Source organism: Heterocephalus glaber, unplaced genomic scaffold (assembly GCF_053883595.1).
Source record: "Heterocephalus glaber isolate CG9 unplaced genomic scaffold, H.glaber_assembly_v1.0 deba00001472, whole genome shotgun sequence".
In the NCBI taxonomy this organism is placed as follows: domain Eukaryota; kingdom Metazoa; phylum Chordata; class Mammalia; order Rodentia; family Bathyergidae; genus Heterocephalus; species Heterocephalus glaber.
The window spans coordinates 11,863,531-12,978,247 of record NW_028258315.1 but is presented as its reverse complement, the minus strand read 5'-3'; the positions used below and the strand labels follow the sequence as shown (position 1 = coordinate 12,978,247).

The 1,114,717-nt window shown below is 41.2% G+C and overlaps 8 protein-coding genes, 3 long non-coding RNA genes and 2 pseudogenes across 49 annotated transcripts; 5 read left to right on the top strand and 8 right to left on the bottom strand.

The window, feature by feature from the left end:
- The first annotated feature begins 6,647 nt into the window (after positions 1–6,647).
- On the top strand, positions 6,648–89,978 carry Ranbp9 (RAN binding protein 9). Of its 3 annotated transcripts, XR_015439315.1 has the most exons (15): positions 6,648–7,327; positions 22,185–22,296; positions 52,433–52,485; positions 53,346–53,513; positions 58,275–58,297; positions 66,443–66,627; positions 68,729–68,841; positions 70,264–70,372; positions 71,896–72,086; positions 73,509–73,653; positions 77,127–77,248; positions 78,936–79,087; positions 85,204–85,315; positions 87,749–87,828; positions 88,987–89,978. XR_015439315.1 is itself a non-coding variant. In XM_087181783.1 (14 exons), the coding sequence occupies exons 1-14, from the start codon at positions 6,802–6,804 to the stop codon at positions 89,115–89,117; spliced, it is 2,142 nt and encodes a 713-aa protein (XP_087037909.1). In that variant the 5' UTR covers positions 6,648–6,801; the 3' UTR covers positions 89,118–89,978. The 3 variants fall into 3 exon arrangements, 2 of the variants coding, with proteins under 2 accessions (XP_087037909.1, XP_087037910.1); XM_087181783.1 differs by lacking the exon at positions 87,749–87,828; XM_087181784.1 differs by lacking the exons at positions 85,204–85,315; positions 87,749–87,828; positions 88,987–89,978 and having other exon boundaries at positions 77,127–77,297.
- Positions 89,979–90,982: 1,004 nt separating this feature from the next.
- Positions 90,983–94,882, bottom strand: Nol7 (nucleolar protein 7). The gene is given in 9 exon segments (XM_004847664.4): positions 90,983–91,069; positions 91,071–91,123; positions 91,304–91,381; positions 91,457–91,575; positions 92,084–92,165; positions 92,410–92,441; positions 93,607–93,665; positions 94,412–94,472; positions 94,555–94,882. Coding segments are annotated over 9 exon segments (783 nt in total). The 5' UTR covers positions 94,830–94,882; the 3' UTR covers positions 90,983–91,045.
- A 1,639-nt stretch (positions 94,883–96,521) lies between these two features.
- Sirt5 (sirtuin 5) lies at positions 96,522–123,675 on the bottom strand. 12 transcript variants are annotated; one of them, XM_087181077.1, is made up of 10 exons: positions 123,224–123,362; positions 118,119–118,211; positions 117,374–117,523; positions 113,914–114,047; positions 111,105–111,330; positions 108,657–108,744; positions 107,830–107,883; positions 105,457–105,580; positions 103,566–103,681; positions 96,535–97,003 (listed from the first exon to the last, which is right to left on the bottom strand). In XM_087181077.1, exons 3-10 carry the CDS (start codon positions 117,486–117,488, stop codon positions 96,931–96,933), a joined length of 930 nt encoding a protein of 309 aa, XP_087037203.1. In that variant the 5' UTR covers positions 117,489–117,523; positions 118,119–118,211; positions 123,224–123,362; the 3' UTR covers positions 96,535–96,930. The 12 variants fall into 12 exon arrangements, with proteins under 12 accessions (NP_001297182.1, XP_087037203.1, XP_087037199.1 ...); XM_087181073.1 differs by having other exon boundaries at positions 107,755–107,883; positions 123,224–123,326; XM_013073262.3 differs by having other exon boundaries at positions 123,177–123,313.
- On the top strand, positions 122,555–127,975 carry LOC147826198 (uncharacterized). Its single transcript, XR_015439321.1, has 3 exons — positions 122,555–122,787; positions 122,893–123,629; positions 124,399–127,975. It is a non-coding gene; the product is annotated as an uncharacterized LOC147826198 (long non-coding RNA).
- Positions 127,976–184,319: 56,344 nt separating this feature from the next.
- On the top strand, positions 184,320–294,383 carry Gfod1 (Gfo/Idh/MocA-like oxidoreductase domain containing 1). Of its 3 annotated transcripts, none has more exons than XM_004847680.3 (2): positions 184,320–185,346; positions 288,284–294,383. In XM_004847680.3, the coding sequence occupies exons 1-2, from the start codon at positions 185,094–185,096 to the stop codon at positions 289,201–289,203; spliced, it is 1,173 nt and encodes a 390-aa protein (XP_004847737.1). In that variant the 5' UTR covers positions 184,320–185,093; the 3' UTR covers positions 289,204–294,383. The 3 variants fall into 3 exon arrangements, with proteins under 3 accessions (XP_004847737.1, XP_087037299.1, XP_004847738.1); XM_087181173.1 differs by lacking the exon at positions 184,320–185,346 and adding an exon at positions 240,635–256,839; XM_004847681.4 differs by lacking the exon at positions 184,320–185,346 and adding an exon at positions 265,112–265,211.
- Positions 233,992–235,150, bottom strand: LOC147826197 (protein FAM228B pseudogene; annotated as a pseudogene).
- On the bottom strand, positions 257,801–352,555 carry LOC147826196 (uncharacterized). Of its 3 annotated transcripts, none has more exons than XM_087181176.1 (4): positions 351,321–352,555; positions 347,336–347,442; positions 284,614–284,685; positions 257,801–261,654 (listed from the first exon to the last, which is right to left on the bottom strand). In XM_087181176.1, the coding sequence occupies exons 1-4, from the start codon at positions 351,400–351,402 to the stop codon at positions 261,553–261,555; spliced, it is 363 nt and encodes a 120-aa protein (XP_087037302.1). In that variant the 5' UTR covers positions 351,403–352,555; the 3' UTR covers positions 257,801–261,552. The 3 variants fall into 3 exon arrangements, with proteins under 3 accessions (XP_087037302.1, XP_087037300.1, XP_087037301.1); XM_087181174.1 differs by lacking the exon at positions 257,801–261,654 and adding an exon at positions 261,699–264,553; XM_087181175.1 differs by lacking the exon at positions 257,801–261,654 and adding an exon at positions 277,469–281,817.
- On the top strand, positions 320,867–339,807 carry Tbc1d7 (TBC1 domain family member 7). Of its 6 annotated transcripts, none has more exons than XM_004847678.4 (8): positions 320,889–321,036; positions 322,775–322,894; positions 324,331–324,411; positions 327,629–327,816; positions 332,988–333,125; positions 336,761–336,906; positions 338,231–338,360; positions 339,323–339,807. In XM_004847678.4, the coding sequence occupies exons 2-8, from the start codon at positions 322,783–322,785 to the stop codon at positions 339,407–339,409; spliced, it is 882 nt and encodes a 293-aa protein (XP_004847735.2). In that variant the 5' UTR covers positions 320,889–321,036; positions 322,775–322,782; the 3' UTR covers positions 339,410–339,807. The 6 variants fall into 6 exon arrangements, with proteins under 6 accessions (XP_021116303.2, XP_004847735.2, XP_004847734.2 ...); XM_004847677.4 differs by lacking the exon at positions 320,889–321,036 and adding an exon at positions 321,317–321,518; XM_021260642.2 differs by lacking the exon at positions 320,889–321,036 and adding an exon at positions 321,324–321,588.
- A 3,139-nt stretch (positions 352,556–355,694) lies between the features above and the next one.
- Positions 355,695–867,870, bottom strand: Phactr1 (phosphatase and actin regulator 1). Of its 11 annotated transcripts, XM_004847676.4 has the most exons (16): positions 867,682–867,852; positions 866,866–867,073; positions 865,765–865,916; positions 841,059–841,205; positions 558,739–558,903; positions 460,576–460,656; positions 438,497–438,664; positions 436,310–436,516; positions 418,409–418,730; positions 400,454–400,701; positions 398,312–398,468; positions 367,200–367,255; positions 362,114–362,175; positions 357,685–357,825; positions 356,622–356,698; positions 355,695–355,865 (listed from the first exon to the last, which is right to left on the bottom strand). In XM_004847676.4, the coding sequence occupies exons 3-16, from the start codon at positions 865,865–865,867 to the stop codon at positions 355,850–355,852; spliced, it is 1,950 nt and encodes a 649-aa protein (XP_004847733.1). In that variant the 5' UTR covers positions 865,868–865,916; positions 866,866–867,073; positions 867,682–867,852; the 3' UTR covers positions 355,695–355,849. The 11 variants fall into 11 exon arrangements, with proteins under 11 accessions (XP_004847733.1, XP_012928659.1, XP_012928657.1 ...); XM_013073205.3 differs by lacking the exon at positions 436,310–436,516 and having other exon boundaries at positions 867,682–867,870; XM_013073203.3 differs by lacking the exons at positions 866,866–867,073; positions 867,682–867,852 and adding an exon at positions 866,169–866,592.
- On the bottom strand, positions 496,069–506,191 carry LOC101720650 (ER membrane protein complex subunit 5 pseudogene; annotated as a pseudogene). Its single transcript, XR_015439094.1, has one exon. The product of XR_015439094.1 is annotated as an ER membrane protein complex subunit 5 pseudogene (transcript).
- LOC147826195 (uncharacterized) lies at positions 514,487–558,732 on the bottom strand. Its single transcript, XR_015439100.1, has 2 exons — positions 549,079–558,732; positions 514,487–548,495 (listed from the first exon to the last, which is right to left on the bottom strand). It is a non-coding gene; the product is annotated as an uncharacterized LOC147826195 (long non-coding RNA).
- On the top strand, positions 675,329–704,097 carry LOC147826194 (uncharacterized). Of its 6 annotated transcripts, none has more exons than XR_015439098.1 (4): positions 675,329–675,923; positions 678,000–679,640; positions 680,801–680,906; positions 696,464–704,097. XR_015439098.1 is itself a non-coding variant. In XM_087181177.1 (4 exons), the coding sequence occupies exons 2-4, from the start codon at positions 678,145–678,147 to the stop codon at positions 696,667–696,669; spliced, it is 360 nt and encodes a 119-aa protein (XP_087037303.1). In that variant the 5' UTR covers positions 675,329–675,923; positions 678,000–678,144; the 3' UTR covers positions 696,670–704,097. The 6 variants fall into 6 exon arrangements, 1 of the variants encoding a protein (XP_087037303.1); XM_087181177.1 differs by having other exon boundaries at positions 678,000–678,192; XR_015439099.1 differs by having other exon boundaries at positions 678,000–678,192; positions 679,094–704,097.
- A 58,227-nt stretch (positions 867,871–926,097) lies between the features above and the next one.
- Positions 926,098–944,279, bottom strand: LOC147826193 (uncharacterized). Its single transcript, XR_015439314.1, has 2 exons — positions 944,146–944,279; positions 926,098–926,581 (listed from the first exon to the last, which is right to left on the bottom strand). It is a non-coding gene; the product is annotated as an uncharacterized LOC147826193 (long non-coding RNA).
- Positions 944,280–1,114,717: the final 170,438 nt, after the last annotated feature.

Here is a 1,114,717-nt window from a genome sequence, read left to right as displayed (position 1 = left end):
TCATGGCAAAGCACATGTGCTTTAGCATGCAGGAGGTGCTGGGTTCAGTTCTCATCACACACACTTCTGCATGGTGTCTAAGTCTGTGTCTTGTATCTGCAAGGCAGACGATGAATGGGGTGCCTGCCACTTTGGGACTAACACATCATGTAGGTAAGTTCAGCCCTGTGATAGCTGCACTCTGGGGAGCTATTTATCATTGACCCCAAAGCCACTGATCTCTTTCTCTTTTATTTTTTTCTATACTTTCTATTTTTATCTTTTGCCTTCCTTTTTCCTATCTCTTCCCTCCTAACTATACCTTGGCTGCCTGTACAAAAATAGCATCCACGGAATCTATGGACATTTCCTGGACCTGCAGGTGACATTTCTTCAGGTCAGCTTTTCCATTCCATGACCCCATTGAGAACTTAATCATTGGCCCAGCAGACAAAGGGAGGAAATGAGTTGCTGCTATCTGTTCCTTGTCTCTCCGAATTGAATGTATTTGAAGGGTCAGTTAGTAGGAAACCAGAAAGAGGGGACACAGTGACCAATGTGGAAGGAAAGTTGTGAGTTTTAGCAAATGAAAGAAGAGCTACAGTGAATTAGAAAAAGGGGAAATTAAGAGGAGTTTCAAAAGGATGTTTAGAAAATATTAATTTGTCAAATAATTGTTAACACAGGATATTTCAGCCAAAATTGTTAATTTTTTTGTCCAAATTCTTCTAGATGAAAAAAACACACAGTTTTCTCTAAATTTTTTTTTTCCCCCACATAGTTTTTATTTCATGAACACTAAATTGAAACTGTTATAATTCGGACGTGAATATGAAACAGTGCATTTGTGTTCTCTTGTGTGATGTTGGGGACCCCTTTATTCCCAAACCCTGAACTCTTGGGAATAACGCTTCTTGGTTTGTGACCACAGCTAGCACTGCATTTGTGTTCTGTCCAATCAGCATGCAAATTCTGGCGCAGAGTCCTTTCTCCTGAGACCTTCATCTACCCACTCCTGTGGACTTTTTGAAGCATATGTTTTGACACAGCACCAATTAGTCTTTTTCCTACACAAGAACTGGTCCATGGATGTACTAGTTACTTTTCACATTGCTAGGACAAAATACCTAACACCCACAACTGAAGGGAGAAGAGGTTTATTTTTGCTCATAGTTCGTAGAGGTTTCAGTTCATAGTCACCTGGCTCCAAGGCAGGACTGCATGGCACAGGGGCCTGGTGGAGGAAACTGCTGCTCACTTCATGGCAAACGGGAAGCAGAATGAAAGGGGAATCTGGAGAGGGAGATAAATCTTGCCAGGCCACGCCCCCACTAACCTCCCTCTTCCTATCAGACTCCACCTCCTAACAGCAAGTCAGCTAAAAATCCCCATAATCCAATCACCTTCCAAAAAACCCACCTATGAGCGCATGAGGCTTTGGTGGGACATCTAGATGTAAACAATAACAATGGACCACCACTACTAGCTGAACTGTAATCCTATATTCCTCTTTTCCTTACTTCCTGCCCAGAACCTAATACAAAGTTCAGTATATACGAGGTGTGATGGAAAAATACTTTGAATGTTGAAATTTTTAAAAATTACAGTAAAAGAAACACTTCCTTTTTTTGAGTGCCTTTAGTAGTGCTATTGTGGCTGCCTCAATGTCCTGAACAGATTCAAAACATTTGTTGCCAGGAATGATGGTGCAGCCTATAATCTCAGTACTTGGGAGGCTGAGGCAGGTAGATTGCTATGAGTTTGAGGCCAGCCAGGACTACATAGCGAGTTTAAGGCCAGCCTAAACTGCATTGTGAGACCCTGTCTCAAAAATAAATAAATAAATAAATAAATAAACAAACATTTGCCTTTCATGGTCATTTTGACTTTGGGGAGGAGCCAGAAGTTATATGTTGGCCAATCTGTTGAAGAAGGTGGATGAGGACACACTGCCATGTTTTTACAAGCCTGTCTTTCCACTGGATGGCACTCAGTAACAGCCTTCACTGTATTCTGATCACACCATGTAAAGATACTCAAAAAAGACTTCCAGGACTGTTTCAGAAAGTGGCAAGAATGATGGGGTAACTGTGTTCAAAGTGAGGGGGGCTATCTTTATTTTTTTTTGGTACCGGGGATCAAACTTGGGACCTTCCGCTTTCAAGGCAGGCAGTGGAACCACTGAGCTAAATCTGGGGCCGGAGTGGGGCTATTTGGAGGGCAACCAGTGGCAATGTGTCTTTCCCTGTAATAAATTTTTAAAATTTTAAATTCACTGTATATTTTCATCATCCCTTGTAACAGGTACTTAATAAATGCTGAGAACTAATCCCATTTTGCACCCTTTCCTGCTGTGGGGTCCTAACAGTGTTCAGGCATTTTAATTTGCCACATATCAGCTGCAGAAATATCCTGACTCTTCTTCCTGGTGGCACTGGGCTATCTAAGATGAGGATGCAGCACACATCACTGGTAACAAACTGAACTTGTTGACCTCTGGGATTTCATTGCTAGTGACATAATCTTGTTACTTAGCAACTGTTGATATAAGACCAGAACAGGGATCACAAACCATAATCTGTGGGCCAAATGCAGCCTGCTGCCTATTTTTTGTAAATAAAGTTTTATTGACACACAGCCACATGCGCTTGTTTATGTATTGTCTGTGGCTATTTTTCTTCAGTAAAGTCAAAGCTGAATAGTTCGACAGGCTCCATATGGCCAACAGAGCCTAAAATATTCACTACCTATCTTGTTATAGGAAAAGCTTGCCTATGCCTGGGCTAGAAGGTATATTTGATGAGAATGTGGTAGTACAGTGCCCTGGAATCACTAGTACTTGTAACAACTGTGTGATAGGCAGTTTTCAATTACCACCACCTCCTCATGTAGATGGCTTTGTTTAATCTCCCCTTAAATGTGAACTGGACCTAGTGAATTACTTCTAACAAATAGATCACAGTAAAAGCAATGGGCTATCGTGTCTGTAGTTCAGTTACAAAAGACAAAGATTTTTGTCCTGTCACTGTTACCTTCCTGGCTTCCACACTTTGAGGAAACTGGCTGCCATGTTGGAGAGGTCCAATGGTGAAGCACTGAGAATCGTGTTTGGCCAACAACTAGGAAGGTACGGAGGCCCTCAGTCTAAAGCCCTCTGAATCCTGTCAGAAACCACATTGGTCAACTTGGGGGTGAGCCTTCCGCAGTCAGTCTTGAGATGACAGCAGCCTCAGCTGACATCTTAAATGCTTGAGAAATGCTAAAGCAGAGGACCTGAGCCAATTCTTGCTCCATAGAAACTATGTGATAATAAATATTATTTTGAGTCTCTAAGTTTGGGGTTGATTTTTACGCAGAAAAAGAAAATTAATACAGAACCTAAAACCATATTTTAGATCTTGGCACACATTGTGATGACATTTTCTAGTATCCAGAAGGATATCGTTATGGGGATTTACTAAAACAAGGTGGCTGACATCTGAACCCCTTCTATGGTATGGAAAACTTCGACTGTGAGGCATCACTGGCCCTTTCCCACTAGGTCAATATGTTCTGTATGTCATCATGTCAGGCCACACAGAGGAAATAAGGTGTGTTACTCTATGGATGCATGAGAATGCTCACTGGCAGAGGGGTCAGCTCTGGGGTCTTCAACCACTATGTAAGACCAACCTGAGCTGAAGGTGTCAATAACTTAGCATCCCAATAACCCAACCATTGGCTGAGCTGCTCATTGGTTGTGTTTGGCATGGGCTTGAAATGTAAGCTTGGTCAACTTTGAAACTGGAGTGAGTAGTGTGAAGATTAGGGGTTAGAGAGATGAAAGTCCAAAGCTATGGTATCTAGGGGGATTCTATGACCAGAAGTGGTGCCTGAGCCAGTCTATTTATGCTGCCTGCCCTCTTTTGGTCTTTGTTTGTTTTCAGATCTGGTTGTTCAGGTTTCTGGGCAATTATGAGAACCACACAATATTGTTCCAGTAAATCCTTTCTCTGCTTCAGACAGCTAGATTTGGCTCTTATTGTTTGCTACTGAGAAACCTAGTAAATAGTGATATTGTAGCAATACATGGTAAAGACTGAAAATAGTTTTGAGGAATATGGATAAGTTCATAGCTAATGGATTTTTACCATTTATATCTCTGTGTACAATGTATGTTTGTAATAAAAATTTATTTTGATTGTATAATTGTCCATTATGGAAACATTTTATGATTTTATGTTTGTTAATGATTGGGCAGTGCTATAATTATTGTATAGCCTTTTCACTTAGTATAGCATAATCATTTTTCCATGTCTTCAAAACCATATTTTTATGAGGCCATACGATATTTGTTTTAGCTTGTACCTGTACAAGAATGGATGGAGAGAGGGGCCCTGAGACCCACTGAGTTGGACAGGGGTGCATATTTCTAATTTGTTGGACTTATCTGACAATTCTGCTACCTAGATCGAATACCTTTTAAAAAAATCGCACAAAATATGTGTTCTGGTAACCCTAATTCTATTGAGTGAGGTACAGGATAATTTCTTCAACTAATTCCTTCATGTTGGGTATTTAATTTGCTTCCATATTTCATCTTTCATTAATACCTCTTGTTGAACATTTAAATTTTGTTGCTTGGTTATTTTTTGAATGGATAAGCCAAAGGGCATGGATACCTTAGTTTCTTTATCAATATCACTAAGTAGAACTTTCCCAAATAACATTATCTATGTTCTCTACCTTCTCCTTTCTCCTATGAGAAAATGCCTATTTCACAGTGTTCTCTTCCACAAGTGTAATAATGGTTAATATCTTGAGGCTGCTTGTTTGGAGATACTCATATAAAAAGGTTCAAACAAAATGTCAGATAATTCTCTTCCCTTAATAGTTTCTAGGAATATGTAAAGTTCTAAGAGGTTTCTAAATGTGCTATTGGAAAAAAGTACACTTTTAAAAATAAAATTTTTATGACTGTTTCAAGAAAGTTTGATGAGCATTGGAATCCATTTCATTTACCATTGCTAGGCTACATTTCAATTGTGCTTGACTTACATTGAATTTATTATAATATAAATGAAAGCCTGAACAATTTTTTTTAATTTTTAAAAATAATTTTGAGACAGGCCCTCCCTATGTACTTCAGGCTAGCCTTGAACTCACTGTGTAGCCCAGGTTGGCCTTGAACTCATGGTGATTCTCCTGCCTCAGCCTCCCAAGTGCTGGGATTACAGCACTGCCACCACACCCGGCAGTCTGAACAATTTAAATACAGTGACATCATGTGATTTAAAGTGCAGTGGCCTGAATAAAGTCTTCAAAACAACAGGTTAGAATTATTGGTTATTTGTATCAAAGAACAACTGGACATCTAGTTGTGTGGGTAATTGAGGGAAAAATTACTCTGAATGACTGTTCTGCCCAGGCATTGAGGGCCTTCAAATTAAATCACCATTTACTTAATCAAAACAAAATAAGGAATTCTCTACTCAGCAAAACATTCCTTGTTTATTTCACCATCATCATAAACATCATCGGAAACAAAATACCAGAAACTATGCCATGCATTTTACACTTGTAAACCTTAATTTTGTTAGCCAAGGAAAAGATAAACTAAACAAAGGGAAGTGGTGAAAGCAAAATAGTAATGCTATGATGGGTCAGAGAGAAACACTTGGCAAGTTGTGCCATATTAGTTGACCAAGCCCTCCATTGGGAACTGCAAAGCAGGAAGTCCTATTTTTGACTCCGCTAACCTCAGTGAATGTTTCCTTCTCTTTAAAATATGGGCATAAGGCTCTGCTACCTAACAAAGGCCTGCAATGAGAATTAACGAGCCTATAAAATGTTTTGAGGTCTCTAGACATTATACACATCGGAGTACTGAATTCATACAGTTGGTGTAACTGCTCTTTGAAGGTATGTCAGTCGTCAGCCCTCATTAGTATTCCTAACTTGACTCCTGCCTCCCCTGTTAAGTTCACTTCGAGTCCTCATAAAATTAATTAATGAAATAGTCACCGTTTTAAGTGGGAGACTTTGCCTTAAGAAATGGTTTTCACTGCCCCCACGGTCAGTGTTACGCGATTAAAGACGGCGAAGTAAGAAGAGCAGGAAGTTCCCGGAGACGGAGCTGCCTCCAGGTGGTGAGTCGTCCAGGTCCCCGCGCTTCCGTGGCGCCCTCCGGCCGGGCTCGCGGCGGCCCCAGCGAGGCTCGATTACTCTCGCCTGGGCGAGAAGCGGGCTCCGCGGAGCCCCACGGAGGGGAGGTGGGGCGACGACAACAAAAAGAAGTCAAGTGGGAGGAGACTCCCGGCGACGGGCAGCTCTCAGGAAGAGGCTGGCGGCTCGGAAGGGATCCGCAGCGCCAGAGCCCCGCGCCCCAGCCTGCCGGGGAGCGGTGACGACCCGGGAGCGACGCCTCGCAGACAGCCGCCCGGAGCCGAGCCCGCCTCTCAGACTCCGTCCCGCCTCCCGGCCTCCGTCCCGCCCCCTCGCTAGCGCCGCCCGCGCGCAGCGTCTCGCGCCCGCCAGCCGGGAAACAGCCGTGAGAGCCGCGGCCGCCCGAGCGCCTTCCCTCCCGCCTGCCCACCCGCGTCGCCGCGTCCCCGGGTCCCGCGCCCGCGCTCCGACCACCGTCCTCTCCGCGCCGCCCGCCGCTTGCTCCCTCCCGCCAAGTCCCCCAACCTCCGCGCTCTCCACAGGCGCGCGGCCCGCGCCTGCTTCCGGGGCGGGCGGACTGAGCGCCTGGTGCCGCCTGCCGCCGCGACAGCGCCCCCGGGAAGAGGAGGAGGAAGGAGAGAGGAGGTGGAGGCGGCCGTAGGCTGAGTCGCGGCCGGGATGTCCGGGCAGCCGCCGCCGCCGCCGCCACAACAGCAGCCGCAGTTGCCGCCGCCGCCGCCACCCGCGGCCGTGGCCCCCAGTCCCGGCGTCGTCCTGCCCGCGCCCCCGGCCATCGGCTCCGTCTCTTCTCCGGCCGGCTCGCCCGGCGGCGGCGGTGGCGGCTTGGGGGCCGCGGCGGCCGCGCTGCTCCTTCACCCGCCGCCGCCGCCGCCGCCGCCCCCGGCCACCGCCGCGCCGCCGCCGCCGCCCCCCGGCCCGGCCGCCCCCGCTGCCGCGCCCCCCGCGCCTTCGGGCCCGGCCGCTCCCGCCGCTCCGGCCCTGGCGGCGGGCAGCAGCGCCGCGGCCCCCTTCCCGCACGGGGACTCGGCCCTCAACGAGCAGGAGAAGGAGCTGCAGCGGAGGCTGAGGCGCCTCTACCCGGCCGTGGACGAGCAGGAGACGCCGCTGCCTCGGTCGTGGAGCCCGAAGGACAAGTTCAGCTACATCGGTCTGTCTCAGAACAACCTGCGGGTGCACTACAAAGGTACGAGGCACGGATCCCGACCCAGACACAGGGGCGAGTGGGCGCCGCGGTCCCGAGGAAGGTCCGGGGGTGCGGGGCGAGGTTCTCAGGAAAGGACGGCGAGTGCGATGCCCCCAGGTGGGGAGGAGCTGGGGGAATCCTGGGCCGGCGGGGAGGACACCTTGAGGGAATACGGGGTGACGGGACGCGACTCGCTTTTTGATTGCCCGGTAAGATAAATCTGGGGGCTTGGGTGGAGGAATCTATGGACTGGAGTTGGGTTACATTGTTCTCCAGGTGGGTCAGGCGTTCTCCTCTTACGTGGGGAGGTTGAGAGAGAGGCATGATTCTGAGGTACGATTTCTAATTAAGAGAGCAGAGATCCATAGCGGGAGGAGTAATCAGAGGGGGATTTTGTCCAAAATTAGACCAGAGATTGTCTATGGGGACAAGGACAAGGGGCTCAAGTTTGATAGCAGTGTATCTTACCAAAAGCAGGAGTCCACGTCTTAGGAGAGCAGAAACCGACTCCTCCAGATTGGAAGTGCCCTATATTTCCGGGTTGGTATTAAATGAAGTCTGGTTGAAAAGAAGGATTTTTTTAAAAGTTGCATAGTCCTTTTTATTAAAATTGGTTTGTATTTACACCTGCAGTTAAAAACAACCTTAAGCTTATGTTTGTTTACCCCCCAACCTCCTCCTGCCTACCGCCCCTAGGTTAAAACAAAGCTTTGAGCAAGTCAGTCGTATGTAAAATTATAAATCGTAATAGAGATTTTTGAAATATACCCCAGATTAATGACATGTGTCAAGTTTACTTGTGTGGAAGGAAAAAAAATCCAGTGTATCAGTTAGTCTGGAAACAAATCCAGTGTTTTAGGCCCCAAACCTAAAGCAGGAGCTTTTGCATTTCTAAGCAGCCTCATTTTGATTGGCTACAAAGGGAGGGTCTTACTCAGACCCTAGTGGCCAGTACGTAGAAGGTATAAACAACCTTGCGGTTAAATTCTTAAAAGGACTGAAATTTGAGAAGAACCTTGATAAATAAGTTAGAACTTAATCGGAAAGGAGAATGGCAACAAATCTACCAAATGATTTGGCTGCAAAGAATCACGCACAAAAGTAGGCCTTGTTGAACATTTCTCATTTTTACCTTTGCAAAGGTCCAAAGGAGCGCTTTCAGTTTAGAATATTTCTTAATCTAAGTGGATGAAAATTTCAAAATATCGCACCTTTGCTTTTTTAAGTTAGGACATTTTTAAAATTCCCTTGTAATTTGTTTTTAAATTTGGGCGGACAGTGCTGTTACGAAGTGTTTACTTCTGCTCTGGCTACCAAAATGCTTTCGTTGGACTTGACAAGTTTAAATTTATGGTTGATGGTATTTATTAGCTTATAAAATCAGAGGCAGTATATGTGGAAGATTATTAAAGAATCCTAGCTTGCCGAGGTCCTAGGGTCCATTTGTGATTGTAGGTGTGTTGCAAGACAGAGCCTCGGCTTCTTCCTGAGTGATGGTGGATTGGAGCTGGATGGTTGGAAAGGAAACATTAACAGTTCTGAATTTCCATGGCGTCTTAAGTTTCATCATTACAGTTTATTTAGCACCGCGGCATGCCATAGTTGCACTAACTTCTTTTATATTAAGTTAATTATTTGAGTCAGAGGAAAGTGCATGTTTGAGTGCAGTTGTTTGGAGTTTGAAATGTTTATGACACCTCTCAATTAGTCTTCCTGTTGGCCTTTTTACTACTTTCTGTTGTGTAATACTGAGATTTTCTTTCTGGAAACATCATTCTGTTACAAACGTAAACCACTACTTGTAGAAGAACAGATTTTATTGTTTTTATTTTTTTCTCTCTGCCTCTTTTTTAAAATTTCTCCTTTGTCTTTTCCTTACCTCTTGTCAGCACAGTCTCTCTTTACCTCCTCCTCTTGTCTTGTATTTTACTCTCTGTGTGCTTTCTGTTGTTAGCATTAGTTTTCTGTGTGTTTCTGAGAGGACCCCACCAGATGTACTGGGTAACTGTGACTCTGGAGTAAAGGGGAAGTGTCATAGGTGGTGGATAATAAAACTTTTGAGGTCATAAAGTAGATTTTTATTTAACCTATCATTGCTGCATTGATTTTACCAAGCATTATAAGATACTTTTTTCAGTCATTAAAACAACTATTCGTATAGTATTTTTGTATATTATGGAATTTCAAAAGATTGACCATACTTATTTTCCAGAGTGATAATTTTCCATACCTTTGAAATAGAAGTATCATAGTTTCTTCTGTTTTGAAGATAACTCTGTATTTAAGGTGTTATTCTTCTAAATTGAAATTGCTGCTTTTGAAAATGGTATTGTTCCTGAATTGAATTGAAGGGATTAGTGTTAAACAATGCCAGACATACGCATAAAGTTCATTTAATTGCAGAGGAGTAACAGCATGTGTACAGAACAGTGCATTTAAAAAATTTTTTTAAAGGCCTTTGCTTTGCAGTCACATACCAACTATTGAAACAGCCAGGGATGGTTGCTCTTATTTTAGAATTCTTGTCAGTATTGAGTAAGTACAAAATGATAAGTTTACACATTTACAATACCTTTTTTTTGGTACAGGAAATCAAACTCAGAACCTTGTGCTTTCAAGGCAGTCGGCAGTACCACTGAGCTAAATTTCTGGCCTAACAATACCTTTATTCTACTTTAAAGCTTTTAATGACTATGACTATGGATTCAGTTAGCCCAGATGTTTCAATTGCAGTTTGCATTTTTGTATTTTTCAAATTACTACCACTATTTACTTTGCAGAGCATTTTGATACACAATAGTAGATCTGGACAAGATTATGAATTACTTTAGATTTGAGAGAATAGGAGCACCGATGGTTAGATTTTCCCTAGTCACAAGTAAGCCAGGATTCGAAACTATAATTTTCACTAACTCCAGATGCGGTGCTCTTTCCAGTATTCTGTATTACTGCCTCTTTCAGTTTTTATGAGACTTAATTATCTGAAATAGATGTTCACATCAAGAATTTTTTGAAGAGTACTTGAGATTTTTTGTTTTTTGGTTTTTTGGAGACAGTTTTGCTGTGCAGTGGTGGTGGTGGGGCTAACTCACTACATAGCCCAGGCAGGCCTTGGACTTGCAGGGTCCTGCTGTCAGCCTTGAAAGTGCTGGGGTCACAGATGTATGCCACCACACCCTGCTGAAGAATACTTGAGATTTAAAGTACTTGGGGGGGGGCGGTAACTAGAACACTAACCTCACAGAAAATTACATTTACTTTGATGATTTAAGGCGGCTAGGGAAAAATGCCAGATACATGAAATTTGAGAATGACAAGTAGTGATGAATAAATTGCACTTTTTGCTTGAAGCATTAACAGTATCTAACCAAATAGGTTGAATTTTGGTTTGCCTAACTCCCTTCCCTTCTGCATCCCAGGTCATTAGTCTTTAACATTTCCTAAATAAAGCTGGTTATTAAATTTCTTGCATTTCTTCAAATTAAACAAATATTTCAGCAAATAACTTGATTGTCTGCAAGTATAAATGTCTGTTCCTTAAAATAAAAACTAGACTGAACTTTTCTCAGGGATCTCTTTGCCAAAATTTTGAGAAATTAGCTTTAAAAATGCCAGCTGGTAACTACAAGAATTAAGTGAATCTAATAATCATACTTACAAAAGTGGACAGTGATAATGATAATTAGTTGAGCAGTTGCTCTGGGACAGATAATTCTTTGGAGCATTTGGATGTATGTCTTGTTCACTCTTCCTTCACTGACTTGGTGAGTGCTTTGTGCCAGGTTCTAGGCAGTCAGAGGTGATTGTGGTACTGTCTTTAACTCAAAGGCGTCAGGTGACATGAAATGGAGTAATAAGGGAAGAGGTATAAAGAGCACTATAGAAGACAGGAGTCTCTAACCCAGGCTGACACTGACAGTGGTGAAGGAGGTGGTCAGGGACACCTTTATGGAGGACTTGAGGCTACTGGTCATTCCTAAAAGATGATTAGTCTATAGGGGAAAAGAAGAGGCTGGCTGCGGTAAAACCAGAGACAGAGAGGAGAGAATTCTTGTATGTATTTGGTTCCACTAGCAATTTGGAGCTCTTGGAACTTAGAGTGTAGCCTGTGTTAGGAATAGCTGGGGGAAGATTGTGAGGGGCCTATAGAATGTTTTATTGAGTTTGCTGAGCTGAAAGAAAAGATTGACCGCTGGTCTGCTAAGACGCTGGAAGATGGCCCCAAATTCTTGAAATCTGGTGGTGCTGCCATCGTTGACATGGTTCCAGGCAAGCCCATGTGTGTCGAGAGCTTCTGACTGTCCACCTCTGGGTCATTTCACTGTTCGCGATGTGAGACAGATGGTTGCTGTGGGTGTCATCACAGCAGTGGACAAGAAGGCTGCTGGAGCTGGCAAGGTCACCAAGTCTGCCCAGAAAGCTCAGAAGGCTAAATGAATATCACCCCTAACACCTGTCACCCCAGAACTTAATCAGTGGCGGAAGACAGTCTCAGAATGGTTTCTCCCAATTGGCCATTTAAGTTTAATAGTAAAAGACTGGTTAATAATAATGCATTGTAAAACCTTCAGAAGGAAAGGAGAATGTTTTGTGGACCATTTGTTGTCTTTTTCTGTGTGGCAGTTTTAAGTTACTAGTTTTTTTTTTTGGTACTGGGGATCGAACTCGAGTCCTTGTGCTTTCGAGCCAGGCAGTGGAACCACTGAGCTAAATCCCCGGCTCTAAGTTATTAGTTTTTAACATTACTTTTTAATGGAAACAACTTGACCAAAAAATCTGTCACAGAATTTTGAGACCCATTAAAACAGAGTTTAATGAGGAAAAAAAAAAGGGGGGGAATCACCAAAGCATTTTAAATGTCAAGATGGACTCAAGGGTTACAAGACAGGAAATAGCAAACTCATTTAGAAGATTGTTTAGACCAAGTTAGAAATAAGGGCCTCATCTTGGTCAGTGTTGGGGAAGAGAAGAGCAGGCCTATTGTGGGTGGATAAAGGTAATATTGAGAGGATATGAGGAATAGTGGAGAGAGAGCAGGATGGTCTTTGGTTTCTAGCTGTTTTAGGTTCCTGTAGTGAAATAAAATAATTGAAAAATAAATAATAAAATAAAATAATGAATAAAATAATTATTTTGGAGAAGTCACTACTGTATTACTGTATATCTGGGGCTAAGTAAAAATGGGAGTCTTAATGTTGTGCTCTGACTGTAAACCAGAGAAAAACAAAGAAACAAAGCTTACAAGAGGACAGAACAGTTCTGGAGTTCTGAGTCCTCTCTGCTCTCAACAGCAGGAATTCATGACTTCTCACTCTGTTCTGTAGTTGAGGTGCCACTTGGCCACAGTTGGAATTTCTGGTTTTCTTCTCTTTTCCCTGTTGACTGGTTTATATTTTGCTTCCCATTTTAAATTCCTGTGAGATTTATCATTTAAGCCTAGCTAATTGCAGTCATCCTCAGCTGGGCAAAGCTTTTTATCATATGCCATAGTGTGAATTGGTGGCCTTCACATTGGATGCTCAGCTGCCTTGAGTCATCAAATAGGGGTGTGCAGTAGTTACAGAATGCAGACCGCCCACCTGGCACAAGGGTAATCTGGCCCAGCTTCTTTCAGTAGGGATAGTGTGAGGCCAGCCCTCCCAGGAAGGGTTGGCAGGTACTTGGAATTCACTGGCAGCTTGCGAGAGCTCTAGGTTATGTCTGGCTGAGGGTCTAGGTGGTAGCCGCAACTGAGAAATGTGTGAGAGTGTGTAGGGTGAGGAACGCAGTGCGTCAAAGCTGGAACCCTGAGGAACAATGCCATTGAAAGACCAGATGTAGCCCAAGCAGTAGTAGTTGAGAGGAACCTGCCCAGGTGGCAAGGAGAGTGGTACCACAGAAGTGGAGTGGGGACTCAGAAGTAAGGAGGGGACTTTAGCAGGTTTAATGCAGTAGATTCAGGCAGTTCACTGGATTTGAAAACTTAGGGAGACCAGTTTGAATGGAGTGATGGAATTAAAAAATTTCTCTGGGTCAAAAGAGTAAAAGGGAAGGAACAAGGTAGAGAGGATAGTAGGCCGGCTCACTCTTGAGAGATATAGATGAAGAAGAGATTAGGTAGTACCCAGGGGGTGGAGGTTAAGGTAAGCCCTCTTCAGTTTTTAATGGCCAATAGAGTTATATTTTAGTTAGGGATTCACTTCTGTGTCAGCATATGAGGTGAAAATCCAACATAATTAAAATTATCCTAAAAATCCCTTTGGAACCTGGTGTGGTGGTGCAGGCCTATAATCTCAGCACTTGGGAGGCTGAACCAGGAGGATCACAGGAGTTTGAGGCCAGTTTGAGCTGCCCAGCTGTCTCAAAAACAACCCAAAAAACCCCAAACATCCTTTTGGATTAGATAAACAGATCTCTGTTAAATACAGGTGCGTCATTTCTAAGTCAGTCTTGTTTTAATTTGACTGTGGATAAAACACATACATTACATAAGTTAAATGAGTATATATTAGTCTAAGATGTGGTATTCCAATAAATATAAGTATACAAAATTTTTACATTTCAAAAAAAAATAGAGATTAGCAGTACCTGGTTTTTATTACCTTAAAGTTTAAAAAGTTCATTATATTCACCCTCAAATCTAGTACATTACTGACAGTGATTTACAGCATGGAGGTAAAGAATTTGTGAAGGTTTTATACATTTTGGGGATATCGTACTTTTAAAGATTGAGGGGAAAGAGAAATTAAAGAGAAAGAGGATGAAAATACAAGGTTGAGGACTGAATGAGGTAAGGGCTTGGAGGGAGCAAAGTTTCCAGAGCATAGGATGGTTAGTCTTGGGGAGGGGAGGAGAGGAGGGGAGAGCCTATTCCTTCAGCAATAGTGGAAGAGGTGAAGACTAGACATGGAAATAGACCATTTTGTAATAGTATGGAGAGCTGAGTATAACCACGTCTAATGGCCTCCCATTTATTTTCTTGACAAAATAGGTTCTTTGGATATGAGTAGAGGACTTAAAATGAGTGAAAATGTGAACTATCCATTGAGAGGAATAGGGAACAAGTTGACTGAAGATTTCTGAAAATATTGATAGCACTGGGAGAGGCCAGGGAACATCGTTAGTTCATAGGATGGTTATTTGCCAGATTATTAGACTTTATTCAGCAGAGGTCCGCTGTCTATAGAGTAGGACTATAGAAAGTGGGTTATGATATTCGTGAAAGACCATGTTTCTGAGCGTCTGGGGTGATGAAAGGATTGGCACAGGAAGGAAATCAAGAGTATATGATTGCTTTTCAAGTGATTCCTGCATAGCGCATCCTGGAAGAGAACGTCACAAGGAAAAATTTGGAGAGTTGGAGTCTAGTGATGTTGAGGGGGTATTGTAGACATGAAGTCTTCAGAAAGGCTAGAAAAGAGGTCTTAGAAGATACGGACGTTGCTCCTATAATGCCATAAGTGAGTTGTTGGGAAAACCATCATTTCCTCACATTTGTGTGCTGAAACCAACAGGACTTAAGGAAAAAATAGAGCAGGGGCAACCACCTAAAGCCTATGGAATTTAACCGTTAACTGGAGCTCTATAAAAGCCACAGCCTTAATAGACTGTAAGCCTAGTTAATTTCCACTGGTATTTGTGCCCAATACCAGAGGTAGCTGATTGTTTGCAGCCTTAGACCCTTGGTCTTGGGCTTCCTTCTTTGAGATGCAAATACTTGATGGTTAATTGAAATGACAAATCTCATTCAGGGTTTAGCCTTTTTCACCACTTTTTTCTGAACAAAGAGGAAATACATACCTAGTAGAATGGCTAAAATTGGAAACAGTCTGACTGTCAGTTGCTGATGGGGATGCAAAACAACCAGAACTCGTATTCATTGCTGGTGGGAATGCAGAGTGGTAGAGCCACTGTGGAAAATGGTTTGGCAGTTGCAGACAGAACTAAACATACTTTTACTATATGATCCAACAGTTGTGCTTCGAGGTATTTACCCAACTGATACAAAATTTGTGCCTGCACAGAGTCTTGCTTGTGGATTATCATTATCATTTTTGGTGGCACTGGGAGTGAACCCAGGGCCTTGAGCATATTTGGCAAGCATTGTGCCACTAAACTGTATCACTAGCTCTGCATGTAAATGTTTGCAACAACTTAATTGTAATCACTAATAGTGGAAGCAACCAAGATCTCCTTCAATAACTGCTGAATGGGTAAAGAAACGGGAATATTCATCCAGTGGGATATTATCAGTGATAAAAAGAAATGAGCTATCAAGTCACACAAGTGTGTGTGGATCTTAAATGCATATTGCTAAGTGAAAGAAGCAGTTTAAAAGGCTAAATAATCTGTGATTTCAATTATATAACATTTTGAAAAGCAAAACTATAGAGACAGAAAAAAAATGAGTAGTTGTCAGTGGTCTGGGGAGAGGAGAAGATGGTCAAAGAAACAGCAGAGGGGATGAGGGATTTAGCTCAGTGATTTTGCCCCCTGCTGCGCAAGCGCTAGGACCAGAGTTCGATCCCGGTACCAAAAAAAAAAAAAAAGAAAAGAAACAGCAGAGGGCATATTTTTAGGGTATTCTGTATAATATTGTAATTATAATGTATGTTTATGTAGGATACATAATTATGACATGAAATTATGGTTACATGACACTATCTCTTTGTCAAACCTGTAGATCTCTACAGCACAAAGAGTAAATGCTAATTTATACAAATTTTAAAAAGCATTTAGGAGTCCGGCAAAATCGCAGGATAGAATGTAGAATGTAACAAAACAATGAACTGTATTACAGGTGCATGAGACCACTTCAGGGAAGAGGGGAAAGGTTGCTGACCTAAGTAACTTTGGAAATGAGTGGAGTCTAAAACTAGAGGCAAAACAGACTGCATAGGCCCTGAACAATAGATACAAGTTGCATTCCATGGCAGTGTGGACTCAGAGTTCTGATACTGCTGTATAGTCATTCCTTGTTTAAGGACCAAGGCAAGGTACTGTGACCAGGTTGCTCAGTGAATTGGTCGCTAAATGAGGAATTGTATATGATATGTACATTGCAATATTCAGAACGAAGAAATGGACAAAGGAAACTCCACTTGATGACTTTGCTTTTATTTGTGTAACTCTTACATGCAGTACTCTAATGTATGCAGCTGCACATAAAACTACAGTACTAGTCAGCAAAAATTACAGTACTGTATAAACAAGGTGTACTGTACCCCCAAAAAAGACATCGAAGCTCTATAAATAAGATGTAGAGAACTGTACAAAAGATAGGTCCTAAGTCCACACAGGTATTAACCAGGTAGGTTGTTAAATAAGGAACATCTGTGTTCATCTACTGAATGGAACAGTTAAAGAAATGAATGCGCAGATGGTGGCAGCTAGGTTTCTCATTGTTACAGGTAAGCAAAAAGAGGTTAGAATTGTCACCAGACGGGGCCTGAGGAGTCCCCAAAACAGGAGATAGGGACCTCAACTCACTTCATTCAGGGAGTGGGTTGTAGGTTTGCTGATTTCCACACAGAAAAAAGATTTTCAGGGTGCATCAGTGAGAGGCATAGAAAGCTTTATTTATTAGGGACAGTGAAAGAAGTATACACTCTTAGAAAACAAGGAAGGCCCTCAGCAGTGTGTGGGGGTGGGTGGATGGGGGTGTGGGTGGTGCTGGGCATTGAGCCCAAGGCTGTTACCTTCCCAACCCTTGTTACTTTTTAATGTTGAGACGGGTCTTGCTAAATTGCTGATTAGCCCAGGCTGGGGTTGAACTTGGTATCCTTCTGTCTCAGCCTCCCAGAATGCTGGGATTATAGGCAGGCACCACCACTCCTAGCTGGGATTGAGGGGTTTTTTTTGTTGTCTTGGAAGTATCTTCTAGATGGGCCATCTAGAATGTGTATTTCTTCTGTTTTGTCAGAGTACTCCCTTAGGGCCATGTTAGAATACAAGCCGTTTGCGTGCATTGAAGTTTGGAGTTTAGAGTTGTGCTTCCTACTTAATAGTGCTGCTTCCTTGAGGATGGAAGTCTGTGGGAGGAAAAAAATGCAGGCTCAAGTTTTAGGTGAAAGCAGGGGCCCAATTTACATGCTTGTCTCCTTTGTACCTATCTTTATTTTCTCATCCCAGAATGACCCATGTGGTAATGATTAGAGTTCAAGACATCAGCATGAACTCATATTTAGCTTAACATAGATACAAATGATTAAGTAGAAGTATAGATATGTGTATATACACATATACATCCTTGCTCTTGGTACTTCTTGCAAAAGCCTAGAAGCAGTGACACCCAAGGAACAATGAGCATGCGTAGTACCCAAACATTGGGTTCTATTTGTTTCAGTAAAAGCAAGCAAGGCTCCTTGGAAAAATGGCTGATTTGAGGATTAGTATATGAAATAGAAAGGATGAACCTTTAGCATCTTTCAGTGCCAGAAAGTAACAAAAACAAAAATCATAGTGGAAGTATGTCCAAAAGACAGGGGAACCAAATTAAAAAGTTGCCAGTAGTCAAAGCCAGTGTGGTTTGAGAGATAAAATGAAGTAATATTGAATTATAAATGATGCGATACAATAAAATTAATACACATGAGCTGGATGAATTCATACTAATATCAACAGAGGTGCTACCTTAGCACCTTTCAGTCTGTACTGCTTCAGTTTGGCCCATGTGGCTTTACACAGTGGTGAGTTTAGCAGTTTCTGAAGCACTGCACCATGGGCATGCACTTCTGTAGTAATCCTAGTTGTTTTTTTTTATTAAACATAGGGCCTTGTGTATATTGCTAGTTCTATTTTTAATTCATTAATGTGCTGAGAAAAGCTGTGATGAACCAAATGACTTTTTTATGTATGCTAGCACAGTTCCCATATTTATCGTGTGCATTTGAGCTAATTTGTATTCAAGACATGTAGTATAGCAGAAGAGACCTTGTTAAGAGTGTAATATTAATTTGAGGTGCAGTAGTTTCAGTTGGTATCAGAATCCAATGTGGATTTAGGAAGGAATGATTGAAGCTGAGGTAGAAGTCAGTGCAAGTCCAGAAATTAAAAAGCAGAAACGGGAAAATAATCAGAAACGTAAGTAAGTGATCAGCGTGTTGGTATTGTATGGGAGAGGTTTGTGTTACTGTGAAGTTATGTAAAAAGGAAGTTAGATGAAGTCAGAGAAAGAATATTTAAGGAAAGAAAGCTTGAGCTAAGTAAAAGATGTAAAGGATGAGGAAGACCTAACGTGGCCTAAGAGGGAAGGGTAGAGCTTTCTGTTTACAGGAAGTAGAACTAGCACAAAGACTGGCTAGGCAGTCAGTTTGAAGAACTGAAAAAGGCCTGAATGTGGCTGGAGCAGAAGAGGAAGTGGGACATGCAGGGAGAGGGGTGAGGTCAAACAAGGTTTTTAGGAAGACTTTCCAGAGGCCAAAGAGGAGTCTTTGGAAGGAGTTTTAGATGTATTGAGGCATGGTGATGCAAGGAAGGTGGTTTGTATTTCCAGAAAGGCGCTGGCTGGCTACAAGTTGGAGAATGGGAGTGGGGCTGGAATGGGCTCTATTCTAACTCCATTTCAGTTTTTAAAGTGGAATCAGCAGATTGTTTGAAAAAAAAGAGCTAATTTTGCTAGACTTAGAGCTTTGAAGCAGTGTATTTATTTTCTTCTAGAGCCATATAGAAAACACTTTTAATATTGAAGATTTTATGGCTATAAAGTTTAAACTTTGGTAGTGTGAGCTTTGTTTTTCTTTTTTTTAAAGACCATAGAATGTAAAGTAGTAATAATCTTCCAGCTGATGAGCATTGTTAGAAATAGGCCTCAGGCTTCTGATACTACTACTCTTGTATAAGAAATAGTATGAGTCCTTTTACTTTTACATCTAAACTTGTCATTTAAATTTTAATTGAAAAAATGAAACAAATCTTTTTAACTTTGACATTTATAGGACTTTTTGACAATGTCTTGGTAAAGCATACGAATACAAAGGATCCTTGAAGATTTAAGCTTTTGTAGTACTTTATAGTTATTTTTGCATAATGCAGAAATGTATTAGATTTTAATTCATGCTTGAATTTAATGCATCATTCTACCAATTTGAGGAAGGTTATATAATCTCTGTAAAAGTTTCTTAATCCCCCCGCCACACACACACACACACACACAGACACACACGCACACACACACACGCACATATTGGGGATTGAACTCAGGACCTTGCGCTTGCGAGGCAGGCACATACCACTGACCTAAATCCCTGGCCCAAAAGTTTCTTTCTTTGTTTTCTTTTTTTTTTTGGTACGGGGGATTGAACTTGGGACCTTGCGCTTTCGAGGCAGGCGCCGGAACCACTGAGCTAAATTCCTGGCCCAAGTTTCTTAAGTTTGAAAACTCAGGTTAAATAATACTTATTTCACAAATGCTGAATGAAAGAAATCCATAAAAAAGCCCCTAATGGTCTGAGAGATTATCCTCAAGTAGAAGTTTTCTTTCTCTTTTACTGTAGTAGCAAGTATAGGAGATGGCAGATAAACACAAAGTGATCCAGAATTTTCCATGTGTCTAAATCTTTCAAGTGAGTTCAGACCTCGAGCTGGATCAGGCTTCTTGAATTTAAATCCCAGCACAAATCTTTAGTTTGGAATCCTCAATCAGCAGTATGACCTTGAGCGAGTTTCTTTATCTTAAGTTCCTCAGTTATGAAATGACAATAAACAGTACCTGCCTTAGGGGGTTGTCATGAATATTAGGTGAGTTAATAAACAGTGATTGCTTTTAGAACAGTGCCTTTCACATAATATTAAATATGTGTTAACTGTTTTTCATTAAGTGTATTTTGAGATTACCTTACCCCTAAAAGTTTTGGGCTCTGCCCTGTACAACCCCCACCCCCCACCTCCTGCAACATAAAACGCTAAAATCTAGTTGATTTAGGACTTAATTAGATTCTGTTTAGTCAAAGTTTTCTGTGGATATATTTGGAACTAATTTTTTAATGTGCATTTAGTTTGGTTGACTTTTCCCAGGAACCTAATTACTTGCACATATTTTTATTGAAAAAGATGTTTCATTGAAACCATAATTCAGTAAATGTCTGTTTATTGGAAAGTGACTATTGCTCATGTTTGTACTGCTGTCCTGTCCCCCCCTCCATTGCTCAGCTCAGTGTAAATCTATTGCATACATATGTTGAAGCAGTTTTTTGGGGGGTGCTATATAGTGCAGCTTCTATTTTTCTCTTTCTAGCTAAGTTTATTGACTTTCTTTGATTATCTGGCAGAGAACTTATTTCTGCCTATAACAAAAGTTTTTATGGCAGAGAAAAGAATGGTTGAGTTCATTCAATTTCTTTTGGGCCATGTGAAGGAACATGTGCTAATTTGCATTGCAAGTGTAAACTTAGTTGTTTAATGATAAGGTATGCTGTGGTACTTTGGTAAAGTAAATGGTAAGGAAAGATATGATCTCATTTGTGTGTCATGGTTATTGTGTATCTTAAAGTATAGTTTTTGACTTAAAAGAAGATAATTTAGCTTTTAAACAATTATGGTAAATTTGAGGAGAATTCTGCTGTCCATGTAGGAAATTTTATAGTATGACTAAAAGATTAATGACAAGTTTGTATTGAATGAAGTGTATCTAACCAGAATACCTGAGGTTGTTTCACCATACAGTGCTTTTGAAGATTATGGGGACTTGTCTCACACTCTGAGGACTTTCTGACATGCTCCTTCAACTTCTGTATTTTTCTGCAGCTTTATGGACATTCTTTTGCTCATTTGATTCTGTTCATATATATGCTAGCTTTCAAAAAGGTAATTTATATCTTGGCCAAGGCTTAAGGGCTGTGATTGTGAGTGAAGGAAGTCTTCTGGGAGTAGAATTGAGTAATAGCTAGTTTAAAGAATTTAGAAATCATTATCTAGCAGATTTCCTACAATGTCAGCAATGGCATGAAGTTATTTCCTTTCTTAAAAAGAAAAAAAGTATCATGATATATTTCTTAACAGGTTTGGGCTTTTCTTTTTGGGGGGGTGTGTGCTCAGGATTGAACCAAGGGCCTCTCATTCAAGGCAAGTGCTTTACCATACTCCTAGTCCTAGCCCTTTTTATATTCTGAGACAGGTCTCACTAAATTACCTCAGCTGGCCTTGAATTTACAGTCAACCTCCTGTAGCTGGGATTACTATCATGTGCAGCTAATAGGTTGTTATTGATCAAAGAATTTTTATGAATCAACTTTCCTCTAGAATTAGTGATAATATCACAAAGAACAAAATTATAGATTCCTAAAGTAAGAATCCTTTTTTTTTTTTTTTTTTTGGTACTGGCAATCAAACTCAGGACCTAGCACTTGTGAGGCAGGCAGCAGCACCACTGAGCTAAATCCCTAACCCCAGAACTCTTGTTTTTTTAGATCCAATCTAGTTGTCTAAAATTTCACTTCATATTATGCTGTGATACAGATGTCTTGTTTAAAAAGTAGGTCATTTTTCAAGAATAGGGATTTTATAAATTACATGCAGATTTAGATCTGAAAAAATAAAAATCCTTTGCTCATTATGTTTTTCATATCTGGCCTTTTTTAGTCTTGAAGATACGGTCTACCTTACCCTACTTTTAATTTTCAAGAAGGGCTGGCTATATGTTCAGGCTGTTCAGATTCTGAAACCTTCATAATACTAGCAATCATGTGAAGAATTCTGTGGCTCAGTTGGGCTATTTTGCATATTGGATTAATTGTGATGATGAATATTGCATTAAATCTTTCATTATTTGAATTATTGAAAGCAGAAATTAAATCATTCCAGAAACTTTGTTCCTGAATTGTTTATTAAGAGTCTCATTTGAATATCTCATTTGATTTTTTTCTCCCTATTTCACATGCAGGTCATGGTAAAACCCCAAAAGATGCAGCATCCGTTCGTGCCACGCATCCAATACCAGCAGCATGTGGGATTTACTATTTTGAAGTAAAAATTGTCAGTAAGGGAAGAGATGGGTAAGTGCAAATTTTGGTGGAAAAAAAATCAGTTGCTGTTTTGGGGTAATTATTTTTGTTTTGGTTCGTGGTGAATGTTTTGATTCCATTATCATATAATTGGAAAATTGGAATCTTGGAACTTTTAATATTTGGAAAAGTGGAATTTGAATAGTATAGCAGATTAGATCTGATTTTGCTTCAAAGCTAGTTGAAGCTAAAGCTTGAGTTTATGACTTTAATTGACTTTTTGTTAGGTTTATTATCAAAACAGAGTTTGGATTAAATAATAGAAGGACAGTGATTCATTTCCTGTGACTTTTCTTACACTGCCTGTTTTAGTTAACCAAAGTCTAGGTAGTGTCTTGTAGGTATTTTACAGGGAGCTGGGGTTTAGACTTGTAGAGTTTGCTTGGGAAATGTATGTTTGTATGCCCTTGATGAGAAGAGGTTCGCAGGAGTTTGGCTGTGGTTTAGAAGTTTGCCGATGAAGGACAGGGCATGTAGCTCAGTCGTAGAGCCCTTGCCTAACGTGCTTGATGCCCTGGGATCAGTCTCCAGAGCTGCAGAAAGAAAATAATTCAAGAAAGAGAAAAAGCTTCCAAATGAGAACTCCCTGGTAGATCTTGGGATCTGTGTGTGGTGTGTATGTTGGAATAATTTATTTATATTAAAAATACAGTTTTAGCCTTATCTCAAAAATTCCTAGGTCAGAATTTTCACTAGAGCTTTAGGCAAGATATGCATTATGAAAAAGCTTTATGAGGAATTTTGATGGATATCCCTGGTTAGTAAGTATGTAGATTCATTTGTCCAGCTACCAAGGTAAAGATAGGGCTTTGTCGGTAAGTTGACCTGGGTTTGAAGTCAGTAATTTAACTCCTCCTAGTGATCTTATGTTTAACTGGCAAAATAAGCATATCCAGTAGATGTATTCTTACTTTTCTTGCTGAATATTCTCCTTCTGAGCAGTATGAAAACTAGAAAGTGAAACTTTGGAATACAATGACAGCTTTTTATTTAACTGTCAAGTTTTTCTGGAGTGATTGACATAAAATCAACATAAAATTAGAGATGCTAAGAAAATGTGGTTGCAAGAAGCCCCAGATTGAAATAGCCACATGGTTACTACTATTTCTTATTTTATAGCTGCATACTTAGTAAGCCATTCTTTTATACTTCAGATTATATTATCAGCTCCATAATGCTAGTGTTGCTCACAATAATTCCCAGGATTCTCTTTACCTTTCACTATACTTTCACTTTCTTTGCATGATCTTGACGTTAATGTTTTCATCACAGTAAATATTCTGTTCAGTCTCAAATCCAATGCTACATCTCAGGTTATTCTCTTGAGCTCTGGACAGATAGATCTGTCTACCTGGCCATTTGCTTTGAATGTCCCACAGCATTTAAATTTAGCTTCAGATCTTTTCTTAAAACCAGTTGATTAGTAGTTTCATAGCTGCTAAAAATTTCACAAGTTCCTTTAAATTTTTCTGTTCATCTCTACTGTTGCCTCTTCATTAGTAGGTCTTGTAATTTATCTCATGAATTACTGAAGTGGTTGATTTGTCTCCTCATTGCTCCCTATTTCTAACTCGTCAGTTTTTTTTCCCCTAATACAGAACTGAGTTGTCTCTGTTCCTTTCTTTGAGATCATTTGGAACATTTGTTGCTTTGATGTTGAAATCTGAAACATTTTAGGGTCCTTCATGATGCCACTAGCTCCTGTATAATTTTCCATCTCATCTTTTTTTTTTTTTTTTGGTACCAGGGATCGAACTTGGAACCTTGTGCTTGCAAGGCAGGCAGCAGAACCACTGAGCTAAATCCCTGGCCCTCCATCTCATCTTTATATAGCCAGGATTTCTCATCTTTTCTTTTCTTTTTCTTCTTAAAATTAGGGCTATCTCACAGTAGTAAAATTTATTTCTTTTAGTATGCAGTTCTGTGAATTTTCCAATATTTAGTGATATAATCACTTGAGCAGTCAAATGCTTAGAACAGTTGTATCACTCCCTAAAATTCCTCTCTACTGCTTTGTAGCCAGCCATTCGCCATCTTCAGACCCTTACAACCACTGATTGGTTTTCTGCCTTTTAAGTCTGGCTTCTTTCACTTCGCATAAAGCATTTGAGATTTATCCCTGTTGTTGCATATACTGGTAGAACAGTTCTTTTTTTTTTGTTACCGGGCATCAAACTCAGGTCCTTGCGCTTGCGCAGCAGGTGGTGAAACCACTAAGCTAAATCCCAGGCCCAGAACAGTTCTTTTTATTGTTGATTTTGTGGGTGAGCAAACCAGTTTGCTTATCCACTCCCCTGATAAAGGGTAGTGTTTGGCAATTACAAATATAGCTACTGTCAACATTTTTGTATAGGTTTTTGTGTAAACATAAATTTTCATTTCACTTGGATAAATATCTAGGGTTAAGATTGCCAAATCTTAAGTGTATTTTTAACTTTATAAGAAATTGTGAGGTAGTACTGGTTTGGATTTCCAGCAGCACAATGGGTGAGTTCCTATTGCTCTGCTTCCACCATAGCACTTGGGTAGTGTCATTTTGATTTGTTTAGCTGTAATAATAGATAACTAGTGTTAGGGCTTGTGTGTAGATATCCCAAAAGCCTCAGGCACTCACAGGTGGGGCTTTTCATAGGTGGCTGGATCTAGGGTGTGTGAATATGGATTAAGGTGTATGATAACTAAATTAGTCCACTGATTGGATTAGCACAGTTATGGTATGGATAATAGGGAGGTCCATCCTGGGTGTGGGTGGTACCGTTCAGTAGGCTTGGAGCCTGAATGGGATAAAAGTCCAAAGGCTGCTGCCTGCCTTGCCATAGACTGTTTCTCCTCTGCCATGCCACCCTGCCTGGGACCCAGCCAACTAAGGACTGAAACCTCTACAAACTGTGAGCTGAAATAAACCTTTTCTCTTTTAACTTTGGGTGTCGGATATTTTGTCTCAGCAATGAGAGAAGTAACTAAGACACCAAGTGATTTCTTTTTAAAACAGTTGGGATTAAACAATAGAGGGACAGTGATTCATTTTCTTTGACTTTTCTTACACTGCCTGTTTTCTGAATTCTGAGAAGTTAAAACCTCTGAAAGCTAGTTAATTGAAGCCTACATAACTTGTAGGTATTTTACAGGGGACTGGGGTTAATAATTGTAGGTTTTACTTGGGAAATGTATGTTTGTATGCCCTTGATGAAAAAAATTCAAGGAAGAGAAATAAAGCTTCCAAATGAAGTTTTTAATTGCGTTTTGTTTGTAATGATGTTGAAGAATTCCTAATTTTTACCTGCTCTTCACTTATTTGGTACTATTTGTCCTTCTCTGAGTACACATGTTGGCTCATATTTCTAGTTCTGTGTGCATGTCCTTCCTCCTTACGTTCACTTCCTCTGCCCCTCTTCCCACTTGCCGGGCTAAGAATCCATTTTCAAGTCCTAGTTTAGGGGTACCTTTTTGTGGTACTTTATCTTCAAAATAACATTGTGTAGTTTCTATGACTCCTTTACATTTTAGGTAGTTAAAATATTAATACTGTTTGAATTGTCTGGTTGCTGGTATCTGACCATACAAATTCAGGAGTAGGGACTATTTTACATTTTTATAACCCTAGCACTTAATTTATAGCTAGCATTTGTGAATGAATATGTGAATTGAAAAGGAGCAGTGCCTGTCCTACATATTCTTAGAGAAAACATTTCTTGGGTCAGATTTTATTTATTTTATTTATGTATTTCTCTGATAAACTTGTAAAGTAAGGTCTAGGTCCAACCCAGTGTGTTGAAAGGAAGAATAATATGTTTATGTAGAAAAAGCAACTCATATTTCCAATTTGGGCCATGCAGTTCCAATTTTGAGATGTATTGAGGTATATAGCAAAGGATATAAAAATTCTTTATTAAATTCCCAACATCTTTTATAAAGAATGGCACAGAAAGAGCAGCTGTTAATCACCTTTTATTTGTAATGATGTATGACCCCTTGAGAGTTCATTTTGCTTAATTTAAAATTGAATTTTCTTTTAAATAGTATGTTTATCCAAGAATAAGACAGTTATATCAATATTTAAATCAAGATTTAGTTTTTCAGAAAAATTGTCATTGACAACAGGTTTTCTTATGAAATGGCAAGGATTATGAATTCTTTCAGAAGAATGAAAAAAAACCAAAGAATTGATATTAATGTATTATGCATTTGAAAAACTTTATTCTAACATATGTATTATTTTTGAATTTTCTCATGGAAAATTAGGAATAGGGCAGTGATGGTTGTTACTTGTTTGTTTGTTTTTTTATTACATACAAGATAAAGCTTGAAGGAAGTTGGTTTTATTGGATGAAAGAAGCTAGGAATGGTGCTTCATTCCTATAATCCCAGCACTCTGGGAGGTTGTTGCAGGAGAATCTCAAGTTTGAGTCCAGCATTGGCAATTTAGCCACTTAGCAAGACCCTGTCTCAAAAAGTTTTTAAAAGGGGCTTTGGTGTAGCTCAGTGTAAAGGTACTGGATTCAATCTCCAGTACTACCAAAAAATCCCCACATTTTCCGTATTCATTAAACTAAGCATACTTTGTGTGTGTATTCAGCAAAAAGAGATTTTTAAACTCTAATTTATTAGAGTAAAATAACCTGTCAAAATTCTGTGATTAATTTAAAAATAAATTTCTAATGCATTTCACAACAGAAAATTAAATCACCTTAAGTACGTGCCTTTTTATGGGGGACACATTTAAGAGGCATGTATTTACTTTGTGTTATTGTTAGTGGTCAGTGACTAGTGGATGAGTTTCTGAAAAGGTGTTTCTTATAAGTGCGCTTTGAGTTCAGGAGTTTCATTCAAGTTTTAAATTATGCATACTAATAGAAGCAGTGGAGACAGTTAATTCTAAAAGTGAGAGAATAAAGTTTTTATTTGAAAATTTTTAGAATTATAATTTATTATAAGTGTGATATTTTTAACCCTTCAAACAAAATATTGATGTCACTCTGACAGTGATTCAGGAAGAACTGTAATTGAGTCTGCTCTATTTCAAAATTCTTCTGTTGATGGAAATGTACCTTCTTTCAGCAATGTTCCTATTGTGTTTCTTGACTTTCTAGATTACTGTGGGGGGGGGCAACAGGAAAAGAAGACTGTCTTAAAATTAAAAACTAGAAAAGCTCCTTGTAGTTTCAGTTGATTGTAAGCAAAAGGAATCTCACAGATAGCAAGAAAGCACTGTATTTATTAATTTAATAAGTATTTGTTGAACACATTGCATTGTCAGCATCTGACTGTAAGAAAAATTTATTCATGTCTGTCATGTTCACAGTATAGTCCTAGTAAGGACCTGACATTTAGTAAAAATTCAGTAAATACATTGAGTGGTAACAAATTTAGTATTTGAAAGGTAGAGGGCAGGGAGCAGGCATATCCAAATAACTAGATTAAAACATTGTATTAATCTAATGCTTTAAAATTGGGACCATATACAGAACTGAGGAGAGAGCAATAAACAGACTTATAAAGGAAGTGGTATTTTGATAGACTATATAAAATGAATATGAATTTGAGAGGCTTTGTTGTAGAAGAATATTTAGGTCTGAGATAAATGGCTCTAATAGTCTCATGGGAGGAGTGGAGCTATGAGCTTCGGCAGAGGTGGACAATTCAGTGTCACTGGGATTGGAGGGATTACAAGGAAGGGTTTCTAGAGGTCAGAATGGAATTAATACTAGAGATCCTTGGTGATAGTCCTAAAGCAGAATACTCTGTAGGTAGTGGGGAGCTTTCAGTCTTTGAGTAGGGAAGTGATAGGGTCTCTGCATTAGATAGTACTGGATGGGGACTAGGGATGCAGTATGCAATGGCTGTGTGCAAGGTGGCTGGAGAGGGCGGGCTAGGGTGTGAGTTAGGTCCTAAGGCTATTGCCTGGGGCTTCGTTGTGATTCAAAACAGAAACCCAAGAGGTGATTTTATTTGATTACCTGCTATGTATCACATACTGTGATAAGACTTTGGGATTGATAAGGATGGAGGCAGGGCTGCAGACATGGCTAAAATCAGGGTCTCTGCCATCCTGAAGAAGGAAAGGAACATGTAAATAAATGATGAACTCATATAAGACGTATAGTTATAAACATGATCAACTAGACAAACAGTATAGGGAGAGAAGTGACCAACTCTGTTGGAAGATGGGTTGGTAATCAGGGAAGGCTTCACAGCAAGCATGTGTACAGTAGTACAGAAGAGGAATAGTTGGACCTATGTGTCTGGCTTTCCTCTCCCTCAGTCTCCATTTTCCCTCCTTCGCCTAGTTTATAGGTATCTTTAACTGAGATAATGTGTCTTCAAAGGTTAATACCTGTTTAAAAGTTGATTAGTTAACTTTTGTTTAAAAATGTAGCAGAGATCTCAATCTTGGCTCTGCCACTCTAGTTCTGTGATTTGGTTCTTTTTGACAAACTCCAAGACTCATTTGTAAAAGAAAATAATAATGCCGACCTCATGGGGCTAAATTACTGTGAGTCATGTAATGCACTTACCTGATTGCCTGGTTCACAGCACACTCATGCATTGCTGCTGCTGGGAGCCACAGCATGAAGTGCAGTACGAGGAGTGTGTGTAGAAGTGATCATGAAGGGACCTTTAATATTCACAGTTTTTACTCTTTATCTTTCAGGTGCTAGTTTTAAGCAAGGGAATAATATGGCTAAGTTTACATTTTAGATAGTCTGCTTTTGAGTGTATAATGGAAAATAGATAATGAGACAGATGCCAAGACCATTTGGGCTATGGAGGGTTAAATCTGTGTAATGCAGTTAGGTTAACTTCAGTCATTTATCAGTTAAATGACTGGGATACTTTCTGAGAAATGGGTTTTTAGATGATTTTGTCATTGTATAAACACCCTGGAATGTACTTGGACAAACTAAATTGGTCATGACATCACTAGGCAATGTATGTTATGAATGTTGTCTATTGTTGACCTACAGTATTGTTATGTGGTGCATGACAGTATTTTGGACATTAAACCTAATTAATTGACATAAGTTTAGGACATTAAAACTTGATTAGGAAATAGAATTGGCTGGAACAGCTGATGAGAGAGTTGAGGATGATTCCCAGGTTTCTGGCTTAGATGATTTAATAGGTGGTGATGAGACTAAACAAAGGAGAAAATATTGGAGGTAGGTAGGTAGACTTTTAAAGATGAAAATGATGTGCAGTGTTTGAGTTACTGTGGCACATCCAGTGTAGCAAAGCTTTGACTAAAAATATGTAAATGGGATTTAGGAGACAGAGCAGAGCTAAAGGTGGATTTTGGGCCCACCAGAATGTAAGTTGTTGAAGTCATTGATAAGAGTTGATGGGCTCACCTAAGTATGTAGTGTGAAGAAAGAGGCGTAGGATGGACATCAGAATCACCACATTTAAATAATATATGGAAGAGGGAATCTGTGAAGATTCTGAAAAGGAATGTTTAGAGAGTTAGAAAGCAGAACCCAGAAAGTACAGTGTGTCAGAAGCCAAGGAAATGAACTCAGAGGAGGGAGGAGGGCTGCCATATGTCTGCTGGTTTGTTGTTTAGGAAGCCGTTAGTCTTTGTGGTAGCACTTTCCTTAAAGTTAGGGTGGAAGCAGGTACCATGATGTTTAAGTTAGAGGTATGTTGTGCTTGGGATAATCTGCAGTGGATGAAATAGTTGTATTGCTATTGGGGAAACTAATTCATAATCCACTTAGAAAAATAGTACACTGCCAATTTGAAGATTTGAAAATTACAGAAAAAATGTGAGGAAGAAAACTGTCCATAATTTTGTATAATACTTCTTGTTCCTTCCAGTTTTTATATGTACATTTAAAGCATAATTAATTATTCTTATAGGCTTGTGCATCTTGTGTTTATTATATATGTATACTTATGTATATTTCTTGCATAATTTTAAGCATTTTCCCATGACTTTGAAGCTCTGAATATCTTTATGTTTTGTTTTTGTCTTTGTAACATAGTGTGTTGTAAGAATATTAAGGTCATCCATAGCTGTTATCCTGTTGTTGATGGTTTGTATTGTTTCTAACTTTCACTATTCACAATAATCCTTATTTAGGAAAGATTCCTTGAAATGGAATTATTGGATCAAAGAAAAGGGCATGCACATTTTTGAGGATCGTGATTTACATGGTCAAATTACTGTCCAGAAAGATTATTCCACTTTATAGTTGGGTGGGAGAGACCCTGTCAGATTATTACGGTGAGGAAAGGAACTCACTAGTGAGTCCAAGGGAAGACTTGAAGCAAGTCAGGCCAGTTCCTTTGCTCAGGAGATGGGCTACAGGAACTAAAGCATAAATAAGCAGTGTGGAATTTGATATGGAATTGAGTAGACCTTAAGTATCACTGCTTTGAATCTGTGACTCACCTGGACACATCCAAAAGTGTGCTCTACCAATCCCCAGAGCAGTGCCCAAGCCAGTCAAGTTGACACGATCCAGCTTAACTACCACAGCAATTTACACAGTAATGTCATTTTTGTCTATGTACTCAACTACGTAGGGAGGATAATTAACTATGATAGACATGATATGGCATATTATGAATCAGGTAAGTTGGGCCACAGTCATAGTAGTTGAGGTTACTGGTAAGAGAATATTTAAATGGATCGCTTTACTTCAGGCTAGGTAAGGAAGAAATGAACTCAGCTGATAGGCTCAGAAGGTGGAGAAATTGATGTATTGCTATTTTTAGATTTAAGAGATGTAAAGGAATTTCTGAGGTGGAGTTGTGAAAAATGCTAGGTTGTAGGACATAGCAGTGAAAGACAGCTTAATTGAAACAAGGCTATATGAGAGGAATTTTGGTTTTGTTCACTTCTACATCCACAGTGTGTAGAACGCCAGGCATGAAATAGGTACTAGGTAAGTATGTTAACTGAGTAAATAGAGGTATGGGTAGAGAGAACATCATTCTTGTACACCCCTAGCACCGTGAGTAGCACAGACTTTAGGGATTTAGAATTTACGGAATGAACAAAGTGAATCTTGGATTTTGGATTAAAACCACCAAGGAAGGGTGATGGGTATTTATTTTGGTGGAGGGAAAAATGAGTTATTTAGCAAAGTACATAGTTAATGTGGGAAAAGTAACCTAGGGATACATAGCCATTGTATCTTGTGTTTTTGGCAGATTGGATAGGTTTTTCTGGAGGAGTGGTTGAAATGTTTTTAAATGATTGCAGAGCAGTAATGGTGGGTAGGTAGAGAAAGAGACCAAATGAGAGTCAGGCTTCACCCAGTGTTTCTGTTTGGGATTCAGTACTGTATCTAAGCAGTTTTCTTTTTCCGGATTTTCAGACTTACAGAAGACTTAGTAGAGTTAGTGTACCCATGTATTTGCCAGATTTTACAGTTAAGATTTTACTGTATTTGCCTTCTTACAAATGTGTCCATTCATCATTATATCCTATTTTTAATGTATTTTAAAGTAAGTTGTAGTTTCCAAACCAGTTTTACTTTACATTCTCTAATATTTACACTTACATATCTTTTTTTTACTCTGAATATCTTCATTTCCAATGATATTTACTTGCTTTATCCTAGAATATATACATTTCTCAGTTAAACTTTCAGTTAATACTATGTGATTTCTTTTGTTGTATCCAGTCTACAGACGATCTCCTACTAGGGTTGGATAGTGAACATACTGTGTTTTAAAGTCATTTGAAGTAGTTGTTTCCTCTATCTTGTTAGTTTCAATTATTTAAATTTGCCTTCTACTTTTAGCAATTGCTGTTCTTTTTGGGTTTTAATTATGTAAAACATTTTCATTGTTCCAGAATTAAAGGTGTGTAAGAAGGCTCTTCACAGAAGGTTCACTTTTATCTGTCTTCTTTTCTTCAGGTAACCACTTTTATTAGTTCTTGGGTCATCCTGTCTGGACAGACATCACAAGTAATTCATGACAGTAGTTGCTTCTCTGCAGGGTGAAATGGCCAGGTGGAGAGGGAAGTGAAAGGAAACTTAAACATTTTTGTGGCTCCAATCTTTTTTTTGTGATCAGGTCTGTTTTCTTTGTTCTGTTTTTGGAGGGTTAGTATATTTTTACATTTAGAGAGTTAACTTTATACTCTGCTCCTTTTTAAACATACTCTTTTGTGACCAGTAAGAATTTAATAATTTCGCCTGCACTTCTCCTCCCTCTTCCCCAGTATCTACTGTTTTGACATTTAGAAATTTGTTAGTTTATCTTCAGTAAAATGTGCCTTTCTTTTGTGCATTAGCGTTTTCACAAATACACAGAATAACAACCTTAGAATAACATAACCACCACAATAACATATGAAATAGTTCTGTCATCTCTCCAAATTCCCTGTTGTTAGTCCTTTTTTTCAAACCCTTCTCCCACCCCTAACCTCTGACTGGGTTTCTTTGAAACCAAATGTTATGTAAATAAAACTTTTTGAGTTTGGCTTTTTTTTATTCATTAAGTTTATTGGTACATTTTGGGTATACAATATGATGACATTCTTCATTGGGAATTTGTACCTGTACATGATATATCTTGGTTCTTATTTTTTTCCCCATTCCCCTCCCTTCCCTTAAACCCTTCCACCCTTCCCTATTTGCAAAGACTTTGTTTCCTTTTCTAATACTTACTCATTTCCCTTCTTTCCTTTCCCCTACTCCTCCCACTTCCCCTTCCCCTTTGGACCTTTTCTTCCTATTTCACATTACCTATTATACATTTTAATCCTTATTTACACTTTCAGTTTCTCAGAGAAACTGAATTCGGTATTTACACATGTGTGTCCTATTTATTACACTTAGGACTATGGCCTCAATGTGCATCCATTTAGCTATAAATGTCTCTAGTTTCTCATTCTTTATGGCTGAATAGTACTCCATTTTATGAAAAAAATCCACATCTTCTTTATCCAGTCTCCAGTCGACAGGCAGTTGGGCTGTTTCCAAGTTTTAGTTACTACAAACTGTGCCGCTATAAACATGGGTGCACATATATTGCTGTGGTATGATTCTTTTAATTCTTTTGGAAAGATACCCAGCAGAGGAATAGCTGGATCAAATAGGACTTCTAATCCTAGTTTTTTGAGGTATCTCCATACTGATTTGCCCCATGGTCACACCAATCTATACTCCCACCAACAACAGAAGGCTCCTTTTTTCCCCACAACCCCGCTAGCATTTGTTATTGGTTGATTTCTTGATAGCAGCCATTCTTTCTGGGGTGAGATGGAATCTCAGCATTGGTTTTATTTTCATTCCTTGAATGACGAGTGATGTTGAACATTTCTTCATATGTTTATTTGCTGCTTCTATTTCCTTGTCTGAGAAATGTCTGTTCATTTCAGATGCCCATTTTTGGATTGGGTCTTTAAATTTGGGAGGTCAGATTTTTTAAAAGTTCTTTTTATATTTTAGATAGTAGACCTTTGTCTGAGGAATAGCTGGTAAAAATTTATTCCCACATTGTGCGTTACCTCTTCACTCGGTGTTTTCACTTGCTGTGCAGAAGCTTTTTAATAAGATAAGATCCCAGTTGTTGATTCTTTGTGCTATTTCACATGTGACTGAGGTTTTGTTCATAAAGTCTTTTCCTATGCTAATGTCTTCAAGAGTTCTACCTAACTTGTCTCCCAGCAAGTTTAGTGTTTCTGTTTTAATATTTAGGTCTTTGATCCATTTTGATTTTAGTTTAGTGCATGGTGAAAGATAGGGGTCTAGTTTTAATCTTTGACAAGTTGAAACCCAATTTTTCCAGCACCATTTATTAAAGGGGCTATCTTTCCTTCAGAGAGAGTGTTTGACTTCTTTGTCAAAGATGAGGTGGCTGAGTGTGTCTGGAGTTGTTTCTGCAACTTCTAATCTGTTCCATTGATCCTCGGGTCTGTGTCTTTGCCAGTACCATGCTGTTCTCTCAAATTTATTCCTGGAAGCAAGCATTATCTTGATTTCAAAAACAGGGAAAGACCCAACCAATAAAAGAGAATTACAGGCCAGTCTCCCTATTGAACATAGATGCAAAATTCCTCAATAAGATACTGGGAAACAGAATGCAGAAGATCACCAAGAAGATCATACACCCAGACCAAGTGGGATTCATCCCAGGGATGCAAGGATGGTTCAACATACGTAAATCAATAAATGTAGTACACTATATTAGCAGAGTTGTGTTTCATTTAGTTTTAACACGTAACACGCTACTTTGAGGCAGGAAACTGAGTTACATTTGTTGTTGCAATTTACTACAGATGAAATTCTTTGAATTATTAGAGGAACTCTTAAACTAGTATTCTGCTTTTGTTTGAGTTTGTCTTGTTAGGTAAAAGGTATGATAAATTTATAGATGCTTGAAGGGTATATTAGTCTGTTTTCTGTTTTTTGTATAGAAAGGTTGACTACTTCATAAAGAACAGAGGTTTATTTAGCTCACAGTTTGGAGACCCCATTGATTTGGCCTCTAGTAAGGGTCCCCTTGGCTGCTTCCTATGACAGATGACATTATGATGGAGATGACATAAAGACAAGCCTGAGAAATTAGAACGGGCCTGAGCTTGCTTTTTTGTGATGATCCTGTGAGAACTACTTTAATGTCTTCCATGGGTAGCACCCCAGTGACCTAAGCTACTCACTAGTCCCCGTCTCTTTCAGGTTCCACCACCTCTCAGCGTCATCACACTTGGGACCAAGCTTCCGACATATGAACCATGGGGGATAAACCATATCCAAACCATAGCAACAGCCGTCTTAATAAACACAGCCAGATAAGATATGGTGTATTAATGTAGCTCTTTGGGCGGTAATGGGAAAAGGATGCACCTGAAGGGTTAATGTTTGTAATTGTGGACTTGTCAGGGGCAAGAAATAGTTTGTTTTCTGCTCTTTATACCTTTGGAGAAATGGTAGGGGAGGGACAGTGTAACAGATAAAAAGAGCTGCTTTACTATCAACATAGAATTGGAACAAAAATATTTTAAATCGCAGATGAAAAAGTAAAATGTTCCAGGTTTGAATAGTAATATTGAAAAGACTTCATTTTTTTCTTAACTTTAGTTGTAAGTTTCTTATCTCAATTCTGTTGTCTTAGTCATGTGTTGATTAATATTAATTTGCAATAATTTGAATGTGCATATATTTGAAATTATTGTATATCAGTAGTAGTTGATCTCAGAATATAAGTGTTGGGTGTGGTATGGAAGAGTCTTTGGCCTTAGGAGATGAGAAATGAGGCTTGGAAGGAGGAAGCTAGTTATACTCACAGGTCCCAAAGAGGGTCAAGGGGAAAACACGTGGATGGCCAGGAAGCCGAAGATAGGAATAATGGGCAAGTCCAAGCTGGAGCCTTTATTGGAATTTTCTGAGAAAGGCAAGGTAGGGTAGAATAAACAATTTAGTAATCTATGGGCTTTGGGCTTTAAAGGCTATCTCTACTAGTTGCCTAATACTTGGTTCTGGGATGATTTATGGCAGGGGAAATACTGGTTGGGTGTGAGAGTTAGATGAATTAAGTTGAGCTGTAGATTCAAGTTTGGTTGATTTTTATATGAATGACCTGCTTCTGTTAGTCCTCTGCTGTCTGAGAAAGGTCAAGCCTTGGAGCAGGAGTGTAGTGTCTACCTGGCCAGCAAGCTTTTTGAAATGTCAGAATATCCTAAATACAGAAGGTAAACATGATTAACCAATGTCCAAGTGAAGGTTTATCTGTTTACTGTCAGAAATTTTTTGACGTATTAATAGTCTTTCAGAACTTTAGCTATCTAAATAATTTTCTTTTTGTTTACTTACTATTTTATAAATACTCATACCTTGTAGTTAACTCATACGTGTATGATGTATTTACAACTCATCTGTAAATATCTTTAAAAGATTGATTGAAGTATCTTTACCAGAACATTTGCAATTGTTGATTAAATGATTTGGGATTAGTTTTATAGTTCTATATGAATGAATCACCAGTTGCTTATTTATCACTTCCAATGGCAGTTCACTTTTAATAATTGAAAGGAGTTAGTTTGTTCTTCCACTTGAAGAAAAAGATGGCTGTATGTCATATATATGTGTGTGTGTGTGCTATACATATTTTAATATTTTAGATTGATAACTTATTTTTTTGTTGTTTTTTTTGTTTGTTTTTTTGGTACTGGGGATATAACTTATTATAGACAAGTGTCCTGTGTTTCTTTAGAAATACGTAGATTAGATATACATTCACCAGTGTGTCTTACTACAGTAATTAACATTTGGTGCTCTTAAATTTGTCTTATATACATTGTCATTAGGCAGAAATAAATTTTTAAAAACATATTCAGTAATGTTTAAGTCATGTAAGACCAAAAACAATCCCTCTTGTAGCTTGAGGAACTTCTTACATGAACCATTGAAAAATTGAAATTTTCAAATTAAATCTCAGGCAGGGAGTTTTCTAGATGACCATTATGTCCATCAGACAAATATTTACTGTGCATTTAATGTTTAGTATAGTTTGAAATTTCTCTATTTCTGAAATTCATGAACACTGTTAAGAAATCACATAACAGTTGTCTTGGATTGCAAATAAGATGCTGCTTAAATGAATTACCTTGTAAATAAAATCGTTCTAATCCCAGAGAACAAAAATATTTTTTAGATTATCAATCCTTTTGAAACTGCCAAAAATGGCATTATTTCACTCAAAAGGGTCATATTAACCTTTTGGAAGGGGGTTTACGGTTTCAAGAAAAATTGTACAGTGCACAAAAAAAGTGTACAGTGTATATAAGCTGTTTTATAATATGTAGTTTCCTCTGTTACATCTGTGTTACATCTTCTCATGTTGTTAAATAATAGTTTTATAACAGCACTTATAATGATGGCATAGATTTGTTTTGTAGCTTTGGAGATTCTAGCAGCACCTGGCTGAAGTGTGATGGCTTCTCAGTTGCAAGGCCATCTCTTCCTTCAGTCATGGAGTTTGCATGGTGACCAGGGCCTGCGTGAGGCCTTTTTTAGGTGGGGACAAAAGTGCTATATAATTTTAATGTGTACATTTATGGGTGTTTATTTCATGTCTTTTTTGCTGCACATATAGGTCAGTCTCAGTTTGTAAGTAACATTAACAGTACTGCATTGAATTTTCCCATATTTGCCTTTGCATTTATCAATGATTATTTTCCTTAAGATAAAAGAATTGTTTAAGGAGAATTTCTTTGATTACTAGTAAGGACTAGTATTTTTAATGTTTCTTTTTATTGTGTATGTGTTTTCTTGACATACTGAAACAAACATTTTTGTTTTATTTTTGGTACCGGGGATTGAACTCGGGACCTTTCTCTTGCAAGGCAGGTGCCAGAACCACTGAGCTAAATCCCCGGCCCACAAACATATTTTTTTTATTAGTGCATTTTCCCTTTGATGCTGGAGATTGAACTTAGGGCTCTGTGCGTGCTCAGTTGTACTACTGAGTTACACCCCCAGTTCCTATATTTCCTTTTTAAAATTTATTAATTATATATAGTAAAATTCTCCCTTTTTTGTTTGTACAGTTCTTTTGACAGATACGTAGTCTGAACCACCATGACAATCAATGTATAAAAAAATTTGATTACTCCCCAATCTTTCCTTTATTGTTCCTCCATTAATCTTTCCTCCCTTTCTAACTTGGGGCAACCATTGAGTCCTCCTTCCTCTTTACAGATTTTCTTTTTCTGAAATGATATATAAATGAAATAGAGTAGAATGTAAACTTTTGAGACTGACCTCTTTCACTTAGCAGTATGTGTGATCTATATACGACTTTTTATGGCTTGATAGCTCATTTCTTTTTATCTCTAAATAGTATCTCATTTTATGGGTATCTCAGTTTAATCATTCACTTTTTGAGAACAGCTCAGTTGCTTTCAGTTTTTGTCAGTTATGAGTAAAACTGCCATAAGCATCTGTGCAGGTTTTTATGTGCATATAAGTTTTCAATTCATTTGAGTAAAAGCTTAAAAGCATGATTGGTGGATTGAATGGTAAGACTGACTAGCTTTGAAAGAATCTGCTGTATTGTCTTCCAAAATGACTGTATCCTTTTACATTCCCATCAGCAATGAATGATAATTCCTGCTGCCCCATATCCTCACCAGCAATTGGTATGTTAGATTTTTGGATTTTAGCCATTGTAATAGGTTTGTAGTGTTATCTTATTGTTTTAATTTGCATATCTCTAATAACATGTTGAGAGTCTTTTCATCTATTTATTCCCCAGTTGTAGATCATCTTTGGTGAAGTGTGTGGTGATTAGGGTGGAATTTTCATCTTTACTGGCTTTGGGATTCATCTAAGGATTAGTGGAACACATTTCTAGATGTGTCTAGGAGAGCCATGGAGGCATGACCCTGGGGTCTGGTCCCTTACCCCTTCCTCCCTGGCACTCTTCCCCTCCTCTGCTTCCTAGCTGCTGTAAACTAAGCAGCTTGGCTCCACCATGCCATTCTGCCATGATGTCTCCCCATTGGAGCCAGCCAATCATGGGCTGAAACCATGAGCAAATTGTCTTCTCCTTTAAATTGTGTCAGGTATTGTGTCCCAGTAGTGGAAAAGTGACCAATACAAACTACCTGTTCAGACCATTGACCTTTAAATAATTTTTTTCAATTAATCACTCTACCACTGAGCTATACCCCGACTCTTTGACCTCTTTTTCAATTGATTTGTGAAATTTTTTCATTGTTGGATTTAAAAATTATTTTTCTGTATTTTTTAATACAAGTCCTTCATCAGACATATTTTTGCAAGTACTATATTTTCTCCTAGTGTGTGATTTGTCTTTTTGTTCTCTTAACTGTTTTCTTTTTTGGAGACAGGGTCTCACTGTGTGGTTCAGGCTGACCTGGAACTCACTGTGTAGCCCAGGCTGGCCTCAAACTTGCAGTGATCATCCTGCTTTAGCCTTCCAAGTGCTGGGATTACAGGCGTGTGCCACCACACCTGGCTTAACTGTGTCTCTTGAAGACCAGAAGTTTTTTTTTTTTGAAGACCAGAAGTTTTTAATTTTAATGAGGCCTACTTAACCATTTTCATAGCTCTTGCTTTTTTTTTTTTTTGCAGTACTGGGGATGGAACTCAGGACCTTGTGCTTGCAAGGCAGGCATGGCGCATAGCTCTTGCTTTTATATCTAAAAAGTTATTGCTGAACTCAAGGTGATCTAAGTTTTCTAGGCATTGTATAGTTTGATTTTACATTTAAGTCTGTGTGGTCCATTTTGAGTTAATTTCTCCCAAAAACTGTAGTCTGTATCAGGATTCCACTCTTTGCAAGTAGTAGTTGTAGTCCAGCCCTGTTGTCAGAAAGACTCCTTTCCCCTGAATTACTTTTGCTAATGTGTCAGAGATCAATTGACCACATTTTTGTGGGTCTCTTTCTGGGCTGATCTCTCTCATAGATCTGTGTGCCTGTCTTCTTTGCCAGTAACATGCTATCTTGATATTGTAGCTTTATGGTATGTCTTAAAGTTCAGTAGTCTTGAAGTACTCTTTGTTCTTCAGTACTGTATTATCTGTTCTAGATCTTTTGCTTTTCTGTGTATACATTAGAGTCAGTTTCTTGACACACATGAAATAACTTGCTGGGCTTTTGACTGGAATTATGTTGACTCTGAGGGTCAAGTTAGGATAAACTGACTTCTTAACAGTATTATTTTCCTGTCCATGAATAAGGATTCTCTCTCCATTTATTAGCTGTTCATTTTTTAATCAGAATCTTATAATTCTTAATCATTTTAATTTTGTGCCTATTTTGTTGGATTTATGTCTAAGTACTTCCTTTTTTGTTAGTGCTAAATGGTATTTATTGTTTCTAACTTCATTGCTGGTATATAGGAAAGCAGTTGACTTTTTTGCATATTAACATTTTTGTTTTTCTTGAAATGTTCCTCTAATCACTTACTAGGGTAATGCTGGCCTGGAATAATTTAGGAAAAACATATGGTTCTGATGTTTTCCTTTTTGGAAATTACTGGAGATTATCGATGCAGCTTCTTTAATAGGTGTATTGAGATTAACTATTTCTCATCATGTGAGTTTTAGTTAATTATATACTTGAAGAAATTGGTCCATTTCATCTATATTATTAAATTTGTGGACATAGAGTTGTTCATAATATTCATAAATGTTCACGACTGGCCTGTGATCCATATTATCTTGCTGCTGGGCTGCTCTGAACCACTGGTGGTACAGGCATGACTGTTCAGCAGGTGGTGCAAGCGGCCTGATGAAATGAATGGGCATGCATGCACCGCTGGTGGTTCAAGCTAGCAGGAACATGTTAGTATCCTTTTAATACCTGCAGGGTCAGTATTGATGTTGTTACAGATAGATAGCTTTTAGTTTTGTCGACCTAATAAGTTTTGTTGATCTGTTTTTCTCTCTTTGATTTTGATCCCCCCCCCCCCCGCCCCGGTACTGGGGATTAAACCCGGAGCCTTTGGACTAGCTACATCCACAGCTATCTTTCTTTTAAGTCCATTGTGATCTGGGAGGATACTTTATATGACTTGTGGGGTTTTTTTTTCAATGTTTGTAAAGATGTGTTTCATGTTCAGAATGGTCTGTCTTGGTGAATATTTTTGTGAGCTTAAGAATGTGTATCCTGCTATTACTAAATAAAGTACTGTATTCTGTAGCTGATTGTTGATGGTATTGTTCAGTTTGACTTTTTACTGGCTTTCTGTATCTTTCAGTTACTGACAAGAGGTATGTTGATGTCTCCAATTACATTGTAAAAACCGTTTCTCCTTGCAGTATTATCAGTTTTTGTCTTACATCTTTTGATAATGTGTTGGTAGGTGCAAACACATTAAAGATATTATGATGCCTTGTTTGAAAAGTGATCCTTTATCATTATGGAATGGTTCTCTTTATCCCTGGTTTTTCTTGTTCTAAATTCTGCTTTGCTTGAAATTAATATAGCTAGTCCAGCTTTCTTTTGGTTAGTGTTATCATGGTGTATCTTTATTCTTTAGTCTGTCTTTATATTTAAAGGGAGTTGCTTGTAAGCAACATATACATGAGTCTTCTTATTAATTTCACTTTTTATTGGTTATATAGATTAACATGTTTCCTTTTGGGAAACCTGCTACATGCACAAAACAGAGTTCTCATTTTTACCCCGTCATTTCCCTTGCCTTGCTCTCCTTTCCAGTTTTACATTTTGGGGGGAGGTTTCAGTGTGTATAATACTATAGTTTGCTTATTTCCATCCCCCCATTACCTGCCCTTGCACCCTCCACCCCTCCCTCTTATTCCATTCCTCTTATCTAATAATAGCCTCCCTTCTACTTTCTTGTCATCTTTTTTATATTCCACATATTAAGGAGAATATGCTGTATTTATGTTTCTGAGTGTGGCTTCATTTGCTCAACATAATGATGTCCAGATCCATCTATTTTTTTGCAAGTGACAAAATTTTGTTCTTGAGGGTGAACAATACTTCATTGTTCACATATTTGTATGCTATATTTTCTTTATCCATTTATCCTTTGATGGTCTGTATCTTGGCTATTGTGAATTATGCCACAGTAAACAGGGCTATGTAGGGATCCCTATGGATACGTACACATGGCAAACTTTTTAGAACTTTCAATGACGACAAACAGCCCACTGCGGCACACATGCCATACATTTGTCATCACTGCCTTATAATATACTAATTTTGTGTTGAGGATATACCAGGAAGTGGTAAAATGGTAACTCTATTTTTACTATTTGGAGGATCTTCCATATTGATTCCATGGTGACTGTCCTAATTTACATTTCCATTAGCAGTATAATAGGGTTTCTTTTTCCCTCCCATCCTCACCAATATTTATTATTTGTTGTATTCTTAATGATAGTCATTCTGACTGGGGTGAGGTAGAATCTCAATGCAGTTCTGATTTACATTTCCCTAATAGCTAAAGATGTTGAACATTTTTTCATATACCTGTTGGCTATTTGTCCTTTTCGTTTATTTTTGAAAAGTGTTCAGTTCGTTTGTCCATTTATTGATTTAGCTATGTGATTTTTTTGTTTTGGTGTCAAGTTTTTGAGTTCTTTATATAGTTTTGATGTTAATCTCTGTCAGAAGAGTAGCTGGTAAAGATATTCTCCCATTCTGTAGGCCATCTCTTCACTCTGTTATTTCCCTTGCTGTGCAGAAACTTCAATTTGATGAAGTCCCATTTGTTGATTCTTGCTGCTATTATTTCAGATGTTTCCCCTGGTGTTTTGTTTTTTTTTTAAAGCAGTTTCACAACTTCAGGTTTGTACCTGTTCGATTTTGAATTGGTTTTGTGCAGGGTGAAAGGTGTTTACTTTCAGTCTTTTACAAGTGGATATCCAACTTTCCCAGCACCATTTGTTAAAGAGACTGTCTTTCTCTGACATATTTTTGGTTCCTTTGTCCAGAATCAGATGGCTGTAGTTGTCTGGATTTGTGTCTGTATCCTCCATTCTGTTCTGTTGGTCTATGTGTCTATTTTTGTGCCAGTGCCATGCTGTTTTTGTTCCTGAGGCTTTATAGTATACATTGAAATTGAGTATTCTGATGCCTGTAGCCTTGTTCTTTTGGCCTAGGGTTGCTTTTTTCTATTTTATTTTTCCATATGCCTTTTAAAATTGTTTTTTCTAGTTCCATAAAGAATGTCAAAGGTATTTTGATCTGGATTACATTGAATCTGTAGATACTTTTGATAATATGACCATTTTGACAGTTAATTATGGGAGACATTTCCATCTTCAGGTGTCTTCAATTTTTTTTTTCAGTGTTCTGAAAATTTCATTATAGACATATTTGTTCTCTCCTTGTCCTTTTTAATGTAGTTTTCCTGTGTGTCACATTTACGTATGGTATAAGTTGCACAAATATTTTACTGTTTTGCATTAAAGATTTCCTTTAAGAAAATATTTTAAGAAAAGAGCAGTGTTTTTTTTGTTTTTTTTTTAGTACAGGTCTGCTGGCAATACATTTTCTTTTATCTGAAAATGTTTTAATTTTATTTTCATTCCTTTTTTCATTCTTAAAAGATACTTTCTCTGAATATTACATTCTGAAATATTAACAGGCTTTTGGGTGTTTTGTATTTTGACTTTTTATTTGTTTGCTTTGTGTTTTTGAGACAGTCTTGCCCTGTAGTTCAGGCTAGCCTTGAACTCACTATGTATCCCAGGCTGACTTAAAACTGGCTGCCCTTCTGCCTTGGCCTCCCAAGTGGTGCAATTACAGATGTGTACCACTACACCTAGTTTAGGCTTTGGGGTTTTTTTTAGCCCCTTTAAAGATTGAATTCCACTATGTTGTGGCCTTCATATTTTCTGATGAGAAGTCATTAGTAATTCAGATCTGTTCTTATTTCATAATAATACATCTTTTCAGTGTTTTATCTTTATTTTTAGTTTTTGCCAGTTTTACTTTTTCTTTTTTACTTATCACCATACTGATTTCCACAGTCCATAGTAGCTTCACCAGTCCATGTGCTCACCAACAGTGGAGAAGGATTCCTGCTTCTTCCCCACAGCCCAGCCAGCATTTGTTGTCGGTTGATTTCTTGATGATAGCCATTATTTCTGGAGTGAAGTAGAATCTCAGTATTGTTTTAATTTGCATCTCTTGAATGACCAATGATGATGAACATTTTTTCATGTATTTATTTGCCATTTCTACTTCTTCATCTGAGAAGTATCTATTCATTTCAGATGCCCATTTTTGGATTAGTTCTTTAAATTTGGGGAAGTCTGATTTTTTGAGTTCTTTATACATTCCAGATATTAGTCCTTTATCTGAGGAGCAGCTGGCAAAAAGTTTTTCCCTTGTCTCTTCACTGTGTTGGTGGCTTCTTTCACTGTGCAGAAGCTTTTAATAGGATGAGATCTCAGTTGTTGATTCTTTGTGGTATTTTCTTTGCAATTGGAGTTTTGTCCATAAAGTCTTTGCCTGCACCAATGTCTTCAAGAGTTTTCTTGCCAGTACCATGCAGTTTTTATCACAGTAGCTTTGTAGTATAATTTCAGGTCAGGGATTGTGATGCCCCTTGCCTTGCCTTTGTTGCCCAGAATTGCTTTTGCTATTCCAGGTCTCTGCTGTTTCTAAATGAATTTTAGGATTGCTTTCTCTAGTTCTGTGAGATATACTATTGGTATTTTGATTGGGATTGCATTAAATCTGTATAGCAATTTTGAAAGTATGGCCATTTTTATTCTCAAGGAATATCTTTCCATTTTCTTATATCCTCTTCAATCTCCTTTTTCTGAGTAATGTAGTTTTCAATGTAAAGGTTTTTTACTTCCTTCCTTAAATTGATTCCTAGGTATTTCATTTTTTTGGATGCTATTGTGAAGGTGTTGTTTCCCTAATTTCTTTGCGTTTGTTTTTTGTGTACAGGAATGGTATTGATTTTTCAGTGTTTATTTTGTATCCAGCTATTAAATCTAGAAGTCTTGGAGTTTTTGGGGTCATCCATGTAGAGTATCATGTCATCCACAAATAATGATAATTTAACTTCTTTCTTTCCTATCCTTACTCCTTTTATTTCTTTCTCTTGTCTAATTGCTCTGGCTAATGTTTCCAGAACTATATTAAGTAAGAGTGGACTTCCTTGTCTTGTTCCTGATTTTAGAGTGAAAACTATCAGTTTTGAACCATTTAGTATGATATTGGTGGGGTTTTTTGTTTGTTTTTTGTTTTGGTACCAGGGATCGAACTCAGATCCTTAGGGTCCTTGCGCTTGCACAGCAGGCAGAGAAACCACTGAATTGGTGGTTTTGATGATCTAGATTTCTCCAGGGTCTGTTATGATTTCACCCTTTTTATTCCTAATTGCATGGATTTGAGTCTTTCCATTGTTGATACAGGTGGCTAAGGGTTTGTCAGTGTTATTTAATCTTTCAGAGAACCAGCTCTTTGATCGATTGATTCTTTGTATCAATTTCTTAATCTCCATTGCATTAATTTCTGCTCTGATCTTTATAATTTCCTTTGTCATACAAGCTTTGGGCCTGACTTGGTCTTCTTTTTCTAGAAGCTTGAGGTTCAACATTAGGTTCTTTATTTGAGCTCGCTCTTGTTTTTCTGATAGAGGAATTCACTGCTATGCATTTCATTCATAGGACTGCTTTCATTGTGTCCCATAAGTTCTAGTATTTTGTATTGGCAGTATTGTTTAATTGTTGAAACTGTCTAATTTCATCTGTGACCCATTGGTTGTTCAGGAGTGTGTTATTTAATTTCTATGTGTTTATGAAGTTCTTGGGGTTTCTTTTGCCATTGATCTCCAATTTCATTACACTGTGGTCTGATAATATGCATGGGATAATTTTGGTTCCCTTGCATTTACTTAAACATGTTCTATGAGCTGTTTTGGAGAATCTTCTATGTGCACCTGAGAATGTGTATTCTAATGTTGTGGGGTGGAATACTCTGTAGACATCTACTAAATCCATATGTTCAGAAGTTTGGTTCAGTTCTGATATTTCTTTGTTGGTGTTTTTGTCTAATTGATCTGTTTATTTGTGACAGTGGGGTATTGTGGTCTCCCATTACAATTATATTAGTGCTTGTTAGATTTTTTACATCCATTAATATTTGTTTTATGTAATTGCTGGTGTTGATATTTGGTGCATATATATTTATTATTACTATCTTTTCCTCTTGGATCGTTCCCTTCACAAGGAGATAGTGACCTTCTTTGTCTCTCTTAATTTGTGTTGGTTTGAAATCCTTTTATTTTTTGTGTTTTTTTCTTTTTTGGTACTGGGGATCAAACTCTGGACCTTGCACTTGCAAGGCTGGCACAGTGCCACTGAGCTAAATCCCCAGCCCTTGAAATCCATTTTGTCTGCTAATAGAATAGCTACCCCTGTTTTTTTCTGGGTTCCTGTTGCATGAAGTATTGTTTTCCATCCTTTGACTTCCAGTCTATGAATTTCTTTTAGAATTAAATGTGTCTTGTATGCAGCATCTTGTTAGATCCTGCTTCTTGATCCATTCTGTCAGTCTGTTCCTTTTGATTGGTGAATTGAGATCATTTACATTGATGGTTACAACTGACATCTGTTGACTTATCCTTGTCCTATTATTTTTCTGCTGTTGCCCCCCCCATGTTTAATTACTTGCTTTAGGGATTCATTCTGTTGGTGTTCATAGAGGTGTAGTCCTCATTGTCTCTTTCTAGATTGTCCTTCAGAACCTTTTGGAGTGCTGGTTTGGTGATCATGAATTTCTTCATGTGTTCTTTGTCATGGAAGTATCTTATTTCTCCATCAACTTTGAAAGATGGTTTTGTGGGGTACATCAATCTGGGTTGGAGGTTGCTTTCTTTTAGGGTGTGAAATACTTCACTCCAAGCTCTCCTTAACTTGAGGGTTTGAGAAGTCTCCGGTGATTCTGATGGGCTTTTCTTTATAAGTGTTTGTTTCTTTTCTCTAACAGCTTTTAATATTCTGTTATTGTGTTGAATTTCTGAGATCTTGACTTTAATATGCCTTGGTGTTGATTTTTTTTTTTATCTTGGCTAATTGGAGTTCTATATGCCTTATTTGTATGTCAAGTTCTTTTTCCCTGCTTGGGTAGTTTTCTGCCATCACTTCTGTGAACAGGTTTTTTATGTCATTTGCTCTCTCTTGCTTTTTCATTGACTCTGATCAATCTTATGTTATTTTTCTTTGCTTCATCTAGCAGCTGATGGATGGATTTTTCGTGGTTCCTTGATATTTTTAAGAAATCTTTCTTTTCATAATCACTAACCCTGTCTTCTGTATCTAATATTCTGTCCTCACATTAGCTCATTCTGCTGTGTATACTTTGAGTAGAATTTTTTAATCTTCTGGATATGTTTGAATCTGTTTCATGGATTCCATTTCTTTCCTATGTTGGGCATTCATGGTTTCTATCATTTTCCTAAGCTCCCCTGCTTTTTAAAAATCTTTATCTGCTCTAGATCACTAACCCTGTCTTCATCTCTAGTTATGTGAAATTATTTCTGATTTGATTTTTCTCCTAGAGCCTCATTCATCTGCCTCATTACTTCTGCTGTTCCACTTCAGAGAGTCTAGGTGAATGGCTTTCGAATTGCTCCACCTCATTGTCCCCTGGCTTGCCTTTGGTGAGCTGAAAGTCTGGGGTTGCATTTTGCTTAAGTGTCTTCTAGTTTTCTACTTTTTTTTCTTTTTTGAGTTTAATTCCTGGATTGTTGCTTGTAAATTGCTTAAGGCAGATAGCTTTATTGCTAGTATTGCAAACCCTTAGGAAATGAGCACTTCTCAGAGATGTCTTCCAGGTGTAGTTGGTTTTTGGATTTTGAGTCTGTTGCAGGATCCTACTGCTTCAACTTATTGGGGATGAAAAGTGGCTTCCTATTTTGCCTAGCCCTAGGTTCTTTGGCTTTGACCTGTAGTATTGTTTATGACCCTTAGGCAATGTCAGTCTTATGTCACATTGGCTAAAGTAGTACAATCAGCAATAACAACGTCAAATACAGCGTAGAAAATGACAAACTGTGGTAACTATTAGCCACTTTCAACTATGTGAACTATATTTGTGGTTATATAACAAAATCTAAAACAAACTAGAAAATTGTATATAGTAAATAGGGGCAATTTTTCCCCTCGGGAGAAAATTTAAAAGAGGTTAGGGGAAAAAATAGAAGAAGAGGAAGAGATTAGAAGCAAAGTTGGAGGATGAAGGTTATGTGAACTTTGGAAAACTGGTGAAGAAGACCAGGGAAAGAGGGAAAGATGAAGGAAGATATAAAAGCAAGAAGAAACAATCAAGAAGAAAGCAAACCAAAAAAAGATGAAAAATGGTGTCCATTTGAGGTCATGTGTCTGCTGTCATTGGTAGACAGAGTGGGCAGACAGAGCCCAGATCTGTGTTGATTAATCCCATCAAGCTAGGCCTTTATGGTTGGGTAGTGGATAATCCCAGCAAGCCTGCACATTTAATTCCCCCAAAGTTCAGGGTGGTTTCTGGCTGTGAGGCTGGAACCCAGTTTGTTCAGCCTGCAACATCCGTGTGCCTCCTGGTGGCTTCAGTTTGACTCCTTGACCTCCTGCCAATTTGAACTCAGTTCCACCTCACCCTGACACTAGGAACTGCCAGAGCCAATCCTGAGATCCAAGCTCCATTGGCCCCTCTCCAAGATGGCTACTGGCCAGTCGCCCTCTTCTGGCAGAAGTCTGAACCCAAATAACTCACCAGCCATTGCAGTCTGCTGTGTCCACTGCTCTGTTCCTCTGGTGTGTTTCTTCATGGAGGCCTTTGGGGTCACCAGTAGTCACCATGTGTCTCCAGGTTTGAGCAGCCTCCCACAAAGTGAGTCAGGGCTCATGGAGAAAGCACCACTTGGCACTTCCTTCTTCTGCATTGAGGTCTTTCTGTTCTCTCTCCCTGTGAGCTTCAATTCTCGCTTCAGATCTTTTCTGGGTACGTGGGGACCTACTTCTCTCCTTAATCATGTTGCTGTATTCTAGCATCTGGACGCCACAACTCAGAGAGGCTATTTCTCTGGTGTTCACTCCATCATCTTCCCAGAAGTCAGCATTGTTAACTAGTAGTTAATTTTAGTGGCATATTTGTTGTTTTCTGTGCTGATTTTTGCTTCTGTGTCCCACACATTCTTCTGTTTTCATTTGTCTGCTATAATATATTCTCTAATCATTTTTTATGAGACTCTGATTAGTCAGTAAACTTTATCAGCTTTCATCTTAGTTTTATGTGTTGTATTTTCCTCTCATTTTTGCTGCTTTACCTGGGAGTTAGCTTCAATAGTTCTTTATTCCTAGAACTTTGAACAACACATTGTGCTGTTGTTGTTGTCGTCATCAGTTGTTGCTAAGAAGTTGGCTGTTGGTCTGATTATCATTCCTTGGTAGATAATGTGCTTTTTCTTTCTGGTAGCTTTTACGATTATGTCTGTTCATATTCTCAATATGTCTTAAGGGTGAATTTTTATCTTCAGTATGTGGTATATTCAATTCATCACATTTTTCAATTCTGGAAGATTTTTAGCTAAATGATCTTAGCAAATATTGGTGCTCTGCTGTCCTTGTTTTTTTAGTAATTGTAATTCCTTTTTGTTTTATGTGTCCTAGTTGTACTTATTTTCATGTGTTTTAAGAACCATATTGTCCATTGAGCAATATCATCCAGAATTAATTTATATTCTGGTTGTTATTTTTATTAGTTTTACACTGTAGAATTTTGTCTTTGCACCTTATTTTGTTTGGGAAATTTTACATTTTTCTTAATTGTGTTTATGTTTATTTTCTCTTTCTTAGAACTTGTACTTTTTACCTCTTTGGCCCCTAGTCCCCTACCAGTTCTGTATTACAGTTTCCTTGTCCTTTAGGATGATTTGGGAAAAACTGTGTAGTAAGTTGCTAATACATTCAATAACTGGTACAGATCCTAGTCAAGAGCTCTTTCCTTTTCACTAACCCACAGTGTCAATAAGCCCAGGTAATAGGTGGCATCACTGTTTTCTTGGCCTCCTTTCAGACTTTCGCTTTAAGTAGTAAGTGTGGCTAATCTGTTTCTCCAAAGAGGGTGAACCTCTGGCTGTGGAAAAGGAGGTCCTCATACTCCAGAGCTTTGTTGACCTGCAGCGGTACCCCCACTTACAGCTTTGTGTTGGGAGTTTGTTGTCCTCACGGATGGTCTGGTTGTGCCTTAAGTTTTTGCAGTACTTTCATTTTATACTGTATTTGTAGCAAAATATAAACTTCATGAGCCTTCTTGAGTAGACATCTAAATGTTATTTCTTAATGTTTTGTCACTCAGTGTGTGCTTTTCAATATTGTGAATTTGCCTATGAATTTTAATATTCAGTAGGGAAAAATTCTGTTACTTTTCTTTATAAAAAATATTTTACTAAAGCCCAATGTGGTGGCACATAACTAATCTCAGCACTCAGAGACTGAAATAGGAAAATTGCTGTGAATTCTAGGTCAGCCTGGGCAACGTGGTGAATTCAAGGGCAGTCTGGACTATGCAGTGAGACCTGTCTCAAAATAAAAAATTTTATGAATCATCATTCTGTATTTTAATGTATGAAGTTTAAAATTATTTTATTCAGTTTAAAAAATTGGATTGGAGCTGGGGATTTAGCTCAGTGGTTCTGCCGCCTCCCTCGCAAGTGCAAGGTCCCGAGTTCAATCCCTGGTTCCAAAAATAAATAAATAAATAAATAATTGGATAGGAATTTGTCCTGAAATGTATTACATGTATATAAAGATGGCCATTTTCCAATTATCCAGTTATCCAGATGCATGCTCTATTCATTTACAGCATTTATAGCTTTTACTATATTGTTTTTGAGCTTTACTTGAGAACCTCATTCTTATTTTATGGTTTTGTAGTTACTGTGACTCATGTTCTCATATACCACTTCCTTTTTCTAGCCGCCTATTACTAGAAATTAAGCTATCCAGTCACTTTGCCAAAATACCTAATGAATTCTAAAAGCTTTTGTTAGGGTCTGTGGTTTTCTTTGTATATAATCATACTGACTACAAATTAAGGTAATTTTTATCCTCTAATGTTCACATTGGTTGTTTATTAAATTAACTGAAAACTAAACAGTGTTTAACGTATTTTGGACATCTTTTTCTTTACCTTAATGGACATGGCTTTACTTGCTTGCTGTGGATTTGAAAACAAGTGTGTTAGGAGCCAGGGATTTAGCTCAGTGGTTCCACTGCCTGCTTCACAAGCATGAGGTCCCGAGTTCGATTCTCAGTACCAAAAAAATCCCAACAACAACAAGTGTGTTATATTTAACTAATTTCCTTCTCTTATTACACTGGAGATTTTATGAAGATTGGTGGTTGACTCTTATCAAATGCCATTTTAAATCTTGGTCCAATCATGGTGACTTAAAGTTTTTTTTTTTTTTGGTACCAGGGATTGAACTCGGGATCTTGCGCTTGCGAGGCAGGTGCTGGAACCACTAAGCTAAATCCCCAGCCCTTAAACTTTTTTTTAACAAAGTGGATTCAGTTCACACTTTTTAGTTTTTCAGTCTATACCTCTTGTGTTATACTCTCCCATTTTAAACTTTTATCAGGATTTGTTATGTTTTATAAGCTTTTGAAGATTAATTGCATACCTTAACAATTAGCCTTTTTTCTTTCCTTTCTTCCTTTTAATCCATCTGTCTGTCCATCCATCCTGTACTGGAGATTGAACCAAGGACCTTCATGCATTCAAAAATGAACTAGTCTCTAGCACCCCCCCCCCTTTAAATTGAGATAGGGTTTCATTAAGTCTCCAGGCTGGTCTCAAATGTGATCTTCCTGCCTCAGCCCCTGAGAGTGCTGAGATTACAGGAAGTGTTGCCACCATGCCCACCTTAATTTTATAAATTAGAAATAAAGACTCTCTTATTTAGGTAGATTTTGTCATTTCGCTCAATTGTAGAAAACCATTATATATATAAAACCCTAAACACATTTCTCAGGGTAATTTTATTAACTAGTTCAGGTGACATTCTTTTCATATATTGATTAATACATGTCCCTCTTTTGTGGTGCTCTGCATTTTCACTGTGCTCCTTTGGAAATATATTTGTGTCTTATTTAACATTTCCTTTTTCTTACACAAATTCCTCTATATGTTTTTTGAGAAGTTGTAGTCCAGAATAATTATTGGTAAAAAAGATAGAAAGATGTTTATAGGTAAAAACTATAGGACTTTTTAAAAAAGTAAACTCCTATAGGCATTACTAATACTTTGGGTGTGTTTATGAGTGATTATTATAGGAGTTCACTTAGAATCTGGGTTTCATTATTGCTAAATATTGTCCTTTGTTGCTCTGTAGTAAATTGTAATTTTTATTGACATAAAACAAAGTCAGTTAGAAGTGCTGTACTACTGACCTCCACCTGCACCTCTTTTTATTTTATTATTTTGAGACAGAGTTTTGCTACGTTTTCTAGGCCGGACTTGAACTTGTGATCTTCCTGCCTCAGCCTCCTCAGTGTTGGAACTACAGACATGTCCCATTGTGCCCAGCTTGTAATAGCATTTTTGTAACAATTCCAAGAGTTTCAACCTGGGCTTGGTTCTGATAATATTTTAATATGTTTGATAATTTACATATTCATGACTATAATAAACTGTGTTTCTTTCCTTTTTTCCCCTCCAACAGTTACATGGGAATTGGTCTTTCTGCTCAAGGTGTGAACATGAATAGACTACCAGGTACACTTATAATTGAATTCTAGTATTACTATCTTATAGCAAGCTTTTTCTAGTTAAAATTTTCAAGTAATAAGACTAAACAGTTAAAAGATACTTATTTTCTGTATTTGGGGAGTATTTTTGTTTTTGTAGTGCTGACGATCGAAAGCCCAGAGCCTTGTCACAGTGGGCAAGTGCTGTACCACTTAGCTAAACCTACCCCTCTTGATTTTCTGTATTTTCAATCACCTATATTACGAGTTCCAAGTGGTATATACATGAGTAGCATTAAGTATTTTAACGTGACTGGCTTTCTTTGCTGCTTGTCACAACCCTTACTTTTATTTAGCCCATCCTCAGTTTATTTTGGGAAGCTACAGGCTGATATTAAAAGTGAGCCCAGGAAGGTACAGATTTAAGTGCAGAACTGTTTCTTGATACCACTTAGCAGAAGAAGGTGATAATTCTTGGTTTACATTTTCTGCTATTGTTTGCTAATGTTAAAAATTAATTGTAGAGGGAAATCTATTTTACATTAATCTTTTATGTCTGTAATTTTTCTTTAAATCAAAGCAAAAATTCTTTAATATATTAGGGAAAAAAACATGCATAGAAACAGGTTCTACTGTGGATATTGCATTTGTTGTTTTCAGTAGTAGTCCCTTTGCTTAATACTTGTTTTAGTGTTCTGTGTAGTAAATTTATTTTCCTTAATGTTGTGACTAGTATTTTAATATAGAAATGATTTCATAGTGTAATTGTTGAGAATGTAAGTTTTGTAATGTTTTCTGTCATACTCTTTCGCTCAAGGTCTTAGTGAATAAATATAGTACTGAGGATCCTTACTTCTCATTGTAAATATACTGAACTTTTCTCTTTAGGTTGGGATAAACATTCATATGGTTACCATGGGGATGATGGACATTCATTTTGTTCTTCTGGAACTGGACAACCTTATGGACCAACTTTTACAACTGGTGATGTCATTGGCTGTTGTGTTAACCTTATCAACAATACCTGCTTTTACACCAAGAATGGACATAGTTTAGGTACAGAAATAATGCGTTGCATGCAAACTAACCAGATACTTGTGATTATTGTGCTTCCAACATGGTACTCATGTTCATTATATCATTCTCCTTTAGAGATAGATGCCTTTGGACATGGTATCTTTTCTCCATGTGGAAATTGAGGAAGTGGTGAAAGTTTGTATTCTGGTATAGAAATGCAAGAGTTTTGTTAGAGTTTTGCTTGAGTAAAGCCTTTGAGATTCTGATCCAATTCCATAGGTAACAGGTGATATGACAAAAGAGCTGTCACTTAGGATAGTGTGAGGAACCGTTACAAAGGTCTGGAAAGCTCAGTGCTTCCAGGAAATGGAGGGCAGTGACACACTCAAAGGTCAGACCTACTAACAAAGATTGCTAAAGGATGATGGCTCCAAGACTGTTCTGCAAGAGGGCACAGAATTAAACACTTAAGTAATGGGCTGGGGATTTAGCTGAGTGGTTCTGGCACCTGCCTCTCAAGCACAGGGTCCAGAGTTCAATCCCCGGTACCCGAAAAAAAAAAAAATCAAGTAGTAATAAAACTTCTAAGCATAAAAGATAGGTGGCTAATAAAAAATATGTAGGTTAATGAAAACTTTAAAAAACCCATATATTGAAAGACCAATAGGAAGTCAGGGTTTTTATTTAGCTGAATATGCGTCCACTCATTAGTGCTTCAAATTTAAAATTGTATGTGGTTGTTACATTTTCTTTTCTTAGAAAGTCTTACCCCCTTTTAGAATTACAGAAAATATAAAGAATAGCAAGACTGATTGATGCTTTAGAGAAATGGACATAACATTATTTGTACTGTTGGGAAAATCATTGACTCATAACAGATTATTCCTAATGGGATAAAATGAAAGGAAGCAAAAACTAAATAACCTCAAGGGACAGAAACTCTGCTTATGAATAGCATTTTAAAATTACTTTTTTATTTTATATTCAGCTTAACGTTTTTACTTCTGATTATTTTAGTTCTATGATTCTCTTATAAAGGTTGTTTCATTTCTGCAAAAGATCCTTCTATTCTCATCAGTCTGATACTATTAATGCAGTTTATATGTCACAGTAGTTAACTGAGTTAGTTGGCTTGGCTGCTTAATGTGTTTAAGATCTTAAACCAAGAGAGAAGCCTGCTTTTTAGGTATGACTTATGACTGGCTCAAAAATGCAAAATAAGATGTTTTTCAGAAAACCACAAATTAGTCATTTTAACACTAACTTTTTAAACTTTTTAGAGAAGAAAATTTTATTTTTGGAGATGGGAACATCCAAGGTGATGTGATTTTTTAAATTTTCCTATCATATTAACACAGATATTGAAATTGTCTTTCCATTGAATATAAAAGCTATTTTAAAAATAAGATGCTTCCTAAGAAAAGACACTTAATGATTGAATTACATTCTAATTAAAGTACAGTAATACCTTGGTTCATAAACACTTCTGTTTGCAAACAAAAGCTTTCAGCAAAATTTTGCTTCCCTTTGCAAACTCTGCATCGGGTGACAAACACGACCACGACCATCTTCCCTACACAAACACAAACGCAAGAGAATCATAAAACAAGTTAAGTTTGTAAACCAAGGTAGTACTGTAAATTTGAAATGTTTGGTGGTGTTTATTCATAAATGTAATAAATAGTAACCACATGGAGAGGCAGTATAATCTTGATTGAGGAGTTCTTCAGTCAGAGTGGACTGGCTCCTGGTTTATATTGTGTGGCCTTATGCAGGTTACCTAACAGTTCTCTGCCACATGTTTTCATGATTGTAAAATAAGGTACCTGTAATACTTGGTACACTATGGCTGTTACAGTAAACTAAAATGATGCGTGAAGAGTTCTGAGATAATTGCCTAGCCTGTAGTGAGTGCTCAATAATGTGTTTGGTGTTTTTGTTTGTTTTGTTTTTTTGGTACTGGGGATTGAACTCGAGACCTTGTGCTTGCAAGGTAGGAGGCAGAACCACTGAGCTAAATCCCCAGCCCTTGTGTTTGGTGTTTTTGTTTGCCAGGCTCTAGGCTAGATGCCAGGGAAGCAGTGATGATATACTGGTGTGCAGAAATTATCTTCTAGAGCAAGGGTTCTCTGGAAGCTATAGCCAAAGTGGCCTCTTGCCTGTTTTAAAATATTCAGTGGAACACAGCCACACCCATCCATTTCTGTCTTGTCTATGGCTACTTTCCTGTTAGTGGCAAAGTTGAGTAGTGGTGACAAAGACCATCTGCCTGGAAAGCAGAAGATGCTGATTGTTGGTCCCTTTACAGGAAAGGTTTGCCTACCTTTGGCTTAGATTCTAGTGTATGAAAGATAAAATGCTCTTCAGGTCCCAGTTCCTTGTAATTCCCAAAGGCATGACTTGTACCCCAGAGCTGATACATCTTTAATTTCTGTCTTGTGCAAGTCTCACTCAAAGTAAACATTTTGCTTACCATGTGAAGAGAAATGGAAAAAGTTTTATTGGAGAAACATTTCGGTACATACATGAACTTAATTTGATTTTTAAAAACTCTATTGAATATTTATCAGTTGAAGATCACATTCAAATACCTTCTTGACAAATCAGGAAATTACAAAATAGAAAGTTGTTTTCTGTGTAAAATTTAAATAGTAATGCTGATTTGCTAAAGTGGTATCTTTGTGGTCTTAACCACATAAGTTGTGGTAGCTATGTTTGGCAGTATCTGAAAAATGTTAAAACTATGGAATTCATTGGAGTTTTTTACTGGAATTCTTGACAAAGAGTGAAGATTACAGTAATTACTGACAAGATGATTTTTGCTGGAATAATAAATCCAGATAGTTTTGTTATAGGTATCTTTGAAAAGAAAATCGATTAGGCTATATCATAAAATGGTAAAAATTGTGTGTAGTTTTTTTTGTTAAAATATTTTTTCTCTTTTCTAAAAATTTATAAGAAATTTTTACATTTGGCTCACAGTCACTTCATGTTTTGTTTTGTTTTTTTGGTACCGGGGATCGCTTGTGCTTGCAAGGCAGGCACCAGAACCACTAAGCTAAATCCCCAGCCCAGGAACACACTTTCTTTTTTATTTTTTTTTGGTACCGGGGATTGCCTGCACTTGCACAGCAGGCAGTGAAACCACTGAGCTAAATCCCCGGCCCAAAACCCAAAACTCTTAGGCATACAGGAGTCAAGGCTCAGGAAATTATCTGTCTCTGCAGTATGTGTTTTTCTTTTGTTTTGTTTTGCTTTGCTTTGTTTTTGGTACTGGAGATCGAACTCAGGACCTTGCGCTTGCTAGGCAGGTGCCAGAACCACTGAGCTAAATCCCCGGCCCCTTTACTTTAAATGAAAGTAAACGTAATCAGAATATTTCACATGGGATGAAAACAAAAACAACTGTAGCTTTGCTTTCGTTTTGACAAACCAACAAATTTACCAGTTTTTCAGTCATAAATACAGGGTTTTGCTAACTACAAGATGTTTTTACACATTTATTTTTAAAAATATATATAGGTTGAGTATCCTTTATCTAAAATGTTTGGGACCAGAATTGTTTTCCATTTTGGATTTTGGAGGAATGTTTGTATAAATGTGAGATATCTTGCAGATGGGACCCAACTTAAACACAGAATCCATTCATGTTTCATGTACACCTTATACACAGAGCCTGAAGGACATTCTATATGATATTTTTAGTGCACCCGTCATATGAGTTCCAGTGTGAAGTTTTACACTTGTAGCATCTTTTGGTGCTCAAAATATTTTAGATTTGGAACATTTTAACTTTATTATTTTAAAAAGTAGATTCATAAAGTTTGTGTTTTGTTTCTGTTTTCTATTGGTATGGCACAATTATAGATTCTCAAGTGAGAAGAGACCTTAAAAATAATTTAACACAAAAGGCTTGGTTTTTTTTGTTTTGTTTTTTTAAAGATGGTAATCAAGACCTTAAACGGTGGTGCTGGTGCTGGTGTGGCTTTCTTATGTTTTCTTTTTATGTATGTTTAGACCGGAAGAATTGAGAGTAGCTCATCCCTCTCTCATTATTCTAGCACTTAATCTTTTAAAGCATATTAGTGAAATACTACAGAGATACTTGGATTATCACTAGCTAAGTAACACATTTGATCACTTGAAAGGACATTATTAAATTGTTACATTGGGATGCCAGTAGAATTATTCCAGTGACATTGCCATTGCTAACATTGTATTTGGAACATGACTGTGTTGAAATTACTGTCCAAGGGCATTCAAAACAAGTTCTCAATTGTGTAAGTGTTTATCTTTTGAAGGAGGGTTTTTTTTTCACAGTAGTCAAAAATTTCAAGAAACACTTAAAGAAACAAGTGCTAAACTTTCTTTCATTCACCTTTTATAACAGAAGACCTCTCCTTTTCCTTCTACCTAGAGTTATTTAAAAGCTAAATTTAGATGAAGATTAGTTAGTGAGGCTGGATAATGCAGCTTGACAGTGAAAAATCAAATGTGACTATTTTGCAGTCACTTTTCTTACATGTTTCCTAATGTAGTTTTGAAGATATATCTAAAACCATTTCAGAAATCCTAGAGGTAATAGCAGTGTCTCAGAAATAAAATCTGTGTATGACCCACAAGGTTGCAGTCACCATGACATATGTAAGTGTTACTGAGAAAAATTAGTTCTGTGCTCATATTTAGGTTTAAAATTTTTTCTTCTTTTGCCATTCTTTACCGTTTGAGTAAGAAATTCAGCTTGTCACTGTAGTTTGCCTTTAAAAAACAGCTTCTAATGCTTTTTTTTTTCCCCCCAAGGTATTGCTTTCACCGATCTACCGGTAAGTCATAATTTCTTAAAAGCAGTTTTGCATTTTCAGTTAAAGGAATTGTAAAGAAACTAAAATTAGGCATGTTTAGAACACAGTCTTACTGATACTACATTTAAATGTCACTCATAGAATAGAGATCCTTTCCATACTTCTGGGTGGTATGGACCTTCACAAATTGAACTCACAATTACACTGGATCCTGCTGCACAAAGTAAAACAAACCAGAACTGATTACTTAAAATATACTTTTTTATGGTGTCAGGGAGTGAACCTGGGCCACACACCTGGTAAGCACATGTTCAGCTCCACCCCACCCCCAGGCCTCAGATACACATTATATTGTCACTGTACATTCATTCGAAATACGTTTCTTTGGTGTCTTTGCACTTTCAGCAAAGGGCTGTTCAACAGTTCTAATCATTTATTCGCCCAATGTGTATTTAAAGCCTGCCATACTGAAGGTTCTGTGCTTGAGATACATTTGGCAAAATGAGTAGTAAAGCTTTCTGTTCTTTTATAGTTTACAGTAGTCCACTGGGGAAGTTAGAGAATAAGTAGTACATGGAAAGAAGTAAATTACAACATTTTAAAAGCTTTCAAGTATTTTGGAAAGAAAGAAAAAATAGAGCACAGGAGTATCAAAGATAAGATATGAAGTTATACAGGCTGCTCACCTTTGCTCAAAGTGTGACTTAGCAGAGAGCTTTGAAGGAAGGAGAAAGCTAGTCAGATGTTATGTAGAGCAAGAGTGTTCCAAGCACATAGAAGTAATGGGAAAGGCAGATTGTTTGAAGAATAGTATGAAGTGTGGTAGTGAGGAGTGGGGAAGGCAGAACATGCAGTAGAGATGAGTTGGAAATCATAATGGGGTCATGTGAAGTGAGTCATTTGGACCCTATAAGCCACTGAAAGAACTTGGGCATTTACTCGGAGTGAAAAGCAGACATCATAGAGTTTTAGTTGTTATGATAAATCTTTAGCTTTTAAAGGATCACACTGATGGCTAGGTCCAGAGACTAGGGAGAAAGTAAGGTAGAAGTAAAGAGACTTGTGAAGAGCTTTTTGCAGAAATTCACGTGAGGGATAAAGGTGAGTGTTAACAGTAGAAGTTTAATTCTAGAGTTGATACTTGTGATTTTCTACATATTACCGTCTTTACCGTCAGGATCATTTCTTAAGAGTTCTCCTTTATGTCTCTGGGATCTTTCTGTAGTCTGGTGATTGCATTGTGGACATTTTGAATGCTGACATTTTCTTAATGTTAGAATGTGATAATAATAATGAAAAGGTTTTTTTGACAACAGGACTTTAGTATTCCAGTATTTCAATTGGCCTTAAGTGGCTTGTTGATTAAAGTATCTTAGAGGTTATGGTTATCCAGCTGTTTCATCAGAAAAAAAAAAAACAAAACACAGGTCCCAGAGTTTTACAGTGAGCTCATTTAGCACTTCCTGTGCAGGCGACGATGCTGTTATCATGGCAGCTGCCTGACCAGTAGGGATGGACATATGGTGCCATTGATTATGGGATGCATTCCCATTACAGAAATGACTTGAGAGATGAAGGGAAACTCAGGCAGAGAATAGACAATAAAAGATAAGTGATTTTCATTAAGAAAGTCCTAGGAGGGAAAAATCTTATAATAGAGATTACCATTGTTAAGCCAAGGAAAGTTAGGAGTGTACAGATGAAAGGTGCTCATCAAGAAGCATTATTTAATAGACAGTGGTGAAGTAAGTATTGATCTTTTGAAAGAGAATACACCATTAGGGTTTGTCTTATATTTTATACCAAAGTGTGTTCTATGTAGATTAGAGCTTAAATGAAAAATAAATATTCTTTTAAAAATCTGAGAACCAAGAAAACTTGCCGATAGGTTAGATGTGAAAATATGAAAAAAAGGATTTGACTTCAAGATGGTGGGTCTAAGGAAAGAATGGAGACATGAAAGACAGGGAATGGAGAGAAGTTCAGTGACTGATGTAGGGAAAGCTTTGGATAGGTAGGACAAGTTTTTTTGTTTATGGTTTGTCATACTGGGGATCAAGTCCAGGGCCTTGAGCTGTACCTGTTCACCCTTGTTTTTTGTTTGTTAATTTTGGCATGCAAAAGTGTATTAGCATTAGTTAGTAGCAAGCAAAAAATAATAACAGATGCTGTAGCCCTCGTTGCTGTAGCTGGTGGTGAAATGGCCCATCCCATGGTTCTCTAGGTCTTGGCTGGCACCCCAGTTGACTGGAGTGAGTTGCCTGATGGGTGACCCAAAGGCCTTGGATGGCAGTGGTTTCCACTGTCTTCACCTCTGGGCTTGCAGCTAGAGAAAGCCTCTCAAAGGGAAGAGTCCTCCTCTCCATGGCCAGATCCTGTTCAGAGGTTCTTTGAGGACCAGGAGACCCAACCTAATGCAGCCAGGACTCACTGCTGTCCCCCTAGATGGTCCTGATTGGTTCTACTGTATGGAGCCAGAGCCGACCTTTCTCTGTGATTGCCCTTCAGCTCTCCCTGTCCTTCCTCCTGGCTGGAACAGCTTGCTGCCAGTGCCCAGGCCACCACCCATGTCCTCACATGGGCTGGGCTGTACCCTGAGCTGCATGCCTACTCACTGTCTATGTGACCCATTCTGGAAGAGCTGTCTTGGAGTCAGCAAGGGTGGACACGGCCCATGGCAGGATTCACGTGGTCACTCAGTCTGCCCCTTGGTCCTGCTGTGTGGTGACCACTTGTTTTTGTTTTTTATGAGACACAGTCTTGCTATATTGTTCAGGTTACCCCCCAACTCCTGGGCTCAAGTGGTTCCCATCAACCTCCTGAGGAGCTGGGACTACAGATAGGTAAGCAGGACAGGCTTGTGCCTGGCTTAAGTGGAACAAGTTTTGACAGGGAAGATCAGTAACTCAGTGTTGCATAAGTTAAAAGTCAAGTTAATTTACACATGGTTAGATATGCAAGCCTGGAATTCAGGAGAATTATCTGGGCTGGTGATGAAAATTAGGAAGCCATTGGATTTAGATGTTGGAATCATAAAACTGCTTGAGAGCAACAAGGGGGTGTTCATAGGCACAGAAGACAAGAAGGCCTAGAATTCAATTCTGGCGTGTGCTAAATTTGGGAGAAAAGGAGGAGCCAGCAAAGAAATTTAGAAGAAGCCTCCAGTAAGAGGTAAGGAAGACGACCAAAAATGGGTCCTGAAAGCCAATCGAAGAAATGCCTGAACGGAGGAGTACTCATAGGCATCACAAGCCAGCAGTTCATAATTTAAGATAAGGACGGAGTTAATTATTGTGTTTAACAGAAAATTGGTCACTGCTGACATGGACAAGGAAGTTTCGGTGTAATGGAGAAGTCCTGGTTGGAATATATTTAAGAATAAGAAGTGCAAAGTTACAGACTATGGACAACCTTGGAGGACTTTGACTAAAAGGGAAAATAAAGTCCAGATGGGGTAGTAGAAGAAGGTGGAGTCAGAAGAAGCAAAAAAATTTTGTTGCCTTTAGTAGGATATTTGCTGATAAACGATTCACTAGGAAGCAAAGTTGATGTAGTAAATAGAGAAGAAAAGTACCATAGTGGAAAGGACGGTCTTTTGAGTAGAACATTTGGTAGCTGGGCACAGTATATAGATGTAGATTCTAGTAGGTGGTTTGATGGGTCTTTAATTGATGCAGAGGGTTTGTAAGAAGACTCTTAAGGTTCACTTGAAGTTGGTTAATTGCCTTAGTTCCCATTATCTCTACTGTTTTGTGGCACTGAGCATGTCCTACGAGTTTACCAGAGTAAGTTGTGTTGCTGTGATCTTTCATTTTTTGTTACTAGAGTGGTGATCATTTGGAAAAGATTTCCTCGCTTGTAAACATTGATTATTTTTGTGCTACTTTTTGAAACACCAGCTATGCTGCTTTCCCTTGTCTATATTTAGTAAACCATTGGTGATATGAAACCTTTTTGCTGTAATACTGGTGAGTGGTTATTATGGTGATTATTACACGTTTCCTTTTATAGTGTTTCTAAGTTTTTCAGTTTTACGATAAAATCTTCTGGGATTTCCACACGATACATCTCACTTTGTAGATGAAGAGAAAGGGGAAAGTTAATCCTTTCCCTTAAAGAAATCACCAAGAAAGCATTTATATGTTCTGTTTGTCACTAGCTACTTGCAACATTGAATCCTGGGAGGATATATTTAGGAAAAAAAAAAGTCATTTAGACTATACTGCACAGTTCTTGGATTATAGTGTTTATACAGTTCTGAAAACCTTAGTTCTTTTTTAAAACAGGTTTTCTTCCCTAGCTCACCTCAGTGGTTTGAAAAATGTCTTGAACTGTAAACTGATTGATTCCTTTTGTTACAGTGTATGTTCTCATTTAGAATGATGCCACCTTCCACTTCTGGAGGCTGACATGAAATCTTACAGATAAAGTATTTGCTTTGATTTTCATTAAAAGAAATATTTTAATATAACAACAAAATTGCTGTTAAATATGAATTTTATTATGTACATTTATCTTTGGAACAATTTTGATTGAAAATATTTTAGTATCTGACTCACAAGTTAGAAATAAGATTTTTTCCTATTTTCATAGAGACTTAAATTATTCTAATTCTACATGGGCAAGAATGATATTTTTAATTAAGAAAAAACATTATTATCCATCTGTAACCAAGATTAGTGGTTACCAAGGGTTAGAGGGTGGGGCAGTGGGAAGTGGGCACTACGGGGTATAGGCTTTCTTCCTTGCCTTTGCCCCCCCCCCCCCATCTCTGTCTTTGTACTTCACTTTCTTTTTTGGTACCAAGGATCGAACTTGGGACCTTGTGCTTGCGAGGTAGGTGGTGGAACCACTGAGCTAAATCCCCGGCCCACTTCACTTTCTTCTTTACTGGAAATTGAAGCCAGGGCCTTGTGCATGTTAGGCAAGCACTTGGGTTTTCTTTTTTAAGTGATAGAAATGTAAAATTAGATATGATGGTTGCACAGTTCTGTGATTTTACTAAAACTTAGTGAACTGTATGTTTTAAAAGGCTGTTTTTAAAAATCTTTAATTTAGTAAGTTCAGGACTATGTCCTTGCTCTTCTTCCCCCAAGTTCTTCAGTTTTAAGTTTTAATAAATGGTATAAAAATTAAATTTACTAGCCGGGCATGATACCATAGATCTGTAGTCCTAACTACTTGAGAGACAAGTCACTAGGACTGCCTGAGTCCAGGAGTTTGTGGCTAGCATGGGTGACATAGTGAGTATCTGACACAAAGTGGGGATGGATATAAATACTCCTTTCAGAGAGACAAAACTGACTTAATATTTTATCTCAAGTTTTAAAAAGTTTTTTGATTATAGGATTATATAACTATTATAGTTATTAAATATTTAAGTTAGAAAATGTAAATATGGAGATATATGAAGTTGTACCTCATGATCCCAGCGTCTTTAGTTATGACAGCTGTTTTCACTTGAATGTGTATTCTTACATGTGTAAACCAGTATGTCCATAACAAAAAAGATAGGGGTCGTAGTATACACACTAGCCTATAACTTGCTTTCTTCATTTACTAATGAGTATTAGACATTTTTCTGTGTATATATACTGATTTTTATTTTGTTCTTTTTGATATATATGTATTAAGATGATTCATTAATTTTAAGAAGCATATTTTTTTCATACTGTTAACATTTTGGAAATGGGAATGCATTTTAGAATCTATATCCTCTATTGAATTTAATTTGCAGTGATCTTTTTCACACATAAAATAATAGCATGTCTTATTAGAATCTTAGATTTCATGTTCATGGTATAGTATAGTTTAGATCTAGAAAGTTCCCACAAATTCTCATGTGCCCAGAGGCGAGGCTTCTGGAAGGTGATTGGATCACAGGGTGCTATACTTATCAGTAGTTTCATTCACTAATGAGTTCAGTATCTGACTTGCTGTTGAGAAGTGGGGCCTGGTTAAGGGCGGGTCACTGACAGTGTCACCTGGAAGGGTTTATCTCCCTCCCTGGCCCTCCTTTCTATTTCTGCTTCTTGGCTACCATGAAATGAGCAGCTTCCTCCTTCTAGGCCCTTCCACCAGCCCCTTTCTGCCTTGGAGCCAGCTGCCTGTGGACTGAATCCTCTAAAAACCATAAACCTCTCCTTCTTTAAGTTGTGGGTATTGGATTATTATGTCCCAGCAACAAGAAAGTAACTAAGACATATAATATTACCTATCTGGATTTTTTTTTTTTTTTGGTCCTTACAAATAATACTGCAGGTTATACATTTTTATACATACTTGTTTTTCTGTAGGAATCAACTTTTATAAGTAAAACTGCTTCGTCAATTTTAATAGAATTTTCAGATTTCTTTCTTAAAATATAACATCAGTATACATTTCTGTTTATAGTGGATGAGATGGTTTATTTTGTCAACACTTCACAACATTGGGTATTCTCAGAGTTTTGATTTTTAACCTGACATGCCCCTTTCCCCAGACAAACCTTGTTTTAATTTGTATTGTAGAAAATCAGGGTTAAGTATCTATTCATGTTTATTGACATTTTGGATTTCTTGTGCAAATTATTTTCATTTCTATTGAGATTCTTAAGAATTTGAACTAATAATTTTTATTTTCTGTATTGAACAGAATTTTCTTTTACTATGTCTGTTATCTTTGGCCCTATATACTTTTGTTCTAAAAGTATCTTATAATTCTATAATATGTTTTAATGGGGAAAGCATAATGTGCTGGAAGTAGAGACACATGAAATTTTTTCTTTATTATATAAAATTGACACATTGTACGCTTTTAGATCATCTCCTCAGGTCTGTTTTCTCATTGTTGAAATCTCAGCTGCTTTTGGCTTAAATTTTTGAACTCGTTAGTTTTGTAGCTTATTAAGAATCAGTACATTTGTATTATTTTGCTTTACCATTTATTTCCATAATCTGGTGGGCCTTTATATTTCTTCACATTTTGACACAATATTTGGCCTTTTTTCTGAGTCATGTTGCTTGTTGAACAGTTGTTTTTAAACATAATCTCGACTTTTTTGCTGTGCAATCTATTTAAATGTCATATTCACACAAGTTATACCCTTTTAATTTTTTGTCTTGTTTCATATTGTGAAAACACTTGGCATAACTATGAAAATAAAGAAATAAGGCATGAATATCCATAATGAAGATGTGTGGGTTTAGCATACAGGAATAAAAATTGAGCTTGCATTTGGTGTCAACCAAGCCTGTGTTCTAATTCCACCTCTGTCATGTTTTAGCAGAGTGATCATGAGCAAGTTATTTAACCCCTAATTCTCAGTTTCTGTATCTTTCTGATAGAGATAATAAGTACCTCACAGGATTATTACAATGGCATTTATGTAGCACTCCATAACTCATTCTCCCTTTAGGTTTAATGATTACTTAGTGATAGACCCAAGAGAAACATTCCTGTATTTTTTGTATATTTGAAGCTACCACCTGTTAAACTAGATTGTTTAACTGTGAGATCCTGAGTGCCTGAATGTACTTCTGAGTTTGAATGTTCAGATTCATCCTTTTCTTCTCAAAATATAAATGTTGGGAGTTTTATTTTTATATAGAGAGCCCCCACTGTGGCAGTGTATCTTGCTTAAAGCTAAACTCTTGTCAGCTTCCCTTTGTAAAGGCAGGCTTCCCAAATGTACAGGAAAAATGAAAGTGATAAATTTAAAATATTACAAGACGAGCTGGGATGGCACTTTTATGGGAACTAGCCTTAGTGTTCAGTTTGTAGAAATGCGTACGGTATAAAAGCTGAGATATAAACTTGAGTTACATGTTTATTTTGGAATCTCTGTAACAGCCAAATGACATATTCATAAGAGAAAAAAATGGCATCTTCAGATGTTTGAAATACAATGCCAAATGATATAATATAGCATAGTCTCTGAATAAATAAAATAGGTGTCTTAGTTATTTTGTCTTTTCTTGATTAGATTATAAGAAGTGGTATTTTTTTTTCATCTAACAATTATTTTACATCATTTAAAAATTCTTCCTCCGGTAATAGTTTGATTAGGATTCCTAAATATTCATGAAGTAAATTTGTCACTTTGTTGTTTGAAACATAACTTTGAAAGAATAAATTAAGTTTGAAGTAAAATGGATAGATGTTTACATGAAATATATTGTGTTACAGCCAAATTTATATCCTACTGTGGGCCTTCAGACACCAGGAGAAGTGGTTGATGCCAATTTTGGCCAGCATCCTTTTGTGTTTGATATAGAAGACTACATGCGAGAATGGAGAACCAAAATTCAGGCACAGATAGACCGGTTTCCTATTGGAGATCGAGAAGGAGAATGGCAGACCATGATACAAAAGTAAGAGTAAAGAACTTCGAATTGACACTATTGAAAAATTGAGTTTTTAGAAGACGTTTATTCTTCTGGTATTCACGGAAGCTTTTTAATCTGACTTAAATCCTAATCATTCTAATATATTGGTATATTTTAATTTCTCAAAAATCAGTTCATTTTACCTATTTAAACAAAATTTAAAATGTTGATTTAACTGTACATACAGAATTGTATCTTATCCTAACTTAATTTGGTAGATTAAAGTGACATTAAGTCTCTTAGGCTAGGTTAATTCATTTGTTATCCTTAGTAATAGGACTTAGTGATTTATGTGTTTCATGGTTCAACTTTTGATATTGTTGATGTAAAAGATAAGTTCAAAGGAATAATTTAGATTTGATAACTCAGGATCTAGTTTTGGGATGTGAACTTGACTTTGTTTAGCAATAGGTCAAATATATATGAAGAAAAATAATTGTTGGATGTGTACTCTTACAATCAGCATGTATTGGAATACAGACATGATAAGTACATTTCATGTTTCCAGATTTGGTTAAACTTTTCTAATATTTGGGTTACTTTGTAAGAATAACAAGCTATAGTTTGGTTGCTGGACTCCCTGTTTTGCTAAATATTTATCATCCAGCATTTAGATTCGGGGAGATTATAACTGCCCCATTATAAATAGAAAAATCTAAATAAAAGCTTCTAGTTAAAGGAAGTTTTAAAACTTCTACTAATTAATTTTAATGCTGCTTTCTTGTATAAACCTGTTGTTAGACTTTTAGGATAATATAAAAGAAATGAAGGCCAAGAAGCAGTGACCGTGAAATTAGAATTCCCAGTTGCCGCATAAATACTTAGAATTTGTTAACAATAATGGTGGAGGAGGAGGCCAGCAGCAGAGCAGAAAATAAGTGTCTCTTTAATGTTCAAAAATGGTTGCCACTGGGCATCATAGCAAGATACTGTAGTAGCAGAGGAAATATTTATCTTAATCCTGTACTCACCCCTACCCCTGCTTCATGAAATTGGTATCTTGAATCCATGAACTCCAGGAAGTCCATTCTCAAAGATCTCCTCTTCCCTAAATTAATCTGAACAATTGGTTAAAGATGAAAATGTATTGCTTAAGAGATCACTCCCCCCACCTCTCTACTTTTGCCCAGGCCCCTTCCTAGTAAACCATTGCCCACCATTTTCTAACTGGCCCTTAGTAGTGTTTAACAGATTTAACAGTTGAATATTTATAGATAGATATCAGATTTTGGATTAATATTGTTGAACCATTAGTTTTTCTTAGCCACATTTTATGGGTATGTGTAAGTATATGTTTTGGTTACTTGATGGGTTTTTTAAAAAATAAACTTGTTCAAAATGTGTTTGTTACCTATAAATCCTATTTGAGTAATTTTCTGTGCAAAACTGTTTTAGTTTAGATTCAAAGTCTGTTGATTAGTAGGACTCTCATAAACTTTGTTCTGGGTGATTGATTATTGCTCTGAGTTCTCCTTAGTGTTTCTTCTATTTATACCTTGCAGTCCCATCTTGTTTAACTGTTGAGTAAAGAAAATAGTTGAAATCTGGAACACTGATTAATCTGTTATTTTAAAATGGGGGAGGAGGATAACTTTATAAATAGCGTGTTACAGGGGTAATTCATATGATAAAGGTGAAATAGAAGTTATGTTTAATAGGATTGAATAATAGGGAAATGAATAGGAAGGGATCTAGGGGTAAAGGGGAATCAAGAATCACAGAAAGGTTCATTTAATATCCTTGATTCCCTAGCAATATTTATTTTAGATTAATCTCTGTATACTATTTACAGTTACTTGTTTTGTCAGTAAGCATGATTACAACAAGATGATGTGTTTTCAACTTAAAGTTGAGATTCTTAAAGCTTGTTTCGAGGAAATAGGTTCATTTTCTTTTCTTTTCTTTTTTTTTTGGTACCGGGGATCGAACTCAGGTCCTTGTGCTTGCACAGCAGGCAGCGAAACCACTGAGCTAAATCCCTGGCCCAATAGGTTCATTTTCTAATACCATATAGTAGACTTTGATGATACAAACTGTAGTATGAAGCTTGTACTCTCTTGACTAAAAGATGCTTCTTCTTTTTAAGAATGGTTTCATCTTACCTTGTCCACCATGGCTACTGTGCCACAGCAGAGGCCTTTGCCAGATCTACAGACCAGACGGTTCTAGAAGAATTAGCTTCCATTAAGAATAGACAAAGTAAGGATGGCGTGTGTGTGTGGCTAAGCAGTTGTTCTCAGATGATAGATTTGGTTACTTTAATTTTTAGAAATTTTTCTAAAATAAAAATTTTTTTAGATACATTAATTTTAAATGAATGCCTTTGAAATTTATTTCATCAACATCTTGGAAGAATAGCTTTAAAATTATAGGACTACCTTAGAGTTCTAAATGCAGAGAGATACAATTTTGTAGAAAATTTTGTAAGAAATGTCTTTACCAGTTTTCCTTTAAAAATGTTTTCTTCGCTTTTAAAAAGTAAATGTTTAATAAAAAGTGATTTTTGTTTTGTTTCAAGTAGTAATGTGGTTCTGATGAGATAGTGAAGATAGTATGTGAAAGAAATTTAAATATCTTTGAGTTTAGTTTGCTATCTGAATTTAAGGCAGTATTGACTAAGTATTTATTGCTTCTGCCCTAGTTTTGGCCAGCACTGTTGGGCCTGTTTTAACAAAGGCAAGTCAGCCTGCTCACCCGTCCCAGCTGGTCAGTTCTGTGCATTCATCAGCCTGGCTGTGACTTGATGGCCAAGCAGATAGAAGAAACCCAAACAGATGGGCAAATCATGATGGCTGAAAACAGCCTTTTGTGTAGATTTATTGCTATAATAGCACTGAACACACAGTGTTAGAACAAATTGTATACTTCTTTCTCACCACCTTAATACGCTCTGTTGAGTGGTCATTGCTTGCTCATTTTGTACCCTCAACCTCTAATTTAACAAATGTCTGACACGCTATGAATACTCACCAAGTGTTAAGCTTAGCTCTTTTTCGAAGGCTGGTATTCTAGACCTGTGTTCAAAAGGTCCAATTAGACATTTTAACTCATATTATTTTCTTTAAAACATAGTCTTCTAAATATTACTGTTTGAAATTTTAGTATTTGTGTTTTTCCTGTATTACTTGTGTGTTAATGAATTTTAAAAAATAGTTTGTGAAAGTATTTATTTTGTGGGTTCTTTTTAAAACCTTGTTCTGGGAATCAAACTCAGGACCTTGTGCTTGCAAGGCAGACGCGGCACCACTGAGCTAAATCCCTGGCCCTTTGGTACTTTTTCTTTTTAACATGTCTGAAGTTTTCCCTTGAATTGCCTAACAGAAACTGATTTAGAAAAAGAAACAAAAATTAGGAGGCAGGCGTGGTGGCACAGGCCTGTAACACCAGCACTTGGGAGGCTGAGGCAGGAGGATCACCGTGAGTGTGAGGCCAGCCTGGGCTACGTAGTGAGTTCAAGGCTAGCTTGAACTACATAGCAAGACCTTGTTTCAAAGAAACAGAAATTAGTAACAATAATTTATTGTAAAGGCTTTTCTTACCGAACTTTTTTTTCTGAGGATCCACTAAGTTTATATTTTTATTTTTGTAGAAGTTAATGTTTTGTTTTCTGTTTCTAAATAGGAATTCAGAAATTGGTGTTAGCAGGAAGAATGGGGGAAGCCATTGAAACAACACAACAGTTATATCCAAGTTTACTTGAAAGAAATCCCAATCTCCTTTTCACATTAAAGTGAGTTTAATAAAATTTTATATATTTGGATGTTTGTTGTGTAATAAAATCATTTTTATGCTTCGATAGTTTTACTTTTTCTTTGTTTCGTATATCTACATACAATTTTATAGCCCACATAAGTAACAAGCTTTTAAAAAACATTTTGGGATCGAGGCATAGCTCAGCAGCAGAGTGTGTGCTTATTATAATGCACATATGAGGCCCTGGGTTCGATGCCCAGCACCCAAACCAGAGCAAAACCACTTTTGTCATGAAGACTGTGAGCAGATGGCATCTTCTGCTGTGTATTTGCTCTTTATGCTCTTTAATTATTCTACTCTGTGTTTAAAAATGTAAGGATCTTATTTAGAAGATGGGTGTCTTAATTTTCTTCCTGAAAAGTGCTGTATAGTAACTCTGTGGCAAAAAATTGTGGTAAAGTAGAAAATTTATCATTTTAGCCATTTTTTAAGCATGCAGTTCTGTACATCTAAGTTCATTCACACTTTTTGTGCAGCCGTCGCCACTGTGCATCGCCCTGAAGCTGCATGCCCAGCATACAGTGGCCTCTCCCCTCCTCCCTCTCCCTGAGGCCTCTCCCTGAGGCCCCTCAGACGGTATTTGTTGTTTGTGACTGGCCGGGTCGCTTTTCATAATGCCCTCGGTGTTCATCCGTGTTGTAGGGACGAATGAATAATATCCCACTCATCTGTTGGCACGCACCTAGGCTGCTTCCAGCTCTTGGCTGCTGCGTGTGACTCTGCCATGAATACAGGTGTGCAGTTACCTGTTTGAATTCTCACTTTCAGTTCTTTTTGATTCATTCACCCACAAGTGGAACTGCTGCATTGTATGGTATAATGTGTTATGCATTGTGTTTATGTGCTATACATTATATTGTAGGGTATAATGTATTAAAGAAGCACCATACTGTTTTCTTCAGTGGGCTCACTTTATATTCCCACCAGCAGTGCACAGGGTTTCTAATTTCTCAACATCCTCAGGAATGCTGATTTTCTCTTATTTGGATAACTGCCATCCTAATTTGATGTGTTTTTGTTTGTTTGTTTTATGAATTTTTGTTATTTTTTCAACAATGAGATGTTACTGAGCTTAAAATTTCAGCTCTTTTAAGCAACAGAAACTGAAGTCAAATGACAGTTATTTTGCTTTGAAGTGAGAGTTTAAACCAGGCCCACTTTGGCTAAGATGTGGGCCTGGGACTGAGAGTGCAGAGGCTGAGGAGAAGGGGGCGCCACCTGCATTCAGAAGGTCATGTTCTTAGGTGCTGTTTGACTTGCCACCAAGTGTAAATGTTAATGATTAAATTATTTTTAGGGTTTAAAGATGAGGTCCATTTTTATTATTATAGCTGTGGATGTGTTTTCATTTTCATCTTTTGACTTATACTCTGATTTTTCTGGAAAGACCAAACCTTGATAAATACAAGCTTCTGAAATATTTTCAGAAATCTGTTGCTACTACATAAACAAAAAGGCCACTTGAAGGTTATATAAATAAATTTTTCTTTTTTCTTTTAGAGTACGTCAGTTTATAGAAATGGTGAATGGTACAGATAGTGAAGTACGATGTTTGGGAGGCCGGAGTCCAAAATCTCAAGACAGTTATCCTGTTAGTCCTCGACCTTTTAGTAGTCCGAGTATGAGCCCCAGCCATGGACTGAATATCCACAATTTAGCATCAGGCAAAGGAAGTACTGCACATTTTTCTGGTGAGATTCAGTCTTATGACATTACCTTTAAACTTAACCCCTTTCTTAGAATTTTGAACCAAAAAATTCTTTTTAAAATGTAAACATTTTCTGAATAGCTGTTTGGCAGTTGTGTATGTGTACTTAATTTCAAGATGTTTTGGATAAAATATTGTAGCTTCAGAGTTGTATGTTGTCAGTACCAAGAAGTAACTTGAACTGTTTCTGAGAATAGTTTATTCAGTCTTCATAGACAAATGTCAACATTCAAAATGAGTTATCACTAAAATTAAATCATTGCTATTTATTAAAACGTAATTGTGTGTTTTAATGAAGTGTAAATTTAAAGATAATCTGGCTGTAATATTTTATGCCACCGATCATTAAACTTAGCTAGGCTGCCTCTCTTCGTTCTTCCCAAGCATCTTGAAAGTCTGCTTTCTACCTAGTCCCATTTTCTCCTTTCCTTTTCTCATTCCAGTCTTACTCCGTGGCTTTTGGTGTTCACTTAATTAAAATTCTCTCCTTTCTACACTTCTATGATACTTCCGTGGTCTGTTTTCAGTTCTTTTTGTTTGTTTCTTTGATCGGTGATTCTCAATATGGTGTCTTTCCTCTGTATATTTGAACTTTCTAAAACAAGTCAGATAATACATCCTCTTTTTCATGAAGTTACAATTTTGCTTGTTCAATATGTACTCTTTTTGTCCTACTGTCTCTCAGGATACTGACATTACTATCCTGTACAAGGAGGCTGATTCTCCTGTCTGTATTCTCAACCATCACCCCTCTCGAATATCATACAGTCACTTAAGGTTTGGCCAGACTCAGAGCCTCAGTGTATTCATATGAAAAGTGTATTCATAGGATAATACACCATATAACATTTCTGTTAGTGACAGATCTTATGGACAGTGGTTCTATGAGATTATACAGGGATGAAAAAAATCCCTATCACATAGTGTTTTTTTTTGCTGTATCTTTTCTGTGTTTAACTACACAAATACCTGTCATTGTGTCCCAGCTGCCTACAGTAGATATTCAGATGAGTAACAAGCTTTCCAGGTTCACAGCCTAGTTGTGTTGTAGGCTGTATCTTAGATTTATGTAAGTACGAATACTATGTCTCATAACAGTGATGAAATCATCTAATGATACATTTCTCAGAATGTATCCTTGCTAAACAATGAATGACTGTAATGCCCTCATAGGGAGATTGTGAGGAATAAGTGAGATTCATAATTAAGATACATGTTAGAGGAGATAATAAAGAGCTCACTGTGGAGTATTCTTTTCCTTTCAGAGATACTGTTTACTATTTAATCCATTGACTTTTCTACATTCTAAAAGACTTAAATACAAAATCAAGATGTAGGGACAATATTTATAACCTAATCAGTAAATTACTGTTTCTATTTCCATGTGGTATGTTTTTTCCCCCAGGTTTTGAAAGTTGTAGTAATGGTATAATATCAAATAAAGCACATCAATCATATTGCCATAGTAAACACCAGTCATCGAACTTGAATGTACCAGAACTGAACAGTATAAATATGTCAAGGTCACAGCAAGTTAACAACTTCACCAGGTAAGTCATTTCCCGAGCTTTTGCATCAGTATAAGCCAACAACTTCTTGGTGTCATCATTGTTAATAATTTTGAAAGAACTTTTATGACCAATATTGGAAGTCTGGGGGTTTCCAAGCCCCAGGAGAATAAAAAGCGTAGGGAATAATCCATTCTGTAAAACTGTTTACTCTTTTTGGTACTGGGGATCGAACTCGGGACCTTGTGTTTGTGAGGCAGGTGGAGGAACCACTGAGCTAAATCCTCGGCCTAAAACTGTTTACTTTCCTACTATGCACAGGGGCTCTTTCCTGAGTTTCTTCCTCTTCCTCAACTACCCTTTTCCTTCAGGTGAGATTGTAAGTACAGATAAGGGGCTTTGTGATCATCTTCCTGCCAACTGCAGATCTATCCCAGTGATCACATAAATGTTGTTTTCAAGTTAAGACATAATAGTATATTTAACTTCTCACGTTAAAAATTTGGTACTAGTTTTTCTGTGTGAGTGTAAATATGTAGAATTCTGTGTGTGAAGTAAATGTGTAGAATGTTTTCTGAGTTCAAAGTAGCTAACTTTACACAGAATCGTTTTTGAAAGCTTGTCTGTGAGCCTTAATGTATTTACATTTAATATTCATGAATACTAGAAATCATTGAAGTGTAATTGAGCAGATTTGTGTGCATTCAATCTTTCTAGCCATTCAGCATCTGAGTCAGCTGATACTGGTTTTGTCCTATAACTTGAACCAGTTCATCACATTTGGTTTTGGGGGACTGTCCATCGGTCTAGCACTTCATTATTGAAGAAGAGAGACCCTAACTTTTAGCATAGAATCTTACTGAAAATGTTCTGCAGAAAGGACTCTTATCTATTTGAAAATTTGGAGATTAATCAAACTTTGTAGATTATCTATTGTATTATACATGACAAATGTATAAAAGTGATGTTGGGTTATAGGTTATAATGGAGGTTATTATAGGTTACAATGGAGCACAAAGCGGGTCAGAGAACATCAGGAAAAGGAACTGTTTTGCTGAGAAGGTTGGGTTCTTTCACAGTGGAGCTGACATATTGGGAAATATAAAATTACAATATGTAAAAAATTATGTGTGAAATTTTAAATGTTAAGTCTTTAGTACTTTATCATTGATAGAGTGTCTCCTTTGCTTGATGGTAAGGTTAGAGTTCACTTCTGGGGTTTTCTCTTAAATCCTACCCTCACATACATATTTGAGTTCCAGCTTAATGGAAGGGCTGGTGACACAGCTTTTCTGTCCATCAGAGAAGGGAAAGCAAGTAAACTTCTAAACTACTTTATACAGCCAAACAATTAAGAGTTATTGTGTGATTTTAATGGCTTTCCTTCAATAATGTGAAGCAGGCAAAGGTGGTATTAATTATTTAAATCATTTTACAGATGTAGAGCTGAATACTAGAAAATGACTTTCTTTTAAAAGGTCAATAATTAGTAGGTAGTAAGTTGCAGAGTTAAGGTTGCGTCCCAGGATTTGTGACTTGCAAACTTGTGCTTTTACTTCCATCTGAAATGCTCTTCCTGTTGCCCTTCCATGCCTCCATCCTAACTTCTGTTCAGGCTACAAAACTCATGTTCAGATGTCGTATCTTCTAGAATATTTCCTTTGGGTCACATCCCTACCACGTGTTGAATTGCATCTTGTGATTAACTTTCATAGTGATACTGATCATGATCACTGTAACAAACTAACTTTGTGTTTGCTGCTGGAGGACAGAGACTGTTTCATAATAGCCTTGGTGCCAAACAGAACATGCCACAGAGAGCCTTAACTGTATGGAAATGATTGAATGCCTCCTAAATACCAAATTGAACTGTCTTTTTTTTTTTTCAAAAAAAGCTGAGTACATTATTAAACCATCAAAAGACACAGTAATAAGGATTTTCATTAAATTAAACATTTTTCAAAGTTGGGTTTTCTTATTTCTAGAAATTTGTCAAGATAATAAATAAGCTTTTCTGGGCCGGGGATTTAGCTCAGTGGTTCCACTGCCTGCCTTGCAAGTGCAAGGACCCAAGTTCAATCCCCGGTACCAAAAAAATAAACTAAACTAAACTAAAATAAATAAAATAAATAAGTAAGCAAGCACGCAAGCTTTTCTGATTAAATAAGACTGGTCTGGAGTTCTGGGGCTCTTGTTCTCATCTCCCCAGATGTCTTTACCTTGCAAACTTACATATCTGTGCACGCACTCAACCCAGGGTGTTAGCTAGTGGTTATGTATGTATTGATTTCCATTTCTACAAATAAATATATATTTGCTTTTGTAATTAGAAACATTTTTATTTTCATTGCATAACTATTACTTATGTCTTCTTGGAAATCTTAAAGATATTTACTGTTGCTTGTAAATGTATGATTGGGTCTGAAAGGGCATACATTGATAACTTTAGTATGCCAAGTACTGTATACTTCAATATGGAGTTACTGACACAAAGGTATCATTCAGTGTGGGGGGTCAAAGATTGCAAACTGTCTGGACATCATCCATGACAGCAGTTTAAAATGAACAGTGATGAGCAGGTGCAGTGGGTGTACATCTGTAATCTCAGCTGCTTGGGAGAATGGGGCAAGAAAATTAAAAGTTCAAGGCCAGATAGGGCAACTTGGCAGACTCCATCTCTAAGTAATAAAACAAGTGAAGATTTGGCAAAACGGTAGCACTGTTGGCCAGTAAAATAGCCTGTAAAGTGTTGAGTGCTAAAAAGGCGGGAGCGGATGAGACTGCGCAGTTTTGGAAAGTATTGTTTACCTTTGAGAGAGCACGCTCTGTTTTGTTTGTGGTTCTGGGGATTGAGTCGAGGGCCTTGCACAGGCTATTTTGAGACAAGGTCTCACTGAGTTGCCCAGACTGGGCTTGAATTCGTGATCCTTCTACCTCAGCCTCCCAAGTAGATGGGATTATAGGCCTCTGCCACCATAGCGTGTTTTCAAGTCATAAGGACAAAGGACAGAATGTTAAAGCTGAGAGCATATTCTAGAAGTCTGTTGAAAATGAGGGCCGGAAAGAAGTGCAGTGGGTTCTAGGAGTGGGATTTTTTTAGTTTGTTTGGAGAGAGATTTTTTTCCTCTTACACTCTAGAAATAAATGCTGGAGGCAGAGGAGAGAATTGCCTGGGGAGATTCTGGGGCAGGAGTTGATTCAGAAAGAAGTGTAGGTCTGAGTTTGAAAAACAGGAATATTGTGCCAAAGTGTGATTTCTCTGTATTGACGTGAAGTCATAAAGATCAGCGCAGTTTGTACTTCTCCCTTATCTCTAGGGATCTGAATTTGTTAAGGTGCAGGTACATGTTTAACTTTGAATACATTTGAAACTTGACTAAACTTAACTTCTTTGCAGATTGCCATTGCCTTACAAAGTTAGTTTACAAGTAGGCCATGTAGTTGAGTAGCAATTTATTTTAAACTAAGCTGCAAAAATGATTTTTCTAAAATTAGGTTTGTTTTTTCATTTTCAGTAATGATGTAGACATGGAAACAGATCACTACTCCAATGGAGTTGGAGAAACTTCATCCAATGGTTTCCTAAATGGTAGCTCTAAACATGACCACGAAATGGAAGATTGTGACACCGAAATGGGTCTGCAGTGATATTTCTTACATTTTTAATAAAAAATGATGGCTACAAGGTTATGTTTTTACTTGTACTGATTCACAGCTGATGATCATAAGTCAAATTTAAAGATTAAATGCATATTAACTTAAATTTTCTTCTGAGATTGCATTGCTAGAGGGAGTAGAATTGCTTTTCCTTCTGTAGTGCCAGATAGTTTTCCTTGCTCAGCTGTCTGTTGAGGCTCAGCTTCAGTGCTGTCGTGAATGCAGCAGCACTGATTTGGGAGCTGAGCCTTTAGGACAGTGGTGGCAAATCTGTGCCACATGCGCTGCAACAGGCTCTTTATATCACTGAAAGCTCTAATGGGTTCTTCATCACTGCTTTAGGTTATTTAAATTTGGAGATGAAAATATTTTTGTACTTTTTTGATAATACCAAAGCCAAATCAGTAGAGAAGATGTTATAAATTTTTAATTAAATAGAATATCTTAAACGCATTTCATACAAAGGTGTGATGATGCACAGCATTGTGCCTGGCATGTAGAGGGTGCTTACCTACGGCCTCGTCCACTTTAACAAAAAGTGCTTCAAGATTCATTTGTGTACGTACTTTTATTTTGTTGAGAATTTATGCAGTGGATTATATGTTAAATTTAAACCACCAGTAAACATTCCTGCTAAATGGAGAATAAAAGTTACTGAGGCTTATAAATAATTTCTTAGAATTCTATGGCAACAGTACATTTCTTGGTATTTTGAAATTAAAATATATTTGTTCAGATTGCTAAAAAGGCAGCCTAGTTTTTCTCTGCTAGAGATCAGGAAACTCACCCTCACAAGTAATTTAACATTAGTGATGAAGAGCAAGATTTCTAGAGCCAGGGGCCGGGGATTTAGCTCAGTGGTTCCGGTGCCTGCCTCGCAAGCGCAAGGTCCCGAGTTTGATCCCTGGTAACAACAACAAAAAAAAGATTTCTAGAGCCAGATTATTTGGGTTTGATTTCTGCAACTGCTACTTACTAGCCATTTGACCATGGACAAAGTACTTCAGTGCTCTGTCTCTCAGTTTCTTCATCTGTAAAATGGGTAAAATAACTCAGGTCATTGTGAAGACTAAATTGAGTTTATCTTGTAGTGTGGAGTACTTAGTAAATGTTAGCCATTATCATCATCATCATCATCTTCATCATATAATGATTTTTTATTAGTGATTTATATGGTTACAATGTTAGTAATTATTAATTGGATATATAAAGTACTCCGTAAAAGTAATGTTTTTTTCTGATAGTTTAACCCTTTTAATTGGTAAAATGCATCTTCTGTGTTTTTACTGGAGTCATTTAGCCTCTCTTCTAGGAGTATTTTATTCCATCTCTAGTTAAAACAGCCTGAGAGGCAATGCTTTTTTTATTTTACTTTTTAAATATTGCTTAGTATAGTTTTAGAGAATTTTATGTAACTTTCATAAAGTTTTCCCTGACATACTAGATCCGTTCTGTCACCGAAAGGAGTCACCTCTTGGCCGCATACTGGATATTAGATCCTAGACTTTTGAGACCCAGATAAAGTACTGCTTTTAGCTACCAAGTTCCATATTAAATTTTTTAAATTTGCATGTGTGGATGAAGTAGTAAGAAGTATACTAAATGTCACAAAAATGTTATGTTCATGTCCCATTCCATAGGTAGTAAATTGTTTGTTTCACTTACAGAAGTTGACTCAAGTCAGTTAAGACGCCAGTTGTGTGGAGGAAGTCAGGCTGCCATAGAAAGAATGATCCATTTTGGACGAGAGCTGCAAGCAATGAGTGAACAGCTGAGGAGAGAGTGTGGCAAGAACACGGCAAACAAAAAAATGCTGAAGGTAAGTATGTTGTGTCAGCTTTCTGTTGCTGTGGCAGAGTACCTCACCAGAATGCACAGACCCAAAGGAGAGAAGGTTTAGTCTGGTGTGCAGCTGCAGGGGTTTTAGCCGTACTTGGCTTGGTTTCTGGACCGGGTGAGGCAGAAGGTCATGGTGGGAGCACATAGTGGAGGAAAGCTGCCACCTTGTGACAGCCAGGAAGCAGAGAGAAGGAAGAAGGTGCCGGCGACAAACTGTACTCTTTGGGATGTCTCCAGTGACTGTCTTCTTTCAGCTAGGCCCCACTTTTTTTTTTTTTGGTACCGGGGCTTGAACTCGGAACCTTGTGCTTTCGAGTGAGGCAGCGGCACCACTGAGAAAAATCCCTGGCCCTAGGCCCCACTTCTTAGTTTCACCATTTTGTAGTAGCCTAGTAAGCTATGAACTCATCAGTGGGTTAAGCCATCGTTGAGTGGGAGGTGAGAGCTCTCATGATCAAATCGATTTCCAAAGAGCCATGACCCCAAACCTCTGCATACTGCTGCCCTGGGGACCAAGCTTTTGGGGGGCATTTCAGAACCAAGATGCAATTTTGTCAAACACTGAGCAGTGTGCCAGAAATTCCTACAGGAGAACTTAGACCTGAACTCTCCGCCAGCCCTAACTTTTTGCCCATTTGTGAGTGAAAATGCCTGCTGGGATTAGGCAGCTCTGATCCATGGGAAGAGCACCGGGTTTCAAGTGAAAACGTGTTCAGTGGAAGTTCCAGCTTAGCCACATAGGAGTGCTGTGTGCCCTTTGTTAGCGTACTTTAACTGTTTTATTTTCTTAGCTGAACAGTTGGCAGTGTTACTGTATAGTTGGCAGAAATATGAATGCACCAATAAATCTGTAAATTTATTTTTTAGTAAACATTGTTCAGGGTTGCAGCAAGTTGAATGTAAAGTACTTGATTTTCATTTTTATGGGGATTAATGAAGGATTGGGGCATTTTTTATGGCCAGAACGGTTAAAATACATTTTAAAGTTTTCTGGGTTGGTGTCCTTGATTGGTAGTAAGAGGGATAAAATTTCAGTAGTTCAGCAAGTTAGCCACAAGTTTGTATATCAGCTGAAGATGGATTTTTCTACTAATTAAATCAGTTTGCTAATAGCTGAAAGGATGTAGGAGTCTTTGAAAGTTGAATGACTATAAAGTTGAGTGTTTTAGAAAAAGCCTCTTGAAAACAAAGGGGAAATGCAGTGGCCTAGAAGACTCCTTGAGTATGGTAGGAAAAAGCAAAGACTGTGGCCATCTCTGCCTGACCTGAACCAAGTAACAATCAGCAACACCTAGTAAAACCTGCTACAGTGCACTGGCATAAGATCAGTAGAAGTAAAGATCTACCTGCACAGTAGCTCTGTACAGTACTTGGGTGGCTATAACAGATCTGCCCAGTCTAGGGCAGGTTAAAGAACCACCTCTAATATCACTTCAGTTGAAGGTGTTTGCAGTCTTGATATTTCAGGAGCTGAGGTGGGAAGAGAAGTTTATAGTTTATTCACCATACTTAGTACTTCATCTGCTATATAGCACAATGTCTTCTATTTCTAATGACCCTGAGGTACCAAAAACAAGTTAAATTATGATTTTTAATGCTAAATTAAAAGGAATTGGTGGATAATGGAATTGAAGTAGTTTTTAATCTAAGCAATCAAATGAGGCATATATAGCAGGAAAATTGCTGTCCACCTTTGTCTTAGAAGATTAAGATTTTCTTTAAGGTCAGACTGTATCTTAACTCCCCCCTTTTAAATACTTGTTTAATGTATATATCACCTCTAATGTATAGGTCCTGTGTATACCACTATGCAGCTTTTTACAACTTTTCCAGATATTAAGAGTTCTGAAAAAAAAAAACAGTCTTATTACTATTTTAGGTGCCTAAAATTTCCTTTGGGAAACTGTGAGTACTACTTTGTTAGGTACTGAGGATGTTTTATGGCAGCTGTTCTTAATTTTTGATGTCTGAATCCTTTAAAAATTATTATGGATTCTCAAAAAGTTTTTCTTTATATGAGTTAAGAATAGGTTAGATAGACTGATATTTACATAAACTTAAACTGTTAAAACTAAAATTTAAATCCTAAAATTAATTGATTCTAAAATGAAACCATTAAGGCCGGGGATTTAGCTCAGTGGTTCTGTCGCCTGCCTCACAAGCACAAGGTCCCAAGTTCAATCCCTGGTACAAAAAACAAAACAAACAAAAATAAAATGAAACCATTAAATAACATTTTTATGAATATGCCCCACCGACCCACCCACCATGAGAAGTTGCATTGCTTCATGTTTTTGTAAATCTTTTTAATGCTTGGTGTAATAGAGGACGAGCTGGATTCTCATGCTTCCTTCTGCACTCAGTCTGTTGCAGTATCACACGTCACATACCTTCAGACTCCACAGTCTGGTTGTGAGAACGAAAGTGAAAAGGGCAAGGTAAATGTTAGTGTAATGAAAATAATTTTGAGCCGGGGATTTAGCTCAGTGGTTCCGCCGCTTGCCTCATAAGCACAAGGACCCGAGTTCAATCTCCAGTACCAAAAAGAAAAAAGAAAATAATTTTGACCTCACAGACCTCCTGAAAAAGGGTCTTCTTGAACCACATGTTGAAAACTGCTGTTAGGGGATAATGTATTTGGGAATATGAAATGTTTTTAAGGGTTCTTTGACTTTCTCACATTAGATCGACTTAGTTTTCCCGTGAAAACTTCATGCTAATTGAGCAGGATGAAGGAATGTGTGATTTATGTGTAGTATCTTTGAAAATTTTAAGATTCCATTCCGTCAGCTTACTACATCTTTGATTCTAATTTGCGTGAAGCTCAGAAAATACTACGTGACCACTTCTCAAAGATACTTTTTGATTATACACTGACTTGTGTGAAGCTGTAATTCATCTTCATCTGAAGAATATGGGTGGCTTTGATTTTGCATCTCTGACTTACAAGCAACTGCCAGCTGCTTTCAGAGACTTCATATTCTGAGCTGCTTCACTCTCATTCCCCAGCCTTATCTTGATCCAGATAAGGATAATGTGCGTATCTGACCCACCTTATAAGGAGCCAGAGAACAAGGCTGGAAGATTCAAGGGCTAACTGAAAACCTCTTTTTTGCTATAGGTGAAGTTTTATTCTTCACTTAGGGTCACAGGTGGTTTTGAGTTTTTAAACAATCTTTAATGTTTTGGGGTTTGCATAAGCTTCTAACATATCTCCATGTGTTGCTTAACCATGGGATTTTGCAGTCATCATAGAATGTACTTGCACCAACCTTGTGGCGTAGCCTGCTACACATCTAGGCTACGGGTATAAATTTATGGTATGGCTTGTTGCACTGTAGTTACTATTGTGATGCACTGTCCATGATTGTATGTGCTCTACTTTTATATAACTGGAGTGTCCCCACACATGAGTAACTGGCATGACAACAGCTATGATGTCACTAGGTGATAAGAATTTTTCAGCTCCATTATAATCTCAAGGCACCACCATTATGTTTGTGGCCTGTTGCTCTAGAGGGCTTTATGCAGTACCTGACTGTACATACATGAAGAATGGTTTGGTTGAACATAAGATTTACCTAAATTGCTTTATATTGTGCCTGTGTGTGTGTGTGTGTGTCTGTGTGTCTGTGTGTGTGTGTGTGTGTGTTGCTTCCCCTTACTGCAGAGTGGCCGGTAGATCATAGCCTGTGAGTAGCCACAGCTGTTAAAAATGGGCAGGGAGTTCTTGCAGCACTGGGTGACCTACTGTTGCTCTTGTCATTCTTTGTTCAGTCTTCCTTTTTTCTCTTCCCGTTTTCTTTGTTTTTGCTCCTATTTGCTTAGTTCTGCTAGTAGCTCCCAGGAGCCTGCCTGAGTTGGTTTGGGCAACACCTGTTTCCTGAGCCTGTGCGGTGTGGTGCGGCCTTGTGGTACGCACTCTGGAGAGTCAGGCAGGAGCGAGCAGCCCTAGGCCCAGGGAGCTTTGTAAATCAGGTAACCAAAACAAATAGAACTAGTTAGATTCACTCTACTTAGAAACTGCTCCAGATTTTAAGCCAAGTGTGAGAATCCTACCTAAATGATGTCACATTTCCCTCAGAAATTATTTCCACAATAGCTTTCTCAGGAAAATGAGACATAACCCATATTAGCATAGTGTTTTACATAGTTTCAGTTTTGTGCCTCATCTTTCACGTGCACATATTTTATGTAGTTAGTAACTCTGGTGACACTATTTTGCATTATTTGTTAAAAAAACCCAATTTCTCCCAGTTTCTATACGTTACCTAAAATTGTATTTGAATGGCTAAATGTCTGTTGTGTTGCTATATCAGTTCAAGCATTGTGCTATTGGATTCTTCTACTTGCTTTTGTAACACTTTTATACATGTATCTTCATTTTTTTAAAAAACTGCTCGAGGGCCAGGGATTTAGCTCAGTGGTTTCGCCGCCTGTTGCGCAAGCGTAAGGACCCGAGTTCGATCCCCAGTACCACACACACACACAAAAAAAACTATTTGAGTGAGGTAAAGTCTGTAAATAGAATTGAGTCAGAAGATAAGAATATTGGTGTGGCTCTTGCTACATATTGCTGTCTTGCTTTCCAGAAACCTACCAACTAACCACAGTGATGACACCACTACTTTAATCTTACTTCAGGGTTAAGGTTTGTTAGTAGCTTAAAATTGCTTTATTTTCATTCCTTTGGCTATCTCCAGTTAAACTTTATAGCAGGGTTGAACGGAATGAAATACTGAGCAGTCTAATCCAAGGGAAGAGCCGTGTGTGTTTACAGTCTTCCCTGTTGTGTAACCTCTTTCTGGGCTATTCCGATAGCCCCCATGCACAAGCCCATTTGGATGAAAAAGGCCAAGAGCACAGTTTACCAGGAGGCCTTTCCCCACCCATGCTTTAGGAATATCAGATTATAGGAGTGGAATCTGATTGCCTGAGCCCCTGAATCTAGGAGACTATTCTTTAGAAATCTTAGTAGTCAGCATTTTGAAAGTGCTATGGGCCCGAGTTCACAAATTCACAGTTTCTCTGTCACCTCTCCATGTCTGCCTTCTCAATTAGGAAGTGTCTTATATTCATATCAGTTATGTTTGTGTGCACACACAGATATGCACATACATATTACTACTGTGGGATAGGAAATGGACTTTGGCATACTAAGGCATTAGTTAATGACAAATTAGAATGAATTGCCATTGCTAACTTCACTCAGTCCTCAAATGATGCTGTGAAATGGGGCCTCTGTATAATCTCTGTTGTACAAATAATGAAACTGGCACTTTGACTGTTACTTGCCAGAGGCCACATTGTCTAGTTAGTAGTGGAGCTTGGACTTGAAGCCCATGTCCAAAACCATCATAGTATGGCTTCCTACAGCAAGAAGATGAAAAGAATAGCTGTTTGAAAAGAAGCCCATGTGCCCATTGTTTTAAGAAGGGTGGCCCAGTTTCCACATGCGTTCAAAACAACAAACAGGCATCAGGTCCTATCCTTTCAGTGTCCCAATTTGTAACACTGGTAAGAAATGATAAAGCATCTTAAAGTTTGCCTCCCCCTCGTTCTTACTCAGTGTTATCCCATTCCTCTGGAATTATTTTCAGCTTTTTTCCCATTTATCTGTTGTAGGAGTGGGGGAGGGTTGGGAGAGGTGAACAAGAATGATTATTCACAAGAAAAATGAATTAGGTTTTGCTGCATAATTTGGTAGTTCTGAAATATAGTGCATCCCACATACAGGGTAACTGGGTTTAAAGGTTATAGTAGTCTAGCTGGGTGCAGTGGTATATGCCTGTGATCTTAGCACTTGGGGAGGCTGACTCAGGGGGATTGCAAGTTTGAGCCCAGCCTGGGCAACTTAGCAAAACCTTGTCTCAAAAAAAAAAATTTTTTTTTTCAAAGGCTGGTGAGACAGGTCAGTGCAAATGCCCAGGGTTCGATCCCCAGTACTGCAAAAAGCAAACCAAAAAAGCCCATAAAAAACCACTAGTCTGGTGCCTTAAAGTCATAGATTACTTTTCTCTCATTTTGGAACCATTGTGAACATAGTGTAGCAGCTGAACTGTTTGAATTAAAGACCAAATTGTTTGTTTTCAACAGGATGCATTCAGTTTACTAGCATATTCAGATCCTTGGAATAGCCCTGTTGGAAATCAACTTGACCCAATTCAGAGAGAACCTGTGTGCTCAGCTCTCAACAGTGCAATATTAGGTGAGTAAAGACAAAAAGCACAACTTCAACTAGATTCTCTGAATATTTGAGAGAAGGTAGTTGTATTAACATTTTTATTTTGGTAAAATCATAAGGGAAGTGTTTATATCTGTGTGCACATACTCTTTGAAACAGGATTCTTAATGATATTGCCCAGGCTGGCCTTGAACTCAAAATCCTCCTCTCATCCTCCCAAGAAGTTGGGTTGATATGCAGCATTGCACCTGGTTGTTTTCTGTATTTTTAAAACATGAAACTGGGTTGGGGGTGTAGCTCTTCTGTAGAGCAGTTGCTTGGCATTTTCAAGGCCCTGAATTCATCTCCCAGCCACACAAAAATAAAACCAAGACAATTACCTTAAAATAAAGAAACCTTCCTCCTTTATCCCAAATCCAGATTACACAGGTTCTAAGGGTGTGGGGTTGAGGTGCATCTTTGACTATTTGCAAAGGTGTGCAAGTGTATGTAAGCATTTCTTATAGCCATGAAATATCTCCTTATTTAGAATGAGATATTTTTGTGGTTCTTATGTTTAAATTCAAAATTCTGCCCTAACAAAGACTCCAAACTAAAGAAAAGTATTTTCTGCCACTCATTTCCAGGCTGGGAATTTGGGGCAGTGTTGTAAATGTTCATGTTGGCTGGACCTCTAGTGCTGAGGGAAAGTTGTGGACATGGCAGAAATTGGCCTGCTTTTTGTCTGAGAAATTATCAGGGGCTGAGAGTTATAAAAGTTGCAGGAGGTGGTGAAGATGTCGATTAGAGCCAGTGACAGGACTGAAATATAACTGGGCAGAGGATGAGTAAAAGGCTTAACTTTGAACAGTCCAGCTGGGAAACCAAAGTATGGTTCTGTGGTGGTACAGACCACTGTGCACAGTTGGAGACTACCGCTCTAGTGGGTTGATCAGAACTGGGTTTTTAAAAAGACCTGGCTGCTGTGGAACGAATTTGGGGGTGTTCATGAAAACTCAGTTCTAATACTTGGTCCACAAGAGAGTAAGCCTGGAAGGGACCAGGGCAAACATGAAGAAAATGAAGAAGATTTGCTGGCCTAATGAGAATGCAAAGGAGGGAAAGAGCTTGAACATGTGGGGAGTCTCAGTGGCTAGAAGGGGTCAGGATTCCTAACTGGTGGCTGAGTCCTCTCCCCAGCCTGTGGTGACTTCAGTGGGAAGGGGTGTCCTGAGCTACCTATGTGGCCATTCCCACTGTGCTTAAGACAGGCACACAGAGCTTCCCGGTCACCTGTGAGCACCTCATCAACACCAATCCTGGGAATCAAATTTAAATTGCATTTAAGTTAGCAAAATTCAACTCAGTGTCCTTACCTAAAAAATAGGGTAAGGAAGAGAAAAGCAGTTTAAACAGCAAGGCTTAGCCAGGTGTGTGCAGGAAGCTGGAAACCTGAATTTGGTGGGTTTCTGTGAATCACTCACTGCAGAATGATAACCGTATTTGTGCGTACTCTTTGTGTATGGATTCCATGCCCGTTTCTGCATTTCTGTGTAAGCTCTATGGGGTTGTCTACATAATTAATTTCTGGGCAGTGCTCTTCAAAGATAATTTAATAAGAATGATTTTTGCATACAACTTCTCTAATTCTCTGGGGGAAATGGGACTCTAGGCCAGTTTGTAAGTCTGTGCTATGCTATTTGGCACTGTTAGGTTTGGGAGCTTTTAGTCACGTGTTTCAGACTATTTCAGGAAAACTAGGGCAGTGTCAGAGTAGATTCCTAGTCTCCTGTCTAAGTGTCCCTTTAGGGACACGTAATGAGGGCCACGACCCCCATGGCAGGAATATGAAGGAAGCAGTGAGAAGTATTCATATTTAGCCTTAAGCTGTTTCTTTGCTCTTAAGTTCATCAATTCATTGTTTGTTAAGGACTAATACATTTGCAAATAATTCCTGTGTCCTTTGTATCATAGTTTTCTTAAATTAGAATTTGCATATAATAAATATGAATTTTCTTTGGTTAATGTCTTATATTTCCTTTGGATATACAAAATCCATTTAGCTGTACTGGTAAAAATAAAAGAACTACTGGGATTGTAGGGGAAACTGTGGTTTTACTATGTTTTTAAAATTACAGAACTGTGGTAGTCATGAAGACATAATTGCTAGGTAATAAACTTGGAAAGAATTTTAAGTGGCCAGTTTTGTGACAGTTTTTTTGGGAGGTGGGTCCTCAAAGGAATTAGGACCTAGGGGAGTATGTGTATCCGGGATACACATACTCTTACACATTGTGCTGTATTGCAGAGGTTCAGCTATAAATAGTGCTTATATTAAATGTATATTATAAAATAGCAAGATTATAAATTGCTATGGATATATGTGCCTACTTATAAATATTATGTATTAGTTCAGCTGTGTGTGGTGTATAATTTATAATTGTACGTAAATGTTACACGTTTCCTGTGTCCAAAAAGTTTAAAGATGCTTTATAACCACAAGTCTCCAGGAGCCAAAGAAAGGCTGCGATAGTGAACCTCTCCCTTCTTGGACCAAGGTTGGTTGTTTTCCTGTGAACCTTCTAGATTAAAATTTTTTTCAGCATTTACAAGTTAGTATTTTAATAATCTTAACCTACAGGACGCCCCCCCTTTTTTTTTTTTGGTACCAGGGATCGAAGTTGGGACCTCAGGCTTGCCAGGCAGGCACTGTCCTCCTAAGCTAAGTCCCCACCTAGTACAGACCACTTTTTAAACCATACTTTCTCATCAGTCTGTACCTTTCATTCTTAATCCTGTTTTACTTTCCCTTGTATCTGTAAGTCTTCAGCTTGTTTCTTTTTAACTTTTTGCTTCATTCTTTTGGGATTTTCCTTTCTTTCTACCACCATATTGTGAATTCTGAGCGAGGGTAGAGTTCAGCCATACAGAGCCTTCCCAGCCATGTGTCATCGTTCTTGCCTTATCTTGTCAACGGTGCCTATGAAGGACTGATTGGTTATTGTACTGTGAATCCTTATACAGTTTGGACGTGGTTGTCACGCAAAAAAAAACTTGCTAGCCTCTCAATTACACCACCATTAATTGAACTATTACCATGAGTTTTTTTCCGTCCTGGCAAGGGATTGTAGTCATTGCCATTTCCACTACAGCTGATGATAAATTACTGGCATGTAGAACTTTAAAAACTTGGCAATTTTATGTCTGTACCATCAGTTCTAAGTTAACCCCTCCAAAACCGTAAGGTGGCTTTGCTGTGTTCTCTGCCCGCCACCATCACTTGCTCCTAATGTCTCACCAGTGCACGTGGAAGTTGGCCTTAGTTGGGTTTCATTTACCGAGGTGGAAAGAATCAATCAGTGGAAATTTAATGAAAACCTGGTGCCTTTTTTTTGTTAGTCAGCTGATCTCGGTGAAGTAGAGGGGAATACTAGACATATATTCCCTTCTCCCCGTTCCATCAGCGGTAATAGGGAAGTTTTTCAGTGTCTGATGTGTTAAATCCTACAAGCATTTTTCTTATAGTTGGGTACCCATTGGCCGTACCACTTTTTCAGAATGTCCAAGGCATCAGTCTGCCTTTGCTAGCAAGATAGTTATGAGCCATACTGGCACTGATAATTGTGTAAGAAATTTGGTATTTTCCTGATTGAAAGATGTTTTTAAAAAAATATCTTGCTAATTGCTATTTCCATTTTTTAATCCCTTTTCCTCAGAAACCCACAATCTGCCAAAGCAACCTCCTCTTGCCCTAGCAATGGGACAGGCCACACAATGTCTAGGACTGATGGCTCGATCTGGAATTGGATCCTGTGCATTCGCCACAGTGGAAGACTACCTACATTAGCTATGCATTTCAAGAGCTCACACTATATTGTGGCATTTAGTCAACATGGAAGTAGACCAGCTCTGCAGATTTGAAATTTAGATTTTTTTAAATTATGTACTGGGGACAGGTTTTTGTCGCTTTACATTGCTTCCTAGTTTACAGCATGATGCAGATGATTTTCTAACTTAGTGTTAGGAGAAATTATTTTCCATCTTTAACCTCTTAGTTGTCTAAGAGTTAAAAATTACTGAATTTCAGACATTCAAATTGATCATCAGAAATCCTTTAAAACAGTTACCTAAAAGAAACCAAAAACTCCTGCCTTCTTTGGGGGGGGGGAGAGGGGATAGGACATGGAACAAGTTGTGTTTGTGTTAGCATGTGGGTAATGTAAACTTCAAACTGGGAGATGTTCCGACCCCTACTCCCATATAAGCATTCAATCAGTGTAACTTGCAAAATGCGTAAATATTGGACAGTTTGAATTTATAGTGTTGATGGAAAAAAATCATTTTTAATGTGTACTGTAAAACTTGAAATACTCAGGAGCTGAGTGAATATGTTTGTTGCTACTTACAATCCCCACCTGTTAGTCCCAGTAGTTTTGTTTTAACATGGTCTTTTTCAACTTTGTTTCCTGTTTAACTACAGATGACTTCTGTTGTAGACTCACAAGTTTAACTGTTGTATTATAACAGTATTACATGTCAACAGTGTGGTTATGACCTTTATTTATATAAAAACCAAATATTTAGTAATTTACCGTGTCTTAATTTAATCTTTGTACACCTTCCATTTTTAAGTGCTTAAATGAGTACTATATTGCAATAAAAATGTAGTGATATAATTAACCAGCCATTAAAAATTTACTTCTACAGATTTTAGTGTCATTTGAATTTATATAATAGGTTATTTGTATAATTATGGCTTAAGATAAAATCAAAGCAATTAATATTGATGGTTTTAACCATCAGTCCGAGTTCTGCAACCTAATGCTGCCTCCGGAATACTGGCCTCCTTGGATTAGGGTCAAATCTGATACTGTGTGATACAGAAAAAGTTAACTTCTTTATTTCCATATCACATGCTATGTGAGATCTGCCAATCAAGCAAATCCTAAACATTAAAATTTGGACAGATTGTTCCACAAATTAAACTCATTCTTTGGTTTGGTAAAGGTATTGATTGTATTTTCTCCATTGAGGCTTGAGTCTTCTCTAAGAGTAACAGATACAGTTGACCCTTGGCTTATAAACTCAGTTTGTTCATGAGGGCTGCTTGTAACTCAAGTTGGTCAATTCAGTTGAAGGATCAAGCTCCTCTACACAGCCTTCATGAAGTCTTTCCTGTTCCAGGCTGATCTCAGTGTCTTTAGAGACACTGGGCCAGGGTTTCTCAACCCCGCACAGGAAAGCGTGTAGTAATAATGTTCCTTCCAGAAAAATCTGTATCTGAGACTGTCTGGAAGTGCAAGCGGCCACTATTCAAGTCATAACTCAAATCTTTGGCCATAAGTTAAAACTATAATGCCAGTTGTAACCGAAGTTGTCTGTGTCAGGTCAGGCTGGTGGTAACTCGAGGGTCCACTGTACTTCTTACCTACATTTAAGATTTTGTACTCTTCCACAACCACTTCTCAGCATCTACACTCCTGTCTTCCCTGCCACACACGGCATCTGGGAGATTAGGAGTTATCCTTACTGAAGTGGGTACGGCCTATGGTTCAGTTAAATGGATGAAAAGGAAAACAATTCCTTTTATACTGCCTTCTTTCAGGACCCCCAAAGATTACAAGGCATCGCTGTACTCCAGAAAGATGAAATGGAGCCAAGTACTTCCCTAGATTTATGGGGTTTGGAAATGATGAGCCTTTTAGAGATTAGTTTTCTAAGTAAAATAATTTTAAATTCTTTACAAAGTACAGATTTTTTTCATGTAGCTTTAATTTACTTCTTAGAAGTTTTCATCCTTTCTGACCATCCATCGCCTTTTAAACCGCTTCGCATTTTGTTTTCTCTGGACTCCTAGAAAAGAAAGTTTTATGGAGTAAGAATATTAAATATTAATTAAAACTAAAAAACCATCAAACTCAATGAAATTCAGTTTCCATGAAATTCTTACTTTATATGAGAAGATACAGTAAAATAAGTAATTATAATTATGAACTAAATTATCAAAGCCAAAAGAATAAAGCTGAATCTCACCCCAAGCATTATTCAAAAACTGGGCTGCAGCCTTTTTCACTGGTGACCTCTTGTTGTCAAGAGACAGGAACTTATTTACTAAAAGAAAACTATCTGTTATTTTTGTTTTGTTTCCAATAAAAGGAATGAGAAAAACAGTCCATTAGGAATTACCAGTAGTTCTCTTGGTTCCCGGACCATACAAGGAATCATGTATGAAAGCTTTGGCTGCTTGCTGCCTCGAATCCCTCAGATCCTGGTCTTTCAGCCTTAGAGCAACGTAGCTTTTCTGGCTGTTGATCAGTACAAAAGGTGACAATAAATGAGGATGACACATGCTTACTTTCATTTGCAGCTTGAAGTTTTTCTCTGGTAGCTGTGGATAGAACCAGGGTCTCACACATGCTAATGAGCAAGTGCTCTGTCACAGAGCTGCATTCCCCAGCCCAGGTTTAGGTTTTTGTAGTGCTGAGGATTGAACTCATGTCCTGAATGTGCTGGCCCAAGGGCTCCACCACTGAGCTACATCCTCAGCCCCTAAATGTGTGCTTTGAAAATAACATTTCTTTTTGCTATCTCATAAACAATAATAAAAAATGGAATTCTCATTCTGTTTATGCACAGTTAATGAATACCAGTTACAAGGCTATTTTGTAAGTAGGCTAACATGTTACTGCAGCATGTAAATGTATAATTATCAAAACATTTTTTTTTTTACAGAGTATCCCATCTGAATTGCAATTATTTGCTGCAACATGTTAAAGGTCACCTATACCTCCCATGTGTGGCGGGGGTCGTTACCTGACAGACTGTACTTTTTGTACTTTAACTTTCTTGGTGTTACTTCCTTTTTCACATTCTTCACTTTTCTTTTGTAAATTCACTAAAAAAATGAGTTTGATTTCTAATTAGCATTTACATAAAAATAAATCAGAAAAAGGAAATCAGAAACATTTACTGGAATTCACTTTAAATATCCACTCCCCGCCAATATGGATGCAGGTTTTACTTGTAAGAAACATGGGGGACAGGCTGAGGCTAAGAAGGACTAGTAACATTTAACTGAAAGTATCTATAAAGGCACTTGACACTAAATGAGAAATTGTTTAAATGAGAACCGTTCATACCTTCTTTCAACTTTCCTGGTGATTTCTTTATGCTAAGGCAAAAATTAAAAACCATTAATTGGAAGGGCAGCAAAGATTACTCAAAATGTTATGCAATTCATGTAGTTTACGAACAATTTGCCACATTTCATTGCCACCATCCTCAATTTTTTACTCTGGTTCATCAGTTTCAGAAAGCAAGTCACTGCCACCAGCTCTCAGTGAACAAACCAGTACTTTAGGATCAGAATACTGTATCTTCTTAGAATTTAAAAGACTTAAGAATGAGTTACGGAACGCAGTATTCAAACTCAAGTAAATGGCAGGCCTGTCTCATACTTGGAGAAAACACAAAAGACTAAGGGACAAGGATGAAGACAAGGTCAGTCTCAAAAGAGACAGATGTCAACTGATAAAGCTGCACACAGGAAAGGCTCAAAGGTGGAAGTGATGGGAGGGGCAAGTGGAACGCAAGAGATGACCCCTGAACTTGGTTTTAAAGGTGAAAGAGAATTTGTCAATCAGGTCTGCTGTAATTTAAAGTATTCAAGATCTGAATAATTCTGAAAACATTCTTTTACTGAAAATTTGAGACCCACTGGCCTAGGTAAAAGGGGGCTAAACTTCTGAACTGAAAGAAGTAAAGAGGTCAGCAGAAAAAAACCCAAATATTTAGAAGACCAAATTCAGTAGGAATTTACCGATTTCCATGTGATACAGCAGGAAGAGGACAACCGTAGCCCCTTGGCTTTAAACATTCAGTGTGTGGCAAAGCTGCTAAATGAAATGGGGAGCACAGGAGGTTGGTGGCAGGTAAGGCAAATGAAAAAGTTGGGTTTTAGAAGCCTGTGGATAAATGCCATTCCACTAAGTGGTAACTTTTTTTTTGGTACTGAGGATCGAACTTGGAACCTTGGGCTTACGAGGCAGGCGGTGGCACCACTGAGCTACATCCCTGGCAGTGGTAACTCTTAAAACACTCATTCTCTGCACTCTAAGCTGCTGTAAGCACAAGTGCTCAAAATATTTAACAGAAAGAACCTATGGGAACGAACAAAAGAAGTGGACCATTGTCCTCCATATTTCAAATACCACGGTGTAGCTGTTTAATTAAGGCTCTGTGTTTTCCTCCATTAAATGGGTTCAAATAAATGTACTAGTCTGTAATTCAAATATGGCTACATGTAAGCAAGAAATACAAGAGGATTCGTTACTTACTCAGTCTGTGAAGCCGTAGTTAACTGCGCTAGAATAGTGTCTGGAAGCAGTTTTCTTTTCTTTGAGAATAAAGACATTTAAAAGTAAGTTAAAAGTGATGTAAAAGGATGCTTGTAATCCCAGCCTGAAATCCTAGTACTTGGGAGGCTGAGGCAAGAGGATCGGTGAGAATTCAAGACCAGCTTCAACTACATATGGCGATCCTATCACAAAAAAACGATGCACATGAAGATGGATCTGGAGTTACTTCTTAAATTACTGCTTTTACAGGACAGTGCATTTTACGCAAATCAATGAATTAAGCTAAACACTGCCCCCGCTATCTCTAGGCTGGGGGTAAGACTGGGCTTACAACTCAGAACCTCTTCCTTATTCTCTGGAAGCCTGAGTGAAAACCGGGGTATCCACAGGTTTCCCGCTCTCAGGTCAGGTTAGGAAGTCAGGGCCCCGTGGCAAGTGTGCCAAGCCTCAGTCAGCAAAGCAGTCAGACCCGTGTTTGTACAACGCTTACCTTTACAGATCATCGTATTTCTCACAGCAACCTAGTTTCAGATCAAATAAACACCCCACTTCTGCGAAGCTTAATGTATCACAGCTTGCTGAGTGTCAAAGCTGGGACCCTAACTCTTGACTCCAAATTCACAGCTCTGCTCTCATTTTCAATGGGTCGACAGCAAGGCGCGCGGGCATCCTTTTTAAACATTCGTGACTTTCCCCCACGAGTGTCCTCGCCCAAAATGCATCAAACATGGGCCTTCTAACCCGGGCCGGGTAGTTTCAAACGGAAGCGCCCCTACCCTCTAACCTTCTGTTCGATGAACAGCTCCTCGCGTCGCTTCCTCTTCTCCTTCAGGAGCGTCTTGTCCCTGGAGGGGGGTGACAGGTCAGCGAAGGAGGCCCGGCGGCTCCGGAGCGGGCGGCTCTCCCCGCCGGCCGCGGGCTCCGAACCTGAGTAGGGTCTCGCGCACTCGCCGCTCCTCTTCTCTCGCTTCCGCCTGGGCGCTGGCGAAAGTCAGCTCCTCCGGAGCCTCATCGTCCAACTCATCGTCCCCTTCCTCGTCTTCCTCCAGAGGCTCCGCGGCCGCGCCGCTGCTGGGCTGCCCGAGCAGCAGGCCGTGCTCCGCCTCCTCCTCCTCCTCCTCCTCCGAGGCCGGCTGGCCCTCGTCTACCATCGCCTCCGCCGACGCGGGGGCTCGGGAAGCGCGTGGCCGGAGCTGCACCATGATTTACGCGGCGCTGGAACGTCTGACCTCTGACCCGGAAGCAGTTGTAAGCAGAACGCGACCTGAACGAGCTAGCGCCACTGGATTTCATCGCCACCTGCAGGTTCGGAAGTCCACGCCACCTGCAGGTTCAGGCGGCGGCGCGTGCGCAGAGGCGCAGGGGCGTGGCCTCGGACGGCGTGGCCTGGCCTCCCCCGCCTGGCCCGCCCAGAGAGCGTTGTCGCGCGGCCCGCAGCCCGGAGAGCTAGCGTCGGGTTCCGCGTGGTCGGTCCAGTTGGTCAGCGTTTGTGGGTTCGGCGCCATCCACCCCACGCTCCGAGTCTCCCAGGAAGAAGCCACCGATGCCCGTCAGCTCTGCTGTCACCCACGAGGGACGGAGCCCGGCCGGAGTCCTTGGCATCAGACGTGTGCCGGCGACCGTGTCTGTTCCTGTGCCCTCCTTGCTGTCCGACTCGGTTATCGCGGACGCTCTGTGGCCTGTGCGGGGTCCTTGTCCCGGCCGGGTCCCCGTGATCTTGAACAGCGACTGCCCTGCCTCGTCGCCAATGCTAAATACTATCTGTGGGAAGAGTGAGTGCCGCCTTATCGAATGGCCCTTGTGTGTGTGTGAGTGTGTGATTCCCCCAAAGTATATTCTCTGTGATACCATCCCCCCCCCATTATATAGTGCTAGATGATCTGTCGTTTCTCTGCACACATCAGGCTGTTTCACACTGTGCACTTGTAAGCGCTGTTGCATCCACTGATGTGCACGCTGCCGTGTAGAGCTCCTATTAACACTTCCAAACCCTCCACTCAGGCTGAGTTCAAGCACCTCAACATTCACCCATCCCACTGCCACTCTGCCAATCTCCAACTGCACTTTTCTCTGAATCTTACTCAAATCTTTAGTACTATAGCACCCACATTACACTAGTTCAACCGTCCTGGGGGCTTCAGGATGACTCCCAGGTCTTGCTTATCATTTATCAAATGAGTCAATAAATACTCCAATAATTCTCATACATATTTTGTATGAAAGATTTAGAAGCAATCCCCACTCTAAAAACAACAAAACTAAATACAAACAGTAATGACAAAACACAAAACAAAACTGCTGGTACTGAAACAAGTCTGTAACTTCTGGGTCATGGTCAGATAGAAACTACAAATCAGAACCGTACCCGGAGTCCCTGGGACAGCATGCTGCTGTCCACCGTCTACACCAGGGCAGTGTTTGTAGTCGACTTGGAGAAGCCCAGGAACGGAGCCTGCAGGAGCCTGCTGAAAGTGCTTGATGGTTCGTATGTTCAAGAGCTGCACTGTGAGCCTTAGAAAGCTTCACCATAGCGCATAAACCTTGACCCACCCACTTAAGTGTGAATCAAGCCCTCAGGGCACCTGGCTGATTCCCCACAGAATATGAACCTCCCTCTTCCCCCCCAAAAAGGGCCTTTGGGTTTATTAAAATGATGGCTTCCAAATGCAGTTCAGAGTTTGACATATCTGGGCTGATCCTTGGGTTATCCACATATCTGCATTGTTCTTTTTTCTCATCCTGGCTTCTGTCTTGTTACTTTTCCCTCCTTTCCTCCCTCCTTCCCTCCCTCCCTTCCTTCCTTCTTGCCTTCCTTCCAAGAGTTCTTGTTGTAAATTACTGTATGTTCTTGGAGGTAAGACAGCCAAACAAAGTAAATACTGATAAAAGGGCCCCAAAAAAGACATCTCTTGGTAACATCTTTATATAATAAATTCCCTACTGTAGACAGTGATCTCATTTTCCATCAACACTTAATACCAGGGTTTTACCCTCCTATCTTTTCCAAAGAGAAAAATACATCAAGATAAGTAATGTTTTAAAGACAATCTCATTACAAATTTTTCCCTCCCAATAAATGGGAGGGAAACACAAATGTAAGACACTTACATTTCAGTTCACACCAAGCGTGCATTAACTTTATATTTCTTCCAAGCCCAATCACTTAGCGATAGTTGGAGTCCAGTCAAGGAATCAGAGGACATTTTTAGATCTTCCAGTATTCAGCTCACAATGGATGGACTATTTCTTCTGTTTGTGGCCTGGTTCTTTGTTATATTGGGTTTTCTTCCTTTCCCAGGATACTTAAATAGTTTCAGTTTCATGACGAGCAAGGGCTTCAGGAAGAGTTGTCCCACAAGGTCCCTGGAAATAAAACCTAAATGGAAGGACCAAATATAGCAGAGTTAGGAGCTGTAAGTTAGTGAAAGGAACACACAACTATATTGAGTTTCAGATTTCTTAGGCAATATCCAAAGTAAAATCCAGATTCTGACAAATTTGGTATCTTCAATTTTGTGCTCCCTTCTGTACTGTCGTCAACTCACTATTGGTGACTAAGGGAGTTTAGAGAAGCAGTTGGTTAGAATTTATATGATATAAATAATTTCCTGGTGTGATGGCCCACTCCGTAATCCCAGCACTTGGGAGCCTGAGGCAGGAGGATCACTGCAAGTTTAAGGCCAGCTTGAAATACATAGTGATATACTGTCTCAAAAATAAATTTTTAATTTAATGGGTATGGAAGGCATGATTTTAAAATGTATTTTGTGATTGAATTGCCAAACTTGTAATGGAAACACACACACACACACACACACAAATACACACACACACACATTTGGACACAAATGGAAAGATATCCCATGTTCATGCATTGGATGAATTAATATTGTTTAAAAGTCCATACTACAATGTAATCTCTATAAAAATTCCAATATCATTTTCCATAGAAAAAGAAAAAAGCAATCCCAAAATTCATAGAACCACAAAAAACCTTGAATAGCCAAGGTGATCATGAACAAAAAGAATAAAGCTGGAAGCACTACCTGGCTTCAAAATAAACTACACATGAATAGTAATGAAAACAGCATGGTGTAGGCATAAAAAAGCATGCATTGGCCAATGGAACCGAATAGAGCCCAGAAATGTATCCACACATCTATGGCCAACTGATTACTGACAAAGGTGCCAACCTTTGGCACAATGGGGAAAAGACAGTCTCTTCAAAAAACAGTGTAAGAGGGCTGGGGCTTTAGCTCAGTGGTTCCGCCACCTGCCTCGAAAGCACAAGGTCCCAAGATCGATCCCTGGTACCAAAAAAAAAAAAAGGGTAGGAAATAGTGAGTATCCACATGTAGAAAAATGAAACTGGACCCTTATTCATTTCATGTACAAAAATCAGTTCAAACTGGATTAGTTACTTAAAACCTACCCCTGAAACTATGAAACTACTAGGGGAAAAAAAGCACATAAGAAAAGCCATATGACATTATTCCGGGCAATGAATTTTTATATTTGACTCCCCAAACACAAGCAACAAAAGAAAAAAATAGATAAAGGGGATTACACTAAAATACAGTGCTTCTGTGTAATAATGAAGCTACAAGCAGAGTGAAGTGACAATCTATAGGTTGGGAGAAAATGCTTGCAAACCACTCATCTGCTAAGAGGTCAATACCATCATTACATAAGGAATTCAAACAACTCTACAGAAAGAAAAGAATCAATTAAATAATGGACATGGGACCTGAATACACATTCCTAAAAGAAGACATCCAAATGGCCACCATGAATATGAAAAAATGCTCAACATCACTAATCATTGGGAAATGCAAATTAAAATCACAATGAGGTATCACCTCACATCTGTCAAAGTAACATTAGAAAGACAAAAGAACAACTGTTGGCAAGGATGTGTAAAAGATGCACTTCCTATCAAAATTCCAATGTCATTTTCATAGCTGTAGGAAAAATCCTAAAAATTTATATAGAACCACACAATAAAAACCCCGAATAGTCAAGGTGATAACTAGCATAAAGAACAAAGCTGGAGGAGTCACTTGTAAATGCCCGTCCATTGTTGGTAGGTATGTAAATAGATAGTAAATAGCAAATATGTAAGCAGTCGTGATGGAAAACTGTACGGGAACTGCTGCAAGATCCAGGAGGTGCCAATTGATAAAGCACATACATGAGGAGACCAGCAAAACATAACCAAAATGTGTTTTGCTTTTCTCTAGGAAAGAATTTGCAGGCAACCATGTTTAAATTTAATTACCTAAGATGAAAGATCCAAGAAACTAGGAAAATAATTGGATTTCACAGCACTATTTTCAGAATACAAAAATAAGGTTAGATATACAATCTTTCTAGGTTTTTGAAATTCATGATTCAGATTGCTCCCTATTTGGGTAGTGATTGTACCACCAGTAAACATGTGACCACAGCTTTTAGTAGAACCAATAAAGAAAAAAATTCACATTTGTGTTTCTGGTAGTTACGAATGATTTGATATATATCATTTAGTATATATATTTAGATGTGTTTTTCCAGGCTCCTCATATCCACATTTTCTTTATCTAAGGTCATAATCCATTCTGTTAGGATTCTGTCATATCCTTAGGAGAGTTTTCCATCCTGATTGGTTAATACTGTTTCTTTACTGATTATGAAACATTAGTTTCCTGAAACTGGTTAATTTTGTCTCATAAATAAGGATGATTGTTTTAGCCTGCTCAGATTGGTACAGATCCCTGAAACCATGATTGGCATATGTTAGATAGCAAATGAGAAGATCTAAGAGGCATATGCTGCTTTGGAGGTAGAGTGGACGTGTGTGTAGAAGCTTTGTCTTAAATATATAGTGTTAGTGTGATGCTATATTATTGAAAAAATAGTAACTTTTCTTTCTATTTTATAAGTTGTATGCATAAACAAAATTTGTAATGTTTTACTTATAAACTGCCTTCAACACATGCTTATCTATTAGTAGTATTTCTCAAAGTATGGTAGTATGTCTTCCAGAATTTCACTATATGCTTACAGTTAATAGTTACTAGCTTGTTAAAATGTTGAATTTCCTGTTGGTTTCTTTTGATTATATGGGTGCATATAGCAAGCCTGAAGGATGTAATCATTTTTTACAGGGTGAAATTTTAGATTTTGTATGAGAACCTATATAGTTTTTTTTGTCCATTATCAGGTTATGGTTTTTGTTTTGTTTTGTTTAACGCTACTTTCAGTTAATACATCATTTGGCCCTACCAAATTTTCAGGGACCAGAAAACTATAAAGTTTGTAGCCAATTAAGTATTAGCTTGGAATTGTTCTGAAGTATTAATTCCTTATACACTACTGTAAGTATAGCTGGCAAGATCTCCAAGCTGAAAGTTCCATGTTAATACTTTTACCCAAAAGAGTTTGTATGTGAATGTTAATAGAAACACATATAAGCAAAATAAAATTTAAGGTGGCCCAAAACATTTGATGCTTAGTCTTTGTAAAAGTTCTTCATGTTCGACTTGTCCCAATTGATGTTAAATGTAGACAGGTCATATTTTTCATTCATTTACCTGAAAGATTAGTTCTACAATTTTATTGAAAATCTTTGCCTAAAATAATTGCTTCTACTTCTGGTTAGCACTGACTAAAATGTGAATAGTGAAATGTCTATCATAAATCTTTGTTTATCTCAACCCATACTATCATAGATTTCTGAGGTAAATACAGTTGATAGCTAGTTGTATTCTACTTGTATCCAGAATACTGTATTAATTAAAAATTTACTATGTTAAAAAAACAAGATCCAGGAGGTGACTCCACTTCTGGGTATTTACATGTCAAGAGGTACACACTCCCGTCTTTTAAGTGCCCCTTTGCATTCACAACAGAAACCCAGATACCTCACACATCCCAAATTTTACAATGGTACCTCAGAGTATAAAATCACAAGGGCCAAATATTGGCACAGACTTGAAAAAACAAATGGTTTCTAAAGGCTGGGAACACATCCTTGGTGCAGTAAGGTGGTTTCCTCCCTGCTTTCAATAAAGACAGAAGTGTCAGCCCACTAAATATTACACAAAATGACTGTGTGTTGTGGCACATTACTTGGCCAACATTTACAATAGGTCCACAGTAGACTTCAACTCAGTTCAAAGACAACACAGTGAGGCCCGGCGATTTAGCTCAGTGGTGCCGCACCTGCCTCGCAAGCACAAGGTCCTGAGTTCGATCTCTGGTACCAAAACCAAAAACAAAACAAAATCAAAAGACAACATAGTGGCTGCAGAGCCCTGGGAACCAGGTGCTCAGAATGCCTTCAACCCAGCTTGTGCTCAGCACAAAACCCATCTCTGCCTCAGCAACGTACAAACCCTTATGTGCCACAGAGCCTTGGGGTTGAGTAACAGAACAGTCAAAACTCTGAGGGTGAAACAAAAACAAAAACAAAAACACTGAGGGTGAAGTCAGAAAATGCCTAGGATTTGCTGTAAAGAATTATCCAAGGCAACCATTCAGGATTCAGAAAATGACAAAATCCAAACTCGAACTAATTAATACCTTGGTGATATCAATACACATCTGTGGGAGGTGAATTCTATGGCTTTGTATCTAAATTAGAACCAAGACAAAGAGTCTAAACAACTTGTGCAAGGCCCGAGGAGCCTTGTGAGATCCAAATTTAAAATGTAGGCAGCATTCCAGATAACCAGTTAAGTAAAAAAATAAATCAGGTTAAAAGTAGCAGGGAATATTTTCCAATTTTCTTTTTTCTCATTAACCTAGAGCAGGGATTGGTAAGGTTTTTCTGTGGAGCGCCTCATAGTGAATATTCTGGGCCTTCACAGACCACACAGTCTCTCTCTGCTGCTGCACACACTGTCACTGGAGTGCAAAAGCAGCCACACACGATAGACGGACATATGGATGAAGGTACCGCTGTCTTCACCAACACTTGGTTTTTGTTTTGTTTTGGTTTTTTTTGGTACCAGGGATCGAACGCAGGTCCTTGTGCTTGCAAGGCAAGGGATGGAACCACTGAGCTAAATCCCCGGCCCTATCACTTGGTATTTTCTTTCCTTTTTTCTTTTTTTTTAATCACAGCCATTCTGGTTATGAAATGGTATCTCATTGTGGTTTTAATTTGCATTTTTAAAAATGGTGAATGTCATTCTAATATACATATTGGGCACATGTATATATTTAGTGAAATGTCTTTTCAAATCTTTTGGCCCACTTTTTAAGCAGATTATCTTTTGAATTGTAAGAATTGTTTATATAATCTAGATACAGATCCCTTATCACATATTAGATTTATAGATCTTCTCTCCAATTCTGTAGGTTGCCTTTTCACCTTATGGATGGAATCTGTTGAAGTACAAGTCTTAATTTTGATAAAGGTCAACTTACCCATTTTTCTTATGCTTCTTATACTTTTGGTATTATATCTAAAATTTTTTAAATTAATCCAAGGTCACAAAGATTTACTCCTATATTCTCTCTTAAGGATTTCATAGTTTTGACTCTTACATTTAGGTCTGTTACCCACCTTGAGTAAATTTTTGTGAATATTGTGATGAAGGCCCTAACTTCCTTCTTCTGCATGTGTATATCCAGCAACATTGTTGAAAAGGCTACCCCACCCCTCCACACCTCTAACCCCACCACACACACTGAATTGTCTTGGCAATCTTCTCAAAAATCAGTTGACCACAGATGACAGGCTTTATTACTGGACTCTCAGTTCTATGTCACTAATTTTATATCTCTGTCCATATGCCAGTACTACATTGCCTTAACTAGAGTAACTCTAATAAGTTTTGAAATTCCAAAGTGTGAGTTCTCCAAATTTCTTTTTTTTGCTTTGGCTATTCTGAGTTCCTTGAATTTCCATATGAATTTTAGGACTACTTTGTCAATTTCTGCAAAAAGGCAGCTGTGATCTTGATAGAGACTGGATTGACCCTATGGATTAGTTTGGGTAGGACTGCCATCATACAAATGATAAGTTGGTCAGATCCAAGTACGTGGGATATATTCCCATCTAATCAGGTCTTTTTTATTTCTTTAAACAATGTTCTAGAGTTTTTTAGAGTATAAGCTTTACACAGGAGACAGTTTTTAAAAGAAGAAGTCTTCTTAGTTCTGATGACTTACTACAGATGAAAAACTGGGCCAAGGACACAGGTTGTAGCTGATTTAAGGGACACGTGGAGAAGACTAGGATCAGAGGTCGGTGTCTCACCTGGTGAGGGTCCTGTCCATGCCTGCGGCACCAGTTTTATCCCCATGGAGACCTAGAGCAGCGGCTGTCATCCTGGTTGTGCGCTAGAACCATGGAAGCTTATAAACGTCATGGTGCTCAGGCCACCCTGGGACCAGTGTCATCCAAACCGCCTGAGATGGCCCACGGGTGTATTTTCAAGGTGGAAAGCCACCGACTAAAGTAATGACACGCATCTTCCCTGAAGTTTTGTGCTTTATTTCTACTGGTTACTTATTTATATTCTACCTTATTCTAGAAAGAAATTAAGCCAACTGGCAAGAACTGAAAGTGAAGGCAAGAAACTGAGGATGAGAAAAAGCAGCAAAGCAAAGGTGAAGGCTTCTAGTGGAACCGGAATGAGACTTAAAAACGAGTTCTGTTATAATGATCTACACTTTCCACCCAAATTTAGGCGACAGGATCAGTATCATAAGGTGGCCAGGAATACAAATTTTCTTGTTAAAGAGACAAATGAAAGCAAAGTCTCAAGAATCAAAGAGCTTTCAGAATATGAAGAAACAAAAGCCCTATGGTAACTCCTGTGTAAAAGACACAGTCACACTAGTCTGCAGTCAGTACTTTGTTCCTCCATAAAGGCAGCCAAGCCATGGAGGTGACATGTCCAAGCCTGCCCTCTGCCTCCCCTCACCCACCATGGTTGTCCCTGTACCTGAATCTGTCGGTGGCTGGGGTGGTTTCTGTGTTAAATTCGGCCACTGGCACTTCCCTGGCCGCTACCTCAGGGGCAAACATGGCGGCTGGGTAGACCACAGAGGAAGTCCCCACCTTAAAACAAACACACAGAAGCGGACAGTAACTGCTCTGTGGGGAGAAGAAACACTTTTTCAGAAAAACTTACACAAATTCAGGCAGGTCTGTGCTTGCAGATGTGAGGGAAGCTAGACAGGATGTGCTAAGTTAGACAGTGTCCTAGGGACGAGCAGGAAGTTAGGGGGTGACCTTCAGGCCAGTCAGTAGCATTTGAGGACAGGTAGCCCAAAAAGGAGAGCTATGCAGGTAGACAGAGTGGCAAAGAAGGGACCGGGCAATTGTATGGGGGGAAATTCTTTTTTTTCCCTTCTCTTTCAAGTCATGCAAATAATTTTTTTTTTTTTTAGGGAATACAAAGAAAAAACACATTACGTTATTCTTGATCCTACCACCCCACAATAACCACTGTTAACATTTTTATATCTATACTTTTTCAGGTTTTTTCTTATAAATATATTCTTATAAACATCCTTTACAAGAATGGAAAGATCTGAACATGTTTTGCAAACTACTTTTTCCCTCTTAACAATTAATCATGAACACTAATACAATATTCAATATTGGGGTGCACATAATAAAATACTGGCTGAATATGATAGAAACACAGAGAAGTACCTCTGCTTTTCTTTTAGACAGGGTCTCACTGTGTAGGTTAGGCTGGCCTCGAACTCACTATGTATCCCAGGCTGGCCTCGAACTCACAGTGATCCTCCTGCCTCAGCCTCCCGAGTGCTGGGATTGTGGGCATTTGCCACTACGCCCGGCAGTACCTCTGCTTATAAAGACATGTTAAGGAAATGCTAAGTATCCATATGCTTTGTCCACTAATTCCACTTCTAGGAAATGTGTTCTAAGGAAATAATCTGAAGAGCATGCTAATATCTCAGGATATTCATCACAGCATTGTTTAAAATTCCAAAAGTTGAGATAGTCCAAATGTCTAGCAATAGAGGATTGGTTAAATATATCATTTTAAATCCAGATAATAGAGACACCATGCAGTCAATTAAAAGTGATGTAGATTTGGCTGTATTTAAGCAAACTATATTGAGGAATTGCTATGTGAACAAGGTAGTTTCAGGACAGAACATGCATCCTGAATTTGCTTTTAAATTGCATATGCATTTACCTAAGAGGAGGTCTAAATCAGAGGTGGCCAAACTTTTGCTGAAAAGGGCTATACAGTGAAAGTTTTAGGCTACACAAATGCTCTGGTGCCTGTCACCAGGACCCCACTCTGCTGCTATCAAGTGATAGTAGCCAAAGGCAATGGCCATGCTGTGTTCCAATAAAACTTTATTCATGAAGACAGGGTACAATTCGCTCATCTCTGATCTAGAAGAAAAACATACCAAAATACAGTGTCTATTTCTAGATGGTAGAATTATGGATGCTTCCCAATTTACTTTTGATAATTTGAAATTTTTGTAGTCATCAATGAAATTTAATAAGGAGCGTGTATTATGTTTAAAATCTGAACCATTAACATGCCTCTTTTGGTAGGCGAGAAAGTTCTAAGATGCTCAAGAAATAGTCTTGCATAATTTCATATCTTAGGAGCAATTTTTATCAGCTTTTGAGTTTTTCTGTGGGATACTAGAGTACCTCTCCACATATATTTTTCAGGAAAGAAGGAAGAAAAGATGGAAGGAGGAGGAAGAATGAAGGAGAGGGAAAGGTGGGAGAGGAGAGAGAGAGAGAAGAGGAGAGGCACAGAGGCAGTGGCAACAAACTGCACCCCACGGTCAGGGTTTGGGAAAATCCCGAGCATGGGGAAGGGCGGGACCTACCACCAGACATAAGTCACAGAGCTCCAGCTCTCTGGAGGCCTTCTCCAACACGGCAGGATCCAGGTTTTCTCCAAACCACACCACGTGGGGTCGCAGCAAGCCTCCGCACCCTGCCATCTCGCACCTGGAAGGATGGGGTTGTTAAATCACCGTGGCCAGTTTGCAGGTGGACTGGAGGAAGGCTAGGGGCCGCCCCAAGCCCAGGCCACCCGGCTGGCCACCTCTGACCCTTCCTGCCCCATCCCGGCCCCGCCAGCCCACGTGAACAGCCCTGGACACCAGCGCTGTCTCAGCTGTCCTGTGACATGGCTGTCTCGTCGCTGTCCACTGAGTTGCACTCACATGGTTTCAGGCCAGCTCCAGAAAAGCTTTTTCTTCCCCAGTTACCTCACTACCTTTCTCAGCACAACTGTGCTCCATTCCTCAGACCTAGGCATCACTTTGGCCTCAGGTTCGCCTCTGAAACCTGCACCCTCCCCTCACTCCATCAGTGACGCCTTCCCTTCACTCTCAGATGCGCTTCTCTCCCGTGACCTGCCCACAGCCGGGCTGTTCGGCGTCCATTACTAAATATCTGTCTCTCACTCCGTCCTGCCTCTAGGTCACCTCCTTTATAGCTGTACTTTCTAAACGCATCTCCCCCAAACACCAATTTCATCTCACTCATGTCCTACTCAGGAAACCCCTAGAGTGCCCTATTCTCTCAGATCGAAACTTCACAATTTAGTGACAAAACCCTTATGAGGAAAAAAATGTATTTTGTGGTTAAACTAATCCAGAGAAATATTAACATATTGTAACCCACTTTTAGAAAGCAAGAGCATACTTTAGCATTGTGCCAGGGCTTTTGTTTTTGTTTTGTGATACTGGAGATTGAAGCCAGGGCCTTTGGGCCATGCTACATCCCCAGCTTTTCCAGTTATTTATTTTTATGTTTTGAGACAGGGTCTGGCTAATTTTCTAAGTTGCCCAGGCTGGGCTTGAACTTGGGGTCTTCCTGCCTCAGGCTCCCAGAGTGCTGGGGATACAGATAGGTGTGTGCCACCGTGGCTGGCTGTGCCAGTTAATCTTAGTTGGCAACTTGACTATACTAAGAGACTCTGGAGAAGTGACTGGCTCCTGCGGCCCTGGATTAATCCCCAATGTTCACAGCTGAAGGTGCTATGTGGAGGTGGGGCCTAGGTGGAAATGGGTCACTGGGGGATGAGGGTGGATCTTTTCCCACATGCTCTGCATCATGGCCATCAGGAAGTGAGCAAGTTTGCTCCAGCACGCCCTTCCGCGATGTTCCACTAATAGAGCCAGTTGACCGTGGACTGAACCCTCTGGTACTGGAGCTCTGGGACTTATGTCTGGTGGTAGGTCCCACCCTTCCCCATGCTCAGCTTTCCTTCTTTAAATTGTGGGTGTCGGGTGTTCCGTCCCAGCAATGGGAAAGGTGGCCGCTACCAGTATATTAAACACTCTGAGACGTCCAACAGTAAAGCAAACATATTTTAACCTTGTTTCATCTAATGCTACTTATTTGAACTCATGATATCTCTTTTTTTCCCTAAGTAATGCCTACCTATGCTTCATGGACTATGCTACTCTATGAAATACTTTCAGAACTACTCTTTCTTTTTCTTTGGTTTTTGGAGACAATGTCTTGCTATGTAGTTTAGACTGGTCTTAAACTCACTATGTAGCTTAGGCTGGCCTTGAACTCATGGCAGTGTTCCTGCCTCAGCCTCCTGCGTGCTGGAATTATAGGCATGCACCTCCATGCCCAGGGTTTGGAAGCACTGTTTCAATATCTAGTTTTGAAAAACTAACATAAAAATCTTTCTAGGTTTTAAAAAACTCTACAAAAATGCTGTTTGGTCCCTTGTATGACCGTTTCTATTTCCCTAACCTTGGATTAATACCACTGAGGACAAGGAGAAAGAAGAGGAGGAAACCAGGAGCTAACATTTTCCAACTAATTGCAAGAAGCCAGCCTCTGTGCTTTCTGTGCACTGGAAAACCAGCTGTCACATAACAGCCTTGGGAACTTTCCAGACCTCAGATTATCTGCCAGAACACAAAACAAAATGGGACTGAAGCCGGGTGTTGTGGGATATACTAGTATCCCGCTACTCGGGAGGCTCAGGCAGGAGAATCCCTTGAGCCTGGGAGTTCGTGACCAGCCTAGCCAACATAATGAGATTAGTCTGTTAAAAGGGGAGGGGAATAAAGGATGGGGGGTCTGAAAGGTGTTCATTTGGTTCATCTCTGACCTCTCACCCATTTATGCATTTAAATCAAGAGGTATCTCACTGATAAATGTTTAGGTTTTGAATCCTAATTCTCCTTTTTTGCAATGGAACACCAAATACAAAGTTTATTGCCCACCGGGGAAGTTCTTCAAGTGGGATTTTGGTATCTTCAGCCTCGGGTTCAGGAGCACTGAGGTAAATAATATCAGAAAAGAAAAAAATGTCATTGGTATAACCAAAGAACAAAGAAACAAAGAAATAACGTAACCCCAAACATTGACAGCACACGGTAGGAACACCTAACTAGTGAGTGCTAATTTAGAAGGGTACGGGTAGGATGGAGTCCAAATAATGACCAGTGGTTTTACTTTAAAGGGGGGCGGGTACAGTGGTGGGGGAGGGGCTGGCATGATCAGGTGCGCTAACGGGGGTCTCATGATTTACACACTTCAGCATCATTTGAATCTTCTGAGATAACACTTATATAATTTATACTGTTCCAAAATGGCCCCAAAGATCATCTCCCAATAGTTTAAGTCCATTCTTAATGTTTTTTCTGAATTATAATAGTGCACATTCATCATAGAAATGTTGGAAAGCTCAGAATGACTAAGAAAGAAATAAAAACTATCCATAATCTTGCCACTTCTGACACTATTAACTTTTTTGTATTTTCTTTTAGTATTTCAACTAATGTACTGATACATAAACATAGAGTATATACAGTACATGTATTTAAATCAAAAGTTGGGAGGATCATATTGCATATAGTTTGGTATCCAATAGCTTTTAATTACCATTATAAATTGTAAGCAAAATACTTCTTTTATCTTAAATCTGTAGTATGTCTAGTCTTATTTCTCATAAATATCCATGGGGATCTTCAATAAATGTTCTATTTCCTATGAATCTGTTCAACTTAAGAAAGCAACATGCATTTATTTTGTAGTACAGTATAATTACCCTTTTCCCGATAGAGCTGGACAAATTGGGTTCTTGTAATTCTCAACTACAGATCCACAAGAGGTACACCGAGTTTTAAATATGGTACCTGAAAAACACACAGTAAGCAGGTCCAGAATTTAGCACAATCAAGAGCAGTCATCTTAAGTAGGCAATAGTTTGGATCTGAAATGTCCCTCAGAGGCCTGTTTGCCCTCAAGGGTCCATAGCTTGGTGCTCTTGGGAGATGGCAGAGCCTTCAGAGATGAGGTCCAGTTGGAAGTCTTCTGATCACGTGGAGCTATGCCCTTGAAGTGGATATTGGGACCTTAGCCCCTCCACTTTCTCCCTTTTTGCTTCCCATCCACCATGACGTGAGCATCCTGCTTCTCCCTGCCATGATCATGGACTGAATCTCCAAAACTGTGAGCCAAGTTAACCTTCTGTCTTTTTTATTATCTCAGGAATTTTATTATAGTAACAGAAAGCTGACCAACACAGAGTACAAAATAATTTAGCTCTCATACAATCACTTTGGCAAATGGGCCTATCCTAGGCATCATAGGAAATATAAAGGCATGCTGTTCTACTGAACCAGCTAAGAACAAATGCTCTCGAGGGCTTTGTAATCTGGAGGGAAATAACTAACTCCTGAAGGTGCTCTCAAATCGCCTGGAAGGAATCTTCAGATGGAACTGAAGTGGTCAACCAGGAAGATGAAACTTGACCTAAAGCTAAGGGCAGGATTTACTAAGTATGTAATGTTTCAATGCCGTGGACTGTGTTTACAAAATCTTAAAACTGATTTAATAAAGGTTGAATCTTCTACACAAAATGAATCTTGGGCACAGGTTCCAGTCAGGTGCGATTCCAGCACCCCATCCCTCCAGCCACAGTGTTTGGTTACAGGGGTGGGCACAGAACCCAAGTGAGGTCATGCAGAGCTTTATTTTCTGAAGACCTAGCTTCCTGAGCAACAGAGAGCCTGGAGCCACCAGAAGTAACCTTACCTGACCCGTGGAGGCAGATGAACTGCAAAGGGAGAGGAGAGGTTAACAGAGCTGAAAGACAGGGGTCCGGGGAGGGAGCAGGGAGGGAAAGGAAGGAGCTGCTGTGGACATCAGCCCCACTCAGGCCCCCTCAGTTTCTTAAGCCAGTATCCCGATTCTGCTACTTTTACTATGGACAATTTCCCAGGTTAACACCTCTGGAATTTACAGTGTTCTACAGTCACTACCGGCCAAAAGCCACCATAGTCAATGCCTACACGGACTGGTTGAAGGGTAACATTGATCACTAAAAAGGGGGCCAACTTAATTGTTATTCTCAGTGGCCTGGCTGGACAAACACAACCCCCGGAAGTTATGGCCAACAAACCATTTAAGGAGCATTAGAAAAGGAAAATGAGGCCTGGTTGTTCTGTGATATCCTTCCACTAACACCTTTTGGTTAGACTGACAAAGGACAAAATAAGACTGGCAGCGCCTGAGGAGAGTCCCAGAGTACACATGCACGCTTCATCCTGTCCACTCCTTCTTCAGAGAATCACTTCTCCTCTTCAAAGCTGGGCTGACAGAGTTGTCAATCACATCTCAAGTCCAATCAGGGGAGAATCCTGGAGGCGGAGGGGCGTAGAGCCCAGAGGGGACACTGCAAAATGCAGACCTCGTGTCTCTGAGTCATTCAGAAGAGCTAGGCAAGGAGAAATGTCCTCACCAGCCTATTCCACTTGTGTTACGTATGCACAGGATGACGTAATCCTCTACAACCCATCTAAGTGTTTGACATCTTATTTGTAATTGGTGTAACAAATGTGCCTATCTATGGGGTAACTGGATACATGTGTGCAGTGCATAATGTTCCCAGAAGGGCACATAGCATTTTTATCTCCTCACCCATTTATCATTTCTTTGTGTTTGAAGCCCTTTCTATAAGAATAAAATTATAAACTTAAGGGAAAATAACATAGCAAATCATGGTTTAGGCAGATTCTTTTCTAAATATCACAGCAAGATCACAATGCATCTTAACATTGATGGCATCTTCAGTTTGGTGAAGTGAAAAGGTTTCTTTTATTTTTGCTTAGTTAAAAGAGAGTTCTGATCATCTGCAACGCAAGAGTCCTGACCAATACACACATGTGGTCTTCTGTCACCCTTCTCGGACCCTGTAGATGGTATGGACGCCTCTGCTCTCCATGTGGCAAACATGGCGGAGAAAGCAGAACCAGGTGCCAAAAGCTTGGGTTAATAGGTGGGACATGAGAGAGAGGGGCTGCAGGTGAGCAGTGTGCAGCTTTCCTTAGCTGGTGGCCTACAGAGCAAAGCCAGATGGCCTTGCTGACCATGTGCAAATCCCACACCCACAAACCACCTGTGCTTGGGAACTTGTGCGCCTCCCGACTCAGCCTCCCAGAGTGCACCACCACATCCAGCCGGGACAGGTGTTCTACAGCCAGGTTCCCCTCACCGTGGATCTCCAACAGGTTCTTGGTGCCAGCCCTGCGGTGTAGCTCATCGATGTTCTGGGTGATGACCATGACCCGGCGGCCTTGCTTGCTCAGCCGGGACTCACACTCGGCGATGGCAAGATGCCCGCGGTTGGGCTCCTTGGTCAGGATGACGCTGCGCCGGTAGTGGTAGAACTCCCACACTCGAGCGGGGTTGCGGGCGAAGGCCGTGGGGGTGGCCAGTTCCTGTGGGCAGAGAGGCAAAGGGCTGGCTTGTCTCTAAGACACAGGGCACTGGGTGAGGCTGGGGCATGGCGCTTCCGGTCCCCACTGTGTGACCAGCCCAGGTCCCAGGACTGAGGGACAGGAGAAGCGGGTCTTAGTTACTGGAGCAAGACAGGCCAGGTAAGCCCTCAAGTAAGTTACGCACAGGGTAAAGTAGTGTGTGGGGCAGTATTTGGGCTTGAATTACTTTTTCACAGAGCTCCAAAATATATAAAGACAATCTCATTTTGAAGTAACTCAGGAAAAACTATGAAATGCAAGATGCCCAAGGGACGGACCATGGTCACAACTGGGAAACTCAAGTTTTGTAACACACATACATACCTTTCACAACTACACAACACTATATATACATAAAAGTGTACACAAAATACACAGCTACACAGATGACACACAAACTACACATATATACATATACCAACCACACACAACCACATACATACATGCAACTGCACTTGCACAATATAAAAGGCAGTATATTTATAAACAGAATATACAAAATATCCGTGTTCTGGAGTGTGATATTGTAGCAGAGATGCATCTTGGCTGGGTGGAAGGGCAGAGCACTTCCTTCTGATGGAAAGGACCTAAGGAACCCTTGTCAGGGATAGAAATGTTCCATGTCTGGGTGGTATTTGTGGTGATGTTAACACAGGTGAATCCACCTTGCAAAACTCAGCACACCGAACACACAACATGCATGTGTAAACTGCCTCGGGAGAAGCGAGGGTCCTGTCAGGACAAGTGTCCCACTCACAGGGGACCCGAGATGTGTGTCAGGCCCCCTTCCCCGGCAGTGACATCAGCCCTCCCTCTGTGAGCAAATCTCATGCACTGTGGGTGACTCGCATCCTCCTGCACGCCTTCCCTCCTGCTCACACCTGTGACACAGTGACCTGTGGACTCTGCACAGGTACTCAGAGGTCGTGTATGGGTGGCATCAGGTGCCTTCTGCTGACCTCTTTGCCAACAAACCTGGAGCTGCCCTAGACTAGGTGCACCCTCCCCCACCACCCCTCAGCCCTCCCAGCCCTGCTGCTGCTCTCCAGGGACACCTGGTGGTCCCTCTTTCTTGCTGGATCCTACTGGCCCTCTGTTCCTTTCTCCCCTGCTTCACTTTTCAGGGGAGGATTGACAACCTACAAGGTGACAACACATCCCCAACATCTGCCAGCTCAGACATTTAATGGAGGGAGGAGAGGCAGTTCATGAACTTGCACTGCATGAGACATTACCTGCTAAAATGGGAAGTCAGGTGTTGATTGTGATAACTTATGACTGTCTTCATGTAACCAACACAGATACCAAGCACCAACAATGTGCCAGGTTCTGGGATCTGGGAACAGCAAAACTCCCTGCTCTCCAAAACTAAGGATTTTCCGAACGAGAGGACAGGATGGGGTGGAGATGATGGACCAAGATGGAATATTCTGGAGGGACAGAGATAGTCACTCTTAGGCTGGAGGTGTAGCAGTGGTAGAGTGCTTCCCCAGCATGTGCAAGGCCCTGGATTCTAACCTAGTACTGCAGAAAGAAGAAAAGAGAAATGTCCTGCATTGCAACCATGGTGGTAGCTACACAACTATACCTATTTCCTAAAACTCACTAAATCATACAATTAAAATTGGTGAATTTTACTACATGTGTATCTCAAAAATTGAATTTAGGCCATGTGTGCTGGCACATACCTATAATCCCCGCACTCTGGGGAGATGAGGCAGGAGGATTGCAAGCTCAAATCCAGCCTTGGCAACTTAGCAACTTAGTGAGACCCCATCTCAAATATAAAAGGGTGGGGATGTTGCTCAGTGGGGAGGAACTGGGTTCAATCCTGAGTACCACACCAAAAAGAAAAAAACTGAATGAAAAAAAACAAATGCACACATTTTTAGATTCATTTAATAGCCTTCATATAAATGAACATCAAGCTCTAAGCCTTGAACAACTCAATTTTACTTTTAATGTGAACACGTCACAGAAACTTTGAAAATACATAATACTTAATTTCAATTATTTTTAGAAAAGTAATGAATTGTGCTAAGATTTCCTGATTCCACTTTTTTTCCCTTTTCTTTTGCAGTACTAGGGATTGAATCCAGGGCCTTGTGCATGCAAGGCAACATGTTAGGCAAGTGGTTTATCACTGAGCTACATTCCCAAGCCCTTTTTAAAAACTTCTGAGACAAGGCCTAGCTAAATTACCCAGGCTGGTCTCAAACTCACAATCTTTCTGCCTCAGCCTCTGAGGACCTGGAATTACAGGTGTGTGCCACTGCTTCTGGCTCTGACTCCTCTTGAATGCAATTTATTTTTTACTTGAATAAATGTAATCTATTTACATCTAGAAGGTAAGGAAAGTAACCACTTTGCTTACATTTGTGACCTTAATCATAGGGACTTCATGTTGATGCCAAAATCAACAGGACAAAAGGGTCACTGATCATTTCAAAGCTTTCCCTCCACCGGCAGTACAGGTTCTGAGTCAGTGTGGCATGGTCTCGCTCAAAAGGGTCTGCTTCTGAGTGTCCTGGAAGCACTACTAACCTCGGCTTTCCACTTTCTCCAGTAGCCGCCAGCTCCTCTGAACGTGGGAATCCCACTTTCAGCACTAATGCCAGCCCCGGAGATGATGACTATGTGCTTGGCGCTTGCAAAACACTTCCGAAAATCTGCCATATCTAAACAGAGAATGAAAGCTGTCAGTCCAGTATACCACTTGGACATTTACACCCATGGCAGCTGTCTATATTTGGACGCTTCACCTGGTACAAAATTTTGCTTTCAGATACTCAAATAAAAGTCATTCCTGTATCATGGAGACACCATGTCACATACAGTGCCTTAAAGCCTCACAATCTCAGCTCTGCCTCCCACCCCACTGTGTGATCTGGGAAATTCCTTACCCTCCTTTCTCTCAGGGTGCACAGTGGTGCCTGCCTTAGAGTGGAGCTCAGTGCAGATTATAAAAGGCAGATGGCTAGGAATCCATCTTCCTTCATGCAAGTCAAAGCACTTGTGTATTTGTGTGAGGGCCAAGCTGGGATTCACTGGATCCCACAGCCCCCAGTTCCTCTCCAAATTAACCTTCCCTATGGGGATCTTGCTATGGGGACCCATCTTCTTGTAGCACAGAGACCAAAGGTGAGAACAAGCTGCTCCTGCCCACCCAGTAAACAAGTGTCCTCCCCCAAACATGGCAAAACCTTCGCTTTCATGGCTCAAACAAGAATCAAGCTTCTCCACAAGGCATGAGCAGACTTGGGATGCAGGAAGGGAACTGAGCCCCAAGAATGACATGCCAGTGGGTAGGCATGGTCACAAGCTATGGCCTACCTTCACGCCCTACACCTCCAGGCAGCCCTCGGACCAGCAGGGGGAGCTGCTCTGGGTAGCAAGAGCCCTCCACACCCCAATTTAACACTGAGCAAACTTGATGTGGTCCATGGGTGGCCTTCTTCCCTGAAGAAATGCTCTCATCCTAGGACAGCATCAGGAGCCAGGCTTGGAGCTGACAGAGGGACTGGGCTGCCATTGTTTCTTAGGAAGAGAACTAGGCCAGGCATAGCCTTTGCCTGGAACAACTCTCCTCTTCCAGGCCCTGCTGACCTATGGCCTCTGTGTGCAGGGCATGCTCTGGGTCCGTGGCAGGGTATGCAGCGAGGATACAGAGCTTCCAGAAGGAGAAGAGAGACTTCCTCTTCCATCCTCCCCATTGGTGAAGCAAGTACCAGCCCAGCATTGTTCCAGATGCGGAAATGTTCAGGAGTGGCCAACCTGTGTTAGAGCACTAAGGGTTTCAGCTGAGATGGAGCTGAACTCATGTGCAACTAAGCAGGCTTCCTGGCCTTCCCTTCTGTGGTAAGGCCAACCAAGAATAATGAGTGTCCCTGAGAGAATGGGGACAGGCAGAATGGGGACAAGGAGCAAAGACAGCGGAATGGGGCTCAGAGACAGTGAACCTGGGTATTACCTGGACTGTGCCCTCTTTTGCATCCCCAGCTGGTAAGGAGGTTACGCTCGTTCCTCTTATACGGATAATGCCCTCTAGGCAGAGACAGGCCCTCCATATCCTCCTAAACCAGAGTCACACACTGCCCAGCCTGGGATAGAGACCCTGGTAAAGGCCCAGTCCCCCCTCCTTTTCCCTCCCTTGCCTCACAGTGGACCCATGGCAAAGTGTGAACAAAGGGTGAAAGCGGACTCTCAGAACAGAGGCAGAGAGCCCCAGGTCCTCTCCAGCTGCACTCCTGGACCTGGCTGGGCTGTACTCTGGCACTGTCAGGCGGAGGCAAATGGAGATGGTTCAGACATAAGGCTGTCTTCACTGGAACCCACCCAGGACCCGTCCAGTCATGCCAAAGACCAGCCCAGCCTCCCAGCCCTTTCAGAGCTGGACAGGTCAGAAAATCAGGCCCATCTGGAGACTATAGCTCCCCAGCCAGGAGGAATTTGGAAGAAGAAACCTATCCTGGGTAGATTAAGAGTTTCTAATCTGACCTAATCTTCTGGAAGAACAATGCACCAGTACTGTACATTAATAATGAGAAAATGTTAAAAGGGGAAACCCACTTTCCAGTCTCCCTTCTGTCTCTCTTAGACAGAAGCTATCTTTCTCTCAATAAATTTTTCCTACTCTTACAAAGAAATAATGTAAATGAAAGAAAAAAAGAAAAGAATGTACTTTTCCAGGAACTATCTGTATGAATCCTGGGTCCAACCCATAAAAAACATCCCTAAAGATGTCAAAGTTCACTCCTAAAACTATCACCAGCCCCAGTGGTCTTTTCTACTCCGTGGGGAAAGTGATACCTCCTGACAAATCCCAAGGTCACTTCAAGTGACTTCTATTAAGGTACCATTCTGGGCTGGGGATTTAGCTCACTGGTGCCGCTGCCTGCCTCGCAAGCGCAAGGTCCCAAGTTCAATCTCTGGTACCAAAAAAAAAGATATGCCTTAATATTAAGGTACCATTCTAAAAGCAACTTTTACAAACAAGGTCAACTAGGATTGGTTCTTGGAAAACAGGGTATAAGATAAAGTAATGTTAAGAAGTATGAAATATTTTCCAGGGCTGGGGATGTAGCTCTATAGGAAAGTGCTTATCTAGCAAACACAAGGCCCTGGGTTTAACCTCCAAAGTACTATAAAAACCCCCACCACTACTACAAAAACCCCCACCACTACCATTTTCCAGCTGCTGAAGGCAAACCCGCCACCATATTGTGAGGCTCTGGCATGAGATGATCCACTGCAGGCCACAGTCAGACCTGAGCTTCTGGATCCACCACAGACTCTGGCACAGCTGATAGTGGAGCAGAACTGAGCACCTTTGGTTCGTTTCTATCCCCAAGACTGGGCAGAGTGGAAGGAGTCATTATGCCCAGGTAGACTCTCAGTATCAGGAAAAGTTATCCAAAAGTTGAAAATAAGGCAAAAAGAGCTTGCCTTCACCTTTCAATGCCATTCTGAAGCTCTGACAGGCTATATCATTTGATTAGAAAAACTGGTTAGTTCCTACGCTTCCTGCAGACTAAGGGCCCAGATGTGTTAACTTACAGGGTTTCATCAGGTACAGATACAATTTTGGTCCATTAGAAAATTGAACCTTATATTACCCTAGAGAAGAATCACCACCTTTCTCCCCTGCAGAGAGGGGATGGGTTTAAAATACAAACCATGGGCTGGTCATGGAGCTCACTGGCAGAGTGCTGGCCTTCTTGGGTCCAATTCCCCAGCACTGTAGAACAACCAAAACACCCACTAATCATATGTGAAAAGCGCAAACACAAACATTCTGGGAGAAGCAATATACTGACTGAATAAGTGGATGGAACATGGGTAGTGAGAGACAAATGCAGTCTCTGCCTACAGAGGATTTGCCTAAAAAGCACAAGGACAGGGAATCTTTGTCCAAAGCTTCGCACAGCGCCTACTTCCACACAGAGGTCCCCCTTGAACTGCAGAAACACTCAGGATCATCACATGGTGCCCAAGAATGACTTACTGGAACTTCGACGAGCCATTACCAGGCAAATTTTGCTTTGCGGGGAGGCTGGAAGCTTCTTTCCACAACACGGTTGGGAAATTAATCGGCTTGTGACAATCTGAAGAGGTCGCATCAGGGTTTCTTTGCGGTACTAATTCTCTAGGCAGGCTTTAGAAAAAAAAATCACAAAAGAGAAACAATCAGAAAAATATTCAAGTATATATGTACGTGTATGTGTGCACACATACGAGTGTTGAGGGTACTTTTATATACACACACTCAGATGTTCCTTGACTTACAATGGGGTTGCATCCTGAAAAACCCATGATGAGATGAAAATTTTAATTAAAATGAATTGAATACACTTAACCTGCAGAACACCATAGCTTTGCTTAGCTTAACCTACCTTAAAAATGCTCAGCACACTTAATGAATCTACAGCTGGGAAAAATCATCCAGCACAAGGCCTAATCAATAATAAAGTGCTGACCATCTCATGTGATTTACTGAACACTGTACTGAACATGAAAAATAGCACCAGGTAAAGCCCAAAAGTCTTAGAATAGAATCATGGTGAGTCAGAGACTGCAGAAATAAGAATACTCATAATTGTAGTATTGATCCTAATCACAGTATTGATCCTCTACACTGGCTGTTTACAACTCAGGTTCTCCAGTGCGCCTTGGATGTGTGTATTTGGGTGGGTGGATGTGGTCCTGAGCAGTGCTTCTCAGAGTGTGGAACCGACCAGCAGCAGCTTTACCTGAGATGTCAGGAATTCAAAGCCTCAGGCTCTACCCCAGACCACGGAGTCAGATGGTCTGCAGAGCCCACGGTCCATTTCCCGATCACCCTGCTAACCACAGGAGAATAACTGCTTTAGAGGCTAGGAAGGAGTTAAATGGGAGAATTCATTTGAAAAACTGCTTTTAAAAACATATGACAATCTCAGGCTGGGGATTTAGCTCAGTGGTTCTGCCACCTGCCCCGCAAGTGCAACATCCCGACTTCGATCCTCGGTACCAAAAAAAAAGATATGAAAATCTCCTTCAAAATCTCTCTCAACTTTTGGTCAAGGGCACATTCACAATTAATACAGCTGCTATGAAAAGAAGGTACGATTCCACTCATATGCCATTCTGGAATAAGAAAACTGTGGGGTCAGGAAATATGTTTGTGGCCATTGGCAGGGGGAAGAGTGAAGAAATACAAAGGGCCGTGACAGGTCGGGGAGGTAATGGAATTGTCCCATGTCGTGTGGCAGTTACATGACGGTGTCTATCAAAACTCATAGAACTAGGGGCCGGGGATTTAGCTCAGTGGTTCTGGCGCCTGCCTCTCAAGCGCAAGGTCCTGAGTTCAATCCCCGGTACCAAAAAACAAAAAAACTCATAGAATGCCACACAAAAGTGTTAACTATACTGTATGTAAATTAATAATAGGCACAGGGTTCAGTTTTATAAAATGAAGACTTATGCAGGTTGGTTGTACAACAACGTGAATGTACTTAACACTGTTGAACGGTATCTTCAGAAAAGGTAAACTTTTTGTTACGTATGTTTCACCACAATTTTTAAAAAGTAGAATGAAAGTTCTTCCATCTGACAGAGCTCTCCATAATGTTGGGAGAAAAATGTAGATAGTCTTTTGTAAGAGATAGGAAAAGGGATATAAAAATATACTTTAGTATCTTCTTGAATTTGTATCTATAAAAAGAATTCATAAAAAATCAATAGAAGAACTGATGTGGGCTGGAAATAGGATAGATGGAGACAATCCGCAGAGACAAGGATTTCAACCCATGTTAATACATTGTGTGGGATGTCCACCCTTCCAGCCAGGGACCCGGACCCATGTGCGGCTGAGCCAGGCGCCGGGAGAGAATGTGCCGTGAGAACCGCAGGGTGTTCCAGTGAGAATTGAGAAGCAGTGTTAGGGTGCTTGGGCTGGTGTCAGGTCATGCTGGGGAGGAGTTCACAGAAGTGCAGCTTTGTCCCAGACTGGCTGCTGCTAGGAAACAGCTGCTGTGGTTGGCGTTGTAATGAACCTTAACTAAGCAGATGAAGGACTAAAATGAGGCTGACCCTGTGACTGATCGGCCAGTGGCAATCCCTCAGGTCACCCGGGATGGGCACGCTTTGGTCCTTCTTGTGGTTTACACAGTGTTCTGTGTCTGAGTTCAGACATGGTTACTGATTGGTCTTGTTTCTGTTCTGACCCATTGTGGTCACAGGCAAGGGTGGCCTTGGCTGACACTGGTGTTCTGTGGCATGGCTTATGTTCAACAGGAGATCACCAAGTCCTGGTGCAGAGTGCCAGGTCCCAAACTGGAAGCAACCCAAATGCCCATCAACTTCTAAGTAAGTAAACAAACTGTGGTTTACTCATGCAATGCAGATGACTCAGCAATAAAGAACAAACTTGGAATACATTCAACAGCATGAAGGACCCTTTAAAGCAGGCTGAGGCAGGAGGATTGCAAGTTTGAGCCCAGCCTGGACAACTTGGCAAGAACTTGGCCTAAAGTAAAAACTAAAAAAGGGCCAGGGATACACTTAGTGCAAAGCCATTAGTTTCACACCCCAGCACCACAAATAATAAAATAAAATAAATTATGCTATGGTAACTTTACAGTGGAAACTTGGCAGCTATCATCCTAACCAAGTGATGAAGGTGAACACTAACTCACTGGTAAAAAGTCAACTTCATCTACTGCCTAATACGATGCAGAGAGAAGAGCAAAGCTTTGCTTGTACAGAACTTTCCTCAAAGAATGCGAAATTAATTACTGGAAAATACCAGACAAACCCACAACAGGGACACAGGGAGTGTTACTGCAGTTTAGATTTTACTTTTTAATTATAGAAAATCTTAAACATATATGAATAATAGTATAATGAATCCTAAGATTTGTCACCCAGCTTCAGTAGGCTTTAAAAAACATTGTCATGATGGATAATTGTTAAACTTGTATATTTAGATGAAAATTATAAAGATTAAAGCTCCCCAAAATGCTTATCTTTAACTATGAGCTTCTTACATGATGCAGGGAGTTATTTTTAGCTTACTGTGTGTGTTTAGCTATTTCTTTCAAAGATGAAATGTTTATCTTCACTGTTGCTTTCTAATATTTGAATTCAGAGCACATCAATATGCTCAAGACTTCCATTTTGATCCAGAGTCAATTTGCAGGACATAAAATCAACATAGAAAAGTTAGTAGCATTTTATATTCTAACTACAATCTACCCAAAATAAAAATTAAGAAAACAATCTTATTTAAATGGAATAAAAAAGAAATACTTAAGAATAGATTTAATCAAGGAGGTGAAAATAAAACCTGCCTACTGCAAACAAAAGCATTGTTGAAAGTAACTGAAGAAGATACAAATACATGGAAAGGTGACCTGTGTTCATGTGACTGGAAGAGGACTGTCTAAATGTCCATCAATCAAAAGTGATTCAATGCAATCCCTATCAAAATTCCCATGCCTTTTTAAATGGAAAAGACAATCCTAAAATTCATATGGAACTACAAAAGACGCCAAGATAGCCAAAGGAATCTTGAGCAAGAACACAGCCAGGGGAATCACACTCCTGATTTCAAAATATTAAAAAGCTATTGTACTCACAACACCACAGTACTGGCATAAAGAGGCACACTGACCAACAGGCCAGGGTACAAAGTCTAGAAATAGATCCACCCGTTGAGAGCAAATTAATTTTCAAGAAAGATGCCATGAACACGATGCAGAAAGTAGTGTTGAGAAAACTGGCACCCACTGGACCTTTATCTCACATCATATACAAAAGTAAACTCAAAATGGATTGAAGAAACTTAAAAGACCTGAAACTATAAAACTATGAGAGGAAAATGGGTGGAAATTGCCATGACACTAGTCTGGCAATGATTTCTTAAAACAGACAACAAAAGCAAAAACAGATAAATGGGATTGGATCACACTGTGAAGTTTCTGCACAGCAAAGGAAACAACTCCCAGATTGGAAGAAAATATTTGTAACCATACATCTGTTAAGGGGCTACTACCTAAAATATACAAGGGACTCAACAGAAAGAAAACAATTTTTAAAATAGGCCAAAGACCCAAACAGGTATTTCTCAAAAGAAGCTAATGTGGTAACAGATAAATGGAAAAATGCTTAACATCTCTAACCTATGGGAAAATGCAAACCAAACTACAATGAGATATTACCTCACCCCCTTTAAAATGGTTAGTATAAAAAAGATGAGACATATGTTATCAAGGATGTGGAGAAAGGGAACCCTGTCGAATGTGCAGGCTGGGAATGTAAATTATAGCCATTTTGGAAGACAGTATGGAGGTTCCCCAAACAAAACTAGAATTATCACACGATCTAACAATTCGTTTGTGTATACAGGAATAGGATTTAGTATCAGTGTGTTGCTGGTCTCTCTGTATCACATGCTAATTTCGGCATTATTTACAATAGCTAATGGTATGGAAGCAACCTAAATGTCCACCAAGATAAATGAATAACGAAAATGTGGAACGTATACATAATGGAATACTACATGACCTTTAAAAAGGGAAATTCTGGGGATGGAGATGTAGCTCAATAGTAGTGCTTGCCTAGTACATACAAAGCCTTGGATTGGATCCCCAGCACTGAAAGGGGGGAGGGCATTCTGTGGAGAACCATATGTTACATGAAAGATAAATACCACGTGATCTCACTTAACAGTTGTAAAGTATAAAAATGTTGAACTCATACAAGCAGGGAATAGAATGGTGGCCACCAGAAGCTAGAGGTGAGGGAGGAATGGAGAAAGTGGAGGTATTGGTTGAATGGTACAAAGTTTCATTTAGAGTGGAGCAGTAAGCTTTAGTGATCAATTGCACAGCCTGGTAACCTCAGTTGATAACACTGTATTGTTTATTTCAGAACTGCTAAGAACAAACGTTCTCACCACAAACACCCAAGTGTGTGAGGTGATGACTAGGTGGATTAGCTTCATTTAATCTGTCTACAATTACGCATGTATCAAAACAGCACACTGTACACTATAAACATATACAATTATTTTTCAACAGAAAATTTAAAAAATTTGAGGAATGGAAAAACACATGGTAAAGAATATTGCAAAGGAACTATAAAAACTTTCACAGGCGTTCAACTTTTGGGTAACTGAGCTACATAAGCGCAATAACCCCTGGTGTTTACACTGGTGGACTCCATGCCCTCTCGGCCTCCACCGCCTGCTCTCCAGGTTACCGGTGACCTCTACCAGGTGACCCCTACCAGCCTCCGACCAGCTGATCACTTTACTGGGAAATGCCTGCTTCCCCTGGCTTGTGGCCCCTCACCCTTTCCTGGTCGTCCTCCTGCCCTCCGGATCTCCCATCCTCCTAGGGCTCCTCAGCCTGGCCCCACGCTTGGCACTGTCCCCACGTAAGTGTCCCCACGCCGCCTCCTCCCAAAGTCTCGCCATCCTGCAGCCCGACGCCCGGACCCGGACTCTGACCCTGACCCCTCGCTTTCTCCCACGCCCCACAGCCAGCAAATCCTGACCGCTCCGCTCCACCTTCACACAGTGTTCCGAATCCGGACCCCATCCCGTCCTCCGCCACTCCTGGCCTGAACACAGCGGCCCGGGCCCCTGCTCCGATCCCGGCCGCTGCACCCGCGCCGGGCTGAGGCCTCCTCCGGGCGCCTGGGCCGCCCCGCGCCTCCCCCGAGTCCGCCCAGGAAGCTGCTCGCTGCCCCTAGCCATCTCTCGCGACCTGTCCCCTCCGCTGTCCCCGAGACCTCCCTCTGGCAGACCCCTCAGCCCAGAACACCTCGTCGCCACCCCCGCGTCTTCTCCCCCGGTCGGCGGCGACCCCACCGTCTCAGGCCTGGGCTTCCGGCGGCCCCGGGTCGCGCGTGCGCACTGCGACCGGCGCGCTCTCGGCCCGGACGCGGCCTGGCGGAGCTGATGGGGGTCCCGCTCCCGGCTGGGCCGCCTGGGCGGCACCTCAGGCCCGGACTCACCTGCAGGCGGCGGGCGGCGCGGAGGCCTGATAGGAGACTCGCGTCCCGCCCCAGCTGCAGCGGCCCCTGCCGGAGACGCAGACCCCCACCCGGCTCCAGTCCCAAGGCTCTAGCTCCTCTGCCCTGTCCTGTTCACTGCTGGACGATTGTTTCTTTTTTCTTTTCTTTTTTTTAAACTCTTTTTTAGAGAACGACGGGTTGCGGGCGGGCGTGTTTGCTTGCTTCCTCTTTCTGACCTCCCAAGGTTCACTCCTGCCCAGGTAGGTCGTGCATTACCGCCTGCCCTGCTTCCTCCTTGAACAGACTGCTGGAGCACTCAGCTCAGGACTGAGTGCTCCAAATGCAGGCGCATTTCCCCTGGAATCCTGTTCCCAGCGGTGTTGAGGTGGTTCCCAGGCCGGCCCACCCAAACCCCTCTCTAACCCAGTGACAAATGCACCAGGCGCCGGTCCATTCGCACTGCAGGACTGCGGCTGCTCTGCTGAGACCCCTCCAGGGGCCCTGCGCTCAGCATCAGCACTGCCCTTCCTGGAATGGAATGGACCTGCTGATGGACCTGAAAGGGAAGTGATCTGAGAACTCCGGGCAAACATTTCAGACCCCCTCCCCAGATCTCACTGAACCACATCCCACAGTTTGGCTGGAAATTCTGCCCACTTTGAGTTCTCTAAGCACCTCCTTATAGAGTCAAAGAAGTTTGAGTAGGCCCTCACGTCTGGCTGTTATATTTTCTCTAACACGTATACGGGGCTTAGTCTGTGCTTGACTCTTGTAAGAACTTCACATGTATTAACCAATTAAAAATCTTCCCCACCACCTGATGAAATATGTACTATTATCTTCACATTACAGCTGGGGAAACTGGGGCCCGGGAAAGTCAAGTAACTGCTCAAAACACAAAGCTCTTAATTAGTAACACTGAGATTTGGATTTAAGTGCTTCAGGTCCAGATTAGGCTCCAGCCTGTGAGACTGAACAACAGTTACTCCATTTTGTAATAGGGCCCCAACTTGTCTGCTTCTGTTACAGATCACCAGGTAGACATCGAGTTCCAGGGATGTGCTTGTTGTGCCAGGAAGGTCTGTTGTGTGTGTAGTGTTCCATCATGCTTGCCTAACTCCATATCTGAAGGTCTGTTTTATCCCTCTCCTCTGCTTTTGTATTTCTGCTTGCCAACTTCCCTCTGACATCTCCTATAAAAGGACCTCAGGCTCTGAGCCTCTTGCCTCTCTAAACTTGGAGCTTGGAGAGTGCCATCTGGACAGACTAATAAAGGTCTGTTTTACAGCTTGTCCGGTGTGTTCCCTCCCGGGTGATCTTCGCTGTAGTTAGCTCCTCGGAGCGTTTGGTGAGGCCCACGGTCTTACACAGCCCACTACATACACCAGCTCTCAACATGTGTCCTATTGCTTTTGGTATTAACCACCATATGGTAATCCTTTACTACCCTTTGGATACATGAGGGTGGAAGGAAGACAAAACCACCTAGGAGACAAGGGAGAAGGGCCTGAGGCTCCCCCCAAAATGCGTTTATATTGCATTGCCCCAAACACCTTGCAGGCAGCCTGGCTGCATGAGGTGTCCCACAGCGGCTACGGGAGATATTTGTAGCAGGCTTCAGTCACAGACCCATCCCAGATGACTGTGTCCTGTAGCCTCTCCGGATAATTCTGCCCCTCTGCAGCCCTCCTCATTCAGACCCACAAACAGCTCCACCTCTCCCCATGACCAAACAGAAAGTTTGACCCTGCACGTGGGCGAGCCCACCTTTATTCTTTATAAACAACCTCCCCATACCCTTACTGAGTTCAGTCTGTGCACTGTTTCCCCTTATGTGGCAGCAGAAGTCCTAATAAAGCCTCTTCCTGGTGGCATGCTCTTGCTTAACTCATGATTTCTACCTCAAGTAGAGCATGCTGAGCTGGTACACTAAGCTGGTAGCACCAAAGGCCCCTGGTGCCAAAAGCAGCCAGCAGCTGGAGCTGGTAACACTGAAACCAGCCTGTAGCAGAGAACAGAGTAATGAAAAATAGCTGGGAGCTGCCATCCCTGGTGGCCAGAAGAGGCCCTGAGACCGGCTGGCGGCTGTTAGCTCTGCGTGACAAGGAGGGCAGCTGACACTAAAAGAGCCACACTCCGCCTGTGACTTCTGTGTGAATTGAGCGAGGACACGCAGCTGATTGGTGACATCTTGGAAGTTGGTACAGGGATCTTCTTTTCTAGAGGGCCCTGAAGAAGAGGGCAGACAATAGTGGTGGCTAAGAACTCATGACAGCCAGTGTCACATTGCGACTTTCTATGGTCCTCAAGCCCCGTGTGTAGCGCTCACCCACCAACACGTTGTGGCACTTCTGGGGAACTGTACCATCAAGGCCCAAGGCTCCACTCCCACCTCACCGCCTACCTCTGTCCCATCCTTTGTCTCAAGCTTGGAAGGATCAACTGTCCCTGGTTGGAGTCAGGTTACTTCCTCTTTTGGAAGCATCAGCCACCATTATTTGTGTCTTTCAGTCAACTCCAGCTTAATTTCTTGGTGGGCTTGCCCTCTGACACAAAAGCTTTTATCCTCCTCCCTCCATGGGAACTCAGCCTTCAGTCTCAGGGTCATTGTCACCTCCTCAGAGAAGCCTACTGGGTCCTCATCTGTCTCCGTCACCAACTAGATGAGATCCCTTGCCTCCGATACAGGTTCCCATAGCACCACACCCATTAATTATTTGATTAAAATCTCTGTCCCCACCAGATGTTAAGCTCACTAAGGTAGTTTTAATTTGCATTTCTCTAAAGAATAACAATGGAGAACATATTTTCATGCACTTATTTGCTATCCATATCTGTTTGGTGACGAGTCTGTTCAAATATTTTTCCTGTCTTTTAATTGGATTGTTTCATTTTCTCTCTTTCTTTTTTTTTTTTTTTTTGGTACCAGGGATCAAACTCTGGTCCTTGCGCTTGCACAGCAGTCATTTTCTTATCTTTAATTTGTGAGGATCCATATGCTTTGCAAATATTTTCTCTATCTGTGGCTTGTCTTTTTATTTTCTTATGAATGTCTTTTCATTCATAAGAAACTTAACTTTATTAAGTACAATTTATCAATGGTTTTCTTTTATGGCTCATGAGTTTTGTGTCTTAAATAATCTTTGCCTAAACCAAAACTACAAAGATTTTCTTCAATGTTTTCTTCTAGAAGTATACTGTCTAATAGGTAGCCAGTAGCCAAATATTCCTACTTAAATTGAAATTAATTAAAATTTAATTAAGTAAAATTTAAGATTAAGTTCTTTCATCGCATTTCAAGTACTCAGTACCACTTGTAGCTAATGGGTACTATGTTGACCAGCACAGAATTATAAAACATATCTATCATTGCAGAAACTCCTCTTGGAAAATGTTGCTATCGAAGTTTAATCATTTTCAAGTGTTACATTTAGGTCTGTGAACCATTTTGACCTAACAAACTCATTCCTGAGTATTTCAAAAGAAGGAGAAACACACATCTACAGAAACACCTGAAAGCTAACGGGTAAATAGCAGTTGTATTTTTGATTATCAAACCCTAGTTACACCCAAATGTCCATCAAGTATGAATGAGTAGATAGATGTATTATGGTTCAGCCATATACATCAGATGGATTGTTACTCAGCAATAAAAATGAATGAAAAGTATCATGGAACAATATAGACGAATCACATAAGCATTACATTAAGTGAAAAGAAGCCAGCTCAAAGGTTATATCTTGTGTGACTCGATTTGTCACATTCCAGAAAAGGCAAAATTGTGGGCATAAACATCAGATTAGTTGCTAGGGGGAGGCATGCAGAGCAGGTGAGCAGGACTCAGCAGAGGTCTAAGGCTGGAGGGCACAGGGGTTCCAGGAGCAGCCCACTGGCCAAATCTGAGTCTGCCCCTTGACAGCACAGGAGCACTAAAGAGGGAAGGGCACTATAAGCTGAAAGCATTTGGCTCATTAAACTCTGCGATGAGTGGGGCCTTCAGGTGTCTCCTGGGGCCTCTAGAAATAGAAGCCAGGAAGAGCTGGATTCACAAGTCACTGCCCATCATCACACAGGGAAGCAGCGAGTGGGCAGTGGCCCAACGAGACTGTGGAGCAGTGAGTCTCTTGCTGTGGAGGCCCAGGGTGCTTGAGGGTGCCCCTCCTCTCCCCATCACATCAAAACAAAACCTGGGATACTGTGGTTATACAGCTGTAGGATACTTGACTATCGAAATACGTAAGTGGTAGAATGACCTTGTTTGTACCCTCAGCTAATGACAGCTGGGGACATTCTTATTACAGAGGAATAATAGTCTGATTCTTCATTGCAAGCAATAGAAACTAAGTCTAGCTGGTTTAATTAGAAAAATGAATTTGTTAAAAAGATACTAGAGGTAGGCCGGAGATTTAGCTCAGTGAGTGGTTCCGCCGCCTGACTCGAAAGCAGAAGGACCCGAGTTCGATCCCTGGTACCAAAATAAATAAATAAATAAATAAATAAAAAGATACTAGAGGGGCTAGGGATGTCTCTCAGTGGGAGAGTACTTGCCTAGGATGTGGCATGTGCTGGGTTCAGTCCCCAGGAGAGAGAGAGAGAGAGAGAGAGAGAGAGAGAGAGAGAGAGAGAGAGAGAGAAGAAGATACTGGATACCAAATCTATTCATACCCTCCTCAAATGAAAATGACTCTACCACCCTTCAGGAGGTGAATGATCAAATAAATAGTAGTACATCTATGTGCAGTGTAGTACTATTCAATGAAAAGAGACTATCGATACATGAACTCTCTCTTCCACGGAGGGTGCTTTCGCCCCCTTTTTCTCATCACTAGTTCAGTTTTCAAAGTCCAAGGGAGGTCCCTCTGTCTGACAGCATCTCCATCACTAAAGTGCGTAAGGTAGGAGAATTCCCCAGACAGAGGAAGTGGGTGCCGTGCACCATGATAGCAAGCATCGCCTCCCTCAAAGTGTTGGAATTGGCCTCTTTGGCTTTTGCAGTCCTTCATGTCATAGTATCACACCTTCACAGTGTCAAGTCACTAGGATGGGTGACCGGGTGGCCACTGTCTCCTCTGTGTGCTCCTCTAGAAACCCTAGACAAACACCTATTGGCATTTTCTGCTTTGACACATTTCATTACATAATTCTCACTTTCTACCTTTGAGCCCCCAAAAGGCCAGAGGCAATGAGGAGACACAGAGCTTTAAATCACATCCAGTTGTTACAATGCATCCAGAGGGGATGGAGTGGAAGGCAAGTTTGCAAGTGCCCACTTACTTCGATATATTTGCCTTTGGCAAAAACTCTGTGGTGGAGGAAAGATGTCCTCAATGCCTTAAATTCCACACAACACCAGAACAGTTCCTGAATGGTTTATTTCCACTCTGGCATTGGCTACCATGCTTCCCTTAGGCTACCCATCTATTACTGTGGGAAAGATTCTTATAGTGATTTATAGGTCCTAAGAGCTTTCGGGTCATTAACAAGTGCTCTCGGAATTTTCAGATCAGTGTTCACATCTTCCATTTTAAGTGCAGCTACCTGGACACAGAGGCCAGGTGCCTAGCCCAGGGTTAGGCAATGAGACTCTGTCAGTCTGGGATAGGATGATTCAATCAGAAGGAAAATTCCAACACTGCATTATTCATTGGAAGAAGGCAGAACTTAACCTGGGCCACTTTAAAGGTCAAAGGCAAACAGAAGATTAATTGCATGCCAAGATGACTCTTCTTAAAACTTGGCTTCCGGGAGTGCTGGGCAGGGAAGGTCAATAACCTTGCAGCCTTAAGACTTCGAAATCAATGCAGTTGAGTACCTTAACCACAGACAATACAATTGTCACTAGAACTGTTTCTTCCTGTGGTTTTATATCCTTTTCACAGTCAAGTTCTAAACACAACTGTCCTAGGGATTAATGGAAGGGTGGTTTGGATCCAGGATCACTAAATCTGATATTTAAAGAAACGTTTATCTTCATATAGCTGTACTTTCTTAAATCAGATAGATAGCTAATATTCTGTTATTCTTTTCCTAATAGTGGGATCAGTTAAAAAAAAAACATTTAACAAAAATATTACACCTTTTTGCAGGGCCCACAAGTAAGAAAAGGTCGAAAGCACAGAGATGAATCCTGTGGCATTGCCATGGAAAGTCAATAGTTGCTAATGGAATAGTTCATGTCCTTCAGTTCTCCTCATGCTCCTCCAAGAGGCTGAAAGTTCTAGAAGGGAATTTAAACTCAACTTTCCCTTGCATTCTGGAGAACTCTGTAATTAAGCAATAGTGGTTTAATGAGAGAATCCAAGAAAGTAGACCACTCTTCAGTCTCAGTAGAAAAAGCTCCTTTGTTCGCTCTTGTATCCTATCCCGTTGGCACTAGCTAATTTCTCTGAGCTCTCCACAGTCAATGGTTTATTTGTGAGGCAATATAATGCAGTGATGTAGAAAGGTAACTACTGTCTACCCTTAGTATCCACAGGGTCTGCATCTATGGATTCAAACAACTGCAGATCAGAAATATTCAGGGATAAAATTATGTCTGTACTGAATATGTACAGATTTTTTTCTTGCCATTATTCCTTCAAAAAGACAGTGTAACCTTACCCAGCATTTACTTTACATTAGGTAGGCAGAGATGATTTGGCTTAAAGTATAGAGAAGGATTGTGTGGGTTCTATGTAAATACTATGCCATTTTATAGCATCTGTGTATTTGGTACACATGCTGGGTCCTGGAACCCTGTGAATACCGGAGGACAAATGTACAGTATTTTGGTATTTGACCCAGAGCAGGCAGGAATGGAGCCTATAGCTACACTATAGGAATGTCATCATCCAAATTCACCATCAGTTAATCCTGTGCTGACTCCCAAGGGAGAGGAATGACTGGGGGCCTGCCGCCCTTCATGGTCCACATCACAAATGTGAGCAGAGATGGGTGTCGGAGAGATTACTTAGCTCCAAGTCTGGGCTGCGCAAAGCAATTCAAGCTCCGTGTCATTTCCTGGTTGATTAATTGGGATCTAGGATAGGTCATTTGCAAACTTTCTTTTAGATGCAAGATCTTTTCTTCAAATGAAATTGTCACACAAATCTGATATGCAGGATGCTCCAGACTTAAAGATGTATGTAAACAGAGATGATAACATACAAAACCACAGAGTATTAGTAGTATAAGATGAAGATTCTTTCAGGGACTACAGTTAGCCTTAAATAAAGCTGCTGTGAAACGTTAATCAGACTGTACCTCCCTGACAAAATACTCAATTGGGAGCACAGGGGTAGTTAGAAAGTATGTTTCTCTATGGGCCAAACAAACAAAACAAAACAATTTTTAAAAAAGAAATTGTATATATTCTGAGAACAATCTTAGCAATAATAACTGAAGTTTATGAAATGTTTAATATGTACCTGACACTATGCTAAAGATTTTACCTATTTCTTTAATCAGAACTTCCATGACAAGGGGTAGAAACCTACTTCAGATTAGTTTATGGAAATTTTTTATCACATATAATTAAAAAATCCAGGAGTATAAGAAACTTCAGAAATAAGAGAGTGCAGTGATTTAAGCTCCCCCTCCCCCCAGGCTTTATTTTGAGAGGTGGTGGTAAAAATGGCTACCAGCAGCATTTCTAGGTTTATACTGTTATAGGGGAGAGACAGCCTTCTTCCCAGTGAGGATAGCAAGCAGGACCTGAATCTCATTGGCTGAGCTTCGGTCATGTGACCAACCTAAACCCAATCACTGTGATAGAAAGGCTGGAATAACCTGAGTGGCCAGACTTGGATCACATGTCCTCCCACAGGGGCTGTGTCAATTCCATCTGTACCACACTACTAAATAATAGAGAAAGGTAATTCCCCAGAAGATATGTTGGAAGTCAAGGGGGCTGTAAATGGTGGGCAGGCAATAAGAAATGTCACTACCAAAGTCCATTTTACCTCTGAGGACACTGAGGCTCAGATTGGTTAAGGCTGCATAGCTGCTGGTTCTCTCCAAGTGAGGAATGAGAATATCAGCTTTGGAACTGAAGAGGTGTGAGTTAAAATCTTCCCCTTGCTGTTTATTGGCTATGTGCTTATGGCAAAGTTACTTCATTTCTCTGAGCCTTGGTTTCTTTATAAAGTGAGGATAATGGTACTTTTTTCAGGGCTGGGGGTGCAGCTCAGTGATAAAGCACTTGCCTAGCATGTGTGAGGCACCATCAAAACAAAACAAAACAAACAAAAATCTGTTTCACGGAGTTAAATACTGTAGATGAAGCAGTTCTGGTGCTTGGCATGCAGCAAGCTGGTGTTGAGAGTAATAGTGAAACCCAGTGCTGGATGTGGAGCCCAAACTTCATGTGACCCGTGTCTTTCACAGTCACCTGGTGAAGTATGTTTTCTCTCAGTACCATGAGTTTTGTGATCAGCAAGAGGCCTGGGGACTGCCACACCCCCCACCCTGTCTGTTGATTAATATGTCAGGAACTGCCTGGCAGAAAATTAATCAGTGATAGGAGCAGCTCGAGGAAATGATGATCTTTGTTCTTGAGATCTGCAGAACTGAGAAACATCTTGCAACCAGGCAAGTAGGATCAGATATGCATCATTCAGCCACCAATCTCCACATCTGAGGAGGTGCCCACTAGTTTCCCATCACCCATCTCCTATATAAACTACCCAAATCCACCTCCTGGGAAGATGACCCTTTAGGACAAGAATCTCTGCCATCTTTTGTTAAGGAACTGATAAACATTTCTTTCTCTGCCACAATATTGCCTCTTTTCTGATTGGCTTCCATAGTATGGAGAGCAGACTGAATCTTTGTAGGGTAACAATAGCAGTTATAAGGTTATTACTAGTATTATTTTTAGCCTCGTTTCAAAGCCCATAACTATCTACAAAAATAAGTATGTTTTAGCAAGAAATATTAGTAAATTCAGCAATATATAACTGATGTTTTAGGATTAGAAGGCCTAACATAAAATAAATCTTAGAAGTTTGATTGATTGTGATCACATGCTTTCTACTGTTTTCTTGTGGCCATTTTTCTGGTGTAAATGTTACAATTTTTTGTCCTATTCCATGTTAGCGGTCTTTCTATTTTGTTGTAAACAATCCTTGTCCCCAGGTGAGGTTCTGATTTCTTTTTGGCTATGTTAGTAGGCTTTGGCACATTATCTGGACCTTCAAATCACTCATTTTCAGTTGAATTTTAGTAACAAACATTGCAAAGAGAGCTTCTGATGATTTAAAATTCAAACCAAATGCATTCAGTTTTGAGGCAAAACAATAGACATTAGGCAAGCCCTTCCCCTTTTCAGGCTGTGGCTCTTTTATTCCGCAGTACTAGCAATAATCTCTGCCACCAGATTGCTCAGAGACAAGGTGACACGGAAGCAAGGTATGTTAGGCAACTTTCTGTCTTTGTAACAAAATACATGAGAGAAACAATTTAAAAGGAGGAAAGGTTTATTCTGGCTTATAGTTTCAGAGGTTTCAGTCCATGGTCACTCGGTCCCATTGCTTTGGACCTAGGATGAGGCAGGACATCATGGTGGGGAATATGTGGTAGAATAAAGCTTCTCACCTCATGGCAGCCAGGAAGCAGAGAGAGATGGGAAGGAGTCAGGTCCCAGTATCCCTTAAAGGGTGCACTTCCAGGACCTACTTCCTCAAACCAGGCCTCACCTCTTAAAGGAGGCACTACATTCCAGAAGCACTACAGGGTGGTAGGCAAGCCTTTAACACTTGGGCCATTGGGGAACATTCTAGATCTGAATCATAACAGATGCTTAGTGTGTAGCACCATTGTTATTGTTATTGGGGGTACTATTATATTTTTATTTTTAGTTTATTATTGGGGCTGTTTTTTCTACTCATTTCTATTGGCTCTGGGGAAAGGGAGGCTAGCAGCCCTGCCTCCTCCCAAAAGTCTCACGTGCCCTCTGGTTCCCCACTGTCATTGTGGGATGATTCACATGGTTAGGGGAGGCCAGGAAGGGCTTGAGTGTGGGCCACGCTGTGTGACCCAGAGCAAGGAAAGGATCAGACAGCCAGCTGGGGTCCAGAGGCTGGTGCATCAGCAAGGCCAACAGCTTTGCAGTGGGTGAAGGAGACCTGACAGCCTATAAGGAAGGCGTGGCCCTCCTCCTGGGACAGCATGGTCTCAAAGGGCATCAGGTGCCTCAGCAATGCCTTCACACAGTCATCCCTGCCAGTCTCACTGTTGGTTTGGACGAGCACGATGGATGTGCAGCTGACGTCCTCCATGCCAGCAGCTACCATATCCATCAGGGCTGCCTATTGCTGAGCCTTCCCATGGAGCCCTCCTGGTTGAAGGAGAGGACGCCATGACTGGGTGCAGAGAGGGTGGCCTGGGTGACAGAGGGTGGCGCTAGACAAGTTTGAGCTGAGCTCCCCATCCTGGCACTTGGGAGCTGCCTGTTCAGACAGGAGGCCTCAGGAGGGCCCTGCAGCTGAGTCTGACTGTCAGCACCTCCTCCTTCACCCCTGGCTGCAGATGCCCAGCTGTGAGCATGTGGCCACAGTGCCGCTGAGCTGCGGAGTGGACAGTGATGCAGGCTGCCATGACCACTGCTTAGCAGTCGTGGCAGTGGAGTTTGGCCTCTTCGGAGCAGTTTAAGGACTGGGGAATGGATACTGTTCTCAGAGAAAGAAAAGGAAATATCTTACTTATTTCAAGGGTTTACCTATAGAACTATTGACTTTAATATTTCATCTTATGATAATGGTAAATATTTTCACTATGAATGGCAATATGTTATGGTGGAAACTGGTTCACCTTCAATCCAGTTTTGGCTTGGGAGTTACGTTAGATACTGCCTGTCCCTGTCACTTCTGTACCCGGGAGCTCAGTCTTGTCCTCAGACCTGTCTCGGGCCTGGCCTCAGCCTGCAGCCCTCCCAGGGGACGGCACCTCTCCCTCAGCTTTTGGACCAAACTGTTGGCAAGGGTGCAGGACCTTCTCAGCCACCTTGGGGGAGAGCTCTGGGGCAGCAGTGACAGGGGGAAATATTCTTCTTTGTCCTAGCTTGGAGACTATACTTTTTGTTTGTTTTGAGTTAGGGCCTTGTCACTTAGTTCAGGCTGGCCTCAAACTCACTGTGTAGCCCACATTGGCCTGGAACTCAGAGCAATCCTCCTGCCTCAGCCTCCTGAGTATTGGGATTACAGGTGTTGGAGATGGTACTTTAAGAGGACCCGGAGCTCCTGGAAGTAAGATGAAAAATCTGCAGATGATCTAAAGAGAAGCAAGATAAGAGTTGGAGTTTTCTCCAAGATAACTTGGAGAAGGGCAGCCTGAGAGTAGTTCTAGCTAGACATTTTAAATACGTATCAACTTTAATCCAGAAATACTTACTGAGAGCCCACCCCTTCCCAGGTAAATATTATGAGTGAAAGTCATTCCCTGGAGGGCGATGCCCAGGTGTTCTGTCTCTGCAGAGCTGGGAACAGAAGCAAATGCATTTGCATGGCAGAGTGGGAGCTGCCTCGGAGCTGCAGTGAAGCATTTTCTCCATCACATGATGGGAGTGCTGAATGCAGGGAGGCTGGCCAGGGAGGGAGGACCAAGAGCACACCGGGCTGCCCTACACCTCAGTCCCTGCTGTCTGAGACCCAAGGGGTGCAGCAAAGCTGGGGTTGAGGCAGGCTGGTGTTGTTTCTCTCTGTGTTATTTTGAACCTTCATTTTTATAAATACTACTGACAGATCTCTCAGAAGTGTTAAAAGTGAGTTACTGGAAATAAAGAGAAGTGAATCTTTGACCTCTGGATGAGAGACATCACAATGAGAAGCACCAAGGTTTCAGAAAACACTGTCAGATGTTATGAAAAAATACAATAAGCAAAGATTGAAGGAAAAAAACACCCCCAGGACAATACTGGGAATGTGACAAGTGATAGACTATCTACTGTCTAATTATTCACCACATTGGTTGGAAGAACATTAAAGCCCCAGTAGCTAACTGGATAAAAAATTCATAGAAGGAGACCTGCATCCTTCCAAAAATGAATGAAGACAGTATTCTACTCAATTACCTACAAAATAAAATTAAATTCAGATAATTATATATATATATTATATTTCAAATTCAGGGTCTTGCACAGTGAGGTAAGCATTCTACACTTGAGCTTCATCCCTGTCCCCTAATTCTTCATTTAAATCAACTGAAATAATTTTTAAATAATAATTTACATGGCTGCTGAGGATACAGAGAAAAAGGCCCACTTGGCTATCGATGTGACTCCATATGTAAATTTAGTTAAGCACAATTATAGCAATTCCAGTTTCATTTTTTGAAATCTATCCTAAAAATATCTAAATCCAAAGACAGTTTTTTTCAACTAGTCACTGCAGTGTCCCCAGTCACAAATACTAGAAGTTGTAATCACAAGAACCTGGAAGCAGTCCAAATATTCAGTAATAGAGGAATGACTTCCTAAAGTGTTATATAGCAATTCAAACCACTGCACGGCAATCCACATCCTGTTCAAGTCGAGTTATAACACGGTGAAGGTCATGTTCAATGGTCAGTGAAGAAGCAAATATGCCTAGTTGTGCCACCTGCGAGCTCTACAGCTAAGAGACTCAGTTTCTCACCTGTAAAATGGGAAGTGACAACAGTGTCTTTTCCATCAGGTTGTTCTGATCATGAAAAGTTAGGCGCACGCAATGGTTAGCAGCGTGGAAAATAGCAAATACTCAATAAACGATAACTTTGGTTTTGTTTTTGGAGTTGGGATTAAACCCAGACCTTGTGTGTGTTAGGCACAAACTCCACCACTGAGCTGCACTCCCAGCCCCTAGTGAATCTTTTCTTTTTTTAAAACAAGATATTAACTTGCATTTAGAGTCATCCCAGGAATTTTTAAATTTAAAAATCAAGCTTAAAGAAAAACCTGGAAAGAGACAGGTCAAAGCAGAGATGGTCTCTTTGAATCTTCAGTTACGGGTTTGAATCGGGATCAATTCTTGTTTTCCCTTCATTTTACTCTGGTTTTGTATGTTCTAGGGGTTTTTTTTCCACCTTCAGTATCTTTACTATTTTTATAATGGATTAAAAAGAAACAGATTCTCTTATTTTTTAAAATTTACTTTACAATAGTACTTTACAAAGCTGAGCGACAGACCTAGACTAGCAACCAAAGTTCATGGGAAAATTGCAAACATCCTTTAGCATGAATTTGGCAACTTTATGGGTTATGGAAGAAGAAGGGTTCCATCCCCCTGCCCACCCCACCTCATCTGAGCCCGGCCAGGTCATAGCAGAGCCTAAAGGGTGCCCTCAAACCCTCCTCTCTCACTCTCCTCACCTTCTTTTCTCCAGCAAACAGAGAGCTGCAAAGAGATTTTCCCTGAAAAACCAAGTTTTTATATAACTAGAAGCTGGATTCATCTTGGTTTGTTTAATGAATGCCCAGATGGGATTTTATTTTTGCCCCCACTCCATAAATCCCCATCTCTAACCTTAAGTCAGCAGTAAATTGATTTTTGCGGGGGGGGCGGGTTGGGGTTTTCAAAAAAAAATTCTTCATTTAAAAATACGTAAAGATAAAATCCTATCAGTAATTCCTCTCCCAAGGACATGATCCTCTGCAGACTGGGTGGAGCATGCCACGCAGGGTGGTGGTGTTTGCCCAGGTGCCCACCTGTGTGAGACAGATCGGTGAGGGGCAGTGTCACTGTCCCAGGAGGGCCATCACCCCTGAATTCTAAAGTCCTGGTATTCATTCCCAGGACGACTGTGACCAGGACTGGGGTAGATATCCTCAGATAACCTCCCCTGAGTTTAAACACATCTCATAACCAAAAACATTCAGAACCTTCCCCACCCCTTTGCTTCCTTCCGCTCCTGTTCCCTTAAAAGTTGTTGGATCAAGAGCCCTGCCTTGCCATCCCCACCTTCAGCTGCCCGCTGCCCTCCCCGCTCTGTGCCTGCAAAGAAAGGGTCTCTTCATGAGAAGCAGCTGCATGCGGCTCGTCCCCTCCCTTAGGAGGAAGGGTGGCCCTCAGCTCTGAAGGAGAGGAACGAGCCCGCTCCCGCCCCCACGGGCTCTCCAGCGCTGCTCTGTGAAGCAAGGGCTCCGGGCCCAGGCAGGCTGGCCCTCCTGCCCCTGAGCTGCCTAAGTGCCCTTATGTTGGCCAGCACTTCCCTCCAGTGCTTACTGGATACAGAAGAAAACCGAGAAGTCTTCGCTGTGACTGTGGTAAATAGATCAAGCTGAGATTTTAAAAATAGTTGAAGGTGCCCCACCCGGGGCACAGAATACCAGGAAACAAAGCTTTGTTCTACTGAGAAGCTGAAAAGAAAGAGCGGGTTTCTCAGCCTCGGCCCTGCTGACATTCCGGGCTGGGTAATGGGGCCTGTCCAGGTGCTGGAGGACATTCGGCCGATCCCCCAGGTGCCATCAGCGCTTCCGAGGTGTGGCAACCACAAATGTCTCTGGACATTGCCACAGGTCTCCTGGGAACAGATAAGCTCCCAGGCACCCGGCTACATTTAGATTCCCTGGAAAGGCTGTAGTGCAACGTTTGGAGCATTCTTGCGCTAACACACTGTTATCTGAAATTCACGTGTAACTGGCCTCCTGATGTTTTCATTTGTGAAGTCCAGTAGCCCTCCCCAGACGACAAAAACAGCATCCCGTTCAAATCCAGGGTCTTAAAGATTCTAGGAGCTTCCAGGATGGTCTTGATGTGGAGCTGGCCTCATCCTGCAGAATGTTCTTTTCTAGAGAAATGGGACGGAGACCCATGGGCTTCATCATGGCGTTGCTATCTCTCTGGCCATGCCTGAGGGGCCCCGTGTCCCACTTTTTCTGACACTTCACTCTTTTTCTGTTTTTTTGAGACAGGGTCTTGCATGTAGCTCAGGCTGGCCTTGAACTCCTGGTGATCCTCCTTGCTTCAGCCTCCTGAGTGCTGGGGTTGCAGGCATGCACCACCATGCCAGGCTCTGAGACGTCACTCTTAGATAAGGACAACAACCAGGGATTTGAGAGAGCAGCCCTACCCTAGGCAGAGATACTTAAACTGTGGCCTACCCTGACGTTCCCCTGTCTTTCAACAGAACCCGGTGGTAATGTGCCCTGTTCCAGAACATGAATCATCACTGACCCGGGGCAGTTATGAGAATCCTGTTTTCTTTGGGGGAGCCAGATAACTCCATTTAGGGAAGTCTGTTAGGAGGATCTAGAAAAGCTTTTGCTTTGTGATAAGAGGATTAGAAATGGCTGGCACTACCTTTCCTAGCCTTTCTCCCTTCCCTTTGCTATGAATGCAGATGTGATGCTTGGCAGCAATTTCATGGTTAACACAAAAAGGCCATTATGGCCAGGTGTGGTGGCGCACACCTGTACTCTCAGCACTGGAGAGGCGAGGCAGGAGGATCACTGTGAGTTTGACGCCAGCTTGAACTGCATGATGAGACCCTGTCTCAAAAAAAGGCCAAAAGAACTTCAGAGCCACAAGCCCTCACCAATGCCAGCATCTGCCTATCACCATATTTCTTTCAATATGAGAAAAGAAAAAACAGATTTTGAGGATAAGTTTTTTGGTAATAACAAACCCATTACTCACTCAGATCTGTTCAGTATCCTTAGAGAAATCAAGTTATCCTTCTCAAAGAGAATATTTTTATTAGTTTCTTATTTGTCTTTCCAGTGTTATTTATACAAGGAAGGCAAATTTATGTTCTTATTTCCTCCTTTTTTTGTACCAAAGGTCACATATTATATGCATTCAATGAAATAATTTACTCTGCCCTGCTCTGCACTTTGCTTTCATCACTAATAATTGGTGGAGCTCTCAGCATCAGCCTGGGGTTTGTTCACATTCCTGTTTATAGCTTTATAGTATTCTACTGGCTGTGTCTTCGTTTAGTCAACCAGTGCTCAATTGCCGAATGTGTGGGCTATTTATATTTAAATTTTATAAATTGTATCCCAGCAAATAGACTTATATGACACATCCTCAGAGGAGGGATTGCTGAATCAAAGGGACAATATATATGCATTTTTTCTGGGGTTTTTTTTTGGTACCGGGGATCGAACTCGGGTCCTTGCGCTTGCGCAGCAGATGACAAAACCACTGAGCTAAATCCTTGGTCCAATATGTATTTATTTTTAACAGATATTGCCTGATTCTTTCTCCTCCACAAGGGGTCATATGATTTTGTAACAACAAAATATGGGTGTGCTTATTTCTCTTCAGCCTTCCCAACAAAATGTGATGTGAGAAAAAAAATGTGATGTGAGATGTTTGAAATATTTTTGGCCAATGTTATAGGTGAAAAATGGCATCTTGATAGAGTTTTAGTTATATTTTTCTTAGTAAGTGAAGTTGTTCATATTTTCATATGGTTAAGGGTCATATATAGTTCATTCTTCCATTCTCCATTTCCTTTGTCTTTGTTTTGGTCTTGTTTCTAGGAGCACAACATATACATAGACTAAAGTCCATATCCCCATCTTCTCCCAGCACCCTGAGTCCAAGTATGTCTTTCTGCTATCAAATCGTGAGTGCATCAAAGTTCATGGGTCACCTATGGCATTAATGAACTGGGTTGAATGAGTTAGTGACTGTGCCCAATCAAAGTCCAAATCTACGGTGCAGCTAAGGATACTATCAATACGGTGAGAAGAGAACTGACAGAACTGGGGGAAACATTTGCAAAGCATATATATCTGATAAGGAATGAATATTCAGAATATATAAACAACTCCTATGATACAACAACAAAACTTCACAAATAACTCAGAAAGTGGACAAACAGACATTTCTCTAAAGAAGATATATAAATGACTAGAAATAGGGCCGGGGATTTAGCTCAGTGGTTCTGGCGCCTGCTGCACAAGCGCAAGCTCCCAAGTTCAATCCCCGGTATGAAAAACACAGCAAACAAACAAATAAATGACTAGAAATAACATGAAAAAATGTTCAACATCACCAGCCACTAGGAATTAAATCAAAACCACAGGCCTTGTGAAAATCAGTATGGAGATACCTCAAAGACCTAGGACTGGAAGTCCCATTTGATCCCGCTATTCCACTGCTGGGGATCTTCCCCAAAGAATTAAAAGAATCATACCACAATGATGTATGTGCACCCATGTTCATAACAGCACAGTTTGTGATAGCTAAAACTTGGAAACAGCCCAAATGCCCATCAACCGGATGAAGAAAATGTGGTTTTTTTAATAAAATGGAGTACTACTCAGCCATAAAAAATGAGAAATTAGAGACATTTATAGCTAAGTGGATGCACATTGAGGCGATACTCTTAAGTGAAATCAATAGGACACACATGTGTAGATACCGAATAGTTTCTCTGGTGTGAGAAACTGAAAGTGTAAATAAGGACTAAATGTATAATAGGTAATGTGAAATAGGAAGAAAAGGGGCAAAGGGGGAGAAAGTGGGAAGGCTAGGGAGAAGGATAGAAGGGAATGGGATTAATATGAGAAAATGGAAAAATAGGAACAAAATCTTTGTAAATAGGGAGGACTGGAGGGGTTGAAGGGCGGGCTGGGGAAGGGTGAAAAATAAGAACCAAGAGAGACTATGTAAAGGTGCAAATTTCCAATGCTGAATGTCATTATATTGTATACCTAAAATGTACCAATATTTAGAATGAATAATCGATAATGCAAAATAGGAAGAAAAGGTGCAAAGGGGTAGGGGTAGTGGGAGGGGCAGGGGAAAGGAAAGAAGGGAAAGGAAAAATGCTGAGAAATGGAAAAAATGGAAATAAAGTCTTTGTAAATAGAGAAGGGTGGAGGGGGTGAAGGGAGGGCTAGGAATGGGGAAAAAATAAGAACCAAGATGCATTATGTAAAGGTACAGTTCTCAATGAGAAATGTAATTGTGTGTATACCTACAATGTACCAATAAAAGAATTTTTAAAAAAACAAACAAAAAACCCCACAGGCCTGGGGAGTTTACTCAGTGGCACTGCACCTGCCTTGTAAGCACAAGGTCCTGAGTTCGGTCCCCAGTACCAAAAAGAAAAAAAAAAATCGAAACCATAATTAGATGCCCCTTCACACCCACTAGGATAGATGTTCTCTAAAAAATGGAAAATGCAAATGCTGATGAACATGGAGAGAAACTGGAAGGTAAAATGGTGCAGCGGCTATGGAAAACAATTTGCTAGGTCCTAAAAAGCTAAACAGATTTTCATATGACCCAGCAATGCCACACCTGGGTGTAGACCCAGAGGAATTGAAAGCAGGGACTCACAAAGAAACAAGCTGGTGGGATTAAAATGTGCTATTATTTTGGCACAGTTATTGGGTACACTGATTATTTAAGTTAAAGGCACTTGAAGAACAGCAGGTACAAGAAGAACACTTCGACCTTTTCTTAAAAGCAAAGATGAAATTCCCATGTAAGAGGGCCTTTCCCAGCCTGGTAAGATGCAACATCCTCACTGCTGAGCATGAGAAAGTCAAGGCTGAAGGAATTCTGTACAAACAGGCCTGGACGAATTCACCTGCCTCTGCCTAGCTATCCCTCTACCTAGCTAACTGTCTCAGCCTGAGCCCCTTTGCCTCATTTCATTTTTGCATTTTATTACTTTGTGCAACTCAGCATGTAAGCACCTGATCCTAATCGCTTCTTCAAGCCCTCATTTATTTTTATTATTTTGATTTATTTATTTTGTTGCCAGAAATCGAACCCAGGACCCTGTGCATGCTAGGCCCAGGCTCTGCACAGAGCCACACCCCCAGCGAGGTCTTCATGTGTTCATCAGGGCTCGATGTCACATAAAACTTGTGTTATGCTTTTCTCTGGTTAATCTGTGTTATGTCAATTTACTTGTGAGACCCTAAGAGGATGGGTGTGGAATTTCTCTGCTTTTACAAACCCAAAGGTCCATCAGCAGATGAATAAACGACATGCTATACTCATTCAGTGAAATATTACTCACTCATAAAAAGGAAGAAGATTTTGACACATGCTACAGTGTAGATGAACTTTGAAGACACTAAGTGAAATAAGCCAGACCCAAAAGGAGGCATGGTGAGGGATTCCATGTACAGGAAGTAACAGAGTAGGCAAATTCATAGAGACCAAAGTCGAAGAGAGGCTACCGGGAGTGAGGGCTGGGGAGGGAATGGGTGCTTGTGTAGTGGGGACAGAGTATCAGGTTGGGAAGTGGAATGGGTCCTGGATATGGATGGAGGTGATGGTTGTACAACGTCAATGTATTTAATCCCACTGAACTCTACAGTTAGAAGTGACCAACATTGTGAATATTGTGTTTTGTGTATTTTACCATAGTCCAGCAATATGTATCTCTATGGTCAACTGATATATATTTTTTGGTACTGGGGATTGAACCCGGGTCCTTCTGTTTGTGAGGTAGGCAGTGGAACCACTGAGCTAAATCCCTGGCCCTTGGTCAACTGATTTTTGACAAGAAGGCCAGTTCATCCAAGTTATGGTGGATGTTGGGAGAAAGAGGGTTTTTTTTTGTTTGTTTTTGGTTTTTGGTGGTTGTTTTTGTTTTGGTTTTTTGAGACAAGGTCTCACTATCTAGCCCAGCCTGGCCTCAAACTCACAAGCAGCCTCCCAAGTGCTGGGAGTATAGGATATGCCACCATGCCTGGCCTATCTTTTCTTTTTTAAAAAACTTTTTTTTGTATTAGAGTATGTTTGCAGTACATAACGATCATATTCATTGTGAGGTTTTGGTATATGTACATAACACATCTCAATGCTTTTCTTTTCCCCTTCCCCTCCACCCCCAAGAGTAGTCTTCTTAGCAAATGGTACCCAGATAGGTTAACTGGATAAACAAATGCAAAACAATGAAGTGGGATCCCCTTTTCATACACATAATTTAAGAGCAAAAAACCATACATTAAAGAGCAGAAAAACCTACAAAATTATTAAAAGAAATATGGGGAAAACCTTTATGAAAATTAGATTTGGCCAAAGATTCTTAGGATAACAAAAGTATGAGGAACAAAGAAAAAAAATAGGTAAATTAGAATTCATCAAAATTTTAAAAATCATATCAGAAAAGTGAAAAGGTAACACACAGAATAGAAATATTGCCAAATCATATATCTGATAAGGGGCTTTTCCCTAGAGTGTGTAGAGAATACTTACAACTCAGGAACAAGTGGGCAGAGGGTCTGAATAGACACAGAAGACATACAAATGGCCAGGAAGCACATGACAAGATCTCGGCATGGTTAGGGATTCAAATCAAAACCATTTACATGCACTAAGATGATAGTGATAAAAAATAAATAATAACAAATGTTAGGGAGTTAGATTTGATTTTGATGATGTGAAAAAGATGGTTGGTGTTTACTGTATCCCAGGGTATTAGGATTGATTAAATATGATGTGAGTAGGGAAATGCTTTCCATCTCCATATATGAGATTGGGGTCTTTGGTCTGGGCCCCAACTTACCCACTTCTCAGAGCACTTAGCATACTATTAGGACTGTAGTCTTTCAAATTAGAGGCCCCAGCCTGGCAGCATTACCATCATCTGAGAAACAAATCCTCAGACCTCACCACAAGCTCACTGGGTCAGAAGTTTTGGAGGGAGGGCAGAGCTATCCGTGTGCTTTCCTGAGTTCTCTGAAACGTTCTGATGCACATTAAGGTTTGAGGCCACCTCAGTGAAGAGGAGCCTGAGGGCAGGATTCACACTGTCTTCTCACCATTGTGTGCCTAGCACCAAGGATAGTGTCTGGCGTGGATTAGTGATCGATGGATATTTACTGAATAATAAATCAGTGAGGTGATAAGACTTCCACTGGGGAAAGCTTAGACTCAATCACTTCTTCCATGATTGTCTGGTTTATGGTGTGAGGTTGGAAGAAATATTCTAATCCAGGTGTCCCAACCCCAGGGCCACAGACTGGTCCTAGTCCACAGCCTGTTAGGAGCAGACTGCATAGCAGGAGGTGAGTGGCTGGTGAGTGATGGAAGTTTCATCTGCATTACAGCCACTCCCTATCACTTGCATTTACCATCTGAGCTCTCTTCTTCTTGTCAGATCAGGCATTAGATTCTCATAGGAGCTGGGACCCTATTGTGAACTGTATATGCAAGGGATCTAGGCTGCATGCACCTTATGAGAATCTAATTTATTAATAATAGGAATAAAGTGGGTGGGGGATTTAGCTCAGTGGTTCTGGTGCCTTCCTCGAAAGCACAAAGTCTGGAGTTTGATCCCCAGTACCAAAAAAAAAAAAAAAGAAAAGAAAGAAAAGAAATAAAGTGCACAATAAATCCAATACACTTGAAACATCCCAAAACCATCCCCCTTTCTGTACATGTTCAATATCTATATAATCTTTTCAAATATTTTTGATCCATGGCTGGGTGAATACACAGATGCAGAATCTGTGTCTATGGAGGACCAAATGGATATATACATTTTCAAAATTTGGCCAAGAGCTCCAGCTTTGGTTACAATATGCGAGGCATCAATAGATAGCTTTTTAGGACAATTAGAAGCACTCAGGGCCCAAAAAGAATTGGGAAAATTTGGACTTTATTAAACACCAGAGGGAGCCTTATGAAGAAGAAAGTAGGAGATGATTTTGTTGGGCAAACCAACCCAGCAGAAGGGCAGATATTATTTATTATTATTAAAGAATAAATTTGAGGGCTGGAGGTATAGCTCAGTGGCAGAGTGCTCTCCTAGCACTGGGCTCAATCTCCAGCACCACTCACAAGAAAGAAAGAGGAAAAGAAAGAAAGGAAGAAGGAAGGAAGGAAGGAGAAAAAGAAAGAGTTATGACATATGTAGATGCCCCCCCCTCAAAAGCCTTATGCACTCAGAGGTGGGGCTTTTGGAGGTAACTCAATCATGGGTGTATGATACTGGATCACAGTTGTGTGATAGTGGATTAGTCCACTGATGGGTTTAGAGCTGGTTGCAGATTTGGAAGGTGAAGCCTGGTGGGAAGAGGTGAGTCACTGTGGGTGTGGCCTGGAATGGTATATATTCTTCCTCCACCCTTGATGGCTGCTACTTCCTGCCTACCATGCCATGGACTGTTTCTCCTCTGCCATGCTCCCTTGCCTAGGAGCCAGCTGACTATCGACTGAAACTTGTACAAACTGTGAGGTAAAATAAATCTTACCTTCTTTAACCTGTGGGTGTCAGGTATTTTCTCCCAGCAATGAGAAAGTAACTAAGACAGAAAGAAAGAGAAAAAAACTAATAAATGTGTTACAAGTTTCCTTTAACTGAATTGGTATAGAGAAACCCTTCTTTCCATTAGATTTTATTATCTGGACAGTCTCATTACCTAAGTATAACAAAATCACTCCTTATGCAGGAATAAATAAATAAGAAAATTTAAAGAAGATATTTATGGAAAAACAATGATTTTTAATTTTCTGAAGTAAAAGAAATTCAGTTAATCCCAAAATGAATGCATGGTAGCTACAGTTTTCCATATTTTTTGAATAACAGTTCTAAGTTCTAATGGAGATAAAATGAAAGATTACCTAAACAAAGCACATTGCTCTTTCAGAATTTTGAGCAGCTATGTGATTTCAACATTTGCTACTTCAATAATTATTAGGACATCAGTGTTTCCTTGGTAAATCTTTGAGAATATTTAAAGTACATTCTGAAAAATGTTTGGCACAATAGTAGGAAACCACTTCTGGGAATTTCATCGGATTGCTTTGGGAAGCAAAGGTTATCAGAGCAGAGGAAGCTGGGTTATATACAGAAGAGAGAACATGTTGTTTATGGCCACGCAGAGACTCATTAAGGAAAAACTGTCCTCAGTCACCCAACTTTAATTCTACAGTAGTTTTAGGAGAAGGTCACACACTGAATCTGCTTAATCAGAAGCAGGTCTAATTCTGGTAAAGTGCCAGTACTTTGTGTGTTCAACCAACAGCAAATGAAGGAACTGAACCAACCCCAAATTTATCTCTTATACTTTCCAAGACTTTTCACAGTGAGTCAAAAGAGGAGAGAACCTATGGCTGTGTTTGTTTGGATTGATTGCTCCTGAAACAAAACATATTACAAAGAGAAAGTTGATTTTATTTATTTATTTTATTTTTATGCGATTGAACTCAGGGCCTCAGAGAAGGCAGATTTAAAGCTAAGACTTTCAGATCCCAGCCAGCCGTTTAGAAATAGTCCAGCACTAAATGGGGGGTGGGGGGATCCAGAAATGTTCAACTACACGCTTTAAATTTAGGCTGATACTGAGCAAATAAATGGATTTTATTCATGTTACTTAACCTATCCCTGCCTCAGCCTCCTGACTTTAGACCGAGTGTAGGGATTGATCTTATCTTACAAGGTGCTGTGTCACACATGCACAGAGCTTCGTGGAATGTCTTGAAAATATTCCCTGTTTGATGAGCTCTTTCTTTTTTCTTTCCAATGAGTTTTTTCTACTGCATATGATTCTTTCCTTTGATGCTCATGTCCACAATCTCCAACTATCTGCAATTTCAAAAATCTCCCAAAAGCTCTAAAATTCTTAAACTTGGCAGTATAGCCTGGTCTGAATTGACCGAAAGCTGTTGTGGAGCTTTTTGTCCCATTTGCTGTCAACATTGTCACACTCTTTGGCTGCAGAAATACTAATGTATTTTACCCTTCAAAATGCACAGTATTCCAAGTTCCAGGAATCTCTGGCCTCAGAGGTTTCCAGTAAGCAACTGTGGGCCTGTTTCAACATGGTACCAACACAGCTCAGGGACACCAGCTCGGGGCTCACAGACGCCTGGCTTTGAATCTGGCACTGATCATTTTGTGGCTTCTGGTAAGCTACTTAAAGTCCCTAAAGGCTCAGATGGTTGGCAGTGCTGTATGGTGTGCCCTCAAATTCCAGCGTCACACTCTTCTTTCATCCTCACTGTTGACTGAAATTCGTGGGAAGCCATGGGTCCAGATTGGGCGCCTGCCCTGGGCCCAAGAGCGTAGAGTTAGTCATAGTAACTGGGCTTTGGTTGGTTGGTGGCAGGAGGCCTTGTGGCTAATTAACTCATTAAGTGGTAAATAACCAGTTAAGCTGTAATGTCTGCTTGGTTGACTAGGCTGTAGCCAGTGAAGTTGTTGCACTTGTGTTTTCTATAAATACTGTCTGATCACATTGTTAGCTGGAATACTCAGAACCCACTCTGGTTCTGGGAGCTGCCTGATTTCTCAAATTGTTCTTTTCTACTTGCTCAAGTAAACTAGTAAATTGAATTGGTCTAAGGAGTTTGCCTTTTAACATCACAAACAACTACTTTTGGAGATTGTCACAGGCCTGGCTTGTTCAAGGCCACCCTGTCACTACACACTCTGCTAATTATTACAGGTGGATGATGTAGGAGCCAAATAAGAAAGTTCTATGGAATTCCAAGAATGGAGAAAATGGTTCCACAGAAACAATGTGGTTGATCTGTTGGTATTTTCCTACTTGTGTTTCTCGCACTTCTGATAGTCACTACCAGTCTCCTGCAGTAATTTTGCAAAGCACTAGGGGCCAGAAGAAATTTGCAAAAAGGTAGAATTGCTAACAGTTTAAGGTGGTGCCCATTTTAATGCATTTGCAAATGGGAAGAGAAAAAAATGAAGCTGCATCTCACCCTATCATTGCTGGCTGCAAAAAAACCTAAAACAAAACCAAAAACCTCACAAATTGGAAAGGCAAGATAAAATGAAGTGGATCGGATCCTCGTGTGGGGGCCTAGGAGTTAATGTTTAAGTGTTACTCCCAGCGTACAGTCCAGCTGGCCTGGAATATGATTGGTCGCAGGTGTGATGGGGCATTAGTGTTTTTAAACAAACTTCCTGAATAAGTCTAGAGTTAGAATCACTACCTATGCAATCCAGATTTTCTCCAAATGTGCCTTCTTTTTAACTAGGTTTCCTGGAGTTTTTATTAAGAATTCCAGATACTGTCACAACAGTGTTCAGATAATACAGTTTAAATACTTGTTTGGGATGGGTGTGGTGGTGCATGCCTGTGATCCCAACACTCAAGAGGCTGAGGCAGGAGGATCACTAAGAGTTCAAGGCCAGTCTGGACTACCTAGTGAGTTCAAGGCCGGCCTAAACTACATAGCGAGAACCTGTCTCAAAAAAACAAGAAAAAAAAAAAAAGTTACAAAAACCTTTGTTTGGCTCTTTACTGAGGACTCACATTTTTGGAAAAATTCTACTTTTGAAAAGCTTAGTTGGGACATATTTCAGTGAAAATTGGAAGTATAATATAAACTCACAGCCATGGATTTGATTACCTGCCTGAATATTTTTCCTGTTGCTGAGAATCACTGTTATCAGACGAATGGTCGCCCTAACACTGAAAAGGACTGGAGGAAAGTGGGGAACATGGAATATGTACTACCAGTAACTTTAAAAAATGATTCATGATCAGCCAGATGTCGTGGCACATACACCTGTAATCCCAGCAGTGTGGGAAGCTGAAGCAAGAGGATCACAAGTTTGGACCTAGTTTGGGCAACTTAGTGTCATAGGGTGAGACCCTTTCTCAAAATTAAAAATCGAAAGAGGGCTGGGGATTTAGCTCAGTTCTGCCAACTGCCTCGTGAGCACAAGGTCCCGAGTTTGATCCCCGGTACCAAAAAAAAAAAAACCAAATTAGAAAGAGGTAGGGATGTAGCTCAGTGTGAAGCCCTTGGCTTCAATCTCCAGTACCAAAAAAATCACAATCATTTTTATTAAATCACAAAGTAGGTAAATATCATATACATCACCACATAATCTTAGACTTCATTCTGTACCTGCTGGTGGGGACCAGAGGGGTAGGGGTCCTTGCATTGCCCTGACCTTCAGGGCTCCCCATTTCCTACGAGATTCTGTCCAGACTCCGTATCTGGGGATTCTCGGCCTCACTGCTGCCCGCCCAGACCATGCCAGAACCCTCCTCACTCTCCCTGCTCCTCCAGGTCTCTCCTGGCCCCTGCACCCCTGCTGTCCCCTCCCCCCGGGGGGATTGCAATACCTGTTGCAATCAAATGTTGTCTCTTTTTGAAGCTTCCAGAAGCAGAACCCCTCTCTTACCATACGTCAGAGTAGTTGAGCTTCTAAGTCCTGGACCTGCATATCATCCACAAAAGAGAACATTCCCATGAGGTTGGGGACAAGGGAGCAACCCAGAGACAGGGAGATCATTTTGAAATCTTACCCACCCACTTACCTTTCCTTCCTGTCTTCCTTCCATCTAGTGAGTGCTTGTTGGGTGTCCATGACGTACAAGATGCTATTTCACAATGAGAGACAGAACAGACATCTACATGGGGATTGAGAGGGGTGTAGAAAATGAAAAATTTTTTAAAACCAAAAATTTTAAAGATAAATTTTAATAGGGATGAAGAAAATAAAAGAGGGTGAAGGGAGAGAGCTATTATGGAAGAATGGTCACCTCCACAGAGGTAACCTTTGGGCTGAGACATGAACAATGAATTGGCCAAAGATCTGGGCCGAGGGCATTGTGGGATTGACACTGCGGCCTGCACGGAGGCACATGCCTTCCTCCTCTCAGCCCAGTTCCTCAGCACCCAGCTGAAAGGGCTCCAGTCCAACAGACATCTTCATGGTCTAATCAGGGCTTTCCAGGCCAGCTGCCGGGGCCCCTCACAATTCCTGTTCTCTAGGTGAGAGAAAGAAACAGGACGGGCTAACCCAGAGAGGTAACAAGATGCCTCCTTTGCTCCAGAACCGTCCTGTGTGGGTACTGACAGGGGAAGCATGCTTGGTTAGTAGCCTGAAAACAACTACCTTCCCTGGATCCCTGACCACTCAGATCCCTAGTCGGTTGGGTCTTCAAGCTGTGACTTAGGTATGCAAAGGCGACCAACAATTTGCCTTCCTCCTTTACCTTTCCACAGTGTTTTCAGTCATCATCTCATTTACGCTTCAAAATGAAGTTGTTGAATGCTTGTCTTGTACGGATGTGGAGTAGGTAAGAACAGGAAGTTCCAGCCAGACAGGTCTGCCTCCAAAAATTGACTTTGGCACTTTCTTTTTTTTTTTTTGGTATTGGGGATCGAACTTGGGATCTTGAGCTTGTGAGGTAAGCGGCAGAACCACTGAGCTAAATCCCTGGCCCCTGGCACTTTGAATTTGTTTCTTTGAAGACTGATTTCCTTGTCAGAGGTGATAATGTTTATCTCACAGCTCTTGGGAGGATGCAATGCATTAAGTGTTTAGGGCAACACCCAGCACATGGTAAGTATCTGGTTAGTGTATTTATTGCAATAGTTGAGCAACTCAAGGGACAAAGTGTCAGGTCACTAGCTTTATAGCCAGTGTCCGCCTGTGCCAGGCTGAGGATTCTTCTCCTCCAACCTCTCTCTGTGCTATTGAGAACACAAACAGCGAGCTGCACTCATTTGCTGCTGCCCCGACCTCTGCCAAATGTGTTCGCCATTTTCATCTAAAGAATGATAATCATTTTAAGTGGTTGGTTCAACTTTTCTAGCCTCTTCATAGAGAGAAATAAACTGTTGCACCAATAGATTAATGGTTGTGCCGAAATGCCGAATTAGGAACAGTAAGGGACCCTGTGGGGTCCACTGTCAGGACCCGGAAGTACTCTTTGATGGACTCGGTTTAGATAGAATCTCCCTTATGTCTGTGGTGTTTTTCTGTGACAGAGAAATAAAAATGGCAGCCCCAGGACTACGGTGAAGGTAGTTAGGGACATGGTGCATCCATCCCTGGAGTCTTCCAAATCATGAGCTGGAGTGTCACTACCCATGTGGAAACCAGCCCTCTCTGACTGCTGTGAACCAAGACTGTATGTAGTGCATGCCACTAATGTCACCACAAGCACAACACTGGCCCAGGTTGCCTGGCTGGTCTGGCCCAGCTTGGTTTCAAATAACCACGAATTCCTTCCAGTCCCCTTTTCCTGGACACTGTTCAGTCCTTCACTCTCCTACACAGCCAGCCCTCTGTGTCTGAGGCTCTGCATCCTTGGATCCAACCAACTGGAAGTGGAGAATACTCACAAAAATTGCATCTGTACTGAACATGAACAGACTTTCTCTTCTTGTCATTATTGCCTAAAGAATGCACTATTATACCTATTGGCATAGTATTGATAGCATGTTAGGTATCGTAAGTCATCTAGAGGTGATTTAAAGTATATGGGCATCCTGTGTTTAAGTGGGAATCAGCCAGGGGAGGAGCTGGGTGTGTGAGAAAGGCCTCCCAGGGAGAAGATGCTACAACCTGATCAGGAGGGTCTGACTCCTTCTGGGGGCAGCAGGGGCCGAGTTCGAATCTTGATTCCTTGGCAGTGAGCATGGGAATGGCATATAGATTAATGGCTCCCCAAAGATGTTGCTACCCTAATCTCTGTATCCCTACATGGCAAAAGGATTTCGGAGATGGGATTAAGTTAAGGATCTTGAGAAGGGGAGATTATCCCGGATTATCTGAGTGAGCCAAATGTAATCACAAGGCCCCGTCTAAGAGGAGGGAGGAGTTGAGAGGAAAGAGGTGGATATAATGATAGAAACTAGGCTGGGTGACATGGCCACGTGGCAAGGAAGGCAGGCAGACTCCAGGAGGTGGTGGAGGCAAGACAATAGCTGGGCATGGTGCACACCTGTTCTCAAAACACTCCGGGAGGCTGAGACAGGAGGAACACAAACCCAGCCTGGGGAACTTAGCGACTTAGCAGGACCTCCTCCCAAAATAAAATTTACAAAAGTACTGGGGATGTAGCCTAGTGTGAAGGCCCTGGAACATAGCCTTGCAAAGGCCCTGATTTCAGCCCTGAAGAACAAATTCAGACTTCTGCCCTGTGGAGCAGTGAAGGGACAGATTCATGTTCCTCTGGACCTCTAAGCTGTGGGGCTGTCACAGCAGCGCTGGGCATGTGTCGGTCATTGCCACTGATATCCCAGCGCCTCACTGCCTCTGGCTGCAATGGGGCTGTAACAGCTTCACTACCCCAGCGCTGTTCTGAGAAGTGAGTTGAATAGCACAATGCAAGGTCTTGGAATCGAGCCTCGCATGTGGGAATGGCTACGTTAGCACACCATGTTAGAAGGTCTCTCTTTGTATTCCATAGGAAGGGGTGCAGTGGGAGAATTTCCAGCAGAAAGATGACAGGAACAGATTTGCATTTTGGGCAGATCCAGAGGGCTTATGTGCAGAACTCTGGGGTGGGAGAAGGTATCCCTGTTGTCCCGAGGGGAAGCCAGCAGGAACAAGCCCTAGGCAGCCTTTCCTGGCCCCCCTGTCTTACTGCCCCATCTAATCTGTCAGTGCCCTGTTACTATGGTAGTCAGGGTTGTCGCTGCCATCCCTGGACATGTCCCCCTCTTCTTCCTCCTTAGAAGAACCCTGATTTGGCTCCAGTACCCCCTCCTCCTTGCCCTCTGGGGCAGAGGCTCCATCCCGTGTGAGGTGAAATGAGCCCACGCCCTGCATGTTGGTTCTATAGCAGGAGGTGATGATACAAGAGGGGATGGCTGAGGGGACCACTGTCCTTGGAGGAGGCCTGTCCTCCCTCCGTCCCTGGTTACGTCTGAATGTAACGCCTGGCTCTGCTGTGGCCCCTTGCTCCTAACCTCAGGATGGAGCAAGGCAGGATAGACCAAAGGAAAGGACTCCAGTCCTCCTTGATGACTGACTGTATTTTTTACGGTACTGGGGACTGAACTCAGGGTCTTCACTCTGAGCTACAGCCCCATCCCTTTTGCTCCGTACCCCTTTTTCGAAATTTTGAGCCAGGGTCTCACTAAATTGCTAAATTGCTCAGGTTGGGCTCAAACTTGCAGTCTGCCTGCCTCAGCCTCTCAGAGAGCTGGGATTACAGGCTTGCGCCACCGTGCTTGGCTTTTGATGACATTTTTAAATCATCCGCCGTAAATCCCTGAAGGCTTCTCCATGGCTGGAATGAAACCAATTGCTTTGCCCTTACGCGTAAAAGTAGCCTCTCATACAAGCAAGGTGGTTTCATGTGTATATTTTTGTCTCCAGCAGTAATGCCGTAAGCTCCTTGGTGACTCCCCCAAGTGCCTGGACCGTGCTTGGCACCATCAATAATTTTTATTTGACTTTGCAGCCAGTGCTGATGACTGATGAGATATGGGATCACAGGAAAAGGGCAGGAGCCCCAGTGACTTCCGAGTTTGGGGCCTGCATGGCCAGGTGGAAGGTGATGCCATTCACAGAACTGGGGTCTTAGGACCCCGCTTGGGCACTTTGTTTTTTCCAATTCTGGGGGTTTAATCCAGAGCCTTGTGCGTGCTAGGTAGGCACTATACCACCTAGCTACATCCCCAGGCTCTTTTAAACTTTATTTTGACTCAGTGTCTCACTGAATTGCCTGGGGTGGCCTTGAACTTGCCATCCCCTTGCCTCAGCCTACCGAGTACCTGCGATTGCAGGTGTGCACCACCATACTTAACCCCATGAGCATTTTATGGTGACTCATTTGACTCCTTACTCCACTGGGTTCCTGGTTTTTACCATGGACCATTTGTGAAAACTGTAAGTAAGGGGTCCCAAAGAGCAAGGCTAAGAAACAAAGACTTGGCCCTTTGCAGTTCTTCATTCCAACTGTCCCATGTCCCTGCGTAGCTGGGACTCATTAGTCTTTAAAAACGGACTTTAACCTCTCTTGGCATTTGGTAAAACTGTTCTGCTCTTGAGGAGCCACTCTTCTTGTCAAACAGTATCAGGATTCTGATGTTAAGGTGCCTCAGGAGATGACTCTGAGTGACAGGCCACACAGGAGGGGGAAGCCCCTTCCCCATCTAAATAAAATCTGTTTCCATTGCTAAATAAATACAGACTCCTCTTCCAATCCACCTCCCTTCCTGTCCCCCCAAATGTCATCACAGAGCAGGTGTCAGTTGAGCCTTGAGAGCTGGTCTTCCGAAATGGCCTGGCCTCATGCTGGGAGGGCCACCCCAGGCTGCGGGGACTTTAGAGCCTGGCCATAAACTGCACTTGATCTGGGGGCTTTTTTCAGGCCATGGAGGTTTGTTACTGGTTTTTTTTGTTTTTGTTTTTGTTTTTTTGTTATCCGGGATCGAACTCGACCTTGCATTTGCAAGGCAGGCGCGGTTCCACTGAGCTAAATCCCCAGCCCTGTTATTGTTTTTTGAGGTACTGGGGGTTGAATCCAGGACTGTTGCACTGAGATACATCCCCGGTTCTTTTCTTTTAAAAAAATTTTAAATTTTGAAACAGAATCTCACTAAATTGCTAAACTGCCTAGGCTGGGCTGGAACTTGCAACCCTCCTGCCCCAGCCTCCCAGAGTTTTGGAACTATAGACATGTTCCATTGCACTCAGCTTGCTTTTGCTTGTTTTGTGTTTCTTTCTATTTTTTTTTAAATGTACTTCTTTCTGTTTCCTTGATGAGCAGAACAAAGCCTCTCCTCCCATCTTTCCACAGTAACAGATGGCTGTGCCACCGCTCCTGCCCTCTGCTTGCCTCTCCTTCCTCAGCTTGAGGAGTGTCACCCCGCCAGAGGTGTTGGTGCAGCTGTTGTCACCTCTGCCTGCGTGACACTCACTGCCCCAGGACGATCTATGTGGAGCCAGTCTGGAACTGACATGCTCTTGGTTATTGCCTTCTTCTTGAAATAAATCTTTTTATAAAGAAGAAAACTGGGGATGTGGCTCAGTGGCACTGCGCCTTCCTAGAAAGTACGAGGCCTTGAGTTCGATTCCTGGTACTGGAAAAAAAAGAAGAACAAGAAGAAAACTGAGAGGAGCTAAGGGTAAAGGGATGTGCAGAGGAGAAAACAGCTCTGGGATATCACTTCAACTCATCTTTTTGGGAAGAAACAGTTTCTTCTGGTGTTATTGAGACAACTGACAATTTTGTATACATTTAAGGTGTACAAGATGAGAATTTGATATCTGGATACGCTGTGAAATGATTGCCACAATCAAGTTAATTAACACCTCCCACGGGTACCATTTTGTATTTTGTGCAGTGAGAGCCTTTAGGAGCTATTCTCTTAGCAAATGTCAAGTGCATACACAACATAGCATTATTAACTACGGTCCCCAGGCTGGGCATTCAATCCCCAGAGCTTATTGCTGCTATCACTGAAAGTTTGGACCCCTTGACCAAAATCCCCCCTTTGCCTGGCTCCCCACCCCGTTGGTGACCTCCTTCTGCTCTCTGCTTCTATGAATTTGACTTTTTTAGATTCTACCTGTGAAAGCAGGCTGGCTTATTTCACTTTTCATAATGTCTTTCTCATTCATCCATGCTATCACAAATGACAAGATTTCCTTTTTATGGTTGAATAATATTTGTTATGATTTAGATTGAGAATGCAACTCCCCTAGCCTCATGTACACAGAGGGGGTGCTTTAGGAAGGATATGGATCACAGGGGCGTTATTCTCCTGGGTGCATTCATCCGCTCATGAGCTCCACAGCTGAGCGTGCTGTTAGGAAGCGGGGCCTGGTTAGAAGTGGGTGACCTGAACTGGTAGATCTCCACTCTACCTCCACCCTTCTTCCTCTCCTTCCTGGCCTCCATGACGTGAGCAGCTTCCTCCACCCAGGCCCTTCCACCATGCTGTTTCTGCCTTGGAGTTGGCCAACTATGGACAGAAAACGTGACCCAAAATAAACTTCTCCTTTAAGTTAAGAGTGTTGGGTCTTGCTTCCTAAAGACAGGTAAAGTGACCATGGCAGTATTTCATTTCATAGATATACACCACTTGGCCTTTATCCATTCCTCTGTCAATGGACAGAATTTGTTTCCATATCTTGGCAACTGTGAATAACGTGCCAATGAATATGGGGATCCAGATATTTTATTGACACAATTTATTCCCTTTGTATATAGAAGTAGTCCCTGACTTATGATGGTTAGCCTTAAGAGTTTCAGCTTCATTATGGTGTGAAAGCAATAGGCATCCCATAGAAACTGCATTTTTTTTGGAATTTGGACCTTTTCCCAAGCTACTGGTAGGCTCTTTGATAGTTTCCTGTGTTGCTAGGCTGGGCTGATACTCAACAAAGTGCTGTGTTGCAAGGCTGGAATGTGTAGGTTATATGGATTAAATCCATTTTTTGTCTATACAAGCTAAGTGAACCCAGGGCCTTTGCATTGATTTACAACCCCAGCCCTCCCCCTCCTTTAAATTTTGGGACAGGATCTCATTAAGATGCTAAGTTTCCCAGGCTGGGCTGAGTGACTTCTGAAGCCATGAGCCAAAACAAACCTTTTCTCTTTCTAAGCTTATTATCTCAAGTATTTTGTCACAGTGATGGAAAGCTGACTAACACAGCCCCTTCAGCTCTAGAGGTGGGAATAGCTCCCTGTGTTTGTGGTCTCTGGGCCTCACCACCCTAACAGCTTTCTGCAACCCTACCTAGACCTTTGTGCCGAGTCCCTTTGTTAAATTGTTTTCACTTGAACACTTTGGAATGAGCCATCTGTATCTACCAGGCTCTGGCCACTACTGTCACTGATCCTTCTTTTCATTTAGGTTTAAAGTGAGTTGGGTTGGTTCTTTGCCTCTTAGCTCTCTGCCTGACTAGATTAAGTGGCTGACACCTACAGTTTCCTGGTTGCTGGCTGAAATTTTGAATCAGCACCTCTTACCAGAGTCTTGTTTGTTGACTCTGTACTTTTCAGACTTTCTATTGAGGTCCTCATCTGTTTATTACCATGTTTCCTACCCTGAGTTCATGATTTGTAATGAAGCAGGAATAGCAAAAGTTTAGGCTGCTATCATGTAATGCAGCTGTATGACCTCCAGCAGTTGCTTAACCTCCCAGTGCCTCAGTTTTCCTCATCCCTAAAATGGACATTATACTAGCATTACCTTATCATATAGAGTTTTTGTGAAGGTCAACTAAAATTAAGTGTGGGAGGCATATAGCACAAGGCATGGCACATAATAAGTGCTCAGTAAATGCTGTTATTTTGTGGAAGATTTTACTTGGGATTAAATGACAAGGTTTGAATTCCAGCTCTGTCACTGAGTAGCTGGATGTGACTTTGCAATGATCACTTACTCTTTCAAGTTTAAATTTCTACCTTCATAGTGTGGGATTAATAATACTTGGTTCACTTAGTGGTTGTCAGGTCAAAATGTGATGATGTGTGGGAAAGCACTGTACCCACATGCTGATTGAAACTTCCTTTTGTCGTGTAGGTGGGTGTTTGCTCTGCTTCGTCCCTGACTTACCCTGGGTGATAGGAAGGACAAGGCCAAAGGAGACCTGGACTATTCAGCTGTGAAGGGAGAGATGGACAGCGAGCTCGAGGAGGCCGCAGCCCAGGAGAGCACACGTGATTCCAGGGACCGGAGCACCTAAGGCTGTGCCACCAGATCCTTGCATTTGTGTTTTCTTGTAAGTGGCCTCTCTCCCTCTGAGCCACTATTTTGGATGCTGGCTCCATCCTGCTCCGCCTTCCTGAGAGGCAGGATGATGACAGCTGAGACTGTTCCCCGCTGGCTCCAGTCATGCATACCAGCTGGCGTCCCCTCTTCTCCCTGCCCTGCTGGCTCTGGAGAGCCCGGCTGCCTCAGCTCCTTTGTGATCTTGCTGACTTCCCAGTGTGTGGGCCGAGGCCTGTGGGTCCTGACATCCTTCCCTGAGCCAGGCTTGCTCACGACTGGGCCTTGGTGTCCTGACACAAAGGCTACTGCAACTGGCAGTGGATCAAAGGCTATTTACGAGGCTCCCCAAGCGTCTGTCTCCTCAAGGCTATTGTACCAGCATCTTGTGACCCAAATATGCATTTTCTTCGCCCCTGTGCTCTCCTTCGCTCTCCCCTTTCTAGCAGACCTATTCTCTATGTGTCTTTCTCTTGGTTGTGACGGGGTGAGAGAATGTTTCTCTGCCCCTATTTGGGTATTTTTAGAAGTTGGATGATTGACCCACACCCTCTTCCTAGAATAATTTAAAAGTTTTTGTGTTTTTGTTTGGCAGAGACACCTGCAGGACACCATGTATCTGTTGCCTGACCTGTCACATGGCCCTAATTAGTCAAATGCCACTTGAGAATCACTGCTATCAGGCAGCCTAGAGAAGGTGACAAACAACAGGTTCTAGCCTGGCCCAGCTGGTACATTGCAGAGCAGAGGACAATTGGAGGAGCCGAAGAGTGGGCTGAAATGTTAAACCGTAGCATCCAGAGGTTCTGCTCCAAGCTACTCCCTGGCCTGATTTCCTCTTTCAGTGAGAGGCAGTCCTCACACTCAAGATGGCTTAGTCCGCCTTGAGGGTTACTTGGAAGACGGGCCAGATGGGATACTCCACCTGTTCTCTGACTCCCAGCTTTGTGTTGCTGGTAATTTTTTTTGAACTGATTGTTTTTAATCTCCAAATTTCAATACAGAAGATGAAATTTTTAAAAATTAAAGATACTGTATTAAATATACTCAAGATAGTCAAAAGAAAAGATCCAAAATTTTACAAAGAAAGAAAAAAAATCTTTACAAAGAATAAGGGAAACAAACTGAGAAAAACATACTTATGGTGCCTGAAATTCCAATTAGCAGAAAGACGATGAAATTTTTGAAAATTCCTGTTCTTCAAATAATAAAAGTGCTTTAAACTTCCAGGCTGTATTTATTATTACCTAAAAAGGCTCCCATTATTCTCAAAGGAGAAAAAGTTTTTAAAAGATCCAAAATAACAGCTTTGGTTTGGGTTGTTCCTACTAATAAAACCTTTTTAAAAAAAATTTAAGGATTTATATGATAGTATGGCTCATTATTTAGATCTTTGGGAGGCAAATCTCAAATGCTCAATCAATCACTGTGATTTCCATTGCATAAAACCTGGATTGACCTGCTCTGCCAAGGCAAGGAGAAATTTTTGAGTGTTTTTCCCACTGTGGGATTTGACGATCATTTTAATGATCTGTGTCCTTGAGTCACATCGTAATGAGAATGGAAGCTATGGATCAGAGCTGGATGAAGGTCCTTAACATTTTTCACTATTAAAGCACTTGCCTTCCCAAAGGGGAAAGGTGGATATGTGAATTCTTCCTGTCATTGTTGGGTTGGAACCCTGCAGTCTCATGAGCATTTCTTCTAAATTATTTTTGACAGACAATTTCAAATAATAATGTAATGAAGCTTCACTTTCTTATTAACTAGTTTTCAACATTCTGCCAATCATGTTTCATCCATTCTCCTTGTGGGCTTTGGTTTGAGTTGGGGGGGATATTATAAAGCAAATCCCAGATTACATAAATGCTTTAAAATGTTTTGATATGTGTCTCCAATAAACAAGGGCCACAAAAACAAAACAAAAATCCACACAATTGTCCATAACAAAAATCAACAGTAACTTGTAATATTATCTAAAACATTCTGTGGTCAATTTGCTCCAGTTGTGTAAAAATATCTTTTTATCAATTGATGTGTTCTAATAAGGATTTAACAAGACCTACACATTGGTTATAGCTTGATATCACATTGATATACAGTTGATATGTTTCTTGAGCCTTCCTCTTTTTCTCATATATTAAAAATGTTTTATTATTATGAAAGATGTCAATCATACACAAAAGTAGAGAGAATAGTAAAGACCCAAGGGCCCAGATTCAATACTTACATATGGATGATACTCTGTCTATCCCCTTCTCCACCTCCATTCTTACGCCTAAGATATTATTTTTAAACAAATCCAAGACTGTACATAATTTCAAAGGTAAATATTTCTATATGTATTTCTGATGATTTTTTAAAAACCCACAATATCTTTCTCACATCTATGAAAATTAATGATTCCTTAATATCTCTAGTATCCAACAAGTGATGTTAAAATTTTCCTGATTGTATAAAGATCTTTTTAGAGCTGGTCTCTGGCAGTCAGGATTCAAACAAAGACCACACATGACATTTAGTAGCTATGTACTATGGGCTGAATTGTGTTCCCACCAAATTTATATGTCCATGCACTAACCGCCAATGTGGCGCCTGGAGCTTTTATTAAGGTTCAGTGAGGTCATGAGGGAGGGATCCTAACCCTGTAGGATTGGTGGCCTTATAAGAAGAGGAAGAGGGATTGGGTTGTAGAAGAGAGAGGACAGTCTTACTCCCTTCATGAGCATGTGTGAAGAAGGCCACTTGAGCAGAAAGTGCATAAATGAATTTAATGAATGAACATAATGAACATACATGAACATAATGCATGAATAAGTGTTTACAAAATCAATACACCCGTGTGACTAACACTTAATGACTTGAAACCCAAACCTGCCCTGCTTCCCCTCCCAGTAGCCACCTCAGCACATTATTCTCTTCTCCATAAATCAGTTTTGCCTGTTTTTGAACCTTATATAAGTTAAACCTCTAACTTAAATAAGGGTGGCTCCTTTCATTCCTGTGAGATTTGTCCCTATTAATCCTGTAGCCAGAGTTCACTTATTCTTGCTGCTGTTCAGGATTCCACTGTGTGAACAGTGCCGTCCATTTCCCGGTATTCATTGACCATAGAATACATGTTTTTCATCACAAACTTTTGACTGATTTTCAATGTGGGATAGTTGGATGATTTTCTTAACTAGCTACTTAGCCTTTGTATACTTGTACACACACAAAAAGTTGATTTCTTACACTGTATTAGGATTTTATTAATCTCCGCAAGAAATCTGTTAGGATACCTAGGGGGCGCTGTAGGTTTCATTCTCCCTCAGTCCCGACGAAGAGTGAAGTCAAAGCTCCAGTAGAGTAAGAAAGACAGTAAGTACAATGAATGTCCCAGTTCCTCTAGGAGACCCTCAATGGGCGGGTTGGGGTCCTGTGAAAAATTTCTTCCTATTTCCAACAATTGCATATTTCTATCTGTGTCCCCTTTAAGGAAAAAGGAAGCTTCTAACCTTATTCAGTTTTAATTTAATTTTAATTTAATTTTTCTGAACCAGGGTAATGCTAGGCAAATGCTCTACAACTGAGCTATATCCCCAGTCATATATATGTCATATATATATATATGTCATATATATATATATATATATATATATAGTGTTTTTTTGTTTTCAGTATTCAGGCCTGCCCCACATTTTGGTGAAACAATAGTTCCATTGAAGTGTTTTCTTATTTACTTAAGTTCATGTAGGTGACATTGCTTTGATATTGTCAACTACAGCCTCTCTCTCTGTATTTTGTTTATTTTATTGAAAGCCCCAGGATAGTATCAGGTCAGAGGTTGGCCAGCCCCGCCTGTGGATAATTTGAGACAGCATCTGGAATTACTTTTCAGATATTTTGGCAACAAGGAAATCCCCAATGGATTTTTCCCCAAGCACTTTTACACTTCTTTAAAAAAAAACAACAAAGTCTGTAGTTTAGAAATAGGTTTATTCCATAGACCCTTAATTATTTTAAACTTTATTCATTCAAATGATGTTTGTAAAAAGCTCCTTTGTTCCAAGAAAGCTGTAAGACATTAAAAATTCTACTCACTCTACGTACCCTTGCCAGAAATAGAAAAATGGTTGTCAAGAATAAATGAACCTTTACAGCCACTTTGTGAAACTATTTGGCATCATTTCTCAAAATCGAACATTCATCTAACCTGTGACCCAGCAATTTCATTCCGGAGTACATACACCCAACAGAAGCAGATGCAGGACCATGTACCAAGAGATATCTATCAGATTGTTTGTACCGCTAATAACAGCCCCAAGTTGTAAACAAGCCCAGATACCCCTGAAAAGTAGTACAAATGAATAAAGTGTGGCATATTCCTGTGATGGAAAATTACCTAGCCATCAAATGAATGGACTATGGCTAATCCCACGTCCCCAAATGAATCTCTAAAACACAGTGGTGGATAAAAGAAGTCTTAGAAAACAGAACAGATAGTATGTCATTCCATTTATATAAATTTTTTTAAATCTAAATTTTGCTCTTAGAGATGAGAATAGTGGCTATCCTTAGGGAGAGGGAAGGTTACAGTAATAAAAGGAGTTTGAAGGAGACTTCTTAGTGCTGGAAATGTTCTATTTCTTGACCTGGAAGAATTACACAGTGTGATTACCTTGTGATAATTTCCTATTCCCTCTGTGTGTGTGTGGTGCTGCAGATTGAACCTAGGGCCTCATGCATGCTACGCACATGCTCTACCTCTGAGCTACACACTTTTTAAAATTTTATTTTATTGGTACATTTTAGGTATACATATAATGACATTCATCATTGAAAATTTGCACCTTTACAAAATCTCTCTTGGTTCTTATTTTTTCCCCCTTCCCTGGGCCTCCCTTCAACCCCTCCATCCCTCCTTATTTACAAAGACTTTGCTTCCGTGTTTTCATTTTCTCATATTAATTCCATTCCCTTGTTTCCCTTCCCCTACCTCTCCCACTTCCCCTTCCCCTTTGTCCTTTTTCTTCCTATTTCACATTATCTATTATACATTTCGATCCTTATTTACACTTTCCTTTTCTCACAGCAGAGAAACTATTCGGTATTTACACATGTGTGTCCTGTTTATTTTACTTAAGAGTATCGCCTCAATGTGAATCAATTTAGCTATAAATTATCTTTAATTTCTCATTTTTTATGGCTGAGTAGAACTCCATTTTATAAAGAAACCACATTTTCTTGATCCAGTCTCCAGTTGACGGGCATTTGGGCTGCTTCCAAGTTTTAGCTATTACAAACTGTGCTGCTATAAACATGGGTGCACATATATCACTGTGGTATGATTCTTTTAATTCTTTGGGGAAGATCCCCAGCAGTGGAATAGCGGGGTCAAATGGGACTTCCAGTCCTAGTTCTTTGAGGTATCTCCATACTGATTTCCACAGTGCTTGCACCAGTCTACACTCCCACCAGCAGTGGAGCAGGGTTCCTCTTTCCCCACAGCCCTGCCAGCATTTGTTATTGGTTGATTTCATGATAGCAGCCGTTCTTTCTGGAGTGAAGTGGAATCTCAGCGTTGTTTTCATTTGCATCTCTCGAATGACCAGTGATGTTGAACATTTTTTCATGTTTATTTGCTATTTCTACTTTTTGTCTAAGAAATGTCTATTCATTTCAGAAGCTTATTTTTGGATTGGGTCTTTAAATTTGAGAGGTCTGATTTTTTTAGGTTCTTTATAGATTCGAGATAGTAGACCTTTGTCTGAGGAACAGCAGGTGAAAATTTTTTCCCACATTGAGAGTTGTCTCTTCACTCTGTTGGTGGTTTCTCTTGCTGTGCAGAAACTTTTTAATAAGAAGAGATCCCACTTGTTGATTGTTTGTGCTAGTTCACAGGCAACTGAGGCTTTGTTCATAAAATCTTTTCCACCAATGTCTTTAAGAGTTAGGTAGCTAATCTCTGTTCCAGCTGGTTCAGTATTTCTTTTTTAATATTTAGATCTTCAACCCATTTCGATTTTAGTTTAGTGCATGGTGAGAGATATATGTCTAGTTTTAATCTTTGCCAAATTGAAACCCAGTTTTTCCAGCACCATTTATTAAAGAGGCTATCATTTATCCAGTGAGGATGTTTGGCTCCTTCCTCAAAGATAAGGTGGCTGAGAGTCTGGAGTTGTTTCTGCATCTTCTAATCTGTTCCACTGGTCCTCAGGTCTGTTTCTTTGCCAATACCATGCTGTGTTTATCACAGTAGCTTTGTAGTATAGTTGCAGGTTGGGGATTGTGATACCCCCTGCCATGTCTCTGTTACCTAGAATTGCTTTTGCTATTCTGGGTCTCTTCTTGTTCCAAATGAATTTTTGGATTGTTTTCTCAAGGTCCATGAAGTGTGCTGCTGGGATTTCAATTGGGATTCCATTGAATCTATATAGCAGTTTTGGAAGTATGGTCATTTTCACTATGTTAATCCTTCCTACCCAGGAGCAGGGGATGTCTTTCCATTTTCTGGTATCATTCAATGTCTCTTTTCAGAGTGCCACAGTTTTCAGAGAAGAGGTCTTTGATTTCTTTTGTTAGGTTGATTCCTAGGTATTTCAGTTTTTTGGATGATATTGTAAAAGGAATTGTTTGCCCTATTTCTGTCTCCGTGAGTCTGTTGTTCGTGTAGAGGAAAGCTATTGATTTTTGTGTGTTGACCTTGTATCCAACTACTTTACAGAATTTGGTTATTAAGCCTAGAAGACTTTTGGTGGAGTTCTTGGAATCTTCTATATAGAGTATCATGTCATCTGCAAAGAATGACAATTTGACTTTTTCATTTCCTATCTTTATTCCTTTTATTTCTTTCTCTTGTCTAGTTGCCATGGCTAATGTTTCCAAAACTATATTGAACAGGAGTGGTGATAGTGGACATCCTTGTCTTGTTCCTGATTTTAGTGTGAAGGATTTCAGTTTTTGACCATTTAGTATGATATTGGCTGTTGGTTTTTCATAGATGGCTTTTATCAGATCGAGGTAGAGACTGTCTATTCCAATTTTTTGTAGGGTTTTAATCATAAATGTGTGTGGGATTTTGCCAAATGCTTTTTCTGCATCAATTGAGATGATCGTATGGTTTTTGTACTTGGCTCTATGGATATAGTGTATTACATTGATTGATTTGCATATGTTGAACCATCCCTGGATCCCTGGGATGAATCCCACTTGGTCAGGGTGTATGATTTTCTTGATGATCATCTACATTCTATTTGCCAGTATCTTATTAATGATTTTTGCATCTATGTTCATTAGTGAGATTGGCCTATGGTTCTCTTTTTTGGTAGGGTCTTTCTCTGCTTTGGGGATCAAGGTGATCCTTGCTTCCAGGAATGAATTCAGGAGTATTACTTCTCTTTCTTTTCTTCTTTTTTTTTTTTTTTTTACTTCTCTTTCAATTTCGTTGAAGAGTTTAAACAAGAGTGGCAGTAGTTCCTCTCTAAATGTCTTGTAGAATTCAGTGGTAAAGTCATCAGTACCTGGGCTTTTCTTTGTTGGTAAGTTGTTGTTGTTTTTTTTGGTACCAGGGATCAAACTCAGTTCCTTGTGCCTGGATAGCAGGCAGCCAAACCACTGAGATAAATCCCTGGGCCGAGTTGGTAAGTTTTTAATTACATTTTCAATTTCATTGATTGATATTGGGTTGTTTAGAATTTTTAGGTGTTCTTCATTCAACTTAGGTAATTCATACATATCAAGGAATCTGTCCCTTTCTTCTGTGCTTTCCGTCTTATTGGTGATAGGTTCTGGAAGTAGGTATTGATGATCTTCAATTTCTGCTGGGTCTGTTGTAATTTCACCCTTTTCATTACTGATTGCATGGATTTGGGCCTTTTCTTTCCTTTTGCTGATAAGGTTGGCTGAGGGTTTGTCAATTTTGTTGATTCTTTCAAAGAACCAACTCTTGGCTTCATTGATTTTTTTTGTATCGTTCTCTTAGTCTCCATTGCATTGATTTCTCCTCTGATCTTTATAATTTCCTCCCTTCTATGAGCTTTGGTTTGTCCTGTTCTTCTTTTTCTAGAAGCTTGAGGTTCAGCATCAGGTTAATTGGGCTTGCTCTGTTTTCCTAATATGAGTATTTACTGCTATGAATTTCCCTCATAAGACTGCTTTCATTTTGTCCTACAGATTCCAATATGTTGTATTGTCATTGTCATTTAATTGAAGGAACTGTCTGATTTCTTCTTTAATTTCCTGTGTGACCCATTGGTTATTCAGAAGTGTGTTGTTCAATTTCCATGTGTTTATGAAATTTTTCGAGTTTCTTTTGCTATTGATCTGCAATTTTATCGCACTATGGTCTGATAATATAAAGGGAATAGATAACTTCAATTCCTTTGCACTTACTTAAATGTGTTCTATGAACGAGTATGTGGTCTATTTTGGAGAATGACCTGTGAGCAGCTGAGAAGAATGTGTATTCTGATTTTGTGGGGCGGAACACTCTGTAAGCATCTGTTAAGTTCATTTGTTCAAGAGTTTGATTGAGTTCTAGTATTTTGTTGCTTATTTTTTGTCTAGTTGATCTATCTATTTGTGACAGTGGGGTATTGAGGTCCCCCAGTAGTATTGTATTAGTGCTTATATGATTTTTCATGTCTGTTAGTATTTGTTTTATATAGTTTTGTGCAGCAGTGTTTGGTGCATATATATTTATGATTGTTATCTCTTCCTTTTGGATTGTTCCCTTTACAAAGATGTAGTGTCTCTCTTTGTCTCTCTTAATCGGTGTTGGTTTGAAATCCACTTGATCTGCAAAGAGGATAGCTACTCCTGCTTTTTTTTGGGCTCCTGTCGCATGGAGTATTGTTTTCCCCCCTTTAACTTTCATCTATGAGTTTCTTTTGGAATTAAGTGTTTCTTTTATGCAGCATATTGTTGGATCTTGCTTCTTGACCCATTCTGCCAGACTATTTCTTTTGATTGGTAAATTGAGACCATTAACATTGATGGTTATAACTGATATGTATTGACTTATCATTGTCCTGATTTTTTCTTTTTGTTGGATTCTCCCCCTTTGTGTTTAAATTATTGTCATGCCTGATGGATTCATTCTGCTGGGATTCCTGGGGTTGTGATCCTCATTGTCTTTTCCTAGGGTATTGTCTAAAATTTTTTGAGTGCTGGTTTGGTATTCATGAAGTTCCTAAGGTGCTCTTTGTCACGAAAGTGCCTTATTTCTCCATCACTTTTGAAAGATAGTTTTGCAGGGTACATCAATCTGGGTTGGAGGCTGTTTTCCTTTAGGGCTTGGAATACGTCACTGTAAGCTCTTCTTGCCTTGGGGGTTTGCACTGAGAAGTCTGCTGTGATTCTGAAGGGCTTTCCTTTGTATGTGATGTGTTTCTTTTCTCTAACTGCTTACAGAATTTTGTTCTTCTGTTGGGTTTCTGGAATCTTAACAATTATATGCCTATGTATAGATTTTTTTTGATCAAGGCTAGTTGGAGTCCTACATGCTTCACTTATCTGTATGTCAAGTTCTTTCCCCCTGCTTGGGAAGTTTTCTGGCATCACTTCTGTGAACAGTTTTTTTATGTCATCTGTACTCTCTCCTGTTTCTTCATGGACTCTGATCAGTCTTATGTTATTCTTCTTTACACCGTACAGCAGCTGCTGGAATGATTTCTTCTGGTCCCATACTATTTTTAAGAAATTTTTCTTTTCCTGGTCACTAATTGCAATCTTATCTTCTATATCTGAAATTCTGTTCTCACATTGGCTCATTCTGCTGCATAGACTTTCAATGGAGTTTTTAATCTCCTGGAAATCTGCTTGCATCTGTTTTATGGATTCCATTTGTTTCCTATGTTGGGATTCCACCATGTTCCTCATCTCCTCCATTTTTTTTTTATCTGTCTCTTCTCTAGATTTATTAATCATGTCTTACCCTATGGGCACAATCTCTGCTGTTATCTGAGAAATTATTTCTGATTTCATTTTTTCTAGATCCTCTTTCGTTGCCAGTTCAGGGAGTCCAGGTGGTTGAGTATCAGTGTTCCATCTTGTTTCCTTTTGGGGTTGCTTTAGGTGATCTGGAAGTCTCGTTTTCAGGCTTGTTTACATGTCTTCTCATTTCGAATGGGGTGGGGGGAGTGCTGCTGCCACCCACCGAGCTCACCTCCTCTGCACAGGGAGCAGTGCTACGGGGGCCTGGAAACCTCCTCCTCTCTGAGCTACCCACTTTTGATAGGTGCACTTTTTGATCAACATTTTTAAAGTAAATAAAAAAGAATAAATGCATTAATCTCACGAGTTCTAATATTTTAGAAGAGCAATCTAAATCTGAGAAAACATAATCCTTTCTCCCAAATCTCATCCTTTTACTTCATCTACCTGGAAGGTAGCCTCCATCAGCATAATTGTGTGCTTTAAATGTATGGAATGCTCAAAATGAACATTAGTGTAAACAGGTTAGGTTAGAGCAAAGCAGTTAACCAATTGGTCCCCAGTTTGGTAGGTAAGGATGCTTATAGCTCTCTTCATAGATAAACTGTTACTATTCATTAAAAATACTTCTTTATTCATTTAAAAGACTCATCTTTAGACAGATAATCTCTTTTGTAGGGCAATGTAGTTTTCTGATCTTGACACAATCTTGACATGAGATTAGAGCTCAAATATACCGTAAACAATTTCTAAGTCTTCAAAGAGTAAGGTGTAGTCAGCTCCCTGTGGCTACAGGTCCTACACCTATGGATTTAATCACCATTGGATCAAAAATATTTGAAAAAAATCCAGAAAGTTATAAAAAGTAAAAATTTTTGCTGCTCTTGGAGCCCTGGGCTGGCTCCATGTGAAGGCAGCAAGGTGCAGGAATGCCCTGCTGTTGCCTCCTGCCATGTTTCAACTTCTGGGGCTCTACACTCTTGCCTGAGCAATCAATGTCTGGGTCCAGTTCCTGTGTAGTTAGGCTATGATGGCTGCTGGTGGTGCCTGCACTGAGCATGCTCTAATTTTTTTCTTGCCTTGTTCCCTGAACAATATAGTAACAACTATTTCCATTGCATTGACATTGTATTGGGTATTATAACCCATTTAAAGATGATTTAAGTATATAGGAGGGTATGGATAGGTTCAGTGTAAATATTGTCATTTGATCTAAGAGACTTGAGCATCCCTGGGTTTTGATATCCATGAAAGATACCAGAACCCATACACCACAGATGCTAAGGGGTGCCTGTGTATTCTGTGTATTTCACTTGCTTACTAATGAGCTATATGCTCCTGTTATCAGCATCTATGTAGTGAGATTTTGGAAGACTAAAACCAAATGCTCAAAGCTCTCAAGTCTTTGGTTAGCTCATGAGTATTAATGAGATTGGCATGCTGTCCATTATGGGTATATTTGGTAATTAGATCTCCATGCAGTGGTCATAGTAATAAGTGCTTTCATTGTACTCCAAGGAAAGACGCAGTCACTGAATTTTGGAGGTACCTTTCAGGCAATGTTCTTCATGACCATGAACCTAAGCACACATAGGTGTTCTAAAGATGCGATGGTCGAGGGAGCCAGAGGGAAAAGAAAAGGGGGCCTTCTAATTTCAGATCCAAACAGGGACTGATCTGGACTCCCAGCTACGGACTACTTTTTGTCTGTATTGTTTTTTTAAAAAAATCTACTGACTCAGTGGCTTTTTCAGTTTCTCTTTTCCCTGAAGACCCAGGCTTGGAGTTCCAGAATGCTCTGCACAGTGTCAGGCAGCCCCTTGGAAACCCACTAGCACAGACCCTTTGTTTCTCAGGTAAGGGACCTGTAGGCCATAGCAGCCAACAGGAAGCAGCCATGGTGATAGAGAGAGACTGTCGGTTCCCTTCATCTTGTCCCGTTCTCTCCCACCCTCTCACTGGTAGAGGAGGGCTGATGTCTGCTGCTCTCCTTAGCAGAATTTGGGTAGAGAAGGTGATCCAGGAATCAGCACTTCTTTTCCTTGGTACTGAGCACAGTGCCCAGCATGTAGTAGAGTAAGGAACATGTAGTAGAGTAAGGACCATGTAGTAGAGTAAGTGGGTTTAAGAAGTGTGTTCCAACTGGCTGTGGCTACAGCCCAGGGTCTGTTGGTTCTTGACTTCCACTGCCCACTTGGATGTGGTGTAGCTGTCTTTCAAAGCCTCTGCATAGGTCTCACCCTTCCATCCCTGAGGCTCCAACTTGAGCCTCTATTTCCAAAGTGTGGGATTGAAGCCACTATCTCAGATGTTGCCAATAAAAGTCCTGCCCTCTGATCTCCACCAAATGCTTCAATGCGACCACTACAAGAGTGTTCCCAGCTCCACTCCAGTGAGTGTCCACCCTGTCAGTGGTAGACAGACCTCAAGATGCTTGAGTTGCTACTCTGAACTTCTACAGACTCTTCTCGCAATATTCAGTAAAGATGAAGCATGGTTTATGTTTCTGCAACCTAGGTAAGAAGAGGCAGGGTCACCTGCTTGACACTTGGCCAAAAAAGAGCCTTTGAAAGTTGAAAATCACTGAAAATAAAGCTTACCCAGAAAAGGGAGGAATCCTGAACCGTTTCTGGAGGACCAACTAACTGGAACTGATGCTTCTACTTCCAGAGGTCCTGGAAGATCATGGCAATGCCACTGTTGGCAAATGACTGCCCTTAATCTAGGGACTCATGGTCACTGGCCCATGAACCTGGCAGGAAGTGCCCTGAGAACTCATGCTGACACTGCCATGGACACCTTGGGCATCTGTGACCTCTGGGAAGGTGGGCCTTATTTCAGAAAGGAAGATGGAATTTGGTGAGCAATTCTCAGAGCCTTTAAAGAATGTTAGGAATAAAGCAATGTGACTCCCAGCTAAGAGGAAATTCCATTAATCTAGGGAAAATGGGACCTTAGGACTGCCTGTAAATATATATGATGACATGAACTCAATATATTTCCATCCATTCTTGAAATATATATATATATATATATATATACACACACATATATAATACACACATACATATGTATGTGATTTTTCAGCTTGGTGTTGGGAAAACAAGAAGTCTATAGTATTAGCTTTAAAAATGGGGATTAATGGGCCAGGGATTTAGCTCAGTGGTGCTGCTGCCTGCCTCACAAGCACAAGGTCCTGAGTTTGATCCCCAATAGTCCCCCCAAAAAGGGGGGGAATTAAGGATTCCAAGTAGCTGGGACTACAGGTACCCAGCAATTTACACATGGGTTCAATGTGCAGGATAGCAAGTTCTTCAATTTATTTCATATATACACAAATATCACACACACACTCACACACACACACACGCACACCCATAAGAACATGGAATTGTTTGTGTATGATTTTAAGAACAATATAAAAATAACCATATTGTTATTTTAATGAATGTTATGTACAATTTTATTTGTCAGCTATACCTCAATAAATCTGGAAACAAGTTACATTCCTGGGATTAATCCATATGATATCTACAACCATAGTTTGTTCCTTTACTCTGGTGTAGTATTGGTATAAATATACTATCTTTTATTTATCCATTCTATTAATGGACATTTAGGTTGTTTCCAATAATTCTCTACAGCAATCTATTCAGCAATAACTATCCCAGTATGACCTTTCTATGAAACTCTGCCAGATATTTTCAATGGAATGTGGAACTTCTCAAAGTGGAATTATCAGATCACAGAGTATGTACATATTCAGTTTTACTGAATACTGCCAAATTGCTTCCACAAGGGCTGTGACAATTTGTACTCCCACCAGCAATGTATGAGAATTCCTGTTTGCCCACATCTGGATCAACTCTTGATATTTTTAGATTTGTTAATTTTTGTCAGTCTCATGGATGGGAAATAGAATCTCATCCTGATTTAATTTGCTTTTCTCTGGTTAATACTGAGATGGTTTAGTGGTCACTTATGTTCCCTATTCATGAATTACCTATTTATTTCCTTTACCAATTTTTCTATTGAGTTATTTATATTTTACTCTAATGGGATTCTTTCTATGGGATGGATACTATACGATGCAAATATTTTCTCCCTTTTTGTCTATTATTTAAATTTGATTATAATATCTTTCAGTTTTTGGTATGTGTCTGTGTGCATGTATCTGATTTAAGAAATATTTTCTATATCTATAAATATTCCCCCATATTATATTCTAAAAAGTTCTAAAGTTTTGTGTGTGAGACACGAAGAGCAAATCCAATCTAATTTCTGTTTTGAGGAGTGAGGTATTGTATCAATTATCTATTGCTGTGTAGTAATCTGCCCCTACATGTAGCAGCTTAGATCATTTATTATCTCCTAATCAGTGAGCATTTATTATCTCCTAATTCCTGAGGGAATCTGGAGCAGCTTAGCTGGGTGGCTCTGCCCTAGTGTCTCATGAGGTCATAGTTGTCCTGCTGTAGGCTGAATGTTTATTGTTTATGTTCCCTCAGAATTCGCAGGTTCAGCCCAAGTCCCCAGTGTGTGAAGTAGGGCCTCTGAGAGGTTTAGATGCGGTCATGAGAGAGAAGCCCCATGGGTTTAGGGCCTTTCGAAGAATAGGAAGAGACCAGGTCCCTGTCCCTCACCATGTAAGGATACGACCAGTCAGGAAACAAGCCCTTGTCAGACACTGGATGGTCCAGCACTTTCATATCTCAGACTGTAGGCTCCAGAGCTGTGAGAAATAAATGTCTGTTGTTTAAGCCATACAGTCCATGTTATTTTATCTTGGCAGCACAAGTGGCCTAAGAAACATCTGAAACCTGTGGAGGCAGGGAAGGTGTGTGTGGGGGAGATGGGCTTCCAAGATGGCACACTCACGTAGCTGTTGGCTAGAAGTCTCTGCTCCTCCTCACAGGGCCTCTCCACAAGGCTGCCTCAGAGGCCTTATGATTTGGTAGCTGGCTTCTCCCTGAGTGATGGAAAGCAAGTGTGAGCGGGCAGGAAGCTGCAGGCCTTTTATGACATAGCTTCTAAAGTCACACACTATCACTTCTGCTTTGTTCTAGTCATTAGAAGTGAGTCACTGAGTCTGCCCCCACTCAATGGGTGGGGAATTCCATTCCACATCTTAAAGGGAGGCGTTTCAAAGAACTGCAGCCATTGAAATTCATCATAGATCTAAAAAAATCATTCACTCCACCTTATCTTGCTTTACTTTAAAAGTCTACCCTTACCTCGGTGATGTACACTGACACTTTGCTCTTTTGTCAAGTTCCCCCATGAGCCAACATCTGTTTGGGGCTCTCTGTGCTGATCTGTTGATTTATTTATCCAGTCCTGCACCAAGACTGCTCTTTATAGATTTGGATGTGTGAAAGGCCCTTATGTATAAACCACACCTCTGTACTCCCCCTGAATCTAGGCTACCTTGTGACTTACTTCTCGGCTAGGATGAGATAGAAGTGAAAATGTCAGTTTGTGGCTGAAACCTTCAGCCTGTGAGCTTTTGATTATGTTTTCTTGGTGCTTCGAGCTACCACGAGTGGTCTGGCTATCCTCCTGGTGGGAGCCACAGGGAGACAGAGAATGAGAACAGAGAGGCCTTGAGACTTCTAGAGAAAGACAGAAGCCTAGCATCTTAGTGACCAGCTGATTCCAGCCAAGAAGCAGCCACAAGCATGACCTCCTCCAAGAATAAGAGGACTGTCCCTCGGAGGTCCCTCATACTGCATGCTCACAATGGTTGTGGTTGTTTAAGCTTAATGCCTTGGAGAGGTTTACTGTATACCGACCGATCACTTAAACAGTTCTTTCCCTATCCTTTTTTTATTTTTTATTTTTGAAAAGTATCTTATGGGGCCAGGGATTTAGCTCAGTGGTTCTGTCGCCTGCCTTGCAAGTGCAAGGACCTGAGTTCGATCCCCAGTACCAAAAAAAAAAAGAGGAAAAGTTTCTTATGTTATGGTTTGGATATATGATGTCTCCCAAATGTTCATGAGTTGAAGGTTTGGTCCCCAAGGAAGCAATGTTCAGAGGCTTTTGACAAATGATTGGACCATGAGGGCTCTGATCTCATCAAGGATGAAGTTATTGGTAGGGTCATCATTTAAGGGCATTCTTGGGAGGTGGTAGACACTTAGGAGGTGGTGCCTGGTTAGAGGAAGTTGGTCACTGGGGGTGTGCCCTGGGAGGGCCTATCTTGTCCCAAGCCCCTCCCTCTTTCTTTCTCAGTTTCCTGGTTCCTGGAAAATGATTACTCTACCATGTGCTTCCTACCATACTCTTCTGCCTCACCCCAGACCCAGAACCAGAGAGCCAAGGGACCATGAGCTGAAACCTTTCCTCCTTTAAATTGAATTTCTCAGGCATTTTGTCACAGTGACAAAAGGCTGACTGACATGCCTTATATTGATTTACATGCCTTATCGTTTCTTCTGGAGAAAGAAATCTGAATCTTTCTTTTATCTGAGTATTGAACTTTTCTTTTTTCCTTTTCAACAACTTTCTATGCTTTCCATCTAAAGCTCTGATCAACATCATTTCCTTCTTTTAAAAAATAATTTCTTAAAATATATTTTTATTTTTGGTTGGCACATAATAATTGTACATATTTGTAGGGTAAGGTGTGACATTTCAGTACATGTTTAGTAATGATCAAATCAGGGTAACTGGCATATCTAGCACCTCAGGCATACAGAATCAGTATCTGCATATTTTTCTTTACTACATTTTCTAATTGGTTATTGATAGCATTTGGAATGTTCTTGAAATTTATTTTGCATCCAGTATCATTGCTGAGCCCTCTAATGGTTTGCCCAAAGACTCTCTTGAATTTTAAGCAGAACACAACCAAGTTATCTCTTTCTCTGATTCTTTTGCAGCTTCTTTTCTTGTCCCTTATCATTCACTGTCCAGGACCTCCAGAGCAACGTTGGGTAGTAAAAGAGACAATGTAACCCTGATTTTGAGAGGAACGTGTTTAAACTTTCATCAATAACTGTGACAAAGCTAGGTGTAGTGGTACACACCTACAATTCCAGGACTCTGGGAGATACAGGCAGGAGGATTACAAGTTCGATCCAAGCCTGGGCAACTTAGTGACAATCAGATACCATCTCAAAATAAAAAAATAAAATGAAGCTCAGTGCAAAGGACCTGGTTTCAATTCCCAGTACTGGAAAAAAAAAATCTATGGCATTAATATAGGTTAAGTTTCTGTCTAGTTTAAGATTGTTAAGTATATTATATTCTTAATGAATGTGTTAAATTTTATTTCCTACCTTTTTCATATTGAGATAATAGTTTTCTTCTTTTTAACATCTTCATACTTGAAAATAACTTGATGCATTTTCTAACATTGAAGCTTATTCATTTTTATAGGATAAACCTTACTGTATTATGCTTATTTTACATACTGTGAAATTAGATTTGCTAATGTTTAATATAGATTTTTTATATTTATAAATGACATTGACATATACTTTTTGGTTGCTATTAAAAAATCCTATCCTTTTCTATGTATACTCACCTGACAAAATTAGGCAATTTTTTCTTTTTTACTATCCATAAATATTTGGGTAAGCTATGAATTATGTATTCCTTAGGATTCTGGTTAAATTTATGCGTAAAATTGTTTGAACCTATTATCTCTCTTTAAGGGAGATATTTGATTAGTCATTCAATTATTTAAAAAATTATTGGCATATTCATATTTGCTTTTTTCCACCCTTGGATCTATTGGCCATTTTAGAAAGGTTTTCAAAATTATAGGCAAGAATTTGATTATAGCATTTTTGATCCCTTATACTGTTTTGCTTTTTCTCTTATTTCTAATCAGTCTTTCCAGATATTTGTCTATTTTATTAATTTTAGTTTTTAATTGACAACATTTTGGTTTCATTGGTCATTTTTATATTCTTGGCTTTCAATTCTATTATTCTTGCTTTTTATTTATTTCTCTTTTCTTCTAGATTTTTCTAGAGTATCATTTTCTCTTTCTAGATTAAGTTGAATACTTAATTAAATTGAATACTCAATTCTTTTATTATTTTAAAGAATGTATTTAAATTCTGAACTTCCCCTTGAGTACAATTTTAGCTGTACCTCATTAGTTTGGTTTGGGGGTATGTGTGTGTACTGGGTGTCCTGGGGATGGAACTCAGGCCCTGGCATGTGCCAGGCAAGAACTGTACCACTGAGCTTTATTTCTAGCCCTCCTCATCTATTTTTATATGCGAGGATTCATTATATTTCATTTCTAAATATTTTTCATTTTCATCATAGTATCTTTTTTAATCCAGAGAGTACTTAGAATGATATTTTTAATTGTCAGATTTATGAGGTAGAAGAATATATTTCTACTGTTGGTTTCTATTTTCAGTACATTGTGGTAAAGGAACATGATCTTGTGATGACAGGCCTTTGGAATTTCTTCTGATTTCCTTTGTGGTCTCATAAATGGTCAAGTGTGTAAATATTCTGGACAGGCTTGTAAAGAACATGTTGTCAGGGCTGGGCTGCGGCTCAATGGTAGAGTACATGCTCAGCATGTGGAGGGCCCGAGTTTAAACCAAGCACCAAAAAGATACACACACACACACACACACACACGCACGCGCGCGCGCACACAAACAAAGCTTATTTGGTGAAATCCTCTCTACAGTTTATTGGCTTTCTAGTAAACAATAAATAGTTATTGTTTGGAAAAGAGAAGGAAATCAGGAAATGGAGGAGTATACTAGTGTTCCTAATTTTTAAATTTTATTTAAAAATTTAAAAGAATTTGATCGGCACATAATAATTATGCATATTTATGGGTACAATGTGATGAATTACTCTTAATTTGAATTGCAAAGGCCATGTCATTCTCTCAACTGCAAATTAAAATTTTAAATACCATTTTTACTTTCTGCCCGACTGTCACAAAGGGGTGTGCATGCGTGTGTGTGTGCGAAATCTGTGTAAGTAGTATGTTAATGATTTGGGATGCTAAGTAGTTTTCCTAGGTATTTATTGACCTGCCCAGAAAGAGTACCACGGTGCTTCCTGTTTATTTATACAGCAATAGTATCATCTGCCCCTATGACCCTTGTCAGGCCAACTAAGGCAACAGAAAGTTACACTGACTAGCATTTCTGCAGAAATCTTGTACAGCAAGGTGCCAAGGACATGAGGACTCTTACACTTCAGGGAGAAGTTTTTATGTTGTGCACACAAGCTTCTGTGACACCCGAGCCCTGGTGCATTTCCAGGAGCCTCCGTGTCACCAGTTTCACTTCCTGTGGTTTCACATAATTCCTGTTCAGCCTCGGTCTGGAAACATTAAATGGAAAATTCCAGAAACAAACACTTCGTAAGTGTTAAATAACTTTGAATACAGCATCTTGCTAGAATTATCCTATTTTATTATTAGCTATTTTTAACCTCCTTCTGTGCCTAATTTATAAGTTGATCTTGATCAATGTACAGTATAGGAAAAAACATACACAGTACGTAGAGGTGCAGTCTGAGGTTTGTGTTGTCCCCCAGTGGCTTGGAACATGTACCCCGGGACAAGGGGCTACTATACTTTCAATTCCCTCTCCAAAGCCCCGAATTGGGGCATGGTGCTCCCAAGAATGAGTGTGCTCCTTTAGCCCAGAGAGCGACCAGACAAGAGATCTGCTGCTCTATGTCGTTGAATCAACTACTAGTTTTGGCATTTTGGTGGATTCGGGACAACTAGGCACATTTAGGCTCCTCCCCCTGAGGAATTCACATACAGCACCCAGACGTCGGATTGGAGAGGGAAGAGATTTGCAGCCATGAGACCAGAACTGTTAGTTAACACATTTAAATATTTTTTCCTCATTACAAATATAAAGGGAAAAAAAAGGAAAACACAAATGTAGGCCGAAGTATGTTACTTTTCAGTTTTTAGGCTATTCTTTAAAATACAGGTATATGGTGATATGCACAACAATAGGAATGTGCTTAATGATACTGAATAATTGTGCACTTCAAATGGTTAACATGGTAATTTTCCTGCTATGTGTATTTTACTACAATAAAAAGGCAAAAACAAATACAGATGCTCCTCAATTTACAATGGTGTTACAACCTGATACACTCATCGTGAGTTGAAAATATTGTAAATGGAAAATGCATGCAGTACGCCTGTAACCGATCAAATACCAGAGCTTAGCCTTGCCTACCTTAAGTGTGCTCAGAACACTCACCTCGGCCTACAGTTGGGCAGAATCACCCAACACAAAGCTTAGTTTATACTAAAGCGTTCACTGTCTCCTGGAACGTATTGGTTACCTGTCTCCCCAATCGCTGACAACACAACACACTGGAGGTTCAGCTGTTGCCCAGCCTGATCTTGTGGCTGACCTGGGAACTGTGGCTGCTGCCACTGCCCTGGGGCTCAGCTGAGAGGATCGGACTGCATTTTGCTAGTTAAGGAAAACATTCAAATGCACAATTCCAAATACAGTTTCTGCTGAATGCTTATTGCATCATTGTAAAGTAAAAAAAATCCTGAATTAAACCAGCCTCAGTCAGGGACCAGCTGTAGTTGTAATAATATTATGTGTGCAACATTGTTTTGGCCTTTTAAACCTAACATTATGCAATAAGCTTTTCCTCATGCTATCGCATGACATTAAAAATGTTTCAGTGCCCATGTGGCTAATTTATTTATTCAAGAGGTTTTTTTGTCTCTCAGTGAGATGCCAAGTAGTGTTTTCAGCTCAGAGTATAGCAGTAAATAAACGAGCAAACCCTCTGCCCCCAAGAGCTTATATTCCAGCTGGGGAAGAACAATGACCAAGGAACTAGATTCAAAGATTGTGGCAAGTGCCACGAATGAATTAAATGGTATTATCAGAGAGCAACAGTGGGGGTTTGGGAAGGGTTGCTACTTTCATAGGGTGGGGAGGTGCAACTTGGACCCAAAGGACCCAAACCGAGCCAGCCAGGAGCATCAAGGGCAGAGGGAAGAGTTCCCAGGAGAAGGGACAGAAAAATGCAAATGTCCCAAGGCAAGAGAAAACCAGGCAGGCCTAGGGGATCCCCAGGATGTGAGTGGACTGGAGAAGAATGTGGACCCGCTGAACCCAGGGCCTCGTGGGTCCCACCAAGAACTTTCGCTGGTATAGAAAGTGCACCGGGAAAGCGCTGAGGACTTGGGACAAGTATGGGTTGGGAGAGGCCCAGTGTGAGTGTCAGCCCTGTCAGAGGCTACTGCAGGAGCTGGGGCAGGGACGGGGGCGGCCGATCCCTTCTGTGTGAGTGTCCCCAAAGAGCGGCAGCCCAAGCAGAGCACTGCTGCTCCCCATCTGGATGGCACGTGCTGTGCTGCCCTTCCCTGGAGGGACAGGTGCTGCTTGAGTGTTTGGGGCTGGGCGGGGGCGGGGGCGGGGGGAGCAGCACAGGGAACAGCAGCTTCAGTGTCCGTTAAGTTCAAGGGCAGCATGCGTATGACTTTGGTACCAGGGATTGAGCTTGGGACCTTGCACTTGTGAGGCAGGTGCTGGAACCACTGAGCTAAATCCCCGGCCCCCGTATGACTTTGGAGTCAGGTGATTTGGATCAAATGCTTGCCTTTATGACTTCAGGGAATTACTTAACTTTAAAAAAATCAGTTTCTTTATTTGCAATCACGGTAATAATTGTGCCTACCTGAAAGAGGGAGAACGTAGGCAAAGTGCTTAGTTTAGTGTTCCGCATGCAGCAAGCACTCAGTAAGTGGCTATTACGAACAACAAAAAAGCAAAGAGGTGAAAGCATACCGACGAGCAGCTGCAAACAAGTTCAGGAATAAATCTCAGTGCTGTGGATATTAGAGCTGTTTGGTAGCTCTGCCTGAGGATCTGTAGCAGTCGTAACAATTCCATTTTGCAACATGGCAGATACATGCTTCTGCAAAGGGCAACAGTATGCCATTCCACAGATACTAAGATTTATAAGGACATTGGGTATTTATGGATGCTTCCGATAAAAATAGCCAAAGCCTGTTCTACTTTGTGTCAAAAAGAACAAAAACAAATCTAAATAGCAAAGCTTTCTCTTATATTTCATTAAAATATGAATATATTTCCTAAAATTGTGGAAGCCAATAAACCAAATTGTTTATAGTACCTCTGCCAGGATGGAGAGAGTAAGGCTGATTTCGTGTTATTTTTTGTTTGTTTGTTTGTTTTTTGGTACCAGGGATTGAACTCAGGACCTTGGGCTTGCGAGGTAGGCAGTGGAATCACTGAGCTAAATCCCTGGCCCTTCATCTTACTTTTCTGAAAATTGTGTAATATGTACAAATGACTTTTACAGTGAAAAAATTAAAACTCTTATTAAACTAAATTAATATAAGAAATTCCATTTTAGCATCACCCTAGAGATAGAAGTACAAAATGAACCCTTCTATTTTTATTTCTAAAAGGTATAGACTGTCCTAAAAGTTGGAGACCCATGGCAATTATTTCAAACGACATTCAAATGAATCTAAAAATCTTCACCTAGATGCAAATAAAATAGAGATTGACAGCCAAATCATAGCTCAAAAAGTGTGTTAGTTAGCTTCCTGTCCCTGTAATGAAACACCTGCGGTACTTGGCTTGTAAAGGGAAAAGGGTTTTTTGGCTCGCAGTTCTGAAGGTTGCAGGCTAAGTCTGGGCAGACCCATTGCTTTGGGTCTCTGGGTCATGTCAGGTGGTGATGGCAGGCAGCACTCGGAAAACTGCTCCCCGCTTGGCCAGGAAGCCGAGGAGGAGGAAGAGGTTGGGGTCTCACAGTCCCCTTCAAGTGTACACCCCAGTGACCCAAGGCCTCCCACTGGATTCCAGCTCCTAAAGCTTCCACCACCTCCCAGGAAAGCCACCCCGGGGACCACACCTTTATCCTATGGGCCTTTAGGAACATTCAACATCCAAACCATCAAGGCGAGAGAAAATCTTCGGCTTATTTTCACAACTGCCTTAAAATGTCAGAATGTCAGGCTGTAGTGAGTGGGATTTGGGATTCAGAATTTAAGAAGTTTCACATGAAGAATATGAAAAGAAACATGCAGACAACCAGGCGTGGGGGTGCAGGCCTGTAATCCCAGCTACTCAAGAGGCAGAGGCAGGAGAATTGTTAGTTCAAGGCCAGTGTGGGTAAGTTAGCAAGACTCTGTCTCAAAATTTAAAAAAATAATTGCCCCCTTCTTTATGCTGGGGTGACTGCAGTGGTCTCTCTACGGGGCCATGTCCTGAGCCCCTCCCAGGCCAACCTCCACACTGCAGGCTTGGTGGTGATGGTTCTAAAACACTGCTCTGATCTTTCATTCTGTGCTTCAAATCTCTCAGCGATTCCCTATTATGTCCTGGACGCCTCAACACTGCCTCTTCCCTCCCAAGGTGTCCTACCATGGCCTCCCTGTCTAGAGAGCTCTCCTTTCTTCTGGGCCACTGCAGCCAGTCCCTCAAAACTGGGGTCCTTCTCTCTGTACCTCTCCACAGGCTTCCTCTTCTGCTTCTCAAGGCCTCCTGTTCCCAAGCCAGCCAGAACAGCCCCTCCTGGGACAGGGAGTTGTGTCATAACCAGCCTGAGGGCTGGGCCCTGCCCCGCTCAGCCTGGGATCACCAGTGTTACGATCATTCCCGCACATGGCACCTGGCACAGTTCTGAGGACCTGATACATATTAACTGTACTGTATCAGTCTCTTTTCTGTTGCTAATAACAGAACACCCCAGAGTGGGCAAATGGAAGGAAAAGAGGTAAATGGAAATGAGTAAATGGAAGGAAAAGAAATTTTGGCTCACAGTTCTGGCCCAAGGTGGAAGGCCCATGTATAGTGATGCCCTCCCTGCCTGCACAGTCCAAAGGTGCAGGGCATCACATGCCAGAGCCAGGGCACACAGGTGTGTGCCGCATGGTCTCTCCTTTTAATAAAGCCACCAGGATTTGGTCATGGGGCTCTGCTTGATGGCTCTGCTAGTCCTAATCACCTCCCAAAGACCTCATCTCTCAACATCGAAACCAGATTAGATTTCACTCTAATACCTCAAATGGGGGCTGAATTTCAATGCATGAAACTTTGGGGTGCACACTTAAATCATCCCCAAACCATAGAAGTGACTCATCCAGTCCCCATAATAACACTCGGTTGTTAGGAGAATGGGCAAGCATTCACTTAACAAATGTACACTGAGGGTCTAGTAGGTGTCATGGACGATTTCAGGTGCTGGGTATTCAGGAATGAGTGAGACACACACACTGCTGATTTCAGAGAGTTGGTCCTGTGTCTAGGCAAATGGGTGATAAAGTGAGAGCGAGTCCTGTGTGTGTGTGTTTTTGTGAAGGAGGGAAGGTGTCAGGCAAGGGAAACAGCTGAGACAAGAGCACACCCAGACTGTACAGCTCACAGCGTGCTGGAATGCAAGGAGTGGGGTGATAAATGGGAGGCACTGAGAGGCAGCGCAGGGGCAGGATGGGGAGGCCGTTTGGCTCAGCTGAGGACGTTGGAGTTAAGCTCAATGGGAATCACTGGTAGCTGGTGGGGCATGGTCTGACCCAGCTTCTGAAGGATCCCTCTAGCTCCTGAGCAGAGAATACAGACTCAGGGGCAATACTGAAGCCGGTCGCCCAGTGAGGACAGCAGTCCGACATTGACCATGGTCGACCGAGCCGCCCCCACCGAGATGGGGAGAAATGGTCAGACTGAAAGCAGAGCAAGCAGGATGCGTTGCTCCTGGCTGTAGAGTGTATGTGAGAAGCAGCCAACCTATCTGGGGTCAGAGCTTCGGCCAGCTGGGGGACTGGTGGAGTCTCTGTCCTGGAGGAAGGACCACTTTGGGGGTCTGGTAGGAAATGAAGCATTCTGTTTTAGATCTGTAAGTTTCAGTTGCTGCCAGAATTTGGTTTTATCTTCTATGAAATGAGGATGATAATGATTATTGTACATATTTGTAGTGAGAATCAAATGGGCTCATTCTTTTGATGCTATGTGGATGGAAGGTCTATTTTTAGTTGCACTGAAGCTAGGCTAGAGTTTCCTTTAAAAGAACACAAGCAAAACTCGCTTATTAACTCGATATTGCTGCATGTGTACAGTTGTGTTTCACATCAGGAAGTGACGCTGGTAACAGGCCGCCCTCCATATTTACTTAGTGTTTATAACAGCATTTATATGGGTTATAGGTGCAGGATAGCATTTATACAAAACAGTTAAATAGGTTATAAGGAATAAATGAACAATTTACAATTATATATATTTGTATAGAGCATTTCTATAGGTGCACTAAGTATAACACATCACAGAATCCTCTGAAGTCTCTTATCACCTTCAATTTGCAGATCAAACTGCGATGACACAAAGGTGCAGGAATGTGAGTTCCAGGTCCCAGGGTTAGTGCGCGGTAGAGCAGGAGTCAGCCCGAGCCCTGGTCTACTCGCACCCTACTCGCCCAGCCTCCGGTGCCCGGCGTCCGCAGGGCTATCTGGGACACGTGACCGTGGCCCCGCCCCTCTGACACCCGGCCCACGCCCCTGCCCCGGAGGCGGTTCTGCCTCTGCGCAGTAGTAGCCAGTAGGTACGGGTGGCGACACCGGGAGTCTCAGCCTCAGGCCACCCAGCGCCCAGCGTCCTTTCTTCCTCGTCCCGAGGTCAGCTTCGTCCCAGCGCTGCCACACACGCGCCTTCTCGGCCTCGCTCGCTCCGCGCGCCCCGCCCCGCCAGCTGTTACAAGTTGCTTTAAACGCTTGCCGGGGTCGTGATTCCCACTCCGGTGAAGCCGACCACGTGCCACACTGAGCTGCGCGCTGAAGGTGACAGCAACAGGACGGGACCCCTGACCTTTAGAGACCCTGAGCGAGGGGACAGGTTTCCGTGCCTTTCAGCCTTGCGTCCCACCTCCTAGGACCGAGTGGGTGCCGAGCCAGCATTCAATAAGCAGCCATTCGTTTACTTAAATGTTTATTGAGCGCCTACTACATATCAGGCAGGCTGTGGAGATAGGTGCTGAGGATGGCGGGAGCCCAGAGAGGCGCAGGGTCCCCTTACCTTTCCCAGCTCCCCCCGTGCCCGGCAAGAGGGGCAGGAAAGGCCGCAAGAAGCGGCGCAAGCAGAGGCAGAGAAGCGGGCGTGGCACCTGGCCAGAACCGCACGTCTGCCTGGAAAGTCCAGGCGAGACGCACGTGCCGAGGGCGCTTTGGAGACCCCGGCCCACTCTTGCCGCCAGCGCCGGTCACACGGGCACCAGCCTGGCGAGGGGGAGAGCGGAGCCTGCCCCGCCAGACTGGAGGAAGGGGGCCGGACCGTGCGTGCGCGGTCTGCTTGCTTAGGAGACGAACTCGGGTTCAGCGCCCAGACCCGGATTCCAATCCCAGGCCTGTCGCTTACTTCTTGTGTCACCTTGAGCAAGTCCTTTATCCTCCCCGGGGCTCATTTCCACGTGGGTAAAATGGGTTTTCAATAACCTAAGGGTTAATTGCAGGCTTAAGGGGAAAATGCCTGGAGCGCTTCCCCAGCCTGGTGCGCGCGGCACGGAGCGCGCCTCCTGGAGCGGAGGTTGTAATTGCCCGCTGCTCACATCTCGCCGGGCCAGGGCGCCCGCCGATCTCTTCCAAGGGACCGGCTAGCAGCCTATTAGGGCGTGCCGGGTTTTGATAGATTTATTTGCTTGCTTGGGGCGGGGCTTGGTGCGTAGCCGGGAGAGGGGGGAGGCAGGAGCCCTGAAAAAGGGAAGACGCGGGCCGCGAGCGGGGCGGGGCGGAGCGGAGCGGAGCGGGGCGGAGTCAGGCTGGGCTCCGGCCCGGCTCGGCGCGCACCCCGAGCCGCGGGTCGCACGGCCAATGGTGCTCGGCGCTGCGGCGAGGGCGGTGCAGGATCCCCAGCCGCTGACAGCCAAACTCGCCAACTCCGCCCTCGTCCCCGCGGGAGCCGGGAGCCCGGAGTCCGGAGCCCGAGCCCGCCAGGGGCCGAGGACGCCCGATCCGCCCGCGAACATGGCAGAATGAAAAGGCAGGCGCCGACTCGTGGTCGCCGCTGCGCGCGCTCCCAACCACATCCTTAGCCGGCCTCCCGGCGGCTGCTGGTTTTTTTCATTCGGAACCGAGGGCGGAGGAGAGAGCGAGTCCGTGCCCCGGCAGGGTGTAGACCGCGCGTGCGACTCGCCGGCCGCTGGAAAGACGCGGGGGAGCGGGATGAGCGGGCCATGGAGCGACCTCGGCGGGGCGCACGGAGCCTGCCGGCGCAGGGGCGGGAGCGCTGCCTGAGCCCGGGATCCGCGGGGCTTCGGAGCCTCGGGCTCCCCGGGGGAGTCCCTGCCGCGGCCTCTGGGAAGGACAGGAGCCCCGCGTGGCGGAGCCTGCCGCAGTCGCCGCACTGAGGCGCCCCAAGCCTGCTCCGCCCGCTCAGTGCTCCCTCGGCCGGCGGGCGCCGTGCCCAGTGCCCGGCGCGATCGGCTGCAGGAGCCAGGTGCGGGGCCGATTGGAGAGGCGCGCGCGCGCGAGTGCTCCTGGAGACCCGGGCAGCCATGCTTCCTGGGGTGGGCGTGTTCGGCACCAGCCTCACGGCCCGGGTCATCATCCCGCTTCTGAAAGATGAGGGCTTCGCGGTGAAGGCGCTGTGGGGCCGCACGCAGGAAGAAGCGGAGGAGCTGGCCAAGGCGATGAACGTCCCCTTCTACACTAGCCGCATCGACGAGGTGCTGCTGCATCAGGACGTGGACTTGGTGTGCATCAACCTGCCACCGCCCCTCACCAGGCAGATCGCTGTCAAAACCCTGGGTGAGTGCCCCTCCCTCCCCTCGCCGACCTTCCCTCCCCTCTGTCTTGCTCTTGCGCTCTCCACACCAGAAGCTTACACTGCATTTGCCCTGCCTTGGCGAGCTGGGGTCCTACAACCCCCGCGCGCTTCCCCCTTCCCTAGTCCGTGGCCTGCCCCACACCCGCCCTTCTCTCTCCTCGCTCCACCTGGACCGGCTGACCCCCGTGTGTAGCGCGGAGACCGGAGGAGCGTGGGTCCCGGGGATGCGGATCGGAAGGCAATGGGTTGCTCCGGGAGAGAAGGAACAGTCCCCAGCCGTGTGCGTAGCGCCGCGTGAGTTTGTGCGTGCCCACCTGGGAGAGACGCGTGCGAGGCCAGAAACGCCTGAATCAAGGGCCGCACACGTGCCTTGGGTTTTCCTGGAGCTACGGAGTACATACAGTACCTGGTTTTCGGCAGCTGGGGCGCCATGCCAGGGTGTTTGTTTTCACCCTGAGAGTTTCCTGTGGAATTATTTCGTCGGTGCTGGAGGCAAGGATGGTGGGAGTGGCTGGATGGAGGGGACGTCTGTTAGAACATTTTCAGAGGTGTTGGGGTTAGTAAAGATTGCTTTGGTGAAACCAGAGGAATTTAACCTTGGAGCGCAGACTCCCTGGAATGGAATTGTTTTCTGCACCGATTTGGAATAGTGGATCTTACATTTTTAGGGGATGGGCACCGTAGCTCCAGAGGCGTGGGTGCTCTGTGTTGGAAAAAGCCAAACTCTGCCAGGTTCTTTTGGAATGGGTACCTCCTCAATTCCGGGGAAGGCATAGTTCCGGGGTGTGCTGGTGACCAGCAGACTGCGGGTGAGATCGCTGCCCCCGCCATCCTGCCAGCACTCTCACCCAGCCTGTCGGAGGACTCTTTGGGCTCAGGTAGCAGCATCTCCTAGCAGGGATCAGGGGGAAAGAGAAGCCCATGTTTTGACCATCAGTGTTGTCGCACATACCCAAAACAACAGCAGGAAGCCCACTCGACTCCTTACTATAGCAGGAAATTGACTGTAATCACCTTTGAAAGTTGGAGTTTTTATTGGTGAGAAAAGGGACAAAGCATCAAGATGGAATGGGATGTCTGGTAGGGTTCCTAAAGGGGCTGCTCCTGGTCATCAGTTTTAACGTTAATTAAGCTTCTGGTCTTTGTAGCCTGGTTTCTTTGGCCTGAATTGAATGCCCCTGCATTCCGGAGAATCTTTCTTTTCAGCTTGATGGAACATTTATGTTGGGTAGCTAACTCCCTTGTTCACATGGAATCTGTGCATATAAACTAGATTATAACCAAGCTGTAGTGTAAGTGTATCAGGGCGCTGAGTATAAACTGGTTCCCTTGAGCTGGGTCTGGACATATCAGAAGGGCCGCAATGGAGCCACCACTTCTCCCCTGCATGGTGGCCCAGCCCTGGCGATAGTCCCAAGAGCCACCCCAGAGCAGGGAGTGGCAGTCTGGGGGACAAGGATGTTCCTGTGTTCTGACCATCTCTAGCCCTTTGGCCATGAAAGTCTTTGGGGAATCTGGCTTTAAGTGATGTGGTCTAGGGTACGATACTTTCTCTGGTCTTGTTTTCAAATATTCCTATGCAGACAGGGGCTGTAGCTCAGTGGTAGAGGGCTTGCCTAGCACGCACAGCGCCCTCCCTGGGTTTGATCCCAGCCGTGGACAATGTGTGTTCCTTGTTCAGAATCAAGTATAAGAAGCATAACAGACTTAGTTTCATAAGTATGACAAGGGGCCTGAGATGTAGCTCAGTGGTAGAGCTCTTGCCTAGCATGTGCAGGGATCTGGAATTCCTAGCACCCCCCCAAAAAAAAGAAAGAAAGAAAGAAAAAGATCTATGATTAAGAAATAGGATTTTGCTTATATTTTCATGGTAGGTTTTGGACTTTCTTTTCTTTACTGTTTTTTGTAATTCAAAGTAGTAAAGTAGTTTATGATTACAGAAAATGTGAAGTGCTAGACTTCCTTTAGATGTGGCTGGGGCTTTTAGTCTTGTGCTAGTCTTCAGCTTCCCTAGGGTTGTCTGGGTTGTGGCTATGATTACACAGTGGGTTGTTCATTTTGGTTGGCTTCATGGTCATGGTTAGAGCCTCAACACACAACATAGGAAGTGAAAAACCCCAACAGTTGTCAGTCGCCTGGCCGTTGGGGGTTTGTAGATATTAGTGTTCGGCTGGAATTGAAACCAGCTAACCTTTGACTAGTCCTGGTGAATTGTCCTTCTTTAGGCAAAAGCGTGGGCTTTGAGTTGCTTGCTCAAGGAAGGAGATAGATCTGTGGTCTTCAGTCCATATCTATAACGGGTCCCAGGCCAGTCGAGGGAAGAGCCACATCATCGATGGCTCAGAGAATAATGAGGCTTTGAGTCAACTGAATCACACACATCTTCCTTAAATTTCTAGAAATTTCCTTAAAATCTCTACCTCAGTGGCCCTGGCATTTCTCTGTTGAAGAGACACTTCTACCATGTGCAGTCTATATCCTGTCCAAGGCTACCTTTCAGCACATACTGTGCGCCAGGCTATGTGGTAGGTGCTGTGTATAAATCATTTCATGACTAAAATAATCCTTTAAGATGGACATTAAAAAACAAAGGTGGATATGAATCCCATTTTACAAATGAGGCAACTGAGGTTTGGAGACCTGTGTTGATTTGCCCAAGGACGTGCAGCTAGAATTTGCACCTCCCGAGCCGCCTCGCTCCTTCACTACAGCTCCTCAGCGGCCTAAGTGACACTGCTGGAGATGTCCTGGATCCCTTTGTACCCCACCCATGGAATCAGTTCCCTCTCGGGTCAGTGCTGTCTCCCAGGTCCCTGGGTATCTGTTCCCCCTTCTGTGACACTGCTTCCACCCAGGAGTCTAGATCCTTGCCTAGTTTCTGAATTAGGCTCCAGGTGGTCCCCACCCACCTTCCACACCCCTGCTGGGTGTGTTGGAAAACTACAGACCTGGTCCTTTCGCTGTTTCCCCTTTCATGAGCTCCCTGTCACTTCCAGGAAAAGCCTAATTCAGGACACAAGGCAAGAGCTGGTGCAAGGGGCTTAGCTAAGATGCTGCTGGCCTTTCCTGGAAGGCACCCTGTTGGCATCTATGCCCAGGCCTCTGTCAGGAACACCTTTGTCCCTTGGGGTTGTGATTGATGACGCTTTGACCTTCAAGACAGAGCTGTTAGTGCTTCCAGAATCCTTCCAGTCCACCGCCTTGGCCCTGGCTGCTAGGTTTTCAGCACCAAGTGCCTGCCTCTTTCCAGCACTTATTTGAATCCATTTGCTTAAAGTTTAAATTTTATTTAGTTATTTTGAATAGATTATATAGTCCCATTGTATAACTTTCAAATGCTATAAAAAGTACACTGTGAAGAGTAAATGTACCCTAGGCCCTGTCATCCACCAGAGGCAAACAACATTATCTTTTTTGTGTGTTTAATGTTTCCTATTCAAATTTTTTTCCAGGTATGTAGTGGTAAATACAGGCCTGAGAATGTTTAAATCCTTTTTAGATAATTGGTAAGATCCCATTCATACTTTTGTATACTTTGCTTTTGTCATGCAACAATGTTATCTTGAAAATTTAAACATTAAAAATGTGATACCTTTAAAATTACTTGATGTTATCTAAAACTTAGATGTCATGTATATTTATTTATTTATTTTAAACCTATACATTGGCCCTGCATATCCCTGGGTTTCGTATCTGTGGATTCAATCAACTGTGAGTCATAAATACTTAAAAATTTATATCTTTATTGAACACAAACAGACTTTTGTACTTGTCATTCCCTAAACAATGCAGCGGGACAACTATTTGCATTATATTATAAGTAATCTACAGATTAAAGTATCTGGGAGGATTTGCATAGATTCTATGCAAACATGGTGGCATTTTTATATAAGAGACTTGAATATCTGTGGGTTTTGGTATCCTTGGGAGTCCTAGAACCAACCTCCTGCAGATACCGAATGACAACTGCATACACGTACACAGGTGTGTGTGTGTGTGTGTGTGTGTGTGTGTGTGTATATATAATGGTACATGTATAGTATAGCTCAGAATATGAAGGCATCCTTGTTTCTGTTTTTGGCTACATAGTATATCATTGTATGGATAAATCAAGATTTATTTAACTAGTTCCTGTCACTCAACAACATCCAGGTCATTTTCAGTCTTTTGCTTATGCAAACCTGACGTGAATAATCCTGAGCATACTGTGTCATTTTGTACACATACCGGTCTATTTGTAGGATAACTGTGCACTGAGAGCTAGCCAGGGAGGGTGTGCTTATTTCACTTAAAGATATTGCCAGATTAACTGCACCTGCAGTGACATTGCATTTTGTTACTTTCCCCTTGTGCCTCCTCCCCTAAGGCCTTGACTGCCAGGTGGTGAAAGGATGGCCTTGCTCACCTTTGTGTCTCAGGATCAGCACCAGCCTTTGGGGTCAGTCAGTACTTGTCAGTGATTTGTCCTTTTGGAGCGATCCACTGTACCTAGACGAATGCACTAAGCCGGCCTGCGGCCTGCCCAGTTCCAGGCTTTGCTTATCTGGTCTATTCTCTATGCAGTGGAAAAAGTGAGTATGTATAAAGACATACATAAGCCATGCATAGACATGTACACATACACACAAATCTCTCTACTCTCGGCGGTGCCCATGGCATTTGGAATAACAGGCTCCTTACCGTGATCTAGTCACATGGAATGGCCCCGCCTCGCCCATCTCTCCCGCATCTTTGGCTACTGCACCCTCTCTGGGACTCACTGCCCTTGAACAGTTGGGTCTGTTTCTGTTTCTGCAGTATCCCATCCACTTTCCTGACTCCAGGCCTTTGTACTGCTCTTGGCCTGGCCTAGAAGGCTCTCCCCTTGGTTCTCTGAATGGCCAGCTCTTTCCCACTTTTGAGTTGCAGCTTAAATATAATTTGGGAGAGAAGCCTTTCTGGACCCTCTCCTTCCAATCAAAAGTTCCTCCTAAACATCCCAGTCATGCCTCTGTCATCCCTCCTGTCTTCTGTGTGACACTTGTCAGTTTGTGATGATCTCTTTCACTTGCATAGTTGTCTTCTTAGTTGCTGTTTGTCTCCCCAGCTGAAAGGTAAAGCCCTTGTTTGTCTTGCTCATAGACAAGGGGAGCTTCACAGACAAGGGAAGCCTTATCTTTCCTAGACGTGCCAGCCACCTAGTCCCCCAGTAGACATACTACACATATCTGATGAACAAATGCACATTGCATTTCCATTGCGTGAATGTGTGTCTGTGGGAGATAGAAAGTTACCAACAGGATGTGTCCATGAACACACATTTCTACTTGCTGGCTGCCTTTCCACCTTTAACATGCAGTTCTGTCACCTGGAGAGCTCTTCAAAATGCAGGCTTCTGGGTGGGACCCGAGATTGGCTATTTCTAGCCAGCTGTCGGTCACTGCCAATGCTAGAGATGAGATACCCGCTGGCTTCGGGAGCAGAGGGTGTCTCCTGCCATGAGTGATTACCTGCCAGGAGAACTGTGGCAAAGTACCTGCTGTCTTGTGTGGAATGTGCGGGTGTCAGTTTTCATGACCCCTGTCCTGGTTTTGGAGAAGGCTGTTCACATTCTCCTGGTGAAGGGTCCCTGTGGGAATGGAACGTTCGCCTGGAGCTGTAAGGCTGGTGGCTTTTGTGAGGGTTGGATCTTCTTGCTGCACACTGATCGAGTCCCAGCTTGTTTTGCGTCCTTAGCTGAGGCCCTACCTGGAGCAGCTGCCCTTTCCAGTCCTACTTCCCAGCCACAGCAGTGGCCTAACAATGAGGGCTGCAGGGACAGAGGTGAAAGTGGGGAAGGAGGCCATGGATGCCGCACCAGCTGAGATGTCGCTGCAGACAACAACAAGGCTGTACTTGAACCTGATAGTGACCATTCTGAAACCCTAGCAAACCCCACATTTCCAGTTCTTCCCTGAGGTTTCTTTTGGATCTATTCCTATCTTAATACTGTGTGCCAAAATAGTGATTGTATTTTTCTCTCTGGGTTTCTGCCCCCGTGCACCACAGGAAATGATTTTGTCCTAGCAATTGGTATAGAGTGGAGTAAGCCTTTGGGCACTGTAAATGAAAGAACTTACTCTTAACTGTTCGGAAAAGTCGAGCTTCACCGGTCTCATTTCATCTACCTGAAATTAGGTGCGAGTGAGTGATTATTTTGTGGGTGATACCTGGCTTCACAAGTGGACAATTCTGCAGAAGTTTAAATTGGAGCAAGAAGAAGCTAAATGAAGAAGTCAGATACTTTGATACCTCAAACTGAGGAAGAATGACAGCAACAACAACAACAGCAACAAAAAAGTGAAAGTAAATAGTGCATTTTATTGGTTCCACCTAGAAAGGAAAAAGGCTGCGTGTTATATGTTTTGATCCAGGGCCACCATGGCCCACCTAAGAGCATCATAAGATAATGTGCTTCACAGAGCCAACTAATGATGGGAAAGGCGGGCGGGTTACTAACGCTGTGGCTTTGGGCGAGCTCCCCAACCTTTCCATGCTTCAGTTTTCTCACTGATAGATCGGAGCAAACGATACCACCGCATGCTGTGACCATTACGAGGAGAGGCGGTTTGTAAAGGCTTGGCCTGTGTTCCCCTAGCTTATCTGCATCAGCTCAATGAGCGTTTGACTTTACTTTTTCCCAGTGGGATCAATTCTCTAGCCTTTTCTACATGGTGCTTTTGGAGATTTTTTTCCCCCCATATCTTCTGAAGAGATGATTCCCTCTGTCAGATTCAGAGAATACAGTTAAAAGTTCACTTGTTATTAAAAGGGAGTGTACCCAAGCCAAGCTTCAGATCTTGTGTTTCCTGCAGATCCAGTACAGTTGGTCCTCTATAACTGTGGGTTCCACATGCTCGGATTCACCCAGCTGCAGATTGAACATATTTGAAAAAGGAAAGCACATCTGTATTGAACATGAACAGATGCTTCTCTTGTCATTATAACTTAAATAATACAGAACTATTTACAGAGCATTTACATTGTTTTAATATAAATAATCTACAGATGATTTAAACTCATCTACAGGAAGAAATGGACATGTTATATACAAATATTACACTGTTTAAGGGACTTGAGCATCGGAGGATTTTGGCATCCTTGGGGATCTTGGAATCATTCCCTGGTGGATACCAAGGGACCCCAGTGATGTGATCAGTTCACAGCCATGTGATCAGTAGGAGGCCCCTGAGGTATTGCCAAGTGCCCACTGTGCTCCTGTGGACATTTATCAGCATTTGTGTTAAGGATGAGTTTCATGGCAGGGATGCAGCTGGGTTTTGGGTACCTGGACCATGAGCTCCCAGAGTTTCACTCTGCTCTTCTCTGTGTCAGCCCATCATCTGTGCTTCTTCACACCAGCCTCCCCCACTTCACAGGCCTATGGGGTGGACTAAAAGCTGTCCAAATGCAGCTCCCAGATACACACAGTACGTACAGGTTTAGCCATCTGGAAAGTGCAGCCTCCCCTCCAGTTGTCCCTGCTTGTCAGATGCCCTCTCCTGGCCCAGTCTTTCTTCCACAGGGTAGGGAACAGATCCACGATGCTTCTAGGACCACTCAGCTGGAGAACAACAAGGGGTGGAGGGATTGAGAGTTGTCATTTCGAACTGAGCAGCTCTTTTGCGCTGTAGCCTTGAGTGACATTTTTATATAGAGACACATTTCTTGATTATGACAACTATCCACTTTATGAAATACACGTTTGGTGTTTCGTAACTCTTGTAATGACTACAGTAAAAAGTGGAAAGAAGTAATATATGTGATGATCTAGTGACACCAGCCTTGTTATACTTAAGTATAAGATGTGTATATTTTAAAAGTACAGGGAAATGCACTTTGTGGGAACTGTGATTCAAGACTCGCAGTGGATGATTGAAACTGTGATAGCGCCAAACCGTACGTATATAGTTTGTTCCTATACGTATATGATATAGTTCAATTCATAAATTAGGCACAGTAAGAGATTGACAATAACCTGTTAGTTACAATAATGAATATAATAGAGCAATTGTAACAATATAATAAGTCATGTGAAGGTGTTCTCTCTTTTTTCTCAAAATATCTGTTTGGACTGGGCTCATCCTTCTCGTGAAGATGTGAGATGATACAGCACTTATGTGACAAGATGAAGTGAGGTAAATGAAATGGTACAGGCCCACCTTGGGGGGCTACCATAAGCGATGGGCAAATAGGTAAATATACCTGCTGCATGGAGTTGCGTGGTCACTTTTTGGTCCTTACGCCTTTACAGAGAGCCATGTGTGGTGTGAGTGGGCATCCCCAGGATGAAGCTCAGGGCTTTTTTGCTCATGGGTTAGTGTAGGTCCTTGAAAGAGTCAGGAGTCAGGACAAAGACTGAGGTCCCCGAGGAAGCAGGGATTTTGCCTTCTGAGTGCTTTTGTGTGGTAATTGCATGCAGGGCTCTGGCATGCCGGCCCTCCCTGTAGATTGTGTACTTGCTCACCCCTACAGCTGCAGGAGCCAGTTCCTAAAATAAATCTCTAGTCAGTCCCCAACTTAAGATGTTCAGCTTAACAATTTCTCAGCTTTACTATGGTGTGAAAGAGATAAGCATTCTGTGGAAGCTGCGTTTGGAATTTTGAACTTGGATCTTTTCCCAGGATAGTGATATTCAGTCCAGTCCTCTCTGGATAATGGTGAGAGCTCCTGGTCAGCTCTGTGATGGCAAGGGGGGACGTCCAAGCCCTAGAGTGTGCTGTGTCTCTCGGCCGTGGGGGCTGGTAGGTGAGGTGGAGCTCGTGTGTCTTCTGCTGGCGATGTCTTCGATGCAGCTTAGGTTCGTGGAGATGAAACCCTGTCGTAAGTGTGGGAGCACTTGTACATATGCATACACGTCCTGTCGGTTCTCCAGAGAAACCTGACTATTACAGATTGTGGCTGGATGAAGGCCAGCTGGCCAGGAGAGCAGGGTGCGAACCACCTGAAAGGCTCGTTGCACAGGTGTGGATCCAGAAAGACTTGTTGGTGGTGAAGCTGCTCCAGCGAGTCCAGCTGGGGGTGTGGGTCCAGCAGAGCTGTGAGCCTCTGAGCTCAAATTTCTGAGGCAGAAGGACTTGAAGGCAAAAGTTCTTTTTGGTTCAGACTCTGGCTAGGGGAGTGTTGGGGAGAAGGCCCTGACAGCCAGGTGGACACTTCTCCCTGTCCAGCTCTGGACACCAGGGAACAGGGCCTGTAGGGTTTGAGCAGGTCTGGGACACCTTGGGACTTAAACTTCCCTTGAGAATGCCTGGTACTCTACTGTAGAGTATTTAAAAATGCAGACAAATAAGTTTACATGAGTATGATACAATTTAAAAAGTTTCTGATTTCTAACTGCAGTAGCCTTTAGGGATATTCCACCATTCTTTTTGTTGGCAAAATATCCATCAACTGAAACTATTAAGTTTTGGAGCCCCAAATTAAGTTGGTTTGCAGCTTTTGCAGTGCTCTGGGGAAAAAGCACTGATCTGCTTTCTCTCTCTATAGTTGACTTTTCCACAAAATTTCTTATAAGTGAAATCATGTACCACGTAGTCTTTTGTGTCTTTCTGTCACATGGCATGATGTTTTTGATGACCATCCATGTTGCATCTATCAGAAGTTCATGTCTTTTTAATGCCAAGTAATGTTCCATTGGTCCTATGGACAGAAGACATTTTGGATATCCATTCACCATCTGACAGGTTTTTTTTTTTTTTTTTTGGTACAGGGGATCGAACTCAGGACCTTGCACTTGCAAGGGAGGTGCAGTGCCACTGAGCTAAATCCCCAGCCCTGACAGGTATTTTTATTATCTTATGTTTTAGCTATTATAAATAATCACATGAACATTTGCACACAAGTCTTCTCTAGATCTACATTTGCATTCCTCTTGCTTAGAGACTCAGGAGTGAAAGTGTTGTTTTGTGGAATGTATATATTTAACTTTTTAGGAAACTGCCAGCCTGTTTTCCAAAGCAGCTGCATCCTTTTATATTCCCACTAGCAGTGTAGGAGAGTTCTCATTTCTGTATATCATCACCGACACTTAGTGTTGTCGGTCTTTTTGATAAATGCCATTGTAGCTGGTATTTTGTAGTATCTCATTGTGAATATGATTTGCATTTTCCTAATGCCTGATGGTGTTCAGCATCTTTTCCTGGGTTAATTATCGAGTTATATATCTTCTCTGGTCAAATATCTATTCAAATCTCTTGTCCATTTTTAAATAGGGTTATTGTCCTCTTGCTACTGAGTTGTAAGCACTGAATTTGTGATTTTTAAAATCGTGCTGAGGTAGCAGACTTCAGTTGAGGAAGGGACAGAGTTTTTCCTTCTCTATTTTTTAATTTTTGAAACTAATACAGGGGAATTAATGCTCCAACCCAAATAAAATAGGTTTTACCAAATCCTTATGGAAAGGGCTCATTATGTAGACGACAAGGACAGCCACATAAAGGTGCTGATGCCTGGGGCTATGATGTTGCCTTTGGTCTGATAATGTGCCAACACTGTACCAGGGACATTTCTAGTATGATCCAGCTTTTGTTTTTTAACGTTTTTGGCGGGGGGGGGGGCACCAGGGACTCAACTCGGGTCCTTGCACTTGCACAGCAGGCGGGGAAAGCTCACTGAGCTAAATTCCCGGCCCTCCAGGGACATTTCTAATTGGCAGATTACCTGTGGTGCCCTTGGGTCTTCTACTCCCCTATTTTTCTCAGTGTCTAGTGAGTACTTTTCTCTCTTTTTTTTTTTCCCTATTTATTTTTGAGTGCCTATAGCACTGTGTGGGCTGTGGTTAGAAATACCCCACAGAGTGTGATTGCTCTTTGTCTCTGAGAGAAGATGCACACAGGCAAACATGACAAGGCGATGAGAAGTATGATGAAGGGCAGAGAATGGGTACCCAGGGCACCCCGCAGTGCCAGGAAGGGCTTGCTTGGCAATTGAGAAAAGCCCCAAATCATTATTAAGTTACAGGTCCATAACCTGGTGGCTTCCCAGTGCCAGTCTACAAATGACAGCAAAATGAAGTTGGGGGAAATGGAAGGAATTGGGGGGAATGTTTTCATAACCCCATCCCCTACAAAAAGTAGCCTGTGTATGAAAGGAGACGTGAAGCTGAGTGGGTCCTGCAAAGTGCTTCCTCTAAGAGCTGGTGAATTATTGCTTCTGGTTCACTGCTGAGCTGGAGCAAGGGCCTTGAGTGTGGGGTTTGGGATAAAATGTGCAAGGCTGGTGTGCAGAGGCCATGCAGTCCCCAGTGCCCTTCCCCTCGGCCAGCTGTGTCCTCCAGGAGGTGACCCCGTGATGTTGGAGGCTGCCTGCTGGCCGAGGAAGAAAAGTTCTGAGAGCTGGAATGTCTTGGGAGACCTTTGGGAGGAGCTGGGGTTTCCACTGGAGCAAGACGAGAGGGTAGGATTTAAATGATGAGAAAGTACAGCGTAGAAGGTTTTAGAAGGTAGGGTCATCCTCAAGGAACCACCTAGCTCTGCAGAAGCCCCCGGAGCTGTGTTTCCCACAGTTGACTGCCTACGACAAAGTTACAGTGGTTTAAGAATGTCCTGAATTCTCAATAATTCATTACATAGTATTTCAAGATCCCCAGAGAAGAAATGAGATTTCCAGCACTACTACTTGATACTATTTGAGGATACTATTTGAGCCAAAGGAAATGCTAATTACCTTGATTTGATCATTACACATTCTATACATGTACAGAATTATTGCACTGTAGTCTGTAAATATAAATGTTATATGTCGATTACAAAAAGAATGTCCAAAATTCAAAAAACTTTCTTTTCGGTAGTAAGCAGTCAAGGCCACTTGCATCAGTAACAAAGGGTCGGCAAGCGAAACAGCTGGCAGGAGTCTTGGAAAGAACTTGGTTGAGAGGCTCCCCTATGGCTACCTTCAAGGGTGTGAAAAGAGCTTCACAAATTGATTCAACCTGAACTTCTGTAAAGACAAAGCTCCGTGTGCAGTGGAGTTGGTTGTGGTGTGGCCAGAATGCTTGTGTTTATGTGCTGGCGGTGGTAGCTCGTGTCCCCTTGTTCTACAGTGGAGCCCTGCTATCGTTTGAATGTGGTTCATCTCTGGAACTCACATTAAAATTAATCCCCAGTGTGAGTTGGGACCAGGTGGACCTTTAAGAGATGATGAGGGCTTTGCCCTTATAAGTGGATTAATCCATTCGTGTGATTAATGGATTCATGCATTAATGGGTTATCTCAAGGGTGGGTTGCTATAGAAGCCAGTATGGTAGCAGTCTTGTGCACTTCCTGTCTTGGGCCATGTACTCCCCTGTGTCAGCAAGGAGGCCATCACCAGACACAGCCCCTTGACCTCTGACCAGAGTTCTGAGCCAAAATATACCTCTTTTCTTTATAACTTACCCAGTCTGTGGTATTGTGACATGAGCAACAGGAAATGGACTAAGACCAGCTCTTTGTGGTATGAGGATCAGAGCTGAACCAGGGCCACGATGTACCGGATGAGAAGGATGCAGTGATGGATGGAGGGCATTCACAGGTGACATGCAGCCATGCCTGTCAGCGTGAGGAGGCAGGAGCTCACGGAGGTGATGGCGGCGAAGCCATGGTGGAGTTGCCTGCTGTCCTAGGAGGCGGTTTTGGGGAGAGGTCCCAGGGGCAGAATGAAGAGTTAATTCGTGCCTTAGAATCCAGAAATCGGCCCACAGAGCCTTCTGAGGTTACTGCTCTGGCTGTGCTTTTAAAAGATCTCCAGATGTGACAAGTGGATCTCTAGCACTATTTCCAAAAGAAAAATTCCTTGTTGGATTTGGTGTCATTTTGTTGAAGGTAGTGAGACACTCCAACTTTTTTCTTCCATGGAAAAGTCAACCAGTTTTCAGAGATTGGTCTCCCGGACTCCAGAAGTCCTGAGGGAATGCAGTGATGGATGTGTGGGAGTCGCACAGCCTGGTTGGATCCTGGCCTTGCCACACACTGTGTAGCTGTGGACACTTCATTTCTCTGAGCCTCAGTTTCTTCATCTGTAAATAGGAATATTTAAAGTACTCAGCTTCGAAGGTTGTTGACCTAAATAGGGCTTTGTTTAAAATGAGTGCTCAATAAACATGAGAATCCTACTTAATCAGAACATACTATGATGAGCTACTACCCATTCATTCCTTCTGGAAGAAGCATTTTTTGAGCATTGGCTGTAAATTGGACACTATCTAGATCTGTGCTACGCAGTAGAGTAGCCATTAGCCAAATGTGGCTCTGTTTCCATAAATTAAAATGAAATAAGATGATTAATTCATTTCCTCAGTTATCCTAGCCACATTTTAAGTGCTGGAAGGCCACATGTGGCTGGCTTGTGGCTGCCAAATTGGAGTATGAAACACTGAACATTTTCATCATTTGCAGAAAGCTATTGGACAGCTCTAATCTCAAGGCCAGTGGTATCTCTGAGCAAAACAGTCATTAATGCTTGATCTAAACATGGATTTTTGAGAAATCCAAGCTTTTGGGTGTGTTTAATTTTTTTCAGGGACTGAGATGCCAGGGTGTCTACACCCTGGAGTACTGGTGTCTCAGAACTAATTAGCAGAGGTCTTCCAAGGTCTGTGCACAGCCTTCTGGATCCTTAGTTAGGACTCTATTATTAATAAGAAGATGTGCTGTGGAAAGTTTCCTCAATTACCCACGAGATTTGGGAATGGAGAACTGGATAGACGATGCTCCCCCCTCCTCCTCCCACCTTCCTTCGCTTTAGTCACAGGACTTTAGGTAATCAGTGGCACAGATCAGTGTGGAATGGTACCCTGGCAGGAGCTCAGCTTTACTGCCTCAGCAGTCCTCTGAGGGATTGGCCTTTTTGGTCAGTGTAGAGATAGAAAGACAAGGGGACTCAATGGAATACCCAGGAGGACAGTGAGAAGATGTGTCTAGATGCCAGGTCCTTAATCCTGCAAGAACCTTTCAGAACACATAGCAGCCAATTCCTGAAGTCCTGGTGGAGGGGAAGAATTCTGAGTTCACTGCAAGGTGGCTATTGTGGTTTGGGTCAACAGTGTACTCAAAGGCGAATGTGTTCAGAGGTAGGATTTTTGGAAGGTGATTGGATCATGGGGGATCTAACCTTATCGATGATGTAACCATTACCGGATTCATGGCTGAATGGGCTGTTAGGTAGGTTCCTGATGGAAAAAGTGGGTTACTTGTCATTTCCTTTGGAGAGAGCATCCTTTCCACAGCCCCTTACTCTCACTTGGGCTCTTCCCCTGCTCTCTTCTTCCCGGCTGCCATCTGTTTGGTACTTTTCCTCCACTGCACCCTTGCTGCCTTGCTGCCAGCTGACCATGGACTGACTGAAACCTCTGACACTGTGAGCCAAATTAAACCTTTCCTCCTTTAAGTTGTGTATGTCAGGTATTTTGTCCCAGCAATGGGAAAGCCAGTGAATATGGTGGCTTTCTGCTTTATTGCCACATACTGTGTGACTTTGGAGAAGCGAGCGTTCTGACTTCTGTTCCCCTTCTCTCCAGTTTCCCTATTCTTCTCTTCATTTGAGGGGAAAGGCTCAATAAGTACTAGAGCATAAAGCCTCAACTAATAGGTAATGACTATTTTGCTAATTATTATTGCCCCCCCCCCCCGTTTGAGTCCCATTAATGTTGCAAAAGCAAGATCCATTTGTGTGAGCATTCCTGAGGGAGCTGGGGCTGCGATGCTCCACTTGCAGGAGCTCAGGGGAAGAGGCGAGGGTGTGAGCCCACACTTGCCCCAGTGTGCTTTCACCAGGGTGACTCTTGAGTGCAGTCAAGGGCAAAGTAATGATTTTAGACGACTCGTTATTTAAATATGTCCCTGGAAGCTCTGCGGTCTCCTACAAGAATATGAATAATCAAAGTGGGTGGTGGAAAATGAGATTTGTTCCCTTCCCCTGTCTCCTTCCCCTTTCCAAAGGAGCTGGGACCACAGAAGAGGAAAACTCAGCAGGCATAAAATTACAGGGGGAAGTGTCACGTGGTTTTGTTTGTATGAGCTCAGTGCTCTCCAGCACCGCCCACGTGGGACCTTTGTTTACACCTCTTGGATGCTGCTCTCCCAGAGTCCTGGGGCACAGGTTTGGAGCCCTGGGGGGATGCAGCCTGTCTGATTTAATATGCACAGCCGTTCACATCCAGGGCACACAGGCAGCCTGCCTTCTCCGGAAGGCCCATGGGTACCACAGTGCTACATTTGTCTGTGAAGTGAGATTTAGCAGCTATCTCTTGCCTGAGCAGCTGCCTCCACCTACAGTTTATGCATGTGGGGATTCCAGGAGCACTGTGCCTCCCCAGCTGCCCCTGACTCTTTCTCTTTCCAGCTCCCAAGGCCAGGCATGATTATGCTGACAGATGTGCTGTCACATCAGGGACCAAGGCCGCCAGGGGGACTGCATGGGGTACATCCTTTGACAGGATTTCCCAGCCTGGGTGCTTACCAGGTTTCACACTACTTCAACATTTGTGTTCTTCACCTGTTTACTGAGTGCCTTCAGGTGGGAGGCGTCATTCTGGGTCATGGGGGGGAGAAGAGGTCAAAGAGCAGGAGAGGTAGTCTGTACTCTGAAGGAGCTTATAATGCACCCAGAACCTACGTATCATTTTTGAAGAAAAGGGCAATTAACATTTGACAGAGTATGTCCAGAGCAGCAGGTCTGGAGTCCAGGATGGTACACGTGTTAGTGTTTTAACATCTCACAGCCAGTCTCTAAGGTAGGCATTTAGTACCTCCCTCTTGCAAATGAGACATTTACTGGAGGGAGGTTAAAGCCTGTATCATGGATTCTAGGATATGTGTTCATTGTGCATTTTAACATCTAAAATATGGATATATTCGATCCCCGGTACCAAAAATAAAATAAAATAAAATATAGATATGTCTTAAGAGACTTCTTTCTTGGGAATAAGTAGAATAATTGTAGATCTTTGCAACTGTGTCTTGGGTTCTGTGAAATCTGATATTTTGTTAGATTCACTCAGCCAAAAAGAAATGGATTGAGAATTCGACTCGGGCTTGTTTGAGCTGAGCATGTGCATTTTCTGGCTTAATATGCTGCAAAATCAGTGATCTGTACTGACAAAGGCCATTTAATTTTCACTGACAAAGAATAGAAAGGAGAAGAGAGGACTGAGCTGGAGCTCACCTCTAATTCGAATGAATGCCTGAGGAGACAGTCGTAGGGGGGGATCGCTTGTACCAAACAGGGTGTTGAAAAATTGGGAAAAGGAATTATTTAATGATCTTTTCTTCTCTGTTGATTATAACTCATTTATTTTAAAGAAGCCAAAAACGAATGTCCACCTACTGTATGGGCAAGGCAGAAACGAGGAGTGTGGGGCATTCCTGCATTTGTGCTGGTATGCTCTGGGGTGAGTGCTGTGGTGTCACTACAGGATTCATCGGGGATGTGATGAGTGTCTGCTTCACTGTCCTGGAGGGCCATGACAGGACATGCAACATAGGCCACTCCCTTCCTTGCATGACTGAGTTCTGAGAAGTCCTCAAGCATAGGCCTGCATGTGTTTATTATTATCACAGTGCCCCCTGGCCAACACTTGCAGACGAGAAGCAAGGTCTGTTGAATTCCATGGCTGACCTGGATTCTGAAAGTGGCAATAAAGACGCCATAGGAGGAGGAACAGCCAATTCCACTGCTGGGTTTTACACACCATTGGCTTGATCTGCATGATCTTTATGTGTCAAAATGAACATGGTCCCATGATGAGCTTGACTTAGTCATTTTTCTAAGAAGCTAATGTGACAAGCAGAGAGGTAGAAGGGAGAATGGCCGGGGGGTTGGTATTGCAGATGAGAGGCTGCATAGAGTAGAATAGTGAAAAGAACATTCCTGGCAACCAGGACTTATGATGCCTGAGGGAAACTGAGTTTCAGAGGAGTTGTGTGGCTTCCTGGGAGCTGATCACTGACAGCCGAGTCCGGACCAAACGTGGGTCTCGGGAGAGTGTGCCTCTTGCCCTGTGGGATCGGTTAATCACTTGGAACCTCTGTTTCTCTGCCAAGGAGGAAAATGAGGTTGACTTCTAGGAAGTTCTCCCAAGGAAACAATAACAATGAAAAAATTTGTAATTAGCGAAACACTAGAAACAAATACAAATGTTCTACAGTAGTAGAGCAGTTAGGTAGATAGGGGAAGTGCAAGTCATTAATTACTAAATAGTTGTTGGAATTATGTATGGAAAGATTGTAGCAAAATGGAAGATGTTCTCATGGTGTAATTATAGGAAACGAAAAAGGATACAGAAGTATTTGTATATTAATGATGATAGCCTTGTTTATTCACCCCCACCCCGCCCCACCGTCCTTGCCCAGAAAATTAAAGTCTGCTAGATAATAAGCCCATATCCTTATTATAAAGCTATGAAATTATGGATTTATTTCCTTCTCTACATTTTCATTTTTTAAAAATGTGCTCATTGGGCCGGGGATTTAGCTCAGTGGTTTTGCCACCTGCTTCGCAAGCTCAAGGACCCAAGTTTGATCCCCGGTACCAAAAAACCCCACAAAAAACCAAAAAAAAAAAAAATGTGCTCACAATAGGAAAAATAAATTTATCATTCAAAAGAAAGTGACAGGGGCTGAGGATGTGGCTCAGTGGTAGAGCACTTGTGTAGCATGCTTGAGGCCCTGGGTTTGCTTCCCAGCACCACGAAAACAAACAACCCCCTTAAACAAAACAAAAGCAGAAAATCTATAATAATAAAAGAAAGAGATAATAACATGGAAAAATGATTGGATTGGATGACTCCCCAGTTCTTCTACTCCGTGGTCCTCAAGCAGGTGAAGATATGTTTGGTGGAGGAAGAAAAATGAGTCCACATTGGCCAAAGAGAAAGGAGAGTCTTCTGAAAAGTGGAAGGGGATGAATAAAGGTCTAGGCAGTCGTGGTAAACATATGGGACATGTGCCGAAGCCAGCTGTTTGTTATCATTGAAAGCTCTAAAAGGTTCACCGTCAGTGACTGGTCTAGAGACTTCAGGCAAATAATTCAATGTGACTGTGTATTCGGGGATTCTTGGCTGTAGGTTAATTTATTTATAATGCTTGCCTTGTGTGGCCAGAACCCAAACTCTGCTGCAGGTGGCTGGTAAGGGCCCATTGTTTTTTTTGCCTCTAAATTTACCTCTAGGTGGGAAGGGAAGCTCTTGCTGGCTTCAGCTTCCTGGAGAAATACGGGAATGGGGCAATTGCAACATTTTCAATTTTTTATTTCCTCTTTTCTTTGTGGGAAGGTTTCTTTTTAGTTTACTGCAAATTGGTATGAATTTTAGCAGCTCCGGAACCTGGTTCTGAGGAAAGTCATCCCTGTCTCCCTGAGCCTCCCCTGGACCCCGTGGTGGGGCTGAGCAGCCCAAAGGGTGTTGGCCTGGGAGCCTGGACTGCTGAGTCTGGTTCCAGCACCACAACCATTACCTGTGTGATGTTGGGCAAGTGACTTCACCTTGCTAGACTTTCCTTTCCTGTAAAAATGCAGGCGCCAGAGTCAAGTTGTGATAGATTCTTCTAGTTCCCATCTTGGATGTCTGTTGTAATAACTCACTTTAAAAGCTTGGCACCGACAGGCCAAATTACTTGGGTTGGGAAGTATTTTAAGGTGCTGTTTTATTGCCATTGCTGTCATGTAGTTGATTGGCGTGGGTGCTGCTTCATTTTTTTCTGATGAGTTACATAAACATATATAATTCTCTATGTTAGGAGGCGATCTTCTCTTTATCTTTGAGGGAGGAAATATATTCCAGGGGCAAAGTCATGTGGCTGGGGAGGCTCAGTGAATAACTGCTTGCCAGTAGATGTGTGTGCCTGTATATGCATATATGTGTGAACATGTGTATATGTGCATGCCTGTGTGTGTGTGGTGCATGTGCCTGCTGACATGTAGTGTGCCCTTGGTGTGTCTTTTTAAAAAATGTTAATTTCCTTTAATGACACTGCTAAGAACACATCTGTATGGGTAGCGACTCCTACCAGCTATCAAGCTGGCAATCAGTGGGGTTGGGTATAATTTCTGGGCACAGATTTATGAGCCCAGTGGGCGTTTGTAGTTGGCTTCTTCTGCAGGTGCCTCATGAAGCAAGCTGTATTCCATTGCGCTAAAGATGTGGTTTTGCCAAAGAAGAAATACTGTGCTATCCTGAGCAGATCAGGGGATATCTGTTCTAGGTCAGAGATTGTGTTTTGGACAGTTGCTAGGAGGCGGTAGGGAGAGAGGTATTAGAGAACGCCACCCTGTCATGCTTGATAGCTGGTAAGGGCAGCCGCTTTCTCCGGGGGCACTTGCTGCATTCGGGCTCCCTGGGCTGGGACCACTTTCCTGAGAGGAGCAGGACACGACCTGGACACTCTGTGTTTGTGGGGAGCCTGTCAGTACTGATCCTAATCCTGACAGAGGAATTAGCCTCACCAAGCCCTTGTAAAGGTGAGACCTAGGGAGGGTCTTGAGAGGAAACAAGGTCTGTTTATTTCTTTTATCTTCGCTTTCTGTATCTCCTAATTCAGATTAAAACTCGATGCTATATAGCCACTCAAAAAAGACAAGTAGGGCCGGGGATTTAGCTCAGTGGTTCCACTGCCTGCTGCGCAAGCGCAAGGACCCGAGTTCCATCCCCGGTACCAAAAAAGAAAAAAAAAGAAGACACAGTAGCATCATCTTGTACCTTCCAGAGAAGTTACATAACCAAAGAATCACGCAGCTGCAGAGTGAAGGAGCTAGTGGTGGCTCCTCTGTGTCCGGGTGGGACATTTTGGGTCACTCTTGTCTGGGGTGCCACAGACCTTTCCGGCATGGGTTTTAGACGTGGCGTCAGTGATCGATGGTTATTATAAATGAGAAGGTTTCCTGAGATCTAACCTAAGCGGAGTAGTAGTTGGTTTTTTTTTTTTTAAATTTATAGAGCATCCTGTTGGTCCTTCTTTCTTTTCTTTTTTTTCTTTTTTTTTTTTTTTTTTTTGGTACTGGGGATCGAACTCGGGTCCTTGCACTTGCAAGTCAGGCAGCGGAACCACTGAGCTAAATCCCCAGCCCTTGTTGGTCCTTCTTGATGTGATGACTTTGTCCTGTCTCAACTGGGTCCTGGATGATCCAGGTTTCATTTTAAAATGTGTTGATAATGCACTTGGTTCTTCTCTTTCCTTAACAAATTTTTAGGGAGATGGGAACCTTTAGTAGGTAGGACACATTCTTCTTTCTCACACTGACTCCCTGTGTGACTTTGGGTCTCTTAACTTTGGTGGCCTCGATTGCTTTATGAAAAGAGGAGTTCCTTTACAGTGGGTCTCAAGTGTTGCTGCTGATCAGGAGCCCTGGGGCAGGTTCCAAATGTGCTGATGGCCAAGCCCCTGCCCAGTTACGTCTGAGTCTCTGAGGGTGGGAAGTAGGTAAGGACATTTTTAAAAGCTCCCCAAAGTTAAAAACGAAAACAAAAACCCGTGTTTCCAACAGTACTTCTGAAACTTCAATGCACATATCAACCACTGCATCTTGTTAAAATGAAGATCCTGGGGCCGGGGATTTAGCGCAGTGGTTTCACTGCCTGCTGTGCAAGGGCAAGGACCAGAGTTCAATCCCCAGTACCAAAAAAAAAAAAAATAATAATTGCAGATCCTGGGTCTGTAGGATGTAGTAGAGCCCGAGGGTCTGCGTTTCTAACAAGTTTGAGGAGGGGCTGCTGCTCCTGGTTCATGAACCAAGCCTTGAGGAACAAGGCTTAGCATCTAAACTTTAGATGATCCACTAGTCATAATACCAGCCACAGGAATTATGTTTGCAACAACGTGGCACAAGTAGTTTACTAGAGGATGAACGCAAGAGAAAGGAGCAATTATTTCTAGCAGGGGAAGTCAGGGGTGGCTGCATGGAGGAGGTGGTATTTGAGAGAGGATTATCAGTCAAGGAAACTTCCGTTTTCTCCAGAGGAACAGAACCAAAAGTAGATGTCTGTCTGTTTGTCTCTGTCTCTGCTTGTCTCTTTCTCTGTGTGTGTCTCTTTCTCTCTCTCACACACACACAAACACGCACGCACACACGCACACACACACACACACACACACACACACGGAGGGGGAGGGAGAGAACACAAGCACAGTGATCAGAGACCCAGGGTGGAGTTGCTGTTGGAGACAGGCAGTCAGCTGGCGGAGTTCTTCAGGGGACATCAGTCTCTTTAAAATTTAAGGTCTGTAACCGATTGGTAGGCCCAGCTCCACCCACGTGACGCTGGGTAATCTGCTTTACTCAGAGTCTGCTGTTTCAGATGCTAATCTCATCTAAAAAATGCTTTCACGGAAATATTTAGAAAAACATTAGTGCAGACATGTGGCTGCCGTGGCTTCGCCAGGTGGACGCATGGGGTCAGCCATCACCGAAAGAAAGAGTCCTCCGGCTGCTGTGAGCCTCTGCGAACCCCAGGACTCTGTCTGGAGATGGCAGACCTCGTGGTCCAGGGGCACAAGAATAATTTGTGGGGGCTTTTTTGTCTCTGCTGTTGGGCTTCTGGCGAGTCTGCACTGCCGTAAGCTTGGAGAGCTGTGTCACAGGCCTCACCTCCTGGCTGTCCCCGAGGGCACTGCAGCCCAGAATGGGCACCTGGAGCTGGCCGGTTGCCTGGCTCTGTGCCTACAGGAAGTGGATTCTCAGGGCAGAGTGCAGGGACCGAGCGTCACCTCTGGAGGGGAACCTGTGTGCAGGCCCGGGGCGAGGGCACTGTGTCTCATTCTCCTGTGATCTGAGTCACCTGGAAAAGGGGAAATGAGCGGGGCACAGTCATCCAGACCCCTGTGGACAAGCAGCGCACTGATGTGCAGAGTCGGCCTTATTCCGACCCGACCCACAGGAAGAAACACATTTCACACTGTGATCCAGTGGGTGCAGCACTAGAAAGTCAGATAACCTACAGATGTACATGCAAACATACATGTGTATGTAGGCACAACTGAGTACGGGGTGCACAGCCTAGCGCTTACTCTTGTTTCATTGGCACTTGATGTCCTATTGTAGTTTCTCTTTTTCCGTCATGTCGTTAAGAAGGAGGGCTGGGGAGTGTGGCTCAGTGGTAGATTGCTTGGCTGCATGTGTGGGGCCCTGGGTTCGACACTCAGTACTAGAAAAATAAAAAGAAGAAGAAAACTTGGCTGTGGGCTGTTGAACCCATTTTGCAATATGTGATGGGATTTACCTGGGGGTAAACAGAGCCCCCATTCCTGGTGGAAAGAGCAGGGTTCAGTGATTAGGGGGATCCCCCCCCTCACACACACAGTGGACATTTTTGTGACAATGGAAAAGTTCTGCTCTGCTCTGTTTAGTGCAGGAGCTGGTAGCCCCGTCTGTCTGCTGAGCATGGGAAAGATGGCTGGATTTTAAATTTTATTTCATTTAAATTACTTTGTGGCTTCTGTATTGGATAACACGGATTGGGGTCCTGCCCTGCCTGTTCCCCTAAATAGTAACCTCCCCTCCCCATAATGCAAGACCTGTAAGCAGAGCTGTCCACTGAGGCTACCAGCTCTGTCTTTCTGTATTTCAGGGTTCTGGAAAGCCATGCTGAATGCTTATGGAGGGAAAGAGTTAATTAAGTGCGCTGGGTGGTGGTACAGATAACTTGCTTTGCATTTTTAAAATGCTCCTTAAGAGACCTTTTCCTTCTTCCCTTTCAGGTGCTTAATTGCTCACCTGTGTGGCTTGAGTTTGAAAAGGTAGATGCTCTCTGGCTAATGAAATCTTAGCAGCTCATCTTCACCGGCTTGCTGGGCTCTGGTATGGCATTTGCAACCTGAGCGGGAGATGTTTTGCTTTCATTAGTTGCTTTCTGCTCGAGCAGAAGAAATCTCTCTAGCCAGGGGGGTGGCCTGGGCCAGGTGGAGATGCCTTTAGGAATTTGGGTGCAGAGGTCAAACCATGCGGCTGGGTTAGTTTGTTTTGTTGTGTTTTGTTTATAAAGCCAGTTTGAGGTTTGGTGAGCAGAATTTGTTGAAATTACAGAAATTGGAAGTGGAACAGCCTCGGGACCCTGCTGGGAAAATTAAGGGGCCCTGGAAAAGATAAAGGAGAGGTGTCAAGTCAACCTTGATGAAGGCACAGCTTTCTCTCTGAGGCCCGGAGGGAGGGAGTCCATGGTAAAGTGGGAGTGTGAACCTTAGGGAGAAAGGATAGCACAGGGCCCAGGGATTCAGCTGACAGGAAACAGCTGCTGGAGGAGACGGGTGGTGTTGGGGCAGAGTGGTACCGCCCTGCTCTGAGGAAGGTAGGAGGTGATGGTAGGTGTAAAAGCAAGCAAGGCTGGCTGTTTCAGGTCATTAGTGGGCCGAGGTGGTGATGACAGTGAAGGTGCGCTGGAGGAATCCCAGCTGTGGCCACAATCCCAGAGCCCAGGGACAGCTCAGGTGGCTCTGGAGCAAGGGCCCGTGCAGGACAGACACCTCTAGTCCCCACTGCTGGGAGTCCTCCGATCTCCTCTGCCTCTCTTGTTCACTGGGGAAGCAGCACATTATTGCAGGCCCACTGCACACAAAGCACTCTGCCGAGCGCTGGGGAGCAGCTCAGCAGGAGAGCTCTTGCCTAGCATGCACGAGGCCATGGGTTCTGTCCCAGCTCTGCAAAAAACAAACACCAAAAAAAATTCCACCAGGGGCTGAAAAGGAGGCTCAAACCATGATGAAATGGACTTGCCACTTCTCATGAGTCCAGTGAAGAGAGAAAAAAATAGACTTTACACATACACACTCCCAACCCACACTCAGATAAGATGTCATAGTCTGTTTTGTGGTGCTGCAACGATACCATAGAACAAGTGATTTATAAAGGAGAGATTGATTTCCTGGGAAGTCCGGGAGCAAGGTGCCAGCATCTGGTGCGTGGTGAGGGCCTTCTTGCTGTGTCATCACATGGAGGAAGCCAGAGGGCAAGTGGGGGTGAACGTTGGATCCTCACGTGGCAGAAGAGCGGAAGAGAGCTAGCCCATTGCTGCAAGCCTTTTCTGTTACAGTATTACTCCGTTCATAAGGGTGGTACCTCCATGACCCAGAGCCCTGTGTTAGACCCCGGCTCCCAACACTGCTGCACTGGGCATCGGTTTCCAATGCATCAATTTTAGGGGCAGAATGAAATGTTCAATTCATAGCAAGACAGGACAAAATCTCTGGGTCCTTTCTGTATCTGCCTGTCTTCTTCAGCCCACCTTGCCTCTGACAAAGGACACTGACAAAGGACACTGAGGTCTGCTGGTCACCGTCATGGCTGACCTTGGAGTTCTCTTCGCACAACTCCATCGCTTCTTACAAGAAAGCACAGTAAAAAACACCCCCTTGTTCCTCTCTTACCTCTTTTCTGAGGGAAATGGGGTCTTTTTCTGGCTGCTTTAGTGATGACAAGGACCACAGTGCCACCCTTATGAGGCACTTTGATTTCCTCTCATTTTTATCCCTGCAGCAAACCCTGTAACACAGGCATTAGGACTGTTTTGTAGGAGAAGAAATGGAGCTTGGAGAATGTGGGTCAGTTGTGGAGGGTCATGCAGTAAGGAAGGAAGGGTCTGGGGGTGAAGTTGGGGCAACTTGATCCTCTGCCGCCCCTTGAGGTTGCCTGGTGAGTTCAGTGGAGAGGGTCACTAATTGCATCATTATTTCAGAGGCGTTCAGAAACAGTTTGTGGGATGATGTGTGGCACAAAGAAGGGTCTAAAAAATATGGATATGGAAGATAGGGCCGGGAAGCCAGGGCACAGGAAATTACATTTGGGTTTTAATCATCCTGAGCTCAGCGGCCTGTTGGATGAGCTGAAAGCTCTATTTTTGTAGAATGGGATTAGCTGATGGGAAGGAGGAAAGTAACCCTTGTGAGCCAGCAACTCCAGGTGGAGCTCCTGGAGTCCTGTTGGAAACTTCTGTTGCCTGGATAGAAAATACTTCTTGGTTTCTGCTGACGGCTGTCACTGGAGTAGCCCAAGGGAATGATTAAGAGCACTTGGAACCAAGCCAGCGACACCCACATGTTCATTTTTCTTGCAAGAGCAGGCCGTCAGCCGCTTCAAGGAGCATCCGTCACGGAGTCCGGTCTGGAACTACTCTGAGGATGACTTTCTGACCACTCTGACTCACATTCAATGTAGGAATTTGTGACGGGGTCACTAGTGCTGAGAGGGACATACCCAGTCTCCATCACTACTCGATGATGTTTACGGCACAAGACAAGAGCCACCAAATGTGGCATTGGCCAGACCGTCTCTGGGGCCTGCTCTGGTGTGCAACTTTTCTGTGGGTCAGTGTTTTTCACAGTGCATCTGAGGACCCCTGCATGAGGACCCTGGACTGGGATGGGATGGAAGCTCATGAGCCTTAAACTGGAAAAACAGGTGGCCAACTGATTTGTCATCATCTCCAGGCATTTATGAAGCACTTGCTATCTATAGTGCATAGTGTGAGGTATTGCAGAACTTTCTAGACACTGTTCTTCCATTTTAGATTCTGGAAAATTCCAGAAAGTTTGGGTCACTGCTTAGGTCCCTGGCAGGTGCCCATTTGCTCCTGGCAAAGTCTGAGTCAGGATCCACAGGAGGGAGGGTGTCTGGGAGGGCTGTTATCCCTTGCGGTCTTATCCATGTCCCATGCTGGGCACATGTGGCTTTGCTCTTTATAGCTGTGGGAAAGGAGCAGCGTTGTCCATTTGTTTCTTGTTTTTGAGAGAAAACCTCCATCTTTGATTTTCCCATGTGGCAACTGTAGTGACCAGTTGGCCATAGAAACGGGGAGGAGCAGGCACGTTCCCCCAAGTGTCAGCAGAACAAGTGCTCTGGATAAGAAGTGCTCCCCAACTTCACTGCCCAGGTCCCTTGAGTTAGAAAGCGACGTAGCTCAAAGCTCCCTTCGGGGACAGCAAGGTCTCTTTGAAGTCCCTTGTTCTTCCTTGCAAAGTTCCATGTGAACTTTCTCTTCTACTCAATAACATCCCTGGGATTGCCTGAGTGGAAAAGCTTTTATTCCCAGGAGGCGGCTGTGCCTTGTGGCTCCCCGAGACTTGCGTGTGTGGAGTGGCGTGAGGGGACTCCAGACTGTGACGCACAGTCCTGGGAGGCTCTGTCTGCACCCAGCATCTGTTTACCCATAATCCTCCGGAATAAAAGAGCAGCCAAGATCTGCCGATATGTTCAGATTCTTGCTTTAAGCTAGAAAGGATGAGAGGCAGCAGTAGCGGGCTGTTTAGAAATTAACCTGTATTTGATGGACAAAAGAAAATGGAACAAGCCTGAATCTGTCTTCATGACCATATATATATATTTGCATGTTGGAGGGAATGGGGCTGGGGAGTGAGCCCAGAGCCTTTGTACTGAGCACAGCCCTCTAATATTTAAAAACTTAATTTTTTTATTTTTATTTTGACACAGGGTATCATTAAGTTCTCCAGGCTGGGTTTGAACTTACAGTCTTCCTACTTCAGCCTCCCAGAATGCTGGGATGACAGGCCTGTGCCACCACGCCTGGCTTTATGATGATATTTATGAAAAAGTTTAGAACACTAAAGCAATCTCTAAGAAGCTTCACTTCTTTTCAGCTTTTTGGGGTCTTGCTGCACAGTTGCACAATTGCAGCTTGTGACACCCCCGAGACCCACATCCATCCTGGGGTGAGGAAGCCCGTGCTGAGGGGTTCTGGGGAACAGAGCTGGGCTGAACGAGCAGAGACCTCCCAGCCTCAGCCCTGTGCTGCTGAAATCACAGCCGGCAATCTGTTCAGAAGAAGCAGTCGTAGTCACCCTAGATCATGGTTCGACTTTGCTCCCATCTTGTCCATTTACACCTCCTGAAATTCTTGGGGTCTCCCAGGTGATGAATCTTTGTGGGCTCAGGAGCTGACTGACCGTTGGCAGCCCCCACATGGCTGAATTCAGGATGAGGACAGTCGTAGGGGAGACAAGGCCGGATAGGAGGGGTGGGTGGGTGACAGCCAGGGAGGGCATGGACGCTGCCCTCCCCTCAGACCCAGCCTTGTGCGTCTCCTCATCTGTATCGTTTATGATGTCCTTCATGATGAAGCAGAAAACATAAGTATTTCCCTGAGTCCTGGGAGCTACACAAGCAAATTAGTTGAACCCTCGGATCAGCCTGTGGGATCCCTGGTTTATAGCAAGAGGCTCAGAAGCTTGAGGAGAACTACATGGGGCTTGGGTTTGGCGTCTAAAATGTTGGGAGGGCAGTCCTGGGGACTGAATGACGCTGACTCCGGCAGCCCAGTGTCAGTTAAATTGAGTTAGAGGACACCCAGCTGGAAGCCTTCCACAAACCTAGGGTCAGAAGTGTGTCCCGGAGCGGAGAAGGGAGATTGGGTCTCTCTGGCTTTTCTTCTGTCTCCCCGGAAGGGCTGGCCAGGCAGTTGGTAATGATGCCTGACGAGGAGCTCAGGCAAGGGTGCCCAGGGCAACTAGTCCCCCCCCCCCGCCACCCCGAAGCAGGGTTCCAGTGGGCCGGCGTGGGACACCACAGTGCAGGGCGGTCACGTGGCGACTTGACCTTTTGTGCTTTTTGTGACCGGATGTGGCTCTTTGTGTGGGTGTCTGTGCTCCATATGGCTGAGACACCTATTTCTCTGCGGAGTCAGCTGCCTGGGTTCAGGCAGGATGTCTGGTGGTGTGTGATGGCCCGGTGACAAGCAGTGGCAGGACCTCTGCTTGCTCCGTTATGGCTGAGTGACACCCCTCTGCCTGCAGTCCCAGATGTTCCCGTCAAACGATCAGCCTTCAGTGAGATGGTGTGGGGTTTTCTCTTTAGAAAAATGTGTGCTCGTGTCTTTAGTTTCCACAAAGCAGCAACAAGGTAGCGTTCCTGTTCATGGTGACTCCTTGCTGCACACTGAGTTCATGGCTTCAGCAGGACTGGGGTTGGCTTCCCTTTCAGGAAACAAAACCCTTGAAGGGCGGGCGTCTGGAATTACCAAGGTGATTTAGTGATAGGGACTTCTGGAAGAGCTAACCCAGGGTGTAAAACTCAGTTTGGATCAGGTCAGAAACCTGACCCACCCCACACCTCTCAGGGTGCAGCTTCCTGCCAAGCTTCCAGAGCCTTCCAAGAGGCCTGCTTCTGCCAGAGGCTTGCAAGGACAGGAGCTGGACGCTATACATGTACGTGTGTGCTGAACCCCAGTGTGACAGGCACATTAAATCAGAAGGTTTCCAATGACTAAACCCTAAACTAGTGAGATCCACAGTATTAGATGGCAGATTGATCTAAATGCATTTATAATCTACTTGAGGTTTGGCATTTAGGGGTAACTAGGCCTTGCTGTGACAACCAGAGGACAAAGCCAAGGCACCTTTTGCCAGCTCCTGCTCCAGCATCCTTTGTGGGCCGCCTCTCTCTCCCTCTGCCGCCCACAGAGGGACTGGGAAGCACTGTTGTCTTTCCCCAGCTGCCAGCTGTCTTCTCTGAGTCCTGAGTGTCCTTTGGAGCAGGGTGGAGAATACTGTTAGTGCATGTCCAAAGCATGGACAGTGACGGCTCCAGGGTTACCTGTCAGTGTGGGAACATGTGTGCTCATGGATGGGACGCAGAGGGACTGGGGGTGGCTTGGAAACGTGTCTCCTCTTGGTTTACTGGTATCTTTTAAAAGAAATAGTCATGGAACAAAAGGCCAGGAAGTAGGGCTTGGGGACGTGCCAGTGAGTAAAAAGTCCGATTAATATCCTGTATCGCTCCCCTTTAGTCCAACAGGGGTGCAATTATTGTCTCATGCATGGGATTATTTATTGGTGTTGCTGGTTGCAGCTTTTTTTTTCTTTTTTTTTTTAGCCGTTTAACGGACTTGTATTGATTTCCAGGAGCTGATGTAACAAACCCTAAATGGAGTCGCTTAACCAACAAATTTATTCTCAGTTTTGGAGGCCGCAAGCATGAGATACCAAGGTGTTGGCAGGGTGGCTCCTTCCGAGGGCTATGAAAGAGATGTCCCAGGCTTCCCTGTAGCTTCTGCTGTCTGCTGGCCGTCTGTGGGCCTCCTTGGCCGCAGATGATCATTCTGTCTCTGCTTTCCTCTTGCACGGCGGCCTCCCTGTGTGCACAACTGTCTGAACCTACATTTCCCCTTTTTCTGAGAACTCGAGTCATGCTGGACTAGGGCCTCCCCGTAATGGCTTCATCCTACCTGATTACCTCTGCAGCAACCCTGTTTCCTAATAGGATGACGTTTGCACGTGTGGGAGCTAGGGCATCAGCGTCTTTTAGAGAGATATAATTGAACCCGTAATGAGGGCAAAAGGAGGTTTTCTGCCTTCCTTTTGTGCAAGGCTCTGGGACCCAGGTTATGGGGTTTAATGGGCTGGAGTGGGCAGCTGCCCTGACTAGCTATGAGTCTTTGGACAATGTGCCCACCTTCCATCCGTGTCAGCAAAGTGGGAACATTAAGTGGAGTGTTTAACAGGTTTAAATAAGGGAATATATATTATACATACATAGAAGGTTCATTACATAAGGACTTAAAGATATAGAAAGACATCAAAGAATATTTGTGTGTGTTAAATAATAGTTGACCTTAACTAACTTGCTCCGGTTACCACTTCTCTCTCTCTCTCCTAGTTCACCTGTTTAAAGTTATGAAAGCAGTAGTAGTATTGAGGACACCTTAAAAAAGCAATGAATTGGGCTGGGGATTTAGCTCAGTGGTTCTGCTGCCTGACTCTTAAGCAGAAGGACCTGAGTTCGATCCCTGGTACCAAAAAAAAAAAAAAAGCAGTGAATCGAAAGGAGTAAGGATGCTCCTGCCTGCATTTCTAGATCCATTCCTCTAATAAACATTTATTCAAGCCTTGCTGGACACAAACACTTTGCAAGGTGCTGAGTTGGATGCAGAACAACTGTGAGGGTATCTTGGTGTGTTGCGGTCACAGCAGGGAGGGAAGGACATTCTGCAGTGTGCCACCCCTGGATCTACCCAGACAGTCTTCAGATCAGATGCATATGCTTCCTTCTCAATTCTGAATTCAAAACAAAACAAAAGGTCCTCTGAAAAATAGAATTTTTCCCTTTGATGGTTTTGGTGCAAATTCAATAGCTCAAACAACCTGAGTTGAACTGATGTGCAGCAACTGATTGTTTTGTTTTACCTTGCACATCAAATGAGTGTACATTCACCAAGTTCTCTGCAGTAGAACACCAGGGGGGATTGGTAACTAGCATCAGTGTGCCACCAGATGGCCCTTCTGAAATCTTGGGACGTCTGACGCATGCGGGGCCCTGGAGATTTTGGGAAAGGTGTGGCAGGCCTGTGCCACCAGGTATTTTACAGACAGCGGCCACTGAGGTTCCGAGGAAGGAAATGGAGCTCCAGGTCTCACAGCCTCACCAGCCAGCCTGGCATCCTGGCTCCCAGGCCCTGTGCTTAGTCACCAGGGAGGGGCTGCGGGAAGATATCCTACCTGCCATCCCAGCTGCGTCTCCTTAGATGCCTTTCATCTAGAAAACATCCCCACAGCCTTTCTTTGTTGTAAAGAGGGAAGATGCTAACTGCAGCCCTGGGAAGCCAGTCCTCAAGGTATTCAGTACATACTTTGCTTGCAGGTCACAGAAACCAGCTCTGCATGTAGACAGAAAGAGGTTGGGGTTGGGTGAGGTACTGGCATGATACAGGGTGCCTTGGTTAGGCCCCTCTCCCCCAGTTCCTGTGCTGGGCCCTAACCCCCAAGGTGATACTATTAGGAGGCAGGCCCTTGGGAGGGGATTAGCTCAGGAGGGTGGAGCCTTCGTGCTGGGATCAGTGCCTCAGAGAGCTGCCTCACCCTGCCCGCCATGGGGAAGGTGCCTTCCGTCTGTGAGGAAGCCGCCTTCACCAGACACGGAATCTGCTGTTCCCTTCGTCTCGTACTTCTTAGCTCCGGAACTGTGAGAAATAAATGTTTATCCTTTCTGAGTCGCCCACTGTACACTATTTTGTTAGAGAAGCCCAAACAGACTAAGACATGAGGGTACCTTGTACAGGCCCAGACATACGGGCCTCAGCCTTGGGGAGGATTAGGACCAGGGACAGGGACCTTAGAATTTTCCTCCTCCATCCGCCTCTGCGTGGCTCTCTCAGACCATTTCCTTTTTCTGCTCCCAGTCCTTGTATTCGGAAACAGCTCCACCATCCATACCTGGCTGGGCTGAGCTGGAGTGTCTTAAACCCAATCTAAATTTCCAGGTGAGAATGGAAAATTGTGGAGGTGGGCGGGAGTCTGGTTAAGGGACTCAATTGGGACCACGGGCCCCTGACCTTGGTCCTCACTGTGCAGTCTGACACTGTCCTCTTGCTGGTCTTCGCTCCTGCTCCCTGAGGTGACAGTGTGGCCCGTTTGTCTGGGACCAGAGCTGGCGGCTTGGCCTTTGGTTGCCCTGTCTCCCAAGCTACTGGCTTCAAATTAGAGGGCCGCTTGAGCTACCAGTACAGCACCACCACCTGCCTGATAGCTACTGGCTGGTGAAGTCTCGAGGTGTCTTCAGGGATGGACTGGCCTTAAGCCTGTGTCCTCTATGTCCTCTTGTTTGTCGTGACTGAGCCGCTGGCCACTCCTCCCTGGCCTCACCAGGCCGAGTTGCACAGCAGAGCTGGTCCCTGGGCTTGGGCCTCTGTGCTGCCGATCTGTCCCGGGCCTGTGGTCGTGGCTGAGAGCCATGGCTTAGGGCCTGCTCAGTGTCAAAAGCCGTTCCCGCTTCTGGGGCCAGGAAAATCTGGCAACGCAGAAAGGGTTTCAACTCTGGACCTGCGCTGGCCATGTCACTTAGCATCCCAGGGGGCCTTTTTCCTGGTCTGTATCTGAGCCGACCGAACCAGATGTTCTTGCGGGACTTTCTGACTCCAGGAATTCCGTGTGGTCCACTGAGAACTCTGGCAGGGGTTGTCGAGAGGGAACCAGAACACACATGACAGCAGCCCATCAGATTGGGCCACTTGTCAAGGTGAGCTGGGACAGTCTGCAGGCAGCTGTGGTCTGGATGCCACACACCCTGCCTGAGCCTTGCTTCACTCCTTGTTCAGGCCCGAGTCCGCTGCCCTTGGTCAGAGCTGCTTGTTGGCTTGAGCCCCTAGAACTCAAGTGACAAACAGTTTCCTAAATGGTGGAAGGGGCTCCCTGCGCCTACCCTGTGCAAACAGCCGGGTTGGTACAGAAACCTTGCTTTCCATCTGGGAGTCCGGAATTTGGGGACATGGCAGGCAGAGGCTGGCTACCTGAGCAGCCAGCCCCACCGTAAAGCCCAGTGTGGGGAGCTCCAGACTAGCATCCCTGGTAGACAGCGCTTCACGGCCTGGGTGCTGAGGGAGGTGGGCGTGTTGGGTCTGAATCCACTGGGAGAGGCCTCTAGGTAGCTCATGCCAGGGTTCCTCTGCTTCCCACCCAGGCCCTTTCTCCCTCAGCTGGTTTATCTGCCTTCGCTGTAATAAATCTTAGCCATGGGTAGGAGCTTATCCCAAGTCCCCTGTCCCCTCCTACCAGATCCCCTCTTACCCAACCCGGGGATGGTCTTGGACTTTCAGAGTGACTGGAGTAGGCAGAGGCAAGCCCCTCATCGCTGTGCAATTCCCAGTGCCAATCCACAGCACAGGGGGTGGCTCCCTTTGTCCCTTCTGAGTACTGATGTCCTCACCAGCACCACGTGGAATCCCAGGGAGTAGCCAGATCATCCATGGCTCAGGTATAAAAACTCAGCCAGGCAAGCATGGCCCAGCCTGACATTGCAGAGGATGGAGGAGAATCCAGGGCAGAGCTGGCTAGGGTGGGGCTTCTCACCTGGGCAGCAGGATGCTTTAATCCCTTTGGGGTCACACGCACATGCCCCAGCACCCAGGCAACAAAGCCAGTTTGGTGTGTATAAGTTTGGGAAACATTAGGGCTGGAGAAAGATGGCTGGGAGGAAGCGAAAGGTCTTAGCCTGAGTATACATAGACTGTTTTCAGGAACTTCGACTAGCAACCGCACACCTTCTCCTGGATGTTTTAGGGACCCATGGAGTTCTGTTTGGGCAAGGTAGGGTTTTGCACCCCGAGTCTGTAAGTACAGTATAGAGAAGAATCTGAACTGTCGTATTTGGCTGTCATACCATTTATGGACCATGAGGACTGAAATCTAAGTGCACATGGTCCTCAACCTGTAATGCTTGGACTTAGTGACTTGTTTTACTTTAACATGGTGTGAAAGTGATATGCATTCAGTAGAATTATACTCAGGATTTTGAATCTGAATTTTTTTTCCCCAGTACTGGGGATCAAACTCAGGACCTTGTACTTGTGAGGCAGGCGCAGTGCCACTGAGCTAAATCCCCAGCTTGAATCTGAATCTTTTCCCATGCTAGCTATATGGAGTGTGAGTCTCTCTGTGATACGGAGTGGGGGCAGTGAGCTCAGCACCCACTCAGCCTTGCGGTCACGAGGGGGCAACCACCACTGCGCTGCAGTGTGCTGTGTGGCCCAGCTAGGCGTTTGGCAGGTCAAGGGCCTTACATGCATGTTCAGCCCACCAGGTTCCCTCTGATGCTTCTGTTGAGCTGGAACCTCATTGCAAGTTGAGGATCATCTGTTATTGATTCTTTAAGCCTCCCTCTCTCTGCTTAGAGTCAGCCCTGATTAGTTGGGTATTCAGCTGCTGCCCCTCTTAGCATTTGTGAGAAAGGCTCACTGTGGCTGTGGGATTTAGAAACTCATTTTTCTTTTTAGAAGTGTTGGTGGCATCCTTATTTGGTGGAGACCAGTAAGAGCACAGGCAGCGAAGGGGCCAGGGACCTGAGATGCTGCCTCCCACTAAGTGACTCATGGTGCGGGTGGCGAACACAGCCCGTCTGTGCTGGACAGGGATGTTTCACATCGTGGTGGGATGGAGCGGGATGGTGTGAGGTTTCACCAGGCTGGCACTTTAAAACTCATAAGTTGCTTATTGCTGGAATTTTCCATGTAACATTTTTGGGTTGCAATTGCCCAAGGGTAACTGAAACCACAGAAACCGAAATGCAGATAAGGGAAACTACTGTGAACACTTCTAGTGCCTCCCTCCCAAAGATGGATCTGAGGCCTCTGGCAGCCCTCCCTGCGTCTTCCTCCCCCTGCCCTATCTTCCATCACTGAGCAGGGTTCCATGTGACAGTGCCTCAGATGGAGGCTGTTTTGTGCCTCTGTCCCCTTCCCTTCTTAATAGTGGTGCCCTTTCTCTGGTGGCTTTGCCTCGAAACCTCCAATATACTCTTTAAAACTCACTGAGCCATAAAAAGGAAAGAAGAACTGTCTTTTGCAGCCACATGGATAGAACCAGAGGACATTTTGTTAAGTGAAATAAGCCCGGCACAGAAAGACGAATACCGCATGTTCTTACTAAGGTACAGAAACTAAAAATGTCCATCTTCTAGAAGCAGAGAGAATAGCGGTTTCCAGAGCCTGGGAAGTACATGGGGATGGCGGATGTGCAATTGGGTAGGACGAACCCCTTCTCATGTTCTGTAGCGCAGTAGGAGACTGTGATTGACTATTTCGCAACAGCTAGTGGAGACGATTTTCAGTGTTTCCAACATAGAGAAATGTTAAATGTTTGAGGTGACGGGGCCACCAGTTACCCTGATCTGATTGTTGCCGATTGAAATATCACACTGTATGTCTTAAATATGCGCTCTGAATTCAAAATTTAAAAATATTTTAAATGACAAATTGAAAAAACACAGGCACACCTCAGGGAGGTTGGCCTCTGGGAAGGAAGCCTCTTTCATGCCCTTCCCCGGATCCTCCAAGGCTGAGATCAGCTCCCCTCCCCTGGCTCCCAGCGTCTGGTTCTACCTCTACGGTACGCGTACCTCTCACATTAACTCCCACTCCTCACCCCCAGAAAACCTAGTTCCTCAGCAGTGACCAGGTCTTACTTATTTTTGGAGTCTCAGAGCAGGCTCTGTGTCTGACAAACAGTGGGTGCTTCTAAAACTTGTGTTGTCATGGCAACTCTCTAGGATAGAGTTGGAGTCGTTGGCAGACTTCCTGTCCAGAGGATTCACTTTTGGAAGAGCGTTTTTAAAACCTGGTGTTCCATAAAACACATTTTGGAAATCCCTGGATCTATGAGATCCCTTCTATTATGGATGCACTTACGCCCTTCTATAAAAATATGTTAGAGTTCTAACCCCTAAGGACCTCCGGATATCTTATTTGGCAACAGGGTCAAATTAAATTGAGTTCACCAAGGTGGACCCTAATTCAATATGATTGTGTCCTTAATAAAAAGTAGAAATTCTGACACAGAGTCATAAACACAGAGAAGATGCCCTAGGGCCATTAAGCAGAGAGTGGTTGGTGTCCGTCCACAAGCCATGGAACGCCAAAGATGACTGGCACACAGCAGAAGCTGAGGAGAGGCGTGGAACAGATTCTTTCTCAGAAGCAGCCGACCCTGCCCATAACTAGATGTTGGATGTGTACAGGAGATCTGTTGTTTAAAATTGGTCCCAGCAGCCCTAGTACAGTAATCCGTCTTCTAGCTTGAATCTTCTCTGCTCTTTCATAATGACGGTAAAATCAGTGAGCTGCTGACCTTCACATCCAGGTTTGAAGGTTCAGCACATAGGGTCCCAAAGTGTCCCTTTCATGTTAGCAAATGTGTGCCAGTAATCTTTGACACCTAGAGCCAGATGGGCACTAGAGATGGTCACTTAAAAATTAGAGGGAATCTGGTGAGGATAAGAGGTGTGTTGATGCCCACTGGTGAAATGAGGGCAGTCTCAGTGAGGCCCGAAATCCTTTCCCGCTCAGCGGCACAGATAAGCAGGAACACGCTGACCTTTGCTCTTTCTTAGGACCCCATTAACTTTCGAGGCATCGGTGCTCCTACCCTCTGCCTCCTGCCTCCTGCACACAGGTGATTTGCTGCCAGTGTCAGCAGTGTCTGCCAGTGCTGCTGCTTGAGAAGGTCACTGTGGGATTAGCAGGTGGCCACAGGAGGTGTGGTTTGACCCTCGGCTGTCACCCAGCCTCTCTTAGCTTCCCTCTGTCCTCTGCCCTCACCTCGGGCTGTTTTCAGGCTTTTTTATAAGGATGGCCCTCCCCACACTGTAGCAGCCTTGGGCTTAGAGGTCAGGGCCACCGGGAGAGAGAACCCATCTCCCATCCAACCTGGTTCTAGCAAACGCACTTCTCTGATTGGCTGCTTTGCCCTCCTCCTCCTGGGGTCCCCAGGGTACTGGTTCTTAGGATTCAATTTTGGGAGCCACAAGTGAATAGACCTGTGTTTGAGGGCTTGAAAATAAATTGCACTTAATAATGTGGCTATTATAGAAGCCTGTCCCTGCCATGTTGGAGTTCCTAGGCTGTGGCTTTGTGAACCTTCAGTTCATGGCCCGATTATGCCTGGAATTGGACTGTGCTTGTTAGCAAAGTGGGCAGCATGGTAGGTGCGAAATCCAGCGCCGTCGCTTTTGTTCCTGCCAGGATTACTTTCTTCCTTGGGCTGAACAAGTGGACTTTCTCCAGCCTTCCCCCGGCCATGCCGTACAGGGCTTTTAACCAAGGCTGCTGCACTCACTGCCTCTGGGGTGCGATGCTGTATGCAGAGCTTAGATCTATGCTGTGGTGTCCACCCGAGAGGCTCAGAACAGCCCAGGTTTGGACATAGGGACTGTGCCATCATCCAGTGGGACAAGACTGTATCCCACATGGCCTGAGGCTGCGGGTGACTTAAAGATTAGCCTTGTCCTTTGATGTCTGTGGGTCCTCTTCGTATTCGCATTAAGATTTCTTGTTACAGAGCAAACCTCTTCTTGAGTGTTCAGGAATAAGTGGAAATGTTATCTTTCTCCGGAAGACCAGGGGCTCCAGACCCAGCAGCCCTCCCCTCCCTGTTCTTTGGCCATAGGAATCTTCTCTCCATTTCAGAACCATAGCCTCGAGAGGAAAACAGCCAGGCATTGCCTAAGGACAAATCTACTTACTGTTGGCCCTGGAAATTATGAAGCAAAGGTTTGTTTCCTAGATTGTTTTAATTCTACAGCTATTCTGATATAAGGAAAAGGAGGGATTGGATCATTGTTTCTTTGTATTAAGGGCACAGTCCAAGTGCAGAACATTATTGCTGCGCTGCGATCAGATGGATGATTTTGGCAACCAACAGCCTGGAGATCTCATTGAGATGCATATTATTTCCTCCCCACTCAAATATGAATATGAGACGTGAGCTCAGGAAGTCGGGCCCCACATGAAGACAGGCATCGCTGGGCATCTGTAAGCTTGGAAGGCTGCCAGGGTGCTTGCTCCTCCCGCCTCACTGGCCAGCTGCTCAGCCCTTTCCCATTGCCATGTTTAGTCTGCCCGTGTGGCAGAAGCTGGTTGTTACCCTGTTCAACGATCAGGGTGCTGTTTCATTGCAAGACTGAGCCTTGGATTTTAATCATGTTCCTTTCTGGGAGAGATTCATTCATAATTCGAGGCGGTTGACTTTTATAGTGGAGTGAGATCATTAACAAAATGCATTTGTTTATTGTATTTTTTGTGGTGCTGGGGATTGAACCCAGGGCCTCATGCATGCTAGGCAAGTACTCTACTGCTGAGCTACACCCCCAGGCCTGTATTTGCCTGAATAGTGGACAAATAAAAATTGTGTACATTTATCAGGCACAGTTTTAAATTTTATTTTTGTTGACAAATAATATTGGGTATACTTAGGGGATGTAGTATGATATTTTGATCTATGTATACATGATATAGAAAGATTCAGTCAAGTGGATTCAAGTACCTATCACCTTACCAATTCATTCATTTTCTTTTTCTTTTTTCTCCCCTGGTACCAGGAATTGAACTCAGGACCTTGTGCTTGTCAGGCAGGCGCAGCGCCACTGAGCTACATCCCCAGCCCAATTCATTCTTTTTCTGTAGGGAGAATGGTGAAAATCTCCTAGCAGTTTTGAAATGTACAATAATTGTTATTGACTGTGGCTGCCATGCTGTGCAATAGATCACTAAACTGTAGTCCTCCAGTCTAAATGAAACTTTGTGCCCTTTAATCAGCACCTCCGCTTCCCCCATTCTTCCTCTTGTCCCTTGTTCTCTGGAAACCACCTTTCCTTTTTCTACGAGACTGTCTTGTTTAGATTTCACATATAAGTAAAAGCCTGCAGTACTTGTCTTTCTGTCCGGATTTCACTTTGTCCTCCAATTTGTCCATCCATGTTGTCTCGAATGACAGAGTTTCCTTCTTTTAAAAGGCTGGGGAGTATTCCATAATGTATTGGTACCACATTTTCTTTATCTGTTCATCTTTTGATGGAAATTTAGGTTTCTTCCATATCCTGGCTATTGTGAATGATGTTGAAATGATCATGGAAATGGAAATGTCTTTTCAGCCTACTGACTTCAGTTCCTTTGTGTATAACTAGACGTGGGGATGCTGGATTGCTGTGTGTTGTTTTGAATTATGTATACGCTGTGGAACTGCTAAGGCAAGTTAATTAACATATTCATGACTTTACCTCACATGCTTACCTTTTTATGTCTGTGGTGAGAACTCTTAATATTCACTTTTAGCAATTTCCACAAAAGGGTATCTTTTCTACATAATGCATGAAATTGGAGACAAGTCTAACTGCAGATGCCTTCTCCTTTTTTGTTGGACAATGCTCACCTGTGGGAGAAGGAGTCATGTGTGCCACATTTCGTTGGAAATGGCTCTGACATCCACAGTGGCCTCAGACTTGTTGCTTTCGAAGGAGCTTTTCATCCCAGGTCCCACCAGTTCGGAAAAGAGGAGAGTCCAAGTCCCCTCTGTGGAGACAGCGTGGGTGTGGGAGGGCGAAGAAGAGCAGACGCCCATAGGGGACCTGGAGCCAAAGGGGAGGTGAGTCCCAGAGTCCATAAGAAACTTGGGCCCTGCCGTGGCTGCAGCCACCACACTGGCTTCTGTAGGGAGAGTGAGAGATGAAGAACTCACGTTAAATCCTTAGGGTAGAATGAAATGATGTCAGCTCTGGCAGATGTGGACTGTGGAATGGCTTCTTCACCAGATCTTATTACTTTTTGATTAGCAGATGAAGGCACCGATGTACCAGGCCCACCCTTACTCTTTTTCCTGCTGTCCATCTCAATCCACAAATAATTACAGCGGTTCCTGTATGTGCAGAGGGCCAGCGGGGAAGAGGGGAGTGGTAGGGGACGTATCGAGAGCAGGACAGACAGGCACCAGGGCAATTTTGGCAAGCAATAACAGCACAAGCATTTATTTTAAAGTATTTAAAGGGCTCTGTGTTTCTTAAGATGGACTAGGGATGTTTGGGTAATAACCCAAGTACAATTTACGTTGAAAGCTGTTCTCTGATTTAACAGGAAACATGTCTGGTTTTGATATCTGAAAACATTTGTTAGCAAAATTGCTGCCAGGAGACCAAGCCAGTCCTGGGAAGGGAGGAGGTCTGAACTCGTGGTCACCCAGAGACGAGGAGGGCTGTCTGGGGCGCCAGAGGACTGGAAAGAGTCATGGACGGTTGGTGATGGCATTGCAGATGGCAGCCCTGTTCATGCACAGAGCTCGTGTTAACTCTTACATGGCAAGGCCTTGCCTGCTGGGGGATGGGCAGCCTGGCATGGGAGAATTGGTCTAGCTTAGATTTCCCAAGACAGTTCTTTTTTTGGGGGGTACTGGGGATTGAACTCGGGCCCTCGCGCTTGTGAGCCCGGTGGTGGAACCACTGAGCTAAATCCCCGGCCCCTCCCAGGACAGTTCTTATCCATGGCCAGCACCCAGTGTTGCTCAGTTCACCATGGAGGTCAGCAGAGGGTAAGCAGTGAAGACTGGGCTGGGAGAGGCTGGGCGCAGATCTTGCCTCCTCTACTGACTTGCCTTTTTACAGGGTTCTCAATCTGGTTTTTCTTTTTGTTCCTTTCCCTGTGCTGGGAATGGAACCCAGGGCCTCACACATGCTAGGCAAGAACTCTACCCTGAGCTCCATGTCAGGTTGGTCCTCAGTCTCGACTGCTCCTTAGAGTCACCCAGGGAGCTTTAAAAGTCTGGGTGCCCAGACTGTGTCCAAGAGCAAGGAGTACAAGAAGCTCTGGGGGTGGAGCGTAGGCCCTGGGGTTCTCAGAAGTATCCCCCGTTCCCTTTGAGACGGGTACAGACATGGAGAACCACTGGTCGAGCAAGACTGTGCGGTTTCATAGCTCAGTACCTGTTTCCTCATCTGCAAAGTGGGGTGCTATGAAGATTAAGGGACAGTACCTGTGTGATGCTTAGTCCAGGGCCCAGCACATTGGTAAGCGGTTCGTGAATGCCAACCTACATCACTGGCTCAGCTCCTCTGTGTACAAAGAAAACTCCTGAAATGCAGATGGGTTGTTTCTCACATACAACGGAAGGAAGGCATGGAACCTCAGCTCTGGCATTTGTTCAAGAGACAGTTGCATAGATGGCCAGACTGTGAGCCTGGCGTGGTGCTGCAGAGAAGGGTTGGGGGACTGAGTGCCGGGGCCTCTCTGGGTTGGGTCTGCCTTTAGAGACAGCCGCATTTGGCTTTTTTTTTTTTGCTGAAAAACGATGTTTTATTTGAAATTTTGGCCAAAAAATAAAGGAAGGACAGAAAGAAGGAAAGCAGCAAGGAGAGAAGGAAGAAGGAAATGAGAACGAGCATGTAAGAGTATGGAAAACCAGTTTCTCTTTATTATGATATGGTTGAACAAAATATATTCATAATAAGAGATTTTACTAAGATCATCAAGGGTTTTGTCGTAGCAGGTACGCAGCTCATCATTTCTCCTGGGCACGTTCTCGCGTGTAGCCATGGAGGTCTTCGTTCTCGGCACACAGTGAAGCAGAGTTAGAGTGAACGAGGGCAGAGAGGGTAACACCAGACGCACACGAAAGCCAGCTCTTTGTTACCACGAAATGGCCTTGTCTGCACTTTTAACAGCTTCTTGAGGTAAAGCCTGTTAATCTGAAGTAAGTGGAACTACACTTATTCTTTTGATTTTTTTTTTCATGGAATGTGTTTTTCCATGCCTTTCCTTTTATTTTGTGCTCATGAAGGTGATGAGTCTGTTGTGTGCAGCGCATTCCTGGTGGCTTTCAAAAAATCCACTTCACCTCTGTGTGTCTTTTGAGTAGAGAATTTAATCCACTTGCATTCATAGTAGTTACTGATAAGTAAGATTTTACAACTCCCTTTTGTGAATTGTTCTCTGTGGTGGTACACATTCATACTTCCTTTCTCTCTTGCTGCCTTCTTTAGTGATTAGATAATTTCCTATAATGGTTTACTTTGACACTTTCCTTTCTATTCTTTTGCATTTATGCTACAGAGTTTTGTTTTGTGATTATCATGAGCCATACATAAAACACTTTATAAATTATTATGTTGATAAATAAAATTAGTCACAGAAGAATATTTCTGTTTTTGCTCCCCCCTGTTTTATGCTTTGGATGTCACCATTCACACCATTTTTGTTTTTATATCTCTTAATACATTATCACACCTACTATTATTTTAATAATTGCCCTTACTTTTCACCTTGAAGATACATCTGGTTTACAAACCACCATTCTAATATTATAGTATTATGAATTTGACTGTGTCTGCACTTTAGTGAGTTTTATACTTTTATATGTTTCTGTGTTATTAATTTGCTTCCTTTATTTCAATTTAAAGAACTCCATTTAGCATTTCTTATAAAGCTGATCTAATGTTGATCCCCACCACAACTTTTGTTTGAAAAAGTCCTTTATCATCTTCCTTTCTATGGACAGCTTTTCTAGATATTGTACACTTGGTTGTTTTTTTCTTTTGTTTTGATACTGGACATATTGTCCCACTATATCCTGGCCTACTAGATTCTTCTTAGAAATCCGCTCATGGCTGTAGAGGGTTTCCTTTGTATGTACTGAGTCTCTTTATTCTTGGTGCTTCCGAATTTCTCTTTTTTCCCTTGACTTTTTGTAACTTGTGAAGTATGTAGGTGATGGTATATTCATATTTAATCTAACTAGGCTACTTTGGTCTTCATGTTCATTTTCGCTTCCATTTTGTCTTTATATCCTTTAATAAATTTGAATTATTGCTCACATTCATATTTCTGTGAGCAGACAAGAGTTGAGTCCTACTCCACCATAAGGCCGATACAGTTCCTGCTACCAGACCCCAGCATCTGCCAGGGCCTCCTAGGGGCTCTGAGCGCCACGCCGAGCCTCTGGGAGCCGGACCTCAGGGACGACGTGCTGGGGGACCCGGGCCTGAGCGCGCTGTGCGAGATGCTGCGGAACCCCAGCTGCAGCGTCCGGGAGCAGTGGTGAGGGTGGTGTGCGCGCGAGTGGGTGCACCTGTGTGTGTGCGCGCATGCACGTGTGCGCGTGTGGGGAGCGGACCCCGGAGCGGGGCCCACATTTGTTTTTTTGAAGTAAGATTGTATTCACTAAATTGCCCAGGCTGACTTCAAAATCATGGTCTTCCTGCCTGAGCTTCCAGAGTGCTGGGATTTCAGGCATGTAGCTGGCTTAATTTTGTTTATTCTCTTATTTTCTTTTTCCTCTGGCTGGACATGATTATAAGCATTTAAAAAATGATCCTATTGCAGATGACAGTGTAGCTCAGTGGTAGAATACATGCTTGGCATGCACAAGGCCCTGAGTTCAACCTCCAACACTAAAAAATGTCCCTATTATTGTGTTGACAGAGGCTGTCTTAAGAAAATCAAATCTAAAATTTTTGAGTAAAATATTTGAGTAAACTTATCTTTAATCTTGTATCTAGCAAACCTAAAACAGTTAATTTCCAAGTATCTGGATTATAGGGATGGATTTTTCTAGAAGTGAAATGCAGTTGGCCTTCATGTCTATGATTCTGCCCTCATTCAATGACTAAAATCACATCTACCTAGAGGGTATTAATTTCTGTTTCTGTTACCTCTGTAAACATTAATTATAAAATCCACTGTGCCTGGGTTAACAATTCTGTTCTCTGAACATCGCCAGCCTTAGTACCAGCTGCTGCACAGATTCACTCCTGGGGGTTCTGCTGACATTGTATATGGTGCAACAGTGCTCACCCCTGGGCTTCGGGGTGGACTCCAGACCTCAGAAGGGCTGGGTTAGAATCCTGGGTCAGTACTTGGCCCCTGGGCCTCAGTTTCTTATCTGCAAAATGGAACAGCAGTGCTCATTTTTCGGAGTGACTTGTGTTGAAGCTTAGTAATAATATAAATAACATGCATGTCATGTCCATCATGCATGCCTGGTGGTATAGATGACTAGATATTAGCATACAGATTGAGCATCCCTAGTCTAAGAATCCAAAATCAGAAATGCTCCAAAACACCAGAACTTTATGACAGACTTGGGTTTTGGAGCATTTCCGATTTTGGATTTTTGCACTGGGGATATTCAACTGGTAAAGTCTTTGTAAATATTCTGAAATTTGAAAAAAGTCTGAAATCTGAAACACTTATAGTCTCGAACATTTGGATAAAGTATTGCTAGTTTAGAGTCCAGTCCATGGTTTTAAAATTTAAACTTCCATTAAATTTGAGAAGGTAAAGTTTTACATTGATAGTGTTGAATTTTCCCAGAGGCAATAGCAAGCAGATTTCTGCATAGAGAAGGTACTGTAATCGTATTCTTAGTACCTTCCTGGTTTTGTTGCTTTCTGTCCCAGAACTTTCTTTTTGGTCTTAGGTAACAGTGCTGTGTACAGTGTCTTTATTCCAGGTTGTATGGAATGGTCACAACCATGGATGGGGAGGCAGAGGTTGGAGTGCAGGTGCCCAGTACTGGCACTCAGTGTGTGCCTGTCATGGTCCTTGAGCTCCTTGCAGCCTGCTTTGTGTCACATTGTCACTTAGCATTTACGTGTCTTGTCCACTAAGCTGAAAAACATGAAACATGTTGAAAATGTCCATAGAATGCTCAGCATAAGATGTCCCCCTTCCCTCCATATGCATTTGTATTGCTCCCCTTCACTCACTGCCTCAGCACCTGTTTCTCTGTAACCCCCACAGCACAGCTGAACCAGCTATTTGTTGAAGGACGAGTAAGGGCATCTTTTCTTTGCAGACTCCAGTGGACCAGTAATGCCTTCTTGTCTGGTGGCCAGCAGTGTGTGGCCAGATGGAAGCAGTGACTACCAAAGGTCACGGCTGATGCTTTGGCCCAGGTTGCACTCATTGCTATACATTCGTATACATCCATTGCGATGGATGGAGGGTTGGTTTGTCTCCCTCCCCTCATGCCCACTTTTTGTTGGGAGAGGGTCTTACTACACATCCCGGGATGATCCTGAACTTGCCATCCTCCTGCCTCTGCTTTCTGAGTGCTAGGATTGATTACAGATGTGCACTACTGTACCTCACTTGCTGCCTTTTGAAATGGACTACTTGAGAGAGATCTGGATTAAAAATACCCCTGTAGTTTAGAAAGCATTATGGCTGCTCTAGCTAACATTAGCTACCAGCTATGTGTAATGTACATTTAAAGCAATTAAAGGAAAATAAGGTGAAAATTTCAGTTTTTTGGCCACATCCCAAGTGCAAGGTGATTGCACATGGGTGGTGTTTCCCACATTGGACAGCGCAGAAAGCAGTTCTAGCATTGCAGAAGGTTCTGCTGAACAGCATTGCATTCGAGCGTGGCTGTGAAGAGATTGAAGAGAGGCTTTTAGAGAAAGACAGTCCTTGTCCTGCCTGTGTACTGCATTGGCCAAGGATAGAGGAAGGACATTTTCAAAAACAAAGTCTTCAGGAAGCTGTGATATATCATCCTGGAAACTCTGTGACGGAGCAGGGAGAAGGGAAAAGCAGCAGAAATCCTCTGGGATTGGGGCTTTAAGGATGGGACTTTCTGACTTCCCATTGTGATCCGTGGCTTTTGGATTGGTCTGTCCCTTTCTCTTGACTTGAGGCAAACACAAGGTCCTCTTGGACATGGGACTGCATGTCCTGCTTTGACCACAGGACATGGAGACTCGCTGTCCCAGGAATCTGAGGCTGGGGCTGTTGGCCCAGCAGCCTGGCCTCGAGCCATCAGTATAACTAGTCCCAGACAGAGCTGCAAGTTGGAGTCTTGCAAACACTATGCCTTTGACTGAATGTCACATGAAATGATCTTGCCTTGTGTCTCTCAGGCTAGCCGAGGCTTTTATGGGAGCAACCCAATAGCCCATCAGTACTTTCCTGCCATACAAATGGAGAAAGCAAAGCCACAGACCTATGAAATATGTGCCTGGCAATTCAGCAACAGCTGTCAAAGTTGAAATTGCTCCGGCCTTCACCCCTGCAAACCTACTTCTGGGAATTTGTTTAGTTGCATTAGCACAACTGTTTATTGCAGCATTAGTTATAATATTGGGTAACTTGAAACAGTTACTACCTCTGTGTCTATGTAGGGAGAGCAGATTAGTTGTGAGCTGCATCAAATTCATACAACAATACTCTGCTGTCTATAAAACCATCATTTAGAGTTACATATGCCGATAAGGAAAGATCTCCAAGTCAGAGTAAGTGAAAAAGTAAGAGATGAAATTAAATGTATCGCAGGATCTATTTGAGTTAGTTATTTGTAATATACGCTGTTTTAGGAGAATATGCAAGAAACTGTTCACAATCACCTTGTTTGAGGATGGAGGAGGAAGAACTCATTTTCGTTTTATTTCCTACTGTAGTGTTAGATTTTTTTAAAAAAACATATTCATGTTTTACTTTTGTTTTAAAATTAAATTTTATATACTTTTGAAATTTAATATTTGAACTTGTTTTACTCGTGTATCTTTATCACAGGTAATATACACACATATGGTTCAGAATTCAAAAATACTGGGGCTAGGCCTATAGCTCAGTGGTAGAACACTTACCTAGAAAGCTTTAGGCCTTGAGTTTGATCTTCAGGACCACTAAGAATAAATAAATCAGAGATGCAAAAGAGTAAACAGTGAAGCATAAATCTCCCTGTCTTTCCACTCTCTGAAGGTTCAGCTGCCCTTCTCGGAGCAGGTGGGTGTGTATGTGTAAGCAAAAAACAAAGGTTCCTTGAAGTTAGTTCCTAATTATATGAGCATACGTGGTGAATATGTACCAAATCCCCTCGGATTTGTGCTCCTTGTCCCTCCCCCATTTCCATATTTGTAGTATTAGGGATTTATTTTATTTATAAAAGAATGGGGATGGAACCCAGGGCCTTGCTAATGCTAAGCGTGTGCTCTTCCACTAGGTTACATCCCCAACCCCAAAATTAGGTTTTTAACAATGAAGCTAATTGAGAAAGAAGCCCATCTTTTCCAAGTCTATTAGTGCTAGACAGAAGGCAAGTGTTTGGCATCCCCTGCTAGCCTGCTCCTCAGGGGCTGCTCCTTTGTCCCCAGGGAATGCAGTGAACCCCTATTATGGAAGGGCCCTGTGCAGTTTGGGCGGTTGCTGTTCACCAGCTGGCCTGGAAATATCTCAGCCATTTAATGTAACAGCCTGCTTGGTTGTGCTAGGGGTCCTTCTGTGCAGACTCCTTGGAGGGGTGGTGCCCAAGACTGGCGTGAGCTTTGTTCATTTGGCGCTGACAGTCTGGTGGAAGTAAGAACACACTTGATTATTTAATTACAGTTAGAGTAAGAGAGATGAAGGAAAAATAAGAGCACATACCGGGGTCTGAGGTAGCTCCTGAGCTGAGGAAGCCTTGTTGGTAGGAGAGAATCTGAGTAGAAAATTAGCTTGGAGAGGAAGCCAGGGTGGGGGAGAGGGGAACAGCATTTGAGACAGAAGGAACAGCATGTGCAAAGGGTTTACAGCACCCTGCCCTGACTGCCTCGCAAATCAGAGATGCATTCCTCAAGGGCTCTCTGCTCCTATGCACTTGAGTTCAGTTGCTTGTTTTTATTGATTAGCACCCTTGTCCCAGCCTGAAGTAGTGATTGCCATTGGAGCAGGGCTGTCCATTGGACGCCGTAGGCCTGTCCCCTTCTATGAGGACAGAAAGGGTACAGTGGCCTTGAGTGTGGCACAGCATTGCTCGGAGGGGCCCACACAGAGGCAGCCATAGAAAGAGGCAGCTCTGAGGTCCCCCTGAGGTGTCCCAGTTGAGACCTGTCCTTGGGGTGTGGAAGTTTGTGTAGGGAGCTGCTGCTACAAGTGAGCTGTTGAGGTGGATTAGCTGTGGGTGGTCTCTGGCTTTTTCCAACCACGCTTTCCTTGCTATTTTCGTTTTTCTCCTGCCCTCTGGCAGTCTGTTGCTATTCTGAGAACCCACTGTGTTACCTTTCCCTGACCTCAAGATCTGCCCTCCCACTCCATCTGCTTGCCTGCTTCCTACTGGTCTTTTAAGATTAGGCCTGAACATCCACTTCTTTGGATGTCTTCTCCTTCCTCTTCTCCCTCCAGTGCAAGAGGTGGGAGTTTGATTTTTGTGCTACTATAATACTTTGCACTTAACTTCAGTGTTCCCATAATGCTCTATACTTCTGTGTTCCCATAATGCTCTGTACTGAACTTGTATGTTCCCATAATGCCCTACTCTTCTGTGATCCCATAATGCCTTGCACTTGACTTCTGTGTTCCCATAATACCCTGTACTTTTGTATTCCCATAAGGTCCTGCACCAGGCTATAACACTGGAACTCTAATGCTTTCACCAGTCTTGGTGCTTCTCAGGACTGGTTACTTCCTCCTGGTACTCAGGAGCCTGGCACCGGCTCCATAAGAAGACTGAGAATGTTTGCAGTGGTCCACAGATAAGCCCCTTTAGGAATGGTAGCAGCTGATCTGCATGGGCTAAAAGAATTCCTAAACCCCCCATGGAGGAGTCTGTACTCTGACTGACCCTCATCAGTTTGGGAGAGTAGAGAGGAAGTCATAGACATTCTGGGAAAAGAAGACAGAAATGCATTGAAGAAAGAACATCATGTTGGGTTACGGGAGACAAAAGGGTGGATCCCCCAGTGAAAACTTCTTTGTGAGGCTTCCCCTCCTTCAGGTTAACCCAGTGGTTTTCAGCTGGGGGAGATTTTGTACCCCGCCCCCCATAAACATTTGGCAGTGTCTGAAGAGAGATTTGGTTGTCCCAGTTAAGGAGCTACAATCATCTAGTGAGTGGAGGCCAAAGATGCTGCTGAACATCTTCCAGGGCACAGAAGAATCAGCTATTTCATGAAAAAGTGACCCAGCACAAAATGGCACTCATGCTACTATCAAAAAATTCAAAGTTCAGGGGACCAATGAAAGTCAGCTTTCTGTTACTCTAACAAATACCTGAGACAAATCAACTTATAAAGATGAAAGGTTTATTTTGGCTCACGGTTTTGAAAGTTTTAGCCGATGGTTGTGGGGACCCATTACTTTTAGGTCTCTGGTGGAGAAATGGGGTAGGAGGGAGTGCACCTCATGCTCCAGATGTGACAGAGAGAGAAAGGAGAGACTTGGGTCTCAGTCTCCATTCACAGGCATGCCTCCAAAGGCTAGAAGATGCCTTTCTAGATCCTACCTCTTAAAGTTTCCACCACCTCCCGCAGTGCCAGGCTGTGGACCAAGCCTGCAACACATGGGCCTCTGAGAGACATTCTAAATCCAGACCATAGCCCATGGCTTGGTCACACGTAGCTTGGGTTATGTGAGTTAATGTGTTGTTTCTAATTGACTTGTACGTGTGTATGACTGATGACACTTAGAGGGAACATTTTTTTTCTTACAAAAACTAAATGAAGTTTATTGCACATGGTTTTTCTTAGAGACACAACACTTCCTAAGTGCCTTCTCCAACCCTACCCCTAAGGATTCCTGCTAGCAGATTAACTTCCTTGGGAATGGCCTTTTGGGTCCCTTTCACAGGTCAGGTATCAGGATATGTGGTCCTTGGTTGCTGAAACTGTGACCTGGTCTTCAGCCCTTTCTCCTTCCTGCTGAGGTCCAGTGAAAACAAGCGCCCTTCAGAGTTGGCCTCTTTGGGACGTGGGTTCTTTCCCTCCTGCTAACAGAGAGGTTCTTTTTCCAGAAAGGATGGCCCTTTGTTTCTGCAAATAATTGCTTTTCTTGCTTCCTGGAATTCCAGAAGACAAGGAGCTCTTGACAAGGGTTTCCACTCAAAACTATTGTTATTAAAATTCACTTTCACTTTTAACCGGCTCCTTATAAAAAATTCACTTTCTAGGTATCTTGTAGGCAGTTTAAGCCATTCATTTGGAGTCATGAAGTGTCTTGAACTAGAGATTTTTGGGAATCTGGAACGTAGTCAGGCCTTCTGAACCTCCTTAAATTCTTTTGTTGTATATATTTTGCCAATCTCACACTGAAGAAGAATTCTTTTTTCATCATCCTTGTCATATTGTGCTTTTTTCAAAGGATCATGAAATGGTAGGATGATAAGCTTCAGGAAATTGGGGTCTTCTTTGCTCATATAAAAAGGATCATACTTGGGCCAGGATTTAGCTCACTGGTTCTGCCACCTGCCTCGCAAGTTCAAGGTCCCGAGTTCGATCCCTGGTACCAAAAAAAAAAAAAAAAGGATCATACTCTTTTGGATCATAATGTTCTATAAAAGCATTTCCCTTTTTATTTACATGTTTTAAAAAATCATCTAATTCTTAGAGGAAACATTTTATGACCAAGATTCAGGAGAGGAAGTGGGTTTGGGGACAGAATTGCTACTTTGTTGACACTTTTGTGCCTTTTCTCACTCTGGCGCCCCAGATGGGGTGAGATATGCAGCTGGGGTGGGAGACTTCGATCTCCTTGTGCCACCCACTTCCAGAATAACCATGGTGGTGTGGTAGGAAATGCACAGGCCCCCGATAGTCTGGAGCCACAGGGAAACCACGCAGGAAGGGGTCCGGGGCAGGGGAAGGGGAGGCGACAGGATGGGGTGCTCTGTTATTTGGCCCTCCCTTTTCTGAAGTTGCACATGAGCAGAAGTGTCACTGCTGGTTGACATGTAAATAGCAGTCTTGCTTTGTCTCTTCTGTTTTCTTCTGAAGATTCTTATCTCTTTAGAACATCATTTCACTAGGACGCAATCTGGTTGTGTGGCAGTGGCTGTCTTCTGTCCTTGACTGACACTTGTGGTTGTGCCTGTAGCTCATTGCTTTGCTATTTGGCTGTTCAGAGGCCTCAGAAGCCTTCTGGTATGCAGAGTGGACCAGACTGGGCTGAGACACTGAGAACTGAGGCCCCTTCTCCCGGAGGTAGTATGAGAGTGTAGACCAAGGATGCCGCTGAAGAAATGGACCGTGGGTTTTAATTTTGAGGATGGAGAGAGATGCTTTTTTAATGAAATAAGCTCTTGGAAGTAAAAGCCCTGAACACCAGTCAAGTGTTTCTACCAAGCTTTGTGTGTCCAAGGGCGGTACGAAGGAGGGAAGCCTGTGGGAGAAGGAGTTTCATTAGAAGTCTTTAGCTGGTGACATTTCACACTTGGTGGCAATCTGAGAGCTAACTGGACATGGTCATTCAGGTTTGCAGTGAGGTGCTGGATTATTGCTCTGGGATTTCCATATCATTAATGAAAACTGTATTCTTAAAATGCCATTTTCATAATGCTATTGGGAGCAAGTACATTGTTTTAGTTGGAAAAGTGCCACAAGCTCTGTAGATAAAAGGACATGTGGGAATTTCCTTTTCCGCATAGGGTTAGGATTCAGGAAGTCTGGAGTTTGGCTGGCTTGGGGGCATCCATCCCTCCTGTGATTTAGAGGCCTGGTAGCCTGGAGGAAGGCAGGAGAGGGGCCAGGATAAGTACCTTTAAAGAAAGAGCACAGAAGAAATGAAAGTGAGGTATTAATGAGTATAGTCAAGACAGGGAGGACCGTCATGCTCCTTTTAGGAGTGGGTGAGTGGAAAGAACAGGAAGTCTGGGATTCAAACTTGACCCTAACTGAGTGACCTTAGAACAATTGCTCATCATTTCTGAGCTTCAGTTTGTCATCTGCAGAACAGGCAATAATAGCAACTGCTGCTTGTCTAGACTGGTGGAATTAGAAGCCACTGCAGAATGGATGCTACATAGTTATCATCACCATCAGGCGCCACCACCTGATTCCAGTTTTCCAACTGACTTTTCTTTGCAGGTGATGGCAGAGGGATTCAAAAGGAGCAATGCAGAATCAAACAACCCACCCTCCTTCAGTCGCAACCTCCAACTTCTGACCTGGGGCAGATATCTTAATCTTCTTCCCTGTGGCCCAGTTTCCCTAGGTATAAACAGGCCTATGAATATTAAAGGAGACAAAATACACACAGGGTTGGAGCACAATGGCTGGAATAGAAGAAGGGGAAGGAAGGGCTGTGTGGGACTTTGAGACTGTGAGCCCTTGGGGTGGGTGTTTTGGTGGGAGGGAGGTGTCCTGTTGGGAGAGTGGAGGAAGTCAGGGTGGTGGAGGTTAGAAACCTGGATAACAGCATGGCAAATCCCTTTCCTGGGTTGATTCTTGTTAGAAAACACCCCCCATACTGTGGTTGCCATTCTTTTTTAGAAGGAAATTATTTGGCTGTGTGAACCAGTCACAGGTAGTGCTGGTGAAGGGTGGCATGGTAGAAAGAGAGCTAGCTTGGGCATTGGGGTGTTTAGATTCGAGTCCCAACTCTGCCACTCACTAGCTTTGTAAACATGGGCAAGTCACTTCTGTTTTCCTGTATTTGACTTCTCCCCTGTGGAATGGTTGGGTGAGGTGATTTTTAAGGCCCATTCTAAATCTTAAGTTACATAAGTTCTTGAAACATGTCTTAAGGAAAAGCTTCCTGTTCCCCTGATCACAGCTGAGATCTAGGGGACCAGGGTATTGTTCTGCCCTCTGTAAAATGGGAATGATAATGAGTTTGGCCCTTTTAGGCATGTTGGGATTACAGAGTGAGTACCTTGTACTGTGTACTCTGCCCAGCAGAGTACCAGTCTTTGCAAATATTTGTTGAATAAATAAGTCAATGAATTAATAGAAAATGAATGAATAGACTTCTTGCTTAGATGGATAGTTTAGTTCAGAGTTTCCCAAACGTTTTTCATAAAATTCACAGTGAAAAAGACATTTTATACTGCAAACCAGTAATTCTGCTTATCTAGTGCTATGTCATGAGCCAGTCCAAAACTTTGTGCCTTACAACAATAATGCTCATATATTTAGCTCTCCTATCTGTAACTTGGGCAGGGTTGGTGGCGGCAGCTCATGTCTGCTGTGTGCTGGCTCACTGGGCGGCTCTGAAGATGGTGACAGGCTGGGATTGTACACTCGCTTGTCTGGCAGAGGATTGGCTACTCCCTGGGACCTCAGCCCCAGCTGCGAACAGGAAGCCCTGCATGTGGGCTGCACCGGATTTGAAAAGGGGTGTCCCTGGGGAGAGAGCACAGGCCACTTGGAAGCTGTCACCACCTTTTATAACTCCCCTTGAAGTCACATGTACCGTTCCACTGCATTTTTATCTTTCCTCAAGCCACTTAAATTCAAGGGGACCACAAAGACACCCCCCCCCCCCGCCACGAATTCAAGGGGAAGAGCATAGATGACACCTTCTCATCAGGAAGTGGCAAGGTTTTCATCTCAGAAGAGATGAGAAATACTGTGATCACTTTTGAGGAAAACAATCAGGCACATCAAGATATCCATGTGGGGCGGGGAATTTAGCTCAGTGGTTTCTCCGCCTGGCTGCGCAAGTGCAAGGACCTGAGTTCGATCCCCAGTACCAAAAAAAAAAAAAAAAAGATATCCATGTGTATATGGCACATGTAAGTGTTTGTATAATAATGTATTATGGATCTATCCCTAGTGATATTCACAGGTGTGAAAATATAGACCTAAGTTTTACAAAGTGATACTTCTTTAGTGTTATGCATTCTGTATCCTCTTCTGTTCTTTCAAGAGAGATACTCTTTGCCAGTGCACTCCATCCATCTCCCGACACACCCTGCTCTGTGCCCTGGTAGGGTTCTTCCAGACAGCCCTGGGCAAAGCGCCCCGTTTCTAATCACCGCAGTGTCTGGCTGTGCCCTCAGGCACCTGACTGCGTTTCTAGCCAAGCTTTTTTCGTCAGCAGTTCCTGGTCGGCCCCTAGTTCTTGGCTAGCAGGACACTCAAGCCCTTCATCCTGAGAGGACTGTGACCCTCAGTCCCTCGCTGTCTCTGAGTCCCCCAGGGGCCTCCGCAGTATACAGGCCTCTGGCGGATCTGGAGACAGTGACAGGCAGAGTGTCCAGGCGGACAGGGCAAATGAGCCCACTCCTGAGCTGAACCACCCCGTCGTGTGTCGTGGAGCCAGTGCCTGCCACATAGAGGTTCCCTCATGGAGAATGGCTGCCCGTGTCCCATTGTGTCGTTTCTCACATGGCAGCGAGGCAAGTGACTGGGAGGTGGGCAGTGGCCGGCCAGGGCCTCTCAGCACAGGGAGATACCCCCAGTTTTCTCTTTCCTGGAACTGCCAACCCCACCCTCTTGGTTTCTTGTGGGGACTTTCATCCTGTTCCATTTGGGGGCCACCCAGGAGCCCTGTTTTATAAACATACAACCGGGGCTTGGGTTTTAGGTTCTGTCTGGTTCCTAGCGAGCTAACTGCATGTTCCGAGACATTGGTACTGATGAAGATACCTAATGCCACTTTTCATGTGGTCCAGATTTGGTCAGAGAAGCAAGCTGGAAGCCGTGCATCTTCCCTTATCGCGTGGGCCTTACTCTTAGAATTACTGAGAAGGTCCTCCACTCTTGATGGAAGCCTGGATAGAAAACTTCAGCAGCAGCCAGGCTGCAGCGTGGAGAAGGGGAGTTGGACAGACAGTGTGGTGCAGAAATACAGGTCACAAGTCATACGTGAGCGAACAAAGCAGGGGATGATAAATAAAAATACATACATACATAAAAAGCAAGATAATGAGAATAAATAAGGTTGTAAATGCAGACATTAAAATCATCAGTAAAATTAAAACAAGTGAAGAACAAGCGGATCACATAAATGCATATAAAATAACAAAATAAACTCTCCCCTGCCTGGGCGGCGGGGGTACAGGGGACCCCGCAGAGGGGGTCTTCGGTCCTTTGGTGAGAGGAGCTGTGTGCTGGTTTCCCCAGGCTTTGTGACCTAAAACCCTGAGCAGGGTTTCCCTTTCCTCCTCTTGTTCGTGAAGCATCGGCTCACCTTCTGGGTGTAAATGATAGCAGAAACGAAAACCGGGGCCCAGCCACGCCGGGTGCCTGAGACCAGAAGGCGCTGGGAAAGTGAAAATGTTAAGTTTGCGTTTCCACTGCCGGCCTCGGGCCGTGCCGGGCCTCCCCGCGGCCTGCACAGCCTTTTAATTTCCTCCTCGGCGCCCGCCCCTACCCGGGGTTCTCACAGGCCCCATAGGCTGGGTCTGGGGCCGGGCACAGGCTGGGTCCCGTCTTCTGAAGATGCGGCAGAGAGATGGGAAGTGGGGCCGTGTGCTTTTCCTTCCTAACCCAAGGAGAAAAGGAGTGCAGTGCTCAGGCCTGCGATGGAAAAGGGCACGTATTTCTCTCGTATTTCTCTCGGGCCTTCTGCCTCTAGGGTGCGGTGTCCTCAGTCCTGGCCTAGCGTCTTAGGGTGCAGAGTGTGCAGGGATGGAGCCGGGGTGCTGTCAGCCCTATGCTGGGCCAGGCTGGAGCCTTTGAAAAGGGAACAGTCGCTGGACGCGATGGAGCTCGCCTGTAATCCCGGCACTCTGGGAGGCCGAGGCAGGGGGAATAACAAAAACAATGGCTGGGGACATCATGCAGTGCAGAAGCAAAAGAAGGTGGGGGAGGATGTGAAAGCCTTGTCAGTGGCCCTTGGTCCTCCCTCCCGTCTGGCTTAGTTCCCAGTCAATGTTTTGCTCCAAGGGTACAGGGTTGCCCTTGCTGGGGTTCACCGCTATCGTCAACCCAGCACCCCGTTTCTGGGTTCCTAGGGGGATTGTTCCTTCTGCTCGTCCCAGGCTGTTCTTTTTTTTTTTTTTATTATTAAATTCTTTTATTGGTACATTGTAGGTATACAACACAATTACATTTCTCTTTGGGAATTATACCTTTACATAATGCATCTTGGTTCTTATTTTTTCCCCATTCCTAGCCCTCCCTTCACCCCCTCCACCCTTCCCTATTTACAAAGACTTTATTTCCATTTTTTCCATTTCTCAGCATTTTTCCTTTCCCTTCTTTCCTTTCCCCTGCCCCTCCCACCACCCCTACCCCTTTGGACCTTTTCTTCCTATTTTGCATTATCGATTATTCATTCTAATCATTGGTACATTTTAGGTGTACAATATAATGACATTCATCATTGGAAATTTGCACCTTTACATAGTCTCTCTTGGTTCTTATTTTTCACCCTTCCCCAGCCCTCCCTTCAACCCCTCCATTCCTCCCTATTTACAAAGATTTTGTTCTTAGTTTTCCATTTTCTCATGTTAATCCCATTCCCTTGTATCCTTTCCCCTAGCCCTCCCACTTCCTTCCCCTTTGCTCCTTTTCTTCCTATTTCACATTACCTATTATACATTTTAGTCCTTATTTACACTTTCAGTTTCTCACACCAGAGAAACTATTTGGTATTTATACATGTATGTCCTATTGATTTCACTTAAGAGTATCGCCTCAATGTGCATCCACTTAGCTATCGATGTCTCTAATTTCTCATTTTTTATGGCTGAGTAGTACTCCATTTTATAAAAAAACCACATTTTCTTTATCCAGTCTCCAGTTCATGGGCATTTGGGCTGTTTCCAAGTTTTAGCTATCACAAACTGTGCTGCTGTGAACATGGGCACACATATATCACTGTGGTATGATTCTTTTAATTCTTTGGGGAAGATCCCCAGTAGTGGAATAGCGGGGTCAAATGGGACTTCCAGTCTTAGTTCTTTGAGGTATCTCCATACTGATTTCCACAGTGCTTGCACCAAGTCTACACTCCCACCAGCAGTGGAGCAGGGTTCCTCTTTCCCCACAGCCCCGCCAGCATTTGTTATTGGTTGATTTCATGATAGGAGCCATTCTTTCTGGAGTGAGGTGGAATCTCAGCATTGTTTTCATTTGCATCTCTCCAGTGACCAATGATGGTGAACATTTTTTCATGTATTTATTTGCTATTTCTACTTTGAGAAATGTCTGTTCACTTCAGGTGCCCATTTTCAGATTGGGTCTTTAAATTTGGGAGGTCTGATCTTTTTCAGTTCTTTATAGATTCGAGATAGTAGACCTTTGTCTGAGGAAGAGCAGGTGAAGATTTTTTCCCACATTGTGGGTTGTCTCTTCACACTGCTGGTGGTTTCTCTTGCTGTGCAGAAGTCTTTTAATAAGAAGAGATCCCACTTGTTGATTGTTTGTGCTAGTTCATGAGTCCCAGGGTGTTCTTGTGACCTTACCCACCTTGGGTGCCTGCAGCACAATGCGCACCTTCCCTGAGGCAGGGGCAACATCCCAGGATTTTGAAGGATACAGGGAAGCTGGGATGAGCCCGCTGCAGGGAGGAGGGGCGATCATGGCCAGGACTGGGCGTAGGGTGGGTCTGTGGCTCAGTCAAGCTGTAGTCATTTTTCGACCCAAACAGTGCAGTATGAGATGCAGAAAGGTCAACCTGGAGCATGTGTGGGACATGAAGACCCACTGATGGCTCAACCATGGAGCGGCGACTCTCTGACCCATTGTCACTGTCATTATTTCAGGAAAAGGCGGACGACCACCTTCTGGAGATGTTCCTGCTTTGGGTGGGCAGTAGGAGCCAGGGGCGCTCAGAGGAAGAGCCCATTTCTGAGCGAAGAACTCCTTCCCGCAGGGCAGTGTAACCTGGTAGGAGGAGCAGACATTTAGATTGAAGTGGACCCAGTCCCAGTTCTGCTGCTTTCTGTGCTAAAAGGCTTTGGCTCAGGACCCAGGTACCCTCTGCATCCTCCTGTGCTTGGCAGTGTGAGTCTGGGTGCATCCTCAGGGCGCTGTGATGCTGTCAGCTAGCCTTGTGGTTTGCATTTAGCAAGTGTTCCATAAACTGACCAATTACTCCTTCGTCAGCAGTGTCCATGTCTGTGTAAGCGTGTATGCATTCTGGTTGTTATTGGGAATCTAGTCTCAATGCAAGAGTTGGCATTCTGGGGTCTTTGGGAAATTTTTATTTTTACTTTTTTGCCATGCTGGGGATCGAACTCAGGCCCTCTTGCATGATAGACAAGCATGCTACCCCTGAGCGACACCCCCAGCCCTGGGTCTGGTATTTATTTATGTATGTGCCACCTGCTATGCCAGGCACTTTGTATTTAATCTCAAATGTAACACCAACCATTATTTTATGTCAAAGATAAAGACTTTCAAAGGCATCTCCTTGGTTGGCTTTTCAAGAAAATGTCCAGTGAGGGCCGGGGATTTAGCTTGGTGGTTTCACCGCCTGCTGCGCAAGCACAAGGACCAGAGTTCAATCCCCGGTACCAAAAAAACAAAACAAAAGAAAATGTCCAGTGACTCAGCTGCAGGGTGCGACTCCAGCAACATGGGACATGTGGCACTTTGTGAATGCTGGGTTTGTTCCCAGGCAAGCTCTTCGCCTAGAGGGTGTGTGTACCAAATGGCATTGGATATAGAAGAAATGACTGATTTGACCAAGCTGGATTGAAAATAGATCCTCCGGTGAGCCTGTTAATCGCACTCAAAACCTGGCCTGCTACCCCCGAATTTCCAGAATTGTCAAACCAGGCCAAGGTCTTCCCCCCAGGCGCCACCCACTTCACTAGGAGAAGCTTCTTGCTAAGAATTCCTCCCCTCTGGCTCTCTGCAGGTCTAGGAAAGCCCTTGGTTTACACAAAGGACCCAGCCCCTAGTATCTAGGGGAACACAGGCTTCCAGTCAGGTTGGAAATTATTTAAATGGGAACGACTATGGATTTCTTTCTTCTTCCTTCCTTTTCTCTTCCTCTCACCCCCTGAAAATGGCCAGCGACTTGCTCGCCAGAGGCTCACAGTGCAGATTCGTAGACATCTCTGCTTTCAGAAGTGTCTGCTCCCGTACTGTCCAGGTAAATCAGGAGTGAGTGGGGACCAGCGGTGCGGAGCAAGTCGAGGCCCTCGTGGAGCACCTAACCTGTTTCCTCCTCGCAGGGTGTGTAGTCTCTCACATCCCTTCCAGCCATATCCTACCCTGTATCTGCTTGGCCAGTTGTTCTTTCCTGAGAACCCCGCTGGGGGACCCCTGGGGTCCCTGGTTCCTCTCAGGATTTCTCGGCATTACACACCATAGGAGTTTGTTCATCTTATTGTCACCAGAGCCTAGGATTGAAAGGCAGCCACATTTGGAGAAGGGCCGGATTAGAGGAAATGGAGAGAGTGTGTGTATTTACATGGATTTGTGTGTTAGTGCTTTGTGAGCTTGTGCCTGTGTGTGTAGAGGTGGAAAGGGGCAGGGGTCCTAACTGATGCCCAGTTTTCTGAGCGCCTGTTGCTTTCTCTTCCTCCTTTCCTGGATACAGATCTCCTCCAAGGAATCATAGCTCATGATTTCAGAGTTGGGGCCATTGATGCTTCCTAGAGGAAAGAGGTAGGCACCTGCTGCTCCATCCATCACAGTTCTTCCTCTGCTTGATTGACAGCCCTGAGAAAACCCTTCTGGACCCTTGCTCAGGGCCCTCTGTGAACAGGCCGGGTTCGCAGCCCAATAGTTCCAGCAGCCCCTCCTGTGGTGCTTATCCTAGCTGGGGCTCAGATCATGTCAGAGGCTGAAAAATGCCGATGAAATTATAGAAGGTGTTTTGTTTTGTAGCCGCCTCTTGGAAGACTAATCAAGGCCACAGTGTTTGGGGTGGAGAGAACAGATCTGGTGGGTCAAATACAGAGCAGTGGGAAAAGACTGGGGATTTTCTGAAAATACAGGTGGATAGAATCGTATAGATATACCAGACTTCCTTTAATTATTCAAAATGAAAATGTTATGTCTGCTTCTTACGGAATATTCACTGTGTACCAGGCACTGGGCTAAAACTTTTATATATAAAAAAAGAATTTTATATGCATCATCATTCTTATTTTTAGACATTTATTTGCAACTTTTCCCCCATTATAAATACATGTAACTTTTGTCTGATTTATGACATCCTGTTTAAAGTGAATTCTTCTAAGCACAATGACTGGGCATGGAATTCTAAAAACACCCTGGAAACACATTGCAGTTTCATTAGTGCCATGTTCTCCTCCCACGTGCAGGCAGAGCCTGCCTGTGCCCACTTCCTCTCAGACTGGGAAAAGTCAGTCCTGTTGAAAGAACAGCATCCACCTGCTGCGGAACTCAAAGTCCTGATGATTTAAGGCTAAGAAAAACAAAAGGAGCTCTGTGATTGGGTTTCCAGCAGATGCACATTCAAGGGAACAGAATGCCTTGAAAATGGAAAGAGAACAATATCTGTCTTGGTTCGTGGCAGCCTTTGTCTTTCCTCTGCCATTTTCTTCCACTCTGACCCCACAGAGCACCCACTCTGGTGCTGGTCGCATCAATGGGGTGAGCCCTTCCCTGGAACTATGTCTGAGATTCTGGGCCACTCTTAGGACCTCTTCGTCCAGGACGCTAACTGCTGTCTCCCTGTCCTCGGTCCTCTGCCAGGCCTCGTGTAGACTCAGTGCTCATTCTTTGGAAACGGGGCAGCGTGGAAGGTGGGGAGATTCAGACACAACCTGTGTATACCGAGAGAGCAGGGCTGCTGGCCTTGGGCTTTCCAGCAGAGGTGATGTCTTCTCCACGTAGAGCCAGTTTGAAGGCATGCACTTGTTCCGTGCAAGCCCAGAGTTTACACTGTGCACCTTCTCCATGTCAGCCATTGGCCCAGAGGAGAACAGAGCAGGTCCTGTCTGCAAAGAACTTAAGGTGGGGGAAAAGAGACCCTAAAGCGTTAACTGCGGTCAGGCATGGTGGTGCGCACCTGTAATCCCAGCACTCTGGGAATCTGAGGCAGGAGGATCATGAGTTCAGATCTTGCCAGGTCTTAGTAAGACCTGAGAAAGTAGCTTACTGTGAAGGCCCTGGGTTCAGTCCATGGTAACTTAACAAACAAAGCAATTTGCTTGAGTTCGACTGTGTTTGAATATTATTGTAGTTTTTTTCCCCTTGCATTGTTCTTCTTTGAATGGTTTTAATTTTTGTGTGTGTGTGTGTTTGATAATAAAGTTATTAAAAAAAAAAAAACAACGCAAAACAAAGAGCAAGAATTTCATCTCTTCTGCTGAGGGTAAGCTCACGAGCCAAAGCCAAGTGGAGGTGGGGGAGAGAGTGACCAGGAGGAGGACAGCGCTGGGGGCCCTAGGGAGCTCACGGATGCGCTCCCTGAAGGCGTGATATTTAAGTAGAGATCTGAAGGAAGCAAGAGAGGGAGGTATGCGGCCATTTGCTTCGCCGTCAGCAAGGGGAGAAGCAAGGAGTCTGGCAGCTCCTGCCATGGCACAGGTGAGCATGGCGGGTGCCCCCTGTGGAGAGTGAGAAGTGGCCCAGGTGGGGCACACACATTGCAGGGGGATCAGACGTCATTGTTCGCTTCCTGCCAGTCCCTTGGGAACAGAGCTCCAGCAGCTCTCTGGCAACCCTCCGCCCCTTCGGAAGAGTGAGGACTTCTACAATAGACGAATTTTTGGAATCTTTTTGAAATCTTGACCTCTGGGTCTCAATCCCTGCATCCATCTCCCGTTGGAACTCTGCTCACCTCTCAAACTAGCATGCATCTTCCAGTCCAAGTTCCTTCTTCAACAGGAAATGCAGGACAAGTCGAATATAGCAACCTGGATTTGTGCAAGAGCCATCTGCTGCTTTTCCTCCTTGCCAGGCCTCCTGGTGGATGAGAGCATGGAAGAGACACAGCCAGGAGCCACCTGCTGGGGCCTCAGACTATTCAGACTGACCAGGAAACAAGGCAGGGCAATCAGCAAGATGCTTTGACAGCGACGCACAGCCTCAGCACCTGCTTGCCTTCCTTCCAGGCTTTGCGTCATTGATAACATCAGTGAGAAGTGCTGAGGCTTTCCCAGGCTGACAGGAAGGCCCTGGCCAGAGCACTCCTCAGGAGACTCAAGGTTTCATTCTCACTGTGCCACTGACCAGGTGTGTGGCCATGGCCATTTGTGCTGGTTGACACTGTCTTCAACTTTAACCTGAGTCCCACCTAGCGAGGTTTCTAAGATGCTGTCAGCTGGAACATCTTACAACTGTAAGCTCAGGTAGGAAATGAGGAGCAGAGACAGCAAATGAAAGCAACACTGAGGGCTTCAGGAGATCCCCTGCAGTGGTGTCACGGGTGTGAATTCAGACTGGCTCCTGCGTGCCAGCCTTAGGCCAACACATCCATTGTTTTTACTACGTAGGAAAGACGTTGAAGGACAGATGCGCAAACTGCAGGCTGGGGTAAGAGAATAAAACTTCTCTGCAAGGAGAAAATCACTCTGCTGGCTACATATTCCACAGATTTCCATCAGTCATGTGCTGATCCAACCGTGTGTCTGCGTTGGAGTTTTACCTCTCAGGAGAGCAGTTAATGAGAGCAGCACAATTTCCCACCCAAAAGACAGCTCTACTCCCTCCAGTTCCAACCTTCATTTCATTTTTGTTTTATTTTGGTCCATTCCTCATCTTATTATGGTTTCTAGTCTTGCCTGTCCCCTGCAAGGCCTCTGGTGGAAGGTTTTACAGTGTAGGTGAGTGGCTGGCTTCCAAAAATGACAACCTTAAGTTTATCTGAGCCTGGAGCTGAAGCCAGGTCAGGAAAGCCCGACACCTTTTTCTCCTTACCTTCCAGTTAACACCTCCTTTCCAGACATAGCATGATGAGAGCCCCAAAACATTCACCTTTAGAAAGCCCCCCCCCTCTCTCTTTCTCTTTCTCTTTCTGACTGCAGCCTATTGTGAGATTCATCTATGCCTTCATAGAAGTGGCCAGTGTTTCCCAGACTGCACTCTTATTAAACTGTGTGTGCTGTACACTGAGCAGTGCCTTCCACTCTTACAGCCAGCATGTTCCAAATCCAGACATGCATTGTTTGATTATAATGTGGCAAGTGATATTGTTATTCCTGTTGTGGTTGAAAGACCCGTGTTCCGGCAATTCTTTTCTTGCTGCATTTATGAGAAGTGTCCCTGGGCTCAGGGCTTTGTTGATGTTTTGAGCCTGACATTCTGCTGGGTCTTTGTCTGACAGGCTGTGTGACGCAGGAAGAACCTCCACCCTCCCAAGCTCAGTTACTCTGTCTGCACAGGCGGCAGCACTGCTGTATTTGGTAAACAGTGCTGCTGCTTTGTGTCTTTGGGTTCTCTTGTTTTGTCCTTGCAGTTAACTTAAATGGACCATTGAGCAGTTGTCAGGCTCTTTTGGAAACCACTGCTAGACTCAGCCACTGCAAGGGGGTAAGGAAGAAGTAGCCAAGCATGGAGTACTAGAGTACTCTGGGGTACAGTAGTCCCCCTGACGCATGGTTCCACTTTCTGCATTTCTGGTTACTTGCAGTCAACCATGGTCCAAAGACATGATGTGGAAAATTCCAGAAATAGTGCATCAGTTTTAAATTGGATGCCGTTCTGGGTAGCGTGACTCTATCTCATAGCACCCTACTGTGTCCCACCCAGGATGTGAGCCATCTCTCTGTCTAGGGTATCCATGCTACATGGTGCCTGGAGCATGACCTAAACCTCATCACAGGCCCGTATGTACAGGAAAACAGTGTATTGGGTTCGGTACTGTCCGCGGTTTCAGGCATGCACTGAAACCATTACCCCTCTCAGATAAGGGGCCCTGCTATGTGGACTGACCTCCAATGTGCTGCTTATTGAGCACACCGTGCTATGTTTGTGGTAGGTGTTTCATCCAGAAGTTGACCAATTCCATCTTGTTCTTTGGTTGAATGACCAAATGATGGCAGTGATGGGATACGTGGAGAAGCTGGTGGCAGTGTTTGATCTGGGCTCTTCCCTAGGTCCCACTCACCCTCTCAGCAAAGCTGGCCTACCCTCTTACCTCACATGTGTCCTCAAGTCCTCTCTGTCCCCATGTCCATCACCCTGGTGCCCACCACTGCCACATTGTTTGCATAGTTCATGTAAAATTTTTAGTCCAGTGCCTGGTACAATGTGAGCGCTTAATAAGAGGCACATATGTAAGCTCTTTTTTGTGAATAACTAAAGAAAGTCTGGTGACATCTATATGGGGTGCCCTCTTGTGACTGAAGCCTTTCAGAGACTCCTCACTATGCATAGGATAAAATTCAGACTTCCAGCCAGGCCACCAGGTCCAGTCCCTTCCAGTCTCCCACCTCCCTGGTGATGCTGTCCCTTTGGGGATGGCACAACAGCCATACTGATTCCTTTCATATCCTGGCCCCATCAAGCCCCTTCTCTCCATGGGGCTAGCTTCTCATCCTTTCCGTCTCAGTATCAGTGTCACTTGGAGAGGCCTTCCCTGTCTACAGGAAGTCCCTTCTTGTTAGTCTCTATTAGTTTCCATTTGTTTCTCTTCAGCATTTCTAGACTCGAAATGATGTTTCTCCTTTTACTGTACGTTTACTATTTCTCTCACGAGACCCTACATTCCATGAAGATCATATCTGTCTTTTTTACTACTGTGTGTGTGGCACATGTTTGACACTAGAAAAACATGGTCAATGGATGTGGAATGCATGAATGCAACAGTAGATGCTAATCATCATAGCTACATGGATAATAGTGCTGTGGCCCTCATGTGGCAAACTCTGCTTGAATGTGGATCATCAGAGAAGTCACCTTGCCCAGCTGCCAGTAAGTTCCCACAGAGAGTCTGGCCTGTTACCAATGTCCTGTGGAAGCAAATCCACGTATCTCTTGATCTAGGACACAGGCATATGCCTCCTTACCTTGAGGAAAGGTGGGGGGTGGGAAGGCTTCCAGGACCCGCAGCTTCCCCTGGGGCTGGATTATACCCACTAGCATCCACTTTCTGAGACTTTGTTCTGAGCTTGGATGGACAAGGTCAGTGGAGGAGGTAGAATGACTTCAGGACTCCTCATTTATTTCAGTACAGATGGTGCCTTCTTCAGAGGGATGTTGGTATCAAAGGGGCTCTGTGGGTGGAAGGGCAGGGCAAACGGGATGGCAAAGAAGTGCCATGTTTCCCATTGTGACGCATGTCCTAGAACTGTCTCATGAGGAGAGCTGTGTGCTCAAGTCCTGGAAAGGGCCTAAGAAGGGAGGGACCCAGCTTCAGAGGACGTGAAAGCTGGGTGTTTGGAACTACTCTCTGGGGCATATTTTAGGTGTTCTCTCCAAAAAGGGCAATGATGCTGGGGAGTAGTCTGAACATGACAGTGAAGGACGAAGGTGAATCCTGTCAGCAGAGAGATGGGCTCTTTCCCTGCCTCTAGCTGTTCCCAGACATCTTGGTTGCTGTGTTCTGTTTTTAGTGCCCGTTCTGTTCCCTGCTTGGACATGGTAGCTGCTAAGCCCAGGAAGAGACAAAAAGGAAAAGCAGGCCTCATTCTGTTCCTTCCTGCTGCATTTCACTGGCGTTACAATGGCCTTTACCTCACGTTACAATCTCTTCTGAGAATGGTTTATTTTGGCTCATGGTTCCAGAAATTTCTTGTCCATAGTTGCGTGGTGGGAACATTCAGCAGAGGATGTTTGTTCCCCTCATGGCAGACCAGAAGCAAAGAGAGAGAAGGGGTCCTGAAGCCCCTTCAAGGCCACGCCCCATGACATCACTTCCTCCCACCAGGCCCCACCTCCTAAAGGTGCCACCGCCTCCCAATATCACCACAGTCTGGGGACCACGCCTTCAACACACCAGCCTTTGGAGGATGCTTCAGATCCTAACTGCAGCAACCACCCAGAAAATCTACTTTATAAAGTAAATTACCTTGTGTTCCACATCTGTCTTTTGACTTAGACTGCATATCCCCATTCTTGCTATAATCTGAGGGGAACCCCCTTGGAAGTTCAGGGCCAGGACCCTGACAGCCAGCATTTATCAAGACCTCCTGTGTGCCAGGCACTGTGCTTAGCGCTTTCCACAACAATCCCGTCACACGAGTACCACTGATGGTCTTCCTTTTACAGATGAGCCATAGAGAAATCACGTGAGTGGCCCAAGTGGCCACACCAAGAATTGAGCCCAAGCAGAGAGGCTCTTGGCCTTGCCACATCAGCTTCCTGCTCTGCAGTGGTCCTGCCAGGAACAGCTGCACTAACCGTGGGCTACCAGATGCAGCACACTCCCTGCTCAGACCAGCAGCTCGGCTCCTGGGCCTCTTGAGCCTCCGCTGGCTGGTTTTGTGCAGTTGGCTCTGTGTGCAGAGAGGGCTTGGGTGACTCTTCCAAATCCTTACCGCACTCGCAGACCTGCGTCACAGGCCTGGCCCCCCATGCAGTGAGACCGCACTGCCATCGTGAGTTGTTTCCAAATAAGCACATCTCTTCTCCCCATCCAGATGGAAAGACGCTCCGGAACGGGGCCCGGGCTTTGTTTTTCTCCTGTGTCCCCAGAGTGCCTAGCATGGTACTTAGGAGTGGTTTAGAGTCACTTTGCCCAAAGAGGGGGCCAGAATTCTCCCTTCTGAAGTGGCAGCCTCCTAATGGTAGATAAAAACCTGCCTTATCATGGCTGGTATGAACAAGCCCTTCTCTCTTTTTAGAACAAATGTGGTTTGCGTTGGCAGCTGTACAGCAGATGGAAAAATGTCCATAGAATCCAGAACCTGGTTCCTGGGAGAGTTTCAGAGGCTCGGCCACCTCATGCATTTGACACGGGCCCCTTTGTGCTGTAAAATTCCTAAGGGGGCTGCTGTTCCCGTTAATCTGTGTTCCCGTTAACCAGATGGAGCTGTGTGGTTGAATTTGGTTTGCATGGAGGTCCTGGGGGTCCTGCCTTCCAGGTTGTTCATTTGACCTCGCTGTGGGTTGCTTTGCACGCAGGCAGGTTTGACAAGGTGGCCCAGGCTGCCTGATGGCCTGGGGGGGTGGGGGGTGGTAGTAGGCTCAGCCGTGAAGGGAAGGGTCGCAGCACACTTCAGAGGGTGCTTTTCCTCAGTTTTGGCCAAGAAATGTGCATTCTTTTCAGCTTCCCTGCCCCCTGCCTCACCTCAGGTGAGAAGAATGAAGGGCTGAACTCTGCCCAGCTTGGGAGCTCCCTGCTCAGCTGGAGCCAAATGCCACTGTGGGTACCAACCATTAGCAAGGATTTTATTGGTTTTTCTTGGATCAGATCTTTTCTTTTGTTTATGCTGTGGACAAGGAATGCCTGCCTATTACTTGTTATCGAGGATGCTGACTCTGGCTGTGCTAAGTACCTCGGTGGCAGGAGAAAGAACTGCAGGTCGGTGAAAAGCTAAAGAACTTCTAGCAAACCGATGGGCTCGTCCCCATGGTGTCTGTCCCCAGGCAGACTGGTAAGGCCTGGGCACAGGTCAGCTCTGTTCTTCCCTCCCGCTACCCAAGAAGGCTTGGACAAATGCTCCTCCACTGTGGCTGGCCATTTTACAAATGAGGGAGGCCAGTAGGCACAAGTGGCACCTCAGTCTCAGCACAGGCATGCAAGGGGACACGTTGGCTAGGGCTGATAGGACGGCAGAGCCACAAGTGTCCACCATCTGCCTGGGTCAACTCACAGCTTCTGGGAGGGAGGGGCGGTGCTCAGCACACTCAGAGTGCAGAGTTGTGTGGGTCCAAAGGGAAGCCGAGATGAGGAGACCCCAGCAGACACGTTCTCGCTGGTTTCTGCAGCCCAAGGCTGGACCCTCCTTCCTGAGAGCTGAGACCACTAGAATGAGACCACTGGGCTGGGAGGGGGAGATGTTAAAAATGTTTGAAATCGTTTATAACTGATCATCATCAGAAGTGATGCTGGCCCTGCTTCCACACTGGTCCCTATTAGCTGAACGCCAGCCCTGCTAAAAATATAAGCAGTCTTGTTTGTACCAGTTTGCTAGGGCTGCCATGGCAAAGTGCCACAGACTTGGTCACTTCAACAACAGATACTTATTTTTCTTCATTGTTTTAAAGGCTGGAGTTCAAGATCAGGGTTGGTTTGTTCAGAGGCCTCCCGCCATGTCTTGTGGATGTCATCATCTTCCTGTGTCTTCTCAGGGTCCTCCCTCTGAGTGTGTCCATCTTCTAATCTCTTCTTATAAGGACACTGGCCGTATTGGATTAGGTCCCACACCCATTGACCTCATCTTAACTTACATTTTTAAATACAGCCACATTCTGTGATGCTAGATGTTAAGGAATTTTGAAGGAACACAAGTCAGTGTATAACACATGTTCAGTGGTTGTAATAGTCAGCTTCCCATTACTGTAACAAATACCTGAGATAATCAACTTATAGAAGAAAAGGTTTGTTTGGGTTCACAGTTTTAGAGGTTTCAGTTGATGATGGATTGGCTCCATCGGTTTTGGGCCGGTGATGAGGCAGCACAACATGACGGGGAGTGTGTGGTTGAGCAAAGTCTTCCACCTCATGTCTGGAACAAACAAGAGAGCAAGAGGAAGGGCTAGGCCCCACTAGCCCCTTCTAAAGCACATCCCCAGAGACTGGATGGCCTCCCACTAGCCCACAGCTGGTAAGGCTTCTACCGCCTCCTGACGGTGCCAACCCAAGGAGCAAGCCTTTAGGGCATGGGCCCCTGGTGGACATTTGACATCCAAACTATAGCTGTGGTAATACGGCCATTGTGGCTAATACTGGATCACAGACTTTGTACCGGGACTGCTCTCACTGGAACTGCACTAGACCTTCTGTTCCAAGGCCTAGGGCCTTCTCCACTGGACTTCGAGGTCAAGGCTTTCTTTGCTCAGTCCCTCCCAGAAGTGTGGTCAGTGTGGGTTGTAGAAAGCTGTCTGTCATCCCAGCTCACTGACAGGAAGGAAGTATGGAGCTGCTCTTTCACGCGGGTGCCTTGTTCCTGTCTCTGGGACGACAGGCCTTGATTGGTGGCCACCTGCTCTGGGAGGCGTCCTTCTGGTGATGCTGTGACTGCACCTAAGGGAAACAGGCTGCTGGTTCCAAAGGGATGGGACCAACTGCTGCTGTCTCTGAGGTCCTCGTTCCATGGTGACGGGGGTCTGACAGCCACAGGCTGGACCCAGACAGGGCGTCTCTGTTCTAGGTGTCCCTCTGCCTGCCACCTCCTTCCATCCCTCCTCCTCCCTTCAGTCACTCTCAGTTGTCCTGTGAAGCAGTGACCTGTCCTTCTGGGAGGACACATGCTGAGTTGTTCGCAGGGCTCGGGGCTCTTCTGGTGAGAGCTTCTGTTTCTGTAGGCATTCCTTGTCATTTCGAAAGCTCTCTCACCATTTCCTTGAAGTTCAGCTCTGCTCCACTGTCATTGCCGAGGCGAAGGGTGACAGCGAGGTCAGGGAGGCTTCGGCGCTCAGTGTCAGTGCCATGAGTCAGTCTCTCCCCTCCGCTCCTGCTTCCTCTTTCTCCTCTACTGCTCTTCTTCCATCCAGCTGGCCAGATCTACATTGCTGTGTCCTGGGGAGACCCTGGACAAGGATTTGAGCTTTAAAATCTCTCTGTGTTTCTCTTGCAAGCATGTTGGGTGGTGAATGCCCTTTCTTTCCAGCTGTTTTTGTTGCAAGGATTTATGAACCCGAGTGATGCACCTTCCTATAAAGGTCAGATATCCCCGGCCACAAACCCAGCAGTGAGCCAGGGCCCAGGGCTCCCAGCACTGGACTCCAGGGTAACTTGCTGCCCTTGCCTGAAGTCAGAGCATCTCCCCAGAATGCCAGGGAGAGCGTGTTCCAGTCACTGGGGCCAGGGGCTTTATTTGGCCCAGGCGTCTGCCTTTCTGATGTCATTTACCTTGGCTGGCCTTGGGCAGTCACCCTGCCTTTAGAATCCTGCCAGTTCTAAAATGCTAAAGATCTACATCATTTCAGAAATTCAGCAGATTCCATTTTGGCTCTGTTTCTTTCTTATCTAAGTTCAAATAACAGGCTGCTCTTTATTAAAGAAAAAAAATGTGGCAACGCCCTTTAAAGTTATTTCCACCAGTAAGTCTCTCCGCCTTTGGAGCTGTATGTGCATGAAGAGGTGACTGAAGTGACAGTCACTTAACCAAATCATGGGTTTGTGATAGTCGGTGGGATTTGGGGTCAGATTTCATTTTCTCCTTTAGATTTACCTGTGTTGCTTAATTAGGAAAAACAATGAACATGTGTCATTTCTCTAAAAACACGAGTAGAAAAGTAAACCAATAGAACAACCCAACTATTGATAACAAGCTGTGTTAACCAGGATAACCCTGAGCACCCGTCAGCATAACGTCAGCGTAACGTTGCTGAGGGCAGAGGGAGGGCCCTGGGCCGGGTCGGGCATCAGATGGTCTCCTGTTTATTAAATCTTTTGTTGCTTGGGGCTGGATTTTGTTTCGACCCACTGGCCTACTTTCCTCCAGGCCCGAGTGGCTCACCTGAGCTCCTCTGCACGTGGTTGTGTGCTATCCTCTCTCCCTGCCAGGTCACTGGGGAAGTCCTCTGGGTGGTTGCAATACTAGAATTAGCAGCCACTAGTAGAAGACTACTTTCCCCTCACATTAAGGCTGGTTTTCAAGCAAAATGTGTCTGCCACCAGACTTCCACTTACACCACAGGGAGAAGCAATGGGAAGCTTTTGTCATGCTGCCCCAAGATAAGGCACTTGCTATACTGTGTGGCAGTTGTTTCTCAGTAGTACTGAGGATTTAACCCAGGGCCTTTGCACGGAGCTACATCCCCAGCCCTTTTGATTTTTTTATTTTCTGAATTTTGAAACAGGGTCTTGCTAAGCCTTAGTTGCCCAGGCTGGGCTCCTCTTGCCTCAGCCTCCCAGAGGGCTGCGATTATAGGCTGTACCACTGCCACCAGGCGGCTGTGTGGTGAATTTCATTAGGCAAAGCAAGACAGTCAGACCTGGGTCCTGCTCTTGGAGGGGAAGGAAATTAACCTCTGGCTGCCACAGCCTGGCCCAAGGTGCCATTCAGTTGTGTTCTGATGAGGCAGGTGGTGTTCTCTGGGCTGAGGAGGGAACGTGCCAGTTCCTAAATGCCCTCCACGTGGGGGCCAGATGCTGCCTGACAGGGCTCTCGGTTGCTCTTCTGCATTGTTCAGTAGGGGAGGGGACATTTCTCACGTACTGCCTTTGCCAGATCATAGTTTTTCTGGGAGCCAAGCCAAACGCTCCTATCCTTCGGAAGCCGACCAAAGAAGAGAGGTTGTGAACCTCTGCTGTCTGGTTGGGCAGTCTCCAAAAGTCAGTTTGGGGAGGCTGGGCTAGGAGGGAAGTGGTTGAATTGGAGTCACCCTGCATATTTCATCACTATCTGTGTTAAACAAAGGGTTTGTGTTTGCACTTCTCTGGTGGTGAAACCCAGTGACTCAGGAAAAGCCATGTGACTGATTCCTATTGTAATAGTGATCCCCTGAGCCCTGTTTGAGCTTAATTTCCCCTCGGAGTTTACTACCCAGAACCGCAGAGCTGGGCAGAGATGGTGTTTACACTTAACCCCAATCTCTGCTTTGAAGGTTTTAAGTCTAAGATGCGTCCTTTCAGTTGGCTATTTGGGGACATTTTGTTTGGCCACCATAACACTGTCTCAAAGACACATCAAAGAGATGCTGAGGAAGGGCATTGTCTTTAATATGGTCCTTTATTCCAAGTGCCCGAGGCAGTCCGACCAAAGATTGCTGCTCCAGCTCTGAAGTAGACAATATACAGAGGGGGGTGGAGATAAAACGTGGTGATGAGAAAGATGCTGTCTCTGCCATCCTTGAGCTGGTAAGGATATGAGATTCGTCATCAGAGACAGAGGCAGGAAGAGCTAGGGGCTGGATCTCCAGGATGAAAGCCCACTGGTGGGGGCATCTGTCTTAAAGGTGTTCTCATTTCTTCTCTTCACCATATACATCCCAAGCCTACAGTTTCAGCTACTATAACCCAGATCCCCCAAATTGCTTCTTGCTCACGTTGCAGCTTCTCTGTAAGCAGTCTGGCAAGTCCTCAGTGTCTGGGATCCAAGGTCCTCTGTCTTCCCCTACCATCCAAGTGTGATATCCTTGGCTACATAGTTCAGCATGGCCTCAACCCCCTCCCCCATCTGTATTCACACAAGGGGAGGGTTGCATCGTGGGATGCTTACCTGTCACTTCCACTCTTACCCCTTTGGTGAGCACTTAGTCACATGACCACCCTTAATTCCAAGGGAGACTGGGAAATGTAGTTTCTATTCTTGACAACCATAGGATTAGAAGGAGTGGAGGTACAGCTAAGGGTCTCTACACTTATCACCACCATATGTAATAAGTAACATGGGGTAGACACAGGCAGCCAACCAGAATAGGACTACCAAATAAGGCTTCCCTGTAACCTGCTATAAGAGATTTTTAAGGACCACTCTAATAGATGCAGTAGGTTGAGAGTCCATTTTCTTGAATCTCAAATCCAACTGGGCCTGTATCTCTCCTTTGTGAGGAAAGCTGAATTTGTTTGTTTGTTTTTCGGTACCAGGGATGGAACTTGGGTCCTTGCCCTTGCGAGGCAGACGGCGGAACCACTGAGCCAAATCGCCGGCAGGAAAGCTGAATTTGGAAGTTGGGAGTCAGTGAGTTACTCTGGGTCTTTGCTCTTAACATGAACTAAGGATTCACAAAATATTCCTGGAAGAATGAATTCATAAGAATACCCTGACCCCCGCCCCCCATCCATTTAGAGTGAAGGAGTGCTGCAGACCTAGCAGGAATAATGCACCTTTCTGGAGCCTTATTACCTTGTACCTGCAGACCTGGACGGGCTTGGTGCGAGATGTTCTCCAAAGTTTCGGAGCAGGGCTGGGGGGAGGAGAGGTGGTACAGAGAACTCTTATGTAATGTGGTAAACAAACAGTAAATGGGCGTTTCATTTTCCATTAGCCAGAGAAGCATTTTATTTCCACTAGAAATGGGAGCAGACTCGAAAGCAATTAGTGTTAGTGGGTATACAGTGACGTCCCTGGAGCCGGCAAAATCCTGGGGCCAGATGTCTGTACTTCACTGGTTCCTTGTTCAGAGAACATTCGTGAGTTCCTTCCACCCCTGCCCATCCCCACCTCCTGCCAGAAAGACCCAGAATGTCACAATAGGGAGAACAGAATATTCCCTGAGGAGCAGAGCCAAGAGACGAGTTCTTTGGAAATGGAGACACCTGCCTCTGAAGCTGGAGAGGGGAGGCCAGAAGAGACAGAAAACGTCCTCACCAGTGTCCCTGGGTTCTCCCCATCCCAGGACTCTTCAGGCCGCTGATGAGTCGGGGCCAGGCTTGAGGCAGACACGTGCATTAGGAAAGCTGACTGCTACAGCCCACCTTCTACCCTGTTTTGTCAACCATATCCTGTCCTATAACAAATACCTGGAATATGAAAGATGGAAGAAGAAACCACAGCAAAAATAGAATCACTGAGCCCAGGATGTAGCTCAGTGGTTCTGGCACCTGTCTTGCAAGCGCAAGGTCCCAAGTCCAATCCCTGGTACCAAAAAAAGAAAAAAAAAGAATCACTGAGTATCCCACCCCCACCCCACCCACTGGAATAATGTCGCCTAAGTTATACTCCATCTCAGCATTACCATAACTCACCACCGAGAACACTAAACCCCAGCAATCGACCGCTTACGTATGGTTATGGTTTAGATCCAACGTGTGCCCCAGAGTCTGCTTTTGGAGGTGGGGCTTTTGGAAGGTAATCGGATCATGAGGGCTCTACCTACCAGTGGATGAATCCATCGATGAGCTCGTCATTTGATGGCATTATTGGGAGGTGACAGAAACTTAGGTATGGCTTAGTGGACAGGAAAGGTCATGGGGGTGGGACCTTTGGGACTTAGCTTGTCCCTGGTCCCTTCCTCTCGGGCTTCTTCCCTCTCTCTGATTCCTGGCTAACATTGGTGAGCAGCTCTCCTCTGCCACATCCTCCCACCCTGCTGTCTCTGCCTTGGAACCAGCCGTCTACCTCTAGCGTATATGTTCTTCTGCCCCCTCCCCTCCAGGCCTTCTGCTGGATCTGTCACTGCTACTCTCCTTCTGTGCTCTGAGATCTGGGAGGCCCTGGGAGCCACTGGCCGCCTGTGGTTTCCGAGCAGCCCAGCCAGGCCTCACTGAGATGCGCTCCAAGAGTGATTTCCAAGACTTAGTTTGAAAACCAAACATAAATATCTCAAATGTTTATACTAGTCACATGTTAATAAAATATTGGACATATTGGGTTAAAGACAATGTTTTATTAAAGTTAATTCCACTTGCTTCTTTTACCTTTTTAATGAGGCTCAGGAAAAGTAGGCCTCTTATGTAGTCAGAGCAAGTTTCCAGCCCACGTATTTTGGAGATGATTTGTCATAATCCCAAAGATTTAAAAAAATTTTTATCACACGCTTGTCTTGTTTGATCCTTATGAAAACCTTGTGAAAGGCAGGAAGCTTGGGCAAGTCCCCAAGTCTTGCTGGCTGGTTGCTATTTCCCTCAGGTCTGAGAAGGGCTAGACTGGGTGACTGTTCCATGAGTCCGTGACCTTCTGACTGCTTAGTTATAAGAAAGGGCTGAGCCCGGACCAGACCCTTTCCTTTGGGGACCCTTCGCTGGTTCCCCACCTTAGAACACCTTGCAAAGTCTTTTCCAGCTGTTTCCGATATGCATTAGAGAAGTCAATGTTTTCAACATCATAGGAACTTATCCTGGGTTTCATTGAAGATTACATCCATTATAAACTATTATTGTCATGCACTTTTAAACTTTAAAATATATGGAGACACTTAAACATTTTATTATTTATGTTTTATATATACCTTTCCACTTTTTTCCTTGCAGAAAATCCTATATTCGGTTATACAACCATGATGACAATTTTAGACCACTTCATCATCTAAAAAAGAACTATATATCCATTAGCAACCACTCCCCAACTGCCCTTTACTGCCACCCTGTTTGACCCCTAGATTTTCTGTTTCTATAGATTTAACTATTCTGGGAATTTCATATAAATAAAAATCATATTGCATGTAATTTTTTCAAATGTTATAATATTTCCAAAATTCATCCATGTTGTAGCACAAACCAGAACTGTATTCCTTTTTAAGGCTGATGTGTTCCATTGTATGGGTATGCTACATTTTGTTTATCCACTCATCAGTTGATGGACTTTGGTTGTTTGTGCCCTTTTGGCTATGGTAAATAGTGCTACTCTAAACATTTATGTGCAAGTATTCATTAGAATACTGTGTCTGTTTTCAATTCTTTTCCGTATATACCTAGGAGTAGAATTGCTGGGTCATATGGTCACTCTATGATTAACTTTTTAAGGAACTACCAGAAAATGTTTTCCAAAGTGGCTACACCATTGTACATTCCTACCAGCAGAGTTTGAGTGTTCCAGTTTCCACCTTCATACCAATGCTTGTTCTTTTCTGTCTTTTTTAGTAAAGACATGTTAGTTGATGTTTTCATTATGGTTTTGATTTGCATTTGCCTAATAACGAATGCTGTTGAGCATCTTTTTACACACTTAAAGGCTATTTATTTGCTGTCTTTGGAAAAATGTCTTTTCAGAGCCTTGTCCGTGTTTTATCTGGGTTGTCTTTTTGTTACGGGATTGTCGAAGTTATATATGACAGATACAGCTTCCTTCTCAGATATGTAATTTGTAAATAGTTTGTCCCATTCTGTAGGTTATTTTTACTCTCTCGATGATGTCTTTTAAAGGACAGGGGCTTTATTTTGAGGAAATTCAGTTTCTCTTTGTGCCTCCCCTGCCTCTTCCCCTTTTTCCCTCTTCCCTTCCCCTTTATCCCACCCACATCTCCTCTCCCTCTTTCCTCGGTCTAAAGTGATTTTGCCTAGAGCATGGTGTCAATGTTTTACTCCTGTGTCTTCTTCTTAGAGGAGTCTGTATTTTAGCTTTTATTCTCAGGCCTGTGATCCTTCTGGAGTTAATTGATGCAGATGGTGTGAAGAAGGAGTCCCGCTTTGTTCTTTTGCACGTGCCCATTTGGTCCTCCCAGTGCTACTCTTGAAAGACAGTTCTTTTTCCACTGAATTATCTTGGCATCCTTGTTGCAAATCAGTTGACCCTAAGAGTGAGAGTTTTTTTATAGATTCTTACTTCTACTCCATTGATCTATTTTATTTGTTCATCCTTTTGCCAGTATCACACCATCTTTATTAGTGTAGCTTTATAGTAAGTTTTGAAATCATGAAGTTTAAGTCTTTCTATGTTGTTTTCCTTCAAGATTGTTTTTGGTCTTTTGGGTCATATGAATTTCAGAACCAACCTGTCAATCTCTGCAGAAGGCAGCTAGGCTGTTGCTAGGAATTAGATTGAATCTGTAGCTAAATTGGGGGATTACTGCCATTTTAACAATATTAAACCTGATTCATGAACACAAGATGTCATTCCAATTATTTGAATATTTAATATCTTTCAACAATGTCTTTTAGTCTGCAGAGCCCACGTTTTGCACTTCTTAAATTTATTATTCTTTTGGGCACTGTTGTAATTTAATTTTCAGATTGTTCATTTCTCTGCAATATTTAAAAGTAGATAGTGCCACGTGGTCCACAAATATTTACATGGCATTGTACCTGTAAATAGTAGAGCAGCATCTCTAACTGATAAATACTCTTCCTTCCCTCCTTCTCCTCCCTCCCTTCTTTATTTGTCTTTTCTTTAACTACCATGCCACTGTTGGATCCATAACAATTAACAAGAATTCCTTGTTGTCATCTACTACATAGATGACATTCAGATTCTTTGCGTATCTCTTACACATCTTCTCATGGCTGGCCTCCCTAAGTCAGGATCTAAACAAGATCACACCCTGTATTTGTCAACTACATTTTTCAATCCTTTTCCATTTTCCAACAGTCTTTTTTTTTTCCTTTTTCATGCCTTGAGAGATTCTGTTATTCGGGCACAGCAAGTGAGTCTATAATAAGCTCATGGGGGCTGAGTGTCCACTATCAGATGATCCTCAGGAAATGGATCTCAGATCCTTCCCACTTGGTTTCGTAGACAGAAATGTGAAGCTTAGAATGATTTTTCTCCTGCAGTAAAGGCACTAGTCTGTGCGAGTGTGGTGGTGTTGGCTTCCAGGCACCTGTTGGGGAGAAATAATCCTTGCTGAAGACACTGGTCAGAACATCATTGTTTCCTTTCCCGCTCCCATTGCTTGAGCATCAGTGACTAATTGTTACAGAGAGTGACTGAGAGAGCTGTTGCTCATCTCACGCTCTTTGTGGGGTGGAGTTAGATTTGACTCCTGGCCCTGCCCTGCTCCACAGAGGAGCTGCTCATTCAGAACCTCTTGTACTCGTGATCCCTGTCCCTGTCCTCCAGTTCCCGATGTGGTCTTGTCTCTGGTCTTCCAAGACTCTTTTCTTCATTAAAAGTGTTGATCTGGAAGCAAGAAACAGTTCTGCAATTAGGATCAAAGCAGCACTTAAAAGTGGAGAAATCTTCAGAGTTTACACATGGCCTACGTTTCCCACTTTTGCATTTTCTTTTTTCCATTGGCAGCACTTTATTCTGACAGGATGTGTGCTCTTTTAATCACTATCTGCTTGTAGATTGCTCTTAAGTCATATTGTTTCGGGCAGGGAGGGGGCATCCAAAGCATTCCCTCATCCAGTGTGGCCAGATGCTGACTCCCAGGGACCCTCGGGTGTCTTCCGCTGTGGCTGCTGCCGGTTCTTTAAGGTGCTGGACTGTGGTGAGGTGGGGAGGCTTCTGAGTGTAGGGAGATCCTTGGGGGTCTCAGGGAAGTGGCTATTTACTCATGGATAAATATGAATTTTAATTTGTTTCCCCATTTCCAGTGTGACTGCCACTGTGTGCTGTCCCAGCCTCTGCCCAGTCATGGTTGTGCATGTTTTAGTGCATGATCTTGGGCTGTGTCTACTCACTGTCCCCTGTATATCAGGAAGCCAGAGGCCTCTCCTTTAAAAACAAACCAGTGTTCCCTGGTTGCACAGACGAAAACTCAGCTTCTTGGTGAGTGTGTGAGTAACCAAGTGGAGGGTCTTAGGAATAGAGGAGCGCACATTGGCCTCTCCAAAAGGGAATCTCCATCCGTCTGTCCCTGTCTCCTTTAGGCACATATATACAGACACACACACACACATATATATTTAAGCCTTTGATCCATCTTAAGTTAATTTTTGCATTTGGTGTGAGGAAGGGGTCCAGTTTCATTGTTTTCCATGTTACTATCCAGTTGTCCCAACAGCACTTGTTGAAAAGACTATTCTTTTTCCATCGAATTGTCCTAGCACCCTTATTGAAAATCAGTTGACCATAAGAGCAAGGATATGTTTCTGAACTTAGTTCTGTTCCACGGATCTTCTTGTTCATCTTTATGCCAGCACCACACCATGTTGATTACTGTAGATTTACAGTAAATTTTGAAATCATGAAGTGTAAGCTTCCAACTTTACCCATATAACTTTGTTGAGGTAATTTGCACACAACAAAATGCACCTGTTTTTAAGTGTATAGTTTGATGAGTTTAAATAAAGTGTATGTACCTATGTCATACCTCCCCAGGCTCAGGATCTGGAATATTGTTGCCACCCCAGAAAGTCCCGACTGGTACCTGTGGTGTCCTCCTCAATGAAGAGCTTTCAGAAAGAGCCCTGAGCTCCTGAATGTCCCTCCTGATTCCTGGTCAGAGGTGCTGCTCTTGGTGGTGGCCACTGGCTGGCCTGAACCTTGAGCCCTGAGCAGCAGGAGAAAGAAGTTGCTGTTTGTCAAGTTCCCCAGGAGCCTGAGCAAGGCAGGGAGGGGCTGATTGCTCACAAGAGCCATGTTCTGCCTGTAGGCCCTGGGATCCTAGATTGACTCCTCTGAGAGTCTAGTCTAGAGTCTAGTCTATTTATCACAGACACCAACATTCTGGGTCAAATACGCAAAATGCGTGTTTCAAGAAAATGGGACATTTTTTCCTGAAAAACAATTTTTATCGAGGTAATTTTTTGTGCAGTGAAATGTGCAGCTATTAATTATCAGATTTAATGTGTTTTGATAAATATATACACCCAAATAACCACCCACCCATAATCCCAATACTTTGGAAGGCTGAGAAGCCCAGCCCAGGCAATTTAGAAACTTAGTGTGACCTTATATCAAAAATTTTTTAAAAATTAAAGGATTGGGGATGTAGTTTAGTAGGAAGGTCTTGGGTTTAATTTCCAGTATATATATTTTTAAAAGATTTAGAATATTTCAAAGGGAGAAACTTGAAAAGGTCTCTCTTGAACTTGTATGAGGCTAAGTGTTTACCGGATCCCTGACCCACTCAGCCCTGGCTTTGGTAAGCAAGTGAGTCTTGGAACAGAACCCGATCAGGTATCACCTAGTGCTGGGGACCTAAGGATAACAACCTAACTTAGCAGGCATAGCCTAGAGACAGCGGGAGTTCAGTTCCAGAATGACTGCAGTGCAGGGAATATGACAAAGCAAGTCCCACGCGCTTTTTGGCTTCCCAGTGCGTATAAAAGTTTTATTGTAGTCTATTAAGTATGCAGTAGCATTTTGTCTGGAAAAAATGAACATACTTTACCTTAAAAATATTGTCTTGCTAAAAAAAATGCTAACGCCTACCTGAGCTGTTAGAAGAATGACACCAGGGGACCTGCTGCTGCACGCAGGGCTCTCACAAACGCCAGACTTACAGAAAAGCACAGTATCCATGAAGGGCAATGCAGCGGAGCACAATAAAGCGAGCTGTGGCTGGGTGTGTAAGGCTTGGACAAACTTGAGCTTGTTTAATCCTTACAGCAGACCCGTGAGGTAGGAATTCTTGTTTCCATTATAGGAAACTGGCCCAGCACAGTAACTGGCGTGGCCCGTGACGTAGGACGCAGCGCAGTCACTGGTGTGATACAGTTTGTCACCGGCAGCGCCTTGGAGTCACACCCAGCTGCACAGGGTCCAGCCGTTGTGCTTTCTTTCCTTAAAATCAGCTTCTTGCATTTTCTCCCGAAATGTTGAAGGACAGAGCAAAGGGGATGTGTCTTTTGGGGGACAGAGGGAGTATCTAGGGACATTGCTCATACTTAGAAGTGTCTTCTTTTAAAAATTAATGGAAAGTGTGCTTTTGTTTCCAAATGTGTTGTGTTTATTTTGACAGAAGATACATTTAATTAAAAAATAGCCCCCTCCCCAACTCATTAAATAAAAGGATGCTCCAGGGAGATGACACATGTGTCCTGAGGTCCGGACTCTGAGTTTTCCAGTACGAGGCCCAGTCCCCTCCCTTTTGGGATGGGGCAGGGGCTGCTCCAGAGATGACACTGGGCTGGAAGGGAAACAGGAGATGAAAAGCCACACCGCAAAAGTGCAGGTCACTTTCTCAGCAGGTACTGTCCTCAGATGGAGAGGTCAGGGGCCTGGAGCCTTGCGTCCTTTTTCCCTTTAAAGGCTAGCTTCTGGGGGCCCCCAGCGCCTCAGCTCTGCTCTGTGCTTCCTAGGTGACTGTCATGGTGCCCTGAGCTCTCTCTCCCTACCTGGCCTCTGGGTGGCTCTGCAGGTGTGGGCCACTGCCCCCCACCTGCGATCCCTTCCTTCCTCTTGGGGGTGACTGTCCCTCCCTGTGCCGTGAAACAGCCTCAGGTATATGAGCTTCCTCTTGTTGCCGTCACAGATTTAGTGGCTCAAAACAGCACAGATGGATTCTTGAGAGATCTGAACTCAGTGTGCTGACCGGGCCGAGTTCCTTTGGAACCTCTCCCTTTTCCAGCTTCTAGAAGCTGCCCATGTGTCCTGGCTTCTGGCCCTGCCTCTGCTGCTCTGACCTTTCACTTGCCTGGCACCTCTCCTATCTTGCAAACTGCTCTCTTGTCTTCTCCTCCTCAGGAGCACAGCGATCACATGGGGCCTGCCTGGATAATCCGGGATAATCTCCCCCTCTTCTGACTGTTGACTGAATCACATCTGTAAAGTCCCTTTGCCGCCATGTAAGTTTCTAAGGATTACGATGTTGGCATTCCACCTGCCATGCCAAAATACTGCAGGGCAAAGGGAAATTTCTCCTCTACCCTCTGAAGAGCTCCTGATGTTAATCAGAGAAGAGACAAACACAAATTTTTTATTTTTTATTTTTTTTGTATTAAATTCTTTTATTGGTACATTGTAGGGATACAACACAGTTACATTTCTTATTGGGAATTGTACCTTTACATAATGCATCTTGGTTCTTATTTTTTCCCCATTCCTAGCCCTCCCTTCACCCCCTCCACTTTCCCTATTTACAAAGACTTTGTTTCCATTTTTTCCATTTCTCAGCATTTTTCCTTTCCCTTCTTTCCTTTCCCCTGCCCCTCCCACTACCCCTACCCCTTTGCACCTTTTCTTCCTATTTTGCATTATCGATTATTCATTCTAATCATTGGTACATTTTAGGTATACAATATAATGACATTCATCAGTGGAAATTTGCACCTTTACATAGTCTCTCTTGGTTCTTATTTTTCACCCTTGCCCAGCCCTCCCTTCAACCCCTCCATTCCTCCCTATTTACAAAGATTTTGTTCCTAGTTTTCCATTTTCTCATATTAATCCCATTCCCTTCTATCCTTTCCCCTAGCCCTCCCACTTCCTTCCCCTTTGCCCCTTTTCCTATTTCACATTACCTATTATACATTTAGTCATTATTTACACTTTCAGTTTCTCACACCAGAGAAACTATTCGGTATCTACACATGTATGTCCTATTGATTTCACTTAAGAGTATCGCCTCAATGTGCATCCACTTAGCTATCGATGTCTCTAATTTCTCATTTTTTATGGCTGAGTAGTACTCCATTTTATAAAAAAACCACATTTTCTTTATCCAGTCTCCACTTGATGGGCATTTGGGCTGTTGCCAAGTTTTAGCTATCACACACTGCGCTGCTATGAATATGGGTGCACATATATCACTGTGGTATGATTCTTTTAATTCTTTGGGGAAGATCCCCAGCAGTGGAATAGCGGGGTCAAATGGGACTTCCAGTCCTAGTTCTTTGAGGTATCTCCATACTGATTTCCACAGTGGTTGCACCAGTCTACACTCCCACCAGCAGTGGAGCAGGGTTCCTCTTTCCCCACAGCCCTGCCAGCATTTGTTATTGGTTGATTTCATGATAGCAGCCATTCTTTCTGGAGTGAAGTGGAATCTCAGCGTTGTTTTCATTTGGATCTCTCGAATGACCAGTGATGTTGAACATTTTTTCATGTATTTATTTGCTATTTCTACTTCTTTGAGAAATGTCTGTTCATTTCAGATGCCCATTTTTGGACTGGGTCTTTAAATTTGGGAGGTCTGATCTTTTTAAGTTCTTTATGGATTCGAGATAGTAGACCTTTATCTGGGGAAGAGCAGGTGAAGATTTTTTCCCACATTGTGGGTTGTCTCTTCACACTGCTGGTGGTTTCTCTTGCTGTGTAGAAGCCTTTTAATAAGAAGAGATCCCACTTGTTGATTGTTTGTGCTAGTTCACGGGCAACTGAGGTTTTGTTCATAAAATCTTTTCCTACACCGATGTCTTCAAGGGTTCTACCTAACCTCTGTTCCAACTGGTTCAGAGTTTCTATTTTAATATTTAGATCTTTAATCCATTTTGATTTTAGTTTAGTGCATGGTGAGAGATACAGGTCTAGTTTTAATCTTTGGCAAGTTGAAGTCCAATTTTTCCAGCACCATTTATTAAAGAGGCTATCTTTCCTCTACTGAGGGTGTTTGGCTCCTTTGTCGAAGATGAGATGGCTGAGTGTGTCTGGCGTTGTTTCTGCATCTTCTAATCTGTTCCACTGGTCCTCAAGTCTGTTTCTTTGCCATTACTGTGCTGTTTTTATCACAGTAGCTTTGTAGTATAGTTGCAGGTTGGGGATTGTGATACCCCCTGCCATGTCTCTGTTACCTAGAATTGCTTTTGCTATTCTGGGTCTCTTCTTGTTCCAAGTGAATTTTTGGATTGTTTCCTTGAGGTCTATGAAGCATGCTGCTGGGATCTCTATTGGAATTGCATTAAATCTATATAGCAGTTTTGGAAGTATGGCCATTTTCACTATATTAATCCTTCCTACCCAGGAGCAGGGGACGTCTGTCCATTTTCTGATATCACCTTCAATCTCTCTTTTCAGAGTGCCATAGTTTTCAGAGAAGAGGTCTTTGATTTCTTTTGTTAGGATGATTCCTAGGTATTTCAGTTTTTTGGATGCTATTGTGAAAGGAATTATTTGCCTTATTTCTCTCTCAGTGAGTCTGTCATTGGTGTAGAGGAAAGCTATTGATTTTTGTGTGTTGACCTTGTAACCAGCTACTTGACTGAATTTGGTTATTAAGTCTAGAAGACTTTTGGTGGAGTTCTTGGGGTCTTCTATATAGAGTATCATGTCATCTGCAAATAATGACAATTTGACTTCTTCATTACCTATCTTTATTCCTTTTCTTTCTTTCTCCTGTCTAATTGGCATGGCTAATGTTTCCAGAACTATATTGAACAAGAGTGGTGATAGTGGACATCCTTGTCTTGTTCCTGATTTTAGTGTGAAGGATTTCAGTTTTTGACCATTTAGTATGATATTGGCTGTTGGTTTTTCATAGATGGCTCCTATCAGTTTGAGGTAGAGACCATCTATTCCAATTTTTTTGTAGGGTTTTTATCATAAGTGCATGTTGGATTTTGTCAAATGCTTTTTCTGCGTCTATGGAGATAATCATATGGTTTTGTCCTTGGCTCTATTGATATAGTGTATTGCATTGATTGATTTTCGTATATTGAACCATCCCTGCATCCCTGGGATGAATCCCACTTGATCAGGGTGTATGATCTTCTTGATGATCTTCTACATTCTGTTTGCCAGTATCTTATTAAGGATTTTTGCATCTATGTTCATTAGTGAGATTGGCCTATAGTTCTCTTTTTCAGTTGGGTCTTTCTCTGCTTTGGGGATCAAGGTGATGCTTGCTTCCAGGAATGAATTTGGGAGTATTGCTTCCCTTTCCATTTCATTGAAGAGTTTAAACAGTAGTGGCAGCAGTTCCTCTCTAAATGTCTTGTAGAATTCAGCAGTGAAGCCATCAGGGCCCAGGCTTTTCTTAGTTGATAAGTTTTTAATTACATCTTCAATTTCATTGGTTGATGTTGGGTTGTTCAGAATTTTTAGGTCTTCTTCGTTCAACTTTGGTAATTCATGTGTATCTAGGAATCTGTCCATTTCTTCTGTGTCGTCCATCTTATTGGCATATAGGTTCTGGAAGTAGGTATTGATGATCCTCTGGATTTTTGCTGGGTCTGTTGTAATTTCATACTTTTCATTCCTAATTGCATGGATTTGGGCCTTTTCTTTCCTTTTTCTGACAAGGTTGGCTAAGGGTTTGTCAATTTTGTTGATTCTTTTGAAGAACCGACTCTTGGCTTCATTGATTTTTTTGTATCGTTCTCTTAGTCTCCATTGCATTGATTTCTCCTCAGATCTTTATAATTTCCTCCCTTGTATGAGCTTTGGGTTTGTCCTGCTCTTCTTTTTCTAGAAGCTTGAGGTTCAGCATCAGGTTGTTTAATTGGGCGTGTTCTGTTTTCCTAACATGCATATTCACTGCTATGAATTTCCCTCATAAGACTGCTTTCATTGTGTCCCATAGATTCTGATATGTTGTATTGTCATTGTCATTTAATTGAAGGAACTGTCTGATTTCTTCTTTAATTTCCTCTGTGACCCATTGGTTATTCAGAAGTGTGTTGTTCAATTTCCACGTGTTTATGAAATTTTTTGAGTTTCTTTTGCTATGGATCTCCAATTTCATCGCACTATGGTCTGATAATATACAGGGGATAACTTCAATTCCTTTGCACTTACTTAAACATGTTCTATGTGTGAGTATGTGGTCTGTTTTGGAGAATGACCCATGTGCAGCTGAGAAGAATGTGTAGTCTGATTTTGTGGGGTGGAAGACTCTGTAAACATCTGTTAAGTTCATTTGTTCAAGAGTTCGATTGAGTTCTAGTATTTCATTACTCATTTTTAGTCTAGTTGATCTATCTATTTGTGACAGTGGGGTGTTGAGGTCCCCCACTACAATTGTATTAGTGCATATATGACTTTTCACGTCCGTTAGTATTTGTTTTATATAATTGGGTGCACTAGTGTTTGGTGCATAGATATTTATGATTGTCTTCTCTTCCTCTTGGATTCTTCCCTTTACAAGGATGTAGTGTCCTTCTTCATCTCTCTTAATCAGTGTTGGTTTGAAATCTACTTGATCTGCCAAGAGGATAGCTACTCCTGCTTTTTTTCGGGTTCCTGTCACATGGAGTATTGTTTTCCACCTTTTAACTTTCAGTCTATGAGTTTCCTTTTGAATTAAGTGTGTTTCTTGTATGCAGCATATTGTTGGATTTTGCTTCTTGACCCATTCTGCCAGTCTATTTCTTTTGATTGGTGAATTGAGACCATTAACATTGATGGTTATAACTGAAACATACTGACTTGTCATTGCCATGACTTTTTCTTTTTGTTGGGTTCTCCCCCTTTCCATTTAATTTCTTGTCATGCCAGATGGGTTCATTCTGCTTTGTGTCCTGGGGTTGTGATCCTCAATATCTGTTCCTAGGATATTGTGTAAAATTCTTTGGAGTGCTGGTTTGGTATTCACGAAGTTCCTAAGGTGCTCTTTGTCATGAAAGTATCTTATTTCTCCATCAATTTTGAAAGATAGTTTTGCAGGGTGCATCAATCTGGGTTGGAGGCTGTTTTCTCTTAGGGCTTGGAATATGTCACTCCAAGCTCTTCTTTCCTTGATTTGGTTTGTGTTGAGAAGTCTGCTGTGATTCTGATGGGCTTTCCTTTGTATGTGATTTGTTTCTTTTCTCTGACTGCTTGGAGAACTTTGTTCTTCTGTTGTGTTTCTGGAATCTTAACAATTATATGCCTATGTGTAGATTTTTTTTGATCAAGGCTATTTGGAGTCCTGTATGCCTCACTTATCTGTATGTCAAGCTCTTTTCCCCTGGTTGGGAAGTTTTCTGCCATTATTTCTGTGAAGAGATTTTTTATGTCATCTCCACTCTCTCCTGTTTCTTCATTGAGCCCAGTCAGTCTTGTGTTATTCTTCTTTGCATCATCTAGCAGCTGCTGGATTGATTTCTCATGTTCCCTTATAATTTTCAAGCAATTTTTCTTTTCCTGGTCACTAATTGCAATCCTATCTTCTATATCTGAAATTCTGTCCTCACATTGGCTCATTCTGCTGTGTAGACTTTCAATGGAGTTTTTCATCTCTTGGAAATCTCTTTGCATCTGTTTTATGGATTCCATTTGTTTCTTATGTTGGGATTCCATCATATTCCTTAGCTCCTCTCTAGATTTATTAATCATGTCTTGCACTAGGGGCACAATTTCTCCTGTTTTCTGAGAAATTATTTCTGATTTCATTTTTTCCAGATCCCCTTTTGTTGCCAGTTCAGTGGGTCCAGGTGGTTGAGTGTCAGAGTGTTCCATCTCATTTCCCTTTGGGGTTGCTGTAGGTGATCTGAAAGTCTGGTTTTGAGACTTATTGTTTTGTCATTTTGACTGGGGCGGGGGGCTGTTATTGCCTGCACGGATTACCTCCTCTGAGCTGGGAGAGGTGGGACAGGGGCCAGGAGCAGCGGTAGGGATGGTGACCCAAAAGCCCTTTCCTGTGGGCTGGGAGCAGCGGGAGAGATGGTGGCCAGGAAGCCCCTTCCTCTGGACCAGGAACAGTGGGATGGTGGCTCAGCAGCCCCTACCTCTGGGCCGGGAGTGATGGGAGGGATGGTGGCCCAGAAGCCCCTTCCTCTGGGCTGGGAGCAGCGGGAGGGATGGTGACCGGGAAGCCCCTTCCTCTGGACCAGGAGCAGTGGGATGGCGGCTCAGAAGCCCCTGCCTCTGGGCCGGGAGCAGCAGGACTTAGTAGCTTGGTCTGGTGGTCTGCTGTCCTCTGTGTCTTTGTAGTGTGGAACCAGGTGGCTGCCTGTCTGCAGTGGGTTGATTCGGCGTCTTCTGCGCCCATACAAATTTATTATGTGGACAGAAGGAATCACAGAGTATAACTACTCACCAGTCCAGCACTTTAGAAAAATAGACCTCTTTTCTATAGGGTGGAAGAGATGGGGAATGTAGGCAGTTTTTAGGGGCAAACAGTCAATGGTTTTCAGCGTAGTTCAATGGGCATGGAGAGCATATGGTGGCCTGGGACAAAGTCGGTGTGGCCTGCAGAACAAACTGTGGTTTGGGGGACAATAGTACATCCAGGTACATTGACCATCTTCCGCCTTTCTCTTGCAATATGGGTTTAGTCCTCTTCAGTTAATGCAATTTCAGCAAGAAGATGGAAGTTGATTGTGTTCTTTTGGTGAATGGATCTGGTCTCAGGCAGGTGAGGGAACTCTGCAGAAGGCCCCTCCCTGACCCGAGAGGGAGAGCAACAGGGCAGGACGGTGGAACCTTGCTTCAGAAGTGGGTTCCAAGGCCCTCAGTGTGGTAAAGCACCAGTTTTCTGAGCCCCAACAGGACCCAAAATCTTTGTCACTGCCTCTTGGGAAGAGCCACCTGTCTTGCAGGTGATGGTGCCTTGGGCCCAGCTCTCTGTTCCTCAGCCTAACACTCAGCTTGAGAGGTGCATTAGGAAATACTTGGGCTCCCAGATCTAAGTTCAAATCCTGGTCCAGTTGTTAGCTCTGGGACCTGGCATCGGTTAAATGTATCACCTCTGAACCTCTGTTTCCTGTCTGTAAAATGGCACCAGTTATCTAACTTTATAAAATATTGAATGCCGTGGCTGGCAAACAGTAAGTGCTCAAGAAATGATGGCTGTGATGATTTGAAGGAGGGTTGCTCCTTTGTGTAGTTTACACTTGAGTGGTACCTTTGTGGGTATTTATTTAGTTATTTTAAAAAGAAAACATAGAAATGGTGTTCTCTAGGCTTGCACTGTGCCAATTTTAGAAAGCATAGGTGATGGGGACACCTAAGAGAAAAGGCCTGCGCTCCCCCTGCTCGCCCTTGGCTCAGGTCACCCTGGAGGGAAGGAAGCCCAGTGGGACCTGGGGCAGGGATGGCTCAGCCGGGGTGGAATCTCTCCAGGCAAGGGAAGGTCCTTGGCTGGGAACTCACCAGGCGGGGGGTGGACAGGGCTTGGCTTTTACGCCGAGGTAGGAGCAAAGACTGGGGAGGCCTCCCAAGTGGGGTGGCCCCTGGGCTCTTTATCGCCAGTAGCAGGGGGCTCGCATTTGTGTGCGAGTCCTGCAGCTGGTCACTTTACTAAGTTACCTTCACTCCTCAGGGTGTTACTGGAGGAAGCCAGGCCACAGGAGGTTAACTTCCTTATCTGGTAAAGAGCAAGCCTGGCTGCTGTCCAAGGCCCGAGCCCACCAGCCTGTGACACTGCAATACCTAAATTTCTGCAATACTGGGTTTTATCCAGTGGTGGCTTACAGACTCTTTATTGCAGGTCCAGGGTCTCCTGGGCAGGGCTGTGCCAAAGGCGGTGGCTGTCAGGCTGATGGATGGGCCATTCCCTGTTTAATCTGTCCTGACCCTCCCTTCTGAAACTTCAGCCCTGTCTTAGTCCACCTGTGTTGCGATAACAAAACCCCAGGGGTTGGGCAATGTATAAAGAAAAGAGGTTTATCAGGCTTATGAGCTGGAAGGAGGGATGATTCACATCCTGGGCAGAATGGTGCAAGATTCCATCATACCAGGCGGAATGGGACACAATTTGAAACTCACGAGTATGAATTATTTTTGGAATTTTCCATTTGATATGTCCAGTCTCTGGTAGAATCTGTGGTGACCAAACATGAAAAGTGAAATGGACTTCACTAAGTCCAGTAATGCTGGACTGATAGTATGTTTTGATGCCACCAGCCTTGGGGATTAAGAGAGAGGGAGGAGACTGTTTCTGGAGGACCTTGTTGTTCCATCCCAGATGGAGAGGCCTGCAGGAGCTGCCGCATTCCTGGTGCAGGGTCGCCCTGGACTGGCCCATGGGTGTGGCCTTCCATGAGGATGGTGAGCTGAGCAATGTGTGCCACATGGTCTCACTTCTTCTCTTTCCTGGAAATCCCCCTGACTTCATGCTCCTGTCTACCCACTGCATCTGGCCAGCCTCTCCTCCCCCAGTAAGCAGTGACAAGAGTTATCTGAGGAGTCCCATGGGCAAAACGCCTTGACCTCAGGAGCAGTTCTTAATGAAGCAAGAGGGCTGTCTCCATGGTCAGCAGTGATGCTGTGCCCATTGGAGTGGTCCCAGGTCAAACATTTCAGAATCTTGAGTCGTTCCCCTTTTGCCAGTAGGTTCCCCACTGATCCGCTACAAGTCACTGTCAGCCATTGTAAAGAGAGTTCCCACAGCATCCACTGGCTGCAGCAGCATCTTGACCATCATTAGATTAATTGTACACTTAACTCTGTTCCAGAACCCATGCCAAGCCCTCAGATAGTTCTCACCACATCTGATGAAACTGATACTCCTATTATCCCCATTTTATAGACGAGGAAACTGAGGCTTCAAGAGGTTAGGTAACTTGTTCAGAAAAGGTAGTAGGGCTTGAAGGTCAGATTCAGCCCTTGGTCTGGCTCGCTTCACTGTGCTTTTATCAGTATTCTCTGCCGAAGCTACCTTGGCACCTTCAGCAAGTTCCAGGCAAAGTTACTGAGATTTAAGTCCATTTCTCACTCTCTGCCTTCAAAGAAACTAGTAAATGGGGCCAGGGATTTAAGCTCAGTGGTTCCACCATCTGCCTCGCAAGCGGAAGGACCAGAGTTCGATCCCTGGTACCAAAAAAAGAAAAAAGAAACTAGTAAACAAAATCTAATGTTCACCAACCTTCGTGAATTAATCCTTTATATCCTTGAAAGCTATAATTAAGTACTGTTTGAACTTTCCTTCCTCTGGGTTTCTTTCCTCTTTCCCTTGTTGGGTCAACTTCAAGCAACCAGATCTATTGAAGATGGTTATTGTGCAAGGCCATTGGAAGACATCGATAAGCAAATAGGATTCAGGTGGTTCTAAAGGGCTTCACCATCTGGTTAATGTGCCAAGTAGCTCTCATTTAATATTTGTAAAAACCTTTAGAGGCGGATGCTACTGTCCCTATTTTATGTAAACCCCAAATAAATGGAAGCTCAGAAGGTTTGGGAGATGTTGTAGAGCTCACAAGTAGTTGGAGTCTTCAATATTAGACAGGAAAATATGTCCAAAGATTCTAATTGTTGTATGATACAGACTCAGAAAGTTGTAACTGGCTCAGGTGGCATTAGAGAGGGAGAGGTACTGAGCTTTGGGGTCCTCAAGGAGGATGTCCCAAAGGAGGTGGGACTTAAGTTAGACCTTGGAGATGGGATGATGCAGCAGAGTCCAGGCGGGCAGAGGGCTCGGGTAGGAGGAGGGATGTGTACACGGACGCTGCACCTGTTTGAACTTGAGGACTGAGCAGAGGAAACACAGGGCAGGGCTTTGGGAGAAGTGAACCAACATCCTCACCCTCTCTGAAATGCACCTTTTAGTGCTGCTAACATGTTCTCCATTCTGAGGCTGGCCTTCCCAGCTCCTCTCTGCCCCCATGCCTCCCAAACAAATGCAAGTTGGCCATTCATTTAACAAGGCCTTGTAAGGAGGTGTTGTACTTGAAGGGACCCTAGAGAACAGCTGGTCCCAATACTAGCTGCCCTTCCACCTGCCTTTATTATAAAAGAGAGAATTGGGATATTTGAGCATTGCTGCAGAAGGGCAGGGTAAGAGTTTTCTTCAGACCCCACATCCCAAACTTCCTGTCCCCAGCCCCAGCAGAACCTTCACCACTGTCACAGATTGGCTGGTCTTTAAGGGAGTTCCCATGAGCACCACTTCTAGTTTGAAGGACAGTAGGCGACCTTCTTCATGTTTTTTCCAGTGACACTTTTAAGCGGCTGAATCTCCTACAGCTTAATAGGACCAGAGCCCATGGGAATGGTGCCTGGGTGAACTCTCTCCTGCCTGTCCTAACCTGAGAACCCACACAGAGGACTGGCACATGCCTGAAACTAGATGTCAACCTCATATCCCACACACACCTCCTCTGTTCTCCCCTAGCAACCAATTTGTAGTAGTTGCTAAGCAACCAGGTTATCCATATCACTACCTGGCTGGTTGCCACGTACAATAGAGGCCTGCAGCTCATCCTGGAGAATTCCAGCTGTGCAATACCCCAGGTGGCTGGAACTTGAGCTCTGCTGCCTCCAACCAGCTCTGACCCTCCTCTGCATTCTTGGGGTGGTGCCCTTCTTCCTGGAGGTGTGAGTCTGCCTTTCAAGACTAGAAAGAATGATCTAGATCCTCAAAATAGTAAATACAAACTTCAGTGAAACAGAACTTCAACCTCACAGGCAGAGAAGTCTCCTAATTCCAGAAGAGTTTAAACTGATGCCTAGATTTGCTATCTTCATTTGTATTTGTAAAAAATCCCAAGAGGCCATTATTTTACTTTGATTAGAGAACTCTGGAAGTTCTATTTATTCTGACAGTCAAGAAGGTACTGAGATGCCCAGCCAGGAGTTACACTCTCCTCACTCACTCTGCACTGGGCTCCAAGACCTTTAAGGGCTTCTCATGGCCACGATCCATCTTTTATTGTAGATTGTTGGCAAGTATTAAAAAGTCTGTACAAAAAGCCAAGTATTATATTGAGGAGAAAGCAAAGTATTGACCAATATAAGACGACTCCCCCCTTTTTATGAAATCGTAATTATGGTTGGGGAAGGGGCGGTGCATAGATTATTCTAAAATGCAAGTTCCTGAACATTCCCTGTTCAGGGACACGGGTCCCTTCATGTTTCTGTAATTTTTGTCATAGCTCTCCAAAGCCAAAAGAAAGCTTAGCAATTCTATTTAGTAATTAGGCCCAAATAACTTAATAAGTATCTGCGTCCTGACAACTTAGCAGGTGCTTACGAAAGACATGTATTGAAACAGTAAAAATATTTTTGTTTCATTCTTAAATACAGTGACTTCCAAGGGGATGAGTGTGCCTGTTTGGTACTGAACTTCTCACATTTGGCATCAGATAGAGCACCACCCCCTGCATTTCTTCCCCTTGATTTTTGCCTGGTGTGTGTTTGAATCACAGTCACTGCCCAAAACTGGACTTCACAGAGACAGGCTGGCTGAAAGGGGGTGTCAGTGTCGACCTGTGTTGAACTTTGAGTCAGTAACTGCTACGGTGTCTAACAGATGTGGAATGTCAGTGTTTGCCTCAGAATGTTAAAATGCAGTCACATAGCACTTAATGCTAGGGATGCACTCGAGAACTATGCTGTTAGGCGGTTTCATCATTATGCAAGCTTTGCAGAGCCCATTAATGCACAACCGTAGCGGCCTAGGTAGGTTATCCGCATAATGTGCAGTCAAGAACTCGTAAATTAGGGCCAGGGATTTAGCTCAGTGGTTTCGCCGCCTGCTGTGCAAGAGCAAGGACCCAAGTTTGATCTTCGGTACCAAAAAAATTTAAAAAAAAAGAACTGGTAAACTAGATAATGAAGGCTGTTGCTGGCAGAATATGGCAGACTGTTTCACAATAAATGTGGGATTTTTTTAATAAGTAGGAGGAGTATACTTTAAGATAGTGATTAAAAGTATAGGAAATTCACAAAACAGTACTGTACATGACAGCCTGTGCTGTTTACATGTGAGTGCAGCAGGCTTGTTTACAACAGCATCACACAAATGTGCAGTGTGTTATGCTTGGATGTCACCAGGTGACAGACTCCTTGGCCCCTTTATAATGTTACAGGACCACTGTTGTATACGCTGCTCATTGCTAAGGGAAATGCCACGAGGCAGTGCACACTTGTGTACTGCCACTGTGAGTCTGCAGTGGGTGCCTGGGAGCACAGGTTGCTGAGGTGTTCAGGCTGGGATCATGCTTCTGAAGTATGCAAGACAGTAATGGAAAATACAGGCTCGGGTGGAAACCTGTGTACCCCTCCCATTTCTTCCTTATGGGCTCTTAATAAATCTTCGTGGGATTGATTGAATGGTTGTAGGAAAATTCATAATTATGTCTTAATTCCTTTGCAGTCATGTTTTCATCACCTCTCGGATTGCATTTGACATTGCGGTGTACTGTAGTCCAGATGAATCCAGATACATGGAGCCAGATTTTTGAGGGTTTGAAGCCCGGCTCCGCCCCTTAGTAGGCTGTGGATTTGGGTGTGGCCCGATGAGAGCCTGGCTTCATGGTGGGAACCACAGGAGCCCTGCAGGTTACTGGGTGATTCAGCAAGACAGCCCGTGTTGTGCACTGGGGCTGGCGCTTCGTGGTAGCCAGTGCATTGATTAGTGTGTGTGACTTGATACTGTTTTTGCTCCAGGGTGGGCGTGGCGACACCAGTGTGGTTGATGTGACCAGCCTTGCTTGGGAGGAGTTGGTGATGAGGGGAGGGTGGGTGAGGGACGCACCCTCTGCTGGGGAACAGAGCAAACCCAGCCTGGGCCTCCGCCCTTGCTCTCCGTACCTGGCACACCTTTAAGGGCATCTCCTGTGTCCAAGACTCTGGGCATCTATCTCCCCACATGCTTGGCCCGAGTATTGTGCAGGTGACACGAGTGACTGGGCAGGAGCCCAGCCAGCCTTGTTTCAGCATTGTGCCCCTGCAGAACCAACCCTCTGTATCCCAGGAGCCAGCGAGGCTCCGTCCACCTGGAAATGTGCTCAGATGTAGAGAGAACCACAACAGACCTGCTGGGGACTCCGCTTCTAGGGCCTGGAAACTTTCTGTGCCTCTTCTCACAGTATTATGTGAAAAAGAAAGTATTAAAATTTAATTCCTAAGCGCATTTCCTGTCTGCTTTGAACCAGGTTGCTGGGGCCAACAAAGACCCAGGTGTGCTTGGTATTCTGGGAGCTCCTGCCAAGCAGGTTCCACCTGAAAAACACTCTGCCTTGTTTGCAAATTGTTGCAAAAGTAAACAGAGTTCCTGGACTCACCCTAGCCAGGGTCTCGTACAGCCAGGGGGACTGGTCTCCCCAGTGAGCAGTTGTTCAGCCTTTGAGTTTTGCAGCCCTGGAAGCTGCTGTCAGCTGAGTCATCTGGTCCTAGGTGGACAGTTAAAGGGATTGTGCTTAGGAGAAGAGGATGCAGGAGGGAAGAGTCAGCTGGGTTTGGGGCTGCAGAGGGAAGCCCGGATCTTGGCTTGGAGGTCAGGTGCTTTGTGAACACCCCTTCTACCCTGTTCTTGCCTGGTTTTTGAAGTTCTAAGTTTCGGAGCTCTGTTGACAGGATGTAATTATTTTCCAAGGATCCTGGGCAGGAGGAAGGTCTCTCAAGACATCAGCTGTGCTCAAAGGTTGGGTTTTGTGATTTGGCAACAGAGGTTTCAGTTTCAACTGAGTTTTAATTATTTCCCAGGAACAGCTAATAAATAAGGTGCTTGGCAAAATACTCGGGCAGCCTTTGCCCTAGTTTGCCCAGCCTTGCCCCTCTGGCCAGCAGACACTGATAATGCCAGTGGAAGTCTCTGCAGGGCTGTGTGTGGCACAGGGTGGACTTGACATTGGCTATCGCGCTCCTACCAGTCCCCCACTGCAATGCCCATCTGGGCATGGCCAGGGTCCTCAGCTCTGCACTTGCTTCTGCTTCGTGACAGCAGCTAGGATCCAGGCCAGGGTGCCTGGCAGAGGGACATTGCAGGTTCGTCTTGTAGTTTCATTTGCTGCATCTGAGCACTGACCTTGTACTTGTCAGAGGCTTTTTCCTCGAAGCGTACTTTCCTGTGTACACTGCTCACTTCATAGCACTGGCATCTTTGGAAGCTGGTTCCGAAGATCTCAGCTCCATGACACAGACAGCTGTGAACAAATGCTGCAGGCCTAGTTCCCACTTGGATTTCCACTCCGTGCCTTTTCTGTCCTGCACTCACCTCCCTGCCCCCAGCTTGTTTTGAATTCTTGCCGCTCTAAGAGCCGAGCTGTGCCATGTTTATGGGCCCCAGCCTGGGCTTCAGGAGATGTTTATGAGCACTTCTCATGCGTCAGCCCGGTGCCTCTGTTACTCCATCCTTCCTTTGAAAGCAGGTGTTATTATTTCAGTTTTATAGATCTGGGAGCTGAGCTTCCTTGGGATTGAAGGGCTTGGGTCACAGAGTTCACAAATGCTGGAGTCAGAACTTCAGGCCTCCTCCCAGCCCCCGTTTCCCTTCTCTGTCCAATTAATCACACCAGATCTGGGCTGCCTCATTAATAACCCTCAGTGGTTCCTTTGTACCCAAATCAATCTTTGTAGACAGGGGTCTGGAAAGCTTGGAAACGTTCGGTACTTGAGAAGTATTTTAATTATCAACAGCAGAATCTATCTGGCTGATCTTAGCAGAAGGCAGGTTTTGGAATGATATTAGCTCATCACGGATCTGGAGAGCAGGCTTGAAAACAAGAGGTGCCAGGAAGGCCTTGGTCCGGATTGAACCAGGGCCCCCACCCGGCATGGGTGGACTTGGGGTGCAAACCCAGGTGTGTGCCTGTGCCTCCTGCAGAGGCTGCTGGGAAAACAAGCTGCTGGCTTGGCTTCCACAGGGGCAGAAGCTGCGCTGCCTACCAAGGCTGTCCCAGGACCGTCAGAACCTGGACGGCCTCCCCAAATGACAATGTCCCATTCCCCAAACCTACAGATTCCCTGTCAGTTACCTGTCCATCACCCACCCACCGCTCCCCAAGCTTGTGACGGGCTTGGTCCACAAGCTAGCAGATGACATAGGTCAAGGTGCTCTGGGAACTTGAGTGTTTATAATCATCACCTGGCGAGGTGGAGTGCTGGGGCTGGGTGGCGTGGGGCTGTGGAGGGTTTATTGCTGTCCTTTGGCCAGGGCTTGTTTGGGTTGAAGATTGTAAAGCAAACAGTGTCCTCACAACTGATGCCCTTTCCTCCCCTCTGGCTGAAGAATGAAAATTCCTTGTTTCCATTTCAGGATGCAGGGGCATTGGGTTGTGTGCTGTCTTAGCCAGGTTTTGGCCACTCTGAGCTACTTTTATACCCCCAAGCACTTGTGTCCCTGGGGTGTCCAAGGGGGCGTCCCATCGCCCCCGTGGTTTTCCTGGGGTACCCTGCTTTCAAGGCAGGGAAGCTTGTGGCACGCACACTGCCACACAGCTCCTTTGCAAAGATGGCAGGAGCCCTAGGAAGCTTCCTGTGTTTGCTGTGGGGACCCTGTCACCACCATGGCCAGTTTCCCCAGCCCCTCGCCTTCCTGATAGTTTTTCACTTGCTCTGGCCAGGTTCTGGTGGGAATGTGGAACAAGTAAACCACTGTCCTCAAGGAGACAAGCGTCCTGTCCTCTGTGCTGGCCCTTCTTGCTCCCCAGTTCTTCTGCCTTCAAGAACTAGACTCTGCCCTCCCTCTGGGACCAATTTCAGTCACTTCTCCATCCAAGCGTGGGGCCCTGGGGGACCCCCGAGGGCTTAGGACTATTGATCTTTCCGGTGGCGCTGAGGCTCGGTCATTTAATCCTGCTCATGTCCTCCTGTATGCAGCCATTCTTTGGGTGGAAAACGGGGGACCCAGGCCTTGGGGATCACAGTACTGTGTGTATCCTGGACCTGCCACATGTCCTTAACCTTGGGCAATCACAATCCCAAGCCTCAGTTTCCCCATTCTGTATCAGTGGGGTCAGTGGCGCTGGCATGGTGCTGACATGAGAAGCTCCAAGGCCCACTGGTTTCATGACCATTTTAGCTCCTCTTCTTCCTTCCTGGTGCTTTTTCATGCCCTCCCTGTACCTGTACTTGTTACTGCTGGCTCTGGAGAGCCGGAGTTCGGGACACCGTCTCCTTGGTAACAAGTAGACTAATTATAGGCTTTAAAACCCCAGAGTACCTCATGGAGTCCTTTTGGTGGGTTAAAAACTACTGAAAGAGCTAGAGACAAAGGGAAGTTTGAAAAGAAATGCAGATGTGTGTCTGAGGTGCTTGGGCTTGGGGATACTGCGGACTCCTCTCTGGGGTGAGGGTTCTCAAGCTCACGGGCAGGTGGTGCAAATTAGCTGGAGTCGCTGGCGCCCTTTGTCCCCTGGATCAGTTCTGTGGCAAGGAGGCCATCTGGGTGGGCATCAGAGAGTCAAAGCCACTCAGCTAAGGCAGCAAGTGCTTTTCAGAGTGAACAGAGAGGAAGTGAGAGCAATGTCAAAGGAGAGAGGGGTGTGGTCCGGCTTGGAGATGCGGGCACAGCCACCTGCCGCAGGTGGCCAGGTGGTGGAGAGACAGGGATCTCGGCCACACTACCCCAAGGAACCATGCGTGCGTGGGCAGCGATCTTGAGGAAACCGGAAGCAGATTCTTCCCCAGAGTAGCTCTGTGAGGCCACTACTCAGGGACCCAGCTGTGCCCTCCTGGATTCCTGACCTCGAGCACTGAAACAGAGCTGCGTGCTTTGCTTCACGCTGCTGGGTGCAGTAGTTCATCAGGGCAGCACCGAAGACTGGTACTACGGTGCAGAGGGCGCTGGTAGGGACTACAGTTCCGGAGGTGCCCGTGCCACCTATGGCAGGCGCTCTGCAGCAGCCGCTGATGGTCGTCATATCGTGCAGGAGGCTTGTGGGGAGAAACCTGGTGTTTGTGGATATTTCTGATTTTTTAAAGAGAGGCCAAAAACTTAGGCTGTGTAAGATGTTGGTTTTTCAAAACCATTTCTGCTGGGTAGATCTACCCGAGACTCCTTCAGGAAAGCATAAGCGCTTTGGCGTGGAGAGTTCCTACGTGTGCATGCCTGTGTGGGTGATGCTTGGTTTGGAGTCTGTGGTCTTCCATACCATACACACAGGGAAGACTGTCTTCAAAGTGGTGACTCAGTAATTAGGTACCAGGGTTTTCTTGGGGATTATGTGGGGGCTTTGGGAGATGACATGAGACTTCCACCTTTTGGATGCGTGATGGGGATTCACTCCATCCTAGGCTGCCATCTTGACCAATGCAGTACCTCATCCACCCCTACAATTTCCCTTTCTTTTATGGAGCTCAGTCTCTTGGTTCACTCTAGTGGGCCAGTGGTTCTGCATTCTGCCTTTTGCCCGCTCCACACCAGAAGGTGCCTACTTGTATGGGGAACAGTTGGCTTAGGTGGCTCTGGTGATGTCCCTGGGGTCCAGCCAGTGCTCTCTGGGCCTGTCCTGTCCAGGTGTGGAATGGTAGTCTAGGCTGCTCACCACAGTAGTGACCACTGCGGGACAGTGGGAGTCACTGGTTATCTGGGACCAACATAGCAAGACTCACCTCAGCGTGCTGGGGTTCAGTTATGGCTGCTCTCCTGTCCCCATTCCCGCCCTGTCCAGACCACTGTAGTCACTGCATCCAAGCCTAGGCCTCTGTGCACCCATCCCCCCACCCCCCACCCCGCCCCCAGTCTGCATGTGCCACCTACAGGCAGAAAAGGGCTGCCAGCCCTGCCTACCTGGGGACCTGGCCACCGCTCGTTAGGGCTCTGGCTCCTCCATTCTACCTGCTCTCACCAGCCCTCCATCTCCCCTGGCCTGGAAGAAGCAAGCTTTGCTTTTCTTTCCTCGGGGATGCCCACACGAGTGACTTCCACTATCCTGTCTCCATTCTCAGCGTTAGCATCATCTGGATCCTGTAGTGATGCTGACTGTGGGGAAATGGAAATTGGGTTGCACCTCAGGGGCCAAGGTGTGAGAGACTTGATCACTAGAGGATACTAATGCTCAGGAAGCAACTGAGGAAACTGAGAGCCCGAAGAGGGCTCAGCTCACAGGCCGGCGTCATGGGAAAGGTCCATGAGGAGCGGGTGGCAGGGAGGGCCTGAAGGCCATCAGACGTACACAGCACTGGTACGTTTTCAGCCCACTGTCAGGTCCTATCACTGTCAGCTGCCTAACTTCCTTTCTTTGGTTGTGACCCTCTTTCCATGACAAAGGAGCTGAATATGGGTCACCCTGACCCATTTCTGTCTAAATTCAAAATTAGGGTGGCTTAAGTTGCTCTGGGGCTTCACTCTAAACTGCAGTTCTTCTTAGTCTTTTTGGAATCATAGATTCTTTTAAGAATCTAGGGGCCGCAGTGCAAGGACCCAAGTTCGATCCCCAGTACCAAAAACAAATAAATAAATATATAAATGGATTCTGATTTAAAAAAATAAATAATAATCTAGGGGCCGGGGATTTAGCTCAGTGGTGCTGCTGCTTGCCTTGCAAGCGCAAGGTCCTGAGTTTGATCCCTGGTACCAAAAATAAAAAAGAATCTAATGAGCCTGTCTCTCAAAACTGCATATCAGGATCTACATACAATTTTTGTGAACAGGCTAGTTTTAGTGATTTCTTAGTCCCAGATCAAATGCCCTTATTTTGACTGTTTTCTAAATGGCACATGGTCTGAAGGACAGTTTGAACATATGAATGATAAATGGCCAGACTCCTGTTCATGCTTCAGAACCCAGCTGAAATGTCACCTCTCCAGCTTTCTTCCGTGCCCAAATCAGTTGGACAGCCCCCCACTTCACGCAGTCATCGTTTACCACTCTCTTAGATCTGCATCCTCTAATCATTTCCTGGTTAATTCTCTCTACATAAGCTTCTATTCATCTTTCTTATTCAGTGGTCCTGGAACCTAGCGATGGTGAAAGACAAGGTCTAAACAAAGCTAATGCATTCTTTGCATGAAATGCAGAGGAAGTGGGAGAAAAGAGGAAGAAGCCCTCTCTGATGGGATTTGCAGGGGCCCTGGCAGGCCGCCTCTAGGAACAGCATGCATGTGGCTGTTCCAGCCAGATGATAAGTGGCTGTCAACACAAGAGGAATGATGGGGAGGAACTGAAAGTAGCAGGGGCCTCAGAGATCCCCACCACGATTAGATAAGGAGTGGTGCAGCTGGAAATGGGCGGCTGGCAGGCAGGGAGGCTGTGGCGCTCCGGGAAGATGCTAGCATGGGCTCAGGGACCAGCAGGCGACCGGGTCACCGGAGGCAGCAGGCACGCAGAGCCTGTCTTCCCATGGAGGTGTCGCTGGGACGCTCCCTCCCTAGCAGGAGGGAGGGGACATTCACATCAAGGATCAGCCCTCGAGAGTGCTCTGGACTCTCCTGAGGGTAGAGAGGTCTGAAGCAGGACTCAGCCTCACCTTGGAGGCCCTGAGCTCTGCCTGGAGGTGGCCGTAAGGTCTCCTGCTTGGAAGCCCTTCCTATAGCACCGACTCCCTGGAAGATCAGTTACAGAAAACACGCTCAGCAAGGCTTTCGAGGAAGCCAAGTTTCCCTTTCCCCTTGAGAGCCCAAGGGAGGGTGGTAAAGCTGCTTCTGAAATAATTTAATGTAAAAGCTCTGCCTTGCTGGTAGCACTTCCACCCTCGGGAGTTCCCATCCGTCTCACTGCTCCCAGCCTACCTCTGTGAGTAGATGGGCAGGTTTCCTCTCAGCCCACAGTGCTGTTCCCTGAAGTGCTCCCAAGGGCTTCTCCTGTTGAAAAATAAAGTTGGTTCAAGCCCAAAAGCTCTGTCCTTCTGTGAGGGAGCACAGAAAAGGGTCAGGAAGATGTCCCGATGAGTCCTCTGCCACCTACCCCTGTCCACACTGGACAGATGTGGTACCTTCCAAGATGCCCTCTTCTGTACATAGCCCCCTGGGGTGGAGGCAGGGCCCACGGTCCCTCACTGCTCCCCCCAGCCCCAAGGGTGCCTAGGAAGCCTGTCACCGAGAGCACCCCTTGGCTCAACACAACACACTTCTCCTCCAGCACTTTCCCCCCTGCCTTCTATTTTGCACTGGCTGTGGCTTTGGAGTGAAATAGGATCCATATGTTCTGAGTACCTGTGCTTCATTCTCCACAGCGTGATTTTCTGGAAGATTGCTCCAAGTCCCCAAGCTTCTGACCCTCTCTCTGCCTTAGGAGGTGGTGCCCGTGTTGCTCTAAGGCAGTGTAAACCCGAAGCCCAGAGTGTGCGTGTCTGGGGTGCTCTGGGGGTGACTATTGTTGTGGTAATGCTGGCCCCCAGCAGTGAGAAAGCAGACTCTCCCCTCGCTGTGCAAGGCGAGGCCAGGACTGTATTATTTACCTCTTGAAGAGGTTCTGAGCAGTTGGAACAGGAAGACTGCATTCATTGCCTGAGCCTCTGATGCTTACAAAGAAAGTTCAAGGTCAGGATGCTTGTGCCATGTTGGAGTCACAGGAACTAGGGACAGGCCCATGAAAGCGGGGACTTCTGACACGGGAGGGTCCCTTTGTCAACACCTAGTGCTGTCCTTCAGTGATCCTGTATCATTTGGTTCAAAAACAAGTATTTTTATTTTTCAGATCGTAATCTCGGGGCTGCAGATGTAGTTCAACGGTAGAACACTACTTAGCATGTATGAGGCCCTGAGTTCATTCAATCCCCAGCACCAAAAAGAAAAAGCAGTCGTCCTCCTGCTAATTAGTTAACCACTATAAACATGTTGAGGTAGTCCATTCTGGCATTTTTCTTTGTCTCTTTAGAGTTGAGATCCTAGTATGCCTATGAATAGAACCCTTTTCTTATAACATTACATCATGATCATCTTGCTTATCATTGAATGGTCTTTATAGGCACCATGTTCTGTAGCTGCACAATATTCTATTATATGGCCATACCCCAGTTTTCTTATCCTTATAATGTTGGGCATTTGCATTGTGCCTAGTTTGTTTCAATAATTTGTGCAGTGAGATGCATCTTTCCATTTTAGGTTATTTCTTTGCAGTAGCGCCCTAGATATTTCTTCTGATTTTGAGGATATTGTATGTTAAGGTTCTACCGGGGCCTGTGAACATGGATGTCACAAAAGATAGCAGAGATGGGGCCAGGTGGCAATATGTGGCGTGTTCCTGCCATATGCAAGACATAGTGCTCAGCACTGTGGACACTGGAGAAGCTTAAGTCCCAGGGTTTGTCCTTGAGGAACTGACTGGATACATGGAATCACAATATACACAAATATTCTAAAGAAAGAGATACCTGGACCTGGGAGAATCCAAGTGTGAATTTCAGGATGGAATACCTTTTAGTGTGGGGTTCATCTTGTGTTTTCTGGAGCTTTCATCAGAATCTACAGAGCTGCTAACAATTTCCCATTCGATGATTATTGGGGGTGGGGTTGTGGTAAGGAAGGTGCATTATTTTTCTCTACTTAGTTTTTATAATAGAAAAACAAACTTTTTTAAAAAGTGCCATCCATCTAACCAAGAGAGTACACTAAGGAGATGGCAGTCAGTGTCCTGATTTTGGGGATCTTGAGGCAGAGTATAGCAGAAGCCAGAGCTTTTACCCAGCAGGTGTGAGGCAGATCTTGGCAGAATCTGTCACCTGTCCCTGCAGGGACCCACCAAGCCGTTGACATGTAAATCTGTTCATGGCACCATGAGCCTGATGCCTACAAGATCAGTTCCTCACAATATGCTGTTTCCCAGGTGCGTGGGACTTTGAGTGACGCAAACCAACATTACCTCAGCCCTCTGTGAGAATCCCCATCCTCACCTGGTTGCTAGGAGTTGAAAGGGCTTTTGCCTGCACAGGCCTCGTCATGAAGAGGGACAGCCCCGCTCTGGCAGTGTGGAAAAGACAAGGAGATACGGCCAGTCTGGGGCTCTGGGGTCCCTCTCGGGCCAGAACTAGATGTGTACCTGGGAATCAAGGGGTATTGTTTGTGTTTCTTTTCTCCAGTTTTCCCTGATCACCTCAACTGTTTGGCTCTCTCCTGCAAGGGGAAAAATGGGTCACGCACCAGGCTGCAGTGGTCGGACATCTACAACTCAGGACTTCCACAGAGCCCTGTCCTGGCTCAGCTTGTTTGCAGAGTTCGTAGGTGTCTCATCACTCTGCTTCTCTCAGGGTCTCATCCATGAGCTGAGTGCCCAGGGCTCCTCTTGAGAGGTTATTAGGACTGGGCCACAAGGACCCGCACATGCCTGGACTCAGTACCTCGAGTACGTTTTACCGGGCTTCCTAACACATCCATATTTTTTGTGTTGCAGTTAGCTGTTTCTGCAGGTCCAGCAGAGTTTTTTTTTCCTCTTTCCCTGACTCTTGGCTTCTGCAGAACAAATCCCTTTCACAGTCCCTGTCACTCTCATTTCCTTTGATCCTTTGTTTGCTGCAGACCCAGGACCACTTAGTCTCCTGCAGGGCTCAGACAGGCATCTTGCAGCCTCTGTAATTTATACCCATTACGGGCATCACACAGGACTGATGCTTATTTGGCCCAAAGGCCACTGGCCAAAAGCAACAAACTCCACCCTGAGGCGGAGGAGCCAGGCACAGCCCACCCTCCATGTAATGAACCTGCCCGTTTATGGGAAGAGGAAAACATTAAGCAAACATCTGCAGCCACTGCCAGCCCTAATCTAGAATGTAAAAAAAACCAAGGCTCCAAGTACAACCCTGGGGGAGGGGAGAGTGCCGAAAGTTTAAACCTTCAAAGGGAATTGTTAAGAAATTCCTCCTCACATTTAATCAGACCCCCTGGGCTAGGAATTAAGCTCACAGATCCTGGTTTTATCTAGGTAGTGCTCCCCCATCCTAAAAATATTGAGAATATTTTAAATAATAATGCATTTTAAGCTGACATACTTTACATGTAAAATTATCTTATATACGTATAAAATTATATACAAAATATTTTAACAAAAGATATCGTGTACTTTCATAAAACCATCCTATTTTACGTATAAATTGCTTTATAAGCAAGACAGTTGTTTATAAAATGTTACGGATTTGTGGAAATATTAAAGCACTCGCTTATATCAGCAAATAGTTTAAAATATAGGCTATGTAAGTATATTAAACCTTCCTATTTAAGTCAATACCAATGATTTACTATTATAATTAATTCAACTTAAACATGGAGAGTAGTATTGTACTATGTATGATGTATTTTACATAAGGAAAGTTTCATTGCGTGAGTTTCCTAAGTGATAGTAAATAGCAATAAATGTGAATAAAAGCTTCAGCCTTAAACTAACCTAGGGGGCGGGGCCCGCGCTCCGGGGCCACAGCGCCCCCTGGCGCCCGCTCCGCGCGCTGATCCGCTGTCCTTGTCCCCGCAGGCATCGGCAAGAACGTCATCTGCGACCGCACGGCCACTCCGCTGGACGCCTTCCGCATGATGTCGGCGGCCCACTACTACCCCAAGCTCATGAGCATCATGGGCAACGTGCTGCGCTTCCTGCCGGCCTTCGTGCGCATGAAGCAGCTGATCGAGGAGGGCTACGTGGGGGAGCTGCTGGTGTGCGAGGTGCAGGTGCACGGCGGCAGCCTGCTGGGCAAGAAGTACAACTGGAGCTGCGACGACCTGATGGGCGGTGGCGGGCTGCACTCGGTGGGCACCTACATCATTGACCTGCTCACCTTCCTCACCGGCCAGAAGGCCGTCAAGGTGCACGGGCTGCTCAAGACCTTCGTCAAGCAGACGGACCACATCAAGGGCATCCGCCAGATCACCAGCGACGACTTCTGCACCTTCCAGATGGTGCTGGAGGGCGGCGTGTGCTGCACCGTGACCCTCAACTTCAACGTGCCTGGCGAGTTCAAGCAGGACGTGACTGTGGTGGGGGCGGCCGGGCGCCTGCTGGCCGTGGGCACTGACCTGTACGGGCAGCGCAACAGCGAGGCCGAGCAGGAGCTGCTGCTGCAGGACGCCTCGCCCGTGAGCAACTCGCTGCTGCCCGCCAAGGCCTTCAGCGACATCCCCGCGCCCTACCTGCGCGGCACCATGAAGATGATGCAGGCAGTGCGCCAGGCCTTCCAGGACCAGGACGACCGCCGCACGTGGGATGGGCGGCCGCTCACCATGGCCGCCACCTTCGACGACTGCCTGTACGCGCTCTGCGTGGTGGACACCATCAAGAGGTCCAGCCAGACCGGCGAGTGGCAGAACATCGCCATCATGACTGAGGAGCCCGAGCTGAGCCCCGCCTACCTGATCAGCGAGGCCATGCGCCGCAGCAGGATGTCTCTCTATTGTTAGCGCGGACCCGAGGGGGACCCGAGGGAAATGCATGGTGGGTGAGAATAAATGGCATCTCAGAAGGGGGACCCCGGCCTGGTGTTGGTGGACAGAGCACTACCGGGGGAGTATTCAGTGAGGCCTGCTATCCCTGCCTGGCCCCTGCTGGGTGTCTGGCTCAGGGAGAGGAGGTTGAGCAGCCCTGGCTGCCCGGCACTGTGAGAAGCAAGGAGGGCTTGCTTCCCGCCCTACCTCATCCACCCAGCACTGTGGCCTCTGACAAGGCATGTGTCAGATGGCGTGATCACATCTCTAATATGCCTCTAGGTCTCGGGAGAAAGTTAAATTCCAGGAAGCCGCTTTTGATTCTATGTACGGTGTCTGAAGGACAGATAGGTGGTAGCAAAGTACAGTTTCCTTAATTGGGAAGCAGAACCGTGGCTCTTTGGCCTTTCGTTCACCTGCCGCAGTAAGGGAGCGTGAAGAACAGCTAGCAGAGCACAGGTTCTTGCAGACTGAAAGGTGAGAACACCACAGTGGCACGGCAGGCAGAGAGTAAACTCCCTCTGAGCTCATCCGCAGCGGGATGACCACAAGGAGCTTCCCAGGCAGGGTGGGTGAGAAGCAGCAGCATTCCTTGTTCCCTGGCTCTCCAGGTAGCACTGGGACCCCCACCCTGCAAGGGCCCCCTCCAGGACTGCGGACAGCCGTGGGCCCCAGTGTCCCAGTATGAAGGGAAAACGAGCCTAGCCCCAGAGCTGCGCTGGGCATCACCACTCGTCTCTAGGAGTCGTACCCAGCTTTTCGGATGGAGAAGAGAAGCCTTCGCTTCCACTCAGAATTCCCTTCCCTTAAAGAGGAGAGGTTGTTTTCCTTTGCTGTGGCCGAGGCTCTCAGGATGTGGACACCTGAGACTTCTGAATAGGTATTAAGCAAAAGGATAGCAAAGAACATAGTTTTCAGGATTTCTAAATTGGAGGTGTAGGGAACTCAGAGGGGAAGAAGTATTTCTTCTACTTGCTCTCCTGTTGCTTTCTTCTTTTTCCCTCTACGGAGCTTTAGGAACAATGGTAGGCACAAGCCAGAAGGAACCCCCAGTCACGTGTAGGCACGAACCCACATGTTTGTAATACTTCCTGTCATCAAGGGGGACGGATACCATTTTTTACAATTCAGATCTGGTCTTGAATGCAAGACTAAGTCAAGTCCATTTTGAAACTGGGCGGTTACTCTTCTAACCTCTCAGTCCCCATGAGGCATTTGTCGAGGCGGGACCTGAGTGCTCCTCCTTGTATTCTGCACAACTTTTGTTCACAGGCTCACTGAAGCCATAGAGTAAGTAGTCTTTGGCATGCAGCGGTTTGGGCTCCTTTGCAGATAACCAGCAGGAGAAGCTGGAGTCCACCCCGCACCGGAGCAGGCAACACCTAAAGCAAACAGTTACAGCTTCCGCCCTCCTGCCTGGGGTCAATACAGTTCAAAGTCCCTGGCTTCTCACAGGCACACTGCGGATGTGTCCAAACACCAAAGGGAGGTCACTCATTTTCTAGGACAAAGGATTGCTCACTCTGTTTCCCCAGGCCTTACTGCAACGCTTGGCAGAGTCTGTGGCTCATCCTGCGCCCTAGTCGGTTGACACTTCATGGTCACCATTTCCAGTTTTGCAGTGATCAGGTCACTGGATGAAGGGAAAGTAGATGACTCCATGGGTCTCATTTTTCTAAGTCATTGATAGATATTCGTGGGGATTTGACATTATGTTTTGTACTTAACTGATACTTGAGAGATCCCAAAGGCCTCTGGGCTCTGATACATATTCAGGGTCTAAAACAAAAATTCTCATTTGAGGCTGGGAGATACAGAAAGACTATATTTTAAAAGAAGCATGAAAAAATTTTAGTAAGTGTACTCAAATTTTAGCTACCGAAGTGCATGTAGTAGGTAGATGTAGGAACAAGAGGAAGAATTAAGACGTAGGTAGTTCATTGTTTTAAAACTATGAGAATGACAGCAAATGGTTAAGAGATTTCCTTAGTGTTCCTTCTACTCTTGTCCTACCATGTGCAAAGCCTTGACTAGGAGCAGCAGTCTGAGGCTGAAATTGTAAGCATTCCCCAGTGTTCTGTATGACTGTTTCCAACCCGGAACCATTGGGGGTTTAGGTATCACCCCAACTTTGACCTTGGACTAAGTCCCACCAGTAATCCAGCCTCTTTTGCTTTCTCTAAAATGCTGCCTCCATCAAGCCCTTGAAACATATGCTAGTGTCCCTCTTGCCTATCTTGTTCCCATTATTATGCAGATGCTGCTCATTGCTTCTGCACAAGTCTGAGATTCCACATTCTCAGGATGTTGGTCCAGGTTCTTTTTGGGTATTCACAAGTACTTGGGAAGTCTCAGGCTTATTTGGAAAGTTTGGAGACTGTGACCACTGTCAGTTTCTCTAAGACTTCTCCCCTCCCTGGGAAAGTGGCACTGTGTATGCCTCCAGGGCACCTTAGCATACCTGGTTGCAAACGCTGCCATGATGGGTTATCTGGACTGTGCAGGAGCAATCTTGGCCAAGACTGGCCAACTCCAAGACTTAGCCTCTGTGTGTGCAGCATTCAAGGATATTAGCTCATGAAATCCATAAGATGACCCTAGAGTACTGGGGACTACCATTCTCTTTTGACATAGGAGAAAGTAACCTGCCCAAAGTCTCAGCTAGTGAGCAGAAGTGGGCTCACTTAATGCAAAACCTTACCTCTTTCAATCCAGTTTGGGCTTTGGCTGTTCTTGTCAGGTGGGAAGAGCGCTTCCTGTGCAGCCCTAGAGAGCCTGGGTCAGCTCTCCCACCCTGGGGCACCACGTGGTAAGAATGGACAGAGACCCCCCCCGCCCATACCCCCTCCTACTGAGCAGGACACCACATCTGAGCTTTTGCCAGAAGGTTAGTTCCTAAAACTGCAAGTACAAGTAGTCGACTCTTTGTTTCCCCTTCCAAAGTGAAAATATCAGCTTCTTTTCAAATGGATTTTCTGCATCAATTTTTGATTGTAGCTGACCAAGAAAACCTCAGAGTTGGGGATTTTTAAAGCATTGCAGTCTATTATAGGTGGCCATGGACTTTGAGGGGCCTGAGTGTGACTAACATAGGAAAACTTTTCTCAGCGAGTGGGGCTTTGAAGGTTCATTTGCTGTGACTTGGAGTTTAGCTGTGTATATGAACCCTTTCAGTCCTCCCTCTCTTCATCTTGTCTGGTAGCTGCAGCTATTGAATGTGACCTGTGTTTAAACTGGCTGATGAGCATAGGAGGAAAGTATCTGCTAATGGTATCCTGGGGAGGAGAAAATCCAGTTGCATGTAAAGGGATTTCAGAGTCAGTGCTTTCATTTTATACCCCAGAAAGAGAAAGTGATGGCCAAGATCACCCCACTTCTTTAGTGATAGGAAACTGGGCTTCTCAAACCGGCCCTACCATTCACCCTGCTGCGCACGGCACCCTTTGGAGCTTTCAGACGAGGTCAGGAGACAGAGAGGGAAGCAACTGGTCTGAGGTCTCCTGCTGGCCAGTTGGAGAAGTTGGAATTAGGCATCAGACCTGCACTGGACTGTATTTCCTGAGCTGTTGCAGAAATTCAGTTATGTCTTGAGTGTACTTACTGTTTAGAATTTTCCATTGTGACCATAATGTGAACCATTGTCTCTAACTTGTATTTTACTTGGAAAGGGTGAGGGCATGCATTCAGCTTTTCCCCTTTGGGAGACATCTATCTATCTATCTCTCTATCTATCATGCTCCTTCCCCATTGCTGGAAACACATGTAGGGTCTGTCCAGCTTTGGATTCTCACTCCACCCACTGCTTATTTTGTTTGGGCCATCAAAGCCCTGGAGTTCACAAGATGGAAGTCAGGACACTGGGGAGCTTATTGGAAAACAAAATCAGCTATGAGAACCCTGTATTTCAGTTCCATTTGGGGGAGAAGGAACGAGGGTAGGAAGGAAAAGTTGGACGTGTCTGCAGGATGGTTCCAGAGGGCTCCCTGGCCTGTCCCACCCTGTGTTAGAAGCAGAGGACTGTCCAGGTTGCCCCAGACTTCTCTCCTGTGCTTCTTTAAAAGTGACGGGTCCAGTGGGCCTGTTAGGGGCTGGCCATGAAGCCAGTGCTGTATCCGAGTAACCACAGGAAAGGAAGGTCATAGCCTGCTGGCCCTTTTTTCCTCCACGTTGTGGTCCCTATTTGCTGGAGCCCTCAAGAGGGCCACCGAGTTGGCTATCTCCTTCAGGTTCCGGAAGTGTTGCACTACTGCATGCCCTCAAATCTGTGCAGTCCTTTGGGTTCACACCAGCAGTAATGGCTTGAGGCATCACACGTCAGTCAGAGCCCAGCTGGCCGTGGAGTACACACTGGCCATGGAGTCGCCACGTCCCTACTGCTCCCCTTCCCGATGCGCTCTCTACTGTCCTTTGCAGCCACCACAAGGGCTAATTTACTAAAGAGCCCCATGGTTTCCCCTTGTAAACACAGTGACTTATTCGTTTTGCTGAGTGGAATCCCCTGTTAAGAAACAAAAGCTGTGACCTGACCCATTCCTTTATGCTGCCCTGTGCCTTGTCCAGGGGAGGGAAAAGTTTCTTGCCAGTATGGCTTTCTGTTTGCTGCCTGGTGCTTTTCATTTGTTTTGTGTGTATGTGGGTGTTTTTTTTTAAACCAAAATTGCATCAGTTTGGTTGTCTTTGTCAAGTATATATTTATTGTGTTTTACAAACATGAGTATATATGTATATCTATAACAAACATATATAAAAAGTCAAGGCATGTATACTAGATATTTTAAAGAGTTATTTATCAAGGGAAAAAGATGTGTGTTATAAAGTAAACAGAGTCTATATTTTATATATAATGTAGATAGCAAAAAATAGCTTATAAATTATAGAAGATTTTGGTTTTCCTTTTTATTATTAAAGAAAAAAAGGGGACAATGCAACTGTTAGTATTTTAAAGGCCAAACTACTGTGGGAGATGGCCTTCCTGTGTGTCCTCCAGCAGTTCGGTGTTTGCTGTCCCGGGCTCCTGACAGATGCTCTTGTCACCTGTGTGATGCTTGGGATCCCCTCACAAATGCACCAAATGAGGCCTCCAGCTGGTGTCCACAGTTCGCATCGGTGGGATAAAAGGATGCAAGTGGCAAATAAAGATTTAAAAGAAAATACAAGTCCAGTGGTTTCTCATTCCCTAGACCCAATGGCTCATAATTTAGGCCTGCCCAGTTTGAGGGCTGGGAAGCACAAAGGGGTGCATTTGAGGGGAGCGCATGCTGGACGAGGATGACCTATGTAAGACCTCTTGGGTGTGTGTGTGTGTGTGTGTGTGTACATGCTTGTGAGTAGATGTGTGGGTGTGAAAGGCTAATCCAAACAGGAAGATAGCATAGCTTTTAAATTGGGGGAGCAAATTTTAGAACCCTCCATTATTCCAGTACTATAACTAATCCCCCACACTGTGCTCTGAAAGGCCCTTCCTGACAGGTCCACTTAACTATTTACAAAGGCATCTTTGCTAACTTCTTTTTTGGCAGTTTAAGGGGACCCTACTTTGAAACCTTAGTGGCACAGGACTTCTCTCTCATGCATGGGTGGCCCCTTTTCTACCCCTGGCTGGGTCTTACAGAATGCATGTGAGTACATCTTTTGGGCCATGCTTTCTTTTTACTTACACAGTTCGAAACTAGAATAATACCACGGAACCTGAAATCTCAGTATTCATTTCTTCATGTACAATTCCCCTTATTGATGGACTCAAAGTACAGTCTGTGCACCAAGCCAGTAACATCGCTGCAGACCTCTGCATCTGCATAGGTTGTTACTGGGCACACATACCAGTCTCATACCTTATGATGCTATAGAGAATCTCAGAGCAATTCTAAATAAGGCCACGAAAGGCAAGGCATTTAGCTTTGTCAAAGTTAAATGCACCATCTGCCAAAAGTGAAGTATCACTGAGATAGGATCCAGTCCCGTTTCCTCCGGCAGACTAACCTTCGACACAACATCCAAGGGAAGTCTCACATTTCCTAAGCATTTATAGAAATTTTCCATGTAGGACCTTGTTACTCCTTTCTAAGTTTTGGATTTTCTTTGTGATACTGAGTTCTCCAATTTTAGGTCCTTGTCTTGCTTTGTAAACCAGGGATTATGTGTGTTCAGCATCCCTAATTTGAAATCCAAAACTTGTTGGGTAACAACATAATACAAAAGAAGTTTTGGATTTTGGAATATTGCAGACTTTGGATTTTCAGAGGGCTACTCAGCTGGGATGCAGATATTCCAAAGTGCCCAAATCCCCGAAATCTGACAAATGCTTAGTTCCAAGTATTTGGGATAAGGGATGCTCAACCTGTACTGCTTCCTATTAAATCACAGAGTATGGGCAGCTGCTTTCACCTTCTCTACCCTTTGCCTGAAATAATCAGTTACATAGCGGGTCATTCAGGTTGTGCTTAGTGGCCAACTGTGAACCCTGTCTTGTCTACCTACCTATCTGTCTCCTCGACACACAACCATCTTCCGGCTTCCCTTCCTGCTACTTTTATCTATGCATTCTTAGCACCTGTTGTGACAAGTCTGAGCAATTCAATTTCTTTTTTTTTTTTGGTACGGGGGATGGAACTCAGGACCTTGTGCTTGCGAGGCAGATGCAGCGCCACTGAGCTAAATCCCTGGCCCGAGCAATTCAATTTTTCAAAGAAATTGATTTCTACAGTTGTTAGAGAGTGGATTACACATATATATTTAAAAATATGCAGAAACCTTATGGATTGGAAAACAAGAAGAAAGCCTTCATTTCACCTCACTCTAAGCAGTGGGCTGCTATTTATTGACCTACATTCGCCTTATTCTAACCCAGACAAGATCCCTTTGCCTGGATATTCAAGGCTTTGCCCCAAGCATGCTCGAAAGTTGTCCAAGAACTCCAGATGACAGAGAGGAGAAAGACACATCGCTCCATGGAGCTGGCACCAGGTCAGGGCCAGATGACAGCGCAGCAGCTTACTTCAGCCAAAACTGCTGAAAAGCTGATGCAAGTCGAAACCATTCAAAATTCTTAGCCTCGTTTGTTCAAGTTCAGGCTTCGTTTTGAATCTTATCTCTGACTCTACATCTGCGGGTAAATTCCTAAAGGTTGACTTGAGCTGTGACAGCTTTTGTGGTATTACTGTGGTCTAACCACAACTCGGAAAATAAACTCCATCATACCTAGCCTCATTGTTGTACTCCCTCTAAAAAGGCATGCGAATTACAGAAGTCTCCTAATGTTACACAGATTCGGATCAACTTGGATCCAACTGAACTTGTTCCCTTCAGCCATGTGTACAAATGAAAGACTAACTTTCAGGAATTTTTGTTGGGGAAACACAATCATCCCTTCATATCCAAAGGGGATTGATTCCAAGACCCCTGTGGATACCAAAATCCATGGATGCTCAATTTCCTTATATAAAGTGCCATAATATTTGCATATAACTCACATACTCCTGTATACTTAAAATCATCCCTAAATTGCTTATAATGCCCAAATGCAACACAACTGCTATGTAAATAGTTGCTCTTCTGTATTGTTTAGGGATGACAGGGAAGAATGTTTGCATATAGTACTACGCAATTCTTTGTATATATATTTTCAAGCTGTGCTTAGTTATATCTGTGGGTGTGAGACCCTCAGATGTGTAGCCTGCAGATATGGAGGATCAACTGTCCCCTCTCCTCTGCCTCTAATACTGGAGATCAGAGCCTCCTCTGAGCTACATCTCCATCCCTTTTTATTTTTTATCTTGAAACAGGGTCTCACTAAGTACCCCAGGTTGGGCTCACCTGACCACCTGACCACGTCAGCCTCCCAGAGTGTTGAGATTTACAAGCGGGTGCCACCATGGCTGGCTTAGGTTAATTCATTTCTTGGTCATTGATGGGCTCAATCCTAGAATCACCATCTGTATTATGACCCGTTCATCACTGGTTATCAGTGCCCTAGGGAGGAGGAGCCTTAATATGGCCTTAGGTGGCTACAGCTGATGTGGAGACCATGTGCACATAGCCCACTGGTTCAGGTTCAGTCTTCAACTCGCCCAAATCCCTCTTAGATACAACTGAAGGGTCTCAATCGGGTCTAAGTCAAGTGAAGGCTCTATGCGGTGACCTCGGGGATGGGTGAATCGCTCTAAACTCCCCATGCATAAAGATCAAGCAGGCATAGTAGCTAATGAAGTCCCAGGGAAGGGAGCAAGACCAGTGCCCCTCTGTTGTCTTAAGCCTTCAGACCTGCTAACATACAGCTCTTCAGGGTGCTGAGGAGTCTGGACCTGATGTTCAGATTTCTACCACGAAGAAAACAGTAGCAAAAGGAGTAGTTCATGCCACGGATAAGACAGAGGAGATAAAAACACAGATGAAAGGCCAGAGAGCTATGCATTTAAGATTTAGAAAGTTCTGAAAAGTGTCTCATGAGATATCTGAAATATGCATCTTCTGTAGCACATGTTCTTATAAGAACTATTAAAACATCTAGTGCTGTTGGCACTTACTGGAAATGTTTCAGTGTCAACCATGGTGTTAAATAAATAGCATTCCTAAGACCCAAGTGAACCTTCAGCCCTCTCCTCTTTTCCTACTGCTCTTCCTATTTGCAAATCTCTTAAAACCTAACATCTTCGTGAATTCCTCATCTGTCTTTTTACCCTGTTTGTTCACCCCCTCCTGGGTCCCTTGAAAATACCCTTCAGGAATCCAGCTTTTAGCCTTTTCTGCACCTACAAGGCCTTTCAGCTGGATCTTCTCCCTCACTGAGTTGCCTCTGACATCTGGGTTTTGCCATACTTGCTTACAACTACCTCTTGCTTTCCTTCATCCATTCATTCACACTAAAGCCATCCAATCAAAGACTTCCACCCTGTTTCCCAATCACCTATGTGCTGTGTCCACCCACTTCCTCATCCTTATATGGGGAAACCAAGCCAGAGGCATCCTTCCCTCCTAATGGTGGATTTCACTCCTTCCCAGCGTATTCTTCCCACCTTGACTTTTTCCCTGTCTCTTGCTCTTCCCTAATCCTTCAGTTAGGCCAGTGGTTTCTGACCTGGAAAATGAATTCGGCATCTCAACAGATGAAGGAAAAGGGCATCTTGGTTTTCACTAATGCATTGCCTTCAAGTGTGACACCAGATTACAACTGTGATGATCACCAATAGAACTCATATATATGTTTGGATCTTATTACTGGTTTTGCAAACACCTTGAAATAGCACCTACACTCAGCACTGCTCTGAAATTATGGAAATCACTGGGCCACAACCAGATCTTATTATTTAATACTTCTATAAAAAGCTCATACATTGCTCTATCAACACTTTTTTAAGATTTGAGTAACTCTATAGCAATATAATTTGTTCTGTTATGATCATACACATTATTTTATAAATTTTAAAACCTTTTTGAGGAGAGAAAGGAGCCATTATTCCTATAATGGATCATTAGCTTCACCAGATTGCTGAAGGGAAACGTGCCACCAAGAAACACTCAGAACCTCCAAAAATTGCAGAAGTAGCCTTTGCTTGATTCTTATTCTGGACCATAATTTCTTCCCATGTTTATTGAGTATGATTTGAATAATGACACAATAAGTTTAGTATATGTGCTGCCGAAGCGAGCACCATGACACAATAAGTTTAAGGGATGCACTAACATACAAGACCCTTCGGGGCACTTGAACATTTGTCTGTAAGAAGATCTTGCTCTAAAGTTGTGTTTCCCAGATTAGTCATACCTCAGCATCAAAAGGACCATCTCAATATAAGCATGTCTGTGCATCCCACCCCACCATCTGACTCACGTTTCATGGAGAAAGTGAATCCCAACATTAATCCCAACTCTAATTGTCATCACTCGGTGAGGAGAGCAAACAGAACGACTGAAGGTAGGCAAGTGGAGACTTTGAGAGTGCAAATGACACAGTTATCTAGTAAACGCAGACTATGCAAAAATTACCTCGTGAAAGTTAAAATCCCTTCTGTCCCACACTCTCATTTTCATTTTCTAATGTCATTTTGCTTTTTTTTTAATAAGAATTTTTAAAACATTTTCTCACAGTAGCCTATAAGACTGGACTTATTTTTAATGGCTTTATTGAAAAATCTGCATTAAAATTCTATTGAATTAAAAGAGAAAGAAGATAATTAAACTTTACAACATAGAAAACCACCAAACCATAACAAGAAAGAAAGGAACAAAGGATATATAAAACAACCAGAAAAAAAATTAAGTCTTTAACAGTAATTTTGAATGTAAATGAATTAGATTCCCCAATTAAAAATATAGACTTGCTGAATGGATTGAAAAAATACTCCAAGATCTAGTGCAGTGCTGCCTAAAAGGAACTTCCCCAGTAAAGACACAATAGCTGAAAGTAGGGCTAGGGATGTAGTTCAACGGCACAGCGCCTGCCTGGCAAGCGTGAGGCCCTGAGTTCAATTCCTGGCACCAAAAACACAAAAAACAAACAAATGAAACACTTCGATAGCCTGACAGTTTGGGGACGGTAAAGATGTACTTCACAAATAGAAACCAAAAGTGAGCAGGAATACAGTAGTTATACTTAAATAAAATAAATTTATGTCAAAACATAAAAATAGACAAAGGAGGTTATTATCTACTGATAAAGGGGCCAACTAAACAAGTGGAAATCACAATTATGAATATCTTTTCACCTAATAATGCAGCACCCCATTTTATAGAGCAAACATTATTAGATCTAAAGGGAGAGAGAGTCTCAAATATAAGAGCTGGGGACTCCAACTCTCCAATTTCATCAATGGCAGGTCATCCAGATCCCCAAAAGAAAAAATATCAACAAGGAAACATCAGAATTAAATGATACTGTAAACCAATTGCACTAAAAAGACATTTGCTGGGCATTTCATCCTACAATGGTGGGATACACATTCTCATCAGCACATGGAACATTCCCAAGGATTGACCATACCTTACTTAGGCCACAAAACAAGTCTCAACAAATTAAAAAGAAAATGAAATCCTAGTATATACCTTGTCTGATAACTATGGAATAAAATTAGAAAACAAGAAGAGCTTAAATTGTAAAAAATGCATCAATGAGGAAATAAGAAAAATTTAAAATTTTCTTGAAACAAATGAAAACGAAAATACAACATACAAAACCCGTGCCGTGTAGCAAAAACAGCACTAAGAAGAAAGTTTGTAACAAGAAGTGCCTACATTTAAAAATAAAAAAGATTTTGAATAACCTAATGATGCAACTCAATAACCCAGAAAAGTGAGAACCAAAATTAATAGAAGGAAAGAAAAATCAGAGCACAAAGAAACAAAGTAGAGACAAAATATAACAGATCAATGATGGGTTGTTTGTTTGAAAAGATAAACAAACCTGACAAAATTAGCTAGACTAAGGAAGAAAAAAATGGGATACCCAAATAAATAAAATCAGAGGTGAAAAGGAGACAGTACAATGGGTATTACAGAAAGACAAAGGATCACTAGGGATCTTTTGTAATGAGTAACTATACAACAACAAATTGGAAAACCTAGAAGAAATGAGTAAAATTCTGAACACATATAACCTACAAAAGTTGAATCATCATGACCTATAAAACCTGAAGAGACCAATAACAAGAGATTTAAACAGTAATAAAAAGTGCCCACAAAATTCCAAGGCTAGATGGCTTCACTGCCGAATTCTACCAAACCTATAAAGAACTAATAGCAATTTAAAGTCTTCCAAAAAATTTAAAGAGAACACTTTTGGGTGCATTGAGTCATTACCTTGATAAGGACATATACAGCACAAAAATTCTCAACAAAACTCAACTCAAATTTAGCAACACATCGAAGAATATTATACACCACGATCACATGGGATTTTCTTAGGGATGCAAGAATGGTTTAATCTATGCAAATTAATATGATATATCCGATCAACAGAGTGGGATATATCATATCATTAATGTGATATATCCCATTAAAATCCATACAATCATCTCAATAGATTGAGAAAGTACTCAAATTTCAAGAATGATAAAAACCCTTAAAATTAGAAAAAGAAGGTACATACTTCAACACAATAAGGACTATTATATGACATAACATGGCCAATACGACACTGAATGAGGAAAAGCTGAAATTATTTCCTTTAACAAGGACAAGATGAGTATGTCCACTTTCACCACTCTTTTCAACAGAGTATTGGAAATCTTAGCCAGAGCAATAAGAGAAAGAAATAAAAATGTGTAAATACAAAAGGAGGTCAAATTATTCCTGTTTGTTTGTAGATGACATGATCTTACATGTAGAAAAACCTAAAGATAACTCCTAAAACTGTTATTGCTGATAAATTCAGTAAAGTTGTTTGACACAAAAATCAGTAGGTTTTGTATATACCAATAATGAAATTGCTGACAAATCAAGAAAACAATTCATTCACAAAGATTCAAATAACCTAGAAATTTATGAAGGAAGTGAATGCTCTCTCAATGAAAATTACAAAACACTAATGAAACAAATTGAAGAAACAAAAAAATGAAAGATATCTCATATTTATAAATTGAGTAAGTCATTATTGTCAACATGTCCACACTACCAAAAGCAATCTATAGACTCAATGTAATTTCAATTAAAATACCAATGACATCTTTTACAAAAGTAGAAAAAATTCCTAGAATTTGTACAAATTGTACTAAAAACTACAGAGACTATAAGTAGCCAAATCAATCCTAAGCAAAAAATAATAACAACAGCAACAACAACTGAAGTGATTACAATGTCTGGCTTCAAAACATACTATAAAGTTATAATAATAAAAACAGCATGGTACTAACATAAAAACAGACATAGACCAAAGGAAGGGGAGAATCCAAAAGTATTTCCATATATTTATAGCCAATTAATTTTTTTTTTTTTGGTACTGGGGATTGAACTCAGGATCTTGCACTTGCAAGGCAGGTGCGATGCCACTGAGCTAAATCCCTGGCCATATAGCCAACTAATTTTTTTTTTTTGCCGACTAATTTTTTATAAAGGCAGCAAGCAGATTGGAGAAAAAAATCTTTTCAATATATAGTACTGGGAAAACTGGATGGACAGTCATATGCAGAAGAAACAAACCAAATTCATAGGCAGAAGAAGTATATCTCAGCACATACAAAAATCAAGTCAAAATGAATTGAAAATTTAAATGTAAGACCAAATAATTCTGAAACTACTAGAAAACATAAGGAAAATGCTTCAGAACATTAGTCTGGGCTATATTCTTTGAGGGCATGACTCTGAAAGGACAGGCAACAGAAGCAAAAACTGACAAATAAGATTTCATCAATCTAAAGCACTCTGCACAGGAAGAGAAACAGTCAACAGACTGAAGAGACAACCTTTAGAATGGCAGGAAATATTTGCAAACTATTCATCAAAAAAAGGACTAATATCCAGACTACATAGAGCACTCACACAGTTGCATAGCAAAAACCAAGTAATTCAATTTAAAATGGGCAATGACCTTAATAGACATTTCTCAAAGAAAGATATACAAAGCATCAATAAGTGTATGGAAAAAAATGCTGTACATCATTAATTATCAGGGAAATGCAAACAAAACACTCATCATTTCACTCTAGTTAGAATAGTTATCAAAAAGACAATAATAAAGCTGATGTAGACAGGATTAAGGGGAACCCTCAAACATTGTTGGAGGAAATGTAAACCAGTACAGACATTTTGAAATCAATGTGGCAGTTCCTCAAAAAACTAGAAGTAGGACCAGGGATTTAGCTCAGTGGTTTCGCCACCTGCTGTGCAAGTGCAAGGACCCGAGTTTGATCCCCGGTACCAAAAAACCTCCCAAAACTAGAAGTAGAACTACCATAGGATTCAGTATACCCACTACTGTGTATGTATCTAAAGTAAATTAAATCAGTGCATTAGTCAGCTTTCTGTCACTATAACACATACCTGAGTTAATCAACTTATAAAGAGAAAAGGCTTATTTTGGCTTGTGGTTTCAGAGGTTCCAGTTTATGATCAGCTGGCCCTGTTGCTTTCGGGCCTGTGGTGAGGCAGCACCTTATGACCGAAGTGCATGGACAGCACTGCTCACCTCATGGCTGTGAAAAGGAAGGGCCTGGAGTTTGGGGAGGCCCCGTAATCCCCTTAGAGAGCACCTCTTCAAGGGTTTAGAGACCTTTTATCAGGCCCCCTCAAAGGTTCCACCATCTCCCAACAGGGCACAGGCTGGGGACCAAGGCTTTAACACACATGGGCTTTGGGGGGGCATCTCACATCCAAATTGTAGCCATCAATATGTTGAAGAAATATCTGCACTTAACATTATTCATTGCAGTACTATTCACAATAGCCAAGATACAGAATCTACTTCGGTGTCCATCAGTGGATGAATGGGTGAAGAAAAGGTGCTATATGTAAAAAAATGAGTATTATTTGGCCATAGAAAGGAATGAAACTATCATTTGCAGCATTAATGGAACTCGAAGTCATTATGCTAAGTAAACCAAGTGCAGAAAGACAAATAGCACAAGTTCTCACTTATATTTGAAAGGTTAAAAACTGATTTCAAAGGAGAAAATAGCACAGTAATTACCAGTAGCTACTGCACCAGGGTGCAGTTGAATAAGAGGAATAACTTTTAATGTTGTATAGCACAGTGGGGTAGCTACAGTTGATAACAATTAACTGAATGTTTCAATAATAGAGAATTTCAGAGGTTCCCAACACAAGTGATAAATTTCTGAGGTGGTAGAATTGCCAGTTACCACAATCTCGTCATTGCTCATGGCATACACGCACTGAAATATCACACTGTGGCGCATAAACATACTGCTATGTATCAATTACAAATAAAAATACATTTAAAAATTAAAAGTTTAAAAGTTCTGGACAGTAATAGGGCAATTGTTTCAAGGCAATATTAATGTACTGACTACCACTAAACTTTACAGTTGAAGTTAAAATGGTAAATTTTACGTCTTTTACCACGCAAACATTTTTAAAAGCTCTTCAGGTAGTAATTGAACCACAGCGCCCCCTCCTGGCCCCGGTCAGGTCAGCCAGCCTGACGTTTTGGATATCTATTCTTTTGCCACCGTTCTGAGCCCTCTGATTCTGGAAAACCTAAAAGCAAGAGACGACTTGTATTTTTTTATGGCAACACATTCTCTCCTTTGCACGGAAGACTAATAGCACGGAGTGGTAGCGGCATGAAAGGGCTCCTTCCTAAGCCTGTTAGAGCGGCAGATAGCTGTTATTAGCGCTGACAACCCTAGTACCCCAGGAGAAGAGTCCCTTTCACTCTGGAATGCCTTTCATCTTCAGCACTCAAAGCCTTTCGGAATTAGGCCAGGGCTTGTGAAACCATTCAAGCCAGGTCACAAAGCCCACAGCCTGCGGTAGCAGAAGTCTGCATAGAAACGTAGCCTCCCGTACCGAAGACCTCCTTGTACTTTCTTTCATGCATCCCTGACCTAGATAAAGGGCTTAGAAGAAGCTCTTTCATAAGTGATGTGTTCAGATAAGTTAAATCCCCTGAGAGCCAGTGCCCTGGGGCGAATCCGAACCGTTTGGTGGCGTCCTCTTAACCCCCCAGACTCGGAAGCAGTTCAGGTCTCAGAGAACAGAGGCTGACTCAGCCCACTGCTGTGATCCAGTCCCGGCCAGCTCTGAGGCCTCCTGCAACCTGGGCAGACAGCGAAGCCCCGGAGGCATTGCCCCGGCTGCCTGCAGACCAGACACCGAGTCACACACTTGCCAACTGGGCTTTGGTGGCCTGTGCCTTTCAAGGGCCGGTGTTGCGCGTAGCAAAAATGAATTTTTATCAATAAACAAGGAATATAGAAAAGACAGCAGTTTAATTAGATCAGGTTACGCGGACAGCAAGTTTCCAAAGAGAGGAATTGTACAGTTAGGGTGAGAGACTGGGGATTTTCTGGGAGCACCTGTGTTGTGTTTCAAATGATATGTTTGCTGTTGTAATTTGGACAAGACATTTTCCTCTGGCTAACAGTGGGTTAGCTTTAGATGAGAAGGTGATAAGGAGGCCTACACGTATCACTTAAAGGAGGGTCAGGAACTCACTGCAAGGAAGGAATGGGTCTTCCATCAAAAGGTCTGTTGCTGTCTTACGACCACCACCACTGCCTATTGCGAGCAGGATGTCTTTAAGGAGTTCTTTTGTCGAAAAAGAGTTTGGCTGTTAAGGGTGTTGACACTGTTATTGCCAGTGCGCAGCCACTGCAACCTGGACCTGTTACTGTGGTACCCCAATTCTTGTCTCTGCCTGCCAAGGAATCACTTAAAATCTTCATCTGTCCAGTACTTCACTCATTCCAGTAGCTTGGCAGGGTCCACTGGTGAGGTTACTGAGAATTTTCCCAGTGTTTTGCCACCCCTCCAAGTGTTATGGGACGCCACTGCATACACCAAGATTTTAACACTTCCTGGAGTAGTCTCCAGCTCGGTGAGGTGTCCCTCTGAGCTTATCTCAACATCTTTTCAATTTTCTATTTCCTCCTCTTTCACAACAGCTTCTAATCCAGTGGCCACTTTTCTGGATGGTTTCATTGGGCAAGCAAACCTCCCTCATACCACCAGCACTGTCCTTCCACGTACTAGTGAACTCCACCTTGAGGTCTGCCTATTGGGTTTTCACCCACATATGACTCCTTTGAGCTCCGTGGTGGTGCCTGGCCTGGGCATGGTCCATCTCTAAGAAATGGGATCCAGAGAGTGCTGAGACCTGGCCGTCAGGTTCAGAGAGAGCTGCAGGGCTACCACCTCCCCCGTGTGATTTTACCCGGCCCCCCATCAGCCTGCTCTCAGATCTCCTCCTGCTTCCTAAGTCCTTGAAATTACCCTATAAGGAGAGGGAAAGGCGTTGGGGACAAGCCTATTGAGAGAGATCAGGCCCCAAGTCTCCTGGCTGGTTTTGTTGAGCTAAAGATCTTACGCAGGTGGCTGCCTTGCTATGGAGACTGATAATAGACCATTTAAATCTTTTTAAAGCTGTGCTCCAAAAATTAATTTTAGCAGGAGTTCCAAGAGTCTTCACAGTCAGCACAGGAAACAAATACAATCAATGTTCAGTTCTGCTTTTCTGTTCTGAGTCCCTGGCTGGCAACTCTTCCCTAGCCCGTGGACTCAGAGATAGCACACGTTTCCCCCTCTGACTTGTGGACATATAACCAAAACAATCCTCTTCCCCACCCATACACCCCACGGCAACTCTGGGGGTACAACAGACTTTAGCACTGGGGACTAGAGAAACAGTATGAAAAGTTACCTCTAGGTCCGCGAGCGAGCAGTTCTCAAAGCGTGGCTCCCGGCTCAGCCCCAGCAGCAGCATGTGCGGAGTTTGACAGGAACACAAATCCTCAGGCCCGAGCAGACCTACAGACTCAGCAAGCCGCCCCGGGTGAGTCTAACTCCTGCACGCAGGCCCGAGCTCCAGGTGATGCCCTCACCACCTTCCACCTGTCCCTTGTTAAGGCTGTTTGCCTTCTCCTCAACCCTCCCTAAGAATCACCATGCTAGAACAGTGGCTCTCAGCCTGACATCTCAGAATCACCTGACAAGTGTTCCCAAACTGCAGATACTCTGCTGCCACCTCCAGAGGTTGATTTAGTGCACCTGCCTGGGGCTCAATCAGCAGCCCAGTTGTTGTAATGCACAGACAGGGGTTTCCGGTCTATTCTCGAGCTCTTTCCAGAGTTGGGCAGCCTTGCTTAAGCACTTGTTTACTCTTCACCTTCCTCCTCCTCCCAGCACAGAGGTAGCTCATTCCCTACAATTCACTGGGCAACAAGAAAGACATAGGATGGCATTGCCAGAGTAGGGGACACTTGGCACTCTAACCTCCACCCCTCCGCTGGCTGCAGGACTTCGAGAAAATTAAATCATCTTCCTAGGCCTCAGTTGCTTCATCTGTAAAATAAGAATTATACTAATTATTCCTGTCTTTCCTCAAGTCAGAGAGCCAATGAATGGTCTCTTCAGGTCATCTTGGCAGAAAATAAATCTTTGATTCTAAGAGCTTTTAAAAGGTCTGAACTTATCTTCTGCATAGAATTGCCAATATTGATTTTTTCCCCTTTACTATGGGCAGAAAATGTGAGCTGGTCAATTTTGTGTTTTTCCAGTATTTACAGATATGAGTCAAGCCTGAAAGGAGTTGGCACACAGGCAAACAGATGCCAAAAAAAGAAGCCATTACAATGGTTTGTACTCTTTATTCCGTGCCCTAAACTGTCCCAAGGGGACCCAGTGGGAGACAGACTTCCATGTTCAACGTGATTCCTCCAAGCTCGTAGACATCTAATACTTTCCACTTTCATTCAGCCTTCTGCCCTTCCTCCTAGCTCTTTTCTTTCCAGCCCTGCGAACACTGTATGATAACCAGCCAGGCAGCATTGTCCACCCCACTCACAGAACCCAGAAGCCCATGAACCACAAGTCACGTGTTCCAGGAAGGAGAAAGTCAATAGGTCAAATGTTTCCTGGGTCAGTTGCTTAATTTTTATTTCGTTTTTGTGCATGAATTTTCTTCTTCCTTGAAAACAAAGTAGTTTTGGGTTCCTCTCTCTCCTGTATCCTCCCAGTAGGAATGGGATGAGAAGGCTGAGAGAAGATGGTAAATTGTTTCAAGCTGATATTGTATCCACAATACAATGCAAATAGCCTAGTGAACCTGAAAAGCCTAGGAATCCTGTCTGAAAGAAAAAGTAGGAAAGAAATACTTGGTCGAAGAAATCCGCCAAGCCTTCTAGCTGTGGTCCAGGTCACCAGAGAGATACCCAAGTAACCAGGCGTGCTTCTGTGTTTCTTTTAATCCTCACGTTCCCTGATAGGGTAAATAGTGCACTCACCCCAATGAGACATTGGGGAGTCAAGTCCTTTGCCTAACTAGTAACTTGAACCAAATATGTCTGTGCCCTATTACCAGGAACTGGTAATATGTCATGAAAATGTCATGAAAATGACAACAAATAGTTCGGGGAAAGCTAGACCTTACTGATTATTATCTGACAAGAATTTGGAGAGAGCCGAAATGAGAAATTGAGTTTGAGCAGAATTATAGGGGAGTGAAAGTCAAAATGTGATCTATGAAGTAAATCATCCTTAATTGGTCTTAATAGGCTCACAGGGGAACCAAAGTAGAATGGATGACATCATCCCCAGCTGCATATGTACAACCCCGAGGCTGATGTGCAGCCCCCCTGGTCCCCATCTCTGCACCTCTGGTGTCACCTCCTTGGTGGCTCTTGGAACAATTTTCCCATGCGCACCCCAGCACACGAACCCTCCCTTATACTCTATGATCCCTCTCCATCGGAAGGAATTCTTCTCTGACCCCTGGATAACCATCCATCATACACATGAGAGCACCAGACAGCTGAGTGCTTTTCTGAATTCCCCTTTCTCAGCCCATTTTCTGTTGCTGTAACTGAATTCCAAAGACTGCATAATCTATAAGGAGAAGCTTTATTCAGCTCTGGTCCTGAAGGCAGGGAGGAAAGTTCAAGATTGTGTGGCCACATGTGGTGAGGTCCTGCTAGCTGGCAGGGACTCTGCAGCGTCCTGAGGCACCACAGGGCAAGAGAGACCAAGCGTCCTAGTTCAGGTCTCTTCCTCCTCCTCTCCTCGTAAAGCCACAGACCCATTGGAAGGAATGAAAGCTTTCAGCCCCCTCCAGCCCCAGCTGTCCTTCCTATCAGAGCACACTCTTTGCAGGGCGCCTACTAAACTCATACACAAAGGATCGATGCGGTTGAATGTAGTGACCGTTCTAGAGTCCTTGCTTTTTAACATGGCAGAGTCTTAAGACAAAAGAAATAGAATTAACTACAGAGGGGGAGGAAAAGCAAAAAGAGTTGAGGAAAGACAGGGAATGCTCCTGGCAAATCATGGGTGGACATTTACTTTGTCCTTCTGCAAGGCTCCAGCAGGCCTAACCCAAAACCCAGCTGACCATTTTTCAGTCAGTTTCCTCAGGGATGGGGAGGGGATCCCTGTAAATGAACAAAGAATATTGCATTTTTCCTCTTCTCTAACAAAAAACAAATTCTCCTTCACTTTTTAATTTTTTGCTTATGCCTTGATGATTCCCTTTATCATTTTGGTATCTAGTTTTCCCTGGGAAATGCTACTGCTTCTAGAACTCCTCTCATATTCCTAAATAGCAACTTTTGACCCCAAAGCTGCAGCAAGGCCAAAAAAGGCTCATGTTTCAGGTGAAAATCAGGTAGTGATATTTGTGATAAGTGAATAGGAATAAATGGGTGTGAGAGCCTGGTTTATTCCAGGACTTCAGGGTCCATTGATGTCTCAAATATTCATGCTGAAGGTGTACCAGCAATATATAAGACCAGTGTTGTTTTTGAAACCATACTCTTCATTCTGTTTCTTCTTAATTTTGTCCCTTTCTTGTGCTTATTGGGGTATTTGGCCTACAGCTAAGAGGTGAAGTGGAGAGTTGTCAAGATAGTCCTTCATCTTTATTTTCCTCCTCTTTTCCCACCCTCCTCTCTCCTTCTTATTTATTTATTTATTTAGTTAGTTAGTTAGTTGGTTCAAGCTGGCTTTGAACTCACTTTGTAGCCCAGGCTGACCTCAAACTCATGGCAATTCTCCTGCCTCAGCCTCATGAGTGCTGGGATTACACTACCATGACTTGGTGTGTACACTATCACACCTGGCTCTTCTTCACTGTATTTTCATCTTGATCAGTGGAGTTTCTGGAACATTCAAGAAGCAGCTCCTCCATGTCTGAACAATGGTTCTGGCTGTGACTCAGTGGCAGCGTGTGTGCCTAGCATGTGCCATGTCCTGGGTTTGATCCCCAGCACTACAAAATAATAAATATAGTGCTGAGTTTCATTTTCCATCAGCCATGAATTACTAGAGAAATAAAATTAAAAAGATATTCAAATTACAAGCCCTTAATATTTATTAGATGCAATAGAAAGAAAATTACTCGGTCAAATTGCTATAAAAGTGTCTAAACACTTACTGTCGGTTTCCATACTCACCTCACAAACCAGCCAGTAACCAATGGTCCATGGACCAGACTTCAAATCCTACTGTCTTTGTTACTCAGCAAGAAGAACAGTCATGTGCTACATCACAACATTCAGGACAATGATGGACAGCACCTATGAAATTGTCCCATAAATCACGTGGCAGCTGGGCACAGTGGCACATCCTTGTAATCCCAGCATTCCAGGAGTCTGAGGTAGGAGGGGTTCCAAGCTCAAGTCCAGCCTGGGAACCTCAGTGACCTGGCAAGACTTTGTCTCAAAGTTAAAAAAAATTTACAAAACAAACTGAGTATGTAGCTCAGTGCAAAGGCCCTGGGTGCAATCCCCAACACCACACACACACACACACATCACATGGCCTTATGACACCATAATTGTCTTAGTTGTGTGTATACTCTATGATGCTATGATAACTTCAAAGTCACCTAATGATCCATTCCTCAACATATATCTTTATTGTTGAGCAATGCATTAGTGTATCTTGTTTCTGCCTTATAGTGTTTGTTTTAAAAGAAAAGCTCAAAATGCACATTCTCTTACCTCAAATCTTAACAAATTAACCAAAACACTCCATACACTAAAGGGCATGTGCATACACACGTGTACGCACACACACTCAATGTAGAATCATGGTTAAGTATATAGACATATAGACTCTGGAACCAGATATGAACATTTAAGTTGTGTCCACTTGAACTCATTTACTATAAAATACACATCATGATTATAATAGCACTGCCTTAAGGTTAAGACAACTCATGGCAATATACATACAGGTCTTAGAAGAGTAGGCACTGAATACACAGATGGAACTATTATTCTTTTTGCCTGGCAGAATGAAGAGGTCTCTATTGTCTTGCTCAGCATTTCCATCTGCAAGATGAAGAAGGATCTTCAGGTTACTTGGCAAACCAAAGCCAGCCCCCTTTCCTCAGCACCTGGAAACATCCACTGTTGGTTGGGGGACTTCTTTCAAAAGGGGGACTTGCCTCACTGATGTGAGTAGTATCCCAGCCTCTACTGTTGCTGCCCTCCACTGCTGCCATTGAGAATTACATTGCTGAAGCAAGGCTGGTGAACTCTAACCCAGTGGAGGAATGGCTAACATATACTGTGTTCAGGATTTGGTTGACCATACTAGAATTCACTTTTTAAAGTACATCTAACATCATAGCTCTGCATTTTGATGTGAGCATACAGTCTACAGCTGCTTCTGGACACTGCCATTGAATGCTGTCCCTTGGTACCTCAAAGTCAGCTGTAGGCAAATGGACATGGCCAGTTCTCCTACCTGATCCTTGCTGACTTTCTCATTTTTTTCTACGCCCTTATAAAATGTCCAGACTTGAGTCCCAAGTAGCCTGTGACTTTTCCTCTTTCATATCTTTTTAATTGCCCAAACTAATCCCTTCCTCCTTTACAATGGTATTTAGCACCTCCAGAGACCCCCCTCTTGTCTCCCAGTTGTTCCCCTCGGCACATCTTTGAGACCTATCATTTAAAAGGCTCTCTGATCTGAACCGCTTCTCCACTCTCCTTGCTCATCCAGGTCCCTTCCTCCTTCTCCATCAGATCCTTCCTGCTTTTGAGACTCACCTCTTATGACAACTTAGTGCTTTTTTTTAAAAAAAAGAATCCTGTATTTCTGTAAAATTCTTTTGTGTGCTGGGGATGTAAGACAGGACCTCATGCATGCTAAGCACATGAGCTACAACAAGCCCTAAAAATTCTTTACTAGTCCATTGTGATGCTGTGTCCTCCATGGTGTCTTCTTGCATCAATCATTGCAGAAGACAATGCCTCATTTTCTGCACTATTTCTTGTGTCTTCCTCAGGTTGCTCTCAGGCTGTTACTTAGTGTTATGCTTTATATCTAGATGTCCTCCAAAGCCTCAAGTGGTCATAGGTGGGACCTTTGGGAAGTGATTGGATAAGAGTTTATAGCTAAAAGTGCTGTTAAGAGGGAGGGCTGCTGGGAACATGACTTGGAATGATACATCTCCTTCCCTGGCTTCCTCTTTCACATGGTGCTTCCTAGATGCCCTGATGTGAGCAGCTTTCCTCCACCCAGGCCCTTTCACCATGCCTTCCTGCCTTGGAGCCTGCCAACTATGGACTAAAAACCTGAGCCAAATTAAACCTCTCTTCCTTTAAGTTGTGGATGTTGAGTATTATGTCCCAGCAATGAGAGAGTGGCTAAGACACTTGGGTAACATTCTTTTTAAAAGATTTTCTGATTAAAAAATGTTTTGTCAAAACATGGGAAATTAATGAACAAAATGATAGTACTAAAAATAATTTTTGGACTTTTGCTTCTAGCCAAGATTCAGAATAATATGGATGGATTTATCTCCTGCCAGAAACAAGAAAAAAAAAAAGACTTACATAAAAACAATGGTTTTCAAAACAATAGGCCTGAGAAACAAAGGACAGCAATGCCATGTGATTAGTTCAGCTTACTGCCTTGGGAGAGTTCCATGTTGCAGAGAGGGGGCCCAGATGGACACTTTGAGATGAGGAGAAAGAGCTGAGAGGCCAGGGAAACCTCAGTGGCTAACGTTCATAGGTCAGAGTGTTATAGAAAAGAGAACTGCATGGAAAGTGAACTCCGAACACTCACATAGGATCAACAGAGCACTAATCAGTGCATGTGCACAAGGAAAAGACCTGAGGCTAAAGAAAGAATTTTCCTAGATGATTAGAGATTACTGAATCCATGGGGCCAGGGAGAACCAGTGGCCTTTCCCACAGCCAGACTGGAAAACTTCACAATTCACGGAGCATCAGGTAGAGAACTCAGAGGGCTCTTACCTCATAGTGGACAATAATTGGCCCTAGAATAAACTTGGTTCTGATCCAACATAACTATACTAAATACTAAAAGGAAAACCCAATAGACTCCAACTGTTCCCAAGTCACTGAAATGCCCCAGAACAAAGCTTCAGAATATTTATAAGAAGACAATTATAGGCAGAACTAGACAAGGTTAAATTCATAATCTATGCCATTTAATAAAAATTTATCAGACATGTATGAGCAGGAAAATACAACACAAAGTAAGGAGAAAAATCAGCCAACTGAAACTGAGTAAAAAATGACACAGATGTTAGAATGGATGAGAAGGATATTAAAACAGTAATAACCTTATTCAAATGGTTAATATTTTTATTTAAAAAGACCCACAATTAGCTTCTAGATAAAAAATACATTTGAGATTAAAACATATTCAATAAGATAAAGGGAACGTTATACATACTAGCAGAAAAAAAGATTAATGATCTTGAAGAGAGCAATGGAATCTGTTCAAAATGAACCAGTCTAAGAAAAAAAGAATTTTCAAAAATGAACAAAGCATCAATGAGCTGTGGAACACAAACAGCCTAATATATGTGTAATTTGAATCCTCAAAGGAGTGAGAACAAAAAATATTTGAAGAAATTATGGCTACTTTTTTTACACATTTAATGATAACCATGTACTGTATTTACAGAGCTAAGAAGCTCACTGAATTGCAAGTGCCAGAAGGAGGAAGAGAAGACAACCACGACTCTAAAGCTCACCATAGTCAAATTCTCAAAATCAATGGTAAAATCTTTAGACATATACAAGGAAAACAAACACAATATACAAGAGGAAAATGATATGCGTGATTAATGACCTTTCATTAGGAATAATGAAAGCCAGAAGACAATGGAACAATGTCTGTAAAGTACTAAAAGAAGAAAAAACTACAGCCCCGTCAACCTGGAATTCTATACTTAGAAAAAATATCTTTCAAAAATTAAGGCAAAATAATGATTTATTTTAGACACACAGAAGATGACAAAGTCATCACCAGTAGCCCAAACTATAAGGAAATTCTTCAGGAGGAAGCAGAAAAATAAAGGTAAACCACTAGAAATGATAATGACATGAGTAAAATGGAAGTATAAAATTGTGGAGGTCTCATATCATATGTAAACTCATATAATATTAGTTGAAAGAGAATATAATAAATTTAAAATGTATACTATAAACCCTAAGGTAAGAAATAAAATGGGAAAGAAAGAAGGTTAGCTACTAAGTTAACAAAGAAAATAAAATGGAATCATGAAAAGCATTCAATTCAAAAGAAGGGAGAAAAAGGGAGAAAAAAATAACAAAGAATAGAAAGGACAAACAGAAAACAAACGTATATATGTTAAATTTAAGCTAATTTATATTAATTCAATCTATATGAAATATAATAATCTAAAAAGCCCCAAATAAAAAGGCAGAGATTGTCAGATTGGATTTATAAAAGTCCCAGATAAATCCTGCATACAAGAAAGACACAAATAGGGTAAAAGTAAAAGGATAGAAAATATATCATGCTAACACTAGTCAAAATAAAGCTGGATTGAAATTAGAGAATTACATTTTTAGAACAAAAAAGATAATTTCATAATGAAAAAAGGCTCAATTCATCAAGAAATAATAACTGTCATAACCATTTATGTGCCTAATAACAGAGCTCTCAAATACATGAAGCAAAAATCTAATAGAACTGCAAAGAAAAAAATAAAAATTCATAGTAATAGTTGGAGATTTTTATACCTTCACAATAATTGATATGACAAATAGAAAATTAATTACAGAAATTGAACAGAATTAATTTGAAAAATATGACATGTATAAAATATCAGTGTACACATCAAGTGGAAGTGGAATATTAACAATGATAGGCCATAGTTTTGCCTATAAACAATAATTTTCAAACCGTTCAAAATATAAAAAGTATGTTCTCTGACCATGATGGAATTGAATTAGAAATAAAAACCAGAAAGGTTTGTGGAAAATCCTCAAATATTTGAAAATTAAATAACTCACCTGCAAATAACCAAAAAGGAAATTTTATTTTATTTAATTAATTTATTTTTTTGGCACCAGGGATCGAACTCAGTCCTTGTGCTTGCGAGGCAGGCAGCGGAACCACTGAGCTAAATCCCTGGCCCCAAAAAGGAAACTTTAGAGTATTTTTGAACATAATGAAAATTTAAAAACAATATATCAAAATTTTCACGATGCTGCTAAAGTAAAACTTAGGGGGAAATTTATAGCACTAAATGCATATATTAGAAAGGAAGAAAAGTTTCAAATGAGTGGCCTCAGTTTCTACAGCAAGAAGCAGAGGAGAGGAGCAAATTAACTTACAGCAGAAGAAATCCAGGTGTGGTGGTGCACACCTGTAATCCTAGCACTTGGGAGGCTGAAGCAAGAGGGTCATGAGTTCGAGCCCAGCCTTGGCAACTTAGTGACTTAGTGAAAACTTGACTCAAGAAACAAAAAAAATGAGAAAAAGGGCTAGGATTGCAGTTCAGTACAAAGGCCCTGGGTTTCACCCCAGTACCACATAGACACATACATACACGGAAAGGAAATAACAAAAGTGAAAAATCAGTGGTGGAAAGAAATATAGAAAATTGGTGAACCCCAAAGCCAGGAAGATCTATAAAATTGATAAATTTTCTGTCAGACTATCAAGAAAAAAAGAGAAAAGATACAGATTGCTAGGGTCGTGAATGTGGGAGGTGACATTTCTATAGGGCATGTGACTACAAATCCCACAGCCATTAAAGAGATAAGGAGGGTTATGAAAATCTTATGTCAATGTATTCAACAGTTTAGGTGAAATGGAAAAATTCCTTGGAAAACCTAAAAATACCAAAGCTTACTCAAGAAGAAAAATATCCAGAATAGCCCTTTATTTATTAAAAATATGATTTATAGTTCAAAACTTTCCACAGAGAACTCCTGACCTGGATGGTTTCAATGGTGAAGGCTACCAAACACTCAAGAAAAAAACACTACTGATTCTACAAGAACTTTTCCATAAAATGCTAGAGCAGGGACACTTTTCTTCCTTCCACAAGATCAGCATTAACCTGATATTAAAATCAAATAAAAACGACACAAAAAACCCTACAAAACAATCCTTCATGGATATAGATGCAAAAATTCTAAACAAAATTTTAGTAAATCAAATGATCTATAAATGCAACAACACATGATGGCCAAATAAAATTTATCCCAGAAATACACTTTGCCATTTGAAAATAAGTGTAACTGAGTACATTTACAAAGCACAAATAAAAATTATATAACTGTCACTGCATTTTCAGAAAAAGCATTTGACAAAATCAGCATCTGTTCCTGATAAAAACTCTTAGCAGACTAGAAATAGAAGGGAACTCCTTCAGCCTGATAAAGGACATCTACAAGAAATGTATATTTTCTACTCTGAAACCAGTTTTACACACACACACACGCATATATGTGAAATCTCGTCAAAATGTATACTTTAAATATGTGGAAATCCATGTATGTTGATCACAATTACAAGAAGACTAATTTTAAAAATCATGTTAACCTTTTTGACTCCAAAGATAACCTTTTCAAGGAGATAACATCTTGGTGTATAGTTTTCCCAGACTTTTTGTCCCCCACACGTTAAAATATTTATATATATTTTCATTTACTTAATTTGACTATAAGATCTCGATAAACATACAAACTGTCAAACTATTCACTTAAACATACCTTATCACGGGAGAATTATTATGGATAATTATGTCTGTACGAGCTTCTTGCAGCACCCAGTAGGTTAAAGGAAAAGGGGGGATGGGACCAAGTCGAGAATAATTCATATGCAGAGTTTCCAGAGGAGCTGGAATTTTATCCAAGCCTCGAAATTGGGTAAGATTGGGATGTTCAGAAATGGTAGCAAAGCATTTTCAGGTGGAAGTAGAAGTGTGAACAAGTCTGCAGCACAGTGTCAAGGGCAGGAGATTTATTGGCAGTGTTCAAGTCACTTGCCTGTCACAGCACCGGGCCACAGGGACCACTCACACTTAAAGTGGCTCTATTTCCTTGGCCTCTGTGATGTCCCCTTTCCTGGTTGGTCTTTACCTCCTCACATCTCCACCCCAGCTGCACCCTTCTGTTCTAGTCTATCCTTTCTTCTATCTCATTCTTCTACTGCTGTTTTTTCCATCTCCTTCTCATCCAAACTCACGAAGCGCTCTCCAAAGAGCACACTCCAGTGCCTTCAAGGGTTGTTATTTTTTCTTCTTTGTTTTGGTCCAGATCTTGTAATTGCTCCTGCAGGAGGGTTGCTCTTCCATTGTATCGCAGACTCAAACTGAGTTGAGAGATGGTCTTGTCACCACTCTTTGTTCCCTAGACCTCTGTTTTCTCTCCTTACATATGTCCTCCTTGATCTCCCTTGCTTTTGCAAGCTTTATCTTATAAATTTTTTTTGAGTTTCATTGAAATGAAGTTTATGTTTCTACACTGCTGGCTTTAACTGCCATCTTGACACTAAAATTGTCAAAGACTCATGCAAAATATAAGGTGGGACCACAGCCGAGCAACTATCAGTAGTTAATGGAACCATTATTTGTTAAATGGCCCGTACACACTAGGCAGCCTACAGCTATAATCAGAGGTCACATACCCCAGGGCAGCATGGGATATCTATATAATCAAACCTACATGATACCTCTGCCACCAGTTTTGACAAATTGACACCTCTTTTCTCTAGCAGGACATTTCTGCGTCCTAAAAGTTATGTAAACACATACCAGGACCAAATGATATAGGTAAAAATTAGTATTTCCCAGAGAAAAGAATTTACAACAGAAAGTAGATACCCGTGGTGACTTTTCAGATCCCTGTAAATTCTCGTTATTTAATTCTGTCTCTTCAAATCCTGAAACCATTGTTAATCCGTTTTTCTATGTTCTGATAAATCATATGTGAATTTAGTGTTCAAATATTAGTAATTAAGATTGAAATAAAAGGCCCTGATTTCCCAGCTATTAGCTACAAAGTGAACCTTGAGTACTTGGTCAGATAAGGCTGATGAAATTGATGTAGCTTGTCAATTTATTGTTATTCAATAAACTCCCACACCGTGGAAAGATGCAAATATGTCTATGTTACTGGCAACAACTGAGTCAAACCAGTTCAGGATTTTTTAGCCAAGTCGCCAAAATGAAGGAAATGAGCCTCCCTCACATTTGTCTCTCTTTAGATGTTGTGAAGATGTGGCTTGACCCATGAATTATCTGAATTTATACATTCACCAATTGTGTTAGGAGGCTTTCTGTTAATGTAACAAATGCATGACATAAACCAACTTAAAAGAGAAAAGGTTGAGCTGGGCATAGTGGCGCACACTTGTAATCTCAGCTATTCAGGAGAGTGAGGCAGAAGGTTCACAAGTTTGAGGCTAGCTTGGACAACTTAGTGAGATCCTGTCTCAAAATATTAAAAAGTGCTAGTGATGTAGCTCAATAGGAGAATACTTGTCTAGCACGCAGGAGGCCCTGGATTCGATTCCCAGTACAATAATAAGCAAACAAATAAAGAACAAAGGTTTATTTTGGCTCATTCAGGTGGCCCCATTGCTTTTGAGCCTGTGGCAAGGCAGCACATTCTGGTGGGGAGTGTGTGGTACAGCAAAGCTTTGTACCTCGTGGTGGCTGAGAACCAGGAAAGGAGAGACTGGCATTTCACGAGGCCTTTTGAGGACACCCTGTATGACCTAACTCCTCCCTCTAGGCCCCACCTCTTACCAGTCACACCACCTTCCAAACTGAGAACCAAGCCTTCAACACAGAAGCCATTGGGGTATATTAGATCCAAACCATAGCACCAATCAGACTCTGATGAGATTCTTACTATAGAATTTTAGTTGCTATTCAACATGAAAACAGTTGCCTTGTAACCTCACTGGGCGTCTATTTCCTTCTCTCTAAACAAAGAAGAGGAATTGTTTGGGGGCTGATAGTGTCTGACAATTAGTATTCTACCAAAGTGAATCTAAAAGTTGAAAGATATGACGGCACTTCTGAATATGTTCTCCCCTCATTATGTGCTGAAGTTTAGCTCTCGGCACCACAGTTAATAGGACTAGCTGACCTGTAAGAGCCTCTTAAATTTAGGGTGTGATTCTACGACTAGCGCTACAATGACTTCCATAATTTAGTAAAAACAATTAACCACCAGAGGGCAGTAAGTTACAAGGCAGTGAGAAGTGAGGCGGCCACACAGGAACAGTTAAATTATATATTTAAATAAAATGCAGCTGTGCCTCTTAAACTTATTTCAATTAAACTCCTCAAGGTGCTTTACCTGTATGCCTTATTGTAGAATCTGTGTTGCGTTAGGAGTCCAAGGACTAACCATTTGACCTCTAACAGCTCAAAAACATGATTTTAAGAAAGGATGGCCGCCCATTCTCACGTGTGGGACCCCTTTTCATTCACTGAGTCTGCGTTAAGCACTAGGTGCCAGGCACTGTTCTATGAACTCAGGATGGATCCATTAACAAAGCTGAGACTCCTGACCTCGTGGAGCCGACATTCTGGGAGGACAAAGCCTAAATAAATAAATAAGTAATTTATATAGAAGGTGATGAGGAGTGAGAGGAAGATCTGGGTACAAGGGCTTCAGAGGCAGGGAAGGACTGCAATTTTAGGTAGGATGGTAAGAGCAGGCCTCGGAAAGGGGACATCTGAATATGGCTGAGGAGGACAGACTATCCACAAATAGGGAGGGACATAGGGCAGGAGAGTTCCTAGTAGTAAATGGGGGCGAGGTAGGAGGAGACATATTGTGAAAAGCGTGGGAGGCTATTGTTCTGAAGACTTTTTTACTTTGAGTGAAGGGGGAGGGCATTGTAAGATTTTGTGCGGAGATTTTTTTAAAAAGTGTCACCTTGTCTGAAAATTGAGAACAGCCTTAAGGAGACAAATCTCCTGTAGAAATTTCTAAATATTCGGTTTACAAGTTCATCAGAAAGCATAACGAAGGACAGTTAAAAGTAGTCATATTGCTGTCGAGATTTTGCAAATAGCAGCTGGTGCACATACCTCCCTCCTGTGTCACATACGAGGCACCAGGCCACCCCGTTTATGCACGTTCTCATTTAATCCTTTTAACGCACTAGTTAGAGATAAGATTGGATAAGTTAGGACTTGCCCTAAGGCTAGGTAGAGTAATCAACTCCTGGAAGAATTTCCCACTTCCCGAGGAGGCAAAGACAGGGAAGTGCTCTGCAGCCAGGCTAGGGTCCTGCGATGTTAAAAGCCACTTTAAAGAGTAACTTTATGCCTATTGAATCTAATAACAAATTGGAGCGTGCATTTCGCGAATCTTTTTTTTTTTTTCACATCATTTGTAACCTATTTTTATAGTATTTTACCTGAGAGGCTGAATATACAGACAACAGCCTGGCCATGTATAAAACAGAACCCTGATCTTATTAACCTGTGCAGAAAACCAGCTCTTCGTCTACAAGAAAAAGCCCAGGAGGGCCGGGGATTTGACTCAGTGGTTCCGCCGCCTGCCTGGCAAGCGCAAGGTCCCGAGTTCCATCCCCCGTACCAAAAAAAAAAAAGCCCAGGAAACCAGCCCGCTCTGTCACACCTGCAGGAAGACAGCCTGCTGTCTCTAGTGACAACCCAGGAAGCGGAAGTCACTTCTGTAACAGCTGACCCCAAATGGCCACGATTCATTTATAAATAAGTTTTCCTATCTTCTGTCCCTGCTTCCGACTTAGGACCAACTAGGGAAAGCCCAGCAGCCCAGCCCCTCCCCGCTCGCGTCAGCTCCCCTCCTCCGCCCGCCCTGAGTTGCTGCAAGAGACTAGCGCCGGGGGCAGACGGGCTGACCCTCTGGCGACGGCCAGCTCTGATGAAACAGCTCTGCAGCTTCTCCTTTGGTTGGTTTCCATTTATTTCAACACGCCGGGCCGTCCCCGGAAGGAGCTGGAGAGGCACGGGCTGGGGCTCGGGTCTCCTCCATCAGGGACAGGGAAGGGTAGGAGGAACGGGGCCCCATGGCACGGGGGCCCATGGCACAGGGCCCCGGCCCCCGGACGGACCAGCGGAGAGGACACCCCTGCTCCTTAGAGCGTAACCGCCGCCGCGCGGGGGGGATGGGCGGAGCTTCCTGTGCACGTCCTCTGCGCTAGCACGCGTGCGCTCGGCTCCCGCCCCCGCCAGGGCTGACGTCCCATCCGGCGGCCGGTTTGGCTGCGGTGGTGTCGGGGTCGCGGCTCCTCGGCCGGCCCGGCGCGCGCAGGTGTCCCGACGCCGTCTGCCCCCGCGCGCCCAGACCCTGCGGTCCAGCAGCGCCCACTGCCTGGTTTCCGCTGCCTCCCGCGGACCCTGGCCCCAACCCGGTTGTGTTTCCACTGCTGAGGTGAAGCGTACAGAATTTCGACAGTGGGACTTGGGGTCTGGGACCAGGTCGTGCTCACCTTTCCTGTCAGGTGGGCAGCAGATGTCACTGACAGTATTTCTGCCAACCGGTCGCCTTTGCCATGCTAGTGCCATCTTAGAATGGCTGTCCTTAGACAACAGGGAGCTTTGAATGCCTTTCAAAAGCAAATCTTCAACTCATTTTGCGCTTTAATACTTTGGATTTTTTTTTTTTTTTTTAAGCATCTGCTCGTTTCCTAAACGAATCCTAATCAGGATATCTTTTCAATAAGGAAGAGACCTTCCGCTGGTCACGGGAAACGTCTCCGATTTTTAATAACTGAGCACTTCCTTTTTGCACTAGCACTTGAAACGTTTGGACGAGGCAGTGCAGTATTTTTTGGGAAATGGATTACATCTTTACTGTTCTTGAAACACCAACATAACTTGAGTTTTTCTTGATGCTATCCCGTCAACACTAGGAAGGTTCTCCGGAAACAGCCGGGGATCACTGAGCTGTTTAAGTCCTCAGGCCAGATTTTATGTCGTTTTTCTACCTCCAGTTTTGTGGCTGTCACCTTTCAATTGCCTGCTCCTGACCCTCTTCTGATTATAATAATGTATATCTACTGGGGGTTTTGAAGTACAGTGTTTAAAATAAAAGAAAAATAAGGGAGGAACTTGTGACTTTTTATCTTTCTAGGACTTAAAATTTTCATTTTACAAAATGCCCACTTTAGAAAGCACAGCTAAGCAAAGGAAAGACAGTTAAAAGCATCTGGGATCCTATTATAGATAATTATTGTTACTATTTTGGAATATAGTCTTAATTTTTAATGTATATTTTGAAAAAACAGAACCAGTGTATACTGTTTCGTAGCCACTTTGTGCTGCGACATACAATCTTACCTGACTTTTCAGTAACTTAGTTCTTTGCCCTTTACAATGGCTACAGAATATCCATTGTGCTAGGAGCTCTGCTGAGAAGAATAGAAATGCTAGTGCATAAACCTTGTGTAGTCTGTTTTAGCACAGAGCCATTGACTTATGTCTTAATTTTTGGCCAAGGTGCACAGGTGAGATTGTGTTAGTTGCATAAATGCAATGATTTAATATCAAGTCCCCTGCAAGAGCCAGCAGTTTATCATAGCATAGCTAAGTGAAAAGGTGGAGAAAATCACTGGCAAATTTTCCATTGCTTTGTTCTTTGTCTCTGTGTTTCCCCTGTTCCCAGCTTTCTCTTTTCTCTCCTCTAAGAATGAAACATGACTGAAGACTCTCAGAGAAACTTTCGTTCAGTATATTATGAGAAAGTGGGGTTTCGTGGGGTTGAAGAAAAGAAGTCATTGGAAATCCTCCTGAAAGATGACCGTTTGGGTGAGTTTTACATGTTTCATTAAGCTTATTGGTTCAGCTGGGGTTGGTGGTGCACACCTGTTATCCCAGCTACTTAGGAGGCTGAGGCAGGAGGATCGCCAGTGTGAGCCCAGCTTTGGCAACTTAGCAATTTAGTGAGACCCTGTTTCAAAATTAAAAATAAGAAAAGAGCTGGGATGTAGCTCAGTGTGAAGGCCCTGGGTTCATTTTCCAAGCAACACACACACACACACACACAAACACACACACGTAAAAGCACACACATGTATGTACACAAAAGCTTATTGGTTCTCAGTCTTCTCAATTATTTTGAGATAAATATCTTCAAAGACATCTAAGGATATTTGTTACTTGTTATATTCTTCAGTGATATAACATCAGAATGTTATGTTTTGAGAAAAGTTCTGGAATTTTCAAATTTACATTTCACTGACAGAAGTTTTTGCAAGGTCTTTTAAACAGTAACACTTGTCCTTATTAATCCTTTATGCTTCCTTTCGTCAGTTTGCAGATATGTCATCATAGCTTCTAGGTAAACTTGCAGCAACTTCAGTCATGATTTGCCTTTGTGGAAATACCAAGACTCCATTATATATATATATATATTTTTTTTGTACCAAGGATCAAACTCGGGTCCTTGTGCTTGCAAGGCAAGCAATGGAACCACTGAGCTAAATCCCTGGCCCGACTGCATTATATATTGATGTTTAGTGATAATAAAGTCAGCCATTAGTCAAAGTGAAATAAATTAAACCCTAGTTTAAAAAGCTTTATTTGCATAGAATGCTATTTATTTGCTTGTTTTTTGTTTTGTTTTTATTTGTGCTGAGATCAAACCCAGGGCCTCACATTTGCTAGGCAAGTGCCCTGCACCCTACCCAGCATAGAGAGCTTTTAAATATCAGAAATATTTCACACCTGATTTTGGTCTCATTGTGGAGTCCATGTTTCAAGTAGGTCTAGTGTTATAATGTTTCTTTGATAAGAAGAATTGAGGGCCAGGACTGTTAAATGTAAATTTTTGGGATCTGAGGACTGATAATACTTCTTATCAGGGTGTTAACTGATGGATCACTAACTGCTTTGACCTTCTCTTCTGTATCTTCATAACAACAACTCCCCAAATAGGCTTATAATGTGGGTGAAATGAGATGAGTTGTTTATTAACTACCACTAATATTGTAAAGAAGGTAGTAATATATGCAAAATGCATCTCTTATACTGTAAAATGCTAATTGTTTTAAATAGCTAAGATGATACAAGACCTGGGCTAAAAATCAGACCAGTATTGCCTTTCCTACATTTGCCGACCATATGGTAGACTTTTCCTGAAGAAATGTCTCAACTATCCTTTCAATTAGAAAAAAATGAAATCCACTTATGCATAGTGTAATTAGCATGAAAAGCTTCTAACTAACTGTATTTTCTTCCTCTAGATATTGAGAAACTTTGTACTTTTAGCCAGAGGTTCCCTCTCCCATCCATGTACCGAGCATTGGTATGGAAGGTGCTTCTAGGTATGAGACCCAGATGTTGGGGAATTTATCTTTGAAAGCATTGAATAATGGGCTTCTTTGTCATGTCACAGTCTGAAAGGGTGGAAGTGGTTAGGATCTTTACTGAGTTTGGGGTCTTCCTCCGGTCGTGACTTAAGCAGAAATACATTAAATATTACTCTAGGATCATCAGCCTGTTAGTGGTGGAAAAGGAAGTCATGTACATTCCTGAGAAGAGGTGTGGCAGAACTTTGGGCTGGGAGAAAGGAGAACTGGTCTGCTCTTTGCTGTGAGCCCGGGCATCTGGAGAAAGACCCCCCTCTGTGGCTCATCTTTCGAATCTGTACAGTGAGAATGTTGAAGTTACTTAGCTTTAAATTTGTTATATTTTGTGATTCTCAGAGTGGAGGTGCCACTTCTTCGTGTGTACTATCAGACTCAAAAAGGAATCGGAGTTTTCTTTTCCTAACAGTGTAAGTAATGAGTTCTAGTGATGAGAAGAAAATGGACTTGCTTAGTTTTTATGGAAAGAAGCAGCCAGCACAGGAGCCAACAGCAGCTCTTTTGAGCCCAAGATGTTTTTCCCTATCATTGTTGAGCCTCCTAAAGCATGTCATACCCATCTATTACCTCCCTCCAATTCTTTCTTAAACAGTTTGTTTGCTATAACCTCTGACAATGGTGAGGATGGAGCTTCATGTGGAATACGAACTGGTACTGCTATTTAATGGGGCTCCCTATGTGCCACTCACAAAGCTGAGTGGATTCCGTCAATGACATGGAGCAGTCCTAGAATTGCTCCCAGTCAGATCATGAGAGCCCAGTTGTACAGATGGGAAAAAGCCTGGGAGGTCCCACACCTGGCCTATGAGGAAGGTCTTACAGTCTGCAAGTGACGGAGCTAGGATTTAAGCTTTTTTTGTTGTTTTTTGGGGGGTTTTTTGGTACCGGGGTTCGAACTCAGGTCCTTGTGCTTGCAAGGCAGGCGGTGGAACCACTAAGCTAAATCCCCGGTGGATTTAAGCTTTTTTGTACAACTCATGTGAAGGTAGGATAGATTATGGACCCTGTTTTCTTTCCCAAATGTGTATTTTCACAACTTGAGAATCCCGCAGCCCTAAATGTGGCTGTGTAATGTGGAGGTGGCAAGAGAATATGAGCCATTCTAGAAAGCCCCACTGAATGCCTCTTGGTTAAGCATCTTCACAGCCTTGTATGCTTCTGTCTGGTAGATCATTCTGCAGTTACGGTCTACAGAAATGGCAGCAACTACATATGTTTTTCCCAGAGCATTTTCCCCCTAAATCTTATTTCCTTTGGTCATCAAAATACTTGCCTTCCCGGGTGCATCTTAGGTAGTCATGTTGACAGTGTCCCTTCTATGCTCGGAGGTACCATGTCTTAGTAACTGCTCCAGGTCGGTGGGAGATGCACTGTTGTGCTTTGCCACATTTCCCGAGTGTCAGGTCCTATCTGGCTTGTTCATTGTCTCTGATTCTCTTGCCTTTCATTATCATGTAAATGATTGTTATTTTCTTGAGGTAAAGACACCAAAAATTCAGAGCTTTTACAATGTGAAGGACTCTTCCTAGCAGCGGTTTTTTTGTTTTTTTGTTTTTTGCTGTGTGTATTTTTCTTGTTTGATTGCTCAGGGATCTTTGGATGCCAGATTCCTGCTAACGTTTTAAGTAAATATCAGAAAGAGACTTTTTAGGACCAACCCTGACAAAATAGTTTAAGGTGTAACATGGGAGGCATTGTGCTGCCTGTAGTAGTGTAATCAAGGTACAGTTGTTTAATCTGCATTAGTCCAGGTGTGGAGGACAGTAATGTATTCCCTTGGCTTCTCTGAAAGCCTAGCACGGAGCCCCCTAGCTATGGTGAGTGAAAGTTTGTGTCAGGAAAGGGAACATTTAGACAAGTAGGTTAGTTGGACACCTTTGAGCTCATCTACCTTTTGTTTCCCAGAATACTGGAACTGTGGTGTTTTGCACTAAAGAGTGAGCCGGAGTCAAATGTACTAGCTTGCACTGATCCTAACTTAGCATGGCCAGGTACTATTCTGAGTGCTTTCTGTATATTGATTTATTCATCACAGCACCTGCCTTAGGTTAGGTATTGCTATTCCCATTCTTCAGCTGGAGAAGCTAAGCCATAGGGAGACAGAAGAAACTGTCAGAGGGTCCCCAGCCAGTTAATCGTAGAGCTAGAAACTTTGAATCCAGAGTCTGTGCTTCTGTACAGCTGGGTAACCTTGAGTGAGGCTGGAATAAATAACTGTTTTGCCTTGTAGCAAAACAGAGCTTTGGAAATTCATCGCCACCACTCCTCAGATGTCTGTCCATGATTTCCTTTTCTTAGGAAGATGCTTGGGGCTTGGACTCTGCAGAGAACATCATGGAAATGCTTGTCTGTCCCATCTCCTGCCTCTGCTAAATTTGGAAACAAGAGCCCAGAGGGATAGGCACATTCTCGAGAGTCCTGGGCTTAGCAGACCTGAGATGAGAGCCTAGAGTTACTGCAGGCATGCCCAGTGGTCCTCCCCACTATGTGTTTACGATGTCACTTGCTTGCAGAAGAGATGTGGTTCCCATGCCATAGCCTAAAGAGCAGATGCCATGTTTCAGTGGAGTAAGGAGCATAAACTGCCATAGAAATGCAGTGTAAGGTGACCTCATCAGTGAAGATCGGGGACTTCTCTGGCCCCGAAGAGAGGATCCTTCATGAACAAGCTTTGACTGCTGTCGGGAAGGAGGATTGGACAGGCTGCTGGTTCTGAGGTGTAGGAGGCCAAGTGCCAAAATGGGAGAGAGGGCCCTGGGGGCGCAAGGTGGCGCCAGCCTGACAGCTCTCCTGTGGCTGTTATCATCTTGAAATTATGTGATGTGCTTATTTCAAGGCTTTCATGATGCCATTTCATTCCTCTTTAATATCAGTGATTAAATGTCATCATTCTTGGGCCAGGGATTTAGCTCAGTGGTTCTGCTGCCTGCCTTGAAAACGCAAGGTCCCGAGTTTGATCCCTGTACCAAAAAAGAAAGTCATCATTCTGATATTGATAATATACAGCCCTTGAGATTCTTACAGTGAGAGTTGCTAAAAGAATCTACGTGGTGGTAAATGTTTGTATGAAGTCTGGTCTAATCCTTAGGCTGGATCTCACAGGGTTCTTTTTAGTAGAGGTACGGTTCGAACTGGCCTCTTAGTATTTTGCCCATTTTGTTCTGGGTCTTTATAGGGATCCTGCCTCCCCACCATGAGTCTCACACCCAGGTCATGATGTACCACAAGGATCAGTACTGTGACGTCCTTCACGGCCTGAAAGTGATTCGCTTCGTCAGTGATGCCACCCCTCAGGTGGAAGTCTATCTTCGCATGTATCAGCTGGAGTCTGGGAAGTTGCCTCGAAGTCCCTCCTTTCGGCTGGTTAGTGAAAATCTTGCTTGATATCTAATTTCACCTCCCCCATTACTAGGGATTGAACCCAGTGCCTTTGTCTTGAGCTACCTCCCCAGCCCTTTTCTAATCTTGAGCCAGTGTCTTACTAAGTTGCTAAGTTGCCCATGGTAGTGGGCAACTTATGATCTTATGATCTTCCACCTCAGCCTTCTAGAGTGTTAACTCTTAACTGTCCCATTTGGCCAACCTTTGATTGCACCATGTTTTGCCTTGAAAGTTTCAGTGGCTTCTCAGTCAGTAAAATGAAAGCAACCTGTCTTTGCATGCTGTCCATGGCCCTGTACATGCTGACCTAATCTGCCTTATTTTTTAAAAAATACAGTTTATTTCTCAATACTGTAGTCACACATTGCTTTCAGATGGGGCTACGTTCTGAGAAATGTATCATTGGACAGTTTCATCATCGTGCAAACATTATAGAACATACTGACTTGAATTAGAGAGCTGCAGTGTCACTAGGCAATTTAGACTTATTGGAGCACCATCATATTTTGGGCCCCTTGTCATCTAAAACGTTGTTATGCAGCACATGATTATAATTTCAAAGGAAAAGAAAAGTTGCAAGAATTCCTATACACTCTTTGGCTGGATTCCCCAGCTGTTAACATTTATGACATTTGCTTTGTCATTTTTCTTATATATGTGCACATACTTCCTTTTTCAAACCTTTTGTGAATGAGACCCAGACATGGTGTCCTATGTCCTCAGATTCTTTCACTTCTAAAAATGACACCCTCAGTAGTACAGTCATCAAAACCAAGAAGCCAAAGTTGATGCAGTATTAACATCTCACCTGTAGACTCGATTCACATTTGACCAGTTGTTCCTGTAATGCCCTTTTTCACAAATACACAATAAAAGTTCTGGTTGAGGATTCAACCTTGGATTATAGATTGCGTAGAGTTGTTATATTGTTTTAGTCACCTCTGATTTGGGTCTGTTGTCTTATTTTTTCCTCCTTGTCATGCCCTTGACACTTTTGAGGGGTGTAGGTCAGTTATTTTGCAACAGCCCCTCACTGTGGTCTGGCTGGTGCTCCCTCCTGGTTATAGCCTGGTTATTTGCTTTCGGCAGGGACCGTACCTGGGGTGATGGCTAGAGGCACCCCTTGTGGATTTGTCCCATGAAAGGTTCACTTGTGCCTGCTGGGTTTTCCGCTGGAGATTTTTTCCCTTCCTATTACTATGTCCCTTTGTGGAGAGAGACTTTAAAACTGCTGTGTAGTTATCCTAGTCCTTACTAAACTTTTATCCATGAGTTTTAACATCTGCTGATTTTTTTTTTAAGTTTTAAGAGAACTTTATGTTTTAACTTTTCACCTTTAAATAATTTTGGGTGTACAAAAATGTTGAAAAAAATAGTACAGCATCACTCAGAACTCTCAGCTGCCACCTCTTACATAACCACGGTCTAATGATCAAAACCAGAAAATTGGCCTTCATACAACACTCAGAGCTAAGCTCTAGACCATACTGAGGTTTTGCTGATTGTTCCACTGATGCCCTTCTTTTGATCCAGGATCCAGTCCCCGATCACACCTTACCTTAAGTGACCATGTCTTAGTCTGCCTTAATCTGGAACAGCTCCTCAGACTTTTCTTGTGCTTTCATGACCTGGACACTTTTGAAATGTGCTAGCCAGTGGAGCGTTTCTGATGTTTCCTCGTGATTGGAATCTGGCTGTGCACTACTGGCAAGAGCACCACAGAGGTTGCTGTAGCTTTGATCAGTTATGAAAGTGGTGTTGCCAGCTTTCTCCGCTGTAAAGTTACTATTTTCCTATGTAATTAGTAAGTAACCGGGGGCAAGGTACTTTGAGACTTGTAAAAATCTACCCACTCACCATTCTTGCCTAAAACAATTTTTACCATGGTGGCTGCCAAATGGTTAATTTATTTTTCATTCCTTCCACATTTAGTTGGTTTTCTAACATAGAGAAGAGTTTTCCTTCTTGTGTTTATTGATACCAGTATGAACTTGTGGAGCCCTTTTTTATCCAGTGCCCTATAATCAGTGACTGCTGTTAGTTTTGGGGCTCAGACTGTGCCACACTTCGTCAGCGGCAACCCCTTCCATGCCTTTCCCATCAGTTTGAATATTTCCTGCCTTTCTGCCACAACAAGATGCTCCGGGCTCATTTTGTACTTTCTGTGCTGCAGCTGTGGAATCAGCCACTTCTTTTTGCAGGGGAGTGTGATATTTAGAAACCAAAAATAAGATACCATGTATGTTCATTATTCTAGGCTGTCATTGTTTCTAGACTGTCTCAGTAGACAGAGGTAGGAAACACATGTATGTACACACACATTCACGTACATCTGTCTATATATCTGCATACATGTTATAGGTAGGGGATTTTTGTTTTGTGTTGTTTTGGCACGGGGGATGGAACCTGGCCTTGCACTTGCCAGACAAGTGCTCTGCCACTGAGCTATGCCCCTAGCTCCAGGTGTGGTCAAAAACCACAGTGAATGTTTAAATTTAAATTTACAGTAAAAGACACATTGGCGTTCATACCCCCACAAATAATCCCCCTCGCTTCACACACATATCCCATCATTCTTGCCACTTTTTGAAGCAGTTCTGGAAGCCCTCTTTCCTGAGTGTCCTTAGTTGCATTGTCATGGCTGTCTTGATGTTCTGAATCGATTCCAAACATTTACCTTCCATGGTCATTTTGAGGAAAAGCCAGAAGCCTCGAGGTGCACCTCTGGTGAATAAAGTGGAAGAGGACACACTGTAGTGTTTTTAGGAGGCTGCTTTTCCACTGAATAGAACTAGGCAGCGGCACTCACTGTATTTCTGGTGCCACCTCACTAAGACACTCAGGAAAGAGGACTTACAGAACTACTTCAGAAAGTGGCAAAAATGATGGGATGAGTGTTTTAAGCAAGGGAAAGGTATACTGAGGGGGATTAATGGCAATGTGTCTTTTACTGTGGTCATTTTCAAAAATATTTAAACATTTACCATGACTTTATATTACACCCTGTATGTTATGTATATGAGTGTATATAATCATACACCTACATACATCATACCTATATATGCCTAAGATTTGGAGTTCCTACTGATGCGTTCGATTTCAGTCCAATATCACAAACTCATTCCACCCTTTACCCTTTCTGCATTTGCACCTTCCCTTGACAGCACAGATGTGAAAGGGCTCTGCTCGGCCCTGATACATTCACTTCTCTGCTTCCTTGCTCTTTTCCTACAAGTACCCAGCAGCACCAGCCACCTTGACCTCGACCTGCAGGTGCCTCTGGCCCCTTGGCCCTGGACCTGCGGGTCGAGGTGGTCCCTGGCTGCTCCTGTCCCCTCCAGCCCTGACCCTCATCAGCCTCAGCCTCCACTTTGGCCTTGCCCACCTGCTCTGCTGCAGTCCCCAGCTCCAGGCCGCTTTGTTCACTTCACCTCCAGCAAATCCCTTACCTCAGTTCCTTGGGCTACTTACTCTTCGGGAGAGGAGGAAGAAGTGGGCAGGCAGAGGAATAATTATAGATTTCAAGCTTTGGTTATTTTGCTGCAGTTCTAGCTGGGCATTTTAATGGTTTGTTTGGCTAAAACAGAGTGAATGGTTCAAACAGGGAATTGCTTGTAAGTTTTGCTGATCCACAAAATCAATTTATTGGCAGATTAGACTGCAATCCGTAATAAAAATATTTATTTTTATTTTTTGAATTTAATGATATAATACTCATGGACCAATCTTAGAGCTAACAAAGGTAATTGACTTTCACTGAAAATTTATCAAGAGAGAGAAATTTTCGAAAAAATAGTTGGAACTTGTCACATCACTATCATGGGGACAATGAAGTTGCCAATACGGCACACGAGTCTTTCAGTTACAAACTAAATTAGGATAACCTGTTAGCTCCAGAAGTGTAAACGGTAGGTCTTTACTCAGTTTGTCCTGCTCCCAACCAGACCAGGGCACACTTGCTATTCAAGTGTTTGGGTCCCTGTCTCCCCAGTCACCAAGCCCTGCTCCTTCTTTATCCATTAGTGAGACTGTGTGGTGATACTCAGGCAGAAATGTAGCCGGCCGAAGGGCGTTGGTCCTCTTGCTGGAAGAGGGAGAGTTGGTGACCTCCAAGGGCATCTAGCATCAGACCCAGGATTGCATGGGAGTCTAAGAAAGGAGATTTCTCTTCCCTTCTCTGACACATCGTTGCTTAGAAGAATTAATTTTCTATGATGCTATTATTCTCAGTAATTTATAGAATACTAACAATTTAAAAGAGTGCCTAAAAGTGAGATACTTTTATTAAAATTGAATTTTGGATGTAACTTGGAATTTTTTTAGGGAAGTAGAAAGATGCTTAATTTCATTTTAACATTAAAATGGATCAGCTACGAAATCCTAGATGAAAATGTAAAGCTTTTCTGTATGATTACAGTGTCGGAAAACAAAACAGATTTCCAGACAAAGTTCCAAGTGCTTATTATTTTTTTTTTCCAATGCCTGGGATTGAACCCAGGACCTTTGCACATGTAATGCAGGTGCTCTAATACTGGGCCAAATTCCCAGCCCAGGTTGCAGTTTTTATAGGATTTCTCTGTTGAAATTTACTTGAGGCTTTACTTTCATGTTCTGAGTATTGATGCACATTCTCTTGATTCCTCAAGTTCTGGTTCTAGAGACTTTTAAATTTAGGAGCTTAAGATAGGGCAGAATTCTAAATATATGCATGAATGCTTTGAAATAAAGCAAACTCCCTAAAAGCAAAGCAGAAGTCCTTCTGAAGTCCTTCAGTATTTGCAAACTACTCTGCTGACAAGTGTGTCCAAATACATGCTGTTTAATCACATACTTTTGGAGGAGATCCTGGTCTAGCACTGTGAGTGATTCTGGGTGGAGAGAGTCAGAGACTTGCTCCCGGTTTGTGTTGACTTTGTGATGAGCTCAGTGTTAGAAGGTGGAGGCTCCCTAAAAATGAGTCCTTAAACAGCACCTCTTCAGATAGATTTCTAAAGTCCCTCATCTCCCCGCCCCACTTCTCTTTACTATTTTTTGATCAGACTTTGACTTATTAATACAGCTTTTTCAAAAGTGGCAAGGTTTCATTTTTATTATAGAACTGTGTCTTCCTCTCTTCTCCCGCCCCCTCTTAAGATCTTCTATGAATCTTTCAGGAGCCAGAAGATGAAGTATTTCTTGCCATTGCTAAAGCCATGGAAGAGATGGTGGAAGATAGTGTGGACTGCTACTGGATCATCCGATGCTTCGTGAACCAGTTAAATAACAAGTACCGGGATTCTTTGCCACAGCTGGTGAGGGGTGTTTTTGGCTAATTATTGGGTGAGTGGTGGAGAGAACCTAACCTCCTGGTGCTGCTGTAATTATGAGTGGACCCTCTGCAGCCGGGGCTCAGTAAATGCGTCCTGTGTAAAGCCAGATAGTGAACTTCTCCAGTGTGGTGGCCACAGACCTGTCTCTGTTGCTGGAGCCCAAAAGCAACCATAGACATGACATGTACTAAAGAGTGCCAGGTCTGGAACACAGCATTGCAGGCTACATTTTGACAGTGTTTGGTCTATAGTATCCCGTATCCTGGCCCAGAACCCACTGGCTTTATCTAGAATGACCCTTCTACATGTATTATGTAGGGTTTGAGTTTGCTGGCATGTACTATAATGGGAGACCCAAGTAATGGAAACTTGTAACCGGAAGTCCAGAGGTGAAGCAGACCACAGGTGGTGCTACAGCACCACAGTATGGACTCCTGTCATTTTGCTCCAGCATTAGACACAGTCCTTCCAGTCCTGTTGGTCCAGAAGCCATGAATGAGATCTGTGTTCTGGGCAGGAAGGAAGGGGAGGGCAAAGATAAGTGTGAGGGAGGAAAAGGGAGAAGCCCGTCAAGTCACAAGCAGGCTTTCCTTGTGCATGTATACAGATGCTCCTCAGCTTATGGTGGGGCTGCATCCCAGTAAACCATCATAAGGCGAAGATGTAGTTCACTGCACCTTCTGAACATCAGAGTTTAGCAGCCACAGTGTGGGTGGACTTTCTTCGTGATTGTGTGCCTGGATGGGCAAAAGAGTGTAAGACCATGTGCCAGCAGCCTGAGCTAAGACCCAGATTCAGAATTCCACCTGCACTTTCTCCTGAATGCGTATCACTTTCAACATCGTTGTCAAGTTGAAAAATCTGCAAATTGTCGTAAGTCAGGGACATGTGTGTTAGTGGCCAGCACTGTGTCACTTGGCTTTCTTCTGTGCAGCAGAGGCTGGGCAGCAGGACTTTTAAGAGCCTGGTATGTGGTGATCTGGAGCGACCCTCTTAGTGAGGAAGCTGCCTGGATGGGGCAGCTCGGCGCCAAACCCCGCTCGCATCCCAGGAGCAGAGTGGCCCTTGGTTTGTGGCATAAGCCAGTCTTCCTTGGCGATTCTCTTCTTTCCAGTTTTTCCCTTCGTTATATCATTTATAAAAGTGAATTTGTCTTTTTTCTTAAATCACTGAGTCTATTTGAAAACTTCTGAAAGTGGAAACTGTGACCCAAGGTGCCAGGAAGGCGAGGGGCAGTGAAGACAGCAGATGAGCTGCGAAGACCATGGCACAACTGTGCCCCCTGCCTATGGAAGGGACAGGAGGCAGGAGCCTCCAGCCTCAGTTCTTACGAGAGCAGTTTTTACATATTTCTTTCATTCATTTATCCATCTATTTATTTATTTATTGGTACTGGGGATCGAACTCCGGACATTGTGCTTGTGAGGCAGGCGGTGGCACCACCGAGCTAAATCCTCAGCCCCTTACATATTTTCATTGCATAAAATTTGATTCTAGGATTTTGAGATTTTTATCCACTTAGTTGATTTTAATAAAAACACTTTAAGCATGGAATTGGAGCCTAAGTAAACATAATGTTTGTTGCCTAATTAAATCAGAAGGTCTTAATCATACTGTGATTTAATTAGCTTTTTTTATTTAATATTGAAGTTGGCATTTTGATAAATTATGCTATATCTAAAAAAATTATTTTGGGAACCCTAAATAATAAACGAGTAGATTCTCAGAAGAAACCAAACCACCTAGATGAGCCCGAGTTGCCCTAGATCTGGGCCAGCACCTCCACTCCCTTCCCGAGCAGTGAATGCTGTCACCGGCCTGCTCTGCCTCCTCTAGGCCTTTGCCTGCTTGTGGTTATATCAAGTGATATTTTAAAAACACGTGAGCAGCCTCACACTGTACATACGGCTATACAATTCTGTTTTTAACTTGGAGAACTTGGCAAGTTTGCACAGCTACATCACTGCTTTTTGGTCCTGATTTCCCACTAGTGTACCTGGGAGCTTTTGAAAATTCCTATGACTTTTCCTCCTCCACTGGGTCAGTTAAATCAGAATCTCTCGGGTGGGGCCCTAGAATTCTAATTTTTTAAAGATTCTAGGCAACTCTGAAGTGTGGCTAGGGTTGAGACCCACTCATTTAGAACTGCTTTTTTTCTAATTTAGTTATAGTACTTCCTGTTATGCACCTGCCCATCCTAACAGCCACACACCGGACAGTAACCTGCCCTTGTACATGGTCACCATGTATACGCATATCCTCTAGGCTGCTACTTGGAAGGGAGTGTGTGAGTGAAGGAGACACTGAAATTCTGTTTATTTCTTAATGGCCATATGCTCTCCAAAACACATTATGAGGTCTTCTGTTTTCTACTTGTTGCTTATACCTGACAGTTCCGATCTCATAAATCTTTGTCCATCTGATAGTGAAGATGTTACTCATTTTAATTTACATATCTGCAGTTTCTAGTGAAGTTGAGCAGCTTTGCAGATTTCTGTCACTTTCTTGGCTTTTTTTCCTTTATAAGTGTGACCCATATACTCCGGATGTTTATGCTGTATTTATACATATATTCCAAACACTTTCTCACCGTTTGTCATACAAAGATTTTAAGGTTTGATACACTGAGACTTGTCAGTATTTTTCTTTTGCTTCTTCTATAGCTTAATGAGCCCTTTCCAACTCCCACATTAAAAAATGTGTTTTCTCTTAGCTTTCTTAGCTCCTTGAACATTTTACAGTTAGCCCGTTAACTTGGCAGGGATTTCTCTTTGTGCTTGGTACCAGACAGAGGGGGAATTCACTCCTGTACTTCACTGCAACGTCACAACTCCTGCTAGCTCACCTCTGACCTCTTCCTTTTCCCTCACCTGGCTTGTGTGTGGACAAGGTGCTTTGTGTCAGGCAGGGCTAACTTTGCTTTATGAATGAATTACGTCATTTAAGCATATTATTTCTATGTTTACCGGTGAGGCTGCTGAAGCACAGAGAAGCTGAGTCACTTGTCCAGGGCCACACAGTAATCACTAGAACTACCACTTACACTCTCAGTTCATCCTTTTAGTCACAGATTCAAAATGCACCTGATTCACTGGCCACTTTTCATCACTGTCTTTTTTTGTCACATTCTTCCATCTTCCTCCCATCCTAATCCCACTCCACTTCTTTGGTCTTAGCCTCCCTCTTTCTCTTTGCTTGCCATCCATCCATCCCATCCATCCCTCCTGTCAGTCTAGTCTAGTCTAGTTTAACCCACCGAAAATTGACTGCTCCAGACCAGCCAGTACTGTCACAGGCTCTTCTCAGCTCCTCAGAATGACTGAATTATGGTTTGGACTTTCCTGAGGCTGCTGGATGTGGTTTGTGCAGTAAGCACCAGGGTGACTGACTGTTTTGCCTGGGGTTGGCCTGGACTGAAGAGTAAAAGTGTGTCCAGGGGAAACCCCTTAGTCCTGGAAGCTGGGCCCGCTCTGGAAACTGCTGTGTCACAAGTGACTTGGATGGGTGTACGTTTTGTTTTCTAGCTCTTCCTTGCATGTTTTTTCATCATAGGCTGTAACATCAGGTGACATCATGTCACAGGAAGCCACTGACCTCTCTTCCTGTTTAATCTCTAGCCAAAGGCTTTGGAACAATACTTGAATCTGGAAGATGGCAGACTGCTGAGTCATCTGAAGTCCTGCTCTGCAGTGTCCAAGCTGCCCTGCGATCTCTGGTTCAAGAGGTGCTTTGCGGGATGCCTGCCTGCATCCAGCTTACAGAGGCAAGTGTTTCCTTCCAAGATGCATCGGGAGCCTGAAGTCAGAGAGGAATCCTGGCCTTTCCTGCAATTGTCCCTCAGCACATACATTTGTTTAGTACAGGTTCGAGGCTAAATTCTCTAGCAACTACCATAACAGCACATGATTCTGCTTATTATTGGATATGCTCTTTGATTGAGCACCTTCTGTGTGTTAGGTGCTATATAACAGTCACATCTGAAACAGTGTCCAGGAGCTGGTGTAAGCAGGAGCTCCTTTTTTCTAGAATTGTGGTAGATACTGATCTAGTAGAAATCTTGGTATTTCTGTTTCTTCATGGTACCTTTAAAAAGGAGCTGAAGGCACTCAAAGATCTGAGAAGTGAACCTGCTTCTCTAAGCCAGTTCCAGTCACCTGTGGTGGGTGTTTCTGAGTCCCGGCCCCACCCCTCCAGGGCTTTATGATGTGGTTGGGAAGAAATGCAGGACACGGGGGAACATTAGAACACAATACAGAACTAAGTGTACAGACCGGTGATGGCGAACCTTTAGACGAGTGCCCAAACGGTAACCCAACCCCACTTATGTATCACAAGGTGCCAACACTGCAACTAAACCTGAATACTGAGGTTTTAATTATAAAAAACAACTCATGCATTAACATGTTTTGCTGTAAAAGAACAATAACATTACATGCCATAGGATTACCACCTGTGGTATACATGATCATATCAACTTCAAAAGTCTTGGGAGTTAGCAGAATAATTAGAGTAGAATGGAACAATAACTGCCTCCTTAAGCCCATAGAGAAGTTTACGGAATCTGCTCCCAGAATCACTGGTAATGAAATTGACTTTCTATCACATTTCATATGCTTCTTTTGCTATTGTCCCTTATATGCAATAATTATATGAATGTTACAGAATATTAATAAAATGCAAACTTTAGGACTTTTTTCATTCCGTGAAAATGTCAGGTTTGGAATATGAGGAAATGGGCATTTGGTAGATTCTGAGGAGAGCATAGAGTGTGTGTGTGTGTGTGGTGTCAGGGATGGAACCCAGTGCCTGGCACATGTGAGGCAAATGCGCTGTCACTGAGCCACATCCCGAGTCCCAAGCAGTCATTTTCAGTGAACTTTTTTTCTAACGCTGATTCTATCTGGAGTAGATTTCACATGGCTCATCTGTTTTGCTTCTGATAATTCTTTCATAGTCATTCCCTGAAGCTTTTACTTAAAATAGGAATAATTTGATCTTATTTTCTAATTTGAAAACATAATTTATGTTTATAGGTAAACATGGATTTCAAACCTATGTAAATTGATTATATCTCTTTATTTTTGTAGGGTTTGGGATAAAGTTGTAAGTGGATCCTGTAAGATCCTAGTTTTTGTAGCTGTGGAAATTTTATTAACTTTTAAAATAAAAGTAATGGCACTGAACAGTCCAGAGAAGATAACAAAGTTCCTGGAAAATGTAAGTGTGCATTTGATTTGATCTTGAATCTAGAAATGAAGTCAGTTTAGCAAGCCAGATTTTCCTACTACATTAAATTATTGCAGAGAAATAATACCTTATGTTTGTACTTCAAAAAAAAAAAAACCCACTTCTCTCCCTGAAACATGGCAGCGTGAAGTTGGCCTGGGGATTATACTTTGTATCCTTCTCTCCTCGAGGGTTGCTGGGTCTGCCACTGGGGACCAGGACCTCGTCCCCTGTGACAACCAGCATGTGTGTCAGGGACAGGAAGAGGTGAGATCTCGCTGTAATTTTTATCAGTGGAAAAAGGATTGTGTTATTTCGGGGAACTTGTGGCCCCTTTGATTTCTGTTACTATTGCTGACGTAATTCCAGTTGAGTTTTTAAGTGTCCTGAGTATTATCTTAGTGCATATTGAAAAAGGTATAAATGAATTAGCTTTTCCCTCTGTGTATCCTGGACTCTTCTGCTAGGGAAGAAGCGATAAAGAGTATGTCAGGGATGAGACCCAAAACCTGTGCCCCTTTAGTCTGTATAAACATCTGGACAGTGGCTTGGTAAATAATCAGCACTAAGTGACTGTGTTCACTAATGAATCCTCCTCCTCCTCATAATCAGCGGTCAGTAGTGCCAGGCCTTGGATTACTCCTGTCCTCCTATACACAGCAGGTGTCTGTCCCCCCTTTAGAGATGGGGCTCTGGGCTCCAGGGAACTCTAGGAAGGGCCCACCGATCAGCAAGCAGCACAGGCTTTGAACCTGCACCAGTGCAGTCTGACACCAGAGCCGCTCAGTATGTCCTCAAGTAGCATTGAAACAGTCCTTTTATGCTATCACTTTCTGGAAAAGTGAAAACTTGCATGGAAATACTGTGCTGTAATTTTTATGCCATAGTGAATGTGAGAAGATTCCAAAGTTTGAAACCTAGAAATTTCACCCAGGTTGCTTTGCCATTCGCAGATTCCCCAGGACAGCTCGGATGCCATCGTGAGCAAGGCCATCGACTTGTGGCACAAACACTGTGGGACCCCGGTGCATTTGGCCTGACCCTTCCCGGGGGCTGTGGCCAAGCCTCAGGCTTGCCTTGAGCCTTCTGTTCTTGTCAGCTGACCTGCCTCACTGATTGCAGTGGTCTTTTGCTCTGGTGCTCAAAGTGGCATGTTTTTTCCAGTAAAATAATTTAATTAAAATACTTGGTGTTGCTGTGTTGTGGAGCATCTTTTGGTTCCACGAGAAATACAAAAATTCACTTGGGAATGGTATTTTTAAGAGTTGTTAGAAAATGCTTCCAGTTTGCAAAGCAGCACAGACCAGACCTGGTGGGTGGGTGCACGAGCCAGCAGTGTGGCACTCGGCTGCTCCACCCTCTCTCATTAGCACCGAGCTGCTTCCTTTCGAAGGTCTATTTCTGGAATAAAGAACAACTTCCTGTTGTTGACACCCTAGACTTGGCTTTTGTTGCTGCAGAACTTGTGTAAGTGTGAGCTTGCTGCCTTCTCAGGCTTCATCTCGCTAAATACAACCCTTACATTTCCTTTTGCTTCTCTCTGTGCCAGTTGGGATGAAGCCTTTGTTGAACAAAATATGTAGAAATTTACCAAGGAGGACAGAGTACTTGTCTTGATACTTTGCTGGGCTCCTACTCTTTCCTGATGGGACGTTAAGTGTTGGGCTGGACTTTGGGGATCCCTCTGCAGCACACAGAAGCGGAGCAGAGGAGGTCCTGGCAGGTCAAGGTTAATAGTTAATGACCCTTGGGCCATATTGGGCCACACAATGGTCATATTCATGGGACAGTGTGGACTTTGCTCTGCCACTGGTGAGTGGAACGGGCCCTTTGTTTCAGCTCACTCGGCTGTCAGACCTGCAGCGCCTCAGTGGTGACCTGGGATCTGCACCCCACCCCTAAATGTGTGTGTGTGGGACGGTGAAATTACGAGGTTACAGTTCTGAGAACCCAGTCCCTCTCTCCTGTGTAAAACGCTGGTTGAGAAAGAGTTCAGAGAAAATGGAGTTTTGAAACAAGCTGGTACTTCTTTCCATGCCAGGTCCAAGAATATTTAATTTTTCAAAACCCAAAAATCCACCTGGAAAGAGAAAGCTCTTAAAGCCAAACTGCTACTACAGTTAATACTTTAAAAATAGACTTGGCGCCAACCCCCTGAAAAACCACAAACCACACACGGAGGAATCGCTGCCCCAGGCCTCTTGGAGGATATTGAAATTCACAGGGAAGGGATGAACAGGAAGTAATGGGACTTCCGTTTCAGAGCTGCCTATTATTTCCATAAACTTTTAGGAAGAAGCCATGCAAGGAACTGATGCTAGTGAATTCCAATTCCAGAAAGGAAAAAAAGAATTCACATTCTCTCAGCAAGAGAATTTGAAGCCCGTGCTTTGGGGAGCTCCTGCCTGGATGCTGGGCGGGGACAGGGACAAAAGACAGATGTGCAGGACCTGAGCTTTGGCAGGGGAGGAAGCGAGGGCGGAAGTCCTCAATTCAACCATATTTGGCTGAGGTCCATGTGATCTGAAATGAGCTGCTACTGCTGTACTGCCCGGCAGAGGTAAAAAATAAATACTCTGCAAATATATTTCGTCCCACTCACTTTGCTAAAATAAAACCTTTCTGGCCAAAGGGCGTGGGGTGGAGATCTTGTTTTATTGTTAAATGAGTTCATGTGATAACATCAAGAACTTGTTACACACACACACACACACACACACACACACACACCTGTTATCTCAGCACTCGGGAGGCTGTAGCAGAAAGATGGCCTGGAGTTTGAGGCCAGCCTGGGCTAGAATAAAAATTACTAAAAAACCAAAATGAAAAAAGTTTATTAGAAAACTAAACAGCAGGGGATTTTTAAGGCCATCTGTGAGGACAGTGAGTAGATGTGGACCCAATTTCATTTCCAGCCAGGATTTTATTTTGAGAGCTTAGCTTCTGCCTGCTGCCCTCAGGAGCAGCCCAGTTCCTAAAAGCAACGCCCACGTTGCCTTTCTTGAAAACAGGAAGCTGTGGGATGTTTCCTCCGTGTGAAAACCCAGTGTGTTGGTCACGGCCACAACTACTGTGTTGTAGGTAAAATGTGGATTCTCCCTCTCCCTCAGGAAACAGGAACTTAACATGAGGAATTTTACTTTCTACGCTTTTCCTTCTAGAGATTTGACACAGATGGGAGACTCTTGAGTGCACCTGCCTAGGAGATACTAGGTGCCAAGGACCACGGAGTATGCATGCGTGGAATGTGTGGTGTGCGTGTGTACACAGGTGAGCATGTGGCCTTGCCTGGTCCAAGTTTGCCTGGACAGACCATCGGCACAGTGAGCCTCGAGTGTGGAGGCCGATGCAGGAAATGAGCCGGGTGCCTAAGAATGGAGGGCTTTGCTCATGGAAAGTTCCAGCCTCCAGGGCCTGCGAGTCACATGTGCTGAGTGACGGCAGCCCCTCACCCTGCTCATCTGTGAGACCTGCCTGTCCTGCCTTGAACTGTCCCTGTTCCTTGTCATGTGCTCATTGCCTCCCCACCGCTGTGAGCACAATGTGAAGGGAAGGCTGTGGGAATTCGGAGAAGGAAACAGATCCTCTGTGCTCGGCTGCATCCCGGACTCCTCTCTTGCTCAGATGCCCGAGTGACACTGCTGAGACGCCAGGCCAGGCCAGGCCAGGCCACCCTGGGGCCCACGCCGCAAAGGTGTGGACAGAGAAGCGTCAGGCTCTGCGGTCCGGCGCTCCATGGTCACAGAGAGGGGCACTGTTCACCTTGGCTGGACATTCTGCATTCTGAGTTTGGAAAGGTGGACACACTTTCCTCCATCCTTGTCAGGGTGGGCAGGACTTGGTGGCCTTCCCTCTGGAGGCTGAAACGGAGCCATTTCTCCTTGGGATTCTGCCAAATGAAACTGCCTGTGGCTCTTGGCATGAGCCCTACCTCCCCTGCCCCAGCTGTTGCTCATCCAGTGTTGGTGCCAGGTGGAGCAGGAGGGAGGGACAGGCGGATGGCGTGAGGCAGGAGCTGGTGCTCTCGAGGGCCAGGGAGGGAGGCTATGGCCTTGCTTGCTCTCCTCCCTGGCTCCTCCCTTTCCCTCCCTTTGCCCTCTGTCCCTCTTTTACCTCTTCCTCGCCTGCCTGTCCTCAGGATGCCAGTCTGGGTCCCCATGAGGGAGGCAGCCAGGAGGAAGAGAGGCTCTGGAGGAGTCTCTTCTCGATGCCACAGGCTGTGCTTCCCACTGGAAGTGTGCACACCCGCGCCTCCTCTTCCCCCTTCCCAGCTGGTTGTTCAATGCTCCCCTTCCTTGGTTTTCACTCAAAGATGCAGTAAATGTGCCTGCAGTCCTAGTAATGAGCCAGCTCCTGTGCATTTAATTGCTGAAGACCACGTATCGTAGCTGGCCTCATAGCTGGCCTCTGCTCTGGGTGCTTACAATCATACAGGGAAAACAAATATTAACCACACCTGGGTTCCTTCTTGCCCGCTTCAGGAGCACCCCTCACCCCTGAGCTTCCACAAGGGGAAAGGTAAACTGGGCTGGGAGGGGGTTCCAGGAGAAAGTTTCAGTGACTCGGGATCCACAGCTCTCTGTCCCTTTCCCTGTTTAATAGAAGAGGTGGCAGAAAGCGCTGCAGATGGGGGAGTCCTGAGCCTCTGCCCCTCCGGTTCTGTGAGCAAAGCCCGTCACTCAGCCAGTTCCCTCAGCCTCAGACCGGCACTCTGCTATGTTCCTTTCCCTGTGTCACCCAGGCTTACTGCGGGACATTTTTACGAGCATTGAGGGCTGCGGTGTGGATACATGCCGCCTCTCTTGGAACCTGCTGTATCCTTCGAGGCCCCATCAGCTTGGAAAAGTCCCTCGTAGACTTTGGAGCTGGAAGTGCATTTTCTTCCTTTGAGCTTCTGTAACACTTCAGATACCTCTCATTTAGCAGTAATTGGAAGTCTTTTATTTTGATTGTCTTTAATTGTGTGTATGCAGTGCTAGGGCCAGGTCCTTGTGCATGCTAGGCAGGTGCTCTATACCACTGAGCTACACCCCAGACTGAACTTCTTAATTGTATATTTTAAAAATTGATACATAGTAATTGTACATACTAATGGGGTACAGGGTGGCATTTTAATACATGTATACAATATGTATTGATCAGGTCAGTGTAATTGATCCCTTGTGTTGGGGTCACTTAAAATCCTGTTAGCTGTTTCGTAACAGTCCATGTTGTCAACCATAGCCATCCTGCTGTCCTATGGAAATCAGCAGTGATCCGTCCTACCCAGCTGTAGGGTGGTGCTCGTGACCATCCCGTCTCCCTGCTTCTTCCCCTCCCTCCGTCTTGAACTTTCAATGCAGTGACACTTTGCACATGGTGCCCCCCAAGACAAGCTTTGTGAAGTGCGAGCCGTGTCTGATCCCCTTCCACACACCTTGCTTCACTGCTTATGGCTCCTAGCGTGGCACCTCCCTGACCCTGCTAGCCTGCACTGCTTTGGACACACTGTCGTCCTCGCCAGGACCATCCTGCCACAGTGTGGGCTCCGTCCTCCATTCTCTAAGACTCGCCCAAGTGTCCCCTCCTCCACGTGCAGCTTCCTGGTCTCCACCTGGCCTTCTTTCCTTCCGTGCTGCCGTTGGTGTCCTTTTCACCACATTTAATATATTGGGTTAGACAGATCTATTTAGGGCTCACGCTGGCCTGTGAGCTCCCTGAGGGTGGAGATCATGTCTGATTCTTCCTTTCTGCCCAACCCAGGCACATCTACACTACCTGGGTTCTCCATGAATATCTGTTGAGTGTCTGAATGCGTGACTCGGTGTTCAGCTCCTTCAATGACAAGGCATAGACTTGTCCCAAGGCTACCTTGCTTAAAGGAGATTTTAGTATAGAACAGAGGCAGGGCTGAGAACGCAAGAAGGGGAGAGCAGGAAGCTGAGACAGGACTCAAGAGGCCCTGAACTCCCTCATTCTCTTATTTTTGATCTGCTTAGTGTGTCAGCTTTCTTCTCTCTCTGCAGCCTGGAAGGCACCAAAATGTTACAAATGCAGCCTCTGATCCCAATTCCTAAACCTACAGGAATAAGGGGTCCAGCTTGGGTCTGGTGCAACTACAAACCAGTCTGTAGCCAAAGGGTGACCTATGGCTACCAAGAGTGCCCTGTGTCTATGGCAGTGTGGAGTGGCAAAGGAGGGGCATTGCTGAGGGGTCCACTGTGGACTGGGAAGACACCCTCAAAAGCTCTCCATTTAGTAAGACAAACGCCCATACCAGGGGACAAGGAGCCTTCCTCCTTGGCTAAGTCTAAGTGGCTATTTCAGCATCATTTCTTCCTGATTTCTGCCAACCACTCTGTAGGTGGGTGGCCAGCCCTTTTAGATAGGGGTAGACCGAGGGGAAATCCCACTGGCAGCTTTGGCAAACTGTCCACATGGGCAGGTGTTTCCTTTGTGAGCATGGTACCAAGTCTAATTCATTCCAAAAGTCCACAGAAAGTTGTCTTTGCCCGACTCCTTCCCCTCCACCTGGGGCCAGCGGGAGTCCCTGGAGAGAGTGGTTGGTGGCAGCTGTGTTTATTGATTTGCCTGGTGGCCAGGAGGGTATACGGCTCCCCCAGGGTGTCTAACATCTGGGTCTCTACACAGAGCTGGGTCTGGCCAGGCTAGCTGGCAGTTGAGTGACCCTGAATAAAGCCAGCCAGGGAGGCAGCTAGCTGCTAAGGATGGCTGATCTCAAGATTACTCGGAAGGCATGCCTAGGCCTGAGGAATGTCAGAGCTGGGGGGAGCGAAGATCACTGGACACAAGATAAGAGAATGCAGTTCTGGGTGCAAAGCGGGTTAGATGAGGTCACACCGAGCAGCGGTGCAGGCTGTAGAACTCAGCGTCCTCCTCCTCCTCCTTTCCCACCTCCTGAAACCCTGCCCCTCTTCCTCTGGGCCTTGGATCCCTACCCCGGGCAGACTGCTTCAGAGAGGCAGCTCCTTCCTGCACCCTTGGCCTCTGGCTGGGTAAATGGGCACAGTGTCGCTGTGGTAACTAGCAGAGGGGGTGACAGTAATAGCACCCGTCCCCTAGGGTGCATAAAGACACAGGAAATCCTCAGGTGGGTGCTTGGCCCAGACTGGGCACTCGGTGAATGCTACAAGTTCTTATTTTATAAGGATTCTAATGTGTGCTGTGAGAGTAGCCTGGTGACTCAGAGTTGCACAAAAAACTAAAAGTCTGGAACAGACTGTGCCCTGAGGAGAGGCGATCGGTGGAGCAGGGATCACTGCAGGCCCGAAACACAATGCTGTGGAACAGGTGTCCCGGTCTTTACTGTGCAGAGGGATCCCCTGTGGGTCCCCGGGTTCAGAGTCACTTGGTCCCGGGTGGTGGTGTCAGTTCTGGACTTCAAACGGGCTTCCTGCTAGTCCTGGGGATCCATAGTCTGAGAGGCAAGGACCTAGGAAATGCAGGTTTCACCTAGTAGAAGGTTTAACCCTGACGCTAAATAAAGGGGTGCACCTTAGAGAATACCACCTGCCCATACCGTTTTCTCATTTTCAAATCATCAGTCTGGCCTCATTCCTAAAATGTTGCAAGAAGCTCACAAAACACTTCATCAAACCAGGCAACCAGGCAACTCTAAGCTTCGTACTGAGCTGTGATGCTTCCTATTAACTAACCCTTCTCTCCCCTCTCAGATCCTGGAAGTGGCTTTGCTATGACCTTATCACAAGTCAGCTCATTGCCAAGGACAGCTCTGTGGCAAGTAAGCAACCACTTGGTCACTTACCCTTCTTTCTTACCAACCAGGCCCCAAATTTATTGGCATGGGTTAATAAAACTTTTCCAGGCTCTTTTGTTTAAAGAGTTGGCCAATTAGATAGAAGTCAACATTATTAGGTGGGACTTCCAGAAAAAAGTTCTTAAAGAGGTTTACTCAGCTGGCAGTCTTTCCTCTTTGTACCTGGAACACATACTCCATGGCCAGAACTCTAGCAGCTATCTGGGAACATGAGGCAACCTCAAGAATGGAAGCCACACTGATCAAGGTGGTGGGGTAGAAAAACAGAGCTGTGACACATTGATGATGTCTGGAGGCACCACGTAAGTTCCTCCCAGCTCAACTACAAACAGCTTTGAGATAAAAAAGAAACTCAATGTGTCTCAGCCACTGTTATGGGAGTTTCTGGTTACATGAAGGCTGCCAGACCCACTGCTTAGCAACACAAGAGCAGCTGCAGACACAGGTTTAAACGTGTGTCCCAAACTGTCATCCCTCTGACCACCCTTTGGAGGATTTCCTGGTGGTGTAGGGCAAGAGACTGGATGCAGAGCAGAAGCCTGGAGTTCCTCTCCACCCTACCATTTCCTGTGACCCTGGTGAAGTGGGGACAAGGGGTGACAGTGACCAGCAGGGTTCACTGCCCTGGTCTGAGCAGATGTGTCTCCGGGGACACACAGTGGTGACTGGTGCTGATGGGGCAGGGAGGGGACATGCAGTGACGCCCACGTGTGGACAGTGTCCGCTCCTGGTGTTTTCTTTAGGGCTGCCCACTGTGATGTGCGGAGGCCCCAGCGCACCTTGGCTTCACTATAACCAGAAGGGCTGCACCAGAGCCCCTCCTCAAATTAACATCTCGTCCATGGGGTTATGTTTGGGGGAGGCTGGCAGCACTGTCACTCGCAGTCCCAGCCCCTGAGCTCAGTGCCTGGCCCTGGGAGGGAGTCTGGATAACTGGTCAACCCCCTCCCCACTGCTTTGGTCCAGAATCCAAATGTCTGTCCACCAGCTGCTCACCCCCGGCTGGCCCCATGTTCCCAGGTCTATCCAAACCATAGACCCGCTGTGCTTCTAATCTCTCTCAACCAGCCTGATCCTTTGCCTCCTCCCCACGCCATCCATTGTGTCCACTCAGGCCGCAGCCAGCCAGTAACTGGAGTGCAAAAACCACATCTACACAGTGAACTGAAAACGTCAGAGATGGGCTTACCTCCAGGGACCAGACTAGGATTCTGTGCTCGATCAGGTGGGGCTGCTTTTCTGGCCAGCTGCTCGATGGTCTGAAACACGCCTGCCTTTCCTCTCGATGGCCCCATCCTAGATTTGGAAATTTGATATGATTGAAATAAGGCCAGTGTGGGTGCACATCTGGCACACAGGTCAGCTTCCTTGTTCCCGGAGGGTCCTGTGGAAGGCAGCCAGCACTGTGTGTGCTTTCTGTTCTATTTTTTAAAAAAATAATCGTAACTTACTTTTAACAGGAAAGGAATATGTGCAAACGGGGATCAAAGGTAACCAGGCTAGAAGGGTTCTGTGACTGGTGACTTTCTCAGCCCCAAGCTCCCTTCCTCGGAGCCGACTTCTGTTGCCCCCAAAGAGAGCAAATTGTTTCATGTACTTTTCTAGGAAGAAAGAAGGGGTTTGTCCTGCCTGCTTTGGGGCTGTCGTCACCAAGCCTGTGAGACAGAATGGAGGAAAACCCAGAGAGCTAGGGGCAACAAGGGGCTGTTGTTGTCATAGGACAGATGTTGAGCAAGGGGGAGAGGGCATGAGCTCTGGCTGGTGGAGGTGACAGCTGGCATTTTAATGGAGGCTTGGAAAAGTGTCCCAGGACCCTGTGCAGAGTTGGAACAAGGCCAGCCTCTTGTCCGTGGCGCTTTTGCCGTTTGAAGCCCAGGGCCTCGTGGCCCAGCACACTTGGGCCTGTGAGGTGGCTGAGCCTTCTGGGATGCTTGGGTTGAGCAGAGAGCCCAGATGTGTCCTCCCAGCGGCACAGCTGCCCCTCCTTCCCCCAAGCTGGGACTGGCCGTGGGGTTGCTGCGTGGGATCAGAGTCTTTGCCCTAACTGGGTCTACTGGGGCAGTACTTTCTGAGAAAATAGGCTGTTTCCACCTGTGCCCCTGCAGTCTGCTTGCCCTCTTCTGGGTGGGGGCTCTGAATACCCAGGCCTGCAAACACAGGCTCGCCTGTACCCCAGACCCCACTGGACAAGAGGGGTTCTTGTCAACGTCCTACTCTAGCTTGGTCAGTGAGGAGCAGACAGTCTTTTCCTCCCTCCCTGTCACCATTTCCGTTTCTTGTGTTTATCAAAGGAACAGCAGCAGCAATGATACCACCCGGCAGGAAATGCCAGGCCTAGGAGACCATGTGACACGGAAGTCTCATTTATATGAATGAGGAAGAGACATAGGGTCTGGGATCCCAGCTCTCTGTGCAGGGTGCAGCTTAATTAGTCAGTCTGGAAGATGGATTAGTAAAATCTGCTTTTGGTGTTCAGTACTCTTCCAGTCTCTCCTGCCAATTCATTAGTTCATTTAACAAGGGCCCTCTGCCCTCATGTGGGGTGACACACCTGGAAATATTGGGTGATCGTTACTTCCTGTGATGAAATATGGAAAGCCTTCTGTGATTAAGGGCAGAATCCCTTTCTGAGTATGATTGATTAAATGCCTGATGTGTTCCTCTTCTGTCATTACACAGCTTGCTGTTCCTCTCCTGCCTTTGCTATGGCTCTAGGTGGGACCCATGGAGTGCCAGGGCCTGGCTCAACATTATTTCACTGGTAGGAAATCGTAAATATTGGCTGTCAGGTGTCTGCAGGAGGCCCCGCTGGTAGAGACTCAGCTTAGCCACCTTTGGGCAGTATATTCCAGGGCAGAGGCAGGAGCCGGGAGGCTTGGAGAGACTTGGGTATCTTGCCTGATCCCTGCACCTCGGTGTCACAGGACAGTGTTATCACTGAGGAGAAGCACTGGGGTAACCGGATGGATGCTGAGAAAGCATGAGCTCTGTAAAGTAGAGGCAAAGCAATGCATAACGTTGTCTTGGCATCAGGCTTGCATTTGGAAGCCATACCACCATTTAACCGCTGGTGTGTCTTTGCCTAAATTGATGTTGGGGGATCAGTTTTGTTATCAGTAACCAAGGTATTCAGAGTTAAGTGAAACTGGAAAAGCAGTGTGGCATGGTGCCCGTGAATGTGTGGAAGCTGCTCATAATGGTGTCAGTAGGAATCAAGCGACCAGGCAGAAACCTGGGGTGTCAGGTGTCAGATGTCAGAGGAGACTGCTATAGTTTGTCCTGTTTTGGGGGCTGTTGCATGAATATCCAGCTCCTCACTAGAGTTCCGGGACCAGCTTAGTGGGACAACTCCATAGGGGCTCAGCCCCCAAAGCCCCTGGTAACCCCTGGTCGTCAAGGTGACCCACTCCAACACGGCCACATCAACAGCCCCCATTGCAAGTATACCAGAAGGGCTTGCTTGGGGACCCCTGGGTAGGGGACAATGCAGGAAGGGAAGAGGGAAAGGGCCTCACTGTCACCATGGGTGCCATGCTGCAGAGTTGGGATTTTATCAGAATCACAGTGGGACCGCTGAAGATGCCAAGCCAGGGTGTTGGGCGGGTAGGTCTGAGTCCGGACAGATGACTCCAGCAGTGGGGTTGGATGTGCTGAGGCCACAGGCGAGGTGGCTGCCATCCCCAAGTGGGAGCTGAGGACCTTAATGCAAGAGCAATGGGGCTGGCTGGGCAGATGTACTTCTCAGACTACTGGCAGGAGCTCCTGACCTGCTGGGGGTGGGAAGGGGCCAGGGACCTCTGGGTAATGTCACTCACTGAAAAAGGAACAAAAGAGGATGGGGATGGGAGATGGGGCTTGAAAATACAAAATCATAGTCCAGGTCCACTGAATTGGAGATGCTGTTGGGACACGATGTCAAGCGAAAGAGCCAACACAGAACGAGGCCCGATTGTGCCAGACACTGCTCCAGGCACCTCACATGCATCGTTTTGATACTCACAGTACTCCCTATAAACAGGCGCTGTCATTCCCATTTTACAGATGAGAAAACAGAGGCACGGTGAGATTGAGTAACTTGCCCAAATTTACACAGTGATGAAGGAGGGGTGGGGCCGGGATTTGCCCCCAGGCCCTCTGGGCTCAGTGCCACATGCTCTTAAAGTCTGTGCTGTGTGGCTGCTTTGTGACACTGTGAAGCCTGGCTTTGGGGTTCAGGACTGAGCTACAGCTGCAGAGAGGGACACATGAAGGGAGATGTGGGGGAATCCTGGGGACCCTCAGAGACTGAGCAGGATGGGTCTGCGGCATCTAGCTTGTCCTCCGATGAACAGTCAGGTAAGTGACAGTGTGAAAATGTGAAGGGAACCCGGGCAGGGGGCTGGGCCTCAGCATCACTGGGAAGAGCTCCCGCATGCCCCCAGGGTGCCTGGCCCAGGGGACGGGAGGCAGGAGGCCGCTGGCTCATCTGGTGACAGTGACTTCAGGAAGAGGCACTGGGAGGGAGAGGACCCCGCAGGGCCACCACACAGGCAGGGACAGTGCCCTGTTGGGCATTCACAGGTACTTCCTGCATCCCCTGAGCTGACATTCTAATATTTAATTCAATGCCCCTACTTTCTAGATGAGGAAACTGAGGTCTGCGTGAATTAAGCGACATGGCTCAAACTGCTGGGTGTGGTGCAGCGACAGAGGCACTGCTGCTGGATGGTGTAAGCAGATACATTAGGAGTCTCTCCGGTCACCTGTGCCTGGTGAAAATGTGTAGGCACAAGCTTTCTCCTTTTCAGGCCATTTTCCTTCCCTCTTGCCAGGCAGAGCCTGTTAGGAGCACTCTCAAAATTTTGTTTTGTTTTTTCCGTCCTGGGGATTGAACCCAGGACCTTCACACTGAGCTACATGACTAGCCCTTAAAAAAAAAAAAAAATCTGTTTTTTAGAAACAGGTTCTAAGTGGCTATATTGCCCAGGCTGGGTTTGAACTTGAAATCCTCCTTCCTCAGCCTCCCAGGAGTGTGTTACAATACCTGGTAAAGCTTTTTCTCCCTAGCCTTTTCACGCGCCTAGGAAATTCAGTCAGGTTCTGTATATTAAAAGCCAGGGAGCTTGGAAGCGACAAAAGGGCAGGCTGAGGGAGACACTAGGCCAGGAGCTGAAGCCTTTCCGGAAATCACTCACCTCTCCTGCCAGGGCAACCCCTGCTCGGCGGCCAGGCCTGCACAGTGGAAGCATGGGGCTCGGACACTGGCGTCACACCCATGGGACTCCGGTGTCCCCCAGCAGAGAAGCAGGCAGTATGCGAGGTCACTCAGAGGCCCAGGTCCAGGCTGTTCTCCCGAGCCCTGCGACTCGTAAGGCCGAGCTTGTTAGGTGCAGAGGCCAGGCCCCACCCAGCCCGGCCTATGGGCATCTGCAGCCTAACAAGAGCCAGGTGAGCCCCACGGGTGTGAGCTCGCCTGTGAGCAGGCCCCTGACAGGCTCCTCTTCCCGGAGCTCCTCCCCGCTGCTAAGCCAGCAACTTCCCTCACCTCACACAGCCCCTCACTGCCGCCCAAACCCGGCAGTACTAGGGGTTATGCACGAAAGGTCTTTGCTTTGTAGGGTAAATACTCTGGCTTGTCGAAAAGGAGACTGAAGCACAGCTGTCTAGACTTGGGGTTTGGGTCCAGGACCACACCCTCCCTACCCAAATCCGAGGGGGCGCAAATCCCTTGTATAAAATGGGTAGCCTGTGCACAAAACCTACCCACGTCCTCCCGTGTATTTTAAACCATCTCTCTGTACTTATAATCCCTTGTCAACAGTTATCATATTGTATTGTTTAGGAAAGACAAAAGAAAAAATGCGCATGTGTTCAGTATCAATGCAATTTTTTCCTGAGTATGTTTGATCCATGGTTAGCAGAATCCACAGATGCAGAGATGACTGTACTCAAGTGAAACATTCTAGGGCTTTTGTTTAGGGGCCGTGACACCTCAAAGACACCCCAGAGTGTTGTGGCTGTCAGGCTGCCAGGAACCTAACATTGCTATGTTGACCCCTAGTGACTGAACACAGGTTAATTTATATTCATTATTCCCGGAGTGTCCAAGGACAAAGGTTGGACAAACATTTTAGGTATTCTGAATGTTAAGGAATAAACTCTTAGTATGCAAAAGTCTTCCAGAAAGTTAATTTATGTGCGATGACGCTTCCTGTCCCCTGATGTCACCAGATACCCGAGCTAGCCCTTCCCCTTGCCTGATTGGTGCTATTTTGTTGGTGAGCTGACGTCTTCCTTCCCCACAGGCCCCTTCTTCAGCCCAACCTAATCTTTCTGGGGCTCCTACTGGTGGATGATAAAACACACAAGAGTCAAGACTTTTTTTTTAGACTTTTTTTTTGGTTTGTTTTTTGGTTTGTTTTTAAAGAAACTGCATACATCATCAGAGACAAACAATAATTTAAATACCATGCAGTTTCTGTATGTACAAAACCTAGGCCATAGAGATCCAGTTTAATTTGTGTTCTATGTACACTGTCTTCCTCATACAGCCGTCATCTGATAAATTAGAACTCGGGAGTGCGCGGGATCGACGGTCACCACACCCACTCAATCCTATACAATGACAAACTATGTACAGACACCCGGGAAGCAACTGCAAAAAGCAACCGGTTTAGGGATTAACAGACAGATGGTAAGAAAAAGTCCTTGAAGGTGACCTTTGCCCACTAGCTGTGCACAAGGAGAGCCTGAAATTCCATTCATTGAAGCAACACACCATGGTTTTTCATTTGGCAAAGATAAACACATGCTCGTAAGCAGGAGGAAAATATACTCAGAGCTTTTCATCATGTTGACCATCATTGTTTGGTTTCTCTAATCTGACAGGCTAAAGTTTTACAAGTTGTACAAGGCTTTGGGATGAAGTTATCAGGAACTCTGGAAAGGCAAGTAGGCCAATGGCACTCTCTTCTGTTACTGAGTCGGGGATATTGTGGGGCTGGATCAATGTCTTTCTCTTTCTTTTGGTACTGGAAATCGAACTCCGGACCTTCCGCTTGTGAGGCAGGCGCTGGAACCACTGAGCTAAATCCCCGGACCTCAATGTCTTATTTTGAGAAGGAAACGTGATTTCGAATTTTCCCTCTCCTCCTAATTCAATGATATATGACTCAGTTGGGAATGTATAGACTCAAAATAACCCAGCTTGAAAACTGCAGGGTTTTCAAAAAAGGGATGCTTTTTAAGTCATCTAGCCCATCTATTCCCTGCCCTCCAACATCAGTCTGTCATCTTGGAAAGTAACACAAGTTGCTTCCGTTGTCACAACAATGCGGCAAAAAGAAATGTGAGAGATCTTTCTAAAGACCTCAAGGTTTTAAGAAAGAGACAGTAGAGGCCCCATCCTGCAGACCCCAGAGGGTGCTGAACCCATGGCAGAACTGCTTGAAATGGGCTGGAACTAGCCAGTCCCGAAGGCCTTCCACGGTGTGGGAGGCGAACCCCCAACTCTGAGGGTGACTTCTGAAAGGGGTGTCCTGAAGGAAGAGAAGTGGACAGTACCCTGCATCTCTGCATGCACAAAGTGGGCTGCATGCCCAGGGCAGGGGCACATGAGCTGGCTGGAGGCTGGCTGCAGGGAGATCCCTTTGGGCCTTCTATCCCCAGGGAATCCGAGGGCCCAGAGCAGAACCCAGCCCAGCAGCGGGGAAGTCAGGTGCTGGAGAGCCCAGCTATCAGCCCAGGGCTCCAGGCACTGCTTGCCCCTCTGCTGTGGGGTAGGGGAAGCGCAGTCCTGAGGCCCGGCCCGGCCAGGCAGACACCTCAGCCTGGAACACACACGGGCGTGCCTGCCCCCGATGTCCCAGGAAAGTTCAACGAAAGAGCACACATCTTCCGTTCTACCATTGCACATTCAAACGTCAGTAAGCCTTTCGGGAAGACTGCATTCACAGCCATGCTAAAATCCCAACTGTTTTCCCTGAATACCTCTCCCGACTGCTGGAACCATTCAGATTAAACACCCAAAGAAAACAACAAAGGTTAAAAAAAAAATCTGATGATGATGTCCTCCTGGGGCTGGATGTCCTTGCTCAGGACGGAGGCGACAGTGGCTGGGGGCGCTGCCTCTGGAGCTCCCCTGGGCTCCCTCCAAATCCCTCAGTCTCTGGGTTAGAGCTACCCTGGTGGTGTCAACGCCTGCAGAGCATTCCAGGGCCTCTGCTGGGTGCCATGTCCTAAGAGGAACTTGCTCCCACCTGGTTTGGGGTGGGGACTTGACTCTTTGGGGTGGCCAGGCTGGCATCTTTTTGGCCCTGGGCATGTGTAGTGGAGAGCAAGCCATCACTCAGAAGGACCTGGTGACTTCGGAACCAGCAGAGGAGGCCAGGCAGAGGTCTGCTGAGAGCCCGAGAGCAGGTCAGGAAGCAAAAGGAGACCCTGCCGCAGGCCACTCAGGGTGGGTACCTGTGAAGGTTTGGGGTGTTCTTCCCCCATTGCCCCCCAACCCTAGTGTCTGTCAACAGAGCATTGCTTTCCCAGGGCCCCGGAGCACAGGACAGTTGGAGCCACATCTCTGCTTACCGGGCATCATCAGGAAAGGGGGAGGAATCTCCCAGGCTAAGCGGAGAGGGAAGGCTGAGGGCAGGCGCACCCCACCTGGCTTGTGTCAAACTCTGGGCTTCTCCACAGAAGCTCTCAGTGCAAAGAAAGGAGAATGGAAGGCCACCGAGTGGTGCTGGAGGGCCCGGCCCCTGCAGCAGGACAGCCAGCCTCCCAGGAACGGGTTCTGGCACCACACACTGGCCCTACGCTCTGAAGTCATTAACTTGGAAGCCACACAACAGTTGCCCCGAGGTGCACAGGAAAATCAAAAAACACCAGCCAAGCAGAGTTTCTGGCCCCAGCCGCTCTGTGCCCCACAGGTGCTCACACTCATGCGCATGGACACTAGGGGAGCTCCTTAGCAGTGGCGTTTGTGTCACCCGTGACACAGCTTTCGGGACTCGCCTGGGTGAACTGATTCGCACTGAGGGGATGACAGTCCTCCGCACCTCACCCTTGGCAGAGAGGACAGGACCATCCAGCGCCAGCCTGCCGTAGCCACCGACCTGCTATTCTGGCGGGCCACACAGCCTCCCCCAGAAGAGGGCCCTTCCTTTCCGGCCTCTGTGTGGATGTTGCTGAGACCAGCAGGGGCAACCAAGCGGTGCACCCTCCTCCTCCGTCACCTGCCTCGGGGACCCCCAAACAGACGCTGCCTTGGAGCCGGTGCACTTGGCCGAGTCCAGAAGGCCAGCCAGATCTCCAGCTCTGCAGTCACTTCCAGGCCACACCCACCGCCTCTGCCTTCTCGGAATGCAGGTGACAGTCCAGCATGAGGAAGGGGTGCGCAGGAGGGGAATGAACACCTTGCCTGCTGCGCCTGGAAGGAGGGGATGGATGAGGACCTCGCCGCCTCCTGGGGGTCTTCAGCCCGGCCCGCTGGAGGCTGGGACATGTGTTGGGACAGAAGTGGCGCCAGCAGATCTGACGGCCAACCAGTCACCATCACCTTTTTGCGCACAGAATCCTGATTGTGTTTCCTTTTATTTTTCTTCTTTAAAAAAAAAAAAGGCAGTTCAGAAGATTTACATCATAATGGGAAGTGAGTGAATACCAGCACTTATGGTTCTTCTAGACTTATGTTTTGAAGACAGCGGAGCACTCGGGAGGAATCTCACTGCTAAGGTCGGTGAAACCTGGGGACACAAAGAACTCAGTCAGGGTGCAGGCACCGCCAGAGGCGTGGGACTCAGCTCCTCCACTTTTCCGTCCTCAGCTGCCTGGTGGTGCCAGGGACAGGGACTGTGAACCTTAAGGGAGCTCCACTGAATTCATGTCTGCTTTGGCAATAGTTTCATCTGCAGCCCCCAGGGGACCCACCCAGGGGCCACCCCACTGGCCCAGCAGCCTGGATCCAGCAGCAGCACGGTCACTTGTCTCTGAGTCCCGGCACTGAATGCTTGGTAAGTTCCGTTCCTCTCCGTATACATCAAAATAGAGTAAGCAGAATTCTGTCAATGGCTGTGTCACTAACTAGCCATGTGAACATAGAGAAGCCCCCTAGTTTCTCTGTGCCTCAGTTTCTCCAAGTGATGTGGCCCAGGGCTATTGGGCAGAATGACACGAAGCAGTGGAAGAGAACAGGATGGTTTGGTATTTTGCCCCAGTTTGACCCCTGCTTAGTGGCTGTAAATTGGCAATGATCTTTTCTCCTTAGCTTACAATTTTATAAAAATGCGCTTTGGTCTGGCTCTTGCTGGATCTTTTGGCCTTGGAGCTCCTTTCCCGGTTTCAGCAGCGTTACAGCGGAACTCTGTGTCCCCCTTCTTTCTCCTCCTCCCTCATGCACACCCCCAAACCACTTATGACCCGGAAAGAGACAGGAGAGAGGTTTGTTTGGGAGTACATGCCGAAATGTAGGGGGAAACAAACAAACTCCCCTGGAAACTGACCTCGTTAAGTGCCTACTCAATTCATGGACTTCCATTTCAGTGCTTTTAAACTCGTTGAGCTCCTTCCGAATGGCAGCCTGGGGTGAAGAGCAGCCGTCAATATGCAGAGGAGGGGGCAGAAAGGGGCTCCCCTCTTATGTCACATCTAATAATATTATTTTCTTCCACAAAGCTATACAAACAGGTGAAAGGAATTCTTTCCTTGGAGGGGGAACAAATCACCTGAAATGTCCTTTAGAACCTTCTAAGATTTCCCTTCTCAGGGGCATCGGTGGGGACTTAGGGCAGCAAGGCAAATACAATTTTAGCTTCTTTTGCTTTTATTCAGAGGACAGTGCCCTGAACACAGAAGGTCTGGGACAGGTCCAGAGCCTTGTGCTCTTGACTCATTCTGGGCCTAGAGCAGCACTGGTCTGCCTCCCTGGGCTCAGCCTGCCCTGCTGTGTCCCCCTCAAGTATATACATTGAAACCTTAATTCCAAGGGCAATGGCACTGAGAGATAGTGGGAGATTTAAGAGGTGACTAGGTCATTAGAAGGAATTCCTGCCCTTCTCAAGGGACTGGTCTAGTCCCAGAAAGAGTGGGCTGTTACAGAGCAAGGCCAGCCCTGGTGTTTTCTCTCTCGAATGCTCCTACTTCTCTTTTGGACTTCCACCATCTTAGCAGGAAGCACAAGGCCCTCACCATATACTACTGCCCGATGGATGTTGGACTTCCCACCTCCAGAACCATGCGATGAAATTGATTTCTTTCCTTGTAAAATTACCCAGTCTCAGGTACTCTGTTATAGCAACAGAAAATGGGCTAAGACACTGCTCCTCCTCCTCCTGGAAACCAGACACAGTGCTACCCTCTGTCTGTGCCTTGTCCAGGGACTAGAATCTATCCAGGGACCTCCTTGCAGGCTCCCTGGAGTCCTGGGAAAGGTGTTGAGGAAGCAGCCCTATACGAGAAACCAGCTGAGTGTCCCACCACATGGTTGGCAGCTCAGGCCTTGCTGCTGTTGTCGTGGGCTCCCCGAGAAGACCCAGCCCCTGCCTGCTCCTCGCCCCCTCTGCTTACTTTGTCTGCGGCGGTGAGGCGGGTCCACGGCTTGTCTGCCCTGCGGTCATAGTCCTGAGCGTCAGCCACTTCCACGTAGTCACTGAAGCGGATGAGGATCTTCCTCTCCCGGAGTTCTTCCACTGTGGGCCTCTGACTGAGCTGCAGTGTGGGACAGAGAAGCAGTCAACCAGAGGTGCATGGGACATGAGGCTCCGTCCATGGCAAATGAGATCCAGAGGGGAAACTGATGTGTCACACAGTGCGGGGTGGGGCCTGGGGCGCCCCCAACCCCTGAACTGAACTTCAGGGTTCCGGAGCTTTCTGATTCCTCCAGGCCTGTCACAGGAGGCAACAGCCAGCCTGTCTTTCTGCATGGCTCTGCTGTTTCTAGGTCTTTACAAGAAGCTTGTTCTATGTGGCTGTGGGAGCCAGTCCTCATAGGATGATTCCATCTCATTTGGATTTATGAGCCCACACCCATGTCTCTAATTCAGCGCTTTCCCAAGGTGGGTTTGTAATGCATTTTATGTTTATGAGTGCATGGATGTATCTTTTCTAGACACATAAAAAAGCTAAGTGCAAAGAGCATGCAAACTCGAGGGTATGCAGGGATGGGAACATGTTATGAATTTTCAGAGCAAACATTACTAATGGTCTCCTCAAGAAGGTCAACTGTAAGGTCGGCTAACAAACGCAGGGCCAGAAGAATGCAGACCAAGGCCACATTCATGCCAAGGCAGACAGGGCCGGGCCCGCTGGCCAGCTCTGTGATGAAGGACTGGCTGCAAGTAGGAGGAATGAGGCAATCTTTATTTAGCTGTCTTCTGATACTCCCCACCCCCAAGCATCCTTCCTCTGTCCTTTAACAACATCAGGCTGACATTTCTATTATCTCTTCCTGCCAGGGGTTTATTTCTTCAGGAGTGACATAGTCGCTCCCTTTAGGATACTGTCAATTCATGTTCTGTTGTTTAAAAACAATTTGTCTTCCCAGCCCCAGACTGTGTTTCATGGGATTAATAGAAGGTAGAGTCTTACAGTGTCTTAGCACTCAGGCCTACAAAGAAACACAAGCGAGTCCAAGCCACGCTGACTGTCGTGCCGGCCACCCAGGGCTGGTGCTGGAAGGTGCCACCTTGCTGCCACTTTGGCAGAGCATGAGATGAATGCCTGCTGCCATAAAGCACAGTGGTGGTGGGGACTACTGGGCACTGGAGCAGGACAAGAGTGGGACAGGCCAGCAGTTCCCTCTTGGCCAGTGGTGGGGAGTTCCAGGGACCAGAGGCCTAGCGACTGTGGAGCTGCCCACTTGCCTAGACTCCATGTAGCTCCTCCTCTATGAAGCTCCAGTCTCTCCTGAGGCAGCCATGGGCTTCCCAGGGCAGGACATTTTGGCTTCAGAGTTGGTTTGTCACATGAAACCACAGGCTTTATGGCTGTGGTCATTGTAAACAAAATGGCGGCCAGCCTGACACCAAAATGTGGGTGCAGGGGAAGTTTGCACTATAATTAAAAGATATAAAAACACTGAATATTTACCACATTTACCTCAGATAAACAGACTCCTACTCAAAATTCCCAGTTTTTGTTTCTTAGGACTAGCAGGGCTGACCCCAGGATGTTGGACAAAGAGTATTGTTTTGTATGTGTGCTAAGATTGGAAAAAGTTGTTAAGCCCTGACTTTTCTATTTGTCTTCCTGGAAATGGTGATCTGGATGGTACCAACAGCCTGTCCATGGCAGAGTCTGGTGGGAACAGGAGACTCAATGTAGGCTCTGAAGGGCAGGGTCAGTTACTTGTGCCTGAATTCTGTGGGCCTCGGACACCAAGTCAGTAAGGTGCCCATGTGTAAGAAGGGAGTGAGCCAGGACAGGCCGACTGCTGCCTCTAGGGTCTCAGGTTGAGTGTGGAATCAGTAGCCGGCCCCTCCTCCATGAGGGTGGGCTTGTCCCCCGACCACATGGGGCTTAGAGAACAGACCCTCAGCCTGTGGCTAGTGGCAGCCCTTGGGTACCTGCAACCTGAGGTCATTCCTTCATGCTGAGGAAATCATCTTTGAGGGTAAAGTCAGGTTTTCCGGGAATAATGGACTGGAATGGAAGAAGGGTTGGGGGCAGTGGTTGGTCGCATTTGTGTCACTATATGGCAGCAATAGTATCATGGGTAAACAAAAGCTAAAAAAAAAAAAGGAGGAAATTAATTGAGACCCAAATTACACTATTTGTACAACCTGACCCTTAGGTGGATTTCTTTCCTTTCTTCCTTCCATCTATGCCTACGTGCATGCATCCACCCATCTATTTAGCTATTATTTCTTTTTTTAGAGAGGGAAGATAGGCATGTTTTTTAGCACGTAATTTTTAGATTATTTTCAATTTGGCTGACAAAAATGCCTGGTATGTTGCTCTCAGCATCAGCCACTGGGTTTTATTTTTCGCACTAGTACATTAGAATTGAATAGAGCTTTATTGAGGAAATTTTTGGGCTGAGGGTAAGTAAATGAAAAGTAGCCACCATTCCTGGCATTTGGTCTTGGTGTGATAAAGGCTCAAGAGAAAAGAACTTGCCTACAGTCAGGGTGAAATATGGAATCCCTGTTGGCTGGCAGGAGCCCCATCTCTGGGATACAAACAGAGGTGAAAGCTGCTTCCCATCCTCCAGTTTTTTCCTTACAGTCACCCAGCGCTCAGACTCACTATTTCTAACTCCCAGAGCCCAGGGAGGGCAAATGTTAGGGTTGCAAGGCCATTTTTCTGGGAGCAAAGGAGAGGAGAGGAAACCAGGGGGCAAAGAGGAAAGTATCTTACCTTGGGGACCTGCAAAAACTAGAAGCTCTATGAAGGTAACAGCCCATCCCGTGACTTACCCTAGGGGAGATGGGTGTGGGAAGGGACTCTCTATCCTTTTACCAAATCGATGCAACTAGGCAGGTTTCTCTCTGCAAGGTCATGTGATTTTTTTTAAGAGATAAGAATTGAATATATGTCTAAGTAATTTCTATGGTTATTAGTAAGCAACCTTGAAGTTTTGGAGACTTTGTGAGTTCCAGCAATCAACTCCATGAACTTGATGAAAATCTGATTTAAATATGTTTTAGAATGTCTAGACCTTTCTGTGCCAGAAATGAGGGGCTATCACTAGTCTCCTTTCCACAGGCCCATCATTTCAAAGGCACACTTAGGACAAGTGAATGTGTTTCTCCTCTTCCTCCCACGACTCAGTCTCAGGAATAACCATACTCTGTGTCCAAAGCCTGGATGGTCCTAGGGTGTAGAGGGACAGATTTTGATTGGGGTAAGAGTAACTGGCTGAAATTAGGTCATTTAGTTCTTATCCTAGTGTCCCCCAGAGTGACACCAACCAGTCACCTAATGGTTCAGGCCCTTACTTGTCTTGCTTCTTTTAACTGGGTTGGCGTTTGGCTTGTCACCAGAAGTTTAGGATACTTTTAGGGTGTGCTAAGAAACAGAAATCATCTCCTTAATAATTTGTATGATATTTTAGGATCACTGAATTTCTTCCTTTGCATAACATTTCTAAGAAAAAAAATCTACTAATAAACCTTTTAAAATTTAACAGGTCTCTTCACTGTCTTTAAGATTTGAGTATCTTTTCTCAAGATGGTCACTGTAGGAGGTTGATTGAAAACATATTTGTCAGGTAGAAGATGGTGTCATTTCTTGTGTCATCAATTAATTAAACTTTGCAATATCACCCAAGAATTTGTTATTCAAGAGGCCACCCATGTACCATGAGATCTATGTAGGTCTACCTTGCATTGCTAAACCATCCATTTTTGGGTTAAAATATGTAAAAATGCCAGCTTTTATGACTTTTATCTGAGTGCTTTACAAACATTTGCATTCATTTTATCGGTACTTTTGGCATTTCCCTAATCCAGTAATTCACACTGCATGTAACATAATTAAGTCAAATAGTTCTTAAACACTAACAGGTAAGGCATAGTATCAGGAAGCAAAAAAAAAAAAAAAAATTCACATTTTCCCAGCATCACAGCAAATTGACAAGTTATATTTAAATTGCTATGAACTTCTGATCTCTTGATGGGGTTATAATAATTTCTCTGTGTGCTGGGGATTGAAACCAGTTTGTTGAATGTGCTAAGCCCGGGCTGTACCACTGAACTGCACCCCCAATCCCTATAATGAATTTTTAAAAGCAGCAAGTTGTTTTGGGGTTGGTGGGTATCACCAATCAAGCTGGGTTGAATGTCACCAGCCAAAAGGACGGTGGGTCAGGATGCTATGTTGAGCACCGGTTCACCTGGGGGAGTCTTGAAGGGTCCAAAAGCTATGCACTCTGACACCTGTGGTGGGGAACCAGTGGGCCATGTGGCTTCAAGGCTACCGAAGCCAGCAGAGGCAAAGGGGTGGCAAGCAGCCCACCTTCTCCCATCCCAGCCCTCTGCATGGAGGATCTTCTCACCTTTCGAGTTAACCGCCTCTTGATCTCTCTTTTCTCCTCTTGTTCCTCTTGTTCATTGCGAGCTGAAAGAAACAGCGAAGATGGTTCTGAGTGCAGTGCAGTCACAGGCTCTAGCCCAGGGACTTCAGCTTGAAAGGGGGAGAGAACACTCGTGTCCCCTTCCCTTGCCACCCCCTGCCTGTTCCCCAACCTGTCTGCATGGTTTCAAGCTGGCAGCCAGCAGGTGACCTTTACTTTTTTTGTTTTTTAAATGTGATGTGGGGTTTTGGGTCCTCAGGTAGAAATGCTGGTCTGAGAAAGGAGAACGGGAGGCAAGGAGATGGGGTCTGAAAAGGGTGGGAGTGGTACTGGCAGAGACAGCGTCACGGGGCTCGTGAGGGTCCTGTCTGTGGACATGGTGAGGGCTGCGCTCACGCCCCCGGGGCCTCCCAGAAGCTCACTTCCACGTGGCCCTGGGCTCCGGGGCAGGGCCGAAGAGCAAGCGGACCTCCACCTTCTGCAGAAGGAAAATGGGGGATGGCCAACAGCAAACTCGAGGCTGGCGGCATCACCAGGACTTTCAGAATGCTCACCTTTCTCCAGCCCTGATTCCACGAATGCTTTGAATCTTCCAAGGAGTCTACAGAACACGTGTGTGACCAGAGAGTGGGATGCAACGGCTCGTCAGGAGTATCTGAGGATGGGACTTCAGAGCCCAGGGGTTCTTAGCTCAGTGTGTGGGTGACTTACTCATCAGGGGTTTGAAGGGCCAAAGGTAAGGGGGTCTGGGAAGGGAGCTGAGATTTGAGGGCCAGAGAATTTGGGCTTACTTCTTTGGCTTAGCTAACTGAATGACCTTGCGTAAATCATTTCCCACCTGGGCCTTGGAAGGGTTCTTTGGTATCTGCCTAGTGTCGCCTGACTTGAAAAACACCCTGACACCAGTGAGTCAGGGTCCCAGATGGCTCATGCGTGATTCTCATCCATTGGGTTTAGAATGGCACTGGTGTAGGAAGCCACAAGCCGATTCTGGCACAGGGGGCATTAAGATTGTTCAGGACGTTTGTTTCCTCATTTTGTAATCATGGCTGTCGAGCTCCTTTTTGATAACTTAATGAGTTTGCCTTTTGGATGCACGCTTGCAATTCAGTTGTGGCTTCAGATGGTCCCAGGACAGGACAGGGCTTTACAGGAGGCAAAGTCCTGAGCAGAGAAATGGGGGTGGGATTATCTGATGAACCCTCCCCATGCCCTTCCCTCTTGCTGCTCTGTCTACAGGCAACTTACACTGAAGGTACCAACACTTACCCACTAGGTCAAGTGGTGGAGCCCGGAGCAGATCCCAGGCCCTTGGCAATGCCTATGGGGATCAGGACCTTGTATAAGGGCAACACAGGAAACCCTCATAGCCCGTTCTGGCATGGGTCTCCAGCGGGCCCGCAGCTCCACTGTGAATGCTCCTTCCTTTGGATGTAAGGACCCTCTCTCCCAAAGTTTTCTTTAGAAATGCAAATTTCCCTTTGGGAAAATCCCCATTACACTAGCCGGCCATTCATAGATTGATATGAATTTATCGATCACAGGTAACTCAGAGACAGACAGTAAGACCCAGAAGAAGAAAGATCCCCAAGGTGGTATTTGTAAAAATGCAAATTTCTCTGGCATAAAATCTAGGAAACCGGTCAGCCATTAATACCTTAGTATGAATTAATTTATTAAAGAATCAACTGGAGGGCGGACAGCAAGAACGGGAAGAAGGGAAACCCAGACAGCTACATTTGCAGATGAGAGAAAGGATGGAGGGATTTTGGGAGTCTGCCTCCAGGGGCAGCTCAAGGGCAGTGGGTTAAAATTGACAGAGACCACTTAGGCCACCACCCTTGATTTAGAAATGCAGATGTAAAAGCCCCAGGGAGTTAAGTAACTAACCATGCCCTCCAAGGCTAATTAGTTAGACAAACAGTTCAGCTCTCTGCGCACCGACCCCCTCCAGGTTTTGCTTGGGGCCTGGCCCGCTTCTCCTTACTGGTGACCTTGGACTCCAGACCCTACAGGCCCCTTCTGAGCTTGAAGGTGGCACTCTGTACCAGGGCTGACAGAGCCTGGAGCCCCCCTCTCCTCTGTGTGACTCCTTGGTCCCTCTGAGAGGCAGGGCCCCGAGCGACTACCTACGGAATCCATGACTTCATTTCAAAGCCCAGTGTGGTGGAGCACGCCTGGAATCCCAGGGCTCTGCAAGACTGAGGCAGGAGGATGGAGAACTGGAGTCCACACTGGGTAACTTAGGGACTTAGTAAGATCCTGTCTCAAAATGAAAAATAAAAAAGGGCTGGGGACATAGCTCAGTGCTAAGGGCCTGGGTTTAATCCTCAGTGCTGGAAGAAAAGACAAAATAAAACAGAACAAAGACATGTACAAACCCGGTGTCAAGAATTCACGGCAGAGGGTGCCAAGATAACCCATTAAACAAGTGAGAAAGAAGCCAGGCATGGCCCATGATGTCACTGTTACAAGGGGCCCCCATTGGAGTGTTCATGATGTGCCCACATGGGCACAGGGTCTCCCTGGTTGCAGAACAAAGGAAGGGCTGGGCAGCGTGGGGCTGGAAACCAAACTAGACCCTCACAGCGGGACCCCAAGCCAGCTGCTCTCAGGACCCCACCCTGCTCATCCCCAGACCCAGCAGCTCCTCCAGGGAATTAAAACCCAGAAAATAAGATCTATTTATTTATACTTATTTACTTATTTATTTATTTGGCCCTGGGGACTGTCCCTAGCACTTGCTTTATTTTGAGACTGGCTTGCTGAGTTAGTAGGTTGCTCAGCCCAGTCTCCTGCCTTGACTGCCCAGGTTACAGGTGTGTGCCACTGGGCCTGGCTCAGAATACGTTTTAGAACAAACTAAGGATATTTTCTTATACCACTAGACATTTCTTGTTCAGCAAATCAAAGTGGATGAATACACACATTAAAAAAAAAAACTAACAGAACAAAAGAGCTCCAGAATGCAGAGAAAAATAAGAGCCTATAGGGACAAATACATGTTGTTTTCTGAACAGTCTCTCAAAGCTGGGAAATGATCAACCTGTTTGAACTTAGTCAAGCAGTTCTTTAATTTGCAGCTACCGGACCAGGACGAGAAGGAAGAGAGAAGAAAATAAAAGAAAACCATGGGAACAATCTTTGGAGATCACCTGGTCACTCCCTCTGCTACGAGACACAGGGAGAAGAGCCCAGTCACCTGTCTCGCTGCCCATGCTCTCCCGGGCTGGGGCAAACCGAGGGTGAGCTGGGTACTTCGGACCTCCTCTGTGGATGACCCTTGCCACTGCTGAGATCTGACTGAAACCTGAACAGTCCCAAGAGGTCTTTCCCCTCTCAGAGCTTAGGCAGTGGATCAGAAGCCCCCAGCTCCAGTTCAGTCGCATGCATTTGCTGGGCAGTCTCAGGGGCCACAGAGGGAGGGGAGCAATGTGTGTGGTATGGGTCGGGTTGGGGGCGTGGGAGCCTGATGGTCTGATTTCTGACTATAGAAATCAGGGTTCACCTGTCTTCCTTTCTTCCCAACAATGGAATGTTTACAATGGACCAGGTCTCAGACTGGGGCTGAAAAGGGGGATATAAAGGCAGCCAAATGTTTCTCAGCCCACAGTAATATCTGGAAAAGTTCTACAGTCACTGTACAGCACAGTAAATTTAGAAGCTATTTATTTATTTACTTGGTACTGGAGATTGAATCCACGCTGTTGGCACTCAGTTACACCCCCAACCCTCCCTCTTTTTTTTTTTAATGTTGAGACAGGGTCTCTTTCACTAAACCATTAAGTTGCCCAGGCTGGGCTAAAACTGGTAATCCTCCTGCCTCAGCCTCCCAGACTGCAGGGATTACAGCCTGGATGCTTAGAAACTCTTAGGTGTCCTCACTGATGAGCATAATCACACACACACACACACACACACACACACACACACACACACATCCCTAGACACCCAGGCGACGAGGGAGGTGCACTGAGAACCGAGGAAGACCCACCCTATACACAGCCTGCACCCAGCGCTTGGGAAGTGGCCGTGGGGAGGTGAGGGCCGGACTCCCGGGCAGGGGGACAGAGGCAGGCAGGCGCCCTGCAGGGGCTGCTCAGGAAGCCTCCAGCCGTAGCACATTCTACGCCCCCATTGGCAAACTGTCCAGGGCTGACCCAGTCACGAGGGAAGAAGGCTAGCAAAGTGCAACCCAGAGCATTTCAGGTCTGCTGAAGTGGAAATATTCAGCCAGAGCAAGGTCACACATGTGAGAGGGGTGTGTGCCTGTGCGTGTGTATGTGCGTGCCTGCGCGTGCGCGTGTGTAGAACATGTCTAGAAAACCGCGTAGTAAACACTTCTCTTTTTTGGAGAAAAATTAAAAGGATGTTTCTGGGTTGGAGAAGAAAGGGTCATAAATTAAACGAAAAATATTATTTGCTGACTAAAAGGGTTGATTTCTTTTAGTGTTTTGTACTCCAATTTTTTAGTACCAAGTGGCTTCTCCATATACATTCAAATACATTCTGTGACCTGGACCAAACCAGGGGTTCATTTATTTTTCTGCCAGTGGCCTCAGTGACACCTGGTTTTTTCTGAATGTGAATGTCCCACGCACGGCACTGGGCACAGACAGACACGGCATTTTCGCTGGGAGTTGCTGCTTCAGACCGCAAACTCAGTGTTTCAAAGGGCTGGAGAATTTAATCAACAGCGGCCAGCTGGAACGGAAATGCGTGCTTTCTCATCCCCACTTTCAAAGGGCCATATCCCTCATTTTTAGCCAGCAAAACCCTACTGGCGTTTTGAAGCCACCTTGGTTGAAAGGTGACCCACACTCTCCTCAAAAGCCACTTAGTAGTAATTTAGTGGGATTTCTCAGCTTCTCCCTGACTTCCCAACTGAATACAGGGGAGGTTCTGCTCGAATCTGCGAGGCTGCAGCCAACAGAGTGGGGTGAAACGTGCCTTCACCCTGGGGAGGTCACCTTTGTCCCATGGGCTCCCAGCAGCCCAGGGAGAAGCCTGGTGGGCAACCACTCAGGAACTAGCAAAGCCAGGCACTGCCAGGGGCTCAGTCACTTACGTTTCAGGATGTTCCTCTGCTCCAATTCCTCTGCTGTGGGCCTCTGGCTCAGCCGCCTACGGAAAAAATCCAGGAAAAGTTTTTGGACCATATCACATCCTCCTTGGGTCGTTAATCTCCTCAGTGCTTGGAGATGCATGAGGCAGAGCTGGTGGCCGCAGACCTCCTTCCATCCTGTGGCGAGACACTGCCTCCCTTCTGCTGCCTCCTCAGTTCCTCAATTTCAACCCAGGCAAGGCACCCTGCGTCAAGTCACGCAGGGCTGACCTCTGCCTGCCTCCCCCGCTGGCTCCGGCCCCTCCCGCCCCTCCCAGCCCTGCTCCTCACTGCCCCCAGGCCAGGGGACTGAAACTTAGCCCTGACTCTTCTTTTCACAGAACTTCCTTTCTTTCCTTGTGGCCCATTCACTCCAGGACCGAGGCCTCTTGCCTTTTGACCCCTTCCTGAGGCGACAGCCTGCTTCTTGCCACATCTGTGTGGACTCAGAACAGAAAGCGACTCAGGCTCCCAGGGACATGCGAGAGAGCTAGTCTGTCTGCATAGAACAATGGCTGCTCTTCTTCTGTCCCACCCATCACCCCTGGAGCCTTATTAGACTCCAAGCGACAAAGGAACAGGCACAAAAAAGTGCCACTCCTGTTGCTGGCAGGTGTCTTAGCCACAGTGAGTGGGCATCACAGCAAGGCATACACAGGAGGCAGAGACAGACAATGGCGGGTGGCACATTATGGCAGAAGCCTCCAGAGAATGGGCATGGCACCCCAGAGGAGAGCTATGTGTTTGTACATGTGTGGAAGGTTCCATGGACCATCAACCCAAACAGTGGGCTGGGCATGAACACTGAATGAGCCTACAATCATTCAAATTATTTAGCATTCCTGCTTTACCCACTGGGGCCAGGTGTGTGTGAAAGAAAACATTCTGGTAGGAATGGGAAGCATTTGGAGTCCTCCACTGAGACCTCAGGGGCAAAGAGGGTCTCAGAGTTGTGGGAGTTGTCATCCCTCCCCAGATATCCCCAGCCCACATCTTCGGTTGGCAAGGGGTTCACATCATGGAATCCGAAGGGAGATGCTAGAATGTGAGAACATTGCCAGAATCCAAATGAGGTCACTTTGTCAGACCCCAACCACAGATCATTAAATTAATAAATAAAGCCTGGATGTCATGGAGAAGAGGATTTCATGCATGTATGCCCGATAGTAAGAACAATTCACAGACAACTGTGCAAACAGAGAGTTCTTGTTTTAAAATTTACTTTATGTAATCTTCATAAGTGTCATTATTCTCAGGAGAATTTCTCTCTGAGTTTATGTAGGTTGACAAGTGAAAATATAAAGTCCACGAAGTCTCCAACTACTTCAAATTTAACGGTTGTTGTCATTTGTAAAATCTGTAGCACCTTGAAATGGTTGGACATTTTATTCTAAAGGGTTTTTTTTACTATGTTTGTAAGAACATTTTGGCATTTATTATTCCTTTTCCCTTCCAAATGGCTCTGTGGTACAATATGAAATAACTTGGTCTTTGTCCCTGGTAGCCATCACAAAGCACCCAGAACCCTTGGAATTTCCTGAGTCACAGGAGTGATTTTGCTTTCCTCATGGGTCCTTTTGATTCCCAAAGTATGTGTGCTTCTGCTAGAGATGAGCTGGGGTGGGATACCTGGAGAGACTGGTGACAGGGCTGGTTATTGGAACAGACCGGACCACCTGGTCATACAAATTCTTTTCTGTTTTTTGAGGTACTGAGAGTTGAGGGCCTTTGCCCTGATCAACATCCCCAGCCCCTTTTTAATTTTTAATTTTGACACAAGGTCTTGCTAAGTGGCTAAGCCTGGGCTTGACTTGGTGATCCTCCTGCCTCAGCCTTCCAGAGTGCTAGAATCACAAGCTTCTGCCACCATGTCCAGCTTGAACAATGAAATTTGATGAGTTTCCTGGTTGCAGAACACCTGGAGGTGGTGGGAGGGTAGGATGCCTAGAAGGTATGGAAATTCTGCCCACTTCCGTTTTCTACCCACTTCTTTATCTAGCTTTTTATCTGTGTCCTTTACAATATCCTGATAATAAACTGATAATAAACAAAGTGATTCCCTGAGCCACCGGAGCAAATCAATCAAACTCAGTGTTATTGGTACCCAGATTTATAGCCAGATGCTCCAAAGTACAGGCAACAACCTCCTACTTGAAAATGGTAGCCCTGTGGGACTGAGCCCTTAAACCTATAGGTTAAAGAATCATGGGACACCCAGTCAGTGTCTCCGGAGAACCCCTGGGTGTGTGGGGAGAAACCCACACATCCGGCCAGAAAAGCGTGCTATGCTGAGTAGAGAGAAAACAGAGTTTGTTTTTCATTTACAACCCAATTAAAGCATTCCTGATCTCCAATGACAAAGGGCAGCTGTGTATCTGGAAACTCACAGTAGAAATAACACTCTCACACTGCAAGAGGAAGCTGGAGATTCTACCATGGAGCAGTGTGATGTCTTAGGTTTGGAATGCAGTTCACAAGTCCTCTGAATTATCTTCTTAGATACGCTTTCTCATCTTCCAGTTTACTCTCCCTAGGAGTACTTGTTTCTTTTATAAGGGATGCAGGGCTACCTTTATGGGATGGCTTTGAGGCAGGAGATTAGGGTGTGGCAAACCAGTTGAACAAGTGGGCAGGACCTGTCAATCACAGAAATCCAGGACACATGCGCAGAGCACAGTTCCCAAGCCCTGCACTTGGGATCAATCAGAAAGTGCTATCTTCAATTCTTCTGGCATGAAATCAAGCAGGTTTGTGATAAGACAGTCTAGATCTGACAGCAGCCTGAGGAATGGGGGAAACAAAAGACTTCAGCTATTAACCTCGCTCTTACTTTGCAGAGTGTACTTCTTTTCTTACCTTTAATAAAAAAAACCTCACTACCTTTCTTGAGTCTTGTCCAATTCTTTGTTCAGGACACCAAGGACCTGGAAAGTCTACAGAACCCCAGAATCCAGTAACAGTTTGGGTCACATATGGGGAGAACAAAACTATGAGTGAGAGGGCTATGTCTGACCAGAGACAAGTGTGTTATTAACTAGGCTATCTCACAGTCAAATGCACAGGATTTCAAATAAGACCTTCCATTTATTTTTCCTTTTTCTTTCAAGGGTCTGAAAACTGAGGTTAATCATAGTTTTGAAATGTAGCTAAGCCCTCTAGAAGGGCATGTGCTATAATTAGTTGTTTTAACTTGAAAAATGAGATTCAGTGAGAATATGACATTGTAACATTGGAATGACAAATCACCTAGGACCTCAGGAGTTTGGGGATCTGGGCCTAGTTCTGTCTCCTCTGAAACTACTCACCTTGGACAAGGTAAACCCTACTAGGCCCATGTTCTCTTCTCCACAAATAGCAAATAATAATTTAAAAGCTAATGCTGATTCAATGCTTATAATGTACTGACACTGCTCCAAATACTGCGTGTATATGTCAATTTATTAAATCGGTACCCTAATTCACAGCTGCAAAGTCCCCTTAGTCATATGAGGTTACAGTTTCATAGATTTGAGGATAAGGATACGGACACTTTGAGGGGGGGTGACAATAGTTTCTCTAACACCACCATAATGACTCCCTAGTCACTAGGTGCAACTGGCATCTGTTGCACTACATTCGACTCTAAAGTGTTCTCTGGCAATGAGACAGTTGTCTTGATTGTCAACTTGATTGGCTAGAGAGACATTAGGAGATTACACCGTACGCTTCCAGTGGGTGAGTCATGGGGTGTGATCTTGGGGCCTGGACCTCATCTCTGAACCCTTCCTCTTGGACTCTTCCCTTGCTGCCTGCTTTCTGGGCTGAGCCTTCATCCATTAGGCCTTTCTGCCAATGATGTTCTTGCCTTGGAGCCAGCTAGCCATAGACTGGAACTGTGTTGTGTACCCCAGTGGTGGGAAAGTTCACCCATCCAGGCATGCTCACAGGTTAGTTTTTCTTTGAGGCTGAAAGCCTTTAGACAGGGCATGGGCATGGCAGTCAGCCTAGTCCTGGTCCTCACTCAAATCATTCTACCTGTCCTGTGTCCAGCCCCACCATTCCTGCTCTCCCTACCCTGGGCTCCTGAGTTTCATGCCTCTGGATGACATCAAGTCATAAGCATCCTGGGTCTTTCATCCTCTAATCTACCCGACATGGACTACAGGCTGCTGAAGGCCAGGCCCACTCTCAGGAAATGCACAGCCTAGAGGTGCACAGCAGCCATTGTCCTGTGCACTCTAAAATTGGATGAGTAACTCCAAGGAGCTGGGCTACAATGAAATCTCCTGCAAACAATGAGCAAGGTGGCCAGGCTTTGGAGTCTCACTGCCTTCGAAGACACTGTGGGGTGTTGCCATGCAAAGCCAGGCCAGGCCAACTCCACTCAGTGGGCATGTGGCAGTGTGTCAGGCCTTGGCAAAATGTGCAGGAGACAGAGATTCTGTCTTGGTTCTATCTTGTCTCTACTTCCTGAACATCTCTCCACCCAAGTCCCTGCCATTATGTCACCCCCCTTGCTTATCTCATTCCTGTCAAGATTATTCTTAGAAATGGGTGCTACATACTGCAGTTCCCCTGTATCCATGGGGAATGTTCCAAGATGCCTAGTGGATGCCTGACACCATGGAGAGTACTGAGCCCTGTGTATACTACACCCTTTAATACACACCTGGGATAACGTTTAACGTGCTGAGGCACAGTAACAGAGCAACAATAACTAATAATAAAATAGAACAATTATAACAGTATGCTGTAATAAAATCATGTGAGTATAGTCTCTTGCTTTCAAAATGCCTTATTGTACTGTGCAGTATTTTTGGACTTCGGGTGATTGTGGGGATCTGAAACTGCTGAAAGCTAAGCCATGGATAAGGAAGACGACTGTAATCCCAAGGTGCCAGTAACTCAAAGCCTCAAAGTTGAGATACCTTCTAAAGGTACAGTACCTTCCTTAACCCCATCTTGCTAATAGATATAACTAATTCTGTTTGATGTAGATTATGTTAATTAAAAAGAAATCTCCTAACTTTGTCTTTAGGTATTTATATACTACTGGCAAGGGAAATCTTTTCAGAGTTAAACTTTTTTTTCCTCTTTTTTTGGCACTGGGGATTGAACCCTTTGCACTGAGTTATATCCCAGATCTTAAAAAAATTTTTTAAAATTTTGAGACATGGTCTTACAGGAGTTAAACTTTTATATAAAGAATTATCTTAAATTAAATGGTTAATGTGCTTTCAAGTGATCTTAGCTTTATTATTATATGTGTGACCCTGGTTTATAAAATATCTCTGAGAGCTAAAATTATTTCCATGCCTCAAATGATTTCTTCTTTACAGTGGACTATGGCTAAATGATTATCTATTTACCATGAACTGAAAAATCATGGATACCTAGTTAAATGTTATCTCTCATCAATTGCCACATGAGCCTATTATAGACAGTTGAGTTAGGTAGAAATATTATAGGCAGTCACATAGGGCTAGGCCCTCCAGAGAGTCAGGACAATGGTGAAACACATCACAATTATGGCAGGAGACACATCCATTGGAGACCAGGCCTCCAGATAAAGATAAGATGACCAGGCCTGTACACTTCTCAGAGGACAAACACTAGTCCTAATGAAGTTTAGATAGACATCAGCCACCCCATGGGTGACCAGAGACCTCTGGACCCACTTTTCCTAGGAGAATCTTTGTTCTTTCCATCCATGCTTGTTACGTGACTTGTTTCCCAATTTGACCACCATTACCTAAGTGATTGTACTTGTAACCTTATTGGATAATCATGGCTGTGGCCCACGTGTATTTTATGCCCTAAAACTCCCCTGTAAAGTGGGGTCCCCAGCTACCCACTTGGGTTCCTTCCCGTCCCTCAGGAGCTATCCTATCAATAAATATCTTCCTACTCTTAAACTCCATTGTTCCTAGAATTCATTCTTTGATTTTTTTGAGAACACGAGCTTGGCATATATCAGACAGCTAACAGGTTGGGAGATACATTTCATATTTCATCTCCAGTATTATTTCCTGTATCAAGCCTTCTATTTCCTTTCAAAATTTAAGGATGGATCTCTCTCGTTGTCTCTGTGTCTGTTATTATCTCTGTCTGTCTGTCTCTCCTTTTCTTTGAGCTGGGGCTTCATTAGGTCACCCAGGCTGGCCTTGAACTCCCAGGCTCAAGGGATCCACGTGCCTCTGCCTCCCTAATAACTGAGATGACAGGCACATACCACCGGACCCAGCTCTGATCTTGTTTGTTCTCAGAGAAACAATCAAATAAACTGAAGCTTTCCCTTTTTTTTGCAGAAAAAGAAGATGAAAACAAAAACAAAAGCTCTAAACAAATGGCCCTTCAGCTTAGCCTTGGGAAAAGGTGACTGCTTGAGGATGTAACAGTGAGAAGCCGTGAATACACGCAGAGCAGGGAGTCCGCTTGCATCACAGCGCCTCCCCAGAGCTGGGACAAAACCCTTGTGGTTTTGCTGGTCTAACTCCTCAGGACTAGTTCTGCTGCGAGAAGCTAATGAGCCTTCTGCCGGTTGCAGAACACCAAGGTCACCGCTTTCATCAGCATTTCCAACTGCTGATTATTTTCAGAGCCCTGATTATAAAGTCTGGGTCTTGAGCTGTCTCTGCATTTCAGGACAAGGTATAGAATTAACTTTGGTTTTCTGCAGCTCAGCACTAGAGGGAGGTAACTGCATTGTCAGTCAGTGGGCAAGAGGAACTGAGAAGGTACTTTGGAGAGATGATGGCCCAGGAGTCCTCCCTCCTGAGGTGGGAGGTGATGGGGCTCTCTGTCAGGTGCCCTGGATGGATACCTTACTCCATTTTCTGTCGCTATAACTAAATACTGGGCACTGGGTACTATATAAAGAAAAGAGGCGTGCAAACTTCAGTTTTGGAGCTACTCACTATAGCTCCAAATATATTTAACCCAGGTCCTCCCATTTCCAAGGCCACATATGTACCTTGATTTTATTGATACTCATGACTTCAGTTAACATCAATATGCTAATGATTCCAAAATCTAAGCCTCCAGTCATATATCTGAGTTCCTGATCCTCTTTCCAACTGCCTTTTTGTTCTCCTGCAGACCAGCAAACTTAAAAGGTCCCAAGTGAATTCTCCTCCTCTTCCTCCAGACACCCTCCTCTCCAAGTACTTTGGCATCTCACCCCCAGGGAGCAGCCGAAGCAGGAGCTGGAATCCTCCTCTCCCAACTTCAGCCTCAACAGCTGCCTTAGTTTATTTTCTGTTGCTAAAATGAAATACCACAGACTGGCTAATTTATAAAGAACAGAAGTCTGTGTAGCTCGTGGTTCTGGAGTGTCGTGCCAGTATCTGTTCAGCTGATGCTCAGCATCTGGCAAGGGCCTTCTCGCTGGGCCATGGCACTGTGGAGGGCACCACATGGTGACAGAGCAAGTGCGCTAGCTTGGGTCTCTCTTTTTATAAAGCCGCCAGTGCTGTCCTGGGACCTCACCCTTGTGACCTCATCTAGTCCTAATGACCCCCCAAAGACCCCACCTCCAAATCCATTAGTGTGACTTTCAGGATCTAATTTCAACATGTGTTTTGGAGAGGACTTACATCCAATCCACACCAATAGCCAATCAACCAGCAAGTCCTACATCCAAACTATCTCTCCTGTCCGACCACCATGTCCTTGGGAAAGCAGGTCATCAGCACCTCCCCTGGTAACTCTCACCCTACCTACTCCAGTCTTCCTCAGACCAATGGGATCAAGGCCAGTATGGTCACACACTTCCTGCTTGAAAACTAAGCTTGCCTTCCCAGTGCCCACAGGATAGTCAAAGTACTCAGTGTTCTGTAAGGTTCTTCATGATCTGTCTATGTACTAAGGACCTCCTCCAGCCTGTGTTTCACACATAACCATCTCCCTGTAGCTCTTTCCAGATCAGCTTGCCTTTCCTTACAGCTGTGACAGTCTCCCCTCCCACTTTGCCTGGGTAATTGACGATAATCCCTAACATCACATTTTAATCCTTAAATATCATTTCTCATGTTCTCCAAACTCTCGGTCAAGGTGCGCTGACAGTGTCCGGCACCGCCTGTCCCCTGGTGCTTGTTATGTTGCCTGCCATTGACCCTCCTATCCACTGGACCCTGAGGCTTTTGCTGCCTGATGCAGGGTCACCTCTGTCTCACTCATTATTAGGGCTTAGAAGGGTGTGGAAAGCTGTGGGCCACTTTGACATTTTCAATAATTTTTGAATAAAGCACTAATTTGTTCACCCTGGCATCCATGAAGCCTGCTGGAGCCTGGTAGCTGGAGATACTTCCTGTTTGGGAAGTAATTAAATAGGTGTTGCTCCATGACTATCCCTTTCCTTCTTTTGTAGTTTTTCTCTAGGGCAAACATGCATTTTCCATTAGAAATAAAATAGAGTAAAACAACAACCACCGAACCTACTTTCCTAACCCTACCCTCTCCAAGAGTTCCCATCGCCTGATGGTCCAGACTCAAGGCCTTCAAACTCACACACTCTGGCTTCTGTCCACACCTCTCTATTGCACAGGTTCTCAACCAGGGGTGATTCTGCTTCCCAGAGAACTTGTGATGAAGCCTGGAATCATTTTCAGTTGTCGTGCCTGGCAGGTGCTACTGGTCCCCAGTGGGTGGAGGCCAGGGATGCCACTCAGCGTGGGTAATGCACAGGACAGACCCACACCACAGAGGTTCATCCAGCCCAAATCGGCAATAATGCCGAGGCCGAGAGACCCTACTTCACTGAATCAGTTCTTGTTAAGATCATCAGTGATTTAGTTGGCTAATTTACTTGCCTTGATAGAGCCCTCATTTCATTTTTTATCATAAGACACCTTTGACTAATAGCTATTTCTTGAACTTTCTTTCCTAGGCTTCTAGAAATCTCACATCTTCCTCTTTTTTTTTTTCCTGTGGTACTGGGGATTGAACCCAGAGCCTTCACACTGAGCTACCTCCAGCCCCACTTTTTGAGACAGGATCTCACTACATCACTTAGTTCCCAGGCCGGGCTTGAACTTGCATCCTCCTGCCTCAGCCTCCCAGAGAGATTATAGGCATTCACCTCATACTCAACTTTCACCTCTTCCTCTTATCTCCTAGTTCCTGCTCCTCACCAAGTCTTAAGTACGATGAGATCCCACAGGTGCCTACTATTCTGGGTGGCTCTAGGGGCACCATTATGCATGTCAGTGGCCAGTGTGGGTCTGCTACCTAACAGATACGGACTTTGGACTGGCTCCTCCTTAAGACCCAGCCTCTTTTCTCTTTGGGATGGAACAAAAGGAACCCTTTAATTCCCAGTGTTGATCAGACGCCCTAGAATTTGGGTGCTGAGAATGGGCAGAGGAGGAAAGAGGTGGGGAAGAGTGTAACTAGACTGCTTCCTTCCTGTGCTAAGCCTTCTGTGGTCGAAGAATAAATTCCACACTCAGAGTGCTCCATCTCATGCCCTGATGTGACTGGAATGTGCTCCCAACATCTTGTTGGCGTCACTTTCTCATTCATGCTCTCGCATCTGTGGCTGGGGGGTGCCGAATGCCTGATTCCACCAGGCAGGGTGAGGTGCTCCCGCTGCCGTCTCCTCCTTCTTGACAATGGCCTTATCCAGAGTCAATGGCACCCATCTACAGGAAGGTCTTCCAGACTGCACTGTGAATGCCACAGGGGCACGGATTATGTCTTATCACCCTGTTTTTACCTCTGTGCCCTAGCACTTAGCAAAGTGCCTGGCACACAGTAGGGAGTCAAGAGATTTGTGATGGTCAAATAAATTATGAACACCTAGCTAGACGCTGGGAGTTGTGGTCATGGGTGGGATGGAGAACTCTGGGCTTGGAGCAAGGGCTGTCTTGCTGTAGATGGGGCTACTCTGGGAAGGCTCAGTAGCAGTTCTGCTTTTATACCTCAGGACGATGACCTTTTGGTTCTTCTCTGCAGAATAACCAGAACGACTCAGTCCTGTTGATTCATACACTCAACTCTGTCCAGAATTTTCAGCCAGTAATTTTCAATTTTCTCCCTCATTGTCATTCCCCTCAAACTATGATCAAGTAGCTTGGCTCCTGGAGAGAGTACAGAGAGGGGGAGATGGGCAGAGTCCATGAGTCCCACATCCCCGCCTCCTCCGCCATTAACCAGAAGCCCAGCTGGGTCCATTCTATCACTTTACCTCACCATGCTGTGTCTCCCTGTGACAAATGGCCCTAATGGTGTTAATAAACCTACCTGCTGGGTTAGAGTGCTGGGAGGACACAGGGAGAAAGAGATATGAAAGTTCCCTTTAAAAATAGGTATAAAGCATAAAATATTTTTGGAAATTTGAAAAAGGTCCATTACCTCCCAAAGATAAATAGGTTACACTTAAGAGAGTATTTTTGGCTTTATTTTCTAGAGGTCATGGTCCCAACGCAAGGCCCTATGGCTAAGATAAAGAACGGTGAGACAATAACTAGAGCAAGCATTGAGATACTGGTTATGCTGAGGGGAAACCGATTTTGAAATAATACTAAAACTGTGTGCCTTACTAGGCATCAAAGCCTCGAAAAAACAAAACCATGTGAAATCTAAACTGGGTGTAGTGTGCACACCTATAATCCTAGCACTCTGGAGGTTGAGGCAGGAGGATCACAAGTTTGAAGCCAGCCTGGGCTACGCAGGGAGTTTGTTCCAGGCCAGCCCCGACAGCAGAGTGAGATCCTTTCTCAAAAAACAGCTACTGAGTGAACACTCTCTTCCAATATTATCAGGACTACTGGACATCAGCCCCTCATCAGCAGTCAGGGAACTTCATTTTGAAGGAGGGCCTGAATGTTACAGTGGAAATTAAGAGTTAATAAAGTTAACCAAAAACAAAGCTCTTTTTACATCAACAATCCATCAATACGAATGCCAAAACAAAGCAAGGTCAAAAGCTCAATAATAGAGGAATAAAAAATAATTTCCCAGCATTCTATCATTTTAAAGTGAGAGATGAGATCTGGTCAACTTTAGCTCAACTCATCCACTGATCCATCGATCAAGTGTCATGTGTGAGGCGGATCCCAGCCTTTCCAGAAGGCTGTGTACAAGAACAGTACCAGGAAGAGTGACTGCGCAGGGCTCACTTGGTACAGGCCTTCCTCAGATACATACTGCATTTTTACTGTTCATTATTAACCTTTCCCCAAACATTAAAAACTGAAGTTTAGGCCGGGGATTTAGCTCAGTGGTTTCACCGCCTGCTGCGTAAGCGCAAGGGCCCAAGTTCGATCCCCGGTACCAACCCCCCCCCCCCAAAACCCCAAACAAACAAAAAACAAAAACAAAAAACCCTGAAGTTTAGCCTTTGCTTCTTCTTTCCCTTCATTTCCAATAGTTAGCTCCCCTGGATACCAGTGGTAAGAGTTAACATTCTCCCACAATGTACTTTTTGGGTAATAACTTTCTATCAGTGTCTGCAACAACTTTAATATGATCTGGTGAGAGGCCAAGGCAAAAACTGTGATTTAGGCAAAACCAACGCCTCTTTGCGGTGCTGGGGATGGAATCTAGGACCTCATGCACACTACACACATGCTCTACCACCCTGCTACACAGACATTTTTGAAAGCTTCTCAGGTAATTCAAGATTGTGGGGCACCAGTACTTCTCACAGTGTGGTCCTTGGGCCAGCAGCCTGGGAATTGCTAACCAGGTGGATTCCTGGGCTCAGAAACTCCCCGTAGTTTGTGTTGTTTCAATAAACTCTTCAGGAGATCTGAGTGCCCAGTAACATTTGAGAACAATGGCCCTAGATGGTATAAACGTAGGAGGAGGCTGCTTCAAGAGGTGGGTGGGAAGAGGTAAGTGGATAATTTTAGAGAGCATGCGGGAATTTGAGGATCGCTTGTGTATCCGGAAAGGGGCTGAGTCATTATTAACTCTACTGTGATGAGGCAATCAGGGGCAACTAGGACAGAAATAGAGTGGGCAGAGTGTTGGCCATTACAGGGGACAAATGAGATTCGGGTTTTTATTGTCTTTGTTTTGTTTTGTTCTGTCTTGTTTTGTTTTTGAGACAGGGTCTTGCTGTGTATTCCAGGCTGGCCTTGAACTCTCATTCTTCCTGCCTCTGCCTCCCAAGTGCTGGGATTACAGGTGTGGGCTGCCATGACTGGTTTGAGATAGGTTTTCTATCCTATGGAAACAAAAAGATCCTGAAGGACTTTGGAGCCATAATTTGGACTAATGGATTTAACGATTATTTAGTATTTAGTATTCATTTTATATCAATTTGATCTTATTCAATTAAAAATATTTCATTCAAATCAATATGATTCAATCTGTTGAATATTTTCTAGTTAAGTTCCCAGGTAGTGGGAATAAAAAGATGAAGATGAGGTGTAATAAAACCTTGTGGAGTTACAGCTGGGGAATTTCCTGGCCTTGGGAACTGCTGTGAGTCTCAGTTCAGAACTTACCTCCTCTCTTACTCTGTTGGGAGAGGAGACTCTCTTGTATCTATAACTTCATAAAAAATAGGTAAGAAGGCCATTGTTTCCTTGGCTCTTATGGAAGATTCAACTGACCATAATCTACATGCACCACACTGATAAATATGTTCATCACTTGCCAGCCCTGGTTGTCTGCAGTTCTGTGTTGAGGATTCTGAAGCCTGCCCCACACCTTTGCAGTTAATCTTGGTGTAAGGGACCCCTTCCCCAGTTATTATAGTAAGTGAACCATCTGTTTTCTGCTGGAACCTTGACCAATGGGAAGATCATAGCAGGGAGAGTCTTCCTTTCCGATGAAGGTACTTGGTTCTGAAGACCACCAGAAGAGGAAGGAGACTCTTGCTTTCATAGTCAGAGGACTGCATCAATCCCGCTGATCAATAGCATGACAGATAATAGCAATAGATCAGATTATCTTTGGGGTATTTTTCTTTACGCGGAGAGACTTAAATTGAGCATAATATTCCAACCCAGAGAACTAAGCAAAAAAAATTCAGATGATTTACATGATTACATAGAGCATCCTCTAGGTCACACAAATACTGTGTGTAACTTCTAATCTTTGCAAATTATCCTGGTTATTTCTGGGAGTCCATGCTTGGTTTTGAATGTGTGCCTCAGAGCAAGTCCTGCCGCTATCAAATGGCACTGGCCCTTTCCACCTGTAATCCCTGCACTCTGGGAGGCTAAGGCACGACCATTGCAAATTTGAGTTTAGGCAGGGTTACTGAGTAAATCAATCAATCAATCAATCAATCAACCATTCGGCAGGCCTGGAGATGTAGCTTGGTGTGAAGGCCTTGGGTTCAATTGCCTATACCAAAAGAAAAAAAAAAGAGAATGAAGGGAAAAATGGAGTGATATGGCAGTTTCAAATAGACCACATTCTGGCTATATTCTCTATAATTTCTCCAACTTATCCATTCAATGGCTTGAGGAATTCCTTGAGAGTAGAAATAATCATTTGTCAAATGGGAGACCCAAGAGAGACTGACTTCTTAGTGCGTGTTTGCCATAGGACTGTCAGCCTGGTGGATATCAGTCCCCATGCTCTTCCCTCTCTTACAGTTTTTATTCTCTCACATCTGGGTCACTTCGAATACAGCACAATCATACACCGCACAATCCTTCCTTCCTGTTCCACATGCCTGACAGAGGAGGCCAGACAGAAACCAAAGACCGCAGAGACAAACAGGCTGCAGCTTCTCCATGCTGAAACACCCCAGTAGGAGTGAGGAAAACATGGGCGATTCCATTAACAACCCTGTGATTCTAACTGCCTCACAGGGAGCAGCCAAGCCAGCTCCTGAGGTGTGACATGAAATAACACCTCCTCGGGGGGTGAAGGGCGCACAGGTAATGGGGGAAAAAGAAAGGACCAAGATACATCATGTACAGGTACAAGCACCCAATGATAAATGTAAACGTACTGTATACCTAAAATGTACCAATAAAAGGATTAAAAAAATAAAAATAAATAAAAAGTAGAATTATAGAAAAGTTTTCAAATTTTTTAAAAGAACCTTTAAAAACCCATTGCTGTTAATCGTGCATGAGGAAAGTTTATCAGTGAGACAATTACCAACTTCTAACTTCTAACACTAATACTTCATAATCAGTGACTTGTCCCAGTAAAGACTCGACCTTTCTGTTACTATGGGTGGAAGTGGGTATCTGGAGTCAGTCCACTTCATAGTGTGTGGTACTTAAGGACTGGAACCCACATCCTAGGGATTTCAACAGGGTTGGTGAACAGGTACCTGAGTATCAGGCAGAAGTCCTCACTGGGTTTGAGGACACAGAACTTGTGTCTGAGTCTCATCTCTGGTGATTTCTACCTGGATTTTGAGTTGGTTACTCAAATTCTCCAGGTACACTTTCCTTATCCCTAAGAAATTAACTAAAGGCAAAGTTTGGCTGAGATGATGATGTGTATGGACACATTTAGTACATGCTAAGTCTCAAAAAAAGTCTCCTTTCTCCTCTTTCCAGAAAGAGTTAGCTCCTGTCAATGCACATCTAAGATGTAAACCCAGGAATCTCAACTTCTTTTGCATCCTTGGTCCTGGCTAAGTTTTTTTTGCATTATTAACTACTTGAAATATAATGAGGCTGTTTTTTTGTTTTCTGTTCTAGTCTATGGTTTTTCAAGAAGGTGAATTTAAAAATAGGTTTGTCAGTCCTTGTAACATTTATTTAAACCTTAATAGGGCCGGGGATTTAGCTTAGTGGGTCTACCGCCTGCCTTGTAAGCGCAAGGACCCAAGTTTGATCCTTAGTACCAAAAAAAACCAAAACCAAAACCAAACAAACAAACAAAATAAACCTTAATAAAATAGGTCAGAAAACAAAAACAAAAACAAACAAACGAAAAAAGAAATAACACCTCCTTCCTGAGGGGCCTGGGGACAGTGTCTGAGGAGCATCCCTCCATGGCCCACGTCCTGCTGATGTGTCTCTAAGAAGAGGTCACCGAAGTTGAGCAGGTAGACAAGCAAAATCCTACACACAGCAGACTCGGCCACTCAGGGCCTGAAAGCCACCCTTCTCATCTGGCCACCATTATTGGAAAAACATGGGGGCTGGGACAGAGGCAATGAACCACAGATATTCCTCAGCGTGTCTGTGATGCACATGTGTGTGAGTGTAAAACATAAAAATCTTTTCTTCCCGCAAGAAATGTGTAGAGGTTTTGTCAGCTCTCATTACCACAGTTTTACACTCCCAAACATATTCTATGCTTTGAAAATTGGATGCAGAAATGTCAGTATGGTATCTCTTCAGACCTGTGTGACCCTGATTTACCTATCACGTCTCCAGAAGGGAGAGTTTGTATCCAGCAAGTATTTGACTTTTCCTCAGTAGGGTTGCACCCCGCAGCCCCACCTCTTCCGGCAGAGGTTGGAATCTATCTGGCTTCAGCTACAAAACCAAAGTGAACCTTGCACTCCTCTTGATATTAAACTTCAAGCTGGGCCTGTCTGGCATAGCTTGTGCCCTCCTTTCTTAAGGATAACACACACTTGCCATGACAGATTTCCTTTTCCGGTCCATCTGCACATCCCGTCGCTTCCTAGATGGCCAACAGCTCAGCTACTTTTGGTGGTATCTGATTGTCCTGAAGTAGCTTTTCTAATTACTCAGGAAATAAATTAAATTTTAAAAACTGGACTTTTTTTTTTTTTTTTTGGTAGCAGGGATTGAACTCGGGTCCTTGCGCTTGTGCAGCAGGCGGCGAAACCACTGAGAACTGGACTGTTTTTAACAGCATAATCAGAATGCTCTAGGATGCTCCACAGGCAGATCTGGACTAGTAAGTCCAGGTAAATGGAATAACTTTTATGACTAGAGAGATTAATACACACACATAAAATCCATATGTGTTGTGAAGACAGATATAATTTTCCCCTCTAGAGGAGATATGTTAAGCAGATACGCTTCCTAAATGGATCCAGTATGAACACTTGAAAGCAAGGCCATTTCCTGTCAGTGTCGATAGTCTAGGTCCTTAAATGTGTCATCTCTTTCTTCCTCAAAGGGTCAGACAATACATATTTCAGGCCTTATGAGCCATTAGAGTGTGAAAGTTGCCGCGGACAGAAGGGAAATGAATGTCACTGTGTTCCAATAAAACTTTATTGACAAGACTGGTGGAAGCCTGGATCTGCTCACAGGCTTTAGTTTGTGGGTCCCTATCAAAGAGTGTCACCAAAGCCTGAAAATTCTGTCTCCTTGAAGTATGAGCCAGTTGAGTGGAACCACGAATACTGACAGCTCAGTAGATATAAATTATTTTGGTTCCTCAATGCAAAATGACTTTTTTAGTGACCATGCTAGGTAGTTCTTAACCCTGATCAGAAACATGTAATTTGCTGGGTCCTTCACATTAGCCTGAAAAACAAAACAAAACAAAACAAAACAAAACAAAACAGCGAGCACGGCCAAAATGTTACAAACAACAATGCTGTTTGTCCAAAATCAGTCACGCAAATCTTTAATAATCATCAGGGATTATGGATGACAATATAGATGGAAGGCTTAACTTATCCTTTTCCTTTTCTTCATTATCATCATGAATAAAATACGTGGAAGATGCCACAACTTTCCATGTGTTGGCTTTTGTTGTTTGGCATGCTGTTTTGATAACTGAATGTCTTTTCTACCCTCCACTGTGACTTCTAGCCTCTGTCCCTTGGTTTTGCTATAGTTACCCGAGGACGAGATTTCTGGGGGGGCTCTGCAGTCAGAGGAGGGCTGCAGCTAGAGTTCCTCTTTGGGCTGCTGGAAATAGGCTGACCACACCTGCTCATGCCTTCTATTCACTGGCCTCACAGGGATGATTTATTTCCTCTACCAGAGTCTTGGGGCTTTGCTATCACCTCATCATGAGAATGACTGTGACATACAGAGCAGATCTGGTTGTCCAAAAAATCTAGTTTTCTTGTCCAGCAGGCGGTTTGTAAACTATAGAAAGGAAGAGTTTTAATGTTCAAAAAATGTTCTATCCAGTTTTACAAATTTATAGATTCCTTAGTATTATATTAATAACAGATCAGACACATAATACCTGGTGTAAATGTATGATACATTTTCACTAAATTCTTAGGCAACAAAGCTGACATTATACAGTGGTCTTTTGTTGGTTTTGTTTTGTTTTGTTTTGAATGAATGGGGTTATTTTCTTTTTGTTTGGATGAAGTTCATGCATTTTACAGCTCCCTTCTGGGAAGCACCTGATCTTCCGCACGTGCGAAGAGAATCAGATTTCACAGGCTATGGCCCCTCCTGGGTCTGCTGATTAAGGACTGTGAAGACAGAGGGCAACCAGACTGAGCTCCAAGCCAGAGTGAGCAGGGACAGGGTGGGTGGGGCAGGTGCTTCAGAGATGTGCCACATTGACAGGACAGGCTTCAGGGAGAAGCTGCCACCAGTTTCCATACATATGACTGCAATGGTGGCTGATCTGTAGAGGCTCGTGGAGGGCTTGCCTTGGAGTGGGGCACTGGTCAGGATTCTTGGGCCGAACATGCAGGTGGCAGGGTCATTGGTTCAATCAAATTTGGGGAAGGCGGCACCTCGCAAGATCATTTTAACACACAGGAAGATGTAATTATCCTGGCATTTTCTAAGAAGGCACTTGGTAAGTTACAATATGAAGATGAGCAAAACAAGGAAACTCAGAACAGTCAAAAGAAGGCTTGGATTCACACTAGGCAAGGCTCTTTTCACTACACTGATTACCTGTCAGTACCCGCTGCTTATCTGTCTGCTTAATTCTTTCCAAAGGAACTAAAAAGGCTGCCTATTTTGAAAAACAATTGTTTTAATGATTCAGTGGGCACAGAACATCAAATTTTCATGATCACATTTCCTAAAATAGAAGTGTATTCAGTTATATTTCAAAGGAATTTAGAATCACAGGAAAAGCAATTTTTCAGCATTTGTTATCTTTGGATGGTTTTCCCTGCTTATATTCTATCTGAAAATGACTACTTAGGTCTATATATAATTTTTGAGGCTATTATAAAAATCTTGGCATTTCTAAGAAGAGTGAAATGAACATAATGAAGATAAATAAAATGAATTACTCCTATTAGCATTTTGCATGAGATTTGAGGTATTTTGCCAGTAAACAAAAATGTATGGGCACACGTGAAAAACAAATTTTTTTTTGTGCAAATTTTTTGCAAATTTTCAGTTGCAATTCAGTTCTGCTATTTAAATATTCAAGACCATGGGGAAATTCTGTGTAGGAGCAGCAGAAAGATCACATTCCATCAAACCTGCAGCCAGATTTGTTGAGGGAGAAAGGGCACTATGTACAGTACCATGAACATTACTCTGGAGCCTGGAAATGCCAATTTTCTCATTGAAACAAAACCCCCACCCCCATATTGGTACTGAAGATTGAACCCAGGGCCTGGCACATGGTAAGCAAGTGCTTTGCCACGAAGCTACATTCCTAGCTGTTTTGATTTTGTGAGACAGAGTCTCATTAAGTTGCCCAGGCTGGCCCGAAACTAGTGATCCTCTTCTCAGCCTCCAGAGTAGTTGGGGTTGTGCCACCACACCTGGCAAGAATTCTTAATGTAAATAGTTAGCGCTTCACTGGGAATTAAGAGATAGAATCGCTACAATAGGACAACTCTAAACAAAGTTACCAGGTAAAGAATCCTTCAAAGAGCCAGGTGTGGTGGCATGCTCCTGGAATCCCAACATTCTAGGAGGCTAGGCAGGAGGATGGCCAATTTGAGTTTTGTCTGGGCAACTTAGCATGTCCTTGTCTAAAAAAATAAGAGCTGAGGTCGTAGTTCACTGTGAAGGCCCTGGTTCAATCTCCAATACATCCCCACCCTTCCCAAATGAATCCTCCAGTGTTCCTATTCAGTGTTCCTATTCAGTGTTCAGAATTATCATGATCACCACCATCATCATTTTGTGGTGCTGAGGAAGGAACCCAGGGCCTTGTGCATGCCAGGTGAGTGCTTTACCACTGAGCTACATTCACAGTCCTTCAGAATTCTTCAGGAGACCTCGCTCAGCCATGGGGAAGATTGGAAATCTACAGGCAGAGAAATCACATGCTCTCCTTTGCAAGTTTAATTTAAATGTTCTTTTAGCTAAGTGGGATCAAAGAGGAGAATTGAGCCTGCCAAGAACGTAACTGTGGGAGAACCCAAGGATTTCTTCCTTTATTGGCCTTTTGATTATTGAAAATGTTTTTTAAAGATTTAATTCAAAACTTCCACTTTAGTCATTTATTTTGCTTTCTGGAATCAATTTTCTTCTTTCCAAATTGAGAAAATCAACTAAGAAAAGTGATTTGTTATGCTGTGTAACAAATAACTGGCCAGTTTCTCCTAGTGAGAAGTGAATGCATTTCTCTTTTTTTCAGGGATATTTATTTTTAGCATCAACCAGAGTCAGAAGGCTTGGTTTAAAAATCCTAATTTGGGCAGAAAACACTAGTGAACTTGGTGAGTAGTGTAACCTTTAACAGACTCAATTTCCTTATCTGTAAAACAAAAGGTATTAGAAGCAATAATAAGTGTTCATTTAAGTTCTAAAATGCTCTAATCTATTATTCTTTCAGATCCCGAAGGCACCTTTTGATGAAATTCACCAGTAGTCACCTACAAGTCATGGGCACAACGTCATAGTGAGAAAAATTTGCTGGAAGATAAGTTAGGTAGAACTCTTGATGACATTGGCATAGGAAAAGACTTTATGAACAAATCTTCAGTAGCACGGGAACTAGCACAAAGAATCAACAACTGGGATCTCATCATATTAAAAAGCTTCTGAACTGCAAGAGAAACTACCAACAGAGCTAAGAGACAACCTACAATGTGGGAAGAAATATTTAGCAGCTGTAACTCAGACAAAGGTCTACTATCAAGAATATATAAAGAACTGAAAAAAGTCAGACCTCCCAAATTCAAAGACCCAATTCAAAAATGGGCAACCGAAATGAACAGACATTTCTCGGACAAAGAAGTAAAAACGGCAAGTAAATATATGAAAAAATGTTCAACATCACTGGTCATTTGAGAGATGCAGATGAAAACAACACTGAGATTCCACCTCACCCCAGAAAGAATGGCTGCCATCAAGAAATCAACCAATAACAAATGCTGGCGGGGGTGTGGAGAGAAAGGAACCCTTCTCCATTGTTGGTGGGAACGTAGATTGGTGCAACCACTGTGGAAATCAATATGGAGATACCTCAAAGAACTAGGACTACAGGTCCCATTTGACCCAGCTATTCCCCTTCTGGGAATCTTCCCCAAAGAATTAAAAGAATCATACCACAGCGATATATGTGCACCTATGTTTATAGCGGCACAATTTGTAATAGCTAAAGCTTGGAAACAGCCCAAATGCCCATCGACTGGAAACTGGATAAAGAAGATGTGGGTTTTTTTATAAAATGGAGTACTACTAAGCCATGAAGAATGAGAAACTAGAGACATTTATAGCTAAATGGATGCATATTGAGGCCATACTCTTTTTTTTTTTTTTTTGGTACCGGGGATCGAACTTGGGACCTTGCGCTTGCAAGGCAGGCACCGGAACCACTGAGCTAAATCCCCAGCCCGAGGCCATACTCTTAAGTGAAATAAATAGGACACACGTGTAAATACTGAATAGTTTCTCTAGTGTGAGAAATTCAAAGTGTAAATAAGGATGAAAATGATTAAAATGAATAATTGATAATTTGAAATAAGAAAAGGTCCAAGGGTTTGGGGATGGTAGAAGGGAAAGGGGAAAGGGAAGAAGGGAAAGAAAAAAAATTATGAGGAAAAAAAAATGGAATCAAACTCTGTGTAGATAGGGAAGGGTGGAGGGGGTGAAGGGCGCACAGGTAATGGGAGAAAAAATAAAAACTAAGATGCATCACGTTCTGGTACAAACACGCAATTAAAGTCTAATGTTCATTGTAACAAAATTGCTTTTCAACCAAAGTTTGGGCCATTCTTCAATGCTTCATAAGATGATTTAACTCACAGTTTATTCCTTGCCTCTTAGTAAGTTCACATGTAACAGAGAGATACTCCATGGATAAAAATATGATTGAAATAATATATCCTGTGATTGAGCTAGGCTATAAGTAGGTCAAAAGACTAAAGGGAAGAAAAGGAATATATAGTATAAAAGAGTCTGACCACTCAAGTTGAAGCTGTTCATGTGAATGCATAGGTTTGAGAGAAAATAAACTCTGAATCAAATTTTTAGATTGTTCAGTGTTTCTTTCAGATTTTTTTGTTTGTTTTTTGAGACAGTGTCTTGGTATGAAGTCCAGGCCAGGCTTGAACTTGCTATGTAGCCCAGGCTGGCCTCAAACTTGAAGTACACCTGCTTCAGCTTTCTGAATGCTGGGATTACAGGGGTGCACCATCGTGCCCAGCTTCTTTTAGAAATATTTTAAAGAAAACGGGAAGAGAAATAGTCTAAGATAAATTCGTGAATAAAAGAATATGTACTGGAAGAACCCATGCCTCCTCTCCAAACCTCACCATTAGCATCTCTTTCCCAGACTAAATCAAAGAACAATGAATATACATTGATTAGCTCTACTGTATATCTCTGAAAAGAATAATTATTTAGCTATCTTTTAAATGACACCTGGTAAGTACAGTGTTGTGTGCACAGTAGATACTTAATCAGTACCTCTCAGTACATTTGGTTGAAGCCAAGTTTCTGGGGTAATTTGTTTCCCTGCAGAATTTAACTTCTACAAAACAAACTTATTCAGCTTGAGGTTTCCTACTCCTTTTTGGGATTTCCCAGATGTATCATTGTATATACTTTTCCCTTTACATACAATGTTTATTTTGGCTCTCATTTTTCTCTAAATGAGATCATTTGATTTCCACAAATCATTTTACTAAACTGGACCTCAGGAACAAATTTGTTGATACAGGTCCTGGGCCTTTAGTGACACCCATGTACTGTGCCCAGTACTGACTCCTCTGCAGTTCCCATCACATACTCCACTCAGGTCTGCCACATGCATTTCAACTGCCTGCCATGAAAAACCCTTTAATCAACTCTTTCTTAGCTACGTCAATCTCATTTATGTGACTAGAAAGACCATTAAACAAAGAGAACTCATAGCAATTGTCAGAGCAGAGAGGCAAATGTAGGAAAGGATCCTTCATGCTCATCAGATATTTCACACGCTCCTGTGTTTCCAAGCCTCCCTTGCAGCTAGCTTGGGTCATGAGACTAGTTCTGGTGTGTGTTTGTGAACAGGAGTGATGTGTGGACCTCCTCGACCCCCTCTTCCCTTGCTCTCATGATCTCAGAGTGATGTGTTCTAGAAGCACGTCATGGCTAAATGGTATGGAGAGGCCAACAGACCACATTAGGGTTAACTGCAGTAAGAAAGAAACCATTACTCCTGTAAGACACTGGGATTTAGGATTTGCCTGTTACAGCAGCTAGTATTATTTACTTTGACTAAGAAGAGTCTCCCATTCGTGTTCACAACAGGAAAGGAACCTGCACTTATTATCTATGACATTTAGGAAAATTACTCCCTTAACTTTCTGGGTGATCTTGTGTGGGAGGCCTGTCTTACAGATGTGGAAAGTGAGACTTGTTAGAAGCCTAGCTAGTAAATGGTACAGAGAGCTTTCAAGCCCAGATCCACCTCCAAAGTCTTTTATTATTCTTTCGAGGAGACCAATGCTAAACACATTCCTGCTGGTTTGGAACCACCCATAGAAAATGGCTACTTAACCACCCAATGGGACTGTTTTGTGCCACCTGATTGGACAGTCATGCATGTACCACTGGTGGTTCAGAGCCACCCGGCAGCAAGATATACATATTACAGCCCTATAGTGAACATCTTAACAAACTTTAGTGTGAATCAGAATAGATCTTTTGCAAATGGGAAAGGGCTCTAGGGACAGGGGTAGGGGAAGAGGAAGAAAACAGAAGGTGTGTTATGTACATGTACCAACTCCCCTCTGTGAATGTAATAACTATGTACTAAAAATTAAAAAAACCCCGAAATGCATATTTCTGGCTTCTCCTTCAGACTTTTTAATTAGGTGTCTGGGATAGGGCCTGAGAATCTACATTTCTAACATTTGTTCTATGCCTTCTTTCTGTCTCTCATCTCCCAAGGATATTTGCATCTGCAAGCTTGAACCACTGACTTTGCTTGAGCCACTGACTTAGAACTTTACAATCCCACAGGTGCCGGGGAGAGAAATTCTGCTCAACAAAACAACTAAAGGCAACTAACAATTCTTCTCAGCAAGTTCCTGTGAAGTAGGAAAACCTTGGAATTGGAAGATGTATTTCTCTTGGCCACTGGTGTCTCTAAGATCATTAGCTCTGCTTCCTCACCTACAAGGCAGGAGTCCTGATAGTCGTTTTTCAGGGTTATGGTGAAGATTATTTGATGAAGTGCTGATGGGAAAGTGTTTTATCAACAGCAAAGGGCTTTAAAGCCATACATGACACACTGCTGGGGACCGCCAACCTGACAGGTTGTTTCTAAATGCGGACACACTGATTTTACTTTCATGTAGCCAAGAGTCTAGGTGCCAGAGCCTTCCTTTCTGCCATGTGCTAAGAGGCACAAAAGTGGGAATGATGACAGCAGGTCAGCCCAATAATGACTTGGAGAAAGTCACTGAGAACTAAAAGGAGGCTGTGAGTGATGGGTCAGTCTCTGAAGCCCCCCTTCATCGAACTTCAGAGGAGCCCCTGACAATGTGACCAGAGGGCTCCTCCATTCCCCACTACTGTGTAGTTGAATACAGCGTGTCCTCCCTGCCTCCTGTCCCACAATTTGAAATGCTGCTGGAATAATCAGTCATTTTAGAAAAGCTGTGTTGGGAGGCTGAAGCAGGAGCATCATGAGTAGGAGTCCAGCCTGGGCAGCTTAGTGAGACCTTGTCTCAAAATAAAAACTAAAAATAAAAGAAGAAAGCTGTGAAATAAAAACAAAAGCTCCACAATCCCCAAGGATGGCTGCTTTTCTTTCTGAAATCCCTTGCAAGTTTTTAACACTGAGCTCAATTCAGCTCCTGCTGGTAAGGGGCTGCTCCTCTGTCCACCATGCTTACTGTATCCCAGAGAAATGCACAGGCTGCCAGTGCAGCTGTGTGTCCCAGATGCAAAGCGCTGGAAGTGCTCCACAAGATGTGGCTTTGTTCCTTGACATCGGGTGGGGCCTGCGGACTGACTCCTCTCCTAGGCAGACACACAGATGTGCGCATGCACACACACACACACACACAGACACGCACACACACGCATGCAGCCAGGGCTCAGGAACCCTGACCTCAGATGTCAGGAGTTCAGTCTTTCTTGAGTTCTTCATAGCTGGAAGTTGGGCAGGAGGCTGCAATTGTCCCTGCAAGGGATCTGAGATGGTCAGTTACTAGGGGACTCTGGGAGGGTGTGACCTATGTCTCAGGCCAAGACTTTTATGTGTATGATTGTAAAGTTGTACTCTACCTCCTCCCAAAGCACCTCACTCAAATCTTATCGGGACAATTTTCTCACCTTTCACTGAAAAACAGTAACAACAAAGCCCAGGAGCATATGGTTTCTTTTTCTTTTTCTTTTTTTTCTTGGTACTGTGGATCAAACTTGGGTCCTTGCACTTGCAGGGCAGGTGATGGCACCACTGAGCTAAAGCCCCAGCCCTAGCATGTGGTTTCTTTAACTCTCCTTCAGATTGGCAGTGACCTGAATACCTTGCAGAGGACACTGGCCTCCCTCAAGGGCTTTCAAAAGGGATTTTCTATTTTGTGCAGCAAGTTCATGAAAGATGTCAAATGATTGGAAAGCAGCTTTGGTTCTCTAAATCTGAGTCCATGTGTTTGTAATGCAGGTGCTGTTCAGCTGAACAGCCACCTTCAAGTTGTGTCCAGCCTGACCCGATTCGTTCCTATCATGGTGTTTCAATGACTGGTAGCTGTTTTCACTTTCATGGGTGGTCTCAGAATTTACAGAATAATCCCCTCAACACGAGCCATTCCCATCCAGGCTGTGTGGATCTGAAGATGTCAGATCCAAGTGGCCTCTTTTCAGTCCTCTTTGGTCCCTCTAAGCTGTGTCCCATCACATGCCTCCTTCACAGCCAAAATGAGGAGAGGAAAAAGCAACATGGCAAGGGTCAGATCCACAAGGAAGTTACTCCAAAACTTCACCCAAGTCCATTTCCCCACCTTCACTGCTTCAAGTGGTAAATTCACAGTGATGTGGATCGAGGGACACTATCAAGTCCAAGTTGAGTTGAATTCATAGAGCCTTTGACTGCTGTTCCTATTTTTAGAAAGCATTTTTGTAACAGAAGAAATCATCTAGCCTGGGGAGATGCCAGCTCATACTTGGCATTTGTCCTTAGGTTCCTGGGGAAGATGTCCTTGCTACTTTGCAGGGAGGTGCTGGCATGTCAGATGTGTAGCATCAATTTTCCCAAACCATAAACACTATGCAAGCCATATTTTGAAGTCAGGAATACTGTACTTGATTGCCCACACTATGAGCATAAAAAATGAGTTTCAATGTTCTCCTTTTAATACTGTATTATGATTTAAGGCAGCACACAGCCCTCAGTACGTATTATTTTATATGCTGCTTATAGTGATGATAGTGTGGACTATTTAAGAGCATAAAATACAGAATCAGGATACTTCTTCTTTCTAGCATATCATTAAATCCTAAGTATGAGAACCAATGTGCTAGGTTTCATGGGGGAGGATCAGATGATGATTTGTTCAAGTTTCCTACGTCATATGCCACCTCCTTCTGCAAACACAAAGACAGCAGGTTTAAGTGATGGTTATGATAAGCAGTGAGGAGGGAGAGGGACAACTGTGGCACTTTTCAAAAGAGAGAACTACAGCAAAGTGGTAGCTTTGGTGCTGGTTTCCATGGTTACAGTATAGCTTCACTCTATCAATATCAGCAAGTGTTTTAACCTCAACTCTCGATTTCCCAGCTCGTGAGCATTAAGGAAAAGAAAGCAGCGTGGGTATGTAAATCAGTATCCAACTTCATGTGTTCTCTATTCTGAGAACAACCTGAGTAAGTTCCTGAAACACGGTGAGCTGGAACCAACGTTCTTTTTAGGAAAGTGGTAGATTGTTTTCAGGATCCATCCATACAAATACATTTGTTCAAACTAATTTGGATCCTACAGATGCTAATTCCAGACTGCCTCAGATATACATATACAGATGCTCATGCTTCTATTCCCACACTGACTATTCCTGCATCATTACTGCATCACATCTGTAGCACATCACAGAGACTTTGGAAATGCATTGTAAATGGGATGAACTACGCTGCTGCATCTGGCATTGAACCAGGTAGCCCAGGGCTAATGCAGCATCCCTGGGCTCAATTCAGTCCATGAATCTATTGTTTGGTCTATGTAACTGCAATGGTTAGGATAAATGTCCCCCAAATCCGTGTGGTGCTTCTGGGAAGTGATGGAACTTTTAAGAGTGGGGCCTAAAGGGAGGTCTTTAGGTTGCTAGGGGTTGCCCTTGAAGGGGACTATGGGACTCCAGCTTCTTCCTCTTCCTCCTTTTATGTTTTTGAGTTGCCACGAGGTAAGCAGTTTTGCTTCATCATGCAAGGCAGTTGTGCTGCCTTGATCATAGACTGAAACTTCCAAAACTGAGCCAAAAAAACCTTTTCCCTTTATATGTTGTCTCAGGTATTTTGTTACAGTAATGGGAAGCTATTTTTTAAAAATTGGAATTATTATTTTACTTCTTTTTGGCTTTTTTTGAGACAAGGTCTTGCTATGTAGTTCAGGTTGGCCATGAGCTCATTATGTAGCCCAGGCTGGCCTTGACCCAACAGCAATCCTTCTGGCTTACCCTCCTGAGTGCTGGGATTACAGGTGTGCACCACCAAGCCTGGCTGGAATTATCATTTTAAACTTTTCGATACTTCAGAAAAGCTGACAAAACTAGTCCTTCACTTCTCCAAAATGATACCTCTGAAACTGAATAGTGACAGTTCCCTCTACTTAAGGGACTTCTCATTTCACCCCAGTTTCCAACTTTCCTCTATGAAAGTCTAATGCCTGCGTCACTTCTGCACAATATCTATCTGTCTGTTCATGTATTTGAGGTGGTGGCCCCTTTTCTAAGCAGAATTACTTTGTTTCCCCAAGTTCTATGGGTTGAAATTTATACGTTGAAGTCTTAAACCCCAGTACATCAGAATGTGGAGACAAGGACTATATAGAGGTCATCAGGTTAAATGAGGGCATTAGGGCAGGCTCCATCCAATATAACTGTTGTTTTTATACAAACAAGGAACTATGGAGCCAGATATGCTCACACAGGGAGAATGCCATGTGCAACTGAAGGCGGAGACTGGGCAATGTACACATGAGGTAAGATCAAAAACTATGGCGAATGTTTAGATTAAAAAATTATTACAGTAAAAGACACACTGCCATTAATCCCCCTCAAAACACTCCCCCTTGCTTCAAACACACTTATGTCATTGTACTTGCCACTTTCTGCAGCAGTTCCGGAAGTCCTCTTTTGTGAGTGTCTTTAGTTGCACTGTCATGGCTGCCTTGATGTCTTGGATTGATTCAAAAAGTTTATCCTTCATGGTAATTTTGACTTTTGGGAAGAGTCAGAAATCACAAGGTGCCAGTGAATAAGGTGGATGAGGACACACCATAATGTTTTTATCTGACAAAAACTTCCATAAATATTTTGAATCAATTTAGGATATTGAGGCAGCCATGAAAAGACACTCACGAAAGAAGACTTCCAGAACTGCTTCAGAAAGTGGCAAGAGTGATGGGATGAGTGTGTTGGAAGCAAGGGTGATTACTTTGAGTGGGATTAATGACACTATGTCTTAATAAATTTAAGCTTTTTTATTTAAACATTCACTGTATTTGTTTATTACACTGCATACAATGCCAAGGAATGCCAAAGATTTCCAGCAAATCAACAGAACGTCTTGACCTCAAACTTTCAGCCTCCAGAACTATGGGAAATAACTTTCTATCAAGCAGCAAGCCTTCTGAGAGTGTCCACACAGAGATGTGTCCATTACAAGCACAGGCTCTGCTTGCTCCCAATAAGCTGGGTGCTAAAAAATTTTTGGTCAACCACAACTGCAAAAAAGATGCTGCCAGTCATCCCTGGGTGAGAGGGTGATATTTTAAGAGCAAAGAGATTTTTGAGGGGAAAGAGCATGTCAGGAAGGCAGATTGTCCAAGTCTTTATTTACTCCTTCATTTAGATTGCCAGCTCCTGCAAGATCCTGTGAGACACCATCTGTCTTCCCAGGATTTCCCGGCTTCATGACTCAAACATCCCAGATAGAATTGGACGGGGCCCAGGGAGAAGCTCACAGATAGAGAGGCCTGGCCAGTGGATGCCTCTTGGCCAGAGATGGAAAGCTGGTTGTTACTGGGGCAGGGGCCCTGAGTGTGTAGCTGTTGAGTGACCATGTTCGACCATTTTGAGTGAACAAGTCAAGTTTCATGTCGTGTTGTCTTAGCTATTTTCCTTTAGAATAACTAGTCCCATGATGTACAGAACAATTCCACTTCTACAGGATGTTTCAGAATCAATTCTTTTTTTTTCTTTTCAGAATCAATTCTTGATACTCCCTGAAAACCCCATCCCCAGTGTTCCTGAGCTCCATCCTTTGGGTGGTTCCAGTCCACCCACTGGTCAGTGCCCCAGGCTGGAAAGAGAAGGACCAGAATGTGCTTTCTTCTGGCTGATCAGGAGGCTGTCCTGAGAACAGCCCCTAACTATGTGCTTTGGGATGCATAGCTTCAAATCTAGTTTTGTTAATGCCCAGTTTGGTGTTAAATTAGATTTCAAACATAAAATGGAGTCCTGCAGACTGAACATATTGTTCTTAGGGGGAATAAAAAGCTGGGTACATGAAGGGAACTGAAAGCACGTCTAAGAGCTAAGATTCCACAGTCAGGCTGAACACTTCCTAGGGTTCGAGAGGAAGGGCCCTGAGGGAGACACAGAGAGAACACAGCACATTTTGCAGGGTGGGGAGGTGGTGGGAGGTCCAGTGGGGTGACGGATTGCACTGGGGTCTCTACATGTCCACTGACTAAAGGTCACTGGGAGAGAAGTCCTCGCACTTAGCTGTGAGAAGTGAGCCTCAGACCAGTACACCTAAGCATCTGGAGAACTCCATCAACAGGAATATATGTACACTGAGCCAGGTGTGGGGGTGCATTCCCGCAAGCTCAGCAGTTGTAAGGCTGAGGGAGAAAGAGCACCAGTTCAAGCATGGGCTATATAGCAAATTCAAGGTCAACCTGGACTACATAGTGACAGCCTATCTCAAAAAAACAAAATAAATGAATAAATAAATAAATAACAACAATAGCCAAAAACCAAAATAAAAACAAAAAATGTAAGCCCATATGTCCATGTGTACCATTTATTTATAAGAAACCTAAAATACTACCGTACTAATGTAGTGTACAGTTATAATGGACATTATAACATAAATGTGCATAATGAAACTACAGAGAATTCTACAAACTGGACTTAAACAGAAGTTCTGCTTTCATTCTATATCCCCATGGAGGCCTTGTTCACTCCATTTCTCTGCAACGCCCTGGACTCTGTAGACACGAGGCACGGGAGCCATGCACACTCTCCCAGTCCCATTTTTGCTCCTCTCTCTAGGGCAGTCCACATGCCTTTCACAGTGGGTGACTGAAATCGTTCTCATTAAAAAATCCCGATGACTTCCTGACCTGAGATTGAGGACAGTCTGCCCAACAGTATCAATAGGCAACTGTCTGTGGAAGAACAGTAGCCTTTGTATGTTTAGGTAGAAACTCTGCTGTACCACTGGAAAATTCTGCAGAAAGCAACACCATTTTATGTGGTGCCTTCCCTTCCTCACCACATTCCATTTGGGGATCATTTCTGGAGTGCTGCACATTATTTTTTTTCTTATGGTATTAAAACTGTCAGCTAAAATTATGTCTTTTTATCTTGGTTACTCCATGAGGACTGCAGACTTGGCTGTATGCTTTTCAAGGAGCTTATGATCTCCAGAACATTGCTGCTGCCTGTCATAGCCAGAGAGCAGTGCAGCCTAACTGCTTCAGACATGCAAACTCTACACAGCTTTCTGCATTGTTCTCAGGGCTGACTGTGATAATCAAGTGCACATTTTGTACACAGTGAACAGATGACTTAGTTTAAGGTCTAGGGAGAGCAAATGATGATTTAGGAACTAGAGCCAGAAGCCAACCTTCTGACTCCAACATAGCTCTTTCTCCATCACAGTCACTCATATCCCACCTCTCAGTTGTCCCCTTCATCCTGGCTGGCTTCAGGATGAATGAATGGCTGGAAGTACAGAGCTGGTCTTGGATTCCAAGGGAAGCAGTCCCTAAAACCCTCTGGGTATGAATCAGTGGCTGCACTGTCTCACAGACAATCCTGAGATGTCAACTTGGATTCTCCACCTGATGAGCTGGACTCTGCAACCTCGTCACCCTGCCAGATGCTCCTGAGAGCCTCTCCCGAGGCACAGCCCCTGTAATCTAGCTGGAGCAGCCACAGATCTTACAAGGCACAAAACCCTCAAATTGAAAGAGTGAAAAAGATGAGGTGGACTGAAAGCAAGGATGCAGGCCATCTCAGGGCCTCAGCTATGGCCACCAATGCTTCTCTTTCCAGGCTGGTGTGTCCTCTCCTGCCACCCATCTCGATGGCCGGAAGAGCCCCAGAGCAGTACGGAGGCATCAGTACCAACCCTGTAATGCACAGCAGAATCTGCTTCTTTGACTGCTTCATGCTTAACCAAATCCCAACTCCTATATGTATGTGTAGGTCCTTAATCCTAGCGGGTGGTGATGATGTTTCTGTAGACAGTTACTCTTCCTGGAAAGTTCTCTGTCTCTGCCTAAATTTGCAAGATTTGGTGAGTCAAGTAGAAGGGCTAGAGAGGCAACCCTAAGGACAAAATGGGATGTTTTCCATTTTTTAAATGCCTTAAGTTATTAAGAGACACCAAGGAATAAGCTGAACATGGAGACTTTATGCTTCTACTAAAAATCCACGCTCCACTGGGGCAGAGGGGCTGCCATCCTACCTGGTGAGCTTGGTGCCGATCTGCTGCCTCAGCTCCAGCCTCTCCTCATCTGTCTGCCTGGGCAGGATGTTCTTTTCTTCCAGCTCCCGCTTGGAGGGCCTGTTGCTGAGTTTGATGGCTAAGGAGTCCTTCCTGCAGACCTTCATGGCCAGGGAGCCTGTGGAAGACAGAACTGAGTCATCTGTCAAGGACACATATCTGCCTGGGAGCTGATGGTGGGCCATGGGCTAGGAGGCAGGAGGGAAGACACAAAGGGCTGGATACCTGAGAGGGCTGAAGGCCACAGATCCTAGAGTCACTGCCATCACCATGCTCTAGACACATAGCACTGTGGGGAGCCATGATTTGGTCTCTGTTCTGCAGAAACTCCAGGATGCGGGCAACATCACAAAGAAGGGCAGGGAGGGCTTCCACAGTCTGCAGAGGGGAGCAGACAGGCCTGGTAACCAGGGACAGCTTCATGGAGGTGGGGCTAATACCTGGAGAGGGGAGGACCCACAGGTAAAGGCTGATGGGAAACTGCACCTGTGCACACTTGGGTAATGTGGGGGCTCCCAGGTGGCAGAGAGATCTGCTGCTCTGGGGCTGGGGCAAGTGACAAGGACAGCTGGGTGGAGAAGGTGGGGCTGGTGCAGGGTGAGTGGAGGAATGGACTGTGAAGCAGGCAACATTCTGCGCCTGTGCTTTCTTTTTAAGTCATGTGCTTCTGAGCAGCCGGGGCAGGGCTTTCTCACATCTGGTATACATCTGTGGTTCTCAAATGGGTCGGTCTTGCTCCCCAGGGAGGAGCTGACAAAGTCAAGAGCTGTTTTGGGGTTGTCAGAACTGGGGCTGCAGGGGAGACTGTAACAGGCATCTAGCAGGGGAGGCCAGAGAAGCTGCAGACCACTCTGCAACTCACAGGGCAGCCTCTAGCACCCAGGACCCTTGGGGTCAAAACAATCAAGTGTGCAAGGCTGAGAGCCCTGGTGTAAAGCATTCAACTCCTCCGTGAACAGAATAGCGGCTGAGAAGCTGCTCCTCCCATTCCTGGGTTGCTGAGGTCTCTGGTTGCCCCTCTGGGATTCTGTGCTCAGCATTGCTTTGGTCATTTCTTAGCTTAGCTCTTGGCAGAGCTACCCAGAGCCTGGTCAGCAGCGAGAAGAGGGAGCAAGCTGGGCCTTTGGATTTTACTTAGTAGTGCTTTCCTTCTTTCTTCCGCCACTGGTTTTAGAACATGGGCTCTGGAATAAAACCTCAGCCTTGGCTCTCAGAGGCTCTGGGCTACTTCCTTCTTTCTCTGTCTTCTCCCCGTTCCATAAAATGGGCTACAGAGTGTCTATGCTCCAGGGCTGTGGTGAGATGCAGATAAGAGAATACGATCTTAGTTTGTTTTCAGGCTCACAGCATATACTCTGGTTGCTGTGATTATGAATTCATTTATCAAAAAGTTGGCCAAATATCAGGCTGCACTCATATTACCAAAATTTATTTATTATTCATAGCCAGACTGGTAGATTTTGAATTCTGCTTTCTCCGTTTCTTCTCTTGTCCCATGACACATTTAAAAGTCTTAAATGACAAATTTAAGTTCAGGCCTCTTGAAACTGATGAGCCATGCTTAAACAAGATTTGTTGCACGTGCTAGTGGTAGGTACTGGTGCATTTTCTAGATAGGAACATTTTAAAGCCCCCCCACCTTTGAGGGCGACAGGTGCATCCCAAAGAAAGCAACAAAGAGAAGAGGCACCAAAGCAGCAGGAGGTGGTAGTAGGGCATTGCAACATTTAGACCTAAGAGAGAACTTGGAGAATATTCTCAGATCACTGCTAAAGAAAGTGATAGCAAAAGGGAAAGAGGCCAAGAGATGTAAAGAGGGAGGAGGGATGTGTGGAAGGATGGAAGGGGGTGGAGAAAGAGTTGAGCTGTGTCATGTATATGCACCAACTTCCCACGATGAATGTAATCATTTTGTACTGCAAACATGTACTAAGAAAAAGTGAGAAAAAAATAAATAAAAGAAAGAGGTCCGGAAAGGTTAATTTAGCTGCTCTATGACCAGGGCCGGTTAACACCAGACCAGAACTGGAAGGCTGGGCACTGGGTCAGCTCTCCCTCCCCCAACACCATGCTCCCCTCCCTGGCGGTGTCGGATGCACTCACTGGTGTACAATGAGCTGTCATCATCTTCCTCCTCTTCCTCTTCCTCCTCTTCTCTCGTGTAGAGGCAAGAAGAGTCTTCGTAGTCCGACTGGTGAGGCACGTTTTCTTTATTGTCATCACATTCAACCACAACAGTTGGCACTTGTCTTATTTCCGGAAGGCCCATAGGTCCTGCTTTTGTGACACCGTCACTCGAGTGCAATACAGAGCTGTGGTAAGAAGTGGAACAGGGGACTCGCTGCTCAGAGCTGTTGAAAATGCAGGAGGAAAGAGGAAGCTCATTTTAGCAAACGTCATATAAATGCCTTGAAACTTCTAAAATTGAGTTGTCCATGCCAGGTGTGGCGACCAGTAATCCTGGCACTCTGGGAGACGTGGGCAGGAGAATCGAAAGTGTGAGCTAAGCCCGGGTACCTAACAAGACTGAAAAAAAAAACGAAAAAAACCCCACAAGGGCTGGAGATGTAGCTCAGTGCAAAGGCCCTGACTGGGTTCGGTCTCCAGGATTTAAAAAAAAAAAATCAATTGTCCATTCCTAAGAGACAGCAGGTCTAGCAGGCATGTAAATCCATTTCTCATCTTACAGATCGGCATTTTACGACAACATAGTGTCCTGATGGGGAGTAGTGGCACGGATAGGAAGTAAGAATTCTAATTCCCTGAGGATGGATGGTGGTGATAGCTACAACAATATGAATGCACTCAGTGCACTTAACTGCACTTTAAAATGGTTAGGGTGACAATTTTCTTGGGGGGGCTGCTGTACAGGGGATGGAACTGAAGGACACTCCATCACTTGACTACACCCCAGCCTTTCTAATTTTGAGAGAGGGTTTCGTTGAAGCTGGTCTCCAACTTTCCATTTTCCTACCTCAGCCTTCTGTAAGAAGCTGGAATTAAAGTGTGAGCCACTGCACCTGGGTTCAGATGGCAAATTTTATGTTCTGTATATTTACCATAATTCTTTAAAAAAACCAGGAATTATAATTCCACAAATATTTCTGATTAAGGTCAGTATCTCCAAGATCAGAGCAAAGTTCACTTGGAACTCACACATGGATAGGAGGGGTAGAGAAGTAACTTGGTGGGAAAGCCAGAGGTCCAGACAGAAAGATACTACGCAAAGTTCAGGTTTCCAAAAGTATGCAGGATGGCCGTAGGGATCGTGTAGGGTGAAGGTTTGAAATGTTGTGGAAGGAGGTAAGGGAAAAGAACTGGAGCAGGCTATGGCGGTGCACATCTGTAATCCCAGCACTCTGGGAGACAGGGCCGGAAGATTGGGAGTTTGAGCTCGGCCTGGGCAACTTAGTGAGACGCTGTATCAAGAAAGAAAGAAAGAGAGAGAGAGAGAAAGAAAGAAAGAGAGAAAGAATGAGAGAAAGCAAGTAAGCAAGCAAGCAAGCGAGTGAGCTGGTGATGTAGCTCAGTGCGAAGACCCTGGGTTCAATCCCCAGTATCGGCAGGGGGTTGAAAGAATTGGGAGAGACCCATGAATGAACATCTGGATAGACAGTGACAGGGATGACAGAGCATGGTTCTTCACAAAGACGGTGTCCAGCCACAGAAGGCAACCACAGCCAATGTCAGCCTGTGCTTGCTTTCGTTTTCCTTTTGGCAGGTCAGTTTTCTAAGAAGTGATAATGATGCTCTCGGAGCCAACTGAGATCAAATATGCTTTTTAATTAAAAAGAGAAGAACTATACCATGTCTTTGAAAATAAAATAGTTACTTTCTTAGTAAAGTTTACGTAAAGATCCTGTAGCAATTTAGAGTCCTTCTAATGACAGCCTCTTCAGCAAAAATAATGAGAATATGGAGCCAGAAACACATAATTACATTTTTTCCTTTTTTGCAATGTTGGTGATGAAACCCCGAGCTTCACACATGCTGGTCAAAAGGTTTGTCACTGGGCTATACACCAGTCCAGTAAAATCTTTAATTCTTTTTCAGATTCATTGGAAATGGAATTTCTTTTCTCATTTAACAAATTTATGAACCCAGGAAACTCAATGTATTTTACCATCTAAAAGTGCTTAACACTCATTAAGAAATGGGCTGCGAAGTTATATGACCTATTAGAGAGTGGTACATTTAAATATTTTATCCTAAAGAAATCTTACTTATGATACATGAAGTCATGAGTTTCCTTTGAAGCTTTCAATTATGCTTTAAATTATTGTTATGTCTAACTTAAATCCAATTAACTTTCTTTTATTGTTTCAAAAGAGCTGTTTTTCTCTATTTTTCACATAACTCTTGGGTGACACAAAGAGAAAACCCAGTTAACATAGTCTGAGCTATGCTGTTGGATGCAATGAACTAAATTAATGTTAAAAAATCCTTCAACTACTGAAAAATGCAGCATCTTGCTGGGCTGGGTGGACTCAATGGTAGAGCTCTTGCTTAGCACGTGCTAGCACATGCGAGAGCCTGGGTTCTATCCTCAGCAACACACACACACACACACACACACACACACACACACACACACACAGTGTAGTGACTTCCCTAGTGGTTTAGGGAAGTCCATTTACAGCTAATTTCGTAGAACTGGCAATGGAAGCAGGAAGGTGGAGTGCATACATACATGATAGATGGTCTCCAGGGTGACAAATGCCACTGTAAGTTGGACTAAACGGGGACTTACTGCCCTACCCAGTGACAGTCACTGTATTCCAACTCTGCCTGGATTTCTACACTGGGCATTAAGGGAAGTGAGGATGGTACAGGCCAGAACTAATTTCATGACTTGTGTTTGCACTCCCCTGCCTTCCTCTCCCCTCCTTTATAGTTTAATTAGCAATGCTTCCTAGAAAGGAACAGCATTGGGACTGCAACAGCTGGGGGCCAGGGATGAAAAGCAGACAACAGATATCCTTGGCTGGTAGGAAGAATCTTTGAAGGAAAAATAAAGTTGGAAGCCAGAAAGTGTAAGAGTTCCTTACAGCAGAAAGCTCCAAATTGATTCCAAAGGACAGAGAGGGGAGCACTATTACGCAAAGGAAGAGAAGAAAGTCAGCCTCACAGGTGGTCTGTGAGAAACAAGGGCCTGGGGTTCCTCTGCCCTCACAGAGAGAGGGGAAGCGTGAGACAGGATTAGGATGGGGTTACATGGAGGCCCTTGTGTCGCGTTCAGGGTGTGCACCGCTGTCCACTCGCAGCCAACGAGGATCGTAAACTCAGCACCCACAAAGAATTAGTGGGCTGCAGTTGAAGAAAGGAAGACCCTGTATTTGTAAGGAGGAAAAAGCAGAAAACAGAAATCTGGCCTGAGGAGGGGGAAGGCATTCCATGCGGGCCTTTGTTCTTGGGGGGAACCCTTGTCCCCCGGGCCTTGTCACAATTTGATGGGCTCCCTGGGCTGTCCTTGGACTAAACCAGGGACCCTCACCCACGCATGCATTCCTTTGGGTGGGCTTTGTTCGACTTCTCTCAGGCAAGTCCCAAAGCCTTCTGTGCTGTCTGGTGTCTTTTCATCCCTGGTTTTCCCCTCCTTTCTCCACCCTTGTCTTTGCGACTGCTGCCAAGGGAATTTCTCTAGTGGAGTTTTAACTCCTAGTTAGGATCAGGCAGAAAACCAAACTCTATTCTTTCCCTGCCTACAGACACCTGCTAGACTAGTAAATGCTGTTCTTGCAGAATGAAAAAAATACAAGGCTGGAATGACTGATATTTAGGTGCAAATGTAAGTGGTTGAGAATCACATTCAAAGCGTATTAATTAAGGGATTGTTTTTAATTTTCAGGGGGACATGTGGTAGTATACCACAGGGGTCTTGGTGGCCTAAATTGGTTGGCATCTTTCTGAATGGCTTAGATAATAATAGGAAAGCACCGTCATCAAACACATGTAGGAACTGAGGTAGAGAAGGAGGGGGAGTGAAAAAAGGGAACATTTCCCGGATGTTGCCCACCATTCTACAAATGTTCCCAGACAGTCTTCCATTTCATCTTTATGACAGGAAAAGTTATTATTCCTATTTAATGAAGCAGGAAATTGAGGCTCTGAGAGGGTAATTAATTAGCCTACAGATACAGGTGAGAAGGGGAGGAGTTGGAATTTGAGCCTACTCTGTTACAATATTCCGTATCCCCAAATTGAACTGTGACCCTTACAGGTCTGCATGCTTTGACTGGACACAAATCCCACTAACTGTACCCACAAGATGGAGGAAACATTACATATAACAAAGATACATAAAAGTGGGGACTGTTTAAATCTTACTGACCAGGGCAGGCAGTGGTGTCCGACCTGTCACGAATGGGCCACTCCTGGGCACAGAGTTTAAAGTGTTCATCTTGGATGCTGGGTTCAGAACAGTCAGGATGCTGAAGGACTCCTCTATTACCTATTGTTGGGGCTGCTCTTGTACCAAAATGGCACAATGGCTGCAATGGAGCCCTAAATATTTACTATCCAGTTCTTTTTAGGAGAAGTTTCCTGACCCCCAATCTAAACTAACATTTCCTGCCCCTCCATCGTACTCATAGTTCCTTAATATTTTGTGTAGGCCATTTCTGAAGTCCATTACTCTATTTACACTGTCATTTACTTTATATTTTTCTTCAAGTCAAAACATCTTAAAAGATTACTTATTTTAGCTTTAAGAAAATGATGTTTGTTATAATAACATATGCTAATTATGTTTATAACTTATGTTAAATACATACAATATTTTATATTAGTACATGTATTTTATTATTCATGTTATGCATATCAGTATGTATCTTAAAGAAAATATTATGACTTTTATAAAAAAATGGTCTCAAACTCATTTACTCACCACCCAGCTTGCCCATTATACTGCTGTCAAATAAGTCTGATTATATAATTCTCTCAATTACAGCAGGGACCAGTTGTGGAGTCAATAGTTGCCTGGTGGGGCCACTACAGAAACAGCTGGAGATCTCTGCTGGCCAATCAGGTTGTGGCCCAAGCAGATGTGAACCAAGCAGGTGCTACAATACCTGGTTTCTCATAGGGAGAAAAAGGTATTGTTTAGGAAGCTAGGGGAATTCACCAAAAGGGGTTTAAAACATCTATTAATAAGTAACCACTGAAGGCCAAGTATGTGGCCACCAATGTTGGAGACATCATCTTTTGGTTAAATGCTGCTCTGCATCGAGCTTTTTCAACAGCAGCATGACTGGCAGTTTGGAGCAGAAGATTCTTGCCTTTAGGGGCTGTGCTGTGCATCGTAGTAGGTTTAGCATCACACCTAGCTTCTACCTACTAGGTGCCAGTAGCATTTCCTCCAACTATGACAATTAAAAGTATCTCAGGGCATTGCCAATTATGTATCTTCTGGGTTGGGACAAAAATGGCCTTGGTTTGGGGACCTCTGGCCTAGAACATCCACAATGGCTTTGTTACTTGCTGCATTCCTATGGACCACAGGAGTAACTCTGGTGATTCAGGAATTCCCAGCACCCATGGAATCACCCAGATCCTATCCCTTAGGGTCCTAAAATGCAGTGACTCAGATTGGCATCCCCACTTTGTATCGACACTTTGCTGCTAGCAGGGTTCCAGTTAGCGAGTTATTTGCACCCCTGCTATGGTTTCCAAGCAGTTACACTATTAATAAAAAAGCTCCATATTGGCTCTGGAGTGAGGCAGCGTTTCTCATTATGTTTACCAGATCAGTGTTTACTCAATGACACTCTAGTGGCCTGAAACCATCATCATGTCCTCTAGCGTGATAACATGCCACATTCCCTCAGGAGAAGCTGACTCATGCAATCAGATCTGTTCTAGACCTTTTGCACCAAAGTTCTTTGCATTAGCATTTAGTTTGTTTGCAATTCAAATGGACCTCATCACACATGGGTTATGTCCTGCTCCTCTTCCCACTGGCTGGTTGACTATTAAAACCTCAGGTAAACATAAAACAGCTCATCCTAATCTCCTAGTGGAGCCTTAGTTGATTTTAAAATATTTTTTTGCAGTGTTGGGGATGGAACCCAGGCCCTTGCAAACACAAAGCAAGTGGTCTGCCACTGAGCTACATCCCCAGCCCCAGCCTCTGTTAATTCTTACTGGATTATTATTACAGAAAATGATAAAATTAACATTTTTAAAGCACACATTTAAGCTTTGCAAGAACCCTAAGAGATAAGTACTATTTCTTTCTTTTTTGGTACTGGGGATCGAACTCAGGACCTTGCACTTGTGAGGCAGGAGCTGGAACCACTGAGCTAAATCCCTGACAGGGATAAGTACTATTGTGTAGAAAGGACAAACTCCAGGCATCTGGCCAGGGCCACACAGCTGGATGGGAGCAGGCATTTCCAAACTCAGACAGTCGAATACGGGACCTGATCTCTTACTGATGTCTCTAGCCTGCTGCCTGTGCCGATATGGTGGTCCCACCATGTTTCTGAAACTTACTCTTCTACAACTCTTCCCTTCCCACCACCATCCAGCTCATCCTCTGTAAGCTGTCAAACAGGCCTGGTCATGTAAGTCTCTCAACTGAAAGAGGCTTGAAGGGCCTCATGTAAGCCAGATAAACTCTAGCATTTTCTTTGGTGTGGCCTATGAGGTGTCCTACGATCTGACCTCCAATTTCTTTCCTTCTTTTTCTTTTTTTAAACTTTAAGACATTTTAATGGACACATAAAAACATAAAAATGGAATGTTTATGGGGTAGCATGTGATTTTTGATACATGCATAATTTTTAGATTGGGGTAACTATATCTTTGTGTGTGCATGGGGGAGGGACTGGGAATTGAACCAAAGGTCTTTGTACTGAGCTACATCCCCGGCCCTTTATTCTGTGACAGAGTCTCACAAAATCTCTAAGTTGCCCAGACTGAGCTCAAACTTGTGATCCAGAGTGCTGGGATTAGCAGTGTTTGGCACCACGCCTGGCTCCATAACTGTCTTTTTGAAATATACAGAACGTTATTGTTACCTCTTGTCACCCCGCTATGCACTAGCACCCCAGAATATGCTGCTTTCATCTGACTGAGACATGGTGCCCATCGATCAACCTGATTCCTTTCCACTTCATTTGTTAGTATTCCGAGTGTTCCAGCCACACAAGGCCACTGGCCACTGGCCAAGTACATTGTGGACTTTCCTGCCTCCTTCTCTCTGGTCTGCCTTGATATGCTCCCTTCCAAGTTTGACCTGGAACATCCTTCTCATGGTCAGGGACAGCTCAGATGCCTTTTCTTTTGGTGCAGCCTTTTCTGATTTTTTTCAAAGGAAAGCAATCCCCTCAGGTTGTGTCTACAGACTCTGCCTCCATCTCTGCTATGGGATCTGTCACATTATAATTGCATGAGTAAGTACCTGCCAATGACTGCGAGCCTCCAAAAGACAGAGGCTAATTAATATTTATTGTCATACCTAAGCCTTATTATTGAGCATATTTTGGAATGGATGGAAAAGTCAATCCAATGTTTGAATTCAAGTCTCTTAGAATGAGAGTAGGCCATATTACAGTACTGCTATAGTTTGGAGCTTGTGTCCTTCAAATATCCATGTGCACTGACTTGCTCCACTGGATGGCACTGTTGGGAGGCAATGGAGTCCATAGGAGGTGGGGCCTAGTGGGAGGTCTTTAGGTTACTGGGAGTGTATCCTTGAAGGGGACTGTGGGACCTGTGGTTTCTTCTTGTTGTTCCCTGGGCCTGAGGTGAACAGCTTTGCTCTGATGCATGCTCCTGCTTTGATGAGCTGCCTCAACCAAAGCAACAGGGCCAAGTGCTCATGGGCTGAAACCTCTAAAACTGTGGCCCAAAATAAACCTTCTAAATTTATAAGTTAATTATCCCAGTTATATGTTTTAGTAATGGAACACTGACTAATGCAATTTCTATCACTTAATTTTCTAAAACAATTATCCCCAGCTCTTAGATCGACTTGTGTTTTTGTAAGCGAAAGCATCACTGTGAAAGCAGAATTAAGGGTTTTAGGTATAGTGGTCTGGAGTTCTCTTTCCTAAGAGGACAATCCAAAGAGTTCACACACAGAGATCTATGCAGACAGAAGGCAATGGTACCTACATGCTTTCTACATCAGAACTATGTACGGACAGACGATGTGACAGAGAGACTAAGGCTATGACATCTTCCCATTCTATGCTCACACCTGTTAGTCTACTGCAATAATGACTGGCCAGAGTTAGGCTTCTCTGTAAGGGGAGGTCACTGGGGTAGATGAGATCCACACATTTCCTCTAATACTAACATTTAATTATGAATTTAAACGAACACCAAAGGTCTTACTTTCCAGGGGGAAAAGGATGACCTTGTTTCCCATCGTCTGTAATTTTCCTAATAAATGTAATAGGGATGGAACATGCAGAAGCTGAAGAGCATTCCATGACATTCAAAAGATGATGAGCAGTTGCACAATTCTGGAATACTTTTATGCTATGACTTAAATACACCAGGGGACTTCCATTGTTTAGAATGAAGGGGCATTATAAAACATTCATCTTCTCATTTAATTTTCACAAAGACTTGCAGAGTAAAGAAGGGTATTTTACTATTTTGATTTCATGGATGAGGACATTAGGTCTCTAAGAACATTAGTAATCTCTTGGCTGTGATCTCAGCAGGGATGAGATCTTTGGTTTTCCCACCCCAGGGCCCATGGTCTTCCCATTAACCACATTGCCTGCCTTCTCCCAACCAACCAGTAATGTCTATTATTTTCCGTACTATGTCTGTGTTGATTACTAAATGCAAATGATTATTAAATCTTTACAATGAAAAGCAGAGAACATGTTCACACAACGCGCCTACTCATTGGCAGTGAATTTGGCTGTGGAGAGCCCCATGATGACAGGTCATTATGGAACATACAGTTGGGATTGAATTCTGAATTTGGGGGGTAGCACAGTTTTAATGTGAGTAGCACGTGGTTGTGGGTGAGTAGGTGTGCAGAGAGAATGGGTTGCAAGAGGGAGGGGAGAATAATTACCAAGCTCGATGACGAAGTCATGGATAATGGGCTGCTATCAATAAAAAGGTGGCACGCAAAGGATGTGGTATCTATTGTGGCCACTTTGATGACAAATGTCCTTGAGGATAGAAAGGCATCACCATTGCTATCCTGCCAGGACCCTGCTTTACTTTTCTGCAGTGACCTCTCTTTATTTTACATATTGCATATTTATTGTTTATCATCTATTTCCCATTGTAAAGTAAGTCCCCAAGGACAACGACTTTGTTCTTGTTTTCTCCTTAGTGGATTGAAGAGCCTGAATGCCTTTCTTCATGGAAATGAATGGAGAGTGAGGACCGAACAGATATTTCCTAACATGCAAAGGAAACATTAAGCATAGAAGCATTTGGAAATCTGGAGAGAAGATGGCAGCCCTAAGTTAGTAAAAGGTGCACATTTTAAGTGCTATTCTTCATTACGTTCTCAAGATGCACTGGAGAAGGAAAAGCTTTATCCCCCTTGTGGTCCAGTCTCCACCAAGAATGACACTGAAATAAGTCCTCTCTTTGGAAAACTCCACTGTCTTCTTTGACTCTGCTCAACCAAGTAGGAAACACAGATGAAGAGCATAGTGCCCCTCAGATACCCACTTTCCTATTTTTTAAATCATCGCATATTTCCAAGGAATCTCTAGACTTTGAAAATTAAGATTCTGACATTCCATGGTCCTTATTGGGTAAGGCACAGACCTTATTTTTATTTTTTATTTTTTGGTACCGGGGACTGAAAATCCCCGGCCCAACAGACCTTATTTTTAATAATTCAAAAAGAAACAAAAGTCAAGATAGGGACAAGTAGTTGAGGTCATTTCATCAGTTGGTTGCCTTTGAAGGGGGCTTTACAATCACTGCTTCATCTCTATCACATGGCAACGGCTGATGAGTAGGAAAGCACCATGTCTCAGCATCTGGGTGGAGAATTATTGGTTATCAAATATCTGAAATCAACCAATAACAAATGCTGGTGGGGTTGTGAGGAGAAAGGAACCCTTCTTCATTCTTGGTGGGAGGGCAGACTGGTGCAACCACTGTGGAAATCAGTATGGAGATACCTCAAAGAACTAGGACTGGAAGTCCCATTTGACTCAGCTATTCCCTTGCTGGGTATCTTCCCAAAAGGATTAAAAGCATCATACCACAGTGATATATGCGCACCCATGTTTATAGCAGCACAGTTTGTAACAGCGAAAGCTTGGAAACAGTCCAAGTGCCCATCAACTGGAAACTGGATAAAGAAGATGTGTTTTTTTTTTCAATAAAATGGAGTACTACTCAGCCATAAAGAATGAGAAACAAGAGACATTTATAGCTAAGTGGGTGCACACTGAGGCCATACTCTTAAGTGAAATAAAGAGGACACATGTGTAAATACCGGATAGTTTTTCTGGTGTGAAAAACTGAAAGTGTAAATCAGAATCAAAATGTATAATTGATATTGTGAAATAGGAAGAAAATGTCTAAAGGAGTAGGGGAAGTGGGAGGGGAAGGGGAAAGGGAAGAAGGGAAAAGAAAAAATATGAGAAAAGGAAAAAATGGAAACAAAGTCTTTGTAAATAGGGAAGAGTGGAGGGGGTGAAGGGCGCACAGGTAATGGGGAGTAAATAAGAACCAAGATACATCATGTAGAGGTACAAGATCCCAATGATGAATGTAACTGTACTGTATACCTAAAATGTACCAATAAACTAAATGGAAAAAAAAAATCTCCGCAGATTGAGTCAGGAATCGGGGGCAAGTTACAAGATTAAAAAGTCTCCTTTACGTCCTTAATCTTCCTTGAAAACCCTCAAGAACCATCTTACCATCATTTATAAAGAAAAATGTATATTAAAGGGATATTTCTTTCTGGCATCTGATTCCAAATGAACTGATTTTAAAAACAAAACAAAACAAAAGCCACGAATCTCCCCAAAGGACAGAGAAAATTTATTATCGACAAATATGACACTGAAAATGGAATTAAAGTTCAATAGGAACAGCTTTTGTAATTCCATCTGCAGGAGTTATGAAGAGAGTTTTCAGAGGAGAGAGAACAAACAGCTGTTTTCTTCTTGGAGACCAAAAATGTGTGAGAAATTATGCTACAAATTGCAGTGCCTGAGGCTGAAAAATGACAGAAATAACCACTGAAACCCAAGAAAATAGTTAATCAGCTTCGTTTTAAGAAAGCAGGCACACATTGTGTGGCTTATCATGGCCCAGGATTAGCCTTCTAAGATAAGGAACACAACATAGAGCTTTTGTTTTTTGTTGGACTTTAGTCAGCAGGAAACTATGCCGCTCTCTTTATAGATGAGGGCACCGAGTAGGGAGTATAGTTGGAATTTCTTTTCCTAGAAGTGGTAATGGGTTTGAATTAACTTGTTTCCAATCCTTTTTTTTTTTCCCTCTCTGTCTTTCCAGGGATCAGGGCCCATGTTTCTGAAATGGTGCCTGGGACTGGGAAGCGATGAATAAAACCATGACATGCAGATGGTGATCAACAGTCTACCCCTCCCAGCACTCTCCATTTCTGATGATGAAACTAAACAATGCCATCTTTACTGACTTTATCTCTAGATATCTGCCAGTGTCCTTGGTCATGCCTGATGGGGGTGGTGCTACTAGGAGGTTGTGCAGAGTGAGGAGACCATGGCTGAGTCCCAGCTGGGCTTCACTGGCCGTACCTATTGGTCTTTGGTTCCATCTCAGTTAAGTGGAGAAGTCTACTTGCCTAACTTATAGGTGGCTGCAAGATCAGAGGAAAATCGTAGTACAGTGTGTTTCATACATGTCAAAGTTGGTAGTTGGTGTCTTAACTAGGGATGTACTTGCACACTAGCAATTTATCATACACTAATCACTACGATAGATATATCAACTAATGCCCCATTAATAGACAGATAATATCCACTAATGGTCTATTATGGATAGATGTTATTCATTAATTTATTCAAATATTTCCTTTCATGTTTTTTATTTTTGACCTGTAAAAATTTTGTGGACAGCGGCTTCCAAGAAAAGTAAAGAATCAATACTCATGCTTTGGGAAAGGGCAGGGTTTCCGTAGGAGCAGACACAGGAGTTCAAGTGCAGATTCTTTTTTGAAAATACACTTCCTTTTTCATCCTCTTAAGACTTCAAAAGATGTTAATGTTTGTATAGTCCCATCTCATCTTTCTGCTAATGATCAGCTTCCCAGCCCTGTAGAGCAGGAAGGTGTTATCTTGCACCAAAATCATCTCATGGCCCTTGGAATAGTGGTTAGAACTGAAAAACAATAAGTACATGCAGCCACATAAATATGATGAATATATGCCTTACAAGCAAGCAACTAATCTAATGTAAGAGGTTGGTAACTCTGGCTTCCAAGGGCTAGGGACAAATGTCTAACTAGAATTGCAACAGAGTTTGAAGAGGTGTTGTTCGACAGAAGAAGAGAAGTTTTCCTTGGAAAAAATTCATTTAACAATGGATACCATTTACTCTGCAATGAATGAAACACTGAACTTCAAATAAGTGCCAATTCACAAGCAAATAACACCTAGGACTTCAGTTAGGGCAGTGATTCACATCTGCTTATTATCGTGGAGCACTGTGGTTTGCAGGTGAATGTTACAAACATAAGCCAATGCAATAAATAGGTCAGACTGTTAAGTTTCAAAGAAACCCTGGGGATTGCCAAGTTCAGGACCAAGTATTATTTTTTAGAATTTCCTGAGACCCTTGAGGCAACATGAAGAAAAGCAATTGTCACCATGAAATGGATTTATACTTGGATTATAAATTGCATTGTGCTCTTTGAAAGGGCTCAAAATAATCATGGGATAATAGAGTTTTAGAGATGGAAGGGACTGCGGGGGGCTACCAATTTCAATTTCTTCTGTCCAACATAAAATGATTCTTTTTTCAATATTTTTGACAAGTAATAATTTCATTGCTAGCTAATATGTACATATAAAAAGGGATAATATAAGAAGACAAAAAACTATTTATATACCTATATTTATTAGTATTATTTTAAAGGAAAGACTGTATTATTGTGTATATATCACAATGCGTGGTATGCAGGGCTCAGTAGGTCCAAGAAGATTCTGGAACTTTCTTGGCTCTGGTGGACCACCACGGTTCTGACCTGTGATAACACAGATATATGCCTTATTAAGTGCATTTCCCAGCAAAGGTAAAGCCATTGTATTTCTGAAACTTTCCACATCAGAGTTAACAACCTACTTCAATACATCTAATAGAGGGTTACAGAGCTGGACAGGTCCTTAGCAAATGATCTGCTCTGTAAGGTTTCCCTTTGTGTAAGTAAACAAGTAAACCCTCTGGGACTGCTGCTGGCCTGATCTCTCCTGATCTCCAGTGTCCTCTCTAGTGTCTTGAGTTTCTTCCATATGCCCGATTATAATTTTTTGTCATTATTCTCATTCTCTATGACTGATCTTCTAAAAACTTGGGGAGTAATTGCCAGCTTTCCCCCTCTTTTAATTGAAAATCTCATCCACCCATTTGGAGACGGTAGGTAACTCCTTCTGAGCTGATGAAAATATTCTCTCATACTTTTCTCCCTTTTCCTCTGGCCATGCCTCTTTTAGCTCTCAGTTTAAATGCTCTCTAGAGAAGAACACCCTGAGTTCCACAGCTGAATGCCCTGCTGTGCACTCTCCTCCTACTCTGCACCCTCCCGGTATGACCCACACAGCCTATCTCCCCGGGGACCCGAAGCTCCACTGAGGGAGGCCACCTCTGTATTTAGTTCACTGGTGTTCCCATGTCCAGGTGTAAAGTTTGGATCCAAAAAGGTGCTCAGTGAGAACTGCTGATGGATCTTCTAGTTACTAAGTGCTAGGCTTTGACTGTGTTCCCCCAAATTCAAGTGCTAGAAACAACCCCCAGCAGGATCCAGGAGTGCAGGAGTAGTGGCCAATCCAGGTATCTTCTCACTGTAGACTGGATAGGCTTTGCTGACGATCAGATACGGGGTACAAGAAAAAGGAAGTTGTTAAGGGTGAGCCTATGTGTCAAGTGTGAACAACTGGAAGTATGAAGCTTCCTTTCATTAAGAAGGGAAAGTCTTCCCTGAAAATACTCCTAAAATTCCTGTGGGGTCAAGAAGGCCCCTATCAAACTTCATTTTGCTAAGAGGAAACAAGAGCACAGAGAACTCAGGACTGAATTAATATCAGAAAGAAAATCAGTGGCTGATTAGAATTTAAAGTCTGAATTCCAGAATGGAGGCCACCTAGATCAACAGCTTACTGCAGATATTAAAAATAAAAAGTTGCATAATATTTGAAATGAGAAAACATCACCTCCCAAAAAAGACACTAATCACACTGATGGAGACAAACAAAGACAATCTCATTTGCAGAAACCGGTACAAACAAACAAAATCTCCAGCAAGATTGGATGGAGCCCATTTGCAATCTTCCTGTTACAGGCACTGAGGACAGATTTTATGTGCTATATAATTTCGCTTAATGCTCACTGTCATTTATTGGGCATTTACAATGTGCCATGCAATGACCTGGCTGATTTGGACTGATTAAATCATTTGATCCTCACAAATAACCCAAATGAGGCTGGGAGTATTATTATCATCCTTGTTTTATAGAAGAGGAATGAAAGGTCAAAAGAGGTTAAGCAATATGCTTTGCTAATAAACTATGTGTGAGATCCAAATCCTGGTGCTGGGTTCTGGGACCCACATACTTGGTCATGAGGTGGGGGCTCCCTCCAGCTCAACTGTGCTGGCTACAGCAGCCGCGGGACTTTGGATAACACAAATCCATTCAGTTTGCTTCATCTGGTCTCAGGTTGCCTTGTTCTATACCTCTCCCCTCCAACTGGGTGAGCCGAAGGTGGAAATAACTGCCATGTTTTAGTGCCACCAAGCAGATGCAGGGAGGGTAATGATTAAAAACCTTTTCATACAAATCAGAAAAGGTTTAGCAAAACCTCTGGGGAATGTAGACAATATATAAAACGTCTAGAGAGGCCCTTAGATAAAGGATATGGTAAGTTCTTCAAAGATTTGAAAGCCATATATATATTTATTTATTGTTGTTTTTGTTTTTACCTTTTCGCTATGCAACACTGGGGATAGAACCCTGGGCCTCACGTTGACCTACATCCCCTGCCATTTTTTCATTTTCAGAAAGTTTCTTACTAAGCTGCCCAAGAGGGCCTTGAACTTCTGCTTTGGTCTTCTGAGGAGATGAGATTACAAGTAGGGGCCAGCATGCCCAGGCAAAAGCTTTTTATAGGAAAGGAAGATCAGAAATAAAATTGGGGAAATACGTTACAATAGGTAAAACACTTTATGTAATATGAAAAAGAATTTTCAATAATCAGACCTTCTTGCCAGTGGAGCAGGCTGTCTTGGGGCTGAGGTTGCCATTCAAGCAGAGACTAGAGTTTAAATGGTCAAGGACAACATCATGGGTGGGGGTTGGTTGTCTAGAGAGCCTTCAAATCCCTTCCAGTGACAAGATGACTATTTTATAGATGTATAGCCTGAAGTGTGGCATCAATGCTCTTTAATTAATCATTTGATCTTTATATTACCAACCATGTTTTCTTCAGGACCAGACTACAAGTCTGGGCTGGGACTCTACAGGGGACAGACATTCTAGCAGATCACAAGGGCAGAGTTGGCCCAAGAATCTCTGTAGGGGGATTGCCTTCGTGTTCAGTAATATTTTTTTCCTCCTTGTAGTGTTTCTGTTTTGGGTCCCTGGAAATTGCCAGGGGGACAGAGAAACAATTCTTTCTGGATGAAACTTGGTTAGGTCCAGAATGAAATCATGTTGAGAGGCAATGGGGAGAATTTTTAGGTAATGAATAGAAGAGAGTGGTAGCTCCCTCACTACATGGGGAAGTGGGCTGTGTCCTGGGCCTTCTCTCAGATGCCTTCTATGACTCCTGGGAGAGCATGTGGAGGCTCAGAAGAATGCAATCTTTATTGGGGAAGAAGATCTCTCCTTCACAGGGTGGGCAGTCTTGTCAAAGTGATGCTGAATTAATTCCCAATGTCCTGGCTGGCCTACATGGCTACCTTGTAAGGGGTGGAGGAGAGAGACAGAGGAGGTAATGAGAATCTGGGGGTGGCACAGGTACGGAGGAGCCTTGGGTCAGCTGCCGAGGTCATGCTGGAGCCTCCTTCCTACACCCCAACATCTCCTTCTAGTTTGTTCTCTGATTCATTTTAATAAAGAGCACTGCCCAGTACAGGTCCAACAAACCTACTCATGGGTCTGAACTCCAAGGAAACACTGCACAAATACCTATGGACGTTATGAAACGCATGTTTTAAGTAGCAATATGCTACTGATATGTTGTTATGAGTGTCTTCTTCAGATGATTAAAGCCTGGATGATTTACCTGGTGTAGAGTAGACATTGGAAATTATGTTGATGGTCAGTTGCCTAGGAAGCAGCTATGCTAAGGGAGAGACTTCTGAATTTGGGTAGAAAGACCCACGCCTCGGCCCCTCAGCTCACTACTAAATGTTTAGGCAAAAAGGACAATTCTTATTGTTCATTTCCTCTAATTTTTAATCTATCACAAACTGATGCTTTTGTAACATATAATTAAAGATGTTCAGAAATGAAGCCCTTTTTAATCACAGGAGTCAACAGATAAAATCATTCTACCAAATTGCTATAAAAGTACCTAAAGTATGCTCTCAATTTCTGCACTTACGTGGCTGCAGATGGGTAACAAGCATCGTGCGGACCACGCTTTGAGTAGGGAGTGTTGGGGAGCTTATTCAACCTTACTTTCTCCATGTACTCAGCTTCCCCAAGGGGTGTGAGGATCAAACATGATGACGACAGTGATGGCTGTGATGGTGGGGTGTGGATGTGTAGCAGATTAAAGGATGCCACCTGAGTTTTAAGTTACTATTGTTCTCACTAACAGCAATAATTGAAAGCCAAAACAAAGGGCCAAATGAAATTGCTTTTTGTTGCACAGGGAGGATTGGTATTAACACAAAGGCATCAAGTAGAATTCCTAGAAATATCAGCTTCCCTCTTAGCCAGATCATTTCCCAAACACACCCTTCTTGGCTGACAGGGAGGAAGCCACACCCTAGAGTTTTGGCCTGTGTGCATCTTGCCTTAGGCTCTCTGCCTTGCTGATCTGCTGGGCCTCCCAGACTGTAATTTCCCTGCCCACTGGACCCAGTGAACAGCAGCCACTACCATGGGACATGAAGGTCCCGGGTCCAGGTGGAAACACTTTCTCCTTGTCAGGCAGGGGACCTGGTCAAGTGAGGTGCTGGGAAATCCCCGGTATTTCTTAGGCAGGAGGCAGGGGGGTGGTGGAATCTGGACACACCCAGGTGCACACACAGGAGTAATTGTGAGCCAGTATTAGAGATGAGCCTCTCCCCACCTGGGACAGCCAGGGTCTCCTGCATGCTTGCCGATAGGGGTCCCCTGTGCAGGTCTCCCAGAAACACTTCTGGAGGCCTATTCAGGTGAGAGGGGGCTGTCCAGGGGTTGCCAAGTCCTCAAGCTCGGCTCCCGTGGACATGATCTACCTGTCCTACTTGCTTCCTCCATCAGCAAGACACCTGCCCCAGCCCCTGGCTAAACATTTAAATTGTCTTTTGAATATCATGGAAATAATATATACAAAATTAAAAAGTAAGCAGTAAAGTATGAAATACAAACATATTTTCTTCCCATTTCCCCATCCCAGGGTGACCTCTATTAATTACATGTACATCCTTTCACAAAATGGTAATATTTAGGCAAACGTGACATGGGTGTGTGTGTGTGCGTGTGTATGTGTTGTCTGTGTGTGTTACTATTTCTTTGTGATAAATGTGATTATAGTTTGACAATTGGCAATATCATTTTTTTTTTCTTCCAGACTTTCCTTGACAATCAGTTTTTGGTCTGATTTTACTTTCAAGTTTTTTTTTTTGCTTTGTGGGGATGAGGGCTTGTCCTCCAGCCAACCTCGCTCCTTCCACCCCTCCCTCCGGCCCCTCATTACCTTTCCAGCCTCTGCATGGTCATGGCCAGCGTCTTGTTGAGTTCGTCTATCATCCTGCAGCCCGAGGGGTGCATGGGGAGGGTGCCAGTGGAGGAGGGCAGGTGCTGGCCGTGGCTGCCATACTGTAGCTGATGCTGGATCTGGGATGGCAGGACGGTGTGGTGGTGCTGGGCCATGCCCTGCTGGCCGCTCTTCTGGGCTGCGTAGGATGCCAGGGAGAGCTCTGGTCCCCCTACGGGCATGCAGATCATGACTTTCTTTGGAGGTAGCGGAGGCGAGAGTTTCACTGGCAGACAAGGCAATTTCACAGGGGCGCCAGGATCTGTGTCAAAAGGAGGGCAAGAGGCAGATGTGAGCTAGGGGGTGTCAGAAGACATCCAGAACGCCCCATGTGCCCACCCTGGGATTGTGGCCCTTGAGGTGGCCCCCTGGATACAGTGCAACCTTTGAAGCTCCAGCAGGTTGCCCTACTTAGTGAGAATCACAGCTTCCTTCCTGCTTGCAGTGCACTGGCCCTAAGGGACCCCAGGAACCCCAATGTCAGCAGTGGCTGTCCCAGGTCACACCAGCCTGAGGCTCCTGAGCAGCCCAGACAGGATGGCAGCAAGAAAGGGGTATGTGATGATTCTCTTGCTCCTGAAAACCCACTGGCTGTCAAAGATGTCTTTTTTAGGATCTACCATGATGTCTGTGACTTTAATGTGTCTTTTCAGCTGACACCTGGGGACAGAAGCCAGCCCTAGCCAGGATCAAATCCACTATCAGTGTGTCCTTCACAAGTAGCTTGAATGCTGCCAATCTTAGTTCCCTCATCTGTCACCAGGGAAGACCTCCCCACCTCAGGAGCTTGCTGTGTGAGGATTAGTTGTTGCAGAGTCTGGTTCATGCCCACCACCCACACAGGCAGTCTAAACTGCTAGATGGCTCCCTGGGGACATTCTGGGGGTGTAAACGGCATATATGTACAGACCAGAGATAATTTTATATCATATTTCAATAATTTTGTGAATCAAACAAGGGTGTGCACACTGAGCCATCAGAACATGTCCCTTGTACCGCCATGTTGGCACCTGACAGATTCTGGTGTAGAACCAACCCCTTGGTTCCATGCCAGTGCTCCAAAAGCTTCCTAGAAATGGTTCACATTGAGGGGGGTCAGGGTCAAACCCATGCCCAGATTATCCTGGGGAGGGACCTGAGAGTCCTCTGTACCCCACATTCCTGGAAAGCATCTGGCAATGTGGAGGGGCAGTTGAGCCCTGTGCACTGCAGGCTGGTCTTGGAGAAATGTGGGATGTGGGGTGTGGGAGGGGAGGAGTGGGGTGTCCCGACATCACACCTGTCTCACGCTGAGGAGCACTACTTTATGCTGACAGATGATCTCAGAGGTCTTAAAATACAGAAAAGCTTTTCTCCAGCTGTCAGTCTGCTTGGTGTGTGGCCTTCCTGCCATCTAACTCTGTAGCCCTGCAAATGAGCACAAATCTGACCCTGTCACCACGCAGTTAGAGTCTGGACATGGTCTTCAGGCCTCCCACAGCCCATCTGCCGCTAGCTTCATCTCTTCAGAGCCCCATTTTGCTCTGGTTCCCCCAGCTGGGAACAACCCTTCCTCTTCCTGTGGTACCTGGAAAGGTAGCTCCTGAGCAGTTCCTCCCGATTTCTCTCCAGGACTTCACTGATTTGGTATCCCACAGATTCAGTCTCCACCTTCAGCTGAGTCTGCCAGGTGGCCTCTGTGCTCCCTCACATTCTCATGAGAGCAGCTTCCCTCCTGCCCACCCTCTGAGAGACTGGAGGGGACATCCAGGCTCCCTTCTCCCTTTGGGCCCAGCTGCCCCTTTGCATCCTAGCCCCACACATGCGCCTTCACTCCTGACTGCTCCTCCATACCTGTGGCCTGGGTGTTCCTTTCCCTCAGGTTGGAACATCTTCTGTTTTGTCTTTTTGGTCAATTCCTACTCTCCCTTCCTGATCCAGCTCGCTAAGAACCTCCCTGGACCCTTGCATCACTCTCCTGTGCCCTGGGTGCCGAGGACACGCCTTGCCTCTGTGTTAAAAATGATGGCGGTCATCATTACAGTCAAGACTTCCATAGACCGACTTTCCCTCATCCAAAATGCTTAGGACCAGAAATGTTTCAGGTTCCAGATTTTTCTGGATTTTGGAATATCTGCCTATACATAATGAGACAGCCTGGGGAAATGAGACTCAAGTCTAAATATGAAATAATTTACATGTCATACACCTTCTACCCTTACTCTGAAGGCAATTTTATACAGTATTTTTAATAATTTTACACATGGCAGACTGAAACATGACAAAATGTGGCTTGTGGCATCGTGCTAACAATCTAAAAGTTCCGAATTTTGGAGCATTTTGGAGTTTGCGTTTTCAGATTAGGGATGTTCATGCTGAGTATGCACCAAGTCCCTCCTGTCCTAAGTGCTTTTCATATATTAACCAGACTAATCCTCATGACAAGCCTGTGAGGCAGATGTCATTCTTATCCCATTTTTACAGATGAAGAAACAGCTGCAGGGGACACTGAACTGCACTTTCTGTTTACCTAAGTTTCTCCACATGTAGAGAATCGAGACCGTGCATAACTTAGCATGGCCCCCTCAGCATCTTGTTGAGCGCACAGCTCATGTGTTGAGACGTGCACACCATGTGTACAGACTGAGCCAGAGCTGTGAGGATCTGCTGCTGGATGAATTCACATCTTCCCCAGAAACACATACCCCAGGAAGGAGATGTGGGTATAAAGTCGATCACAACTGTAGGATGGGTTAAGTCATGTGGCTATGAGAGGATGGACACTAAACTGCTGATCCTACAGCTAAAATACAGAAAAAGCTAATGGTTTCAGGACTGATGAGATCGTTCCCCTAACACCTGAATGCAAACTAGTCACAACCACAGGTTCCCACATGCTCAGCCCTAATGGCCCATTCTGTCCCCACATGGACAGAACATGAGGTCACACACCACTGTGACAGGCAGTGCAAGCTCTTTCCAAAGCCCTGAGTGAGAGATGAAGAAACTCCGTATCTCTGTTGGTTCCTGCTGTGGAAAGGTCCTCCTGAGGCTCTTGGAAGCTTTAGCACCAACACAGTAATGCAACAAGGCTGGAAGTGTTAAGGTTTCATTTTCCTCCGGGGACTCTTAGCCCAGGGTCTTTCATGTATGGGTTCTCGAAGGTGGGTAGCTACTGACCCTCTTCATCAGGCAGAAGTACAGCCAGGAGGGGAGAATGGAATTCGCTACCTAGGAAGAGGCAGTGTGACACTGGGTTCTGCTCGTGTTTAGGGACAGCTTCCTGTGCATACTCCACCACAGGATAGCCTGTCACTACTTCCATGGCTTCATCATTGAAAAAGTGGCCAAGTGGGTCCTAAGAATTCTACCAAGACAGGGGAAGGAAGAAACCACCAGGTGGATCAAATTATTGGAGTTCATCACTCTTCTTGTAGGAAAGAGGTAGGGGTCATAGGGATGTCCTCTCTTCTCCTTTCCTGCCTGCATCTCCTTTCCGGTCCCTTTTCTACACGTGGCTACTGATTAATATGGGCAGAGAATGAAAATCAACCATTCAAAACCATTCATGGCACAGTGGATTAGGTAAAAGGGGAAGAAATTAAGAATCAGGCTAAAATTAGGTGGGGTTACCTGCTTTCTGTGAACTTGATATGCAATTCCTACCTTTCCCCAACATTGTACATAACTAAGGACTGTCAGGGCACCTCAGGTCTCTGTCAACAGAGCCATGCCTATTTGGGTATTTTAATGACACCTTAATACCAAATCATTCCTCATAATGCATCTGGAGGCATGGTTTGGAACCAGCTGCACACTACTGCTATTCCGAATTTCTGTGCATCCCTTTATTTTCTACCATTCTCTCTCTGCTCCCTCACCCACGATGCCAACCTAGGACCCCACCTTCTCTTATTATGTGGATACAAGTGCTGGGCATCTAATCCAGCCCTAAAGCACTACACTTTCCACACCTGGGGTTCCACATGGCTTTAGTCTACGCTGCAATTGCAAGCACAATTCCTAGTCTCAGGTCTACCACGTGGCTCCTACCCATGTGGCTCCTGAGCTGCTTTGTCCTCTCAGCTGCCCAGTTTCCATGCTGGCTCCCACTAACCGTGCTCATCCTCTCTTCTGGGCCTCACCTCTCCCCACTTCCTGAGATGCCTTCCTGGCCCCTGGTTGAGGAACAAAACTGCATTTGCTCTTGAATGTCCAGCTGCAGAGCATGTGTCCTTGCAGCCTTTCCTTCCTGGACCCCGAGACCTCGATGGTCGGGGCCCCACTGACTTCTGCTCTGTTCTGTGTTCGATTCCCTGCAGACCGCTGGTGTGGGCTCTATGGCTGAGTGATGAAGGCCTGAGTGCATAGTCTCCTGCTGGCTCTCAAGCCAGGGGTGGTGGTGGTGGTGGGGAGATGCTGTCCACTGCCCCCAGGAATTCTGTGGTAGGGTCCTGCACTGCTTTTTTAAAAAGGGAAAGCTGCAAACCACTCTTAGCCTCTTGTTCTTGTCCCCCCTTTTTTCCTGTTTAAAAGGCCACTCTTTCTTAGAGCAGAATCCACGGACCCCCTGTGACTGTCACCTGTTGTTACTCCTGGGCGTCACTTCTGACTGACCTTCTGAACCAGAATCTCTGGGCCTGGTATTTGCCGTTCAAAAGGAGCTGAACACCATGGACCAGGGCTGCTGAATTGCTTGGCATAGGACGCTCCTGTGGCTGGGACAGCCCATGCATGACAGACAGATGTATCAGCTCCCATCTAGTGGGACCCACGTCCACCTGATGGATGTCCCATGTCACCGGGATGGCCTCCAGGTTCTATTTCTATGGCCCCAACATGTAAAAATGTAAAAGATCAGCTTGCCCAAAATCAGTTTACTAAAAGCCAATTTGCCTAAAATAAATTTACCTAATGGTTATTTGGCTTAAACTTAAAATGTGCAATTAAAGGAATTGATAAAAACAATTTGTCTAACAATATTTCCCGCTGAATTTTGTATTTTTAACAATCATTTCTCATGGAGCATTTTGTGAATGATATCTTATATTTCATGAGAAGATTTTTCTATTTGACTTGCTTTGGAACATATTAAGACATTTTAGTCAAGTATGAAGAACCTTAAATTATTGTCTCGATCAATAACTACTTAATCAAATGTTTAGCTTTTCCTACAAAATTGATTCGAGCCAGGAGGTTTTGTCTCTTTCTTGCTGATTTTTAAAATTTGCCTGGTATGTGCTTTGTGCTTTCATTAAAAAAGCCAACATATACTCAATATTCATTTTTGTTTAATACAACACTGCTGTTGTCTTAGTATGGATGACAAAGGGCGATGTTGGATTGCATGGCATCCACTTTTGATGTTTTCTTTTGAGATTCCACATTCTTAACATCCTTATTTCATCTGCCTCTTTTGGGAGGTTGGCAGAGGCAAGTCCCTGAGCCTCATTTTCAGAATTCAGAGTCACTGGGTCTGCACTGAACCTGCCTTGTACATCAGCTCCCAGATCTCTCTAACTTCAGCTGAAACCACAGTTTGAGAAAGCGCCACAAGTGATACCGATAAGAAGCACACAATCAGTGCCAAAATTTGCTGGGCTAAAAATCGAAACTAAAAGCCACACACTCGTTCAGCTGTTAGCTTCAGCTACAGCTGTTTAATCGCTTTGATGTTCAGTTTTTCAATCTGTAACATGGGAAGAAAATGGCATATGATACTTAAGAAAATTAAGAAAAAGACATAAACCGTGTTGGATGGTTCCTGGTGCTCACCTACGCAGTAGATAGTAACTAATTCTTATTGCTGTCACCATTGTCGTTACTGAATGTGCCCTTCAGGAAGGCCATCATCCTCCCCCAGGCTGCTTAGGACTCTCATGGTCCCAAGCTTCCCTTTGTCACAGCATTTCCTACAGAGTCAATTCAGCCACTCAATTTGTCCTGAGTTGATGCTGGTTTTGTTTGCAGCAGTAGATATGATGTATTAATTATATCACATTGAGTGTGGTTATTTCCTCTCCTGTTTTACCCATGAGCAAGAACTGAGCCCCATGCTTAAGAGGTGCTCACTCACCATTCATTTGTTTCCTTTTCTTCATGTCTTTAGGGCAGGGGGAAAAGGTGGAACTCAGTGTCCAGCTTCTCCTACACTAAGGCTCTGCTTATCCCAGCATGAGCCATGCACATCAAGTGTGAGATGCACCTGTTCAGGGCTCCTTCCCATCACAGGCAGGGTGAGAACAGCCTCATCCTGTAGCCTAAGGGTCCACATCCTGGTGAAATCACCCATGGCAGAGCACTCAGAAGGGCTGGGCAGTCAGCCCAGGCCCTAGACCAAGAGGCTCCATTACCCTGCCCAAGACCCTTAGCCTTCCTGAAAGCAGGTTTCTCATCTGTAGAAGGTCAGCATTATCTACCACACAGGTCTTTTAGGAGAAGCAAATAGATGAATGTCTATGCAGCCTCCACGTCAGGTGTTGGGGGGATGAAAGGACTGGAACCTCGCCTGCGGCCTATCCTGGCATAGGGCTGAGTCACCTCCAGAGGGCACCTTTTTCTAATTTTATAAAGTCCCCATACAGGTTAGCCAAGGATCTGAGAATAAAACATCCCCAGTACAGTGCTTGGTATGCAGCAGGAGTGCAACAAATGTATTCTCATGAATTTTGAAGTAAACATCATAATAGATTCCCTGCTGCCCCAACAGGTTGTGCTTAAGGTCAGACACAATGTGAACATACTGTCAACTGCAAAGTTCGGCATGCATCTGCGGTGTCACCATAGGGCTTTTGCTATGTTTCTGACAATTCAACTATCCCGATGCTTCCCACCCAGGGGTGGGAGGATGAGAGCCAAGACAGTCAGAGAGGGCGTGCTCAGTACCTGGCGAGACTGTCTGAGGTAAGTGGGCAGACAAAGCGGCAGTGACTGGAAAATGACACAAGCTGCTGCACCAAGAGGCTAGCAAAGGACCCTCTTAGCAAGGCAGAGGAGGAAAAGGAACTAGTAGTTAGGATATCCAGATTCCTTGGTATGAACCAGCTGGGAAAGCTAAATAATCTTTGTGCAATTCAGTTTCTTTACTTGTGAAAATCCAGGGATAAATCTTTCACTTGGATAGCACCTCGCTGAATAACATGCTTTGCATCTATTTGATGCGTGATATTTATCAATGGTTGGAGGACATATTCTGCCTCTCATATTTGGAAAGATGATGGTTCCTGGTCCTATTGGGGCACAAAGCTCTCTGCTCTCGGACTTATTTCTGCAGCCAGATGGATTGAGGTGCAGTGTATTCATAAAGCTGTCTCCATTGATGGAGTGGAAGAAGCAAAAACAACCAGTTCCAGGAAACAAGGAAAATAAACCCAAACTCTGAGTGTCACAGAGCCATAAAACCCAAGAGGCCCATATTTCCAAACATGATGCAGCTCAAGGAAATGAAAATGCAAGATTACTTCTGAAGCCAGTTCTTGTGCCACAGGATTGTGGGCTACGAATGACAATTAGTGGGGGCGAAGTGAATACAGTCTGAGCATCTCTAATCCGAAAATGTGAAATGCTCCACAATTTGAAACTATTGAGCATTTGTATGACATCACAAGTGGAAAATTCCATGCCTGACTGCATGTGATGCAATCAAAATGCAGGTATATCACTAAAATATTGTATAAATTTAACTTCTGGCTATGTGTACAAGGAGTGTATGAAACATGCATGAAGTTTGGGTTTAGATTTGGGCCCTATCCCTATTTCTATCTCTCTATCTGTTCCGAATCTAAAAGAGTCCAGAATCTGAACTGCTTTGGTTACAAGCATTTCAAATAAGGGATACTCAACCTGTATACTTTTAGTGTCTCTTCTCACCAGCAAAAAGGAACTTTTAAATTAGCACCTGCTATAGAAGCCCATTTCTAACTGATGTATCAGTAGTGCTTATCAATGATAGTAGCACTTAGTGCCAAATAAAAAAAGGTGTCATGAGAATGTTTCAGTCACTTGCCACCTGCTTTCAGCAGGTTTGATTCTCTGATGTCTTTTCTTATGAGGTGTAAATTGAAACGCAGATGGCTCTTTAGTTCTGCCTTTGTGGCTGCCTTGGTGTCTTGAATGGATCCAAAATGTTTCCCTTTCATGGTCAGTTTGAGTTTGGGGAAAGAGCCAGAAGTTGCATGGTGCCAAATCTGGTGACAACACAGATGAAGACACACTGGTATTTTTATAAGCCTGGCTTTCCACTGGATGGCACTCAGCTGCAGTATTCACTGTATTTTTGATCACACCTCATAAAGACACTCATGAAAGAGGATTTCCAGAACTGCTGCAGAAAGCGGCAAAAATGATGGGATAAGTGTGTTCAAGGTGAGAGGGGGTATTCTGGGGAAGGGCGGTTAATGGCAGTGTCTTTTACTGTAATAAATTTTTAAAAATTTAGACATCCACCATGTTTTGTGATCACCCATTTTAGATACAGGCATCTTACCTATGACATAAAGGGCCTAATAGCAGTGTATTTGGGACTTACATTAGCATCGCTGAGCTGCTTAATCAGATGACTCCTTGTCTGCAGAGGGATCTCCTAAGAACGCCATTAATTCTGGAGCATCTCAGGCCACCCTGAGACCATAAGGTAGCTTGGTGTTCTGTTTTGGTCAAAGGCAAAATGTGCTGCCTGGCCCCTCATGGTAAGAAGGACGGTGAAGAGGAAAAGGACTGGAAACAGCAGAAGTTGTGTTCAAACATGCCTCAAACCTAGCTGTCTCTCTCCAGCCAGGCCTGCCTCCGGCAACTTTAGGAAACATCTGGCATTTGGGAAAAATATGTCCTGAGACCTTCAGAATCCTAAAATTGAGGGCCAAGCCACTTTGCACGAGGAAACATGTCTGTGTTTAAATGAAGTTCTTTCAAGACCACCTGGGAAGATGACAATGACAGAAGGGAGCACGGCTCATTGAGAGGGAGGTGCTGGGAAGGAGATGAATGTTGCTCACCAGCCGAGCCACTTAGCAAGTCATCTTGCAGGACATGCAACTCAATTCGATTCTTTCTGGTACAATTCCACGTTATTCATAGCCAGGAGAGAGGGACCACTCTCCAAGAGGCACCACTGAACAAATACCTATAATCACCACAACAAACACCTGTTTGATAGAAATTATAAATCACCTAAAAAAATACAGGACAATTGGGCCTGGTGGTGCACTCCTATAATCCCATCTACTTGGGAGGCTGAGGCAGTAGAATTCAAGTTTAAGGCCAGGGTGGGGAATTCAGCAAGATCCTGTCTCAAAATAAAAAATAGAAAGGGCTAGAGGTGCAGCTCAGTTGTACACGGGGTTCAATCCCTAAACCACAAAGACAAAAACAAAAATAGCCAAACAACAAAGCACATTACCTTGTTTCTTTCAGGAGCAATGGATTGCTGCCCCCAGGGATAGCAGGGCAAGAGGGTGGCAGGCACTTGGTCGCTGAGCTTTCTGTAGGACAGGCACACGGAAGGTGAGCAGTCTAGAAGTAGATGGCTGAAGGAAGCATGGATCCCACAACACTCAAGAACTGTATTTGTGAACTGGGCAAGAACTGAGAGGGAATCATATCAAATTTACAGCCAGGCATGGTGGTGCATGACTATAATCCCAGCACTCTGGGAGGCTGAGACAGGAAGATTTCAAGTTTGAGCTTAGCCTGGGCAACTTAGTGGCTTAGCAAGACCTTGTCTGAAAATAAAAAAGTAAAAAACGAGCTGGGGATGTAGCTCAGTGTGAAGGCCTTAGGTTCAATCCCCAGTGCTGCCAAAAACTAAAACAAAAACAAAAAACCAAACCAAAAGCCGAAAACCATAGTCACAAGATGAGCACAAATATGGTCATCTGCTCTCAGAACACTAAAGCCAGAGGCTATGAGCTTGAAGGTTAAATGATGCAAATTTATCTTTTTTTTTGGTAGTGGGGATCGAACTTGGGTCCTTGTGCTCGTGAGTCAGGCGGTGGAACCACTGAGCTAATTCCCTGGCCCAATGATGCAAATTTAGATTCCTATAAAAGAAAATACTACATACTACATAGAACTATTAAGAGGTAGAACATTCATGGGGAGGGTGTAAATTAGCTCAAGCTTGATCCATAAAAGTATTTTAAAGGAAAAATAAGGATAGTTACAGCTCATCTCTAGCTGTGAATCTCTCATATGCAGGATATTTATTCATTGTTGAAGGTCACATTCATATTTCTGGCATTTATAGTGATGATGTTGACAGGAAAATGGTCTGTATAGTGTCTAGAGGGTGTGCCATTCCCTTGACATTCCTAGGGCATCCCTGAGACCTAGGGTGGGACCATAAGTTTGATCAGTGGGTCACTGTCATGTTCTAACTGCTATTCCTATAAGGGGTTGCTTCTCTACTAGGTTATCATTTTTCCTTCAAAACTATAAACAATCAGATTTCATTTATGGTAGAATTCAGAGCTGGAGAACCTTTTGTTCAGCTTCCCTGAAGAATTAAATATCTGTTAGGAATCCTCAGACAAATGATTACTGGGCTCATCCTAAAAGGCATTCAGTGACAGGGACTTCTCTTCTTCCAAGGCCTCATGTATTGCTGTGGGGTAGGGTTAGCTGAAGACACAGCAGACAGCCAGGGAGACTATATCCCTGGCCTCATGAAACTCAACCCTGGGAAAAAAACCCAAAGGCAACAGGTTGGTGCCCTTTGAAACTTCAGGTTGGTGATGAGCATGCCTGTATTAGTCACTTTCCCAATGATGGGAGTTAAAGGAGGAAATGTTTAATTTGGCTCATGGTTTTAGAGGTTCAATTCATGGTTAGCTGATGCCAAGACAGAAATGGCATAGTGGAAGTGCATGGCAAAAGAAAAATGCTTAACCATGGCAGGTAGGAAGCAGACAGAGAAAAGAAAGAGCTGGGGATGAGAATACATTCTTATAAGTCATGCCCCAGTGACCCACTTCTTGCTATCAGGCCCCATCTCCTAAGAGCATATTTAACTGTGAACTCATCAATGGATTAATCCCATGAACCAATCACCTACCAAAAGCCCCACCTCTGAATGTATGAGAATTTGGGGGGACATTTTAGATCTAAATCATAACAACCCCCCAGTTATATTTATACATCCAGTTACAAATTCATCTGACAGAGAACATCACTGTCCATCGTTTCCACAAGAATGTCAAGGAAACACGCTTGGCTGAAATCAAGCTGTAGCTGCTGAAAGTCCACAAAAGATGCCCACTTCCTCCTACAAAGTTCAAACCCCATCTTGGGGACCAAGGTTCTCAGTTTCTCTCTAATCCATTTTCAGCCTCACCTTTCATTACGGTGCTACAAGCACCCGTTATTCCTGCCAAGTGGGACTGGTTGCTAGTTCTTGAGCATAATATGCTTCAAACTTGTGCCCTTGAGTGTTCTGCTTATTGTTTAAGAACAATCCCCCATGACTACCTGCCATAATTTTACTCACATTTAAAGGCTTAAGTATACTCTTCTTTAAACTTTTTTTATTCTGCTAAAAGGATTTAACCTTTACTAATTGAGTTTCTTTAGAGTTATATTTCTGAGTCTCCATATTAAACATTTTCTATAGCTCATTACACTGTGTAGTGGCTAAGTTAAAGCCTTAACAATTTCTGTACGTTGCAGGAGGGCTTAGTAAAACACTTTGCATATGGTGGGCACTCAGACCCTAAGTGTTGAGTGAATTAAATCTTCAGTCTGACCTCGCTACATAGAGAAGCATTTTGCTACACTCTTTGCCCTGATCATAGAAGTCATAGAGGAAAGCCTTTAAAACATTTTTTGATCAATAAAGTCGTTATATGTGCCACCGAAAAAAAATCTGCATTTTGAGGAAAAAAAAACCCAACCCACAGTTGAAAAAACATGGAGAAACTGGTATAAAAAGTCAATTTGGGTAATCCCTCTATTCTTTTCATTTATACTTTAGAGTTAGGGCTGGGGTAAGGGTTAGGGTTAGGGCTGGGGCTGTCCCATTCTTAGAGATGGTCAAGGATCAGCTTGGCGTGCGTCTTTGACATGCAAATGAGACAATCTAGAGCCAGACCACCTCCATCTGATGTGTACACTGTAGGATGAAATATTCTTTTGCCTTAATCATCCCAGAATCAGGTCCCAGGCAGCTTGATGAAATTATTCAAACTGGCCAATCTTAAACTGCTTCACCCTTCTGCAGAAACCCGAGAGAAGACTCTGGACTCAGACTTTCCAATCACCTTTCTGCTCCCAGGCCACCCTGAGGCCCATCTGGTCCTGTGTGGCAAGCCTTGCCTCCTGCCTCTGGGAACGTTCAGATAATCAATTTTGGCTTTCTTTGGCCTTCCCTGTGTCTCCTCTTGTGGCTGCACTTGACTGAGTGCCACCTAAAAGAGCACAGGACACTTTTGAAGAACCAGTGAACCAAGGTGTATAAACCTCAAGCCCTTTCATGTTGCAATTTATTTTTCCTTTTAGAGGCACAGGTAAAGTCCAAGTTCATAGCTTCCATCTTTGGTCTTCTTGCACTACCAGAGTAGAATATTGGGTGGGAAGGTGGGGCAGAGGGAAAAGTAGAGGATTTGGTAGGGCTGGAGATGGACACAAGACGGGGTGGGGTGGGACACTGGAGAGAGAAGGAGAGTCAGGAAAACAAAATGAGATTACATATAAGGATGCAACTGTGAACAGTGATAGTGTCCACAAAACTAGAGAGAAGGCTATAAATAGGAATACTGGTCTTGACAAGCACTGGATCTCTATTGTCATTAGACATACATAAGTGCCAGGGCTGAAGAATTCCACAGGGCACAGATGACATTTGTCAGACAAAATTGAAGTTGCAAATACTTTGTTAATGTTGAAATTTGCAATCACCCAAGTTCTGAGAATAGTCAACCCTTGGTACCTGAGGGGACTGTTTCTTGGAACTCTTTCAGACAGCAAATCAGCAGATGCTCAAGTGCCTTATATAACATGGCTAATATTTGCACAGAACCTACACAATCCTGTACACCTTACATCATCTCTAGGTTACAGATAATACCAACTCCATTGTAACTCCTATGTAAATAAAGTAATTCTTTAAGGACTAAAATGTGTAATAGGTAATGTGAAATAGGAAGAAAAGGGGCCAAGGGGAAGGAAGTGGGAGGGCTAGAGGAAAGGATAGAAGGGAACGGAATTAATATGAAAAAATGGAAAAATAGGAACAAAATCTTTGTAAATAGGGAGGAATGGAGGGGTTGAAGGGAGGGCCGGGCAAGGGTGAAAAATAAGAACCAAGAGAGACTACGTAAAGGTGCAAATTTCCAATGATGAATTGTATTATATTGTATACCTAAAATGTACCAATGATTAGCATGAATAATTGATAATGCAAAATAGGAAGAAAAGGTCCAAAGGGGTAGGGGTAGTGGGAGGGGCAGGGGAAAGGAAAGAAGGGAAAGGGAAAATGATGAGAAATGGAAAAAATGGAAATTAAGTGTTTGTAAATAGGGAAGGGTGGAGGGCGTGAAGGGAGGGCTAGGAATGGGGAAAAAATAAGAACCAAGATGCATCATGTAAAGGTACAAGTTCGCAATGAGAAATGTAATTGTGTTGTATACCTACAATGTACCAATAAAAGAATTTAATAAAGTAAAAAAAAAGTAATTCTTATACAATACTTAAAATTATATTATTTGTAATTGTTGCACTGTTATTTTTGTATTGCTTTTTACCTGAATATTTTCAAGCTGTGCCTGGTTGAATCTGCAAATGTGAGGCCCGTGGGTAACAGAGGCCCAAGTGTAGTAAGTTTCCTAGTAGTCAAGGTTTCAGTCATTCAAATGAGCCCTAGGGAGGCTCACTGTTCCAGCAGGACTTGTTTTTAAGGATCAGCAATAGTTTCCTTTACCAAACTGACACTCTCTAATTAGGGTCAGTTACTGCCCACGTGATTTGCTTCTGGTCTTTAGAAAACCTGACCCAACTGAACTCAGGTCTTACTCTGAATAACCACGTGCCTTGAGAACATTACTTACTTTTGAAAGACTAGATACTGCATATTGAAGCCCTAAATCCCAGGGTGTGTAGAATAAGGGGATAATTAAAGTCAAATGAGGTCATAAGGTTGGGACCCTATTTGACAGGATTAGTGCCTTCATAAGAGGAGACACCAGAGACCGCCCCCCGCCCCCCATCTCCCTCTCCTTCTCTCTTCTCTCAGCCAGGGCAAGTGCTCTCACAGGCAATGAAATCTACCATGCCTTAATCTTGGACTTCCTGCCTCCAGAACCGGGAGAAAATAAACTTGTTGTATGAGCCACCTAGTCTATGTTATTTTGCATGGCAACCTAAGCAGATTAATATAAGTTATAAAAGTAAAGCAGCGGATTTTCTAGTTTCTTAATTGGATGAAAATATACAAAGCTAAGAAACAAAACTGATAACTTCATGGGCATTTTGGTATAAACTTATGGTTAGAAGTGAGGATCTGAAGTCAACCGAAATGGGCTCCAGCCCATCTCTGCCACTTACTGGCTATGTAACCGTGTTGAACTCATTTAACTTCTCCAAATTTCATTTCCATCTTCTGTGAAAAGGAAGTAAGAATGATCATGGCATCTGCCTCATAGGACTAAGCAGTACTTGGTAAGGTCATAAAAAAATGCTAGCTGCTATTATTACTACCCAGCTGTGACTGTCACACAACACATGTAAGCTGACTGACTGTTGGGTATGGCCCCCTCCAGGTCTCTCATGCACAACGGATAGGTTATTCATACAGTGTTTAACACTGGACTTTTGAGATCAGGATGCCTGGAGGAGTGACTGATGGGGACTTAGAAAGGCAAGAAACCAAGGATTTGTCTCAGTCACTTGTCCACTGGGGTCATCCATCATTCCAGGAAGAATCCATTTTTGAGATGCATTCATCTCATACCATATTCAAAACACAATGAACTCTGCTAGAGACTGTACTTCCAGAAAGACAGGAACCTCTTGCCCATCAATTCCTGACCCCATGTCACAGGCCACTGCACAGGCTCATGATGGAGTAGATGAGAGGGAAGGAGATGTCAACGAGAGAAGAAGAGAGTCTGAGAGAGCAAGAAAGTTCCTCTCTGCCTGGCTGAAGAACAGAGAAAATTTGTAAGACAAATATTTTCCAAGGAATTGTGGTTTTCCTGGTAAAGTGGAAGCAAGTGCTGAAGTTGAGATAATTCTGCATGGCTTTCCATGATGATGAACTCAGAATGGCTCCAGTTCAGGGTCTTAGTTATTTCCTCCAGCATTCTACCAAACCATTAACCACAGTCATGCTCTTTTAATTGTGCTTGGTGCCTTTCCATTGTCCCATGTTTTTCTTCAAGCATGTCAACCAAACAACAGACACTGAGAACATATCATACGTCTCCACTTAGAGTTCTGGAATTCTTAGTTTATTAATTCTTTCTGACATGGCCCACATGTCTCTAGAGTAATTAGTAACAGAACGGGGTTAATGGAGATGCCTCATGGTGATACAAATTTATTATGACTGATTGCTCACTTATAAAAATTAAGGAAGTCTAATTGAGTTTAAACCCAAAAGGACAGCCCTAGACTCACAGTCCCTAGACATCCCTGCTGGTCTTATCCTGAATATTTAAGAGACTGACAGGTACAAAATAGCAAGAATATAGTGTATTTTTGTGCATTTAATTTTACATGATATGGAGGTACAGTTCATAGATAATATAGTCCATTCACTGGAAAGGAACAAAGGAAGCCAGGGAGACTGGGCCAATTTAGACATCTTCAATCCTTCAGATAGAGACAGTCCCATGGGTATGAGGCCACTCAAGGTTCAAGGCTCATAACTGAAGCCCCGATGTGTCTCATCCATTAGATAACTAGATAAATCAGAGTGCCTTGTGAGGTAACAAATTCTGTAACTCTTCTGTTAAAACACTTTGTCTACTGGTCTGCTCTCTCTTCTTCCTAATACTGGCAGATGCTTTCTAGCTCACACTGCAAGGACTGAAGTAGCTTCTCTGGCTCAGGTCATTCTGTTCACTAGTGCTTTGGAGGCACACAACTCAGAGTTGGCCTTAGCAGTGACAGCCCTTCAGCTTCTCCTCACCCTGCTCATTCTACACTGTGACCCAGGAAAATATTTTACACACTGGTTTCTATCATATTGTCCCATGCTAAAAGCAAAAAACAAAAAACAAAAAACCCTCCAAAGCCTTTCCCAGTGTCCAGGGAATAAATCTACATCTCTGGATGCCTTTACCTAGTGAGTCTTGCTTTTCAGCACAACCAAAATGAAGTTTCTGCACCAGCTAAGCCCATTGTCCAAGGACCCCAAACCCTGCCACCTCTTAGCCTTGTCCAGGGTCTTCTTTCCTGGAATTCCTTCTCTCATTCTCTACAACGCCCTTAACGCTTTAAAAGTCAATTCAAGCTTCAGACTTCTCAGCAAACTTTACAAGCATGCACTGACCCCACAGATTCCTCCAAATGACAGGTATCTTAGCCATATACATGAAATCTATCTCCTTTCCCTATAAAGCACAGCTGTTCCTCAGTATCAGAGGGGAATTGATTCCAGGACCTCTGTGGATACTAAATTGCAAGGATGCTCAGGTCCCTTATATAAAATGGTGCTGCATTTGCATAGAAGCCACGCACAACCTGTGTAAACTTGAAATCATCTCTAGATGACTCACAATCCCTAGTACAATCCAAATGCTATGTAAATAGCTGTTACATCGTTGTTATATTTAGGGAATAAAGACAAGAAAAGAAAGTCTGTACACATTCAGGGCAGATGTAATCCCCCTGCCCCAAATATCTGTGACCTCTGGTTGGCTGCACTAGAGATGTGGAACTCATGGACGCAGAGGCTGACTGTGTGTGTTTGCAGGGCGGCATCCACTTTGATACCTGGCACAGTATTCTGTCTACAGTAGGCGTGTTGAGTAAATAGGTGCTAGGAGGTGGGAAACCAAGCCCTATAGACCACTGCTGCAGAATTCCTGTCAGTCCTAGAGGAGACACTTATTGTTCTACCTCAAAACAGGTGAATATTCTCCCCTACCTCCACCCAATTACACTATAAAGATCAATGATATAGTATTTGTAAAAATGGAAAATATAGTGCAAGAAGACAGTTGACTAGCATCAGCTAGGATTATTATCAGGGTTGTTTTCAAACTTTTAACGTCTTTGATTATACTATAGCCTTAAGTCACAAAGCAGCATTTGATTCATGTGCAAACATGTAGTGAAATACAATTTCATTGGTTACCCAACTTCATAACTGGGTACATTCAGTGCCACTTCAGAAATGAAAATGTCAAAATTGTTTTAGGATAACATTGTTAAGCTTATTCTTCCACTAGAAATATTTCCCACATACTCTGCAGATTATTGTCTTTGCTTTTTCTTTCTTTAAGAGAACATACATTATGGAAACAGATTGTAATAGGAGAAATACACTGGGTTTTAGATAAAAACTTAAAGACAAAACATACAAAGCCTTGACAAATTCATTATGACAGAAACAAAGCATGATTCTTTATCTTTGCAAACATTTCAATGTCAAATCTATTCTGCCTAGATGGGCAAATAATCTTGAAGTGGGCAAATAATCTTGAATTAGGCACATAAATACAATGTACGTATTTACAGATACACATGGCTGAAGGCTTTTGGCATATGTCCATGAATGTATGCACCAAGACACAGAAACACCTGAACATCCCACAGGGCAACCTCCCCAGAGACGTGCATTCAGGCCCCAGATAAAAGAACAAGCAAGCAAGAAAGGATCCCTTGAAGGGAAGGAGGGCTGCACTCCCCGAAGATGTGTCCACTCACCTGTTAAGTGGTTGGCAATCCGGGCAGTGGGTTTGGGAGGCAGGGCCGGGGGCTGCTTGAGAAGGGACAGCTGCTTCACTGGGGTCTCCTCATGGTCTCCAGAGAAAGCAGCAGGTTTTTTTGGGGGAAGTAGCAGGACTGGTTTGGCTGAAGGATCTTGGGACAGGAGGACTCCAGACTCACTGGCAGAGGGACTCTCTTCAGACACTGAGGGGACAACCACATGATACACAGGAGACATTACACACATGCAGTGCAGGTGGGGCTGGCTAGGGACACAGGACAGAGAGGCAGGCAGGCTGGCCAGACAGCAGGCACCAACTGCCCCAGGTTGTCATACAAAAGCAAGGACATCAGGGATCTGATAGAGCAGGAAGCATGGAGAAGGGACAGAGAGGAGACAGAGGAAGACAGAAGAGAGAAGGGGAAGGAGAAAGAGGAGAAAGGAGGAGGAAGGACATTTTTTCATAAAAAATATCACCATTTCAAACTATGCTTATTAGACAAAGTCTATGGATGCTCACGGACAGACCACAGCAACAGTCAACAGGATGGCAGGTGCAATAGATCAATCACGGGAGTCCCTTAAACCCAACGAGGAGAACCCAGTGCTGGGCCCTTTGCTAAGGCCCAGGTGTTCTTGCTGGGGATGAAGAGAGAGTGGATTCAAACTGGTGAAGGTCTCTGTGTTGCCCACTGGGGCTTGCTTTGTCCCTCCTCTCAGGGCTGGGGCAGAAGGTGCTCCAGAAGGTTGGTGCTGAACAGACAGCTCCCCCAGGTCCTGGAGCAGCCAGTACTGAGAGGTGCCCCCCCCTCCCGCCCGCCGCCCCCGGTCACAGGACTCTGGTCATGGGGAACACCCTTGCCCTGCCAGCTCCTGTGATCTCTGACCAGGCAAAGGATGCTCACAGCCTCTCCTTTTGTATCTTTCTCTTTCTCCTCTTCTCTTGTCTGCCAGAATTTTGGTGGTCTTGTCTCAGTTCCCCTGTTTATCTTTGCTCTGTTTTGGGCCTGGTTCTGTCTTTCCCTATAGGATCCCCCAGTGGGCTCCCCTTGGGAGCTGATGGTAACACGTACCTTTCTACTGTTCTGGCAGCTTGGGTGAAGACAGGGTGAAACTATGGTTTTGCTGGGATGACAGACTTCACTAAAACAATCAAATCTACCCAATTTCAATGTCAAAGGAAGACTAGGTTAAAAAGAATCACTGCTCTCTCCTTGGAAGACTCTCTTTGGAGGGGAGAATGTAACTCGGTGAGAAAGCTCATACTATATAATGCCTTCCCTCCTTCTACCTGCAAAGAATCCCCAGGAGCATGGAATTCTCACCGTCTCAAGGGAGATCCTTGCTGTCAGAGTCGAACACACTGAGGGAGCCAGGACTTGCCAGGCCCCACGGTGCAGCCCAGGAATGAATCCCTCCCATTCACCCACATGAGCACCTGTGCACATGGGTTTGCACCTGGCATGCGTAAAGGACGAGGCTTTTCTGCCCATACTCCGGATATTCCAAGAGGTTCCTTCCTGCAGACTCATCTCCTGATGACACACACCGTTCCTATCTGTTGCGAGGGACTCATCTTTGGGCCAACTTGATTACTCTGCAAAGCTCCTGAGAGGAGTATTGGCCACTTGGGTGACTCTGGACCAGAGAGGGAGGCAATGGTCTGATGATTTCAACTGGGAATCATCTATTGGCAGACCCCCACTTACCCAGAAAATTGTACACAATTTAATCAACAATTAAATTAACTGACTGTATCTAGTAAACTGATATAATCATTAATTGGTATACTGGGACTAGAAATTAAAGGACATGTCCAGGCCTTTTGAACAGGCAAATTAGATAGATACTGTACGGAACATAGGAGTCTTTGCTTTAACAGAGATTCATGTTAGAAAACAAAACAGTGATATTTAAAATCATTAATGTGATGAAACAAGCTATATTTCCTTTAATATGATTAGAGTCATAAAAAGGTTTTTAACAACTGTAGAACAATAGGTATAAATATCCCCCATATTTTCTTATCCTAATAAGTATGAAGAGCTGATAGGTCGGTTCCATCCACATTTCCAGATTCTTATGCAGAGGATGGTGTAAAATGGAACCCAAAGTCCAGCCAGGCAGAGGTGTCCAGGGTGACCTTCTGGCATCCTGGCTGTTGACCCTGCTAGTGGCATTACCTGGCCCATCCATGATGTCTGAAGCTTGGAGCACCTCGTATGAGCAGGGATCCCTGGGCATCGGGACCGGCTCCATTTCGGACAGTGCAGGCAGAGACAGCTGGCTGGAACTCAGGGACTGCCCGTTTTCCAGGGAGTCATCTTCATTTGATATGGAGAGCTCCCCATCTGTCAGAGAGAAGGCGATCGCAGTTAGACCATGTCTGCCTCCCAGGAAAGGTGACACTTAGCGCCTGCTAACTGAGTCCAGATGCTTTTGAACCAGCTTTATCAAGGTCAATATCTAAAGGTGACGTCTGTTCTTTTGCTTTTAAGACATTTGTTTTATTTATAGAGATCAGTTGTCTATCCATCGGCGCAACACTATCCAATGATCCTCAGCAACTTGCTTGTTTTCTCTCTATCTTTCCTATGCTCTGTTTATTTTTTTTTAAAGGAAAGTGAATTAAAGTTAAATTTTTGTTCTAATTTTTAAAAAGTTGGAAAACTTCAGTGGGCTTCAGACATGGGAAAACAAGGATTGAGAATTCCCACTTTCAGGAGAAAAGGGATTTATGTCACTGAACAAGAACATGGTTCCCTAAGGTCCCAGGAAAATATTCATCCTGGCTTCTATTCACCAATTCCTTTAGTAGCTAAGCATTTCCAGAAGCTCTGATCTCTAGATCTCTATCTAACGGGCTGCAGCAGCCCCGTTGGAAGTGCCAGAATTCCTCCAGTGCCGACCACCAATCACGCCCACTTTGATCTTGGTTACAGCTCAGTGGCACAAGGGGCAGCTGGTTAACACCACAGTGGAGGATCAATGGCTCCCATATAATGGCCATTTGTCATATCAAAAGTTCCCCACTGTGACTTCATCTCAGCCCCGGGAAGTCTCAAATGACTAGACATTAAAGTCAAATTAATTTTTAAAGAGGATTAAAAGCTATTCCAGTCAGATGAATAAACACTAGATGAAAGACAATGTATGGATACTCAGAAACTCAGAAACCAGCAAAGCAATTACCTGACTTAACACAGGAAGAAAGATGACTCAAGGTAGAAATGAGGTAACTCCAGGGTTAATCTTTTTCTTTCACTATGTTCCTATCAAAGTTCTGATTCATCCATCACTGATACACGGTGGCACAGGATTCCTCCAGTCCACCGCATCAGAACTGGCCAGTGAAGTGTTCAACGGAGTAATCTACCAACCAATAAGCTTTCAACAGCACATGATTCAAGGACATATGATGCTTGACCTGAATCTTTTGCAAATATTAAAAAAACTATTGAACACTCAAAAAATCATCTGAAGCAGACACTAGAAAGCACTGGCATTTATAGAAGGGTTGACTTTTTTCTTCTTATTCAGCTCGTTAAAAAAATGTCCTATACAGTAGTAGAGGTTATTATAATTGGAATGAACAATCTGATTACTATTCCTGATTAAGAACACAAGTGCAGTGCAAATGCTGAGGCCAGTGCTATGGAAATCGCACAGCTGAGCTGGGAGTCCAGGATGGCAAGGGCTGAGGTGTGTTAATGTAGCGCTATGGGATTGTCCCCAGCCCTCCTTACATGGTTTATTTAGGATGTTCAAGCTGACATGATGAGAAGTGGCTATGCTTAAAGTTACCAGTTGGTGGTATAATGACACAGCTACCATTCAGTTCAATGCATCTCCAGGAGACCACTTTGATTTCTGATGTTCCAAGAATATTCAAAGTCCTGGACAAGGCAACCTGGGGAAGGGGGGTGTGCCTCGGTGCTAGTGCCAAGTTCTGCTGCTTTGGGGAAAAGATGCAATCGAGTGCTTAGCATCCACTCTGACCTGTAGCCAGAACACAAATGCAACACTGGGAAGAGATATCATTGCAGCTGGATTGTTTTGACCCTAAGATTCTCAATGTGAGAAGCTTTGCTAGTAACTGAGAAGTGATGTTGCTCACTCCTCTTTGGATGTATTCACTCTCAAAAAATGGAGCTCCCCGAGGAGTCAAAAGACCTTTGCTAGATCACAAAGGCCCAAACCACTTTGGGGAGAAATTACTCGAGGGGATTCCATTGTCCTATCTGCTAAATGCACATTTCCAAAAAACATGGGAGAAGAAATAAGACACTGATCACAGCACCATCCTATCTAACAGAAGCAGTTTCTGTTGTAGTCCTACTGTGGTTGTAGTACTACTATGTTATCAAATTTTGCATCTTGTTTTTTTATTACCATAGGCAAAATTTGCATGGTCATCACCTTAATGATTATTCTATATTGGATGACTACAGAGACACTAACTTAACTATTTCCTTATGGCTAGTCACAAAACAACTTCCAGTGTTTTATGCTATTATGAAAACAAGGCTGGAAAGACCATCTTCCTGTATAGAATTTGTTTTCCTGCAATCAGAATTCTCCCTCTTCAGGATAAATTCCAACAAATCCAATCTGGGTGTGAGAGTTGGGAAAAGTCAGGGTGAAAAGTTGTTAAATCCTGAGAAATAAAGGAACAAAGGAAGGAAGGAAGGAAGGAAGACAGCAGATGTGCACTAAGAATATGTGGAGAGTACATAGTGGAGGAAGATCTTGTCCTGCATAGAATTTTTCAATGTTCTAAAAGTGCAATATATTTGAAAGTTCTATCCAGAGTTTTAGCTCAGAAGACACATTTTTAAATGTTTTGTGTTTTCACTAATTGCACCTACCTCTATGGAAGTCACAATTGTGACTATATTTCAAGTACCTGGTTTAAAAATTTTAATCATATATTGTTTTGCTATTGTCACGTGTTTTATATCAGGGCTTACTATGGTTTGGATGTTGAATGGTCCCAAAGGCTTTTTTCCCAGGGAGGGACTTTTGGGAAGTGCTGTGGTCCTTTAAAAGGTGTGGTCTAGAGGAAGGTCCTTAGGCTATTGGGGTTGTGTCCTCAAAGGGGACAATAGGTCCCTGGTTTCTTTTTCTGCTTCCTGCCTCACAATGTAAGAAGTTTTCTCTGCCTCATGTTTCCCCCACTTCCACCTGACACCCCCCCCACAGGCCTATGAACGAGTTCTTCAATTTTAGACCAGAACCTCCAACACCATGAGCCAAAATAACTTTTTCTCGGCATAAATTAATTATCTCAGGTATTTTGTTACAGTAACAAGATGCTGACTAACAAAGGGAGATTCCCTGGTTTTGGGGGGATAGACTCAACCTCTAATCAATTAAAATTTTTCTCAAAGCTAAGGGTTAACTGAAGTTGTTATTTATAGATGAATGTCATCACGGAGGATAGGTGACAAATTCAATCAGGTTCTCATAGACACTTAGATAACAACAGTTTCTACTTTTAAAAAAATTACACGAAAAATGGACTTTTGCTTTGAGAAAGTATAGAGTTTATGGCCCTGTGGGGACCTAAGATAAAAAAGTGTCAATTCTAATTCCGAAAAACAAAAGTATTTTAATAAACTTAAGCTCACCACGGAATCTGACTTTCTAGGCTATGAATTATGGTTTATATAAAAACCTATATTTAAAAATTATTTCTTATAGAATAAGAACTCTTTGAAAAATAATAGTTGACTATGGGTATGAAAAAGAATTACTTTGTATCTATATGCTGAACCATAAATAAATTTCATATATTTCATATGGATCAAAAAATGAAAACCCAAACTGAAAAACTAGAATAAATAAGAATAGAAAAATAGTAGAAATAAATATATATTTATTTGTTCAGGCTGTGCAGAAGGAAGCCAGATGGATAGCTTTGACTTACTCATAAAACTTCCTGATTTTTAATTTGGGAAATGGAATGCTGTATACCAAAAAGAAGAAAAAAAGCAACATAATGGAAAAATATGAGCCAAACATAGCTTATAAAAGAACTATTTCAAGAAGAAAGAATATTTGTTCAGGTAAATAAAAACGAATCCCAGGTGCCACTTGCAAAATGCATAACCTTGCTGGGACGGAGAAAAATCCAAATGAAATGTCTGTGTGGGTGATGCTGATACAGGAAAATGTATTTGAAGTAATGTCAAGTACAACATCAGGAATTAGAACAATATGCACATGTCGGTTACAATGACACCAAAATGAAATATGCATGTAGGTTGGCAGTGTTCTGAAGGGAATCTGGCATAATATAAGTAGAGTTTAATGACCATTAACTTGTTTTATCCCATAAAAATGCTAATGTTTATTTCTAAAAACAGAAAAATTTGCAGGCTGCCTCATTAAGTTAAATGAAAAAAATAAGTTTTTGTTAGAGGGGAAATGCCTTCTCCCCTCCTTTGGTTCTTGGCAGGAGGAATTTTCCATAAGTGCTCTTGATTTTTGCCCAGTTTTTTACTGTATTCATAGAGTTAGCCCACTGCTAGGTAAGATGCAACCACTGGTTCCTATTTCTCCCCTGGAGGAGCTTCAATCTCTTCCTTCCTACCCTGGAGCAGTTCAGAGTCAACACTCAGACTTCCTCCCTTGCCGGGTTGATTGCGGGTGTCCAGGATGGGGAGTAGGAGAATCATCAGGTCTACTTACGATTTCCTCCAGCCCAGTCTTTAACAGACCCTACCATGAGCTCCTGATTTATCTTATTTTTCCAGTGGTTTAGAAATACAGAGACAGAAGAATGGTACTCATAGTGGGATCCTCAAATCTCTAATGATTTGGAGGGAACAAAGGGAACAAGGGAAGAAAGTATTTCTTCCATCTTACATAAAAAAAAAAAAGGAAGGCATCATGGATGGGTGACACGATGGGTAACAGTGTTACCCAGGCTTTCCTTGGAAGCCTGCATTGCAGCACACAGAAGGTGCTGGTGAGCACCCCTAACTTATTCTCGGAGAGGCAGGGGATGAGAGCAGCATAGAGGAGTGGCAGAGCTGGACTCAAGAGTATGGGGAAACCAGTGTCACCATCCTGCCAACAAACTCCTTAACCTCTGGGGACTTGGGCTTCTGACCTTTGACATCAAGATGATGGTCAACCTCTTTCCAGATCAGCGTACTCCCTGCATGAGAAGAGAAGCTGGAAACGATGACAGTAAGGCCCCTACTCACCCCTATACTTCAAATCAGCCTGAAATAAGACATGAACCAAAGCAGCAGAGCATTTTACATTTAGATTTTCTTTTTTTGGCCTGACTTACTCTGTTTGGACACATTATAGTGAGAACTGGGAAGGAAACGGATGTATTTCTGGCTTGTTGGAGTTAAATAGTGTTTTATGTTTTTATTTTTAAAAACGCTAAGAAAAGTTTTAGTGTAGATCTAGAGGCTTGTACTCATTATATAAAAAGCCTCTGTACACAGCAGAAACATGGACATTTTCAATGTCAAGTACTATGTCAGACATTTTATTTGTGATAGTTACAGTAAAACCCTAGAAACATTATTTCAGGAATTCATTTCATATCAGGTTCTTTCTTTGTCCCCCCTCCCCAAACTCCTTTCACATTGGCACCAAAATTATCTTCACTGTAGGTAAACTCCAAATCTGATCCCATTCAAAATGACTTCTGTTGAAATTGTAATTCCTTACGTAAGGATGACAAAAGAATATAGCAATCCTTCATAAATAATATATGTGCTTGTTGCAATTAAAACTTAAATTGTTAACGGTTAGTCCTCCTAGCAAAGGTCACATTTCTGCACCCACTGTCAAGAAAAATTACGTAAAGTGTCATGTGACAATTTTAGACTGAAAACACTGAGAAGCATTAGTTAAACTGCATCTTTGTTCATGATGCAAATGTGTAGAACCTAAATAAGCACTTGTGAAAATTCAAATGGATTTTAATTTACTGATGATCACCAAGGGTTATAATGAAAGCAAATCAAAACAGTGGAGCCACCTGTGGTAAAGCAAATAATTGCTCTTGTCAAGACAAGTATGAGGAGCCCGATGCAAGTATCGAATAGGATTTCCCCCCTGAGACAAGAGCTACTCTTTGGCTTGTTCTGGCTTCTCGTTTTTGCTTCCTAGACACCCTCTTAGACCAAAAAGGGGATCGTATGGAGTGGCTGATGAAGAGCTGAAGACTGTTTTCTGCAGAAATGACACTCACACACTCACACGGTGGTTGTCCTCATGTTAGGGGCTCGGGTCAGTGAACCATGACATGGTGCTTGGCCCTGTGTCTTCTTTCTCCCTTGACACTGACATACTTTTACTACTAGAGTAGGAAAACCTCACTCAGTAAGAGGGCGTAGCCATCACTCTGTAACTCACAAAGGTGTCATCTGGGCAAAAGATTCAGAGCTCTGAAAAGCTTGTTAATCCCAATAACCTTTTAAATCACTGTCCTTAAGGCCACTAGTGACTCCTACAGTCAGTAAAGTGATGCCTTGAGCAACAGTTAACTAAGCAATAAGTTATCTGCAGATTTCATCAATGGATTAAAAGATTTAAACCCAAGAAGTGCTAAATGGCCCCTTGGTATTTGTTAACCCTGGTGGAGATATTCTGTTCAATGTCCCGAGTTTAGGGAGTTGATGTGATTAAACTAAACAGCTGTTATAGACAATTTATGAAATTGTAAATGCAGAGCATAGAGAGCAATACGTTCCTTTAGGGGAAGTCAAAAGAATTAAGATGCATTATGTTCACGTACCAATTCCCCATGATGAATGCAATCATTATGTACTGCAAACATGTATAATAAAAATTTAAAAAATTTAAAAGGATGTAAAAAAAAGCAGTACATTTCAATGGAACACTGTCTAGTTATAACTGAATGTTACTGTCATTTGATTTTTCAGCATTTAAAAAAACTTGAGGTCTTAAGTGAAAAAAAATTCTACAAACAAACAAAAAATTAAAGTAGCTTTTTGGGCACATTTTCTTCCCTAATGAAAAAAAATGTCATCTTATGTGTGTATGTATGTTTTGTGTGTGTCTGTCTCAAGGTGCTTGTGTACTACCAGGATTTGAGGCAGAGACTGAAGGATTCTGTAGGACCAGGAAACCTGTGTTTTTGGAATCCAGAGGGACCAGGGATTTAGCTTAGTGGTTCTGCCACCCGCCCTGCAAGTGCAAGGACCAGAGTTTGATCCTGGTACCAAAAAACGAAAAACACAGAAAAACACACACAACTAGAATCCACAAATCAAAGAATCTCCCAGTTTATCTTTTATTTCCATCTGCAACCAGAGGTTTCTGGATTATTCTGACCAGCACATATACAATAAAATAGTTTCAAAGCCATGAAGATCCTTTCTGTCCATCTTTGAGACACAGAATTCTTTGGAACCAACTACCTTGAAAAATCTATGCCAAGTGTATTTCAGTCTCAGAATCTAAGCAGTTCTGTGGTAACTCTGGATGACTTCATACATGGGATGGAATGGTACATATTTTTGTGCTCACAGAACTATTTCGTTGTTTTGATTGTTGCTATTGTTCTGGATTATATTCTCTTTTGATGTTAGTAATCTTTCCCCTCTTGTTCAGAGGCCTTTGCCTAAGATACTAACCACATAAGTGGCAATGACTTCCTATTGCAAAAGTGCCGAAGACACTGACCTTGGGTTGCCCCTTCAGCTGCTCTTTCCTGTAGCTGTTTCCAGTTGGGTTTATCAGCATGTACTGCCTTTGGCCACCTCTTGGCGTCAACAGACCTATAACAGTTAAACTTAACTGGCAGCTGACTGGCTTGGGAGCCGCCCAGGGAGTTAGTAAAGCACATTTCTGGGTGTGTCTGGGTGACTCAAGGTGTGACTTCCGGGCCCAGATCTGGTCCCTCAGCCCTTCCTCTCTGGGGCTGTTCCCGTGCCCTGCTTTGTAGCTGCCGTGGACTAAGCAGCATTGCTCCACCATGCCCTTCCACCACATTTCTGCCTTGGACCCAGCCAACCATGGCCTGAGCCGAGTGAACTTCTCCTCCTTTAAGGTGCAGGTGTCAGGTATTTTGGTCAGCAAGGAGAAAGCCGACTGTTGCTGTTTGGATCTAGACGTCCCCCAAGACCCTCACGCACTCAAACACAGGGCGTCTGGATGGTGGTTGAATTCTGGGGACACTACAACTGATTTGCTGTTAGGTGATGGGGCCTGGGAGGCATATCTCCCTCCCAGCTCCTCCCTTCTCTCTCTGCTTCCCAGCCGCCATGAGGTAAGCAGCTTTTCCTCCACTGTGCCCCTCTGCCATGCCTTCGTGTCTTGAAGCAAGCTGACTTACAATGAAAATTTGAGCCAAAATAAACTTCTCCTTTAAACTCTGGGTATAGAATAGTGCATCTCAGTGATGAGAAAAGGGTCTGGGACACTAACTGATACAAGACCCTCCCCTTAAACATGCTCCTGTGGTCTGGGTTGTCTCGGACTTGGAGCCCGCTGGTGACCTGAACACTCCATGAAGTCAAACGTGCTGTCTGCCTCCCAGACACAATTTCTTTTCTCTGTCCTGGGTACTGATGCTTCTTCAGCAGTCTTCATGCCAAGCACATACCCTAATGAACTACGCTAGCTCTAACCACTATTTCCAAATAACAACTCTGGCTCCAAGGTTTGTACCAACCAGAGGAGATCATCTTGCTACTCCTGGACATTTTGATATCAAAAATGCAACTGGGACGGGAACTGAATATAAAATGAGCTACATGTCACAATTTCTCTCCTATGGAATATGATAGCCCAACTGAATCCAGATTCCAGGATTTAAAAAATGTTTCAATGGTTGTAGTTGGGGAAACCAAGTGATAGAAGGGGACCACTTCCAAATTTACATAGCTCTGTTTCTCTAGCGGAGCTCAGGAGTGGTATGTGGCTGTTGTTCAAGATACCTAAAGTTTGACGTGCAGAGATCAGCTGCATTAAGTGGTGCGTGGCCACATGTGGCTACTGGCCACTCTCCTGGCCACTACAGACTGGAACATTTCCATTACTTCCCAAAGTTCTACAAGGTAGAGTTGAAAATCCCAACAAAGGGTCTGAGGCATATGCAAGAGCAAAGGTGTTTTGCAACAGAGAGGTGGAAATGATGCTGGTCATTGGTTCCCATGACAGTGAGTGGTCCACTCAGTGGGGGCATCATCTCCTTTGGAGAAACCAGCATGGTGGGAAGCCTGGAGCTCTGGGAGGGTGACATGCTCCAGGACAGTGTGCAGTGGTAGCCCTGAGCAACATGGGCACAATCTTGGAAGAAGCGCTGCATCCTTACAGGGGAAACTCGGCTTCCCTTGGGTGGGGTTGGGGGTGTGTGTGTGAAAGAGAACTGGAAGGGGCTGTACCACAGAGGTGAGGAGTAAGGGGCAGGACAGGGCTCAAAACTCGAGCTTACTCCAGGTGGGTGATGGCCTGAGTGCCCAATCTGGGTTATGCCCCTCAATCTCTTATCAACACTAAGAGAAGACAGCAAAGGCCACACAGATTTCAAGAGTTCACCAATCCTGGCAACCCCAGAGACCCCACCTGGGTGGTGGCAGGATGCCTTCAATCCAGCAGGCTGGGGGCTGGGTACCAAAATGGAGGGATCAGGGAAAGCACGGCCTTGCTGGCTTGAGCATCTGGGGAACTGGGTCATATTCGATCAGAAACCAGAGTCCAGAGAGATAAAACGATGCCCTGTACCCTCTACAAACAGGACTCGAGAGGCGGGACCAGATCCCAGGTGTGGCACTCCTGTGAGAGGACTGTTGTGACCCCACCGACTTGTCTAACTCCACACACGTCCCTGGGAAAAGCACAAAGTCAGCCAACCTTTTCCACGCTTTAGATAGCTTTCCTTTTATTAACATCCCATCTTCCCAAGTCTGTCTGGTTTCTCCTTACTAACACTGGGGTAGGTCAGGGGCCTGGACTGATGGCAAACCTGAGAGCTGGGGGCTTGTGGGAGGACATGATGCCTGGCATGCCCAAGGCCCCCTGCCCTGCCCTGAGTTCACAGGAGGAGTCCAGATGGGCAGCTGGAAAGTGTGGTAGCACAAGGAATCTTCCAAAGAGAGCTCTTTCTAGGCAGCAGCTCAATATGTGTAATACTTACATTTGTCAACAAATGTTTGTGAACATTTGCCAAAACAAATATCTAGGGGTGACCTCTAAAGAGTCCTTCCCGTGACCTGTGGAAGTGATTTTGAGGGCATGCCTTTCTTGCTCCTGAAAGAGATACCAAAGAGATACAGAGCTCTCTTATTCCTCTGGAGACTGGTGTGTGTGGGTAATGCTATGTGATGCTGTAATCACTGCAGCTGCTCTGTTACCACGTGGAACTGTGGCCTGAGGATGACTTTTCTTAAGCATGCTATATGCCTGACCAATTAACCAACCCTGGTGCTACCTTACCAGTGGACTTTGTTATGTGAGGTGAGATTCATTCATTCATTCATTCATTCATTCATGCAATAACTATTAAGTGAGCATCAACAAACTCCAAGCATTGCTCAAGGCATTTGGGATTGTTTTGAGGACAAATACAGTAAGGTTGCTGATTCGTGGATGTTCCAAATGTCCTTACTGTTTCAGCCTCTTTGGATAAATTGTTACATTGCCTGCAGCCAGAGCCTCTTAATGTACACCCTTCTGACTGCACACACATTGCTTTGTGAGGAACTCAGCTGTGAGGTGCAGTTACATAGCAAAAGCAGGAGGAAGAGCACTGCCCCTTCCTGATCTTCCTCTCATGCATTCAGACTCTCCACGCCTTTGCCATATCTCCTGCCTTGGCTTCCATAATGTACATTTCCAGTTCACTTCCTATTTCCTTTGGCCACTCCGCAGTCTAGGAAGGTTCTTCTTACTCTCTGCTTACTTGTTTTTACTTCCCAAATTCTACATGTTGGGGCTCTTGGGTTTTTCTACTCATTTTCTTACTCTGCATTTCTCTGAGAAAGATCATCAGCTTCCATGACTTGACAGCCATGTGTGCACTGACGGCTCCAAACCATCTCCAGTGCAGATCAGCCCCAAGCTTCACGTGTGTTGAACGCAGTCCAACCTAGAGATCTGGCTCTCTCAGTCAGAGGGGCTGAATCATCGTGCTCTGTTTCTTGAACTCATTTCTCTTGAGTTCCCAGCTCAGTGAATGGGCCTAATATCGGTCCATCCAGCTGCCCAAGACTGAGTTCTGACGATCAGCGTCTCCTACCTGCTTACTTCCTTCACTCCTCCAAACCTATGCTGCCTTGGGGGCCACCTGACCTCATCTCCTCTGTCACTCTCCAACCTGGTTTCCTCCCCTGCCTGGTGGCCTCCCATTCCCACCACCCACTTTCTCATTACCTGAATCCCAGGAAGTCCACTACTGGTCTTCCCGACTCACACCCTGGGCTGTCCACAAGCCTTTCTGCCCTGGAGCCAGAATGACGAGGCTGCCTAGCTGATCATGCAGCAAAACTCTCCCTGAGATCCTCGCTGGTTTCAAGACAAGGAATAAACAATGAACACTGTTTTCCAGCTGGCATAACCTTCCCCGACACCCCTTCCCAAGCAAACGCGCTGGACACTCATCGCTCTCTTCCTCCCATTATCAGGATAACAATGAGATGTTCTAGTAACTCGGAGCCTCCGACTTTGCTGGTCTTTTATCTTGGAACATCCGCCTTTCCCATCCCATCCTCTCTTGGACAATTCTGACTCGTCTTTCAGATTTTCTCTAAGATACTGCTCCTTCTAAGGCACCTCCCCTGAGTCCCCAGCCCTGGGGAAGTGACACTTTTATGTCCTATATTTTCCCCACCATAACTGCCAACCTGCCTCTGCCTACCACCAGAACTGCAAGTTCTGTTATCCAAGGATATGGCTCATTGCCCTCCCTCCTATTTCTGGTGCTGAGAATGGTGGCTGCACATAACAGACACTCAACCAATCGAAATGACTGAATAGGTTCAAGGGGAATGTTTACTACTGCTATTACTACTACTACTACTACTACTACTACTACTACTACTAGTTCACTGATTCCTCTGGCTTTTCTGAGAACTTACTGTTACTTAAGAGAATCTGTATCACATTTTTTTTACTGTTCTAACCACTTTCCATATTTTTCAATTTGATAGTGTTACATTTTAAAAGGCAGATTTTGCTTAAAATACCTCAATGAACAAGTCCGGGTAAATCAAAGTGCTAAGTGCTGAGGCACTACATAAATGATTATACGCTGTGGATGCTGGAAGTAAGCACTCTTCATTTTCACACAGGACAAATCACAACTTTCTGAAGATGCCATTTCTAGGTGAGAATCAGAACAGCTAAACACGGTGCCCAGTAAAGGCTGTGAAAGGCATTTCCCACAAACTTGAAGACTTTAAAAGTCTTCACACCTGGGATGCCAGGTAAATAAAAGGATTTCGGAACGCTCAAGCCCACATTTGTGGCCTCTGAGACAGAGAAGAATTTTTATTTTCATTTGGAAAAGATTATGACCTTTTAATTTAAACACCAGGCATTTTCCTCCTGAATGCCAGAGGAGGGAAAATGTAAAAAGGGCTGTCCATCTTGGGGAGTTTTGGTTTGTGTTTATAATTAAAAATAACACCTTTCAAAAGGTTGTCTAACCTGATTAAGGGAGAAAACCTACACCTTGGGGAATTTAATTATTTGCTGCGAAATGTTGTCTCTAAGAGCAGTGAATGCTCACAGCCTTGGGCTCCCTGCGAGTTCTGTCCTTTCCTGGCAGCACACCTGCTCCTCCTCTTCTGCCCTTTCCCCAAAATCTCTCTGCAGGCTGCCATACGGAGGGCACAGACCTGCCCCTCTTGCAGGCCCAATGTCACTCCTTCCACAGTAGAAGCTGCCCTGCCCATCCCACCAATAAACACAATAAACACATCCACCACACAAAGACAACCTGAACACACCTGTACTGCATGAAGCAATGCTACTGTGAGAGAACTGGGGTTTCAAGGCGAAGTAGTGACAAAAACCACAGCACCACGGCTGGCAGGATCCTTACCACTCTATACATACCGCATCACGTTCATTCGTAGAGCTTATTTGCAATGGCCACTCACTACAATCTTTACTGAGGTCCTCTGACAACCCATGTGTGAAGCTACCCTGTCCCCTGTGATTTCTCATGAGGGACATGTGATCCTAACAGGCTCCTTACGAGTCCACATTCCCTGGGCTTCGGCTGCTTCAGTCCCCCCAGAATGACAGCGGCTGGCAGGCCAGGGCTCTTCTTGAGGTCCTTGCTGGGTATGAGAGACAGCTGGCCACACAGGACACTGTCACTGGTATATTTTCCTCTGAGACACTCAAAGGCACTACCTGAAACTCAGTGTTTGGCATCTATACACCAGGGGTGATTGAAAAATGCAGTGTTTAAATTTTAAAACCCAATTTAGGTAAAAGACATGTTGCCAAGATGAGATAAGTGTGCTCAGAGTGAGGGGAATATTTTGAGTATTCTGAGGGGGATCATTGTTGCTGTGTCCTTTACTGTTATACATTTAAAGCATTTAAACAATCATCATCGATTTTAATCACCTCCTGCCGAACTAACGTTTATGGCAATTTCTTTCAAATAAGAACCTCATTCACTGGACCTGGATGGTGTGACCTCTAGCTCTTCCTCAAGGTCAAAATGACTCTGAAAGATAAAGGTTTTGAATTGATTCAGGACACGGAGGAAGCCACAGGAGGACAACTACAGACTCATGAAAGAGGACTTCCAGAGCTGCTCCAGAGAGTGGTAGGAACGATGAGACAAGTGTGTTAGAGGCAGGAACTTGGCAGTGTGTCTTTTGCTGTAGTAATTAAAAAAAGACATTCACTGTAGTTTTCGATCACACTTGGTACCTAAAAATATGCCTCATGTAATACTGCCTATTGAAATAATTGGCATAAGTTTCACAGACCATGAAACTGCGAATAGATAAGGAGGATTTCTGTTTTGGATTTTGCCTTTCCAGGTGACTCAAGTGTGCAGCAGAGACTTTGCTTGTGTCTGTCACTCCTGGCAGAGCACTTAGTGACCACCAACCCCAACCCAGGCACAGTGGGAGGCACTCAGGCTACAACCATGAACAAACCAACAACCTCCCCACTGGGTGGAGTTCACTGTCAGGAAAAATCAACCTGGTAAGCAAGTGGTTTACAGAGCAGGTGAGAAGAGATGAGAGATGGCAGAATAAGAAGGAAGGAAAAAGCTGAGCAGCAACTGACGAAGGGAATGAAGACCTCAGGGAAGGGGACCGCAATCTCATATTTGGTGTCCTCAGGCAGGTGTCACCAGGAAGGTGAAGTCTAGGCCAAGATTAGAAAAAGGAGCTAACACGCGGCCCTCTGGTTCTAAAACTGGGAGCGGCCACTGTGAGTTTCAAGGCCCCGAGCGAGTTAGCAGCAGACACTAAGGGAGGGAGGTAAGCGAACACCAGGGGTTGGAGGGCAGCTATGTAGAGCCTGGGAAGCTGCGCAGGGGCTTGGGACTTCCCTGGGTGCAGTCAGGAGCCACGGCAGGCTCGGAGCTGTAGGTGTTGTACTCTAATTTGCAGGCACATGCGGTACAGGGGGCTGAATTTAACAGAAACATCCTGAGTCCCCTTAAAGAGGGGAAGGGCTTGTGAATTAGGTCACAGGGTGCTGTTTGGTAATAGCAGGATCAAGGTTTGGAATTTGGGTGCCCAAGCACCTGTTTTGGCCACTCAAGGACTTCACCCAGGTTTCTGTAAAAATATCACCTCCCCCGAGAGCCCCTGCATGATTGCCTTCATCTAAAATCATCCTCCCTTCGATTTCCTTATTCTGCATCTAGGCTTTCTTTTTTTTTTGGTACTGGGGATTGAACTCAGGACCTTGTGCTTTCGAGGCAGGCAGCAGAACCACTGAGCTAAATCCCTAGCCCTCAACTAGGCCTTCTTTCCAGGTGCTCATCCCTCCTTGACAATATGAGGGATACTTATTATTTCTCATTTCCTTTAGTAGAATGCAAACTGTGAGAATGAAAGGTTTTCTCTTGCTGATGGTTGCTGAACCTCAACTCCTAGATAAGACCTGGCATAGAGGTACCAATCTACTGAATGAATGAATGAACTTTCTGTGAGGCTAGGAAAAACAGAAAATTTAAATTAAAATTTTGTTTAGTTTATTTAAATTCAGCTCTAACTTAAACAAATAAACCCAAAAATGGGGAGTAAATAAAAACAAGCTGTCAGTCAAATTAACTGGTTTAACATTTTTACTGTTTAGGGTGCTGATAGTTCATTGTAATGCTTACACATTGTGTTCTCCACAACTACTACTGCCATATTGGAGAAAATCTGAAAAATGGAAGAAAAAGAATTCATACTTTTATACTGTTGTTACCACTGCCACCAACAGAATTTAAAAATTCCCTTTTAGGGAGTTTTCTGCATGCTTATCTGGTCTTGATACAGCTGAAAATCAACTTCTAATTTTTAAACTTTTATCTAAACCTCTTTGGACTCTAAAATTATGTGATTCTAGATGGAGACTAATTTAAAAAATATAAGTCATTGATGAATTACTCTTATTACTTCTAACACAGTCTGTTAAGTGGAGGATTTCTAGAGATACTTGAGATTTCTCTTTTTTATTTGGATCCAAGCTTTCATTTTGCCTGATTTGAATCTATTAATTATTTGGGATTTTTAACCCACCAAGAGAAACAAAAAAATCTGCAGAAAACTGTTAGAGTGATGAAACTTCATTCATTCTGCGTTCACCCTGCCAAACAGTTACAGACTTCTAGCCAGGCCTGTGCCTGTAATCCCAGCCCTTGGGAGGTTGAGGCAGGAGGATCCCCATCAGCTCCAGACCAGTCTGGGCTACACAGTGAGTTCAAGGAACTACCTAGTGAAACTGTCTCAAAAAAAGTATGGACTTCAAATCAATATGCACCATTCACTTCCCACTTTCTATGAATGGGTGGGGTGTTGTTAAGCAAAAGCACCGACATTAAGACTGGAAGAGAAACTCTTTCCTGTGGCAGAGAATCAAGTGCTTCCCAGCTGTCAGCAGCATGGGAGCCACAGACAGTCTGGCCTCCCACTCCGAGGAGCCCACCTCAGGGCTGTGGGGCTGTCCTATCAGGGGCCAGGGTCTGGGAGGGGGACTCGCTAGGCTATGCACAGGGGACGAGGAGGTGGTGCAGGGGAAGGAGGAAGGGGGGGAGGGGAAGGGGGAGGGGAAGGAGGAGGAGGAGGCCGGGGAGGAGCAGGTATCAGCAGGCTGCAGGGGACGATGCTCTCCAGCTTTGAGATTTATTTATCTTTGAAACCGATGCCCTGAAAACCACCCTAAAGTCTCTGTGCTGCTTGCTCTTGGTCACATCATGGCCACAGTGTTTTATTTGTTTTGCCCTCTGGAATCTGAGATGCAGCAGGGAGAGCAGTGCTAGGGACAGGGAAGAGTGGATGGGAAGAAAATGTCTCACTCGGAGGAACGAGAAGAGGAGAGCAAGGTGGAGGAGCAAGCAGGGAACTATGTTCTGTTCCGCCGCAGGAGGCTCGGTGGCCCCTACACTGATATTTGTCTCGGTGTGACCTGTAGATCTTTGCACCTTTTAAATCTTCAACAAAGGACACATGACGTCTGCCCTTTCATTCTTGGGCCTGGCACGAGGCCTAGAAAAGGTCTGAAGAAATTTAACGGATGACCATAATGAGGAGACTAATACGTGACAGCCTGTTGACATTTCTCGGCAATTTTTACGATGCTAGCCACCTCTTTCTGGCATGGATTATCTCATGTAATCTTCTCTACACTTTGAGATGAAGGAACAGAAACAGAGAGGTCAAGCAACTTGACTAAAGTTGCAGAGCTTGTTAGCAGTGAAAGAAGAACTGGATCCAAGTAATCTGATTCCAGGGTCCTGCTTCTGTCTGCTAACAGAATGTGACGTAAAGTCATGAGGATGAATACCCACAGTGATGCAGGACGGGCGGTTTGATCAGAAAATCTCACATTGGACACACACCTCTACATTACTGGAGTTTTATTTTAGTCTTTCTCTTCTCCTTTTCCCAGCATATGGACAGGAAACATTTTTGAGAATCTCATCTAATCAGATATTATTCAAAGCTTGGGGGATTCTTTTTCTGTTTATTTGTTTGATATTTTTTGTATTTTGAGATGGAGTCTTGCTAAGACGTTGAAGCTGCCTTTGATTGTGTGATCCTCCTGCCTCAGCTTCCTGAGTGGCTGGGATTACAGGTGTGCATCACCATGCCTGGCTTGTGATATCTAGTGGTAATTCGCCTTGCATTCCTGGAGTTTATTCTAGAGAGGAAAGTCAGTCAGCAAACAAATAGAAATGAACCGACCACAACAAGGGCAAAGATGAACTAAGCAGGAAATTTCGGTGACCCGTGACAGAGGAGACTAAATCAGTCCCTTCCTTCACAGCCACACAAGGAGCACATGTCGCTGTCGGCCTCGTGTGTGCTGATGGAGAAATAACCACGAACAAGGCCCCTGTGTCGCTCTCAGGGCTCCTGACTAGTAGGGTGGCTCTGGCCAGACCCGCCTCCTGACCCTTGTTTCTTTCCTTACAAAAACCCTAATAATCTAATGAATGGAAACATCAGTCGGCAAGAACACGCACTCAGATTAATAGTGTCAACAAGAAGGAAAACAGCAAAGGGATTTAGAGGGTGAGGACAGAGGTGGGTGGGAAGGGGATTAAAAAAGAAACTCACTGTATTACGTACCTGTACCTACTCCCCAAGATGAACGCAAACTTCACGTACGACAGACACATACTAATAAAAAGACAATAAAAATAGTTCCATAAAAAAATAGCTGCTTTTCCTCCAACATTCTGTGCCTTGTTAAGTCACGAAGCCGCCTGAGTGATACCCACCTTCACCCACTTATTAGATGCGGTACAAGTAACCAATGCCATAGTAACTTGTGAGCTCTACTACGGAGTGTTCCTGAGGCCCTCCGTACAGGGAGGCAAAGGATTCAGGAAAAAAGGAAGGGGTGGTGGCGCTCAGCTGTGTCTGAACAGGCTCCAGCTGTGACAGTCACCCTCACTGAGGGCCTGGGTGCATTACATCACTCCATCCCCCTGGCTGTGCATCCCCCTCCCTCTAGGGAACAAATAAGGAGTGAAGCGTACAGTGAGGCCTGGAGAGTAAGGTTGATCCAAGGAGGGCTGGGGTGGTACAGGAAGCCGGACACTGAAGAAGAGTGACAAAAGTCGGGACCCCACCCCCACCCCCGCCCCGGAGCTTAAGTGACCAGAGAGGCTGCTGCGAAGGCTTCCCCAGATGAAGGTGGACAAGTGGCTCAGCTCAGGGACCCCTGGCCCAGGAGGCTCTGACAACCACAAAGCAAAGTGAGGGATGGTAGCACTCACATCCGCCCCCAGGACGCTTGCCACCAGGGCAGGGGCAGAGCTGTGCGCTCCCCACTTGCATGGTGGGCTGTGATCTGTGCCGGAAGAGATGCTGCAAAACCTCCCTGGGACTTGCCATGTGGTAATGGGTGAGGCAAGAGGCCCAGAGGAGAGGGACCAGCTCTCCAACCAGCGGACCAGACACCAGGACCCGGAAACACGGCCGCCTTTCCTGTTTGGAGCCCTAATCGGGCCCGTGGAAGGCCTCAGAAACGTGGTGAACTGGCCACATCATCAAATTTCAGGAGTGCTTGAGATCAGGATGGACTTGAAAGCAAAATATTTAGTAACTGGCCAAATAAGGACAACCTGAACCAATAACAAGACCTGACACGGACAGGTCCTACTTGCAGCTGTAACAAGTCTGCGATCTCACTTAAAGCCCCAGGAGGGAGAGTGTTGATCTCAGGGTGGGAGAAAGAGGTGAGAGAAGAAAGAGAAGAGAGAAGAAAAGGAAGAAGGAAAAGAGGAGAAAGAGGGAGGGAGAGAGAGAGTGAACAGAGAATACATACAGAAGCACACTTAAAGCAGCAAAGCTATTAGAAAAGAAAGGCAAGAAATAGATAATATTAATGGGAAAATTTACTTTGGACAGAAGACTGATATCTAGAATATGTAAAGAATGAAAAAAATGAGACCCCCCCCCAATAAAAGACCCAATCAAAAACTGGGCAACTGCAGTGAATAACACTTCTCAGAAGAAGAAGCACAAATGGCCAATGAGTGCCTAAAGAGATGCTCAACATCGCTGGCCATTAGAGAAATGTGAACTAAAACAACACAACACTGAGACTCCATCTTACCTCGGAAAGAATGGCCATTATCAAGAAATCAAATAATAATAAGGCTGCAGGGGGCAAAGGAATCCTTTCTACATTGTTGGTGGGACTGTAAATCAGTACAACCATTAGGGAAATTGGTATGGAGATTCCTCAAGAAACTAATACTAAAAATTCCATTCAACCCAGTTATTCCCCATTCTAAGTATCTTCATGAAAGAATTAAAGACAACGTATTATAGAGATACATGCGTACCCATGTTTATAGCAGCACAACTCATGACAGCTAAGTCATGGAAGTGGTGCCTATGTCCATCAACAGATGAATGGATAAAGAAAATGTGGTATTTATAGAGTGGAGTACTACTCTGCCATAAAGGATAAATTTGAGTCATTTTTAGGAAAATGGATGCACTTTGAGACCATAATGTTAGGCAAAATAAATCAGACACACAACCTTAAACATTGCATGGTTTCTCTTATATGAGAAACCCAAAATATAAATAAATCAAAGAGCAAAATAAAAGATAGATAGTAGGAAACAGGGAGATAGATCCTTTGCACATGGGAAGAGGACCAAGGAATGGTGGGAAAGGGGCCAGGGAAGGGGACATAAAAATAATTAGATGTGTCATGTCAAGTGTACCAAAAAATTAATTGTACGTTAAAATCCTGCTTTAATACATAACTCTATTGTATGTTATGCTTAAAACAACAGAAAGCAGTCCACTGGTGGTGAACCTATGGCATGCATGCTGCAAACAGCTGTTACCATTGAAAACTCTAAAAGGTTCACCATCACTGGAATGACCCAATAAACAAAACATAATATCCATCAACAAACATCTGTGGACATGTTCACAGAGTATTTAAATCACTGTGAATATTATCATTTCAATACTGCATGTGTTCTTTATATAGTCTAGATGTCAGTCCTTTGTCTGAGGAGTAGCTGGTAAAAATTTTTTCCCACTCTGTGGACTGCCTCTTCACTCTGTTGGTGGTGTCTTTTGCTGTGCAAAAGCTTTTTAATTTGATGTGATCCCAGTTGTTCTTTGTAGTATTTCCTGTGCAATTAGGGTTTTGTTCATAAAGTCTTTGTTTACTCCTGTGTCTTTTAGATTTCCACCTATTCTTCTTCCAGCAGACTGTTTCTGTTTTTATATTTAGATCTTTGATCCATTTCCATTTTAGTTTGGCACACTGTGAAAGATATGGGTGTAGGTTCAGTTTTCAGGATGTGGAAAGCCAGTTTTCCCAAGACCTGTATTAAAGAGGCTATCTTACCTCCAGTGAAAGTGCTTGGCTCCTGTGTCAAAGATACGGTAGCTGAGTGTGTTTGGAGTTGTTTCTGCATCTTCTATTCTGTTCCACTAACCCTTGGGTCTTTTGTTTTTTCCCCCAGTACTGTGCTGTTTATATCACAGTAGCTTTGTAGCATAACTTCAAATCAAGGATTGTGATGCCTCCTGTTGCCCAGAATTGCTTTTGCTATTCTAGGTCTCTTCTGGTACCATACGAATTTCAGGACTGTTTTCTCTAGTTCTGTGAGATATGCTATTTGTATTTTGATTGGAATTGCAGAAAATCTGTATAGTGGTTTTGAAAGTATGATCATTTTCACTATACTGGTTCTGCCTTTCCATTTTCTGATACCCTCTTCAGTCTCTTTTTTCAGAGCACCATAGTTTTCAATGTACAGGTCTTTCATTTTCTTTGTTAGACTCCTACATATTTCACTTTTCTTGGTTCTATTATGAAAGATGTGGTTTCTCTAATTTCCCTCTCAGTGACTGTGTTATTCTAGATGTTAGTACAGCAATGCTTTTGATTTTTGAGTGTTGACATTGTGTCCTGCTATGCTGCCAAATTTGGTTACTACTTCTAGGAGTCTTTTGGTGGAATTTTTGGTGTCTTCTATGTCATCAGTATGGAGAGTCCTCAAAAAACTAAAACTAGAGTTTCCGTTTGGCCCAGCTGCTCTCCTTCCTGGTATCTTCCTGAAAGTGTTAGAAGCATCATACCACAGCAAAATATGGATACCCATGTTTAGAGTAGCATGATTTATAATAGCTAAATCTTGGAAACAGCCCATATGCCCATCAAAAGATGAATGGATACAGAAAATGTGGTATTTATACACAATGGAGTACTACTCGGCCATAAAGAAGGATAAACTTGAGTCATTAGTAGGTAAATGGATGCACCTTGAGATCATCATCTTAAGTGAAATAAATCGGACACACAAGTTTAAATATTGCATTGTTTCTCTTGTGTGAGAAACCCAAAGGGTACACAAGGAGCATAAGGAGGATCGACATTGGGAAGCAAGGAGAACATGTTGAAATGGGAAGGGGAATTAAGAGAGAAGAGAGGGGAGAGGAAAGGAAGGGGGAAAAAGAGACTGGGAGGAAAAATGGAAATGAAGCTTTTGTAAACGGGGAGAGGAAGAAGGGTTGAAGAGAGGGGAGGGGAATGGGGAAAAGAAGAATTAAGATTCGTTGTGTACAGGACTGAGGACTTAGCTCAGTGGTTCTGCCGCCTGCCTTGCAACGTAAGGACCCGAGTTCGATGCCCAGTAACACCAACAAAAAGGATTTACTTAAAAAAAAAAAAATTGCATATGTACAGTTCTGCTTTTTTGCATTTCAGTTTCTTTCCATTGCGGGGAGACAGGCTGTGGGGTGACAGCGAGGGCACAAAGACAAAGAAAAGCTGTTAAGAAAATCCTAGGTGCTCGGGATCGTTAACATACATCATGGGCCCCGCGCCGCGAGCCATAACCTCAGCGCGCTTGCGCAGAGCCCGCGTCACTCCTGCTGCTTCAGCGCTTTTCTCAGCAGCCTTGGCTGGATCCAAGGCTGAGGAGCGGCGGCCCCGTTTCCCTACTCTCCCATAACCCTGATGCCTCAGCCCCCTCTGCCACACTCTCCTCTGCCTGCACAACTGTCTGCAGTCTTAGGGGTTAAGTCCTGAGCAAATGACTAACGCCCAGAGTCCACCGAGGCTCCGGCCCTCGAGGGCCTCTTACCTTTGTCGTAGATTTCCTTCAGGACCCCTCGCTTGATCAGCTCCTCTCGGCTCTGCCTCATCGAGATCTTCCTCTCCAGGGCTGGAAGCAAGACAGACAGGCAGGCGTGAACCCGAGACAAAGCTCTGCTTTTTTCAAATGTTAGTGTTGATATGCAATGAAATGGGCGGAAAAACTTCTGTACATTATGCTTTGCTAATATAATTGATACTTTTTGATGTTTTGAGCCTTTTGAAAAAAGAAATATTAATTTATTTTTTGTGGTACTGGGGATCCAACCTAGGGGTGATCTATAAACATTAAGTAAAATTTTTATTTTTTTATCAGCACATGTTTGCAGTAGATAATATTTACATTCCTTGTGTGGGTTTGGTACAGGTGCATAACATGTCTCCATGCCTTTCTTCATGCCTTTCTCTCTCCTTCCCCTCTTCCTCCATCTCTTCATCACCTTCTCATTTAACAGAACCACTGTGGAGATCAGTGTGGAGATTCCTCAAAAATCTAAAACTAGGAATTCCATTTCACCCAGCTATTCCCCTTCTAGGTATCTTCCTGAAAGAGTTAAAGACATCATATTACAGTGATACACACTTACCTTTGTTTACAGCAGAACAACTCACAACAGCTAAATCTTGGAAACGGCCTATATATCCATCAAAAGATGAATGGATAACAAAAATATGGTATTTACACACCATGGAGTACTACTCTGCCATAAAGAAAGATAAACTCAAGTCATCTGTAGGAAAATGGATGCACCTTGAGATCGTAAGGTTCAGGGAAGTAAGACACACAAGCCTAAATATTGCATAGTTTCTCTTATATGAGAAACCCAAATTATAAATAAAGAAAAGAAAAAGCCCCAGCCTTTTTAATTTTTTGAGACAGGGTATTGCTAAGTTGCCCAGGCTTGGCTAGAATTTGTCATTCTACTCTCTCAGCCTCCTGAGGAGCTGGGATTACAGGCATGCATCACCTTGCCTTTTTGTCATAGTATTTTGATAAGCCTTTTTGATCAGGTTATTTTGTCAAATCTTCAAAACAACCTTCATATCACCTAAAAGATAGTCATTTTGATGAATGTGATTTCACTCTGAATTCTGATGATGAAGCCACGATGGGAAGGCTTAGCCTGCTGTCATCACACTGCTACTGAGAAAAACATCAGGACATCAAGCCAAATACAGGACCGGTCCTCAGCCCCACTCAGCCTCCCAGAGTACTGGGATTACAGGCACGTGCTGCAGCACAAGGCTGGGTACAATGCTTTAAGTGCACTGTCATGGAGCCGTACACTTACAAGGAGTTAATTTTATGTTATGTAAATGGAACCTTAATTAGGCTGTTAAAAAAAGAGGGGTAGAAACAATAACTGTGGAGGAAAATAGCCAGTATGACCAAAAACAGTGATTTAAAAATTCAAATAGTAAATCTCAGCAGACCATTAAGAAATTAATAAGCTTTGGGTGACTGAAAGTGAAGTGGTCAACATTAAAAATGAGAGGATTAGAAACATCACACATAAAGGTAGATTTCTTGAAAAGCAGTTTTTTTAAAAGCTCTAATAAGTTATCAGCAGATCCAAAATACAAAAAGCAGGAACTCGATTCCCCCAACATGAACATGCAGGCCATGTAGCAGCCAGTGCAATGCCCCGATCTTTGGAAGAAAATCAAATTTCCAGTCTTCAGTAAATACCTCATCACAGGAGTCAGGATGGCACTGTGGCAAATGAAGCATCAAAACAGAGCACAGAGACCAGCAGACATACAGCCCGAGATCCTGAAACCAACACATGAGACAGCCTGACCAGGAAAGGAGAAAAACGAACGTTGATTTGCTTTTCTAGACCATGACTTAGTGGAGTAGATGCTAACACATCAGAAGCTTCACATGTCCCTCTTGCCTGAAATATGAGTGGGAGGATGATATCTCAATTACTGCACCAAAAGTGGCCCCAAATGGCTCAAAACAACCACATTCAAAGGTCGAGATGGCCAAGGAAGACTCTCGGCTCTCACAGGAACTAGGCAGGAAACCTCAAAAGGCATAGTCATCTTTGCATCCCTACCTCTGTGCCTTAGTAGAGGATTTTTGTTCTGGAAGTGTGATGTGTGGACATCTTGTGGCCTTGCCTGAACCTGGATGGGCCACTTCTCCTGGGCTAGCCAGCTCCCGGAGCCAGGACTGATTCGGCTTGAGGGTGGCTTTCCTGTGCAGACCAGCAACTCAGAGCCCATAGGCCCAGCCACCTCTTTGTCCAGTTCTTCTACTCCAGCTCACTATGCATTTGCTCCAGTCACCCCAGAGCCAGGCACCAGACAACTAGAGGCAGCGCCTAGGCCTCACAGTCTACCAGTATTAACACTACCAGTCCTGAACCTGCTTATTTCATCTTGCCTACTGCTTCCCATGGAATGCACAATAAAGGCTCTTGCCCATATTTCTTCCTGCTCCCTCTTCCTCGTGGCCAACCTTGGTGCTTCCCTGGGTGGCCCTGGTGGTGTAGTGGGCCTCCTCCTCTGGGGATGTGAGAATACACCAGCCTGTCTTTTCAACGGTGTGTCTCAGTCTGCCAGCCTCACTGTAGCTGGACAGTAAGAATGGCTACTGTGACAGTTAAGCTGGTTGGCCAACTGGATTGTCTAGAGAGCCACCTGGGGGATTAGTGAAGCGGACTTCTGGATTCTGGATGTGTGACCTTGGGGACTATATCTGGTCCTAGCCCCTTCCTGTTCCCCTGCTCTGCTTTGTGCTTGCCATGGGTCGAGCAGCTGTGCTCCTCCAGGCCCTCTCACCATGCCATTTCTGCCTTGGAGCCAGCCAATCATGGACTGAAACCTCTGAAATTGTGAGCCAAAAATAAATCTCTTCTTTAAGTTGTGAGTATCAAGTATTTTTTTTCCAGTGAAGGGAAAACTGAGAAATACATCTACATTTTAAAACACACCTGATTTGGACAGGTTTATAAGGAAGGAAGAACTACAGGGCATTCCACGGCCTGATGTTTCCCTTTATTGTTCTGAAAGCTATTTGCACGTGAACAAGTGGCTTCCAAAAAGAGGCACAGTGAAAACAGCCCAAAGGTTACCTCTAATGACAGAGCGACAAAGTTCTAATCTCTAATTTTTGTAAAGTCCTCTTCTGAGCCACCGGTGTAGTCTATGCCATGTAAACTAAAATCCAGTTTCCCATCATCTCTCCTTAATTTAATTTTTCATTCTCCCTGTTTACATGGTTTGTGATTGGCTAAGGACTCCTATGCTTCTGCGACATCAACAAATTTCAAATAAGCATCTTAATTTGGGGTGTAGCCCAGTGGTACAGTGCTTGCTTAGCATGCATGAGCCCTGCTTTTGAACAGCAGCACCACACATAAAATAAATAAAAATAAATAAATGAAATGAAAGAAGCATCATGAATAGGCTCATTCTCTTTAGTGAATGCCTGGGTTGGGTGAATTTGATGAAGCAACTGAGACTTTTAAAATTCTTTTCATATACATATGTTTTAATTCCTTTATGAAAATATTTCACTTTAAGAAACATAGCGAAAACAAAGTCCCTTTTTCCATTTCCCTTCCTCTGTAAATCCAACTCACCAAATCCCACCGGTGATATTTTCATTTGGGATTTTCATTCTCTTTCCCTCTGCCCTTTGCTCTCAATATTCACACCACCCCATATTGTATATAAATACTGTTTTAAAAAAATAGATGGAATCATTTGCTTTTCCCTACAGGTCTTTTCTTTCTTCTAACTTGTCAATTTTAGGGTTCTTCCCCTCTGTATATACTGGACCACCTTGTTCTTTTTGAACAGTGTGTAACATTTCACAGAATGCATGTACCATAACATATTTAATCAGGCATCAAAAGAAGGAAATTGAAATTTCATCTACTTTTGGCATAGACACTGCTTCTGTGGATTCATTTGTTCAGGTCTCAATGCAAACATCTATTAGAATTTTTTCAAGCTATGTGTAGCTAGATGTACAATTTCTGGGCAGGTCATTTTATTGTATGCTCCTAGTACTGACGGGAAGAAAGAACCTCTTATGTTTCATAACTTTTAAGCACTCCTTTTTTATTTTTTTTAAAAAGATAAGAAAGTGGGGAAAAAAGTAATATAGAGGCTGGAGCAAGTCATTTGGTCCTGCTAAGAGTAACGGAGCAGAGACTTGTTTAGATTGTTCTCTACAATAATCTCTCTGTTGAATTCCCTGCTCAATTGCCTTTAAATTACATTTTGAAGGGAATAGAAGTTTGAAGGGGAAAGGCAACTGAGAAATAAACTGGGCAGTAGTTTACTTAGTCTTATACCTTCAACTTAAAATAGTCAACTTGTAAGTAAAATCTGTAGTTTTTACCCATTTAAAGTTTTATAACCCCGAGGAAAGGGAATTTTAAGCTAGCAATCTACAAATGGAATGAAATTCCATAACCCAGGACATGCCTCCGGGGCCACTTCCCATCTGGCCTCATGAATAATGGGGACTCTGATATGATTCAAGAGCCACAGCCTAGAAAGACCCCAAGCAGAACACTCAGCCCATGCATTCAGGTGACACAACCACAAATGCCCAGGACTCAAATGAGAAATCGATTCATGTGTATGAGATCTCTGGAGGGAAATTTTTAAAAGACGAAGAGACTTTCAACATTAAATTTATACATACACTATTTGAAAGAAGAGGAAGGGGAGAAAGAATTTGGAGGAAGGGGCCATAGAGTACTTCAGTCTATTTACACACGTGTGTGCCTGTGAACCTGGCATTTATTGTTATGAAGCAGGCATGAAAGTTGTATTTTATTATTAAACTCGGACTTGTTGTATTGTTTTGTAAAGTAATTTAAAAAGTTAAAATATAGGGCCGGGGATTTAGCTCAGTGGTTTCGCTGCCTGCTGTGCAAGTGCAAGGAGCCGAATTTGATCCCTGGTAGCAAAAAAAAAAGTTAAAATATAAAAAGGTTGCTTTGTTACTTATACACATGAACTATTACTATATGGCTATACGTGGCCCCAGACAGCTCCTACTCAGTGTGGCCCAGGGAGGCCGAGAGGTTGGATACCGATATCCCTAAACTGAAAGAGACTGGCTGTGGGTCTGAGCCAGATTCCTTAAACCTTTGCTGACCCTCCATCCCTGACCCCTCATCCAGGTGGAACATCCTTTTCCTTCAGTCGTCACTGTGGAGGACACACTGCAGTGCTCTGATAGTCCCCCTAACAAAGGCACTGTGCTGATCTCTCTGGCCTTTAGTACTCCTCTCCTTAGAATCCCGACCACCCTATAGGTGAGTCTCTCACTGCTGGTATTAGGGCGACTCCAGTGCAGGTCTGGTGGCTGAAACAAAGGTCACATGATCGAAATCCCTCATCCCCAACATCCCCAGCATGGTGACCCAACCATGGTACTTGTGTGATGCTAAGTAGCTCGCTTGGTCAGGTCTTCATGGCCCATGAGGCAGGAGATGAGACTTTGTTTTCTTTGTCTGTGATGAGATCCAGGCTATTAAGGTCAGCACTTTCCAAAGTCTCTTTTGCAGAATTGTAATTCTCCGAGAAAGGGGTTCAGAGGATGAATAATTTTGGGAAATGCCAGGTACTAATGGAGAACCACAGTGTGCTTTGAGAAGACCTAGTCAAGATCTCAGTTTAATCCAGTGTTTCTTCCCAATTCGCTGTGCCCTTTTAAGGAGTCCAAGGGACTTGTTCTCTGACAAAAATCCCCTGGGGGATGCTGGAGTAAAGACTAACTTGCAGGAGGAAGCAAATGTGATGTGCTGCTGTGGGGGTCTCCCAGGGAGGCCAGTCCACTCTACAGGGACAGAGTCACCCCCAGTATCCGCAGGTTCAACTGGCACGACAGCGGATCAAAAATATTGAGAGCCAGAAAAGGTGGCGCATGTGTGTAATCCGAGCACTCTGGGAGGCTGAGGCAAGAGACTCACAAGCTCTGGCACCTCAGCGACTAGCGAGACCCTGCCTCATTCATTCACATATAAAAAAATGGATGGTGATGTAAGCGAGTACGAAGGCCCCGGGTTCAATCCCTAGTACGATCATCAAACAATAAATAATACAATAAATGAAAGAATTTTTATCTGTATTAACTTTTTTTCTTGTCATTATTCCCCACCATACTTTCAATAATGATTTACATACATAGCATTTACATTGTATTAAGCGTTATAAGTAATCTAGAGATGATTAAAGTACACAGGAGGATGTGTGTAGGTTGTGTGCAAACTCTACAGCATTTTCTATGAGGGATTTGGGTACCATTTCCCTTACGGTGCTACTGTGGTCCTGGTAAAACCCTGCACTGGTACAGCCAACTCTCCTACCCATCCCCCAGTGAGTAACACAGGCTTGATTCACGGCAACCAGCCTAATACCACAGAGCATCTGGCCAGTGTAACAATTCTGGTTTTGATATGATTGATACTGTGTATGTCTCCTGACAATCATTCAGCCAGTATGAGTTCCTCTGCAGTGACGGAGTGTGAAAGTAGAGTCACATAGGGGCCTGGCTGTGTTCCTCTTGCTAAGGTAAAATTGCCTGCAGCCAGGTTCCCAGGGAGCTGTACTAATTGATGTGGTGCATGTGGAAAAAGGAAGGGTCACAGGCTCACTTCTAGATGTAAGCTGTGCTTTTTTAAAGGCTCATCCTTCATGAATCTTGACTGCAAGCTACAATGCAACAAGCCAGCTGAAAAAGCACTTTGGGGCCAACTAAATAAATCAGTAGATCACATTAGAGAATTATTCTCAGTTTTGCTATCTATGGTAATGGTTTATGTTCATGTAGGCTATTTTCCTTATTTTTTTTTTAGAGATGCACAGTTAGAGAGGTCTGTAATTTACTTTAGAAAAAAAAGCAAGATATGGCCAAAATTTAGTAACTGTTAGGTGATGGTTGTGCCATTATACAGTCATCTTGGCTTCTATGTTTGACAATTTTCAAAGCAAAACAAGTAAACACACAAATGCATTACTCTTAAAATATTTAGTGCAAAAAGCAAGACAAAAGAACACATATACTATGATTCCATTTGTATAAAGTTCAAAAAGGGACAAAATTAAATATATAGTTTAGAGATGCATAACTGTAAGCTCAGAAGTACAAAGAAAAGCATGGATATGATTACAATAAAAAACAAACAGACAAACAAAAACCAGGACCGCGGCTTCCATCGGTGAGGAGGGGAACTGCAGTCAGAGAAGTATTGATACTATTTTACTCTTTTGATTTGGGTTGTGGTTACATGGTTAAACTGCATTTGAATTCTTAACCTGGTTTTAAAATGCTTTATTTCCCCGAACAAAAACATGCAAAAGACATTCTCACTAGTTCTCCTTCTCATTGTACCACTGCAATAGCCTCAGAGAGAGACCAAAATCTTAGCCACCATAGAATGTAATCACGCAGTTGGCTACTAAATAAACTCCTGTGGATGAAAGGGAGGGTGATTATAATGCAATAAAAGCTACAAAATGTCTTTTGCAGAAATAAGGATTCTGAATTTGGAAAACTATTCTTGGAGTTCACCCTTACCATGGTAAGTCAGAAGCAAGTTAGAGGAGCAAGTTTTGCAAGGACCAGGCTGCAGTCTTAGGAGTTTACATCACAATTTGCAGATGCACTTCTCTATCTATTGGAACCTGCACAGGAAACTTCAAATTCTAACAAAGTAACAGTTGTCTACTGGTGACCTGGCAGGGATAGAGAATCTACTGTGATGAGAGTGTTGATGTTAGAAATAAAGTCTCGGTGCTTTGGGGCTTGCTTCTGTTACTTTTAAGAGAGTGTCAGAACATCTAATTCTTTTCTGATTGTGCTCAGCTCCACAATTCACATTTCCACTATGTTCTGTAACACCTCCGCCTCTCCCAGAAGTAAAAGGAAAAGTCATTGATTTGGGGCTGGTTAAGTGAGTTTATTCTTCCAGATGTAGGAAGCATAATAGTTTACTATATTTCTTTCCAGTCACAGAATTATTATTGACTGCTTCGTAATAGAAGTGAAAATCTGAAATTCTGCCCAGGACAGCCTAATACCCCTGCTACCACCTATTACCTAAAAGATAATAGCGCTCTTGTTCTGAAGGTTTTGTGTGCCAGGTTCATGGATGTAAGCCTGCTTGCTTGGCCAAGTGTGCTTGGCTTTGCTACTCCTGGTCAGATCAAGCCTGCTGCCATGATAGTGCTGAGATGTGGGGGCTCTTTAAAGAGTCAGAGAAAAAAATCAGCTTTAGACTGAGGTTATTTACTTATTTGCTTATTTGTTTTGTGCTGGGGATGGAATGTGGGGCTTCATACTCGCTCAGCACTTTGCCGAACCACTGAGCTATGCCCCCTGCCTAGATTGAGGAATTTTATTTGTTCTTATTACTGATAGTCATGATCTAAAAAAACAATTAACTATACACAGTTATGTCAGATGCCTATCTGGACAAATATTCTGCCTGAGACATTTTGTGTGAAGATGTGATTTCATCCCTTACTCACGATGGCAACCATTACCATGTTATAGGAGCCCCATACTATGTGCTTTCCATGCAGGGCTTTATATAAAACCTTACAATGACTCCAGGAAGTTCGCACTGTAACCTCCATTTGGCAGTTGAGGAGGAGGTTAAGCAACCTATCCAAGGTGCAGAGCTGGACTTGAACCAGGCCAAAGGACTCTAGTGTGAGCACATCACACATTACACTGCCCCTTGATCCCGGACAAACTAGGAATATACCCAGGGTTTGTCAAGCCTATCTGCAAATGGACAACTTCTAGAAGGAGACCACAGGGTATGCACAGAGGAGCAATACAGGTCACATTTTTGCTTTTTCCTGTGCAGAATTTTGTATTATAACAGAAATTTATTTTCTTACAGATCTAGGGCCAGGAATTCAAGATCAAGGTCCTGGTCTTTTCAGTTTTCTGTGAGCATCTTCTTCTTAGTTTGCATCCAGGCTTCTCACTGTGTGCTCAGCCAGAGGGAGCTCTCTGGTGTTTCTTCTTAGAAGGACACTAATCCTGTCGGATCAGGGTCCCACCCTTATGATCTCACCTAACCTTACTTCCTCACACCAAATATACCACTTTGTGGATTAAGGCTTCAACATATGGATTTTGGAGTCCACACAAATATTTGGTCCATAATACTTACAATCTGTGGTCACTTCTTAAATCATTCTATTAAGTTTTATAGTTAATTGTCATTAAATGAGATTTCATATGTGAAGACCATGCACTCAGCCCTGCACGTAAAACTAAATTAACTATGAGTGATTTTACAGGTTGAGCATCCTTTATCCAAAACTTTGGAATCAAAAAGTGTTTTGGAGCTTAGATTTTTTTCGGGATTTGGAATATTTGTGTATAGACAATGATCTATATTGGGATTGGGGCCCAATCTACATTCGAACACATATAGCCTGAAAGTAATTTAAAACAGTAGTTTTAGTGCACCTATCTTTTGACTGTAACACATCCTATGAGGCCAGGCCTGAAACCTTCTACTTGTGGCATTCAAAAAGTTTCAAATTCTGTTTTTTTCTTTTTGGTACCAGGGATCGAACTCAGATCCTTGCACTTGTGAGGCAGGCATAGGAACCACTGAGCTAAATCCCCGGCCCTAAAAGTTTCAAGTTTTGGAACATACAGATTTTTGAGTTTCAGATTAGAGATGTTTAACCTCTGGTATATAAAAATATATCTCTAGTATCCCTAGGCAATTGGCTCCAGAGCCCTCCACAGACACCAAGTCCCTATATAAAGTGTCACAGTATTGCACTTATCCTATACACATCTTCCCACATTCCTTAAACCATGTTTGGATGACTTATAATATCACATACAATGTAAACGCTATGTTAATAATGGTTATAGTGTATTTCTTAGGGAATAAGGACAAAAAAGCTCTAGGCATGTCTAGTACAGACAAAATTGATATATATGTGTATATATACATATATTTACACATATATATACACATATATATGTATGTGCATATATATGTGTATATATATATATAGTGAATGGCTAAATTCATGTATATAGAACTCACAGATTGGGGGATTGATTGCATTAACTTTCCATCCAGGCACTTTGTTAAATTCACTTACTTCTACTAGCTTATCAGATTTCACTGTATCTCCTAGTATATAGCTATGTAATTCACAAATAGTGGTTTTATTTATTGCTTTTCAATCTTTAAACTTACTTTCTTTTCTTCCTTTATTGTCCCAGCTAGGTTCTCTAGTGCCATGTTGAAGAGAATTGATAACAGCCCTTTTTCCAATCTTGGAGAAATCTTTCACTATTTTGAAATTAAATCTGATATTTACTGTGGGATTTATTTGTTTATATATTTACTGGTAGGTAACTAATGTCATAATTTCAAAGTTCCTATGTCTACCTTAATGATTTGGATGTTGTATTTTATTAGATTTTTATCTACATCTATAAGTTGATTAGAAAATGTTTCTTTTTCTTCTGCTGGTAGTATGAATAACATTGATTTTTGAATATTAAACCAACTTCGCATTCCCCAAACCAATCCAACTTCATTGCAATATATTATCCCTTTAAATGTATTATTGAGAATCAATTTCCTGGCATTGTATGTAACATTTTTTACACTTATATAACAAGAGATATTGGTCTGTACTTCTACAAACATCTTAATCATGTTATGCTACCAAGCTTATGCTAGGGCTTCTAAAACAAGTAGATAAGTTTGTCTTCTTCTATTGCCTGGAGTCAGTTTGGCTGATTTTGTTTCTTTCCTAAATATTTGAAAGAATTCATTAGTGAAGCCATCTGGGCCTAAAGTTTTCTTTTGGGGAAGGTTTTTAGATTACCAGAAGAATTGTTCAATAGATACAGTACTTACTGTGTTTTCTATTTTTACTTTTAAATTGTTTTAAACTGTATTTTAATTGAGTAAGGAAACCCTTCAAATCTAAGAAAAAGTTCAAGTAATTTAGGAATGTCCCTTTCTATTCTGCAGATAAGTCTATTTTTGTTTTTTCTGTGACTGCCCTTTCTTCCATGACAAAGTGCTTTAACCGGAAACAGTGTCTGTCTCAACCAAGGATTCATCAGCTAGTGTCAAGAACAGCACTACCAAATACCCATTCTCCTCAAGTAGAATTATCCATCTGCATTAGAGAACAGTCTGTCTTTGGTATTTGCAAACCATACCTGAAAAAAAAAAATCCCAGAATATTGAAATGGCCGTTTTGTGAATCCAACATTTGGCCTAACTGCAATTGGGAAAACTGAAAAACAAATACTGCAAAAAAAGCAAGCAGAAATCTCATGAAGCATGCATAAGAGAAGACAGGCCTGAAAGCGGAGTTAGGCAAAGCACTCCCAGGCTTCTGTGGATGCCATCAGTCCTCACAGCTATGGGAAGGCAGCTCTTCGTGCCCTTAAATGAATACTGAGGCTTCTCTGCTTGTCTTTTGTGATTGCAATTTCTGAGTTTCACTTTTCATTGGCATTTTTGCACTGCCTTGAAGTAAATGTGGTTTGCACAGTGGAAGCAACAAACGTGCAATCCTGAATTCACAAATAAAAATACCAGAAATCACTTCCTTTTATTTGCTTGAACAGGACTTCAATGATAGCATGATTGGGCTTTGTTCCCTGGTGTGGTCCAGCACTTTCCCAGTGCAAGAGGTGGGCTTCTCACTCCCCACAGGTTGGAGTGGGGAGAATCTGAGGAAAGGCCTGGGTGAGGGTGGTGATTTAGAATTCAAATTCTGATTTGCAGCACGCCTTCTGCTTCTGTGAAGAGGGGTGGAATGAAGTATTTTGTACAGATGAGAATCCAGCGTTTCTCAGTAGTGTATGAAGGCAAATGTCAACCCTCAGCTCATCGTTTTTCTTCTGGCCAACTCCTCGGAGGCACTGAGCCAGGCCTCCTCATCAGATTAATAGAACATCTCACCTGAGGTTGTCTCTACCCAAGAATACAGGAACAAGGATGAGAACAGATGCATCAACTCCGTTTGACTTTCTCCCCTCACTAAAACATCCTGTCACGCGGCACAGATAACTAGATGAACGCAATGGTAGGTACTGACCAGTAACCTTGCCTGGACTCTGTCCCACTTTGCATCACAGTTCTCAGCTCAGGGACACCGGCACTCTGGTTTCTTTTTAAAATTGTGGTAATACCTTAAAATAAATGTATCACCTTAATCATTCACAACGTAGTTCAGTAGTGTTAAATGCATTCATGTTGTTGTGCAAATATCTCCAGGACTTTTTCACCTTGTAAAACTGAAATTCGGTATCCACCAAACAGTAATTCTCCACTTCCCCTCTCCCCAGCTTCCTGGTAACTATTATTCTCCTTTCTGTCTCTATGAATTTGAGTATTCTAGGTACCTCTCGCAAGTGGAATCGTACAGTATTTGTCTTTTTGCGACTAGTTTATTTCACTTAGTGTAATGTCAAGTTTCCTCCATGAAGTACCATGTGTCACAATTTCCTTTTAGGGCTGCATAGTATTCCACTGTATTATTTGCGACATTTTGTTTATCCATTCACCTGCAGATAGACATCTGGGTTGCTTCCACTTCCTGCCTTTTGTGACTAACGCTGCCATAAACATCGCACAAATATTTGAGATTCTGCTTTTAATTCTTTTGGATATACCTTCAGAAATGGAAATGCTGGATCATATGATGATTCTATTTTAAAATTTCTGAAGAACTACCATTGTGGTTTTTTTTTTTTTTGTACCAGGGATCGAACTCAGGTCCTTGTGCTTGCGCAGCAGGCAGTGAAACCACTGAACCATTGAGTTTTTCATAGCAGAAATGGATTTTATGGAAAGACTGAATAAGCTTAAAAGGAAATGTTACATTTTTTTCAGATAAAAATGTTTTATTAATATCATTTGATTTTTATTTTCAAAATAAGGACACAGCTAGTGTGATGGTGCATGCTTATAATCCCAGCACTTATGAGGCTGAGGCAGGAGGATCACCATGAGTTCTGGGCCAACCTGGGCTAGTGAGTTCAAGGACAACCTGAACCACATAGTGAGACCCTGTCTCCAAAAAAAAAAAAAATCAAAATTAATGAAGAGCAATAGCCTTAGTGCAAATATGGTACCTTTCTCCACTGTGTGTGACGGAAGTCTTTAACTATATGAATCAATCATGGTTTTTATTTTTGCAGAAACTTGCCTAGCTGGTATGTGCCTGGTCACTTTCTTTGATGCTTCACTGGGGCTTAAAACAATCCTGTTCTATCAAGATCAAGTCCTCAAATGAGAGCTTTTTGGTAATACAAAGTTAGCAACACAGAATCTGTAAGCCTTCTAGTTCCATGATTTAAATGGACAGAACAGATAAACATAATGGTAAAAGAAGTAGTCTGTGAATATGGAGAGCAGATATCCATCAACTTTTTCTGTAGAGGCTCTGGGTCATACGGTCTCTGTGGAAACTACTCAAACTGACTCTAGCAGCCACATACAGTACATGGATGAATGAATGTGGCTGTGCATCAATAAAATTTTATTTACAAAAATAGTCAGTGGGATGGAGTTGGTTTATGGGTCATAAGAGCAGAGTGAAGGGTAAGAAGTTTGAAAACTTGAGTTTTCTCATAAGTTAGAAGGAAGAAGAGGAAGATTTTAAGACCCATGGGGAAAAAAATGAGTGATGGCAAAATAAACTTTCAGTATGATTTATTTTATAACTAAGCATAAAACTGTGGCTTTCTTTTTAAAAAACTGCATTTCATGGTTCCATGTCATGTTGAAGCTTCTGATCATTGATCTAACAAAGCTCAAGGTAGATGAAAATCCTCATAACTCTGGACATGGGAACTTGCAATCATAACTCTTCCTCAAAGACAGTGTTTGACTTCACAAAGAAGAAAATCTCAGGGGACAGCCAGAAATTGCATCCTCATATTAAACAAGTCACTTAACAAATGCTGGCTGTCAATGCACTGACATTTTCCTCATTAACGTACACCCCGAGGCTCTGAGGTCGCCATTGGGAGGACAGTCTCCTCCTCCTCGGGTGGCACGGTCAGGGTCCCCCTGACACCCTTCTCATGTTCCCTTTGGACTTTACCCAAGGTGGGGACAAAGACAGAACTGTACTCAGGCTCCTGGAGGCCTCTTCTCTCTACGTCTCCACCTTGGCCTGTCAGGACTGCAAGTCTCAGCACAAATGGTTTCCTCTGCTCCCTCCACTAATGAACTCCAACGAACACTCACACAGCTCCTGGCAGCTCAAAGCCATGTCTAGAATAACAATCCCAGTTTCCTTAAAATGCCTATCTGAAAAAGCTCAAAACTGCTAAAAGAATTTGCTATTTTCTCAGCCAACATCTGACGACGGGCCCCTAACCTTCTTTATTTTAAAGCATTTACTTAGAAGACTTGTAATTGTCCTTTTGAGGTGCCTATGTGGTATGATTCAAAATATGGTGAATGTTTACATGAGAAAAATTATTATAGTAAAAGACACCTTGCCATCACATGAATCTGCCTCAATACCCTCTCCGTCACTTCAAACTCACTTCAAACCCATTGTTCTTGCTAGTTTTTGAAACAGTCCTGGAAGTCCTCTTATGTGTCTTATGTTGTGGCTGCCTTGATGTCCTGAACTGATTCAAAACATTGACCTTTCATGATCGTTTTTGCTTTGAGGAAGAGCCAGAAGTCACCTAGAGTGAGATTCAGTGAGTATGAACCATTTTTCCATTGGACTGTACTCCACAGCAGGAATCATGGTACAGTATTTCTAATCACACCTTGTAAAGACACTAACAAAAGAGGACTTCCAGAGCTGCTTCAGAAAGTGGCAAGAATGATGGGCTAAGTGTGTTTGAATGAGGGGGAGCATTCTGAGGGGGTTTAATGGCAACGTGTCTTCTACTATAATAGGTTTCTAACTTAAACGTTTATTGTATATTTTGATCATACCATGTACGTATCTTCTACAACCCAGGAACATCTCCTCTTTCTCAAGGGCACAGGGCCACCTCTTTGAACTGTAATCACCAAGAAGGAAAGCACCCTCTTTCCCAGGCTCTGTGGGAGGGCAGAATCCTGACTTCCATGAGCACCAATTAGCACACATATGGTCTAATCTCATCCCTGAAGCCAGACAGTACTTTGCCTTTAGCGCATCCTAGTGTTTAAAAGACCTCCTCCCTTTTGTGTCCCTGGAGTTGAGCTCAGTTACACTGAGTTTTCGTCTCTACTACAGTAGCAGGGGATAAAATCTCCCCTGTCTCCTTTGACTCTTGTCTGGCTTGATTTCTCTTTGACTGTGTTGCTGCCCCATGCTGCCTTCAGGGAAGCTGCTCCATCTTTGATCCTTGGACCTCAAAAGGGTCAGAACTTCCTCATCTTACTTTCCCTAGCATGAATTGAGACACATCATCTTCCTATTCCAGAAAGCCCAAGCTGCTGCCTCACCAGTGAGTTCATTTTTGTTTTGGATAAAATAAAGTGGAAAGAGGTATGCAGATGACTTAATCCAAACAGTACAAACCTACCAGTGAGGTAACTTTCCAAAGTACCATTTAAAAAATGTAAACTAGACTCTGAATTAAGACAACTGGTGTCCAAACCAGTTCATGCCTTCAATTGTTTATTCAGCTCACCAAATACTGAGCCTATTTACAGTTAATGCATTGGAGTAGCTTTAGGTAGTAGGCACATTCCATTACTTGGATTCCAAGCTGTATCTTTAAAAAATTACTTTTGATCTTCTTACTTAATAAATAGGAAGGAAAAAGGAACAGAGTCAAACTGAGCCAAAATTGAATGCCTCTTATTTTCAGATTTTGAAAGAACTTTGAACATCCTGGGGAAAAAAATTTTCCAATGTTTGATTAAACAGACACTATGGCTAATTTCCCCCCATGCTTTCCAAATGTAATTTCCCCACATAATGAAATCAACAGTAACCATCATCATCACGAGGTCCCAAATAGGCACCTGCTAGGTACTTGCTATGGGGAGGACACAGAGAATGGCAAGAGGTCTTGGGTGTTTGCAGAATGCTGTCTAAATGAAGAGAGAGTAGGGGCTGCTAAAGTAGGGGGTGCTGAGCCGTCTCAGGGGCAGGTGCCTCCAGGTGCAGCTTGGGCTGGGACTTGAAGAAAAGGCAGAGATTAACTGGCTGCTTACCTGAGGCAGGAAGTTCTATGAGCAGATCAGTACTAGAACTTCTCTCAGCAGTTCTCTTACCAAGTCAAACCCGTTTTGAGTTAGTAATTCTGAAAGGTTCTTGTGAGTGGGTTAGTTCCTGACCCTGTACTTTAGTGGCTGAAGTTGTTCGGGGTGGGTGAGGGGCTGTGAATCCATCTTCAGAGCATCTTCAGCCAGTTGGTAGGGGCCATGAGAATTTGCTTTCTTGAAGGGGCTGGAGCACATTAATTTTATGTTTAATGGTTCTTGGAAGGAATATTGGAAGAAAGGAGATTAGAGCTATTCTGAAGGTCAAATTTTGAATGACAGCTGACTAGAAGCTGCTTCTATACGTCTGGCTTTGTGAAAGCCCCTTTGTATTTTATTAAAAGAACAAAAGAGGATTAAGGGAAGGTTATGTTTGTGTTTGAGGTGCAGTTAAATCATTGAAATGCAGCTTTGAAAATAGTTAACGGGTCTACCTAACCATTTTGAGGAAGCTTTTAAACTATTTTAATTATTATTTTCAAAGTAGACTGCAACACATTATCAAATTAAATGAAGTTGAAAGCTCCCCAAATTTTATTAAGATTTTGAAACAGGGAGATACTAACTGAAGGAATTTAAAAAAATGTGGCTGGAGGTGTAGCTCAGTGGCAGAGCACTTGCCTAGCATGCACCAGGTACAGGGTGTGATTCCCAAGACTGCAAAATGAAAATGAAAATGAAAATGGAAATAAAACAAACATTGCACCAAACTTGAGAGTTAAATGGAGCATTTGCATTTCTTCCCTTGGGACAAAAGTGAATTTTACAGGAATACCGAGGCAGGTCTTATTCGTGGTGCTTTATCTCAATAGAAGATGCATCCTAAACCAGAGGCGCATTCTGTCCTGACCTTTCAGGTGAGATTGCATATCAGTTACAATTTCATATCAGAACCCCGCCACCTACCCTGTTTCTTGCCAACGAGCACATTTTGAATAAGTCATCTATGGATTTCATGCATTCTTTCTACTAGTTTTGCTTTTAGCACATCCTGCGTTCAAAGCACAGAGCCACGTGCTGGGGATGGAGTGGTGAATCAGTCCCTTGATCTATGTTAGCACTGCTGGGTAAATCAGGGATAATGTTGCTTTGCTAGAATATTCTGATTCTGGTACTGCAGTTTCAGTACATCAGTCCTTTTCTTAGTTTCATCCTTAAGCTCTTTTATATTAGGGACTAAGATCTTCCTGTTTCTTATACTTTTCTAGGAACTTTTTTTTCCTAAGGATTTTGCTGGGGAATGCAATTGTGAACTTGAACCTCTGTGCCCATGTGAATCTCTGCAATGTATCTCTCCAACACTGACCCCCCACCCACCTACCCTAAGTGCTTTCATCCAGGGAACCTTCTACAACTTTTCCCTTCCCCTAGCTGTGCCAGTGCCTCCTTGCCTAGATGAAATCCTCTTTTGTAATGAACTTAAGTGACATGATAGGGCAGTGGGAAAGGGTCTGCTTTGGGCTGAGGGTGGGAGGAGGTGGTATTCTCTTTGGAATGAGCTGCAGTATCCAAATGCAAATGTCTTATGGCCAACTGAGTATATCTGGAGAAATGACAAGATGTCAGGAGCAAAGGGACAAACAGAGATGAATATAATACCAAGGGAGGGAGTGGGGTTCCCAGAGAAATGAAATTAGATGAGAACAACAACAGGGCAATGATGATGCCTTAGAAGCAGCCACAGTGATGAGGCTGAGAGAAAAACATTCAGGGGAGGTCACAGGTTAAAACACTGTTATATGAATGCTCACTTCTGTCCCTTGAACATTGGAGATCCTAAAAACTAAAAGAATGGATGAAATCATAGAGGACTTATCCCAAATCTGTCCACTGACTTGCACTGCAGCACATAGCTGAGGTCCGGCTTTAACATTCTGGATTAGAATATTCAGTGGAAAGAATATTATCAAACTACTTCATTCTGTGGTTATGTGGTTATTTTGAATAAAACCTTTAGTGGGACTTAACTCTATCATCAGTAAAAGTGAAAGTTTTACATTTTTAAATGTTCATTTTAAAGTTATTCTCATTTCCTAACATGCATAGAAGGGAAAGGGCATTTTAATTATGAAAATAAGGAAGTAACATTTAAAAATGCACATGAATACTCTATTTATGAAAACTGCCTACAATAGACTTATTCAGATGTAGAGAATATGCAGAATTTTCGTCTATTATCAAGACTCCAAATATAAGAGATATATTTGTAGAAGAAAAAAAGGTTAAAAAGTCGAAGTCCCAGCTTAACCAATTTGAGATGGGAATCTGACAAGACTGGCTGCTTTTAAAACATCCCAGACTTTGTTCATTTAGAATGACGGCAGATTGTATAAGTTCTCTAATGAGGTTCGTGAGCTGATTTCAAGCCTCACATTGTTGGTTTTTGGGGAAAAAAAATCAGGTAGAGTTTTAATTTGCCTCCATGGAATTGGAAAATTTATACTGGACTCATGGTTGCTTAGCAAAAATATGCAAAAAAAAAAAAGTCCTCCAGACTATGAGCTGAAGCTAGTGGGAGAAAAGCCTTTCATACTGTGTCAATTTTTCTTTTTCCCAGTTCAAAGAAACCACTGGGCTAGAGAACGATCCAGTTAAATTAGAGAATTGTGCTGAAACTCAGTTGACATTTTTCCTTATATTGCTGTATTTTAAATTAGAAGGATTTCATCCTTATTAACGCTTTGAGACAGACTTCACAAATTTTCTTCCTCTCTGTGAATCCAGGAATCCCTATAAAGTGCTTTCTGGAGTTTTAAGGCACCATAGCATTTAGGTGTCTAGATCAAATTTCTAGTGACCAGGAAGTCAAAAAGCCATGGAGCCACTGGAATGGGTGGCACAAATCCATGCCTTAGAAGTCACACAGTGAAATCCCTGGAGAGAGGCCCTGGCTGCCACTCCTCCCTATTTTACCGTAAAGTCAGCTGCAATTCAGATAGGCTTTTTTTTTTTTTGTCATCTGGCCATTAGAAACAAAGCCAGAGCTGGCTGACAGAAGTTACGGCTCACAGAGATGAAAGTGGGGAGCGGATCATGAAGCAAAAAGGACAAAATCTTCCTATGCCCCTTTGGTGGTTACTGACAGCGCCATTATTCAGGGCACAGGATAGGAAGCAAGGTCTTAATAAGGTCCCTAAAGCTTCGAGAAAATACAAACCGAGTTCTGCTGCACTTTAAGAAGAAATGAGAAAGTACATATTTTAAGAGGTGTTTATTGAAGCTTCAGTTTTAAAATTCTTTAAGGCATTGAAAGAGATGGATTTTTTTTTTTTTTGGTACCGGGGATTGAACTCGGGACCTTGCGCTTGCAAGGCAGGCGGCTGAACCACTGAGGTAAATCCCCTGCTTGAGATGGAGTTTTTCATAGGCATATCTTTTCTTGTTTTGTTTTGGAGGTGCTGGGGATTCAACTCATGGCCTTGCATATGCCAGGCAAGTGCTCTACCATTGAGCTACATCCCCAGCCCTAGAGATAGGTATCTGCCTGTCTTTCTCGCTCTCTTTCTTTTTCTTTGTCTCTTTCTTTTTTGTAAAAAACAGAACACTTAATTTTCTAATGCTTAATGAAGCATTATGATAGTCCCATAATGATGAAAAATAACATAAATCACATGGTGAGTTAAGAAGGTACTCTGGGATTCCCATATGGCCTCTGAATTCTTAGTGATATATTCTTTGGTCAAACATAAGAGAATGTAAATATGGCTCCAGTAAAGCCATAATTCTTATAAACTACTCAACCCAAAGACCAGGCAAAGTCTAGTATAGAAAACATAGAGATACACATGTGTTCATATTTTTACACTTTAAATTCTTTCTGTAAGCTATAAATAGTACATGTTTTCATACTGCGTACAGTAAATATCAAAGCGATAGGGCATCAAGTATTTTATGAATGGATGAGAAATCAAGGATTTTCTATTCCAACTTTCAGTGAAACAAGGCAGATGGGGTTTCCAGGGACACAGGTACTTAAGGTTATTCTGCAGCAGTGTCAGTTGATGTCAAAAGCAGACTCCAGCAATAACACCATGAGTCAGCCTCAACGCTAGGAGGCGCACACTGGCACATGTTACACAATATCCCCTCACTGTGCATTTTCACTCTCTGGCATAATGTCACAGGCATTTCGTATGGACCTTTGACTGACAAGTCAGGTGGGGACATGGGAAAGGAGAAAGGAACTTTCCAAAGGTTAACCATTAAAATTTGTCCAGATAATCAGTATCTGTGAAAACCTAAAAAACTTCTAGTCAACTGATTTACTTTTCCAGCTATCTGCCATAGGATTCTTCAGAAACAATGCCATTTATATATGAATACGACCTTTCAAAATATTTTATGTCCTCATCTATAGTCCCTATCACAGATAGAAAAGGCAAACAGGAACACTGAAGCATGTTTCTCCTGATTCAACTAGGCATCCAGAACAATAGGTCAAGGCTGAGGGACTTGAGAACGTGTCACTCCCAAACAGGCTGCTCTGCCATACTGAGTATCTTTTATTTATTTTTTATTTTTTCTTGGGACATAGAATTAAAGCTGGGGCCTCATGCATGCTAGGCAAGGGCTCTGCCACTGAGCTATACCCCTAGCTCATCCTTATTGACTATGCTGGGTCAAAAGCATTTGAAAAACAGCAGGTGTCTGAAGACCATCTGGGTCCTCCTGCAGTTTCTTAAAAGCAGGAGATGAAATTTCCAGGTGAAAAATGCCCTCTCTATACCAGAAGGAGAGTAACATCCTTACCAATGATAGGAAATGGAGATGGGGGAAATCTATACACCAACTTTGTTAAATGAACCTGCATCTTCCTCACCTCTTCTCTATCCATTATCTTCCCTCACCAAAGTCCTTCTGCCTTGTCACATTTTCAGAAGCTACATTTTTCCTGCAACCTAGCGTGCAGATGTTCATCTTTAGTGCATGTTTAAGTCCTCGCTTCCTTGCGAAGCATCTCGTGCCAAGGTTGTTCCTTTCTTTACTGGGAAGGGCTCAGTCTCTGTGTGAACCATTCGGTCATTCTGCTAACTTGCTGAGGTTTATCCAGCTCTGAGCATCCTTCCACCAACAAGCGATAGATGATGGGCTTCTGTGGTTTTGTTCTTTCCTGCACATTCCTTAAAAGTTATTTTAACTGATATATAAAAACATAAAATTCTACATAGTAAAGGGATACCATGTGTTGTTGAAATATACATAATTTTAAAATCAGACTAAACATAAGAGTTGTAATCCAAAAATACAGTGAATGTTTAAAATTAAAAAATTATTATAGTAAAAGACACATTGCCCTCAATCCCATTCAAAATATGCCCCCCATTTTGAACACACTTATTTCATTGTTCTTATTACTTTCTGAAGTAGTTTGAGAAGTCTTCTTTCATGAGTGTCATTACCTGCACTGTTGCGGCTGCCTCAGTGTCCTGAAATGTTTACCTTTCTTGGCCATTTTGTCTTCGGGGAAGAGCCAGAAGTTTCACAGTGCCAGATAAAGTGATACAGTGAATGTAGACACACAGATATTTTTATTTGACAGAAACTGCCATAAATATAAACTATAAGCTGCTTCAGAAAGTGGCAAGAATGGCATGATGGGACATGTGTTTGAAGGGAAGGGAAATAAGTTGAAGGGAATTAATAGCAATGAGCCTTTTACTGTACCAAATTTTTAAAATTTAAGCATTCACCACATTTTTCCATCACACCTCTTATCTCTCTTCTCAAACATCTATCATATTCTTATGGTGAAAACATGAAAAATCTTTTTTTTCTAGGTTTTTGACATGTACAGTACATAACTATTATCTATATTTCAAGAAATTAATAGTTAAATTTCTTCTTCTTTTTTCTTTTTCCTTATGCTTCTCCAAAACATTCATTCAGCACTTAGGAGATTACAGATGCACTGATGTTTATTGTTAATTAAACATAAAAGCAGTACAGTATCTTCATCAGTGGATTGACTGATAAATTCTAATTCACACACAGAGACAATTCAGTCATATCATTTGAATCATTTTCTTCTTCTTGTATGGTTATTTAGAGTCTCAAGAAGAAAATCTCATTTGCGTAAGATAAATGTTTTAAAATATTATTGAATTCTTAATCTTAATACCAAATATTAGCCAGGCTCAGACGCACACCCTGGACATTTTCCATGTGGATTCATCATCATGAAAAGGGCCTTTATTGAAGCTGGACCACGTTCAACATAATATTTTCAGAGCACAAGAAATATGACACTAGATAAAGGGGCTTTCTAATTTAAATCCTTTAATAGAGAGTGAAATTTGCATGCCTTTTTAGGAATGATATCTTTCTTCCTTTGTTGGAGGAAGACAGACGATGAAGTCCTGGGAGAGGCAATTATACATTACTTTTCAGTGGGCTTCTCTCATCAAAGGTAGCATTAAAAGTGACTGAAAGGTAAATGAGAACAATCCCCAAAATCTCCCGATCTTAAAAATAGAGAAAATCCAGTTATACAGAGAGAGAGAGAGAGAGAGAGAGAGAGAGAGCACACCACTGTCTTTGCAAGTTGTAATCTCCAAATACAAACACAAACTAAAAAGAGCAGATATGTAAGAATTTTCAAGATGATCCCATCTCAGAGCACATAAAATTACAGCTGAGCAGGAAGCAGACATAGCTGACCATCATTAGCCTAGGTCTGGCCTTGGCTTCCCCACTGTCCCCGGTTCATTTGCAACTTTTGCACTTGCTCAGGCAATTTGCTTCCCAACTTTGAAAGTTCCTTGGAATTTCTCCCGGCTTTAATCTCTCCTTGCTCTAGTGGGTTCATGCCTCTCTTCTGTTTTAACATCATCTTATGGGCGCTTCAGGAGGAGGAGAAAGAGAGTTGATAGAAACAGTCCTGACCTGTAGAGTGGCCAACATGCCCCCAGGCAAGCAGGGAACAGAGAACAATGAACTGCACAAATGACGCAGTCACAAGAGCCGGGTCACTGGACCACTGGCCAGTGTGCGTGTTGACTTGAACGTTCTCAAATGGTTTATTTCAGAGAGCATACTTATATAATCATTTTATTGATCTGTTTCAGAAAATAAATGGAAACAGGTACGACCGCCTGTAATGACACGAAACCCAGGAAACATCATGTAATGGGGAGCCCCAGGATCTGGGAAGTTATGCTCCATGGTTCTTCCAAGTCTGCTGGAGATGCTGCCCTGTGCCAGCATTGACATGAGAGGAACAGAGGTACGTTTGTGGTGAACAGGTACAGGGAGGGAGACTGGCATTGATCCTGGCGCACTGCTCATAGATGACCTCTCCGTGGTGCAACAGCCCCAGACCCTGTGGACCCACTTGATGAGAAGCTTGGCTCAGCACTGGTGCTCTGCTTCCTTGGATTGCTTGAGTACAGGAGGGTCTGTCCCTATTCTGGTTAAGAAGGCAAGCTCCATGGTCCTGCTGAAACCTGCGATGTCTGACCCTGGTGGAGGTGGTCATCTTCAAACTAGAAATTTATTAACTCCACCCTATTATAGTTTGGCTCTTCAATGACCCCCAAAGGCGAAAGACTTGGTTCCCAGAGTGGCACTGTTGGGAGAACCATTGAGATGGAGGGCCTAGTGGAAGGTCTTCAGGCCTTTGAGGAGAAGCCTTTGAAAGGTACTGTGAGACTCCAGCCCCTCCTCTTCTTTTCTTTGCTCCCTGGCTTGTACAGTGAGAGATTTTTCGCTGCCATGTGCTTCTGACTAATCATGGACTGGCACCTCCAAAACTGTGAGACAAAACACACCCTTTCTCTTTAACAGTTGATTGTCTCAGGTACTTGTTACCACGAGGGAATGCTGACCGAGGCGTGGCCCTCTGGCCTGTCTGAGCCTCAGGATTGGCTGAGCCCCAGCCCTGCCTCACACCACACCACTGTGAGGACCTGAATGCAGATGACTCTTGCCTTGCATGGGACACAGGTAATGAAAGGGATGTGACAGGTCCCTCCAGCATTAGCAGCAACCGATAGGAACAAAATTCACTAACGTTTTCTTGTTTTTGAATTGTTATTGTTTTATGTTTATGAGGAATGGTTACAGATGCTTACACTATTGTCAGAACTTCAGGGATTCACAATAATGTCAAAGTCCTACCTGTACCTACCACCTTAAATCAGCAAGAATGAAAGACATCTGCTAATTTCATGGAGGATACTAATGACTTTCATCTTCCCTCATGCAAGCTGGCTGTAGGATTTAAGTGTATGTGGCCTTCTGATTCTCATTTTAAGAGACATATGCTCATTATAAGACTTTAAACATTTAATACTTTGCACCTGGGTGAGAGAAAGGGACACCCCCCCCCCGTTAAGATTCTCACTCTTCTCTTTGTCCTTCCTTTATATTCCTATGACAGCTTCATTCAGAACTGACGATCCTACCAAGTGGAAGAACGTGTAGATCTGGATTTCCTCAAGAATCTTTGAAAATATTCCCACTATAAAACCTGATCCCTGGGGAACACAGCTGTACTCTGACCACTCAGAAAGCCGAAAGACAATGAGATTCCCTTTGAAATCAGTACCCACACCCAGGAGCTGGATATAGGCTGAGCTGCCTGTAGGGAAAATGAAATAAACACTTTTATTTCTGCAGCCAAATGACTCTTTATTCTTTCACTTCTTTAGGATCCTTTTCTCCTTCCAAATTCTGGGGCCATGATATTTGGGACATTTACTGTATTCTTGATCTTTAAAAAATATCACTTGCACATTCATCCTGTGAGCCATTCCCGAGACACTCCCTCCTTGGTGTCTGAGAAGGGTGCTTACTAACAAAACGAAAGAGGCCAAAGGCTCCCAGTATGTGCTATTACCTGCTGAGGACTTGCAGGGTGCTGTGAAAACTCACAAACAGTAATCCCTGTTTCTAGGAGAACTAAAGACCATGACCTAAACTGATGGAGTCAGGCGAATGCTAGATGGGACAGAGCTCTTCCCCTCAATCTTCACATCAAACCACTGTTCGCTGGGGAATGGCTCCTCACAGCATCTTCTAACTTACAAAACTTTTATTCTATTTAAACATTTTTAAACCACAGAAACCATATTTTTTAAGTGAAGAGAGATGAATACAATGAGTCTCATCTACTCATACCCTATTTTCAACAACTGTCCCCGTAATTCTTGCTTTTTGATAAGTAAGTCAGCACTTCTCCAGCTGACAAGCCCTGAATTGGGCTACAAGATATCAGTAGATTGACGCTGTCAGGATGTGCTCACCTACAAGGGCTGTCCTAACCTGCAAGCACGGTGCTGATGTTCACACATATCTTGAAAGCTTCACTTCTAACGGTGATGATCAAGCTCTCACGAGGCCAGGTGTGGAGGAAGCTCACCTCCCCCTCTCTTCCTTTGGGAGACTTCGACTTTGTCTAATTACAGACATAAACGGCCTGTGTATTCAGAGGTTTAATCAGTAGCAGGTTATGCAACCCTAATTAAAAATAACTTTGGAAAACACAAGACACTTAATTGTATAGCACAAAGTACTTGCATACTGAAAATATTAAAAGTGCTTTTAAAAAAACCACCTGATTTAAATTTTTATTGGCTTGTTTACCATTTAGAAATTGCTGGCAAGTATCCAGCAAGAATTAGGATTAGCTCTTGAAGAACGGTGGCTGCAGGGCTTACGAACAGATTGCAAATGCAGTCATATCAGAAACACGTTGACACCCATAATATTGTTCGCAAGCCTGTGTGTGCATACATGCACATTTTTATACATGTATCTGATGCATCTACCTATCTGCCTGTCTGTCTGTCTGTCCATCCAGCCATCCATTCATCCATCCATCCAAGGCCAGTGTGTAGTGTTGAATTTTATGTTGCATGATATGCAGTCTGAATCCTTCTGCCCACCCCCTCCCACAAAATCACTGTGACATCTAGTTCATACGATCAGCCCTTCACACCCAGCCTTCCTTCCATGTAGACTTCTGTAGTCCTGAGTGAATCCCTACATGGATGGAAGGAGGCATCTGTTGTCTCCCTGCCACCACCATCACCATTCCTACCCAGCCTTTACACTGCTGCCATGTTACATTACAAGAGTTATTACACAAATAACTTGTGAAGGAGGTGCTGAAATTGGCTAACCCATAATAAAATCATACAAAATGTACCTTGAACACTTTCCATATCTCCTCACTATTTACAAATTAAAGTTACATTTACCAAATTAGCATGTGAGGCCCTATGATACTGAAACTCAAAAAACAGATATACTAATACCAATATACTATATACTATAGTCTAATAGCTAAACATGGTATTCTATATCATAGTTATATCATTAATACATATCGATATGATTTGAATGTTTCCTCAAAAGTTCATGGGTTGGAGAAAATCCCCAAATTGATGTCAATGGTATTTGAAGGTGAGGGTTTTGGGAGGTAACTAGGGTCTGATGAGGTCACAAGGGTGGGGCTCCCATGATAGATTAGTGGCTTCATAAGAAAAAGAAGACAAAGAGGAGGAGGAGGAGGAGAAGAGGCCTGAGCTAGCTGTCTTCTCTGTCTTGCCATATAAAGCCCTCTGGCGTGTTGTATAGCAAGAAGGCCCTGGGCAGACGCTGGAGCCATGCTCTTGGACTTCCCACCCTTCAGGGTTGTGAGCTAAATAAGTTTTACTCCATTAATTACTCAGTCTCAGTATTTTATTATAGTAAGAGAACATGGACTATGACTTATATGATCAAAAATATACTATGACATGACACATTACCACACTGTAGAGATTTTCCTACAAAAATAACTTGAAAAGGAGATACTAAACTTTGCTAAGTCTTGGGCACACCCAGATATAAATTCCTTAACTATTACAGTACTCAAGCAGTCTTTCAGGAAAAGCCTCCAAAATCCACTCAAGACTGATCTGGAACCAGGTTTTCATGAATGGACATGTGCAGAAGAAGCCAGCCTGACCAGTCAATGACCTTTTGAAATCACAAGCTCAAAATTCCTCAGACAGAACGTGATAACTCCCTTAAAAGAAACATACAACCTAGGAAGAGTCATGATGACCATTCACACCTGGGCCAAAAACCAGTAAAAGCTACCCTCTCCTCCCATCACCATTCAATCAACAAAGAACATCTCCTCTCTTCCTTCCTGTCAATTCCTCTACTACCAACCATTTGGGGAAGCAGATATGAGCTCCTCTTTATCTCCTTGCTTCCTTTCCTACTGACCAGGTAGTTAAGCTTTCTTTTTTGCAAAAACCCAGGGACATAGTATTAACTTCTATGTGCACTGGGCAGCAAGCCCTTGCTCAATAACAGTACTACTAGTTCAATTTTACAGAGGCGGAAACTGAAGCACACAATTTCCCAAGATCACACAGTTATTAAGTGACAGAACTGGGAGTTGAACTCAGGAGTCTATTTCTCTTGCTAGACCTTCCTCCATGTGCTTTAAATGACTCAACATGCTTCTAAAGTTTTGTTTTAGATAAAATCCTCCAGAGAAAGTTACAAGGAAATGGCCCAAATAATGAAGTTACCCTGGCTTATCCTTCTTCAGTGACCCAGAGGTGTTCCAGTCCATCGTTTTTTAAAAGTATGTGATATATGATCTTTGAACTGAGCCTGCTCAGGAATGTGCCCACTTCCGCATGTGGTGATGACTCTTTTCTATATGAATATATATGTATTCCCAGTAAAAGCCCCTTGCTTTCTTTGTTGAGGGAGACATTTCTTTCTGAATTATCTCGTGTTGTCCTTACTGCAAGTAATAAAATTTTCTTCACTCTTTTATCTCTTGGTTGTGGTTACTGGCATTGCACTTGCCAAGAGGCAAAGCCATTACATTTGTATATAGAATCAGTGACTCACATGGGCCTTTTTACTTGAAAGCTTGTTAGTTTTTGGTACTCTGCTTCCAACAGGAGAAGCAATGGGTGGTGCTGTGTCCCAGGATGATTCTGCTGCATTGTTGGAAGTGGGTCACAAGCGGAGAAGAGGAAGTGCCATCGTGATGCCTACCTACCTCATTGGCTGTCTTAGTTACTCTTCTCACTGATGAGACAAAATACCTGATGCCCAAAGTTAAAGGAGGCAAGATTTATTTAGCTCACAGTTTGTAGTGGTTTCAGTCCATAGTTGGCTGGCTCCAAGGCAGGGTGGTATCACAGAGGAGAAAGAGTTTATGGTGGGCAGAAGTTAGCAAAGCAACCAAGGGACCACAACAGTGTCTTTCTGTTCCTTTTATACTGTATGTAGGCTACCAGAATTATGGCACTACCTAACCAATCAGTGGACTAATTCAGTTATCACACAGCCTTAGTCCCAGCAATCATAGACTCTAGATCCAGCCACCTCTGAAAAAGCCCCACCTACGACTGCATCAGGCTGTAAGGGGATATCTAGATACAAGCCATAACACTGGCCCTGCACTGTTTTCTATGTGTCAAGTATAGTAATGTTCAGGGTTTATTTATTTGTATTTTTGACAAAGAACTAGCTTAGAATGATGACTATGCTTGTTTCATAACTCAGTTTTCATGAGTAATTTGCAAATAAGTGGCAAAAATAAATAAATTAGGTAAATATAAATGGAGTGTTTATAAGCATATTCTTCATGTTAAGTTTGAAAATTATGTACGTGATACAGAAAAACATCTGAGTCATTTCTAAGTAAGTTGAAATATTGCAACATCTATTGGTAAATATAAATCCAACTACTCTTGGTTTCTTAAATGCTATAAATGGACAATACATTTGTGTCTATTAATAGATATGTTTTTGTGAACTTTTGATATAAAAAAGTTTAAGATTATATTCTTCTTGGGTCTTCATCAACAGGCCAGATGATACTTAAAATTCTAACTAATACATATCTAAACTCAGAAATTGTGTACAGATAGCTTCAAAATGTAAATTTAAGGGCAAAAACAAGAGAGGAAAGAATCAGTAAGTAGGAGAAAGTATGATATGAAGAAAATTATAAATATGAAAATGTTTTTGGACATTTCCCAAATGTTTTGGAAAGGATTTTGAATGCTAAAATGAGATTTTTGTCTAAAAGTGGAATGACTGGAAGAAAGGGAAAAACTAATGGTTTGAGCAAGTCAAAGAATGTTTATGAAAGACAGTAGCCAGATAGTCTTGGAAACTTACTTCATATCTTAGAGGGCTCCTGATAGCCAGAAGAAACTTCAGAGACTGGCTGTGACAGAATCTAACCTTTCTCAATTCCTGGAGACTGTCTTTAAGGTTTTCAACCACAAAGATGTGTGTGGCTGAAGTGAAGTAAGATTAATGAATGAGGAAGCAAGCTACCCTGTTGGCATTCACCCTCCTTTCTGCTACAAGCAGCCTGAGAAGAGGAAAGAAGCCATCACAGGTGCAACTCCCTGTATTCATCATATCAGAGTCAAGAAGGCACAGGAACCAAAACACTCTGGTGAGCCTAAAAATACCTATCCCTGTGAAACAGGAACAAGATTCATACTGAAGGAAAAGCAGGTCAAATAAGTAAGTAGTGCCAAGCTATGAATGACTGCTTTTGCCATCCTCTTCTAGTTGTTCTGTTTACTTATATAGTTTTAATCTACCTGAATATGCTGTTTTTTTGTCTTAGCAGAATCCTGGAATCATGTTTAGTGCATTATAACTAGTGGGTCCTGCATACTACTGTAAGTACAATAAAATAACTAGTAACCTTTATGCCTTACTCTTTTAGTTGGTCTGTTTGCTTAATTGTGTTTTGGCCTGGATTCTCTAGGGCAGTGATGGTGACCTTTTTAGAGCTTTCAATGATACAAACAGCCTGCTACAGCAGATGTGCCATAGGTTTGCCACCATTGCTCTGGGGCATTAAGTCTATTATTTTCTGAGTTACTTAAATTAGAACATCAGTATTACCCATCTTATTTGTGATTTGTTTCAGTACAGCTACTGCAAAAGAAGCTCAAGCTATGGTGTTACAGACAGCCCCTAGTGATTCTAAGCCCTATCTTGCTTTGGCATCAAGAGAATTTCACTCCTCTAACTAAGGTAAGGGAGATACCTTGTCCCTTGTCTTACTTACTTTTCTTGTTGCTGGGACAAAATATCTAACACCCAAAGTTGAAGGTGGAAAGGTTTATTTGGCTCACAGTTTGTAGAGGTTTCAGTCCATACTTGCTTGGCTCCAAGGCAGGGTGGCAAAGCAGAGGGGCATCAGAGAGGAGAAATAGTCCATGGTAAAGCAGGGCAGGCAGAAGGCAGCAAGCAGCAAATTCAAGCAAGATAAGCAGCTTCTTTTTGCCCTTTTATATTCTATCTAGGCTACTGGGCTTAGGGCATGTGACAAACAAATCAGTGGACTGATTTAGTAACCACACATCCTTAATCCTGGCATCACACTCTTGATCCAGCCATCTCTAAAAAGCCTCCACCTATGATCACATGAGGCTTTGGGGGGACATTTAAACACAAGCTATAACAGAAAATAGTTTCAGAAGATGACCTCCTTATGCCCCATAAGAATGAGAAGTGTAGTGCTGGCGGGGGGATTTGTTAGTGGTTACGCAGGCAATTTTAGGGGTAAGCTCCAATACTTATGGGGGGATGCTGCACTTTAAGTGACTCTTAAGGTACTTTCGAAGTCCTGTGTGTGTGTGTGTGTGTGTGTGTGTGTGTGTGTGTTTGTTAGGTAATTATTCCCTTCTGAGAAACATACAAGAAATCAATTCACTGAGTCACTCTGACTTACTCTTTTTAGGTGACCAAGAATGAAGTTTGCTCATCTAATATGAAATTTTCCATCCAGTGGGCTTTGTGTCCACCATTTGTTTAAACACGTGACAATGACCTTGAACTACATGTGATGATGACTCTTTCCTATATGAATTTGTATAAGTTTCCTCAATAAAAGCCTTTTGCTTTGAGAAGTATCTCCAGAGTGCTCCTAATCTACTGCTGGTAATAAACTCTTTTCTCCTTTATCTCCTGTTTGTGCTTACTGGCCTTGATCTCACCAAGAGTTGAACCCATTGAGTTTGGTTACATAGGGCTCCCAATAGCCAGTATTGTGGCTCAGAAAACCATGCCCCAAAGACTGAGGCTCTGACATGGTGAGAGGCCTTTGGCTTAGAATCTGCCTCAGATCAAGGTCCCTCAACTTTGCCTTGTTGTCCCTGCCCCCAAATCAGGGAGGGACTTCTTTATCCACATTAAGACCTACCCACAAAGGGAATCCAATTGCTTTTCATCCTTACCCTGATATCTCACTAGGTACCTCAGAAAGGAAGACAGGAATGTAAATACATCTGGTTGGGCTTTGTCATTGTCTTCTGGGCTCATTTACAAAAACGTCTGCCCCCTGCATCCAATCACTTTCCTTAAAAACAGTTATCACTCCTCTAAGTGATAGTCATTCCCATTCTCCCCCTCCCTTATGGAAAAAGGTACAGTCTTCTCCTTCTTTGTTTTTTTTTTTTTTTTTTTTAAATTAGAAGAGGTCTTTCTGTGTTGCCTAGGTTGGTCTCCGATTCTTAGCTCAAGCAACCTTCCTGTCCCAGCCTTCCGAATAGCTAGGAATATAGGAATGCACCACAATGCCTGACTCTATAAAAGCTTCTGAATCATGTTGGGCTAGTGGGTAGTTATACTTTGTGATCGGTCATCTCTATGCATTTTAATAAATGTGTGTATCTTTTTCTCCTACTGAATCTCCCTATTGCTAGTCCATTCCAGCAAATCTTTCCTTCTAGACTGGTCTCTGAATTGAACTATAAAGGTGGGAAGAAATAATGACATCACATGGCACAATACAAGGAAAAACATCAAGAACAAGGTATATGTTGAATCTTCACAATCCCTTGCCTTTCTCCACAGCCCAATTTCTCACAAAAAAGTTGTGGTGAGTAAGGAAATAAGGGCCCTACCCTCTATACCACCACCATGTTCTCAGAATTATATAAGAAAAGAAACACAACAGTTGTGGAAGAGGGAAGCACTACACTTGGTGGCTAGCATGAAGAAAAACCAACCCTCCTCACCACAAGCCTCCTCCAAATCACCCTGAGAGGGAGGAACAGGCCAGCACTGTTTCGGCAGTGAGACCTCCTTAACGCTGTGTTCAAGTCACCTCATTTTCATGATCATGATTTTCCTCTTAGCTCCTACCAAGAAGTCCTGTCTCAGCAGTTGGGTTTAGGAGGCCTCTGCAGGACATCTCATGATTCAGTTATGCTGGGGCTTGTGTTTTCCCAGTCTGTTTAAATGGAATGTTTTATACAGGATGGAAGGGAGAGAGGGAGGAAGGTAGTTTAGAAGACAAAATTGCAGACCAGGAAGAAGCCTTTATTACATTTCTGTATTCAGCTTTTTTATGTGGTAGCAATTAATAAAGCATCTGTAAACCCTTGAGCTACTAGCAAGGGGAAGTGTTTCTCCAAGGGGAAGAGGAGATACTGTCTAGAAACACGATGAAACAGGAATTAGGATGAGAAATGGGCCATGTGCCGACAGGCTCCCTCCCCAAGCACTGTATTGAGCAGGGTGCATTGTCAGCAAGCAACTCCATAATCAGTGTTTTTATTTTTTTTTAAAGGGTGAGACAGTCATCTACTTATTGGACAGGCCAAGATCCTTGAAAGGGAAGAAACATCCCCCCAAAATGTCCTATTTAGCTTGGTGTTACAGACATCAATACTTTTACAAACAACACTACTCAACATGTCATGGAAACAGGCCACATACAAGCAGCAAGATGCTGTCAGGCCACTCAAAAACAAGCTACAATGCTTAGGAAACAATTATTAGAGAGAATGGATCTTGATCTCTAACTCACAGATCTCCATTTTCTGCTGTGGGACCACTGGCCCATATACAGTATTTGGCCGGTTCCCTATTATTAAGCAGTGAGTCTTCTTGTACTCCGGAGAGCTTTCAGTAGTGCACACTTACTGTATGTCTGAATTGTCACTGAAATCAGAGTCAACTGAAGGCTGTTATTTCAATCACTGTCTTTTTAACTTAGGCAGTGATGGACTATCTTACAGTGTGGTAATTAAAATTCCATACTTGATAACATTTAGCACTGTTACAACATACTCAAATCACCCACAGTCCTACGATATATACTTGAAACAGATAACAGAAAGTCACTGGTGTAAATTTAAGGCACTCAACTGGCTCAAGTTATAGGGGCTATGTTAGATCTGAAAAATGCTATGTCAATTAATTGTCAAATTATTTGGTATCATTTTTTAAAAGGTGTATTTTCCTGACCGGGCAGAAAAAGATTTCAAAATTTGTTCTAGAGACTAGTCAAAATATTATAAACTGTAGTATATCATGAATGCTTGGCTATGAGGAAAAACTATTCAGCAAAGATTTAGTGAGAAACCTATGAAATGTCTAGTCTTCCCTCCTTAAATTTGCTGATTACCATTCACTTCCTTTTAATGTAATAAATTCTCAAGATGAGATGAACTTTTTACTACACATAGAAAATCCTATTTGGGAAGTGAGTCACAAAAGAGTAGATTCCTCCTGCTTCAGCCTCCCGAGTGAATCCACTTTATTAAATGATGAGAATAGGCATATCCACAGAGAAAGTAGATCAGTGGTTGCCCAATCTAGTGGTTTCCAGTACCCTCAGGTACTGGAAAGAAATAAGAAGTGACTGCTACAGAGTTCAGAATTCCCTTTCAAGCAATGTCCTAAATTTGACTATGATCATGTTCACATTAACTTTGTGGACATATTAAAAAATCACTTAACTGTACCCATAAAATATGTGAACTACAAGGTATGTAAATTATATCTCAGTAACAGTACTATGAAAACATATTAGGAAAAGGTAGTCTCAGGGCAGGGATTTAGCTCAGTGGTTTTGCCGCCTGCTACACAGGCACAAGGATCCAAGTTTGAGACCTGGTACCAAAAAAACAAAAAACAAAAAACAAAAACAAAACAAAAAGGTAGTCCCTAAAGAAAAAACAACAGGAGGCTCCCTTACATCGTCATACCCGAGGAAACTATAGATCAGCCTAATATAAGAGGTTGAGTTTTTGCACAGTATTTTGACTTACCATCCTTCCATTCCTGACTTCACATTTTTAACACATTTCTAAATTATTTTACATTATCAACAGATTCTAACTTTGCTCTCATTAGAGAGTAGAGTCAGTATTACACAGCTTGGGCCGGTAAATGAAAAAAAATTCAATGTCAAAATAATCTTGTCCTTTGAGGCTGTGCATTACTAGGCAGGACAGAATAGCTGAGATTCATTACTAATGGAAAAAATGCCATTAAGTATAAGGGCATCTTAAGACTCTCACCTAAAGCATATTTCCTTTTCAAAACGGCATACAGTTTATACACCTATAAAATTTAACAAAAAGTAATGTTTCTATACTTACCACAATTCAACTAAAACAAAGTTTTCTACAAAAAATAAAGTTGAGCTTCCTGGGGTTTTTTTTCCCCATCAAAGAGCTATCCAAAGTTTTCTACAAGTAAAATTACTATTTCTGAAAAAATTCAACTCTGGATCCTCATCTTCACCTTCGGCACTATACAGTGAAGATGGAAAATGGTATGCCTGCTATAAATTAGAAGCTACACACCAATTTCTTAAAGGACCTTAATTTTCTAAAAAAATGACTATATTAGTCTCAAATATTTAGAACACATCTAGCCCAACTCCTTTAAGTCTGCCTTTAATGAGATGTGTCCTTTATTTTCACTTACTAGTCTACTATGAAATAAACTAACAGACTTTGAATAAGTTAAAACAGCTTATTCAGTTTCCCCCATTACTATTCTACGTAGGCAGGATAATGAAATCACAAATGGCTTTTTGGTCTTTTATCAACTATTCTTACACTACATAATGAGGGAAATTTTTTATAGCTAACTGAAGAGAATATAAGTAGGTTTACAGCAAGCTGAGCTTGTTAAATATATGTTATGAGAGAATTTCTGACACAAACACTGCTCATTGCACGTGATCTCAGAGAAGTGATGAATCAAGACAGCTGATGTGAGAAAGCATAGGGCGTGGGGTGGGGTGAGAAGTCATGAATAAATGAAAAATTGGCAGTTATCTACAAAAGCAGAACCCCTTTTTAGTGGACGTTAAAAAATAGTGAGAAGTCACCTCTTTGAAATTTGGTAACTGAAGATAATTTTACTGTAATTTGGGCAGCGAAACGCAGTAGTTATACAGTAACTCCAAAAGAGATTCTTAAAAACTACGCAAGAGAAATCTAAGAAAACAAGCATAAAAACTATCATCATTTTCATGTGTTCAAACCAGCGACTTTTATCAAAGATGCAAATTTGTTTCAAATGAAAAAATTCTCTATATGTAAGATCAAAGACTCACAGATAACATATATTTCCTTAACAATATCATTAGCAGTGTACGAAGAGGGGGCAAAGATTTCTTCAAGAATTAGGTCTGTAAAGTCAATATAAGTACTGACGGGGGAAGGTAGTGTTTCACACCCCACACGCCAATGTTCAGCTCTGTGTCCTGTCTTGATAGTCTAATTTCCCAAAATTCTCAGGGCGCAGTGACTCGAGTTTTCTTAACTTCAACGACGTCTCCGAGGCAAGGGCAGCTTGGTCTGAAGAATTTGTTGTATCCGAAGGCCAGAACAGTACTCGACCACGATGGTTAAATACATAAAAGGACGGGTGATTCCTTAAGGTGTCACATGTCTTATTCTCCAGTTCTGAGGTGGCATCCGTGTCTTTAAACTCCCCTGCGACATGAACTATACCGTAACAGGTAACTGCGAAGGCCAGAAGTGTCTGAAGAACTATATCCACTGGCAGTGCTTCATCTTCTTTTTCTGTTAATCGCATGTGCGAACGATGATGCGCAGCGGAAAAGGCGGCGTGGGCTAGGGCAAAGAGACCAAGGCCTTGTAGCCCCTTCCGTAGCTCGAGCGCCATGACTGCGAACTGGCCGCAGGCCGACTGTAGAGGTGATGGCGGCAGAACTGTTTTTCTTTTTGCTGGTGGCGCCTGCGCAGTGCAGTAACATGACGTCATGAAGGCCTTGGGCACCAAGTACCTTCCAGGAGTGGGTTTGACTTGGGTGTTTTCCAGGCAAGGACAAACCTTTGGGAGCCTACTTTACTACTTGGGCTTTCTCAACTTTGGGTTCCTTGGAGATGACAAGAGGAAGAGCGAGTAGCCAAAAGAAAAAAACGCATCAGCTTTTCATGAAAATACCTGTTCTGTAGGAAGTATTCCTTTGTGATCAAAGGGGCCGAAACTTAGTAAACGGTGAGCCTGGTTGGACTTGAACAGGGACCTGCTAAAGCCCATGGCTGTCCCATACAACCATCACACGCAAAGGTCCAAATCTCTTTTTGGGACCAGACATGGAAAAACAACCAACCTGAGCCTGGGTGGTGCAGCTGCAGGGACTGGGAGCCTCGGAAGTTCTTCACTAGCACCTGTCCTGGACCAGATGGGGCCCCTACATACACCTCATAGTGTTTCTTTCCTCTAATTTAGGGGAAACTCACTTCTGCACTGTTAATTCATTTTCTATTGGTTTAATAAAATACCTCAGGTTGGGTATTTATTAAGAAAAGAGGTATGTTTAGCTCACAGGTTTGAAAGTTTAAAGGGCATGGCACTGGTTTCTGCTCAGCTCTGGTGAGGCCCTGGTAGTGGATGGCATCACAATAGGAAGAGGAAGTATGGAAGAGATCACATGGTGTAACAGGAAGTCAGAGAGATCCAGGGGTCAGGCTCCCTTCTTTAAAACAACTCAGTCTCTCAGGAACTAACTCACTCTGTGAGACACCATTAACTTTTTTTCTGAGAGGAGCACCCCTAATGATCTAACCACTTACTGTGTTCCACCACCTTAACACCACCACACTGAGAAACAAGCTTCCAGTACATGAACCTCTGGAGAACAAACCATATTCAACCCATATCACAGACTAAAAAGGACAGTATGTGTAGTACATGGTAGCCTTCTAACGTTATGAGAAAAGTGACAAACATCATGCATTTGGTAGATTTTATAAATGAATAATCGCAAGTCAATTCTGAAGTCAAATGGTATTTTCGAACAAGTGTTAGAAGTTGGTTATGGTTTAGATCTAAAAGTCTGACGTGTTTGGAAGATGACTGGATCATGAGGAAACTATACTCATCAGTATATCATTAGTCCTCTTAATGAGTTCATAATCTGATTTGCTGCTCGGAGGCAGGGCCTAGTTAAAGAGAGGTCACTACAGTGTGACCTGTATTCTTGTCCCTGATCCTTTTCTCTCTACCCTGGTTGTCATGAAGTGAGAAGCCAATTTCTGCATGCCCCTTCACTATGCTGCTTCTGCCTTGGAGCCAGCCAACCATGGACTGAATCCCTTGGAAATGAAACCTATCTTCCTTTAAATTGTGGGTGTCAGGTATTTTGTTCCAGTGATGGGAAAGCAATACAGACGTTTAAATTAATTTCAATGAACTTTCATAAATGCATGACATGATACTGACCTCTGGGTATTTTGCTGAAAGATACAATTTTGTTACCATACACAAGGCCTAATTTGTTACCTTTACTACATGAAAAATATGCTTGGGAGAAAAAGAGGTTTTAAAAAACCTTATTCTGGTCCCTACAAATTAGAAAAAATAAACAGATAAAAAAGAAAGAAAGAAAGAAAAATCTTAGCAATGAGAAGAAAGGGAGGAGAACAGGAGGTTTCTTGTAAACCTCCAATTAGGGGAAAAGAAATATTTGTTCAGGGTCTATCCTGTGTGAATTGCTTTCCACTCAGAGGTACCCTCATTATTACAAACAATTATAAGTAGCATACTTCCCATTTTACAGATGAGGCAACTGAGGCTCAGGGCATTGCAAAAATAGTCCCAACCGTATGAGTCTAGTACTCTGCCAGAACAAGGCTTGTTACACAGGGCCATACTGATCTTCTAAGAAATGGCCTTGGTTGGGCAGACAGCACAACAATGAGCTTGTGGAGTTGCTGTTAATAGGCTACCAAGATTTGGGTAATTCTCACAAGCTAGTAGTTTCTTCATTCATTGTTTTCCTGAGGCCGACATATTTCTGGCCTTAGTGAAGGAAGCCATGGTGTCCAAGCCTAACTGGGTAAGCACATGTCAATTTTACCTCATGTTCATGAGGCCCAGGCACTTCTGGGCAGTAAAAATAAAGAAGAGAACCTATCAATATATTCAGTTCACTTTTCCATTTTCAAAATATTTAAGATATTTTTCTGAACTTCTAATGCACTGGCAGAAAAATGATGAATACTGAATTTTTTGTTTCATTTCATTTAGCTTCCAGGACCAGCACCAAGGATCATATATTGGTTTAAGGAAGACAGTCATATGAGAGTCTGTGTTCAACAGGAATATTTAAAATTATGCTCTTGATCATAAAAATAAGAGTTGAATGGACAAGCCATGGTTTGCATTAATTTATTGGAGACATCTGTTGAGGACTCATCATGTACAGAGTTCTGTGCTAGACAGGATAGGGGTGAATAAAAAATGTTGAAAAGAAGGCACTAAGAAAGGAGATTACAATTGCTGGGGATGACAGATGGATATACTGTGCTGCTACCATCACTAATGAACATAATGGAAGGAGAAAATGATGAGATCTGTTGCAGGCTAAAATTACAAGGCGAATTACTGCAAATTATTTTACATGCATTTTGAAAGCCTGGCTCAGTGAGATTGAAAATATGCACACATTTGCACATATCCCATCTTCATGACCAAAGAGTACATTTTTGTGAAGCTTGCAACATATATCAACTAGTCACAAAACAGGTGTCACACAAAAGCTTACTTGACTTAATCAAGCATGTCAGATGGTGACTGAGATTCAAATTTTAGCTTTTGAAAAGCTAAGGATATATTTTAATTTGATATTTAATAGTCTTTATTAATAGTTCTCTTAGATTCTTCGTAAACATCCACTTCCCAAACATGTCCATGTGACATAAGTATTGAAGAAGAGCCTAATATTCAAAAAATAACCAGACCTACCATAAGATAGAAATGACATCAACTGAAATCAAACCCTGAACCCATTAAATATGACATCTTGCCTGAGTTAAGTCTGCTAAGAATGGAACAACTGGCCTCTTGTCTTTGCTGCTATAAATAACCAGCAATTTTTAATTTAAAGGGAAATCTAAAAGACTAGATAAAGTAGCAGGTTTCTACAGATAAATGTCTTTTTGGGCTTTAAGGCTCTGCAGGTCTAAGGCTAAGTAGGTGAATGACTGAACTAGCATAGACTTCCTTTAGGTTTTAAATAACTAAGAGACTGCATAGCATCTTACTTTAATGGGCCAGCTCGAACACTTTAAGAAAGTAAAATGATTATGTCTCCATATAAAGATGTATCACGTACCAGCAATACAACACTTGACCTGGGAAAAGAAATTTAACCTCCATTTCAATTCCTCCAGCTGATAACAGGAATAATAATATTGGCATGTACTTCACAGAGTGGAGTGAGGATGAAATGAGAATGCAAAATGCAGGCTTAACAGTTTCTCACTATTACAGATTGAGTTGAGTATTCTTTTTTTTTGTACCAGAGATCGAACTTGGGACCTTGAACTTGCGAGGCAGGCGGCGGAACCACTGAGCTAAATTCCTGACCCCTGAGTTGAGTATTCTTTACTAGAAATGCTTGAGATCAGAAGTGTTTCAGATTTTAGGGGGAAATATTTCTACACTCGATGAGATATTTTGGGATGAAACCCAAATCAACACAAAAATTCATTTATGTTTCATATACACCTTATACACATAGCCTGAACATAATTTTTCACAATATTTTTATTGCACTTGTGTTTTGACTATAGAGCATTCACACAGTATCATGTCAGTGTTCAAAAACTTGGATTTTGGAGCCTTTCGGATTTAGAATTAGGGATGCTTATCCTGTATTCTCGCCTCAGAAGTTATAGTTTTTCCAGTTAGTCACTAAATAACCCTAATAGCTTAGCCTTCCTTATTGTATTTGTATTATATTTAGCCTTCCTTATTGTTATTGTAAAATAGGATGCACTTACAGAAAAGCATAATGAATGAATGCTGTTTATTTAAAAGGACATATCTATGTAGCCCCACCTGGAAATAATAAAGACTGCCAGCTGCCCAGAAGGTTCTCATGTAGTTCTTCCCACCCACTTACTCTATTTTCTCTAAGTATACACTATTCTGCTTCTAACCTACTTTAACATTCCTTCAAGGTGATCTTAAATGACTTAGTGTACGGTATAGGCGCAATAAATGTTGGCTGATTCATTTACTCATTTTTAAAAAGAAAATAAGAGGTTCTCTCAAGCAGTTTTCTGCCCCCTTACATCACATTGCTCTCGAATTGTATTTGGACTTCTATGCATTGCCTTTCACTCTTGGCCTGTTCTGGGGCATGAGCAGCCTGCAGTCATCATGCTGAATATGGCCCTGGCACTTCACACCATGCTGATTCATAACACTAGCTTCTAAATATTAAATGCATATTCCTCCAACTTTGGTCCACTTAACTGCTTATATAAGCCTTCTCAACCTGAAGCCGTAGTGATTGCATCTTGTTGATTAGATTTGCCCAGAAAATAGAAAAAACAACATAATGATTCCAGCACTGTCTTGAAAAGAAAAAAGTGCAAGACTAGTGTATTAGGAAGAAAGTCTGTTCACAGCACACCATGCATCTCAGGGCAACCTGATCACACACCACAGCAGCTCTGTGTTACACCGGCGTATGGTTCTCTACACACGTGAGGTAGAATATCCACACTGAGCAATCACTATGTGTCTGCTATTTTGCCATTGAACTTGTTGAACTTTTCAGAAGAACTGGATCCTTGTTCTCTAGGCCTATTCTGAATTCTGCCGTAATTAAGGTGGACAGTTTCATGAGAGCACAAACTCAACACCCTAAATGGATCCCTTCTCAAGCGTGTGGTGCTCATCTGTATCTTCAGTCATCTTCTCCAAGGCCTTTCTCACTCAGCCCAAGGACAAGTGTAGCCTGGCAATGTGTGCATCGAAAGCAGAAGATGGGAGCCCTAATTGTCCACAGTTGATGGCTTATAATGGTAACCTAACATCTTTATAGTGGATTTTCTTTGACAATGCTGCACTCTTGTTTTCCAAGATCATCTCCCAAATTATGAGGAGGGTACGCATCCATACCCTGTCTCAGGCTCTGCATAGGTTGACACAAACTAAGTCACTGAAGGGAGAAGTGTAGTTTCAAAAGGCCTTTTTAGAGACAGAATCAAGTGCAATAAAGGCTGCTGATGGAGAAAGAGATGGAGAGAGGAAGAGGGGGAGTATAAGGAAATGGGGAGGGGAAAAGGAGGAGGGGCGGAAAAGAGAGGCAAGTGTTGGGGGGAACATGGTGGTGGAGAAGCTCTTCTCAGTTCTACCTTGCTATAGCTACAATGTGGAATGTCCCTCAAAGACCCCTTTGTTAAAGGCTCAGTCCCCTATTGAAAGGTGGAGCAAATTTTGAAACATGGAGCCATGGTCGTTGGTGGTGTGTCCTTGAAGGCAACAATGAGACCCTAGCCCCTTCCTTTCTCTCACATTCACTTCCCAAACATGGGGTGAGCAGTTCTGCTCCACCTCCTGTTGCCTGCCATGATGTGCTGCCTTGCCACTGGTCTGAAAGCAATGGGTCCAAAGAACCATGGACTGAAACCTCTGAAATCATGAGCCAGAATAAACTTTTCCTCTTTTCAAGTAGATTATCTTGGCATTTCATTATAGTAATGGAAAGCTGACTAATGCAGACCTTAACCAGCTTTGTGGCTTAAGGAAGGTAACTTTATGCTGAGTTGAATAGCAGTAAAATAAGTAAAAGGTACACAAGTCTTCAACCCAAGAGTTCTCCAATAGTATAAGCACAGATCTGGGTTACGTCTGTCCCAAGACATAATAACATTTAACTATGAGGACTAAAAGAAGCAGCAACTAAAACAAGAGCATTAGCCCTAACTTGGGTGAACTTAGGTTAAAAGTAAGACAGATCAGTTTGGATTCATTCCAGCTTTACATCCCTTAGTTACCGAATCACTTATGTAATCTTTAATCTTTCTAAATCTCAGTTTTCTTATATGTAAATAGGTATAAGAATAGTTTCTTCACATAGGAGTAGTTGTGTCATTTCCATGGGAATATGTGTGCAGTTTGGCACTGTGCTAAATAAATGCTCAGTGAGTTGTGTTCAACATATTTCAACTATTACTGTGATGATGGTTATAATTTTCAGATGTTTAGAGCAGGGTTTGTCAACCTCAGCACTATTGACATTTTGAGCCTCATAATTTGTTATTATGTGTGTGGGTGCCCCAACTATTGTGGGGTGTTTAGCAGCATTCCTAGCCTACTCATCTAGATGCCAGTAGCACCTTCACCCTCCTGTCCCAAGTTCTGAGCCCAGGAACATCTCCAGATATTGCCAAATGTCTCCCTTCCTTGGGAGGAGGGGCAAAAATGCTGTGGGTTGAGGACAACTGAGCTAGAGAAATTGATTTCTCATGATAAACTAGCTGATTCCTGATCATCGAATTTAATATATCATATGACAGAATGGTTTCTTGTTATATATGCATACCTTTGTCTCTTTACTTTCATGGTATCTTGATATTTGCATCCTCTAGTAGAGCATTTCCTGGGGGAAAGCAGGTTTAACTATTTGCTCTGGGCAAGTCAGAAGGGAGCCCCCGTGGGTGGAGAGATCCTCTGTGGCCCTGGGGGACCTGGGAGTAGGGAGAGCCCTGGGGAGAGACTCGGACCAGATGCTTCCTTCCTCACTCTGGAGACCTGAAACTCTGAGAAGACTCCAGGGCCAGAGAGTTTGTGGAAAGAACAGAACTGTAAACTTTTCTGGCATTGAGCCACCTAGTGAGCGCTCACAGCGGAGGGGGAGAGAGAAGGTCAAGCCGCCAGCCCAGCGTTTGGCTGCTCAGAAAGTTGTGCTGTGCTCAAGGCTGTTAGTGAAATGCTTTTGGGGATCTTTTATATTTCCTTTTCATATTTCTTAATATTGTATTTCCAAAATGGATACAGTTTTATTCCTTCTTATTCATTTGGAGCCTGATTTTTGATTATCTGTAGCTCACCTTACTTAATACTTTTATTTCCAATAACAAGTTATAAAACTTTCTGTGTTTTGTTTTTTTCTTACCTAAAGTGTCATAGGATCAACAAATTCAGTTTATTTCTTCCTTTCCAGTCCTCATAGTTGTAACACACTTCTCTTCATGTACTGCACTGGACAGGGCCAAAAGAGGCCTGAACAGTGGGCATTCTTATCTTGTTCCCAATTTAAATTGTTTTTTTTAACATTTCAGCATTAAAAATAATGCTTAGCCCTGGTTTTCATTTTTGTTGCTTTTAGTATCCTTTCTATTTCTAGTGTTTTTGCTGCTATTCATGAGCAGGTGTCAAACTTTGTAATACTGTATATTTTTTTCTGAGTCTACTAAAATGATCACACTCGTATTTTCCCTTTAATTTGTTAATATGAATTATTAGCCAAGTCTAACAGAATGAGGTAGGGTGTACCTTTTGTTTCCTTTTCTCTGGAACAGACTGGATAAAATAACAATGATTGTTTCTTGAAAGTCTTGTAAACCTTGCTTTAGAACTTTTGATATATTCTTTGATGAATTTTATGAATTGACTCAGCTTATTTAATGGTTACAGACACATTTAGGTTTCTATTTTTTCATGGACAAATTTTAATTTCATAAGCATTTATTTAATCTAATTTAAAAGTTATCTATGTAAATTACATAGTGTATCATATTGTCTTTTTAAACTTTGTCATCTGTTTCACTTATTATGTATTTTATATGCTTTTTGACTTTTTCTCTTGATTTCTTTACCCAGGGTTCCATTTGTTGATCTATTATATTGTATACTTCTCCATTTTACTAATCTCTGCCACTGTGTATTTGATATCTCTTTCCTTCTACTACCTATGGATTTATTTTTTCTTTTACTTATGAAATTTGACATTTTAATTTTTATTCTTTTCCCATATAACTCCTCCAAGGTTGTAAATTTGCCTTTATACCACAAGTTTTAATATGCAATCTTTCAATTATTTTTTATTGTAAATATTCAAAGTTTTATTGTGATTTATTATTTTGCCCATGAACTATTTAGACTGCATTTTTAAAAACTCTTCACACAATAATTTTTTAATTTACCTTTTTGTTATTATCTTTGATCGGCATTTGAATTCATAGTAATCCTCTTTTAGTTTTTTCTTTTCGCTAAACAAGTTCAACTCAGGTGTTAGTGTAAGGCATTTTGATTTTGCCTTTTATTATAGTGGCTGCTTCATGGGGGGAAGTGAAAATTTTTATCATATCCTGGAAACTCAGCAATGCAATATAATATGCCTTATCCCAGCTCAAACTGCTCTGTAGTAGGCGAGCTCCTCAGAAAATCTGGTCCAAAATACTTAAATATAAATAACAACTAGAGGTCACCTGGAATTGTGGGGGAAACTCATATGAAAGAAGGATACCATGACAAATAAAAAAACTAACTATAGTAGACAAACATAATGAAAAAAATCACACATAAAGTCCTTTGAGTATGCTATGAAAAAGGAACAGGGAATTAAGAGGTCTTTAAAGTAAAGAATGGTTACAAAAATAAAGTCCTATGTATATGGATTAAATTACCGAGTCAAGAAAGTATCCCAGAAATCAAAAGCAAAAGACCAAGATAATAGATAGAAAAAATAAAGAGATCAAATCCCTCGATGAATTTGACTGATAGAAGTTTCAGAATGAGAGAGCAGAGAAAATCAAAGGGAATAAAATTTAAAAAGAAACAAGGAAGTTTCCCAGAGCATAAGGATAATAATCTTTATATTAGAATGGTAAATCAGGTAGATGCCAAGCAAAAGGAACAGTAAGGTGTATACCTTTGGGTTTCTAGAACATCAGGGGTAAAGAGAATATAAAAAATAAAATATCCTGAAGAATAAAAGTTTATATCTATGTGAATAAGAATCAATATGAATCTGATATCTCAAAACTACTCAGTGCTACACTAGTATTCTCAAACATTTATGAAAACTGTCGTATGTTGGAATACTACCTTCTCTCAAACTGAGATTATTTAAAATTATGCAGACAAAACCATAGGAAAAAGAGTCATGGGATCCAGAAATCTGTGGGTTTCATGCAGTGAATAAGGAAAAGTTTTCTAATAAGAAAGTAGTAGGTTTGGAGAATAAATAACCCATATTCGAAAAAGAAGACAAAAGTGATATGGTCTCACAGGAAAAAAAGGGTGTTTAATAAATATGCTTGGATTTAGCTCAGTGGTTCTGCCACCTGCCTCATAGGGGCAAGGTCCCGAGTTCAATCCCTGGTACAAAAAAAAAAAAAAAAAAAAAAAAAATATATATATATATATATATATATATATAATCAATAAGAAGACATTGCAGGAATAAAAGAAAAACATTTAAAACAACAAAACACTCCAGGAAGGGGGGGAGAAAGCTGCACAAGAAAAGAACTGTAATAACATATTAGCTCTGCAGAGAACAACATCATTTCGTAGACACTACCGTTTAAATACTTTTTATTGACTTAACTGTAATAATATACTGAGAGGAATGAGGTAGGAACAGGAAGGATTCAAGTGAGAGTCTCACCTTCAGGACCACAAATTGCAGTCTTGCCTGGGCAACTTAAGAGATACCCTGTCTCAAAATGGGGAAAAAAAGGCTGGAGAAATAACTCAGTGGTAGAGTACGTAAGAACGTAAATATTTCAAATTATGAACTTAAGTAATAGGAGTATAAGATCTAATGTGTTAATCTAAAAGAGTTAAAATTAGTTTCCTTTGAGCAACAAGACTAGAATGAGGTGTGGGCCAGGAAATGGTTATTTGCCTTCTCAGATTTTTTTCTATTATTTGATATTTTTAAACAATACATAATTGGTAGAACTTAAATGAACAAATATAAATGGGCAAATGATGGTATACAGATTCAAGCACAATAATAAAAGAAATGATTTCAAATAAAGTTCCTGCAATAAGATACCAATTTTTTACTTAGAATGAATATTTTAAAAAATAATGGAACTTGGCCAGGGATTTAGCTCAGGGGTTCCGCTGCTTGCCCCACAAGCACAAGGACCCGAGTTTGATCCCCGGTACCCCCCCCCCCCCAAAATAGTGGAACATGTTGTAGTAGCAAGGTCACAGTGGAACGCATGTTTTTAACTCAGTAATGCTGAGTTAAAACAAAATAATCTTTTTGGTTGGCAGTACAGTAATTTGTGCAAGGTGTCAATCAAATGTCTGCTTCCTTTGACATAGTAGTTTCATTTTGTCCTGTAGAGATAATTAAAATGTACATTAATATTAATGGGGTTTATGTTTTATTTAAATTATGGAGGCTTCTTATGTAAATTATAGTATGTCCATTCAAAAGTTTGTTTACCAGTTATTATCATGAGAATTGCTGAAGATTATAGAAAACACATGAAGTATAAAAAGAAAAAGAAAGAAAAAATGAAAAAGGACATAAAACTCTTCAGGAAGGGCAGAATTGCAGTTTTGAGCATTGACAGAGTTATTGGACCAAACTTGATTGTAAAAAATAGAAATCCAGACAAAAATCTACAATAAAAGAACAGAGTTTTAAAACAGCCTGGGGAAGCAGGGCAGGCAGAACTGTGGTCTGTGAGAAAAGAAAAACCTAGGAAGTGAACCCTATGACCTCCGCAGTTTCTCTCTGGAGTGGGACCTGGACACGGATCTAAGAAGAGCCCAGTGGTCCTGCTGAGTGAAGAAATGGAGACTGGAGGGGACAGGGAGGCTGAGCTCTGGAGAGGTGCAAGCTACAGAGGGCAGAGCTACAGAAATCCTCTTCAGTTCTTAGCTGAGATTCAAAGCTGTTGAGCATACTACAACTTCCGAGGGAAGAAAAACTACCAAAAAGTTGGAGTCATGCAAATTCTGACCATGAAAACTGGAGAAAACGCAATGAATGTGCAGCATTCTGTACAGACTCTAAGGTCTTAGTCAAAGGACTAAACCAGCCCAAGAGAAAAAAATGATCCTAGAATGATTTAAATTTAAAAACAAGGTTTGGAAGGATCATGCAAATGACTGCTAGCCAGAACAAACCTCAATGCTGTTAAAGGACTAAAATAAAATATAAAGTCAATAATATGACACTACAGGATTCAATAAAAAATTAGGAGGCACAAGGAAAGCTAGGAAAATGTGACTCATAATCAGGAGAAAAATCAGTCAACAAGAGCAGATAACAGATGTAAAACAATTTGCATACAAGGACTTAAAAACAGCTACTCCAATTGTGCTCAAGTATTTAAAGGTAAACATTCCAAAAGAAAGTGAAACTTAACATATAAGAAGCAATCTTCTTATAAGACTGTAGAAATGACAAATACTGTGTCTGAAATAAAACTCTCATCAGACATGACTAATAAGACTAGACAGTGCAAAATGAAAGGTCAGTGAACTTAAAAACGAATAGAAACTACTGTATATTAACATAAATGAACAAACAAGCAAAAAGCTAAAAAGAATAGAACAGAATCTTGCTGATCTACAGAAGAATCTGAAAGGTCCTAACATACACAGAATTTGAGTTATTTAAGTAAAAAGACAGAAGGGGAGGAGCAAAAATGTTTATAAAAATGATGGTGAGTTTTCCTGAATTTGATAAAAGCCTTAAAAGTATAAAGCCATAGACCTCTAAAGCTCAACAAAACTCAAGCAGGATAAATATGAAGACTGGCACCAATTTATACCATAATAAATATTCAAAACTGGTGACAGAGAGGATCTTAAGAGCAGTTAGAGAACTGTTTACAGGTAATATATCTTTCTTTCAATGTAAAACAAATTTACAGAAAAGAATAAACAGTACAATAAAAATTGTTCTTTCTTATCTTTTACTTAAAAATAATAGATGTATATAAAAACAACACATTGTAAGGTTTATAATATTCATTGAAATAAAATCTATATGTAAAATAGCATAGGAATAGAGGGTAATAGAAGTTGTTTGTATGGTGTCCATGTTATGCATAAATTGTGATAAACAAAGATGAATACAGAAAATCACAGAGCAATAAAATAAGGAAGTATAGCTAATAATTAGAGTACATACAATGGCATTAAAAAAATAAGAAACCCTAAAACCAAAACTAAACTCAGAAAATGGCATGAAAAGAAAAGAACAAAGACTAAATGAGGAAAATGGGAAATATGTAGGGAATTTAAACCTAACCATATTAATACTTACATTAAAACAAAACCCTACATAATTACAGAAACCATTATATGCTATACACTACAAACCAAATATATTTAAATAAAAAGTCACAGATCAAATGTCAAGGGTTGGATGTAAGAAAGATACTTTTCAGATGCTAATAGGAAGAAGCTAAAATGCTACATTAACATCATACAAAAATAGCCTTCATGATAAAGCAATTGAGATGCTGGTTATGACCCAGAAAAGAAAAAGAACAATAACCGATAACCAGGTGAAATTCTTCTAAAGTCTGTAGTTCAGTTAACAAAACACTGCCAGTGTTACTTCACTCTTCATGACCACTGCGCTATGTTAATGAGAAACGCCAACACTGGGATAACAAACACGAAATAAAAATGACAGGAGGCCACCGCTTTGGGCTAAGCTCCAGCACAGGCCAGGGTAAAATGCACTTAAGAGTCGCCTCATGCAAACTAATAGTTATCTGACCTTGGGAGGAGATCGTGTTATGGAGGGAACAGCCGAAGTCCCACAGCAGGCCAGCTTCTACCTGCACGGTAAACAGGTTCTCACTGTCTTAATCCTTATGCAGAAAGGTAACCCGAAGTTTCCCAATCAGTTATATTTCTACTTTCTCTGCCTGTACTAGGCTTTACACAGAAAATAACTTCCAAAGGACTAATCTGCTTCTTGTTCTTGTTTCTGCTTTCTTTGAAACTTTTCTGTCTCTTAAACCAACCTTCTCTACTTGACTCATCAGAACACATATTCTACTTTAAAGGAATCAAGTATTGCTAGATTCTAGAATCAAAAATAAAGCCAAGTAAGATTTTTAAAATAGCTGGGGATACGTATTGTTTCAATATTCTGGGAGGCTGAGTCAGAAGAATAGCAAGTTCAAGCCCAGCCTGGGCAACCTCGTGACTTAGTGAGACCTGAGCTCAAAATAACAGTATAAAAAAAAAATTAAGGGCTGGAGATGTAGCTCAGTGTGAAGGCCCTGGGTTCAAACCTCAGTACCACCAAAAAATCTGGAAAGTTTTGTAAATTTGTCTTTTGACACAGGTATAAGGTATAGGGATCCTATGTGTTATTTTTAAAGTCTAAAATGAGTTCAATATTAAAGTTCAAAATAAAACATTTTAATCCCATATGAACATTTTTACCTTCTTTTACAAGTATACTTTAGGGAGGAAAAATATTCATCTCAGGAAGTGACTGCAGGTATTAGGATATGACGGAAATACTAGCGATCCCACAAATTGTTAACACTTGTCATTTGTAGTGTAATTTATTAAGAAAGTAACATAATCCCCACTCAGATGCTGTCAAGAGTCTTGCACATTCTCACAATAACAAAGCCCTGTTGGCATTCTGTCAGCGTCTTTCTTGTTTCTCCTTGGAAAAGAATTCAGATATTCTATATCTAAGCTGGTAGATCTTGTGTTTAGTACCAGTCGTGTCTAATTTATACTATGCCGCCAATTATATCTCCAGTTTAACACCCATATGCTTGCCAAAAAAGCAATAAAATTAACAGCATGGCACTTCTTCCAACAGGACAGGGTAATTTACTTCACATATTTCCAAGCCATATTTGTGACAAGCCTTAATAGGTGGAAATGAACAGAAATTTATCTCTTGTGTTTTGATGGTATCATAAAATGGATTCCAATCATATTAGAGCCAGGCAAGCTGAGCCTCTTTAATTCCACGAAGAAACAAAATAGCATAGCATGGCCTGCCTTACATTGCCAAGAATGAAGCAAAGGTCACGAGCAACTTTCAAAGGCTGCCTTCTTGCATAGAGGTTGACTGATCATGAAGGAAGCAATGGGGGTCTTGTCTGGCTGCCACTTTAGAGGTTTCTAAAAAAGCCATGATTGCATATGAATAACACATAATGCAACATTAAATACATTTTCAAGATACTAAACACTGCTATTATACTAGGATGTTTTGTGAGCTCTTCCAAATAAGAACAGTTTTTGTTGTTAACCGCAGATAGACACATGGAAAGATTTTTTTTCCCCAAGGTGAAGCTATACATGCTCAGGTCCTGCAGTCTACCTAAGACACTTAGAACAGATTTGGCAACAGCTTTGGTGGTTCTACAATGTCCCAAAGCCAAAAAAGAAGGGGAAAATGGTTGATTCAAAAAAGACACATCATTCATAGTGTAATTGCCATGAATCAACAGGCTATGCTGTTAAATGTTAGAATTCTCTTTGCCTTTCATTTCTAATTACAGAACCTACCCTGGGGATTTACAAATTTTACTCATTCTAATTTTGATTCCTCTTGAGTAAAAAATATTACAAATTGCAGAACGATGGTTTTTCATGCTGCCAGTGACCCTCTCTGCAAACCCAGAAACTCTCTCATTCGGAGCCAAAGGGAGAGGTTTTAATGAATCTCCAGAACAACTCAGGCAATGCTGATTCTGATGTTAGTCTGAAACTTAATTGTACTTGTTTTTCCTCCAGTCCAATCAATAGCTCCTTGGATGGGGCTTGTTAGAAGCTGATTGCTAAATACTTGGCAACTGCCTTGTCCTCAGGGAAAACAAAGGAAAGCTAGACTAATTGCAGAGGTGAAACTCTGGGTCAATGAGCAATACAAGTGTGTTCCCAGTTAGCCCAATTTTGATAAGCATTGTCTGGCTGGTGGGGAAAGCCTGTTCGTAGACTGTGGGATAGCTGGAGTGAGTGTCCAGCAAGAACTTCCTGAAATCTGATGAGAGAAACCTGTGGGCAAAAGGAACACGACAGGAAAACCAACATTCTGTGCATCTGACTGGACCCAGGAAGGATCTGCCATGGATTGATTGGGGGTGGGGGTGGTAGTAGAAGTCTCCACTGGGTTAAAAGCTCTGTGCTAACTGTAAGGTGCATCACTGAACTATACCTCGAGTTTGAGAAATCTCTTTTTTTTAATCTCTTCTGTGATGTCTTGTTCTTTCCTCTCTATTCAAACTCTGGCACCATACTTTCTGCACCTCTATATGCAATTCAATTTCAACAAGTCTCCGGCATGGTCAGCCTATGTGCTGCTTAGACCAATGGTGAGTCTGTCAACCCTCAAGCCACTGTTTTGAGTTCCATGCCCAACATGTTCTTACTACACAACTTTGAGCTACATTACTCAAGGTTCACCTACATGTTTTCAGATATTCTGCCCCACCCAAGAAATAACATAATTTTATTTAAAATAATATTTTAAAAAACAGTAAAAAGAATTGCATTGGCTTTATAATTTTGGTGATCTTCTGGAAACATGATTAAATAGTCTAGGTTCACTTTCTTTCAGTTACTTGTCTTTACCACTAATTCTAGAGGTCATCTACATAAGCAATATACATATATTTCTATTTTAGCAACCTACCCATTTAACGACTGTTTGGACCTACCCACTACTTAAACTTACCATTCATTTTTTTGATAGAGTTCTGTACATCTTGTTTATAGAGCCTCAGTGACTTTTTTTGCATAATACACCTCATTTATATGAAACTGTAATTTTGGCTAATTTTTTGTACATACTGTAGTTTTATGTTCTGTTAAACAGAACTTACTGCATGTGAGAATTATACAAATAAAAGCAAAGTCATCAAGTTGGAGTTTCCTTTGACTGTTTCCTTGTTCTGAATATTGTAATGTACATACTATATATATTTCTTCATTTAGCGACCAATTTATTTAATGACCTAGTCAAAGGAATGGAACTCAGTCATTAAACGAGGAAGATCTGTACTGCCATTAGCTTGCAGAAGATAACATCTCTGATTTACGTTGTTTCTCAGAAATTGGAGGTGGTTTTTGTCTATCTCAAACTGGTGGAAACTGCTGACCCTACGCTTAGGCCCACCCAAGTATCTGATGGGTGACCAGTGGGCCAGAAACTACCATCAGAGCCGGTGAATACTGCCATTTTCTTTTTTCTTGCCATTTTCTGATATGAAGGTTAATCTTGACTGTCAACTTAATTGGCTTGAGAGATGAACAAAGCATATTTCTGAGCCTAACCTATCTGGGTGGGACATGGGGATTATATTTGGTTCCTGGCCCCTCAGAACGTTTTGGAACTTGCTCTGCTTCCTGGTGGCCATGAGTTGAGCAGCTTTCCTGTCTGCCATGATTTGACTAACCATGGTTAATCCCTCACTCTTTCTTTCAAGTAAAAATGGTGTCCCATAAAAAGTATGGCTGGCTCACAACTCAAATTACTTGCACAAATACCTTCCTTTAGATTGGGACCCATCATACGATGTGGGGACAAAAAAAGCTTTACGTGTACTTCCCATTTTCTTGTGCAGAATAATAAAAAGGTGTATTTTCAGGTTGAGATGTAACAAAAATAATTTTTAATGATTTATCAAGAATATTCTTAGTGTAACTACTTAATGGGAGTACCTTATGGTGAAGAATATAATGAATATTAGCTGTTGCCTTGATGTGTGCTAAACTACCAGCAGTCCTATCTAACCTTGCTTTTCTGACTCAATGGAAGTATCAACACAGTAAAATGGCACATGCCATTTTTTGTTTCATGGATGTATCTTGGGAATTCCAAGGAGTCTGCAGACTACATTTAAAAACCTGTTAAATTAGGCCAGCCAGAACTGCTTTTATGGGTCTAGGTTCACAGCTTAGCTGGTTCACGTGCCTTAAATGGTGGAAGAGGTGGTGCTATCCTCCTACCCCCATTCACATTCAAAGTGGTTTTGTATATTTTTAATAAAAAGATAACCGGATATTGCATGGAAAAGATAACGTTCTCCCACACTATACTTATTACACATGTTGTTCTACAGTCTTTATCTAGAACCCAGGAGCTTGTACACTGTGCACACTGAACAATGCTATGCCACTGATCGATATCCATAGCCCTGTTATCTACATTTTCCGTATCTCTTCACATGGCGATATCAACAATGTACACTGAGTCCCAGTGTACTTATTAAAGATGTTATGATGTTATCTCAGCCAATGTGGTCCTTTGAGAACAGGGATTATTTCATTTTCCAGATGAGAATGCTTATAGCAAATAATTATTCACCTAAGATTACAAACACAGTAAGTTGGGAAGCTTGGATTTCTTTCTCTCTTTTCAATTTTTAAAAATTTATTTTTAAATGACACAAAAACTGTACATATTACAGACAACAGTTTGATGTTTCACATATATACAACCTGTAATGATCACGTTAGGGTAAGCAGAACATTGAAATATCGATAATTTCTCTGTGTTTTTTGCCAGCCTCACACTGAACTACATCTCCAGCACTTTTTATTTTGAGACAGGGCTCTCTTAGTTGTCCAGGCTGACCTTGAACTTACCATCCTCTTGTCTCAACTTCCTGAGTATCTGGGATTATAGGTGTGCACCACCAGGCCTTGTTTTTTTCCTCTTTTTTTTTTTAACACCAAATTTTGCAAAAGTAGTAAAAGAGGAGAGAGAAATCGAGAAGAGAGAGTTGGCTGCCTTTGCTGTGAGATACATTAAACCAATTCTATTCAAAGTCCAGCAATATCAGCATCCCCTGGAACATTGTAAAAAAATGAATTTATATTGGCCCTGAGATTTTTTGAATAGGGCTTCTGTAGGGTTGAAGAACAGAGTTCAGGAACATGAGTTCTAACAAGACTTTCAAGAGATTCTGGTGTGCACTGAGCTTTAGGAAGAACTGGGTGAATAAACTAGAATCACTGCCACTGCAGCCAGTATCACCTCCCTTTCTCTTGAGCCCTTCCTTTATCCCCATTAATTCAGCCTCACTAAGTAATCAGAGGGATGAACAGCTCTCAGGCAGCAGTCTTATCTTGTGCAGAGTCCTTCTTTCTAATTCACAGCTGCACAGTCAATTGCTTATTGATTGATCAGCTGGATTTCACAGAGAAAGGATTTCCTGACGTTGATAATCACCGTTTGGTAAAAGCGATTATGTTAAAACAACAGCCAACTTGCCAGCTCACAGTGTGGGAATTTAAGAAGCTGATGGATTAGGACACTAAGACTATAGGCTTGGAGAGGAATCACCGAATAAGTATAATGTGCATCAACTTGGTGTTGGAGTATGGAGACAGAATTTTAGAGGTGAGTAGGAAGCTTTTAAGAACCTCCCCCTCCAATCCTTTGCAGACTGGTGCATCTCCATAGTTTGTGATGCATCTACTGTAAGTAGGGCATTTATCAAGTGTTAGGAATTATATGCCAGACAAAGAACATCTATCGGCCAGGTATTTGAGGCCAACAATTCTCTTTTTCAAATACTACAAAAAATTATTACCATTAAATGAGACACATTTATTCTTAAAACATATTTCCTTGTGACTATCCATTTCCTCATTAAACCTATGAAGAGCAATGCACAAGTTTACCTGTTTGTATTTTCTTTTTGCAGTCCTGCAGATGGAACCCAGGGCCTTGAAGATCTTAGGCAAACATTCTATTTTTAAATTTAAATTTTATTTTATTGGTACATTTTAGGTATACAATATAATGACATTCATCATTGGAAATTTGCACCTTTACATAATCTCTCTTGGTTCTTATTTATTCCTCCTTCTCCTGCCCTCCCTTCAACCCCTCCATCCCTCCCTATTTACAAAGACTTTGTTTCCATTTTTCCCTTTTCTCATATTAATTCCATTCCCTTCTTTCCTTTCCCCTACCCTTCCCACTTCCCCTTCCCCTTTGCCCCTTTTCTTCCTATTTCACATTACCTATTATACCTTTTAGTCCTTATTTACACTTTCAGTTTCTCACACCAGAGAAACTATTTGGTATTTACACATGTGTCCTATTTATTTCACTTAAGAGTATCACCTCAATGTGCATCCACTTAGCTATAAATGTCTCTAATTTCTCATTTTTTATGGCTGAGTAGTACTCCATTTTATTAAAAAACACCACATTTTCTTTATCCAGTCTCCAGTTGATGGGGATTTGGGCTGTTTCCAAGTTTTGGCTATCACAAACTGTGGTGCTATGAACATGGTGCACATATATCACTGTGGTATGATTCTTTTAATTCTTTGGGGAGGATCCCCAGCAGTGGAATAGCAGGGTCAGATGGGACTTCCAGTCCTAGTTCTTTGAAGTATCTCCATACTGATTTCCACAGTGCCTGCACCAGTCTACACTCCCACCAGCAGGGAAGCAGGGTTCCTCTTTCCCCACAGCCCCGCCAGCACTTGTTATTGGTTGATTTCATGATAGCAGCCATTCTTTCCGGAATGAGGTAGAATCTCAGTGTTTTCATTTGCATCTCTCAAATGACCAGTGCTGTTGAACATTTTTTCATGTATTTATTTGCTATTTCTACTTCTTTGTCTGAGAAATGTCTGTTCATTTCAGATGCCCATTTTTGGATTGGGTCTTTAAATTTGGGAGGTCTGATTTTTTTTAAGTTCTTTATAGACTCTAGAGAGTAGACATTTGTCTGAGGAATAGCAGGTGAAAATTTTTTCCCACATTGTGGGTTGTCTCTTCACACTGCTGGTGGTTTCTCTTGTTGTGCAGAAGCTTTTTAATAAGACATCCCACTTGTTGACTGTTTGTGCTAGTTCACAGGCAACTGAGGTTTTGTTCATAAAATCTTTTCCTACACCAGTGTCTTCAAGAGTTCTACCTAATTTCTGTTCTAGCCGGTTCAGCATTTCGGTTTTAATATTTAGATCTTTAATCCACTTTGATTTTAGTTTAGTGCATGGTGAGAGATATAGGTCAAGTTTCAATCTTCAGCAAGTTGAAACCCAATTTCTCCAGCACCATTTATTAAAGGGGCTATCTTTCCTCCAGTAAAGGTGTTTGGCTCCTTTGTCGAAGATGAGGTGACTGAGTGTGTCTGGAGTTGTTTTTGGATTTTCTAATCTGTTCCACTGGTCCTCAGGTCTGTTTCTTTGCCAGTACCATGGTGTTTTTATCACAGTAGCTTTGTAGTATAGTTTCAAATTGGGGGTTGTGATACCCACTGCCATGTCTCTGTTGCCTCGAAATTGCTTTTGCTATTCTGGGTCTCTTCTTGTTCCAAATGAATTTTTGGATTGTTTTCTCAAGGTCCATGAAGTATCCTGCTGGGATTTCAACTGGGTTTCAATCTCTCTTTTCAGGGTACTATAGTTTTCAGAAAAGAGGTCTTTGATATCTTTTGTTAGGATGATTCCTAGGTATTTCAGTTTTTTGGATGCTATTGTGAAAGGAATTGTTTGTCCAATTTCTCTCTCAGTGAGTCTATCATTCATGTAGAGGAAAGCTATTGATTTTTGTGTGTTGACCTTGTAACCAGCTACTCTACTGAATTTGGTTATTAAGTCTAGAAGACTTTTCATGGCATTCTTGGGGTCTTCTATGTAGAGTATCATGTCATCTGCAAATAATGACAATTTGACTTCTTCATTTCCTATCTTTATTTCTTTTATTTCTTTCTCTCGTCTAATTGTCAGGCAAACATTCTACCACTGAGTTATAGTCCCAGCCCTTTTCAGTTTCTTTGGCTCTTCATCTCCAAAGGCTCCTATGTCTCATCAAACTTATAGTAAAGATAAATTTCTAAGCTTTTCTCTTGTTAATCTGCCTTTCACTATGGGAGCCTCAGCCATGCACCTAATAATGAAGGAGGATAAGATATTGCTTTTGCTCTCCTATGGGACATGTGGGATACGTGGGAGATAATAGACAGACGGACAGACAGACAGACAGAGGCACCTCGGTTCATGAACTTAATTCTTTCCATGATTCTGGTCACAAACTGAATTGGATAAGAAGCAAGTCAAATTCAATGGTTAGGACCAATGTTGACCTTATGGGGAAATTTGATTTGTTCTTGTCCAATTTGGCTTGCGACCAGAATCGTGGAAAGAATTATATTTGTGAACCAAGGTTATACAACATATGTGTGTGTGTGTGTGTGTGTGTGTGTGTGTGTATAGTAGTTTTATGACTATGGTCCTTTATGAATCCCACACCACCAGGATTTCAAATATGCACGCAATATTTGCCTGGTTGAGTGCTCTTGAGTACTGTGCAGCTGAGCAGAACAGCCTGTGACATCACATCAGCCACCTTTTCTGTTTTATCACCATCCATGAGGGTTAGAAATGACAGAGATTTTCACTGAGGCAGGCAGTAATTTTCAGATGTGTATTTAGTTACTTTTCCCGACTGAAACACATACACAAAAGCTATAAAGTATCACGGTAAAGAGAAAGCTGCAAAATATAAGTATTAATTGCTGTGGTTGAAACAGTTATTGCTATCTTACTGGGTTTGGATTTTAGCTGACAAATTCTCTCTCATGTCTATTTAGAAATTCTTAAATGATTAAACAGTCTTACAAGGCAGAAGGTGAAAGGGCACAAGCACGTGCACACACACAGAGTTTCTCAATTAGGAGTGATTCCTGATAGGAAATGGGAAGACTCACTACTGTACCTCAGAAGCAGGCTGCATCCCTTGGGAAAGGGATCAGTCCTAGCACTAAGAGAGCCAGGCTGAGTCATGAGTGAAGCAGGTCAGCTCCAGAGGACCTTTCATCATTCACAATTCATTCAGGAGCCATCACTGAGCACCTAGCATGTGCCAGGAATACCTGGACTGAACAGGCAGAGACCACAGCTTACATCTCCTGGGAGGGGCAAGTATTCAGTCATCAGAAGAGGAGACAGTGAGTGTGGGTGGGGGAAAGTTCTTGGGAAACAGAACAGTGTGATGAACAATGGTGACAATGGTGCCTGGTTTAAGCTGGAGGACACCTGAGCGAGTGACATTTAGATACTGAGGGAGAGGTCAGAGTATCCAGGTGAAAACTGTGAGGTCACATGCCTAGGTCAAGGGCTGGGAAAGACAAAGCACAGAGAAGGTGGTGTGTCTGCAGCACCTAGCCAGGGGGTGGGTCACACAGTGCCTTGCAGCCACACCTAGAATCCTGGACCTGATAAGTCTGCAAGTTACCCAAGCGTCATAGAGAGGGAACCTATACGATGAGGCTTTTCCAGTCGTACTATCACCATGGATACATGCCTGAGACTTGATCACAGGTCTCCAAGTGGATGCAGGAGGATAAAAGGAGGCTATTTTGGTGGACCAGTCAAGAAGTTTTAGTGGTTGTCTTGCGAAATACTCACTGGAACTACAGAAAATTGAACACAACTTAAAATCAAAAGGACATAGAGAATGACTGAATGTAGTATGTGGTATGCAGGGAAGTGTTAAGAATCAGTATCCATTTACCTCAGTAAGGGTGGATGGAAGGCTTTTTATGAAGGCAGGAAACACAGAGGGTTCAGGGTGAAGGAAACAGATGGTGACTTTGGTTTTGGCCATATAGAATTTGAGGTTCTTGCAAGACAAGTGGAGATATCAGATATGAATCTAGTGCTCAGAAGAGAATGTGAAAGGACATGTAATCATGGGGTTTGTCAGCTGATAGATCATCCCTATTATGGTTTAAACATGATGTTTCTCCCAAAGACTCATGAAATGAGGGGTTGAGTCCCAAAGCAACTGTCTTCAGAAGTGGGACCCAGACCCAGCTGATTGGGTCATGAGAGCGCTAACCCATTGAGTTTAATCCATGGATGAGATTAATCCATTGATGAGTTCACAGCTGAATGGGCTGTTAGGAGGTGGGGCCCAGTAGGAGGAAGCAGGTATGACTTCAAAGGATACATTTTGTCCCAGGTCCCTCTTCTCTTCTCTCCTTAGCTCCTCTCTCCCTAGCTTCTCTCTCTCTTCTCTCCTCTCCTCTCTCTCTCTCCCTCTCTCCTTCCTGGTTGCCATGAAGTGAGCAGTCTTCCTCTGCCACACCCTTCCACCATGATATTTCCGCCTTGGAGCCAGGTGACTATGGACTGAATCCCCTAAAACTCTGAGCAGAAACAGAGATTCTTCCTCTTTTAAGTTGTGTTTGTCAGGTATTTTGTCCCAGCAATGACAAGCTGACTAATATAATCTATAAAGTCAGGTGTGTATTGAAAGTCTTCCAGAGAAGAAGGGGCCAGGACCAAGCCCACCTGGACTCTTAACAGGTGGAGATGAGGTGAACTGGAGGAGAGGTCAGGAGAGAGGACAGGGAAGAGAATGCAGTGAGACAGAAGCCAGGAGGAGAGGGCACAGAACAGGAGAGGAACTGGCCAAGTGGGCAACATCTTGGGGATTTAACTGAGAGGAAAACTTTGAAGTAGCAACATGGAGGGTGTGGAGCCTTAACGGGGCAGCTTCAGTAAAGGAGTGGGTGACTTGAGAAGCTCTCCTGTGAGAGAGACAGCTGTGGTAGCTGGAGGTGAATACAAGGTCAAAGGGGGATTTTCTCAGATGGGAGAAGCTGCATGTTTCCCTGGGGAGTGGAAAGATTTAGTCATAAATGAAAACTGCGATCCAGAAGAGAGAGGAGATGGTGTGGGATTCGGGATAGGTGAATGATCAGGCAGAGACTGTTCTTTAAAGGGTCGAGGGGTGCTGGTTTGTAATGGGAGGATTGATACAGAGAGCAGGTAGATTAGACAGTGGGAAGCTGGGGAACTGCTGCCTGTCGCTGCTGTGCTCTGTGTTAGGTTTAAGGTAAAATCACGCAGGGAGGATAGGAGGAGGGGCTGAGAACAGGGTAGGAGGGAGGGAGGGAGTGAGCACCGGTCCTGAACCCTTGAGAAGCAGAGGGTGGCTAGCACAGCAGCAAGTCCACTGAGTGTGCCGTGGTGGAGAGGGAAGCTGGCTATTCACCCCTGGTTCCCACCTGGACAGTCAGCCAGGGCGGGGCCATCTTCAGCATAAACTCAGTTTCCTCGTCAAAGGGTTCTGTAAGACTCCAAAGTACAGTAACTTCCTCTTGCTAACAAAAAAAAAGAAAGTAAAATCTTGGAATATTACAAATAACTCATTTTTGAGTGTAAAAAATAAATTTATCCCCCATGGGTTATTTTGGAGTGCAGTCTCTTTTATGCGGTGAGTGGTGCCCTGGGCACAAGGGGTGGATGGAGAAGTAGAAGACAGAGGGAGGCCCAGGCACAGATTAATTTGCAGAATATGGGTAATATTTTTTCAGAAATAAATCCATCTTTAATAAGTCCAACACTTCCCATTTTACAGAGAAAACACAGAAAGAAATTTTGGAGGCTGTTTGGAGATTTAGAACCGATGTTCCTTAGTGCGAATACCAACAGAGCCCCTGACCCCAGGCTGCGATTATGGGAGCTGCAAAGAGTTAACTTGGTTTCAGAAGGAAGGTACAAGCCCAAGTCGTCAAAATGTGCATGGACAGGAAACCCAGTATCCAATCATTTCCCTTCTACTTTATTGCAGTTTATAATAACAGAGAACCTAAGTCTTTTCTTTTTTAAAAAAGATTAATTCTTTCCTCTGCACTTCAACTTTTCCTGTTTTGGGCTGGGAGTGCAGCTCAGTGGTAGGGTGTGTGCTTAGCATGAGCAAGGCCTTGGCTTCAGTCGCCAGCACTCCAGGAAACAAAAGCAAGAAACAACTTCCGCCATCCTATCTTTTTACACCAACTCTGTTCCTATTGCGCACAGATGCAATAAAATCCTTTATGCTATGACAGCCTGGAGAAGCCACAAGCCTCTTCAAAGTCCTCAGAGTGCAGATACTATTTTATCTTCCCCAGCATCTCTATACACAAGGACTTTCCCTAAAAATAATGCTTGCAAAACCTACACTTAATAAATAATACACACATCTTCAAAACCAGAATGGTTCAAAACTATGTAGAAAACTAAGACCACTGGAGTTTCTTTACGTGCTTCCGTTCCTTCAGCATTGTCAAATCCTCTGTCTACGTGCTTCTTCTTTTCCCTGCAGTGTTCAATGGCATCTCTTAAAAATGTCCTGAGCCTCTCAAATTTAATTACTGATATTAATCTGCACCCACACTGTCAATGAGATTTTATCTGCTTCCCCAGAACATTTCCCTGAGTTTAAAGAGTAAAAAAAAAAGACACTTGGCCAAGCTTTGCCTCCTAAAGCTTTGTTTCTAAGGGCTTTTCAGCTATTTCTAATTAGCCTGTGTATCTGAAGGCTCTGAAGCACTCATTTAATTTCTAACAGAAGAGAAATTTCTTTTTTACCTTTAGAGGGTCTTGTAGATGTGCCCATCACTTGTTTGGCTCCTAGGATACCAGAATTAATACTAAAGAGGGGGAAAGAAATGGTTCCATTTATTTCCTTTACTTATCAGCTTGATTTCTATCCAGGACAGCATGTTGGCAAAAGAAGAAAAAAGAAAGAAAGAATGTGGGCTGGAAAGATTCTCATTTTAACCTCCGCAGGCTGCCTGAATATACTGGCTGTGGAGTAGGATTAAAAGCTCACAAGTTAACATCCTCGGTGGGGACAAGATGTAAACAAAAACAGGCAGCACAGAGGAGAAGAGAGTCATTCCCAGTTGTGATTCTTTCAGAGCTCTGCCATTGGAAGGGGCACAGTCGGAGGAAATGCCACACAGACCAAGGGAGAGCTGCCTTCCACCTTTTGGGTGTCAGAAAGCCTGACTGTTTTATCCACTTGCTTTCCCACACTTACATGATTTAACACATAGAACATGAAATGGGATAAGCCGGTGGATCAAAATCCAACCCCTCCTTTTGAAAGGTTACCCAGTCAGCTGTGTAAGTCTTTCTTCAACAGAAAACTTCACAGCGATCCACCTGAGCTGTTAAAATACAGTCTCAATTGCACTTCCACATGGAGATCAATGTCATATGCCGTCCTTCATTCACTTCCATCTTCGGGTAAACTTCCGGTTATGGGCAGGTTTATTTTTTTAGTCGGCCTGCTCCCGTACAGGAGTGCCGCAGTGGCGTCGAAGGGTTCTGGAAATCCCACAATGCTTTTTGTTGTGGTGGTTAAAACAGACTCTCATACCTAGAATGTAACTGACAAAACCCAGGAAGGAAGAAACAAAGCCTGTTTCGCTTGCCTCCCGTGACCCAAAACCTCGTATGACAGTGACCCAGAGAGAGGTCTAGGGATGGAGGAGAAGATGGCCACTGACTCGCAATCAAAGTCATTCACACTGCAAGATCCTATGCTCTGCTTTTTAGTGCTTGTAAATTAATATTCCATCAACACTACCACTTCCTCAACTGGGCTTCCTCTTTTCAGAGTGATATTGCAAAGAGGGAATGTATTCGTGTGACCAAATGTTTGAGCCATGCGTAGGCAACTTAGTGAGACCCTGTGTGGAAATAAAAATAAGTAAGTAAAAGGGTAGAGGACCCAGGTTCAGTCCTCAATACTGGAAAAAAAACCCCAAAACAACCCTGCCAAAACAAAATCCCAGAAACTATGTGGCTTAAACAATATGAACTTATTTCTCAGTCTGGAAGGCGGAGACTTGAAGACCAGGTAGGTTCATTCTGAGAGTTCTTTGGCTGGATTGCAGACGGCTGCCATCTTGCTTTGTGCCCACATCACCTCCTCTTTGTACAGAATGTGACAGAATGCAAAGTCTGTCTCTGCTTACAAGGACAGCAATCCTATCAGCTCAGGGCCATCTTTATTACTTCCTTAGAGGCCCCATGTTCAAATACAGACACATTAAGGATAGAAAAGGCTTCAACATATGTATGGGGGTTGGGGGGAGCAAACTTTCAGTCTATAACAGAGAGAAAGAAGGGGAGAATACTGAATATAAATAACTGTTGCATCTTTTTTCTTCAGAGCATTGTACTACTGCAAACAATGTTCACATAATTTTATACTCAGTCAAAACTGTGTGATATATTTATGTCAACACATATACATTTCCATTTTATGCTTCCAACTCTGTCATCTCAGCCTCTTTCCTGGGCACCTCTGCTCTCTCCTGCTCCTTCTCTCATAGTACTTTAAGCTACACCCCAGTCCCTACATTACCATTGTTAAAAAATGGTAGTAGTATGGGGAAAGTATGACACAGGTAAAACTTCTTTTTATGTTTTGGTAGTAAGGGCCTTTGTACTGAGCTACATCCCCGACCCTTTTTTAACTTTTCGTTTTGAGACAGGATCTCGCTACAAGTCCCTAAGCTGCCTAGGCTGGGATAGAACTCACCATCCTCCTGGCTCAGCCTCTCAGAGGGCTGGGATTATAGATGTGTACTGCCATGCCTGGCTAAATCATTTTCATTTCCAAATGGAAAATTTGTTTAGTAATTTTACTATAAAATAAAAATCATGCGTCCTGCTGAATCAATGCTTCTTTGACATCAGATTCTGTCCAGGAACCAAGTTCATCTTAACTTCCATTTCTAGACCTTGGTTCATGCTTAGTATTTTATCTTTTCTGAACAGAAATGCCACGCATACAAAATATATCCATAGAAAAACTAGGCTAAGGCCCAATAGAGATGATACAGACTGGAACACATATTAGTCATGGCCCAGAAGGAGTTCATCTGAGACATGGATGCTCCTGTGGTCAGTCTCTGGAATGCCTCATTCGTACTAAGGGCAGAGAGTACAGCTGCCGACTAAATCTGCCTGGAGTGTATAACATGACTGCTCCTAGCCTGTCAGGGCTGAGGGCAGCGTGCTGGCTGGAAAGGAAACAACTGTGATAAGGAGAATGGTGACGGCGTAAAACAAATGACAATTCTTGCAGAATATTGGCCTAACTCTCGATTTATGGACCTGTGTACATTTAGCATTCTTTCGGCTAAATACAGCTAAACTCTAACATAGTTTTAAGTTGTTGAAACTACATGGCTGTGTCAGAAGATGCCCTTTCTTTCTTTATACCTTATATTAATGCAATAAAAAGTAAGCTCATTAAAAATTTGGAGCTTTTGATTTCTGGCTTTCTCATAGGACATAAAACCTAGCAGCAGTTTTGAATGTTGCAATGCTAGTTCCTAAATAACAAAGTAGACACACACTGCCCAGTATCACTGAATACTTTGTCAACCATATAAATACAAGCCACTTTCAGATTGATCCTAAGGAGCTAATTAACCATATATATATATATATATATATATATATATATATATATATATATATGGTTATATATAATTACACACACACACACACACACACACACACACACACACACACAAGATCATGGCTAAATTACTTCAGGCCGGTGCGTCTATTTGAAAGATCATTTAACAAGATATTCCACAACCTTCTCTAGATCCATATTTCCCATTCTAAGGGCTTTTAAAATAAGGAAATGCTACCTCCTTGCCTAAATCCCTCAGGGTAGCTCACTTTGTTCCCAATGAAGGTGAAAAGTAGTGTTCATCTGAGTGCAGTAGCAAAGCATCTCTTCTGGCATCCACCTGGTCCTTCACAGATAGTTCCTTTGGTCATTGCTCTATCAGGGGCTTCTGAAATTCTTGGCATAGCCTTTTCCTATGCTTCCTTGGCCTCTTGACGTTCTCTTGTGGTTCTCACCAGTTAGCCTGGAAGAGCAGGGCGAAGTCTGCCTTGTTCACCTCTTTATTTCCTGTATCTAGCACAAGCCCTAGTATAGAAGCTCCTTGACTATTAATCATGTTATGTCTGGATAAGCCTACTGTGTTAGTCATCATCTTGTCACTATGGCAAATACTTAACACAAACAGCTTAAAGAAGGAGACATTAATTTTAGCTCATGGTTTCAGAGGTTTCAGTCCATGGCAAGCTGTCACGGGAATGAGATGAGGCAGAACATCATGGTTGAAGGGTATGGTGGAAGAAAAATGCTCACTTCATGGCAGGTAGGAAGCAGAGAGCAGGGGAACAGTTCGAGAAAGGGGCTGGGGACTAGATATAGTCCTCAATGTCACACCCCATGATCTATCACTTTCAACTAGGCCTCACCTCCTAAGTTTCTATCACCTCCCAATAATGTCATCAAATTATGATCTCGTCAATGGATTAATCCACTGACGAAGTGACAGCTTTTATGAGCCAACCTTCTGAATACCCCATGTTTGAACACATGAGACTTAAGGGAGGCATTTTAGACATAAAGCATACTGCCTATTATGAGCTAAAAATATCATGAGTCAAAAATACATTTCATACATCCTAGCTAGGACTGGACATCCTAGCACAGTGCCCTGAGATTCAGTTGTTTTCCCTGGTGATCTCAGAGCTGCAGTTGCTGTCACTGCCCAGCATCATACGAGATAGGATTGGACCACATGTCACTAGCCTAGCAAAAGATCTAAATTCAAAATACATAGTACAATTGCTGCTAAATGCTTTCATGCCACTGTAAAGTTGAAAACCATAAACTATCAAGTCAAGAACCATCTGCAAACAGCAACTATTTAATACATAGTTTGTTAAAAGTACAAAAAATATGCAAAAGAATGAAAAGATAACCAAACTATTTTCTCCTCCTTACTTCATTAAATAACAAACTCGATGAATTACAGCTGCAGTATTCGAGGCTCAATGACGGCTGACCCAAACGCCATGTGCGTCCAGCACAGCTGTCTCAGGTACCTACGTCACTACAAAGGATTCTTAGAAGAGATGAAAATGGACAACCTTAAGAGAAGTCGGCATTGCAATGCTGTGCCCTTCTACTGTGTACTGGCTTTGACACTTCACCCTATCTAACAGCCCGCAGGGGACAATTTCTGATTTTAAGTGACACTTTCTATTCATCACTAGGAATTTATTATTTCCCAGTGAGCAATGCCTAAGTGGTGTTTCTTAGCAGCGGGGCCCGTGGGTGCATTTTCCTCCGCCCTCCTCTCATGAGGCTGTTCCAATGTCAGTCTTAGCCACCAGTGACAAAGCTGGCTCATGGTCTATTGAACCATTCAGGAACAGTGGCAGGAACTGTGGATATGCAGACAAGGATGGGAACAAGATGGCCCACCCCGGTGCCCCGACGTGGGAAACCTAGTTTTCTATTACCCATGTAGTGCTAACCCTGTCGTATGACCACTGGCGGTCAGCTCATGTCACAGCCATTGGTTTCTCCACTTAATAAAAGATTTGGATGAGATGACTTTGAAGGTCTCCTCAAGTTCTTAAACCTTATGATTCTACTTTAAAAAATGGTAGTACGTTGAGTAAGTCTGAGTAAGTCTTTGTTTCTTTAGGAAACAAATGGACACATTTCTGGTCACACACTTAGACTCAAGAAAGCCTGCCCTGAACCTGGTGTCTGTGAGGGTGTCCCTGAAGTTCTGCCCCGCCAAAGGTGAGGTGACCAAGCCCAGAGTGGGCCCACCTGGAGGTCCCTCCCTTAAACCACATTCTGGGTGCTCAGAACCCCTGGATTCCGTGCAAAGATGGCCAAGAGCTTCCAGAGGACAGAGCCTGAGCAGGAGTGCTGGTGGGGGCCGGGGGTGGTTGTTCGCCTGTACCCTAGAGGCTCCTGTGGTGGGAGATGGGGAAAAGACTAAATCCAGACGTTCAGGGTAGGGGGACTACATTCATCTTCTGGTTAGTGGGGGACCTACAGGAGCTCCTTCTGTTTCCAGTGACACAGAAAGGGAAGAAGATAGGAGAGGGAAAGCAGCCTCTTCCTATCTACTCTTGGGGAATCTAAAATAACTTGTTTTACTTTCTGCGCATCTGAGGTTTTGTATGAACCACTGCAAAGTATAATCGCAAAGTATAATCAGTGCCCTCTTTCTTCAAGAGTCGTTAGGCTCAGAGGATATAGCACTGACTAACATGATGCCCTGTTCTTGAGAGGAAATATTGTATTGTGTATTGCATGGTATTCCCTGTTTTCCTGCAGATGAGAGTTGTTTAAATGGTAAAGTTGATTTTAGAAGGGCTCTTTTCAGGATGACCATGGAGACAACCAAAAAGATGAGAATCAAAGATGGGCAAAGAGAAAGAGAAAAAAAAATGTTTTGTATAGAAACCGTGGTCAAAGATCTGTGCTTACAGGGCTTTGGAGAGCTAAGTCTTTGGAAGGAATTCTTCTAGATCTAAAAAAGGAAACTTCTTTAATCAGTACTAGACAAAAGAAAGTGCCTAAAACATAATATCTTCTCAATAAAGATGTGGCAAAAAATTATATGGATCAATATATACACACTGGAAGGATAGAAGCACGTGGGTACAGGTATTTGTAAAAGGGGTCAGAAGGTACACGGAGAATCAAGTTTCTCCTAGGTGGCAAAATAAAGACCCAACTCCTTTAGGGGTGAAACGGAGAAACCAGCATCACAATTCTGATTCCTGTTTGTTTGTTTTTTATTTGATTGGTGGGACTTTTGGTGTTGTTTCGTTTGGCTGTCAAGAATAGAATCTCTTTACAAATTATGTTTTCTTATCACTTTTAGCTGGTGGGTGTATACAAATTCTATTTAAGAAAAAAACATTAATCTTCCACTCACAGCAAACTTGCCAAGCTACATATTAATTCTAAGTCTGCCTATAGATTATTTTTTACTCTCTGTGAAGACATGTCTTGCTTATCTGAGAAGAACCTTCAGAATTATGTGAAATAGAGATGGTAAGAATGAATACTCTTTCCATTGACATAAGAGAAAATTTCTAATATTTCACCATTCAATGTGACACTTTTTGGAAGTCCTCTTAATCAGATTAAAATGTCTGCTTTCATTTGTAATTTCCCATGACTTTTTTTCTTTCTTTAAGATCATGAGTGGATGTTTAATTTCATCAAATGTGTTTTTTCTTCTTTTGGACTAATTATATGATTTTCTCATTCATGTAGTCTTATGGTAAATTAATTAATTTTTTAAATGTGAGTCCATCTACCATTCGAAAAGTCCCATTTGGACATGATGCCCTTCTCCTAGTTGTTGAATTTGGTTTCATGATATTTAATCTATGTTATAAGTAAAACTGCTCAACAAACTTTTCTTTCTCATACTGGCTATTCTAGTATCATGATTATAACATAACCATTCTCTCACTTTATATTTTCTGGGATAATTTGTAGTTTTTCCTTAATGATTTGAGTAGAATGTGGCTTAACAACCACCCTACACCACTTCTTTTTTATTTAAGGATGATTTTAAATTATTATAAGTAATTTTTAAAATCTAGAATAAAGAAATAAGCCTGAAAACTCAGTAATAGGGAAAAATGGCAAAAAAAGATTTGATCAAAGACATGCAATGGCAAATAAATACATGACAAAAACTTCATTAATCACTTAGAGAGATACAAAGTTAAACCACAAGAAGATAATACTCATACCACTAGAATGTCTAAAATTAAAAAATGGATAATACCAAGTGTTGACAGGCTGCAGAGAAACTGAAATCAAATCATATTATTTATAGGAACACAAAATGATACTAGCACTTTTGAAAACAGCCATCAATTTCTTATAAAGTTGAATATATCCTACCACAACCCAGCAATCTTATTTTCCATTACTTACCCAGGTGAAATGAAAACATATTTGCACACAATGGTGCCAAACTACAAAAACAGAAAAGTCTTTCAGTAGTCAAAGGGGTAAACCATGGTATATCCACACAATGGAATATTATGCAGCAAGAAAAAGGAATAAGGTACAGATGCATACCATTACAAGAATGAATCTGAAATGTATTCTCAAAAAGCTGCCTACTATGTGATTCTATTTATATCACATTCAAGAACAAATGAAATTATAGAGGGCAGAAAACAGGTCAATAGTTACAGGGGCCTGGGGTGAGAGGATGAGCAGTTTACAGAAGAGCCTGAGCCAATTTTGCAGGCAATAAAACTGCTATATATCTTGGTTGTGGTGGGGGTTTCATTTTGTGTATGTCTGTTAAACTCACAGAACTGTACATGACAATGGATGATGCTGGGGTTGGACCTAGAATGACCCCCAAAGATTCATGTGTTCAGGGTTGGGCATGTGGAAGGTGATGGGGTCTGGGGCGCTACGCTCATCACTGGATTAACCCATTGGTGAGTCCACAGTGAAGCTGCTGTTAGGAGGCAGAGCCTGGCTGGAGGTGGTGGCTGGGCACATGACCCGGAGGGCAGGTCCCCCTCCCAGGTTCCTCCCCTCTCTGCTTCCTGGCTGCCATGATGCGAGCAGCTTCCTCCACTCAGACCCCTCCCCTCTGCCACTTCTCCTTGGATCCAGCTGACCACAGACTATAACCACGAGCCAACAAAACCTCTTAAGTTACGGGTGTCGGGTATTTTGTCCCAGAGACAAGACAGTGACTAAGACAAATGAATTTTACTGTATGTAAATCACACCTCAATTTTAAAATGTTTTAGAAAAGGAAGGTTTTTAAACTAATGACAACTGCATACCGATTACAGTTTATTCAAATTTTATAGTTGTACCAGTGCTTATCTTGGCAATTTACATTATTTTCTAGGAAATTGTCTTTTTAACCTAGTGTTTCAAATTTTGACATAATATTATTCTTGGTTTTTCTTAAGGAGGGGAAAAGGGTTTGAAGGGAGGGGAAGAGATTGGGAAACAAAAGCAGAGCCAAGATATATTATATACAGGTACAAACTCCCTATGATGAATGTGATCATTACGTATATCTAAAATGTACCAAAAAAATTATTTAAGAACTATACTCTATAGTGATGTTCTTTTCACTTCATGTAGTTTCAAAATTTGTGTCTTCTTTATTTTTAGGTAATTTGGCTGTTTAAAAAAATCTATCTAAAAGTCCTTTCAAATAACTATTTTTAGGTTTTATGAGCTTAGTTTTTCATTCTTTTCTGATTTATTAACTTTGGCTTCTTTCAATCTTCGTTTGTAAGGTATGTATTGAAGGTTATAAATTTTCCTCTACGTACAAGATATGCTATAGCTCACATGAATTTGAGATGGAATATGTGGATTTTCTTTATTCTCCCTTCTCTCTCCTCACTGGTTTAAGTTATACTTCTATACAAGCTATATTGTACTTCTGTCCTTTCAGTGGTAGCCTGACATGTTTAATAATGCTTATGAAGAAAGCTCAAAATGTATTCTTATTTCCTCTCTCCCCCAGAATAATAGTTAGCTTAGAGCTTCTTTACACAAATCACTCCCTCCTGTTTTATGTATACTAGTTCTGCCTTTTTGAAAAACAATCCTCAAATTGCTCATTATAATTACACCTGCTATTTCTAAACAATGAACATGCATTTGGATTTATAAAATGTTACCAGTGTCTTTATTCATTACTGTTTCCACGTTCTCCTCCTCCAGTATGACTTCTAGCTTTTCCCTGAACTATCTTCTTTCACATTTCTTTCAAGGAATACCTCTCTGGTACTCTTTTAGAATTTTATGCATATTGTTTACACACATTTTAATCTCATCTGAATGCTGGTTTTCCTGGTCACAAAACTCCTGGCTAACAGTATTTCCCCTTCAGCACACTGAAGATATAATACCCTCCATGGTTAGCTATCTCCAATGTGCTGACTTGGAGCAAAATGATGCCCACAAGAGCCTTGGTTGATGCAATAGAGGAGAAGGAAAAAACTGAGAGAGAAGCAGACACTCAAAGGTGTAGAAGAAGAGGGATGAAGGTGTCACGATAACCAGAAACAGGAGGTGGCACAGCATGGCCCTGGTCAGAGAGAAAGGACCAGAGAGTCTATTCCTAAACCTGTCTGGCTGTCTTGGCCACTCACTGTTCTTTCCTGTTAAGTATGAAGGCCTCTTCTTGCTTCAAAAAAATTGTGCCAGGAACGATACCTTTGTGAATTGTTAAACTAGGAGAGAAACCAGCAGTGATGAGAGGGACATCATCTGTAATCGTATTCCTATGTTCCTGTTATGAAGCCCACTGCTATGGCCTTTAAAGAGGAAAGCCGTACTTTCCTTAGGGTTCATATTTAAATAAGCTTTTAGAAACATCATAAAATACTTTCAGGAGCAGTGGTTGGGGAGGGCATTGTACAAAGAAGGATATTTTGCTAACAGGAAGGGTAAATATTGGGTCTATCATTTCTGCTGGTACTATACTGGAATGGAACTAAAGATATGCTTAATAAAATTGGACATGAATCTGAATCTGTTGCTATAAAACTAAAGAATATTAGGTCATCTGGTGGGAGTCTCAGAGACCATCTATTCTGAGTGCTTCACTTCATGCAGGAGGAAACCAAACTCCAGGGGAGTTCATCCATACATCTACAAGTAGAACCAATTCAGGAAGTACAATGGGGTTATGCAAAGGATCTTAAATACTGGCAGAGCTCCACTCGTAGTCATTTCTGCTTTAACCCACTGCTTTATATAGCAACTTTTTGAGTAGGTAACAAGAGTGGCACTCCTAGGGCTTTTGCACCCAGCGTTTTAAGTGCTCTACACTACTCCCTGCTCATATGAATAACGCATTGTTATTCAACACATTCTGATTTACTGTTGATGTAACAAATTGTCTGTACTCTAAGTGCCTGCTGCTGTATTTTCCTACAAATATTCTCATTTTTAGCTCAGCCTGAAGATTCCTTTGGTTTACTATTAGACATAGAGGCAAACCATGGAAACCTTTTTCTCTTTTACAAAAAGTACTAACTAAGGATGATATAAAATACTGGTGGGGAAAGTTCTCCCATTACAGTACGATTTAATCCCTGACACCTATTTGCTTTCTTTTCCACAGGGTATTAGATTCATTCCCGAGAGAATTACTTCTGCATGGCAGATACAGGTAGTACAAGGTAACCAAAATCCAGCTTTATCTCATTTTGTTCACTGAGCATTTGAATTATTAGTTCTCAGAAGGCCAAGACTCTGCAGAAAGAAACCACGTGCACCATTGGTTTGGTTAGTAAATGGACTAAATCAATGCAAGTCTTCTCATTTTGACTTTGTACACACTCCATTGCCAATGAAATCAGCTGAGTAAAAATTTTGATGGGGTCAATCTGCCAGCTGGTTGTATTCGTGGCTTACTGAGTTTCCAGCCTCATTATAGATGTCTCTGCCCCACACTTCCTACAAAACCCCAAACTGCAGCACCCGAAAGAACTTTTTCAAAGTTCCCTTAAAGAAACACATTCAAATCTTCTAAATCAGGAGGGATGCTTGTGTGGGGTGGGTGGGTCAAGGAGACAGCATCGAGGGTCACGACAGAGCTGGAAACAGGGCTATTTTAAGTGGAAGATTGCTACATAGACATTTCTTACAGAAAGCTGGTGCAGCTGAGTTACTCAGTCCTCTAACACGCAGACCTTGTTCCTGGCTAGAGAAACAATGGCACCAAGGAACACTTGTTAAGTGGCTTTTTTTTGTACTTGTGAGAAGAATGGCTGGCCACTGTCAGAACGCGAGGCAGGTTAGATGTAATGCAATCCTTAGATGGTCCAGTCTAATACACATTTTAAAGATGAACTGATAGGGCTCAGAGAGGTGTGCTCACTTGTCTCTGGCCATACAGCTGTTATACAGCTAGACCAGTGGTGATCTTGTGAAGAGATCACATTGCTACTCTTAGCATCCAACTAAAAAAAGAAAGAGTGAGTCACTGCCTGTCCTGATTTGGGGACATCAGGCAACTTTCTCAAGGTCTCATGAGAGTCCCATAATTACAGCACAAGCAGGTACTGGGAATTGTCCTGTCAAAGTCCCTGGAGGTTGTTTCTGAAACTTACTGCTGGAGGCAGCGGTGGTTTGCCAAGTATTCTTTGGCCCGAAATCCTTCTGCCGTATATCTGTGTCTCCCACAGTGAGAGGAGTGAAAAATTAATGAGGAGCTCAGAGAAGCTCATTTTCAAGGATATGGAGATTGGAGGGCAACGAAAATGGAAACTGAAGGGAAAGGTTTTAAGCTATCAGCCTCGAGCTCTGGCAAATCACATAAATGGGGTATAAATGTAAATATACCCACATGAAAATGCAACAGCACCAAAGAGCTATTTAGGGAGGGACTGGATCTGAATTGTAAACACCCAGGGCAGAATTTAGCATTTATGGGTACCCATCCTTCTCCATGATGCCCAATCTTCCAGCCACTGGATATATGCAGTGTGGCCTAGGTCTCCTTGAGTTTTTCTTTTTTTTCATGAGGAAGAACCTGAAGTTTGATACAAATGACCAGACCAAAATGGACACAAGTCACTTCTGAATAGGCTTGAAATGTGGGACTTTATCTGCACCTGAATGTCCTTCAGCCTCTGACCTTCACCTGTTCTTTGTCTCAAGCACGTCATTGCCAAGAGACAGCTCTGTAGCTAGCAGGCAGGTGCTCCTGGCTCAGGAGCTACTTTTCTAAAATGACATCTCAGGGAAGGGTTACTGGTGCTCTAGAGCTGGGGAACCCAGGAGAATGTGCTGAGCACAAGAATAATTCATGCCCCAACCTTCTTTGGCTTATCAAAAAATATATGCAGGCCCAATAATGAATTGTCAACAGACCACAGCTCCAAGTGACCTGAGAATATATATATATATTTTTTGGTACTGGGGATCGAACTCGGGTCCTTGCGCTTGTTCAGGAGGCAGCAAAACCACTGAGCTAAATCCCCAGCCCCATGACCTGAGAATATTTTTAAGCCAATTGCTCAGAAATCTCCAGAAGATGCCTAAGTACAAGAGAAACTTGGTCACCTTTTGAGAGAAATGAGCTCTTATCTCATTTACAGATGTTATGGAGTGAACTATATTCCACCAAAATTCACACGATGGTGTCCTAATCCCCAGCATCTTAGAATGTGACCTGGCTCGGAAATAGGGTTGTTGAAGATGTCGCTAGGTGGATTAGGGTGAGGTCATGTTGGAACAATTAGACCCTGACACAGTATGAGCAGTTTCTGTAGAAAAAGAGGAATCTGCAACAGAAGTGTACACAGGGAAAGTGCTGTGTGAGGATGAAGGCAGAGACCACAGCAATGCATCAAAAAGCCAAGAAACGATAAAGCTTGTCGGCAACCACCAAAAGCCAGGGGAGGGCCATGGAACAGAGATTCTCCCTCACAGCCTAGTAGGAAGCAGCCTTAGAAACCCAAGACACTGCCTCTTGGGGTTCGGACTGCTCCCTGTCTGAGTCATGACGGAATCTGGCCTTGGTGCTCTGCTCTCCCAGAAGATGGCGCTCTTTCCTTGTATGGTGAGACCTCCTGGATATTCCTTAGCCACAGGGGCTTGGGGCAGTCAGCTTTCCATCACTGTGACAAAAATGTCCGAGATAACCAACTTAAAAGGAAGAGAAGTTTATTTCAGATCAAATAACTGGCCCCAGAGGGATGCAGTCCATGGCTGCTTGGCCTTGTGCTTTGAGCCCATGGTGGAGCAGGACAGTGCAGAGGCAGTATGTGGCAGGGGAGGCTTCCTCGCCTTCATGTGGCTGGGAAGCAAAGCGTGAGAGGCAGGGCTGGGGTCCCAACATCCCTGCCAGGGCACACTCCCAGTTACCTGATTCCTCCCGCCATGACTCTACCTCTTCAAAGTTTCACCTCCTCCTGACATCACCACGGGCTGGTGACCCAGCCTTTAATACTGAGGTCTCCCAGGAGACAGTCAAGACCCAAACTATAGCAGAGCTCTACATCACAAAGAGAATGGCCTTTTAAATGCCCTAACTTCAACTCTTACCCACTCCTGTTACAAAATAACAATCAATCATGAGTCACCTGGGCCCCAAACTCTCATGTTAGGTTTCTGCTTTTTCCCTCACTCCTACGTTTTCTTTGCCAGGCCCATCCACTTCTGCCTCCTCCGTGTCTTTTCTTTCTTCTTTATTTTTGGTGCCCCACCTTATGCGGGCTCCAATTATTTCTTGCCTATTGTTACAATAGCCTTCTCACAGGCCTCCCCTGCCAGGCTTCTTACTGTGCCCATCCGCAGTTATATCTGTAGCCATTAGCGAGTCACCCACAGGCCAGCTGGGATTCCATCACCTCCTTGCTTAAAGCCCCCAGTGGAATGAAAGTCCACACCTGCAGTCTTTTATGACTGTCCACAATCTACTTCCAGCTTCTACCTCCCAGTACTTACCTCTGATAAACCAAGTCCCAACTAAGTCAAAGCCAGGCTTATTTTTTGTGGTAGTGGGGATGGATCCCAGAGCCTCATGCATGCTAGGCAAATGCTCTACTACGGAGCATCTCCAGCCCCCAAACACGCTTCTGATTTTCCACCTCTGTGCCCTTCGTTTATTCCTCTGGCTGGGTTTGGAATGTCCTCTCCCCTAATTCTCTCCGTCAGAATCTTGGCCATTCTGTAAGGATTGCAGCTGTGGCACAGTGAGATCTGCAGGCTCTGGAATGAATTTAGATCAATCCCGGCTTCCTACTGAGACAGGCATTGGCAAATTATCAAACTTCCCTGATTGAGGGTTCACAATTGCAAAGAAGGGGAAATAATACCTCACAGGGCGACAGTGGGGATTAGACAAGCAAGTGTGTGAACTACAGTTAGGATAGCACCGGGCTCAGGAAGTATGCTGCAACTTTCAACTGCTGCTGTTACTGAGTTCCCTCAAATCTCCTTTGCTTCTCTGTACTCAGGTGCCATCTACTTCTGCCCCAACTAGGTCATGCTCAAGTATCTCGAGTAAGAAATTATATACATTTTTAACTTTGGGTTTGAGTGGCTAATCTAAAACTTAGCGCTTAGTAAGAATTTAATACTTAGCAGTTAGTGAATACAAAATGCTTGCAAAACAAAGGGAAGGCTGAATGTCGAACCACTTGAAAAGGTGAACAACCCAATGGGAAGGATTCTATATCTCTCCCGGCAGCTACCATTGCCTGCATTGCTAGGAGTTTCGTGGTTTTTGCAGGTGCAAGTAAACAAGCAAAGGGCTAAATTAACCTGAGGCATGAGGATTTCTCCATGGAGACTCAGGTCATTTCCTGGGGCAATGATTATCAACTCGGACTAAATTAAGACAATCCAGGAATCACTTCTTTTGTGCATCTAGAACATGTTGTATTTACCTCATGATCACTTATCTTGCAGATCTGTAATTATTGGTTCCCAGTTCTATTTCTTCTCTGAGTGTGTGCTCAGTGTGGGCGACTCTGCTTTAGATCTCAATTTTCTGTACGTGGCATTTAAGAGATCTTGGGTAAGTGTGTGTTGAACAAAGGACTTTGAAGGAGAAATCCACAGCAAATAATGGGACACTGTGAACCACTGGTACCATCAGCTAGTCAGAAAAGCAAGGAAGAAAGAAAGTCCCTTGCATTATATTTGTCAAATAATCCACTGCTAAGAAAGTTCTTCTCTGATCAAATACTACTGTTTTTCCATGACATAATGCTAAAAAGAGTAAAATCCTTAGCTGTATTCATCTAATCACTCTGGGCCTGGATCCTGCTTGGTTTGCAGTATTTTGTTTTCTAAGCTGGATGTGGTGAGTCAGAGGCTAGAAAGATCTCTTGGCATACGACCTGGGGCCATAAAGGCTCTGCAGCAGGATATTCTGGCAGCCCAGCTTGGGAGCATAAGCTTCAGAGGATAGGAGAAAGGAGCAGTGGATGGTTCCTGGCCACTGGCTGGTCTCAGGGCTCACAGTTTGGCTGGAAGGGATAACATGTGGGCTTCTCTTTCAGAAAGCAAAGCCGGGGTTGAGAAAGAAGAAGGGTCTATAATTGGCACGTGGTAGCTTTCTGCCACTGTGACAAAATACCTGAGATAAATCAATTTACAAGGAAGGAAGCCTTATTGGTTCACCATTTTGGAGGCTCTGTGGCTTTTGGGACTCTGGTGATGCAGCATGATATGGTGGGAGCAGAGGAAATGGCTCACCTCATGGTGGCCAGGAAGTAAAATGAGACACAAGGGGCTAGGGGTCCTGATATCCCTCCAAGGGCCCCAGTGACCTCACTTCCTCCTATCAAGCTCCACCTCCTAAGGGTTCCACCACATCCCAATAGCGTCAGGCACTGGGGACCAAGCAAGCCTTTAGCACACAGCCTTGGTGGGACATTTCAAACTCCAAATAAATATCAGGGCAGTTCTCTTCTTTATGTTTCATTGTCTTCAGATGAAGCCAGGAGTAAGTCTGCACTTACTGGAGCAGAGACAGAAACAACTTTAGCATTTACTAAGAAAAGTTTCACTGCCTGAACCTCCAATTGATAGGTAATGGCATGTGGGTCATTTCCAAGACCTACTCTAACAAAATGTTCCTTGTTTGAATACTGGAAAATCAAAAATAATAGAGTGAAAGTGCAGTGGACTCAGGTGCCAGGGTGCTAGAATCCAAACCCACCCCTGCTCTTTAGGAGCTGTGTTACCTCAGGGCAAGTTGCTTAACATCCCTGCCTCAGCTGCCTCAACTGCAAAGTAGGAATGAAGACAAATCTAGCCCATATGGGTGGGTGTGTGATGATTAATGCGAGTTAATAAATGCAAAGAGCTTGGAAGGATGAATGGCACATAAGTATGTGTTGATGAGCCAAGATGAAATTACCCAAAGATGATATATGGCTAAAATTTAGTGGAAATTATCTTCTACAACTGTTCTGTATAGCAGTGACCCATACATATGGCAATAATTCAAGTAAAATCTAATCTGAATACTTAGTTTTATTCCCTAAAGGCCAACCACACTCTACCATATTTTTTCCATATTTTTAGAAAAAGTTATTCAATAATCAATATGTATAGATACAATCTGTTCAAAAATCAATGTAGGTAGAGTCATAACATACATACTATCTATAACTCATCCGGCTTCTTCCACTTCAGTGTTCCTTCCATATCTGAAGGTACAAATCTTACTTAGACATTTTTGTGGCTCCCTGGTACTCCATTGTGTAGAAAGATGATGATTTATATAACCGTTCCTCCAGTGATAGCATTTATTTTGTTTCCAGTATTTTGCTATTATACACAATCTATAATGAGCAACAGTGTACATCAATCTTACTGTATTTCTGAAAGCGTATATGTAGGTTAAGTTCCTGGCAATTTATAATTTCTTCTGGACATTCTCTTCTGTCAAGTCTGGAACTTTGCAACATATTTTTTCCCTGTACTCAGAATGTTCTTCTGTGCCTTACCAACCTTTGCTAGGCTGATAAAGTGCAAAGTCAAGGGTTAATGCATCTGCAATTCTGATCACTTACTCTTGCTACACTGTACCCCAAAACTCTTGCCCTGATTCATCTTCCATATGAGACAGACTGTTTCCCAGTCCGGTCTCATGCTGATTGACACAGAGAGATTATCAATTTCTTCTAACTTTGCCAAAGCCATACGTGAAAAATTGCATCTCACTAATTTCAATTCATGTTTCCTTAATTATATGTCAGGCTGAGATTTAAAAAATATATTTATGGGACATTTGTAATTTTCTTTGATTTGTGAGTTCAGATTCTCTGCCCAGGCAATCTGTTTTGTACTGAAAATATGAACTCAGATACTGCACTGCTAAAATCCTTTCACAGTGACCTATCAGAGTGTGGAATCTGTAATATGACAATGAACCTCTGATCTGGTCCCTCTGTGCCTCCTCTCTCAATTGGTCCCTTCCCCTGCCTCACACTTGACGGGACAGTTACATCCAACTACCTGTGCTCCCAGCTCTCCTCAACCTTGTTCAATAAAACTTCACTGTAGTTGTAGGAATTTCAATTTTCATATTCTTTAAGGCGCTATTAAGAAACATTCAATTTATTTCCTCTAGCATTTTCTTTTTCCTATTAACCCTATTACCAGAGCCCATTTGTAAATAGTGTGTCTTTTATGGCTTGTGTTGGTTTACATCAGTAAGGGTACCCAGGTAACTTCTACCTGTCTCTTACCAACGTTCTCACTGACTGAAGTTCAGCTATTCTGCTGGGGGAAATGTTAGGCCAGGCTGTACTAGTCTCGAACAATAGTTGCATTAGTTTATAATAAGCAACAGAAGAAATCAGTCCAAAGAGAGGCCGCTGAAATGTGTTCTCTGGGGCCCCTCAGAACAGACTGCCCAGTGCTAGAACATCTTGGGAAGCTGCAGCATCTTCTCTGCTTGATTTTTCACTAACCAGTTTCACTTTGCACCACTACACATTTCTGTATCCCAATCCTGCTAAGTGTGAAGTCATTACTCTTCCCATCACAGGGGGTGAAAATCATTACAACCTTTTTGGAAAGCAAAGGTCATGACACTATTCACACCCAATATGACTTTGAACCAGGTCTCAACCCTGAAGAAACCCTCAAAGGAAGAAGTGCTGCACACACGGATGTCGGTGGTGGGATTATCTACAAGAACTCATGCCCAAAGGAGTGTTTATGCTTAGGAGGGTGACTGCTGACTGTGAGCAAGGGACTGTCGTGATATAATGTTAAAAACTAAAATGGGACAGGTACAATTTGTTTTTATTTTGATTGCAACTGTGTGAAATTACTGTCAAAGAATGTTAGCATGCATGCACACAAGATCATAATTTGTAAGAGTGTCAACATTACGAGTATATTTTCTCTCTGCCTTGAAACTTTAATAATATTGACTGACTGGCTGACTGATTGATTTTTGCAGTACTGGGGATTGAACCCAGAGCCTTTGCACTAAGCAACATGCCCAATCCTCTTCATTCATTCATTCATTCAAGATAGGATCTTGCTAAGTCTCTTAACTTATAATCCTCCAGTCTCAGCCTTCATTTTTAAAACTCAGGTTTCCTATGTAGAACCTAAAGATAAAATTATGCGAGTAATGGCCACACAGGTGGTGGGTGAACATGTTAAATGACTTTTTAAGAGATATTTAATTATATCTCTACAATTAGATATCAACACACAAGAACTCATTGGTCTTTTCTGAAGCAGTAGACACTGATGTGACAGTAGACCTCACAGAAAGGCATATTATTATAAATATGTCTGTAAATATCTGGCCCAGGTCTCTTAAGTGGGAAGTTCCAGCCATTCGTCAGGTTTGTGAAGACCGCCTTCATTGTAATAGCAAATTTTCCTGTAATAAATCTTTCTAGTTGTTCATGCATGAAATAGAGTTTTGTGGTACAGTGGATAAATTGCATGACTTTTTTGCATAGGAATATATTAATGTAAAATGCTGCAGAATTACAGTTCACGGTTGTTTTGTAAAATCTTCACAGATGCACCTGTAAATGTAACTAGCACGATCCCCTAAACTGTAGCATGAAGCAATCCTTCGTTGTATGATGCTAATACATGCAAGCAGCCTCCTGGCTATCAGCAAAGCCTTTTGTGACTCCTAACAACCCAGAGAACATAAATCCCAACAATATGGGGTCATTCTTTTTCAAGGACACAGAAACGTTGGTATTCCATAGAAGAGACACTCATTCTCTTAGAAAGGCACACTTGGTCAATGTGAGGACAAAGAAACACTGCACATTACAATAGCCTTCTGTGCCCAAACTATATGTGCACCCGAGCATTACTAGCACTCGGCCGACTTCCACTCAGAAGACCTTGCCCAGTGCTGCACGTAATTATCACTCATCGTGATTAAGCAGGAAAAGCTCTGGGGGCATCTGAGGTTATTACCCAGGTCACACCACTCCAGGCAGGCTCTTGGACACGATGCTTTCTTGCATTTATGTGGCTTCATCAATATCTCGCGTATTTTATATTTTACATTTCCACGTCACTGTCCCCCAATTCTCCCTGAGGCTGACACAAAGATGATGGCAGTTTAAAAGTGAACTTTAAGAACTACTGAATGTGAGCACTCACAGACCATTCTGGATACTGTTATGTTTTAGTTGAACAACTCTGAAACCATAACCGATTCATTATCTAATGTCATTCCTATTATTTCCTACAATTTAAGAACTTAACAAGGAAACTGACCAAATTAACCAGCCACCAACCATCCAACAGGATTTTTTAAAAAACTGACAAGTTGATGCACATCACGTAGGCATCTTTCTCTTTCTCTGCCCCAGCATTAGTCACTAAAATCACCAAGTCCTATTTCAGTACTCTTTTTCTGTTTTCCTAATGAGATCAGCTTTCTGAATTCAAGTGTTTTCAAACTTACCCACTAGACGTACACCCATCTCGCCCTACTCACTACTCAGGCTCTCAAGTCATATGTAATGGTGACATTTCCAGGCAAATTGCAGCAGATCCCAGTGTGAGACAGGCTTGCATTTGAATCCTCCAGGGTTTAACTATTAACTAGCACTGTGATCCTTGGCAAGTTATTGACAGTTTTTCCTAAGCCTTATTATCCTTACCCATAAAGTGGGTATTAGAAGGAACTGACTTATAGGATGGTGGAGGCAATGAGAGCTACATCACAGCTGCCTCATCCTTTGTCAACAGTTAGCTATGGCCTTTGGTACAGTAGTGCCAATGTACAGTAACATGGAATCATTAAGTGGCTGCAAGTAAAAGTCAAAGGGGAGTGAATGGTTCAAGAATTCTGGGAAAACCCAGAAAACCCAGATGAATGTCTAGCTATAGCCACTGAGGACAAAGGAGAGGGCATGTCTGTAATTGGACTGGATTTGGTAATAAAATTGAGTCTTGATTCAGAGATGTCCCCAAAGTGAAGGATGACTCATTTTATAGAGTCAGGATGTTTCTGGAGGGGAAGACTGTGTGACAGCTAATCTTTCAAAAAATTTTATCAGCCCATGCTTGCAGTACATAATGATTACATTCATCATGGGAGTTGGTACATGTACATGGGACATTTGAATTCTTTTTACGTCCCCTTTCCCTCACCTCACTCCTCCCCTTCCCACTTACAAAACATCTATCTCCTTGTTTCCTGCTATTTGTCTTTTATTTTGCTCTTTAAATTATTTATACTTTGGATTAATCTTGGCTGTGAACTTGACTGGCGTGAGAGCCACCTAGAAGCATAGTAATGCACATTCCGGGTATGTCAGGGTGGGGCATGGAGGTGGGACCTGGAGGTGGGACCTGAGGGACTGCATCTGGTCCCTCCCCTCCCTCCTTGGTGCTATTTGCCTGTGTTCTGCTTCCCAGCCACCACCAAGTGAGCAGCTTTGCTCCATTATGCTCTTCCACTACGATGTTTCTGCCTTGGGGCCAGCTGATCATTGACTAAAAAGCTTCTCAAACTGTAAGATAAAATAAAACAAATCTCTCTGCCTCTAACATGTGGATGTCAGGTTATTTGGTCCCAGCAATGGGAAAGCTGACCAATGCAGCCTGTTGGGATAAAAACGAGGCATTCAGCAAATACATACTCGCTACGGTTTGAATGTGATTTGTCCCCTCTGAAACTCATGGTAAAGTTTAATTTTCAGGTTGAGATATTAAGAGAAGAGACAAGATGGGATCTTTAAGAGATGATCAGGTCCCTTCCTCAGGCATGGGTTAACCAATTCATGCAATTAATGGGTGAATGGCTTGACGAGTTAGGGTGCAGCACTCTGCGGCTCACCTTAATGATCCCCTGCGCCACCTCGGGATTCTGCCAAAAAGAAGGTCGTCACCAGATGCAGCCCCTTGACCTGGGGCCAGAACCATGGACAAAATAAGCTTCTTTTCTTTATAACTTGCTTAGTCTATGTGTTATTAACAACAGAAAATGGACTAAGGGAGACACACTGATCTGGAGCTCTGCAGAGGGCTGGTGTCAGAGCAGAGGTTGGGGCTGCCAAAGAAGAGCTGAGTCTAGCACTGGTGTATGGGTGAAAAACAGCATTGCTGGAGAGCTGGATGGACGTAGGAGAATCGAGTTTTGAACACAATAAATGAGTAACTCCAAGATGGAAAGGGAAAAATTGAAGAGATCCACAGTCATGCATCATTTAGTAATGGAGGAACCTTCTGAGAAATACATTATTGGGTGATTTTGTTGTACAAACTTCACAGAATGTACTTACAACAATCTAAGAAAACTAGGACATCACTAGGCCACAAAATCTTAGGGAGCTACCATTGTATACGTGGGCTGTCCCTGAATCATTATAATGAAGTGCATGACTGTAGAGTGGAGGAAAAATGATTCCACATAAAAGAGATAAACTCAAGGAGCATTAATGGTGACTCCCAGGCCTGGTACAAAAGATGGACATAAGAAGCGCCTGTCACTCATACTTGCAGGGCCTGGGATTGGGACAAATGCATTGGAGCTGCTGGCATGGGAGCTGAGGACAGGAGCAATCAAAGACTGCAGAATGAGAGATATATTGAAGGAAGAAAGAATAAATTATTGGTGGGAGAGATTGGCACTGGGACAGAATTTCCAATCAAGACCTTCAGCAGAAAAGGCAAGGGACAGGAGGTAGAAACACAATTTGAGGACTGGAGGCAAATAAATTTAATTCTATAAAGAAACACAGGAACTTCATCATTATTAGCTGAAATTGGAGACAGTGAGGGGCACTCTAATGCTGTTATGTACCTCAGTGCCAGTGGTCCCTTCTACTTTCTCTTCTGTTCTCTTCAATTCTTTTCTGTTTGCAAAACAGAACTGGCCCCAGGGCCTGCAGTTTATTTGTCCTCATAGTTTTGTCCAGAATCACCTTACTCCCTGCTTTGCCTGGCTCAGGCTTGGTTTCTACTTACGGTAGATATCTGGGAGATAAAGGATGTGGTCACTTTGCTCCATACCTCCTATTTTTGAGCCTTCTGACCTCAAAAATTGAAAATTCTCCTTGAAAATCTGACAGATTTTCAAAAGGAGACTGTAGCCATGTTCTCCTCCAAGAATTCGCTTTCCTCTGTCATGTGTCTTCCTGTGGTGTAGCAGAGGAAAGACAGGATGGAGCACATCTGCAGAGGCCATTGTGTTGGTGCACTTCATTGCGGATTCAGAGAGAAGAGGAAAGCTTTAGTGAACTAACTTGTTGAAACCTAAAAAAATCCCAATAAATTCCAGCTCTTGGAATTATACAATGTATCTAAAAGCAAGCTCTGTGCCCAGCCCAAAATAAACACTGCCTAAACTAAAGAGAAGCCAAGAAGCAGCAGCATCATCTCCATACAGCACCCACAGACTGAAAATATCAAATAAGTCTTTCCTTACTCTTATTTGTTGGGCTTTTCAAATGCATGTCTAGAAAAAAATGGCAGATAAAACTCATTAAGTGCAAGGTACTAAGAGTTTTCTATGAATTAACTTCTTTTTTAATTCTTGCAACAACTTCATCAGATCCCAATTCTATCCCCATCTTGAAGACAAAAGAACGAGGCACAGTGAGTACAAACAACCCACCCAAGGTGACTCAGCAGCTGGACTCCAGCTTCTGGCCTCTCATCATTGGTCAACACCTTACAGTGGAGGTGCATGGGATACGCACACTTTAATGATCAATGGTGGAAGTTCTGTGACTATCTAACCCCCAGTGTTATTACTCTTTCCCTAACCTATGCATATTTTGTTTCTATGTATCATGTAGCAGAATGAAGCAGAGTTCCAATGAAAACATAAATGCAATCATTTTAATGATATTTGCTGAGTCTGTACAGGTTACGTATCCCTCATTCCAAATGCTCAGTGCTAGAAATGTTTTGAATTTTTAATTTTTAAAAGATATTTGCATACACATGATGAGGTGTCTTGGGATGGGACTCAAGTCTGAACACAATTATGTTTTAAGTGTGTATACACAAATATACATATAATATACAGACATGTTTCACATGTGTATACACATACACATAACATGAAGGTAACGTTATGTAATATTTTTAGTAATTTTGTGCATGACACAAAGTTTCATGATATGGAACATTTCACTTTTGGCATCATGACAGTGCTCAAGAACTTTTGGACTTTGAAGCATTTTGACTTTTAGATTTTCAGAATAGGAACGCTCAACCTGTATCAATTTCCTCCTTCTGAACTACTCAACAAATAGTCTCTGCCACATACAGACCACTGAACTAGACACTGCTGGGAAATACATAGGTAAGATGCTACCTTCTGTTTTCAAAGACATTCAAGAAGACTCATATTATGACTTCCAATGTCAGTTTTTAATTCATGAGCTTCTTTTTCACATTGGTTTTATAGATACTTGAAGAAAAGGAAAGTATCTTGAACCATCACTGTTAAGTATAAATAAATTGTTTTAAACCATCTAAATTATGAGCTCCCACACTTATGGATCTAAAATGTAATCTCGTGTAACACTCAGACATTCCCTGTTTAACAGCTGAGTTCTGTTCCTTAGACTAGGTTGTTAAATGAATTAACTGCTATATGAGGAATTGTATCTAGTATGTATATTACAATATTCAGAACAAAGAAATGGTCAAAGGAAAATCCAACTTGACAACTTTGCTTTTCATTGCATACCTCGTACACGCACTATTGTAATGTAGAACAGAAAATAAAGTCACATTACTTTACTGTAGTGTGTAGTACAGTCAGCAAAAATTACAGTACTGTACTGTAGAAGAAGCCACCATAAGGCCGTACTGCTGCTCACATTCCTGAGTTGTAAGTCTGAATGGGGTGCTAAGTACGAGCAGTGGGTCCTAAGTCCAAACAGTGCACCTCAGTCGTAAGTCTGAACAGTCATTAAATACGTAAGTCACTAAATGAGGAATATCTGTATAAACCAAGTTCAAATCCCAGCTCTGCAATTTCTAACTACAATTATTTAGCCTCAGTTTCTTTACTTCTCAAATAAGGTTAATAATACTATGTCCATTGTTATGAGATTAATGTCCACGAGGGATGGACAGGGTCTTGCGCGATTCACATCACAGAGTAAATGCAGAGGGTAACTACTGCTGTTGCTGTTACCATTACAAAACTGTGGGCGCATGTTCTTCCTGAGAGCAGGGAACAAGCAGCAGTTGCCATCTGCTATACTTTGAACAGTGGAAGCTGGTTCCAAAGATGGCCCTGCATTCACATCCTTGTTAGTCTAGTCCAGTGATGATCTTGTGACTTTAACCATGAGAACACTGTGAATATGAACCTGTGCCAATTCTGGACCTAAGTTTTCAAAAAGGCCTGAGAGCTCCCACTTTTGCTTGCTTGGGGCCCCTGAGCTGCGTGCTGGAGAGAACACAGGAAAGACTGCATGGGAGGGCCCAAGCCGACATGGAGGGGGAGTGAGGTCCAGCTTTCCCCATGTCCTGTGAGCCTCCAGAGGACTCCAACTCCTTCTGCTTCCAAACGGATGAGAGAATCCAAAAGAGAGCAGTAGAAGAACCACCTTGCTGATGCCAGCCAGTGATGGCGAACCTTTTAGAGCTTTCAGTGATAACAAACAGCCAGCTGCCGCATGCATGCCATAGATTTGTCACCACCGTCCCAGGCTGTAAGGGAGCATACAGTGCTGGTTGCTTTAAGTCACTGAGTTTTGGAGTTTTTGTTACACAGCAATAAATGATCCAAACAACAATCCTGTCCAAATAACCTGAGCTCCAACACGTGCTGTTATTTAGCTTAATGACATAGAAATCTAATAAAAACTAATGATCTTCCATTTTATGCTGCAGTAATTACCTTCTCTCCTCTTTTAGATCTAGGTTAAATTATAATGGTATAGTTGGATGGCCACTAGACTGAATTTCAATTTTATATGCACTGCAAGGAGATAAAGGGAAAATGCAATTTATATTCTTGACTTTCAGCAAAGAGTGATTTGAGATTACATCTTTTACAACTCAGTAATAGAAGGTACTGATTTCTATAGTCTTTAGCCTGGACCTATTATAGATTTTAAAAGGGCAGGCTATTAAGTCCACTTTGCCTTCTAACCCCTAGATGTTCCCTTTGTGGGTAACAAGTGATACACAGGAATATTCTTGGGCTTGACCTCTTACATTTTTATTTATCTATTTTTTGGTGCTGGTGACTGAATCCAGATGAATCCTCTAATCAATCACCCACAGGAAATGTGTGATTCAGGCAGATGCTGAAGGCCAGTCAATTTGGTTTGATGATGTCTTATGAAAATCAGATGCTAAATAACACTCTGCTTATTCGTATGTTTGTTTTTCTAGTCATGAGAGCTTTCATTGCCGAAAAATGTGTAGAAATGTATTTCCTTGGCTTCACAGACGCTCAGCTGATGCTTTGATTTCCCTTGGAATGTCAGAGCCACGTTAAGGCAAATTTTGCAGCTTGACAACCTGATAAATCTTAAACAAACAACACCTCCCTCAAGCTTATATCTTCTTTTGGAGATTACTATATATTTCTCCTCCTTTCTCTCAGCCAAACTTCTTAAAACAACCATCTACTTCCTCTTCTGGCACTCATTCCTCAACCATATGCTAACTAGATCTCAGCCGTAGGGCTTCCCTGAAATATTATCCTCAAGACACCAGCGATGAGTTGTTACTGAATGTCCTGGGCACTTCTCAGGCCCTGGCATTGTCAGGGCTGTCAGAGAAGACCCTTCTTTCTCAAACTCCCTCTTCTGATTCAGTGATACCTTCAGCCCCTTCTGGGTTTCCTTCAAACTCCTGAGAGCCCTGTCTGCCTTCCCTGCCTCTGCTTATCACTTCCAGGATGATGGTCCTCGGGGTGCAGAGGCAACTCACTCCCCCTTTCCTTCTCACTCTGCCTTCTCTGGAGTTTTCATCTTATGGCCTCAGTGATCCGCCTGGTGCTTGTGACTTCCAGGCTCCATGTCTAGTCAGACTTCTTCTGGGTCCCCATTCTCCATCTACATTGTTCCTTCTACCTGATGTCTGGAAAACACATAGAAGCCAGCACTCCTCAAAATGAATCAATAATATCCCCCTCCACCCTGATCCTCTTCCATGTCCCCGATATAGACAATGGCTCTGCCATCCATCTAACTGCTCAGCAAGAAAACCATGGAGAGTTCTTTATTCTTTCCATCTCTTCCGCATCCAATCTATAATCAAGTTTTGCTTATTCTGTCTCCTAAACATCTCTTGGTGTGTTTGTAGCCTTCAGCTCCCAATGTCACTATTTTAGTTTAGGCTGTCTTCATGTCTCCCCAACATTATTATCAACCACCTGCTAACCAGCTTCCCTGTTACCAGAATCAGTAACACTGAATATTCCATTTGATGTGACAGTAATGAGGTGTCTTAATTCTACCATAAGTAAATTTGTTCTCATTACAGAAACAAATAAGTAGATGTTGTTGTTATATTATAAACTTGGAAACAACATTTGGCGCCATGTGAAGCTATGGAAACTCCTCTGAGAGTTTCTTACTGCCTCAGGATAACGTTCAGACTCCTTACCAAACCCCCACAAGACTTTTCAAGAGCAGACCCCTACCCATCTCTTCATTCTTACCTCTCACTACTCTCCATTCCTCCGTCAACAACTCTTTTCAAGCCAGGACCTCCTTTTAGGCTATAGATTACCAATTTCTCCTCTCTCCTCCGGGCTTTGTGACATTCTGTTCTGTTCATGAGGACCGAAGACTTCTTCATTCCTTGGTTAACATCCATTTCTCTAGGAAGCTTTCCTGGAAACTTGTAAGTCTGCTGGGTTTGTCTCCTTTGACTTCTCAGAGCCCCTGTACATATATTATGTATATAGTTTATTATAACTGCTAATTTTTCTTTAAGACCACACCCTTTGGGAGGAAGGAACCAGGCCTGTTCTCACTGTGGCAATCTGATGAATAATGGCAGTGTCTGGCATATAAATAATTACAATCAATACATTAAGTTGTTATCTTTTACGAGCTGTCTATAGATTAAAACCCTAGGCTCGGAACAAGTAAACAGCATTACTTTGTTAGCTAGAAAAATGGGGACATCATGGGAACACTAAAGTCAGGATACAAAGGCCTGCAGCCGGCTCACTTTCAGGCACACAAGTGACTATTAGCCACCATTTTTTTTTATCCTATCAGTTTTGTTTCTTTACCTGAGTGGGAAGAATATAAACCTCTAGCGCAGCAGCCATGGTGCTGACTGTCTAAGCATTCATGGTGGACAGCACTGGCCTTATGCTGGATAAGGGAGTGGATGCAAGCAAAGCCTGATGCCACCATTCATAGGTGGTGGAGGAAGAGGGAAGCCATTCCTCCTATATGAGAGTTTTGGTTTTATATACCACTTTCTGTATTGGGTGGGTTTGCTAATAGGTGGAGCAAGAGATTAAAAAGCAACCTTTGATTTTTCCATGAATCATTTAAATTGGAGTACGTTAGTGGCTTAAAAATATGGTGGATGAAATCTCAAGTTAGAAAAAGAAAACACAGAGATTCTTTCCGAGGAAGTATCAGTTCTACAATTAGTTGAATTCTAAAACCAGAGAGGAAAGTTCCTTTTTTTCCTAATGAGTAAAAATGGCAAATTAATACTAGAAATAAAACATACAGGTGTTTGTTTAGGAGACAGCAGGATCATGTACTACATTTTAAATAGGGATCCTGCAACTTTCTGACTTATACCTCCACCTCAGCTGCTCCCTCCCACGGTTTTAATCTGTAGTTTGTCTCCCTAGCACTGCCTGGAGACTCGCTGATTTATTTGAGAATGCACCTCTGTGCCTACAATTGCCTCCTGTCCAACAGGCTTCTGCAACGGCTCCTACTGACTACTTAATATTTCTTGCCCTCTTTGGAATTTGAAGTCTATTGATTTTTCTAACTCTCCCAATCTACCACATCTCTTCTTTCCATTCCAATTTAAAGTTCCATTCTGTAGCGAGTTCCATTGTGTTCTCCCAAAAGACATGCCCAAGTTATAACCCCTGGTGCTCATGAATGTGGGCTTATTTGGGAATAAGGTTTGAATGGTATTAGCCTATGGGCGGTCCTAAGTCCAAAGTGTGATGTCCTAATGAGCAAAAGAGCTTTGAGACACAGGGAGATGGACAGGGGAAACGTGAAGATACAGGCAGTGATTGGAATCATGCAACTCTAAGGATCGACAGCAGCCACCAGCAGGCAGGAGAGAAATGGAGCACATTCTCCCCCAGAGCCTTCTGGAAGAACCAACCCAGCTGACACCAGGACTTTAGATTCAGGCCACCAGAACCGGGAGAAAATAATTGGCTGTTGCTTTAAGAACGCACATTTACGATAATTTACAACAGCAGCCTTAGAAGACTCCAATCTCCTTTACCTGGACTTCTTTTCTTTTTATTTATCTGGCAAAACTCCAGCCCATGATGGATTCAACTACCTGCTTCATCCAGACCTGTGCCTGGGCAGCTCAAGCCAATGAAAAGAGTCAGCAGGACCATGTGTAGCAGTCACTCTTTACCTGTGATTTTGCGTTCTTAGATTCAGTTACCCATCAACTGGGATCCAAAAATATTAAACGGAAAATTACAGAAATAAACAATTCATTAGCTTTAGTTTTAGTTTTTGCAGTATTGGGGACTGAACCTAAGGCCTTCACATTGAGCTAATCCCCAGACTCTTTTACATTTTATTTTGAGACTGGCTTTTGCCAAGTCATTCAGGCTGGGTTTGTAGTCTCCATCCTCATGTCTTGGTCTCCCAGAGTGCTAGGATTACAGGTATGGACCACCACACCTGGCTTAGTTCATCAGTTTTAAACTCCACATTGTTCTCAGTACTGCAGTGTGATGAAATCTTTCCTTGTCCTGCTCTGTCCAACCTAGTACTTGAATCATCTTTTTCCCACAGTATCCACCCTGTATAGGCTACTCACCCGCTAGTCACTATGCTGCCTTCTTGGTTATCAGACTGACTCTCTTCAGACTGCAGTACATGTGTTCAAGTAGCCCTTATTTTACTCAACAACCTCAAAGTACAAGAGTAGTGATGCTAGCACTGCAAACAGGCCCTACAGTTTATACCCCATAATTATTTTTACAGTATATTGTTATAATTTTTCTATTATTAGTTGTTGGTAATTTCTTACTGAGTCTAACTGATAAATTAAACTTTACCTGAGGTATGTATTATAGAGAAGACACAGTACATAAAAGGGTCAGTACTATCCATGGTTTCAGGCATCGACATATCACAGCAGACAAAGTGGGACTACTGTAGATTCAGGGTCATCAATCTGCATCAGGCTTAACTTCAAACATTCCCTTCCCCTGCCCACTTGGAGATAACCTCACTTATTACTTAAAAAAAAAATCATCCATCAGACAGGGTCACCAAGCATATCTATCATTCTACCTTCCACCATGGTCAGCCTCTCCACATTCCTCTTATTTCAGTGGAGTTCATTCTTTTTCTTCCTGTCTTTTTATTCACCCAACTCCTCACTTCTCAGCTCCCGTAACTCTCTGTCTTGTTTCATATATTTTCTAACTGTAGCTTGTGTTCTGGTCATTCACACTGGCTGTTCTTGTTTATGTTTCTTCCACCATGAAACAATGAAGACAAATCAGAAGGCACAGATCCAGCCCCTGCCAGTGAATACACACACACACACACACACACACACACACACACACACACACACACACACACACACACTCCTACCCCTACAGGCACAATTCCATTATCCATCATTCTCCCAGCTTATTCTCCACTCCACTTCCAAATTTCTTAAAAAATTATTCCTATTTTTCCTTAACTTCTCACTCCACTCTAATCTGGCATCTGCTCCAGAGAATCCACCCAGAAAGCTCTGGCTAAGCCACAGATTATCTGAAGCTGCCTGGAGGCACCAATGTCAACAGATAATTTTCTGTGTTTCTTTGACTTCTTTTTCTTTCTTCATGAACATTAGAAGCTCCTGCCTTCTGTCACATCTCTGCCTTCTTATCCTTCTCTTGTCTCTCTAGTATTGCCTTTTTATCTCCTTTCTAAATTCATTCTTGATTATAGTCAACAGTAACAATATTCTTCCTTCGTCTCTAAGACAGTTCTTGGCCCTCTTTCCTTTCCTTCTATACTTGTTTCCCAGCCAGTCCTACTTGGTCCTCCCTCTAATTAGCAAATATATGCAAATGACCCCAAATTTACATATCTGGCCCCATCTCTCTCTTGTGTTCCATCCTACTTAACTGCCAACTGTGGTTATCACCAGACAGATCCAAACACAAATCTGAAACTGGAGTCATAGCCCCAAACCACCATTCACCCAGAATATGCATCTCAGTGGAGCCACCACCATGCACCCTAAACCCACAGTAGGGTGTCAAATTTCATACTTCTTTCTCAAGCTTTGTTTTTCCTTTCAGGTATAACTGTATTCCCAAAAAACCACACTTGTTTAATACATAAAATCTGATGAGTTTAGGCACATGCATACACCTGGCTGCAATGTCAGTACCACAATCAGGGTGATAAAAACATCCAGCTCCCCCCAAGTTTCCTTCTGCCCCGTGGTGTGTGTGTATGTGCACACACATGAGTGTGTGTGTCACAGATGCATTGAGCATCTTAAATTTGTGTGTACAATATAATCAGTATGGTCAGCTATAGAGACTACATTATATAACACATGTGTAGAATTTGTTCATCTTTCATTACTGAAGTTGTGTATCCATTAAGCAACAACTCCCTGTTTTCTCCTCCTGGTGGAGACCCTCACCTACTTTCCCTTTCCCTTCCTCTCCCCTTCTCTATTTCCCCCCCCACCTCTCTCTGTGTGTCTCTCTCTCAATATCTCAATACTGGGGATTGAACTCAGGGCCTTTGTTCGCACTGAACTGCATGTCCAGCCCTTTTTAATTATTATTTTTTAAATTTTTGAGACAGGATCTTGCTAAGTTGCTTGGGCTTGAATTTGTGCTCCTCCTGCCTCAGCCTCCCAGAGTGCTGGGATTACAGATACGCAACATCATGCCTGGCTGCTGTAAGTTTGGCTGTTTCCGATGTCTCATACAAGTGGATGCATGCAATATTTGTCTTTCTGTGACTGGCTCTGTCACTCAGCACATTGTCCTTCAAGTTCACCCATATTAACATGATGGAACATCTCTGTCCTAACCCTAAATAATACATCCAAGTGCCAAGTGGAATATTTCACTCCAAACATGCAACTACTTCTCCTTCCTCATTCTCATGTATGATCTGTCACTAAATCCTGTCGTTTATTTCTTATAAAATCTCCCAAATCCATCTTTCCCATCCCAACATATTAGCTCAACCTCCTCTCAACTGCACAGTGGCCTCCTAACCGGTTTGTTCCTCATGCTGTTTACTACATTCTACGTGATGCAGGGCCAGCGAGGCTCCAATCGGTGCTTATCTCTCTAGCCTTAGCCCATACCACACTCTCAGCTTCCACTCTGTAGCCACTGGCCTTTCTTCCTTTCCCAGATGCTCACTCCTATTTCTTCTACTACAGGGCCTTTGCACATGCTGTTTATACCACTTGGAGTACTCATTTCCTGCTTTCCCACCCTTCCCTCAAGACCCCAGTCATGCTGTCTTCCTCAGGAAAGTCTTCCTGACTCATAAGGCCATGTCCCCTCTCACTCTCCCAAGTGCCTTTTCTTCCCTGGCCGGTCACAGGTGTGATCTCACCTTTCCTTTGTGATTTGATGCTCTGCCTCTTCCTTTATATTGTGCATGCTATGAGGTCACCAACAACGTCTAGTGCAGCTCTCAATTATGTCCCCAGAGCCAAGGACATCTCAGCACATGGTGGGCACTCGGTAGAAGTTATTCCTATTTTCCCTCCCCAGACCCTGAGTGTGTAGAAAATCTTAGAAGCACAAAGGGAATTGCTGGGCACTGGAGATTTCCAGGGCCAATGCTTGTGGCTTATAATTTTATATTAAGATGAACTAAAAGCAGAACTCAGTGGTCCCGTCACAGATGAGTCCTCCCAGTCCCATCTTCCCAAAATACAGTTCCTGTCTCTCGGGACTTTGGATAAAATCCCTGCAGTGAACTGTGTGGGGACGCGCTGTCTGCCTGTTTCAGAGAAGATGCAATCATTTGTCTCCATTCCCGCTCAGGGGTGCACGCTGAGGGCAGCTGTCACCGATTCCCCTGAGATGCTGGGGAAATCTGGCTAATTGCCTGGAGGCCCTGGGCAGCTGGAACAACACCAGGCTCCTCTCCCTGAGGACTTCTTATGTCAGGATCTTACAGCAGTGCTTCCAAGAGGCCTGTCCTCACCATCAGCTGAGCCCTGACTCTGGGTCTCACTGTTACTACTGAGCCTTTGGTGCTTGGGATGGAATTCAGGGCCTCTAGACAAGTGCTCTATGGCTGAGCTACACCCCAGCCCAGCCTCTGGGTCTTAATGCTCAATGGCTTTTGAGGACATGAACCTTCAGCTCACAACATGCAGGATGTGTGCAGAGCATGAGATGTGGTGATCTGACTTAGAAAGATTCACATCACTACTGATGTCAAAACTGACCAAAATGTTTAGAGCATAATTTTGGATGCAGTTTCCTTGTTATACAACTTACAAGTGGTATTTCCAAGGCTACCTTTGAAGGTGCTGTATGCACAGATACTCTCTTGGAACTTGAGTTACAGTAAAACTCTAGTGGAGCTAAGTACAGCAAATTACAGATGTGGACATTATAATAGGCCAACTATGCATTGTGATGATGTCCTTCTGTGTGTTCGACAAAGTATACAATTTTTTTTTTTTTTTGGAACTGGGGATCGAACTCAGGACCTTGTGCTTATGAGGTGGGTGGCAGAACCACTGAGCTAAATCCCTGGCCCAAAGTACACAATTTTAACAACATAAAGTTAATATGTGATCTTATTCTTTGGATTTAAAATTGTGGACATTATTGTCCATATGAAAGGATATATACTGACAAAGATTTTCTTTTTTTTTTTTTTTGGTACCGGGGTTCGGACTCAGGACCTCGCACTTGCGAGGCGGGCATGGTGCCACTGAGATAAATCCTCGACCCAAAGATTTCCTTATTAACCAAACTCTTCTTGGGTTCCTCTGAACTCCCACTGTGATGGTCCTGAATAAAGTCACACTTTCTATCTTCAACAAGCATCCCTGAATAATTTGTTATCAACACAGATACAAGACAAATATATGCATGCTAGCTAAAACTGGCCACCCAATTAGCATTTCCACAATAAATCAATCCTTTTGTATTTGTATATGTGACTCATCCACACATAAGAAAATTCTTACTTTAAAGTATTATTTAAACCTACATAAATTTATCATGTTGACATCCTCAGGTTGTCACATTTCTCTTTTGGGTTAATAACTGGCTCAGAAAGTCTCTCCTTTGAAAAACTAATAAATAAAAGTTTGGAATCCAGTTAAGAAAAGATGCTACGAGGTAAAACACTGAACATTTTTAACTAGAATAACTTCGGTTATATGATGTATCCATCCACCTATCATGATACCAAGATATTCTACAGTGTATCCTCTATGTTCTCTAGTTCAGAAGCAATGCTTCTTAATAAACTCAAACAAAAATTACATATAAATATCACATTCGGCTGTCAAGTTAATCAGCTTGGCTATGCTCATCACAAAACTTGCCAGGAGTAGAATGAGAATGATTTAAAGTTAGCAGCTTTGTCACATGTTTGGATTCTTTCTTCTAAAAGAATGAAAAGTTTTCAGCTTTTTAATGATTCCTGAGTAATTCAATGCCTTTGTATGTGCATCTATCAAAAGGACAAGTTTTCCAGTGTCTTGAAGATGTCACCATAATCAGTCAGAGGAGAGGGACTGGGGCTTTGCCTATAGCCTTGCTAAAGGTATTAATCAAAGCCCCATTTATCTACCACCCCACCCTAGCATTCAGCGATGCATGCCAACAAATGGCAATTATTTAAATGTCTGTTTGTTACAAATATGTGTGTTATTTAAATGTGTGTGTTATTACAAACCATTTTGCATAGCAAAGCCAGGTGGGATTTCTTTTCAGTACTTAGAAAGCCCTTCTACCATATGTCTTACACCTGCCCTTGTCTATAAATTCATTTCATTTAGATGTCATTTAATTTTTTTATAATGGACACATAATTGTATGTGTTTATGGGGTACAGTGTGATAATCTGATCCACGTACATAAAATGTAAGATCAAAAGGAAGTAATTAGCATTTCTTTCTCCTTAAACACTTATCATTTCTGTGTGTTGGGGAGCTTTGCTCCTCTTGTCTAGTTTTATATAATGCATTATAAACGTTGAGCTACAGCCCCCTCGCAGTGCTGTAGGACAAGAGCACTCATTCCTGCTCTCTGCCTGCAGTTTGGTGCTTATTTATTCAACAACATAGCTGCCCTTTTTCTCTCCCCTCAGTCCGTGGGGGATGCCCATCCAGAGCTCTACTCACCTGTAAGTCACTCAGTGGCTTTTAGGAAATCACAAGTGACCTGCATCGCCCCCTAAGCAATCTGTGCAAAGAGAGTAAAGGACACAGAGCCAGGGTGAAGGGACTTGGTCAGAGGGGCCATGATTTAGACATTTAGGAAGCCAGGGGGTCACTCTTACCTCAAGAATTAAGAAATCATAGCTACAGGGCATTGGAGCTTCTAAGAAACAGTGTCAGAAAATACAAACTAAGAGTGTCTACCGTGGGACCTGTTGAAGATTTTAAGAATGTCTGTAACTTTTTGCCTAGACTTTTCCATGTCCATCAACTTCTTTCCTTCCCCAAAGTGATTGGTGTGAAGATTCTTGGGTCTATGGACTGATGTTCGGGAACAAAAAGTGGAGAGTCTCCCATTTCAGAGTTAATTTGGGGACAAGGCCAAGGGAGCAGAAATCCAATAGATAGAGGAGGTTCTGAGGAGGAAAGAAAGCAGGTTGAGTTTCTGGGGATGTAGAGGAAAAAGGAAATGAAAGCCTTGAAGTATGTCTGAGGAGAAACTGGGTACATAACTAGAAATGTAGTGCTATGGACTAACTGGTGCCCTTCCCAAGCTCACAGTTGAAGTCTGAAGTCCCAGTGCTAAGTCCCACTGTGATGAAATCTGGAGATGGGGCTTTGGGGAAGTAATTAGGGTTCATGAAGTCAAGAAGATGGGGTTCTTGTGATAGGATTATTGCCCTTACCAGAAGAGAATTTAGAGGGCATCCTCTTTCATCTCCTCTCTCTCTCTCTCTCTCTCTCTCTCTCACACACACACACACACACACACACACACACATACACACACCCCATGTGAGTAGGCAGTAAGATGGCAGCCACCTACCAGCTAAGACCAGAGATCCCAGAATAAAACTCCCAGTCTCCAAAATTGTGAGAAGTAAATTTCTCTTATTTAAAATACCCAGTGTATGTTATTTTGTCACAGCAAGCTCAAGCAGACTAAGACAAAAATGAAATGAACCTGGATAGCTTTGTTACCATCTCATCTCAAACCCAACATGATGAAACAAAAGCTTTTATCTATACACCTCTCTCTCCATCCCTTTACTTATCTGAAGATATCCACCTGTGCTGTCACACAAAGTCTCCTCAATACTTACTCATGTACAGATGAGGAAGCTGAGTTACAAAGTTAAGTAAGCAAAGCGAGCTCATATTCAGCCGGAGCAGAGCTGGGTGAGGCACAGTGACCCAAGGACCTACTATCTCCCAGCTCTGCTGCCCTGCACCCCCCCTTGCTGTCGCTGAGCTGTGAACTGTATAGTTATGCTTGTCCCTCCAGTGATGATTCATTTCCATTCCTGCTGTCCTGCCTTGTCCAGGAAACGTTTACTCAAGACTTTTCCCCCACGAAATAACCTATTCTCATCTGCCAACGACCATACGTAACTCATTTTCTGCTGTGTGTTGACTTTTACTGGAGCAGTGAAAATAAAAAATGGATTGTCAATGCAAGAATGAAAGCATCCAAGTTCAAATTACTTATAGAGCAAATAAAATGGTGGCTTTGAAATTAAAAAATAATAACAAAGGAACCAACCCTGAGATATGAGAAAACCACAGGGGCTATAAAATTCTCAATCATACTGAGGAATTATTAAAGACAGGAGAATTCCAAGGCTTGAGTTCTTCCCTTGGTTTAGAAGGTTATGGTAATTAAATTCTGCCAATTAAGATACGGAGTTGAATTCAACTAATACCCAATGAGGAATGAAGGAAGCCGTCACCTTACCTGCTGATGTGTGTTTGAACTTTTCACTTTTCTTCTTCCTCCATTTCCAAGGCTTGAAAATCCTTCCCAGGTTGGCAAACTTACTTCTCCTCCGGATGGGTGGGGTGTGGGTACCCGGCACGAGGGAGTCAGAACGCATAGCCGCCAGCCTCTCCACTTCCTCAGCTTATTTTCCCCAAGAAGAAAAGAGGTGGAAATAAAGAGGAGAGGGGAAAAAGTGTTAAAATGGGAGCCTCACAGATGGCCAGTGTTTTCCATGGTTACAGATAACAGTTACCATGTGATGGGAGCTCCACTTGCCTTCGGAATGGAAGGCACACCAAAGTGTTAGAAGTGTTCGAAAGGCTGGGACAGACAGCCCAGACCTGGCATTCACAACACCCCATTCCCAACCAAATTTATTTAAAGAAACAGTGTCTCGCTACAGTTGCCCAGGGTGGTGCCAGACTCACTGGGTCCAGTGAGCCCCCTGCCTAGGCCTCCTGTAGCTGGCACTACAGGAATCCACCCCTGTGCCCAGCTGCCCCAAGCGAATCTGCTCAGCCTTCACTTAGATGGGAGGAAGAGGGAGACAAAGCCTCTCCAGATGCACGAGAGATGCTTCAACAGGGAGGGAAAGGCCATGGGGAGATTCGAGTGACAGTCTAACTACTGGCCCAGCAATTTCTCAATTAAGTTGGCATGGGCAACCACTACAGCACTGTCAGCTGAGAAATAAAGGAGGAAGAAAGCATGTACCAAGTGCCAATTCCAATCTCGTGGTCTCCACCACCCACTGCTCTCCACTTCCTACTGCCCTGCCTTACCCAGACCTCGGGACACTAATATGCGTGGACGACCCGATTTGACCTCCAGGTACTGAGCTGGTTTCAGAATTACTCACTCTTCCATTAGATCTTTACAACTGCCTTACTTCCTCTACATATTTTTTTTCTCCTGGAGTTTTGCTTTAAAAAATAATTGCTAGGTATCGAGAGCTAGGAATATCTTTAGGGAATATCTAGTCGAATGCCAGTAACTGAACATTTGCAGATTGCTATCATTTGGATCTGCAAGGTTCCCCCAAAGGGATGTGTTAAGGGCTTGGTTCCCAGCCTGTGACACTCTTGGAGGGTGGTAGAACTCTAAGTGGCAACCAATGAAAGGTCCTAAGTCACTGGGCACATGTCCTCGAAGGGGATGATGGGACCTTGGTTTCTTCCTGTTCCTCTCTCCCTTTTGCTTCCTTTCCACGAGGTGAGCAGTTTGTTCACCAGGTTCCCTGCCATGATGTGCCACCTTCCCTGCCATGATGTGCTGCCTCACCAGAAGCCCAAAACAATGGGACCAATCAACCATGGACTGAAACCAGTGAAACAAATCTTTCTTCTTTATAAATTGATCATCTCAGGTATTTTGTTACAGTAACAGAAAGCTAACAGAAGTATCATGAGACTTTCAATCTTTTTTAAGAAACTCTTCTGGACCCTTTCTTAAAGGCCACAACTGTCCCAACCTCTTTTCTCCAGATAGAATAAAATACGCTTTTCTAAGTTATATGAGTATTTATATATTCCACTGAGCTAAATATACCCCAACTTGAATTTCTAAGATGAGAATAATCAGAGAGAATAATTTCCCTGGCAGGATTGCAGGGATAGAAAGTACTCAATTTTCCAGAAAGCAAAATTACACGAAAAGCTGCAGCAAATCCAAACCACTGTATTTGTCCTTAAACAATGACCTTCAGAAAAATCACCCAGACTTTTGCAAATATAGAGTCCTGGAGAGCAGAGGTGTCGCCCTGCTGAGGGCTCTGCCTTCCAGATTGACGGTGGCGGTGGCCGCTGGCCATGCGAGGGAACTGTTGCTTTTCTGAGTCGCTCTCCTCTAGGTTCCACCGGGCAGTTGGCATGGCCCATGGTAATCAACAAGAACTTGCCCGACAGAAGAATATGAAGAAAACCCAAGGAATTAGCAAGGGAAAAAGAAAAGAGGATAGCTTGACTACTTCTCAAAGAAAGCAGAGTTTTTCTCTTCTCCCATTATAGGGACTCTGAGATCATGCAACAAAAGCAGAAGGCAGCTAATGAGAAGAAGTCTATGCAAACAGGAGAAAAATAATGACCAGCTCTGGGAAACGTGGGTGCTACTGCCAAATCGTACATCATAAGCTCCAAGATCAGGATTCCTTAGAATGAACAAGCATTACCTGCATTATAACTCATCCTCAAAACTGTTTACCTCAAACTTTGTTTTTCAGCCTTAGTGTGATGTTTTAGAACCATTCTTCAAAGAATAAAACATCATGCATGTAAAAAAAAAAAAAAAAATATATATATATATATATATATATATATATATATATATATATATGTGGAAGCTTGATCATGTGCCAGGCGCTGTGCTGTGGCAGATGTGTTGGTGACAGATGAGGATGAGCTGGAAAGGATCTTGGCAACAGGACTGAAAAGAAGTGGATAGAGTTGGCAGATGGGTTGGCAGAAAGTCTGATTGTAAGACTCAGTGATCAACTGAGTGACCTGAAGAACAAAGACTAGGTCATTCCCAATTCCCAGAGTCACACTGATGAAATGCCATCCTTTATTCATCAAGACAAGGAACATGGGGTGAGGCAGAAGCTTGTGGGTGAACATGGTGACAAATAGGACACATTCCAATGAAGATGACACTTGACTCTTTGACTACAAATGGCTCTAGAGTTAGCACCTGGTTACCTCCTGATAAACCCATCAGAAGCTGAAAATACCGTGTGGAAAACACACTGAAACTCCCTGAACTACTCCCACCCTACCTTAGAAAAAGAGCACACTGCAGAGTGTAAGTTGTAAGCCCTTGTGATAATGGGGCTGGCAAGGAGCTGTGGTCACTTGTACTGCCCAGCATCCAAGACAGCAGTGGACTACATATCACTAGCATGGGGAAAGTCCAAATTCAAAATGCAAAGTATGGTTTCTACTGAATGCAAATGATTTTGGCACCACTGTACAGCTGACAGATCCTACTTAGAACCCCCATAAGTTGGGGACCATCTCTACATGGTTCAATGCACTGGCAGCTTCTCTTTTCACAGAGAGACCACTTAATTCTGTGTCAGATACTGATCGTTCATGGAGAAAACAGAGGAGGAGGAGGAGGAGGAGGAGGAGGAGGAGGAGAAGGAGGAGGAGGGTCAGTGTGTAAAACACCACAACAAGGGGCAATAAGGCAAACCCCAATGGAGGTGAAGTGGAGACAGTCACTGATTCTGCTTCAGTGTTGGAGCAGACCCCTGAAAGGTGCTGTGTGGCTGGGTTTGGTGAAAGGAAGAAGAGGCAGATATGGGCCCTTGGCAGAAGGAACAGACCCAAGAGGCCAGGAAGAGCATGGCAGGTCTAGGAACGTCCAGGGACCCAGTGAGCCGTGTGCATCATAGAGAGCTGTGGATGGAGGAGCCAGGAGGCAGCATACCCCAGCTTTTGACAGGAGTTAGCAGGCATTTGGGTTTTATCCTATTAGCAGAGAGTAACGGATGACAATTTGGAAATGAGAAATTGACATTATCACATTCAATAAATATGTATATTGGACATTCACTTTGTACTAGGAATTTAGGCTGTAGGAATAAACAAAACAGATTAAAAATACTGACTTGTGGAGCTTGCACTGGGGGGTAGGGCAGTCAATAAACACTGAGGCTAAGTATAGAGGATGTTAGAAGGTACATGTTCTGGGGGAAAACCAAAAAACCAAAGGAAGAGTAGAATGTAGCAAAGGAGATCAAGGGTACCCAGAGGAGGGGGTCAGTTTTCATTAGCATAGTGAGAGTCAGCTCATTAGAGAAAGTGTATGATCAGGACACAGCCAGGTCTGTTTCTCAGTAAAACCACTGTGGCAACAGAGACAAGCTAAAAGGAAACACAAAGAAATAGGTGACAGAAAAAGAAGGCCACTGGAACCTGATTAGCTAGGACAGTGACAGAAGGATGGAAGGGAAGATGACACTCAGCCAGGAGGAAGCAGCCGCAGAATTGATCAATTTCTGGGTGAATATGCCTGAGGAAGCAAGAGTGGCAAAAGTTTGCAGCTTTCATGACTAGGTTGGTGTGATGATTTCACACATGTTGAAGAAATCTGATGATGATAGGAAGATGCAGACTTGGGTAACAGCTCGAAGAAAAAGACTCTGGAGGCAGATAATGCAGTCTTCTTGCAAAGCTCTTTAGAGGCTGGATTTTATGTCTTCAGGTAACAAGAACTATGGAGTGGAAATCTGGAAATCTGTCATGCTGAGGAACAGGGGAAACTCATTCTCTTCTGCACAATGAGCTCCACATCCAGCAGAGGGGAAGAGATGGAAGACACAAGAAAGAGGCTGAGAAATTCATGAAACTGAGTTCTATGAGAAGGGAGGTGAGATCAAAGTACACAGGGAGCATTAGTCATCATCGGAAGATGATGCTGTGTGACTGAAGGTTTGAAATGAGGGCTCAAATCAGAAATGGCAAATACCGGACAAGGGTCTCTGGGAGACTAACCCAAACAGCAGCAGGTAAAATGGGGCATTAGAAGCAGCAAAAGGCTTTAAGCAAGTGTGGCCTGCAGAGTGGCTGAGAACACTGCTACATTTAAAACAGGATTTAAATCGGCTATGACAAAGAGTGAGAGGAACCCAAACAGGACAAGGAAGTGGGCTTGGGGGTGATGATAAACCTGGACGTGACTCTTTGTAGATGGAGATGGTATCAGCTGCTGCAGTGCTTTCTCCATGACCGCAGCCAGGTAGAGCCACTGCTATCCCCTGGACATGGACCATCCCCCAAAGCCTGTGTGCTGAAGGCTTGGTCCCCAGCATGGCACCATGGGGAGGTGTGGAGCCTTCAGGACAGGGAGCCTCCTCGGAGGCCTTCAGGTCACTGGCCCAGGAGGGGACCCCAGCCACTTCCCCTCCTTCTTCATGTCCTGCCCAGGAGGTAAGCAGTTCTACTCTGCCACATGCTCCCACAACACACTGCCTGCCCACCAGAGATGTGAAAGCAGCAGATCAAACTTGCATGGCCTGGAACCTCCAAAATGGTGACACAAGTGAACCTTTCTCCGTATATGCTTATCATCTCTGGTATTTGTTACAGTCACGGAAAGCTGACAAACAGCCACATAAGGAATGACCATTGTGGGAAAGCTTGGCAAGGAGGGCTAAAGTCCAGGATGGAAGCAACATCAACAGAGAACCAGATCACTTGCTCTTTCAAATCCATTGCTCTCCTTCCATTTCTTACCTTCATTCACAGAGTTATTGTAGCTTATCCAGATTTTACAAGTCTACAGGAGCTGCATTTCTGAACTTAATCTTGCTTCTTTCAAACTTCTATTTTATATTCTTACTCAATTGTTCTTCCTGCAGCCACCTGCTCTTCCAAGAACTCTCCATGGCTTCCCATCCCTTACAATAGAAATTTCTAATTTCCTGTTGTGGTTTTTAGGAACCTCAACTGGAGTGACGTGCTGCAAAATATCTTCTAGTACTTTAAAAACACATGTTGCAATAAAAAAGAAACACTCCCTGCATGTATCAATAGTCACACCCTAGGATTTCTAGACCCCCTCAAAAATCATACATGAAGCTTTGGTACACTGGGTATCTGCATGTTGGAAGAGTTTGCATCTTCCTTGGATTTCCAAAACAGACTCACACACAAAAGGTATAAGTGAAGAAGTATGCAAGAGGTTATATGCAGAATTCTTTGAAATAATGACATGAATTATTCAGGTTTGATATTGAGTTTGCTTTTCATAGTTGGTGTTCAATTACAACTTAATAAATAACGGAATCGCTGTATTTGATTCAGCGGTAAATGTACCTATGTCTTGAGAGGTATGAAAATAAATTATCATTAGTGGTCTCCAGGGAAATGTACCCCTAGGACCAAAGGCTACTTCACAACCACATCTTTAAGAAATAGATAAAAGTTACTCTGAAATTGCCACATTAAAATAATTATAATCAATTAGGAGTGCTTTTGAAAAACCCGGAGAAGCAAGGGGCACAGAAAGCATTTTAAAGGCATAATTATAACTTGACTTGAATGAATCTTTAATAAGTATGTTATTAAATTCAAGATGCTTCACTGGTACATGCAGTAGATCATTAAGCAGACTGCATTAGGTTTAATTGATTTATATTTTAGTCATCCATGTTACATCTTTCAGCATTTCATCTGATGACAGAGGCTGGCTCTCAACCTCAGGGCTTGGCCACTAGATAACAAAACTGGAAGTCTGAAGAGGGAGGCAGAGCCCAACTTGTGAAGGCAGGTTGAAAAAGAAGAAACAAAAAACAAAACAGGGCTCAGAGTGGAGTGGTCTCCTAGCATGGGAACATGAGAGAGAATGAGATAAAGGTCAGGGGATGGGAAGAAATGTGGCCCAGAGGTGTGGATGAAAACAAATCACATGAAGGCTGCTTTGGTCAAGCCCTCTGTTCTCAATCCCAAAGGCAGCTTTCGGGACAGGAGATGCTATCTGCAGAATGCTGAATCAAAAGGTAGGGAGTGGCATGGCTGAGTTGATTCCGAGAGCTGAGGGGCAGAAGGGAGCTGGACCAGGTATGTCCCGGCCACTTTTGTGCACTGGTGTCCAAGGGAATACTATTTAAGTGACTAGGTTTTTCAGGCTTCCTTATACCATGACTGGGTTTTGTTTTGTTTTGGGAGATGCTTTTCTATTTAGAAATGCAGAGAAGTTAATATTAGACTTATGGATGATTTTGATCACCGTGAACCACAGAAGCCATGCCAGCTGGTGCTTTGAGGGGCAGGAGATGGGGATAAGGCACCTCTGCTGGCATCTTGCCACTGTGCCTCTCATGGGGCATGGCTTTCACAGGCTCACCAGAGGAGGAAAGCACCAGCTCTGGCTTTCTGATGTCCTGGAAAGCGTTCATTACAGTTTCCCACTGAGCCACTGGGGCAAAGGAGGACACATCGGTGTGCTATCTGAGGTCTAACAGACAGAAGGAGCAGGACATTTGGGCTCCCACCGAAGCTTGCTCGGTGTGCAAAGTGCTCCTGGGATGTTTGGAGAATCTCAACCCAAAACTGAGGTTTTCAGTTTCTTCCTAACAGACGGGGACATTCTAAATAGGAGAGTAGTTCCTTAGGTATTGATGCTAACGACAGAGATGATGGCAGTGATGATGAGGATGGTGGTGATGATGGTGATGACTGTTATGATTTGGATTTTAAATGTCCCTCAAAGTCCCATATGCTAAAGGCTTGGTTGCCAGCCTGTGACCTACTGGAAGATGGTGAACCCTTCAGGAAGTGGGGCCTAGTGGGAGAAAGTCAGGTCACTGGGAGTGTGGATCTCAACCAACCTCTTCCCTCCCCTCCACTTGCCTGCAGGTGAGCAGCTCTGCTCCATCAGGTGCCCCTCCCAAGATGTACTGTGCCTCTATCGGCTCCAAGCAGCAGGGCCAAGCAGCCATGAACTGAACCCTTTGCTACCATAAGCCAAATTGAAACTTTTCTCCTTATAAGTTGATTTTATCACAGTGATGGAAAGTTTGCTAACACACTGACAATGATAATGGTGATGACAGTAATAGTATCAATACCAGCTACCACTTCTCGGTCATCGAGTCTATGCCAGGCACTGACCTAAGCACTTACAATGTTTCAGCTTATGTGATCCTTACCTTACCCTTAGGAGACAGGGTTATACATTATCTTCACTTTACACTTGGGGACATTGGGGAGGAGCTAATGAATAGAAAGAAGTGATTTCTCAAGAAAAGAAGTGCATGTTTTAAATTAAGATTTGTCTATTTTCAACAATATCGGCCCACTGTGTGAATGTCTGGCTCTTTGTATCTCTGTACTACCACCAAGCAATAGGAGGATTCAGGGGTGAGGGAGGGCATTTCAGCTTTTCTGAAAAGGTTACAAAACACCAAGTTAAATTGACCCTGGTGCAGACTCACCATAAAATGTTATAATATATACAATACATCTATCTGCAGGTGACCCAGAGGACATCTATCCCAGGTCATCAGGACATTAGGAATTAGAAGGACATTCTCCACTAAGCACCTATGCTATGGGCTACAACTGGGAACTCAGCAGGTGTCCATTTGGACAGGAAATGGCTCAAATCTGCTTCACTTGGAAAATGTTATATACTGTGTACAGTGAACAGAATGTTTATTTGGAGACACAGGGGATGTTGGTTCAGATCTATCAGCTAGTAGCTGCTGCTGGATATGAGCTCTTGTTTGCCTCCCAGCAGGTGGCAAGGGCTTCTTGGTTTTCCTTAGGAGACACCCTTCTCCTCCTTCAAGTCCAGGGGGTTCAGGAAGAACTGATCTCCACCCAAACACTAGAAGTGTGCACATGCTGGCCAATCAGAGCATTGCATTCTCCACCCTTCACTCCCTGGGCTTCATTAGGAGAAGCAATTGAGCTCAGCCAAGCAACAGGCCTCAATTCTAGGTTTCACTGGGACTGCTGATAGGCTCTTTCAGCTGGGATTGCAAGTTAGTCTCTAAGCCTAATAAAAATAGGGGACATAGGCCAGGGATTTAGCTCAATGGTTTCGCTGTCTGCTGCACAAGTGCAAGGACCCGAGTTCGATCTCCAGTACCAAATAAATAAATAAATAAATAAATAAATAAATAAATAAAATAAAAAAATAAAAAGGAAGCAAGAGAAATATACAGCACCATTAAAAAAATAGGGGACATAAACTTAAAAACTATCATGCAGCCTTGGTTAATACTCAAAGAATTTCTAGGTCACAGAGGTAATTCATAAATTTTGAGAAGAAACATCTTATTACTTTGAGTGCTTTCTATTTTCCCACTGCTACATTGGAAAGATGAGGATATTTGTATTCCATGATTATAGGCAGTCAGTGAACAAAGAAACTAACAGACCTGATAAGTGGTCTGGGAGCTGATTGTATTTATTTATTGATTGATTGATTGACTGACTGAGATACCAGATCATATCAGCCAAGTTCCACCTGATACATTCAACACCAAATTTCTGTTTCATCTCCCAGGGATCTAAACTTCAACACATGCAATGACTACAAAAGCTTATAAAACATTCTATTATGCATTTAATCTACAAAGTATATTTGTATTGGGAATGGAACTTGTTTATTTAAATTTCAGATGAACTTGTAGAGACTTGTGTTAATCCAAAGTAACAATCTCTAAATACTGTAGATTCTTTATTCATCTAAAAACTTGGGGCCCTAGGTTGTCGTATTTTTGCAGCATAATAAATAGTACCTTTCAGACTCAAATCAAATGACTCAATAAACTCTGATTTCTCCTGCAGAGGTCAGCAAACTCTTCCTGTTCAGCCAAACAGTAAATACTTAGGCTTTATGGATCACACTAAATGCTCAACTTTGCTACTGCACCATGAAAGCGGCCATAGACCAGTGTATACAAATGGTCGCAACTGTGTTCCAATAAAACTTTATTTACAAAAACAGGCAGTTTGCTAATCCTTGTTCTATAGCATGGAACTGCTAGTAATCTTTTTTTTTTTTTTGGCATTTTTGAGGGGACAAGCAGCCTGGGAATTGAGCCAAAACAGAGGAAAAGAGAGCTGAGGAAGACTCGGGTGTGACAGAGACCTCAGCGCATTGTTTGGAATCCTGCAATCAGCTATGCCTGACACCATTAGAACTCGGGACATTTTCCTACATAAGCCAACAAATTCTATTTTTTTACTTGAGTTAGACTGGGTGAGGTTCTCCTTTGCTTGCAATCAAGAGTTCTAATAAATGCACCATGTAATCTTAGAAAAGTCCCATCTGCCTCTCTTTGTAAAATGGGCATAATGCTGACTTGTAAGGATTAGCAGGTGTTATGGTTTTAATCTTTAATGTTTCCCGAAGGCCATGGTGTTCAGAGGGGGAGCTAGGAGAAATAAGTTAGGTCACTGGGTTTGTGCCCTTGAGAGGGCCCCTTGGCCCCTTTCTCTCTCTCTGCTTCCTGGCTGCCATGAGGGAAGCAGCTTTTGTTTTACCACATGTTCCTCATCATGATGTTCTGCCTTAGCACAAGCTCAAAAAATAATGGACCCAAGTGACCATGGACTGAAACCTCCACACTGCAAGCCAAAAACCCTTTCCTTCTTCTACACTGATTATCTCAGGTATTTCGTTACAGGGACAGAAAGCTGACTGACACTTGGCATATATCAAAAGTACCCTTCAGGAAATAGAGGCTCAATTAAGAGTTATCTACAAATGAGACTCCCTGGCACCAGGTGGTGCACTTGTCCAAACAGGGTTTCTTATCACTCCTCCACTAGCGTGTCCCTTAGGGAACTGTATGAACGGAAGGAGTTCTGCGGAGGGTGAACTATGATGAGACTCTCCTAACCAGTGCGTCTCCAACTTTAGTGTACATGAGAATATCAAGAAATTATCTGGTAAATTTTACGATCCCTCATCGTCTCAGATCTGCTGTCCAGGGGATCTGAATGCCTAACAAATAGCCCAGGTAATGCTGACCTCAGCAATCTGAGAATCGTACTTTGAGAGATACACTTATTGCATCCTTGAAGAAGCTAGAATCCTACTCTCTTCATCCCAGCTACACAAGTCCATGACTTTAGATGGCTGGCCAGGAAGGAAGATCCCCGGTGTGAAAATGAAGTGATGATTCAGTGATGTCTACCAGCGCCAAACCCCTCAAGTTGCTGGGAATTCTAACTACCCCATGTCCGTATGATGCTTTATTCCTTCTAGGTGCTTTTCCATGTAGCTCATTAAGTCTTCAAAACATGTGTAGATATAAAATTTCCTAACTTCATATTCCTACGGTTATGACTAACATACTATTTTCTCAAAGAATCCCACTATACGTTAGCCTTTGGAAGGCTCTCACCAGCTGCACAATAAATCTTTTAAACTTGAACTGTTTGCTTTCTAAACTTAATCACAAAGATGGTTAGTGTTTCCCTGTGGGACACTGTGAAAATCGCACAGGAGCAGAGTTCCATGTAACACAGTATACCAAATCCTGAATTAAGAGCTTTTTTTTATCCATTCTACAATTGCAGAGAAGGAGGCAGAGCAGGGAGGGGATTTGCACACAGCGTGCCAGCTCATACAGGCAGTTAAGGTGGCCCAACAGTCCCAAGTGTAGAGAAGGCTCATCGTCCCTCACACATCACGTCTAAGGAAGGGCTGTGGAATGTCAAGATCAGGCTGGGCAGACCCACTCAATCCTTTGCAAATAGTCTGTCCCTCCCTCCCTCCCCACTGTCAAGATGAATACACTTCTAGGTATTTTCTGGTCCTTGAGCTCATTGCAAGATTTCACGGTATTACCCATATAGATATCTACGAAGTGTAGGATAATAGAGAACTATCTGAAACCTTACATCCCAATTAAGAATCATCTCTTAAGTTTTCTTTCAAGCTCAAAATTCCTATTTTCTTCCTCTGATGACATCACAGTTTATTTATGTAGCTCCCAGTCCAATTTTTCAGTGCCATTTGTCACTTGTGCAGTGACTAGGCAAAATCCAAATACTGTAGTACTTCTGGGAAGAGTGCATTTGCAGGAGTGTTGATCCCTGCTAAAATACCCTTGTTTCCATTTTTCTTTTTCCATGTGTGTATATTTTAGCTATCATCAATAGCTCTAACTCAGGTCTGCTTTGGCTATTGCTCAAAAAGTAAAGAAATCCTGCACTGGTATTTGTTAAAACTTTCACAAGTAACTCTCAATTTTCCCAGAGTTGCAGTAGTCTGTTTTCAGAGGCACATGTCCCAGTGTTTTTGTCCTGTTCATCTCTTTTGGAACCTTTCATTATTCTTCTACAGGAAAAATGATAAAATTTTATATCAGTCACAACAGGGAAAGTCACTGGTCAATTTTACTGCCATAAGAGGTTCTGAATTCACCTTTACCTTAGTGTTTATTTTGAAGTCTTATTTGTACATCTTTTTTGTCCTAATGACCAAATAAATATACTAACCTCAATATGTAGAACTTGGACTCTGAACGTCAAGGATAAGTGGTGATCATAACTTAGTTCTGTGATTAGGGGGAAGTGAATTAACCTCTCAGAACTGTGTCTCCTGGACTGCAAGATGGGGTTATCTATACCTATCTGTGATGGTACGTAAAACCACTGTATCAACATGAAAAACTCTATCACAAGAAGCATTTTGTGGGTGCTCGATTAAAAGTGCCTGACTCCAAATTGAAGATATTGATTGATTATGCCTGCTACTCTGTTTCCACCCTGGATTCCACTTGAATCTATACACCAGGTACACGGTGGGCACTGCGGGGCTTTGGTGATGGCAGCAGCACATGCAGGTAACGACAATCCACTAGGATCGAGCATCAGTGCAACTGAGCAGTAACAGCCCCTCGCAGGGCTTCTCCTCAACTTGCTCAAGCAACATCGTTAACCAGAACTGGGATGACAATTTGTCAGCTGTTTTCTCCTACCTTGCTCGAAATATGGAACTTTAACTTATATAGATAACATCTTTGCAGGTTTTCTTTAGGTAGAATGAGACTCCTCATAACTCAATCAGCTCGGTTTGAGCTAGACACTTTCCCTTTTTGCAAAATTCAAAACCAATTTTCTTTTTCCTGTGGTATTGGGATTTGAACCGAGGGCTTTCCTGCACATGCTAGGCAAGTGCTGAACACAATCGAACCTCCTCTGCACAATTTCTAAGCACTGAGCGATAGGGCATCAGGCCAAAGAGAAGGAAAAAACAGAAGTCACAGGAATAGGCTGGCTTCGTGGCTCTTGCTCTTGTATCTGTCCCTTCAGGGCCTTTTGGGACATACAGTTATCCATCCACATCCACAAGTTCCACACCTGTGGATTCAACCAAACTCGGGTAGAAAGTATTTCTTAAAAATTGCACCTGCACTCAACATATACACAGACTTTTTTTTTCTTATCCTTATTCCCTCAATAACATAGTATAACAATTATTTACACAGCACGCACGTAGGTACTACAGGTCACCCAGACGTGATTTATAGCACTAATTGGAGGATGTGCCTAGGTGTGATGCCAACGTGATGCCACTGTACCTAAGGGTCTTCAGCACCCACAGATTTTGGCATCCGTGAGGGCCCTGTAACCCATCCCCCATGGACACCAAGGGACAAGTGTGCATGAGGTTACGGTGCACTGCCTCCAAAACCAGTTCTTAAACATTTATTGTATAGCTCAAATTGTGAGTTAGAGGTTTTGAGGCAGGGGAAGAAGTTCTTATTCTTTAAAATACGAAACTGAAGCCAGGTGTGGCAGCATGCACCTGTAAATCCCAGCACTCAGAAGGCTGAGGTAGGAGGATCATGAGTTTGAGGCCAGCCTGGGCCACACAGTGAGTTCAAGGCCAGCCTGAACTACATAGCAAGGCCCTGTCTCAAAAAACAAACGAACAAACAAACCAACCAAACAAATGAAATAAAATACTGAAATGAAAAGTACAAAGAATACAGAGACAAACCTTGGTTCATCTTAGAGGAATCTGAAACATACACACACACCAATCACATGTGATGGACGACAGTAACCACCTGTGGCTCTGTGAATCTAATGCTTCTCAAAGTCATTATTTAACTCAAAAGGGGCGCCTGTTCCTGAATCAAAATCCAAACTTTAAGAAGAACATGAATACAGATACTTCCTGATGCCCTAGATTTATTGTAATAGTAAAAGAAACTTCATTTCCTTTTACCCCTGCCTGGGAACGTCCATGCACCCCAAGTAGCCATAGCATCTCTCGGCGCCCTGCCGTCTTCGCTCTGCTCTCTGACATCCCTTGCAAATGCTTTCCGAGTGACAGACCCACGGACCTCAGGCAGTCTCCATGAGGGACCTGGGCCTGGAACCCTGGTGTTAGCAGTGAGTCAAGGTGGTGCAGGCCAGCTGCGTGAAGGGCATGACCTGCCATCTCCACAGGGAACCCGGCCGCCGCCTCTGCCAGGAACCAGTCCCTGGGCAGTGTGGAGTCAAGCAGAGAGCGGCAACACAGACAGGAACCTCTCCTGCAGAGCTAGTCAGATCCAAGTCCCGGCTCTTCTGAAACCAAGTCTGAAAGCAGGGGAAGGCTTTGCCACGGGGTGTAAGTCAGGTAGGAAAATATTCTCTCACCAATGCACATTTCCTGCTTTTGACCCCACAGGTTAGGGAAATGCACTAGTTTTTCCCCTCCACTTTCTCATTCCACATGTATCCAATTCCCTGCAGCATGCAAGGTGTCTGTGGCTCTCTCATAGCAACCACTGCAACCATTTTACCATTTGTCAAGATCTTGCCTAGTTATTCCATCCCCGGATGCCCACAATAAACCAACAAGAGAAGTGAGGCAAATATTTCAAACCCATTTTTATTAAGAGTAAATCAATAGTGGAAGAAACGGCTGTTTGCCAAATCCTTCCCTCCTCTGAAATGAACACGAATTGATTTTTGCTTTGTTACAAGACTGTTTCCCAGACTCCTCTGGCTGGATGTATGGCTATATTATCAACCTTTGATCAATGAGATGTAAGCTGAAGGGTTGTGAGTGACTCCAGGGAAGTCTACTTAAAGCAAAGAGATGTGCCATTTCCCTGGTCTGCTTTTCCCTGCACCTAGACTCCTAGGGCAGAGATGTGATGGCTGGAACGCTGCAGCCACTGTGAGAACAAGGGGGTAATTCCATAGTAATGGTACAGCAGTACCATCATACCGAGCACCTTTGAACTGGTTGCTTCGGCACTTCTTTTGCAACAGTGCAATAAATCCCCCCAACCCTACTGCGAAGATGTGACTTACCTAAGTTTACACAAACTCTGCAGTTGGCCAGTGACAGAACCTTAAATAATAAATACATGCTCCCCTTCCACTCTTGGGCATGCTTGTAGAAGCTGTTTCTCAGTTTGTCAAGGTGCCAAATCGTTTCGTGATTTTTACTTTCACACTTGAATATTCACTTAAAAGAAGCCTAGCTGCAGAGGGCTTTCTTCCTCCTGTTCTCCTTTTCTTTAAGATGTTTTTGGATCTCTCCGGCCATGGGCTCAGCTTTACTAGACGACTGCATTTGCTCCCATGGCTTCAATTAGCATTGATGATCTGAGTATTTCTAAATTTACACTTCCAGCCTAGAAGATCCTTCCAGTGGACACAATACTGGTTGTGTAACTCAGGCCAAATTACTGAACCTCTCTGGGTCCCAGTCCACCACCTCTGTAAAATGGGGATAAGAACAGCATCTGTCTCATGGGGTTTTTGTGAGAAACAGATTATTTCATACAAGAAAAGGATATGGAATAGTGTCTGAATCACAGCCAGTATTACTACAACTCTTCGTCTCCAATTAATATTTCACAGGCACCTCGAATTCACGAAAGTGAAATATTATTACTTTTAATCATTTGTCGGTAATGGAAATACCAGTTATCAGATTGCATTTACACCTGTTGTTCCCTGCCTGGCTATTCATGTCAAGGCTACATGCCAGTTTGTGCTGTACCGGACCATGCCGCACCCCTTTCTGTTGCTCATCTTCCTCTTTAACAGAACCCAAATGGCACACAGAAGTCGCCTCTCTCCCTGAGAGAGCCGTATTCCTGGAGCTGACCCCGCCCAGCTGGAAGGCGTGGATCTTTGAGCACTTATGGTTGAAGCGTGGGTGGGCCTCCCACGTCTAACCAATGAGATCTGCAAAAGGCACGTGTAGGTGGTGGAGCTTCTAAGAATGGCTTCCTTGCTCTCAGAGACAGTCCTGTTTCTGCCCGCTGGTTGTTAAAGTGTCAGGATGTGAGGCCTGAACTATGCACGCCATCTTGCCACATCCTGAGGTTGGGATCTCGAAGCAAAGGAGAGCAAAGTGGAGAAATGTGGGGTAATGGAATCAGGCCCGTTTCTGCCCCACAGAGAAATCTGCTGCGAGACAATGAATGATCTTATTTACACCAACATGTGTAAGGATTTTTGTGACTGCAGCCAGAATTGCTCCAAGTGAGCTGCCCCTGCTACACTTGTTCTTTCTGGAGGGCAAGCACAACCGTTTACAACACACAGGAAGCACTCAGTGAGTACTGTTTGATGAACAAATGACAGGATAGGCTCTGGCTTGGGAGTACATCATATTTCCCATTTCTTGGAATGTGCACAGTTGGGATAAACAACTATAGTTAAGATTCTTCCTGCATTAACTTCTGTAGCTACAGGGGAGCTACAGAATGGGAGCCAGCACCTACCTCCAAACCACAGGTAAGAAACAACACTGGGAGCATTTTTCACATGCAAGAAAAACCTGGAAATTTTCATGTTCCTTTTAAATGTTGCCTTGGTTTTAAGTGTCATCCCAATTGAACGAATTGAGGGTTTTTTCTTCAGTATGATCGCTTCCTTTTCACACCAGTTTGTTTCATATGTTACAAGGGGATTGATTTGCTGACTTTTATAACTTTATCCATTATCTAAAGGTGGCATCACGAACCAAACTCCACGTGTATATAGCAGCATGAAAAGACAATAACCTGTATGTCCAATTACGGGGGATTGAGGAAATAAAGGGACAACCAATCATCTGGTTGGTGCGATCATCTGGTTGGTCATTAAAAATGTTGACAGACAGTTCTAATTATCAACATGGAAAACTACCATAGTTTGTTGTTTAGTGGAAAGTGAAATAACCAAGTGTTATGCATAGTCTAATTTTATCTTTTAAAAAAATATTTATCTACCTATATTTCTATCTTCACATAGGCATAAGAGGTGGAAGAGGAAACAGCAAAAAATGATTCTATTGGGGTGATAAAATTATAGATAATCTTTTAAATTTGGGAGTGGGGTGGGCAAGTACGGGGCAGATTTAACCCCATCTCTGCACCTACTAGCCATGTACCAAACCTCAGTAGCCACCTTTGTACAACAGTGAAAGCAAAGAAGCCTCACCCTGAAGTAATGAGGAATGGATATAGCAAAGCATTTAGTAGGGGTGGCTCATACATGATAAACACCAATAAATATTAGCGACTGTATTTTATATTATGAACAATATATTGCCCTTATTATAATGCAGACTAAGTATTTCTTTTCTGAAATGCTTGGGGCCAGAAATGTCTTGGATTTTTGAAATATCTGCGCATATATAACAAAATATCTCAGGGATGGCACCCAGATCCAAAACCAAAATTAATTTGTGTTGCATGTACCCCTTATACCAATAATTTGAAGATAATTTTATGTAATGTTTTCAATAATTCTGTGCATGAAGTGGAGTTTCATGGTGTGGAATTTTCCACTTGTGACATCAACTCAAATGCTCAAAGAGTTTTAGATTTTGGAGCATTTTGGATTTCACATTAGGGATGCTCCAAGTGTATGGATATTACTTTCTGTTAAAGTCTAACAGATCCACACATGCTACTTGGTAGAACTCATGGCTGAGTGTGCAGGGCACATAGGAACTGCTGCTAACTTTGAGTGTTACTCTCCTACCAGAGCTCTCTCTGAGGCAGGTATGATACAGGATCGAACAGTATGACTTGGCAGGGGACAGATGTGCGCCTCACAAGCTAGGCACATTTCTTCATTTTAAAGTGTGGAATAAATGGAAACAAAGTCTTTGTAAATAGGGAAAGGAGGACAGGGAATGGGGAAAAAATAAGAACCAAGATGCATCATGTACGGGGACAAATACCCAATGATAAATGTAAATGTATTGTATACCTAAAGTGTACCAATAAAAGACTTTAAGGAAAAAAAATTAGTGTGGGATAACAATGTTTTCCTTACAGGGTTCTGCATTACCTGAAATAGTACACTTAAATGCTAAACACACTTGCTGGCCACAGTTAAGAGTCCAACAAATATCAGTATAATTATAAATTCATCATAAAATTAGATTTTAATGCAATAAATTACCTTGGTAGTCTACCAGTTATGATGCTTATCTGGGGCATTTCTTACATTTTAAAATAGAGCTGGAGGAACCATTTAAATAATGCACTAAAATGGTTGCTGGGTTTTAAAAAAATCAATCACAACTTTTCTGAATATTTACACTTTGAAAAGAGTTAAACTCCTATCTTTAAGAAAGGAAAGTAAAATAAGGGAGAGTTTAGAGGAGGGAATGTAATAAAATAAATTCAAGTTTAACTGGATGGTAAATTCATCTTTATCCTTTAGGATTTAATTTACATGAAAATGGCACTCTAATGAAAAATAGAAATATAGTATTTATAGGCTAATAAAAACAACAGAGCCCATTAGCTGGTCTAAGAAGACATATTACAATTAATTTTTACCTTGGGAAAATAATTTGTACTTTAATCTCACAGCTAAATTGACTAGAAAAGGCAAAGACTAATTCAAACACATTCACAATCACGCAATGCACAAAGCAGCCACTCTGAAGACTTCGAAGGTTTCTGAGGCTTTTATTTAAATGGAAATTGCCTGAGATCGGGTGTAGATCGACTAAACAGAAAGAAATTAGGTACCATGAAGTCAATATTTTTATAGGCTTTCCAAAAGCATTTGATATTTGTTGAATTATCCTTCTAGAAACACAGAAAGTAATTTCTTGATCCGTTTCTTGACTATTTACTATCCAGAGAAGAACATTTTTCTTTGCCATTCAAAATGGCTCAAATGCAAATATAATTACTCCCCTTGATACATATAAAAGATCAGATGCACTTACAGAAATCAGTTGATTCAAGAAAGATTCAATTCAGGAGGACAAGCCAGACCAAAGGCAGCCTTGTTTGCAAGTGGAGAAGCCCTGGTCAGAAAATTTAAGTCTGATAGACAGGTTCTCTCTGTACCACTCAGATAGGACCTTGAAGGCAGAAGTGGCAACAGGACTTTTCTTTGTAATTATCTGTAGAACCCAGCCACATCTGTCCACTGGGGGAGACACAGTAGCTGTCCATTCTGAGCTCTTAGCTCACCAAGAAAGCAATAACTGAACTTCTAAGATAAAATACAAAAGGAAGTGGCTTAGAGGGAAAAAGAAATCTATATTCAGTACTTTAACAAAAGTTGGTTTCTCCAACAAACCGCCTTTTATAAATTCAATTCAGCAAAAGTCTGTGGAGCATCTGCTACATGTGCAGCTTTGTGGATGAGACGGATGAGTCCCTGCCCTTCAAAAGTATTCAAAATATTGTGGGACAGACACACACACACACACACACACACACATCATCAGCTGGCTTAGGGAAGATATGAAGGAAGCAATTTTCAAATATCCTTGAAGATAAAATCACGCAGGAATTATAGAACTATTTCTCAGGACCATGTTGCATCATTGTATTTCCAATAAAGTATGAGCAATTTTATTTAAAAAAAAAACCATAAAGTAGCTCTTAGTTCACTGTACTCCCTGGGACCAAAGGAAAGGCAAGTCAGCGTTGTCTTTATGGCATCTACAGGGTTCTTTTCAAGAATAATTCATTCTGTAAAAGTTAAAGCAATTTTTATGCCGGTTTGCATGAATTAAGTTTTAAGATTCTGATAGAATGAATTGACACAGTGCACATTTTTCTTTCTCCTTTTGAGGGTAGCCAAGGAGGATAAACAGCTAGAAATAAACATTATATTGTAGTCTTTAAAAATCCTTCTTTATCTAATTGCCGATAACTGCTACATATGGCTGCCTGTCAAAAGACTTGATGATATAATGGTGCATTTTACCAGTGCTCACGTGAGGCAGCTTGTCCATAAAACCGGCAATAATGTTTTTATATGTAGTACTCTAACAACAGCCGCTAGAATCTGTCCAGGATATACAGTTATTGCACAATGAAAGTGAAAAGTAACCAAATAGTTACATCTAATAGTTTTGGAGTCTGGCTGGGTGGGAGACAGTGAGTAATAGAGCCACATGCCATTTCCATGGTGAGATTATGCCTCAACCCCACGTTTATCCCACTGTACAAAAACTGTAGCTAATATATTTGTTAATAAGATGTTTTCTCCGCTCATCTTTCTCTTAATACATGTAGTTGCAAGTTAAGATTAACACCTTGGCACGCTGAGGAAAAATGAAGGCACAGGAGAAGAAAAACAAAAGTCATGTTCATTTGCATGACATTCAGGAAAGTAAAACAAATTTTTACTTAAAATGTCACAAAACTGAGACTTTTTCTAACCGGGAATTTTGACCCAAACTCCAAAACAGTGACAAAAACAATAACAACAAAATATCTCTATCATCTTCCATATTCTCAAACAATAAATATTTCATGACAAATGTAGGATCACATAAACATAAAGGCCCAAGGAACAGTCTGCATACACAAAAAAGGTTCTAGAAAATGCTGTTGGCAACACAGCAACAATAAGATTTATCGAACACAGCTCTGACTTCTCAAGGACTGAGAGCTCAAACAACAGAGATGTTTTATTATTTATTTATAATTTCCAGATTTCCTTATCTGTAGTCAAATGATATAAAATGGGGGAGGGGAGTGAAAGCAATTATCACATATACACAGATTCAAAGAAAAAAAAATGCATCGAGTTTAAAATAGCCATGTTATAAGAAAGCCAATATTTAAAATACTAGGGGCTATTATATTTTAAGGTACTGATGTTCACGGTAAAATGTATAAATTTATATATCTATAAATTTAGAAGTAGGTAGAGAAGTAGAATTAAATACTGTATTCATTTCTCCCAAGGGCCACTCCTTCCCAGCCACATAAAATATGACACTACTAAAACATCAGTGGCCATTAGACATGTGAAAATCACAAAAAATATTGGTACTTTTTTCACGTTAGTGCCAATATGGGAAAAGTCAGATCAGAAAATAATACTGCTCTGGTTAAAGTCTTAAATGAAAATTAACTTCAGTTAGAGTAGTGGTGGGCTTGTATCATTCTTGGGATACAATTACATTCAATGTCATTAACCAGTATGGGCACCATCAACTATTTGCCTAAGCAAAATTCATAAAGCATAAAGGTGAATGGCAGTACAATAAAGGTGTCAAAACCTTAAGGCCTAAATAAACAGTGTATCAGTTTACCATATTTTACCATATTTTCAAATGTTTTTAAAAAATCAAGATACAAGGCAACCCACGTTTAGGCATAGCTGTTAGTGGGGAGAACATTTGACATTAGAACTATCCTGAGAAGGGTGGCATGTGTAGCAATAGGAATGAGTTATTTTTACTGCTTGTATAATGTCTCCAGGTGCTCATTCATCTACACCGGAGGTTTTCAACCAGGGACAATTCTGCTTACCGTGAGACAGGTGGCAAATATCTGGAGATCCTGATCTTTGCAGGCGCAATGGGGGATTGTTACCAGCATCTACTGGGTAAAGGCCAGAAGGCTGCTAAACCTCCTACAACACACAGGGCACTCTCCCATAATGAAGAATTAGCTGGCTCAAAAGGTCAATTGTGCTAAAATAGATAAATCCTCTCCTCTGTACCTGAAAACACAGGACTAGAGAGAGGCTGGCCCTAGTTGAATAAGTTGTGAATTTGCCTCCTCTATGTTCTGCTGATTGATCACTGGCCCAGCACCTGAAAGACGGTTTCTAATCAATATTCTCAATATGTGGCACGGAGACCATGCTTCTTGCAGCACACAGCTGTTCTGCATGCATGATTTATCTTGGTTCAGTTACAACATAAACAGATCATTTCGAAAAGTAAATGCCCTGCCTGGTTTTAACGTTCCTAGTTTATTAGCAATGGATTCTACTTCAGGAAATCCCTAATTAACAGAGCCAAGTAATTAACTGATTCCACGTGTAAAAGCCTAAGATATTTATGTACACTTAATGCTAAAAAAGCTCTCCCATCAGAATTCCTACTTAATTGAAATTCCACAAGATTTCTAAGTAATTAGCTCATTTTTCTACATTCTTCATTTACAAAATTTTCAACTCTTCCTCCTCCTAATAGGGAAATTGATACAATATACTGAGTACTTTCTGCCAGGCACTGTGTGAGTCTGTTGAGGAGAATTTTATACTCACAGTCCTGGGTGGTAGGAGCTACACATTACTTTTTTGTTATGCTTCAAAATCAAGAAATCTGGAGATAGGAAGCGAATTCCAAATAAACATCTGACTATAGCACTGTGAATCCAGTGTATACTGATTTAATAGCAAGCAGGAAGGAAAAAACATCAGGAGATAAATCAGTCTTATAACGATACTAGCCCTGTTTACTGTGCACTTACTATATGCTCGGGTCAATGCCAAGTGCTTTATATTACTATAATCTCATTTAATCCTGCTACCAACCAATGGGTAGGTGCTGTCAGACTTGGTATTTTATAGATGCAGAAAGTGAGGCTGCGCCTGATGAAGAGTACACAGCCAGCAGGAGGGATAGCTGAGATCCGTGTCCCATTCTGTCACCCTTCAGAGCATGCTAGGGTTGGACACACAATGACCCTTATTTCAAATCTGGCCCGCTGCCTCTCTGTAAATATGATTTTACTGGAACAGCCAGGCTCATTCATCTCTATATTGCTTATGGCTGCATTTGCACGACAATGGCAGACCTGAGTTACAGACCATATGGTGGGAGCCTAAAATATTTACTATCTGGCCCTTCACAGAGAAAGCTCACCAACTCCTGCCTAAGTCCTTCCGTGGTAAGGAACGTCAACTTGACACTGCTCCTAGCTAAGGAGTTTCACCTCATTTCAGTGTGATGCTTGGCTCCTATTTTATAGCCACTTTGAGGGTTAATAGTACCTAATTCAATTCAATTAATTTTAACTGATAAATTAAAAAACTGTATTATTCATGGAGTACCCTGTGATCTTTTGATACATGTATGCGTTGCATGTTTAAATCAGGGTGACATACCTGCCTCCATACACTTCATCATCTCTTGCTGGTGAAAACACCCACACACCCTTACTCTCTAGCTTGTTGAAGTGTACACTGCGTTAATGTCACCTGTGGTCACCACAGCTCGCAGCAGAACTTCTTGCTCCTGTCTAACTATAACTTAGTGCTGACTGATCCGAGGTTCCCCTGCTTTCCTTCCCCCTTCTCTCGCCACTCTAATGATACCTTTTTCTTTCGGAACTATTTTAGCTGAGTGATGGCAATATTATACAGTGAGACTTATTAAATCTGATGTCCTCACAGTCAGAAATCATTAGAAAACAAAATGAAACAAAACGAAAAACAGTTACTGATCTGTGAGTAACCAGTTAGTGCCAGAAACAGCAAAAATGAATCAAAGCAGTCTTACCCTCGAGGAGGTGACAGATGAGTGGGGGAAACTGGGGCACACACCACTCGCCATGAGCTGCTCAAGGCCCTGCAGGACCTCAGGGGGCCCATGTCTTTTCCCAAGCCAGCCAAGGCCCCAAACAGGAGAAATGTGAAAAACAGCTCCTTTGAGGAGGTCTCCGTTACAAGAAACTCAATAATAGAACTGTGTCCAATTTGTTCAACAAATAGAATTTATCAATCATTGGGCAGAGTGGCAGAGCTAAAAGGGGTTTATAAGCTCAGCCTCTTTGGTTCATGGACAAGAAAACCAAGAAGTGCCCAAGGGCCCTGCAATGCCAGGAGAGGAAGCTGCCAAGTGTCCAACAACTGAGGGTTCATGAGATGCTGCTGAGGTTGCCCAAGGGCTGACGGGCTGGAGCCAGATGTGGGCAGTTACCGCACCTCTCTGAGCCTCAGTTTCCTCACCTGCAAAACGGGGATCCTATTTTTGAAGGTCAGTGTGACTAATACGTGAGTTAATTTACCAACACTGCAGAGAATCCTGGCTAGCTCACAAGGGTATGAGTGTTTGCTACTAAGGAAATTTATGAAGTAAGTCCTGGAGGGGAGGGTGCAGGAGGAGCAGCTTGGTGGCAGAGCACTTGCCCAGCATGTGCAAGGTCCTGGGGTCCTTCTCCAGCAAGGAGCGGGAAAGCAAGGCATGGAAATGAGCTAAAGCCAGGGAAGTTGGGCGCGGCAGCCTCTCATTACATTCCATAACCATCTCCCACAACCTGAGGCCAGGTCTGCCTCCCTGTCGCCTCTGCATCCTTTCCACAGGGAGGGCACCGCCACTCAGCCATGCTTTCCTTTAGCTTTGTCTCCTGTGGAGAAGAAACATCCCTCTGACGTCCTTCCCTCTCTGATTCCAGTGTGACCACCTCTAGACAAGCTGAATGATTGAGACTCACTCAGCTCCACCCCACACGCTCCTCTTCCACCTATTCCTTGCCCCAACGCTGCTATGTGAATCCAACCCACTTTTCCACCCGCCTCTCTCCTCTGCTGAACATTCTGCCGCTGTCTTATGTAGCTTATCACCTTGAGTCCAGACACGTCTGTCTGAAACTTAAATCCTTTCACCTTACCTGATGTTATTTCTAACATCTTTTTAATGCAGTCTGGTATTAAGAGACCTGATTTCAAATCCTCACCTCAACACTTTGTACCGGGGAGACTCAGGAATACTGTTTAATCTCTCTGAGCCTCAGTTTCTGTTTCTGCCATTCTTGGGAAAATGAAATTGGTAATTTCCATAATTGGCACAGAGTTTGGTGCATAGTAAGCAATAAGAGGGGTTATTGTTGTTCTAATCCATGCCTGTATTCATGGTGTACCCCATCATTTCAGATGTCTCCCATCCTGGCCTCCACCAGCCCAATCCAGCTGCTCACACAAAGCCTCCTATGGATGTAAACCTATAACGACCTCTTGCTTTAGTGAGCTCACCTGTGCTTGGAAATACCCACCATCATCCTTAATCAGTGGTTTTCAACTTGGGGCAATCTTGAATTCCAGGGGACACTTGGCAATATCTGCGATATCTTTGATTATCACAACTGGGAGATGGAATGTTAACAGTGTCTGGTAGAGAGGACAAGGATGCCGTTGAAATCCTGCAATTCACAGGATGCCTCCTTCCAAAACCAAAGAGCTATCTGACACAAAATGCCAACAGTCCTGAGGCTGAGACACCCTGACCCACACTGTCCCACATCATGAGACCACAAGATACAGGGAAACTCCGACCTTCTCATATGGTTCTGTCACCCAACCTTACTACAGAACAGACAGAGGACCTGATTGCTGGATTGACTGAAGCAAACTTATGATCAATACAATATTTATATTTGCCTTCATAGCTCTGCTAACCATGAATCATTGAATTAATACATCTTGCTGGAATGAGAGAATTTCTTGTCAGTTACTATGTTATAGTTTGTGCTAAGAGCATTTGCCAGGAAGAAAAAATCAACTCATTGTTCTGGATTTCTGTATTCTCACAAGTGTTCCACAAGTAGAACATATTCAACCAACAGAGCATAACACTTTCTATCAGAGGTTTCTGATGCAGCACCTTAATGTTCCCGTAGGACATTGGTTGCTGGTTATACTCTGCCAAAACAAAACAAAAACCAATCAGTAAGTACATGATAAGAGGCAGGCGAGATGGTACATATCTATCCATAGTCCCAGCTACTTGAGAGGCTGAGCAGGAGGATGGCTTATGCTAGGAGTTCAAGGCCATCCTGGGCAACACAGCAAGTCTCTGTCTTAAAAATACTGTATCCTTGGAGATTTACAAGGCACACAGGCAAACCGAGGGCTTTGAGATTAAAACAATCTGCTTCACTTTGTCTAGTTCCACTTTCTGTAGTAGCTCCATCTTGAAAATTTCATGTCTGTTTCCATCCCATGAAAAATAATAGTGTTATGGGGAAATCCGGCAATGTACAGGACGTCTCCTTCCAAAACTAAACATTTTAGAAAATATTTTGCTGAAGATGACAAAGATTTCAACATTGAAATTTAGAACTGTGTTTCTCATGCTGTTATCTGAGCTGCTGTGGGACACTGGCTGGCCCTTAACCTCACAAGTCTTTCACAGGGAGGGTGAGGCTTCTCTTGTCCTGTGTTGCAATAGGATTTGAATCTGCCCTGACTGTCTATTCAACATTTAAAAGACAAACGCAAGAATCTGTCTTTTCTATTGAATTACTTTGGCCTGACATTGGCATATTTACACACTAGGCCTCAAGTTATTGTTTCTCCACCAGCAATAAGGCTCATTTAAACTTTTGTGGGAGAAGAAAAAAAGAAAACATCCTCACAGTGACCCTGAATATCCAAAAGGAAGCACAGGAAGAAAGCAGGCACACAAGACCAAAAGAGAAGATGAACTGTGTACTCTTTTTCTACCATTCTCTGTCTAGTCTAGTCCCTAGCCCTCACCAACATTGTTTATTCCTAAATTCTGGACCCAGTTGGTCAGGTTAAAAGTTCTGTGATATTTGTGGATTTCACTGAACAGCACAGAACTATGCATTCTGAAGAGGCTCTGCACTTCTGAGAAGACCTCAGCCCAAACCCCCTTGTTTAAGTTGTGCAGCCTTTGTCTTTGGGCAGGGAACTTGCCATCTGCAAGGGACTCTAGGGGATAGGGCAGCTTCAGGAGATTGTCATAGCTCTGTGACCCACACAGGCCTAAAATGGCTCGGGCCGGGGCCCAGAGCGAGGACATACACAGCTGGAAGCAGTGTAGCAGCAATGACACCATCTGTTCCTCTAGCTCAGGGGGTCCCTCTGCACTTTCACCTTGAGACAAAGCAGCTCTCGTCCTCTCCGGTCCTGTGAGTCACACAGCCCATTCAGTCCCCCATCCCTGTGGCAACCTGGCCACAAAAAACAAGGAGAATACCACGAGAAACCAGCAACTCGTCTCGTCCTCCTTCTGAAACATACAAGCCACACCCTGGATAGGAAAGCACAAGAACCTTGTGTTATTTTTGAGAGATCTGCAAATGCCAGCTTCCTGCAAGCTCTCAAGAGCCCGGGGAAACAAGCCTGGTCTTCCCATCCCCTCTTCCTGCAACAAAGAAACCAGAGGTGTGAGCCTGGGCACTGTCTGACTGTCTGAGGCCAGTTGACAGTGAGGCTGTTGGAACGTGAGCTTGAGGCTCCGGGTACTTAGTTTTCCTAACACTCCCCCTGAGGCTGCTAATTCCTTCTCTCTTGTAAACTCTGCCAGGAATCACACTCTTAGGATTATGCAATAAAAATAGGCCATGTTTGCTTTCTCAAACCATGGTGGAAATCCTCCCAGCAAAATCTTGCTGTGACTGAGGCTATGATATTTTCCAAGTAAATTTGTACCATTTCACTCCTGGCTAATTATGGCACTCTGACCCATCCATCATGGGCATGGCTTAAATGCTTAATGTCGCTCCTGTTTAGTCCTTTCCACTTGTTTATAAATCCAATGGAGGATTCCAGAGCCATCAACAATGTTAAGAGGGGACCAGAGACACAATTCACCTGATCCACTTCATTTTAAGCAGCAGTCATTTTACAAAGAGGTGATTATTAATGTTGGCATGGATTAAACATTCCTCTTGAAATAATTTGAATCTTGAAAGGCTGTATTCCCACTCACCTATATATGATGTCATGTAATTCTGTAACTAAAACATACATTTTGCCAAAACTATCTAGGATGCAACATACATACACATGCGTGCACGCATGCATGATGTGTGCACAGATGCATGAATAACACAGAACTTATTTGGCTATACCATGGTTATGACACAAGCTGCTCTATTAGGTATTTTATCATCTTTGCAGAATTAAAAGGTGGGGTGTGACATTCCCTGGAAGGAGGTGGTGTTCATAATCTAGAGATATAATAATCAGCCTGTAATGCATTGCGTGACATCTAATGGGGTACACAGTAGAGGGCAACTGTGAAATTGGGGTTCTGCCAAGCTCCAGGACCCCCCAACCCAGCCTCACCCAGAGCGATTTCCCTTTTGTCTGGTTCATGCATGGACATCTAAGATGTTTGTAAGTTTTCTTCTTCCAAAAGATAGCTCTTCTCTTTTGTTAGGTGTTTTTCATATTTGATTTGCATTTCTTGAATACTGATACCCTTTCCATATAATGTTCACCCTTTTGCCCTCTAGAAACAATTGAAAAATCAACCTAAGTATGTAGCCTAACTACAAGAGACAGCAGCATTCGTGTGCCCAGGCTCAAAGGCCCAGAGCAAGGAAGGGAAGGTCCTGAAGGGCATTGTGCCCTCTCCTACACATGGCGTTTCAGCTGTGGACACTCAAGCCTCTTCTTCCCAATTCAGTTTTGCTTTGGGTTGTGCTGTTCTGGCCACAGGTCACTTAACAGTGCGTGAATAATCCATATCACAGCTGGCAGGAAACCACAGCATCATATCCTTTCTGGATGGGACTATGATAGGGCTTTGGGCACTGAAAAAGTTCACTGTGTGTTCAGCTGGAAAACACAGAGCTCCTGCCTTGCGACTTGTTTGACTTCACAGGGGTGGGTGAAGAGGCCCATCCATTGGCGAGCTGCTGAGATTTACAGAGCTCATCTCTTGAGTGTGTGGCAGATCTGTGAGGCGCCTGCTGCCAAGATCTGCCTCCGTATACATCTTTCCATTGCATGGCGGAGTTCAGCTAATCAGACCAGACAGTTTCCAAACATACAAATAAATGTTACCTACAATATCTGCTGCATACATCAGACTAATGCATGCCCATCCACAGATTCTAAGTCTTTCAAGAAAGCAGCTAATTCTGCCACATGCTCAGCCTGTCAGAGATGGTACCTAACTGTGCAGCAGATTTCATTCCTCAAACTGTGCCAGGAAATGCCGGTGCCAACACTTACTGAGAACACCTTTGGAATCTAGAGGCCTCGCTACAATGGTGCTCTCAATAATTCCAACTAGCCAGTACTCAAGTGTTGTCAGCCATTATTCCTTTTTCCCCCATTCTCAGAAGAATTTCATTTGATTTTGCTTCCCCCTTTTTTGCCCACTTCTTTCTGTTTCTGCTCATGAACTTGGCACTGTGTTACTGTGCTCCGAAGCTTGCATCACACGGAGCTGGAACTTCATTAGAGATTGCTATTGAACCTGAAATAACACCAGAACTGAGGGGAGGGGGCAAGGGAAGCAGAATGTCACAGCCCTAAAAATGAGATTTAAAGAACGGGAACCCCACCCCCACCCTAGCCCCAAGAGCCACCACTAGGGTTACAGCTTGTTTAGAGGATAATTATTTGATTTTGTAATTACTTTTGTGGGTTGCAAAATAATTACCATGCAGGCACATCACTGTGTGCCAAAATAGCAGAGGCGATTGTTCTAAAGTTCAGGCCGAAACAATAACAGAGTCAAGACAGTTAGCTCTTAGGTGGGGATTAGAAAAGCCACCCCCTTTGAAAAACATGCCAGCCTGAAGCCCACATAAAGGTCGGGGTGGAGGTGGCGATACTGTGACACCCTGACTGAACCCAGACCAGTACATTTTTAGATTTGTTTTCATTTTAAACCCACCCCTCTGAGCACACTAGGACCTCTGACAGCCTTTTTAAAAAAGACTAAGTCTTAAGTGTGTAGTGGCATATGCCCATAGTGCCAGCTACTCAGGAGGCTGAGGCAGGAATAGTTTGAGCCCCAGAGTTCCATACTGGACAATATAGCAAGACCTCATCTTTAAAAGACCTCATCTTAAAATAGACCAAAACTGCAATTCCCATGAATGACATAGACATATATTCAGGTACTGGATAATCTATGGGATCCTGTTCATCTATAAGGAGCAGGATTACACTGATGTGGCCAGGGATATACAGCAAACATTTTCTGTAAAGAGCCAGACAGTAAACACCTTTTGTTTTTGAAAGTCTCTACTAAAATGACTCAACTCTGCAGTTGTAGCTTGAAAGCTGTTGTAGATTCTGTGTGACAGATACGCATGGCTGTGCTCCAGTAAAACTGTATTTATGGACACCGATGTGTAGGTTTTATGCAAGTGTTTTGTGTCATGCAATAATATTCTTCTGATTTTTTTCAACCATTTGAACTTCTCATCCTTTGCAACCTTCTCAATCTACAAACCCACCAAAAGGGCCCGTAGGCCACAGGTGACTGACCCCTGAGCTAGATGAGCTTCAGGCACCTCAGAGAAGAAACTCAGGACAGAGGGGGCTCAAGGACAGGCAGAGGGCAGCTGAGGTACCCTAGGTTCCTAAATCTAACTAAACCTCTTCCTCAGATAATCCTCTTTCACTCTTTAATGCACTGATTATTTGCTTTGGGAGTTCTTGCTGTTTTGTTTTATTTTGGTCCAGATTTTCCTGAATGAATCACTTTCACTTTTTTTTCCTCCATTTAATTTATCACCTTAAGAAGTTAATCTTCAGTGGCCAAAGCAATGAATCTCTTCTTAGAGGTCCAGGAAGGATGACCCTCACAGGCAGCTGAATATGGCCAAGGCGGCAGGAGTTGGAGCCGGTGGGACACCCTGGGCACAGCAGCATGAGCAGGTGACAGACATGAAGCCCCTGTGGCTGCTCTGATGGTCTGAGCCCTCCTCTCTAAAATGATCACAGTGCCCAGTGCGACCTTAAAAGGCTGTTCTCATGACTGCAAAGATATAAGAAACGTGAACTATGAAATGCAATATAAATATATTTACACAAGGATCTACATTTTCTAAATGTATTGGTTTCCTCAAATGCACTGAATTCATTCTTTTCCTGGCCACCAACTGAGAACCATCTCACTTTCTTCCTCAGCCCTCTAAAAATCCAAACCACAGCTAATGAGTGTTAAAAAGGATGTAGAGAAATTGGACTTTAAAGTATACATTGCTGACAGGAATGTTAAGAAATGGTGCAGTCATTCTGGAAAGCAGACTGGCTGTTCCCCAAATGGTTAAACACAGTTACTGCATGGCCCTGCACTTCAATTCCTGGATGCAACAGAATAGAAACGAAGACCTATGTGTGCCGAAAGGCTTGCACGTGAATGTTCACCGCAGTGTATTCATGACACCCCAAAGTAGAACAACACATGAGTCCAGGAACTGATGAATGGATAAATAAATGTGGTATGTCTATACAATGGAACATATATTCGGCCATAAAAAGGACTGAAGTTCCGATCATGCTACAGTATGGATGGAGCTTGAAGACATTACACCACAAGAAAGAAGCTAGGATGGCCAAGGGACCACATGTAACATGATGTCATTTATACAAAATGTCTAGAATAGGGAAATCTACAGACACACAAAGTAGATTGGTGGCTCTCTTGGATAGAGAGGGATTATAGGAGGACTGGACATATTGGTGATGGGGAACACAAGTATTCTGGAGGAAAAGACAATAAAATGCTTGCCTGTGGTGTTGAATGTACAATTCTGTGAACATACTAAAAGATTTTGAACTATATGATTTAAATGAGAAAACTGTAGAGGTGCGTGAAGTTTATCTCCTAAAACCTGCTAAAGGAAATCTCTGAGGGACTTTTGCACCCCTCGGGGAGCAAGTCCCACTGTTTAGCCCAGTCTGGTCTCTGCCCACTTCTCCAGGGCCCCTGTTCACCACTCCCCAGCTTCTACCCTCTCTCCGAGCCACAGTGAGCCACGATTCTGTCACCCACTTTAATAAGTAGATATGCATTTATCGGCCAGATCTAGAATTAATAAAATAACAAGTATATTCACTTACTGAACACACTTTGTTATGTACCCAATATCCAAGCAATGTTCCAGGCACCGGAAATACAGCATTGAAGGAGAGACAGAAAGACCCTGGAGGAAAGGGTCTGCCCTTGATGGTAGACCTTGGGCCTGCTCACCTGTCTCTGTACTTCCTCTTCTTTCTGTCCACAAGGGACTCCTTCCTTCGTCTTCATCAGCCCAATCCTACTCACGGACCCAGTGTAGCTCAAGGGCCATCTCTTTCCACAAGACCTCCCTGGCCATCTCTCCAAGAAAGACCTCCGTTGCATTTGTGTGCCTGGCATTTTGGGCTTGCCTGTCCCAGCATCACCCCTTACTGGACTGTGAATTCCTCTCGGGACAGGAAGCTATCCTTATCTCTCTGTTCGTACATCAAGTTCGCTGTGGGCATCAATGTTCGACACAGGAATAAATCAAAGATCACACTCCATCCTTCCTCTGACCTTGGACCTAGACTCAATACAGTGCTAGAGAAACCACCATGACAGTATTTCTCTCATGGAATCCAACACGCTGCTGGATTTCTTCCCTTGGGCTGAAAATCCCTATAATTCATTTCTTCTTTTCCAACACAACAACTGGATTCTTGCTTAGCTCCTGGCTCTCTCACCTAAAGCACTGCAACTCTTGGACTCCTTGGACCTTCTTCTGTTTTCTTACAATCAGAAGGTTAAGGGGAAGGTCACCTCTTCTCCTACCCTGGCTCTGTCCTTTGACAGGCTCTCATTCATGTCCCCAGTGTCATTACAACTGCCCACCTAGTGCAGGTGGCTGTCCAGGAGCTAGCAAACAAGTATTGATGCCTCCCCCAAAGTTTTAGGGATATATCCTATCCTCATCTTTTCCGTGCAATCTTATCTGGTTTAGACATATGGGTCTATTTTCAGCTACATTTCACAAATATTTTAAACGTTTCTTCTGTCAAACTAAGTGAATAGTTACAGATGTGTGTAAAGTGTCAGAGATTTGAACAGAAGGGGAAATTATTGGTAAAATTATGGAGACATTGAAAGTTATGCTAAAATTAATACCAGATGATTCTGAATTGCTGCTGATTGAAAGTGTCTTGCATTTGAGTCTGTAACACACTAGCAGAATCTCAGTCTTCTGACACTTACCGCTCAAGGTCAAGGGTTACCCATACCCTTTCGTGAGCTATCAGGGCCCATGTGAGCTGGGTGCTGTCCTTCGCCTGGTCCTTGTTGGCACTACCAGCAACACCGCGACAGAGGCCCACCCGGATCTGCTTCTAAGCAATGCAGGAGTGGGGAGTCTGGGGATGGATGAGTTGTAGGGTTCATTATCACATTATCACAGTCTGCCTGTTTTTGTATATATGTACACTTTTAAAAATATATTTCTCAAAGTAACTTGATTGCATTGTCTCTGCTTGCAAAAACCTGTGTCGTATTTGGTGCTTAGGGGATGAAATCCACGTGGGGCTTTTCCTGACCTCCCCCAAGATGTGACCAATCACTTTTTCTGCCTCCAAAAACCAACAACTTTTTCTCTTAGACACTTTTCAAACTTCGGTGCACATGTGTCAATCTTTCTATCTCCCTCTAATCTTCTCCTATCTTACTGATTTTTATTTTCCCAGTAGTTAGCGTGGCAAGCCAAAAATGCTTCACAAATATACTGGCTGGGAAACAACTGATGAAGTGCCTCCTTTTATGTTTCCAGACTAAATTGTGTCCTCTTCCAACATATTCTGCTTCTGAACTTTCTCCCTTTCCTGGACACATCATGCTTTGTTTCACTTTCAGTTTTCATTTTTGTCCCCCTTATTATTGAAATGCTCTTCTCTTTATTTGGAAAATTCCTCTGTTAAATCCTAATCCAAATGTCCCCTCCTCTGGGTGCTCCTCCTGCCTTCCTCATCCAATCAGCAGCTTCCTCCCATCACGTAGTGATCTGTTTTCTTGCTGCTGTCATGAAAGTCCAAATTCTTCAAAGACAACAACCGGTTGACGTGTCGCTTGCTATCTACCCTTAAGCTACTCACACAAGCTGCAAACTTTATAAATGCAGGAGAATCAAAGGACAGCTCAGGTGTTTGAATAAAGGACACCTGAGCAGAATTTAAGTGTCCAAATCAAATGAGAATTCCCTCCCTCTGTGCACCCTTTCCTAACATCTTGCTAAGCCCTCTTTTTTTTTTCTCAAGGTGCTGGGGATGGAACCCAGGGCCTCGTGCGCTAGGCAGACACCCTACCATTGAGCTGCACCCCAAGTCCTAAACTCTCTTCATTTCCCTTGCTTATTGTCTTTATTCTCCCTGAGAAATAACTGGATCTCAGCGTGCCTACTTTTTTATTATTCATCTGACCAAAAAAATGCTTCAGCATTATCAATTTAATTTCCTTTACCTACAACATAAGAAAACATGTTTGAATTGTGAGCTAGAGAGAAGGATGGTGTGCTTTTATCTTGGACCCAATCCAAGGAATTTAATTACAGAAGAGGGGAAGCAGTACAGTAGAACAGGAGGAAAACCCCAAGGCAAAATTGGACTTGGTGGTAACGGTACAAATGATAGTAATCACAGCTAATACTGCTCAAGCACTTTCTCTTGCCAGGCACCATGCTAAGTGTTCTGTACCAATTATCTCATTTAATCCTGAGAACTGAATGCAGTAAATAATATTGCAATATCCTAAAGCCACTCAGCAAGCAAGTGGAGGAGGCTGTATTTGCAAACAGACAGGGAAGTCCCAGGATCTGCTCTGGGCCACACTGGAAGCTGCTGCCCTCTTCAAGGACAGCCCTGGCACCCGTCTGGATACTGCATGGTGGTTTGACCTTGCAGGGCTTCTTAGTTAACCTTGATACCCCTCAATTTTCTCATCTGCAAAAGGAGGAATGTGACACCTACAAACTCGCAAGGCATTCTCTCGTGAAAGACTGTCTTGCTGTAAGAACCCTTTGTCAGTATAACAGAGCTATTATGATGAATCATTCTCATTCCCAAAGTATATTCTAGAATCCATTAGAAAACATGATGAATGTTTCTAATTCCTAAAACAGAACTTGGGAAACACATCCAGCCAATTAATGGATTAGCAAATGTGTATATGAGTGTTCAAAGAACAGAAATAACATTTCAGTGAAATGGAGAGAGCTTTGAAATATTGGTCAATCCCACGTGGAAAGCATGGAGCAGCAGTTACAATCAATATGCCTGGTTCCAAGATCATTGTTTTATTATATTTTAAATGTCACTACAAAAATAAGACTGAGAGACTTCCAAATATTTTTAAAAATGCTTAAAATTGTTTAAATATTTTATTTCTGTTGAAATTACATAATCATAATAATTATTTTTAAGCATGTTTCGGTGCTGAGACTGAACCCAGGGCCTCACACATGCTAAGCATGCGCTGTACCACCACTGAGCTATACCCCTAGCACACGTCTAATAATTATTAAGTAGCCTATATTTCCTAAAATAATTCCTCACTATTAATAGACTTGAAAGGAATCCAATGAGAAAAGAAAATGTATATGAAACTAACAACAGAAATACCTTGTTTTTTAGAGTACATTTCCCTCTAAGCCTGATTTTAACCAATAAATGAAATCATATTCTATTTCTTCTAGTATAAAAATTCAGTAATGATTTAGCCATTTTTATAGTTTCACAAAGTACATAACTTCTAATCCACTTCGGTATTAAATTTTTTTCCATCTGCTGAACTTCTACTTGTCAGCCTCGCTATCAAGTAGGTAAAGGTTACAAAAAAAAATCAGGAAATTCTGCAGCCCCTTCTAATTCCTTGGCATTCAATAAAATTTGCTCATTGAGATGACACATGCATAACAACCACACAGGTATGAACACACACCACAATACCTAGTTGTCTACATTCAGTGTGGTAGCATAAACAAATGCAATTTTTAAAAAATCAACTTGATGTTCTTCTGGGAAATACCATTACTCTTCATTTTATCTGTATTTGCTCTGTGGTCTTTAGTATCGAAGTGTCATATAAACTTGTTTCCTTTCCTGAAAACAGTTTCAGAACTGAACTAAAATAGCAAAGATGGAAGTACTGTCTTGCCCATTAACGAACAGTCAATTGCATTTTATAGTTTTTTTGAAACAGAATTACTTAGAATAATGTCAGCAAAACATCTTTCATACTATTTCATGGATACAAAGAATTTATTTTTTTAATACTTGAGTAAAAAAGCTAATTGCTAAAATGTAATATCCCTTTTTATATACTACTCAATTAGTCAAGAATTTTTTTTGAAACTTACTCTATGTCAGCTAAACACTTTTATAGATTGTCTTTAAGTGGAAGTTATTAAAATAAGCTTTAAATTTGTTCAAACTGTCAGGTGGCTGTGGGTATAGCTCAGGGGTACGGTGCTTGCCTAGCACGTCCAAGTCCCTGGGTTTGATCCCCAGCACCACAAACAAAAAAGAGAAAAAAATGGTCAGTTGATATACAAGGAAGTTAAGAATGAGAGAAATTCAGTGATCAATACCTGTGTAAAATTTCAAGTGAGGGATTTCCAGTCGGACCAGAATTTTCCATAGTTGCCAATAAATGGCCTCCTCAGTCCAGAATGGAGAGTGCAAAACAGTTGTCATACTGAACACAACACAGGTGTGCCTCACAGTCAGAAACATCTTTCTCTATTAAGCCCCTGAAACAGGTACACTGGGGGAATCTATTTGCAATAATAAAATTCTAACCACACATTTTCTCTAAAATAGCTGGAGCTCCTAGGATACAGAAAAAAAAAATCACTTAAATTACAAATAGCTTCTAGAGAATATATCTACCAGCACACCTCATTAAAAACAATCATGGAATGTTAATCCTTGCAAAAAGGGAAATTTATTTGAATTTCCTTCCCTTTTGCAATGGGTGGTGCTGCTTTAAGCTCCAACAATAGAAGGAAGAGAGTTAAATTAACAGCACTCTATTTACATTAGTACATGGGTGTGCCATACTTTCAGTAGGATGATTATCAATTCAGTCTTGGGCAAAATATCAGGCACTGTAATGGTTTCCCCATACACCGACCCTTTGATGTTTGACCATCCATGCATTCTGAAGTGTTTGGGGCTATAGAGATGATATAAGAAATAAATTTTGTGGGTTAAAATACATGCCTGTCCTCATGAATGGCTTATACATGTTTAACAGTGGTAGAGTTCACAACGACTCGTGCAAACATTCATCCTTGAATGAAGACATACACCTTTCTTTACTGTAGCAGCGTTTAGAGATACTAATTGAAATAAATTCCAAAGGTTGGGGAAGCAGCCCACTGGGGTGCAGCTCAGTCAACAGTGTGACATTGAACAGGAATGTTAGCTTGCATCTCCTGGTCTATTACACTACATGGGAAAGGTTGAGCTTTAGATCATCCAGTTAACCCATTTGTCTTCGTAAGTCTTTGTGTCCTTGGCTTATACAGTCATAGAATCAAATACATTTCACTAAGCCGTGAGGCTCAGAAACCGCTATCTTCCCCCAAACCTAACCAAAGCAGCCGTCCTCTGTCCACCTCCCTCCAGCACCATCCTGGCTTCCCTCTTGGGTGCCCCGATAATCCCTGCTACTCAGCTTCTCCCAGTTTAATCACAGAAAACTATAATCAGGCTAGCTAGCAGGACTCTAATTTTGTTTGAAAAGACATTAGTCGGTCCACCGTCAGTTCCTTTCTTTGCACTTCAGAAGCCCAGACCAAAGGAGAGATCCTGAGCAATATCTGTTCTTCCGAAGGGATCCAGGGAAACCTGCCTGGCTGATAGGAAAATCTGCCTGCTCAAGCAGATGCGCGGGCCAAGTGAGGAGATGAGCTTCAGGCTGGCCAGCAGCTAACGCTCTCTGTAAAATCTGCTGCCTAAAACTTTTCCGAGACCTTCGTGGCTCTGTGAGTCTGCTCCTCGGTGAGGTGCTCGGAGGCCAGGAGGCTGCAGCCAACGCAGCCCCAGAGGCGCGCCCACATCTGCAGAGGCGCCTGCCTGCTTCTTTCCCTCCTTCTAGGTTCCCTGGACCCCGAATCACTGCCTGCCGGGCGCCACGTCACCACCCCACTTTACATGGGATTTGGGGGAACTCTGGCTCGCGCACACTCGGGTTCACTCGGAAGACCCCGCTGCATCATTCCAAGGAGGACGGGCTACTGTTCTCCAAAACCACAGCCACATAGTCTACTCTAACCCCACGCCGCTCCGTAACTCCACAAGTCTCGCCGCGGTGGTCCGGGCCAAATCACCTCTGCAAAGTGGACCCTCCGGAAGGAAGCCCACAGCTATAAAGCAAATCCTCGACCCAACCATAATGCAAGGATGGGGAAACAGTGAAGGAGCCCAGGGAAGGAAAAAAGCAGGTGTGACTTTTTTTTTTTAAAGCTAACAATGTTGCTAGTGACAAATCCTCCAACACCCCACCTTCCCAAATTAAAACGAGAGTTGTTCCTTTAACTGCTTCAAGCCTCTGTCTGGGGGGGAAGACAGATCCACGGTGTGCGCCCGGTTGCACGCTGGTTTGGGGTTGGGTGGCACTTGGCAAAGTGCCGGGAGGGTGTCACGTCTGGGAGACGGCGGGGGTCCCCGCAGTTCTCGGCACCAGACTCCGCCGCCCCCCTCGCGCCCCGCCGCCCCCGGCCCCGGCACTCACCGTCCCGGGCGTCCTCCCCCCGACTACAGTTGCTGCAAATGTGTTTGATCTCCTTCCCTAGTTGACAGTGGATCACAAAGGACACGTTGTTGTTGTTGTTGGGGGCGGGCTCCTTCGGAGGCTTCATTCTCAGCAAATAAAAAGCTTTCTTTTTGGGCTTCTCGGCGCTCGCGCCTGGCACCGCGCCGTCCCTGCAGCGCGCCGAGCGGAGCGCAAACCTCGCGGGCTCCGCGGCGCGCCCGGGCTCCGCCATGCGGCCCCGGCGCTGCCCCCGCGCCCCTCAGCCGCCCGCATGACCCGCGCCGCCCCGCCCCCGCGCGCCACACCAGCGCCACCGCGGCGGGGCGGGTCGCGGGCCGGTGCCGGGGAGGGGTCGTGCCCTCGCGGCTGGCGCAGACCTGCGTCCCGCGGAGGCTGAGGAAGCTGTGCGGACCGCGCCCCAGGGCGCTACCTGCGCCCCCTCGCTCGCTCTCACGTGCACACCCTCCTCGGGCAGCCCCACCCCGCGGCCAATCTCAGCAGCGGCCTCAGAGCCTGCAGGCTTTGCAGCCGCGTCCCTCTCCCTAGCTCCGGGGCACCGCGCCAGCTCCTCCCCGCCCCGCTTTTCAAGCCTCAGGCTGCCGAGCGAAAGCGAGATGCACCGCACAGCTAGCAGCTGCGTGGAGAGCCCCAGGGGGCTCTGGCCTCTGTGGCCAAAACAAATGACCATCTTCGGAGGAGTCCCACGCACACCCTTGACTGTCCCTGGAGCAGACAACCTGTTACGGTATAATTGATGTTTTCACCCCCAGAAGAAATTCCTCTCCTGCTCCGGAACCAAAGGGGACTTTACATCAGGGTCGTTGACACTGACAGTAAAAAGGAAACGATTGCTTTTATCCAGACCCAGAGACAACAGTTAGCCGGGACTTTGAGATACCAGCTAATTTGGCTGAACATTCTCCAGCTGTCTTAACAAGGAGACTAAGGCTAAGCCAGGCAATTGTCATTTACAGAGGTTTCCAGAGAGAACACTGTCTAAAATAAGGCATATCCACGCTCGGTAATCATAACAGCTACAAAGTTATTGAGACTTGGCCTGTTCTGTGTATTTTGTGTTTTAAAATCGCATTATTTCTAATAAGCCACCAATTCACACACCATCCTGACTCAGACCTAAATCATATCTCAGAGCTCAGGCTTGAAGAAGTCTTCTAACACAATTACCTTCAGTGTTTATTTTAAAAATAGAGAATTTAGGGCTCCACTCTCTGAGCTTCTGGTTTAGTAGGTCAGTGTAGGGCCCAGAAATCTGTAGCTTAATGAGCTCCCCAAGTGACTACCGCACAGACCATAAACACACAGGGGTTTAGAGCCAGGCTGTCTGACTGCAAGTCCGCACCCCACACCTTCTGAGTCACAATCTTGCCCCCTGTTCCAGTCTACCAAACAGTGACAGTTAAGGAATGGACTATCATCGGGCCCAGTGCTACACCCCTGTAATCTCAACTTCTCAGGAGGCTGACACAAGACAATGAAGACAAGTTTGAGGCAGCTGGGACAACTCAGCAAGATGCTGTCTCAAAATAAAACTAGAAAACAAACAAAAGGGATATAGCTCCATGATAGTGCTTGCTAACAGGCGCAAGCCCCTGAGTTTGATCCCAGGAACTTCCACAAAACAAATTCTGTCATTTCCTGAGACTGGAACTTCAACAAAAGGGAGGTCATTGATAGCTCCTCCTCCAACTGGACAAATTCTTCGGGGACAGTCCACCTCCTAGGTAAAAGGGTCAACATCCCAGTGGGGAAGTTGAATTACTCTATTACAGTATGTTTCTGATCACTTCCATTCTATCCTTTATATCTTTATACCTTTATATCCTGCAAAACGTTCGGCCCCGATCAGCATGGTAAGGGTTGCACTTTGATTTGGTCGTTAGGAAAGTCAGACGTCCAGCTGCCACTGTCTGCCTAAATGACACCCAGGGACAGACGTGGAAGGCAGATGTTGGAGTTGTGCTCACTTTAATTAGATCCTGACCTCACCACTCCCCAAGAGGGCTTCAGTAAGCCCTCCTTTCTGGATCACCAGCCACAGGTAAATGTCACCCTGTCTGCTCATGTCAGCTTCATGTCATGGGTCCTTGGCTAATTATAAGCCTTATCTTACCCATGACAGTGAAACCATTTGCAATGCTGGTTGCATCAGGGAGGGGAGGGTACTGCACTGTGTTATGGACAAACACCTGACATTCTCTTTTCCTAGTTCCCAGGCCCCTCCTCTGAACTGTATTCTCCTTCTGAGGAAGGTACATAGTGACAGCCCATTACATCTTTTCTAAACTGTGTTTTTAAAATCACAAGCCTTTTCCACTGTACTCGCCACAAGTCAGAACAGGAGACCTGTATAAACCCCATCTGGCCTTATTAAAACAGCTGATCCTGAAACAATCTTTTTATTCGCTCCTCACTACTAAGCCAGACCTAAGGGCTCCATGTGACCTTATCTTAATTGGCCAATTGTCATTGTGAGTGAAGCACAGACAAGCCTGGCAGAGCTGCCAGCTTAGTCTCAGATATCAAAGAAAGTACCCTGCAGCATGGGGACTCCCTTGCTCGAGTGTAAAGGCCTATGGCTTGTCTTGGGGAGCTCTATTTCCTGTCTGATGATCCTTCTTCCTAAACTCTCCTCCCTGAGTGCAGTTGAACATGGTACCCCTTTCCACATGTAGCCACTGACACTGAAGTTAATTTAAATGCAGTACAATTCAAATCCAGTTCCTCCACTGTATTAGCCACCAGTCCAGTGTCTATAGCCCCATGGGGTTAGTGGCTACTGTATCAGGAGGGAATGATTATAGAGAATTTCTGTCTTTACAGAAAGTTCTATTAAACCATGATGCTCTTACAAGATGTGTGAATTTTAGTATCCTGGGCTGAAATCGGGGGTGATTAAAGTTTCAGAAGCTGAGAAGTGTTGTCTGGTCTTGTGACAGCAGAATCTGGGTGGAGAAGAGACCAAGATGCTGTGTGCTTAGTGCTGGTTGGCAGCTGGGAAGGTGGTAGCCTCACCTGGGGGCTTCTGGCACCACCTTGCCTCAGCAAGCAGCAGGCCTGATGAGAACACATACCCAGCATTTCCTCTTCGCCCCCCTCTGTCCAATGCCCCCTGGGTGAAGCCTTCTTCTGGTGTTCATTATTACAATGTCCTTGCAGCTCTTGATGCCGAGAGGTCTTTCACAGAGCCTGTGTTTGTTATTTCCTTCCTTAAGTCAAACTTCCATTCAATTTTGAACCTTGCAATCGGGGCTGCGCTTGATTGCTGCTGTTGACAGCCATTTCCCTGCACTTATAATGCAAGAAATAGGCTCATCCTAAAGCATTCTGAGAAACAAAGATGGTAGGGATTTTTTTCACTTATAAAGGAAGAGAAGAAAATATTGAAGGGATGGACAACCCAACAGCCTACCACAGTGATAACGAATTTTCAGAGATGAGCGCCCAAACTGCAACCTAAAACCCACTTATGTATTCCAAAGCGCCAACACTGCAATTAACCCTGAATACTGAGGTCTCAGTTTAGAAAAAACAACTCACACATGAACATCTTTTATCTTACAAGAAAAACACAATAATAGAGTTTTCAATGATACAAACAGCTTTTTAGTGAAAGGTAAAAGTTTGCATTTGGCGTGCTGTTATTCAGTGCTTCTGGGGGATGCTGGGAAAATTGGTTTGCATGCAAACAGAGAAGGTTTGTGCCTGCTGTGGTACACATGCCATAAGTTTACCACCACTGGCTAATCACTTATTACAGGGCTTCTCAACACCAGACCTACAGAGCTGGCATGGAACTTTTACCCAGATGTTGATGTTCTGAATGGGAAAGAACATCCTCCTCTATCACTCTCAGTGTCACTTAGCTGCTTGACAACCTCTTTCTGATCCTTTCTTGAGGATACACTCAACTGGTAGATTCCTTTTTTGAAACCGGTTTGGTGTCCTCAGGTCTTTCTACACAAAATGTATTCCCCAAAAGCAGCAGATCCCACGGACCTGGGACCTTCTTAGAAATGCAGATTTCAAGCTTTGTCTCATAATCTGCACTTTAACCAAACCACCAGTGATCTGGATGCCCATTAAGGGTGGAGAAGCAGGCCCTACCAGCAGGAATCAGCCAACAGTAGCATTAATTCCCTAGTGGAGCAATGCATATTTTGGTTCTAAGTTAAATCATAGATAGGGCTTCTGATCTCTTGGAGCTTAAAATGTAACGGGAAAGAAGATGCACTTGAGGAAAGGCCACAGGTGCAAATTTGGAACTTGGATTAGCCATGGAGAATAGTGCATTTAATATCGGAGTGGCAGCAGTGTGCAAAGGGAATTCTGCAATGAGTAATGGGGAAAAGACAGAGCTGCTGAAGGAGGAGATGCTCGGGAATGGTGATCTGTAGCAGCTGGAACACAGGTGTCGTGGTGATGGCAGTGTGAGGAGGATGCAAGCTCCTAGGCAAGGAGGAGTTTGTGGTGGGGCTGGAGGGAGTCAAGGGTGGGCAGCCTTAGCCTGGAATTACCTGTTACATCCAGGAGGGCAGCAACTGAAAACTGGGCTTTTCAAAAGCCTGCACCGTTAGGGTGGCATGTAGGTATCTGCAGCCTTTAAAATCCCCACACCTGAATGTGAGAACCATGGTGTGGCCCAACAGTTCTTAGCTTAAAGGAAACCCACTAACTTGAGTGTAGAAATTTAGAAATGCTCCTGAAGTTCTTTAATTTTTACGAAAAAGACAAAATGGAGCACATTAAGGTCAAAGCAGGACATAGCAGTGGATCCAAAGAGGTGTACCGGGATAAAATCCATGACACAAATTTGACACAAGAAAAGATTTTCTTAAAGTCCCTTTTCCCCCTTCCTCAGTGTTTCTCCTTTGATTAGAATTCTAGCCACCCATTCCATTTTCCTCCTGTATCTGTGTCTCTTACCTCCTTCATGTCCTCTCCGCACTGGGTTGAATAACGTCTCCACTCCTCTGAAAGATAATCTACATCAAACTTCTGAAACATGTGAATGTGACCTTATTTGGAAAAAGGGCCTTTGCAGATGTAATGGAGGATCCTGAGATACAGAGAGCATCCTAGGCTGTCTGGGTGGAAGAAACTGATCTATCCTGTGGCAAGCGTTCTTCCCAAAGACACACAGGACAGACATAGATGAAAGACCAGGAAGCCACGTGTAGATAGAAGGACTAGAGCAGGGCAGGCTCAGGATGGCAGCAGTCATGGGGACTGGACGAAGACACAGAATGGACTCCCCCAACAGCTTCCGGAGGCATCGTGGCCCCCTCAAACTTAGACTGCTGGTCTCCAGACCTGTGCGGGAATACATACATGTGGTTTCAGCCACCAACTTTGTGGTAATTTGTTACCTCAGCCCTAAAAACCTAATATACTTCCCAAACATTAACAACATGCTATAATCCTCATACCAAAGAGCATTTCTCTTAGTCACTTTCATGTCACTGGGACGGCATACCCCACACTCAAAACTTAAAGGAGGAGTGGTTAATTGGGCTCAGAGTTTCCAGTAGGTTCAGGCCAAAGTTGGTCGGTTCCAAGGCAGAAATGAACGGTGAGGGGCCCGGTGGGAAAAAGTGGTTCACAGCATGGAGGCTGGGAGCTTGGAGAGGAGCCAGGGAGGCAGATGTAACCTTCCAGGTCAGGCCTGCAGTCGCCCACTGCTAACAAGGCCCCACTCCTAGCACCAGCAAGCTGGCTGTGGTGTCCCTTGATTCACTCACCTTCCGAAAGCCCCGCCTCTGAGCACATGAGAGTTTGCAGGGAAAGCTCTAAACCCTAATGGGCTCTATTTTTTTCCAGGTTTGATCTAAACATACACTATGTTAAAACCAGAACTGTAAGCTAACATACAGCATGCACATTAAGAACAAATTATTTCCAGTTGAAGCCAAGGTGTGGTAGCACCCACCTGTAACTCCAACATTCCTGGAAGCTGCAGCAGAAGGATCACAAGTCTGAGCCCAGCCTGGGCAACTGAGAGACTGTGGGAGACCTTGTCTCAAACTACAAAGGGCTGGGGATGTAGCTCAGTGCACAGTCTTTAGCAGTGAGAAAACAAGTGAGCAAACAAGCAAAAACAAAACAAAGTTACTTCCAATGGTTCACACACACAGAATTGTGCTGCTCTGCTGCTACTCTGTGCCGAGTGTGTTCTTGTTCGGGTGTTTTTTATTGTTTTGGCAGATGCTGGAATGGCAATATGAAATGGAACCAGAGTGGACTGTCATTATAAGAGGATCCAGCTTCCAGGCCTTTTCATGTTTAGTACAGGAATGCCCCCTTCCTCTAGCTGGGTATCTTCCAAGACCCCCAGTGGATACCTGAACCTAAAGGTAACTCCAAACCTCGAGCATATGAAGTCTGCTCTTACCATAGACCTTAGCAGCCTGAGCATGAGTTTTTATTTCCCTATTAAATCAAGAACCTTCTTCACCTCTTCACCTAAACGAAATACTTTATGGTCTTTCCCATATCCAAATTGCTGGCATCACTACCATTGCACTTTGGGGCCATAATTAAATCAAATGAAGGTGACTTGAATGCAAGCGCTATGATACCAGAATAATCCATCTGATGCCCAAAATGGCTTTTAAGTGACTAATTGACACGTAGCGTAGACAGCACTGATACCTGGAGAAGGGGACGAGTCACATCCCCCTAGGACAGAGCAGGATGGCTCGAGATTTCACCACACATTCAATTTAAAACGTATGAATTGTTAATTCATGGAATTTTTCATTTCACATTTTTGGACTGTGGTTGACCATGGGTAATAGACACTGAAACCACAGATAAGGGGCGGGGTGGGGGGAACCACTGTACAGTGCATTTGTATTCTGAGTAAGGAGATGTGATCAGTGCTGGATGCTGGAGACCGGAGAATTCTGTCAGCAATTCATCGATGTAGAAGTAAAGCTCTTCTTCAGGCCCCATGCCCTGGTGCAGCTGTGAGGCTTGCTGATGGCTGGCATCTGTTCTAATAGGCTGAGTATCCTTTCTGACTCTTGCGAGTTCAGTTATTAAATATTTTGAATATCACTCTGCAGATAAAGATTTAGAAACTAGCTACGCAATTGGCAAGCTTGTACTCTCTGACAAGTAGGGCTTTTCATCATAGTATTTTCCTTCAAGCTGCACTTTGGAGTCTATAACAACATCATTTTGGCTTTAGTTTTTCTGTTATTGCTTCCTAATCCAACCTGGGAGGATTTTGTTGTATGATCCAGGGAAAGATCTGTGGACAGTAGGTTTGTGGAAACAATTTCATATGTCTGCTTTTAGATCCAGAGTTCTGAAAATACAGTCGACATATCTAAATGATGTAGTTTTTACGGGGATATTTAAAAAATTTGTGTTAGCTAAGGGATTTTTCCCCTAAAACTTCGAATGGAAAGCAATTTTACTTGCAGGCCTATGATAATTATGCTTACTAAGGGATTGTTTTGAGCAAATTATTCTGCAGATAGCAACAGAGGAGAAGGGGAGATTGGAATCATTTACACAAACAGGTGGAAAAAGAGTGATACAAGGAGCCTGGTTCCGCAGTTTCTTGATCGCAGCTTTATTTTGGAAGGCTTCTGGATCTTTCTGAAGTATCTGGGGTGGGAGGAGGAGTGCAGCAGTCTAGCTTTGAGTCCAAATAACAAGCCATGTTGTCAAAGCATGTATCATTTTTTGTGACTGTGACAGAAAAAAAAAAGATCACATCGAATAAAACTTTTCTGCAAGGTCTTACAACATCTAGCATATGTTAAAGTGTATATTTCTAGTGTCCAAAGGAGGTTCTCATTCTAAGTAAAAAAACTGGGGCTCAAGTGTTGTTGTTCAAGTCTGGAGAAAAACAGAGGATAAGTTAACAGCATAAACTGAGTTTGATTATGTCAAATATTAATAAGTGAGAATTGTAGTTGTCCCAATGTATTTAATTTCTTAACATTTTGCTTCACATTACAATCCTGTTTTAAACGAGATTTATTGCTTTATGTTTCAGAAACATAGTTTTATCCTTACTTTTAAATCAGGTTTCATTTTGGGCAGATTTAGATACTTTAACTAGTTGTCTTGTGAAAATAAAAACATAAAACATAGAAGTGTTGTGTTTATATTGCAATAAAATAAAATAAATTAATGAAGAAATCCACTAATGAACAACTGCATACATCATGGTATGCTTATAGCCTGATGCTTCTAAAATGAGTTTGATGGAAACAAGTTGACTTGGGAGAATTTCCACAATGTATTGTTAAATGAAAAAAAAAATTAAAGTTCAGGGAACTGACTATATCATGATCTTAGTTTTGCAAAACAATCATGTAGACATTAATCTTATTGTCCAAGTATTTCTGATTCACGGTCTTTGGGTATGTAGTAGGATTGCTGTCTGTGTTTCCAGATCTCCTGTGAGTAGGCAGAGGAGGTTACCAGTCCTGACCTACATGTGATGAGCTGAAGTTCAAGGTCCTGGCTGCTGTTCCTGGGTTCTGGAGTGAGGCCGGATGAGTCACTGTAGTTTGGATCTTAAATGATCCTCCAAGGTCCATGTATTGCAGGCGTGGCCTCAGCCTGTGGCAGCACCAGAAAAGGAAGTGGTGGGGCCTTAGGAGGTGAGGGCAGCAGGAGGAAGGTATATCATAGGGGCAAGCCCTTGGAGGAGCAATTAGGACCTTGCCCTGTCTTCTCTCTTTCTGCTTCTTGGGCACCATGAGGTGAGCAGCCTTCTCTACCATGTGCTCCCACTGTGTGTGTCTGTGTATGTGTGTGCATGCACAAGTGTGGTACTGGAAAATGAATCCAGGACTTTCATAATGAACTATATCATCAGCTCTTTTTATTTTTTCATTTTTATTTTAAGACAAGGTCTTGCTGAGTTGCCCAGGTTGGGATCAAACTTGCCATCTTCCTGCTGGGTGTGCACCACCATGCCTGGCCACTTCCACCTTGACGTACTGTGCTGCCACAGGCCCAAAGCAATGGGGCCAAGTGACCCCAGACTGAAAAAATTTAAAAAGGGCTGTGGATATAGCTCAGCGTGAAGACCCCGAGTTCAATCTTTAGCATCACACACGCAAAAAACCAAAAAACAAAAAAGAGAGAGATTGCAAACAGATAAGCAATAAAGAAAGAAAAAAGAGAAATAAAATAAATCTTTTCCCTTTTTAAGTTAATTATCTTAGGTATTTTGTCACAGTAATGCAGAGCTGAGTAAAGCATGAGCCATGACAATAGTCACGTGGTATGAGAAAAAGATTTGTGTCTGATTCAAGCTGCTGAAATTTTGGAGTTGTTATCTCTGCAGCAGAATCCAGCCCATCAACAGTGCCAAATGTATGTGTGTGTGTTACCCAATTTAACTGTTATACCAACACTCTGAGATGGGAGCATTATTTTCATTTTACACTTCAGGAAACAGAATCTCAGTGAGATTAAATACATTTCCAGGTCCCAGGAATTAGCGGTGCCCCAAGAGAAATACCAGCCCAAGTCTGTGTAACAGCCAAACACACCTTTCCTTTCCCAAATATCCCTACTGACGCTCAGAGGCTGCTCAGTAATGTTTCATCAGAGGACCCTCGGCACTATTTTAGGACAGAAGCATATGGCATCATAAAACACCACCAAGAAAGGTTATCAGACGACAGGCTCGGGACACAGAAACCTTGGCTACCATGCAGAGCAGAGCCGCTGGTGGTAAAGGGGACAGGGATAAAAATAGGAAGCACAGTTTCTTATCTATCATCTGTATTGGCAGATTCCTGCCCTTTCAGCCTTTGAAACAGACTGCAGTTGTATACCAGCCAATGCGATGTGATCCTTTTAGGGCTGGGGTTGTGTCTACCATGTGGTGACCCCTCAGGGCAATTTAACTAAAGCTTATGATACATTTACCTGATGATCATTGGCCATGAGGACAGAATTACAATTGTTTGTACCAAGCAGATGCAGTAACAAGGTAACAGGATAATGTAACATTGGCGAGAATTAGAGATTGGGCCTTTCTCCAAGCAAGAGGATTTTAGTTCTACACAAAATTTAACTGCATGTGTGGGCAGCTATGGGTAACCAGCCATGAGGAGATTTAAGATTTTATCACAGGTGTATAAGAATGTGACATACAAATGGCTTCTTCCCAATTAGATGGGCTAATTCACAGAGGCTTACATCAAACTGTGCTCTTCAGACTTGTGAAGTGAACGATCAAAGGAACATCTCAGCTTCTGACAAGCCAGGTTGTGTCCACTTTCTAACACTTCAGGATCCTGTGATCTGGTGAGCTTCCAAAACAACTATTTTATGGCAGAGAAGCCATGCTGAAAAGGATGGTATTTATTTTTGTGTGTTATAATTCGATTGAGTTTTTCTTCTGGGATGCAGGTAATAGCCACGCAAATTATTGTACCTGTGATTTTAAGGTGTCTTATGTATAAAAGGAATGGCTGAGGAGTAGATTTTAAAACGTAAGTTAAAAAGCTAAGAGGAGTCTAAAGAGAAATCATATGAGTGCATTACTGGAATTTAAGAGGGAGAGCAATACATGTAAGTTAAGTGAATGTACACTTACATATTGAGTGTATATACTGCAAAAATCCATTCATGGTCACAGCGATGAGGCTACAGGGGACAACAGACCATTGTGACAGGGCCCTGGGAGAGGAGGAGGGATTTATTATTTGGTGAGCTTCCTGTGTGTTTCAAAAATTCTGCTGCGCTTTTTATTAATGAAAATCTTCAAAATATTCATGTATGTATTTTGTCATAAAATATGTTTCGATAATAACAAATGCATTCAAAATTTAAAACTAAATATTACACAATATTGAATCCCACAAAGTACGTATAGCATTAAGTGGGAATTTATCATTTAATTCTTACCATCTTTGTAGTATTTGAGGAGTTCCAGTCACCACCTTATAGTGAAGAAGATGGAGAGATAAGGTTGCAAAATGCTGTGTCGAGCAGACAGAGCAGAGCCCTTAGCTGAAACCAGTGCAGGCCAGGCACACCCACCCCTCCACTGCTCTCATCAAGAAACTTGCATACAGGAAAGAAGAAAGAAATCTTTTTTTTTTTTTTTGGTACTGGGGATCGAACTCGGGTCCTTGCATTTGCGAGGCAGGCGGTGGAACCACTGAGCTAAATCCCTGGCTGGAAAGTAATCTTTTTGTGAAGGCAAAAACATCTTTCTAAGCCAGTCTAGGAAAAATATTTTCTAAAGGACTTCCTCATGATGCAGAACAAATTTTGCTCTATATATTTCTTTAAATCTACTATTCATACTGGAAGTAAGTGTACCTTTCCATTTTATACATTTTAAAAAATTCATCATATTCCACATCTTGTAATTTATTTTTAAAACATTTTTAAAAAACTTTTTTAGCAGTCAGAAGGTAAGAAAACAATCATTAAACTGTTACAACAAAGGTTAATAGTCAGGTGTAGGAGCAGACACTCGTAGTTCCACCCATGCAGGAGGCTGAGACAGGAGGAACGCCACAGCCCAGGAGTTGAGCCAATGGAGTGAGACCCATTTGAAAAAAGAGGGAAAGAAAGAAAAAGAGAAAAGTATCACTATTTATAGAAAATGTGAGTTATGATAAACAGTGAAAAAATTCAGAATGTATAGATACTGAATCAGCATAGCTTTATATTTGACCAAATCCAATGGGCAGAAACTAAAGAAAATGCTGCGATAATGTTAACTATGAGGAGGTCCCTTTTGCAGTCAGCCTCTTGTCATTTCCCTTCCAATTCCTTTTCTAAAATAAGCAGTATGTCACTAGGACCTGGAGCTCCCAGTTTAAAACCCTCCAACTTCAAGAAGACAGACCCTCCAGACGAGTTCCTCCCAAACCTATCAAAATTTTAAAGTCATAAAAGTGCTATGATTAACTATATACTCATTTAATCCCAATCTCACCTTTATTTTAAAAATGAAACACTTCCATTTTTGTTGCAAGAGGAAGGTGTAGATGTTGCTTGACAGGCTGAAACTGGTGTGCAAAAGTTCAAATTCTTGGTCCTGCTGTGAAGTAGAATGCTTATGACTTATAAGCATCACTCATAGAGCTTTTCTACCAGTATGTTCACAAGTCCATCAAGGACATATTAGCATGCTTGGATATCAGGGTCTGCTAATTTTTCTTAAAAGGTGCACATTAAGTCAATCGTGAGTTGTTTAGAACATTTTACACACAGTTTGGGAACGATTACACATCATTAAATTCATTTAAAATGAACTCCCAAGGCAGGCATCGGCAGCGCTAAGCCCTGTGTTTGACAGTTGCACATGATCAAACAATAGCTGAAACTGCTTCCATCTTACGGGTATTTTTCAGCAAAGGCTGGCTTTGTCATTTGCGTCACTATGCTGTTAAGCATGAGGGTACTAGAGGAGACACATGATATGCATAGCAAACACTGTCTGCTGAAAGTCTTCCTCCAGTTTTGTTAAAGTCTTAATCATAAGAGAGAGACATTCCCACACAGGGCATTGGAATAAAAAGAGAGATCGCTCCTTTCCCATGAATTTGTAACTGCTAACCCCTCTCCCCTCAAGCAGAAAGGTACAAAATGCACTGTAGCACAGTGTATAGTGGAATTTTGCCAGGAGGAAAGAAATTAAACAACTGAGGCAACACAGCAGATACTTTTATCTTTACCCGAGATGCTGTACTGCTTGCTAAAAGAGATGAGTGATGAGCTGCTGTGTTTTCCAAAATGATTTTAGTTCTACACCATATAAAAGAGGGAAAAGATCAGTGACCTAGGAAGGAAAGGATGCATTCCCTGCAAAATGTGGAGTTCAGTGTTAACTATAAACACCAGCATCAGTTTGCTACCTGACAGAGGCTGCCCAGAAAAGTCAAGACCACTAATCATTAGGGTAATGAATGAATGAATCCATAGGATCTTCACCTCAAATCCAGATTGATTTGAATCCAGACTGATATTAGAACTATCCACACCCATCACCTGTTACGGTCACCTAGGCTGAAATCTCCAGTGATGTCAGTCTTATGGATTAAGGGGATCTTTCATGGACATCCTAGAGATGTCCTACGGCCTAAATTGACAGGAAGGATAAGGAAACACAAAGTTTCAAACCACAGTGAGAAGAAGAGAAGACTAGAAACAAAGGAATCCTCTCCCCAGAGTGAGGGAGGGACACAATATTTACAGGATTTCACTTTCAATTTTTTGGGTTTTTTTGCAGTGTTGAGGATGAAATCCAGGGATGAGAGACAAGTGCTCCATTGCTGAGCTACAGGCCTCCAGCCCGGAGTTTACTTTCTAGGCTGCTGGACTTTTGTGGGAAGCAGATTTGAGACAGGGAAGGGAGGAGGGAGGCATGGAGCAGGGGAGGGAAAGAGAGAGGGAGGGAGAGACAGAAGGGGGAGGGATGGAGGGAGGGAGAGACTGACCTTTTACTTTTACGGGAGAAACTATTTCAGAAAATTGTGAAGAATTCTTGGGAAAGGTTTAGTGATGTTTATCAGCTACTGCAGGTGGTGGGGAGAGGAATGCGTGGAGTTGATGTCGAGTGTATAGTCATATAAGCATAGTCTGAAATTCAGCAGCGCAGCCCCAAACCATTGTCCTTTGTGCAAATATCCTCCTTCCAAGGTCAGCTTTTGCTCCCGGTCACCATGGCTTGAACTCTCTGTGCTATCTATGTGTCCTCCTTCTGGTCTTCTGTAGGCAGTGCCATGCCTTATGAATTCTTCCTCTAGATTCTTCTTTCATTTGTGACGAAAATCTCCACAGCTGTGGGTGGAGGCCATGGTACCTCCATCTCATTCTTCAGAAAGATGAGCTAAAGAGACTTTGATATTGCTGTTTTCTTAATTAAAAATCCATCAACATCATTTATAATATATTAAGCACCTGTCTCTATGTAGCACAGTATGACTTTCATGAAATTTTTGAGCAGCAAATAATTTCTCCAGACATTATCTGCCCTCTGATTCCTTTGAAAATGTTTTTTAGGATCCGTTCTTCCAAACAGCCAATGCTAAATCAGCTTGCAGAGATAAAAACTTTCAGGGGGTCAGACATCAAAATGATCAATACATTCTTTGGTTAACACAGAGAAGAGATTGAACTAGTTGATAATTAGTAAGGCCTTTCCAAAAATGCAATTCTTCGACTCTAATAGATGTTAAATTACAACTATTGGAAGTGTGTCTTGAGAAGGAAGGAAGCATAGAGAATTGATGGTGTGGAAGTGAGAAATGACAATCTAGGTAGAAGTGAGAGATTGTTGTGAGCATTTAACCTTTCTAAGACATCACGTCCCGACCAACAGCCAAGACAGGCTTAATCTCCTTGCACCGTTACATCTCCTGCCACCTTGGTACCTCCGAGCATTTTTGGCAGATAGAGTTGCCTACACAATCCTCAGTGCCCCTTCGAATATTCATTATGATATTCTATAGGTATTTAAGTGTTTCCTTACAAAATATTTTAAAAATAAGAAAAAGATGGTAAATGCAATGCTACCCACCTGTACAGTCAGGTTTAAAATGTTAACATTATGTCTTTGTTGCTTTAGTGATTTAAAAATAACATAAAGAAAAAAAAATTACAGATATAGCCAAGGACCACCTAGCCTTCCTTTTCCCTCTTGCATTCCCAGAGGCACATGGTGTCCTGAGGTTGATGTTTATGTATTGAAACTCTATTTTTGTACTTTTACCACATAAGCATGAATTGTTTTTGTTAAATTCTTTTATTGGTACATTGTAGGTATACAACACAATTACATTTCTCATTGGGAATTGTACCTTTACATAATGCACCTTGGTTCTTATTTTTTCCCCATTCCTAGCCCTCCCTTCACCCCCTCCACCCTTCCCTAGTTACAGAGACTTTATTTCCATTTTTTCCATTTCTCAGCATTTTTCCTTTCCCTTCTTTCCTTTCTCCTGTCCCTCCCATTACCCCTACCCCTTTGGACCCTTTCTTGCTATTTTGCATTATCGATTATTCATTCTAATCATTGGTACATTTTAGGTATACAATATAATGACATTCATCATTGGAAATTTGCACCTTTACATAATCTCTTTTGGTTCTTATTTTTCACCCCTGCCCAGCCCTCCCTTCAACCCCTCCATTCCTCCCTATTTACAAAGATTTGTTCCTATTTTTCCATTTTCTCACATTAATCCCATTCCCTTCTATCCCTCCCACTTCCTTCCCCTTTGCTCCTTTTCTTCCTATTTCACATTACCTATTATACATTTTAGTCCTTATATACACTTTCAGTTTCTCACACCAAAGAAACTATTCAGTATTTATACATGTGTGTCCTATTTATTTCACTTAAGAGTATCACCTCAATGTGCATCCACTTAGCTATAAATGTCTCTAATTTCTCATTTTTTTATGGCTGAGTAGTACTCCATTTTATTTAAAAAACCACATTTTCTTTATCCAGTCTCCAGTTGATGGGCATTTGAGCTGTTTCCAAGTTTTAGCTATCACAAACTGTGCTGCTATGAACATGGGCACACATATATCACTGTGGTATGATTCTTTTAATTCTTTGGGGAAGATCCCCAGCAGTGGAATAGCAGGGTCAAATGGGACTTCCAGTCCTAGTTCTTTGAGGTATCTCCATACTGATTTCCACAGTGCTTGCACCAGTCTACACTCCCACTAGCAGTGGAGCAGGGTTCCTCTTTCCCCACAGCCCCTCCAGCATTTGTTATTGGTTGATTTCATGATAGCAGCCATTCTTTCTGAAGTGAGGTAGAATCTCACCTTTGTTTTCATTTGCATCTCTCGAATGACCAGTGATGTTGAACATTTTTTCATGTATTTATTTGCTATTTCTACTTCTTTGTCTGAGAAATGTCTGTTCATTTCAGATGTCCATTTTCGCATTGGGTCTTTAAATTTGGGAGGTCTGATCTTTTTAAGTTCTTTACAGATTAGAGATAGTAGACCTTTGTCTGAGGAAGAGCAGGTGAAGATTTTTTCCCACATTGTGGGTTGTCTCTTCACACTGCTGGTGGTTTCTCTTGCTGTGCAGAAGCTTTTTTTTGGGTTTTTTTTTTTTTGGTACCGGGGATCAAACTCGGGTCTTTGCGCTTGCGCAGCAGGCGGTGAAACCACTGAGCTAAATCCCCAGCCCCAGAAGCTTTTTAATAAGAAGAGATCCCACTTTATTGTTTGTGCTAGTTCATGGGCAACTGAGGTTTTCTTCATAAAATCTTTTCCTACATCGATGTCTTCAAGAGTTCTAACTAACCTCTGTTCCAACTGGTTCAGAGTTTCTATTTTAATATTTAGATCTTTAATCCATTTTGATTTTAGTTTAGTGCATGGTGAGAGATACAGGTCTAGTTTTAATCTTTGGCAAGGTGAAACCCAATTTTTTCAGCACCATTTATTAAAGAGGCTATCTTTCCTCCAGTGAGGGTGTTTGGCTCCTTTATCAGAGATGAGATGGCTGAGTGTGTCTGGCATTGCTTCTGCATCTTCTAATCTGTTCCACTGGTCCTCAGGTCTGTTTCTTTGCCAGTACCATGCTGTTTTTATCACAGTAGCTTTGTAGTATAGTTGCAGGTTGGGGATTGTGATACCCCCGGCCATGTCTCTATTACCTAGAATTGATTTGCTATTCTGGGTCTCTTCTTGCTCCAAATGAAATTTTGGACTGTTTTCTCAAGGTCCATGAAGTATGCTGCTGGGATCTCAATTGGAATTGCATTAAATCTATATAGCAGTTTTGGAAGTATGGCCATTTTCACTATATTAATCCTTCCTACCCAGGAGCAGGGGATGTCTGTCCATTTTCTGATATCACCTTCAATCTCTCTTTTCAGAGTGCTATAGTTTTCAGAGAAGAGGTCTTTGGTTTCTTTTGTTAGGTTAATTCCTAGGTATTTCAGATTTTTGCATGCTATTGTGAAAGGAATTATTTGCCCTATTTCTCTCTCAGTGAGTCTGTCATTCGTGCAGAGCAAAGCTATTGATTTTTGTGTGTTGACCTTGTAACCAGCTACTTGACTGAATTTGGTTATTAAGTCTAGAAGACTTTTTGTGGAGTTCTTGAGGTCTTCTATATAGAGTATCATGTCATCTGCAAATAATGACAATTTGACTTCTTCATTTCCTATCTTTATTCTTTTTATTTCTTTCTCTTGTCTAATTGCTGTGGCTAATGTTTCCAGCACTATATTGAACAAGAGTGGTGATAGTGGACATCCTTGTCTTGTTCCTGATTTGAACAACACAAATCCTTTCCTGTGTGAAGGATTTCAGTTTTTGACCATTTAGTATGATATTGGCTGTTGGTTTTTCATAGATGGCTTTTATCAGTTTGAAGTAGAGACTATCTATTCCAACTTTTTGTGGGGTTTTTATCATAAATGCATGTTGGACTTTGTCAAATCCTTTTTCTGCATCTATGGAGATAATCATATGGTTTTTGTCCTTGGCTCTATTGATATAGTGTATTACATTGATTGATTCGTGTATGTTGAACCATCCCTGCATCCCTGGGATGAATCCCACTTGATCAGGGTGTATGATCTTCTTGATGATCTTCTGCATTCTGTTTGCCAGTATCTTATTAAGGATTTTTGCATCTATGTTCATTAGTGAGATTGGCCTATAGTTCTCCTTTTCGGTTGGGTCTTTCTCTGCTTTGGGGATCAAGGTGATGCTTGCTTCCAGGAATGAATTTGGGAGTATTGCTTCCCTTTCCATTTCATTGAAGAGTTTAAACAGTAGTGGCAGCAGTTCCTCTCTAAATGTCTTGTAGAATTCAGCAGTGCAGCCATCAGGGCCCGGACTTTTCTTAGTTGATAAGTTTTTAATTACATTTTCAATTTCATTGGTTGATGTTGGGCTGTTCAGAATTTTTAGGTCATCTTCATTCAACTTTGGTAATTCATATGTATCTAGAAATCTGTCCATTTCTTCTGTGTTGTCCATCTGATTGTTGTATAGGTTCTGGAAGTAGGTATTGATGGTCCTCTGGATTTCTGCTGGGTCTGTTGTAATTTCACCCTTTTCATTCCTAATTGCAAGGAATTGGGCCTTTTCTTTCCGTTTTCTGACAAGGTTGGCTAATGGTTTGTCAATTTTGTTGATTCTTTCGAAGAACCAACTCTTGGCTTCATTGATTTTTTGTATCATTCTTTTAGTCTCCATTGCATTGATTTCTCCTCTGATCTTTATGATTTCCTCCCTTGTATGAGCTCTGGAGTTGTCCTGCTCTTCTTTTTCTAGAAGCTTGAGGTTCAGCATCAGGTTGTTTAATTGGGCTCGTTCTGTTTTCCTAATATCCGTATTCATTGCTATGAATTTCCCTCATAATACTGCTTTCATTGTGTCCCATAGATTCCGATATGTTGTACTGTCATTGTCATTTAATTGAAGGAACTGTCTGATTTCTTCTTTAATTTCCTCTGTGACCCATTGGTTATTCAGAAGTGTGTTTTTCAATTTCCATGTGTTTATGAAATTTTTTGAGTTTCTTTTGCTATGGATCTCCAATTTCATTGCACTATGGTTTGATAATATACAGGGGACAACTTCAATTCCTTTGCACTTACTTAAACATGTTCTATGTGTGAATATGTGGTCTATTTTGGAGAATGACCCATGTGCAGATGAGAAGAATGCGTATTCTGATTTTGTGGGGTGGAACACTCTGTAAACATCTGTTAAGTTCATTTGTTCAAGAGTTCGATTGAGTTCTAGTATTTCATTACTTATTTTTGTCTAGTTGATCTATCTATTTGTGACAGTGGGGTGTTGAGATTCCCCACTACAATTGTACTAGTGCATATATGACTTTTCATGTCTGTTAGTATTTGTTTTATATAGTTGGGCACACTAGTGTTTGGTGAATAGATATTTATGACTGTCATCTCTTCCTCTTGGATTGTTCCCTTTACAAGGATGTAGTGTCCTTCTTCATCTCTCTTAATCAGTGTTGGTTTGAAATCTACTTGATCTGCCAAGAGGATAGCTACTCCTGCTTTTTTTTGGGTTCCCGTCACATGGAGTATTGTTTTCCACCCTTTAACTTTCAGTCTATGAGTTTCCTTTTGAATTAAGTGTGTTTCTTGTATGTAGCATATTGTTGGATTTTGCTTCTTGACCCATTCTGCTAGTCTATTTCTTTTGACTGGTGAATTGAGACCATTAACATTGATGGTTATAACTGAAACGTATTGACTTGTCATTGCCATGACTTTTTCTTTTTGTTGGGTTCTCCCCATTTCCATTTAATTTCTTGTCATGCCAGATGGGTTCATTCTGCTTTGCTTCCTGGGGTTGTGATCCTCAATGTCTGTTCCTAGGATATTGTGTAAAATTCTTTGGAGTGCTGGTTTGGTATTCACGAAGTTCCTAATTTGCTCTTTGTCATGAAAGTATCTTATTTCTCCATCCATTTTAAAAGATAGTTTTGCAGGGTATATCAATCTGGGTTGGGGGCTGTTTTCTTTTAGGGCTTGGAATATGTCACTCCAAGCTCTTCTTGCCTTGATGGTTTGTGCTGAGAAGTCTGCTGTGATTCTGACGAGCTTTCCTTTGTATGTGATTTGTTTCTTTTCTCTAACTGCTTGTAGAACTTTGTTCTTCTGTTGAGTTTCTGGAATCTTAACAATTATATGCCTATGTGTAGATTTTTTTTTTGATCAAGGCTAGCTGGAGTCCTATATGCCTCACTTATCCGTATGTCAAGTTCTTTTCCCCTGCTTGGGAAGTTTTCTGCCATTACTTCTGTGAAGAGGGTTTTTTTTTATGTCATCTGCACTCTCTCCTCTTTCTTCATTGACTCCAATCAGTCTTATGTTATTCTTCTTTGCATCATCTAGCAGCTACTGGATTGATTTCTCATGTTCCCTTATAATTTTCAAGCAATTTTTCTTTTCCTGGTCATTAATTGCAATCTTATCTTCTGTATCTGAAATTCTGTCCTCACATTGGCTCATTCTGCTGTGTAGACTTTCAATGGAGTTTTTCATCTCTTGGAAATCTATTTGCATCTATTTTATGGATCTCATTTGTTTCCTATGTTGGGATTCCATCATGTTCCTGAGCTCCTCTCTAGATTTATTAATCATGTCTTGCACTAGGAGCACAATTTCTCCTGTTATCTGAGAAATTATTTCTGATTTCATTTTTTCCAGATCCCCTTTTGTTGCCAGTTCAGTGGGTCCAGGTGGTTGAGTATCAGAGTGTTCCATCTCATTTCCCTTTGGGGTTGCTGTAGGTGATCTGGAAGTCTGGTTTTGGGACTTATTTATATGTTTTCTCATTTCGACTGGGAGGGCAGGGGTGCTGTTGGTGCCCGCGTGGCTCACCTCCTCTGAGCTGGGAGAGGTGGGACAGGGGCCAGGAGCGGAGGTAGGGATTGGGGCCCAGAAGCCCCTTCCTCTGGGCCGGGAGTGGTGGGACAGAAGGTGGCCCCAAAGCCCTTTCCTCTGGGCTGGGAGCAGCGGGAGGGATGATGGCCGGGAAGCCCCTTCCTGTGGACCAGGAGCAGTGGGACAGTGGCTCAGAAGCCCCTACCTCTGGGCCGGGAGCAGCGGAACCCAGTACCGTGGTCTGGTGGTCTGGTGTCTTCTGCGTCTTTGTAGTGTGGAACCAGGTGGCTGTACAGAGAAGCGCCAGGGTGGTGTCCAGTGGATTGCTGCCAGGGCACGGGCCACATAAGCATGCATTTACAAGCATCAGATAATACAGCTTTGTGAGTTTCAAATGCACATAATTTGTAGCACATTTAAAAATCACTTTGCAATATTCTACATTTAACTTATTATATTTTAGGATTGTGGCATGTTGATTTGTGTAATTCCAATTCATTCGTATTAGTATTCCAATATATGATTATGCTACAACTATGTTAGAAACTTTATGCAGGGTTACTTAGTTGGTATTCACATTTTTGGCAATTAAAATCTTCCAGTGCATCCTGATAAATTCTCTTTCATACTCTTGTGCAGTAGCTTCTCCAAGGAATATAATTAGAATTGGAATAACTGTGTCACAGGATATGCACATCTCTCTTGACTACAGATGGACAGATAGCTCTCAAGGTCATCGTAACAATTACCATTTCATCGACAATGCTTGTATTTCTCTTTTCTTCTCTTCATCACTTGGTATTACCAGTATTTTATTTGGCTTTTCAGTGTGTTTGATGATTTCCCTTTAAATAAGCACCACTTGCATATCCCATGTATTTTGTAGTTTAAAATTATTGTTTGGTTCTCTTTATTTCATCATTTCATTGTGACTTATTTTTGTTTTTTTGGTACCGGGGATCGAACTCAGGACCCTGAGCCTGCGAGGCAGGCAGCAGTGTGACTTATTTTTGATGTGTGAATTTACTAGGTGTTTACTTAGTTCCAAACCTATGTTTTGGGCAAAATTGTAGCTGTATTGTACTTTAGACAAAATATTTGTGTGATATTAATAGTTTGGAGTTTATTGACTTTTTATGATGTAGCTTGTAATTAATTTTCTAAATGGTTCATATATTAAAATAATATGTAGCCCTCAATTGTTGAATATGTATGTTAATGAAAACAAATTAGTTGAGTTGTGTAAATCACTATGCTCATTAAGTTGATTCATCTATCAGTTACTGAGAAAAAAGTGTTGTAAAAAAATCTCCATTTATAATTGTGCATATTCAATTCTCCTTGTAATTCTGATCATTTATGCATTTTATATTTGGAAAGAATTACTCATTTTTATATCTTCCTATGAAATATTCCCTTTATCATTAAGTATTAATAATTATCATTATTAATCATTTATTAAATATTCATTATTATTAAGTAACAATTTTCCTTTTCTTTAATGATGACATTAGATTTAGAAAATCTACTTTATGTAATAGTAATTTTCGTATCTTAGTTTTCTTTGGTTAATATTTGGCCATTGTACCAATGATGTATTATTTTTTTCTCTGACTTCGAGCAAAAAGATTTAACCTATTTACAATTACTGTAATTCATTCCTATCATATTATTTTGGTTCTCGACTTGCTTTTGCTCTGATTGACAGAATTTTCTTTATTTCTTTTGTTCCCTTTCCTCTGGTTGACAAATTATAGTTTCTGTTTCTATTTTCCTTACAACAACCACAGAATGCTCAAGTCTGCTCATCCCTCTCTACCTTCATATTATTATAGCCCTGCTTTTAGTTCTAGCTTGTTTATAATCCCTACTTTTAAAAAAATCTGTCATTTAAAACTTTTGTTTAACTTTTACAAACATATTTATCAGCTTCATGTCTGCCTCTTGAGTTTCACCTTTTCCTCCTTGGTTCACTCTCCTTCCTGAAAAATATATGATTGGTTCCTTTAGGAGGATCCATGAATAGGATCCGTGAATTCAGGGTCTACCTGAGTTCATGAACACTGGTCTTTATATAGTTTAATTATTATTATCCAAAGGTGCTCACAAAAACTTTTTAATTAATGCTAAAAATAGTAGCTTTCCATTCCTAGCTTCCTCAGAGACGACAACAATAATTTTTTACAATTTTTTTTCTTTGGTGGTACTGGGGATTGTACCCAGGGCCTTTCTAGTGTACATCCCTAACCCTTGTCTCAGCCTCCTAGACTTTTGAGCTATTCTTCACAGTATTTATTTCCAAGTGTCTAAATAGTATGCTTATACTACTCTTGATTAATCTGTAATATTATTTATTAACTATGTATTATAGTAGAAAATGACTGAACTCTTACACCTTCCTGCTCTCCCTTCTCTCCTCTTATATCATATTTTTGTTAAATATTCCATTTTTCCTCCCAGAAAGGGAGCCTCTTTCCTGGCTGTGCTTTTGTGCCTTCCCCCCGGGGACTTTTAAATTTCACATTGTCAAGGAGTAAAATTCCTATTTCCTGAGAAAATGACACAGAATTTGCGGTACCTCATGACCTGGAAACAGACCTGAAGTTTAGACTAACCACTAAAGATTTATTTTGAAGGTGCAAGGCCAGGGTTGTAAGAGCGATAAAAGGGACGCGTAAGTCAAGGAAAGACCGGAAGTGATGCTAAGTAATGCACGTGGCATTGGCTAATGCTTCACACGGAGCCAAAGGGGACTCCAGGGGAGTGGCAGGCGGGTATGGAGAGTGGGGAAGGAGACAGTGCAGGTGGACCGCAGGTGAGTATGGGAGACAGAGCCTTGCAGAAGCTCATGGGAAAGAAAGAGGAACATGTGGTCTAGTTCCCTCCCTAGGCCTAGGACCTATCACATAACTTGTGTATGTATGAGTTTTCTTATCTGTTCAATCAGGATCAAGTAGTACTCCGAGGGTCATTAGGATACTTGAATGAATGAATATACAGAAGCAACGTGAAGACCGTCTACAATACACTACCAACTTAAGTGTTAGTATCATTACCATTGTTATTATCTTCTGTACTCCCTAATAGATCATTTTCTTACTTCTCTGGGCTTCATTCAGCTTTTAATTCTGTCATTGGCTGTGTCCACTCTGCTATTTAATCCCAACACTTAGTGTTTACTTGCAGGGACTGTATTTTTCATTTCTAGATATTCTATTTGTTTTTTGTTTTGTTTTGGTACTGGGGATCGAACTCAGGACCTTGTGCTTTCGAGGCAGGCAGCGGCACCACTGAGCTAAATCCCTGGCCCATTTTATTTGTTTTCTAAAAATCTTTTTTGTTGTTATTGTTGTTTATGAAGTAGCCTCTTCTTTTATTATGGCTTCTATATATTCCTTAATTTCTTATTCACTTAAACATACTCACTTGATAGGAACCTTTAGATTTGTTATTTGTAGATATTTTTGTTGCATCTGCTAATTCTCCTCATGGTGATCTCTTTCTTCATGTGATTTGGACATTTTTCATCATGAGTTTATTCTCAACTGGACGCTTTTTCATTCCCCATTCAATGATTTTTTTCATCTGCTTCTATCAATATTGCAGCCATTCCAATGGCCTGGAGGTGGGGTGGGGGGAGGCAGATTTCACCTTTAACCCTGAGATTTGTGAAACCTCTGTGGTCTACCAATTTGGATTCCAGAAGCTCCCAGTTTCAACCTCTCCTCGGGGCCTTCCTAGCTCTCCCAGATTCCCAGGCCTTATAGCTCCTTCTTGGTCCTTACAGGGAGAGTTTTTGTTTTGTTTTCCTATTTACACATTTGTGGGTGGATATGTCCATGAGGCCTTCCTCTAGCGGGTCTTAGCTCTTGGGTTTAAGCAAGCCTGGGAACTCAGCTCTAGTCCCTGAACTGGCACTGAATTCTAGCACTCACATTTCAGGAGTATACGAGGTCAGATACCCTAGAGCAAGGATGCTTCAGCCCTCTCTGCTGCTGACTGTTGTTCCCACTGATTATTTCTTTGTATTTTCCTCTCCCTTCCTCGCCAGTGAGCATCTCAAAGGCAAGAGCTGCTGTATTACCCACCATTTCTCTTTCTCTGCTTTCCCTACATCTATAGTACCTGGCATGTCGTAAACAGGAGCTTGGTAAATATGTGATGAGTGAATAAATCTAATTTAAATGGATTTAACATCTACCAAAAAGTCTCCTATAACTTGTCACTTGCAACATGATGGAGAATACATAAGTCAGGGGTAAGAGATGTGTCAGGGAATGGAGAGGATTGCAGAGACACTTAGAGACATCTTAGGATACCTGATCACTCTGATCTTATCTTTAAACAGTTTTCTTCTTTACTTGTTTGAAAGATTGTTTAAATTAAATAATTAAAGCTGTATTAAGACCCAAGGATAGGACTCAGATGCTATATATAGCCCTGGCTACCTGGTTATGCGCTGCACTGAAATGAGGCAGGAAGCTTTCTTGACAATTTAATTAACATCTTTCTAGATCTTCAATTTCCTAAAAATACAGGGCCTTCATTTTCAATTTATTTATAAGAGGAGGGTGCTCTGATTTCTCCTTCAATACCTACCACTGGGACATTTGGGCCAGGGACTGGAGGAAGGAAAAAGAAGAAAAGCCTGGTTTTGTATTGCCTGGAACTCATTCTTTCCCTCCACTTACTTTAGGTCATTTGTTTACCTTCTGTAGATGGTAAATATCATCCATGTTAGTAGAGGTGAGGTGTAAGAAAATATCAGATGCTCAGGCTGGAGATGAAATTGCGTATAGAACACCTGCCTGACCCGTGCCAGGTTCTGATCCCCAGCACTGAGGAAAAAAAGGCAGATACTAATCGAGATTTTTGAAACACTTTTTTTCATACTAGTAAAAAAAAGGCACAGAAACCTAGTTATGTCAGTACTATAATGGAGTAAGGTCATGTATCCTCATTTAAAATTTGTAAGGCTTATCCCATTGTGTACTCAGTATTTTCATTATTTAAAATCCTTCATTGAGCTTTAAATAAAGTATATCTTGAAAATACCATCCCTGTGATTCTCTACCCAGAAGACATTATAATTTAATCTAATTAGATTGAGTCCATTTCCCTCTCAGGCTCAGCAGAAGAGCGCCGCCTCTCTTGCTAATATGCCTTGTCATCTGAGGAGTCTCAGCTTATTCCTGCGAGGCAGGCCAGCTCCATATGGCAACAAAATGCTGATGAGGGAGTTTGAGCTCCTCACAGTTTTTGTAAGAAAGAAAAAGATGTAGGACAGGCCTCTGTCAGACAAGAATAAATCAAGGAGCAGAGGGAATATTTCTAATGAAATTCAGAAATCTGCAGATGTTTCTGCACGGCTGGCCCGTCCAGCGCATTCCACTGGGCAGGTATTCCTGCAGACATGGAATGAGCTATTGTAATTAGTGAGCACTGACTTGTTGCTCAGCTCTGTGAATGGAAAATTTTCCAGTGTGAGGCAGCCCTGTGAAGATACCAAGCTAGACTCACCCGTTTATTGCCCTGCAATCCAGGGCCACCCTTAGAGTGTCAGAGCCCTTGACTAGAGAGATAATTTGCGTCACCATGGATCAGTGTGCTAGGACTGACCTCACTTGATTTACCAAGAGAAGGTCATCCTGGCCACCAGGACCAGCCTGCTTAGCAAGTCACCCTCCTGAAACAAGGGACAGGTCACAGAGCCCAAGACCAACCCATAGGTGGGAGCTCTCAGTTCTGCGTGACATCTGATTGATTCTCCATCCATTCCAGGGATGGGATGGGATGGAGTTGGGTTAAAGCATAACCAAAAAGTGCTGGGCATGGTGGTCAAGCCTGTAATCCCAGCACTCTGGGAGGCTGAGGCAGGGAAATTGCGTTTGAGTCCAGCTTGGACAACTTAGTGATTTAGAGAGACCCTGTCTCAAAATAAAGCATAAAAAAAAGTCTAGAGATGTAGCTCAATGTGAAGACCTTGGGTTCAATTAGCTGTAATGGAAAAAAAGAAAAAGAATACCCAGAAAAGGGAAGTCAGAGTCTAAGGCTTTCATAGTTTGGTCTGGGGCCAGGGTTTTAGGCCTAGGTGTCCCCCTTTAGAAAGCTGCTGCCCTGCTGTCTCGGGTACCTGCTGAGGCTTTAGAAAGCTTCAAGAAAAACTGTCCAAAGTTGGGTTGGAGGGGTGAGGAGCTGAGGGTACCACAAGGCCCAGCTCCAAACTCAAGATCCTGAGTAGCTGGCCTGCAGCTCAGGTGTCACCTCCTCAGTGAGACTTTCATGATGACCAGGCAAGTTACTCTCTTTCCTCTGTGCTTTTGGAGCTTTTTTATTTTTTGCGGTAGCTGGGATTAAACTCAGGACCTTGTGCTTGCAAGGCAGGCAAGGAACCACTGAGCTAAATCCTCAGGTCTGCAGCATTTTCTTTGTGCCTTGGCTGTCCCTTGACTTTGTGAACCTGTGTTTATACCTCTGACTCCCCTAAAAGAATTTGAGACTCTGTGGAAGGTAATTCCATCTTGTGTGTCATTGTGTCTTCAGTAACTGAGCACATGGAATGACAGGGATAGTTTGGAAAATTAATGAATGAGTGATCTCATTTTGAGACAGTATCTTGCTAAGTTGCTAAATTGCCCAGACTGGGCTTGAACTAACAAGTCTCCTGCCTCAGTCTCCCTGGAATTAGAGCCACGGACCAGATATCTAGCCAACGGTTTTCTTTTTGAACCTTGTTGCAGCAGCAAGATGAACAAGCAGCGTGTTGTTCTAGCATGTTATTCCTCAGAGGACTCTGCCAAGTCTAAAATACATGGGAGCTTCCCATTCTGATCATGGTGCTGGTGCCTTGCACTTGAATCCCACTTTCACATCTATTATCACTTTGATCTTTTCAAAAACATTGAAAAATGAGTAACTCTTATTATTATCACTATTGTATAGCACAAGACAAGACAGACTTAGTGAGTGATAAACCCCTGGTCCAGCGTATTGGGGTGGTGCTGAAATTTGAACCTGACTCTTGATTGACCAGCATTTTCTCACCAGGCATTTGCCAGGATGTCACTAGCCAAATTGCTTAACCTCTCACGGTTTTCTCATCCGAGAAGGGGAATATCCTTGCATGCAGTGAGGAGATAAGATCAAGAAATTAAAAGGATGCTTCCCTACTTTGCAAATATCATTTTGCATTTTGGTGGTTTCTCATGAATGCTGGATCTATCTCCATTTATGATGTATTACCTCTCCCAGCACCAACGATAATTTTGTAGTTGAGAATCAAAGGCAAGATGAAGGAGGCAGCTGCCACTGAGATCCGCTGAGCGCAATCACAGGACGCATCCCAGAAAGCTTAAGAAACTGTGTCAACAAGGAATTCTTCATCACATCAGCTCCTTGGTCAGTAATAGACCAGCAAGTAATTCATCCTGAGCTCAATGGTGCCACATACAGGTATCCACCAGGCCTTGTAGGTGTTGCCCCAGGAGGACTCTCTGCAGCCATGGAAGGCATTATCCCTGGAGGCATCCCGGTGACTCACAACCTCCCCACAGTGGCACATCCTTCCCAAGCTCCCTCTCCCAACCAACCCACAAAACATGGGGATAATCGAGAGCACCCCAACAAGCAATAGCAGAGAATACTGAAAGGTAATCATTTGGATAAACTTGGGACCAAGAGACAGTGAAAAATGGATGAACTAAGAGAAAAGTCTTTGACAGTCTTTTTAACTGATCCTGGACATACACATCCTTGATGTTGCAGCGTTAAACCTACAAGAGCTAGAAAACTGAAGATGTCTGCTTGCGGAAGCGCGGAAAGACTAGGACGTGACTTATTAATGACCAACTTCTGTTATTGTGCGTTAAGTTTTTCATCTGTGCATCAAATCACAAAGAATAAATAGAGCTTTTTCCTTTATCAGTCCCTTGGACACAGCAGGTCCTGAGCACCTTGCTCTAGAATGTTGTGTCAAGAGTTCTAAACATCAAAATAAAAAAATGTAAAGAGGAAATCCCCATCTTGTGACTCTAGTCCCTTTGCTCTACAGGGGCTTGTTACCTCTTTTTATTAATTGGAAGATTAAATTACTACAAGATGGTGAGAAAACTGCTTGTTAAAACTGCTTGTCTCTTACATCTGAACTGCATACTGAGCGTGCAAGTTGGTTGTTAGTTCAGGAATACCCTCTGATGATGCAAAAAAGAAAAAATTATTAAGTTTCACAAGCTGTTTGTACTCAAATATATTTTCCCAGTTTCAGATCCTCAGCTATTTTGTTGAGTGGAAAGTTTTGAACTGTAAGGGTTCAAGAAGAATAATGTTGCATTTCCTTATGTCTCAGGAAACACTTTTTATGGTAACTTGTCAGATTGTCTATGAACAAACCCACTTTTTTAGACATTGATAAATTCTTTTCTTCACGTGATATTTTATACAAGAACACTTCAGATGTGTTATTAGATGTGACTGATTTTAACAAATCCTATTAGATTTGTATCAACTAGCTACACGTTCTATTCATAGTCATTTGTGAATCATTGCCTTTTTGTTTAAAAAGATGGCCTATTTTGAGCCTTTGTATAGGTATATTCCTGTTTTTGTGACAAAAGGAAAACTTTAAACTGTCCCAAACAGAAAAATAATGGCTATCCAGAAGTATGTTTTGTTTCAGTGTGAGTTACCATTACGGTATTTGTTTATTGGAAAGGTGGACATTTAGCGTTCAGTGCAGTTTTCAATAAAAAGTAATTAAAATTTCTGTTCAGTTCTGAAATTCAAGTACATCTCACCAGTGTAAAAGTTCTCTATTTGAGATGTTTAAAGGCAACTGCATTGTCAAGTAGCCAATTTTCAACTCTCAGTCCTCCAAGGTTCTGCTTCTTCCCATTATGACTCAAGCATGCTAACAATTACCTCATGTGTTAACAGCAATTAACTGCAATACAGCAACTTCATACAAATCCATCATTCTCAAATCATGTCATCCTTAAGGTGAAGTCATCTGTTACAACAAAATCAATTCCAGAAACAAACCCCATCCACTTTCAGAATTTCGAATTTTTTTTTTTTTGGTGCCTAGGATCGAACTCAGGTCCTTATGCTTTCGAGGCAGGCGGAGGAACCACTGAGCTAAATCCCTGGCCCAAGAATTTTAATTGACCCCAAACCAAAATTATCTGGCTCAAGCATTAACGCAGGAAGGGAAATGAGTCTTAACTTTTTTTTCTTTTTGGCCAACAACCTAACTGAAAGTGTTGCAAAATAGTCAACATTAATATTAGCTGTTTTTATAGACTGAGAAGTTTATTTAATGGATCTTCCTTTTAAAATAGCATTGAACTCTTTCTATTCGTATTAAGTCCCACAATTTCAAGAGTCAAACTCCCTCTGCCTTCCCTTCCCATTTAAAAACAAACTAGTATCTTACAGCATTAGCCTGCCTGGCCTTGTGTGCTTATTCATTTTCAGGTAGTAGCCCCATTCCAGGCATGCCATGAATCTCATTAAAACAACCTCACATAGAGAAATGTGGACAATAGAGTTATTGGCCTGTCACCGCAGTATGCACACAGTTTAACTTCATAATCACTTATGAACACAATGATATTTGCATAAAAAAGAGGTCCATGTATACAGTGTATACCATTGTTTTACCTTAACCTTTTGTTAAATCTAGAACAGAATAAGCCTAAGAGTCAAAAATAGAAACGGTAAGCCCAGAAAAAAAAAAAAGAATCGAAGGCGAACTTTTCCTTCAACACTTCATTATGAATATTTACCATGGCATGCAAGCAATTTTACACCCTTTGGCTACTACCCATGGTAATTGGTGATCAGTATGATGTGGCTTTATGACACATAATACTTTGCAATGACTTCTAGGTCATCTACAGCAATCAGCCTGGATGAAGGCTATTTAATTTATAATTGCTTGTGACAGTTCCTCCAACTTTTAATAAACTGAAAGAAATACTACCTTATTTCTTTATGTCTTTTGTCCACTGAGATGTACTGCAAATGGAACCCAAAATATTTAATTTCCATTATTAGTTCGCAAGAAACACCTTCAGTGGCTGTCACCTGATGTGCATAAGAGGACAGCTGAAAGTCTCCTTTGTTATCAGCTAGGTTGCTCATTCCCCTGGCCAGGCAGACCCATCATTTTATAAATATGCACCAGGGCCACAGAGGGGGCTCTCAGGGCAGCATGAGTGGCCAGTCCTATCTAGCATCATTCCTGGAAAATCCACAGCATCCATGCCCCCCAGATGGGGACTGGCCCTGCTGTTTTCACATGAACAAGATTCCACGGTAATTTTTAGTCCTCTTCAGGCTTTAGTACTCTGTTATGCAGTGGGAGCATCATGAACTCTTTTTTCTCATTCAGTCTTCTGCCAGTCTCCACTCGTGCTATTGATTTTTAAATTTTAAAACGGGCCACCTCTGCTGCTTCCTTCTGTTGCTTCCACTGCCAGGACCCCACATGGAAGCTGTGAGTGCTTCTCCCCTCCACCTCCCGAACACCGGTGCAGAATGAGCTTTATTTGCTCTACAGCTATTTTTATCCCATCCTTCTCCTGCTTGAAGCTCTCGCCTGGCTTACACAATCAAGTCCAAAACCTTCCTTCTGGAACAGGAATCTGTCTTTATCTGCCATGGTTTCATTTATACATCCCCAGATCTCATTATTTCTAAACAGAAACATTTGTTTTTGCTCACACTTTGCTTCAGTCTAAAATGTCGTCTCCCCTGCTTTTCTCCCTGTGGAAATAACACACATCTTTCCAAGCTCTGCTCCAACCCCATGCCTGTCATTAACATTCTGGTCCAGAGTGCTACTTCTCATCTCTGACTTGTTGCGTATGTTGATAGAACACATTTTGGAGCCGGATCAAATACTCTTCTGAATTGTTCTCTGAGTGTTTCAGTTGATATTACTCTGCTATCAAGAGGACTTTCTGACCTTCCATTCACCTATGGAATAAAACCCAAATCCTTCATATTCTGGATCTTCCTTAACCTCCACACGATAGATTTTAGGCTATGGTCATAATATTTCAAGTTAAATTCCTTTTAGAATCATATCTGTTTTTGATTGTGAATACAGGACATTCTTATTGTGGAATATGCGTAGGTGACAGACATACATAAAGTAGGTAAAAACTACTTGTAAATCAAACACTGAGGCAGGTCCGGATCACCATCACCATAGGTGTCCGTTACATAGGTGTCTGTTACACCAAAGCATTTGCTTTAACTTCTCTCTCCCTTTGCTTGCTTTGCTCTCTGTGGCCTGTTTTTCCCTTCTGAGTTCTCCCCGATGAGTGTACCGATGAGTGAAGACATGCCCCAGCATCACCTCACCCATGAAGCTCTCTCTCACCTGCACTCATCTGGATCTTGACTGTTTCTCAAAGGCCTGGATGTTAAGGACTGGGTCCCCAGCCTGTGGCACTACTGGGAAGTGGTGGAAACTTTAGGCACTGGGGTCCAGTGGGGGAAGTCAGGTCATTAAGGACGTGTCCTCGAAGGATATACAGGGACCCAGCACCTCCTCTCTCTCTTTGCTTGCCGGCCACCATGAGGTGAGCAGTTTCTTCTCCCACATGCTTCCACCATGAAGGGTTGAGAGGCCCAAAAGCAATGAGGCCAACGGACTAGGGACTGAAACCAATTATTTGAGCCAAAGTAAGCCTTTTCCCTTATAAACTGATTATCTCAGGTAATTCGTCAGGGTAGTAAAATGCTGACTAACACAAACTCCATCCTAACAGGTAAGATCCGTCTCTCCCACCAGTATTCCATAGGTTTCTTCCCCTGGCACTGTAGTATCTGGTTCGCCTTGCACTTGGCATTTGGACTCTGTACACACATCTATCACTCAGATGAGACTGCCAGCTCAGCGATGGCAAGGGGTGTTTCATTCATCCTTGTATCTCTAGCACATAGCTGGCCTTAAGCAAACACTAGAGAAAAATGAATACATCAGTATTACTTATGGGTGCTTATTTAGTGAGCTGAAAGCTGAAACCATACTTACGTATAACTTTTCAGTTCTACAGTGGTGGGCATTCTGCGAATGCTGATTGATTTTACCTGCATTTCCAGCACATCCTATCTTTTGAGATGGAACTTTTGATCAGTTAGGAATGAAAGGTCTGGGACAGATTCTAGCCAATGCATTCTCCAGCTTCACAGTATACCACAGTGCATTTCACCATTGCTTGGTCCCACTGACACCTATGTAGACACCATGCAGATCGGAACATCAAACTTGGCCAGCACCTTGGAAGTTCCCCTTGTGCCTCACCCCAGTCTGTATTCATCCCCTTGCCAAAGCTCAAAGTAAGTTGTTTCCAGCTGTAGTTTAATTTTGTATGCTCTTAAACTTTATATAAACAGAGTCATTTACAATGTGTGTTCCAGCTTCTTTCACTCAAGCATATTTTGTGGGCTTCATCTATGTTATTGTAGTTAAGTCATTTTTATTACGATGTAGTATACCATTGTATGATTATCCCATCATTTAACTCTGTGTGTGTGCGTGCAGGTGTGTGTGTGTGTGTGTGTGTGTGTGTGTGTGAGTGTGCATGCATGCACACTGGGGACTTAACCCAGGGCCTCACTTGTTCTAGGCAAATTCTCTACCACTGATCCATAGCCCCAACCTGTTTTAACTTCATTTTGAGACAGGATTTTGTTAAGTTTACCTAGGCTGGCCTTGCACTTGTGATCTTTCTACTGCAGCCTCTGAGGAGCTCGGATTAAAAGTATACGCCTTATTCATTCTATTCTTTTTTGTTTTTGTTTTTGTTTTCAGTACTGGCCACCAAACTCAGGACCTTGCGCTTGGCAGGCAGGTGCAGCACAGCTGAGCTACTAGCCTGGCCCAGCCATTCTATTCTTGATGGACATTTGATTGTTTCCATGTATTAGCTATTAACCTTAAATGCTATTAACCTTCACATATATATATGAAAATGTTATAGATGTGAAGATATATAAAAAACTATATAAATATTTAATTTAATTTAACACTTTGCAAATTTGTGATGAAGGAGCATGTTCAGTGTAAGCAGCCACATTTAAACATCTTTAAGTACTAATGAACTTGGTTCTTAGTTGGAGTGATAATTAAGAGAGGTACTTGGTAGAAGATTCAGTTGCAGCTACCTTAAATTAATTTTGCATCTATATACTTCTTTTGAGCCAGTGCAAAGTCTAGTCTCTGCAGGTTAATTTTTTCAGTTGGAGGTAAGAATTTAGGCTTGAACTTTTACCTGTAAAGGGAATCTGAACCACAGGAAAATTTGGATGAAATAATTTACCAGTTATGAAATAGAGAAATTATAAACACAGAATTTTTTAAAGTGCTTCCTAAAGAATCAACTTTGAATGAGGATAATGCTGATAAACCTCATATTCTATTAATGAAAATTCAATTGCAGGTGGCTTCATTTGGGTGAGATTTAAAAAGCGTATACCAGTGGAAATACTGTGGTTTAGATGGCTTCAACTTAAAGCATGACCTGCTTTTGCCAAGTATTGAACCAATTCCAAAACTTGTATATCACAAGCTTCAAACCTAAAGTGACTACATTAGTCATTGAGTCTTGGTCACGCTTTGTTCTTACTTTTCCGTGAAGATGCTACGAAAACCTCCATAGGCCTCCTGTTCATTAAACACATGCTCTGAAATGACGGGAGACAGATACTCCAGTATCATAGATCCAGAACTGGAAGATTTGGTTTTTTTCCTTTGAAGCAAATTACTTCAAAGGTTTAGACAATGTTCCCTGTCATTCCCTCTGTAAAGATATCAAAAACATTTAGAAACTAGATTTAATCATATTGTAGAAATAAAAGTTGTAACCTGGTTAGCATCTACAAAATGAAAAAATCAGAAGTAGTGAGCATAATAAAAAATATTCATTCTTAAAACATCAGAGGGAATAGCTTAGAAGTGAACCATGATTTAAATTCCTAAGGTAAGAACTGTCGATTTAAATTCAGTCCTGACATGACAGTTTTCTAGAATCAGCCCTTTTCTATTCCAACTCTGTGCCCTTTTGCTTCTTGCAATCTATTCTAGCATTATTTTTAGAAGGAGTTATTTTCTTAAAAGATTAAATTATCTCATACCCTCAGCATCCTGCAATACCTGAAATGGCTATCAATGTACAAAAAAGAGCCCAAATTCTTGACTACATAGCCCCAAAGTATTTCTAATTTTTATCTAAATTCTAAATACATCTCTGTGAAATTCCACTTAGAACTGGCATCCTTTATATGCATCACTCACTTTCAAGACTCTGGATTTACCTATGTGCTTTGTTCTCCTTTGGGATGGGCTTCCCACCCCTACGTCTCTAGATAAGCAAATTTTTCAAAATGGTCAAAGGCAAGGTTAAATCACCTCCCCTTTGAATCAGAGAAAATACAAACAGATTTTGAATTTATTTATCATTGGCTTTATTCTACCCCCTATTTCAGGTTGAGTATCCCTCTTCCAAAATGATTGGGACCATAAGTGTTTTAGATTTGGGGCTTTTTGGATTTTGAAATTTGTTTATAAGTAATGAGATATCTTGGGGATGGGACACAAATCTAAACATGAAGTTCATTTGTTTTCTATCCAACTTATACACATAGTCCAAAAGTTGTTTTATATAATATTTTAATTACTTTGTGCATAAAACAAAGTTTCATGATATAGAATTTTCCACTGTGGCATTATGTCAGTGCTCAAAAGTATTCAGATTTTAGAGTATGGTAGGATTCAGATATGTGGATTACAGATACTCAAACTATAGTTGAGTTGATGGCATATTTTTTCTTCTCTAGTTGCTCAAAAATTTTTTGAGAGCAGAAAGTAGGCTTTCTTTCTGTATTTTCAGTGCTTCACACAGTTTTTTTGTAGCAAGCATTAAATTAATTTGCATTTATTGGAATCTACAAATTCAAACTGTCATACAGGGGATAAACAGAATCAATGAATTGGAAAACTTAGGTATGAGTTTTGTTCTCAGTTTTCCTATTTTCTGACTGTGGGATCTTGGAATACTACTTTCCTCATGTGGAAAACCAAGAAATTAGTCTTCCTATCTTTAGGGGTCATAGGATTGATGATGAAAGTGGAAATTAAAAAACCCTCTCCTTTACACTGAGTGCAACATCTCCAATTACATAGTTATTATGAATATATAAATATATATATCAATCATGAATTATAACTAGGAAGGAAGAGTAGCAAAATCAGGAACAGATCTACTGGACAAATGAGAAAATAGAGCCTCTAAAAGTGAGAAAAATTGGAGTTGGGACCTCAGTTTGGCTGATTTCAAGTACAGTGACTATGCAAGAAAACTGCCTCTTAACAGGAAGACTGGGAAGGGAGCTTTAGATACGTTAATTTTTATAATGGGTGTTATGGTTTAGATTTAAAATGTCCTCCCAAAGTCCAATGTGTTTGGAGTTGGGGCCTGGTCAGAGGAGGGGGTCACTAGGGGCGTGTCCTTGTTCCTGGGTCCTCTTTTCTGTCTCTGCTTCCTCACTACCAGGAAGTGAGCACTTTTGCTCCACCGGGGCCTTCCATCATCCTGTTTCTGCCCCGGAGCCGGCTGACCATGGACTGAATCTCCCCAAACTATTTCTTTAAGTTTCAGGTATTGGGTGTTTTATCCCAGTGATGGGAAAGTGATGAATACAAAGTAGAAAATTCCAGTCATGCTTCAGAGCAAGGAACTAAGCATGGATTTAAGCACTAGCTGAAAAAAGGTTTATGGAGGCTGGAACATGGACAGTTCTGCCTTCGGTTCTGGAGTGCTTCAAAGCAGCTGCATGCAAGACAGAGGGGTCCCCATGTCTGGGGGGAAGTCATGTGAGGTAAAGCCTTAAGAACAGGAATGTTGGGACCTGCCACTTAGGTGACATGTGACTTTACAATTCAACTCAGTTCCTGTTTTGGAATTTTGAGCCAATAGGCAAACATTTAATCTCCTCTCAAAGATCATTAGGACAAGAGGCTTACTGGGATTTGGGAAGTAAGAGAGGAAGCAAAATAAATACGGGAAAGTCTAACAGAAAGTCAAGCTGGGAGAAGGGGGAGCTTTGGGGAAAGCCCAGCTAAATTCCACAGATGTAAATAATTTGATGGGTTTCAGGTGACTGCTAACTCATTTTAACCTGATCTAGACCCTGTGAATGAAGTAAAACAGATTGAAAAAATACATATATATGTATATATAATACACATATATTAATATATATATACACATGAATATATGCATATATATATATATATATATATATATGAAGTCAAGACAAGTAAAAGCCCATGAATAGCCTTTCCACTACAAACTGTCCACTTGTGCATGCTTTGTGTCTGTAAGTTTTCTTTCCTTGAACTTCTAGGACTTTCTGGTTTGATCATCTTACTGGTGATGGGCAAGTAGCGTAGAGAAATGAATAGGGAACTATACCGGTACTCCCTGGTAAGACTACACTGCAAAACTCCTAGCCCCATATCCAGGGCAATAGGTCTGCACATTCACACAATGTGTAAAAAAAAGTGCTTACATTTGGGAATGCTTTATGGGCTTTTTCCTACATAACCATAATAGAAACCTTCCCATTGTGGGGTCTTAGAGTGTATACATTCTAAGAGGAGAAAGCAGAGAAATACAGAGTATTTCTTTTACTTTAAAGATTTTCTTCCTGCTGGCAATTGGAAATGAGAGGCATGCACTGATGACAAGACAGTTGGCTAAACAGTTCAAATTAGTTTGCTTTGCAAGGGAGGCAGGGATGGGGGCTACGTTTTGTACTACTGTTTTCAGTATCTTTTTTTCAGTTTTTGATTCTAAGCATCATTTTATATTATTATATTTATGAAATCTGCCCTGAACAACATCATGAAGTTCTTGGAAGCCCCCAAACTAGTCCTATTAGCCTGTTGCAAAGGTCAGTGTGAGTACCATCTTCCAAATGTAGCTCTCAGGTGGAAAGATGGATGAAGTACAACACCTGCTTCAGGCCACATGGCTGAGCACTTCTGATTTGTAATCATGTTTAGTGAGAATTCCCACCAGGAAACTTCAGGGAAGCTGGCCAGGTTCATGTCAAGTAAAATGAAAGATCATCCCCAGACATCTGTATAACCTGCACCCAGTTAAACAATGCGAGGAAGAGTAGGTGGAGCTATGAATACTGCTGCCCAAGTTTAATTTTAAAGAAATTGTGTAGGCAAATGTAGCCCTACTTGGGAATTTCTGCAAAATGAAACTGTGATTAAGAAAAGATTTTATTAAAGTACGTATGTGAAGAAGAGCAAAGCTCTTTCTCTTCTGGGCTGTCTTTGTCTTTGGTTTGCACCAGTATCTCTGGAATAGAGTAACGAGAATTTGAACAGGACTTAGGAGACGAGCGTCTCAACAACACAGACTTATAGACATACACACATCTAAACAGATCCTCTCCATTAGTTTTCATAGATCCTTTTAAAAAGCTGCCTACTTCATCCTTTTCCCTCCTTGCTTCAAGCATTTACAGAAGTCATTCTGTTTGTGACTCAAAAATACTGACTGCACACTCACTGCTGCTTTAACCTTTAACTCTCTTATGCATTCGACATAGCGTTACTTCGCATTACAAATTGAGTGCAAGTCACCATGCCATTCTGTTCATGAAGGCCCAGGAGAGCTTGCTCACTCCCGCCACAAATACCAAAGTAGCAGCAATGCAAAGAATGCATGCTGACCAGAATGGTAAGAAAGACACATTCTAAGTGCTACTGGAGTGCAGGGGAAGAGGTACAACATTGGCCTGGGGGACTGGTACATGCAGCTGGGAAAGGTGACACAAGGATTGGACGGGAAGCAGTGGGGAAGACGTAAATTCCAAACACAGAAAAAAGGTGAGCAAGAGCAGAGAGGTTGCCTGGCATGAAGCACATTCTGCCATCAGGGGAGCACAGCATGGCCCTGTGTGAGATGCGCCTGCCAGACATGCTGGACCCTGCTGCCCTCGGGTCTGGGGCTGGACTCGGAACCCATGAGAGATAATGAATCCTTTTCTCAGCCCGGTCACCTTGAGGCCACTGGGAGGATGGATGTGCAGGAGCAAGAAGAGTGAAAGAGGCCAAACAATAAATCTTTTAGTATTTGTCACTTGTCACATGTATAATTTATGGTTTTCTTTTCTGTAAGCTTTTACAATAACCAGCATGTTTACATTGTTAGATAAGACATTTTGTTACATTGTGGACTTTCAGTAGTCTCCTTTTGCTATGACCAGGATATCATAATTACACTATCAGCTTTGCTATCGACAGATCGAACACTCCTATATAATGTGGAGTGCACTCTCTCTATGTGTGGCTAATAAATCATTCTAACTGTGAAAGAGATCTCATCCCCATGTGAACAAAAAGGAAGAATTCTGACTTCTGAAAGCCATTCCAAATAAGCTATGTCATTTAGCAAGGGTTTGACAAATAAAGCATGAGAGAATTTTTATCATTTGGTTTTGTTTTAGAAAGAAATGTAGTGTTTTATGGATTTCACAGAATACTTTGCAAAATTTGGTGTGTGTGTGTGTTTTGGATGGAGGAGAGAGGTTATTTGTTTCAATGGAAAACACTCAATGTACAAAAATGTAGAAAAGGAATTCTTCTCTAAATAACAGCTATGTACAGCTCACTATGCTACCAAGTTACACTGGAATAACAGCACAAGCAACCAAAGCATTGGGCACCCCAACTGGGGGTCCCAGCATGGTATGGGTTAAAGGCAGGGTCTTTCTGGAATGTTTGGCCACTGGGGACCCGTTACCAACTCCACAGCTGCCCTGGACCTGGGAGGATTCTCTCTTAACCATACTTGAACTGTACACTCCTGAAGGTGAGATCTGCTGGCTGCTTTGCTTCTGTAATTCAATGCCAAGTACAGACTGCACATTTGGGTGACAGTAAATGGATCCAGAGGCACATTCAATGATCATCATAATCATCAGAAGGGGTGAGTTCAAAGGGAGAGCCTAGGGACCAGGCAGAACTGTTCAAGTATCAAACACAGAGCAGGACAATTCCTTACTTCCTCTACCCGATGAATGATGGTTCAACCATCGCTGGTTAACACAGCCCCTGCTCCATGAGGGACAGTGAGCTCAGTGGCTGGGCTGGAGGTGGGGAGGGAGAGGGCTGGAGGCCACTCTCTTTCCCAGCTTCTTCTAGAGGAAGGGCTTTAAATCAATGAACATTTTGAGTAAACTAAGGGCAAACCAGGGGTAAAGCCAGCCTTCACTTTTCAATGGCTGGCCTTATTATCCCTCTGCAAAGATCTACAAAGGGGTAGACCAGGTCTGATGAGCACTAGGAATATTCCAGTTAAAAGAGAATCATGATCCTTGTGTTCCTATAACTCAAACAGAGGCATTTTGCATTTCATATCTTGTCAGCACTTTATGTCATTCTGAAGCTTGGAGCATTTATCTTTCCCTGGACACTTAAACTGGTGGGTAATTTAGGAGTTAATGTGGAGCCCACCTCATTCAACAGACACCCCACATAGACTGGGGGCCAGGACTGCTCCCACAGGCACTGGGGACACGCAGACATAGGGGACCACTGTGAAGCTTTGTAGGGGACCACACCCAGTAAGGTAAAGGTGTGCACGTGAGGGAAGGGGTGGTCATTTCTACTCAGGAGCCCAGAGAGGCATCGCTATCTGGTGAGTTGGGAGCACAAAGGAGACCGAGCAGAACATGGCAGAGATGAAGGTGGGAGAGACCTGGACTACTTGGAAATGGCTGTGTGGGTGACAGGTGTGGAAGAGGCCCCTTGGGGCAGGAATGGGCAAATACTGGAGGGGGAGTACAGGCTCCTTCTGGAGGGCCTTGGATGCTTCTCTGAGGAGCTGGGTTTATCTGTAAGGGCGTGAAGAATTGGGGACAGCGTACACAAGGTGATGTTGGGATGAGGTGCACTTTTTTTTTTTGCAGTACTGGGGATTAAACTCAAGGCCTTCCCACTGAGCTTCACCCTCCAGCAGCTTTTATAATGGTTTTTTTTTTTTTAATTTGAAATAGGGTCCCATTAAGTTACCAAGTAGCCCAGGCTGGGCTTGAAGTTGTGATCCTTATGCCCCAGCCTCCCAGAGTGCTGGAATTACAGGCACGAGGCACCACACCTTGAACACATCCTTCCGTTGGAGATGGACCAGTGGTGTGGATGGGATACACACAGGAGGCGACAGGGTCAGGTTTCTAGGGATAGCAGGAAGCACTGCGCAGGACACTGGGGCATACAGGCAAGTTAACCTTTAAGGTAATGAACCTTAAATTAGGTCCAGGTGCTGTCCAAGGCCCTGGAGGCCAATGACCTAGCAATGTCGTCACATGATGTGTGTTTTCCCTGAATTTACAAAGTCAGACAGATCTATATTTTTCCTTAGAAAGACCACATTCAAAATCTGACCTGCCTTTGCCAAGAAGTGTCACATGAACAGAGACTGAGGTCTGGAAAAGTTAAAAGGCAATGATATTGGAGCAGATCAGGTAAAAGGAGGTGAGAAAAGCAGGACAGAGACCCCAGGAAGGGTGCTTCCCCTAAATAAGCAGCTTAAACCAAATAAATAAATGGTTTCTCAGGATGATCAGATGGAATTAAGGTCTAGAAAAATTGTTTCTGTGAAAACATTCCCCTTCTTCTTAGTGATGCAATCATTCATTGTCCATCGATACATCATAGTAAATTATTTTGCTCTCAGCATTCAATAGAGAACCACAATGGACATCCTGGCAGACCCTGTTTGACTGGAGGATTTCCATGCTTTATTTCTCTCACTGTAAAGCCAAGGAGGACTTGATAACTATTTAAGTGTGCGTTTGTATGTGTTGGTGTATGTGTGTGACAGACAAAGGGTGAGTAAGAGAGAAAGCAGCAGCAACTCAGTAATGTCCTCAGACTGAGAAGAATACAAGGATGCTTGCATTCACAGGTCCTGTGGTCCTATGGACCATGAAAGCTTTCTGAAACTTCCAAGGTCTTGATTAATTCTTGAGTCATATGAGAAGGTTGAATTAGATATTCTATAAAGTCCTTTCTTATTGTAAGATTCTAAGTTGCATGTGAGTCAAATCTAACTTAAAATTTGTTACCAGTTTGACAGTGTCCTAAGGGAATTAGACCTATACTTGGCTCTATTAGAATATTCAATATGCTCTTCACATACCACTTCTCAAAGGAAATCTAAAAGTGATTGAAGCTTAGAATTCTTGGCCAGTTGGCTCTTTCGTTACATCATCCCCTCTCCCAGTGACTGATCAATAAGTCTCTTCTATATATCACAGATGTTGAATTCTCAAAAGTAAAGATCAAAAGGGGGGAAAGGAATTGAATTATTACATACCTCCCACCCCACATATTTCCAATAGTCAACCTTTAGCCAACCTTGTCAGAAAAAGGAAAGAAAAGGCCCAAATCCATGCAATTAGGAATGAAAAGGGTGAAATTACAACAGACCCAGCAGAAATCCAGATGATCATCAATACCTACTTTCAGAACCTATATGCCAATAAGATGGACAACACAGAAGAAATGGACAGATTCCTAGATACATATGAATTACCAAAGTTGAACAAAGAAGACCTAAAAATTCTGAACAACCCAACATCAACCAATGAAATTGAAGATGTAATTAAAAACTTATCAACTAAGAAAAGCCTGGGCCCTGATGGCTTCATTGCTGAATTCTACAAGACATTTAGAGAGGAACTGCTGCCACTACTGTTTAAACTCTTCAATGAAATGGAAAGGGAAGCAATACTCCCAAATTCATTCCTGGAAGCAAGCATCACCTTGATCCCCAAAGCAGAGAAAGACCCAACTGAAAAAGAGAACTATAGGCCAATCTCACTAATGAACATAGATGCAAAAATCTTTAAGAAGGTAATGGCAAACAGAAAGCAGAAGATCATCAAGAAGATCATACACCCTGATCAAGTGGGATTCATCCCAGGGATGCAGGGATGGTTCAATATACGAAAAATCAACCAATGTAATACACTATATCAATAGAGCCAAGGACAAAAACCATATGATTATCTCCATAGACGCAGAAAAAGCATTTGACAAAATCCAACATGCATTTATGATAAAAACCCTACAGAAAATTGGAATAGATGGTCTCTACCTCAAACTGATAGAAGCCATCTATGAAAAACCAACAGGCAATATCATACTAAATGGTCAAAAACTGAAATCCTTCACACTAAAATCAGGAACAAGACAAGGATGTCCACTATCACCACTCTTGTTCAATATAGTTCTGGAAACATTAGCCACGGCAATTAGACAAGAGAAAGAAATAAAAGGAATAAAGACAGGTAATGAAGAAGTCAAATAGTCATTATTTGCAGATGACATGATACTCTGTATAGAAGACCCCAAGAACTCCACCAAAAGTCTTCTACACTTAATAACCAAATTCAGTCAAGTAGCTGGTTACAAGGTCAACACACAAAAATCAATAGCTTTGCTCTGCACGAATGACAGACTCACTGAGAGAGAAATAGGGCAAATAATTCCTTTCACAATAGCATGCAAAAATCTGAAATACCTAGGAATCATCCTAACGAAAGAAATCAAAGACCTCTTCTCTGAAAACTATGGCACTCTGAAAAGAGAGATTGAAGGTGATATCAGAAAATGGACAGACATCCCCTGCTCCTGGGTAGGAAGGATTAATATAGTGAAAATGGCCATACTTCCAAAACTTCCATATAGATTTAATGCAATTCCAATTGAGATCCCAGCAGCATACTTCATAGACCTCGAGAAAACAATCCAAAAATTCATTTGGAGCAAGAAGAGACCCAGAATAGCAAAAGCAATTCTAGGTAACAGAGACATGGCAGGGGGTATCACAATCCCCAATCTGCAACTATACTACAAAGCTACTGTGATAAAAACAGCATGGTACCGGCTAAGAAACAGACCTGAGGACCAGTGGAACAGATTAGAAGATGCAGAAACAACGCCAGACACACTCAGCCATGTCATCTTCAACAAAGGAGCCAAACACCCTCACTGGAGGACAGATAGCCTCTTTAATAAATGGTGCTCGAAAAACTGGGCTTCAACTTGCCAAAGATTAAAACTAGACCTGTATCTCTCGCCATCCACTAAACTAAAATCAAAATGGATTAAAGATCTAAATATTAAAATAGAAACTCTGAAGCAGTTGGAACAGAGGTTAGGTAGAACCCTTGAAGACATCGGTGTAGGAAAAGATTTTATGAACAAAACCTCAGTTGCCCATGAACTAGCACAAACAATCAACAAATGGGATCTCTTCTTATTAAAAAGCTTCTGCACAGCAAGAGAAACCACCAGCAGTGTGAAGAGACAACCCACAATGTGGGAAAAAATCTTCACCTGCTCTTCCTCAGACAAAGGTCTACTATCTTTAATCTATAAAGAATTTAAAATGATCAGACTTCCCAAATTTAAAGACCCAATCCAAAAATGGGCATCTGAAATGAACAGACATTTCTCAGACAAAGAAGTAGAAATAGCAAATAAATACATGAAAAAATGTTCAACATCACTGGTCATTGGAGAGATGCAAATGAAAACAACGCTGAGATTCCACTTCACTCCAGAAAGAATGGCTGCTATCATGAAATCAACCAATAACAAATGCTGGCGGGGCTGTGGGGAAAGAGGAACCCTGCTCCACTGCTGGTGGGAGTGTACAGTGGTGCAACCACTGTGAAAATCAGTATGGAGATACCTCAAAGAACTAGGACTGGAAGTCCCATTTGACCCCGCTATTCCACTGCTGGGGATCTTCCCCATAGAATTAAAAGAATCATACCACAGTGATATATGTGCGCCCATGTTCATAGCAGCGCAGTTTGTAATAGCTAAAACTTGGAAACAGCCCAAATGTCCATGAACTGGAGACTGGATAAAGAAAATGTGTTTTTTTAAATAAAATGGAGTGCTACTCAGCCATAAAAAATGAGAAATTAGAGACATTTATAGCTAAGTGGATGCACATTGAGGTGATACTCTTAAGTGAAATAAATAGGACACACATGCAAATACCGAATAGTTTCTCTGATGTGAGAAACTGAAAGTGTAAATAAAGACTAAATGTATAATAGGTAATGTGAAATAGGAAGAAAAGGGGCAAAGGGGAAGGAAGTGGGAGGGCTAGGGGAAAGCATAGAAGGGAATGGGATTAATATGAGAAAATGAAAAAATAGGAACAAAATCTTTGTAAATAGGGAGGACTGGCGGGGTTGAAGGGAGGGCTGGGCAAGGGTGAAAAATAAGAACCAAGAGAGACTATGTAAAGGTGCAAATTTCCAATGATGAATGTCATTATATTGTATACCTAAAATGTACCAATGATTAGAATGAATAATCGATCATGTAAAATAGGAAGAAAAGGTCCAAAGGGGTAGGGGTAGTGGGAGGTACAGGGGAAAGGAAAGAAGGGAAAGGAAAAAATGATGAGAAATGGAAAAAATGGAAATAAAGTCTTTGTAAATAGGGAAGGGTGGAGGGCGTGAAGGGAGGGCTAGGAATGGGGAAAAAATAAGAACCAAGATGCATTATATAAAGGTACAATTCCCAATGAGAAATGTAATTGTGTTGTATACCTACAATGTACCAATAAAAGAATTTAATCCAAAAAAAATGGTAGTGAGTCCTTTACTGTATTAAAATTTAAAAATATTTAGTGGTCATATTTTTCAATCCTCATGGATCAAACTGGTCCATTTTACACATAGCCCTGGCTGTGCATTAAAGACCCAAACACATGTAAGGGAACACTCTGGGCCAAATGGAACCTTAATACCAAGTAATTGAAAATGAGCTCCTTGTTAGTTAAATGCCATATCCCTATGACATTTTAATGTCATTTCTGAAGAATAGAAAGAGCAAATTTGATTGCACACTTTCAAGGAACGGCATTTAAGAGTATCTTCATATAAATAATATAAAGCATCCATAATTTATTAACATAACCACCCTTTTCACTCTGGTCAGGAGTTTTGTGAGCTCTTCGTTAACAGTAATTGTCTTGTCCATGTCCAGCACGAGGGAGCATGTGTATTTGTAAACATCATAGAACTATGATTTGTAATATCTGGAACATTCACAGCAAGTTTAAAAGACTCCAAACATTAGACCACTGCTTTCTCATCTCCTAATTGACCATTAATTTCCCACAATTCCTCTATACTTCTAATGCTCATTGTAGCAGATGTTGTCAGCATCTTGCAAGAGCCCAACAGCACTCACTCCCGTAATTAGAAAGCTTACTGGGAACACCTGCCACTCGGCCAAGGGCTTTGTCTCCTAACTGTAGGAGTACAGGAGAACAAATGCTGGAGAAACAATGGTCCCCACAGAAGTGCTCACCAGCAATGGAGAGGGAATGAATGGACGAGTGCCTTAATTCCCACACCTGTGAGCTCGGGGATCCTGGTGACGTGTTGCACACAGTGCTAAGTGGCTGGCAATACACTCTTGACTTCCTTCTTTCTCTTTTCTGTCTCATTTTCCCCAAACTTCTGTGGATATTTCCTGAGTGGAACTTCTACAAATCTGTTTGCAGTCAAAATTGTACTCCTGTGGTCAGCCTCTTGGAAATCTCAAATCAAAATCTAGTACACTTTCTCATATCCATAAACTATGCTGAGAGGATAACATATTAGAACTGACAGGCACTCACAGTCATATTGGACAATCGAGGGAGTTAGTTTCCAGTGGAGAAACTGACATCCAACAGACTGACTTCAAGGTCACTTAAGGACTTAATGGCAGACAGTAGCTATCCTGAGTCCCTCTGGATTCTCTTTGAGAGCGAGACAAAACCTAGTCCATTGTCTAGGACACTCTTGAATATACTTCTTGTAGAAGTCTGTCACAGGATTTCGATTAAAGAAGAGAAAAAGCCCATGGTGATATGTTAATTATAAGAGAACAAAAAAATGAGGAGAATAACATTGTGTGAAGGAGACAGAATTATAGGGAAAGGTAATATTATTGTTAGTTAAAGAGATATGAGAATGTGTAGAAAAACTTTGAGTAGGAGCTAAAGGAATATCCTAGCCTCTTCAACCTCAAACTCTTGTAATTCAATATTTTGAATATATGTAACATTAAAGTATAGTAAGGTTGTCCACCTTTGGAACAACAAGCCCACACAGGCCAGGACCCTTGAACAACAAAAGATAAGGCTTCTTCTCTATATTATGATTTGGTCAGTATTTAAGGGTGTCTCATGCCTCAGCTTTTGTTCTTGTACTGTAATTTGGGACCCTTTATGCCTTGACTGTGATAAGTGACAGCTGTTGCAGAAGGGCATAAACCTAGAGCAACACAAACACCACAAAACCTTTAGAAGAGAAAATTCCGGCCTATTTTTAAAGTGCATTATAAAGCTCATGCTTGTTTTAAATGAAACTAGAGCAGACAAAGTTGCCTCTAAACAGTTTATGATACAACATAAATATTACTATATGTGTGTTTGTTCTCATTTGTCCAAACTTCCACATTCCTTTGGCTCAGGATCTCTCTGAGGGCTTGACACAGGAGCATCATTTTGTAATTTATCAACGAATAATAACAATACTACTTTCAAAGGAAAATAACATTTGTAATGGAACATGATCAAGGTTTTTATTTTATTCCTCTAAATTTTCAAGTGGAGGGCATTAAAATTAGAGGCAAATAAATAATGCTATTTGATACTGATCTTGATTTGTTGTTATGAATAAAGAAAAAGTTTTGAACTCATGCTCACAGTCAAAACACAGAGAACTACTTTTATCCTAAGGCTCAAGTTAAACACAGGATTCTACACTGGGGTGTGGTAGGCAGAATAATGGCCTAATCCCAAACCTTATATGGCAGAAGAGACTCTACAAATGGGGTTAAATTAAGGCTCTTGAGAAGAAGAGATTGTCCCGGATTAACCAGATGGACCCAGTGTCCTCAGAAAGCTCCTTAGAAGAGGGAACCAAGAGCGTCCAAGTGAGAGAAGGAGAAGTGATAGTGGAGGCAGAAGGAGGGGTGATGCTATTGCAAGGAAGGGGCTACAAGATCAGGATTGCAGGTTATTATTTGAGATTATAATGGCCTGCTTAATTCCCTGTAAGTCTTGAGGAAACAGAAGCTGTATGTATCGTATTCATCACTGTGTTCTCTGATCTTGCAGAGGACTTGGTTCTCCAGATATTTATCATAGAAAGGATGAAACATGTCTCCAGTTTAAACAAGTTCCAGCCTTCTCCTCTGGCAAATTCAGGGAAGCTAAAATTAAGGTGGAAATTTGGAGATTTACTTGGGTCCACTTGTCATCCACTATTTCTAATGAATATTCGATTCCCAGGCTAAAATCAGTGGTAGTGTGCTTGTCCTGGGTTAGATCCCCAGTGCTGAAAAAGAAAATTCTAAAAGCCATACTTCAAAGTAAACAGGATTCTGGTAGCCATATTTAAAAATAAAAAAGAGAACAGGCATAGCAATGCACACTTGCCACCCCCAACACTCTGGGAGGCTGAGGTCAGTGGATTGCAAGTTTGAACCCAGCCCTGGTGAACCCATGACTTAGCAAGACCTTGTCTCAAAATTTTTCTTTAAAAAGGGCTGGAGAATATAGCTGAGAGCAAAGACCCTGGGTTCTATCCCTGGTACTGAAAAGAAAAGGAAAAGTCAAAAGAAATTGGTGAAATTGTTTATAAAGAATATTCTATTTAATCCATTATATCCAAAGGATTATTTCTACATGTAGTCAATATAAAAATTATCAATGGAGGGCCGGGGATTTAGCTCAGTCATTCTGCTGCCTGCCTTGCAAACGCAAGGACCTGAGTTCAATCCCTGGTACCCGCCCCCCCAAATTATCAATGGATGTTTAATATACATTTCTTTCTTCACTTTTCCTCATTTTGCTTGCCCTAATTCTTGGCATTGTTTCTGCCCGATTCTGCATCTATTCATCCTTTGTCATTATTTTTTTAATGTACACAACAATTTTCTACTCTCTTGTTTTGGGCTACTTGCTTTTAACAACACATCTGCTTTAATCTAATCTATCGTTAAAAGCTGACAATGTTCTCTGGCTATGAGAATTGAAGGTTCTAGTCCAGGGATTATAATGGAAGGGATCTCAGGCCTGTTGTTTTACATGGAGTCCAAATGCACTTCATATTTGCTTCAAGAAGAAAATTGTGCAATCTAAGCAAACTGACACTTGTGAGCTTCTTGGGCATCACTTCAAAATTCTATATCAGCTATTGTTTCTCTCGAAAATGAAAAACTGAATCTATCTGGAAAACATCCCTTAAGGGAATTGAGTGATATTAGTCAGGGTTTCCAGTATTAAAGGGAATTGAAATTTAAAGGGTACATGTTCAAGTCATGATTTTAAAAGCATATAGTCAGTCCTCTGTATACAGGATTCCACACCCATGGATTCCACCAACTGTGGATTAAACATATTTGGGAGAAAATGCATCAGTACCGGAAATATATAGGCTTTCTAACCTTTGTCATTATACCCTAAACAATACAGTATAATGCATTGCATTATAATAGGTAGTATAAGTAATCTAGACACAAGGGACAGTATACATGAAGATGTGTGTAGGTTCTGTGCAAATACTATATCATTTTATACAAGACACTTGAGCACCTGTGGATTTTGATATCTGAAGGGGATCCTGGAAGCAATCTTCAAAGGATATTCAAGAATGAATAAGAATGGAAGAAAACAAGATAGATATGATGCTCAAAAAGGTGAAGGACAGAAACCCAAGTTCTAGGGCTAGTGTTGGGTGGAGATGGAATCGGAGAAGGAACAAGTGAGGGATCCTAAATTATTTCTCCCACCCCTGGCTTGTTTGTGCTGCTTACTCTCAGCACATGAGTAAGTGAAATTAACTTAGTCTGACCAGGTTAGCACACATAGATCTCAAAATAGTGTATGGCAGTGAAGAACAAAAAAAACCCTCATGACTATCCTGGCCGTGTCTGTTCCATTTGTCATTGGTGATCATTTTAGTGATCAACTCATTGGTGATCATTTAGTGACTACCAACTCTTGGAGAAAATAGCGGAGAGGACTTTCACAATGATGATTTTTGTCAGTCTTTGATTCATGAACACGAGTTACCCATAGCATAAGATGGAAAATGTTTATGCGACATCAAAATTTTTAATACTTCCAACAGTGCCATCGTAATACTACTGGCAAAGGAGAAGGATAGATAAGAATAGCTTTTTGGCAGATTAAATGTAAATTCTAAAATAGTACTTTGCACTTCAAGTCCCTTTCTTTTGGGCTTAAAATTTAAATAAGCTGATGTAGTTATTGGATAAATTGGGTCAGTCTCCATCTGCCAGAATAAACAGAGATTCATCCTTTTCTCTGTTGCCATAGTTTCATTATCAGAAATTAGAGTGACCTGAAGGAGTGACTGTGGCTGTTGACTAATTACTGGGAGAAAGAAAGCTGAGGCTCAATTAAGCTAAAACTGAAATAATTGTATTTGGCAGGCATTCTCTAGTGTTTAAGTGCACAGTATTTAATTACACCAACCGCAGATAGCACATTCAGCCTCATAGGGATGCACCGTGCAGGTGACTCATCCAAGGAGACCCATCAGTGTGCGGCTATAAAATTTTGCATTTGTTTTTATGATGGAGACAAGTGAAATGTAATATCTGCTCTTTGCATTTTTAAGGCAAATTTGTCTCTTAATTTTTTTGGTGGATAATTCTGAGTTTTCAAATATGTGTCTAAGTATTTGAGTATATTAAACATCTTTTAAAATTTGAAGATCTGTGTTGGTTCTATTCATCGCTGTCCTTGTAGCTCACCTATGTGAGTATATAGGAGGGCTATTCATAGTGGTGAGGACAGAAGGAAAGGTTGTGATATTTTTATAGCTGAATATCAACTCTGCAGTCAGCACATCTGGAAACTAGATGATTTGGCTCTTTCTTTTATCAGCAACATATAAATAGACACTTCAGGCTCTTATTAGAGAAGCCAAGTGTGATTAACTACAATCTAATACTCACCGAAGACTCAGAGGAGATCTTTGATTTTAAGAGAGACAGGCCAGCAATCTGAACTATTTTCCTAGGTCACAGGTTTTCCTTGCTAGCTCTACATTAGGAGACTTGTGGTACTTGAAAAATACTTATGCTCAAATTTCATCCAGAGCATTTTATTTAGAATTTTTGAAGACCTCTAAGAATCATGAACCACTCTTCCAGAACATTATTTTGGGAAACGTGGTTCATGCAGCACTGTATTAGCATCACCTCAAAGGTTGTTAGCCACACAGTATCTTAACCCCCACTGCAGACCTGGGGAATCAGAATCCATATATAAACAAGAATCCCAGGAGATTGTGATGTATTAGGAAGTTTGAGAACCACTTCTTGTAGATGGTCCTATATACTTTTATGTGTATTATCAGGTCATCAGAAAGCAGCCCACCAGCAGAACTAACTCCCTGGTGAAATACTTTCATGGAACTCTAGTTTCATAAATTCCTTGAGGGTAAATTTGTGTCAATTCTACAATTTTCATCAAAGACATTTTCCTATTATATATTCAACATTGCTCATGCAAGCATCTAGGCACTAAAAGTCCTTTTGCATTTTAATGACACAATAAGCTCATGACACCAAATGAATTTAGTTACTCCTTAATTCAAACAGAAAGTAGAATGGTGGGTGCTAGGGGCTGGGAGGAAGGGGAATGGGAGTTGCTATTTAATGGGTGGAGAGGTTGAGTTTTGCAAGATGGAAAGAGTTCTGGAGATGGGTGATGATGATGTTTGTACAACAATGTGAATATTCTGTAAACTGAAATATGGCTAAGGTGGTCAATTTTGTTTTATGTGTGCTTTATCATAATAAAAAGTTAAAAATAAAGATAATTTCCCCTCCTTTTTCTGGAGTCTATGGCTTCTTAGAAGCTGTAGTTCTCAAGCCTATTTAGGAAATTCTCTTTGGTTTTTGAGGGCTGCAATGCTAACATCATGATTTCAGTAGCAGAGTTATGGCCTGGATTATTAATTTGCAAATGGAATGTGGTGAAGGGGGCATGAAATTCCATAAAGGAGGGAGTGAGTGGAAATGGTGGAAGCCCATGGGAATGATGGGAGCCAGTGGAAATGATGGAAGCCAATGGGAATGATGGAAGCCAATGGGAATGATGGAAGCTAACGGTCATCTTTCCCTCAGGTTATTTTATTTTTACCCTTGAAGAATTGCTACATTTTTAGTGAGTGGAGAGGGACACACAGAACCGACTTCCTGAAAGGATGAGGCACTTAGCACTGACAGGCCTGGAAAACTCAGTAAGTAGGGCTCTTCCTCCACAACCGAATCTAGAACCTCTGCTCAGGCATCTGCAAGCTCTTGGCAAAACAGGACTTCCTGTTTTCAAGATAATGTTTTAATATGGCTCATAAAAGTTTTCTTGGAAATAACTAGTCTTTGCAATACAATATTTTAATGATTGAACTATAAACGAATCAGAAACATGTGGAGTAAATTTCCCTTGGGTTTGGCAAAGCACATTTTGGACTTGATTTTGTCCAGGGTATTTGAAAAATGGTTTCTAATGTTCGTTGAATCAAATATGGCTTTGCTTTTCCCAGCTCCCTTTTAGGATATGGCCGTTTAAGAAAATGACAAAGACTTCAGAGCCTTTGTCCCCATGCTACCAGATCTCTACACAGATGCATAATTTATTCACTTGAGCTACAGTTGGCTGAGTGTGGAGCACAGTTGCCAACCACATTGCAACTCTCTTTTTCTCTCTCTCCGTTTGAGTGTAGTTGAAGAGGTTTCTTTTTAAATTTATAAATGAAGAGCTTCAGACTTGGGTTGTTTCAAAGAACAGAGACTCCCTTTAGGGGAACTCTTTTCCACTTACCTACAGAGATTCGGGCTGACTGCTCTTGGCGAAGCCCTCAGCATTGAACTCTGTGGAGAGGCGTTTTGATGGCATGCAGAACTCTGGAGAGAGCACTTCCATGTGGCCACAAAGAAAGCCCTTTCTTGGCCATCATGGAGGGCGTTTTAGAAAGGAAGAAGGAGCCCACTATTTTGAAATGAGGTTTTCCGCCTTGGCTTTGTATTGCTGAAGTGCTTTTGAATACAATAAACAGCTCTGAGCCCTTTTTAGATGAAACACCCTCTGTACTATTTGGAAACTGTTTTCTCCACAAGCACAGTATTACCAGGAGTTCGGTGGGACTAATCTTTGTTGGGAAACTATCTCAGAAACAGAGGCAAGTAAGTTCCAGCAACAGGAATTTAAGAAATGTAAAAAAGACTTCCCATCTTTTAAAAGATTCTGAGATCATTGCTACCTGAGGTGAAATATGAAATGAGCACCATGACTTTTTATGCCAGGTTTTCCAAATTTAATAGACCATGTCTCCCCTCTAGTAATGAGTGCATCTGTAAATTAACTGTAGTAATATGAACTACAAGGGGAACTGAGAGAATAATCCTGTAAAACATGGTTTATATCCTAGGAAACACTGAAATATTCAAATCTTTTAATTAACACAACATAATAAAACACAACCTAACATATCCAATTTCTGTAAGTACCAAATAATTTTAATCACCCCTTTGCAATATCAAAAAAGAAGGAGGAGCAGGAGATAACAAAGAAGAAGAAGAGTAACATGAAGAAGAACAAGAACAGGAAGCAGAGGCAACCTAAAGGATTTACAAGAACAATCTTCCTTTGGGAGAGAAGAATTTAAATAAAAACATGCAGGAAGGAAAATATTTAGGGTAAGACAGATACTGTACTTAAAAAGTAAAATTAAAAAACCCAAGAAACTAGAGAACAAGCTAGGGCATCTTTACCGTTAATGCGTCTGTCTTCCAAGATCTGAAACTCTCAAACTCCCCGTTGTGATTACAACCTTCCTGGTCACTGAGCCTGGATTTGCATTCCCTACTACATAGTTATTAGCCGAGTATCCCTGGGCAAGTTATTGTAAGTCTTGGAGCCTCATTCTCCTCATCTGTGAAATGGGAAGGATAGTTCCTATCTTGTAGGATCTGGTGAGTAGGAGACTCCCAAGGGTACCTGGAATACAGTGAGTGCTCACAAAATAACACCTTTTTTTTTTTCCTTTCAAGCCCCAGTCCTTAATCCCTGCTGTACACACTGCTTCCATTCCTGCAGCCTTGACCCCAAGTTATAGTGCAAAATGTGCAAGAACAGAATCTGTGGAAAATAAGGACCAACTGCACTGATGCCTACCTCACAGGTTTGCTGTGTAGAACGGAGATAATCTAAGCAATGACTAGGCACTCAACAAAGGAGAGCTATTACTATTTCTTCTTATTATTATTATTAATTACCACTAGTATTCTAATGATAAATCACCGTCTCTCTCCATTGATACCACCTAACACAGAACTTTAAGGTCTGACCATGTCACTTCTGGGCTTGGCATTCAAGTTCTTCCCAGTGTATCATTATTTTTCTTCTACCCTGTCCTCTAACAAAACTGGCCTGGTTCAGGCCTCAAGTATATCCCAGGAGAGCCTTCCTCATTTAATTCGCTTCCCACTTATTCTCCCGCCTTTTCTGAGACTGTCACTCCTCTCTTCCTCCTCCTATCTCCCCTACCCCACATGGGAATATAACTATTCAATCCTCAAGATATTCAGGTTTAAAACAACTCTGAAGCCTTTTCCAGCTGAAATTAATATATCCCTCCTACCAACCCCAATAACCATATTTTTCTGTTCTCATGGAAGCTGTCATTTTTTACATTTTGTTAAAATTCTTATGCACATGTTTTGTTTCTCTGAATAGGTATGGTAGATCTGATTCATTTTTTCATATACTGCACAACTCTTAGCACAATACCTCGTCTTTAGTATAATAGATAATAAATGTTTACTGATCAAACACAATAACCAGAAAACCCACAAGGCACTTATTTTTTGCTTTCCTGAAAAGGACACATTTATAAAAACACATTTTTATTTGAGAAATTGTACATATAAAAAAACCAACTTAAAAGAATTCCTAATTTATAATGAAAGTCAAAGGGAAACAATACGAGGTTCTTAAAATCTGGTGACTTCTTCCTGAGAAGTTTCTAGGCCCTTTTTTGGGGAAGTCATGAATCTGGAAATTGGGGGTAAATAATTCAGGCATCAACATGTTCCAAATTACATCATAGTTTCTCTCAGCAGCCTCTTTGAATAATCCAAACAAGAGCACTTGACACCGGGAGAGAACATTGCATCCAAATAGCTTGAAGGTTGAGCAAGCCAGTATAGTGGCCTAACCAATTACTACTTCCCATCTACAAATGATCCCATGTGTCCTTATTTGTGCTGGGAACCAGGAGTGAATCAAGAAGCATGACTGACACTCGGAGACCTGATCCTTCCCTCCTGGGGACTGGAAACATACCTTATTTTTAATAATAATAAAAAAAGACACAACAGGGCATTTTATGTCACTAAATATGTACTCTTTTGCTCCTTCTAACATAACTTTTCAACACCAACACCACCAGGTTTAAAAAGAAAATCAAGGCACATGTCTTGCTTGCATGACTGCACCCTCCTGTTTGGACACAGCATCCAGACCACCCATTGGCACACTGGGTGCCAGCCACTGGCCAACTAGGATGTACCCACCCATTGTGTGCAAATGGTCCTGCCCAGGATGCAGCTGCTTCTCTGGGATGGCGGGAGCAAAGAGCAAGCAGCGAGCCCCCTCACCCACCCTCACCTCTGCATCTGTAAATCACCTGGTCCCTGCTGCTGTCATTTTCCTGTTCCTGCCTTGTTCTTGTCTGTGCCTTTAGGATAGGCATCAGTTCCCTTGTGCTTCCTAAATCTGAGGACACCTTAACCACGAGGTGAACGTTTTATTTCTCTCTCTGAAATTGAAAATATGAAATTTAGAAGTCAAGTCATTGGTAAAATATCACATGCAAATCATCTTCCTGTCTGGAATAAAGAAACAGGCAAACAAATAAGTACATGTGCATGTGTGTGCGAGTTTAAGGGCCTCTGCACTGACTCTCACTGTTCATGCTGAAGGTGGACAGGAAGAGTTAGGGTCTGACTGAAGGAACGGTGATGGATACGCACAGTAATGCAGAACACTGACTTCCTGTAAGAGACAGAATATTGAAAGAAAGTGGGAAATTGTCCAGAGAGCTGTCACGATCCTTTTGACCTCAAGGAGCATCCAATTTAAAACTGTGTTAAATTTGTCCTCCAGGAATAGCTGTCACTACTGAGATGCAGCATTTCTAAGGACAACCCACTAGTGCTTTGACAGCATACCTAGGAGCAGTCCATAAATCAAGACCTGGATTTTCCCTTAGTTCAAACACTCCTGAAGTCAAGCTATTCTGGAAGTTTGAGCCAAACTTCCTGAGCTGTCTTCTGTGGGTCTTTCCAAGGTAATTTGGAGATGCTATTTTCCTATATAAAAATACTGTGTTTCTTTATGGATTTGATAAAACTCCGAAAATAAGAATAGTACATTTAAGAACAGTTTTCTTAACTAACTTGATAGCTGTTAAAAACTGAGTTATGCCTCTTCCCAAGTCATATGTGGAGCTCTTAAACCAAATTATCTTAGAATGTGACTTCATTTGGAGAACAGGTCTTTAAAGAAATGATTATGGTTAAATAAAGTCAAAAGGGTGGGCCTAATCCAATACAAATGCTGTCCCTGGAAGAAGAGATTAGGACACAAACAATACATAGACCAAGGAATTACTATGTCATGATACAGTGAGAAGCTTTCCATCTATAAGCCAAAGACAGAGGGTTCAGGAGAAACCAATCCTATGGACACTTTGATCTTGAACGCCTTGATCTTATACTTTCAGCCTCCAGAACAGTGAGAACATAAATTCTTATTGTTTAAACTACCCCAATGGTGGCATTTTGTTATGGCAGCCTTAGCAAGGAAGTACAGTTGCTATTGGTTGTTCCTTAGCTATGGACTATCCAAAGTGGTTTTCTTCTTTATTATCAGTAAGAAAGCTCTGATTTTTAGTAAAACACAAACCTATTCCTTCCTTCATTTTCTGTCACTTTTGCTTTCATCCTAAATAGTTATTAACACCTATAGGCTAGGACCAGGTGGAGTTCAAGTTCCCAACTTATTAAGAGGAAAACTCTAGGTTTTTATCATTTGTTTCTCTTTAGTACCATGGAGAAGGGTAAGGATTATGTTTTTATCACTTTATAAGTGAGGAACTAGAATCAATTGAATGATTTATTGAAGGCATAAGACTGAATTTTTAAAACAAGACTTTCAATTCTACTTTTCTGCTGCTCCTTCAACATTCCACTCTTCACCTGACATTGTAATATTTCCAGGTTTGGAATTCTTTTACAGTACAACATTTGCTTCTTTGTTTTTGAAACATTATTTTTCTGCAAATCTGTTGGATTGATTTTTCTGTTCTCTTAATTTTGGGCATTGGTGTTATGTTTGCAGTGGGTTTCTTAGAAGACACCATCTGCCATTCTTCATTCTGCCTTCTCAATGACAAATTCCAAGGGAGAATTTTTTATCCACCTAATTTCCTAGAGTAGCCCACAGTACACCTATAAGACCTTTCATTGAATCCTTTCTGTTACCACCTTTCCTGCAACTGTGGATTCTGAACTTTATAGGAAGCTAAGTACCCATGGAATGTCAAAGCAAAAGACTTTGTCACCTTTAGATCAACTGTACCACTATTTTACGGTTTTTGTGTACGAGAAGGAATTTCTTTTATGGGAAGCATTACTTCTCCATATTAGGAGACTAAAAAGAAAAAAAAATCACAGTTCTTATAGACAAGGACACAAATTCTCTATTGTCCCTAGTGGAGCCTTGGGACTACTAGTATCTAAGGATCATTATGGCTGCATCTGCATGGCCCCAGAGGTGAAAAACTTCTAGGAGCCCTGAGCCCAGCAATTTCAAGATAGCTCCAGGGCAGACGCACAATGAGCAGCATGGGTGAAGCAGGAAAATCAAACTTGCTGCACCAAACTACATCCTTGGAAGTGCCTTGGGGCACTTCAGAAACAAGGGATATGCTGTCTTTGCCCGGCCACTGCTGGTGTGGTCCCCTAGCTTGGATCATGAGGGTGGTGTGACCCTGGCAGAGAGTGGGTAGAGCCCCAGGAGTCTGGGGAGAAGAGTTACTCACTAATGTTCTCTGTGGCTTAAACCAGCTCAATGGACTCCTGTGTCTAAAACCTGGGGAGAAAGATGCTCTTCAACTAGAGGAATAGATATACTAGTGAGTTAATTCTGAAGCATGTGGAGAATCACAAATGTTGAATTAAGGTTTCACAAATGTTCTTTGTTCTTTGGCATATTAAAGACAAAAAATACCTGTTTTTAAAATATTTTGTGGTCACTAGATACCATATATGATAAAAACAATAATAGCAGGTACTGATTAATATGCTACCTTAGCCAGACTTGATACTATGTGTTATTCTATTAGTGCATTAATTCATTTACTTCCACACAGTCTGTTACCATCCAATTTTACTGATGAGGAAACTGAGTCATAGAAAGGTCAAGAAACCTGCCTAACATTACTCACTGAACATATCTGGCAGGATTTGGAGCCCAAACTGGCTCAAAAACTTAAAATTTCAACCAAAGCACCTTTATTACCTTAAGGACTGAATTTTCAAAATCTGTCATGTTTCACATCTTCTGACCAGCTGCCCTATAGACACTTGAACTACCCCAGATAGGGAGAATATATGGCATCTAAACTGCATCTTCTGACTATCCCTCATAGGAAAAGCAATGCAACAATCCTCTGTAAAACCAGGTTGTGGGCACAGAAAATGTGAGTACCAGAACTGAGGCAGATCACCAAATTTTAGAGAATTAGAGGGAAATAATGTGTCCAAAGCTAAAACTACTCAGAGCTTGCTGTCTTACAGTAGGGATCATCCTTTGGAATGTCAGCCTTCAGTATAACACTGAGGTAGCAAATGCAGGTTATAAGCAAGTCCCAGCAGATGGAAATCTGGAGAAAAGGAACTCACTGTGCTGACATTAATTATTTAAGGACTGCTTTCTTGAGGGACCACTCCTGGCCTTTAAAATGGAGCCTATGAGTGTTCTTATACATTACAAATATTTATAATATTATAGTGCCTATGTTTCAAAAAGTAGGTTTTAATTAAAAACCTCACAATGTTTTTTTGGCTTTGTTGTTTTGTTGGGTATCAGGACGCGTAGGAGTAATGGGGCCCAGTGGAGAAAAGAGCACAGAAATTCAGACCCACAAAGTCTTTTGAATTTCCAAATGTGGTCTGTGGCCTTGGAGATTTAAGAACTCCAGATTCAAGACCATACAAATGATTCACACATCCAAGCATCCTTTCACAGGGATAACTACCACTCTACAGAGCTGTTTAGATAGCGTCAACTCAAATAGTTTGCTCTCGACTGGAAGCAAGGCAAGAAGGGGTAAGAGTAGCACAAACCTGGATATCTCTTGATAGATACTATTCTGAGAACAGTTTTCCTTTTGGTTCTAAATAGCACCATATTTTGTTTAGAGCACCTTGTGTGGCCGAACAGAAAAACAATGAAAAATAAACTCTTCCAAACTAATGCTCTGGGTATTTCTCAAGCTCTCTAGAATTCATTAAAAAACAATTTATTAAGACAATTCTTATGTTGAGTGAAGCTGTTATCAGTTTTGTTCCTCCCCATATTGATTTTTAACTCTGTGCAGCAAACCTCAAAATGCCAAGGCCTGAGATTAGCTGCTACCAAAACCTCTTCCTTGTTCATCCTTGGTTTTTGAAGTCATCTTTCCTGTGCCATTCACAACTTCCCCCGAGCCCACCTTCCCCAAAGCAGCAGCCTGGACTCAGGTTTTCCCTTTCCTGTCTCCTTTGGTCAGAAACTTCCCAAGCTTCCTGAGAGCTGGCTGCCGCAGCAGCAGAGATGGGCTCCCAGCTCCTCCACTGCAGTGAGATTTGCAAGGGAGTCTCTTAGGTCTGAAAAACATCACCTGGGTGGGATCAATTTGGTCTAACTTGACTGACCTACACTGACACCAGGGCATACTCAGAGCCAGGTCTGAAAATCAACAGCTATCCGCAACGCAGCTCCAAACCAGGAAAATTCTCTAAGCCAGACAAAGCATAAAACCCATACCAAACCCACCTGACAGGCTGAGAGCAATGAAATTATTTCAGACCCCAATGCCTACCTTAAGGCTGCCTGCCCAGAGCTCCGGGCTCACACATGCATTCTCCTCTCTGGGTCTTTTCTCGCTCTCCAATAGCTGAGCTTTCTCAAACTGAGCAACAGTCTCCTCCCGCGTCGGGCTCTGCCAATACACATGCTACACACACAGCCTTGCGGTGCCAGGAAGTCCCTTCTTCCTTCCCGGCCGTGCCAATGCCCTGGCCGTTGACCAGCTCTCTGGCAGAGCGGAATGGGTAAGGGAAAGCAGCCAGCGGGACTTGGGGGACGGATTCAACTCACCCAGGACGAGGTGGCCGCCCGTCGGAGCAAGAAGGGTGCGTTTCAGCCCCCTTCCCTTTAACCCAAGCCTCCTCCCCCGCCCCAGATGGTTTTCCAGCCCGCTGGCAGACGCCCCCCTCCTCCTGGGCGTGACGCCGGCGTGCAGCCCGGCGGGACGCGGCGGGACGCGGTGGTGGCCCTCGCTTCTCACCTTCCCCGAGCCCGTGCTCAGAAGAAGCCCGGCTGGAGTCTCCACGGAGCCCTGCCTTTTACAGCACACGGGAGACCACCGACTCCAGAAGCAGAGGACATTTCGGAATGAAACAGAAAGTCACTCCGGGATCCAAACCCGACCCTGGACTGCCCTTGGCCGCCCCCAGCCCTGCCAGGGAAGAGGGAAGACTCTGCCTGCCCCTCCCAGCTCCTGAGTGAGGATTCCCGGAAGGAAAGTGCAGTGCAAAAGTCTCCACTCCAGGGCCCAGCTTTTTCACTTCTTGTTCTTCTTCCTCTCCCTCTTCTGCTTTTTTGAATATTTGTTCAGCTTTTTAACATGCGGTTTGTCTCCTTCTGCAGGGAATTATTCAGTGATCCCATGACCTGACTCCCCTAGCCCTTATGTAATTCCAATTGTGCCCTTTGAGTTCTGATCAGAAAGCTGCACTTGCCTCCTGGGAGGGACCCAGTGCCCCCCAGAGGAGGGGAGGGAGAAGTGAGAGGGAGAGACACTCAAAACAGCAAACAGTGACAATTAACCGTTCTAGGACCTTCCCTAGGGGCTGCTTTATGCAGTGTGCTTGTATTTCCCCCAGTTTGGTTCTCCTTCCTAAATGCCAGGTGTAACAAGAGCCACTTCCTGGACTTTCTGTGCATCCCATAAGCCCCTGGGTGGATTTTCCAATGATGGGGGTCTCGAGAGTTGAAAAGCCTGGTGTAGATTTATAACACAGGTATAAACAGAACTTAAAACCTATAACACTTATAATTGTCGCCAGGTATCTGAATTCTGTGATGTGCCAAAGGACAACTTGGGTTGAGGGCCTGTAGCCAAACCTCCTGCCTCACCTTTGATCCTCATAAGCCCTCCCCAGGCCACCTCAGATAAACATATCCAAGTCAAAATTGCTTGCATGCTGTGCAAACATCCTTAAAAGCCAAGCTCCCCCCCTGAACTTCCAACCATGTCATAGTCCCTGGGGCCAGTTGAGTGGACATTTTGAAGCTACCACCATTTTGGGTGAAGGAAATGAGACTCACTGCCTTTGGTCTTGAGTTTCCTGGCTCAGCATCTGTGATCTGCCCAAATGACACCTATTGAGGGTTCAAACATAGAACTGGCCCATGAATGAGAAACTCTTGGAGAAACTGAAATGGCAATAAATGAGCAGAATACTGAAAGCCTCCTGAAATGTGAGGATCAAGTTTAAAAACCTCCAGCCTGTTCATTTGTTCTGTATCAGCTCCAACATGAACTAAATACATGGGGTCTCTGGTCCCTGATTCCCCTACAAGTCAGTGAGGCCTTATTGCAGCATCTGGCAAGGAGGGACAGGATTTTCAGGTCTAAGAGAGCAGATGGTAACATCAATTAGTCTTTTATTTTTCCTCATTTGTCTCCTCTTCTTCCTTCTGCATTCCCCATCCATATCCACCAAAGGAAATTGCTCTCCCTTTCCTGGCTATCTCTAGCCTTGTAAGGAATGTTAGATTTTGTTACAGTATTAAAATAAGGGTCATGTGATGGATAGAGTATCCCAAGGATCACTTTTTAAATCATCACTACCTGCTCGTATATCCCTCTGAGGTGGGCATGGGTTTGTTGCTATTCTTCTTATCCTGACTCAGAGAAGCCAGTGACATGGATGGGAATTAGAAGTCATGTCTCCAGTGCTCTGGTTTGCAAAAGAAGAAAGACCTGTTTATATGAGAGAAAAATAGAAATGTACAAAGCTGATGGCGGATTGATGTCTGTTTATGTCTCACACTCCAGGTGTAGTAAATAACACAGAAGGTGGTGTGGCAGTTGCTATGGTAACCACTTTCTTAGTAAGAATAAGTACACATCTGAAGATGTTAGAAAAAATTAAGTACTGAGACTTTTCTCAGTAATGGGCCATAGTAGAAAATATGCCCTTGGCTTATGTATAGTCATTAAATATTGATACTGCAAGACTCGAATTTCCTAAACTAGTACTGGACAGTAAAAATATAATGTGATCTTAAAATTTTTAGTATTCACATTAAAGAAAAAAAAGTGGTGAGATTCCTATTTGTAATATGGCTGATTTAATCTCATGTGCTAAAATATTATCATTTTATACATAGTCAATATAGAAAGTAAGAAGATGTTTTGTATTCCTGTTTCCACACTACATCTCTGAACTCTAAGTGTATTTCACACTCACATTCCATCTCAGGACCAGCCAGCAGTCATATGGAGGGAGTGGCTAGCACCTTAGATAGGTCAGCCCGAGATAATATTTGGCCATTTTGGGGTTAAAATATGTTCTTTGAGGACATATTTGCCACTCCCTCCTTGGAATTTTTAGAAATATTAATTGCACTCATTTGGTTCTAGTCCCATGGCATAAACCAAGTGGTATTGTCTTAGGTGGAGCAGGAAAATATCAAATAAGCTTGAACTTGAAAGAGTATTAAAGATTCAGCTTCTCTCATGCCATCAGAGGACCAGAAAGAATACAAAATAAATCTTGGGTTTGGAAAATGTCCCTTCCCTGGGGTGCCCCACTGGGCCAAGTTAGGGTCCTCAGCTATGTACCCTTGGCCTCTGCTCATTTACCTCTGCCCTGTAACAGACACTCAGTCTTATCAAATCTGTCACCTTCCTCAAACCAGAGAGGCTTGGCCAAAACCCAAACCATTCCAAGAATCCCTGCCTGGTCCCAGCCTCCACTTTCCCTCTGAATTTAAGTTCATTTTCCACCTGGCTTTAAGTGTGAGCATGTATCAAAAGCAGACTTTTAATCATATAGTTTCTCTGCTTAAAGGTTTCAGTAGCAACCTAACACCTTTCAAATAAGATCCATGCTCTTTGCTGAGAGACACTGGGAATTATAAACTGGGATGGGGAACCTCTCCACCTCATCTCCTTGCTGCGCATTCTTTCATTTTACTCGGGCTACATGCTTGGTGGTCCCATGACTTCCAAGATTCGGGAACTTTGCTTAAAGCTGTTTCCTCTGTTTGGCATGCACTTCCTTAAAACGTCCACCCTTTACCAAATAGCAAAATCTTTCAAGCCTTGCCGGCAGCTTTTCCTAATCTTATAGTTTTCTCCTTTGGGTTATCATATCACTTTCATGAATAGATTCATCATACTATTTATCACAACCTATCATAATCACATGATAGGGGAGATAAGGTTCTCTTCAACACTAGAAACCACTTCCCATTTGCCTTGAAATTCACCTTGGGATGCAGGATTATTTTTATGAAGTCATAGGAGTAATTAATGCCTGAAGAATTCCAATACTCTTTCCTTCTCATTTCTCCCTCTTCCAGTCCTCTAATTGCTTGGTTCCTTATAATCATCATCATCATCATCATCATCATCATCACCATTACACATATTAGCCAATATTCACATATTGTCCAATATTCACTTATCATGTATCATACACTGTGCTAAGTATTTTATATACATTGCATTTAACTCCAACAACAAATCAATAAGGTAGGGACTTTTTCCCGATTTTTCATAGATGTGGCACCTTGAATAGCTTCACTCTGTCAAGAAGTGTGCTAAGCTCATTCTTATAAACACCAGTGGTGACAGGTTGATGATACCTCCTAGATGTGTGATGTCACAGCTTTCAATGTTAGTCAACTCACTTGTAAACAGGTGAATACATGTGGCTTTTGTTTTCTACAAAGTTTCACATTCTTAGCTGGGCAGGGAAGCTTAGTTTGCGAGTATTTTATGTAGAATAAGAGCATAGTGGATTTGATTAAAGGCATGAGAAGTCCTACCATGTGGATATCAGAACACATGATCTTTTCAGTCAGTCATTTATGCATTTATTTAAAATTTATTTACTTGGGGATTTATTTCTGTGTCTTCAGTACATTCTATATGATTCAGTTTACTGGTATTTTACAACATGTAGGGCCAAGCACCACATGTGATGCAGATGTGGAATAATGAGATATTTCATTCATTGTTGGCAAGGATGTGATTAGTACAAGTGCTTTGGAAGGCAGCTTGGCGATTTCTTACAAAACTAAACACACTCACCATGTTATTTGGCAATTGAATACCCACTCCTGGCAACCCAAAGGATTTGAAAACCTCATATCCAACCAAAAACTCACACACAAACAGCAGCTTCATTCATAACTGCTGAAACTTGGATGCAATCCACACGAATGGATAAGTAAACTGTGGTACGAACAATGGAATATTATTCGATGTTAACAAGACTTGAGTATCAATGTATGAAAAGACACGGAGAAACCTAAGTGCATGTTACTAAGTGAAAAAAGCCAATCTGAAAAGTGACTATTTTCAGATACTGTTTGAGTCTAACTGTATAATATTCTGGAAAAGGCAGAAACTATGGAGACAGCAAAAAGATCGGCAGTTATGATGGCGGATACAGGTCAACATGCCTTTGTTCGAACACGTAACACCGAGAGTGGGTCACAGTGAAAACTATGGGCTCTCGGTGACTCTGGTATGTCACTGTAGGGTCATGTTTAGGGTCAAATACAGCACCCTACTGGTGGATGCTGATAATAGGGGAAGCTGTGTGAATGGGGGATAAGGTATATTAAAAAATAACTCTGTGTGTTCTTCTCAATTTTGCTACAAACCTAAAACTACTTCAAAAATAAAAATCCATTAAAAAAACGAAGGGGCTTGAGAATGTGCCCAGGGGCCCAGCATTCATTGGGTTCTAGCATCATCTACAAATTGTTTTCCCAGTAGACTTTCCATTGTTCAAGTGTTTACTGTTTTCCCTACTTTGTTTCCGCAAAGGGGAACCAAACTGCATGAAGGGCAGTGTGAACACCACAGGCTTCATGGATTCTTGTTGAAATGAAATGAAGAGAAAATGCACGAGATGCTTCACATAATAAATACTGTACATGTTCTGACATACACAGACAGCATGGTGGCCTTGATGTCAACAGAGGATTATTATCAGTGAGGTTCCTAGAGACTCTCAAGGCTGGCTCACCCTTAGACTTGGATGAAAGGTAGGGCTAGGAGAGCTAGGTGGGGCTGGAGGAGGCACTGAGTCCTGGGAAAGCCAACACTTTCTTGGAGTGCATCCAGGAAGAGACTTTCTGCTCATATCCCTCCACCTCTGGGGGCCCTGGGTCACCACTGCTTGACTTTTCAACACATCGCACATGAGGGGAAGGCCTGAGAACTTCAGCCTCTTCCTCTGCACCAGAGAGATGAAGATGCAGTGGATTTCTATGGATGTTACAGCGGCTCGTGTCTATAGTGCTTGGTAGAGTGACTGGGTAATGTGTGTTTCAGTGAAAGGACTATGTTTCTTCTCAAATGGTGTTGGATATCCACAATCATGATAAAGTTCTGGAACTGGGATTCCAGAGCTCAGAAGACGCCAATAGTGTTGTGGATTCCACTTTTATTACTGCATCTTCTTTCAACTTGTGGTCAGCACCTATAAATTGTCCCTTCTTTCTTTCCTTTTTCCATTCCTTCCTTCTGCCATCTTATTTTCTTTTCCGCTTGCCTTCATTCTCTTTAACTCTCCCCTGTCAATTTATTATCTTTAAAACGAGTTAATTTTGTCCCTTGTTATTCTTGGCCAGCTAACTAAGGCTCTTTGTATTGAGATCTTCTTGCCAAAGCCATATTAAGCTCAGTAGACTGCTAAACTTAGACCAGCCTGCTTCTCCTCTGCCATAGAAGGTCTGCGATACCACGAACGAGAAATGTAGGAGGCCACAGGATTCATGTTCAGAGCAAAAGGGCTGCTGCACAGCACGCTTCCCGGAATGAAGGCAGAGCCTGACAGGAAAAAGATCTGAGGACTCTAGCCTAATCCATAACGGAGCAGTTACTACCTTGCTCCCTGCCAAGCTGATGCCACTGCCAATCTCTGAAGCCATTTTTCACACTGCTTTTCAGCCAGCTCAGCATAGTATCTCGGTGACAACTTCACTTTGGGAGAGTAACGGGCAAAGGCAGTTTTCCCACAGGGTTAGGCAGTTTCCTTGCTCCCTTTAATTCTCTCTGAAGCCTCATGTGGAATTGATGTCATGACTTAGGTCCAAGTAGGACTAGGACTGGAGGGAGACACTGGAGGGGAAAATAGACACTCAGTGACCCATATAATAGGATAAATGAATGAGGTTGTCACATACCGTGAATGCAGGACTAAGAGACCTGGACTGAATTCTAGTTCTGCACCATCTCACCCGGGGGAGGCTTTTTAGCCTCAGCTGAGTAAGCTGGAGGAAGATTCGTGGTGATGTTTGTAAAGCATCCATCGGGGTCAGGTGTAGAGCAGGTATTGATTGCCCCTGCTCAGCCTGGCTCCAAAACTCTCTTTCCTCACGTATAAAATGGAAAGAGATGATGCCTTTTGGTAGAGTTCTTTGGTTGAAATTAAATGAGATCTCCAGCAAATGTTAGTGCTACATGTGTGTCTCCCACAAACTCCATCTTGAAGATTGGATTTTTCAGAGGAACATGGCAGACCATGTCTCCCATCTCACATGTTCTTCTGGAACCTGGCCACTCCCCCATCAGTGCTGGGACCTAATTCCTCTCTCTGAATCTGAGTTGACTCGGAACTTCCTTGGCCTCAGTATGTTATAATTCTGTGGGGCTACAGAGGCTGTACACAAGACTGAAAGCTGGCACTTAACTAGATTTCATTTCTTGGTGCTGGGGTGGACCCCAGGGCCTCGGGCATGGGAAGTATGTGCTGTAACACTGAGCTACACCTCAGCCTGCCTCACTAGTTGTACTATTTCCTCTTAAAGCTTCAAGTAAGCAGTGGGTTGTGCTGAAGTTGCCAAGGTAGGACGAAGCCCAGCCTAGTTTGTGTGGAGACAAAGGGAGTTTCCAGACCTTCCAAACAAACTGCTCAGCAGTTGCTGTCTGGCTGTGGCCTCACAAGATACTGAAAGCAGAGACACTCACCAGAGTCCTTCCTACTTCCTGACCCTAAAACCAGGGGAGATGATAAAACAATTGTTTTAAGCAGCTCAGTGTTGGAGTGATTTGTTATGTGGTGAAAGATGCCAGGGACACTCCAGTAGCTATTTAATAAAAACCCTGAACAGGAGACCATGACAGTATCAGGTGTGTGGTGGTTAAGCTGATTGTGTTAACTTTATTGGCTTGGGAGCTGCGGTGGTGATTAGTAAACCAATTCCTGAGTGTGTCTGGATGGGTCATGGAGGTATGACCTTGGGTACTATATCTGGTCCTTCACCCTTTCCTCTGTGGTGTTGTTTCTCTGCTCTGCTTCCTGGCTGCCATGAGCTAAGCAGCTTTGCTCTGCCAGGGCCTTCTGCCATGATGTTTCTGCCTTGGAGCCAACTGACCATGGACTGAATCCTCTGAAACTGTTGGCTGAATTAAAACTCTCCTCTTTTAAGCTGTGGATACTAATATTGTATCCTAGTAACAGGAAAGCTAACAATTACAAGATGTGATATGGCAGTGGCAGATAAGGCTTAGTCATTTTTCCAGTCACTGGGTGAGGGATGCTCCATTCTTAGGTGATTCTTCTTTTTTTTTTTTTTTTTTGGTACCGGGGATCGAACTTGGGTCCTTGCTCTTGCTGGGCAGGCGGCGGAACCACTGAGCTAAATCCCTGGCCCCTAAGGTGATTATTCTTCTTCTCCCTTGAATCCTACCCATCCCAGAGTTGTGGGATGTTTGTGTTTGTACATTTCTGCTTATGTGTGTATTTGTGTGTAGTGGGATGAGAGGAGTCAGCTGCTGATCCAAACTGATTTGATTATTTTTTTTCCAGGTCATAGAAACTGTTTCTTTTTGTTATGTCTTAAAATTATCAAACCACTTTGGTTTAAAAATATATTAATGTTAAAGTTTTCAAAAGTTGTTTTACATTAACATTTATATGTTCTTTGAATTTATTTTAAATAGAATCACAGCCGCTTTATTGAGACTCTTTCCGTAATTGATACTGTCCAGCTCACATGCATCTGTGGCCAGTTTATATCTATATCATATTTAAAGGTTCTACACAAGACTCCCTCCCCCCCCAGGAAGCGTCCCAAATAACCACCAAGGCTTTGAGCCTTCGTCTTGCTCTGCCTTTGCACTGAGTGCCTGTTAGGAGAACAGTGTCTCCTGAAAGATGCTGTCCTTGGATTATTGCTTGCTGTGTATTCTTGGGAATTTCTTAGTCTTAGGTTTTACCTTCATTGTGGTGAAAATTTCTGGAGAATGGGAACCAGATTTCCTATTTCATTATAGCTCATTCCCACATGAATTCATTACGCCTGACTATTTTAGGGCTCTGGTTCAATCTTCAAACAGTTCTGTTAAATTGTATTTTAAAATGCCTTTGGGACTTGGCACGCCAACAAAAAACAGATATAAATTGCTTAGAAGTAAAATTTTATATATTACTGTTATCAAATATTCAAGTATTTCAGAGAGCCAGCGCAGCCCTGTGTACATTAATGAAATGAAGGTGCTGAACATTGTATGAAACAGAGATGATGAGCCTAATTGGAAGAGAAATATGGCCTTTCCAATGTTTACACCCTCCTAAAGGAAAAGAACATTGGGTTTAAGGCTCAGGCCCTGGAATCAGGTAGGACTAGCATTTAAATCTTCACCATTTTTATGGTGGACCTCTGACAAGTTCACATTTTAAAAGGAGGAATAAAAACAATGCTTAGGCCATAAGACTATTGTCAGGGTAATGACGTGGTTCATGGAAACTACTCAGAATCATAACTGACACACAGTAGACACACATCTTGGACATTGTTTGTCATCAGCACCACTGCCACCGCCACCAACAATGACCCTAATGCAATCACTTTGATGAGTCTTGCTCCTGAGACCATAGAGCTGCCTGCAACACACCCCTTTCTTTTTCTGATCACACTGCCTCCCATTTAGACCCTTTCCCTTTGACCCCAGACTCTGTACAACTACATCTCTTGGTCATCATGCTAGTGTCATGCTAGTGGATTGTTTGAACTGTTTCAAACAATCCAATCAATCCTGGGTGCTTGGTATAGCACGTCCACTATCAGCCATCACTGGACCCTGAACTTCCTTGACTGTCTGAGCCATCATCACTGATTCATCAAGTTCTTCTAGGGCAGGAAGTGTGTTTTGACTAAGGATGCAGAACTATCCAATCCCCTAGTCTGGTGGCTAGTGAGTTCAGGTTTCCTTCAGAGATGTGGATATGTTCATCAAGCATCTACAATGGACCAACAGAACAGAACCTTAATATTGAAAAAGAGAATGAGATCAGAAACAACATTACAGCTCCATTGTTCATTCAACAAATGGTTATTAACAGCATATGCACCTACAAAATGTTTGTAGGCTCTGGATACACAAATGCAAATAAAAAAGATGAAATTTCTGCCCTCATAAAGTTTTCAAACCAGTGGGAAATCACTGCCTTCATCAAGTGGCCTCCTGAGTTTGAATCTGTGTTGCTCACTACATATGAAAATTGCTTAACCCTTCCTGAACCTCATCTTCTTAGGATCATCATGTGGAGTCGGTGAATTGATAAAAGTGTACTGGCTACTTGCCATAGCACCTGCCAAAGTACACGTTGCTTCTTCCAGCAGTCATAAGACTTGTAGCCACTGGAGTTAAGAGTGTCCGGTTCTTAAACTTATGAGTGTCTGGCTCCCTCATTTGTGCTTTCAAAGGGCTTTTCTAATGACTGAAGTTTTTGGTCTTACTACTTGGGGTTTAGATTTTCCTTACAAGTCACTAAATCATTTTAATACTCATTCAAAAATAAAATTTTATTTCTCTGTGTATTTTTTCATACCTTTTTATCACCAACTTCATTAAATTTTTTGCAGGAAGTCATTCTTCTACACATTAACTGATATAAAAATAGTGTAACACACACACACACACACACACAAGAACAGGAATAGGTAATGCTGCTTGGGAAGCCAGCATGAAGTGTTGGGTTATCTATGGGTTAACTTCCCGTATAAGTAGTGCAAGAGAAAGCCACAGAAGGACGCAGGGAGAAAGAGCTCAGTGGGCTATGTAGTAATTGATGGACAGTCCTTCTTTTATGAAGAAGTTGAAATAGTACAAAATCATATTAATGATCCATGGGGCCTCCAGTGAAAATCTACCACCATCACGGTACTGAGTGTGTAAAGTCTGCCTACACCGCCAAGCCCTCCATCATACAGGACACTACATTGTGATTCTTCTCTTGCTTTCCATGATAGTACTTATCACTTATCCCAACCCACATTTATTGTTTCCACTGACTACTTTTCATCCCTTTTTCTTTCTTTTCTCTATTCACCTACTTCTGAAATGGTAGATTTTTCCCTCGGTCCCTCTCCTGGTCTCACTCTTTGCTGATTGGTCTTACTTCTGATCTTCTCATCTACTTGTCTAGTCCTCCATTCTACACCAATTCCCACTTCTCTAATTTGCAGCCTAAGGCTCTGTGACTAGAATAGCACAATAATCTCACTGATTTTCCATCTGCAAATGGCTCATGTTGCTCCTTTGCCTTTTATGCTGGCACCAAAGTCATCTTCTTAAAACCAGGCTGGTGTGTGACACCTTTTCTCAAAGGAGAGAGACTACTACTTCCCAATAGCAAAATATTCAGGTTGTTCAGCATGGCATTTAAGATCCTTCCTGACCTTGCTTATCTCTCATTGAATCCCTCCTAGATGCCAAATCTGCCATACCATACAAGCATACTACTTGGCCTTCTGTACGCTTTTCATCTTCCTCTCTAACTTCTCATCAGACAAAGCACTTCCCTTGTTCTTTATTTTTGTGGCACTGCCAATGTATGCTCCTCAGAGCACTGGTTTTTTGAAATGTTCTACTGAAGAAAAGGATTCTCTGGGGAATGTCATTGGGTATAACAGACCTCCAATTTCCTCCTAGTGGTTTTTTTTGGTACCAGGGATCAAACTCAGGACCTTGCACTTGTGAGGCAGGTGTGGTGCCACTGAACTAAATCCTGGGCCCCTTCCTGGAGTTTAATGTAGTTTAGCATTTCAAATACTCCAAGAAGTCCTGCAACAGATAAAGTGGACTAGGTTTGCATAAGCTAATGCTTCCTAAACATCAGAATCTTCTTTTCCTGCAAAACCTTGGGAACTAGGATTTAAATATATGCTTTGGGAAACATTGATCTATTTGAATCCTCTTCATTTATACTTCATTTGTTTATTATTCATCGACTCGGCACATTGATACCACCATGACTGAGAGAACTTTCTTGAAAGTGAGATGGACAGAGTCTCTGCTCTCATGGGACCTACACTTTTGCCTGAATGGCCAGTAAGTAAACACGCAATGGCCCAATGCAATTGGATGCAGCAATTGCAATTGCAATGCAAGAGCTATTATGGTATTGGGGAAATAGCAGAAGACTCTGTCAGTCTGGGGTGGTGGCTAGGGAGAGCTTCCTGAAGGAAGTGGTTTTATACAAAGACTGAGGAGAAGTAGGAATGCACAGATGGAAGTCAAGGGCAGAAAGGGAAAGTGACAAAGAGTCAGGGCCAACTGCTTGTGTGAAAGCACTGAAAACAGAGGGGGCCTGGGGGCATCTAAGGGGCTAAAAGAAATCTCAATCTAAAGGTGAGCACCAAGCGTCCCACTGCCTTTCATCCTCCCTCCTAGGGTTTTCCTGTCTTCCTCCCCTATGAAGGTTGGAAACAGTTGTCCAGTGTGTGTTTCAGCATTGCAGCAATCTGTTCAGATGATTATTTTAGGGGGGCCCAAATGACCCTTTGAAGCACACAGCTACATTGTCCATCTCCAACACTGTTAAAAATCAAAATAAAGATGTTTATTGTTTAAAATGTTTATAGATAATGTATTTACTTTTTAACTTATGTGATAAATGAAAGAATTAAATACAGATCTGTAATTGTGAATGGGGAGGAATTTAAAAAATTAACTCCACTGTTATTGAATCCTCCTTAACATATTTTCCATTCTTAGGCAGCTAGCCTTTGTCCACCAGCAAATAGAGAGAGGCCAAGCAGCAAGTGGGTAGACTGAGCTAGATGCTTGGAGTTAGCCAGAAGGGCCCAGAAGTTTTGGACCCAGGATCTCTCTCCACAGCCACCACAGTGGAATCCTGTGCTGTAATTTTCAGACACTGCCATTCAGCCTCTCCTGCTTTCCATGGCTGGAAGCTGGGAGTAGAAGAGTTGTCCTTTTGTCACGGGTGTACAGAGGCTAATGTCTCTCAGTTAATGAAAGGAAGTGATGCATGGCAGTGAGAACGTTGCAATTGTTTCCAATTAATCCCACCCGCATTTTGGCAAAGTTAATAATCCTTAAAATGATATGGAATCTAAATATGCAGAACGCTCTTCTTTTATCAGTCATTCTCCTATTGTTGCAGATAAAGGGAAAAATCTCCAAGGCGTGATGCCCAGAAGGTCTACAGATTTACAGGACCATAAATTCTTAAATACAACCACAAATGGAGAAGAAATTTACATGTGCCATTCAGATCTCAGGAATTCCCAAATGTTTTCCAACCCGTATAAATCATCATGGTTGACAGGTGTCAATTCAATCAGCAGTAGACGGATTATTTTCTTAGATAAACCATTTGTCACCGAAGTAGACACCCTCACGTTCATATAAAAGGAGGAAGAATATGTACGTTTTAATTTCATCATCAGTGCATTTTTGGACCCTTTGATGAGATTAAATCTTATACATATGAACACCCTCCATGCCATGTGGAACATCTGACCCCAGAGCTGCCACACATTTTTGTTTCTAGTAAAATACTAATTCCATAAGCATACTGTTTTAACCAGTTTAAGGTATGTGAATAAGTGCCATTTAGTAGACGCATATCATTATGCTACCATTACTACTATCTAGTTCCTTAACAGTTTCATTAACCTGCAAAGAAACTCTGTAGCCAGCAAGCAGTCACCCCCATATTCCTTCATGTCTCCTAGGTCCCTGCAACCACCTACCCACTTCCTATCTCTGTGGATTTACCTTCTTTGATTATTTTATGCAAATGCAATCATACAGCTGTGGCCTTTGTATCTGGCTTTCTTTCCTTAGCACCATGTTTTCATGGCCCATCCACACTGTAGCATGTATCAGTATCTCATCTCTTTTTTAGATGAATAATATTCCATTTTATGGATAGTCCACATTTTGCTTTTTCACACGTTGTTGATGGATATTTGGGGTGTTTGTGTCTTTTGGCTACTGTACCTAAAGCTGCTATGAACATTCATGTATTGGTTTTTGCTTGAACATTTTGTTTCAATACATTTGGATATTTACCTAGAAGCAGAATTGCTGGGTTATATGGCCATTCCATGTTTACCTTATGGGAAGAAGAATCATACTTTTAAAAAATTGAATGTCAACAGAGAGTTAGGTATGTAGCTCAGTGGTAGAACACTTGCCAAGCATGCACAAGGTCCTGGGTTCAAATCTTCCCCTCAAAAGAAATATCATCAGAATTTTGCAGAGATGAATGTGGATGGTAGGGAAAATCGACACCAGCTGCAATACCTCAGGAGAGCACCATAGAGTGTTCATGTGTTTTCATCATTCTGGGTCAGGAAGATTGATATGAATGATTCATTTCTCCAATAGCTACTTGGTTCTGTTAAACCTTGTTGTCAAACACTTGGACACTGCAGTTGGACTACATGAATTACAGCGCCAAGTCTGGCACTGATCAGCATGTGACCTTAAACTAGTTTCTTAACTTCTAAGATTTCATGCCATCACTTGTAGATAAAGGAACTAACTGTAACTAAAACATAGGATGGACTGTAGGCATTTTAAGTGGAGTGGTGTGTTTAAGGGACTTTGGCTAAAATGCTCAAAAATGTAAGTTTGGGTTTTGTGTATATTTCTTCTAATCCCTGTTGTGTTTCAGTAGCAGTGCTCATAAAAGTCTCATAAAATACTGGAATAAGCGGCATGCTTATGCCACTTAATGGAGAAGTCTTGGATCACTTTGAGGTTTATGGGACATTGTTGTATGAAATTTCTTTCCTCTTGTCTTTTCTTATTGGTGCTTCTTTGTTGAAATGTTTTGTTTCCTGAAGGGTAAGCAAGATATTTGCCGTTGGAAAGTCACTGTCAGTGAACACAGACAGAGATCATCTCTTGGATCCTTTCATTTAATCACTTTCAAGGTAAAGTAAGTTGCTGAAAGGAGGGGGGTTTATTGGTCCTGTTTTTACCTGCTCAAAGGTGTTCATATGTTGGGGAATTGCTTGTCCAAACAGAATATCCAATAGCTCTCTGCTTGTATTAAAAAATATATTTTAATGAATTTAGATTCACGCCTATACTTTGATTAAAAGCCCAATATATTGACCTTTTAGTCCCCAGAATATAATTTTCTAGACAATCACCTCTGTGCCTGCCTTCATCTCTACCAAGAGGAGGTTATATATCCCTTTGCCTGTAGGCTTGTTCTTGGATTATCATCCAACCTGGATTCTGATCACACTCTATCCTGACTCAAGCTCTTGGTGGCTCATCTGTCCTGATACACGCCCATTATTCACAATTACACAGCTTCCCAGAAGCCCAGTGTTATGCTTACTCAGTTTTTGGGCTCCTGTCCATTTGGGGAGCATTCATGCAAACAGGTAGGAAGTGACAAGTGAGAGATAATGACATTTGTCATGAACTCTGTCCTTGAAGCAATATATTGAGGAATAAGATCCCTCCATTTCTTCTTTTCCTTCAGTCAGCCTACCCTTGTCATGGCTTTCTGGTTGCCTCTCTTCACAGTAATGATATGCAAGAAAGATTCTTTCTCTACTTTACAGGGGTGACTTGTGCCATAACAAATGGTTGTAGGGAGCACTACAGTTACAAGGTGCCAAGCAATGGATATGATACAGGAAAAGTAATGTAGATTAAGTATCAAGCACCTACCTTGAATTTGTTACTATTCTGGGAGTATTCTCTAAAGGAGTATTTAACATTGGTCTGGTTTGGCCTTGCACTGGCCAAAGAATGTTTAGCCAGATGTGCTGGGGCCCAAGGCTTTTCTGTAGGTGAACTGACCAGGTTGAGTGGCCAAGGTCATGAACTTCATCAGTAGCAAAAAACTGCTTACACAGAATTGGTACTGTCGGGAGCTCAGTAAGCATAACATCTAAATAAAAATTATGTGCTTGCTATGTAAGCACCTTTTAAAGATCAAGTCCCTAGGCTTTACTTTTAACCATATTGTAATCCATAAAGCTAATAAATATAGACATTTTGGGGGGTCAGTGCTGAGGATTCAACCTAGAGCCACATGCATAGTAAGCATGTGCCCTACCACTGAGTTACATCCCCAGCTCTTACCTATTCTGAAGCCACTATAATCTTGGGTGATTATGACTCATAAGAATCACTTCAGTTTGTCCCAGTTTCTCTGTCTTGTCATCTGCTATAAGCACATTGCAAATATCTCTGTCCAAATGATAGTGAGAAGCAAGCATTTTAAAACCTTAGAACTGTTCCATGAACAGGAGGCTGAGAAGGTTGGATTGTACAAATGAGCACCATATTTAGAGCATCAATTACATCAAAGAGCATCAGAAAAATCTCTAACCTACATGCCCCTTACATGTCAGAGTCAGGCTGAGCGGTATGCAGGACAGAGAAATCCGTAGATGCACATTGCAACCTCTTCTTAGCAACACACAGAGTCCGAGCTACAGAGCACCAGGAGAACTTCTGCTCCCTTTGTGGAAAGCTTTGCATGCATTATGAATTCTAACTTGACTTCTGGTCAACCATCATAAAGCAATTTACCTCCACAAATATCTCACCAGCCTAAATAAAAGTCTTCCAACTTCTTATGCTATTATTAAAGTTATTCTAAAAGAAGAGTCTCTAAACCAATAGATCGAGGAGGTCCTGAGCAGAAACACAAACCTCTCACAAATGTGTTGTAATAAAAAGTTCATTTTTGAACATGGAGAGATGAAAAGCAGTTTTAAGAAGTCTTCACAATTCCACCCTACACTGTGAGTTATTTAATTGCGGTAGGAATACATGTACCAAGAATCATTCCTTAATTAGCCTAAACCTAAAACAGCAGTTGTTAAATGTGTGATTTGAGCTGATGTAATGGGGTGTGATTTTGCCGTTGTGTGGTAGAGCCAGCGATGTTGTTCACGTTTTATTTTTAAAGTTTGGGTAATTTTAACTTAAACTAACAGCAGGGGGGAAATGAATCATTTATCTGTCTCTTTTATTCCAGTCTCCTTTTCCCCCAAAGTGTTTCTCATAGCATCTACCTAGATTTGGAGGTGTTACTCTGGGTCCTGAGGACATGAGCATCTGGGATTTGATCGTAAATTGCATAGTAAACATTCTGAGACAGATGATTGTCACCCTGATTCATTATAATGGAAAAATATGCACTTGCTTAATTCAGTACATTTCCTTGATATAAAACTTGAACAATCAATAGGAAGCAGTTTGGTGTAGGAGGAAAAATCCTGGACAAGATGTCATGGAAGCTGGATTCAAGACCACCTGTGGCCATATTCTGGGGATGCGGGACACCTTTGGTACATCCTGGGTCCCTGGGCCTCATGTTGTTTGTATGCTGCCTTGGATTGCAGGATTCCCACAATCAGGTTCTAGGTGCTAGGATTCCCATGATCAGGAGACTACAGCAATAAAGAGGAGGGAAATGCAATGAAAGTATTCAGCTACTTGGACAACCTGCTGTTTTCCTCCCATTGCTACAGCCATTAGTCAGCCTTAGACTTGGCTGGGATTTTGACTGCTGAGGACAGTACTAGAGAGGAAGGTGACTTGTTGACAGTCACACGTCAGCACATGTGAGAGAGATGCCCGTGCTAGGTTATCTAAGGTGATCTCTCCTATTACAGAGAAACCAAATGACAACCGGATTAAAGCCTTTCCAACTGTATTGTGTAGTGGCTATTCAGTATCCTTAGACTAAGATGGGATCATAGGTCTTCAAATCTAGTAGTCTTGGTTCTGATCCAGTAATATTTTGCTACACAATGTGGCCTCTATGCATCCTATTTTTATTTTTTGTTTAGAGAAACTGTACCATGTATTCATTGAGAGTATGGGCCCAGTACAAAGATTTATATATGAATATTCATAGCAGCTTAATTTATAATAGTAAAAAACTAGAAACAGCCTCATTGTCCATTAACAGGTGAATGGGCAGACAGATTGTGGTATATCTATTCAGTGCAACACTGCTCAGTAATAGGAAAGGAACTATTTCATCTGCAACCACATGGATGAATGAGAAGACAATTCTGCTGAGTGAAAGAAGTCAGACAAAAAGGAGTCCATCATTTACATAAAATTATAAAAATTTCATGTTAATCTACAGTGATAGGAAGCAGATTCATGGTTGCTTGGAGATGGAAATATGGGGGCAGTGGGAGAGAGGAATTAAAGGAGCCATGAGAAACTTTGGGGAGTGAGAGATTTGCTTATGATCTTGAGAGTGGTAAATTTCAGGGTGGTATACATATATCAAAAGATATCACATTGTGCACCTTATGTGTCATTTATTGTATATTAATTATATCTCAATATAGCTGTTTCAAAAAAATAAAAGCCAGAGCAACCAAAGAGGGCTTGGAATTGAAACTCATTTCTCCCTCGACTAGATGTGTAATCTTTGTTGCACTATTAACCTCATCTGCAAAAGTGGGAGAGGTAATAAATAATTCCTACCTTATAAGGTGGCTTGAAAATTAAATAAATGAATGCTTGATAGGTGCTTAATAAAAATTAATTCTTATCATTTTCTAAGAACACCGAGGAAGGATTCTGTTTTATCTTTTACACTGCATTTCATTCCCATAAGAGTTAAGCTCTTTAGTCTATTTAAGGAACAGTATAGTTAGGCAATTCATACAGGCTTTTAGAGGTCTTCTCAGCATCCTCTCTGGGTACTTTACTTGGGCCATATTTCGTAAAATAGTAACTCTTTTCCAGTCACCCTTTTATTTTCTTTTATAACACTTATCGCCATTAATTATGTTATCTATTTGCTTGTTTGTTTAATCTCTCTCTCTCTCTCTCTCTCTTCACTGGAACGTGAATACCCTGAGACCAGAGACTTTCTTTTGTTCACTGTAATACAGTGTAGTCCCTCAATATGTGTGGCTTTGGTGCTGAATTCATGGATGGCTGTCTTGTCTCCCTTCCCTTGTTGAGGGTGGCAGTGTTGTGGTAGCTATGTGTGTTACCGTTGTTGACACTGTTGTCATGGCTGTGTTGTAGCTGTTGGGGTGTGTGTGTGGGTTTGTGCTTCCCTATGATTTCATGGATCTTGCCCAACACAGAGAGGCAGCTGGGCAGAAAGAAGACCTGAAATTGTTCGGATCATAGAAGCCCTAATCTCATTTTATCCTGGCTCTGGAGGAGGAAGAGACTACATAGGCTAATAAGGTATTTGAAAAATAAGATCAGAGCCTGAGACTGTCACTAAAATGAAGAAGACTGGAAATAAATATTAAGTTTTAGAGAATTGTGAACACGATGGCTCTGATGTGATGCATCCTGACTTTTTTAAATAGTTGATAAGAAAAAGAATTGGAAAAAAATTGAATCCAAAAAGTCACTGTAGCCCTCTGGTGGCCCTCAAAACTGCAGCCAGTTTGTTCTGTTTTGGGGAATTCATGACTCACCCAGGCTGTTTTTCTTTCCCTCTTTCTCTTTAATCCTGTCAGTGCAAGTTACAAATTTAACCTCAGAGTAGTTAATTCTTGACTTGGTTCCATTTGTCTACCTTGTCCTCCTCCTGCCATGTTTCCTGTGGATGCTCTTTCTTCAAGTTTATGGCTTCAGGAGAAGTGTGAAAGTGGCATTAATGCCAACCCAATGGTAAGTCTTCCATAAAGATGCACTGAAACACTATGCTATGGGATATATATATATATATATATATATATATATATATATATATATGTTCTTAGTGTGCCATTGTGCTGCAATCAGTCCTCATGTGAGCACTTTCATTTGATATTTGTGCATAAACAAATCACCTAAATTATCCTGCCTTAGCAATCTGAAAACAATGCCTTATAAATTAGTAGCAGACATTTCAGTGAATACAGAAGACTCCCTGAGTTGGCAATTGTTATCTTTTATATTTTAATGATCTCAATTGATCTCTTTATTGCAATTACATCCTCATTGTGTGTGTGCACAGATACTTGGATAACTTAGGCTAGATTAATAAATTAACATTACAATTATTATTATAGAAATATAAATAGATCAGTGGCTCCCACACCTCCAGATCCATGACTTTAATCCTGAAAAAAGAGAAATTGGCTGTAGAAAATTCTTTTAGTCTTCTTAGAACTGAAAAATGGGAAACTTTCTAAAATTCTAGAGGCACATAAAGGGTTTAGATGGGGCTATGGGTTGGATACTGATTTAGGTGTCTCCCAAAGGTCCATGATTGAAGATGGTACCACTAGGAGGTGGTAGAACCTCTAGATGCCGTGGTCTAGTTGGAGGTCTTTAGGTCTTTTGGGGTATGACCTTAGAGGAGATTGAGGGACCTCAATCTCTCTCCAAAACTGTGGAAAACCTTTTTCCTTTGTAAAGTGAGTTGCCTCAGGTATTTTACTGAAGCAATTCAAAGCTAATACAGGTGGGTTTTGTTTGGTTTGGTGCCATAACATCACTGGTTATCTATTGCAGATATACCTAGTTCTTCAAGGGGCTGTTTTATGTTATGACATTCAATCTGAAAACCCAGGGCAGTGGCTTTGATCACAGGCTCTTGTTAAGGAGTTGCACTAGGCAAAAGAAGGAAACATAGTTCCCTGCCAAGGGTGACCTCCTAGCTCAGTTCCTAGATGTAAGCGGAGCCCTGCACATAAGCCACAGCAGCCACCATGTGTGTATGGTCAAACACAGAACCAGGTCAGTCTTTGGGCTTTGCAAGAACCATGTGGTGAGACAGAAATACAATGAGGAGAAAGAATCCCAGGTTCTCTCTCATCCTAGGAAATACACTCATCTTCCAGGTTACTGCTTCTCTGACACACTAATCCCAGAACCCAATGCGTGCCTAAACACACACACACACCCACACACCCCCCCCCACACACCATAAATAACCCAATAAGTCCATAACTGAGATGCTTCCTTTGCTTTCTCTGAACTTCCACGTTGTAACATCAGTATATATTCTACCATACTCTTGGTTCTCATTTGTTCTCCAAAGTATGGATAAGTTTTGTCACATTTTGGACCACAGGCTCTTTGAATGTAGTAATGGCAATAATGACATTTATTAAGCTTTTTCTCTGGCCCGTTATTTCATTTAACCCTCAGCAACACTGAGAAGAGGGTGCTATGGGCCATTCACATTGGACCCTGACTTCTCATTAATAACCTGTTTTTCCTAAAGCCATTATTGCTTTATGTCCTTAAAGAGAAACAAACAAGTCCATGGATGTAGCTTGGCTTGACTTGGATATCACAAAAACAGAGGGAGAAATCCTGCTCTGGAATCCATGTTAAGGCAGAAATTTCAAAGGACTCTTATTCATCTGCCTATGTCTATAAAGTAAGTATGTAAGCCAACCAAGGTAGCAGTTGTGGCCAATACAATTCCCAAATATCTCTGAGGATGGAAATAATGTGCTCCTCCTTACTTAGTTTCAATTTTAATCAACACACACACACACAGACACACACACATCCACACACACACATACACACACAAATACATAGGTGTAGTTATATGGCCAAACAACTTTGCACAATAGAAGCCCATTTATTCTTGAATAATCTTTCCAAGAGATCCTCGAACTTAGGTCATTCCAGTTATTAATGGTATACTCAGAGACGTTTATTAAATCATTGTGTATTCTTCTTTCTTTTAAGCTAAATAGCTCTCATTTCTTAAGTAATGATATCTCTCTGTTCTGAATGATCCAGGTAGTTTCCTAAGCCTATATGTGGATTATACCATCAAGCCACATAAGAACCTGAAGAAGCACATGCTGTTACTTTACACAGCTTTGCACATGACTTTCCTGGGGCGGCAGAGCTCGGAAATGATGGGGTTGAAGTTCACAAGGACATGAACCTAAGTAACACACATGATTTTGGGGTTATCTTCTTCGAAGAGGTAGGTGCTTCCTTCCCCATCTTTCCCTTTCCCTTCCCAGTTTCTGAGAAGTGACAGTAGCTGGAAAAACCCTGAAGGCCACCTGTGGAGAACAGCCCTGGACCACTCCCTTTTGGAGCATCATGTGAGAGAAAAGCCAATTTCTGTCTTGTTTCAGGGGCCTTTTTGTAAAAGAAGCAGAGCCTTTATCTTGACTAACACAGTTCCATATGTGCTTGTTCTCTGCATTTGGTATCTTTCTGAATTCAAGACTCAGCTTAAACTTCTAGATTCATGGCACTAATCCATCCTCTGTCATAACTAGTGAAAGATTTCCCTTGGTATCCTCATAGGACAGGTTCTAGGACCACGCCCCCCCCTCCAAGGACAGTAAAATCCATGGCTGCTCAAGTACAGTACAGACAGCGGTACATGTATACTTTAGACTACTAATAATACATGAAACAATGTAAATGCTATGTAAATAGTTGTTGCATTATATTGATTAGTGAATAACGATAAGAAAAAAGTCTGCATGTGCAGTACCGATGCGATCTCCCTCCTCAAATACTTTAAATCCATAGTTGTGAATCCATGGATACAGATACTGTGGACAGGGAGGGGCAACTGTACTTGCTAACTGGCCTTGAATTGATATTTGTTTCCACCTCTTCCAATCAGTCTTAGTGTCCTTCTCAGCCCTGTGTCTTCCTCCTCATCTGCAATGACTCACCACCTAGGGTAGAGATGGAGGAACTTTCAGGGGACAAGTCCATGCTGAAGGACAGATATGGCTGGCAATGCTGATATGCAAAGGCTGTCTAAACACACAAAGACAATGATTATTAACTCCTGAGTAATTGTTTCAGAACCTATCCCCAGATCTTTGGCATTTCTCTTTCTTTTCTCATGGTCTCCGCAGAGGTTCTCCAAATACATACAAACCTCAGTTCAAAGGGAATATTTGGAGATTTGCCCAACAGATTCAGAAGTTTTTTATTTGCAGTGTTTTGAGGATAAAATATTTTACTTAAAAAAGTATGCAAACAAAACAAAACAAAACTAAGAGGAGACAATAACCATGTTGGTGACACCAAAGACACTGTCAATTGCATCAGCATCTTAAGACAATGATTATTCAATCAAGCAGTGGTACAAAGGCATTTACAGAAGATGAAAATGATTGTTTCTGACAACCTGGAATGAAGGAGCAGTCTCCGTAACAGCTGCAGCTAGACGGTGATTCACAAGTATCACTCGGGGATCGTGGATATATTTCTGAGCCAAGACTACATAGGGAGAAGCGACAGCCTTCAACTGTGGATAAATAGTCCTCAAAAGAAGTGAGACTGGCAGCTACTTATGCGTGTGACTGAGGATCAGTGAATCTTTGTTCTTTGGGATTGTCTGTTTTGTCTCAGAGCCACGCTGGCCTTTAGATCCTTCCCAATAAAGGGCCAATGAGTCAGGTGAGGATAGAATCTGTACTTCCTAAGTCTGGGAAATTTTGTTGGCACCACTAACCAATACATCCACAAAGTCTCCATAATGAGTAGTGTGAATGGCTGGGGTGTCAGAGTCGGGATCCACAAAGTGGAGCCCTGACGGGGATAAGGTACCTGTGACTTACCAGCAGACACTCCCAGTAGGATGGGGTGGGCAGGAGAGGGGGCTGGAGGGAGGGAAAGGCTTGGAACATAAATTCCAGGATGGAGCAGCTCTCCCTGGCTTAGGGTAGCGCTTCTCAAACTTTCTGCAAAGTGGAACCACTTGGAGGCCTTTAAAGCACAGAGTTGCTTTGTCTCTAGAACATCCAGACCTTCTGATTTCAGGAGCTTTTGTCTGAAATTCCCTGGCTTCCCCCTCTTCTCCTTCATGACTGCTGTGTATTGTGCCTTTCTTTCTGGGGGCTTAACACGCCATCTCTGCTCTATCCAAATGGCATGGCCTATCCTTGTTATAGACCCCACTGCCCTCTGTGGAAGCTGTCCTCATGCCCATCCACTTTGCCCATTACCCTTGAGGACATGGGAAGAGCTTTAATTTGTCATCTATCCTAGCTCCTATCACAGTTCCCAGCACTTAGGACAATTTCAGGTTCACTATGTGAGTGAATGAGCAAATGAATGGACAAAACTGCTAATTTTGAAATGAGGGGTGCAGAGCAAATGCTCCCAGAGCTCTGAGGGGAAATGGCCCTTTGGGCTGGAGGAGGCATGGAGGGAAAGGTGCAAGCTGAAGCGGGATGTTGGAGTAAGACCAAAGATGAATCTTGCCCTGCTCCAGGTTCTAGGGCTATCTGGAATCCTAGGGGGTAATTTCAAGGTCCCATTTTGTTTGTAGATAGGGGATGGAGCTGGAATAACTGGCGTTTCTAAGGGCTTTTCCTAGCAGCCTTCCATAAGAACTCACTGCCTTTTTAACATGTGCAGTGAGAACAGCTTTCAGAAGAGGGCTTGTCCTTCTATATTCCCAGGCCCTTTTCCTTTTTTATTTTAAGGCAGGGTCATGCTAAGGCCACTAAATTGCCCAGGGCGGGCTTGAATGTTCAATCCTCCTGCCTCAGCCTCCCAGAATGCTGGGATTACAAGCATAAGCCACCATGCCAGGCATGCCTGTTTTCTTCCAGAGGAACTTCAGGATGCCCTGCATTTGCTCTTCATCAGGCAGCTTTCGACCAAGACATCTTGGATTCTCAAGTGGTCCTGAGGCCCTAGTGTCCCCATCATCTGCAGGTGAGCTTGCTTCCTGTGTGTGCATGGGGGTGTGCGTGCGGCACCCTCCGTTTGCCACGGTATTTAAGGGATCAGGCTCTGTAATTAGACAAGCCTGGATTCAAATCCCGACGGTGTGACTTTTTAGCAAGTAAATGAGCTTCTTCCAGTTCCATTTTTATGATCTATAAATGGAAACCTTCTTCACAGGCTTCCTGTGAAAACCTGAGATTTTCCAGGCAGAAGCACTGAGATTTGTTCTTACAACACAAAGGATTTTAAAGCACTGATATTATTATTGTTGTTGTTGCTATTTCTAATTTTCTAAATTTGACAACCTTTGGAAATCCATGTAAGAGATTGCAGTGTGCCTTGAAGATAAAAAGATGAGGGATTCGTGGCCCTGGAAAGTTGATGTCTAGAGGGGCAGATGTCCTCAGGGAGTACAGAACTGAAGCCCCTTTGACACAGGTCACCACCACTCTGCATTGCACCTTTGTGCAAATTAGAAGAACAGGAATAAGAGGTTTGATTTTAGACTCTAGCCCTCTTGTCCAGGTGTCCTTGCTCAGTAAACAATCCACACAACCATGCATAAGGACTGTACATGATATGTGCTGTGCCTGCAGGATGAATAAAATTGTGATGATAGTCCTGGAGTTGTAGAACAGTAAAATAAGTCTTTACAGAGAAGGTGATGCCTGAGCTGGGTCTTAAGTATTGGCTAGATTTCACAAGACTTGAAGAAATGAGTGTGAAAAAAAGGCACAGACACAGGAAAAAGGTTGGTGATTTCCAAGGCTAGAGAGGGAGGCAGGACCAGCATGGGAAGGGCCTGACTGCTGAACAGGAGGCTGCTCTCCTCTCTGTAAGTCCTGTGAGGTCACAATCTGCTAGATACCAATGGTATAGATTTGCAACCAGAGTGAAGAGGCCACTCTATGAATCCCAATGAGAGGAATAAGGGCCAAATCAGACTGTGATGGAGAAACCAGAAAAGCAACAAAGGAAGGATCTTCAGGAATTAGTGACCAGCTTTGTATGAGATAAACCTAGGAGTCAAGGGCTTTTAATGACTGTAAGCCCAACTCCAAAGGCAATGCCAGACTTACTACATTTTTGCTTTCAAGAATAGAGTACAGCTCATCAGCGCTACAAATAATTTCTTCATGGAATTATTGAATTACCAATTGGAAATACACCCAGGACATATTCCTTTCTATGTTCCCTTTAGCACCCAGTGACTGGGGTTGCTTTGCTCATAACATGTACACCCTGAAATGGGTCAGTAAAGCATGGGGGGAGGAGATGAGAAAGGTGACCCAATGCATAGGCAATTGGCATGGAGAGATGTGTTTTTGCTTCCCCCTCCGTGTTTCTGGATGTGACTTCTAACATCCTGTGGCTGTTCTCTAAATAATCAAACTCTTCTCATAGGTTACAGGTGCAAAAGCATGAACTTTGCTCTCCTCTTCTAGAAATGCTCATGGGTGAACTACAAGGCCCTGTCTTGGTTTCCCTGGGCTCCAGAAATATGTACTGCAATTGGTTTTTAGGTTTGTACAACACTGTTTTGCAAGTGTCCTAAAGGTATGTTCTTACTCAGTTCTCAAAACTTCGCAAAGTAATGGCATGTCATTGTTCCCCTTTTGTAGATGAAGAAACAAGAGCTGATCAGCTTGTATGATTCAGTTGTTAGTCTTTGCATTCCAAGGATAAATCTCTTTCTATCAGGTAGTACTTCCTGTCTTGCTGTCTTGTTGAGACAGAGAATACCATTAGTGGGGTTTGAGAGCTAACATAGCAAAGTCACATCCATATATGTGTTTGGGAATTCACATTTGAGTATTTTGCACAGGCATCTATTCTTTCTCATGCATGGAGCACCTGCATGAGACTATCCATCTGAGGTTTGTCCTGCCTCTCAGGACCTTCAAGAGGGTGCTGTTGAAGGTTGGAGGTGTAGCTCAGAGGCAGGGAATTTGCTAGCATGTGTGAGCCCCCAAGTTTGACTCTCTGTACTGCCAAGAAAAGCACATAGTTCAGATGGAGAAAGACAGAACCTACAAATCTACCCATCCACAGAATTCTCTAGGATGTGGTTGCTGCTGTCCTTTATCAGCAATGCTAGTTCTAGCAATGCTTCAAACTGATACTAGCTAGCTACTTAATGGTGTATTCAGTGCTTACTACGTAAAAGGTTCATTATGAGCACCATAAATTTGAGTCTCATGAAAACCCTCAGCTCCATTTATACACTTGGCTATTTGGACTCAAGGAGGTTACATACTCAGAGCTAATAAGTGGCAGAATCAGGATCCAAACTCTACTATTCTGTGACTTCTTATCGTGGGAGACAATGTAGAAAACTTGGAAGAATAAAGGGGCTTAGATTCTAAAGATATAGATTCAGTGCTTATTCAGTGGTCTCCATAAATATCTTAAATGGTAACAATGCATTCTTTATGCTTAGCCAAAATTTAAGAACAGTTTCTTTTATTGTCCTAACTTGCATCATTAATATAAATTCACAAGTGCCTAAATCCAATATTCTTGAATGTGTTCTGATCTATGAATATTAAGACAAAACTGCAAAAAATTTACAAACTGTATGTAACATTTCCCTCAATACTTTAGTCACACAATTATAAATTCCTAGCATCATTTTCAAATCTAATTTTCTCATTCAATACACGAGGAAGCAGGGAACAGAGTCCTTTGTGAGGTTATTCAAATAAGAAGAGGTAAAGGCAGAAATTGAGAGACTCAAGAATCTGAATTCCAAAGGGAATTAGTGAATTAATCAGCAATTAGTAAGTGGATGGGACCCGTGTATCTGCATATCACGCTTGGCATCACACTCGGCCTTCCTTAGAAGACTGGCTCTTATTTGTTTTCCATGGCACATAAATAAAGTGCATCATCCCCTCTGATCTCATTATGTTCCTTTGTGATGTGGATAGCACAGGGGAATTGTTTCCATTTGCAGATGTGGAGAATGAGTCCCAGAGTGGGTAAGAGCCACCTTTCCATGCTGCCAGCACTAGAGCAAGAGAAGACTGAGATGCAGGGCAGTGCTGGGCCGATCTGCCTGCCTTCCTTCTTCCCTCTTAGCCTGAGTGGGATGTGGTGAGTCACAGAGCACTGGCTGTGCAGTTGTGAAGACAGGCACTGCTCTTTTCATCTCAGTGTGCTTTGCACCTTGCATCAGCAGGTGCTCACAGTTTATTGACTTAATTCTCCAGAAAGCCCAGTGTGACTGCCTGAGTTGGTATCTAACAGAGTAGTTAAGAACTTGAACTTTGGACCTGGTCCTACATTTCCTTTGGTTGTTTTCTTTCTAGTTCTGTCATCATGGCAGGGTGGGGACCAGGGTGAAGTAAATGAAGAGCCCAGGGTGCAGGATTTAAGGAGGTGTTTATCCTCAGATATGTGTGTGCCAACCTGATGGTGAGCATCTCCCTAAACTTTGCACCCCAAGTGTCTCATATGTCCCCTTTTAGTCCTAGTTTGGAAACTGGGACAAGCTCCTTAGTTTCTCTGTAATCAAACTCAAAATGCCAAGCTGAGCATCAAACCAAAAAGGCTGTTTGAAGGCTAAATGAGATGTCTTGTGCAGTGTGTGAAACATAAGAGTCATTCACAATTGGTAGCAGTTATTATCAGGGGTTCTGTCCTTAGGTTCCTTGGACTTGGCAGCATAATCCTCCCCACCCTCCAAACGTTGCTCAAAACAGAAACAGATCCTTTCTTATGGCTACTTTCTTTTTTCCATTTATTTTGCTTCAACTTCACCATGGCCCAGCTTTGGGCTTGTTCTAAGGGACACTTTGAAACTGACATCTGTCTAAGTTCCTTCCTTGTTGCTGGGTCAAAATACCCAACCTCCACAACTTAAAAGAGAAAAGGTTTATTTTAACTCAGAGTTTGTAGAGGTTTCAGCCCATAGTTGGCTAGCTCCAAGGCAGAGTAGCATGGAAGAGGAAAATGGCACAGGAATAACAGTCCGTGTCAGGGCAGGCAGGAGGCAGCAAAGCAGTGAGCCTCTCTTTCTCTTTTATTCCATTCAGGCTACAAGACCATTGGTTGGTGCCATCTATACCCAGTGTGGGCCTTCCATTATTCACAACCAGAGCTATGCTAAACTAATCAGCAGGCTAATTTAGTTATTGCACACCCTTAATCAATATTCACACACCCTCGACCCAGCCACCTCTGGAAAGCCCTGTGTATGAACGCGTGAGGCTTTGGAGGGACATCTAGATACAATACATAACACTGTCCTTCTACTTTTACTAGAATTCTACAACTTATTAATTATGATGTCAATAAAAATTACTTTACCATTGTCATTTGCCTTCCCTCCTTATGGCATTTGGCAGGGAAAATAGAAACAAGAAGAAAATCAAAAGCCTGAAAATGAGTGGATTACCATTAATGAAGAGATAATGAAAGGCATTCATTAACATCTCTGCAAATCTAGATCCCTTGGCAGTTTGTTTTTGGTGACAAATTTGGAAAAGTTTTTACTCTGTTCTGTTAGCCTGATGAATGATGCAAACTGGGGCAGGGGTGGGGGGAGAAAGGAAACAGTTTAACAAATACAAATGATATGGAAATTCCAAGGTAACCTCCTACAGGGTGGAATTTGAGCTTTCAACACTTTATTGGGAATTATTACCTGTTTACATGTATAAAAACTTTATGTTCATTATACAGTAATGCTGTACCTTGGTTCATGAAAGCTTCTGTTCACGAATAATTTGGTTTGTAAACAGAAGTGTTCAGTGAAATTTTGCTTCTATTCATGAACTCCGCATTGGGTGACAGACATGACTGCTGTCATCTTCCCTGCATGAACACAAACACAGCCATCTTTCCCAGAATCATGAAATGGATTAAGTTCATGAACTGAGTTACCACTGTGTTGATTGTCAGGTAAATTGGGGGCAGGACAGAAACAAATTTAGTCTTTCTCATAATATCTCCTCATTGTTCACTCATTAAGTACATTTGGAACTTTCAGCCAACATTGGAGTGAATATTTACCTGTGAACAGATGTAATAGCAATACTACTACTACTACTACTACTACTACTACTACTACTACTACTACTAATACCAACATGTTTTGAATGAATAGTGTGTTCCATGTAATATATTTACATATCAGTTTCCCCATGTCTGTTTGACAGTTATCTTTCCAGGGGGATACTATTGATTACAAAATGTTTTGAAGACAAGTAAACTGCTGGAGAGAGAGGTCAGGAAGTAATTTTGTTGGTATCACACAGGCACTTAGAGTGTGGATTATAAATGAACAAGGCCTCGATGACCGCAATACTCTTGTTCTTTCCATTGTACTCCAGCAATTCTGTATTCCCAGGCATGGTGCTGAAATCCAGGAATACAAATAGAAGAAGTAAAAGGTGCAGAGGAGCTCTTTCACTTGAAGGAGCTCAGTGTCCAGCAGAGATGACACCGACTTTAAGCATTGTATGTGCCTAAGGGCATTATTGCTGCTTTTCATATTTCATTCAGAACATGAGGTTTAACTGGAATTTAGGATTTCTCCTTGATTACAGTGAGGAGTGGCAAGTGAAGTGGACTTCCAGTCACGAGAAGCCTCAAAATGGAAATATGCTCCAGAAGCTTTTGTGGGAGGAAGCTAATTGTAAGATTTACAGGGGCTTGAGTAAACTAATAATCCTAGTTTCTTGATTCTAAAACATGACTTATGTATTATTAAGAATATGTTATCATCAATGTTCATATTCAAGGTGGCTGTGTTTTCTTTTTCCCTCCAATGTCTTTACAAGGACAGTGATGAGCCCTGTAAAACTGGCATTTTAGAATCAAAGATACATCAGAATTCTTCTCTTGCTTCTAGATTTCCACTCAAAGGTAAAAGTTAAAGCTCAAGTTTCCTGGAAGAAAGGTTGCTTCCACCCTGAGCACAAATTAAATTCAAGTGGTCTCTTTCACCAATAGATAACTGGGCTATTCTAGGCTCTGGCTAAGAACACACTTTTCCTTCTAGTTTTTGATTTAATAATCTGTCCTAATGGTATTAGGCATTGGCTAATGATTTTACGGAATAAAGAAGAACTGAAGGAGCTTGATTACTTAATACAGACAACACATTTTATGCTCAGAATGGCATCACATCAAATTAATGAGTATTTTAAAATACAGCCAACCTCTATATATTAATGAGATAATGATAGTCATGGCAGCTCTCACAAAACATGGCTAATTTTATGTACAATAACACAATTCATGTCAACAAACACAATTATAAATGCACTTCCAAAATCTGTGCTCAACTCCTTTCAACTAAGCAGAGATATCATCATGCATAAAACAAATTTTGTTTGCAATTTGAAGTGTGGATATGTGTGTGTTGTTACAATGGGTCTGGGATGAAAAGCAACACTAGGCCGTTCATAAGGACTAATAGGAATTTTAAAATGTCAGCCCTGCAGTTCCCCAGAGCTGTCTGGCAGGTCCTGGATGAGGAAGAAAATGTCAGGAAGATTTGGAGATGGGCCAAATGGCCAAGAATACAAGTTCCATCTGGTGGAAATTGGTTTGTGGCTCCATGGATTGGAGTGGTCTTCCAGAATGATTTATAAAGATGACCTATCTTGCAAAATGCCTTTTTCCTGGGGTGCTACGAGAATGCAAGATGAAAGCTCAGAGTTAATATACTGCTCTTGTCATTGTATCTCTTTTTCATCACCCTGAGAAGGTAGGATAACATATGTGTGGTTCTTTTTGTTGGCCATGGACCACAAGATGGATTCTAATTTTGGTGGCACCAATAGAATATTAGTGCCTGAATAGCCAATCACCCCAGAATTCCTGAGTTCCTGAGGGTAGCTCAATTGAATGAGGATGAGTGGGCCCTGAGAGGCAATACCCACCTCTGGGTTTGAGCTGCTTCTCATTCATGGTTCTCATTATGGAGTTGATTATTAAAATCAACAGCAATATTAAAATGTATATGAATGATCCTGGTATGGCTTAATCCTTCCATAGGCTCAACTTGTAGGTCTGAACCTGGGTCCTGTATCCTTCCAAGCCTGATATCCTGCAATGTACGTTGGCTAGAGAAACTTAGAAGATGCTACATCTCCCTGTGACAAATTTATCCAATGACTCTTCCTGGCATCCTTACTAATAAGGGGATGATTTAAAAAGAATAAATTGGTATGCAGCTCAAAGAACTGTTCCCAGCCATGGAAAAAAGCACTGATGAGGCCAGTATGAGGATTAACTGGGAGGATCCATGTGCAAAACTGAACTTGGAGCCTGTTACATTTACTTATTATTAACAGAAGCCAGAATTACAATTACAGATGTGCACACTGCTCACATCTGCTACTCATTACCCAACCACTCGTAAAAAGGTAATAGTGCCTTTTAACTAGAAATCATTTAGATTTTTCAGATAGTCTGGGTGAAGTGCTACGACATACTTGAATACTGATATGTTGAAAGTAAAAACACATTAGTCATTCATCACTTTGACAACTTATTCTACTCAGGAGCCCAGACCCAGGAGTTTTCAATTCTCTTGAGATTAGTTATTAATCATTCTGAGTTAGTGACTGAAAATGTACTGAATATCAACATTATGTTAAGGACACATATATAGGGTGGTCCAACACTTTAATTTTGATCTAACTTTTTTCCCTGCAAGATAGGTATCCCAACTGCTTAAATTATGTTGCTCTTCCAACTGCAGAGACTTGGCTATAAATTTGACACACAGGCTATATGTGTTCTTGTTCTCGTCCATGCATTCATCATTCAACAGACATATATTAAGTGCCTCCTCTGTATCAGGTTACTATCTTAGGTGCAGGAGATAAATAGTTGCAAAAGAAGTAGTCCCTTCCTTCTAGCTTATAAACATGTGACAGAGCCTGCCACGGAAATGGATAATTTAGAATATGCATGCTAAGAAACACAATGAGGTTGCAGAGAAAGAGCTGGCTATCTGGAAAGGTTTCATTGGAAGCTGACATCGGAGGTGGATGAGAAATGAGTAGAAATTTGCCAGGGAAGGAAAGCCAGGAAGAAAGATGATTTGTTTTGAAGTAGAGCTGTGGAAATTCAGGGCTTCATGTGTGAAATTCAGTCTGCTGAGAAGTGAGGCATGAGGCTGCCTTGAGGAGAAGGCTGGGAATGACCCAAGGCCAAGATAAAGAGTTTGGCAAAAGGAAGTCACAGGGGTGGGTTGGCTTTGCTTTGCTGTAATTGAATATACTTACGCTTACAGGGAACCGAGCAGACATTGCACAGGGCCCTTACTCCTCTGCCCTTCACCCTTAGTTTCTCCTGGTGAGATCTTGGATTAGCCAATTAGTCCCCAGAAGTTGTGAAGCAAGGTTATTTTAGGAGAATCCTGGTAGATGTGGAATCCAGGGATAGGGCTGAAGTCAGGCTAGGCTGTCAGTGAAGGCAGTGAGTTCATTTTGCCACTGCTATATTTAAGGTGCTTGTGGGGCTCCAGGAAAAGAATTTGCACAAGTATTAGGCCAAGGACTGGGACATGGGGTGATGTAGATATCTTGAGCACTATACAGCTAAATGAAGTGCCCCAGGAGCACTCAGAGAGTTTCAAGAGAGGCAAAAAAGGCCTAGAATAAAGCCTTTAGGATTCCCAAAGTTTAAGGGCCAATTGGGGAGGAAGACTCAGCAAATGAGGCAAGAGGGAACAGCTCCAAAACAGGCAGAGCCAGCAGACACAGAGTGTCGAGGTTTGGATAAGGTGGAGGGGCTCCCAACACTTCCTGAGCTGAAGTTTCATCCTCATTGTGAGGTAGTGAGAGGCTAGAAACTTAACTCCACTAGAATGTTTGAAGGTGGTACCTTGGAGGTGATTAAGATTACGTAAGGTCATTAAGGCCCTCATGACTGAATTTCGGTGGCTTTATAAGAAGAGAGAGACCTGAGGAGACACATGCACCCCAGCTTTGGTGTGACACAACCAAGAGAATCCTCTCCAAAGGTGAGCCTGAGCCAGCACCATGCCCTGAACTTCCAAAACTGTGAGTCAAATAAACATCTTTTCTTTGTAAAGTGATCCTTCACCAGGTTTTTCATTATAGTAATGAAAAGCTCACTAATACACTAAGGAAGGAGATCATGAGATGTTGCAGACTATTCGATAGAATCAAGTTATCTTTAGAGTTTGTTTGAAAGTTTAGGATGTTTCCAAAAACAACATGTTCAACAGTGTCAAGGTGTGTAGGGTGTAGACACATCCCCCCTATGAGCACTTCCTGTTTGGTAACAGTGACATGTTTTGAACGTTTACCAGGACATTGCTGCCTTTGTGCCACTGTGGACTATGCCCACAGGTGCGTAGCTTTGTAGGTGGCCCCTGTGGATGATGAACACCATACAGCTCTTGCAGGATTTGAACCCCTGAGGTCCTCTCTCACTTCAGAAGGGGCAAGGACAAATGTACAATGCACTTTGCTCCTCCAGAGCTAAATTTTAATAAGGATAGCAGAAAAATAACCCGACCTTTTAGGAGCCCCCTTGAACTTAAGGGCAAGCTGCATGGATCTCTGGATCCATTGGGGACCCCTGGAATGATCTGAGAATGTTTTAGACATTCCCTGGGGAGACAAAGTTTCAGATGGAAGTAGTTTAGATTTGGTCAGTCCTTTCTGAGCTGCTCAGTGCCCAGCTGCTCTACGCTGCACTGGATTTGCAACAGGAGGCTCTTGGAACTTGGGTACTAAAATTTGTATGAAGTTTTTGACTATGAAGTGCTCTTAGGAGATTTAGAAGAGAGCTCATGGCCAATTTGCCTGGCAACCTGTCTTGATAGACTGGTCATATGATGAACCTCAGGATCCAGTGCCATTCTGTACTCTGCACAATCTCTTTCCATGGAGACCTGAGATGCCATCTTTTGTGCTTTTATGAAATGCGGCCATCTGATGTTTGTTCATATATCTACACTGGCATTTTCTTTAGGAAACTTGGTGTCTAATCTGATATGCTAAACTGTGCTTCTTGAGGGGTGGGGGAACTGATGTGAAACTTTTTAAAATATGATGGATGCCTCTTAAAAAACATGTTGATAATGCCCTAAATACCAGTTTCGAAGATACACAGGGTAAAATAAGCCATTTATGAAAGAAGTCATGACTGTTTAAGATGGGCCATGGGATGACATCTATTACCCTTGTGTATTCTTCCCAGTGGGGTATTGTGTATTCTTCCCTAGATGTATAGATGTGAACAAAAATTACCAGCCCACAGAATCTTTTCAAACTCAAACAACTGATTCTTAGGACAATACAATCTGTGCACTACAGATAATGAAATAAAACCACCAATATTGACCCTCTGATTCATTTTAGAAATGGGGCCCCCTGAAAGCCTGCTCCAATCGCTCGTGGAGAGGAAGAGCTGCTGTGGAGTACAGCAGTCATTAACTATCTCTTGTTCCTCATGCTCTACATTTGCCTTCCTCCCTCATCACTGTCTTTTCAGATAGTTAATAGAGCTTTCAGTGAGGGCTTCACAACTGATACTGGGAGAGGTTTGTTGCCTTAAATCATGCTGAGGCTGTTTTGTGAAGATGTTTGGAAAAGGGACAAAAGCAAAAAAAAAGGTGCCTATGATAAACCCTTTGGAAAAACAACACAAACTCAAAGGCTGTTGTTTTCCACCTGAAATATCTGTGGACAGTCTGGATCTTCCTTTTTAAACAAAGAATCATTTGGGTATCTCATAGGCATTGAACCATGCTTTTGAATTAAAAATAATTTGAGTCATCCCACAGACAACCACATATTATTTAACATATATTGCCCTCTAGCAGGTGCCTCAGTATTGCAGGATTGAATTCAGACATAGTTCTCCCCTATCAGGTCTCTGGCAAGTTCGTGGAAAGGCTAGACTTTCTCACTAACTGCCAGGGTTTGGATATGAATGTCAGTCTCAAAAGGCCTATGAGTTAAAGGCTTGGAGCCTAGACTTGTGTTATTGGGCGGTAGTGGAACCTTTAAGGCATGGGGGAGCTGAGAGGGAGGTCTTGGATCGCTAGGGTATGCTCTAGAAAGGGATCGAGGGGCCCTGGCCACCTCTTCACTCTCTTCTGTCCACCGGCCAGGAAGTGAGTGGTTCTACTCCCTAATTAGCTCTCACTGTGATGTGCTCTCTCATCAGAGGCCCAAAGGAAAGGGCCAACTCATCATGAGCTGGAATTTCCAAAACTGTGAGCCAAAATAAACATTTTTTCCTTATAAGTTGATCATCTCAGATATTTGTAATATTTACAGAAAGGTGGCTAACACATCAACTAAGGGTAAGCAATGCCAAAATGGGAGTACATTCTCCTTAGGGGAGTATAGACACTGTGAGAAACATTCTAATTCCTGGCTTTTTTTCCTTTAACACTAAAAAGGACTAAACATTGATTTCTGCAGACTAGAAAAGAAATAAAAAATTAAAATCATCCTAAAAAAAGCTGGGAAATCACATATGGCCACAATATTCATGACCGGGTTGAGCTTACATACAGATTCAGATAGTGAGTGGTAATGAGGTTTTTAAGTCAGTGGGGATTTCCTGAGGACCTGCTATGCTCAACTCAGTGTTAAGCGTTTGGGGGATTTGCTCAAAAATTATTGTGCTATGTCTAGATGCTTTACAAACTGTTTCTCTCCATTTCCTTCCATGCCTCACCTTCCAGGCGGTCTTCACTTTCATGCCATTCAGAAATGGTATGTTCCCCTCTGAGCTCCATTATCATTTAGCCACTCTTGAGATGCCCACCGCATGTGGTCAGGTACCATAATCACATGCATATGTGGTCTGTCCTTGGTTCAAACTCCTGAGAGGCTCTCAGAGACACCTTGCTTGCTGGACTGCCATAGCGCAGTGTGACCAAACTGATGTGACTCAGATCTGTGGTTTGCCACTTCTTATCTGTCTTTGGACCTTAATTTTCTCATCCATAAAGTGGAAACATTCCCATCTTCATAACTTTTGGGAAGATTAGAGTCTGACCTGCTCATACTAGATATAGGTATCTAGTACATAGTGGTAATTATTGTTGAACATACTGGGTTTCCGTGTAAGTATATTCATGGAGCTAATGAATGACACTGAAATTGGATTTTTGGTTATTGTTTCCTACCTACTGGAAGATGAATAAAACTTGAAGGTGTTTATTTTCATTCAATAAAAATTATGTGTTTGTTTCTGTTATCAATGTGTAACTCAGTGAAGTTTCTATGAGAAAAACCTAATTTGGTCAAGGAAGTTTTCTTTTCCTACATTTCAAAGCAAATACCTTTTTCACTTTATTGATGTAAGAGTTGGTCATTGTTCTGGTGTCCTCTCATGATCATTTTTATGTCTCTATCACTAGATACCTGAGCTTTGTAGGGCATGGACTGGCAAATACAAGGCAATGTGTCTCTGGGTGGCCACCATTAGTGTTTCAAAGGTGTCTACCATATTACTGCTGATGGACATGATTTGGAGCTGCTATAAGCCATGGTTCTGTCAGCTCATATCATAGAGGGAGAGGCACAGAGAAAACCTGCTCACTCCTCTCTCCTGGCCAGCCTGGGCCCCCTAAGTGTTTCCTGCAAAAGCTGGACTTGGCTCTAATTTATGCACCACTGAAGAGCAGATGGGTCGGTATAAAGGAACTGGGCCAAATGAGATGAAACAGCTCAGTTTCCCAGTATCCACTGCTGTGATGAGGAAAAGGGCCTCAGAGCTTGCTAGCACTGGGCTGATGGATATGGAGGGCAAATAGGATCTTAGGATGAGGGGCTTGGGGAGATCACACATTGATAGAAGTTGGGAAGAGTGGGATGCCTAGGCAATGAGCATAAAAGAGTGGTGGACTTTGGTGCTACTGAGTGTGTCTTCCAGGGAAACTCTAAGTATTTACTGCACATCCAAAGCCACAGCAAGACAGTCAGGAAGCTTTCTGCTTGCCTTGGGCATTGGCCCATTTCCAAATCAACCCTCATGAAGACTCCACCTGGTAAATGTACTGAAATCATTGAACTTGGAGTTGATGCATGGCTCACTGTGCTTACATTGCTCTATTACAAATGAACAAGATTTGCTTTCAGGTACTGGTAGAAACCATTTCGTTATTCACCCTGAAGACATTGCATGAAGTTCAATGCCATGCCCTTCATACTTTTTAATGCACTCCAATGTTCAATTAATATAATTACAAAAATAAATCTAAAACTAATTATTCCCACATATAATTACATATTTTACAACTCAGCATTTGCAAAATAAAGGCAGCCATAGCTATATGACAATAGTTCCTAATAGCTTGGAACTATGACTTAATTGTAGGTTAAGTTGGCACTGGGATGTAAACAGCACCACTGCTATTATTTCAGGATCACTGCACTGTAAGGGAGAATGGGTCACAATTAAATTATGGTAGAAGGGTCAGTAGGTTCCATCAATAGCAAGAAAGCAGGCAAAACGGTGAGGAGATGGGAAATAGAATGACATGGGACTAGTTGATAAAGCTGGGATCTTTGAGAAACAAAATTAAAACACAAACAAACTTCCTGACCACCCAACATCTATGCAAGTATTTTGGACTCCTGAAATGTCCATCTGTGCAACAATTAGGAGTCTTATTCTCCTCCCACCTTCATTGCCTCAGTATTGCTGTACACTCATCATTTTTGTCTTTCTCTTGCCTGTCCTCCCTTCTTCTCTCTGTGCAGTCACTTGATACAGTTTGCAAAAATGCAAGTCTGGTGATGACATTCCTCTGCTGAAAATAACCCAGTGGCTCTTTCTAACTAGGAGCAGAAGCTGTTCCCTCCACTTCTTCCTATCACCAGTGCTTCCAGTGCTGGCTGACTTGCAGTTCTGTGAACACTTTTCTTAACACTTGCATTTACCTGGGTCATAATCACTTGCCTCTTTCTTATCTGCCTTTCAGATACAAACAGCACCCCCTTTGTCAGGCCTTCCTGGACTCCTACATGCAGGATAATCTCCATTGCAAATACCACATCACATCCTGTTTTTAATTCCTCAATTATGCTTAGCACATTTTACCATTCTTTCCGATTATGAATTATCTTTTGCATTAGACTGTGCATGTAGTCATAGGTCTTGCATCTTATTTTTCCCTAGAACTTAACTGTCTGCTAGACCTATAATGGGTTGTCCACATATGATTGTCCAATTTTATTTTTGACACAAAATGTTGGTTCCAGAAAAGAGAAGATGGAGGGAGACTTAATAGTTGTCTCGCAGTATTTGATGAGTTGTGACATGGGCAAGGGTTTAGGCTTGCTTGGCCTGGCCCTGGGAATAAAGCTTGGTCACAGTGAGATAGATATTGGATCAATATAAGGAGGATCATCATAACTGTCAGCTGCTCAAAGACAGAACTGTCTCTTGAGATGGGTAGTGAGTTTCCAATGATGAACTTACTTAGGCCAAGTTGGAGATGTTGCAGAAATTATCTGAGTATCATATTTATGATCACACTGGTCTTCTTTGTTTTATGAGGTATATTAACAAAAACATGGCATTGATGTTCATTACTCTAGCACTGTTCGTTTCAAAGAAAATAAAGCCATAAATGAAATTGCCAGAATCTAGATTTGTCTATATCAGTATCCTCACATGCTTGATGTTAATTATTGAATATTAAAGGTAACCAACCTTTGCATGACCAGAATAATTACTAAAGTAGTTCCCAGAGAGGTTTACAACACAATTTAACACTTAAGATTCTGAATTTTGCAAATAATATTTCATGTTTATGGGGTGTATCCTATTGATTCTTTTTTTTTTTGGTACCGGGGATTGAACTCGGGACCTTGCACTTGCAAGGTAGGCGGAGGAACCACTGAGCTAGATCCCTGGCCTTCCTATTGATTCTTAAAGACAAACTAACAAAAGCTTCTACTTTACTAATTTAAGCCAAAAGTGACATGAAAATTGTTACAATTTTTACTTGCAATTAATTGTTTGAATTAATTTAATCCTTTTTGGTTCTGCTGAGAGTTACCTGTACATTTTGAGAAATAACAGAAATTCAAAATGTGGCTTCCAATCATTTCACTACAGTTATAAAAGCACCATCACTATTCAAGATTTTATATATTATATCATTTTATGCTTCCTTTTTTTTCTTATTGCAATAGTACGGTGTTGAAACAAAGGATTATGGTGGATCTGAGTTGCTGGGCCATTAAGGTAGCACAAAGTTAATTGATCATTTTTCTCTCTTAGAAACCTGAGTTTTATTACAAGAGACAAACTTGGATAACCTTTTTACATTATATGACTTCCTAAGTACAGTTTTCTATTATCTAAAAAAAGCCCCAGAGGAAAATTGATTCACATTATTGTAAAGTACCACAAAGATGAATATGGTTATTTGAAATGTGATGTGCCTGAAAAATCATTTTGGCTGCAAATTAGGTGAAGTCCTTCCAATTAGGTTTAGGACAAAGAAACTGACTTTCTGAGTGAAGTTTGTTGCATTACTGAACAGAAAGAACACTAACCATGTTTTCTGATTCTTCTAGTCAATCTAAAAATATTTACCACTGAAATAGAAAAACTTCTGGTTCAAGATCGGGCCTGCGAGGTGACCGAGGCATTCCTGGCCAAGGGATTTCATGTGCACTTTATACTCACCAACTCTAAGGATCACACAGCCTTTTTGTACAGCCAGCTGAACATCAAACCAGCCAGAGATGCCCACCTAGAGCTCAGGAAAATCACTCAATGAAGACTTCTGTACAAGTGATGGCATGAAAATTTATCTTTGGGAGCTACTGGCATGGTGGCTAAAATAGCTCTAATTTTGGAAGGTATTTAAAGTGTTAGGTCCTTTTCTCTAGCTGTCCAATTTGCTGTATGATTTTGTGTATTCTACTACTAAATACATTTTCTCTTACCATGGTTATAGTTCTTTACACTTCCTTTTTTGCACCATCACTAAGGGATGCTTATGCAGCACTCACATAGCAAGAGTTCAGATATTATTTAAGGTAGTCTAATATAGATGTCACCAGTCAAACTAGTTACAATCCACACACAAAAAATGGAATCAGATATATACATGTGACCAAAATACATAATGAATGTTTAAATTTTAAAATTTTATTACAGTAAAAGTCATGTGGCTATTAATCTCCTTAAAAATATTCCCCCTTGCTTCAAGCACACTTGTCATTCTTGCCACTTTTTGAAGCAGTTCTGGAAGTCTTCTTTTATGTCTTTACAAGGTGTGATTAAAAAATATGGTGAATGCTATTGCCAAGGGCTATTCAATGGAAAGATGGGGTTGTAAAAACATTATGGTGTGTATTCATCCACCTTATTCACTGAATCTGACACTGTGATTTCTGGCTCATCGTCAAAGTCAAAATGACAATGAAAGGTAAATGCTTTGAATCAGTCGAGGACATCAAGCCAGCCACACAGCACAATTAAAGCTATCCATGAAAAAGAACCTCTAGAATTGCTTCAGAAGGAGCAAGAATGAAGGGATAAGTGTTCAAAGTGAGAGGGTGTATTTTGAGGGAGATTCATGGTAATGTGTCTTTTAGTGTAACAAACTAAAAAGTTTTTTCTAACATACTTTGTATGTGTGAGAATTTTTTCTTTATTCTCAGATACATATATTTTTAAGATTACCATCTATCTAATCCCCTAATTAGTTTTAAAATTTATCTCTTAAGATTACAGTTGTAAGATTAGTGTCAACATCTAGGGCAGAGGAGGTGGGCCAATCCCAGTGCTCAGGAGGAGGCTCCCCTGCCACCATTCCACCTCTCCTAGGGCAGAGGAGGTGAGCCCATGGGTGCCAGCAACACCCCCTACCCTGTGGATATGAGAAGACATGTAAACAAGCCTCAAAAACAGACTTCCAGATCACCTACAGCAACCCCAAAGGGAAACAAGATGGAAAAATCTGATACTCAACCACCTGGACTCCCTAAATTGGCAACAAAAGAGGATCTGGAAAAAATAAGATCAGAAATAATTTCTCAGATAACAGCAAAGATTGTGCTCTTAGTGCAAGACGTGATTAATAAATCTACAGAGGACACAGATAAAAAAATAGAGCAGCTGAGGAACGTGATGGAATCCCAACATAGGAAACAAATGGAATCCATAAAAGAGATACAAACAGATTTCCAGGAGATTAAAAACTCCATTGAAAGTCTACACATCAGAATGAACCAATGTGAGGATAGAATTTCAGATATAGAAGATAAGATTGCAATTAGTGACCAGGAAAAGAAAAATTGCTTTAAAATTGTAAGGGACCACGAGAAAGTAATCCAGCAGCTGCTAGATGATGCAAAGAAGAATAATGTAAGACTGATTGGAGTCAACGAAGAAACAGGAGAGTGCAGATGACATAAAAAAACTGTTCACAGAAGTGATGGCAGAAAACTTCCCAAGCAGGGGAAAAGAACCTGACATACAGATAAGTGAGGCACATAGGACTCCCCTAGCCTTGCTCAAAAAAAAAAAAAAATCTACACATAACGCATATTATAGTTAGGATTCCAGAAACCCAACAGAAGAACAAAATTCTACAAGCAGTGAGAGAAAACAAATCACATACAAAGGAAAGCCCATCAGAATCACAGCAGACTTCTCAATGCAAACCCTCAAGGCAAGAAGAGTTTGGAGTGATGTATTTTAAGCCCTAAAGGAAAACAGCCTCCAACCAGATTGATATACCCTGCAAAACTATCTTTCAAAATTGATGGAGAAATGAGATACTTTGATGATAAAGAGAACCTTAGGAACTTCATGAATACCAAAGCAACACTCCAAAAAATTTTAGACAATATCCTAGGAAAAGACAATGAGGATCACAACCCCAGGAAGCCCAGAAGAATGAATCCATTGGGTGTGACAAATTAAATGCAAAGGGGGAGAATCCAACAACAAAAAAAAGTCATGATAAGGCTTTAAAAACTTAACTTCATCTCCCTAATGAGTGTATAATTCAATCTTGTTATTGTACTGATTAGTATTTTTCTAATTCTAATGTTGCACACCTTTCCTTGTGCTGTACTGGCTATTTATCATCTTGTGTCTACTTTTTAATTGGGTTGTCTATTAATGAGCTCTAAGAATTCTTCATATATTCTGGTCATAGGTTATATGCATTGTAAATATGGTCTGTTTAAGGACTACTTTTCATTTTAATGATGTCATTTAAAGTTCTAAATTTTGATGGAATCTCATTTATCAATTTTTCTCTTTTATACATCATGTTTTTTATATCCTAGGAAGTTCTTGCCTACCCTAAATTCATAAACATTTTCCCTTATAATTTCTTCTTAAAGTTTTATAGCTTTAGTGTTTCATATTTAGGGTCATAGATCATTTCAAGTTACTTTTATGTATGGAAATAAAGGGTTGAGGTTAATTTTTTATATACTGATACCAGGTATTCTAGTGCCATTTGCTGAGAACACTACCTTTTTCACGGCTCTTAAATTGAGTTTATATTCTATAAAATGTTAATGTTAAATAATCTTTCAAAACTCAGTGGACCATATATGTGTGGTTCTATTTCTAGATTCTCTTTTATTCCAATGATCTATATGTCTTTCCTTACACCAACACTGCCTTGATTACTGTAGCTTTAGAGGAAGTCTTAAAATTAGGTACTAAATGTCTTCCAACACTGTTTTTTTTTCTTTTTCTTTTTACTTTTTTAGGTCCTTTGTACTCCTACATAACTTTTAAATTTCAATATCCAATTCTTCATTTATAGCAAGTATACATAGACCTGAACTTTTATATATACCTTGTGTTTTCTAATCCTGCTAAATTCAAATACAAGTTCCAGGGCTCCTAGAGATTTCTTAGTATTTTCTCTGTAGATGATCATTTCATCTACATATAAAGATTTTGCTTCTACCTTGCCAATCCTATCCTAATTGTGTCATTTTATTGTCAGACTCTTTTGGTTTAGGCCTATGTTTCAAAGTTTAATGGACAGATGAAGAGTAGGCATATCTGTCCTTGTTCCCCACCTTAGGGAGAAAGCATTGTATTTTCTCCATTCATATAAGGTGTTTTTGCTGGAAGTATGGAGTACATGTCTTTGATCTGTTGAGAAGGTTCTGTTCTACTTCTAGTCTCCTGATAGCTTTTACCGTGAACAGCTGTAGAATTTAGTCCGATACTTTTTCTCCAACTAGTGACAGGATCATATGGCTTTTTCCTTTCCTCTGTTAAAATGATGACTTTTGGGGGTGGATCTTCCAATGCTGAACCAACACTGCCATCCCTATAACAAAACCACTTTCTACATACTGCCAGATCTGACTTCTAATAATTTGTTTTGTTAAACAAATTTCTATGTTCATACTTTTTTCTTCCATTATCTTTATCCAGTTTTAGGATTAGCACAATGTTGAGTTCCTAAAATGAGGGGAGAAGTGTTCCTTTTTTTTCTGCTTTAAATTTTTGATATAATTTATCAGTTAAAATGTATATGAGCCTGCTGTTTTCATAGGGGTAGGTTTTCAAGCTAGGAATATATTTTCTTTAATAGATGCTATTCAAATTTTATATTTCCTCCAGAGTTAGTTTCATTAATTTGTCTTCCAAGGTACTTCTTAGAAGTTGTCAAATTTATTTCAAAACAGATTTTTGTAATATGCTTTCTTTTGTTTTTTTGGTTTTTTCGGTACCTGGGACCAAACTTGGGTCCTTGTCCTTTCGAGGCAGGCAGCGGAACTGTAATATGCTTTCTATATCCTTTTACATTTTGTAAAATCTGTGGTAATGTCTCCTAGATCTTGATATTGTAATTTAAAAAATGTTGATATTGTGTAATAGGAAGTTAAGGTCTAAAGGAGCAGGGGAAGTGGGAAGGGTAGGGAAAAGGAAAGAAGGGAAAAGAAAAAATATGAGAAACAAAAAAATGGAAACAAAGTCTTTGCAAATAGGGAAGGGTGGAGGGGGTGAAAAGAGGGCAGGGGAAGGGGAGAAAAATAAGAACCAAGATACTCATGTAAAGGTACAAGATCCCAACAATGTATGTAACTGTATTTTATACCTAAAATGTACCAATAAACTTAATGGGGGGAAAAAGTATATGGAAAATTAAGATGAATGAATGTAAAAAAAAAGATTAGTGTCAACAAGAACTTAATGGTTTCATTGCTATTTATAAAGAAAGAATGAAGGATCTAAAGATATATGGAAAATATGACATTAAAAAACAATTCTGAGTGGTATATTTGTTACAACTGATGAACCTATATTGATATATCATTATCATTCATAGTTTATATTAGGGTTCAATCTTGGTATTGGACATTCTATGGGTTTGGACAAATGTACAATGACATGCATCTACCATTATAGTGTCATTCAGAGTTATTTCATTGCCCTAAAAATCCTGTGTATGCATCCTCCCTTCCCTCCGACCCCTGACAACCACCAATCTTTTTACAGGCTCCATAATTTTGCATTTTCCAGAATATCATAGTTGGAGTCCTACCATATGTAGAGTTTTCCAGTTGGCTTCTTTCACTTAGTAATATGCATACCTTCCCTTCCTGTCTTTTCATGTGCCACATGTACCACTCTAGTGGAGGATGCTCACCATGAGGAAGGCTGTGCATGTGTTGGTTGGTGATGGTATAGGATACAACTTCCTCTCAATTTTGCAGTGAAGCTAAAACTGATCTTAAAAAATCAAGTCATTTAAAAAACAGCATTCATAAAAAGAGAAATTGAGAGTTTTTCTACTAAATCTCTGAGGATGCTATGACCAAATTAGCATCCTCTGATACCATAGCCATTAGTATTATCCCAGTGATAGACCTTGCTAATATTGCAAGGTAACTTTGAGATTAAAATTTGACTTTTTCTAGAAATTATCTCTCAGGCAGAGAAATCACTACCATCGCTTTGCTTTGAAATACTATTTCACAAGTATCACTTCAAATATGAATTGAGGACCTACCTAATATGTCTCACCATTCAGCTTAGGAGATTCATACCATATCTACATTTTGAAAGTCAATATTGACCTCAGTATAAAGGACGGATTGAAGAAGGAGGAAGATTAAGTCACAGTATGAGAAGAGTAGAAACAGCCTAGGTTGGAAATTATGAGGGTCTCTGTATGTCAAAGGCAGAGGGGCTAACAAAAAGAGGCTGAGATTGGAAGGATTTAAGAAGACAGAACTAGGAGGGCTTGATCACAATTAAAATCTATATGAAGGGAGGTTTTAAGAAAGATTTCTATGTTTCTGCTGTGAGTTTGATATTAGCTAGACTTGGAGATACTGATCATGTTTGAATATTTTTGGTAAAAACGAATCAAATTTCTGGATCTTCACAGCTGAGACCCAACATTAAGGCAGAATGACCTTTCCAAGGGCGTTCTATCCTGGTATTCTATCCATGTATCAATTACCTTGAGAGGAAGCTTGTACCTTTGAAACTGGAATATCTATATAGAAATGTAAGACAATCACTGGTCTTCATAGAAGTCTTATGTAACAAGCCTGGTATAGAGTCTCATGCCTGTAAGACCAGCACTGTGGGAGGCTGAGTCAGGAGGATCACAAGTTTCAGCCCAGCCTGGCCATCTTAGAGACTTAGGAAAACCTTGTCTCAAAAAAAAAAAAAAATCACTAAAATATTCCTGGAGATGTATCTCAGTGTGAAAGCCCTGGGTTCAATGCCTAGTGTTGCACTGGACTGGACCGGACCAAAAATTTTATACAATGAAGAACACAAAATAATGTAACAGTTTCAAAAATAAAATTATTATATCCAAATGAAATAATTTCAAAAATGAAATTATAATTTTCAAACTTCTCTCATTCTTACCCAACCTCCATCTCTTTCTCTGGAACAATAACAAATTTGAGCTGATTCGATTTGGTTAACTTTCATTTTATAAAACTGCATTTTTTCCTGATGCACTAGTTATATGTGGAACTAAGAGTTCTCTCTGATGGTTGAACAACCAAAGATAATTTGGTAATATTATAGAAAAGGGAAATGTGTCAATAGCTGCAAAGATTTTCATAAGGAAAGAAGTACCAACTATAGAATCTCATTACTTTTTCTATTACAGCATCATTTTTATTTAGTGGATATATTAAGAATTTGAAGGAAGAACAAGAGAATCACTACACTAACACGGTTACTAGCACTGGTCATCTCTTCATTGGTCAGCCCTAATCATTCCCTTACCCGGAACTTTTCTTCTCTTTGTAAGTGTTTCCTGAGAGTCTGTCCCTCCCTCTCACTGCACTGGTGGAGCCAAATGTCAGTCAGAAAAACCTTATTTCACTAAACATAGTGATTGGCCCAGAGTGGGCACATGATCTATGCAGGGCCAATCAGAGTTTTTTGAGATATAGACAACTTCATTGAAAGAAGACTTCCATCTCAGAGATCATGAGCTATTCATCTTGGGCCTAGGAATTGTCAGGAGCCAACTTGGGGAGGGACAATTTGACCTCGAGCATACGTGTGACATGTAGAAAGGACACATAGAAAGATGAAAACATAGATTGATGTGTATTTTAAAAGTCAAATATCAATTCTGCAATGCTGATGTACCTCCTCCATTCCCAAACTGCAGTAATCTTGTTGAATTCTACTTTCCATAAGAAATAACATTTTAAAATCATGCTAACTAAATGGTTAAAACCAGAGCTGCGAACAGATCAATTATCAGGGAACTAATTTATACTGAGAACACTATTCTGTCTTTTACAAGTATATGGACAATGACAAGGACACAAAATTTGTCTTATTTAGTCTATTAGAAAAACAGAAGGGCAGGAAAAGAATGACAGAAAGACAACTTGTAAAAACCCAGCTGCCTCTGTTGCAGAATTTAAAAGTTAGAAACAATATTAAAAGTAATTTATTAAGTCACTTTCACATATATGTCAGAATATTGTCATACATCCCCAGGAACTTAATTAACGGGATGTTGGCAGGTAGGACTATTCTAAGCCCTATTATCACAACACTATTGTAAAGGGATGACAGATGCCTACTAACTTAAATTGATACACTTAAGATCAAGCCATTCTAATTCACGATGGTTATATGAAATTGTCAAATGCTCCTGCTCCCCCACACCAACAGAACTCCATCTTTGGTCCTCTCTTCTCAGACTACAGGATTCCTAGTCACCCTTGTCATCTCTTCTCTGGATGTGTAGTCAGATCCTGTCCTTCCTGAGCTAGGGTCAGTGATACTTGCCCTGCCAGTCACATACAACTGTTACTATGTCTCCTGCACTAGACTGGGAGCCAACTGAGGCAATGATTTTGTTGGTTTCAGTTCTGGTCCTGAAAGAATTTGGGTACAGAATTTCAGTTCTGGTCCCAAAAGAATTAGTACAGTTCCTGACACACAAGTAGCATTTTATACATTTTTGAGCTTAAATGAGTACAGTATCTGACTGCTGATTAGATGCGGTATGGAAGGCAGGCAGGCAGGAAGGCTCTAGAATCAGCGCCAACTATCTTACTTAAAAGATTTCAAATTTTACACCAAGTTGAAAGTGAGGAGCATATATCCAACTCAGGCTTACCTTGAACATGTGCTTCAGTGGTGGTTTACCTCCAAACTTTGCCTTTCTATGATGACACAGGTCCTGCTAAATATATAGAAAACTTGCCTCTCTTTACGTCAGGCTTTCTGCGGGTGAGCACTGGGCATCAGGACTTTTCAGAAGTTCCCGGGTCATTTTAACATTGAAGCAATGGGCTAAAAACACTGAATTAGTTCATAGGTAGGAGGCTCCCTATTATCCCTTTGAATTCCCTTCTGCTTTTCTGGAAGCTGTCAGGATATTGGTCTAATAAACAGCATTATTATAGTGAGCATGAGGGCTCACTGTCTGACAGGCAGTCTACATAAAGCATCTAGACAGAATTGCTTGCCCCTTTTATATGTAGTGAAATCAAGGCTTCATGGGTTTAAGGGAGCAGAGACAGGATGTGGACACATCTCTCTTGGCAGCCAGTGCCTGCTCTTTATACCACAGTATTTGTTAGGCTGGTTAGGTGGGATTCTACTTATGCTTCACTAAGCCCGGCTTAGTGACCTTGGGGGTGAATAACTGGTTCATCCTGTAGGTAATGAGTCATTTATCCTTCCCCAGGTCAAAGTGGAGACAGGAAAATGAAAATAGAAAGCATTAATATTCCACATGATTCTCAGGCCAGGCAAACCATTATACAGTAATGAGCAGTTTCTACAAAAGAAGCTAGTTGAAAAACAAAACACCAAATAAAGTCCCTAGCTATTGCTTTTATCGTTAATTTGAGAGGTTGTTTGTATGTCTTAGTCATTTAATAAACACAAATGAAATGTCTTTGTTCTAGCTGTTGTATTATATGCTAAAGCTCTGAAAAAAATAGTTGGATGATCCTCTAAATCTTAAAATGGATGTGGATCTGTTAAAATGATAAGCAAACTCTTCATATAAAAACACATCTTTGAAAGTTAAAAAAAGAATTTTGTTTTAAAAGTGTTAAGGCTTTCACCTCCTTAAAATGTTAAATTATAAAATGTGGTGTTATCAGGAAATGAGAAACCCTAAATCCACAGATATTACAAGTGAGTTCTTGACCCATGTAGGACAGTTTAGGAACATTATCAGGCTGGACTTTCCCTAAATTACCTCAGGCTTTACACATATTTTAAAGCTCAGCTGGTGGGAAAATGTAATGATAGCCAATGATTTAAGAACTATTTCGTTTCACATGACCTCAAGAGTCTAGCCATATTTCTTATTCTTAATAAAATAATTACAATCCCATTTGACTTTTGTTTCATGATAGTTATGTTCTGGGTTGCTAGGGAGATGGCTGCCACCCTTGTAGGGTGAGGGAGGAGGAGTCCCGAAGAAGCCAGCAGGGAGCTTGGGAAACTACACTGTGCCCTTGTTCTTACGCAGGAAGGAGATCCTAGAATCACAGAAGCCTGGTGGAATCCAGTCTTGGTGCCCTTGTAAGGAAGTGAACTTTGTTTATCTTCGTATTTAATCTCGGTGAGAAGCGACCTGTGACCACGCTGACCATGTGGTGGGTACATTTGTAATAATCCTAAATAAGGATGGTATTTGTGATGAGAACAGCTACTCTTGGCTTCTGCTTCGGGGCACATTTCTCTTTTCATAACATCTGCCCTTTAGTAGGTGGTAGCTTTGTGCCTTATCCTGGTCGAAGTGCTTTCCTTAGAAACTAAAAATACTAAGAAAACTAAAGCAAGAGAGGCTTGAATGTACATGAAATTTCAAATGAAAATGAAAAAATACACACGTGAGTAAGGAATGATTAGTGAAGAGAAGGTAGAAACAAAAGAGTAATTTCTATAAAAGAGCCAACACTGATCTGGGACCTTAAGGGGAAAATTAATACAGTCTTAAAATAATGAAAGATAGTGCAAGTGGACAAATAATTTAAGAGCTCTGGACACCAGGAGTCTGAAAGCTGCTGAGCCACAAAATGAAAAGGAGCAAAAGGCAGGTGAAAGTGATAATAAATCACAAGATGATCCAGTGTAGGGAAAAACTGAAGTGAAGAAACGAGTGGAAAAAATAGGAAAATGACAGCATGAGGAGAAAGGGCTGAGACCAGTAAAGCAGGACAAAACAAAACACCGACGAGACCAGCACACATTCAGAGGAAAGGTCTGGCGGATGGAAAAGGTGTAGCGCAAAGGCACTGCGGGACCCGAGGCTGCCGCAGCGGGTCTGGCGGAGAGAGGGTTGCCAGGTGAGAGGGTGGCTTAGCATTTGTTGAATCTGGCCATTGAGGCTTCAGAGAGGCTCTCCGCCGGGCAGAGGCAGTGCCCTGACTGGCCTGGTTTTCTGGCTGCCAGGACAGAGGTTAGCGGTACCGGAAGGGGGTGGATTGTATCTACCTGAGTGGCAACCTCTTGGGGCCCCTGGAAGCCCGTCTGTCTCAGCATGAAGGCTCCACAGGAGGTACACGGGGCATGGGCAGAGGGCAGCTGAAGGACTCCTGATCAACCCTAATGTTACCTGTTTCTCCTCTGGAATTTCAGCTGCTCTATCCATGCTCCTCTGAGTTGATCAGAGGATAGAATTTCTATGCTATTGCTTGTATCTCACAAAGCCTTGTGCACTCATCGGTGGGGCTTTTGGGAGGTGGCTGGACCATGGGTGTGCTAGATCATGTGATGCCAGTTTAGGGTGTGCGATAACTAAATGGGTTTCGCATAGTTCTGTGTGTGGATAATGGAAGCCACACCCTGGGTGTACGTGGCACCAATCCATAGGTTTTTAGCTTGGATGGGATTTAAAGGGACGGCAAGAAGGCAGACTATGCTGCTGTTGCATGCTGCCTTCTGTCTGCCTTACCATGAACCGTTTCTCCTCTGGGATGCTCCTCTGCCATGCCAGCCTGCCTTGGAGCCAGATGACAATGGACTGAAACCTCTACAAACTGTGAGCCTAGGTAAACTTTTCCTGCTTTAATTTGTGGGTGTATTTTTTTCCAACACTGCGAAAAGTAAGAAACTCTTGAGTTCATCCTAAGTAATCTTTACGGATTCTAACAGAAGCTATTCTCAAATGATCCAGAAGAGGGCGCAGGTAAACACACGCCCACCCTAGAGCTAGGAAATAGGAGCTCGCCTGCTTTTCACCCAGCTGCTTCATTGCCTAGGAGTTTGGATTTTGTGAACACCAGCAAGTATCTCTATAGAAACCCACACTGTCACGACATTTCACTTACTTGGATAAATTAAATGAAACACATATGCTGGGCTATTTGAACAGTTTATGGCATAAAGACAAACTACGTTAACTAGGGTGACAGGCGAAGGGCTAATAAAGTCACCTCCTCTTTTGGAGGTGATTTTACTACTTTAATGCCTTTAAAATCATGCTGCCTTTATTCTCTTTTATATAGTTGTTGATCCTTTACTGAAAGTCAGGGATATGATGGATGTTGGCGGGGGGGGGGGGGATCGAGGGATATGATTCAGACCATACTGTAAGGAATTTACAGACTTGTGAAATGGGCGAAACACAGGCAAAGAGGCACGTTCAGTGTAATAAGTGATGTGATGGAAATGGAGGTGCCTCATGGGGATGTCAAGAGACCACTATCACAGCCTTGGAGATGGGGTTTCTAGGAGGCTGAGTGTGAGGAGGCGAACCACAGCAGTAGGTGGGTGGAAGTTCTGATGGGTGTGTGTGTGGGGTGTCTCATTCCCAGGCACAGCATGTGCAAAGGACCTGGGGTGAGACACTGGGGCAAGTTGAGGGAACTGCAAGTAGAGTCCCCCTGTGGCTGGAGTCCAGTACAGCAGAGCTGGCTGGCACAGGAGGCTGAAAAGGTGAGTAGGTGGGAGATTACAGAGAACCTTCCACAACAGAAGCTCAGGGCTTTGCATCATGAAAGTGATGATGGGGAGGATCTGATAACAAGGAAGGACTGTAGTTAAGACAGGCAGACTGAGTTCTGGCTGCTGCGTGGAGGCTGGATCAGAGCTGGATGCCTGTCAGGGGGTGGCTGAGGTGTCCCCAGGCCACACTAGAGCAGCAGCATCCTGGGTGGGAGGAGGTGGTGATGTCAGGAGAGCTGCAAAGCTCGAGATGGAGATTTGAGGGCTACTGGCTCATGGCCAGAGATGCCATGATGCAGGAGTGGAGGACACCTGGACAGGAGATGGTGCATGACACAGGGCATAGAGGAGCCACAGGAGGGACAGGAGGCAGAGAGGAGGGAGAGAACAGAGCACTGGGAGACACCAAAGAGAACGGCCTCTCCAGAAGTCAGTGAAAACAGTATTTCAATGGGGAAGCAGCCAGTGCTAAACGATGGCCTCAAAGTCCAGTAGAATAAAGAGCACCCAGTGCCCACTGCATTTTGGACTTCAGTCTCACCCAGGCATCAACAGGCCATCCAGCTGCTTGACTTGAATCCCACCCTCTGGCACAGTGGAGGTGGAGAACTGACCTTTCCAGCTCTCTAGAGAGACCTGCCCATCCCCTGTCACAAAATAAAATAAAAGCACAGAAATGCTACTTAAATGACAGGAAAGAACCACATGGATCAAAACCAACTGGGTGGGAAGAAAAACACAAGGAACTGTCAGTTCACCGTAGTTTCTTAAATTGGACATCTTATTCCCTAAAGAAATATGGTTAGAACTGCCTTGCAGCGCTGAAGAATGTTTTCTGTTGTTTACTTTTCTTCCCAGTCAGACTCTCCCAGGGCTTGGGCCACATCCAGTACTCTTATCTGGGTTTCTACCCCAGGGGTTGTCCGCCATCTTGGCCCCATGTGATGCACTTAACTGTACTTGGGGTCGGGTGGGGTGAGTGAGCTGGCTATTCTTGGTCCAGGGCAGGTGAATCAGAAGTCTGGTAAACATAAAGGAGAGTACACAGTAATCATGCTAAGAAAATTGTCCCAGGAATATGTGGTCAGGGTTTCTAAAGAGTCCAGGAGAAAAAATTCCAGAACAAATCTACCAAATGGAATTACACCAAGGACAACATACACATGTAGCTTCCAGATTAATTTCTTCTACTCTACAACTGAGGCCTATCCTAGTACTCACATGCAAGGATAATGTCTCCTACTGGTTTACACTATTACAGTAGCAAAAGGATAGTGATTTCTTTTGTATGCAAGGGTTATGATTGATGTACGTAAATATCATTGTGATACTGGCATGTAATATAATAGGTGTTTATTCTACTTGCAGGAATCCTGCTGTTAATTCCCTCAAATAGGTGGGAGGGGTTCCAATCAGTCCTGGGATGCAGCATTAGCAAAATTGGATTTGAGAAGCTATGTCGCACAAGGCCTGGTGTGTTTATCTTAAGCCACACACAGGACTCAGGCAAGGCCTCCCTGACATGAACCCTATAGGAAATTCCACTTAAACAGAGCACTCAGTCCTGGCCGCACATTAGCTTTGCAGCAATCCCCCCTTATCCATGGGAGATGCATTCTAAAACCCGAAATGACTTCCTCAAATTGGAGACAGCACTGAGCTCTCTTCCTGCACGTACACACCTATGATAAAGTCTAATTTGTAAATTAGGCACAATAAGAGATTAACAACAATAATTAATAATAAAATAGAACAATTATAATAGTATATTGCAATAAAATTGCCAACATCCCTACCCTTGTGCTTTGGGTGCTGTTAAGTAAAATAAAATTGCTTAAACACAAGCACTGGGATACCATGGCAGTCAATCTGATGACTGAGACAGCTGCTGAGTGACTGATGGGTGGATAGCATATACAGCATGGATACGAAGGACAAACAGATGATCCATGTCCCAGGCAGGATGAAGTGGATAGTGTGAGAATCTGTCATACTACCAAGAAAGACACATACTTTAAGACTATGAATTGTTTATTTCTGGAATTTTCCATTTAAAATAAATTCCCATTAAATTTTCCATTTAAGAGTTGTCCCTGGGTAAGTGAAATTATGTAAAATAAAACCAAGGACAAGAGGGGAATTTGTATCTGGGAATTCTGGAAAATACCTACTAGTGAGATCCACCAAGACCAATCAAATCTGAATCTCTCAGGCATGAGAGACAGGCGTCCCTCATTCTCAAATCCTCTTAGGAAATTCTTGTCTGAAGACAGCCTCGAGGATGGTTTAAAGTTCTGATGATGATGATGCACTATGGCCTCACTTTGATGGATAAAATTGGAGGAACATGACAATCTTCTGGAGCACATTTTGTGTTTTATTTAGAAAGCAGTTGCCACCATTGCTGTGTCTGGTCTCCTAAGGATCAGGGTGATTGAGAGACACTTTCTTGTGTTCCCATCTGTGAAACCCAACCCCCCCGCCATCTTTGCTTATTACAGTTTTGTTCATAATAAAAGTAGAAGCACATAGCAGACAAGAGCATGTAAATATATATGGGATGTCCTGACTGAAATATTATAGACATTCAAGTAATTATGCAGATTCATTAATTTACATTCATTTATTTAATAAGTATTCATAGAGGCCCTCTGGTGTGCCCAACAGTGTTCTAGTCTCTATGGATATTGTAGAAAACCAAACAAATAAGAGGCATTAACTTATTTTTATTATTTTTCTTTTTTGGTTTTTTTGAGACAGGGTCTTGCTATGTAGTTTAGGCTGGCCTTGAACTCACTATGTAGCCCAGGCTGCCCTCAAACTTGTGGCACTCAGCCTCCCGCGTGCTGGGATCACGGGCATGCGCCACCATGCCCAGCAGCATTAACATTTTCTACAGAGGCAATTAAAAACAGCACACATATTCTAGTGTTTTGTTAGGATATCTGCATAAAATAGGGAAGGATATACATGAAACTTTTAATTAAGATAGTTGTCTGTGTGTGATGGTTTAAAATATAATTTTAATTTTCTCTTTTTGGATTTTTTACTCTAGGCTGGGTATTTATTAGTTATGTAATTTAAAGCGTTGTAAGCTGTATTTTCCATTCTACTTTTCAGATGTCTCCCAGCTCTAATGGGAGTGTGTTATGTGATGTCGCCTTGCGGGACTGGTCTAGCTGGAGTCCCAGCTTGAGGGTGGCAGCATGGCCATGCAGAAAGGTCAGGGAATAGTGGTACCAATAACAAGTCCATTACTGCGGTTTAGAGTAAATAAATAATAAGTGCAATTATATTCCTAGGGTTTTCTTACTCTTTCCTTTTATCAGCTTGTTTTTCTGTGTATGCACCTGAGACACTAAGTGCTCAAAAAGGACTAAAGGGAGTGAGCAATCTAGTGAATTTGCAAGATAACCTGCTAAATGCAATACTGAAAGTAGACATTAGATGGCGATAAAGATTAAAAAGTGAAAGTCCAGGGGCTTATAAATTCCGCAGCTCAGCCTGGAAAACTGTGTCCCCAGGAAACTCTCAGTACCGTGAAGTATTGACAGACATGTTACCCTCAGCTTGGGTGTCATTCTTTTCTTAATCCTGCTTGGCAGAGGGTGCAACTGGCCTTGAGTAAATACTCAGGTGGGGCTCTGAACGCCTTTCCTTGAGAAACAGGGCTGCTTTGCAGGATCTGGAGGCCCTGTGAGCCTTAACTTAGCAAAGGGTTTTAGCCTGGAGGGTGCTGTGCAGTGAACCTTGGCTCTTTGTCCTGAGACGGAAGTGGTATCTGCAGAGACAGAGGAAGAAAAGAAAAGACGAAAGCAAACTGCTTCTTGCCTTTGGACAGTCTGAGGGCTGGAAAGGCAGGGCTGGCAGATTGGGTGCAAAATGACAATGTGATTGTCATGTAGGCTGCCGAGACCAGGATAGCAGGTCACAAGAGCAGAGGGACAGGGCCCCCAAAGCAGGATCAAAAGAATCCTATGTATCACAGCACCACTTGCGTACATCTAAACCCTGTCCAGGGATTAGCTCTCCACTTGGTGTCTTATTATCTCGCTGCTTGCTGGTTTTTAAGACATTCTGGTACAGTCATCCATGTGGCAGTTCTGGCAGGGAGTCTGGAGAGGTGGGAGAGCACATGAACATTAAAGCGGCATTTTTTTTCTGTTAATGGATTAAAATTTATTGAACGATGATAGTAAATTCTTGTTCTCATTGGCTTTTTTGACAACTTCCGTTTCCCAAGGTGACCTGGTGTCTCTGTGTGTGAGACACACAGCACATAGGCTCTGGTGTCCCAGCCACATTTGGGTTTGGCTTTTGTGCCAGTGAAGCGGAACCATCTGTTTGATTGGAGTCAGAGACTGCTGGAGAGGTAATTGGATCATGGGGCCACTGTAGGCAGCAGTGGATTAGTCCACAGATGTTCATGGCTGAATATGCTGCTGGGGGTGGGCAGGAAGAGGAGGTGGTCACTGGGGGTTCCTTTAGGGGTGTATCCCCTGCTGGAGTTCTGCTGTGCTCTGCTTTCTGGCTCCCACAGATTGAGCAGCTTTGTTCCCCCATGCCTTAACCGCCATGTCGTTCTGCTTTGGAAGCAACCGTGGACTGAACCCTTGGAAACTGTGAGCCAGATAAACCTTTCCTCCTTTAAGTTGGGGGTTTCAGGAATTTTGTCCCAACGACAAGAAGACTGACAAATACAGCTTTTTTTACATACTGGCTATGTAATCCTTTTTGATAACTCAAGGCCCAGGCTTCCTTACCAATAAAATAGAGTTTATCAGAGAAGTGAGAGTCATGTTTATAAAGAGCCTAGCAGAGCCCTGCACATAGTAAGGGCTCAAATCCAGTAGTCCCCCCTTCTCTGTGGTTTTATTTTCTGCATTTCATTAACTTGCTGTCAACTGTGGTCCAAAAATACTTCAAGGAAAATTCTAGAAACAAAAATATCATAAGTTTTCAATAACATTAATTACAATGTATCATTATGATTACTCTATTTTATTGTTAGTTATTGGTGTTATTTTTTAATTAGGCTTTATCATAGGAGTGTATAATTAGGAAAAAACATAGTACAGTTACATGCTGCATAATGATGCCTCCGTCGATGACCACCTGGTGCGCCCATCAAGACCATATTGTCCAGTGGTGTCATAGTTGTCCTCATGCAGGCACATTCCATGATGTTTTCACCACAAAATGGCTAAGGACATATTTATCAGAGTATGGTTTTAGGCACCCACTTGATGTCTTGGAATATTTCCTCCCAGGATAAGGGGGACTGCAGTACCAGGGTTTCCATCCTCCGGTCTCACCTGTAGCTGGTTTACTGCATTTCCAGGGTTGCCAGACACACCTTACTGCTAGGACTTCACACTTTTGCTCTCTCTTCCTTCTCTGGTAGTCTCTGGTTCACTTCTGTGCCAGAGAAACCCCAGCATTCCTTCAAGCCGTGGTTCAAGGAAATCTGGCTCTTCCTTAGAGTCCTCCATCCTAACCCCGAACAGCATCTTAAGAAAGCTTGGGTTCCTCACTGGCACCATTCACAGCTCTGGGCAACCTGTGCTGCCTCGTTAGCAACCCCGAGTCCCTGTCTGCTCTCCACACCGTGTGCTCCTCCAGCAGAGACAGGACAACATCCTGCAGGTCCTCAGATCTCTGAATAGCTGGAAGGATGAACTTTGGTCACTCATACTGTCCTGCTTCTAATGAGTACGCATTCTGAAATACTACATCTTCTTTACATTTGTAATTCTCCAGCATGCCTTGATTAGTATATGCTTGATTATTATGCCTTTGAAATGGACAGTTAGGTAGATAAAGGCCCATCTAGACACAAAAGGGCATTACTGGGGTAAGCATTTGGTTTCTTCCCTTGCTTCCTTCTTTCAGAAAGGTGTATCTCTGCCCACTGATTTTTTCCTTGGTCCTGTGACCAGGTTTGAACAATGAAATATGATTGGCTGTGACAACACCTCATTTTCTAGACAATTGAAAGGCTTATGTTTTAGAACATGAAACTAGTTAAAAAGCTGCCAACTTTAGAAAAAGCAAAACCAAATCATTCATTTCACTGCCTCTTAAAGGTTAAATAAAACTCCTTCTAGATGACTTGAGGTTTTAGAAATTTATGATTAATTATAAAAGGCTAATCTAGGTACAAGATTTGGATTTGTGAAGCTTTTGGTTTTCCTTTAAGAACTTTTCTATTTAATAATGTGCATATTGGTCTGTTTGGTGCTGCTATAACAAAATACCTGAGACTGGATAATTTATGAAGAAGAGAAATGTATTTCTCAGAGTGCTGGATGCTGGGAAGTCCAAGATCAAGGTGCTGGCAGAGTTGGTGTCTGGCAAGGACCTGTTCTTCACGTATGACACCTGGGTGTCCTCACAAGAGCCAAGGTCCTAGGATGGCTCCCTATTGCTCTTTCATGGGTCCACTCGAGAGCACAGCCCTCAAGGCTTAATCTCTTTTCAAAGGCCCCACATTTTCATACCATCACAGTGAGGATTCAGTTGTAACCTGTGGATTTAGGGGGCATTCAGACTGTGACAATACACTTGATTAAAATATGTGTATGCATCTTCGTATCGCTGGCACTCAGAGTAATTCCTGGCACACAGAGGACTCATGAAATGGTCATTGAAAGGCTCTGGTAAGTGAAGGCACAATCAGGTAAAGGAACAAAGTGCCACTGTCCTGCTCTCAGTGTTGGAGACTTCCTCCTTTTGTGACCTCCCATGGGAGATGTATTAGACAAGAGTCCATGCTGGACGGGAGCAAGGGGGCTCCGAGTGCTGAGCTTAGCCAGGGTGATTTGGAGAAAGCAAGCACAGAAGCAGGGGAGCTGAATCCTGTGAGGATAAGGACCCACCGGGAAGTGGCGGTGCGTTAGGCTGATGGGACTGGTGAACTTTCCAGGGCCATGCTCAGGCGCTGGACATCCTAGCAGGGAACTCTCAGATCTTCCTTTTGGTGTGAGTTCCAAGGAGCAGAGAATTCCAAGAGAAGAGGGAGAGCTGGGGCTGGGCTCAGGGAGCCCAAGAGGAGGCCTTGGTTCTCCCAAACTGGCTGACGGGAAGGAAAGGGAGGACCGCTCCTGGTCCTGGCCAGTGCCGTGGAACAGCACATGCTTGGATGGAAAAGCATCCAGCTCACTAAAGCACAGGAGGAAGAACGGGATTGGAGAGACGACGGAGAAAGGGAATGAGGTGGAGGATGGGGAGGGGAGAGGAGCCACACACTGGTCTGAAACTAGCTCAGATCCAAACTTCCTCACTCATGTGCCACCTGGCCCCAGTCCCTCCCATACTGTTTTTCTTAAGTGGTAGCTGAAGAATTTGTTGTTGCTATTGTTTTTGGATTTGCGGTCCCAAAGATTGCCCTGCCTCCGAATCCTGACAGTCTCCACAGAGAGGAAACGGGCTGACACATAATCACATGCCAGTCACTCCTTAGGCGATTTCACCATTGTGGGAGCAACACTGTTTTTACACAAAGACAGCTACAGCGGCTCGAGGGTAGAATCTGTTGGGGCCCCTGTGGCAGACGCAGCCTTCACTTGCCCACACCTCTGTTATATTGTGCATGTGGCAGACAGGGCAAGTTTCCCTTGTGGTCCTGGTAAATGACCTAGCTCCAAGGATTGGATTCCAGTTCCTTTGGGAAGCCTGGTTGTCTATCCTTTCTGCCTCTCCTTTTCTCCCCAACCATGCACCAATGTGCAAGGAGCAGACATATCATTTAAGAGTAGGAAATCCAGTTGCTGCTTTGGTTGCCTGGCCTTGGGGAAGTTACTCAATTGACTTATTTCAAGTTACTCATCTGTAAAATGGAGCATTTCATAGGAAGTATTTAAGATGGTCAGTGTAAAAAGTGTTGATAAAGAATTATACAGGAATAAAATTGTTGGAGCATGTTTCTCTAAAATGTGAATCACTAGCATTGAGACTGACTTTTCAATTTTAAAAATGTTTCATTTTTAGGAGTGGGTAGGTCTGAGATATTTAAATTTTTTAACTGATTGTTTTTGGCAAGCAGACAACATTTTTAACATTAGGGTATATGCACCTGTGGTTTGCTTTATCGTAAGGCAGCAATGAGCCAACATCTTGAGGTCAGGATTCATCACTTATGAAATTATTTGGACAGGGTTTCTAACTGCCAGTTGTCACCAGACCCATGTTCCCCATGTCTGCCGTCCTTGCCCTCAAATTGGAACTGATCCTTCATTTCCCATTTTTGCAATGGCAGAGATAAAGAACAGAATCTTCTCTTAGAATAAAGCCACTCACAGGTGGCTGTGTCCTCGTGAGCAAAACTTTCATACATTAATCCTCTGGTGAGATGATTGATCCAACAAACCCTATAAGGGGAGGAGCCATGAGAAGCATCAGGAAAATCCATCTTCACTCTAGCCTGAGGCTCCAATTGCAAACTTCAAAGTGAAATAAATAGGCAAAGCCTCAACATCTCCTACCCCAGCTTACTAGAAACCAATTTTCCAGATAATAGGAATTCTCTGACCACGGGCCTGCAGGTCTTTGCCTATATATAAATGGGTCAAATCATAACTGCCCACATGAACCAAGTTAATAGATCCTTCAGCCCCCCAAGAGCCTGGGAGGGATTTGGACAGATGCTTGAGGGCCACCATTCTCAAAAACCTTTGTCCAGCAGCACTGGATGGCTGTGGAAAGGCCACTCTGGAGCCAGATGAGACTTTCGAGCCATGGGGTGTCTGGACCCCACACAAGGAGATTCTAGGGAACCTTCTCTGCCTTCCATGAGGAGGCGCAGCAAGCTTGCTGCAGGCTATGGACAGACATGATCATCCATGTGCCTTTAGATTTGTACTGCTTCTGGGTGGGTGGAGAGTAATGAAGTTAGAATGGCTCCTTTCCATCCTTCAGGACCTGAGTTCCCTAGGACCATTGCTTAATTCAAGACAACCCCAGTGGATCCCTTATCTGGCAAGTCAATCAGAGTACATTAAGCCATCCTGTGATTATTTATGATCAGCCACTCCTTCCCTTTCAAAACAGAGTCACTAGAGAGCAGGGCAGTGTGTGTGTGTGTGTGTGTGTGTATGTGTGTGTGTGTGTGTGTGTGTAGTGTGTACAGTGTTGAGCATAAGCATTTGGTGGTATTTAATGAATGAATGAAGAAATGAATGAGTGAATGATGTATTTATGCTAATGCTGAGCTTGATATATAAGAAATTCCAAAACTTAAGATGCACACCTGTAATCTCAGAACTCCAGGAGGCTGAGGCAGGAAGATCACAAGTTTGAGCCTAGCCTGGAGAACTTAATGTTTTAGTGGGATCCTCTCACAAAAGAAAAAAAAAAGAAAAGAAATAAAAAAGGGCTGGGGATGCACTTCAGTGCAGGTCCTGGGTTCAATCCCAAGCAACCCCCCCAAATCCAATTAATTGTTCAACAATCCAATTCTGTCATTTCCTGAAATGGATCACAAGGCTCATCTCTGTACATAATCCCTTTCATGAAAGTTTGTGTGTATTTGTAAGTGTAGAAAAAAGAAATGAAAAGTGAAATAGCATCCTTCAATATTTACTGAGCAAAGTACTGCGGCAGGTATTGGGAAATAAAAGTGGATGAAGTAGCTTCCTGCCCCTAAGCCCTTATGATCTGCTGAGAGAATGTGAGTACAAGTGTGTGTGTGTGTGTGTGTGTGTGTGTGTGTGTGTGTGTGTGTAATTACCATCTGCAGGGAAGGAAAGACAAAAGAGGAGAAGATGTGAAACACAGCAAGGGATGGGGCATGACAGCATCCACGATGCCATGTGCTCCCGCCCTGGAGCCTGTCCTTGTCAGCCTGTCCTCAGCCTGTCCTGGCTCTGAGGCATAGAGGAGGAGCACAGGGACCTGGACCATCCCCAGAGGGTGTGGGATGAAGAGGGCTCAAGTCTTGGGGTCTGGAGTTGGGGACATTTCTTTTTCCTCCGTTGTGTGACATTTTATTTCCTTTTAAGACATTCAACCTTAACAAAAGAAGCTGGGACTTCTAATTTTGCTGTATTGGAAAATTTGAGCCATCCAGCTGGCTCTTCCCAGGGAAAGCACTGGGGTGGTCATGGATCCCTAACTCTGATGCATCACTTGGGGAGCCTCTGGGGACCCTGCTTCTGGCAGTGTCTGGCTCCTGCCCTGGGCCACACAGCTCTGGAGTCCCTGAGCTTCCTATGAGGCCAATGTCTCCTCCCTGCAGCTGCTCTCAGGGACTTCCCAGGAGGTCCCCCGAGCCCCATAGTTCCCTTCCACAGTGTGTGCAAAGCTGTCTCGGTACAGGTGGGTTAATGAAATCCCTTTCCAGGATGCCTACACCAGTTCTCATTCACCCGTGACATCCTTCCAAGTGCTTTTCAGGGTGACTTTCCTACTGAATCTTTCCTCAGAAAACTTACAAGGTGGATAAGGGTCCTTGAAACCAGCTCATTTTCCAGAGTACAGACGTTCTGGTTCAGAAGGGAAGAGGTTTGAACTAACCACTGAGCCAGTCAATAGGTGATGAGGGCCCAATACCCTGTGCCTTTAAAAACTGTTCATTGTTTTCATCTTTCTGTGATTTTTCCTCATTCTGCCTTTGTTCCTCAAGTGACTACATGCAGATGGAAAAATTTCTTTCCAGCCTGCAGAGACATTGGTTAATGTTTTAAAGTATTTTTATATTCCTTTTCATAGGTTTGAGGTTATGACCTTATGACAATGAGATCAATTTCTACAAGTCATAAAAAATTATTCTGTGGATCTGGGGAGTGGATTTCAGGTATCCATTCAGTTTCTTCTGCCTCCTCTAGGGGGCTGAAGTTCTCTTCTTGGGTTAAGCCTCCTTCTTTCTTAATCGCCTCAATTTCTCTCATTGCATGTCTAATTCTCTACTCTAGGGACTATGTGCTCCAGCATCCTTTTCCCCTTAAGCTGCTATCTCATCAGTTCTGTTTCCCGTTCTCCCAGAGCTCAGTGGAGGTGGATAGATCCCTGCCTCCCTCCATCACACCTACCTTCACAATTGGGGGTGCCTCGAAGTGTGGTGAGGACCCAGCCCCTGTCAACCATTCTGTCTTTATGTTTCTTTCTCCTTAATGCCCCTGCAGCATTTGACCTTGCTGAATTTTCATTAACACATATCTGTCTTAGTCCATTTTTGGTTCCTATAACTAAACACCTGAGCTTGGGACTTGATAAAAAAAAAAAAAGAGGTTCATTTGGCTCATGGTTATAGTGGCTGGAAAGTTCAAATAGCAGGCATCTGGTGAGGACCTCTCAACTGTATATGGCATGGCAGCAAAGTAAAAAGAGAAATGGCTGTGTGCAGAGAGGCTGAGCATATGAGGCAGCCTTGCCTTTTAACAACCAGCTCTGGTGAGAAGTCAGGTGGACTTTCAAGAACTATGCCAATCCTCTTGGAGGGTGGGGCCTCATGAAACCATACCTTCCAGGAGGCCCTGCCTCTTAAAGGTCCCACCTCCTCTCAGCACCATTACCTTAGGGACCAAGCTTCTGGCACATGAAGCTTTGAGGACAAATCATATCCAGACCCTAGACCATACCACCTCTGTCCTTGGTTTTCAGAATACTTCTGTATCTTGGTTTCCTTGTTACCATTCTGATCTCATTTTTACTCTTTTTAAATCTCATTTCAGCTTCCTACATAACATAGATTTCCAAAAGCTTCTGCTCTTCTTTCTCTTCACCCTCTGGTTACACCCAAACTTATGATCCATTCATTCACATTCTTAGATGTATTTGTTTGTTTTTTTATTTTTGGTACCAGGGATCAAACTCGGGTCCTTCTGCTTGCAAGGCAGGCAGCAGAACCACTGAGCTAAATTCTCGGCCCCTTAGATGTATTTGTATTTACTGAGTCTAATAGTGCCTAATGCCATTTACTAGGATATACTGAGTCTTGCTATGACAGGGCTCTTTTTAAGGCCCTGGAGGTACAGTGGGGAATAGGACTAAACTTTCACCTGCCTGGGGAGTTGGAATGGTAAGGGTTAGGAAGTAAAGGAAACAAAGTAATGGGACAGTGTGAAGCGGATCTCTTAGGGAGACCAGGGAAGTCTTCTGGTAGTAGGTGTCATTTGAACCAGGCCCTGAATGATAAGGAAGAACCAGGCATGGGGATATGGTGGGTGAGTATTGCTTGGAGTAGAGCAAGGACATGTATGACAACATATAGATGCCTCACACATCAGGACCACACCTCATGACTTCTAAAGTACTCTTGTTCTCTCTCTCCAGCTGCCTGCTCCCTATGCCCATGGTCACTGCAGCTACAGTGCATCTGAAATTGAGCTCAACATTCCTTTCAAATCGGCCACTACGGTTTGCAGATAGTGTGTCCCCATCAGACTTCATGTTGAAGGTGGCCCTGTGTGTGACAGCCTGGAGAGTCGTCTTCAGAGAGCTGCCCCAGGAAAGGGCAGCAGCCTCGTGGAAGCCTGTGAGTTCTCACGCTCATGGGTGAATTAGTTACTGGCAGAGCCGGTGGCTACCCAGGGAGGGCGCCCTCCTGTCGTCACTCTGCCATAAGCCACAGCAGCACTGGGCTCACACCAGGGCCTGGCTCATGGGGTTTCCAGGCTCCAGATCCATGAGTAACTACCACTGATTGCAAACTTCCACCACTCTGGGACTTCTACCCATGGTGGGGCAGGCTGTCTGTATGGCGCTCCTAGTAGCTGCACTTTTCGGATGGGGAAATAGGGTTGATCGCCTTGCCTTCTCATTACCTGTATGAGGCTAATTCTTATCTTTTCAAAAAACTGACATGCACACACACAAAATCACATGTCCCAGCCTGACAACTGAAGGCCTTGCATTTCCTTTTGAACAACCACCTGTCTCCCCAAGATGAATTCTCTGACCCTGCAAAGTTCATTTTGTTTTTACACACTGCATTTTCTCACACTGACCTCTGTGGATGCAGTGCTTCACCTCTTTCATCTGTTCAAGTCTTGCCTAATCGGTCCTCTTCAATGACAAGTTCCCTATTTGCCTAGATCACAAAGCCCTATATGACATATTTTAGGATCAACCTTGTTGTGGCTTTTAATCACATTTCTTCAACACAATCCCAAGTTCTTTGCAGGCATACCTGTCTTACAGCAGAGCCTAGTGTTTAAAAGTCTGAATTCTGGAGAGAGCGTCAGAGTTTAAATCTCAAATACCTCTCAATTATCATGTGTTTCTGAGGTTTCTTTTCTAATCTGTAGAGTAGAATAGATGATCACAGTGCCTACTTCCTAGTGTTTACATTGGTGAATGCACATAAGCATGTAGTAGGCCTGGAGCATACTAAACATCCAATAAATGTTAGTTCTTTGCATCCCAGCCTACCATGATATTTTGAAAATAATGTGGCTTCAGTGAATATTCTTTTAATGTTTACCTAGTCAAATCATCAAATATGAGCATAATCGTCATTTAGCTACTATTAAGGATAGAGGGCGGTCCCTTATATAAGAGTAGAAGTACTGTGGTGGCCTGATCTACCACCTGCTACTATTTTTAGAAGGGGTGTGACATTGGTATGGGGGGTTGTGAGTTTAGATCCTCTCTGTTGGTTGGTTTTACCATCTTCAAAATGGGGATGATAATGTTGTCTGCTTCAGAGTGTCCTTGTGAGGGCTAAATAAAACAGTAAAAGTCAACACTTAGCACTCAATAAATGCTGACTGTTGATATTATTGTGTTTTGTGATTGCTCTGGCCCTGTTTCAGTTCTCTGATGGAGGCATTGGGATCCTAAGGGAAGGGTAACAGATCAGCTTAGAAGGAAGCCAAGAGGAAGCAAAGACTAAGAACCCAGTCCAGAGACCCCTGTAAGGCTTCTGGAAGATTCTGAGCTCCTGAGGGAAGTGAGTGTAGGATCAGAAAAAAGCCAAGGAGGCTTCCAGTGTCTACCAGTTGCTCGATTCCCAAGGCTTCCCTGCTTGAGGACACAGTGTACCCTTGGGCAGTGGTATTATTTTCTATTTCACCCTCTTTTTAAATTTCCACTTTCAACTGACAAAACAGCCCATGCTCTGCCCTTGCAAGCATAACCCCCTCTTGGGTCTATCCTCTCCCCATCTGCCCTTCTGTCTCTCTCTTGGATCAAGTTCATTGGTCACATTTGTTGCTCAGAGGAAATCTTCAGAGGCCACAACAACATCCATCCTATACTTGAGCCAAACTAGCCTGCTTGAAAAACTTGAGACCAAGCAGGAGCCATATTAAAACACTCAAACTGTGAAGCCCCACATACATCTCCAGTTTTCTAGTTGCACTTGGCTGCCCCACACGCTGTCCCTGAGCTGCTGAAGCACACAGAGGCAGAGGGGAGATTTTAGACAGATGAAAGATTGAGTGCGTGGAGCCACGAAGTCCAAATGGGTCCACTGAATACCATGCATCTAAATCTGTCTCTTGCCTCCTTGTCTACCTCCCCCCGTTTTAGACAGCAGTCCTAAAGGATAATATATGACACTTTCTGAACCCAGGGAAGTTAAAAAGGAGACAAGACAACTTAATGCTGAGCAGCTCCCAAGTGCTCTGAATATTTCAAAACTGAGTCAATTCTTGGAGGCCTGCTCTACTATCCTAAGCCACTTACGGATTACCGGGCTGAGATCCAAGTGCACCTGTAGTCTTGGAGTCATTACTCAGCACTCAGCTCTTGGAAACATATGGATTCGCTCACATATTTGATGTAAATTAGTGAGGCTCCCCCTGCAAGATGCGAAGTGCCCCCAGTGGGAAGGACAAGGGCCTTGTTAGGGGTTGTGTTTAGATGTCCCCCGCAAAGCCTCAGGCTTTTCAGAGGTGGCTGAATCTAGAGTGTGTGGTGGGGCCAGGCCCGAGGGCACTAGGATTAAGGGTGCGAGTACTACCTGCCCTAAGTAGCCCGCACACGATAAAGGGGGCAGAGGACACTGTTGAGTCCCTTGTTGCTTTTGCTGTCTTCCCGAACCATAAACTGTCGCCCCTCTGTCACCCTGCCTCGGAGCCAGCTGATTATGGACTGAGTCCTCTATGGACTGTAAGCCAAATAAAACTTTCCCCCTTTAACCTTGGGTGTTGGGTATTTTGTCTCAGCAATGAGAGAAAAGTAACTAACACAGTCCTCAAGAGACCTCCTGTCTTATTCTGGCTCTGCTACCAATTGGTTCTATGGCCTTGAAAATACTTTCAGTCTTGACTTCGTTCTGAAAAACATAGGAGTTGAATTAGATCTGTGGTTCCAACCTTGGTCCCAAGCTGGGGATTATAAACCCTTAGGGGGCAGTAAGTTTTTGCAAATGTTCATTCCAGTTGTAGCAGCTTGTTAGTCATGCAATCTGTATGTATTACAGATATGTATGATTTGTGGGCACACTGAAATTTTGATTTTAAAAAGGGGTTCCTATACTGATGTTAAAGCATTAGAGAAGATCACTAAGATTCTTGGCTGCCCTGCCATTTATTCATCCCCTTATTTGACACACACCCATTGAAGGCCTTCTCCTCATTAGCCACTGAGCAAAGCACTCTGGAATCTTAGGTGAAAAGATAGGATTTCAACCTCACAGAGCAATGAACACTAACCAGACAACTACAATCCAACATGATACAGGTAGGAAACTCATTGAAGACATTCTAAGTTTACATGCTTCTAACACAGGACCCTTCTTCTCTATAAGATGGGCAGTCTGTCATCCTCATGTAAAGAAACATCAGCTGATGCAGGGTATGAGTGAGCCCTGGGGGGAGAATATTTTGACTCAGCTTAAAGGAAGATTTTTTGATGCTAAATCAAAACTGCTGTGATGAAGGGGAGCCTGTTGTGTAGTGGGAGAGCTAGTGTTGGAAAGAAGGCCATGGGGGAGACAGAAAGCTTCTCTTCATGGTGTCAGGAGTCACTTTAGAACTTTTGGGGGGAATAAGGAGCACTCTGCTTGGTGGACAATCAACATCACCCCAAGGACAAGTGAGAGCCAATGTCATGCCATATAAGTGGGAAACCCCAGGGCACACCAGGAACTGTCCAGCATTCTGGTTGTTTCTCCATGGCAGAGACAGACCATCAGATAGGGGGACAGGCTGAGGGGGAACAGAGGAACAGAGCCTGAGGCTCATCACATTCCACCATTCCTATACTGTGTGCTCTGGTATACAGGGGAAGTCCCTATGGTCAGTTGATTGGGACTAGGTAATACAGCTTGTTCAGTTATACAGTGTTTGCCAGTATTTTCTTCTAGGCAATGCTGCATCCTGAAAAGTCCTCTACTGTCATCCCAAACTGCCACCTAAGCCTTCCATGATCACACACTGAAGTTCAGAAGGAAACACCTTCATTCGCTTTGGGAGGTATGCATTCCAGGTGTGCCATTCCTACACTTAGCATCTGCACCAGTCACTTTACTGTGACCCTTTCAGAGGTCACTCCAAGCGCTTTGCTTTGCTGTAAACTTGTCTATGATGTTAATCATGGGTCACCTTGACTGGGTCATGGGGTGCCCCAATTAGACAGCTTCTGGTGTGTCTGTGGGGGCGTATTAGGGTGAGACTGGCACTTGAATCAGTGCAGTCAGTGAAGTAGAGGTTCCACTCCAACTTGGGCGGGCTTCATCTGGTCTGTTCGAGGTCTGGGTAACAAATAACATGGAGGAAGGAAGCATTTGCCACATCCACTTTTCCTGCCCAACTACTTGAGCTGGGGAATTGAATCTCTTCTGGGCCTTCAGACTAAGATCTACACCACTGGCTCCCCTGGCTATCAGGCATTTTGACTCAGACTGACTACAGCAACACTTTTCCTGGGTCTCCAGCTTACAGATGGCAGATTGTGGGATTTAACCTCCACAATCCTATGAGCCAACTCCTCATAATGAATCTATTATGCCGGTTAGTCTTGACTGTCAATTTGACTGGATTAACAGACTTCTGCAGAGGTGACTGGATTGTGAGGCGCTTAACCTCATCAATGGGTTAACTCATCAGTGAGTTCATAGCTAGGGACTCTTCGGAGGAAAAGCCTAAGTAGAGGAAGTGGGGTGTGGAGGTCTGACTCCGGGGATGCATCTAGTCTCTGGTTCCTCCCTCTCTGGCTCTGCCCTTGTTCTTTGCTTTCCAGATGCCATGAGGTGAGTAGCCTTCCTCAATGAGGCCCTCACGCCATGATTCTGCCTTGGAGCCAGCTGACCATGGACTGAAACCTCTGAAACTGTGAGACAAAGCAAACCTCTCCTCCTTTCAGTTGCTGGTGTCAAGTATTTTGTTCCAGCAGTGAAAAACTGAACAATACACCTCCCTGTCTCTATCTCCATCTGCATCTCCATGTCTGTCTCTCTCTACCAGCTATACCTACCTGTATCTATCTTTTTCACTTGTTCTATTTCTTTGGAAAACACTATTATACTGGCCAAATGAGAGGAGAAGACATAGTGAATTTTTTTCTTCATATAAATTTTGGAATTTATGCATCTTAGTCTATGTAGGGTCTCTTTAGCCTAAATATACAGATTAAATGACTGCACACTTAGTCTTGCAAGAGAAGTCTTCCCTAAAAAGACAGTGATGCCCCAAAGGCTGAAGTTGGGGGACCATTTTCTCAATAGAGCAGATTACTAGCATTTTATTATGCACTGGATATGACTCTGGATAAGTCTCTTAACTCTTTACCTCAGTTTCCTCATCTGTAAAATGGGAACAATAAGGACACTAACCTAAGTATTGTTATTATTGTAAATAATGCTTATGTCATTGGACGATTATGGACTGGACAGAGTTAATATATGTTTACATTTAGAAAAGCAGCAGGTGCAAGTGAGCAGCATATAAATATTTATTCCTGGCAGCAGGAGGCTGTGCAGAAGGTGTGGTTGCAATTCAGCCTATGCTCTGCTTCCTGAACTCCATGCCCTGCAAAGAGGCCTATTTGCCCGAATGCTACAAAGGCACCTGATGGCATGGCAGCTTTGTTTATAGAGATGAACTTGCTCTTACCCACATATATGCCTTTGCTCTCTTTCTTGTGTGTTCATTGAAAAATATTTGTGAAGCACATACATTAAAAAGCTTCATTAGCCTGAAGATGAAGTGTCCCAAGCTTCCCATTATTATTTCTAATCTCCTTGGCTTTGTTAACATGTTGGGCCAAGAAGTCCACAGTGGAGCAGACCTTTGTGATTATTCTGTGAGTGTCCCCCTGCTTTATGCACTGGTGAACAGAATGATGGAACTTCCCTAAGCAGCACACAAGGCATGGCGGTCACATGCTTACATTTGTTTTGTTCAGTCTTGAACGATACTGACAATTCAAGGCAAGCTTATTTAGCAAATTATCCATCCACTCAAATGAACTAAATATCTCCATGAATGTGTGGGAGCTGCATATATCTCCACACTAGTGATTTCCAGTGCTATTCTGGAACACAGAACAACGACTAAATAGTGTGAGAGGTCATCCAACTTGGTCAAGTTGGGCTGGACAGCTTTCATTACTGGACTTTCAGGAATAAAGTCATAACAGGATGATCCATTACTGGTCTTTCAGGAATAAAGTCACAAAAGGCTGATTTTTATTCTCAGAGGCAGCACAGAACATTGAGGAAAGCCCTTGCTTTGCAGACAGAAGGCTAAGGCTGGCTCTTGGGTCTGCGTGGCTCCTGGTGACCTTGACCATGTCTACCAGATCCTACTTTTCAGTAGGGCAGGGACCTTTGGGCCGGAATACACTCCCAGAGCTCTTAGAGAACCAATCACCCTCTGCAGTCACAATGAACAAGAAACTATTTTTCCAGATAAATTGTTACATGCACCCCATAGCATATATTAAGAATAAAGTCCATGTGTAGAATGTCTGTGGGAATTCAATCCTTATGTTTCTTAGTCATTTGGCATTAACTCATCTAAATATTATTCTTCTGAGAGCTATTCAATGTCCAAAGTGCCCTTTCAGTTTAGTTCTTTTTACATAAGTATTCATTTATTTATTCATCTATTTATTTATTTGGTGCAGAATTGGGAAGTTCTTTGCCAAGAATAAACACATTTGAACACCAGAAGATTTAAAAATTTTCTCTCAGACTCAATGCCTGCCAAACCAGAGTTAGTTCTAATCCTCAACTTAAAAGTAGAAGGAGGGGGAGGTATTCCTAAACCCAGCCTTCCTAATGACAAGTTGAAGTATAAAAAGCATACCCAACATCATTTGAGTGAGTGTTCTTATTTTACTGCTACAATGTTATAAGGATTTTGGAGTAGGGTAGGTGGAAATCAGCATTATTATAGTTGTTACAGTTGAAAGCAAGACTGATGGAATTTTCTTTTTATTTCTTATGAGAGGCCCTTTTAGTTTGATACTCCATTTGAAACTGTGTTTGATCACTGAATAATTGCTGATAAGAGAGGGATGTAGATAGTGTTGGCCCAGTGGGGATTAGGTGCATGGGGGAGACTTGCAGAGCCTATCAATTAAGAGATTTTTAGTAAAAAGGAATAGAAATGGAGATACAAAGAATGAATGCTGATCTCATGGTGATTACAGAATAAGCCTTGTTTGAGGAGGAAGGACTTGATTAATAGGCTTTGGTATTCATAAAACTGTTCTTTTAAAAGTCAAAGCTATAATTACAGAAGCAAGCCTTTTCATCTCTGTGAAGTTTAATAAAAAGAGAATGCAGCTCTCTCCTGATTCTCAACTTGGAAATGCTCTCTACTGGATTGCCATTGAGGGAGAACAAGCCCCGAGGATCCAGAGTTTCTGTAGATCATGGCAACCCACAGTGTGTCCAGTTTGCTAGCAGCACTGGCATAACCTGAGAGCTTCTACAAAGTCAGGGTCCCAGGCCACCTGTACCTACTGAGTCAGAACCTGCATCTAAACAAGGGTTCCCAAGTGATTTATAAGCACATTAAAGTTTGAGAAATGTTGTTCTAGAATTGGAGGGAGTGCCAAATTTTTTCGGTAAAGGAAAGATAGCAAATATATCTTTTAAGAATAAGAAAGTCTCTGTTGCAACCACCCAACTTTTCCTTTAAGTGCACAAGCAGCTATAGACAATTTGTAAACAGGCCCAACAGTGATTTAATAAATGTCATTTTCAAGGCCAGGTGGAGGTGGCTGGATTTGACCTTTGGGCTGGAGAATTATAGGTATACATTGTCAATGTACAAAGCAGAAAATCAAATCCTTTGCCTTCTATCCTCCTCTGCCATTCATACTCCTGCCTTTGGACATTCCCATCCTTTGACCTGAATATCTCCCCCTCTTTCCCTTCATTGTCTGGGGAATTCACATGAGAACTCTTCTTTCTAGGATTTCTCTTCCAGGCTTCTTCAGAATTAGTCCTTCCTAGAAAAGTCCCTGGCATGGGCATCTAATGTAGAAATTGTACTTAACTGTGTGGAAAAACATTTTCCTCTTCCACTAACTTCTGAGCTGCTTAAAGACTTTGTAATACTTATTTGTTTACATGTTTTTTTCTCCTACTAACACCCAATCCTTGACAGCAGGCATAGGGTTTTATTTATGTTTGCCTAGCTGATCTAACCTGGTGTTATCTTAAGAAACATATTGACAGTTGAAGGGGAAGATGGACTAAGAAAAGCACCACAACCATGGGTGTGTGGGACGAGGAAGATGCAGAGATTTGGTGCCTGTCCCCTTGGGGAGGTTAAACCTGAACACATGTGCTTAAAGGACCACAGTGAAGTGTGAGAGTGATGGAGAACTCAGGGAATTCTGATGGAAAAATGCTGAGCTACAGAAGTCACAGGGGCTGAATAATTAAGCCATTGTTCTACATACGTGAAATGAGAAAGTTGAAAATGCATGTGTGTGAGTGATATTATTCCTTTATTAAACTTTTTATTATAGAGATTTTTGAACATTTAGAGGAGCGTTAATAGAAAGACTGCCATGCATCCATCAGACATTTTAAACAATATTTTTCAAGTTTCTTTCTGTATCCTTCTACTTTTACTTTTTACCTAGGATATTTTAAAAGGAATCCAAGCCCTCATGTAATATAGCAATAGTAAGTACCATAGTATGCACCTTTAGCAGACGAAAAATTTTCTTTAGTGTGACTGAAATACTCTTATGTATTTCCTAGCTCCATCTAATGATAAAGTTTAGAATCAATGAAAGTTCATTGCAGTGAGCAAGCACCCTTAGCATCTGGATTGTGTTGTCTAAATATCACTTCTCATAAAAGGAATGTGGGCTCCTTTCAGAGATGGTAGATTATAGGTCTAGGAGGGGAAATATTCAAAACAATCTATCAGCACCCTCTTATGCCAAAAAGTTAGAAAACTCTCAGAAATTACTCCTGTCATTTCAAAAGACAAAGGTGGTAATTTAAAGGGCCTCCTACTGGCCAAAGGTGGCACAATTTCAGGATCAAAAAGAATAATGACTACGGGGCTGGGGATTTAGCTCAGTAGTTCCTCCACCTGCCTTGCGAGTGCAAGGTCCCAAGTTCAATCCTGGTACAAAAAAAAAAAAAAAAAAAAGAAGAATGACTACATAACTATGATGAATAAAACACATTATGTGTGTTCACTGTGGTGCAAAAACCCACTTGTCATCAGTCCATTATTCTGAAAATTGGTAAAGAAAAGAAAAGTGCACCACATATTTTATTTTTAGATACAAACTATTTCACGGTAACCAGATATTTGATGAGGGACTGTTGTTCCCAGCTAGTAAATGCAGAAGAAATGCAAAAATTATAAGGTAATCATATTCAACCTTCAATAAAATAGCAAATCTAGGGGTCAACCATCTATTGCTGTTAAAATGTTCAATCAGCATCATTAAAATGGGACAACCAGGTATTTGAGTACCGTTGAAATATTATTAGAAAGGAATTGAACATGGGTCTAATCAAGCCAGTGTGCAGGGATATGAGTGGGAAGGAAAATGCCAGCAGACACTGGGGAGAAAATGGGCTAAACAGAGAACATAGGAAACTCTGCAGATGGAATAATCTGATTACTTCCCCAATTAATGTCAGGGCTAAAGGGGGACACTATTATCATTTAGGGGAAATTTAAAAGATTGACATCATTATTATTTTTCAATTTAAAGACTTATAAATCAAAAACAATGTGAAAAAATGTTTTTGATCCAGTTAGAACAAACCAGCTGTGAAACGCTGCTTATGAGATCATTTGGACACTTCAACACAGTGAAGCGTTTTGAGTCCCTTTGGGGAGCTGGGACATGTAAATGCCTAGTGAATCCAGTGTTTGACCGACACACTCATAGCTGAAGGTCTAGTAGCTCACAATGCTGAATAAATATGAACAAATTCTCTTCATTTGTTGCCATTCATTGGATCTAGTCATTTATTCTTGGTTAGAAGACTTTCTTCTGTATTAGGTTTCAACTTTCTTAGTTACCATCGCAGGCCTTTGATTCCTCCCTAGATTGGTTGGAGTCTTTCCATAATGTTTCAGCAACACTTTTGCTGAAAGTCTCTCAGTTCTCTGCTACCCAAGCCTGCACTCTTTTATCCTCGATGATTACTGCAGTGTCCTGCCTAGGATGTTAATTTTATTTTCTGGGTGTGATGAGTAACCACTTTCTCCTGTGTACCAATTTCAACACTGGAGTTTTTACAGCAAGCTGATAAACAAATAAGAACCAAAACAATAATAAAAATAAGAACAAAAGCAAACCACTTTGGTAAAGACTTTTCAGAAGCTGATCAAAGTCAGCTCTTGCCAGTCCAAGGACTCCTGTCCTGGAATGAATGTACATGGCCATTTACTCTTAGATGGAAACAAAAATATAAGGACAGGCTTATGAGGCTTCCATGGTCTCTGATTCGGAGGGAACTTAATGTACTTCAGTGAGCAGCAGAGAAGGAGAAGAATGTGCAGCGTGCATCTATGTGTGCCCCATCTGTGTGCAGTTACAGACCACCTGCGGTGGACCTTCGACATAAACCCCAGGCAATCAGCCTCCACGGTGTTTTCTGGATGATTCTGATTGTAAACTTTCCAAAGACTGACATTTTCTAATAAAAATCATTCTACCAAATCCGTCTCCCAAGGGGGAGTTGAGAAAACCTCCTCGATGAAACATGTAATCATGCATTAATGAATCTTCCATTTAGAAGAATTGAATTAGGTTATACAGCAACAGCCTGAAAAAAAGAGGAGAGAAGAAAAAAGTATCCCAAACAAGATGCACATTTGGTAGTGAATAATCTTTGCCTGAAACGAACGTGTCAAAGAATGTGTCTGAATTGACAGAGAGGTGTGTTATTACACCTACATGTACTGCTGTATTCTCTGACATCTTATTGAGGAAAATGTGCATGTTCTCCTTGAGCCAATTAAGGATGCCACTGATGCAGGGAAGCGCTAGAGTCTTCTCATCATGTCCCTGCTTAGCTACAGTGATCATTCAGCCTACTATTTTTCTTCCCCTTTTCATTCTATCCAACAAACTGGACCGAGGACCTGTTGCAAGCACTTTGCCAGCTGCCTTTGGAGCACAGGAGTAATCAGACTCTACAACACGGGTTTGTAAAGCCACAGCTTAGCAACCCTGTTACCCCAGCATAAGGACAAAGCCTGACACAGAGGAGGAGCCCAGGGACTACTTGTTAAACAGGTCTGAGGTGTTGTACCCAATTTTATTGGCTTTGCAGTCTTGTGTACATGGGAAAGATAGACATAAAGGCATCTAGCTCTAAAATAGAATGTGCTGAGTACTTAAAGGAAAATATAAAGAGCCACAAACTGAAGATAGAAGAAGAAATTCTGATCCAATGGACCTTATGCAGGTGATAGATTTTCAAGGACAGTGCTCAGGAAATTTAGGCACAGTCAGTATTATTAATAAAAGCACGGTGGTTGGTGGGAGGGAGGAAGCTGGGTTTGCTATGCAGAGAGGAGCCCAGTTTAATCAGATTTTCAGGGCATAGAGCTGGAATATCAGGTGAAAGTTCAGGGGTGGGGAGACAGGGATAACCACCAGGAAGAGGCAGGAAGAGCTGAGAAAGATCTGGACTGTTAGGTAGAGGATACAGGTGCACTATCAGGTAGAGGGGTGTGTGTGTGTGTGTGTGTGTGTGTGTGTGTGTGTGTGTGTGTGGCAATGTTAAACCATCAGGTAGCCAGGCAGGCAGGAAATGGGAGAGAGACTAGACTCTTACAGCGGTGATGCAGGAGTAGGAGGCAGGGCTGGCTGCTAGGTCGTCAGATGCGGAGCAACCTGAATGTCACAGTAGATTTGTTCCTTCCTTGTTCTGGGTGCTTTGGGGACCTGCTGTCAGCTTCAGGAGCACATCAGTGCCCTGTGAGTCTCTCTTGGTCCAGGTCATTAAACCTGCAGCACATTCGCAGCCCACGGTGCTTTCGGATTGGAAGGAGGAGGTGGGTTGTGGATGGCAATTCAGGGAAGGGGCCTGGGTGAGAGAGGAGCATGCTGGAACCACTCTAGCATGGCAGAGTTCCTGAGGGCAGGTTCCTCCAGGCCTGGAATTGAACACTGGGAAAGTTTCGGGCTGCTCTTACCTACCCGGGGTTCTACAAAAGAGAGTTTACAGACAGAATCAAGGGTCCTGTCTCTTTCTGACACTTGGTGTTATCCTAAATGAACAGAATGTATCCCTGAGATCTAGATTCTGGGTGTGTTTTCAAGTGTTCTTAAATTGAGAAAGTGTTTCTAAACTCTTCCCATAACTCTTTGCGAAAAGGCCAGAGCACACATCTTTTGCTACTGGGCGGATGGTTTAAGAAAGACTCTGACAACTTTCTTCTCCTTCCTCTCCCCTCATCCTGCCCTGCTTCTCCTCTTCTTTCTCACTTTGTGTTGCTGTCCAGGGCTGTCATCATTGGCTCTGCTGCTGTTCTGGTGAAAATTGATGAGAAGCTCTTGATATATGCACCTTGGTGAACTGAGGACTCTGTCTTACCTCTTCCCTGCTTCAGGGGCCCTCTCCCCTTCCCTACTGAGCCTGCCATGTCCAGAATATGTCTTCTCATATCAGATACATTTTAGAGTCAGGGTTCAGATATCATGAGAAAGAAGGAAAAAGAAGGTTATTCCTTTTGGAATTTTCGAGACACAGGAGAGTCCAAGGATTCCTCTTGTTTACTGGTCAGCATGGCAACTAAACTACTTTCCCAGCGAAGAGGTCAGTGAGATGGAAATATGGTTGGTGTGGGTGTGTGGCAGGGTTAGTCTGCAAAGAGGCCTTGGCACTGGCCCACAGACTGGCACACAGTTCTGTGACCATGTGAAGCGCGGACCAGTTCCTACCCTTCCCTGGCTTTGGTTCTCTAATAACCTAGTTAAGTCAAGCCAGAAAAATAGGCAACCAACCTCCAGATCCATCTTTTTCCTTTTAATCTAGCTCAGCGTGACTCCAAAATTCTTTATTTTAATTCTGAATATTAATTTTTCATTGCTAATGACAATCAATGTACATATTTATTCCAGCTATTGAGTTAGGGCTCTGATGAGGGTCTGGATTTCTCCAGCAAGATTTCTGGGGTTAAAATTCTAACTCCTTCATTCTCCAGGATTTTGTTGAATGCTGACTCCATTAACCTCTGGGGCAAGCCAGTACCTTCTCTGTGCCTCAGTTTCCCCATGGATGGAATGCAGCTACTAAGTGGGCTGGGATTATTATGTTTACTAATAAATGAATCGGTCCACTTAAGAGCTTAGAAGAGAGAATGGCAAATAGGAAATCACTTCCATTCACCACCTGATTCAGTCCATGGGGGAGGAGGGGAGGGGAAGTAAAAAGAATTAAGATGTGTTATGCACATGGACTGACTCTCCACGATGCACGCAGTCATTAGTACTGAAAACCTGTACTGATAAAAATCTAAATAACTTAAAAAACTCCACAGGAGAACCCAACTATTGAGGCATTGCTATTTCCGGTTTGCAGTGAAGTTTGGCTCTCCTCTGCCCCCTTCAAGTATGCAACACGAAGCTTGCTACCATGGCTAGAGCATTAGGGTGGGGAATGATGTGGATTTTGGTCTTTACCGTGGACCTGAAGAGACCAAGGGAACATCGGTCATTGGTACAAATCACCCCAGCTTGTGGCAGGAAACGGCGCCTTTCTCTAACCCTGTTGCCAAATCTTCCTTTGTTGGAGGCCTGAGAAGCAGCTTAGCAGCCTTTCAAATTGTACTACCAATAATAACGATAGGAGCTGGACAAACCAAGAAGTCTCTCTGGGATTTGCCTCTCATTTAACCTGCAATAGCTAGTGGTTAAACTAGATTACCCATCTTTAAATTCTGCACTTCCCTAGGCTAGTATTTCGATAAATCAGGTTCAGTTTCTCCTGGTTGATCTGCTGCCAAATTCTACCCTGATAGCCTAGCTGTTCCCATAAAGATCAGCGCTCATGCCCATGGCAGAGGAAATTCATGTTCAGCCTCTCTCTCTCTCTCTCTCCTCCCTCCCTCCTCTGTCCTTGCTTTTTCTCTCTCCCTCCTCTTCTTTCTCCCTGTATCTCTGTGTCACTTTTTTCTCTGCCCATCTCTATATTTGTGTCTTTCTAGATTTTTCTTTTTGTATCTCTCTCTCCTGTCTGTTTCTGTCTTTCTCTCTCCTTTACTATTTCTAAACCATTAGCTGAGCTTCAAATTTAACTATAACAGGCGATTGTGAATTGTGAGGAAGAGGGAAGGAGGTAAAAAGAGAAGCATTTGGCAAACTGGGACTACAGCCCAGTAACACATAAGGGACCGTGTATTTCCTTTGAAAGTTTTGTTGCAGTTCAACAGCAGTGAGAAGCAGAAAGCCTACTTTAGCACCTACATGCCAACCTGCTGAAAACACCTCCCAGCCATTGTTGATTCTTTCTTTTCTGCCACCAAAGCCCAGAGTTTATTCTCAGCAAGGCAACTTGCATAGCACATTTTATTTGCAGAGGGAAGTGAGGAGCCCTGTGGGGGCTCCTTAGCCTTTGGGAGGAGAAATGGTACACTGTGAATGTGCTTTCTCAATTACCCCAGCTCAGCCTGCAGAAACGTGGAGTGTGTGGGAGGCTCAAAGACTGATTCGCCTGAACCTTTTAGATACCAATTCTTTCTGACAGAAAGAATAGCAGCACTGAACAGCAGGAGGAGAATTCTGGAAACTTTTCCATGGTCTTTTTAGGGAGAGGGCTAAGAGTTGCACAACCTCTACAGAGGACGTGGGTGGAAAGGTGGGGAGAGAGGGAGAGGTTAAAATAGACCATAAGTCAAGTTTAAAATGCACTCCAAATGTTTCCCTCTAACTCCTCTCCTTTACCAGGAAAAGCCCAGGTCTAGGATGTATGCAGTCTGCTCACATTTTCGCCATTTGGTTTGGAGGGAACAAAGCACAAAGCTCGAAGGCTGCAGCTGCCAACACCATCAGCTTGAACCACTTAGGCATTGCAGAAGGGTAAACTGTTTGGCATTATTTATCATAATGGTTCTTCCCCAAAACTGTTGTTTGGACTGAACTTTGCTGAGCACGGTGTGAGTCACAGATGATATAAAACATAATTGAAAGAGTTGTAAATCTTCTTTTAGTATCATTTTTTTCCAGGAGAAAAGCAGTCCTCTAGAGTCTCCTTTGGTGTTCCAGTGGAGGAAGGTGCCTTTCTCAGAGTCAGGAGAGAGGAGTAAGGGCAGTAGGAAAAGGATAGGACAAAGGCCCAAGCCCTGTTGTCCCACTGAATTTTACTTTTGGATCTTTCCCATTCTTTGGGGGAATAGAACCACAAGAAAACAAAGTCAAACTCTCCAAGTTCAAAAACTGTCTCCTCAGAAGCCACTAAGATCAGGGACATTTGTGGGGGGACTGTAACAGGCTGTTTAGAAGCTGTCCTGGAAGATCAAGAAGGACAGACCTATAGTTTGACAGCTTTAGTTTGTATAATATTTGAATAGCGTTATAAGCAGAGAATGAGGTTTTCACAAGGGCCCTTTATTAGAGATTTAGACAACTGAGCAACTAGTGTGCTACTCCCTCTAGAAATCATGTATAGGGTGCACAACACAGAGAATAATAAAACCAAGGAATTGAAGATTAAAAGACTTGGATAGGAAGGACTGTCTAATCATGTACATGGCATCTCAGCAAAATCCTCATAGGATCTAGTTGTGTCCATATTTATCAAATTAATTCATTAATATTGAAGGAAACTTTTCCCATAGTAGCATTATTATCAAAGGATGCTACCAGTTTGAAGCAGCAGCAATGTTGGTATAAATAACATCTGTAACCATTGTCCTCTGTTCTTTACTGTACATCAAGGTCACCGTCAAGCCTTCCTTGCCCTAGGGTGACCAGTTATCCTGATTTTCTCAGGACTGAGAGATTTCCGGGTGTGGGGAACTTAATTTTAAAAGCTGGGACAGTCCCAGGAAAACTGGAAAGACTGATCAACTATATCCTGCCTCTTTTCCCTTGCCCTCTGTTTCCTGCTGTTGGCAAACACTACCTAATTACCGGTAGCACTAATCCTCCCAACTTAGCCATGCAGAGAGAGATGAAAAACAATCAATGACACAGAGAAGAAAAATTCAGGGAAGCAACGAAGCTGATTATAAGTATCAGACTGTGCAAATCATCCGTGAAATCCTTTAAGCTACTGAGAAACTCACCATGGAAACTAAGCCTACGTGCTCACCTGTGGAGAATCCCATGTTTATCTCATGGTATTTCGTCTTCTTCAAAAGGACCAATTAACTGAAAGAACTATCTGTTAGTGTCTAAGATATGGTTTTGGAGGGCTGATTTTGCTCTTAATTACACTGAATTTGCAAAGTGCATCAACCTTCCTAACTAGTACCATGAATACCTGCTGGGAATATGGTGGAAAATGAAAATTTTCAGGTCTAGCCCAGCACAACTGAGTCAGAGACCCTGACACCTTTCTGGGGAGAGGGCCTAGCAATCCCTGCTTTATGACCTCTCCAGGTGATGCTGGTACATGCAGCAAAAGTCTGGGAATCAGTGGATTAGTAGACTCACGTCTTGTCAGACTTACTTGCAATTGACACTCAATGGGTTATCAAGACCCCACAAATTCAGGTGTTGTATCTGATATTTATAGTACCACTCTGGGCCAGGCAAGCCAATTAAGGCAGTGTGATCCCTCCATCAACAATATTTGACATGGTAGCATCAGTGCATGAAATTCAAATGATGGCATCCTCTCCGCTCTCCACTGATCCTTCCTATCAGCTAGTGTTGTCAGTCATGATGAGGTTACAAGGTAGGCTCTCCATGATGGAATTAGTGTCCTTATAGAGCTCACTCTTCACCATATGAAGATACAGAGAGAAGGTAGCAGTCTGCAAACTGGGGAAGGAACTTTCAAAAGAACCAGCACATTGATCTTGGACTTCCAGCTTCCAGAACTGTGAAGTAAGTGTTTCTTATTTGACCCACTGGCTTATGGTATTTTTAATAGCAGCCTAAACTAACCCACTCAGTAAAGCTTCCAACTGCATGGCTTTTCTACCTATTTTATATGTTAGTAAATGATGCTAACAATGATAAAACTTGATAGAGTTCCTACTTCCCTCTATTTCTCACCCCACCTTTCCCAGCCTCTAGTAATTACTATTCTACATTCTGGTGAATTTCTTCTTGCCCTTCTGTGTCTTACTTATTTCACTTAACATGATGGCTCTGATATCTCAAGAGAAAGGTCCCATGAAGGGACTTGGAAGATGACAGGGAAAGTGCCTTGTGTTCTGCCAACCCAGTGTGCCACCACTCATTTAGATGACACACAGGTGCTACTGAATAATCAAAAATAACAATGCCAACTCTGCTGTCTTTCTTAGACCAGGACATCCTATGCATGGATCTCCAGTTGAGATGGGCCTTTTAGTTGTGTGTTATAATGAAATATTCACTGAATTGAAAAGAAGCAGCAGAAAAGTTGAGGAAAAACCCCTTTTCCAATGACTGCCCATCACTGTGCTCTTCTTCTGCTGTTGAGGAACAGGTGTACTGAAACAGGACAGGGCTCTGTCTGCAAGTGAAGGAGAGGCATTCTTATGCATGAACCTATGAGATTTCTTATTTAAAGGTGAAAGTGAGTTCTGAGAGTTGTAATGATTTGCTGAAGAACACAGGTGACAAGGAGTAGCTCCTGGGTAGAACTTGTGTTTTCCAAAGCAGAAGTCACCGTTCTGTCCACCACAACATGATTATTTCAACTGCACAGGGGTCTCTTTGGCCACTTCTAGACTCTTCTTTACAGAATCTGGTTCAGAGTCACTTATACATCCTGTGTTGTTCTAATTAATTGGCAACAGATGGCACTCAGCAATGTTGTTCTTGGTTCAGTTGTCCAGAAACATCAGGCAAGATGTGACCTTCTCCATTTCCTTCTGGCCTTGTCCTAGACCCTGCTGGCTGCTAAAAGCACAGTGCATGGTGATTGTGTGGCACACAATAATAAAGGAGAAATGTTGGTCTAAACCCTGCTGAACTCCCAACATCCCAGTGGGTGATAATTTACCACTGACTGCTCTCCTCCAGTCTCTGGCATGAAACAGAGATGTGGCTCTCAACAGGAAGCACTACTGTGATAAGAATCATCCCTCTGTGTGTGCCAGTGACCTCGAGAAGAACAGCAAAGATGCGTTTCCTCCTTCTGTTTCCTCCCATCTCTAGTGGTTTCCAGTGGCCTGAGCTATGATGCCTCAGTGGGATGCTCTATGCTCAGGGCATGCTGTTCTGGTTCCAGATCTCCAGAGGACTTGCCAGCATTAGGCATGTGAGCAGCCCAGGCTGAATTTAGAAGTACTCTCTTTGCTGCACCTAATATGGATATTCTCATCCAGAATACTGTTTTAGTCACTGTTCTTGTTGATGAAACACAATACCTGATACTCTCAACTTAAAGGAGGACAGCTTTATTTTGGCTCATGGCTACAGGAGATGGAGCACAGGGAAAGAGCACAGAGAGGGAAGGGCCAGGGACCAAATATCAGTCCCTATGGTCACACCTCCACAACCCACCAAGACACCCCTAGAAGTGTGCTTTCCAGATCTGCTAGATGTCCCTTAATCAGCCAAGTTGACAATCACAAATGAGTGGTCATAAATCTTGAGCACCTCCCAAAGATCCCTGTAATAGGGGCTTGCTCTGGAGTGAGGTGGTATTGGCAGGTGGTAGAAACTTTAAGTGGTGGGGCCTAGGGTGAAGTGTTCAGGTCATACAGAGAATGTCCTTGGTCTCATAGTCCCTTCTTCTATTTTTGCTCCCTGGCCACGAGATGAGCAGGTGTGGTTCACATGTGCTCTCTGCCTTTGTCATCTGGCATCTCCACTGGAGGCCTGGAAGCAATAGGTTCACTTGATCATGGACTGGAAGCTCTAAAACTCTGGGGTAAAATTAACTTTTTCTCTGTATAAGTTGATTATCTCAGGTATCTTGTAGCAGTAATGGAAAGTTGACTGACACAGTAACACCAAAGGTTTTGGAATAAGACCATCAGGCTTAAATAGTGGCTGTGAATATGGTTAGTTATGTGGTCTTAACAAGCTATTTAAATTCTCTAAGCTTCAATTTTCTCCCTTTTGATATTGGCATAATAATATTTATATCTTTTTTTTGCTTAGATTCTTTTATTGGTACATTTTAGGTATACAGTACATTTACATTTGTCATTGAGTGCTTGTACCCGTACATGATGTACCTTGGTTCTTATTTTTATAATTTGTATAATATTTATATCTTAACACTGAATAATAACAACACTGAACTCTATAAAAGAATGCTATAAAGTACTCAGCACTGTGCCTGGTTCAGATGCTCACTGAATAGTAGATATTTTGATGGCTAGAATGTGATCTGAAAACTTATGAAGTATACAGGGCATGCATTTGTCATCATCACTATTGCTACATTGGCGAATGAGAAGTTAGATTCAATGCAATTGCCACTTACGAAGTTCCTTAAAGGCTTTCCCATCTTTTCTCCCAAACCTGTTGTATCCCCTCCGCTCCAACTTACATTATTTTGGCTTTCATATTGTAAGGTAATTGCGTATCTGTTTCTAAACTCCCCTGTCAACTTAGTGAGAGTAAACTCTATCCTTTAATCTTTGCTTCTCAAATGCTTGGGAGAATGTGTGGCATGGACGGAGCATTCTGTACATGTTTTCTGAAAAACTGAAATGACTCGATCGAGATTACCAAAAGGAATGGTGAATTTTAGTATTTACATCCAGACCTTGTGATTATGAATCCCCTATTTTGTTTCCACAGATTTTGAATAAAGCAAGATGATTGAATTTCATCTCCACTTAAAAGTAGGAGACTCATAACTAGTTCTGAAAGATAATAATCCTGCTGAACTGCTGAAAAATATAGTCTAAGGCTTTGGAAATTACTAACAAGCCAAACCCCACCACCAAATTTAGGGCCTGGGGTGGAGCTCAGAGGCAGAATGGAAGCATAGGCAAGGTTTCAGTTTCAATCCCTAACACCAAAAAGAGAACCCCAAAACAAAACGAAAAATCCCAAACTCATATTGTTAATTCATTCAGCAAGAGTTTTTAAAGAAAATCAGCAGTTGACCACTATTCCTGCCTAGAATGTAAAATTTTTAAAACATAAACATACAACTGTAAGTACGTATGTGACTTTCAGTATATGACTTTAAGTATAAATTTTAGATCTTTTGCTTAGAATAACACTTGCCCTAATTTTCATCAAAGCAATGAATTTCCATCAAACTGTGACCCATAGGCAGGAAATGGCTACTAGAAAAAATAAATACGAACAAACCTGTCAAAAAAATGAGCATTTGATTGATGACATACACAGAGCTCCTTTTTGAGAATAGGAAATTGCTTTCCAGGTTTTGTGTTTGGGAGTCACGCTTTTCTTTGTTGGTTTCTTGGATGGGTTTGAAACACAGTATTCCTCAGACACGATAATCTCCAATTTCAGGAGAGAATGAAAACAGCCGGGATATCGTATTCTTAGGCTGAAAAGGATTCTGAGATTTCATTCCTACTGCAGTGCCCTTTTCTTGTGGTTTGAATGCTTAGGAACACAAGGTCTCTACCTCTAGTCATTAGTGAAGGTGACCATGCTCAGGATGCTCCTTGGCTTATTTCTCTAGTAAACACCAGAATTTGCTGCTAGACTGGCCAAGGACATATCACTGCTCACTCCCTGGGGTTTCTGAAAACTGGTCTAGGTAAACAGCTGAAGCAGAAGGAATTTAGTATCTTGATGGCCCTCAGTCTGGGTAATCATTATAATAAAAAATCTAGTAGGAGCTGGGATTGTCTATATTCACAAGTCGCCTATAAACTTGGTGGATCATAAAAGAAGATTTGCTTTTAGCTGTACAGTTATTTTTCAGATAACTCAAGAAAGAGTGAACTTTTGGAATCAAATGTAATTATTGACAATGACTTAATACATTTAAGAGACTCAACAATTATACTCCCCTGGAGACGCAACATGATAATGCTGTAGTTGAATTCAGATTAGTTGAGCTTTGCCACTGGTGGCCTCTTTTAAAACCATCATCATTAAGAATATCTATTACGTGCAGTCCCTCTTTGCTTGCAGCTTAGGAACTTTGACTCTGAACACTAATTTCAAGGTTTATATGCCCTTGATTGTAAAGCTCTGGAATTAAGAGAATCCGAAATTCACCCTGAGCCACTTGCCGGGGAATAACCCAAGGCATAAATTCTTAACTTCTATTCCTGTTCGCATGCCAAAACCCATCCATCTTACAGTGACATTTCCATACATACACACCACAAACTTCTATCAGGATTTGACAAAAACAAGGAAAATGCCAACAAGGTGCAAATATCCTTTGAGACCAGCGGTTCCACCAAAAATACATCCTATTAGCCCAGCCTACTACCCTACATCTGAGGAAATGAAATAAAAAATAAAGATATACATTTCCATGACAAAATTTTAAGTGGATTTTGGAGGACTCTTGCTCTTGGCAGTTCTTTGGAGAAATGAATGTTTCTGATATTTATTTATCTATTTTAAATTCATTGATTAAAGTAATAGCTTATGTCCTCTCTAGAACATTTTCATTTTCACAGGGGAAAATATTAAATTTTTTAAGACACTGAAATTTTTCCATAGCATAACTCTAAGTCATTTTTGGTTCCCACTATATCCATATATTCAGCCCCAAACCAGTCATATGCAATTGTCAATACATAGAGTTATGCCTATATGTCTTCTATGTATATGTCTCTGTGGTTCAGTCAGGAATGTTTATGGTCAGACTTCTACCCATTGACATCACATTTATTCAGTAAAGTCTCATTTCCTTCTTTCTTTTTATTTTTGCAGTACCAGGGATTGAACTCAGGGCCTAATGAATTGTATTAGTCAACTCTTTGGTTGCCGAGACACAGTAACACTCACAGCCTAAATGATGAGAAGTTTAATTTGGCTTATGGTTTCAGGGGATTCAGTCCACGGTTGGCTGGCTTCGAGGCAGAAACATCACAGTGGAACAGCAGAGCAAAGCACAGATGCTTAATTCACTGAGGCTAGAAAGTAGAGCATGTAGACAGTGCCAGAGAGGAAGGGACAAGGGACCAAATGGAGTACCCAAAGGTCCACCCAGAAGGGTACTTCCCTAATCCACTAGGTGGCTCCCAAAGCAATCAAGTTGACAAACTTAACCTGAACATGCGTACTGGTTAAGTGTCTACCACTGAGCTACACCCCCAACCCTGTGTCATTTCAATGCCTTTTCCATGAAGCCTTCTTCGGTTCTCTCATTCAGAGTAAACTGCTCTTTATTTTCATTCTCTCAGCACATTATTTGAATCCATAGTTGGCATTTAAAAACAAAAATTATTTTGATTTATTATTGGTGATATGCCAACCACAGTTAACAAACAGATCCTATCTTCTGTGCCAAATTTGATCAGTTTTTTTTTTGCCTGCCTAGACACTTTGCTGAAGATTCCAAAGCTGTGTTCCATCAGTAGGAAAAATGTCAGTAGGGCAGTGCCTTGACCATGTGCCATGTTTGCCATTTCTGCAATAGGGTCAATTTTTTGAATGACTGGGATTGTGTTATACACTCCAAAATGCTTCATTTCCTGACAGCGCGCGCTTATTATATATCTTTTGAATAAATGAATTGAAACAGATAGTGCTGGAGACTTAGGGGAGAAGGATGGATTATTGGTATTTCATGTGGTAATAAGACAGAAAAGTTCTGCCCAGAGATTTCAGGACAGAGGTTCCACCCTCCCTACACAGAATGCAGTATGTCCAGTGCTGACAGGGGAAGGTGATGAATTTATTTAGTCTTTTCTTGAGTACTCTCCAGATCCAAGAGTCAGTGATTTGTAGAGTATTGATATTTCCACATAGAGAAATAAGGAGTTGTATTCTGAAAGAAGATCCTATAAGGAGATTGCTATCATAAACTGACAGAGAGAGGAATCATTTTTTGTAAGCTTGTTGCTTCCTTGGAACATTTTTTTAAGAAAGTTTACCCTTTTCATCTCCTACTAGAAACAATTATAAACCTTTGTGACCCAGTGAGATGTGTCTATCATAGAAAGCTCTCTGAGTTGTTTGAAGAATTTAGGCCACAGATTTAGAGGATTTTTCAGGGATTTTGTATGCTTCCTAGAGCTATAACAGTAAATATAACTCTGAAGAAATTTTAGAAATCTGATCTGACTCAGGTGTTCCACAGGTGATGGAAATTGAATCTCAGGAAGCTTTCTTGCTTAGTCTTACCTTGTTGGATTAAGTGAATTCAACATGGTGAATTAAGAATCTGGGTCCTGATTACCACTCTACTATCCTGCTCAGTCTCCACTCATATTTCCATTTCTGGTAATCATTCCTTAAATCAGATTCTTCTGATTGAGCCATAATATTTCTTTGTATGATTCTTATTACTTTCTTTTGTTGGTGGTGTTTGTTTTCATAGGGCAGGGTGGAAGGAAAGGAAATAGGCAGGTATCATACCAGCTCTGGGCCATTGCTTGGCCAGAGCCAGGTTATGGGTACCTTGAAATTGGCTTCTGAGGCATTATTTATTCTTAGGATGACCAAATACTCTTTACTACATATTAGAACAGAGAAAAAAATGTTCTTGCATAGTAAAACATGGCTTGTGAAACTCATGACAAGAGAGAAAAATTCAGCCTAGCAATTTTAATTGCTTAAGATTTTCATTTTTAAAAGAACATAATAGGAAACAGGGAGACATCTCTTTTGCACAAGGGGAGGGGACTAAAGCCTGGAGGGGGGAAGGGAAGGGGATGAAAACAGAATTTAGATGTGTTATGCGCATGCACTAACTCCTCACAGTGAATGTAATCAGTATGCACTACAAGTATGTACTAAGAAAAGTAAAGATTTAAAAAAGAGAAATGTCAAAAAAAAAAATAAAGTTCAATTGCACTGGAATAAGTATGTGGAATATATCAAATTATTAAGGATTTGGAAAATCAAAGTAGAGGCATTGAGTTATGTGTTCCAGCCTGGCTTGACTATTGCTCTGCACAATGAGTTATTGGTTTCTTCCTGAATGATAAAACAATATCTTTTTTATATTACACTATTATTACTTATATCAGCTTTCCTCAGGAACCTTGTAGGCTGTTGGCTGATTAAAAGGCAACAAATTGGGTACTCTGGGGTCCCTTGCAGTAATGTCTTCTACTGTTATCAAAACCCACTTCTATTCTCAGCAGTACTGCGGTTCCCAGCTTGATGCTATTGGTGTTCCAGATTGTTTTTTAAATATTCATGTGTCATTATTCCCAAGTATACCCTCCATAGGCTATGTACATCCAAAGCCTCATCTTACACTCTGCTTCTCTCACTTAGCATCCACTTCTGTGGTACAATGTAAGCATTCTTGCTGATCAGTCTATTCAGGGGCATGTTTGATTTATTAAATCTATCACCTTTGTATGGGTTTGGAATAATCATGTCCAATTTGTGGGGTCTGGATGAGGTAGGATTTTTCAGATATGTGAAAATGTGAACTCTCTTAAACTGAGGATGAATAAGATATTTTACATGCATGCATAAAAGCAGGGTTTTGGAATACTGTTGTGGGTTTGTGTCCCCAGGAAAAGGATATGCTGAAATCTTAAATTCTAGTACCTGAGAATTTGACCTTATGAGGGGATAGAGTCTCCATTGAGGTAACCAAACTCCAATAAGGTCCTATGGGTGGTCCCTAATGCACTCTGACTGGTGTCCTTAGAAAAGACGTAGGCACCTGCACAGGAGAAGGAAGGAGATGACCACATGACCTTAGGTGAAGGTGAGGAACACCAGAAGTTGGGAGAGGCAAGAAGTATTCTCCCTAGAGATGAGAGAGAGAGAGAGAGAGAGAGAGAGAGAGAGAGAGAGAGAGAGAGAGAGAGAGAGAGAGAGAAAGAGAGAGAGAGAGAAGACAGGGAGGAAGAGGGAGAGGGAGAGAGAGTGACAACCCTGTCCACACCTTGAGTTAGGACTTTACCTTCTAGAACTGTGTGAACATTTGCTTCTGTTATTTTAAACCACTCAGTTTTGGGAACTCGGTTGCAGTGGCCCCAGGAAGCAATGTAAACCCTGAATGAGGCCAAAAGCTATGGGGAAACATAAGTGAGAAATAAAGTGATTCTCTGCCCAAGAGAGGGCAGATGTGGAAGCAGCAAAGCTCCCCTCAGAGAGAAGACAAATTATTTCATCTCCTGCACAAAGGAGACTAAGTGTAGTGGCTGCCTGGAGCATGGTCCAGAAAGATCTGACATGGGCACTGGGGCCTGGTGGAAGGAGCGCTGGCCTCTCAGCAGGGTCTGCAGTGAGTGTAGGGGAGGGAACAGTCTGTGTTAAGCTGGACAGCAGCAACTCTTGTGATTCTTATAGCTTCCTGGAAGTGGAGGAGGAGGAGGAAGGAAATCCATCCAGCATGGCATACTTTGGGAATGAGAACAGGAAGTGGAGATGAAGAGGTAAGCCTTAAGTGGGCAAAAGGAAAAAGAAACCCATGACTATTCCAAGTTTCAGTCTACACAGTCACATCCCATGGCATGCTGGGAGAGTGGACAAGAGAGTGGACCACAAAGCCAGGGGGAAAGAAGCAGGTATCAGTTTTTGTAGAATGAAGTCACCAGGAAGCCTCAGTGACTCTCAGCTAACTACTCACTTCATTTTGAATAAATATTTCATTCATTTTCTGAAATTTAAATTTCTCACCATAAGTTTGGAAGCATGAATTATATATTTTTGTTGGGCATTTCAAATAAATATGAGTTCTAGAGGAAAGATGAGCAGGAAGATGGGGAAACATTAAATGTGGCATAGAACATGAAGTTTATTTTATTTATTTATTTACTTACTTACTTACTTATTTACTTATTTATTTTTTGGGTACCAGGGATCAAACTTGGGTCCTTGCACTTGTGCAGCAGGCAGCAAAACCACTGAGCTAAATCCCCAGCCCAGAGCGTGAAGTTTATTAATGCAGATGGTGATGTGATAGTTGGTGAAGCCCAAACCCTGCCAGGCCTCGCCAGTTCCACACGACACAGGAATCACAACATCAACAAAACAGGATTCACAGGCTCTTGCTTGTCCTGTTCACATAGCGTCTCTGTCCTCTTTCTAAACTTCCCCGGGCTGCCTGGCTTAATGCTCACAGTCCTGCCTGTCTGCTGCCGTCACCATGTGCAGTCTCTTCTATTTTTCCTCTGCATATATGACCCATCACCTCTGTCTCCACAGAGTTCTCCTTGCTGCTCCTCTCCACTGAGGATGGAGGATGGCTCAGTGTGCTCTCCGCCCCCCACCTCTGGGGCCTCCTCAACCTGCCAGGCACAGGTGTTCCCACAAGGAGATGCTGCAGGTCTGGCTGGCTGAATCACCTCACTGGAAACCAAGTGCCTTAATGTGCATTGAAAGAGCTCTGCTGTTAAGTCTTCCAGCACTCCCTGCTTCCCATCTAACTTAGAGCAGTTTCCTCACCACCTCCTGAGGTGTCCTGCTGAAGAGAAGGGGCAACGCCTCACCTGTTTGAGAGTTGCATGGAGGACAAATGAATCCAGCACCATTTGCAAAGTCATTGAACTTGTAGCTAAGAAGAACGCTGCCTGTTCTTGGAATCCTAGATAGAACAATCACTGGCAATTAGAAGCAATTTGATTAAATGGGCTTCCTTGGGTGTTGTAGTGGTTCTAATGAATGCTCTAAAATTTTCAGTTGTTAGTCTAGCAATAAATCTTTGTAAATAGGGAGGAATGGAAGGGTTGAAGGGAGGGCTGAGCAAGTGAAAAATAAGAACCAAGAGAGACTATGTAAAGGTGCAAATTTCCAATGATGAATGTCATTATATTGTATACCTAAAATGTACCAATGATTAGAATGAATAATTGATAATCTAAAATAGGAAGAAAAGGTCCAAAGGGGTAGGAGTAGTGGGAGGGGCAGGGGAAAGGAAAGAAGGGAAAGGAAAAATGATGAGAAATGGAAAAAATGGAAATAAAGTCTTTGTAAATAGGGAAGGGTGGAGGGTGTGAAGGGAGGGCTAGGAATGGGGAAAAAATAAGAACCAAGGTGCATTATGTAAAGGTACAGTTCCCAATGAGAAATGTAATTGTGTTGTATACCTACAATGTACCAATAAAAGAATTTAATAAAAAAAATAATTTATGATGAGAGGGACGAAAGAGAGAGAGAGAGAGAGAGAGAGAGAGAGAGACAGTTGCTTCTGTTAAATTGAGGCGGAGTTCTTTCTTAGGGGAGTTCATTTAGTGTTGTGTGACAGCAGAAAACCATTTAAAATATGTTCAGAGCAAGACACCTGGCTATTTTCTTCATTTCTGCTCAAGTTCCCATGCCTTGTTTACAAAGTGATCAGTTACACTGAAATGTTTATCAGCAATGTTGAAGAGAAAGCTATTAAATACCATTTAAAGCCAGATAATATTCAGGCATGTTGCAAACCAGTTGTCTTGAGAAACCTTTTATCAAGAAACCTTTTCTAAGTGAACTGCTATTAAATTTCCAAAGTAAAAGTCTCTACCAGTTGCATTAGATTTTAATAGCAATGAGATTGGTGTCTCAATTCAGTCCAGTGAAGCTTCAAGAAACTTAGGAAAAGAAGATTGGAGAAAAATACGAGCCAAATACTCCTAGGCATATTTAGGTTTATTTAAGATCTTATATATTGAGTGAATATATGTATATGCATATTTTATGAGTATAGACAGAGAAAGTGGAAATATGCATCTTGATCTCTATTGGTGGTGGCTTAGGATAAAGATGTTAACACAGAGAATTGATCTCCCTGTGGGCTGGTTTGCCCACATGACTATAGCCAATTTGTGTCCTTGGTACAGCCTGAAGTCATGGATGGATGGATGCAAAGCCAGGTGCATTGCAGCAAGGATAACATTTAATTAGAGGGGTCATATATACGCATTTTATTCTCCTTCCTTATGCATACAGAGCTCAATGTTAGGATGATCCAGTGATTAGCTGTTGTTCCAGGAAGTGCTTTTCTCTTAACCACGTCAAGATGGTGGGGTACATCAAATTCAAAGGAAAGGGAATATATGGGAAATAGTGAATATCTGTCAAACCTCAGTTAAATGGTATCAGTGAGGAATAAATTGTTTTAAAGAGGTAAATTTTGGTGAGTGCTGCTTTGTTCCTTTAAACCTTCAATTTTTAAAACTTAACTTTGGATGGAAATATCTCAAAATAATTAGCTATTTCCCTGCCTTTTGAAACAAAGCATCTGGAATATGAATCAGCATTTTTAAAATAGTTTATTACCATGAATCTTAACTAGATACGTTGGGAAGCATGCGGTAAATTTTCTCTCTAACTAGCTGGCCTGCGAATGCTGTCCCCCTCCAGGGTTCCTGCGTGTGCTCATGGATGCTCTATTTTTCTTAGGGCCAGTAGTTTCTCGCCATTGCCAACATTAATACTAATGCTCGCATCATCACCAGTAACAGCATGTGTTAGAATTGCGTGGAGTAGAAGGTTCATAGATCCTCAGTGAGTCCGGAGAGGTATTTACCTGGACTGATCACAAGCTTTGTGTCATCTAATTTGGTGACCAAGAGATCTTTCTGCTTTGTTTCTTCTTGGTATTTGATTGGTCTCTTTTGTTATACATAGGCAAGCTTGCTGAATGTTTGGTTTATAAATAGAAGGGCCATAATTTATGAGTATCTGTCTATTTACCTACTATCTACCTACGTTCACATATGTACTGTGTGTGTGTGTGTGTGTGTGTGTGTGTGTGTTAAAAATGACATCATTAAGTATGGTTGTACCAGGTGTGGTGGAATTCCCTAAACCTGGGAAGACTGCAGCAACATATGATGTTTATGATAGAGCTTTATCTTCAGATAAGCAAGATGTGAAGTGCTGTACAAACCCTAACTGCATTTTATCTCATAGCCTCTATGACTATAGATAAAAGGCTGAAAAGGGCCTTAATTATTGAGTTAAGGGGATGGTGTTGTAACTTTCTGTATTTTCATATATTTCCCAATTTTTGTAAGTTCAAATGTCAGTCCCAGCACTCTGGGAGACAGAAGCAGGAGGATCACAAATTCGAGTCGAGCCTGGGCAACTGAGTGACTTAGCAAGATCCTGCATCAAAATAGAAAATAAAGGGCTGGGGCTGTAGCTCAGTATGAAGGCCCTGAGTTCAGTCCTTAATATCTCACACACACACACACACACACACACACACACACACACACCCAGAAAGCAAAAACGTAGGTTAATAGATAGAGGCGTAACTAAAAAGCCCAGTAAGCCCAATAAAGAGCCACAAGTTCCTAGCACTGTTAGCATACAAAAAGTCTGACTGGTCAGTAAGCAACATGAGTATTCCTTGATGTTTTGAATCTTAGTCTTGAGGACGACACAAAGCTTTGTTAGAAAAGCTATTTGCCCACAGAGTTCATTACCTAACAGTAGGGATCCCTAAAAGGGTAAAAAGAAATTAGATTTATTACATCACAGAGTCCTTATAATAATATAGGAAATTTACAATATAATCCCAAGGGGAATATTGGATATGTGGTATCACATTAATATTTTCCATTTCCATAACAGTTAAAATTACATTCTGTGTCTTGGCCAAAAACATTTATTAATCAGTTCATTCTGTACAGGTTTTTTAAGCTCTCACAATGAGCCTGGAAGTACACTGAACACAGTGAATAGTAACAAATGACAGGGACTAAAACCATTCTTGGAGTGCAGGACCTTACAATGGTTAGTGCTCAATATTTTCTTTTTTTAATGTAAGAAATGGCTTCAAACTGAGTGTTAGTTCCACCCTCTTTACATCCCTCACTCTTGCTGCCTGCAAGCAAATTACACTTAGATGACTTTCTTTGCTGGTTTGATTTTGGGGTAAAGGAGAGAAAGGAGTCACTTACTTTTAGTGCAGATATGAATCGGCCCACAATGAATTACTGACTCGCTCAGATGAAATATTATGGATGATAAAGAACACTTAAATAACGAAGTCAAAGTTACTCTTGCACAACCTAAGAGAATGCTGTCTTTTAGTGAGACAAATCATCTTTTAAAAGGAATAAAATAACACACATGGGAGAGATTCACGTGTGTGATTCCATATCAGTCTACAAAAGCAACTTAATAAAGAAAGTGCAGAGATCTGGTACTCAGACATGTGGAGAGCATTTTAAAAAGATATATTAATCTCAGAGATCATCTTCCGTTCAGTAGCATTTTTGTAAACAATGCACAATAGTCATATATATGATAATAATCTCAGTGCAGTGCAGTGTAGAACAGAAATAGTAATCCCGGAGGGGAAATACCTGCTGTGCTGGGAGCATAGTGCTACCATCTGATGCTGAAAATATAGCAGAAAGAATGCTCAGCATTCGGGGGATTTCTCCCGATGACACCTTCACCCTCTACTCCTTTCTCTCTGCAAAGGCATCAGCAAGCACCTGGCTGGGGAGACGGTGACACAAAGGACAGTGAAGTGGGGAGGGAGGGACAGAGGACCTGTGGGCCTATGTGCTGGGGTGTCAGCTATGCATCAGGAGACCAAGGGAAGAAGAAAAGAGACCAAAATAATGCAGGGCATTTCTTCCCTTTCCCTCTCCTAAATCACATAAAGATTTATAAAAACGTAAAGTGTAGAACCACACTGTAAATTAAAGAAAAACCATCTTGAAAAATATAGGTGGAACATGCAGATGCAAAGGTACATAAATATACACACAAACACAAGCTACAGATACATCGTTATGTTTTTTTTTCAGTTTCCCTTCAAAATCTTCTACCAGAGGAAAACTGGAAACAAAACAAAATAAAACAAAAGCATCCAAGACCTTTTCTGTAATCCATTCCCTTGGGCTGGCTGCCTGCTGAGGCTCAAATTACTGACTGTAGTTATCTATGCCTACGACCAGAGAGCAACACTTGGAAAGGAAAACTATTTTTGGCCTAGAGGTAAACCATGGTCTGATTTCCTCCCCATGCCAGTCTTCCCCATCTCCCTAGTGGCATCTTCTGGTTTCTTCTCTCTCTCACCTTTAAGATTTTCTTAACATTCTCAAATATTTCTTGAATATTTGAAATACTCCAGGCTCTCGAGGGGCACACTCTACCTATTTCTCTACTCCATGATAAAGTGTTTTGCATATATTGTAAAGTTCTATCACTTACAGAACACCTTCATATGAATGTCCAAATACCTCAGAGCAAGGATCTGGTCTGTATGCTTTATTGCAGTGCCCCCTATGTGAAGAAAAATGCCTTGTAGGTACATCATAAAGGGTACCAGAACCTCCGTGTCTTACCTATATGAACATTGAGCCTCACAGGAGGATAGTTGAACCTTAGAGTTGGATTTTAAGTCTCATTGTACATAGAGAAAACTAGGATTCAGAGGTGTCCATTAATTTGCACAAGGTCGCACAGCTAACGAGGCTAGAACTGAAATTCTAAACCACATCTGTGTGGCTTTAAAACTTATTTTGCTTCTGCTATACTCCACTGATGGAAAGAAGAGCAAGGTTTCCATTACCACATAAAACATTTTACGCATAGACAAGTGTGCTGGTGCAGCCTGTAATCCCAGCATTTGGGGATGCTGAGCCAGCAGGATTGCAAATCTGAGCTCAGCTTGGGGACCCTAGTGACTTAGTGAGACCATGTCTTCAAACAAAACAAGACAACTGGAAATGTGAAGGCCTTGGCTTCAATCCCCAGTACCACAAAAACAAGCAAACAAAGAAAGAGCATTTTACACTAAATATCAATGTGACCTGTTTCCAATGAAGGGCAAAGGGAATTGAATCAATGAATCACCTATAAAGTGTCATTGCCAGTGTGGGATCTGCATACCAGATCCTTCATTTAATGTCAGGCTATTGCCCATCTTTGAGAATCTGCAAAGCTTAGTTGCCCATGTGGGTTTGAAGTTCCTGATCTTATTTTCACTGGCATTGGGAAGAAGCTGTTGATTGATGACGCATGATTTAATACATCACTTATAAGGAATGAATGGTTTCTGAGCAACTGGTTTGCTCATCAGCTTCAAAAGAATTAGGCATTTGGGCCGGGGATTTAGCTCAGTGGTTCCGCTACCTGCCTCGCAAGTGCAAGGTCCTGAGTTTGAACTCTGGTACCAGAAAAAAAAAAAAAAGAAAAGAAATAGGCATTTGTATGTAAGTCAACCTTTTTATCTTTCTGTATCTCCACCTATCTGTTCATCCATTCATCCACCTATACACACCCACCCCCCCCCCACACACACGTGTACTCACAACTCCTCTTCCCATCTGCCACTTCCACATCCTTCCAATTTCTTCACCAGACTTTGTGACTCATCAGTTGGATCTTCTCCTTTTTTCTCAGCTCTCATAATTTGTCATTGAAATGGGGAGCAAGAAGATTAATCAAAAGATTAGATATTTGAGGTGCGTGCTGTTCAAACTCCCAGAGCTAAAGTCCTTATTAGAGGTACAGAAATGACTTTTATTTTAATGTCCTTGAAGATGGACTCAACTAACAACTTCTCTTAGCTAGTAATGGGAAAGTTTTGGATTTTCTTCTTGTTATAGGGAAATTTAACAAGAGAGAAGAGTAGCAATTCCAATACCAAGGAACTGAGACCATCAAAACGTGAGCTCAAGTCCTTCTATGTTGCAATGTGTTATTGTTACATTGAGTACACAACTATGAATACATTGGATTCATAACATCTTTGTTATGACAATGTTTAATGTAGCTAGCTAGCGTAAGAAAAGGTAAGGCAATTTGTGACCCAGAGGATATTTATAATCATGTGCTAGCTGTCCCCTTAATTATACACAGAAATTTCTTAATTATCAAGCACAGTATTTTAATTTTGACTTTGCAAGATTTAGAAAAACAAACCTTTATGCTTTAAGTGCAATAAGTAAAATAGGTTCTACTATTTAAAATAATTTTAAAGATTTTAAATTATATCCTTTCCTTTTAACAGATCATCAGTAATTTATAGCACTGGGGCATTGGTAAGTGCTCTGAGCCCCTCCCACGTACAAGACAGCGCTTACAGGAGCATTCACACATTCATCATCACCTGCTTTCCCTCCAAACACTGACAAAAGTTGAGATTGTCCACGTGGTGGATAATACTCATGGTAGTGACACTCATATGACATGAAAGTATGCTTTGGATAATTAATTATACTTTAATAATAAATGAGTCATCTGTTTTCAACATAAAAATAAATTAGTTATCTGTTTTCAGAAAAATTTCAATTGATTTTTAAGGGTAGAACATAGAACAAGCAGCATTTTTCCTAATCAAGCCTAGTCTTTTTTTTTCAGATAAAATTCCTAATTTCTAATGGCATAAAAATTACACGTGTTTGATATCAGAAACCTGAAGATAATTCAAAATAATACCAAATGTTTCTAAGTGTATTCTTTTATTTTTAAAAAGTATAGAACCCCCCAGGCAACTGAAATACACTGGTTAATTAAGTGATAATATCAATAGAAAAGAACATTGTCAGAGACTAATGATTCTCCAAAGAGATGTACCAGATAAAGTGAGATCATTATTAAAATGAATTTTAGTATAAAATTGAAATGTTTGCAACACGTTCTAGTTCTCTTGATCTGACGATTTTCATTTTAGTCTAAGAAGGCGGGTGTAAGAATGGTTTTCCCATCTGATGTGCACACCAGACTTTGTGACAATGTCCTGCCTTTATTACCTACATTGGACTGTGAGATGAAGTTGGACTCCTGAGGCTTGTGAGGACAAATAACCCTGGTACCCATCCTATATGTCAATAGGGCCAGGTGAACAGGGCTGGCCACTGGGGCCTGTGGAGAGCTGGGAATGGACTGCCTGCCCCGAATAGCCTGGACGCCATTCCTTCACCACAGGTTCAATGCTTATCCATCTTCACCATTTTGTCCTTGACCTCATAACAAGTGCTGAGGTTGAGCCTTTCCATTGCTAGAATCTGGGTCCTGCCACTTGCTATACATGTGACCTGAATCTCTCTCAGGCTCAGTTTCTACATTTGGTCAAATTGGGATAATGACACTTCCCTTCTCAGATATTAGATTGTACATATGAACCACGTAGAATAACTGGCATGTAACAGTTACATAGTGAAAATAAGCCAGCACCATTGTTGTCATCATTGTTAAAATATCTAACATCTTCTGAGGACCCGTTCTTTTTTTTTTGGTACCGTGATTGAACTCGGGTCCTTGCACTTTTGAAGCAGATGCCAGAACCACTAAGCTAAACCCCCGTCCCTAAGACCCCAGTTCTTAGAGACCACAGTGACCTGAGATGCACACCAGGCATAGGAAACACAGCTATACTGCCCAGGGCGACTGATGTCCACACTGATGCCATTCAGCCTTATGTCGGGGTTTGTGGTCATTTTTAATCACACTTGGGATAAAATCCACAACCATTTTGAGGCTATTTGATAAAATGACTTTTTAGTGCTCGTATTTCAGAGGTGCTTTTAATCTCACTGATTTAGATTTGCAATCATTTTCCCCACACTCCAAAATAATGGCTTCAAAAGCATGATCAGACAGGAGAAAACAGAAACTCTCTGTTTTATAGACTTTTACTTAACTGTTCATTTCACTGAAGACAATTTAAATTGTTATAAATCAGGAATTTTGATATTTTCCCAGTGAAGTTGTATTTTCCTAATTTATGAAACTCAAAAGTACTGGCTTTAAAGGAGGAGACAGAGAAGAGTTTGATGGACAGGAGGGATTATGGACTTTCCTCCACCTGGGAGTAAAAGGCAGGAAGGGAGGCAGGACAGGAGAGAGTCAGGTATGAGACACCAAGGTAGGCAGACTCCAGGATGGCCCTCATGATCCCTGTGTTCACACCCCACGTGACCCCTTCCCCTTCTGTGTGGGCAGGAACAGCAACTTGTCTTCAATAGAAGACAGTCCAGGTGATGAACTGTCAGGACTGCTCTTATCCAAAATGTCTCGCTTGCTGATCTCATGTGGCAGTGGCCCTCCTGGAGAGCCCCACATGACAAGGAACTATGAGCAGCCTCCATAAGCTGAGAATTTTCCAGCTAACAGCCAGCAAGAAACCAAGTCCCAAACCTGCAACTGTAAGGAACCAAATTCTGCCAACAGCCTCATGGGGTCTGAAGTGGATCCATCACTAGTTTGAGCCTTCAAAGGAGAATATGACCTTCGTCAGTATCAGTGTAGCCTTGTGAGATCCCAAAGCAGAGGGCCCAGCTCAGCCATGCCTTGGAGCCCTGGTCATAGGAATGTAGAGAAAATAGACATATGTTAATTTAAACCGTTAAGTATGAAGCCAAGTTATCATGAAGACTAGATAACTGGCTTGGTACTTTCCACTCTGCATTTCTACGGTACTGTTGATGATTCTGGGAAGAAGGTTTTTCCCACACTTAAGGAGAGAAAGCTGACCTTCAGGCACATTAAGTAACTTGCCCTCGCCATACAGTCGCTTTCAGGTAGGTAAGACAGTGACTCATAGAAAGAAGAAGGATTTTGTGGTCCTTTTGTCTCTTATTTCAGTAAACTGTGTTAAGTTGGACAATGAGTATCTCTTATCTTATGTTTTTCACAAGTGGAATGAAAAAAGATGCTAAGTATCAACTCCATTTTGTCATTACATCAGACCTAATAGGACTGATGAAATAATTCCTTTAGGAAACTCTTTGCTCTTCAGAGAGGCGTGTTAATATGGTTAATATTTGAAATGATTGTAAAGATTTAAAAATTATAAGTGAATTACTGAGGAGGTGCTCGCTTTCTGAGGATAATTCTTTCTTCTTTGTAACTAAAAGACAGTGATTTAAAAAGCATGTAATTTATGTGTCTGCCAACATCACACAGACAGTATTTCAACTCTCATTTCTAGAAATGGACTCAAAAGCTGAATGAGTCTGTCTCTGGGTTTGGAAGACCTCTTTACATCATTTGTTCTTATATTTGTTCTGGAACATTTGTAAAGATGATAGCTCGAAGATGTCTCCTCACCTTCTATTTCTTTAAATATTGCTGGAGACTTTCCATAGCTCATATTCAGCCTAGAATCTTCCATACTATTAGTTTCCAACAAAGGGCTTGAACAAAGGGGTTCTCTTGGCAACTAATACTCAGAAGAAACCAAGTTCTGAACTTTGGTGTCTTTTATTTTCATCTGTGCCACCAGATAAATTCAGACAAATTGCTTGTCCAATTAAATACAGACTATCTTGTTGTTTCATTTATCCTGAAATTGAAACTGAAAAAAGAGACAAAGTTGGTATGAGAGAGATGGCAATTAAAATTCAAAGCCAGGCTTTTCCTTCATGTTTTACGTTGCTATGGGTACACTTTCTGATGCCTTTAAAAGTCAGGTAGGGCTGATGGCTTCCTGATAGGTTTCAGAAAGCAATTCAAACTGAAAAAAGGCCCCTCATACTTAATTTTTAAACATCATCACCATTATTAGCTGCTGTTTTTGTGGTGTTAAATAAAAGGCCATTATGTTTTATAGCATTTTATAAAGAAACAATATAGACATACTAATGCTTTAAATTTTTGCTTCAAAAAGGAATCTAAAACCTTCTGCTGTGGAGCTATTTTAAAAACTGGAAAAATTAGTACATGTGAAATTTCATTTACTGCTCTCTTTAATTGTTTTCTTCCCTTTATGTTTCCAAAACCTGAGCCTTAATCTGGACACTTCTACTAAAGTTAGTATGTCTTGGATATGTTACTTAACTATCAGTCTTATATAGTTGGCAGAGTATTGACAGGGTGCCATGAAACTATGTAAAGAATAAGCCACTCAGTAAAAGATAGCAAATGATTAATATTCAATCTATTCTTCAACCTTCACTTTCTTCCTTAAGATATCTCTTAGAAAGGGCATACAGCATAAGAAATATATACATCAGTTGGTGAAAGAAATTTTTTCACTTCTATGGCTTTTTAAAACTTTTAAATTTTGAAATGATAATGTATGGTCTATGAAAAATAAATCAGTGACATTGAAGCCGATAATGTCTGGAGGTGTTTCCTCAATCTGGCCATTCCTTTCAAGGTCCAGTCCTCAGGGCTGGCACTCTCAGCTGTTGTCTCTTAGATCAAGGGTTAGAAAGGGAACCCCTTCTGTCCTGGCTTTCCCAAGCCTCAGGCTCAGACACAACCCCTGGCAATGGCTCATGGTCTTCTGAGGGCTGGAACAGAAGAAATGCCTTTAGGATTTGTCTCTGCCAAAGAACCCACTGGACTAAGTCTCTCTTCCAACAGGCACCATCTTAGTCCAGACTTAAGCCACATTCTCAAGTACTGAGTTTTGTTCTGTCCACAGATTCTCTCCCTCTGTGTACATCTCCATCTTACCTCTTTCCTACCCTATGTCTGCCACCTCCTCATTGCTCAGCCAAGCCACCTTTCACCTTGTCCCCAGGCTTTTCACCCTATGCTCATGCTCCCCTCCTTCTGAACTCCCTTCATTGTTAACTAATTGTGAGGCAAAAGGAAATCACTTCACGTTCCGGTATCAAATGTACCTCTTTAGGAAGGGAGCATTTGAAGAGGGGCAGGTGCTTCCACTGCCATTTTGTTCTAGGGTGTTCTAGCATGTTCTACATTGTTCCAGAAACTTAACAAAAAACAACTCCCCTCAGGAGCATGAATGAATCTATATGCCTATTCAGTGAAATGAATTATGTGGCATTCTGAAGACTATACTAAGAGAAATATTTATTTGGAAGTATATATTCTAATTTGTTTTTATAATTTCATTACCTCCTGCTTCTGACTACCACATCTCTAAAATAAGGGCAAATTATTATGGTATTATGTTTTTCTTATATTACTAATGTTTATTTTTGTACCCGCTGTTGTATTATGTGGATATGTGCACTTATTTATACTTCATACTTCAGAATTTTGTCCTTGAGTCCTTTTCTTTTTGGCGCATAGCTGTGTATAGTTTAAAGACGCAATGTACATAAAGATACCTTGAACCCTCTATTTTAACTTCTTATTTAACAATACTGTCTTAGTTACTTTTCTCATTGCTGAGACAAAATACTTGGCACCCAAAGTTAAAGCAAGAAAGGATTGCTTTGGTTCTCAGTGTGTAGAGGTTTCCGATCATAGTTGGCTGGTTCCAAGGCAGGGCAGCATGGCTGAGGGGCATCACAGAGGAGAAACAGTCCATGGCAGGCAGAAGGTAGCAAGGCAATCAACAAACCACAAAGGACAATAGCAGCTTCTTTCTGCCCCTTTTAATATTCTATCTAGGTGGCTTAGGGTGGGTGCCAAAACAACCCTTGGACTAATTTGGAAACCACACACCCTTAATCCCAGCATCACACACCTTCTATCCAGCCACTTCTGAAAAAGCCCCACCTATGACTGCATGAGGCTTTGCGGGTACATCTAAACACAAGCCATAACAAATACCTTTTTATTTCGTTGATTTAATCCCACTTAACTCTGCTTTATCTGTGAAAATTTTAACTGAGAACAGGTTTCACAGGCTCAATCTCCCAGACAGCAAGGGTGAGACATTTCTACCACTATGTATGGGTCTAGTATGCCCATGCTGCCTCAGAGTTGATGAAACTAAATGACTTCAGCCAAAGGGAACATATTGTATTCTCTTATAGGATCTTTTGTAAAAGTTATTGAGCACTTACTCTGTACTAGGTACTGTTCTAGTGATACATCAGTGGAAAGAATAAGCAAAGTCTCCTCAAACATTTTGGGGGCACAGGTAAAAAAAGCAATGACCAAGCACAAAAATAATATGAAAGTCATCAATTACTCTGATCCATGCATACTCAGGTTTACAGCAGCATGACTCACAATAGCTAAATTATGGAAGTGACCCACATGCCCATCAACAAATGGATAAAATGTTTACACAAGGAAGTACTATTCAGCCAAAAAGGAGGATAAATTTGAGCCATTAGTAGAAAAATGGATGGACCTTGAGACCATAATACTCAATGAAATAAGTCAGACACAGAAGGTTAAATATTGCATGGTCTAATGTTGCATGTTAAGAAACAGGGAGATAGATTCTTCAGAGATGGATCTGGGAAAGAAGAGAGAGGGGATGGTGGAGGATTCAGGGGAAGTAAAAATGATCAAGCTGAGATATGTATGCATATCAATTCCACAGCTGGATATAATCACCATGTCTCACAAATTTACAGCAATGAAAATTTCTAAAAAATAATATGATTGCAGATAATGATGAGTTCTAGCATGGAACTAAAACAGATTGTTCAGACCAGGGAGTGACCAGGGAATACCATCAGCATGGGGTTCAGGAACATCTCTGGGAGGGACACAGCCCCTAAACTGAGACCTTGAGTGACAAGGATGACCCAGAAACATGGTGACCAGGGAAGAACATTCCAGATGGAGGGAGCTGATGCTGTCAAAGCTCTAAGGTGAGATTTTGCTTGCTCAATGTGTGTGAGGGCAGAAGAAAATGTCAGGAGGACCAAGCACAGTATGCAGGGGCAGGAGGAGGAAGGAAGCAGAGAATGAATTAAACATGGACAGATGCTCTATGTCATAGCATTTTAGGGTAGCATGGATGTCAGCAGTCACTTTGAAGAATGAGAAGATGTGAGCATCACAGGTAAAGTAACTCCCCAAGGACACACTAGGAGCTGGCTGGAGAATCCAGATTGAGTCTCCTCACATTCTATCTTCCTCACCCTATGCAGGCTCATTGCTAATTTGGAATTTGCCCGTCACAAGATGGCTAATATTCTAAAGCTGTGAGTTACTTAAAGAAAATTGCAGAAAGACTTTTATATATATTTCCTGTGTTCATGGAGAATTGGATCTGAGACCTGCATGGATACCAACAATCCACAGGTGCTCAAATTCCTTACATATCTATAAAATGGCATAGTATTTGCATAGAACCTATGAACATCCTCCTGAATACTTTGTCACCTATTATACCTTATACAACGTAAATCCCATGTAAATCATTGTTCTACAGCATTGTTTAGGGGATAATGACAAGAAAAATCTCTGTAAGTGTTCAGAAGCAACAGTTTCCCCCAACTATTTTCAATCCATGGTTGGTTGAAGGTAAGGGTGCGGAGCCCATTCGCAGTTGGAGTGCTGACTGCACCTCATATGTTCTAAAATACTGAATGAATGCAACAGAAATGAAGTCAAATATCTCAGCTCAGAGAGAGAAGGCATGTTAGCCTTCAGAATATCTTTCCACATCACTGTGTGTACTACTGGTATTTCTGGATGTCTGACAACAGAAGAGGAACACACAATGGAGAAATTTCTTTCTTCCAAATAACAGTTTAGAGCTCTGAAGTGAAATTATGTCTTGAAGCGAAAGACATTGAAATAAGCAATAGCACAAATGAAATCTGAGGCAGTACACCAAATTTAATAAAAGCATTTCAATTATGCTTGCTTGGAGAGTTCATTAGCTTTCATGTGAGAAGTTCTTGCCTCCCTAAAGATTTAATTTGCATTTCAGTAACCAAAGGTAAATTGAAAGAGCTCAGAAGTGCTTCCTATTGAGGAGAGATGGACTGCCTGACTGAAAGATGCCACAGCCATGAAATTTTTTAGTGTTTTCAGTTCTAAAACTATAACTGGACAATAATCTGCTTCCTTCTCTTTCCTTCCCTTTCTTTTTCCTTCCTTTCTTTCTTTTCTTTTCTCTCCCTTTCTTTCCTTTTTATTTTCTTTCTTTATTTCCCTTCTTTCTCTCTTTCCTGGTGGTGCTAGGAATGGAATCCAGGACGTTTTGCATGCTGGGCAAGCTCTGTACTACTGAACTACACCCCCAGCTCATGATCAGTTTTCTTTCTGGGTTGGAGTGTGATAAATGTGAGCCTAAAAGAAGACTATCAGCCCAAAACTACATGTCTCCAAGTATTCAAGTTGGTTATAGGTTCCACAATACGAATTCCATTTCAGATTCCTAGTTCATGCCACATTGCTTTCAATCCAGAAGAGAACCCACATGACTCACTATGGTTCTGGTAGAGCCAATCTTTGCCTTAGTCTGCTTCCTCATTAATATTTTGAGGTAAAAAAAAATTGTAAAGTTTTTTCTTTTGTTTCCTCCTCTACAAAATAAGAAGGATGTCCAGATTTAATGGCATAAAATCTCCTTCTTCTCTCAAACTAAAAGATCCAGCAGCTATTTTAAGCACTCATTAAAAGTGCATGTGCCATGAAAAGTCTAAAGCCATATTGATGAGAAGGATCGTTTCTAACCCTTCACCTTGTCCTTCCTGCTTCCTCCATGTGGCCAAGAGGAGTTAATGTCATTGTGCTGTGATGGCCACAGATGGTTCTATGTTATATCACTGCTGCCGTTCCTGGTATGTCTGTCAAGGAAGGTGACTGAACAATTTCAGACTGTTCAAAGTCTCCTAAGAAACAATAAAAAACAGAGCCACACCTGGAGTGTGTGACAGTGACAATGAATGCAAATGAGGGAGCAGATCTCTGATCCACACTGTATGTTTTGTATTTTCAATGGGGCTTCCATGACAGCTTCTTAGCTAAGATTTGATAGATGAAGTTTCATTCTGTTTTAAAGATCCATCCTTTGATCTTAGGTCACTGAGTTTCAAACTACAATAAGCACACCTCTGAGGTCCGAGTGAAGGGTTCTTTCCCAGATGATTTTCTTCACCTGGGCCCTGGGATACTTCCTACATTCTCACAAACGTAATGTCTATAGACTACAAAGATTCTCAAAGTTTAAAATAAACACACCATACCTTCAATGTTTTGGGGGTTTTTTGGTACTGGGGATTGAACTCGGGTCTTTCCTTTGGTGATGCAGGCAGCGGAACCACTGAGCTAAACCCCGGGCCCTGTCTAATTATACAATGTATATTTGTTGAACATCTATAGTGTGTAGGACAATGGATTTTGAGTAAAAAGACAGGGAAAAACATTTCAACTTTACTTTCTTTTTTCAGGGAGAAAGTCTAACATAACAGTTCTTTGGTCACTTTATTTGTTTAGGTTTGTATAATTCAACTTTTGAAAATGCTTACTTATGACTCCGTAGAAGTGAGCCTTCAACTTGTACCTTGTGGCACAAAATGCTGATAAACTGGTGAACTAAACTTACACACCTGTCAGTGTCCCCCCCCCCTCTTTTTCTCTGCCTCTATTCATCTTTTTTCCCTGCACCAGGGCCTTCACACTGAACTCCATTCCCTCATCTTTATTTTTTATTTTGAGACAGGATATCATTAAGTTGCTAAGTTGCACAGGCTGGGCTCAAACATGTGATCCTCCTGCCTCAGCCTCCCAGAGTGCTGTGGGATTACAGGTGTGCACGACCACTCCCAGCTCATTCATCATTTTTATTAACATGCTCAATATCAAAGTGGTCAATGTGACCTTTAAATATGTTGATTCCACAAAGCAGGGATTAAAGAAGTAAATCAATCATCACTCACATCAATGCATTTTTCACAGATTCTTTCTTCCTAAGACCCTCGAATTTTAAGAGCAATCTACCAAGAGAAAGAATAGAGTAAGATTGTGAGAAATGAGGTCAGCTGGATGTCAAATTTGATTGGAGCTTTTAGTTCATTTTCAGTTTTAAAATTTCAGTCAGGTGTGAATTATATAACTCAGGTGTTTTAGATAATGTGAAGTAAAGACATCTTTAATTTTCTTTTATAATCTTTCATGCATCTTACTCATTCTACTCCTAGAAGTATAGCCCAATTCCAGATCTCATTTGGACTAAAGACTCCATCCTTTAAACTCATTCTACTGTGACTCTACTAAGCCCTTTACTTACCCAGGACTGCAGATAAATGTCTCTGAAGCACTGTACTAATCACCCACCTACTCGAATGCTTTTAAGTGAATTCCCATCACCTCCTAAGTCCAGCACTAAACTCCTTAGTCTAGTCCTTGGGGCAGTCATTGGATCCGGGACTACTCTTCTTCTAAACCTCCTGTGGGTCCCTTGAGGCTCAGCTACAGCCAAATGCAAAGAGTTCTTTCTGCTTCTAAAACAGGCTTTTTCTTTAGCCTCTATGCTCCTGCCTTTCCTTCTTTCTTTGGAGAAATCCCACGTGTGTCTCCTCAACATAGACATCATGTCTCTTCGCTTCTATAATGTACCTTTGTCAAGAGCCACCGTGCGTGTCTCGCCTTTATTCCAAAATTGCTTTTTAAAAGAGTCTGGGTCCTTTACAACAGAGCATGATTATTTCTTCCTCAAAATGAAATTTCTTTTGTCAATTCTTTTGCTCATTACAAAAGCAAGACAGTTTTATTACAGAAAAGAATGGAAAGTGGATATAAACAGAAATAAAAATCATCCATTATCTGACCCATCCAGACGTTGCTAATTCTCATATCTCTATTTCTCATTTTGCAAAACTATTATACTTTCAAAAGTTTCCAAATGTAGATTTAAGGTAATAATATGATACCAATTATTACAAATAAAAGGAGTGAAAATGAATAGGAACTCCACCACAGAATATCCTTGATTATGTACTTTTTGTAGTTATTTTCTTATATAAAGAATACATGCACATAATTGTGCATCCTTTTATATCATATAAATTCACCTTAATGTCTAGGTCCTTCTGTGAAATATTTTTGTACTGGATACATATAAAGATGCTATAGAAAAGGTACTGTATAAGATCCAATACTATTTACGTAGGTAACTGCAAAAATTGGTAACAATTTCTAATTAGTTGGAGAATAAAGAAGCATAACATTCCACTTTAAAATGAGAATTTCATGATTGTCTATAAATAAATCCTTTTGAACCACTGGCCTCATAGGCAGCAAAATCACAGAATGACAACTCTATTGCCTACCTACTCAGCCAACAGGGATTGGATAAAGTTAGATAGGTAATCAAAGCCCACAGCTATTTCTTTGTAGAGATAATTCTAGTTTTGATTAATCTGACAATCACATTCCAAATTAAGATTTCTACTGGAAAAGAGGGACATTAAACATTTGCTGGAAACCAACATGCCTAATGAATGTAAAAAAGGCCCAGCGAAAAAAATCGTAATAGCTGCAAATATTCTACCTATTGCAGACTTCCGTCCCTGCTCATTTTAGACAGAAAATGAAGCTCTTCTTGCCATTTTTCCATCCCTGTCTGAGTGGCTAGGAAGGCTACCTTAGAACCCACTTCAACTTTTTTTACATCATCAGTAGGCTCGCTGAGAGCCGGTCTCCTCAGAGTGGGCAGATCATTTGAAGCTGGCTTCTGTTTTTATGAAAATATTATATTTTGTCAGTTCCAAAAACATCCCAGTCCTGAACATCAGGTTGTGCCAGTCCAAGTAAACTGGGAGTGCATCTAGGTGGGATTTGGGTTGCTTTTACATCAATGAAAAAGACCACTTGACGTTGTTGACACTGATGTCATTTCAAATTAAGTCCAGGAGCTAGATGTTCCATGTGCAGGCTTTCATTTACATTGATGTAACTTAAGATTGTCAGAGCTAAGTTATTGAAATTAGAATGAATGGCATCTCGGGGTTAGAGGGTCTTTTTTGGCTTCTAAGAGGTCTATGATATCTCTGTAACAACGTAAAAATCTGGTTATGCATCTTTGTGCTTTCCTCTGGGAAAGGGTCTATAGCTTTTGTCATTTTCTCAGTTTGTGACCCAAATTTTAACCCCCCCTTGCCCTACATTAAATACAGTTGAGTTTGCTTTCATATTTATGCCATGAACTAGCAGCCATTGGGAGAGTCCTGGTATCTAAGGTGTTTAAGCAAAAGACAGGGAAAGTCACTCTGAGAAAACTCCAGGAATTTTAGCCAACATAATTTCACAAAGGTCTGTTTGCCTAAGTGATCAATAGTGTATTGACAACCAGCTCTATGAATAGACACATTCAGGAAGGATGACAAGTGAAGGAATAAGTGTCCCACAGAATTGCCTTTGTTTAGTGCCTATTAGAATATTATTAACAGCTTATTTTTAAGGCTGTTAAAATAATTAGTCCAATAAAACTTCTCTGTAATTTCACTATTAGGGAGAAAAATATTCATCACAAAATGTGTGCACATGAGGAGTCCCAAGAGAAATCCTTGCTTGATCATCATATCAAGATTAATTGTTCTTTATCTGAGTCATTATTACCCTTTATATTGATTTATGGACATGTGTGAATTGTGAAAGCCTACAAGTTCTCCAGCATAGTAAGTTAAAGATGCACTGCTAGTGATTATTATTATTATTATTTAAAGTAACGAAGTTTATAAATTATGCACTTAAGAAACCAATTAGACAAGATTCAAGGATACCCTATAATAATGTCATAATCATTTAAATTCCTAAATCTTTCTTCTTGAGTGGCATAAAGATGAAATAACAAGAGGCAAACTGGCTCAAGTTGGGTCCCTCCAGAGGGGTTTATCTCACAGACCAATGCCATCTGTCCTACAAGGAGAGGTGGAAGAAATCTCGGGAATTATCAAGTTGATCAAATTTTCATATTTCTAGCCAACTAAATAATGTCACCAAAGAAGATGTCTGGGTCATGATGTATATGTCATATCACGCTACACACACATTGTAAATATGGTGTACATGTTTACCTACGATTTAGACATTTTCCCACTTTGCTTCTCTCCTCTCTTCCCCTCCCCTCATTCCCCTCCTCTCTCCACTTTCCTCCTCTCCCTTCTCTTCATCCCTTCTCCTCCTCTTCCTCCTCCTTTCTATCCTCCTCCTCCTCCTTCCGCTCTCTCTCTCTCTCAGAAGTAACACAACCTTGAATTCACGCTATCTTGCTGGAGACCATATCTCCTTGTACACTACTCATTTCCTTCCCAGAAAGAATGTTAAGTACAGAAATGACAGTATTGTAATAAATGTGTGTTCTATTGGCTGTCTTGCTTCTAAGTCAATCAGTGAGTTGTTTAGATTTTTTGAGTTCCATGGGGAAAAATTAATTTCATTTTCAACACTGCACATCCTTAAATCTACGTGAATGTGTGGACCCATACTGAGAAACACTCCCAGTCTACCAGAATTATTCATTAAAATCCAAACAAAGCTTGAACCTAGAAAAAGCAAATGGAGTTGGTGAAATGTTTCTCTCTAAAATCTATTCTTTTCTTTCTGTGTGTTTTTTTTGATGCTTATTTCTTTGTGGTAGACAGGTCACCTAGGGTAAAGATGAATTTGGGAGACTTTAATTTCCTAATGAGATGCAGATGCAAATAAATTGATAATAAAGGATGAGACAAAGATGGAGCTAAAGCAAACTCTGGAGATAAGCTGGAAAGAAGCCGCAGGTGGAGGGAAAGGGACTGAGAAGGCAGGAAATGGGGCTGTGAGAGCCAAGGCTTCTATAGGTGTAGCTTTTCGGGAACCACTTAGAAAAACAGTAATGAAAAAGTTGGACGTGGCAGCACAGGTCTGTCAGCTCAGCATGCTGGGAGACCGAGGCAGGAGGATCACAAGTGTGAGTCTAGCCTGAGTAATTTACCTACTTAGCAAAGCCCTGTCTCAAAAATTTAAATTTAAAAGGCGGGGCTTGTGGTTGTAGTTTAGTACAAGGGCCCTGGATTCAATTTCTAGTATCACCAAAAAAAAAAAAAAAAAAAGAAAAGAAAAAAGAAAAAAAGATAGGATTTGTTAGTTTTAGCTCATGAATTTCCAAATGTTCTTAAAATTACAAATATTCATCCAATCTTAGGTCTTATGTATCAACATATTCTGTTCCCATTTGCTGATATGTTTCCAAACAATGCATAGAAATAACATTAAATGAGTCCCTATCCTTTAGTTCAAAGATAAGAGTAGAGAATAAAATAAGTGGTGGTTGAGATTAAGTGCCACCAGGATGTCATTCACTGTCCTAAGCACCTTGAATATATTATCTTATTGTCCCTCCCATTGACGTTACAGATGTGGAGACCTAAGCAAAGGCAGCACGGGTGGGTCACCTGCCCAAGGTCACAGTGACCTTGAGGATGGAGCCTGTATTCCAGCCCAGGTTAAGAATCTTTCCTCCAAACCATCACATGCGTGTTAAATTGAAGCACATATTTTTAGAACCGCACAGCACGCATGCATTAATGTCTAGAAAGTTCAGGACCCATGATATCAATAGATTCTACTGTTAAATGGCTTAGAGGAGATGAAGTGTGCATTGGAATAAAGGCAGGCAGCAGGACATTACCTATCTCCGTCCGAGTTTCCATGCCTGCCTTCACTACCCCTTCTCAGTTTTCTGAATTCCATCCTTCAGTCTTTGTCTTTCAGGGAGGTAGGCAGAGAATAAGTATTTATATGGTCTTCCTCTTTTTGACATATGCAGATACATAACCCCACTAGGGACATCCAGTAAGCAGTAGAATTTTCCTTCTCTTGGCAAAGGAAGTCACCAAAAGGTTAATTCAGAAGTGCATCAAGTCAATGTGTTAGTCACCCTCAATGAAGCAACAAATGATCCCTAATAGTTAATGAATTAGAGCTTATATTTGTTTGCAAAATAGGGGAAACTGGCTATAATGAGCAACCACTAAGTGGAAACTACTAAAATGACAGGAAATGACTTCTGTGCTTTTATAAAAACAGACCAAACCACAAACAGAATCAAAATAGAGAACCATCCTGAACCTCCCACTGACAAAGGCATTTTATAAAAATCAATCAGTGCAATGGAATACAACACTGTAATGAGAACAAAAGTGGGTCATTTACTTCTAGAACTTTCACATTCCATATGGATCCCCTAGGGCTGGGATTTAGCTCAGTGGTGCCGCACTGCACCTGCCTCAAAAGTGCAAGGCCCTGAGTTGGATTCCCAGTACCAGGTAAAAAAAAAAAAGAAAAAAAATACATATGGATCCCCAATTGATGCTAAAACCAAGACAGATCTGTCCAAGCCCAGAAATGGACTTGCTATACAAGGAACAATGAGGAGAATAACAATTAACATTTTTGACCTGGCTCAAAAACTTCCATGAATCTTACTGGTTTTTAAACCATTGAAACATTTCTTATGTGTTTTTTTTAAACTCACTGTTCACTTAATGAACAGATGTTTTCTTTTTTTTTATGAACAGATGTTTTCAAATTGATTTCTTGGATTCACTATGTTGACTTGAATAAAGGTCGTAACAAAAAAAATGCTTCCCGTGTGTCTTTAATTCTTCTAAGTACTTTAAATAAATTATTTATTTGCCTCCCAAAATCTTATGATAAAATGACATTATTCTTCCAATTTTACAGATGTAGAAATCTAAGCACAGGGAATACAAGTTGCCCAGGGTTATGGGAGTGGTAGACAACAGCAGAAGCTCTGCAGTTAGGTGATGCTTGCAGGTCAGGTTTTGCAGCTTTGCCTTGCTATACAACCTTCCTCTGATTGGATGCCAAGATGCCCAGTACCACAGTACTGTTCAGTAAATCCATTAGCAAGTCACCACAAGGCTTATTTGTTGTTACTGCTCAGCCACTTGTATCACTGACTCCAATATTAATGTTAAAGGAAGATTTGAAGAATAAATTCAAAAGGGATTTTTTTTGCCCCATCACCCACCTTTCTAGAAAACCCTTTCTGAGATAATAAAACTAAATACAAAAACCTTTTCTCCCTTTGGACCTTGAAAATGTCTCAATTTGATATTGGGCTTATTATTTGCATGCTGAATAATATTTGAAGGTGAATTCGTGGGTGAGACCTGCTGCAGGCTGGAAACCTACCCTGGGAAAGGAACTGAGCACCTATTTCTTTTCTTCCTGACCTGATCCTGCCCTCCACCTCCAGTCATCCACTGCTAGATGCCTCTGCTCCTTCAAAGCTTGGGAAAACAGGGAAGCAAGAGGGACAAGGACCAACAAATAGCACAGTGGCTTTAAACTATTGTGAGTTGACTTTAGCTTCTGCTGCCCACAGAATTTTATTGTCAACTATCTCCTGTGGAAGGCTCAGTGGATGATCAGGAGACCTCTACTCCTGTCTGTTCCCCAGCTGCCACCCACTCAGTGTCTCCCTCGTAGTTCCAGGACTAGGGTGAGGGGCTGGCGCCCATGGTTGTCCTTTAGATCCTTGGATTTCAGAAGTGCACAGTCATACAGGTTCTTCCTGCTGGGGTCTCATTGTCCCCCTGGGTGGCTCTCTATGGCAAGGTTCATCTTATAGATCTTTAAAGTTTTTCATGATGTTGTGTATCAGAACCTCAGGGATTCCAGGCAATTGCTCTCCCACTAAGCTACATCCCTACCTCTGCAAAGCCCATGTTAGACCAGTTTCCTAGACTGGCCACTTTCTTTTTCTGTTCATATCCCCTCCACTAGAAACAGGTATCTTTGGTCCATACTCAGTAGGAGTCCAGTGATTTCCAAAACCACAGAACTCCATTATGCTGTCAACGGCCAACATCTTGTCTCTCTTGTTTCCCAGGTTTGTGCCAGGCACCATCCTATTGTGTTCTGTAAACACACAGGGCACATACCAAGCTGTCTTCTTGGTTTTCTTAAAGTTTCTCTCATTTAGTTTGAGGTCCAGAGGGATTTTATTTGAACTGTATCGCCCTCTGGGGATTACGCTTAAAATGATTTCCCCCCAAATTTTCTTTCAAGGAATTTTTCAGAACACTGATCAATATTTACAAAGACATAGTAAAACTTGTCACCTCAACCCATTACCTCACAGATTTGGGTTTGAATGTGGAGCTTGTGTGAGCTTTGGCAACTTATTTCACCTCTATCCCTCTTTACCCGTTGTAAATCTAAGGGGTTAATAATATCTGGGGATATTTTAAAAGTTGACAAAAATATATATATTTAACCCAATATCCTGGCACACAGTTATCTGTCTATCTATCTATCTATCTATTTACAAAATATTCAGTGAATCATTTCCATTTTCATATGGTCATTAAAATATTAAGTGATTGGCTACAGGGTGGATGGAATTCAGGAGGGGTTTAGGTAGGGAAAAGGCTCTTGCGTTTCTGGTTTGTGGTTTAGGATCTGAGCCACATTCATTGATGTTCAACTTCTTCTCATTAATTTGTCCTCTTTTTTTGAGTGTCCAAGACACAACCACATGAATAACCACATTGTCAGACCTCACAAAGATTGAGTGTCTAACCTTCAAAAATGCTTATAAACTAAAAATCTTTCCTGAAAATCCCAGTTCTCTCTGCCAAGTTTTCTAATTAAAAATCTTCGATGCCCAGAATTGCTCTTGCTATTCTAGGTCTCCTCTGGTTCCAAATAAATTTTAGGATGGTTTTCTCTAATTCTGTGAGGTATGCTGTTGGTATTTTGATTGGGAATGCATTAAATCTGTATAGTAATTTTGGAAGCATGGCCATTTTCACCATATTGGTTCTTCCTATCCAAGAACAAGGAATATCTCTTTCCATTTTCTGATATCCTCTTTGATCTCTTTTTTCAGATTACTGTAGTTTTCAGTGTGAAGGTTTTTTTCTTTCTTCATTATATTGATTTCTAAGGCATCACAATGCCTGACTTGAAGTCATACTACAAAGCTACCATGATAAAAACACCATGATACAGGCAAAAACCAAACCAAAACAAAACAATATAAAAAACTCAAACAGACCTGAGGATCAATGAAACAAATTAGAAGATATAGAAACAACTTCAAACACACTCAGCCACCTTATTTTTGACTAATGGGCCAAATATCTTCATTGGAAGAAAGATAGCCTCGTTAATAAATGGCTCTGGAAAAACTGGCTTTCCACATGCCAAAGATTAAACCTAGACCCACATCTTTCACCATGCAGTAAACTAAAATTGAAATAGATCAAAGATCTAAATATTAAAACAGAAACCCTAAATCTATTGGATGATAGAATAGGTAGAACTCTTGACTATATAGGTGTAGGCAAAGACTTTATGAACAAAACCCCAGTTGCACAGGAAATAATACAAAGAATCAACAAATGGGATCTCATCTTATTAAATAGCTTTTGCATGCAAAAGAAACCATCAACAGAGTGAAGAGACAACCATCAGAGTGGTAAAATATTTGTCAGCTGTTCCTCAGACAAAGGACTAATATCTACAATATAAAAAGAACTCAAATGAATCAGGTCCCCCAAATTTAAAGACCCAATCCAAAAATGGGCATCTGAAATGAAGAAGATGAAGAAGCACAAATGGCAAATAAATACATGAAAAAATGTTGAACATCACTGGTCTTTCAAGAGATGCAAATTAAAACAACCTTGAGATTTCATCTCATCCCAGAAAGAATGGCTGCTACCAGTAACAAATGTTAGAGGGGCCGTGGGAAAAAAGAAACCCTTCTCCACTGTTGGTGGGAGTGTAGACTGGTACAACCACTGTGGAAATCAGTGTGGAGATTCCTCAAAAAATTAAAACTAGGAAGTTCTATTTGCCCCAGCTATTCCCCTTCTTGGTATATTTGCAAAAGAATTAAAAGCATCATACCACAGCAACATATGCACTCCCATATTTATAACAGGTCAGTTTATAATAGCTAAATCCTAGAAACAGCCCAAATGCCCATCAATGGATGAATGAATAAAGAAGAGGTGGTAGGGTTGGGGATTTAGCTCAGTGGTGCTGCCGCCTGCCTTGCAAGTGCAAGGTCCTGAGTTCAATCCCTGGTACCAAAAAAAAAAAAAAAAAAAAGATGTATTTTTATACAATGGAGTAGCACTCGGCTGTAAATAAAGATAAATTTGAGGCATTTATAGGTTAAATAGGTGCACCTTGAGACCATACTCTTAAGTGAAATAATTTGATGGGACACACAGGTTTAAATATTTCATTGTTTCTCTAGTGTGAGAAACTGCAAGTGTAAATAAGGACAACAATTTATAATGGATATTTGGAAATGGGAAGAAAATATTCAAATGAGAAGGAGAACAAGAGAGGGGGAAGGGGAAAAGAAGGAAAAGAAAAGAAAAAAGAATAGAAGGAAAAACTGGAACAACAAATTTTGTAAATAAGGAGGGGAAGAGAGGTTGAAGGGAGAATAGGTGACTGGGAAAAAAAAGAAGAAACAAGGAATATCATGTACAGATTCTCCATGATGAATCTGATCACTATTTATATCTAAAATGTACCAAAATTAAAAACATAAAACAAAATTTTGAAAGTTTGAAAAGGTGAAAGGGATAAACCAAAGTGAGGCATCATTATCCTCTCTCAGTAGTAGGGAAAGTTTCTTTTTGTATATTTTACATATATTTTTTATTTTTGGGGCTTGGTTTTTGGCGATGATAAACATAACTCTTTATTCAGAATTTGTACAAATGTTCCTCATATTTTAGCATTTTAGTTTCTATTCTTAATCAGACGAGGCACATTGGAATGTATTTTTAAGTTGGAAAACTACACAGAATTTAATTTTTAAGCTAAGTGTTTAATATTAATGCCTAGCTCTTTGGTTTCAAATTAGTTCATATTCTCTCTTGCCCAAGTGGGAGCTGCGCCCATGGGAATCTCCCAGCAGGTCTTTTGTAAGGACACAGCACCCCAAGATACGAGAGGGTGAGAGAAGAGAGTAGCTTTGGAGATGGAGGGGAGGGAAAATGCCCAAACAAGGACTAGTGGGGTATTGGATAAAGTGTCTCTGCTCTAAGACAAGCTTTCCCTGTCCTCAGAAATATTAAAAATACTTGTTAGATAATGATGTTTGAAAAAGCAAACATATACAACACACGATGCAGAGGTGAGGAAGATACTAAGCAACGTGTATTTGTATGAAATACTCCATCTCCATTTCCCTCAATATTTGGGTTCTCAGTTTTTCCTTTTTCTCACACCTGGATCAAGGATTGCTAGTTTGCAAAGTGTGTATCTAAGAAATTGGCTGCTACATTCAGGCAGCAGCTCTATCTTGGATAATTAGATTCCAAATAACAGAAAGTTCTGGCACCTTGCTAACCCAAGGATAATGAGAATGAGGAGATCTACTGAGTTGGAACTGAGGGCACTGACCTATAGACACGGCTCTTCTGCTCACTGAAATTAGATTATTTATTTTGATCCCAAAACAGTGGAACACCAGACTTCCTTGCCACTTTGTGTTATTACAGGCCTGGCCTTTGTGACGCTCACAGCAATAGTGAGAACGATTATTTTATCTCTAGATGGATTTTTTAAAATTCACAAATCATTTTCGCACATGTGATTTCACTTGATCATCAGAGGAACACTCCTTGGGATAGGCAAGAAAGGGTAAAGAGAGGAACAAGAAGTTTGCAGAAAAGGGAGCCGTACGATTTGATGATAATTTCACCTGCTTTATGGTTTTACCATTGATTATTGTTTTCTCTGTTAAAGTCTGTTTTGCAAGAATGTGTTTCCCACTTACCACTCACAACACCAAAAGGTAGTAAAGGCCTATGAATAATCACCATCATTATTCCATTATGAAAGTATAACCCAAATGCTACCTCCTTGCCAATCAAAGTCATATTACCTCCATAAAAATTGTCATTACATGCATATGTAAAGATGGTTATGCACATACTCTCCTAAGCAAACACACATGGCTACTTCTAATCTTCTCCCTTCTGGATTTTAAATTACAAAAGTCCTTCTGGTTAGCAAAGTTGTGTTTTTATTTATTTTATTTTATTTTTCTTTGGTACCGGGGATTGAACTTGGGTCCTGCACTTGTGCAGCAGGCAGCGAAACCACTGAGCTAAATCCCCAGCCCTGTGTTTTTATTTTTTCCTGGGTAACCTCAGTGGGGACATGCACAGTTTAGTCAAGCTATACTGTGATTCCATGGCACATTCTGCTCCAATCCAAGTGCTGTCCTGATATTTTGATCTTTTTTTTTTTTCCCATAAAACAGGACTCCTAAAGTCTTTTGACATTTGTCAATACAGTCACTTTGCTTGTTAATAGGATAAAGACAAAAGAAAACATTCACAGTCTCTTCCTTAGGCTGTGACTATTGGAATGTATACAGACAAAACAGGATTTATCACTTCTGAAAAGACTTAGAGTTGTGAGCTAGGATTTCACTGGACAATGATCCAGTGAGAAATGTTTCATGACTATGATGTAATATAATGCAAGGACCTCAAGAACAAAAAGCACAGTGTCTCAGAGTAATGATTCCCCTCTCTTATTAGGAGTGAACCTAATCAGGCTTTATTGTTCTCTGTCATGAAACTCAAGACACACACCCTCAGAGTTTAATTACCTAATTCTAGAAGACTAAAGAAAATGGCAGAATTTACCTTAGAGGGAACTTCAGATTAAGAGAGAGAAACAATGTTCAGGAGATGACATCCATTCTTTGAAACTCAAAAAGAATGGGTCTGATAAAACATCTCTCATAAGAGTCAGTGGCTCATACCTCTTTTGGATGTGTCAGGTATCTCCAGGTATATTAAGGAGATAAGTTGATGCTTTCTTTATGTCAAGGCCAATGGGCAGGTCTCCCATTTTAGATATGAGCTGGGATTTTACAAATGACTTAATCTGGGGGAAGGCAAAGGAATTAAATAGCTGTTACATCATTCCCTTCCACTCTCACATACCTGCCAACCTCCAGTTAGTGAAATGGAAGGATAACTATTTTCTCGTTTTTCCATTTTTAATACACAAAGAAGTAAGGATAGATTTAATAGCACCCACCAAATACTTGGGAATAGATTAGTGCGTCGTAGTTATTTCACAGCAGTGTACTGGCCTCGGAAGGAATGATCAAAGCAGATACTTTTAAGTAGAGAGGTGCAAGTATCAAAAATTACAAAATGTGAGGCTCTCAAGAGAGACGGGAATCTGGCTTGTGTGGCCAGCTGGGGCTAGGGACAGTGTTGGAGCCTAGGAATTAAAAAAAAAAGGAAATTCAGGGGTTACCAAAAAAACTCTTTGTATTTCCCCAGTTTTTAGGTGGGTCCTTGAGGTGTTCTGGAGAAAACACGCAGTATTGACAAGTTATTACATTTCTAAAACTGCAAACAAAGTGTGGTGGTCCTCCTTACTACAGGCGGGATGTTTCTATACTGAATTATAATTCAAAGCAATTAGAATAGACTTCTTGAGCATGATTTTTAATTGTCTGCACTGGCGACTGTATCATTACAATGACAGTTAGCATGATGACGGATAAACACAAAGTACTGATGCTCAGAATTAATCTTTCCACTTTGTTGCCGAAGAGTTTGCAACTATGCTCAATTCACTTGGGGCATGCTGTCTTTTGAGACAAAGTTAATGGAGGATATCTCACAGAGGACCAAGGATTTGAGCTCTAGGTTGTATAAAGCAGTTTCAGTAACTCAGAGGCACTAATGGAGGTGGATTAATGTCCAGGGAAGTGGAACAATGAAAATATATTAGTCTCAAGGGACACCCTCCAAGTCCCAGACTAATTCTATAGTGTAGAAAAAGCTTTACTTTTTTAAAAATATTATTTTTAGAACATCTCAAAGGAGGTAGCTCCCACTGGGAGACAATATCTAATATGACAAAATCAGAAAGGATCATAGAAAACACTGTAGTCAAAGCCTCATTTCTTAGGCTGTGAAACTGAGAAAGAATGGACTTACTCAAGTTCAGATGAAACTAGTCATAGCCTGATCAGGTACAAGAGTAAATTTGCTACCTCCCAATTCACTGCCCTTATCCACAGTTCACCTTCCATAGTTTCAAGTGCCTAAAGTTGAGTGCTGTCTGAAAATATCAAAGGGAAACTTCCAGAAATAAACAACATATATGTTTTATTTTTATTTTTTCAACATATATGTTTTAAATTATGGATCATTCTGAGTAGATTGATGAAATCTCATCCCATAACCCTCTGTCCTGCCTAGCATATGAATTATCCTTTTGTCCAGTGTAACCACACTGTATATGCTACCCACCCGTTTGTCACTTAGGAGACATCTCAATGATCAGATTGACAGTCCAGAAGTCCCTGTGTTGAAGAAATCCTTATTTCACCTAATGATGGCCCCAAACACAGGAGTAGTGATGCTTGCAATTCAGATATGCCAAGCAGGAGCATAAAATGCTCCATTTAATTGAAAAGGTGAAAATACAATAATATATTCTGGAAGAGGAGAGGCTATATTTATACAACTGTTACCAGAATATATAGTTATAATTGCCTATTTTATTGTTAATCTCTTATTGTGGCTAATTTATGAATTAAACTTTATCATTGGTGTGTTATATAGAATACTATATATGTAAGGTTCAGTCCTATCTGTGGTTTCAGGCATTCATTTGAGTCTCGGGACATATCCCCCACAGATATAAGGGGATGACTATAATGGCAGAGACATTTTTGGGACCTGTTCTCTACACCAGGTACAAAGCACTTTTCCTAAGTATCTTTGCTTACTCCTGGCTACACCTCTATGAAGGTGAGGAAACTAAGACATTAGGGAGACAATGACGCCTTATGTAGAATAACTCATGTAGAAGGTGAATGGAGACCCCTGATATGATTCCCTTCTCTCCTCTTATCACAGCCCCATGAAGTTCTTGCAGTCAGATGAGTTTATATTCCAGAAAGGGGCTGGGGCTCAGACGGGTCACAAGTGACACAACCTGAAATGTGCATCTGGGGGAGAGATGTGGCTTCACAGAGGAGTCAGAAGTCCAGAAGGAAATGGGCTGACAATGAATAGTGGTGTCCAGACCTGGGCATTGCAAACTCTAATGTGTGTATGAACTCCCTGACAACCTTATTAAAATGCAGAGTCTGATTCGGTGGGTCTGAGAATTTGTGTTTTCAATCAGTTCCCAGCAGTTGCCGATGTTTCTGGTCCATGAGCATCTTGGAACTGCAAGGCTCTGATAATTTTCTCTTTCTGTACCTCTCCCCAAATACCAGGAGCTAACTCACTTTCAGTGTTGGGCTTCATCTAGCTGCTCACAGGTTTTGCTGTAGTCTCCAATCTGGTTTTTCAGCTTGGTTTATTAGTAAGAGATGGACGGTTACAGTCACTGGAAGGACTCCAAGCCTCTGCTAGGGGCCAGTTGGCCAGCAGTGACTGGACTGGCAGGATTCCTTTTGCATACAGTACATGCATCCCTCAAATTGCAGAGGGAGGTAATGTCCTTAGATCCCTACACTGCCATTTGTTGGTGACTCAGAGGGCTGGAGAGAATACTGCTGAGTATTGTAGTCAAGCCATGAAATTCTGGCAAAAACTCTTCACCATCGTTCTAGAAAAAGGCACACACATAACATCCTCTTAATAAACTCCCTGAAGCTGGGTCAGGAGCTCAGGGTTAAGAATGAGGCCTTTCAACTCTAACAGGGTTCTCAGAGCCCTTAGAGTTGTGTTTGAAATCAATATCCCAGCATAAATACAGACAACACACACATACCGAAATAAAAATGATTTTCATTGAAGTGCAATTTGTAAATATTTAAACACTTATTCAAGAAATAATTAGAGCCTCCCATCTATTTTCCATCTCTCTGCGCATCCTTAATGCCTAAACTCAATGAAGTTTTTCAAAACTTAAATTTTAATTGTTTTGCTATCTCCTAGTTGACAAAGCTTCACAAGCAATTAGAGAAATAAATTGGCCTAATGAATTAAATGTTAAAATCCACCTCTGCTTTTGTTGCCTCGGCAATGGTCATATGTATTCAAAGGGCTCCCTCTCCTCACCCATGTACACAGCGTGGAGAGGTCTTCTCTGATGAGTGTCAGGTGATAAGGAGAAATGGCCTTTACTTTGATGGAACTCCAATTACACTCAACTGAAGTGCAACAGAATTTTTTTCAATGTTTTCAGTACTGGTTTTGAGACCTAATGTATGGTACTGCCACCCAGGGAAACCATGAGAAAGGGCCAGTGTGCTCCACCATGAGATGCGGTGCCTGCATCACTATTATGTTAGCATGTGCAGGTGCAAAGTACAGATCTGTTCTGGTTTGGATCTAAAATGGCCTGCAAAGGTTCATGTGTTGAAATCTTGGTGCCCAATGGGCAGTGTTCAGAGATGGGAAGTGACTGGATCATGAAGGCTGGATTCATGCATTGATTGATTAGTAACATAGTAGGATATTGGAAGGGAGTGAAAATTTTAGGAGGTGGGATTTCTCTCTCCTTCTTTCAGTGTTTCCCCCAGCTTCATCTTGTCTGACATTGAGATGAATAACTGTACTCTACCATGCCCTTCCACCATGATGCTTGCTTCACCACAAGTCCAGAAACAGTGGAGCCAAGTGACCATGGACTGAACCTCTGAAACCATGAGTCAAAATTACTCTTTCTTCCTTTAAGTTATTGTATGATATTTTATTACAGTGTTGGAAAGGTGACTAACATAGGACAGTATGGATAATGAGCCTGGACAAGAAACAGATTTGTGGGAGCTTTTATAAGAGAGACAACCAGGTGTAGTGAGGAATTCTGCAGTCAAGGGCAAGAATTTGGGTCTTAGAAATGTTTGGATGGTTTGGTTGCTTTATAAACTGGCTATACATGTTATTTTTTTGTTTACTTGTATATGTTTGTGATTTTAAAAAAATGACTTCACCTATTTGAAATTATGTAGTTTTCAAATTTGTAAAATAGAGATAACAACACCCATATCTTCGGGCCATGACAAGGATTTTAGGAGATTATGCATGTAAAATATCACCATACCTAGTGTTTTGCTAGCGCTCAAACTTAGAATTTAAGCCAAGAAAAGGATGAAGTACTGAATGTGTTATAATGTAATGAACCTCACAAATATTATGCTAAGTGATAGAAACCAGACATAAAAGGTCACATAGACTATGATGTGTTTACATAAAATTTGGAATAGGTACAAAAAACAGATTGATAATTGCAAGGACCAAGGAGCGGGAACAACAGGAAATGATTGGTTGATGAATATGAGTTTTATTTCGAGGGTGACAAAAATATTTGGAATTAAATAGAAGTGGAATACTAAATGTCACTGAATTGTACACTTTCAAATGATTAATTTTATATTGTGCACATTTTACCTGAATAGGAAAAATCTTTAGGGTTTGTTTTTCCTTTCCTCACATACTTTGTGGATCAGCTCCCTCTTTCAGAAAAAACAAAGGGTCTTGGAGCTATATGGTTCTTTGCAGTTCTGACATTCTCTGACTCATTTGTATGAGCTTAGTGACATCTCACTCTAAGTCCTCTGCTAGAGGTCATGATACCATAAAGAAAAAATAAAATATAGTCCTTGCCTTTGGAAAGCATACTGCTAAGTAGAACTGAGTTATTTCAGTGATGACACCTGTTATGGATTACATCTAAAATGTCCTCCCAGAGGTTTCCCTATGTCCAGAGGTGGGGCTTTTAGAAGGTGATTGGATCATGAGATGCTATACTCATTAGTGGATTCACCAATTGCTGAGTTCATAGCTGGATGTATTATTGGGGCATGGGCCCAGTTGGAGGAGGTGGGTCACTGGGGAGTGTGACTTTGGAGGGAACGTCTCTGACCCTGGCTCTTTCCAACCTGTTCTGCTTTCCAGCACTCATGAGTTGAGCAGCTTTCCCCTGCCATGACCTTTCACCATGCCATTTCGGCCTTGGAGTCAGCTGGTCCTCGATTGAAAGAAACCTCTGAAACTGCGAGCCAAAACAAGTCCCTCGTGCCTTAACCTGTAGGTGTCAGGTATTTTGTCCCAGCACTGGGAAGCTGACCAATGCAGCACCTGATGGAGACAGACACGGGCCAGCGCTGCTTCAGGGAAGGTGATGGCTTTGAGGCAGTGTAACAGCAAGAGAAGGCAGCACAGCATGGGGTGTATTAATACTAGAGCCCTGAGCTAGAGAGGAACTGGGCAAGATGGGAATGGGAAGTAAGAAAGAAACCATGCCATATCCTTCCCAACTGAAGGATAAACAAAAATCCAGTGCCTTGAGTATTCTAATCTTATCTCACTCAGTGCTGTTACCTGTAGACAGCCTTGTACCAACCACCATGCTACCCAGATATAGAGCATTGTATCCTTCAAGATATAGAGAAAACAAGTATGCTTTCAACAAGTCAAATTATTAAACTCACAAATTATTTTCAGCAATGAAACTGTATTCTCTAGCATGGCCTTATATAATCAGAGTTGTATTTTATGTAATGGTTTTAAAGAAACCCAGTGCTAGATCATGTCCAAACTCAATTTTATTTATTTTGAAGGTTTATGTGAGCGAGGCAAAGTGTAATCTGCTACATTTTCCAACATTTTTCTTTAATCTATTACATTTCCTTCCTCCTATGATTTCTGAAACCTCCTTGTGTAATCTCTGACTGACAGTAAAAGAAACAAATGTGGTGTCTTCCTCTATTGCACAAAATCCCAGTCACTGGATAGCTCAATAATGATCTAGGAAGTCAATCTTGTACAAGACGTGCTAGGGAAGACATCTTCAGAGCAGATGCTGAGTCCCCAGTCATTCTGAGAAGCAGCTCAGAGGCTGTGGACAGACACTGTCACACTGTCACAGAGCCAGGCCAGAGAGGCTCCCCAGGGATGCCTCCCTGGAGGTACAGGGGCCTGGTTGGCCAAACATGCTCTTTCTTGAGCAGTCTGATGATGTGCAGTCCAGCAGCAAAGGAGCAAAGAAGCTCAGAGAGAAAAGGAAGCAAGCAGAAGCCCGGGCAGAGAAAAGGTCAGCAAGGAGGAAGCTACTGGTCATGGAGGAAGCAGGTGCATTTGATGAGAGAAGCAGAGTCTCAAAGCTGAGCTCTGAGCAGGTGTCCATGGCACAGACCATCGGGTTATGCAGAGAGACCCTGGGAAGCCAAGCCATTGTCGCCTGCTGACAGAGCAAACAGACCTCCTGCTCTGCAGCAGCTGTGGCTCTCAGGGATCTTTGCTAGAAACCCATTCACTGAGAGAACCCTGTGCACCTTTGCCTTGGAATCTAAAGGAGCATCACACAAATTCTGTCTTAAATGTAATTCATCAGAGCATTTTTATTGTCACCAGGGATGGGTCGGGTGGATCTAGTCTTCAAGAAGGACAATGTAAATTACTTCATGGGAGAAAAAAACCATGATACAGCAAGAGGAGGAAATTAGCAGGAATCAAAGAGTAATTTTAGTTCCTTTGTGTATTATTATCAGTGAGAAAAATGAATTGAAAAACCCCTTGATATTAAAATTTGTATACCTTACAAAGAGAGAGTATCTGAAGAACACATTTCATTTTCAACTGTGTAGGTGCTCTTTAATTCATTCTCTTCCAAACCCAATGAAACAGAATTCGAATAAGACCTAAAAGCTTATTTTTTTAACTGCTGTACTGAGAATCGAACCCAGGGCCCCCAGCTGGTTAAGCAGGTGCTGAAAACTGAGCTCTACCCCAGACCCTAAAAGACATTTCAAGAAACAATAGTGACCGGCCCAGCAACGGAGGTGAGGCTGTCTAGGTATAGGTTTCCAGTAAATTCAGCTCATTTATTCCATATGTTCACCTCTAGTATAAGGGTCTAGATACTTTCCTTTTAAGTGTGAGGACTTGGACTTTAATACCCAATGATGAAAGTTATTGTAAGATGTAGTGTTTTAATTAATAGCCAGAATAATAAAAAAGAATAATAAATTTGCTATCCACAAGACAATTTTTGCTATAAGTTTTTGGATGGAGGTTAAGTTCTATTCCATAGGCCTTTCCATCTGTATTTGATTTTGTAGAAACGATTGGATTTTATAGCTTATTTAAAGTATCACTCTTTTCCCCCAAGAAAGATACCTACCATTTTATTAGTGGGCATAATATTCCCTGGGAGTGAAGGTTTTATAAATGGAGAAAGAAAAACATTGTCAGACAAAGAATGGAATGCAAAGTAGATATTTAAATCTAAATTTCTGGGAACAGAATTTTGTTTTGTGTTATTTTTTTGTTTTGTTTTGTTTTTTGGTTTTGATAGTAGAGTTGGCGAATAGGTTTTCTCTCTCATGCCAGCTGGCACAATGGAGCGGCTGCCAAGTGCATTGTGCTGAGAATGCCTGGATTTCCCCTGGGGCCACTCTGGGCAGGGGTGAGACTGAGGGTGGAGGTCTGCAGAGGCTGCAGGAGTGCAGCATGTGACAGCCTTGCACCAGAGGGCTCAGTCCTTTCAGTGACATCCTGAACGTATCTACGCGAATATCGATGATAGCTTTTATTTTCCCTATTACCAGGGCAGTCTGGGCTCACTATAGAAAGTTAGAAAACATAGCTAAAAATAAGCCATGGACATGAACATGGTTTTATCACTTAGATATGTGGCAACACTACTGATGGATATAATCTTTCTTCCCCTTAGAAGCACTATTATCTACAAATATGGTATTGACCTAGTTGTATAACATGCATTTTTTTAACCTTGATATTATTTCATGAAGATCTTTTTATCTCATTTAAAATAACTTCCTTGCATTTCCTTGTAGCAGTTTAATGTCCTTTTATGACTATTCTTATGTATTATGTTGGGGTTTCTACTTTTTATTATTTTAGTTATCCCAATTGCATGAATTTCTGTATCAAATCTTTTGGCACCTACATGATTATTTCATTAAGATATGTTTTTATGAGTGAAATTGCAGGAAAAAAGTGAATGAAAATCACTTTTAACATGTATGGAAAAACAGTCCTCCTGAAATGTTACAAAAATTTGTTCTCTACCAAATTTTTTAAAATTACAGTTGATACTTTCAAATGTGCCAAAGACTGAATAAGATTTAAGAGAATGCTGAAGTATTCTGTGGTACAGTTTGGCAATTGGCTTTTCAAAATCTGGTTTCTCTACACGTGATTACAATGAATCACATTAATGTCATATTTGGAACTATGTGGGTGACCAAACACTTTCTTTCTTTTTTTTTCTGGTACTGGGGATTGAACTCGGGTCCTTGTACTTGCGTAGCAGGTGGCGAAACCACTGAGCTAAATCCCCGGCCCTAACCAAACACTTTCTTAAACAGAAAGATATAATGGAAAAGTTACCTGCTGTCACAATTATATTGACTCATTAAGTGGGTCAGGACTTCAGGGTGAACTCTACTTTGAGATGTATTAGAGAAAATAAGAAAAAATTCCCATAAATATGAAAAACAAAGTTCTATACTGTTATCTCAGTTTCCAGTATAGCTTGATGTATAAATTAAAAGCAAAGCAAACCATTTTAATTAAAACTATGGAAATGGCTCTGCACTGTACAAGGAAGACTCCATCTCTGAAGATTATATTACCCTATTGTGAATGTGCTTAAAATAACCAAGGCTGAGGCAGGAGTATCAAGTACATGGACCCTCCCCAAATCGAGTTCCACAAACTTTGTTGGGCAACCACATTTTGCCAGTGGATACACACAGCAGATGCAAAGATTATTGAAATATGATCTTACCCTCCAACTCTATCCCTAGGCTACTGGGGATACAGACCACCAGTACTACAAAGTTTAAGACATGAGGGTAAGAGGAAGTACAAGCATGCCCCTAATCATTAGTGAAGCTTTATAAAGAAGACTTGGAAATGGAGTCACTGGGTGGCCTGGGCTGGTGAGAGATATTTTTGTTGAGAATTTCTGACAGCTCTCTCTAAGTTCTTACATGCTTCTTTTTTTAAAAAAAATATTAGTATATGTTTTCAGTACAGAATGATTACATTTGTCATGGGGAGTTAACCTAAACAGTCCCCAGCAAACAGAAGTATTGGAACTCAGTCTTGTTTACCAGTATTCGCCCATCCACTATCCAGCCTGTCCTGCTCAGTTCCTTAGATCTTTTGGTTGACACAATAAATAACATGGAGAGTCAAACTCTCTGGTGCATACTAGCATCGCCCTCGATTTGAAGTTCTCCAAAGTCAACAGTCTATTGGGAAAGAAAAGAAAATGGAACTAATAAATATTTTGTCTTTTCTTTCGCAGTTGCTATTACATACACAACAAATTCTTTTTAGAAGTATGTAGGTAAATAATCCAAATAATATTCATTTGCTCATCCATTCATGAACTGCTTGGCTACCCACTCTGTGCTAAGCACTGCATGAGATGGAAAAAAATCCCATCTCTACAAGATAATTAAGCTTTGGAAAATATGAAAGCGCACACATGTTACAACATCATCTTTCAGAATCAGACTCTTATGTTTGGGAAACAGAGATTTGTTTGCCAAAATACTGTAGCATGGAAAGAAAAAATAAGAATCTTTGTGTTTTTAACCACAACAGCTGCTTTGGAAAAAGATGTCATCATAAAAATAGTTAAGCATGGAATGGTAATTGCTTGACTTGTCAGCTGATTGCTAGATTAAAAACTCCAGATTTGTAATTGCAGCTGTCATGCAAACAAATTCACAGTTCTGAAAATATATGTCCTACTAACTATATTTTTTAAGGACAGTCATTTTGCTGGGGGACCCTGATGTGTGTGTTTTAATCATGCTAAAGATCGAATTTATAGCTATTACTAGCACACATGTAATCCATATTTGAGTTATAAAAATATCCATTACTAATGGCCTATCAGAGATAATTTTCTAGCATCAAAACATGGCAGAAATGACAGCAATCAGATTCTTTTTAAAAGACTCAAAAATACAAATAGAATCACTTTATTTCAACACTAGCTACATTTCTGTTATATAACAGGTCAAATCTCTGTATTCCATTATATAATCATTCAAAAGATGTAAAATGATATCATTTAAAGGTCTTCAAGCTATCATGATCCTATTCTAGATATGATTGAAGAATATAGTGACTGTTTAAATTTTTTAAAAAATCATTATCATAAAAGAAGCATTGCCATTTCTGCCCCCCCCCAACTTCAAACACACTTATCCCATCATTCCTGCCATGTTATGAGGCAGTTCTGGAAGTCTTTTCTCATGAGTGTCTTTAGGAGGTGTGATAAAATGTATGGTGAATGCTGCTGTCCTGTGCCATCAAACAGGACAGGCTCTTAACAATAAATTCTGTGTCCTCAACTACCTTATTCACCATTTCTGGAATGGTAGGACTTGTAGTTCTTCCACAAACCCAAAATTACTTTGAAACGTAAACATTTTGAATCAATTCTGAACATCAAGGCAGACACAACACAATTAAAGACACAAGTGAGACTTCCAGAACTGCTTTGGAAAGTGGCAAGAAAGATGGGCTAAATGAGTTTGAAAGGAAGGGGAGCATTTTGAGGGGGAATTAATAGCAATGTCTTTTATGCTCATAAAGTTTAAAAAAATTTAAACAATATATTTTGATCATCCCTTTTACATGTGATCACATTTTTTATTTGATGTGTGAAACTTATGGTCTTGTACTAGAATACACCGCTGCTCCATGGGATGCTGGGTAGAGATCTGCAACATGGTTTAGAGCTGAAATGTATGGCTAACTTCAGGATGTGCCAAAGCAAAGCCCTCTTATTGGAGCAGTAAGAACTTGGACCCCATAACCTGTAAGAATGTAGACAGGGTCATATCAGTTCAACTCACTACCCACATGACCCAAGAGGAGTAACTGGTAGATAACAGCAGGAAAGCTACTGGCTGCCGGAGAAGGGAGGCTGGTGCTGACTTGAGATGTTTTAAGTCTCGGAATTCCTTCACACACTCTTAAGAATTCAAAAGGGCTGCAAACACAAAGTGTTGAACACAATTAAAGTTAATCTTTGAAAGGGACCCAGGGATATCTAGGTTTAAAACTGAATCAGTTTCTTTAGTGCAGTATGTAGCTATTTGGACAAGTGTCTTCACCTCCCTTGCTTAAGCACTTCCCTTTCTAGATGAAGATATTGTACCTCCCTTCTAGAAGGGTTTTAAGAATTGTCGTGCTACTTTTGAAGTGCTTGACATAGAGCAGACACTCTATGCCTTTCCTAATTTAAAAATCATTGTTTTATATTCTTTTTGGTTAGTTATTTAAAGTGAAATAACTACTACTTTAATGGCCCACACAAACCCAAACTAAAGTGTAGATTTTATGACCACACTGGAAATTGGTTTGGTTACCATGGTTTGTGGGATATAATGAGACTCTATTCTCTTCTGCTCTTTCTCTGATTCTGCTCCATGCTTGAGAAAATTTGGCATATATTATTTTATACTAAATATACTTCCATAGTTACTTGATCTTATAATAGTAATACCTCAAATGATTCAATAAAAAATTAATAGTACAAAATGGAATGAGTTCAAATCACAAATGGAGGATGATCGATGAAATTAATTTAGATATATTGACTTTGATACTTAAACTTCAGATATACCTGAGAGAACTTTTATCTTTTACTCTGAACACCTTTTAAATAAAACTAATGATATTAATCATGCAAAAAGCGTGATTATGGTAACTATGAATGTCACATAAAATAAGGCATACTCTGGTAACAGAATTTTTTGTCTCTGTGACACTACTGCATGGTCAAAAAGATTTTTTTCAAGAGATTAGAGAGTCAAATGTTCTGAAGGAAATACAATAGTATCAGACAGGTCTCCCACAACAGAATAAGCACATAAGAAGAAAAATAGATTTATATTATTAGAGCAATAAGGCCACTCTGCCTGATTTAAAGTAATATTTTCCTTCTCCTGATAACTTCACAGATTCTGATGAATTATATCCACTAACATTTTAGGAAAATTTTATTCACTGCTTTAAATTCTATTTTAAATAGAAAACACAAGAAAAAATACCAGAGTACAAAGCAAACACACACACACACACACACACACACACACACACTCTTACTCCTTGTGCTTGAGTTTAAAAATCTACCAGCAGAGAGCAAACATATGCATATAATTTAAAACTACAGCAAGACTTTGAAGATGACATAATAAAGACATCAAGAGAGTTATGGGAGCAGTGTAGAGAATTAGGCCACTTCAGAAGGGGCAACATTTAAAGTATTTTTTGAACAATGGAGAAAATTACAGCAGAAAACAGGAAAATCATTCCATATTCACAAATGTTGAGTTCATCAGAATCACCTGGAAAGCTGTTTAAAGCAAAGGTTGCTGGACCTCCCTTCAGAATTTCTGAATCAACAGATCTGAGGTTGGGCCAAGCATTTTCATTTCTAACAAATTCTCAGGGGCTGCTGACGCGCTGGTCCTGAAGCCACACTTTGAGAGCCACGTGTAAACAGAAGCCAATGCTAGCACAGGTAAAATAATTCAGGGAACAGTACTTCTGGGGAGCTGAAGCATGGGGCGCAGTAGACAGAATAGGCTGAGGACAGAAAATAGAAGACACTGAGTTCTCTGAGAGACTGCTGGAGATTTCTGAACATGGGAAAGGTACAGCCACTTCTTTAGAAAGAGCTCATTCTTTATAAAGAGATAAGCTTTAGCAATAGCTCACGGGATGGATTAGAAGGGAGAAAATCAGGGAGGTGCTTAGTTCCATAAAAGAGAACAGGAACCTGATGTTGGATCCTGAGACTGGACAAGAAGGGATGGGGCAGCAGAAGCACCACAAATGCGCACCTTACATGGCTTTCACCTGATACAGTGTGCAGCAGGAGAGAAGTTGTCATAAGAACAAGATCAAGGGAAGAATAGAAGGGAATTTAAGCAAAAGAAGGGCAGACTCATCTACAGAGCTGTTGGTAACGGAGCCCCACCTAGGCTATGGGATGCAGACAAGAATGCAGCTCTAATGGTGTGTACTTTGGAGGAAGATGTTAAGGCTTTGGGACAAGTGGATTTCTAATAAAAAGGGTACAGAGGAAGAAGTGTACCAAGTACAGAACACTGTGATATATTTGGTAGGGAGGAATAGGACTGTGGGAAATTGGGATTTGAGAAGTAGGAAAATAAAAAGAATGGTGCATTATAAAGCCAAAGAATGGGATTTCCATGATGGAAGTCCTATTCAACCCTGCAAAATGTTATTAAAAATTGAGCAAAAACAAATAAAAAATCATCCAAGTTGACAATAGTAGGTCATTGGTATGTAACAGAGAATGTCATTCTAGGAGTATTTTAGGGCAGACATAAGGGCCTGAGGTACAGCTGGGAGGTAAATGGAGGAGGCTAAGAGCTGAGAATTGGTCTGAGACTGAGGAAATGTGAGACAGAATTTAAAGATACAGGTTTCACACTTCTAGAAAAGTGAGATAGGAGACTGACAATGATTTGAAGCACTATGCCCTAGAGTTAACCAGATTATTTAAGAAGAGATTTATTTTAAAAGAGAAGTGGAAGAGTTTGGCACCTAAAGAAGTATTGTTAAATAAATTCCATACAATGTGTTAATTGATGAATTCCAAGTGTGATATTTTCAAGAGCAAAGATGAGTCATTTCCTTGAGGATAAGAATCTCTAATTTATCTAACAAGATAAGTTGGTAGGTTTTTGTTTCAAACTTTACCAAAAAAAAATGTTAAAGAAACAAATCCCAAGCAACCTATATGTAACAAAAAGGTAAAATTCCTTTGCAATATATCTATGGAAGATGAAAGAAGAGTAATATTTGGAGTAGTATATTACATGTTGCAAAATACTGAAGATAAAAGAGGGCTGGGATTTTGAACAGTATATGAATAATAAACTGCTATTCTTGTACAATTTTGTAGCAATAACAATTAAGATTAAATTTTTGAATAAACTTGTATTAATTCTTTTCCATTTTTTGAAGTATTTATTTTCACATATGTGAGGTACAAGTATGCTCAATCAATGTTTACCAGAAATATTTGTTAAATGATATTTAATAAAATTCTTAGAAGAAATTACTTTTACAGCCAAAAATCATTCTGCAATGGGGCATAGCTCAGCAGTAGAGCATGTGCTTAGCATTTGCAAGACCATGGGTTCAATCCTTGGCATAAAAAAAGAAAGGAAAAGAGAAAAATTTAGAATGCAAGATGTATAGTTTAAGATGGATTTGCTTGAGCGTGACATGGCTTTCATTATCTTTAATTTCCCCTTCTTCCTTGTAGTAGACCTAGCCTACTATGGAACATTTTCCTTGTGCTCCTCATCTTCTCTAATTTACCTCCTCTTCCTCCCCAACAAAGGGCTTAGTCAGAGTTCCTGGTGCAGGGGAGATCATGCCACAGTGCCCTCCCAGCTCTTACATCCTGATTGGCTTGCTTCCTTGAATCGAAAGGTGCCAGAGCCTTATAAATTACTAAGTGCACAAGTGCTGACACTTGAAACTTTCCAACAAGAAAGCATCTGGAGAAGGCATAGGGCATGGACCAAACAGAAGCAAGCTTCCCCGCTGGGCATAGTGGTGCACTCCTGTAATGGCAGCCCCTGAGAGACTCAGTGCACAGATGCAATAATGAAGCTTGTTTATATGGAATAGAGTACTTCTGTGCCATAAAGAAGGTAAACTTGAGTGACTTATAGGAAAATGGAGCACCTTGAGACCGTAATGTTAAGTGGAATAAATCAGACACACAAGCTTAAATCTTACATGATTTCTTCTGCATGAAAAACCCAAAATGTAAATGAAGAATGAAATAAAAGGTAAATAACAGGAAACAAGAAGATACTGTAGATCTTTTGCAAAAAGGAAGGGGACAAAGATATGGAAGCTGGGGAAGGGAAGAGAGGTTGGAGGATGAAAAAGGAATTAAGATGTGTTATGCACATGTGACAGCTCCCCATGAGGAATGCAATCATTACATATTGCAAACATGTACCAATAAAAGCAAAAATTAAAACTGGTAAACTAACATCCACTAGAGCAGCCTGATATTTTAACATGAATTTTTACATATGTTACATTATACAATGTCTCCTCTTCCCTGTACAGCCACGTGTGTAAGCCATCTTCATTAAGGATTTTATCTTTCCACCCTTGTCCCCCTAAAGCAGGGAGGGTAACTGAATTTTCTTTTGAAACAGAAAAACAAAACTCAAACTCAAACCTGGAGGTCATTTTAAAAATTTCGTTTCTTGCAATAAAATGATTAAGATGAAGATCTTGAATGACAGTGGGTCCTCCATCAGCAAGATTGTCAACAGTGAGTTTAGATAGGTCATCAATTCCTGTGGCATTAAGCTTAAACTATTATATTTCATAAATTCTAAGATCCACAGTTGTAAAAAAGCATTTTAAGATTTAAAAACTAAGAATACATCTTATAATCGATGATAAAAGAAAGTGCAGTGTCATAGATTAATTGGTTTTCTCTTTTGCTGGCAGATGAAATAAAGGGGCATTTTATAATTGCTGACATTTCAGATTCAATGAAATAAAGTAACTTCTTTCTAAATTTCTTGGAGTCTCTTCAAGTAGGCAGGTCATCTTTAATTGCTCCTTTTTTGATGCTTGTATATACATCAGTTTTCTTTTTTTAAAATTTGTTCCCGTTAAGCTTCTATTTTAGTCTAATTATATATTCCATTTGCCAGCACATAAAAGTGATTAATTTTGTGGATAGCTTTTTTTGTTCTTAAGACTGATCTCTTTTCTTTTATATTATCATGAATAGCTAATGATACCTATAAACTTATGTGGGCTAAAAATTTTATTTATTTTAATAAATAAGTTATTATACCAGAAAAAGAGCGTAAGTGGAAGTTATCTATTTATTGTCTTTGGCATTAACTGGTTATCTGAGTTTTATTCCACTTACATAAAATAAATATGGTTTAATTTTCCTATGATTAAAGGGTATATAAATTCAAAGGATGATTCAAGGTTAAATTATCACACCAGAACTCAGAAATTATATTACATGAAATTCTGTACATTTGAATCAGATGAGGATACTAATACTAGTAGAAATAATGTCAAAGTAAGCTAGCAGGGGCTGGACCCACCACTAATTTATTTAGTTATTTCTCAGGAGCTTAATTTCTGGTTCATGTGAGAAAAGGTACTGACTTAGATGTTGCAAAAGGTCATCAAAGTCTAGGATTCTAAGATCTTGGGGAAGAATGGGGGCAGTTTCTTCTTTGCTCAATAATGTTTTATTAGGTGGTTCTTATTTGCAGACATTTCCCCTTGCTTTTCATTTCAAGTTTCATAGGCTTAATTTAGTCTCATTAATTCCAACCAGATCTCCAGATGATCTCTATGATGCCTTACAGCTTTAAAATCCCAAGACTCTGTGAAACGCTTCCTTCCTGAACTTCTACAGACTTCTTAGCTCCTTTTTTTTTTTTTTTTGCAATTAATTCCTCCTCCTTCCATGTCTGCCCTGGCAGAGCTGTCAGCCAAGCAGTGAGGATGTTCTGTTCTTTTTTATTTTTATTCATATGCATTAACCTGTATAATTCATGGCCCCATATGAACTTGTTCTAGTTCCTCTGTAATTAGTTAATAATGAGGTGCCCACACTATGCACAGTTGGGTAGATGGGTACTGCCAATGTCTCCTACAGGAGGGCAGGTGACAATGACATTGCTGATGGGACTATTGGGTCACATGGTCCCTGGAGGCCTTCTCACTAATTTCACATACATAATCAAGTGTGATGGCCAAATCAGACTGTGCCTCCCTGGAACTCATTTATACCAAGCTTTTTAGTCTTTCATACATTCTTCCTTTTGGACTATTATCAACATATATTCATATGCTCCGAATCTTAGTCCAAATTACTAATTTACAGCATACTGATTCATCCATTTTTAGTTTTAGTAACTTGAATATAAAAATCAAAAGTTCTAAAGGACCCCAGTACATAATTACCAAACACTATTTTCCCAGTAGTTTCATCTTTTATTTATTTTATCTTATTTATTTTTTGACACAAGGTCTCACTATGTAGCCCAGGCAGGCCTTGAACTTGGAGTGTTTCTCCTGCCTCAGCCTCCCAAGGCCTGGGATTACAGGCATGTGCCACCACATCTGACTCACCTTATTTTTAAAAAATAATTATACTTAAAATTTATCGAGACAATTGATATGCATTTATTTATTGGCACTCAGACATGGAGAGAGCTGGAAGGGTCCCTGGGAAATAAATGAGTCCACATGACGTAAACTTTTTCAACTCACTATCTTCTAGATGGAGGGACTCACTTTCTTTGTTAAGAAATTCTTCATTGTGATTTTCCCTAACGAACTACACATATTAACAGGAGGAATCACTCTGCTGACTATAAGAGAAAGGCAATGGGATACAGTGAGACATAAATCCATTGGTGTAGTGCGAGGCTGGGAAAAAGTATGCAATAGGCAGAAAATACCAGAAGGATAAAATTAGTCTCCCTGCATGTGTTACCCACTCACTTTTCTTCCTTTGGGGTACAGTCTTTTGATGAAATGCCAAGACTTGTCTCTATTGCACATATGGATTGATAAGCCCTGGAATTAAAGAATTAGCTCTAGGGATTTATATCTCCTAAAAGTCATTGTAGCCAAAGAGAAGAATAAACATTATTGGTTGTTCTTTGTTCCTTTGCGGAACAAAGCGATGAACATGGGATTGGAGATCAGAAGACCTGGATTTACCGTGTCCATAATTTTATGTATTTTGGTTTCATCGATAAAATGGGAATCATAATAGTTTAAAGCAATCACACAGTACTGATGGAAATATTTTTAAGTAGCACATGTGAAAATTATTTGTAATTACAAAGTGGTATAACATATGATAGCATTACAACATGAGCTCTGAGTTTTCATTACTCTAACGTCCTCTTCAGCTAACTTTTTTCTTTTTCTTTCATTAAGTTTATTGGTACATTTTAAGTATACAATACAATTACACTCATCATTGGGATCTTGTACCATTACATGATGTATCTGGGTTCTTATTTTTTCCCCATTCCTCTGCCCTCCCTTCACCCCCTCCTCTCTTCCCTATTTACAAAGACTTTGTTTCCATTTTTTCCTTTTCTCAAATTTTTTCTTTTCCCTTCTTTTCTTTCCCCTACCCCTCCCACTTCCCCTTCTCCTTTAGACCTTTTCTTCCTATTTTACAATATCAATTATACACTTTGATCTTTATTTACACCTTAGTTTTTCACACCAGAGAAACTATTTGGTATTTACACATGTGTATCCTATTTATTTCACTTAAGAGTATGGCCTCAATGTGCATCCACTTAGTTAGAAATGTCTCTAGTTTCTCATTCTTTATGGCTGAGTAGTACTCCATTTTATAGAAAAACTGCATCTTCTTTATCCAATCTCTGGTTGATGGGCATTTGGGCTGTTTCCAAGTTTGAGCTATTACAAACTGTGTCACTATAAACACGGGTGAGCATATATCACTGTGGTATGATTCTTTTAATTCTTTTGGGAAGATACCCAGCAGAGGACTAGCTGGGTCAAATGGGACTTCTAATCCTAGTTGTGTGAGGTATCTCCATACTGATTTCCACAGTGGTTGCACCAGTTTGCATTCCCACCAACAATTAAGAAGAGTTCCTTTTTCCTCACACCCCTGCCAGCATTTGTTATTGGTTGATTTCTTGATAGGAGCCATTCTTTCTGGGGTGAGGTAGAATCCCAATGTTGTTTTCATCTGCATTTCTCAAATGACCAGTGAGGTTGAACATTTTTTCATATGTTTATTTGCTGCTTTTACTTCTTTGTCTGAGAGATGTCTGTTCATTTCAGATGCCCATTTTTGAATTAGGTCTTTATATTTGGGGGATCTGATTTTTTTGAGTTCTTTATATATTCTAGATAGTAGATCTTTGTCTGAGGAACTCAGATAACTTTTTTCTATTTATATTCACTTGGATAAAGGCTTGCCTATGGAAGAATTTATAAAAGCTTTATATTTTCAAAGTCAAATTAGGCTCATGTGTTAAAGGCTTAGTCCCCAGGCTGAAGGCAATGGGAGGTGGTAGAACCTTTAAGAGGTGGGGCCTAATGGGAGGTCTTTATGTCATTGGAGGCATGGCCCTGAAGGAGACAGTGAGAACTGGCTCCTTGCTTTTTCTCTCATTTGCTTCCTGACCATGAGGTGAGTTTTTTCACTCTACCATTTAGCCTTGACATATTGTGTTGATTTGCTACAGGCCAAAAGCAATAAAACCAACTGATCATAGATTAAAATTTCTCAAACTAGAGTCAAAATACAACTTTTCTCATTATATGTTGATTATCTCAGGTATTTTACTGTAATAACAGAAAGCTACCAAACATACCTTGGAACATTCGGAAGTATCAGATCACCTGGTATTGTGAAATGCTTTTTAAAAATTTTAGCAAGAAGCCCATATTTTTTTTTAATTCAGAAAAGTGTGAGAAAATTCTACTCTTTTGAAGTCTTAAAACTTGCTCTAGCTTCGAATGCTAACAATGACTCAATAGTGCCCAGGTATTAAAATAAAAAGACACATAGGTGAAGTCTCCCTGTATAACTGTGACTCCAGCTCATTTGTCACCCTGGCTTGATGCATGGCCTCATCTTTCATCCACTCCAAAAGCATGATGAAATATGATAAAGAAAATGTGGTTTTTTAATAAAACGGAGTACTACTCAGCCATAAAAAATGGGAAATTAGAGACATTTATAGCTAAATGGATGCACATTGAGGCAATACTCTTAAGTGAAATAAATAGGACACACATGTGTAAATACCGAATAGTTTCTCTGGTGTGAGAAACTGAAACTGTAAATAAGGACTAAATGTATAATAGGTAATGTGAAATAGGAAGAAAAGGGGCAAAGGGGAAGGAAGTGGGAGGGCTAGGGGAAAGCATAGAAGGGAATGGGATTAATATGAGAAAATGGAAAAATAGGAACAAAATCTTTGTAAATAGGGAGGAATGGAGGGGTTGAAGGGAGGGCTGGGCAAGGGTGAAAAATAAGAACCAAGAGAGAATATGTAAAGGTGCAAATTTCCAATGATGAATGTCATTATATTGTATACCTAAAATGTACCAATGATTAGAATGAATAATCAATAATGTAAAATAGGAAGAAAAGGTCCAAATGGGTAGGGGTAGTGGAAGGGGCAGGGGAAAGGAAAGAAGGGAAAGGAAAAATGATGAGAAATGGAAAAAATGGAAATAAAGTCTTTGTAAATAGGGAAGGGTGGAGGGCATGAAGGGATGGCTAGGAATGGGGAAAAAATAAGAACCAAGATGCATTATGTAAAGGTACAATTCCCCATGAGAAATGTAATTGTGTTGTATACCTACAATGTACCAATAAAAGAATTTAATACAAAAAAAATCAAAAGAAAAATATGACATGGGTGAAGATCCTTCTATAAATCTTGCCTTCCGATGAAAACTGGAATGAACCACATATACCAAATATGCTCCACAGAAAGGTCAAATTAAAAAACAGATAGTGCTTTTCTCAAAAGGAACGTAGTAGAATTTGACATTTAGAAGTTGTCACTCAGCCTTTTCATAATTTGACATAATCTTGTGTCAGTGAAATGCTTCCATTTGCTACCTGGAGATGTTCACAAAGAAAAGTAAAGAGAACAGTTTCAGAGCAGAAAGTATCTGAATATTCTTTTGAGTGGAAATGGTAGAATTTGTTTTTGGGAAAAGAGCAAGTAACTAGAATAAAAGAACAGAAAGCACAATCCCTGCCACTATATAGATTCAGGAAAGGATCATCAACTATTTACTTTTGGAAACCACATGAATTTGTCCTAAATTCTGTGGCATAGTATATATGTGATTATATACTGATATTTAAAAACCAATACAAGCTGGGTGCAGTAGTATATGCCTATAATTCCAGAACTCAAGAAAGCTGAGGCAGGAGGATCACAAGTTCAAGCCCAGCTGGGATAACTTAATGATTTGGTGAGATCCTGTCTCAAAACAAAAATAAAAAAGGGCTGAGAGTGTAGCTTAGCGCAAAGGCCCTGGGTTCAATACCCAGTAGGCAGAGGGAGGGAGGGAGAGAGGGAGAGGAGAAAATAAAAGAAGGAAAAAAAAAAAAGAAAAGAGCACTACAAAGGCATGCTATGTGTTATGGTTTGTGTCTAGATGTCCTCCAAAGCCTCAGGCAGTCATAGGTGGGGCTTTTTCAGAGGTGGCTGGATCTAGAGTGTGTGGCACTGGAAATAAGGGTGTGTGATTACTAAATTAGTCCACTTATTGGTTTGGCACTCACCCTAATCCTAGTAAGGGGCAGAAAAAAGCTGCTGTTTTTGCTTGTGACTCATAGCTTGCTTGTTTTGCTGCCTTCTGCCTGCCATGAACTGTTTCTCCTCTGTGATACCCCTCTGCCATGCCATCTGCCTTGGAGCCAACTATGGACTAAAACTTCTATGAACTGTAAGCCAAATAAACTTTTAGCCCTTTAACTTTGAGTGTCAGGTATTTTTTCTCAGCAATGAGGAAAGTAACAAAAACACTATGAAAGATAACCCAGTATTAAAAATAAATCCTTCTTTGAGGGTACCCTGACTTGTGAGTGACCATCCAGAGTACACAGGACAAGTCCTCACACTGCCATCTTAGAAAGCAGGGCTTGAACTCCTTATTACAATCCTCCAGAAATAAGCGGTGGATAATGTCTCCAAATTGTTGACATTAAACTGGTCATTTGTTTTTCAGTCAGTTGTGCTATGCTGCTTTATTCCCTTAAGAATTAAATAGTGGCATCTAGGCTGGTTCCTGCATCTGAAATGTCTTTCCAATAATCATTACCTGTTGGAATCAAATTAACTCCTTTGACATTTGAAATTACTCCCTACCTCTGTCCCTAGGTTTCCCTTATCATTTCAGGCAGTGCTACTCTCCACTCCTCAACTTCATCTTCACCTACCTTGTTATCTAGCTGCCATCCATTACATATGGAAGGCCTCCCTTTGTATTCAAATGTAGTCCACAACTGATGGAACTTCCCAGTTCTCTTCAGTAAAACCAACCTCCCTTTCTCTCTCCCTCCTTCTATCTCTCCCTTTCTTCTTCCCTCCCTTCCTTCTTCTTTCCCTTCTTCTCCTCCTGTCCCCCTCCTCTTCTTTTATTTATTCAATGAATATTTATTGAATGGTGACTATTTGCTCAGCACAGTATCAGGCACTGTCCACAGTTCCTTCTTTTATGGATCTTATGTAACAGTGTGTGTGTGTGTGTGTGTGTGTGTGTGTGTGTGTGTGTTTGGGAGTGGGTAAAGGATGGGCAGTCCAAGAAAGTAACCATGGAAATAAATAGAAATAATTCCATATGAGATAGCAGTAGCATCATGGAGATGCATTACATGAGGATAGAGGAGGATCCCTTAAATATGCTGGTCTGAAATGACCTCTGTGATGAGGTGACATTTGAGCAGAGACAATGATGGAAGGAACAAGTCCTATGGCCATCAAGGAAGGAGCATTCTAGATAGAGGGAACAGGTGGTGCAAAGCCTCAAGGCAGAAATGAACTTGATGTGTTCACAGACAAAGAAGCCAGTGTGGCTGTAGTCTGGTGAGTGAGGAAGACAGGTATCCAGGGTGAAGCTGGTGACACAGTAGGTGACAACCGAGCATGTGCACCAGCCAGGAGAAGAGTGCTCACTGTACTTATCATCTAAGCAGTTCTTCCCTTGCATTATCAGTATTTCCCCTTTACACTAGTCTGAAAGCTGCAAAAATAGTATGGGGGGTAATCAAGAATTACTTGTTAAATTAGAACAAGTCACCTTTGCACCTGAATGTCCAATAGGTTGAGCCCCTGCAGTTATCAAACTGCAGGGCCAGTGAGTGACAAATATACCCCTTAGCACATAGAAAATTCCCTGCAAGTACTTCTCCTTGAATCACTACAAAATGTGCAGTCCATGAACATGTTTTGTGGGTGCTGATCTCTGCTGTACATGCCTTTTTCAGCTATTCATTAGCCACCTGCAAGCTGGTTGCTACAAAATTTGCCATGGGCTTTCATGGCATGGATCTGTCCTGCTGCTTCAGTTGTGCACAGTGTACCTTAGTTTATTTGTCTGAGTTGCACCTGGAAAGTCTCAGGACTTGTGGGGTCCCCTCTATTCTCTCCACCTGGAGTGCTACATTACTCACACCTTTCTCCTCTGTCTCTGCCTCTCTCTCACACACCCGTGTGTAGGCACACACACAGGTGCATGTGCACCCTTAGGCTTTACAGTTTCACACACCAGGGATAAGGTCCAGCCCTTCCACTGACGAACTCTATGTCCTTGAGCAAGTCAATTAGTATTTCTGAATCTCAGTGATCTCTACTCAAAAGCAGAGGTGATGAAATTGCTCTTTTGTGTTGCTGCACAGAGTACTAGAAAATTTTTCACAAGTGTTCAGCACAGCATCTAGGATACAACAGGCAGAGTGAGATGTTACTTGGCCCGATGGCGCCTGCTAATCCCTTGCCCGGAAACTCTAGCTTTGGAGAACCTCTGTTCATCTTCAGCCAGGCCCAGGCAGGGTTTACCAGTGACTGCACCTTCCCTCATCGTAAACCATACCTCCCGCCTCACCTCCATCTTTGGGTGTCTGTGAGGATTCCGGGCACTGATGTTTAGCAGGCATGTTGGAATCTGACCTTGATATCGAGGCCAAAGGTCAAATTCATTATCTATGGAAGGCCACATTCATTTTACAGATCTTGCTGTATGTAAATCACTATTAGGAAAACCAAGCTAGTACTCAGTCAATACACAGGAGAGACACTGTTCCCAGTTCAAATTATGTGCTGGGAACTGAGTTACATGAAATAGAAACATGACAATCTGAGGCACCATGCAGTCTTCAAGTAGCATGTTCTGAAACAAATATTGTTTTGATCCAAATTGGGATTCATGAGAACTGCTATAAAGCAAACAGCACGCATATCCTTACTTAAGTCAGGAGGTACTCAAATACTGTAAAAAATGCTTATTTAAAATGACACCCATTGAGTTTGATCCCTGGTACCCAAAATAAATAAATAAATAAATAAATAAATAAATAAATAAATAAATAAATAAAATGACACCCATTAACTCTTCCTATCCCACATACTCCAGATGTTGCTCTTTTTTCCTTCCTCCAAAATCCATTTCAGGGGGAAAAATTTTTATAAAAAGAAATCAGCTTTGCTGTTTTTTGCCTTAGCACAGCTTAAGTAAGCTACAAGCTTTAAATCTTTGGATTCTAAAGGAACACAGATGTATGTGTTGGTGTTCTTCTAATTTAAAATACTAATTATTTAATTAAATTCACTGCTTGGCTAAGAATCATCATCTAGGAGTATTCGATAAATCTGGAGAATAGCAACTTATATTTCTCCATGAACTTGACTCATTTTCCTAAAGTGAAAATTCCTGAAAAATCTATTCACTCTGTGAAGAGTTCCCCCTGAAAAAGCTTTTCGCTCTAATAAAAAAGTCAATATAATTGACTAACTTACTATTGAAAAAGTGGAAGGACTCATAAGCCTCAAAAATCATGATGTTGCTCCTCATATAGATTATCTCCCAAATGAATCTGTGTAGGCCAGATGGAAAAATCACTGACTTTGTTGCCATCTCCTTCCCTCCCCTTCCCACTCTTCTGTCTCTTGGTTGCATGTTACATAAGTCAAACACAGGGAGCTATTAATCAAACACCCAACCTTTAAGTGGGCAGTTTTGTTATAGTCTTGTGGTTCCCAACTCATTTGTGAATCAAAATGTTCTTCCCTAGGAGCATTAAATCACAGGCACTTTGTGCTCCAGATGTCTTCATCTTTTTTAACAAGAAGCAATGGATTCCCTGGAAAGGTTAAAAAATATTGATTTGCAAGATAATAGTTGTCATTCACATCCTTAATCTAAGCCACTAGTTACCCAGAAGGGCACCTTTGCACTTGGAGGTCAGTACTCATCTCATTGGTTTTCACTTTGAATATAGACTACAGTTTCTTCCTTCTTTCTAGGTGAAATCCTCTTTGAGGCAATTTCTTAGTTTTCATTCTAGATCCTTGCTACTCTAAGTGTGGTCCATGGACCTGTGGCATCAGCATCACTGAGAGTTTGTTTGAAATGTGGACTCTCTGGCCCTGTCTCAGACTTAAAATATAGAATCTTCATTTTAATGAGGTTCTCAGATTACTGATGTGAAAATAAATTTGGAGAAGCACGAGTCAATCAAGACCATTTTTGGCAGTCTCCTACAGAATACTTTTCCCTGCCCTACTGCAACCCTAGAGGGATCTTTGTAAAAAATCTGGTCACATAATTCTCTTGCTTCAAAAATGCAAAATCCACCTCTATAACTCACCTAGGAGGCACTTCGTCATCCTATTATAAACAGATAAATTAATTAGAAATATTATAGGCAGTCAGGCAAGGCTAGGCCCTCAAAGAAGTCAGTGTAGAAGATAAGAACACATTACAACTGTGGGTAGAGTCACTTGTTAAAGGCCAAGCTTCAAGATAAAGGTGAAATGACCACACTGACATACTTCCCCAAGGGATGAGCGATAATGATTGACATTCTAAATAGGCATCTGTCACCTTGGGTGGGGGACCAAGACTTCCTGACCTGTCCCTTCCAGGACAAGCTCTTGTTTTTCCATGTACAAGTGCTATGTGACTTCCTTCCTCATTGGATCAATATTACTTAAACAACTATACTTGTAATCTTACTGGTTGACCACAGTGTTGTCTCACCTTATGCCTACCTCATGATTTTGCACCCACTTGTGATTTAGCTCTATAAAACTTCTTTGAGAAGTAAGCTCACGGGTAACCCACTTTCCAGGCCCCCTTCTGTCCCTCTCAGGCAGGAGCTGCCTATCCCTCAACAAATATTCCCTGCTCGTCACCTCTGTTGTTCCTCAGAATTCATTCTTCAGTTTTGGGGAATATGAAGTTGGTGTATCAAACTCTAGCAGGTTGGGAGTTACATCTATCGCCCCTTATCATCCCTAGATCAATCCAGTCCCTGCCTTCCTCTCTAATCCCCCCTCCTCTCTAATCCCTATTTGCCTTCACACTCACACATTTCTACACTGTATCTGTGCTGTCTAGCAGGGTGAGCATCAGGCACGTGTGGCTTGAAATGAGCCCATCATGAACAGAGTTGTGCTATAAGTGGAAAAAGCACAATGGGTTCTGAAGACAGTATAAGGGAAAAATATAAAATTACTCAGAAGATTTTATGTTGATGACATATTGAAAAGATTAGGCATACATCTGGTTAAGTAAAATATAGTATCAAATTAATTGCAACTGTTCCTTTTTCACTTTTTAAAGTGTGACTACCAGAAATTGAAAGTGGGTTGAGGCTCAGAGAAGTTAATTTATTTTGTGAAGCTCACACAACTGCTAAGTGACTGAATCAGGATTTAAACCCAAGACTCTAACTTCAAACTCTGTATTCTTTGCAATCTTATTTCTTTCTATAGCTCATAGGCTTAGCATGATACCTGACATTTTGTTAGTGCACAATAAATGCTTCTTGTCAAGTCACTCTCTGCTGTATGCTAGTTTTTTTGTTGTTTTTTTTTTGGTGCTGGGGATCAAACTCTCGGGACCTTGCGCTTGCTAGGCAGGTGCCTTGGAACCACTGAGCTAAAGCCTCGGCCCTGTATGCTAGTTTTGAAGGCAGCTTTGGGAAAGTTTTACTGACCACCTTAGAAATTTGAAAACTCTTACTGAAGAAAATGGAGCCATGAGTACATATGTCTCAGAAAGCCGGTTCTACCATGTCTTTCCCCTTTGCCTTTGGAAGCTTTGTCAACAGTAGAAACACCACGGAATGGGGAGGTCATAACTCTTGAGTTCTGATGTGGGTTCTACCTCTAAATTAAATTTTAAAAAGTCACCCTGCCTTTCTGAACTTGATGTCTTCTTCATCAATACAATCAGGGGTAGGGGGTGAAGTACCGGGTGGCTTCCAGCCTGAAGGCTTGCACAAATTTTATTTTCTCTATAACTTTGCATTGTCATTCAAATCTTACAGCATAAAAATGACATGATTTCTGAAAATTCCCTTTTGTGCCCTTGACATACAAAAGGGATGAAGAAAGAGATGTAAGGACAGACCTACTATATCCCCCATTCAATTTTTGTTTCCCAAGTAGCTTTCTTCAAATAATTCCAGTGAGAAAAAAAGGGAATAAATCCAAATAAAGGAAATATGATATAGAAAGCTTTGCAGTGTAAGATTTCATAACCTGATGAAACTCAGGGATCAGTCCTCGTGGGAAAGGTTGCCAACTCTCACGTAAGGGCACACTTAACACTTGCTCAATTTTGACTCTGAAACTCTGTGAAATACTGACTTAATAATCTCCTATCAGAGCACTTGAGAAATACTGCAGCAAAGAAGGAAACCAGTAATCCTAGTAATTGTCCTCCTATTTTTTTTTCACGAGGCAAGGATTGATAATGACTTTAGGGGAAAAAGTGCAGCTTTGAAGATAAAATTAAAATGACAAATCTCCAAAACTTGACTGAGAGCAAGCAAATTCTAAACTCTAAGCAATGTCTTTGACAAAGGGAGAACATGCCAAAAATAGCAAGCACGTAGGTGTACTCAAGATAGAAATGCTTCAGAATTCCTTTGATGGTTGCTCCTTTTAAAAGGGTTTATTTAAAATGCCAACAGAGTGGGAATATCAATGTTCAAGATCTACGACTATTAAAGATCACGGAATACTGACTTCCATTTCAACGGAATCAGAAAAGCCTCAGAGTCCAAAAGAATCCTAGGCCAAGTTACATTTTCAGGGTTCTGAACAAAAATTAGAAAATCATGATCACAACAGACTAAGTATTTCTAAGACACAAATGACCCTTAAATGTTGACAACCATGGACAGCTTAATTTGCGTGGGCATGAATATGATGTCTTAAAATGGTCAGTTTTCTAGGTAATAAAAATTCTGTATACATATATTTCAGAACAATGTCAGAACTTTTTATTTTCTTATTTTAGTTATTGCTTTAATGCAATTACATTGATACGTAAGTATATCCATGTGGAAACATACAAACATTTTACATATAGATTCATGTCTACTTTCATATAATGCATAAATACATGTGTGTATATTAATGCCTTCTTCAGGGCTTTGCTTAAATGTCCCATTATGACACATGCTTTATTGGCCACCCTTTATTGATCAGTTCCCATCCATACCTCAATCCTGGCTTTCCCTCTTGCCTTTATTTTCCTCCAGAAAACTTGTCACCATCTGAATATTACAAAATATGTATTTACTGTCTGCTTTCCTACTATCATGTAACCCTCAAATAAGAAAGGGGGACTTTTTATGTCTTGCTCACTGCTATGCCTAGAACAGAATGTGGACCCAGAGGTGGTTGGGAAACATTTATTGAAAGCACGGGTATTTAGCAGCTGCTTATTTTGAGGGGGCACCGTGCTGGCCTTCTACACACAGTAATCCATGGTCTCATTGAGTCTTCTCAATAAAGGTGATGGTTTTGGCACATTACTGCCTCCCTTTAGCAGTGACTGTGGCAGGGTGAAGGGACTCTCCAAGCAGGGCCCTCACACTCACCCTGCCAGTGCACTCAGCCACCGACTCTATCCCCCTCTCTCTGTCTCCCTGCTAAGGACACTGGGTGTGCACTGCCCTGTGCCACTGGTCTGGTTTCTTCACTGCTGCCCGAGGACACCAGGCTCAGTCCTCACTGCACAGCTCTGTTCCAGTCACTTGGAGTGAGATCCTGGGGTCTAATTTATTCCTGGGTATTTGAATTGCTCTCATTCCTTTACTATATTCCTCCATTCCAGGGAGTGACAGGGAGCAAGTGCTGCAGGCATCTCAGGAGAGGGTCACCATACAGCATCTCCCAGAGGCTGAGGTCCTCTGTAATATTACAGCTCCTTGTCCTCCACAAGCTTTTACCATTTCCCTTCTCCCTCTGCAGAAAGGAGCAGTCATTGCTTTCTGTGTTCTCATGGCAGTTTGCATAAACCTCTGGGACCTTTGCCTATTACATGACCCACAACAGTCTGCATGGCTGTCCCAGCTTTGAAATCCCTTTCTGCAGCCCAGTGCATGACACATAGTCCAGCTTAAATAAATGTGTGTTGAGTGGCCATTGAGTAGGATGCCATGTGTTTGCCTACTTTTTACTCACTCCCCCTTCTTTCGATAGCAGCACAGTGATATTTAAGAGAGGACTTAGTCTTTTCCCCATTTGATCCAGTCTTGATAGAACTGCCAATCAAGTGGCCCCACTTTCCACTGGCCAAGGGTCAGGGAAGGTGGGTGACTGAGCTAGAATATTCAGAAGTTCTTTCCATGGAATTTCAAACTTGAGCTGATAGCACTCAAGATTTGACCTGGTGGCAAGGTCCTGGGGAAGAGGATTCCAAACCTTTCCAAAGCTTCATTCTGGACTTTTGATTTTCTGATCCATCCATGTGTGTACTCTCAGTAAATATCCTGAATTCCATAAGTCAGCCATAGTCAGTCTCTGTGCACTCATTCAGCAAATACTTACTGAGCACAACCTCCACAACCTTTTATCATTGAACAAAACAAACAAAGACCATCAAGGAGCAGCTAGTAAAAGGGGTGGAAGTCATGAGCATCTCTGATCAAAAAAAAAGGAAGTCACTCCGATCACATCCAAGGGAATGCTGGTGAGAGACAACAAGGATCCTGGGTCATGATAGTGTCCTTTCCTCCAAGTGAGCTGGGAATTGCTAGAGAGGGGTTTCCACAGAGGAGTCATGTGACCTACCTGTCATTGCAAAAAGATCACTCTGGTTTCTGTTTGAGAATAGATTTTTAGTGGGAAAAGTAGAATCAGGAACATGTTCAAAGGCTACTGGAATAAACCAGGGGAATCCTGATGGTGACATGAGCCAGAGTGGTGGGAATGGAGGTGGCAAAGTATGGTTAAAAAATATTTAAGGAAGGGCCAACAGGATTTCCAGATGTCAAAGGTGAGAGAAAGAAAAGTTAGGAATAGCCCCAGTTTTAACCTAAGCAACCAGAAAGATGAAGTAGACATCAATTGGCTGGGCAAAGGCTGAGAGTAGAGTAAGTTTCAACGGGGGAAGAGAGGTGGAGTTTTTAACACATGTTGGACATTATTGTCAAAAAAGGAGTGAGATTTGAGTGCAGGGTTGGGGCAGTGGTCTGCACTGGGAATGTAAATTTGGGAGTTAACTCTCTATATATGATGTTTTAATCACAGCAGCACAGGAGTCACCGAGGGAGCAAGTGTGGGGAGAAGAGAAGAGAGGATCAAGGACTTAGTCCTGAGTCCTCGAATATTAAAAGATTAGGGACAGCAGGAGGGCTATGAAAAAGAGTAGGAATAAGTGATCAATGACACTAGAGGGAAACCAGAGAAGGGGCTGTCCTGGAACCAGAAACATGAAGAACGTTCTCCCATGGGGAGGTGGGAGTGTCTACAGTGTCCAGCACTGCTGATGGGCTACATGGGATGAGCAGTGAGAAAGAACCGTTAGGGTAATGGCAGAGGCCATCAGTGGTTGACATAGGTATGAAGACAAAACCCAGGTTATTCAAGAGGAAACAACAGCAGAGAAATTTGAGATAGTGAGCATGAACAAAAAAGAACAAAAAAATAGTGGCTGGTATCTCATGAGGGGCCTAGGCTGATAAAACACCATTCTCCTTCCATGATTTCTTCCTTTCGCTTCTACGCTTGCTTCTCCAGTTCCAAACTTCTTTTCAAAGTCCGTTTTATATTATTCTTCTCATTTCTGAAAATTTGCTTTTGCATTCATTTCCTATGCTCACAATTAAGCATTTAATCAAATTCTGTCTCCCATTATCACTCTACTTTTCTCTTATGAGTCTTATCTCCTCCCCAAAATTACTAGCTTTTGGGAGACAAGGACAATATTTTAGATTTCTTTTGCCTTCTTATAAATGACTATAGACTAGTTTGCACACATTAATGAGAACTAAGCAAGGCCCTTGACACTATTCTGTCAGATTAATTTAAATTCTCAGATAAATTAACTAATTCTCACTGTATCAATATTTTGGTAAATTAGAATAATAACAACTATTATGAAGTTCACATTGGGACTATATTCCATGCAAAAACCAGAACAGTGTAACAAGATGACATAAAATTTCACAGAAAATTGGAGCCCTATATATTCTTGGCATCCTAACAAATTAATTCATGTAATATATTTTCTCCTGTCCATCATCCACTAGGTTCTCACTAAAAGAAGATTATTTGGTATATCACTGCTAGGTCATGAGAAATCCTCAGAAATTACTCTGACAAGGTAATACTCCTCTCCTGTCTGGAGCCTCTAGATTTCTGTTTCTGCAATGCCAAGCCCTCATCTTGCTAAATGGTGCAAACTGGAGATACCACCACTAGTGACGCCGGCTAATGTCATGGGGAGCTTGGGGAGGGGACGAATAGATCTACTGGATTCCTGCTTAGTTTGTCTGAGCCTACTGTTCATGGAGCCAAGAGCCTCCTTGAAACTGGGCTGAAGCTGGGGTAGGGGCAGCTTGTGGTCTCTGCACTTTGCTGCTTTACCCAACCTGGGACACTGGTTCCAGTCCAGGAGTTCACTCTGGGGAGAGTGGCATCATTGATCAAGCCCCCAGGAACTGGCAGAGGCCACACACCAGCCTCCGCCTGCCAGAATCTTTCCAGGACCAGCTTTGTGATTCAATGTTTGACCCCAGTTGGACCCAGAACTTGATTCTGAGCATCTGTCAGCCTGTTAGGGCAGCTGGGCTATAAATTAGAGGCCTTGCTGAGCTCTTCTCCAAGACCTTCCTAACCTTTGTAGAAAGGCAAGTTGGATAAATCCATAGGCTATGTCTCTGACTATTCTGGGAAGTGATTTGCACAGGACACATTAGAATTTTTCCAGTCTTGGCCACAAATATATAGAATGCCACATCCTTTTCCAGAGGGGATATGTTCCAAGACACTCAGTGGATGCCTGAAATTACAGATGGTACTGTGTCCTAAAAGATACTCTTCAACTTGTGATGGGGAAATTACAATCCCAATGGACCCACTGTACATTGAAAGGATGCATTTAATATATGCAACCTAACAAACACCATAGCTTAGCCCAGCCTGCCTTAAACGTGCTCAGAGCACTCAGATTTGCCTACAGCTGGGCAAAATCATCTAACACAAAGGCTGCTTTACAAAGAGGTGTGATTTATTAAATGCCGTACTGAAAGTGAAAAATAGAATGGCTGTATGGGCATATACCACTTTCACACCACTGTAAAGATGAAAAGTCACAAATTGAACCATTGTTAAGCAGATGACAGCCTGTATACATGGTGCTATAGTTTTTCTTATACAGACAGCCATGATGAAGTTTAATTTATAAGCTAAACAAAATACAACATAAATAATAACTAATAACAAAATGGAACAATTATAACAATACACTGCAATGAAAGTTATTTATTTCTGGGGTTTTCTTTTTAATATTTTTAGGTCTTGGTTGACCAAGGATAACTGAAATCTCAGAAAGAGAAACCACGTGATAAGAGAGATTCCTGTAAGAGTCTGGTAGCATAGAAAACCCTTCTAATTCCTAATTAGAATTATGAGGAACTCTAACAATTCCTTTGTTAAAGGAAGTATTTATGGAAAAGTAACTATTGAAGAGAATGTTCAGAATTCTCATGCTTCACACTTGTTTTTAATTTTATACCTGCTCAGTTCTAACCCATTTTAATAATAATACAGTATTCTAACTTTAAAAGGAGCAACCTTGTTAGTAGAAAGAAACTGGCAAGTTATTCCGCTCCAGCATCATTCATCAGCATCACACCTTGATTCAGCCTCCTCTTTGGTTCTGTCAGAATCTCATCAGCTATACAAGTAGGGGATCTCTAAGCTCATTCCTACTCTAACAGAATGTCCATTCCAATCATCTCCTGTTTCGGTCAATTGGAAAATATTCTTGCCTTTCAGTTCGTTCATTGCTTGGAATATTCTCTTGGTAGTACAGACAGCCCCTGCTTTTTGATGTTCTGTGTCTTAGGGAGGAATACACAGTCTCTGCAGTCACCGAGTGGAGCACTCAAAGAGAGAAGGAGAAATTACGTTAGGAAGAAAAGCTCCTCTTTTCCCTTTGACTTGTGGTTTTAAATCTCAAAGTGACTAGGCCATTGTTAGCACAATCCTTCCCTTGACCTTTTGGCTTGTCAAGGAAGAATTCCCCCTAGAAATGCCTGTGCATATTCTCCAGCACTTTACATAAAGGTAGTGAATTGAAACATACTGGCAGAGGAAACCGCTGTTTATTTTAAACAGGATGTATTGAAGGGTGGTTGGTATCTGGGAGATCAGACTTGCCTTAAGGAGCACGTCTTTGCAACATCTGGTTTCTAAGAAACATGTTCATTTTGTTATGCCAGCGACTTGACTACACATATTGTAAAATGACCACTGTTTCAACACAAGAGAACTCTGGATCTTCCTTCTGTACCTCTGCTCCATTCAGGCAGCACTTCACACTGCAGCGGTTAGTCAGCCCTCTTGGGGCTTTGCTGTGTTGCTGTAAGACAGCCAGGCACAAGACAGGGCTGTTGTCTGAGGTTTCTCTCCTGAGTGAAACAGGAAAAGCTCCTCCCACCTTTATGTCAACCTCACCCATACATTTCCATCTGTATCCTTACACAACAGCTCTGCTGCACAGCGGGGAGACAGAGGGACAGCGGACACAGACTCCTTCCCCAGTGGTGACAGTTCACACAGTTATAGTTGGTGATGTTCAGGGTTTGTGTATGGCCAGCGCTTAGGAATCTTTTTCCCCATTTATGGCCTATGTTTCTTCTTAGACTATAGACTTCCCAGAGTCTAATTCATCTTTTCTCTCTGTCTCTGTTATATATATTTGCATATGTGAATGTGTACATAGAGTATATGTATAAATATAGGTATGTATGCATATGATGTCTATATCATCATACATAGGTATGTATATAAAATATATGCACAAATGCATATATGTATATGTCATCATATGTATGCAAATATATACATGTGCTGCTATCATGTATGTGTGTGAGTATATACACATATATATCTTGTATCCACGTGAATATTTCCATGTATATTTCATCACACAAATGTGTGAGAATACACACATGTATATATCATCATGTATGTGTGTATACTCACAGATTCTGGCACTGCCTCCTATAAAATCCACCAGGAAAATACAAAATTAGTCAACTTGTGTTGATCTTACTTTTCTCTGAATTTCTGAAGTAATTACCCATACCACTATCATTTATTATTGCACTATTTTATTTATTTAACATAATAGAGTAGGAAAATATGGCTCTGAGTTTGAATCTTGTATCTTGTTACTTGGGGTGGTCAGTGATGCCTGTTGTCCCTTAATGTGTTCCTTTCTTAAAAAGGAGGCATTATTTATAAGATTTTCGTGGAACAACAAGAAATACATGTAAAGCATCTAACATGCAATAAATGCTAACTGTTATGGGAAGTGCTGCTATTTTTATTATTGCCTTTCTTTGCAATTTGATTAAAAGCACCTTAAAGATGAACAACGCTAGCTTGGAATCTACCATGATTTGCTTATTAAAGCAGCCTAGTAGATGACCCTCTATAAATATCCCGTTTAAAAAACCCATGTGGCTTGGACTCTACATAAGTTTAAAGACAAGTTATAAGTCACATTGTTGTCCTAAGAATGTTTTCTCTTCTTTTCGCATTCTCTGTGCTTTTGTCATCCAATCAATGCATCTCAGCCAACACAGAGCCCCTTTAATTCCAAGCTCAGTGAGACCAAGAAACCTCTTTAAATAAACAAATTAATAAGTGAGTGCCATATTTAATGTAATAGTTTTTTAAAATGCTAAACATTTGACTCTCACATAGATTTGAATTAGTATAGTGAATTCCTAGTTATCTGCCAGGATGTACAACAAAAAGAATTTGCATTTGTTGCAATCCACCTGGACGATGGATACAGGAAAATGACGACACAACACAATGACTTGTCACTTAAAATCAGGCTTCTGACATGGAACAAGTAGCAACAAGCAAAGCAACAGGCTGCCGACAGTGTTTTGTTTTCATTCAGTGCTCATCCTCCTAACTCCCGTGAACTGAAAGTACTCCCTTTGTCTTGCTGAAGTCATGACAAACTAAACGTTGGGACCAGAGGTCACAGGAAGATTCATAGCTGGCATTGTAAATATTTAACTCCAGAAATGATACAGGTGGAACACAAATATTTATCTTTTCCCCCCACTAGATCTCTAACTGAGTTTCCAGCTGGCTACATATTTCATAAAAGAATAGGCACTAGGGTAATTACTATGTGTGCTGAATAATTCTTTCTGATAGCTATGTGGGCCTCATTTCCTATCATCGGGGTGCCATCTGAAATCTCTATTTTCTGTGTCCCTGTTACTCTGCCTGTCTAATTAATAGTAGTCTCCTTTCCTATTTCTTCTGCTGGCCACTCTCCAATTTCATCTAACATTCCCTAAAGAGTAAACATTCCCTAAAGGGTTCTTGGAAGTTGTTATTGCTGCTTTTTCCATAATTACCCCATGTGCTATCACAACCCAAGCTTGTGAAAGGTAAAATACCGGATTTAAAGACTTGGAGGAATAATTTGTGTTTTCAGTCAATATTTTTGTGGAAATCTTTAGTCATATCATCAGTATTACAAATCTACATGCAAACATGACAGTGTTCACAACACAAGCTGATTATACCTCATCCCCATGATGTCAGCCTTCTTATATCTGCCATCCTACTGGAAGGGTAAGTCATGGAATTTGTTAGATCCTATGTGTCCTCAAAAAACATGGGGCCTACCCACATGTCCTGCTGAGGAAAGCAGCCTCAGCCAAGACATTGTCTCGAGTTACGTTTCATGCCAGTCTTTAAACCTTCAGACCTAATGGATTGGACCCAGGATGAGTATCTGACTAAGACCTCTTCAGTTGCCTAGAAACCTATGAGATGATGGTATAAAAGCTCAACCCCAGTAGAGCTGCCATTAATTCACTCGGACAGATGCATTCTTTCATTTGGAATTTGAAAGGAAAATCTTGAAACAAACTCTTGGTTGGTCATGGGAGAAGAATACAAATTTATGCCCCGCCCCCAGCTCCCTCCAGGAAGAAGTAGAAATAACCAGCAGTGGAGTGCCAGAAAAAGGAATCATGGACCCTTCTGCTGCAGAAGAGGCAATGAGACAATGAAGGACTGCCCGGGTCCTGGGCCCACCCTGATGTCACGGAGAGAGATACTGCATTGCTCTATCTGTCTCTCTGGAGCTATACTTGTCATTACAATGAGCTCCTGGGGATAAGATGACCAAATTGAACCATTCTGTTCCTTCCAAGTGAAAAACCTAGCTAATGCTAAACACACTTGATGAACATGTTCCTTTAAAGAGGAAACCCCTAGAACCCTTGCAGGCTTGCTTGGAAAATACCTTGTCAAAACCTGGCCTCGTGCAGAAGGAGCCAAGCACACAGGCTGGCTGCATTTGATAACACCAGCTCACAGAGAGAGACCACCGTGAATCCGCCTCACAGCAGTGCCCCCATACCTCAGTGCCCTCCACCGGGGCCCATTTCTTCAAGATTCCACCATTTCAACAGTGTCAGACTGGGCACACGAACCTCTGGGGAACCATAGTATATGGAACCCTATCCAAATCACAGCAGTGAGGAAGGAAGAGTTAGGAACAATCATAGACTGCATCACTGACAGCAGAGGCATAAGTGGCCGGGATTCATTACCTAATGTTGTCATTAATAGGGGACTCCCAGTGAAGCCAGAAACATCCCAGACCCTGAGGAGGAGAGGAGAAGGGGAAGACTCAACAGTAGTCGTCTCTGGGCCTGTGTATGAAATACAATTGGGACTGGAGACTATTTGAAGTGTTCATTCATTTCCATTCCTCAAATTCACTGTCCCAGATGTACAGTGACACCAGTGGGCAATCTTAGCACCCTTGGGTGGGGAGCAGAATTTCAGCTCCTCACAAGCGACTGCCTGCAATTTGCCTGCAAATAGTGTGACTGCCAGCCCTTCAGCCTCTCTTCTCCCTGCTGAGGTGAAGAGATAGTGGAGAAATCTGTCTCTTGCCAGATCTCCCCTCAGCTCATCAAACCTCCCTGGCCAATGATTACACAGGGGATTTCAGTCATGAAACATGGGGTCAGTTTGTACTGCAGTATTTTGAAAATTATCCACTTAAATATTGCATTGTTTTGAATTGGGGAATAACCTCAAGAAATTGTGCTCAAGTGCCCCTTTCAACTGACCACCAAGCAGCTGGAAGGAGTGCATTCAGACTTGGGCAGGCAGCTCAGAAAAGCACCTACCTTGAGCATGCTGTTCATTGGCTGGTGCAGTGGAGGTCATTTGCGTACATACACGGAGGGTTTTAAGCTTTGCCTCTTAAGTTGGAAGGTAGCTCCTAGTGCTCTAGTCCTAGGCAGCTCCTAGTGCTTTTGCAGGAATCCGACAAAAGATTTACTGTATGATAAATGGTCATAATCCACGAAGGAAAACTGCCTCTGCATAATTCTGCCAGGTATGAAGCTTTGAGGAGAGCGAATTTACTGTTTAAGCTCACAATCATAGAATAGCAATTATTTGCTTCTGTATGGCAGATCTTGGAGTTCATATATGAAGTGGCTTCTGCACAATACTTGGGTATGTACACACACACAAAAAACAGAATGGCTCCTCTACACACACACACACACACGCACACACACACACACACACACACACACGCAGGCATGTGCCCACTGCACCATCTTATAATTAGGCTTTATTAACCACATGCCTGTCAAAGGTTTAAATCATTTAAACAATAATCACACTAAAATACAGTCTGGATTTTGAGACCCCTGACTCTCCTAAACATCTCGGTTCCAATCTGCAGGTATCTCACTGAGTTCCCTGTAACAGGTGCTTGGTAAGTTCTCCTCCTCTCCTTCCCTTTGGGCTACAGCAGCATGTGAACACAGGTGGACTTTGTCAAGGAATCGCACATTTAGAAATAGCATTTAAAGAAAATAGCAAACAGCATTTAAAGCTCTGTGAGTGATATTCAAATTAATGGCATTACATAATTCTCCATGATATGTTCCTATTTAAGATGCTCTTTATATATGCAAAGAACTTTATTTAAAGTAAGCTGTAATAAGAATATATATGTGTATACACACATACAAAAATAAATATATCTAGATTATATGTATCTAGATATATGTAGGAGATCTATATCTAAATCTCATATCTACATATCTATATCTAAATGTCTCTCATATATATGATATATATAAATATATAATAAGCAATATATGTATTTATAGCTGCTGAGAGACACAGCCAAAGCAGATAGTAAAGATATTTCTTCCTAGTCCCTATCACATAAGGAAATGGTCTTTTCAAGAAATATAAACTGATCAAGAACAGGTCAGATGACTTGAGATCAGTTTGGTCAATTATTTCAAATGAAAGAAAATGGGGAAAAAAAATCAATGAAATCTGAGAAATACGTGGGAAAGGAGCTCAAGGAGCTCACTTAGAAGAGGTCACCAGGAATAATTTCCCAAGGGAAGTGGAAGGAACATCTCCCAGTGCACTTGCTTTAATTAAATGGAGTGAATATGACATTACTAAGAGGTTTAATTTAGTTCATAAGTCAATTTGAGAATTGGGATGTTTTCTTTAGAAAACAAAATGAAATGAATAGGAGAAAATGTGTTTATCAGCTTTACTACATACCACACCTGCCAGGTGCAGTTGGCAGGTCGCCATGGCACCAGGGCACCAAGCCAAGGGGCAGAAAGTACTCACGCCCCACCTGGCCCCTTTTGTGGCTCAGTCCTAAGCCCTGGTTTGGGGCGAGTCTGCTGGGAGAAAGACTCTTCTAATTTCTAAGATGGCACAATATAGGTTAACAGCAGCCCTGTAATACACTAGGTAACAAAATCAAACTGTGCATTTAAATGTTGGACCATATAATACTGAATTTTCATAATGTGTGCTATTATGTCGAGATAACGCTTTCACAGCCCAGGTTCAGAGCCACTCTTACACTCTTCCAGGGCACTGTCTTCAAAGTGATGTCCATAGCAATCAGTAATGGAGGTGGGAAAGTGCTTGGATGCGCTTTAAAAAATTCTACACATTCTCTATGAAAATTAATCTAATGTTACTCTTTCTAGATGAAAATTAAAAGATATTTGGTGTGTATGACAGCAACAAGTAGGACAGACAAGGACGCAAAAGGCAACCTTGAAAAGTAAATGATTTATTTGCACTGAGTTAATCCAAAGAATAAATGAAAGTTTTGCTGAGTTCCCCCAGAAAACTATCACTCATAACTGGAAATAGACCAACATGCAGAGTTCAAAAGCTCTGTTCCCACAGCAGTCAATACCATATTCACATATTTAGTGGCAATTTAATTTCATCTAAACAACATGTTTTGCCACATTAAATTAGGTTTTTTCCACTTGATTTTAATTGGCTTTGTAACTTGTGTTTGACTGTAATTTGTTTTGATTTTATGGTTGTCCCAGGATTCTGAGAGTAAGAAGTTTACAAACTGGTTTGCATATGTACACATTTAATATGTTTGTTATGCTGAATGTGCACATAAAAAGAATTGATGTCAATTCCAAGGGTCTAATGGTATATGTATTCTTGTCTTTTTCTTTTTTTATGATGCTGGGGATTGAACCCAGGGCCTCATGCATGTTAAGAAAGTGCTCTACCATCAAACTATGCCCTTCGCCTGATTTTTGTCATTAAAAAGGCTCCACATATTACCTGACATTGAGAGTACTACTCACACCACGACCACGCCTTGTGGTGAGACACTGGGAGTATTATGGGAAGTCACCACCTCCACATGAATGCACCAGGTATAGCTGTGTTTTAATAAATCTCAAGCATGTCTGTGCAATCATTGTTCAGATTCATGGAAATACTGTATTAAATAAAATACAATAATGTTGCACAAGGCATCATATTTTCAAACAACGGACTTTGAACACAATGCTATGTGCATACTATGCATGTCTTTATGGGGATGCTTGAAAATTTCAACCCTTGAAACTATGTGTTGTTACTTAATAAGGAGTGGGAACTGCTGCTCTGGAAGCCTTCTGTAGGGCATTATTATCTTGACTCTGTGGGAAAGTGTGGGTCACAACTTCTTATTTTCTTTGTACTAAAGATGGTATTTTGTAACAGGCTGAGGGCCCTAATTAGTCTTCTATCTTTTTGTTTTAAGACAGTTAAGAATTTTCAATGCTATTCTACTATTCAATATCTTATTTCCTCAATCTATGAGCTAGCAGGAAGAACAAAGTAAATATCCATTTAGTTATAAAACTAGCACTTGAGGTTTCTTAGTTCCTTAACTAGGAAAGGTAAGAATGGATGACTGATGAAAATAAAGAAGCCGTAAAATAATGCCTTTGTTTGGTTTAAATAACTGCATTTCATACTTGGGTGGGATTTTACTTGGAATAGGTGGAATCACAAATGTTAAAATGGAGCAATATTACTGATTCTAATAGACATAAGGCATTTCTGAGTATGCTTCTGGACCTGAGCTGCCTCTGCCTGCTGATAGTGGCTGTGTCACACTTCGTGATGCCGAGGGACATCCTTAGAAGGATGGTGGTAGGAGGATGGCCAGCACCTGGACTTGCAGCTGGTGGGTGTCATTTAGCCTGGTCTACTCTCTTTCCAACTTTAGAGAGTCAATTTTTTCAGCAGAAGTAGAAAGATTGTTTTCTTATTTTGGAGAAACTTCAGTTTGTAAATGGTAAAGAGGAGTGTGTGAAGACAACAAAAGAAATTCTCACTTTTTTCTTCATTCTTTAAGTAAACAAGGAAAATGAAAATAAAGACTGTTGGCTACACAATCAATACTATCTATATTGAAGTAAATATATATAATTTTTTTTAAATTTCAAGGCTAACCAAAATGTATGGAAAAAGTTCATGTTCAGCTAAAATATTATATTCACATTTCAAAGATAAAATATCTATTTGAAATATATTTTCAAGTATCTGTTGAGTGTTCAGACTAAGATGACCCTTTAAATTGTAAAATTCATCAGAGCAGAGAATATGACCATATTGTTCATCACTGTCTTTCCTTCTCCACCATAATGCCTGGCACAGAGTAAGCATTTAATAAATAAGGGTTGAATAAGGTAATCAGTTTTGGCTGTTTTACATACATAATTAACAAATGGTTCTTTGCCTGTGACATCTGTGAAAATGGCTGATAGTGTCTTCGACTAGGTCTACAGTAGACCTGGTAGTACAATGTGTTCCAGTCAAAACTATTGGCAGAAAAGATTCTTGGACTCTGAGATCCTCAAATGGCAAGCTTCTAAAAAATTTAGCAGAGTTGGAGGAAAAGGAAACCACCTGCTTCTACAGTCCCATATGTACAAATTGCATTTGATTCATTTTGCATCTCATATGAATGTGCACATTTTCTCTACCATGATGGCTGTTTTTAAAGTTTTTTTTTTTTTTTTTTTTTTTTTTGGTACCGGGGATCAAACTCGGGACCTTGCGCTTGCGAGGCAGGCACCGGAAGTACTGAGCTAAATCCCCGGCCCTTAAAAATTTTTGATATTAAATTTTAATTTGTTATTTAGCAAGTAAAAGTAAATGATGGCCCAAGATTAGCCTTGAGCAGCACAATACAAACTTAGAGCGGGAGCTATGCTATGCAGTCATTAGGCCCCATGATTAATGAGTTCAGTGAATGGGAACAGATTTATATCCTCATATTCTATTTACTACGTGACTAGTTAGCTATGTGGCAACAGATGGCCAGATCCAACTTTCTCCAAATAAATGTGTTTAAAAAACAGTCAGGATATTTACTTTAACATTTTTTCCCATAGGACGTATGATTTCATTGGGTATGTTTTTGGGGAATAGACTATTGATTTATTATGAAGTCACAAACATTAGGAATATGATATAATGTGTCTACGTCCTTGGGTAATCGATCAATGTGTCAAGAAGATTGGGAAGACTAGGTTAGTCTTGGGAGGAAGAGAGAGTGTGGGCACTGAAGACTGTCCTAGTTCATCCTTGTCACAGGCCGCTGTGGCCAGGGAGCCAGGCAGGCCTTCCAGCTGCACCTTTCTCCCTAGACATCACACAATGGAAAGACGATGGAAAGTTACGGGTTGGTCAGCTACGAGTGACTCAGGAACTGCTGACATTCATCTTTATCTTATAGTGATGTGCCATTTAATGACGGGGACATGTTTCAAGAAATGAATTATCAGGTGATTTTATTCTTGTGCAAACATCATAGAGTTTGATGTTCCAACTTACATGGTCCTGTCTACTATACACTGACGCTGCGTTGTACACCTTGTTGTTCTTAGAGCCACGATGAACAAAGCCACGTGACACTAAGTCAAGTACAAGAGACAGCGCTGCAACTGAAAGATGTGGTAAACATGAGAGGTAGGACTCTGCTGCCTTTGTAATGTAGGGTACTGTTTTACAAGTAAATGTTTGGTAAGTAGAATTCTAAATGATAAAAGTTATTGCATACTAAGTACCTAAACCATTAACACAGTGTTTTACATCACTACCAAGTATTACGCACTGTCTACAAAGGTATGTGTTCTACATCTATACAACTGGAAGCACAGTAGGTTCATTTCACCAGCATCAGCACAGACAGATCTGTAATGTGCTGCTGTATGATGTTACGATAGTTACAATGTTACCAGGAAATAGGAATTTTTCAGCTCAGTTACAACCTTATGGGAGCACTGCTGCACACACGGTCTTTTTGTTGACCGAAAAGTTCTTGCGTAGTATATGACTTTAATTAGAAGTGACTTTGCCTCTGGAACTAAACTGGATCTGACACCAAGGCCCCTGGTTCCTGCTAATAGCCTCAAGTGAAAACCACCTTGAGTAATAGTCTGTCAGTGGGTGTGATGTTGCATTTAAACATCCCACAGATAATTAAAGGCTTGAGAAATTATTGTTTTGAATACATTCAAATTACTGTTTTGAATATATTTCCTATGAAGTGTTGGGAAAGTATAACACATGCCTCTGGGTTTCAAGGAGTTTACTGTAGGGTTGAAAAGATAGGATTGAAGAGCACTTTACAAACTGTTGGGGGTTCTTCAAACATCCATCATGAGTGTTACGTAGAAAGACAGCCAGTACTACCAAACGTGAATGTAAGGATATAATGAAGAGTATTCTCCATACAAAAAATACATATCTGTTGGAAGCACTATTGCCATGTGTTTTAAATTTTATCAGTTGTTTGACCTTCTGGCTGGACACTTTCAGGTCTAACCACCATGACATTCTCTTGTAGTTTACATCCAGCCCTACCCTTTACATTCCCAATGTGAAAGCCCTCGGAACAAATTCTTAGCAGAAACTGCTTCTTTGCCTATGTTCACAATACATTTTCTGGCGAGTAAATTTAATTACATAGTCAATTAACCAATAAATGAGAAAAAAGGGAAAGATGGGCTCACGGACCAAAGGATTTCTATTTCTGACACACCATGGGAGAACATTGGATATTTTTTTTAAAGTTTGATATTGCTAAGCACTTTATGAGAAGTAGATATTCTGGCAAAGTGAAATGTCCATGTGGTTTTAAAGATTTTTTTTAAATGCTAAGTTAATGCCTGAAGCAAATATTCACAGCTCAGATATTACAAGATCTGTGAAGTCTGGGGTTTTGTATTAGAATTGAGACAAGACTTTCACTGACAGCCTGCTGGTTCTGTCACACATGGGTCTTGGGTGAATTCGAAATGTGCTGTTTTTCAAGTATCTGACTAATAAGTAAGTATTAATATATAAAATTCCACTTCCTATCCCTTTAGGAAGGTGGTAAACTGTTCAAATTCTAAAAAATACACTAGTGAATCAGGAGAAGCTAGACGCTGCCAGTTATAGTAACTGCAAGTTAATTAGGGAAAATACAACCCTTTCTCACATCAATTTTTAAAGATCAAGCTGATGTAGGATACAGACATTCAAAGGTCCCCTTCCCAAATGTGAAATTCCAGTTGCTGAGCGTCTATTAAGAAACCTTGGTGTGAAATTGATTTAGCTGAGATAACCAGTTCTTTTATGCAGAGCTGTAAGTTTTTTTTTCCTCACGGTGCCAGGGATTGAACCCAGAGCCTTATGCACGGTAGGCAAGCACTCTACCACTGAGTTATATTCCCAATATATCTTCTAATGACTGTTCACCCATTTTTCCTTCAGAAATGACTATTTCCAAATTTCTATTAAAGAGAGATTTCTGCTGCATGTTCAATCAGTTTGCCAGATTGTCTTCTTCTTTTCATTATTTTAAAGGGCATATTTTCTTATTTAAAGGTCTTGTCATTATCACACGCCCTTGTTGAATTTTTATATAAATGTCTGGAAATCCTATTGGATTTGGTAGTGGCTTAAATTAAAAATGGAATTGAAAATAGAGTTCATTTGCCATTATCTGGAATCATTTCCAACACTTTTCTGAGCTTAAATGACACATCCTAGTGCAAACAGGGTTTAAACATGGACTATCATGCTGTGTTTGTCATGCTTTAGCCAGCATAAATTAGAATAGACCTTTCAATTTCAGAGTAATTGGAGGGGTGGTAGTTTTGACCAATAAATTGTTTCCTGGGAAGAGCTGATGTACACTAAAGCCCAATTAGTGTATTTGCTTAGTATTTGAGCATTTAAATGGTACTCTAAGTACCACTTACCCCACAAAAAAGTAAGAAACGTTACGGAAGAGCAACATACGGTCTAAGTACCGTGGTAGGAAAAAAACGTTACTTAACAGATGATTGTAAGAGAAAGGCCATTGTGCAGAGAGGTGGGCATAAAATATCTGTTACACACTAAAATAAGTCTAGATAAGAGAAAATCTTCAGGAAAAGAGGGTAGTTGTCCATTGGATCCCAATATCTTTATAGATTTGTTATTGCTGGCCAACTGCAGAAAACTCCTTCCTCTCCTTATGAACTATGTTCATGCACCTATTTGTAAATGTAGTGAGACACTGGAGTCAGTGCTCATACAATTAACGTTTGAATAATTCCATGCCAAAAACCCCAAATGTGAACCTGCATGCCCTGAACTGGCATCTAGAACATGTCCAATACTGTAGGATACAGGGTCCCTTCTCCACATAGCAGGTTAGTGAAGCAGGGAAATCAGATTAGCCACACCTCTGTACAAAACCTCTCCTGGCGTGTCTGGCTGGTGTTCTCACCTCTCCTTCATGGCCAATGTCCTTGAATAAGAAACCAACTTTACAGCCTCACTTCCTCATCTCTATTCACTCTTCTACCAACTGCAACTGGGCTCTATCACATGACTGAATGAGTCTTTGATAAAGTCACTGTTTTCTCTCTCTCAAATAAAAAGAGATCATGGTTTAGTCCCTGCTGGTCTGTCTGCTGCATTTGACCTTCCAGGTCCTAACATTGGCCCAGAAAACTCCTCCCCTCTCCACTCTCTTCTCTCCACTGCCATCACTTTATTCTTCCTCAGCTGTCATGGTGGCCCCTCTTCTCTCCTGTCCTCTAAAATGGATGTTCCACGGGGAGTCCCTTGCAATTCTGTTCCAGTTTTCCTCATGACTTCCCTAGAAGTAGGCTTCCTATGGTTTCGTCATGATGTGCCAAATAGAGTGAAGGATGACATTTTAAAGACACAGTAGGTAAATGATAGGCCGTGTGGTTGGGCTGTGAAAGGGATGAAGGGATCTGTCTTTGCATAATAAAATCCACTGATGATCCACTGAATGGGAACCATTGCCCAGGAGATTTTTCCCATCGATGATTTTAGAGAACATTTCTCCTAAGTTCCTGACCCAGGTATTCACTGTTTGGTAGACCCTTCACTAGGATGTCACGCCAGACCTAGTTATCTAGAGCACCTTCATCTATCTAGTGAGTATCTGTCTCATCTGCTGTCCCCTAAAGTGGTCAATAGAACCCTCCATCTGCCTAGTTGGCCAAGGGAGGAAATTAGAAGTCATTTATTCCACTTCCCCATCCGTCACAGTCAGCTGAGTATGAGGTCCAGGCTATACAGTACCACTATTTAAAATATTTTCATCCCACATTAATTTTCCATCTCCGCTATTACTTTCTCCCTTCAGGCCTTTCTCACATTTTACCAGATGTTTATACTGCCTCCAGTGTAAGGTTGCTATGATCTATCTTCCAGGAACTTTTAGAAGCCAATATTTACAGAGTCTCTGTAGATAGGGAGGGGTGGAGGGGTTGAAGGGAGGGCAGGGGAATGGGGAAAAAATAAGAACCAAGATGGATTGTGTCAAGGTGCACATCTCCAATGCTGAATGTCATTATATTGTACACCTAAAAGGTACCAATGAAATTAACTTTTAAAAAAGAAGCCCTGCTCTGTTTCATTCTCTCTTGAGCCTTCTCTGCATTTTCCTGCTGCCACAACATACTCTGTCCTACCACTTTCTTGTCCTTTGCGTTGTGTGCATGAGCTCTGCCTTCACATACTCTCTCTCCTCTCACTCCTGGAGGACGCCCTCATTCCTGAAGCTCTACTCAGCTGCCACTTTCACTGCCAAGCAGATCCTAGTTGTCTGCCTGCCTGTGAGCTGAGCATGGAGATGATTAGATCACTAATGTCCCATTGGTTTGCCTTCCATAGCTATCCTCCTCCACACCTGTGTTCCTTAGGGAAGAGATATCTTGGCGTCCCCATGGCCTCTTTGGTGCCTTGCAGATAATCTATGGAAAGTTTTGATGAAATACAGAAATAATTTTGTAAGCCAGGGGAAGCTAAATGCTAAATGCACTTTGTAAACTATTTCCTCTCATTAAGATGCCCCTCGGTTCCTGAACCATTCCCCCATCTCCCTACACGTGGCTAATTCCTTGGGAATTATCCTGTTCTACTCATCCTTTGAGAGCCAGCCCAAGTACGCTTCTTTCTAGAGTCCCTACCTCTCCCAGGCAGGATGGTCTCTTCATTTTCTGTGTCTAGTTATTCTTTGTCTGTACCTGGACTATGTCACCATCTGTTTATAATCCCTGTACCTAGGTAGAGTCAGGGTTCTAAGGATGAAGGGCATGCTTAGCTATCTTTGTGTCCCCAGTGTCTAGCAAATAGTCTAAGCACAGGTGATTCTAAATAGATGTATCTTGTAAAATAGATGTATTAACACCTAGAACTCTATTTCTACTATTGCTGTCCTGGCATGGTTGTAAAACAAGTGTAAGAGTCCCCACAATGGCGGGACTCAGCAAGGAGGCTTTCCAAAGGGAAGGGCACAAGGACCTGAAGCCTTCACTGACTCATACCCTGCTGCCCAAGTCTTGTGATATTTCAAATTGTATAATCATCCCAAGCGGTTAGAATAATAAATGACTAAACACTGGCATATCACACCTTTTACCTGCCTACTGAGTTAAATAGTTCACCCCAGGAGTTGAGTTGCCTAAGAGAGACCTGCATCTGCCTAGTCACAGCCTGAACTATGGTGTGGGACAGCTTGATTTAGCCAAGGCTTCCAGCCAGGGGGCTAAAGAGATTTGTTCAGAGGCCCTAAGCAGATCTGTGCCAAAGAGGGACCAAAGTGAAAACATCGGCGCATGGAGGGATCTTGCAGCTGAGCCAGCTGGCTCTGCTAGTCCAAGCCTGTCTGCAGCACTTCTCTCAGCTGGAGCAAAGTCTCTGCAGCTCATTAGTATCCTGAGCTGACTGGGCCAGCAGTCTCTTCTAATCACACCAGTTACTATTTCCAGAATGCTCACTGCATTCCCAAAACCACCCTGAGAACTTTATACAGATTGCCTAATCTAATCCTCCCAACTGTGCAGCAGATGCTAGTTGTCTGCTGCCATTTATCCAAGAGGAAGTAAGACATAGAGGGCTTCAGCAATAACTCCAGGTCCTGTTCTCAGCAAAGGCCATGTGTGGGATTCAACCGCCATGTGCTGGACTCCACAGGTCATGCTCTAACCCATACACCTCAACTCAAACCAAAACTGGAACTCATTCTTTTCTGAAAATGAGAAAGGAAATTTAAAAATAATGGTTTTGCCCATTCACACTAATTCACCCTGCCATGATCCTAAGGTAAGTAAGTAAAATCTCTTCTTCGTTCCAATGGACACTCTTCCTAGGGTCTATTGTCCTGGGGTTTGATGGTGATAATTGTTCCTTTAAGGACCTGTCCTTTAAAAGGGGGACTTGATGGCATTCTAATTAATTGTCCCAAAGAAAGTAATGTTGTGCCTAGTCACAAGTTGATCAAAATCATGCAATCCTACTTCCCAAATGACAAATCAAATTGTCCCAATTTGCTAGGCCTTACTTTCTACACCAAAGAATAACGACAAGTCCATTATGCAATGATATTTATGCTGAAGACCACTAAAAATTTCGTTTTGTTCCCGTATTCAGCTTGAATATGCTTAAGTAACACAAACAGTGTTCACTGACACCTTTGAAGTTTGCCTGATTATTTTTCCTGGAATTCTTCATCCTTAGGCCATTTTCTTAATCAGCGATCTCTCATTCTGAATCCATTCATACGTTTTCTTCCATATGTCAGAGTGCTTGAAAAAATGTACTGGAGAGCTTTAATATGCATAAAAGAAGCAAATGTAATCAATCACCACCCTACACACCCCCTGTGCATAAATGCAAAATTCAAATTTGGTTTCTCAGCATACGCACATGTAATCTTTCATGATTGTCATTGGGTACTGCTTTGAAGAGAAAGAAAAGTGGTTAGGAGGTTTGTTCAGACACAGCCAGTCAGGTAGGTATCTGTTGGGAGCCTTCATTCTGTGGGTAGCTGCATTTACTATGAGTTGATAACTATTCAGAAAACAAGCAAACAAAATCTTCCCCTATGTTGCTTCAAAACTCATACGACCTGCAGAAACTGAAATATAATTTATGGATACTCTCTTTGTAAGGCCTACAGAGGAGTATTAAGTTTTAATGTAGAGAAACAATTGTACTGAGGAGAGGCTAGGGGAATTTTCAATAGCTGTTGACTTCTTGTTTCTAGATGTACTTGCCCAGCTGGCAAGGCCATGATGGAGCCACTGGAAATGACTCACGCTTAAGTGATTGAAACTCTTCCAGCAGATTTAAGGTATTGCGATGGCATTAGGTGGAAAATGTGGAAGCGCTGCATAGTACGTCGGGATGTTGACCACTTTCATCTTATTATTGAATGGGCTGCAAAAAGCCATTTACTTTCACCTTCATTAGTGTCAAAAATATAACGCAAGGTGATAAAATACTTTCCATGGAAAGTTGTCTAAATATGTTTGTGTCATCCATATCTGCTCTAAAATGAAGCATGATGTGTTTATAATTTTACCCTAGCTACACTGATTTTTCCATGTAAAAAATAGGAAAAAAATCATAAAAAGTTACCTATCAACATGTTCTTAGATCCTTCGAAGTGAATAAACATTTAAATGTTAAATTGTCAAATTTCATTGATCAAGCAAAATCATTCTGATGATTTTTTTTGCAGCAAAATAAAACAAACAAAAAACATGCTTAAACTACTTGCGTATGTTCTTAGTACTTAAAGTATGTCTACCAAGTAGCAGGCTCAAGTATGTGTACTGAGCAGTTGTGCTGATAAGTAAGTTTGACAACCAGCTCTCTAATTTATTTATTTTTTTAATTCACTAATTTTATTGGTACATTTTATGTATACAATATGTTGACATTCATTATTGGGAATTAGTACCTTTACATAATGTATCTTGGTTCTTATTTTTCCCCATTCCCCTGCCCTCCCTTCAACCCCTCCATCCCTCCCTATTTACAAAGACTTTGTTTCTAGTTTTTCCTTTTCTCATATTTATTCCTTTCCCTTCTTTCCTTTCCCCTACACCTCCCACTTCCCCTGCCCCTTTGGACCTTTTCTTCCTATTTCACATTATCTATTATATATTTGAATCCTTATTTACACTTTCAGTTTCTCACACCACAAAAACTATTTGGTATTTATGTATGTGTGTCCTATTTATTTCACTTGAGAGTATGGCCTCAATGTGCATCCATTTATCTATAAATGTCTCTAGTTTCTCATTCTTTATGGCTGAGTAATACTCCACTTTATTTTTTAAAAACACATTTTCTTTATCCAGTCTCCAGTTGATGGGCAATTGGGCTGTTTCCAAGTTTTAGCTATTATAAACTCTGCTACAATGAACATGGGTGTACATATATCACTGTGGTATGATTTTTTTAATTCTTTGGGGAAGATACCCAGCAGGGGAATACTAGCTTTCTATAGTAGTATGTGTTGATTCTCAATTTCCTCTGTGATCCATGTTAAAGTGCCAATGTGATGTCACTGATGGGACTGGGAAGAAATGTGCAGAGACAATTTTCGTGAAATTGTATGAGTTGGTGACATCATACCTGCTGAACTGAGGTACTATTCATTCTCTACCATTCACATGCCCTAAACGATGTTTGCTGCTTCACACTTATGAAGTACTATTAAATGCTTAGATTGGAAGACTTTTCCTTTTCCTTTTCTTTTCCTAACTTAGGGACCACAGAGCTCTGTAGGTCATAATTTCCTTGTTTTCAAAATGTGCTAGTTGGAATAGATAATCTCTAAGCTTTTTATCAGTTCAATTCTTTAAATATTTAAATAATTTCCCTACTCATAATCTTAAGGCAGCCTTAGTATAGCAATGGAATTAAAGAATAATTCTGTTGAATTCAAGTTTATACTTTAAGGACTTGGAGATGGAAGATGCCTTTAAAGCAGGATGCCATTTTTCTGATTTCATTACTGTTCATCTTGGAAAATTTAGGTATGGTTTTCAGAAATATATCAAATATGAGGCTCCTATGAGTTTGTCACAGGGATGTCAGTTCCTATACACAGCTCAAAAAGAAAACATTCTGGGTCAGTGAGGAGAAACACACTATGGTTGTTCTCAGTACCTACTTACTTTTCCATCTCTACATTTGCAAAATAGGCAAAATGAAGGACATCGCTTGAAATGTAGATTAGACATTCAGTCTTCTTTGTAAGAATTGCACTATATTCTTTCTTCATGTTGAGGGAATCACTGGGATGAGACTATGAGCTGAGTATTGATGGAGAAAGGCTAATGGTATCATTGTAAGTGCTGCTGGAACTATAAAGTAACATGAGGAAAAGTCAGCATAATACTTTTCACATTTTTAGGACCTAAACACAAACTGCTCAGAGAATATTATGTCTCTGAACCCTTCTTTGAAAATAAGGGGGATTAAAGAAGTGTACACAGCAATGCCAAGAGACCTGATTAGTCTGTAAATAGCTGTAAGGTTTCTCTCCTTGTTCTAAAGTGTCTGGATACAAATATTGTTACAAGCAAGTAAGGACCAAACACACAGAGATAACCATAGGTGTTACCAGATGATGAAGAATTCCCACGAGTTTGGTATAGGGCTAGACTAACAGCCACATTGTATGGCTGTCATCCAATCCTTTGCTCAACAGGTAATTTTTACACCTATTACAAGCTATATTCTCTACTATCCCTGCAGATTCAGGGGCGACTAAGGAAGATATATTTCATTCCCTCCTTTCTGGATGTTGTATGTACTCATGCATTTAATTGTTGATGAAACTGTTAAATTGTATTATGTAAATAGCAGTCCTTTCATGAATACTTGTTAGATTAACACTTAATGAAATGTCATGATAAAGATAAAAAACTATATTTTCTTTTCCTATCATTTTCTAACAGAATATGAAAATCTAATGAAATAATTGTAACTGTGATACAACATCAAGATTTTGTGTTAATAAACTAAACAGTGCCTGCTTCTTGCTTAGGTTATTGGAAAGGCATGTATTGTGCAATGTCTATGCCAGGCACTTAGCATTATAGTTCCTTTTGATGCAGTTCTCACAATTCTGAGATATGAGCATTTGCAACTTATTGGTAAGCAATCTAAAGTTCATAAATTGACCTTAAAATTGTCTAATAGAGTCGAAATTCAAATTTAAGCCTGTGACAAAAGAATCCATGTTTGTTTTCTATAATGCAATGCTTTCCTGTGTCGCTCAGTGGTCAGACCATCGTTTCACCTGTACATCCCTTGAATACCTATCAGACCTGTGATCCCCAAACATATCCCTCCTTCTCTTCATGATAACATGATGCAAGTCAGCGGGAACCTCACTTCCTGCAGAATCCTGGTATTCTGCCTTTTACTTATCATCTCAGTCACTTTCATGTTGCTAGGACAAAATACCCGACACCCACAAAATAACAGAGGTTTATTCCGGCTCACAGTTTCAGTCCATGGTTGGCTAGCTGTGGGGCAGAAATAAGATGGTAGAAGGAAAGCTGCTCAACCCATGGCAGTCAAGAAGCAGAGACAGAAGGCAGGAACTGGAGGCAAATATACACCCTTGCAGGTCATGCTACCAGGTCCTTCCTCCTAATAGCAAGTCAATTCTAGCACTTGTGTGATCCAATCACCTAGCAAAAACCCCACCTCTGTACACATGTGCCTTTGGGGAGACATTTTGGGTCTAAACCATAACACTTAAGTACTTGAGTTTTTCCATCCACTCCTGGCTGTACAGCCTCTGAACCTTCACCACAGCAAACCATTTTATTCTAACACAGGCAGAGCCAGGAATTTCATGAGAGTAATCACAAGAACCTCAGCCTTGTGACAGTATTCTGCCATTCCGGGGAGAAAACTAATTGAACCTCAGCAACAGGTTTATAGAAACTAAGGATTTAAGGGAAAAATGAATGTTTTTATGAACCATAAATCATACAATTGTTTTTGTTTGTCACCAAAGAGCAAGCATGAGCGAAATGAAGGCAATTATGATTTAGAAAAGACACTACAATGTGCTCAAGGTTCATTGTGGCTATTGGACCTTATTTGAGTTATCCAGAGACTAACAGCAAATAAAGTCCTCTAAGCACAAGAAACTGGAAAGAAAACTACACTAGCCTTTAATATACCCCTGTATTGCTGAGTGTATTTGTTCAGTTGCAGAAAACGCACTAAATAATTCAATCAATACTCCAGTAGCCACACATGCTTCTCATTTTTCTCCGGTTCTAAATGAGAGATCTTGGCTGCAGGAAAGCTTTCATTTGAACCTTAACATCTTAACATCATTTATTCCCTTCAATGCCATTTTATTATAACCCATATGATTTCTTTTCAAAACCAGCATCACCATTTCAACCCTAATGGGATAACAAACTTAGTTATTAGTTCTTCTCATCTGAGTTTTGGAATGTCAGGGTGAGAAGCTGATTATGGCAGATTTGTCAAAAGGAATTGTCAATAAGGAATTTTGTCAATAAGGAATTGTTACATCTTTGACCAATAGACTTTTTTCCCCAGTAATATATTTTTATTAATTAACTGTTTTATTAATTGCTATTCTTGTTTCCCTGCCTGTAAATTGCCACCAAGATCATAGTTAACAAAGTATGGGGCTGATTAAGTTTAAATCAAAACATTAATATTTCTAAATGAATCATGTAAAATTTTATGCAAATAAATCAGTGAGTTATTGACAATATATTCATATTTATGTATAAAGGGTCAGCTTTTAGATTTTTAAAGATACAACCCATACAATAAGTGAAGTTAACAATATAGTAACAAGAAATAAGTAAAGTAATGCCTGATTGAGTGATTTTGCCAGACTTAGTTCTGTGTTGGCTAAATTGTCATGTTTCCTTTCCACTTCAGTATCTCCACTCTGTCTTCAATAACTGGTATCAAGGAGGTTATCAGACACAGATTCTAGTGGCTGTAACTCTGCTGAATTGTTCTTATAATTGGGCTTATGAAAGGGCTCTGCAGATGATATATTTTTTTATAAGGTAGGTTTGCAACAGGATTTGTTCATACAGATCACATTATATGAGCTGTAACCCAGAGGCCAATGACGTGGATTTAAGGCTGACTTGAGCTTAGTTTGGCTTGACCTGATAATATTTTTATAGATAGTTCCAGTTGGTCTTAGACTTAACATACCCTCCGTTTATTTGGTTGCTGTGCTATGAGCAGAGTGGTAATATGGTTTGATTTAGATTTTAGTGGATAAGAAAAAATCAAAGTAAATATTTTGTTTCTAGAAATAGAAATGTTCTCAAGATACCTGAAAGGATATTACCTTACCCATAGGTGTACATATATGAATTAATTTTGAAAAACAAAGAGTTTTCAAATGAACCAAACAGCACACAGAGCATCCTTTGCAGGCATTGTTGGCGCGGCTGTGTGGCTGCCTCATGGCAAGAGTAGGATTTCTGTGGTGAGGACTGAGTGATATGTGGTGCGTAGGGACCACCTTTGGCTAAACCTCAGAAACCACACTAACGATTTGTCTCTGCATATTTACAATGTGCTTCTTCCATGAAAGGATAAAGGAATGATACCTGAGGCTCTTTCTAACTTGAAAAAAAGATTTAGTCATTGTGAAATTCTACACCATTGGAGTAAAGTATTGAGCATGTAATTTGCTTGAAACCCATTAACCAAATGTCTTTTATGATAAAGTTAATGTCAAAAACAGTGAATTACATGCAGAAAAACTAGGTGATAAATTATGTATAATAAGGAATCAGTGATTAACAAGAATTTGGTTTTAAAGCTCCAGCCCCAAACAACTGGCTAACATTTTTTACTTATTTTATGAATAAAATCCGTAGTTTAGGAGAAGTCTCCAAGCTGTAAAACTCAATGAAAATTAATAAGTAAATAACAACCCCAATTCCTCATAATTTTCAACTGAACAGTATCCACGTGGAGATTTGCTTTCTAGCCTGAAGTTCCTTACACAAAAGGCAGGGCTAAGTCCTGAGCCGAAACTGCTGGCTCAAGTCACTTTCGTATTGAAAGAGTTGCTTCTTAGCTGATTACAGCCAGGCTCATGATCGGATAGAGCAAGGCTGGTGCCAGAAGGCAGGGAGGCTCGGTCTGCCGTGAGCTGAGGGCAGCTGGCTCCACAGCTGTGCAAACTGTAATTCCACGGTGTAAGTGGGAGTTAATGAACAGCCCCAGACTTCCGCAGATCCGCAGGGGACATTTAAGTCTCTCCCTCTCAGAAAGGAAGGCTCTGCTTAGAAACTTCTGGTTGTATTTTTGGGAGGTCAAAACAAATAATTAGGGCAATCAGTTGGGGGAAGAAGGAGAGGGTGGAAAAAAAAAAGAGGGGATTGAAAAAGAAGGGCACCCGTTGGTTATTTAGCTGTTTTGTGCCAAGCTGGACTAATGGTGCACATGGCCCACTTGGCTGAGTGTGGGATTGTGTTACTTTCAGCTTCAAACTGTTAGGTTTCTTCTTCAATATTGTTATCTAGGGGAGAGCTGAAGTGAAGTTTGGACTGTACCAGGAAAGTAAAACTCTCCAACTCAAAATCACTTGTAAAAGTCAAGAGGGCCAGGGATTTAGCTCAGTGGTTCCATCACCTGCCTTGAAAGCGTAAGGTCCCGAGTTCCATCCCAGGTACAAAAAAAAGTCAAGAATTTGGTTAAGCAATAATGTTCTAAGGAGATACATTTCTTACAATGATAATCAAGAGCAAAGGCATAAATGTGGCCTACATTTATAAACTGGTAAATGTTAAACTGGCCTCTCTGAACTATTAGGTTGAGGTTTTGGTCACGGCAAAGGCAACACTTCAGGGAGAATTAGTCTGCTGTTCGTATTTTTATTTCTGTTTCTTATTTTCACAGAGTTCGCCATCAAAAGTTGTCTTGCTCACCTGGACCACATCTGTTTCTGGCCTTTTGTAGCCCTTGCCTACTGGATCTCAAAGAAGCAGGACAGTTAGGCAGGGTGTTACCCACACATCAGTTTTTGAGTCAAAGAAATGATTCAGCTCTAAAGTAGTGGACATGGGTTTTGGAACCAGCAAATCTGCAAACCCATCACTGAACCTCCTGTCCATTATTCAGAGAGGAGCAGATTTAACTTTCCAAAGCTAAGGTTCTGGGTTGTTTTTTTCTTCTATGTGCTCACCTGACCTATACAGGTCGCCTCTCAGGCTGAAAAGTGTGCTGTTTCTCTCGCCCCTTGCCCATCGTAGCTTCCTTGCTTTCTTCTCTCTGAATCTCTTTATTCTTCTTTGTTCCCTTGGCACTCAAGCCTTCCTCCAAATTCAGAGGATTGTCAGAATTTCCAGTAGGTTTTTCTGACTTCCATGTGGCCATTTGGCAAACTATACTTAAAGGTTGTTCTAATTAATTGTAGTCAGAAGATAGACTATTCTACGTATAATTTTCCCCAATTTTAGAGTCTAGGGATGACTGATTTCCTTTCTCCTTTTGGAGTATTTTATTCATTTTTTATTTTAAGAAATAGGGATGGAATAAGAGTGAAATTTAACTCCGGGAAGAGTTATTCTTATGTGAGCATTTCTGAATTTGGAACTCGTATGGTTTTCTCATGAAGTAAGATGTGATCACCAGAAAGGGAATCAGTTTTGGGGGTAGTCTTCGTGAAAGTACAGAGTAAAGATGAAGCAGAAGAGAGAAATATACGCCTCTCCTCTACTTTGTGCTAATGAGAACTCACTATATGCCAGATGTTATTCTGGGCTTCACACTTATTAAACTTTGTTCTTTAAAACAAGCTAACCAGATGGTCACCACCATTCATCCCATTTTACAGGTGAGAAAGATGAGGCACAGAGAATTAAATGTTTTGCCCAAAATCTCACAGCTAGTCAGTGGCACAATGGGGATGAGAACCCAGGAAGTCTCTTCCAGAGTAACTCTTCATAACCACAGTAGTACTGTGGAAAAGAGGGGTTTTCCCCAGTGCTTCTATTTGTCCTTTTGTTGGGTTCATTATGACTTCATGGGGTCTAGCACTTTTGTCTTTGTGGGCCCCTTTCCCACCAAATGAGGTGGTGCATTTTACCAAATGTAGTAAAACTGCATTTTATGACTGTGCTGACAATATCCTCGGGGTGCTTTGTACTCATTCTATCTTCTTCTAACCTTAAAAGAAATTAAAAGATTTTTGTGGGCTTTTAAAATTATACTCAATGTAGCTCTATACTTATGGTGTCTGAAGGCTAAGTGGGTCTTGATTTGGGGATTCTTTTACCCTAACTCGTGTCCAGGTAGGAGAATGAATTTATTACACTCTTAGCCATTCCAAAAATCAAAAGGGACTTCTTTACAGAAACATTTCTGATTTTAGAAGTAGCTCCTAGAAAACCACCAATTAAGCACTGTTATTCTACCTGTGGATTGTAAAATCATTTAGATTGGTCAGACACAACATTTTAATAATTGAAATGTATTAGGATAGCATGGAATGGGAAGGAGTGATATAGGATAATGCAGGACACACTGGACTACATTTGCACCTTTGCACCTTAAGAAGTATTTAAGTATTTCTAAGGTATTTTGGGGAAGATTTTAGTATATATATATTTTCATATATTTTATTTCTTACAATGAGTCCTATATTTTTTAAATAATGAGTTTGACTATTTCCCTAATTCATCTCTTTCTTTCTTTTTTATCAGCTATGTTCAATTGTAAATGTGACCTCAGAGTAAAGCTGGTAGTATTAGCATTCTCTCTGGGGGTAAATCATGGCTATTTAGAATGTAGGTTTTGAAGACATATAAAATATGATTCCAGTTTCACTTCTTCCTCTTACTAGCTGGACTACCTTCACTCAGCTATTTAAGTTCTCTATGGCTGAGCATCCATGTGCATAAAAAAAGGACAATAATAATAACACTGATCTCTTATGGTCATTGTGAGAAATAAATGAGCAAATGCCTGTAAAAGTCACTGACACAGTAAATGTTAGCAAATGCTCTCCCTATAGTAAATGCTTTCTATATAGTAATAGCTCAAATATTACTTCTAGTCCAATCTCATTTTGAAACCGAGACATGTATAATTGCTCATTTGATACCTTCACTTGATGTGTAGCACACCTTTCACATTTGAGTCATCTGTACTGAAATTCCTGACCATTCCACCAGTAACCACAACAACTTTCTATCCTCCCAGCCAATCAGGGCAACCTTTGAAGTATCCTTGATCTTCTCGTTCTCTTGCAAGCCACATGCAGTCCACCAAGGAAGCCTGGGGGACAGACCTCCAGAGACTCTGACCACTTCCTGCTGCTGGGCTGTGCCTCGCTGATGAGCCACCAGGGCTTCTCTGTGGGACTCCAACACTCTCCAGACTGCATTGCCTGTTTCCTCACTGCTCTAAGGTAGTCTTTCCTATACATAGTAGCCCCAGTAATCATTTGCAAACCTGCCAGGTGGTTACCGCTGTGCTCAAACCCTTTTGCTGCTCACCTTTCATGAAGAGTGAAGTAAACATCTTTCCATTGCCCACCTGAGCCTGTATGATCCGGTCCCTTGTGCTCTTTCAACCTCCCCTCTTGCCCTTTTCTCCTCATTCACTCCTCTCCAACGACCCTGGGCTCCTGGTCACACCTGGAACACTGCTGGTCTAGGGACTTCATCCTTGCCTTCTCTCAGCTTTCTTCTCCACCCCATGTTGATACTACTCTTTCTTTCAGTTGTCTTGAAGAACTTGAGCCAAATTCCTTCTCCTTGTTGCCAATACCACAATCCACTCTTCTTGCTCCCACATACCTCAACCTCTTAGCCTGCTCTTTTCATTTTGGCCCGAACATGTATTAATTTATGACATACTACATAATTTATTAATATATTACAGGTTCATCATCCTTAATCTGAAGAATTCTAAATCAAAAATGCTCCAAAATCTGAAACTTTTTCAACATCATTATATTTTGGGATTTTTTGATGAGGAAGACTCAACTGATAAAAGTCCGTGTGAATATCCCAAATCCAAAAAAATCCAAAATCTGAAACTCTTCTGTTTCTAAGCATATTGGATAAAATTTTGGATTTTGAATACTGAACATTTTGGATACTGAACTTGATGTTTTTTATTGTCCACAATCCATTTTCACAAGTTAAAATTCATGAGGATAAGATGCTATTTGTTTTGTTCATTAATGTATACCAAGTATCTAAAATGGTCTGCTACATAGTTAACTGCTCGATTAATATTTGTTCATTGAGTGGTATCATGTTATTTTTCCCACTCCTCAAATAAAGGGTGTAGGTGGAATAAGGGAAATACTCAAGAGTAATAAAGCTCTTTCTGTACCTCAGATTAAACCATGATTTAATATTAAATCAACTTGTGGTTTGGTTGGTAGAAATCCAGAATAATGGGGCTTTCTACATCTATAAATGGCAAATGAGCATATTGAAGTTTAGAATAGTTTCAAAACCAAAGCCTCATGTCTACAGCTAAATCCAAAGTATTTACTATCAGAGAGTCTGCTGTTGAATTATTAGTTGAAGATGTGAAAATGTTGCAGAAAAAAATCAGTAGGAAACCTATGAGCTTTTACACAGCACTTATATTCATAAATGACAAATAGCTACCGGTGTGAGATCATTCCTATTGTCTTTTGGTAACCTCTATAGAAAGTCACGAGTCCATCACCATTCAATAAGGCTATAAAATTGATTTTGTCTTTTATTTAACTATCCTTCATTATATAAAAGACTTATAAATTAAAGTATTTAAAATGTCAACATGCTCTATTTCCTCCCTTTAAATTATATCCACTTTATCACCTACCAAAATGGGTAGGGATAGTGGTGAAATACACTGTGAAACCCCAAGTTTCTCTTGTAGTAGACAATGAGGAACATGCTGTATCTGTTTTTCAAGTTCCTTTTTGTTCACTGCTTGTACAGTATGTCCCCTTTTGCTTCATTAAGTCAAGAGGGAAAAAGTCAGCTCTACAAATTACCTTTGTTTCCAGACAAATTTTAATTCTTTTGCTTGTATACTAAATAATGGTTATGAATTTGAGTTGCACTTATCAAAGAATAACTCCATAAATAATGTTTAAAATATTTGCTTTAGGTGTGAAAATGTACTAATGTGCAATTGCTGTCTTTATTACGATCAGTAGCTTATTTGCCTATGAAGAAAAAAGGACACCAGTTCTTTGCAGTTCATGGCCAGTTCAGTGCCTAGGTTAGGATTATTCTCGGTGAATTCTACAGGAGTACATTGCAACGGTTCTGAACTCTCTCTCTAGCTGATCTGCATACATGTTTACCTCCCCTGGCAATCTAAAAGGTTAAATGGAAAATGTAGATCTTACATACCCATTTAATTTTAATTATAAAAGAGAACATGTTAAAAGAGTTGAAATGTCAATTAGAAAGTAGATTCATATTTTGCTTACTCGCACTCCATTTATTCTTATGATTTCACCAATATTTTATTCAATCATGCAACAAATCTTTTAGAGCATTAGCCTGCTGAAGACTAATCTTTAATATTAAAATTTTAAATATTTTAAATGTAGAAGTGTGTCTATATAATATATAATTATTCTTTTAAAATTCAACATCACTTTGCTGTAGCCAACTATTTTCATTCTTATTGTAATTATCTTATCTTGTATGCATCATAAGCAAGACTACACCATATATTAAATCAGTGATATAGTTCATATTCAATAATAAAGACAAAGTTAGAAGAAACACAAGTTATTTTTAGATTGGAGATGGCTTTAGAAATTTTAAATTGTTAGAAGGAAATGATGGAAGCTCAGAAAGGTTAAATGACTTACCAATGGCCATAGTAAAGACATGCATTAGAATAAACTTCTTTGGACTCTTGCTTCACATTTTTTTCATATAAAACATGCCTCTGTGGGCTTCCATTGAATTAAATTATATAGACATCTATAGACAAACCAAAGAATAACTTATCCTTTGGTCATAAGATAATAGTAAATATAATCCTTCGATATTTAAAAAAATAATAATGCTCAGACCATAGATCCAAAGGACATTTAATTACCCAATACAGGCTTTCTCTTCTAGTTATCTCATAAATGTGGGGGCTGTTGTGGAAACAATGACGTGGTGAATGGCTACGCTCAACATTTACCCATTTATTTACACTGCTAATTACTCACTTTCCTATAATTTGTTTATATTTATTAATTTTATCTGGGGTGATCTTCATTAGCACCACCTTCATGCAGGACAACAAGTTAAGAGGTGAGCTAGCTTTTAACTTCGGCCCATAAGGTGGGAAGCTCAGCAACGTCCTCAGTCATTTGAATTCCAGCTGCTGAATTTGAGAAGCAACTCCTAAAAGGAGAGTTTGGGCCACCACATAAAAAACTAGAACTGTAGAATCCTGCTTTTAATTTGAAATCAGTAACAAAAATATTATGAGGAATACACTATGTTTCTTCAGTAAATAATAAAAGAGGATTATTACCATATTTTGGGTTCATGAAACAATCTCAGTTTAGCATAAAAACATTCCCAATTCATCCATGGACAGTTTCCAGTGCTAAATGATGATAGCATATTCTGAGTAGCCACTTCTTAATGCCATGGGCTTTCATAATTTGGCTAAGGGATAAAGATTTTTTCTTCTCAATAAAGGGGAAAATATGTCTTCTGAGACTCAACTTTTAACTTCATATTTAAGACCAATTTATTTTTATGCCCTAGACAGAGCAAGCCAATCCTGACTGCCTTTATCTTCTGCCCTGACATAGTGGGAGAAACCAGTGGAAGTCAGAAACAGGATACTTGGGTGATGTTAGGCACCAAAACAGATTTCAGCTCTACAAACAGCATAAGCACTCTAGAGTTGATGATGTTATGCATTTGAAAATCTCCCCCACACAAAGCTGTTCTGAAATGTCAATAAAGTGTAAACCTCTTTATGAGTATAAAAGTACTTACTCTTCTCAGTAATGCCTGATATTGTTTCTGTGCTTTAAATACACCTAAATTATCAGGATGATTAGTATTCCTTCTTTGATACCCCTTTAAGAAATTTTAGATGTACTTAACTCTTCTCCTTATCATAACACTTTCATTTACTTTAATGTGCAATTAGAGAGAAATTTTCAGTTTAGCACCTTATATGTACTGGATACTCTTCTTTGTTTTTTCAGTATAAAGATAAATAAAATATATCAAAACAGAGGAAAGAAGCTGCCACATGTGCTGAAAATTCTCACCACATTCACATCAATGCAGGAAGTGATTGACTTCCTAAGACAGGGTGAGCTCTTTCAAGCTAAATGTCAATGATGTTCATTACTAAGTGAGAGCATAATCCAAAACACTCGCTGCTAATGTGTGAACATACTCTTCTATTACAGAATGTCTTTTTAACACATTTGAATTTCTCAGGAAATAAACCCACTTCCCAAGTTTTAAATGAGGCCTAATATGTCTGGATCACCTTCAGCAAATGCACTGACTTAATTTCCTTCAGCATTTATACCATCTTCAGCAATCAATATTTGCATCTTCTAAATGTTGAACAGAAGTTTAAAATCCAAAAAGAAGTTCTTTCAGTCAAATGAAAGATAAGCCTTAGAAAATTTCTGTTCTCAACTTTTTCAGGTTATTTTGAACCTTGAAATTATCGTCTTCATGCAGTGATGAAAGACACACACTTTGCGCTCTATGTTGACTGACTTGGGACTATTGGTGAAAGAATATATCCTTCACTCAACCTGTGGCATTCTTTCCAAAATGATATTATTAAGTACTATCATGGGCAAGATGTAATTAATGTTTTAGTATTTAATTAATATGCAAACTATGCTCAGTTTTACAGATTAGTGGAATAAACTTGGTGGCCAAATGATTTCATGAGGGCCAAGTAAAATCAATATGTGTATATTTATTTCCTTGATGGCGTACTAAGCCTCTAAAATACTAAAAATGGATTTATGCATAATGCACGGAGTAGTTTAAAACAATTTCTGGAAAGAATAAACAATAAATGAGTATTTGAGGGTATGAGAGGAATACAAAGAAAGGGCAAAGGAACCCTTGCTTGCTAAGTTGTATATAAATTGCTATTATGAGACAAACAAGAGTCTTACTATACCCAGATTATGTAATTTATTGGGAGTTCGCAGGCTTCTGTGTTCCCCGATGCTGATAATGACACTAATAGTTTAATTACAACTTGCTGCTCAAGGAGATAAACAAGGCTGCTTGCTTTCTAAAATCAAGGGTTACAATTACTTTTAAACGCGGGGGAAAAGCACATCTGCGAGTGCATCTTACTTTGTTAGGAAAGCAACCAGAAACCAGCTGGAAAATAAACAAAGCGCCAGGAGTGAGCAGCCGGTGTAAAACTAGAGCAAAAGAATGCCCGATTTGAACAGTGGAGCAGTGGGCGTGAGGAGTGGTAAACAGGCGGCAAATGTAGGTGGGCAGAGATAGTTCTCCCGCACCCCTCCCCCCCCCCCCAACACCGAGAGAGCCTCCCTCCTCTGTCCATCTTACACGCCTCACTGCTCTCCGCTTCAGCACCACCGGGAAAGGACAGCTCCCCGGCCTCAGGGAAGAGCTCCTGGAGGTGCCCTTCCCACTCCACCAACATCCTTTCCACAATATTTCTCTTTCTGTCTGTTGTCTCTTTTATCACTTTGCACTTAGGGGTATTTTAAGAGATAACCAGAAGGGAATGGGTACTTGTCTAGCTTGTTTATTTCCAGATGAGAGGGAGACAACTCCTGCCTGAGTCAATCTTCTAATTGGACTCCAGAGAAATTTAAACAGAATAAAACATTGCAAGTCACTGGGTTTAATCTGTTGGCAAAGTGGTTCAACTTAATTGAATAGTAGCTGAAACTTGAAACTCTCATTTAGGCCTTTTTTTTTGCTCTGTTATACAACTACTACCATAAGGTAAGCAACCTTTACTAACTGCCGCTTTAGCTCTTTTTCTTTTGTACTAAGCCAAGACATTATGAAGAATCAGCTATGAAGAATCATAGCCGGGTTTGTTAACAGAGGGTCCGACGGAGTAATGCTCAATATCACTGGGTTGGGAAAATAACCCTGGCCCTAAAAGAAGCTCTTCTCAGTCCTTTAAAAGACACCCCATGCCCATCTGCTTAATCTGGAATAGACAAACAGGAGATTCTCAATTCACAATTCTGACATGAGCACCATGAACTACTACAGCAATGCCAGCAAAACCAACCACAACTTCCTCAGTCAAGTTCTCTTTTCTCCAACCCCAAAGTCAAAGGTAATCATTTCAGAAGTAATGGGATGGATATGATTTTAAAAACCAAATCAACAAGACAGGAAAATCACATGCCAGTCACTACTCAGGCACGTTCAATTCCCTTTCTTGTGCTTACTTAGCAGTGCTTTCTCTTTCTTCATGCCCAAGGTTCTCTTTTGCCCAAACTCCTCAACAGAATACAAAATACTCATCATTTGCAGGGTTTCTTTGCTCCAATACCTGCGTGCACACGTGTGCCCCCCCCACACATGCATTTTATTTGACTCAGCTCCACTTTCAAAGATTTAGTTTCCTAAAGAAAAAAGTATTGTCTCCTTTTGAAAACTTACTTTGAAAGTAAGTCAAAAGGGCAAAAAGCCCTGGAGTTGCACTAGAGTTGCTAGAATAGTAAGAGACTTTGGAGAGGAGGGGACACAAGCTAGGGTTGAGGCTTAGCAGTCATTGGGCACAGGCAGCACTGTGAATCTGTGAATGTAGTGGTGAACAACTTCCTCCAGGGCCAGAGTAACTTAATCAGGAGCGAGTTTGGAACAGCAGCAGCTGTGCGAACAGCAGACTCTGGCATTTCGTATTAGGTACCTGGAAGTGGACCCGACTGAGGCAGCCCTCAGTCTCCCTCCTGCTGTCCCGTTCTACCTTCCTCTCTGTCCTTCCCTTCCGTTTCCTTTCTCTCTCTCTCTTCCTTCCTCCCCTCCCTCCTCTCTCCTTCCATCTCTGAGTAGCTTTTTTCCTTTCCTCCTCTACCTCAGCTATCTTTTCACTTAATTCTTTCTTGGCCACTTTGAGCACTAATTCTAATGACAGCACCGAATCGCCCAACATGGGTCCTGTTGACAAGCATCCCCAGGGCTGCTCTCCAACTGCTCCAAGTGCTTGGAGCGAGGGAAAGGTTCAGTTCCCAGCGGTCGACCCCGCCCCTCTCTCCACTCCGACCGCGCCAGCCAGCCGGGTGGCAGCCACCCGTCAAAATCACCAGCGTCTGAATGTCACCAACAAGTTCCACCCCGCAGTAGCCGGGCCAGCCAGCCTCGCCCCCCAGACCCTTGGGCCACGCCAGGCGCAGGAGCTCTAGGGGCTTCCTGGGATCATTGTCAGTACCAATTACACTTTCTTTCCTTCCTGGAAGGGGAAAGCCCGCGCGTGGCTCGGGGCGGCTGGCGGGTGGAGGGGTCCACGCAACCCTCCCTCACCCCCACAGCGCGCACACGCCTGCACACAAAGAGCGCGAGCCGCGCCGGGCGGCGGGCAGGGGCGGGGAGGGAGTCTGGGGAGGGACGAGGAGGGGCGGGGGCTGAGCCAGCCGAGCGCGAGGGAGGGAAGGAGCGGGCGCGGCGAGAGGAAGCGAGGGGCGTCCTCACCTGCCCCCAGGTTGAAGGAGATCCTGGCCTCGGCGAGGTACGGCGTGTCGCTCTTGGAGCGCACTCTGCGGATGGGCCGCCGGTCCACGTCGTCCTCCGAAGATGCCGCCATTAACGTGGGAGGCAGGAGCAGGGTCGCCCGGCGCGCTGAGAGGAGCAGGAGACGCAGAGGGGGAGGGAGGCGGCGAGGCGAGAAGGGGAGGAGGGAGGGGAGAACGCACACAGGCAGAGGGGGAGGGGAGAGGGAGGGAAGGGGCGGGAGGGGGGAGAGAGGGAAAGGGGAAAAGGAGGGAGCGGGAAAGAAAGAGCGAAGGAGAGAAAAGGGTGAAGGGAGAGAGAGAAAACCCGGTCAGGATTTGTGGACTGGAGCAGAGACCAGGCGCTCCCTGGCCTGTGCTCCCCTAACCCCAAGGCCAGCGCAGCACCGGGGGTCGGTGCTCCGGTCCCAACCCGCCTCCTGCCCACAGCCCCGGTCCGCAGCCCTTGGCAAAGAAAGCGTCCTGCGAAAAGGAAGACTCCAAAGCAAAGGTGGCCACTCAGCACTGAGCCCTCCTGCCAGGTGCACTTACTCTGCTTTTCCAGAGCAGCGGGCTGAGGTCTCCTTACCCAGGGGATCCTCTAGTCTGGGCTGCCAGGCCACATGGGCAGCCTTGGTGCTCTGCCTGCGGCTGTTACTCTTGGGCTGCAAACTCCAAGCTGCCAACCCTGCTCACTTTGTCCTGCAGGAGGGCATCGTACCCAGGGAAGCCCTCTGCCCAGTTTCTCCCAAGCCAGACCTCAAATGGAGATCGAGGCTGACCTGAGAGCCTCCGTAGCTCCTTATGGGCCCCTTACAACTTAGAGGTGGAGGAGTAGAAAGTGTGGTTAAGTTGGAAAGCTGTTCGGCAGTAAGATCTCTAGAGATGATAATTTTGAGCACCCAGCAGGCATATTCTCAAAGAATTGAGTGGCCCTCTGGTACAACTACTAACTTCTAGGATGTATTTATCTCTACCTAAATACCCATTCATTTCAACCTCCACTTTTCCCTTGACTTGGTTATGTACAGCACAAATGATAGTCGTTGGGTTGGACCTGTACTCTCTACCATCCTGTGTCATTGTTTCTGAAGGAGAGGTGAATTTCAAGGGGTTTTTCACCCTTTGAACGTTCGCACTGCTGGCCCACATTGCTCCCTGCAACATAGAAGCAGCAGCAGAAAGGTTTCTGGGGTGTAAATCAGAATGGTTTGATCCTTCCACTGCAGCTATTGATGGGCTAAACTCTTTCATGTTTGTCTTTTTGCAACTTCTATCACTTGGTCTTTTGTGTGCGCTGATGTTGCCACTCTTCTATCTAATAAGTGCTCTCCTCTGGAATAGAGAGAGCCTTACCTTGGTACCCTCTGGTACAAAGGGACTCTCAGGGTGGGGTCACGCCCTTCAGAGTCAGGAGAGCCACCCCAACTCTGCAAGCTCTCTTCTCCACCTCAGCTTCTCTCTCCTTCTATATTTCCTCAGCCTAGAAACTTCACTGATCTTTTGCATTCTTCAGGTTAAGAAAAATGTGTCTGGGGCCGGGGATTTAGCTCAGCAGTTTTGCCGCCTGCTGCGCAAGCGCGAGGACCCGAGTTCGATCCCCTGTACCAAAAAATCAATCAATCAATCAATCTTGATTTAACACGTGTAAATACCAAATAGTTTCTCTAGTATGAGAAACTGAGAGTGTAAATAAGGACTAAAAGGAGTAATAACTAATAATTGATACTTTGAAGTAGGAAAAGGTCCAAAGGGGTAGGGGTGGTGGGAGGGGAAGGGGAAAGGAAAGAAGGGAAAGGAAAAATTATGAGAAAAGAAAAATAATGGAAACAAAGTATGTAAATAGGGAAGGGTTTAGGGGTGAAGGGCGCCCAGGTAATGGGGAAAAAGTGAGAACCAAGATCCATCATGGACAGGTCCAAGCACCCAAAGGTAAATGTAAGCGTATTGTAGACCTGAAATGTACCGAATTTAAGAAAAAGAAAAATGTGTCTGCCATTGACCTTGCAGCTTCCCCTGTCTCCACCACACTATTTCTTTGCCACTCTGTTTAACCTTCCCGTGGAACTCTAGGACTTTCTGGGTCCAGTTTTTACTCTCAAGTCCCTTCTTTCATCCCAGCACTGGTTTCTATTCTCATCACTCCATCAACACTATTTTAAAAGGTCAATGTCTTTCTAACAATTAGATCCATCCTTTTCTTGGTTTCTTTGAAGTATTTAGCAATCTATCCCTCTTGAAGTTGTCCCCTCCTTTAGCCTTCCAGTCCTGGACTGCCTCCCTAGCCACTTAAGTTCTAACTGTTGGTCAGTTCTAATCTGAAACTGCTTTTTGCATTCAGGGCTCTTGACAATTTGACTTCAATTGGTCCTTAAATCCTGTCTTCCATTATCTACCTTTAGGCTACTGAGAATTGGCCCAAGTCTGGCTCATTTCTGCACCTGTACCTATGCTCATGTAAATACATGACAAATTTCTTTGCTATACACTTTTCATGAATGCTCTACTGACATTTTTGAATGAAGGAAAGGAGGGAAGGTGGGGAGAGCCCATGGAGAGAAGGGAAAAATGGGGAGGAGGGCTAGATAACTAATGGGTGGCTACATTGGGAACCAAGACCATGTCTGCCTGATTTCAAGTCCTGTGTCCTTAGTGAGCAGTCAGTGTCCACATGGAATTAGTTGCAATCTCTACCCCACCAGAGATTCCAAAATCCTCAAATTTTCAAGTCCCTCATATAAAACAGCGTAGCATTTCCATAGAATTATACACATCTTATTGTATGCTTTAAATCATCATTAGATTCTACATAATTCTTATAATGTAAATGCTATATAAATAATTGTTATACTGTATTGTTTAGGGAATAACAAGAAAAACAAAACATTTGTATATATTTCATACAGATGTGCTTTTTTTTCTAATATTGCTGCTGTTGATTTTGTATATGAGGAACTCATGCATATGGAATACTGATGGTGTATTGATTTTCTTAGTACATATATTTGGTGTACTAGCCACATTTTAAAATTACTTTTCTATGACTTCTGCCTTACCATTATATCACATTTATTTTCTGTTAAACACAGATTAAAAATAGATCCTCTTATTCCAAGAGACAACAAGAGGGATCTTTGGCTTATCAAGTGAATTATGAAAGTTAATATTTTTACATGCTAATCAGGCTGTAAACCAACAGTATAATTATAACATTTAGGTTTAGGTTGTTAAGGGAGTGCAAAAGGTAAGGAAATAAACTCAAACAGTTGTATAAACTATATCTCCATTGAAATAACGCACCGTGATTTGTTCAAAATGCATGGGATTTCCCATCCCTTTGTATTTTTATTCATTAGCCAAGTTTACAGAAAAATGCTAAAGTCATTTGCAGAAATGGCTAGCCTTACATTTCCCAATGTTGCTCTGATTTTATATATCCACGGTTTTGATATAGAGACCTACATCTTTGAAACACTGTTTCTTATTTATGTAACACTTTAGAGGATTGGTGTTATGGTTTATACCTAGCTGTCCCCCCAAAGGCTCATGAGCTCATAGGTGAGGCTTTTAGGAGAGATGAAAGCATGGAGGGAAGTATGATGAATTGAAAACTAAATATGATGTTGGGAGGTAAAGCCTGGTCAGTGGGTTGCTAGGGGTGTGACCAGGGATCACACGTCTCCCTGTCCCTGGGTATCTCTCCCCCCCTCTGTCTCTCTCCTTCCTGTCTGCCTTCTGCCATACCCCTGTGACATGCCAGCCGGCCTTGGAACCAGCTTGACTAGGGACTGAAACATCTACAAAGTGTGAGCCAAAATAAACCTTTCCTTTAAGTTGCAGGTACCAGGTACTGTGTTTTGGTGATGAGAAAGTGACTAAGACACCTGGGAACTTAATATTTTTACTACTTCTGGCTTAACCCCTCTTCAAAGGGGTTTAAATGTACGTTCATACTATTTCATTACCAATTATTTTATTATTGAAGTAATTCTAGAAAGATCTACTTTTGATGAAAATGGACATAAAATACTTTATCTTTTTTCCATGCTCTTGAATTCTTTTATGACGTTTCATTCCTGATTATTATCTTCCATCGGAAAATGATTATCTTCCATTTAGTTTGCCTTTAATTATTTTTTTATTCTCTTTTCACTTTGCCCTCTTCTTCACATTTGTCTTCCACTCTCTCTAAGAGTCCTTTCACAGAATCAATCTGTTTTCTTGAACCCCACTCTTATCCTGTATGAATGGCTCCTGTTTGTGGACTTGTCATGAGATTTCCAGTCTTTACTCTTGAAGATTCCTTTTATGTTCATGACTCTGTATTATAAAGTATTTGATGACTCATGGAAAGAATATGGGGATGGGAGTCTGGGATGGTGCGTGCTGATCCTAGGATCACCACTCTGTCACTGGGTCACACTGGACAAGTCACTCTGCCAGGATGGGCCTCAGTTAAGTAACAAAATGCAAGGGTCAAATAACGTGACCTTAAATGTCCCACCTAATCCCAACTCTATAATTATTTGTAGCTATTCTTATATTTCTACTCCTTTCAATAAACATCGATGACATCTTTTATCTCTTAATCTAAAAATACACATTTTCCCCTTTGGTCTCTAATGATGCTTGGAATTTCTATTTCCTTAAAGTGATTTCATATTATCTAAGTCTATTTTATGAAACTTTGAATCCTCTAAAATCTAGTTATTCCCTCATTTATTCCATCATGTGACAATGTCCATATGATTGGGTGTGCACTGATGTGGATATGAGTATGTATATAGAAAGGATTGAATTCAACAGTGACCTCAACAATTTACAAATATAGTTTTTGAGAATTATTGCTTCTTTCTAAAATATGACTTTACCTAGGAAAAGACATTTTTTCCTTTCCAAAGCCAGTCAATAATTTAAAACTCTAATTTCTCATTTTTGATGGCTAAGTAGTGCTAAATGGATGCACACTGAGTCGATATTCTTAAGTGAAATAAATAGGGCACACATATGTAAATGCCAAATAGTTTCTCTACTGTGAGAAACTGAAAGTGTAAATAAGGACTACAAGGTATGAAATATATGAAATAGGAAGAAAAGGGGCAAAGGGGAGGGGGAAGTGGGAGGGGTAGGGGAAAGGAAAGAAGAGAAAGGAATTAATATGAGGAAATGGAACAATGGAAACAAAGTCTTTGTAAATAGGGAGGGATGAAGGGGTTGAAGGGAAGGCAGGGGAAGGGTGAAAAATAAGAACCAAGAGAGATTATGTAAAGGTGCAAATTTCCAATGATGAATGTCATTATATTGTACACCTAAAATGTACCAATTAAAGGATATACAAAAAAAATTTAAAACTCTAGATCATTACATGTATATTTTCCAGAGCTAGAACCAAAACAAGAGAAGCACAATATGGTACTCAAAAAATATTTTATATAACTATCAATGCATGGAAGAGACTGGAGGTGGGAAAAGGAGAAAAAAATAAGGTTGCACTATTCCAATCTTATTAAGAAAATTGTGCAAGTGAGTAAAATGTATCCCCTAAAATAGTGTTTAACGTGTGTTTCTAGAATACTCTTATATCTGAGTACTTGGAATACTTGCAAAATATGTATTTTCCTAGGTTCCTCATGTAAACCTACTGAACCAGAATTTTAGGGATGAGATCCATGCACTGAGGTTTTCAGGAGTCTCCCACTATGCCCACTGTCACCACTTCTATTCGATATTGTTCTAAGAGTCCTGGATAGAGCAAGAAGGCAAGCAAAAGAAATTTAAGAGGTAAAAAACTGATTTGAAAGCAAGAATAAAATTGTTATGAATGTGTACATACAGAATCCTTAAGAATCCACAGTCTCACTGGATGTAATGTTAGTATGAAATATCAATTTTATTTCTATGTACTAGCAAATTTTAAAAATAAAATTTTAAATATCATTTACAATAGCATCAAAAAACTGAATAAACTTAACAAAAGATAAGCAAGACCTCTACATAAAGAACTAGAAAATATGCTGAAAGAAGTTAAGAAGGCCTAAATAAATTGGAAATAGGGGAAATACACAAGGATTGAAAGCATCAAGAATTGAAAACATGGTTTGAAAGATACAGTACTGTTAAGGCAGCAATCTCTTCTAATTGATCTATAGTATCAATGAAATTCCAATCATGTCTCTGCTTTTTTTCTTTGAATTTGAAAAGCTGATTTGACACTGCATATTAAAACACAAAGGGAGAAAACTAGACTGCACAATCTTGGAAAAGGAGAAGAAACTTGTAGGATTTGCAATAGATAGTTTTAATAATTATGACAAAGGCACAGAATATGGCAAGAATGTAAGATAAGTGGACCAGTAGAAGAGAACAGAATATCCTAAAATAATCTCAAGTATGAACAGTCATTTAACTATGACAAAATTCTGACCACAGTGTAGTGGGATGGGCTTTTTCATAAATAGTTCTTGCCTCCTTACATACTCAGGGTAGAAGATAATAAATCTTCATCCCTACCTCATACCACACACAAAATCCAACTCCAAATGGATTGTGGATTTAAATGTAAGAGACAAACACTAACATTTCTAGAAGAAATGTTTTTCACAGGAAAATATTTTTATGGGTTTAGCAAAGATTTTTAAATAGCACTGACCATAAAAGTAGGATGTGCCATTAAAAATAATAACTGTTTATCACAAGACACCATTAAATGTGACATATCAAAATATGTGGGACATACCTACAATAGTACATCAAATACTTACTTTGAGAAAAAGAAAGGTCTCAAATCAGTAATCAAAACTCCTGCCTCAGAAACTTAGAAAAAGAGGAGAAAAAAATTCAAATCAAGCAGGCGAAGGAATTAATAAAAATAAAAGCAGAAGTCAGTAAAATTGAAAACAGAAAAACAACAAACAGATGAAACAAAAAAGTCATTCCTCAAAAATAAATCAATAAAGTTGACTAGCCTGTAGCAAGAGTAACAAAGATAAAAAGAGAAGATACAACTTATCAACACCAGCAGTAACAAAGGGGTTATCACTATGGATCCTTTAGCCATAAGAGAATATTAGCAGAATACTATATGCCACAACTTGGTAGAAATAAACTATAAGCACACTTATTTTTTTAAGAAACACTATTATGAGAGTGAAAAGGAAACCTGCAGACTTGGACCCAGACTACACAATAAATCCTTAAACAATAAGAAAAAGACTTGACCAGACATTTCACCAAAAGACATTATGCAAGTGACAATGAGCATATGAATGGGCTCATAGGTAAGTTGAAATTGTAACCTCAGTGGCTAAAATTTAAGAATCATTCAATTCTGATGATTGCTGAGGATATGGAAGAATTGGAGTATTCAGCCATTTTTGATCAAATATAAACTCGAAAATCACTTTGGAAAACTATGCATTTAAATAAACATAGATAAAACCATATATATATATATATATATATATTTTCCAAGCATGTCCATAATAGATTTTCTTAAAATGGCCAGAAACAATCCAGATGGCCATCAGTGGAAAAAATATAAAAGTAATTGTAATAGTTTGAGTATCATACTACATAAAAATGAAAAAGAACAAATTATGGCTATAAGTAGTAATGTGGGGGAATCCCATAGACGTAATGTTGAGTAAACAATCCGTTTTTAAAGAGAATTCATTGTATAAGTCCACTTATTTGGAGTTCAAGAATAAGCAAGGGTCATATGCTGTGATAGAAGATTGATGAGTATTATGGTTTAGGTCTAAAATATCCCCCAAATTCCCACGTGTGTGTGGAAGGTGATTGGATCTCAGGGTTGCTCATCAGTGGGTTCATCCATTGATAAACCGAGTAGCCAAATACTCTCTTAAGAGCTGGGACCCGGTTGGAGGGGGTTCACTGGGGGAGGCATGACCTGAAAAAGTAGATTCTTCTCTTCCCTGTTCCTCCTCTATCTCTCTGCTTCCTGGATGCAGGGGATGAGCACATTTCCTCCCCCAGGCCCCCTGCCATCCAGTTTCTATGTTGGAGCCAGCTGACCATGGACTACGGTCATGAGCCAAAACAAACCTCCCTCCCTTTAAGTTGTGGCTATTGGGTATTTTGTCCCAGTGATGAGAAAGTGGTTAAGACGTGGAAGAGATTAAATTAAAATATGAATGTTACATTTACTACAGTTTATAGGTGTGTTGTGGTTATGAAGAAGACTAAACCAATTCTTAGAAAATGCACACTAAAGTAGTAAAAATACAGAGCCATGATAGTTCAGAAGTATATGAATGTAGACACACACAGACACACACATATGTTTGTATTCTAGATAGATACATAGAGATGAGAGCCAGAAATGATGGAAACAGGCGGGAGACGACTGGGTGAGATGTCATCAGTAAGTGAGTATGAGGCAAGAGTACATAGGTGTTCTTTGTACTATTTTGTGTGTGCAACTCTTCTGTCGGTTTTAATTTAGTTCTATTGAAAGTTAGAGTGCTAAAATAACATTTATTCCTTTTTATTTTGGAGAGTTTTCAAAGATTAGAGATAATACTCCATATTTATTTTAAATTTTCCTGAAAAATTATCATTGTCAGATACTTCCACAGGCTGTGGAAAAGTACAGTTTTGATATGAAGAGTTGCAGTTCTAGATTTATCAGAGATCCTTGAATTTTTGTTAAAAATTGACATGGGAACTATCACAAAGAATCAACAACTGGGATCTCATCTTATTAAAAAGCTTTTGCTTAGCAAGAGAAACCATCAACAGAGTGAAGAGACAATGCACAATGTGGGAAAAAAATTTTTACCAGCTGTTCTTCGGACAAAGGACTACTATCTAGAATACATAAAGAACTCAAAAAAATAGACACCCTAAATTTAAAGACCTAGTCCAAAAAATGGGCCTTTGAAATGAATAGAGATTTCTCAGATGAAGAAGTAGAAACAGCAAATAAATATATGAAAAAATGCTCAATATCACTGGACATCCGTGAGATGCAAATGAAAACACACTGAGATTCCACCTCACGCCAGGAAGAGTGGCTGCTTTCAAGAAATTAACCAATAACAAATGCTGGCAGGGGTGTGGGGAAAAAGGAACCCGTCTCTACTGTTGGTGGGAGTGCAGACTGGTGCAACCACTGTGGAAATCAATGTGGAGATAGCTCAAAAAACTAAAACCAGAGGTTCCATTTGACCCAGCTATCCCCTTCTTGATGTCTTCCCAAGAGAATTAAAAGCATCATACCACAATGAAATATGTATACCCATGTTCACACATGTTTGCACAGTTTGTAATAGCTAAATCCTGGAAACAGCCCAAATGCCCATCCCCTGGTGATTGGATAGAGAAGATGCATTTTTTAAAATAAAATGGAGTACTAGTTAGCCATAAAGATAAACTAGAGTCATTTACAGCTAAATGGATGCATATTGAGACCATACTTTTAAGTGAAATAATAGGACACACATGTATAAAACCAAATTGTTTCTCTGGTGTGAGAAAAAAAGTGTCAATGAGGTCTAAAATGTATAATAGATATTATGAAACAGGAAGAAAATGTCAAAGAGGAAGGGGAACTAGGAAGGGAGGGTAGGGGAAAGGAAAGAAGGGAAAGAAAAAAATAAGAAAAGTAGGAAGTTATGGAAACAAAACTTCTGTGGATAGGGAGGGGTGGAAAGGAAAGAAGGGGAATGGGAAAAAATAAGAACCAAGATACATCACATACACATACAAACTCCCTATGATGAATGTCATCATAATGTACACCTAAACTGTACCAATAAACTCAATGAATAAAAAAAAATGACTCTTGTGTTTTTAAGTCAAGCAGACTCAGAATCTGGGCTGGATAGATTTGAGTATATTTCACTACTTTTCATATCTAACATGTTACAAATATAAGAACTTTTACACCTCGCAATTAAATCCAGTACAATGTCATCAATTACAATGATGATATTGAAAGCCATTCATGTAGAAAATACAAAATGTAAACGATGGGGATAAGCAGTATTAACTATAATGTCAATGCAACTTGTCGTAGTGACTTGTATATCTTAAATAGGTTTATCATAAATATATCTAAAATGTTTTTTGGACTGGCTTTTTATTGCAACTAATTTAGTGTATAGATCCTGGAACATTTTTCTTTTTCTATATTTATAGAAAGTTTTCTAGAGAACCAAAAATCTGAGGAACTACTACTGGTTCATCTTAGTTCTCTCTGCTTAATTTATCATTAAAGGAGCAGTCTGCTTCATACAGTTCTAGTGTTATTCCCTTTTATTTCTGGCTAATTTTGTAGGGTAACCCCATCAGGGAGAAGAGTGGATGTCTTGCTGGATCTAGTAACCTTGTTCTGACTCTTCTTTAAGGCTTAGAAATCTAGATTTTCTTTCTTTCTTTTTTATGAGTACATATTTACAGTACATAATGATTAATTCACCTTGGGGAACTGGTACAGATACATAACACAAGTTAATTCCTTTTTTATCCCTTTCCTTTGCCCTCTCTCCAAGTCTTGGTCTCCTTCCCTTTTGCAAAAGATTTATCTTCCCATCCTATTATCTTTTATTGTGTTCTTTATTTGTATTTTGAGTTTTTCATTTAGGAAATACCATGCAATGTCTAAGCCTGGGTGTCTCATTTATTTTATTTAACATTATGGTCTCAAAGTGCATCCACTGTCCTTGAATTGATGCCAGGGTAAAAGTGATATCTAAACTATTCAATGTCTAACCTAACATTGGCAAGGCAATCCTCTCTTAGATGGCCTATATTTTGATTTATGCAATATTATGAGATATATTAACAAGACCTGTTTGTGGATAGGAGCTGTTTTCTTTCTCTTTAGAAATTTCTGCTCCCTTAAAGACTTTGTGTGTGGTGGTAACCAGCCTCCACCATGGCACCCAGTGATCCCGAACTCTTGGTATCCAGCCCTTGTGTAACCCCATCCTGCAGTGAATCAGTGTTGGTTTCTGTGACCACTAAAATATGGTGGAAGTGGTGATATATCATTTTTACAGTTAGAGCATAACAATACTGTAGTTTGTACCTTGCTTTCCCTTTGAATCCCTTGCTTTGGGAAAGCCAGCTACAATGTCATGGGGACACCTATGGTGCCGATGAAGAGGCTCATGTGACAAGGAACCCAGGTCTCCTGTCAAGTGTCATGTGCAAAAACCACCTGGGGATCCCAGTGAAACCTTCAGGTCACTGCAGCCCTAGCCAATAGCTTGATTGTCACCTGAGACCCTGAACCAGAACTGCTGTCAAAAACAATCCCCAATTTCTGACCCACAAGACATATGAAATAATAAGTAGTTGTTGTTTTAAGCCACTAAGTTTTAGAATAATTTGATATGAAGCAATAGATAAGTAATGCCATGGGTTCTCATGGACCCACAGAATCAGTCCTAAGTACATAGATGTTGTCTTTGTGCATCAGAAAACCAAAATCTTAACCAGTTTGATGGATCAATTGACAAATTTCAAGACAGTGAAGATCCAAAGAACAACAAAATGACAGAGAAAATTCTGGTGGATAAATCTCTTTTCCTTTTCTTCCCCATCTTTGGCTGCCTGAACTGTGCCCACCTATCATGCAGAAATGATTTTATCCCACCCCTCTCCAGCACCACTAAGAGAATTAGTATCTTCCTCTTTCTTTATTTCTTCCAACCTGTGACACTGTGTTTTTACTTCATATAAATATTTAAGCAAGCTAACAAGGATGTTATATTCCTTTCAGAAAACATGAATGACTGGTTAACAACAGAACAAGCTTTGAGGCTGGCCTCCCTGAGTTTGCATCCAAATTTTAGACTTAATAGTTGCATGGTCTCATTTGAGTCACTGTTCTTTAGGCACCTATTGAGATGAGACTAACACAAGACCCATATCCTAGGACCACTACGAGGATTCGATCATGTAATCCATACAGAGTCACTGAGAAGGAAATGCTTGATAAGAGTTTATAATGTTAGAAATATTTCTATGAGCCAGTTCCCAGGAAGGCTGTGGCTGTGAAATTAAACCTTGGCAAAATTCCCAAGCTTAATACTTATTAGATCTTGTTTTTTAAAAAAGTTAGCTTTCTAAGCTTTGATTTCCTCATATGTACACTAAAAATAAAATGAACTCTTTTACTGGGCCTTGGGAGGATAAAACATTATGTAACAAATGTAAAACACCTAACACAGAGCCTGACAAATGGTAGGCGGGAAACAAATGTTCACTGCTTCCTTTCCTCCCAGTTTCTTAAAGTAGACACTGTGCAGAGTGACTGGGGGCTGGCTGCGAAAACATGCTAGATGCAGAAAAGGAAAATGTGCTTCAAGATTTAGCTGTTGAATTGAGTTGGACATAAACTCAAGCAGTTTTCTATTATTTAAATACTGAATATGTCTGCTTAAGATATACAAGTCACTTTTCCAATCTTATCTAATAGTACAGGTAATAGCGAGCCTTATTCATTTTAATTTGGTGTTTTCTGCATGGTTGACTTGCAATATAGATGGTAATTAATGACATAATTTAAATCCTAAAGGTCCTAATGTCCCTAAATCACGTTCATTGTACAAAAGGGTGACCTATTCATGCAAAGATCTTTGCATAGCAAACTGCTGAGCTTGACTGCCTGCAAAAAAGCTCAGAAGTAAAAACTGTGTATGGGCTTGAGTCTGTTGGTGGTCCTTATATAAGAGGACAACAGTGTGTAGAGAGACATGGACAGGAGATTGAGTTCTTTCTAGCTCCTGACTTAGTTACCACCATCTAGTAGCTTTCTGACTTAGTTACCCCACCCTAGAAAGGAAGGGTGTGGTAGGGGACACTAGAAAAACAAATGTTTGAATCTTGTTTCTATCTCTTCCTAGTTGAATGGTATTAAGTCAATTTTTGATCCTTCTGAGGAACTTTAACTTCATACAAGTTGGGGTCAGTAATGTTTAACTCGAAAGTTTACGGTTTGGAGTAAAATAAATATGCATATTTTCTGCCACATGTTAGAGTTTAATAAACAATCTTGGCTTTCCTTTCTTCCTGAGGCTCAGTTTTATCATCTGTAAAGCCAGCTATTTCCATTAAGTATTCTCTGGCTGTAATGTTCTATTATGATGATGATTATACTGTTAAATGAAACATTCCAAAGATCTAGGAACTTGCTAATTGTCGGTAAGGAAGTGCTACATCTCCCTTTTAATAAGAATAAGAGCAGGTTGTGGTTGTGGAGAGGGAAAACACAACAATTCCTTAATATATGCGTCTAGAAGGGAAGGACTGCCTGATATAGATTAGGTGGATATTTGATTTGTATTCTGTTGTGTCTACACATGGGCTGATGACAGTAATCAGATCACAGAGTATTAGTCAGAGACTCTGGCTAGTAAATAATGACAGAATAGATCCAGGGACATCAGCCCAGTTGGTGAAGTCACCTTTGGGACAAAATCTAAGCATGGTTGACCTGTCTTTCTTAGCCCAAACTGTATCTGATTATTTCATATATCAGTTAAAACCAACAAACAATTCCAAGGTAAGAATTATTTTTATTATTTTAAAAATTAAAACAGAAAATTAAAGATAATAAATTTAAGGAACTTTATATACATTTAATAAGTATGCATGTGCATGGTATGTTCATGTGTATAAAAAGAATGTAAGGATATTCACCACATTGGAAGATATACCTATTTTTAGATGATAGGGTTAGTTGAGCTTTGTTTTGCTTTGTTTACTTATATTGTCTAAATTTTCTATAGTTACATTTTGCATTGGTCATGAGAGGGAAAATGAATTATAAGAAATTTCCATGAGGATTTAAGCAAATTGCCCTTAGAAGCAAATTGTATACCTTGCAATTCAAATTAGGAGACAGAGACTCCATCATCCCCTTGTGATAATTTCCAAGTAAATAAAGGCAGCATGTCCCTTTAAGAAGCTCACCATAATAGTATAAAATGAGTCAGTTACCACATCTATACTTCATGGCACTGAGACACTCTATCTTTGAATGTGTGGAGATTCAGGGACATCTGCGTACCTCCAAATATCTGTTCATGTCTTTGCTAGGTGTGTCCTCATCTCCAATATCATATAGGACTAAAAGATATAATGGGAAGAACCAAACAATTTGAGATTATATTTCTGGCTTCATTCATTTAGCTGTGTGACCTTGAGAAGTGTTTGATTATTGGAACATGAAATAACTCACATACTCTATAAATTTTCTTTTTGTGGATCAAATGAGACAAAAAATAAATACCAACCCCCTAACACATAGTGTGAGTCCTCCTCCTATCCTGCTTTCCTTTTGCAACCTCAGGGTACACAGCCACAGTACTGAGCCAGCAAGCGATATGGGGTCATTGTCAAAATCAATCTCGCAGTGTGGTATTTGGTGTGTGTCTTGCTTTCCAAAGACAGGAGACAGTGGTGCTAAGCCAAGTAGTTTCTTCACTGCCTTTGCCTATCAGATTTAGTCACCAAACAGAACAGAAGATCTTACTGCACAGGTTCAAAAGAAAAGTAAGTTCTATTTTAACCAGCTATGGTTGATTATTTAAAAAATTTTCCCCTCCTTTGCACCATTCTGGGACAAACTATAGTTCTATATAGAGATTGAGGTGCTTGGAATTTTTAAAACTTGTTTCCTTGAGATGACTCCTACATGGTAACCCAGAAGGTTGCCTCTTATGGAAACATGAGCCAAAATTTCCAGTAATTTTGGTAATTGCAAATGTTTCTTTCATGTAAATATTTTCAGTGGACCTTTAATTTTGAGTACTAGCACTAAGGAGAAAATGTTGCATTTATAATAAAAAAGTTTTAACTTATAAGATATTTTAAAAATAATATCCCAATACTCTAAATAATATGAAAGCAAAATTAAAGGCCCAATGGAACCACATATTCAGAAGCAGATGGAAAACATGCGAGTGAAATGATTTCAGGAATTACCAGGATCACAGAATATTCTGTACACCAGGCTTTACACCTACAGAACTTTGTCCATACTGGTAAGCTAGGGATACAATAGAAGGTCTCTAAATTCAATATCTTGTAAACTGAATTCCCCACCACCTGATTCTCTTCCAAAAATCCCTCTCTCGGGAACAGCTTCGTCGTTATCCAGTGGGCCTCAAGACACCCTCTAAGAGCCGTATGAAACACCTCTCTTTCTCTTGCTGGCCACTCACTATCGCTGCACATAATCTGGAAAGAACCTTCTTAATATTTCCAGGGTTCTCTCCTTCTGAATTCATTCTGTTCCCTGTCCCCAGACCTTGTTCCCTTTTTGTTTGGATGACTGCAGCGGCCACCTAACAGTTCTCTTGTATCTGTAGCTTCAGATCATTCTCTGCCGTCTGTCCTCCACATCTGTGACCTGATCTAAACACTGATCTCCTCTACATTAGATTCTTCAGAGGATTCAGTATTAGCTTTGGAACTCCTTAGTATAGCGTACAAAGCCTTGCCTGCGTTCACTGTTCACAGCAGCCTACTATTCTGCCTCTTCACTCTTAATCTCTGCAATAACCTCTCAGTCCAGCAATAGGGTTACATTCCCTTTTCCTCTAATGCAGCTGCCTTCTCATAATCCTGCTTCAGCACATGCTACCTTACACTGTCCAGAAGATTCTTTGTTCTCCCTTACTAATCAAAATGCAAGTTAATTGGCATTTCGTGTTGGATGTCCCCTGGAACACACATCTACCTCTCTGATACACCAGAGTTTGCTATAAATTCATAGGAAATAAATATAGTTTTGCTAATGCTACCTTGCGGTAAAACTATAAGGAGGATTATTTTAAAATATAATAGTAATCTTATTTTAAAAATGAAAATTTTGGTGCTTTTTCTTGTTCTTATGTTTTAAGACTGTTTCACATTTCCGCAGGGCCCTGTAATTTGAAGTAGGAATGAATATTGGAAAGAAGGGATCAGGAAGTATGGGGTCTCCCTTGGGGAATCTGAAGCCCTGCCCCTTTCCTCCTAGGCTTGATAAGATTAAAGATAATCAGTATAAGTGCTAGTATTTCTCAAGTGTGGATTAAGTGCTTGAGTTTTGCTTATTCCTTTATATTTCTCTGTTCCCTGTTTCCAGACTTGAGATACTCCTATATTACTTTATGCATTTTGTTACAACTGTAATTATTTACTCAATGATTTTCTTTAAATGGACTTCGTCTAGTTTTTCTTGCAAATATTCCACATGTATGCAATGTTCACTATATTTTTGTATTTCACTTGAATATTTTTATTTAGGCTTTTCTAAAACACAATACATTATTATAATACAAAAGTTCATGTATTATCTGAAAGTTACATATTGCACCATAGTTTGTGAAATGCTATTTTGTTTCACTTAATCTTCAACATTGCCCACTGGGTTAAGACCTCTAATTAACTATCATTTGCATTCAAAAGAGAAAAATGAGGCAAAAGAAGATTAAATGACTTGCCTAATCTCACAAATTAGGAAGTAGCAATTATAGTTTGAGCTCAAAGCTCTAAAGTCTTAAAACACTGTAAAATTCTTCAGCCAATGTGAAAAATTATTTCATTCCTAATTGTAATATAGCAAATTCTCAAATGTACATCAGAGGGGTGGAAAGTAAATGCAAAACATTTTAATAGCTGTGCGGGGTTGATTTCACTCTTCATCTTTTGCCAAAGGCTTTATCTTTGTTATGCTTTTTTAATTGAAGTAAAGATACATCTTGAAGATCTGATCAATTCCAGTACTTCAAAACTCCAGTTTAACACCAGAGATCTGTCAGGAGCTTTGTATGAGTGGGTACATCTAATTGCTTACTGAGAAATTCTTAAAGATATTAAAAATGGAATTGGCTCGGAGCTGATTTTGATATGCTAGGTTCCCCATCCTCCCTTCTGCTAGTATAGGCACAGAGGGTGGTACTGAAATTTTTTTTTTAAACATTTTTTGGCAAATGAGGAGTGAGAATTCTTCCCTAGGACCTGTGCATTGTTTATGCTAATTGGGTCAAGGCTGGTGCTGGCTGAGTGTGGGTAGCATTTTAATCCTCTCTCTCATCTGCCTTATGTGAGAGTAGGAGTTATTAAATGATCAGAATTATTTCATACCACCTTCTTCTCTGTCTCACCCTCTCATTTGCTGGCTTCCTCTTGTTCTCATACCTTACTTTATAGAGGAGCCCAAATCCCAATACACACGAAAGCAGCTGCTTGCCTGGAGGCCAGGCACAAAGAGCATGGGAAGACTGTTCGAGGCACCAAGAGTGTGCCTTGTTGCGCAGGGAGCTGTCCTGTCCCCAGGGCACTCTCCGGAAGCGGGGCTTGGACTTCATGGTCCTCTACACATCCATGCAAATGGCAGACCAGCTATCTCGGCAATATTTTCCTCTTGATCTGCTTTCCATCCCTCCCTCACACATAATGTTCCCTGTATTAAATACAGGTTTGGAGAGCCTGGCTGTGAGCAATTAGAGGTCTAAAATGGAACGTGTGGGAAGTTAGGAGGGGAGGTGTGCTCCTTACTTTGTCATCCCTGAGGGAAGCACAGCATGCAGCTTCCTAACTGAATTTATAGAGAAAAACACCAAAGACCAAGAATTTCTTGAAGGTGATTGCTAGAGCACTATGAAAACAAGACTAGAAATATTTCTTGCAGTAGTAGGGAGTGAACCCAGGGCCTGGTGCATGCTGGAGAAGCTGTCTACCACTGAGCGACATCTCCAGCCCATTAAAAAATGTTTTGAGACAGGGTCTTGGTGTGTTGCCCAGGGTGGCTTCAAACATGTATTCTTTCTGCCTCAGCTTCCCAAGTAGCTGAGATTACAGGCATGCACCACCATGCTTGGCAAGACTAGAAATTATTCTCTTTTTTTTTTCTTTTTTTTTTTTTTGGTACCGGGGATTGAACTCAGGCCCTTCTGCTTGCAAGGCAGGCAGCAGAACCACTGAGCTAAAATCCCCAGCCCTATTCTTTTTTAATAAGACAAGGGTCTGGAAAATAGTATGATTACATGCAAGCTACATGTACTTGGATAATGGATCAACAAAAATATAGGCAGGATATCACTGTGGGGCAGGAAATTTGGTCGACTTTGCAGTGTTGGTCCTACAGGGCTCTGAGTGGCAGGTGGGAGGACATCAGGTTGGTGAATGGAAAAGGTTATCATCCAGTTGGGAATCACATCCCAAAGAGGGATTGAGTTGCCTTGTGATGTTTGCTCCTGCCTCAGCCTTTATGGAACAAATCACACCTGTAGGTCCAGATATGAGCCATACTCAAAGCCATGGCATGAAGGTCTCAGGGGACAGGGACAGAGAAGACAACCTAGCACTGGATCCTAAAGCACCATGGCTATGTGGACCATGGCAAACTGTGAACCAGTGAGTGATTCTCATAGAGTATTTCCAGCTTGGGGCTTAGGTGGGTGATTCCGTTGAGTCTGGCTGGAAACAGGAGTGTACCTGGAAGCTGCTTTGAAAGTCAATTGGGCAAAAAGTGTAAGGGCCTTGTCTAGAAAGTAAAGGTCTAAAGAAGGGAGGGAAAGATATCTCAAGTAAGGTGCATACATTAATTGCCAGTCTCCTGAATGTATTCAGAGCAGCTTGGGGGGGAATTGTTAGGGATGGAACCTGGGATCTTGCACATACCAGGGAAGCACTCTACCACTAAGCCACACTCCAGGCCTTTTAAAATCTTATTTGAGGCAGGATCTTGCCAAGATGCCCAGGCTGTATTTGAACTTGTGATCCTCCTACCTCAGCCCTCTGAGTAGGTGGCATTACAGATGTGCCACTGTGCCCAGTTTGGAGCAGCTTTTGAATTGAGCTCAATTAAGTTCGTAAGAGTAAAAGCTGAGAAATTGTCTATTCTACAACTCTACTTTTAGGTGGAATAAAAACTCAATCATCACAGACTTCAGGAACTGCTGAAGATTTATTCTAAAAAGTTAAATTTCTCTGATAGTATGCCTAAATTCTTCATGTTATATTTTGTTTTTCCTTTTGATTTTTGAAAATTTTCTTCTGTTTTATAGGAAACATATCAAAGTTGATGACTTCCTTCTATTTCCTTTATCTCTGTGTATTCAAGCATTGTATTTTATAATTCTTTCTTTTGTTATTATGTAGTTTCCATTTCCAACTAAAAATTTCAGTTCTTTAATAGTATTAGGTCCCATTTTCAAACCTTGAATCCTCAAATACATTCTCTAAATCCAAAGTTTCTCTTTGTGAGTACAGATTTAGGCATTTTCATTTCATTGCTTCAGTGGAGACACTGAATACATCTTAATGCTTCTACTGTGTACCAAGAATGATGAGAGCATCAAGAGAATGGTAGAGATCATTGCAGAGGAGGTAGGTGACACTTATGTACCAATAAAACAATGGTATAAATAATTCATCAATAGAAGCAGATAATATAGTGAACACTAGAAAGGGATGCCTCATTTGCTTCTCAAAAATCTCTGTGGCTTTGGAGCTGGGACAGTTTTGATGGACAGGTTAAGCCACTTATGGGAGCTTGTGGGTCTGTTCAGTGGTGGAAACACAATGTGGAATACATGTGGACTCATGCACCCTGGCAATAGCTGGACTATAGGCTTGAACAGAACACTGTGGGAGAAAGTTCTGGAAATCTCAGGCAAATCTTCACAGAGAAAGGGACATTGAGAATGGTCCTTGTATTACATATGGGACACGGAAAGAACATGAGCATATTTGTGTTAATGACTTCCAATTAGTTAAGTGCTACCCAATGTCTTTGTCTCCTGGGGCCATGTTGAAAAGCTCCCAGAGATGCAGCGTTTAGGGTTAGAGAACATTGAACTCAAAGCTAAAGATTAAAAAACCTGTGTTCTGACAGATTTCACAGGGTGGGCAAAAGGTGAAAGTGGGAGGGGGCTGGGGAGAAATGGTTGACAGAGGGATTTTGATGAATTCCCTCTATTTCCAAAAACAACTTACAGGGACTCTAAGCCGCACTGTGACATTCATCAGTTGTCAAAGCTGGCATTTCCCTTTGTGGAGCGAGACAATGCAGAGGAAAAAAGGGTGCATTATAAAGAGGAACAATGACTGAGCATCTGCTTCCAATCCCAAGAATTATGTAAAATGATAGAAGAGGGGAAAGTGTTACCAGGAGCCATAAATTGGGTTGTCCAGTGACTTTAGTCAATTGGCTGTCTTATAATTTATGTTCCCTTCAGAAAAGAATTGAATGTTCAAGGATATTGATTGTCTGAGAAAACAGAAGAAAACTCTGGCATCATAGGAAGGGCGTGAGGGTGGAAAGATGAGATCTGGCTCTTGTTTGCTTCCTCTCCTGATTAGCTGTATGGGCACCGGCGGTTCCACTCTAAGCCCCAGCCTCACTGTCTCTGGAGTGTGATTTGGTCACCAACCTTACTTTCCTGGATCTACAGTGTTGCCCAAAAGGTGCCTCTCTCCAGCATGCAGGATGAGGTACTTAAACAAAATAACTTGGGGTTTGGAGTCAACACACTTGAACTGAAGTCCTAGCTTTACTACTTTTCAAGGTTCTTCACCATGTCCAGCAGTAACTTTCTAACCCATAACATTCACCTAATACTGTAATTCCTATTTCCCAAAGTTTCTCTGAAGATGAAGAATACATAAAGTGCAGCCCCTAATACATCTGTTTAAAGTCCACTTGACCTTTTCCAATGGTTTGGATTCATTTCATAGGAAAGTCCTACATAGAAAAGATATTCAGGTAAGAAAGGCATGGTATGATAAGGACTTGCTTTACTATGAAATGACAGGTCTGAAGTTCTCAGTCCTGGCTGCCCACTGGAATCCCTAAGGGGCAATGAAAAGGACATTTGTGGTGCTCAACACAGGCTGATTTCTTTGCACTCCAGTGGGACTCCAGTGGGACTCCAGTGAGACTCCAGCCTTGAAATCATAAAACCTCTCCAGGTATTTCTAATGTGCACTGGAATACAATCTTTGCTTCTCAAAACTTTTAGTATAGGTTAGCTGGAGAAGTTGTGAAAATGCAAGTTGAGTCTCTAAGTCTAGGATGGGCTCTGTGATTCTGCAGATAAGGGAGGGGCTGACTGTGTAGGACCACAGTCTGCAAGTGACTGATGGATCCCAATGGTGGTTCTCAACTCTCAGCATTCATTTCTATAACCCAGGAGCTCGTCAGAAACATAGCACTAGGGCCTGGATCTGGCCCTCAAGGGTCTGCCTCAGTTTAGGAAGGAGCCTGTGAGAATCAGTGGTCTACAATGCTTATTTCCACCCAAAAATCCCATGATGCTAGTTTTGTGATTTTATAACATAACTTCTGTCCTAGTTCGGTTGTTCATTATAAAAGGACAGCATTGAATATGGAGTTTGTGGGACAGCATTGTCAGAAATCTGATAGGTAAGTGACCTCAAATTATGGGATGTCAAGACATGGCTGATCTCTGAAGTAACATGTATTTCTAGAGTACTATTTTTGTGAGTGAAAGTGGGCCTCAGGAGAACTCTTCTGTGCTAGTAGGACTTACTGCGGAATGACCACTCACAGAGCAGAGCATTCTCCACTGACAGCAGAAAAACAAGATGCCCCTGTACTTTTTCCTGCTCTCCACAACACATCATGTCTGCTTTTTGAAAGTAGAATCTCCAGAGAAGCAACTGATTTCCTGAACTCAGCATCAAACCAAAGAAAAGTGGAGATGGAAGAAAATAACAGCCTGCTTCATTTAGCAAAATGGATCACTGATCTTGAAAATTGCATGGACTTCCAAAAGAATCTGACTGCTTTTTTCCTTGATTTTTTTCTCACTCTCTAAGATTCTTCTTGTGCTAACTAGCTAAGACATCCTCTATTTAGGAACAGGATTTTTGCCACTTTCCAAGAAAAAAATTAAAGAACTCTATGAGGCTTTCAAAAAACGTAATTCTGAAATTGTTGCTCTGGATAAGCATTTTGTACATAATCAATATAGCAGGTACTGTTTTGCCTAGAATTTTATGTATCTGTAAATACCATAAATTCACTGAAGGGCAACTCTGGAAAGTGAGACAGAAAAAGAAAAGATCTCCGATTTCTTGTTTCCCCCTTTGGAAGTATTTGCATCAGCCAGAACACTTGATCAGTCTATAGAAAGAGCTGCATGACAATCAGAGTGGACAGGTGGGAAATGACATCAACTCATGACAGGTTAGTCAGCGGGGTCTGAGGTCACCAAAGTCCCAGGTTCCTAACTCTGCACTCTGCTCCCAATTTGACCTTCTTCAATCCAGGACCATTTGGCTTCCCTGTGCATACATGTGTGTGTGTGTGTGTGTGTGTGTGTGCACACTTGTGATGCGTGTGTCTCTGTGTAGTACTGAGTACTGAACCCAGGCCCTTTACACTGAAATATACTCAGCCTATTAAGTTTGAGGCAGGCTCTCACTAAGTCAGCTGGGCTCAAACTTGCAGCCTCTTGACCTTGCCAGTACTTCTCTGACCTGGGCTATGCTGGCAGAGTCCACAGCTGCTGTGGAGTGAGATTCAGCCTTATGGCCCCAGATGACCTTCTCAACAAGTGGTCACCATGCCGCCCCGTCCTCCTTCCCTTGGTCACAGAGCCATGCCACTGGTGAGATACGTTGTTGGTCATTACTGCAAACCTTGAGTGTGTGTGGAAAGGGAAGGGTGCAGGCTGCAGTGCTCCAGCCCTCACCCATTCACCTGGCGCCCTTGGCACTATCTGCCTCTAATGCCCAGGATAGGTTCTTAAGCATGGGTCCCTAGAGTGAAGTTCCGGGTTGCTTACCACTGCTGGCATTTTTGGTTCAAATGCAAACTTCGAGGCCTCTGAACCCCTGGATCTCTGATTCAGAGAGTCTAGGGGATTCACAACACTGGACCAGATGTGTGCTGAGTCCCCACCCTCCTGCAAACCTAGGACTCCTTCACTGGAACATCATCCTGGTACCCTCAAGCAAACGTGATTCTGGAGAGCAGCAGCAGCTTATGCTACCACCTCCCATGCATTTTCCAGTCGCTCCAGCTCTGGTGTCTAAGCCACAGTCACTGATGGTGACAATTCTGACCACTCCGCCCCCAGCTCCATCTGCTGACAGTCACCAGGCTGCCTTGAATTCTCTGAGCCTCCCACATGCTGCCCGTTTTTGTTCTGTAAAAGCCGGAAGCCCATGGTCTTCTCAAAAGTTTAACCCATCCCCACTGCAAGCAAGACAAAGTGGACATCTGTATTCTCTATAATTAACTGCTGCTCCCTTTCTCACTCTGCCCACAGCTGTGCTCCTCAGGTGCACGGCTCCGCCTTGGAACATGGTGCTCTCATTCGAGTGGCACGGAGCAGATGCAGCAGGGTGCAAATGCAGGACTGGTGCTGAGAAGGAGCCTTGTCTCACGCCCTCCCTCCCAGCCACAGCTCTGCAGCCACTTTTGCGTCTTCCTGCTGCAGACCCTGAACAGGCTGAGCCTCTCTACCTTCTTTTTCCCCACTAAGACTTTTACATCTCTGAAAGTGAGAGGGGTGGTACTGGCTCCGTCCTCCCAGAGGGATGAGGATTAGCTGTTGTATCGCTTTTGCTAATTGAAGCTGTGGTGCTGAGCACACAGATGCAAGCAAACCCACCAGATCATTTCTAGCCCCTCTTGACTTCAAAGGACTGCTTGTGTCCTGGAAACCAGAAGCAAGGGAGAAGCAGGTTTGCAACCCCTTGAGGTTGCCACAAGCGATTAGTTCCAGAATGAGTTAAAAATTCAGAAGAGAAAACCAGGGAAGAATATTATCAGTGTCCAGTGTGAAGTCCCCATCACGTAGAAGTGAAAGATACTGAGATTATAAAGCCACTATTTTTCTTCCTAGCTCTGCTTTGTGACTTCCAGGAATTCATCTACTTTTTTTTATTAAAGAATAGAGACATTGTCATCTTTCTCAGTGTACCATTGGGACATGCCCATCATTCAGGTTCATTGACTGGACAACTTAAATATTCCATAGAAAATAGAATTCATGCTTTAAAAAGTCTCTGATATATCAGGAGATCTGATAAAGCTCTCCAGTTTCTTTCATTACCCTGACATGGTAGCCAACATTGTACATGCACCCTGAATAGAAGAACTCGTACCTGAAGCCTAACTGATCACCTTGAACAAAGTAATGAACATGTGCACATTGGCCACATGTCGCAAAACTGATGTTCCTTACTGCTCCCTGGATATGCAATGTCAATTTTCCAAGGCAATAGCTGAAATCATCTGAAATACATCAGGAAGCTATACAAGGTCTATGTTTATCTCAGGAACCCTTAGTCTAACCGGATTCCACCCAGCTAGGTCAGGGTGCCTTAAGATATCCTCCCTTGCAGTGGCTGTAAACTTAAAAGTTTTTCAGGAAGGAAAAATATCCTGGATTCGCTTTCAGTCTTTGGCTCAAGGTGGTGGGAGTTGTTTTCTAACTCAGCTTTCTGAGAAACATTTGTACCTATAGTCAGGTACATTTTGTTTTACCACCTTCAGCAAGTGTGGATTTATTTATTCTATTACATGCCCATCCCAATTCCAGCAGCCTTTTGGAGAGGTTATCAATTCAGAAATACCAGCTGTTAAACTTCTGGGACACAACTTAAACTCGTCCAGCCTGCACTGCACTATTAACACAAAGCTAGTGTGTACATGAGAGAACTTTCCTCTTTTCTTCCCATTTTATTACCTTGAGCTCCTTGACTGTAGAAGAATCTTTGAGCTGACTCCACATCCAAGAGTCTATGAGCAGACTCGACATCCAGAAAGTAATCCATTTTGGGATAATCCATCTTTATGTTTCAGTCACAGAATTTTGAGATAAAGTATTTACTTGAATTCCTATAGAGGAAAAATCCATAATATTTTAGATGGAAAATTGTTGAATAAGAATATCCCATTATAAATAAAAAGAATATCCCATTATAATAGCCCACTATTTGAACGACATTTCCAATTCTAAGACAACCCCTATAGCCACCAACAGAGCTTTCCTGTTATAGGAGAAAATCCAACCTTTAGCCAACATTTATTAAAAGTAATATATTCTATTCAAGAAAAACAGACAATTCAGGCTAGAGAGAGACAACATACCAGTTTTTTCCTTGGTGTGTATCAACTGGAAAATATACTGTTAAATTCTCACTCTATCCATTTTCAAAGGTCTATCTGGTAAATGGCATCAGTAAATGTCAGGCATCCTGAGAGTTGATCCTCAATTGATCTGGAGATGTTCAGATTCTCCTCCAGCAGGGAGAATCGCTTGGGAATCCAACCCTCAGCTCATAGATGCCTTGCATCTATGACACTCACTGACTTGTTTGCTGGAGAAATGCCTTGAGTTCCTTCCTTTTCAGCAATTCCCTCCAGCGCATTTTATAAAGTGCTACATGATCCTCACCTGCCTGCACCTGACACAGCCTGCTTTTGAGAAAGATTTGCAGTTGGCAGAGCAGTGACAATTATTGCAGCCTTGCAAGAATCCCTATAGCATTACCATGCAGAGCCTGTCAGGAACTAAACCACTTCATCAAAACACATCCAGCCTCCTGGGTTCCTTTTCTGAGCCCACAGAGCCTTTCCTTGATATTTACACAAATGAAGCATCTCTATTTCTGCATGATGTTTTTAAAGAAAACATTAACACAACAGTCATTAAAATCAAGCTCAGACAGGCTAATACAACTGGTTTCTTTTTCTAAAGATACACATTTTAACTTAAGAAACCAAGTCCGGTAAGGGGAAACTTTTAAAAATATCCAAACATACCCCAACAACAAAGCATACTTACTGCAAAAATATGAAGGCTACCTGTCGGCAGTCAAACAAGAGCAGTTTCATCCAGATGTCACTAAATATTCCCGGTGAAAGTAAACAATTTTGATTGTTTGATTAGGTCAGTGATGAATAATGCATTCCATCCACTGGACTTCCTTTATCAGATAAATGGCCAGAGCGTGTTACCATAGCAACAGAAGGTGACGCCAGCCTCAGCCTCCCTGTGAAGAAAGAAAATTACCAGTTTCCAGTGTAAAACTTTGGCAGAAAACCATCAAAATCTATATGTAGATTTTACATCATCCGAGGCTATTCCCTACCCTACCCCCATGTCTTGTGCAGAGAGAAGTGATATAGTCATTGAAAAACCAGATTTCTGGTTTAATCATTCATTTTTTATAATCCTAAATCCCAGGTTGATTTGTAATCACAACAGAATAGTACATTAAATGGTTAAAAAAATCAGTAGGAGAAAGTTGTCTAGACAATGTTGGAGGGTTTCAGCTCCTACAGTAAAGGTGACCTGGGGGCGGGGGGTGCAGGGAATGGGAGTGATGGTAAGCAAAGGCAATGTTAGTAAGCATATGTTCAACGTCCCCCTGCTATAATTAATACACAGAAGCAGTTACCGGCATCTCGGCTGAAAATAACTCCTTCTGTGAATCAGTCACTGGAAGCAGCTTAAAAAGCTGCTTGAAATTTCCCAGATTTTGAAAGATGTGTAATAATATAGGTCTTAGTGGGGGGATTCCCCCACCTCTGTAAAGGAACGATAGCCACAAAGGTATAACCCATAACAGGAGGACCCTTAAAGCTGGCAGATACTCACCAGAACTTGTTCACCCTTTGCAACAGGACACAGGAGAGCATCAAAGACAGCTAAGCAAAACAGCTGAGGCTGCCAGCCCAAATGAGCTGCTCCTAATTTTCCCTTCAGTCTCAAGTTGAAAGCACAGAGTGGAGGAAAGTGATGGATTTTCCCATTTTATATCGTGATGAAATGCAACCCCTAAGAAGAGATCTGAGTGGAGCTGCTTTTTAGAACACATTTGACTGCTAATTTAAGAAAATTGAAAGGTTTTGTTTTACTGTCTTTTATGTGTTCTTCTCTGCTACCCCCTCAATTTAATTTGCATTTAAAATTATTCTCATGTCTCCTGGGCTCTACAAGGTGTGGAACACTTTCTAATCATGAAGGCTGCTCTGGTAGGGTTAGGTGCAACCCCACTTTTATTCTGAGCTACAAAACAGGGTGGGTTGTTAAAATTGTGAGCTGCTTTCTGCAGAGAAATATAGGGCCACATTTAGTTTTAGACCCTCCTTATTCCCCTGGTTTTCTTCTTCCTGCTTCTGGATATGTGGCCAAATCTCCAGCCCAAATTATGCCAGTCATCTAAACACATTCTTTGTGTGAATGTAGCAAAATTATCCCAACAACAAAAAGAAACCTTGGTAGGTCTCCGAGGTTATTCTGATTTGCTACACTCCCTACCAACCTCAATACAGACTTGGATATTTTGAGATCTATTCAGAAAGGGTATAAGGAGAGCTCAATCAGACCCTGCAGTGGTGGCGAACCCATGGCACTGGCCTTTTGTATGGCAGCCAGCCTTTCGTTATCACTGAAAGCTCTGAAATGTTTGCCATCACCTAGTGTATGTTTTACACCATCCTCTTGCATGCATTGTGGACTAAGCAGAATTGATTATTAGTTTGATATGGTGTGCAGTGTGCTAGACTGAAGAAAGGAGAAACAACATTTAAGAAGAGTTGAAGGAAGATCATGAGATGCTCCTTCCCTATGTGCACAGGGCTGCCAGCTGCCCTGAAGACAACCCAGGAAGCATCAGTTGTGTGTCTTGTGGGCTCTCCTGGCCAATCAGAACAAGCCAAATGACAAGCTGGCGGTGCAGATAGCTAAACGTAATAGAAGAAGAAAGTACAGTTCCCAATGGGACACTTGTACAAAGCCAACTTTGGACTTTGAATGCTCAAAACTTTGCTCAGACCCAAGGACTTATTTCTTCAAGGTTACATATCTGTTCAGCCCCCAATGCAGACATGCGGAACACTTGACATTTACAAGAGAAGAAAGCTGTCTTCAGGTTCCTTTCCCTTACAGTGAGGTGTGGGCGAAGGGTTCTGAGCCCTCTATTGTGATTCTACTGAGAGTGTAATGACTCATAGGAGAGAGAGAGAGAAGGACAGAGAGAGGAGATGGGGGGGAGAGAGAGAGAGAGAGAGAGAGTCTATATGCTGTGACAAACACCAAACATTTAGGTCAATGCAAATGAATGTGTGATTAATGTTGATGCTAAGCAGGACTTTTGAAAAATAGAGTTGATTTCTGGGGTGGGAGTGGGTTTGGAAGTCAGTCATTTCTGGAGAATTGACCAAGAAAGGAAGGGAAATTTAAAGTATCTTACAAATAATATAAGAAGGCCATGTTTTAAGAAAACTCATAGTGAATTTCAACTTAAATGTATTTGGGAAGGGGATGATTGACATTCACTTGTAAAAAGGGGCTTAATTTTACTAAATAATCACTAGATTATGTAACATTATATAACCAACTTCTAAACTATATTTTCAAAAAATGATTTCATTTTCTGGGAACATAACAAAAGATTACAAGGAAGAATATATATATATATATATATATATATATATATATATATATATATATATATATGAAGAAATTATTTTCCTAGGTGGGGAAACATTAATGCTCAAAAGCCAAGGTCAAATTATAATCAGCTCAGCTCTGTTTTATAATAATCTGCACAGAAGCAATATTTAAGATGGGCCACTGCTCTGAGATCTAACAAAATCAGAGACAGTAGAAAGGTCAGGCCAGGTATTGACTAACACACAGCACTGAACAATTAACACTCAAAACACCCTGAGACATCAACTCTAAAAGTTAACTCAGAAAATGTTAACATGGCTCTAGGACCTAGAAATAAAAAATAATTTTAAAACTTCCAAAGTAGAATTGACTTTCACATTGGTGGCACTGAAGTCTGAACATGCAGAACTATAGTGCTGAACCCATCTAGAATATAGTAATACATAATTTTCTGTTTCCAGTTTGGTGGTAAGAAGATGCATTGAATTCAAAATAGAGATTATTTCATGATGGACTCTAAGGAAAAGTAAAGATGTCTGGTTGTATATATTTACTACTGGAGTTTGCTTATTTATTCTATCAAATGACACAAGACCCAAAAGTTCTGAGAGAGAAGCTCACATGAATTGTAAATAGGTAACATGCTCTTTTCTACCATCTTACTACCACTGGAGTCAGTCTGCTTTTAGTCTGTTGACAAAGGTTCTTGTGATTTTAGAATTTTATCATGAATTTTACCTGTTTAATTGCCTTTTATTCCAGAGCTCATTAGGAGACTATTAGGCTTTATATTTGTGGTAGGCTAGATGAAGTTCTGCCTTCTACCTGTCTGAAATCATGAGGAAGTTTCTCTTTTTCCTAACAAACCCAATTTAACTTTAAAATATTAGAAGCTCGTTTAAAATGTGGTGACCTCTTGAATCTCTTGGTGGGGCACCTACATGGAAGACGTGCATGAAGTGCTAGCTTGTTAACAGTTACCTTTTCCCAGTAACTTTGGGGTGGTTGGTTCCAGGACCCTCAGGGATACCAGAATCCTCAGACACTCAGGTCCCTTATATCAGATGGAGTAGTACCTGCCTTTAACCTGTATATATCCTCCTGCACACTTTAAAACATCTCTAGATTACCCAAAATACCTTAGCAAAATGTAAATGCTCTGTCAGTATTTGTTATATTGCATCGTTTAGGGAGGAATAACAAGTAAAGAAGGCTGTAGATGTTTAGCACACATGTAGTTCTTTCCCTGGACTATTTTAATCTAAGGCTGGTGGAATCCACAGATACAGAACTGAAAGTTACAGAGGACTGACTGCATAGAAAACACTGTTCATTATTTTTATAAGTAGTTGGCTCCAAAATAGATTTGCTCCAAGAGAATTGGTTTCTCTCTGGTGGGCAAGTCATTCTCTTACCTGCTAACCTTTCATTCAGTGGAAATTTTTCTTTCCTTGCTCATTAAAGCTTGTCATCAAATACGAGACGTATTGCAAACCTTTTATCTAAGGTATTATTCATATTAAAATCTCCTTGGGAGAAGAAGTATTTTTAATTATCATCAGTTATTTTTACTTGAGAGTGAGTTAATTTGCAGTCCTTTTGTTTTTGAGAAATTTTTGATAATAGGTGGAAAGCTAAAGAAGGCTGGGAATGTGGACTGAGTTTAAAAAAAAAAAAAGGAAAAGAATCCTCATAGGGAGGAGGAGCTTAATTCTACTCCATATAAGCCTGCAGTCATATTTTGAGGGTTTACTTACATACACAATGCCAGTATTTTGTTGGCAGAAATCATTAAATCTATAAACAGCTCAATTAGAGCAAGGGCCTGAAGCTGCCCTGAAGGTCCAGAGGCAGATTTGCAAATCCAGTTCAGGACATTACAGCAAAGGATTCTCCCCTCTGCCAATCTTCTGGAACTGCAGGACAGCACCATGTCAAAGAAGGAACAGCCTTGGCCAATATGACAGAGGCTAAGATCTAGCAAAGTAAATCCTTCAGCTCTAGTTGCTGGCACTTCTGAAAATATCCTTTCTGTCTGAGTATTTTGAAGAGAGATCAGTTCAAAGAATAAAGTACAAGAGTTCAAATGTCATCTTACACTTCTGCCAACTGGATTCTAGTTAAGTTGATCTTGTTGGTAATATGGAAATTTCTTTGCTTGGCAGAAAAATTAATCAGAAATTATATCTCCACTTCAATGTTTGGGGAGCTGACTGACAAGTAGGGACAGAGAGAAATGTGAGTAAGGAAATGAGGAATTTTCAGGTAACTTTCTACCGACTACATAACTCTCAAATCTCTAAATACAAAGACGTAAACATGGAGAAATGTGTTGGCAGTAGTAGTTCGTAACATGAGTTTTAAGATATATGATAATCATATTTGGCTTCATTCCATCTCAAAAAAGATCACATTATCCTTGTTTGTGCCTGTGTGTGTGCATGTGTGGTTTATTTTCAACTTTCCTAGGCATGGCTGAAAATTAATCACAAGTTCAAGTGCATTTTTCTAGTCCTAAAAATCCAGATAACTACCTGAAAATATCCAAAGACATGTTGAAGAAAGAAAAAATAACAATGTCTAAGTTCTGCAAGTCTAATAGATCCTGCATAGATAATGGGGTCTCAGAGATTCCAGTGCACATTAGAAAAATGAGATGGAATACAGCAGTGGGGGCCCAGGGAAACAGGGAGTGTGGGTTATACCAAAATAGTATGTCAAAGGGACTGGCTATTATTTAATTTCTTGTAGGCTTTAAATACATTGTCAAATTCCACAGCAAGATCTCTACACCTAAATATTAATACTTAATGTTTTCTCATATACATATGCATAAATATTTAAAGCATATCTTTGTATAACAAATATTATTACCATTCACAACACAGTCCCTAATTTGATTTGTTCATAGTTAAATGCCTTTAGCATCTGTCACCTGAAGGCATCATATCACAGATATCAGATTTCCAAATCATAGATCTCTGCTCTTTGTGGATAGAAGACAACAAGCTCTAACCCCTCTATGATGCTAACATAGGTAATGATGGCAAGTGGGGGCTTACTTCTGAAACAAAGAGAACCTTACTGGAATTCACTGAATTTTAATTTCTCATAATGTTATTAGTGTGTGAAAAGAGAAAAACTCTATCACAATTAGCCCCTGAACTTGTCGTGTAACACGCAGCAAAGAAATTTGTTGAATCATTCAGGAGTAGTTCCAGATACGGGCCTGGAAATTTGGATTCTGATACTAACAGAGCGAGGTAACTTCTGTGTATTTCAGTATCTCAGTAGCAAAGATGAATATCAAGGTCAAATGAGATAATATATGTAGACAACACAGAACCTGACACATAGAAAGTATGGAGGTTTGGTATTTTTAGAAATATTTTTGAACAGTCTATATACATAAAGAGTTGTGGGAATAAGACATCCCATTTCATATACCCAAATGGAATCCATTTAGCATATCACTTAAAATATTGCCTCCATCCCTAAGATTGCAAATAAGTATCTGGTCCAATAAAATTCCTTAGCACTATATGTCTAACCTGTGTTATAGTTAAATATAGATATATATTAATTAATATATGCAAAACATCTGGAATGGTGCCTGGTTAGCAGCATGTGTCCAAGTAGTGTTAATTATTATTGCTCTTTTATAGTTGAATTTTCACAAGTTCCCTTTTTATTCATGGCCAAATTAAATAGCATAATATATCTAGATGCTTGACCAGAGTAGGCACTTTATACATTGAGTAATGGTTCCACAAGGAAGTATCTATTCTTCCAGGGATAGGTCCATGGTTGTCCCATTTAAGGGTTCCATCACTGTATGTTTACTTGGCAGTTGATTGCTTCTAATGGTATGCCGGGGATGGTACCAATTGCTGGGGATAAAACAATGTACTATCACACACCAATTCCTTTCCTCGGAAGATTACACATGATATGAACTTAGATTCTTCTAACTTTTTTCCTGTCGTGGCATACACTGAAAGTATTTATTTGCAACTGAACAGATGTGCCCAGTGGCAATCAGCTCTAGGAGCTCAGCCACCAAGGACTGAGAGGATGATATTTGCCTTATCAGTTGGGAAGCTTTGCATACAGCACTCAATCTGCAATGTGTTTCATTTCTCTGTATCTTTTTGAATCAGATGAAAACTGCAGTATCTAGTGGTAACGGGTGCAGGAAGGAGTAGACACTGTCACACTTGGTGCTATATTTCCCAATGAACTCGTGGGCTGGTACTTTCTCTTCTGCCAGAACTTTGAATTAGCAACAAAATGGATTAGAAGGCTGGCAGATAGGAAAAAAACATATGCCACCATATTTTAAACAAATAAGCTTTAAAACAGTGTCAAGAGCTATTGATTTTAAACCAATTGTTTGATTCTTCAATGTGCTTCCACAGCACTCTGACGACAATTGCCTTGAGTGAGTTTCCATCCCTTCCAGGCTCTTTTGTGTATTTCACAGATCCCTCCTGAGAGGAGAGAAATAACAGAACTACATTGTATTTCACTGGTAGGGAAAGTGTGGGGTACAAGGTAATGGGAGAAGTCCATCTTTCTTAGCCTTTAGGGCCTTGGGAATGACATTTTGCAGGTTAGTGCAACCCTCTTTGGTGGGGCAAACATTTAAATCGCATCTTTAAAAGAGCCCTTGATTTTAAAAGCTGGTAGCAGCAAACAGCAAGAATCCACTATCACATTTTTCACATAGCACCAAAGGAAATATGATTTAAAATCAAAAGTCTTCTCATTCCTATGGCAACCAACACAAGTATTCAAGTAATGCTACATGCTGTGTACATTATGCGGGCTGCTCCTCCCCCACCTTCTGCTGCCTCCCTCCCTCTGGAGTCAACCTGGACTCTGCTAAACTGCCTACATTAAAAAAGCCCTTCTCCAGACTACAGGTGAGTTTCCAACATGCAAGAAACCAAACCCTTGAACATGAAAGGGAAGAGTCCTCTCAGAGGAAGCCTTTACAAACCCAAAGGGGAAATGGACCTCAAAATAGAGACGCTGTCTGCTTCCCCGATTTGACATGTTTGAGAGCTCCTTGTTTTAAAGCCAGACACAAATCTGTCAAGAGATTCCCTTGAGTTACAACCCTTTTCTGGGAGCAGCTACCATGAAGATAACATATGTGGTGAGACAGAGCCAAAAAGCACCCACTGGGCTGCAGCACAGTGATGGGAACACTTACAACAGATTCCCAGGAAGCTGGAGTGGTTAGTCATGGTGTGCAGATACCTGTGGAGCCAACTGGCTCATGGCAGTGGGGACTGGCTGGCACCATGACTGCCAGCTCTTCCAGGAGGGCTCAGTTTCTCCATGCTCTCCTGGAGGGCTAATTGTTTTTTTTGGTATCGGGGATTGAACTCAAGTCCTTGTGCTTGCGCAGCAGGCGGCGAAACCACTGAACTAAATCCCTGGCCTGGAGGGCTAATTTTTTTTAAAGGTTGACAAACTTAAGCCTGAGACTCAAAGACCTAATGGCAGGGAAAGACAGAACCTGCCTGAATATTTTCTAAATTTCCAAGGAAGAACATTCATAATTTTCGGGATGCAGATGGCCTGAGATGCTTTGCTTAAACCTGAAATAATAAGATATTGACAAAATGTGGACTAGTCACTCATTTGTGGTGCTTTGGAAAAGGTCAGAGAAGAGTATGATACCCACAGTGACTTCTTTCTGGAGTCCAGCCATTGCCCCTGTACCTTTCAGTTAGGATATACATTAGGGGATGAGGGTTAAGACTGCCTTCAATCACTGTGTTCATGGGAAATATCAGGGTTGAGGGATCTGTTGTTTTATAATCTTATTCATGGTGCCTCCTAGCTATGAGCTTTGCTTTCTCTTACTTGTAAGATAGCAATGTTAAACCATTTAGTTTCTGAGTATAAAGTACTATTCCTTAGTACACTAGCCTGATTTTCATTACTATGAAATGTTCAATGATGGATAACTTATAAAAAACAGAGGTTTATTTCACTTGAAGGTTTGGAGGCTGGAAAGGTTTGGAGCTGGAGCATGACATCAGCTCTGGGGAGGGCATCACTGGCTGCACCTTGTGGCAGATGGCACCATAGGCACGGAACAATGAAAGATTCCATGATGGGAGAAGCCATCAGGGCACAAGGAGGAGGCAGGCTTGCTCTTTTATAGTAATCCTCTTGGGATAACTAGCCAGGGTCCTCTGAAAACTGTGTCATTTCCTTTTGAGGACAATACCTCCAGTGACCTCCCTCAAGGAGCCTCCTTCAAAGGGCCCCAGAACCTCTTATCATGGCTGTACGGAAGTTCAAACTTTCAACACATGAACACTTGGGGGACAAACCACATTCAAACAAAGTACCATTTCCAGAACTGAAGTCAATAGAATTAGGGTTTGATCAAAACTTTTCTGCTTGTGTTTTCTTAATGAAAGAAGATGAAGATATTTAGAAGGGGACCACATTATAACACCCACGGTGCCTTGTTGCTCAGAACATGCCCATAGAAGGGCAGCATCCATATTACCCAGGAGCTTAGGAACTGTAGTCTTGCCCCTCTACCAACTGTTTCAGAATCTGCACTGTATCAAGATCTTCATTCCCCGGTCTGTTTCAGTGAGAGGACCTTTGACATGAAGTACTATGAGTCTGATTTTTCCATGGATGTATTTATTGACGCCGAGGTCAAAGTTTCAACAGTATGACCTACTACTTTCTACCTACTCCCACGAGGTGAGATAATTTTTGATTAACATTCCCATTTAACACACAACAAAAACAAAGTGCAGAGCATTAGGTATCTTGCCTATTGTCACTCGATAGGTGTTTTAAGTGGTGGTGCTGAAGCAGACTTAAGGTAGACATCCTCATACGGGCATTCAGCCAAGAGAAGGAAGGGACCAGGTCTTCTTTAGATTGTCTGCCTTAAACTGTCCTTATTTATTAGGGGATGGAGTGTCCCCTTCCCCTACTTGACCTAGCAGTTTAAAAATCATTTAGCTTTTGTAACACCCTCCCATGAAAGCCAGGGAGGGGGTTTTCTACATTTTACTCAGTTCTATTCTACCTACATAAGAAGTCAAACACAATAGCCTGGAAAACTTAGATAACTATTGTGAGCTCTAACGGACGGAAGGCAAGCTAAACCCCAGGTGTCTGGGTGTCAAGCCCAGGACTATTTCAGCACCTCCGTGGTGTGCCTGATTCGGGATATTCATCATGGTGCTGGCCCTTTCCTGCTCCGTGTCACACTGACCCCCAAAGACCAGGCAATGGGGGAGGGTGTCTTCATTTCTTTTTTTAGTTGAAAAAAATTAATTGTAGCTGTTATAGTTTAGATCTAGAATTTTCCCCACAATTTTAATATGTTCAGAAGGGGGGTTTTAGAGGGTCATTAAATCACGAGAATGCTATACTCATCTATCCATAGGTGTATGCGCCCTTAGAAGGTACGGCCTGGTTGGAAGAGGTGTGTTACTGGGAACATGACCAGAAAGACTACATCTTCCTCTATGGCTCTTCTCTTCTCTCTCTGCTTTCTCACTGCCTTGACGTGAGCAGCTTTCTTCTCTGATCCACCCATTTCTGCCTTGGAGCCAGCCAGCCACGCACAGACTGAGACCTCTGAAACTATGAACAAGAATAAACCTCTCCTCCTTCACATTGTGTGTATTGAGTATTGTGTCTTAACAATAGGAAAATAACTAAGACAATGGTAGAATGCACATAATGTAAAACATCATTTTAACCATTTCCAAGTGATGGTTCAGTGGTACCATACACACATTATTGTGCAACCATCCCCATTGTTCATGGCCAGAAGTCTTTTCATCTTGCAAAACTGAAACTCTGTACCTATAAACAATATCTTCCCTTTCCCTTCTTCCACTAGACCCTGACAACCACCATTCTAATTTGTCTCTATGACTCTGATTACTCTAAATATTTCATATAAGTAATATCATACTGTATTTATCCTTTTGTAGCTGGTTTCTTCCACTCCATGTAATGTTTTAAAGTTTCCTCATCTTGTGGCATGTGTCAGAATTTCCTTTTTTTTATATATAAGGCTGAAAAATGTTGCTTTGTATGCACATACCGAATTTTCTTTATCCATCCATCAGTGATTGACACTTGAGTGGCCTTCACCTTTTGCCTATTGTAAATAATGCTGCTAAGAACCTGGATATATAAATATGTCTTTGAGAGTCTGCTTTACATTCCTTTGGGAGTGTATCCAAAACTGAAATTGCTGGGTACTATTGTATTTTTAAGTTTTTGAGGACAAGTACACTTAGTTTTCTGTGGAAGCTATGCCACTTTATATTTCCAACAACAGTGAAAATGTGCTCCATGTTCTTTACATCTTTGCCAATACTTGTTATATCCTCTTTTTCTGATGCTAACCATACTAATGGTTCTTTGTAATTCTTGAAGGAGCACTTTCCTTTGGATAGCCCAGCTCACAAACCAACTAGCTCAATAGGTGTTTGACTCAAAGGCCAAATTAATTTGGTGTGCCCTTGTTACAGAGTCAGGATAACAACCATGCTGCTAAAAGAATGAAAATGTAAGCCACATATTAGGAGAGAACATTTGCGAATCATTCATCTGTTAAAGGGCTTTTATCCAGTAAGAAAAACTCTCAAACTTCAACAAGAAGGAAAATAAACTCATCAAGAGATGGGCAGGAGATTTGAACACATTGTCAAAGAAAAGCACGTGGATGACAAATAAGCACATCGAAAGATGCTCAATATCATTAGTCACAGAGAAAGGCAAACTAAAACTTCTTAGAATGTCTGAGGTAATAAAGGATAACCAAAAAGGGTATTGGTTAGGCTGTAGAGCTACTGGAATTCTTACACTGCTGATGGCAAGGTAAAAATCATTGCAAGTATTTTAGAAAACACTTTGACAGTTTCTTAAATCAGCATTCACCTACCAAATGATCCAACTATCTAACTCCTAGAGTGTATCCAAGAGAAATGAAGGCATACGTTTATAAAAAGGCTTATACATGATTGTTCACTACAGCTTTATTTTTAACAGTCCCAAACTGGAAGCAGGCAAAATGTCTCTCAAAGGAAATGGCCAAAATATTGTAGTATGTTCATACAATGGGGATCCACTCAGCAATAAAAGGGCATGGCTATTGACAAATGTAACAATGTAGATGAATATCATTATAGCAATTGAAAAAAGTCACATGAAAAAGTAAACTGTGTAATTTAATTTATATGAAATTGTAGAAGCTGTAAACTGATACATACTAACAGAAAGTACTATATCAGTGGTTTCCTGGAACAAGGGTATATAAGTCAGAGGAGACGGCATTTTAAAAGGTTAAGAAAATTTGGGGAGGTGATGAATGTATTCATTACTTTGATCATGGTTATGGTTTTAAGAGTGCATGTAGTTCAAGAGTGCATAATTAATCAAATTAGACCCTTTAAATATATGCAGTTCATTGTTTTTCAATTACATTCCTGCAAATTTATTTTAAGAATTAAAGGAAAATTCAATACAATGATTTATTTTTAATGTCAAGTTTTTATCTTACTTTTTCATCTTTTTTTATTGGTACATGTTTTCCAACATGATGGTCACATTCATCCTAGGAAATTTGTACCTGTACATAATATATCTTCATTCATTTTTTCCCATTCCCTTACCTTTCCATCAGTCCCTCTTCCCCTCCCCATTTACAAAAGCTCTGTTTTCATTTTTCCTTCCATTCTTTTTCTTAAAAAAATTTCTTTTCCTTTCTTTCTCTTTCCCCTCCCTCCTCCTGTCCCCCTTCCCATTTAAACACGTTCTTTCTAATTTCCAATATCTATCCTCCACTTTTCTCTGTACTTACACTTAAGATTTCTCACATCTTACTCTTTTTAGTTTATCTTCTGAGAGATCAGAAGGGTGATTTTCAATGACTTAATTTATCCAACAATATTTTCTTCCTTGGAAAGGAGTTATACCTTATATTACTTATTCTTAAATATGTGCAACCTATTGTGAAGTTTGTGCATTAGACATGCAGTAATTCTTGCTGTAATGATTTTTCTTCAGAGGTGCAAGCCATTTTGGACATAATGCTGAAAGTCAACTGCTCTTAGTGTAGCAGTTGAGATCAAGTAGTACATCTGAGACTGGCTTAGCCTAAGCAAAATGAAAGAAACTTTTCCTCAGAGAAGAGGCAAACATCCCACAGAAAGCACTTTTCTGATATTTTATGCTAAATTATAGTGGTTTTGAACCCAAAATATCAATGAAATGAAAATAAACATCAAAAAGTGAAAATGTTTCTTTGGAATGGTTTTGGGGCTTTCTGGTTTCTTGGGTCACACAGAATGGGCTATTATTGAGACAGACTGTTAAATGTCATTAAGATTTATCATATCATTCCTTGAGCAATGTGATTAAAAAATATGGCTGGATCCAATTTGATTTTGACTCTAGTATATCTTAGCTTTATGCCTGGTCTGAACCCTGCTTTTTTAGAATAATTCAGCTTCGCCCAAATCTCACTTAAACATAGAAGAAAATCTCATATACTCCAGAGGTAATCAGAATGGCATTTTTCTTCATTTTAATTTTTTGTCCACTCTTAAGAAATACTGACAAACATGAATAGCTTGGAGACACACACATACATGCACACACACACACGCACACACACACCTATAATCTATTCTTAAGAACATTCTCATGTTCAAAATATCTACAGAGTTTGATTTATCAGAGAAAATGAGGCAGATATTTTCTTATTTTTTCACTATAAAGGCTAAATTGTTTATGCCATAAATACTTTACAAATCCCTGTGATATCAAGCCAGAAACTGACCAATTGATCCTTTTTGTCATTTCATGAACATGATGAAACTTAAAAGTCATGGAATAGATGCTGACTTTCTTCTTGAAAAGTTCAACCCTGGCAAATGGAATGAAGGAGGTAAGTAATACCTCAGTTCACAAATGCATCTATTTGCAAACAATTCAGTGTGCAGACAAAAGCATCTGACAAAATTTTGCTTCTGAAAAAAAAAATTTTCTTCTGTTTGCAAACTTTGCATGGGGTGACAAACACAACCACAACCATTTTCCCCACACAAACAGAAATGCAGCCATTTTTCCCAAACTGTAAAATGAATTAAGTTCATAAACCATTGTAATTGATTATTCATTGAGTATTGAACAATTTCAGCATTAGATTCAAGAATATAAAATTCCTGGCACTGAACCACTTCTGGCCTACAAAAGCATCAGGCACTGGTGAAGCACTAAAATAAAAAAAAATGGTTAAAAATAAAATTCCTCTATTTGAAGAACTCACAGGCTGCTGGAGGACACAGACTCACAATTTGTTAAGTGTGAGAATTCTGCAACAGAGGCCTGTGCAGTGCTTTGGGAGCTGTCACAATGGAAGAACTAATCTTGTTTCAACAGGAATTTTCCTGCCTGCCACTCATCAGCAGAGGTAAAATATTTTAGTAGATTAATCTAAATATTCTTTTCTGGGCTCACAAAATTGTATTGAAGGTAATAGCACCAACAACCTTGCATAGAGTGATAGAACTGCCTGGAATGGTTTCATCTGTTTATGCTCCAAGACTTTAAACCGAGCTATTCTTTATCTTCTTAGCAAATCCACTTGGAATCCTTTGGATAAGGACACTGACATCAAATGATTGTGCAGGACCAAGCTGTGATGTAGTTCCATGTCAGTCAGGTCTGCTGACAGTCGCCATCAGATCCACACTCAGGAACCTCTTCTAATTATTTGGGGGCTGATTATAATAATCCCATAGTGATAATATTCCTCGGGAGGTAGCTATTGTTTTTCTTGGTATCTCTGTTTATAAACACAATTTAAAATGTATTGGCACTAGTGTGGTTTTTAATCCTTGTAAAGAACTTCTTTTCATGTTCAAAAAATACATTTAAAAAAACCCCAAGCCTTTAAACACTTAAAAATTTTGCAACACCTACTCACCTTAAAAAAAAAAAAGTCATAGCACACTGATCCTGCTGATGTCACTTTTCATACATGTTGACGCATCTAGGTTGTCAATTCTATTTCTGTTCACTCAGCCGTAGCCTCCAATTTCCACTTACAGAATTTAGCTTGGAAATTTGACTTTGTTCAAACTTCAATGGCTGCCAAGCCATGTAAAAAATGGTACAATAAAAATACCCTTGAAGCTGCTTCACGTCTTTTGGATGAATCTTGAGCCATTTTTATAATGATGTCTATGATACTTATTTTCTGGGGATAAATTGTGGAATGAAAATAGAGAAACAGGCTCCAAAGTCCTTAACAAAACTCACCATTTGTACATTTGAATTCATCCTAATACACAAGTATTTTTTTTTCAGTTTGTTAAACCAACACCTCTTAACTCTGTTGCTCTCTAGAGAAGCTAAGCAATCAATTTGAGCTTAAACAAATAAATGTTTATTGAACAAAAGAATGAAGCAAACAAAGACCAACCGAATTCTTTTAGGGAGTCAAAGAAGGCAACATTATAGGCCATTTAGAACAGCCCATTCATAATGCCGTTCCTTTAGCTGTGCTAAAAAACAAACAAATCTACAAACCCTCCCTTGAGGGAGGTGAGTTAGTGGCTCTAAGTTTATCCAAGGAGAGAGCTGTAAAATAAAGAATTGCAATTGCAACTTTAAAGTGTTTTAACCATGATTCAGTTGGGGAAATTTGACCAACTCATCTTGTGGGGGGAGGGAGGTGGGGATTCAGAGTGTTAAGAATGGGTAGTGTTTGGACTTAGTGTTGAAGAGCTGAGTAGCAGTTTAGTTACTCAGTGGGAAGAAAATGTAAGGCAGAGGAGGCAGCCTGAAACAGGCATGGAAGCAAGGAGGAGCCTTGCTTATTTTTGGAAGAATAAAGAGTTGGAGGGCAGGTTCAGATGTTGGCAGAGGAAAGTGAAAAGGTACCGTACTGTGAAGGATATCATGCCTAGCCTTTCTTCTCTAGGGTTAAGCCTGAACATAGGAAATCTTAAAGGCGTTGACAGAGTCCAGGAAAAATTGAAAGAGAACTTGAGACAGTGGAATTCAACTCAAGTACTTTGAATTTCAGGTACCTCAAGAACACACAGAGTAAATATTTACAAGAGTGTAGGAAACATGGGTGTCCAGGGAGAGGGCACACCTATGGGTATGGCTCCCCTATCAGCATATTTGAAAGTGGAAACAATGAAGAAGAACCCAGTTGTATCAAGGATCGTGACCAGAATGACCAGACAGACCACTGAGGGAATGAAACACTTAAGGAGGACAGAGGAACCCTTCGGAGACATTGAGAGGGACTAGGAGAAAGAGCTTGTCCCTGAGGCCGAGGAAATGTCCACAGGAAAGCAGTCACAAATGTAAGAAATCTCTACTGTGTTGGCAAAGTAAGAGTTCAGAGAAACTCGTCAAACTCTGCGTACTGAATTCCAAGTCACTTTTCTGGGTCTAGTTTCAGTAGTCCTACGTCAGTTATGCAACCATGTCTACAGGCTTTGATGATTTTTCTTTTAATGACTGCAGATCTCTACAGTAGCCAAGAAAGTATTCTCCAAGGTCTTTTTTTCTGAAATTTTTTCCAATTTTGCATCTGAAATGAAATCCTAGGGAGCTCATGCAATTAGCCTCAATGCCACAACTTAAACCTACAAAGTCTAACAATTGTTTATTATAGAAAAGCAAATTAAATCAGCCCAGGTGAAATAGGCTCTATGAGGTAGAATAAACACTCTGATTTCCATCCCTTCTGGCCCATCAGACTCACCCCAGGTACTCTTTGAAACTATAGCTCTGAATCAGGGACTCTTGATTCCCTCCAGTCAGCTCAGCTTAATTTCCACAGGGGTCAGGGCCAGGAATCATTATTTTTTAAGACCTCAGCTTACAGAGTTAAGAACCACCAAGTGGGATAATCCAGTGCCTTACATCCTTGGTACCCAAAATTGTTCACAGAGCAGCATTAGCAGCACCTGATAGCTTGTTAGAATTGCAGTCTCAGGCCCTACTCCAGACCTTCGGAATCAGAACATGCATTTTAATGAGATGTAAACGTTAAAATGTAAAAACCTGCTTGCTTTGTTTTTTTTTTTAGTTTTATTTATTTATTTATTTATTGGTACGTTTTAGGTATACAACACATTTACATTTATCATTGGGTGCTTGTACCTGAACATGATGTATCTTAGTTCTTATTTTTCCTCCCATTACCTATGCGCCCTTCACCCCCACCACCCTTCCCTAGTTACATAGACTTTGTTTCCTTTTTCTTTTCTTTCTCATAATTTTTCCTTTCCTTTCTTCCCTTTCCCCTTCCCCTCCCTCCACCCCTACCCCTTTGGACCTTTTCATATTTCAAATTATCAATTATTCATTTTAATCATTTTCACCCTTATTTACACTTTCAGTTTCTCACACTAGAGATACTATTTGGTATTTACACTTGTGTGTCCTATTTATTTCACTTAAGAGTATAGCCTCAATATGCATCCATTTAGCTATAAATGACTAGTTTCTCATTCTTTATGGCTGAGTAGTACTCCATTTTATAAAAAAACACATCTTCTTTATCCAGTTTCCTGTTGATGGGCACTTGGGCCGTTTCCAAACTTTAGCTATTACAAACTGTGCTGCTATAAACATAGATGCACATATATCGCTGTGGTACAATTCTTTTAATTCTTTGGGGAAGATACCCAGTAGGGGAATAGCTGGGTCAAATGGGACCTCTAGTTCTAGTTCTTTGAGGTATCTCCATACGGATTTCCACAGTGGTTGCACCAGTCTGCACTCCCACCAACAATGGAGAAGGGTTCCTTTCTCTCCACACCCCCACCAGCATTTGTTATTGATTGATTTCTTGATAGCAGCCATTCTTTGTGGGGTGAGGTAGAATTTCAGTGCTGTTTTCATCTGTATCTCTCGAATGACCAGTGATGTTGAACATTTTTTCATATATTTATTTGCTGTTTTTACTTCTTTGTCTGAGAAATGTCTGTTCATTTCGGATGCCCATTTTTGAATTGGGTCTTTGAATTTGAGGAGTCTGATTTTTTTTCAGTTCTTTATATATTCTTGATAGAAGACCTTTGTCTGAGGTACAGCCACTAAAAATTTCTTCCCATATTGTAGGTTGTCTCTTAGCTCTGTTGGTGGTTTCTCTTGCAGTGCAGAAGCTTTTTAATAAGATGAGATCCCAGGTGTGGATTCTTTGTGTTAGCTCCTGTGCTACTGAAGATTTGTTCATAAAGTTTTTTCCTATGCCAATGTCATCAAGAGTTCTACCTAACTTATCTTCCAGCAAGTTTGCTGTTTCTGTCTTGATATTTAGCTCTTTAATCCACTTCGATCTTAGTTTAGTGCACGGTGATAGGTAGGGGTCTAGTTTTAATATTTGGCAGGTTGAAATCCAGTTTTTCTAACATGATTTATTGAACAGGCTATCTTTTCTCCAATGAGGGTGGTTGGCTCCTTTGTCAAAGATGAGGTGGCTGAGTATGTCTGGAGTTGTTTCTGCATCTTCTAATCTATTCCACTGATCTTCAGATCTGTTTCTTTGCCAGTACCATGCTGTTTTTATCTTTGAATCTGTTTTTAGCTTTGTAGTATAGTTTCATGTTGGGGATTGTGATACCCCCAGCCATGTCTCTGTTGCCTAGAATTGCTTTTGCTCTTCTAGGTTTCTTCTGCTTCCAAATGAATTTTTGGATTGTTTTCTCTAGTTCTGTGAAGTATATTGTTGGAATTTCAATCGGTATTGCATTAAATCTATATAGTAGTTTTGGAAGTATGGCCATTTTCACTATATTGATTCTTCCTACCTTTCCATTTTCTTGTATCCTCTTTGATCTCCTTTTTCAGGGTGCTGTAGTTCTCAACGTAGAGGTCTTTTGCTTCCTTTGTTAGGTTGATTCCTAGATATTTCATTTTTTTAGATGCTATTGTAAAAGGAATTATTTCCTGAATTTCTCTCTCAATGGGTCTGCTATTTGCATATAAGAAGGCTATTGCTTTTTGAGTGTTGACCTTATATCCAGCTACTCTACTGAATCTGTCAAGTAGGTCTAGAAGACTTTTGACTGAGTTTTTTGGGTTTTCTATTTAAAGTATCATATCATCAGCAATTAATGACAGTTTCACTTCTTCCTTTCCTATCTTTATTCCTTTTATTTTTTTCTCTTGTCTAATTGCTATGGCTAATGTTTCCAGAACTATATTGAACAGAAGTGGTGATACTGGGCATCCTTGTTTTGTTCCTGATTTTAGCGTGAAAGTTTTCAGTTTTTGACCATTTAGTATGATGTTGGCTTTTGGTTTATCATAGATAGCCTTAATCAGGTTGAGATAAAGACCTTCTATTCCAATTTTCTGTACCATTTTTATCATGAATGGGTGCTGGATTATGCCAAATGCCTTTTCTGCATCTATTGAGATATGGTTTTTGTCCTTGACTCTGTTAATATAGTGTATTACATTTATTGATTTATGGATGTTGAACCATCCTTGCATCCCTGGGATAAATCCAACTCGGTCAGGGTGTATGACCTTCTTGATGACCCTCTGTATTCTGTTTGCCAGTATCTTGTTGAGGATTTTTGAATCTATGTTCACTGGGGAGATTGGTCTGTAGTTCTCTTTTTGGGTTGGGTCTTTCCCTGGTTTTGGAATCAAAGTAACACTTGCTTCCAGGAAAGAATTTGGAAGCCTTGCTTCCCTTTCCATTTCCTTGATGAGTTTAAAGAGTAATGGTGATAGTTCCTCTTTAAACATCTTGTAGAATTCAGCAGTGAAGCCATCAGGACCTGGGCTTTTCTCTGTTGGTAAATTTTTTATTACATTTTCAATTTCACTCATTGTTATTGGGGTGCTTAGAATTTCTGTATCTTCTTCATTTAATTTTGGCAATTCGTATGTATCTAGAAATCTGTCCATTTCTTCTGTGTTTTCCATTTTATTAGAGTACAGGTTCTCAAAGTAGGTATCGATGATCCTTTGAATTTCTGCTGGATCTGTTGTGGGTTCACCTTTTTCATTCTTTTTTTTTTTTTTTGGTGCCAGGGATCGAACTCGGGTCCTTGTGCTTGTGCAGCAGGTGGCAAAACCACTGAGCTAAATCCCCAGCCCACCTTTTTCATTCTTAATTGCATGGATTTGAGCCTTTTCTTTCCTTTTTTTGATAAGGTTGGCTAAAAGTTTATCGATTTTATTTATTCTTTCAAAAATCCAGCTCTTCAATTCATTGATTTTTTGTATCGTTCCCTTAGTCTCCATTGCATTGATTTCTGCTTGGATCTTTATAATTTCCTCTCTTGTATGAGCTTTGGGTTTGTTATGCTCTTCTTTTTCTAGGAGCTTGAGGTTCTGCATTAGGTTATTTAACTGAGTTCTCTCTGTTGTCCTAATATGGGCATTCGCTGCTATGAATTTCCTGCATAGAACTGCTTTCATTGTGTCCCACGGATTCCTGTATGTTGTATTGGCATTATCATTTCCTTGTAGAAACTGTCTAATTTCTTCTTTAATTTCCTCTGTGACCCATTGGTTGTTCAGGAGGGTGTTATTCAATTTCCATGTGTTTGTGGGTGTTTTGCAGTTTCTTATGTTATTGATCTCCAATTTTATTGCACTATGGTCTGATCATATACAGGGGATAACTTCAATTCTTTTACATTTACTTAGATTTGCCCTATGAACTAGCATGTGAGCTATTTTGGAGAATGACACGTGTGCACCTGAAAAGAGTGTGTATTCTGATTTTGTCGGGTGGAACACTCTATAAATATCTATTAAGTCCATTTGTTCAATAGCTTGGTTCAGTTCTAGAATTTGCTTGTTAAATTTTGTCTAGATGATCTATTTGTGATAGAGGGGTGTTGAGGACCCCCACTACAATAATGTTATTGTTTATTTGGTTTTTCATGTCCATTAATATTTGTTTTGTATAGTTGGGGGCATTCATATTTGATGCATAAATATTTAGGATTGTCATCTCTTCCTCTTGGATTGTTTCCTTCACAAGAATGTAGTGACCATCTTTGTCTCTCTTAATTAGTTTTGGTTTGAAATCTACTTTGTCTGCAAATAAGATTGCTACCCCTGCTTTTTTCTGGGTTCCTGTCACATGGAGAACTGTTTTCCATTCTTTTACTTTCAGTCTATGAATTTCCTTTTGAGTTAGGTGTGTTTCTTGTATACAGTGTATTGCTGAGTTTTTCTTCTTAATTCATTCTGTCAGTCTGTTTCTTTTGATTGGTGAATTGAGGCCATTAACATTAATAGTTATAATTGAGAGATATTGACTCATTCTTGCCATGATGTTTTATTGTTGTTGGCTCTTTTATTTCTTATTTTTCCCCCTTTCCCTTTACAGCCTTACCTTGCATGGTGTCTTCTCTCTGTTGGCCCTCATGGAGTTGTGACCTTCATTGTCTTTTTCTAGTATATTCCATAAAATTATTTGGAGTGCTGGTTTGGTGTTTATGAAATTTCTCAGGTGTTCTTTGTCATGAAAGTATCTAATTTCCTCATTGATTTTGAAAGATAATTTTGCCAGATACAACAGTCTAAGCTGGAAGTTATTTTCTTTTAGGGCTTGAAATACTTCACTCCAGGCTCTACTTGATTTGAGGGTTTGTGTTGAGAAATCTGCTGTGATTCTGATGGGCTTTCCTTTGTAGGTGATTTGTTTCTTTTCTCTAACTGCCTATAGAATTTTGTTTTTCTGTTGGTTTTCTGGGATCTTGACTATTACATGTCTAGGTGTAGATTTTTTTTTTTATCATGGCTGGGTGGAGTTCTATATCCCTCACTTATCTGTGTGTCCAATTCTCCACCTCTGTCTGGGAAGTTTTCTACTATTACTTCTGTGAACAGTTTTTTTTTAATGTCTATTGTACTTTCTCCTGTTTTTTCATGGACTCCTATCAGTCTTATGTTATTCTTCTTTGCATCATCAAGCAGCTGTTGGATTGATTTCTCATGGTCCCTTACTATCTTTAAGAAATCTCTGTTTTCATGGTCCTTAACTGCGATCCTGTCATCTATATCTGATATTCTGTCTTCAGATTCTCTTAGTCTGCTCTGCATACTCCCCCCCCCCCCATTAACTTTACTGGTACATTTTAGGTGTAAAATACAGTTACATTCATCATTGGGATCTTGTACCATTACATGAGTCTCTTGATTCTTATTATTTTCCCCCTTCCCTTGCCCTCCCTTCACCCCCTCCACCCTTCCCTATTTGCAAAGACCTTGTTTCCATTTTTTTCCTCTTCTCATACTTTTTCCTTTCCCTTTTTTCCCTTCCCCTACCCCTCCCAATTCCCCTGCTCTTTTAGACCTTTTCTTCCTGTTACACAATATCAGTTATACATTTTTTAAATTACAATATTAAGATCTAGGAGACATTACCACAGATTTTACAGAATTTAAAAGGATATAGAAAGCATATTACAAAAATCTGTTTTGAAATAAATTTGACAACTTCTAAGAAGTACCTTGGAAGACAAATTAATGAAACTAACTCTGGAGGAAATATAAAATTTGAGTAGCATCTATTAAAGAAAGTATATTCCTAGCTTGAAAACCTACTTATATGACAACAGCAGGCTCATAAACATTTTAACTGATAAATTATATCAAACAATTAAAGCAGAAAAAAGAAGGAACACTTCTCCCCTCGTTTTAGGAACTCAACATTGTGCTAATCCTAAAACTGGATAAATATAATAGAAGAAAAAAGTATAAGCATAGATAAACAAATTTCTATCTTCTGTTGGATTTCTGGAATCCTAATTATTATATGCCTATGTGTAGATTTCTTTTGATTAAGTCTAGCTGGAGCCCTATATGCCTCACTTATCTGTATGTCAAGTTCTTTTCCTCTCCTTGGGAAGTTTTCTGCCATCACTTCTGTGAACAGTTTTTTTATGTCATCTGCACTCTCTCCTCTTTCTTCATTGACTCCAATCAGTCTTATGTTATTCTTCTTTGCATTGTCTAGCAGCTGCTGGATTGATTTCTTGTGTTCCATTACAATTTTAAAGCAAATTTTCTTTTTCCTCCTCACTAATTGCAATCTTATCTTCTATATGTGAAATTCTATCCTCACATTGGTTCATTCTGCTGTGCAGACTTTCGATGGAGTTTTTAATCTCTTGGAAATCTGTTTGTGTTTTATGAATTCCATTTGTTTCCTATGTTGGGATTCCATCATGTTCCTCAGATCCTCTATTTTTTTATCTGTGTCCTCTCTAGATTTATTAATCATGTCTTGCACCATGAGCAAAATCTTTGCTGTAATCTGAGTAATTGTTTCTGATTTCATTTTTCCCAGATCCTCTTTTGTTGCCAGTTCAGAGAGTCCAGGTGGTTGAGTATCAGATTGTTCCATCTCGTTTCCCTTTGAGGTTGCTGTAGGTGATCTGGAAGTTTGTTTTTGAGGCTTGTTTATGTGTCTTCTCATTTCCCCGGGGGGGGGGGGGTGTGCTTCTGGCACCCATGCGGCTCACCTTTTCTGCCCAAGGAGTTTGGAATGGCAGTGGGGGAGCTTCCTTCCAGGTTCTGGGACTGTCTCAGCTTCTCTGCCCTAGGAGCTTGGGATGGCAGAAGGGGAGCTTCTTTCTAGGTGCTGGGACTGACTGAGCTTCTCTGCCCTAGGAGCCTGGGATGGAGGCAGGAAGCTCTGCTCTGCATACTTTCAATGGAGTTTTTAATCTCCTGAATATCTGTTTGAATCTGTTTCATGGATTCCATTTCTTTATGTTGTGGAATCATGGTTTCCATTTCTTTCTTATGCTGGGCATTCATGTCTTCCAGCATGTTTCTGATCTCATCTATTTTCTCGTCTGTTTCTGCTCTAGAGCCTCTAATCATGTCTTTCACTCTACTCACTATCTCTGTATTTATCTGGGAGATTATTTCTGCTTTGAATTTTTCTAGAGCCTCATGCATCTGCTTTGTTACTTCCTGTGCTATCAGTTCAGGGTGTCCAGGTGGTTGATTATCCAACTTTTCCATCTCATTTCCCCCAGAATTTCCTTTTTGTGGCATGGAAGGCTGTGTTTGTGCCTTGCTTAAATGTCTTCTCATTTTTGTTTTTGGTACTGTCCTTGGTTTAATTCCTGGGTTGATATTTCAAAATTGCTTAATGCAGGTATCTTTGTTGCTTGTGTTTAAAACCCTTGTGGAATGATTGCTTTCCAGATGTGTCTTCCAGATATGGCTTGTGTTTAGGTTTTGAGGCTCTAATGACTCTGAGGCTATTTTATTTTCCTTATACCAGGAAGGAAAACTGATCAGATCAATCACAACATATTAGGCCAAATGATACAATCAGCAATACCATAGCATCAAGCGCAGCTTAGAAAATGACAATTTGTGGTAGTTATTAATCTATCACATTTAACTATGTGAAGTATAATCCCCTGTGCCTCTGTAGTGTGGGACCAGGTAGCAGAAGAGCTAGAAGGTGAAAGGGAGGGGAGTGGAACTGGACCTTGCAGGTGCCCGTGTAGCTAAGCGGAGCGCCAGATGGAGGCAGGGCTCCAAGCCGCTCCTGGGACCTCACCATGGCGTGGCCAGGAACCGGGATGCCGAGGAGGAGCTTCATGCTGCTTGGCTGATCCCCAGAGAGGAGCACCGGATCTTCACTACCTAGTTATCACCACCAATCTCACCTGAAGTCTTCTTGTGTTGAAAGGCCATCAAAGTGATAGATTCATGTTTACCAACATTCAATTTTCATTTTCACTGTAATTTGTCAGTAGCATGAAGAGCTCTCAGTTGTTCTCCATGCTCACTCCACTTTTCAAAGATCTTTTATACAGCAAAGCCATGTGGTGAGGCAGGTACAAAGTCAGACCTGCTTGGTTTGTGTATTCCAGTTTACCTGGGTCTTACCATTGTATTGATCATGGGTAATTTTCTGGACATTATTGGATAGACTTGGCCAAACTCACCTTAAGTACACCTTGAATCCTAAACAGTAGTTTAAACCCTGACTACATCTTCAAAACACCTTCCTAACTTTTAAAATTATACTCAAGGTCAAGCTTGACCCCTGGAGGTTTTGACTTACTTGTTCTGGGGCAAGACCTGGACCTTAGCATTTTAAAGACTCCCCAGTGAAGCCAATGCAGAGCTGGGGAGAAGATTCCTTGTGCTGAGAAGTCCTCAGGGGAAGCAGAAATTTAAATTCAATTCAAATATAATAGGAATTTTTAAAATATAATAAGAGCATAATGCCAGGCATGTATTAATAATAGAAGCCTCATTGCTGTGCAGCAGGATGTTGTGAAGGCAGTTTCTGAAGGTATCATTGACAAAGGATGGCATATTCTTTAGGAAGCTTTGAGTACTTATTAAGCTCTTGCAAGAGTTTCAATTAGCTTAGAACATTCATAACAACAATTTTTAAAAGTTAGCAGAGATAGCACGGGGATAAGAACTTGTCTTCTGGTAAAGTAGTTTACAAAGGAGAGGGAGGGATCAAGAAGTTGGAGAAGGAGAGGTACTTTTCTTTTTGTGATAAAGATCTGCATGCCCAAATTTGCTAAACTCTGAAATGGTGACATTTTGTAAGACTGAAAAGCTTTGTGTGGGTGTAAGTAGAATGTCAGGGATGAGTCAAAGACTAATACCTAAATTATAGTGTATTAAATGGGAATTTTATGCCTCTATCTTGAAAATCAAGTTGGGAAGTTGAATGTATTGGCTGATTCCACAGCACTGTATATTGTGTTATAACTTAATCAGATGGATTATGTCCGATTCCAAGAATGGAAAAGACTTAAGCCATGTATTTTTAAATAGTTCTGCAAAAATTTTCAAGCATATAGCTTATTTACTGGCAGGCCATCTCTGACTGAGTAAAATAAGATCTCAAAAAGCTTGGGATTTTTTAATAGTCTCTGATTGTATTACACACTGATCTAATGAGATTTTTTCAAATGCACAAATCATGCTACAATTAAAGGATTGGCAGTGCTCTCAAAATTGACTTCCTAGCAGAATGATTCTTTATGAACCATTTTCTAGAATGTATGAATTTTTGTACTCAATAGCTAGTTGTTTATTTCTCCAAACTATCTTGATTCTCTGTGGATGATATGAAAAAACTGGAAGATATTGTCTTTGTCCTTGAGGAACACAAACACTTGTTCAATAAAAACAAGTACAGTTGTAAATGTCAGGAAAATATCTTATTTTCAGGACAGCATAAAAGTTAACTTGCAATTGAAAAACTCTGTAAAGTCATAAAGCTCACAGTTTTAAAATCTGAATGACAACTATAGTATTCCCAGTGATATGGGCATGCCAAAGAGCTACAGATATTTTAATATCTGGTAATAGCATTTGAAAGAAATCAGTGTGTGAACTATAGTACTGGCCTCAGAAATTGTAGTATTTCATAATTTTTCTTTCCTCTAGAATATAGACGTAGTTCACTCTCCATTCCAATTGTTGAAATAGGGTGAATGAAATTACGGTTGCCTTGTCTTTCTCACCTGAACATGTTAATTTGGCAAAGATGATGTGAGGGAAGCCCATTCTACATCCTCCTTCCCCATCTGTCAGGAGCTATTCTACATAATTTGGGGGAAAATCATTTTGTAATTGAAGTATGACCATAGCTGTCTAAGGCCCAATGTCACCTTGCCTTGGAACCTGTATGGCATGCGGAAACATAACTCTGTTTTGCCTTTGGTCACAGCTGAGGCCTTAATGGTCCTGAGATACTGTGCCACTCAAGGGAAAGAGTATATCAGCTGAAGACACCCTAGTTCTTCGAGAACTGAGCAGTAATAAAAAAAGAGAAAGGTTTTACTTGGGTGAAGAACAACTTCTTTATTAGCCTGCTATCCTGTCCCACATACCATTGTAAGAATGCTCTCCTCACTGCCCCTCATCAGCATAAGGTCCTCATCAACATAAGATTACCACTGCCCCCTGAGTCACCTAAGACTCCCTCCGATTATTGTGTGCAACCAATAAATAGTGGCCAGCTCGGAGTGTCTTTGTCTTTGCCCACTCTGAGGCACTGACCTACCGGCCCCCATGTAGTTTGAAATTACCCAAGACTCTACTGTCTTTCATTCTTTAGCCCTTGCCATGCCCCTTTCTGGGCAGTCAGAGGATTGGTCAGCCTCAGATACCCATCTATTCCCTCCTGTTATGTGGTTGTGGCTATTTTTAGAAGTGACTAGACTATTACAGACTGAAGCAAGTAGGATGCACACTAGACTGTTAGAAAGTACCTGCTATGTGCTGCACTTTCAAATAAGTTCATTTTCTTTCATTCTTGAAAAACATTCTTTAGAGTGGTATTATATAGCTTTTAACAGCTGAATAAACATAATCAAAACTCACAGAGATAGTTACTGGCCTAACATCCCACATGGAGAATTTCTAGCACTGTTTTTAAGCTAAGTTCCTTATAGGACATGATATTTGCTTCCTGGGCTGTAGAACATCAATCACTATATGGCTGGAAATGCAAGGGTGAATCTACTTCCTGTGCCATAGGGAGGATCTACTTTCAGTGGGATCCAAGGGTGGTCCAGGGTTCTCACTTTAGCCATTTTCTTCATGTCTTTATGCTTAGGAATTAAGAGCACGGTCCTTCATTTGGATTCTGACTTATTTATTTACTACCTCTGTTACACCGGGCTGTCAACTAACATTTCTTCTTGGACTTCTTTTTCCTCTTTTATGAAAAGAATACCTGAAAAAATTGTTGTGAGAACTAAATGGGAAAATAATATGATGTCCTTAGTATAGCACTTAGCATGTGGTAAGCACTCAATGTTAGCTATTGTTATCCTCACAAGTCATAAATTTTGATTTCCAATCCCAGTAGCTCCTCTAAGCTGCAGACTCAGATATTCCCCTGGAGCTGATGGTGAGGATATCGACATGGATAGTCATGAGCTGCCCAAACTCATCCTTCCCAAAACTGGACTCGTTTTTGACACAAGAAATGACACAGAATTCAGTATAATGAGTGGCAAGTGAGAACTCTATGCATTTCAGCTGTTATTATTATGTATTTCAAAACTGTTCTTTCTCATCTTTCTTTGTAGAAGGCACATTGCCCAAGGGATCTAGTTCAGAAATTTAGGAGGCATTTTATATTTCTGCATTTTCTCCACCCAGCAAAAGCCAACTGATCATCAAGTCCAGGCAACTTTTTCTCCTTGAAAGTATCCTATGTACTTTCTGTCCTCAAAACCTCATTGCTTGTTGCTTCTGTTACTTCAAGTCTTTTAGCAGTCTCTGGGAGCAAGACTTGCCTCTTCCTCAATTCATCCCTCATCTGTGATGCTAGACTGAATCCTTACAATTAAATTTGAGCATATTATTGACTTGCCTGAAATCCTTCCCTCACATCCGTTAGCCTCCTGGAGGTTTTTCTAATTCCTTTTTTACCATGGTATATAAGAACACATCCTGCTTGGGCCTCAATTTTCAGATGTACCATATGTGATGGTCACAGTGATGCTCTGGAATGTTCTCTACTCTCATTCTTGAGGGCTGTCACATATGTTGTTGACCTTGAATGGTCTTCTTCCTCTCAGGAAAGAAAGGAAATATTTCCTCTCTGGAAGGAAATATTTTCATCTAAAAGGTTGAGAACCACAGTGATTATTTAACACATGTTAAAAATCTAAAGTATATGTAAGTCAATACAATACCAAGATTCTTTAGGAGAGCCAAAGATTTGCCAATAAGGCATGCACAGAATTCACTGAGGAGAGAAACTTTGAAAAAATAGTTAGGGCAGAAATTGGTATTGCTAACAGTTATCTGAGTAAATACTAGAATAATTTGTTGAATGCTAAGAAGACTAGAATCTAATCAAGACCCTTTCTAAGGAGTTTTACCTAAGACAAAACAAAACTTTAAACACAACTGGTACCACCACAACGGAGAGGAAAAGAATTCCGTGTATAAAATGGGATGGCCTCTGCCCTGGCTCAGGCTCCTTGGAGGACTTGGGGTCCTTGGGTTTTACAGAGCTCCTGTGTCATTTCAAACAACCGGAGCCTCTGTGCATTACCTCAGCTGGGAAAGTATCCTCTGGAACCTGGAGAGGGACGGCTTGGATTTGTTCCTGAGAAGGACCATTAGGCAAAATGATATCAATAAGAAAAGAGAAAAATTGTTTAAGAACCTGGAAAGGGATGAGTGTGTTAGCAATTTTGAGGAACACACAAAGTTCTAAGTGTCTCAGTAAGTGGTTAAGTATGTTCCTTGCTAGAATTCAATCAGGGCATCTTCCCTGGTGTCTCCTTGCCTTTGTTTATGCTCTGCCTTCTGCTGAGGGTGCATGTCTTTTCCTTATCCACAGTGGCTGACACGAGGCCTCAGACACGATACTATTTAAGATCAAATGAGTAAAGAATCATAGTATTTGTTTTTTGACAGTTAGCTGGTTCATAGCAACAATGATCTATACAAAATGAATAAGCAGAGTACTAGAGTGTTTGGTAGATATTTAATTTTAGGTAACTGGTAATAAAACAAGACTATAAAATTTATATTTAGCTTGAGAAATGGTCCTGTTATAATCACCATAAATCCAAATGGACCCTTGCAGCATGTCTGAAACTATCTTATACCTGCCATGTGAAATTTGTACTCAATTTCAGCATTTGAATAAACCTCAAATTATCCTCCAAGCTCATTCCTACTGGATAAAATGACCTGCATATGAACTCTACATCTCATTTTTGCTTTGACATCTGAGTTGGTAAGATTTCCACTTATTCACCATTCATTGTTCATTCATACATATTTATCGGCATTTACTATGTGACAGGACCTATTCTAAAATCAACTGTGCTCTTTCTCATGTTACATCACACCTTCTTATGTGATATTGTGTTATAATTTTGTTGCTTTTTTCTCGCTTAGCATACAGCTCCTGAGACACAGGCATTCAGTATATGTTAGGTGAATAATTGAATTTATGAATTCATAAATTCACTGACTAAATTTGTTCATCCATCCACTACTTGGTATAAATTCCAGAATCAATCCCAAAATACAATAAGTGGCTTAGATCTATTTTCCAGTTCAAATATTCTTCTACACTTTCTTTGGGATTATAAAATAACATGTAATTATGTTGGTAGATTTCAAGTATATTTTTAAAGCATTAGAAATTTTCGAATGTATTTGAAAATATAGGAGTGTGTGTAGAAAAATATAAATAAATCTCAATCTTACCATCCCAAAACATTGGTTGAACTTCAGTTATGATTGTTTCATCTGCAGGGGCACAATATGCATCATTTACTGAGAATTCAATGGGCCTATGCTCTCTCAAGTTGTCCGGAGTGGAACCCTAACTATCTTACTATTGGTTGTGGTTTGGATTTTAAATATTCTCCAACAGCTCACATGTGGATGACTCACAAAGGATGGCACTATTGTGAAGTCATGGAACCTTCAGGAGGTAGATCCTAGTGGGATGGAGTGTGCCCTTGACAGGGATATAAAGACCCTAGATACTTGTTTCTTTTTAGTTTTGTTTCCAGGTTATGTGCAGTTTCCTTTTCTATGTGCTTTTGTCATCATGTACTTCCTTACCACAGGCCCAACGGCAACCAGGGCAAGAGACCATGGACTGAACCTGCTGAAACCATGAACCACGCTTTCCTCAGGTGTTTTGTTACAGTCACAGAAAGCTGACTAATATGCTACCTTTATTACATGTATATCTATGGATATATTTTAGTTAGATAACATCCTGGCTTTCTAATTTTTATTATTAATATTTCCATTTTATTTAACTCAATTTGTTAATTTTTTCATTTTTCTCCCCACTCTTACGCTTACAAATTTCAGATACAAATAGGATTTTTAGAGCTCCTGGAGAGATGAATTCATGATTTCTATTAGTTGCAATCTGGAAACTGACAAACAAAATACATTTATGTCTTCATTGCTGCATTACTTATACTGATGTACTCTTTTTATCTTTATATCTTTATTTTAAAAATTACACATGGACATAAAAATACAGATAGCAAATGAAATCAGTGAAAACATAAAATTTTATGTGGATATTTAAGAATTAACTGGGGAAATTTTTTAATACATCATAAAAGTAATCACAGAAATAATGATAAATGAAAATACTAGAATACTTGGCTATAGAAAAATGAAAATTCCTATAAACAGAGAACATTATAGTGTGAGATGTGGAACATCATTGTAGATAAATAAGAAAATTATCAAAGTCTACAAAATAAACAAAGGGTCATAAACATGTACAAATATTTACACTTAACCAAAAGTGAATATTTAACAAACGGAAAGCTTTATGGTATTTTTCTTCTTTCTTTTCAGTGACTATCAACATAGTTTTAATAGTTATGTTTGAACCCACTTATTTTTAGACCTATAGGCAAATAAATTTTATATGTTCTAGTCCACTATGGTGCAAATTTTCCTGTCATTGTCACGTCCTTTTTCATCTTCCATCTTTATTGTACATCATGATGCATGCATGTCTTTCTCTCTACAGTCGGGCACCTGCAACATTTTGGGGAAGTTTGTGGTCCAACTGAGAGGTCACTTTTACTTGGGAGTAGATATCATTTATCCAACTTTCTGAGTAATCTCAGTGGAAAGGGGAGGGACATATGAGTGGCCACCTACTCCAAGATTTCTAGATTGTTCTGTCTTGATATAACTTACATAATCAGAAAAAGTACTGAAAACCAAAGATGTATAAAATTTATTTTATCTATAGTCAAATATGCATGAAGAGGAAAATAGCCATGCAGCTATGATGGAGTAATAAGATATTTATAGGTTTCTGTAAAACATTTTTATGCTTCTAATAGAAAAGAAAGAAACTTATTCACAGTCCCAGCATCACATAATAAACTAGAACTACCAAGAGGAGAAACATAGTTTGCTTCCTGCTGAGGCTCACAAAGCATCTTCCCCTTTTCACCTTCTAGCTCAAGCCTAAAAAATAGTGTAGCATATTTTTAAAAATCAAAAAGTGAGAATTCTCCTGTGACAGTAACATAAGAGATTTAATCATCATGATCCAATAATATTTCTCAGATATTTTAAGTCATAAAAAATTTAAGAACCGTTTAAAAAGCTCTACTAGACATCAGGAGGGATGTATGGGAAATAATTTCCCTTCATTGTATTTTGTATTTTACTTCTTATGTAAGATAAACGGTAGGAAATATTTTTTGGCAACCTATGAATCAATAATTTGATGTTGGAAAATTTAAAGTAAGATGGAGTGAATTCTTGTTAATTCGTGAGTAAACTTAACTATATTGTGGATCACAAATCAGTAGCTTAGATTTTCTTCTAAGAAAACTGAGGTGAATGCCTGAGAGGGGGACATGCACAGAATTCTTCTCCATACACTTACTTGAAAGATATACATCATAGTAAATCTTTGAACAATAGAGGAATTATTGTGTTCACAAGAAAGTAGACCACTCTAATTTCTCATCTGAAAGACCCACAAGAGGAGCAATTTTCAGAACTTTAGTCTAGACTGTACTTTATGAACCTCTTTTTTTTTGTAAAACCCATGATGAATCTACACACTCATTTCAGTAAATTATTTTGAGAGAACAGGACCTGGAAATATCTACTGAATAAATTTTGCAATTTCTAAAATTATATAGTTTTTACTTCATCTGAATGGACTGACACTCATTTATTTTTAAAGATTTCTAATGGTGTTGTATTTCACCACATGTAAAAACACTACATTTAAACTTTGTACTCGAGATATAAAGATCTCTCTGGAGGCCACATTTTTAAACATCTATAGTACATCTTGCAATAGATAGCATCATTTCTATAATAAGCTGAAAGAATTGGAGGTAAACTTTAATCCAGAAAGAAGGAAATAAAACCCACTTTTTAAGAAAAGTACATGGCATCTATTCTGGCTATTGGTCTCTTTGGGGGTATTTTAATAGAAAACCATGAAAGCATTGTTGTGGTTTATAACTTGAATATTTCAACACTAGTTGTAGGATTTCATCTTGTCATAAATAGGTTTTCAATTCAAGCAATGACTAGGACAAACAGTTTTGTGAATTATTTGCAGGTAAAACATATTTTATATGGCTTAGCTTGAAAATAGCCCAATGCTTCAAGCTATGAAAACTGGTTTAAGGGAAAGTCAGGAGCTGGACCATGACCCAGCATCTGTGCTTGGCCATTAATGAATGTTAACTTCCTCTGGACAACTCTCTCTACAATAAGCTGATTCTCCTGCATTCTTCATTTTCTTCCTCTCTTTTCCCCAGCCCCTCTCCCCCACATAAACAGAAGTAGGTTCATGCACAAAGGTAGTCAACTAAAAACCTTCTTTATTTGTTCTGAATTATATTGTATCCCCAAAATGTAGACAATTAAAATAGTGATATACTCATAAAACATTTGAGATGGAAAGAGGGAAGGAAGGAAGGAAGGAAGAAAGGAAGGAAGGGAAATCTTTTCTTTGCACACCCTAGTATTTATCAGTGTACGCCATTCTATAATTATTCATCATTTCCAGGTTCATGTTTATATCTTCCTTCATCCATCTTCAAAAGTGGAATATGTCAACATAAAGATTTATTTCTTTGCTGATAAAATGATAAAAATCAACCCTTTCCTTCCCAATTCAACCAAAACAGAATACAGCCATCAGACTCTTGTCTATTCCCCTTTCCTTTTACAGTGAGTGAAGTGTCCTCCATCCAATCAAAGGTTCTTCCTTATGCTATAAATCCTGTTCTAAGCTATCATTTATCTCACCTTCATCCCTCCTTTTCAAACTTACAGAAATGATCAAGGAGCTTGCCTTCTGAGACCAGGGATGTGGCCAGCCACCTGTAGATTTGTGTTGGTGCCAGGACTGAAGGCAGCCCCCCAGGAAGTTCTCTCTGCTCCTTCCCCTTGTGTACAGAGATGGCAGCTACTAACAGGACAGGGAAAGCATAAGGTGATTTTACTGCTGCCCTGACCATGGGGCATGCTAAGGCAGCTTTGAGTAAAGTCAGGGATGCAGTTACCTTATTGCTTTGGATGCACAGCCAAAGGCAGCCCTGGAAAGCCATGTCCCAATCCACTTGTTTTCTAGTGGACAATACAGCTGAAAGAGTCAAGGGGATAAAACTTCAGCCATCACTCCATCCCTGGGTGTGCAAAGCTATAGTGGGCTGGGTGTAGGGTCCCTCTTCTGAATGCTATAGTAGCAGCAATGAGGAGCACTGCAGTGCCTGCTCATTGCTCTTTCCTCCTTGCAGTTACCACCACTGGCCACCTTTACATCTTGTCTGACCATGCACTGTTTCTAGGGCTGAGTGTGAGTGTTACAGAGAGGGGTGCTGTGGTTCCTAATACCACATGTAGCACTTGGCCTTTACCACTGCCTGATCAGTGGACAGTTAGGCCTCTCACTGCTACTGGTACTATCAGGACCAACAGCCTTTTGCAGCAACAGAGCAAATGTCAACAATTCCGAAGGAAACCTACTAGCCAACAGGGGATACTGCTTCCATTGTAGGTGTAACCACACAGTGAGAAATCCACACACTCTGCTATCTATACCAAACCTGCTAGACTATTTCTACTCTGTGCAGTCCACATAGGCAGTGGGTCTCTCCAACTCTGGACACAGTATACACTATGACCAGACTAACTACACCCAAAAGAGCTACCCAGTGGCACCCAGATAGAATCAAAGCCAACATTACACAGCAAACTGATGCCCCAAGATTTATTTTCAGGAGAAAGCCACTTAACAATAAAGGATGTCCTATAAAAGTGGTAGAGATATCTGATTCAAAAGATATGCAAATCTTAACAAAGGAATACAAGAAATATGAAAAACCAAGGTAATATGCTACCTCCATAATATCATAATTCTTTAGCAACAGATTCCATAGAAATAAAAATGAATAGAATACCTGTATAATTCAAAAGAATGATTATTAAAAAGTTCAATGAGATAAAAGAGAATACAGATGTACAGCTAAACAAATTAGAAAGACAATGTAAGATAGGTATGAGGAATTAAGCAAAGAGGAAGAGATTCTTGAAAAAGAACCAAACAGAAATCTTGGAAATAAAGAGATCAATAAGTTAAATAAAACTTCAGTTGAAAGCCTCAACAACAGTCTAGATGAAGTGGAAGAAAAGAACACTTGAACTTGAAGTCAGGTCTTTTGAAATATCTCATTCAGACAAGAAGAAAAGAAAGAAAGAGTGAATGAAATGAGTATTCAGTATCTTTGGATCACCATTACACAAACAAACAGCGTCTTAGGAGTATCTTAAGGTGAGGAGATAAAGGTTGGGAGCATAGTAAAACCAGTAAATGGAATTATAGCAAAAAATGTCCCTAATATTGGGGAAGACATGGACATCGATGTATAAGAGGATTAGCAAATGCCAAGCACACCTGACCAGATAAGAGCATGACCATGCTCTCTTACAGTAAAACTACCAAAGACACCAAGAAAGAATTTTTAAAACTGCAAGAAAAAAAGCACCTAATCATATTTAAGGGAAACCCCATAAGACTAACAGACTATTTCTCAGGAGAAGCCCTACAGGCCAGGAAAGAATAGAATGAGGAATTTCACATACTGAAAGAAAATAACATTTAGCAAGGCTATCCTGCAGAAATGAAAGAGAAATAAAGACCTTCTAAGATAAATAAAAGCTGAGGGAATAAATACCAACAGATCAGTGAATAAAAAATGGTTGAGTCTTACATCCAAAAGTGAAATAAAGAGAACCTTCATTATAATAACTATAAATCCCACTACAAGAATGAGCACATGGAAGAGAAACAGAAGAGGATCAAACATTATCAATACAAAAGACATCAAGCCACAAAGATGAACAAGAGGTGGGGGAGAACATAGAATTTGAAAATAAACTGGAAGAAAATCAACAAAATGATAGGAATAAGTCCTTAACTTTTAATACTAACTTTAAATATAAATGGACTAAATAATCCAATGAAAAGATACAGACTGACGAAATAGATTTAAAAAAATCAAGATACAACAATATGTTGCCTGCAAGACACTCACTTCACCATTAAAGATACATCCAGACTACAATTGAAAGGACTGAAAATGATATTCCAAGCAAATAGAAACCTGAAGTGAGGAGAAGTAACTACACTTAGATCTGACAAAATGGACTTTAAAATAAAAACTTTAGGAAGAAATAAAGCACTTCAATATATAATGATCAAGGGATCAATTCAACAGAGATATAATGATTATAAATCAATATGAACCTACTGTCAGAACGCCTGGTTTTATGAGAAAACAGACTGCAAGGGAGAGATGGGGTCACTATACTAATAATGGAGGATTTCAATACCCCATATGATCAATGGACAGATTATCAAGAAAAAAATAGCAAAGAAATATCACAATTAAACTATATTATAGATCAAAGGATCTTAATATTTATTTACAGAACATTCCATCCAATAGTTGCTAAATACATACTCTTTGCATCAGTGCATGAAACTTTCTCTAGAATAGACCACAAACAAGTCTTAGCATATTTAAAAATTGAAATTATAACCTGCATCTTTTCTGACAAAAATGGAATAAAAGTAGAAGTCAACAACAAAAGAAACTTAAGAAATTATACAAATACATGGTGATTGAACAATGTACTTTTTAATAAACACTGGGTGATCAAAGAAGTCAGAAGAAAAATTTTAAAAATTTCAAAATAAATGAAAACAGAAAAATGACATACCAAAACCTATAGGATGGAGCAAAATAAGTACTAAGTGGGGAGTTTATAACAATGAGTTCTCAAAAAACACAAAAGTTTCAGTAAGCTTTTCTATACATCAACAGTAATAATTTGCAGTGAAATAAATCATGATAGTATAACTATTCAAAATAGCTACAAACAACAACAAAAACCTCTAGGAATAAACTTAAGAAGTGAAAGATCTTTATGATGAAAACAAAACACCTAGGAAGAAGACACTAAAAGACAGACTTCCCACATTTATGGACCAAGAAAATTAATACTGTTAAAAGTATCCACACTACCCAAACCAATTTATAGATTCCATGCATTCCCCATAAAAATACCAATGACATTCTTCACAGAACTAGAAAAAAAATCTTAAAATTCGTAAAGAAATATAAAAGATCCTGAATAATCAAAGCAATCTTGCCGGGTGTGGTGGCACACACCTGTAATCCCAGAACTCGGGAAGCTGAGGTAGGAGGATTGCTGTGAGTTTGAGGCCAGCCTGTGCTACACAGTGAGTTCAAGGCCAACCTGAACTACATAAAAAAATCTTGAGTGTAGGTGAGCCCAGGTCCTGAGCCCCCATGCTGGAGTGCCACCTGTAGCCCACCCCATCCATCAGGGCTTGCTCAGGGGCCTGGACCTGCTAGCTGCTTTGTTCTACCTGATCAGGGGGCAAAGGAGGATGAATGACAAAGAGATAAGGAATCAGCTTAACATACGGGGAGCCAGGAGGCTTGTCTGTCTAGTAGGCAGAGGAGCTCTGAGCCTTTGGCTCACATCACTTTTGTTCCCCCAAACCCAGACACAAGCAATCAAAGTCACACAAGATTCATCTACTTTCCAATAGCCATTAGTACATTCTCTGGTAAACAACTTAATCTCAGCTGTCTTAAGTTTTCCCCAGAGCATGCAATGAGCCATCGTCCCTGAGTGCAGCCTTTCTCCTTTGTGCTCACAGAGAAGACCAATTAGGACTCAGTTCTCTGGTCTCCAACACTTGACCAAAAAGAACAAAGCTGGAGGCATCACAAGACCTCATTTCAAGATATGCTACAGAGCCAAAATAACCAAAACACCATGATATTCACAAAAAAACAGATCTATATTCCAAGAGATCAAAATAGACATCCCATATATAAACTCACATATCTACAGGCAACTAATTCTGGACAGAAGTACCAGAGACATACATTGGGGAAAGGACAGCCTCTTCAATAACAGTGCTGAGAAAAGTGGATAACTATATTTACAGGACTGCAACTTGAACTGTATCTCTCACAGTTTAAAGACTTGAAACTCTGAAACTACTAGAAAAAAAATATGGAAAGGGAAAATACTTCAAGACCTTGGTATAGTTTGTGATTTTCTGGGTAGGTCCCCAAAAGCAAAAATTGACAAATAGGATTGCATCAAACTAAAAACTTCTGCATAGCAAAGGAAACACTCAACAAAAAGACAAACTACAGAATGGGAGAAAAAACTTGCCGGCTGTTCATCTGACAGGGGGGTAGGTTAATAGCCACTATATATAAAAAACTAAAGAACATAACAATAAAAAAGCAGGCAATTCAATTAAAATAGGTAAATGATTCGAATAGACACTTCTCAAAAGTAGAAATACAAGTGACCATTAAATACTGTATATAAAAAATGCTCAGTAACATCAACCATCAGGGAAACCAAAACAACAATGAGATAGCACTTCCCTCCAGGTAGAACGATTATCAAAACAACAACAACAACAACAACAACAAAATAGCAAATGCTAGCTAAGACCTAGAACTCTTTTACATTGTTAATGGGAATGTGAATTAGTATAGCCATTATATGGAGGTTCTTTGAAGAACTAAAAATAGAACTATCCCATATCCAGCTATCCTCTCCTGAGTATACATCCAAAAGAAATGAAATTACCATACCAAGGAGATATCTGCATGCCTGTGTTCATTGAGGAACTATTCACAATAGCTAAGATGTAGAATCAGCCTAGGTGCCCATGTAGAGGTGAATGGATAAAGAAAATGTAGTATATATGTGCAATGGGGCATTATTCAGCCAGGAAGAAAAATGGAATTCTGTCACTTGCAGCAAAATGGGTGGAACTTGACGGGATTATGCTAAGTAAAATAGATAGAAAGAAACAGAAAGACAAGTGCCATATGTTCTCTTTCATGTGTGGAAACCAAAACACTGACCTGAAAATATGATACTAATTTCTAGGTACTGGGAAGGGTGAGGAGATAGAGAGAAGGTGGAAATTGATGGTTGGATATGATCAACACATGCTGCATACATGCATGGTAAATCACAAAGTTCGTTCTTTATCAATCTTTCACACCCTAATTTTAGCATCCATTGGTTATTTCCTAACTCTATCATTCCTGTTATATTTATTAATTGGCATTTTACTGTAAGGAAGACTTTTCTTTTTCTGTCCCTATTTAATAAATGAATTACACTACCTTGGATTCATGGGCTTTATTTTTTTTAAACATGAGTTATCTAGTTCTATAATGAGTTATTTCTTTTGGTGATCAGATCGCTCAAGAATTGGTTACTGATAGTCTCTCACCTATATCTGTAACATCTCTTTGTGCTGGCTGCTTTCCACTGCATTTAAGCATACTTCCCTCTCCCTTTTAGACATAACACTTTACCTATTGCCATATCTCTTATTCCAATTCACAGATATGTTTCTTAAAAGAGTCTACACTTTCTGTTTCCATTTCTTCTCTCCCACTCATTCTTCAGCCTACTTCAAACTAGTTGGTCCCCTGTATTGATAGATTCTGCATCTGTGGATTCCACCAATATTCAGAAAGAAAAAACTAAACAATTTACTATCAGCACTGAACATGTAAAAACATTTTTCCCTGTGATTATTTGTTAAGTAATGCAGTATGATGACTAACCTAGCATTGCCTCTGGTACTCTAAGTCATCTAAAGATGATTTACACAGTACAGGCAGATTGTGTAGGCCAATATGCAAATACTACACCATTTCATATAAAGAACTTGAGCATCCTTGGATTTTGGCATCTGTGAGGAGCCATGAAACCAATCCTCCCTCCATCAGGACAATTGAGATTTGCATCTGTAACACTCCACTAAAAGTGTCTTGGTAAGGCCAAAAATGCCTGCCCTATCACCAGGTTGACTAAGTTTATGAGTATTCATTTTTGATGCCCACTCCTCCTCCCTGCCTTTGAAACTCTTCATTGTAAAATAAACACAGATGCAGAAAAATTGAAGAAAATAAGTGTATCCGTTTGTTAATTATTATTTTTAACACCCTTGTAAATATCACTCAGGATAAGAAATGAAAAATAAGTCTCTCACTAAGGTAGGCCTTCCTTTCTCCCTCAATTAATTATCTTGACTTTTTATTAGCACGTTTGTGGTATATAATGTTTACACTCCTTGTGTGGAGTTGGTGGATGCACATAACACAGGGTAATTCTTCTTTTCATTTCCTTTCCCTCCCCTCCTTCTCCTCCCTCCACCTCTTGATTCCCTGCCTATTTGAGAATGATCTATCCCCTACTTCTATTTTCTATCTTTTATGGTAACCATTTCCTCTAACTTCTTTATGGTTGTATCACTCATGTGTATATGTTTAGACACGATGGCATTTTCTTGTCTATTTGAACAGATTTGGTATATCATTTAAGTGTTTATCACCTACAGACTCTTCATATCTTCCATATCTCTCTGTTCATGATAATTTGCGTGTGGAAGAACTGGGGCCATTTTCCTATAGAATTTCTCCATAACCTGGATTTTGCTGATTGCGTACTCCTGGTAGAGCATGTTCTTCTGTCACCCGTAGTTCCTGAAAATTCACAGCTGGGCCAGACAGTTTATCAACTTGGATTTGATTTCTTTGGCAAGATGCAGGTGGTGGTAGAAAGTTTTTTCACCAGAAAGCACATTATGTCTGTTTTGTTTTTATTTTATTTTGGTGTTAATTGATTTTCAGTGTCTAGATCCAGTAAATCATTGAGGATTGCACAGTGATGGTATTCTAATCTATCAATTCTTTTTTATACATTAGTTGAAAACCTTTTGGAAAGAGATACATCCCTTCATGTACTCTTTGGTTAATAGAGGAAAGACTAAAAACTCTTGATTCATTTCTTTGTAAATTTTAAAAATAGTGACAGTTCCCTATAATCTTCTAAATATAACCAACTGTTCTTTAACATACCATAAAGTCACAGACTTAAACATATTTAATGAGTATCAGTAGGAAATCTGCTGAAGGTCAGATTGCTCCAACTTTGGCCAATGTGAGGCCCTTCCAGTTAGATCTTGAGTCTTTCTCATATGACATGACAAGCAGCCTTTAATTTCTTCCTTGCTATTTGCTATGTCAAGGTGTTCCAGAAATATCTTGTAAATTTCCTGCTTCAGATCTGAAGCCAGCATTTTCTCATCAATCCTGTGTTGCTGTTTTTTTTAAACAGGAAATAATATTTCAAGGCTACAATCTGAGTACTGCCGATGCTCCTTCCTGCTGGATTACTGCTACCGTTTTCAGGTCTCAACCAGGAATGGAGTTTTCTTCCCCATGGACATTTAGCAATGATTAAAGAATTTGGGATTGTCACAACTGGTGAGAGGGTGTCCTATTGGGATCCAGGCAACAGACGCTTGTTACAATACTGCAGTATTTTTCCAAGTGGTATCATGACCTCCAAGATCGCCTTCTAGACACATTCCTTGGAGCTCTGGTGGATACTGTAGGGACTTCTCTTCCTGTTTTCCCTCTTTAACCCTTTTCCTTTTGGGACTGGACACAAGACTGAGGTTTGGAAGGACCTCAAATTACTGACTAATGGAAACAGGGTAACAATAGTGCACTTGGGGAGCTTGGGTGTCACCGAAGGGATAGGAATTTAGAGCAGGAAAATGTAGCATATTTCCCACTACTTCCTTTTATCTGATTATTTCAGTAACTAGAATTTATTATTTTTCCTGGCAGTAATCTTCTTCAATAAACAGTAGTATACCTAGTTGACCATTGCCTATCACAACTGTCACACATCTGGGACTTTCTCTTCACAGTTGTCCTTAGGTGAGTGTCCCTCCCTCTGCTGTCCACCCTCCAGGCCACTTGTATATTTTGCTCTTTCTTCCTGTCCTAGTCTCTGTCCCTCACAGCTGCTCCTCTGTCCTCTCCATTGCTTCCCTCTTCCCTCATATTCCTTGCTGCAAACATTTTTTAATCTTGTAGAACTTCTGCAATTTCAACTTACGTCCCCAGAGAAAGCCCCTGCTCCTCTCAGATTTAATTCTTTAATTTTAATTTTTATGTGTATACGTTTGCAGTGCATAATGATTCCATTCATCATGGGGAATTGGCGCACGTACAGAACACATCTTAATTCTTTTTTGCAACTCCTTCCTTCCTCTCCCTCTATTTATTGGTCCTCTTCCCACTTGCAAAAGATCTATCTCCCTACTGCCTATTATCTATCTTTTATTTTGTACATTATTTATACTTTGAGTTTCTCATAGAGAGAAGCCATGCAATATTTAATCTTGTGTGTCTGATATATTCCAGTTAATATTATGGTCCCCAGGTGGGTAATGGTCACTATTCACAACTTTCCTTTTCCTTGCCTTCTATTCTGTTACAGCCCTCATTATGAAAATCCCCACAGAGACAGTACTTCTCCCTTGGCCATTTTGTGGTCAAGTTCCAAACGCTTCACTTTTCACTCCATTTCTGGGAACATTCCTTGTGATTGCTACTGTTCTTTTTGCTTCCTCTAGTAGCCTCCTCACTCATTATTCCCAATCTTCACCCTTCCGTGTTCTCTGCCCATGTGTGTGTCTCCGTGTGTGTGTGTGTGTGTGTGTGTGTGTGTGCCTGTGTGCCAGGTGAGAAGGACTGTCTTCAAAGGAGGGCGATGCTTCCAATTTTGCAACTGAAGGAAAAAATCCACTTATTCACCTGTATCATTGTGAAGAATTGTATTCTACTTTCCTTTCCTTGCTTATCTTGCTTCTAAACACTGTATTTATAATTTTGTTTTTGGTGATGGGGATAAACACAGGGTCTTACAATTTTGAGACAAGTACTCTACCACTGAGCTACACCTCAGCCTCTACCATGTCACAAGAACAGTTTATTCTTAAACCCATCTCACTTCCTGCTCTTCCCCTCATGCTCTTCTCTTTCTCCTTCCTTTCTTCGATTTTCTTTTCCTGTGGGCTTAGAGTCTAATCCAAAGCTTTGCTCTAACATTGAGCTATAGTCCCCAGTCTGCTTGCTGTTCTAAGATTGGTCGTTTTCACATTGGTCCATTGTACCTCCCAGTGGATTCCTTTGAGTTCTGTCCCTTGCACTTGTACCAGAATTCATGATGGGGCAGAGACCTTGATCCCTCTTCTAAACAGGATGCCAGATGCCAGGATCCTGTTCCTGCTGGTGCAGTGTAGGTTGAAAGTGACACTCTACATCTAGTACTCCAGTGTGGGCTGCCCACTATTGGAAGATGCTGAGTTTGCGGCGGAGGGAGTGTGTATGGGAAAGAACAGTCATGATTAATCTCTGCCCAGAGCACATTTCCTGGTGGCAGAACCGGCCCTGCTGCTGACTGCCTGGCAGGAGTCTCTGCACAGCTTGAGAGTATTATGCCAGGAGCACCTGCTGGGTACCGTGCTGCTCTCTGCTGCTCCAGCTGAGAAGGCTGGAGGGGCTGACATTTCTTCTCCTCGCACACAAGGACCTGAGCCATGTGATGGGGATGGGAAGATCAGCCAATTTCAGAGTGTTCTCTCTTTGTGCACAATGTGTGTTAATTATACATAAAATCTTTCCTGTGTTTCTTTTTAAATTTCATTTTTAACTGAGAAATAATAATTGTATTTATGGAACACAATGTGATATTTTGATAGATGTTTATAATATGGAATGATTAAATCAAGGTCATTAACAAATGCATCACCTCACATACTTTGTGTGTGTGTGTGTATGTGTGTGTGTGTATGTGTGTGTGTGTGTGCGCATGAGTGCACTTGCACATGCAGCGCTAGGGATGGAACTCCAGGCCTCATGCGTGCCAGGCAAGTGCTATGCTACTGAGCTATACCCCCAGCCCTCCCTTACTGTCAGTGTGTGAAAACATTAAAATCCACTTTTTTAAAGGCAGGTTTGAAATATACAATTGACAACAGTCAACTTGCTGGGCAGTAGATCTCCAAAACTTATTCTTCCCATCTTACTGGAACTTGTACTTTTGATCAACATCTCCCCTTTCTCTGTCCACATCCTCCCCCAGCTTCTGGGAACTAATCACTCTACTCGCTACCTCCAGGAACTCAAGTTGTTTACATTCTGCATATAAGAGAAATCACTGGTATGGGTCTCTCTGTGCCTGGTTTATTTCAGTTAGCACAACGTCTTCCATGTTGTCCCAAATGGGAGAATTCCCCCTTTTAAATTAGTGTTCATATATTATATATATAAATATATGTGCATATCTATTCAAACTAGTACATGCAGTTATATACCCACTCTATATACATGTACACACCACATTTTCTTTTCCTAGTCATCTGGTGATGGGCAGTATGTTACTTACTTTTCTCTCCTTCCTGAGACAAAATACCCAACACAAAAAGGAAAAAAGGTTAAAGGAGAAAGGGTTTATTTAGCTCACTGTTTGCAGCAGTTTCACTCCATAATTGACTGGCTCCAAGGCAGAGTGGCACATGGCAGAGGAGCATTGCAGAGGAGAAACAGTTCATGGCACCCACACAGTAGCAGATGCAACAAGGAAACTTAACCATGTCTTTCTGCCCCTTTTATTTTAACAAGACTACTGGAATTAGGGCAATGCCAAACCTATCAGTGGACTGATTACACACACCCTTAATCCCAGCATAACACACTCTAAATTCAGCCACCTCTGAAAAAGCCCTATGACCGAATGAGGCTTTGGGGGGGATGTCTAGACACAAACCATAAGAGGCAGTGTGGTTGCTTCCACATCCAGGCTACTGTGACTAATGCTGCAAGGAACGCGGGTGTGTAGGTGCCTCTTGGGCACACTGATTTCAATGTACAGTGGACCCTCAAGTTACCACCGGCCTGACATACGAACAACTGGGGTTAATTAGGTTAATGGAAGATTCATCTGGCTCTTGTTGTCTGTAGCATGCACTAAGGGAAACATTCAGATCTCAGCTGTATTGACTTAAAACCAACTTGAATTACAACCAGCCCACAGGAACCAGAGGTCATAAGTCAAACGTTCACTGTATTTTGCAATCAGGTAACACATACTGGCCACCCAGAGTTGTCACTAACCCAGTCTGAGATCCCTGCAGTGAACATGCTCCTGCCATGTCAGAGGGGCTTGAATTCCACCTAGTGCTTTACAGGACTTCTTTTCAGGGTGTTAAAACCCTGTATTTCAGAGATGATGGCATAGAGTGCAAGAGATTCCTAACATATTTCATAACAGTTTTCTACCCTTGTTTTCTTGAGACAACTTCTTTTGAGTTGGGGTCTTCCTGTATTGCCCAGGCTAGCCCCAAACTCCAGGTCTGATGTGATCCTCCTGCCTCAGTCTCCCAAGTAGCTGGAATTATGGGTGCACACCACCATACTTTGTAGAAGCCAACATTTAAATTTTTCCCCAGAGGTTTATCGGGAATGCTGGTCAGAAAAAGCTGGATTGCACCAGGGAAAATGACTTACCATTGGACAGCATTTGGGGTGAGAACATCTGTAAATCTATATGTCAAAATGGAACAGCAGAGTAAACAGTAGAAGAGGAGTCTGGGGTAGAGAGCAAGTTACCCTGAAGATGGAGGAAGGCAGTTAAGACAGCAGAGACTAGGATGAGAACTAACAAGCCTTTTAATACAACCTGTCTTTTCTTTAATTGCTTCTCTGCCTGGTTTTCACAGCACACTGAGTCTGGGAATTGCTGTAGAGAGAACTAAAGCCATTAGGGTAATGAGTCATATTTACAGCAATGCTGGCTAAAGAAAGCTTCAAATGCACACATGGCTTGCCTATCTATTTTAATCAACTTCACAAGACAGCAGCCTAACCATCCACCTCTATTTGCCAACTTGATCCAACTCAAAAGCACCTGCTACTAACTGTGCCCCATTATCTGGGTATCCTTGCTGAAGATGCAAGGTCAGGGCTGGCTTGGATAATTGTGCTCAGATGAAGCTACAGGCAATTTGCAGACAGGACAGTTTAAACTATGCACAGCTGATTTTATGCAAACTCCAAGTCTCCTGGTTGACCTCTACCATCTACTTGTTCTCCACCTCTTACCCAAGCCAACTTTTTAAAAGCATTGACTTAATTTAATTTGTCTTTTCACTTTCTCACTTCATGTTTGCACCACTCAGCTGCAGGGGTTCGGCTTCCATCTCAGCACACTGCCACGTGACCATGTTTAATTGATTGTCTCCGGTTCTCATCAGGTTGGACGCAATAGTTCACCCCCTCACTGTAATCTCAGTGTGCTTGGTTCTCTTCCTGTGCCTGAGTGCTTTATGCATAGGTCCCAGAAGGGGCCCTTTGTCTACCTCTCTGCAGCTGCTCACCTCATCTTCTGCCTAGCCCTTTTCTCTCATCATTATGTCTGCACAATGTACTCATCTCATGGACAACCACATTCTAGATGCCAAGGAGGCCCACATCTGTCCAGTACAGAATTTTCTTCTGAAAATCAGATTGCCCACCTAGCTCCTGATGAGCTTATTGACCTAAGAGCCACCTAGCTGTGAATTCTACTGCAGTTCAACTCAGCTGGTCCTTGAAAACTCAGCTCCTCCTCTCTGCCCAGGCCTCTCCTACTGTTTCTGTTTGGTTCTCGGATACATCAACGTCCCTCTCTTCTGTGGCACTTTTGGTTGGATTCATGGCAAGGAGCCAGCGGCTTCTACTAGTTTTGTCTTTCATCAATTTTTGTGCCAATAACTTGAATATCTCCCCTGGGAAAAAAATCAACACTACTCCAATAAATACATCTTTCACATCATTTGATAACTTTCTGAAGGACTTTCACAAATAAGCTCAGTTTTCTTAACACTATCAAAAATTCAATCAAACGACCTTGAGGAGAATGCATGTGTAAATGAGCCATTAAAACAAAGATTAGATTCCAGCAGAAATGCTTGGTGAAGCATTTAAAACCCACAAACACTTGAGTGGTATATAAATATTAACAAAGTATTATCTGTGAGCTTTAGTATCTTCAACAACCAGGCAAGTAGAGCTCACTTCCATCCCATACACTAGGAGAAACAAAGCAAAAAGGAATTTTCCTCGCAGCTCAGTTTCCAGGAAGAAAAACAGTAGTGACTGCCTTTATCATCTCCCTCTGATATGTGCATGAAAGAACACAAGAGAGAGAAAACGCCCCTTTAAACTAACCATCAGTTTTAGAAAAGTGAAACTGCTACCTTAGAAAGTTCATTTAAAAAATACTGTTACCCTTTTTAATTTTTTAAAAGATTATCCCAAATAGTTTCCTTTGAATTACACATGAATTATTTAAGATTTTTTTTTGTTTGCTTGTTTGTTTTTGACTTCTCTTCTTGAGCTGTGAAATCCAAAAGGCAAGACAGCTTGGCCACCACTGGCATCAGTCTGCCGTTGGAGCTTGTCCTCTTGAAAGAGCAAGCTGGGATTTTTTTCCCCGTTGCCTCCTGGGGTGGAGGGGGAGCAATGTAAGCATGTTTGAGGGCAAGATTGTTCTGAGCTTACCCAACTACTAGAAAGACAACTATTTTTGCTTTATTCTTCTTCAAAATTGCCTTAAGAATAGCGTGATCATTTACAAGGAATATTAAATTTCTATGATTATTTCAAAGTGAAAAAAATTTAGAAATGTTGACTTGGTTATTGCTGTTATAATAGTGAAGAAAGTCATTAACATCAGTTTTCTTGAACACCAAATTCACTTCTCAAATATTCAGAAAAAGAACAAGTGATATTGGCTTTCACTTTATTATGTCAGAAATATGGAAATCTGGAAAATCAAATTTTCTCAAGAAAAATGCTATGAGGTTCAAAAAAGCCTCTCCTGCCTATAATTTTTATAAGGCATTCTTTCCAGTTGTGTTTCCCAAGTAGACATAGGTGATTTTTGTGTCTAGACATGGTCTTTTGAACATATGTTGAGTTAAAATTCCATTGAAAGAAATTTATCTTTTTTCTACATTTCAGCATATTTTCATAATATAAAATAGTACATCTTATACTATATTTTAATGATGTACAGAAAACTTTAACCATCCAGAAATATTGAAAGAATTTGATAGCAAACACTGAGTACACACCAAATTCTATTATTAACATTTTTCTATACTCCGTATCTCTAACATCTAGGATATTGCCAGCTCCACAGAAAATTTCCTTATTCTTCTCTGGGCCATATATTCAAGCTCACTCCCAATAGCCAACGGTTTACATTTTTACCCACCTGAGATTTAACATTCAAATTTAAATGCCATTCACTGACTTCCTGAATGCTTATATCATTTTGAAGTGGTTGGGAATTTGCATAATTCTTTATGTAATTCTTTGAGTTTTTAAAGTAAGCTATGTAGTGCATATTTTGTCTTCAGGACCAACAAATCAGAGCCTACATTCCATGAGGAATCACCAGTCTTCAAACAGAATATCACTTGGGGAGACAGGGTTGATCCCTGGGGCTTGGGTCTTCATTGGTAAAATGGACACATGCAGTATATAATAGATATATAATGAATATATATGTAGTGAATATACAATGTATATAAAATGGGCACATACATAGTGGATTATACAATGGACATATACAGTACACACACTCACATACATATACACACACAGCAGCTCAAGATTAATCTAAGGAGAGTTGGAAAGGTGAGAAAAGGAAGAAGAAAGCAGCAAGGCTTCAACAGAAATGTAAAATATTCTCATTATCTGCAGTAACTGGGTAAATTGGATTATTAATGGCAGGCTCCAGGCACAGCCTTGGAGATCGCATGTGTTCCTAACAAAGCATTATGAGCTTTATTTCCTGGAAAATTTGGTGGAATTGCATAATTGACTCAGTGTGCTATAACTCCACTTTTCTCATTTACGGTGATTAAATTCTTGCACTAACAAAGCACGTAGAGCCACTGTTTTCAGTGTTGGTCTTTAATAACAGAGCGCTTACATTCAGTCCACTCCAGTAATTAAAATCAATTTTATTTTATCTCTATTATTTATCAAATGAGGATTTAAGAATAAAGAAAAGAACATCACATCCCTTCAAACATCCTAGTTGGTAAATTATTTTAAAATTCTTGCCTCTAAATAATAAGGAATTGACAGCTGACCTTAGTGATCTAAAACAATTCCAACTCTGTTAAATTATTCTGGGTCTCAAACACATGAAGCATTTTAGATAAAAGTCAGTTGGAAAATGAGCTTGGAAATCAGCAACTTGAAGTTGTACAGTCATAAAGACTAATGTTTACCTGCTAATTATTTTTATACCTGAGTTTTACAATATGATGTGTTGGAATACAAATAGTAAAATTATTGGTGTTTGAGACAAATTAACATATCTATCATTTCACATATTTATATTTTTGTGTGACAAAGGTAGTTAAATATCTACTTATTTAACGAAGGTCTCCAATACAGTATAATTTTGTTAACTATACTCCTCATGTTGTACATTAGCTCTGGACTTTTTCAGACTACACATCTGCCACTTTGTACTTTTGACTTATACCTTTGCATTTCTTCCTTCCTCACCACCCCTGGTAACCACTGTTTTAATCTATAGTTCTGTATATTTGACCTTTGTTTGTTTAGATCTACATGTAAGTGAGATCATGCAAGAGTTTTCTTCTTGTACCTGGCTTATTTCACTTGACAGAATGCACTCAGAGCCGTTCATATTATGGAGAATGCCAAGATATCCTTTTTAAGGGTTAATAATGTCTCTGTCTCTGTCTCTCTCTCTCTGTCTCCCTGTCCCTCTCCCTGTCCCTCTGCCTGTCCCTCTCTCTCTGGTTTCCTTTATCTACTTGCCTATTAATGGACATGTAGGTTTCTTCCATATCTTAGCTATTATCAGTGAACATGGGACTCCAATCCCTCTTCTGTGGTAGCATTGTGTTTAGATGTCTTAACTTTGAAGCTATCAATTTATGCCTCTGAAGTATGCCTGCATATGTCCTGGGGGATTTATTAACTCGTCTGGGGTGTGGTGTGTGGTGAGATGTGTGGTAAGGCTGAGTTCCTTCTCTGAGTCAGCTTTCTTCTTAGCCCCAGGATGCTCCTCTGTGAAAAGTGGGGCCTTTTCAGTTGAGTGTTCTGACTTCAAGGCAATTTCGCAAGTGACCAACCAGCAGAGAGATACAGGAACTCGATGTTCTCTAAGTCAGCGATGCTCATGCTTTAGTGCACCCGGGATCTTGATAAAAGTTAATAAGTCTGAGATGGGACCCAAGACTGCATTTGTAACAAGCTCCCTGGGGAGACACGCTGGCCTTCAAACCCATGTGGAGTAGCAAGGTCTCATCTAGAAAGAGATCAGGAGTAAGATATGCCCTGTGCGGGGTCCTAGGAGGGCATTCTTCCCACAGCTGGGCACATTTATCTGTTCGAGCAGCAAAAGGTCAACATATAATCAATTCTTTCTTCCAGTGCAACTTGCCCTGGAACATTTTCCCCCTTTCAAGCAAAATGACTCAATATCAAAAGGCTCTTGCTTTCTGAAATGTCAAGTAGGTAATCAAGAGCCAGGCTTTAGACAATTATCAGTAAAGGAAAAAAAATAGTGGAACAAACTCAAATACTCACATGTTTACTTAGCATCGAGAGCAGGGCAAACAGGGAACCGCTCTCAGGGACAAATGAAAAATGTACCCTTCACCTTTACTGTTTTCCACCTAGATATAAACATATCAATTGAATGAATAGTGCACTCAAGATTAATAATTGGACCAATACCAAAACCCAGCAAAGAATGAAGTAAAAATTATCTAAAATCCCAAACTTTAGATATAACTGCAGATCTGTGATCTCTTAGAAGACATATTTCTGTGTCTCTGTTGGACTTGAAACACCCCCCATACAATATTCCTAATTTTACATGACTAAAATGAATTTTATGTGGCATCAAACGTTGACTGTTTTTGCAAAAATGAGGTTTCCTGTCCATAAGTTTTAATTAACAATAGTACTTTAAGTGGCTGCTTAGAATTTTGTGACATTGGTGTGAGAGAACTACATTTTTTCCAAACATTTGAAGGCATGACTTTGTTAATTCTATGTTATCTTTTTCACTAGCACATGTTGGCAGTATGCAATATTTACATTGCCTGTGTGGAATTGGTACAGGTTCATAACACATGTTAATTCATTTTTTCATCCCCTCCCCTCCCCTGCCTTGCCTCTCCTTCCATCTCTTGATCCATTTCCCGTTTGAAAAAGATTCTCTCTCTACTTCCTACTATTTACCTTTTATTTTGCTCTTCATTTGTAATTTGGATTTCTTATAGAAGAGAAACCATGTGATACTTAAGCTTGTGTGTCTCATTTATTTCACTGAACATTATGGATTCCAGGTGCATCCATTTTACTTTAGATTACTCAAATTTATCTTTCTTCATGCTCTATTGTGTGTAAATACCACATTTTCTTTATTCATTCATCTGTTGATGGGTATACAGGCTGCTTTCATGATTTTATGAATATCCTGCTATAAAAATGGATATGCATGTATCACTATAATTTGATATCTTTAACTCTTTCAGGAAGATACCTAGAAGGGGAATACCTGGATCAAATTCATTTTACACATTATATTAATTATATAAGTTCAAACAATATAGAAAACTACAGAGATTAGAGAAAATCCTCCTCTTCCCCATTTTAACTCTAAGAAGTACTTTCTCTAATATTAGGTGAATAGCATTTATGGTACTTTCTTATGTACATACATACATTAGAAGAATAGCTAGATAAAAGGAATCACTTCTATAAAAATTAGATTATGCCACACATTGTATTTTAATCAAAGCTTTTATAATTTAATAGTATGTGATCATAATGGAAAGAAAAAAACTGAAGTTGAACTGTAAAATTGTTTCTGTAGGTGAAAAAAAATTACCTCCAAGACACACCACTCAAACTTTCTGTAGGAACCTGGACATATTACTTAACACTTCTGGAACTAATGATTGTGATCAGTAAAATGGGATTTAAATTGCCTAAATCATAAGATGTTGTGAGGATTAAGAAGAGATAACATAAAACACTTAGAAAAGTGCCTGGAATGTAGGGATTCAAAAATATTACTTATTTTCATATTAGCTCAATTACATGGATTTGGTTTTTTAAAAATAAGTCATGAAACATCAGAGGTAGGAGTCATGTTTTTGGGTTAGGTCCATTTTTTGAAGAAAATTTAGAAAATGTTATTTAATTTTCTCCTGTGCAAGGTGGAGAAATTAATCACAATCTCTCTCCCCCTCTCACTGCCTTCCCAATCACATCCTGACTTCTATTTGATTATTTTTATTTAGCCAAGAGTATTAACATCTGCATTCTGCTCTGTAACCATCATTTCTGTAGCTGTTTAATCATGGTTTTACATTGAAATGAATTTAATACTCAATACTCATAATTTTAGTTCAGTCTCTTCCTTTTTGAGATCTATATTTTGATTCACTTTTTGATTGCCTGGATTTTACTTTGGAGTTACTGCTTTCAGCATCAGTGCATGGCTGCTCTATCCTTGATTGTCTCCTGATTAAGAATTTCTGTCTGTTAGACTAAAAAAGTAATAATTTAGGAGGAGTATTATATTCTTCAGTAGAACTTTCTCTGATTTTTATAAATGTTTTTATGTTATCCCCTAGAATTTAATAGCAGTTATTTTTCCTCTTTATAGATGAGTTACATTTTCCCTGGATGAGTACACAATTATTTTATTATACTTAATATTCAGTAACCTCTTTATGACATGCCTTTATGTAGATTTTTATTAAAAGAAATTTACCTCAGAACACAAAATGTGCTGTCTTCTGCAGATTTAGTACTCACTATATTTAGGGAAATTTTCTTCTATTATATCTTTTAAAAATTAATTGTGAGCAGCATATCATATACAACTGCAGTTCAGTCATCTCCAAGATTACCCTCAGGTTCAATGACTCACAGAAAGCACCCAGAGAACTCAACAAAGTGGTTATACTCACAGTTACATTTAATCATACAAAAGGTTATAGACTAAAATCAGCAAAGGGAAGGGGCATATGAAGCAGCATCCTGGACTAGGGGTGACTTCCAGTTGTTCTCTACCAGTGGGGTTGTGCAGACAGCACTTGCCTGTCCCAACAATGATGCATTGATGTGCATGGAATATTGCCAAACAGGAAAGCTCAACCATTTCCGGGTATCCAGGGTTTCACTGGGGTCAGACACATAGGCAAGATGGATGACCCATGTGGCTGACCTTCATCTCCAGCCCTGCAGAGATCAAGCTGTTAGTTCTAGCTCAGGCTCTCATCATGAATTGCACTGTCAGCATGGACTATCTGGTGGAAATCTAGATCCCAGGGTAAATAAGCACACTCTTACCAGGTAGGTCATTCTAAGGGCTTACTAAAGGTTATCTCCTAGGAGCTGGTCTGGGGCCAAAACTTTCTTTGGACAAGGTTCATTCTTTACTGCACAATAGAAAATGCATAAAGCATGTGCGTGCACACACGCGCGCACACACACACACACACAGATTAGGTAGCTAGCTAGCTAGTTAAACAGATTTCAAAACATTAATAACACAAACACCAATATACACCCAATACTCCATAGTGTATTCCCCAGCTATCGTATGCCCCTCTTAATTCTTGCTCTTGGTTTTTGTGATGACTTTTTATTGTTATTATTATTTTTCTCCTGTCGCTTGCTGCTGAAGGACTTGCCAAGGTGACACTGAGGAGCCCTGGATCTGCACAAGCTGGGTCTGCTCTGGCTCTGCCATCTGAGCACTGGGCCACAGGCAGACTGGCAGAGGCTCCGGCCGTGCTGACTTTTTATTATTTCTAAATAGCTATTAACCCATGTATGCACTCTCAGTCTCTCCTTGATGTTTCTTTTTCTTTCCTACCCATCTGCCCTGAGTTATGAACATCTGAGTAGCAAGTACAAACCTAGTTATGTTAAGGAAGGGCTACACTGAATGAACAAAGGAGACATAGCTGAGCATTGTCAGGGTCATACTGTGATTTCAGCTTCCCTTATGACTAACAGCAACCTCCTCTGGGATAAAAGTGGGTGATGCCACGGCTGAGTCTCAGGAAACACAAGGCTTATTGAAATGGAGTACCTGCAGGTATGAACTATGTAACGGGTGCTGTGTAGCTGATGAAAATACTGTCAGAGAAATTGGGCTGCTCTCTAATTCCTGGTTTTTGGCTTCTATAGGAGAGATATCAATTGCTGACCAACTGTTCATCTGCCACATTTCCTGAGACCCTTGCAGCTAAGTGGGGTCATGTTTCCAGTTGTTACCAGTGTGGTGGAAATGTAGATGTATGTTACTTCTGGGTGGAAAATTCAAGAGCTGGTGCTAAGCCAATTCTCTTTTTTCCCAAAGAGCATTTGTTGGAACAGAATTAGAATGCTCATTCATCAGTCAGGTGCCTCAGTATCTACATGTGGCAGAGTTTCCATCCCAAGCCAGTGGGTATATCCAGTGGACCCTTGACTTACAAACTCAATTCATTCTTGAGGGCTGGTTGTAACTCAAGTTGGTCAATTGAAGGCTCAGGCTCCTTTACACAGCCTTCAAAGTCTCTCTCCTGTACATAGGCTGATCTCAGTGTCCTTAAAGAGACATTGGCCCAGGATTTCTCATTAACCCACACAGGAAAGGATGTTGTAATGTTCCTTCCAGAACTCTTTTAAGGGTTAAATCCATATCTGAGAGCATCTGGAAGCACAAGTGGCTGGCATTCAGGTCATAACTCAAGACTTTGTTCATAAGATAAAACTAGAATTCCAGTTGTAACCCAAATTGTTCCTATGTCAGGCCAGTCTAACTCGAGGGTCCACTGTAGTCTTGACAGTTAATTTGTTACAAAGCATAATCACGGATATTCTGATAGATACACCTCATCATGGCCAATTTTAGTTTACAGTTGAAAGTGGTTGAAGCTCACTCATATTGTTTGGAATGAGCATCTTCCAGATCTTGCACTGAAGCATGGATGGAGAGGAGAGATTTCTGCAGCACAAGGCACATTAAGCAGTCCAAGACACAGAACATGGAGAAGGCCCATCAAAGCATTCCAAGTGGGATTCCAGGTGTTGAGAACTTGGTAAAGAGAGCTTTCTACATACTTGTTGCTTGGGGCATACTACTTCAGACTGGATTGTTGCTTTATAATCTATCATGCTGAGATTTCCCTTTTCTTGAGAAACTCCCAGGGAATTCTCTTTGTTACCTTCATTGAATGAACCATTGAAGGCACCCCCAGATCATATTTTTCTTTGGTTTACACACTCATTTCATGGAAGTACATCCTGTAGTAGCTTCTTGTCAAAGGATGTACAAGGTTAATATTTGAGAAGTTACTGTTGGAAATGTTTCATCTTGCTATACTTGATTTATATTTTTGCTAGCTGGAAAATTCTAGGTTACAGGCATTTTTCTTCAGAATGTTGTGGGGGTTGCTACATTTCTTTTTTGCAAACATGTCTCAAATATCCTCTTGATTTTGGCATGTCTTCCATTGAAACCCTAGTTGTACAGGGATAAGAGGCTTCCAGTTCCTGTATCTTTGGAGAACTCTGAGAAATAAACTGTGCCAAATCTCAGCTTATTCCACTCCTGACTTGGGATCTTCCTTTCTTGGATTTGTCAAATTACCCATTTAACTTTTGGCTGTCCTATTGTGTTGCATTTTTTCCTTCTTTGCTGTCGTTGATATAGCATTATTATCGGTACTGCTAACTAGGATTACAGTGCGATGTTAGATTGGAAGAAATTGCTTGAATATGTTCAGGTCATCATTCTTAGCTGGACCTGTTATACCTTACCATTTTCATTATTATACTTAACATTTTCTACTTCAGAAATTGGAACTATTTTGATGATGGATTGCATTTACCCAGCTTTTATATCTATTATCTATATTCTAATTGCCTTATCTCTTTTCTCATTTCCTCAGCATGTATTATGGCCATCTCAATGGAATTCCTCCTTGTCAGTAATTTAATTTTCAGTCATATTTAATCTAATTCTTAAGGTTTCTAATTTATTTATTATCTGTCTAAGGTTGAACTTTTCAGTTCTCAATTTGTTTCATTGGCTGGAAAGAATCTTCCTGTTTCTTCTTACTGATTTTTATTGTTTTTAACTCTGAGATCTTAATTTATTAAGTTAATTGCCTAATGTATAAGTTATAAGTTATTTCATGATGATGGTATAAATATATGTTTTTAGGAATAATACACAGTGACATATGAATGCATACACATAGTCACATAAAAATATTTCCATGAGTACCTTCATAGAGAGATGTATTTTTATATAGTATTTCTGGAAGCGTTTTATGGCCTAAATTCCTGGAGGAAACACTATACATTTAAATATTGGTAGATACTACCTATATGTCACATAAAAATTTGTGACTGACACAAATTCCTGTCAAAGTCAAGAGCTATTTTCTCCCTAGAAAGTAAGGTCTTGTGTATTTTTACTGGTTCTTTAATAGCCTTGCATGTAGGAGTAAACGTGAATCTCCATTCTGGCCAGTGAGACTCAAGAGGAAGATGGCCAAGTGATCTTTCTTTGGGGAGAAAAGATAAAGCCTCAGAAACCTGGGTCTTTGGGGCCCTGGACTTTTCTTCCTGCAGGGTACTCTGACATGGCATCCTGGAGCCACAGCAGCCATTTCTACACCATAGGACAGTAAGCATGGGCATAAAAGGCCCAAACTCTGAGATGACAGAGCAGGAAAACTGAAAGGGAACAACTGAGCCAAGGCAGCAGCTTCCAGTTCCTTAATACTTTTTTTTTAATGTGTTAAAACGTTGTCTTAGTTGCTTTCTCATTGCTGTGACACAATACCTAACACCCATAAATTAAAGGAGGACAAGTTTATTTTGGTTCACATTTTGTAGAGATTTCAGTCCATAGTCCGCTGGCTTCAAGGCAGGGAAGCCTTGCAGAGGGACGTGGCAGAAGAGAAACTGCTCATGGCAGAGTAGCAGGAAGCAGAATGAGATCAAGGGAGGAGGAGGGAGATAGATCCTTCCAGGCCGCACTCCCAGTGACCCTAGCCCTCCCACCAGGCTTCACTTACCAACATCACATTTCACTATGAATTCATCAGTGGACTAATCCACTGATCAGTATCACACGCCTATAATCCAACCACATCCCCAAAGCCACACCTATGAGCACATGAGGATTTGGGGGTCATCTAGATGTAACCATAACAAAACAGACACCTTTTCTCTGTTCCACTGTTAGTTGAATTTCTAACTCATGCAGCTAAAACTACCCTCTAGATTCACTGTGCCAATTAACCTCAATAATAGCACTTTAAGAGAATGTTCATTTCCCCAAGCTGTTGTTGACATCGAGTATTACCAATCTTTTTAGTTTTTCTCAATGTAGTGGACAACTATTATTCCCCACAGTCTTAATTTTCATTTTAGTTTTTCCTGAGGTCGATCCACTTTCCATATAATTATGTAATTTTTACTTGAATTTAATGATTCATATATATTATCATTTTCCATTGGTTTATTTTAGGCTTAGTAAATTATTTGTTTATTCAGGAGTCTACTAGATGGATTATTTTTCTTTCTTTTGTGTTTATGACTGTATTAAGCATATGGTCATTCCAATATTCATTAACACTTCTACCAGAGTGCAAGTTGAAAGAGGAAGAGAAGATGAACTCCCATCCATCCATCTGTGGTCTTGATGCATGATTCTTATCTCCCTCACATGCACTGCTAGAGCAGTTTTGAGTTCATAGTGTAAGTTACAATTGCTTCTCACTGAGAAATGCTTCTTAGGCAACCCAAGTATAACATTAGTTTGAAAGGAATAGAAAGCAGAAGTAAAGCAAACTATTGTTCCACAAGGTAAATAAAAAATGTATGTGAGTGTGTTTGTCATATCTACAGGCACGTTTACAAACAATTTATATTTTCTTTATTGTAGTGCTTTCTTGTGAAATAATTACACAACATTTTTAGTCAAAGAGACAAACGACTTTCTAGGATAAATTATAGTGTTGATAACTATTATATATTTATAACTTGTACCTTTTCTTTTGTCATAATGATGTGCGTGGTATAATATGTATAGAAATAAATTACAATTTAAAAACCCACTTTTTATTTCATTGTATTTGTTCTGTACACTGCCTAAATTCTACCAATCTTCCTTACATTAATAACTGTAAAATTAGCCCTTAATCAAGCCTTAATTTATTCCAGATTTTTTCCAATAGTAAGTCTCAAAAATTCAACAATATTAGCCTATTATTATAAAACTGCATTTGTAATAAAATTTGTATTATTTATATCTATCTTCTATCCATGATCTATCACAACTCAATTAACTAGTACATTACTCAATAAAATAAATTGTTTTTCCTATTTCATATATAAGCATATGGTTAAGATGTATAAATATATATTTGTATATGCATATAATAAAATATTTGATTATATAAAATTTACATATTTATACATACCTTCAAATACAAGATAGCAATTCTCCCATGTTTTCTGCTAGTAAAAAAGACATTGCCTATATTAAAGTCTTTAAATATTGCCTGATTTAATGTCAATTCTTAGTATTATGAATGACAAGGAACAATTTGGGGAAGGTGAGTTTTGTCTAGATGATTTCAATTACAATGATTCCTAAAAATGGGAATTGAAATGCTGTGCTTGGTTATCTATCAGTTGATTTTTGCCCATGTTTTAACCAGTTACTTTATTTAACTACTTTTTTATGAGCTTGAAGAACTTTTGTTGACTCTTAAAAATCCTACATTGAAAATTTTAAACTCTCAGATAATGATACATATATTTTTTTCTAATATTGATGTCTTTCTTCTGTTGTTTTAATGTATGATCTCTCACAGAATTCTGATAAATAGTGCTGGTACTGTTGGAAGTTTTATTTGTTTCTGATGCTAATGTGAAAGATCAAGGATTTCATCACCATATATGATGTGACTTCTGCTTTCAGACAAAAACTTTGCTTAAGAAATATAGTTTTATTCCTAGCTAACTAGTAGTTTGTGAAAATAATTTTTTTCTTTTACATAAAAGTATTGTACATAAAAGATTTTTACATTTAACTTGATGCTTTCAAACATTTTATAAATTTCTGCTGTTATATATAAGACAGGCAAGGCTTCACGGTTTGTACCTGAAATCCCAGCAGCTGGGAGACTGACATGAGAATCACAAGTTTGAATTTGAGGTCAGCCTGGGCTACTTAGTGAGTTCAAGACCAACCTGAACTAGATTCAAACAAACCCCACAAAAAAGTGCAATGTAGAAGTAGCTCATACAATTTTATTTCTTAACATTTATTAAAGTTTTCTTTGCAGACTAGTGTGTGACTCCTTAAAAATAATTTAGGGACATTTAAAAAGAATGTATGTGTAGTATACAATCACATACATACATATCTACACATATCTAAATTGAATCCAGATTAACCGCATGAACGGATTTTGCTCAAAAATTGATTTTTGAGACTCTAAAAACAAGCCTAAGAATATTTGAAGGCAGCCATTTCTGTTTTATTTTTAAAGACTCGCACCCAAAAGACCTTGCTACCTTTTTGCACCAGTGGTGTGACCAGACATCCGGAGGGGATCTGTGTATATGTCAGGTGTCCACGGTCCTGATGGGAGTTTTCAAGACAAAGAAACAAAAACTGTTCAGGGACCATTTTCTAAATGTTTAAAAGTGTAATGGGAGCATTATACTCATCTACAAGAAAACTCACCAAATGACTACCAGTTACTTATTGCCCTTATAATAAACAGCTATGCGGCTTTCTTATTGCACAGATGTTTTTCACTTGAGGAGTCAAACTTTGGATGGCCAGGAGCTGTTGCTAATTTTGTCTGTGTTCATGCTACGTTGCAGGTTGGCTGGTCTAGGCTGGCCAGGGCTGAGATGATGGACGGTTCAGCTCTGTTCAACATGTCTCTCATCTTCTGGTGGATCAGGCAGGCCATGTTCCGTGGTGACGGCAGGGGCTAGGAGACAGCAAGTAGACACTTGTGAGACCTGCACTAAAATATGTCCCACTGTAACTTTCACTCCCTCTAAGGTCAAAACAAGGCACAATGGTGGCATGGAAAAATATTCATCTTGATAGAAGGGACTCTGAAGTCACTTGAGCAAATGTGGGTGCACAAAGAGATAGACAGAATGGGGGCCATCAAGCAACTAATCTACCATAACGAATAACTGAGCCTTGTTCTCAGTTATGAACCAAGTTATGAACTTGGCTCTCTCATGCCCAGAAGAAGCACTGACTGTTCACTTTTAAAAAGTCCTTGATGAATACAACAGGGTATACTAAACTATTCTTTAATATTTGGAGTTGCATTAATAAAATATTTCAAGATACAGAATTGATGAAAAAACATGATAAAGGTGAGCTTTCACTATGACAAACTCATAGACAACTGATGCATTGTGTGCTAATTAATATACATTAGGCTATAAAGTAGTATGTTCAGTGATGCTATGGTTCTTTGTACTTTATGGTTCTCAGTTGTTGTATAATTTCTATAATCATGGCCTCATTTGCCTTCAGCGTTGGACCTATGGGACCTAGTTCATTCAGGATGCAGAGCAAACAATATACTGTTTTTCTTTAATCTGTTTTATCTTTTTATTTTTATTGTTCTAGAACGGGCGAGGCTGGTGGAAGGCTATCACTGGAGCTGGAAGACTTTTTTTCACTAACAGAGAGGACGAAAGAACTACAAGTTGATTCTTCTTTTATTCTGGTACTTAAATTCGTGATGAAAGCTAGATATTCATAGGCCATTTTGGCTTTAGAAGCTGTGAGATTTTTTATGATGTAAATTTTCAAGTCTTCTAAAGTTCCTGCAAGCTGTTCATAGAATCACAACATTGCAGATCTAGAAAGGATTTTACAGGCCCTCTAGAAACAGAAATCTACCCCTTACAGGATCTTTTATAGGACACCATTGTTAGAAGGTGATCTGACCTTGACTTGAATCCTTTAAGTGTTGGGGAGCTCACTTCTGTAAAAAATCAGATTATTCCATAAATAAACTGATGAATCTACTTTATAACAATCTGGTCCTTCCTCCAACAACAATTCACTGGTAGATTCTAATACTACATGACCCCCTAGAGCAACCAAACTGTTCACTTTTCTCATGTGACAGTCACATTTGAAGTTTATTGTCATGAGTCTATTTCATCTCTCTTCTCTCAGGTTCATCACTGCAAGTTTGTTCTGCAGTTTCCATAGGCTCTGCCTTCCAGACCATCGCTCTTTTAGCAGTGGTACTTGATATCCCCTTCTATTTACTAATATCCTTCTCATACAGAGCTATCTAGATCTGAACACATGACTCAGGCACAAGCTAAATAGCGCGGAATCTCATAAAACTAATGCCTCCCGTAGGATCCTAATGGTAGAGATAGGATTGACCACAGGAAATGATTAGTGACCGAGTTTTCAGAGGAGACTGAGGCTCAGGGTAGGTGACTCACCAAAGGGTTGTCAAATAATTAAGTTGTGGAATCAAAATGAAATCCAGATAAGACTTTTCATTTATACCCTTGTTGGGTTTTGTGTAGGGTTCCATGACTGACCATGGCCGTCAAAGACACCTTTACCTGTCTTGGTTTCCTTACCTGCATCAAGTGGTGTTTTAGACACTGACAGCTTTCATTACCAAACTATCCAAATAATCATAGAAGGTGACTACTCAAATACCTATTCTTTTCATACACCTGTTCTATGGATGAAGAAATCGAGATTCAGAGTCATTAACTTGCTCATGTTTCCTGTTCATTAGAGGGAAAGATGAGATTCAAGACAATTTCCTCTCAACCTTGATTCCAATAAATAGCAGGTGGTTTCAATCTCCAATGACAGACCCATATGCAGATGACAGAAAAGTTAGAGTTGATAATTTCTGGTGTAAGGACAGACACACAGATCAACACAGCCAAATAGCAAGTCAAGAAATAGACTCTTACACTTAAATTTGGTTGACTTTCAGCAAACATTTCCAGGTAATTCAATGGAGAAAATTTAGCCTTTTGAATGAATGGTGCCAGAATTATTTGATACCCATATGAAAAAGTGAACCTATAAACTATCTCACGCGTATACAAAGGTTAACTAGAGATGGAGAGGTTGATCATTGATATGAGAGTTAAATAAATGTATGATTTCCTGAAAAGGAAGTTTAGAAACATTTTTCTCTTGTGAAAGGAAAATATTTCTTAAATATGATGCCAAAAACATAAGTCATAAAATATAGACAAATCATATTCACTAAAATTCCACAGTGCTCTTTGGAAGACACCATTAAGAAAATGAGAAGTCAACTCCCAGACTGGGAACAATAATCACAATATCCATAACTGACAAAAAAACTTTTAGGTAGGCCATATAAATAGAACTCTTGGAACTCAATAATAAGTTTGTGGACAACTCAGATAAAAATAAGAAAGAGATATGAACAGACTTCAAAAAAGAAAATACACAGATGGTCATAAGAACATGAAAAGATGCTCAAAAGCATTGGTTGCTTGGAAGTCAAAAGGAAGAGATCCCATCCCGTCTCTTCCCACAAGGATGCCTAAAATGAAAAAGACTGACCATTCCAAATGTCAGGGACAAAGTGGACCATCTGAAACTCATGCGTTGCTGCTGGGAAGGAATATTGGTATAAGTTCACAGGTTTTGGCACTTTTTATATTGTGTTATAAAATATTAATGTTAAATATTACAGAACTGGTAGACTTATAATGTTAAATATTCATATATAGTGCTACTAAGAAACTTCACTACATGGTAGTCACCCAAGAAAAATTAAAATTTATTCACAGAAATGCTTCTGCACAAATGTAATTAGAAGCTTTACTTATCATAACCCCAAACTAGAAACAACCCACATACCCATCATCGTGTAAAGAAATTGTTTTATAGCTTTGAAATCAGCAACAAAAAGGACCAAAATATTGATGTATACATCATCTTGTTTAAATCCCAGAAATATTCTGAAAGAAAGAAGAAAAACATCAAAGATTGCTTGATTGCACTTACATGAAATTGTAGAAATGTCTAAACTGGTCTGTGTGACAGAATGCCGACCACTGTTTGTAGGAGAGGGGAATGGAAAGATTTCACTACAAATATTCTATACTTTGATTGGTGCATATTACATGAGAGTGACACTAGGGTGTAATTTTGTGAAAATTCACTAAATTGTGTACATTTTATTGCATAGGAATTATATATGAATCAAGTTGATTTTTAAAGTCTGTATGTTTTTAATTTATAAAAGTAATGCAATCTTTTATACAAAATGGGAGAAATGACTGCTACAAATTAAAGACAAATATAATTATCCTATCTCCAGAGAAACAAACATCAGAAACAGGATATATTTTCTACCTTTTTTTCCTGTTAAAATGCACACATATCCTAGAATACATTGCATTAGTGGATATTTGGTGATCTATAATTTTTTGTTGTGATAAATAATACCTGAGAGACTTTTCACATATATGCTGTCCAATAATTATCAGAGGCATATTACTAGCCAAAGGATATAATTTTTAAATGTTCTTGCCATACACTGTAAAATTTCTTCCTAGTATGGCTGTGTACTTCCACTAATCACATGCGAAGTATAACTTTGCCCCTTCTTATATCAAAAACATCACTGCTGACATTGAACTATTCTTTGACACTCATTTTAATTTGTGTTTCTTTTATAACTAATTAGGTTCGATATTTTCTTTAACTATTCATACTTATGTTTCTACAAATTCCACTCAGGTCCTGTCCATTTTTTTCTGTTAGAATTGTACTGTTTTTAATAAATCTATATGAGATCTTACTCTCTTAGGTAGATCACCTTTTGTGGTTCATATTTATTGTAAATTCTTTTGAAATTTTCTGATATTTTGGGTACCCAAACATTTTTATGTTTGTGTAGCCATTTTTCTATCTTTCAATTTGCATTCTACTTTTGGAAGTGCTAGCAACCACTTTATAAAGGAGTTGGAAATTTTCTTACATTGAATACAAGGCTATATAATAGCTCCAAGGTTCCAGTTATGAAGATATTAAAAGAAAAACTGGGCTCGATTTGGGAAGAAAAATTTGCTTACCATAGGCTTGAATGATATATATTTTAATCATTCTTTTATTAAGAAATATATGATAGTTAAAGAAAAGTGAAATGTGCAATAGGAGCATTAGGTAATATTCTGACCATGTCACACCTTATGGAGAAAGCATGTGACAGAATGAAGGTGGGAGGTGAAGATTGGGTGCTTAGAAGCTCACCTGCATGGGGACTGAGGATCTGTTGGTAGTATGCAGGGACCTTGACAGAGAGGTATTTGGACATTCCTCACCTAACTTTTTCCAAGTCACTGGTACAAGAATAACACTGAACCTGAACTTCAGGGATTATTGGACAAGCCATTATAAGAGGTTTGAATAAGCAGGTGGCTTCCCAGGACATGTTACGTTGTGCAGTGGTGGAAGGGTATTTGAGTCTCTGCTCTACAGCTTGGCGGTGACCACAGGGATCTTTCTCATCTGTATGTGAGCACCGCCTGCTGGCCACGAGGGGCAGACTGACCCTGGATAGGGGATTTAAAGAGAAGCAGAACCCACACAGAGTAGCACAGTCTTTAAAGTAGTTAGGGTTTGTACAAGTTATGTGACGGAAGTGATGACTTACTGTTAAAAGAAGTCTGGGGTTTTCTATTTTCAGAGTCTTTTGAAATGTAAGGTTTTAGGAATAATTTTTCAAAGTGGAGCAGGAATGGAGAAAAGTTATCCTCATGCATTGTTTATAAGAGTATGAATTAGGGGCTGGGAATTTAGCTCAGAGGTTCCTCTGCCTGCCTCGCAAACGCAAGGACCTGAGTTCGATCCCTGGCACCAAAAAAAACAACAAAAAAAAGAAACTTGGGATCTAAGAGTGTGAATTGGTTTAATTTTAAGGATCTATATTTTGGAAATGTGCATCAAAGAATTAAAATCAAACTTCTAAATGCCACTCTTAGGTATTTATCCTAAATAACTACAAAATTAGCAAACATAAGTTATAAGAGTCTTTCCCAGACAAGTTTTGTAGTAATAGAGAAATTAAAATGAGAAAAAATAAAGAAACTTGATTCTGCTGTGAAGAAATTGTTTATGTAAGCTATGGCACAGCCATCTAGCAGATTAATTATGCAACCTTAAAAAGAACGTATATGCTTTGGTGTGTACTAATATGCAAATATACCCATAATTTATTATTACGTAAAACATTCAGGTCCTTTAAAGGCACCTCAGGTACTGTGAGTGCTGGTGTTGACCTCCTTGTTTCAAATTCTTGCTTCACCACTTGCTAACGTGTATGTGAACTTGGGCAAGAGGACTTTCTCTCTCCTCAACTTCATCTAAATTAGGAATGGTGACAGTACCTACTATACAGTGTACTTTTAAAATTTGCAAGGAATTCAAATAAAGTGCTGAAGCACAGTAAACCTGAAATAAAGCCAGCTGTCCTGATTGTTCTTGTGTCCATATATATGTTCACAGTTATGTTTCTATCTATGAGCAGGTACAACTTCAGAAGATTATCCCGACATAATGATAATGTTTATCTCATAGGGCTGCACTTAAAAATAACTACATATTTTCTTTATATGGTCTTACAGTTCTTCATTGTTACTTGGAATATGTATTTTACACACAACTTTAAAAGAATTCATTTTTTCTGTATCAAGAAAGGAGAGTTTTTCCTGCAAGAACAGTAGAGCATTATTAACAATATATATTTTAAAGTAAAAATAAATTGAATTAAAAATTTCCTATTGCACTGAGATATTCTTAATAAGTTTGGCCAAGTAGCTTTAGTATTTGCTAAAAATTACAAATGAAAGCATAAATCCCAAATACTCAGGCCAAGATCTGATTTTTCTAACATGAAATATCCATAAAAGTTGGAAAACAGATGAAATTCTCAAAAAGAATGCTTTTCTCATAATCTCCATGATTTAAACAAGAGTAATGCAGGTAAAAATGATGCCTGTATAATCATAATAATGAGTATGAAGTCTAATTTAATGCTGCAGAATGTTGCTTTTTTTGCATTATACCATCATGGAGAGGAGGAAATAAAGGAAGAAAAGGAAGGAAGTCATGTATACCATTTCTGATGTGGTATCTAATTTATTTGATTTTTATTCTTAATGAATTCTCACTGAAGTTCAATAGCAGTATGTGTCAAAATAAGAAATTACATTAATGTGTAATTTCCAGTTTTATTTGTTGCTTTGAAGAGTTCTATTTCACGATATCCATTTAGCAAATCCAAGTGTCTGCCCTTTGCCTCACACTCAAAATAGGCAGCAAGGGGCAATTTTTTCCAAGATTATCCTTTCTAAAACTTCTAGGTTGTTACAGTCAGAAGAACAATCCATTCTTAATAATGACTATCCTACAGGTAAGTATCAGTGCATCTTATGATTATTGAAAATCATAGTGGAAAATGATCATTTGACCATGTGCAAGAATTCATTTTGTTTCAGATCTAGATAACTATGTTGACTATTTAGATCTGATGGCAGGATGACTACATTGTGATCATCTAATATTCTTCCCCCAGATCCCTTTGAAATAAACAATAGAAAACATAGATATTATTGACTTTCTATATCATTTGGAGAATTTCTGAGAGAGGGGTTGAGATGGACCCAGACTGGTGGTTACAGAGGATGAACTACACCAATTCTCCTTGTGGGAGCGCTGTTCTTGGGGATGAAAAAGAGATCCTGCCACAACCTGGCCAACATCCAGAAACTGGGGGAGGCAAGTGTTGGAGCAAGCTTTGCTTGTTTGGCAGGATTTGGACCTCACCAGTTAAGCTTTTATAGATGTCAAATGGACTTCAGCTCATTTGTTAACGCCAGTTGATTTGTACGGACTGTTTGGCTGTGAGAAGAATTTAATGTTGTGACTGGGCTGAGCAGTAAGTTGTTGCCAGATAAAATACAAGATCCTCAAAGTTGAATTTCTAATAAACAATGAATACTTCCGTAGTACAAATGTGCCCCAAATATTGCAGAGGCTACCCCAATGTTAAAAATGATTTGATGTTTATTCAGATTTAACTGAGCATCTTGTATTTTTACTTGTCAAATCTGGCAACCATGTGTAGCAGCAAAGGACGCAGCACCCATTGGTTCTCTGCCAGGATTACTGGAAAGAGAACTGGAGACTCAGCAATTCCAAAGGGAGATGGAATTTTCTACTCTTCAAGATCCACAACTGCATGTACAAGCCACACAGACAAAGTTTGCTCTTGTGATTACTTGTAGCTCTGGCTTCTTCCCTACCACGTGGGATTCAGGACGTCTCAGTTGACAAAGTATATTTGTCAAACACTCCCTTTCCCTATGTACCTGGACTTGAAGAATGGGTAACAACAACCCAAGCAGGTCTCACAGGCTTGTCTTAACTTTGACTTGACCAGAAGCCAATTCAGACAGCCATGCCTCACTTATGAAAGAATGAGGAAGTCACAAGTCTTGGAAAAAATAATACACCTCTATTAGGTTAAACCATATACAATTACCCGTCTTTCTAAATAAACAGTGACTGGGAGATGGCAATTTTATGTGCTTCACCATCATATAAAAATTGAGGGATCAAAGCAAATATTTCATGTAAAAACAGATTTTTCAAAAAGCCACAGAGAAAAAAATTTTAATGGTTTTGACTGTGTTCTCAATGATTTGCATACATGATCCAAAATAAGCAGTCATGGATTCTAAAAGTGAAGTTCTAAAATTAGAGTTGCACATATAGAGATTAAAACACAAGTATTCAAATAAAAACCATGATGTATGCAATGAGTAGTAAGTTTGATGCTGAAAATACAAAATTTCTGAAGCAGAAGAGGAACTCAAGAATTTTCCTGGAATTAAGGCAGAACCCAGAGAGATTGAAAGGAAAGGAGCTGAGCCATGTAGGCCTTCATTAGGCAATCAGCATGTGTAACTGCACTGCCGAGGAGGAGCTGGTGACAGAAGCAAAGCAACAACTCTTGGAAGAATAAACTGCCTGACACCAGATTCTAGATGGAAAGAGGAGTCCCGTGTGCAGGTGCAGACCTGATGGGAAAGGTGCTTGGGCTCTGAAAGCTGGGCCTTCAGCTGAGCAAGACATGGAAATAGGGAGCTGAGAATGGGGGAGTTAGGGTAAAACAGCCATCTGCATCTGCATTGAAAGTGATTAACATTAGAGACACATGTAATTGACATAAACATGGACGTTTAATGATGATGCCAAGAGCTCCTGAGAGAGGGGTTTATAATATTCAAACAGGAATAGTTTAACAGCTCATTAGGTAATAATCACATAATCACAACTGAGATCTCAAATTTCTGATTCTATGAAGCAGAGAAAAGGATGAGGTAATGTTACGTATTTCACTTTACATGAGAGCAGTTGAGAGAGTTTTCTTTTTACTTTTTACATTATGAAGCAGAGGGAAATAAGTCTTAAAAAAGAAAATATAATCACTAATAAAATACACAAAGGTTGTATATCAAAATGAGAGGAAGGAGAAAAAGGAAGGGACAGGAAATGGAAAGGAAGGAAAGGAAGGGGAGGGGAGGAATAAAAGACAAACCGGAACAGACAAAGATGGAGAAAACACGTGAGAAGAATAAATAGTTTTAACTGCCTAGTAAGTCTCTCAGAAGAAAATAATCCAGAAGCCAATCATGTAAAATCATAGACCCAAAGTAAAAGGACTTAGCTAATTCAAAACATCAACAACAACAACAATTTTCATGTGAATGCAGTCAAAAGAAATAAATACATAAGTAAAGACACATTGATACACGTAACAGAAAACACACCTTGAGGTATTCACAGTGGCATCTCAAAGTGTAGATAAATATGAGCTCTTCTTTTTGGATTTTTTTCTTCTTGCTTACTGATGCTTGCTTTTCTTTTCTTTTCTTTTCTTTTCTGTGTTTTGAAACATGGTCTTGCTATGTAGCAGTGCCGTTTTGAATTTGCAGTCCTCCTGCCTCAGATGCTCACATGCTAGGATTACAGGTTTACACCACTGTACCTAGTTTAAAGAATGCCAACCATCTGTATTTCTGTCACTTTCCCTCCTTTTTTTTTAGTACTAGGGATTGAAGATTGAACCTGAGGCTTCTCACATGCTAAGCAACAGAGTTGCTTTGTTTTGTGGTCCTGGGAATCGAATCCAGGGCCTCATTAATGTTAGGCAAGAACTCTATTACTGAGCTACATTGTAGGTGATACTTTTTTGTCATTCAAAAAATCATGCTTTATTTTATTAAAAACAATAAGTCAAAAGAATAAGAATAAATCAGACAAAAATTGTGATTTCCATGAAAAAGTATTACTATCATTTATAGACAAGTGAGGTCTTCAGATCAATTAGAAGAGGAATGGCTGCTTAAAAATTTGGCCAAGGATATGAATGGTTTAGAGAAGAAATGCAAGCATTCAATGATTCTATATATTATGATTCTGATTTTTAAACACACACACACACACAGCTAAGAGCCTTGGAAGGAATATTCGACACGTTCCTAATGGGTACTTTTATCATTCACTTTGTATCTTTCCGTGCTTTCTGAAATGAGCATGCACTACCTGTGTAACTATAAAATAATGTCAAAGAAAAGAATATGCAAAGCATCTTAAAATAAAGTGAGTTTGCAGAATTTAAACGAACTTACCAAAAACTAAAGGAAAAAATGGACTTGGATTATTTCTGTTCCCTTAAAATGTCCATTCTCACTAGGAGCTCGGCTGTGCCTTCAAGTCCTGAGGCCAGTGGTAGAGCTGGGATTCCAAGCCAGCTGTGCTAACTCTCAAACTTGAGCAGATGCATTAGACACACTACCCAGAAGTGTCACTAGAAAAATGTGCTTTGAATTTCTGGTTGCGAGCATACCCTTTCCTCAGAGATACCCCGTTCTTGGAGCTGTAAAGTGGTCTTGCATTTTCTGTCTCTCCAACATGGCAATTCCTAAGCCCCAGAGCTGACTCAGATTTTCCAATTTTTCACATTCCAAGGAAAGTGCACTTGCATTTGAAAGGAAAGTGGTCCCTATGAAGCAGTCTTAAAGAAAGAAAAGACGCTTGGTACTTATTAGGAACTGAAGACTGCATGATAAATCTGCGCGGCATGCCTTTCTACAGTGGAAGTGACATTCTTTATATCCACATCCACTACGTGGGTTCCAAGTTCAGATGAAGGCATTTTTTTCTAATTTATAAATAGCTAATTGAGAGCCTCAAATCTAAAGTGATATAACTTTCTCTTCCCAGAAGATTTACCAGCACAGATGGCAAGGAAGCCAAAGATAGAGATAATCTTGGCCCCAAAGAAAGGAATGTGATTACCAGAGCGCCTTCCAGCTAACAAGTAGCATTTCCAGCGCTCACCCTGCAGTGCTCGCAAGCTCTTTCAGCTCCTCTGGGTGGAGGGCAAGCTAGCAAGAGCCATGCACAGACCCTTTAGTTGTTCTACTTTTGTGTGAAATCTTAATAGACGGATCAAATTCTATGGCTCTGCCTAGGCAATTTACACTGTGAGCTCAGAAGTTCAGATGGGCATCCGAATGAGAGCAAGAGACCTAGGGAGGGGCTGGAGAGGTTGATTGCAGGATGCAGAGGCTGCTTTCAGTCATGGCACAAAACAAGTGACGCAGCAAAACCAAGCAAGACGCAGTGACACAGCAAAACCAAGCAAGACTCAGTGACATGTGTATAGTGCTGTGTAGTTTATAAAGCGTGTTCATAACTGTCTCCCTTCGGTTCTCCACTCTTGGGAAGAACACTGGACCCTTCATTCCCAACTCACAGATGTGGATATTCATTCGGAGAGGTTAAGTGATTTTCCTGACATCACATAGTACATGTTGGAACTTCAACTTCTTACTCTGCAGAAGGGTCTTGGTCCTTTCACTAATTTATGGTCTTGCACCAGCTGGGTGATGGGGAGGCAACACACGAAGACTCCATTCTTTTCACTAAGGACTGTGCCATGTAGACTTTTCTACTGATGCCTATCTAACAGCAGAGGGGCATGAGACAGACTGGTAGAGACACGAGTGGTTTGGGTTCAGATAGCCTCTCAGAAATACAAGATTTTCTTAGAGTCCTGTATATTAACTTTAGAATTCTAAGCTAATTTGTCAGCCCAATTTATAATGTAGCTTGTTTATGTTAATATACAAATGTCTAAAATGATATACCATTAAAGTTTATGTTCAGGAAAATGTTCTTTGTTTATCATGTGATTTTGCCCACTCTGGCAGCCCAGTGTACTCCCAGGATTAAAAGTACCCCAATGGAAAAAGCTCAGGAATTGTTCTTTGTTCTGGCTTGTGTTTAGATGTCTCCCAAAGCCCCCGGTTTTTTCAAAGGTGGCTGAATCTAGAGTGTGTGATTGACTCTTGGTGGGGCTAGGCCGGAGGGCACTAGGATTAAGGGCATGAGTGCTACCCGCCCTAAGTAGTCTCAATAAGATAAAAGGGGCAGAAAGAGGCTGTTTAGGTTCTTTGCTCCTTTTGCTGTCTTCAGCCCCCATGAACTGTTGCTGCTCTTGTCCTGCCTTGGAGCCAGCTGATTACGGACTGAAACCTCTACAAACTGTGAGCTAAATAAATCCTTTCCCCTATAACTTTGGGGGTCAGGTAATTTGTCTCAGCAATGAGAGAAAAGTAACTAAGACATTCTTATTAAAATGAAATTATTTCCTTTTGAAAAGATACATTGAGGTAAAAGGAGGGACTAGTAAGTTACTTTCAGCTCTTGCTTCTTAGATTTTGATGGCTGAATTAGGTAAAAGATACAGACTCCGCTTGCTATGGAGATGGGAGAAGAAGGACGGTGGGGGTTGGGAAAGTTAAGAAAATAAGTTGGATACCTGAAAATAAATGTCACCTTTTAAAAATAATTTTACCTAAATCCAACCCTGCATTAATGTTCCTAGGGAGCATGATTCCAGAAAAATCAAATTTGGGTGCTCGATTTTTTTTTGTATAATATAAAAGAAAGATTCAACTTCACTTTTGTAGGTGTATATCCAATTTTCCCAACACCATTTTTCTTAGTGCATGTTTACAGTACAGAGCGATCCCATTCCTCGTGGGGAGTTGGTGCATGTGCATGGCACATATTAATTTGTTTTACTTCTACTTCCTTTTCTTTCTCTTCCTACATCTTCTGGATTCCTTCCTACTTGCAAAAGATCCATCTTTCTATTGCCTGTAATCTATCTTTTACTTTGCCCTTTAAATTATTCATATTTGGGGCCTGTGTTGTTTAAGCTTGTGCATCTGATTGATTTTACTTAATATTATTATCTTAAGATGTAGCCATTTTCCTACATACCATTTACTGTGGAATGTATCCTTTGCCTATTGTATAGTCTTAGCAGTTTTGTCAAAGATTAGTTGACTGTGTATGTGTAGATTTATTCCCTGGTTTTCCATTCTTTTCCACTGGTCTATGTGTCTCTATGATACTGTTTTATTTACTATAGCTTTGTAATATTTTAAATCTGTAAGTGTAATACTTCCTATTTTGTTCTTCTTGCTTAAGATTGCTTTGGCTATTTGAGGTCCATTGTGGTTCCATACATTCTTTGAACTTACAGACAACCTACAGGGTAGTGTGGACATTAGGCAATATTGATTCTTCAGATCTAACAACATATGCTATTTTCCATTCATTTGTGTTTTCTACAATTTTTTCATTAATATTTACATTTTATAGTAACAAAATATTATTTAATAATTACATATTTTTATAACTTTTTTTTTAATAACTTGTTTTTCAAGGTACTAAAATATAATCTCTTGAAAGGTGACCACAGGTTTTTCTCCTTGCAGGGAACAGTAATGCAATGCAAAAATAATGCCACAGTAATTGTAGAATAATCACTGCTTTGGCTCTTCTGAAATTACCTCTCCTGCCCAATTTCTCCCACTGACCTGGGAGTCTCAGCATCTTTTCCAGGGCAGGTCTGGGAGAGGATACATGCTAATGAAGTCTGTCTGGTACACGAAGGAGGAGACAAGACATGGGCCTTGCTAGATATCAGCTAGCAGCCTCTGATTCCCATATTTCTTTCTTTAAAACAAGAGTGCCACTAAAGACACAGATCTCTTGTGAAGGTGATCAGAAACTGTTAACGTCGTCTACACCGAAGCTACCATTTCACAGTGTGTGGAGTGACATCAGGCCCACCCAAAGGCCCCCAGCCCTTGCTGTCTCTTGTTTCAGTTGCCTGCCTGGTGCCAACCCTGCTGACCATCTGCATCAATTTTCAAGGAGATTTTCCTGCTCTGGTTCTCAGGGTCACATTGCTCTTTTCATTTCATACCCTTTGTCCTAAAGGAGCTGAGCTGGAAGACAGGCTTCTCCCACTTACTTTCAGAGTCAGCTCTTCACCAACTATGAGTCTAATCCCTTGTCCCAAGTTCAAGATGGAGATCACTCTGAGTATTCTTTTCCCAGAGCCTGAGCCCCAACTCTTGCAGGAGTAAGAAGAGAAACTAGCAGACTGGAGAAGGTATTGATATTTACTTAAGAATGATAAGCATCCTATATTTGCCCCACCTGACACTATTGCTTTATAATTACTTAATATCTGTTTTACTGATGGACTGTATGTATGTAAAGGCAATGCTGAATAGCTGTTGCATGAATAAAATGATAGTAACCATAACAACAACAACAGAGCTCACTAACACTTATACTGGGCTCTATTATATGTGCTTTTCATAGCTGACTCATTTCATTCTTATCTAACTCAGTACGTATGGTAAATACTATTCTTACTTTCATTTTGCAGATGAGTAAACTAAGGCATATAATGATTCAATAACTTAGCTGTGGGCCACAACTTCTACAAGTGGTAGAGCCTGAATTCTCATTTTTATGAAATAAAGATCAGTTATCCAGATGAAATCTTAACTTCCCTGGGGAAAACCCATGTTATTTATTCATTTCTACCCCTGCCTCACTATTTTATTTTGCAATACTGGGTACTGAACCTAGGGCCTTTGCACTGAACTACATCCCCAGCTTGCTTGCTTGCTTTCTTGTTTCTTTCCTTCTCTCTCTCTCTTTCTCTCTCTCTCTCTCCTCTCTCTCTGTTTCTTTCTTTCCTTCTTTCTTTTTTCATTCTTTCTTTCAAAACAGAGACTCACTAAGTCACTAAGGTCCTCAGGTTGAACTCAAACTTGCAATCCTCCTGCCTCAGCCTCCCAGAGTGTTGGAATTACAGGCCTGCACCTCCATACTCAGACTTATTTACTAACTTCTTGTCATTCTAGTGAATAACATAGGAAAAATTTCCACATGTTTAAATCAATTAGTATACAGTTGTTTTAATGGACACCCCAGTGGCTTGCTTGCATTTTTGTTTATTATTACTTGAGTGACACATGATATATACATATATGATATATATGCATGTGCTATATAATTGCTAGCTTATATATATATATATATATATATGGACACATACATGTATATGAATATATGTATTTAAAATTTCAAACTCCTTTATGGGTAGATGCAATCCAAACCCATTCCAAAGGCCCTTATGCTCCTCATATCTTCTTATTATGGTCACAGTGGCAATTATTGCTGACCTTGCCTCACAAACTGACTATACAATTGTTCTATTTTTTTTTTAATGCCAAGAAACACTGTCACATTTTCCGAAATCAAGGCAACAACCATTGGCGAGACCCCACTAGGCTCAGGTACTATTCTAGTCAATTTCCTTGAGCAAGGGGCATTGGCAGAGCATGATTTCTTGTGGGTTGAGTGGTTACAGTTTAAGCAGGATACACCCAACCTCTGCCAGCTGCATCATTATACAGAAAGCAAGTTTATCCTCAAGTTATTTCTTGGACTATTTGCCTCTGGTAGTTAAGAAGTTAAAGTGTCCTTACATCTCAGTTGGAAAATCTTTTTCTTTGATTCCTTCAGGTATGAAATAGTTTACTACCAGGCCCTATCTCCTCGCCTCTCTGCAGGGGTCCTGAGCTCAGTCAGATAATATTTGTTAAGCACTTTGTTCTCCAGAGAAAGGTCACACTTAAAAGAGTTGGTATTATCTACTTGACTGCACCTGAAGGAAATGCTGTTACCGACCTTGCTTTCTTCCATCTTCAGATGCTAAGCACCAAAAGCATATGCAATAAAGAGAAACTCACTTTTCAATCTCAGATACAAAAGAATAAAGCAACCACTGTGCCAGAGGGAGTCGTGGAAGCCACATGAAATAAAGCAGGAAGCAGTGGTCAGTCTTGTGAATCATTTGAAAAATCATCAGACCACAGTATTCATGATAGTTCATAAACTTGTCCTACTCTGGCTTCAAATTATGCCCAAAACTCTCCCTGTTCATTGCAAATAGTTTCCGTTTTCCTGCTCTCTTGAACTGGAGAGTAAATGAATAAATAAAACAATTGTTCATCATCTCTTTGGACTTCCAGAAACTATAGCCATGAAGCAAGCCCTATTGCTAAGTCACTAATTGCCTTTGAGAGCCCAGAACATTTTATCAAGTCTACTGTATTGTGATTATTTTTTATGGAGTAGGTTTGTGGGATGCAATGATGAATCAAACTGTGAATGACCTTATGCATGGCTGGCACATAGAATGCATTCAATAGATGTGAACTTTTCCATTTTCTACTAAAACACTAGAAATCTTGCTATGAACACCCTGAATGCACTTTGTCCTTTTGTTTATGATTCTCCCTCCAGTGTCCAGCACAGTTTCTGTTATCAAAATAATTGGTCCATACTGTTTTCAGACTTCCAATGTGGTATGCCAATAATCAAATTACTTCTTGGCATATAAGATGCCCTTAATATTTGCAGACTGGCAATAAGGTGCAGTGATAACTAAGATACTTGTTAGCATAGATTATAATGAGAATCTAATAAGGAAGGTAAAGAAGAGAAAAGCAAAAATCCATTTTTACTTATGAGCCATTCTGCTTTTATTCTTTTTGGTCCATTATTTATGTACATGATTGTTAATGATTCTTTTTTCTCATTTTAACAATAGATGATAAAAATCTAAATTCTCTTTTAAAAGGGAACTAACAAAGACATGGTTTATTGAGACATAGTTAATATGCCATGAAATTAATCTCCTTATATTGTACAATTCAATGGCTTTCAGTTCACTTACAGTATGTGCAACTACCACCACCAACTGAAGACCATTTTCATCAGCCCTGAAAGAAATCACACAATCCTTAGCACACACTGCTCCATCTCCCCAGCCCTAGGTGTGCACAAATCTACTTTCTGTCTCTTTGATTTGCCTGTTTTGAATATTTCTTGTAAATGGAATTGTATTGCTTTTTGCACCCGGCTTCTTTCATTTAGCTTAATGTTGTCAAGGTTCACTCATGACAATACGGGTTATACGTATTGTACTTCCTTCACTTTCTTAGTTGAATAACATTCCACTGAATGAATGTAGCACACTTTGTTTATGCTTTCATCAATTTATGGACATTTAGGTTGTTCTCACTTGTTGACTATTAAGAATAATGAAAACTGAAATAAAAATGCTGTTTTAAAACTCTAAAATCCAATTAATGTGATCAATACAAAGAATTTTCTTTAGCAATCAAAATCCACTTCATTTAGGTTTTTTGGAGAAATATCTACATTTTAATGTAGATATTATTTATACTTTCAGTTTCTCACACTAGAGAAACTATTCGGTATTTACACATGTGTGTCCTATTTATTTCACTTAAGAGTATGGCCTCAACATGCATCCTTTTAGCTATAAATGTCTCCAGTTTCTCATTCTTTATGGCTGAGTAGTACTCCATTTTATATGTACCAATAAAAGGATTTAAGCAAAAAAAAAAAGAATAATGCTGTTACAAATCTTTGTGTGTAAGTGTGGTGTGGACACATTTAATCCCTTATCTCAGAATGGAAAGGCTATTTTCAAATAAGAACAAAACCAAAAAAATACACCACCCCACATCCATTTGTTAAGCAGAAAAAAATGGTGGGAGAATTTTAAGCAAAGTGGAAAGAACGTTGACTAGACTAGGAGATGAGGCATTGTCCCACTTCTGGCACTGGGGAGACAAGTGACCTTGAGCAAGGAACTCCATCTGTACTTTACATAAGTGGACCCTATTTATGTATCTCAAGGGTTAGTTTTCAGTGTAGGCTGTCTAAGAATTCTGATATCATGGTGGCACAGAGTTACTTCTAGTCAAAATTTAAGCCTAAATTCAAGAGTACACAATCATCGATTAGACCAAGAAAAATATCAACAAAATATAAAAATTGCAATAACAAAACCATACCCTCAGTTTCCTTTAGGAAAAACTAAAAGTTGCACAGGAGAAAAAAAAGACATTCTGGATATCTTTGCCTAAGCGTCTGTATTAGTCATTGTCCCATCTTTGACACAAAATACCCAATACCCACAATTTAAAGAAGGAGAGGTTTACTTTCTCTTACAGTTTCCAGTGGATTCAGTTCATGGTCAGCTGGCTCCAAAGCAGAAACTTATGATGGGAGGGTGTGATGGAGGAAAGCTGCTTATCCTATGGCACTCAGGATATAGAGGAGAGAAGAGAGGACCCAGAGACAAGAATGCACCCTTCCAGACCATGACCCCAGTGACTCACCTCCAGCCAGGCCCTGCCTCCTAACCACACATTTAGCTACTGAACTTATCAACAGATGAAGCCACTGATAAATACAGCAGCCCCATGATCCAGTCACCTGCCAAGTACATGAGACTTTCAGGAAACGTTTTGGATCTAAATCTAACAATATCTACGTATAAAAAGAAAACAAACTTGCTCTATAATTTTTTGCACTAAGATATGTAGATAAAAATTGAGGTTGCACATTATCTTTGGTTTCAGTCTAAGGAAAAGCTTTTTTAACTACAAAGAGAGAAAAACAATTTTATGACTACCACTGAAGATGTAGTCACTCTTGCAGATGTAGTAACTAATTTTATTCAAGAAAAGTCTTATGCTCTCATGAGAAAACGTCAAAAATTTTAAAATATCAAAGTGCAATATTTTCTCTATATTTGTGAGCGCACACACACACACACACCATGCTCACAAATAGAGAATTTAAAGAAAGCCTGTTGTACTACAAAGGAAACCTGGAAATAACAATAAATATTTGACAATATTTTTTACATTTTAGAAGGCAAAAATCAATGCCACTGATGTAAAAAAATCATAAAGTGAAAACTGAAATAAAAATGCTGTTTTAAAACTCTAAAATCCAATTAATGTGATCAACACAAAGGATTTTCTTTAGCAATCAAAATCCACTTCATTTAGATTTATTGGAAAAATGTCACGTCTCTAGTTAATGTTACTTAGAAAAAATACAGCTCTGGGTTTTTGGTGTGGAATTAATTTATATTTTTAAAATTTTAATTTATATGTTTTCACGATTTATTTAGCAGTTGTTCAAAGTAAAGCTGTACATTTTATTATTATTTTTTTCATCTACCAGGGAGAAAAGATTATTTTTCTCCATCATTTCCTTTTATTTAGTTAATATCTATTTATATTTATATATGCTAATATAATACCAAAATAATATCAAAAAAGAACAGAGTCCTACCACATCCTCTTCCCATTTAATTAATATTTGTAATAAAAAGTTTGAATTTTTTTCGGGCCCGGGGATTTAGCTCAGTGGTTCCGCCGCCTGCTGCGCAAGCTCAAGGACCAGAGTTTGATCCCTGGTACCAAAAAAAAAAAAGTTTGAAAAAATAGCAGTCCTCTACCTCTTCCCAAAGATAATTATTGTTAACATTCTTGAGATTTCTCTTGGTATTTAACTTCTTATTTCTAAATGACTTGTTGATATTACTACCCTTTAGACATTGTCTATTGATTTCCTACATGGTAGATGGGAAGTTTTAATTTTGTTATGTTCCCTTTTCTCTCCCTTCATCTTATCAATAGAATCTGATAACACTTTTTACTTCAAACTGTACAATTCAGTTCTGTCTGTGAAAACTGAAAAATTACTTTGACTCTGTATGTTACACAGCCTCTAAGGTGAGCTCTGCCAGTCCCCACCTCCTGGTGTCCTTGGCCTTGTGTAATCCACTCCTTTGAGTAACTTGCTTGAAACCAGTAGAACACAGCAGCATTTGAGTAGAGCCTATTTCTGCTGGCAGATTCTCTACTGATTTCTAAGCTTCAAGGAAGCAGATAGTCACCCTGGAGGCAAATCCAGCGCTAGGAATCAAAAGGGTCTCTGGTTAGCAGCCAGTGAGGACCTGGGACCCTTCACAAGAATCTGGGAGAAGTCAAACGCTGATGACCACCGTTGAACAGGTGGGAAAGCAGATTCTCTCCCAGTGGAGACTTCAGAAGAAATCAGATTCTGGGCTGACAGCTTGATTACACCCTGTGTAAAATCATGATGTATGAGACCCTGCTAAGCCCACACCTGAATTTGTAGACCATAGACTGTAACAACTTGCATGATTTTAAGCCCTAAGTTTGAGGTGATTTGTTATATGTCAACAGATAACTGATAGACTGTGTAAATATTATTTGCTCCTTATTATATATTGTGATTATATTCCTTATTGTATCACTTCATTCTTTCTGTAATTCATAGTCTTGTTTTTCCATTTGCTTAGTTTTTGTTGATCTTGTGGTTAAGATTTGCCATGTTATTTACTCAGTCTGACACTCAATAAAAATTTCCATATGGTAGTATCTGTTTTTTATCATAAATCTGTCTTTTTTGAGACAGCTCCTTCTGTAGATTTCTGTTCAAGTTTTCAATCTATATTTATTTTTCTGGCCTTTCTGTACAATCTTCATACTGAAATATCCTTTTGTCATCATTCTTAGACTACATTTTGTCTATCTCCTCTTACTTTCTATTTCTTATACCCTATGTTCATCTCCTTGTTCATTTTCCTTATGTTGGTAGGCCACATCCACATTCTTTATTGATATCTTGAATAAAAATTCATGGAAGATGTATTTTTTAAAAATTTTGCATGTCTGAAATTTTCTTTGTTCAATCTTCATACTTAATTATTCATTTGGCTGGGGTACATTTATGTTCAAAGTCTGACGGCAAATCTTTGAGTTTTCAATGTTGTTGAAATGATTTTTTTTAATAACTCTCTCTTTTTTTCTTTTTTTTTTTTTTTTGTCTTCTGTTTCCTGTTTATTTCCCCTTCTGGTAGATTTCAGTTTTATTTTTCAGTATTTTGAATGTTTCATTTTGGCTGTGGTACTTTTAATTTCCAAGAATCCCATCTAGTTTTGTTATGTTTTATTGTGATCTAATCTTGCTTCATGGATATTTGGTCATATGTAAGCATGCATGGGCATTGTACAGACAGGGGTTACCTGTCGAGTAGCTTCTATGTAGTGTTATCAGCCAGCTTTTGTGGAAAACTTCCAGCTGCACACAAAAATCCATTCTCCAGTCTCCTTTGCAATTAAAAGGTGGATTTATGATTGAGTTTCATATAATGAAGCGTTAGAAGTGATTTTTGCCACTTACAGGCTTGGCTAATGGAAATACCTTGATATACTCATTTATGGTTGTAGTGAAAATGAGCCTCAGAAAATGATTTCAAATGAAGGGCAAATAAACATCACTGTAATATGTTTGAACCATTACTCTGTTTTGATTTATTTATTATGGCAGTTAGCTTTCCCTGATATGTTAAAGAACCCCAAAATGTCAGTGTCTGTTTTAGGTTTTTATTCTGATTTAGTTCACTTTCTCTAGAGAATAGATTTTCTAATCTCTTTCCTAGAAGCATAGATTCTCTAATCTCTTTCTTGGTAACATGAATAATCTAACTGTAGTCACTCTGTCAGTTAAAGATTGCTAAAAAGAAGATATGTAGTATGCAGAGATTTCTTTTTCTGATTGCAGTGTAGTGGGTTTTTTTGAACTGGGGATTGAACTCAGGACTTTGTGCTTGTGAGGCAGGCAGCAGAAACACTGAGCTAAATCCCCAGCCCTACAGTGTAGTATTTTAATACCACCTTTGTCTGTCCCTTTTATTTCTGAATATAGAGACTCTTTGATTGTTTTTGCCTAAAGAAATTACCTCTCACAGTTCGTAGTGGAAGAGGAAGAAAAGTGGCCCGGTTGTGTGGGAGGGGTGAAGCACTGGGTATCTAACTTCTCTTAAAACAGATTTCCAATGAAACCACTGTGTTTTGCCCCTTTCTTTGACCGTCTTTCAAAGTATTGTGGGTCTCCGATTCCTGAGTCTTTCTCTAGGTCTGCAGGGACATCAGCTTCTTTCTCGTTGGTATTACCTTCTGTAGAAGTCGTACTACTCCTTCAACTCTTTTCTCTCTCCCCATTTTGTGGTGGTGGTGGGGTTTCAACTGCAATCAAAAAGGAATTTAAGTTTCTTGTTCTTCATAATGTGGGGTGATTTTTAAGAGCAAAAAGGTAAAGAATGTTTCTGCTTGAACATCCTAAGGTCAGATGTCTCCAATAATTTCAATCTACAACGATTATATAAATGGTTTTTTAAAAATGACCAAAAAATCCAGGACAGTTATTTCCAAATCAATCTATAGAACCTTTAAGTACTTTATCATACACTTTAATGTAAAGTGGTATAATAAGTCAGGTGCCATAACAAAGTCATGGAGGTCTCATGCCATCATAAACGCACAACTATAATTTTGAAAATATTCTGCAATCTCAAGTCTTACTCTCTTGCTATCCCATAGTCTCAATATTTATCATTCTTCCTTCTCATGGCTTTCACGCCGTAAGTTCATAGACTACACACACACCTACAAGTGTCATGGTTTCATAGTTCTGTGGTCTTGCTGACTTTAGGTTTTAGTGTTTTAAAAAAGTTAATTATGTTCTAGGTTTATTGTGAAAACAACTTCCTGGATTTAAAACACCCTGAATTAAGTGATGAGCCCTTTGGAATGACTTGTATGTTTTGATTATCATCAAATATGTATGTCTTTTTACCAATAGCTAGGTCTTTCGAGTTTCTTCTACTATTGTTGCTTGATATTGTTTTTGTCTTCAAACATTAGTACAATATTTTCTAATTTTCTGAAGTTTCTCAAAATATTATTTGTGATATTTCTATGCTTATGACCAATAGAAAGTATCTCTTTTCAGGGCACATTGACAATAACAATAACATCAAATGCCCAGGAAAGAAATTACCAAATATAATTTAATTGCCTCTAACACCACAGCTGAATTTGGGTGCCAACAGGCTCTTTTAGAACTGTAGCTCTTTTTATCATAAAAAAAGTACTTTAGCAATAACAAGTTTCAACAGAAGCAGTAGATGTGGGGGAGGAAATTGAAAACAGGGACAGGCATAACATTTTATTGTGGGTGTTTTTTTCCCTTTCCCCCTACATGATGTCAGTTCTGTGTGAGCTTAATCGCAGCACATTACCTTTTCCTTGGGGCTTTTTGTATCTTTTAAAATCCACCTGGCTGTTAATGTCAGCTTCATTTTTTTCAAAAAAGAACAATTGTTAAAGAGTGGTGATGCTTCTTTGAAAATGTTGAAACCTTCTGGGTTCAAATTGGGCCAAATGAAACTCTGTCCTTGACTTTGGCCAGAAGATTGTCTCAGATGAACTCGGCTCACCATGCATCACAGAACCCTTCCTAGAATAGCAGAATCATCACCCCTTTCTGACAAGTCCAGAGATAACAACAAATATTAGACATAAAGGAAGCCTGAGAGACTCATTCTTTCTTTGCCTATTGATATTATAGGGAAGAAATAGGGTTCCAAGTAAATAGGAAAATGAACTTCTGAAGCGCATCCTTTATCATCATTTGCCTAAATATAATTTGGATTTTTTTTTGGTATACCATTTTCGTGCACACTCTTGCTAATAAAATATAGGTTACCCACAGATGATAGGAAGGAATATATGTCACTGTGTTGTGATTCATCTTTACTTTCTTTGACTTTTTACGTCTTTTCATTAGATGTGTGTATTTATCCATGAGGTAAAATAAAGAGCTTTTATTGAACAAAATGAGAATTGATGGGTAGACAGATGATTTTGGAATGGGCTCCATACTGGATGATACCAATCATATATCCCTTTTCCATAGGCTACACTTTAACTATGTTAAACAGAAATTATAAAAGTATTAGATATTGTACCTTAAATTAATGCTTAAAGTTTGAATATGTACTCAATATATTCTAGTTTAGAATTAGATTACTTTTGAAAAGTTGAAATATTATTAATATTAACATAAAATAAGATATATAGATATCTACCATTTATTTTGATTTTTTGTTATTTTTCAATTTTTTTCTTGTAAAAATTTCAGAGAAAAAAATGAAAGAATTGTTCAGTGTATATCTATATCCTGTAACCTAGACAGGTTTTCCTGAGATTCTTGAATCTATTAATTCTGTCTTTTTCCAATATGAAAAAATAATCAGCTATTATTTCTTCAAATATTTTAGGGGTTGTCATTCTCTCTTTCATCTTGTTTTGAACACTAAATATTCTGTGTATGTTAGACATATTTTTTTGATATTTCTGGTGATTCTTGAGGCCCTATTCACTTATTTTCAATCTGTTTTCATCTTAGTTTTATTCAAATTGGATAATTTCTGTATCTCTGTCTTAAAGATTAATAAGTCTTTATTGCACAATTTTCATTCTGTTTAACCCCAAATTTTTATTTCAGGTATTTAGTTTCTCAGTTACAGAATTTCCATTTCCTCCCTAGCTTTATGCTTCTACTGTATTTCTTTTTTTTTCAATCATCCTATGGTACAGCTTTTTTCCCCATCTTATACTAAAGCTATAGCAGTTGCTTTAAATTTTTTGCCCATTAATTCCAACACCTGGATAATCTTGGGGCCAGTCTCTGATGAGTCTCTTATTGCTTGAGTGTGGATGTTGTTCCTTGTTGAACAATTTTGGTTTATATTCTGAACAAATGATTTGCTTTAAAAGACGTTGGACTCTATAATGTTTCTTTTAAAATACTTATTTTTCATGCTAGCAGGCACATACCTTGGCTGGACTCAAATTGCCTGCAGATGGAGGCAGCTGAAATTTCAGCTCTCTTCTTCCAGTTTAAGCCGGATGCTAGACATCTTCCCATGCATGTTTAGTCAGGAGATGACAGAAGGTTTGTGTGGAGTGTATTCACAGTTTCTGAGTCTCTCTCTCTCCCTCTCTTTGTTATTTTTCTATTATCCTTTCATTTCCCAGCTGCCTTGTGCAACCCAACCTCTGCTGTTTTTCTTTTTTTCTTTTGTTGCTTAAATTCTTTTATAGGTACATTTTAGGTATACAATACATTTACATTTATCATTGGGTGCTTGTACCTGTACATGATGTATCTTGGTTCTTATTTTTTCCCCATTACCTGTGCGCCCTTCACCCCCTCCACCCTTCCCTATTTCTGCTCTGTTTTTCTTCATGCCAGCAAGGCAGCCCACTTATATCTGAGTTCTAGCTGCTCTGCAGGGTACAAACCAGGGCTTGCCCTAAGGTTGAAAGCCACACAAACATGAAATTCACCCCATTTTGTTTTCTTTATCCAAGTCCCACCCACCTTCCAGAATCTGATTTTTCCTTTCTCCAGTAGCTTCAAGGAGTTGCTTTTAACATTTTGTTTACAGTAATGTATAGGTGATTTGATCTACTTGGAAACTACCAAAATGGAACTTTCTCAAGTCACAGAGTTTTGACATTTGTGTACCCTCTTATAACTTCTACCAAAACAAGATCTAGACTATTTCTATGCTCACAGCAAATGGCTCTATTTTCATTCTTTTCCAGTCAAATTCTCTTCATGATCAATATCTGATTTCAATAACCATACATTAGTTTTGCTCACTAATGATTTCAAATGATTTTTGATAACTATTGATAATTTTGATAACTAATGATAATGATTTTTGGTCACTAATTTCAATAAACATACATTAGTCTGATTTGGGCTTCATATAAATAGAGTCTTACCATATACAGTTGTTTGTGTCTAACTTCTTCCACTTAGCACAAAGCTTTTGTGATTCGTCCAGGTTTTTGTGTGCCTCAGTTGTTCTTTTCTTTTCATCACTGAATACTGTTCCAACACTTGAGTACACAGCAAACCATATACCCATTTTCCTGCTAAGAGATACAGTACTTGGAGTTATTCAGGTTTGAGTTATTATAAACAAAGCCATTTTGAATATGTTCGTACAAGCCAATCATCTTGGGCACATATATTACCATTTCTTTTTTATATATACTGCCATGAGTCTCAAAATAATGTTTGGGTCAACAAAGAGCCATGTATGTGATGGTGATCTATAAGATTACAAAAGAACTGAAAACTTCCTATCATATAGTGATGCCATATTCACTGTGACTTTGTAGCACAATGCATTCCTCACTTCCCTGTGGTTGTGCCAATGTAAACAAACCTTCTGTGTTGCCAGTCATATAAAAGCATCCCACATATAATTGTGTATAGTAATAATACTCAATGTGTTACTCAGCTTTCTGTTGCTGGACAAAATACCTGTGAAAGTCAACTTAGAGGAAGAAAGTTTTTGTGGTTCATGGTTTCAGAGGGCTCAGTCCATAGCTGGCTGACTCTATTGCTTTGACCCTCAAGTTTGGGAGAACATCAAGGTGAGTAGCACAAGACCCAGGAAGTTGCTCACTTCATGGTAGCCAGGAAGCAGAGAGTAAAGGAGAAAGGCCCTGAGGACAAAAGATAGCCTTAAAGGCATGCCCTTAGTGACCTACTTCCTCCTGCTGGCCCACCTCCTAGAGTTTCTGCCACCTCCACATAGCAGCATCATCTGAGGACCAGGCTTTCAACACATGAGCTTTGGGAGGGTGTTTATGCACAGCAAAATAAAAGATCAATAAAGAAAGTGGGGAGATCTTTTTTAAATGGGAAGGAGAACAAGAGGTGGTGGGAGCAGAGACGGTAGAAAGGGAAAAGGGATTTAAAAAGAGAAAGAGAATTGAAGAATAAAATGGAAATAGAGCTTTCGCAAATGGGAAGGGGAACAAGAGATCGAGGGACCAGGGACGGGTGGGAGGGGAAGGGGACTGAAAAATGATTACCGTGCATTATGTTATGCACATATACAAACTCCCCACAATAAATGTAATCATTATGTACTGCACATAGGTACCAATAAAAAACATTTTAAAAATCCAATCATGACATTTGATAATGCCAGTAAATGGCTATGTTACTAGTTTATATATTTACTAAACTATTTTAGAGTGTGCTTCCTCTACTTATAGAAAATAAAAGTTTGCTGTAAGACATTCTGCCACATGATGCTGGCAGCAGCCACAGGCATCTCATGTTTAACACATCTCTTGATTGCATTGAGCCCCTGGGGAGAGATTGGTGTAGAAGGGGACCATCCAGGTTTGTGTACGTGCATTCTGTGATGTTTGCACAATGGCAGGGTCACCTAAGGATGCATTTTCCCCATGCTTTTCCTGTTGCAAAGTTACTCGTGATTATATGTAGAAGACGATTCCCTGAACGTCCGTTCTCTAAAGTCATGCACCATGTGAAATGAACACCAGCAGTATCAGTTTCCGGTGCTGCATATCTTTAGTAATGCTTGGTGTTGTGACTGCTTTTAACTTGACCTAAGTTGAAAGTGGTACTTTATTGATTTAAAATTGCATCTCACTGACAACTAATGATGGTGGAAGCATGTTCACTTATTTTTTAAAATTAGCACGTATTTGCAGTATGTGCAGCCTCCAGTTGCCTTGGGGAGTGGGCACATGTACATAATACAGCTTGTTTTCTTTAATACCCTTCCCTCCCAACTCCTTCCTCTGAATCTCCTTTCCCCATTTTCATTCTTGTTGGTATTATTATTAATCTTATCTCATGTTTACTTTTATGTCTTCTTTTCAACACCTAAAACTTTCAAAAATATTTGTTGCATTTTTAAAATTAGTGATTTGTAGAAGTTCTTTATGTACCCTTTATCAGATATGTACTACATTTTTTCTGAGTTGGTGGTGTGTTTATTCGGTTTCAGAATGGAGTCTTATGATATGCTGATAATTTAAAATTTTGATAAAGCTCAACTTACCAGTTGTTTGCTCTTAGGGGAGTGTTTTTTCTGAACTGGAAGCTGATTTGCCTATCCAAAATTTACATCTAACCACAATATGGTGAATATTAGTATATTTTTGCAACATTTTTTCCTTCTTTTGAGGCAACTTTTTATATTGCCTTCTTATCTAGTGCAAAATGCTTTTTGACATACATTAAAATTGGTTCTGCAGATTTTTGGAGCACTGGGAAAGCTAGCTAAAAAAATTAAATAAGGTTTACAAGGAGGAAGGGCCCAGCACAGAAGCACACAGATGCCTCACTTCTGCCTAAACATATGGAGAGGAACTTCACTTCAGCCCTTCTTTCAAAGATAATGCCACCTTTGGATCAATAGTAAAAATGCCATCTTTCCATAAAAACCCTTAACTGCATATTACTGATGGATGATTAGCTTTCCAATTCAGTAAAGCAGTGGAACTATCTCCAAGTAAAAGTGCTTTATTTAGATTGAATAACACACAAAATTCTGAATATGCCAACTCGGCATGAGCCAAATGGGTGATGAAAAGCAGTGTTTGCCAAGACTGCCTTGCAGTTCACAAAATTGATATTAAGTATGATTTTTGCAGAATGATGATTTCCCCATGAGTACTACTTTTTCAGTGCTTTCAGAAATGAATCTAAGAGGACAACAGGTAGTAGCAGAGTGGCTCCAGTTTAGGCCAGGGCCTCCTTTCCAAAAAATCGCCATCATCCGACTTCCCTGCCTCATGCTGCTCATAAGATCTTAGGTAAAGTTTTTGGTGCAGAGTTACTTGATTTATCCTCATCTCCAGGCTTTTTTCTACTTGTGTTTTCAACATGGTTGTCTCCCATTCTTTCTTTTATAGTTCAACTTCTGTGATGCTCTCAATATGGTTAAAGATATGTTCTAGATATTTTTTGCATATTATCTTCAGTTTCTCACATGGTACTATTGGAAATATATTTTTATGTCCATTTTACAGTTAAGCAGTTCATGTTCATTAGGAAACTGTCAAAGCCACCCAGCTGGTAAGTGGCCTTTTGGAGATTCAGACTTATGCTATGATCATAGGGTGTGTCTTTTCCCCACTACACATATGCCACACTGCTTCCCTGGTTCACAACACCATAAAATTTATTCCAGCGGAAGGAAATTCCAGAGTTTAAGGTATTGTCAAGGTAAGACACACATGTGGTCTTACATTAGCCAGTGTGACAAGCTGTGAACAGCTCCATAGTTATTTCCTGTTGTTTCTGTATTGTCAACCTTGACTCACAAGTTTATAATTTGTCGTTCTGGTCAATATCATTTCACTCTTCCAGGAGAAGGTTAGATAAGCCACTAAATCCCTTTTTGATGAAATGAGGAATAAGGTCACTCCTAGTTTGATAATATGCAAGCTGATTAGAAAGAATGGACAGACAGCTGGCTTGTCTTTGTTTAGGTTATCTTTGCTTCATTAAGTGAGAAGAAAAGGTTCAAAAAGCCAGAAATGGTAAGAAGAAACAAGAAAGTCATCTAGTTTGGCTTGTTCTCAAGTTGGTTATTTGTGGCTAGCAGTCCACAGATGAAGAATTTTAATGATCAAAGGCCAGAAATATGCATTGAGCTAGTCTGAGTCTGTTTCATTAAAATGTAGGGCTGCTGGAGGTATAAAGAGAAAGTATTAGTTTTATTTTGTTTAAAATAGCATGCACTATTGACAATCTTTTCAAAGTTGCACAAAGTTACTGTTTAATTAAGTGAATTTTCTAGCAGGATTCCAGAAGATATGGAAAGGCATTTGCATCTTTTCGTTTTCCTTTTTTACAGATAAAACACAACAACACACATTGTCCACATGTACTGTCATTATGCAGGAAATTAGCTAACATGCTTGGAATGTGCGCTTTTCCCTGCTCAAGGTTTTTATTTTCCATCCTTTGGTAGAAAAGTTTCTTTTTAATATCCTACCAAGAGCACATCAGTAGAGTCACCATTACAGTTACATCACTTAAATTGATAAAACAAAGTGAGAAAAGCCTTTGATTATAATGATAAAAGAGTGTACAAAAGTGTTTTCAGCCTTCTTTATGGAATACAGTGTTAGTAGGGTTTTTTTTAAGAAAGAGCAATTATTATTATAATGTTAATTATGAATGTTAGCAATTGGCAACTCTGGTTCTGCACTATAAATCTACATTTCAAGATGTCTTTTTTAGATATGGAAATTTTCCTTATCTAATATTTAACTGAAGACTCTTCTTCTTGATCTCAGGGTTCCTGTAGTGTATGTGCTTATCCATCTGTATCTGTATATATTTGTACAGTTGTCCCTCTCTATGCACGGATTCTTTATCTATGGATTCAACAAAGTTTAGATAAAAATATTTCAGAAAAACATTATGCCTGTACTGAACATATTCACATTTTTCTTATCACTATTCTCTAAAAAATATAGTATAGCAACTATTGGCATAACATTTCTATTGTATTAAGTATTATCAATCATTGAGACATGATATAAAGCATACAAGGAGAATGCGTGTAGGTTACATACTATACAGTTTGTATGAGGGACCTGTGCACCCATGGACTTTGATATCATGTGGAACATTGGAACTCCCCATGGGTACAAAGGCTGACTGTATATCCACACATATGTGCAATTTGCATTATGGTTTATTATCCAAGTAGTACTTTTCTCACCAGTAACATGGAACTGTAGAAATGTCTTCATCAAGAGTATCATTGCATATATAAGGACACAACAGAGCTAACAAGATCATATAAATTCTTCATTCACATCCAAGTCTTCCTTCAGGTAGCCAAGAACCTAACAATCAAAGCAGAGAAATAGTCTTGCCCCTGTTAGAGATTATACCTGATAAATGAGACTGTTTAAGTGAGAGTGTTCAGAATTATAAAATTAAAGACAAATGTTATATGTGCTTTATTCACAGATACTCTGTTATGCTCCAGGAGTCTGAGCCCATAACCATGTAGGAAAGAGATGAGGCATATTTGCAATCCATCCAAAAGATTAAAGATTATGGCTAAACTTTACAACTATAGATTTTAACCTAGTTCAACGCTTATTCTGCTACCAGGAGCATGATTCTCCAGCATATATTCTTCATAGAACAGAGAGGGGAGTGACAAATGTGTGTACACGAGACTACGAATGAGTGAGTGTAGGAATTGTGCAAAAACCAATGGCCAGGAAATGGCAGAGATAAGAAGGGAAAGAGATCTTAGGGTGGATATAGTAGTTAGGCTGAGTTTTTTCTTTTTTGCCTTTTTTCCATTCTCATAACTTCTTTTGGGCTGTGGTTCCTGAGGCTATTCCCCCATGAGTTCAAATATTCTAGTCTGGTAAGACATATAGGAAAATGATCAAACGAAACTAATCTTGTGACCAAATCAATGGCCAAAGGGGACCTCTTCCAATTATGGGGTTTAAGAGTTTGCGAAGGTGCTGGGCTCAGGTCTAGGGATTGGCAGTGCGGGCTGGTCCTGCCAACGCACCATCCAGCCAGTGAGGCAATTTTACCCTCCCACCTCCTTAATCACAGTTCATGCCTGCGTGTCAAACACCTGATTTTCATATTTTTGATAACTTCTGCCCACCTTAACTCCTATCAATCAGACTTTATGTAATAGCACTGTGTTCAGTTCCTAAAATGAAATCTGTTCTTCAGAACAGCTATAAGTAGAACAGGCTCTGAGAGAAAAGTGGATGTCAAACAATGTTTGTCAGACCCTAAGAGCAACCAGGCTTCCATAAGTAATTCAGGATGCAATTGCAGCTGGAAATAAATGGAAGACGTCAGTTGAGGTGATCTAAAATTTTGTAGACAAAATGAGGAGAAATTTCCTTTCTACAAGGAGAAATATCCAAAGTATCCCTGAAAACGGTAGGCCTAGCACGCTGTGAATCCCTGTACAATCCTTCCCAACCTTTTGAGATTGTGCTACTTAAACTCATTTGGTAGGGCTGGAGCTGTGAGAATTCTCATCCTTTATTTAATAGGGCTTGAATCTCAGGTGCCTGTGAATGGGTAAGATGTTTTTCTAATTTAATTTGAAAACACAAGTGTTTCCATTCCCCTGACTCCCTGACCATCCCTACTGCAGGACACGTGTTAATGGTAGTTGAATATCATGTCCTGACGTCACCGGGCCCATGCTTTTGTATCCTGTGCTCTTGGGCAGGTGATGTCCAGCTCTTCCTACGTCACCGACTGGAAAGATGACACTAGCCAGGACACTAGGTGGCAGCAAACTGCTGAGATAATAATTAACCAAGGGACAAAGGGGCTCAAACCTCTTCACCAGCGCTTAACAGAGAGAAGATTAAAAACTGCATGTGGTAAAACTGAATGGTACAAAGCAACGCTCTCAGCTGCAAACTTTAATATTCCTAATTATACCTCTTGTATCTCTCAAATTTTTGGAACTCCTTGAAGCTAAATCTACCTACCTTCAAACTCCCTAGAGCAGTTACATATCTAATAAAAGTCCCTAAAACTTAACTTTTCTTTTCTTTCTTTCTTTTCGGTACCAGGGATCAAACTCCGGACCTTGACCTTTCGAGGCCTGCGGCGGAACCACTGAGCTAAATCCCGGCCCTTCTAACACTTTTCTGATGAAGACCACATACAGTTTCAGACATCCATATATTATGGATTCTTCAGCTCATCATTAAGTTTATCTTTTAATCTGTGTTGCCAACTGATTTCTTTCTTATTGGAGATAGGCTTATGGCTATTTTAAAAAGAAATATTTAAGTTCAGATAATTAAAACCAGTATATTCGCTCTCGGTCCAATAGTTGAGGATAAGGAAAAACACTTCAACAAGTATAATGTTTGTTAAGATAATTTCTTATGAAAGATTATTACATCATCAGTAGAGGTTTAAATATAAAAACTGAGCCAGTACAACCTGATGAAGAAAAATAAAAATCATCATACTTTATAAATACAAATGGTATTCTAATTTTTCATTTTTTACCTATAAACATTTCCTATACTATTTCTTTATGAATTGTGTGCTCCATTCCTAATCAGACTCAACCTTACCATGGAGCAACCACATCTTAAAACTGATGACCAGCTAGAATAAATAAGATAAATCATAAATAGGATAAAAATAAATAAGAAAGGATATGTTTTAAAATGAGTTTCAAAACAGAACATTTTTGATATTAATTAGTTATTTTTGTACTATAGGGGATAAATTGGGCATATATGAAATAGAAATAGAAATCCTAAAAATGAAATTGAAGAGAATTCCCAAAAATGCAACCCAGTGTTTCAAGAAAATTCCAGTGCTCTTTTAAGAAGACACTGTGTTAGGAGTAAATTTCTTATCTACTATTACCAAATATAATTGTTAAAGGGGAGAATTTAAAGTTTTGTGAATTCATTTTGAGGGCTTTAAATTGATTTAACCTGAAGGAATTTATGAATTTCTGTCCAACCTGAATAGTTCTTTGTGATAAATCCATTAGCTTGTCAACAGATATCACAAAGGTTTTCGCGAAGTGTAAGTGGAGAAATAAGAGGCAATCATACTTTATATGAAGTAAAAATATTTTTTTAGCCTCATGTAACCATCAAATAAAAACGAGCAATGTTATATTAGAACATTAATATGTTTTTTGAGGCTCTTACTTCTTTACACACAGACAATATATTATAAAATATAATAGAAGCTGACAAATACTTTCCTCATTGTGAGCTTCTTTATATGAAAATTATATAAAAGTAAAAAGTTATCACTTCACATGCTTATATAATGTATGCTTTATTGAAAGGTACATTTATTCAAAGGTCAAATTATCCAGAAAGAAGTGACATATAATGCTGAATAAATAAAACAAATTTAAAATGATGTTTTAAAATGTTTTCTGAATTTTGTTTTCTTTATCATTTATTTATCTTTTAGCTATAGCAGAGTACATTTGTCTTTGGGGCCAAACCTCCCAGTGCCCAGGAGAAGGTTTTCTTGCATGTCAGTGGATATGCCTGCTTTATCCTAGCAGAATCTGTGTCAAATCCAGTTGAGCAAGAAATAACACCAAGAATAAACAAGTGGGATAGTTTCAAATTAAAAAGCTTCTGCACAGCAAAAGAAACAACCAAAAGAGTGAAGAGGCAACATACAGAATGAGAAAAAAAAATTGCCAGCTGTTTCTCAGACAGAGGACTAACGTATAGAATATATAAAGAACTCAGAAAAATTAGATTCCTGAAAATAAAAGACCCAATCAAAAAATGGGCAATTAAAATGATAAATACTTCTCAAATGAAGAAGTACAAATAGCTAATAAGTATGTGAAAAACGTTCAGCATCTTTGGCCATTAGAATGATGCAAATCAAAACAATACTGAGATTCTACATTACTTCAGAAAGGACTCAAACAACAAATGCTGCCAAGGTTGAGGAAAAAAGGAAACATTCCGCACTATTATTGGGAATGTAAACTAGTACATCCACTATGTAAATCAGGATATAGAGTCCTCAAAAAACTAAAAGTAGAAATTCCATTTGACCCAGCTCTACCTCTTCGGAGAATCTTCCCAAAAGAATTAAAGTCATCTTGTTACGGTGATAGATGCATACTCATGTTTATGGCAACTCAACTCACAATAGCTAAATCTTAGAAGGGGCTGATAAAATAAAGGAATGGATAGAGAAAATGTGGTATATACACAGTGGAGTACTCCAGCCATGAAGAAGAATAAATATGACCCATTTCAGGAAGAATGGATGCACCTTGAGATCATAATGCTAAGTGAAATACATCAGACACATGAGGTGTACTATTGCATGGTTTCTCTTGTATGAATGACCCAAAATATAAATAACAGCAAAATAAAAGATAAATGATATGAAACAGGGTGGTAGACTTTATGGAGATGGGAAGGGGATTTGGAGATGAGTGGAGATAGGAGAGTGAGGAGGGGAAGATGAAATAAAAATGATAAAGATGAAGAAAAAAAATGATGAAGATGCAATATGTATATGGACCGATTCCCCAAGATGAATCATTAGTATGCATCACAAACATGTACAGTGGACTCTCGAGTTACAACCGGCCTGACATACAAACAACCAGAATTTAAGTTTTAACTTAGACCAAAGTCTTGAGTTATGACCTGAATGCCAGCCGCTTGTGCTTCCAGATGGTCTCAGATACAGATTTAACCCTTAAAGAGCTCTGGAGGGAACATTACAACATCCTTTCCTGTGTGGGGTTAATAGAGAACTTCTGGGCCACTATCTCTCTATGGACACTGAGATCTACCTGTACACAGGAGAGAGACTGTGAGGGCTGTGGAGAGGATCCTGAGCCTTCAGGTGACCAACTTGAGTTACAACCAGCCCTTGAGAACAAATTGAGTTCTTAAGTCACGAGTCCATTGTACTAATAAAAAAAAACCAAAAACTAAGAGAGTCTGTTTTGTCTCATATCAGAAAAAGCAAAGTTGCCCCCAAAGCCATAAAGCATCAAATAGGGGTTATTCTAGTAGGGGTCAACATCTACTTTAGTACATTTTAAAATGTATTTTTTTATATTTTCACAGGAGCCTGGCCATCTTTCATCTTCATTTATTCTTTTGTGTCTGTTTGGGCGAATATCAGGCACACACAGGGTTTATTAGGTTGTAATGAATGATTTCCATGGCTTAGTAGTAACAGCCAAATGGGGTTGAGGGTGTGATAAGATTCAGAAGGGTTATCGAAAGTACCTATGTCTTAGTTACTTTTTCTCATTGCTGAAACAAAATTCCCGACACCCCAGGTTAAAGGAGGAAAGGTTTATTTTGGCTCACAGTGTGTAGAGGTTTCAGTCCATAATCGGCTGGCTCCAAGGCAGGGTGGTACACGGCAGAGAGCGTCTCGAACAGAAGACAAATGGCAGCAACAATATGCCACAAGCGACCAACCCCAAGAAGAGCTTTCTGCCCTCTTTATCTACCCCAGGCTACTGTCCCTTGGAGTGGGCAGAACTCACACCCTTAATCCTAGCATGGCACCGTGAATCAATCCCACCATCACGTCCTTGATCCCAGCAGCACACACCCTGGATCACCTATGACCTCACAAGGCTTTGGCCGGGGGCGGGGACACACGACACACACATCTAGACACAGCCCTAACAACCCAGTAGAGTTTTAATTACTAAACACACCAGTTCAATTCAACACCAGATCTATTTCCATTTAATCAACTTTGGAATTTGGGGCTTATAAACGATATAGTAAAAGTTGATGCTGGAAGTGACCTTTGACGTGAGCAAAGGCTGTTTTAGCTTTTGTTTCTGTGAAAAAACTCAGTACCGCTAGAGGTCACTGCAGTTATTAGCAACACAGCGGTGAGAGCAGGCTGATTTACAGGACAGCAGGGCCTGAGGACACTCGGAATTTGCCAGCAGCAGACGCACGGGCAAAAGTGAGCTTAAACGATACGGTTTGCTCTGTCCTGCAGCCCGTTGTAATGTGCTATCCTTCCAGCCGGTTCTTTGGGTCTAGCTGTAGCCGGGCGGAAGTGGAGCCCACCCTTTTAACAGCAATCCAGCACCCTGGGCCGCACGGAGGGAGCCAGTCTACCTCCTCTGCTCTCCCTTGAAATAACAGGGCTTAGTGTCGTCCCGGGGGACACGGGCAGGGTGAGCGCAGGTGGCAACAGGAAACATTCTGGCCTCTCTTAGCTCATTCGGCATGGGCCAGGCAAATAACCAGTGTGCAGAGGCGTGTGTGTATGTGTGTGTGTGTGTGTGTGTGTGTGTGTGTGTGTGTGTCTGGGAGGGGAGAGCATGGAGAATGGATCAAGCAAGTTAGAGGTGGCATCTTCTGTTCAACATCGTCAAACCAGCCAAGCTGGCAGGTCTGTAAGTCTAGCATCTCATAAAGATTTACCAAAAATAACTCAATAGATAAAATACACCTGCCTAACCTGCCAAGAAAGAGATGCCCCTGGGCTGGTTGTGGCGGCTCATGCCTGTAATCTTAGCACCCTGGGAGGCTGAGACAGGCGGATTGCAAATTTGGGCTCAGCCTGAGCAATTTAGTGATTTAGTGAGGCCCTGTTTCAAATTAAAAATACAAAAAAACCAAAAAACAAGGGCTGGAGGAGTTCAAGGCACAGGCACTAGGTTCTACCCCCATACCCCCCCCCCACATGCACACACACACACACACAGGCCACTGGTTGTGAGCATCAGTTGTGTGATATATTTAAAGCCAAGAAGGTGCTTTTTCTAGAGCATCTCAGATTTTTGCACAGATTCACAACATGCTCAGCCTGCTGGCAAGTCAGAGCACTTTCCCTGTAGTTTCCTCACTGAAAGGTGGCGGAGGGTCTCATGAGGGGACATCTGCGTCCCACAAGGGACCTTCTCCATGAGGCCCTGCCTGCTTCCACTGTGGCCCCCGTAAAGGTCAGGCTCCTGTCCTCCCCCCGTCTAAACAAGCGCCGAGGAGGCTGGCACCTGTGCTGGCATGTGTCTTTGGCATGGAAAGTCAGGATGGTTTCAAAGTTTCATATACAATAACAGGAAAAAAATCAAACAAAGGAACATTGCAAGCAGCAGTCCCCACCTCTGAGCCCTTGCTTTCCATTCTCCGCCAGAGCTCCGCATACCTCAAACCCCTGGGGAGTGAGAAGACTGTGAAACCCACATGCAGGGTTCTCTCTGCCCTGCAGCGGAGGAAACCCAGATTGTTACAACCTTTCTCTTCCAGCAGCGCTTGGCATCTCTCAGAGCATTCTAGAAGGGCAAATAGAAGCGAGAAAGAGGAGAAACTGATTTCTGACCTGTGCACCTCACACTCTAGCATTGGTGCTGAAAGTAGTATCTGCTGGAAAGATGTTAAAGCACCATTCACTTGCTTATTTATCTATATATTTTGGTGGTGCTGGGCCCAGAACCTTCATTCTGAGCTGCATCCTGAGCCCTTTCTTTTTGTAGTTTTGAGCCAGGGTTTCTCTAATTCACTAAGTTATCCAGGAAGGGCTCAAACTTGCGATCCTCCTGCCTCAGTCCCCCAGAGAGTTGCAATTACAAGCATGTGCCACTGCGCCTGGCAACCTTCTAATTTTGTTGTTTCTATGTATCAAAACTAAAATGTGAAGATGGATTTGAAATGGAAATGCTAGAGGTGGACATGGTGGGATATCCCTGGCATCTCAGCACTCTGGGAGGCTGGAGCAGGAGGATCACAAGTTTGAACCAGCTCAGACTTAGTGAGACCCTGTCTCAAAATTAAAAATACAAAAATGGGCTACAGATGTAGCTCAGTGCAAAAGCACTGGGATCAATCCTCAGTACTGGAAAAAAATCTCAGAAGATTATGTGCATTTATAACTTGATGGGTGAAAAATAAGGTTTAAAGGGGAAAAAAGAGAAAATCTCATGATCTATTGTGCAGTGTATATCAGCATTGTTTAGTTGAGGGGTTCATTAGTTGTTAAAACCCAAGAAATTTATTGTAAATAAAATCTTTATTATTTTTTTTTCTTTTGGTAATACTGGAGATGGAGCCCAGGATCCTCACTCTGAGCTACATCCCCAGACCTTTTTAAAATTTTTGAGACAGGGTCTCTCTAAGTTGCTCAGGCTGGGCTTGAATTTGTGATTCTCCTGACTCAGCCTCCCAAGTGCTGGGCTTCTTGGCGTGTGCCACCACAAAAATCTTTACTTCTATTAAGAATGAGCTTACTGTGGATAGAGCAGAGCATGGAGGAGAACTCAGAAGAGTTCAACCTTAGCGCATGTTGACCTCTCTGAGCTGGTCCCTGTCCTTATAAAACCCTGGTAATAATATCTTTGTGTCCCTTCCTCATTAATGTTTTGAAAACACTTTTCCTACCAAGGATATTTTGTTGAGATCAAATGAACCTCATAGAATAATGTATAGATGCAAGAAAAAATGTCTGTTATAGAGTATCTTCCAGTGAAAAGATGTAAGAATTCTTGAGTGTTCCCCTGTTTCACCTTACAAACATCTACACAAATGCAGGCAAAAAGATCACGTTCAATTCTTTGCTTTAAGTTGGCCCCCATTGGACCAAGTCTCCAGTGGTGTTACAATGGCCTGTGCATTCCTCCCTTGGCCAGTTCAAACGCCCGCTGCCATTCTTGGCCCCTTTGCCTTTTCTCTCACCCCAGTGGGAAATCCCATGGTCTCTGTCTGTGAGATGAACTCACTGTCTCACCATCACTCAGTGCCTCTGGGGCCACAAGCCTGGTTCTAAGCACGGGCTGGGTGATCCTGACAGCTGCCTACTGACTTCCAGCTGGGTGTCTTCCTACAAACCTATTCTCAAAACAGCAGCAGAGGGACAGCAGAAAATGCAGCCGACCCTGTTCCTATGGGCTGGGAACCCTGCAGGGTGCCCCTTCACCCTCAGAGACAGGCAGAAGCTCTGCACCTGGCTCCTGCTAATCTCAGACCCTCCTCCCACCACTGGGCCACAGCCCCTTCGCTGTTCGCTGCACATATACATAGTCTTCCCTCTTCTCAGGTCCGTCATGCTGGGTTCCCCCTGATGTCCTCATGCCCCACCTGCTCTCACTCACCTCCCCATGTGCTTCTCTAGTGTCCCAATGCCACAGCCTCAGTGACATCTTCCCTGGGCGTCATGTGGAACACCAAAATCCTCCCCACCCCTCAGGCCTCCATGCCTTGCATTATTTTACTGCTCTCCACACTTCATACCATTTTGCTGTGCTCTAATACACAATTCATTCATTTCTTTGTTTTGTTCTTCCCTTTTCTTGTCCTCCATTAAATGTTACTTCTTCAAGGGGAGAGAATTTTGCTTCTTTTGTTTTCTACTCATCCTCAGAGCTCAGTGCTTGCCGTACAGTCAGTGCCTGATGATGATTTGCTGGATGAGTGAATGGTACCATAAAGACTCCAGTTCCTCAGCCTTGTGTGTGCTGTCTTCAGCAGCCAAGGGTGCTACCATTTCATTTATCTATCACATTTACTGGCCAATGTCTTTATAAGGCAGGTGTTTTTGTCCATGTTTCCTTGGGGAACATAAGGGACCAGGCTAAGTCCTGCAAGTACTGTCAGAAGAGACCTGAGCTCCTTTAAACTTTTGGACCAAAGTTCTTCAGCTCCCAGGACCAAGATACTGTTTCAGAGTTGAACTGCTATTCTTTTTTATGTATCATACATTTTTATGTGAGGTTTCCAACTTCTAGTCTGTATTAGAAAAATGATTATTTAGAAGAATTTTTTATTCACAGAAACTGGCTTCATTACAAACCTGCTTTTGGCACTATCAAGTGTGTCCTTCCATAGTTTATTTCACCAGCATACAGTAGCTTCTTTATTGGGTTTTCTGATAGCTGCAATTGGATTAAAATACATAAATTCACTGGGCTTGTCATTTCGATCTCAATTCCCATTTTAGAAAAGAAAAGGCTCTTTTGATGTCAAGAGTATTTTCATATTTGGTCTGGTCCTGGGAAGGTCTTTGGAATTAACAGGTCAATTAAGCACAGTGCACTTGTGGCTGCCCACTCCACAAGCCACCGTGGATTGCCTCTCAGAAAGCCCAGCTACTGGGATCACTGCAGCACTTTTCAAAATGACTCCATTTCCGGGGCATTCTGTTTATCCAAGCATCTGGGAATGATAACAAGGCCAAACACTATTAAGATGTCACCTTCATAATGATGTCCTGATGTGGTAAGAGGGATGCTGTTTTTCCTGCTGCTGTTCCCAGGGTAGCTTTTAGAAAACAAGGCATCAGCTCTGTGGATTCTGCCATGAAGCAATGTTAAAGGAAGTTATTCACAGACGCATGGTAGTAAGTAACAGAGACACTGGGATTGTCTTAGAGCTCCTTCTGTCCAGTGCAGCAGGATGACACCAACAGTCATCCTGGCTCCCTGGCTTGAATGCTGGAGGTCATTGCTCCAGTTGTGACATTAACTGTCTATGCCTTGATGGGTTAGGTTCTTACATTTCCAGCTATCATAGAGCCATAAAACCCTGGAAAAGGCTATAATTAGTGGTGTGAATTAAATATAAGACAAATAGAAATAACAACTAAGTTTGCCCATTTGTAGTGTGTCTGTAAGGTAGAAAGAATAAGGAGGAATATGAAGAAATCTTCAGAGAAAATGTAATTATACTTGTATTTTGAGGGAAAAATATAATGTTTTCAGGTGCAGAAATTTGAGAAAGATATTCCAAGTTTAAATAAAATCAAAAGCATGAGGTATGAAAAATCATAGTGGAAGGATGATGTACCCACCCCACCTTGTCTGCTTGTAGAATAAAGAAGGGAAAGAAATATTTAGAAAAGTACATTGGGACAGATCTTAAGTGATTTGTCATATCATGGTGAGGATTTTGATAAAGATTTAGATTTTTATCCTGAAGGCAATGAGGAGCCATTTAGTGTTTTAAGAAGAGTTGAAAAAAATATATATATATATGTTTACCACATAGAAAGATCACTCTGCTCAGCTGGAGAAAAGAATTGGAGGGTAGCCAGAATAGAGTCAGAGAGATGCATGAAGGAAGTTTTATTCCACCCCAGGTGTGGGAGGTGAAGATGGCTAAAACTGAGAACTGGTCATAAGTTGGATGTAGAGAGGAGGTTGAAATTGATATGAGGAAGAAAGAGCTAACAGAAATTGTTGGTCATGTATAAAGAACAAAAGAAACTAAACCTTAAAAGTGAATAAAATTACTTTAACAAGGTAATGGAGAAAGCTAGGACGCTGCTGCCATTAAAGGGATAAAGAATAAGTTAAGTAAAGATATTCAGAAGCAAGGAACTTGGCATGGAGTTCATACTGGGATGTGGGCATTTCAAGAAGGGAGAAATATTTAGTACTATGTAAGTATGCAGAATGGTCGAGCAGGATGAGAATCCAGATGAACTTATGGATTTGTCCATGAGGAGATTAATAAAGCAATCTAAGAAGAGATAGGAGAAAGCACATCAGAATTATTTTAGTAGTTTGAGGAGAGAGAGAGAGAGGGAGAGGGAGAGAGAGATTGCTTTTTAAGATAGAGAAGAGATGAGGTTTTCTCATACTGAGCCTAAATAGAAGAGAATCAAGATAGAGGAGAGAATGGAGGTAATGAAATCACAGACTTCAAGTGAGGTATAAAATATCCTGATCCCAGGACTTACAGAAGGACTTGGTCCCGGCAAGGAGGGGTAAGTACATTCTCCTACAGGACCAGGTGGTGAGGTAGATGGGAGATGACAGAAGGAAACTGAAGATTTTCATGACTGGTGGACCCTATTTCCTCTGAGAACCAGGAAACTTGTTTACTGTCCAATATCTGACCCATTTTTGAACCATCCCAATGTCTGACCTGTTTCTGAACCTCTGGACCTGAGATGAATGCCTAGAGTGTGCCAGGTGTTCCATGAGTATCTGTTGAAAGAATAAGTATTGCATGGAACATCATGAACAATTCCTAGAAGAATGGGCAAAGACAATGTAATTAAAAGTTTTCAATCAGTGAAGTCAATCTGCACCTTCTTCCCTTTCCCCGTCTCTATCATGTTCTGTCTCCTGAGACTTTGCTATGGCTCTTCAGCTTCCACCTCTGCCTATTAGTAGCTCCCTTCATTCTTGTCTCAGATGACTATGATCTCATTTCCTACTAAGACATCACACCAACAGTTAACCCAAAGTCAGCAGCACAGTGAGCCTCCCGCCTGTGTACTTGTTCTGAAAGGAGGAGACATTGCACACTGCCTACAGAAGCCAATGAGCTTGAATATGCAAGAAGAACCCATGCCAACACCGGGAGGCCTTCTGTCTTGATGGCTTTGCTTTGGGATCTCTGCTAGTAAGGTCAGCTAGTTCCTCAAGGAGAAAACCACTATTGTCAGCTCTTCCATTCTCAAAATGAGGCGACCTTGCCCCAAAGAATTGGGACAAAATAGGCAGTTGGCTCACTGCCTTGATAAGGACTGAACACGTGTCTACGACAGACATCATACTCTAAGGCACAAAGTGTACATCTCTCAATGCCTTTCACTTGACTATAAAGCCATCACTTCCCAAACTTCATTACTATGACATGTTTTGGACATTGTGTGGACAGGGAAAGAAGCGTGTAGATTTCTCTGCCATTATTTCTTATTTTTATCCCTGCCAATACATGGCCAATATTCCTTTGGCATGAAATGTTCATGTAAAGTCTAATGTATGAAATAATGATTCCAGATAAGAATGCAAGAGTCTATTTAGAAAAAAAAAAGATAGCCTTAAAACCAAGAGAATGAAGATTTCACTGATTTGTTTACTTAGCCGTCAGAGTTGGCATTCTTTTGCTTACACTTATGTGGCATGAGTCTTTTTGCTGCCAAAGATCTTTCTCAGATATGATGAAACTTTCTTGAATAATTCTGATGATCCTCTTGTAGCCAGGAAACTGGTACCCAGAATGTAGTATAGCTGGAACCAATAAAGAAGGTTTCCCCTGTAACTAAACTATGATTTCATTGGTAATATTCATCTTGAATGCCATGAGCAAATGGCATATTTTTTTCCTCCCATCAGTGCCTGATTCCAAAAACGGGAATCTGGCACTTTCTACCTACACTTTTGAGCCAAATTCAACTGTTTATTTCTTAGTGTCCTTACCATGATTTTCCTGGGATCTCTGAAGGCCGGGAAGTAAGTAGTCAAGGCTGGGTTTACCTGAAGGACCCTGAAACCTGCTCATTTGAAACCTTTCCCCTCCAAGAGTTTCCTATGTGGCTCCATTCCTCACCTCCTCATCCACAAATTCACAATCATGCCTCATCTGGCATCTTCATCTGATCTTACCCATCCCAATTCAGCTGCTTTTACAAGGGAGAGATGAGAAAGAAGAACAGGAGCACCCTCACAATGATTTTCTGCTTTCTAATTTCCGTGAGATCCCTTACCTTTTGAGCTCCTTTCTTCCTTGTTTAACTTTATACTTTCCCCTTTGTCCCATAAACTAGCCCCAGAAGGTTATAATCTCAATGATGTTTAGAAAGAAAGAAACAAACACACCCCAAGTATGTACCTCGGTCTTGTTTTTAGGACAAGGTTTGCAAAAACAATGACTTTTGAGCTAAAAATCACGTGTAGAAGAAACATCCCCAGAGGACCCCTTTACCCAATTGCAACATGCTTGGGATGGTCTGCATTTAGCCTTATGTGATCGTTATCCCTAAAAATAGTTTATTTTCTTTTGTTAATAAAAGTAGAGCATGCTGATAAAGTCAGCTGAAAGAGTCAAAAGAAGAAAGCTCATAAGTCACGGCATTCCATTAACTCACAAAGCCACAAACATGCATATTGAGAAATAGCAAAAATTGCAGGTCACAAACTTCATGCTGTGAGGGGGTAGGAAGCGTCCTTCTCCTCCTTAGGCCAGATGGGGGACTTGGAATGAGCTCCCTGATCTCCTGATTGACGCAGATCATTCTGATTCCCAAGTCCCCTTCTCATCTCCGATGGAAAGGGGATTGAGGTACAAGGGAACCTGGGTGTCTTTTCAGAAGGTCAAAGCAATAGAAAAGTTGTTTGAGGAAATAATAGATATTCCCACAAATTAATTTATTTCTTAATTTCTTCCTCACCTAGTCTTTCTTTTCATTCTTTCTCCTTCCTTCCTTCCTTCCTCTCCTCCTCTCCCTCCCTCCTTTCTTTTTTCTTTCTTTCTTGCTTGGTTCCTCTTTCTTTCTTTCCTTTTTTTTCTCTGTCATATATCTAAACATATGCACACATAATCCTTCCTTCTCTCTTTTTCCTTCTTTTACTCCTCTTCCTTGTCCTTCTTACTCTTCTTTTTCTTCCATTTTTTTCACTCCTATATTCCACCCCTTTTTTCCTTTTCAAGAAGTTTCCTCCAGTCTCTGTCCATAGCCTCTGAACTTCAGATTCTTCCCTTAAAATAATTCTTGCTGGACCAGCCTGGCTATCCCTCTGTGTACAGGATGATCACATCCTTTACTGAGAGACTTTGGAGAGGGAGAGGGAGGAAGAGTAAATAACCATTCCAGGGCAGAAGGTGCGATGAGTACTCTCGGAGGCAAACATGGGCACACGTCACCTACTTTCGGCAGGTATTTGATGGATTTGGGGCTGTTTACACTTTTGGAATCCTTCTCAAGTTGCTTCTATTGGATCAGCTGGGGCACAGACTTAGTGGCCTGTCTTCCTATTTTCCCTTCCTTTCACTCAACTTGTGGCATCCCAGAAAAGCCCTTCTTTCTCCAGATGGGGAACATGTATAGAATGTCCCTGCTGGAAAGTATGTGTGCAAATGGCTGCAACCTATAAAGAGCATATCGTTCTTCTGGGTTCTGATACTTGCTCTTTCCTTCACATCTACCTTTTTTTAGGAACACCTTCAAGTAAAAAAGAAGGATTGGGAAATATATAATAGACAGAAGAGGCCAAAAAACATTTAAGCAGTTTAAAGAATAACAATGAAGCAATGGAATGCAACCAGTACTATTCTTAGTACATCTCAAAAGCCATATCCTCCTCCTTCCCCTTGCCCCAGCTAACTTCTCTCTTTCATTTTCTGGTCACTCTTCCCAGCTCTGCTTTAGTTTTACCTGCATGTGTGAGTCCCTAAATAAGCTCTCTCTGCCTTTGGGGGGAGGGGTCAGGTGGTGCTTATTTGCATAAGGACTCCAGTGTGGTAACAAACAGTTCTTTTCAGGGAAAAATACTAAAATATGATGTGTTTTCCAAATACTTAACCAAGAACAATATCAGCATGTGTGTAAGGGAAGAGGGCTAGGGGGAAACCCCAGCACTAGCATTACACTTCTTTGTTTTCATTTCCTTCTATTTCGTGATGGAAACCCAGCCATCTATTATTTGGAATTGATATGAACAGCTAATGTCACTGGGGAGGTGAAGATGGATGTGGGATTTCCAATCTGTGATAGTCTGCTGACAGGGATGGTGCTATGCAAAATTGCTCAGGGTGTGGCATGTGCCAGCCCTGGTGTACTCCAAATTCCTATCCATTCATCTTCATGGCCATCCTGGGCAGCCAGTGTTTTCTCTCACTTTCTAGCATCTTGTACATCTTAAAAATCCATCATCCACATTGAGTAAGCTTAGGATAGGTTTTTTTTTTTTTTAAACAATCCCTACCAAAATAGTACTGGAAAACCTAAAATTATTTTGAGAAGTCTTTGAACATGAGTAGGTGGTGGTAAGTATAGGTTTATTTATTCATTTCATGGAGTACTCCATAATCCACCAAAGTGTCTAAGTCACATCATTACTGTAATGAATAATACACTGAACATCTGCGTGCTCACCTCTCAGAATTAGAAATAGAATATCAGTGTAGTTTCACTACTCTTGCTGTTAACTGCGAAGATTAGATTGCTTCCCCTACCCCCCACCAGAGGTAACCATTGTCTTGAATTTTGTCAAAACAAAAGTTTTTAGAGTTAACACATTTTTAGATTTTTTAGAGTTAACACATGCTATATACATAAATCATGTGTGTGTGAATACCCCTAAATAAAATACAGTTTTGTTTTGTTTTTTGGGAAAATTTATACATATATATATATGAAATTGTATATAATTATATTTTCCCAAAACTTATTCCTTTTGCCTAAAATTGTATTTTAAGCATTCAAGTTGACACCTGTGTCTGTAGCAAATTTGACTGCTCTATAGTATTTCCCTGTATGAATTTACTTACTCTGCTTTTTAAATTTTTTCTAGTTTGAGATTCCACAAAGAGCACTGATACCAATTTTTGAATGCTTTTCTCCTGGTGCACATATTCAAGATTCTTATCCTACAAAACTTGAATTGGAAATGCTGAGTCACATGATATAAATGTTCCAATTTCTAGAGAACGCAAGCCTGTTTTACAAAGTTGTAGTACACATTGAAACTCCCACAAGATGCAGAAAAGAATGGTCGTTGCTCAATATCCTCTTACACATGGGGTTGTCCAGTTCTTTTTTGTTGTTTTCAAGCTAGGAGATATGAACTGAAATCTCATTGTGATTTTGTGCATGTATTTCTCTAATTACCAAAGGAGCTGACCTTCTTCTCATGTGTTTATAAGAGATATCTGTTTTCTTGTCTTTGAAATTCCTTTCTGGGTGTCTTTTTCCTCATTTTTCTATTGAGTCTTTTTCATAATAACTGATTGGGTTTCATTAAGTAGTCAGAATAGGCATAGAAGAAACAGGCAAAATTTTTAACAATGTGAAATTTAACTACTTTTATAAATTGCATGTGATATAATTATATATTTTTATGTTGTAGCTAATTATTTCACTTTTTTGGTTAAAAAAAATTTTTTTTTGGTACCAGGCATCTTTTTTGGTTTTAATATAAGTGTTCTTAATTTTAAAATCATTGCATTCTTTAATCTTTTCCTTTAGAATTTGTGCATTTTAAACTTAGTTTCTAGATACAACCCACATTTTCATTGAAATTATATGGTTTTGATTCTCACAGTTTAATCCTCTAATTTTTTTTTTTTTTTTTGGTACTGGGGATCGAACTTGAGTCCTTGTGCTTGCGAGCCAGGTGGCAGAACCACTGAGCTAAATCCCCCAGCCCCCTCTTTAAATTTAAGGCTTGTGCATAGCGTAAGGAGGGGTATAATTACAGATTTTAAATTTTGGATGTAGAATTTATTGAATAGTTTATCTTTTCCTCATTGATCTCAAATACGACCTCTGTCATAAATCAAGTTTCTGTATACCCATGGATTAGTTTTTAGGTTTCCTCTTCTTTTTTCCCCATCTATTTGCTTATTAATGTGCAGCATTACGTTGTTAATAAGTAGTCACTATAGTTTTACAATAAGTCTCAATATCTAATGGAGCAAATTCATCTCCCCCCCTACTCCCCGGAGCATGTAGGCGATCCATTATCCTTTGTTCTTTCATATAGATTTCAAAACCAACTTGCTATGTTCCAGGAAAAAACATGGAGTTGTTATTATAGTGAAATTATCATTTAGGCCTATTTGAGGAGATTGGTGACTTTATGATTTAGACCTTTTAGATGGTGTATTGTTCCATTAATGGAGTTACTTAATAAACCTCAAAAATAACCTCTCCTATTTTCTCCATAGGTGCCTTATATACCTTCTGTTAGATTCATTTGTATGTATTTTCTGTAATATGTTACTTTTATAAAAAGCATTTGAAATTGTATTTTCTATCTGAATGTTTTGATATGTAGAGAGGCAATTGATTTTGCTAATTAAATTTTTGACATTTTTATTATTAATTTATCTTGATATTTTGAGTTTCCTCTCTAAAAAAATCATCTGTTAATAGTGAGAAGTTGATTTTTTTCTCTGAAATTCTCAAAATTTCTCTTTGTCTTTTTGTACCTTGATAGTTGAGACTTCTACTGCATAGTGGAGGAGCTGTCATGGGCTCATCTTTGTCCTGCTCACGACCCTAAAAGCAATAATTTGAAAGTTTTACTGGTGTGATGATGTCTGTGCTACAGTTTTGTAGGATTTCTTTAGCAAGTTAAAGACATTCTATTCTATGCTATTCTATTCCTTTGCCAAAAGGAGTTTTTATTATTGTGAATGGATATTGAATTATATGGGCCATCACTTCCAGAACTATAATATATGGTTTAATATATTAATATATGGTATAATTATATGGTTTAATCCCCATTAACTTGTTAAAGTAATGAATTACAATAATCTTGGCCTGTAATTTTCCCATTGTATTTTGTCCTTAACTAGTTTTTATATGAAAGTTATGCAAATCTCATAAAATACGCTGGGAAGTATTCCATATTCTTGAAAGAGTTTATGCAAGAAATGTTCATTAGAATTCATGACCAAAATCTTCTGTCATATTTCCCTAGTGAGTTTTTAAAATGCAAATTCACTTATGATATTAGGGATTTCTATTTCCTCTTGAGCCATTTTTCTTTTCTATTTTCTACAAATTCATACAATTCATCTATTTACAAACTCATTGGCATAAAGTTGTTCATAATATTCTCTTATATATTTTTAAGTATGTGGGGGAATAATGTCTTTTTTCTGTCTATGCAGTTTGTTTGAGGGCTCCTCCCACAATTTCTTGCTAAATCTCACTAAAGATTTCTCTCTTCAAGCAATACTTTTTAGAGTTTTGAAATTTTATTTTGTTTTATTTATTTTCATTTCTTCATTTTTATTTCTTTAGCTTGGATATTTAGCTTACTTAATTTTGAGGCTTTCCTTTTTCTTCTGTAAGAATTATAACCCTTATAGATATCTTTCCAAGAGAGCTGATGACATCATATTACAGTGATACATACATACATATTAATGTTTATAGCAGTACAATTCATAATAGCTGAATCCTGGAAGCAGCCAGTATGTCCATCAAGGATGAATGGATAAAGAAAATGTGGTATCTATACACAATGAAATACTCAGCTACAAAGAAGGATAAAGCCAAGAAATTAGTAGAAAAATGGATACATCCAGAAAATATAATGTTAAGTGAAATAAATCACACACACACACACAAGCTTAAATATGTATTTTCTCTATAAACTGCTTTTGTTATATTCTACAATTTTAAAATACAGTTTTTCTGTTCACTCTACATAAACATTGAATAAATAAGGCAGTTACCCTGACAGTTGATTTACAAGATTTGATGATATGTTGAGAGCACTACAGCATAGAATATGGTTTTCGTAATTTATAAGGTAAGTATAATGAGTAAGGCAAAGTGCAAATAAAGAGGAAAATAAAGGCTTGATAAAAAGAAAATAGGGAGATCTTTCATGAATGGGAAGAGATTCAAGAAATTGAAGGCAAGGAGTGGGAGAGGGGTAGGGGGAGGAAAAAGATTTAAGATGTGTCATGCACATGTACCAAACACCCACAGTGAATGTAAACCTTATATGTCATCAATATGAACTAAAAATAATATTAGTAATAATAATGAAAATGGAGAAAGGGGATCTAGAGACAGAGGGAGGGAGGGAGGTGGAGACGTGAAGGGAAATTAAAAAGAATCAAGATGTGTTATGTACTTACTTTCTAAGATGAATGTAAACCTCATGTATTGCAAACACGTACTAATAAAATTAAATTAAAAAGAAAAAAGAATTGTAAACTATATTTTTCTCTATAAAATGCTTTTGTTGTATTCCACAATTTTAAATACAGCTTTTTCTGTTAACTATGCATAAACATTGAATAAATAAAACAATTACCCTGACATTTTATTTACAGGATCTGACAATGTGTTGAGAGGACTAGGGAACAGAATACGGTTTTCATAATTTATTATGTAAGTATTCTCTTAACTAACATAAACTTCAAATGAATAATTCTATAATTTCCTTTCCTCTTACTTATGCATGTCTTAAAACAAAGACAAAACAAAAACAAAATTGGCACAGTTAAGATCAGAAAACATTCTCTCATAGGGCCCATGGCCTTTTGGCGTTTTTGCCACCCTAAAACATAGAGAGGAATGAATGTGATATGTATCTGGAAAAGCCAAGAACAGATGTTCTCAGTGGATTCTATTCTCTACAGGCCCTCTGCCCTTGTAGGTGGATCTTTCAGGAGCCCTGTTTTTGGACCCTAAGATTGTATTTGTTTTTATATTTAAAGCTTTAATCACAATGTACCTTTGGCAAATCATGTAAGCTTTACAAGTCTATTTCCTTATATGTAAATTGAAAGCCATATCAATATCAGCCACTTAGAATTTTTCCAAGAATTTAATAAATGTGGACACAGTCTTTTAAAATTAAAATGCTTCACTAATATTAAGTATTACTTTTTTCCTATGGCATTATTTCTCAAATTTTTATACATCAGTCCTTTTTCTCATATGTTTTCCTATTTCTGCAAAGAAGAGTTCACTCTCTTGTCAAAAAGTCTTTTGCTTTAGGGGCCAAGATTTAGAGATTCCATCTTTACAGGTTCAAAACCCTTATAGATCACAAATTTGAAGCTTCTTGTAGGTGAAAACTAAAAGGTCTAGGGAAGGATTGTCTATAATATATAGGTCTATAAATGTTGGGGGTAAAATTTCCTAGAGTTTAAGGAAAGACAAACTGAAGTCTCAGGACTTCTGATCTAATGTTTTCTATAATATTCTTACCAGGTGATTCACAGTTTTTATTTAAAGTCTGTTGGCTGGTAATTAGCAACCATGTAAGAGGCAGTTTATGCTTATCATTTATCTTAGTTACTTTCCTCCTTGGTGGGACAAAATATCCAACAAACACAAGTTAAGGGAGGAAAGTTATAGTTAGCTCATAGTTTGTAGTGGTTTCAGTCCATAATGAACTGGCTGCAAGGCAGAGTGAATGGGAGACAGTCATCACAGAGGAGAAACAGTTCATGGCAGGTAGAAGGTAGCAAAGCAAGCAAGGGACAAGACAGGTCTTTTTCTGTCCCTTATATTGTAGCCAGGCAACTGGGATTGGGATAGTGCCAAACCAATCAGTGGATTGATTTAGTAATCACTCACCCTTAATCCAACCACTCTTAATCCTAGCATTGCATCATAAAGCAATCACACACTCTGAATTCAGCCACCTCTGAAAAAGCCCCACCTATGTCATATGAAGCTTTGGGGGAACAACTGAACACAAGCCATCACATTCTGCCTCTGGCCCTCCAAAGACTCATGCATATCCCTTTATGCAAAAGGGACTTAGTTCGTCTCCAAGTGTTGCCAAAGTCCTAAAAGTTTCAGCATTGCTGAAAAGTCCAAGTCCAAACTATCCTCTGAGATTTAAGGCCAACTCTTAGCTGTGAGCCCCTGTATAAGTGAAAAGAAAGTAAACACTTCCAACATTCAATGGCATGAGATAGACATTTCCATTCCAAAAAGTACAAAGAGGAGCATAGAAAGGAATGGGAACAAAGCAAGTCCAAAATCCGACAGAGCAAACATTAAGTCCTGTTCCATATCCAGCATTCCAGACAATCTGTGACAAGACATGAACTCCAAAGGGCTTGGGTGGCTCCACCCCTATGGCATTGCTGGTGGTTGTAGCTCCCATGGCTTCTTTTTTTGGGCCAGCTTTGCTCCATTCTTGCAGCTTTCCTCAGATGATCCATGTTCCTGGCTTCTCTAAACTTCTGGAGTCTCCTCTGCACCTTCAGCTTCACACTCACAGCTTCATACATTGCCTCTCAGGAGCACACTGCCTGGCTTCCCAGGCCTTCTTCTGAAATCTGGGTGGAAGCCTTCCTGATCCCACAACTCTTACATTCTGCATGCACCTAAAACCAGCACCACTTGGATGATGCCAAGGTCTTCTGCCAGGTGGAGCAGTAGCCAGGCTTTCTTCTCTCTTGGCTGTAAGGGTCCAGTGCCTATGAACCAAATCCCAAGGAACAACTTCACTAGGCTGCTGTCATTCTGGAACATGGTACTTTGGGGCTCTCATCTCAAAGCGAAGACTTTCTTTCACCTTTGCAACTCTGAGGCTGCAAAGGCTGGAGTCCTGTTGGTTCTTGTGATGTGGCCATCTTTTCTGTTGTCTTCTTCTGAAATCCTTGGCTTTTTCTTGCTAGTTTTTTCAGCAACCAATTTCTCCTCTGTTCCATCTTTCCAGGCTGCAACTTTACTGGAGCTTCCTATGTGGCCAAACCCATAACATTTTGAATCATTTTGCTGGGCTCTTCACTCTTGATTTTCAACATAAATCTGGCTGAAAGCCCCCACCAGTAGCCATGCCACCACCTCAACATTATACTGCCTTGAAATTTCTTCTGAAAGATTAATTAGTCCACCGGCTTTTATACTTACCCTCAGGCAAAATCTCTGCACATGAGCAAAATGCAGACAAACTTTCTGCCAAGTCATAACACACTGTCTGGAGTCCAGCAGACAATGCAATCCTCCTTCCCAAGAGATCACTCTATCCAACAATGGCCCTGTAGGAGGCTACTAGAAAGAACCATTTTACTAAAAGGCTTAAAGATAGCTGTGCCCTTTGTCCACAGAGTCCCTATGAATTAAATAATAAACCTCAAGGTGCCTATGAACGTGGAAATAAAAGAAATTCCAGTCAATAAAATATATCTCTACCTTGCCAAGCCAGATCTCTACAAGCTACACTTGGAACACATCATGTGGCAACTGGAAAGGAACTATCTCTTAGTTGTCATTTATTTTGTCACCCTGCAGCTTGCAGATGTAGAGGTGAGTCACTTATAAACTCACAAACATCAGCAAATTTATGTCAATTGATTTGGCATCAACAATCACCCAGTGAGGTTCATTCAGTGCATCCATTTGGAAACATTACTGTAGTCAAGTTTGCTCCCTAAGGTAAGTGACTTGAGGTCACAGCCCCTAAATATATCTAGAAAGACAGTTCTCATGGGCCTGGGTAGCAGCTGCACTCTTGGAGGGAAGGGTACCTACCCAGATGGTCCAATCTCTACAGCATCCTTAACAACAGTAGCGATATTGCTTGTTTAACCCAGCTTCGGGGACCTAGCTCATTCAAGGAAAGGCAGCAGGCAGGGGTCTGGTGGGTCACTTCTGGTCTAGCGGCTACCAAGGGGTTGAGGAGCAAGGTCAGCAGCCAGTGCCGCCTGTGCACATGAGCAGTCTGGACGACCTCTGTCAGGCTCCAGAATCCTCGAGCTGAGAGGCACCAGGAGTCTCTAGTCATTGTGCACTGTAGAGAAATCAAAGAATTCCAGAGCAAGGCCCTGGAATGCCTGGCTGCCTCCCAGCTCACTTACTAAGAAATAAATTCCATTGTTGTCTCACTCTCTTTTCCGTACTCTCAGAATCAGCCCTTACTGTATGGCCAGCATCTCTTTCTCCCTGCAAGGAGACTGCTGGGGTCACAGCAGGAAGCACGGAAATCTTGGAACATAAACTCAGAGTGTTGCCTACATTTGTTCACTGCCCCAACCCGCCTGTCCTGTCAGGGACTGTGGACTCCGTGACTTTCTCCATGTGCTGGACCTTGGCCTGGTCACTGTTCCAGGGACTCTTTGAACCTATCCCAAGCTCGTGTCAGACAAAAGCCATGATCGATTCCCTGCACCATCCTGAAGAACGGAGGGTAATATCGCACCTTCAAGCTGCACCAGCTGGTAAACAATACAGCTTGTACCCGGCTTCATAAACACACCGCCTTCCTACAAAGGCCCTTGCAAACGCAGTGTGATAGGACTTGACCTTAAAAGCTATAGACAATCTAATGGAGCACAGACGGCTTCATAAAGCACAATCACTTCCTGGAATTCTTGGGCCAGTGCAGTCGGAGCCGTGCAAATCCTGTTTTCCTTGCATCGTTTCCTGCATGTGAATATCATCAGTCTAGCAGCTCTGTAACCATGGCACTGGTAAATAGCTGAGGGGCAACTTCTGATAAAGGCATGTACTCTTAAGAAGTCTTTTTTTTCTTTAAGAGAAGCCTAAATCAAGCCCTACAACTGCTGTATGTCAAAAACAAAGCTGACAGACTGCAGTTTCAAAAACAGACACATTCAGATCCAAATATGTTTTTAAATCACCCAAAGGAAGCAAAATAGATGCTTTGGTAATGATGGTACAGTGAGTTGTTCTTCCTTTGTTGTAACGTAAATTTCCACAGCAGATTCATAGAGGACAGGCAGATGGACACAGGCCAGAAGCGCAAATGATTCTTTCCACAGTATGCTTCCTTTTCCACTGAAAGAAAGTGGGAAATCTTAAATGCTCATCCTTCATTTTCTCCAATCAGTAGGAGGAAGAAAAAACACTAATGCCATTCCTAGGAATATTCAGTTTAAAATTGTTAATTATCAGGAATAGGACTGCAATAACATCTGGACAATTCTACCCCTATTTTATTTGGTGCACAGCAAGTTATTATTTATGCTTTGAGAGGGTAAAAAAAAAAATGAGACATGCTTTAAAAATAGACTGCTTTGAACTTCCACAGAAAACCCAATGACGTATTTCTAGATTTGGTATAACTGGTTCAAATACATAAAATTTAGACTTGCTGAACCCATCTTGATTCTGTAGCCTTGTACAGGATTGAAATGACAGTTGCACTGACATTTTAAGTTAAAATTTTCGACAGATTTAAAACATGGTAGATATTGGACAGAGTGCCAACACTTTTGTGAAGTTCAGGAAGATGTCCTAGGGACAAAAAAATATATATGTGGTGCCCACTCAAGTTTTTCCAGATGCCTATTTGATTTCTTAAGGCCCAGAAGTCTCTCTGAAACTTTACATTATTTTTATTTTTAAATTGCAAGTTAAATCAGCAATATCTGGCCAATATTTCACTTGAGTACTAAGGATCAGTTTAATACTTTGGGAAAATTTATACCTTCTATGATTATGATATGTAATATATGACAAGATCTAAGTATCTTGGAATAGTAATTAACAAAATAAAGTCCTATTTAATCTGTTATTGGAAAAAATAGCACAATTATTTTCCAGGACTTTATTTGCTTTCAAATTCTCACTTTCAGCTGGGCAGGATGGGACATGCCAATAATCCCAGCACTCTGGGAGGCTGAGACAGGAGGAATGTGCCCAGTCCAGCCTGGACCACTCAGCTACTTAGAGAGATGCTGTCTCAAAATAAAAAATTTTAAGAGGCTGGGGATGTAGCTCAGTATGAGGACCCTGGGTTCAATTCCCAGAACTGAAAAAAATAAATAAATCCTCACTTTCCATGAAACTACTGTATATTTTGGGGGTCACCTGGCTATTTTATAAAATCTGTAGTGCTTTTCTAAAGCAAGCAAGGCTTAGGAGTTTCTTTGTCTAAAACCACAAAGCTAACAAGTAGCTGAGTCAGCATTTGAATGCAGATGTTCATGGCCACAAGGCCATTTTTAACATCAACAATCCAATTGAACTGATGGCTGACAACAGGACTCAAACATTCTTGGAGGCAGGGAATCACTGATTGATTTAGAGCAATAAAAGAAACTATATTCTAGTTCTCTAAACTCCGGTACCACAGAGGAGAAAGTGTGTCTATAAATCGCTGTGTTTAACCAGTTCTGCACAAATGAGTGACTGGACCCTGATTCTCAAAGGATCTGACTTTTCTACACACCTCTTAAAGTGCCACTTCCCCTGGGTTAATGAGGAATCTTGTGAGAACAAGAGCAAGCAGAGAGGCATGCGCTGGCACACCCTGTAAAGGCACATTGCTCAGGAGGTCCTATTACCAGATTGTCCCACACCAAATATGGCTTCCTCTAAAGCCAAAAAAAGACACATAGTACTACTTTGGAATGAAACTAGGCTTTATACGTTGTGTTTATTTGTCAGAATTCATTTACGGGCATAGGCAGGAAGATGACATATCTCCTTTTCATGAAGGTCCCAGAGGAACCACAAGCACACAACGTCACCTCATACCACACAAACGCTACAACACAGAAGACTCCTTCTAGCATAATAAACCACCCACGATCACTGTGTTCTTGACACTGCCAATCCTTTTTCAAGTAAGATCAAAAAGGGATTTGGGCATTTTTTGACGTGGTGTCTGTCTGAACAGGGCAAGAACTCCTGCCCGAATGTTCAGTCCAATAGATCTGGAAGTTTGATCATCAAAATGGATTGCTCTTCCAGAACTTTGAGGGCATTTCTCCTGAGAGTTGTAGGGTAGAAGTTATTTTAGTTCTATCCATAATGTTGTATCAGTTATAGTTTATATTATTTTCTTTTGACAATTTCACTAGGCCAAAAGTCATGAAGAAATATAATTAAATTTTCAAATTATCACTGGACCTCTCAGGAGGTGCAGTCTTACTTATCAACTGTAAGGATTAAGTCACAATTAACTGTATAGGGTATTTTTGATGGGTCTCTTAGGGGGCTTTTCTTTTTAAGAGGAGCTCTGACTGACTTCTATTTTCAAAGAAAACAAGTTAACCATTAATATTTTCACTGGAGTATCAAGGATCATTTTGATGCCTATGGGAAAAATTCAGTCTTAACTGATGGCATTTTATTGTTCTAAATTAGAGATTACGTACCTCCCACAAAGAAACTAAATATATAGGGTTTTGGCTACTTGATATAACAGTGACCACATTATAAGCCAGATAGTGAGGAAAGATAATGGTGAAGAAAAGTTAAGTTGAAATTAGACCTGGAGACCATAACGGCAGATGAAATAAATCAGACACAGAAGGTTAAATATTACATAGTTTCTCTTTTATGAAAAACCCAAGGTATAAATAATTTAAAGAACAGAATCAAATAAATGATAGGGAATGGAGATAGACTTTGGAATTTGGGAAGGAAACTAGGGATGTGGTGGGAGACAGAAGAAAGTGGAGGGCAGGGGAAGGGGAAGTGAAAAGGTGCAGCATTTCCATGTAACAATTCCCCATGAGGAATATGTTTATTATGTATAGCAAATATACTAATAAAAAGGTAATAATTACAAATTATTACAAACAATGGACTGTCAGAGGCATACTGAGTGAGCTTAAAATAACATCCTACTGTATATATATTTTGCTTCAGCAAAGAATTATCTAAAAAAAAGAAATTGTACAGCTCCCGACTGCAGCAGGCCACTGCTTCTCTGCTGTGTATTCACAGCCTCTCCCATCCTCATGGAACAGTTTTGTCTGATTCTTTTTGCTTTTCCCAGGTTTTTCAGAAAGTCAGTGTCTGATACAGCCATCAGTGCAATTTCACTGGAAGTTAAGGCTGACTATTAGAGAAATATCCAGCTGTTTCCAAAAGTTCAACCACTGTGACAAACTGTCTTTCCATATTTTTTTTTGGAAAATATACAATGGAAAATTTTTCCTAAAATAATATGAATATCATTTTATTCGTTAACAAGAACCCAGGCTTTCTCAGACTTAAGATTTCACCTACAATCATCAGCGTATTTCTCTCTGTATAAATGTGTGCCCTTTTATTTATGAGAGAGATGACTCCTTTATCAAAAGTATGGTTTCCAACTCCATGGGTTAATATCAGTTAAGGAAAAGTGATTGAGACCTATTTCAGACAACATGGGCATTACTTTTTGGTAAAGGAGTTAGGGCATAAATACAAAATATGACTCCAGCACAAAACGAGAATGGTAAATCCCACAAGACAGCTGTGGATAAAGTGGTAAGGGACATGCAGTTTGAATATTAATAGACTTGAGTGCACCTTCAAGCCATCTTGAGGGTAAGAGCAAACTCTGGTATCTGAATGCTTGAATCCATCAGTTGCGCTATTGATTTGGGTTTGTATGGAGTCCTTAATAAATTCACTACCTGCTCACAGAAGCAACCAAAACTTAGTCTAAGTGCAGCTTATCTCCTTATTCATTAGTGGCAGTCAGAGCTTCTTACAGACTTCTGAGGAACCCATTTGCCCGGATTGAAGGAAGATGGATTCCATGTCATAAGAGTGGCTGGACAAGCTCTGGGAGAGCTCTCATGACTAGCAAATATGCTGTGTCCCAAAAGGAAACATCTTACTTCGACATTCAGAAATCTCTCATTGATGTCATGTTTTTTAGAGAACCATTCGTACAGCCGTGGCCAGACCCACAGCAGTCAATCACACACAAATACCGTGCACAAGCTCTCTCCAACCATCTCTATAAACAGCCACAACTGGATCCACAGTTGGCTAAGTTAGTTGATTTAAGGTCAGAGACAGACACACCCCTCCTGAAAGAAGCAAACCTCCTCAGAGGGGTATTTCTCTAGTACATCCAGGGAGAAAGTATTATCAGGTTACTCCACAGCATTGACCAACTCACCCCTCACAAGAGTAGAAACTTTCCACTGTTCACAAATTGTGGCACTTTCAATCAGATTTTCCTGCCTCTCATTAATTCTTTCCAAGAAGATGGGAACAAACAGATGTCTTCTTTTCTTAATTTGTCTTTCAAGTCAAAGCAGGACACACTTTGACCATCACAGGTTGGCTATGTTATCAGAGTGGTACCATAAAGCAAAGAAAGCCAGAGACAGTCAGAGCTCTGCTATTGCTGATATAGAGGCCGAACCTTCTCCTATCCCTACCCCAGGTCCCTACCTGTCCTTCATAGGAATCTTACCCTTCAAGGGCCAGCAAGATCACCTTTACAAAGTTGAAGAGTGAAATGACATTCTGTAGAGTTGTTAGAACTTGGAAAGTTATTTTTGAGATTCCTAAACCTTTGTGAAGAAAAGGACCATTTTCAGATCTTTAGGGTTTATTGCACCCCAAATGGGGACACAGTTGAATAATAGAAGAAGTGATTATTTGTCACTAATATGATTAAGGACACCTCAACCAAGACCCAAGTGATTTGAAGGAGATTCATATGAGACAGATGTTCCCTGAGAGAATTCCTGCTAAAGAATACAGATTTGGGCTTAATCCAAAGGGCACCCAGAAATAGACATGGAATTAGGTAACTAAAACTAGGGATAATGAAAGGATTAGGAATATTCTGGTGTATCATCTTTATTTTCTGAGAGGCTGCAGATATTACTCATTTTTTTGAACAATAAATAATGATTCATTTTTGCCTCTCTTGGTCATTTTGTAGAAAAGTAGAAATCAGGAGACTCTTTACAGTGGCATGGTGACCAGGTCTATTCTACATCATTTTGTTAAAATAACTGCTATTTGCAAGCTGACAAATCGAACCCAGGTTTCCTGGGTTCTGGTTTTTTTCTTTTAACCACATTTCAAACAAGAATAAACAAATATCATTGCAGAGTGGTGAATTGGATTTAATCCTGGCTGATTCAGACCTTGGGCAATGGCTCTTGAATTCTTGTTTATGAGTCTGAACCTGTTGATTCATTGAACATCAGCAGTGCTTAGGTACTCTATGCTTGTGTAGTGAAAACTAAAACCTTTAAAGGGACCAGAGCAAGAAAACATTAGGCTGTGGCTTTCCTGGAGGAGGAAAACACTTCAAAATGCTTGGACAGGTATGTAGAATATGGAAGGTGTCAAACTCCTTCACAATGCCAACTCTACTGTTAGTGAGAAATTGGGTGAGTTCTCTCAAGCCGACAAGCGATTCTCTGCCTCACAGTTTAACAGACAGTGAAAATTGCCTTAAGGGTCAAGTATTAGGCTCAAAAATCCAAAGTATAGTTAAAGTAATAATCTAGAATTTCTTGACTTAATTTTTTAATTTGTGATGATTTCATTATCTTTATTTGATAGAAGCCTGGGAAATTTGTGATACATGGTTTAAATTACACTTGAATCATCTTTTCCGTGTCTTCAAAATCTTGCACATGCACATTTTGGATATTTTATTTTATTTTTTGAGATGAGGTCTGACTATGTTGTCCAGGTTGGCCTTTAAGCAATCCTCGTGCCTCAGCCCCCACAGTAACTGGGGCTACAGTAGGCCTGCACCACCATCCGTGCATATGTATATCATGAAGTTTAATTCCAACTGCTTAATCTCGTGCTTAGCCAACAGCTTATGATGAAGTCACTTTGTGAAGAAACTGAACCTGGCAGATGACTCACTCTCCAGGGCTCAAGGAGGAGAGAGCTTAAGTCATGTTTTCTGTGAAGAAATAATGCAGCTTGGTTTATCCACCTAAAATTTTGGACAACTGTCACACTAGAATACAAATTCTTTCTCTAATAAATCTGTTTCCCACAAGAGCAATGAAAACCAGCCCCCAATATCCAGGGAAACTATGTTACTGAGAGGCTGTTCTCATATAGAGCTTGCATTATCACAGAGCTCCCTCTCTTCTTCCAGGCTTCCTTCCTTTGGGGCAGGGGTGGGAGTGGGGGTGGGAAGGGACTGGGAGGCAGGAGGAGAAGGGAGCTGAGTTCGACATAACAGTGGGTGAGGTAAAGACATTTCAAGCCCTTGTGTTCAAGGCAAAAGAAAATAAAAGAGTCCCATTTCTACTTAAAGAGGATTTTTTAGAGGTTGAGTATCATGGCCTGTGCTTATTATCTCAGCTACCTGGAAAGTTAGCACAGGAGGACTGCATCTCTGAGGCCAACCAGGGCCACTCAACAAAATCCTATGTCAAAAAACGTCAGCATATGTTAGGGCTGTCCATGACCAGGAGTGAAGAACAGAGATGGGCAGTTTCAAAGTGACTCACTCTTACCTAGGAGGCTCCTGGTACAGCCCTTCAAATCACTGATGCTGCCTGACTACTAAAGCTCAGTGGCCTAGGTCATCACCGATAGCCTCCAGCCATCCCTGCTGGGAAGGCTGACTCATTCTGAACAGCAAGAGGGTGGGGAAGCAGACGGACTTGGAGTAGTGGCAGTGGACTTCATTCCCCCAAATGCTGCCCATGTCTGAGGCAGACAGCACTCTAAACGCTGCTGGACAGGAGAGGAAGTGAAAGGTAGAAAGAAAAGAAGGGGAGCCAAGACACAAGGAAGATCGAGATATGGGTAGAAGGAGATAGAGGAGTAACAACTGAACTTTTAGTTGTCAGGAAAGAAACTCATTTCTTTGCCAGCCCCCTAACATATGTTCATCCAAGTCATTGCGCTCTGTGGTGGCCAAGGGTGGCTTGATTCTTGGGGTGGGGGGGGTTTCTCCAAGTGTTTCCTTCATGACGTGGGGAGTAGGATGGACACAGCACAGAGAAATTCTCCCCAGAGTTAGAGGGGATGAGTTAGAGGGGATCACTGCAATGAGATGAGTGGCTCCAGGAAGTTCTTTCTCTGAGGCACTGCATGTTGAGCAGGTACAGACAACACATGAGGATTGGGGTGACTGCTCCTGAGGGAAAAGGAGAACAGCCCACACAAGCTTGTTTTTATTTCTTAATTTTTATTTTTATTAGTACATGTTTACAGTGGATGATTACATTCACTGTGGGGTATTGGTGCATGTACATAACCCATCGTAATTCCTTTTATGTCTCCTTCTCCTCCCATCCTCCCCTGACTCCATTTCTAGGTCCCCTTCCCATTTGCGAAAAAGTCTACCTTTCAGTGTCCTATTATTTTTATTTTGCCTTTTAACTGATTCGTGCTTTACTTTTCTCATATACAGGAACCATGGGATGTTTACGCTTGTGTGCCTGATTTATCTCACTCAACACCATGGTCTCAAGCTTGCCTTTAAACTAGACTTAGTGAAAACAAAGTGGATGAGGCTTTCGGGCAAAGTCAGCCATCTAAATAAGAGGAGCCCGAAACAGATTAACCAGCATGATGTTGGTCTGCACTCATCTGCTAAAGGACTGCCGTGACCAATGACAAATACTTTAGGGGTGGGGTGGCAGGAATATGGCAAAAGAAGAGCTCTGAGTCCAAATCTCTCTCTCTCTCCACATGAAGCCAGCAGATAAATGCTCCTTGTTCACATCCAGTCAGTTGCTACAGGGAACATTTGGCTTGGCTAAAGTTTAGGTGGTTACATTAAAAAGTCCAGATCTTTGCATTAATATTCTTTTTTTACGTTAATTTTCCAGATGAGAAGTAAATTGATGACGTATCTTTAGATACTTTCATCATGTTTCTACTTTTCCATAGCCAACCTCTGATCCCTTCTATCTTTCTTATCCTCTTTTAAGTAAATGTGAACCATTTATTTCTTTGTTTTTCTCTAATTTCTTTTTCAAAAATTTCTTAAAATTTCCCTTAAATTACACAAGAAACATAGATACATTGACAAGGAGAAAAATTCACATATTATGGCTATCGTAGAATAAATGGGAAAGTCCCTTTCAGATGTTTCTGTATTCTCTGCTCTCCTTTCCAGAATAGATCACCATCAACTGTTTGATGTACACACATTCACCAATATACACAGCTGTACACCTACCCAACCGACAGATGTACAAATACAATTATGTGTCACTTAATGGTGGGTACACTTTCTGAGAAATGCATCAGGAGGCAATTTTGTTATTGTGTGAACATCACAGAATATACTTACACAAACAAATAGCTGTGGTGTCATGAGCAGTACAATCATTGTATATGTGATTTGTCACTGACCAAAATGTCATTATGTAGCATGAGACTATATCTATAAATGTACACCTACACATGCCCTACACATACCTATACACATGTATTTGTGCATATATGCATGCATATATATATGCATAACATGATTACTTAGCTGGAATCACCATATTATTTTTCTTATCAAAATCCTCAAGAAATAGATGAAAATATATTTTATAATGTATTATTTTAGGATCCTTATGTCTATTAACACCCAGAAACTAATGTATTAACTATGTAATCAGACATTTTTAAGCGCACATGTCTTTCATCCTCCATTCAGTGATAAAAGTTAATCAGGGATAAGTCTCTGATAACAAATCATGGTTATTTTTATTTATGTGTTGCATGTACTGAATAAAGAAGTAATAAGCCTCTGGGAAATTTATAGAATATTTTCCAAAATTCTTGAAATTGTTAATTCTGTTAGAAAATCCCAGAGGCATGAACTCGTACATGAACTGGAAAGCAAAAAGATAAATGACCCTAAGCATTTCAGTTTTAGCTTCAAGTCTAAAAATGGAAAGGGACCCACCCATAATTAATGGTACTAATGTTGCCTTAGACTGGTAGGCTTTGGCCATAAAGACAATAACTATGTCAGCAAATAAAATCCAGGTCCTCTCTGTTCTGTGAAATGTAAAGAAATCCAAACTTAGCAAACAAAATATCATGGCTTGACATTTCATCAGTCACATGAATCTCCCCTTAGAAATACTTCCTGTAAGGGATTAATATAAATAATAACTGAATTACTCATATACTTGCAACATAATCTAATTTTTCTGGAGTGATCTGCCTTCAAGCCCTTAGGAATACAAGTCTATTGAACAAGCTCTGTCCAGAAAAAGGTAAAATTTCAATATTTTAAAAGATACAATATATTTGTTTGCCCTAGAACACAAGATACAGTACAATTTTCAAAATTTTATGTCGGGAGTCAATTTCTAACCCTTTTTTATGGCACAAGTATGCACTGTGGGGTGTGAGTTATGGTTTGGATGTGTGATTTTATTTCCCAAGGGTTCATTTGCTAGAAGCTTGGTCTCCAGTGCTGTGGTGTTGGAGTGGGGAACCTTTGAGAAATGGGATCCAGGGGAGGATAATTTGGTTATGAGGGCACTGACTTCGGGAGCCATTTTTGCAAGACTTGCAGAATGCATTAGTTTTCGAGAAAACAAGTTGTTATATAATGAGTAAGCCTGGTCCCTGAATGCCACTGTCTGTCTTCCTGAGTGACCTCTTCCATATCCACTTCTGCTGTTGTGAACTCATTTGCCACAGGGCTCTCTAGAGGTCCAAAAGGTGGCGGCCTGATCTTAGAATTCAGCCTCCAAACCTTAACCACTTTTCGAAGGTGTTTCCCAGACTTAGTTGTTTTATTATGGTAACAAAAAACAGACTAAGATGGGGGTAATGATTAGGTCAGTTTCTTTAAATGGAAGAAGGGGTGAAGGAAACATTTTCCACTTTACTTTACTTTGAAGCTGTCCCTGCATTGATGACTGCCAGATTAGCCAGTCACTTCTTCTGAGTTCATCCTCGTATATGAGCAGGCCGATTGCATCACCTCCATGTGGAAATGTCACAGGCATTTTATATGCAATCGACAAAGTTACTGAATTCTTGATTTCTGCGTCATTCCCTCCACCTTATCAATCAACTTTTTTACATAAAGCTTCATCTCAATAAAAGATCCCACTATCTTCCCAGTCACTAAAATACATAGGATTGTTCTCTACTATATCTCCCTCATACCCTGTCAATTAACCAGCAAACTTAATTGATTTCTCTTTTAAGTAGATCTCAAACCTTTCTGTCTCCACTATAGTCTAAGCCATGTTTTACCCTTTCATGAGGCTATTGAGAAAGATTCTTAAATGGTCTTATTTTAAAATTTACTCCTCATTTTCTACTCTTCAGATAGCCCCCATAAAACCTCCTAAAGCCTCTAAATAACTTCTTTTTTCACCTGAAGTTGAACCTGACCACCTTCAAGTAGATTGTAAGTCAGGCGGTCATCTTTTCTGGTGTGCCAAAGGCATCCCCATTTGCATCATTTGACCCAGTGTCTTTATGATGACTACTTTAATTTTCCAACGTGTCCCAGTTTGGATGAGAAGTCACATTCCAAGTGGAAAGAGAGCACATCTGCTGTGTTTCACCACTGTAAACGCTGTGCAGAGTCCAGTGCCCGAGACACAGCATGAACTCAATAGGCATTTGTTGAATGAATGAGCAAATAAATAAATATGTGAAATGAGTAATTTATAATCATGAATTGGGAGATTATGAGAATGATCTAATTCTGGGGTAATAGGAAAAAAAGAGTCACAAAAACTCAAAGCTAATCCACCATAGACCTGTCTTTGGCCCACGAACTCTCAGTTATGGATGACTTTGAAGCCCTGTGTACCACAGGCTGATGGTACGCAAGGGAATAAAATAAATACATCCTCTTCTTCAGGAGTTGACAATCCTTTAGAGGAGATATGCAAAATAAGTTATTTTAGTACAATTAGAACACAGAAAAGGGGTATATAACCTCAAAAGGGTTTGAAGAATCCCTGTTAGAGAGGCGACTATGGAATTGAATGGGTCATGTGCAGGTTATCACATACTGATTTGCTTTGGAAGCCACGAACAAGCTTATTAATAAGGTGAATGAAACCTACATGCTAAGGAGATTGTTCAGTCTTCTTTAGATCAGAAGTTTCCAGCTTTTAGCCTCAGAATCACTTTTCATTGTTAAAAAATTATTGAGAATCCCAAAGAAATTTGGATTACACAGGTTACAGCCATTTACATTTACTGTGTTGCAAACTGTAACTGAGACACTTAAAAATATTTATTCATTCTTCTTGAAAATAACAGTCTGCTATACACTAATGTAAATAACTTGTTTTGATGAAAAATAGCCACGTTTCCCAAAGCAAGAAACAAATCTGATGAGAAGAGTGGCATTCCACTCCGTTTCTGCAAGGCTAACGTCTGGCTTCATAGAAGACAGCTGGGTTCTCTTGTCTGTTTCTGCATTCAATAGGTGATGTGATGTTGATTTTTTTGAAATGAAGATTATCCAGCCTCAGTGAGGAAAGTAGTTGGGAAAGTGAAGACTTTGTAGCCCACTTAGACGAGCCCTGTTGCTGTAGATAGCAGCCTCCATTTTGTTTGCCTGGCAGTGCCTGGGCAAATTATACTAGGTAGATTATTCTAGCGTCTGTACAGTGAATGAATTTGAACAAGTCATACCACAAGTTAGGAGGCTATTTTGTATGGTGAGGTGACACAATTGAAAAGGTCAAGTGACCCACAGATGTGAGGGAAAGAAGAGAAGTGGCTGACCATGGCAAGGTGGACCACAAGCTTCTCTTTAGAGTGAAAAAGCCAACTGTGGTAAGGGTTCCATTGAAGAGCCAGGTCTTTGTGAAGAAGGAAAGAGGAAAGAAAAACTCCATTTTGAAGATGGACTGTGAGTTCCTGTGGACATCTAGAAAGGACAGCCTGGAGACATCTGATTATGTGAGTATGAGATATAGGGAGGTGCTCTTGCTGGAGTCCAACCGTTGCAGGTGATCAGCGAGCAAGTGGAGAATAAATATTTGAGACTGGAATGAATTGTCCAGAAAGAGCAAGTACAGCAAGAGGAGTGAACCAGGGCAAATATCAGAGAATGTGAGACTTAGGGTTGGATGGACACAGAGACTCTCGTGGAGTAACCAAGAATAAAATCACCAAGAGTGCATGTGGTGACTGAAGCCATGCAAGGATGGAGTTCATGAGAGTTCTGGTTCATGGGTCAGTCACAGCAGAAAGATCAAGTGAGATGATGACAGAGACAGGGTTACTGATGTGCTCAGGACAGTATCAGTCTGGGGGACTGAAGAAGAATGAGGAACAAACAAGAGTACAGAGGGTAGAATTATTGATTGGAGATGCAAGTAAAAAGAGTAAAAATAACTTTGTCCTAGAAATCTGGCTGAGGCTAGAAAGAGAGTAGTAATGTTATAACTAAGGTCAAATCCATTTGTTTAATTCAGCATAGAGAAGACTTGAATGTATTTATGGGCTAAAATAGTGAAGTGAATTGAGGGAAGTAATTGAAGACATGGATATTAATTATCACAGAATATTTCTGAGGACAAGGAAAAGACAGTATCAAGAGAATAGATATTGTATCTTTCTTGCTGCCTTGCAAACATCATCTCTATGGCAGATAGAACACAGAAAAATAGGAAAGATGAAGAGATTTAGCAATAAGCACCCTCTCATTCCTGTGGCTACTAAGTGAATATTAGTATTTTTCTACATTGGCTTAATTACTTTCCTTGTTGCTAAGACATAATACCCACCAACCAGGAATTAAAGGAGGAGAGGTTTATTTGGGCTCATGGTGTCAGTAGTTTCAGTCCATGGTTGGCAGGCTCAATCACAGAAATGACATGGAAAGGCCTGCTGCGGAGGAAAGCTGCTCACAACACAGCTATCAGAAAGCAGCAGGAGATGGGAGAAGCTGGGGAGGGAAATACATACTTCTAGCCACAACCCAGTGATCCACCTCTGTCTAGGACCCACCCCCTAACAGCACAAGAGCTGCTGACCTCTTTAGTGGATGAATCCACAGATGAATAATATAGGGTTCTGATGATCCAATCACCTTCCAAAAGCCCTGTCTCTGAGCATATGAAAATTCTGGGGGACAGTATCAATCTAAAACCATAACATACATTTAGTTAAGTGGGGCAAAAATAAAAAAAGAAATGCTCCACAAAAAAGCATCTACAAGACCAGTAAACAAAAAAGCAAAAGGGGAAAAAGAAAGTTTAGGTAGGGTGGAAACTACTCTGTCCCCAACTAGTTACACACTATCACCTGTATCTTAGGAAGTGGAGGATATTTGTGGTACCAACAAGAGCATATGTAGAGGGAACTGCATGAATTTCACACTACAGACAGCAATTTTGGTTTTTCTCAACTAACCCCCTTGGTTGTTGTCAAAAGAGTTGAATTAAAGAAAAAACTCCTTAGCAAACATTATCAAAATTGAGTTCTGTGTGCTCTTGGAACTCTCGTGCCTTTCTTTTTTAAATTAAAAATAAAAGGAAGGGAAACTTTAGGCAAATTAGTTTGGGAAACATTGAGTTAAAAAAAGTTGAGCAGATTTCTCAAAATTGTTGCTATAATTATAGGCATGGAGAATTCTTCAAATGTGCGATAAGAGTAAGTTCCATTTTCCAAACTTTACTTAATCACAGAACCATTGTTGTCATTGAACATGTGTGTACCGACTTCCTGCCACAGAGTAGGATACAAAAAAAGACTATTGTGAAACTCAGTTATGTCTGCTTATTCCTGAGCCTTGAATAGTTAAATTAGTAAGGCAGCCTCTTAGAAACACTTTATTTTACAGCTTATTTCTAAATAAATACACTCTAAACCATATTCATATTCTCACTGTATTGATTTCCACTTTGGATGTGATGCTGTTTTGTTTTTATTTTATAACCCCTACCATTTGTGAAAAATAATCCATGGACAAAACAGATTCTTAACAGGAATGCTTTGATTATTTTATATTTTAGATACATTTTTCAGAGATTTTGCTTTTGGGTTCAGTGGGAAGTCAAAACCAGAGGGGGGCATCACTGATGTTTAAGCATCAGGAAGAAGTGTCCAGTGCACTAGCTCACTCAGGGGCCAAAAATCACCTTGTCACCCAGCATGTTTGTGTCATAGGTTCCAACAGAAGTCAGATGAGCTCGTGGGAAATGCATCACCTCCAAGTTTTCCCATTTCATTAAATTCCTTTATAAGGTGAATATTGCACGTTTTTTTTATTCTTTTGAAATTCAGAATGTGTTTAATTTGTAATTCTAGCTAGATACTGGGGGAGGGGAACAGTGTCACAAAAGAATAAAAAGTAGTACCCCTCCTCTTCATAAACTTACAGTTGACTTGGGTAGATAAGAGAATTAAATGAAAAAAGCAAATGATATATAAGTAAAATTGTACTACACAATAAACATGAAGCATCATAAGACAATGTGACAGGAGAAATAAAAATTAATCACCCACCACACACACACACGCACTCTCAGACATGTGCTGTACCCAAGTGAAGTCCCACAAAGATAGGCCACAACACAGGGAAAAGAAATGGGACAAGTACAGTTTTCCACAGTCAACTAAAAGCCAAGAAACCAGCACTCCCTATATGCCCTGGAAGACCACAACCTCCATCACCAGATTGGTTTGTATCTCAACAAGTTTGAGCAAAGGTCTGGTAGAAGATAGAGACTCCTTCCCTCAATCTGGATCTCATGAGTCCAGTCTGACTCTCCAAGCAGTCATCTGGTAACAGCCAGGCATTCCTGGAGTGACTGCTGGATGAGTCATCTTCAGAACTCTCAAAGTTGTGAAGTGTATTGCTTTATTTTCATTCCCATTTTTCCCCCAGCTAGAAAAGCTTCCTGGTGTAGTTCTTCCTGTAAAAACATGATTAATATTCAACCCTTGATTAGATTCAAATTCCTATACAAGGCAATGAACAGGTTGTTTTGTTCTCTCTCCAGCTGAGAACTTGGGGAAAGAAAGCCATTTGATGTCTTTTCTAACTCAGGGAGAAACTTGGCAACTTTATCTACTGGGTCACAGTGTTACAATCACTGGAATGTGTGCTGTGATTCAACACAAACTGGCCACCTGCGGGCATTTTGAAATGGGCCAATAAGAATTTATACCAAAGAGATGGTAGACTGGTCTCCATCCTGTAGCTCCATTGAATGGCTCTTTATCCTATACAAATTGCTAACATTTATCAAAATGCATAGGAATATGGAGAGGAGAGATACTCATAAGGCTAGAAATTCTAGGTATCCTGGAACTACTATGGGATCTATGGGATCAAGATATGTGGGACATGAAGTCTAGACAAAAATGATTAAACAAAAAGGAATTGGTTATACACATGATTACTGTTTGCTATTGTATAATCCAAGCATCTGATTTCAACAAAATATTATCCATTGTGATTTAGGATTACAAATTACCGACTGAACACAGCCTCCTAACTATAGTCCATATATACCTTTCCCACATTGTTTTATGATTTCCATTGTATTTGTTGCATTTATTCATATTTCATTCTTTCCAAAATTAATTTGTAGTTGTTGCTGCAAATGACACTGTAGATAGTGCAAGAAGAAAATGATAAGTAAATCAGTAACTACACATAATTATACACAGCCACCAGCCATGAAAGGCTCAAAGAGAATTGACAACTATGAGAAAATAGAACAACATAAATACATAGGTCATAGATTTCTACAATTAGACACAAACATATAATTATAATATATAATATTTGAAACATAGCTACATAGAAATATGCACAAACTTCTGATAAACTATTGTAAACTTCTATATAATAAGCAAGTAAACAAAAACATAGGAGGAAAAAGAAGGAAATGAAAATAATTTATTAGAACTATAGGCAAATAAGAACAAATGGTTCAATTTAGTTCATAATGAACACAGTTGCAGAAAACTATAAAGAGCTTGAGGGCATTTTATTTTCCTAATTAACTTTTTCTGAGGCTGGAAAATAAAGTGTTCTTAATTTTAAGGTGGTGAAATAAAATGAAGAGTTATCAATTATCCAAATAAATGGAGGTAACAAAAACATTACCTCCCACTGTTCCCAGATTTCAATTATGATGAATAGCTTTTAATAAAGCAAATTAAGAGACATTACAGAAGATACTGACAAACAGGGAGACAAAAATTTCTAGGTTGCTACTATTTTACATTTATATTCTTGGAAATATTTGGAATTGAACTTTTTATTTTTATTTTTTATTTTTATGTGAAAATAAAACAAAATTTCATAACAAAATAATAAGAGAATGAGAATAGTTAATGCACTGCATATCATTATCCAGGATTTTGAAGTTTGAAAGGAATCTATTACCAGAAGGCACAGATAATAGTTTGGCACTATGGACATCATCTCGAACCTAACATGTCTACTGGGGAGACATTTGGAACATTCAAATACAATAATATTAGGAGAATAATAGCATTTCCATAAAGTCAAAAATGTATGTTTCCAATGATACAAGTTATATTTACACATCATGGACAGACAATGAATAATAAATTTTTAAGAGCTCAAGAAAGGAATTATGAGCTCCTCAGAAACCAGACAAATTTGTCATTACTAAGAATCAGGTACAAAACTGATGAGTGGGAACATTCAACAATAGAACATTAGCCGCCTTCTCATATTTACTTTGAAATAATGTAATTATCCATGTTTTAAATAATGTGGTTATACAATAATAATTTCTTGATTTTTAAAACTGCTTATTCTTCTGTGACATTTTGCTCTAAAAATGAGGGTTTAACATTATTACATGCTTCCCCATTCCTACTCGAGTTATTATTAATAATTGAGCCACGTGGGATACTGAGTTCACTTTCTTTGTTGATCATTTTTCCTGGAGTTATTGCTTTACTTTTCAATTTGTTTAGTTTCCTACGCAGAGAATATAAATTCTTTCTCAAAACCCTCCCCCCTAATCAATCAGTAAAACTTTTCACGTAGACAAATAATGCATCAATGGAATCGATGGGGTCCATCCTTCTCTTGGAGTTAAGTATCTAGACATTTCTCCTCCCATGGTCAGTTCGCATCGGGATGCGCTGCTCTCCAGGCCTCTTGAACGTGTCTGTTCTTCCCTCCTGGGAATTTTTTTCATGCCTCTTATATTACGGTGCCTGTCACCTGGCTCCCACTTCTTTCCCCTCCTTGATGTACTCACTCCTTCAGAAAGCCCGTTAATGAATTTCTAGGAATGCTGCCAGAATGATCAGTCTAAAAAGCAGGGCTGGGCACCCCAGAGTCTGCAGGATAAACCCGTGGCCTGTTTTTGTATAACTCATGAGCTAAAGTGAATTTCTATATTTCTGAATGGTTGCAGAAATAAAAAAAAAACAAAAATAACCTAAAAGGGACCGCCTGTGACCCATACCACATTTACCATTTTGTCCTTTATGAAAACATCTGCTAAGCCCTGGCCCTGAAATCTCTGCAGCCTTTGGAGGGATTTTATAAAGACGATTCCCCTTAATCTACATCACCTACAAGGATGTTTCTAGTGGGTTTCTGGTTGCGTATGTTGTGATTTAAATGACTGATTTAATATCTTAAATGGCTACTTTTCTATAACAAGTTCTCTCAAGTTCTATTTGATACATTATGTGTTTCAAAACATGTGTCTTTTTGTCCTGATCCGTTTTGCCAGAATGCTGTCAACTTTATTAGCGTTTGTGCAGAACAAACTTTTGATTTCCTTATCTATTTCCTCTTTGCTTTCTATTTTACCAATTTCAAATTTAGCTTTATGATTTCATTCTTTATTTTTTCTGCTGTTTTTCAAGTTTCCAAATTGGATGCTTACTACTTTGAATTTTAGCTTTAAAGATTTAGGTTCTATCCTGGTATGTATTTATTTTTCAGTGTCATAATTTTTCATATTTTTGTTATGGAATGATTCCTCCCAGTACCCACATTCTGTTTTTATAGCAATTGTCATTTTCTTAAATACTGTTATTAATTTTTCTATTTGTTTATTTTTATGTATTTTATTATTAAAATGTAAGTTTCTTAAAAGGTCTTTTTTCATCTGACTTTCTCATTGATGCATGCATAAGCTCAAAAACATAGTAAATTTTCTCAGAAATTTCCCAAATACCAGCTGCAATTGCTTTCAGAATGGTTTTTCACATGAAGACATTAATTTTTGAATGGAAATAAATCATTGTATTAAACTTTCTTTTGTTAGGGATGGGATTAAAGAGAAATGTGTGATTATTATAATATGTAATTTATAATGGGAGACATGTTATTGACAATAAGACAGCAGCAAGTTCTGATATTTTAATTCTGACATAATAATAGTATGTGAACACTAGAAAGAAGTTTAGGAAGACGATATTAACTCTATCTGCAGGGCCAGGGATTTAACTCAGTGCTTCCACCACCTGCCTCAAAAGTGCAAGGTCCCGAGTTCGATCCCTGATACCAAAAAAAAAAAAAAAGAACTCTATCTACAAATTACTATCACTTACTTATTTTGACTTGGGCAAATTATTTAAATATCATGCTTCAATTTTTTCACCTATAAATTAGTAATGATAATGATAATTATAACATGCCCCGTACAAAAATGTAAATTGGATAAGACATTGTTTTGGTAGCCTGGACCCTTGATTTAAAATATTAATTTCACTTACGTACCATTATTTCATTTGCCTCAATTTTTCAGACTTGATAAATTCTGAGATTCAGAAGAGTCCACTGATTTAGCCCTGTGGAAAATTAAGAATGGGGTCACAATGGGTACTTGGATAATAATAATTTTGTGTGCCATTGCTTTCTGGGACTACGTATCTCACATAAGAAATTGCCAGGCATAGTGCTATCTGCCTGTAATCTCACCACTGGGAAGGTTGAGGCAGGAGAATTGCTGAGATTTCAAGGCCAGCCTGGGGTACAGAGTGAGTTCAAGGCCTGCCTGAACAACATAATAAGACCCTATCTCAAAAAAAAAAAAATTGAACTGTTAAAGGATTTGATTATTTATGAAAAGATTCAGGCTTGGTCTTTGAAGGGTCAAAGCTTATTTCCCAAGGCCTTGGACTGGATTCAGTTTTCCTTGGATCAAAGAGGAAGCGAAAAATCAGGTAGCAAATCCATAGATGGGCCAGAGTGCAGTTATGAATTTTTCAGAACTTTTCTCCTCACTTCCTTCCATTGTCAAGTGTGAAATGAACAAGTTTCCTGAATTTCTCCTATAGGTGAATGGATTTCTGGATTGCTTGATATGTCAGGTTTCAGTCCTTGGTAGGTAATGATTAACTATTTCATTCACACATGGAAGCCATTTTTCTTTGGAAATATGGACATGTGCCTGCCAGAGTCAGACATTATTATTTTATAGTGAGCAGCAAGCTCCTTGAACATGAAATCCTTTGCAAGCTGAGCTAAGGAGTGTGTAGATCAGCAAAGTATTAGCCCTGCTGGGCAACAGCCACATCCTTCCCCACAGCAGTGACTTCCTTTGCTTCACTGGCTGCCAGACCAAGGAGATATAAAAAAATTGCATTGCAGGGACAGTTCTAGAGAGCACTGTCACCAGTTTGGGCTATCATTATTGAAACAGCTTCCAACTACTAACATCTCTGAGGGGAGACGTGTGAGACAGAGCGGGTCGGGTTTTCCTTTTTTCCGGCTGGTATTTGTTTTTGCCTCTGATGGTATTCCCTGCTCAGTAATATATGCCTTGACTTTGTGACCTGTCTTCCTGCAATAATTCTTTGGTGGAAAAATCCAACAGTACAGCCAAAAGTTAGTTCTTCCTCTGGCTCCACGTGGCCAGCCCACAGACCACAGCTTGTGGGGTGAGCAAACATGTCTAGCTGGGTTACCATGTTAACTATTTAGGGCTCTTTCTCCAATTCTGGGCCATGCACATCATCCTGTTGCCAAGTTTAAGATTTCAGTTAATTTATGAGTAGTGGAGGAGGAATGTAACTGAACGTGAATAACAACCCATACTTAGTGTACCAATCTTCTATGTGTTCGGAGTATGAAGTGTAGTGGTGCTATCACAGTTCATTAGTGGCTTTGAGAAACAGAAGATTCGCACTCTCAAAGGGCATACAAATCTATTCACTGAAATGATTACAGAGAGTTTAAACAGAAAGAATCAAACAGTGATGATAGAAAGTAAGGTTTGTACTGTTTGCATTACTCCGAGTTTTAGTGCAGAAAATAGAATGATTTAGGGCAGTATATTGTAGCAAAAGATCTGGGTCCACTTTGAATTTGGCCTTGTATTATCTATGATGCTGCCATTCGGCCTTGGTTTCCTATAATGCTATCAACATCATAATGTTAAAGAATCAAATTTGACTGTTGCACACTGCCGGAGGGAGTTTTAAATGTTGCAGCAGTTGTGGAATACGTATGAAGAGTCCTCAAGAAGTTAACAGTAGAATGACCACATGGTCTGGCAATACCACTTCTGAGCATACATCCAAAAGAATTGAATGCTGTGTCTTACAGCCATATTTTTGCACTCATGTTAATAGCAGCACTATTCACAACAGCCAGGAGGTGGAAGAAAGCCAAATGTTCATTTATTGGTGACTGGATAAGCAAAGTGTATGTACATATAATAATCTACGATGTTGCCTTAAGAAGAAGGTACATATCACGTGGATGACTCTTGAGAACATTTTGCTAGGCGAGAAAAGCTAGTCACAAAAAGACAAATACTGTGTGATTGTAATTATATGAGGTGTCTAAAGTCATCAAATTCATAAAACTAGGAAATAGATGCTCATCAGAGATTGTCAGGGATAAAGGGGAAGCTTTAAATGGGCACAGAGTTTCAGTTCTGAAAAATGAAAGAGTTCTATAGATCTGTTTCACAACAATGAAAATATACTTAACACTACTGAATTATACACTTATAAATAATTAATAGGGTATACATTATACATGGATTTTTTTTTTAGCCAGCCAGTCAAAAGAATCAAGTTTGTAAAGGAGGGGATGATCTTTTCTCTGCCTACCTTATGAGACTGATGTAAAAGGATCAGATTAAGGTAATAAGACACACATAAAATGATACAAGGCCAGGGACAATCATTCCAGCATTGCTTGCAATAGCAAATGATTGGGAAAAACCAAGGATTCACTGGTAGAGGACTGCCTCGGTAATGGTGGCATGTCCACATAATGGAAGACAATGTAGGTATAAAAACAAATGATGAGAAATCTGTCTCTAAGAACAATCTCCGAACGAGTGAGGGGGAAAACCTCAAAACCAAACTATGGAGGTGAATGTATAGCATTGCATCTTTTGTGTAAGAAATAGGAAAATATGAACATATACTTTCATTTTCTGGTACTTTCATAAAAATTTTTTGAAAAGGTACCAAAGAAGCTCATGCAATATTTATCCAATATTTATAGTGGGGAGGAGATGGAGGGAATGGGGCAACAGTGGGGAAGAGACTTTTCACTGTGTCCGTTTTCAGATTGTTTTGATTTTTTTCAAAACATGAGAATATATTGCGGATCTTCTTTTCAGAAGATATTATATGAGAAGGATTTTAAAATCTTCAAAGTATTAGACATGTGTGAATTGCAGTGTTACTTCTATGGTTATTAACAATATAGAAATGTAATTATGTGCATGAAAGAAGTTTGGTTAAGCAATAAATCATTAATCAAGCTCCTCCCAAGTATGTGATAAAGCAAAAGTGAACAGATTCAGTTTTGCGACTCTTCCCCAAGTTCATGTAAAATTGAGCAGTTTTGATTTGAAATATAAAATTACTTCCTCTCCCTCTCTCAAGAGCTGTCCTGCACTGATGCTCTGGTTCCTAAATTTCAAGAGGAAATGGTGGCCACCTGTCTATGACACCTGCCACCACACTGACAGCCAAACCTGATATAGCAGATAAGATTGGCTGGGCAAATAACTTCACTCTTCATTACTCTGTCACTCACTCCTCTTTGGCTGCTTGAGGAAAGAAGGAGGGTCTGCGCCCCCAGACACTGGACAGCTCATCTTTGGTCACAGAGCAGAAGGTATAATATCTTCTAGGAAGATGATTCTCAATGGGAGGCAACTTTGGTGTCCCAGAAGACACTGGAAATACCCAGGACATTTGTTGATGTCAAGACTGGGATGTGAGTTACTACTGGCATCTGCTGGGTAGAGATCAAAAATGCTGCTAAACATTCCAGAGTGAATGGGACAAAGAATCACAACAAAGAATCATCCAGCCCAAGGAACATCCGTCCAACAGTAAGTATGTCAGGAGAAATGACATTTCCTCTGAGGTCTTTTGGAGACTAGAGAGCCATCCAGATGTACAGGAATAACTTCTTAAGAGTGAAATGTCAGGACCATGCAATGGGTGTGGGATCTTTGGCCAGAGATCCCACTGGCTCTTCTCAGAACACATCACTCAGTGTTTTGGCTCAGTCTTTCTATTCTCCATGCATAGTAGACTGCTGATTAACAGTGATTAATGGATTTATTTGCTGTTTTCTCCTATTATGGCATAAAGCATGCCAATTCCTAACAGTATGAGCCCATTTCCAAACAATGCCACCCCCAGTTTGTGTTCTGATAACACAAATATGGTAGCCTTCTAGAGCCCACCCCTGCAGCCTCAGACAGACAACACACTCGATTTTTCTGCGTGCCTGTCTTCTACTGTTAGTCTAGCATGGGACGCAAGCATGGCTTATGTGTCAATTCTGTGTTTTGTGGTGTGAGATCCTTAAGCACATGCTCTATGCTTTCCTATTCATATATAGTACATGTGCAGTGCGTGTTCAATCAATAAATATTTTCAGCTTTAAAGTATGAAAAAAATTTAAATATATGAAATAATTATTTAGAAGACAAGAACAAATATATATATATATATATACATATATACACACACACACACACACACACACTTGGCTACATCATTAATATTTTTCTAGGTACTCTCCCTCTCAATAAAACATAGTTGATCTAAAATATTCCAGCTTTATGAGAAAGAAGACATGTTATAAGAGCAAAGGGCAATTTCTTCTGTTGATTTTAGTTACCGTGTCATGGATTTCTTACAATTTTCTTTGAAAGAATTTTGTTTAGCAGTGAAATAACTGAGTGTTCATTTAATACAAGGCACTGACTTCGGTGTGTCAGAGTTATAAGGCAGTCTTTGCTATGACTCAGACTTTGAACTGTGGTTGGAAATACAAAGTATTCTAGTCTTGAAGAGATGAATAATAGGAGAATAATAAGAATGTCCAAGTAGCAAGTAATTTAAGTACTGAGTTCTGACATTTCAAAAGTAAGTCTTTGATTAAAAAACTTGTTCTTATGATTGCTGGTGATAGATGGTTTGGTTTCTTGGCTGAGTTCAGAGGAATTTGATGAGTGGGAAAGAAATCTGTAAGTTTGTTGGAGAGCACAACGAATAAGCCAAAGGATGATGTGTGCAGTGAAGCCCCTGCTGAAGACAGTGCAGCCCCAGTGGTCCCACCCTCTGTGGGCTGAAACCTGCAGAGGGAATGCACCTGAGCTCTATTGTGCCAAGTCAGTGGGACAGTTCAGTCTCCACTGGGGCATTATCATTAGTGCCTACTGAAGGATGCGTTAAGAAAAGGACCTGAGCAATGTAGCCGTGCATCTACATCTACAGTTGTGAGAGCATAGTCCCTGAGATGGGAACACCACCTTCACCCTGGAGTTTGTTAAAAATATCAACACCAGGACCCCATCCCTGACTTCCTGCTTCAGAAACTTCAGGGGTGGCTATGGCAATGTGAGGCTTAATAAGATACCAGTTGGTTCTGATGCACACTTAAAACTTGAGAAGCACTGGTCTACAGTAAGGGTTTCATTAGGAATGTTATCTATGACTTACCCAATGTCATCTGTAGGAGGACTTTGGAAGCCTATTTCTTTCTGAGCACCTTTCTGGAAATTATTCTTTTAGCATTTAGGAAACAAACAACCCCCCTGTTTTTTCTGGCACTGGGGTTCAAACTCTGGACCTTGTGCTTGCCAGGCAGGCGCAGCACCACTGAACTACATCCCCAGCCCCTACTCTCTTGTTTTTTAAATCCCCACTTGACTTCTCATATACAGATGACCCCCAATTTATTATTGTTTAACTTAAGCTTTTTTGACTGTACAATGGTAAGGAAGCAATATGTGTTCAACAGAAAACACTTCAGATTTTGCACTGGGATTTTTCCTGGCCTGGCCATATGCAGTGCCGTCCTCTCTCATGACACTGGGTAGCAGCAGCAAGCTGTCCTCTAAGGTCTGTTGCTTGGCTATGTTGTGATGTTTGGCAAGTTCAAGGTATTAAATGCATTTTTAGAAATTCACGATGTGTTTTCAATTTACAATAAATGGGTTTACAAGGATGTAACCTCACTGTAACTCAAGGGGCAGCTGTACGTTTTATTTCTCTATCATACTGTATTTTGTGTCTTCTTATGTTATTCAAGTTTTTTTAAAACGTGGAATACAAACATATCAGTGGCAGTCAAAGCTAGCTAGGGTGAGGGCACTTGACATTCCAGGGCCAGTTAAAATACTCTTTCCCTGTTCACTCATGATGAATCTCTAATTTGCCCCTCATTTCTGGATTTAACTGGCTTGTAGAACAAGCAGTAAAAGGTTCATAAGTAGGGGGAGTCTTTAGATCTTCACTGGCCTCCATTACCTGAAAGAGTCCTCATGTTTCAAAGTTTCACTCACCCTGGCTACATATTCCTTCAGTCACTCCTAAGATATGCTGTAACAGTTGATGTCTTTGCCTACTTCGAAGTTGTGTCAGAAATGTTCCCTCATTTGCACAAAAGATGTGTTCCTAAAAAGCTCCATTTGTTTTAAACCACATTTATACCCTATGGCAATACTTAATGGAACCTTACCAGTGAATTCTTGAGTACTACAAAGAATCAGCCTCACCTGTAATTTGTTATGGTTTGAAAGATTTTCGATTTCCTGATATCAGAATTTATCCAGAGTGATAATTACCTGCAAATGGCATCTGGGACTCTGAACCTACTTTTACTCTAAACCAAGGTAAACGAGTGCCCTCTATTTGACAAGGGATATTTTTAGGCAGATTAAAGGGAAAGAGGCAAAACATGAGAATCAAAACTCTAAAACTTAGGGTTACATGGTGATAATTTTTCACAGGCAAAATTTGAAGCTGGTGATAACAACAGAGCTTTTGTGAAGAAACCATGTAGCCAAACTTGGTTGTATTTTTTTTAGCAGAATTAAGTAAAACCACACCACTACATATTAGAAATTTTTGGAAGCACAGTGGAACATTCCAAGATAAAATATTAGGTCTTTTCAGGGCTCGATCTGGGGTGAGGGAGTCAAATTGGTCCTCAGCTAGTTGTTAGTGGTGGTTTTTTTTTTTCCTGTTTTTTTTGGAAAGCCAACATATGCACTCATTTGGAAGAACACTGGAAAGGTTTTAAGGAATGATTGAGCATTTATTGATCCAACAAGTGTTTACTGAAGGCACAGTATGTATCTAGCACTGTACTAAATCCTGGGAAGCGAAAGGAAAAGATGAACAGATATTTTGTACACAAGGAGCCTCCATTCTCAGAGTTAACCCTTCCTATGATGTGCTGGAGCACGATGCTTTTGGTCTAGCTATTTTTCTGCTCTGGCCCTTCATTTCTCATTGGTAAAATCAAATTATTTGACTGGATAATCTGTCTCCAGAGTCTCTTCTGGCTCAGAGTGTCTTTGATTCTAGAATCAGGGAATGAATGCTTTTTTGACAATGTGAAAGAACTGGCACATGCAGAGTTCAGAGTTTGAGGACATAAGCTGTTTGGAAGGGGACCCTGGAGAAACAACCATGGCACTGTTGGTCCACGGTTGAGGGCCCATGAAGAGGATGTACAAATGGAGAGTAAGGCTCAAGTCCTCAGCCATCCTCTAGGTGGCGCCTCTGTTTTCTCCTCTTTCTTTCCTTCTCTTTTCCGTTGCCTCTTCACCTCACCTCAGTCGGTGAAGTCAGAGTTAGGGCAAGGAACGAGACAATGAACTCATCTGGGCCCATTTTGGGACAAAAGTGAGTGGGAAGAAGTGCGAATCTGCCCCAACTTCAGAGTCAGTTAACAGAGATGAAAACAAATACATCAAAATCTATGCTGTCACGGTTGCTCTTTGCAACTGGGACGAGAGAAGAGGATGCAGGGAGCTTTCAGAGAGGGCATGAGCTCTGCCTTCTTGAAGTCCATAGAAACACTAGGTGAAGGGGCTTTGCAGAGTCATCTAGACCTGGAGGACCCATGTGCCAGAAGTCTCTTTGGCACCGAGATACCCCAGGTAGACCAGAAATTCTCCGATTCTAAGAGACCTTCAGGAATGATGATCACATTCCCAACCATACGTTTCTGATGTTCAACAAGTTTCACTTTTGCAAATCTTCTCTTTTTGGTTGACCTAGATTTTTCTCATTTGAGAAATACACTTCTTCTTCCCCTGTGTTCTAATGACTAAAGAAAAAGGAACCTACCATATGCTTCCTGTCTGGTTCAACATTGTACAGAAGGTATGTATGTATCTTTGGAAACAGTACCACTGCTGTGCATTTGTGATCTCAGAAGAGTGTGAAGTTTGTTATAAACCCTAAATGGTTTTCTACTGCTAGAACATTTTTTGTTCTATGTGTATTGCCTGGAACACAGCCTTAGAATCTGCATGAAGTTCCTCTCCACAGTGGTAAAATAATTCTGAAGTTTTATTTTTTCTGAGTCAGCCTGGGGTCATCCATTAACATAATGAGCACAAATATGTTTTTGGTGCCATCATTGACTTGATGGTGAAAAAATGAGTTCTCGCTTTGGCAGCACATATACTAAAATTGGAATGATGGTGAAAAAATGAAACCCCTACAGACCTAGGATCTACCCAAAGATATTACTCCCTCACATAATCACATGTCTTTCCTAGACTCATTTACACTTTACAGCTCTCCTGTGCAGGAAGTACATTTCTAGTCCCTAGGGCTCTGGACATCTGCTTTCTTCACATTAATTTCATATTCTTTTTCTGATCCCCCAGCTCCCACTTACAAAGAAAATGCCTCGACACTGGGAAGAAGAGTTGAAGGTGCTTATTTTTAATTCTTTCAAAGCTATGTGCAAACCTCTTTCAATCTGTACAAATATCACTGATATCCAGAGATTCACTGGGGACTTGTTACATAGCATGCAAACAGCTTCTGCATAGGAAAATCACATTGTGTTATGTTTGTATCTCTTGTCATCCAAGAGGATGAATCAACTCCACAAAATGCTTAATAAAAACAGCAACTCATTAGAGAGAGGCTACTTCTAGGCAAGAGTGTCTGGAAGATCATTCTGCCTTTTGCCAGTTGAACAAAATGCTCTGTTTCAGATGGTAGCTACAAGTATGAAATAGAGTTGAAAGAAAATAATAGCTGATCAAATGGTTCCATTAGGCAAATAGGAACTATTTCACTGGGCTTCCTAACCTGTGAGCAATTTCTGCCCTTTTGAAAACAAATTAAGATTTCTGAAATCTTAATTATTTTCATACCACATTTGGAATCCAAATGGGAGTCCTGAATTTACTTCCACTGGTTGTGTATTAAAAATCATTTGAAACTAGCTACTAGTCAAGTTGCTTGCAGATAGGACAATATGGAAACAAAGGCATAAAAGAACCTAAACCATGATCTAAGGACACACTGTGAATCATCAGGCAACCTAGAAAAGGGATCCAAGTGTCTTCCCTCACAACCTGTGGTTTATCATCTCACCAATATATACTGTACTAGCAAGGGACACATTTGGGTTGGAATCCCAACTGTCACCTGTCGATATGTGACCATAGATAAACCACTTCCCTGAGCTTCTGTTTCCTTACTGGTAAACTGTAAAAATACAATGTATTAATAAAGACGTAGTAAACAGGACAATGTGTTTACCAGAGCTTTATGCTCAATAAATGGTAGCTATTACAGCAACACATTCCCTCCTTTCACTCACTTTTCTCAATGATTTAGCTTCCAGATGTTTAATGTTGCATAAGTAAAAGAAATAGGAGCTATGGAGTAGGGCACAGTAGTGCAAACAAGAGACCGTGTTCCTTAGCACAAATCTAAGACTGATTCAGAATAAATGCAAGAATGCAAACTGTTCTGGGTCTCCCCTCTTTTGACATCTTAGCCTTCTTCACTTTTTCTTATTCACTGCCTGTAAATACATTAGGTCATGAAATGTATACATCTTCAATTGATGGCGATCTTCAGTCATTAGCTATCCATATTCCTGTGTTTCACCACATATGTCAGGAATCAACATAAGCGATGAGGCTAGGAAGTTATGTTTTAAACAATGCCTTTTAAATAACCTATTCGACAAAATTTAGAAGAAAAATTTCCTCTTGTGGCTAGGTAGTGTTACATGGTTTCCTGGCACCAGGTAGCCACACTGAAATCATCAGTTTCAGATATATCAGTAAGAGAGTAAAGTTGAATACACACAATTCATATACTTCCTCAGAAAGTGTTCTTTAATCTTCTTATGTATTTCCTAGAGGCTTTTGGTTGGAGGAATTATCTTATTTGTTGGATAGCATAGTATGTATATTTTAGAATTTATATGCCATACTATTGCAGGGATTTTATATTTTACATTGGCAATGCATATAAATTACTATCAAAGAAGACAAGTAAACAGTAAACATCAACAAATTACAGTGGCACTTCGGTTCACAAACTCAATTCTCTCCATGGTTTTGGTCACAAACCAAACAGGAGCAGAACTGAATCAAATTTCCCCATACGGTCAACATCGAACCTAGCCATTGAATTCAATTTGTCAACTCGGTTTGTGACCAGAATTGTGGAAAGACTCAAGTTCATGAATTGAAGTACTACTGTATTTTTCTTATGATTCAAAATGATCACTTTTTTTGTTTCTGTTGTCCAACTTAAATGGTCTACATGGTTCTTCACAATAGTAAGCTTCCATCCTGGACGTCATCTTTTCCAGGGAAAAAAAACTAGCTAAAGCATGGTAGCCATAAGAGGACAGTAATATCTCCATTTTTACCTCCAGAGTTGGGTTCTTAAAAATCCACAGGGATAGATACAGCATTTTAAAGTCTGTTTTAACTATCCACAACCTTATTTGAGACAATATCTACTTAGGAGTGCAGTCATATGTTTGTTTTTTGTTGCTGTTGTTAAATTCTTTTATTAGTACATTTTAGGTATACAACACAATTACATTTCTCATTGGGAATTGTACCTTTACATAATGCATCTTGATTCTTATTTTTCCCCCATTCCTAGCCCTCCCTTTACCCCCTCCACCCTTCCCTATTTACAAAGACTGTATTTCCATTTTTTCCATTTCTCATCATTTGTCCTGTCCATTCTTTCCTTTCCCCTGACCCTCCCACTACCCCTACCCCTTTGGACCTTTTCTTCCTATTTTGCATTATTGGTTATTCTTTATCATTGGTACATTTTAGGTATACAATATAATGACATTCATCATTGGAAATTGGCACCTTTACATAGTCTCTCTTGGTTCTTATTTTTCACCCTTGCCCAGTCCTCCCTTCAACCCCTCCATTCCTCCCTATTTACAAAGATTTTGTTCCTATGTTTCCATTTTCTCATATTAATCCCATTCCCTTCTATCTTTTCCCCTAGCCCTCCCACTTCCTTCCCCTTTGCCCCTTTTCTTCATATTTCACATTACCTATTATACATTTTAGTCCTTATTTACACTTTCAGATTCTCATACCAGAGAAACTATTCAGTATTTATACATGTGTGTCCTATTTATTTCACTTAAGAGTATCACCTCGATGTGCATCCACGTAGCTATAAATGTCTCTAATTTCTCATTTTTTATGGCTGAGTAGTACTCCATTTTATTAAAAAAACACATTTTCTTTATCCAGTCTCCAGTTGATGGGCATTTGGGCTGTTTCCAAGTTTTAGCTATCATAAACTGTGCTGCTATGAACATGGGTGCACATATATCACTGTGGTATGATTCTTTTAATTCTTTGGGGAAGATCCCCAGCAGTGGAATAGCGGGGTCAAATGGGACTTCCAGTCCTAGTTCTTTGAGGTATCTCCATACTGATTTCCACAGTGCTTGCACCAGTCTACACTCCCACCAGCAGTGGAGAAGGGTTCCTCTTTCCCCACAGCCCCGCCAGCATTTGTTATTGGTTGATTTCATGATAGCAGCCATTCTTTGTGGAGTGAGGTGGAATCTCAGCGTTGTTTTCATTTGCATCTCTCGAATGACCAGTGATATTGAACATTTTTTCATGTATTCATTTGCTATTTCTACTTCTTTGTCTGAGAAATGTCTGTTCATTTCAGATGCCCATTTTTGGATTGGGTCTTTAAATTTGGGAGGTCTGATCTTTTGAAGTTCTTTATAGATTCGAGATAGTAGATCTTTGTCTGAGGAAAAGCAAGTGAAGATTTTTTCCCACATTGTGGGTTGTCTCTTCACACTGCTGGTGCTTTCTCTTGCTGTGTAGAAGCTTTTTAATAAGAAGAGATCCCACTTGTTGATTGTTTGTGCTAGTTCACGGGCAACTGAGATTTTGTTCATAAAATCTTTTCCTACACTAATGTCTTCAAGAACTCTACCTAACCTCTGTTCCAACTGCTTCAGAGTTTCTATTTTAATATTTAGATCTTTAATCCATTTTGATTTTAGTTTAGTGCATGGTGAGAGATATAGGTCTAGTTTTAATCTTTGGCAAGTTGAAACCCAATTTTTCCAGCACCATTTATTAAAGAGGCTATCTTTCCTCCAGTGAGGGTGTTTGGCTCCTTTGTCGAAGATTGAGTGGCTGAGTGTGTCTGGAGTTGTTTCTGCATCTTCTAATCTGTTCCACTGGTCCTCAGATCTGTTTCTTTACCAGTACCATGCTGTTTTTATCACAGTAGCTTTGTAGTATAGTTGCAGGTTGGGGATTGTGATACCCCCTGCCATGTCTCTGTTAACTAGAATTGCTTTTGCTATTCTGGGTCTCATCTAGTTCCAAATGAATTTTTGGATTGTTTTCTCAAGGTCCATGAAGTATGCTGCTGGGATCTCAATTGGAATTGCATTAAATCTATATAGTAGTTTTGGAAGTATGGCCATTTTCACTATATTAATCCTTCCTACCCAGGAGCAGGGGATGTCTGTCCATTTTCTGATATCATCTTCAATCTCTCTTTTCAGAGTGCCATAGTTTTCAGAGAAGAGGTCTTTGATTTCTTTCATTAGGTTGATTCCTAGGTATTCCAGTTTTTTGGATGCTATTGTGAAAGGAATTATTTGCCCTATTTCTCTTTCAGTGAGTCTGTCATTTGTGTAGAGGAAAGCTATTGATTTTTGTGTGTTGACCTTGTAACTAGCTACTTGACTGAATTTGGTTATTAAGTCTAGAAGACTTTTGGTGGAGTCTTGGGGTCTTCTACATACACTATCATGTTATCTGCAAATAATGACATTTGACCTCTTCATTTCCTATCTTTGTTCCTTTTCTTTCTTTCTCTTGTCTAATTGCCGTGGCTAATGTTTCCAGAACTATATTGAACAAGAGTGTTGATAGTGGACATCCTTGTCTTGTTCCTGATTTTAGTGTGAAGGATTTCAGTTTTTGACCATTTAGTATGACATTGGCTGTTGGTTTTTCATAGATGGCTTTTATCAGTTTGAGGCAGAGACCATCTGTTCCAATTTTTGGGGGGGTTTTATCATAAATGCATGTTGGATTTTGTCAAATGCCTTTTCTGTGTCTATGGAGATAATCATATGGTTTTTGTCCTTGGCTTTATTGATATAGTGTATTACATTGATTGATTTGCATATGTTGAACCATCCCTGCATCCCTGGGATGAATCCCACTTGATCAGGGTGTATGATCTTCTTGATGATCTTCTACATTCTGTTTGCCAGTACCTTATTAAGGATTTTTGCATCTATGTTCATTAGTGAGATTAGCCTATAGTTCTCCTTTTTGGTTGGGTCTTTCTCTGCTTTGGGGATCGAGGTGATGCTTGCTTCCAGGAATGAATTTGGGAGTATTGCTTCCCTTTCAATTTCATTGAAGAATTTAAACAGTAGTGGCAGCAGTTCCTCTCTAAATATCTTGCAGAATTCAGCAGTGAAGCCATCAGGGCCCGGGCTTTTCTTAGGTGATAAGATTTTAATTACATTTTCAATTTCATTGGTTGATATTGAGTTGTTTACAATTTTTAGGTCTTCTTCGTTCAACTTTAGTAATTCATATGTATCTAGGAATCTGTCCATTTCTTCTGTGTTGTCCATCTTATTGGCATATAGGTTCTGGAAGTAGGTATTGATGATCCTCTGGATTTCTGCTGAGTCTGTTGTAATTTCACCCTTTTCATTCTTAATTGCATGGATTTGGGCCTTTTCTTTCCTTTTTCTGATAAGGTTGGCTAAAGGTTGGCAATTTTGTTGATTCTTTCAAAGAACCAACTCTTGGCTTCATTGATTTTTTGTATGATTCTCTTAGTCTCCATTGCATTGATTTCTCCTCTGATCTTTATAATTTCCTCCCTTGTATGAGCTTTGGGGTTGTCCTGCTCTTCTTTTTCTAGAAGCTTGAGGTTCAGCATCAGGTTGTTTAATTGGGCTCGTTCTGTTTTCCTAATATGCGTATTCACTGCTATGAATTTCCCTCATAAGACTGCTTTCCTTGTGCTCCATAGATTCCAATATGTTGTATTGTCATTGTCATTTAATTGAAGGAACTGTCTGATTTCTTCTTTAATTTCCTCTGTGACCCATTGGTTATTCAGAAGTGTGTTGTTCAATTTCCACATGTTTATGAAATTTTTCTAGTTTCTTTTGCTATGGATCTCCAATTTCATTGCACTATGGTCTGATAATATACAGGGCATAACTTCAATTCCTTTGCACTTACTTAAACATGTTCTTTGTATGAGTATGTTGTCTATTTTGGAGAATGACCCATGTGCAGCTGAGAAGAATGTGTATTCTGATTTTGTGGGGTGGAAGACTCTGTAAACATCTGTTAAGTTCATTTGTTCAAGAGTTCGATTGATTTCTAGTATTTCATTACTTACTTTTTGTCTAGTCAATCTATTTGTGACAGTGGGGTGTTGAGGTCCCCCACTACTATTGTACTAGTGCACATATGACTTTTCATGTCCATTAGTATTTGTTTTATATAGTTGGGTGCACTAGTGTTTGGTGCATAGATATTTATGATTGTCTTCTCTTCCTCTTAGATTGTTCCCTTTACAAGGATGTAGTGTCCTTCTTCGTCTCTCTTAATCAGTGTTGGTTTGAAATCTACTTGATCTGCAAAGAGGATAGCTACTCCTGCTTTTTTTTGGGTTCCTGTCACATGGTGCATTGTTTTCCACCCTTTAACTTTCAGTCTATGAGTTTCCTTTTGAATTAAGTGTGTTTCTTGTTGGATTTTGCTTCTTGACCCGTTCTGCCAGTCTATTTCTTTTGATTGGTGAATTGAGATCATTAATGTTGATGGTTATAACTGAAATGTATTGACTTGTCATTGCCATGACTTTTTCTTTTTGTTGGGGTCTCCCCCTTGACGTTTAATTTCTTGTCATGCCAGATCGGTTCATTCTGCTTTGCTTTCTGGGATTGTGATCCTCAATGTCTGTTCCTAGGATACTGTGTAAAATTCTTTGCGGTGCTGGTTTGGTATTCATGAAGTTCCTAAGGTGCTCTTTGTCACAAAAGTATCTTATTTCTCCATCAATTCTGAAAGATAGTTTTGCAGGGTATATCAATCTAGATTAGAGGCTGTTTTCTTTTAGGGCTTGGAATATGTCACTCCAAGCTCTTCTTGCCTTGATGGTTTGTGTTGAGAAGTCTACTGTGATTCAGATGGGCTTTCCTTTGTATGTGATTTGTTTCTTTTCTCTAACTGCTTGTAGAATTTTGTTCTTCTGTTGAGTTTCTGGAATCTTAACAATTATATGCCTATGTGTAGATGTTTTTTGATCAAGGCTATTTGGAGTCCTATATGCCTCACTTATCCGTACGTCAAGCTCTTTTTCCCCTGCTTGGGAAGTTTTCTGCCATTATTTCTGTGAAGAGTTTTTTTATGTCATCTGCACTCTCTCCTGTTTCTTCATTGACTCCAATCAGCCTTATGTTATTCTTCTTTGCATCACCTAGCAGATGCTGGATTGATTTCTCATGTTACCTTATAATTTTGAAGCAATTTTTCTTTTCCTGGTCATTAATTGCAATCTTATCTTCTATATTTGAAATTCTATCCTCAAATTGGCTCATTCTGCTGTGTAGACTTTCAGTGGAGATTTTCATCTCCTGGAAATCTATTTGCATCTGTTTTATGTATTCCATTTGTTTCCTATGTTGAAATTCCATCATGTTCCTCAGCTCCTCTCTAGATTTATTAATCATGTCTTGCACTAGGAGCACAGTCTCTCCTGTTATCTGAGAAATTATTTCTGATTTCATTTTTTCCAGATCCCCTTTTGATGCCAGTTCAGTGGGTCCAGGTGGTTGAGTATCAGAGTGTTCCATCTCATTTCCCTTTGGGGTTGCTGTAGGTGATCTGGAAGTCTGGTTTTGAGACTTATTTATATGTTTTCTCATTTTGACGGGGGGGGGGCTGTTGGTGCAAGCACAGGTTACCTCCTCTGAGCTGGGAGAGGTGGGATAGGGGCCAGGAGCAGCAGTAGGGATGGTGGCCCAAAAGCCCTTTCCTCTGGGCTTGGAGCAGTGGGAGGGATGTTGGCTGGGAAGCCCCTTCCTCTGTACCAGGAGCAGTGGGAAGGTGGCTCAGAAGCCCCTACTTCTGGGCCTGGAGTGGCAGGAGGGATGGTGGCCTGGAAGCCCCTTCCTCTGGGCCAGGAGCGGCGGGACCAGTCAAGTGTTTTTTACAAAATTATTCATCGCAATTTTTTTCAGGTACATAAAAGATTAGAAGTATTTTCTTAAGTTAGCCCTTTTCCTTCATGTCTGATCCAAAGATTACAGGACCCAACTTTGAGGGGAAAAAATATGTAACTACTGTTTCATTAAGTCAAAGTGGACTTTTAGAGATGGCCTCCCTTGTGTGAAAATGTGTTCTTTAAATAAGTTTTACCTCTGTCATCACTAAAGATCATCTTATCAACTAGGCCTAATGAGCCTCCAGTCATAATCCCACCACCCAGTTATCTTTGATGATGGATAATTAATAAAGGGGTTGTTAAAGACCACTATCAAGGTCAGTGCTGAACAGCAGCAGCACGTGAAAGCAAATCAGTCTATTTCGCCCACACAAGCTAGGCCAACCCAATCTTTCTGTTCTGCTGGAGGTGGAACAATAGAAGAACTCACCCTGTGCAGCAGACCACACACACCTGGGGTGCTGTGTGTGCCACTGAATGAGACTGCATGCACAAGTTTCAACAAACTAGGAGCCTTTATTTCTGAGCATTTCTAGAGATGAGCTTCTGCTACTTCCTGCAGTAGGAATGCCAGTCACCCATACTGGAGAATATTAACAGTTCTGTCCAGTCTCAGAAATGACTTATTATCTCAGCATAGAAACATTTGTTTAAATATTAAACAGTGAAATCTTGCCTGCTCATTAAAGCCAATAAAAAAAAAGAACAGGATGGAAATTGGTTAACAATCTTAGACTTTGGCCAGCCGACTGGCTTGAATGTCATTTGTCTTGGTGGCATGTCACCCACCCAGAGGAAACCCTGTGCATCACAATCCCAGCTTCGTTCACACACAGTGTTTACAGTGCTTCTATGATACGTGCCTGTCTTCTCATAAAACATGCAGATGCTGAACAAAGTCATTTTTTGGTCTTCTCAAGGACCATTATGAATAACTGTGTGAGTCTGGATTCATAAATTCCATTTGCCATCTATTGTGTTTTGATCTGAGAAGTACATGCTGAATAAAAGTGCTTTTAAAATCGAATGCAAGTCAGTTCAAATTTGCCAGGCTATTGGTATGTTGGTTGCTTGGTTGGTTTTCAGTTCAATTCAACTCAATTCATTTTAATTAAAAAATACCACTGGATACCCACAGTGAGCATATCCTCTGTTTAACAGAGTGGTAAGGTGGTTTCCAAGGTTTATCTAACACATATTACCCAACCTCAGGGAACTACACTCTCATTACTATACCATCCTGATCCTTGACTTTCTTTTGAGATGGCTTTACTAACACAGTTCCCTATCACTACGTTAATCACTGATATATTCTCAAAGCTCTTCTCATAGCTTTTGTAAACATAATGCTAAGTAAAGGAGAAGAGATTGGGTCATGTTTTTAAATCAGTGACCTACCCAAATGTGTATGTTGCTCAATAATGGGTAGTATTTTCAGTAGAGTAGTGAGAAAGAGAATGAAATACTATCATCGTTTAACCAATAAATGATTCTTTTATCACCTTAAGTCCAAGAAGTCATATGGATGAGGTGATGAAGGATGAGTATTTAGTTAAACATATTTGATGTTTTTTCTCTGAATTGTTATCATCTGAATTTACCATAAGCGTGCTTTGCTAACAAGATTTCACATAAAATTTATTAGTATCTTGTTAGCAGTGGTGTGAATTTATTTGGGGATGCAAAGAGGTGATTCCTTCATTTAAGCAATTGTCTATTGACCATCTACTATGTGCCAGGTACAGTCTAGGTGCAAAGTGTAGCAAAGTGAAAGTCCCCAGCAAATAAAAGATACTGGAGAAAGGCATTGGGAAGATGAGAGATAAGCAAGTGCTTCAGATGATGCTGGTTGGAAGTCAGGTGGCAGGAGGACTGAGAGCTGAGGAACTAGAACAAGGTCATGAGTAACCAGGATGAGAAGAGTTTTAGTAGAGGAACTGGTGGAGGGCTGAAGACCAACTTGGAAAAGCTTAAAAAGGAATAAGAGAAGAGAAATTTAAGAAAGTTCTGAAGGAGACTTCAATTGTGATGATCTTCAGCAATAGGACAATAGAAAGTTTGGTAAAGAGAAAAATAATTTCTGATAAGAGGAATAAAAGCATGTTTGCAAGCTAAAGGGAATGAATCAGTAGAGACAAAAATGCAGATAATATTGGAATGAAAAAGTGTGTTTTACTCATTCTGTAGCTGTTTGAAGATTGAGATATAGAAGAATATGAGATCTTTTATTAACTGAAATAAAATCACAGTAAGTGATAGAAATCCAATTGTATAAATGCAGGATGGAAAAATAAAATCTAAACCATGTTTAAATAAGTTTGCTGATTTCCTAACTGGTTTTTGTTCTTCACTAGCAATTTACCCTCTGTACTAGAGTTTGTAAGAGTACTGTCAAATCAAGATTTTATTTATCTAGGATGTAGGATGTTTGGGGAATAAGATGCTTTGACTAAGAGGACTGTGCTGTTTAACATGGATTTGGGTGACAGAAAATAAATCTAAAACTGCATAAAACGAACTTGAGTCTTTTATGATTTAGACGATACTTAAGAAGTTGCATGAAGTTTCAGGGTTAATATTATAACACTGTAACATATAAAGTAAGTATAATATGTAGGCAGATACACTCATTTTATGCTGACCATCTTATACTAATCTGTAAAGGGCCACATTATTCTGGATTTGGAAGATGTATGGTTTCCGAAGCAGCTACTCAAATCTGCCATTGTAGGTTAAAAGTAACTCTAGACAATGATTAAGTGGGACATTGGACAAATTGTATAAATGCACATTCAGGCTTTTTCATAGATCATAAATAAAGGAATGCGTTTGTTCCAATAAAATTTCTTCACAAACATGGATAGAAGACTGGATTTGACCAGGGGCAGTAGTTTGCCAACCTCTTCACAGAGATGATTGATTTAAAGAAATGTTTTAATATTTCATATCACATTGTAATTAAGGCTTTAGAACCATAGGTGCCATTCTTTTATTTTTTTGAAACTTCACATACTATGACATAAGTGACCAATTATTCTATGTCTTATTTAAGAAATAGGCTTTTATTTTGGTACCGGGGATCGAACTCGGGTCCTTGCTCTTGAGCAGCAGGTGACAAAACCACTGAGCTAAATCCCCGGCCCTAGTGACCAATTATTCTAATGTTGTCAGGTTTTTGAAGCTAGGGAAAGGTGACTGGAGATGAACTTGTTTGTATCACTTCATTTCTTTAACCCTTTATCATTTCATCTGTAAAATGGGGATAAAATATATCTCATAAGATGGTTGTAAAGCGTAATGAAGTATTGTTTTTTAGTGTGTCTTTTACTTATATGAGCTTGTTCCTTTGATTTTGGGCTCTTGGTCATGAATGTAGAGAGTAAAAATTTTCACTTAAGAGTTTTGTGAGCTTTTGCTATTTGGGTGTCACAAAGGGATGGGGAAATCTGTGGTAAGTCACTTAGGGAAGAACCATCACTTCCCTCTGCCACTTCTGCACCCTCTTCATCCAACCTCGATCTTCTAGGTTGTGAGAAGTTTCAGCCTTAATGTGGAAGGCTCACACAGCTAGTAGTAGCTTCTCTGTGAGAAACTATAATTAATTTCAGTTCTTTGGTTTAAATCAAAGTTCCCATTTGGAATCTTTCTTTGTGTGAGCCACTGTGTTGAGGGGTGACAACTTTAGATGCAACCACAGATAAGGACTTGTGGGCAAAAGTGACCCGGATTTTGCTCTCCTTGCTGTTGGATCTGTGTGGATATAAAACCTTGGGTGCATGCATTTCCACTCCCTGTGCCATCGGAGTGACTAGAGTTAGTGGGCCACACTCTGCCCAGGACTTGTGGGACAGAAGTGTCCCATCTGTACCCAGCTTGATCCTACAGCATGCAAGGCCCCAGAGATAATCAGTTCTAACAGATAAAGAAAACCTATTTCCACCCCTGTGAAGGATACCTACCCCTCAGCATGGGGAGTCAGCACATCTCGGAGAGGAAGTGGGTAATTGCCTTGAACTTGCTGGGCACGTGGTGAGTTAAATGTGGAAGGTACAGTCACTTTCAGCCAGGATGCAATTCATAAAATGCCTTGATAGGAAATATTATTATTATCTTCACGTTATAGATGAGGAAATTGAAGCACAGACAGGTTAAGGATTATCCCAGGTTAAGGCTTCTTGACCCTAGCATTCAAGATTGTCTCCCCAGGGGGCTTCACTGGACTGTCCCTCAGGGCGAGTCATCTGTCCCCTCTGCCACAGCACTTACACATTGTATTAAAATTGCCTGCTTTTTTGTCCCAGGGCATTAGTCCTTGTTCCGAGTTCCATCATCTTTAGCTGAATGACTGCAAGAATAAATATCATCAGTGACATTTAATAAAAGTGCTTGTGCAGGAAAGTGCCGGCTGAGACAACATTTAAAATATAGAAGAGGCACTGCTGTGAGGAGACTCAGTGGTAGACCCTGCCTTTTATTTCGGTTATATTAAGCACTCTTCAAACCTTACCATAGCATAATTCCATTACAAAAAAATACAATAAAGTTAGGATGATAGCAAAGAAATGGTAACAATAGCTGCCATAGAGACAAGAGAAGAAACCCCACAAATCCTTTGTTATTGCTCCTTTCTTCTTCATTACTTTCTGAAGTTGCCTCCCCCATAAGCAAATGAACTGGGTTGCCCCCAACTTCTCCCTTCTGTTTTTACTTAGCTAGATGGCTGAGTGGTAAGACCACTGGGCAGAAGTCACGTCTACATTCTACAAGACCTTCCAAAATATTTACTTTATAGAAGGGGCCGATTCTTCTTCCCAAACTAACCGGCTACAGAAAAGAATGTCCCTTCTTAGAAACCGACCAGGCTTCTCCCAGGGCTCAGGTTAGATGACCCAGCCTGCTGCCAGAGCCATGAACAGAAGCTTCCTGGAAATCGGGCAGCACCGAAATGACCTTGAACAGGGGTTGTCTTGGAGACTGCTGCAGTGTGTTGGAATCAGGCAAGGGGCTGCGTGTCTGCTGCCGCCGACCTCGCCAAAGGGAAGGAAGGGCAAGGTCAGGAAGCCTCGGAAGGCGCAATTCTGCGCGGGGTGTTGATTTGAGCCGATATGTTTACATCTCACACTTCCTTTTTTGGTGCTTCCATTTTCCAAACACATGTTCCCCTTTTCTAACTGGAAGTTCAGTCACTGCTATCCTCAGAGAAGGCCAGGCTAGTGCCCAGTGGGACGCGTGATTAGAATTCTCTGTGCTGGATGCACCTGGCTCTTCACATCGTGAGTCAGGCACCGGGCGGGGAGATCGGTGCCCGCAGTAGAACCCAGCCTGCCCACCTTTGATGCTGGGCCATGACATGAGTCCTTTTTCCCTTTCCCTCCAACCATTATAGAGAGACTGGATCTCAGGATGAAGATGATGCTTTTGCTTTTAAAAATGCACTTTTGCTGTTTCTCAAGTGAAAACGTGTATTTCTCAGGCTGTAGCTGGCTATAGTTGGGACACTTAGGTGCTCATTAATTATTCCTAAGGAACAGAGAACTTGTTATTTACCAGGTAGTAAAAAATATTTAAAGCCCTTCAACAGTTTTTTTACTGGGAGGGAAGGATTTTTCAGCTTCTAGCGTTTCAGATATGAATCCTGAAAGGGCTATTCTTTCATGCTTCTCTCCCTACAGGCATAAACATACCGCATTTTAAGCTTGAAACACACAATGTTATCTACTTCTGGTGTCTTATGTAACTTTTCAGGAATGTTGAAAGACTTTCCGGGCTTCGTGAGGTTGGGAATGGGGAAAGGAGAGAAGGGGGCTGGGATAGGTTTGAGGGGAGTTCGGGAGAGTGGAAAAAAATAAGGCTTTTCCATACATCGCTACATTGGCTGTTTGTAACATGAAGTTGTTGCAATTAACCTACAAGCCGGAAGTGTGGGCTGAAGACTCTCAGCTGGTATCACAAGCATTTGTTGATAAGGAAAACTTGGAGGAAGAGCTCTGGAGAGTTGTTGTCTTCAGTGGTTTCTTATGCAGGAGGAAGTCTATATGGATTAGTCAAAAAACTGCTGCACCCTATCTGGGAGAAAACTGTTTATTTTGCTGCAAAAGGAATGTTTCTGCCAAGATTGAAGTGTCGATCTTCTAAATTAGGTCTTTACATTGCACGCTCCAGCACATGAGCCCATTGTCTCGCTTAAAACAGTTATTCGAGAGTGGCTAAATGACTTGCCAAACCGCACCAGCTACAAAAATAAGAATAAATATTCAGATATCCACATCTAAAAATCCTTAATTACCTTTACCCCAATTAAACCTGAATTAACCTATCAACATAGGTAAATATCCCCTCAGGTCTAATAAAATAAAATGGATTTCATTCGAGAATATGCTATATTTCATGCAAGACACAACCAGAGGAAAAAATCTGAAAAATATTCTGGATTTTTAAAAATAAAATACGGTGGTAAGTTAATGGAAATAATTAGTGAAAATTAAAACCCTCAAGACACTAGAAGTAAAATAGAAATTGTTTTAAGCAAGACAATGAGTTCATCTGCTGGAGTATACAATATAAAGACCTAATTCAGAAGATTGACAAAACTTGACAGAAAGGTTCCTTTTGCAGCAAAATAAGCAATTTTCTCTTCTAGATAAAGTGGAGCAATGTTTTGACTAGTTCATATGGTTTAACCTATATGTATCTTAGAGTAATGTTAGGCAGATAGTAAAACAATCTGGACATATTATGTATAGGAAAACACAATACACAGTAGAGAAAGATGAAGAGTTAAACTGGAGAGTTAAGCTTCAAGGTCAACTACAAGGTGCATCTGATGAACTTTCATAATGAGATGTTCATCACATTTTCTTGGCACTTCGGAAATTATCACATTTCAGATTTTTTTTTGGCTGAGCATAGCACGTTTACTACGTCATCATCTATAAAGTAAAAAAAAAATTCCAGGTTACTATTTATCTGGATGAAAATGAAACTGGATGCGGATGGCTCCTTGCTGGGCACTTATCCACAAGAAAAAAATGGCCTGCTGGGTTATTGAGTCAATATACACATGGCTTCATGATTGGGCAGGTGGAGTAATATCTCAGAACTATTGTCCATCATAAAACATCCCAAGTCTGCTCTGTATCAGCCCATCCCCTTCCTAGAAATCACTCAGCTAACTTGTTTGGTTCATAATAAACCTGAAATAATGATAACAATTTAGATTGTTTCTGGAAGGCCTTCCAATAAAAGCTGAGGGCTAGGAAATTCAAATGGGTAGTTCCTGTTTTAAAGTTAAGATAACTTTAGGGTCAAATCTCCTTGTAAAGGAACATTTGGTGAATTTATCTGAGTCATAAAAAAGTAAAAATGGCCTCAGAAAAGATGAAATGCATATTTACCAGCAACAAATAGTAAAGTTCCCTGACTTTCTGGAGAAGGAAAGTGTTTTTAGAGAAGGACTATTAAGATGATCTGCTCTACCGAAAGTGGAATGATCCATGCTTTAGACCCTGCCCATCAAGAGGTCCTAATCAGGTAACCAGTTGTAGTCTTCAGCTGACAAGTCTGTGTGTTAAGTAAAGAAATGGATGCACATGAAGAAAATAACTTTCATTCATAGAAAGGGCTTCATGTGTGCTGTAGACCAACAAAAAGACCCCATAACTGGGGTACTAGGACCTGCTCCAGATGGGTTCAGATGAGCCCCTCTGACTGCCCACAGCAGCAACTCTGCAGACACAAACACTGAATTCCGCTTAAAGTCCCAGAGAAGAACAGTCAAGAGGGGCTTTTATGTGAATGTGCTCACAAAATCTTCCTCAAGTTTCCCTCTTATAGGGGGAGGAGATGATACAAAACATTCTCCAAATTCGTGACAAATATCTGGACAGTCTGAAGGGCCTTATTTGAGATATGTCTTCTATTTTTTTCTCATTCTAATGTCTTATAGAGGGTTCTTATGGAAGTTTCTAAAAACAAATAAAATAGCCCAACCCATTAGTGTGGTTCATACCACTAGTCACTTTGCGTGTCTTATGCACAGCTACCTACATTTGTATGTAGAACATATGGTTTGAAAACATGATTGGGGGAGATTCTGCAGCTGTCTGATTTCTTGCCTCTTCTCTATTGTTTAATACAACTTCCAAAGAACAAACAAATGCCAAGAAAAATCACTCCTTAATTCTTCCTACCTAATCAACTCCCTATTGGGCAAAGACTACTACCAAAACTTACACTAGGGAAATTCAAGATATTGCTTCCAATTTGCTGCATGCAGAGATCATTTTATCTGTGGTTACTTTTCTGCAGTATTGCAGGACTTCAAAATTCAAAGTAAATTTAAATTCTATGTACTCCAATAGTTCGACATAGCTAAAGTATGAGCCCCCCTGCCCTCCATCATTCTGGATAGACCTGGGATGGCAGCATGTTGCCTCCAGGGACAGGGAGTCCCCTTTCCATTTTAAGCAACTTTAAATTTTAGAAAGGTCTTCGTTGAACCAAAGTTTGGTTCCCTGAAGTGGCACAGACCACGTGGTCTGGCTTTCAGAGTAGACTTTTAATTTGAAGATATATATTGTAGACCATAGTCCCTCTGCTCCCTGTAGGTTAGGCAACCTCTTGGGAGGAGCTTCTGACAAAGGCTAGACAGGGTTAATTTAAAAGGAAACTGCCATAAATGTATGCTCATTCTACTTTCATACATGATGGTCAGTGCGAGTGGAGCAAACCTCTCAGGTTAGGATGAGAAAAATTAGATTAAATTCTTTTTCTAATATAAAGAGACAAACATCACACCATCTCCTAAAGGTCTACATGCTGTTTCTTATGGTTTTGGAGGTAGTAGCCTTGAGAGTAGCTCAGTTCCCATTAGAAATGGGGCTGAATAACCCCGTGGCTGTGGACTCCTAAACTGCAACCCAACACCATAACTGATAGTAGAGAATATCAGCAATGACATTGTTTAAGACCGAATGTAACACAGGTAACAAGAATTTACCCTTCCTATTCCTCACAGTGCATCTCAGTTCAGGTCAGACCTGCAAAGGGGCCAAGGAGAACCATCAGAAGAGCTCCAGAGATGGGCAGCCTCCAGACAGAAGCCTGCCGTGGTACAGAGCTCATCCAGGAAGCTTCTAGTACCCAGAGGGCACAGAACAACATCTAGACAGAACTCTTTACTGCTGCAGAAAAAAATCCAAGGAGGAGGATTGAAAGATTCATATTGTAGAGCTCCTTTCCTCGTTTAGGAAATCTTTGGCACTATTGGTCATTAGGGCATGTATCAGTGTCTTTCTCCTCCACTAGCCTGTCAGCATCTTCAGAGTCAAAGTCCTGCATTCATGGTAGCATCCTGTGGAACTTCAATGTCCCTCACACATGGCACAATTGCTAGGTTTGAGGAGTTTCCTTTCAAAGACCAGAAACTTTTTCTAGAAAAAGTGTAGGGATCCTTTAGGTCCAGGGTCCTCTAGGGTAATGAGAGAATCCATGCTTCTAATCCCACAGGCCCAGGATGGCCCTGGGAGCTCTACCCTTTCTGAAAGGGAAGTAGTACAGAAGGTTCTTGAGTATTCAAATAGATGATTGCTGAAATCAATGCACCACAAACAAGCAACTGACTAGGACAAATGAAAGCAATTTCATGATTTTAGCATATTGCACAAAATTTATATATACAATATTTATGATGTATATAATATGACATATATATGACAGTGAGACAATTTTTTGGTTTTTTCCCATGTGAAAATCTCAGGTCAGGGCATGGTGGTACATGCCTGTCATCCTAGCACTAGGGAGGCTGAGGCAGGAGGATTGCAAGATTGAGCCCAACTTGGGCAGTGATGGTGGCTCTTTTAGAGGTTTCAATGATACCAACAGTCTGTAGCAGCATGTGTGCCACAGGTTAGCCACCATTGCTCTGGAATAAGAGGGGAGGGAGAATAGTAAGATTAGTATTTATAAAACATGACACTCTTAAAATAGTTTGCATAAATAAATCTGTACTTTTAACGTATAGGTCCAATTATAAACTAAAAGATCCAAAGTATATTGAGGAGGATAAAGGGCAGATCAGAAAAAAATTCAAACAGATATCCAAAATGGAATCAAAGTGAAACCACTCCATTTCTGTGTAGTCTGGGCCTAAATCCAAACAAATGAATAAGAGCAAGTTTCCCCTGAAAGGCACAGGTTGAGCTTCCCTCTAGAAAATTACAGAATCTAAAGCAGGTGAGGATTAGTGGAGCACAGGGAATGGGGAAAACTAAGCACCAAGATACATCATGTACAGGTACAAGGACTCAATGATAAGTGTAAACGTATTGTATACCTAAAATGTACCAGTAAAAGAATTTAAGCAAAAAAAAAACAACCCAAAAAGGTGGTCATCTTGGGTTTGGGCTCCCCACCTCTGTAGACATCAAATGTGCTCACACAATTCTGTTGATAATACTATGTAGCAGCTAAAATGGAAATACAGCATCCACTGTTGTTTCTGGAAATGATCTCATCATAGAGGTTCTCCAACATCCTACAGGGAAGCTTAACTGATGCCACATTTGGATCTTTCCTTGAATCATAAACCCCCAAAGTGGAGAACCTACATACATACCGATACATGAAGAAGGATATGTATTCCTGTAGAGTCCAAAACAAACAACAGCCCAGCAGGGAAAACAATGTCTGGCATAAAAGGCTGCTAGGTGTGATCACAACATACTGTGAATGTTTTAAAAATTGTTTTCAATGTTATTACAGCAAAAGACACACTGTCATTAATTCCCTTACTTTAAACACATTTATCCAGTCATTTTCACCACTTTCTGAGGCAGTTTGGGAAGTCCTGTTTCATGAGTGTCGTTCCTTGTTCTGTTGTGTCTGCCTTGGTGTCCTGAATTGATTCAAAATACTTATGGCAATTTATGTCAAATCAAATGGTATAGTGTGTCCTCATGCACCTTATTCACCAGACCTGTCGCTGTGCAACTTCTGGCTCTTCCCCAAAGTAAAAATGACCAAGAAAGGTAAATGTTTTGAATGAGTTCAGGACATGGAGGCAGCCATAACCTCACAACTAAAGACTCTCGCAAAAGAGCACTACCAGAACTGCTTCAGAAAGTGGCAAGAACCAATGGATAATGCATCCAGAGCAAGGGAGAATATTCCGAGAAAACATTAATGACAATGTGCCTTTTAATGTAATAAATATTTTTTAATTTGTATATTCACCATAATTTTTGATCATACTGTGTACATTATCCATTTGAAGTTGCCTGTTTCTGATGATGCATTTTTTTTTTTACTTTTGTTGAGTATTATTTTCATCTCCAGAATAATTTAGGAGAAACAGATATTCTTTTCCTTCAAGTGTCTGAAATGCAGAATTGAATTTTTTCAAAGAAATAAGGAAAATATGATGCATTTGTTTTAAAAATTCTTCATGATGATCTTGGACTGAGAGCTCCTGGAGGATTTACTTTTGATGACTTTAGGACTAAACATGATTATCCACTTCAGTTTGGGGTCAAGGGCAGCAGATCCTTCTACCAAATTCCTGAGAGAGAAGCTAGAAGAAATCTTAGGCAGGTAATCTTACATTTTAAATTGTGTCTACTAATTTAGTGGTTAACATCTGCTCTACAGTTTTCCCAGGATGATTGTGAATGTTAAATTACACAATATATGAAAGGCACTTTTGCAAATTAAAAGTGCAATAAAGTGGGCAGTACTATTATAAATAGAGGCTTCTGTGTAACTATCAATTTGACATTTTATAAAGCCTGTTTGCTATAAAACAGAAAACTAAGGAGCAATCTTTTCAATCCATTTCTAGAATTATCTTGAGATCAGACTTCCAAAGCTTTGCATATAGAAATGTATTAAAGAAAAAAATCATGGTATAATATTCTTTTCCACCATTTTTAGCCCACTAAAGAAGTTAGAACATTTCTCAAGACATGTCAGTTCAAATGCCCCTAATGGCTAGATGCCTAGACTGAATTTACAGAAATTAAATTCTCTAAGCATGATATTACGAGGGTAAATTTTCAACCTGTTCCCCTCTTGGTTTGAAATAAATTCATTCTGAAATATTTTTATTTCATATGCTTGACTTCCTCATAAGTCTTCATGAAGTCAGCATTAAATATTATTTCCTTTCACTTAAGGGAAAGGAAATGAACTACATTCTGCCAATAGATAGTTATGCAGTATCAAAGCAGCTTAAAAAAAAAACTAAAGCTTTGGGAACTGAAGGGAAATATGCAAAAGAGAGGTCTTGAGAATGTAAAGCCATAAAATGATGAAAATATTTTTTCCTGTGAAATATTTTGTTTATGTTTTAGTTTTGAAGAAAAATAGAACAGAAAATACAAGAAGTTCCCAAATATTTCCTTTATCATTAACATTTTGCCTCATCATAATGCACTCATTACAATTGATAAGCCAATACTGATGCATTATCATGAACTAAATTCCAGGTATACATAAGGGTTATTTCTGTGTGTGCACCTTCTCTGGGATTTTATGACAGTATAATGATACATATTTATCCCTGCAGTATCATATGAAGTAGTCTAGGCTCTTCTTATTTATCTGTCTCTCTCCCAAGCTCTGGCTCCCACTGATCTTCATACAGTCTCATAGTTTTGCCTTTTCCAGAAAGTCATATGGTTAGTTGTATGTCATACTTAGCAATATTCATTTAAGATTTCTCATGTATCCTGTATGGCTTGAAACTTCATTTCTTTTTAATTCTAACACTCATTTTATTAAACTACTATACTTTGTTTTTCCACTTATCTACTAAAAAACACTTTGGTGGTTGTAATTTTTAGCAATTATAAATAAAGCTGCCATAAACATTAGTGTGCTGGTTTTTAACGTACATATAAATGTTTAACTCATTCTAGTAAATACCGAGCAGTGATTGTTGTGTTATATGACAAAACCATGTTTAGCTTTGTAAGATACTGCCAAACTGTGTGTCAAAGTGAGAAATAATTCAAAAAACATTTTTAAAAGTAGCAAAAAGACATATATTGCATGTTATGAATTTATTCATCATTCATATATTGCATAGTATTCAAGATAAATTCAATAATAGATAAGTGTGTATGATTTTTCGGCTTACATTAAGAGAAAGCCTAATGTTATTCACATATGAAGAGACAAATTATTTTAAATATTTCATTTTCTACATAATCCTCATTTTGCTCAACCAGTACCCTTATGTGGAGCCCTGTGACAGGTCCCAGCACATAGAGAGCCAATAAAGGACCCTATTGACAAATAGTAGCCCATCTTTATTTTCACATTATTCCCTGCCTTTCATTATTCTCAGAGTCCTTTAGCCACAAATAAAAGCCCCAAAAGAGCTCCTTGCCACTATCATGACCTTGTAATGTCTCTACCAAAGAGCTAGGAGAAGCATAGGGACTCGCTCTGTATCCTGCCTCTTTCCCTGGGCTGGGTCGTGTCCTTGACCCCAGTCAAAGCTGTTGGCACAGCTGATTCCAAATGTTGCTGCTCTAAGACTTAATCTTTTATTACAGTAGGTAGCAGCCTCTGCCTTTGCTAATCACCCAAGGACATTTTATCTGACTCCTTAGTATCCAATAAATGCACCATCACACCCTTTATCCACAGCGGATACATTCCAAGAAATTCTTATAAATACCTGAAGCGGTAGATAGCACTGAACCCTATAAACTATATTTTTCTTGGGCAGACACACCTATGATATGATAATGCTCAATCTATAAATTAGGCACAGTTAAACACTAACAACAACAATAAAATGGAATAATTAGGACAATATACTTTAATAAAAGTTGTTTAAAACTTATGAATTGTTGATTTCTGGAATTTTCCATTCAGTATTTTCTAATTGTGGTTGTGTCTGGGTAACTGAAACCACAAAAAGTGAAGCTACAGTTGAGAGGTCTTTACTATGAATGTATTTCTGGGAACACAACTGCTTTTCTTCTTCCTTCTGTCTTCCTTTCCTTCTATAAATTATTAAGTGTAGACTTGCAGTGTGATCGACATAAGACACTACTTTGTGTGGCTGAGTCCTGAACCTTATAGAATAGAGAGATAAACCAGTAACCAGAAAAGTACAAGACTATGCGTTAAGTGAGATATGCTATCAAAACTTCCTGGGACTTCAGAGATGGTTGGAAAGTTGTCCCAGGGTGTGACGGGGTTAGGGTAGGCTGAGTCTTGAGCGTGTGTGGGAACCTATTTAATGGGTGGGCTTGTGGAGGGTCAGCTGGAGGGAAGAGTCACTCCTGATCAGTGTACCCCTGCAGGTGCAGGTAAAAGAGTAGCTTGCTAGGACAAAGTAGTAATGCAAACAGCGGAAACACCCTAGTGGTTCTAGAAGCCACAGAGAGTAGACAGGCTGCCCCTGGTGTGTCTCACACACACACACACACACACACACACACACACACACCCTATTCCTTGAGGTGTTCATTTGTATATGTCTAGGGGCTCCTTTTTCTCTAATTTTGCCTGAGGAAAGTCCTGCTTTCAGTGAAGACAAAGCCTCAGTGTTCTGCACAGCTCAGAATATAGGACCAAGGTGACCACTTGCTAAAAATCTACACTGAAAAGTAAACATCCGTGGGTCTTCAGAGGGAAGAGCCCAATCAATTCCACAGTTTCCTGGACAGACCAGGCAACAGCAACACCATTGGGGATGTTGTAAGAAATGCAAATTTCTGGGCCCCACCCTGGAGCCTGTGAATCAGAAACTCTGGAGATGGGGCCCAGACAAACACAGTTTACCAAGCTCTCCCAGGAGCTCAAAGGCCAGCAGAAGTTCTGGAACCACTACTTTAGTCGATTTGAGGTGTCACTTGAAGGAAAACTGAAATTTTAATCAACTCTTGTTTTTGTCGTTAATAAACCAGATTCTAACTAAATAAAATAATACACCCGACGCTGTAGGAAGGGGACAGTTTTAGGACACTGGTGCATTTGGCACTGAGTTCTACGTGCAGAGTAATGTAATCGGTTGCTTCGGTTTCTTGAGATAAAACCAATCTTTAGGAACCCTGCAAGAGTACAGAAAGCATAACAAAGGTAAGTGAACTGTAAAACGCACAGCGCTTTATTGACCATGTTCAGTCATAAACGTTTACAGCACCTCCTAGGCCAGGTGAGAAAGCACGGGACACACGGGTGTTGGCAGGGCTGGGGGCTCGCCTCGGTAAGGTCGGGTAAACGGGGTGAAGGGCCATGCTGCATTGATAAATATTTACAGGCAAATCATTGAAGAATGAGAGAAGTTATATTATTGTCGAAAGGCAATAGGTCATTTTTGAATAGTGGCATCTGAAACTGGAAACAAATTTGTTACTGAAATACAAATTGGAGGAAATTGCTTTTGTGGGAAAACATTTCCTCCTCGGTGGGTTTCTCTTTTGTGTTGTGCCTGTTCCAGTGGTGGAATTTCAGAGGACTGGGATCTCCTGATAGGGCCCTGCTCCTGTTCCAAGCTCCCCGCGGCAGCCTTAGGCAAGGTGCCTGTGCCTTGGGTCTGCTTTTTCTCACGGGAGATAATGACCTTAATGCCTCACTCTGCGTCAAATGTTATAAAATCTGCAGATGATTGTTTCTAAAGGCAGAGCATTAAAAAGAGAGGTCAGGGAGCTTGCAATGGTCACCCCAATCTTTCCCTTCATCCTTACAGTGATTTTATAACCAGGAAGATTGTAAATCACGACCTTGAGCTTGATACGATGAGGGATTCCTGAACGCAGAAAAGAGTCTGTCTCTCTGAAGAATATGATAAACAACAAGAAATACACACAGCTGAACTGTTTTCTAAGCATGATAATGACCCAATGCTGGCATCATGCACCAGGGACATAAATTAAATTTTGAAAACGACTGAGAACACCAATTGTGGGTAAGGATGAGAAATAATCAGAATTTGGAAATATTTGTGAGGGTATAGAGTCGTACAACCACTTTGGGAAAAGAGTCACCATTTTCTTAGGAAACCAAACATATACCTCCTTTATTGCCCAAGCAATTCTACTTGAAAGTACCCAAGAGACAAGAAAACCTGAATCCACAAAAAGGCTTGTATAAAAATGTTTGCAGAACCTTTATTTATAATAGTCCCAATTGGAATCATCACAGTGTAAGTTAGTAGGATAATGAATACACAGCTGATTGGGTATTCATGTAAGAAAATAACATTCAGTAATAAGATGGGATAAGCTGCATATAAATGCCTCATGGACGGGCCTCAAGAAATGTGTTGAATGAAAGAATCCCAATATGAAAGTGTGCATTCCTTTCCGTGAAGTTCTAAAACAGGCAAACAAATCTACATTGGAAAAAATCCAAAAAGTGGTTTTTTGGGAGGTGTCTACTTACTGAGAAAGTGCGTGAGAAAACTTTCTGGCATGATAGTAGTATTCTCTATATTTTTACATCTGTCAAGTTCAGTGTACTTAAAGATCTGTCCATCTCATTGTGTATAAAGTTAACTCAAAAGAAATGCTATAGACAAATACCAAACTCTTATGATATATATTTTAAAGAATTTAGGGATGAAGTACACTGATGTCTGCAATCTACTTTGAGATACATTAGAAAAATAAAAGAAGATTGATCTGTTGGTTGATGGACTGAAGTTTGGGTGACTGGGTAGATATTGAGTAAATCATGCATAGCAAAATTGACAAAGTAGACGACTATAAGAAAATATTGAAAAAAATTTGTGTTATGTATGAATCATCTTGAAAATCTAAAAAAGATGTATACCCCTGGATCTTATCTCCAAATGTTCCAATGGTAGATATCAGGAAAAGAGTGTTTTTTAGGCACCTCAGAACAGTCATGAGCAGATTCCTTGAGATGTGCACTCAGAATGCTTTCCATGCGATGGTTCAGATAGAGACTAAAACTATGAAAATGCCCCATGGTCATTTCCTCTTCATAACCCAAGCTATAGCATATTCTCATAGGGCTTAGGGTTAAACCACAGAGTAAACCCTGAAAATATTTTTAAGCATCATGAACTTCGGGCATATTACCTTTAATACTCAGTACAACCTGGTGTGGCAGGTGCCATCATGGCTATTTTGTTTTCTTTCTTTCTTTCTTTCTTTCTTTCTTTCTTTCTTTCTTTCTTTCTTTCTTTCTTTCTTTCTTTCTTTCTTTGGTACCAGGGATCGAACTCTGGTCCTTGAGCTTGCGTAGTAGCTAAACCAAGGAGCTAAATCCCCAGCCCCATCATGGCTATTTTAAATGTGAAGACACCAAGGCTTAGAGAAGTTAAATGTACTTTGGCTAGGTCCCATAGTTATGTCCAGCTTCATGGATATATAACCAGTGCAGCTGCACAGAGCCTCACATGTAGAAAAGCCCTGTGTTCATGGTCAACATTATGTTGTCCTCTCCTGAAATTCTTAATTTTGTCATTGAGTTTGTGTTTTAAAATGAAGTGTAAGGGGACAATGGGGCATACACCAGGGGCTTACAACTTTGACTAGGAATGGTCCTTCCCCTCTTAGATCCAGTTCACTGGCCTTCCTCTCCCTTCCTATTCCTGGGATTGCTGCTAGTCTAGGACCAGGGAATGGACCATCTGCAAAGATAGACTTGTGTTCCACCATCACTGCCAGCCCCCAGTAGGGATAGTTTGGTCTATGTCCTGACACTGGGCAGGGAGCAGTGTTCTCACCCACAATGACCTAAGGACCTCCTACTAGACCTACTTTCCAAAGTCCACACCATTTGCCAACACCACCACCCTGGGACCCTTGCCTGCAACACATGAGCCTTTGGTGACCCTCAAACCACATCTACACCCAGCCACTACTACTCTGGTGGGGGTTGGCATTTTCATTCTGCCCTGACTCCTGCATACTGTGTAGCCACCTCTGCACAGGCTACATGATAGCTAATAAATGACAGACTAGGCTCTGAATCCAACTCTATCTTACTAAAGCTCCTACTCTTAGGAGGAAGCCCTGGAAAGTATACAAATAAGAATCAACTATAGTTTCTTACATCAGAAGTTTACAACAGTGAGTAAATTATAACCTCTGTCCTGGAGAGGCTGCTCTGAGATGACATGGATGAGCAAAACTAAAAGCCTCAAGACCATTTAGAAGGGTTTTTTCTCAAAGCCAAAGTGAGAGGTAATAATTGCATAGGCTGGAGAATGTTAGGTAGAGATGGCCATTTCCTAAAATAGACAAACTCAGAAGTGGTGAAGAAGACAATACAAAAAAGACTTAGTGATTGCTTATATTTGGGTGGAAAGAAAGTCAAAGATGGTCCCAGCTTTCTTGTACCTTTGCTGTGTACCCACCCCAACACCCCATACATTCTCAATCCTCAGGTCCATGTCTAGGAGCATTGCTATTAAAAGTTTAGTAAGCGCTCTTATAGTCTTTCATTTTATTTTGTATGCATTATAACATAAATGCCCATATACATAAATACAATCTTTTTCTCTCTTTTTTAAAAATAGAGATTATACTCTATGTATTATTTTGCAAGTTAAATTTTTATTTAATTGGATACCTTGGAGAAATTATATATCTACCCACCCATGTATGTATCTGGTATCTATATTGAGTTCAGAGAAGAGGGCACAAACAAACAGTGACCTATTAAGAAGTCAATGGAGGGCCAGAGGTTTAGCACCTGGTTCCACTGCTTGCCTTGAAAACGCCAGGACCCAAGTTCGATCCCCGGTACCAAAAAAAAAAGTCAATGGCATAAATTTGGGAAAAGGCTGTTGTCTTGGGCCTGCTGCAGAGCCAGGAAGGGAGGGATGTTTAAATCCCACAAATTTGATTTAATGATCATGCTGCTTAACCTAAGTGAAGAAGTGGAAAAATTTTAACGTGGCTTATAATTTATTGTCACGTGATCTTCTTTGCTGTCTAAAAAAGCAGCATACACAATAAATGTGCATACACCTCATTATGGTATTGTCTAAGCTAAATCAGGAAACATTGTCATTATTTCCTGTTTACTCAGGGAATTAGTACCCAGGCTCTGTTAATGTTGGTACAACTTCACATGATGGGAGAACACATATTTTTTTCTGAGTGTTTATTTGTTTCAAAGGGGATTTACCTATTTTGAGGAGCTTACTTCATTGATTTTACCTTACTTGTGGAATAAAGTGTTTTCATCTCATTGCAACATAAGCCTTTAAGTCCAAAAACCCCCAATATTTTTACTTTGTCTTTGTGTATATTATCTGTGTGTTCTTGCTGCTTCAATATTATCTTGGGTAGTACATTTAGAATATGATGTGCATCCCATCTTTGTTTTTCAAAATCTTTTTTATAATGTTTCAAGATTCCACTTATTTGTACTTGTCTTTATCAGTTTTCCCCTCATAGTCCTAGGTTTTAATTAAACTAATAAGAAATTAGAAGATGAAATTGACCAAAGTTCATATTAATGCATAATTATACTTTGAGTACTTACCAAATGAGGGCCTGTGAGCACTACTGAGGAGCTCTGCTCACAAGTCTTTCTTTTTCTTAATTCCTATGTTAGGAATATAGTCAGGAAAGTTGGTGATGAGGAAGGGCTGACTTTGGAATAGTGGAATTGACTGTATTTGCTGATACCGGATTAACATGCATCAATCACTCACGTATTGAACACAGATAATAATAATGTAAAGTTTTATTTCCTAAGGTAGTTACTCTCATTTTTTCAGGAGTCATTTAGGGCCCTTAAAGTAAAAAAAGATGCACATCAGTTTGCAGTTGTAGATAACAGAAAGACTGTAAGGGATTTAAGCATTAAACATTAAGCATTAAGGAATTAGAGCAAAGAATCAGATACTGGAAGAATAAGCCCTACCTCTTCCACAATCAAAAAGTTTGAGAATCAAAGAGCCATTATTCTAAACTTTTCTGCTATTCTGGGTTTATATTGTCACTTTCTTATACGTGGCTCTCATTTCACTTGACCTCAGCTATAATCTAGGAATGAAGGATGAGATCAGTAGGTTGACTGGCTCCAGAGCCAGATATTCCCTGAGACATCTGGGCCAGAAAAATGGATCTATGACCTGCTACTATCTGGCTCCCTACAGACTTTAGTGCCAAAATTCTGCCATGATTGCTTGTGATCAGCAGAATCTAAACCACGGCCAGAAACCCTAGCTGCAAGGGAGTCTGGGAAATAAAGTTTGGAGTTCCTAACTTTCAGTACAAGCAGACACACCAGAAGAGGTTGGGAACTGATAGGAAGGGATTCTGCCATGTCATGGATTCCTATTTAGTCTTCATTTTTCATTTTCTCTGATATTTCCCTCTCTGCAGTAAAAGGGATACTCTTCAATTTTTTCCACTTTAGAAAATCATATCTTCCATTGCTGTTTCTCTTTTCCATTTTCATTTTTTTCTTCCTCCTTTTTTCCACTTTTCCCATCTTGTCCCTCTCTTGGTTATAATGACCCACACCTTCTCTCACCTGCAGTTTGCAAGTCAAAAAGTTCGTGATACAATGCATATTTTCAGAAGAGCCCAGAGAGATCTATAAAGTGTCTAGATTATTGATGAATTAACTAAAATTCTTAGTCTTTAGACACATACATTTGTATATACTTTAAAACTTTAAAAGTTTAGATTTCCACCTACTCTTGTCACTTTGGAAGACTGTGGAAGATTGTCTTCCTCTAGCTTTCATGTTTCTTCCAGAGATATTTTTTAAAAATGCATTTTCTCATTTACTATCATTGCTTTAAAATCTTCAGTGGCTCCCTGGTCCCTTGATGACAATGTGCACAAAACCTCTGTAGACTGAACAAAAAATCATTAGTTTTTGGTATGTCTTCCCTTCCACATATCATCTCTTGGCTTACCCCTCTGTGCCCATCCCACTCAATTTCTGTGGCTTCTCACAAGTCAGGAGGGTTCACACTTTTGTGTTTCTACATACAGATCCCTCTCTGAGGAATATCTCATTTACATCCTTCCTATTGCTGGATACCTATTGGCATAAACTACAAGAAACTTTGTACACACAATGATGCTTGTGGTCTCACTTCCATTAAGTATTGACCATACCACCTTGACCAAGTTGGATTAGCCATTTGAGTCTCTGTGTCTTCTAAATCTCTTTACTCTCACATCTGCTATTTTAGACTACTTCCTTGCCTATTTTATTCCTGGTTCTTTAAGTCAGATACATTGAAGCATTCACACATCTACTTCTTTTTCTCCCCTACATGATGACCAGCATATAGTAGTCTCTTCATTTGTTAAGTAAGACAAAAGCCAAAGAATTACCAGAGGGAAAAGTACTAGATCTTGGTTTCAAGCCATTGGCAACATTTGGGCAGGATTTTAGGCAAGGAAACAAGCATAAACAAAGAGATGAGATGCCATATATGAATGTGTATGTGAGAAAGGAGAGAGAGAGAGAGAGAGAGAGAGAGAGAGAGAGAGAGAGAGAGAGAGCTAGAATCATGGAACCAAGTTTAGTTAAGTAATAAATACCATGCTGAAGCCCTGAGAAGCTACAGCCTGATGATTCCACCATGAAATAGGTAAGTTGGGGAAAAGAACTCATGTATTATGCAAAGACTAAAGAATAAAACCATGTTGATTTTGAAACAGAGAAGTTCTATGGGCTATAGCTGAGTTCCAGTACTTCTTAGGTACTATATCCATTTACAAAATCTTTCTGTGAGTGGAATTAATATGCATTTTGGATTTTTTGTTTTATTGTAAACTTATAAATTATAATTACATATATTTCTGGAGTAGAAAATGATGCTATGATTTATGAATAAAATGAAGAATAATTAAATTAAGCTAATTAACATATCTATTGCCTCAAATACTTGCCGTTTTTGTAGTAAGAACATTTGAAATTTACATTCTTAGCAATTTTGAAATATATAATATAATGTCATTAACTATTTTCAGCACCCTATGTAATTTATCTCAAAAATTATTCCTACTTTCTAACTGAGGCTTGGTACCCTTTGATCACCTTTTCCCATTCCCCATCCCCTAGCCGTTGGTAATCACCAGTCTACTCTCTGCTTCAGAGTTTGATTGTTCCAGGTTCCATATAAAAGTGAGATTCCCAATGCATCTATTTGTTTTCCTGTTCCTGGCCTACGTCAATTAGTGTAAAGTTCTCCAATTCCAACTCTGCTGTTGAAAATGGCAAATTTTTCCTCTTTTTCAAGACTGAATAGTATTCCATTGTGTATATGTATCACATTTTCTTTATCCATTTAACTGTTGATGGACACATAGATCTATAATTTGGCTATTCTAAATTGTGCTACAATAAACATGAGAATACAGACATCTCTTCAACAAATTGATTGCAAATCTTTTAGGTACTCAAAAGTGTAACTGCTAAATCATATGAGAGTTCTAATTTTAGTTTTCTGAGGAAACTCCATACTGTTTTCTATAATGGCTACACTAATTCACATCTCCACCAGTAGTATGCAAGTGTTCCCTTTTTTCCATATCCTTCTTAGTACTTGGTATCTTTATTTTGGGTTATTTCTATGTGTTTTATACAATAGCCATTCTGACATTTATGAGGTGCTGTCTTATTGTGGCTCTAATTTGGATTTCTTTAATGACTAGTGATACTGAGAATCTTTTCATAAGCCTGTTGGTTATATGTATGTTTCCTTTGGAGAAGTATCTGTTCAGGTCCCTTGCCCATTTCTAAATTGGACTATTTTTCTTATTATTGAGTTATTTGAATTCCTTATATATTTTAGGTATTAACTTCTTATTGGATTTCTGGCTTGCAAATCTTCTTTCCTAGTCAGTAAGTTGTTTCTTCACTCTGTGAATTGTTTCCTCTGCTGTGTAGAAATTTTTAATTTGATAAAATCCTACTTTTCTTATTTTTGCTTTTGGTACCTGTGCTTTTGTGGTCAAACCCAAAGAATAATTGCCTATATCAATATTGTATTGTTTTACTAATATGTTTTCTTCTAGGGATTTTACAGTTTTTATCTCAACTTTAAGCTTAATCCATTTGGAATTGATTTTTATTATGGTATAAGAAAAAGGTACAATTTTATCTTTCAACATGTGGATATCCAGCTTTTCTGACACCAGTTATCAAAGAGATTGTCCTTTTTTTCATTGTATATTCTTGATACTTTTGTTAAAAATCATTTGACTGTGCATGTATAGGTTCATTTTGGGGCTTTCTTCTATTCCATTGACTGATGTATCTATCTTTATGCCAGGACCGTGACATTTTATGTACATGAGAATTTGATAAAATGTTAATTAAATAGGTAAGAACATAATATTAAGGCATACTTCATCAATTGCCTTCAATAATGGTTGTAGCAAATGCTTTATCATAAGCAGTTTGCATATAATCCTTTAATGACCGAGTCTACTATTAATGGATAAAGCTGATTATCATATTATTAATGGAGCCTAAAATACAAACTAGGGTTGAGGAGTTTATGGAGAAAACTAATATTGTGCATCTATTATAAATGAGGCAGGAAAGAATGCATGTAGTTTATACAATTTAATCCTCATGATGACCATGTATGGTAGAAATTACTAACCTCAAAGAAATTATAGCTCAGAGAATTAAAATAACACCCAAAGGCAACCTATTTATAAGCAGAATGGGTTTTATTCAGCCCCATGTCTGCCTACAGCATTTGAAAATAAGAACCAAAATCATTTTCAGTATTCTAGCAAATGTATTAGTAATTTATCTTATACTAAAGGATATTGAGCACCCTCGTTATAAGAACATTTCTTAAAGAAACTTTGAATTCTGACTAAGTAAATTCTAATTCACACACACACTTTTTTTCAACAGTATTGGAAATGAAGGATTGGGATGAGGAGGAGGAAGATACTTATTTGCTTAGAAATGTTCATTGAGCCACTCTTTTGTGGCCCTTAAAAACCTTGTGAGATTTAGTTACTTCCATTAATTTAGTTACTTTCTCACATAATATTTAAGAAATACAATCTAAAAGTCACTTAGAAGGCTTTTAAAATTAAATTGCAGAATTGTTATTGAGCTCTAAGGGAAGACTGGGTGTGTGACATTCCTGTGTGCTCCATGCAGTGTCCTTTTGTCCAGTCCTCCATCCCATCCTTCTGGTAGCAGGTATAATGACTAAAGCTCTCTAGACTCTGAATTCTGCAGATCTATGTAAATGGCACAGAGCCCAGCGAAGATCAATAGCAGGTTCCTTGGACAGTCCTTTAAGTAATGCTGCTATTATCTTTAAACTGTGGTTTCTACTCTTCTGACTCAAAAACATACTTTTCTTGAAATATATTATAGTTAAGGGAATTTAGAATATGTATCCTTAACTGGAAAAATTGGTTCTATGGCCAGTTTTCTGCATTGTATAGTCCTTTGTAACTTAGGAATGGTGCTTTTGTTATGGCTTCATTCTTCAGCTGCAGCAACCAAAGGTTCATTGGCAGCAGTAACACACTGTTCTAATAACCTAATACAATGACCCCATGAATCTATATAATTAAATGTGAATGTCTCAGTTGCACAGTTAGCCTTTCAGACAACCCTTCATTGTATTTCTAGTTTATCATTTATGGCCTATCATGAAATTCTTTCTTAAAAAGAAGTGATCTTGCGTAATTGCAACCTGTATTTCAACAAAATATAATCAATCTCTGTGGATGTTTACTATTGTGTGTAATTGTAAATGTCCATTTAAGTATTTAGAAATTTATGGCATGATGGAAGGAAGAAGTTGGATTTTAGGAACTTTTGCTCTTTTTTTTCCTCTCTAAATTTATATGAATATTTTTTAATATTTAATTCATCCTGGCAGGACAGAATTCACAGTGTTCATGACATCCCTGAGTGAACTCAGTTAACAGAGATAAATTCCACAAGTAGCTAGGAAGTGGCAGCCCCATTGATAAGCTCCCTAGTCCACAGAAATTGAGCCATAACATTCCCATTAACTTTGTTTGGAGCGGTGATTAATGATAAAGGGTAGAGAGGAATCCAAGTTAATATAGATAGGGAAATGTTATTTTCCTCATTCTCCAAAATTTGGTTATCACTGGATAAACATTCTCTTCCTTCTTTGAACACCCTGGTATGCCAGCAATGCTGTGAACACTGTATAGAAGGGTATAGAATCTGTCCTTGCCTGACCATGCACCCTAGCCCTTCGTTTGATGCAAGCATTCCTTCCACATTGTCATCACCTCAATATCTACTTCGAATTTCATTAGGCTTTTGCTCACACATCTTCTAAGCTTCCTAGAGCTAAAATACAGACAGCATTTAGGAATTTAGAAGATACAGTCTCCACAGGGTGGTGTCTGACAGTTGCCCCCAGGGGAGAAGATCCTTGGGCTCTTCACCACTGGAGAGAGCCCAGAAAATTAACTACCACAATGCAGAGTCTGGCTGTCAACTTTGTGGACTCTGAAAGCAGACTTTGTTAATGCAGAGAGCAGGCTGACTTAAGCTAACCATTATGGCACATTATTCATTTGCATCCAAAGTATTATGCTGAAGTGAGAAAGAGAAGTGTCATAAAACCATTAACACTCATGGTGGCATCATTAGTGATATTTTCCCCTTTGTAGACAAATCACAATCTCCTTGGGAGACAAATCACAATCAGAATTAGACTCTGAACTTGAGGAGTTAGATGAATTGAGGGCTAAAATACAGCAATCTCTTAGTTGGAGGCTCTGAACTTAGTAGGATTTCAGTCATGTAATGACATCCTTATTCCTAAGACTCCCTAGAAGACTTGCTGAGACATACAACTTGAATTTCATTTTAACTGAGCAATTGTTTTCTGGTTAGTATAAGACAGAGAATGCTGTCAAGACACAATTTCAACTAAAAGAAAATCTCTATGTAAATTAAAGTTTTCAAAATGTGCATTGTCAGATAGAAAAGTAAGTCCAAATCATACAAGCAATTCTATGGGGCACCGCTCACCAGAACTTATCCTCCAAATCTAGGTTTTGCTAATTCACTGAGAGTTGCCCTAATAGTCACAGAGTATCGTGAATAATAGTCTACCTCTTAGTCTCATGACTCGCAGTAATCCAGAGCTAGCATTGTCCAATTCCATTCCCTTGTCAGCCAAAGTTCTAGAAACACCACCTGCAAACAACAAGTAAACATACTAATAATAACAATCATGGATTTTATGCCCTTTGGAATCCCTGCAGATCCATCCCTGCTCTTACTGGATTTGATAGATAGTCTCAAACAGGTATTTCCATTGTCTAAAGAATGGGAGAAGCAAAATAAGCTTAGCCTGAAGGTCACCTTCCCCAGAGGGTTAGCTACCTGGAAAAAAAATGGACTCAGAAATCTGCCTACTTAAATGCATTGCTTTTACAGTTTACATAATGTGTAATTACTTCACATGTCAAAAAGAAAAATATTTGGCACGCTTAAGGTATTTTACGGAACAAGCCTGTGCAAGCTGCCCGATCCATGCTACTTTTTCTAAGGTAAGATCTAGTACAAGAAGTGGCAGAAGTTGAAATGAGTTTTTAATGCCTATTATCTCTATACATGTATTCATATATATGGAAAATTCTCCCTAGCTACTGCCAGAACTCTTTTCTGAAATGTTCTGTAGTCCATGGTTGCTTAGAGACACAGAGATTCAAAATGTATAGTTTTACTTTGTCCAAATGTGTACAAATTACATCAAGCATTAATATTTGGAATCCTTCAAATCTTTAAGATTGACACTGTAATGCTTGCCTCAAATACATTTTTGGAAAAATGAAAATCCTTAATTATTTTTAAAAGGGGACAGTATGTTAGAAATTTACACATGATTAAGCCTTAAAACCACCATAAGAAAATGAAGAATGCCTTCCTCCCAACTGTACTCCAGAACTGCTTTTCTGGGTGCTGGGGAGGTCATGATAATTTGCTACCACAGAGAGCAAATCACTCAAGCTCTTGAATGCCATTTGGTCTGTTGCCTACAGGAGTTGGCCAGTGGTGAAGGACATGTGGATTTCAAGTTCTTTCTAGCAATCACTGTTGGCACTGATGGTGCCTTGGAACTATTTTGTCACTGTGTCACCGAGTAAAAACATGCCCAGGAAGCCCCTCTCAGATCTAACATGTCTGCTATTTTAACAACCAGAAACAAAAGATCAAGTAAACACAAAATGTCTCAAGAAAAGTCCATGTGAATGAGTCTGGGGCTGGGAGAAATGCTGAGAACGATTTTCATGGTTTAGACAAAAGAGAAGGACAATTTGAGTATTTCTACCCCTTCTTCTTTCAGTACAGGGCATAACATGACATAGTATTGCAGGACAAGCTAAGCTGGATGGATACATGGTCCAATCCTTCAGATGCCCCTTCCAGTATTATTTATCTCCCATGGTATGCTAGATGAAAGGCAGATAAACTGTTTCCAATTTATCTAAACTGAGCTGATTTGTCTTGGCACCAAATGCCATTTTTAACTGGGTTGTTTTGCTGGCATTACATCTCCTCACTTTTGTCCTTTCTTCTTTGGAAATACTGTGGACTGCAAATAATGATTTCATTAACTTCAAACATTATTTCCTTACTTAGTATGTATTTCTCTCTCTTTTGTTCCCAGTAAAATATACATTTCAAGAGCATCAAAATTCTGAGTTTCTCTTGCTTCATCTCTGAATCCCGTAGCCTCGGGAATTAAAAATGGATTAAATAGTTAAATAATATGAGTTTGGGACTGATGCAAAAACCAAATTGAATCTCTTTTAAAAAGAATCAACATTTATTTGCAGGCAAGCCTGCCTGCTTAACTGATATTTCTGTCTCTGAACCTCTCTCCCAGGTTACTAACAACAAGATCTCATTTTTTTTCAAGTTTTCTTTTCAAGTTTTCTTTTCTGATTCAATGTTCTGAAATTTCCAACTTTTCTCTTTGACCAAAGGAAACCAGCTTCAAATTTTATTTTTGTATCATTGTTTCTAAGCAATTTATTTTAATTTGATTCTCTCTCTTTTAACCTTTGTCCTGGTGTTCCCGTGTTTTAGATAATGGCCTCAATTTTATTTGAGTACAATGCAGATATCAGAACGAAGAATGTCACCGTTAGCATTAAACCATGGCTAAGAATGAAAGCTCATGTAAAATGTTTCTTTAGGTTTACAAAAAGTAATCTTGAATCTATTTTCTAGTTGGCTTTAAATTTTCAACAATGTTAGCTGTGCAGCCATCTCAGATATCATCATTATGGAATAATCCTAACCAAGTTAGACACTAAGCTAGGGAGAGTGCAGTAATCGGATAGATCAGAGTTAGGGTATCTGCACGTCTATGCGTTGTCTATGGATCCCTGCATAAGTCACTGAACTTCTGTGATCCTTGGCTTTATCCACCATGAAGTGGAGAGAATCATGCATTCTGCATCTAATCTGACTAAAATCACCATCTTCACACAGTCATGCTCTATGTTGAAAACCATGCTTTGAGTACTGCCTAAATCAAATTAAAGTTCAACTGGGTTATTTATGCACACCCTCTTGATAGGTTAACATATAGCATCCATTTCCAATGGAGGTACCAATTACATACCATTAACCAGTCTTCTCCAGAAACCCACAAAACTCACAGTGAAAAGAGCTTACTGGCTTCATAACATGATTGGGACACTTAAGCATCATCATGGACATGGAATGCTTAGCTCAAAATTTTTTGAAAGAAATAGCTAACATGTACTGTGTCCTATGAAGATCTCTGTGTTGTCTCATTGAGTGGCCATAGCCCCACGAGATCAGTATCACCATTCTCATGTCATAAGCCAGAAAATCAAGACTTAGAGATACTAACCAACTGCTCAGGGTCACGTGGTGGGAAAGCAATGAACTCAATATTTTTGGACTTCACAGAGTGTTCCTGACACGTGTGAGTAAATGCCCATTCCCTGGCCACTTCTTGTCCTTGGCCCCTGGGTAACTGTTAAACCCTAACACAAGCTGTTAGCATGGTGGGCATCGAAGTCCAAGAGTACGATTTTCCATTATATCATATGTAGAACTATTGTTAGACAACTCCAGGCCCAATATTATTCAACAAAGACATAGTAGTTACTTAGTGTACACAGATACGATTCTAAGTACTAGAGATAAGGCAGTGCTGAATAGAGCAGACAAAAATCCTTGCCTTCATGAAGCTCACACATTTGTATGAGAACAGAGACAAAAACACTAACCAAGAAAAACAGACAAACAAATGCTGTAGTAATAATAATGGTGTATCGTAGTGCGAGGTAGAAATATGAAGCAGGGAGAAGGAATGAAGGGGGACTGGGTTGGGGAGGTTCGGGGGATGTGATTCTAAGTAGGGCCATGTGGGGAGGCCTAGTTGACATGATACCATTTGTACAAATACCTGGAGGAAGGGAGGGCAGGGACCAGAGTGTCATCTAGGGGCAGAATGCTCCAGGCTAAAGGACCAGAAAGTGGAAGATCTGGAGACCGGGCAGTTCCCATTGTGTCCAGGGGCGGCACCAATTCTCTTTCCCTCCTTCGTTACCAAGGCAATGCAGAGGCGCCTAGGCCTGTAGACTCTGTTCAGCCCACCGCCTAGGCCTGCCTCCCTAGGCTACTCTCAAGGGAAGGAACCATGCCAACAAAGTTATTCTTTACCCAGCGGAGTGATCTTTCCCAGAAATACAAATTTTAAAACTAATGAGCAAAATAAAATTTACAATGCAAAACAATTTTGTGATAGGTTTTTGAGTGTGACTGCATTTAAAGGCTTCTGGTAAGCCTGGAGTTATTTCAGAAGAATTTGCTGAAGTTCATGGTGATTAATAGGAGGTGATTTGTGAGAGTATTTGGCAGCCCGTTAAACTGGATGCAAATATAAGGGTTGATTTTTATTATTAAAGAAAAGGACTTCAAAGATTACCTGCAATGTTTCCCTAGTTATATATTTTGAGTATATTTTTTAAATTTTGAGCATTTACTGGCAATTAAAGATGCCTTTTTTTATTTAATCTTAACAAAAAATATTTAATCATTTGTCTTTAGCAAATGCTCTGTTTACCATAAGTATAAATTCTCCAACAACCAGGACCATATTAATGAAAACTGAGCAGACTGTCTTTTGAAACTTTATATACTTTTGTTGGGGTATAAATTGGTATAATCTTTTTATTTAGCAATTTGGCAACAGGTATCACAAATTCCACAAAAGTTATACATTTACCCTTATAATTTCACTCCTAAGAATTTCCATGAAACAATAAGTAAAAAGGAAAGAGATTTGTTTGCAAGGATGTTTTATACAAAACCATTTATAATAAGAAACATTGCATTCAATCTTGACAGGTTAATTATAGTTTATTCATATTTCATAAAAATGATCTTCACATAGGATTTCAATAGCATAGGAACCTGCTTGTCATATGTAGTTTAGTGAAATAAAGTCAAGATGCAAAATTGTAAGTAAAAGCTGTCTAGAATAGGGAAAAAGTTAACCGCATAGCAAAATATAGTAAAGTGTTAGTAGAAACTGCATCTGGGTTTGGGGATTGGGTTGTGGAATATTATCTTACATCATTATATTTCCTTAATGTTGTAGCAATAAGACACTCAACAAAGGCATTAATCTCACCCGCTGCTACTTGGATGGTCTTAGTAACATTTTGCAATTGTTGAACTAACCACATATTAAAAATTCTTTTCACTGAGCCTTGTCAAGAAATGACATCAGTGATGGCTTAGCAAACAAGGAAGCCAATAACCAGTCGTCGTGAGTAAAAAGCTGAAGATCATGACTATAAAAGACCCTTCATATTATAACTTTAAAAATCCCTCTATGTACACATTTCAGTATCAACGTATGCTTAGAAGGCGTGTTTGGAGAGATTTGTGTCTTACGTGACCTGCTAGCTTTCTGACCTCACTTTCCTGGACTTTTCAAAGCTCCTGAAGAGGATAAACTTTAAAACGAAATATGCATGCCTACCTGATTAGGTTTGTTATTGCAACATGAGTGGTACAAAACTTGGGGAAATGTATTGTCACGGACTAACCATAGTACTTGAATGATAAGATTTGTAATACGAAAATGTGCCCTAGACTAAAGTGAGTAAGCCACTTCCTTGCATATGCAAAGGTCCCATTTATCTCTAAAGCACTGGGTTCTAGATCCTGTGGAAGATCTGACTGAGGGGAGGCTGGAGGTGACACCAACGTTTGGACTGTAATCAGTCACTGGGAACCTGTCAACTGGTTTTATTTCCCCTTCCAAACACCTGACTTTATCATGTGCATTCACTGAAAGCATTATCTCAGGATCAGGGTACGCTGTCATTATATGTCCAGGTCTTCAGGTCCATGTCAAGTTTCCAGAGAAGGGAAACCCAGACAGAGCAATCTCTCCTTGTTCTTTGCATGTTCTAGCACCTTTGCTGTAGTTTCTTCTACTCTTGGGGGCCCTCTGAACTTCAGGCTTCTTGGGGGAGGGCACTAGCAATTGCTTTCTGCTCAGTAAGTTGGGCTTTGCTCTTCCTCAAATTCACAGTCTAGAATGTGCTTGGGGCCGAACCCAGCTATGGTGACATTGTCAGCAGCAGTTTCTCCTTAGCCAGTTTGTCACTTTTTCCCATTTTCTAGAGTAATTGCAGATGTATACAACTCTCCCCTACCAGAAATAGAAGCTACAATGTAAGTTACCCAGCCAAGACTGTGCAATAGTAATTTATATGTCTTTAACAGTATTTGCTACATGACTTTAAAAAAAATCTACTACTGAGTTCTTATCTGGAGCACTACAGAAATAGGAGTTTTGTTTCCTGTTATTGCAGGACTCATGGAGTTGGAGAAATGCTCTTGATTTCCTTTCATAAAGTTTTCTTTCTGAAACAATCAGGATTGTAGTAAACACTGACCCCAGTAAAAAGGGTTCATTTCATGAATTTCCAGTAATGCCTGTGCTCCGAGCATTGTTTGTGTCAGGAGAGATAGGAAAGTTTAATTATGAATGTCATAGAAGTATTTCATTTGTTTTGATTTCTGATACACTCACCAAAGATTTCCCACATCCTGGGGGCTATGATATCCCAGAAGAAATAGGTGGCAGAGCTTCAGTTTCTAACCCCACTTTACAAATGAGATAATTGAAAGCATCTTTCAATGTGAAGGCAATCCTGAGCTACAACTTCCAATGCTCTTAAAGTGCTGAAGAATATTGTTTTTTCTTTATTGACTTTATTCTTGGTGAGGATCACCTTTCCTAAGTCTTGTATATTTCCCTTGAAACTCGGTCTGAGCTGCTGCTTTTCATCTCTTAAATTTCTCAAACAGCTGTATTATTCCTAATCCAAGGTTCCAGCCACCTCTCTTGCTTTTCAGCCTAATTTATCCTTGGTATTTCTTAATAGACTTGGCGGAACTCTATGATTCTGTTTGATTTCAAGACTTTTAAGGAGCCACAGGCTTTACCCTTCCATCTTAATATAAACAGTGCATTTTGAGCTTCATGTATTTGAAATGCCCTTCCTCCTCTGCCTGGGCTTAATGTTGAGATCTTTTAATGAATACTTTCATTAAGCCCTGTTACAGTGCATTTAGGCAATTTCAAGTTTCCTCAAGAATCAGTCTTTGTATTTCTCTATGATTTCACCAAAATTTTTTTTCTTAATTTCTTATATTTCCACCTCCTCCCTTCTTCTAGTACTAGGGATTTCCTGAGACAGGGTCTCACTAAACTACTAAGTTGCACAGGCTGGACTTGAACTTGCCTTTCTTCTGCATCATTCTCCTAGAGTGCGGGGATTACAGGCATGCACCCCCACGCCTAGCATTTCCACATTCTTACCCAATATGCCTTCATGGAGGGTGACCCTGTCTTCTCTAACACTGCAACTAGTATGTGTCAGCAATACAACACAAGGGACAAGAAAACATTGAGAAACAACAGCGTTTTAATAGGCAAAAATTCTACTCATTACTTCCTTCCATTCTCGGATTTTCAGTGTAAAACACAATTTCCACTTTTAGCGTGTTCATTTTTCCATCAGAATGAGTCTGACGCTCTAATCTACTAAGTTAATCTTGCTCCTGTTCCTACTAACCTGACTTCTCCTTCCCAGAAACTTAGGCCCAGAACATTCCCCCACAGAGCACAAGTTCCTGTCCTGATAACTGGCTCAGTAATTCAGTTTCTGGAGTAGAATCTAGCTTGGACCTCATGGGAACTTCTGAGACACTGCCAACCCTCAAGCCCAGACATAGGGTCCCGATGGGCAACCTGGGCGTTCACTCCAACACTTCTTTTTTTGCTGCGATGCTCCACCTGTTGGTGCTGACTCCCTCCCCTCACCTGTGTCCTCATTTAGGTTCCTCCAAGGGTATGTTCATCCACCAGAGTCTTACCCTTTCCTCTCCTTCTGTGAAGGCCAGCTCAGCCCTGGTTTATAAAATTTCTGGCTTGACTGTGTGATAAAGTTGCAGATTGTGACATTAGACAAATTACTTTACCTCTTGAGCCTCAGTTTCTCCTCTATTAAAATAGTAGCCTATGCTGAATGATGAAAGGGCTTCACCAGGGGTGATTCTGATGTATAAACTCAACCATGGCCTGGCCAGGGCCAAGGCTTTATAGATAGAATAATTATTTGTCTCTGGGATTGGAGAGCATGATGACACAAAATTCCTCTGCTGATGAGGCATGGCTCCCGAATATCTGTCATTAAACTCTTAGCAGCAATGCTGAGGTTCCCAAACATTCATCTTCAGCAAGAGCTGTTGAATGATCTCTGGTTAATTCAGAATATTTCACAGCATTTTCCAAAAATGCTTATAATTTTTAATAAATTTCATGGATTTTCTTTTATTGTGAAAGTGGACCCTTTTCAAATATTGTTGGTATTTAAATATCCCTTTTAAAAATAAAATATTGGTGACATTAAATAGTAGTTTTGTTGTGGTTATTCTTAAGATTCTTAGCTTGGCAAAATAAAATGGTGAAGAACCCTAAATCAGTCCTTATTTTTTCCCTTCCCTTTCCTTCCTTTCCCTTTCCTTCCCTCATTCTACCACCTCTTCCTCTTGCTCTTTTCTCTCTCCTCTTCCTGCTCTGCATTCTTCTCCTTTTCCTTGTACTTCCTCCTCCTCCTTGTCCTCCTTTTGCCTATCTCCCTCACCACCAACTCGCCCCCAATCTTTGGAAATCCCAAATTCCAAAGTCTGGAAGCTATACAGTAAAACATCAATAATATCTTATCTGGTTCCAAATGATACTCATTTCCCTTGGTGTTAGTCATCAATTCTCTTGACAATCTTAGGTCATAGGGTAGGTCTTTTGGGGAGGGAATGGGGTGGAACATTCATGCATTGCTCAAGTGTGGGACGCCAGGGTCAGGTGGCTTGGAAAGCATAAGTGATTTGTTGGAAAGTGTTTGAAAGAGAACAAAAAAGGGAACAGAAACAAGAGATAAAGAACTCAGTCCAAACACCACTGAGCTCACAATCTTACCTAGGACCAGATCAACCAAAGAAATTGTTTAAAATTGACAGTGTTCAAAATCCAAACTTCACCTCCACTTTCCAGTTCACAGGAAGACTTATGCAAGGTTCACTGAGGACCCTTTACTGTTCTGAGCACCAAGAGGCTTCTGGTCTTCCGTGAATGCACCAACAAGGCCTCTCCACATATGCAGTGCTTATCCTTTTCTGAATGTCTCATGGCCCATTTGGGAAATGATTGTCTGACTATTCAGTCATACTTTTCAGTCCAAGTGATTTAAGGAATCCCAAATCTCCCATCTTTGTCTTCCACCACTGATTTTGGAATGGGCACTTGATTCAATTCTAGCTGCTGGTCTTGCTGGCTACAAACATTGACAAGAATGAGAATGTGATTCAGCCTAGGTTAGGCACAGAGCTCTCTTAACCTTTCACAGAACTATTGGGGGAGATGGTACCTCTTTCTCTAGATCACAAGTTTGAAGATCTGTGTAGGCTCAGGGTACTGGGGAACAGTCTGTGGAGGAAAGAATGGAAGAGGATTATATCATATATTGCCAAGGAGAGACTTGAAATCTCAGGATCCAGTTGTGTAGACTTCCAAGAAATTCTTTCCTTTTGTTCTTTTGATTTAATCTAGACTGAGTTAGGTTTCTGTCACTTTTAATTTCACTAAAGTTGTCTTGAGCCATGTTGAGTATTTGGTGTGAGAGGCTCCAGTAAGAAACTCGTGCCTTAGGAAGGTCAATCGGGGAACATTCTAGATCACTTTCTACAACCTCATCTACACTTTCAGCATGGTTGCCCTCGGGTGCCCTACCAGCAGAGAGGGGCTGGGGAACAGAGCAGGGAGAAACAGCTCTCATTTCAGGGATTTTTCCAGCTCTGTTGGTGTCTGGTTAGCCAAGAAGGAAGCCTGGAATCTCAGAGGACATGCTGAAACTTGGCCCTGTGTAAAACTCAGGATAAAGACTAGAAATGAACTGTTACTTTTTTCTTCTGCTCCTCTAGCATTATTTATGTTTCACTAAAAATTGACAGCAGAGCGCTTCTCTTCTCAGTGCCAAATCCTCCACTGAAACGCGCAAGCTTTCTCGCTGGAGCTGTCACTCACAAAGACCAGGCGCTATCCTGTGGGAAAGACTCGGTTCTCATGGAGCAGAAGGATGGGACAGTCCTTTCCTCGCTGTCAGCTGCCTTCAGTAAGCTGAGAGAATGGCTCCAGAGCATCCTGTTTGCTGGGGAATTGGAAAAAAAGAATAGCAGTGCCCAACTAAAGCATCCTGGGAATCCTATTTGGCTGTTTCATTACAGGAAAGGTAAGTATTAACCACAATACAATTTATTCCTACATCAAGGATTACTCAAATGCTTTATCCAAGCTCAAAAATAAAAATAAAGGAACAAAAGAAAGAAAAGGTGAACTAGATGGCCTAACAATTAGGATATTTTGTCTCAGTGTGAATCTGCAACACATGGTAATTTCTAGTGACTGACAGATGATGTGACTCACGCAGGGCAAGAGGGAAAGAGGAAATTTGTTTACTCATCATAACAAGGGATATACACTTGTTTACCAATTTTTATTTAAGGATATTGAGTGTTTCAGCAATGAGGAAAATTTCACTTGGATAAGAAAGGAACGACTATCCTGAAATCTAAAGCACAGATACAAACACACAATCAAAACTAAACCTTATAATAAAATGTATAAATATACCTACAAAATTTACTAGCTTTCTTCTCATTCCTACAAGAAAACTTAGACTTGTATGTAAAATTACTTAAGGACTAAGCAACAATGTGCTGATGAATTAGAAAAGAAAAACGTGAGGAAAAACTAGAACTCTTAATAATACTGAAAAAAGAATACCTTTATATTAATGTTATGAAATGTATTATTTAAAATTTAAAAGTGTGAAAGTATTCTTTAAAATGATTCTGATTCATTCTGTTGCTAATTATCTCCATAATAATGATAAACTGGAAAAAAAAAGTAGTAAGGCTGGAGTTTTCAGTGGATCTCCCAGGGAACACATTTAACCTAAGTAAATACGCACTCCTGCATCTGAACCTTGAAAATCGAGTTCCTTTCCAAAATGGGACTGTAGTGTGTACCTATCTTTGTTTCTCAGGCTTCAACCTCAACACTATCTACAGTATCTTGTACTGATCTTTTGCTCTAGTCTTTCTTTCAGAACAATTTTCATGAAACTTGAATACAATTAGCAGATCACCTTCTGCTACAGCTCTGAAAAAACAGAGTGGTGATGACAGGATTTTATCTTGTCAACAAATTGCCACCGGAAGAGGAGGAACATAGTGATTTCAGTCAGATGCAGTGGCTCCTGCTTCAAATTGTCTTGTGCTGCATTTATTAAAATTCTGGGAATTAATAACTTTGTCTCCCCCCAACATCCATCATCTTCAAAACAAAACAAAACTATAATGCAAGCTTAGAATCTGTAGAGATGAAAATTAGAAAATATAACTGGAATACAAGATGTGATCAAAATATATGGTGAATGTTACATTAAAAAACTATTACAGTAAAAGACACACTGTCATTCATCCCCTTCAAAATACTCCTCTTTGCTTCAAACACACTTAATTATCACTCTTGCTACTTTGTAAATCAATTCTGAAAGTCCATTTTTTGTGTCCTTATGATACATGATAAAAAAATACAGTGAATGCTGCTGCTGAGTACCATTCAATGGAAAGGCAGGTTTGCAAAACCTTTATGGAGTGTCCTTATCACCTTATTTGCCAGATCCAGCACCATGCGACTTCTGGATCTTTCCCAAAGTCAAAATGATCGTGAAAGGTAAACATTTTCAATTGATTCAGGACATCAACACAGCCCTGGCAGCTAAAGACACTCATGAAAGAGGACTTCCAGAACTACTTCAGAAAGTGTCAAGAATGGTGGGATAAGTATGTTTGAAGCCAAGGGAATATTTTGAGTATTTGGAGGTGGATTAATGGCAATGTGTCTTTTACTGTAATAATTTTTCTTATTTTAAACATTCACTGTAGTCTTTGATCACACCTCATATAGTGATATACATTCTCAAAAATTCTCAAAGGAGAAGAGTGTGTATGTATCTTTCTGCTTATTTAATTACTTTTTCCTTTGTCACAGAACTTGCAACATCTATAGGAGGTCAAGAAATATTTTTCCTCAACTCTTAATAAAATTATGTTTTTAAATCTTCAAATTCTGCTGCTTTGACTCCTGTTCACAAGCCATTGTTATGCCTCTGGCTATATGAACATCTCCATGTAAACTAAACCCAGACTTCAAATAAGGAAAAATGAAAGGATAATCTGAAAACTTTAAAGTTTCTCTTAGGAAGATTGACAGACTTTTGTTGTTGGTTTAAATATTTGTCTTTATCATGTATTTTTCTGGTATTGCACTGTTGGGTAAGAGATCATGTTTATGTCATCTCTGGCTGTATGAGAAAGGAGCTATAGGAAAATAAACTTACTTGGCTCTATTTCATGATGCAAACTTATCATGACAGCTCCTTCAACAGAGGCTGTGTATAGACTAAACATTCATCTTACCTGCTGCAAGAAGATGATGGGCCCCATTAGGACTGGAAAGTATTGTGGAATTTGATGAGGAAAAAAGCTGATGTAATTGTGCATGCAGCTCACAGTAAATGAAACCTTGCAAGTCAGTGAACAGTGAGTTCAGATCAAAAAGGGGGTGAGGTTTTCTGACTTCATCTGAAACTTCTACAGTCACCCGTGTGCACGGAGAACTAGCTGCCTGCTTTATGAAATATTTACAAATTATGAAAATGGATAATGTATCACTGTCAGGTCTAATTTTGTTTCCCATCCTAGGAGGAAAGGTCTTCCCCTGCCTTCTTATTAAATTTTGAAAAATAAATAACCACACCAGTGTCTCAACAGTCTCCACAGATCTATTTTATACTACAGGAATGTGAAATAATTGAGCAATAAGTCACAAGGGGAATAGACCAGGAGAACAGTTTGTTGCATTTAATAAATTAACTTTGGCTCTATTTGCTGAAAAGATGAGTATCGACAGATATCTTGTTCCTGTGCACAGATCTTAAACTTGATCAGAGGGAAATTAAAAAATCTCAAAATCGTAGCTGAAGAAACAGATCTACTGCTTTCGGGCAATTGCTTCAAAGAAAAAGTACAAAGGTTTGAACTTCCCACCCATTTGTTATTGGAGAAGGGAAAAGGAAACATTTTTAGAGATAAGCTGCCCTTTTGAATATTGAAGGAATTTAAAAGCAAAAATATCAGTATTGGCATAATTACAGGTATCGGTCTACTTTATAAAATTTGTACTCCTTTTTTGCTTTGTGATTTAAGGGAAATATTTACTTTAGTAATACCAACCCACCAGATGCATTGGATATAAGGTGAAGAAATTTCTTATTGCTCTCTTCCAAAGTTAAGACTATTTTTGTTAAAAACGTAACTTAGCTTTTAAGATGAGCAAGATCGAGTAAGGGAATATTAAGGGACAAGTTTAAAAAAACATTATCACTGAATTTCTAACTTACAGGTGACTCACCAAGATGGCACTTAATTACTATTATTAATTGTAGTTATTATTTTAAGTCTGTATTTTGAGGAGCTTGCAGCTTTCCAATGCTGACAGTACCTGTCAGAGGGAGGCAAAGTGGGAGAACGTGTCTCCACCGCAAGACCTGCTCCTGGGACTCACCTGGAGTCACAAAGTCACCGAGGGAACTGGAAATGCACCCACAACTCCTCTCCTGGAAGACTGGGGCTTCGGCAGTGGGTGTTGACTTAGTGACAGACAACAGGTGAAGTTTGCAAAGGAGATCAAAGGTAGGAATCCCACAGATACCAGACCAATTACCCACTATACGGTTTTCTACCAAAAACACTAGCTTGAAGACTGCCCGTCTGAAATGAGGACTGCTGTCCATAGGTGACATATGGCTACAGGACCACACTGGACAGTTGAATTGGTGCTTTAAGAAAAAGAGCCCAAGAATCTACACAGGGCTCCCCAGTTGGAGAAGTAGCTTTCTGATGTCCAAATGTTACATGGGAGGTCTGCGGATGCTTTCATCCCAGTCTGTTAGGATTGATCATTATTGTCAAAACCATTACCCATCATAATCATAATGATTGTTGATTATTAATCCCCAACTGTAGTGTTCAATGCTGTCTTAATATCATTTACCACTCTTACATCCAAAGCTCTGTACTTCCAACAAAATTCTACCAAAACTGTTGTCACATGAAATATTTTATAGTTTGTAAAACATTTTCACCAAAATAAAGTTGCTTTTTTCTCAACATTTCATAAAAATAAAATGACATGAAGTTAGAATAGAGAATGGGCAGCTGGGGTGGTGGCACACACCTGTCATCTCTGCACTTGGGAGGCTGAGGCAGGAGGATCATGGTGAGTTCCAGTTCAGCCTGGGTTACATGGTGAGACCCTATCTCTTAAAAAATAAAAGATAAAACAAAAAGAATAGGAAATAGGCCAAGGCTGTAGGGAACAGGGGAAGGAGGCGTTACCAGAACCTCTGTAGGAAGTCCTAGTCTCCTGTGAGACAGGGCAGCACACAGCGAATTACAGGAAAGGTGGGAAAATGAGACTTTGGGCCAGGGATTTAGCTCAGTGGTTCTGGCGCCTGCCTCACTAGCGCTAGGTCCTGAGTTCAATCCCCAGTACCAACAAAAAAGAAAAATGAGACTTTGAGAAGAAGCTGAGCTTTGAGTCTGATCAGTGCTTCTCTGGGCAGCAAAGACAAAGACCTACCTTGCAGCACCTTTTATTCAGTACCTCGGGAGAAACTAATGTAACAAATGAAATGCAGAGTTCAGTACTTCACATTGGGATAAACAAGGTGTAACAAAAAACTGGAGGGCAGTGGAAATCTAGGAACAATGAAGAACTATGCAGATGGAGATTTGGTTCCTCCCAGGAACTATGCAGACAGAGGTTTGGTTCCTCCCAAGGTGTCTCCCAAAGGTGTGGTCTTCCCCTGGAGCATCTCAGCATCACAGGATCACTGAGGTCTCAGCTGTGACTGGAGGCCAAAATGGAATTATGATGTCTGGAATGCCATAGCTGGCCTGTAGGCGGAAGAACTAGGCCTAATCAAATGATTTTCCCCTAAAACTATGTAGCATTGCTCCCAACACAAGGCTAAGACAAACCTGAGACACCGGTTCACTTCACCTGGTAATAGCTGGAAGTAGGAATAGTAGAAAATAGCTTTAAAAATGTCACATAATACAGGCTCACTGCTGAGTAATGAACAGCAGCAACAACTAAAACAATAGTAACAGTAGCTTCTCCTTAGTACTTACACTCCAGAAAGAAATGTCTTACAAGACCCCAAGTAATCACATACTGGAGAGGTAGAAAATGTTCTTCAGGAGTCTACGTACCCTTCCGAAGGTCTTGGACCTAAATAAATGACACAGCTTAATAGTAAACCTGGTCTCTTGTGTCTAATTTGTTTCTATCACATAGTGGAACTTAACTCTGAGAGAAAAGGAATATCTTAATTCTCATGTGGCCTTGAGAGGCTGAGCGAATATCTGATGGTATGAATGCAAACAATGGACACAAGCAGTGTGAACATTGGTGAATGTGAAAGAAGGGCATAATTTGACTCAAGTAAAGGTGAGAACTGGTAAGGAGCATAAAGAGATTCATATTTTAGAAACAATAAAAGGGAAGGGCATAGCTCTTTAGCACAGTATTTCCTGTAAAAGTTAATAGACCTGGTTCTCATTAGCATTTTTGTCAGTGGGTAGGGAAGAAATCAGGAATTTAAGTTTCTAATTAATTTATACACATGTCAAGAGAGCAGGTACACGTCTAGCTCCATTGCAAGACATAAGCAGCTAGAACTGAAAGACACGGGCTGACTGTGTTTCCACTCCCTCTCCTTGGACATCATCTAAGTGGCCTTTGCCAGAGTCCGTCTCCTAGGCAGCCCCTCTGTGCTTCAGGGCTTCCAGTCTGAGGCATGCAGTTTGATCTCCCAGTTTTACTTTGCCAACATGTGGAGAACACCTTGGAATAAGATGCAATTTTATAACCCTAAGTGTGCTGTAACTCTAAAGTGTGCTGTGACTTCAAGAGTGCTGTAACCTAAGTATAACACAATCATAAGAGTGATGTGTAACCATAAGATATGAAAGTAGAACCTTAAGTGGTATGGAACTGATAAGGGTGTAGCCCGAACTGGACGGGGCGTACCCCTAAACTGGACAGGGCATACCCCGAATTGGGCAGAGTATGCCCCAAGCTGGACAGTGTGATAAGTCTGAACCAATACCACGAACGCCCAGCTAGAATAGTATAAAAGGGGCTGAAGACCCCAAGCAAGTCGACGATCCGTCCCACCGACCAGTCGACCAGTCAATCTGATGATCTGACTACCGACCGAGACATCTGCACACCTGATCCCGCTGGGAGGAGCATTGCCGCCGACCAGAGGAGACCAGAGGACGAGGCCAGCGGAGAGACAGACAGCCTAGCGCCCACTCGACGCCCTTCGTCTACGGATCAGACCCTCTGACCCGACGGGAGGAAACGTCGCGCTCCCATAAGGACTTGCGCAGTACAGGTACAGGGACGTGGTAATTGGCAGACTTAATATTGTGTGGTAATTGTATTGAAACGAATTATAATAATACAAGATAAGTGTGTGAACTGCCATCCGAGTCCGAGTCCTCTTTACCCACGGTACCTGCTCGCAACACAACATCCTGTGGTTCCATTTGGTCTCCCTGCCAATGTCTTTAGGATTCATACCTTCTTTCCCATCACTACTCAGGTGATCAAAGTATCTCCTACCTTGACTTCCTGCTTCCCTCTTGTCATGCATTCTGGAAAGAGCTGCTGAAATGCTTTCACAAAATGTAATTTACATCTTATTAGAAGTCGATTCCAAGGCCCTGGGCCTCTGAGCTGGTTTCTTGTTGCCTTCCCTTCCTCTTGGTACATAGTTCCCTTTCTCATCCTTGTGTTATTTTTCCAATGAAGCTTCCTTCAACAGCCTCTCTCATGAAGCTCTGGTCCATGCTGCTAATCGGGAATAAAATTGTATTAATTAGGGTTTTATATATTTCACTCCTCCTCTCTACCCCTCATTAGTAAAACTGATCAGCAGAGCTGTCAACTTTCTCCAAATAATATCATCTTCAATAAATCTATGACTTCCTTTTATCATCTTCAAAATCCCACTAATTCTTACTTTAGTTTGAGTAAAACATTTTTTTCAGCTGCCAGGGATTTGGAACTTCCATGGCTTAACAGAAAATCTATGTATCCTCATCAATTAGTTTAGTTATTTCTTCTAACCATAAACTAATTCTATGCATGGTAGAAATTCAATAGTATTTGTCTGTTGAATTCATTAAAGGCGACAGTACTGAAAAAGCTCATCATTTGGATAGCTACAGTAAAGGTCAGTCTGAATTAAAATCTTAAATTACAAAATATAGCAATTGCTTTCAGACTTACATAGAATGAATTGAACAGGCCTACAGGGCAGTGCTAAATGGCATTCCTCAGGATTTCCATCCTGATGAAAGGTTAACAAGATTTATAATTAGAATATTAGTTGGACTGGGCCTAACCATTTGAAGCCCTGAAAGCATTCATTTTGAGGTCTTGTTTATTTTGAGCACATTTTTGACAAATATTTTCTTTCTAGACGGAGCAAATGTAAGTGTAGTACAAATAATCACAAGCGTGTATGGAAGTGGAAAAAAATGGGGAGGTCTCGTGATCCAGGTCACAAAGAGAGGAAAAGAATATTTTCTGTTGGATAAAATATTCACTTGTCATAATAAAACTCAAAAGCACTGATTGGTTTTAATGGTTGGAAAGTTCATTCTGCCTCCAGTAACTACTCAAATTACCTTATAGATTTTTATAGCCATGGCTCTTAAAGAATGAATCTGTAACACTGGAAGGTGTCCTATTTTGTATGCAAAGGTCTCCACAGTGCTACACTGCTTCTTAGGACACATCCTCCACATTCTACATCTTTAGTCTTTGCTGATTAGAATCTAATATGTCTCCATCTTTTGAAAATTCTAGTCTCTCTCAAATTTTGCAAGAGAACAGTCAATTTCGCCCCCTCCCCAGTACCGGAGAAGAAACTCAGGTTTTTTGCACTAAGCTACTTGCTTTTGCTTTTGTATGTTGAGATGGGACCTCCCTAAGTTGCTGAGCTGCTCAGGCTGGGCTCATACTTGTGATCCTCCTGCCTCAGCCTCCCAGAAGACAGGATTAGAGGTGTGTGCCACCTCACTCAGCTGTCACTGTCTCCTCAAAGCCTTCCCTGTCTAAAGTGCAAGCTCTTTGGATGAAGAAGTCTCTGTGGCTGGCCTCTAAGGTCTTTCCATCCCATTCGAGGGAGGAATAAATTGAGGGAGCTGACTATCATGGTGCAAAACTAAGTGCAAGGACATGAGTGTGAAAACATGGCACTACTCTTCTTTATCAAAACTTTCTCCATTTCTTGTCACCCTTATAATGATTGTTTTAGCCAGGAGAGTCTAATTTTACCTGGGATCAAACTCAGAACCTTGCATTTTTGAGGCAGGCATGGTGCCACTGAGCTAAATCCCTGGCCCTAGGCAGGAGGAAGTTTTAACTTCAGCTTTCCTACCTCTAAATATATTTAGTCTTCTGGCTCGTGCTAGCGTTAGGGCTACCATAACAAATTCCAAGAATGGTAGGGCTTAAACAGAAATTTACTTCCTTATAGTTCTGGAAGCTGGAAGCCTAAAATCAAGCTTTGGCCAGTTTGGTTTCTTCTGAAGACCCCGTCCTCAGCTTGTAGATGTTATCTTTGCTCCGTGTCTTTGCTTCACCTTCCCTCCAAATGTATTTGTCTAAATTTTCCTTCTTATGGGAAAAGACATTGACGTAGTTACATAAGTAAAGATCCTTTCTCCAAATAAGATCACATACTGAGGCACTGGGGATAGATCTTTAACATATGAATTGGGCCCACAACTCCACCATAGCAATCACTTTCAAAAATGCTATTTATTTACTCTGTGGTGTGAGTTTTCTGGGACTGCTAAAGGAAACATAAACTATACCTATTCTCCCCAAGACAATTCACTAGCAGAGTTAATTTTTTCCGGTACTTTAATTTTTCTTAAGAAGAAAATGAGTTCTTCATATTCTAGTGGAAATAGTGCTGCTGCAGTTCCCTGACACTGTATTATCTACCTAGGATCCAGCAACACTCTTATTTATTTTGATGCTGGGCCTGCAGCCCAGGGCCTCTCACGTGCTGAGCATGTGCTCTGTCTGCTGCTGAGCTACACCTCCCGCACCTTGCTGCCTTGGAGCCACACCATGGTGATTCCCAGCACAGCGTTCAAGTCTCACGTGGTCCATAGGCACCAAGTCATGCGTGGTCTAGTTCCAGAGCTCAGGCCTTTGTGCAGTGTCAGGCAATTGCCACAGCATGTCAGAACATGCATCACCTTCTTTTGGTCTCTGCTCAATCCGGCAAGGAAAGAATATCTTGAGCAATTAGGTGGAATAAAAAGAAACACACCCTGAGACACACCTTTCTACTCCGGAGCTCCCCAGCCAAGGGACTGACAAATAGGCTTCACCCAAAGATGGCAGTGAGCAATGCACTGCGGCAAGGCTGGAAAGCCCGGGCTCTGTGGCTTTTCACTGTCAGACTGCAAGGCCCTCGAATTGCACAGGCTTTTCCTTTTGGTTTCTTCTAATATCACAGGACATTGTGACTGGTACGTCTTCCTCTTCACCTTAATTATCCATTAGAGCTCAGGGCAAAGATCTGTCTTCTACCCAGTAGCTTCTGTGGTGGTTAAGTGCCCTAAGAGAGAAGAGGCGGACAGGCTTTGGCCTAAAGGACATCAGATCCTCTAGAGGAGGAAGTGCAAGGCTGACAGAAGCAGGGCTGAGGCATATCCCCACAGGCGCTGCCTCAGACCCAGAGGGATGCACAAGCCCATTCCACTTAACTGTGGATCTAATTATTGGATTTGTGGTCAATGAGGATGAAAAGATGAGCATATACGCATCATCCACTTTAGCATTCCTTTTCTTCAACAGTGATTAAATGCATACCATGTGCCTGACACTGTGCCTACAGAATGGCTGTTGATGTACATGTAAGGGTTTTGCCAAGGCCTAACTTTACTCTGACCTGAAACAATAAAGGAAAATAATCATATTTTTGAAAGTGTCATGGCAAAAGTTTATAAAGTGATAAAAGCACTATTACAATAACATATATGAACTCAGTTCACATAGCAACTCTCTAAGTAAAAATTGTTTCCACTTAACAGTTGGGGAAACTGAGGCATAGGCATGCGAATTAAGCTGCCTCTGGTCATACTGCTGTATGATGTAAAGTGAGGGTTTGAACTTAAACAATTTGGTTCAATGCTTTTTCTTTGGGGAGGTGGGTCTCATTTACAAACCTTCATGTCATTTGATGAAGAATGAAACTTTATTCGTTTGTTACTCATTTATTTGGGGCTATTAGGTTAGTAGAAAAGGTAGGAAATTGCTGTATACTCCACTCAAGGTATAATGGATAAGAATATTTACATAGTCAACAGTAACATCAACATGGATTTTAAAATCATTTTGCCTAAGCATCCAAAATGCCAAAAGTCAAAGGGATACATATTTATCTCAATAAGTAATTCGAAGAGATTAAATTCAATTTAGCTTCAACAACCTAGTCTTTAAAGTTATATCAAATTCTGGAGACTGGTAGCTAAACCCATTCAAGTTTCCAGCATTTAAATAAATTCTTTATTTTATTGGACTTATAGGATGATTATCATCCCTAGATTGGAATTTTGCAATAGTGAATGAGAAAAGTAAAAGAAAATAAGAGCATGCAATTCAACAATTAAGTATTTTAGCTGTGAAACACACACGTGCATGCATGCCAATTATTGTCATTTATCACTGAAAGGACTTGCATTGGACTAATTCCTTTCTTTGCATCCTAGATTCCAGGGGTGTCCTTTGGCATTATGTGGACTTTAGACATCCTCCCGCTCTATAGTTGTCTCACAGTTGTCCAGTTCCCATCTCAACAACTGCTTTTCACTCAAAGGAGAACAAATAACCTTCCTTTTAATTATTTATACTGATATCTCTCCATTCAAATCAATACTTGAAAGGCAATTTTATCTATTTCTCTTTCACATTTTCTTATAGGGAATCAATGTTATAGGAAATAAGATTATATACTTAAAAATAAAATTCATCTTTCAAAGTTACTTTGAAGAAGTTACTGTATTTATTTCATGTAATTTGACATGATTATCCACCTAGTAAACACATATATGGCTGGGAGACGATTCTTAATGGAGAGTGCATGTTCTGCACAATTTGGTTTTTTTGTAAGTTTTTATTTTAATATAATACAAGTCAATATTGGGGTAGTGCTTCTATTTGAACCAACCTTTACAAAGGTATTTTATAGGGAATAGCCCTTAAAGATATTTCTCTGTAGAGCAGAGAGCACACATGCTTACTTCTCCTGGTGGAAGACTCTGGTTCCTAAACTCAGAGTTTCTTCCTTACAGTGTAGCTCACTGTTGGTTCCAGTGACATCTGGCTCTCTTTGCATTGCATTGGGGTTTGTGGTGGCAACCCAAGACAATGCTAACACTCTGTGCATCCCAGAGTTCCTTGTCTTAACCCACAAGTCTTGTGTCTTCTGGCAGCACCTGTGAAACTGTGGCCTGTTCACTTGTTAGTTTGCCAGTAGGGTGAAACCTGAGACTCTTTTCCACTGGATTGGATACATGGAATATGTAACATGATTTTATTTGAATAGGTGCTCATCATTTTGAATCAAACATAAAATACTTCCCCTGAGGCCTGATCTATGGGTGAGATCTACTGTTTTATTTAAAATTATATTTTAAAGAACAAATATGCCAATTTATCCATTGTCTTTCATCCTAAAAGCTCAGTAGTCTAATATTCTTAAAATTACAGTTATTTCTGGAGGTAGTAGAGGAGGAGACAGCACCTACGAAGCTTTTTCTTTCATACTGGCTTTAATTTTCTTATGCTACATTTTCCAAAAGCAAATAACAGTTCCGGAAAAGACAATTTCAAACAATTGTATTTTCCAGCCTGTGGAAATCACAGTAAATAGGAGGAGGTAGCTGCCCATACTTTTGCAAGTTTCTGATTATACTAGCAGAAGTATGATTTGGGTAAATGTCATATGATAAAAGAGAAAATAAAGGTGGAGTTTGCAAGTTTTATTTAAACTCATGAGATCTTTCTTCATTTCATAATCTCTTGATTAGAAGAAGCAGGCTCTCAACACAGCTGCTAATAAGGGAGAGGAGCTTGTATTGACTGAGGCTCCAGATTATCACCTCCCTCACTCCGCAATCAACCTCTCACCCTTTGCCTTACTTGGTTGGCAAGAAAGAGTAGCTGTATCAGTTGAGTTGGTGATCACCTGGAAATTTCTTCTGCAAGTAAATACAGCACTTCATGTGAGAACAGTATCCCACTTGACTGATGTTACCTAACCTCCAACAGAATGTTTCCTGTCATTTCCATTCCCTCTCAGTCCAGAGGTTTATAACCTCTTAAGTCATTTTACTAACTGAAACCTTCCAATGAGACAAAGAGAGATGGAAAATGACATTTCCAACATTCACCTCCTTTGCTCAGAACTAAGGCCCATTCCAAGCCGCTCCTCTCTCTCCACCCAGCCTGCTCCTTCTCTGACTTCTTTCTGTGTCCAGGGAAGAACTGGTTCACCACTATTTTCTTCAAACATGTTGGAGAAATTCCAAAACTCAGCTTATGAAAATGATCTCCAACATGTGGGCACAAAAAACGTGCACTGAGTAATAAGGTGAAATTTACCAGCTTAGTGCACTACTTGCACAGGAGAGCCCCACCCCACCACCCCACACTCTTCCAACTATTTCGGCAATTCCCTTGCTGGTTTGCACACAAGTCCACTTAGGGTCCTCCCACCTGCCCATGTTGACCCATGTGATGTCTACACTGCCACCTGTGCCCGCCAGCACCTTAATCTATTGAGCTACCACTTCCCAAGCTGCAGATACACCAGTGCCCTGACCATGGTATTAAGATCCCCCACTTATGTGTGGAGAGAATGTTCCTCTTCCCATCCCATTATGTGCTCTTCCTTGTCACCAAGGCTTCAGAACAGTATCTCTGCAGAGGCCTGTATATCTCTGAGTTCCCTATTCCTATTTCTGCCTTCAGTTGCTCTTTTAGAGAGTTCTTTCCTGGTCCATGAGCCAGGCTAGGAAAGAGGCACCTGCTATCCACATCCAGCACTTTCCCACCTGCATCTTCAAGCTTTTCTGCAGCCTCCTTCTTTAGCTGTCCTGCTCTGCCATGCAAGTCGATATACAATTGGCCTCCAGGCTAATTCTCCACAGACAGTTCATTATCTTCCTGCTAATCACTTGTCTTCAATCTCCTTGAAACCCAGCAGTGTATCTTACCTTAATTCTTTTGTCTTTCACAAGAACAATCATAGAGCGGAGAGTAGAAGCCCAAACAACATATAAGACCTAGCAAATAAATGCCTGTCTCATTGTCTACAATGTAGTCTCATTGTCTACACTAATAAATGGCTCTTCTGCTAGGAACAATCAGCAATTGAAAGTTGAGGTAAGACTTCTCATAAAAACCTATGTACTGATGCTCACACTGAGAACTTCTGTAGGTCGTTTCATAGTTTCTGGTGAACAGAATGAATTTGGATTCATCAATTATAACACAGAGAATCTCTCAGTGAAACAAGGATCATGCTGCTGCCTGGTTTAGAAAACCTTAATGAGTATTTGTCCCCAAATCCAAGCCATCTGACTCATCGGTGCTTGTACCAGGCATAGCACCCTGATTTTGAGACACTTGCCTCTTCATGTATGGGCAAGCAATAGCTGTCTGTCTCACCTTCATAAAAAACACATTTCCATTGGGTGCTCAGCAGTAAACCTGGGCCAAAAGGGGTATTCTGATGAAGGTTACTTTGCTTGGACTATTTAAGGACTTCTGGCTTGGCTAGTAGTCAGTGAGTACGGAGATTGTCAAGGCAACGACAAAATAGTCTCTCTGGCAGGTCTGCTCCACATCAAGGCCAGGAGGGGTTATAAAAGACACAGCTCACAGAATGAACCTGTCCTCTTCTTCCTCTATTTAATGGTAAGACTTTTCTAGCCATCCAATGAGATAGAAATCAGAGGGAAAAAGTTAAGTAGCTCTGTTCTGAATTATTTGAAAAGAAGGGAAGTAAAGAGAAGGCATATTAAACAAGGTTATATATACTTGGTAAAAGATAACACAAAGAGAAGATAACACAAAAAGAAGCACTGCCATATGCTGAGACTTCAGGAACCCATGTATACAAGTTCATGGGAGTACAAAGAGTTGAAGTAAAAGGGTTTGGGTAGCATTGGACAGACATTATGAAAGTCAGAGAGGAAATTGATGAAACTGAGACTAAGATAGCAATAAAGAAGATCAATGAATCAAAGATGTGGCTCTTGAAAGGATGGAAAGGGGCTCTGCAGTTAGGAGAGATGGGAGACAGGGAGGGGAAGGGAAGGCAAAAATGATCAAAATGTGATATTTATGTGTCCCAATTCATCCACAATGAATGTATTCACTATGTATTGCAAGTACATACTGATAAAAAAAAAAAGCTTGAGAAAAAAGTCTAGGAGAGCACGCTGATTGTCTTCCATAAATACAATTAAGAGAGGAACATTAGAATAAAGTATGAAGACACCTTTAGAGCCACCGTCTGATGGCACAAGCAGAAAGCTGAGAGTAAATCTAACTTTCTTAATAATCATGCAGGGGCTGTCACAAAATGCAGGTGATGTCAAAATAGTCAGTTGGATTTGCACTTTCCAAATACTTTGTATGATGCTCCATGGCATGAGGCAGGGAGAGAATGGCTGGCTCAGAGAGCTAGGAGCCCAGAGAGGAGGGACCAGGTAGGCCATGGGAAGGGATGAGGTCAGAGAGTGACTAGGACAGAGACAAGTAAGAGAAAAAACATGTGGGGGGAGGGCAGACAGCAGCAGGGCTTTGCTTGCTGGGCCTTTCAGAAGCAAGAGAGACATGATCTCAATTGACTCTGCCTGTGGTGCTGAGTGTGTGTGAGAACTCTGCTCTGCACTTGGCTTGCATTTTCCCTCTGTCCTCACAGTGACCCTGTAGGTCAGATATCTGCACCTCTCAGATGAGAAACCAGAAGTGCAGAAGGATGAAGGAACTTGCCCCAAATCCCTTAGTTCATAAGTAGCTGAGATCAGAACCCAGAACAGAGCTGCCCCAAGTGCACTCTTTGTCATAGGCAATCCATCCTGTAAGGGATCATAAATAAATGGAGGAAGAAAAGAGTATTTGGTAAATATTGGGACAATTGACTTGCTATTTCAAAAATCCTGTTTAGATCTTGACTCACACAAAGGAATTAGAAGAAATCCCAGATGCATTAAGTAATTAAACATAAGATGAAGCCTGAGAAAACAAGGAGAAAAGAAGAGTCTATGTTTAACAAACGGCAAGGCAGAAAAGGTACTAAGAATAGATCTGGCAGAAAAAATTAGAGTGCAATCAATCTGAGTGTATTAAAGTTTTAAACTTCTCCTTGTAAAAAATATATAAAGTTCAGGAGAATTTCAATTTCAGATATTTAATAGAGGGTCAGTTTCTTTGTTTTGTAATGAACATGGATAAATTTGTAAGAAACAGATGAAATGAAAAAAGCTCACTTTCTCTAGTCATCAAAGGAATGCAAATTAAAACCACTATGAGATATTATGTCACACCTGTTAAAATGGATGTTAAAAACAACAAACACACACACATACACACATTGGCAAGAATGTAGGGAAGAAGCATACTCACACACTTGTGCAGGATGTAAATTAGTACAGACATTCTGGAAACCAGTGTTTCCTCAAAAGATTAAAAATAAAACTACCGTCTGACCCAGAAATTCCACCATGGAATATGTACCCATATATGAAGTCAGCTTGTAAAAGAAATTTCTTCACATTCATGTACATTTTAGCAATATTCATGATAACTAAGAGATGGAATCAACCTAAGTGTCCGTCAGTGGATGGACAGCTGAACACATATAGTGTACAAGCACAATAGAGTACAGATTAAAAAAGGAAAGAAATCCTGCCATTTGTGACAACATGAACAAACTAGAAGACACTATGTTAAGAGAAATAACTCAGGCATAGAAAGATAAATACCACATGATATCACTCATATATGGAATCTTAAAAAGTTGATCTCCAAAACAGAACACATTTGGAGGTTACCAGAGACTGTGATCGGAAATTGGAACGATTTCACTTGGAACAGGATGAATGAGTTTAAGTGATCTATTGTACATCATGGTGACTGCAGCCAATAGCAATACTTTTGGTACTTGAAAATTTCAAAGAGAATACATTTTAAATGTTCTCACCACAAAAGTATATAATGAACATGTGAAGTAATATATGTCTCAATTAGCTTGAATTAGTCATTCCACAATGTATGATATATAGAGAGAGAGATAGATAGATAGATATACACATATATATCAAAACGTAGTGTTCAGCACCGTAAATACATACAATTTTCAATATCAGTTTTAAAAATGAATTAATAACAAAGTTATTAAAAGAAAGCAGCCAAAAAACTATAGATGAAAATTCAATTAAAATGTCTAAAAAGAAAGAAGGAAAAGGAAAAATTAGGAGAAAAGGAAAAATTGGAAACAGTCTTTGTAAATAGGTAAGGGTGGAGGGGGTGAAGGGAGCACAGGGAATGGGGAAAAGATAATAACAAAGATACAGCATGTACAGGTACAAGAACCCAATGATAAATGTAAACATATTGTATACCAAAAATGTACCAATAAAAGAATTTAAGCAAAAATAAATAAATAAATAAATAAAATGTGCAAAGGGTATTAACATAATTTCAAAAAGTGAAAGTATAACTAGTTCATACCATGGAAAATCATTCAGTTTCACTAACAACCAAAGAAAAGAATTTAAACACATGGAAGTTGGCAAGTTGGAGGTATCACCACCTCCCATCAGAAACTGGACTATCCTGCAGTAGAAACGTGCAGAGCTCAACCCTGCAGTAGGTCAGGGAGGTCAACTTGGGCCTTGCAGCCAGAAATCAGACTGAATCTCAAGGCTCTGCTACTGGCTTGCTGAGACTAATTTACTTCGATTTGCACACTGCAGGCCATGTGGTCTATTGTGACAGCAGAGACATACCCTGAATGAAGGAGGCCCGTCATTTTTATTTTTTTTATTTCCAAGATTATTTTTTCTTAGTTTTAATTTTTAGTTTTCATTTTTTTCTCTACTCTTTTCAAGTTTTTTCTTTCTTCTTTTTTTTTTATTTTTTCTTTCTCTCTTCCTCTCATTCTTACTCTCTTGCTGTCTCACATTGTTCTTCATCTCCCATTTTGTTACACTTGCTAGCTTCCCTATTGCTGTTAGGTTGTTCAGTTCTTGTATTTGTTCTTTCATTCTGCCTTTTCCTCTTGTCTTCAACAGTTCCCTAGAGTTTGCATGATCTTCCTGTGACCTCTGGCCTCACTTCTAACCTTCCCCTACCTCTATCCCTCCCTCCCCAACTCCTTCTAACTCCCCATCTGGAGGGTAAAGTTGCTATACTGAAGAGTTTATTCACTATAAACATATTTTGGGCTAGTCCTTGATTTTGATTTAATTCACATGGTTAATGGTGATAGATTAATAACCACCACAAATTGTCATTTTCTAAACTGTGCTTGATACTATTTTTGTTGCTAATTGTATCACATGGGCTAGGATGTTGTGATTGATCTAATCAGTTGTCCTTCCTGGCATAATGAAAATGAGATTGCCCCAGAGTCATTAGAAACTCAAAACCTAAAACCAGCTACATCTAGAAGACCCCCGTGAGAAGCAATCATTCCATAAGGGTTCTAAACACAAGCAACAAAAATACTTACAATAAGCAATTTCAAAGCATCAACTCAGGAATTAAACCTAGGACAGTACCAAAAACAAAAATGAGAAGACATTTAAGCAAGGCACAAACCCAGACTTCCACTCCACCAAAGGCAAATTCTGGGGGAAACGAGGTGGAAAAGTCTGATAATCAACCACCTGGACACCCTGAACTGATAGCACAGGAAGTAACAAAACAAATGAATGAGGCTCTAGAAAAATTCAAAACAGAAATAATTTCCCATATAACTACAGAGATGGTGAGCAGAGTAAAAGACATGATTAGAGATTCTAGAAAGAAACAGACAAAAAAAAAAATAGATGAGTCCAGGATCCTGATGGAAGCCATGAATGCCCAGCATAACAAAGAAATGGAAACCATGAAAGCCCAACATAGGAAAGAAATGGAATCCATGAAACAGATTCAAGCAGATATCCAGGAGATTAAAACTCTATTGAAAGTATACACAGCAGACTGAGCCAAGCTGAAGATAGGATATCAGATATAGAAGACAGGATGGCAATCAGTGACCATGAAAAGAGAGATCTCTTAAAAATAGTAAGGGGCCATGAGAAATCAATCCAACAGCTCCTAGATGACACAAAGAAGGATAATATAAGACTGATAAGAGTCCACAAAAAAGCAGGAGAAAGTATAAATGTCACAAAAAACTGTTCACAGAATTAATGACAGAAAACTTCCCAAACAGACCAAAAGAATTTAACATACAGATAAGTGAGGCATATAGGACTCCAACTAGCCATGATCAAAAAAAAATCTACACCATCTACACCTAGACATATAATAATCAAGATTCCAGAAACCCAACAGAAGAACAAAATACTACAAGCAGTTAGAGAAAAGAAATAAATCACATGCAAAGGAAAGGCCATCAGAATCACAGCAGACTTTTCAACCCAAACCCTCAAGGCAAGAAAATCCTGGAGTGAGATGTTTCAAGCCCTAAAAGAAACCTCCAACCTAGACTGATGTATCCTGCAAAATTATCTTTCAAAATTGATGGGGAAAGAAGATACTTCCATGACAAAGAATACCTGAGAAACTTCGTGAATACCAGACCAACACTCCAAACAATTCTAAAAAATATCCTGGCAAAAGAAAATGAAGGTCACAACTCCATGAGGCCCAACAGAGCAAATCCATCAAGCAAGGCAAGAAATTAAAGGGAGAGGAGGAAAAAATAAAAGAGTCAACAACAGAAAAATAACATGACAATGATAAGTCAATACATATCAGTTATAATCACCAATGTTAATGGCCTCAATTCACCAATCAAAAGAAACAGGCTGGCAGAATGAAATGAGAAGCAAAACTCAACAATATGCTGTATACAAAAAAACGCACCTAGTTAAAAAACAAACTCATAGACTGAAAATAAAAGGATGGAAAACAGTTCTCCATGCGACAGGAACCTGGAAAAAAGCAGGGGTAGCTATCTTATTTGCAGACAAAGTAAATTTTAAACCAAAACTAATTCAGAGAGACAAAGAAGGGCCAAGGATTTAGCTCAGTGGTTTTACCGCCTACTGCGCAAGTGCAAGGACCAGAGTTCAATCCCCAGTACCAAAGGAAAAAAAAAAAGAGAGACAAAGAAGGTCACTACAGCCTTGTAAAGGGAAGAGTCAAAGAGGAAGAGATGACATTCATAAATATTTATGCACCAAAAACTAGTGTACCCAACTATACAAAACAAATATTAAGAGACATGAAAAATCATATAAGCACTAATACAATAGTAGTAGGGGACCTCAATACTCCACTGTAACAAATAGATCATCTAGACAAAAAAAGAAACAATGCAATAATATAACTGAAACAAGCTTTTGAACAAATGGAATTAATAGACATCTACAGAGTGTTCCACCCCACAAAATCAGAATATACATTCTTTTCAGCTGCACATGGGTCATTCTCCAAAATAGACCACATACTATTGCATAGAACATGTTTAAGTAAATGCAAAGGAATTGAAGTTATCCTGTGTATATTATCAGAACATAGTGCAAATAAACTGGAGATCAATAGCATAAGAAACTGCAAGAACTTCACAAACATATGGAAATTGAATAACACTCTCCTGAACAACCAATGGGTCACAGAGGAAATTAAAGAAGAAATTAGATAGTTTTTACAATTAAATGATAATGCCAGTACAACATACAGGAATCTATGGGACACAACGAAAGCAGTTCTATGAGGGAAATTCATAGCAGTGAATCCCCACACTAGGAAAACAGAGCAAGCTCAAATAAACAACCTAATGCTGAACCTCAAGCTCCTAGAAAAAGGAGAGCATGACAAACCCAAAGCTCTTAAAAGGGAGGAAATTATAAAGATCAGACCAGAAATCAATATAATGGAGACTAAGAGAACAATACAAAAAAATCAACAAATAGGAGAGTTGGTTTTTCAAAAGAATAAATAAAATTGATAAACCCTTAGCCAACCTTATCAAAAAAAGGAAAGAAAAGGCTCAAATCCATGCAATAAGGAATGAAAATGGTGAAGTCACAATAGATCCAGCATAAATCCAGAGAGCCATCAATACCTAATTCTAGAACCTGCACTTTAATGACATGGAAAACACAGAAGAAATGGGCAGATTTCCAGATACATATGAATTACCAAAGTTGAACGAAGAAGACCTAAAAATTCTAAACAACCCATTATCAATCAGTGAAATTGAAAATATAATTAAAAATTTATCAGCAAAGAAAAACCCAGGTCCTGATGGCTTCACTGGTGAATTCTACAAGACATTTAAAGAAGAACTATTGTCACTACTCTTTAAACTTTTCAATGAAATTGAAAGAAAAGCAATACTTCCAAATTCATTCCTGGAAGCAAGTGTTACTTTGATTCCAAAACCAGTGAAAGATCCAACCAAAAAAGAGAACTACAGGCCAATCTCCCTAATGAACATAGATGCAAAAGTCCTCAATAAGATACTGGCAAACAGAATACAGAGGGTCATCAAGAAGATCATACACCATGACCAAGTCAGATTTATCCCAGGGATGCAAGGATGGTTCAACATATGTAAATCAATAAAAGTAATACATTATATTAGCAGAGTCAAGGACAAAAAACATGTGATCATTTCAATAGATGCACAAAAAGTATTTGACAAAATTCAACACCCATTCATGATAAAAAAAAAACCCTGCAGAAAATTAGAATAGAAGGTCTTTATCTTAACTTGATGAAGACTATCTATGAAAAACCAACAGCCAACATCATTATAAATGGTCAAAAAGTGAAAACCTTCACACTAAAATTAGGAACAAGACAAGGATGTCCACTATCACCACTCCTATCAATATAGTCTTGGAAACATTAGCCACAGAAATTAGACAAGAGAAAGAAATAAAAGGAATAAAGACAGGAAAGGAAGAAGTTAAACTGTCATTATTTGCTGATGATATGATACTCTACACAGAAGACCCAAAAAAACTCTGTCAAAAGACTGCTAGATTTAATTGACAGATTCAGTAGAGTAGCTGGATACAAGGTCAACACTCAAAAATCAATAGCCTTCTTGAACACAAATAATAGACTCACCGAGAGAGAAATTAGGGAAATAATTCCTTTCACAATAGCATCCAAAAAAATGAAATATCTAGGAAAAAATCTAATGAAGGACTTAGAAGACCTCTATGTTGAGAACTACAACACTATGAAAAAAGAGATTGAAGTGGATAAAAGAAAATAGAAAGACATCCCTTTTTCCTGGGATGGAAGAACCAATATAGTGAAAATGGCCATACTTCCAAAACTGCTATACAGATTCAATGCAAGCCTGATTGAAATCCCAACAGTATATTTTACAGAACTAGAGAAAACAATCCAAAAATTCACCTGGAACCAGAAGACACCTAGAATAGCAAAAGGAATTCTAGGCAACAGAGACATGGCAGGGGGTATCACAATCCCCAACTTAAATCTATACTACAAAGCCACTGTGATAAAAACAGCAAGGTACTGGCAAATAAACAGACCCGAGGATCAGTGGAATAGATTAGAAGATGCAGAAATAACTCCAGACATACTCAGCCACCTCATCTTTGAAAAAGGAGCCAACCATCCTCACTGGAGGAAAGATATCCTCTTTTTAAGTGATGTTGGAGAAACTGGATTTCAACTTGTGAAAGATTAAAACTAGACCCCTATCTATCACTATGCACTAAACAAAAATCCAAGTGGAGGGCCGGGGATTTAGCTCAGTGTTTTTGCCACCTGCTGTGCAAGCGCAAGGACCCAAGTTCAATCCCCAGTACCAAAAAAAAAAAAAAAATCTAAGTGGATTAAAGATCTAAATATTAAAATAGATACACTAAACTCGGTGGAAGATAAGTTAGGTAAAACTCTTAAAGGCAATGGCATAGGAAAAGACTTTATGAACAAATCCTCAGTAGCACAGGAACTAGCACAAAGAATCAACAACTGGGATCTCATCTTATTAAAAACCTTCTGCACTGCAAGAGAAACCATCAAAAGAGCTAAAAGACAACCTACAATGTGGGAAAAATTTTTTACCAGCTGTTCCTCAGACAAAGGTCTACTACCTAAAATATATAAAGAACTCACAATATCAGACCCCCAAATATATCAGACCCAACTAAAAAATGGGCATCTGAAATGAACAGACATTTCTCACACAAAGAAGTAGAAATAGCAAAGAAACATATGAAAAAAGGTTCAACATCACTGGTCATTCGAGAGATGCAGATGAAAACAAGGCTGAGATTCCAACTCACCCCAGAAAGAATGGCTGCTATCATGAAATTAATCAATAACAAATGCTGGCAGGGCTGTGGGGAAAGAGGAACCCTGCTCCACTGCTAGTGGGAGTGTAGACTGGTGCAACCACTGTGGAAATCAGTATGGAGATACCTCAAACAACTAGGACTGGAAGTCCCATTTGACCCTGCTGTTCCACTGCTGGGGATCTTCCGAAAAGAATTAAAAGAATCATACCACAGTGATATGTGCACACCCATGTTTGTAGTGGCACAGTTTGTAATAACTAAAACTTGGAAACAGCCCATTGCCCATCAACTGGAGACTGGATAAAGAACATGTGGTTTTTTAATAAAATGGAGTACTACTCAGCCACAAAGAAGGAGAAACTAGAGACATTTATAGCTAAATGGAGACACATTGAGGCCATACTCTTAAGTGTAATAAATAGGACACACATGTGTAAATACCGAATAGTTTCTCTGGTGTGAAAAACTAAAAGTGTAAATAAAGATCAAAATGTATAACTGATATTGTGAAATAGGAAGGAAAAGTCTAAAGGAATAGGGGAAATGGAAAAGATAGGGGAAAGGAAAGAAGGGAAAGGAAAAATATGAGTAAAAGAAAAAAAATGGAAACAAATTATTTGTAAGTAGGGAAGGGTGGAGAGGGTGAAGGGCGGGCCAGGGAATAGGGAAAAAATAAGAACCAAGATACGTCATGTAAAGGTACAAGATCCCAATAATGAATGTAACTGTATTGTATACCTAAAATGTACCAATAAATACACTTAATAAAAAAACGATTTCAAATATATTTTTTCTCCCATAAAGATGCCATTTTTATGGTGATACCTACAAATACTAGCAAGGATGCACAGAGGAGCATTTGATTTTGTTTTTGCTGTTAGTTACAGAAAGCATCAGTGTCTGTGTTTCCACTATAATCTATCTCTGACCAAGGCTTTTACTTCTAGACTAAATGGAATTCAAAATGACTGTTTTCATACCATGAAGTCTGCGTAGAAAAATCAGTGCAACATAACCAAGCACACAGCTGTTCCAGGAAGGCCTTTTCTCATGGCTTCTCTTGAATAAGCTGATTTCCTTTTCAACAAAATTTACACACACCCTGAAGAGAGCCTAAACATTATATGTTCCTGGAGAGGACAACACATAAAACTCTTTGCAAACCACAAATGGCTATGGCTATGTTGTGATTTGAAGATTACTATTGTAAGTTTCAGTATGCAACCAAATAAAGAAGGTCTGTGGATTGCTCTTGATGGTTAGGACTGTCTACAAAGCTCTACCATGCAGCACTTTCCTCAGAACAGATTTCTGGGGGTAGCAGGCATTGGAATTTTAGTTGCAGACCACTGAACTTGAGATGCTCACTGGAAGACAAGAGGAAATATCCAGTGGGCAGGTAGATCCCAACCTCACATTTGTAAAAGCTCTGCAAATAGTGTCAAGGAGTTCTTCCATTTGCAGTCAAATATGTGGCTTTCTCAATCATGTGCCAACCCACCCTCAAGTCTGGAGACTGACAGCAATGGAAAACCACATGGCAGGTCCAAATCAAAATGTGTCCTCTAAGAGTCGCATGGGAAATTCCATTCCAGAAAAGAGACTTTCATCCCTCCTTCATGATCTGCTATGCCTCCAACTCAAACATGAAGTGTGTTTTCAGAGTGGTTTTGAAACATCACTTAAAATATCTTTATTATTCTGAAGAAAGTTGTGTTGTCAATTTCACTCAGTATGAGGCAAGTTGGTTTTGGCAAAGGACCACTTTTGGGGTTAGAATTGGGGTTGTTTGGGGAGTAAATTTTCCAAAGCTTCTATAATGAACAATTTGGTATTCGGGGTCAATAAGAGATCAATTTATTTTCCCTAAGAGATTTTTTCAGTGCCTTAAAAAATATATGCTCAGTATTTGGGGAATAGTTTATTAGGAAAAGATACTTATCAGACCTAGTGACAATTCAAAAAAGACTGGAGCTTCTTGGATTCAAATCCCTTCTTTATATCTTGGAATGGACCAAATTATTTCAAAGAAATAGTCTCCATCACTGAGGAGACAGTTGTACAAAGACTTGAACAGACATTAAGGAGAGAGTACTCATGGCAAAGGGACAGCTACAGCAAAGTTCCCGAGGCAGGGTGGGTTTGGGCTGTAAAAATAGAAAGGACAATGTGGCTAGAATGAAGGGATACAGTGTGGCTAGTAGTAGTTGCTAAAGAGAGAGAGAAGAAGCAAGTACCATAGGGCCTGGACCTGCTGGGCCACATTAAGGATTTTGGCTTGTATTATTTGTCAAGGAAGAAACATTACAAATGATTGAGAAAAGCATGATGCAATAATCCCATATCCTAACAAAGATTGCTCTACTTCCCTGTAGGGATCAAGCATAACACCTGGGAGGCTATAGCAATATTTGGGTGAGAGATGATGGCTTTCAAATCAGAGAGGTAGCAGAGGAAGTGGTAAATTTTCAAATCCTGATATATTTTAAAGACAGCATTTCTTAAGGGATTAGACATGAGGTGTGAGAGGACAAGGAAAAAAGGTGATTCCCAAAGTTTTGTGTTTGAGCCACTGGAAGAACAAATTTTCATTAGCTAAAGTGGGAGAAAGCTGATTTCCGACCATAGCAGGCATTGGAATTTTGCTTGCAGACACAGTCGTGAACTTGAGATGCCATCTGGATATACAATGGGAAATGTCCAGGGGACAAGTTGGCTTTATGAGGCAAGAGCTAAGGAGGTGTGTGCTGCCTAATATACCTTCAGGTGTCAGCATGTACATGGTGTTTAATTCTGTGACTTTGAATAAGAGTAGCACAGGACTGAGTTAGTAGATGGGGGCAAAAGATAGCAGAAGCCCCGAACACCAACACCCTACATGTTTTCAACTCTAGCTTGGAAAGAAGAATCTCTACTTCACAGAATGTTCAGAATGACTAGAGACAGCACATAAAAAGTACCATTTAAGGCATTCTGAAAATTCTTTATGTCTTTTGTACCATTAAAATTGATTACACCAAAGACTATGTCTTATGGTAAAATGATATAATACCATGGTGCATACAACAGGGATATCCTTTGGTCAGCGAAATTCTTCAAACAGTTGCTTCAAATTCTGCCATACAGAAGAGTGGTTTTTTCCCCTTAAACTCTTTTATTGGTACATTTTGGAAACCAATATTTGTATTGTTTTGCAAAGCATAAAAATGGGAAGCAGGCAGTAAATGGAAGGTGATTGTGGCAGTGTGTTTAGAACTAGCATCTGGTTTAGGGATCACCTGCATACCTCTAGGTTCCCAAAGGACTTAGAAATGGCCTTTGTAGAAAGTGGTTTGTGTAGAGAGAAAATGGAATTAGCTCTGAAAATGGTCACTAAATGAATCCACTTGATCTCTCAGAGTAGGCTTTCTGTTGTTTGAGATCCCTAGATATTATCAATATATCAGCCAACTGTTCCCATCTACATGGAGTGCTCATTCTTTCTTGCTGACAGTATATGACTTTGTTAGACACAGTGAATTCTCAGTGCCTTTCAAATTCAGATACTCTGGAAGAGGAGGCTCCCAGCCTGCCATAGCACCACTCCCAGCACAGAGGAGGTGAGCTGTTCCCAGCACCCAAGAGGAGGCTCCCCAGCTGCCATAGCACTGCTCCCAGTGCAGAGGAAGTGAGCCAATCCCAGTGCCCAGGAGAAAGCTCCCTGGCCGCCATAACACTGCACCCAGCACAGAGGAGGTGAGCCACATGGGCATCAGCAGCAAGTGCCACCCCCCCATGTCAAAATGAGAAGAAACATAAACAAGCCTCAAAACCAGACTTCCAGGTCACATACAGCAACCTCAAAGGGAAATGACAGGGAACAATCTGATACTCAACCACCTGGACTCCCTGAACTGGCAACAAAAGAGGATCTGAAAAAAATGAAATCAGAAATAATTTCTCAGAGAACAGCAGAGATTGTGCTCATAGTGCAAGACATGATTAATAAATCTAGAGAGGACACAGATTAAAAATATAGAGGATCTGAGGAACATGATGGAATCCCAACATAGGGAATAAATGGAATCCATAAAACAGATGCAAACAGATTTCCAGGAGACTAAAAACTCCACTGAAAGTCTACACAGCAGAATGAGCCAATGTGAGGACAGAATTTCAGATATAGAAGATAACATTGCAATTAGTGACCAGGAAAAGAAAAATTGCTTCAAAATTATAAGGGAACATGAGAAATCAATCCAGCAGTTGCTAGACAATGCAAAGAAGAATAACATAAGACTGATTGGAGTCAACGAAGAAACAGGAGAGAGTGCAGATGACATTAAAAAACTCTTCACAGAAGTAATGACAGAAAACTTCCCAAGCCGAGGGAAAGAACTTGACCTACAGATAAGTGAGGCATATAGGACTCCAACTAGCCTTGATCAAAAAAAATCTACACATAAGCATATAAGTTAGGATTCCAGAAACCCAACAGAAGAAAGAATTCTACAAGCAGTGAGAGAAAAGAAACAAATCACATACAAAGGAAAGCCCATCAGAATCACAACAGACTTCTCAATGCAATCCCTCAAGGCAAGAGGAGCTTGGAGTGACATATTTCAAGCCCTAAAGGAAATCAGCCCCCAACCCAGATTGATGTACCCTGAAAAACTGTCTTTCAAAATTGATGGAGAAATAAGATACTTTTATGACAAAGAGCACCTTAGGAACTTCATGAATACCAAACCAGCACTCCAAAAGATTTTAGACAATATCCTAGGAAAAGACAATGAGGATCACAACCCCAGGAAGGCCAGCAGCATGAATCCATTGGGTGTGACAAGAAATTAAATGCAAAGGGGGAGAATTCAACAAAAAGAAAAAGTCATGACAATGATAAGTCAATATGTATCAGTTATAACCATCAATGTTAATGGTCTCAATTCACTGTTCAAAAGAAATAGACTGGTAGAATGGGTCAAGAAGCAAGATCCAACAATATACTGCATACAAGAAACACACTTCTATTAATGAGCTGTAAGAGTTCTTTATATATTCTGGTCATAGGTTATATGTATTATAAATATGGTCTGTTTAAAAACTACTTTTCATTTTCTTAACAATGTCATTTAAAGTTCTAAATTTTGATGGAATCTCATTTATCAATTTTTTTCTTTTATACATCATGTTTCTTGTATCCTAGGAAATACTTGCCTACCCTAAATTCATGAACATTTTCCCTTATAATTTCTTCTTAAAGTTTTATAGTTTTAGTCTTTCATGTTTAGGTTCATAGATCCTTTCAAGTTATCTTAATGTATGGAAATAAAGGGTTGAAATTAATTTTTTACATACAGATAACAGGTGTTCTAGGACCATTTGCTGAAAACACTATCTTTTCCTCTACTCTTGAGTTGAGTTTATGTTCCATAAAATGTTAATGTTAAATAATCTTTCAAAACTCAGTGGACCATATATGTGTGGTTCTATTTCCAGATTTTCTGTTTTATTCCAATAACCTATATGTCTTTCCTTATGCCAACATTGCCTTGAATACTGTAGCTTTAGAGGAAGTCTTAAAATTAGGTACTAAGAGTAGGGGAGTTAGCTCAGTGATTCTGCCACCTGCCTCACAAGTGCAAGATCCTGAGTTCGATCCCTGGAACCAAAAAAAAAAAAAAAAAAAAAAAAAAAAAATTAAGTAATAAATGTCTTCCAACCCTGTTTTTTTTTTTCTTTTTTATTCTTTTTACTTTTCTAGCTCCTTTGTACTCCTATATAACTTTTAAATTTCAATATCCAATTCTTCATTTATAGCAAGGATACATAGACCTGAATTTTTATATATACCTTGTGCTTTCTAATTCTGCTAAACTCAAGTACAAGTTCTAGGGGCTCCTAGAGATTTCTTAGCATTTTCTCTGTAGATGATCACTTCATCTACATATAAAGATTTTTCTTATATCTTGCCAATCCTATGCTAATTGTTTCTTTTTATTGCCAGACTATTTTGGTTTGGGCCTATGTTTCAAAAGTGTAATGGACAGATGAAGAGTATGCATATCTGCCCTTGTTCCCCACCTTAAGGAGAAAGCATTGTATCTTTTCCATTCGTATAAGGCATTTTTGCTGAAGTGTGGAGTACATGTCTTAACCACTGAGAAAGTTCTGTTCTACTTCTAGTCTCCTGATAGCTTTTACCATGAACAGCTATAGAATTTTGTCCAATACTTTTCCTGCAACTACTGACAGGATCATATAGCCTTTTCTTTTCCTCTGTTAAAATGATGACTTGTAGGTGTGGATCTTCCAGTGCTGAACCAACACTGCCATCCCTATAACAAAACCACTTTCTACATCCTGCCAGATCTGACTTCTAATAGTTCATTTTGTTAAACAAATTTTTATCTATGTTTATACTTTTTTCTTCTATTATATTTATCCAGTTTTAGGATTAGCACAATGTTGAGTTCCTAAAATGAGGGGAGAAGTGTTCCTTCTTTTTTCTGCTTTAAATGTTTGATATAATTCATCAGTTAAAATCTATATAAGCCTGCTGTTGTCATATAGGTAGGTTTTCAAGCTAGGAATATACTTTCTTTAATAGGTGCTATTCAAATTTTATATTTCCTCCAGAGTTAGTTTCATTAATTTGTCTTCCAAGGTACTTCTTAGAAGTTGTCAAATTTATTTCAAAACAGATTTTTGTAATATGCTTTCTATATCCTTTTAAATTCTGTAAAATCTGTAGTAATGTCCTCTCAATTTTGATATTATAATTTAAAAAATGTATAATTGAGATTGTGTAATAGGAAGTAAAGGTCTAAAGGAGTAGGGGAAGTGGGAGGGTAGGGGAAAGGAAAGAAGGAAAAAGAAAAAATATGAGAAAAGGAAAAAATGGAAACAAAGTCTTTGCAAATAGGGACGGTGGAGCGGGTGAAGGGAGGGCAGGGGAAGGGAAAAAAATAAGAACCAAGATACTCATATAATGGTACAAGATCCCAATGATGAATGTAACTGTATTTTATGTCTAAAATGTATAAATAAACTTAATGAAAAAAGAAAAAAGAAAAATAAAATAAATTCATGTAAAAAATTCATATACTCTTTTGTGACTATACTGCATTAGATTAACATTGTGGAGCATTTGTTATAATATTTCTTAACTTGTGAGGTTCTGTGAAAACACTAGGTATGAGTTAAAATTTTGCATTTTTATTGATTTTAAGACCACCGTGAGTCCATTGTGCTAAAAATCAGTTTAAATATCACATGGTTTGTCTTATATGAGAAACCGAAAATATAAATCATTTAAGGGGCAAAATAAAAGCCTGATTTTAGGAAACAGGGAAGTAGGCCTTTTGAGCATTAGAAGGGGATCTAAGGATGGAGACAGAGATGAAAGAGGAGAGAGGAAGGGGAAGTAAAAAAGACTAAGATGTGATATGTATATGTACCAACTCTCCATGATAAATGCATTCTCTACGTACTAATAATTTTCTTAAAAGAGACCTCAGTATATCTGGTTAATACAACTTTCTGTATCAGTAGAGATCAAATGTAATTCAGCAAGTGCTTGCCTAGCATTCGTGAGGCATTAACTTCAATCCCTAGCAACACACACAGAGACTTACACACACACATACACACACACACACACACACACACACACACACAAGAAATAGCACTTAGCATTTAAGGTCTGATTTCTTCTAGAAGGCAAACTTTGAAATGGGGAAGGGGATGAAGGGGAGCTGAAGTGGAGGAAAGTGAAGGGATTGAAAAATTATTGAGATATGTTATAGGCATGCCCCAATTTTCAAAAATGAAAATTACTATTCTGCATTACAAAATTACACTCAAATTAAAAAGTTTTGATTTCTTGTACACCTTAAGCCCTTAACATAATATAGACCTGTGGAGCTCATTAAAAAGTGGGAAAAATAATTTGGACACAAGGAACCTAAACTGGGTGAAAAGCACCATGGAGAGCTGGCCATAGCTCATCCATGAAGAAAAATAGTAAATTTTTAAGCCATCAGGGTTGTGCACTCCTATAATCCCAGAACTCTAGGAGACCGAAGCAGGAGAATGGCAAGCAACTAGTCTGGGAAACTTCACAGTTTAGTGATGCGCTTCATCTGGGGATGCAGCTTGGTGAAAGGGCCCTGTGTTCAATTTTCAATATCTTCAAAAGTATTTTGGAAGGTTGTTTACTTCTCACTAAGATGCGGCCAACCTCACCTGCCTTTTTCTAATTAATATACAATTTCAAAAACTCTTAATGTGGTTGCTTCATGCTTTCATCCAGTTATGTATTTGTGAGATCTTCATCCCTTGTTCAAGAGGATTAAACTGCTAGTCTCTAAAAACTGCCCCAAAATATTACAGTTTCAAAATGGTCCTCATAGTGTAACATACTATAATGAAAAGAATTTAACAGAAAATAAATCAATACACGATAGTATTATGTTAAAATGAAATGGTGCTTAAAATTACATTTTCAAAGGATCAGTGTTTACATTAGAAGATGTTTCAAGATTGAATGAATATGGATATGAAGTGATTAATACTAAATCATCTGAATTTGTATGTATTCATTTGGATCTATACACATGTACATGTCATAAATGTGTACATAAATATGTACATAGAATAGGAACACATTTGTAGAATAAAAGTATGGAAGCAAATAGACATAAATGACAGTTGTTTTTACTGGATGTTGATATTAGAGAGACCTGTTTCAATCTGTATGCATTTCTAGATGGTTTTCTATTAGAAAGGTTATTAACATGTTATTTGAACTCATTTATATGTGTATGTGTACATTTATACCCTGCTTTGTTGAGAAAATAATTTAAAATCCCAGTTTTAGGTCACTAAAAGAATCTAATTTGAATATCAAAACAAACTGAAATGTTTCATAAAGTAAAAAAAAAAGTTTCCCAGGTTTTCCATGGTCATCATCTAAATCCACATGCCCATAACATACATGATCACATGTGTTCTCAAGGGATAACCCATTCTTCATGTCAGCCGTCCTCAAACTGCTGCAGGGGCCAAAGCCAGCCCAAAGCCTGTTTTCTTGTGATCCTGTGAGCTGAGAACAGAATTTCCATTTTTAAAGGGTTGTAGCACTTGGGGTGGAGAAGCAGACAAAGAAGACTATGTGACAGAGATTGTGTGTGGCCCTCAAAGTCTAAAATATTTCCTATATGGCCTTTCACAGAGAAAGTTCACTGGCTTCTGATCTGTTCCATAGGATATTTCTCAAACCCCTGTTGTAAATCCTGGAAAGCTCCTTTCCCTGTGCTCAGCTGAAGGAAAAGTCACTGCTATGCTGAGTGTTTATGGCACAATGTGATGACAGTTCCTCATACATTCCCATATCTTGACTTTTCATCCAATTCTGAAGACTGCAAAAGACCTCACTTAGCTTAACAGGAAAATAGACAATAAAAGTTAAGACAGAAATTTTTTAGCATTTTTAAAAAACACTTTTATTATGTTCACATATATAAAAAAATGGAGACAACCTTAAGGGAGTGTTTCCTGATGTGTTATTATTAACAAAAACAAACTATAAATGGTTCTCAGGATTTATTTGATTTTGAAAAATGACTGTATCTTTTAAATTTCCTGTAAGTAGCTTCACCATGTCTTTAAACGTTTACTTTTCAAGTTTATTTAGAAACCTGATTGATAGTACAAAGTTGAAGTACAGCCGAACCTGAATTTTCATATTTGTCCATGAGACAGAGCTCAACAGAGAGATCCTCACACAACGCAGGGTGCAGAAAAACAGGCAGGACAATCAAGGGACTCCTGGGAAGGAAGGCTGTGCTCAAGTGGCACAGAGTACAAGGGTGACATTTGGAATTACACAATTGTGTCACACAGTAAAATAGAGTTAATACCAAAGCAAACAAGCAGACACCATTCTTTTCAGTGTGTGAAACAGTTGGCCCTGAGCTGCAGGTAGAAAAACACACACTCAGAGAGATTACCAGTAGCTTATTAAGAAGACTGAGATGGCTTCCTGATTCCTACACTGAAATGACACAAAGGACATAGTTTATGTACCAATGACTAAATGCTTCTAATCCTCACTTCACAAAGTAAGTGCCTCACCAGAACTGCCACACTGACATATTTGCCTATTCAAAGAAAAACTCCCTAGCGAACTGCTGAAGGAAAGAAAACTACAGGCAGTGAATCACTAAGCACTTTTGGACAACTTTATAAACTTTTGGACAACTAAAAGAGAATGAAGATTGATTAATTAATCAAATCTTAAGTTGTCCAGGGATATGTCAGCATCATCAAGCAACAGTGTTAGAAAAGCAAAATCCTACACTGGGAAATGCAGCTAATCCTCCTGGTAAGATTTTACCTTGGAAAGCCTTAGGCTGTAACTATGTTATATACTGTGGATTAGAAGTTTGGGTCTTGATCCACACTGTTGTTTAATTTATATATGCACAACGGAAGTAACAAACCAGTTGGAGATCAGTTGTTCACCCAGCTGGCTGCTCAGAGGAAATGAGTTGAGGTCCATCATGCTTCAGCTGCATACTAAAGTGCTGGGGCTGCAGATGGCTAAGGAAGAGCCCTTCACTTAAGGAATCCACAGTGTGATGTGGAGACAGTCATGCATACAAATGGCTACAATCTTCTACTGAAGAGTCATGACAGTAACATACGGAGTGCTATGCTGTGGACCAAAAGGAGCAGAGTAACAACTCTTTCATGTGCACCCAGGAGATATCACCTACAGTGACTCATTAGGTCTGGAGTTGCCATTAAAGATTCTCAGGTAAATTAATGTAGACTGAAATAGCAGAGCAAAGGAAGCTGGCTCACATATTTCTACAGTAAATACCTGGGAATCACACAGACTGTAAGACTCAACACAATTCTATATAGGGAATTTGGGGAAAGCATGACAAAGCAATATTTAAAATTTAAAGTTTAGTTGCCAGGTTTAAAAAAACTCAGTTGATTTCACAAAGTGTTTATTATGAGAATAGTTCCATTATTTCTCTGCTGCTGTCACACTGGTGTGTTCACGAGTGTTGTAGGGTGTATGTTCAACTTTTATTAGTGGGATACAGTCAGCCTTCCATATCCAGTGGTTCTACATCCATGAATTAAACCAACCTTCTATCAAAAACATCTGGAAAAAATATTACGTCTGTATGGAACAATATACAGATGATTTTCCTTGACATTATTCCCCAAACAATACAGTATAACAATTGTTTGTATAGCAGTTATACTGCATCAAGTATTATAAGTCAACAAAAGATATTTCAAAATATATGGGAGGATTCCACACATAGGTGATATGCAAACACTGCACCACTTTGTATCAGAGACCTGAGCACACAGGTTCTGAACCATTGGGCTGCTGGAACCACTTCCCTGCAAGTATCAGGGGACAACGTGTGCTCTGTGTGTGAGGGTTTTACTGTCTATGTTCATATAAGAACATTTATTTAAGTAAGGCTAAGGGTCACACTTTCTTGCCCTATGATCTGGGATAATAATTTACCCTATGGGAAAATGTTATTTGTTCCCACCACAATGGCTTTCCAAGTTAGGCTGAATTAAACTATTTAAAACAAACATCTGTGCATGAGAGTTGCCTACACAACAGGCAAGAGACAGCTAATGCTTTCTGCTGTGGCCCCAGCTAACAAACTGGGTTCCATGCTGGAGACCACTTGTCTAGCTTTGCAGAACACTTTGAAATCCAGAGCAAGAAAAGGCTGTGGAGTCAGAAGCTGTGCTTACTGGAGAGCTGGTCTCCATGCTGCCTGACCACTAGGAAGTGATTTCTTTCTTCTCAAAACCACAGGCCAAGACAAACAGCACTCCCGGACTGCTGATAAGAGTCAATAAAGCCTCAGGAAGACCACAGATCTGACAGGCAGGATACAGCCTCCCTTGGTCCTAAGGCCAGGCCAGTCTGTATAGACTCTGGTCATACAGACTGCACACCCAGGGTCTGCTCAGCAGGACCAGGGCCAGAGAAAAGACTATGAACAATTGGGATGGACCCGCAGAGAATTAGAACATGATGAGTGCAATGCTGGCCCTGAGGTCCAGGCCTGCATCCCCAGGGAATGTAGGTTAAAGCCCCTCCTCCCCTCTGGTGCCAAAACAAGGATGTAGGCTTCAGTGCAAGAAGAGGGTTGTGCAAGAGGGAATGAGGCCCACCCAGAGCAATGGGAGCCTACGGAGAGCACCACTCAACCCAGGAAACAGCACAGCACTTTCTAATAGGGCTGCACTTTGTCAGTCACACTGAACACACTAGATTTGAAGTAGATTCAAAAGATCCAAAGGGTTCAGACATCAGAAGAGCAAGAAATAGAGAAGTCAACATCAGGTAACAAGGTAAAACCAAGCACTGTCATCCAAGGAGCAAGCCAGTGCTGGATGGCTCTGCCCTTGTGAGGAGAGATGGGCTGGAGAAGAGGAAGGGGATAGAAAAGGTGGGGACTGGAGAGAAAGAACACATGGCTGTCAGCCACTAGAATGGGTCAACATCATCAAATAAATGAGCATAAATCCTGCATGGTGAGAAACTACCTAAAAGGAAGGCCTGCTGGCCAACAGGCAGTTAAGGTCTGACATTCTCTGAGAGAGGCTACAGAAATGACATCTGGCTGAGGCAGGGGTGACTTAAAAGGAGACAGAGCAGCTTTCCACGTCCTCCTCCCTGTCCCCAGGAAGCTGCACCACCTTTCATCTGGAATATTCAGGGCCATCGCCCAGGAGTTCCAGCTGTAACCCCACATTTCACACTACCATAAATTGCATTAAATGCTTAACTTCTCATGATTTCAATTTATTCATGAAAAATGGGCAGTAGATGAAGAGCCAGGGAAATGATAAGCCTCACACAGACAATGGCATTTAGCCAAGGGACAAATGAAATGCATGACCTTTATCCCTAGGTTTGTGCTTAACTGGAACCACTCAAAATAGGCCACATACACACCGGTCAATTATAACTCAGTTTCAAGCCAGAGCTCTGTTTGAACTTTTCCCATATTTCAAGCTTAGAGATTCTCATGTAAGAATCTCATTTTTAACTAATTCTGAAAATAAGTTCTTTTATTTTTCAGTAATGAAGTTTGAACCTTGGACCTTTGCAGTGAAGTACAAACCCAGCCCCTTTTCATTTTTAATTTTTTGACAGTGTCTCGTGAAGTTGCTGCGTTGCCCAGGCTAGGCTTGTACCTGTGACCCTCTTGCCTCAGCCTGCCAGAGATCAGGATCAATTCTTCATCTCCAATCTACACTTCACTATGATTACCTCTAATCATGCAACTCCATTAAGTTGAGAAAAGAGACTCCAAGAATGGACAGCAGTTGATAGAAGGTGTAACATAATAAGAGACCAGAAAGACAGCTTTGGTTAGGGTTGGAGTTCCAGTATTTTCCAGTCTGTCAGCCTCACAATGTATAAGGGTTGAGTCATGACTCCATTTCAATAACTCCACAAAAGAAAGAAATCTGTACGTGACAGTAGACCATGAGTATTTGCAACCAAATCCACAAAAAGAAAGGGCAGGAGTTGTGTGCTGCATTGCTAAAGTAGTAAAGTGCACCCAGTTACTGAAAGGCAGATAAGTGTGTGTATGGTGGGGGGCAGGATAAGATAGGAAAAAGGCAGGCACAAAAGTAGACACAAACATGGCAACATCATAGGGATGTGTTCTCTATGCCATCCAGCAAATTTAGCAGAAATTACAGTAGTGCTAATAATAATAATAATAATAATAGTAATGATAGAATCATCAGAATTATTAATATATAAACAGAAACCAGTAGCTAAATTTTGGATAAATACAATTAAAGAACAGTGAATATCAGCATATCAGCCAAGTTGAATAAAGTATAGAAGGACCCAGGCTGCCCCAGGTGCAAACTATGGAGTAATTCATTTTTCTTTAAAAAAGAGTGTCTCGTTGAAGAAAAATTAATCACTTGAGCAAGACTGATTTCTGCACCAATACCTGATAAGAAGGAGGTGTTTGCTGAGCATCTGATGTTTCAGGAGTCCCTGCACTGCACTGGTGAGAGACTGTGGCACAATTTTTCCCACTTGGGTAGGAATACTCATGTTCAGGCAATGTGTTTCATGCTTACTTGGTCCACACTATTCTTTAGCAGAAAACTGAAAACCATCCCAAGACACAGAGGACACCAGACCACCAGACCACGGTACTGAGTCCCACTGCTCCTGGTCCAGAGGAAGGGGCTTCCTGGCCACCATCTCTCCCGCCGCTCCCAGCCCAGAGGAAGGGGCTTCTTGGCCACTATCCCTACCACTGCTCCTGTCCCCTGTCCCAAGTCTCCCAGCTCAGAGGAGGTGATCCTTGCGGGCGCCAAAAGCACCCCCCCGCCCCCCCCAGTCAAAATGAGAAAACATGTAAATAAGTCTCAAAACCAGACTTCCAGATCACCTACAGCAACCCCAAAGGGAAATGAGATGGAACACTCTATTACTCAACCACCTGGACCCACTGAACTGGCAACAAAAGGGGATCTGGAAAAAATGAAATCAGAAATAATTTCTCAGATAACAGGAGAGATCGTGCTCCTAGTGCAAGACATGATTAATAAATCTAGAGAGGAGCTGAGGAACATGATGGAATCCCAACATAGGAAACAAATGGAATCCATAAAACAGATGCAAACAGATTTCCAGGAAATGAAAAACTCCATTGAAAGTCTACACAGCAAAATGAGCCAATGTGAGGACAGAATTTCAGATATAGAAGATAAGACTGCAATTAATGACCAGGAAAAGAAAAATTGCTTTAAAATTATAAGGGAACATGAGAAATCAATCAAGCAGCTGCTAGAAGATGCAAAGAAGAATAACATAAGACTGATTGGAGTCAACAAAGAAACAGGAGAGAGTGGAGATGACATAAAAAAACTCTTCTCAGAAATAATGGCAGAAAACTTCCCAAGCAGGGGAAAAGAACTTGACATACAGATAAGTGAGGCATATAGGACTCGAAATCACCTTGATCAAAAAAAAATCTACACATAGGCATATAATTGTTAAGATTCCAGAAACTCAACAGAAGAACAAAGTTCTCCAAGCAGTCAGAGAAAAGAAACAAATCACATACAAAGGAAAGCCCATCAGAATCACAGTAGACTTCTCAACACAAACCATCAAGGCAAGAAGAGCTTGGAGTGACATATTCCAAGCCCTAAAAGAAAACAGCCTCCAACCCAGATTGATGTACCTTGCAAAACTATCTTTCAAAATTGATGGAGAAATAAGATACTTTTGTGACAAAGAGCACCTTAGGAACTTCATGAATATCAAACCAGCACTCCAAATAATTATACACAATATCCTAGGAACAGACATTGAGGATCACAATGCCAGGAAGCAAAGCAGAATGAACCCATCTGACATGACAAGAAATTAAATGTGGGGGGGGGGAACCAACAAAAAGAAAAAGTCATGGCAATGACAAGTCAATACGTTTCAGTTATAACCATCAATGTTAATGGTCTCAATTCACCAATCAAAAGAAATAGATTGGCAGAATGGGTCAAGAAGCAAAATGCAACAATATGCTGCATACAAGAAACACACTTAATTCAAAAGGAAACTCATAGACTGAAAGTTAAAGGGTGGAAAACAATACTGCATGTGACAGGAACCCCCCAAAAAGCAGGAGTAGCTATCCTCTTGGCAGATCAAGTAGATTTGAAACCAACACTGATTAAGAGAGACAAAGAAGGGCACTACATTCTTGTAAAGGGAACAATCCAAGAGGAAGAGATGACAATCATAAATATCTATGCACCAAACACTAGTGCACCCATCTATATAAAACAAATACTAACGGATATGAAAAGTCATATATGCACTAATACAATTGTAGTGGGGGACCTCAACACCCCACTGTCACAAATAGATAGATTAACTAGACAAAACATAAGTAATGAAATACTAGAACTCAATTGAACTCTTGAATAAGTGAATTTAACAGATGTTTACAGAGTCTTCCACCCCACAAAATCAGAATACACATTCTTCTCAGCTGCACATGGGTCATTCTCAAAAATAGACCACATACTCACACATAGAACATGTTTAAGTAAGTGCAAAGGAATTGAAGTTATCCCCTGTATATTATCAGACCACAGAGCGATGAAATTGGAGATCCATAGCAAAAGAAACTCAAGAAATTTCATAAACACATGGAAATTGAACAACACATTTCTGAATAACCAATGGGTCACAGAGGAAATGAAAGAAGAAATCAGACAGTTCCTTCAATTAAATGACAATGACAATACAACATATCGGAATCTATGGAACACAATGCAAGCAGTCTTATGAGGGAAATTCATAGCAGTGAATACGCATATTAGGAAAACAGAATGAGCACAATTAAACAACCTGATGCTGAACCTCAAGCTTCTAGAAAAAGAAGAACAGGACAACCCCAGAGCTCATACAAGGGAGGAAATTATAAAGATCAGAGGAGAAATCAATGCAATGGAGACTAGGAGAACGATACAAAAAAATCAATGAAGCCAAGAGTTGGTTCTTTGAAAGAATCAACAAAAGTGACAAACCCTTAGCCAACCTTATCAGAAAAAGGAAAGAAAAGGCCCAAATCCATGCAATTAAGAATGAAAAGGGTGAAATTACAACAGACCCAGCAGAAATCCAGAGGATCATCAATACCTACTTCCAGAACCTATATGCCAATAAGATGGACAACACAGAAGAAATGGACAGATTCCTAGATACATATGAATTACCAAAGTTGAATGAAGAAGACCTAAAAATTCTAAACAACCCAATATCAATCAATGAAATTGAAAATGTAATTAAAAACTTATCAACTAAGAAAAGCCTGGGCCCTGATGGCTTCACTGCTGAATTCTACAAGACATTTAGAGAGGAATTGCTGCTACTATCTTTTAAACTCTTCAATGAAATTGAAAGGGAAGCAATACTCCTGAATTCATTCCTGGAAGCAGGCATCACCTTGATCCCCAAAGCAGAGAAAGACCCAACCAAAAAGGAGAACTATAGGTTAATCTCACTAATGAACATAGATGCAAAAATCCTCAATAAGATTATGGCAAAGAGAATGCAGAAGATCATCAAGAAGATCATACACCCTGTCAAGTGGGATTCATCCCAGGGATGCAGGGATGGTTCAATATACGAAAATCAATCAATGGAATACACTGTATCAATACAGCCAAGGACAAAAACCATGTGATTATCTCCATAGATGCAGAAAAAGCATTTGACAAAGTCCAACATGCATTTATGATAAAAACCCTACAAGAAATTGGAATAGATGGTCTCTACCTCAAACAAAAGCCATCTATGAAAAACCAGCAGCCAATATCATACTAAATGGCCAAAAGCTGAAATCCTTCACACTAAAATCAGGAACAAGACAAGGATGTCCACTATCACCACTCTTGTTCAATATAGTTCTGGAAACATTAACCATGGCAAGTAGACAAGAGAAAGAAATAAAAGGAATAAAGATAGGAAATGAAGAAGTCAAATGGTCATTATTTGCAGATAACATGATATTGTATATAGAAGACCCCAAGAACTCCACCAAAAGTCTCCTAGACTTAATAACCAAATTCAGTCAAGTAGCTGGTTACAAGGTCAACACATAAAAATCAATAGCTTTCCTCCACACAAATGACAGACTCACTGAGAGAGAAATAGGGCAAATAATTCCTTTCACAATAACATCCAAAAAACTGAAATACCTAGGAATCAACCTAATGAAAGAAATCAAAGACCTCTTCTCTGAAAACTATGGCACTCTGAAAAGAGAGATTGAAGGTGATATCAGAAAATGGACAGACATCCCCTGCTCCTGGGTAGGAAGGATTAATATAGTGAAAATGGCCATACTTCCAAAACTGCTATATAGATTTAATGCAATTCCAATTGAGATCCCAGCAGCATACTTCATGGACCTTGAGAAAACAATCCAAAAATTCATTTGGAACAAGAAGAGACCCAGAATAGCAAAAGCAATTCTAGTTAACAGAGACATGGCAGGGGGTATCACAATCCCCAACCTGCAACTATACTACAAAGCTACTGTGATAAAAACAGCATGGTACTGGCAACGAAACAGACTTGAGGACCAGTGGAACAGATTAGAAGATGTAGAAACAACGCCAGTCACACTCAGCCATCTCATCTTCAATAAAGGAGCCAAACACCCTCACTGGAGGAAAGACGGCCTCTTTAATAAATGGTGCTGGAAAAATTGGGTTTCAACTTGCCAAAGATTAAAACTAGACCTATATCTCTCACCATGCACTAAACTAAAATCAAAATGGATTAAAGATCTAAATATTAAAATAGAAACTCTGAAGCAGTTGGAACAGAGGTTAGGTAGAGCTCTTGAAGACATTAGTGTAGGAAAAGATTTTATGAACAAAACCTCAGTTGCCTGTGAACTAGCACAAACAATCAACAAGTGGGATCTCTTCTTATTAAAAAGCTTCTACACAGCAAGAGAAAGCACCAGCAGTGTGAAGAGACAACCCACAATGTGGGAAAAAATTTTCACTTGCTTTTCCTCAGACAAAGATCTACTATCTCGAATCTATAAAGAACTTCAAAAGATCAGACCTCCCAAATTTAAAGACCCAATCTGAAAATGGGCATCTGAAATGAACAGACATTTCTCAGACAAAGAAGTAGAAATAGCAAATAAATACATGAAAAAATGTTCAACATCACTGGTCATTTGAGAGATGCAAATGAAAAAAACACTGGGATTCTACCTCACTCCAGAAAGAATGGCTGCTATCATGAAATCAACCAATAACAAATGCTGGCAGGGCTGTGGGGAAAGAGGAACCCTTCTCCACTGCTGGTGGGAGTGTAGACTGGTGCAAGCACTGTGGAAATCAGTATGGAGATACCTCAAAGAAGTAGGACTGGAAGTCCCATTTGACCTCTGTATTCCACTGCTGGGGATCTTCCCCAAAGAATTAAAAGAATCATACCACAGTGATATATGTGCACCCATGTTCATAGCAGCACAGTTTTATGATAGCTAAAACTTGGAAACAGCCCAACTGCCCATCAGCTGGAGACTGGATAAAGAAAATATGGTTTTTTAATAAAATGGAGTAGTACTCAGCCATAAAAAATGAGAAATTGGAGACATTTATAGCTAAGTGGATGCACATTGAGGCGATACTCTTAAGTGAAATAAATAGGACACACATGTATAAATACTGAATAGTTTCTCTGGTATGAGAATCTGAAAGTGTAAATAAGGACTAAAATGTATAATAGGTAATGTGAAACAGGAAGAAAAGGGGCAAAGGGGAAGGAAGTGGGAGGGCTAGGGGAAAAGATAGAAGTGAAAGGGTTTAATATGAGAAAATGGAAAACTAGGAACAAAATCTTTGTAAATAGGGAGGAATGGAGGGGTTGAAGGGAGGGCTGGGCAAGGGTGAAAAATAAGAACCAAGAGAGACTATGTAAAGGTGCCAATTTCCAATGATGAATGTCATTATATTGTATACCTAAAATGTACTAATGATTAGAATGAATAATCAATAATGCAAAATAGGAAGAAAAGGTCCAAAGGGGTAGGGGTAGTGGGAGGGGCAGGGGAAAGGAAAGAAGGGAAAGGAAAAATGATGAGAAATGGAAAAAATGGAAATACAGTCTTTGTAAATAGGGAAGGGTGGAGGGGGTAAAGGGAGGGCTAGGAATGAGGAAAAAATAAGAACCAAGATGCATTATGTAAAGGTACAATTCCCAATGAGAAATGTAATTGTGTTGTATACCTAAAATGTACCAATAAAAGAACTTAAGAAAAAAACCTACACATACGCATATAATTTTAAGATTCCAGAAACCCAACAGAAGAACAAAATTCTACAAGCAGTTAGAGAAAAGAAATAAATCACATACGAAAAAAAAAGCATATCAGAATCACAGCAGACTTCTCAGTGCAAACCCTCAAGGCAAGAAGAGCTTGGAGTGATGTATTACAAGCCCTAAAAGAAAACAGCCTCCAACCCAGATTGATGTACCCTGCAAAACTATCTTTCAAAATGGATGGAGAAATAAGGTACTTTCATGACAAAGAGCACCTTAGGATCTTCATGAATACCAAATCAGCACTCCAAAAAATTTAGACAATACCCTAGGAAAAGACAATGACGATCAAAACCCCAGAAAGGCCAGCAGAATGAATCCACTGGGCGTGACAAAAAATTAAATGCAAAGGGGGAGAATCCAACAAAAAAAAGAGAAATTAGAGATATTTATAGCTAAATGGATGCACATTGAGGCGATACTCTTAAGTGAAATAAATAGGACACACATGTGTAAATACTGAATCGTTTCTCTAGTGTGAGACACTGAAAGTGTAAATAAGGACTAAAAGGTATAATAGATAATGTGAAATAGGAAGGAAAGGGGCAAAGGGGAAGTGGGAGGGGTAGGGGAAAGGATAGAAGGGAATGGGATTAATATAAGAAAATGAAAATTGGAAACAAAATCTTTGTAAATGGGGAGGGATGGAGGGTCTGAAGGGAGGGCAGGGGAAGGGGGAAAAATAAGAACCAAGAGAGATTGTGTAAAGGTGCAAATTTCCAATGATGAATGTCATTATTTGTATACCTAAAATACACCAATAGAATAAAAGTTTTTTAAAAATTGAGGAATTCATATGAAAAAGTGAAATGTGCAATTACAGAAAAAATAAAGAGCATAAAATATTGAACCTAGTATTGTGGCTTTTCCATACTTTTCAGTTTGCAACCTGGTGTCAGGGTTCAAGGCTCAGGTAAAGAGATGGATATAGGTGTGGATTAGGATCATGATGACTCCAGCAATAGAGAGAAAGATTATACATTAGGGAACTCATAGAAATGTGGGCAGGTTCACCTGAGCAAAAGAAATGAAGATACTATGGTATAGATCTAAAATGCCCCCCTCCCCATAGTTTGCTTGCTGTGAGGAGGTGAGATCTTGTTAGAGATGGGTCACTGGTCGACTCAGACTGGTGCAACTCCCTTCCTGCTTCCTCCCTTGACTCCCTGCTTCCTGGCTGCCTTGAGATGAGCAGCTTTCCTCTGTTAGATCCTTCTACTATGCCATTTCTGCCTGGAGCCAGCCAATCACGCAAGGACTGAAATTCTAAAATATGAGCCAATATAAACCTCTCCTCCTTTCAGTTGTGGGTGTTGAGTATTCTGTCCCAGTAACAAGGAAAGTGACTAAGGCAGAAGATTTACTGTGTGTAAAGGTAATGGGAAAAGTCACAAAGAAGAGTAAGATTTAGCTGTATGAAATAGTAAACCCAAAAGTTGTAACAAAATTTATAAACAAAAAATAGACATAAAAAGAGGAGAAGCATGAAAATTAGCCTTTATCAGTACCCCTAAAACATAAAATATGCTTGTAAGTCAGTTATTAATTAGTTACTATATGAAATCAGAGATAGGTGAAGACAGAGAGAAATAGAGAAAGAGAGGGAGAGAGAGAGAGGAGAGACCTTGAAGAGATTCAGTTTGGATTTCATTATTCCAACCAATAATAGCTTATTGTAATCACATATACACATAAAAAGAGTTTTAGATACACAAAAAAAAAAGCAAAGAGAGCTAATCACCTTCCCTGTCAACTTTCCCATTCATGGGACAAAATACCTGACACCTACAACTTAAAGGAGTAGAATTTAATTTTGTCTAATGGTTTCAGATGATTCAGTCAATGATCAGCTGGTTCCATTATGATGGAAGGGCATAGTGAAACAAACCTGCTCCCTTTATGGCAACTGGGAAAGAGCACAGAAGAATAGTGCCAGTGATAGATACACCATCCCAAGGCATCTCCAGTGAATCACTTTCTTCAGCAGGGCTCCACCTTCTAACAGTGCTCTCTGTCTTTTCTTGTTGCTAAGACAAAATACCTGACACCTTAAATTGAAGGATGAAAGGTTTATTGTACTTCACAGTTTGTAGAGGTTTCAGTTCATAGTTGGCTGGCTCCAAGGTAGGGTGGCATGGCAGAGGGGCATTGCAGAGGAGAAACAGTTCACAGTGGGCAGAAGGCTGTGGAGGAGCAAGCGACAGCAGCAGCCTTCTTTCTCTCCCTTATAGTCTATCCAGGCTTCCCAATGTTAGGGCAGGTAGCACTCACACACAGGGTGGGCCTTCCCATTAACCACAACCAGAGCTATGCCCAACCAATCAGTGGAGTAATTTACTAATTACACATGCTTGATCCCAGCATCATACACTTACTTACAACATCACACACCCTAGATCCACCTACCTCCCAAAACTTCCACCTATGAGTGCATGAGGCTTTGTGGGAGCATCTAGACACAAACCATAATAAGTACATTCAGCTACGAACATCAGAGGATGAATCCACTGATGAGTACATCATCCTCACGATCCAATCATCTCTCCAGGAGTTTCATAATCCAGTTAAATTGACAAGAATAACCAACATATTCAGGTCACTAGAATAAAATACCATGAACTGGGTAGCTTACACACAACAAAAAGTTACTTCTCACAGTTGTGAAGGCTGAGATGTCCAAGATCAGGGTAACAACATACTATACTTGGTGTCTGGTGAAAGCTCACTTCTTAGTTGGGGTCTTCTGACTATGACCTTAAATGATAGAAGGGACAAATGGGTCCTCTGAGTCTCTCTCTCTCTCTCTCTCCCTCTCACACACCCCCCTGGCTCTCTCTCTCTCTTTCTCTCTCTCCTCCTTCTCTCTCCCTTTGTGTCTCTGTCTCTAATGCTCTGCAATGTTAGTGATCGATCCCAGGGCCTTCATACCAAGCTATATCCCCAGCCATTTTATTTTTTATTTCAAGACAGAGTTTTTGCTAAGCCAGCAAGTTGTTCAGCCTGAGCCTGAACTTTTTTTTTTTTCTTTTTTGCTTAAATTCTTTTATTGGTACATTTTAGGTACACGATATATTTACATTTATCATTGGGTGTTTGTACCTGTACATGATATATCTTGGTTCTTATTTTTTCCCCATTGCTTGTGCTCCCTTCACCCCTCCACCCTTCCCTATTTACAAAGACTTTATTTCCGTTTTGTCCTTTTCTCATATTTTTTCCTTTCCCTTCTTTCCTTTCCCCTTCCCTTCCCACTTCCCTTACCCCTTTTGGCTTTTTCTTCCTATTTTAAATTTTCAATTATTCTTTTTAATCATTTCAATCCTTATTTACACTTTCAATTGGGCTGCTTCCAACTTTTAGCTATTACAAATTGTGCTGCTATGAACATGGGTGCACATATATCACTGTGGTAGGATTCTTTTAATTCTTTGGGGAAGATGCCCACCAGGGGAATACCTAGGTCAAATGGGACTTCCAGTCCTAGTTCTTTGAGGTATCTCCATACTGATTTCCACAGTGGTTGCACCAGTCTGCACTCCTACCAACAATGGAGAAGGGTTCCTTTCTCTCCACACCCCCACCAGGAGTTGATATTGGTTGATTTCATGATAGCAGCCATTCTTTCTGGAGTGAGGTGGAATCTCAGTGTTGTTTTCATCTGCATCTCTCAAATGACCAGTGATGTTGAACATTTTTTCATGTTTCTTTGCTATTTCTACTTCTTTGTCTGAGAAATGTCTGTTCATTTCAGATGCCCGTTTTTGAATTGGGTCTTTGAATTTGGGGGGTCTGATTTTTTTCACTTCTTTGTATATTCTAGATAGTAGTCCTTTGTCTGAGGTACAGCTGCTAAACATTTTTTCTGAGATTGTAGGTTGTCTCTTAGCTCTGTTGGTGATTTCTCTTGCAGTGCAGAAGCTTTGTAATAAGATGAGATCCCAGTTGTTGATTCTTTGTGCTAGTTCCTGTGCTACTGAGGTTTTGTTCATAAAGTCTTTTCCTATGCCAATGTCTTCAAGAGTTCTACCTAACTTATCTTCCAGCAAGTTTAGTGTTTCTGTCTTAATATTTAGATCTTTAATCCACTTCGATCTTAGTCTAGTGCATGGTGATAGGTATGGGTCTAGTTTCAGTCTTTGGCAAGTTGAAATCCAGTTTTTCCAGCACCATTTATTAAAGAGGCTATCTTTCCCCCAATGAGGGTGGTTGGCTCCTTTGTCAAAGATGAGGTGGCTGAGTGTGTCTGGAGTTGTTTCTCACTCTTCTAATCTGTTCCACTGATACTCAGCTCTGTTTCTTTGCCAGTCTCATGCTGTTTTTTTTTTTTTATCACAGTAGCTTTGTAATGTAGTTTGAAGTTGGGGATTGTGATACCCCCTGCCATGTCTCTGTTGCTTAGAATTGCTTTTGCTATTCTAGGTCTCTTCAGGTTCCAAATGAATTTTTGGATTGTTTTCTCTATTTCTGTGAAGTATATTGTTGGACTTTCAATTGGCATTGCATTAAATCTATATAGTAGTTTTGGAAATATGGCCATTTTCACTACATTGGTTCTTCATGAAGTTGAAATTTTGACCCTCCTGACTCAGCCTCCCAGAGTGCTGAGATTATAGGAGTATGCCACCATGCCTGACTCTGAACCATATAAAGACAATAATTCTATTCAAAAGAACTCCACACACATGATCTCATCACCCCCTACCTCCTAATATCTTCACTTTAGAGGGGATAGGATTTCAGTTATGCATGGGGAGGTACAAATATTCAGACCATAGCATTATCCATATGTCTGTATGTCTGAACCTATCACTGGCTGGAGTCAAGGAATCCGACCTGGAAGAAATGTCAGATATCAATCCTGTTATACATCCTTACTATTTTCACTTTACAACTCTCTAAAATACCTTTCATATCTTTACTTCTTTCTTCAACACCACCATTGACCCCTCTTACTGTCTCACATCCAGTGCCTGACTTTACTTCACACATTACAGTGACCATGAAGGATTCAGAAGAGAGCTCCATTCTTTGCATCATCACACCTCAAACTCCCTGTCTGTGGATTTGGCAAGTCTGCCTTCTCTCATGTTCTGAGAGCAGAAGTGTCCCAAGGGGTGGGACACAGAGGACACATGCTCTTGCTCCAGTCACACATCAGCTCCTCTGGAGCCCAGCCCTTCTCAGGTTCTCAAGAGTACGTTCTCTCCACTTGATTGTCCTCTGCTAAAAATTCAACTGGTCACAACACTGAATCCCATGATGTAGTGCTTTTATTTATAAGAAATTCTTTAACCACTGCTTATTTGAATCATTCCTCTCTTATCTTTGGGGAGACCAGGCCATTCTGATTTTCCTGAAATCTGCTTACCAGGTTACCCTTTGCATCTTTACAGAGGATCTCAGGGTCAGGTCTTGGGACATCCTGTCCATCAAACCCTCTCCTGTGTGACCCCATTCAGTTTTCTGTCTTTAAATGCCAACTGTTATGAACTGAATTGCATTCCCCGAAAAGATGTTAAAGTTATAACCCTTAGTACCTATGGATGTGACCTTATTTGGAAATAAGATCTTTATTGATGTAACCAGGTTATGATGAGATCATTGGGCTGGCTCCTAATCTAATAACTCATGTCCGTCTAAAGAGAAGGAAATTTGGATGCAGAGACAGGCAGAGAGAAGACAAAGGCAAATATTGGTGCACTATGCGTACAAGGCAGGGGATGCCAAGAAACTAAGAGACAGGCAAGGAACAGATTCTGTTCTAGATCCTCCAGGGGGCAGTCCCTGCTGACACCTTGACTTCAAACTCTTGCCTTCCAGGAAGTACATTTAAAGATGTTCAATATGTATGGCCATCAGAGAAACACAAAGCAAAGCAACACTGAGAAAGATCCATTATCAAAGACACAAAACTCAACAAATGCTGGTGAGGTAGTATGGAAAAATGCATACTTCTACATTACTGGTAGGAATGAAAACTAGTACAACCACTGTGGAGATAGGTTTGGATATTCTCCATAAAACTAAAAGTAGAAATTGTATTTTACCCAACTATAACTCTTCTCTCATATCTTCTCAAAAGAGTCAAAGATGTCATATTACAGTGATAAATCCATACGCAGGTTTAGAGCAGCACAACTCACAATACCTGAATCATGGAACCAGCCTATGATCCCCAACAATAGGTAAATGGATAAAGGAGATGTTTTTATACATATGTATTTATACATTTATACATACTACTCAGCCATAAAAAGGATAAACTTGAGTCATTTGCAGGAAAATGGATAGATCTTGGGACCATAATGCCAAATGGAATAAACCAGAAGCAGAAAGTTAAATATTGCCTGGCTTTCCTAATATGAGAGACCCTAAATAAATATATACATAAAGACAAAAATATATAAAGAGCAAAATAAAGTAGAGCTTGCAGGTAGCAGGGAGGTAGACTCTGGAGAGATGAGAAGGGAATCTGGGGAAGGAGAAGAAGGAAGAGCTGAGGTAAGGGGGAGTAAAAACGATCAAGATCCAAAATGTACACTCCAATTCCCCAAAATGAATGTAATTATTAGGTACTGCAAACACAAACTAATAGGAAACAAAAAAATTTCTCCCCTCCAGAAGTGTGAGATAGTGAATTTTTGTTGTTTTAAGCCACCTAATTTGGAGCATTTTATTACTGCAGCCTAAGGGAACTAATATTATACACCAACTGTACACTATTAATTCCCAAAAGTTTTCCTTCCCTGACCAACCTGACCTCCTCATCACACCAGATTGCCCACTGACAGACCTTTCAATGTCTCAAAGGAATCTCAAAGGAGGCCTTGTGTTTCCCACCCACCAACTGATCTCTTTCCTATTTTGCCTTGCAGTAATAAATAGCTCAATTCTTGATGGTAAACGTTTAGGATCCTTCTTAAATTCTCTCTTTTTTATCCTATATCCAGTCAACACAAAAGCAAGTGTTGTCAGCTTTCCTTCTGAAATAGATGCCAGATTTGTCCACTTCTTTCCGCTCTGATTGTTGCCATCCCGTTGGGAACCCAGCACCATCTGAGCTCCACAGTGCTGCCCCAGCTTCTGCTTCACCCCGCCTTTACAGCATTTGACCTTGAAAAGTAAACTGCCAGCTAAAATCAGTCCTCTGCTTAAACCCTCAAGTACACCTCTCTATGTTGCTCTTTAAGAACTCACCTGCTCTGGCTCTGTCAAACCTCTCTGTTGTCCTCTGGTACTATAATTATCTCTGCCCTCTTCTCTCTAGCCACATGTACCTTCTTTCCATTCTGCACATCTCAGAGCCTGTCCCTCACAAAGCTTGAGCACCCAGTCTCTCCATGGAATAATTTCCCCAAATCATTGCATGGTTGCCTACTCCTTGTTATTCATATTTCACTTAAAAGTCTTTCTGTTGTATTATCCTGCATAATCCTAGTCGAATTGCTAGCACCTCCTAACATGTTCTTATTCTTTGCCTGTTTTCCCCTGCTATATTTTGTGTTTCATGAGATAAAATTTCTCATGTCTTATTCACTCATGCAGATCCCGCAAGAGTGCCTGGCTAGAGTATTTGATAAGAAGCTTTTGTATGAAGAAATTATTGAACCCACTACAGTCCCCTTTTTCTACAAAGGGGGAAACAGAAAGAGGTAGGTCAGTTTCTTCCCCAGGCTGTGCAAAAATTTGGTTATAGTCTTTGCCTTTGCTACTCAGCGTTCCTTCCAAAGTGAGAGGTGTTGTTTTGTGTGCCATGGTCTGTTTCCTTAATCCTGGGCTGCCATTTGAAGAAGATAAACAAGAACATCTGACTCTGTTCACTCAGAAAGTCCATCTGCTAATAATTCACAAGACAGTGCCTATTATGTCCCAGATACTCTGCTCTGGGCTGGAAATATAAAGTCAAATTACCAAGGGTTTTCACATATAAACATAATAAGGAGGAATATAAAAATAAATAATGCAGCCAAGGTTAAAATACAATGCTGTAAGAGCAAAAATGATATGACAGGAGAGTATTTTCTCCTCATAATGATGGTAAACAAAACCTATTATTTTGCACATAACAATTCTAAAGAACTGTTACTGACTGGTCAGTCAAAAAATTAATCAAATTCTCCTCATCCTTTAAGGAGTCTCCATTTTTTTCTATGGGTACCATTAAAGGCAAGATAGATTTCTAGTAATTTGAGTAGTTTAGATATCAAAGACAACAAACAAAAGTTGGGCACTTACTATCTTCCAGCCGCTGTGCCTGTTCTCAGCACGCCCTGTGACAAGGAAACTGTATAAGTTTCCTACAGCTGCTGTAACAAATGACCACAAGCTCAGTGGGTTTTAAAAAACTGAAATTCATTGTATCACAGTTCAGAAGACCAGGAGGGGAACAAAATTAGTTTTATTGGGCTGAAATAAAGAAATTAGTAGTAGGACCATGCTCCCTGCAGAAGTTCTGGGGAGAACCCGTTTCTTGCCCCTTTAGCACCAGGCTGTGCTGGCTTGCTTGGCTGTGGTCCAATTACTCCTATCACAACCTCTGTGTTCATGTTTCCTCCTCCTCTTCCTCCTCCTTTCCCATCCTTCCTCCCCCTCCTCCTTCTGAACCTCCTCCTCCTGTTTCTCCTTCTCTTCCTTCTCCTTCTCTTCCTCCTTCTCCCCCTCTGTCTGTAATCCTATACCTCTCTCTGGTAAAATTGCTTGTGGTTACATTTAGGGCCTATCTGAATAATCTCCCATCTCCACATTTTTAGTTTAATTGCATCCACAAAGTCTTTGCCATATAAGATACCACTCACCTGCTCTGGATTAGGACATCTCAACTTGAGGGTAAGTTATTCAGCCGATCATAGACACTACTGATTACATCGGTTAACCTAGTAACAAGTTCTCACAATATCCTGCTCTATGCATTTATAGTTCTAACACAACTGTATTAAATGTATATTTTCTTAGTTCTTTAATATTTCTCATCACTAAAATAAGGAAGCATATTTGTCTGCCTTGCTGTTGTGTTCACCACCATATCCTCAACCTCATCTCTATCCACCATAGTTTCCAGCACTTAATAGATGGTCAATGAATACTCATTGAATGACAAATAAGTCTCCATTTGAAAGATGAGGTAAAATGATTTTCCCAAGTCCAGACAAATAGTAAGTAGCAAACAAGACCTTGAGTCCAAGACCCATAAGGTTTACCTGCCTTCTTTGGACTCAATAGGAGAAATCTTATTATATATCTTTCTGGTTCTAGAATTTTGATTCTGAAATCTCACAACTCTAAAAGTAGCAACACACATTTTCTTCTTCTTTGTATTGCACACAAACTTTGTCATACACTAATGTAGGACAGGATTTAATTATACGATGGTCAAAGGTGAGATTATTGAGAACTTTTCAAGAAAGACTGTTGCCTATAAAATGCTTTGAAAACTCCATTTTTCACTCTGTACTTCCTGACAATTCTAAGGCCACAGAATATGCCTAACGGCCTTGAATTTAACATTTAGAAATGAAACAGAATGAATGAAGTCAGTTGAGGGGCTGGATAAGCTTCCAGAGGAGAGAGTATGAGAAAAGCAGCAGGTGACTCTAAATCTTATTTGGATGTGAGCCCTTGTTCTGTGATTTAGCACCTTTTCACATTTAGGATAATTATTTAACTTTGCTGAACCCAAGATCATTTTTACATGTGATGAAGTATCATATTCATATTCAGTCCTCTAAGTGAGCTACTTTTATCCCTTTGGAAACTTATGAAAGAGGAGGCAAATTGTTCTTTTGATTTGATTAAAATATCATTTCTTCAAGTGTGAGGAAATCTCTGCTTATGCCTACTGGTTTTGTGCCATGCTCACAAGAATTAACTTTTTATTTTCAAATATTCTCTATTGTTATGATTGACTTTCACATCCAAGGCAGAGCTGATTAATAATACATTGATTTATCTATTCGTTCCTGAGGATGATTCTCCTTACCTAAGACACTTTAGAAATGTAGTAAAAAAACTACAAATATTAAGTGAGTTTGGAAAGACCAACATGTTAGCCAAGGAGATGACTCAAATGAGGTTTTTTAAATCAATTCCTACTTGAGAGGAGAAATGTGATGATATCTCAGTTACAGGGAAAATTCATCTAATTCTGCCCATCTCATATTAGAACAAAACACATCAATAAACAGTCTTGATTTCTGGATAAATTTTCCAATCCTTTTTTTTTCTTTTGGTATTAGGGATCGAACTCGGGACCTTGCGCTTGCAAGGCAGGTGGCAGAACCACTGAGCTAAATCCCTGGCCCCTAGTTTTCCAATACTTCTAAAATTCATATTATATTTGTAAAACAAATTTGTTGTCCAGAAATAATTAAGATGTCAACTGCTTTAAGTTTAGCCATGTTAGAATCTCCCTTTTTATTGCATTTTAACGAGTCCATAAAGAACTTAAAAAAAAACACTATTAATTGTATACATACAGCTTGAATTTGTTGATATGTGTTGCTGGAACAATAAAAGGCAGTCAATATGAGCTGATATATTATTCATTAATTTTTATGCAAAGAATCCCAATTGCCATAGTAGCTCTTATTGTGCACCCAGGATGGTTTTCAAATGTCACCAAAGAAAGATAGTTTGTCCGTAGAGAGATAGCAACAATTGACTTTGTAATATTAATGACATTCATATATGTATCATTAGTGTCATATAAATTAGCTTTGCATGCCTTCCCAGTGCCATAAGTTAGATCTAAGTGCTCTATTGTGACTGTCTCAACTTTATAAAACATCATTTATATTTTTCTTTCAAGGGAATATAAAGTTGAGTTTTCATCTTGTCTCACAAAATAGAAAATAATGCATCCTTACACTTCAGATTCATTTTCTGAAGAGACAATAATTGCCTATTAAGAAAACAGTGTACATTTGGTGTGAAGCAATTAAAATCATGTCTGATCTCTGATTTTAGGAAAATGAACTCTATTCTTAGACTATAGTCATTTGATTGGGTGAAAATAACTAATTTTATATTTAAGTAAATACATTTACTAGTATAACTGGTTAAAATAAACAAAATCCAAAGTAGATGTAAATGACCGAGATCTTTCAACAAGATTGAACTACAAACCAATGAAGTAGATTGGAATTAATGATGCTCTTTTTCAAGCTAAATACTTCTTGCTCAGTTGTGCCTCAATTTTCTAGAGTGCAGCAAATGCTGGTCCCATATAGGAAGGTGGGCAGGAAGGCTCCATAGAGCAGCCAGGGGACCATCTAGACTCTGAGCACTTCCACAAGAAAAAATTCACTCCACTCTGTTGTTGGAAGGCTGTGAATTAAAAAAAAAAAAAGCTCTTTTATTATAGTGGAGCTAAATATCCTCTTGGGACCCTCTAGATATTAGTTCTAATTCTTAGAAATAGTGGTAACTACTGCATGCCATGAAGTGTTTTTTTCCCATTAAGTTTATTGGAACATTTTATGTATAAAATACAGTTTAATTTATCATTGGGATCTTGCACCTTTACATGAGTATCTTGGTTCCGAAGTTTTAATATGTCTCTTTTAATCCTCTTGGTGTAGGTGCAATTATACTCCACTTACACATCATGAAATTAAAATTCAGGGAGGTTAAAAATGTGCCCAGTCCCACCGAGGTAGAACATGAAATGGAAATAAACCCAGTTCTGACTTCTAAGCTCTTATTCTTTTCTTTCTATCTCTTGCTCCCTCTCTAAATCAAAAAGCCACATAGAATATTTGTCCTCCTATTGCTCAAAGTTCATGCTCCTTTCATGTCTTTTCTCATCCAAACTAAATATTCTGAATTACTCCACAGTCTTTTAAAAGTGATTCAAATTTGAATCTTCTGAACATTGCAGTTTCTCTTCTTTGGACATGCTCCAAGGGCTCGATGTCTTCTTAAAGCATGGACCCAGCACTTCAAGAACAGATGCTCTTTGACTTAAGGATGAGATTATCGTCTCCTATATTATAAGTCAAAAATGCCCTTCAGGCCTTATGGCAAATAACACAGAATCAGAGCATAGCATCACAACTCTGCAAAGGGCTGCGTAGTTCCCTCCTGATTGTGTGACTGGAAGCTGTTGTCACTGCTGCTGTCCTGATCTCTGCCAAGATCAAACTGCATATCCTTAACCTGGGGAAAGACCCAAGTTCAAACTTCCAAGTACAGTTTCCACTGTGTGTATATCACTTGTGCACTATCATAAAGTCAAAAAATTGTAAGTTAAAACACCACAGTCAAGACCATCAGCACTCAATGTCTTCTGAAAGCCCAGAACTAACACAAACCCAAGAATGATCTGACTATGGAAGATCTAGGCAAAACCTAATATATATCTTGCCATGAATGTTCTAGTTCTTTTAACATGACCAAATGATAAATTAGTTTATACAGTAGTCACCGAGTCATGATTATATCAAATGCCTTGCTAAAATTCAATATCCAAATCATATCAGAATCTTCTACGCATTCATTGCATTCTAAGCTTATGAACTCTGTCCTTACTAAGTAAAATGAAAGTCAGTTTTCAAGGTGCCCTTTCCTGGCAATCAGGCAAGACACATTATCCCATTTATCTTACCCTGTGCATGGTCTACATAATTGTGTACAAATCATTTTCAACCTGGGGAGAGTCACCTTTCAAATCCAAGAGTCAGTAAACATTCGGCCACTGGTTATGATGACGGAAATAATCAGAGGGAGATGTTAAGTAGCAAATCATCTCGACAGTTGACATGACAATACAAAGGCTTTGGAGTGGAAGAATTTCATGGTGAAAATTTATAATTTATAAAGATGACCCAGAGGAATAAATTCTATTGCTTTTAGGTTTTTAATTATGTTTTAAGTTAATCCAAAACCCAAAATTCTTTAGTAGTCAGAAAAGTACAACATCCACAGGGATCACAGGAATGATTTTATTTTAAAAGTCTTACTTGTTTATCTAACAAGTATTTTTGGCAAGAAAATAATTATTTCACTTATTCACTGAGGCCTAAAGAAAAGGGCAAAATTCTAGACTGATATTTCACAAGTTCAAGCCAATTGTTTTTGAGCAAAGCCTCTTTCAATAAAGTATAGTAAAAATAATCTTGAAATAAAGTCCCTGGTTTCACTGTATGTATCTGCAAATGTCAAAAATAAAATAAATGAGCTCTAATTGCATATCAAATTCTAATAAATTTCCATCCCAAGCTGACAATAACTCCACTGAAATCAATCTGTCTACATAGTAATGGACTTAGATGCGAAGCCTAAGATTTACCCTAGAAAATCTATCATAGGAAATTGTTTCTCCTGAGTTATCTTTTGTGTTTACACTGAGAAAAGCAATATTTTGAAATCTATAGGAAGATGACAGTAGGAAAAAGATCACTCCCTTAAGAATATAAAACAGAATAAAAACTATCTAAGAATTAGATACCAAGCCATCCATCATGAAAATGAGTCCTTTTTCGCTAACAGGGAGCCAGTCCGTGTCATCTCCCCAGAGCACATTGTCTGATAATCGGTCTGGCTGTTCTGAATGAACAGGAAACTCTTAACATATCCTCCATAAAATGTCTCAATAACATCAATAAGCAGAGCCACAGGTGTGAAAGAAAGTCACAAATGGCACCCACAAGAAGAATAAATATAAAAATAACCTTCTTGGCTGCTGAATGTGTACACAAAGGGGAGAAAACAGCCAGTTATCACTGTGGTCAGGAGGAACCAAGCCGCAAGGGACCTTGACAACTTGCAAAACATGCTATGTCTGCTTTAATATCTTATGTCCCTGGCTACTTCTTCAATAGTCTCCTTCGGTGCAAAGGAACTTGGGAAAACAGAGATCCTTGAGAGGTAATTTCCGTTCTTGTTTTACTAATAAGGCCATACATAGTAAGTAAACATTAATCCTTGCTAATGGTCACAGAAATGTATAAGGAACATAATACCAAGATCTAAACTGTAGAAAAGAAAAATCTTTATAAATTATGTACAAAGCAGTACTAGTTCAAATAAAATGGAGCTGACTATCTCTAGTCCTTTAAATGAAAAATACATCTACTCTTTTGCTAGAATTGAAGCAAAAATAGAGAAATATCACAAAAATCAGACCAAAAGCCTGATTTAGGTCTTTTGCTTATAGGTATGACAGATCTGAACACGGTTGTTCTTTATAATAATGAATGCACCAAAATCTAGAGCTTGAAGAAAGCTAATTAATTAGGGTTTGACACTGCAAAAATTACCTGAAAATTTAAAAAATCTCAAGGTATATTTATAACGTACTTGTGTTTGTTTCCTAGGACTATTGTAACAAATTACCACATATTGGTTAGCCTAAACAAAATAAATCTGTTTTCTCACTGTTCTCCAAAACAGAAGTCTAAAATAAGGGGGTCTACAGAGTCTGCCTCTCTGGCAATGGTAGGAAGGGTCCTTGCTTGCTTCCTCTAGTTTCTGGTGGTTGCCAGCAATGTTTGTTCTCCTTAGCTTGTAGATGCATCATTCCAGTCTCTGCTTCTGTTTTCCATGGCCTTCTCCTCTGTGTCTGTGACTCATTTTCTTCCTATTATAGCAATCTCAGACACTGTATTAGGATGTATCTTAATCCATTATGACCTTATCTTAATTTTAATTATATCTACAAATACTATTTCCAAATAATGTCACATTCACAGGCCCCAGGGTTTAGTTCTTCAACATAGCTTTTGGGAAATACATCAACCTGTACCAAAAATCGTCTAAACCATTGATTCATTCAATGAACTATAGCTAGCAGTACTGATATAACCCTTGAGTGGTGAAAGTTGATAGCAAGGGAAGGAAGGCACATAGACCACAGCCATAGTTTGTATCTACGTGTCCAGACCATGGACAGTGGCCAACATTCCTTCCACCCTCCCCAAGCCCACCTCATATTGGTTATGTTTTTTGTACCCATGGAGGGAAACCCCTTGCACTAAAACAAATTTATCAAAAAGCTATTACATTGTTCCCTTACTATTTCTAAACTTGTATTCTAAATCACTTCCTCTAACTAAAAATTCACCAAATAAATATTGTTAGCTTTATAAATCGAGGCTTCTATCTTCATTATAGAGACAAAATACTCTATTCAGTAAATTATAATCCATTTGGAAAAAATAGCTCTTGCCATTTAACTTATTAGAACTTATTTGTACCAGAAACTCAACAAAATTATTATAAAATACTTAAGCTGTAAAATTATCAACACTTATGATGCTTTTCTAAAAAGAAACATGTTAAGGCAATATATAAATACAAATTATAAGGTAGAATAAGAGGATGGAAGTAAGAGATAAGACAGAAAGTGAATATAAAGGCTATATTTAAGAAGCTATATTTAAAAGCTAATGAACAGCTTTATATGCTCTTCTTGGACTTTTATTGATGAAAATGGAGACTTATTCAGGGGCTTTCAGGAAAAGAGTAAATCAGTTAGATTTTATTTAGATAATTTGTAGAATGAATAAAGACAATCTGGAGGTTGGTAAGACTAGAGGCAGGGAGAATTTTAACTTTAATTTAAGAAATATTTAGGAGAAGAAACCAGTGGGTCCTATTTCCTGATTGCATAAGAGAGGTTACATTCCTGCATGGATGATGTAGAAGAGGAACTGGATGGGAGAGATGGTGCATAATGAGTTTGCTCACTGATATGTTAAGTTTGAATTGCCTTTGGAAGTTTAAAAATCTGATCTTCTATACACAGTTCTACAGAAGAATTGGCCTTAGTTTCCCTGGTATCATTGCTTCACAATCTTTTTGCATTCATGTTGTAAGGTCCATCAAAGTTGAGATCTTCCATATCCAACCTGGTATCACTTAGAGTCTGAGGGAAAAAATGCTTATTTGCTAACCATTTCTGATGCCACCCTGGAAATCATCAACTAATTTTAGTAGGGGGGATATAACAATTTATTTTCTAATACTTGGCAGATTCCTAATGACTTCAAGCAAAGAGGAACTCCTACTTATACTTCCAATAGGGACAAGGACTTTCTCCTTAGGACTTTATTGACTAAATAACAGACTGCACTGAAAGGCATGTTTTTCTTAACACAATTGACATGTGTGCTGTGACTTGTCAGATTATTTGGATACTTCTGAATGTCAGAGATTAGCACTCTCCTGACAGATTAGGGGAAGGGCAGGTTGCTTTGCTGAGGAGGAGTTAATGGTTTAAAATGGTAACCTACCCCTTGTGGGATTTAGGTGTGACAATCATGTACTGTCCCGGAATTCCCTACCCAGGGAGCAAATAACAGATCCAGGTTAAAGACAAGGTTTACATGATAAGATAGTCAGCTGTGCAGGTAGAGATGGGGCTTCTTAGTATTTCATATCCTCACTCTTCTTACACTCAAGACGTGGTAAAGGATAATGGAAGTCACTAAAGACAACATCTTTTTAAAATTTTCACCATTTCTGTGAAATGGGAAAAAGGAGATTAAAAGAAATGGCTTTTCATAAACTTTTTTATTAGAAGTCACTATGGAAACCATCTTATTCTATATTTTTTAAATGTAGAAATTGGATCAGCAAAAGAAACTTAAGTTCAATGCAGTTGTGATGTTTGAATCAGAACCTTCTTCCTTTGATTTACATAGCAGAAATCTTTCTACTCTATCTTTTCCACTTTCTATGTCTTCTGTCCTTGGATCTGGATATAGAGCAATACAGCAGAAGGACCTCAACGATTGTATTAATAATCAATTATGCTTTGCCTTAAGTAAGTTCTTTAGAATGAATCCTTAGGGTAAACCTCACGAGAAATTTAAAAATTTCCCTTCTTAATCATTTGATAAGAAAACCTAAATCCTACTTAATACATATTGTCATGCCTTCTTGTTGGATCTGAGATCTTATTCATGTAACACTTACTTATCTTACTTATCTGTTTATGAAGAACTTACCCATATATGACTGTCTTATCTCTGCTATTTGCACAAGTATTTTTATTCTCAAGATACGAGAAAACAGAGTTCAGGTGACTTGTCCACATGACAATGCTAACACTTAAACTTCTCTCTGTTTTTCTAGAACTTGATACTTCTATATGATTCATGTTTTCTTGATGTCTCAGTTATAATTTTGCAATTACATCAAGACCATCTTGGGACCTCCTGAGAAATGCAGGGATGTTTACATCAGGTCTTAGGCTTTTCAGTAAATATATAGGAGCTTTAAAAGTACATTTTCTATCTCGGTTTCTTTTCTTGGGGTCAATGCTACTATCAACATTCCTGATTAGAGCCTAATCTTGCTTTAGTTACAGTTTCTATTTTCATTTCCAAACTTGCTATGAACAACATTATAGGCTAGATTATGTCACGTCCTCAAATTTATTTGTAAAGTCTTAACCTTCAGTTCTCAGAATGTTATCTTATTTGGCAATAAGATCTTCACAGAGGTAACTATATTAAAACGAAGTCTTTAGGGTGGGCCCAAATTCAATATAACCACTGTCCTAATAAAAAGGAAATTTGGACACAGACATGTGTATGCATTGGAGAAAGACCACATGAAGTCAAAGGAGGAAGACTACCACCTACAAGCCAAAAAAAATGGCCTCAGAATGAAATCAACCATGTCATCATCTCCTTATCACGGACTTCTGGCTCCAGAACTATAAGGAAATAAATTTCTTTTGTTTAATCTATCTATTCAATGATATTTGTCACATTGTAGCCCTAACTAACTAATGCAAACAAGTGAATATAGCCAGGTTTTAGACTTGTTCATGAACTAAAAACAACTAGGTCTTGAAGTGGGATTTGCCTCTGAGTCAAGTCCATGAGCTTTACTGAGCAAACACTGTGATATTGCATCTAGCTCATAGCAACTCCTTTTGTTTATTTTGTGACTCTGCATTATGTTCTGAATAGGAGCAGCCTCAGGAGAGCTGAGTTTCAGAAAGCTATGATCATAGTTTCAAGAATATTGAGTAACAAAAGATGAAAACCAAGTATCTTTAGAAGTTTTTTACTTAACTAGAATGTTGCTCTTTATCCCTACACTTCCAAAAGTGTATCAGTTGTAAATATCACAGCACATATGTGTGGGTGCTGTGATATATATATATATACACATATATATATACACATATATAGGTATATATATACATATATATACGTATATACACATATATATGTACATATATATATTCTTTTTTCATTTTTTCACACAGGTAGCTACTTATTGCTACTATTTGTAATGCCTGAGGCTCCAAACAAATGTTGCAATGGAATCTGTGGAAGTTAAGAAATGCTGACTAAAGTTCACCTGCAAATGGCTTAGCTCCCCTTTTCCTTTCTTGGATGGTTTTGGGGCTTTGGTTGGAAGTCAGAGCCCTCTAAGCAGCAAGGGAAGAAGAAATGCAGTAAGTGTATTTCTGTAGTAGTTACACAGACCATTAAATAGAGCCCAGAAGACATAAAAAGCTGTATGGATTTCAAAAATAGAGCTCATCTGTCCAAGAGTTGCTAATACAATCAATTTTCAGCCTTAGAACATAGCCCTGGAACAAGATCTGACTTAGGTTCTAGAAAAGCTCTACAGAAGCCCCTTAGAGAATTATAAAAATATGGACGTTTTTATAATCCAAAAATAGTAACCAGTCACAGGAGGACAGAGTGCCAAATTTCACATTTAAATCGAGCAGCACACACAGATTTTAGAGCTGATCTTTGGCCCTTCCCCAGCTGAGTGATGGTAAAACATAACACCTAGGTTCAAAGGTGATAACTTGTGAAGACCTCTTGACACCTTGGGCACCAAAGAACTTAGCACAGAAATATATCACTCAAAATTTATAATTTAGACATAAATAAATAAAGATTGTTTATATGTTGTGTGTGTATCTAAATATATATATATATATGTATATTAAATTTAGAAGTCAAGGAGAAAATGCTAAGAAAATATATTGGCTGGGTTGCACTAAGTCAAAGGCATTATTTTTGAGGGGATGCAGGGAATAGATAACCATGTGATATTTTGTCAGAAATGAAATGTCATCATATTCCTCTTCCTGGCAATTAAAAAAAAGAAAAATTATATTTTGTATCCGTTTTGAAAAGGACACATGGTGAAAAATAATGTTTGGGATAAGGTTGTGGTTCCAAGTCATTTGAAAATCCAAACTTCCTTCACTTTTATTAGCTCTCACCTTCATATACAGAAAATAGGAAGCACCATATCTATTTTATGAATTATAAAGCTTCTTGGTTATATCAAAATTTGCATGTTTAATATGACAGACATAAAGAACACCTTTAAAGACAAATTCACACACATGCACCCACGTGCATGCACACACCCATACACACACACACACACACACACATAAAAGTACATACACAATTCCTATGCAGTCTGTATGGTAAAAAGCAGTATGAAAGTCACAGGAAAGCACCAAGAAACAGAGCATAATAAACTGAAATTCATGCTCTTCAAAACTTCGTAATCAATTGTTTAAGTTCTTAGAGACATTTATAACAGAGAAGAAAATATAATAGGGTAATTGATGTAAATGCATTCATGTACTGTGGGTTAAATACTGAATTCTACCATCATTAGCAGCTCAGTCCATTGAGACTTTGTATTGCTTGATGAATCCCTGAAAACTTCCAGTTATTCTATTTATCCTCTGAAACAAATAGGGATCATAACTGTTTTGTCCATCATAATATTCCAGTAACAGGCACATTTGATGGTACAATAAATATCGCCTAAAAAATGGAAGTTCCTTCAGGAACAGAAAACACAGAACTCACTTACTAATAGAGAAATCTACATTTGACTTAAAATGTACTGGCCCCTGAGATCTTTTCTCTATGGGGAGACAGTTTTCAGCAGACATCTCACATTTTGTTTATCTAAGGAGCAGAGACAGTGACTGACTTTGTTCAGGACTATCTCTTCAAGAAAGTTTGTACAGCAGATATTCTTGCAAGAGTGAAGTAATGTTTTGCTCCACAACAAAGGGAAGATATACTTACTGTCCGTTATAAAAAAATGTGGTTTCCCTAAGAATGGGGTTCCCCTGTCACATAACCCACTGCATATGCAGATATCACTTGACCCCTTTTTTCTTCTCCTATGCAAATTGGTGATCAAGAAGTGGGAAAAAGAATGAGGAGACTCTAAGTATTCCTATTGCTAAGAATACAAACTCAACTTATCTGACCCAAAACTCTTATGTCTTTCACCAACATCTTTGAATTGGTGGCAGCCTACCCTGTTAAGTTGCAAGTAGAGTAAAAGTTCAGATTCATGTACCAGGCACTGACTTGAAGTTTCTGGGTTAAATAATAATAATAATTTCACTTCCTTCTAGGAGAGATTGTTGCATCCACTCTGATAACAAGGAAAGTCCAGATAACCAAAAAAATCATTGTATCTTTTGAGCATCTCAAGGATCTGAGGGTGAAAAGCAAGCAAAGCCTCAAAATCCAAGGAAAACCTTTCCAAACAGATGTAATGTAGACACTGGCTGAGATTAAAATACTTAACAATTTTCTACAAACAAGAAAAGATCATAAATCACAAACCCAAGAATCTCAGAGCACTCCAAGAATAAGCAATAAATATCACAGACATACGCTCATATCTAAACACATCCTATTTGAGCTACTGAAAATCAAAAATGAAGATCAAATCTGAAGGATGTCAGAGAGAAAGGATACATTACAAACAGAGAAATAAAGATCAGCCTCACCAGAAACTTCATGTCAGAAAATATCTAAGCCATAAAACTGGGATGGCTTCTTTAAATGTTTGAAAAGAAACACAGCAAAACTATTAATCTAGATTTGCTTACTCTGTGAAAACATACCTCAAAGATGAAGACATAATAAAGATTTTTTTTCAGGTACACAAAAACTAAGAGAATTCATTTCCAACCAGCCTGACCTACAAGAAATGTTAAAGAAAGTTATCCAGGCAGGATAAATATAATAGCAGGCAGAAATTTTGATATAAACAAAGAAATGAAGATTCCTAGGAATGGTTAAATAAAATTCAACTTAAAACATTTTTAAAATTTCTAATCACTCTAACCTTAAGATGTTATTCTCTAACTTAAAAATAATAATAATAATTTACTGTGGGCTTATGCTCTAAGGAATTTAAAATATTTGGCAACAATGGCAC

What these genes read in the sequence shown, in the direction of transcription:
- Ranbp9 (XM_087181783.1), top strand. Translation starts at nt 6,802, where the DNA reads ATGTCCGGGCAGCCGCCGCCGCCGCCGCCACAACAGCAGCCGCAGTTG. An exon ending in CCTGCGGGTGCACTACAAAG is followed by an intron (nt 7,328 to 22,184) that starts GTACGAGGCACG and finishes TTTCACATGCAG; the next exon opens with GTCATGGTAAAACCCCAAAA. An exon ending in CAAACAAAAAAATGCTGAAG is followed by an intron (nt 79,088 to 85,203) that starts GTAAGTATGTTG and finishes TGTTTTCAACAG; the next exon opens with GATGCATTCAGTTTACTAGC.
- Sirt5 (XM_087181074.1), bottom strand. Translation starts at nt 117,488, where the DNA reads ATGCGACCTCTTCAGATTGTCACAAGCCGATTAATTTCCCAACCGTGT. An exon ending in GAACCTGTTGGAGATCCACG is followed by an intron (nt 108,745 to 111,104) that starts GTGAGGGGAACC and finishes TGTGTTTTTCAG; the next exon opens with GTACCATATTTAAAACTCGG. An exon ending in CCAGCTCTATCGGGAAAAGG is followed by an intron (nt 107,884 to 108,656) that starts GTAATTATACTG and finishes TATTTACCTCAG; the next exon opens with TGCTCCTGAACCCGAGGCTG.
- Gfod1 (XM_004847680.3), top strand. Translation starts at nt 185,094, where the DNA reads ATGCTTCCTGGGGTGGGCGTGTTCGGCACCAGCCTCACGGCCCGGGTC. An exon ending in GATCGCTGTCAAAACCCTGG is followed by an intron (nt 185,347 to 288,283) that starts GTGAGTGCCCCT and finishes TTGTCCCCGCAG; the next exon opens with GCATCGGCAAGAACGTCATC.
- Tbc1d7 (XM_004847678.4), top strand. Translation starts at nt 322,783, where the DNA reads ATGACTGAAGACTCTCAGAGAAACTTTCGTTCAGTATATTATGAGAAA. An exon ending in GGGATTCTTTGCCACAGCTG is followed by an intron (nt 333,126 to 336,760) that starts GTGAGGGGTGTT and finishes TTTAATCTCTAG; the next exon opens with CCAAAGGCTTTGGAACAATA. An exon ending in CCTGCATCCAGCTTACAGAG is followed by an intron (nt 336,907 to 338,230) that starts GCAAGTGTTTCC and finishes TTATTTTTGTAG; the next exon opens with GGTTTGGGATAAAGTTGTAA.
- LOC147826196 (XM_087181174.1), bottom strand. Translation starts at nt 351,402, where the DNA reads ATGGGTGTGACGCCAGTGTCCGAGCCCCATGCTTCCACTGTGCAGGCC. An exon ending in TCCTAGTCTGGTCCCTGGAG is followed by an intron (nt 284,686 to 347,335) that starts GTAAGCCCATCT and finishes ATTTTTCAACAG; the next exon opens with GAGAAGCCCTTGGGAGCACT. An exon ending in CTGCCCATCTACTCACAGAG is followed by an intron (nt 264,554 to 284,613) that starts GTAGGCTGGGAG and finishes TTTCCCTTCCAG; the next exon opens with CCCAGTGTCATCTCTGGAGC.
- Phactr1 (XM_013073204.3), bottom strand. Translation starts at nt 597,148, where the DNA reads ATGGCGGAGCCCGGGCGCGCCGCGGAGCCCGCGAGGTTTGCGCTCCGC. An exon ending in ACCATGCAGAGGCTGGAAAG is followed by an intron (nt 400,702 to 418,408) that starts GTAATGAGGGGC and finishes CATTTTCAACAG; the next exon opens with CTCTGAGCAGCGAGTCCCCT. An exon ending in GCAGAGGAACATCCTGAAAC is followed by an intron (nt 362,176 to 367,199) that starts GTAAGTGACTGA and finishes TGTTTCTTTCAG; the next exon opens with CTCGCAATGAACAAGAGGAA.
- LOC147826194 (XM_087181177.1), top strand. Translation starts at nt 678,145, where the DNA reads ATGAACCTAAGTAACACACATGATTTTGGGGTTATCTTCTTCGAAGAG. An exon ending in GGGTTATCTTCTTCGAAGAG is followed by an intron (nt 678,193 to 680,800) that starts GTAGGTGCTTCC and finishes GTTTTCTTCCAG; the next exon opens with AGGAACTTCAGGATGCCCTG. An exon ending in AGTGTCCCCATCATCTGCAG is followed by an intron (nt 680,907 to 696,463) that starts GTGAGCTTGCTT and finishes TGATTCTTCTAG; the next exon opens with TCAATCTAAAAATATTTACC.